The sequence below is a fragment of the Parasteatoda tepidariorum genome, chromosome 7 (assembly GCF_982258835.1).
Source record: "Parasteatoda tepidariorum strain Cologne lab strain chromosome 7, Ptep-v5.0, whole genome shotgun sequence".
Taxonomy (NCBI): Eukaryota; Metazoa; Arthropoda; class Arachnida; order Araneae; family Theridiidae; genus Parasteatoda; species Parasteatoda tepidariorum.
Window position 1 is genome coordinate 57,404,099 of NC_141761.1, and position 1,149,821 is coordinate 58,553,919.

Sequence of the window (1,149,821 nt, forward strand, 5' to 3'; positions counted from 1 at the left end):
CGGTTTCAAACGTAAAGGTAAAAGATGTTCTTTATTGTAAACTCACAAAACTTAAATAAACAACATAAACTCACAAAACTTAAACAACAATGAGTATAAACATTACTGCTTTTTTATACGAGTTATACTCGATGAATATCTTGATGTTCCTGCTTATAACTCTCAAGTGGTTTAGTCCAAGTAGAAAAATTCCGTAAGTTCATTAACTTCCCGAGAATCTAAAAGCAGAAGAGTTTTTGAAAGAATCTCGACCAACTAAATACAGATGAAAATATACTTGACCGAGGGCTGGTACAGCGTGGTTGGTAGGGTGTTCGGTTCATGTCAAAGAGGTCGTGAGTTTTATCCTACCGGCCATGTAGTTAATGGTGACTGGTGCAAGTTAAATCTATCTGGTCACAAAGTCAGTCATGTTCCCATAACAAATTATAGCAATGAGGGTTCTGAATTGGAAATCGATCGTTCTCTGGTTCAGGTCAAAATTACGATCTGTGGATGTATGAATGGGTCTATGAATGGGTTCGCCCATTAAACAGGCTGTGGTGTGTGTGGGTCGTATTCTTGGCCATAGATGGCGCCACTGAAAACAAAGGAACGTACTCTCTGCCTTAAATTCACTCGGTTTCACCAATCACCAAGCAGGTTTGCTGGTATTTGAAAGTGGCATTAGAAACAACAGCAAGAGCATAGTAAACATTGAGCTGCATAAATAAACAAATCAACTATTCTTGCGCATCAATAATAAATCAAGAGCATATATAAAAAATGAATAACTTTTCTACACAAAAGAGCTCCATAGCAATTTCTTTTTACATACGATATTTCCTCTTCCGAAAATATAATTTTATGATAGCTGCCTAAGGTAAGTTTAATTATTTTTACACATCAGTTTGTTATATTTTATCTCCCCAACTATCAACCGCTGCATCATGCAGAATGCGAATCCTCTTAAAATTTAATGGCGTGGTAATGTATGTGTTTCTTTTTTGGTATTGTGATATAGAGGTACAAAGTGCTTTTAGAAATAATCCTCTAGAACTGGATTACGTACTACAAAAAATATTCTCTAAGCGGAAAAGTCTTTAACTTAATTCCCCAACCCTTATCTCATAACGAGAGGGGTAATAAAGTTGTGAGCTTTTAATATGCTTTGTGCTTATTTTCATGTTAAGCTTCTTTTAAATCTAAATAAACATGATACTGTTCTGAGAATTCGTACACCAAAATTAGGAAGTGAATGTTTTGAGTCTCTAAAAATTTCTTTTGATGGTATTAAAGTGGCATATTCAGAATAAGTGGATACAATACGAAGAAGTATTAAAATTTAGATATGAGGAATTAAAACTTTATAAAATAAATACAATGAACAAATACAATTCAACTAGGGGAAAATATGATAAAACAACTGTTAAAATTGTGAAAGCATATTCTTTTTATTTATTTTTGAGCTATTTATTCACATTATTGTTGTATTTCAACTACTTATTCCAATTATCAGCTATTGTTTTCAGCTATTATTAAATTGTGAAACTCTGATCTTCTTAATTATTTTTTCACGGAACATCTCCGAATTTCGAATAATAAAATTTTGCCCTAAGAATTATAAGTTGCAGGGATAAAATAGTAATTAAATTTTTATAAATAATTGCCCAACTAAATAAACCTATGAACTTATTTACTATAAGTTGAAATAAAGGCATTTTTAAACAAAATAAAGGGTAAAAAGGACGTTTCGTATTCAGTGTCAATTAAGCTAAATAATTTGTAGCAAGATGAAAATATTTCTTTAGTATACTATTTCTTTGTTTGAAAAAAGAAAATATGATAAATAGTTGTTGTTGTTACTAATGCCACTTGCCACGGGGGTAAGCCTGCTAGGTGAAACCGAGCAAATTTAAGGCAGAGTGTGCGTTTCTTTTTTTTCTGTGGCGCCATCTATGGCCAAGAATTCGACTTCTGCCACACCATACGTCGCACCCGCTTATAGGGCTGACCCATTCATACATCCACAGATCGCAATTTTGACCCGAATCAGAGAACGATCGATCTCCAATCCAGTACCCCCAGAGGTATTGATTTGTTATGGGAACATAGAGGACTTTTGCGACTCGACAGATTTAACTTGTCACTTTACTTCACGGGGAGTCTTCAGACGGCCGGATTCGAACCCACGAACTCACGGACATGGGCCCAGTGCCCTACCGACCAGGTTATCCCGGCCCTTTAGAAATAGTGATTCCACAGTTGTTTACACAAATTACGTTAGAACAATTTATTTAATTGCTATTCACGAAATCAATAATTACGAAATCAATGGAGAATACAATACGAATGAATGAATTAACTACGAATTATAAATTAATGAACGATATAAAGAACTTGAATTTGATCTATTAGCAATAAAATTTATGTTACAATTATGGCATCAAAATGTAATAGATATGTAGCTATCTCAAACTGTCATTGGCAGTTTTTGCTAAAAAGAAGAAAAAAAACTTATTTATTTCAGATAGAAGTGGTTAAGGAAATAAAATAGACTTTCTCCTTTCAAGCAACTTGAAATAACGACAAATAAGTTTTCTTAAAATTTTCTCCACCACGGCGAATATCGCTATCAGTTGTGTATGGTGGTTGAAAATAAAAGGACTTATAAAAAGAAAGAAAAAGAAATCGGATCCAAAGATGTCCAGTGTTAAACATTCCTTCCAAGAACTTTACGGAACAGGAACTGACTTGCCTGGGGGTGACGGGAATCAGAAGCCCAGTGGTCTTCAACTTTTAAGACAGGGCCAAAACACTTTCCCAATTTATAAAGATAGGTTGGATACGGAAAAATTGAATGCCCCAAGGGGATGACCACAAAAATAGAAGCAGAGTTGCGTTCTTTTTTTTTAAAAAAAGAAATCTTTAAGGCAGTCCTTGGTAAGGAATCCAATGATTTCAGGAAAAGCTGAAGTATTGAATAAATGAGGAGTTTTCTTTCCTGAAACATTCAGTTGAGTGTAGTTTATTGTATACTTTCTTATCATTTCAATAAATGTACTGGAAAAGGAAATTTAAAAGGATATTTTTTTCAGTGTATGTTCTTTGAATATAAAAATTGTATACTAATAGAAGTATAAGACTACAAAACTATATACTACAAAATACTAAACCTTTAGGTAAATAATCTCATCATCTTAAAAGTTCTTATCATTTGAATAAAATACATGGGCAGGGCCCGACGTAGCCTAATTGGGCTGGGGGTAAAAAATTCTTTGTCCCCCCCCCCCGTCTGCTTCACTAATTCAGTAATGACGAACCGAACTTTATGGAGGCATTTAAATTTTTCACCTCGTTACAGATATGTAACTAGAAAATTAACTAGAACCTAAAATAGCTATAAAGTCCCCCCCCCCCCTTCAATGGTCCGACGAAATATCGTTCTGTCCATTTTATTAATTTTCTGACAATTAAAAGTATATACCACATCTGAAGAGCCAAAATTTGACAATAATGCTATTTAAATTTATAATTGGAAAATGTGACACAATTTTGTTTTAACAAATTTAGTATTTTCCTTAAATTAACAGAATCAAAGAAATACAAAAGGGTCAGCAATGGAATAACTGATTGTTAACTTTGTCATCTAGTTGAAAAAAATTCATATCCTTGCTGGCATTAGGGTGGAATTCAGCTAAGTTTTCGTAGTTATGATGGCTCAGTTAAGCCAATCAAAAGCTCGAATTTTTGTAAACATGTCGCCTTTTACGATATATAAAAATACAGGCCTTTGATTGACCAAATTTGTTCATTATAATTGTGGAAATTTAGAAAGCCATGGATTTGCGAAATATAGTTTTTTTGCGTTCTTGCGATGGATTAATGAAGAAATTAACATAAAACGAATTTTACACTGTACTGATATTTTGTTTAAAAAAAGTTCAATAAAGAAGGAAACGTAAAACAAACAAACTTTCTATTACATTATCTATTGGAATTGGAATTAAAATGTAAATAAAATTTAAAAAAAGGAAATATTTAATAATCTTTTTTACACGAAAGTTCAATTTTTGCGATGCATCGAAATTTTTGTATAAATAATAAATATTGATAATATTTTTGTGTTACTGATACTTAATAATAGCTAAATTAAATGATTTTAATAGGATTTTACGTCAAAAGGATGAATTGATATTTATTTTATTAATTGAGGGTATTACGTAAGGTAAATTACAGACTTTCAACGTCAGTGGGTTAATATGGAACACAGCTTTTTATCAAATGTTAAGCAAAATTCACTGAAAATCAGAAGCATGATTTTGAGTTTAACGTTAGAAATAGAGTATTTTAACCTTTTTTTTGACATTCAATATATTTTTCCGTAAACTGTTTGACTTGACAAAAACAAGGATTACGTTATAGATGTATCCATGTTTTTCTTGTGCTTTAAAATTATAATGTAAAGCAGTTCAGCACTAAAACAACAGGATTTTGGACTTCCCTAAGATCCAATATGAACCTCATAAGGAATTGATGCTCTTCAAATAAAGTGGTTCCTTAAAAGATGAATATTGTTGAATATAAAATAAGTTTTCAGAGATCAAAAAAATTATTTTCCTATTAATATTAACACGACGACAATATTACAATATAATGTAAAATTGTATTACAGATTATTCTTTTTCAAATGAGAAAATAATGTGGAAATAAACAAAAGACATGAAAATAAATTATAAGCGTTAACCTCCAATATGTTTTAAAAAGTTAAGTTCCATCATTAGCGTAGGCGTATACAGTATATCCGCGTGATAGGAAAATGAAATAGTATAAAACATCAAAAATTTGCTTTATAGTATTTTTTTAAATTGTTAGAAAATTGTAGTAAAATAGCCGGCAGCAGACTGTCTCTTTAATTAACCGCAAAATTTACAGTAAAGAGTAAAGAACATCTTTACCTTTACGATTTCTCAGCTTATATTTCACTGTTCATTTTTGTTTTCGATGTATATGTACTTTATATATAGCACAGATTGTGGTCTATTTATTTATTTTATTCTAAATTAACTAGTCTAAAATAACATGAAAAAATAACAGTTTTAAACTAATTTGAATGCCGACATTTCAAATGAGACATCGCGTCTAATCCCAATGCAGTTACAATTGATTTCTAAGTAATGTATCCAAAATATTTCGAAAATCAAAATTTATTTCGCATCTCAAAATCTTCAAAAACAAACTTGAAAGCAGAAATCTAAAAGGAAAACAAAAATTTCCGAAACTTCTTTTTTTAAAAATTAAGTTAAAATGAAAAAATAGTTTTTTTTTATATTCAAACCTAAAACAAAACATGCATCGTGCACCAGCTTCGTTAGAAACTAAAATTCTGCCATTTCTTTTACAAGTCATCGACATACTATTTTTTTTATGAGGAAAATAAAATTATTTTCTCCTTTTCCATCTACTTAAGAAACGTAGTTATTAACTTTTTTGCAAATAATAAAATAAAATATAAATTTTCAAAACTGCTTTTTTAAATAAGCTAAGAAAGGAGAAAATAACTATAATTTAATCAAACTTAAAACGAAAAATGCATCGAGAACCAGTTTCGTAAGGAATTGGAAATTCTCGCATTTCTTTCGCAAGTGATAGATACACTATTTTCGTTTTTGTTATGAGAAAAAATTATTTCATCTTTTTCAGTTCACTTAAAAAACATAGTTATTAATTTTTTTTTTAAACTTATTATTCATATTTAAATTAAAAAGACAGCATATATAGCAAGCAACTTGACTTTATTAGAGAAATTGGAAAATAATTCAGTTAAAATTTTAAGGTATCGAATAAAAATTGTTGAAATTGTGCTTCAAGACCGAACTAGAAAGAAATTTAAATCTCTCCTGGGATATGAACCCGGATTCTCGTATGAGATCCCAATGGCACACACCTTCCTGTGATGTTGCCAATTTATCTGTTACTTCTTTTTTCCCCTTCGTTTTTCTTCGGGATAAATGCGCCTTTACAAATATGTTTTAAATCACTTGTTGCATTAAACAAATAACTTATGTTCAGTATTCCAAAAACTACACAAGACAGTATTGTTAGATAAAAACGAATGAATTACATGGGGAAAAAAATTTTTTTTTTCGTTTTTGGCGCATGAGATTTTTTCAACAAATTTTGTAAATTTTTATTTGCTGATTTCAAATCATTTTTCTAAAAAGGGACATTTTTCAGTCTATTTTTTGTTGAAATGTATTCAACAGTGCGATGTATGTTGAAATGTATTCAACATGATTGCGACAAAATTCTAGATGAGTAATTAAACGGATTAAAATTGCATGGTTATCCTGCTTTAAAATGTCGTCATACGCCGGTAGGGGTGATTTGGTATTATGAATTGTTTCTTCGTGTGCTTCTGAACAGGTCATAATAGGGAAGTGCGATGACATTTTTGGGCATGGGTTCCTATGCAATTTTAATCCAGATAATGTGTCCTAACTCTCGTAGAAGTTCGTCTCACCATTTACGCAACTTCCTGTTACATATAACATTTTAGAACTTGTACATTTCGACAAAAAATAGACTAAAATGTTATTACCAATCTTTTAGTTGTCCTAGACGAATTTTTTGGGGGCAACACTAATTTCAGATTTAAAATCCCCATACCCGAGTTTGGCAACATCAAGTAATTTATTACTTTTATTTTATTACCATCGTAGAACAGCCGACCCAATTTTGAGTTTACGACTACTAATATTCAACTCCATAGCCTTGTATTTTTGAATCCAATTCAGAGGACATGGGAACTTCTGGGTAATTGCATAGATGTAAAAAAAAAATTGCTCTCAAGTTATTGTTGTCTGTTTTTTCCTTGGAAATGACAATCTGGAATAAAGTTCTTTCCGCGAATACGTTAACCCTTTAGGGACCAGAGGAATTTCTAGTTTAATTTCGACCAGGTATATTTATAATAATTTATAATAAAATTAATTATACTCTAAACTTAATTACAATGAAATAAATTAAAAATATAACAATAAGAAATAAAATCACACTAAAATGACTTTTTCCAACATATGCCCGGTATTGGGCTTAGTATGTCAAAGCCTATATGGCGGCATTGGTTCGTTAAGGTACGTTGTTGTTTCAAAATAAATAATTCAAAGTCAGAACATATGAAATGCGTGTAGTTTTAGAAAGGCCTAAATAAATATAAGTGCGTGGATGTGATCTAACAATAAAACATAATTTTGAGATTAGGATATAAATACTTTCTTTCGATTAATATTGTTGTTGCATAGTTTTCAAATCGCAAATTATTAAATTATTTTCTAAATACGCATTATTTGCAAGGATAAAAAAATTTAAACATTAATAAACAATGAAACAATATACGTCTCAAGAATGAAAGCATCGAAACACTCGAAGTTCCAACGCGTCACACAAGAGAGCGCTGCTGAGAAAGGTGGAAGAAACATTTTCCTTATGTGTCTACCATAGATATAAACGTCCTATGTTATTCCTATATTAGTCCCTAGTGTGTACAGAGGGAAGAGTTTTATTATTATTTTTTTTTTTTTGCCCACACGACCAAGTGCATTTTGTCAAGTGCAATAAGATTTTTTTTTCTTTTCTTGTGTTTTCAATGAATTGCCTGATATTTTTACGTCATAAAATTATGGGCTAAAATTGAATTGCCCTCCCACACTCTGTTTAAAATACAGCATTGCTGTACAAATAGATCTGTGCGAGGGTGAGATATATTCAAAAAAAGAAAAAAAAATTGAAGTAACGATTTAAATATTTTTTTTCCATTTATCTTGTTGCTCCATTACCTTCAGATATCAAACTATGGAAGTATTTTCAAATTATACAGTGAATTAAAGAAGTTAGAAACTTAAAGTAAAACTAAGGACCATAAAGATTGCTCAAAGAAATAAATAAATTTCTGTCCTAAAAGCAAATCTCACTCTATTTGCTCAATGTTAGAAAAATGAAACTCAATATTTCCACATTGTTAATTTTGATCTACAATATTTCTTAACGCATGCATAATATGATTAATTTGTTGTATTTGAAAAACAGAGAAACAAATTGTTATGATTTAAAATATTCAATCCTCAAATATATCCTAGAAGGGCGGCAACTGCTAAACTTGTAAGAGTGTGAAGTGCAATGCACATAAAGATATCCTCACCCTAGTTTCGTAAGCATTAACTTGCCATTCTCAAATCCAATTATCAAATATCCTTAGGTAAACCCTACCTTTCCCTTTGGGAATAAACCTAATTTTTTTCTCTCCAAAAGCTGAGTGGCTTCATTCTGAATTCTCATGCTAGAATAAAAATTCACCCAATTCCAAACTACAACTCAAAATTGCCCTTAAAAATCGATACCACTAGATAGATAAAGCTGTCCAATTAACACAGCTCCAAAAAGCCGCAGTTGCGTCTGACATACAACGATTTCTTGAAGATTTTTACCTTCTTTGGAAGAACCGAAATGAAGAAAGGAAATGAAGAGAAATAAAAAACGAAAGAGAAGGTTCAGAAATTCTTCTTGCTGTAAGGTTCCGGGTTCGATTTTTAGATCGATATACACACAAATTGAAGGTTCGATTTCCAATTACGATGTCTCTCTCTTGTAGAGAAACCGGATTCACTAGGTTTGGAGTTTCAGTGATTTAGAGCTATTCTTTGTCCTTGTCTGCGAAGACTTACCGTCAAACTGTTACCGTGGTGACAAGACTTTTCACAAATTCTTTTGCTTTTTGTTCCGCGTTTTGAGAAGCAATGTTTTCAATCTTTTATCTTTTGCTGTAAAATAAAATGTGTTACCTTTGGAGTACCATTTATCAGATGCAATGTTACTTTTATTCTCGCGGTAAATATTGGTTGTGAAAAGGATTGAGACTATGTTTCCAATAAATGTGAGAAACTTGTATTTTGCTGTTATGAGTAGAATAAGCTTATATTTTTAATGATTTGACGTTATCCAATTGTTGGTTATTCAAACTGAAGTAAATTTACATATATCTACATTGTTAATAAAATTTTCTTTAACGATCAAGAGCTTAAAGAGTTATTAAAATAGTAAATGTTTATAGATTTAAAATAAACATGTAAAAATTAAAAGAAACATATTTATTACAATTATGAAATATGTGTTTTAATGCGTGTAGAATGGGAGATAAATTGTACCTTTAAATATTAGAAATTTCTGTTTATTTTCTATGCACTGAGAAAAAAGGAAGTCAAAATTACCAGAATATGGTAAAATTTACCGTGTTTCCTGCTGTATGGGAAAACCAAAAAAGCACCATAACTTTACCGAAGCGCTTTGATAAGGATTTTAGAAAAATTAATAATAAAATATTACTTCATAATGTATGTCAAAATTTGTGTTATGGAGTAAAGATTAGTAATTTTATTTTGATTCCTTCAGAGTATGGCATAAAAGTCATTTATTCGGTTCAATTTACTTTTCTAGTTTGTATTTGTTGCGATATGTGTGGCAATAATAAGTATAATTTTGAAAACCAGAATTTCCGGTAAATATTACTATATGAGCGGTAAAATTACTGAATGAATGGTTACCGTTTATTTTGGCTTCATTGCCTTAATTATGTTTTTTTAAACCAGAAAGTGCGGTAATTTTACCAAAATGTTTTCTCCCGTGTGCCGTGATAAGAATATTATTTGGGTTGTGACTTTCTGAGTTTAGTTACGTTTTGATCTTTAATGAGGACAGTAATCATGGCTGTGAAGATACAAAGATGTGGACAAAGCTTGTTTTGACTTCATAATAATACTTGAATAAGAAGATATGCTAAAGGAAATAGCTGGAGCCCTGTCATTAGCCAATAACGAAAAATTTTGTTAAATGATGTTCAGTATTTCAGCAACCTGTATCGTAGGAGGTTGCTTAAGAGGATACTTGCATTAGTCCAAATAAGGGTAATATTTTTGAACATCGTTGAACAACACTGTAAACAGTTGCGGATCAAATTATGGTATAAGGTTCAAGCACTATGAATGCATTATCCTTAAAATCAATCTTACCGTCAAATCCAATTTTACAGTAATAATTTAATTGGAGCGATTCAGTGCTTTTGCGGAAATTATTACAGTAAAAATTACGGTATATTAGATTTTTATTCCTTACATGTTCCGATAAAAAGTACCAGCTTTCAGGGTGCCGGTACTTTCCACCTTAATTAGATCCGAAATACTTTACTGCTGACTTGGTCAACTTTCTACTAGGTAAAGAAATAAAATTTTAACTAATTCTCTGTTCTGGATATTACTATTGGTTCCAATCGTTTCATGAAAATTACAATCTAAACTTATATTCTTATTGTAGAAAAAGGAATTTAGTATTATTCAAAATTTTATCCGCTTTCTAGAACTCGTTAGAATTTTCAAATTTTAACAGGATATTTCTGCGGGGAGGATTAAATTAGTTATATTTTTCTAGACCACTAAAAGACGGGTCTGTGGACATCATTTATCATTTGATAACTCTACTGATATGTGCATGCGATTGTAAGATTGTCATCACATAAGCTATGATATTTCATAAAAGTAAATTTAAATTAATAAAAGAATTTAATTAAAAAAAATCAACCGTAGAATTCCTGCTTTTTTAAAACATTATATATATCTAGAATCTATGGTATAAAATATAGTGATACAATTAACACACTCTTAAGCTGGTATTTAATGTGAAAAAAAATGGGAGTAAGTAATTTAAAATTAAATTCTACACTGTGAAAAGTTCCGAACCAAACTACGGTATAAAGTACCGACATTTTAGCACATGCATCTAAAATGTGCATCATCCGTAATATTCAATTACCGTAAAACTCATTTTTGCTGTGAGACATTATACTGTAATATTAACAAGAATATTTATTTAACTAGAGTAATTTTAAGGTAGTTTGTAAAAATTATGGCATATCAGATTTGTTGTTCTGCAACAAGTTCTGGTAAAAATGGCTTTTTCAGTATCATATATTTTAGCGCAGTTCTAATATGAACCGAACGTACAAGATAGTACTGCAAATAGGTGAAAAATCGCGCTTTTAATAATAGAAGCATACAACTTGATACCTATTAAAACACATTTAGAGCTTTAATTTTGAATAATGTGGTCACCTGAGATTTAACCTAACAATAATGAATATTCACAATAATCAACTTTTGATGTGCTATTTTTCAATGTTTTTTTTTATTATTTTATTATTTGGTATAATATCTATGAAAGCAATAGCGAGAATTTGATATTTTGTGCTTTGCAGCAGTTTTCTATTTAATAAATATAAGTTCAAATTGTGGGCTGCATTCTCTTCTCATTAGCTCAGAAGATTACTTTCTATATTTGTAGCATGGGTTTTGACAATAAAATTCTTTCAAAACACTTTATTGCGAAAATATTGTTTAACATTTTAATTAGGAAATCTTGTTTAAATTGTTTTTAAACAAGTTTTTGTAATATTGGTTTAATTTGTTAAATATTTGCATATCTTAAAATGTAAAAAAAGTATGCAAAAGCAATAAAAATTTAAAAAAAAAAAAAACAGTTGCTATTTAATTTCCCCGACTTATTATAATTTAGTTACAACTTTAGGTACTTGATAAAGAACCGTTAAAGAAATATAAGTATTATTCCAGTGATGGGTATTTCAACAACGTTGATCTATAATCACCGGATATTTGGTTTTAAAACATTATATTATCAGTGTGTTAGTATATTTATATTCCAGGGCGTGAAGCTTATTTGCATTTAAACGTTACAATAACATTTTAAAGGTGCGAAGAATTTTTGATTTATTTTTGGCACACTTTATATGTTCTTTGATAAAGTCATATCATTTCGTTTCCGTCTCCAATATTTTCAAATCTCTAATTTCTCATAAAACTTATCACTTCTAGAAAGTAAGAAAAAAAAAGTTCTATGGATTGAACTAAAATGCTTCTTGAAACGTCAGCTTTTCACCTGGCTTTTTCTCACAGTCCTGAAAGCAAGGGAGGAAAAAAAAAATAGATCCTTTTTCATCTATCTCTCTTTCGTACATTAGTTCATCCCTTTCTTCGATTTTGTACCCTATTTTTCACGAACGCTTATCGCCATTTCTCTTCGTTATAGTACCTTCACTCATTTGGCGCTGTTTTAGAAAGATTTTTCTTCCCTGGTAATTTGGCAAAAAAAGAGAGTTGATGCATTGATTATCTTTAGAGATAACACCTATACAATGGCAGGTTAATGTAGATGACCCAAAGTGTGTTTTGGACAACTTATCTACTCTAAAAGGATGAATATTCGATTTCTTTTGAACTTTAAGTGCAATATCCAACACTTGAAAAAGAACAATGAAATACAGTTGCTTTTTTTTTTGGAAAAAAAATTTGATGGTTTTTCTTGCTTTTAAGGCTTGATCTCAATCTTTTTTTCTTTCTTTTTTTCTAAACGAGGCACTTTTAACTCTCAGGTTTTCGTCAGAAAAAAAGTATGGTCGCAGCCATCAGAATATGCAGGAAAAAAATTACCACATCTTTGACCCCATGGGATCACCAAAAAGCTCGTTAGTTTTTTACCGAAGCGCTCGGTAAATTTTGCAATTCTGGCAAATTTATTTTCATGGTGTTGGGAAATTTGGCAAGATGAGTGATTTGGTAAATTTGACAATGAAATATGATTTTATAATATTTGAGAAAATTCGATTAATGTGGTAATTTTGCCATCATATGTTCAAGCATAGTGTGGAAGCCATTTATTGATTACAGTCGAACCATTATGGTTGTATATATATATATATATATATATATATATATATATATATTATGTATGCATCATGTATATATATATTAGAATTATTAATTAATTATTGTTAAAATTACTGTAATTAAAATACTCTGCAAGCTGCTCTACAGCAGACAAGAATATAATTAAAGAGTTGAAAGTTGACTTGCTACTAGGCCATTTCTATATATATGAACTTTGAGTTTGTTCAAAGTGCTTTTTTCGGGATATTTTTCTCCTTTTTTTGCTTAAGATAATGCCTATTTGCTCATTATCATTGAAACTTTTCTTTTTCTCTGTCGAGATCTTTATTTTATAAACTCGCTCTTTAAACGGTGTTGAAATAAATAAGGAAGAAGTAAGAAAGAGTGAGAATGAGAGCGGATGTTGCCAGATGTTCATCTTAACATTTATGTTTAAATTTTTTGAGCATCGAGGAGCAATCTTAGTTTGAAAGTTCAAAAGAGATAAAAACCGTTTCCTATTTTAATTGATACGAAGACAAAATATTGTCATTATCTATTGTTAACGAGTAAATCTACTAACCTTTTACTTCTAAGCATAATTATTTTCTTCATGTACATTTGATCCTTTCTCAAATGTAATTAATCTATCATTTCGCTTGTTAATTATGACAAAATGTGTTAACGCAAAATAATAATAATTATGTATTTCATTAACAAAATGATCCTCGTGTTCTTTTTACCACGTTTATATCAACTTGCCTTCGTATATGTCTGTTCGGGTGGAATTTTGTAATCGATTTTAAACTAACTTTCCGACAAGCTACAGACTTCAAATTTGGCACATAGTTCAGAATTGGATGACAATGCATGAAAATGAAGAGAAAGAAGACATACAAAGTAAAATAAAATTAAAATAAAGAAAAATTAGTATTTTCGTGATTGTCTTTTGTTGTCGATTCGATTATTTCAAATGATTGTCATATGTCAATTGAAAAGTTTTGTATACAGTGAGTGAAAAAATTGAGATTTTGGAAGTGAGTACAAAAAAAATCAAAATAAGAAACAATATTTTTGAAAACCACGTTTTTGTAGTGGACAATAATAATTAATAAAAATTTGAAAAACGAAAAACGTGGGGCGCATGAAATACATAACAGTACATATACGCATTTTCTCTTTCATACACACGCACAGCCGCATACGCATGCATAAACACAAACATATTCCACATTCAGATACAATTACAATTACACATATACATACGCACACTATATAACATATAACACATATAACATTACTGTTGTGTATTTCATGCGCCCCACGTTTTTCATTTTTCAAATTTTTATTTTTTAATTATTATTCTCCACTACAAAAACGTGGTTTTTAAAAATATTGTTTCTTATTTTGATTTTTTTAAGGAAATATTGATTAAAAAAAAAGAGCTGAACTTATAGAAATCATGAGGCTTGTCAGCAAGCTAGCAGCGAGCGAAGCCTCCTAGTTTTAAGAAAACATTCATTATGAATTTTAAATTGTGAAATTCCCCCAAACTATGAGGCGAAAATAAACAAAGTACAAAATTTTCTACCTAAAGCATATTCTTTCCTACAACAAAACCGCAACTAACCAAAATGGAGAAAAGCCTATTCTTTTGAAAATAAATTTTTAGAGAAAAGGACTCTGAAGCTTTCGGGAAAACCATTATTTTCTTCAACAAGCTAACGCAGCACCTAAACGGACAACATAGTGAAAGAAGAAGAAAAAAAGAAAAAAAAAATGTATGAGAGTAATCAACTTGTGCCTTTCCTATAGTATCTTACCCCCTTACCCTAGGCCATTTCCTGCAGCTCTTCTGTCTATTATCCTTACTCTCTATCACACCTGCGCTATTCTATCTATTTTCTCATTCTTTCATTTCCATCTTAGATGAAATACTTCTCTAGTAGGATGTTACGGCGCACATGGAGAATTTTTAGCACGCTTGTCGGAATGGTAGATTTCAAAAGGGTTAGTTTCTTCAAAACTTTCGCCATGTATTTATCAACTTTCTTTTTCACCAATTTTTTTTTTCGCCAATAAGGAAAAAAAAAATTTGAAGTGAATTTCTATCGCCTTTTTACTATATTTCTTGCCTGTAAATATCTCTTTCTATGTTTGATTTTTATATATTTCCACTTTGCTTGCCGGAAGTCAACTAGTTTTTTTTTAGCAAGTAATTCAAATGGATTGTGAGAAAATTTTTACTTTCTGTGCTACTTTTCGGACTTCTTTTCTAGATATATATATATATATTTTCAGTCTGAAGAAAAACTGGCTGACAAAGAATTGGCTGATATATTTCCTGTTTGGTAATAAATATAACGATATGATTTTGCAGAGGAAATGGAGTTTGCTACTGCGAAGCTTTTCCTTGAAGTTAGTTTGAAAAATAAATTTGTTTTTAAAGATTTACCGGCTTATTTACTAATATTAAAGTATAATATAAAAAGAAAGCCGTGAGCATATCGTTAAGAAAGCCTACCAATCATTTGTATGCTTGCTTTCAAACTTTGTCCAACTTCCTAAAAATAATTTGTTTTGAAAAGTTTTTGAAGTAATCAAGGCATTTTTTTTAAACGACTTGAAGTAATTTCAAAGCTTAACACCAATTTTTAAGCAATATGTCTATAGATAGAACGTTTCTTTTAATCATTTTCTAATTTTCAGTCTCAAAAGCTTTTTAATAAAAGGAAATGGACTAAAATGAAGCCCATTTATTATAAATTTATTCAAAGGAATTGCTTTACTACAAATACCAGTAAGAAGTTTTATCAGTAATATTTTGTCATCTTTTTTCCTTATATTTCTCGGTTAAAAGGCGAATGCACAGTTTGTCTATATTTTATATCTGAAAATGAATTCATTGTTTGAAATTAATGTTTAGAGCCACGATGGTTCAGTATTTAAAGCTCTGGGTAGTTCTTGCGACGGACTAAGGTTCGATCACCACTGATGACTTATGGCCCACTCAGCACCTGTCGATGGATACTAGCTTGTCTGAGAAGCAATGATGTCTTGAGCGCAACGCTGCCTGTGTAGCCCCAGTCATGCTGTTGGTCACGAAATTGTGGAACCTTAACCTCCCTGATTCCCCATGCTTGCAGCGGAATGATTTACATTAATTGGTTAAAGCATTCCTGGCTTGCAGCAATGATATAGTTTTGTATTCACGGATTTTTAACTATACCAGTTGTAAATGGTCTCCAAACCGTAAAGATAAACCCTAACCATAAACTTTATGGTTAGTCTGATGGACAAACTGCTGCCGCTTATTTTACGGTAATTTCAGATTGAAAATTTTATTAGTGTAAAGCACAGCTAAAAATTCCTCCCTTTTAACTACCTCTACCTTGATTGATTCAAGGTGTCGGCTGAATCTTATATTGAAGTGAGGATGTGAAGCGTAGATATGAGTATTATGCCCAAACCACAACAATTAAATCAGTTCCCAGTCTTTTCGTAATTACTTTCTTACAATGATGGTTGCCTTTCTTTAAGATATAAATGTCTTTACATCCATCATCTCTAAACGATTCCATCTGTCCTAATTAGGGCTGCTTTTCAAAGGTAAAATTAGCAAAACATGTAATAAAATTTGGTAAATCGTGTGAGATTAGGTAATTTTATAATAATACCTCAGAGCATGTCATAAAAACCATCTATTCGGGTGAATTTGCTTTTCAGTATTGTATTTGCTTCTAAATGTGTGGTAATAAGAGCTATAATTTTAAACATCATAATTTCCAGTAAACCGTTATCATATTAATGGAAAACTACTAAATTAATGGTTTAAATATCGTACATTTCAGTTTTTATTTCGGTTTTTATTTCCAGAATTATGTCTTTTTTTTATATCAAAAATGTTATTACCATACAATAGAGTAATTTTACAAGATTTGTTTTCCGCGTTGAAAAAAATCCTTACAGAAGTTTACAAACTCGAAATGTAAAATTCAGACCCTTCGCCTCGCCAATCAAAATTTTCTTTCTCCATTTTGATTCCAAAACTGGTACTTACACACAAGAAACTGAAAAAAAAAATATTTTCCATTTAATCGATCAGTTAAGATATTTATTACATTCACCTCTACGATTTCGGAATAATCTAAACAAACCATTAGAAATAATTAATTTTCATATGCCTATCACATTAATTAAATCCCTTAGTTACCATCTGGGATTGCATATAATTATTCGGATTGATCACATTTATCGTAGCATATAAATACATGCAAGCGATTATATAGTTAATAATGCAAATTGCTAAGTCTTAGTGTTTTCTACTTGCACAAAAAATATTTTATAAAGATTTGGATAAATAAATAAAGTTAACATTAAAAGAGTTAAAAGGCATACGGCGAAATAAATGTAAAAGCAAATACGAAAATAGCTATTTACCATTCAAAAAAAAAAATAAAAATGTTATTTATTTTAAGTATGAAAGTAAAAAAGAAGGAATGTTTATATTAGATTTACATCGGACTTTTTAGAATATTTATTTAATATTATCTATTAAGCCTCTTATCTTTTCATTTTTGTTCGAAATTACGTTTATAGAGCTGATTCGATAAAAGCTTTTTCTTTTTCTTTTATCCTTCTCAGTAGTCCAATGCTTTGCGAAACATATTGATTTGTGGATCGAGTCCTCTTTTCCCCGCTATTTTCTTTTCTAATAAATAGATAGAGTAAAATAATATTAATTCCCTCCGCAAATATACTTCTTCCGATGACGATGATTATCGATACATTCCTATCGATATCCCTCAGAAATGATCTATTCCCTTTTCTAGAAAAATGAATTAGTTCGTTCTATCATGAGTATTCTGGATAAATCACTATTAATATAGTAGTAAGGTAGAGAGTGAGTAATGGAATTGAATCATTTCTCTCTTTTTGGTGGCATCGAAAATGAAGATTCCATCTGTGAAAAAAAGAAAACGATAAAAAAAATGGCGAATGAGAGAAAGAGAGAATAATGTAACTTCAAATCGGAATTTCAGACGATAAATTATCCGCGTCGAACGAGTTTTCTGATATTTCCTTCTGCTTGGAAACTAGAATTTATTCAATTAGTAGGAAAACAATAAATTGCTGGGGTTGAGAGTACATCGCACCAGAGTGCTATTCTTGAGTTCGAGGCTGTCAAGCTACGAATTCTTTAATTTAGGAAATGAGCTCACTTGCTGGTGCTTCGAAAGTAATCAAATGGAGAAGCATTTAAATTATTGGGGAGGACAGTAATTTAATACGTGCACACTAAGCAAGATATTCGAAACTCGTTTCGAGTTTAATCAGTGTGGATTCTCCTGTCGAATAATTCTAAAGCTCAATTTTAAACTTCAAGTTTCAAAATTAGAATTAGTTCTTTAAAACGACAAATAGTAAACCTTATTCATATTTTAAAAATTAATTTTAAAAATAGAGGAAAGATTTTTCATTATTTAAATTTCGCGAAGATGAATTTGAAATTCTGTTTGATTTATTTCAAATTTAGCTTTGAAACGATGATGATCTCAGCGGGAAAATTAAATTTAAAGAAGTAATTTTGGCAATATGCATTTCAAGTTTAAATTTTAAACTCTTTTTTACTGAATTCAAGTTTATTGTTCATAATGAGAAATTTCACAAACATGATTTTATAGGAAAATTAAATAATCATACATAAATATAAAATTGATCACATTACTTGAATTTCGCAGACAAACTTCTTCCATTAAGAAAAATCCTCCAACTCTTATTGTGATTTTATGTACAGAATAAAATAGTAATACCATTTTATAGAAATGAAATTAAGAATTTTTTAAGAAAAATTAATAAGAGATTTATAACGAGATAATTTTGCTGAAAAACTTTTAAGAATAATGTGTTTGGGAAGGTTCATTTCTTTAAATTTATTTTCAATTAAAAATTTCAAATTTAATAAATTTTAACTGCAATTTATAATATATCAAACTTTACTTTCTTCTTAATTAATATTAATGATAACTATATTATGATTTATTTATTGCGCAATAAAAATAATAACAACACATGCATACAATAATTTATTTTTAATTAAAATATTTAATTTCAAATTTCTACTTATCATTTAAAACTGACGTGTGTTCGCCAAAAAAATAAATAAATAAATAAATAAAATAAAATAAAACTTTAGAATATTGTTTGGGATTAGGTCTTTCTACAGACATCCTGTTCTTCTATATCTTTTCCGAATTATCAGAAACATAAAAAATTGAAAGTAAATTACTTTGGTTAAAAGGGAGATCAACAAAATTTTCGTTTGTTCATTTGTTCTTATTGAGTTATGGTTATAATGCATTGTATGACATTCTCGAGAGCTAAAGTTGCATTCTTTTAACCATAATTAAATATACGCTTGCAACTAGTAAATATATTTAAATATTTTTAATATTATATTTGTAAAAAAACATATATACTTACGTTGTTCATTTAAAAGTCAAATTTTATTTCAAAAGTTTATGCATTTGTTTTACGAACATTTTGAAACGTAATGTTTAATGGTATGCGTTTAATAACTAAGAAACGTTTGTATAAAGAACTCACAAGAAAATTATAATCAATATATTTTCTAAATTAATGTATTTAAAATATAAAGCATATATATTAAAAATTTTGGATATTTTCCGAAAATTTTGATCTATGTTTTACTCATACCTTCTGCTTAAGGCAAAATTTTAATTAAAAAGAAGAAAAAAATTAAATTGCAAGTTTAATGGAAGTCATGGCTGGGATAGCCAGGTGGGCAGGGCGCTGATCTCACGTTACTAAAAACGGGAGTTTGAATCCAGCCGGTCGAAGACTCCCCATGACGCAGATGGTGACTGGGGCACGTTAATTCTGTCGAGTCACTGAGTCCTCCATGCTCTCATAACAAATCAAACCTCTGGGGGAACTGAATGGAGATTGATCGTTCTTTGGTTCAGGTTAAAATTACGATTTGTAGGATGAATGAATGTATGAATGTGTCCGCCCTATTAACGAGTGTGACATGCGGGTAGGGCGGAAGTCGAAGTATTGGCTATAGATGGCGCCACTGGAAAACAAGAACAATTGCGAGTCTTGCCTTAAAGGCCTACGAAAACAACAACAATAGGAGGTGTAAGCGAACTTGAAAAATCTTGCTTTTCGCAAACTACCAACGTCATTTGCTAGGCTTATTGCAGTGAACTTTGTTGGCTCATTGCAAAGAAACACCGAATCAAGTCCTTCCTATTCTGTTAAAAAAATTATTTTCATTTCCAAAAGATGATTGCTAAAAATATTCTTGCAAAAAATCTGTAATTCTTTAATCTACTGTCATGAATCACTTCGTCTGTATAATGTTACAGATATTTTTAATGATAGCTAATTAAAATAATTCTTATTCAACAGGAATTTTAGAGTAATTCCGTAAGGGTATTTTCTTTTTTCTCATAAATTGAGACTATTACATTAAAAGATTTTTAAGTTTTTGAAGTAACTTTTTGGAATGCTCTAAGACTTTTTGATAAAAACTTGGAAATTCCGGGAAACGCTTTTAATTCCGAAATTTCATCATCAAATAATTATGTACTGGCTGATTGTAAGTCTAATGTGGATAAAATATTGAATCATTTACAAAAATTAAGTAAATTATTTTCCAAAAATTAATGATAAAATTAATTTTGCTCAAAATTCCATATTTTTGTCAAGAGAAAAGTTACAATACAATGCAATTATAAAGACATCAAATAAAATATAAAGCTTTTGACTAAAGTGATTCTTAATAAAGTTAGATTTTGTTTGAGTATGAATTTGATGAATTTCGGTAAGCTGATCAGCAAGTCATAAGACGTTTAAAAATGAAGTTAAAAATAATATAAAAAAAATATTTTAAAAGAGTACCATAAAAAGTGCAGCAAAAATTTAAATAACTAGGAGGCTTCGCCCCCTGCTCGCTGGCGCTCTCCAACCCCCGGAACTGCTTTCGCAGTTCATTTCGGATTGCTTCGCAATCCAATGCTCGCTTCGCTCGCTTGGGTACGTTCTTAACGTCTAGCTTTTGAATACTGAAGTTCCGAAAACTTTTCACTGTAGAAAATTCTAAACCTGTACATTTCAATATTAATTTGAAATTGCAAACAGTTCACATATTTTACTTAATCACACTATTCTAAATTTCAGTTGTTGAGAAAAGTAATTGTTGATGAAGCCCATCATTTTGTGTTTTCATCTGTGTTCAAAAGCAGAACAACTATAAGTTTTTTATTTTATACAGGACTGGCGATACAACACTTATAGAATTGAAGGATTTGTTGCGTCAAGAGCTCAGGTATCATAATTTTGATCCAGTTGCGCTTCTATGTCATTTTGATTTATGTTGATAACTTTCAAAAAATTCTATGGTTGCCAACAGCATTTTTATTTTTTAAATTGTTTATTTTTATTTCTTTTAGAATTCGTTATTTTTTAAGCGAAATGTTTTTTAACCTAACAGAATTCTTTTCCGACTGATATAAGAAGAAAATAAAGTAAATATTTAAGTGTTGTGAAAAGAAACTTATTTAGTTGTACAAAGTACTTCAGCCAAAATTTGGGAGTCACGTAAGGGAATTATATATATTAGATCAGAAACACATCATTAAAAGGCAGAATGCTTTGGTGTTTTCAAAACGTAAACAAAACAAAGCAAATGTTGCCACCGGCAGAAACGAAATACAGCCAAAATTTGGGAGCCACGTAAGAGAATTATATATAGTAGATTTTCGAAACAATAGGCAAAAATATCCTTAATAATAATTATAATAATAAATGCATCACTCAATTAAATTGTAAGTCATGCATAAAGTCATAAAGTCTTTATCAAAACACGCACATGCTTTCAAATTACGTCATTGTGACTTCACTCTAGCTACAAGATTTTTCCATCTATTATATACATTATTAAAAACTTAACGTAAAAAAATTTTTAATATCAAAGTTTTATATTAATCTTGGTATTATATCATTGTTAAAGTGTCAAATAATTCTACGAAGTTGATGTTTTTCGGAAAATATTTAAGGGTTTCTATTACTTTTGTAAGGAATTGAACAAAATTTTTAATAATTATTAACTTTAATTATAGGAAATCTTCGTTCTCCTCTCATGCAATATGTAATTGGTTATTTGCCGTTAAGAATTAGAATTTCCTTTATTTCACCATTTTTATATCAAATTTAAAAATCGGATCTCAGTAGAAATCTGCTCCAAAAAGGGATAATTAACTGCTAAAGTATAGATTTGAACCTGATGACTGTTTCCAGGTTCATCCACTGATAGAATTTTCATTCTGGAATTACGGTAAAGTGACCGGCAGCAGTCTGTTAACATTAAAGTTTATAGTTAGAAACAATTCTTTACCTTTACGGTATCAAAACCGCTTACAACAAATACAGTTAAAAACCCGTAAATACAAAACTATACGGTTTCGTGTCATTTTACAACTAGCATAGTTTCTAAACCATAAAATTAAAACTTGAATGGTCATTGGAGCTCTGTGAACGATGCTCCATTTATGCGCGAATGTTTTAGACGATTGAAATGTTTCGTATTCTAATATTGTTTATTTTTTCGTATAGGGTCATCGATTGAAGATTGTAATACGCTTGAAACTTTTCATGTAATGAAGGAATGGAAGAAATATTGTGGTATGGTCCACTCGGTTAAACATGAGATTAACCGAGTAGCGCTCTAAGGTTACCCAGCAGCATGGAACAAAATGGCTTCATAAAGTAGGTTTAGTTGGCGTGGATCAAATTCTGGTTATTAAACCGTATTAGGTAAAAAACAATCAATAAAATCTTTTTCTCACACTTAACAGTTTAAATATCATATTTTTTATGTTATTTTTTTTTTTTTACTGTTTTTGTCAAATATGATAAAATAAAATGCTATTTATTTATTTTTGCTACAAAAGTAAATACTTTTTGTCTTACAAAATGTTATTATCTTTAAAAAAAAATCCCTTAAATCATTTGAAAAAAGCACCATTTTGCAATACGATGCTAATAACCAGATTTCAGTTTAGATTGCACGTAAGACCATATGAAATGGAACATTATTTTTATGAACATTATTTTTACTATATCAACATTATTTTTACTATATGAAAAAGAACATTATTTTTTGGACAGATTATATCAAGAGTCGAAAAATTATGGAAGCTCTTTTAAAAATGGGCAATGAGAGAGCCATAAAATAAATGTAATGTTTTTTGTTTAAAAAATGAAAACAAATGACACATTTTTCCATTTTTTTCGTTCTTTATTCCATTAGGAAGAATGAAAATTATTTTTATTCCACTTATTCTTCTATTGCTTTTCTTTATTCGTTGCTAAAACTTGGTGCCCTAGTCATGTTATTTTACAGTAATTCTTTCCATTTTTTAAGTGTGGTCAAATGGTCAGGTATCGTGCTTTTGGTCATTTACCATCACAAAGTAGAAAACTCTCTCATATTCGGTAGCTTATCTTTTTAGAATACCAAAACCATGAAAGCAATTTTCCAAGTTTTATACATTTATATTCTATGTTTATAGATTTTTTTATTTTACCTTTTAGTTTTGCTAGAGTAGTTTGCTTTCGAGAATATTTTAATAGTAATGAGCGTAGAAAAAGAGATAAATAGGCATCAAAGAATAAAACTGAATTGAGAATAGAATTGTTTAAGAGAAAACTTTGAATAAAAAAAATGCATAGCGGAATTTTCAACTTATGAAAAGTGTTGTGTATTTTACTCAAAATATATAGTTACGTATGTAGAGTATAACTATGCGTTTTTTAAATTATTCTTTTATCTAAAAAGCGATCGAAAATTCCAATCCAACTGTTTTCTATTAAAGCACAAATTCAATAAATAAAAATTCTACTGCTTCGATGAAATTCATTAATCTCACACAAAATATTTTTAGATCCCTTTTTTTATCAAGAGTCTTTTTATTTCTAATACTTTATTTAAATTTCAAAAAATTACTTTGGATGATATATTTTAAAATATACAATTTTAATCTTTGATTATTATTTCTTTTATTTTTTCAATTTTATTTAATTTATCATTGTGGTAATTAACCATGTAATTACTAAGAATTATTTCTTTGTTAAATAATTATTTTCTTCCGTAAGTTTACTCTTTGAATAAAAGTCATTCCCTTCAAAAAACAAATATTTAATTTCTAGATGGATTTAAGTCGATTCTTTAGTAACTGAATGGATTAATTTATAATTGAAAGAAGGATTATTATTTTAAAAACTAGAAAAGCGAACAGCATTAATGTCTTTTGCTTTTATATATGATGTCGATATTATACTTTTAAAAATTTAATTATTTATTGCTTAGGTTTGAATATTTCAAAATAACCATTTGTTTGCAGGATATTTCTTTTGGTTTGGTCTTATCCGGCAGCGTTAAACATACATCCCAATTAAGGAATGCGTAGCTTTCTTTCAATCGATTTCATAAATTTGTTATCTTGAACCCAACCCCAAAGACAAAGAAACTCATGGAATTTTAAAAGAAACTCCACTTCGCAATTAATTTCCTGGGTTAAACTACGTGAAACAGCTCTGACTACATGAACAGTTTTGCTGTTTTCAACTAACTGGGTTCACTACATGAAAGTGAATTCCACGAAAAAATTCCATGGCTAGCACAACTGCAATTGAACTCCAACCTGAAGATTTGTTAACAATTTTGGCTAAATAATTTATTTGGTGAAAGCGAAAATCCGTAAATGAAACAACTGAAGTTTTGAATTTAGATCGGAAGTGACCGCTCTGTTAACTGAAACATTCCGGTCATATATATTCGTTTCGAAAAATGTCTTTAATTTGTTACAAAACGAATCAAAATGTTAATTTTAGATAAATAGTTTGTTCTCTGTTAAAGTTTCTGCTTAAACAACCAAATGGAATGCTTTGCACTTTCTGATCTTTATTATTAAAGATTGTCGAGGAAGCTGTTTACATAAATTAAATCAGCATTCTAGTCAAAATCAATTAAAAACACACGGCACCAAATTGTCTACTGCCTTTTAATTACTTTTTTTAAAAAAAAATAATAGCTTTTTCTCTTTTACTGATTTTTAAAATTTTTGTTTTGATTTATAGTTTTCCTACTTTAAAAAAAATAAAAGCTATCATTTTATTGTTGTTTTTCATATTTTCACGCATCGAAATTTCAAACTTTCAGGAGTAAAAATCATTTTAAATGTTTTATTATTTGCATGCTTTAAAAAATTAGTTTAGATATGGGATATCCAAAAAGGAGAGGGTTCACTTTGTGCTATGTATGAAGAAAACAAACAATGTGAATAAAGTACTCGTGAAAGTAAAAAATGTGACATACTATAGTTTTGAACCTCAGCGTAACTTAAGTGCCTTAACACCAAATAAAAAGTTTCGCTGTTTGGACACTGAGGAAAGTTCTTGTATACAGCATCGAAACTATAGTATATACATTTCTGTACTTTCATGAGTGTTATATACGCGTTATTTTTCTTCTTGAGTCATTTATATATATATAGTATATACATTCATTTATATATTATATAGTATATACATTTCTGTACTTTCATGAGTGTTACATACGCGTTATTTTTCTTCTTGAGTCATTTATATATATATAGTATATACATTCATTTATATATTATATAGTATATACATTTCTGTACTTTCATGAGTGTTATATACGCGTTATTTTTCTTCTTGAGTCATTTATCTATATATAGTATATACATTCATTTATATATTATATAGTATATACATTTCTGTACTTTCATGAGTGTTATATACGCGTTATTTTTCTTCTTGAGTCATTTATAATACTTGTAAAAAAAAGTATACCGCAATTGCTATTCTAATGCATTTTTTAAATTTTTATTGGAAGGGTATGCATTCCTTGAATTTTTTGCTGTTTAATTAAATGGTAAATTTAATAAATGAACAAAATGGTTACAAATATTTCACAAAAAGTTTTGTCTATTTATTATTTTTTTAAGCTTAAGTTTCTGGATTCCATGTTAAATAATACGTTTTAATATAAATATGAATAGAGAGTGAGAAAAGCGAATGTAAGCTAAAAAAAAAATTGAGTATGGTAAAATTTAACGTGTTTCTAGCTATATAGAACCACCAAAAACCTTAACAATTGTTTCCAAAACGCTTTGGTAATTGTTTTGGTGAAATCAACAATAAATTTTTTTACATAATATGTAACAAAATTTGGTAATTTTATCATCGTACCTTTGAGCATGGCAAAAAATTTTAGTAGATTAAATTTACTTTTCAGTTTTGTATCTTTTACTAGCTATGTGATAATAAGAATTGTAATTTTTTAAAACAAGAATTTTGGTTAAACCGTTACCTCATGAACGGAAAAAATTTCCAATTTAATTATTTTCACTGTATATACCATGTATATACATAATGTAAAATAAATATAAAGCAAATATTCTTACACTATGTTTCATAAGAATTTTTAATTTTTTTAATTTATATTCATATTTCCATTTTTTATTCAATTCTAAAAAAACCGTTTAAAATTTACTAAATTTGAATTTGAATAAAAATCTAAATGATTTATTTTGTCTTCCGATTTTGCTTTCGAAACACCTATAAAAGTTTCAAAACCTTTAAATAAAATGTGCTTTCAGACTTTCACGTTGTGCTAAAATTAAATAGTTATTTCCAATCTGACTGAACAATAAAATAAAGATTGTATAGAAAAAATATTTAAAATTTAAGCATCACTTAAAGTTTTTACTCATTTCGCATTCTAAATGAGATAAGAACATAATTGTTCTATCATATAAAAGAAAACTAACAAAACTAATACAGAAAAAAAATCGTATGCCCCATTTAAATAATTTACAAATGTTATTTATACCTTATAAGAACCAACAATGTCTTTGGCGGACGTGAGTAAAATTTCATTTAAACAAAGTGTTTTAAGATGCGGATAAAAAACTTTCCAGTTGCGAAATTGAACTTATTTTAATTACATGAATAAAAAAGTGTCAAATATGACACGTCATAAATATGAACAAAAACCACTTGCAATAGCTTTAAAACAAATTATATTTCAAAATTTTTCACAAGACATATTTTATGAGCCTCGATTTCTATAATCATAAAATCATAAAGCATTAATTAGTCTTCTAAATCAAAGTTTTAGGTTATAAAAATTTTTAGGGCGTGTTACCCATTACTGTTTGTGTAAAGGCTGAAACTGGTAACCATGACGACAGGATAATTAAGCCTGACGATTTTAAATTAAGGCTATATATCCTCGAAATAATTATTTTCAAACTTCCATTTTGCACTTCGATTATCTTATTAGAGAACAAAATTAGTGAAAAATAGAAGGTATTGTTTGAAAGCTCTAAAATTAATTCATTATTGGGAGGAGTATATTACAACTAATGATAGGTTAATGTTTCAAAAAGTTTTATTCGAAGCAAACATCATAAAATAAAATATTTAAGAGTAAAGTAATTTTAAAATAGTTTGAAGATATTTTAACTTAAGAAAACAAATAGTAGTCCTATCTTACATTTTAAGTCTTTTTTAAATGTAACGCTTAAATGGAGATTATCTAAAATTGTTTAAAAATTTAACTGCGTAGGAATTAGAAATGAATATGTTTTGGGGTTATTATATTTTTAAAGCATGTTTAATGTATTCAAATACAGAAATCAATTGCTTGAGTTTTCCCATGACAGTTACTTTTTCTTTATGAAAAACTTTACTATACTCTGAAAAAAGCTTGATCACAATTACCATAATGTGGTGAAATTTTTTGTTACACCAAAAAGCTTTTCGGCAATTTTTACTGAAGCGCATCGGTCATGATTTTGGTAAATTTATCAATAAATATGTTTATACTAGGGGGCAAAGCTTCCTGTTCGCTACCGCTCACCATCCCCAATGATTGCTTCACAATAATTGTTTTTTCTTGGCAGAAAACAGTTTTTCTACTAAAGTTATTCTACTATACTATACTATATTTTCTACTATAGTTATATTCACTTAACATGTATCTACTAAAAGGAATTCTGTTTACATTCGCTCTTGCGCCTCTACTTCCCACGTCCAAACAACCCACGTCTACTTCCCACGTCCATCATAAACATTTAGATCTCTTGGTGAACAGAAGTGATTTTTTTAATTATCATTTTTTTAAATAGCATTTATATTCTTAATACATTATATTGTTCAAATAAATTTGATGAGCTCTCAACCATAATTTAAAATTTTCGCTAATAATAGCAGTACTGAAAAATAACTTTAAATTAGGGATACAAAAATATTTAAAGGAAAACAATACCTTTATGACTTATGTTAATTTTATGCTGATGACAACCTAAACAATATGGAAATGAATGGGGGAAAACTGGATCCTACCACGTGATTTTCCAGCCAATAAAAATGGGCCGACATCAATAGAAAACGGTATCAGACCATTATGATTTTATGTTATATAGAGAAATTTGGTAAATAAAATAAAAGTTTATAATTTTATCACGGTACATTATAGCATGGCAGAAGAATCATTTATTTGGTTTAATTTACTTTTCAGTTCAATAACTTTCTCTAAATGTGTAGTAATAAGAACTATCATTTTTGAAACCAGAATTTCCGGTAAACTATTACGATATGAGCGGAAAAATTCGCAAATAAATGGTTTAAATGTGTATATTTTGGTTTTATTAACCAAAATTAGGATTTTTTTTTTCAAAAATGTCATTAATATACAGTAATATAATTTTAACAGAGTTTTTGTCTCTGTGCAGGAAAAGGGAATGTATTTTTTTTCAAATGTTATAAAATCAATGTTTATAATTAGAAAACTTTTTTGTTTGAATCATGGTTTTTGACTGCAAAAGAACAATTACTTAACAGAGGAAAAAATTAATCAAGGTATTTGGTTAATTTATAAGAATCAGTGCAAAGGGTACAAAAGAAGCATTAGATTTATGGAGTTTAAAGCACTGTGAATAAGTGGGTACTGGGGAATATTTCAGATAAGTTATAATAACAGCGCTTTTGATAGCCGATTTAATTAAATTCAACTTAATATTAAGTATTATTTTATGTGCCCCTTCACTACTTTTATTTCTTTTTGAAACTTATTTGTCTCGTAATTTTTTTATTTATCAATCTTTGCTTTAACTTTGAGAGAACATTTCTTGTTTAGAGAACCGAAACTTCAACAATATGATTGCTCTTATGCTTTATTGATTGTTATTTGTGCTTTATTGTCGTGTATGATTGTTATTTGTGCTTTATTGTTGTATAAGATCGTTATTTGTACTTTATTCATATCGTTAAATTTCATTTCTACAGAGAAACTAACTTATTTCTAAAGAGTTACAACAAGTTAATTTTCATATTCACGCATTATAAACTCTTATTCTAGAAGTCATTACATTTCTTATATTTTGTTATATTGCTTCATTAAATTATTCAATATTATTAATATCTTCTTTTCTGTGTATTTTTCCTTAATGACTTCAACATTTAGCTCTCATCTTCCAATGATTTTAAAAAAGAGATTTAAGAATAAATGCGAGAAAAGAGACATGCATAATATAAATTTAATTGCAACAAATAATGATAACAAGTATGGGAAATGTTATCAAATAGCTAATATTATCCATAAGTCTGTCTGGAGAGTTTATTTGTATTCTATGGTAGGTTAAAAAAACTGAATTCTATAATCTGGAATGTGTATTATTTACGTGAATCAATTATTTTGTCACAATAGAGAATGTACTGTATAGACCTCTTGTACTATATGCTTTTGGAAAATGAAGTTAAAAAAAATGGCTTTCCAGTAGCAATGGCTCGTTTGCGCTCGTTTATTTTCCACATTTCAGTTATAACTCAGCAATACAGACTTTCAAGAGAACTTTCTATTGACGCCATGAAAAGGCTATTGAAATCGAACTGAGCTCTAAAGAATCACCATTGAAAAGGCGGGACTGAACATTTCAAAACCAATTTGATTGCCGGAAGAAAAATAGAGGATTTGAAGGGGGATTACGCGGAAATATTTCTGAATTTCATCTGACATTTAAACTGGTTTTGATGTCTTCCCTTCATCGCTAGCGAGATGACAGATTCTTCTTTTTTTTTTTTTTCTTTTTGCTTTTTCTTCGTTTACGTTTTTTGCTTTTTCTTAAATCTTAATTTGCGACTCCTGGTGTGTATATTTTTTCTCCTTCATTTTAGGCATGGATCAGACAATGTACAGTGTGCAAAACAAAAAACAGACCACTCATAAAAACTTTTGATCAAATGATCGGATAGGAATCAAACTTAAAAGTTTGAGAGGGTGAGCTCAAATATGCTAATTAATTAGTGCAGACGATGTTTAAGTTACGAAATCAGGCACAAAAACGAGCTTTGTCTGAATAAGTCTGTCTTTTTTTTTTAACTGTTTCATATTGTTGACCCCCAAAAGAGCCTCCATTTAGGAAATATAGTGCCCATAGTAAGGTCAAGAGAGCTGTCCAAAGCATAAACGTCTTATAGTTAATTTTACTTTTTGCGTATTTCGCCATATCTCGAGAACTATTTTTAGCGAATTGAAACATTTTTGCACATAATTTTGTTTATACAAAGATAATTCCAGGAAAAATATAACTCTTGGTAATTATTTGCATTAATTTTACTATTTTATTTAATGAAAGTCGAAAACATTTAAATTATGAGGCATAAAATTTATTACATCATTTTAAAGATTGTAATTTTACATGGCAAAAAACAAAATTTGAGCAAAATCGGTCAAATAGTTCTTGAGAAATCTACTTTCCTTTAAAGTACGTTTTTGTGTCATATTTTGTATCTTAAGAAATTGTCTGCACTAATTAGTTAGTATATTTGAGATCACCCTCTCGAATTACTGAGAATGAGTCCTAGAACGTGAAAGTAACGTGAACGTAAATCAAACGTTATTCAGGATGATTCATTATTTAAGTTGCGCACTGTATATTAAGAGACATCATATGGAACAACTTGCATGTGCAAATGTATAAAGTGCAAAAAAAATTAAATAAATGAATTAATAAACGTTCCACCCAGAATAATAATTTGATCTATTGATCAGATCTTTACTCTCTAGGACACAATCTTAATCGTTCGAGGGGGATCTCAAATATACTAATTCGTTGGTGCAGACGATATTTTAAGTTACGAAATCAGACGGAAAAAGCAATTTTCTCTGAAGAAAAAAAACCTTTTTTTTCGATAGTTTCAGGTTTCTAACCCCAATATACGGGGGAAGTAGTAATTTGAGAAATATGGTCTCATTGTTTCGGTCAAAAAAGCGGACCAAAGTTTGGACCCCTTAATGTTAATTTCCCTGGTTATGCATTCCGCCATATATCGAGAACTTCTGAAACGAATCAAAGCATTTTTCGCATGTTTTTCCACAATTTAAGCAAAATTTCTCTAATAATCCTGAGAAATCGAATTTTAAAAATACATTTTCTTTGAAAAAGTTAAAACTTAATTGAAATTTTTGAGTAAATATTTTATTTGATCAAAAACGAATGTGCTTGGAGAACTACATAAAAATACTGTTAAACTTTTCGCAAAATTATGTAATAATTGGAGAAATTATTAAGCATTTAATAAATTAATATAAACATTCAATGAATAAGACATGATTTTTTTAAAAAAATTTACAATTGAGTTGATATATTTTAATTCAATTATTTGTTATGAATTATTCATACTTAAGTTTTTTTATTAATTTATATGCACTTTGCTGTTTAAATATTGTGCAGGAAGTGTATGAAAATCTAATCATATTCTCGATTTGAAACATACATTTCGAAGTTTGAGAAAATCAAACATTTCTCTCTGTTTTATTTTATATTAAATTTGAAGTCAAAAGTTTATTATAAAAATATTAGAAAAACCTTTTTAAAATATACCTGAATTTCCCTTTTTTAAAAGAAACTTTGTTTGAATATATGGCATAATGCACTTTAGAAAACATTTAATGAAAAAAGTACTGTATTAAATTACTAGCAGTACATAATACGATTTGTTTAGTTTTGATATGAGTTATATATAAAAAAAATTTAAAAAAAACTTTATAGATTTATAAATATGTAAATAAGTTAAAGTGGATAAGAAATATTTAGTTGATATAAATTGAATTCCACTGGAAAGATATCTTGAAAGTTTTGATAGTGTGAAGATAGTGTAGCATAAGAAGTAGTGAAGAATATATATGTGGAAAACGTAAAATTCTGTTATATTTTTCGCAAAATATATTCCAGAATAAGTTATATAAAAATGAAATGTTAATGTATTTTAGTTTAATATTTTTAGAAATCGATTGGAAGTTGAAAGAGTTATGCATGAAATATGAGCTAAAAATAAAATGTGTGATATTCATAAGAAAATGAATTATTCTAAAAACTTCAAGCTTTTTTGGGATCTTCTATTAAGCTTGTTTATTCTTTAGATATTAAAAGAATATGGTTAAATTTTTCGTGCTTCTGGTTTATGGGAACACCAGAAAATTTGGTAATATAACAATAAAATATAGTTTTATAATTCGCGAAAATTCTGGTAAATATGGTAAAATTTGGTAATTCCATTATGATAGTTTAGAGCACGGCATAAAAAACATTTATTTGGTTAAATTTACTATTGAACCATAATTTTTTCTTCGTGATTGGTTATATGTACTTTCATTATAAAATTAATTCAATCTGTATGTTTCGACTACAAGCTAATATGCAGAGAAAAATTAAATTTTTTGTTTGTAATTTTGTATGTAAACAAAAATACTGTTAAAACTATTTGGATGCGATAAAGTTGTGATCATTGTAAAGCTGAGTAGATTAATTTTTGAAATCGAACAAAGTAAAATGCAATAAAATTTTAATTTAAAAAATAACCTAGTGTAATTTTTTTCCATTTCTGGAAGTAAAACATTCAAAATAAATATAAGTACGATAGTTTAAAATGAATCAAAGTCATACCAGTTACGTATGTTTTCCATTTCATTTGCGATCAACATAACAAATAAACGGTTATTTAGAACGAATTATGTTGCAAAAATTTGAACTCGATTTAGGGCAAGAGAACTATTAACTAAAATGTCGGAAACAGGACGTTCTATCTAGTATTTGCGTTACACGAAAGCGAATATCATGAAAATATTTCCTTGTAAAATATTTCTAAGAGAAGGTCCCAAAAATTTAGAGCAATTTAAAAAATCAATCTAACAGAACGACAAGAGAGGAAATTTATTGGTTTGCTATGTTAATTTCAGAAATCAGACATTCTCTTCGCAATAAAATTTTAGTATTCTTGGTCCCCGTTTCTTTTTCAAACACCTATACATCTTATAATAGTCATCAAAAAATTTCCTTATCCACATTATGCATCGAAGATCAAAATATTTCCTAATTGTTTCAAACATAGCTTTTGTTTATACACCTTAAAAATGGATGCTAAAATTTCGCGAAACTTTCTTCTTTTTTGACGTTTTTTCTGGTATATGATCCGATTAAAAATTTCGTCAGAGTGACATGAAAAAAAAAATATTTCGTCATTCTATTTTTTTTTCGAAAATATAAACAAATAAAAATTCATAGAGCCTAATGTGTCTTTCTAATCTTTAACACAAGCACCACATAGTTGGGTCAATGTCGCCCGAGCAAAAGCAGATGGAACAGAGAGATAAATTATACAAATGCCCGAAGCGAGACTCGAACACGGGATCTTCATGGTACGTTGCCCACTCTTTGACCACAATACAGTTGTACATAATACATTTGCTTGTCTCGTCACTTTATTTTCGATCACCTAGCTTTCATTCTAGTTTCGTCATTCTAGCTAACTACCTCCCACATTGCCCTGCTATGGAGTTTCAAGTTGAGGAAACATATTCGTCATACATTTCAGAGTTCGCGTTTTGTCACAAATCATGTGATTTCTTGACGAAATGATTTTCAAAGTTAACGGCATACAACTCAAGGATTGCTAAATCGTCAAAAGTGAGAGCTTTATTGACTGGAGTGTATATGTTGTGATTCTCAAAGTGAAATATTGAAATACTGAATTAGGATACACAATGTTCTTCGCTAAAAAATTCATAGTTAATATTCTCTTCAATAGTGTTAATATCAAATCCAGAGGACACCATCATCAGCAAAAATACCAATTCTACAGTGAATGTTGACTGTAAGAATTTCCTAAGCAAATTACTGTAAAAATACTAGCACTTAGGGTGCCGGTACTTTTCACCGTAAAATCCATTTTTACCGGAACATGTTACGAAACAAAAAATCTGATATATCATAATTTTTTTAAGTAATAATTATCGCAAAATCACTGAATCACTCTAATTAAATAAAGATTACTGTAAAAAGTATGGTATAATATTTTACGGCAAGAATGGATTTTACGGATGAGGGACCCAAAGTGCCGGTACATAATATAGTAATTTGATCCGGAATTTTTAATAGCGTAGAGTTACTCAGACATCACATAAGTATATGTTGTTGTTGTTTCTAATGCCACTTACCAATTACCAGCACACCTGCTGGTTGAAACCAAGCGCGAATTTAAGAAAGAAGGTGCGTTTCTTGATTTTCAGTTGCGCCATCCATAGCTAAGAGTACGGCTTTAACCCAGCCCTGCTTTAACCACGCACATTTATGGGATGGAAACATTCATATAGACATTTATTTATCTACAAATGGTAATCCCATCCAGGCCTGAGCTTAAAAATGACATGCTCACCAATGATAACAGCAAGACTTGTTGAGTACCTATTGGAAAAAGATAGTTCAGAGTACAATTGTTGGAATTACGTCCGTATTATCAAGAACGAAATCTTCAGGAATGCCAGTACTGGTTATATTACAAGGTTTGTGACCATGTGTGAAATACAAACTCTCGTAGTAAAATGAATCAATTGACGTGACGGAACATTTCGTATTTGCCGTATGCGTGTCCATGGAAAAGATGAAATCTGACCACTTCCAGTTTAGAGTTTGACCAGGCTGGGGAGAAAGTTGCTGCAAGCAAACTACGAAGACATATTAAGCATCGCATGTACTGTAAGCACCAATTAAAACAAGAAAAAAATATACTTGAAAGAATATTAAAGATAAAAATAAAATTTTTTTGTACGTGTGTTTTAATATTCTTACATTAAATAAAGTTTGCCAAAAAATTTAAGATTTAATTACGTCATTCTGTAGCAAAATAAATTACTTGCCATTATCGTTCATAGAATTTAAACTCGAGTTCCGATAATACGATAAAGAATTATTCTTGATATAGTAAAATATGACATTATTTTTCGAACGCTATTTTAGTACAGTTTAAAACTAATGATGCGATATCCTTCCTATATTTTTACAGTTTTTATAGTTTAGAATGTACTTTTGAGAAAGATAATAAGCGAAATTTAATTGCTGTGATTGGAGCTTAGAAAGAAGATCCAAGAAAAATACAACTAGCTATTTCTTTTCTTAATGATAGGTTAAAGAAAGGTTAATTTCCTACGGATTATCAAGTTAATTTATCAGCGTCAGGAGCACGGATTTAATTTGACGTTCCTAATCATTAGAGAAGCCCGTAAAATTAATGGCTGTTCTAAGATACACTCACCGATTACTAATTCAGATAACTGTTAATGATTGATCAAGACTACGTCATCAGTACCTCAAACATTTTCTTACTTTAAAAACTGCTGATTGCGGAGGAAGCTTTTGATTATCATTTTGATCGATAATTCTTCCTTGAAATTAAATTTTTAAGAAATTTGCGCACGCGATGGAATGTTTTAAAAGTATTCGCTGTTATAAAGCTTTCCTTTTGAAAAATATTTATGTCCATAGTACAATTTGAGAACCTAAATTTAGTACAGCAACGCACTGTATTTATTAAACTACAAAGCACACACAATATATATTTCTTTATTATTGTGGCGAAATACTAAAATTGTGGTTCCCAAAAACTGAAAATTCAATTTTTTTATGCTTAATAAATATCTTATTTATAAAATTACTTACTTACTTACTTATTCTCTTCGTGCCGAACTAGTATATAAGGCCTCGAGTCTTTATCTCCACACACTGGTGTCTTTGGCCAAGCAACGCGCTTCTTCCCACCTAGTTAATCCTGCTCTAAGATTTTTCCTTAATGCATTTTTGCCATATTAGTCTCGGTCTCCCTCTTTTTCTCTTTCCGTCAGGTGTCTATGAGCTTGCAACATTTGCAGGACTATTTCTATCTGTTCTTAGTATATGGTCGAGCCATCCATATCTTCATTTTCAAATTTCTTCATTAACAGAAGGGATATTAGCTTTTGTTAAAAGGTCTTTATTTGTTATACTATTTAGCCAGAAGATATATAGCATTATTTTCAAGCATCTATTTTGAAAAGTTTCAAGTTTTTCTTTCTCAGATTTCTGGGGACCCCAGCATTCGGCACCATACGGAAGAATAGAACGTACGGTTGCCTTATAGACATTTATTTCTGTTTTTAATTTTATATTTGAGGCTCTCCAAAAATTGTACAGATCTTTAAAACAGGATTTAGCTTTTCTGATAATATCATTGATTGTTATAACAATATAAGTGTTTAGTTGATTTTATTTATTTATGTCTTCTCATAGAAACAATTATTATGAATCATCATCTTTTTTATAACGTTCGGAACTTGTCGTTTTGGTATTTTTCCAAAAAAAAAAAAAAAAAATATTGAAAATTAGTTTAATAAAGAATTTAATTATTACATATTTTCTCCAGATGTTAAAGTAAAAAAAAATTCCTTTTTGTTTGTTTTATTTTTAATGTGTGAAAAAATAGAAGTTTCGAGAGAATTAGTTCTCTTATTCAATGGAGACTTGCAAATGTATTCAAATTTAGTATGAAAACCATAAAGCACGCATGCGAGGTTTTTGATTTGTTTTTTAGGGATTATACCTCAGGATATTTTGGAGAGGTTTTTTTTTTATTTGATTAATTTGATAACCTAAGGTTTGAATGTTTCTTTTATGAGCTTGAATGCATTTAATTGTATTATTTTAATTGAATTTTGTTTTCTAAGAAAAACAAGCTAGAATTTTTATTTTAATCATTCTATTAAACTAGGATAAGTTATAATTTTAATATTCATGGTAAATTTCCATGTTTTTTTTTTAGGTAGTAAAGCTAAAAAAAGACCAAATGTAGATGGTAATCTGACTTTTCAAATATCTTTATTCACAAAATGAGTGAATTTACTTTATATTTCATTTGCGCTTAATAAACACTAATTTTCGGTAGGAAAATTTCATTTCTGAAATTTAGTAAAAGTAGCATTCTAACTTATTAAACTATTATAACAGAAAGAATCTGCTAGTATGTTTTTTATTAAAAATTATTTAAATTTCTGACGAGATTCTTTCTAACGATGGGTTAAAAATTAATTAAAGAAAACAACTCAAGTTAGAGATGTTTTGGAAAACATTCTTTTATAAATTCACCTTAAAACTTTTCCTCTTTATGAAACTTCCAAGTAAGTTAATTCAGCTATGTTCCAAGAAAGGCAAGAGCAAAATCTGATTTTCCTCTTAAACTCTGAAAATTGTCTTTATTGGTGAAACTTTAATCTTCGTCACAGAGCGGAAACAAAGAAAAAGCTATAAAAGCTGAGAAAAATAAATCAAAACTCTCGAGAGTCTTCTATTCGCAAACATTCATATTGAAATATTGTAGATAAGATACCAATGTAAAAAGGGAAAAAATTCTTTTCCAAGAGATACAAAGATAAAAGGAAAATTTACTAAAAGTTGAATGGGCATATCTTCTTGAAAGAAGGTGGCTATTTTATTATCATAATTCGACAGGAGGTATGCAAATTAGCCAGATTTTTAGCTTTTTCTCTTTTTTTCCCCTACTCTTTCACTCACCATTATTCATTTTATCTCTCTAGCTGGTCCTCCTTTATTTGCAGAGTGCCGCAAATGCTTTTTCTCTCGTTCTATTCATTCTATAACTATGCCTTCGTTGCATTCTTTCATTCTCGCTTTTCCCTTCTCTAACTTTTAGAAAAGGGAAGAAAAAAAAAAGAGGGAAAAAGAAAAGGGAAAGATCCTCTTCTTCTCCTTGAAAAGAAGCAGTGATGTTCATTTCGGGTCCGATTCTAAGGACGCCTGGGAGTTGAAAAATACAAATAAAAATAAAACGGAGAATAAAATGTGAAAAAGAAGGGTTGTGTGAGGGTGAGGAAGGGAAATGAAAATAAAACTAGCGAGAAAGGGGGGATTCGAATCTATCGCGTAGCTAGTAATTTTAAATGGAGAACAAAATAAGGGAGGGGGGGAAGGTTTTTTTCGTCACTTCCATGTATTTCCAAGAATATGAAAGTATGACATTTTACACGATAAAAATGCATAAGTTCTATTCACAAGTTTCATAGCAGTACTTGAAATTATTCAAATCTAAATGGAACCAATTTATTTAACTTATTTATCCATTTTTTTCTGGAGAAATATTATTTCATAACAAGAAGGTTTTTTGTACTTTTCAAAATTACCGCCTTCTTGTATTACAAAATATATTTAATTATTTTTTTAATTTGGGGAATATTAGCAGTGGAAAAACGGATGGGGTCAATTTCACCCCTTTCGTTTTTTGTTGCCCTGTAATTAAAAAATAACTTACTGAAAATGTTGAGTATTTCTGATTTTTAATAGTTTAATCTAAATAAAATGCTCATTTAATCATTCATACGTAACCCTTATAGAAACGCATATATAGAACATTATACCTAGAATGAACATTATACCCATACATATTTTTATAGGTACTCCTTAACCGTAGGTAGTTTTGAATACAAGGGTAGTTTTTTATTCCAAGATAGTTATAATTATTATTTAAAGAGAAAAAGAAACATAATTACTTAAAAAACTAATGTATACCTCTTATAAACACCCAGTGTTCCGTTCAATCAAATATTTTTGTTAACCAAAAAGAATGAAATACCATGAAATACCGATGATCAAGTCTACATCAATTTTTTTTATTAAAGTAATTATTAAATTTCACAATTTTGGATGTCTGATATACGCACAAACAATCTGGGAAGAGTCAAACTGGTATAATCAGTTTTTCTAGGTATACAGCAATATTCAATCCTTCTGGTGTTAAGTATGGGAAGTTTAATAATTCGGATTACCTAACTTTTTAAAATCTTCTACAAGCGGTATGATTTTCAGTTTTGGGATTTAAATCAGCGATTTCTTCAAACCTCACCCTGCTCTTTTCAAACCGAGAGTCTACCACAAATCAATTTATTTAATTTAATTTGTTCCACTGTGAAAAAATTTTAATGGATGGATTGTCTGACATCTTTCATTTTTAATGCGCTGATTTTAAGGACTACGATCGAATAAAGGTTAATCACCTATTTCATGATCTAATGATTATTTCAAGATATACCGGTAACATGTTTTTCCCAGAACCATGTCATGGCGATAATATCAAGTTGGTTTGCATGTACGAAAACCTGTTCGATTGCATCCCACTTCAACCACGCCATCATCGAGAATGATTACGTTGGTGCAAGGAACGTATTAGTTAGGGTAACCAGAAATAGTTCAGAGTGATGTTCTCCGATTAATCCCGATTCATTATGGCAAGTGATTATAGCACCAGTTAGTGTGGAGAGAGATGGGAACACGTTATGCACAGCCATAGATTTCATGAACGTGATCGGTATAGCCGAGGCTTGCTGGCATGCGCAGACATTATGCATGATGGCTTAACACCACTTTACATCTTACCGAGGAGGAGTTACATTCCAGCTGTATTGCAGAGAGATAATTCTGGATCATGTTTGCCTTTTTAGGAGTTTGGTCGATCTAGATTTTCCTTTTATAGACGATAATGTGCAGCCACATAGGTGCGCTGAGGTATCAGACCAACACCTCCTAGAAAAGAGTGGGCCTCAGCACGGGTTACCATAAATATCCTTTAGTAGTCCAAACATAATGACATATGTCGTATTTTCAACCACTGCGCAGCTTAGTACCCCGAACGTAATGACATCTTTCTTATTTTTCATCAACTGCACCGTTAACTTCGTTACATCGGACTACTAAATTGATCCGTGCTGAGGCCTTCACACTTCTAGGAGGTGCTGATCAGACACACTAAAAAGTAATTGACCGTATGCAATGGCCAGTGAACTTATCGGACTTAAATCCTATAAAGTATATCTGGGATGCTCTTGGCAGACGTGTTTCACAATGAACAAGCTCTTTTCAAACCATGGAAGAGTTTATAACCGTCATGAGAACATGAGAAGTGGCACAATATTTCCCATGGACTCTTCGATAACTTGGTGGAGTGCATGAATAACAGATTCAAAAAGGAATTAGTGTCCGAGGTAATCATACATTTTACTGAGATACTTATTTCTGTTTCATTCTGGTAAGAAGAAACATTTTTCAGGGCTGTACGGAAATTATCCAAACAGCATATTTTTTATTTTATTATTTTACGATTCGTTGATATCTGAACTATTTTACGTAATAATAAATGCCTATTTCCTGTACTTAAGTATGTACTTAGTTTCATTACGTCAATCAACACCTATTATTAATTATTCCGAGAAATGTAACTGTTCAATAGCGATTCTTAAGCAGTGTAGAATAAGTGTTGGAAAGAGTTTAAGGGTAGACCATTGGCGTCCTATTTAGATTCTTAACCATCTGTGTTGGCTAAATAATGTATGAAGAATGATACTTAATTTTATTTCATTGATGCCAGGTTCTTTGACTCTAGGTTAATGATCTGCGTGTTATCCAATACCTTTCTACAAGACAAATACAATGAGATAATGTTTATTAACAACATAGTTAATGCATTTATCATTATTAACAACTGTCATATCTTGTCCAAATGAATACAAAATACACACAGAAGAATTGATAATGAATGAGAATGGTGTAAATAGACACGGATATAGTCCCTTCTGTGGATACACTTTGAAATTCTTAATCACTAGTGCTGGTAAATAATGTATGAAGAATAAAACTTTAAATGTACCAGTCTGTCGTCCGGTAAGTCATTAGTCTGTGCGCTATCCAATACCTTTCTAAAAGACGAATACAAGGAGATAATGCGAGGCATTTGACTATATGAACAGCAGTTATATATTGTCTAAATGAACATAAAATACACACAGAAGAATTGACAATAAATGAGAACAATGTAAATGTACACCGAGATAAACCCTTCCGTGGCTACTTTTAGAGATTCTTAATGACCAGTGTTGGCTAAATTATGTATGAAGAATAAAACTTCATTTTATTTCATAAATGCCAGCCTCTTGGCCTCTAGGTGAATAATATCAGTGCTATCCAATACCTATCTACAAGACAAATACAACGAGATAATGTTTATTAACAGCATAATGAATGCATTTATTATTATTGACAGCAGTCATATCTTATTCAAATGAGCATAAAATACACACAGAAGAATTGACAATAAATGAGAACGATGTAAATCGACATGGAGACAGGGACTACTCTTGGAGAGATTCTTAATCACCATTGTTGGCTAAATAATGTATGAAGAATAAAACTTTATTTTATTTCATAAATGCTAGTCTGTTGGCCTTTATGTCATTATTATGCGTGCAATCCAATTATTGCACGCAGAATAATGATTCTTGCTATATCTGTTCAAGATTTGACAGTCGTGAATAAGAAGAAACAAAAACGGTTTGAGATAAAAAAAAGTAGCGTAAAGTCGAACATTTAATTGAAACGAAATTAAAAGAAATATAGTAACCAAGGGAGGCAAGTCAGGGTAAAATGCATTCCACTGTAGAGAGGTGGTGACGCGCTTGATATATTTTTGAAGCGTTTAAAACATGTCTACTGTTATTTGTTATTTACATGTTTTTGAAGAGAATAAAGTTTTTAGTCAGGTAATATTTTACCGCTTCAGTATCTTGGGATTATTTATTTTATATTAGTCACTTAATTTGTTCATTTTTACAAATTATTTTAAGTAAAAAAAAAGTTATTAAAATGAATAGAGATGAAAAATCACAAAGGATATGAGTAATTCACAATAACGACAACTTACGTTCTCTTGTGACCAAAGTTCTTTAAATAAAAAATAGAAAAAGAAATAAATCAAAAGCTTATTCAATATATCAACCCTTTACGTGTGATTGACCATTATCGATTGCTGATCCGGAGAACAACAGATGAACTGGAGAAACCGATTATGGTAATTTAAATCGGACTTAAGAGGTCACGGACCGCCATTATATTTGAGCCCTGTATTTAAAAATATTTTTTTCATTCAAATAGATTCCCTGCTCGAAGTGTTCTTGAACTTTCAAATTTACAATCTAATTGATATCAGTTCAAATTTTAAAAAAGCATATAAAACAGCAGTTAAAAATGAAGTTAATGTTAGAATTAATCTTTATTCCATAATAGTTTTACCTCAAAATAAAAAGAATAATTTAAAAAAAAAAAATAGTTTGATGCGACATAATTTGAACACTACCTTTTCACTCCAAGAGAGAAAAAAATAGAAGCATCTTTTCTCCAAAATGTTACTTTTAACACTTATGTTAAGAAATTTCGAAATACCTAAAACATTCGAATTCCAGAAAATATATATCAGATCATTCAATATAAGAGAACATAAACACAAGGAAAGATCATCAAAGAGCAGGTTAATATCCCCAAGTCGGACTTTTACAGTTTTATGGTCAAAACCGTCCGACCACAAAGAAAAAAAATCGTTTTCTTTTCATTTTGTAAAAGAAAAAAAACTATAAACACGGTTCAAATTTCAAAAGAAGGTCTTTTATGCTACCGATTTTAAGACCGTTTTTTCATTGTTTTTATTCTCGAGTTTTTCCGTTCGAGCCTAAAACTTTACAACGATAACAAAGAAGAAAAAAAGTAAATAAATAAAAGCAAAAGGAGATAAATTCCGTCGGTGGAAGGTAAATTTTAAAATAGTCTGGCGACCGCCAAAGGTTTGAGCCTGAAATAGCTAGTGAAAAATATTTAAGTAAATTTTATTGTTCGTGGATGAAATCCGTATAAAAAATATTAAAATTTAAGAGCTAGTCTTGATTCTTCGGTAATGACGATGCTACTTATTGTTTATGTGTAATAAAGCTTAGCTTTATTGAAAAGTTTTAAGTGTTTTGTAGATGCTAAATTTTATAGTTGCTTTAAATCATTTAACCAGGAACAAAATTTAAAAAAATGCGTATGAAATGATAGGTTTTTTCAATTGAAATGTTTTTTACGTGCTTAAAATCTTTGTTTTTAATATGCTTATAATCTTTGTTTAATGAGGTAGTACAGCTAAAGTGTATGAAAAGAGAAACTTTCTTTAAATTTTTTTATTCAATTAGTTAATGACGGTTCTTTAAACACCTCTTGTAAAATTAGATGGTGTAAAAAACAGCAAAAATATTAGTTATAGTTAAGGCCCGGATTTTGATGACATTTGGATTTTTTTGCATTTTTGGACATTTTTTGTCCTTCAGAGCATTTTTTTAGATTCATGGGGCATTTTTTTAAAAATTTTGGGGCGTATTTTGCATTTTAAAGCATTTTCTAAGTTTTTTGCTAATTTTTTCCAATTTTCATTATTTTTTGGGGCACTTTTATTACATGAAATGCAATATTTGTCTTATAATTCTACATTTCATTTTGTAACTCTCAATACCACCTGCATATCATTTTGTTTTTCCATTATGTTATTGATTGATATAAAATCTTTAGGAGTAATTCTTTGTTACAGCTTTCCCATTTTCTCTAATTTGTATAGTTTAGAACATTACAATTTTCTAGGAAATTTTCTTCTCCAGGAACAAAAATTTACCTTCAGACAAGAGACGCTCGTTTACATTTCAAAATATCAAAAAACATTTAATAATCCAGTGTAATTCTGATATTTAGTTACATTATGAGATGGAAGTTGTTATATTCATTAAAGTTTCTATACAAAATGAAAATGTTTTGGAGTCAATATAATTACCTTTTTTTTGTTATTTTAGGATATAAAACATATTTTTTAAACTTTAATGAACGCAGAACAAGTATTGCATTTCTTTGTATCTTTTGAAATGACTCATAATTAAAGAGTAAAACATTGTTTTAGTTTAATATTTTTACTTTATTTAAGTCATGTCATAAGGCTTTTTTAGCACAATTATCGCATTTTTAGAGCATTTTTACGGGCATTTTTTGCACTTTTTAAGGGCATTAGTTGAGACTTTTTTGTTCATCAAAATCCGGGCCCTAGTTATGGTGCTTCTGTGAAACATCATAGGTTCAATGTGTTTCGAATTTCTCGCTTAATTGCTAGTGATGCAAAGAAGGGTAGGGTACACACTTCTTTTAACTGAATATATCTTGATTTCTTTTTGTTTCATTGTATAATACATAAAGGGATTAATTCGACTGGCTTATAATGTAAAAATAGGGAAATAAATAAGTGAACTACATTAGAATAAGAGTTATGGATAAAACAACAATTATATCGAGTACCTACTTTAAATATTAAAGTCGTAGAATGTTATTAAAATAAATGGAGAAATGTAAGGTTTTTTATACTTTTAATTCGGTAAAAAATAAATAATTATTTTTCATAAAATTTAGGGAAATGCATAACGATATACGAAAAGCTCAAATTTGCAGGAGATAGTCATTATCTATAGTAGGACTTTTAATAGGACGACAAGGGGAACTTACTGTTTTTATTGGACTACTACTTACCCACAATATTTACTCATCATTAATGAATTGATATTTGCCCCATTCAGTTCATGAAAAAATCCAAAGGAGCCTTTTGTTTAAACAGAATTAAATATTTATTGGAGCAGTAAAAAAATTACGAAATAATAGCATTTATGTATTTTATTACATGAAGTAAACTAGCTCCTTTTCAAGTATGTAAGTACAAAAATGTTTCAGATAAAAGAATAATTTTAAATTCCTTCTTCTATTTCCTAAAGCAAAAAATTGCATTTTATTCACACGCATCTTATATAATTATTACTCTTAAAAATGCGTAAATATACTCTAAAATATTTGAATGCATAAAAAAATAATTTATTTCTATTTTTAAAAAGAAGATAAGTTAATATCTGATCTAATATCTTGATTCAAACATCATTCCTAAAACGTAAATTATCCTAATTTGCTCTTCGATATTTTCAAAAATTCTTTTTACCAATTCATAACAAATCTAAATCATCGAAAAAAAAATCCCAATTTGAAACTAAATATGATTGAAATATTCTTCCTGAAAACTGAGAATATATTAAGAAAAGAGCAAAGAATGAGTTTTATTTTTAATGCTTGGACAAGACGGGAATTTTATCTTTATAAGCTTTTTATCCTCAGGCGTTTAAAACATTTTCCCGCGCGTCCGTTAATAAATATTCTTTTCTGCCTCTTTCGAATTGTAATTCTAATATCTTCTATCCAACATGCGCTAAACAGTGACGGATGTACCGATGTGCATAATTTTGAAAAAAAGATTTTAGAATATGCAGTATGTAAAGTGCTAACATCCGACGATCAGGTACATATTTTATACCTTTGGAGTGCGTGCGCCATTTTTTCTTCTTGTTGTTCATCTTGAACAGGCTGTTGAATTATGCATGCACAAACGTGATGGAAGGTTTCGGATCAAAGAGCAAAATAAGTGTTACTTGTATGTATGCTAATTTAGGGATGAAAAAAGAAGATTGCTCATTTCAAAAAGGAGAATTTAGCTGCTGATTGGATTTAAAGTACCTTTCCAGGACGCAGAAAGTATTCTTCTTTATATCCAAGCGAAGATTTAGACTATGTTGTTTGCTGTTATAACTAAATTCCCGGAAATTCTGTGTACATGGTCATTTATTTCTTAATGTCTATGAGCTTAAAGGAAAGTTGCGTCTCTTGTCTATCGAAACACTGAGTTACATTTTTATTCTTGCTTTTAAAAAACAAAATTAAAATTTCGTTTTCAGGGTAGATATACTTATTTATAATGTACGCATGTTGTATAAATATCAATACTGTTCTCAAAAGTAAAATGCACCATTAGCGTTTGGCATCAATTTTTTTTTCACCAGAAGTAGTCGTAGTTTATTTACGTACGCACTAAAGCTGCCCAATGGGCTATAGGCGACACTCTGAAAAAAATCCCTAATTAGGATTCAAAAACATGCCATCCCGATTTTGATCATTTTCTAAGGGGATGACTCCCTCACTTTGGCAGCCCGCATACCTGAGCGGGAAGAGGATAATTTTACGATAGAACGGTTCAACGAGGACCAATACAGTGTACCCTTGGACCCTTCGCAGACTGATCAAAGCCCACACATGGACTTCACCTTGCTCTTGAATTCGGTGATCTACTGGAATTCGTGTCTTAACGATTAGTCCTTTGCGGGACATTTCTAGAAGTACATGGGATAGGGGAGAGTGGGGTCAATTGTAACAGGGTACGATTGTAACAGAGCAAAAATTTCGAGTGTCGGGTTCTAGATTTGGTTCCTAGGTGGCGCACAAGGTGTATTTAATAAATCTATATGTACACCCCTGCTGGCAACCATTTTTATGTACTTTTGAAAGAGTTGCATCACAAAAGATTTTTTCACGCTACGTAAGTACTTTTTTTGGTATTAGAATATTATATTGTAACAAAGTAATTTTGTTTAAACAAATAAAAATTATTAACCGAATATGTAAGTGGACACCTTAATTAACATTTTGAAAAAGAAAGATTAGTCTTGTTAATTAACTAGCATTGTTTTTAACAAATGAAGCTGAAATGGTGTCTTGGGGACGATTGTAACAATAAGTGAAGGGACGAATGTAACAGCTGAAATTAAATAATCTTATGTTTACAAGCCATTACTTAACTCTTTAAGAACCACCAATAGTTTTCTATATCATTCATATTATGTTGCGTGTGCATTATTTTATTTGTAACCTTTCACAGCATAAATTAATATTTTTAATCCCTTAAAGTTAAAAGCTTAACCCTTTAGGTCTCTGCTCATTATTATTTTTACTCCTAAAATATCACTACTATTTTGATCAATAAAAAAATATATCGCAACTATGATAATATGTATAATTAACTATGTTTTAGTTGAATTTATGAGCTGTTACAATTGACCCCGTAAGTGGGGACAATTGTAACAAGTGCCCGACTGTCAAAAATTGCTAATAACTAACATAATAACATTTAAAATAAGGTATTTTTTTTTCTAGTAGAGGATGGTCTACTTTACTCGTCTGTCAATTAATACTAATAATATATTTGATTTTTTGTTAGTTAAAAATAGTTAAGTAGAAAATGTTGCAATTGACCCCACTCTCCCCTACTCTTTAATCACAGATTTGGAGGAATAACCAAATTATAAAGTGAGCCACTTTTTTAAATAAAAAAAATAAGTGTTTGTTTTCTATAGTATTATGTCCTTTAAATGATGGAGTCATTGCCTATTTTTTACACAATCACTTCTTCTGTCTATGTATTTTTGTATATGACGTGACAATCTTATATCAACTTGCTGTTATGTCCTTGCATTTAACCTCAACTTTCACCCAGTCGTCCAAGGTGAATCGTCTTCCGTCAAAGCATTCAAATTGCACTTGCTGTATGTTGGGAAGACTTTGCTCCCAAATTTGAGAGTTAAGCATTATAAATGGCTACTGATGAATCACGAAATTGATGTTTGGTCCTATATATCTCCTTTAAACTCTAGAGCACTACCAGGTCTTTTTCTGCTAAACCAGCGGTGAACAGGAGGGGTTAACCATAGTTGTCTGAAGCAGCTTTTCTTTTCTCAGGGAGAAAATCTCTTGATAGGTAATGAGGTATGTCGCAACCTATTGTCTATTGTAAGTGGATGTCTCGAGTTTTTGGTGAGTTGCTTCAAACTGTCGATTATTTCACTGTCCACTAGGTCAGTTACTCGATTCCAGTCCTCTAAGTATTGCAAGGAGCTGCGATTGTCAGTGAGGATCCAGATGTCACCAGCGGCATTTAATTCAATAATGAATCTTAATCCTCCATGAATGGCTATCAGTTTGCTTCTGAATACCGAGCAATTATCTGGTTTGCTTCTTGAAATAAGAATAGAATTACTTTCGATGAAATTCCCACTTCCAGTGAGATTTAATTCATTCTTACTGCCATCGGTGTAAATTTTAACTGAATCTGTTGGGATATCCCATGGATGGGGTGTTATGATGATAACTGATGCATGAATGGCTATCAGTTTGCGTCTGAGTACAGAGCAATTATCTGGTTTGTGTCTTGAAATAAAAGTAGAATGGCTTTCGATGAAATTGCCACTTCCAATGAGTTTTAATTCATTCTTACTGCCATCAGTGTAAATTTTAACTGAATCACTTGGGATGTTATCCCATGGATGGAATGTTATAATGATTATTGCCCTATATCTAACTAGGCTGACCCCCTCCAAGTCCTGCATGATGCCTCACCGTAGCGGAGGGGTGTCACTGGGTGGAATGGACGATGTATGTTGGAGGATTATTCTCCTGGCAGGGCCACCCAAGGCGTGAAGGTCATTCCATTATAACCATCTAAATCATGCAGGCGAAGGAGGCAAGTCACATTTCTTCCTTCGGGTGCTCCGGGTCTTTTGGACTTAGAAAACCTGCTCCTCACCTTCTCTATGAGCTTCACAAAATATTTATTGTTGTTGAAAATAATTACAATCGTATCGTTTTCTATAATTACCATATAGTGATTAATTATTGCAAAAAATTATTCTAACGATAAACCTGGAGAATTTCTTAAACATACCTCTTACGGTTTAGAAACAATATTAATATTTTCGATGCATTGCGCTGTTCAATTTGTGAATGAAAAATTGTCATGTTTATTTAGTTGTGCAATTTGGCTTTCAAACAGAGGTGTGTCAAAACGGAAGAACAGAATTATCTTAAATTTATTATTTGTTTCAATTAATGGTATTAACGATAGACCTGCAGAGTTTTTGAAAATATAACTTTTGCGATTTCTTAGTAATATTGATACTTTCTACGTATTGGTTAGAATTACTTTTGAGTAAATTTTTTTTGTTATTTATTGATTTGGGAAATAAATCTTTCAAACAAGGAGGGCAGAATTATAGTATATTCATAAGTGTATTCATATTGCAAAAAAATTATGCTAAACATAAACTTAGAGAATTTTCAACTTATACCTTCTGCATTTTCTAAATGATATTGATATTTCCGATAGATTGCTCAGCTCTACTTGCAAGTGAAAAACTGTCATTGTTTATTAAATTGTGCAATTAGGCTTTTAAACAGAGGTGTGTCAAAAGGGAAGGGCATATTTTTCTTATATTCATTATTTATTTCAATTAATGGTATTATCGATAGATCAACAGAGTTTTTAAAATATAACTTCAACGATTTCTGAATAATATTGATACTTCCGATATATCGATCAGAATCACATTTGAGTAGAATATTGTTAGTATTTATTGTACTGTGCAATGAGGTTTCTAAACTGGGCTAACAAAATTATCGTATATTCATTTATTGCAATAAATGGTATTAATGATTAAAAAAAGAGAATTTTTAAAATATACTTTTAACAGTTTCAGAACAATATTAATCTTTCAGATATATTGCTCAGCTCTTATTGTGAGTGAAAAATTATCATTGTTTATTGAATTCTGCAACTCGACTTTCAAACAGAGAAGGAAAACGATGAATATTAAAATTAACAATATTTTGTCAATATATAATATTTTACAATGTACGTATATTTTATTTTTATTTGGCATATGGATGTAGATTTTGGGATAAGGGATGATAGGAAATACTTTTTTCATCTCCATATTTCCCCTAAGGTATATGGGAACAATTCTGAATAATCTGTAGACGACCGCATACCAAGAAATTCTAGAGGAACCATTCACTTGTACAAGGGTAGAGGATAGAATAAAAATCAAAATAAAACAAACAAACAATCCAACCTCTCTCTAGTCTTGCGTCTGTTGGATATTCCCAATTCTTATTTTTTTATTTATTCAAATCTATTTATATTTGCCCTTATTTTCAAAGGCTTTTGAAAAACTTTTTTTTTCTTCCCCCCCCCCTCCCAGAAAAAAATCCTTGGGAGGGAAGGCATTTTATGTGTTTTTGCTATTTTTATTATTTTTCATCTTCCTATTTTTGTTGCTTCTATTTATTTTCTTTACTGCGGGATTTGATGGTTTCAGTAGTCTTTTCGTCGACTTCTAGAAATTAAATGAATCGTGGGAAATAAGATAGAGAGGGTTATACATACAAAAAGAGATAAAAAAAAAGGAAAGAGGGAAACTTTAAAAAGAATTGTTTTTATTTATTTATTTATTTTTGTTTTCCTTAAATTTTTGCCTCCCCAAACTCCTTCTTTATTTCCAAATCCAAAGAATTAAAAAAAAATACCGAGTTTTGCTTGGTTCGTAAATATTTGATTTATCTTACTTGGAATAGCTTAAGTCATATTATGGTCTTCACGGTTACAGTTAAATAGAGAGATCACATTGAGCGAAGAATCTAAGATTTTTATCCACATCAAAGTTATTTGATCAATTTCTTTAATTTGATTTCATTCTTCTGAATGTTTTTCCCACGTTCAAGAGTTTGTCTCCAAATTTTATTTCTGTTCACTGCTTAAAGCCGCTTTAGTTACTATAATTAAAGTTGAAAACTTAAATATTTATCAGTTTTAAGAAGTTTACTTTTTCACCTGGAAAAAAAAAGTATATTTATATATATTTTTACTTCTGAAAAGTTTTTACTGCTCTAAAAATAACGTAATTGGAAAACATTCAACTGGTAAAAAACTACTACTTTAATTTCAATTGCTAAAATTTCTATTTAAATAAGTATTAACTATTCCCAAAAATTCATAAACATATTTAAACAAAATTTTTTGCACGATTGTTATTTCATTTTCATAAGTTATGTATGCATATATATATATATATATATATATATATATATATATATATATATATATATATATATATATATATATATATATATATATATATATATATATATATATATATATATATATATATATATATATATATATATATATATATAAAAGTAAAGTAAGTAAAATAAAGAAAGATGAGCATATGTCTGCATACCGGGTACCGTACCGTCTTTATACCATGTGTACTCAAAATATAACTTTCACCATTAAGTTGAAATGTCAACCGGCCTGTACAGGAGTCAGGGAACTGGCCTTGCATCAAAAAGGTTCTGGGCTGGAATCCCAGGCGAGGTATGTATGTTCTTTCGATCTCTGTACTATCTGTCATTTCTGCGGGAGCAACGTTGGCTCACATAATATGGTGATTCGATTATTTCTTACTTAGACTTTTATTTAAAAAAAATTTAATTTTTAAATTTATTAATAGAAATTTGTAATTTTTTCAATTTTTCGCAATTTTAAGCTTATTTTGTTCAACTAAAAGTGCTAGAATTTTAGTTTTTTTTTCAACGTAAAATCTCATACTTTTTCCTTTAAAATTTACTGTCTCATGTTCCTGTACGACTATTTTTTTCCATTTGTGAATTTTTTTTTTCATTTCAAAAAAAAATTATTCGAGAGGACCACTTCTTTGCCATCCAAATGTTTGAATTGGATACTTGAAACTCCGTTAGAAGTGAAGTGATTGTGCCTAATCATGCGATTTAAAATTAGATTTAAAATGATACCTTTAAGTGACGTCATACCTGTGTGGTGAATCTAATTTGCTTCTAAATCGACAAATGACATGATTTACCAACAATGACGTCACTTGCATGTGACGTTCCAATTGCGACAGCCTCAGTCTATAGCAACTTCGAATTTAAATAAACCTATGCAGTGAACTTTCTCCTTTTAAAGACTAAAAAAGAAAAACAAATAATTAGACAATTTTCTCTTAATTTTTTAAACGTGAAAAAAATTTTGATTTTTGATTTTCTCAGCAATTATTTCGACGATTAATGACATATTATTTCATCTCACATGCGCTCGGGATCATCTACAAAATAACACAGGAGGAGCAAAGTTTTTGTTGAGTGTAGGGATTTCAAATCAGAAATTAGTTTTGCTCCGCTAGCTACAATTTGATTTGCATGACATTTTTAATATATTTTTGTTTTGCCGGAGTCTACAAGTTTAAAAATGTCATGTTAAAACTGAGGGTATCGTAAATATTGCGACAAACTTCCAGGAGAGTTAGAGTGCATCATTAAGATTAAAACTGTTCAGAAATTCACACCCGGATATGTCGTCGTATTGGCTAGGAGTGCTTTCCATATATAACATGTTCAAAAACACAAAGAAGTAGTTTGAATTAAAGAAATGATCCTAGCTGAGCACATTTACGGGCATGAGTTTCCATGAAGTTTCAATCCTGATAATGTGTCCGAAGTCAACAAAAATGTATTACATTTATGACTTTTTACCACGTTTACATCAACTTGCCTTCGTGTATGTCTGTTCGTGTGGAATTTTGTAATAGATTTTAAACTAATTTCCAGACTAGCTACAGACTTCAAATTTGGCACATAGTTCAGAATCGGTTGACAATGTGGGAAAATAAAGAGAAAAAGGACATAAAAAGTAAAATAAAATTAAAATTAAAGAAAAATTAATATTTTCGCTATTGTCTCTTGTTGTTGATTCGATTATTTCAAATTAGTGTCACATGTCAGTTGAAAAGTTTTGTGTACAGTGAGTGAAAAAATTGAGATTTTGGAAGTGAGTACAAAAAAAAAAATAAAAATAATATCTTTAAAAATCGCGTTTTTGTAGTGGAGAATAATAATTAAAAAACAAAAATTCGAAAAATGAGAAACGTGGGGAGCATGAAATACATAACTGTATATATACACATACATATACAAATTTTCTTACTCATACACATGCACAACTACATACACATCCACATACACATGCATATACACGAACATATTCCACATACACATCCACATTCAGATAGAATTACAGATATACATACACCTATTCTCATGAGCGCATATACTGTTACTGTTATGTATTTCATGCTCCCCACGTTTTTCGTTTTTCAATTTTTTGTTTTTTAATTATTATTCTCCACTGCAAAAACGTGGTTTCTAAAAATATTACGTTTATTTTGATTTTTTTTGTTATACATAATGTTATTAAACTTGTACAATGTGCAAAATAAAAAGCAGAACACACTGAATAACTTTCGATCTAATAATCGGATCTTCACGTTCTAGAAATTAAGGATTCTTGTATCTTAAAGGTCCAAAGGCGTGACTAATATGCTAATTAATAAGAGCAGACGATATTTTAACTGGCGAAATCAGACACTGAAAGTATTTTCTCTGAATAAACATACCCTTATTCAAATTTCTGACCCATAAAAGAAGTAATAGTTGAAAAAATTTTTGAATTCTAAGGTATACAATTTTGTACTTTATTTGAAATAATGTGACTTTAAATGGTAGAATAAGAAATTTGTGCAAAATCAATCGAATAGTTCCTAAGAAATTGAACTTATAAATATTACTTTTTAAAAATTTGGCTTCTCTGGAACTATTCAACCGAGTTTGCTCAAATTTTGCAATTTAAAATAAATTTTTTTAAAACGATGCAGAAAAAATTGTGTACCTTACAGTTCATAAGTCTTTCGACTATTATTAAAAATAATGTAAAAAATAATAAAAATATACTAAAAGTTATATTTTGCATTGAATTATCTTTGGATAAAAGAATTCTATAACTGTGCTCGAAGTTTTTAAAAAGTTCTCGAGATATGGTAAAATACGCAAAAAGAAAAATTAGCATTATCAGGGCTAAATGTTGGGCAGTTTCAACTAAACGTTTGACCAAGCTAAATGGATCATGATTTCTCAAATTGCGGCTACCACCTATATTTTGGGGGTCAGAAATCTTAATATGTCGAAAACAATTTATGTATATTTAGTGGAAGTACGTTTTTGTGTCTAATTTCATAACTTAAAATATCGCCAGCACTAAATATTTAGCATATTTGAGGTCACACCATTTAATCTTAAGGATTGACTTTTAGAACATGATTCTTCAATCATTATATCAAAATATTTTGAGGGTGGTCCCTTTATTTATGTATTTAATTATTTTGTGCACTGTGCATCCCGACTAAAAAGAGACTAAAAACAAGCTTGAATAAAAAGTAACTTATCGCTGATATTAATTCGCTGATTTTATATCGCTGATTTTAATTTTGCAGAGAAAACAGTTTGCAGAATTAAAATCAGCGATATAAAAATATCCCAAATCTTCTTAAAATAATCTCATGTAACAGAAAATGAATAATAATTTATTTTCCAGTGTAATCGATTAATTTTCTTAGTTTTCAAAGGCAAAGAGCAAGCTCTAATGATGTGTTTATGTATAGGTCATAACAAGGTCAGTTTGATGTTATTAGTCAACAGTGGATTTTATTTAAATAAAAGCATAAACTAAATAGAGGGAATAATAAGAAAAAACAGCAAAATTGAGAGAGAGCTTCTTTAAAACCCTTACATTTAGACGCAAATGAGCCCTATCAGTCTCATAAATCAATTAGAATTGCTCCAAATTCAATACTTCAGTAGGTCCTGTTTTTGAAGGACTCGTTGTTTTTCTTTCACGATGAGTGGAAAGTTTTAAATATTGAAATAATAAACTTGCTTTCCTTTTCATCGCCAACACATTTTTTTTCCCTTTTAAAGAGAAAAAAAGAAGTAAAGTTAAATAATTTCTCAAAACATTTTCTGCAACTGTCATAAGGATTCTGTTATGTTTGTGTTTTTTCCAACAAGTCGCGCTGAAAAGCAAAAGGAAAAAATGTCGGTGGAAGGAAGAAAAAAATATAGTAAAAAGGATGAGAGAAGCTACATTATCTGACAGTTTTCTTAATGTTGGAAAACAGGTTTAAGGAAAGAAATCAATCCTTGAGTACGGTTGAGTTTTTGAAAAACATAAAAACATTTTTCCCGAGTAAAGTATCGCAAATTTGCGCGCGATAGCTGGTGGCTGTGGTAAAAAATGCACATTTAAGCAAATGTATTCTTCTGCGTATAAAAAGGCTTCCGACTTCTTTTTCCTCTTTTTCTTTCCCGTCTCGATTCTTCATCTTATCATTTTTCCCTTTTTTTTCGGTCGAAAAACTGGAGTTAGAGCAGATGTTTCTGGCATTTTTTTAGCATTGCTACTTTTAAGAAATAATTTTATCTAACACAAAGCATTCGAGTACAAATGTTTTAGTTGTTAGATGTTTAAGGTATCAAGATTTAGAATGAAAAATGTAATAAATCATGCTTCTTTTTTCTTATCATTTCAATATTTTGGAATATCTTAGAGATACTTGTTTATGTTCCATGTGTTTTTGATAAGTCGGTTTTTGTAAGAAAAGATGAAACACATTTTTTAAAAAAAATATTATTTTCTTTCGTTTGTAAAATGTTTGAAAAGAAATAAAAGTAGTAAGAATATAAATTTCTGTTATAAAACGATGCAGTTAAATTATAAGATATATATATATATATATATATATATATATATATATATATATATATATATATATATATATATATATATATATATATATATATATATATATATATATATATATATATATATATATATATATATATATATATATATATATATATATATATATATATATTTTGAATACAATTTTTTAATTTTAATTGTAATTTTTTAATACATGCATACATACATATATGCTTTATGAGTTTATATGCAATACTTTTATATTTAGAGATACATGTGATGCGTTTTTATTCATGAAATTTTTTATGTACTTTCTATCTATATTTATTTTTAATGCGTTGCATTACAACGTAAACTCATTGATACATGAACATAAACAAGTGCGTTCTTGCATGCGTTAGTTGTGGATGCGTTTCGGTGCCTTTATGCGCTGTTTATTTGTTTCGTAGTTTTATATTTCGCTGTTATTTGTATATTTAGTGCGCAGTGCTTAAATAAACAATTGGAAAATTTTCTTCATGGGTAAAAAAAAGAAGGTGATCTTTCAACATGTAAAAAATTTGGAGTAAGGGCCCTCGTAAATGCTAAAATATTTTAAGAGAAATCGTGAAATATCACGAAGCTTGAAGGTTTTTGAAGTTAGCGTATATATATATATGTATTATATACGCTAATGTAACTACGCTAATATTATATACGCTAATATAATAATTATAACTGCGTATATAATTTTTTACGCAGTACAAAATGCAATATATATAGATTACATTTTGACTTTTTTCAGTTCGCTACTCAATATAAAGAAGAACGAATTTAGGTTTTGTTTGGAATCAATAACAAGTCCTCGGGATGACTTAAACCAATATCTAACACAAAGAATTATTAACACTATGTCTAAAAAAGGATCGTTCCCAAGATATGCAGTCTCTGAGAGATATATGCAACGGGCATTGTGGTGAAATGTGCTTGAAGCGTACAGTATATGCTAAATAATGCTATAAATTACTTAACTTTGGACGTTTTGACGTGATACTGGATTTTTCATTACTTAATCTAACTTTCAATGCCTCTTTAAAAATTCATTATTAACTTTTTTTTTTCAATTTTATCACTATTGTTGTGACGGAATTTGGGAATTACTATTTATGGTTTGAGGCTTCGTAGCTAGCGAACTATCAATTTTCGAATTTTATGTCAAGGAGAATTTTTGGATAGAATGTTTTGAATTACGACTTATTAAATTTGCCTCCAATTTGACAGAGAATTAATTTCCATATGATTTACGCTTCATCCTTTATTCTTACCGAATTTCAAAATTAGGTTGCGCTGATACTTGAGAAAATCTTTAAAATAATGCTTAATTATTAAACATTACTACGACACAAATAAATGTTTCAGTTGGAATATTTTGGAAATTTTCCAATAAGCTGCGCCATCTGTTGACAAACGCGGTGAAACTTTGTGGAATTAAACTGCTAGATCTTTTTACAAAACTTAGAAAACCGAATTTTTATTTTTCTATCGTTTTTCATTATTTGATTTGAATAATTTTGTCTCGACACTGACTTTTATTTTTTATGCGATACCCTGCTTGACTTTTTTGTGATAGCATCTTAGATTTATAACTCTTGCGTTAGATTTATGTTAGACTAACTGTTATGTGTTAGACTAACGACATTGTTGTGATAAATTCATGATTTGTTTTGTTCTTATACACGTGAGATTAACTAAACAGAGGGTATGCTAGTGATATGTCTCGTAATTATTTTATTATAAGTTTATTTCCAAAATTGTTTTCCTTTTATTTTCAACCTAACAAATAATATTTTGAATTTGTTTTGTTAATTTTATATGATGAATGATTTGTGATCTATATAATATTTTTTTTTAATCTTTTTTTGAAAATTTTTTTGTTTATAAAACATTTTACAGTAAGTGAAATTGAGGAATAATTTTTTAAATCGATTTATAATGAGAATTCTTGCTATGTCATAATGTGAAAAATAAAGCATCGAAAATAAAAATTTCTCCCATATTTCTATTATTATAGAAGTCTACATGTATGAGGAGCAGTTGTAGAGTTTACCACACCGACTGAGTATACAAAGATCTATCGTTTACCAATACTTTTGCAAAACTTCAAGCCCATAGACTTCTTGGAAATATTTTACTTTTTTTCCCCCAAAGTTTTGCGTTACAAATTCTCTTTTTTTTCTTCTTGCCTTTAGAAGAATAGGTCTCACAAAAGTTCTTTCAAATATTTTTCTTCATATTTTGTGACACGTGCTTCTCTGTTATTATTTTTATATTGCTTTTTCTTTCTGAAAGCGCGTCAATAGTTGCTTAGTTTCAGAAAAATTGAAAAGAAAAGTTATTATTATATTACGTAAGTTAAATGTATGATCGAAAATTGTAATTTTAACTTACAATTGCTTTAATCTAGTTCAGTTATAATTGTAATATTTGTAATTCAAAAAGTATTTTTTTTATGCATTTCGAATATAATAATGTTTTTTTTTTTTTTAATTTTCGACTGCCGTATTAGTATAAGTAATTTGTGATGCAATGAAGATACAGCACAGAATGTTGATTTGTTTGCCGACAATAGTTTTTATGTCATTAAAGTAATACTTTCAAAAATGTGCAGAAGCGATTTCCATAATTTTCTATAACACCGAAATGTTTTTTTTTTTAAATTTCTTATGACCATTATTGAAGTATAAAACTTACGTTTCTGAAATGCATTCTTCAGATCAAAAAAAAATTTTACTTTTTGGTTTTCCGAGCACAAAATAATACAGCTATATATTTAATTTTCTTTTCTAATTTTATTTAGCTCTTTATTAAATTTTTTTTTAATTTTATTTTTTTTTTTTCAACTTTATTTATTTATTTTTTCAATTTTATTTATTTTTTCCTTTTATTTATTATTCCTTAATTTATTTTTTCAAAATTTTACTTTATTTTTTTAAGTTTAAAAAATAAGTAAAATAAAAAAAAATAGGCAGAGGTTTGCATTTTATGACGACTTTTGTCTTATTCCCGGCTAACCGAAAAGTACTTGAACACCTCTAAACTTGCATATTTGGTATATTTGGCTGAATACTTAAAAAATTAAATATTTAGTATAATTGTCTATTTATCTGCAAGAAAATTAGTTTATTGGACAAAAAGAGTTTAATGGAAATTTTTTTAGGAAAACCTATTAAATAAATTTTACAATTGTTTAAAAATTTTTGCCCCTTCCTTATTCAACCATTATTTAATAGATCTCTTAGTGGAACTTGATTCTCGATTCAGAGTGTAGCAGTTGCCATCATAGTTATATGCAAACATAGCTATTTTCCTTGTAACTCTTGTTCATTTTATATTAAAGGACCATTCACTAAATTTCTCAAACTCCCCTCCTATAGTAACCGAACGTAAAAATTTATAGAGCCGTATCAAATATTTATGAAAACCATCCCTTGTTCAAATTAATCAACATGTAACTTCTTAGATTTTATTAGGTATGGTAACAGCAAAAATGAGATATTATGTACTCTATTTCAAATATTCAAAAATCCCAGATAGATTTTCAATGCCTGAAAACTAGCATCTTAAAATATGATTGAGAGTTGCTAAATATATGTACAACAGCCATGATTCATTCTTTTCAATAAGTTTCTTTTCTTTATTAAAAAAACATCCTACTATCATGATTTACTACCCCGTTATTTATCAACTAGTTTATATTAATCTATTTAATAACTACTTCTCAAAAAGTTTACTGTAAATAATTATTATACGAAAAAAGAAAAAAAACTGCAGCTTCAATCTTCTAACTTGCTTAATTTTACAAATACTGCTTATCTTTATATCCGTGGCGGAATCAGAGATCTGCATTAGTTCGAAATTTCACCTCCACCAATCACTTTTAGATCGTATATCAGCATAACTTTTATGACTTTCCATGTTATAATTTTCGGAATATTCCAGGAATTTTTTTGCTATTTTAGCTTATTTAAGAGTAAAAAAAAACACAACCCGCCTTATATATAAATTGGTTCAATTTTAGAAATAAATCTCTATAATAAAAAATCGTAAGGGCCACTGATGACTACGTCACCACTGCTTTGGGTGTACAACTTAGCGTTAGATTTTGTTTTACTGAGCAAAAACTATAAGATTAGCATGCTGAAAAGGACACATCTGTTTATGAACATATTATGAGGGTTTTTTTTGGAAATTTAAATTTGTTCAAATTTTACGGTAATTTGGAATCCTTTTAAAATTTTTTTAATTTTTTAAAACTTTTTTTGCTTTACGTTATATTTTGCTTTACTACTAATAATCGATAGCCTTAAAAGCTTGAAATTACAAAGGTGTGTAAAGCATGTACAAGGAGTTTCATGAAATTAGAAAGAAACAACAAAAAAAAAACACGTTAGTTCGAGAATTAATAATTGTTTTGTAGTGAAAAATTATGTTGGTAGATCTACTGTCTGTTGAATTGCAATTTGATGTGCTGATAGGACTATTTTATATTATAATTTTAACGAGAGCGTTCTTTTTTCTTTTCTCAAAATTTGCATTTGTTTGAAAGTTATTGTAAATGTAACTGCCTTTTGGTGATTTTTTTAGTTCTAAATATTAATTTACCACTGTTGTTGAAATGTTATTTTTTCCTCACTAGATCTTTATTTCTTTTTTTTGTAAGCTCCCGCCAGAGTAGAAAACAATCAAAATTAACAAAAGAGAGATTACTTGTTGCTAGACATAAATCCTAACATTCAGAGTGAAATTTTTGGAAAAAAAAAAACTTAATAAATAGTGATAAGAATCGTTTCCTATTTGAATTGTTATACATTTCTTCAACGAGTGAAATTACTTCCTATTTATTTCTTCTCATTGAATCTCTCAATCTGCATTCCTTTGATAATTTTTTTTTTCAAGTACAGATGGTTATTTTTCAAATCTAGGTAATTGTCTATTTCGTTACGATTGACTCCTTAACTAAATGCTCTCACATAAAGCTACAATAGTTGTATATTTTGGTAATCAAAATATTCTGTGTTTTTGTGAAAACTATTGACATTTAAGAGGAAATAAACGATGGTTACGGGGTAATTGGAACCTCCTAGTACAGTAAATGAAAGTAAAACAGTTATTTACTTTTATTATTATCAAAAAAAATTATGAAAAATATAGAAAATAAGCATAATTGCAGGAAATAAGCATAGTGTATCTTATTTCAAAATATATGAATAATGTATTATATAAATGCAAAATTTTTAAAACTCTCTGGCTAAAATAAAATTAGAATGAAGGAATTGAATCAAAGTAGGTTTTTTAAAAAAGTATTATTTATAATTAAATGAAAAAAATTTGACAAAGGAAAGTTTTATATAAAAATACTAGAAGATGCTATTAATGCCAATAAACATTAAATTTAAAAATAATTTTCATAAATACTGTTTTGAAAATATTGAAATAGGGAAACTAACGTAGTTTTTCATGGTAAAAAATTTTTTTTTTCTTTTGGGAATATATTTTTTAAACATTTGTAGGAAAATTCGGCTTTTATTGAATGATATTTATAATATTGAATAATATAAATATTGAATAATATTGATATCGATGTTTAAAATATTGAAATAGTGAAACTAACGCAGCTTTTCATAGTATTTTTTTTTTTTTGAGAATGTTTTATTTAAATATTTGTAAGAAACTTTTTCTTTTATTGAATGATATTTATAATCGCTTTTTTTATAAATACTATATTGAAATAGTGATAGTAACGCAGTTTTTCACTGTAAAACTGAAAAAAAAAATTTTTTTTTTGCTTTTGAGAACGTTTTACTTAAACAATTATGTCAAAATTCGATTTTTTTTTCTTAATGACATTGAAATTTTTTTTTATTAATACTATTTAAAACATTGAATATTGAAACCAAAATAGTTTTTCAGTTGAAAAAAGAAGAAGAAGATTTTTTTTTTCGCTTTTCAGAGCATTTTAGTACAATAGTTTTAGAACAATAATTTTAGCAATATATTTTAAACACAAATTTTCATGAAACTTAGAATATCTTAAATGTTAATTTAGCCAAACTTAGAGTTGAGTTCAGTATATCTAAACGTGTGATAAGGAAGAAAATATTTTTCCCAAACAACTTATCCAGAGTTGAAAAATATTTTGTCTGGAAAAGTACAAGGATAAATAACATGTTTTTTCCCTTCTTTCCATTTAAATTGAGATTTTAAATGACGAATCCGGTGAATTTTATCAGAAAGATTGAATTCTCGATTACTTATTGCAGTGAAGAATAAGTATACGCCTAGGGCAATATTCTTGATTTAAATGCATGCGAGTAGATATCAGAAAAGTTAAATTTAATCGGCATTAGTTTAAATAAAGTTTCAAAATAGTTAACGGAAGCTATGCAAATACGAAGTAAATAGTCAATTCTTATGAATTCAACAGCTTTGTTTGCGTAGTGGTGATGCCGTAACAAAACGCTAGAATATATTTTCTAATATTTTCGTCTAAGTATCATTTTATATATTTACTTAATAATTATGAAGAGTATGTAGTTAGTATTCTTTTAACTATTGCCTTGAAAATGTTTAATACAACTTTTGTTGTTTGTTTTAACTCGCTTAAAAAATTCTCGAGCTATAGCGAAATACGCAAAATGTACAATTAATATTAAGGGATCCATGTTTTTGTGTCTAATTTAATTCGCTTAAAAATTATCGAGATATAGCGAAATACTCAAGAAGTAAAATTAATATTAAGGGATCCATGCTTTTGTGTCTAATTTAACTCGCTTAAAAAATTCTCGAGCTATAGCGAAGTACGCAAAAAGTAACATTAATATTAAGGGATCCATGCTTTTGCGTCTAATTTAATTCGCTTAAAAATTCTCGAGCTATAGCAAAATACTCAAAAAATAAAATTAACATTAAGGGATCTAAACTTTGGAGTGTTTTCCTGAACAAATTACTGGGGCCATATTTTCCAGATTGCGGCTACTATCTACAGTGGCGCTCACGTACTTAAGGACATGTCTTTATGAAAAGTAAAATCCAAAATTTAATGTCCACGCATAAGTTTATTGAATTGATAATTATGTATTGGAAGGAATAACTTATTTTTAGTATATTTTCCCAATGAAAATCATTTATCTAACTGTTATACTTAAATTATGTAACATTTTAGAAAACATATGCATTCCGCATACTTAAGGACAACAAAATAAATATTTCTTAATCATTAATAAAATTAATAACAATGTAAAAAGTGTAACAAAAAATAAAGATTTGGAGCTAGTATTTAGTCGGTAAGCCTTTTGCGGCAATTACTGCTTCACATCTACGAGGCATCGAATCTACTAATCTTTGACATCGCTCAGGAGGTACAGCTGTCCAGCCTTCTTGGACACATTTCCATAAATCACCTACATTTTTTGGTTTTTGCTGTTTCACATATTTATCCACATCTATCCACAGCATCTCGATCGGGTCGAGATCTGGTGATTGGGAAGGCCACTGCAAAACCCAAATTTTCTGGCTTGACAAGAAGGCCTTCGCAGTTTTGCTCGCGTGCTTTGAACCATAATCGGCTTGCATGATTAGTTTTCTTGAGCGAAGTTTCCTCTAATAAGGCAGAAAAACAGTCTTGATAATGTCCACATACACATGCTGATCCATGATGCCTTCGATTTTGTGAATTGGATCACATCGTGAACGTGTCATGGCACCCCACACCATCACCGAGTCACCTCCACCTTTTACAGTTGATTTTGTACAACGCACATTAAATTCTTCAACTATTCGACGCCTCACATAACTTTTGCCATATGAGCCCATTCTGTTGAACTTCGATTCGTCTGTAAATATAACTCGATTCCAGTCAGCCGATGTCCAATTTCGGTGTCTTTTTGCAAAAGCTAATCGAGCTGCGATATTCTTCTTTGACATCAACGGTTTTTTCCTACATACGCGACCCATAAGCCGAAACTCATTTAAACGCCGTTTGATGATATTATTGCTTACATGCTTGCCTGTTAATTCATCGAATTCTTTTCTGATGTCCGGGGCGATTTAGTGACGATCAGCTTCAGAAATTCGATGAATAATTCGATCTTCTCGTTCGGTAGTTTTGCGAGGACGTGGTTTTCGGGATGCTTATTCAATACTTTTGGTCACTTGAATAGATTTCAATGCTTGGAAAACTGCTGTTTTTGGTAATTTTAACCACCCACCAATTTCTCTAATGCCTAAACCTTCTTTTCTCAGAGTATCTTTTCGGCATCTCTGTTCCTTGCTAACATTTTTTCCATTACTCATTATAATGTTGAAATTTTTACTAAAAAAAGAAAGAAAATATTAATATAATGTTTTAAAGCATCAAACAAAGATAATGTAGTAAATTACACTTACATTGATCGATAAATTGATTGTAATCATTCAATAACTCATGATTAGACAAACTGTCCTTAAGTATAAGAGACTTAACAAAATATTATATTTTTTAAAAAAATTTTTATGAAACACTTGTGAACACGAATGAATTATTTGAGGACTGAAGTTCAACTAAGGTAGAATTCGTCATTATAGATATCTTGATCAAAACATAATATTCATCCAATATAATGACGCATTTATTTTGAAAACACAGACCTTAAGTACGTGAGCGCCACTGTATATCTTGGGGATCAGAAATCCGAAACCATTGAAAAAGAGATACGTTTATTCTGAGAAAGCATGTCTTTGCGTCTAATTTAATTCGCCTAAAAAATTCTCAAGCTATAGCGAAATACACAAAAAGTAAAAACTAACATTAAGGGATCCAAACTTTGGAGTGTTCTTCTGACCAAACTACTGGGTCCATATTTCTTAGATTGCGGCTACCCCCTATATCTTGGGGATCAGAAATCCAAATTCATTGAGAAAAAGGTAAGTTTATTCTGAGAAAGTACGTTTTTTTGTCTAATTTCGTAACTTAAAATATCGTCTGCTCTAATCAACTAGCAGTACTAGCATATTTGAGGTCACCCCCTTTAATCATTAAGATTGAGTCCTAGAACGTAAAAATACAATCAAAAGTTATTCAGGATGGTCCGTTTTTTTTGGCACACTGTACATTGTTTTTACATGATAGGAACTCGATTTTAAAATGTTAGAGCACTTATTCATACTGTATTATATTGGAGGGAAGGTATGGAGTAAAATGACATTTCATATTGTTATTTAGACAAATAAGACATGAGATGATTTCTAAAGCATGATTGCAGATCTTTTTCAGATACATTTAAATCAACATATTTGTTTAGTTAACATTTTCATTTTGACATTTTTTTGTGTTTCCTTATTTGACCTTTTCCGCATTTGTTGCAGAGGTTTGCCCGATTGCTGGGAGAGGTTTTGATGGTCTTTCTTAAAGGTTTTCTTAATCACAAAGTCTACGGAAAAAATTCCGTACCTCACAAAAAAGGTCGTAAATAGAGGAGGTCGCTACATAAAGATGGTCTTTTCTGGATGTTTCACTGCTTACGCTTTACTTCAAACATATGAACCAAAGTATATTTTTTATATTAGGGTAACCGGAAAGTAATTTCGTTTCGGTGCATTAAATATTCGTTAATCTTATAAACCAATTCATTTTCTTCGATCTATTTCGATTTATTTTCATTCCATCATTGAAAGGTTTTTGCTAACGAGGGTGAATACACTATTGATTAAAAAAAAATGTCAATTGCGCCAATTTAGTATCAAGTTTAGCAAAAATTTTGCAATAGATAAAATAATAATAAATAAATAACAATAGATAAATAGATTTTTAAACTAAAGTGTGTTTTCCTAGAAAAGTTTAGTAACACATTTTAGGAAATGTCATGGAGGGAAACTTATGCTGATTTCTTTTTGTTTGTTTAAAGTGTCATAATTAGAAATTTACAAAGCATTACATATCAGAGACATTTATAAAAATCTTCTGAAATAAACAATTTCACCCAAAAAAATAATTCTCAAAAAGAATATTCTGAAATTAAAATTATTATTTCTTCAAATCAAAAATTAAAAATAAAATGTATAATTTTTTAAGAAGAAAGAAAAAAAAAACAAGTTACAGATTTATTTCAAAATTTGCATTATTCAAAAATTCAAAACATTACTGAAATGCCATAAATTACGTTTACTCGATGTTTACTTTATTTTTTTTTAGAACAAGAATGATTCGAAAAGATACACTTAGTTTCATAATGATTCTGATCAAATATTAGAGCACCTTTCTATCATTCTGATATATTTGGTTTTTAAAATATAATAAATTTTGTTACTTGTAATCAAACTTGAATTTTTTTACCATCATTTTTTATTGAACTTTTTTTGCCAGGTACTCAACAACAAATTTAAATTCCTTTACCTATTATGAAATAAAACTTGCGAACATTTAAAAATTTAAGACAAACTCCGTATTCAAATTTCCTTCAAAATTCGAATGAAATTCTCTTTTATCATTACAATGATTTTAATATACTGTTGAATGGTAGGATTTCATAATTTTCTTATAACTTCCTTAAATTTTTCTTGAATTAACTTGTTATTTTTTTAATTGAGAAATAATTTTGGAAAATAAGATGACTTAATGCAAGTCCTCTGAAGAGTTTCTTCTCTAATTTTACTATAAAAATGATCCAATCACATATAACTCATTTAAAAAAAAATACATAATGAAATAACAACATATCCTGGACTGATTGCTTTCAAGCTTATTGCACGAAGCATAACAATAATGACAATCGACTTTCCACAGAATTTAAAGAAACGATAACTTTTTCTCATGAAAATTCAAATTAGTTTAGTTATTTTATGATTTTTCATCCTTAAAACGATTTTAATATACCGTGGAATGATAGGATTTTATAACTTCCTTAAAGTTTTCTTGAATTAACTTACTATTCGTTGAATTGAGAAATAATTTTGGCAAATAAGATGATTTAATGCTAACCCACGGAAGAGCTTCTTCGTTAACTTAACTATAAAATGATCTAATCAAATATAACTCTTTTTTAAAAAAAAAAATACATAACGTGATAAAAACATACCCTATATTGATTGCTCTTAAGCTTATTACACTGGAATATGACAATAGATTTTTCACAAAATTTAACAAACGATCAAATTTTCTCATGAAAATTCAAATTGGTTTCGTAATGTTATTATTAAAATATTCCATGCAATCAAATTAATCGAACCTGAAGAAATTGTAATCCGAAGATTTTCGCACACCCTTTTGCACTGATAATGAGAAATATATTCAAAGCAATTGCATTTAATTCTGTGGAAAAACAAGATTAAAAATATAAGAGGGACGAATATAATATATTTCTCATGAAAAAATTAAAAAAAATGTTCTTATCAATAAGTTTTGAAAATTCTTCCCCATTCACAAGGATTGTTATATCCAAATCCCCAAAACAGAATGAAACTAAGCGAAATCATTGTTCATCTGGGGATTTTAAGCGGGAAAATCCCATTTAAGGGGAATGAAAACGATGAGGATAAAAAATCGTTTATGCGAAGCATAATCGATGCAAATGTCCCTCGATATAATGTAAAATTAATTTGCATTCTAATAAGATTCGGAGGAAGGATTTTCAGAGAAAGTAGAAAGATAGGGCTATGGGCACAGCTAGCTAAGCGAATGTTTTATTATGTATTTTATTTTGTATTTTTTTTATATCTTTCGAATTTTTGTTCGAATTATACAAAGGCTAATGCATAAGAAAGCTTACTTCAACTTATATCTGCTATCAGATCAGGATAGATGGTTTTACTAGAATAATATATGAATTTTTCTGAGTGATTTTATTCTATGTTTAATAAAAAGAACGTTTTCTGTTTTTTTCTATTTCTTGCAATTTTATATTTTTTGAAGTCTGATAGATATTAGATCTTTCAAAAAGCCTTAATTAAAACAAAGGAAAAGGATATATTTTTTTCAGATTAGGAAATTCAGTATCTAATAAATGTTTCCATTTTTAATAAAAAAAAAACATTTCATTTTTTAAAATACGAATATAATTCCCTTCTTATTATGAATTCTTTGGCTATATTTAGCATTTGATTTGTAAATATGTTAAGTATTCAGAGCATTAATTCCAGTTTCAATATATGCTTAATAATATCCTGTTCACATTTGAAATTCTCCTTAAAACTCTATAACTATTCGATGTTTGAAAAATGCTTGGCTATAAGGAAAAAAGAAAAATAAAGATAGATTTTTCAGACTAAGAAACTCTGTCTCAAAAATGTTTCCGTTTTAATTAAAACTTCCTAATACTAATATATGAATATAACTACATTCTTATTATGATTTTATTTGGCTATATTTAATTTTTGATTCATATATATGATTAAAATATGTAGCGTAATAACTCCAGTTTCATTATATGTTTAATAATAAATTTTCTTGTCACATTTGAAATTCTTTTCTAAAATTCATATTCATTGTCTGAAGAATGCTTGACAATGATAAGAAAGCATACTAAGAAACTAATTCTGTCTCATAAATGTTTCCGTTTGTTAGATAAAACATTGTAATTCTAATATCCGAATCTAACTACATTCCTATTATATTTGGTTAGATTTAGTTTCTGATGAGTAAATAATATGCAATGTAGCAATTCTAGGTTTAATAATAAAAAAAAAAGAAAATTGACATTATAAATTCTTTTCAAAAATTTATAATATTTATTGTTTGAAGAATGCTTGGCAATGATAAAAAAATATTTTACAGATTAAGAAACTTATTCTGTGTCATAAATGTTTCCGTTTTTTGTTAAAAGTTCGCATTACTGTTATATGAATAGAACTACATTCTCAGTATGACTTCTTTGGCTATATTTAATTTTTAATGTGTAAATAATATGCAATGGTTGGCGAATATTTATTTTGAGATGCAAGAAAAGGGAGTTATTTAACATTTAGAAACTGAATGAGTCTCATAAATAATCTAATAACCGAGTCATTTGCAATTAAAAAGCGTCATATTACCGATAAATGACTTATTATTTTACGATTATTCTTGTTATGTACCTCATTGGTTATATTTAAAATTTGTTGCATTATCAATTCACTTTCATTACGGGTTTAATGAAAAAATAAGTATTTTCTTTGTATTTGAAAAGTTTTCTGAAGGTTTATTAATAGTAAATGTTTGGAGAATGTTCAGTCATGGATAAGGAAAAAAAAGAAATTTTTCGTATTACAAAACAAAATATGATTCTCAAATGCTGTAACTAAAATTCCGTTCGTAATAAAACATTTTATTTATTAGTATAAGAAGACCATTTAATTCTTATTAATGTCTTTTTGGCTATGTGTGCTATTTGAAAAATATTGCTGCGCGAAAACTGTTGCACTTAGGAACTTAAAATTGCAATGATGTAGAAAAAATAGAATAGGGGTCCTAGTGGAATACAAAGAATTAACATTTTATTATTAATTCAAGAGTTATTAACTGTTTCGTCTGAAATATTTAATGCAGTTTGCGATTAGCCTAGAGTAATGAAGGTTTTTTTCTTAAGTAGCCTTACTAAATATACATTGTAACAAGAGTATGTAAATTCAGCAATTCTGCGTACATTTCTGAATTACGCTGAAAGCATGGAATGATTCTATACTGTAAACATTTTCATTATAAAATCATGGTTAAGTAGCCAGTAGATGTTGGTTTTCCAATTAACCTTATAGTTTACGATTAGGACCAGTTCTTTGACTTTAAATATTTTAAACTGTATACAACTAGTACAGCAAAAATGCCGTGAATACAAAACTATGAACCGAGAAAATAAAATTTAACTGGACTTAGGAGTTACGTTGGTCTTTTCATAATGTAACGTACAATGAAGTTGGGTTGCAGTGGATGTGTCAATTAAATCGTAGATTCAGGATTCATTATTTTTTCTAGTGTTGCTATCGATTGCAGAGATAGGAAATACTAGACTATTTTTGAATTTAGCAGATCTGCGGTGTCTGCCTTCTATTTATGGGTAAATCTGAGTTTCGTATACCAATAACCCAAAGTTTACCAATTAAGAAGTGGGGGACAATGGAAACTCCTCGCGTGTTGAAGGAATGGTGGAAATATTGTCAACGCTGGAACTCAAATTTCTGTTCAGCCGGTCATGAGATTAGCAAATTAGCTCTCAGGGCTTCAAGGACCTAACTGCAAGGAATTAAATACCTTTGTAAGTTGTTTGCCACATACTTATTAGTGTGAAACTATTAGATATTCGCAGTTGCGTTTGGAATCCGGTGATGGAAAATAGACATAATCCTTATCTTAGCTTTCGTAGAAATTAAATGGATGAAATACTGGTTGTTTAACTGGTGAAAGAAGTCAATGAACGATTTATCTCCCCTTTATAACCTGAATACCATCTTTTTTAGGGTTATTCTACTGTTTTAGTTGAATATAGTAAAACAACAATTAAATATAATGCTATTTAACAATTTTTTTTCCCGAGAAATTTCTAACAGTGTAAATACTCCAAACAATTTCAAGCAAATTGGAAAACATTGAAGTATTTCTAATTAACTTGGGGCATTGCTAAATACGGTCTACTCTTGCAGTGAACTAGATTTATCAACTTGTCTACGGCATATGTATTGTACAGCTATCAAAAAAACTCTATTAGAGTCCGAACAAAAGTTTATTTGTCTTCATGATAAAAAAAAATATTAATTTGAAAGCTTTTTAATTTACGGTTATTGCTTATTACACCTATACTTTCAATTTTATACAATGGCGTAAATAATTTGAATTAACTTAGTTTGTAATTTAAAGCAAACTTCTGGCAGACTTTATGTTTCATTTAGCACTTATCTTTCAGTATAGCTCTTATGAAAAAAAGTTATCATTTTGTTTCTAAAATATCTTCGATTTGCTCAGCCCTATTTAAAATACAACTGTGTTTCTAAAAATTAAAATTTTATAAGAGTCCACTGAAAAACGTAGCAGGTTTTATATAGACGTAAACTGCATTTTTCATTACAGTTTTTGTGCAATTTCTTTCTTTCACTTGTTTTAACATCCCAATTTTTTTTCCTTTTTCATTTCCATTCTTTTCAAATTCAAACGACAGTTTCCCCCCTCTAGACACAAAAATTCCTTCGCTCTAAATATAAAATTCACCCCTCTAAGCGTTAACTTCGCCAGTTTAGTTCAATTTTTATCAATTCTCTAGTTAACTAATGCGTTAGGTTGCGGGTTTAAGTTAGCGTTTAGAAGTTTATTAGAGGCTTAGCCATAGTCTTTTATCCTCTTTTTCATTGATTTATTTATTTATTTTAGTTTTTAGGGATTTCCTGTTTTAGAGTTCGGCGAATTTTCCGTTTATATATGAAATAAAGTTCAAAATAAAATTATTTTAATTAAAAAAATAGTGCAGGTGGAAGAACAGTTTCGATAAAAATTTGAGGTGATAGGAATATATATTACTTAAAAATATCACCTAAAAAGTTTTGATTGATGTAAAATATTCAACAAATATCTCATTAAAAACGATTTAAGGATACAAAACTTTAATATCAGCTTGCTAAACATTTGCAATTATTAGTTGTAAGACCAGAGGAAAAAAAAAATCTAAAGTTATGAATCTCAGAGATTTTATGTCCGGAAATTACACTTACCATGGCTCCTTTATTAACTATTCTACGCTTTCATAATCTCAAACCATTACAACCACCAAAGCTAAATATACCGAAAATTTAATTCAAAAAATAATAGAGATAATAAGCCTCTTTCTCTCGTTATAAGCACTAAACCAACCGCTAAATTATATCATTAAGTACATTAGACTTTCTTCTTCCAAGCTTTTATGTAGCCACCAGAGCTAATTCTCAGTAAAGAAAACTGTTCTTCTTTTACATCCCCTAAAAAGAACAAGAACCAATTAATCTACGTTGTTGTTTAGTTCTCTTACGAACCTGATGAAAACGAAACTCAAAACTTGAGATGGTATGAATGAAAGAAAAAAGAATAGCGCCAAGTTCAATTAACGATAATGATCTTTAAAGTTATTGGATTTTGGCGATGGGCTATGCTTTTTTAATGGCACCTTGCTGAAAGATAATCTTGTTTCTCCTAAATAATAACAATTTATGATTGTATGTAAATTGCCAAAACGGTACATCTTTTCATCGCATAAGTAATTAACTTTTTATTTTTTAAAAGATGCGCAATTTTGCTTTCGTTAATTACTATTCAAATTTACTTGAAAATCTAACCTTAAAACTTACGTGAATTACAGAAAGTTTTTAGTTAAAGTGGATTTCATCGTTTAATATGCTGCTACTTACAAAATAGAAGCTTAGTATCAAACTAATACAAGAACTGATGCATGAAATTCCGTCAAAACACTTGTTAATAAAATAACAATAAGAATAAAAAAAAAAAATTTAAATCATTCTTGAAAAATTTCCCGTTCATGTAAGTACATTTGAATTCGTTACTCGCTTTATAGATTTCGTTTTATTCTGTTTTTTCTTTTTCTTTCATTTTATTTTCTGTTTTTACCTGTTATTTTCACTTATTGTGTTCTATTTTATTTGTTGTAATTTTTGTAAAAAAAGTTTTTGAGTGCTCCTCACACTGTTGTATTAATATATTTTGCTTTGGCTGCATTGATACAATATCAGAAAGCACTCTTTTTTGCTGATATAATCGTGTGGGCTGATGAAAAGATTACATATTTTACTTTCCGGTTTTTTTTATCAAATTGTATCTTTTTTTTCTTCTTTATATATATATATATTAGCGCTGATGAGAAATATGAAGGATTTGATGCGTGTTTAATTTAAATTTTAATTGTCAGTAGCATGCATAAATATGTTTACAAAGAAACTTTAACATTAAGAGGCTTGAGTTTTTGACAACATTTTAATCTGACGTATGAATCAAGATATTTATATTACGAAATACATTTCTAACTAATCATGAAATTAGAGAGGTTATTCTTTTCAGGAAAAAGCCGCTCGAATAAATGATAAATTAGATAGAGTGGAGTTGGAAAGCTAATCTGTGAAAAGCAATACATACAATCACAATTCTTTCTTCTTATTAAGAAATTTTGATTAAAATTCCAAGTAAATGCCAAAGATTTATGTTACCCAGCTTAAGACTATTTAATTGAAAGTTGCATTTTACGATGTATATCGGTGCGGAGACGCAATGTTGTTTTTTGGGTATAAGATTTTCACAAACCCCGAACGTATATTATAAATATATTGATTTTAACTTAATATTTAATTTGAAAATCAATCATATAGTAACACTAGTAATATTAGCAAATGTAGATAAAAGATACAATTATTCGCATTAGAAGATGCTAGAGTTGTTACTCATTTCGCGTTACCAAGTGAGCACATGTGAACCAAGGTCACGAAGGAAGGCGAGTATTGCCCGCGCCACACTGCCACAAACCCGTTCATAGGGTGGGCCACATTCACTCATCACACACAACAGATGACAACACAAGAGAGAGAAACATCCATGCCCAGGGCAGGATTCGAACCCACGGCCATTGGCTCGGCAGTCAGACGCGCTAACCGCTCTGCCACCTGGTCGGCTAGCTTGCAATATAAAATGTGCCATGAGTCCCCTCCAAAAAAAAAATATTGCGATTAGCATTTTTTTCTAATAATGTAATTTTTATGCATAAGACTCTAATTTTGTTATTACGATTGTTAAACTTATATAAAAAAATCCTCAAAATTGAAGGGGCAATAGAGTCGCGTTGGCTTAGGGAATAGAGCGTCCGCCTTTTAATGAGGTGAACCGGGCTCGAATCCCAGCGATGGCTGGTAGATACGAATTTCACAGCCGACTCGCCCCGATTACAGTGCTGACGTAAAATATCCTCAGTGGCAGACGGATCATGGGTTAGAGTTTCTTTGCCGTCCGACTAACTATTGAAGGCTTTCGCTGTTTTTCTCTTGATGTAAAGCAAATACGGGTTAGTTCCATCAAAAAGTCCTCCACGAAGAATTCCCTTGTCTTCTGGATTGGGTTCAAAATTAACAAGATTACGGGGTTGAACATTGGTAGTCGTAAACTTAAAATTGGGTCGGCTGTTCAACGACTGTTATAAAATGTAAAATAAATATAGTTATGATAGTTTAGTCAGGAGTGAGGTAATCTATTTTGACGACTTAAATGCTAAATTATATTGCATAATGCTAAATTATATTGTATAATGTTAAATTGAACTGTACCTCTTTAAATGTTTTGTGTCAATTTGTAAAACGTTTAATTTGAAGTTAAAAGCCTATCATTAATAAATTAGACCTGTAATTTTAAATTAATTGTACAGGGTTTTTGTATATAGGGGGACAATAAATTAAAAATTCTGTTATGCTTTTAAAACATAAACAACATTTTCTGACATTGATATGTTTAGAACTCTAGATTTTCTGCGAAATATACCTTTCCTTGATAAATTTAAAACACGGACAATTTTTCAAAAGAAAAAATCAAGAAATTTTTATACCTAATCTGATCAACTGAAATATTTATGAAATATTTCTTCTTCAAATAAAATATTTTTATTGCTATTACAAGAGCATTGGGTTTAGTTTATAAAATGCCATACTTACAATTTAATATAAATTCAAATAGTACCAGCAATAGAAAATTCAAAACATTGAAAACAGATTGATTACGAATTCTAATTAATAATTAGGATGTATTATAGAATATATTTATTTTAACATACGTAATGTTAAATAATAGTAGAGATAAAAAAATTTATTCTGAAATACTATATTTTAAAAAGAGCATTCTATTTATCTACTTTATTTTTTTACTTTAAGGTCAAAATGTTCTTTGAAATCTAAAAAGTTATTATAAGAAATAGGTAGAGATAAAAAAAAAGTAAAATACAAAAATTTATGAAAATTATTCGTTTTTGAATTTTTTTCCATTTTAGTTTATTTATGAACTTTTTTTTAAAACGGGAATCAAAAATAATGGTTACAGAAGATAGAAAAAGGTGCACCGGAATACAATGTTTCAAAAAATGTACGATAGATTTTTACGTACTTTATTATTTAATTTTTAAATGTATTTTGTATTTTAAAAAAGATAAGAAATCATTTAAAAACTTACATTTATTATCAAGAGCTACATTTAGAACATTATTACCGTCAAAAGACTTTCTTTATTGACAACTTCAAAATGGTTTAATTTGAAGCATAAAATAATACAACAATTAATTTTCTATATATTTTTTACATGATGACCTTACATGATGACAAGATATCTGAAATATAAGAAAAAAAAGTTGCTCTCTTGATCAAACATGTTACAAATACATTAATATTATGATAACAGAGATTATATACCATTAATGAAAATCATTTAAACTTTTAGATATATCAACTTAAATTTCAGCGAATACGGAATATAGGAAATATAATTGGTTCTATAATTTTTATGATTGGATTAACTTCATTCTGAGATAAATTATATTGAAAATTTATAATTTTTTTTATATAAAATTCATTACTCTCTCTTTCTGTACAAACTATATTACTATCACTCTCTGAATATCTTAAATAGTTAACGTAATAATTCCCTCGGTAATTTTGAGAAATTTAAGGTTAATAAAAGCCAGGCACGTTTCGTTTTAAGTGAAACTGTATTTAACGTCTCTAACATCTGAAAGCATCTAACTCATTACTATTTTATGATAAGCTTTTAAAAATTTAAATGAATTCTTTGAAAAGGATTGAAATATTTATACAAAAGTAAAAGAATTATTTTAAAACTATCAAACACTTGTTTTTTACAATCAGCAAAAAAATTTAGAACAGCGATTAACATTTTAAATGAAAGAAATATAACGAAAAATATTTAATAGTTTATTTGTTTGATTAGCACAGCGGAATTTGGTATGTTTTTTGGCGAATATTGTAACAATGAACTTATCACCATAAGAAATCATTAATTGCACAAAAACAGAAATGTTTTTCTGATAAAACAATCAAAATTTCGATTTGAAATTTTTTTTTTAATTTTATTTCCAATGTCCACCTTTTAAAATGATCCACTTGGGCATCAAACAGGCATCTAAGGGCAGATTTGTTGGCCACTCTTTCTGGAGTACCATATTAGGTGGGCCAACGTTGCTCCCACAGTAAGGACAGATAGTACAGAGAAGGAAAGAACATCCATGCCTTGCCCGGGATTCGAACCCAGAACCTTTCTGATTACATTATCAGCAACAAATTACATTATCATAAAATAAATTACATTATAATGAAAATGTCTTCGATTAGAATGAAACTAAGCACTAACTTTATAAGTTCAGCGCGAACAAATATTCCTAAAAAAAAATAAAATAAATAAAATGTTTACTACACTTACCGCCATTAAAATACTCTGCAGGATGTTAGAATGCTACATGAACAGTATTTTATTATCTATTAATCTTTGTCCATGAAAGTATTTGCAATGCTCGAATTAAAAAAAAAGTGTTTGACGTCCCAAAACTGACACTAAAAGTCTGTTTCATCAATAAAAAATTCTTTCCGATCCTCCAATCCTTCTCTTGCAAAGTATTTACAATGCTCGAATTAAAAAAAAGTGCTTGACGTCACAAAACTGACACTAAAAGTCTGTTTCATCAATAAAAAATTCTTTCTTATCCTCCAATCCTTCTCTTACAAAATATTCGCCATCCTCGAATTAAAAAAAAGTGCTTATCGTCACAAAACTAACACTAAAAGCCTGCTTCATCAATAAAAAACTCTTTCTGATCCTCCAGTCCTTCTCTTACAAAGTATTCGCCATCCTCGAATTAAAAAAAAGTGCTTATCGTCACAAAACTAACACTAAAAGCCTGCTTCATCAATAAAAAACTCTTTCTGATCCTCCAGTCCTTCTCTTACAAAGTATTCGCCATCCTCGAATTAAAAAAAAGTGCTTGACGTCCCAAAAGTGACACTAAAAGTCTGTTTCATCAGTAAAAAATTCTTTCTGATCCTCCAATCCTTTTCTTACAAAGTATTCGCCATCCACGAATTAAAAAAAAAGTGCTTGACGTCCCAAAACTGACACTAAAAGTCTGTTTCATCAATAAAAAATTCTTTCCGATCCTCCAATCCTTCTCTTACAAAGTATTTGCAATGCTCGAATTAAAAAAAGGTGCTTGACGTCACAAAACTGACACTAAAAGTCTGTTTCATCAGTAAAAAATTCTTTCTGATCCCCCAATCCTTCTCTTACAAAGTAATCGCCATCCACGAATTTAAAAAAAGTGCTTGACGTCCCAAAACTGACACTAAAAGTCTGTTTTATCAATAAAAAATTCTTTCCGATCCTCCAATCCTTCTCTTACAAAGTATTTACAATGCTCGAATTAAAAAAAAATTGCTTGACGTCCCAAAACTGACACTAAAAGTCTGTTTCATCAATTAAAAACTCTTTCTGATCCTCCAATTCTTCTCTTACAAAGTATTCGCCTTCCTCGAATTAAAAAAAGTGCTTGACGTCACAAAACTGACACTAAAAGTATGTTTCATCAATAAAAAATTCTTTCTTATCCTCCAATCCTTCTCTTACAAAGTATTTGTCATCCTCGAATTAAAAAAAGGGCTTGACGTCACAAAACTAACCACTAAAAGTCTGTTTCATCAATAAAAAACTCTTCTGATCCTCTAATCCTTCTCTTACAAAGTATTTGCAATGCTCGAATTAAAAAAAAAAAATGCTTGACGTCCCAAAACTGATACTAAAAGTCTGTTTCATCAATAAAAAACCCTTTCTGATCCTCCAATCCTTCCCTTACAAAGTATTTGCAAGAGAAGATTGTATAAAATAAACTAAAGCTATGAAATTAAAGGTAAATGAAGGTTTAAAATAATGGATGAAAAGATTTAAATAAATTAGTAATTGTATCATTACACTAAAACTCTAATTATGACAGAAATCTTCCTTTATAATCATAATACCAATTGAGAATTTAGGTTTTTCTTTTTTAATAGTGCAAATGAATTATTCTTAAATAATATTTCTACAGTTAGTTTCAAATAATATCCATTGTTTTCAACTATAAAAAAATACATTTCGTGCTAATAAAAAAAAGCTTTTAACGACAATTATAAAATAGATATCGTTTTGATTATTGAAATGTTAGAAACGAAACAAGAAATAAACTGTGATAAAATGTATCACATGCAAAGTAACTGATTGAATGAGCAATGTATTCTCCTTTTATTTTCCGGCTGAATTTTGAAGTCTATCTTTAATTAATCTATAAACTATGATATAGTGATAGAATACAATTTACAAAGGAATTCTAGTAATACAATTACTGCAGTTTATTGCAAAGTGATATCGATAGCTTTCAAAGTTATATTATATTCATCTGCGCATAAATTCATATACTTAAACGCGAAACAAATGCATTGGATGAAATTATTGTGAATGCCATAGAAGATTACTGTAGGCTATAGTTACAGAGAATCTGATACTTTACTGATTAAATTTTAAACAGTGATTACTATTAATTGTATTGGTTTTTGTTAAGTTATTTCTTGTAAGGATTGTACTTGTTTTGAATGGATCAGAAATCATTAATTTACCTTATTCATAACATACATTTGCTCTTAATATTGCAAATCTAAAGATGGATTAATTTACTCAAAGATTAAATCACAAAAAAATAAATAAATAAATAAATAATTATTCTTTACCTTTTTGTCACGTAATATTGCTTCATATTTGCAAACTTAATGTTTTGAGGAAAATTTTTTTAACACTAGTAAAATGAAAAGCGTGATTTTAATTTTAAACAGAAAATCTTTAAAAAAAATATCAGAATTTAAAAACCACACCATACAGTTTGCTACCCTCCCCGAAATGCACTATTCGTGTTTTTATAGCAGCATCGGCCTCAGACTTTGTGGCGGGGGCAGTTCTTATCGTAGACATACTATATGAATCCTAGACATTTTATATATTGTATCAGAAATTGTAAATAGTGTTTCCGTAATATCGTTCATTTCTATACCAGAATTTAAAACCCCACCGTATAGTTTGTCTAAAGTAAGAACTCTCCTAGTCATTTGTCTGGACCCGTGGCGATGACTATGGTAACGAGGTATAACTATTTCAAGTAAGGGTGTGGGGCCACTGTTTAGGAGAGGTTTTGACTGGGGTCGTCGAGAAAAAGAGAATCTTTTTCTTCGGTTGATTAATCTATAGATCGTGTTATCGTTATGTAGTTCAGCTCTGGAATACGTTTCATACTTGAGTCTCAGTATTATTTAACCTGAATGGAAACACTATTCAGAACAACATTTCTTTTAGATTGCAGCAGTTTTGCAATGTATAATTTCTCAGTGGCGAGTTATTAAACAGTTCTGTTATTTTGATGTTGTAAAGTACGAAATAATCTTAAATCAGGCTTAATAAAGTTTAAATATTAAGTATTAGTTTTGCTACTGGTTAAAACAATTATATTTTTCAACAAATGTAAAAGTCGACTACTATGGTAATTTAAACGCGAATTTAATCTGTTTAAACATTATTTTTACCATTATTATTTCGTTAAAGTCGCAAATGCTCAGATTCATCTTATGTTTTAAGACTACAACATGGAGCACATCTCAAACTATGCTTGAAAGATTTATTACATAATTCATATTTCAAATAAATTCCATTCCTTAATATCGTTATCGAATATGGAGCTTTAGCAAACAAGAAAATATCTATTCACAATATTCCTAATATATGTTTTGTAAATAGTTACACAGTATAATCATATTAAAGTTATCACTTAAAAGTATTTTCTAAACTCATGTACGTTTGTAAATAAATAGTTAGGTTTATATTAAGTAAGAAGTTGTTTCAACATATGAGAGATTATTTCATGTCTGTTGTTTATTTGAAATATTTGTAAAAAGAATTTTAAAACAAAATGTTGTAAATGCATTGAAGCGAAAATCATTAGCAATGCAAATTATTTTAGTTATTTAAAAATGAAATAAATTAAAAAGAAATTTCATTTAATCATTAATAACTTATGTAAATAAAATATTTATGTTTTTTTTTTCATTTTCTTAAGTGCTTAGCAAGAGAAATTTAGAAAACAGTCAATTCTATCTCAAGGTCTTACAAAACATTGCTAAAATATCACAAGAAAATAGTTTGACTTCAGTTGATAAATAAAAAATAAGTGGTTTTAATAAGCATTCAGAATTATTAAAATAACCAGCCACAGTCTGTCCATCCGATTAAACGTTATGTTTAAGATTTGGAACAATTTTTTACCTTTACCGGTTTAAAGTCGTTTATAACTGGTATGATTGAAAAAGCGTGAAAACAAGTAATGCAGTTTTGGAACCATTTACAATTATCATAGTTTCAAAATCGTGAAAATGAAATTTGAATGGATATTAGAGTTAGGTTGTGGTTCAGTTTTGCTTTTATCGAATGAACCATGAACTGTGGTAAGGATCGTGAAAGATGGTAACATGGTAAACACTAGACGTATTCTTTTAAGCAGCTCTGTGATACTGCCATTTATGTGTGAAAGGCAATTTAGTACTCTAATAGTTTAGGATCACCCATTGACGGTACAAGACGCTGGCAACTTCTCACGCGCTGAAGGAATGGTAGAAATAGTGTGGTGTCACCAATGGGATTCGAACCTCGAGATTGACAGATCTTCTCTCTCGCATATAGTATGTACCCTGTTGCAAGAAACTAAGTGACTTCATAAGGTGGGCATTGTTGGCCAGGTTTAAATTCTGGTTATTTTATCGTATTAGGTGAAAAAAGACAATAAGCGGTTTCCTTCAGTTAACGTTTGAATGTAATTTTTTTTAATATAATTATATGACTGCTTTGATAGAATATGGTAAAATAAATAAATTGTTACTTAATCATTTTATTCGAGAAATGTCTAACAGTGTATAATATAGATTTTTCAAGCTAAGACAACACAGATTAATAATTATAAAAGTTATTACATTATAATAGTAAATATTTTTTATGCACATTAAACGCCATTTAAATATAGAAATTAAAAATTCTTTAATAAAAAAATTATGTTGAATTAGCTTAATCATAATATGTATGAAAATATAAAAGTATACACCACTATAATAAATAAAAATTATTTATCACTATTTAATCATGTATAAAAGAAATTTGCCTTTAAACTGTTTGTATTTGTAGGTTAATATTTATCACGAAAGGGGAATTGAATCCCTGTCGAAAAAGAAATTCCAACTTTAAAAGCAATTTTCTCTAACAAAAAATACCTTTAAAAGCGTAACATATGCTCCTTTATAAGAAAATAAAGATGCAATAAAAATTGATACACGTAGCAATAATAACTGATACATGATCCAAATAAATAAAATAAAAAAGTTTTAAAAACTTATTATGTATTTTATTGTTTTGTAATATTTTACTTAGTGGTTAATGCAATTTACTTAAGCAAATTTACGTATTAAGTATTAATAATAAGTATTAATTTCAGTATTAATGTATTATTCTTAATAAACTAATGTTTGTTCTAAGTAGCGTTAACCTGAATTTTAAAAACTAATTAGATTCTAAATTATCCATTTTCTCTTTGAATATATATTCTAATCAAATATATATCCTTATAGTTTTATTTGTGCAACTGTGTTTCGTAATACATTACGAAATTTATCACGAAATTGTAACAAATAAAAATTTATTAAGATTTCGAAAAACTTATTAGGTTTTATTGTTTTGTATTACTTCACTTAATTGCTAATGCAATACACTTAAGCAAACGTATATTAATACAATATTCTTTATAAAGTAAAGTTCGTTCTAAATAGCATTAAGCTTTTTTTTAGAGGCTAGCTAGTTTCTAAACAATCCCATTTCTTTTTTCTATATATTTTAAAGAAAAATATATCTTTATAGTTTTAATAGTGTATCCTTCGTAATAAATTACGAAATTTATTACGAGTTCCAAATATTAATTATGTTTTTATTGTTTTGTATTACTTTTCTTAACTGTAAAAGCAATTTACTTAAGCAAATTTTTATTAATATCTTATTCTAAATTAACTAAAGTTCGTTCTAAGTAGCGTTAAGCTAATTTTTAAAAGCTAAGTAGATTCTAAATAATCCAATTTCTCTTTGAATATATATTCTAAACAAACATATATCTTTACAGTTTTATTTGTGTATCTTTCATAATAAATTACGAAATTTATTACGAGTTCCAAATACTAATTATGTTTTCTTTGTTTTGTATTACTTTTCCTAACTGTAAAAGCAATTTACTTAAACAAATTTTTATTAATATATTATTCCAAATAAACTAAAGTTCGTTCTGAGTATTGTTAAACTAATTTTTTAAAAGTTAAGTAGATTCTAAATAATCCGATTTCTCTTTGAATATATATTCCAAACAAACATATATCTTTATAGTTTTATTTGTGTATCTTTCATAATAAATTACGAAATTTATTACGAGTTCCAAATACTAATTATGTTTTCATTGTATTACTTTTCTTAACTGTAAAAGCAATTTACTTAAACAAATTTTTATTAATATATTATTCTGAATTAACTAAAGTTCGTTCTAAGTAGCGTTAAGCTAATTTTTAAAAGCTAAGTAGATTCTAAATAATCCAATTTCTCTTTGAATATATATTCTAAACAAACATATATCTTTACAGTTTTATTTGTGTATCTTTCACAATAAATTAAGCGTGAATAAATATAAAAGTGCAGCATATATGTATTGTTGCACATTTAACAAACCATTTAAGCACAGTAGCTATAATAACTTTTAATTTCCAGCTATTCATCGAAATGAAAAGAATGTTCTCTTGGATACAACTCAAGCAGAATGGCATTAAGGAAAGTGAGGAAGTATATATTCTCTTCCTCTGTCTCCAAGCTTCTGGAAATCACCCTTAAAACAAAACTCCATCGTGGCTGGTAAAGCGTCCGGGGGCCTTAGGTTCAATTTATCAAGGGCTGCAAATCTTTTCTGAATTAAGACTCCCCGTCTCAAGATTCTAGAATGGACGGTTTGAGGGGAAGCATGGGGAGGGGTGATATACGTTGGTTGAGGGGAGGGGGGTGAGGGGGTTGGAAGGACTAGAAACGATGTGCTTTATGGGCCAGTCCTGATTACGAAGGCATTAATTGCGTTCTGGACAGTCTCCTTGGAGCTGGACGTCTTGGATGCCTGAGTGTGAATGATTTTATTGCAATCACTAGAACAGGTAACGTAGTGGTATCCAATCTTGTGATGCGTGGAATAAAGATAGAAAGGGGATGAGGGGGATAAATTCGTGGATTATGCCTTGAAAGATAAATGGGTAATGGCAAAGATGGGCTGAGGTAAGTTGGCGTTCCATGGAATGGTTTTGGTGGGGATCGAAGGAATCTTAGTCTTGTCCCTTTTAGCATTGATTAACGGTAATCAAGACTTAAGTACTGTAACTATAATGAGTGCTGTGAGTATGAGATTAAGCAATTATTGCTGTAAATTAACGTGTTTTTCTTGTTTGTTTTAAAATCAAAATTCTAGTTTGACCTTTTTGATTTTAAAGTAGGATTGTGAAAATAAAATCTGACTGCAAAAGTGAATAAATAAAATCTGATAGTCGAAACGAAGGTGCTTTTGAAAAAAAATTGACGCTTATAAATATATTTCCAATAAATTCATTTTTTTTTATATCATTTCATATGTTTCGTATTAAGAATACGTTGAAATGCTAAATCATATTAAAAATAAGTAGAGTTTACAAAACAGTGAGTTTGTGCACAATTTCTAAACTTCTGGTTATTTAATTTCATTTTATAACAGTCGGTAAACAGCTGACCCAATGCTTGGGTTTACGACTACTAATGTTCAATTACGTAACCTTTTATTTTTGAACCCAATCCAGAAGACAAGGAAAGTCCTGGATCAAGTATTGGGAAAATTTGCCTTCGTGGAGGACTTTTTGATGGAACTAACCCGCATTTGCGTTACATGGAGAGGGAGAACACGAGAACCTCCCACGGTTGGCCTGACTGTAGGGGGACTCTAACCCATGATCCGTCTACCACTGAGGATATTTCACGTCAGCACTGTGGTCGGTGCAAGCACGATGCGGAAATCGTATTTACAGGGATTCGAACCGTTTCACCCCATTGGAAGGCAATTGCTCTATCCTCTGAGCCATCGCGGTTCAAACTTCTGGTTAAAACCAAAAATACAGATGCTTTGGATTCACGTGCTAATAGCAGTAGTAGGGGTAACGCAGAGCTACGAAGCAGTGATATCGTGAAGGGCCAACTGACTGGCCAACTCTGGCTATTAGTAATTTATATTAAAAACTAAAAAAAAAAAAAAAAAAAAAACTGGTGAAGAAATATTTTTTTATTTGCATTGCCATAATTTGATATAATTATGTGGATGAAAAATCAATTCACGAAATCAGTATAATATTTCTTGAATACTCTTTTGGAAATTTGTCTCCTTTGGAAACTTTGAAAATTGAATATGAGTTTAAATTTACAGGCTAAAAGTGATGCAGTTTGATTTTGAAAGGAAAAATTAACTACTGATTTTATGTATTGTAATTGATAATACACTGAAATTAATATTATATTAAGTAATATTAACTATATAGCACTTTTTATGCGTTAAAAAATTGACATACAAATAAAATATTGAATTACATACGCAAATAAAATATTGACATATAATTAAGATATTGAAATAAGTACATAAATACCGGTTTATGATTATCGTATAATTAGTTTCATTAACAAACGGTATGCCATTAAAAGAGGTTATATATGCATTAAATTTCAGTTCTATAAATTTGTAGTACTAGTGATTTAAAGTATTTAAGCTGTCCAAACGGTATAGTAGTGACGTTCCTTACCTTTCATCGCGTGGAGGATGGTACAATTCCTTTTTGTAGAGGTTGGTTGTATCAAAAAAATTCATTTTGATATAAAAGTTCGTGTTTGTAATCAAAATTATTCGAATGAAATCAAATGTGGTTTCTGAGTCGCAGAAAATATGTAGACAGTTTTGGTTTTGAGAAGCGAGGTGTACTGTAAAAAATTTCGGATCAAATTACTGTAAAACGTAAAAAACCGTACATGAACAAAAAATCTAAAATATTGTAATTTTTATTGTAAAAATTATCATGAAATCACTGAATTCCTCTAATTAAACAAATACATGGTTATTCATAATTCCTTCCCGGATTTCGAAGCGTTATAGAAAAAAAAAAGAAGACGAATATGAAAAAAAGAAGCATATGAAATTATTCCGAAACTATTCAAGTTTTACTAACATACATTACAGGTGCTCTACGTGTGAACCCTTGGTCACACGGCATACATCAATTCTATAGTCCAGTTCCTGCCCGGAGGGAATTATGAATAACCCTGCATTACTATGAAAATTACGGTTTAATATTTTAAGGTAAACATTGATTGTACGGTAATACTAATTTTACGGTAAAAATTGATTTTACAGCTAATGGACACAAATGCAGATTCTTTATACCTTCATTTGATCCGGAATTCTTTTGCAGTGTGTGGAGACTGGGGGATTAATGATCTAAAATTTACCCAATCAAATTATAATGAATTGCGAAATTGGATGAATTTTACTCGTAAAAATGTTTGAATACAGTTTAATATTTGCATTTTATTAAATGCAAACTTCAAAATTTTATTGATGCGAAGATAATTAAATATGTAAAATAAAATGAATAAATTGCAGATTCGTTACATTTTATATACAAAAAACAGCGCAATTTGCTTAGAACGTGTATTATCCACAGCACTGTATCGCATACTTATCCGCATAAATCACAAATAAACTGAAATCCTCTACAAAATAGCCTAAAACATTTTCAACCGTTTCAACAACTCCAGAACCATCTTATCACCATACCCACATTCATCCTCGGCAATATTCGAACGAAAACATGCTATAAGGCCATTAAATGAGTTGTGTTTTGTAGGGATTTTGAAACGCCTTCGTAAGGGGCGGAGTACTAAGAGAGAAGTAAAACTTGAGATTGTTGGTTGAAAAGAAAATAGAGATATAAAGTGAAACTAGATCTCCAGAGAATGAAACTACCTCTCTAGAAATTTCTCCTCTTATCTTCTCGATTCGATTCAATCTGCTTTTATTCACAGAGCGAGCTAGAAGATGAAAAATAAAGGACAAAATGATTCAGAGGTAGAAGTGGGGATTTTTTCGGTGATTTCTGTTCTAGCATGATACGTGGACGCGATGCAGTCTCGGGTTCGTTCTAGAAGGAGGAAGTATGGGACGATAGATACGGAATTTTATGATTCAGAAGACTTTTCAGCAAGTTTTTTCACTCCTGGGATATTTATATGAAATATTTATATCACCAAATGCACTCTGGTTTTTCTTCCAAAACTGTATCCGGCATGGTAAGGAATATAAAACCATTTTTGCATAAAGGTATCTCAATGGTAAAGCAAATTGAAATAAGTAACTTATATTAAAAATAAATATTAAATTTCCAAATGTAGAAATTGAATAAAATATATATAATGAACATTTTGGGATTCGGCTAGAAGTTTTTCAGAAAAATATTTTTTAAAGGAACGGTTGCATCTTCCAATTTTTTTTCGAGTATCAATGGTTTAGTTCACAAGTTCCAAAACTGTATGTAATTTTACAGTTTATTTTAGACATTTTTTGAGTAAACAATATTAATAAAATTGATACAAAAAGTTTTAAAGTTACATTGTTGAAAAATAAATCCATATTAAAAAGAAATTAGATTACCCTATTAAAAAGAAACTATAAACTTAAAATTTACAATTAAAAGAATGGACAGACTGCTATCAACATTTTCACTTGGAGGAGAATTTAACGACAAAGAGGATTTTAAAATATTTTACATTAGCGGCTTAACCCGGTGTTAACAAACTTATTCTTGATAAGTTTTGTATATTTGCTTTTTTAGCTGTTATTCTAAAAATCATACATTAGCGTAAATGATACTTGATTTGGACCTAAAATAATTATTCTATGGTAAAAATATCGTGATGAGTAAACATATTGTAACTAACTTTCGTAGTAATGATTTGTATGCATTACTTTTGCCCCAACAAGCTTAATAAACGTTTTAATTTACACTGCATTTTATGGCGACGTATATAATCCTGATCACTTTAGCCCAGCGATTCTCAACCTTTCAGTATTCGCGGCCCAGTTTTCAATCATAATTTTCATCGCGCCCCCCACTTACAGTAAAATGTATACAACAATAATGTATATTGAGTATTTTGAATTCTGTCTTTAAAATATTTTTAACTAACTGCCAAAACAAAAGTAAAGTAAAAACCAGCAGCAATTGAGATTGCAAAAACTATGTTTGGAGTTAATTTTTCAAAAGAATTACCATCCTCTTTCAAACGATACTGTTGCTCCTCAAATTGGTGACACAGCTGAAAATGTAGTGTCAGCTTTTCTCGATGTTGCGTGACAAAATGTTTTCAATACAGTTTGATGAAGCATAATAAAGATGCTCATTTAATTGTCTATGTTTGATTTTGTGATAATATGTCAGTAGTAAAACTACTTTTCTGCAAATCAATAGAACTCAAAACAACAGCGCTAGCATTATTTGCTATTTCAAATGAAGTTATGAATGAGGCAAACATAGAATGCAAAAATTGCATCGGAATATGCACCGATGGTGCTCGTTCAATATCCGGAGGGTTCGAAAGTATACAAGCACTTGCAAACTTGTAAAAAATCGCCTCCATGCGTCTGGACACATTGCATGATCCACAGAGAAGCTTTGGCTTCAAAAGAAATGAGTCCCTGGTTTTAATATTGTGTTAACTACGGTTGTAACGATTGCAAATTATATAAAAATGAGAGCCCTGAGATAAAGAATCTTTTCCGCTCTTTGGGCCCAAGGAAGTCACTAAAAATTATTAATTTCCTTTTTAAATTTAGTATGCTTTGATTAAGTAAGGTGGGTAAGCCAAAGGTGGTCAGTGCTCCTAACGTAGCCCACCCACCAAAGTAAAATTAAATTTATTTTGAATCATAAGACGTCCCTGCTGCATTGTAAATCTTGTATCTGAGGTGCACGAGGCTGAATTGGAAGATATTTCCTTGAATGGCCTCCACTCTATGAAGTGATTTAATTATTTGCAGTTGTTCTAATTTCCGGGTGAGAAGATATTGTAATTTATATGTGTTCAAATTCCTAGAACTTTGAAAGTTTATTCCTTTTTCTTTAACCACATTACTTTAATTCTAATTAATCTATCAGATTAATAGTTTTAAGTCGTGCAAATGGTGACCATATGCATGTTCCCGAGGTGGCCCGACACGTAGCATATTATTTCTCAAAGAGGAATGATTGAATTGAATGCCAATTGATTTATTTCATTTTAAGCAAATATGGAACCTTGGTTTTCTTTAAACTTTTATAATATTTTGACGTTCTCTGCATTTTAGCAGAAATTGCGATATTTTGCTACAAGTTTTTTGTATTGTTTGCATTTTAAAATAATTTTTCAGGTATTTTTTTATTTTTCTGGGAATTATGAGTGTTTTTGTGGTCGATTCTGGTATTTTCTTGTGAATATGGATATTTTTATACTAGTTATGGGTTAGGTTAGTTAACTATAGTATGGTTATTTAACTCTTGTTAGTTAATCCTTTTGAAAAAATTAACTCAGTAATAAAGATTAAAAGAATCGCTAGTGACTTCACACAAGAACTATCAATGTAAAATCAATAAACAAATTATACACTCTGAAAAAACAGATATCTTTTTCAAAATCGGGAAACTTGTTCCTACCAACAAGACACTTAAAGTGCCTTTTTAAAAGACGTTTGCCAGTCTAAATGTTTTTTCTAAGGATAATTTGCGTAAGTGAAAAAGTGATTTCAATATATGGCTCACCTTTGGAACCTGTAGGAAACCTTAGGCGCAGAAGCTACAATTTTGAAATTGTACTATAAAATAAATGAAATTTTATTTTACAATTAAAAGTATACGTGATATATATTAGAGATAGGTGTAAGATGTTACAAAAAAAAATTTCAGCCACACAGACTGAACCATAAAATTAGGAAAAATCCTCAAAGCAAAGCCATCTTTGGCTCATTACCTTAAGTTTTGATTCAATAAGTTGTTTCAATTTAATAAGTTATTAAATATGTCGAAATGTATTTTGCTTTCTATGTGTTAGTGCGCCTTCCTTTCATACAGTTAATCAATTTTTTTTAAATAATATTTTCTCTTGAATATTCTAGCGCCACCCCTCTAGTGTGCTCGCGCCCCCCTAGGGGGGCGCGCCCCACAAGTTGAGAATCACTGCTTTAGTCCGAAAAACTATATACTTAAGTATAGGTATTTTCTGTTTGATTTTACATGGCTAACCTATATAAAATTTTTACCCGAAACTTTTTTCATTAACCGGTGCAGAACCGTGATGGCTCATGGATAGAGCTTTTACCTTCCAATGAGGTGAACCGGGTTCGAACCCCAGTGATGGCTGGTCAAAACGAATTCCGCATTCTGCTTGCACCGACCGCAGTGCTGACATAAAATATCCTTAGTGGGAGATGGAATTTTGCAATCGATTTTAAACTAACTTCCCGACTAGCTACAGACTTCAAATTTGGCACGCAGTTCAGAATTGGATGACAATGCATAAAAATGAAGAGAAAAAAGACATACAAAGTAAAATAAAATTAAAATTAAAGAAAAATTAATATTTTCGCGATTGTCTTTTGTTGTCGATTCAATTATTTCAAATTAGTGTCACGTGTCAGTTGAAAAGTTTTATGTACAGTGAGTGAAAAAATTGAGATCTTGGAAGTGAGTACAAAAAAAAAATCAAAATAAAAAGGATATTTTTAAAAACCACGTCTTTGTAGTGGAGAATAATAATTAAAAAACAAAAATTTGAAAAACAAAAAACGTGGGGTGCATGAAATACATAACAGTACGTATACTCATACATATACACATTTTTTAACTCATACACATGCACAACCACATATACATCCACATACACATGTATATACACAAGCATATTCCACAGACACATTCAGATACAATTACAGAAATACATACACATATTTTTATGAGCACACATACTGTTAATGTTATGTACTTCATGCTCACCACGTTTTTCGTTTTTCAAATTTTTGTTTTTTAATTATTATTCTCCACTTCAAAAACGTGGTTTTTAAAAATATTATTTTCCTTTTGATTTTTTTGTGTTAGCTTTTTAACGGGTTGTATCCGAATGTTTAATAAATAAACCAATATAAATATACCAAATTTTGGCAAACTGGTTGAAAATTGCGAATTGGTATGCAAAATATAAAAACTCACAAGCGTTGAGTCTATTGTAATGGCTTAATTTTTTTAATCTAATTTTAAAATTCAATTTTAGGACTACTCATAAAAAATACTAGATATATATAATTTTTTGCTACTTGCGTTTAGAGCAGAAAATTAAGTCACATATTAAACTATAAAAATTAAAGCTACAACAAATGTCATAGATAAAGCATTCTCAACAAATCCTTTTATATTTCAACTTGACTCCATTCAAATATTTTTAACGAACAAATACTGAGTTTAATTTCGTTTACATTCTGTCCAACAGATATTATAATATTCTAAAGAATATTCTTTTGTGCGAAAGATAATTGCAATTATTTGCTCAAAGGAAACCATGGGAATTAAATTAAAATTTTCTTTGATTTCTCTCTTGTTTTGGATTGAAGAATCATAATCAAGTTAGATTTATATTTTTGTTTATTTTTACTTCTCAAATATCAGGAACCGTAAGGATTTGATAATAAACAAGCTGAATTGGAGTCCTTACTTTTTAAATTATATTAAGAGTTAAATTTATTTTTAAGAAGTCTTATTTTGAGAAAAGCTTTATTTTATTTTATTTTTGAAGAATTAGAACTAAATGGCAATCATTTATATTTTTTGATACTTGCCAAAGAAAATTCATGTTTCGTAACATAAGGCATTAAGAACACATCAGTTTGTTTTTCAAGTGGTTTAGAATTATTAAAATCAACATTTTTAAGAATTATTTGTAGGAATCAAAATATATTAAAATAAATATATTAAAATAAATTTCTTAACATCATCATGATTTTTACACAAACTTTAGAATATTAAGTCTCAAAATATTTATTTTCGGTTATTTTCTTTATTTCAGCTATAATGCTTTTTAAATTAACGACATTTTACAGCTGTCTTGGGATATTCTTGAAAAACGTCCTCTTTCAGATTTACAAATAATAGTGATTATTAAATTTTCAACTTATTTTTTATATATACGTCTGAATTTTAATTTAATATGGTTAAGCATATATTTAGGTGTTATTATTATACGCTTTCTTTTGAATTTACAAATTATAGTGATTAATAAGTTAAACATCCCACTGATTTTAATTCATAAGGCAAAAATATAAAAATATTTAACTATATTAAATATTAAAATATTTAAGCATCCATTTCTTATTTTGGGGGTATCAGAAAAAGATTTCCCCAGTAGATTTATAAATTAGAGTGATCGTTAAACTAAATTTTAAATTAATTCTAGTTTCCACTTAGGCTTACTTTATAGTGAGTGTTCAGTTTTCAACAAATCTTGATCTGTGAGGGACAGTAACCCTGGACTTACAGCCAATATTTAGAACGTTTGATAGTGTTATATAGGATCTGCTTTCTGACATTGGTAAGCACTAGATTGAATATGGATGCGGTATGATTAGTGAGAAAACAACGACATACCGGCAACGACATCAAATAGTAAAACAAAAACGGCAAAAATATCCTTGTTTACCTTGTAGTTTAACCCCTTCCTTCTCGCTCCCGTGAAAATGACGAGGTGAGGTTTCGCCCTCTATTTCTCGCTCCCGTGATATTGACGGGCTGGAGATTTTAGTAGTAACGTGCCAATAAGAACAAAACTAATTCATTTCTTTTGTCCAGAAAAAATTTTATTTCTAATTTTACACACCAGATGGCAATACCAGGATATTTTTAAGGTAATTGTAGATAGTTATGTTATTTTAAACTAGATGTCACCACTAATCAAATACGTAATACAAATATAAAAAGCCGAAAAAATAGGCACTTTTATGATAGTTTTCTTGAAAATTAACCAATGGGGCTAAGTTTTACTCCAACTAACTTTCGTATCTTCCGTATCTCCGCAAAACTATCTCTGTAAGCAAATAGATATCATTAATCTGTACACAAATTAAGGATATCTTATATCTAATCCATAAAATGCTTGAATTGTTCAATAATAATTTCTATTTATTTCTTTATAACAATTTAAAAACATTTTACTCCCTTGACATTATTTAACAACACATAATATTTTACATCAGATGCAATACTTCAAACTGTTATTCCTAGCTCTATATAAATAAAAAAAAACATTCAGAAGAAATGCAATTAGCTTCCAGTTGACCGAAATTCATCAGCTTATATTTCTTATGAGACCATATGAATAATATGAACCACAGTAATGGCTTTACAATAACATACCAAATTGCTTAGAAAAATTTCGAAGACATTGATTAGACAATTTCAATTTGTTACAGCATTTAGAAGTATCATTCATGATGTGATAGTTAAATTTAGAAATTAATATTGATCATCAACTAATCCTCATCAAAAATTATTAAAAACACCATCTACGCACTTCGAAGAAATTTGTTCTTCTGTTCTCATTTATAATGTCTATTACTCCATTACTTATTATTGACAACGCAGTTGAGAAATAATATAAGTTATAAGTTACGCGAAATTTGGCAGGACATATTCTTCATGGAATATATTAATAGAGAAAATTCTTATACTTTGAGACAAAAAATCCCTAAGAAAAAAAATTCATAACCACTGATTGAACTGTTTCAGTTTGCTTTAGCATACATATTCTTCATGATGTGATAACTTAGAAACTCAATTTTTGAAATCATCAGCAAAAGCAACTAAATAACTCATAGACACATTTCTCAAAAAATTCGTTGCTCCTGTTATCATATACTGTGCCCTTCCTCCCGATTTCTTTTTGTTAGCAGTATATTTGAGAAATAAGTAGCTCTTTCAGTTTGTTTCCAGCATTTTTAAGTACTATTCGTAACGTGATATCAAAGAACGGAGATGCTAAAAGTTAACGAACAAACATTTAAAAGCTACAACACAGTTTGAAAAGTAAAAGAATTCGAGGCCATTGAAGAAACTATTATAGTTTGTTCCAGCATAAGTATTGTGACATAAAAAGGTAAAAACGAAACGGATCTCTTAAAAGTTTAATGACAAACAATTGAAAATTTCATCATCTATGTGAATGTTGTCATTCACAATGTAATTTAACCCCATTACGCAGTTTTTGGCAATACAGTTGACAAATGAGTTTTTAGTTGTGCAAAATTCTGAAGCTCAAATTTCTTATTGAACATATGAAATACAGAAATTTCCCATACTTGAACAATAATAACGATTAAAAAAATTCGAAAAATACCATAGAATAAGAATTCGAAATCATTGAATAAGCTATTTCAGTTTATAGCAGCTTTTAAAAGTACTCTTCGCATTGCGATATGGAGTAGCTTATAAATCCAATTTTTAAAGGTTAGGGGACAAACATTTAAAACAGTTTGAAAGCAGAATTTCTGTTTTGTTCTTATTTACAGCGTATGTTTACCCCATTGCATCCTTTGAACAAACTAGCTGAGCAATAAGTTGCGCGAAATTCGGAAGCTAATATTTTTTTATGATATGTAAGAAAACCGAAATTTCCCATACTTTAACAATAACAAACAAAATCCTTAAGAATAAGAATTCGAAGCCATTGACCTAATTATTTCTCTTTGTAGCCTGTTTTAAAAATATTCTTGTTGTTGTTACACATCCCCCTGGAGAAAGCCCCGTCGCGTCAGTTCCCCATTTATCTGCAGAAAGTCCCGATCAACCAGCAGCTGCTTTAAAGAAGCGCCAAGGCAAAAAAGATGGTAATCAGGACTTGCAGGTTGTGAGCAGGAACAAGGTTGGTAAGTCTTCTCCCCATTTTGAAACCCTAAACACTTAAGATGGCCACTACGAAATCGGCCCATGCCCGATTGGAAAGGCCGAGAGCCGCAGCATGTTAATGATAGGCCAGGGCGGTTGCCAGCATACCACTGATGGGAAGGAGTACGGTGCCACACTGGAAGCAAACGATGTTTTCCCAGGGAGTGGATATCAGTGGGAGTACGACGGCTAAAACAGTTCATAGGAAGATCACAGCCATTCTTGGCGAGCACATAGGCTGTCTCATTGCTATGTGCCCCGACATGCGATGGGATCCATTGGAGGCTTATTGGTGTCTTCAGGCCTATGTCAGATAGAAGCTTCATAATCTCCTGGCCAGGAATGTTAAATATTTCCGGCAAGTTCTTGAAATACGATATGTTAATCGTATTGTGATACGGAATAACTTAGAAACACGATTTTTGAAAAGTTAGGTAGGTAGATAGGTACTTTATTTACGCTGCACTGGAGCTGCACAATGGGTTGGGTTATTAGCGGCGGTCTGGGAAACATCCCTGAGGATAATGCGAAGACATGCCATCGCAATTTTGATCCTCTGAAAAAGAAGATGGCTAACCAGCTTTGGTAGCCCGATGACCTCCGCGCGAAGTCGAGCACTTTACGGTAGGACAGTTTAGCGAGGACCTATACCGCCCATCCTTCTTCCCTACTCAGACTGACCAAAGTGGTCACCCATCCACTAAGTGACAACAGCCAGTGATGATTGACTTCGATGTTCTACTGGGAACCGTGTCTTTATTATCAGTCCACTGCGGGACTTTAAAAGTTGAGAAACAAACAATTAAAACTCCATCTCACAGATTGTAAACAGAATTTCTATTATGTACTTATTCACAGAGTAATTTTACCCTGTTGCATACTTTGAACAACTGTGAGTTGCGCGAAATTCGAAAGCTATTTTTATGATACGTAAGAATACAGAAATTGATATCAGACAAAATTCCTAAAAATAAGAATTCGAAGCCGATGATTAAACAGATGATTTCTCCGATGTGAGAGCCGATGATTTTTCAGTGTGTGTCAGTTTTCATAAGTATTGTTCATGATGTTATATAGAAACTTAGAAACGCGATTTTTAAAAGTTAGAGAACAAACAATTAAATCTCCATCGACACAGAGCGAAGAAAGTCATTGTTCTGTTCTCATTCACATTGTCATTTTACCCCAGTTCGTATTGTCCAGTTCGATTGACTTCGGTGTTCTACTGGGAACCATGTCTTTATTATCAGTCCATTGCTGGACTTTAAAAGGTGAGAAACCAACAATTAAAACTCCATCTCACAGATTGAAAACAGAATTTCTATTATGTACTTATTCACAGAGTAATTTTACCCTTTTGCATACTTAGAACAACTGTGAGTTGCGCGTAACTCGAAAGCTATTTTTATGATACGTAAGAATACAGAAATTGATATCAGACAAAATCCCTAAGAATAAGAATTCGATGATTAAACTATTTCAGTGTGGGTCAGTTTTCATAAGTATTGTTCGTGATGTTGTATAGAAACTTAGAAACGCGATTTTTAAAAGTTAGAGGACAAACAATTAAATCTCCATTGACACAGAGCGAAGAAAGTCTTTGTTCTGTTCTCATTCACAGTGTCATTTTACCCCAGTTCGTATTGTAATCAATGCAGCTGAGAGGCCATCTTTTTATTTCTTTATCTAATGTACGCACATGGAACTGTACGGCGGAATTAATTATTTGAGGCTTAAGCCCGAAATAAACGAGGCGTACAATATTAATTGATTTTTGAGACGAGTCATCCGTGTGTAAAAGAAGACCCCCTTCAGCGAAGGATTCATTTTGATTCACATCTTGTGTTTTCTCTTTTCAGAAATGAATTCATTCGATTCCTTTTATTTTCAGATTCAATTTCTCTCTTCAAGATCACTTAATTGAAGATTCAAGGAGAAGAGAGGATAACTTTTTTATTTTCCCGTTTCTTCTAATCCAGGAATTTGGAGCTTTATTTGTAAAGTTTTTATCCGCTTCAGTCTCGTTCAGTTGACAAACAAAACAAAACTCTCAACATCAAATGAAGTATAGAAATTTTTCAACTTTTATGAGTGGATTGTATTTATTTAAGCTACTTTTTGACCCGAAATAAATCTTTTTTCTCCGACATTCTTGATAGTATTTTTAAAACCATGGTATGATTTGAGCGGTTTTTAAAATTATAGCACATCGCTTTATTTTTGTAGTACTTTTTAAATAATTAATTTTGAAAATGCACTAGCTGGGATAAAAATAACAGCATTGCACCCCCCCCCCCCTAATTTTTTTTCATTGTTCTTGATAGTGTACCAGTTTTGTGCTGCAAAAAATTATATAACTTTATAGGAAGATAACAATTACGTTAAGAAACAATTATAAGTGACACCGGAAACTAAATATCAACACTAAAATAATTTTACTTATTTTTAATACTTAGACACTACCTTATTTTTAAATTTTGTGAAAGGAGTGATAGGTAAAGATTTTGAATAATTTTTAAAAAAATAAAAATATTACCCGGATATTTTGCCAGTTTAAACAAGACATGACGTCATTTGATTCTACATAACTAATAATCTTATCTTCAACATATTTTCCATAAGTTCAATGTATTTTGTGCGTAATTTAAGAAAATTTAAAATTCTTTCTTTTCTTTAAAATTTTTCTTCAGCGATGTGAGGTTGACCTAGGACTTATTAGTTGGCAGATTAGGCATAAAACACAAACAAAGGAGAAGTTTTTCATCAGGAACATTAGTTCACTTATCTATCGGCGATGTCATATTAGGTTTACTTTCTACACTGTTAGAATTTTCTGGGAAAAACAATTTAATTGTTTTTTAACCATACTCAAAAAAATAATCAAATAAACCGTTCATTAACTGCTTTGACCTAATACGATTAAGCAACCAGAATTTTATTGCACCAAGTAGACCCGCCTAATGAAGCCACTTAGTACCTTGCAGATGAGATAATATAGAAGAGAGGGAAAATCTGTTTATCTCATGACCGACAGAATGCGGGTTCCAGCACCACAATATTGTCTCCAAACTTTTCAACACATGATGAGTTTCCAGTGCTCTGCACTGCCAAATATATGACCCTGGGCTGTTGGAACACGATAGTCTCATTCACGAATAAATGTCAGCACAATGAAGCTGCTAAACTATCTCCTATGTTCAGTTAAATTTCTTTTTTATGGTTTTGAAGCTATTTTAAATGTAAATGGTTAAAAATTCCCATAGTTTTGCAGTCATGGTTTTTTAACCATACTAGCTGTAAATGGTTAGAAATCCCATAGTTTTGCAGTCATGGTTTCTTAACCATGCTAGTTGTAAACGGTTTCACAACCGTAAAGGTGAAAATGTTCCTCACCGTAAACTTTATAGTTAATTGGATAATGTCGGTTATCTATACCTAATAATAAACGCGGCTGTGTGTGTGTCTGTAATCACAGTATATCGCCCCAGAAGCCTCGCCCAGGCACGAAACTCGGCACATAATTGTGTTTTGACATAATGAAGAAGTATTTATTTTCTTTTTCAAAAATTTGGATTAGTTTTTTAGTTATCAGTCATTTTGTAAGAAAATCTATGCTTTTTCTTCTTCAAAGAGCGATATTCAGAAAACTATTAAAAAATGCATATACTTTTCTCCACTCTTATAAACGTATGCTAATGCGAACCTTACAATTGAAATATTAATTTTCGACAACTTAAACCAATAATATACGAAGGAATTAATAATTTAATTGTAAGGTTCGGATTAGTTTAAGTGTATAAAAGTTTAACTTTTGTATTAAAAATGTGGCAACATATTCGATACGTAAATAGAACGCTTCGCTTTGATTTATTTGTCGCTGTGCATAATTGTTATAATAAGTTTTTTTTCTTCTTTCCACGCTCTATTTTTTTTTCTTAAGCGAAGACGATAATTTTTGTAGCGATATAGAAATAGAAATTGATACCATAAAAATTATATAGAAATAGAAATTGATACCATAAAAAATTAAATCGTTTTCGTGTTCTTTTCATGTATTTAGCATTTTAGTTTTTTTCTTCTTAAGCGTTGTAGCTATATAAAATAGGAATTTAATTATTTTTGAAGGAACGATCACACTTACCTTGGATCTCTTTGGTTTTTCTATTCTTTATTTTAACAGTTTTTATTAAATGTAATTAGTTATTTTCAGAAAAGCTTCAGTTTGCAGGTAAGCACTTAGATTTTAATATTGAAGTTTCATGATTTGCTTTGATAGTAATTGTTGTTCTAAAGTATTCGTTGACTTCTTAAAAACCCGATTACTGACATGGCAGAACCGCCTTCCAAAAAACTTTGTATTTTGTCAAAGAAAAAGATATTAAGAGATTCTCAAAGAAGAAGGGCCCAAGAAACGTCTGTGGAACGTGAAAGACGGATGGAACATGACCGAATTTTGACAAGCAATTCTAGAGCCCAAGAAGTATCAGAGAAACGTCAAAGAAGATTAGAAGAGAATCGTGTCTCAACTAGCAGTGCCAGGGTCCGAGAAACACCTGAGGAACGCCAAGGAAAATTGGAAGAGGATCGTGTCTCAACTAGCAATGCTAGGGCCCGAGAAACACCTGAGGAACGTCAAAGAAGATTGGAAGAGTATCGTGTCTCAATTAGCAATGCTAGGGTCCGAGAAACGTCAAAGAAGATTGGAAGAGGATCGTGTCTCTACTAGCAGTGCTAGGGCCCAAGGATATGAAGACAAAATTGCAGGACAAGACCACTTTAATTGTCCACTAATCTTCAGATTTCCTGCTATGTTTTAAAAAACTTTATTTGTGAAAACCTTTAGAGTGGCGGACAGCTGGCCGCCTTAGGCGGCTAGTTTTACCATAATTTTAGAGTGAAAATTCTAACAGTGTAAGAAACCAAAACTTCTGGGTCAAAAGCTTTGAAACAACGCTTATAATCTTTCACATTCTTAAGACACATGAAAAAAGGTTTTCACAATAATAGTTTCCTTATGGTCTCGATCACAGTTACTAGACTAATAAGAAGCTAAAAGGAGTCTTTATTATTTCAAATTTTTGGCGGCAATTCTTTTCGAAGAAAATATATTACTGCTGATAATATATAATGCTATTAGTCACACAATCAATGCTTTGGTCATCATGTCAATTTTAACAAAAAAGTAAAAATGCATTTAGTATATGAATATCATTTGCAAATGCATCTATTTTGTTTTTCACTTTATCCTCTTTCCATGGTCCTTCCTGGTAAGAAAAAGGACCCCCTCAATATCTCTGTTTTTGAATTTAAAACAACATTTGTCGAATAACGAAAAAAAAAATCAATCAGTTCTTCCACTGAATTAGGTTGACTTAAAAATTATTTTTACTCTAAGGCATGACTTTAGAAAACATGTCTTATTTCTGTGCTCCATTTTTAAAGATGAAGTACTCATGCTCAAGCAGATAAAACGCTTTATTGCCTACTTAAAAGTAGTACTGCTTTCACAGAAAAAGCTACCTTGAGTATAATACATTTTAAAAATTGTATGCATTTACGGGTCTAAAATAGGGCAATATTTCCCTAACTTTTTTCAAATCTAGGAACAAAACTCCAATATGACTTCAAATCTTTCAAAAGTAGCGCATTTTTTTTTCCAAATTCTTTCTCTTAATAATTATCACACAAAATAGATCTGCAGCATCTGAGCTATAAATTTATAGATAACTGCTACTGGAACATCACACGTGAGGTAAATGATCGTAGAATAAATCTCTAACTGTAATTGTAGCTATTGAGAGATGTCCCATTCGACAAAGGAAATGGAATGTGGTCAAATTTGTCAGCCATCGAGTGAACACACATTAGCAGCCGGATCCGACAATTTTACTTCTCTGTCCACAACTCTTCGTCCCTTCTTGAGCAAATAGCAAAGATGTTTTTCTTTTTTTTTTTCTTTTCTTCCATTCCAAGATTTGATCCAATGGATTGTGTCTTCGGACCAAATAATCAGATTAGAGAGCAGTTAGAAAAGAACGTGACAGAGGAATTAATCTTCCCATGCTTTAATTTGGAAACTTTTTAAAACATTTTGTTAAAAAGTATATATTTGAAACTTAATTTATTAATAACCATTCTGGAATCATTTAAAAAATACTATATGCATATTATTTATTTTAAAAAGCATAAATGCTTTTTTTTTAAAATTATATCATGTTATGAGAGCTAAATGCTACGTAATTTCATCATGTTACGAGAGTTAAATACTTTCCAATGCTGCGTAAGTGTGATTTATGTTGTATAAAGATAATATAATATTTAAAGAAAAATGTTATTTAGTAGGTATCGTAATATGTTATTTTATTTGACGAAATTATTTTATTTATTGAAACGCAAAATTTTTACCATTTTTTTTAATTTATGTGGATATTATGAACTGAATCATTCGAAAAGCCGAGCAAATTTAGTCGACTAAGATTAGAGAGTTGAAAAAAAATTATGGAGAGCTCCTCTGGCTCCGTGGAACTCTCTAATTATTTAGAAATTCTTTTCTTTATTTAATAGAAACAAATTTGAAGAAAAAAATTAACATAAATCTAATTGTTTATAATTTAATGCAGACAAATGCTTAAATAATATTTATATTTAAACAAAAATAAATAATTTTGCTTGAGAATTTCTTTAAATACTCTAATTTCAAGTGATAAAAATATCTTCGAAAAGACTTTTTTAGTCTTGAACTGAAAAACTGAAATTGAATTATATTTTGCTGCAGGTGAAAGAATACCTTGATCCTTAAAACCGTTTCCTAGCAAGGTTCAGAATAATTTTGTCTGAACAATCATTTTCATGTGTATAAATAAAAACTAAAAAAAAAGCATACAAATAAAATTTTTAAAAAATTTACATTTGGATTAAATTATTTTTTTTTACAAATTATTTATTTTATAACTCATTTTGTTCTAGTATAATCAAATTTTTAATTAACTAAGGTAAAGCTCACAACTAAATTGTAAAAACCTCTGCAATGTACAGTAACTTCTGAAACATTTTCCTATTTATTGATTTAATCGTTAAGTAATAATTCCACATTGTATAACTTTTTTCATTTTTTTTTCGTGGGGCCACAAGTATTTTTCTAAGTTCTTTGTAAAGGTAAAAATCAAACAATATATTTTTGAACCTAATTACAAGGAAGCGAAAGACGGAAAAAGGGAAACTGCAATCTCTCATATCATTCCTTTTTGCCATCGCTCCCGTTACATTCAAAGTTATAGAAAAGGCAAATAATTTTCGTTGTGGCTCTTCCTCAAACAATAAACTGTTGCCTATGCGTTCATTAGGAATAAATTAGTCCCTAATTGCTTGGCAATACTAATTAATTAATCCCAGTGCTATGCATAGTTCGTAACCATGGAGCTCTGCTTTTGATTCTTTTTCACAGAGAGAATAGATTGATTTTTAAAAGAAATTAGTCGTAATTATATCAGCTTAAATTTTACCACAATGATGATTAGAGTTTCGAAGTTTTAATTGTTGTATCTTTAGTTTTTTTTTCTTCTATTTTATAAGATTTGAATAATTTATTGTTATATAAAATGATTTGTCACATTAGTGCATTAAGCAGTCAGTGATTTATTTATATAATAATGTCATTTTATGGCAGGAAAATATGCAATCGTAAAAACAGATAAGTTTTTGAAGAAAAAATATTTAAAAAAAACAAACAATTTTTTTTTTAAATAGCATGCAACAATTTATAATAATTTATTACAATAGCTAACAATTTTTAGCAGCGACGCACTATTATAGAAAAAAATACAATTATTTTCCACAAAAATGAATTCCGGAATAGTGCAAAATCTCAAAACTCTAAAATTGTGCTAAATTTTTTCGTAATTATGATTGCATTGCGAAGTTTTAGTTGAATATATTTTTTTATTTTAGAGTTTTTAAATGAGGTATTGTTATATCAAATGATTTGTCACATTTGTGCATTATGCAGTAAGTGCTTTTATCGCAGGATATGCAGTGGTATGGTAGGATTTTATGGTAGGAAAATATGCAGTCGTAAAAACAGAAAAGTTTTTGAAGAAAAGATATTTAAAAAAAAATAAAATAAGTGTACGGTGATGCATTTTGTGCTAAGTTTTACCACAATTATAATTAGAGTTAAGAAGTTTTAATTGTTGTATGATATTTTTTTATTTTAGAATATTTAAATAAGATGTTGTGATATCAAACGATTTGTTTCATTTATGAATTATGCAGTCAGTATTGTATTCATATAATTATGTTATTTAATGGTACGAGATACTATAGTAAAACTGAAAATCATATTTGGAGAAAAAACATAAAAATAAATTTTTTGACGCTTTTTCATAAAAAAAATACAAATATTTTCTACAAAAATAGCTTTCGTGAATAGCGCTAAATCCCAAAAGTCTGTTTTGTAGCTATTTTGTCTAGTACTTCAACAGTACACATTGTAGCCATTTTTTGATTATAGTATTCTTATTTTGTTATATGTTAAAAAAATGATTGGATGTTTTCAGTTTTACTGGTTGCTTAGAATTCCTTGGGAAAGACAAATTAATGCCAATTTTATGCTTAATAAAATTATTGTAGAAAAGCATAAACAAATATAAAGCTTAGAAAATTTGTTTAATTATTTTCTACATACATTGGTTCGCATTTTTCAAATCTCAGCTAATTTAAAACTCCTCGAAATCTGAAAAAAATTTAGCCAAAATTGAAGCAAACTATTCCTTGAAATTTATAATTGTTTTTAACTTGGTTGCCATTTATCAAGTTTTTTTTAAATTACTATTAAATGTTTTGGTCATAGCAAGTAGATTTGGGGGAAATGGACATCGCGGTTAAAATGATGTTAACAAAAATGTTTTTTTGCTGCTGATTTGTTGTATTTTTTTTAAAAATACAACAAATTTATAAATACAAAAATACAACACATTTATAAATACAAAAATACAACAATTAAAACTTAGCCCTAGCACTAGATTAATTCTTTATCGTGTACTTTTTTAGCTCAGTTTGTTTGCAATTTTATAACGTTGTCATATTTGAAATAGTAGTTATTACACATCAGCGAAGTAATTGAACGAAGTAGTAATTACACCAGCGATAGTAATTATTACACACAAAGGGGTAGTGGTAATCAATTGTAATATTTTTGGTGGAAAGGATGGTATTGTTTTCGAGCAGAAATGAATAAATGCTGTAATGGATCAGTATTTTACTGCTCAACCATGGAAGTCATATTAGTCTGGACTATTTGAGAGCTGCTCTGTGTAATTTTCACTGTTTAATTAATTTACTACCCTTGTATTGCAATTTCTGAAGGTTTTGTCTCCAATAGAAAATGCAAAAACTAGTTGACGTTGCAACTATAGTTAGTACATGCTTAAAATACTCTTAATTGTTTCTTGTTTTGTGTATTTAAACGTTCATTTAGATGTTTTTCCCGAATGATCTGTTGTTGTTTCTAATGACGTTTGAAGGAAGAATGAAAGTACGTCTCAGTTCTAAAACGACGGATAGATGGCAGCACCACATATTTGTGAAACCACTTCTTTAATTTGGGTATGAATCTGAAGGGGAAGGAAAATTTTTCCAGATTCTTGATCCAGTGTTATTGCTCAGCGACCTACCACAGGACTTTTGGTCCCTCAGATTTTACGGGCAGATATACAGCATCTAATCGGTGGATCTTAGCGAAGTCACGGACAAAACCCCGGTTTTCCGAACCGAAATTCGATTCTCCAGCCACTGATCTAACTTTTTAACTAGAAGCTTAATTGTCTCTAAGGGGGAATGGGAAAGCATCCCATTTATATTTGTAATGAAGTGGTATAAAATAAATGTACTACCATTTTTTACACATTGTTTTTTACACATTGGTTTTAAGAAGTTCGATCCTTTAAAACTGACATTTCTATGCTTAAAAATATATAAATATCGAGCAAATGTACTTTTTCTTCATTTCCGCGAGTTCTAAACGTTTTTCTTTTAATCAATTTTCCTTAACCCGTTCTATTCCACACCTGGAACAAGCCGGGGTACTTAATAATTTTTTTAACAAAAAAATAAAAATTTATTTAAATTTTCTTCTAATAAAATAAAAAATATTTCGTATTATTTTTTATGAATATGAAAGCACAAATTCCCATGGGAGCATTTGCAGCTCTTACTCTTATCTATTTGGGATCTTTTTAAAATATATTTTAAACTGGATGCCATATTCAGCTCGACCTTGAAGGCATTTGTAAAATTGTATAACTTAAAAAAATTACAATAAAATTTTCAATAAAACCTTTTAGCTAAAAACTGAAAAAAAAATATATTACTTCCTTTTTGATTTATTTTCAATCGAATGGAAAACTATAATTTTAAAATATCATTCCCCAAAACAAAAATACCTCATGTAATAAAATAAAGTTGAACTTCCGAAGTAACGAATCTTAGAATTTAAAGTATTATCCTCAACTAAATTACAAAAGAATTTGAACTGAACTTTCAGCCATATTTTCTTCCCCTCTGATTTAGTTATAAATATAAGTGATTTTATCCCACCAGACAAATAAAAAATCTTAAATAAAAGGTAATAACTCACAGATTTGGAAGACTGATACAGACTTGCGTAAAACGCGTATCCTCTATGTCAACACAATTTTTTAAACTTTTGCGCCCCATCGTCGAAAGCAAATCCTTTGCTTAAAGTAAATAAAAAACTGCAGGGGCTTAACTCCTCTGTCTACGGTATGAAAGATTTATTTTAGGGCTTAGTTTTCTTTGGTATATGGATGGCATTTCTGCATGTATATATGGATATAGTCGAATGGCTATAGATATATAGCTTTTGTGCGATTGCTTCGAAATATAGAAGGAAAAGTGTGAATTTCCCTCTTTTGTTGTAGGGCATCATCTTTGGATAAAGAAAAGAAGAAAAAAAAAGAGAGAATTTTTTGCTCGGAGTTTGATATAGTGCGTGGGGTTGCAAGAAAAGGATGCGGAATTTATGTAGCGCAGTTAAGGTAAACTGCTATGTCAAGATAGAGAGAAATAATGGAAAGGGTGTAAAACTAATGGCACTTTCCATCGGAAAGTTTGCGTTCGTTTCCCATTCTTTATATTCCTAAATTCGAATGGTATTTTTCAGGGTTATTTAAAAAGATTCAATTTTTTTTTATTGAAATGTTTTCATATTTGTTAACTTGAAATTATTTGAAACGATATCGGAAAATTTGGGTATTGGAAGATATTTTCTAAGTTGCAATGCTCAAGAAAAATTCTGAGTAGTATATTTTATTTTAAATGTATATATTTGACTCACGGCGATGTATGCGGGTTATTATTTAACTATAATTATTTGTGCTTCAGATTTGTAATTTTAATAATTTCGGCTCTTGAGGAAATGGAATCGATAAAATCAGTTCGAATTCCATTACAGTTAAAGTTTAAGTATAAAGAAATTTATTTTAACAAATATTTTTAACTTTTAAAATGATACCTTAATTGAGCATATGATAATTTTTATACATAAAATTACGCATTGCATGCATTTTATTTTTGAAATTGAATATTTTTAACAACTTGTAAAAAGCCAATAGCCTGACAGACAATAAGTTTACAGTCGAAAATCTGACGCTTTTTTGACTAACTAAAGTGCTTAAATTTCACCGAATAACATTTAAGTAAGAAGTGCTAATAAAAAATTTGACACCTTCTATCGTAAACAAATTAATAAACAAAAAACTAAAAAAAATGTTTCTTCTTTTTGTTTCGTTATTTCTAGGTGGATTAAAAAGGAAAATTTTTTACACGTAAAAAGCAATGTGAAGAGCTGCATTTTTTAAATAAATTTTTTTTATCTAAATTTCTCCCTTGCTTCTAAAAAATAAGAGTTTTGGGTTTCCGGTTGGAGACGCAATTTTTCCTTCCTAGTCAAAGTCAAAAATGTGATATTTAAAAACAATTTTAATTAATTTTACTTGCATACATTCACTCAAAAATATTTGTTAAACATTTAATCATAATATTAATTCCTTGAACTACATTATATTGCGGATATTTTCAAACGTAAATCATTTACTATAGATAATTTGGACCAAATTTTATTCAAGTTAAACTATAACATCATGCATTCAATTTATCATTTTAAGCACACTAAATGGATTACAAGCAACCAAAAACAAAGGGTTGAAAAGCTAAATGGCTGGAAAAAATAAATATTTCAAGTAGAAAACCATCATGCACTGGAAAGAAAAATATGGTCAAAATTAATGAAATATGGTATGGTGGTTACGTTCTATGGGAACACCAAAACTCTTATTAGTTTTTACCGAATTGTTTTGATTTTGACTTTTGGTAAAGTTAACAATAATTTTATTATTATGTTGTTTGGTAATAAAACATGATAAAAGTTTGGTAATTTCATCATAATGCCTTAGAGCATGACTTAAAAACCACTTATCTGATTCATTTTAAATTTTTAAGTTTCGTATTTTGACTTAATGTGCGGCAATAAAAACTATAATTTTGAAAACCAAAATTTTCGGTAAACCGTTACCATAAGAGTGGAAAAATTTTCAATAAAATGGTTGAATTCTGTTCATTTTGGTTTTATTATTATTAAATTATGTTTTTTTCAATGTTATTATCATACAAGTACGGTTATTTTACAAGAAGTCTTTTTCTTCGTGTTATACTAAAAGGTTTAATTCCAATCAAAAAATTACTTTGATTGTTTAAAGATGAACTGCTACATTCTTAGAAGTTTTAGAATATGCTTGAAACATTATATCGTTCATATTTCTTTTCTGAAAATATGGCTCAGCAAAACAACTTGTCAATGCCTCTGTAATGCAGATATAAATGTTTGTTCCAGGTACCAGTAATATTCCAGTATGGTTTTGGTTTTACCTTAAAGAATAAGGAAAATCAGCTTACCAAAACTGTCCCCAAATTTCCTTTATTTCAAATTGCAATAACCAGTTAAGCCGATGAATGATTAAGATTTAGGCACATTTTTACTGAAATGACTTCAATAAATTGTATTTCTATAAAACTGTTCGTATCATTTAATTATTTTGTGCTCAGATTAAAAAAAAAGTTTAGTGTGAAAAAGCCTATTGTCTATCATTCTCTAGTGTTTCTACATCTCACCGATTGGTGAACTTTGATTTTATAGATAATATAATAGATAATATCATATATATATATATATATATATATATATATATATATATATATATATATATATATATATATATATATATATATATATATATATATATATATAGATTAGTAAAGATAATATCAGTTTGTAAGTGAATTAAATTTTAAACCTAGTTTAAGCATATAAAAACAACAATTTATATTTATCTCCATCGTTTTTTAACTGAGCCGAAACAAAATTTTGGACAATTCTAGCAAATTCTAGCAAAGAAAATCTCAGCATCAAATAAATATGTAATGACAAACTTACGGAAAACCAGGGAAATTTTTTTGTTCTAGAATCTTGTTATCTATGGTATATCGGAGAGCGTTTCAGCTATACATCAGAGAAACTAAGAATTGTATCTGAGATATCTACTGTCATAGTGGTTGGCTGAATCCATCAAACCTTTCGATAGCGATTGGCTACTCTGCTGAAAAAAGAATATAGATATACATATAGATATCTTACAGATATCAAGAAAAAAGAAGACGAAAGAGATTCAGATCAAAGAAATCATAAAGATTTCAGACTCCATTTTACGACTTTGGTTCTGTGCTTAAAAGATTTTTTTTTCTTCTTTTTTACTTTGCTTTTATTCATACAGATATGACCATCAAGGGTTTTGCGAAGCAAGGAAATGTCGAATTGGAATAAAAAAAATACATATTTTTAGATTTTTCTGACGTTATTTCTTGTATAAGACCGGATGAACAGTCGATAGTTTGCATGGGAATTGATTATTCGATTTAGGAAAAGTTGAATGTTTTAAAAATAAATATCACAAAGGGAAATATTTTATTTTTTTTAGATCCAATTTTTATGCAATATTTCAAATTTCTAACAGTCGAAGAGATTAATTTAAAATTGAATTGATTTAACTGTGCTTCAAATCATTCGTCGTAATACTGAAAAACCCCAACTATTAGAATCTGGTATTTAAATTATATTATTTAATTAATCAAACCCTATATCATTTTTACAAAATTAAATTCCGTATGTAGGGGTTTATCTTACTATTTACGGAAGAAGAGGGATTCTTTGAACAATATTTTTGAAAATATCATATGGTTTAGTGTAAATTCAGCAGGTTTTTTTAAATTTATAAAACCGAAAGGAAATTTTCTTAATAAATAGAAATTTTTTTAAAAACTTAAGAATTTCTGCCGAAGGTTGTCCGATAGTGAGGTACCTTTAAACGATACTGTGATACTCTTATATCAAATAAATAAATAATTTACTAAATTGAATATTTTAAATTTATACATGGAAAAGTGCATAGCGTGATTTAAGCAAAAATTAAACAGTTTCATTATAAAACTTCCACAGGTATAAAATAATTTATTGTATAAAACAATCTAATCTATAGTAATTAAAATTAGATTCAAAGCAAGAAAGCAGCTCATCGTATTTTCCCGATTGTGCTTGAGTAAACTGATTTTCTTAAAATGTCTTTAAATATCTATTGCTATATTACAATATCTTTCAATATAACACTTCTACAAAAGTTTAATTTTGAAATATCTTTCAATACAAAATCTCCAAGTATCAATTCAAAATTATAATATTGCAATATTGCAATTACAATTAATGCCAAATAAGTATTATTTTTTTCGAAAAAATTGAATTTAAATAAAGTCACTAATATCCTTTTAGCCATCTCATAAAAAGTACTCTTTTTTAATCTTATTTTTCACTAATTACAGGTTCAACTTGCATAATAATTGAATTTATGAAATGATATAATGGCTTCTGGAATTTGTGAAATTCCAAGTCTCCTCTTTTTTTCGTCCGTGATAGCTTGTGTTCTTACTCTTTTGCAATGATAAACTTTTATTCCGTTTCGGAAATCCTTTAATCCTTTCAATGCCAGCACTTTATTTGGTATTGTACGAAGTATTCAGAAAAAAAAATATTTAACTTTTGTGCCATAAACATGTGAATATTTCCTGATTAGTATACACGTCATTCCATAATTAATTTTTGTAGAATTATAAATGTATTCATCAATTAAATTTTGTTGTTCTGTAGTGAAAAATCTGTTGAAAATTGTGATTTAGAGAAGAACTAATTGTACTACTATAATCTGCTATAATGATGTAAATTTAATATTATCTGCATGTTTTTTTTTCTCCATATTCTTACGAATTTGTAAACATTAGAAAAATTTTGTTAATGTTCTTTGTTTCTGAGGCTAAATATCTCACATGAATCCTGCTATGAGACATATTTTTCAGTAATCTTCAGGACAAGTTGGCAAGACATTCCTACCTACAACCTTTCTACTAAACAGTATTGGACTTTGTGGGCTTGAGTGTACATTAGAAATACAAGACTCAGGCAACGCCTTTGTATCCTCAATCGGATAGCATAGTTGAGAGGTTTAAACGAATCATTCTGAATGACCTCTCACTTCTTTCGTCTAGAAATCAGCAAGATAGGGACTTGATGCTACTGCTATTCCTGCTTTCACATTATGGTGCTGTCCACAAAATTACTGGATACTCACTATCTCAATTGCTATTTGGTCATAAATTTCGTATCCTTAGAACCCGTTTAGTTGTCTGCCTGGTGCACCATTATTACTAGAAAAGTTTCTTCGTGAACTCTAGGTTGGAAAAAGTTCACAGCTTTGCTTGTAAGCGGATCAATATGATGACAGAGAGGAGAATGAGGAAGTACGACACTAACGTAACGGGGGACATGAGTTACAAGAAGGTGACTAAGTCTGACTTTGGAACCCAATTCGTCATAAAGCACATTCTCTCAAGTTACAGTCTAAATTACACAATCTATAAACAGGCCTTAAAATCTGAGAATGACGTCGAAATTCGAATCAAGAGGTTTTGGTGACAAAATATAGTTTTGGAAACTTTGAGTGTTATGGTGATACAACTAATATTTACGGAGCTATGTGAGTATTGTCTAGAATCTTGCCGAAATTATAGGGATTTCGTCGCCAAGCCTATATAAATAGCAGTGTGTCTCACCATAGTAGCTTGATCATCTATCTGCTTGTGACTGTAGTGGTATTCTGACTTGCGACCGTCCAGTGAATTAGTTTACTGACCCCTTTGAGGATTTGAAGCCTGTGTTTTTCATGTAGATCCCTGTTATTCTTTCTGCTGTGTCGCGATGGTACCTGAGCTGTGTTATCAAATCTGAGCACTGTAAATAGTTCCATTGTCTGGAAGCTTCTGCTAATACAAATTACATTCGTCTTATTATATAATAAGTATTAAGGAATATTTTATTAGTCTCCAACCCAAACAAGCCTCTGTTATCACTACAATATGCACGCTGTACGTCATAAGGGTATTTTGTGATTTATACCCCGAATATTTTTTGCTTTTTTTACAAAAGTGCAAACCATTGCGTCTCTTTTTCTTTTACCTGCGATGATAAGAAACAAAAATAAATATTTTGTTTTAAGGAAATAGATTCAAAATGTTTCAATGAAATTTATGCTGGTTTATCTATTTTGTTTCTATAACGTCTGTTCTTTTACAAAATAACAGTTGAACGTCTTAATTTTCAGAAATAATAGATGAAATATTCTCTTTCCTTCTGTCTTAAATGCTCAACCAGTTGGCCCACGGAAAAAAAAGATATCAATAAACCTGAATTGATTGTGGTACTAATCGTTATAATTCTAGTATTAGTAAAAAGTTTTTTTTTATATTCTTAAAAAATTTTGCCTAAAATTAAAAGTGAGAAAAATATTGTTATTAATAGTAACGTTGATGTTTTGAATTCTGTTGAAAAAATGAGATTTTTAATATTAATACATTTGACTTTGAAAATCTTTATATCAGTATACTTCATGCTCAAGTAATTGATATTTGTTGTTGCATTTATGATAAATATTTAATTAATGAAAATATTGATAAATTATATTGGATAGATATTTGTATATTTGTAAATTTAATATTTTTGAAAATGTACTTTTCAATGGCCTTGATTTTTATAAACAAAAAATAGGGATTCCACAAGATAATTCTTTTTCTAGTGATTTTGCTAATATTTTTTTACATTTTTTGAAGCTAAATTTAGCAAATTTAGTGATTTTAAAGTTTTTAGATATATTTATGATTTAATTTTATTTAATTGTGATAATTTTGATTTTATTTTTAATATTTATCCTAAAGATTTGGTTCAGAAGAGAACTAATGAACATTGCTTAAATGTTGAATACATAGATTTTAATATTTATATTGATAATAATCAAGTTAAAATTGATGATGTTAAAAGGAAGGCTTTTATGTTGAAGGTTATTATTTTCTGCAATTTGATAACAATTTGTGCAGTAAAATATTCAAAACTTTAGTTTTTTTCTCAATTGTCTAGAATTAATAAAATTAGCAATAACGGTGAAAGCTTTCAAGAGGCTACAGGTATTGTCTTAAAAATCTGGAAAATAAGGGTTCTCCTTTTAATTTTTGCAAAACTGAATTTAAAATTAAAGAAATAATTAAAAATTATTAGTTTTAATCATTTCTTTAATTTTAAATTCGACAAGGGTAATTAAATTACTAGGGTAAGATTGAGCCTTCACTGAGTTGCCTCTGTTTAGCATTTCTACTAATGATGGCAACAGCTTTCTTGCTCTTTTTCTTTTCCTTTTTTTTTCTTCCTTCTGCGCATTAAACTAGGGGGCGTTGTCTTTCCATTAATTTCAGTTTAGTTCAGGTTTTGTAGTATGTTGTGCTCTTTGGTTTGGGATTTATTAATTTTAAGTAAATTTTTGAACATTGATTTCCTTTGTATTAATTTAGGTATTACACTTTTGTATTTGTTTTTGTATTTGTATTCTTTATTCTCTCTTTCTGAACTTTTGGCAAAATCTTTGGGGTACAGAGAGAGCAACTTATACGTTTAGACGTTTAGACGTTAGTCTTAATAGTTTAGACGTTTGCCATGCTCTCTAGATAGAAAAGGTTTTGTGCTTTAATGACTTCTGGGGTTGGTACTCCCTGATGACGTCAGCTTCGGTTGTCACGTTTATATTTTTAATTTTTTATATTGGTTATTTCTTTATATTTTCTACATATTAGGACGAACATTAAAGAAACCATATTTACAAGATATACACTATGAAGTTATTTATCGTCAGCTTCATATCAATAAAGTTATTTTACGTAGTTTACTTTTATCTTCATAAAATAAAATTTTAACGAAGGAGATGCATTACCTGCCTTTTAACTCTTTCATAACTCATCAAAATGATGATTTTTTCACAACACATCTAAATTTATTTTATTTATCATGCTACAGTACAAAACTTAATTTATTTCAATATAGTCAAGGGGAAACATTTACAATAATTCCTTTTTATTGTTAGATTATCATGTGATTTTTCTCATTTATATAAACATTAGTTATCAATTTAACATTGATCTTCGTTACTTCAATTTTATTCTCAAATGTATATGTTTTTCCCCTCAAGCATAAAATATATATATTAAAGGTAAACGTAAAAAAAACATATTTATAATATATACGTTCCGGTAAAATAATTTGTCCTGAATTTCATATGAAAAAAGTTATTTTAAATAGTTTACTTTTATCTTCATGAAATAAATTTTTAATACAAGATTTGTATTACCTGCTTTTTTATGTTTCCATAACCCTTCTAAATGATTCCAAGTTTCACACACGAGAAAATATTTGTTTTATTATAGTATATGTTACATATATAGTATATGTTATATTCCCTCAAATATAAAACACATATTAAGGGCAAACAAAAAAAGAACCTTATTTACAAGATTTATACTTTGATAAAATAATTTGCAGCCAACTTCATATGAATAAAGTAATTTTAAATAGTTTATTTTTATCTACATGAAATAAAGTTTTAATACAGGAGATGTATTACCTGTTTCGTTTTTATTTTTATTTTTTCATAACCCTTCTAAATGATTCAAAGCCTCACGCATGAGAAAAAGAACATGATGCTGAGTAATCATTACGCGATTGATGGATGCCTAGTCAGACCATAATCACAAAACTTGAAATGAAGTTGATAGGATAGACTACATCACGCAATGGCGAATTCTTTATGAAAAAAAAAATCCTGACTTCCAGAAACTTTTCCAGCCTTCAACATAGGCTATTGATCGGGAAAAGGAGAAAAGAGAAATAAAGAAATCTGTGGCCATAGCAATCGCAGTTTCCTGTCATCATTTTCATCAACATCTATCACAGAAATCGTTGTTAGTTTGGGGAGTCTTTTTCCTAAACCTTGGAAATTATCAGCGCCCATCGTGTGTGGTGAGGTTTTTATCGCAGAACAGTCATTTTTCACCAAAGGCTGCAAAAAAGGACTAGTTTTTGGCCTCATTTACTGCGTTTTATGGGACGCGGGTCAGTTTGCCCGCCTTGTGTGATTCTCAGATTGGTGATATTCTAAGCGATAAGGACTATTCTTATAGCCTCGAAGGGATTGTTTGCAATGTTTGTTAACGACAAAATGCATCAGATTAAGTTACTTCATGATGAGTAAAAAAACAAAATATAAGTCTCAAGTTTGCTTGACTGAACTATTCTATTTTTCTAAAAGTATGTGAAATGAAGCATTTAATTATGACTAAATAAATCAACAAAGTTTTTTTCCTTTATTAAGTTTCATTACTTAATAAAGGAAAAAAACTTTGTTGATTTACTTAGCAATAATTGAAGGATGCTAAACTCATCTACCCATATATTTACTTCTAAAGTATTTTTTACGTTATACCACTAATCTTAAACTAGCATAATACGAAAGAGCAGAGCTAATTCGTTAAAGCCATAGGGACTTCTTGTCGAATAACATCAGAAATAAAAAGTAACTTCAGTGCAAAATTTAATGTCAATTTTTGAAATATAATTCAAATGTCGTTAATCCTCGTTAAAAATTAATCGGTAGAGTTTCTTTCATTGCAAAATTTCATTAAATAATTTCCTTTAAAAATTTCTTTTAAATTAATAAGAATTATCCATTTTAATTTCAGCTCTCGCGCTCTAAATCTTAAAATTCGCGACATATTCTTCTTTAATAGTTGAGTCTTTCCCTTCCAAGCAAACATTTCATCAAATTGAGATATATTTAGTCTAATTATACTTAAAATATTATATTGGTTAACACAGCTGATTTGAAAATAAAACATAAACTAAGAGAGGTATGAGTAAATAAGTATTCGTTCATTGTCTAGATTAATGAAAGCCGAGATTGAGAAAGCTTATTGACAAGCGGACGAAATATCCTCTGTGCCATACCGTCAAAATACGGCTTTTAAATCAAATGAAAAAGGGAGAACTGTCAGAATATGCTGGAACGACAATAGATTAAGGAAACAGTTTTTTTTTTCAAGTATTTAAGTGCTCACGATTTGCTGTAATCATGTGATTTTGTGATGAAACGATTGTCAAAAATAAGGAAATGCAACTCAATGATCAATAAATCTTAAAAAATGAGTCCCATTTCTGAGAAAGTAGATTTACTAAAATATCTGGGTAAAAAAATACCAACTCAAGCATACTAACATAATCTCCTGCAAGAGAAATCAATTTTGCCACACTTTTCAATATTTTACATCAGAGATTCATGAACTCTAAAAGAAGTTTAATATCTGAAAGGGAAAGTTCACTTAAATATTCGATGAAAAATACTAATGTAAGCATACCAACATGACCACCTTAGAACAAAACATTAATTTCGCTTATATTTTTAATGGATATTTCATGGCAGATTTATGAAATCTTAAGAATGAGAATCTCAGTTTTGGGAAAGTTGGTTCGCTTAATTATTCGGAGGAAAATACCAATGAAAACATACTAACATGACATCCAGTAAAAAAAAGAAATATCAGTAATATTTTTAATGGTTTACATGAAAGATTCATGAACGCGCAGAAATGAGAATCTCACTCCTGTGAGAGTATGTTGATTTAAATATTTGGAGAAAAGATACCAATCTAAATAAAGATATGAATATGACCTTCTATTAACAAAAATAAATTCCGCGAATATTTTCAAAAATCAATATATATATGATATTGATGAATTTTCATTAAAAGAGAGTCTCATTTCTGCATTTCTGTTTCTGGAAGAGTAGATTTCCTTAAACTTTTTGGCAAAAAACATTATCATCATCATCATAGTTGGCCAGACAGCCCAATGTGAGCCAATGCCTTCCTCTGAAGATTTCTCCATGACGACTTCCGATTTATCTTTGATCTCCCATTTTTTCATTAATTGCGAGAAAATCAGACTCCGCTGAGTCAGCACATCTCAACCGCGGCCTTCCCCGATTTCTTTTTCCAGTGGATCTAAAAAGCAGTAACTTTTTTATTGTGTTGTCGTTACTCATTCAAATCACGTGGGCTATCCAATTCATTCTATTTATTTTTATGTATTTAATAATATCAGGTTGTTTACAAATCTTGTACAGTTCAAAGTTAAATCTCCTTCTCAAGTTATTGTTTTCATTTACACCACCAAGTATACCCCGCAAAATCTTTCTTTCAAATATTGTGATACAATTTTCCTCCAATTCTGTCATTGTCCAAGCTTCAGAAGCGTATGTCAAGACTGGCCGGACAAGAGTTTTGTAGATTAAGAACTTTGTTTTTCTAGAAAGAAACCTAGATTTAATAAATCTTCTCAATAGATAAAATAGAGTCGGTTTTTTATTTCAGGAATAATTCTGTTGTCAATGGTAATAATTGATCCGATGTAAGCAAAACTCCTTACTGTTTTGGAAAAAAATACGAATATAAATACACCAACATAACCTCATGACAACAAATAGGAATTTCGCTAGCATTTTTAATATTTTCCACCTGAAATAAAAACTAGACAAACCATTTAACCAAATTTTTTAAGCATCTTCGTAAATGTTAAAAGTTATCAAGTTTAATATAATTATTTTCTTGAGGAAATATTAATATATTTAATTATAAATTGGGAAAGAAGAATTCTGTTAGGAAACCATTAAATACACGCCATTGTATATATTAAAGTTACTAATTAATTATTAAATGAAGCAATGTGTGGTAAAGATAGATTATAAACAATGATCTAAAGAAATGAACATAAAAATATTGAAACTTCTTTTGCAATGTAATTAAACAATTGATATTGGTAGAGATATTTCATCTACTTCAAAATAATAATGAAAATAGATTTTTTATTACATCTAATAAGAAAAATTTGAGTTCAATCTATGAAACAGAATTTTCGAAATTAAGATGGTCATTCTAAAAAAATCATAAAAATAAATAAATGAAAAGTAATAAATTTAAAAATATTTAAGCATTATAGAAAAAAAGCTGACTAAAAATATTTTTTTTTTCACGAAATAAAATATCTTTGAAATAGAAATAAAAATAAAAACTTCTTCCTATTATCTTTAAAAAAAATGACAAAAACATTTAAAGTTGTAAATAAAATATTCTTAGAAATTTTCGACGGAAAAATTAATAATGTGGAAATATAATCCATCTAAAAGATCAATAGCTATTTTTAAACATGGGGAAAATTGAAGATTAATTTAATCTATCATATTTTAATTTAAAAATTTTAAGATTAACTATACGATGCTTATTTTGACAGTAAGATTTGCATTGTTGGTCTTGTTAGACTGGAAAAGTTAACTATTTTATTTTAATAAAAAGTTACAGGGTCTTTTACAAATGATGAACAAATCTTTAAGATATAATATGACACATCCAAATATGCTTCTATAAGAAGGAAAAAAAATGCAAGATCGAAAATGAAATTCAAAGATGCAAGAGAGTGCCATATTTCTTTAATAGGCAATCTCACACAAATACGATTTTGATAAAACAATCACACCTAATTTGATTTATTAACGCCTGATTGCCATAATTATTCACAACAGTGGGCGGCTGTTGTTGTACACGTGCTTCAACTGCGAGGAAAGATTAGAATTTTTTAGCATACTTACATGCCTAATATTTTTTAGCATGCCTAATATTTTTTTCAAACGTTTTCAAACACCAAATTTAAATTTTTTTTAAGATAAAAACTGACTGTTTTGAGGGAATAAAAAATTTTAAATTTTGAAATCGCTTCATAAAATGAAAACAAAAGATTTTCCAAGTGCTTTGGCTTTTTTTCTCGGTCCTTGAAACAAACTTGTGACAAATCTTTAGAGAAAATGGGATGATCTTTCATTACAGCTATAAACCTCCGTAATTAATTTCCGATACCATTGTTAGAACCATTAAGTTTTAAAAGGTTTGTAAAAGAAAATTTTACTATGCAATGTAACTTATTAATTGGCACCAATGCCTCACATATATCGCTATTTTATCAGTTACGACCTAGGAAAGTGCTAGTAAATAATTCATCGGCTTATTGATGAATTATAATCACCGTGCCCGATAAATTCGTAAATTTTTATTGATCTTTTCTGATGCCTTTAATTTTCAATAATTTATTTTGAAATTATTATTTCGTATCATACTTCGATTTGATAAATGAACATTTTATATGTGACTACTTTTTTTTTATCTATCAATTCGAAATAAAACACGAGGAGTCTACACGAGGAGTCTTCGGCCGGTGGGGTTCGAACCCACGAACTCTCGGACATGGGCACAGCGCCCTACCGACCAGGCTATCCCGGCCCCGAAATTAGATAGTAATTACTTGAAGTGAACAGTGCTCCAAAAAAATACGGACCACTCTGAATAACTTTTGATCCAATGATCAGATGTACTAGAACTTGTGGTTCTCGAAAGTGACCTCAAATATGCTAATTAAATTCGGCAGACGATAGTTTAAATCACGTAACCCAGACACAGAAACGTTCTCTGAATAAATATACCATTTTTTCGGCAGATTAACATTTTTTGAAACCCAAAGTATTGGGAGCGAAAGGTAATGTACGGAGCTACAGTTAATCCCTGATAAAATATTGCGTAGTTTTAATATTTTTATTTATTCATATTTTCCTTTTAGTTATGAAATATCTACGTAATAATAAAAAAGGAACTACAGATTTGTACAAAACTGAAAAAAAAACAAATATGATTTCATTTAATGATGTTTTAACTTAGAAGAAATAACACAAGTATAACAAAAGTAATAAAAATGATTTCTCGGAAATAAATTTAAATGCAATTAAATTTAATTCAAAATTTGAGCAAAAATCGTAACTGCTATTCAGAAGGTTAAATTACATTAATTAAGTGGGACTTTTCTTTCTTTTTTTAAGAAAAGAAGAAGTATATCTTTCAATGATATCCTGAATTAGATTATTCAATAAGTTGATTTTAGTTAGATAATTCAAAAAATATAAGAGATTTCATTTCAATTCAACGAAAAAAAACTGAACATAAAGGGCATGATTTTAATGAGATAAAATATAATAATTTACTGTTGATCTTTTTTTAAAAATATCCTCCATTTGATAACTTTGAACATTTTAATAAATCCAATCCAATTCAATTTCGAGAATCCTTTATTAGAGAGAGATAATAGATAATTTTTATCTCATCATTTTGCTAACTATTTTCATAATGATTACTTTTGAATAATGATTTTTTGTTATCCTTCATAAAAATATTCTTTGCTTCGAAAAAATACTAAAAAACATACTTTATTCATACTAATTTATTTTTAGAATGCCAATTCAAGATACTTCATTAAAGATGATGCATTTTATTCTTTTCGTTTGACGAGTATTGAAAAGTCCTTTTTAATAAGGGTAACTCAATTATTTTTCATAATTAATTACTCTCTTCTTGAGATGAAGTAAATAAAAATATAAACCTTTATTTAATTCAGAAAATTAAGAATTTTTAAATTTTAGACAGAATGATTTTTCTTTAAGCAAATGAATGAAATATTATTCATTTCATTACAGCTATCGAATTTTTATCTGGAACACGAGTGTCATTAGACACATTTATGAAATAATTTCATGTCTTTCGAAAAACAATAATTTATTTTACAACAAATCTTGATTTTATTCATTTTTCTGTACACAGTTTCATACATACAATGTGCAAAAAAATTAACGGTCCACACTAAATAACGTTTGATCTAATGTTTGGATATTCACATTCAGTGACTAAATCTTATGATTCGAGGAGGCTACTTCAAATACGCTTATTTATTAGCGCAGACGATATTTTTAATTTACGCAATCAGATACAAAAACGCATTTTCTCTGAAAAAACATACCGTTTTTTCGACGAATTCAGATTTTCTATCCCCAAAATGTAATGCGACACAGAAGCGATCATGCACATACCCGTGGTCTCAAAGTAGTTCTTGCGACCACCTCTCAAAGCCCGGTGATCTTAATTCAGCTCTCCCGGCTTCTCACAAAACAATTAATTAACTAGGGGCATTCGTTCATTGTATTCTATCACGAATATAATTCTTATGGGATAGTAAGGTATTATGTGTACTACTACAATTATGCAATTATCCAATTAACTAGTATATAAGACATGTTTACTCCATTCTATGTTGGGGTATCTTTTCATAGTTGAAGATTGACATTGTTTATAACACTCACCCCACAAGGTATACATTAAATATATAATAACACTAATTAGCGGTAGAACTGAAGGGACATCGGTCCAAAATTTGTCGAGTTATGTATTGATAATACAGCTAAACATAAAGCGAACTCGGCGTTATTAATATTAAATTTTAAATAATTTGGTTACAGCTTAGTCTCCAAAAAGACCGTTAGAATTTAATATAACCCAGTAAACGAAACCTTTCTGTGGATAGAGAAATAAAATGACTTAAAGAAAATAGAGTTAAAATGGATTTTAATATTCGATTTAGTTGCGACAGTGAATTAAAAATTATATACTTGTATTGAATTAAAACATTACCCGTTATATTGATTGTTATAAAAAATTTAAAGTATTTATAACCGCTTTTTTAATAAAATGTGATAAAAAATTAAATTAATTTAATTTAATTGAAATTCGATTAAGAGTAATTAAAAAATTAAATACATGAAATTAAAGACATTTTGAAAGCTACGAATAATGCAATGCCTATAATGATATCATAAACTCTAACCTCTTTCAACTTGCCATGAATCACTATTTGAAAAGAGAGACTTGCTCTCCCTTTAGTTCATTTCTCACTTACAACCCAGCTAAGTCCAATGATTAGTTTCCCACATTAAACATAGAAAAAAAAAGCTGGCCGATCTGTGTCAATACCTCCTAGAAACGAGAAGGCCTTAGCACGGGTTACCATAAACAAGAAATTTGATCCTTTAGTAGTCCAAATGTAATGACATCTTTCGTATTTTCCACCATTGCGCAACTTCGTAGTCCAAACGTAGTGACATCTTTCTTCTTTTTCATCGACTGCGCAGTTTATGTTCGTCACGTCGGACTACTAAATTGGTTTGTGCGGAGGCCTTCGTTCTTCTAGGAGGTGTTGTCTGTGTAGGGGTCAGGGACTTGCATCAGAAAGGTTCTGGGTTCGAGTCCCGGGCAAGGCATGGATGTTCTTTTCGTCTCTGTACTATCTATCCTTACTGTAGAAGCAATGTTGGCCCACCTAATAGGGTGACCCTGAAAGAGTGGCCAACAAATCTGCCCTTCAGATGCCGCCTGTATGACGAAAGGTCATTCTCCAGGTGGGCATTGATAAAAAAACACCAAAAGAGAAAATGCAGTGTCAACACAACACATTATATTGTATGACATTAATTGTACCTTTTTATTCAAACTGATGTCTATAAAAGCAAATAATGACTATAGAGAAACAGGTGATCATAAATATATGACTTAAGACTTTTTTTATAGATCATCTAGCTTCAAAAGTCTTGATGAAAAAGAAACATGACAAAGTTTTCTAAAGATTAAACGTTCAAGTAAACGAAACTGTTTTTCTTAAGAAGTTTATCTGTCTTTATTCAGATTTTTACTTCTATTAGCAACTGAACTAGCATTGTATCTTCAAGCATGATTAGTGTTATCTTTATAATTGTGAAAAGCAGTATCATAATACTCGAATCCTTCATACTATAATCTCCTGTTTGGTTATGAGCAACGATTTAGAGTAAACAGTATCCATTTCTGTCTAAGTCTAAGCTTTATTTAAGTGACTTGATTTATAGTCAGAGCCGTTGATTGTTGGAATGATCGATTTGTAGTCCCTGCAAACACCGCTCGGAGTCCTATTTCCATTATTCTAAGTAATAGCAAATTTGATAGCACGTGATTCTTCCTCATTGTGCTTCCCAAATTGAGGATTGTTAAATTACATGTTGTGCTAATCATACCCAGCGCAAATAGAACTGCTTACACAGCAGCACTATTCATTGAATTTAACTATAAACTAGTAGGCATTTTATTGACTCAAAAGACATATTTCATCGATTTGGATGATGATTAGAAATACTAATTACGTAAGCTTTTTCGAGCTTATATGACACTATGAGAAACTTTGAAGGAGTCCTCATTTCTTTAGTTGTAGTGCTTAGTTAAATTTTTTTAATGTTTATTTAAGTTTATTGATTTTTCAAACCTATTGCCTTCATATTCTTTTTTTTATTATTTCGAATTTGAATTCATTTTAGATTGAAGAGCACTTTTTTTCCAATGCCCACCTGTGTTAACATTTTCGTCAATTCAGGCATTTACAAGGCAGATTTGTTGGCCACTCTTTCAGGGGCACCATATTAGGTGGGCCAACGTTGCTCCCACAGTAGGAACAGGTAGTACAGAGAAGGAAAGAACGTCCATGCCTTGTTCGGGATTCGAACCCAGAACCTTTCTGAAGCAAGGGTAGTTCCCTAACCCCCACACAGACCGGTCGGCAAAAACACGAACATAATTCTAGTTAATTAAACCAATATATACGGTATTGAAACCATTCATTTGATAATTTTTTTTGTTGATATAGTAACGGTTTACAGGAAATTCTGGGTTTCAAAATTATAGTTCTCATTACCTCACATTTAGTAAACAATACAAAGCTGGAAACTAAATTTAACCAAATAAAAGTTTTTCATGCCGTGCTCTAAAATATCCCGATAAAATTACCAAATTTTACCACATTTATCACATTTTAATTTCTACCAAAATCATTCTAAAGCACATCGATATAAACTACTGAGGTCATTAATGTTACCATAGATTGGAAATCATCGATACGAAAGTATCGAAAATCTGTCAAGAAATCACATGCAATAGAAAACAAAAAAAAATGTTTTCTAGTGTAACTTATCAGTATAAGAATAATACGTTATTTGTAAAGCGACTATTGAAAAAGCAATTTGAGAATCTTAACAGTTTTGATCCATTAATCTCGCACTAATAGTTGTAGTAATTTATTTTTACTTTTGTTACACTAAATAGTCGTATGAAGGATTTGATTGTTGGCATTTTATTACCTTAATTTTAATTTGATTTTTTGTTTGGCAAAAAATAGGAAATTCAGTATTTTAGTATGAAAATAGTAAGCAATTTGTAAAGTGACTATTAAGCAAGCAACTTAAGGACCTTAGCAGTTTTTATCCATTAATCTCGCATTTATAGATGTATTAATTTATATTTAATATTTTTTCTTTTTTTGCACAAAATAGTCATTTCAAGAATAGGATTGTTGGTATTTCATTATCTTAATTTTGAAGCAGTTTTTTGTTTGCCAAAAAAGTTAAAATTTGGACTACTTTGATCATTTTTTAATAAATAAAATCAAGAGTCAAAGCAACCAGTCTACAATATTGATTCTTACAACATTCTAGCATTTCTTCTGGTGACTTTACCAGCTATGACACCTGAAAGAACTATGGGAATGAAACAAAGCATTTAAATGAATGAAAAACCCTTGAACTTTCATGCTTGAGACATAATAAAATTTTAGAAAAAAACGTTCAATCATTTTCCGATTAAAATTTTAAGCATTTATGGCGTTACATGAAAGTTTTCTGTTAGTTAGTTACCGATCAGAAAGTTACCGATATATATATATATATATGCGAACGAAGACAAATGTAAGTCATTCACTTCTCTTGAAAAGGTGGGTGAAACCAGCTTCTCTCTAAGCGACGCTGTCTTCAAAATCTTATTTGCATGGAAACCAAAAAGCAAACTTCTTCTCTTTGAAGGATATCTTTTAAGATTGTGTTCCAAATAATGGAAGTCACATTGCGAGGCATTTTATTTGTTCTTTTTTTTTCATTAATTCTCCAATAGTCATCTGTAAAAATTTTATTACGAGAATCTAACATTTCAACTAACACCTCGTGCAAGCATTAAAGTTCCTTAAAATAATAAATAATGATTAATATTTTTTTTTTAAATTTCAAGTATATTTTTGCTCATTTTATGCCCCCGAAAAAGCAACATATGAAGAAAGTTATGTTTAGAGACAATTCTTAATAGGGTAGAATTTTTATTAGCACACCCGGTTCCATAAGGAACTTTAGCCACCTGCTTTCATAACTTTTATGGAGGTAGAAATGAATAAAAATATATTTAAACACCATGTATCAATTTTATAAACTCAGAAAAAATTCTAGAAATCATTTTCCTCTAATTTCCACAGAAATATACAAAAGATTTACGAGAAGTTCAAAACATGGCAAAATAGACAGTTGCCGTTAAAATACAGTAATTTTATGCTTAATTAAAATAACACTCGGGCAATATTTTAAAAACTGCATTTCCTTCGAAACTCTACTGTAGTTTGAAAAAAAAACCAATTTACATATTATTTACTTAAAAAGAAATAATGCTCCGCATTTTGAATTTGCATATGCGTGTGTAAATATCTAAACGCTTTTCTTATAGCATTCCTTTTTTTTACTAAATCGCATTTACTCTTTCTTATTATTTATATTAAGTTTTGAATTATTTTTTCTTCAATTCTCTTTCAATATTAATTTTTATCCTTCGTTGTTTGTGTTTATTGTATGCTATGCTGTATTGTGTCCGAATAGTGTAATTTTAACACGTACACGCAATTATATTATCATTCAATGATTTATATTATTATTGTTATACTATATTATTATTGAATGATATAAAGACATAGCAAAGTAGTACAAAGTTTTTTTTTTATATAATTTCAAATGTTAAGAACGTTTTTCGAAAAAAAACATCCTATTAATTTTAGTTTTAGTGCTGTTTAAGGGAAATATTCTTCTAGATATTAATTTAATTAAAAATTACAGTTTTAACAGAGTAGTTTGAAAACTATCTACTGAAATTGTTATAAAAGTAAATAATTTTCTCTAATTTAAGAATCCACAGGTGAGATTTATCTAAGAATATCTGGTAAAATCCTAGAATAGCCCAACCCTTGGCAACTTCTTGAAATATCTCCAAATTGGCGATTATTACTTGGATTAATGTTGTTTTTTTAATAAAAAAATTAAATTTTTAATAAAATAAACAAAAAAACAATTTTTTACATAAAGAAAAAAAAATTTATTATTACAAGTTCATCAAAATATTTTTAATAAAATAAAATAAAAAAATAATTAAAATGACGCTCTGTAAGGTTGCAACATTTCTTCCCGAAATATCTTCTAGAAACCTAGTTTGGCGAGATTTCAAAAAGTCGTTTGGCGAGATCTCAAAAAATCGCCACAGGGTTGGCTATTCTAGGATCCACACGAATATTTAAATTTTTCTTAAAACTGAAGAAATACAAAAATAGACCAACATAAATATAGATTTCGCCCATTTTATTAACATAATGCGCTCAACTTAAACTCAGAAAAATATGAAGAAAAAAATTAAAATCATTATTAACAGATATTCTTTGGGAGTTAGTTTTCTACAAAGAATTTTTTTCCAATCTAATTGTTTACATTTATGACTGTATTTTTAACTTTATTTCCATAATATTTAAAAAAATATATAAATTAGTGTATACATGCGTTTTAATTATTTTTACTTGAAACATCAAATGAAATCGACAAAAAAAAATTCCTGCCAGAACATTTTTAACTTTTAATTTCAACGGATATACAAATCATACATTCACTTCACTTTATTTTTATTTTTTTCTCGACAGAATCACTTCACGGAAAATTAAAGCTAACTCATTAATTAATAGTTTCGAACTTTGGCTTAAAAATACATCTCCGAAAGGTTTTTCTTTTCTTTTTTTTTCAAAAAATTATGAAAAATATTTTTCCTAAATGCCTTTAGTTGACGAAAAAAAATGTATTAATGGATCATTAGTTACGATGCTGACACTTAAGTTCCCATTAATATCCTTTCCAAACGAGCAAAAAATGTAAAAATATCTCTAATTATTCTGTATGGCCATTTACTTTTTATGCATTTTAATCTTGGGATTAGATACAGTGTGATCGTTTATCCACGACTTCCCCGTTAATTACTGCAATTAATTAAGAAAATATTCCAGAGTATTTTAATGAACTTTTACGGATCACAAATCACTGAATAGCCTATTCAAAGTATTAATAGTCACTGAGCCATTTTGAAAACCATGCATTGGAATTATCTGAAAAAGGTAATTGGATCATAATTGTGTTTTCATATAGGAATCCGTTTTTACATTCAACATATATCAAGGATCATAATTAACCTATAATGAAATGTTTGGAAGGAAAGGGATGCAAAATATTCCGATTTAATGTGCTTAAAATGTACAATTATATACTGCATAATAAATGTCATAAAATTTGAATTTTTTCTATATATAAGAATCCAGGAAAAAATTGATCCGATCACTTTTATAATCATTGAAAAATTTTAAAACTGCATGTAATATTTTTAATAATTGTTTGCTGTTGTACTGTTTAATAATTGTACATAATTGCTAACAAGTCTTAATGGGGTATTCTAAAATAATTAAAATTTAAAAAACTTTGAAAACATTCTACTCTACTATTAAAAATTTTGGATTTCAAAATGTTCTTTTTTCTTTAAAGAAAATCTGAAACTGCGTAAAAAAAATTAAAATTGCTTAATTTATGAATTAAAAAACAAAACTATTTTTCAAATTCTTCAAAAAACTTTATTTATCGAATATGTTTCAAAATTCAAACAGTTAAATTTTAATCTTGTAAATATATTGCGTCTCGAATTTAGAAAACTGGAAAAATTGCTGTGAAAAAAATTTTAAATTTCAATTTCAACAACTTTTGAAAGATTATATATATATATATACAGTGGTGGCCAAAAGTGTGGACATTTTTTGAAAGTTTCATGCTTTTCAAATTTGTGTGCTCGTGGAATATATTAATTTTCACTTAAATACAAACGTTTATACATCAAATTGAAGGTACTTTAATGTAGAATTTAATAATAAATACAGAATTAAAATATGTGTATTGCAAAAAAAGTTATGCTCATTTTAGTAGAACAAACAAACACAAATCGTTTTGAATAAGGACGTGTTTTGTAATAAAGGCGTACTAGCCAATCACAAACACTGTTCTTAGGACTCAAATGTCTGTAACTATAGTTTAGGTTATTTTGATGGTAAAAGAGTTATTGTTGTGGAAATATTTTGCGGAATGATGCATACTAGTACAATTAAATAGAGTATTGCTGTTTTTGAATGCTTAAAGTCCTTTTTTTTAATTAAACTAATTTTAAACAATGTCATCAACAAGAAAAACTAATTGGACATCTACAAACAGAAGCCGGATTGTCATATTGAGAGAAAATGGCCTCTCTTATGCTGAAATTGCAAGACAAGTTGGTGGTTCAGTGACTTGTTCTGGTGTACAAAAGTTCTGTTTACGTTAGGAAAAAACAAAATCAGTGGAAAATAAATCCGAATCAGGCCGATAGAAAAATCAAACGGCTATGCCTTCAAGATAGAAAAATTTCATCAGATGCCATTAGATGTGAAATGAATGCAGCGGATATTGCAGTAAGTTCAAGAACCATAAGAAGAAGGCTATCAGGATTTGGACTACAAGCTAGAATTCCAAGGAAAAAACTATATTTAAATCAAAAGCAAAGCGAAAAACTAGTTAAGTGGGCAAAAGAACACATTAAATGGTCAGAAAATCAATGGAAGCAAGTAATCTGGAGCGATGAGAGTAAAATATCGCTCTTTAGTAGTGATGGTAGAAAATACGTGAGACGTAGAGTAGGTGAAGCCTTTCATCCTGATTGCATTGAAGAAACTACAAAAAGCCCAACAAATGTCATGATTTTGGCATGTATGTCTACAGATGGTGTGGGCCGAATTCAAGTGATTGATGGCATCCTGAATACCAAACAATACATCGAATTTGTCCTGAAACCAAAATTGATACCTTCCATCAGGAATATCTTCCCCAACAACGCACCATTTATTATTCAGCAGTATTCAGCTCCATGCAACACAGCAAAAGTATGCAAAGCATGGTTTCAAAATAAAGGCATGGATATATTACCATGGCCAGGAAACAGACATGATCTCAATCCAATTGAAAATTTGTGGCGACGTTTGAAAATTCTTGTACTAATTCTTGTACGTCCATCCAACAAAAGCCAACTTATTGAAGCTACAATTTATTCTTGGCACCATGTGATTACGAAAGATGAACTCCAAACACTCTTTTACTCGATGAAAAGACGCTATGAAGCTGACTTAAAAAATAAGGGTTATCCTACTAAGTATTGATTGTGTAAGTATCACTTTAAAAAAATGCAAATCTAAGATAGATCTCACTATTAGTTGCATAACTTTTTTTGTAATACAGATATTGTAATACTGTAATTATTATTAAATTATACATTAAATTACCTTCAATTTGTTAGGTTGTCTGAAGTAATAATTTAAGTTGTTTTGAATAATTAGTTTCAGGTTAAACATTTATTTAGAATAATTTTAATTTTTGAAACTTAATTGCAATGCATTTAGATTTATTTTTAGATCCTTTTTAATGACTGTAAAATTTTTTTAAATATAAACGGTGCTGTTACTGATTGTATCTGTCAGAATTCATTATTTTTGTTTAGCATGAAGCTCTTGTTAATATCTCTTTCATTCTGAAACTTACCTTTTTCGATGTAACTTTTCTAAGAAACTACTGATGATATCGCTTTGAAATGTTTTGGGGATATTTGAGATTATATCAATTGTAAGCTGTGATAATGTTTAAGAGTTAACAGGAATACTTTTTGAGTGTTGAAAGTTTTTGCTCAAAAATGATGAAAATTTTAAAAATTTAAGGTTTTTTAAAAAGATTTCTGCCATTGATATATATTAACAATTATGCATAAACATGCATATGTAAAAAATTCTGTGAAAAAAACAGAAGCAATATCTTGTTTAGATACTTAGAAAATGGACATCGGGAAAGGTCAGTTTTAGCATTATTGACAGATGACCTACCGACTCCCCTTTATCACTACGGGGGCAGTCCGATTCTCCAGGGGGCAGAGCTATCATGTTGCATTTCATAAGTAACCAATTAGCATATATTTTTATTTCCAGAAATTTTTGATAATTAATTTTATACATTAATTGTTGGCATCGGGATGACAATAAGAATCCCTTCTCATTTTTGGAGATTTTTGACGCCAAGGTCGGTGTCAAAAAGTAATAGAATTCTATTATGCTTTTTACAAATCTCTGCTGAGTATTTCGCTTTCCAGAACTGAATTATGATTTCGTCAAAGATTATGGTATTTTTGTATCCATGGAGGCACGAACTATTGCAGGCTCAGGAGCACGCCGGCAAGCGAAATTTAATTACTTAACTGAATATGGAATGTCCAAATATGAATTTAACTGATTGAGAAAGATTTAGTTATGAGTTTATTCTATATGGTATTTGTCTCTAGGCAGCATTATCTATGCTCTGTTGTAATTTTGAATAAACTTTGTTGGTATTTTCCTTATGCGCTTTGTATTGCGAGTTGCCAGTTGTTGTGTGCTTAACGTGACAGGGTTTGATGAATCTTGCGATGCTATCATTCTCCGACGAAATGAATTATACCCTACTTAAAAATGGGCCAGGCCACAACACGGGACTTTTGGAGCCCGTTTCAAGTCCTAATGACTATGCAGTTCGAAAACTGAATGAGAAGTTTAATCGGTTTTCACCTTAAGAGTAGAGTGCAGACATTGTTTCCTTCTCATTTTGTTATTAATAAACGATTTTGTGTAGAATTCAATTATTTTGAGTTAAATTCTTTTAATTTTAAGACAAAATACTTTCCAACGGTGCAACGGCAGTATTACATTTTTCTTTCTTCAAAATAAAAATATATATAAAATATACATTTAGAAATGGAAAATTTTATTGGAGCATTTAAAGCAGAATAATCAAACCACCCTAACTTCCCGAAGTTTTCAAAAATCATGAATTGCATTTTATTCCTCAAGTTTTTAATTTTATGGTTTAATTTTCTAATAGAAATGTTTAAAACAAGATTCACGTGAAAATTAGGAATTAAATCCATCAAAAAAATTAACCGTTAAACGATTAACATCAGTTAACCATCAAACGATAAACCTGACAAAAGTTGAAGGAATCAGGAGTAGGTTCCAAGAGCTCCGAGTCATGGAATAGACCCTTATGCTAATGTAAAATTGTTGCTTATTAAAAGTCAATTATTCTCACCCAGTTATTTTAAATAAATCTGAGTATATTATTTAAAATAACCCATTGAAAAATTGAATTCTAGACTACTAATTTAAAAAAAATTACTGAAAGCCATAATTTAATTCGACATCACTATACAGAATTTTTCCTTTAAAATGCTTCCACACTCCTTCAAAATTTTGATATAGAGTCTTCTAAAATTTTCTAAAGATGAACTGCTGTTCAACACTCAAACACAAAACATATTTTTTTTCTCCAAAAATATACAGTGAACTTTCGAACGCATTTGACACAAGGCTTTAGTTCTTGTTCGGGAGGACTTTCCGGTTTATATTCATCTCTCAGTGTTGACTAGAATATTAATTTATTTCTCCGGATCTTGTTCACCATCAAAACCGAACCACCAGCATAATTAATTACCTTCGCCGTTATAAAAAAAAATATCGCTTACATATATCTACGCTGATCTGATTTTGACTCTGCGAGAGAAAGTTCAGAAGAAAAACCTCTTTCTGAAGTACAATACTTAAGCTTGAAACCTCTTTTATTATTAAAATTGTAGGTAAAAGAAAAGGGGTTCTGCTCTTCAAGATGCCTCGATACCACTTTATAACCGGAACTGAAGTGAAAAAATAAATCGCCAGAGAGTCTGTATCCTGTGTGTGTGTTGGGGGAAAAATCAGAAGCACCCTGCTGCCATATTTATATTTAATAGACAGGCATTCCACTTCAAAGGCACGAATCAAAATTTCCGTCCTGCCAAACAATGTGCTGCACGTCTATTCGCTCTCTTCTCTTCTGTTATTGCATAAGAAGCTCATTTACAAGTCAAATCACTTCTATTCATATCTCCATACGGAGAATAACAATGCACGTAGCTGTCGTGAAAACAAAAAAACGAGAAAAAATCACCATTGCCAGATGCCTGTACGAGCCAGAAGAAAAATGGTATGGTTTATGTATTTGGTTAGGAATCTATGGCCAGATGAAAATAATTTGTCCATTGTTTTAACTATTTGCATTTGTTTTTGAAATATTCTGTTCTCCATCTAAAAATGTTATTTTGGAATTAAATATTTAGAGAAAATTGAGGACTTCATTACAAGAACTATTATTTGTTACTGGTGGATACGGCAAGATAGTGGAAACTACTCGAGGCGTGGCCCGGTTGGTAGATGGTGCTGACTGCTACCTTTGTAGTAGTTTTATTGCATTGACCGAAGACATTATGGCACTGAAATAAATATTTCCTTTCAGTTTCTCTAATGCAGTTTATATTTTATTAGAACACTGTTTTTTTTTAAAAGGAAACATACACAGAAACAATGTCTTTAAATCCAAAACCTCTTTCAAGTTTTAATATTTGAATTCCTGCATTTGTTTATGTAACTATCATTTTGCACATGCCTCCATAATCTTCGAGAAGAATAAGAAACCGGCGTTTTTCTTTTATTTTGGGAGCTTTCCGAAAATCCAATCCAAGGAAAACATTTATACTTTGTTTCCGGATAAATATATTGAATCCACTATGTCTCGGAAGAAATAGGATAAAAAAGAGTGATATCTACCTCGGAGATAGCATTACTGATGGCAAAGAAGAAAAACTAGATAACAGTGATGCGTAATTTTCCCCCATTAGTTATTTAATATAATTATTTTGTTATCTAACTCCTCCCTAATTGTTACCTTGGCTTTTTTGGAGGTAGATTCGGAGTTCTCATAATAGAATACAAAACAAGCAAGTATTTTAAATAACATTTCAAAATTCTGAAATAACATTTACTCCTAACAATACGAAATTGCATAAGTATCACTAATCATTTACCATCAGAATTTTTTTGCCATAATTATTAATATTACTCCTGAACAAAATTAATTTTAAAACATTTCAACAAATTGTAATAATAATTTACCGATAAATATCTTGTTTGTCATTATTAAGTCCGTAATTTTCTATAAGATAGAGCCTAGAGGAGAAGATTTTAATTAAAAAAAAAAAAAAAAACAATTACTACTAGCTTGGACGTTTCGCCATTTACGAACGAAAATATGCTCAGAAAGTCGAAGCCTTATTCAATTTTTTAATTAGTCAAAAATATTATTAGTCGACGCCTTACTCAATTTCACCCGATGGCTCAGGGGATATAGCGTTCGCCTTCCAATAAGGTGAACCGGGGTTCGATCCCAGGGATGGCTGGTCGATACGAATTCCGCATCCGGCTTACACAGACCACAGTGCTGACGTGAAATATCCTCAGTGGTAGACGGATCGTGGGTTAGAGTCCCCTTGTCGTCAGGCTAACCGTGGGAGGTTCTCGTGGTCGTCCTCTCCTTATAATGCAAATGCTGGTTAGTTCCATCAAAAAAGTCATCCACGAAGGCAAATTCCTCTCAATACTTGATCTAGGAGTTCCTTTGTCTTCTGGATTGGGTTCAAAATTACAAGGCTATGGAGTTGAACAATAGTAGCCGTAAACCCAAAAATTGGGTCGGCTGTTCAACAACGGTTATAAAAAAAGAGGAAGTGAAAGAAAATTGGTTAGCATTAGATCAAGTAGAGCATGACCTCACCTACAACCATCAATTGTTTTCATTACTTTCGATTTGAAGAGACATAAAGGGTTAATTTATTATTATCCCAACAGAATCATATACTGAAAGTATTGGAACAAAATTCACTTCAACACTTGTAGAAATAACTAAAATTAAAAAAAAGGGAGTGGAAAGATAAAATAAATAAAAGAAAAAACGTTCTTCTTATTTTGATTGTAACGGAAGGAAAATGCTTGAATGAAAGAAAGTTAAAAAATGAAGGAAATAACGTATTGTTCAGACGAGTTAAAACGTTTTTGATCAACGATAATGAAATAATGATTGAAGATTGAAGTCAGTTCATCTTACTCCTCGGCACCCCAGAGAGCCATGACACAGAGTGCCCTAATACTCTTGCAATTCCAAATTTACATTTTTCAATAATATACTAAATGTGAACAACAGTAAGAGAAAATTATACAAAAGCTTTTGCACTCAAACTTTCTTTATTCCTTGAAAAAGTTAAAATTCGAGACATGATTTAAATTGTCGAAATGTAACATTTTTAAGAGTGCAAGAAAAAAGTATACTTATAATTAAATTTTAACTGATTATTGAATTTCATTTATATTAATTACTCAATAAACAAACGAACACTATTATTTTTTGGAATTGTGAAAAGCCGCATTCTTATAGAAGTTGATTCACCATTTAATTATAAGGCCAATACTTTGTTCCATAAAACAATGAAAACTTGCTGCCACCGTTATAAGATCCTTGTCATATAGTGTATCATTACCAAGAACATTATCTAGATGCACAATTGTTGAAACGGATATTTTGTAAAGTTGTATCTGGCAACAGTGAGTCAGAACTGTTTTATTTTTTAATATCATCGTTCTATTTAAGTAGAGTTATGTTTTGATGTTAAAGTTATTTAGGCTAGCGGACAGCAGGAAAAGCTAAATTGAACCATTTTTGCTCAAATTAAACCACAGAACAATTAGCTTCATCTTAGTACTTTATTAAGCTTGTAGTAAATTAGAACCATATTTTTTGCAACTCGGTTTCTAAAAATTTTTTTTCGATCTTTCCCAATTTTTTAACTACATATTTTCGAGCTGATTTTGAGAATAAAAATGCACACACACTCGCATTGCTAACAAAAATTTAAAATTGTGTCCGAAAGACGGACGCAATATCAAATATCCCTGGTAACCCAGACCAGAATAATGAATATCATTGGAAGGAATTAATTATTCAGAATAATTTATGCTAAAAAAAGATTCGGGTGACCTCGAAATGGGTTTTTAGAACTCTTCCTATAGCAGGATGTAGAACATTGATGCGTTCAAATCTCAATTTATAAGAGACTTATTGAAAATATCGTAAAATTATAGGAAATATGTTTGTTCTAGGAAATGTTGCTTTTATAGTTGTGGTAAATATAGTTCTTAAATGGAAAAGATAATTCATATTGTTTTAGTAAACATAGTTCCTATAAACGAAAGAAAATATTTTTTAAAAGTCCAGCCTTTCGAATACGTAACCAGAAAAACAATTTACAGAATGAGCATCATACTGAGATCCAGAATATCGAAAAAATATCTTAATAATAGTACAGTACTGTTTTCAAAAGTGCAAAAATTCAGAACAAAGCAACAATAAATAAAAAAAGAAAACGTTCATCTTCTTCCCAACCGCAGTAGTGATATCGGAAGGAAAGTAGAAAGAAAACCCGTTTTAACATTACCTCTGCTGCTCTACCCCTAAATATTGCTTTTTCCTTGATGCACAGAGACCACAACAAAACCTCGGAGAACGGTTTACATTATGTCGACTGAAGTTAGCCTTTTCCCCCTATGTATATTCTTTGGCAAAACTACGGTCAGTGCCTGGCCAAAAGTGTTTTCGTCATTAACCGTAAAAATAAGCTTATATCCATAGAACGAAATGACAGTAAAATAAATATCTACCTGAAAAATTTAATCCCGTAGATTAAATTAAGGAAATTGACCGTAAATCAACGTTATGCTCGTGAAAGTTAGTGTCTGTTCTGGTTAGTTTCTGTTCTTTATTTGAGACTTGTTTTTTGCATCAAGGCGAACCCCGGAACAAGTTGAAATAGTGTAGAATCTGCCGAAGATGGAGACAGTTTGTGCACGTTGTCCGTGATCACTAATGTAGAGAAAATTCAAGGAAGATGCTCGTTGACGGCTGGAATCGAATCAAAATCCTTGAGTTTTTTGCATCAAGGCGAACCCCGGAACGAGTTGAAGTAGTGTAGAATCTGCCGAAGATGGAGACAGTTTGTGCACGTTGTCCGTGATCACTAATGTAGAGAAAATTCAAGGAAGATGATCGTTGACGGCTGGAATCGAATCAAAATCCTTGAGTTTTTTGCATCAAGGCGAACCCCGGAACGAGTTGAAGTAGTGTAGAATCTGCCGAAGATGGAGACAGTTTGTGCACGTTGTCCGTGATCACTAATGTAGAGAAAATTCAAGGAAGATGATCGTTGACGGCTGGAATCGAATCAAAATTCTTGAGTTTTTTGCATCAAGGCGAACCCCGGAACGAGTTGAAATAGGGTAGAATCTGCCGAAGATGAAGACAGTTTGTGCACGTTGTCCGTGATCACTAATGTAGAGAAAATTCAAGGAAGATGCTCGTTGACGGCTGGAATCGAATCAAAATTCTTGAGTTTTTTGCATCAAGGCGAACCCCGGAACGAGTTGAAATAGTGTAGAATCTGCCGAAGATGGAGACAGTTTGTGCATGTTGTCCGTGATCACTAATGTAGAGAAAATTCAAGGAAGATGCTCGTTGACGGCTGGAATCGAATCAAAATTCTTGAGTTTTTTGCATCAAGGCGAACCCCGGAACGAGTTGAAATAGTGTAGAATCTGCCGAAGATGGAGACAGTTTGTGCATGTTGTCCGTGATCACTAATGTAGAGAAAATTCAAGGAAGATGCTCGTTGACGGCTGGAATCGAATCAAAATTCTTGAGTTTTTTGCATCACGGCGAACCCCGGAACGAGTTGAAATAGTGTAGAATCTGCCGAAGATGAAGACAGTTTGTGCACGTTGTCCGTGATCACTAATGTAGAGAAAATTCAAGGAAGATGCTCGTTGACGGCTGGAATCGAATCAAAATCCTTGAGTAAGTCATCTAATACTGTAACCGTCATAGAAAAGGGTGCATACCATCAATTTTTTTAGAAGTTTTTTGTAACAATCGTATAAATGAACTGTCAACTCAACTGATTTTCCAACTGAGTTCGTTACAATTACGGGTACTGATCCTTTTCTCAAAGAACATAAGTTAGAGCAGCAAAGAATATTATAAATTATCTTTTACCAAAAAGAAATAAAAAGTAGCAATACAACTTCATATTTTCGATAATTACATATATTCACCTATCAAGTGATTCCGTCTACTTTTTTTTAATGCAAGCAACATCAGATTTAACACTTGGTATAAATATTAATCCATAATTGCACTTTCTTTATTTAAAAAATCAATCTCCATTATGAACACAAATCTTTGCTGACTACTTTAAAAAAAATATATACTACATTTAACCCTCTTTTCTCATATGTAAGAAATATAATTATTTTAAAAGACATTCAATTTCAAAATTTTAAATGAAATATAACAAAAAGAAAAATTCCTTTCGAAAAATGATAAATATATAAAAGGCTTAAAAGAATTTACTCAAATTTCAAAATCCTCCTATTTTTTTCTTCTTTTTATTTTATCGAAATCTTTTCGAAACGAAAATAAGCTGCTTAATATTAGCATTGTAAATAAATTACTTTTGGAAAAAGTAAAGAGTGAAATATGTGAGAACGTGAAAAAAAGTACTAGATTTTCAGGAAAGACTATACAATAAAGCTTATCAGCTATTTTCCCTTTTTTTAAAGCTTTCTTTTTAAAAATACTTTGAGAAAGCATATCTTCAAAACGAATTAAGTTACCTTGGCTACAGGCTGAAGTAGAAGCTTGCCATTATAAGACTTCCCCTCCCCCACTTTACAGAATTTAAGATAAGATTTCTTTGTAAAAAATAGAGAGACGAAAACAAATCAATGATACAAAAAGCTGTTTTATTTGCGATTTTTAAGTTATATAAGTTACGGATTACGCTTTTTTATTCCTTAAAATAGCTTTCTTTCCGATCAAAGTTATAACATTTTAAATATTATGAAGTTGTGCAAAAATATAACAGAAGTCTCCAGATATTTTTATGAGCAGCATATTATTAAATATAGTTTAAGCTATATATTTACTATGATCATAAACTTTTTAATTTTCTGCTTTTCATGATAATATACACCAAAGAGCCATAACATTATGACCCCCCTCCATCTATAACATTGGGCTCACCCAGGTTTTCATGGTTTCTCGCCCAGGAACAATGTTTTCATGCGGCACATTAGGACCCATAATCCTCATCGAACAATCCCTGACGTCTGTGAGCTACTTGAACATAGTTGCAGACCAGGTTCACCCATTCATGGCAGCAGTTTTTCCTGAGGGGGATGGTGTTTACCAACAGGATAATGCACCATGTCATAAGGGTCGAATCGTTATGGATTAGCTCGAGGAACATTCCAGCGACTTTCAAGTCATGTCTTGGCCGCCAAATTCACCTGACCTTAATCCAATAGAGCATTTGTGGTTCTACTTGAAGACCAAATTCGTGCTGCCACGCTACCCCCTCTCAATGTGAGGGAATTGCAGGACCAGTAGATGAGTGCTTGATACCAGATACCTCAGACTACCTATCAGCACCTTGTGGAATCAATGCCAAGGCGGGTGCTAGCAGTTTTGAGGGCTAGAGGTGGTCCTACATGTTATTAGCAGGGAGGTCATAATGAAATGGCTCTTCGGTGTATATTATTTTGCATTATTAAATTAATGAAGGGTAAACATACATAAACATTCCATAGTTACGATTACAGTCTCGTTTATTTGACTAATTATTGGAGGTAAAACGACTGCAATCCCATTTCAGCTCAGACTATTACATTTAACTAATATTTTTAAAATTTAGACATTAATGTATAAAAGTATAAAGAATGACGAGCAGTGGTGATCATTGAATAAAGGCTGCAAACGTGAAGGTTTCTATCCAAGATGGCGGGATGTAGTATAGTTGGATGTAGGACCAGTATCAGATTGATGAATGCCAGCTGTTGTGCATGGTTGGATGAAAAAGCTGCCAGTAAGCGATGTAGACGACATTGCCGCCATCATACCAAGGACCACGAAATTGAGAACCTTAAACTCAGTGACCCCCTTTGACAGTAACTGTTGCGTGCTGGAATATTTTACTTTTTGTAAATAATGCGCCTTCTCAAAGTCGATTAAAAATATCTACTGTTGAATGTGCTTCCTTCAATTTTTCAAGGCCATTTTACAATTAAGACTCTAAAAAATCCTTTAAGGCAAAGAGAAAAAAATGACAAAAACTACTTTTAAGAAAATTTAAAATATTTCCACGGCATCAAAATATTTAAAAGGAAGAAAATTTTACAAAACCGAAAGAAACATGTACTATATAAGAATATTTCAACTTGAAGAATAACTTAACATGAATTATGATGGTTTAACTTAAAAGATGGATAAAAAATATTTTATATGACAGTCAAATATTTATTTCATTTTACTTCCTTAAAATATACATTCTTCATCTGCAATAATGACCATTTTTACAATAAATAAAGACATTTCATTATTTCAAAAGCTTAGAACGGCTAGGAGTTTTTGCTTCTAAAAAATAAAATAAAATATTTTTCCGACATTCTTTATTCTCGAAACTGTTATTTCTTTTATATTCTGAAACTTCGATATTTCCTGATATCTGTTTTTTCAAAACTTCGATCTTTTCTGATATATTTTTATTTTGAAATTTCAATCTTTCCGGACATTTTTTATGTTTTGAAATTTCTATCTTTCCTGATATGTGTTACATTTCGAAATTTCGATTTTTCTTGATATCTTTTAAATTTCAAAACAACGATCATTCCTGATATCTTCTAAATTTCAAAACCTGTTTCGACTAAAAATCTACAGGGAAACCGGTAATAATCAGTTGGAGGTATAACATATCATACACTGAGTGAAGAGTTAAAACATTAAGTAAGTTAAAACATGCCATATCCAATTCATTAGTTTCATCAAAAGTCCTAATTAAAATTCCAGCTAAGTTTCGAGGAGATGTGAAATTAGCGGATTCCCTTTGATAGGTATGGTGATTTATTACACGTCATATAGTTCCTGTGACGTATTATCTTTTTCTCTATCGTAATATTTTATTTTATAACCGTCGTTGAACAGCTGACCCGAATTAGAGTTCACGGCTACAAATGTTCAACTCCATAGTCTTGTAATTTTGAACCCAATCCAGAAGACAAGGGAACTCCTGTATCAGTACCCCCAGAGGTATTGATTTGTAATGGTAGCTTGGAGGATTTTGTGACCGGGACAGATTTAACATGCCCCAATAAACATTTAATACACGGGAATTCTTCTGCCGGCTGGATTTCGAACTCCCGTTCTCTCGAACACGAGTCCAACTCCCTACCAACCAGGCTATCCTGACACTCTATCGTAATATTCAAAAATATATACCTCTGCAACGGATAGTAAGACAACAAAAAAATCACCATAACCAACTTTCGATCAAATGATCGAATTTTAATTAGCTAAGGGAGCATCTACAGTTAAAAAAATGTTGAAAAAAAACAAAAGTATAATACTTAATTTCAAAATTAATACGGAAAAACGACAAAAAAGATACACATTTTTTTCTTCTTTCTTTTAAATATTAAAGGATCCTAAGTACCTTTCTAATACCCTATGAATGAGATTCACTGGATTATAGCTCTTTATTTAAGTTCGTAATCATATGTTAATTAAAGAAAATGTAATCAATACGTTAAACAATGTTTTCTATACGGTTCCTTTAGTTAAATATTAAAATTGTAGCTAATACGTTCTTAAAATGCATATTATGGCTTTGGTCGACCAATTACCAAAGGAAAATTCTTATCAATAACAAATATATGTTTCGAGTTGATAAAAACAAATCATCGTTTATAACGGATGTAATGATATTTTATTGTAATTTTAAGCTTAACTTTCTAACTTTTTCTTCTAAAGTAAATAAATTTTGCCATTTTGACTCAAGAATATTTGTAATAGTTTTAATCCAATTATACAGTGTATATTTGATAATTTCTATTAATTTTACATATTCCAATAAAATTTTACCTTTCCAATATGTTAACTGAACATTAATGTCTTACATATTTCATTAAAATGCTTTAAGCAATTATGATAGTCACAAATAAGTTTTCAAGAAAGGGGTAGAAATTCAAATATTTTTAATAAAATAAATTATTGTGAAAATCATTTATTTTTTGCGAATGATTTTTTTTTAAAGATCTATCTATCACAAAACTATCTAGAACTTAACTAATCATCAAAAAATAGGAATATTTAATTTTTTGAAATTAATGACTTCTGCATTTTGCTTATTTTTTCTTGAAACCCATGTACTGGATAACTGCTTAAAAATTGTAAATTGTTCATATTCATTAAATGTGCAAATTATTTATATTCATTGAAATATAAATACTCACGGAGAAAACCTAAGACACAACAAATCTTTAATATTAAAATGTTAGAATCTTTTATTTTATTTCTATTATGGTATTTTTTTAAGATCTATCTATCACAAAAGTATCTAGAACTTAACTAATCACCAAAGAAATAAGAATTTTAAAATTGGTGGTTTTTGCATTTTCTTTAATATTTTCGTAAAACCCATGCACTAGTTAACTGATTAATATTTATTAAAAGTGTAAATTATTCTATCCATTAAAATACACAGGGTGAAAATTTTCTGGTAAAATTATTGTGCTGTATGTTATAGTATCTAGTACATACCTAGTAAAGAAAACCTTAATTCTGGTTAATAAAACCAAAATATGGTGTTTAAGTCATTCAATTTATAATTTTTCCTTTCATATGGTAATGATCTATCGGAAATTCTGGTTTTCAAAGTTATAGTTCACATTATTATACATTTAGTAAGAAAAATAATAAAATTAATTTAACCGTATAAGCAAATGGTTTTTATGTCAGTTTCTTAGAAATCGTGATAAAATTATCAAATTTTACCACATTTACGAAACTTAATCACACATTATAAAACCGTATTTCTTTGCAAATTTTACCAAAGTCTTTCCATAAAATTTACCATGCTTTCTAGTGTCTCCTTAGAGCTGAAACACAATAAATTCTACCATATTCTCCTACTTTTGACCATTTTTTTTTCTCAGTACACTTTCGAGTGATCAAATCAGTTAACTCAAATCGAATTTGACAAGTGATTTGTACTATGTATTTAAAATATTCGATACAATTTCTTGAACTTTTATCAGAATTCTTGATATTTTCCATATTCCAGTTCTGGTCAAGTTACAGCGTGAACTGTGTTCTTGGAGTATAATGTAGCGAGTTCAAAATGAGCTACTTGCTGCCAAGGGAGTGGAAATCAACAAATATCCCGCATTGTGCATACGGTATCAGATATTGCATTACGGGAAGCAGAGGATCAGTTCGAGATGGAGAAAAAAGAAAGAAAACTCAGATATATTACATATATACTCTAGATTCCTATAACATGCTCATGAATATTTTATAAACATTCGCCTCGCCAGCTGCCCGAAACAACTGAGTTAGTAGTTTCGAGATTGATACATATACATAATACAACGGAAAAATAAAACAGCGCCAAAGTCAGGAGAAAAAAAATGTATAAAGATAAGAAAAATATTACTTTAAGAACGTTCTATCTAATACTCAGCTAGCTCAAAGAGTAGGGAAAAGATAGAAAAATATAACGCGGATGGAATAAAAAACTATCCAATATACTTCTGACACTTGTGAAGATTCAATTCCGCAGTTCTGTTTTTAGAGACACATGGAGCCATTGTTGAGAGGAAAATGGTGTAACTAGTGTTCCTTCATATGAAAACCCTTTGCTTTTATTTCCGTTTTGAAGAAGAATTTATTGCAGTACAAAAGGGGAAGAAATTCGCCCATTCCGCCACTGAATAAAGTTACTGAATCGTATTTAACTTCGTTGCATTGTTCGAACTGTATATCTTAATGGAATTTATTCAACCGAGTGAGCTTTAGTTCGCTCCTGGATTCTTGAGCGCGAGCGATTAGTGAATCCACAATAGTTTTGTTGTAGTAAGTAAGTGAAACCATTATGTTCAGGAACACAAAGAACCGGATTTCAATCGTACGTTTTTATTTTTAATATATTTTTTACAAAAAAAATTCCATTAAGACTGCTGAAGCTGAAGATTAAAGTATCAATAGAAATCATAAAAAAACAGTGAAATTATATTGGAAAAATGCATACATAGTTTAATATTTTGGTCGCAAGTTTCTTATTCTTTAATGCCTTTAAGGGTAGTATTTACTGAGCTATTTCCAGAACTGCTGCGAATTTGTAACAATTATTGTAGCAGTGTTAAGTTTTGCCAGTTGCCAAACCACCGTGCTAAATTCTGGTATTGAAAATGGCGAAAAATTGTTATATGACAATATACAAAACGGCTGATCACACGGTAAAATTAAAAGAAGATAAGAGTGAACTAGCCAGGATGTATAAGAATGTTGACCTTTGTTACGTATGATAGAAAATATTTTTCATTAGAAATCAGACTATAGTGCTAGAAATTTCCTGAAAAATGGTTAAATAACAATTTATATAATTGCTATTTTACCATACTAAAAAAACTTACATAAGATGATACTTAAACTGCTAATTAAGAGAAAAATGTTTATAAACTGACGGTTAAGTAACCAGAATTTAATCACACCAACTAGGCTTAACTAATAAAGCCACTTAGTTCCTTGCAGCTGGGTACATATTATAGCCGTGAGAGCTAATATGTCACTCTCATAACTGACAGAACAGGGGTTCGACTCCCAGTGCTGACACGACAACACATGAAGAGTTTCCAGTGTGTGCACTGCCCAATGTGTGACCTTGTGTTCGAATACGATACTCTAAGTCAGGAAATGACCACAGTTTAATAATATTTGAATTCCGACTAAACATTACAGTTTAAGAACAAAACATCACAAATGAAGAACAAAAGTTTAGCCGTTGATCTGACATATTTCTTAAGGAAACATTTGTAATTTAAATAATAGTTGAAGAACTGCTTGGAATCTCTGATTCATAACACAGGACATAAAAACGATGCCTCAGAATCAAATAGAAATTTAACTTAACATTCATTTAACTCAAACACTTCAAGAAGGAGCCAATAACGGCAGCAAGAGGAAAAAATATTAAGCAATGCCAGACATAATATGAAAAAAAAGATAAATATGATGAGGAGCACAGCATAAATTGTTCCCTTCTTTACTGACACCGATTTGGAGTTAAACAACAATTTGGAGATAAACACGAATTTGGAGTTAAAAACTAATTTGGAGTCAAACAACAATTTGGAATTAAACCCCAATTTAAAGTTAAACACCAATTTATAGTTAATTAAGTTATTTATTAATTAATTCCAAATTTTAAATTGATTAAGTAAAATGAAGAATACCAAAGTCATTTCCAATTTGCTGAGGATATTGCAATTTTCTCAGCGTATCCAAAAAAACTCAAAGAAATTTTCAATCATATATCATAAGTTAGTATTCAAGTAGGATTTAAAATGCATTTTCAGAAATTGAGTAGTCCAGGTAGCAAGCAACCTTACAACAAAGGCTGCACTTTCATTTTCACTTGGTTGACATAAAAAGGTTGACAAATTCATCCGTTTTTAAACTTAGTAGAAACATTAGTATCTCAAGCTTGTTTCATTAAAGTTCAAATAAAGGCATGCAAAAGAACTTTGCAAAAAAAAAATCTAAATTTTTTGGTTTTTACTGTAAACATTATTTTTGCCATTTTCATTCTAGCTTTGTCCAGGATCACAAATACAACTTGATGCTTGCTTTGAAAGTCTAATCATAAGGCTAACTTTGACCTCTGAAGTGCTAAAATATGTATATAAAATATAATTACTAAGCAAATAAATCCTGTTTCAATAATGGTAATAAAATCTAAAATAAACGTTGAGAAAGTGGAATCCTCGGTTTGAGAACACTTTCCACTCCTGATTTGCAAGTAATGATTCATCTTCGATTTCAAAAGGTTTTTTTTTAGCCTCGTCTTGTTAAGACAGATTCAATTTCGGTAAAAAAAAAGGGTTGTTCATGCAAGCTAATAATGCGAACTTCATGGCGCGTAAACTAGCATAGTGAAATTTGTTATTTCTTTAAGCTTGTATGTTGTACACACACACACACACACACACACACACATATATATATATATATATATATATATATATATATATATATATATATATATATATATATATATATATATATATATATATATATATATATATATATATATATATATATATATATATATATATATATTAGTCTTACATTAAAACTTGACATTAATTACCTTTTTCACAAACAAGATAAAAAAAATTTCATATCTTTGTATGGCTTTTAAAATGATTACCATGAGGATACAATAGAAATATATTTCTTCTGATCCCCACCTTGAGAATGATCTTTTGTCATACCGGCATCTGTAGGGCAGGTTTGTTGCCCACTCTTGGCAACAAACCTGCACCATATTAGGTGGGCCAATGTTGCTCCCACAGTAACGACCGATAACGGATAGTACCGAGAATGAAAGAACATCCATGCCTTGCCCGGGATTCAAACACAGAACCGTTCTGATGCAAGGGCAGTTTCCTGACCCCTACATAAAGCCGGTAGGCTTAGACGAATAGAAACTATCCTAACTATTCCTGGTCAGACATAGGGGAAAAGATTTTCCATAAATTTATGAGGATTAGATATAAGAATTAGATATCTATAGATGGATTTTAAGAGGAGAATGGGTAAACATTTTTCAGTTTGGAATTTGGTAAACAATTTTCAGTTTCCAGTTTCGAATTTCACTGAATTTCTTCCTCAAGTAAGAATTTTAGTACAGTTTCGAAATTAAGTGAATTCGATAATTTAATTACTTTCTTATATTTTGTTTAATTTTATTGAAGTGCTCGAGTAAACTTACTATCAAAAAGAAAAGGATGATGATCTTATAGTTATAATTGTTTCTTATTATGAATATGATTTTTTGCTTAACCCTTTGACACTAGTTACACATAACCTTTGAAACCAGTGCGTTAGACGCATAACTAAACTAGATTTAGTTCCAGTACATTGAATTTAACTGACGGACAAGTGAATTTTTTATTATAAAAATCATAACAATTACCTGCCTTATAAATTTGGAGATTTCCAAAATGAAATGTTCTTCGTTAGAAAATTTATTCTCAAATAATATGTGCAGAGATTATCCGTTCATTAATTTAAAATGACAGACCACACAATAAAATTTTATAATTGTAGGATCCATAATCATATAATCGTAAGATTCATTAATCATACAAAATTGAAAAACAATTAACGAGAAAAAGATAAAAATTTATTATTGATCAACACAAAGTATACTATTCCAAGTAATTCTGATGATTCTTTATTGTTGTGTACAGAATTATACAGACGCAGAAATATAAAATATTCTGTAAAGAAGAAGAATATTCTACAACTATTACAGTTCTGCACGTTCTGAAATCAAATTTATTCATTGGAATGAAGTAAGTAATGTGGACTTAAGCAACTTCACTTTAATTATAATGAATTGAAGACAAAAAAATGTATTTTACCGTATCATACACATTTGTAACAGTATGCGATCAGGAAATCTGAAGTTATCCGTTGAAAGTTTGTTTATAATAGAAAGGAGAAAAAAAATTGAGAAATTGTTCTTCAAATGTTGGGTGTGTTCTGTTTTAAAATGATTTACTAATGTTCTGAGTCGTTTTTCAAGTTCTTCTGCCTTTTCGTTTGGAAAATTTGGCTTCTTATTTGCTGCTGAAAAAAACGTCGTACTCTATCAATGACTTGATAGAACTAAATGAGAACTTAATAAATAGTAGCCTGAAAATATCCACCAGCTAGAGGGCATATTTAAGAGTTGCAATCGCGAATAGAAAAGCCAAAATAATATAGTATTATAATCGTAGGAAAAATCATTAAGCTACACTGGTCGACAAAATTAAGAGATGAAAGACAGTTTCCCAAATATCTCAAGAAATACTGAATAGAAATAAATGAAATTTAGTATGGATATAGCTTACTCCATGATAATAAAGTATGCAAAACAAAAATTAAAGTGCTATTCACTGACAAGATCTATTGCCAATAAATCCAATGTAGTCTGAACTTAAGGATAAAAGATGACAATAAAAGTGAGACTTGTACAGTGTGTGTTGCCTCTAGTATGGTGTATGGTCACCTCTGACAGACAGCATGCACAACGAGTATGCATGCTGTTAAGAAGGGAGTTAAGGAGGACTTGTGGAAGACCCTCCTATTCTTCCACCAGAGCAATTTTTAACTGCAGAATGGTTCTGGGGCGAGGTTGGTCCATCGCAATAGCTCTCCCAAGAGCATCCCAAGCATGTTCAATAGGATTCAGGTCAGGGGATTTGGCTGGCCAATTCATTCGTTGAATATCCTCGCTTTCCAGATACTCATCAACCATGAGAGCCCTGGTCGCGCATTGTCGTCCATAAAGATGAACTCAGGGCCAACAGCGCCCCTGAAAAGACGCACTTAGGGCTCTAGGACCTCCTGCCTGTACATGGAACAGTGTGCGGGTATCTTGCATGATCCCTGCCCAAGCCTCTGAGTCCTCCACCAGCATAATGGTCCCTTTCGATAATGTTGCTGGGATGGTATCGGGTTCCAGGTTCCCTCCATATCAATAACCGTCCAGAAATTGCGCCATAGCGTCATAGAAATGTGCGTCATGGAAGAATATAGCGTCATAGAAATGTGCGAAAATGCTTTCCATCTCTTAATTTTGTCCACCAGTGTATTATTGACGCAATTTGTACTGGATTAATTTTGGCGAAAGGTACTAATTTCAATAAAAAAAGTAAGCTACGCACTAAAGAACAAAAATGATGCTAATTCATTTTGTAGGAGCATAGTAAATCGCCATACTATTATAGATAAATATGATGCTTAATTTTTTTTTAATAGGCACTAAATTAAATTTTAAAAAAATCTATGTACTAAAAAGCCTAATTTAATGAAGAAATTACACTAATTTGCCGAGTTGAAAATAAAAAATCTCACCCTACTACTTTTGAAGCCAATGATGCTTAATTAATTTCGTTAATTGGTACTATAATTGAAAGAAAATCTATTACAATAGATCAAATCGCAAAATTAATAGAGAAATAGTACTAATTTGTTTTGGAGAAAAGTAAAAATCGCTATACCATTATTGATGCCAATGACGCTTAATTAACTTTTTGCTAACAGGTAATAATTAAAATAAAACTAAAGGCTGCGTAGTGAAAGGAAAAATTAATGTAGAAATGGCACTGAATCGTTTAGGATCGACATAAAAAATTGCCATACTGTTATTCAAGCTAATGGTGCTTAATAAAGTTTAGAAATTGGTGCAATTTCAATTAATATCAAATTAGTATATTGGTTCTTACTAAAACTGTATTTTAGCTGTATAATTTCAACGTAGACAGTGTGGAAAGAAGTGTTTAACGAACCTTCGAACGGGATAATTACTGGAAAAAACTGCTTAATTGTGGTAAATTTAGAGGGCTTACGAGCACCATGAGTTGGCCTCGAGCAATAACATCATTCCAAATTATATTAAATGCGGTCCATTGTTAATTTGATTGAATGAACTACTAAAAACCTGTTTTTCTTAATCTAATAACGAAAATCAAAGACCATAAATAATAACGAATAAAAAAATTGAATTATTTTTGCTTTATTAATTGTGATGTTATATGTCTTTCAGTTTCATGCATAATTTCGTAGTGTTTCTTAATACTGATTTAGATAGTTTGACTTTTCCATCAGCAAGAAGAATGAGAGTCATGTAATATAGCATTAAATAGATGCCTTATTTATGTTTATTTAACGCTTCCTTCCGAAAAGATAAAAATAATATAATTTTAATGAATGCTTTCTTAAAATAAGTATTCAGAAAGAGAAAAACTATTATCGCTATTATTATTGCTACATATCCTAACCTTAACTAGACATCTATCTTTAATCTAATGTTCTGAAATGCAAATACAAATTCTAAGATCTCTTTAAAATAAATGTAATCATTAAGATATGTCTAAAAGCTTTTATAAACTGAGCAATCAGAAACACAATAAAATTAGCTTTGTTATTTTCCTCCTTTCGAAATCCTTGAACGGAAATTCAGTGATATAATTTTTATAAAAGTTTTAATAAAATAAGCCATGAGAGAAACAAAAAATCATTTATTTATATAGTACTAATGTTATAACATTAGTTTGAAGTCCATTCTTATTCTATTTAATGCTTCCTTCTAAAACAAATGCAAATGCTAAAATCTTTCTAAAGCAAATGTAAACGCGAAGTAAGGTCTCTCAACAAACTTTTAATACCTGCGCAATCAGAGAGAAGAAGAAATAGTAAAATAAGTAGTATTATTTATATCCTTCTCCTTACCTCGAAAACAAGTTGATATAACATAATTTTTATAAAAGCTATTATGAAATAAGCAGTTAGACAGACTAAAAAATTTCTTTTATTTGTATTGTATTCATGTTAAGACATTAGTTAGTCGTCTATTCTTAAACTACCTAATGCTCTTCTTGAAAGCAAACGTAAATACTGAGAGCTTTTATAAACTGGGCAATCAGTAAGAGACAGGAAGAATAAACAACCGAAATGATATGATCATTTTCATGCTTCACAGTACTTCGAAAGCAAATCCAAATAATATTATTTTTCTAAAAGCTTTTATAAATTAAACAGTCAGGAAAACTAATTTTTTATTTATTTACATTATATTCTTGTTATAACATTAACTAGATATATCCTTAATCTAACTAATGCTGTCCTTTAATGCAAATGTAAATACCAAAAGCTTTTATAAACTGCGCAATCAGAGAGAAACAAGAAGAGTAAGCAACAGAATTAGCTTTATCATTTTCATGCTTCCCAATAACTTGAAAGCAAATCTAAATACTATTATTTTTTTAAAAAACTTTTATAAACAGTAAGACAAACTAATTTTTTTTATTTAAATTATATTCATTTTATAAGATTAATTAGACGTCTATCATTAATCTACCTAATGCTCTCCTTTAAAGCAAATGTAAATACTAAAAGCTTTTATAAACTGCGCAATCAGAGAGAGACAAGAAGAATAAACAATAGATTTTAACAATATAATTAACTTTCTCTCCCATTCGAATGTCGATGAATAAAAGTTCTGATGACTCAATCCTCCCAAAACGTTATTTCAAAAGGAGTGGATTGTCTGGAAAACATTCACTCCCGAGATTAAAATCTTTATTTTTTTATTTTAATTTCTAAAAAGTTTTATCTCACTCTATTGAAAAGGCATTCAGATATTACGAAAGGTTACATTCATCATATTTCCTGCCCAAGTGAAAAGCACATAAAAGTGGGACGGAATATTTACTCCTACAAGGGCAGAACACTTTTAATTCTTTGTCGCCGAAAGTTGAGCGAGAAATAATCTTCCAAGACTGTAAAAGAATTCGCTGCCGTCCTTTCCCATCCGCTTTTACCCCACTCTCCTTTTATTGTTCTCGAAGAGGGAAGAGAAAACGAGGCAGAGAAAATAATTAATAATGTTTGAAATGGCAGCAGTTAATAGATTTCTTCCAGTTCGGGGAACGCCGAGATTGCACGTTTAATGAACGGAATTATGGCGGCTGAATTCGGACGTAGAGAAACTGGGAAGCCGAGTAAGCCAAAAAAGAAAATGCTCCTACAGCAAAGAAGAAATTTATTTCTAAAAGGGAGCGTCTACAAATTAGAAACAGTTTTTTAAAGAAATCTACTAAAATTGTAACTATAACCGTAATAAATAATCCTCTACTGTTCCTTCCAAAAGACAAATTTTTGAGGTAGTTAGCCATGTCAAGTTTCAACATGCGGCAGTCTGGATTCTTGTACTTCTTGCAAACTTGTAAAGCCAATTTACTTTTATTAACTTAATAATAATTAACCAGGAATTCATATTTGTCTGGGAAAAGCGAAAATGTATTCATTTTTTTTAGTTTTTTTTTCTAAGCATTGTAATACTTAGAGTTGCTTTTAATATCTAGAAAATGTAGTTCTTAAAGCTTACATATTCATAAAATGATATTTTGGGAAAGGATTTAACGAGGAAAAATAAAAAAATTTGCTTTAAAAAAGCACAGGTATTCTACAAGCCAATTCTTTCCATACAGGTTAAATATTAAGAAAAGTACTATATATGCATATCAAACTGCACAAAAAAGTATGGTCAAAATTACCAGAATATGATTTAATTTACCATGGCTTTATGGAAACACTGGCTATAGGGAGACATTAAAAACCTTGTTAGTTTTTACAGAAGTGCTTTGGTAATGATTTTAAAGGTTTTTAATTTTATCATGATACCTTAGAGCATGGCATAAAAGCCATTTATTCGGTTAAATTTACATTTCGGTTACGCTTTTTTTACTAAATGTGGTGTAATAGGAGCTATAAGTTTGATACCATAATTTCTGGTAAAACATTACCATATGAATGAAAAAAATATCAAATGAATGGTTTAAATACCGAATATTTTTGTTTTATTTCCCTAATTATTTCTTTTTATCAGAAATGTTATCATTATCATACAGTATGGTAATTTCACTATAATATTTTTCACCGTGCAAGTTAGGAATGATGAAGAATCGGTCTAATAACAATATTTAATAAGGCAATAGCAAAACAGAATTTAAAAGATTAATAAAATAAAATAACGCACAACTTTGTAAGATGTTACCAAAATTGTATAGTTGCTTACTTCACTTACCTGGATATTTGATATCAGTTATTAGCTGAGTCAGTTCATCAATTAGCTGATCAGTTATTACCATCAGACAAAGATCTCTGTGACAAAATGGTCGCCTGGAGTTAAAAGTACTAAGAAATACGCATAATTACAATCAAACTTTCTTGATTATCTAGCTAGACACTGTCAGTCCTTGTTTTTTTTTTCTTTTTTCTAAATGTTTTATTTTATTTGTGTATATTTGTCACCTAGCCAAATAACACATTAAAGGTCAAATTGCTGATACATTTATGATGAAGATTGACAATTTTTGCCAAATTTTGTTTGGTACCAAATAAATTAGTTATTTTACTGTTAATTTTTAAAAGAAATTATACTTATTCAACAGCTTTCTTTGAATTGGTTGGTAGTTTTTCCAGTTAAGTATCAAGAGAAAGGAATGGTTTATGTCCAGTTTTCACAAAAAAACAAACAAAAAAATCAATGAAAATGAGTCGTTTTGTGGAAAAAATGCTTTCTATCCGCCATGAAAATCGTTCTTTCTCAGAACCAGCTTTCACGAACTTGAACCGTTTTTTTCCCTTGGTCTCTAATTATGGTTGATTCACAGATGTGAGTAGAAAAGAATAGCGAGTTTATGAATTTGAGCACAATAGCTTGATCTAGTAATGGGATTGTTTATTTACTTTTCAGCTTACATTGACTGGAATTTAAATCTCGATCCAAACTAAAGAAGGCCACTTTGCTATTTCTACTTAAAACTAGCATATGTGTCTCAATATTCAGCATTTTTGAGAATCGCACACGCAATTAAAAACAATTCATAAATAAATAAGTAAATAAAAAATAAAGAAAATAAAAAATTGAATGAAAAAATTTTAAAAAAAAACTCCTATATTTATGATTTTACTTTCCATGCTGCATGATTCCAAGTAAGAATTGATTTTTTTCCTGGCATTAAAAACATTACACAACCAGACAATATTCATTGCAACCAAACATTAAAACGGTCATTTTCCCCTTCTGTCATCTATACATTCATATCACCAAAAGTTGAAATACCCATTCTTACATTTTTTTCCTTCCCTTTAAGTGGCAATTATTATTGTATTTTCTCTACGTATTCGCAAACCCTAAATGTCCCGCAGTGGACTGATCGTTAAGACACGGTTCCCAGCAGATCATCGAAGTCAAGCATCACTGGCTACGGTCAGTGTGCGGGTGGGTGACCACTTGGATCAGTCTGAGTAGGGAGCGAGGGAGTGCGGTATGGGTCCTATTTAAACTGTTCTACCATAAAGTGCTTGACTTCGCGTGCAGGTCGTTGGGCTACCGAAGCGGGGGTGCCATCCCCTCTGTAGAGGATCAAAATTGTGATTGTTTGTCTTCGGATCATCCTCAGGGATGTTTCCCAGACCGTCGCCAGTAGCCTATTGTGCCGCTCTAGTGCGACGTAAATTAACTACAACAATAACTACAACAACCCTAAATCTCAGCGTAACAATTCTTGCATTTTCCATACGTGATCTTAAACCCAGGGCTAAAGAGAAGATTTTTTTTCCAATGCCCACCTGAGAATGACCTACTTCATACAGGCGTCTAGGGCAGATTTGTTGGCCATTCTTTCAGGGACACCATATTAGGTGGGCCAACGTTGCTCCCACAATAAGGACAGATAGCACAGAGAAATAAAGAACACCCATGCCTTTCCCGGGATTCGAACCCAGAACCTTTCTGATGCAAGTGCAGTTCCCTAACCCCTACACAGGTCGGTCGGCAGGCTAAAGAGAAGATAGAAGCGCTAGTTTATTCCTCTCTTTGAGCAGAAGCTACGATTTCCCTCCTCATGACGTCACGCAGCACAGAGATCTCGGAGATCGTAAGCAAAGATATATGAAAACTTTGCATCATTCCCTCTGTAAAAATAAGTTCGACTTTTTCTTGATATTAGCTTCTTAACTTTATTTAATTAACACATTATTTTCGTTCAAAAAAATAGTTTAAAAATTTTTCTTGGCCATAATATTAAATTAAATAGCATTTTATAATAATAATAATATTTTACTAGTTGTCGTAAATAACACTATAAATTCCTTATTTTAAAATTTTCAGCTTTAATTTTAAATATTAAAAAATTAAAGCTTATATCGACACTTTTTTAGCTACATATTGTTCGATAAGTGTAATTTGTAAAGTTGGGTTAAATTTAGAATCCTGATTTTACAATATGCTGTTAATAACAATTTGTTTATACCTAATCATCAGAAAACAACAGCCTTCGCTAAGTACTGAAATAGAATAATAATTTAGGTTCATAATAATATGAGAAATTTTACAATTGCTTATAGATATTTAAATTAAAATGAATATAATTAAAAAATCATAAATATTTAGAATAACTGCATTAAAAACTATGTTATGAAATAAGGAAAATTTTAACTATTAATTATTTATACTTTTCATTGAAGCTCTCATTTTCCTTGACTTTGTTCATTTTTGAATTTTTTCACCTGCCTTTCTTTTTGAAGCAAACGGGGATGTTTTAATTCAGATGGCGAATTCTTATAAAAGTTCTGAAATGAACCACGAACCAACACTTTGCGTTTATTCAATCTTTCTTTCCGAGAAGAAATTGTTTGTAAAGATGAAAATTTACTCTCGGTATTGGAGTAGATTTTAAAATCATTCTAATCGACAATCCAAGCAAACGATTTCTCATATCATCTTCATAATCTTCTTTCAAAAAATGCTTACTGCATATTCGTGCATATTATATATTTACTGGGTCTTTCCTTTTGCAAGGTTGAAGCCATTCTTTACACAGTTGCTCATTTACTTTAGGGAACACATGGAAAATTATATTTTTTCCCTTTGCGTTTCTATCAGAATTTTTACAAGTTGCAATCTCACAAACTGGCATTTCGTTAATAAATTTAAATTTTTGCAATTCACTTCAAAAAACTGAAAAAAATCATTTTAGAAAACGACGAATGTTTTGGAATGTGTCCCAAAAAGGAATGCTCCAATAAAAGTTAGATCTAGTTAGATCGAAGTTCTGGAAGTAAAAGTTGAAACTTTGCGACGCCCTGACGTCACAGACAAAAATAGGAGGTTTGGCACAACGAGAGATTCTTCGAAGGAGTGAACTAGTCCTTCTATTCACTCTTTAGCTCTGTCTTAAACCTCAAACCTAAGAGTGGCATTCTTCCTGTCTTTTTACCATTCGTAATCTTAAACTTTAAACCTTAAAATGGGGACATTCTTCTAATCTTATATATCGTAAACTTCAAACCTAGAGTGGCCATTTTTCTTGTCCAATGTATTCATAAACCTCAAACCTTAGAGTAAACATTCTTTTTGTCTCTTCCCTGCTCATTGATAAAAATTTTACATTCTTTTTTCTTACATGTTAACGGCAAAGAACATAGATGGAGAATATTTCCAATAACTTATTTGAACCTAAAAAATCGTTTGCAAATAATCCAATTTATATTTCAAAAAATCATTATAAAAATATTTTTAAAAAATCTTGATAAAAAGAAAGCAATTAAAATAATTTTATTACCATTATTATTATGTATTTCCGTGCAAACATCTTTTTAATTTCAAACAATAGTTCAAACAAAAATAAATAAATTTCAAAAATGCTCAATTAAACAATAGTTAATTATTGAAAGTTTTAATGTAAACATAGGATTATACATTTAAAATATTCTTATTGCATAAACTATACGGTTTTGAATTTATTTACTTATTTAGTTTTTGTTGAAAACAAATTATTTTGTAAACTATTTTTATATTTTTGATATTATTAACGGAACTTTTAAATGTAGTGTATTATGTTCTTGTTCATTTGGCATTATTTTTAAAAATGTGCTTCTCTTACTTAATATTTGCTTATGAAATATTTTTTTTTCCTTTTACCAAAAACCATTCAATTTTAGACTGTTTATTTTAAGTGATTCTCATGAGTTGTTGAAAAAACAAGTTTAATTTTTTTTCATTTGCAATAATCATTTTAACAATTTTTATTTACAAAACATCATTCGTTCCTATTTTCTCAGGATTACTTTTGCTGTTTTTCATTTACAAAAATATGTTTTGAAATCTTTTAATTTTTTTTTCATTCTAATTTTTTTTCTGTCTTTAATTTAACAGTTTTCAATTTTCAATTTGTATATTTAGAGAGAATTTTTAAGTTTAATAAAACAGGCAAATTTCTTTTACCATTAAATTGCTTTTAGAAGGTATGGTTCAATTTTTATACTGTTTATATTCAGCTACATTATTTAAGCTGTTTTTAGTATAAAATAATTTCAATATCACGCGATTTATTTTAGGCAATTGACAATGTATTCCGGCAAATGTATTATTTACATTCTATAATTCTTCATTTTGATGTTTTTTTTTAAAAAAAAAAAAAAACTGTTTATTTATTGGAAATTTTTATGAATACACACTTTTTACAGCATTCAAGTTACGTTTTGTAATATTATACGTTTTGCTTTAATCCATGAAGAACAACAACAACTTCGGAATAAAAGAAGAATATTGTCAAACCCAAAATACCATTAAAGTAAAATATCAAACATACTACAAAGAAATTTATTACTCGTAAAACTAGCTTTCACTGCTTTATGTCTGCCTTTGATTTAGAACTCAGTATCAAGACTTTATCCATGACAAAAATCTATTTTCTCGGAAATTGCGTTCTACATGGGAAATCTTTGAGCTCTATAAGCGACAGAGCGTGAAATATTCTATATAAAAGAATACTTTATGGTAAAGATTCGGTGAGAATTTGTGGTTGGTAAATTTTTCCCTTTTTTAAAAAATTTCAATAAACAGTAACATCTAATGCAAACAACAGCTAGTTTTAGTAATTTTTGATAAAATATTGATGCACAAATTTAAATTATCATAAAATTTTGAAGAATATTACTTAACTAATTTTTCTGGGAAGAAATTGTTGTCGAAACTACCTGGATAAGGTAAACTTTACCGTGCGTCTGGTTGTATGGGAACATCTAAAAGCTCGGCAGTTTTTACAGAAGCGTTTTGGTAATGATTTTGTTATAATTAACAATAATTTACGACGTTATAATATGTGATAAAATTTGGTTAGTGTGGTAAAATTTGATAATTTTATGATGATTTGCTAGAGTAATGCATAAAAACAATTTATTCGGTTTAATTCACTTTTCAGTCTTATATTTATTACTAACTGAGAGGAAATAAGAACAATAATTTTAAATTTTTGGTCAAATGTTACCATACGAACAGCAAAAAATACCAAATAAATGGTTCCAGTACCTTACATTTTAGTATACACCGAAGAGCGATTACATTATGACCACTCTCCATCTATAGCAATGGGCTCGCCCAGGTTTTCATGGTTTCTCGCCCAGGAACAATGTTTTCATGGGGCACATGGGGCATTTGTTCAAGTTCATGAAAGGAACTTGATCAGACAGAATCTACGTTTATTGATTTGTCAGATGAAATTTGAGAAAACTGAAACAAAATTCCATTTCGAAAAAAAAATATTTATCGCGTTGCTTTAACTGCACTGTCAGAATTTTCACTCTAAAACTACGGTAAAATAACTGGAAGCAGTCTGTTCAGCCAATTAACCGTTAAGTTTATGGTAAAGAACATTTTTATCTTTATGGTTTTGAAAACGTTTACAACCAGTATTGTAAAAACATCATGAAAATAAATCTATACTGTCTTTTTTTTAACATTTACAACTATCACGGTTTTAAAACCGTAAAAATTTTTTTAATGGATATTGGAGCTAGGCTTTTCGTTAGGTAATTGGCATTGAAGTTAGAATGTTAAGTTGTGTCGTATCAAATAAACCGTGAAATGTGGTTTAATTAGTTTATCTGGTTGTATCACCTATCATGGGAAGCGGAATACTAAACTGGTGTTAAGCAGGCTCGTAGTGCTTCTATCTTTGCGTGAATGTTAGTATTGAATTCTAATAGTACAAAGTCACAAATAGGGAGTGCAAACACTGAAAATATTGAGGGGTCAACGCTTGAACTCGAAACCCAGTTCATGAAATTGACGGGTAAGCCCTCTCTGCTATGTTATGAACCCAGCTACAAAGGAACCATGTAACTTCATAAGGTAGGCCTAATTGGTGCAATAAAATTCTGGCTGTTTAACCGTAAGAGGTAAAAGCAGTAAGTAAAGGCCTTTTTCACATTAACAGCTTCAATACCAGCATATATATGGTAATTTGACTCTTAAAAATCACCGTTAATTCTTTATCCAAAATTAAACACTCCCCCCCCACTTGAAAAAAAACTCGATACCTAATTCCAGAAGAACTGGAATTCTCAAAACTATCAGAATATAGCAAATTTAAACGAGCTTCTGACTCAATGGAAACAACCAAAAGCTTGGTAGTTTTCACCAAATAGCAGTAATGATTTCGGTAAAATTAGGAATAAAATATGGTTTTATAATATGTGATAAAATTTAGTAAACGAGTTAAAATTTGGTTGTTTTATAATGATACGCTAGAGCATAATACAAAAACCATTTTTTAGGTTTAATTCACTTTTATGTCTTGTTTTTTCCACTAAATATGTGGAAATAAGAACTATAATTTGGAAGATCAGAATTCCCGGTAAACCGTTAGCATATAAACAGAAAAAAATACCAAATAAATGATTGAATTACGGCATATTTTGCTTTCATTAGCCAAATTTGTGACCCTTTTTTACCAGAAATGTCAATACCACTGAGAAAAAATAATCTGGTCAAAACTACCAGAACATGGTTTATTTTACCATGGCTCTATGGGAACACTAAAGACCTCAATCTTTTTTATCGATGTGCTTTCGAATGATTTTGGTAAAAATTGAAAAATTTTATTTGGTTAAATTTACTTTTCAGTTTTTTATTTTTTAATAAATGTGCCAAAAATTATAAGAACTATAATTTAGAAACCAGAATAGCAGGTAAACCGTTGCCATATTAACTGAAAATTTACCAAATGAATGTTTCGAATACCGCATATTTCGATTTCATTCCTAGAATTAAAGTTTATTGTTTCCTCACAGTATGCTAATTCCATCAGAATTTTTTTTCTCGGTGCAGAAATTAGTTCTAAATAAATCTTAAAGGAAATGCAACACAAAACTAAGAAAAAGGAAAAAAAATTTATAAACATGACTAATATTTAAATAAATTATGAATTTATTAACTTTCATAATTTTGGGGCAGTAGAAATGTCATTCAAATACTTATGGAAGCGTTAATAGCATACCTTCTTTCCTGAATATGCTTCCTCATATATTCTAAGTAAATTTGACAGCTATTTACCAAGTTAAACATTATTAAAATTTTATTGTTTTAATTGAAATCTGAAGATTAGTAACCTCATTTATTAATAAAGTATTTTTGCTTAATTTATAATATCCTTAAAATCAGCCAGGTATGTTAGATTCATATATTATGCATAAGATTGAATAAGGCTTCTTACGAATACATTGTGAACAGCTACGAAAATCTCTTTATCAATGCATTTTTTACATAATTATAAATTTTTAAATTTATATTGTATCTTTTGAACATGATTATTTTAACAAACCAAACAAAAGCAAGGTAGCTTAAAGCAAATTAGTGAGAATAAAACTTAAATGATAGTACAAATGCAAATATTTTTTTTTCACGTTTTATTGATGTTATTTAGTTGTCGTTATTGTTGTTGTCTGCCATTAAGGCAGAGGGTGTGCGATTGTTTTCGTTTTCCAGTAACGCCATCTATGGCCAAGAATTCGACTTCTTCCACACCTATACGCCACATCTGTTTATAGGGGGGACACATTTATTCGTCCACAGATCGTAATAAAATATATGAATCGTTACTAATTTTATTCCAAAGAAAGAGTATTGTAGGACAAAAGATGCAAATTTCAAATATTTTACTAAACTATTTTATTTAAAGATAAATGAAAGCTTAATGATCTTATAAACATATTTGACATTTAGAAATATTTCGTAACGTCTTTTAATGTTTCTAACATTTATGTTGTTGTTGAGGCCATTAAGGCAATTGGTGCGATGGTTTTTGTTTTCCAGTGGTGCCATCTATGGCCAAGAAATCGAATTCTGCTGGGGTTCGATTCCGGCGATGGCTGGTCGATACGAATTCCGCATCCGGGGTTCGCCGACCACAGTGCTGACGTAAAATATCCTCAGTAGTAGAAGGGTCATGAGTTAGAGTCCCCTTGCCGTCAGGCTAACCATGGGGTGTTTTCGTGATTTTCGTCTCCATGTGAAGCAAATGTGGGTTAGTTCCATCAAAAAATCCTCCACGAAGGTAAATTTCTCCCAATTCTTGATCCAGGAGTTTCATTGTCTTCTGTATTGGGTTCAAAATTACAAGGCTACGGAGTTGAACATTAGCAGTCGTAAACGCAAAATAGGGTCAGCTGCTTAAAAAAAGAAATTCCGTTATAAAGATGAAAAAATATGGGTATCTTTTATTTTTTATTGCTTTTATTATTTAATTTATAGTGAAAAAAAAATTATAATAAAATATATGCATTTTCGCGTCATTATAAACCACATAATTTTAACTGTATAAAATCAGGTGATGATGCTCAAATGCGGAATGAACGAAGGATTTTAAACATTTGTGGTTCAAAAGATAAGCCTCTATTGCTTGAATTATATTTTAAACTAATTTCTCTTGCTTAAATATAGCTGCATATTACAATATTAGAAGCTATAGACAATGGTATTGTGACATATTACAGCAATATTGGAAGTTCCATAGATAATAGAAATGAAAATTCAGATTACTCTTATTTTTCATTGGGTTTCACGAAAATTAAATGACTGTTTTCATGAAAATGACCCATATCTAGTTTTACATATAACGTCACCAGCTCATTTAACTTGGAGCTATTTGTCTATAAGCTGCCTTTAAAGAACACGTTCCTATTTAGTGATGTTCATTTTAAGATCAATTAAGATAGAAGCGTTCTACTTATATCACTATCAGGAGTGGGAGGGGATACTTAAAAGGATACCCAGCTCACGTCAATCGTTAGCTTTATCACCCCCAATTTCGAACTAACGACTGGATACTCCATGGAGTGATGCCCCTTTGCTCGATCACTAATTCACAGACAATTTTGCAAAGGGACAAGAAGGGAAAAAAAAAGAGGGATTTAGTTGCCAGCATTTGTAATTAGGTGTTATGTAAATGAAGGAGAATTAAGAAACGGCACGTGTATCGGCACTTTAGCAGGGCTCGCAGAGTTGATTAGATGTTAAATTACTTTAAGTCTGCAAAGTATGGGTTGAAATTCTGGATAGGGATTGGAGGGATGGATTTTATTACAAGTTCTAAACGCCTCTGTGTAGCATTCTATGAGAAATGAATTCAGTCACAAATCATTAGCAATAGAAAAAGAATATTACTTGTAAGAAATTAAGATTTAAAAAAAAAATTCTTCTAATTTTATATCCTTGTATTTTTGAAAATTCAAACTACTCTAAATCCTTAATAAAAAAAAACTTATATCATCGTCATGCAATTTTAAATAATATTGATGAGCAACGAAGTTATTAAAGTACACGAATACATTCGGAGACAACAGTTCGAAATTTTTTATTTATTAAGATTTAAATGTGTATTATACACCAAAACATGATATGAAAACAAACAAATATAAAACAAATATTAAAAAAATATGGGGGAAAACTGGTCAAAAGAGGTCAAAAATTGACCTTTTTTCAAAATCACATATTTTTGTTAACATTTATTATTCTTGTTTTATAATACTCGTAAAAATTCAACTTAAAAAATAGACTAAGGAATAGACATAGCATTAATTCTTAGTTATTAATTAATTTGAATTAAATTATTTTAAGATGTTACATTTAAAATGAAGAAAAATAATCGAAAAATTAGTTTCTAGAAAAATGTCAAAAAGACACAGTTATTAATTTTAATAACTAATATAGATGTTACATAGACTAATATAGATGATTTTTTGTTTGAATCACTATAACTATTGTTCTATTTTAAGTAGGAACAAACTCAGATGGTTTTTGAAAGGGAAAGATCCATAGTTTAAATTTATGTATTTTAAAAATAGAAAAAATATATTTTAGTCGAAATCGGCTTGAGAAAGGTAGTCGTGTAACTTAATACCATAATATTCAAAGCAACTTATGTCTAGATGGAATGTCAAACATTTATTCGTCTTCTAAAGTAGTTTCTATGAGAATTTTTTAAACAAACATGTTTTTTTAATTTAATTTGTGGATGTTGTTTTGATACAAAACAAATATTGATATCATAGTACAGATACAGTAATCCTCAAAATTTAAGATGCACATTTACAAATTAACAAAAATTTTTCAAATTTATTTGATAATAATTTCAAGCAATAGTAAAACTCATTTTCTAATTATATGCTATATTCTCTTAAAGTTGTACATAATTTGTATAAAAAAAATTAAAGTAAATAAGGTAGCTAAAATAATGAGAACTCGATATTATATCGAGATTTTCCGATATTACTGTAAGGCCATTGTTATTTCAAAATCTTCCGAAGCTGTTGTTGTTGTTGTAGTTCATTTACGTCGCACTAGAGCTGCACAATGGGCTATTGGCGACGGTCTGGGAAACATCCCTGTGGATGATCCGAAGACATGCCATCACAATTTTGATCCTCTGCAGAGGGGAGGGCATCCCTGCTTCGGTAGCCCGACGACCTGCACTCGAAGTCGAGCACTTTACGGTAGAACAGTCTAACGAGGATCAGTACCGCACACCCTCGGCTCCTACGCAGACGGATCCAAGAGGTCACCCACCCGCGCATTGACCGCAACCAGTGATGCTTGACTTCGGTGATCTGCTGGGAACCGTGTCTTAACGATCAGTCCACTGCGGGACAAATCTTCCGAAGCACTATCCTTTTAAAATATAAATATTTTTTTAAAATGTTGTGAAAGACATCTTGACATAAATAACTAAATAAAAATATAAATATTACAAATCCTTAAAATGTGTGATGCTTGCGAGAGTTTAAGGAATATTTCACAAAATACTCAATAAAATGGTTCAAAAAATTATGGAACCATTTTCCTTAATATAGTAAATAAAAATTTTAAATTTTTTTGTTTATTTTTCCTTGGATCAATAGATTTAGTTAGAAAAGGAATAATAACAATACCATTAATTAGTTTTCCCCCAAGGAATATCACAATTATAAATCTTTTGCAGTGTAGGCCAAACAGATCATATTCAAAGACTAGTCTTAAAATCCTCCCCACTGCTTAAGCCTTCCTGGCACACAACTTTCTTTTCTACCATAATCTTACCGTACGCCCATATTCGGCCAAGAGACAATGTGCAACGGCCATACTTAAACAGCTTGTGACAGGGAGACCGATTTCACTGATCTTATGATGAATAAAGGATGCGACAGTTTTTGTAGGGTGGGGCTTTACTTGTGGACGAGTGTTGGATATCTGGTGGACCATCCTCCCCACAATCCCCCGTGCCTTCCATTTAGAGTACTTTTTTGTATTCTCCACTTTCCAGAGAACCCATTTCGTGGCGTTTTCTGCGGGATAAGTCTGTATATTCTCGTATTCTTTTCTCTCTCCTAGTTTCCTTTTCCTTTTTTTTGGAGGGGAAAAGATGGATTGGGCAGAAAGTAAAATATGGTAATGGGTTTCGTAGAGAAAATGAAGGTTGGATTTTCAGACCATGAAGAGTCTTCTCTAGGTATATGAGGAGGCTTTAATTTTTATTCAAAACTAGTCATGTGATTCATTGCTGTATATCACGAACTTTATATGAATTTTGTTTTCGTATCTAAGTTTTTATGAATGGGACAATTAAACAAGCGCATAGTATGCAGGCAAGAAAAATGAGGGCAAAACGAAATATACTTCCAGTAGAGTAAGAAATTTCTGTTTTAATTTAATAAAAAAATATTTAATAGCCATTTTAAAATTAACTTTATTTCTTTAAAAATAATGTAAAATTTATTATTGCTGTTCCCAGTTTGCTTTTTCAAAATAATCAACATCAAATTCCGTGAATTACTTGGTTTTGGTATTATCACCACATTAGATTAGTAGGGGAGAGTGGGGTCAATTGTAACAGGGTACGATTGTAACAGAGCAAAAATTTCGAGTGTCGGGTTCTAGATTTGGTTCCTAGGTGGCGCACAAGGAGTATTTAATAAATCTACATGTACACCCCTGCTGGCAACCATTTTTATGTACTTTTGAAAGAGTTACATCACAAAAGATATTTTCACGCTACGTAAGTACTTTATTTGGTATTAGAATATTATATCGTAACAAAGTAATTTTGTTTAAACAAATAAAAATTATTAACCGAATATGTAAGTGGACACCTTAATTAATATTTCAAAAAAAAGATTAGTTTTGTTAATTAACTAGCATTGTTTTTAACAAATGAAGCTGAAATTGCGTCTTGGGGACGATTGTAACAATAAGTGAAGGGACGATTGTAACAGCTGAAAATAAATAATCTTATGTTTACAAACCATTACTGAACTCTTTAAGAACCACCAATAGTTTCCTATATCATTTATACTATGTTGCATGCGCGTTATTTTATTTGTCACCTTTCATAGCATAAATTAAAATTTTTAACCCCTTGAAGTTAAAAGTTTAACCCTTTAGGTCTCTGCTCATTATTATTTTTACTCCTAAAATATCACTATTTTGATCAATTAAAATTTATATCACAACTATGATAATTTGTATAATTACCTATGTTTTAGCTGAATTTATGAACTGTTACAATTAACCCCAGTGGGTACAATTGTAACAGGTGCATGACTGTCAAAAATTGTTAATAACTAATGTAATAACATTTAAAATAAGAGTTTTTTTTCTAGTAGAGGAAAGTCTACTTTACTCGTCTGTCAATTAATACTAATAATATATTGCATTTTTTGTTAGTTAAGAATAGTTAAGTAAAAAATGTTACAATTGACCCCACTCTCCCCTTCTAATGGGCTATTGGCGATGATCTGTAATTAATTCATAATGATGAAGATCTGAAGGCAATACTTGCTTATGCACATACTTTTACACCAGAATTCAAATAAGTTAGATAGTGACAGTAACCACCTGGACTCCACACCACGCTCCCAGACTACCCATTCACGCGTACATTTTCCCGCTCTGTTCAGCTAGCCTTTAGCGCGGGAAATCGTTGCCTGTTTAAACTACAGTAGGCGGCATAGTAGGCTAAACCCACTATGCCAACAGAATGGCTCTTGCGATTTGTATTAAATAATTAGGATAATTATGATTAAATAATGATCATAATATTAATATATCGTTCTGTCACCCTTTTCCAATAAGATAACCTTGATTTTTAGCAGGGATGGGTTTCATGCTATGTTGATACTGTTAGTGGCACGTTTATAGCACTTTCCAATGATATGAAACGTGAAATGAGATGGGATGGATTGTACAGATACTCTTTAGCCATCAAAAATGGTCCCAATAGTTTAGTCAGGAGGGAGGTCCACAGTTTAAACCCCTTAACGTTAAAATTGCTTTTAGCGTATTTCGTTGTAACTCAAGAAATTTCTAAGCAAATTGCAAAATTTTTTGCCCAAAATTAAGAAATTTGTTTATCGAAATATAATTCCTTGAAAAAGTAACTGCTTCAGTAAATATTTATATCTTTTATTATTTTAGTTAATAACAGTCGAAAAAAATTTTGGGTTGTAAGGTGTACGATTTTTTTACATCCTTTTAAAGAATGTAATTTTTCATAAAAGATAACGAAATTTGGGCGAAATTGGTCAAATAGTTTCTGAGAAATTCATTTAAAAAAAAAATTATTATTAAGATTCCATTTCTCAGGAACTATTCGACCGATTTCGCTCAAATTTGTATTTCACAATTTAAAATCCGATTCCTTAAAATTGATGTAAAGCATTGCATGCCTTACAATTCCACTTTTGTTTCACTACTATTAAATAAAATAATTGGAAAATAATAAAATTTTCTACTTTTGTATGGAGTTATATTTTGTAACTTCGGATAAACGAACTTTATAATTGCCTTCAAAAATTTTAAAATTCACTGAAAAAGTTCTGGGGTTATAGTGAAATAAGCAAAAATTAAAATTAACATCAAGGAGTTCAAACTTTGGACAGATCTCCTGACCAATCTTTTGGGTCAGAAAGGCATTTTATTCAGATAAAGTACGTTTTTTTGTCTGATTTCTTAACTTAAAATTTCGCCTTCACAAATTAATTAGCATATTTGAGGTCACCCGCTCGAACCATTAAGATTCAGTTCCAGAACGTGAAGATCTCATCATTAGATCAAAAGTTATTAAGGGTGGTTAGTCTTTTATTTTGCACTCTGTTCATAGTGTTTCTTTAACGTGATGTTTTTTTGATATTTGCTTTTTTTTCTAAAAAGAACATAAAAATTTAATTTTGAGTCATTTATTTGTAACATAATTTAAAATAATATCAAAGATCCGAAATCACTTAAATTTTGTCAATTCTACAAATATGATTTAATAACTTTTGCTTTCTAAAGAGCTATACTTACATATTTTAAAGAAAGGCATCTTCTTTATTGGATTTCTGAAAACTTTTTACGAAATATCACAGGCACGTTTTCCTGATTATAATACTGTAAAATGTTCATTCTCTCAAAATGTAAATAAATTTCGACTCAAGACTTTATGATAGCCTTTAAATTCGATTTAAAATTTTTGCTTCCCTGTTCCTTGCCCACTTCTCCAGGAAAAATATTTCTCCACTGCGATGCATTATAAAGATTTATTAGTATTAATTTTTTATTAGTTGCTGCGAGAACTTAGAACGTGCTTAATCCAAAATATTTCTCTGTTTACAAAATATTGATGAGAAACAAACTAAGAGAATCATTAAATATTCAGTACAAGCTTGTGTTTACAGGAAACAAAAACTTTTCATGCCTGATCGGATTATTCGTAAATACACGTATAAAAAATTATAAAGGAATTCGAAGTTAATATTACAAACGCTTTTTTGTTTCACTCGATTACGATATGAAAATTTTTAATGGATAATTTTATTGGCAAATTGAAAAGATATATCAAATTTAAAAAAAATTTTGTTAATATTTATTTTTGCAACTGAATAATATTATTTTAATGTAAAACATACTATCTTATCTAAAATAAAAATAAAAAAATGTTAAAAGTGAAAGCAATTTAAGTAAAAGTATTTATTTTAAAATTGGTGTATTTTATATTCAATAAATAAAAGAAATTAATTTAAAACAATCAGAAATTTTTTTTACTTAGTATACATCTTTGTTAATTTTCATATCATTCATATTTAAGTTCTCTTGTTAAGCTAAAAAGTTTACTTTAGATAAAATAGAATAATATGTAATGAAAAAAAATAATTTTATAATTAAAAGGCATGATTAAAGAATTTTCAATTTGACTGATCTTGAAAAATCTTTATTAGATTTTTTCGTATTTTTGCTAATACTTATTTTATTAATTATAAAGTTTATCAAAAACTAAATACAATGCAAAGAGTAAAAGGAAAAACTAGCACTTAGTTTAACTTTTTAATATTTTATTAAGTGATAATGTTTTTAAAAAGCATATTTTAGAGAAATATTATTTTTTATATGCATGCACAAGCTATCCTTTTTTAAATATTGCATCTTCCATATTTTTGTTAAATGCGGGAAAGTTTTTATAGAACTATACAAATGCTGCTTTAAAAATAAATTTACTTATTGTTCAAATATGAAAAATATATAATTTATTATCTGTAATATCACATCAATTTAAAGTCTAATAATTTACTTAGTTGCTTTTCCGTCCAATCATTTTTACAGACGATACGCCACTTTTAGAAAGCCCATATTATTTCAACAATGTTCTTGCATTGAATCTAGCATTTTACCTTGTCATGGAAATCTAGCTAAGTACTTTTAATACTGAGGAAATAGATTGAAAGAATTTTTGCTCAGAACTGAAGTAGTAGTAACTGGGTGACATGGCCAGACTCTTGGCTGGGTGGGTTGCAGTTGTAGTTCACTTATGTCGCACTAGAGCTGCGCAATTGGACTATTAGCGACGATCTGGGAAGCAAACCTGAGGATGATCCGAATAGACGCCATCGCGATTTTGATCCTCTGCAGAGGGGATGGCACCCCCACTTCGGTAGTCCGACGACCTGCACGCGAAGTCGAGCCCTTTACTGTAGAACAGTTTAACGAGGACCCATACCGATCGCACACCTTCGGTCCCTACTCAGACTGATCCAAGTGGTCACCCACCCGCACACTGACCGCAGCTAGTGATGCTTGACTTCGGTGATCTGCTGGGAACCGTGTCTTAACGATCAGTCCACTGCGGGATTGGCTGGGTGGGAGATGATATTCCATTGATAATATCACAAAAGAGTGAGTGTTTAATAAGTTACAAAGTAAAATACGTATTTTAATGATTTCGAAGGGACATTGCGGGGAGCAGGTATGGCATGAACAGTGACGATTATGTATAAATATAGAAAAATTCTTGATTTTTAAAAATGATGCATTCTTATGGAGAACAAACTTATATCTGTAATTCAGATAGAAGACCTTACTTTTAAGATTGCACCCGTGCACGCGTACATTTCACGTTTGGTTATAAATACTTTATAATGTCATTAATATGCTTGGTTAATTAAATATATGATAAACTAAATAATAAATTCACCTTTGTAATGAATATTTTAAAGAGTGATATGTTACCATTTTGTAAGTAAAGTCAAAATGCTTAAATGTCTTAAAGAAATGACAGAAGAGATTAATAATTAGTGACTAAACTTGGTTAGAAAATATTCTATTGTCTTTTTTTTAGAAAAAGTAACAAAAAAACAAGCTTTTATTACTGTTTCGCGAGTTGTTTCATATTTATATTAATATTGTTAATTAAAATTATTGATCAAATATAAAATATTATTTTTTTCGAAACAGAAATATTTAATTATTTTTCAACAGTCAATTAATCAGTTGGTTTTAAGCTAAGGAAAAGCATTTTTTTTTCTTTGCAAACACAAACATTTCTGATCATTTTCATTTCGTTAATGTTACGGCGCAAACGTATGTTTTGAAATCATTCTTTTTTATTTTTGTGCCGTGGCCGTCAAACCTAAGAGGCTACTGACCTACTGTATCGTATTCAAATCCTACTGTGAGCTGCTAACCAAAAGAACAGGAACCTTTTTTCTAAAAAAAAAATCGTACAACTGGCTTATTAATCAAAGGAATCAAAGTATTAAGGAATCTAAGTAAGACATCTGGAGGGTTAGAATGGTCTACTAAAAATATCCCCGGGAGTAACTAGTAGTTCGCGATCGATGGTTTGGCGATCAATGTTCGATTCATTACCTGAGGTCTTACGACTCAATGAAAACAGAAATACTTCAGCGTGTCAAAAAGTAAAACTATTGTTGAATATCATTTTTTTTTTTTTGAAATTTATGATGTTTCTAAAACTAGAAAAGAACATGTGAATCTTTCTGATTTAGGTTTTTCATATTGTTTCAAGCAAATCAATCATAAATGTTTAAACTTTTAATGATGCAAATCGTCTACTGCAATTGAAATAAAAAATGATATCAATTGATAATAAAATATTAAAAAAAACTATTGCGGTTGAGTTTATTAGTTCAAACCACTTTAGATGAAGAAACCCACTAATTATTTCTATAAACAGTTTGCCTATCTGATTTATTTATCTCCATTATTCCTAATCGAAACATTATATTCTAATTGCAATCAATAAGGTTCTTACTATCAAACATTTAACAACGCTTTTATTTTTAGCTAAAATAGACTATTATTTTTAAGCGGAAACATTATGTAATTAATTATACTGCGTATCTGTCATATTTAAAAAACATTGCAAATTGATAAGGAATGGTAAAAAATACATTTATTATTATTGACTATTCGAATTGATGAGAAAAGTCAACGTAAAAATTGATAACAGTGTTACAACTTTCAAACTCAAAATACGTATTAATATTTATCAGAAAATTAATTATATCACGATGGATTATTTAAAGATATCCTAGGATATCTTTAAATAATATTCTAAAAAACTAATTTAGTTTCTTTAGTTTAGATTAAAGTTAGTAAATTCAGCTATTGATATAATTAGGGCACTAAAATTTATCATAGTTTAAAAACAAAGAAATAGTTATTTATCAGTTAATTTTACCGTTTTTAATAAGTTTTTCTCATAAACATAATAAATTTTAATAAAACAAAATCAATCCGAATAAATACTATGCATAATATTATCAATACTATATATATATATATATATATATATATATATATATAGAAAGAGATTAAGAACGTATTATTTATACGTTCATAAACTGCTGTTTGTAGAAAATGCAACACCATGAAAGAATCATCAGAATCAAATGAAATTTAATGCAGAAACGACTTGTACTGATACAAATAAATGATGAAATTTTCAAAACAAAAGAAACAAATTAAGCGTCCGAAATCAGTATTTGGTGCAGCCACCACGCGCTGCAATAAGTGCTGCTATACGACGTGGCATGGAGTCAAACAGATGTTGAATATCTGCTTGAGGAAGAGAATTCCATATCGCTTGTATGCGCAACCAAAGTTCGTCTTTGGAAACTGCAGGACGCGGATCACGAGTGAGACGCCGACCAACCATATCCCACACGTGCTCAATAGGCGACATATCCGGCGAATAAGCAGGCCAAGGAAGAAGTTGCATGCGTTGTGCTGAACAGAAGTCTCTAACAGTCCGCGCAACATGTGGGCGTGCATTATCCTGCTGAAAGATAGCTCCAGGGATGCCTTGAAGGAAAGGAACGAGTTCGGGCTGTAGCACTTCACGGACGTATCTGTTGCTATTGAGATTACCCTCAATTCGTATCAAATTGGATCGTCCATGATACGAAATCGCACCCCAGACCATAACTCCGGGTGTTCGACCACTATGTCGTTCAATAATACACTCAGGAAGGCAGCGTTGACCGGCATAACGTCTAACACGAACACGGCCATCATGGGTCCACAAATTGAAGCGTGATTCATCTGAAAAGACAACTTGGTGCCAATCAGCTCGCCAGTCTCTGTGCTTAAGAGCCCACTGCCGACGCAGCCGTCGATGATCCGCCGTGAGGGGAATCCTGTATAATGGCACCCTTGCACGCAATCCACGGCGCAGCAGACGACGACGAATTGACGAAGCCGACAATTGTACACCTGTAGCAGTAGACCAATGTGCTGCCAGCTGCCTGGAGGAAGCTGTGCGATCATTCACCGCCATGCGGAGCAGGTGTCGATCATCGCGCTCTGACGTCACCTTCTGTCGTCCAGTGCCTGTTTTTCGAGTTGTTCGGTGCTCGTCGGTCCACTGCTTCCAAACTCGCATCACTGTGGAACTGTTCCGCTGCATACGAGCTGCTATTGCGCGATAGGAAAATCCTCCTTCTCGAAGGCCGATTATCCTCCCTCGTTCAAACTCCGTAAGTTGCTTGAATTTCTTATTCTTCCGTCGTGGAGGCATACTCAGGTCTCACTAAACGTTTGCCACTAACAAATAATCATAGACTATTTTCAACGTCCCGCTACAGCACTTTATTTATACGCTTTCAGCATCAATTCAGAGGGCGCTGCGCGCGCCACGCACGCGCGATGGCTCTGAAACTTTATTAATTTGCATAATATCCTATAATTGACATTTGCTGCGAATTTCATTTGATTCTGATGATTCCTTCATGGTGTTGCATTTTCTACAAACAGCAGTTTATTTGGAATTAAGTATTTAACAGAAATTTATTTTACCTAATCCTGATACAATTGAGCTTTACTAGAAAATTAAATGTTTTTAAACAACCCTCTAATATTTCGATACATTTTTAAACTGATTTTCCAAAACTAACTAAAATGTAATTTTACATTTTTAAAATAATATGTAAAAGGTTTTGACACAATGGACAAAATTATTACTGGTTCGTAATAATATTTTAACAAATAAAACTTTAAATACAATATATAATATAGCGGTATGAATATTCAAAGTTTTCTTTCAAAGTTCTTATTTAGTTGCAAATGAAGAGGAACTGTTTTTGACAAATAATAGAAATTCAACAAGAAGAGAAAATAAAATGCAAGTGCATAAAGTATTCAACATTACGACATAAATCATTTTATTCCTTCTAAATTAAATGCTATTTTTTTCCAAATTTATCTTTAATGGATATTTAATGAAATTGTTCTTGTAATATATAACAAAGAAATGGAATGATTTTTCCATAAAAATAATGCTTCAATTTCTGCGCAATTTCCATCAACGAGGAATGAAAAAAGCGAAGTGAAGTGAAGAAAAAAACTTTTTATTTCCAGCAGAAATATGTTACTACTTTCAAAATGGCATCTTGTAGAAAACGTTGTTTTTCTTCGCTGCGTTTATGACTTTGCTTTTACGTAAAACGTAAACACGGAGCAAAAAATGAAGCGAGAGCAAAAAAACAAAACAAAAAACTAAAAAAAAAACTAACAGAACATAGCGCAGAGAATGAAATGATGCAGATATTTCGTGCTTTGTAACTGAGTTGAATATGTCCAAATACGTTGTTTGTCATTTTCCGTGAAGGGAAGAAATGTCAAATACAGATTTACTTTTTAGTTGCTTCTTCAAGCAACATGAAGAACAGAGTATTGTGTTTGACTTTGCAGAGGAAATGGTCTGTAATATACTTTTTTTGCAATAAAAACTGCAGATTTCCTTGTAATTTAAAGAGGAAATGTAAATACTTAAAAGCTCAGTTTTAATTAAAACCACTGTAAGAAAAGAAAGCAAACTAACGCAATGAAAGGATATGCATGAAGTGTTTAAGTTGTAAATCTCAAATAGTAATGGTTTTTAATAAGCGTCACAAGAAAGATTTTCAAGGGAAAGAAAAGAAAAATAATTATTTTTCTTGTAATTAATTATTCAAAATGACATCATATTGCTTTTTATTTCTTTTTTTTTTATTTTCTTTTAAGCACTTTTCAAGTGCACTAGAAATTTATTTTAAGTATCTAAAAATAAAATTTTTATATCCTTTTATCAATTTATGATTTTTTAACTAACTTTCTATTTTATTTACCTATATTTTGCCAGCTTTTTTAACATAATTAATTAGAATGGTGCGTATTGAGGGAAAATGTAATAAACTTGGTCGTTAGAACGGTTAACAATATAAATTAAAACACTTTATGTTTTTGCATGCCATGATATTTTTTTTTGTTTGCTACATTTCCCATTTCTTTTCGTATTTTAAGCACGAACAAGGTGCACAAAAACATGAGGAGTTAAAAGCTGTGTGTGACGGCGGTTACGAAATAAAATATATATAATAAAGGAAGACAAATTTTCAACTGAAGCAATAAAACATGTTTGTATAATTTCGATGAGTGTAATGTGATGCTTATACAAAAACATTCTATTTTCTTACTTTTTTAAAAGAAAAAAATTTCAAATCCCAAGCTGATTAATAATACAAACAAATAAATAAAGCAAATAAGTAAAAAAATATTTAAAAAAAAAGATTGCAAATGGTCTAAGACTTCAAACTTCTGCAAAATTGGGTAGTTGCTATTTTAAATTTGTAAAAAAATATCTCGTGTTCTTCTTTTTAATTTATTTTTTAGATTTTTTTAAAATTTTTTAAACTATCAGTAATTTAAAAACTAACTTTATTTATCGATAATTGCATGCTTATATTTTTTATTTTAAGCATCATATTTTGTCATTCAAATATGTAATTGATATTTCATTAATTGATGATTTTGAAAGTAAAACGTATGTGATGCCGTTGTGTGGCTTTACGCTTTAATTTAAAAAATCAAATATATTATATATTATTCAAAATCTTAAACATAAATTTTTAATTTCAAATTACGTTTTTAAATATATGTCTATTAATATTGGTATTCTACTTACCATGAGATTTCATGAGATTCTGCTTACCAGCATATTGTTTGAAACTTAAGTCAAAAATTTTTAAAAACATTTCTTGTCAAATAAATCTTTCTAACTCAAAAGTATATCGAAGAATAAAACAAAACTGACAAACCTGAACAAATACCACCAATTTTCCATGATTTTAGGAAATTGAATGTGCGTACCCTTAGACAGAAAAGATTATTAGAAAAAAAGAAATTTTTTATGACTGCACCTAAGTTAATGATGCACATTTTCATTTTTGATGTAGCTTTTGCCAACGCTTTCATATTTAAAAAATTTATTTGATCTTCACAAGAAATTTTCCTTCTCTTTTTTCATGTTTCATGTTTTAAATAAAATTGCGATGTAATTTGTGTCTTCGTAATTTTTTAAGCATGATGAACGCTTCAATTAAGGTTCAACTAGTCTAATTTTTTCGGTAACCGGTAAACATTACAAGTGTTTTAAGTTTCAATTGGAGGCAATATTTAATAGATCCAATTTACTAATTCGCCGACAAAGATTTATAATAATTTCAATAAAATATTAATTATTATTATAATAAAATATTAATTACATTTTGAGACGGAACATAAGTTCAGAAAACAGATAGGTAACAGATATAATGTAAACCGTAAAATATATTGAAATTAAAATTTTAAATTGATAATAGGATTTAATTGTTTCCCTCATTTAATTTTAAATGAGGGAATGCATTAATGTAATTAATGCATTCAAATATTCAAATTGAGAAATGTGCTAATTAAAACTTAAATGTAATTCAAGTTTTAAAAAAAAAACATATATGATACGGAAAGTGTATGAAAACTGTAAAATATATTAAAAATAAAATTTTGAATTGATAATATGACTTAATTGTTGCCATAATTTCATTTTAAATCTATAATTAATGAATTCAAATGTTAAATTTGGGTAATGCATTAATTATAGATTTAAATGTAACTCAAGCTTAAAAAAGTATGTAATATTCGGGAAGTCTTCGAAAACCATGAAATATATCGAAAATTAAACTTCAAAAATTTGTGTTAAATTAGCTCTGTTAAGTTTAATCTCCACATGCATTTTATTTAAAATCACTTGTTTTTTTACACCGATATCTCACAATTTTTATCAAATTATTTTCCATTTTCTTTCAATTTTGAAACTTAAAATAAATGCTTTAAACTTAAGTAATGAATTTTTAGATCAAATGTATATATTCTCTTAAAGAACTTGAAATTTAAAAGAAATATATGAAACTGTTTTGATCAACTTAAAAAAATGTATCTGAAGTTGTGAGCTCAATGTCATATAAAGAATTTAAAAAAAATTAAGTAGTTAAACACCATCTATATTTTTAATAAAATCTTTCAAAAATCATTTAAAATTGTCGAGAAAAATATCTAAATTTCTAATTTTTTGCCTTTTCCCAAACTAAAAGGTCTTTCATAGCATCACTCTAATTTGAACTATAACAAAAAATATATACTTTTGTATTTTTAAATAAAATCTAAAATTTTATTTTTCATTTAAGAAATTAGAATTTTAAAAAGAACTTAGATAAGTTTAAAACAATTTCATAATTATCTGATAAATTAAATTATATTTTTTCAAAAAAAATTTATATTGGGCAAATTGGAAAATTAATTTTTCAAATGGAAAAAAAAAATTAAATATTTTTATTTAACTTAGCTATTTTTATATAAAAAAGTTATTGAGTAATTATTATTAATAATTATTGTCGTTAACAATAATTATTATTATTATTAATTTTTATTAATTATTAATAATTTTTAATAAAAAATTATAAATTGAGCACAATGAAGTCAATGAATTGAAATATTATGTTTAATATTTTCAGCCCGTGAATAATTTTGCACATTTTCCCAAGATAACATGAATCAGCCCTTTATTCGGAAAATTATGCACATTCCACACATTCGGGAAAGTTGTGTAATCATTTAATAACATTTATTTCGACCCCTAATATAACAGTCACAAATTTAACTAATATTATATATGCTATATTTCTTTTTTCAAACAATATTTGCGTGCAAAGCAAAGACATTTATTAATTGAAATCGTGCATAAAACACATAATAATATTAGGTAGTTATATATGAGTTAGTTAGTTTTGTACGAAGTAAATCAAAAATGTTAGCTTCAATTACTTTTAGAATTACTTTTAGCTCTAACATCCGAATGTTCTCTTAAAATTATTAATAATTTTGACCACACTGCCTTACTCATTACTCTCTTTTGAAATGCTTCCATTGTTCTAATCCTAACTATCAGATAAACAAAAGACTGAAATCTTTTTCAAACAAACCAAACAAATGCAGACATTCGAATTAAAGAACTTTCCGCGAAAACTTTATTTGTGGCATTGAGCCAATATCTCCTACAGCTAAATCTATATAAATTTCAACCTGTCTATTTAATATCAAAACTGAAGCGAGATCTAATTTAGGAAGCATACTACCTTAGGGACCATAAACATTCTGATCATTTTCCAGAAAGCTACTTTTATTATCAAATTGCGCTGGATACTTTGGGGCTCCTATCGGTCAACATTAATACCAGTTCCCTAATTTTCCTTAATAAAGCATACATTAACTTGCACTTTCTGTATGTGTTTGTTGCCTCATCAAGGGTTAAATCCCATTCCCCCGCTTGTAATCTCATAAGTTATGGGGGTATTATAGAAAGAGTTATTTTGAAATGAATTAATAACGAAGTTTTCTTTTCTAAATCCTTGGTGGGAAGAAAATCGATAAATTTGGGATTATTATCTCCGGTATCAGAAGTTTACTGTCTTTTTCACCATTCGTCATTTGCGACTTCGTTAGAAAGTTTTGAATCAGAAAATTTCACCCTTTGATGCTGCAGTTACTTTTACCTTTTTTTGATTTTTGCATTGTTTGGGAAACATCTAATATATATAATTCTCTTACGTGACTCCCAAATTTTGGCTTATTTCTTTTCCGCCGGTGGCAACGTTTGCTTTGTTTTGTTTACGCTACTATTTCTCTTACACGGCGAATCAACCAATGATTGCCGCTAAAAATGTCACATGCCAAATCTAGCTGAGGTGGCTCAACATATAGCGCTTTTAAAAACGGAAACTGAAATAACAAGAGAGCATCAGTTGTGGCAATCTCATACTATTAAGCTAGGCAGAAGTGAGTAGTCTTTGTGGATAGGTCTCTATTTTAGTATTTTGTCGAAAGCGCTTTTTTTCACGAATTTATATATTACGAATTTATTTGACGGTTTTTGATTTATATTACGAATTATACTATAGCATATTTCTAGCAGGTTTAACGAATTACATGTCATTTATTTGAATTCAAATTCATTTTAATGAGTTAGTATTTACTAAAAAGATGTAATTTTTTAAAAAAAAAAAGTTTTTATATGGATTTGAATGATTGTTTTGAATTCTTAGAATTTTGTGCATTTGCAATGAACCTACGTTAGTAGCGAGCGAAGCGAGCTTGGTTTGCTAAGCATACCATATAAGATTGCGTAACAATTTTCGGGGGTTGGCGAGCGTTAGCGAGCAGGGGGCGCAGCCCACTAGTAACAATTTAATATATGATTTTCAGAATATCATATAGTTTTGAAATCTTTCCTACCCTCAAGTAGAAATGTTTTTGGAAGTTATTATAAACCAGTAAATTATTGAAGTTACTGAAATTCTTTAAATTATGTTTGTGGAAAGGTATGTGTCAGTATCATTTCAATACTGTTGTGTACTGTATTGGCAGTATATTGGCCATAGCATCTTTTTAAAGGTTCGTCTTTGTGTCTATAGTAAGATATATGCGGATATTTCTTATTATATTTGTTGTTATATTATATTTGTTGTTATATTATATTTGTTATATTATGTTACTATATTTTTTATCACTGAATTTTCAACATAAACTTAAAAAAATTATAATAATAATAAACGAAGGAATTCCAATTTTTTTTTAAATTAAAAGAAAATATTTACTGATGCAATGTATTTCGTGTCTAAAAGTAAAAAAAAAGTTTAAATCTCGTAAATTAATTTGATAAATCTCACGAAAACTCAAGTCCAGTGTAGTGAATAGTAAAACAAGTCCTTTGGTAGGGCAGAAAAAAAAACTGTATTTCTGAGAGGTGTTTTCTGCACAGAAAAGGGGGCAATTCTATCTGGTACTTACTTTGATTTGGTAGGGGAGTGGTAGCCCACAAGTTCCTGATCCTTTCCCCAATCCCTCGAAAACCCCTCACCTCAAAAAACACGGCAGGGGAAAAATATGGAAATTCTAAAACCGCCGTCGCAATTTTCCTTCAGAGAGAAATAAAAGAAATACAGCGGCAAGAAAATAAATGGTGGTTTTGAGATAGACGCCGACTATTGGGCATATTTTTCTTCCATAGTAGTAGTCACGTCCAAGCTTTTGACCAATGGTCACGTTTCGGTGTTGGTTGTGTGGGTTTTTTATGGGCATACTTTTTAGAGCGATATGAGAGAGATGAGGAATTTTCCTTCCCAGAATTCATTGCTGCCTCCATCCGCGTTAGGTCGTGTGTCGTAATCTCATTTTGGGAAATAAAGACAAAAACAGAGCCAGCAATAAAAGGATTGAGAATAAAACAAATGTTTTATTTGAAATATTGCTTTCTAATATCGAATATCCGAAAGCGTATATTTTGTCGTTTTATGTTACCTGATTTTAAGCATGGAATACATGTTGATGTTTTTTTCTTCTTCCAAATAGGTTAAAATATGTTGTCAATATAAATAAAAATTTAATGCCATCTTTATATAATCATAAGTAGCTTTTAAATGTTTTGAAAATTACATTTTATTAATACCTCAATGTTCAAAAATAAATTTAAATATGATTTGCCTTAAAATAAAAGTTACAGGGATAGACTTAATATGAAAGTTAGTTGATCAGATAATGAATTGTATATGCCTGTAAATAAAATGATAAGTTTGATCGAATCACTAGGTCAGATCATATTTAAATTGATCTGGTATGTAAAGCAACTCATATTTTATAATAGTTACTACTCAAATCCAGGCAAGTCCGTAATTTTCCAATCAAACTAAACTTGGCTCTCCCGTTGTAGGTTAATAATGCGTCATTTCAATAATGCGTCACTGTAAATAAAATTATAAGTTTGATCGAATCACTTGGTCAGATCACATTTAAATTGATATATTAAGTAAAGCAATGGTTCATATTTTATAATAGTTACTACTCAAATTCAGGCAAGTCTGTAATTTTCCAATCAAAGTAAACTTGGTTCTCCCGTTGTAGGTTAATAATGCGTCATTTCCTAAGTTCATAATTTATTTTAAAAAATCGGGTCAAATTTATCTCTGCAATGGCCTTTTTGTTATAAAACTTGAACATTAGAAAATGAAGAACACCATAAGAAAATCCTATAACTAGTCTTTCAAGTGAGTTCTAATCTCTTATCAGCCCACCTCAATAGGCATTTTGTTTCGGCAATGTAGTAAATCGAATATGTCGATTAGGATCTTCTTAGCTTCCCAAGACATGGCGGTCACACTTTTTCAAGCTGACAAGTTAAGTTATGATGCCTATTCACTGGTGGGTTCCAGAATTACTTCTCTTGTTTAATGGATGATTTATAAGTACTAAATTTAAAAATTGAGGAGAAGTTTAGCTGGTGACACTCAATAAAAAGGTATCAGATATTCAACGATGTTCAAATTAAACTTCCTCTTTATATTTCAAAAGGCATTTAAAAATATTTCTTGCATTTAATAGTAACTTCGTTAAAATTGAAAGCTGCTCTCATGTTGAAGAAAGTTTTAGCTTGAAAAACTGTAAAATTGAGTACTTTTACTGATACAGCGTCATGAAAGGGCCTGGACCATCCACAATATCTAGGGCTGAAGCTCCACGGTCTAACACTTCTCTTCTCTTAAACCAAACAGAAAGTGTTACGACGAATCCTGGTTCGGTCATAGTCGAGAAGGTCATAGTCGTTCTTTCTTTGGAAAGAGAACCACTTTCAGTTCCTTTTCTGAAATTGGGTACAGCCGCACAGCAACTATTAATTTATAGGGTAAAACTATAGGGCTTTCGTGCACTGCAACTATTTATTTTTTCAAAGTAATTTTGACACCTCTGTTCGTAGTTTCTCAGTTCTAAGACAAATTTGAAAGGATACAGAGATGACAAATTTCATTTCATTTCGGAATATAACAAGATTTGCGCAACAAGTTTGCAATCATAATTAATGTAGATTTTAAAAAAAAATTTTAAAAAAACATTGCTACTTTTATTAAAGTTGATAAATTACATAGGGAGAACAAATTTTCTGCTATACTTACACAAATACTTGATCTTGCCTAAATCGGGCGTGGGGATGGGGATTTCAAATCCAAAATTAGTTTTTCCCTTAAAACTTGAAATTTTTTAAATGATATTTTTAGTCTAATTTTGCCAAATTGCTCATTTTTGAAACCGTTATATATAATAAGGGGTCACATAAATGCTGCGCTAAGAGCTAGGGTATATTATAAGGATTAAATTTGCATACGGAATCATACATGGTAATGTATTCATACGCGGCTTGGGGCACTTCCATATTATGACCTGTTGAGACGCACAGTGCATATTTGAAATCAGAGATAGGAAGGTATCTAAGATATGCTAAAAAAATTGATGCAAAAAAAATGTTCTCCGATGTTATTCACAGCGTTCGATGTTGACGTTAAAATGATTTAAGATTTATGTTGACGTCGAAATGATTAAAGACTTATGTTACGATGCTTCCAAATTACGGCTACTCCAGATTTTAAGAGAGTTGAAAATTTAACAAATAAAAGACTTGTTCATTCACAGAAAGTACGATTTTATGTCTAATGTTTTAACTTATAATATCGTCTGCGCTAATTAATAAATATATTGAAAATTAAACTTTTGAAATCTAAAACATGAATCTTAGTATCTGACAAGCTATTTGTAGCGTTTCTACCACAACAAAAATATAATTCCAATTCACTAGTATTTAAGACGCGTTAACTCGATTCTATGTTGGGGTACCTTTTCATAGATGACAGTTGACATGGACGATCACAACTCTTTTCCCCACATTGGTGACGTGATGTGAACACGCCTACCTTGGCAGTAACGCCCACTTCGATATGAATACGCCTACATAGACAGTAACGCCTACTTCGTTGGATGGTCCTCATTGAACAGTTGACTTGCTACTTGTGACTGCAACATCATCCACCCAGTAGCGCTGTTGCTGCGCAGTTTCAATCACACACAACGCATACACTCGACTGCTAAAGGCAACACAGGGGCGACTACGACCGTGAACTTAATACAGCTCTCCCGACTTCTCATAAAACAGCAATGAATCAACTAGTGGTATCCGTTCGTGGAATTCGGTCAAATATATACTTCTGGTGAGGGAGTACTGTAGCGTTTCTACCACTACAAAAATATAATTCCAATTCACTAGTATATAAGACATGTTAACTCGATTCTATAGTGGGGGGTACCTTTTCATAGATGAAGGTTGACATTGTCTATAGCTACTCTCTCCCCACACTATTCATTAGATTAAAAGTATTTAAGTTTTTCGGTCTTTATATTGCGCACTCTACATAAATTATTTGAAAAATTTGTAATATATCTCAAAATGATATTTAAGAAACTCGGATAAAATTCTTTAGGAATTACTCCAACATTTTAAGTTTTTCTTTTCAGAAAAACTATTTTTAAATTAAAAAAGCAAATATTTTCGAATCCCTTAAATTTAATAAAAAGAAAAATCTCAGATCTTTCAAAATAAAAGATTTTGTCTTTATTTAAATAGTTTTTTCTTAAACATTTTATTTATCGTTCAAAAACATAAAACAAATCCCTTCTCTCAAAATATAAAGCATAAATTTTTCTTTACTTATATTTGTTCTTTTCACTTCAAAAATTTAAGAGTTTCAGAAAATATCGTACCAGACGTATAAAATATGATTTACACTGCATTAAATGTTGCAAAAGTTCAAAGCATGAATAGTGAAAGATATTGACTTTGTTTTGGTAAATATAATGGTAAATATTTAAAACGTGAAAAATAAATATTCTAAACAAAAAAAGTTCCACTTTGAAAAAACAACAACATAGTTTTCGAATAATTAATTGAACATGTTTCAAATATATATTATGAATGTTTAAAATATATTTTTTCAACTTCGTGTTTTAGATTTTTGCTACTATAAACAATCTTCAAAGGATAGTTATTAAAATTATTTTAAAGTCATTTTTGTTTATAATCTAGAATTTCTAGATATTAAATAGATACTTTTATAAAACCAGCGTAAACAGATCTCTGATCGACACTAATTATAAACATTTTAAAAAATCTATTTGTATTTTTTAATATTTTATCATTTCTAAACTAAGTATGTTAATAATATGTTTGTAACTGTAGAAAGTAATGATATTTATTTATTAATTTTCCTTCATTTTTTGCTCATTTTGAACTGTATTTACTGGGCTGTTCTGTTGTGCCCATAATATAATTTAGGAATTATCCCTGAAGAAATGTGAGATAAAACTTAATGATTCATCAAACATGTTTTTTTCTGTGAACTTGTAAATAGTTAAAATTGCTCTTAGAAATTTGTAAAGGATTCTTTTTTATTGTATAATATAACATAAATTATATATTATATATATTATGTAATATATCCATCGTTGAACAGCAGACCCAATGTTCAACTTCAATGTTCAACTCCGTAGTCTTGTAATTTTGAACCCAATCCTCCAACAAGATAAGGGAACTCTTGGATTGAGCATCGGGAGAAATTTTGCCTTCGCGGAGGACTTTTTGATGGAACTAACCCGCGTTTGCGTTACATGGAGACAAAACACGAAAACCTTCCACGGTTAGCCTGACGTCAAGGGGACTCTGACCTATGATCCGTCTACCACTGTGGGTATTTTACGTCAGCACGGTGGTCGATACGAGCCGGGTGCGGAATTTGAACCCGGGTCACCTCATTGGGAGGCGAGAGCTCCATCTCCTGTGCCACCGTGGCACCAAGGTTTATTTTTTGTCAAATTTAAAAAAAAACATTATTTAACATTAAATTCGAACAAAATAGTTTCAGGCAACTCTCTTAGATAGAAATAACGATGATGCCACACATATAAAATGCTTTATAACTCCAGTTATATTCCATTTTGCTGATAGCCACCCCTGAAATATTTATCATATAATAATAGAAATGTTATGTTCACCTTATATTTACGTATGAGGCATTTTTTAAACAGTGAAGTGCTGAATCGATTGTAGATTAAAATTGCTGATAATAACACACCAAATATTATATTTTTTAATACGTCAAATGATCAAATAATTTCAGCAGAATTAGTTGAAATAATTTGCAATTGCAATTCAAGGGTGTAGAATATTTTAAATAGTATTCATGCTCTACATTTTATTATTGTAGTTCAAAAATATTTTTAATAATTGGTTACTTCATGGGTAAGTGAAGCACTTGAGAAAAACCCTACAGCATAGACATCCATTAAATACTAGGTTTGTTTCTAAAGAAATGTGCATTTAGTTATTATTTTTTCACTTTAGTTCATTTTTAGTTTCAATTACAACTTCCTTAAAAGAAAGAAGGAAAACAATTAAAAAACAATATCTCTGTGTACACACTGATAATGCAGGAAAAACTGTTGTGAAATAAATGTATCTAAAACCCACATTGCTAAATCTAAATCTTTTAAAAGTATCAACTCCTTGTCAACAACAAATCTGTTAAAAAAACTTCTGTCCTGTCCCAAACAAGTCTCCTATTAATGAACATTCCTTCATTATTTAATTCTCCTAAAAGTATCAATTCCTTGTCAACAACAAATCTGTTAAAAAAAATTCTGTCCAGTCCCAAAGAAGTCTCCTATTAATTAACATTCCTTCACTATTTAATTCTTTTAAAAGTATCAACTCCTTGTCAACAACAAATCTGTTTTAAAAAAAAGGGTTTTGCTGAATTTAGAAACTTTAAATCAAAAGGAATTTTTTTGCAACTGGAAGAAATGTATTGATTAAAATGGACAACAGTTCACTGGCATTTAAAAGAAAAAAATGTGTTTTCATCTGTCAAAAAATCATTTTTCAAAAAATTTAATTTCATATTCTAGAATTCAATTTAAAATTTAGCACTCTCCTCAACTTGCCCTTTACATATGACAGCTACGAAAACGATTTCCAGTCTTGCTCTGATTAAGCTAACAACCATTTTATTTCATGACCTGTTGAACAGCCCACCCAATTCAGAGTTAACGACTATCAAGATCTTATTCCGTGGCCTTATAATTTTGAGCCCTACCCAGGAAAAATGGGAACTCTTGCATTAAACATAGGGACAAACTACCCTTCATGGTGAAATTTTTGATTGAACTAACCCGCATTTGCGTTACATGGAGAGGGAAAGCACGAAAACCTTCCACGGTTACCCCGACGGCAAGGGATTTCTAACCTATGATCCGTCTATCACTGAGAATATTCTACGTCAGCACTGCAGTCGGTGCAAGCCGGGTGCGGAATTACGTCAGCACTGTTTTTCGAGACAAGAGCAGACTGTGTATTGACCAGTTAACTCTGGGATTCAAAGCTCTGTCACAATTCAAAGGAGGTGATCATTCTATCCCCTGAGCCAGGGTGACTCTTGTTCACAAACATTGTAAATTTTCTTAACACATAATACAAAAATGAAGGTTATGTCTAGATTCATGTTAAAGTAACAAAAATATTTAAAATATCGTTTGTGTGACCATAATTTATATTTGAGCTATGTTAGTATTAAATAATAATTAGTATTAAATAATAATTACATAATTCAATTTAATTATTATTTAATTCATTAAATTGAATTATTTAATTATTAAATTAAATGACAATTGAATAATAGTATTAAATAATAATTACATAATAATTAGTATTAATATTAATTAGTATTAATATTAATTAGTATTAATATAGTATTAAATATAATTAGTATTACATAATTAGTATTAAATAATACACCGAAGAGCCATAACATTATGACCACCCTCCATCTATAACAATGGGCTCACCCAGGTTTTCATGGTTTCTCGCCTAGGAACAATACTTTCATGGGGCGCATTAGGACCCATAATCCTCATACAACAATCCCTGACGTCTGTAAGCTACTTGAGCATAGTTGCAGACCAGGTTCACCCATGCATGGCAACAGTTTTTCCTGCTGATGGTGTTTACCAACAGGATAATGCACCATGTCATAAGGGTCGAATCGTCGAGGAACATTCCAGTGACTTTCAAGTCATGTCTTGGCTCCCGAATTCACCTGACCTTAATCCAATAGAGCATTTGTGGTCCTACTTGGAAAACCAAATTCGTTCGGCCACGCTACCCCCTCGCAATGTGAGGAAATTACAGGACCAGTTGGTGAGCGCTTGGTACCAGATACCTCAGACTACCTATCAGCACCTTGTGGAATCAATGCCACGGCGGGTGCTAGCAGTTTTGAGGGCTAAAGGTGGTCCTACATGTTATTAGCAGGGTGGTCATAATGTAATGGCTCTTCGGTGTATATTTTGCTCTCTTTTAATATACTACGTCAGAAAATCATGAACACTGACTGACGCGATAAAATACGTAAGCACTCATCTCTCCATGTCTGTTTGAAATCACGTCATTTTATTTGGGGAAGGAGAGTGATTTGTGCGAATGTAAAATATCTTAACCACTCAAAAAGCTTTAACACTTTATATAATCTAAATGATCTTCTCTTTAACCCTTTGACTCAGAAATTTTACTAAACATATTTTTCATACTTTTTTCATTATTCTCTTCTAAGTGAAAAGAATTACGTATAGTATTTTAATAAGTTATGGTTATGAAATACAGCATGAAACACCGGTGACTATTTTTTCTTTGAAAATAAAATCTTTCAAGCACGGCTCATTCCAATCAATGTTTTTTTTCATTTCGAATTTACACTTATTTGCAGTTGTCTAAGAGAATCAGTTATTCATCAATGAGGTCTCTTTAATTTACAGAATCAATCATTGAAAAAAAATTTTAATATGAATTTTTAAAAAATTCAAGCAAATTTTTTTTGGATTTTATATTTTACAAATACAATTCCGATAATGCAATAGATTCTTTTAGCAACTATTAGACTTATATTAGATTTATAATTAAAAAATACTAAAATATATTTTTGCTTGTAGTTAGAGCGTCAGAAAATATATATATATAAATGGTCCATATATATATAAATGGTTTCATCTGCATCAAAAGGTTAAAGAAATAACCTGACGATAAGTGTGGTGTTTAAAAATTTAAGTAAATTCAAAAATTAAAAAAAAAATTATTTTTAAACATTTTGATCTAAACATTAAACAATTTAACATCAATCGACGATTTTATTAACATAATACAACCGTAACTTTGTAACAAAACATGCAAAGTATTTGTTCTTTTTTTTAACATTAATTTTCAGGGAAACTTTACAGAGTGTTATTTACATGACAAAAAACTCACTTTATTTTTTCTTCTTATTAACAATATATGATGCGGCTTACTCCGTAAGATCTGAATTTACGCAAATCGCTCTACCACTGCACAATTTAAATGCCTCTGAAAATTTGAATGTTTTGAAAAAGCCTTCAAACTTTCTTTGGGAACATGGATGTTTGCTTTTTTTATCTATAAATATTATATTATTTATAATGTTGAACACAACTTACGAAAGTGTTCTATGTAGAATTTGTTTTTAATTCTATTTATTATATTGCTTGCTGACACTGCCTATAATTTGACGCGGAGCTTTGGTTTCGGAATCTAACAATTCCTCCTTAACAAAACACTAATCTGTCCATAATACATTATGCCCATTGGCAACAACTATGGTCATCCATCACCATTAGCTTTGCGTCACCGATTGCTGCGTCATCAGCTGAGATTTGTGACAAGCATTCTCTTTAAGCCTAAAGAATTCATTGGAAACTGAATAGCTTCCTCGTTCTTATAACAGTTTCTAACCTTTTCTTGTGATTTACTCACGTTTTCACGTGTCCACCTTATGACAATAGGGAAAGGTGAAAATATGTATAGTGATTTATGTATTTTTTTTTATTTTAATATTAAATTCCGGATAAAAATGTGCGGCTTGTTATTTACACGACAAAAAATTGCACCATTTTGTTTTCATTAGCAATAAAGTGGTTTTCTTCTTAATAACTAAATTTAAACAGACTATTTGAGCTCTGCACAATCACAATGCCACTGCAAATTTTGAAGGTTTTGAAATAGTTTTCAAATTTTCTTTGGAAGCAAGGAGGATGCTTTTCTTTATACATATTCTATTTCTTAAGCAATTATCTTTAAACTAAAATAAACTCAGTGGCGTCACATCCTACTGTGCACATTTCAGTTTTCTTAAATTTTGAGTATGGGGTGCAAGAGCAGATTTTCTGGCTGTGTGGTCAGCGCAACGGGGAACCCCCAGTATTTAGCTCCCTATCATGCTTAGTACTCACTTTATCGACCCACTGAAAGAATGAAAGGCTGAGTCAACCTTGCCCGGTACTAGGATCGAACCAAGGATCTGTGGCATGACAGAACTACCACTTAGCCACCAGGAGTCATACAATTATCTCTAGTTTAGGTAAATATGTTTTCAGTTTTCGACCAAGTACTTGTGAGAAGGCGAAACAAAGCATGCAAAGCATTTGTTCCGTTTTAAACATTAAATTCCAAGGAATATTTACAGCTTGTTACTTACAGGACAAAAAACTTACTTTATTTTTTTTATTATTAACAATGAGTGATGCGGCTTACTCCTTAATATCTAAATTTACGCAAATTATTGTACCACTGCACAACTTAAAGGCCACTGCTAATTTGAACATTTTAAAAAAAGCCTTTAAATTTTTTTGGAAACATTGACGTTTGCTTTTTTTGAATAAAAATATTCTATTTCTTAAATAATTACCTCTAGTATGTAAGTATAGTTACAGTTTTTGAGCAGGTGCTTATAACAAGGTGAAACAAACCTGCATAAATGATGACTTCCTTTAATATTACAGGTTGATAAGAAATAGTATGGGCGTAATTGGAAACCAATTGTTTTTATCACTATTTCTGGCAACTCATTTTGGTAGACTATATAATTGGTCATGCAATCTCTTTCGTAACCCAAAAACCTTTGGTTAGCAAAAGAAAAGAGAAATATATATATATATATATATATATATATATATATATATATATATATATATATATATATATATATATATATATATATATATATATATATATATATATATATATATATATATATATATATATATATATATATATATATATATATATATATATATATATATATATATATATATATATATATATATATATATATATATATTCTAAGTAACTAGTTTGTAACTAGTATGATTTTAATTTTAATATTAATAATTTAATATTAATAAACTAGTTACTTGGAATTCTAATGTTTCTAGGAGCAGCTATTTAAATACCACTTCTAATGAAATGAACAGAATTAAAAGAATATGTAGTAATATTTATTTATCCAAAAAACAAATCAATAAACTATTTCAAAATTTGATAAAAAACAATGAATACCCAACTAAAATAATAAAATTTTATATAAAATCACTGAATTAATCGTATATTTTTGTGGATATATTTAATAAACATTTTTTTTGGTTGTTAATTTTTATAATTTTCCCATGTGCAAATCCATTTTAGGTAAATCCATTGCCAAAATTATTTACTAAATAATTTCTTTGTTAATTTGTATAATTTTTCCATGTGCAAATCCATTTCGGGCAAATCCGTGGTTAGAATTATTTACTAAAAATTCCTTTACTAAATTATTTCCTTTGTTATTCTATACAGTTTTTCCATGTGCAAATTCATTTCGGGCAAATCCGTGGGTAAAATTGATTGCTAAAAATTTCTATATTAATTTATACAATTTTTCCATGTGTAAATCCATTTCGGGCAAATCCGTGGCTAAAATTATCTACTAAGAATTTTTTCTTTGTTAATTTTCCATGTGCAAATCCATTTCGGGCAAATCCGTGTTAAAATTATCTATTAAAAATATTTTTTCTTTGATAATTTAAATAATTTTTCTATGTGCTAATCCATATTGTGCAAATCCGCGGCTAAAATTATTTGCAAAACAGGCAATTTATGTTTCTTTTTTCTATTTTATATTTTTTCTTAAAAAAACATCTATCTTTTAAAACTATTTATGATCAATTTTTAAAATTATCCAGTATAATATTACCTTGCGCACATCCATTTCGGACCCCTCCTTGCTAACTAACAAATCAAAGCTCAGAATAACAAATCACTTCAGCAGTACAGTAAGAACGACACTTTAAAACCCTCTTGTTACACTCAATTTGCGCTTTTGTTTTCATCTTTTGTTTTCATATTTTGTAATCTGGCAATCTTTCTGCGAAAACATTTTAAAATCACTCTTGAAACATTTTCTGTCCCTGTAAGTTGATCTGATTTTGCTACTCGCTTTATAGTCCCTTTTAAATGTTTTTTTTATTTTATTTTATTTTCTGTTTTTACATGCTATTTTTACTTTTTGCAATCTATTTTATTTGTTGTTATTTTTATAAAAAAAAAATTTGAGTGCTCCTCACACTATTGTATTAATATATTTTGCTTTGGCTTTATTGATACAATATCAGAAAGCACTCTGTTTTGCAGATATAATCGTGTGGGCTGAAGAAAAGATTATATCTTTTTTTCCCCGGTTTTATTTTTCCGGTTTTTTAAATAAAATTTCATCCCTTTTTTATTTTTTATTATATATATTTTATTTAAACTGTTGTTTGTTATTTTTTACTTATTATTCCCCCCCCCCTACTTTTTTTCATATGTCTATAATTTTTCTTTGTTTTTTTCTTCATTTTGAACTTATCTAATGAGTTCTGTTTACTTGCAGCTTAAGCGCAATAAATGAAACTTATTGTTTTACTTAACTTTCTTCGTGTTTTCTTGTATTTACTTATTTATTATATATATATATATATATATATATATATATATATATATATATATATATATATATATATATATATATATATATATATATATATGTATATATATATATATATATATATATATATATATATATATATATATATATATATATATATATATATATATATATATATATATATATATATATATATATATATATATATATATATATATATATATATATATATATATATATATATATATATATATATATATATATATATATATATATATATATATCGGATATTTTCGTCATATTGTCGTTAACAATCGCGTTAGTTCGAAGTAAAAAAAGGAAAACAACAGCTACTAATTCATTTGAAAGAAAACTAATTAACACAGAAAATGAATCTGTTAAGACTTTGACTTTCTCTTTGACGAAGATGAATAGAGTTGGAAAAATTAATTTATTCTACGCTTAATGCAATGTCAGTTTCAGATTGATAAAGTGATATACAGACTGTTTATTTTTAATGTATTTATCTTACAATGGCAGTACATTTTGAGAAAAAGAGAAACTGGGATTTTCGTTGGGATATTATCTGTGATGAAAGAATTTATACACAAATAAAATAATGCAATTGTTTCACTAGAAATGTGAGTGTAAGCATACTAATTATCTTCTCGAAAATAGACTCTTTGAATTCCTTTTTTTAAGTTGTTAGATTAATAATATTTCTTTTAAAATTTTATAATTTATAATTGTAATAATCCTTTACACTATAGAAAATATTTTAATATAATATGAGCATTTTTATACTATTGTCTATAAAAATAGAAATGTTGGGTGTCGATTCAGATTGAGTTTTGATATAAATTAATTTAAATATTAATGCTTTAAGTTGCATTAAATTTTTTAAACAATGAATACTTACGTCTAAAATATCTTGAAATTAATTAAGTTTCTATTTAAAAAAAGAATATGAGAACCTCAGACCTATGCAAATACACACTGCAAAAATTCCGGATCAAATTGCTGTATAAAGTACTAGAACTTTGGGAGCATTATCCATAAAATCTATTTTTATTGTAAAATATTATACTGCAATTTGCACATTAATATTTATTTAATAGAGTTATTGAATGATTTTATGGAAATTACTACTGTAAAAATTACGATATATCAGAAATTTTGCTCCGTAACATGTTTCGGTAAAAGTGAATTTTACGATGAAAACAACATAAGTGCTAAGGCAACCAAAATGCCAAGACTATACTAAACATTAATTTTTCGTTCTCATCTATACTTCAAATGAAGTAAAAACTATTAAAGTTTTTTGCTTTTCCATGAAATTGTGTAGAGTTCAGCATAACATACTGCATCCAAAGTGAAACCTAATCTTGATAGTCATATACAATAACGCTTTAATTTAATAATATGAAGAAAAAAATATTTGTGTTACTTTTTTAAAAAATATAATGTTAATACATTTATATAAGAGTATTTTTATTGCTGCATCAATATTTACATATGCTTTTTAGTAAAATATAAACTAATTTCAGAACTATACCTGTAAAGTGGGTTATCGAAACATGCTATTTTAAATGCATTACTGTATAAGAGCAACAAAACAGATGCTTCATATTTAATCTATATATTATGCTTCATATTTAATCTATATGCATACATGTAGATAAACATACATCAAAATTTTCAATAAAACAAAATAAATAGTTTAGTTTCAGAGTCTTTTTTTTAAAATTGATTTTATACTCACTTAACCCCATATATATATATATATATATATATATATATATATATATATATATATATATATATATATATATATATATATATATATATTTGAGAAGTTAGAACATGAGTTTAAAATAGAAAAATGCCTTCTCAACCTTGCAGTAAAATTTTACTCAAGATATCTAATCAATTTCCTGCATCTACAAAGTAGGCTCATAATAAAAATCCATACTTTAAACACTTTTCTAAGAAATTGCTGCGTATTCTTCAGGCGAGCCCCGCAATAATTCAGCAAGCATCCTCGGTGGAAGCGAATTGTGAGGACCTAAAATTGCGAGTTTTATTACCTGTGAACATTAAGATAAGGCCACAACTCTCGCCAAACTTACGGAAGGCTATTCAAAATCTTCGCCATTCTCTGTGTAGCAACTTCATAGTGAGAACGTGATTCAACGCGTTTCTTAAAAACTATTTCCACCGGCATAACACGCAATCGAGTACGTGCTCTAAAAGAGTTTACTTATCGCTGTTGTATATCACTGAAAAATGCAGCCTCTTCAATGTCCTTTGATGTAATGCCTTTTGCCTGGGGTCCTATAACCACCTTTATCGAGTGAAGTATATTTCGAAAATATTTACACACGTTTGGATTTTAGATTATTTTATTCTCCAAGCTGGAAGATGGAAGTGATAAACATAGATTGTTTTCTAAAATTCATATTCGTTTTCAATTTTTTATGTTCCGTTTTAAAACCGACCAATACGTTTCAAACTTTTAGTACTTGAAACTTCTAAATCATTTTAGGAAATTTTGGAATGTATATGAAAATAAATTCTTTTTTATCTCTGCTATCATATTTATGAGGGGGGAATTGTCGAAGTAAAATTATTTGATTTAAATTAAATGAGCATTAACATTTGTAGTATTGAAAATTAATTCTACACTAAAATTGGCTGTTTTTATTTATTTTTTTTTTTTTTTGCATGAAACTCTCTCTGAATCCCATCATCTCAACTGAAACAAACACAGTTAGAATTTTCATTTTAAAATTACGGTAAAATAACGCCAACAGCAGTCTGACTCTCCAATTTATCGCAAAGTTCACTGTAAAGAACATCTTTTACCCTCGCGATTTAAAAATCCTTTACATCAAGTGTGGTTAAAAAAACATGAATACAAAGGTATACAGTTTTTTAACCATTTACATCTAGCATGGTTTCAAAACCACAAAGAAACAATTTAACTGGACATAAGAGCTAGGCTTTTCGTAGGGGATGGGCATTGGAGTTAAGTTGTGTTTCAGTTTTGTTTTATAAAATGAACCGTAGAAAGCGCTTTAATTAGTTTATCTGTTTGTTTCACTCATCGTAAGATACTAAGCTTTTCTGCGTTAAGCAGCTTTATAGTGCTGTCATCTATGAGTCTAGACTTTTTTATATGAAAACGAGCGCATTTTATTGTAAAAATCCAGGGTCACAAATTGGGGATTGCAGAATATTGGAAATTCTTCTTGTGTTGAAGGAAATGGGGTAAATATTGTGGTATCAACGTTGAGACTCGAACTCCAGTTCCGTCGGTCATGAGTTTGACAGATTCGCCCCTCTTGACCCAGCTGCAAGGAGTGGGTTCATTAGTGACTTCATTTTCAATGAGTGGGAGGTAGTGGTTTCAAGGAGTGACTTTATTTTCTTACATTTAACAGCTTGAATTCCATCTTATTTACGGTTATTTGACTGTTTTGTTTGAATACGGGGAAATAACAATTAACCAAATTGTTATTTAACCATTTTTTAATTCCTAACTGTGTAGCATAACTGTGAACCCTTTGGAATCAATAGGGCTACGAAACAATTTAACAATAATTTTCAAAACTATTATGCTCGAGTATCCATTACCTTGAGTACTCATTACCTCGAGTACCGAGTACCTTGTTAGAATAAGATCTAAAATCGACTGAAATAATATCAGTAGTATCGAAATTGATTTCAGTTTACGTTTACATTTCAATTACAATTTTCGACCCTAGGGGCAGCTTTTGAAAAAAAATTTTAAAAACGATTCAAGAGTCCATTCTCATTTTCCTAATTATTTTGGATAAGAATCAAAACCTTATTTAAATTATACGTATCAGCAGTATTTAATTGAAGACAAAAAAGGAATAACAGTTCCCTCAAAACTGATTCCAAGAAAAAACGATGGAGGAGTGCACAGAGGTACATTTTTAATTTTTAATCCAGGAAGGTTCATCTTCACTGTGTAGTAACACTCAGTGAGAATGATGTATCGATTTTCCACGTTATTGATTGGTCAAGATGCAACAGGAGGTGATTCAATTTTTGTGAAAAAAGGACATAGACCTTTCTTTGTCCTTAATCTTCAATTATCAAGCTCACAGCTGAGGATAATGTTCATTGATGGCACATACAATGCATCATGCAATGCGTGTTTTTTTTGTTTTTTCCTAAGCAAAATTTCCAATTGTGCGTATAATATGTCATTTTTTGGTATTTTTTTTACTACAAACATATATTCTTGCAATAAATTTATAAGTATGCCAGTAGTTATTTGAACTAAAATATACTTGTTTAAAATATATTACAATTTATAACACTAAAAAATGGTATTTAATATTCATTTCTTTTCAATTTTGTGATGATTTTAATAAAAGTTTATGTTTTTTTATAGTTAAAAAACTTTTTTAATTATTATTGTAGATTTAAAAGTAAAACATTCAACACACATTCAAATACCGTCGAATTTACAAAAATTAAAAATTAATTAGTTTTGAAAATTTTAAACTAACTTACTGCATTTTGAGAAATTTTCAAATTAAGAAATAAATATTACTATGTATGAACTAAGGTAGACAACGTTAAAGAGCACAAAAATATTATTAAAAGCAGACAGCTGTTTCGGATGCTCAAAGGGCAACCTTCATCAGTGCAACAGAAAACAATAAGAGAACAGAATAAATATATATAGAAAGATGACGTCACAAGAGGGTTTAGACCAACGGCCAATAGGAGGGAAGGGGGAATGGAAGACGACGAATAGGAAGCAAGGAACAAAAGGGGGGGTTAGTTAGGTTTTATCATAGATTTCCAAACAGGAGAAATATAAGGAACACTTGATAGGTCATTGACCAACAGTTTGGAATTTTTGAAAATATGATAAGACTCATAAAAATCTAAATCATATATTGAGGAACAATTTTGAATGACTTTAGAAGAGGAAAAATCAAAATTATGATTAGAGTCCCAGCAATGTTGGGCAATAGATGAGCGTTTAAATTCTTGTTTTTTGACATAAGCTTCATGTTCCTTGACACGGCACTTTAAGGCACGCTTAGTTTGGCCAATATATGAAAGGCCGGTCGAAGACTCCCCGTGTAGTAAATGGTGACTGATGCACGTTAAATCTGTCAAGTCTCTAAGTCCGCCATGTTCCCACAACAAATCAATACCTCTGGGGGTACTGATCCAGGAGTTTCCTTGTCTTCTGGATGGTTCAAAATTACAAGGCTACGGAGTTGAACGTAAGTAGTCGTAAACCCATGAAATTGGGTCGGCTGTTCAACGACGGTTATAAAATAAAAATAAAATATATGAAAGGCCGCATTGGCAATTAATTTGGTATATACCCCAGTTATTTTGACTGTCAATGGGCTGTTTGAGATTAGAAAATTTTATCTTATTAATGGGACTGAAAATAATATTGAAATCAAACTTCATTAGGATGTTAGCAACTTGCCGACCTATTTTAGGAAAATAGGGTAAAATTACCAAATTGTTAGAAAACAATTCCCAATTCAGAAGACAAAGGAACTCGTGGATCAAGATTTAGGAGCAATTTGTCTTCGTTGAGGACTTTTTGATGGAATTAACCTACATTTGCGTTACACGGCGAGGAAAAACACGAAAACCTCTCACGGTTATCCTGACGTCAAGGGGTCTCTAACCCCTGATCCGTCTACTACTGAGGTTATTTTATAGCAGTATTGAGGTTGATGCTAGAAGGTTGCAGAACTCATATTGACCAGCCATCACAGTGGTTCGAACCGACTACCTTGAGCTACCACGGCTCTGTGACACTAACTTAAAAAACAGTTATAGGACTGTGTTCAGGATATTATAAACTATACCATCAATTTAATGGTGGCTTTCTGTTATTGAGTTATTTAACAGCCTTGCAGTACAAGATACTCCAAAATCCAAAATATTCGGAGATGTCCTACTTATATCTAGATTACAATGTCTAAGAACCTTTCAGGGATTTAGCAGTTCGGTAATCGTTAACTTTTAGTAAGGCATAAGATGAATATAAAGTAATTTCAAAATTTTCATAAACTCTGTGAAATATAAGAAATGATCATTTGTTGTTTGAAATTTAAGAAATAAATCGTGTTAGAATTTAAGTTTTTAATATGGATGAAATAATTATAGATTTTAAAATCATTTAAAAAATTTAATACTTAAATATTTTAATTAAGTTCAACATTTAAAATTTCAGTTTTGTTCTACAACAAAAATTCCTAATATATTTAAAAACCTTTTTTTTTTGCATATACAAATTAAACATAATCCTAAGTGAAATTTAATATTTGAAATTAAGATATGAGATTTCATTTGAAGGATCGGACAAAATTTTTTTTCGAACTATATTCAAAATTAAAAATATTTAAATTTTATTAAGATATTTTTAATTTGAGTTAACTATAATTGAAACAAGATTTTGAATGTATATTTTACTTTACATTCTTCCTAAACATTTATTTATTTGAATACTACTAAAGTTAACACTCAAATTTTTAATATAAAGTTTAAAATGTTTATTGACGAGATACTATTTCCTATGAAAAATAATAATGTTTTAATAAATTTTATGCAAAACATAATGCGTAGGTTCAAATAGCTAGCCAATCCAATACATCTAACTTAATTAGTTTTTCGACACATTTACCCTAAATTATAAATATAATATCACAAAACAGAACTAGATTTAATTCAAACAATTCTAATTTTCCTTTATTATTAAAATGTTATGTACAAATTAAATTAACATATGTAATTAAATTTGCTATTGAGTTAGGAATAATTTAACTAAATTTTTAATGTGAGCATGTATTTAAAAAAATGCAAATAATTTTTGAATGCATTTTTACATGCACATAATTTTAATTGTAATGCATGTTTTTTAATTCTTGAAAGTGCATGCATAAAATTTTTTTTTAAAATTTTAATCTAAAAATAAATGAATATGAATTCTATATGAATTTTATTTTTTTTTTACAGATAACCAACAGATGAGCTGGTATACTGATGACATGGTAGTTATATTCAATTTTATTACAGAACTAGGGGGGGGGGGCTAAGTTCCCCATTTGTTGCCTCCCTCCAATCCTGATGATTACTTCGTAATAATCGCTGTTTCTTAGCATAAAAAAGTTTTTTTTTAAGAAATATTCATCAGAAAGTTAAAAATATTCATTAAAAATATATTTACCAATAGAAATCTGTTTTCTTATGCTACTCCCACGTCTAGAATTTTGAGTCGAATTTGATCGGTAAATAGTATGAAAGATCTCGTTGGATTCTACACTCATGGACAAAAAAATTAGAGCACCAAGAAGGAGTCATCAAAATGAAACGAAATTTTACATACGTAATGACGAATTTGATATAAGTAATGATTAGAAAATCAAAGAATATCGCTTTTCTTTGATTTTCTAATCATTTACTTATATCAAAGTAGTCATCAGGGGAAGCCTGGGCAAGATGGACCGCTTAAGGAAACTTGGTTCAAAATGTAGTAAACTGGAGCAGTTTTATTTCTTTTATATCGTAAACATATGCTCTTACATATCTCATACAGAAAAAAAAATAAAGTTCAATAATAATAACTTAACATGAACAAAAATAGAACAATGCCCCATCTTGCCCGGGTTGCCCGGGCAAGATGGGACACATAATTATATTTCAAAAATCAAAGAAATTAATCTCAGAGTAAAAGAATAATCGACAAAAAACGTTCTTAAACATCACAGTTTCTGCTTAAGAAGCGGCCAAAACAGGAATAAACACTGCAAGCTTCATGAGCTCATTCTAAGCAATCTGAACATTGAATCTGGTCTTCAGTAACAGTAATTTATATTTGCTAGTTTATATATATTTTTTTGTTAATATTACCTTATTTTTTGTGCTTTTTGCCAAATCCGGAGAGTTTAACTTTTATTTTTCAATTTTATTCCACTTTGGCTGTCCCATCTTGCCCGCATAGTATATTTTTAAAAAAAAATTATCTGCAAATTTGTTTAAACAAATAAATTTTAATTTTCACTACTCATTATGTTTGTACAATAATAACACTACACTACCACAAATTTTAAAAATTTATTACAATGTATTAAACAAATAATAACAGCATGCAAACCTGAAAAAATATTTTAACACGTTGTAAGAGAAACAAAACAATGCTTGCATTTCGGTAACACCTTGTGAACTGACGAAAAAACTTGTGCGTATTGAGAACATTATTTTCCTTCTGTAAACGGACTTTAAATGTCGTTACCGTGATACGCATAAAAGAAAAAGCGATGTCCCGTCATGCCCGGGTGTTCCATTTTGCCCGTGCTTCCCTTACGTATGTAAAATTTCGTTTAATTTTGACGACTCCTTCTTGGTGCGCTAATTTTTTGTCCATGAGTGTATTTTTCATATTATTATATCTCGTAATGAACGTTATTAGAGATCTGTTAGAGATCATAAAAAAATTTTAATTATTTTTTGAATAAGGCGTACTGTTATAAAACGTTTGGTGCGTTAACAGCCGTAATTTAATATTTTCACTTTCCAAACAGGCTGTTATATAAGTGCATGCAGAGCATTTTGCATTAAGCTGACAAAACATATAGTAAGTTAAACAGATAATAACACTGAATAAGTTAAACAGTTAATAAATTAAACAGATAGTTTAAAACAGATAATAAGTTTAGACACCAAATCAAGAATAGTTGTTGTTGTTGTTAATTTACGTCGCACTAGAGCTGCACAATGGGCTATTGGCGACGGTCTGGGAAACATCCCGGAGGATGATCCGAAGACATGCCATCACAATTTTGATCCTCTGCGGAGGGGATGGCACCCCCGCTTCGGCAGCCCGACGACCTGCGCGCGAAGTCGAGCACTTTACGGTAGCACAGTTTAACGAGGACCAATACCGCACACCCTCGGTCCCTACGCAGACTGATCCAAGTGGTCACCCACCCGCACACTGACCGTAGCCAGTGATGCTTGACTTCGGTGATCTGCTGGGAACCGTGTCTTAACGATCAGTCCACTGCGGGACAAAATCAAGAATAGCGTAATACTGTATTATTATAGAATTACGTTAAAATGAAGACTAATATTTTAAAGTACTATTTTAAACGACTATTTTTGAAATAAGTCAACTATTTTAGTATTCAACACTTAATTTACAAAATAATAAGAATCAAAAACGTAATAATAGAATAGTTAAAATAATGAAAATAAATAGGTTATGTATACACCTTTAAATTTGGTATACAAAAACACGTTCATGACTTTTATTTATTTTATGCAAATGATAAACTAAACTACATAAAATTTATGTGAAAAAATTGGATAGTGATATGATTTTTCAGTCTATAAAAATGCAAATGTAAATAGAAAAATGCGTTAGCATCATTAGATTTTTATTTATTGTAAAATATAACTACAATATCTCATAACTTAACCATACCAGATTAGCATGGTCAAAACTACCAGAATATGATAAAATTTACCGTGTTCCTGGCTCTAGGGAAATACCAAAAAGTTCGGAAATTTTTTCCGAAGAGCTTTGTTAATGATTTTGGTAAACTTTAAAATAAACTACAGTTTTATGAAATGTGATAAAATTTGGTAAATGTGGAAAAATTTTGTATTTTTATTATGATACCTTAGATCATGGCTAAAACACCATTTCATTTGGTTAAATTTTTCATATTTGTATTTTTTAATAAATGTATGGTAATGAGAACTGTAATTTTTCAAAACCAGAATTTCCTGTAAACCCTAACCCTACAAACAGAATTGCCATATGAATAGTTTAAATACCATTTTTTTTTATCAGAAATATCATTATCATACTGTAGGGTAATTTTACTAGAATTTTTTTCCTCTAGGTAGAAAAAGATTATATGTTTTGCAAATTTCATGAAACAGATCAGGTAATGAATGTTTTGAGTCATTAAATTTTTTTCAGAATCTATGATAACCGTTTGGTTTTCTTTTAAGTATTTTATAGAAATTTTTTTTTAAATTTATATGTTACTTAACTATATCATTTTCACGTTATTTTTTATTGACAAATATTTTTATGAATAGTTATTGATGCACCTAAGAACATATCAATAAGTCATCATGTTACATTACATATTAGAAAACATACATATTAGAAAATTAGACAATTAGTGAATAAACATATTAGCGAATCATTGAATGGGAGAATCACTTAGTATATAAATCCTCAAATCAATGAATCGGCGAATTATTCCAAATAGAAATTTAGAGAATCATTTTTTTTTTAGAAGTTTAGAAATCTACAACTTTTTACTACAATAAGTCTACGACCACTTTTTGTGAATTAAGCGAAAAATTCATTTCTTTGCTTATTTAAATATTACTTTTAAACATTTAATAAACTCAATGCAATCTTGCATCATCTTCTTTCAAAAACCTTTAATAATTACTAAGTATTAATTTAAGCAAGTTAATACACGTTTTAATAAATTCGCTAATGCAAAATTAGTTATTTTAAAAGAATTAAAAATAACAGCATATCTCAAGAAATTTAAAGAATTTTCCTCGCCAAATCTGGCGTAAGGATCTAAGAAGTAAATATTGAATAAAATAACACGTAATTATAAAGTATCTCTTCGCTAGAGTATCTATCTTAACTGTCATTTCCATACTATTAAATAAAGGTTAGTGAGATGGAAAATGCCATTGAGCAAATTTCTAAAATTCACCAGAAATTCTCTCATTTGAAATTCGCAAGCAAGGGGAAAGTGTTTACGCTTCAATTTTTCGATTCAGAGAGTTCCTCGCTTTGCAGAAGAATTGAATGTTTTAATTAACCAATTATTCTCATGCACTTATTGTGATTTATAGGAGTGTAATTGAGGAAGATTAAAGATAAATAAATTTTAATCAGTTCATTAATTTAGTGATATTGAATTAAGACAAATGAATTAATGGTGTTATTTCAAACCAAGCAGGTGAGTTTAGATGGGCTATATAGCATCAGCCAATCAGTGTGCAGTATGTGCCGACTAATATCAAAAATAAATCTTTAATGGGGCAAGGAATTTAATTTTAAAGAAATTTTACAGGCAATTCATTTCAAAATAATGCTACGCAATCATTTCCTGGAGTGAAAAATTAGAGGCATACTTTGAAAATTATGATCAGAAAAAGACTTAAAATTCAATTCAGATAATAAAAAGTTAATAGGCTTTTAGGATCCAAGAAAATTTTCTTTTGCCTAAATTTTGCATTTTATCCCAATAAATTTTAAATTTAAAAATATTTCCTTACAAACATTTTAAAGGAATAATCATACCTCTGGGGGTACTGGATTGGAGATCGATCGTTCTCTGATTCAGGTCAAAATTACGATCTGTGAAAGAATGAATGGCTGTATGAATGGGGCCGCCCTATAAACTGGTGCGACGTATGGTGGGACAGAAGTCGAATTTTTGGCCATAGATGGCGCCACTGGAAAACAAGAACAATCGCACCCCATCTGCCTAAACAGGTATACGTCAACAACAAAGGAATAATTAACAAAAAATTAAGGTTAAAATTAAAGTTAAGGCTCCACAATTTTGCGATGAATGGCATGATGTGACAGTGTAATCACGTTTACTCACAATGGGATCACCATTGCTTTATTTCCCAGAAAAGCTGGTGGGTTTCGAGCCGCGACTGGGGGGTCGAACCCTAATCATTCAAATTGAGAGTGTGAAAGATTCAGTGTCTTAACTACAGAGCCATCGCGTCATATCTATTCAGTAAAAATGCTGGGATCGTTTTTTAAATAATTTTTAATTTTGATATAACAATTTCCTTATCGTTAATTTAAAAAAATGATTGAAGTGGTGGTTGAGCGAAGCAAGCTGAGGCTAAGGAAACCTAGTTTTTCATAACATTGTAAAAACTCAAATACCATTATAAAACTTTACATGGTTTTTAAGTCTAATGAATTATTTCCAGAAACAATAACAAAATAATTTTTCTAATTCCTAGATTTTTTTTCTGTAACAATTTTCAATCCTATTTAATAAATTAATAATTTTTAATAAAGCAATACATTTTTAATTTGAGTTCAGCCCCTTGTCCATTCGTTCTAACATCCAAAAATAACAAAAGAGATAAGAGCCTTAACCCTAGTGAAAACATTTTATTGAGGAAATTTTCCAACCGCAACTCTTGTTGTTTTATCAATATTCTTTACGACCCGTCTTCAAAATGAGGGTGTACTATTTAAGAGGTAAAGGCAGGATATTCCTTAGTTATTTTAAAACTTACATTGATAAAAACTACTTCTCTTAAAGAAGCCATAACTTTGAAAGTTTTATTCTATACATTTTTTTATCTCTGTTTTCGGGACCGAACATTTTTAAAGAACTTATTTGTTGTTTTCATGCTCACAATTTTGCATAAACTCAAATAATTAATGGATATTTTTCTTGTCACTCGATAGTTTGATGTTTTAGCGTCTAATTTCTTGTTTTATAAAAACTACCAAGAGTTAAAAGTTTCTAAAGAAAGAAATTTTTTATTCGACATAGTTTCCTTAAAAATATTAAAGCAGAAAAATATTCCTTCTAAGTTTTCCTTTTTTTCTCAAATTTAAAATATCTTCCATAAAAAAATTTGTATTTGCTTAGGCGAACAAAATAATCAATATTTTTGTCAATAACATAACATAAATATTCGTGTTTCTAGCTCCAAACATTGAGAAAAATCGTAGGAAGTTCTTCTTAAATTCCTCAATTTACCATAGCAAAATAATTGCCTGGTAAAAGAAAGAAATCACGACATAAACACAAAGATGAGTGTTTAAAAAAGTGAATGTTTTCTACATTAGTTCACGGGAACTGTCTTAATTACTTGCGCTAAATAAATAATCCAACCTCTCCATAAAAAAATAAATAACTAAATAAAAAATTTAAAAAAAAAACGTTCAAAGATCAATTTAGCAAAATAAATTTTTAATTTTAAAATTACCGGTTAAAAAATCTAACACAGTTCTGGCATAAAAATAAATCTTAACAAAGTCAATGTATCAATAAAAGTAAGATGTAAATATTTTTGCTCCGACAAAAGATATCTTGTGAAAGTTAATACAGTCACAAATAAAGAGATTTGTATCAGAAAAAAATAAATCTTGATAAGATCGATGCAACTATGCGTGTGAAGTGTTAAGAGTTTTGTGCCGGCAAAAAATAAATCTTAACAAGTCAATTTAGCTACAAAAGTAAATTGTAAATATTTTTGCACCGACAAATAATATCTCGAGAAAGCTAATACATCCCCCCGGTGAGCTTTTGTACCTAGAAAATTTAGATTCTTTAACCAAAAAACAAACCCACCTGAATGAAAGTTCATACAGTTACAAATATCGAGTTTTGTATCGGGAAAAAAAAATTAAGAAAATTAATATTGACAACGCAAAAAAAAAATTTGAATATTAACAAAGTCACTATAACTACAAAAGTAAAATTTAAATATTTTTGCGCCAAATAAAAAAAAATAGTGCGTGGAGTCCTTCCGCGCGGAAGAAGTTAAACTCCGCAACCGGCGACGTTAATTGTAGAAGAATCAGCAGTCGTAGAAAGATCACTAGTTCTGTTCAACGACTCTTTTTCCTGCTCCGCTCGCTTCCGTGCTCTTTAATCACGGTAATATTGTGCATTTTCCCCTCGTGGACGTCTTCAACCAGTGCTTGTGGTTGCCTCATCGTCTCGCCCTGAAAAATGTATTTGTATTAATAATGTATGTGAATGCGTCATAATGTAATTTCAGAAGAGAAAACCTAACGATCAATTGATATTCACAAGAGACGTACCTTGACATAACCTTAAATCCGTCGCATTGTCCGTGGGATTGTTTTCACTCATTTTTTACAATTGTTATCCACTAAATTTGAAAATAAAAAGTACTCCCCTATTAAATTGTATGTGTATCAAAGCAAACTAAAAAAATATTTATAGATAAACAATACTTTTATGACTTTTATTATTTTTATGCTAGTGAGAGCCAAAACAATATGGAAATGAATGAGGGAAAACTGGATCCTATCACGTGATTTCCCGGCCAATAAAAATGCAGCGTTAAACGTTTAACGCAACCTTGTTGGAAGTCGCATAAGAAGTATAACTTCAAAAAAAAATTTAAATAATTTAAAAAGTTCATACAGTTACAAGGGAAGAGTTTTAGTCAAGTAAAAAATAAAAATAAAATAGAAGAAGAAAAAAAATTGCCAAGGTCAATATAACTACAGTATAATGAAATGTTTTATTCAAGTTAAATTTCATTAAAAATTAAACAGTGCTTTAAATCAGTTAATAAACTTACATTAATTTAATATAGATACACAGGGCACTGATTCATATTAACTTCCCATTAACATTTCTCAAGCGCATAATTAGAATCCTGTGATTAAATAAGTATAAAATTCTTCCTCTCTACACAATACAATCTCAACAATTGGTGCCAACCATTAAAGAACGCAACACCAAACAACGGACTCCCATCGCACCAATCTCCGGCGCATCAAAATTGACTTCAACCGGTGATCGGACGAGCACGTACAAGTACCAAGAATTGTTGGGTATTTATGAACTGAAGTGACTAATTTGAATTTAATTCAAGTACTCCAGCGTGCTACGGAATGCAGGCCACGTATAATCCAAGAGCACACCTCACCAGTCGGCGAGTTCATTAACTTTAATATATACAGTATGCCCACATTTGTCGCGATTTCGGGAGAATGTTTGCATACGTTTAAATTTTACCATCCTCACACTTAACAACTCCATGCATTTCACCGAAACCTTTTACTTCGTTTGTGTTTGTTTTACGGGAATTGCTCTGCTCTTGCTTCTACAGTTTTCCGAAATTTGCAGTTAACTACCAAGGAAATTGGAGAGCATTTCGTAATTTTCAATGATGGGGTAAGAGCTGTAGACGTAAATTCGACTTGGAGAGAATCGAGAATGCTAAATCCTTTTAAGTTTGGTGAGAAAGATTATTTCGTAATACTTACCCGTTCGTCACAATTTCTGAATTAAAAGAGAAATACAATCGAATCAAAATTAAGTTTCGTCAAGATTCACATCTCCAATTTTTAAAAGCTGGTCTTAAAATATTTCTACTTTAATTAATATTTTTATGTAACATATAAAGATAAAGGTCTAAATCAATTTCGATTACTGTCGGTAAATACTTTTTGACATACAATTGTATGACAGAATCCTTTATTCAAGAAAGAAACTCTGAAAATAACTGACTAACATCAACAAAATATAAAATTAATAAAAGATATTTGAGAATATTTATTTCTAAATTCTGTATTAATTTATTATTTAAAGCATTTTAATTCTGTTTTTTACGCATTTAAAGTTATCAAGTACAATTGTCTGTCATGCTGTGTAGGTTTAGCTATATTTGTTAAATTTGAAGTGGATTATAATACAACTTTCATTGCAATCTTATTCAAAACTGAAAATGTTTAATACTAAAATTGTTTTTTTATTACATTATAAAATATTAGAAAGTACTTATATTACCTTATTATGAAACTCTTCATGATATACATAAAAAATACCGTTTCACAATCATTAAATAGTAAATAAATTACGCTCAATTATCGGTAAGTAATTTACATAATCAATCGGTGATTTACAAAAGTTTTGAATTCATAAGCTTAATAGATATTTTTCATGTTCTTACATCAAAATATATTGATATTTACTAGATTCAAATATTTATTATACATTCAATGGTGAACTGTATAATAAGTGAATTTTAAAAATATAAAAAGTGAATTTTAAAATTTGAATTCAAATGTTAATATATAAAGTGAATTTTAAAATTTGAATTCAAATGTTAATATGTAAAGTGAATTTTATAAATATATAAAGTGAATTTCAGAATTTGAATTCAAATGTTGGGAGTGGGCGGGAAGGGAACTGGGACAGAATTAGATTAAAATTATTCACATCTTCTTTAAATTTTCCTACACTATTTTTTCTTAGAAATGTTGTTTTTGTTTGGAAATAATTAAATAATTTATCCAAATTCATCCAAATCAGTTTTGAAAAACTGATTTTATATAATTTTGTCGAGTGTGGGTGCATTTTAATTAGTAATATCAAATAGGTAATTAAAATTTCCTTTTTTAAAGGAAAACCTTTTCATATTATATTTTCCACTTATAAAAAAAAAATTATTTAACGCCTACAGAGTTTAAAAATAAATCACCTATATTGAGTTTCGTGAAAACGCGTAGGAAAATCTATTTTAAAAATGATGTAGTCTTAAATTTGATTGATAAAAAAATTTTGAATTACACACAAATCAAATAAAGTCAATTATAGAGCTTGGTTAGGGTGCATGATGTAAAATCGTATTTAGACAGTCAGATACAAAGATGTAAATACGATTTCACATTTTAGATGTAAAATCGTATTTTAACGTAAAATAAATTTTATTAACATCGTTTTCATAAAAAAAAATATTTTTTATTGTTTTCGCGTTTTTTATTTGAAGAACGCAAAATTTTAAGAATGAAAACCAAAATGGAATAATAATAAAGAAATTTAACAAAAAAACTTTAAATAAAAATAAAATTAAAAAATTAATCGATATATGTTTTTGTTTTCTTAATTTAAAGCATGATAAAGAAACATGATATTATCATGTATAAAAAAATTTTGATTTACATAGTCAAAATACGTTTTCGGAAGTAAACACAATTTAAAATATATTTTTGAGATGGTGTGCAGATATGTTTCAGAAACTTAGATTTATGTGAGTTAATTATTTCGATTTAGTAATTTTGTCTAAATACGTTTTCGGAAGTATACACAATTCAAAATATTTAAAATATATTTCTGAGATGGTGTACATATATGTTTCAGAAACTTAGATATATGTGAGTTAATTATTTTGATTTAGTAATTTTGACATACATTGTCAAAATACGTTTTCGGAAGTATACACAATTCAAAATATTTAAAATATATTTTTGAGATGGTGTGCATATATGTTTCAGAAACTTAGATATATGTGAGTTAATTATTTTGATTTAGTAATTTTGACATACATTGTCAAAATACGTTTTCGGAAGTATACACAATTCAAAATATTTAAAATATATTTTTGAGATGGTGTGCATATATGTTTCAGAAACTTAGATATATGTAAATTATTTTGATTTAGTAATTTTGACATACATTTTCAAAATACGTTTTCCGAAGTATACACAATTCAAAATATTTAAAATATATTTTTGAGATGGTGTGCATACATGTTTCAGAAACTTAGATATATGTAAATTATTTTGATTTGGTAATAATGACAGTTATTTAAAATGGGGAATTCAGCATACAAGCATAAAGTTACGTTTCTGAGATGTTCAAAAAATTTAAACTGTACGAAAATGGCACATTTGATTCATTATTTGATTATTAATTTTTATATAGTAATTTATAAGTGATTTGATTATTATAAGTTGTTGTTTGATTTTGTGATTTGAGCTCATGAAGATATGAAAAATTATCGGCAATATAGAGGTTAACTACAGTTTTTTTCAAAGAAGGAGGACATTCTTACGTCTAACAAACTAATTCTTAGTATAATTTCCAGGTAAATATTTACAAGTTTCTCGAGTTTGCGCTTGATAACTGTAAAATATACAAGGGGAAAATTCTAGCAAAATTACCGTAACATATGGTAATGACATTTCTAGAAAAAAAACTTAACTCTGATAAATAAGACCAAAATATTCGGCATTTAAACTACTCATTTAGTAATTTTTCTATTGATACGGTAAAGGATTACCAAAAATTCTGGTTTTCTGAAGTATAATTATTATTACCCCATATTTAATTTAAAAAAATACAAAACTGATAAGTAAATTCAACCGAATGAACGTTTTTATATCACATTCTAAAGTATCATGGTAACATTACCAAATTATACCACATTTACCAGATATTATCACAAATTATAAAACCATATTTTATTGCGAATTTTATCGTAATTTTTCCGAAGTGCTTCGGTAAAGAAATTCGACTCTGAAGCCAGGCATATAGCCATTTTTACCATATGCTGTTAGTTTCGACCATACTTTCTCTCAGTGCTCAAATATACCGTATTATTTGCATGAAAATAATGATACTTGCAACAAAACACTTATTTCAAAACATTACGTTCTTCAAAATTAATTCGAAAACGTAACTTAGCGCCGAGATCTTTTAACGTAGACGTTTTTTGAAACTTTAGAAATGTATGTTAATCAATTTTTGTGTGAGGAAATAGATGATCCAACCGCAGAAACAATTGAAATTTCCAGTTACACAAGAAATGCCTCGCAGAACTGACCTATCCTCGATCAAACTTTAATAAAGCTATTACAAAAAATGATAGAAATTTAAATTCCAGTACAAGTAATTACAAAGATGAATAATGTATTTGACATCAAAAATTCAATATGTTTTCATTTTCAGTCAGGAGACACAAGGGATTTTACCCTTTTTCCTTCTAAGCTAAAGTAAAAAATTCAAATTTGGGGAAACATTGATTGCTTGCGGAGACAAAATTCCCTCACAAAGGAAACAATTCTGAGATATTATTGATTTGTACACCAGAAAAAAGATCAATCTTCGTCCTCGACCCGAATTGCGACAGTCCAAGGGAAATAAATGCTCGAAATCCCTAAATTCTACACACACATACTCCAAAGATTGGGGAAAACATAGTAGATATACAACGAATCGTAAATTACTATTGGATTGAGATTCTACATCGAAGACTGAACCGAAAGAAATAGCAAAGACAAATTATTCAATAGCTGTACTGAGATAAATTCCCTACAGAATAATACGAAAAGAGCATTACGTATACCACATTTATAGCCCTATACATTTATTCTTTAAAAAGTTACAAAAAAAGCAATATTAAAGTGGAAAAACAATAAAAAAATAAATAAATAAAGTAAAATATTCTTTAACCGCTGCTTTTCGTTTTGATCTGTTTTTGTTTGAAATCAAAAATGTGAAGAAAAAAAATTGAAATGCGTCTTTCTATTCATTTTGATATTTATATTTTATTTTCAATTCTCATCCAATAACTCAATGTGTCATTCAGTTTTAATGACATATGACAATATGGGACTCATATATAGCGGGCTTTTCTGTTAAAAATTGGAAAAATAAATCACTTCCTCATAAGCCTACACATCTGTATTTGTTTTTCATATTTTGTTTATTTACTTTCATTGATGTGCATTTCATTTTGATGTAATTTCATCGAACTTGACAGAAAAATAGAGAAGATAATAAAAACAACCTGTCGTTGGAATGTTCTTGCAAAATAATACTTGAAAAAAATGCCTGATTTCAAAAAAAAATATATAGGGAGACTTTTCTTATATATTGTTTTAAATTTATAGAGATGGTGTTTTACGATAACGCAATAATAACTTTAAAAATTTTAAAATGGCTTGAAAATCATAATAAGAAATGAAAGAATGAATTGTTTTTTGTACTTAATTTAAAATGAATGATTTTAAAAAGAGATTTGGTGGTAGACTTACAGTTCTTTAAACAATTATATGTGGCATTATATGTGGCATATTATATGTGGCATAGAAATTTATATTAACTAGACTGGAACACAACATTTATACATATTTGGTAGAAAAGTTGATCTGAGATGACTGTAAGCAACACATTGTCTGCCACAGTAGTTCGAAATATTTTCTAATAAATTTCAACCGATATTTATTGATGACCAACCCTTTGGGGGAAAAGCCTGGATTAATATAGAGACTTTTCACCGAAGCCATGAAGTTATCTAGAAAAATAGTTCTAGGAAATTCTCGACATGATGAAGCCACGCATTGTTTCCTATTAGAAATCAGAGCCATGAGAAATCAGAGCCAGCAGAAAAGACAAACACGTGGCTGAAAACATCCGATAGATAGAAATTAAAGTTCCAATAATTTTTAAAAAAAAAGTTTTTAATATGCAAGCTCAATTTGTTCAATTATATCTAAAATTCTAAACAGCATTCTTTTTAAAGTTTTAAATATTTTCAATATTTTTTATTTTTTAAAAAAATCTGCCATTGAAGATTTATGAACAAATTTTGAATATTTATAAACCAATGCAACAGCACAAAAGTTCTAAAGATTTAATGCATTTAAAAAAATTGCTTTCCAGACATCCTTAACATATGAAATTTCTAAGTTTTTGAATTCATAGAAGTCGTCATTTCATATTTTAAAAAAGCATACAACTTGAAAAGAAAGTTAAAAATTTATAATGTCTACTTGCCAAATCCTTTTACTTTAATTTTTTTTAATGTATCACTCGTCATAGATAAAATAAAGTTTAAATATTATTTATATCACGTATTGATCATTCTCAATATTGCAAACTACATAAAAAAATACTTAATATAATATTAAAAAATCGCAATATAATAACATCGTATTACAAAAAGCATAATACATCGAACTACAATGTTAAAAAATCGTGAAGACCGTCACCATCGCTATTTTGTGAGTTCAATTTAATATTACAGTTTGATTTGCTGCAAAAGAGCTGTAAACTATAAAACTATATAAAATGCATGGAAAACTATACAGGAATTATATTAAAATAAAAAACACAGGTGGCAGGAAATTAACTATTATAAAATACGATTCAATTATTAGTTCAAGAATTATTAAATGTTAAACTTGTAGTAAAAAAAACACGTTGGCTAATTTACTGTAGAGTTGAAAGTTGATGTGCTAAACCAATAGCAAAATTCGAAATGAAGTTCGAATAGTAAAATTAACGAGAGCTCTTTTGCTTCGAAATTCCAATTTTTTCGATAGTTGCTGCAGTTTTAAGTGCTTTTTTGAAATTTATTTCCTTAAACAGTAAATATTATGTCATTCGCGATTTTTATATTTTAAACTCGTGTTGGACTATCAAAAATAAAAAATAAAAATTGGAGGGAGAGATTGACAGATATGAATCTTCATTTTTATTTCTGAATTTTTAAAAATACTGAGACTGAAGAGAGATTAAAACTGTTTGTAATGCAAACTGTTACATGATGTAAAGTTATCATTATATATTGTATTGTTAGAAAGTAAAATTACTTATCAATTTATAATTACTTATCATTTAATAATTATCTATTAACAATTGTCAATTAATAATTACAAATTAACAATTGTCAATTAACATTATCAATTTACAATTATTAATTAATAATTGTTTATTAATTAATGTAACCGTATTGTATGATAATTGCATTTCTGCGAAAAGAATCATAATTCCGGTTAAGAAAACAAAAACTTACGGTATTTAATCCAACACTTTAATAATTGTTTTGTTAATATGGTAACTGCTTAACGGTAATTCTGGTTTTCAAAATTTTTCTTCTTATTATCATATGTTTATTAAGAAATACAAGTATCGCAAAATAAATTTAATCGAATAAATGGTATCATGACAAAATGAAAAACTTTTGCTACTTTTAGCGAATTTCATGACGGATTATAAAACGAAATTTTTTTGCTTATTTCACAAAATCGTAACCAAAGCGTTTTGGTATTTTCTGTTAGTTTTGATTTTACTTTTTTCTTTAGGGTATTATGTCGCATAAATTATAGATACGTTTATATAAAATTATATAAAATTATTTCTTTTATGAAAAAAAAACACTGATTATTAATAGTGACTGTGGGGTAATTGCGAACAAGTGGTCCCGCTTTGCTAATAATTAAATACTTGAAGAAAGTATGAAAGAAACAGATCATAATGAACAAATGATAAAACCACTAGTTTTTTGTGCATGTTTTGTTCAGTGTGAGACAGAAATGAAATTTTGATTTCATGCGTTCTAAAAACACAACAAGACAAGGACAATTCTCATTAAGAAATCAAATAAAAAAAAGGAACACTACAAATATCTTTTAATCTAATATATTAATTATTACAATCTGTAGCTGAAAACACAAAATAAATAATTCTTACACCACTTAATTGAAATGAAAAAAATTGAAGCATTTCCTTAACGCTAGTAAATTTCTTTAACAAATGCTATTAAAAAAACATTATTTTTTTAATGTTTTTAAAACTATTGTTCTTAAGAGTAATTAGCTGAAATATGCCTGTTTTTAAAACTCCCATTTTTATAGTTTCTTTTTAATTACAAACATAAAATATCTTTAATTATCCTTTCATTTCACAAATATTCATTTCCTAAAATCTTATTCAATTCATAAATTAACAAACATTTAAAAAAAATCAAGCAAAGAGACTTAGACAAATGTTCGACAAAAATTTTTTACAAAAATATCCATTTCTAACAAAATATTTTGAAAGAGAGTAAAAAATAAATTCCCATCTTTAAAAAAACAAAACACATAACATTTCACATTATATCTTTCAAAAAAAAAATTCCCCTTCACCACTGCATATTAACTAATTACTTCAGAAGCAATGTCTCCTTAAAATTTTCAACTTAACACAACGTCTCCCCTTCAACAGAAGATCAATTTACAATCACACGTCCTAGTAACCTGAATAATCCTAGAAATGCTATTGTTTGAAATCCAACTAGTCCCATCCCTTTTGGATCACGCTTCACTTGAAACGTCCTGTCCTGCATTGAGTTCTGTAGATGTATCCTTATTACGTGCTAAGGGTGATTCTTAATAAGCTTAGAGTGAGACAACCGAGGAACAGGGGGTATAAAATCTTAATTCCAATGGGAATTGGAAGCACTGTCTAATAATGATAAAGCGCAAAACCTTCGCTGTTACGGCCTTGCATTTAGATTTGACACAATGGACAACTGGATATGAATTTTGATAACGCATCAGTTGTAGAATGAAATATTCATAAGTGCAGATCCGTGATAGATATAAGCTTCTTGCCGTTTTACTGGATATTTTATTGGTGGATATTAATGAATCATCACTGATTTAGAAAACGATGGAAGTATGATTTTCGTTTAATGAATTGAATTATTTAGAAATTTGTAATCATAAAAATGTCAAACTATGAGCTGAATTCAATTCAACATTTTAAAACACTTGCAGGAAAACTCCACATTTTAAAAGAAAAGTTGGCGTGCTTATTAAATAAGTTGAGCATTTTATCTGGGAAGGGCTGTTTATTTGGATACTTTTATCGTATATATAAACACAATTTATTTATTTTGCAAATGCTAAACTAAACTCAGTGGCGCGACAGCACATAGAGGGCCAAGGCCTACTGTGCCCATATCAGTTTTCTTGACTTTGGGCTCTGGGTTAGGTGGTCAGCCGAACATGAAACCCCCGTGTTTAGCTCCCAAGTATGCTTGGTACTTATTTATCGACCCAAAGAAGGGACGAAAGGCTGAGTCAACCTTGCCCGGCCCGAGGATCGAACCCAGGACTTGTGGCACGGGAGGACTACCACTCAGCCACCGAGCGCCTTTTGCAAATGCTACACACTATTAAAAACAATAGCACCTATGCCATTAGTGCACGTGTTTCCCAGTATTTTTCAAATGGGCACTTGCACTTCAAGAAGAATATCACAGATACCCACACATGTGACCACTGACGTCAGCGCCAGCTCGTTGTTCATAAGCAAAAAGGCATGTTAAAGTTAAACTAAGTTTCCCCACATTAGCTAGAATGCTAATTAACGTGGAGTTAATTAAATACAACACCGTATCACACATAGAATTTAATCAAATATAATTCTTTCTCGGCTATGTCTTAGATTTATTATAGATTTATTATTTGTTTATGTATTCCATTGTAATCTTGATACATTTTTTGTGCACCTGGTAACCTCGATGCATAATTAGCTTATTTATATTCTACAGGTTTCGAGCCTGTCTCAGTGTTAAGTAAGAAATATATAATGAAAGAATTAAAATCTTTTAGAAAGAATATAGAATAGGTAACTTAAGAATATTGTTATTAGACCATGGCTTACTCGAGATAGAATGAAAAGAACAGTTGCTAACGTAATCAAATGCCACGTTTCAACAACCATTCAGGATCGAGATACCCAGTATTATGTCACTTGTAGGTATCCCTTTATACAATTAAAATTCAGTAGTGCAGGGTACACATCTAAATGTTCAACAGTCATAGGAAGACTTGAGTCACAAAAAAAAAGAAAAACACTGACAGTCATGTTTAGTTAAAACGTAGCAGGCCTTCCACTTGGTGCATGTGGGTAATGCTACATCTACTACAGCGCTGCCACATCTTCAGTGTTGATATATGTACCTATCTTATGAAACTTATCAGTTATTTAAGAAAAATTGGGAGCGTAAATTCCCAATTTTTCTATAATAACTGAAGAAATGCGGCTTTTAATAAAGTATTAATGATTTCGTAATGACAAAATTATAAGAATTTCAAAAAGAATAGTAATTAACTTAGTTTATTTTAGTTTTTTGGAACAAATATTGATTTTATTATAAATGTATGTAAACGAGTTCATTTGTTTCCAAATATGTTACCAATCAAATACTATATAGAATTTTAGGCTTTTAAGATTAAGGGATTCCAAAATAACTTTGAAAAAAAAATTCAAAAATTTCATTTATTTTCTTTATTCTCTACAACAATGTTGAACTGATTTTTCTGATAGTAGACTATATTATACCTAGAAAATATTAATTTAAACAACTGGGAAAGTAATGTGCATCCGAATACAAAAATTACCTTCAAGATTTATTCTTTAGTTAAAGAGATGTTTAAAAGTTTCATAGCTTGCCTACCGGACTGTATTGGGGTCGGGAAGCTGACTTCACATCAGAAAGGTCCTGGGTTTGAATCCCGGACAAGGCTTTCATTCTCTGCACCTTAGTATCGAGGCAACGTTAGCGTGCCTAATATGGTACCTTAGAAAGAGTAGCAATCTGTTCTACTGATACCCGAATGACAATTTTTAATCAAGTGGGCATTGGGAAAAAAATTTTCATACTTTTCAGGCCCCTTTTTGCAAAATTGAATGCAACGGAAAAATTGTTATTTGAAATCAAAAGCTTTAATCAGAAAAGTTTTTTTTTTAAATTTAAAAATATTGATATTTGTTCAAAAATAATTATTCCAACTGAATTATGAGAAAAACATTCAATGTTCCAAATAATTATTGAAGTTCCGCTCATCTCGGCTAGTCAATAAATTCCTCTCAAAACTCATCCATACAAAGTTATTCAGCCATATTCTCCGTATTGATACGATCAGAATTCTATGACTTTGAATAAATACTCGATATTTACTTTAAATGCTCTCCTCGGAGAAATAACTTATTCATCTGTCTTAAAATAACATTTCATCACGATAACTATTTCGAAAAATGTCCAGATTGCACTTGAATAGCTTCCTAGATTAGCTTTGAATGCTGAAGATAGACTTCGAAAAGGATTTTCTAATTAGAAAATGGAAATGATCTAAGATGGAGAAGGTACCCGTTATGAATATATTTCCTTCTAAAGCTTTTATAATGCCCTTAAGGGAAAATGTTCTCTTCGAATAATTTACAAAACATCATTTGTGTTATTCCAAATGATATAAAGAAACTTTCGTGATTAAAACTTTTGATTTGAAATCATATGTTTTCTTTGCATTCACATAAGTATTGTTAGAAAAAAGTGACTATAAAACAACAAATATTACCAACGTATCTATGTACTTTTAGTTGTTACATTAATATTTCTTTCCATGCAATTTTAATCTTTATATCTAACGACTTAAAAATGTAGTAAATCTTATAGATAAAAATTACAATACTAATTTATTTGTTTTTCGCATTTTATCAAAATAATATGACTTCCTATTTAAATAAGAAATATACGATTTTATTAAGATAACACCCGAGAAATAAACAAACATTTAATACAGTTTATATAAAAATAGAAAATTTGCAAATAAATCGAAGGCTATGTGAAAACCATTTATGATATCTTATGCATACGTCAATTAAGATCAAAATGCTTAAATCAACACTTGAAATATGGAATCGAACCTGGGTTTATTTCTCCCAACTCAGTCTGAAAATCATTTGTAAATATCCTATTCAAGAACAAAATTCTACTCTAAACCTTTAATAGTCAAGATCCAAATCTGTAAACTGAGAACTAATTCAGACAAAAACTGTTTTAAATACTATTTCCCTTTCTAATATTTTAACTAAAGTAACTTTACTATGGATTTTGATAGATAGGGTGTTGCTTGTCTAATTAAACTCTGGACAAACACTTGTTTTCCCTTTCTCCTTGGACAATCCAATCCAAACAAAGCAATATAGCAATCTAATCTAAACAATCCCAAATAAAGTTCCAATCTAAAACAGCAACCAGTTAAGATCCAAATCGTAGACTGACAATGAATTAAGCCAAAAAATTGTTTTAAATATTGTTTCCCCTTCCAATATTTTAACTAAAATGTTTTCTATGTGGATTTTAATAGGTTGCGTGTTGCTTGTTTAATTAATCTAGCAATCTAATCTAAACAGTCCCAAAATAAAGTTCCAATCTAAAACAGCAACCAGTTAAAATCCAAATTGTAGACTGACAACGAATTAAGCCAAAATTTGTTTCCCCTTCTAATATTTTAACTAAAGTATTTTTACTGTGGATTTCAATAGATTGCGTGTTGCTTGTTTAATATAACTCTGAACTAGAACTTGATATTCCTTTCCTCTAGAATAATCGAATCGAAACAAAATAAAATAACAATCTAATATAAGCAATCCCAAACAAAATTCCGATCCAACAGTTAAGATCAAATTCCGTAGAATGGTAACGAATTCAGCCAAAAATTGCTTTAAAAAATATTGTTCCTCCTTCTAACATTAAACTAAAATATTTTTACTGTGGATTTTAATAGATTGGGTGTTGCTTGCGTAATTAAATTCTGATTAAGAACTTATTATCTCCTACTGTTAGAACTCTTTTAAAAATTCAGTAATTTCACATTAAAAAAAAAAGCCATTATTTTTCTTTGAAATCTCTCACATAAGGAAAAATGCTTAATTCAAGCTGAGTTAAATGAAAAAAAATTCTTCGTTGTTCCAATTAGTTGAAAATCTATGTAATATCAAATTTTCATCTGTTTTTAAAACTGTTTCGCTTTGAAAAAAGCAAATAAACAAACTTATAAACAGTAAAAAATTCAGGATCTAATTACGATATACAGTATCGGCATTCTGAGTGCTCATCTGTAAAAAATTCGTTTCACCATAAAATCCTTTTTTTACCTAAAATACTATACCGTATTTTTACAGTAATATTTACTTAATTACAGCGATTTAGTGATTTTACTGTAATTACTGTAAAAATTACGGCGTATCGATTTTTTGCTCCTTAACATGTTCTTGTAAAAAGGGATTTTAGGTTAAAAATATCGACAACCTGGGTGCCGGTACATTTTTCCGGAATTTTATACAGTAGGGGACTAAACTTTATAGGTAGCAAAATATACTTTTTCAAATAAATTTTGTATTATTCAAATTCGTCGAAACTTTGTGGAAGAAATTCATCAACATTCTTTGTGTCATAAAAATATTATTACTCACAAATTCATCACTAAATTTGTTTTTGAGCAAATGAAACAACAGTAGAATTTTATGCTGTGGGGTCAATTTTACCTTAGAAATATCCTTGAAATTGTGGACAATTTTCGGCATTCTTCGTCAATGAGTGTATAAGAAAGCTATGAAGTTTTAAAGATTAGTTCGACGCATTTGCCCGTAACTTTATCTCAAAAATAATATAATTTCCTGAGAGTTACCTTAGCACATTTGGTGAATGTGTTGTCTGGGGACTGTCATAGAAATTGATGAGTGTTGCAGTAGTTCTAATTTAGTAATAGCAAAGATTTCAATTTACGGGGCAATCGGAGCCTATGTGATTATTGTTTGGCTCAAATGTGCTATGCATTTTACAATTATAATTGCAAAATTGAATGATGATTTCAAAATATCAGGTCAATTGGGCAATTCTATATATGGCCTATATTGGCTGAATAACGGCTTCAAAATATCGGGTGAATTCCGCAATTTTACATATGACCTATATTGGTTGAGTAACGGTTATAAAATATCGGGTCAATTAGACAATTTTAAATAGGGTCTATGTTGTCCGAATAACGGCTACAAAATGTTGGATTAATCGAATTATTCTGTATAGAATCCCACATTGACTGTATAACGGCTTCAAAATATCGGGTGAATTGTGCAATTTATATATATGACCCATATGGGCTGAGTAACGGCTATAAAATATCGAGCCAATCAGACAATTTTATGTAGGGCTTATTCCAGCTGAATAACGGTTATAAAATATCGGTTTTGTCTGACACTTGTACATCAAACCAACATAGATTGAATAACGGCTATGGAATATCGGGTTAATCGGAAAATTTAATGTAGGGTTTATATTGGCATAATAAATGCTATAAAACATCGGATGAGTCGGACACTTATATATCGAACCCACATAGGCTGAATAACTGTTATAAAATATTGGGTGAACTTAACATAGTATAGGATCAATCGCTAAAAAAGGGCAATAAAATATCGGGTGAATCCGACAATTCTATATTGGTCCAACATTGGCAAAGTAGTGGCACTTAAAACCTTTGTTTAAAACCTTTGTTACTGCTAGGATATATATATATATATATATATATATATATATATATATATATATATATATATATATATATATATATATATATATATATATATATATATATATATATATATATATATATATATATATATATATATATATATATATATATATATATATATATATATATATATATATATATATATATATATATATATATATATATATATATATATATATATATATATATATATAAGAGCAATATTGAAAAGATCGATTTCTGAACAAATTTATAGTTACAAATTTACACAGTTTTCATTTCCACCAAAAATAAACCCATCCACTATTTGATGCCAATAAATAATTATAAACTTGTTAAATTGCACATTTCTTTATATTTTCTTATTTTATTGATATTTTTCAACGAAATTTATAACTCCTAAATAAATGTCCCCAAAACAATTTAGAAACAGTTTCATAAGGCAAACAAAGCAATAAACACTATTTGAGCAAAATGATATATTATAATTTGTTGCAACGCGTTCTGCTTTAAATTATACTAAACATGAATTATAGAACATTTACCCTTTAGAGAAGAAAATTAAGGCAACGCTTATGTGAATTGTTTTATTGTAATGGTGCTCCAAGACAACCGACGAAATAAATTCTCCCAAGGCAAACAACATCTCCCTCTAAGCAGACACCGAGATAAATTTCATAGTCTTAAAAACCTGAGCAGAATTCTATTTAACCTTCTGAAGCGAGCTCGAATAGAATTACCGTCTACAGCTTGTTCGTGAGTCGAAAGACTTATAACAAAGCTGTAGACTTGCAAAGCAGCGTCCATAAATAACGGAAAAAGAGTGCTAGGAGCGAACCAGGAAAAAGAAAGCACTGCAACTTCCACTATCACACGGCACATTCCACCGTGGATTTCAGAGACGATGGAGGGGGTGGAGATTGAAACAATCCCCCTGCCCATCACCCTCATTCGCAATACCATCCTTAGGACAAGGATGTAAATTTATGGCTCATAAAATGGGTTGACTTTGCACAAGCGGCCTCTAGAATAGAAATCAATACAAGAAGAAACCTTGAAGAAATGCAAGTATAAGAAGCGCTTAAAAGAATAAGTTAAAGGAAAAATGGATGGAAGAAATAGAATAGAACGAAAAAAAATGGCTAAGACAGAGCAGTTTTAGGTAATCTTTCACCTTCTTGCAATATATGATCGAAGCAGTAAGATTGATGCCGACAACCAAACGATCGTTCTTTGTCTTAAAATAAGAAGGAGGACCTTTTTTTTTATTTCTTGAAAAAACCGTTAATGGTATTTTTCAACTACAATTTTAACGCCTAACTCGGAAAATGGCAATGGGAATTTAAATTCAAATCTGAGAATAGAAATAACATATCGAAAATGCGTCAAAAGACCTTCTATAAAGGGAATTTGTGGAAAAAAAAAGTTTTTTTTAATGTACTACATGTAATATCTATACAGGAGCCGTTTTTTCTTAACACAGATTCTTTGTAAAAGTTTGCGTTTTCAACAATGTCTTCAAGATAAGGTTGAGTAAATTTTGTAGTATTTTTATAGCTTATTTTATTTAATAAACAGCATTGAACAGTCGACCCAATTCTGAGTTTACTACTATCAGGTTCCACCTCCATATCCTCATGAATTTAAGCCCAACCCAAAAATCTAGGAAACTGCTCAATTAAGTATTGGGTCAGACATGGAGGACTTTTTGATTGGAACGAGCCCGTATCTGCATTATAAGAAGAGGAAAAAACACGAAAACCTCTTACTGTTATCCCGACGGTATGGGGATTCTAACACGTGATTCGTCTACCATTGAGGGTATTTTACGTTAGCACTGTGGTCGGAGCGAGCCGGGAGCAGAATTTGTATAAACAATTCATGGCTGGGATTCGAACCTTAGTCACCTCATTGAGAGATAACAGTTCTATCCCCTGAGCAACCGCGGCTCTTTATTTACCTATTTTATTTTATAACCGGTTTTGAACAGCTGACCCAATTCTGAGTTTACAGCTATGAATGTTCTACCATTCCATGGTCTGTAATTTTGAACCCAACCCAGAAGAAAAGGGAACACTTAGATCAAGCATTAGTATAAACTAGATTTCATGAAGAACTTTTTGATAAAACTAATTCACATTTCCGTTACAAGGTGAGGAACACCACGAAAACCACCCACGGTTAGCCCGATGGCAAGGGGACTATATCCCATGATCCGTCTATCTTTGGGAACATTTTACTTCAACATTGTGGTCGGTGGTAGGGGAATAAGGGGAGCAATGAGGAGAAAACTTCGTAATTACGGTAAAATTTCAATAGGTTATTTCATTTTCTACATTTATTTATTCCACAAAATTGCAGCAGAAAAGATTTGTTTGTTTCATACATGTTTTTATCTCCCTTCTCTCGCTTATTATCCTACTGGTTTTCACACTTTTTTCTTTCTTATGGCTACTTGTTTGCCTCATGACTTTCCTGCAGTCATTTTGTGTTTAAACCCTGAGAACTGTTCTTGTTTATAGAACGGAAAACATAAAATGTCAATTTCTATATATTTATATACGTTTTATTTACGTTGTTATTTATATTACCCAGTGATCTTAAGTATATTTGAGTACTTTGAAACTTTAACTAAAATATATGTTGATTGTAAGAAAAAAAGATTCAAGAAAAATTTTAAAAAACACGCAATATAATCAAAGTGTGTACCGTTACTAAAATGCTTCCAAATAAACCTGTGGGCTTAGAAAACGTCTTAAAATATTAATAACTTTTAAAGCATATTTTTATTACTTTATTTACTAATAGAGAAGTGTTATAATTGTAAAGTTTACTCATATTTAAATCATTCTAAACTATTTAATACTAAATTAGAAAATACAAAATTTTATCTAAATTGGTCAAATAGATCTCAAAGAATGGAAAATTAAAAATTCGATTATTTAATAAAACGATATTTCTCATAAATTTTCAGTTTATGTCATTTAAAATTTTGGTTTTATGTTTCAAAATTACATTATTTAAAATTATAAAAAATATATAAATAACATTATAATTGAGCAAGATTGAATTTATAAACCGATTTGAGAATCCAGTAGAAATTTTATTGTACTCATACTAAATCAAATTAATTTACTATTACGCAAATTAGTTTAGTGAAGTGCGTTTAGGAACGTGCATTTAATGAATAATGATTGTATGCAAGTATTAAATGATTAAATCATTAATAAAATAAATTAATACATAAATGAATCAAAAACTAATGAAAGACATAACTTCATAGAAATTTAATTTCGTGTTTCAACGAATAAATTTATTTAAATATGTCATGCAAAAAATTTTAAAATTAGTTAAATAAAGAACTTATGGTTTAATGAATTATTTTACTAAGCATAATTTAATTACTCATTTTATTAGATACACGTTAAAGTGTTAAATAGATGAATAAATTACATTTTCTGTTACTAGTAGGATATTGAATCTCATCGTATCGGTAAACAACTTGAAAGCAAATGCATTAAAATAATTATTTTACTATGGTAAGTTTTCAGCAAATAACCGTGATAATAATTTTCCGAATTCAAAAGATATGCTTGTAACGCAAATTAAATTAAACTAAAAAGAGCTTTAAGCACGACAGAGATAAATATGATATGGAAAATGATTTAAATATGTAAATGTATGTCAAATTCATTTGTACTTATTCCCTGTCAATGTTAAGATATGAATGGAGCGTCAAATGATATATCAATACTGTTTTAATTTTTGAAAGGCACTTAGATATGAATCTTCAAGTTTGTGAACCATTTCATTCTACTTTAATTCAATTCTGAATGAAATATAAATAAATAAAATAGTTTTCTCTCTCTATTTTGTTGAAAACATTTCCCGATGAATAAATAAACATAGATGAAAGGATGAAAATTTTAATTAAATGAAGGAGAGTGACAAGTAAATAGAAGGATGAAAATACATACTGCCAAGAAAATCTTATTGAAAAAAATTTATTTTAATAAAATGCAAGAGAATATCAAAATGGGTAGATGCACAGTTAAAGTATACTAAAAATATGATGGCGAAAACTACCAGAATGAGCTGAAATTTAGCCTGCTTCTGACTATATAAGAACATCAAAAAGGTTGGTAATTTTTACCAAAGCACTTTGGTAATGATTCTGTGAAAAGTAACAATAAAATATGGTTTTATAATATGTGATAAAATCTGGCAATTGTGCTAAAAGTTGGTCATGGTGGCATAAAATCCATTTATTCGATTTAATTTATTTTTCAATTTTGCATTTTTTACTAAATGTGAGATAAGAACTATAATTTTGATCACCAGAATTTCCGGTAAGCCTTTACCATATAAACTGAAAATATACCAGATAAGTGATTTAAATATCGTATATTTTGGTTTCATTAAACAGAATTTTTTTAAACACGAAATATCATTAAATATCACGAAATCACATTATTATCACAAAATATCATTATATATCATAATATATAAAATTTATGCATACATGATAATGTGCCATATTCTGGGTGATATTCTGGGCTAAATCAATATCGTATTAAATTTTTATAGTTAATGCTTTACTCTATGTGTAATACAGTAATAGCTGCAAATTATACATCAAATAATAACACTGCAAATAATAACAGAAACTTTACAAGTGAAATAATTTTTCTATGAAATCTTTGTACAATGTCAGATATTTTCGAATATGTTGAACTAAATTATCATATTTTCTAAAACCTTAATGTGTTGTTAAGGGGAACAATAACCTCGAACTTCGTAACTTTGATTACATGATGCTTTGTTACGATTTGAATCGAAAAACTATCTATTTTAATGCATGATAGGGTTGCAGGAATTCGCATCATTAATATAGGTTCAAATTAAACTGTTGTTGTTAAGAAGCTCTTACCTTCGGTTCTACGAAACGGATCCAAAGGAATATTTGTTATTTAAAACATAGAGCTGAGGTTTCCCGAAATAATTACAAATCTATCTATCTATATCTTCGATCTATCTATATATATATATGGGGGATTCTTTCTAAACATGACAATTCGGACTAAAACATTTCTTCAAATTTAAAGTCTTCAAAATAATCTAAACTTTTTTTGTATACTTCTTTAGTTACACTTATTTATATCTTACAGGCAGCAGTGTAGTTTATTGACATTTTCTAGCGAGAAAAAATAAAATAGAAATTCACCAAATCTTGAATCTAATTTTTGAAATAGATTTTGATTAAATTGGTTCTTTATTCATGCAACAAGACATGTTCATATAGGAGGGCATCTAATCAATCTATTAACATAAGATATTGATTGCTGGCACTATCTATTTTGGTTATAAACCACTAAATAAAAGTAGCCAGAAAAATGACAGATTTTCTTGGGACAAACAAATTATTGGCAGGAAAAATTATTTTAAACGAAGTTCTTGAAAATAATACCCTCTGCGTATATTCTAGCAATGCTTACACCGGTTGAGATAAAAAAAAAATTAGATATTGAAACATTTATGGGACATACCAGGAAAATGACATTTTGAAGTTCAATTAAATTTTTTAACAACGCAAAACAGTCAATGCCAGTGCAAAGTCATTTTAAAATGCTAACAGCAATATATCTATTCATTTTTTAAAAAAAAGTTCTTTTAGTAATATAGCATTAGATCTTGGAGCAAGAGACAGTGAATTGTCATATATATATATATATATATATATATATATATATATATATATATATATATATATATATATATATATATATATATATATATATATATATATATATATATATATATATATATATATATATATATATATATATATATATATTTATATATATGATTATTTCGAGCAAGAAAAAAAGTAGCTGAAAGATGACGAAAGAGAAACCACGAAATAATTATCCTTTCAATTCAAAAACGAAACATTAAAAAATGAGTAATTGATTTGATTTGTAGAAAATAGTGCAACAAATATTTTAATAATGTACACGAAATTTTTACACAAAATGGGAAAATTAAAACCAATCAAAATTGCATACATTGTTTTTTATAAAATGTGCAAAGTGTTAAGTGAGACAAACCATAATTTGAAACAAGAGCCATTTCCACACTCACATAATTTTCTTATTTGAAAATATTCATACACTATTAAACATATTAAAAGAGTTTTGTTAATAATTACTCCTTTAATTGAAAGTTAATCCCTTTTATTTATAAAAAGTTCATTTTTTCAAACTAATTCATTCTTTCTAAATAAATTAGCAAATTGAATATCAATTAAGTATTGAAAAAAAAAACATGTTGATTATTGTCAGATATTTATTTGTTTCAAAAAAATCTAACGTTAAATATAACATAAATTGGCAAATTTAATGAAAATTAATTAAATGAAAATAAAATCAACTTTTTTAGTAATGAGAACAATTCAAACAAGCATTTGCGTTTTTCTATTCTATGGATTAAAAACTTAATTAAATTACTTAGGCGCTCAAAATCCCGGCACTTTTACAGTTCTGAAAATAAAAACTTCCCTCATTATGGCAATGAGGAAAAATTATGAATTAACCTAATTCCTTTCTAATTGACCTCTCCTTTTTTTTAATTCACTTATAATTGAAAAAATTTATTCTTTATAAGCCAAATTTACGCAAAGTTGAAGATTTGTTTGCCCCTTTGAAAGAAATATTCAGTTTTTTGCTTTGGCTTCATAATTTCAAATTTTTAAATATATTAATGCATATATTGTTATTTTAATTAAATAAAGTGATTTTTGAAAGTAATTTATGAATTTTGTATGAATAAAAATTATATATATATATATATATATATATATATATATATATATATATATATATATATATATATATATATATATATATATATATATATATATATATATATATATATATATATATATATATATATATACAGGGTGATCCTAAAATATATGTCAAAAATGTAAAGGCATGTAGAGGGAACATAAATAAGCATATTTCGGATAGGAATGTGTGTGCGGTAATGGCACATTAAAGAACTAGCTTGTAAAGCAGTATGAATCAAAGGAAACTGAAAAGACAAGTAAAGACAAAAGAAAATTCGATTCCCTACCGGCTCAAGGCGGCATTACCGCGCATACAATCCTATATGAAATATGCTTATTTAGGTCCCCTCTACATGCCTTTACATTTTTGACGTATATTTTAGGACCACCCAGTATATATATATATATATATATATATATATATATATATATATATATATATATATATATATATATATATATTCTAAAGCAGTCTAAAAGAACTATTTTAACTACTCATATCCTGCGCAGTTTCGAACGAATCTTTCTCAAATTTTAAAGCAAAAATTTTACAATTAATTTTAAATTGCTCTCAAAATTTTGTTGATTTTTATTGAATATTTTTAAAGTTATAGTAAAACTCGTAAGAAAAAAAATAATTTTTATGAAAATGTCCATATTACCACAAATATTTAAGCTAGACTTACGAAATTTTATTCAGTTATTGCATTTAATAATCAAAATACCTGCCACAAATTAGATATCTATAGCTGCAATTTTTGGCATAGGTTGTTCAAAAACATTATTTTCAATTTGTAATTCATTGTCGGTCTCTCAAATCTCTTAAAGCTTCAAATTTCACTGATATGTATGAGAAATCACATGATCTAAATAAACACTTTTGAAGTTATGAAATAATTCTTATAGTATTTCTGGAAAAATGTGAAAAAATGTATTAGTATAGAAACCCTTCCATTATTTTGTCCATCCCTGGTAAATATTCTTAATTGTTTCTATGAATTATAAACTTTATTAAATCACAAATAAGTAAAAAAAATATTTTTGCTTACTTACAAAAGTCCTCCCATCTACAAATTTTTAACTAAAAATTTCTAGATTCTAAATAAATTTTAGGCTACACCACTGATTGCTTATTCCTTACACATTTTATAATGTATGGATTAGAAATAAATGTTAATTATGTTATTACACACAATTATAATTAATAATAATTTATTTTCCTTTTTTTGCACAAAAAATGTCCCTTTTATACTTTGTACAAAGAGTAACTTCCATAGTGTGCTAAGATTGAGTAAAGTTGCTACAACACGATATTTATAAGGTCGTTTTATAAATTTCCCAAATATTCAGTCTTAGTTTAATTTTGTTAGGATGGTATTCAAATATTGAATGTTATTAAATATTGAATATTATTAAATATTTAGAAATTACTTTTAAAAGGATGCAATTTAAAACAGTCTTAGAATTCTTTAAGATAGTTCATTAACCACTAATAGATCTAAATTAATTAAAAATTATTTTTAGTACTTAATTTTTACATAGCTCATGAATTTAAAATACATCTTCCCATTAGATAAACCTCTTTCATTTGAAATCAAACAAATCTTTCGTAATATTTGTTCCAAATTAAATTTGATATTTAAATCTATTATTCAAGGATTATTTTAAATCTTTTACAATTAACGGCAGCATAAATTATTTTAATATTCTTCTAAAATATATCCCGAAAGTTAAATATATAAAAGTAATTTCATCCATGCTTCAAAATATTCCCTCTGCTTTCACATACTGTTTCAAGTTATTATTAAGTGCATACTTAAACAGCCCAAGAGCTTAGTTGCAGAGATAACGCTGTTTTATATCCTAATTATTATGAACGGGGAAATGATATTAAAATTTTGCTCCAAATTATTTTGTTTTCATGAATGGCTTGGCGTTTTCTGAGTGGTACACTGCCAAAGAAATGGTGTTAATTATTACCAGACAAGTAAATTTACGTTAAATATGGCCTTCGTCTATTATGACGTGTTACAATTCCTCTAAAAAGTTGCGCCAAATAAATCACCGGAGATGAAGTAATTAAAGGCTTCTAACAAAAGAGAGTAATTTTTCAAGAAGTTTTAGGATGTTAATTACTTTTGCTTGCTTGTAAGTAGAAACGCTGCTAATTACGTATTCCCTTTGATGGCGATGCCATTATAGCAAATATTTTAAGAAATTATTTTACTCCGATGTCTGGGGTTTAAAGTTTATTCTAGAAATGCAATGGGAAATATGTAAGACCCCGTTGAAAGCAATATGGGGAATTATTAATTTCATTCACACTTCTGTTGCTAATCTTTGAGAATTCACCTTTAATAATGGGATGTTTTTTACCTGTTCTAGAGTAAAGGTTTTAATTAAAATATGCAAAAATTTTGCAAGGATTTTCGAAAAATAAGAGGCTTATAATTAAATAGAATCTTACTATTATGGTCTACTCGACCAAATATGTAGGTTAATTCAGTGGCTATAGCGCAAAGCCATGCTAGGCATTTCGTTATCAGAGATAATTAGAAACATTTTGAATAGAAACAGGATATTTCTTACTGAACTAAAAATACAGTGTTTAAAGCGTGAGTTTCGTTGCCTGTTTTTAAAATCATTATAATAATAACAATTTGTAAAAAAAAATAATGCTTGTTAAAATTATATATAACATTAATTAACAGGGAAGATTAAAACAAGGTAAATTGTATACGTATTAGTTATTTAATATTAATTAACGTCTTCCAGGAAGAAAAGCTCTAATTATCTTCATTAAAAGTAACTCCTAAAATACAATTCCATATATTTATTTGGCACATAACTAAAATGCGTATTAATTAGTTCTTTGTTTAGAAAATACAATAATAAAAAAAGCATGTTCATGTTGAAAATAAGCATCCATTTACTTATTCATTTACAAGAAAATCTGCATAATTTGCATGTGGAAAAATTATAGATAATATCTTAAATGAATAGAGTTGGGAAACAATTTTTTTTTCTCTTCTGTTTCATGAGATTTAATTTCATATTCGCAATCAGTTCTTCTCTCTGACCTACTATTTTTTAAATAATATATTTAGACAATTTTTTTTGTCGAAATGTACAACTTTTAAAACGTTATACACAGGAGGGTGTGGCATAAACGTTGCGACAAACATCTAAGGGTGTTAGGGCACATCATCATGATTAAACAATTGCATAGAAAATTATGCTCGGAAATGTCGTCAAAAGCCGCTGAGGGCGCTTCTCTACTATGAATTTTCTGTATGCTTCTAAACAGGCCATAATCGGGAAACGCCTCTAACTACGTACGGTGATATTTCTGGGCATGGCTTCCTTTGCAAATTTCATCCTCATAATGTGCTCTCATGATGTGCCGCAACTTTGTTTATATATGACGTTTTTGAACTTGAATATTTCGACAGAAAAAAAAATACGTTTTAGCTTAGAATACCATGGGTAGATGGCAGCACCACGTATTCGATACGGATATAAATAGTACGGATTCGATACGGATATAAATAGTACGGACGCTAAAAATTGCACTTAAAATGCTAAATGTTGATCACGTATGGTGTAGCAAAAAAACGCAAGTATTTCTTTTACGTGACTTTTGCTATTAAAAAAAAATGCCGCAATTTTTGATGTTCAGTAAAATTAAAATTTTATAATCATAGGATTTGTCACAGGTAAAAAACAGTAAAGTGATTTTTTCGATACAATTTAAAATAAGAGCTGCTATTTTAGGAAGCGTGCTCATTAATTTTTAAAATAAAATTAGTTTGAAAATCAGACATACAAACGAAGAGCAGAGAGAATATGAGGAGGAATTTGAGTTAAGCTTAACAGAAAAGAAGTGGATTTAATATAATTGAAATGTATTTAAAAATTGAAAGATAAACTTATTCTAACACAACTTAAAATGCATTTCGTAATAACGCACTTTTCTTGTTTTTTTATATGTGTGGCAGCGTGCAAGAGTTTAAAAATCTCACGTTATTTCATTATCGTTTGTAAACAATCTTCAAAGTACGCCAAAAGTTGTGTTTTTGGAAGGAATAATAATTCCTAATTGATGTGAAAACGCCGTGCGTTTTGTGTAAGCAATCTTTAGAATTAATGCTAAGATTTAACTATATCCTTCAAAGTGTATATGAATTCTTTATTTGGTGTCAACAAAAAATGTTCCTTCAAATAATAATAAATTGCAAATTTATTTTTTATTCAAAAATGATTAACGTACTGGTTAGAAGTCAACTCATTAATGCATTTGCAAAATTTTCATAGATTTGCTTGAAATTTCTTTCATAAGTTTTGAAATACAACAAGAAATTTTTATTTTATTAAATAAAGAACATCAACGATTAAATTTTCTTACTTCTTTTCACAAACTTTCTGTTACTTAAAAAGAAAAAAGATTTATGAGAATCCATTTCAAAGCAACCAACACTTAAAATAATTCATGTTTAAATTTTGAACAAAAGTTTTAAGCTCAACACTAAATTTTTCAAAGTATAATAACCTTATTTATATACAAATTGAAAAATTTTTTTTATAAAAATGTAAGTTCTAGTTAACAATTCTTTTCAATATGCTCAGTTTAGAATAGAATTTCAAAGTAAACTCTTCAGAATTAACTTCTATCAATAATTCAAGTTCTTGAAATTTAAGTTTTATAAGAGTGTGGATAAGATCAAACGAATGATTACTTCATTGATAAAATAAAGAAAATATCTCATTAAACTGTTTAAACCTAACTTTTAAGTTTCTCAAAAGCAAAAAATAAAGCAAAATAGTTTTGAACTTTACCAAAAATATGGTGAAATTAAAGATAGATTGGAAAAATCGATTCTAAATAAGATTAGGGATTTCTAAAATAGTCAAAGAGTTCTAATTGAAATAACTGTTTTTTTCTTGTATCTTTCTACCTTAGTTTTATGTTGGCAAGCTTTAAATGAAACTTTTTGATAGAATGCTGGAAATTGGAAAGACGTTATTTTTTTTTATTTCTTGGTGGTTGTTATTTTCCCTCGAGGCAAGTGAGCTTTTCTTGGTTAAAATAATTTTTATCTGGGACTTTAATTCATTTCTTTTGAAACTAAGGTTTAATAAAAGAAGTAAGAAACTCTATAGAAGATAATTGACAAAATAAGATTTTTTAAATGAATGCCTTACAAAATAAGAAATTACTAATTTACTTGCATTTTTGAGAGTTATTGAAAAATATTTAAAACATTACATTTTAATATTTGATTCTTGGGAGTTATTGGAGGCTAAAATTTTTAATTAAAATTTTTTATTTCTAGCTATTGGAATTAAATTCTGACAAAATAATCTCTGCTCTTTTTTTTGCTGCTTCATTTATCAATGTAATGTATTATACAATTACACGGGGTAAAAAATTCTGTTAAATTTACCATGCAGTGTGTAAAAAACAATCAAACATAATTCTGGTTAATATATCCAACATATACGGTATTTAAACTATTCAATTTATAATTCTTCTGATCAAATAGTACCAGTTAAGTGAAAAATGTTTCTTCATTTATCGCTCTAATTACCACACACTTATTAAAAAATACAAAAAAGTCAATTTAATCGAAAAAAATGGTTTTTATGCCATTCTCTAAGGTTTCATGAAAAAATACCATATTTTAACGCATTTTTCCATATTTTATAGCATGTATTATAAAACCATATTTTAATGTTAATTTTACCAAAACTATTACCAAAGCGTTTCGCTAAAAATTACCTAGCCTTTTTGATGTTTGAAGCCAGAAATATAGTAAATTTTACCATTTACTAGTAATTTCGACAATATTTTTTTCGCAGTGTATGATCTGGCATAAGGTGCAAGTAGTATACTTTACAAATGCAGTTTTTATGATAACTAACAAACCTAATTAGACATTTTTATTTTAATTGAAACGTTGAATGCGATTGGAAAATATTTCAAAAAATATAAATTTAAGATTAATTAACTAATGTAAATTTTTCAATTCGGAATTTTTGTTTCCTCTTATTTACATCATAGATAATTGATATGCAACACTGAAACTTCGCTTATTAATGTAGTGTATTACGTAGTTCTATGTCATACAAATGTTTAAAAATTTATATCTAAGCAAATGCTCTCTATGTAAACATTAGAAAAAAATCAGACTGAACCTAAAATTCAAAATTAGCACGAGTTTAGTAGCTTAATGTAATTCCCAACCTTCCTCTCTGAGGTTAAAATGTCCCACAGTGAACTGATCGTAAAGATCCGGTTCCCAGCAGAGCACCGAAGTCAAGCGTCACTGGCTGCCGTCAGTAAGCGGGAGGTTGATCACTTTAATCAGCCTACGCAGGGACCGAGGGTGGGCGGTATCGGTCCTCGTTAAACTGTTCTACCGTAAGGTACTCGACTTCACTCTCAGGTCGTCAGGCTACTAAAGCGGAGGAGCCATCCACTCTGCAGAAGAACGAAATTGTGGTGACATGTGATGATTTGAAGACCACATTGTGGTGAATTGTGGTCTTCAAATCATCCTCGGGGATGTTTCCCAGACCGTCGCCAATAGCCCATTGCGCAGCTCTAGTGCGACGTAAATAAAATACCTACCAACCTACATACCCACCTGAGGTTAAAACATCTCCTATTATCAATGGTATTTCGGAAGACTTTGACAATCGTTTCTTGATTCACTTAAATATGAATTTATAACTGTTAAAAAACATTCGTTCTTTATTTTAATTTTGACAAAATTTCTAAATTTATTAAAGGTAGGAATAAGGTAACATCACGTACATGAAATAATCTCAACTAAAAGTGAACGTGAATCAATTTTCCATAAGCGATACTAACAAGTTGAAATAGTATTTTTAATAGTATAGTATTACATATATATAATATATAATATATATATATATATATATATATATATATATATATATATATATATATATATATATATATATATATATATATATATATATATATATATATATATATATATATATATATATATATATATAATGGAAAAAATTACAGGAAAATGAGAAGAGAAGAAGAAAATTATTAAAATGAAATAGAATAAAACAACATAATTTAAAAAATACATACCAATTTTTTTTCTTATGAATTTAAATAAAACTTATTAATTTTCTTTCTTCTTTTTCATTTTTCTCTCTTTTTATCTTTTTTGTATTTATTTACTACTTTTCAAATTCAAAAGAAAATTTTAAAAATTTTTTTGTTATTAAGCAATAAGAACTAGTATCAGGAGAAAAGAATTATTTATAAAGAACGGTAAGGAAAAAAAACCCAGTTGAGTATACGCTAAATCTAAATAATTACAAACCCTCTTCTGAAAACCATATTTCGATTTCTTTGAAAAGCAGTGCGACGAATATAGCATTCGACATTGTTACTGATAAAAAAAAGAAGTTGAATATTTTGTTTCAGGTATCTAAAAAGAGAATGAAATAAGTTTCCTTTTGATTCATTGTTCGAATCGATAGAGGAAAATTTCATTTAAGAGTTTTAGATGCTGCTTTTTGGTTTAACGTTTTATATGATCAAATGCTCAACTCTGCATATTTATCTTCTTCTTTTTTTTTTTTTTTTTTTTTGATAAAAATTGAAATTTTACGTATAGAAAAAAATAAAAAAAACAATAAAAAAGAAGAAATATATTTCACAACAAAGTATTCAGAGAATGTGGAACCTGTTAGCTCAAAACTAAAGTTTTCATAGTCTATGAGCATCAAATGGCAGATGTGCTACGATAGGATGCAGTGAAATTTTAATATGAAGAATTTGTACGAAGTTAAATAAATTGAAAATGATTATAATGTCCCAACAGGAGCTTTGTTAAACATTATAAACACTTAACTAATCAAATTATATTCAATTTTAGAAATGTTTACCAACTAGCAATTGTTAAAATTAAAAAATCTGTCTGTCAAATATTGTTATAGGTTTATGAAAAAACCTTTTTTATATGAACATAATAAAATTAAATATCATTTACGACCAGACTTGTAACAAGCTGCAATAATTACGCTTGTACTTGTACAAGCTGCAATAATTAATAATTTAATTTTACACAACTTGGCTGTCAGATATTGTTAAACGCTCGTAAACAAATGTTCTCAATTATCATAATAATATCGTTTAATAATAAAAAGTTATTAAAAAGTTGTTTATTCAATAGGCACATTCCAATACATCCAAAAAAATAAGTTATATAAATCAGATTTGTTAAAATTGTTTTTTCCCTGTCAAAATTAGATTTAACAGTTACATACTTTACGAATGTTAAAGTTTGCAATTGTTTTTTTTTGTCATATTTAATATAAGTTTACAAAAACAATTTACAGTTTTATTATTTTCACACATTTTATGTCATATATTAAACTTTTTATACCGCAATATTTTTTTTCGTTTGAGAAAAATAACTCTTTATTTAAGTAGTTGGATTACGAGAGCCCCTAACTTATTTGAGATAAAAACGTATTGAGATTTAACGTATTTGAGATAAAAATAAAGTTAAATATTTATTATTATGTTTTTCTGAACTATGAACATATTATTGTTACAAAATTCTTGAATAAAATAATATTCTACTTTTATAATATCGACGCTTTTAAAAGAAAATATCCTAGATCACACGCTTTAAAAATGAAATATTCTACTGTTAGAAATGGATACTCAAATTTCACGAAACTTTCTTCGTCTTTGACGAAACCGTTCAGTGGAATATGCTCCGAGTAAAAATTTCGTCAAAATGACGAAATAACTATTATCATTTCTTCGAGGAAATAAACTTCGCCAAAATAAAAGAAATATTTCGTCGTTCTATTTCGTTTTTCAAAAACAAATAATAAAATAAACCTCGCATTGTCTGATGTATTTATTTTTCTAATAACCACTTTATCGTGGGTGCCATGTAGGTGTATCAACGTCATCCCAACAACACAAGAAGGATAGACATAGCAGAGATACTACTCCCATGCCTAAAGCAGGATTCAAACCTAGGATCTTCCTGGTACGAGGCCCGCTCTCTGACCACCATATTGTCTGATTAGCTTGTGTCGTCAATTTATTTTCGATCGTGTAGTCTTCATTCTAGTTTCATCATTCCAGTTAACAATCTCCTACAATGCTTTACAATGAGGTTCCGGATAGAGAAAACATTTTCGTCATAGATTTGAGAGTTTGCGTTTTGTCACAAATCACGTGATTTCGTGACGAAATGATTCTCAAAATTAACGAGATACAGCTCAAGGGTTACTGAATCGTCAAAAGGGAAAGATTTATTTCTGAGAGTGTATTTCCTATGCTTTTAAAAGAAAATGTCCTAGTTTTCAAGCCTTTAAAATAAATTATTCTAGTTAACAAGATATCTAAGTTAACAGGTTTTTGTCACTTATTCTGTAAATCCTACTTTTTGTCTAATAGAATATTTTTATACATTTTATCTGAGTTAATATTTTCATTCATTACTCGTTTATAATATTTTCCTGTAGTTTTTAAGAAACTATTGATTAATCAGTATAGTTAAAATCAGGAATTCCTATTACTTTAAAAGGAGTTTTTCTTTATCGTAAGTGAAAGGTTTTAAAATAATTTGAAAAGGGAATTTTCATTAGAAAATTATAGTGTGACACAACTTTGGGTAATTTACTAAACAGTTTAATACTATTACACAAAAATTCTTTTATGTATTTCTTTTTTTCATTAATTTTTAAATCAATATTTTTGCAATGTCCCATGCAGTTATCAATTTAGTTATAATTGATGATCTTTACAAATACAAACATTATTAAAAAAAATTGTGGAAAGATATTTTTCTAAAAATTAAAAAAAAGGAAAAAAAATGTAAAAAAAGTACTATTTCCATCAAATGTAAATACATTTTATTATAACAACACTAAATTCATATTTTTTCTACGCTTGTTTGTGTTGTTCACTAAAAGTTTTACGTTATAAATAACTTCTGTTTTGAAAAAAATACATAAATATATCCTTATTTTTCTTTATAACTATTTGATGAAAACAATTTCCTTTGAATTTTTCATGAACTATAGATTTTGGATATAACAAGTATTGTTAAAAGCAAGTTAGACATAGAAACATTTTTGTCCAAAAAAGCATTACTAAAAAAAGCAAATCCCCTTTATCGAAAGCTAAAGATGAGAAAAGAAATTTCAAAAGCAATCTTTTTGTTTTTCATTACGAAAATCCACACCCATAAATGGTTCTCAAGAGATGTTAGTTCTTCTGACTTAGACCAAACTTTCGATGAGGGTTGGCATACAGCATTTAGTATCAAACTCTTCAAGAGAAAAGATTCGAAGGACTTTCGGAATCAAAGTCTGGCCAAAATGTCAGAAGTAAAGAAGGGGAGGGTATATAATGGGGTGGGGTGGACTTAGAACGATGATCACTGCATTGCGTGATAGGGTGTTCCTATCCACCAACTAATATGCGGCTCTAAATTCCGGTACACATTCTAGGTACAGCTTCTTTAGATCTTAACGAGAGGGATCGACTGGAAATTAAACTAAAGTCGTTGTTTTGGACTCGACAAACCATCCTAGCGTCTATACATATAATATCGGTTATATAATAAGAATAATTTATTTTTTTCCTTCTTTTTTAAAAAAAAGGGGGAATTAATTAAAATGAATCAAGCACTTTTTGTAATGTTGCTCTTACGAACTCAATCTTATTATTACCTTTATTAACCTAGTGATTGACCATTATATACTTGAGCATAACATCAAATAACATAATCTAAGTTTTAATAATAATTCTTGTATTTGATCCTAACTTTGTGTGTAAAATTTTTACTTAGTGGCCAAATTATTATGACCACCTAACCGTTTTATGAAAAGTGAGCCATTGCATTACAGTGTTGCCGCAAAAGGACGAGACAGCTACAAAAGTGAATGCAAGGCAAATGAACCATCAATTGCACTGTGTTACGCGAGGAGATATTTGCAAAAAACGTGACTTAATTGAGTTGGAATGCGGGATGAATGTAAGCGCTCGAAGCGTCACAACTAGCATCAGCGAAATGGCTGCTCTTGTGAAGTGTTCGAGAACAGCAGTTATTAACGTGTACAGAGAGTGGACTACCAAGCAGAAAACCTGGTCTCAACATCAGGCTTGTGATCATCACCGGCTATTGAATACTCGAGCTGAAAGGAGACTTGTCAGAGATGTCCAGTCCTACAGAAGAGCAACAGTACATCAAATAGCGGGGAATCTTAATAAAGCTGAAACTTCAAACATCTCTGAACGAACTGTGCACCGCACATTACACCGTATAGGCTATAGGATCCCACGACCAGTTCGAAAGTCTACGCTGTCAGCTTTGAACAAAAGCAGACATCTCCAGTTTGCAAAGGTGCATAAGAATTGGACAGCAGATGACTGGAAAAGGGTCATGTGGTCTGATGAATCGCGTTTTCAATTGCACCGTGCAGATGGCTGGGTTCGGATATGGTGAAAACAGAACGAAAACATGGTACTCCACTGCATTGCCATAGCACTTCAAGCTGGCGGAGGCAGGGGATGTTTCTTGGCATTGCATGGGTCTTTTGATTTTTGTGGAACAACGTCTGAATTCCGAAGGGTATTTAAGTGTTAGTGCAGATCAAGTACATCCTGTTATGTTTTGTTAACTTTCAGTTAGCAATGCTCCTTGTTATACAGCTCGTCGTCAGATGGTTTGAAGAACATAGCGGTGACTTTACCTTGCTTCATTGGCCCGCACAAACACCATATCTCAATCCAATTGAGAATTTGTGGGCTGATATCGAACAGGTCATCAGACAGGTGGATCCAGTGACAATCTTGACAGAACTGAAAAGTGCAGCTCATCGAATGTGTTAACCTGTGGTTTTTGTACAAACCAATAACCCTCTTAATATTAAAATTAATCAACATCCTTCAGCTATAAATAGCAATAAAATTATAAATAACCTACAATTGAATCTTTTTAGAGTACATAATTTTAACAGCGTTGAAATTATTATTTTATATACAGTAGAAGATATCGATTTAAGACTACAAAAAGAAAATTACTTTTCTTTTTTTAATTTTTTTTTTGTATATGGCTATTTTTAGGTAAAAATAAGGCATCTTTTTTCATACGCGATAAACACTGAAAAAACCTTTCTACGGCATGAAACAAAAAGTCCTTTAAGAAGACTGTCAAATATGTTTCGAACTATTATCTTAAGAGCAAGTGCATATACTAGAATTAGGTATCAGTGTAATTAAAAGAAACAAATTTTTAAAAACTTCCGCCCCTTGTCTGCGAAAAAAACATGCTTAAGAAATGAAATTCGACTTTTTTTCCTTAGTCTGTAGTTAAAAACATGTGTGATATAATCATGTGTGATATAATCATGGACCCTCATGAAAATTGTAGACAATTATTTTAAAAACAACATGAGATATCGCAGTAAAAAGAAAAATCAAAAGTAATGTATAAAGCAGTTAAATACTACAATTCCAAAGGAAAATTGCGCGATGTGGCTGAAACTCTATAATAAAATTGAAACCAATAGAAATTTTTGAAGAAGAAAACAATGAAAATAATGAAAGATATAATAATAACAACCGAAGCTGACGTCGCCAGGGGGTAATAGCTCCGGAAAGCATAAAAACACAAAACCTTTTCTATAGAGAGAGCACGACAAATGTCTAAATTTGCTCTCTCTGAACCCCAAAGATTTTGCAAAAAGTTCAGGAAGAGAGAAAAAGAGAATAAAAAATACCAAAACAAAATACAAAAGTAAAATATATAAACTATTTACGAAAGAAAAACAATGTACAAAAAACCTACTTAAAAATATTCTATAGTTAAAGTCCATAGTTTTCATAGTTTCAAAAAGTAGTCTGCTTTGGTTTTTACACTAGACGTAAAATCCTTAAAACCTTATGCCTTATAACTCCCTCTAACATTTTAAAATTGCACTACTATGTATGTTCTTCTAATATAACAGTTGTTTGTATAGTTTAAATTCTGCTTTTTTGAATTGATTTAGTTATTGCAGACAGAAAATTTTAGCTATTTCGCAAACTGCAAGAAAAAAAAGACTTCTTATCTTCAAATATATGCGTATACGCTTTTGATTTTGAAAAGCCTTTATGTTTGTTTCAAAGTGTTTTTATTTTGTTTAAATAAATATATTTTCTATAATGCTTTTAAACTATTCAAATAAAAAATAGAAAATTTTAACAAATATTTTGAAATATGTTTCACAAAGTAAACTAGTTTGATAAGTTCGTTTTAATTATTAAACGAAAATTTATGTTAAAGAAAATAAACGTATTTGACTATTTTTAATTTAAAAGTTTTAAAGCCCAGAAGAAATAAAAGTGGAAATTAGAAATAATCTCCCGTTAGACCGTAAAGTTGATTTTATTTTTCATCGATTTAACAGCGCAAACTTAATGTAAAATAATGATATCTTACACTTAATTTATTATTTATTTATTAAATTATTTATTACACTTATTTATTTATTACACTTAATTTATTATTATTTATTTAAAGAAAAAATTAATATTTGTTTAAACTATTTTTTAATACATTTTTGTAATAGTTTCCTATTATTTGTTTATAATGTCACAATAATATTTGCCGCACATAGCCATTTCCGTAAGTTAGAGCTTTTAAACTTTCAAAATAATCCTCGTAATTTCTTAAATGTAAATAACAATTTATCGGAAGAAAATTATTACTCTTGATCGAGAAGGTACAGTAACTATGTAAATAAATAAATAAACAGAAACTGTAGATTTAAATGGATACTTTTCTATTTGAAACAGTATAATTCATAATCGAAAATCTATGTTAAAGAAGTTCCTAGATACATTTTTAAAAAAATGACAGGTGAAGAAGAAATCACTATTTTAGACTTATTTAACTACACTCTAAGAAATTTCATCAAAACTGGCTGAACTGACCGTTAGTTTATGCGGATATTATCTAAATCTTTAGAACTCAGTTTATGGGTACACACCCTTTTCTCGTAGTAGTTACAGCCGCAGGCTACGGAGACTAAGGTTCAATGTTCAAAGCCAGCCGATACCAAAAAACATTTTTCACATACGAATTATGAACACGGACAATAAATACGAGACTCTCTAACTCCTCGACAGATAGCAGCACTACCCTACATCGCCTTGCTCCGGATTGTTTTATTACACACTTCATCCTAATTGAATAAAGCGTAGCCCGAGTCTCACACCTGGTTGTCAAGGCCAGCCCTGAAGATATCTTTTACAAATATAACGTTAATTTAAGGTTAATGATTATATATTTTACGTGAAAAAATTACGGGTAAACCTGTATTTTTTTGGCCTGCCCTGAAGATATCTTTTACAAATATAACGTTAATTTAAGGTTAATGAACATTTATTTTAAGCGAAAAAATTACGGGTAGACCTGTATTTTTTTGGTTATGATGTCTTTACAGGCATAAACTTATTTTTATGGTCAATGACTGGAGAACATTTTGACGGCCACTGACCATAATCTGGCAGAGAAATTTTTTCAAGTGCATACATCAGGGATTTATATTGTCAAGTACATTAATTTAAGTATTAATTTAATGAATCAAGAATTAAGTGTCAGTCGTAGAGTGTTTTCGAAGTGGAAAAGGGTTCAAAGACCTTTTGAACAATCTCAAAACCTTTCTTTTAGCAGACAATTAAAATGCTAAGAGTTTAAATTCAATGACGTAACAATATAAATGAGTATACTGGAAAACAAAAACAATCGCACCCTCTGCCTTAATGGCCGACAACAATAACAAATGTTAATATTTATCTCACATGTTAAGTAGCAACTCATTCGGAGAAGTGGACATTTTAAACTAACTATGGATTTGATCTGGTTCAATTTCTCGGGGATGCTGAGTGAATTTATTGAGTTTTACTACCTTCATTTCTTAACATTACATTTACTGAGCATTATGTAAATTTTATTTAAGAAATTTACATAAGTTTTCTGTTTTTTATTTTCTGTAATTTTACAGGAGACTCCTCAGAAAGGATTTCCAGTATATTATCGCCTATATACACCTATTTACAATGCAGAGGTGTTTGATTGGCAAGTTTGGTATAATCTGGAAAATTAAGACTTTTTCTGGAAGAAAATTGTTTTAAACTGTTTTCCTCACATAAATCTTTATTGTAAAAAAAATGATCGGCTTGTAAAGCTAATATATTCTGATGAACTAGATTTTTTTTCATTTTCAAGAATTCTTTGAAAAACAAAAACAAGTTTTTTTAGATAAAACTCAGAGTTCAAGAAGAGTGATCTTTTTCCTTTTTGTCTTTTTTTTATCTGCGAAAGGCCATTAAAAAATGAATCAAGATGTAATTAAATTTTTCATTTTTAATTCAAACTGTTTGCATTAATTAATTTTTATATAATGCTAAAAAATCAAACTAGAGAATTCTTCCAATAGTATTTTTCATAGATTAATGATTCAACGGATGAGATATTTAAACTATTTGCTCGCTCGCTTTGTTCAATGATTGACTTATAATTTTTTAAAAATTTGGTTTTTCTTTCGAAGCTTTTCGATTTATCTTTGTTTCATGGGTAAACACACAAAATTAATATTTAATGCAACTTAATTTGAATAAATAATTTTAAAAATAATAATATGTTAAAAACTAATCAAACGCTAGTGGAAGCATTTTTTTTTAAAGCCGCATTCCCTCTCGAATGATCAAATTCTTACTTCTTAAGTTACCAGGGCTTCTTAAATTTATACAGAATAATGAGATGAAGCATAAAAAACTAATTAACTCAATTTAATAGAATCTTTAAACCACGCAAAAAATACTTTTTCAGATTTTTTTTTGGTTCGTAAAGCATTATTTATCTATCTATCTTGACTAAAGAAAGTTCACTTTTGCTTTAAGAAGATCTTTCGTTTAAAAAATTGAAACCAATGAAACGTTTTAGTCGAAACATATTATTTTACATAAGAAATAAAATTGCAAATTCAAAATAACGATTCATTTAATCGAACATTTTTTGAGGTCTTCAAATAACTGAAAAAAAGGAAATGACGATGAAAAGTTTAAAAAATATATTTAATAAGTTTCATTTTGAAAAATGCAATTTTTAAAAATGTTTGCGAAGTGTAATTATGCATTTTAATTTTTTTTGTTATACAATAGATGATACGATTTTGAAATTTCATACACTATTAAATTGAAAAAATAAATTTTCAGCAAAAAAAATTTTACAAATGAACTAGATGTTTTTTTATAGTACGGATCGAAAAATTTGAGGTTTCAAAAAATGCTTTTTCTAAGTAAATAAAAATAGAAATCGTAAATTAAAGTACATTTCAATATGTCTTGAAAATCATACAGATAAACCTGTCGTAAATTCTTTCTATTTTATCAAAAACTACTTAAAACAATTCTATCAGATTCTATTAGACTTGAGAGTGCGAAAGGTTTTTTTTTGCACTACTTTTTTTTCCTCCAAAATCTTTTTTCAATTTTTTTACTGTGTTCCTTTCTGTCTCTTCAAGCTAATTTTTCACTATTTCCCAGCTATGGGACTGAAAACAGAGAATGAAGCAGGCTATTTTAAAAATACTTATGCCATTATTCCCCAAGCCATTTAGTGATTTGTCTTGAAGTGTGAGAACTAGCATTGCCTTATAACGAAAAGCAGTCTAGATAAAATGTTTCCATAGTGGGAAACCAGAACATAATTCGTTCCTTAAATCAATTTTTCAAAATGAAATATATTTTTAAACAAAAAATTAATTTCAAATAATTATCTTCAGTTACTTATTTCCCTTATACCATCTTCTGTTTTGTATTATATCACTAAATGAAAGCAATAAGATTTCAAATAATTGCACCTTTGTTTTTACATATTTCTTTACCTATCACTTATTCATAATATAAATTTTCTTCAAAAAGATTTTCTGTTCTGTATTATCGCAATTTTTAATAATCGTAAAAAATAGAATTCAGTTCAAGCTCAATTTTATATTTTTAAGGGTGTAATCAAAGCTTTTTTGCGAAGGAAAAAAAGAATACTCCAACTCCAGACAGTACTTTAATTTAAAAAAATATGCAGATTTTTTAAAGTATGACCTTAAAGTTTGAAGCTCGTCGTAAATTTTTGATACACAAACAATGCGACACTGAAGTAACTTTTTTCATATTGAAAAATAAGTTCGCAATTTTTTTTTCTAATAATTTTAAAAAGCATTCATTTTCTCTAAACTGTATCATCTCGTAATACCGAATTTTATAACTAAAATATATACTCTAAAACTAAGCTTTTTTCATCACTTTTAGCCTTCTGTACTCTTTAGTGTGTTGTAACCATCTGTGAGTTCAATTTTACAGTAATGAGAAAAACAAAAGTCATGACAATTTGAAATTCGAATTTAAGCTAGAATTTTCTTATAATCATGACGTAAATTATTTTGTTAATAATGACCGGCTCCGCAAATGGTTTAACTCATTAGCGGCTACTAACATAAATCATGAAAAAGCATTTTTTAAATTTTTTTTAAAAAGTTTTGAACTTATAAATTTTGTACCAGATACAAATTAACCTGATGAATCATCTTTTTTTGTAATCAAAAATGGGTATCATGCATTCACTGTTCAAACTTAGGTTTTTATTAAATGTATGCCAAAATTTGAAAGACATGCAGAAATATTTTTGACGATTAAATATTTCAGTAATAAGTTACGTCAGAATGACATAAAACAGTGTAATATAGCAGTTTGGTTAGAGAAGAAACTCAAAAGTTTTAGAGCAAAAAAATTCCTAAACATAACTTTTCGATGACGAACTTTATGAATGCTTTTTTTAATTTCTGATGTAATTTTCTTAGTCTTTTTTTCTCTCATTTTTCCTTTACAATGAATTAAGTAATTTATTCAAAATACGTAAATAAACTATTTTTTTTCAATTACCGAACTAGGGACAGATTATCTTTCGTTAGAAATAACTAGTAAACATAAAAAGCATTTTTGATAATGGAATTACATCGTAGTTCATAAATTGAAGTATTCTCTGTTTGAAAAGTAATTATAGATTATCTCCTTAAAATAGCTGGAAAAATATTAGAAAGCTAAAAACAGCAGCTTTTCTTTAATAAGCATGTTTAGTCACAAGAGCAAATATTTAAAATTTAATTAATTTCTGACGAGTTCGTAACAGTTAAATTTTAATACATAACTTATTATAATAAATAAATAATTAATAAATTTATTATGAAGTTTTGCTATTTTTCTTACAATTTTTTATATTTTAAGCTGTTTATTTCTATTTTTCATCCTGCATAAAGTTTTAATTATTTTTTTACGTAAATAGTATTGAAAAAAACATTATAAGAAAAAATATATTCAATTTGAAAATGTATTTCACATTGATTTGAAAGCTAGGGTACCATAAAAAAATAAAAATTACAATTTTACAATAATGAGATTAAAAAAGCATTTTCTCTAAGTTATTATATTGATTTTGTTTTATTATAATTATATTACGAGAGACATTTACATGATATATTTTCATGAAATTAAATGAATTGAATGCCTGCAAGAGACGTCATGCGGGGGCCAGCCAATCAGATTCAAGACACATACGTGACGTTGCTTGCAGGTATGCAGGTATTTAAGTAAATCTAATCCGAAAATTGATTTAGCGTGATGATAAATTCAAACCTTAAAGCTGTACCATGCCATGCACAACCATGTGATTAGCTATAAGTAAACGATTATATGCAATAAAAATATTTTCTGTTGCGATAGTTTTTTTTTCATTTTTACTCGTCAGATAAATTTCTGTTAACTTTTTGAAATTCTGTAAATTTTCATATTTTTAAACTTATTAGTTAACAATCAAATATATAATATTAAACTTATTTACAAGTAACAAAATACAATTAAACAAATTCCTTTTATATATCATAACTTGTCATATGATATTATTCATCATACATGAACTCAAAGCGTTCCAGAAATTTAAGTAAAATTATGTGCTCGAATATATTTTTTTCATTTAATCACGATTTCACAAAAATAACACTGATACAAGAAGATTTAAAAAAAATTATATCGATGTTTTTCTAATACGAGTTTCATGTTCTCAACGGTAGGGGGCTGTATTTGAAGAAGTTGGTTCAAATTCTGGTAAAAAATTTGCTTGTATTGATTTTTTTTTATTTCATCTTTCGACTTATTTTTTAATTCAATTATTTGTTTTCGATGGCGAAAAATTCGTTTGCAAGTGCACTAAGCGACGAAGCATTAATTTTTTATCTGAAATTAAAATATGCAAATTCCCTTAAGACATATCACGCTAAGTTCAATGGAGCAATGCATTAAAGCATCTCGAGAATATACTAACAAACCAGAAACAACGAAAAAAAAAAGAAGTAGTCATGTTCTTCTATGACGTCAGAGGAGGGCAGCAAGACTTCCGGTCTGTTTTTTCTTTTTTTTAGGATATTTTGTGAATAGAAATGTAATAAATAAAATAGAGGGAAATAATATGACATGATACGAAATAGTGAAATACAATAAGTGAGTTATGAAACAATAAACGAAATCCCGAACCGATAAGACTAAACGTAAAATATCCTCTAATAATTCTCTTTCTGGAGTAAGCAGGGGGTGGAGCCCCCAAATGGTCTAAAAATTGGACAATACTTTAGATTAGTGCAATTCCTTTAACTTTTGTAATAGCTCAAAGTATTAAATAAAATTTATATTCATGGGTCAAGCTCACTTTTTTGAAGCATTTCTTTTTAAATTGTAAACATATTTGTGCTATTGTTATCGTATAAAAAAATAAACAAAAAAATTTATTTAACAACTATTTTTAAATTTGAAACTTTAACAAACTTTTTTCCTGAATTATAAATGTGTTAGCTTATTTAAAATAAAAATGTTCTAATTTTAATTTATTTTCAATGATATTTGTTAGTGTTTAAAAGAGTCTAAAAATAATAAAGTTAAAAATTGCTTTGCTTTTGTTTTTCCTATTTTTTAAAAAAAATTATGAATGAAACTTAATTTCTTTTATAAGTCTGCTAAAGACAGATAAAAAACAATTGAAATAAATAAGCTTCAATTTTATTTCAATTATCGTTTATAGATTTTAAATTACATAATTTTAAATTTCGGAAAAGAGAATTTCCTAAAAAAAATTTTTTGAAGAATTTTTTTTTAAAAATTTTTTACTGCAAAAAAAAAATCTTTAAACTCTTAAAAATTTTATTAAATTCAGCATGGCAGAAAAGGGAACAAAATATTATCTCGTGTTCAATTTAAATAAAGAAATTAAGTTTTTTACTTTTTTATAGAGCTTTTTACTACATTACTCTTTTAAGTAATGAAAAAGTCTTATAAATTGTTAAAAAAATTTCGTCCTTAAGACCTTAAAGATATTCAATAGATTTTGAATGAATCTGTTGATCAACGAAAGTATAACTGATAAAAATGCAAAACGGAAACGTACCATTTTTCAAACATTTTTGATCGAGTTTGCAAATACGCGTAAGTTTGAAAGAATGGAAAATATGCGCAAAACACAAAGAAAAAAAATTTAATTTTTCTTTTGAATTTTTTTAAACATTTTTTCTATACAGTCGTAAATAATAGAGACAAATCTATTTTCAGCGGACCGTGTTTGTCGAGAGACGCAAAATAAAATGCAGGATCGATTCCTCTCCGGGAATCAGGAGCGAAACGGGGAAAAAGATAAATAAAGACAGTCCACACATCAATCACATGAAGAAGTATACGAAAGAAAATTGATATGAAATGCTGTATCCAATAATTTGCTACTTGCTTTTTTTTCAAATACTCCTCTTTTGTCTTTTCGAAATTTCTGCACGTGGAAAACTTTACCGTTTTCTTTACTTATATCGGTATGGAGTATTCTGTATGATAGTAAGAGAAAAAGAAAAACGAACCAACAAAAAGAGTTTTAAAAATATTATGTTTGAAATTCCATAGCTTTTTCTTCCCTAACTTTAATAACTAGTTTCATTTTTATAATGCAAAACCACATCATTTTCCTTTCATATTTTCACCACAATTAAAACTTTAACTATAAATACTCATTGCGAAAGTTAGAAATTGGAGGTGATTAATTGAAAATCGTTTAGTCGTTCTATTCATAGCGTAAATGTTAACTGAAAAATTGCGAATTTTTTGTTAAAATAGCATGTTTAATTTTGAATGAAGAAAGGGCATATTTTAAGATTTGTTTCATTTTTATAATATTTTTTAACTACTAAAATTATTTAATATATATACACCGAAGAGCCATTCCTCGAACCAATCCATGACGATTCGACCCTTTTGACATGGTGCATTATCCTGTTGGTAAACTCCATCCCACACAGGAAAAACGGCTGCCATGAATGGGTGAACCTGATCTGCAACTAAGTTCAAGTAGCTTACAGACGTCAGGGATTGTTCTATGAGGATTATGGGTCCTAATGTGCCCCATGAAAACATTGTTCCTAGGCGGGAGACCATGAAAACCTGGGCGAGCCCATTGTTATAGATGGAGGGTGGTCATAATGTATGAATCTGTTCGGTAATGGCTCTTCGGTGTATGTAGTAAGTTTTTACTTCATAAATCATGATGTAGCTCTTAAAATTGTTGTATTTTATTGGTTTTAATTTTTTTTAAACTTTAAAACGGCTTAAACTGGCCAAATTACCAATGCATAAGCAAACTACATTGAATAAAATGCGTACTTACTCAATATAATTTGAAGTAAAGCACATCTTATCTAAATTTATGTTCAGTAACTATTATTTTAAGCGACATTTAAATAAATTGCAAATTTTAATTCTTTATTAACAGTATTTTATAAATATGCTTGTTAATATGAAGTATTTGCTTTTTTTTATTCGCAAAGTTACCAGAATATATATATATTGATAAATAAAAAACATCATTATATTTATCACCATCATCATAAAGACATCGTCATCGTGAGTTGAATATCAGTCTTATTTAATCGAAACAAATTAAAGTTCAGCATATTAAACGTAAAGTAATGTTACGTTACGTTGGTTAAATACTATATTTATATTAAAAAAACTATATGTCAAAAGTGGCTATAAACTTAAGAGAAATCGATAAATTCTTTTCTCTGCACAATATGCCAAAGTGATAAGTGTAGGAGCCATTTAATGGCAATTACAGTTCATTCAACAATTTCTTATATAATATAGCATACAACTTCTCTATCATTTTTTAGTAAATAGATGTGTTTAGTAAATATTTAGTAAAATGTTTTCTTAGTAAATATTTAGTAAAATGTGTTTAGTAAAATAAATATACATGCGTTTAGTAAATATTTAAGATAGGTGAACGGCAGAGTAAAGGGGGTTTAGCCTCCTAGTGTTGGATAAAAAGTATGAGTAATTTAGCAAACATTAACAATTACTGAATAACAAAAAGGAACAAAACTTTCCAAAATTCCAAAAAGGAATTAAGATTTGCAAAGATAGATTTGCATATATTTGTGAAGTTTCGAATGAGGTGTCATGATTTATAAAAATGTTATCTTGAGTTTCCTCAAAAAACCGCATCATTATTTTTTAATATCTGTATTTTTTTTAAAAAAAATTTTTTTTTTTAATTTTTGTATGAAGTCCCGATCTGGCATGCATTACTTCGAGTAAAAGATTTAATCCTGCCGATTGCCATTAAACTTTACACAATTCTGAGCATTTCGTTCTTGGGTATTTTTTACTTGAGTATCAAAATTTTGCGAAAAATTAACATTAAAGCAGTCAAACATTTGACCGCACTTCTGTCGTCTATTGAGATGACATTTTCTAGAACTTTGCAACTTACACTATTTTGAGGGTAAAAAAAATTCCGGTATAACGGTATAATATTTTACGGTAAAAATTACGGTATATAATTTTAAGGCAAAAAAGTATATTATAGTAAAACTAGTTTTATGGAAGATGCCCCCAAAGTGCTTAAACTTTATACCGTAATTTGGTCTGAATTTTTTACAGTGAAGTCAGGTAAAGATTAAAATTTGTATGCCATCAAGAACAAAAATTTAGTAGAAATTCAAGTACCTCTAGCCAGTCGGAAAGTCATCAAAATTTTGATTGCCATGCCTACATGAAAATATGGTAAAAATCTTTGATAGAAATAAAAAAGAACAAATTTAAAAAAGAAAATATTTTCTGCGATCTTTAATTTCAAAACCAGTAATAAGCTTAAGTATTAATTATGTTATTTATACCGAAGAGCCATTACATTATGACCACCCTGCTAATAACATGTAGGACCACCTCTAACCCTCAAAACTGCTAGCACCTGCCGTGGCATTGATTCCACAAGGTGCTGATAGGTAGTCTGAGGTATCTAGTACCAAGCGCTCACCAACTGGTCCTGCAACTCCCTCACATTGCAAGGGGGTAGCGTGGCAGCACAAATTTGGTTTTCCAAGTAGGACCACAAATGATCTATTGGATTAAGGTCAGGTGAATTTGGGGGCCAAGACACGACTTGAAAGTCACTGGAATGTTCCTCGACGATTCGACCCTTATGGCATGGTGCATTATCCTGTTGGTAAACTCCATCCCCCGCACGAAAAACTGTTGCCATGAATGGGTTAACCTGGTCTGCAACTATGTTCAAGTAGCTTACAGACGTCAGGGATTGTTCTATGAGGATTATGGGTCCTAATGTGCCTCATGAAAACATTGTTCCTGGGCGAGAAACTATGAAAACCTGGGCGAGCCCATTGTATGGATGTAGGGTGGTCATAATGTAATGGCTTTTCGATGTATATGAATGATTATTTTTTGTTTCACTTTATATATTTCTCTGAAGTTAAAACTTTTCTTAAAAGAATGGTAAAAAAAGTTAATGATATTCTCAAAATTTAGATCACATTTTATATTTTGAACCCAAATCTTATTTTTGTGTCACAGGTAGATGAAAAATCGAGTACAATTTTAGTCGCGTCACTGCTCAGAAACATCTCAACAGATCCTATTTTTACCAGGACGAAATCTCATTTCACCCTATTTACCCTGGAGCAGATATCAGAGCATACATATTTTCCGTCTACACTAAAGTAAGTTTCTCGTTTTGGCGAATGAAAAAAAAAAGTGAATGTATATAAAATATCAAGATGTCAGAAACGAAACTCCTCAACAAGATCAGAGAAGATCTGAAAGAAATATTTCTCGCATCTACCCTTTAGAAAATGAAAAAGGAGGATCTTTGATGCTTAAAGATCGTCTCTTGCACCTTGATGTCATTAAGAACACGCCGAGCGTAATGCTCCATCTGAAACAACGGAACATAAAGAAAGAAGATAATATGAGAACCGGAGAAGATTTTCTTGGAGCTCGAGAGACACAATCCATTACTTTCTTTGCTCGAATAAAGCCCTTTTACCCTAATACCCTGGAGTTAGAAGCTATTATCCTGCTGGCTCGGACCAATCACGAGGCTAATTGGTCATCTCCATTGCTTTGACTGCTCTGCCCCTTACATAGCAGAACAATGCAAACCTAGTCAGCTTCTCTTACACTTTTTCGATAATCTTTAATTTTCGAAGAAGTATTATTTTCTCTTGCTCCGTACGAGTAATCCGTAAATTATATTTGCTGAGATCACTGCTTTTAGCGTAAAAAGATATATTTGTCCTGATTATTGAATTTACGAACATTATGTATGTGATTGCAATAGTGAGAACTGAAACTTTGAAGAAACTCAAATGGAAAAATTTGAAAGGAAATTACTTTACTCATATGGAATTTTGTTCTGCGTAAATAGTTCGAAGAGGTATAGTAGTTGATTTGAAAAAGAAAAAAAAAAGATTTGGTATGGTATCTTCATACAAAGATCATAATTTTTTTCGTTTCCTAAATAAAGGAGGAAAACCTTTCTAGTATGCTTGTCTTCAATGTGCACTTCACTTAATTCAATTTGCATTTTACCTTTAGATCCTATCTTACTCGAAACTTTCACAAAATATTTTTTTTAATTGAATCAGAAATAATTAGACAGATATATTATAGTTTAATTAAAAAGAGGTATTGTATTAAGTTTCAAATAAGACATTATTTTTATTTAAAATTGAATTAACATATCGTTGAACAACTGACTCAATTTTGGGTTTACGACTACGTATGTACCGTAGGCTTGTAATTTTGAACCCAATTCAGAAGACAAATTAACTCCTGGATCAAGTATTGGGAGAAAATTGCCTTCTGTAAAGTTACTCTAACCCATGATCAGTCTACCACTCAGAATATTTTACGTCAGCACTGTGGTCGGTGCGAGTCGGGTGAGGGATTCGAATCCGGCTCTCCTCATTGGAAGGTGAATATGCTATCCCCTGAGCCACCACGGCTCTTGATTAACATATTGAAGGCTACTCAAAAGTAAGGCTTTTTCCGATTTGTTCACGCTACGTGCAATCTGTTAAAGATAAAATTCGGCACACTTTTTATAAGCAGAACCCACGGATGACAAACATTTCCAATCTATGACTAAGATCCATTGGATCTTTTATGTATTTGATGAAGATGAAACGCTGGTGTCCATTTCATAAATTTTTTCTGACGCTCTAATTACTAACAAAAATATTTTTTTATTGCTTTTTGTTTAAAAAACAGTCTAATAGATCTGTTAGGTTGGATTATCGGAATTATATTATTACTGAAACATGAAATTAAAAAAAAGTTAATTTATTTTTTTTTATTCATATTAAAAAATTTATCAATAATTAATTAAAAAAATTAAAGAAACTTCATCGGTGAATAACTGTTTTTCTTAGATTTAAATTACTGCGAATAAATACACATTTAAAAATATTATTTTTTGGAAGCGAACCGTGTTTGGAAGATGTTACTTTTAACGCAAGAAATAAAATAAAAATAAAAATCGATGTTCCATGCTGTATATTATAACCATAAATGATTAAAATACTAAATATAATATTTTTAAATTATTTTCAGCTAAATTAATACAAAATAATTAAAAAGCTTGAAAAATATGTTAAGTAAACATTCTACGTCAAAAAGTTAAGCCTGACTAAGATTTCATTATTCTGACTGTTTTTAATGTTTTCATTATTTTTGTAAAAAATTTGCTAAAGACACTTTGCACGTTAGAGGTCCTAAAATCAAAAAAAAGCTCCAATACAAACTAAGATCAATTAGATCTTAGAGTTTGTATTTGAACTTATATATGATATTATATATAAATATAGTTTCATATTACTATATTTTTGAACTAGAGTTCTAAAATTATTTATTAAGAATAGTTATCACAAAGCCCCGTGTGTATAACAACAAAATGTAGCTTAGCAGTTAGCAACACAATATATATAATTACAACCGTTCTAATTTCCAAAGATTTAATCATTATAATTATAATTCAGAGTTCTTATTTTTTGTATTTTAAATTTTGAGTTCTCATTTTTCTTAAGTGTTCTTATTTCTTATCATTCGTGTTCATAAAGTTATTATCCTTACTAATTCGATGATGCTCTACAACTTTATAATTCACTTTTGCCTCGTAGTATCACTTTGAAGAATGGACCGCTAAATACTTAATTCTCCACCAGGTGGAGATGTAATCGGTCATATCTTTTAGATGATTTAATTTAGATATCAGTTTCATAAATATAAATAAAACCTCTTAGTTAAAATTGTATTAAAACTGCATCATTCAAATTTCTGTGAGCTATCGCAACTTTGGACGTCCCGTTTCAGATTGACCTAATCTAATACCTTTTCTTTTGTAAGATAAATTCCGTAGATAGCAGTTTTTCATTTTCTCCGAATTGAAAGCAACATAGAACATTATTTTTTTCGAAATAACTTACGGGAATAAAAAACTAATGTCTAGAAAATGAACCACTAGTCTTTTCAAAAATAAACCATACATGGGAATAGGATGATCATAAAAACAAGAATTAATATAATTTTGAAATAAATTAAAACTACAGATTTTCGTAAAAACTGTTTTAATTTAGCAGCGCAAGCTGGTAGCAACAACTCATGCTTATTTTCAAAAAAAATAATTTAATAAAACCAGCACAGTGCTTATTCAAACCATCGAATATTTAGAATTACTCCATGTAGTGTTCCTGGTTTAATACAAAGTATACTTGAATATTTGAACATTTCACAGTGGGCCAGAAGACCATGATCTTTGGCCAAAAGTCAAAAATCCAAATTCAACTAAAATATGTTTAGGCAGCTTTAATATCGCCCAAATTTAGTATTCATAATCATTCCAAACATTAAAATTTAATTTTTGGACCGACGAGAGTACAATGTAGTGAAAATATGTCAAAAAAAATTTTTAATGTAACTTTTAAATTTATATTTCAGAAATATATATAGGAATTTTACCTTTCTGTTACATTTTTATCAGAGTAATTAGTCTGAAATTATAGTACAATTTTTCAATTCGTTGGATTAGTTAATATTCTTGACAAACTTATAGTTTATATCTCATCATTTGGCATTTACAATGTTTGAATCACTTTCGAAATTTATCTCCAAAAAGTTCACGATGTAATTAGCTAAACTTTTTTTTGTTGTCTTCTTTGATGTTTCTTCTTTCGAAAAAACCTGCCCCATTTTGCCCATATTGCAAAGGTGGACTAAATATACCGAAAAACAAAAATTATGTTTTTTTTTCATGTTTTCGCTTTATTTTGTAATATTACTTCGGAAATATAATTTGCTTTTCATTTTTAATATAAAATTACGAAAATTATTATATTTTCATTGATATATTTAATTATTTAAACGTACTATATATATATATATATATATATATATATATATATATATATATATATATATATATATATATATATATATATATATATATATATATATATATATATATATATATATATATATATATATATATATATATATATATATATATATATATATATATATATATATATATATATATATATATATATATATATATATATATATATATATATATATATATATATATATGCTCGCCATATTTCAGCCGCCATCTTGTTTTTTTTGTTGGTATTTTTAGTGTATTTCAAAATCTCAACTATGAATTCAATTTACCTGCACATGAAAACCCTAAATAAAAAACCCCAAATTTTGAAACAAATTTTATCGAAATACTAATTTTGGCCCCGAAACCTTGGATGCTGGTCCACTGTGCATTTGCAGGAAATAATTTAAAAGCAAACTTTGGTTAAGAGCTGGCTGGTTATAAACGTAAAATAACAAAAATAAAACTGTGGGACTTAGACTAACTAATAAAGTTTTATAGGAAAAACAAAACATTTGGAGTGAGATAGGGCCAAAAACAAAGGGCATTTCTTGCTTACATAATAAAATATCTAAAATCAAAAACACATTTTTTTTTTTTTTTGTTGATAATCTTAAAGAAGCTTAGTATAAATTTTCAGAAGTAAGTTGTTGACAAAAATTTCATTCGGAAAATATAATACTGTGGCCCGGCTCTTAACACATCACACAACATTTATAACAACCCATATTAATATATGAAATTCGCATAAAATTCTCGTTTGTAAAAATAAATGCAGTACATATGTGAGCAAACGTGAACATTTTTTCTCCTCCAAAATATGCAAATTAAACTTTTTTTAATACATATATATATATATAAAATAACAGCTCCTACGCTTATTAACGAACTGCGAATGTACTATCGAAAAACCGTCCAGATACGAAAAGGAACAAGTCAAAAAGGAAGGTGAAAAAATAATAAGGAACTGTGATCAAAGAAGAGAAAACGATAAAAAATAGAGTTCGACTGTGGCGCCCTCATTCATTAGACGGGAAAGGAACGAACAATTAACATCCGTGATATGCAATTTTTTCGCCTCTTAAACTCGTCTTCCGATTCTACACTTCTAAGAGAATTGTTTTTCACACATTTTTATTTAAAAAAATTGTTTTCTTCAGTTCTAGGGTTTTTTCCTACCTCTTTTTCCGGACTTTGGAATCAAGTTTAATTATAGTGCCTTTATTTCTACTCATCTTTTTCCGTATAAATATTTTTTATGCATATTTTCTATTTCATCATCACTTATTTAAATCTTTCGTTGAATTTTGTAGAAGGTTTTTTATTTCCATTTTTTTTTCATTTACATTGAAAGCTGTAATTTTCAGGATTTTCTGTGTATTGCATCGAAGCATAGAGTTATAATTTACGCGAAGATAAATTCTAGTATGATTTATTTCCTTTCTTTCCCTTTTTTTAATTATTTTCTCAAACATAAATTCGAGGGAAAAAATTAAAAACTTTTTTTTAATAAGAAGAAGTGTAAAGTATTTTTACAAAGTAACTATATTGATTACATGAAAAGTGTGATAAAAGTGAAATGAAAAATTGTGAAAAGAAATTTCCTGAAGTGTCGGTGCATATTCGCTAAGAAATAAATATTTATTCATTTCATAGCTTGTATTAGCATGTTTTAAATTAAATCTAAAAGTAAAATGTTTCAAGCACAGTGAAATTTTTAAATAGTTTTTAAAATACAACAGTCTTATAAGAATAACTATGAGGACTCAAAAACCATATTATCTTAATGTCCAGTTCTTGTAAAAATTCTGATCAAGATGTATTTTTTACTCTTACATGTTATTCAGATCATATAAAAGTTTAATCAGAAATACTGCCGAATACCGATTAAGCGTTTTCTCAAATTTTCACGAATAATGTCTTCCTGCAATAGTAATGCAACTCGTCTATGCTTATTCATACATAATAATACTTTGTTAATAATTAAAATAAAGGTGTTGATGTAGATATAAAGTTGTTAATGTCATTTTTCCGAATGATTGATAAAATAGATTCACAGAAATTCATTAATATACATTTGAATGAGATGTTGAAGCATACAAAAGTATCATTTGGGAATGCATGTAGTAGATTAGCAATCCTAGAAAAACATGTAAGAGATCTGAGATATTTTAAGCCTATCTTAACGACATAATTCATTGACTAAAAGCAAAAGATATAGCTTTATGCAAATTAAATTTTGAGATAAAGCTAAACATTCTCTAAACAGCTCGTTACGAGAAAATTAAGACTCCACAATATTATGGCTAACGGCTATGATTTAGCATTAGGCTTAACGTATTTTGAGATAAAGTAAGGCATTCTCTAAACAGCTCGTTGTGAGGAAATTAAGGCTCCACAATATTATGGCTAACGGCTATGATTTAGCATTAGACAAAACGAAATTTTGAGATGAAGCATCGCATTCTTTAAACAACTCGTTCTGAGAAAATTAAAGCTTCACAATATTAAGGCTAACGGCTAACTTTTAGCATTAGGCTTAACGTATTTTGAGATAAAGTAAGGCATTCTCTAAACAGCTCGTTGTGAGGAAATTAAGGCTCCACAATATTATGGCTAACGGCTATGATTTAGCATTAGACAAAACGAAATTTTGAGATGAAGCATCGCATTCTTTAAACAACTCGTTCTGAGAAAATTAAAGCTTCACAATATTAAGGCTAACGGCTAACTTTTAGCATTAGGCTTAACGTATTTTGAGATAAAGTAAGGCATTCTCTAAACAGCTCGTTGTGAGGAAATTAAGGCTCCACAATATTATGGCTAACGGCTATGATTTAGCATTAGACAAAACGAAATTTTGAGATGAAGCATCGCATTCTTTAAACAACTCGTTCTGAGAAAATTAAAGCTTCACAATATTAAGGCTAACGGCTAACTTTTAGCATTAGGCTTAACGTATTTTGAGATAAAGTAAGGCATTCTCTAAACAGCTCGTTGTGAGGAAATTAAGGCTCCACAATATTATGGCTAACGGCTATGATTTAGCATTAGACAAAACGAAATTTTGAGATGAAGCATCGCATTCTTTAAACAACTCGTTCTGAGAAAATTAAAGCTTCACAATATTAAGGCTAACGGCTAACTTTTAGCATTAGGCTTAACGTATTTTGAGATAAAGTAAGGCATTCTCTAAACAGCTCGTTGTGAGGAAATTAAGGCTCCACAATATTATGGCTAACGGCTATGATTTAGCATTAGACAAAACGAAATTTTGAGATGAAGCATCGCATTCTTTAAACAACTCGTTCTGAGAAAATTAAAGCTTCACAATATTAAGGCTAACGGCTAACTTTTAGCATTAGGCTTAACGTATTTTGAGATAAAGTAAGGCATTCTCTAAACAGCTCGTTGTGAGGAAATTAAGGCTCCACAATATTATGGCTAACGGCTATGATTTAGCATTAGACAAAACGAAATTTTGAGATGAAGCATCGCATTCTTTAAACAACTCGTTCTGAGAAAATTAAAGCTTCACAATATTAAGGCTAACGGCTAACTTTTAGCATTAGGCTTAACGTATTTTGAGATAAAGTAAGGCACTCTCTAAACAGCTCGTTGTGAGGAAATTAAGGCTCCACAATATTATGGCTAACGGCTATGATTTAGCATTAGACAAAACGAAATTTTGAGATGAAGCATCGCATTCTTTAAACAACTCGTTCTGAGAAAATTAAAGCTTCACAATATTAAGGCTAACGGCTAACTTTTAGCATTAGGCTTAACGTATTTTGAGATAAAGTAAGGCATTCTCTAAACAGCTCGTTGTGAGGAAATTAAGGCTCCACAATATTATGGCTAACGGCTATGATTTAGCATTAGACAAAACGAAATTTTGAGATGAAGCATCGCATTCTTTAAACAACTCGTTCTGAGAAAATTAAAGCTTCACAATATTAAGGCTAACGGCTAACTTTTAGCATTAGGCTTAACGTATTTTGAGATAAAGTAAGGCATTCTCTAAACAGCTCGTTGTGAGGAAATTAAGGCTCCACAATATTATGGCTAACGGCTATGATTTAGCATTAGACAAAACGAAATTTTGAGATGAAGCATCGCATTCTTTAAACAACTCGTTCTGAGAAAATTAAAGCTTCACAATATTAAGGCTAACGGCTAACTTTTAGCATTAGGCTTAACGTATTTTGAGATAAAGTAAGGCATTCTCTAAACAGCTCGTTGTGAGGAAATTAAGGCTCCACAATATTATGGCTAACGGCTATGATTTAGCATTAGACAAAACGAAATATTGAGATGAAGCATCGCATTCTTTAAACAACTCGTTCTGAGAAAATTAAAGCTTCACAATATTAAGGCTAACGGCTAACTTTTAGCATTAGGCTTAACGTATTTTGAGATAAAGTAAGGCATTCTCTAAACAGCTCGTTGTGAGGAAATTAAGGCTCCACAATATTATGGCTAACGGCTATGATTTAGCATTAGACAAAACGAAATTTTGAGATGAAGCATCGCATTCTTTAAACAACTCGTTCTGAGAAAATTAAAGCTTCACAATATTAAGGCTAACGGCTAACTTTTAGCATTAGGCTTAACGTATTTTGAGATAAAGTAAGGCATTCTCTAAACAGCTCGTTGTGAGGAAATTAAGGCTCCACAATATTATGGCTAACGGCTATGATTTAGCATTAGACAAAACGAAATTTTGAGATGAAGCATCGCATTCTTTAAACAACTCGTTCTGAGAAAATTAAAGCTTCACAATATTAAGGCTAACGGCTAACTTTTAGCATTAGGCTTAACGTATTTTGAGATAAAGTAAGGCATTCTCTAAACAGCTCGTTGTGAGGAAATTAAGGCTCCACAATATTATGGCTAACGGCTATGATTTAGCATTAGACAAAACGAAATTTTGAGATGAAGCATCGCATTCTTTAAACAACTCGTTCTGAGAAAATTAAAGCTTCACAATATTAAGGCTAACGGCTAACTTTTAGCATTAGGCTTAACGTATTTTGAGATAAAGTAAGGCATTCTCTAAACAGCTCGTTGTGAGGAAATTAAGGCTCCACAATATTATGGCTAACGGCTATGATTTAGCATTAGACAAAACGAAATTTTGAGATGAAGCATCGCATTCTTTAAACAACTCGTTCTGAGAAAATTAAAGCTTCACAATATTAAGGCTAACGGCTAACTTTTAGCATTAGGCTTAACGTATTTTGAGATAAAGTAAGGCATTCTCTAAACAGCTCGTTGTGAGGAAATTAAGGCTCCACAATATTATGGCTAACGGCTATGATTTAGCATTAGACAAAACGAAATTTTGAGATGAAGCATCGCATTCTTTAAACAACTCGTTCTGAGAAAATTAAAGCTTCACAATATTAAGGCTAACGGCTAACTTTTAGCATTAGGCTTAACGTATTTTGAGATAAAGTAAGGCATTCTCTAAACAGCTCGTTGTGAGGAAATTAAGGCTCCACAATATTATGGCTAACGGCTATGATTTAGCATTAGACAAAACGAAATTTTGAGATGAAGCATCGCATTCTTTAAACAACTCGTTCTGAGAAAATTAAAGCTTCACAATATTAAGGCTAACGGCTAACTTTTAGCATTAGGCTTAACGTATTTTGAGATAAAGTAAGGCATTCTCTAAACAGCTCGTTGTGAGGAAATTAAGGCTCCACAATATTATGGCTAACGGCTATGATTTAGCATTAGACAAAACGAAATTTTGAGATGAAGCATCGCATTCTTTAAACAACTCGTTCTGAGAAAATTAAAGCTTCACAATATTAAGGCTAACGGCTAACTTTTAGCATTAGGCTTAACGTATTTTGAGATAAAGTAAGGCATTCTCTAAACAGCTCGTTGTGAGGAAATTAAGGCTCCACAATATTATGGCTAACGGCTATGATTTAGCATTAGACAAAACGAAATTTTGAGATGAAGCATCGCATTCTTTAAACAACTCGTTCTGAGAAAATTAAAGCTTCACAATATTAAGGCTAACGGCTAACTTTTAGCATTAGGCTTAACGTATTTTGAGATAAAGTAAGGCATTCTCTAAACAGCTCGTTGTGAGGAAATTAAGGCTCCACAATATTATGGCTAACGGCTATGATTTAGCATTAGACAAAACGAAATTTTGAGATGAAGCATCGCATTCTTTAAACAACTCGTTCTGAGAAAATTAAAGCTTCACAATATTAAGGCTAACGGCTAACTTTTAGCATTAGGCTTAACGTATTTTGAGATAAAGTAAGGCATTCTCTAAACAGCTCGTTGTGAGGAAATTAAGGCTCCACAATATTATGGCTAACGGCTATGATTTAGCATTAGACAAAACGAAATTTTGAGATGAAGCATCGCATTCTTTAAACAACTCGTTCTGAGAAAATTAAAGCTTCACAATATTAAGGCTAACGGCTAACTTTTAGCATTAGGCTTAACGTATTTTGAGATAAAGTAAGGCATTCTCTAAACAGCTCGTTGTGAGGAAATTAAGGCTCCACAATATTATGGCTAACGGCTATGATTTAGCATTAGACAAAACGAAATTTTGAGATGAAGCATCGCATTCTTTAAACAACTCGTTCTGAGAAAATTAAAGCTTCACAATATTAAGGCTAACGGCTAACTTTTAGCATTAGGCTTAACGTATTTTGAGATAAAGTAAGGCATTCTCTAAACAGCTCGTTGTGAGGAAATTAAGGCTCCACAATATTATGGCTAACGGCTATGATTTAGCATTAGACAAAACGAAATTTTGAGATGAAGCATCGCATTCTTTAAACAACTCGTTCTGAGAAAATTAAAGCTTCACAATATTAAGGCTAACGGCTAACTTTTAGCATTAGGCTTAACGTATTTTGAGATAAAGTAAGGCATTCTCTAAACAGCTCGTTGTGAGGAAATTAAGGCTCCACAATATTATGGCTAACGGCTATGATTTAGCATTAGACAAAACGAAATTTTGAGATGAAGCATCGCATTCTTTAAACAACTCGTTCTGAGAAAATTAAAGCTTCACAATATTAAGGCTAACGGCTAACTTTTAGCATTAGGCTTAACGTATTTTGAGATAAAGTAAGGCATTCTCTAAACAGCTCGTTGTGAGGAAATTAAGGCTCCACAATATTATGGCTAACGGCTATGATTTAGCATTAGACAAAACGAAATTTTGAGATGAAGCATCGCATTCTTTAAACAACTCGTTCTGAGAAAATTAAAGCTTCACAATATTAAGGCTAACGGCTAACTTTTAGCATTAGGCTTAACGTATTTTGAGATAAAGTAAGGCATTCTCTAAACAGCTCGTTTGTGAGGAAATTAAGGCTCCACAATATTATGGCTAACGGCTATGATTTAGCATTAGACAAAACGAAATTTTGAGATGAAGCATCGCATTCTTTAAACAACTCGTTCTGAGAAAATTAAAGCTTCACAATATTAAGGCTAACGGCTAACTTTTAGCATTAGGCTTAACGTATTTTGAGATAAAGTAAGGCATTCTCTAAACAGCTCGTTGTGAGGAAATTAAGGCTCCACAATATTATGGCTAACGGCTATGATTTAGCATTAGACAAAACGAAATTTTGAGATGAAGCATCGCATTCTTTAAACAACTCGTTCTGAGAAAATTAAAGCTTCACAATATTAAGGCTAACGGCTAACTTTTAGCATTAGGCTTAACGTATTTTGAGATAAAGTAAGGCATTCTCTAAACAGCTCGTTGTGAGGAAATTAAGGCTCCACAATATTATGGCTAACGGCTATGATTTAGCATTAGACAAAACGAAATTTTGAGATGAAGCATCGCATTCTTTTAAACAACTCGTTCTGAGAAAATTAAAGCTTCACAATATTAAGGCTAACGGCTAACTTTTAGCATTAGGCTTAACGTATTTTGAGATAAAGTAAGGCATTCTCTAAACAGCTCGTTGTGAGGAAATTAAGGCTCCACAATATTATGGCTAACGGCTATGATTTAGCATTAGACAAAACGAAATTTTGAGATGAAGCATCGCATTCTTTAAACAACTCGTTCTGAGAAAATTAAAGCTTCACAATATTAAGGCTAACGGCTAACTTTTAGCATTAGGCTTAACGTATTTGAGATAAAGTAAGGCATTCTCTAAACAGCTCGTTGTGAGGAAATTAAGGCTCCACAATATTATGGCTAACGGCTATGATTTAGCATTAGACAAAACGAAATTTTGAGATGAAGCATCGCATTCTTTAAACAACTCGTTCTGAGAAAATTAAAGCTTCACAATATTAAGGCTAACGGCTAACTTTTAGCATTAGGCTTAACGTATTTTGAGATAAAGTAAGGCATTCTCTAAACAGCTCGTTGTGAGGAAATTAAGGCTCCACAATATTATGACTAACGGCTATGATTTAGCATTAGACAAAACGAAATTTTGAGATGAAGCATCGCATTCTTTAAACAACTCGTTCTGAGAAAATTAAAGCTTCACAATATTAAGGCTAACGGCTAACTTTTAGCATTAGGCTTAACGTATTTTGAGATAAAGTAAGGCACTCTCTAAACAGCTCGTTGTGAGGAAATTAAGGCTCCACAATATTATGGCTAACGGCTATGATTTAGCATTAGACAAAACGAAATTTTGAGATGAAGCATCGCATTCTTTAAACAACTCGTTCTGAGAAAATTAAAGCTTCACAATATTAAGGCTAACGGCTAACTTTTAGCATTAGGCTTAACGTATTTTGAGATAAAGTAAGGCATTCTCTAAACAGCTCGTTGTGAGGAAATTAAGGCTCCACAATATTATGGCTAACGGCTATGATTTAGCATTAGACAAAACGAAATTTTGAGATGAAGCATCGCATTCTTTAAACAACTCGTTCTGAGAAAATTAAAGCTTCACAATATTAAGGCTAACGGCTAACTTTTAGCATTAGGCTTAACGTATTTTGAGATAAAGTAAGGCATTCTCTAAACAGCTCGTTGTGAGGAAATTAAGGCTCCACAATATTATGGCTAACGGCTATGATTTAGCATTAGACAAAACGAAATTTTGAGATGAAGCATCGCATTCTTTAAACAACTCGTTCTGAGAAAATTAAAGCTTCACAATATTAAGGCTAACGGCTAACTTTTAGCATTAGGCTTAACGTATTTTGAGATAAAGTAAGGCATTCTCTAAACAGCTCGTTGTGAGGAAATTAAGGCTCCACAATATTATGGCTAACGGCTATGATTTAGCATTAGACAAAACGAAATATTGAGATGAAGCATCGCATTCTTTAAACAACTCGTTCTGAGAAAATTAAAGCTTCACAATATTAAGGCTAACGGCTAACTTTTAGCATTAGGCTTAACGTATTTTGAGATAAAGTAAGGCATTCTCTAAACAGCTCGTTGTGAGGAAATTAAGGCTCCACAATATTATGGCTAACGGCTATGATTTAGCATTAGACAAAACGAAATTTTGAGATGAAGCATCGCATTCTTTAAACAACTCGTTCTGAGAAAATTAAAGCTTCACAATATTAAGGCTAACGGCTAACTTTTAGCATTAGGCTTAACGTATTTTGAGATAAAGTAAGGCATTCTCTAAACAGCTCGTTGTGAGGAAATTAAGGCTCCACAATATTATGGCTAACGGCTATGATTTAGCATTAGACAAAACGAAATTTTGAGATGAAGCATCGCATTCTTTAAACAACTCGTTCTGAGAAAATTAAAGCTTCACAATATTAAGGCTAACGGCTAACTTTTAGCATTAGGCTTAACGTATTTTGAGATAAAGTAAGGCATTCTCTAAACAGCTCGTTGTGAGGAAATTAAGGCTCCACAATATTATGGCTAACGGCTATGATTTAGCATTAGACAAAACGAAATTTTGAGATGAAGCATCGCATTCTTTAAACAACTCGTTCTGAGAAAATTAAAGCTTCACAATATTAAGGCTAACGGCTAACTTTTAGCATTAGGCTTAACGTATTTTGAGATAAAGTAAGGCATTCTCTAAACAGCTCGTTGTGAGGAAATTAAGGCTCCACAATATTATGGCTAACGGCTATGATTTAGCATTAGACAAAACGAAATTTTGAGATGAAGCATCGCATTCTTTAAACAACTCGTTCTGAGAAAATTAAAGCTTCACAATATTAAGGCTAACGGCTAACTTTTAGCATTAGGCTTAACGTATTTTGAGATAAAGTAAGGCATTCTCTAAACAGCTCGTTGTGAGGAAATTAAGGCTCCACAATATTATGGCTAACGGCTATGATTTAGCATTAGACAAAACGAAATATTGAGATGAAGCATCGCATTCTTTAAACAACTCGTTCTGAGAAAATTAAAGCTTCACAATATTAAGGCTAACGGCTAACTTTTAGCATTAGGCTTAACGTATTTTGAGATAAAGTAAGGCATTCTCTAAACAGCTCGTTGTGAGGAAATTAAGGCTCCACAATATTATGGCTAACGGCTATGATTTAGCATTAGACAAAACGAAATTTTGAGATGAAGCATCGCATTCTTTAAACAACTCGTTCTGAGAAAATTAAAGCTTCACAATATTAAGGCTAACGGCTAACTTTTAGCATTAGGCTTAACGTATTTTGAGATAAAGTAAGGCACTCTCTAAACAGCTCGTTGTGAGGAAATTAAGGCTCCACAATATTATGGCTAACGGCTATGATTTAGCATTAGACAAAACGAAATTTTGAGATGAAGCATCGCATTCTTTAAACAACTCGTTCTGAGAAAATTAAAGCTTCACAATATTAAGGCTAACGGCTAACTTTTAGCATTAGGCTTAACGTATTTTGAGATAAAGTAAGGCATTCTCTAAACAGCTCGTTGTGAGGAAATTAAGGCTCCACAATATTATGGCTAACGGCTATGATTTAGCATTAGACAAAACGAAATTTTGAGATGAAGCATCGCATTCTTTAAACAACTCGTTCTGAGAAAATTAAAGCTTCACAATATTAAGGCTAACGGCTAACTTTTAGCATTAGGCTTAACGTATTTTGAGATAAAGTAAGGCATTCTCTAAACAGCTCGTTGTGAGGAAATTAAGGCTCCACAATATTATGGCTAACGGCTATGATTTAGCATTAGACAAAACGAAATTTTGAGATGAAGCATCGCATTCTTTAAACAACTCGTTCTGAGAAAATTAAAGCTTCACAATATTAAGGCTAACGGCTAACTTTTAGCATTAGGCTTAACGTATTTTGAGATAAAGTAAGGCATTCTCTAAACAGCTCGTTGTGAGGAAATTAAGGCTCCACAATATTATGGCTAACGGCTATGATTTAGCATTAGACAAAACGAAATTTTGAGATGAAGCATCGCATTCTTTAAACAACTCGTTCTGAGAAAATTAAAGCTTCACAATATTAAGGCTAACGGCTAACTTTTAGCATTAGGCTTAACGTATTTTGAGATAAAGTAAGGCATTCTCTAAACAGCTCGTTGTGAGGAAATTAAGGCTCCACAATATTATGGCTAACGGCTATGATTTAGCATTAGACAAAACGAAATTTTGAGATGAAGCATCGCATTCTTTAAACAACTCGTTCTGAGAAAATTAAAGCTTCACAATATTAAGGCTAACGGCTAACTTTTAGCATTAGGCTTAACGTATTTTGAGATAAAGTAAGGCATTCTCTAAACAGCTCGTTGTGAGGAAATTAAGGCTCCACAATATTATGGCTAACGGCTATGATTTAGCATTAGACAAAACGAAATTTTGAGATGAAGCATCGCATTCTTTAAACAACTCGTTCTGAGAAAATTAAAGCTTCACAATATTAAGGCTAACGGCTAACTTTTAGCATTAGGCTTAACGTATTTTGAGATAAAGTAAGGCACTCTCTAAACAGCTCGTTGTGAGGAAATTAAGGCTCCACAATATTATGGCTAACGGCTATGATTTAGCATTAGACAAAACGAAATTTTGAGATGAAGCATCGCATTCTTTAAACAACTCGTTCTGAGAAAATTAAAGCTTCACAATATTAAGGCTAACGGCTAACTTTTAGCATTAGGCTTAACGTATTTTGAGATAAAGTAAGGCATTCTCTAAACAGCTCGTTGTGAGGAAATTAAGGCTCCACAATATTATGGCTAACGGCTATGATTTAGCATTAGACAAAACGAAATTTTGAGATGAAGCATCGCATTCTTTAAACAACTCGTTCTGAGAAAATTAAAGCTTCACAATATTAAGGCTAACGGCTAACTTTTAGCATTAGGCTTAACGTATTTTGAGATAAAGTAAGGCATTCTCTAAACAGCTCGTTGTGAGGAAATTAAGGCTCCACAATATTATGGCTAACGGCTATGATTTAGCATTAGACAAAACGAAATTTTGAGATGAAGCATCGCATTCTTTAAACAACTCGTTCTGAGAAAATTAAAGCTTCACAATATTAAGGCTAACGGCTAACTTTTAGCATTAGGCTTAACGTATTTTGAGATAAAGTAAGGCATTCTCTAAACAGCTCGTTGTGAGGAAATTAAGGCTCCACAATATTATGGCTAACGGCTATGATTTAGCATTAGACAAAACGAAATTTTGAGATGAAGCATTGCATTCTTTAAACAACTCGTTCTGAGAAAATTAAAGCTTCACAATATTAAGGCTAACGGCTAACTTTTAGCATTAGGCTTAACGTATTTTGAGATAAAGTAAGGCATTCTCTAAACAGCTCGTTGTGAGGAAATTAAGGCTCCACAATATTATGGCTAACGGCTATGATTTAGCATTAGACAAAACGAAATTTTGAGATGAAGCATCGCATTCTTTAAACAACTCGTTCTGAGAAAATTAAATCTTCACAATATTAAGGCTACGGGTAACTTTTAGCATTAGGCTTAACGTATTTTGAGATAAAGTAAGGCATTCTCTAAACAGCTCGTTGTGAGGAAATTAAGGCTCCACAATATTATGGCTAACGGCTATGATTTAGCATTAGACAAAACGAAATTTTGAGATGAAGCATCGCATTCTTTAAACAACTCGTTCTGAGAAAATTAAAGCTTCACAATATTAAGGCTAACGGCTAACTTTTAGCATTAGGCTTAACGTATTTTGAGATAAAGTAAGGCATTCTCTAAACAGCTCGTTGTGAGGAAATTAAGGCTCCACAATATTATGGCTAACGGCTATGATTTAGCATTAGACAAAACGAAATTTTGAGATGAAGCATCGCATTCTTTAAACAACTCGTTCTGAGAAAATTAAAGCTTCACAATATTAAGGCTAACGGCTAACTTTTAGCATTAGGCTTAACGTATTTTGAGATAAAGTAAGGCATTCTCTAAACAGCTCGTTGTGAGGAAATTAAGGCTCCACAATATTATGGCTAACGGCTATGATTTAGCATTAGACAAAACGAAATATTGAGATGAAGCATCGCATTCTTTAAACAACTCGTTCTGAGAAAATTAAGGCTTCACAATATTATGGCTAACGGCTAACTTTCAGCATTAGGCTTAACGTATTTTGAGATAAAGTAAGGCATTCTCTAAACAGCTCGTTGTGAGAAAATTAAGGCTCCACAATATTATGGCTAACGGCTATGATTTAGCATTAGACAAAACGAAATTTTGAGACACAGGAAGGCATTTTCGCAACTGCTCGTTGTGAGTAAATTAAGGTTCAACAATATTGTGGCAAATGGCTAGCATTTAGCAGTAGACATTACGAATTTTGAAATAAGCCAGCTCACAGCTCATCGTGAGAAGAATAAGGCTCCACAACATTGTGGCCAACGGCTAACAAATAACAATTAGCATTAAATATAACAAATTTTGAGATAAGGCAAAGCCTTATCGCAACAGCGCACGTTGTGGGGAGATTAAGGTCTCACAATTTCGTAGCTAACGGCATGATGGACAATATTACTTACCGACCGCATTTACTGACCGCAAGGCTGATAGCTATCGATTTGAAGCAGTGTGTTTTTAAAGTTGCCATCAGGAAAGGAAACACAGTGCTTTACTTTAAGATAAGAATTTTTTTTCAAGTTCAGGATTTTTTGTTAGTTAAAAAAAAAAAATTGTAAAAACATTTATTTTCTTAAAAATCTGCTAAAATTTGTCTTTTAAATATAAGTGGCTTAAAAAAATATTTTTATTGGGTCAAGCTCCGCTCAAAAAAAATTTAAATCCATTGAGGGAGCAATGAGCGTTCACAATAAGGATAATTCTTCAAGAATATAATATTTGTTTTTTGAGATAGTAAAAAATATCACATTTTACTAAGTAATATGCAACCAATAGCGTTCAAATCAGAGTTTTCCTTATCGAGTATTAAAACAATTTGAATTTGTATAGATCTATATATATGCAGTTCTCGTTGACTAAGTTGCTTTTTCTCGTAATGGAATTTTTAAATTTTCTAGAAAATTTTAAAAAAAATTGTGCATCAATTTAGTTACACTTTCTTTTTGTCTTGCTAAATTTTAAGTGCATCAGATTAACTCAATGCTTAAATTTAAATTTTTAACAACTGAGCCAATATAATTCAGGTATGCTTTTCAAATAAATCTTTTGTGAAAAAAAAAAATTAAAAAAAATTTCCCTAGGCATGTTATATCTTTATAAGGCTACCATAACTATTCAAATTTATTTAAATGACCATAAACAATACATTTAGGTAAATATTTAAATTAAAAAATTTAAATTCGTTTGCAAGGAACCTTTAAATTATCCATAATTAACAGCCATGCATTCAGCTATAACTTATAAATTATAATTTCTTTCGAAAATTTTGTGCACAAACTTTTATTAATGACACCAAATTTGAAAAGGATAGAATAAAATTTGAACCTTTTTGATTTGAACGATTATTGTTCCATTAAATGAGAGAAATATATAGGTCTAACAGTTAGAATATGGAATTTTTGAGTACGCACGTTTCACGCGATGCATATACCGTCATACAGTTAGAAATCAACATAGTGCTTCAAGTGAGAGGATATCATTGAAGCCGCCGTACAGTAATCGGAACTCAAGAAAAGCTGGCGAAAATTCAAAAAATCTAATTACTCAAAAGTACTAATTATTAATGTAGTCATCAAAAGTATGAAAAGTAGCATCACAATATTTTGACTATTATTATTGTTTTATCCAAATAAATTGGTTAAAAGCTTTCCGCATATGGAATGTGACTTTTTGTTGCGCATTTCTTGCAGGTGTAACTCCGGAAATAAATTTACTTTCACTATTGTTATTTTTTCTTCTTATTTTTGGAAGCTTGAAAATCATTTTTTATTATTGACCACAAGGAGTACACAATTAGTATATTACAGTAGTTTAAAGCTCTATGAGTATTTAATATAATTTTACGACTTCATTGCGATTTATGAAAAAGAGTTCCCCTCGGTTTTCTGCCTTTATTATAAGAAAACTCAAGAATGATCTACACAGTAAAAAAAAATCCGGATCAAATTCCGGTAAAATTTTTCAACTGGTGTAAAGTACCAGCACTTTGGGTGCTTCATCCGTAAAATCCATTTTTACCGTAAAATATTACACCGTAATTTTTACAGTAATGTTTTTTTAATTAGAGTGATTTATCGCAGAATCACTCTAATTAAAAAATCACAATATACACCGTAATATTACTGTGTCTACTATAGTGACTTTCATTGTACAGGGTGCCGCTGAAAGGTGCCAGCTAACAGTGCAGGTACTTTATATCGTAATCTCATCCGGAATTTTTTTACAGTGTACTAAAAACGTGAGCTCGTGAACGTGAAACGAGTAAAAATAGCTACCCGAAACTGCCAATTTTGATTTTATCGAATATAATGTAAGAAAAAAGTTATTGGAGCAGTTTTTCTCTAACTTTTTATATCAAAGTTAATAAAAAAGCACATTTAATTTTTATATATATATATACAATTTGTCCATATTAAATTTATATATGTGAGATATTTTGAAATAAAAAATATTACTAAACTGCAGGTATCATTCCTAATATGAGATCTAATTTTTTTAATAAATTAAATATTACAAATAAAAATAGAACTAAATTGTTTTTTAAATCTGAACTCATAGCGATAGTACTGAGTACTAAATACAATATTTATAAAGCATGAACATGTTTATAAAAAATATTACTTGCGTTTATATTTGTAAAATAAATAGGAATTTTTCATTTTATTAAATTTCAAACCAAATGGTGTTTCCGTTCTTTCACATTTTTATTCCTGAAAATTTGCAGATACTCCTTTGAAACAAAATTTATACCACTTATGAAATTTCAGCATGATAAACTGGATGATAACCATGATAAACTTATAAACTGAAGCAAAATTAATTCAGAGACCTTTTTCGCATAAAAAAATAAACGCACATAAAGTAATAAATTTGTACAAATAGATGATAGACATCGATATAAATGCTATTTCGGATTATTATGCATTTTACTTGGAATATTATACGAGAATTTTTATTATTTTTTAATCCAACAAACACAAATCAGTTCAAAATGTTGTTTCCTATTTCTGGCAATTAGCGGAATTTTCGAAGAGATTCCAAATATTTTCCAATTAATGCCAGTAACCACGTGCGAGCAACAACCATCAGTTTCAACATTGCTCAAGCTGCTGGAGACGCGACCGACTCACGCACACTGATTGGATGAGAGATACCGTTTCTCATTTGGACACGCCCACAGATGTGTGAAACAATGTGGGATATTCAAATGAAGATTTGAGTCCTGGCGTTAATTGAAAGAGATGAAACGAGAAAGGTGCAGGATAAAAGAGAAGACAGGAAATTAAATTTGTTTTGTGGTGTCAAAACAAGGGTTAAACCTCTATAATTACGCAGTTATCTCACAGTTTCGCTTTTCACTTTGTTTTATGCTTTTAATCACAACAATTTGCTGATTTTCATATTTAAGGAATGTAAGAGGCGTCGTGTTTGAGCGAAAATATTTACTGTTGCTAAGATCAAACAATTCTCCATATGAGGAAATGTTTTTGCTGATTTGTTTAATGGGATAAGACTTAAAATATCTATTCTCTTTTATTTTTGTTTGTTGCGTTTTGCTTTTACATTTTTTTTCTTCATATTTATCGCATTTTCCCCACATTAAGTTTAAGTGAAGAGTTCGTCTATTAGTTTATATTTAATATTATCGTGAAAAATAATGGTTGCTTTGAATCAATTACAATATTCAACAAGTGAGAAAAAAGAATTAAATATTACGGAGGTTTTGTAATTGTCATTCATAGCATAACCCCGATTGCAAAAGGTCAAAATTCCAAGAGGCAGTATGTTATGCAATGGAAAGTAGCATAACCACGTTTCGCTTTAATGAAGTTATTTTTTTTTTCTTCAAATTTTACATTATCTAAAAATAAACCAACAAAAAGGTAAAAAAATAGTTACAGTTTTCAAAGCTTCTAACTTAAATCGAAAAGAAAAACCGAATTCGATTTTTTTTCTCTGTAGAGATGTTTAACTCAGCGGCTGAACTACATCCTTGGATAAAATAAATCAACACTTGTCATAACTTTGTGGTTGTAAGTAGAAACTAGCTGTTTGCCTTATTCCTATTGAACAATACCTATTCCCATCCCAGTAAAAAAGTATTCCTATTGGTTGCTATCTAACTGATTCCTCATTCATGGATTGCTAGTGGACAGTTAAGTAAAGTGACATCAGCTTAGACATACCTATAATCAACATATTTGTTTTTCAGATTTTTAATCCTTTAAAAAAAAAAAAACTGCTTGAAATGAGTACGAATAACGCATAATTCCTGATAAGCGCATGTAGCGTATCTACCACTACAAGATTACAACTACAATTCACTAGTATATAAGACATGTTAACTCGACTTTATGTCGGGGTACCTTTTCATAGATGAAGGTTGACATGGTCTGTAACTACTGTCCCCACATTGGTGACCTTCGGACGTGATGTGAACACGCCTACCTTGACAGTAACGCCCACTTCGATCTGGAAACGTCTACTTCGATGGAGGGTCCACATTGAACAGTTGACTTGCTACTTGAGACTGTGGCATTATCCACCTCCTCGCACTGTAACTACTCAGTCTCATCTCTATCACACACAACGTTGGCTTGCATGCACTCGACTGCTAACGGCAACACAGGAGCGACTACGACCGTGAAGTTAATACACCTCTCACATTCAGCACTCATAAAATACGGTGAACTTAATACAGCTCTCCCGGCTTCTCACAAAACAGCAATGAATCAACTAGTGGTATTCGTTCATCGAATTCTATCACAGATATAATTCTAGTGGGGGAGTACTGTAGCGTATCTACCACTACAAAATTACAACTACAATTCACTAGTATATAAGACATGTTAACTCGACTCTATGTCGGGGTACCTTTTCATAGATGAAGGTTGACATGGTCTGTAACTACTCTCCCCACATTGGTGACCTTCGGACGTGATGTGAACACGCCTACCTTGGCAAAAAAACGCCCACCTCGATCTGAACACGCCTACCTAGACAGTAACGCCTACTTCGATGGATGATCCACATTGAACAGTTGACTTGCTACTTGTGACTGTGGCATTATCCACCACCTCGCACTGTAACTACTCTCCCCACACGCATATACTGTATAGTATCGATTGATAAATAACTGCTTCAGTGTTATAACACAAAAGATTGAATTAAAGTTTTCCTGTCTTCCATTAACTAACTAAATTTTATTAATCTACTTGACGTTGACAATAATAGATAGGCTATTTACCAATATTTTTTTAAAGAATTAGCGTATATTTATTTATTTGCGTTTTTTTTTTCAATTTTTTTTTAACCAGCGAAGAACTGCAGGCTCGTTTTGGAATTTAAAGCTTTCTTTTTGCAATGTTCTTGAAATAATTCGAAACTACTACGAATAACCTTGACTTCAGGGAATAATTTCATATTTTTCATATTTGTAAAACTTACAATGCCTCAAATCTTCGTAATACATTATTCTTTACAAATGTTTGGAAATGTAATTTTTTTCTAATTTTTACAGTCTGTCATACCTGAGATACTCATCCTACCCCTCATACCTATTTCTTATCTTTTTTTTTTATTAGTTGTCTTGCTTCAAAATTTCCAACTTCTTTTTCTTTGCTTCAATTTGTTTGAAATTTTCATCTGTTCCTCCATGTTTCCCCTTTTACATCCAATGTTTTGAAACTGATGAAGATATTTTTCTATAAAATCGAAACTATGACATATCAGTTTATGTGGCAACTTTTTTGTACTCTTTTCACATTGCTTAGCTTTATTCATATTTAGCACAAAATTTACCCTTCCTTTACTTAAATTTTAAAACGATTTAAATACACTAAAAAATTATGCACAACGTGCAATTCTTTAAACAACCGGAATTTTTTCGAACTCTGACCATGATCATTATATTGATAGCTGCGTAGATATATCTTTATCATATAATATCTTTTTAATTTTCCTTTCATGCATAAAACTCATTAGGTCCATAAAACCCATTATATAAGGCACATTCTCGAAGCCGGAACAACTACTCTTAATTTTTCTTGCTTCCTCTTCATATATTAATTTAAAATTCTTAACGAATCACTAAATGTAAACTATAATTATCTTATATTCATTTTTATGAGATTGAAAAATATTTATTAAATAGTCAAATTTTACACTACTTAATTACTAAGGAATAACTGATTTATGCAAAATAGCGTTCTTGGCAGCAGAGCAATAACACTAAAATCAAGCTAGAGGGCTTGGTAGAAGAATACCAGTTATCTGTATAAAAGGCAGTGCACACAATCTCTTCATTCATTCGAAAATTCGCAGTGTTAGGTATTTGACCAAAATAGCACGGCAGGTTTTCGAACTTATTTGTGTTAAATTCAGTGTTGCAAAAAATAAGTGCATACTGTTAGCAAGACATCATTTGAGTTCTTACAAACGTGACCGAGTAGTTAGACTTCTGAAAACAAGTCAAAATGTCACCACTGTGGCCGCAGTAATGAGAGTGTCAAAAAATGTCATCTCAGAATTAAAAAGTTCGCTACAACGAGCACCGGAATGCTATGCGAAATCATACCGGTGCTCGTTGTAGGACCACCACTCCTCAAGAAGTACGATACGTATCCCCAGTAGCGAAAAGGAACAGATATGTCACTCTTAGGCAGATAGCTGCAGATTTTGCAACCACTGTCAGGAACGTATTGGTTGCTGTAACCATCAGTGGTCCAGAATGATGTTCTCCGATGAATTCCAATTAATTACGGCAAGTGATTCTGTCTACTAGTTAGTGTGGAGATCGATGGGAAAACGTTGTGCAAAACAATAAGTTCGTTAACATGATCGGTATGACCCTGGCGTGCCGGTATGAACAGACATCATGCACAATGGCTGGACACCGCTTCACATCTTTAAGTGAAGCAGCGTAATGTCATAGCTGTATGGCAGAGAGATAATTCTGGATCATGTTTATCTTTTTAGCAGTGAGGTAGATCCAGACTTTCTGTTTATAGAGGAAAATGCACGGCCACACAGATGCGCTGAGTTATTAAACACACTACAAAGTAAAGATATTGGCCGTATACCATGGCCAGGGTAATCTTCGGATCTAAATCATATAGATTACGGCAAGGATGCCCTTGGCAGACGTGTTTCACAAAGAACACGCCGTTTCAGACCATGCAAAAGCTGAAAACGCCCTTGAAAGAAGAATGAGCAACATCCACATCAATAGTTTAGTGGACAGCGTAAATAACAGATGCAAAAGGTGCATTAGTGTACGAGGTAACCATACACCTTACTGAGAAACTCATTCTGTCTCATTCTGGCAGGAAGACCTATTTATCATGGCTGTTTGAAAACCATCCAATGAGCATCTTTTTTATTTTTAATTTTATTATTTTTTGACGGATGGATATCTAAACTATTTTGCATAAAAATAAATACACATTGCCTCTACTAAATATGTACTTAGTTTCATTTCATCAATAAACGTCTATTATTAATTATTCCGAAAAATATATCTGCTCCTTAGCAATAGCCAAGCAGTGTATAATGAAAATAGGCCCAATAAGAAAATTTTGTGATTTTCTTTCTACTTTTCTTTTTTAACACAATCATTAAAAACATTTTCAGTATAATTGCAGAAAATCTTTATGAGTAAGTAATTTTCAAAAACTGTTAAAATATGTTTCAAAGTTACAATAAGTAGTTGATAACAACTTCTCTGTTCGTTGGTCACGATATAAGAGCTTTTACGTGATGTAGAGTGGTGACAACCATGTGGTAAACATGGTTTTTTAGAAATTCTTAAAAAAAAAAAAACTTGGTGTCATACAAAAGAAATTGAAATTGATCAACCCAACAAACATAGTAAGTTTTTCTATTTGTTATTTTTTGTTTAGATAGATATGTAGTTAATTTTATACTTTATTAATTACGAGAAAATGCTCTAATTGTATGAAATAGCAGAGGGTTTTCCAATCTGCAGTTGGAGAATCGATGAGCTTGAAAGAAAGATGTGACTATATGCTCATTTACCGTTCGGAGCCAAAACTACCGTTTTATGAAAAAAGTTCATAAATAAAACTAATTATTTTTAGTACAAAATCTTTTATTCTGCTTTACGTGTACGTTATTAAATGCAATAGTTCCAAAAAATTCAAAAACCAATTATAGTGGCTCTAAATGTGTTAATGAAAAAGCATCTGAGGTTGTTAACATTCTGAAAAATGTCTTGTTTCTATAATTAAGTTTATGATTTAGTATATATAAATAGAAATAATAAAATAAGTTCATTATTCAAGTTCTAAACTATTTCCGAAAAAAAGATTTATGAACGGTGAAGTTTCTGATTTTTAAAGCTACCAGTGTCTCCTTTCACAAACCACGGGAATTTCATTGTACAAAAGAAAGAATTTTGTTCACTCTCAGAGAAATTGGCGCAATGAAGAACCATAATACCGGAACTTTGCACAAGTGTTACATTTAACCATTTTTCCGTTTAAATAAAATTATAATATCGTAACTTTAGGTTAAAGAAGTAGATTGCTTAGCTGATATTTTTTATCCTTTTTTTTAACAGATCGCACGTTGGTGAAAAATAAAATTTAAAATTTAAATTAGCTTTATTAAAATTTAAGAGTTTCAAGAAAAAAAATCTAAACTTTCACTGATATTTTTATTATTAATACTCTTACTACTATACCATGTGATTGAATTTTTATTCCCTAAATTTTTATCGAAAACTGGAAACTTTAATATTTTTTCACCAATTGCTGAAGAGAAAATACTTATGTTTAGTATTTATCAGTGTTATGTTTTGTATTTTTGCAATAAAAAATATTTGTTTTGAAATATTAATGTGAATTCAAAATTGGTTTCTGCTTTTTAAATACTAATAATTCTTCAATATTTGAAGTCACATTAATGAAGAAATAAAAATGCCTCTTTTTTCACGAGCATGTGCCAAAAGAGGGAGAAAAAAACTGCTGAAAACTTATATAAATAGATATGTATGAAAAAGGGTAAAAATTTCTCCACTTCAGTTTTGGAACATAACGTTTTTATTTAAATTCTGTTTTATTAATATATCCTAAATGATGGAATAATGATTTCGGTGTGTCACTTTATGAAAAATAATTATCTTCCTCACTCTTTCATTTTTAAACATCAGAGTTGCATACCCACATTTTGCTAATGGCTCATAAAGTAATAACAGAATCCAAAAGTGTTCGTAAATGGAACGGAAAAGTGATGTTTTAAGCTCATATAATAATTTTTACCGTTAAATTAGAATGATTAATGTCGCGCTTTCCTCTTATAAGTCACATTAATAACGACAAAGTAATGAAAAATTTTATTTTTAGTTAATATTCTGATAGTATTATTAGTTATGACTTTTCATAAGGTGAAAAGCATTTATTAGAATATGTTTGCTTTCTGTAAGGTGTTCGTCATTATAATGGCAATATGCTGGTTGATATTGAAATCAAATCCATATCATATTTAAATCATATTTAAAATTATAATTTACTTATTGTAAAATTTTTTTATTATTTAATGCATATTATTTATAGATAAGACTTTTATTTTTGTTCATATACAAATACAGTATACTTTTACCTATAATTCTTAAAAACTAATATTTTATGTCTGTAACAAATATGTGAAACAAACTATATCTATTAATACAAACACAATATTCTAATCCTTATTTAAAACAAATACTAAAAAAAATTTTATTTGAGTAAAACTGCACTCTAATATCTAAGTTGAAATAAAATTTTTAAAAGTTTTAATGAAATGAAATAAAGTTTTTGAAAACTACCTTTTTTTAAGTAGATTGGAAAATGAGAAAATGATTTTGTCACAGAAATTTCAAACTATATGAGGGAATTTTTGAGAATGACAAAAGTAACTCGACGTTTTTCGCTTAAGAAGAAGACAAAAATAGATTCATTTTAATTTCTCACTTCGTTTGAAAAACGTAGTTTTTTCAGTTTATTTTATTTTATTATTTTCTTCTCTTAAATGTTAGGTCTTTAAATCAAAAAACAATCGAAAATGTCATTAATGATGAACTGAAAGTAAAAGTTCTTACATAATATAGAAAACAATTATCATTTGTATCTTCACCAAGCGCTGAGCACCAATTAAAATTTTAACTTTCTTGCTAGCTGAAAATTAGTAAAATTTTTAATTTAAATAACAGATGGATTTGTAAATCAATAAGAAGACGAAACACGATAGAAATGTATGGTTCGTGGATAGAATTCATCCAACCAAGTTGCAAATTTATTTTAACTTCTCGCCAATAAGTGGTGCCGAGGGCATGCGAGAGTGCTTGAATCTGTGACGTCCCCAGTAGCTATTTCGCTATGCAATCAGTTAGTGAGTACTTGTGAAGGGTTTTGATCATGGTTTTCGTGTTAGAACCGCAAATACCCATCATTTTAGAGTATCATCGCCTGAAATACAGCTGTATGCAGATGAAGAGCAGTTTCTAAAAGAAATTTGACATGGAAAAAGAAGAGCGACAGACAATGCGATAAAGACACTCTTTGATCAGTTCAACCATGCGGGAAACATCAGTGCTGACTGTATTTTATAATTTTATATTTTATAACCATCGTTGTGTGTGTGTCAACAGCGTACCCAATTTTGAGTTTACGACTACCAAAGTTTAACTTAGAGGCCTTGTAATTTTGAACCCAATCCAGATGACAAGGGAACTGTTGGATCAAATAGTGGGCGAAATTTGCCATTTGGAAGATTTTTGATTCCCGCATTAACGGTAAACGGATGAGAAAAATCACAAAAACCTCCTACGGTTAGCCTGACAGCAAGAGGACTCTAACCCATGATCTGAATCCACTGAGAATATTTTTCGTTAGCACTGTGATTGGCACGCAACGGGTGCGGAAATCGTATAAACCAGCCAACACTGGGATTCAATCCCGGTTCACCTTATTTGGAGGTGAGTGCTCTAACCCCTGAGCCACCACAACTTAGTGGTGAGCTTTTTGATGGAACTAACTCGCATTTGCGTAATATGGAGAGAAAAACTACAAAAACCTCCAACGGTTAGGCTGACAGCAAGGGGACTCTAATCCCTAATCCGTCTATCACTGAGGATATTTTGCATTGCACTGTGGTCGGTGCAAGCCAGGTGCGGAATTCGAATCAACCGGCATTCGTTGGGATTCAAAATCGGTTCATATCATTGGAAGAAGAAAGCTCTATCCCCTGAGCGACCACGGCTCGTGATGAACGCATTTTATTTTATATTTTCTATCCATCTTTGAACAGCTGACCCAATTTTGGGTTTACGACTACTAGTGTTCAATTCCGCAGCTTTGTAATTTTGAACCAATCCAGAAGACAAGAAAACTCCTTAATCAGTACCCTCAGAGGTATTGATCTGTTATGGGAACATGGAGGACTTTGTGACTCGACAGATTTAACGTGCATCAGTCACCATGTACTAAACGGGGAGTCTTCGGCAGGCGGGGATCGAACCCACTAAGGGCCCAGTGCCCTACCAACCAGGATATCTCGGCCTTGTGATGAACGTATTAGAGATGTCCACCACCAGTGCTGAGTAATTAAGGAGTCAAATGCTATCATTTTTGAATAATCGCACAACAGGTCATTCAAATGCAGCCCCAGATTCTCATCTTTCGTGCCGCATCGTGTATAGTTTGTCTATTTAAAAAATTTCCCTTCATCTAGAGCAGTGGTGGTGATTATGGTTATGAAGTTTAACTAAAGTTGGGTCAATATTTAAGACAGTTTTTTTTGCGAGTGGATGAGAGAAAGGTATTCATTTTCCTGCGGCCTATTGCTAACTCCTCTTTTTGAAATATGATATTCTTGTTTCCATAGCAGCAGACAGAATTCGACTTTCTTGCGCGATTATTTATTTATGTAGACAAACTATACTGGATTTCGACTAATGACCACACACCGCATCATGCACCATTGTCGTCACCTATTCCAATACAAAAACCAGACCTCTCAATCCCTGAGTATGCATTGCAGAGAGAAGCATTCAATGATTTCGCAAACACTATGTTTCTGCTTGTGGAAGAAAGGGAATTGGATGTATAAAACACATGGCTCTCGGACGAGGTGTATCTACTTCGACGATTTCATAAACAAACAGCACCGAAAATTTCCACGTTGATGTACCCTAATTCCTGTCTCCCACAAAAGCAATGATACGAACCGCAATTTCGTCCAAAAGGCTGATCGGCCTAATTATTTATGACCGAACGAGTAATGATGCAGAATATCTTGGGATTCTGGATGAATTCGTGGTGCTTCATAGTGCATTGTTTCATCGGTCGAAAGCCTCATCGTTCATGCAAGATAGTGCTCCTCCGCATCAAAGGCCTGCGGTGTTTGATTTACTAGGCTAATAACAATGGAGTAATCGTTTTTTATTACGACGTGCAGGAGGGTAAGGGCATGACATGATCGCCTTTATTGACGAACTTTTAAGATTAGTGACTATTTACCTGTGGAGGTAACTTAAAGACCAGGTGGTATACCGCCAAACACCGGAAACAGTAGCGCAACTGAAGTAAATCATGTGCACTGTATGTGTGACAATTGCAACTGACATGTTTGCACGGGTGTTTGCCAATTTTTGTCTCAGAATGTTGAGGCGAATAGTGGTGACTTTGAAGAAGACATCGTTGTTTGATATTTTGCAATGGTCTCTGCCCCATTTTTCAATCTGATTGTAGTTAGATACTCCAGCGCCATCTAATCGAGGGAAGTTTAACTAAATGTGCAATTTGGTGGGATAAAACCTCGTTTCATAAGCATAATATCGCAAACCATACACTTTATCACATTCTGGATTTCTTATTGATTTTCAAAATCCATCAATCATATTTGGAACAACCGCTAAATTCTGCTTATAGCAGAGAGAAAACTATTGAAACTATATTGTCGACAAACATAAAGCTTCAGTTGCAATTTTATTACTCTAATCAGTCAAAAAACAGTTGAGATTTCGATTTACAATGAATTTCCTTTGACGATACTGCTGATAGCTGTCAGAAAATAAGTGAAATTTTCATTGTTATCAAGCAAAAAACTCCAGTTAACATTTGAACACTCTAGCTCATTGGCACGTGGCTGAAATTTACACAGAAAACAAATTTTCTCAGGCGAAAATATCGCGATAAAGTCTGCTCGTAGCAATCAGTAAATGAATGGAACTGGTATAATTATTGATAAATGGTAGAAAGTTCTAGTTAAACACACGAAATTAGTTAGGAATAGTGTTATTAATTAATATCATTTCACATCGATTCGGTACATAAATAGTCTTATTTCTCTGTAAAAGGCATTGAAGTGTCCAAAAATATGAAAATCGAGAAGTTTTCTGAGGTTTTCAATAATTAACCCATATAAGGCTAATTTTAAAACTTAACGTGACGTCATATAAAAGAAAAATAGTTTTACAATATTTTAACTAGAATAAATCTTAAACATTAGATAATGAACATGTACTTAAAAACCTACAAATTATCTTGAAAACCTATATGAAATAAACAGAGTGCAGAAATGCGATCAACCCGAATAACTTTTGAAATAATATTAATATTTTTACGTACTAACACTTAATCTTATTCAAAAACCTTACGCAAAATATATGCTATTTAATTAATGCTTATATTTAACGTAACAAATGACACAAAAACGTAATTTCTCTTGAACAGTATATATTTTTTGTCAATGGATTCAGATTCGTTATCCGCAATATACGGGTGCAGCCACAGTCTGGAAAATATGATCCCAATAATTTGGTTGTTTGAACGATGGAAATTTTGGAACCTTTAATGGTAATTTCACTTTATACATATTTTAGCATCTCAAGGAAGAAGCATTTTTAGTTTTTTTTTAGTTTTTTTTCAAAAATAAATCGACCTATTCTTTTTAAATTTCGGATTTCGTCGTTTAAAATTACGTAAACTAAATTACGGTAAAAATTTGTGTGCCTTCAAAAAAAAAAAAATTTTTTTTTTTCCTAATTAAAATAAATAATGAATAATTATGAATTATTATTTTTTGCATTGAAATATTTTTGAATAAACAAGATTTATATTCGAGAGCAAAAGTTTTTTTATTTATTTTTATTTTATTCCCTTCTTCAGTTCTGAAGATATGGCGAAATACGCAAAAAGTGAAATTAACATTTAGGAGATCAAACTGTCAATCGGTTTTCTTACAAAACTGTTAGGACCATATTTTCCCACCCCTATATTTTGAGTATTTTTTTTACTTAGAAATTATTTTTTTTAATAATTAAGAAACAGCAAATCCGAATATTGGACCAAATGTTATTCTGGGTGTTTTTTTTTTTTAATTTTTATTTATTTTTTTTTAAAATCTTTTTTGCGCTCGCGCATGGCACATGTATAATTCGTAATTAACTATTTACCATGAAATATAATGAACACTTTATTTCAAATATTAAATTATTGGTTGCATTTTTTTTTAAATTTATGTAGTTTTTTCCTAACCTTAAAGCATTATTATCCTCTAACGATTAAGAATTTACCCTTTCTAACACCCATTAATATTATTCTCGAATACAAAACTTTCTAACTGTGTGCAAACCAAGATGAGTCTTATAAGGTAAGCATTAACTAACTGGAAGAACATAACACCACCCAAATCGTAGTGTGTGAATAAATTTTCCTCTCTAAATGTCTTAGATTTTCGAGTTCTCTGGCAGATATGATTTCGTAGAATTACGCAATAACGTTATGATTAAGTCCAGGTCTCCAGTTAAACTTACACCATTCTTATTAGCAAAACAGAGTAGAGGAAACCATTTAGTTTTAGAATAATTAAGAGTCTTACAACTCGTGTTTTAAACGTGATAATATTTAATTTTATATATTTTCACGTTAAAAATTGTTTACATTAAATTATACCTGATAATACAATTTTGTATTAAGTTATATAGGTCGTAGGCTAATTGAAAATTCCAGCTCTTAGCAAATGATTCTGGCAGTAGGATAATTGGAAACTATTTTCGAATCTGCATTCTTAAATTGATGTTAGAACAAAAACTTGATTTCCTTATAATTAAATTTACACATTGTGCAATATTATAAGCCCTATGGTAAATTCTGTGTTTTTGCAATACACATTTTGATGTGTTATTACGTAATGTTTTCGATGTCATAATGATAACAGGAATCCAGATAAATTATTTTATTTTTGCTACCCTCGTCTTCGAAAGTGATCTTGTGTTTTTGCATTGTTGAAAATTTAACCCTTTGGTTAAATTGACGTTAGAAAAAAAAGCTTTAATTGATAAACTTAATTCATTTTTTAAACTTACTCGTTGTACAGTGTGCAGAAAAAATATATCACTCTGAATAGCTTTCCTTCTAATGATCGGATTTTCACGTACTAATTGTCAGTCTTAATGGTTTTTAAGGGTGACTTCAAACATGCTAATTAAGTAATGCTAACTGCTAATTAAGTTACTATACCAGACACAAAAGCACATTTTCTCTAAATAAACATATATTATTTTTACATATTTCGATTCCTGACACTCAAACTCGGGTAGACAAAATTTCGAAAAGATTGGATCATAAATTGGGGGGGGGGCTATATTTGGCGATAATCCCAAAAAATAGCCAAGCAGAGACGCCGCCGCAGATGAATATTTTAAGATAACCCATAGACTAATTCAAAAGAGGAATACTCAATTTTATTCCGTTTTCAGACTATTAAAAAAATTTAAATAATGTTCTGTGATTGCTCGGAGAGGTTTATTTATTAAAAGTTAATAGAAAATAAAAGTTTAAAAAATCGAAATAACAAGTTACAAGGCAATAGACAATTTTTTAGCTGATTTCTGACCAAAAAGCAAATATTTTTTTTCTTTTTTAATCTCCTTTAAAAAGAAAATTTGAGTCGATTTATAAATTATATATGATTTTCTAAGCTTTTAGAATTTAAATACATGAATTTTTTATCTGGAATTATTTGGGTTTTTTATGTTAATTTTTCTTCATTCATATAAGGATTTCGTACTAAAATCAAATTTACATACCTCATTATAACTGTATACAAAATTTTAGGGATAATCATTTTTACAGCTTTGATCGTGTCTTCTAAGCAAGAAAGTTTAATGAAACAAAAGAAAATGCCTGAAAAAATGTAGATTGCATAGTAATTCTAATGCACATTCCCAAGGTTTTATATAATTTACGATATTTCTTTTTTATTTTTATAACTGAAGGAATTGCTGAATGTTAACTGACGTTTTCAAAAAACATTAAAATATGTTACGTTTAAGAATAACATATTGAAATAATATGCTGCATGTTGTATGATTCATTGTTTAAAAAATCGCTTCATTCTGCTATATATTTAGGTTACAGGTATATATTTAGGTTGCAAATAGCATCCTGATGTTTCGATACATTCTGAAACTTGTTTTCGCTAATTCACTATAAAATATCGCACAACATGTTCATTAATAACGATAAGCTACAATTATCACATGATACCGCTACTATTATTTCTTTATTTTCTTATATACACCGAAGAGCCATTACATTATGACCACCCTGCTAATAACAAGTAGGATCACCTTTAGCCCTCAAAACTGCTAACACCCGCCGTGGCATTGATTCCACAAGGTGCTGATAGGTAGTCTGAGGTATCTGGTACCAAGCGCTCAAAAACTGATCCTGCAATTCCCTCACATTGCGAGAGGGTAGCGTGGCAGCACGAATTTGGTTTTTCAAGTAGGACCACAAATGCTCTATTGGATTAAGGTCAGGTGAATTTGGGGGCCAAGACATGACTAGAATGTTCCTCGAACCAATCCATGACGATTTGACCCTTATGACATGGTGCATTATCCTGTTGGTAACCACCATCCCCAGCAGGAAAAACTGTTGCCATGAATGGGTGAACCTGGTGTGCAACTATGTTCAAGTAGCTTACAGACGTCAGGGATTGTTCTATGAGGATTATGGGTTCTAATGTGCCCCATGAAAACATTGTTCCTGGGCGAGAAACCATGAAAACCTGGGCGAGCCCATTGTTACAGATGGAGGGTGGTCACAATGTAATGACTCATCGGTGTATATTTAATACTACTAATATGTAAATACTTTTCACAAAACAAACAAATAAGAAACAATAAAGTAAATAAATAAATAATTTGTTCGTTCAATCTTAGGGAAAAGGGTGCACTTATGTACTACGATCAGTCAGGCATTTTGCACTCAGTAATTTTAACAATGTTCTTAAATTCTTACCAGCTAACTGACTATAGATCTCAGATTTGAAGAAAAAAAAAACTTAGCAATTACTTACAGCGAGTGTTAATTTAAAGAGAATCTTTAAGTAGGGGAGAGTGGGGTCAATTGTAACAGGGTACGATTGTAACAGAGCAAAAATTTCGAGTGTCGGGTTCTAGATTTGATTCCTAGGTGGCGCACAAGGTGTATTTAATAAATCTATATGTACAGACCTGCTGGCAACCATTTTTATGTACTTTTGAAAGAGTTACATCACAAAAGATATTTTCACGCTAGATAAGTACTTTTTTTGGTATTAGAATATTATATTGTAACAAAGTAATTTTATTTAAACAAATAAAAATTACTAACCGAATATGTAAGTGAACACCTTAATTAACATTTCGATAAAAAAAAAATTAGTTTTGTTATTTAACTAGCATTGTTTTTAACAAATGAAGCTGAAATGGCGTCATGGGGACGTTTGTAACAATAAGTAAAGGGGCGATTGTAACAGCTGAAAATAAATAATCTTATGTTTACAAACCATTACTTAACTCTTTAAGAACCACCAATAGTTTCCTATATCATTCATATTATGTTGCATGTGCATTATTTTATTTGTTCCCTTTCACAGCATAAATTAAAATTTTTAACCCCTTAAAGTTAAAAGTTTAACCCTTTAGGTCTCTGCTTATAATTATTTTTACTATTTTTCCTCCTAAAATATCACTACTATTTTGATCAATAAAAAAATATATCACAACTATGATAATATGTATAATTGACTATGTTTTAGTTGAATTTATGAACTGTTACAATTGACCCCGTAAGTGGGGACAATTGTAACAACTGCACGACTGTCAAAAATTGTTAATAACTAATATAATAACATTTAAAATAAGGTATATATTTATTTTCTAGTAGAGGATAGTCTACTTTATTCGTCTGTCAATTAATACTAATAATATATTGGATTTTTTGTTAGTTAAAAATAGTTAAGTAAAAAATGTTACAAATGACCCCACTCTCCCCTACCTCTAAAAATTAAACAAAATAGTTTAGTTCATTATCGAAAAAAAATCTACGTGGGTAGCATAAAGAAAGAATAAAAAATATAATGAAATAACTAGTTGAATAGTTTTGTGAATCCCACGTGGCCAAGTAATTAAAAATTTAATTTCATAATTGAGATGTAAGACGATATTTAAGATACTGAGATAAACTTTAAACTTTTTCTTAAAAACTTTGGCTACGTATTCGACATCTCCTAATTTTCGTAACCTTATATTCCTTGTAGTGACTTATAAAACATCAACACTATTTTAGATAATCTATGTTGAGGTCACAAGAAACGTAATAAAAAAAGACAATCAATAATTTATCTTCATTTCCCCCAAAAATAGTATGCTTAGTAAATAGTCAGCTGTTTTGCGTCGAGTAATTTTTAACAGCATAATGTTTTTAATTTCTTTTAACAAGATTTTATTTTCAGCTAGCAGACAATAATTCTAAATAGTTCTGCAAAACACACGCGGATAGAAAATTCAAAAATTTATTTTAAGATTAAGATTTCGTTCAATAAACAAAAAATCAAGACAATATATAAGATGGTGCGAAATTTTAAGATGCTTAAAAATGTTAACTACGTTTTCGTATTAATAATTATAAAATATATATTGAAAAAATCAATAAATATATTATTCCAAATCCATGAATACGCATGTATACTATTGAAATTGTATAAATTATTTAAAATACAAATTAAAAAATAAAATATAATCGCATTAAATATAATCATATTCTATCAGAAACATGCTTTTATAAATCTCGACACTTGTTGAATAAATTTTTTTTATTCAATAAAATGTTTCCTTGAAATTTTTTTACTTGATTGCGAATACATTTTTAGGCGACTAAAAGAGAAACATCGTATTTCATAACTAAAAAAAAATAAGAAAATAAATAAAAAGGATTAACTATCGGTTATTAGCGAAAAAAATATGAATGAAATTTTACGCTACGCACGCGTAAGTCAAGCTCTTCGTAAGTTAACCATATTTAAATGTTAATCGTCCCATTTCAATATTTCTTCATCGTCGCCAAATTACTTTTTAAAAAAAATTTATTTCAATTTTTCTCGGCTTCTAGTAAATAAAAACAGTTGAAACTTTAGATTTTTAAATATAAATATATGTAGATTAATATGTTATTAAAAAATTCATACCACATTATTAAAAAATTTTTCATCTTTAAGAAATTATCTTTGGGTAAATGGGTCTCATGAGTGGGTGAAATTTTCCTTTAAATTTCTTACTTAGTTTTAAAAATATGGTCAAAAACGCAAAAAGTGAAATTAACATTAAGGGATCATAACTTTGGATTGTTCTCCTGACCAAACTATAAGGACCATATTTCCCAGATTGCGGCAACCCCCGATATTTTTAAAGTTAAAAATCCAAAAAAAAATCTATATTTATCTAATCTATATCTATATTTATGTAAAAAATCTATATTTATTCAGAGAAAGTACCTTTTTGAGTCCGATTTCATAAATTAATAGTTAGCGCTAACTAATTAGCATATTTGAAGTCACCCCAGAAACCATTGATTGACAATTAGACACCCCAGATTGACAATTACTACGTGAAAATCCGATCATTAGAAGGAAAGTTATTCAGGGTGATATATATATATATATATATATATATATATATATATATATATATATATATATATATATATATATATATATATATATATATATATATATATATATATATATATATATATATATATATATATATATATATATATATATATTAAATAATTATATATATATATATATATATATATATATATATATTGCCCACTGTATAACTGTACAATATTATGAGTCTTGCTGTAAATCATATGTTCTTGGAATGCATATTTTATTGTTTTTTTTTACCACATGGTAATTTACAAATTAATACAGTTTGTCGAAGTTAAATTTTTAGCTGTTGTACTTCATTTTTATTATTGTATTAACTAGTGTAACTGCGTGACTCCCGGTTGCTGAGCGGTAGCGCTTCGCTCTGTCGTGCCACAGGTCCCTGGTTCGATCCTCGGGCCGGGCAAGGTTGACTCAGCCTTTCATCCCTTCAGTGAATCGATAAATGAGTACCAAGCATGCTTGGGAACTAAACACTGGAGGTTCTGCGTTCGGCTAACCACCTGACCGGAACATCTGCTCCTGCACCCCAGAGCCCAAGGTGAAGAAAACTGAGATGGGCACGGTAGGCCTTGGCCCTCTAGGTCTGTAGCGCCGCTGAGTTTAGTTTAGTTTAGTTTAGTGTAACTGCGTATGGCATTAAGAAAATTGATCGTAAATATTCATCACCAATATCAAAGTATAGGTTTTAAAGTATTTCGTAATTTGACGTAAAGTTAATTTATTTATTTATTTATTAAGGAGTCTTGGCTACTTTTGAAGAAAGCACATTAAAATTTTCTCATATTCTTTTTGGCTGCGTTTTTTCTTTCTTATTTTTAAGAGGATACGTAAAAAGAGAGGGAAATGAGTTTTGGATTGTATCATCCTTTCACCCGTTTCTATGACGTCACATCCTCCTGCCTTTTTCTTAGTCTGCTTTCGAGATTAAAAGGGAACACTATCCACCCCGATGGGGAGTATCTTTCTCCCCTTTAAACAACTCTTTTCCATGCTATCAAAACTAATCGGGCATTTTAATTCCAAACTAAGAGTTTAATTCATTATTCCAAGCATGCAACGTAGGTTCGCAAAGATATGGCGAATTCTAGAAGCACTGTGAAGGATGATACAATGCGTGGATTGATAAAGAATTATAAAAGACCCTATGCACGACCCCTTCCTATGTTCTCGAAAGCATTTATAATCACTGCATCCCCCTTCAACTACCAGGTATCATCCATTTGTTGCCATAACAACGAGGTGGACAGAATTATTAAACTCTTGCGAGTAATTATACGGATGGCTTACAAGAGATCAAGAGACAAGATTTGTGTTCTCTAACCGATGGAAAGTTAGGTTTTGTCTTGTTTAATATCGCTAATATGTGAACTGGAAGCATCCATTATCTCTTTGTCGGTTATTGCTCACTATCTTAGTAATTGCACTTTTGAACGAATATTCTTTAATGATTTTTTTTAAATAATGTATTAAATAAATTTTAATGATAAAAAGCACTTCCGCAATGCGATGATTAATAATCTTCACAGGTGTTGCTTTCACTTTTAAACAAGTTTTTATCTCCATATCTTACTGCTTGAAATGCACGATGTTAAATGAATTATCTGAACATTTGCATCAGAAGTACGAAAGTCCAAAACAACTGCCTAAATTTAAGATAGAAGTCAAGATTATCAGGGGAAGATGAATCAATGCAACTGGAATAACACTGAATTTGAAATTTTGGATAAACTAACCAATAAAGAGCACGTGAAACGATTGCTTGGCTACTTAACGATATGCAAAATTCTAGTTTTATGATACATTACGCAATTAAATACAAGACATTGATACAATAGTAGAAAGTACTCTTTTTGCGGATTTAATTGTTTAAGCTGATGACGAGATTTATATCTTTTCCTTATTTTGTTCTGTTCTCTGGCTTTTTAATTTTTCCTTTAAATATTTTTTAAAAAATTTTTTTTTTTTTATTGTTTTAATGATTTTTCTTTTAAATATTTTTTAGAAACATTTTATTTTTTTAATGATTTTTCTTTTTCTCATTTAAAATATATTTATATATATTTATTTATATATATAAAAACAGAATACAACACTTGCCAACCGCTACTTCTTTGGACTACAGAATTTTTTTAGAAACAGTTTTCGTATAAAGGTCAACTAAACTAACTATTTATAAATGTCTAAACGTATCTATTTAATCATATGCAGCTGAAACACTAAAAAATACTGAAGAAAGACGAAGAATTTATTGTTTTTGAGGGGAAATGCTTAGTATGTATTTTTGGTGGAATTCATCTTGATAAAAAGAGCAAATAGTGAGTCATACAAAATATACAAAGACTTGAATGTTATAAATATCACAATCACAATCATCACAATATCATCACAATCCAAAAATTGAAATAGGCAGGTCATGTTATCAGAATGCCCGATGCCAGCACCATGAAAAATTGTTTCTTAGCCATACCAACAGGAACTCAAGACTCAGATAGGTAGACAGACTGTCTGGTAAGAGATTTGAGCGTCCTCATATTAACCGTATGGGAAATTCAAGGCTAAAGATAAAGCAGTTTGGAATAGACTTTTGAGAAAGTCCAAGACTCACAAAAAGTCTGTCGCGCCATTGAGGGAGGAAAACATATAGCACTATGTATTTTAAAACTGTTTAGTTAAAATTATGCTCGGTAAAGATAGATAGCATAAAGTAGTATAAAAGGAAAAACACTTACACTCGTATCCAGTGTATCTTGTATCCCTAATTGTATCCAGTGGGATATCTCACAATGTCGATAATTATAATTCACGCTTCATATATTAAGAGTTTTGAAATAAAATTATGTTAAGCAGAGTCAAATTTCTAAAAGCATATGTAACTAAGTAAAGATTAAAGTAAAAAAAGTGCTGTTATGAAATTACGCATTTTAATCACTTATTTTATTTAAAATCTAAGGCGCATTTTCCGGTGCATTTAACGTTATAAGTAATTCTGACCTGCATTGTATACATTAGATTTTTTTTAGGACAGAATTATGTAAAGTAAAGATAGATTCATTAGACCCTGTACTTCACATATATATGCAAATGAGAATATTTTTTATATGATATTGAGTACTTCTTTTTTAATCTGAAGGGTATTTTTCGAGACATTGTAACGTATAGTAACACAATTTATTTTAAAAGTATTTAGGTAAAATTATACTTTCGGCAGATTTTTCAAAAAGAGCGGTAAATAAAAAAAAATTAAATAAAAAGAACTTTTTACAGAATAAAATAATAAATAATTTTTTCGATTAGACTATTATTAATTATTTAATTCAGTAGGATTATTATTATTTTCTAAGAATCTTAAATACGTATTTTTAGGGTATTTAAATAGAATTATTCTATCTAAAGAAAGATACCCTAAAAACAGATATAACTCAAAAGTTACTCATATTTACTTAAATATTTTAATTAAAATTTAAATTATATTCGAAAAATAAAATTTTAAAATAAAATATTCACATTAGTAATATGTATTTACAACAATAAATAATGTTTCCCATTAGACTATTATTAATTATTTAATTTAGTATTATTACTATTATTTTCTAAGAATCTTAAATACGTATTTTTAGGGTATTTAAATAGAATTATTCTATCTAAAGAAAGATACCCTAAAAACAGATATAACTCAAAAGTTACTCATATTTACTTAAATATTTTAATTAAAATTTAGATTATATTAAAATTTTAAACTAAAATATTTACATTAGTAATATGTATTTACAAAATTCAAAGAACTACAAACAGAAATTTATTTTTTATTTTATTTTATTTTTTCGGCAATTATGATAAACAGCTAGCATCTCATTTTCCTTACTTTAACAGAACGATTTCCTCCATTTTCGAATTTAAACTTTACTCCGCAGAGAAATTAAGCAGGATAATTACAGATTAACTTCATCTTTGGATTATTTGACGAAAGAGGCCCTATCGAACTGAGGCTAATGACCCTATTTGTGAGGGGCTGGGGGGATATCAAGAAGTAACCCTTCCGAGGAGATACAGAAAGCGACATTGCTGAGGATAAATGGTGCTAATCTTTCATTTTCTACTTTTATCTTGGAACCTGGAGATTGTCACGTAATTAGTTGGTAAGACTTTTGATAACCTTTCTTTCTTTCTTTCTAGATTTAAATGTTGGCATAACGACGAATGTCAAGAATCATCGCCATCCCTTTTAAAACATTTTCATTCCCCGTTCGAACATTTGTACAAATGTTTGCTGCGCGTCCCTATCTAATGAAAATATTCGAAATCGAAGCTTAGAGAAGGTTGGGAGGGCTTTGCTAAATTGTGGAATTTTCCTAAATTCTTATACGGTGTTATATTTGACTGGGGAGCGGCTTTTGAATGTTTGTTTATATTGGATACGTTTAAATATTTGTTTCAAATGTTCGGATATTGCCAACAAGATTTTTTTTTATTACTCTTAACCGTTATTGGAGTAATAAATCTCATTTTACTTTTCTTTTTTCCTTACATTACTGTTATATGAAAAGTAGCATCATCTTTTTTTACTTATACACTTATGGATATTATTGAAATTTATAAATCTTTTATTCTAAAAATATATAACATTTATTTTTTGAAATTGAATTCAATTTTAAGATTCTCTTACATTGATAAAGAAGAAAAACTACAATAATATTTTAAAGGAATACTTTTTCCATATACAAGCAGTTATTGTATGTTGCCGAGCAATTGAAGAAACAAATCTTTCGCTAAAGATTTCGAGAAAAATGCTTTGATAGTTATTTTTTTCCCGTTGCTAGTGCTTATGGATGTTTAAGCAGAATTTCAAGAAAACTAATAAAAGAAATTTATTTTTGAATTATAATAAATAGATTCTCATACAATATAAAAATCTCAATTTTGAATGTTTTGTCGCTTACTTTGAATTTTCTTATCGCACGGCAGTTAACATATTGAAAGTAGCATTATTTCCTATGAGCTCAAATCCAGTGCCTTGCAAAGGTGCCTGAATGACCGAGCAAAACTCCTCTATAAAATGCTTTTAAAAAGAGGAGAGTAATCACTGGAGGGGAAAAACCAGTCCATTCTACTAATATCAATGTTAAATTTCCATGTATAAACCAGTCCATTCTACTGATATCCATGTTTCATTCCCCCATACAAACCAGTCCATTCTCCTGATATCAATGAACCATTTCTCCGTACAAACCAGTCCATTCTACTGATATCAGTGTTCCATTTCCCAGTACCAACCAGTTCATTCTACTGATATTAGTGTTCCATTTCCCAGTGCAAACCAGTCCATCAATGTTTAATACCCATGTAGGCCAGTTCACTGCATTGATTTACACTACTGATATCAATATTCCAAGACCAGTCCACTGTACTACTCTACAACTACCAGTGTTTCCTTTTTCTGTATAGATCAATATTTTTTAAAATGTATTTATTTATTTATTTTTTATCATTTTTTGCAGTGTTGAGCTCCTTAATTCTAATTTCCCTTCATGAATATTAACAACATATCACTGGAGCTATTTGAGGCAATATAAATTTTTTTTGCACTGAATGACAAAATGTGTTTATCAAGAAAACGAGAGAAAAGTCAAATCAGAAATCCATATGAGGTAGAGTTTATACTTTGTATATGAATAAATAAAGCACAAATAAAGAAGCAAAAATAGACGTACTATCGCAGCCATTTTATAAACAAGAACCTTTCTCAGTGCCTAAACGCAAAATGACAGTAGAAAAATAACGAAACAAACATATAAAAATCAGTTAAACTAGTAAGGAAAAAGGGAGAAGCTAGCACAAGACTATAAAACTTAGGAAGATACGAAACAGGGGCAATGAAGTGGAATACCTGAATGCGACATATAGAAATTTAAATTAGAATAAATTTCACAGCATTGGAAAAGGATTGGTATGGAAGTTTCTTAAGGTATGGAATGACTTCCAGTAATCAAGGTCAGTGTTATAATTTTTAAAAATATATTATGATTCGCAGAAATCAATGTTGGTATTATATTTTTTTTCTAAATATGGAAATAACCACATAAATCAAAATAAGTAAAGGTGTATCTTGTCTTCCCTCTTTAATTATCTTGTCTAAGCTTGTTCTGCTTCTTCCATTTCAGACGTTACTTTTTTTTTCTCGTTACTTTTCAACTCACAATTTGTGTTACTGAAAAAACATCTTATTTAAAAAATCACACCAAATAGGGGTATGCACATTTTTGTGTCCTTAATTGCGCTTTATTATAATTAAAAATAGTCCGGCTTCATAAAATATTTATTGCTTGCAGTAGCTCACCCAAAATTTTGTATTTTAAAAAAACTATTTGAAATATTTTTTAACTCTTCCAGTTTGTACGGAAAGAAAGCTACAAAAAAACGCATCAATTTTTAAAAAAGTTCAGAGTAATTTACAGATCAGATTCTCGCTATTCCTTACAGGGAGGCTTAAGCATAATTATGAGAATTTGCTTATTTAATAAGTAACTAATTATTATTTTTTCTTATTATTGCCAGTTTCATTTTATTCATTGAAATGTGTTCTGTTGAACCTATTTACCAAATTTTAAATTTTAAGGTTGTAAGTATTTTTAAAAATTATTTAGTGTTCCAAGTTTTACAAAGTTTAATTTATAAAAATACTTACATTCTGAAAAGTCAAAATTTGATAGCTTTTCAATCGAGCACCATTTAATGAAGAAAATGAAACAAAAAAATATTCAAAATCGAAATTGCTGTGCTAACGAAATGTTGAAATCAATTTCTATACGCTTTAAACATTACTATCAAAATAAAGTTTTAAATTCGAATGAGATAAAAGAAAAGGAAAGTTTTCTTTGTCATTCCTATAAAATTAGCATTATTGATGTTTACTTTTTTTTAGATAGAAAACATTTATATTTTTATATTTTTATATTTTTATATTTTTGTATTTTTATATTTTTATATTTTTATATTTTTATATTTTTATATTTTTATATTTTTATATTTTTATATTTTTATATTTTTATATTTTTATATTTTTATATTTTTATATTTTTATATTTTATATTTTTATATTTTTATATTTTTATATTTTTATATATCTATATACTCATAGTTATTTTTTTCTATGTTTATATTTTCCTAAATAATATTTGCAATAAACTTAAGGGTACAAAAAAATTAAATGACGTTACTTGACGAAAACATTCCCTTAAGATTCGCAGAAAAAAATGTATGTAATCTTCCTTACTCGAAAAATAATCAAATTTCTTTTAACAGCTTTAGAAGTGCACATAAATCAAAATTACTTATAAATATAATTTCCTTAACAGATACAAAATCTGCTTTTCCAAACTGAAATGTTATAACTGCTATACATTCTATTAGAACTGTTATGAATGTTCTCAGAACTGCTATAATATCAAAAAAAAATTTAAACTTGTACTCAGAGGAAATATATCACAATGGTTTTCAAAGTAAAAAAAGCACAATCATCTTTAAGTAAAATACAATTATCTCTCTTTTAATATTTACTTCAACAAAGTATTTAAAATAAAGTAAATAACCTCATCACATAATAATTTGTATGTATGTGATTTTTTAAGAAGTGTTATAACTTTTTAAATGATTGTTATAAAATGAAAGAGCACTGCAAGTGCAATTCATCAAGTTGTTAGAAGAAAATATAGCACACGATTTTTCAATGGAAAAAAAACAATGCACAATCAACTTTAAATAAAACACAATGATCACTTTTCAAATATTTGCTTTAACAAAAGTACTTACAACAAAGTAAATATCCTCATCACATACTAACAATAATTTATGTTTTTCTTTTTCAAACCATCTAGCTCATAACATTCAAAAGACATAAAAAAGACAATAATTTTGACAAAGCAATAAAAAACATTTCGTTTCGCTTCAAATGGCGTACTTTGTGTTACAGAAACAATTCCTAAATTAGACTATTTATTTTATTTTGTCGTATCTCTTATACTTCAATCAAGACTGGATTCTTTCATAAGATTTTTTTTGTTGTTAATTTTTTGTTTCTTTTTTAATCATTTTCCAAATAGCTTGCTGGCAACCTTTTTTTCATTATAGACGTTTACATTTACGTAACATTTGCTTCTAAAAAAAAGCTACAAAATATGCCGTCCCATTAACTTCGATTTGTTAAATCAACAACTTATCGCGAAGGTGCAAACCCCACGAGAGCGAAATCTAAGCAAGACATTAAAAGGATAAAATATACGCAAGAACGAACGATCTAAGAAAATCCCTAAAAAATTCGCTCTTTTCGTTCATCTGTAGCTAAATTACTGAAGATTAAACGAAAAAAACTAGAACAGTCTAGGAAAAGTAAGAGTATCAGTAAGAAGTGAGAGAATAAAGGCGTTCTTAATGTCTTTATTTAGAATTTTTTTTTTGGTTGTTATCTTCTTTGTTAAAGAAGATATTAGGAGAGGCTGCTTTCTTTTAAGGCGAGTTTAATTACATTTGAAATTAAGAAGTTTAATTGTCAGTGTTCTGAAGTGTTTTGCTTAAAGCACTAATACATCTTTTTCAAGTTTTTAATTAAATCGTTTTAAAGGAGAGTAATTATTGGGAAGTTTTTCTTCTTATGTTCTGTTTAGAGTGTGATGAATTAGAAATTTTAGAGAAAGTTAGTGCAAAATTGTTTAAAGGCGGTTTTAAGTATAGGATGAAATGTTTATAGACACTTATTTTTAAATTTTCTAAAAAAAAAATGCTTTTCTTCAAAGGCAAAATCTAGAAAATAATCTGTTAGTAAGTAAGCATATTATAAAAAAAAAGCCATAACTTATTTCATTTTGATAGACAGTTATAAATAATTAAAAATCGGGGAAGAACACGAAATCGCATTTGAATGAATTTGAATAATTAGCCTTAAGCACGTTGATAATTTTTGTAACTACACTGAGTTTTTTACTTGATTAGATAAAATTTTCAAAATTTTGGGGATATATTTATTTGATAAAAAGTGTTTTAATTCGAAGAAATTTTCACGAGTTTTGCAATTAGCCTTTTTCACAGCCTAAATAATTAATTATTGATATAAAAATTGCCGCAAAAAGCTCAAAAGCCGTCATTGTGTACTTCACCGAACTGTAGATTAACTTGGGCGATCTTTTAAAGTATGGTGCTATGGGTTTTCTGCCCATTACTTACGTAATGTGCACTTTGATGTCTTACGTACCCTTTAAGTTCAAAAAATTATTTCTCTCTTTTATAAATAAATATTGAAAAATAAATGAATGACGCCATGTAAATTTTCTTAGTTGTAATAAAATTTTAAACTGTTTGATTGCTTTGTATTATAGTTTTTGAATTGATTGATTCGATTAAATTTGTTGATTGTATTAAATTGATTCTTTAGATATTGAAAAATAAATAAATAGCAATATGTTAATTTAGGAGTACAGGAGCGTTAATGTTGTTGCAGCAAAGATCTTATTCCCTCTTTAAAGAGTGCCTGGTAAGCAATGTGCAGATTAATAACCGAGAAGGAAGACTAAAAGCAGAAACTTTCCAGCCGAAGTATCCAAAAAAAATTATGTATTGGATTCAGGTCGGGATATTTGAAGGGCCAATCTCATTGGTGAATGTCTTCGCAGTTTCAAAAACCTTAAGCATGATGAGATCGATGTAGCGGCGCTGTCGTGAAAAAGTGATTGATTCAATCAAATTTGTTGATTGCTTTATTGGGTTAATTTGGATTAATTGGTAATGGATTAATTGGTACAAAGTAAGAGGGCAGTAGATGTTCTGAATAAAAAAATTTTTTTTTGCATTTGTGACATCGACTTTCCATGCTGCCAATTGAATAATCAGGGGACGAATAGGAAGATATGAGGGAAACATTGTTCAAGTTCGAGTAACGACAGAAGAGCGGTTACTTGCCGAAAGTATTGAAAAAAATTCTCTATTTGATTTAGGTCTGAAAATTTCAATGGCTAATCTCACGGGTGAATGTCTTCACATTCTAAAAAACCGTAAGTGTGATGAGATCTATGTAAGATCATTGTCATCGATTAAAATAAAATCAGAATCAACTAAACACTTGAAGCAAAAACAACGGTCCGTTAGCACATTCAAACTAGTAATACAACCTCTTTTACGCTAACTGTCCCTTTTAAGACATTGAGTATCACTTCAATAATGATCCATATCTCAGACAGAGGGGGCTCTCTCAGTATATAGGTACTTAGCAAGGACATGCGGCGTGTCCTCCGATGTTCCAGAAAACGGCGATTATGGAAGACAAAGTTTGATGACTTGAGAAGACATTATGTACGATGGTCTCACAACTCCCGATGTCCTAAGAGAAGTGCCCTGTAACTGGTTTAAGTATAATGGTGATTTCGTGGAGCAATACATTTGCTTTTTTAGCAATTCAGTTGATTCTGAATTCGCATCTCAATGGACGATAGCACTTGACCACATAGACTTTCGCATGCCAAAAATTTTTTAAAATTTTAAGTTATTTGCTGGAGGGATTAGGTTAGCAAATTCAAGTTTTACCAATCCTACAAACCAATTCTAATATGATATCTAACTGAAATTTCCTTCAGATACAGGATACTTAAGATACTACTGGTTCGAAATAGCTTAGTTAGAATTCACGAAAAATTTAATTTGACAATTAATTACAAATCATGCACCAATTTCGGAGTCTTTTGTAGTTACTCAGATTTCCATTTGATTCTCATCATTGAAAATGTACGAATAACAATTGTTTTGTATGACATTGTAATTTAAATAACATTTGCACTGTTCATTGCCAACTTTATTAGCGCTAATTTGTTCGCGCAAGGTTTGTATAGTGTGTTTTATTCATCTCTTCGTAAACCTAAACCACATTACTGCGCTAGACTAGTATCTATCGACTGCAGTCAAGCATTTAATTCCAGAGAGAAACGTGCCAGATCGCGTCACTGTAAATTATGTTTCCATCAACAGGTTTTGATCCCATGGTTACCAGCTATCTAAGTCTATCCAGTTAAATGTAATGCAATCTAAGTAAGTCTACATATTCCGACCTATACTACTGTTACGTTTTATAGTTTATTCTATTCTTTGATAAAATAAACTATAAAACGTAACAGAAGGAAATATTCTGGTGCTATAATTGAAAAAATGTAACGTTCTTAGCTACTGAATATGATGCACCTGTTAATCGTGTTTACTATTAATATATATATATATATATATATATTCTTTTTTTAATGGTGGGTACTTAGAGGTTGTCCCATTGGCCACAGAAATTCCAGAACTGTTACTCTCTTCTCATTACCCAGCGGGCAACTGTGGCGAAACCACGGCGGTGGAGCAGCGTCGCCCACGTCACACAACCACAAACTCGTTTATAGGGCGGGTCACATTCACACAATCACACACAAAGGATAAAGGACAGAGAGAAAGAAACATCCATGCCCTGAGCAGGATTCAAACCCGCGACCAGTGGCTCCGCAGTCAGGCACGCTAACCACTCGGCCACAAGTTTTGCTGGAAATTCCAAAGAAAAAAAAACTTTGTTGGTTATAGGGAAGACAATTGGCAAACAGTGCTTTTGCAGGGGTTTCAATATCTATGTTTCTGAAGTATATATGCTTATTTTGGTATGTTTTGTAATATGTAATATATATTTTGCAACAACAATTTACAATTTATAAATAAACTTCCCATTCATGAGTTAAGTGAAATATCAATTAATTTTTAAGTTATAGATACACTATAAAAAAATCCCTGTTAAATTTAGGGCTTTAAACAAGAAGTTGGGTTAGAAGTTGAACAAGAAGTTGTGCGAAACTGTAAAACTGGCGAAATAAATATTCAGTTTCAATGGTATTTTACATCAAACAAAAAAAAGTTTTTCTCCGTTAAAGTTAAAAATAAATCCTTTGCTTTAACAGATTTTACAATACAAGAACAGTTTCTTCATAAAAATTACGAAGAAATTCTATAGTAACAACGGATTTTTATCCTATGGGAATACGTTTTTCCTGTGAAACTTAAGAAGTAAATCTTAACTTGTTCCAAATATGATATTTAATGTTAGCCGAAAACACCATTCATATCGACTAGTCATCTCTGGGATTCAAACTTGAGCCACTTCATTAGGAGGCTTGCGCACCATATCCTAAGCTCTAGTGTTTCATGGAGGATAATCTGTAGCAGCCTGTACCTTAAAAGCCTTATATATTGAAATGATAAAATAAAGTGTAAATTCTGGCATACCACGTTGTCATTCGTAACTTACTAAAAAAGCAGAAAGAAAAATAATAATCAGGTAGAGTATCATTTTGAAAATAAAAGCGAATCGTAGTATTTATCCGATGTTGTGAATAACATAAAATAATTTCTTATAAGTGTTGTTGTTGTTTCTATTGACAATTGCCGCATTCGCAAGCCTGCTGGGTGAAAACGAGAAAATTTAAGGCAGAGTATGCGTTTCTTGTTTTTCAGTGGCGCCATTTATGGCCAAGAATTCAACTTCCGCCACACAATACGTCTCACCCGTTTATAGGGCCAACCCGTTCATACATCCATTCATTCATCCACAGATCGTAATTTTGACCTGAATCAGAGAACGATCGATCTCCAATCCAGTACCCCCAGAGGTATTGATTTGTTATGGAAGCATGGAGGATTTCTGCGACTCGACATATTTTACGTGCATCAGTCACTTTACTACACGGGGAGTCTTTGGCCGGCGGGGCTCGAATCCACGAACTCTCGGACATGGGCCCAGCACCCTACCAACCAGGCTATCCCGTCCTATTTCTTATAAGTAAAAGCAAGTACAAAAAATAATAGTAAAATGAATCATGAAGTGGCAAAGCTATCAGACTGTAGGTAAAAAACTGAAATTTAAACTGATGGTTTTAATTCGTTTATGACTAGGGTAAAAAACAGGGAAAAACCGTTTTGGCAACAAAGCAGCTTTAAACCGCAAAATATACGGTGAAAGTCGAGAAAATGTGTATTTTTTTACAACGTAAAGCCAAATTTTCTAAGGGTGTAACAATTCTTTAAATTTTAGAATATTTCTTTTTTCTTTCTGTAGAATCTCGACCAAAAATATTTTTTAACATGCTTTCAGCAGCTAGATGCATTTTATAAATAAATCCTTGTATCTGTGATACATAAAATGTCAATTTTTAAAATAAAAAATAAACATCATTTGTGTATGAAACAATTTTTTAGGATAATTTAATCAAATGCGAAAATTTAAATGGCAGAGAAAGCATATTTTAACATTCTAAAACACATTAAAGTAAACAGTTTTAAGTTTAAATGGGAATATTTCCCATTAAATAACAATTACCTGTTTTAACAATTCCTTTCTAAATGTCTTTCTAGGCTATTTTCATTTAATGGTGCAATTTATACATTATTGGCAATTTATCTAAGCGTTTTTCGATATTGATTTTAGCTTCACTGTAAAAAAATGCTACTTTATTTTTTTAAATTGTTGCCATTTCAGAATTTTCTTTCCTTGTTAGGTTTTATTTACGTATGTGTTTCTTCAGAATTAGCATATTTATGATAAATGCGTGCAGGTATTTTAATCTTCTAATATGACAAATAAAACTATGCATTTAAACGTAAAAAATAATTAGAGAGCAAGAAAGTTATTATTTTTTTTTTGTATATTTCTCTCTTAATTGGTTTAAATTGTTCCATGAACTAAAATTTTTGAAAACTAAATGCATTGTTAAAAAAATGAATTTTTCCTTTAGATAAAATTGACCATTAATATCCTTTATTACGAGGACTGTACTAAGTTAAAATATATTAGGATTAAAAAAACATCTGAATTCTCTTGAAAGAAAAAGAGTTTCCTGTCAGCTGTTAATTTTCCATAATATCATTTATTTCTGAAAATTTAAGGAAAAAAAGTATTTGGTGAAGGAAAATTAATATTCAACTTCATTTAAGAAATTAAAGCAATTAATGAAACTAATGGATTAGAATTAATTTTGAGAAAGCTTCATATATAAATGCATTTTGCAGTAAAAGTTATTTGACTTTTTATTTTTACTTTTCAATTAGTTATTTTTATCTTTTTTTAATATCCATATTGCGGCTCATCATTACACTTTTTTTAAAAATCCATATCTTATTTACTGTTTGTAAATTTGTACATTAAAACTGAAAGAAAGTGATTGCACATTTTCATTTAAATAAAACTGTTATCATTCGACATGCGTTAATAAAGAATTTAAAACATTATTATACAAGTTCTATCGAATTAAATTGTCTTTTCTCAAAGACATTTGTAGGGCGATCATAAAGCCAAAATAGCACAAAATACGGGAAAAAAGACCAAATAGGGTATAATTGTAGGAAATTTTTTTTACCTTTTTTTATTTTATTTATTTTTTAAACACTGAACAAAATGGACATTTAAAAATAAAATAAATTAAAAAATAAATAAAAATAGCTGAATTTTCTAGCACCCGGTGAACCGAAAAGTACCGCTTGTTTCTTGTACTTAGCTCCACCCCTTCCATTTTCATGAATTTGCATGAATCATTTTCATACACGTTTTCACCAGTGTCACATTTTCTAGTATTGGTGACATAAGGAGTTACAATTTCTTTTTCACGAATCCGTTGAATTATCAACACTCCTTTTTTTATAAAACTAGAAATTTTAAAAAAAAATGTGTTCATGGTGCCCGTAATCAGATTGACTAATTTCCCCGCCCAAAATAAATCACATCATCACATAGAAAATAATGTCATATTTAGGCTTAATTAGTATTTGAAAAATTTATACTTCTGCACGATCACGTCGACGGGAGAACTGTTGCAAAACACGCCAAAATAACAGTGTTTATTTAACGGGAATTAAAACAATCAGTTAATTAAAAAAATTTGAAATTACAGTTTTAAAACATGCCCACACTTTATAAGCATAAATAACTAAACTTAAAACCACTTTAAATTCATTATAATTTAGCAACAAAAAAAGTTATTTCAATGAAAAACTTTGTAACAAGAATCACGTATTTCGTAAAAAGTATCCATGTACATTTCGTATCAAAAAATCGTGTTGTTTGGGTTCATTTTTTGGATTCTGCGAAAATCGTCAAACGGATTTTACACATGTACCAAAAAATATAACAAATTTACATTAAACTTAACTATTAAGTTTTTTTTTTAAATGAATTTGAAAAAAATTCTATATTATAAAAGCTTTAGATTTGGTGAGATTTTCATTTTCTTTTTTAAGCACTTTATTACAAAAGGAATCAATTATTTTCCATTTTATCAGGATTTATATTTTCTAATATTGTTTAATAAGCACTGGATAATAACGGAATCAGGTTATTTCATCACAAACATTTGTTACAACTTATCATTAGGAAGCTAAAAATAAACACTCTTACTAATAATGATGATTAAAGTAATTAGATTATGCGCCAGTTTCTAAGGTAACTTCCATCTGATGAAAGTATAATCATTAATAACTATGTCTATAACCATTTCCAAACTAGTTACGCACATTATTAGAAAATGATGAATGAAATCATTATTCTCAAATATTGGATGTTTACAAAGTAAATTAGTTTCTGATAGTAAGAAAATTTCTAGAAAAGTGGAGGAAAATTTGAAAAGATTATTTCTCCTTTTTTACTGAATATAAGATTTGCTAATTTACTTGAAGAAATTTTCATAAAAATTAAAACCATTTTTATTTTTAATTTTTTTTAAATGTTTACCTGCGACAATTTTATAAAGTTAACCATACAGTTGTTATAAACAAATATCATTATTTTTGTAGGAAAAACTTCAATTATATTTTGGATATTTCATTTTCGATTTATGTTCAGTAGCATATACTAAAATTTAAAAAGATGTTGATTTGCATGAATATTCATTATACCTAATAGGTAAGAAAAGTCATAAGCCTGAAAATAACCACAAAAAAAAAGACTTTAGTTATTCGAAAAGTATGTTTTGGATGGTTTTGGACTTCCATGGTAGCCTTATATACGACGACAGTATGTTGTTGTTGTTGTCATCGGTCATTAAGACAAAGGGGATGCAATTCTTTTGTTTTCAGTGGCGCCATCTATGGCCAAGAATTCGACTTCTGCCATACTCGTTTATAGGGCGGACCCATTCATACATCCATTCCTTCATCTGCAGATCGTAATTTTGACGTGAACCGGAGAAGGATCAATCTCCAACTCAGTAGTCCCAGAGGAATTGATTTGTTACGGGTACATGAAGGACTTTGTGACCAGGCAGATTTAACGTGCACCCGTCACCATTTACTACAGTGATCATTTGTGAGGCGGACAGGTCAAAAATTTGCGAAACATAAAATGTTTTCTTAGGAATATCTTTCTTAAATATTTCCATGACATGGCTCCTTTGTGCTATTAAAGCAGTCTTTATTCAGTGTGAACAAACAGGATAATTAAAAAAAATTTCCTAGCTTGATTTAAAGCAATATGTGGCCCAAAACATTTTTGCGACTTTGGTCCGTTATACTGTAAAGGCGGTTCTGATTCAACGTGATCAAACAGGAGAACTTGATTTTAAAAATTATGATATACTGTATGGAGCTCAAAATATTTCTGTGTCAAGATTCACTCCTGATAAATTGTGAACAAACAAGAGAATTAAAAGAGAAATTTTCATAGCTTGATTTAAATATTACGATATGCTATATGGAGACTAAAATATTTCTGTGATATGGGTAATTCATGTTAGTAAATCTGTCCTTATTGAACGTGAGAAAACAAGATAATTAAAAAAGAATTTCATAGCTTGATATAAAACACTATAATTTTCGATATTTTTCAATTCAAAATATTTCTGTGACAGGAGTTTATTTATGCTATTATAGTGGTCCTGATTCAATGTGAGCAAACGAGATAATTCAAAAACAAATTTTCATAGCTTGATTTTAAACATTATTATATGCTATATATAGCCCAAAATATTTCTGTAGTATGGGTCATTCATAATAATAAGGCGGTCCTGACCCGATGTGAAAACAAGAGAATTATGAAAATAAACTCCATATCTTGATTTTAAACATTCTGTTATGTTTACATTGAGCCCAAAATATTTCTGTAATATGGGTCTTTTATACTGTTAAGGTGGTTCTGATTCAATGTAAACAAGCAAGAGAATTTTAAAAAAAATTACTAGCTCGAATTTAAAAAATATGATATGCTATACGGTGCTCAAAATATTTCTGTGACATAAGTCTCTTATGCTGTTAATGCAGTCCAGATTCAATGTGAACAAACAAGAGAATTAAAAAACAAATTTTCACATTTTAGTATATAACTCTACGATATGCTATATGGAGCAAACCAGAATTTTTTTGTGACATGAGTCATTAAGGTTGTCCTGATTCAATGTGAACAAACAAGAGAATTAAAAGACAAATTTTCATAGCTTGATTTTAAACATTCTGATGTGCTATATGGAGCCCAAAATATTTCTGCGTTATGGGTCCTTCATGCTATTAAAGCGATCCTGATCCGTGGAGAACAAGCAAGAGAATAAAAAAAAATTGTGACCTAGAAAAAAAATGTCTTCCTTAAATTTTAACTATTCTGTTTTGAACATCTCACTGTTAGTAGATAAAATGAATAATTCATTTTTATCTAATCCTTAATATCAAATTTATTTCCAGGCATTCCATTATGGCATTCGCATTTCACAACGATATAACTTTGCTTAAAGATTTAATTTAATTACCCATCCTTAAGCCTCATAATAACGCTCTCCCGTTTACTAGAGAGAGATGAGAGAATATAAAAGGAACAATAGGCTTACTATTAATCAAAATTAAACACTAGTCCAAAACAAACTGGTAAAACAGAATAGGCATCCTGGACACTTAATACATTACTTGCACCAGGACAAATTCCTAGCAAGCACTTGTTAAATACTTGAAGCAACGCCGTCCTTTTGCAGAAGGACTTATTATAAGCAACATTCTCCCCAACAAACAAAGGGTGCAGCTGCCGCAGCTGTGGTGGTCCGTAATTAAATAAAGGGAAAACACTTCTCGGTACTGGTTTGTCATCGTGGGCTAGGTATAGGCTTATAAGAAGTGTTTGCACTAACTGAGTAAAGAATAGAAAATGACGTTCTCCTCTTTCTATTCTCGCTAAATATTAAAATTCTTTGGCTTCGGTTTGGAAAATAAGTTTCCAAAAAGCTTATAAGTATTCATAAAAATACCTGTTTATTTATGAAGTTGGTTTTAATGGCTAATAAGATAACGTTTTAGTAATCAGTGTAGATATTCGACTTCAAAATGTTGGCATTTTCAGCTATTCTTTTATTCGATTTTTTATTTCAGAACAAAGATCTTTTTGTAAAGATAGTAACATCAGTTAATTATCAACTAATTAATCTTAAAACTAAGATTACGATAATTATAAGAGTTTGCTTTTTCTGAAACATTTAAAAGTGGTAAATGTTCGCTTATGAGATTATAAAGTGTGCTCCTTTTAACCAGAAAAAAAACAGACATTCTAATTAGTTTCCATCATTATACCTAATCAGTCCTTAAATTTCATTATTTGCAGTTCGTTAAAACTCTCCGTAACAATTAATTTTTCCCCTAGATTCATTTTTCTCCTAGATCCATTATTACCCTAGATACTCACAAGAAATTTCACAAAAAGTTATAAGAGAAAAAATGCTATCAGAAGAAAAAAAAATTAAAGGAGTTTATTTCGACTATAGAATTTTATCCAATGCTTATTTTCTATCCATGAAATAATCAAATATGTTCCTAAAACAACATTAATAATATACAGCATGCCTAAAAAATAGGTAAACTATCAAAAAGTGCATCCGGTAAAAAATCAAAGTATTTTCCAAAAATCTATTCAATTCCCTAAACCTATTTATATTAAATTATAATGAATATTTACAAAGGATAGAATTGACTAATTATAGAATTGACATTATGATATGATGATAGAATTGATATTATTTAATGATAGAATTTACTCTTGTGTAATGTTTTTTAATTCTATGCTGAAATTGGGTAGTGAGGAAAAAGTTCATAAATCCCCGTATTTGAATGCTTAAAATGAAATAAAAATTATCGATTCCTATTTATTAGTTAGAGTTAACAAATTAAAAATATATTTCATTCTCATGATAATAAGTATTCCCATCTCATTTTCGATCTTGCGATAATTTTCTAACAATACTATTAGGTAAAAGCATATGTCAAAAATGAGTTTGAAATATATCTTATCCTTATACAATCATTCCCAGAGGTCACTTTGTGGCCGATTCTGATGGCCATCCATCAAAGTAAGGAAGACAATAAAAACACTTTTCCTATCGGGAGAAAGGAAAAAAAAAATATGCTGGTCTACCAACTTTCTTTTATCGAATTTTCTGCCTATTTCTTAACGTCTAGAGTTAAAATGTAGAAATCAAGTATGTAGGAAAATATTGTGGTCTGCTGTGATTTGACCAATTTTTATAAGTATAATATTTTGTTTTTATTATTTGTAGTTTTGTCAGGATTTGTATTAACTATTTTGGAAAAATTTTTGGAATTATAGCTATAACCAGTTTCTAAAAGTATTTTTTCCAATGTAAAAAGTTTTTTTTTCCCAATGCTTACCTGTGTTAACATCCGTCAATTCAAGCATATACAGGGCGATTTTGTTGGTCTCTCTTTCAGGGGACACCATATTAGGTGGGCCAACGTCGCTCCCACAGTGAGGACAGGGAAGGAAAATAACATCCATGCCTTGTCCGGGATTCGAACACAAAACCTTTCTGATGCAAGGACAGTTCCCTGCCCCCTATACAGGCTGGTCGGCCAAATGTAAAAAGTTTATTTACTTATATCATATGAATTCCATACTAACTTATTTATATTGATAGATTGTTTGTTAATCAACTGATGAACTTGCGCGCATGCTTTTTTTGTTCCGTCGGCTGCTCAAGAGTTACACACATTTTATTATTCATACCTTTTATTATTTATACATTTTATTATTTTATGACACATTTTATTATTTATACCTTTTACTATTTATACATTTTATTATTTTATGACACATTTTATTATTTATACCTTTTTCTATTATATGTATATTGCTCAAAATCAACAGTGGAAAGGAAGTGCTTTGACTTTCGAAAATTGTAAGGGAAAATGTTACTAGTATCTGCTATTACATGTGATACAAGGGATTATATAACAATTATAACAGATCGAAACCCGAATAATTGGTTGGAGGTTTTTCACGAAATTTCTTATACCCTTAAAGGAAAAAAACTTACTATGATAATTTTTGAATTCTTTTATCTATTTCCAGAAGATGATGTTAATTACTAATTATGTGAACTGGTTTCGTTCTGAAATTATAAAGTAAGAAAAAGTACATAGAAATTAGATGAAAATCTTTGTATATACTATATCTTTGTATCTATTTACTTGCTGCTTATGAGCAGTAAATAAAACTTATTGTTTTTCCTAATTTTTGTCGTGTTTTTCTTTCTTTTTGTATTTATTTATTATGATATATATATATATATATATATATATATATATATATATATATATATATATATATATATATATATATATATATATATATATATATATATATATATATATATATATATATATATATCAACAATCACAAAGTCGCATAAGTGAATATCCGAAACATTTGCTATTATCTATTTGATATTAATTTATTCTTTGCAGAAAACTGCATTTTAGAATTATTGATTTAACACTACTAGATAAGCGAAATACTGATATTCCATACTGCTCCAATTTTTCAGGAGCAGTAAGTATATCCTTTTCCTTTTTGTCGTTTTATATTTAGAAAGAAATCTTCTTTTGAAAAAAAAAATAGCTTCTTGAATAGTTAGACTTTTTGGATCATCTGTCTTTGACAAAAACTCCTTATGCGCCTTTGCAGATATAAAAGGAATTTTTTTTTTCAAATTTTTTTTTCCTTTCGTGAATTCATATATCTTTTTACACATTCAGTGCTTAAATTTAAACGGGTAGCTTTTACTTTTTTGCATACGAGTCTTCTGCACATTTTTTGTTACTATTAATTCACAGGGAAAAAATTTTATCATAAAAAATTTACTTTAATATTTTAATTTTCGTTTAAGTTTATTACTTTTTTATTACCTTGTAAAGATTTGATTTCAATTGTTTTAGGTATAAGATTCTTTTTAATTATTATTACATGCATTATTATAATTGCGTATAAGCACATATTACATTATTTACATTATTCAATATTTACAATTTATTCAATATTTATCAAATATTTACGTTATTTATTTACTAGTATTTAATATGAAATTGTGGGCTTTATTTAAATTAAAAACAGAAACATAAAAAATCAAGTTTACGTATCACATAAAAATCACGTACAGTTAAGCTCATTCAATTTTATTTAATGAAAATATTCACATTTTAAAATTTTTTAACACAAGTTAAAAGTCATACAATTGTCTTTGTTAATATTTTTACTTTTTTTAAGGTCTAAATATGGACATCTAATTTCAAAAAGGTTTAAATCAAGAGATATTTTTAATTTCGTATTAAAAACCCAAAAGACTTGCTCGTTTTCTTTTTAATCCTCAAATGGAAAGTTCTACAATTATGGCTACCGTTTCGTATAATGTTTTTTATTTCTATTTTATTATTGCTTGTTCATTTTTTGTTGAGGACGTTCTATGGTGAACGTCCTGTAATTAAAACTAAGGATATTAATTAAATATTTGTTAATTTCGATATTGTTGATTATTCAATAAGAACCAGCATAAATTAAAATATATCCATAGTTAGATCTATAGTCCATTCTTGATTCTATCTTCGCTGTTCTACTAATAATTCTACTAATAATATTTTATCAAGTTCAATGTCATTGTTAATATAGATTGTTTTTCTAATTATTTTCCACATTAATTTCATTTCTATTAGGCAATTGATAACTGCATTTTTCTTATTTCTAACCCGCTCCGTTATCATCATGCACGTGCTGTTTGTTTTGAGAATGAGCTTGATGTTTGAGCACTGGAAACATAACGACTTTTTCCACTTTAATTATGAAACAAATAAAGTTCTTATTTAAGTATAACTTGAGATATTGTAAGAAAAAGTAATAAACGTTTGAGTGATTGTCTTTAACTAAAAGTGGAGAAAAAAACCCGGATCATACGATTTCTATAAACATTCGGAGAAAAAAATCCTGAAAGATTGCGTGATCGATTATTTTATTGCTTGCTTCAACAAGCCTTCTAAGTTTGAGATATCACCGCACAGCTTGGGAATTGGAATAAAAGAACTTTTTCATAGGTGCTTGATTCTACTGTTGACGAGACAATTCGGAGTGAAGATGCCTCCTGCTTTATTTCTTGAAGTTATTTTTACTAGTATTTTCTATCTATTCTCTTAGACACTTTGATACAATCATTTTTTCCCTTCTTTTCGAACAATTCTTTGTTCCATTTCGTCTGACGCATCACTATTGGTGAAAATAGGAAAAGGGGAGGAGTCCCATGGGAACAGTGGCCTAAATGGAATCGTCATGACGCACAGTTGTTGTATGCCCAAACAGCTAAGAACAATCTTCTAAGGCGTCAAAGACAGCAAAAGACTGTGTAAGGTAAAGTTACAGTGAAGTAAAGAATAAAAATACTGCGGTACGTGCTCTTTTAAAGCTAAGTGATTTACGGAAGATGAGAACGAAGTGCCGTAGCATGTTTCGTGTGCGGAACACCATTTATTTATTCGTTTTATTTTCTCGTTCAACAGATGTTTTTTTTTTTTGTTTCTTCACCGCGTAATTCACTTTTCTCGATAGAATTTATGCAAAAATTGACTACGTTCTTTCGAGATAAAAACTCTAAATCATGTTTATAGCAGAAGTTCAGGCAAAAGCACCCTGAACAAATGAAATTCGTTGAAATGAAAAAGATCACAGTTTCTAGAAAAAAATATATATATATTTTATCATGGAATTTTTCACGCACCTAATACTTCGACTGAATTTCCTATCATCTAAGGCTGAAATACAAGAAGAATATTGTGTTTTTAAAAATAAATGCAGGTCATGACGTGATCTCATTTATTCATGCTATATTTTTGTTTTAAATCACATAAAGCTTATGGCAACGAAATTTTCTTACAGACAAATACATTGAATATTCACAAATTTACTTCGTTAGCTTTATCATCATTTTTATTTTACGAGTGCATCTCATATTTACCGTTTTCCAAAAACTAGCCACTTAATCATATAACTCTTTATTGTTCTTATAAGCAACCTAACTGTGGAAGATTTAACTTAATTCTCTTATTGGTCTTAATCAATATACTAATATTTTTTTGCTAACTACCTCTTTCATTTTGTTTTATAAAAACTATATCGAAGGCTGTACAAAGCTTTTACGGTCCCCAGGACAAACTTTATTGTGGGCTTTTTCCACAAAGCACAAAAAGCCTTATTTTTATTTTTTTTAGATTTTTTTATTACAAAATTGTAGATTTTATAGAGATATAAAGAGGTAATTAAGACAATTTAGTCACTGGTCTGTTGTCTGTGGACCAGGGACTAAGAGATATTATTTATCCGCACATATTTTTTCACTGTTCCGTTTGCAGGTCTGTTAGATTTTTGTTTGTTTGTTAAGAAGCTGAATAAAGTGAATTTAAAATTAAAAATACAGTGCAAAGAATGTACAATGCTCACAATTATGTTAAACTATGCTATTTTGTTGCAATAATACAAACCAAAATATGAAATTTTAAGTCCCAAAATCAAAGCAGCATACCATCCCATTACATCGACTGTTGTTCCGGGGGACCACTGATAATTAAATTTTCGTTATCCCAGTCAAATTTCTGACACAGACCAACAGACTATAGTTAGTTTTGAACCCCTAGATACATTTTTTATAGAAGGAATTTGTTATCACTGACAACAAAGAGGTCCTCTTATGAATGATATGGTTTGATAATGGTGGTTTGAAATTACACAAAAACCTAGAATGATTTTGATGGACTAAGCAAACATTTATTTATTGGATAGATATTTCAGGGTTAAAGTTACTCTTTAACCCATGAAGTTAAATCGTTACTTATTTCGTAAATGCATGTTTAATTGAATTAGTTTATCACTATTGGTAACTTTACGATTTGCATCTGATTTAAATTACAAGGTTTTAGTTTATTTATTAATTTCTATTTTATCTATGGATCTAGACACCCCTTTATTTATCAGGTTGCTATTTCATGAACAAAGTCCGTTGAATTAAATTCTTACTTATTTTATAAATGCTTGTCTAAACTGTTCAATTAGAAGGATGATAATACGTGAGTTTAAATTTTGCCTTTTGTTTGAATCACAAAAGTTTAATTAATTTATTAATTCATGTCACATTGATCATACTACTCTTTTACCTAATAATTTAAATTGCTACTTATTTCATCAATGTCTCTTTAAATCTTTAATTTAATTTAAATAACAAATTGATAGATTGCATTATAATTAAATCGCAAGGTTTTAATTTGTTTATTAATTAGCTAGTTTTTGTTAATTAAAAAAAATTCATAGTACTACATTTCCAACGGAATAATGAAAATTTCTCTTATTAAAAAAATACTGTGATTTGAATTAATTGTTTTTTAACCCCTTTCAGTATAAAAGGCAAAGAAAAGAATAAGCTTTACTTAACTTGAATAGAATTCCTTTTATTATCACCATTAAAGGTAATATTTTGTGGGAAGTCCCTTACATCAAAGAAACAGAGCATAAAAAAGCACGATAATTTAACAGCTGATTTCAATCTTAGCAAACAATAGCAATATAATGATGCACTGTATAGGACCAATACATACATGCATACTTATCCAACCTTCCTAAAGCATATCTCCCACCACCCACCTAACCTATCCCCTTCGTCAGCTCAGCTAAAACAGTCCTACCTCGTATTAATCACTAGAAGGTCTGACACAAAGCGCTTTAGCCTTTCAGGTTTCAGGCGCAACCCTTTGGAGATAAGATAAGCAAAACAAGGCATAAAATACCGAAATCGCTCTCTTATTGTCGGGCTATTAATTTCGCCAAAGCTTGACAGCCAATTTTTAGACTGGCGCAGCAATACTCTCTTCGTTTTTTCCAGGGGCGGAGCCCTCTATTTCCTATTTTTCCTCTGGTATTAAAGGGGATCACAAACTGGGCACGTTCGCACAAAGAGATGGTTTTCAGATGAGAGGATATATTATTTTTAGGGTTGGAGATGGATATGTATGGGAGGATATAGTAGAAAAGCCCCAATGGTGGGAGAATTTACCTTTACGAACACTTGCCCTAACCAGTTTTCTTGAAAGTTGGATTTCTGTCTGCGTAGAAAAATGTATAATAATGATCAAGAAGATTAACTACTTACAAACTTAGCTCATCTGATTTATTAACGTTTAGAAACATATAAGAAATAACATTTTTGTAAATCTTTAAAAATATTTCAAAGAAAATTAATTTATAATCGCTTTAGCCTCGCTTGGCATATAAAATGAATAATACAGAACTAAACAAAAACATTAAGTGAAAACGAAATGTTAAATTAATTGCCAGATAAAATATTTTTCGATTTTATGTATATATTGAGGTAATCTGACTTAACGTTTTTAATCGTATATGATTTGTTATTGTGTACATGATTTATTAGAGAAGTTCGTATCCTGGGGATGAATATACCTGAATATGCAGTTTTACAAACTGAGTAAATTTGCATAGATAAAAGCGATTTGAGCATTTATTTTTATTATTTAAAATTTAAATTTAGGGAAATAAATAATATTCCTATTTAATTGCTATTTTCTAATTACTTTTTTTTCTTTTAAGTAATTATGATACATTTAGTGTAAAAAATACCGTTATTGTAAAGAATGTCTGGTTATACATGGAAACAACTGGCAAAGTATGAAATGACCATCACACAATACCCAGGTTTATAGAAGAACTAATGAAAATCATGCCGACCGGTCTGTGTAGGGGGCAGAGAACTGTCCTTGCATCAGAAAGGTCTTGTGTTCGAATCCCGGGCAAGGCATGGATGTTTCTTTCTCTCTCTCTGTGCTCTATGTCCTTTCTCCTTTGTGAGTGAATGTGACCCGCCCTATAACCGGGTTGTGCGAATGGCGTGGCAGAAGTCGAATTCCTGGTCATAGATGGCGCCACTGAAAAACAGGAACAATCGTACCCCCACTGCCTAAACAGGCATACGACAAAAAAAAAAAAATGAAAAACATACAGGCGGTATATACAATGAACACTAACCTTCATTCATCACCAAGACTATGCCAGCTTGTTTACATCAATTTCTAATGGTTTTACCAAATAACGCTTTTTATAGCTAAATTTGGCGATTTTTTTAATTAAAAATAATCAAAATTAATTAGAAATAATCAAAATCACTTTTATTAAATAATTGTCAAACATAAATTGATATTCACTACTTACATTTATTCCAGTTTGAAGCATATGAAGGAAGAGCAAATGGTTCAAAGCATATGGATATTCATATGGGTGAGAAACGAATATATTCTAGGAAACATTATTGTAATCATTATTTGTAACATAACCATCTACAATAAAAAGAATAAACGTATGGTTCAGTATTTCTAGTAGCGAAAAATAATAACGCTGAAATAGGCAACAATATGCAAGCTTGTAATAAAGTTTTAAACTATAGCAATGAAAAGTTTCATTCAAGAAAATTTATAAACCTGGATACCACGGCAATTCATACAAAGGATTAACCAATAACAATGAGAACCATTATTCTTTTACCGTCTACTACGAGACATTTGTCAAAGGAAAAAATTAGTTTAAAAATATTTAAATTTGTAAAAATAATTAAACATTTATGAGTGAGTAATAAACCGTGACGAAATTTTCCGTAGTTAGCAAGTATATAAATATTTATATACTTTTATTAAATAATAAGAGGAACAAATTTTATTAAATAATGTGGTAGTGGCAAATAAAAGAAGCGCAGAATGATGATAAAGAGCCACAGAAAAAATGTTGGTAACTAACGCATGCCCTGGAATGAGGTAAGCTCGTTTTTATTTTTGATTTCACCAGTAGCAGTTTTGAAATTTCTTTGATAATACAAATTTAAAGGACTTTCATCTTTCTGCTAATTAAATTAGTCATAGTTACTGTGATTCTTATCAAAAGTATCTACATTTATTTGCTGCTCTCTTCTTTTTTTAAAAAAAACAAGATTTTATTTTGGATTTTTTTACCCACTGTCAAAATAAGTCTTGGTTTGGATTTCATGTCGTCCTCACTTTGCAACTACAATAATGAAGAGTATAGTAAGCAGAGCGCATGCGCTGCTAACGCTACCGCTGCTGTTTGATAATGTTTTATGAATTCTTCTTGTCACTTTTATTTTTGTTATGCATTAAGTTGGGGAGTTTGTTTTTGAGACATGGGACCAGAGAGATCCCATAAATACTTCTTGAGTTGTGAATAAAAGAGAGATCCATCATTTGAATGATATTTTTGCTTTTATTGCTTTAATTAAGAATCAGAAATCCTAATCTACAGTACAAACTGGATCGTTTTCAATGGCAATTCAGGTGAATATCACAAATAAAGAGTGTCAAACTGATTGACACGGTCCCGAAAGTTAGAGTTGAAACAAGAAAAAAACGATGCCAAGACCTAGACTTACCGAGGCCGAAAAAGCCAAAGAGTGTAGACGGGAGTACCTTAAGCGTTACACACAAACGGAAAAACGAAAGGATTCCGTTAGCAAACGCAAGCATGCAGCCCGTCCCTCACAAAAGTACCAAAGTGGTTGAGAGAATTGAACCCTACCAAAGAGCGAAGACTCTCCGAGCCCTTTTCATGCAAGTGCGAGAACTGGGTGTTGATCACCAGTTAGGGATAAAAGGATCCATTGTCAACGTACAGAATAACTTGCACAAGACCGTAGACTGTCTTCCACGTAATATAATTGATTCATTCACTATTCATGTAAAATTGGAAAAAAAAGCTTATAGCTTTCAAATCATCTTTCATGTATGAACTTGTGAATCCGAAACGGGTGTATGATGTAGCTTACAATTTCCTTCAAACACCATTGTACCAATCCGAAAATGTTAATATTGATCTCGATTGGCTGTTCAATGTCTATTCAGTCATCAAAAGAATTTACACAGAATGTGTCTGAGCTGCATTCAAATATGTCTGTGAAATTGTGTAGCGAGCAGTTCAGGATTAACAATTAAAGATGTCCAAGATGAAAACACTATAACGTTGCTTTTCCAAAAAAAAAAAAAAAAAAAAAAAAATAGACAACAACCATTTTGCTAATGGGTAACCTGTGATCACCTTACGGGGATCACAATTTTTTTTCTTTTTTAATAAATATGCACTTGTTACTATATGAAACAATTTGAATTTGCGCCAACTTTCATGGTCGACGAAATAGCAAGTCGCAATAAATTGCATGTTCCATATTTTGCTCAAAGAGCATTTGACATTTTATCAAAGAGTATTTGACATTTTAGCAATTGACATTTCGGCAAATGTTTAGGCATTTTATACAATAACTAAGCAAAATATATAATAATTCTCATACTTCATATTTTACCTGAAATTGAACATTCGATAGAATGATGGCGTTTCATACCTTGATGACAACGTATATACTATAACCTATTGTACTATAACTCATTTGAATTTAACTAAAAATTTACCTTTCTCCATAAAAAAAAAAAAAAAAAAAAAAAAAAAAAACTTTGGGACCTATAAAAACACTTGTTCATATTCAAAATTTTTAAGAAGCAAGTTCATGATAATAATAAAAGGAAATAATGAACTGAACTAAATGCTTGAAACCAATTTTGTTCAGGCGGACAGAATCTAAGATTTTGACTTAAGTTGAAAATTTTGTTAACCACGATAGTTTTATGTCATGCATTCAATTTATTATGAAATATGGTATTTTCTTTATTAAAAGAATATAATATTCAATTGCATGATCATCAATTAAATAATAATGAGAAATATCTACTTTTGATATTCCTTAATATTTAAAATCAAAAATTTAAAAATTGCAGAATGTAATTTGCAAGTATATATCACGAAGAAAATAAAATTATTATAATTTAATTTGAGTCTTTAATTAGTTTTCTGCTACTGGCTATTTACACACCTGTAGCTGTTTTTTTTTCTTATTGAAGACAGCATCTTATGATATGTTTGCCCAATTTCAAGGCACGCAACGGCCATTTCTTCTTAATATTTTTGTATGCACAGAAATAAAGATGTTAACTGATATTAAAATTAATTATGTTTAATCAATTCTTTTTTCAATGTGCTAAAGCAGATGAATGGCATGATAATGTTTGTATATAGAAAAAAATATACTACTTTTGTCATTCTAGAAATTCAATACAGTTTGATATATTATAATATTTTATAATGACTAAAAAAGAAAAAAAATCTCAATGGTGGAAATTTAACAGAAATACTTCGTCAAAAAACTTCCATGTATGAAAAAAAAATTTTATTTGGTGACAAATATATTTTATGCCCTATGAAAAGTCGTCACATAAAAATAAAGAAGTTGCAATTTGAGTGTCTGAAACTTCGATTAAGTTAGGCTTTATTTAAAACCACACACATGTAATGCACCTAAAAAGAATTTTATATAGCTTACAAATAGTTTAAATGTTAAAAAAAATAGTAAACTGTATAAAATATTACGACATATAACCAAAACAAAATCTTTAAAACCAATGAATAATTGGAGATTTGAGACTATTTTCAAAGTTGAAAGAATGCAGCATTGAGGAAATTCTATTATTCATTTAATTTCGGGCTTTTCATTTTCGTAACATTTCACTATAGATCACATCTTTATTGTTTACTCGCGCGCCATTTTAATTATTAGAATTGACAGATCTGATTAAAGATGACGAAACCTTAATTTAAGAGCATGAACTATATTTAGGGCGATCCAGTAGGACGTCATCACGACGCGTTTCTTGGCCCAACTGTCTACCCAAGTCAAAATTCTTGATGGTACCATCAAAGAATTATGATGGTTTATGTTGGTTTAAATAAGAATCTTGATGGTCCAACATGTGTTGATGCTCACCATCATACAACAATTTCCATCTAGTTTTGATGGTTTTTGATGGCCCAACAAATTTCCATCATTACAAAATGGAAAATGTTGGTTTATGTTATGATGGTAAACCATCAATCAATGTTTGATTTTTGATGGACCAACATAAACTTTCATATTTTGATGGCAGATGTTGTTTTACCATTATGATGGTCTACCAACAAGTTATGTTATTTTAATGTTGGACAAACAACAACCATCGAAATATGATGGAAGATGCTGCATGGCTATTTTGATGGTCCACCAACAAGATGTGTTTATTAATGTTGGACCAACAACAACCATTAAAATATGATGGAAGATATTGCTTTACTATTATATTGGTTCAACCATCAAGTTATCTTTTGTATTGCTGGACCAACAGCAATCATCAAATTAAGATGGAACATGTTGTTTTAGTACTAGGATGGTACAACCATCATGTTATGTTTGTTGTCGTTGGACCAATAACAATCATCAAAATAAGTTGGAAGATGTTGTTTACCTTTATGATGGTCAACCAGCAAGTTACGTTTTAATTGTTATACCAACAGCAACCAACAAAATGTAATGGAAGATGTTGTTTATCTATTTTGATTGTTCAACCATCATGCTATGTTTTTTATTGTTGGACCAGCAACAACCATCAAAATAAGATGAGAGTTGTTAGTTTATCATTATGATGGTAAACCAGCAAGTTACGTTTTTATTGTTGGGCCAACAACAACCAACAAAATATAATGGAAGATGTCGTTTATCCATTATGGTGGCTCAAGCATCATGCTATGTTTATTATTGTTGGACCAACAACAACCATCAAAATATAATGGAAAATGCTATATGGTCATTTCGATGGTTTACCAACAAGTTGTGTTCACTAATGTTGAACCAACAACTGCCATTAAAATATGATTGAAGATGTTGTTTATCTATTATGATGGTCAAACCATCATGTAATGTTTTTTATTGTTCGACCAACAATAACCATCAAAATAAGATGAGAGGTGTTGTTTTATTATTATGATGGTAAACCAGCAAGTTATGCTTTTATTGTTCGACCAACAACAACCATCAAAATATAAGGGAAGATGTTGTATGGCAATTTTGATGGTTTACCAACAAGTTATGTTCACTAATGTTGGACCGACAACAGCCATTAAAATATGATTGAAGATATTGTTCATCTATTATGATGGTTTAACCATCATGCTATGTTTAATAATGTTAGACCAACAACAGCCATAAAAATAAGTTGGAATATGTTGTTTAACTAGTATGATGGTTCAACCATCATGCTATGTTTTTTATTGTTGGACCAACAACAACCATCAAAATAAGATGAGAGATTAGATTTTATCGTTATGATGGTAAACCAACAAGTTATGTTTTTATTGTTGGACTCACAGCAACCATCAAAATATCATGGAAGATGCTGTATGGCTATTTTGATGGTCTACCAACAAGTTGTGTTCACTAATGTTGAACCAACAACTGCCATTAAAATATGATTGAAGATGTTGTTTATCTATTATGATGGTCAAACCATCATGTAATGTTTTTTATTGTTTGACCAACAATAACCATCAAAATAAGATGAGAGGTGTTGTTTTATTATTATGATGGTAAACCAGCAAGTTATGCTTTTATTGTTCGACCAACAACAACCATCAAAATATAAGGGAAGATGTTGTATGGCTATTTTGATGGCTTACCAACAAGTTGTGTTCACTAATGTTGAACCGACAACAGCCATTAAAATATGATTTAAGATGTTGTTCATCTATTATGATGGTTTAACCATCATGCTATGTTTAATAATGTTAGACCAACATCAGCCATAAAAATAAGTTGGAATATGTTAATTAACTAGTATGATGGTTCAACCATCATGCTATGTTTTTTATTGTTGGACCAACAACAACCATCAAAATAAGATGAGAGATTTGATTTTATCGTTATGATGGTAAACCAACAAGTTATGTTTTTATTGTTGGACTCACAGTAACCATCAAAATATCATGGAAGATGCTGTATGGCTATTTTGATGGTCTACCAACAGTTTGGGTTCATTAATGTTGGGCCAACAACAACCATTAAAATATGATGGAATACGTTGTTTAATTATTATGATGGTTCAAGTATCATGCTATGTTTTTTTATTGTTCAACCAACAACAACATCAAATTGAGACGGAGGATGTTACATGGCCATTTTGATGGTCTACCAACAAATTATGGTTGGTAGGACCTATATTGGACCAACAATAGCCATAAAAGTATGTTGGAAGATGTTATTTTACAATTATTACTGTCCAACTATCAGGTTATGTTTATTGTTGTTGAACTAGCACCAACCATTCAAATATGCTGGAAACAGATGTTTTGCTGTGATGATGGTCAACCAGTATATTATGTTTAATTTTAGAGCAAAAAGCAAATATATCTATATATCGTGAAATATGCTGTTTTACTATTATGTGCACATGGGTCATAAATTAGTCAGGAGAAGTTTTTTCTAAAATTTTCAACACTTTAAATTAGAAGTATATGTTAAAAATTACAATAAGAGTCTAAAAATAAATAGTTTTTGCAAATAATGAGAATAAAACAATAGACTGCTTATTACGATTGAAACAAAAAATTAAGAAAAATTCATTTTAAGTACCCAAGTGTATAACATTCAAAGAAGATAAAATTATTATGCGCACGTACACTATGCTCGATTTTTTAATTATTAAACACGAAGTGAAATTACAATAGAATTTTTAAAAAAATAAATAGTTGTTGTAAATATTGACATTAAGATGAATTTGACAAATAAAGAACAATTAGGCTTTATATCAGAACTAATAAAGTTAAGAAAGATTAATATGAGAGAGAGATTTTTATGTGCACGTGCATTGATTGAGCATTGTCTCGTGACATTTTACTGAAATGCTTAAAGTTATTATTTAAATTATTAAACATGTGGTGAAATTATTATGAAAGTTAAAAAATAAATGGTTATTGCAATTAATACAATTTGGGGAATTTTAGAAACACAAAACAATAAAGCACACATCAGTATTTATTTAATTAAGAAAGATTTAAATTAAATAAAAATTTTAATCGTATTCGCTACAGTCGAGTATATTTTTATGATATTTAACAATTGGGTAGAAATTTTTGCTTTTAATCTCAAAAAATATTGTTTTTTTTTTTATCCAATTCCCGCTTGGAGAATGACCTTTCGTCATATAGCCATCTGAAGGGTAGATTTGTTGGCCACTTTTTCAGGGGCACCGTATTAGGTGGACCAACGTTGCTCCCACATTAAAGACAGATAATACAGAGAATTGAAGAATATCCATGCCTTGACCGGGATTCGAACCCAGAACCTTTCTGACGCAAGGCCAGTTTTCTGACCCCTACACAGGTCATTCCACCCAAAAAAATATAGTAATATGTTTTAAATGGTTGAAAATTAATAGCAACCGCAATTAATATCATTCAAAGGAATTTTAAATTCAGAAAAACAATAAAGCTACATATCAGTATTAATGTGATTAAAAAAGATCATATGGATTATGGGTACATCATTCATATGGGTACACGACTGAGAAATTAAAATATGAGCACGTGCAGTACTTGAACATTGTCCCGCGACTTTTTATTGAAAGCTCGAAAGTTGGCATTTAAATTATCAAACATGAGGTGAAATTATAACTAATGGTTTAAAATAAATGGTTATTGCAATTCATTACATAATGGTGAATTTTAGAATCACAAGACAATGAGGTTACAAAGCAGGATTACTTAAATCAAAAAGGATTTAAATAAGATTGGGATGTAAGTTGCACTTTTAAATGCAAAATATGTAATAATATGTTATTAAAGGTTAAAAATTAATAGTTACTGCAATTAATATCACAAAAGTAAATTTTTAATTCAGAAAACAATTTTGCTTCATATCAGGATTAATAAAATTAAGAAAGATTCATTCATATAGGTACACGAGTGATAGATAACATTTTTATGTGCGCCTGCACTACTTCATCATTGCCTGGTTACTGAAAGGTTAAGACTTGCTTTTTAAATTATTAAACATTTGGTTATAACATTATTGAGTTTTTTAAAAATGTAAAGCAATATAGCAACATATCAAGATTATTTAGATTAATTAGAAGAAAAATTTAAATAAAAAAAAATTAGAGATTTTTCAATATTTATAAAAGTACTATTAAAGGTTAAAATATAAATAGTTATTAAATATAATAACATTGAGGTAGGTTTTCAATTTACAAAATATTATGCATATTCAGATTAGTGAAATTATAATGATTCGTGGATTTAGGTAAACGAGAGATAGATTAAATGACAGGGGGGGGAAAAGTATTTTCCTTACACATTTACTTAAGTCGGGCATATTCTAATAACATTTTATAATGGCGTGGGAATATGCGATAATTCAAAATAATTATATATATTGTTTTTGTTGTCATAGGTTCTTAGGGCAAGGGGCTGTGATTGTATTTTTTCAGTCGCACCATCCATGGCCAAGAATTCTACCTCAAATATTTTTTTTAAACAAAACTATATATAAATTATGATGAGATAGTGGTTAGAAACAAAAGGTTGAGTAGATACTTTAATGTAGGTAGGTACTTTTATTTATGTCGCACTAGAACTGTACAATGGGCTATTGACAACGGTCTGGGAAACATCTCTGAGAATGATCCGAAGAAGTTTGCCATCACAAATTTCGTCACGCCATCTCCTCAATTTATATATAGATATGAAGGGAAAAGAAATTTTCACCAGATCCCTGTACCCATGGTACTGCTAAGCGACTGACCACAGGACTTTCAATTCCAGAGATTTTGCAGAGCACGTATAATGCATGCACTTCTCGGTGAGAGGTTAGCAGAATCAGGGATCGAACCCTGCAATTTTAATTAAGAAAAATAAATAATAACAGTTTATATTGCTTAATTTAAAATTCCAGATTATGCTTTCATTTCTCACAAAAAGTACAGCATTTTTGTTTCATATATAAGGTAGCAGTCGGTGTGAATGCTCCTTGATATACGTTGCTTCTATACATTCGACCCCGCGTCAAGGGCAATCAGAGATGCAGTGTGAATTGTGCTTGAGTGTTCTTTTCAAACTTTACGCTTGGGTCGAGAAGCAAAATATCAACTCAACTTCTTCTTGTCAGTTGTTATTCCACAAGCCGGCGTGGTTCTCTCATGTAAGTTTATGTAAAATTATTTATTCTTTTAATAATTATTATTTTTTTATTGTCTTTTTCTTCTATATAATTTATTTGCAATATTTATTAAATTTTGTGGAGATCGAGCTATTAATAGATTGCGGCAAATCAGAAATTCCATTATTCTTCCATCAGTGTTTTCCCTAATCGTTTTTCCATGCTTTGCTTGCCATTTGATCCCAATAAATACGCTCTTTTTGTAAAAATAAAACGAGATCTCTTAAAAATTTATTCAGATTCCATTTTAAAGAAAATTAATTCACTGTTAAGAAATTAAATATTAATAGGTAGAAGGATTTATACATAAACGGTGGGAATCAAAATTATAAAAAAAAATTTAACTGTTGATGTTATAAGATATTTGTAGCAAAGAAAGTGATTGATAAAACAATTGTTATTAATATTGTTAAAAGTCTTTTGAATTCAGTCTTACTTTTGAGACTAAATTTTAAGACTAGTATCCTACAACACTAGTGATGCTTTATATATTAATAAACAATTTTGTTTTTCTTTCATTTTATTGTTATGATCTGTTTTTCTTATCTTTTTCGTCAGTTATTTTTGATGTGAGCTTATTTGCTTTCCACTATAATCACATTCATGTTCAAGAAGTATTCCTTGCTAAATTTAATTTAAATTTTGTTAATTTTGATTCATCATAAAAGGATTACTACATAAACGGTGGGGATCAAAATTATATATATATTTTTTTTAATGTTATCTAGAAGATATTTGTAGCAAGGAAAGTGATTGATAAAACAATTGTTATTAATATTATTGTTAAATGTCTGTTGAATTTAGTCTTACTTTTGAGACTAAATTTTGAGACTTGTATCCTACAACACTAGTGATGCTTTATATATTATTTAGCAATTTTGTTTTACTTTCAATTTATTGTTATGATCTTCTGTTTTTCTAATCTTTTTCGACAGTTATTTTTTATGTCAGCTTTATAGCTATCCACTACAATCACATTCATGTTCAAACAGTATTTCCTGCTAAGTTTAATTTAATTTTTGTTAATTTTGATTCACCATTAAAGGATTTATGCATAAACGGTGGGGATTAAAATTATACATTTTTTATTTGATGGTATCTAGAAGATATTTGTAGCAAAGAAAGTGATTGATAAAACAATTGTTATTAATATTGTTGAAAGTCTTTTGAATTTAGTCTCTGGTGTAAGATCGTCATTCAGATGTGGATGCATTTGTCCGTACGCAAACACTCGGTGCATATGGCAAAGTACCAAAATCCTGAACCTCCGTCACATGGAGGACAAATATCTGTGTGGCTGACTGAATCTCACAAGATAATCTCTTCTGAGATTAAGATTCGAAATGGGGTTCAGGTAGCCCAAAGTGTTGCAATAAGGCTTTGTGTCCCGGATCTTAGAATTAAGTCGCTGAGCACGTAACTTTTGAGACTAAATTTTAAGACTAGTATCCTACTACACTAGTGATGCTTTATATATTAATAAGCAATTTTGTTTTTCTTTCATTTTATTGTTATGATCTGTTTATCTTATCTTTTTCGAAAGTTATTTTTAATGTCAGCTTTTTTGCTATCCACTATAATCACATTCATGTTCAAGAAGTATTCCTTGCTAAATTTAATTTAAAATTTGTTAATTTTGATACATCATAAAAGGATTTAAACATAAACGGTGGGGATCAAAATTATAATTTTTTTTTAATGTTATCTAGAAGATATTTGTAGCAAAGAAAATGATTGATAAAACAATTGTTATTAATATGGTTAAAAGTCTGTTGAATTTAGTCTTACTTTTGAGACTAAATCTTAAGACTAGTATCCTACAACACTAGTGATGCTTTATATATTAATTAGCAATTTTGTTTTACTTTCAATTTATTGTTATGATCTTCTGTTTTTCTAATCTTTTTCGACAGTTATTTTTGATGTCAGCTTTATTGCTATCCACTATAATCACATCCATGTTCAAACAGTATTCCCTGCTAAGTTTAATTTAATTTTTGTTAATTTTGATTCACCATTAAAGGATTTATGCATAAACGGTGGGGATTAAAATTATATATTTTTTATTTGATGGTATCTAGAAGATATTTGTAGCAAAGAAAGTGATTGATAAAACAATTGTTATTAATATTGTTGAAAGTCTTTTGAATTTAGTCTCTGGTGTAAGATCGTCATTCAGATGTGGATGCATTTGTCCGTACGCAAACACTCGGTGCATATGGCAAAGTACCAAAATCCTGAACCTCCGTCACATGGAGGACAAATATCTGTGTGGCTGACTGAATCTCACAAGATAATCTCTTCTGAGATTAAGATTCGAAATGGGGTTCAGGTAGCCCAAAGTGTTGCAATAAGGCTTTGTGTCCCGGATCTTAGAATTAAGTCGCTGAGCACGTAACTTTTGAGACTAAATTTTAAGACTAGTATCCTACAACACTAGTGATGCTTTATATATTAATAAGCAATTTTGTTTTTCTTTCATTTTATTGTTATGATCTTCTGTTTTCCCAATCTTTTTCAATAGTTATATTTTATGTGAGCATTTTTGTTATCCACTATGTTCATGTCCATGTTCCTGAAGTATTCCCTGCTAAGTTTAATTTTTGTTAATTTTGCTGCACAATAGAAGGATTTATTGGTGGGTAGAAGGTGAGCATTAAAATTATTAAAAAAATTTTTTAATCTTTTAAAGTGACTGAAAATATACTACATTATTAACATTATTTATTCCCATTACATGAGCGCAATTAGCTTAACGCTGTTGTAAACATAAATATTATTTCCTTTAAAATGTTAATTCCTTTCTAAACAATGTATTTCTGTTTAAGGGAATAAAATGCAATTTATTTTTTTTTCTATTGGCTTACTTTTCAGTGCATTAGTTTGGAGGAGTTGAAATGAAAATTGGAGCCTCTGAATGTTGAGTTGATCATTTGGATGAGAAGTGATGCCTTTGAGAGGATGAGTAAGTATTCTAATTATTTTCTTTTCTTTTCTTGGATTCTCAATCCTGATAGTTTTGTTAGTGCGAAAAACAATCCTGATTCTACCTTTTTAAAAGAATTTTTTTTTCTTCAATTGAGTATGTAAACTTTCTATAATGTCTGACTTTTATTTGCTAAATATATTTACTTCAATGTCTAGAGCAGTGATTCTCAACCACTGTACCGCAGCACTTTTGTTTGCCGCTAAATTCTTAAAATGTGCCTCCAAATATTAGAAATGATACAATTATAATGCTTTTTTAGTGAAGAGTGAAGTTTAAATTAAAGAAAAGTTTTTACATATACATAAGTCGGCGATTGTCTTGTCTCTGATAATCTTAAAATAAGTTAATATAAGAAGGAAGCGTTTAAATTGTCTTTGGCAATTTTAAAAGAATGTTGAAATAGGTAGAAAATTTAATGACTATTAAAACTATTAATTAACGAAAGAAAGAAAGTTAAATATTAATTTTCAAACGGATATTAAAGCTAATCATTAAAGTAAGCTATGCAATTAATAGTTATAAAAGCAAATTGACAAAGGATAACTAACAAAAAAAATAAGCTGACAATTTATAATTAGCAAAAAAACTAGTTAACAGGAAATCACAAAAAAATAACAATTTAAAAAAACTAACAGTTAATAACTACGTAAAACAAGCTAACAATTAATAACTAGCAAAAAAATAAATAACTGTTACTAACTAATAAAAAATTAGTCGAAAGAAATAATTAGTCTCTTAATAAACGTGCTTTTGTAGTACATATTATTTTATTTTACATTCAAAATTATTATCACGAACTATTTAACACAGTGTATTAGTGATAAATTAAAAACTTTTAAACTAATTTTTTTTCATTGTGTGCCGTCAAATTTCAAAATCGTTAAAAGTGTGCCGCCACAAAAAAAAAAGGTTGAGAATCACTGGTCTAGAGTGATGGTGCAAGGTGTCATTTCGCCAAAGCTTCGGCTGCTAGTATATATTAAGCTTTCATATTGAGGGCATAATGTTTGTATATTCAATATATATATTCCAGTTTACTTTGCATTTTTGCTTTATTATTACCAATTAAGGTAAAATAGTCTACGCTCATTATTAAGACCCCCATTTGTGCTCTTCTTCTGTTATAATGGTCGTTACGTAAAGTCCCATTTGCTGTTCTATTGGTGCAATGTCCATTAGATCGTCCAAGCTGAACAAATCATTCCAGTATAATAATAAAAGAATCTTTTGTTTGTAATTTTCAGAAAATCTTTAACAGAACCAGATGTTAGGAAATATATATACATTTGGAACTAACATTTTTGTGGATCGAAAAGTATTAAAATCAAAACTTGCTGAAATATACAAAATCCTGAAAAGCATTTTGTTTATAATAATTAAAAAACCTGAAATAATTAAGGTTTAAAAATAGGGTGTTCCAATTTTATGCCATCGTGCTTGTAAAGCGACATTTCGATATCTAAAATAAGTATTGACTTGAGTTTTCGCACAATAGTAAAAGATGTTATTTGAAAAAATTTCAATATTCAAAAGTTACCAAATCGCAGTTCTTCAATGGCCAGGCCTAAGCTTTAACCTTACTAAAGGCTTGTTCCATTTATAATGTTCTTGTTTTTTAATAATTTTGAAAATAAGGTAATAAAAAAAATTTTGCTTTTTGTGTAGAATTAGAAACAAAAGACAAATTCTGTTAAAGAAAATATATGCTGAGTCAAACACTTGACATTTCTTTTGGAAATAAATGCGGTAACATTAGGGTTAAAGACAATGCTTTTTTAAGTATAATTTACTAGTGATAATTATTATTTTAAATTTTTTTTTGATAAAAATGTTAAAACTTAAGTTTGTGATGGTTATTTTTAATGAGTCATATGTTTTTCTTACAGTTGCCACTTTCAATGCTTTAGATTTTTTTTACTTATTTTCATTCAAGCAATAGCAATAATTATTCCTATTTTCCTACATTCAACAACTGTTAAAAAATGGGTTGAACTTTATATTTTGTCTGTTAAAAATCTATCTTTTTTGAAGTAGGATAATTGATTTTAAATTTTTATATTAATAATTTTTAAATGATAAACTGAACTGCTTAAGTACAGTTAAATTCTTCATTATTTAATTAATTTTTTTTACTTTTTTTATTTTAGCATATATAGTTCCAAATTGCTTTCAAGTGTAAAATATTGAAAGGTTTTGCACAGTTGTAAAGTTCCTATTACAGTTGTTTAAATCAGTTCGCATCCTGTAGCTATATTATTTCTGATATTGTTAACCTTTATTTAATATAACATACTTATAAAAGTCTGTGTGTGGATTATTTTTTATGTCGCATACTAGCTTGCATATATTTTTTTCAATGCATAAAATCGATTTTCCTGCCTTTTTCTTTTGGCAACTGTGAGCATTTATTTTCTAACTAAACTCAAGTTTCTGACAGTTGAAAATAAAACTATAATTAAAATACACTCACTGGAACTAGAAATTTTCTGAAACTGTGTTTTTTAAAATATTTTTTAAGTTAATAAGAAAAGAAGCTGCATTTTATTTGTTTAATTTTTTATATTTTTGCCCATCAGCATAAGCTGATGTATTCAATATTTTGTTAATGAATTATAAACAAGTCTTCCTGCTTAACTTTTAAAGAGTTGGGGGTATGTAGCAGTGTTTGCAAAAACCTGTATTATATGTACTTATAATCAGGGCTTTGTTGATTGAACTGATTTTTTTAAAAGAAAATCATTGATTTAAATCAACTGATTTTATATATATATTTAAAAAGTTAAAAAACTACATTTTAAAGTATTGGTACTTTTACTATTTCTTTTCTTGGTATTTGTTAAATTCCAACGAATTTGAAATTACATTTTTCAAAATCTTTTGATTCTTGAGATTGAAAGTACAGATTAAAGTATACATTGAAGTATTTTTTTTTTTCTCATATGTTTACAGTATCTTTGACATTATCAGATTTTCTATTAAGAAATTTTGTGAAAAAAAAAATTTCAATGGAATTTTTTTAGTTCAACTTATGTATTTTAATATAGGATTAAAAATTAATATTTTAATATAAAAAATATATAGATTAAATATTTATTTTTTGATGAATGACTACTTTTATAAATGCAATTTGTTACATTTATTTTGTCATTTTAAAACTCAGGAGGGAAAAAAAAGAAATCACAATTTAATTAAGATTATGGTTTGGTAATTGAAACTTTGTTTTAATTTTTAAAGCATTCTTTAAATTCTCTATTTCATCTAGTCTTTGAATTTCAATCAGGGATTTGTTTCAAAATGGTTGCTATGCATTCAAAGCTATGTTTTATAATGAAAAATTGTTTTAGGTAGCCAGAACTTCTAAGATATTCTTATAATATACTTTTAATATTAATTTAATTTTGATTAAACATTTATGATGTTTTTTTAGTCATAAATCAAAGTTCTTTGTATTTGAATGAAAAAAATCTCAAGCCCTGCTTTAATATAAACATTAGATATAATTATTTACATATCTAATGTTTAGATTAGAAAAATATATCTAACTAGGAGGCTTCGCCCCCTGCTCACTGGTGCTCACCAACCCCCGGAACTGCCTTCGCAGTTCATTTCGGATTGCTTCGCAATACGATGCTCGGTTTGCTCGCTCATTGGATACGTTCTTAGCGTCTAGCTTTTGTATACTTTTTTGAACACTGAAGTTCCGAAAACTTTTCACTGTAGAAAATTCTAAGCCTGTGCATTTCAGTATTAATTTGAAATTGCAAACAGTTCACATATTTTTCTTAATCACACTATTCTAAATTTCAGATGTTGAGAAAAGTAACTGTTGTAAGTTTTATTTTAAAGTCTTTCCCACCAGAGGGCTAAAACCATGTGTTGTAAAACAATATGAAACAGTACTGAACGCCGGATGTAAAGCATCGGCTTCGATGAAGACAATTTTGTGAGAATTTTTTGATAATTCGGTGAGAATTCACCCGATTAGACATATGATGCTCACAACGTGCTCTTGCGCGCCGAAGCCTATCAATTAAAACATATTAGCGTTTTATATAATATAGATTAGCCAAATGATGCTCACTACATGCTCTTGCGCGCCGAAGCCTATCAATTAAAAATGAAAGCTTTTGCCAACGCGAGAAAAGAAATATCATCGGTTTTATTGATACATACATATTAGCGTTTTATATAATATAGATGTTATATTAGAAATCAAAATATAATTATAAATAAAATATAATTATTTCAGTCATTTTTTGTCGCCTTCTACATGTACAATAAATTGCATAAGGATGAAGTTATTGTAAATAAATGAAGTGTGAAATATGAAGCATAATAAGTTAAAAATTATAAATTGAAACTTAATTAATGAATGGAATTTCTAGAAGTGTTGTTAACATCCGTGAAATGAAATGCGCTATTATTGCTATTGTACATTATTTGTTTTATAGATCTCAGAATTTAGTAATGTGTTTTAATAATTTATAATTTAGTAATTTATATTAATAATTTATAATGTATTTTTTCGTGTATTTAGCTAATTTTAATTTGTTCATAATAATTTTGTTTGCGAATAAGGTTGTAAAAAGGCATAAAATAAAGATAGGCATAAAAGTTTATAGAACAATATATTACAAAGAGCAACTTAACGAGCAACAATTATTTCAAAGAGCAACTTAATTAGGTAATTTCAAAGAAAATTGATTGGAACTAATGAAATGTTAAGAAACTTATTTGGTGTGTAAAAAGATGGATTTTATTGGACTGAGCCCACCTTTGATAACCCTGAGATCACAAGAAAAGATTACTCAATTTATATTGTTAAATGTGATTGCCCGAACTTCATTAAAACTGTAATTTCATAATGCGTTTTTCTTTCGTAAAAGAAATCACTGTGTGCATAGAATTGTTTTCCCTGTCAATAATTGACTAAACAGCATAACAATTCACTAGCTGAATAGCTAAAATTATTTATGAATTTGGTATTCGTTAAAAAAAGTACTTTTGAAGAAAGTAGAGTATTTACATATAATTTTATATTAACATCAAGGAGTTCCAAAAAAGTTTAATATTTGGTCTATACAAATTGTGCTAAGATGCAAAAAATCTACATAATTTGTCCAAATATTTCCAAACATCTTCATAATTTTATAACTGCCAATTTTTCTGCATTTACGTCCTTTTGTATAAACATATGCACAAATTGATACAAATATTAACCTAACATTTTTCTTAAAAGTAGGCTAATTTTAAATTTGTTTAATTTTATTTATTTTGGGTCTTGTTTGAATTTCACTTTATTACTTGTAGTAAAAATTATTATTAATTATTTAAAGAAGCTGTTAATTTGATTGCTCTTATTTTTTCTTCTAGATGTAATACGAGGACATATATGGAATGAATTAGTAAAGTTAGTATAAAAGAAGTTTGTCTATGACGAAGTTTGTAAATGAAGACTGACCATTATAATTGTGAATTATGTGTGCTTGTTGTTGGAAAGAAGTTGCTTGAATAATATGCTCTGTTTAAATAAAAGATTTTAAATAAATATCCTTGATTTTATTTTGACATTGAATATTAATTTTTTTTGCCGCAATAGTATTAATGTTTCATTTAAAAATACTGATATGAATTGTTCTTGGACAAAATTATTTTTATAAATAATATTCTAATCAAAATTCACGCACAATTTGAGTTTTTCCTTCTTAAATTTGCTTAACGTTTTACCCAATGAGACCCGTCATGGAGATTACGTGTCAAACAGCAAGATGTAATGATAGTAAATCTGGATGATCCATAAGGATTAATCAAATCACATAAATCTGATTAAAATCATGTATAAGGTGATTGTTCCAACAAATTATTGTTGGACCAGCGGGAATATACCATCAAAACTATTTGCCTGTATTATGTTCGACGATAAATTGTCAGACAAAATTCCTACATTGGGATGATGGTTCCAACATTTGAGCAGTAAGAAAATGTGATGGAAATTTCTGATGGTCCAACATGTTGCTATTCTAATGTTGGACCAACATAAATCTGTCCAAATTCCTATATTGGGATGATGGTATCTCATGTTGGTTCCAACATTTCATTTCTAAGATAATATGATGGAAATTTCTGATGGTCCAACATGGATGAACCATCAAAACAAGATGCTATTCTTATGTTGGACCATCAAAAATCAGTCCGAATTCCTATATTGGGATGATGGTATCTCATGTTGGTTCCAACATTTCATTTCTAACATAATATGATGGAAATTTCTGATGGTCCAACATGGGCAAACCATCAAAACAAGTTGCTAATCTCATGTTGGACCATCATAAATCTGTCCGAATTCCTATATTGGGATGATGGTAGCTAATGCTGGTTCCAACATTTCATTTCTAACATAACATGATGGAAATTTCTGATGGTCCAACATGAGCAAACCATCAAAACAAGTTGCTAATCTTATGTTGGACCATCATAAATCTGTCCGAATTTCTAAATTGGGATGATGGTAACTAATGTTGGTTCCAACATTTCATTTCTAACATAATATGATGGAAATTTCTGATGGTCCAACATGGGCAAACCATCAAAACAAGTTGCTAATCTCATGTTGGACCATCATAAATCTGTCCGAATTCCTATATTGGGATGATGGTAGCTAATGCTGGTTCCAACATTTCATTTCTAACATAACATGATGGAAATTTCTGATGGTCCAACATGAGCAAACCATCAAAACAAGTTGCTAATCTTATGTTGGACCATCATAAATCTGTCCGAATTCCTAAATTGGGATGATGGTAACTAATGTTGGTTCCAACATTTCATTTCTAACATAATATGATTGAAATTTCTGATGGTCCAACATGAGCAAACCATCAAAACAAGTAGCTAATCTTATGTTGGACCGTCATAAATCTGTCCGAATTCCTATATTGGGATGATGGTAGCTAATGTTGGTTCCAACATTTCATTTCTAACATAATATGATGGAAATTTCTGATGGTCCAACATGAGCAAACCATCAAAACAAGATGCTAATCTTATGTTGGCCCATCATAAATCTGTCCGAATTCCTATATTGAGATGATGGTAGCTAATGTTGGTTCCAACATTTCATTTCTAACATAATATGATGGAAATTTCTGATGGTCCAACATGAGCAAACCATCAAAACAAGATGTTAATCTTATGTTGGACCATCATAAATCTGTCCGAATTCCTATATTGGGATGATGGTAACTAATGTTGGTTCCAACATTTCATTTCTAACATAATATGATGGAAATTTCTGATGGTCCAACATGAGCAAACCATCAAAACAAGATGCTAATCTTATGTTGGACCATCATAATTCTGTCCGAATTCCTACCTTGGGGTGATGGTTGCTTATGTTGGTTACCATCAAGGATTATGTTGGTCCATCAAAGGAAAACCATCAAAAATTTTGACTTGGGTACACCAGGAGTTCCCAAATGGGGTTCCGTGGAAGAGTCTCAGTCGTTTCGAGAGTTTGAACTTTTTCTTTTTTAACCATTTATGATTTACTTACAATTAAATTTACATCAAATTAATAATATATTATTTATTTAATATATCCGTTACTTCTAGGAAAATTAAGAGCAATGTTACGAATTCGAAACAAAAGTAATTTTCTCAAACTTTTATTTACTAATGTTTATATCAATCTCTCATATAATAAATTCTTTTATAAATAAAAAATTAAAAAAAAGCTGATTTAATCTCGCTTTTCACAATTTATTCTTTATTTTAAAAGAAGTAATGGTACATGTCATTCATGTAAATATGCTTTTTATTCAACATTGAAATACATTTAAGAACAAGAAAAAAAATGAGAAATTAAAATATTTAAAAAAATGTAATTTACTTTGCAAATGTAATTTAATTGAGCTTTTGTCTTCATTGACAAACGACATCCTTAACGAGTTAACATCTAAGCATTTCATAGAACTAAAATGAAACAAATAACCAAACGATAATAAAGAACTTTATAAATTCAATTAAAAATTAGTAAACGAAAACGATAAACTCATTAGTCTAACTGATAGTTAAACTTTTTGCCACAGCATGGCGTTGAAACCGTCTGAGCCAAAATATTGTCATTTTGGCATGCATTGATAAAGAAACTCGTCATCGCAGTATATGTTCTAGCATTGGAGTGCAAATACTTTAAATATTTCTCTGTGTTAACAATCATGAACATGCGTTAAAAATTCATAAGCAATAAAAAAAGCATATGATAATTCAATAAAAGGAATTATTTAATATGACGTTAGAATCTTCGAAAGAAATCAATTAAAATCTAAAATAATCAAATTAAATGCTTGTGTGTCTATCTCTTATAACTCCAGAAGCATTTGCGCTAGCGTAATGAAATTTGAACAATGGGTGAAAAGGGCATTTTAGCTCTTAATTTGAAAATTCGCTTAAAAATTTCAATTAAATCATTCGGGAGAGACGTTTGAAAAAGTGAATTTTCTCATTGGTTTTAAAGTTAGACGAATTGCTATAAATTAATCCGCAGACGATGCTGTATTTCAAAGATAGATTCAATGATGTTTTCTTGCATATAGATCTCATTATTCAAAAAAGGAATATATTGAACGTTTTTTATTTTATTATTTTTTGCTAGGAGGCTTCGCCCCTTGCTCGCTGCCGCTCACCAACCCCCGGAACTGCTTTCACAGTTCATTTCGGATTGCTTCGCAATCCAATGCTCGCTTTGCTCGCTCATTGGATACGTTCTTAACGTCTAGTTTTTGTATACTTTTTTGAATACTGAAGTTCCGAAAACTTTTCACTGTAGAAAATTCTAAACCTGTACATTTCAATATTCATTTGAAATTGCAAGCAGTTCAGATATTTTTCTTAGTCACACTATTCTAAATTTCAGTTGTTGAGAAAAGTAACTGTTGTAAGTTTTGTTTTAAAGTCTTTCCCACCAGAGGGCTAAGGCCATGTGTTGTAAAACAATATGAAATAGTAGTCTGCCACTGAACGCCGGATGTAAAGCATCGGCTTTGATGAAGATAATTTTGTATTTTTAGTTCTCTGAAGGGCGCCACCTTAATAATATGGAATTTGTAAAATAAATGTATATATTTTTGATTGTTGATGAAACTCATCATTTTGTGTTTTCATCAGTGTTCAGAAGCAGAACAACTATAAGTTTTTTATTTTATCACAAAAAAATAAAATTTATGAAAACAAAAAAAAAGAGTAAGAAAATTAGTATAGTCGTAGAAAAAGTTAAAATTATAATATAGTATTTGTCAGTTAAAATAAAACTTTTTGTTTAAGTCATTGCTAACAATTCAAATTTCTCCGTGGCAATTCTAAAGTATAAATTAAGGTAGTATTGTTAAGCTGAAACACAATATTTTTAGTCTTGATGTCAACAATACAATTCAATTTTCCACAGAAACGATTGTTTCCATTGTTAAGTTCAATGTCAACAATTCAAATTTTTCTGAGACAACTCTTAACCTCTAAATATTATTTTTTTATGTACATATTTCTAAATGTCAGTATTCAACCACAAAACAACTTAAAGTCCACAAATGTAGCATGAAGTTGTAAAATGTAATGAAAGAGGGTCATAGCAATAATGAAAGTAGAAGTAAAATTAGTACTGTAAAATTAAAACAATATTTTTAATCAATGAGCCAAGTCCTTCAAGAAGCAGTTGTAGAAGTAGGTTGTTTATTTAAAACTTTTTATAGAATTTCTTTCAGAACACAATTGTTAATTTGGGCATTTGGTGATACAACACTTTTAGAATTGAAGGATTTGTTACGTCAAGCGCTCAGGTATCATAATTTTGATCTAGTTGCGCTTCTATGTCATTTTGATTTATGTTGCTAAGTTAACTTTCAAAAAATTTTATGGCTGGCAACAGCATTTTTATTTTTTAAGTTGTTTATTTTTATTTCTTTTAGAATTCGTTATTTTTTTAGCGAAATGTTTTTTAACCTAACAGAATTCTTTGCCGATTGTTTTATCTATGAATGAAGAAAATAAAGTAAATATTTAATTGTTGTGAAAAGAATCTTATTTAGTTGTACAAAGTACTTCAGCCAAAATTTGGGCGCCACGTAAGAGAATTATATATATTAGATCGGAAACACATCATTAAAAGGCAGAATGCTTTGGTGTTTTCAAAACAAAGCAAACGTTGCCACCGGCGGAAAAGAAATACAGCCAAAATTTGGGAGCCACGTAAGAGAATTATATTATCTTTTATTCGCTACGTCAAATAAACTCAAGGATCAACGTGAACGTGGAAGCATAGGCGGATTATGTCACCAAATTAGTACTTAAGCACTCTGAAACCACTAGCTTTTAAAACGTATTTCTTTGAAACTAAACTTAAAATCAACGAAAATTGAAAAAAAATAATTATTACTACTACTTATTTGTTTAGGGAAAAGGTAAAAATTGCCAGACTGTATTGATGTGTATGATGCTTGATTAAAATTGGCAAACGGTACTAATTATAAGTGTTGAAGATTGACATAGTAGCAGACGATTATTCTCAAAGAACAGAATTTAAATTGCTGTTGATGATTGACGAATCATATTTAACCAGGTTGACAAAAGCACAAAATTAAAAAAGGACATGTTGTATTGGTGGTTCACGTTTTCTCTTTGTTTTTTGAAAGAATTGGGTAGAACATTTTTTTTTTCCTTCCTTTTAGTTGAAGTTCTTTCTTGTGTTTTTTCTCACAAGGTGATATTTTTTCGCTAAATAAGGAATAAAATTTTAATTGTTTTTTGTATATTTATATTAATTTATATTATTTAATATTTTTTCTGTGTTACATTTATGTTATTTATTTAGTAGTTAAGATAAAAGGTTCTTTTATTTTGGTAACAATAAGCTTCATACTATTTGAAATAAAATATAAACTATGTTATACAAAGCATAATTAATGGAGAAATAGTACTTATTCGTTTCAATAAAAATGTAAAAAAAGACCTCACGCTAATATTGACACTAGTAATGCTTAGTTAATTTTCTTAATAGGCACTACTGGTAATTGGTGCTGTTTTAATGGGTACCCAATATCACAAAACACAGTATATAAATACAATGTATTATATTAACATACTCGGTACACACCAAAATGGCATCAATATGCAGTTTTAATATATATATTGTGAAATAAGGTTTTTTACCGCCCCTGGAAAGGAATAAGTACCGGATCTTTTGATTGTAGTAAGTATTGACTATCATTGGTGCGCCTCGAGCATCATACCAAATAATATTGAATAGAACCTTTATTTTGATGGGATGAACCACTAAAAACATGTTTTGTTTAATCTAATAGCGTAAAGCGGCCAGAAGGACAATAATAATAAATAAAAAATTGGAGATATTTTAGTTTTATTAATTATTTTGGTATTAGTATAGTTTAATTAATTACGTTGGTCTTTTATTTTCATGTTTGATTTCGTAGTCGTTTCTTACAGATTTATTGATTTTCTCTTTTTTTCATCTAGTAATAAATATAGCTTTTATCGTAAGTAAAAATAATTCTTCCATATTTCAAAGCTATTTCCAGTTATACTTTTAAACTCGAAATTGCTAATAATTATCAAGATATTTTAATCAGGCATATTATTTGCAGACTGAACACTCACATTTGTTTTGAATATAAAAATTCGCAGAAAGATACGATTATTTTTAATACTTTTTTTTTTACATGTCCTTTAAATTAGAAACAATCTAGTAAGAAAAATTGATTTTATATTTTTAGATTTTAAGAATAGATCAATGGAAGTTAGTTCGCCAATAATTATTAGCCCTGTATATAACATAGTAAGGAATTTAAGGTATACGAATGCAGATTGGCTGAAGACCAAAGTTAACAGAAAAGAAATGAAACAAACTTTTCCTGGATCTAACATCGAGTGATCAACGAAGTCTTATTATACGGCGGAACTTCACAATGATAAGTATATATTCGTATCTCTTGCTTTTAAAATCAATTTCAATTATTCGAAGTATTCATTATATGTAAAAATGATAAATAACCATACATTTTAAGAAATAATTAGTTATTAAACACTAACTATTCTTGGCACTTTTATCAAGTCATTCTTAGTTTGTTTTGGTTAAATTTATTATTTTTGTTTTGTTTTCTTGCAAAAAAGCTATTTATAATTAAAAAAATTTTGCAAATGAACTAAAAATGCTATATATATTTTAGTTCTACCCCTTCCTTCACACTCTTGTGAATATGACATGTGCCCATGTTATTTCCGGGCTGGCGTGTTAAAAAAGACGCTCTATAAAGATTACCGGCATACGAAAATATTGTCCTAATCTTGTTTATTTCTCAATCACTAAATGTTAGTACAGACTTTGTAGATATAGTAGGTTTATTTTAAACTAGGTGGCAGCACTCATCAAACATGTGTATAGGCGATTAATCCACAAATTAAAAACGAATACATTTATTGAGCATGTACTTATTAGTTTCATATAATTTTCTTGAATAAAATAAATAAACACTTTCATAATCGTTTTCCTCAAAATTATGCTGCCATTTAGAGCAGAATCAGTTAATATTTTACCCAACTATGGTTAATTGATGTAAAAAATATTTCCTCAGTACCTATTACCAACCAAGTATCACTGGTATCAATAACAGTTAGACAATTTTTTAACGGATAAGTATTCAACTTTGTAACAGACTGCTAATTATGAAAAATGAAATGGAGTTCGATGCAGTTAATATGATATTGATATAGAGTAGGAAAGCGAAGTTTGGGAGAAACTAAGGTAGGTACAGGGACTTTACCAATACTTAATAAAAAGTGGTGACTATTACTAAAAACTCCTTTAATTTTACTATCATTTTTTTTTAAATTTATGTGCTTTATGATACTACTCCGTATTCGGGAGCCATAAAAATAATTCGAATGTTATTTAGAGGGCGAAATTTAGAATATTTTGCTATTGAGCCAATGGTCGAATTTTCAACAACGGCACATTTTAAAACAATTAAAAAATCTTGATATTAACATTGTATGTTTCTTCAAAACAGGGTAAACGACAAAAGATTCCTTTTCAAGATGAAAAAAAAACCTGAAATAAAAGAATTTCAGATAATAAAATAATCACAATTCCATATTTTTTTTAAAAAAAATGCACCTGGGATTTAATTTTGACGGTAAAAGTGGTCACTGACAGACATTTTTTTAAACCATTCTTTGTTTTATTTAGTCATCCAGTAGCTGTTGGCAACCGTTTTTGCCCTACACTATTATTGACAATTAATCAACGAAGTAGACCTATTACCACAATTAAACATCACTAGGGTCAACAGAAAAAGGTAGGCGAATTTCTACGTCCCCCGCCAACAGAATGGAATTGTTCTTAAGTAATATTTAGATTATATGTCACTACGTACTAAATATGCAGAATTGGGTAAAAGACAGTTAGGCTGATTTCCTAATAGGTTTAACATTAATTTTGAGACCAAATGCAATGATTTCCATAGGAATGATAATGCAGAATTTAAATGTTATATATATTCGGATCGCCATCATGGTCTTCCACATTTATCCTTCATTTAAAAACAAATAAATATATTTAAAAAAGTGGTGCGGCGATTGGTAAAAAACTTCCATTTAGGTTATTTTTGGTGTTAATTTCACACCCATTTTTATTGCATATCAGTAATTTCTTTGTACAGATCGTTTTTGAAAGTGGCTGTACCATGGGATTATTTAAAATTTTTATTTTCGTTCTAAACAAAAATAAAATTTTATTTTTGTTCTAAAAAAAGTGTTAGCAATTATAAATCATCAAGCATACGAAATTTGCATTATCAATAAAAGTCAATACTTTTTCTGTACATAAAAATTGTTACTTGTTCAAAATCCCGTTGGACATTTTCGCCAATAGCGCCGAAAAAAACTAGTTACATTTTTTTTCCTTTTAAGGGGAGTCGGCAGGGCATATATCAATAATGCTAATACTGACCTTTTCTTAGAAACTACTTATGATACATCACTTTGAAATTTTTTGAGATTATATGCTGTGATAATATCTTTGCGTTAACAGGAATACATTTTGAATTATGATGAAACTTTTAAAAAAATTAAAAGTTCTCAGTTCATAATTTTTTTTAGAAAATTTCTGCCAAAGATATGTCTCAAAATTTATCACAATGTAAACATGTATATGTAAATATTCTATGAATAAAAACTGAAGCAATATCTTATTTCGATACTGAGAAAAGGTACATCTAAAAAGGTCTGTGTAAGCATTATTGGTATATACTCTACCGATTTCCCTTAAATTGCTCTTTTGCTTTTTAACTCCCTCTAATTATGTGCTGTTTACAATATGAAAATATTTTTCGTCACTAAGCCGGAATTTTTTTTTAACTTTCCTGGTCGACGGGATTTTACAAACAATCTTAAAAAAAAGAAAGATAAATACGCGACGATTAAATAGGGGGAAAAGCTTCACCTTCTAGTAAGTAAAAGATATAATTAAAAAAAAAAGTGTTCTTGCTAGAAAGGAGATTTTAATCGTGGACCAAAAGTAGTTCCTTTGCTCTGTCTTCAGGCTTATTGCAAAATAGCTATAACCACGATCACTTACAGCTGGTCTTCGTTCTTCTAAAAATGATTAAAAAGAAATTGGAATAGTTAGAAACAATTAAATCGGCTTCAAAATTAAAAGTATATTTAAAATAGTCACCTAAAAATCAAAGGGGAAAATTTATCAAGTTTGAGTTTACAGAACAATAAATAATATGCAAAACAAATAGGATGGTGGAAATTTATTAAGTTTCAACATGGAAAAGTACAAATATTGCAGTACAATCAAACTACGCCAAGAAACAACTCGACCTCCCAGGTCATTTTTACAAAGTCAAAAGTAGTATGTATATATATATATTTATGTATACATATTTTTCATTATAATATATATATATATATATAGAATTCTCATGCAACCCCTTCGAATTGAAAATTATTTTTTAAACTTTTTGTTGTTTTGATCTCTGTCTGAATCACATATAGACATATGTTTATACAGAGATGATACCAAACTGGCAAAATTCAACTTATGTATATATATTTGTATAAAAGAAAAACCAGCAACAGCTTGGATTCCTTGCCTTGGCCAAATTTTATTTTGGTTAGACCAATACAGTCTGTAAATTTTTTAATTAATGATATTTCATTTTCATTCCTAAAACCGTCACGCAGTAAATGAAATTCACCAAACATCTCAAATTGTCTCTATAAAAAAGCGATAAAATTTGTAAAAACTTTTGTCACTTCCTCAACAATCTATAGCTTTTATTTTTTTTTACCAAAATTCAACAGTTCGTTATTGACTAGAAAGATACATTTAGCACCAACTGTATAAAATGCTAAAAATTTTCACGATTTTTTTTTTCTCAAAACAATAGCTTAGTTAGTCTATTTTCTTTTAAGAATAAAAATGCTCCTTTATCAGCTAGCTGTCTGTAGATAATTTTATGTGTTCAACAAAAGGTTTATTTTCTTTCTAGCAATTTCATTTATTGCGTGACGGTATAATGTTTTACAGTTTGATAAAAATTTTAAAAGCAGCAAATTGTGACCAAAAATAATAGAGGCCATTCCAGTTAAAGAGAAGAGAGGTAAATATATTTTAATACATATGGAAATGTATTAAGCAATAGGTAATGCAATGAAGTGAGGCTAAGACCACAAAAATGTCCAAAAGTCCCTAAACATTGCATAGGATATGATAATCTACTAATTAAATTTCCAATAACAACCTGTACTTTCAAAAATGGGTGCCGATTTCAAAAGAAATTGGAAGCAGAAAATAAATTAACCGGCTTGTAAACTTTAACAATTCTTCGTTTTAAGTTCGATTTTAAATTTTAACCATTCACTGTTGATGAAAATAAAAATTTTCATCAACTAACTGGAAAAATAAAAATCTAGAAAAATGACAGAGATTATGTCGTGAAGCCTGCAAAATGTAGTCTAATTTATCAAACAGTTTAGGAAGTAATTGAGCTAATTCTCATCGCTGTCATATAGAGAGACAGTATACTTAACTTTAACCAAGTCAATTAAATAAATTTCATATTTATTTAAAGATTAAGAATTGACTTCCGTGTCATTCTACGACTACATAAATTTTGAGATTTATCCACTTCAAATAAATGAAAAGTTAAATTCTTGGCAAAATTACCAAGTATGACTAGTATATATGGAATGTTTAACATTAAACGTTAATCTTTTCATTCGTTTTTAAAAACTTATCCTCATTTTCTCCTGTTGGATAGTTATGGTAATAAGTCAGATGGTTTGTCATTTACCAGACAAATGAGATAACAGTAAGTATACCATTCAAATTCTAAAAAAAAAAAATCATTTTATTGGGATAGGTTCAGATGTTTTATAAATCAGCATCCAGTTCTAAAAATACAGGTTTCACAATCAATTCGTGTTTAGGTCAAATTAGAATTCTAAAGATGTTTGAAAAAATTCTCGGGTTACCGAGTTCACATGGCGAAGGGACACAGCACGACGCAAAAGACAAGTCACCAAATATGACTAGAGTTCCATTAACCAGTTCGTCTTCTTCCAATAAATTAGAGAACAATATAATTAAATACATAATACGATAAGACATACAATAACTGCTTTTATAAATCTGTGCCGAGATTTCCTTTAGTTCGTAAAGTAAATCTCGGAATTCAATATCAATAAATTCAATCGTACTCTTCATAAATAGCAAACAGTTTATACGAGCAAAAAATGACTATTAATAATTTAAATAACTCCTACACTTTAAATACTTTTTTTTTTCTGCGACGAACAGAAAATTCTACACGAATAAAAGCAAACACGATAAACAGCACAAAAACTATCCTAAAGACGTTGAAATAGGCTACTCAAAAGGTCAAAATATCTAAGTGCCGACCAAAAATTCACAAATTGCTTACATCTGCTCGTTTGTTTTTGGTTTTTTCATGATGTTTCTTACTACTGTATTCAAAATATTCAGGAATGGTAATGTCTACTTGGATAATAGCAGCAACATAGTCAAGAATTGGAATGTTGTTTTCAAAAACACACACAATTAACAGGTATTTTGAATACCGTTCTCAACAGATCATGGATAGATATACGTTATATATAAAGAGAAGAGATATAAGTGAAATACAGTATCATGTTGTAAAATATTAAAGCCGATTACTATTATTAACCAGAATGGCCGGCAATATAAGTGAAAAATATAGGAAGAATAGTTACATCAAACAGCGCTAATACATAGGTGAGATTCACAAGATATAAATTCAAGTTGGATATAATAATCAAACAAATAATATCTTCACCGTTTTCTAAGATCTACGGGCGAGAAATACAGTTACTCAAACAAATCTTATCAGTGTTCATAAACGTTGGGCGTCAGTTATAACAATTGTGTTCAACAAATCTTGCTTGGAGACAAGCCCAACTTTTTTTTTATTTTATTCCAAAACGTCTACGCAGAAAGTGTGTATATCCACCGGTTTTGTTTTTTTTTTTTAAAGTAGTTGCAAGGGATGATTTATCTTGAAATGCACATGTTTTGCAAAAATATAGCATTTACACAAGCTACTTTATTAGAAAATAGTATCAATACAAGCCAATGTTATTTTATCCTTATGCATTCTAGTATGAATGTTTTTTTTTCATGTTTTGATGGAAGTGTGAGTATTGGACAGACTAGTTTATGAAGAAATATTTTTAATCGTACTATTAATAGTTATAAAAGTTTTGAACACTTAATATTTTTTTTAAAATGAAACCCAGTTTTATTTAAAGGAAAAGAATCTAATATACTCATTTCATTTATAAGCCAACAACTTTATGGTAACCTAAAATCATTGCGCAATGTAACGTTATGCATCAAATAACGGAACGTTTCCTGTAACAGTATGGCTCTCTAAAATATTTTAATGACCCTTTATGAAGCAACAATAAGCCGATGAGAAACTAAAAAGATAATTTAAAAAGACCAACCTCTTGCTTATGAAACTTTTGAAAGTTACAGACTTCTTTTCGACACAATTCAGGTCAAACGAAACAAACAGCTAAGAAATTCAAATCCTCCACTTATGAAATTATTAAAAACACCTTAATATGATTTTCGAGATAATCAGGCACTAGGCAGTTATTTGGCGCCTTTATACCCGACTACATATATCTTAAATAAATCTCTTTGGCGCGCCCCAATATCCACGCCAAATTATGAGATACATTTCCCTAATTAAACATTAACAGAGCAATTTATTTAAAATTACTTAAAATATCAACACCAAGATGCGACTATCTTTAATAAAAGTTAGCAAAAATTAAGGTAGTTAAGATTAGCATGGAATATTGGAGCATTAAGGTTTAGTCAATATATTCTCATCTTTGCATGTAGAGTATAAAAGCGTCTTACTTAATAACAATTTATTGGGTCATAACGTCACAAATAGGTAATTCTGGATTTCATAAATGTATTGCACCTTTGTTTCAAATGAATACGCAAGCACCAAAATTTCTAAGAAATGTGACCACAACAGGTGAATGGTTAGTTTAACCGCTTATAACAGTTTTGTTGCTGCTATTGTTGATAACGAACGAGTACAATTAAAATACAACTATGCTTCTTAGACAATTATTGCTCAATACCGACACAGAAATTTTATTTCAGTACGGGGGGACATCACAAAAAGGTCAACACATTCGGAAACACATTGAGCATTTATAAAGTATTGCTTCTGCCATGAGCTTAACAATCTGGAGTTAATTTGGTCACCTTAGTTTTGCAAGAAGCTAACGGATACAACTTCTGACGTTAAAAGCAACACAGGCTTATATATATATTTTAATTCCACACAATTGGGCTGATTCAAAATAATTGAGGTATACCGAACAGTTATTTAAATGCTTTGTTTTGACCTAGCTTTTCAGGAAAAATTTTTTAATATCACCATCTTGCAAATCGCTTTATAGATTACGCTAATGATAAATGCAATATTGCGTTAAGCAATTTTCTGCCATAGGCTATCCTAATAATCAGAATAAAAGGCTATAAACCCCCTGGACTATCAATATAGCAATAGTGTGCTTGCGTACACAATTTGTTAAAACCGTCAAAAGAATTAATATTTAGCTCCTTTTATCAAAAATTTCTATCTTCAAACTACGTCCACTATATATATGTACAAAGTGTGACCACAAACTTCATTCAGTAGCTGACTTTCAAGAAATAGCTTTATTCAAAAAAAATCACGTCATTTGTATTAAAACACGCTTATATTTAGCTAATATATCCACAGACACATGACGTGGACAATATACACATATATAGGGCAGGCCAGCGTGGAAGATCCGTTGTGGAGGCAATAGTGGTTGACATCCGTTTATTTATGACAACCTGAATAAATCTCACAATTTATTATTCCGTTAATTATTTAGGAATAAAATGCGTATTTTATTTTCAAGTTTAAAAGTTGCACTACCAACAAGGTGTTCTAGGACTTGTTTATAAAAATATACTTCTCTAATGGAAGTGTCTTTTGTGATTACGGCTTAAAATTGGCGTGTATAGTTGTATATAATCCCGCAATTCATTCACTGATAATTTAGACAAATTAGCGCAACAGCACCGCCGACACGCTCATCTAATTTTGATTGGTTTTCCAAATGGTTTAAAATTTTGGAAAGGGTTGGCTTAAGTTAAACTTGGGCTCAGTTTGTGTAACCAGGCTCTTCTCTAGTGACGTCAGCACACCCTCTTCACCACAGAAGGGTCCACTGGACATAAAATCCAGATTTATATTTTCATTATTGATCAAAATACATTTCTCTTTAAAATCTAATTATTTTCCGATGGGAGGGAACATGCACATTTGTTTTACAGCTTGCGCAACTCCAGTCTTATGTCCAATTGTGACCGATGAATATGTGGAAGAGGACAAGCAATCTTGCAACCCTGGATTTTAAATAACTGGAGCCCTCGTAGAATTCAATATTCGATTAACCGATAAAAATTTAGAAAAGCTAGTTCGTCTGAATGCTTACAACATGAAAATTTTTGTCAATGTCAAATCCTACACATGCAAAATTAACAGCCTTGACCATTGATCTAATTTTGTTAAGTGGAAATTAAAAAGTATGGTTAAAAAGACCAGCCACAAAGCAGCAATTACTTCAGGTCATAAAATGTGATTAGTGGCATGCAAGCTTCCGGAGAACTGGTGCAAACGCGAAGCTTTAGTTTGATATTTCCATGCAAGAAACCTCGACAGACATACAAAAAAACAATTTTATTCGCTTATAACAAAATGTTTCACAAAGCATACAAAAAAGGAAAAGTGTCACAAATAAGGAAAAATAAAAGAATACGTGCTTACGAAAGCGTGACTAAACTTAGAATACGCAAAAGAAAGGATAATGAAAAACATTATGCAAAAGAACAATTAACACGATAATCAAACACTTAGGTACGAAGAAAAAGATATCAATGAAATCTACTCAAGCAAATATCCACAATAATTTCTAATAAGCTAACAGATTTGGCAAAATACTAGTTGGCAAATCTAGCAATATAAATAGCGGTATATATTTTACATATATGTATATCAACAGACATTTAACACACTAAAAAATTAAGTTAAAATGGTATGTTTTTAGCCATAACATGTCAATGCTCCTAAAAGGAAGTGTGCGGCACCTAACTTAACTGAACTGACCTGACTAGAACCTGCTTTTTGAACACATTCACTGAACTGCAAGCTTTCAGGTACAGTTGAAAGTAGATACATATTAAGTAGCACAGTAATAATCAAGTAGAGGCAAGAAATTCGAATCAATCTATCAGTGCCTTCACACATCTAACAAAAGGAATAATACCTGCGACTAATTTTTTAACTTTAAAAAGTTCCCTTTTAAATATTGTTCGCACCCTTATATTCAAATCACAAGTTTCTTTTTGGTATATTTCTTATTCATAATTACATATTTCAATGTAAATCCAAACGTTAAATTTTGTATCATAATTTTAAATAGTTAACAAGTATATAAATCGAGACTTGACTAGTTTCCTGGCATCACCAATTGAGCAAAGTACAGTTGTGGTGCTGTGGTAAAAATCTGGAACAGGCACCAAACATAGCATATAGTTTCAAGACTAGATATCTTTAATATCACTGAAATTCTAGATCATTTCACAGTCCTTTATAAAGAAAAGACACGACTAGTGCCATAGGTCAATGACTAGACAATGGCAAGTCAATGACTAGAAAGTTGCATGAGACGATGACTAGAACGAACTTCCATTCTCTTCAAATATCAGTAAGCTTCACAACGTCACTTTGCCGATTGGTGATGCCGATCATATCGGAGTATAAGTCCGGTCAGATATTTTTCCCCAACACTGGCGAAGTCATTGTCGGAGCATATATATACCGATTAGGGCTGATAAAAAGTCTTAGTCCCTAATATCAGTACAATATTCTCTAAATATTACAATTAGAAGCAAAAAATGGGAAAAAAGAAAATTTTGGAATCTCCGATATCAGACCAATGAAGGGGGAAAACAATCACTGTCGCGTTGGGAAAAAACAATGTTCTCTTTAGGTCTTGCATTTGTTGGTCTTGAAGGATACTTGAAGCACTCTGTTGCCGAGAGTATATCCATTGAGGCTTTGAATAGCAACAAGAGCTTCGTCGTAATTTGTCATGGTAACAAATCCGAAGCCTTTACATTTGTTGGTTTGAAGATCTCTGATCACCTTAACGGATTGAACAGCTCCAAAAGGACCAAATAACTGCCACAGAAGATTCTCTTCAGTGTCCGGCGCCAAATTGTAGACAAAGATACACCATCCAGAGCCACTCATGGCATTTCCAGCAAGTAACGGGTTTGCCAAAAGATCGCCAGCCAAAGGAGAGTACCTGCTGTTGGTAGTGATAAAGAACAAACTATGAAGTAATAGTTAACATAATTAAACAAGATATGTAAAAATATTTAAGAAAAGAAAACATTGATTTTTTTGTTAACTTTTAAAGGACCTAGAAATTTTTTCAGACCTTAGGGTACTTGCTCCTGATCTTTATTTCTCGGTAAAATTTGATATAACTATCGTGACTATACGAGTATTATCATGCAATGAACTTTAATTATCTAAACAGTATCTTCAATTTTTAGCTTGTTAAATTTTATGGTCAAAAAGCATAGATGATTTAGAATGTTAAGGGAATAGATAGAATATAAAATATTTAGAACTTAATATTAAAATTTTTGATTTATAAAATATGACTTAAACACTAAGTTCAATTTAAAGCACACGGTTGTTAAACAAAATCCTTTCAAGTTGTCATCATCGAAAAAAATGAGACTTTCAATTTGAAATTGCTCACCTAAGATTAGTTTTAAAATCACGAATTTTTTTAATTGTGAAGTGGATATTAAGGGATTTTCAAAGGAAAGATGTTAAGAAATCAATGATAAATATGTGTGACAATTATTTTAAGCCTTAAGAGTAAATTCGTAATTCTAAGCATAGAATTGTGACTATTAATTTCAAATATTAGAAAATATATAACGCAATTTATGGTCATATTATGCATGATATTGTAAGAAAGTGTAAGGAAGATAGATGGTAGGTAATTATGTATTTCTTTGCGTGAAGTAACTTTAAAGCTCTTTTATTAAACCGAAAAGAGTTTTTTAAACATTACGCCAATAGAAATTAATGTATTGAACCTATTGATCTATAATGCATAACGGCCAGTGTTTTTCTTTAGAAGGATCCCCCCCCCCTTTAGTAAAAAATAAGCGACCAACCCTTAAAAACGGTACCTTTTTACTCATATTACATTTAAATAGCTCACTGTTTAAATAATAATTAAACATTGGTAAAAGGCTCTGTGTTTATAGGTTTAATTCTGATTACTATTAAATATTTTCTTTGTTAGGACTAATTTTAACTGGTTAAATTTTATTAAGTTTCTCTTTCTTTTTTAAAGGGAAGTATATTAATGAATTTAAGCGATTTTAAATTTCAAAATTTTCAAAATGAATGAATTTTTTAAAATCTACATCTTTATATGTTCCTTTTTTCATAATTTTCATTTTAAATATGAAAAAGCTTTCATATTGCTTAAATTTATTATTTTAAGTTCTTTTTTTGAAACAAAATTATATTCAGAGATAGTCTTTTAGAGTGCCTTTATTTTTTAGAAACTACTAATTTTTCTCTTGTTTTGATAATGTGTGATAATTACTTTTTCTTTGGTCAAGCTTGCTTATCTTAATCAAAAGAAATCATAAAATTGCTATTTGGCTAACAGAAATTTGTAATACACATTTAACTTTCTTAAATATATTGCAATAATTTTTTCAATAACTTAGAACTTCACTGCACGTAACTTATCAAACAATATTAAACAATTTTAATATAATGTATTCAAATTGAAAATAAAACTTAAACATCTGATAAAAAATTTTTTATGCCATTTGTTTCTTTGATAATTCCTATGATTTTATCAAATTCAAATTTGTAATTACAAGTGCATTACAATACTCCTTTTAAAATATTTAAATTCACCAGACTTTAATAAAACCTATCTCGAGATTAAGCTCTAAATGTATATTCTTGCTTGTGCTGCTATTACAAAACTAAACCTAAATGGTGTTTAGGCAAAAGTGTTCTTACTATTTTTAGACAATTTTAAAAACTTAAGTCTGAGACTAATAACCTGATAAAGTTTACTTCTAAATATTTGCAGACTCAAGCGAGCAATGCTGTGATAATTTTTAGATTTAAATGCGTTAAAGCGTTTATGAAACAATTAAACCAGATGCCATACTTCAAAATTTATCAATGGAATAGAAAAATATAGTAAAAGAATGTCAAATATAATAGGAAATATGCATAGAAGTTCCAGATTTCAGTTCAAAGTGAGTACAATACACGGGCGTAATTTGGATTGCTAATACGCATTTAAGAAAATGTACATGGAGAGGGATATTTTGATTTTCTTCCGTAACCACTTAATGGACAGTTATAAAAGGTGGTCCATATATGAAAAACTAAGAAAAAATTAAGTTTATATTTGTTGAAACTAAATGGATATTTCTATTTCGTACGACTTCGCTTTTCAAGTAGCACTATGCTTCAATCATAATTCAAGATATGAACATTTTCATTATTAATGTATTACGGAGGACAGAACTATCTTGATTTGCAAAAAATCGTACTATTGTAACAATAGTGCAACTATTTTTTTAAAAGAATAAATTAAAGACTTGTAAATGTTTGTAAATGTATTCTTCACGGAACAAATTGTTTAATGAATTATTGGTTGGCATTTTAAAAGATTTCACCTTAATTATAATTACAGTTTTCAGAAAGCTAAGCCAAATTTATTGTTTTAGTACGTTCATTTTTCAAGTGTCAGGGGTCTGTCCAGACATTTTGTAAAAGGTCCCGTTTTTGTAAAATTGTGCAAAAAATTATGTGAATGCAAAATAAGCGTTAAGTCACATTCTTTCAACCTGGGTGCTGCTTTTATGAATTTGTGCAAATTGGGTTCGGTTATTGCAAAAAAAAACTTTCTCAAGGAGTTTTTAAATTGTAAATAGATACAAGATTATGCTCAGAACTGTAAAATTATAATAAATAAAAATAATAAATTTTCAAAAATAAACAGCAATAGCTGCTTCTAAATTAGAGATGCAACATACAAATATTTGGTATTTAGCCTATAGTCAGAAAATTCATTTCGGACGAATAAAGGAAGCGTCTGCCGAATACAAAACTTAATTCGTTTACATCTTTCTTGTTTTCGCCCCTGGGAAGGGTTTATTCGATTAAAATATTTTGTGAAGGGTCTGTTAAAGGAACCAAATTTCTTCTAAACAGACCCCTGAGTGCTAAGTATTTTTTTAAAGATACGGGCAGGTAAATCGTTTACCAATACCACAATTTTTGCCATACCCAGTTGCATTAATATGGAATTTTTGATGTACTTCTTTCAAGCATGCACACAAGCTATGTCCAGAATAAAAAGTTAATTTAGGGTTAATTAGCAACTGAATTTTAAGGAAAAGGCTTTCAGACAGACAGTGAAATGTATTAGAAATAAACGATAAATATCCCAACAGATAAGAGGCGGCAAATTATCAGTTCCTTGAGAACAAACACTTCGGTCAATATGCTTTTATAATGTTTCGAACTTTCAATGACTTAATTAACTTTGAGATTAACTTTTTTTACAAGATTTTTCTAAAAGGAAACAATTAAATGAAGCACTTTTGCAATTGTGTTAAACTGAGAAAATTTTTTACTACAAGGACTGTCTGCATTGAGATATGTTGTAGCTTTTAACTTATCTGACAATCGATAAATTTAAGGAAAAAAAATTCTAATCTGCAAAAATTTAAATGCGGTATAAAAACTAAATAAATGTTTGACATTTTGAAAACGTTTCTTGAAGATAAATTTCAGAAGAAAAGATTTCAAACTCAAATGCTTATTACTTTTGGACAGAGAAGGTACAGAATGAATTAAACCACAATTGAAGTGCTTAGGAAGGAATTATTTAGGGACTTCAGAAAAATATGGGTGTGATTCGAATCTTAAGGCATATCCAGACATTCAATTTAGAAGCATTATCATTCCATTTTATAAAACTGCATATTCTTTAAATGCATTAATAAAACTTTAAAACTAAGAGACAAACTAGTTGAAATTTGAGTTTTAAAGTAGTCAAAAGTGAAGCAGTTTTATGTTCTTCCACAACTTCCAAAACTAAGAGCGAATCAAACATTTTTGCAACAATTTAATAAGTATAAATTCAGAAAAGTAATTTATTTTTTGAATTAATATTCATTTTAATATAGCTTCATATCCAACTAATTTGCTCGACTTGGTGAGTCATGATTTCATAATACTGAATACCACGTACAGTGCGAAAAATAAAAACTGACCACCCTTAATAACTTTTGATCTAATAATCGGATCTTCACGTTCTAGGACTCATTCTTAATGTACCGAAAGGGTGACCTCAAATATGCTAATTAATGAGTGCAGACGATATTCTAAATTACGAAATCAGACCCAAAAACGTACTCTCTGAATAAACATACCTTTTTTTGTGGCGGGATAGAATTTTTGAACTTCAAATATAGTGTGTAGCCGCGCAATCTAGGAAACATGGTCCCAATTGTTTGCTCAGGAAAGAGGCTCAAATTTTAGACACTTTAATGTTATTTTAATTTTTGCGCATTTCGCAATATCTCGAGAACTTTTAAAGTGATTTGAAAGTTTTTTGCACATAAGTACAAAATTAATTTATCCAAAAATAATTGCATGCAAAAATTATTCTTTAACAAACATTTACTCTATTTTATTTAATATTAGTCAAAAAAATTTTAAAGACATGCAATTTTTTATATTATTTTCAAAAACGTAAACATTATGTAGCAAACTACAAAATTTGACCTAAATCTGTTAAATAGTTCCTGAAAAGTCGAAGCTTTCAAATAAAACTTTTTTGAAAATAGATTTATCAGAAACTATTCGATCGATTTCATTAAAATTTTGAACTTAGCTAAAAAAAAACTCCAAATGTTTTAGACTAATATTAAATAAAATAAACATGTACTAAAAACTACTTTTCGCATGGAATTATCTTTGGATAAATGAATTTTATACTTGTGTGCAAAAATAATTAAATTCGCTTCTCGAGCAAGTTCTAGAGATAATGTTAATATTACTTTTTGCGTATTTCGCTTTAAGATTTCCAAACTTTTATACCGCTGTCCTGACCAAACTATTGGGGCCATATTTCCCAGATTGTGGCTACACCCTATATCTAGGGGGTCATAAATCTAAATCAGTCTGATAAAAAAGGTGTATTAATTCAGAGAAAGTACGCTCTTTCGTTCGATTTCGTAATTTAAAATATAGTCTGCACTAATTAGCATATTTGAGATCACTCCCTCGAACCATTGAGAATGAGTCCTAGAACGCGAAGATACGATCATTAGATCAAATGTTATTTAGAGTGGTCCGTTTTTTATTTTGTGCATTGTAGCCACGGATTTTTATTACTATAAATATAATTCTAGCAAGCCTTGCAATTCAAAAGAAAAATAAATAGGATATTCTTGGAAAGGTTACAATATATTAAAAAGAGTAAACTACAAACTAAAAAAAAAGTACAAAAAAATACTTAATTATTAAAGGAAAATTTTAAAAATAAAATATAGCAAATTATATTTATAAGATCTCAGAAACAAACTCAAAACTATTTCTGATTATTTTCATAGGAATCCATTATTTTACATTTATCCTTAAGACAAATAGAAAACAGTAAATTTGAAACTAAGAAGCCTCTGATGAGATTTGTTGCTGCATTTTACTGAAAAAGTAAGCCTATGATTCAAGAGTTCACCATTTAAGTTTAATTAAAATTTTAAGTTTTTTAAAACGACCGTAACAAATTCTTTAGGTAAGGTTATATGTCTGAAACATTCATGTAATTAGTGGACGGTCCCTAAGTTCGAAACAATGAATTCTGTGGTTTATTGCATTAATTAAAATAAAAATGTTAGAAAAAAAATACAAATCTATTTAAAAAATTTTGCATTTGTGTTTGAAGAAAATAGGAAGTTCTGAAAACTCACAAAAATCAGGCATATCATGACATGTTTTTTTTTCTCAATGAGTTAAACTACTATACCTAAAAAGTATTCTAGCATCACCAACTGGCTACACATTTTAATCGAACAGCTCACTAAGAGCTACTTACTTTTTGTGCACTTAATCTTTCTAAATATTAGAAAAAATATTAAATTTTTTTTCCAGTGTTCAGAATTTTTTTTTCCCCAAAAAGTATACATTATTTGAAAACATAAAACAAAAACATCTAAATGTGGCTATAAAATAAGCGAAAACTTAACCCGCTATGAGATAAGCTTCGTACATCAAACAATTTGGCACAAAATAAAACTGATTTCAAAATTGTTTTACAATATTACAAAAATAAGAGAGGGTTAAGTTATTCACCAGGTTAAACAAGAGGGTACATACACACCGAAAAATATATAATGAGGTGGAAAGAGTACGTGGAAAAAATTTTAATGCAAAAAACTTTGCAGATAAGTTAGTTGAAACTTAACATTTCTAATTTAGTTCCAGAAATGCTTTTTTAAAATTTAATTCTTATTGCATTTTTAAACCGCTTGACCTCAAATGTAAATAGCTTTTTGGTCACAGAAAGTGGGTATTGCCGTAGATAACTAAACAAACTTTAGTTTAAAATCACAAAAGAAACATGGCTTCATGTGAACTTCATTTAATTATACTTCATATTGAAGATGTCTTATCAGATATCAAATCTAAACTTTTCAATATTTTTTAAGGCAGTTAGCAATTTGAAAATTCACCGTTTAACATTTTAGTTTGCATGCAAGAGAGTTTAATACATAGAACTATATAAATATAGGAGTATTTCAAGGTATGGACCAACTTTGTATTTAATGTGTTATATTAGATATGAGCAATCTACGCTCCAATGATTATTTTTAACAGTTAATAAATACTTTGCGTGTCACTCGTCTCTGATGCACGCACGTCTAACAGCAAAACAATCGATAAACAACGTGAATATAAAATATTAAGCTGCGCTAGTTCACAAAGGGCTTTGACAGCCTCAAAGGACCTAGAAATACTGGTGATAAAACTAAACGAATATTGCTGGGAAAAAAGAAAAGCTTCAACTTGCACTCAATTATCACCACTCAAGTGATCCTAAACAAAACTTAGAAAATTTGTTCTTTCGGAACGTAAAATTTATATCCAATTTATAATTTTGTTAAATACAAATTCAATTTGAAATATTTTTTTTAGAAAAACTGGTATTAGCAATCAGGATTTATGAAAAATCTCGGAAAGATTGCCTTGAATTATATTTCCTAATAAAATAAAAAAATTCACGAAGAGTTGAAAAAATATCGGAAAAAATAACTAATTTGAGGTTACTAAAAGCTTTCGCTGTATGTTCTCAACATTTAAAAATTAAAATGGGAAAAAAATGGGAATACAATAGATTCCACATTGAGCCATATTATCGGCACCTTGAACAGTTTGATTTTTGAAATCTGTTGCAATTTTGCTGCAATCTTAGACGTAAAATTTGTAACTTGATTATACAGTAGTATGAATTCACTTTGAATGGAAACAAGTTCGATCATGCTACCGTTCAAAGTGAACCATACTATCGCGTTACCAAATTAAGGCAGCAAATGATTCAAACTGGTGGAAAATTTTAGTAACCACGAAATTAATTTTCATTGAAGGTTTTTATTAGATATAAGTTATTTTTTTCAGCCTTCCACCTCTTTTTATATATTCTTCCAATGATAATTTATTCGGTAGTAGGTACCCTACCTGGAGATTGGCGACAGAGGTATGTACCTGAAGCGGTTCGCTGGATGGTGGATTGGCCCTGGGAATCGTCTCTGTGGTGAAAGATAGGCTGCCAGTGGAGTGATGGCCTTTGCATTGTTGCTAGGATTGTTGGCGAACTTGACAGTGATTGGTTCCGATGCTCCATCGGGAATGGTGTTGTGTAGGTGCTTGATGGCACGCTCTGCTTCAATGCGTTGATCAAAACGAACAAATCCAACACCTTTAGAGAGACCTGGAAAAGGTGGTAGCCAGGATTGGAAAGGAATAGTTTGGTTTAAATAACAGTTCCCCCTTTGATATCCCAGCTTTTATTTCTTGTTCATTGATTGTCCGAAAAAGCCATGCCAAAATTTTGATAGAGCTTGGGTTATTTTATGCTTAAAATTTATTTTCTACAATGTGGTTACAAATATTCACAGGGTCTAAACCCTGTTTAGACCAAGATAGATGGGAAATAGTATCAATTGCAATTTTGATCACCAGGTAAGAAAAGGGTGCGCATGTGGAAAAAAAACAATTTGGTTAAAAACTTTTACGGAATCATTGCAAGTTAAATAAATCACATTTCTGTCAAACGCATGTTTAAAATGTGCATAAGTTAGTTCAACCGGACCAAGAAACTTAATCTAATGCAGCATATTATACTCAAAAGCAGCTTTTATCTTACTTTCTGTACACACTTTGCATTTTCCCGTACATTACCGTCCAATATGAAATAAATCTAATTTTAAATAAGTTTCTCATTTCCTTTTTTCCCTTGGTCCACATTAAGTGTATACCAAATTTCAACGACATTAGACTAACAGAATTAATTTTATCCAAACAAGTTAACATTTGTTACAACTATACTTTATTTATATTGCGAAATCTAAGACTACACTCTGCTGTTTTGGTATATATGTTGTATTACCATTTTGACAGAGGGCATTGGAAAGTTAGTTATACCATTGCATGTAAAAAAATTAGTTCCCTCTGACAATTTTATATTTAAAAACTACTACACCTTTCAAGTTAAAACGACTTCTACCCTTAAAATTAATTTATATAGACAATGTTTTTAAAAGTTTATTGCAAAATTTACATTTGTTTTACAGACTATTAAAAGTTTAAAACTTTCGGATTTCAACCGTCAACGCATCGCGTTTAGACTGGCAGATCAACGCTAGACGTTTAATTTGACCATAAGAATTATGTCTACAAAAAGTATAAACAATTAGAAAAATTTATTTTAGCTCTAACTTTTACTCCATACTCTAAAGAAATTTTATTTCTTTTATTTAAGCATAATAATTTGAAAATAATAACTAGAGATAAATTTATTTAAATAAATAAATTAATTTATCTGAATTTCCTGGCTATCTTCAAAACACATAAATCTTGAAAACACAAAGTATTTACAAACATAAATAACAGCTGTACAATATAGACTAGCAATGAAAATTTTTATATGTTTACACCAGACATGTCAAACAAACTTTATTTAACACTTAGTTTACGTCGAGATTAAATTTTGGAAGACTGCTTAGCTCATAAGACTTTATAAATAAAAAATCATTTCAAATTAATTTGGTGATTTATAATTACAATACGTTAATAAAAAAATAAACCATAATGCAAAATGGTATATAATAACACAATGGAAAAAGGTATGTAACCATATACGGTCAATAATCTATAAAAATTTTGAAACAAGACCTGATATTATTAGTCTACAAAAAGTATGACAGCAAAAATTGTTATACATTCCTTCCCAAGCGGAGGGTATAACAACTGGCGTCATACGATTTTTAGGTGACGTAGCAGCTTGCGCGGCTCGGATTTTTTTTTTTTTTTTTTAACAATTACAATGTAAATATCCTTATTGTAAAAAAAATTCTGGGGACGTTATTTTAAACATAGCTTCATTTTCTTAAACATTTTGAACTAACTTTCAGCGCATGTTTGAAAAATAGACTACCTTAAAATACGCGTTACATAGTTTATAGTTTAATTCAATTTTTAAACTACTCTGAATACTGTATTTTAACATTAAATGATCTGACATTCGTAAAGCATAAATCAAACTGATACCTTTCTCAAAAGTAAAGTAAAAGTTTTAGGATTTCAAAAATTTGGGTTATTGTTAAGCATTGTGTTAAGCATAATATTTCTAGTATTGTGCAGTTAGAGCCATACCATTTCAAACGCTTTATACTTAGTTCTTTTTTTAAACGTGCATTTAGAGCTTTATCTAAACGTGCTTATTGAGCCATGTTCAAAATAAAAATTCACTGACATTTACCTTCAATTTTTGGCAATTTTTCCAGCAGTGAAGCCACCAGTAATTTGGTTATGGAAGATTCTAGTTTGACATGCCTGGCTTCCACAATAAATGCACTTTTACAATACAATTACACATAAAATAAATAAAATCATGAATAAAATTAAACAAGTGCAATCAAGGCTGTGGTGTTAAATCCTTAAAGAGTTAAGTTAACCGAAAAAATAAAATATATTCCTCAATTTCAAGTGATTTTAAGAAGCAGCAAGCTTTGTAAAGAAATCAATAATGGCTTTAATAAAAAAACATAGTTAAGTTATTGAAACCACATGTTTATTTTGATTAGTTTTTAAACGCGTTAAAATGGTGCTTTAAAAACTTGTTTCAGGCTAAAAATAAGGTGCAATTTTTCAGACAAAAAGTATGAAATAAAAACATTTTAAAAAACAACTTTTTATGGGTCTACATGGAAAAGTAAAATTGCGTGTTTTTTTTTATAAATATTCAGTTTATATAGTCTCTGCTATTTCATTTTTATATAAAGTTTCTTAAAATGTGTTGTAAGAATTTAGTCTAAAACTTTTGTAAGAAAGGTAAGTCTGGCTACTAGGACTGGGCTTTATACCGATGTAAGACAATATATCGATTTAACTCCAACATCGTAATACCGATTTATCCATTTCATCTTCAACAAAATTCCGGAGTGAGCATTTCGACTCTACTAAATCGATTTATTCATGACAGCAAACGCTAAATCGATGTTGCTCTCTCCGATGTAGTGAAACACCGGTTTAATCATTGCGAGAATGTACAGAACAGAGTCCGATCTGCCGTAGTGTAAGGGAAAGATTCAAGGTCAACTATCAACTCATTCTCTTGGTAACACGTGCGTTCAACTTCTTTGGCTATTTGCCAAAATCACATCTGGTGCAGGGGTTGGTATAGTTAAATCGGAATGGGCTATTGAATCTCTTCATTCAAAACTAATTCACTAGGTTATATCGATATTTGGCGGTTGAAAAAAAAACTCCGATATAGCAGGGATCGGTGCAGTTGAATCTCCTCATTCAGATTTCAAGTTTATATCGATATTTGCGGAAGATTTTTTGCCACCAAGTGAATGTGATTGTCTTCTCTTTAGAATTCCGATTTTAGGATATCTTGCTCGTGCAGGAGGGAAAATTCCCATCTTCAATTTTACATATCCTGATTTCTGAAATAGGTGTTATATTTTTTTCTCTTTTGCATTGAGAATTTTGTTTTTAAACTAATCATTTCAAACTATTTAAAGAAATTTCTTACACATATAGCGTTAAAAAATTAATATTTCTCAAATATTATATATAAAATCCTTATTAAAAATATTTATTACATAATTGAGAGATTTATCTTTTATGGCACATGAATTACGGGGTAATTTTTGTATCATTCGCTACCTGCTTGCTCGCACTAACTGAAAACGCCAAATAAAATTGGTGTTTTGATTTACTTAAAATAAATTGTTAAAAAATATTTAGTGACTTGCCCGGAAGGAGTTAACGAGTTTCACCTTTCGAATTAAACTCTTCCTGTGATGTTTTTATTTATTATCATTTTGCAGTGTCTCGCGTGTGTAATACTCGTATAAAATTTAGAGATTTGTCTTTTTTAAGGCACATGCATTACGGAGTTTCTTTCCGTAATATCTTTAAATATCTTACCGGGGTTTCTTTCAGCGTGTATGTTACATTAATTCTTTCGGTACCGTTCGGTTTCGGTTTGCTCGCGCTAACTGAAGTCGCTAAATAAAATTGGCGTTTTGTTTTAATTGGAATAAATTGTAAAAAAACGTTTAGGAAATTTACTAATTTTATCTTTCTTAACTGCCTTTTTTTGTGATCTTTTTAATTATTATTATTCTTTTTCGTAAATTTCTCGCGTGTTTTTTATAAATATTGGGAGATTTATCTTTTTATGGCGCATTACGGCGCTATTTCCATATCGTTTGGAAATAGGCCCATAATGCATGCGCAGTTAAAAGATTTCACCTTTCGAATAAGACGTGTATCGTGATGTTTTTTTTTTTTTTTTTAAATTTATTATTATTTTTTTGTAGTTTCTCGCGTGCATAATATTAAGTTTAGAGATTTATTTTTTAAGGCACGTGCATTACGGGTCTATTTTCGTATTATTCGGTACCTGTTTTCTTGCGTCAACTGAAGTTGCAGTTTTGTTTTACTTGGAATCAATTGTAAAAAAATGTTGAAAGGGGAAGTTAACGATTTTTAACTTTCAAATTAGCCTTTTTTTGTGGTGTTGTTTTATTTAGTTTCTAGCGTGCTGCAGCCGGAAGTCACCGATGCTTAGCGATTACTTTGGTGCTGATATGGAAAATCTTACCTTAAACGTATTTTACTAAAAAATTAAGTCCCGCAGAGAACTGATCGTTAAGACAAGGTTCCCAGCAGATCACCAAAGTCAAGCATCACTGTCTACGGACAGTGTGCGGGTGGGTGACCACTTGGATCAGCCTGCGTGTGGACCGAGGGTGCGCGGTATTGGTCCTCGTTAAACTGTGCTACCGTAAAGTGCTCGACTTTGCGCGCAGGTCGTTGGGCTACCGAGCGGGGGTGCCATCCTCTCCGCAGAGGGTCAAAATTGTAATGGCATGTCTTCGGATCATCCTCTGGGATGTTTCCCAGACCGTCGCCAATAGCCCATTATGCAGCTCTAGTGCGACGTAAATTAACAACAACAATAACAACTAAAAAATTAAATTTGGAATAAAAGGAAATTGCATCTTATTACTGATATACTTCTTTTTTGTCATTGCCGGGAAGGGGGGGGTGAATCTATCACTAAATCTATTCACTTCATTAAATTTTAAATTCTGTGTCCCAAACATCTTAATTGCTGTTTCGGTAACTAGAGAAAATTGCACCTTCCTTTTTCAGAAAAAATCATTTAGTTGAAACAAACAGATAGCAATGAACATAAGTTAAAAAAAAATGTTTATATTTTCGTGAAAATACATGCTATTTCTGTTGAAATTCATCCAAACTTTTTTTATCAAAGCTATAACATGTTGTAAAAGTTAAAAACATTTACAGTTTTTGATTATACTGCTTGTTCAAAAATATTTTTTTCCTTTTTTTCGTCGTTGGAGATGCTGAATACTAAATAAAATCTTTATTATTATGATTAAAATTACTTTGGAAATAATAAAAAGTCTGAATTCCATTTAAAGTTCTCCAGCACTATATTCCTGATACTTTTAAAAATTGACTACTTACTACAAATTATAAATAGTAATACACTTTATAAAATCAAGTAAGATAGTTTGATTCATTGCTCAGAAAAAAAATATGAATTTCAAATTTTCAATATATATATATATATATATATATATATATATATATATATATATATATATATATATATATATATATATAAAATATTTTAACAGCAAACTTTCAAAAGTGACTTTTACAAAGTATATTTTTTATTTAAGTAAAAAAATTATGATAGGAATGGGAAATTTCCAGGTGCAATCTAAAAACTAGGGTGCAGGCATGATGATGAATTTTAAACTAGTCTTAGTTCATTTAAGCATATTTTCAATAAAAATATTAATGTATAGTTATTTATATAATATGTACAGAGAAAGTGAAAGTTTTTAATTTTTTTTACTAATAAAATAAATGCAAAAGAAAAAGGTAAACAATATTCTCCAATACCTTTAGTGAAAAGTTACAGAGTAAAATTAGTAAATTGTAGTATTTAAATAAAATAAGCTTTTGAATATCTGCAAAAAATTATTCATAATCAGAACAACTTTGTCAAAATTTCTGTGGACTAGGAGTTGACTGTAAGTGAGTTAAAAAAAAACAAACAATACATTTGAATAGAGGAAGGGGTATTGTGGATTTATTTCTTAGTTTTGTCGTTTAGATTGTTAAATCGATATAACCTAATATCGCGATATAAAAGGGTTGATTATATCGATTTAAGAAATTTCTATATCGTCCAGCCCTACTGGCTACCGATTAATAAATCCTCTAATATCATGAAATATGAGACATTCTTGCCACACATGTTAAGAAAAACTTTATAAAATCTATATAATATCTGGAAAATTATCAGAGACTATAAATATGCCAACAAAATTCATGCAATATTTTATATACTTTTTTATGCAGACCTATAGCAAAGTTGCTCTTAAAATGTTTGAATTATTAGTTCACTAAAGCAAAAATTTAAATATAAATATTTAATTCTTTGCGGTTTTCTAAAGCAAAAACTTTTGAAAAATGAGAAAGCACTGTTTCAGAGAAGCCGTAAGCATAAAGATAAGAGAAAAACTACGCCAAACATTTATAGGGACTGTATAACAATTAAAATGCTATTATCAAAAATATTAATTACGTAAAACGAAATTTTTAAATTGAAACAGAAGATAAGTACCTTCATAGCTTTCTATAAATTTAGTTTCCCGTACTTTTAGAATACATTGTAGTGCCATTTAGGAATAAGTTAAACAAGTTGGGTGGGTCAACGGCTCATAAATCTATATGGGGAAATGAGCGTAGCAGGAACTGTTTTCTAGCTACGACTGGTACTTTGATTCAGCTGGGTACTATTTGCCCGCAATTGAAGGAATCCAATTCAAAAGTTTTACCCATGCGGGCAATTGAAACAGCTGATTAACACATAGTACTAGCAATATAGGAAGTTACTGTAGCGTTGTCACGTGCTTAAATGAAGCAGTGCTACATAATTTGCAGAGCATTATTAATCTACTAAAATGTTTAGTAGGCGTTTGACGCTTAACCCATTCAATTTCCAAAACAGTTTATGAACTGTGAGAGAACTTTTCTTGGTCTACCGTATTTTGAATATACAAATAACTCACGAATAGTAGAGGAAAAAATAGCGGTTGGACAAACGAATTCGCACAAATAACCTTCATAGAGAGTGGAGAGGTGTACGTAGCGAGTCTTGTACGTAGCCAGTAAAGTCAAGCACCAATTGGGACTGACTTAGTATTAAAAATGCCAGTCAAAGGGTTGCAGCGTTTGATAGTATGAGCTTCACAAGCCGTACTCCAAAATAGTTATTAACTTTTTATCCCAAATTTAACAGGAGTTCAGTGTAATGTAATATAAAAATATTGATTTGAGATTTCTTGCCCATTTTATTAAAATTCTGTTCACAAAAATAATATGAGAAACTCTTTACGTTTGTTTTGGGATAGGTTAATTGGAATAACTTTAATATAGAAATGGATATTTCAAATAATTCAGACAAGCTGAAACTAAACAGATTACCAAGATTTTTATTTCACAACCCGTCCGAAAATATTGAACAGTGTTTGCTACGAAAATATCCCTTTTTCAAAGCTCACCAAGTTCTTAAATGAAATTGTAGTGAATTTAAAATAGATTTAATTCTTATGGATTGGCGATAAGAAATAATGCTTAGCCTTCATTTCTAAATCGTAAGCCTTCAATTGGCGGAATATAAAACTATTACTGTAAAAAAATTTCTTTTTTTGAACTTCATCCGTATATTTGACGGTTTAAAGAAAAAACTTTACTGTTTCACCCCAATCATAAACTGAATGAAACCTCCAGTTCAAATTCTAGTTTTTGCTTTTGTTTTACTTTCCATACGATAAATTTTTGTTTTCAAACTTTCTTTTATTATTCAGTAATTAATTTATGATTTTCAACATGGCATAAACAAAACCGATTCGGCTTTATCAAATTTATTTTCTACCCAGTTATTTTTCTTTATGTATATTTTTTCGTAAGTTGCGGAAGGAGCCAAGGTGGGCCGCAATAGTTCAACGTTTTTACACTTAAATAAGATTTTAATCGTAAAGCAAATAGTTTTGGACTTTCACCAGAGTAGCTGTAGTTCAGGACAGAGAGCTCGCATCTCAATGAGGCGACCCAAGTACGAATCCCAGCGATGGTTAGTCTAAACATTTTTCACCCGGCACTATACTGCTGACAAAATATCCATACCTAGTGCGAGTACAGATTTGCTTTATGACTTTCACAGAAGAAAAATCCCGTTTGGTATGATAGAAAATTCTTTTGATTACAGAATTTCTTTGCAATTTTAAAAGAACAAACTTGCTCTTGTAAGGTAAACTGTCGAAGGAACGGATTTACTTCGTAATTTATAAGGTTTTGCATAATCAAACCAGGTTTCAGTTTAAAACCGCAAATCTTAATGAATTTTTTGCTATGTTATATTTATGTTGCAGATTTGTTTCACTCTATGCGTTTTAATTTGATGCCAAAAATATACTTTTTAATGTTAACCCTTTCCGCCTGCTTGTTGTCAGAAGCCTATTCCACAGCAAAAATACTAGATTGTTACTTAATATCTTCCCTCCGCTGATATCTGCAAAATTACTAGGCAAAATTCATTCTTAATTACTTTAGATTTAAGAAACTTTTCCTAAAAATATTTATTCTTTTTTTTCAAAGCAATCACTTAAAACCTTCCTTTAAGCTTTTTGAATTAGGATACAAAAAGAGGCAATGAGTAGAAAATTTGCGGAGACTAAAGGACTTCACTTTAGCATTTGATCGATGCAATTTATATTATTAATCAAAACTGCTAAGGACAGCTGAAAGACTGGAGTCACGTTTAACGATATTTCAAAAAATAATTTCCCGGGTTGCAATCATACTTTCAAAAGATAGAATGAGCTAGTTCGTTAATCATTTATTTTGAAGTAATAAAGAAAAGCACCTTATGAAACAAATTCCAGATCATTAAAAAGAGGATATAACTAATATTTTGATTGGTACGAAACTTTGTTACTCATCATATGTGAAAGTTAAGTTAAATGGTGCTATCAGTCTTCAGAAAAATGATCTGACAATTAAAAACGCAAAAATAAAGGGTTAAGTATGTTTATTATACCGCGTGAAACTTTATAATAAAGACCATTTATAACACAGAGTCAATACTGATTTATCATAGGTTATTTGTTATAATAATTTGATTATAATAGGGCCATGATTTTTATGATAGAGAAATCATAAACACTAGTGGTCTGTCTTTTTGTGAGAAATAAATTATTTTCTGAATCTAAGTAAAATTAGTAGCTTTAAGCAAGGATCCTGTTTGTGAAAGTGTAAAACTTAGATCCTGTTTTTGAGAGGGGGAAAAACCTGCTTTTAAGAAGTTTATTTCAAGTCAAGAACTATTGACTCGTCGACTTCGTTTTTCAAAGGAAGAATTTTGAGAAGGTTATTTTATGATGAAACATGGAGGAATCTTTTAATGGGCCTATATATATATAGATATATATAATAGAGACCAATCATATTTAAATTTCGCTGTAATTTGTAATGATTAGGCATATCGATGATACGCATATCGCAGTCCCAGTTGGTATTACAAAACTTTCGTTTTGTTTGGTAATTTTTTTTTAAAAATTTAAATAAACTAATGCTTCACCAATAGTAAAAGATGAAATATAACACTGGAGATGTTTAATATGATCTAAATACGTTAAGTCTTACGTGCAAGAAAGCGTTACGGGTAACCTTGGGCTCTGTAAATATTAATAGATGAGAAAGATATAAATTAGATTGGGCATTTACATAGAGAAGTAAAAGAAACTAGACTGAAACTTTTCCGAGCCTTTGCTTTGATTTGTGAAAACAAAAAAACTTCACGAAAATTTTTAAAGTGCTGTGAAAATTGTGCTCAAACAAAGACAGAACATGCATACATTGACAAATTTGTAGTCCATTCTGGGAACTGTCGAAGGGGGGGGGGTGCAGACAAAATAATAAACGAAAAAAAATTAACATCTAAATTATAAAAACATAGAAAGAAAGGGACTAAAAACTTTACAAACCTGAGTTTTGCTGTGTCAGACCTAGGAAAAAATAAACCTTTTTTAATAATGTGGCATTAAACTAAAAAATAAAAACAATCATAAACTCAAAATAAAAAGTCATTCCAAATAATATTGACAGTTCCAAAAACTCAGTAAAAATAAAATTAAATAAAACTCCAAAAATAAAATTCAGGGTTAAGTAAAATAAAAATTGAATTTAATAAAATATTCAGGGTTGTCCAACTTGTCAGCAATGCCAGCCAGTGTGGTGTAATTCTATATTTCAGAACTGACGATATGCATTCTCAAAGTTTCCATTTCATCTAAGTACAATCTCTTAAGTTTATTTAATAGTAAAAACATTTAACACAACCTTGACTACAAATTTTATTCTTATCAAAGAAAAAAAATATTTTATATTTGTTAATAAAAGTAATATGAGTCATGAGCAATATGCTTTTGAGTCATTAAAATTGCTTGAAGATAGAAATAAAATTGTAAAAAAGTATATTTCTAAGCCATTGTAAAATTGAAACCAGAAATTTAAAAGATTTATAGGGTTGATAATTTAATTTATAATTTTATTCTCTTATTCTAAATTTACTGCTTTATACTAATTAAATTCACTGTTTTATTCAAGTTGTATGCTTAACTTTTATTAAAAAAAAGATTTGAGAGATCTGATAGTTAAAAAAGCATTAGATTACTGTTAAGCTGATGCAAATTAATTTATGCTAGTAAGTATCATACTACAGATTTATATTATTTTAGATCAGTTACAAAATGCTCTAAACTAATTCCCACGGCTCTGTTTTAGAATATAACCTAAATTTTAATAAATACAATCGAGTACAATACGAGTAATTTGAAGCTCTGACACAGAGAATGTTAATTTCATATTTCAGCCACTGATGGTTATTTTTTATATTTCAATTGAGAACCATATCTGCTGCAGTTATGCTTTAATAGAAAAGATGCAGTAGAGGTGAAACAAGCAACTGATTACAGTATTCTATGGCTAAGGTTTATTATAACAAATGTTTTTTTGTATCATTACAAATAATATTAACTGTCACGTGTTATCACTGATAAAGAAGTCTTTTTTTCAATATTCATGCTGAAAGTAGGTGATAATTGTGTTTTGTTTGGTACCCAACATCCTACAGAAATTAATATAGTAGCAGTACTAGATGATTCTAGTACTAAGTATAAGATGATTGCTACACAAAAGGACAGATCAAATTTTCTCATCGATCACAACTGATGATGATCTCTTTTTATGAATAATCATACAGAATTTTTTTGGGGTGATAAATTCATGTAAATTGAAGAACTTGAATTACCTGTGATGTTGTCGCAAAGTATACGAGAAGTGATGATGCGTCCGAAAGGGGTGAAAAGCCCCTCTAAATCCTGTTGCGTCATGGACTTGGGGAGGCCACTTACATACAGGTTAGCTCCCTTAATTGCTTCGCTGCTTGGGCGTGCATACGAGACCTAGAAAAAATTTTGAAGTTGATGTAGAACAATTATATATTGAGTATTAAAATTTTACGTTTTTAAAAGCAAAGTTTACAATACCATTGGGATAACAAATAGGGTGAATTATCGCATGTACGTAAAGTATACGGTAGCTTGAACAGACTTGTTCACAAGCCAAATTTAATGATTGCGTAAAAAATAATTTGGTTTATAGCTTATAGTTTTCCAAACGAAAATTGGTGGGTTAGTTCCAATTATGGATACTTGGTTTATTCAATTTAATTGTTTCCCAGCTTAAGTGTAAAAGAAATTGGCGTGTTAACAGCTGAATCGTTGAAGTCTAAAACGTCGGACTTCCTACGTTATCTGGTATTTACCAGCCTTTAAAACAATTGCTTTATTTTCATTATCTGTTCAACACTAAATTTAAACATTTAATTTACCTCAACTAAATTTTAAAAAAAAAATCTGCATGGAATGGGAAATACATCATCCGTGTGATTGCTATTAATTTTTCTTTTAAGAATTCTGATTTAAAATAAAGTATTTTGGTCTGTAAATATTGAACACCAGTGCTCTTTACTTATCGTACTTTATGCTGAAGTTACTTCAAAATTTTATAACTCATCAACACTAGTTTTAAATTGCTCTTACCAGAAATCGTTCTTAATTCTTTAAGTCATAACATATATTTTACGAAATTGTTTTTCGCGTAAATCATTTAACTAATCTAAATATAGAGGACGGTATAATACATAACGAAGCTTGTTATTGTTCAAACACATTTTAGAACAAAATGTTACATAAAATAGGAAAGCCCAAGTTTTCCTTTATTATTATTTTAAAGCTCTAATGATAAAACTAAACAAAAAATGTAATGAGTCACAAATATCAACCATATTTATTTCTTCCTTAAAAAGAAATTAAATTGTGAAACGCATATGGGTAAAAAAGTCGAAATGGAATTTGTTGACTATTTTAAACGCTATAGTCCTTATATACGAGGCACAAACCAAGCAAACTACGAAGAGTTTGAATGTTCGCAATAGAGTCTTTGCACGAAATAGGGAGTATGTTTTAAAATATTGAAATTATTTACTCCAACCGATAAAATATGAAAAAGTGGAATTTGAGCACTTTAAGCAAATGAAATTTTTCATGTTGAAAAGTTAATGTGAAAGAAAAAAAAAACAGGCGCAATCCCCTACATAAGACTTGTCACTTGTTCAAAAATCAGCATGACTTGCAATCTATGTTCTGTTCGAAATATAAAGGGTATCTTTTGCTCCTGAAAGCTGTCGTTACCGTTCATTCCAAATTAAGGAATTTATGCTTAAAACACAGTGTCAGAAATAATTAGTTTTTTTGTGAAAATGTGAAATTACGGAGGTTCTTTTTTTTTTAAAAAAAAAGGTGGTAAACAGAGCCACTGAGATACTTGTTAAAGTTTCTCGTTAGTAATAGAGACCCTGATAAAAAGATAATGAAGTAACTACTACTTACTTTAATGGTTTTATTTTGAAGTCTCAGTCCATTCAATGTATTGATAGCTTTCTCTGCATCCTCAGGGCGAACATAATTGACGAAGCCATACCCCAAACTTTGACCTAAAAATAAAAAGATTTTTCTACATCAATATACTTTAAGATTAAATGAGAGCTGCCAGTTTTGCAACTAGTCGATAAAAATTAAAGTGATATATGTATTATAGGGGGCTATTCTAGAAGTTAAAAAGGCCCGGCCTGTTCTTGAAATCTGAAAATCTCATTTGTTAAAAAGGTGAAAAAAGTTGGAGAAAACCAAAAAGTCCTTCAAAGAGTTATACGAGTGACGACAAATATGAGTTGACTTAATTTGACCAGTTTCAATTTTTGAAGTCAGCTTTCGCGTTAAAATATTTGGTTATTAATGCTGTCCATCTTAACTTAACTACTTAACTAAAAAATTTAACTACAGTTCTCCTCGATTTTTAAAATTTGCTTCAGTAAATTGAAGACTAACAAAGCAGCTAGTTTGGACTAATTGATTTATGCAAAAGAAAGCAATTAAACAAAAAAAATTAAATAGGTTTACATTAGTGGGCATTTTTAATACAATTGAAATTTTGATTACGACGAGTTAAATGTCAAAGCCGAGTATGGCTTATATTGAGCTAACCTTTATCAAAATAAAAGAGCTACCACGTAAGAAAATAAGAGCAACACAATAATTGAGGCTGTTTTGACTTTTAAATCTTATTAAAACTATTTTTAAACTAACTTAACAAAATTTTTTTACCGTTTTAGTAATTTTATATAGCATATAACTGTTAATTTATGTATTTCATGATAAATCATTCCCATTGAAGTAGTATTTTTATTACACATTTTTTATGTTAATTTAGGTCAAAAGTTAAAAATATTCTATTTAGCTTTTTAATAATTTATGGTTATGAAATACAACATGAAACACTGATGTCTTTTTTGCGTTAAAGGTAATATCTGCCTAACACTGTTTACTTTCAAACATTTTTCAAGTTATTTGCAGTTATTTAGATCTAAGAGAAACAGTAATTCCTCATTAAATTTTCTTTTATCGACAAAATAAACTATCGATATATTCTTGATATATAAAATTTTCCAACACCTTTTTTTTGGATTTTATTTTTCAAATATAATTACTATAATTAACAGATTAGAAATTTAGATTTTTTATAATTCAAAATGCCAAAATATATTTTTTCTTGAAATAAAAGAGAAAGAAAAAATACATAAAAAGGGGACACCAGTGTCACATCTGCGACAAGGTTTAAACAGTTAGGAGCATATAAATTGTAAATAAAAATTTATGCGTACAGGCGTACATTTTCCAAGTTTAAAATCAGATCTGCAATAACCTAAAATCATAAAAATAAATTATACATTTCCTTCTAGATACATTTAAAAATGACCAATACCCGGTCTTTCATATCTTGAGATACAAAACATCAAAAAATAAATTCAGTTTGGAGACTAGTTCAATTCTTCCTAATTGCTTATATGCGTTTAGTGAACCATGTTCATGATCATGGGAGCCATTTCCCGAAATAATGCAATTTTGAGAATGTGCCACAGTAAAGAGCGTTACAGATAATGCCGCAGGAGGCAACCAAATGGCCAAGTTTAACGGTTATTGTATATGACGACATCCAAAATGACACTGTAGGAGTACCGTATTCGAATTATGACACAGTTTGAAATCATTAAGGGATATTCCCAGGAAGTAGTGTGCAGGAATTTCTCGGAAAAGCTTTAAGATAGGCTACATTCGAATTTAAAATAATATTCTCGATACATTTTAGAGCCTGTGGCGTTCTCAAAGTTAAAATAGTTCGATTTCTTTCGTAGCTGCTTTAATTCAAAAGGCGTAAATTTCTTTAAAATAAGTTTAAATTAAATTCTCTATAAGTCGCTCGGTTTGTGAACATTTCAATTGATAATATTCTTCAAAATTTTATTGAAAGAGTATAATGCCTGTCAAAATCTAATCTCTAAAAATTTTTTAAACCTACATTTATATCATCTTGTTTAAAACGTCATAAATGAACTGCATATCAGCTGCTTATTTTGTCAACCTTTGTTCGTGCGTGTAAAGTAGACAAGAAATAATTTTAGCAATTCTGTCATTGAGTCATTCTAGAAAAAACATTAAAAGTAATATCCTATTAACTCAAGCAAGTCCCAGATTTTATTGATATCAGGGGTCTGTCCAGTCATTTTGTGAAATGTCCGTTTTTGTAAAAATGTGAAAAAATTACACGTAAATTGTGAATATAAAATAAACGTTAAGTCACATTCTTTCAACCAGGGTCCGCTTTTGTGAGTTTGTGCAAATTGGGTCCTGTTATTGCAAAAATTGCTGACGAAGACAAAACTCGTTTACATTTTTATTTCTTTCCCCCCTTCATGGGAAGAGTTTATTCGATTAACAAAACAGTAATGAATATAAACAAATTTGTGAAGGATCCGTTCTTAATTTAAAATATTTTGATAAGTGTTCATTTTTATGAAAAGATATTTTGTGAAGGGTCCATTTTTTATGAAAAGATATTTTGTGAAGGGTCCATTTTTTATGAAAAGATATTTTGTGAAGGGTCCATTTTTTATGAAAAGATATTTTGTGAAGGGTCCATTTTTTATGAAAAGATATTTTGTGAAGGGTCCATTTTTAAGAAAAGATATTTCGTGAAGGGTCCATTTTTAAGAAAAGATATTTTGTGAAGGGTCCATTTTTAAGAAAAGATATTTTGTGAAGGGTCCATTTTTAAGAAAAGATATTTTGTGAAGGGTCCATTTTTAAGAAAAGATATTTTGTGAAGGGTCCATTTTTAAGAAAAGATATTTTGTGAAGGGTCCATTTTTAAGAAAAGATATTTTGTGAAGGGTCCATTTTTAAGAAAAGATATTTTGTGAAGGGTCCATTTTTAAGAAAAGATATTTTGTGAAGGGTCCATTTTTAAGAAAAGATATTTTGTGAAGGGTCCGTCGAATAAACACTTCCCAGGGGCGAAAACAAGATTGATGTAAACGAATTAAATTTTGTCTTCGGCAGACGATTCTTCCATTATTCGTCGGAAATGAATATTCTGCTTTCAGCAGTATAGGCTAAATACCAAATATTTGTATGATGCATGTCTAATTTTGAAGCAGCAATAGCTGTTTAGTTTTGAAGAAAAAAAAACTTATTATAATTTTACAGTGCTGAGCATAATCTTGTATCTATTTACAATTTAAAAACTCCTTGAAAAAGGTTTTTGCAATAACCGGACCCTGTTTGCACAAATTCATAAAAGCAGGACCCTGGTTGAAGATTTTGTGACTTAACGTTTATTTTATATTCACAAATTACGAGTAATTTTTTCACAATTTTATAAAAACCGGACTTTTCACAAAACGTCTGGACAAACCCCTGATAACCCTTGCGCCGTATTTAACAGACATTCACAGGATGCCCTGTATGTGCGAGAGCTATATTTAAAAGGCATTCATGCGATGCCCTGTGTGTAAGAGCGCCGTATTTAGCCGGCTTCAGTGTGATACCGTTTGATAAGCAGCCTAATCTGCTTCTAAAGACCATTACATTTACCAATTTTGGATTAATACTATTTAAACACATATCTTGAATGAGCGAAATATGTTTTGTAAGTGAGAAGGCATTTTTCTACTTATTATAAATCGGTAGAAAGAACCAAAATTGAAAAATCGTCGTTTATTGATTGTACTAACGACAAAAGTAGATAAAACTAATGTTGGTTTGTGTTAACCCTTGTTTTAAAATTTAAAAATCATACAGAATTAAATTACTAGGATTTTTTTTAAATTATCGCACGTTGCATTATTATATAAAATACTAACAAATTCTTAAATTGTTAAGCAACAGTAAAATAAGAAAATCCGAACATCAGCTTACAGTTATGCGATGTGAGAGCATCGTTCAGTGGCGTCACTTCAATGGAGCGGGCTGCCGCAACTACAGGGATAAGTAAACAATAAACTTTATCAGCTTTTCTAAGCATTAAACATTGTTATGGACTAATCCTGGTTTTAACAATTATTTCATTAAATTTTAAGAGGGTCAGTACGTTTAATTTATTTCGACTCATTCTAACATTTTTAAAGACATCAGGCGAGATTATAAGTTGTATATGAAAACTGTTTAATTATAAAAAAAACAATTTCTAGTCATTCATAAATTCAAGGACGTAAAACTAAGTTTACACTTAAAAAACTGATTTTTTTGAATTGGGCTTATGTTTATATAAGATAAAGGTATAATATTTTCTTAATTATGCCATTAAAAATTATTTTACACAAAGCTGTAACTGTTCCTTATAATTTAAAATTAATTTAATATGGTCTGTCTTCATAAATAAGCTAACATGATAAAAAAAAATATAAGGATTTTGAATATACTGATACATATCTAACATGCAAAAGCGATGAGATTTAATATCTAAAATGTTATTTTTGTGATGCATACAAGAGAATGGTTTCCTTTCCAGGTTATCATTATGTATATCATACTTTAGAATTCTATTTATGTCATTATTGAGTAGTATACACTTTATAGCATTAGAATAAAATGATTTTTGCAAAAAATATTTTATCTATTGAATCAATACAAATTTTAATACAATAGTGAATGCTATGCATTTAATAGTGAACATTTGAGTTAGTTTTGATTAAGTAATAAAATATTTGTCATTTATTTTAACTGAGGTACAAGTTTAACGATATGCTTAACTTAATAAGGCATTTTAAAAAATATACATTAAAAATATTTCAAAAGAATTTTAAATATAAAACTTTATATAAAAATATCATAGAATTACAATTAACAAAAACATAATGAATATGTATGCGAAACTGTTTACACTAGTGTAAAACAGATTATCATAACTGGTAACAGAAAAGTTAGAAACTTTATCTTCAATAATTAAAATTACTCAACTAATTTTTAAAAAAATCTGGGAATGGGGAGTTTGGTCTATATTGCAAAACATGTTTTAAAGACTATGAATTAACCAAATCAACCCTTAATCCGCTAACATTAAATTGTATGTAGATAATTTTGTAGAAACGTAATGATACATACTTAGAAAGTTTGAAAATTCTAGGCTTGTTTATTTAAAGTAATACAGATTCAAATTTGATATTTAAATCATTGAAAACTTTTATATAATTTTTATTTGGTTACATCAAACTGAAAATTAAGATTTAAAAACAAATTTGGCTTTGTTTCATTATTTTTAAGCATTTTTGTTTAAATCAATAAAACCAGGATTTAAACCATTCAACCCTGTATATCGTAATTTTTAATGTACAATTCGTATGTTTTTGGATTAATAACAAAATTTAAATAGCACAATTTCCACATTATTTCAACATTCATTTCTAACGTTTATTTTCATAATAGATTTAATGTTAAATTCCATTTCTTTTCTACTTGGAAAAAGTTTGAAGTTTTAAATGGCATTAAAAATATTTAAAAATATACATTTCTTTTACTTTGTCTTCTATTGGGATAAAGGTAAACATAAAACATAATGATGGTTAAGATTAACGCCACACAACTCTTTTGAGACTAGTATACTTAAAAGGAATTTCACTTTATTAATTTGTTTTAGAATTCCATAAAGACTTAAACGCACACTTAATAACTTATCAAATCATTTCGATAAATGTTAACATTCCGATATAAATTATATTCCTTCAGAAAAACTGCATTTCTGAATAAATCGGGATTTTTCCGCAAGAAAATCAAAAGCGTAGTGAGTGGGGGAAAAAAACACGAAACTACAACCAAGCGAATTTTTCATTTCATTTCACATGAAGCATTAAAATAGTTAAAAATTATTCGGACGATTTACGATTCAAAAGTAGGCTAAGAAAATTAATCTACCCACATTAATATCAAACCGAATTTCCATGGGAACCATATTCAAGCGTTGACACAACCCTAAATCAAAACTTTATGAACGCGTTGGTAGACATGTATTCAGCAATAACCCCCCCCCCCCCCCGCATATCATTTGAAAAAATCCCCTTCCAAAAACCGAAAGAAAAACTTAGGATACGCACTACCACGTTCATGTATTTACTATGTAACGATAGCTCCATGTTCGCACACCGTTTAACAAAGGAGATGGCTGCAGAGCCAGGGCCGATTTCCTTTTTCGCCCCCCCCCCCTCTAATGTCAGCTGTTCGCATGCGCCATCTGTTAGTATCGCACAATTTATCCTCTAAAATCGAGGAGCGCGCATACGCCACGCGCCCAGCAGCTGCATGCGAAAATGAAAAGGGGGATAAAAAAAAGCATGGGGAAATTAAGAGCCGTGAAGTATATAGATATCCCGAATAAAGTTTGTTTCTATGCTGATAAAGAGGGACATGTTTTAAGGTAGAGTGGACGGGTAAAACGATCAAATAATTCCAACAGGAAGGAAATTTAAACAGAAATTTAGAATTTCATTGCCGATTGACCAGATTTTTTGTTTTTGTTTCCAGGAAACAATAGTAAATGTTTGTAGTACCTACAATGGTTGAAATTTTTTATTACTACTGCATTTGATATCAGTTAAAATTATAACTCAACAATATCATATTAAACACGAAAAAAAATACACGGTTAAAATTAAATATTTCAATTTCAACCGTGAACACAACTTTGCGCTTTATATCTCAAATCACTTGTTTCTTCTCATTCAACATCTAGCAGGTCTTTGAAATTAACGCCTATTTTTGAGCGCTTGAAACATGTCTACCGTTATTTCTAATCTGTATATTTTTGAAGCCATTTAAGTTTTTAATCAAGTAAGTAAACTCATAAGGCCAACTCTTAATTTTATTATACATGCAAATAGTTTAGCCACCATCTTGTTAGTTTTAGAAGAAAACTTTGTTAATTCTCATAATTAAAATTTTTAGTTAAAAATAAGCTTCCCATTAAAACAGTATCCTGCGATTAAAGTATTAATTTTCTAAATTCAGATATATTTTTTAAAGGATTTAAAATAAATGATTAAAAATCAAAGTTAAAATAGTACAATATTATCTGCCATAATTAATAAAAAAATTTAGTAGCGAGCGCGTGAGTCTTTCTAAAGTAATGCTCAAACTTTTTATTTTATTTTGAACTAGCGCTTATATTATCACAAAAGAAAAAATCCAAACAGAACAATGCAAAGACAAGTCGTAAAAACTGATAGATGAACGTTTAGTAGCGGTTTTTAATGTTAGACTACCTAATTTTTTTTCATTCTTTGTAAACTTTAGAGATCATAGGTTATTTCTAAAATAAACTTAAATATTTTATGTTTTATCAAGCTAAATAGATCCATTTTATGCAGTTTATATTACATTTACATTATTAAAAGAGGCGTAAAGAGAAAAATCAAAATTTTTCCTTTCTGCTATAAGCAAAATTAAATTTATAATTTACGCTTACAGAACATATAATTATACTTACAGAACAATCTAAGATTAAAAATACTTGAAACATTCAATGCCTTTCACTACTTTTTCTTTCAGAAAAAATATGGATAGTTCAATTAGCGCAGTGTTTCCCAAACTTATGACTTGTGAACCCTTTCTAAATTTTTTGTAACACTGTGTACCACTCATAAAAAAAACTTAAAAAACTAATGTATTTTTTACTATAAAAAAATTGCCCAAAAATTAAAAATCACAACTAGCTGCTGACACCACTCATTATTAACTGTTAACTGCCAAAAATAGCCAATAGAAAAATACGCAATCTTAAATTTTCATGGTTAGAATTGTTTTCAAAAAAAAATTTTTTGAAAATTTCGTTTGCTGTAAGATATTTCGCATAAGAACGAGTACCCACGCTAAACTGTTCCCGTACCCCTGGGGGTATGCGTACCACACTTTGGGAAACACTGAATTAGCGTATCAAATGTTTTTAAATTTTTTTATACTTATTTGCCAGTTCAGTTTATAAGTCTTTTTTAAACTTACAATGACGCTTGTTAAGTCAAAAAGTATCAAAGTAATAGTTTTAAAATACAAAATATAAACAAGCATAGCATATTAAGCTTTAAAAACGCACAGGACAATAAACATATAAATTAGGGGTCTGTCCCGACATTTTGTGAAAGGTTCGTTTTAGTTAAATTGTGAAAAAATTGCTCGTAATTTGTAAATAAACGTTAAGTCCCATTCTTTCAACCAGGGTCCTGCTTTTGTGAATTTGTGCAAATAGGGTCCGTTACTGCAAAAAACTTTTTCAAGGAGTTTTTAATTTGTAAAGACATAGAAGATTATGCTCAACACAGTAAAGTTATATTTTCAAAAATAAACAGCAATTTCTGCTACTAAATTAGAGATGCAACCTACAAATATTTGGTATTTAGCCTATACTACTGAATGCAGAATATTAATTTCAGACGAATTAAGAAAGAAGCGTCTGCCAAAGACAAAATTTCGTTCGTTTTTATCTGACTTTATCCCCTCCCCCCTTTCTGGGAAGGGTTTATTCGATTAACAAAATAATGAAGATAAAAAAAAATTGTGAAGGGTCCGATTAAAACTGGTAAATGTTGCTTCACTAAACAAATGTTGCCATCAACTAATCTCTGAAGTCTAATTTGTTTTCATGAGTTTTTAAAAAGCAAATACACAAAATGGCACTTATGAAACTTTCTTTAGTATTACGTATAGCATAAATTTAATTAAATCTTTTAAACTTGAATAACTTAAATTTAAAAACACGAAAATACACTAATTCACACCATTACACTAATGGATTTTTTTTCTTTAACTATTCAATAGTAGACCCGTTAAGTACGTGAGAATACGCACAAGTTTAAATAGAAACAAAAAAATACAGAAAAAGCAGCCAAACATTCATCCAATTCACTTGGAAAGCTAGCAGCATGCATGCACATATCCGCTGCCAAATTTTTAGTGACATTACATTTTGACAAGATATTAATCCCAGACTTTTGTTTATGATCTCTACTTTGTTAAAAATTCTTAGTTACAGCAAATGACAGAATAAATTATCAAATGAAATAATACGTGAGAAAATAATCAAAATTATCTTGATCAGTTATCAAACTTCAAAAAAATATCTAGTTTAAATTTAGCTTAGAGCAATAAGTCCTAAATTTAATTGAAAAAAAAAACGAGTTTGAGACAGTTACTGGTGTTATGCGTTAAACTGAAATTTGATTTAGACAGTCACTTAAGGATTTGGAGAAATTCTCTTTCGAAAATAACCTTAAAATGAAATTGTTGAAACAGAATTAAGTGCCAAAAATCTGGTGGCAACACTTTCCTCTATTGCAATTAACGAGACTGTATAGTTTTGTACTCTATTTTTCAACTTTTACACTGTCATTCGCTTATACATTTGTTGATAAACATTTGATCAGATATTCATCGAATAAAACATTTTAATATCTAACAGAGGTGAAATCCTAACCCAGAATTTTGAAAAGAATTTATGAATCATTCAAGAAATCATTATGAATCAAGAATTATGAATCATTCGTTTAATTTCACAATAGAAATATTAAAAAAAGTTTTAAGAGTCGAAAAAGATAAAACCATTAATCAAATTGCGCACAACTGTAAACTTTAAATTAATTTCTCGAAACATTTTTCAAGTTTGAAGTTCGAGATTCAAAACTTACAATTCAAAAGTGTTAAATTTTATAGTTTTGTTATCAAAAATTTCTAGCGATGAGAAATTTAAATTTTAGAAAAAGAAACTCGCGATGTACTGTGTTGCAAAAACAGGTATGCCTAAAAATCTGGGTGCTTCAGTAACAAGTCTCATAATTAAAATAAATTTTCTTAATCTTAATACATAAAACTCTTAAAAATATCTTAAGATAAAAATTGCAATCTTTGTTGGTGGAGGGAGGGATTTGAAACTGATTTATTGTACTTAAATACTTTTGACTTCTTGCAAAATTTTCAGCTTCCTTCATTTCTTTTACTTGAAATAATCTTCTGGGATTTTTTCATTTATTTCTCAAAAAAATTTTAAAACCTGAATCGATAAAATCTGTTTCAATTCCTTAAAATTAAAAATAATTTTACCTTCTACAAGTAGTTTTTAAATCAAAACAATTACAGAATACTTAACTGTATATTTTTTGTAGACAGTAAACGTTTACCCCATTTGAAATTCATACGTTTTCTAATACGCGAAGATAGAATGGATATTTAGTACAAAAAATTCTTAATATTGCTAAAATTCTTGACTCGAGTATGTGTCAACGAAAAGAGATAAGTTTTTTCGAAGAAATTCCAAAATATTTGAAGTTAATTCTTCTAGCATACGCTACCAAGGAAAAGAAAAATCCTCGAAGGAAAAAGATAACTTCATTTTAATTGCTTTCCATAAAAAGCAAAAAAGTGAGCACATCAGCAAAACTTTCAAATATTAAGCTTCACGAAACGTAAGTGGAAAGAAAAACTGGAACATTAATTTTCCGGTGGCAAGCAATGAATGAGATTTGAATGGAGGGGAAATTTTTAACACTTTCTGAAATTAAACTGCTGATCCAACTGTTCTGGAATTCGAAAAATCCATTTTATGAGAAAGTCCAAAGAAATACAAGAATTTAGAGCCATTAAGTTTAAATCATACATAAAATTGAAATTTTACCATCTTAAATGAGTACGGCTTTATTAATAGCTCCAGAGAATAAAAGTAGCATTTTTTTCCTGTTTAAAGCTACGAGCAATATATTTCACATCACTTGTCCTGTAGCTGTACCGTTTATTAAAATAAAACAGTTTTTTATTTTAAGAATCAGTTGAAATGAATAGAGAGTTCTATTTTATCTAAATTTAAATTGGAACCGAAGTAAATAATTGAGTTTAATTAGGGAACCTTAGAGCTTGTAATTTGAAATTAGTGTTTTTGGTGTTGCACATTTAAAAAATTTAAAAAAAAGGTATTTAAAAAAGTTTTAAAATCACTGGAAAAATTCATTAATATACCCCGAAAAGAGAGCCTTATAAAAATTTAACCAGTTGAAAATAATCCTGACAGTAAATATTTGTAATAGTTATCAGAATTAAATATTAAAACAGTGAATTATTTTTTTTAAATAAAATATGAATAAAAAGGAAGTGTTTTATGGAATTGTGGCTTATTTTTATAGTATTACTTATTTCGATTACTTATTTACAGCAGAGAGGGAGCATCAAAGGGCAAGCAGGGCTGACCGCTCTTCTAAAAAAGCTTAGGGAGAAACTATAGATTCACAAAAACAGGACCCTGATAATTTTCTTCATAAAGCTTACATGCGGCACTTAGTATACCACTTTGCTATATGTTCTAAGAATGTTATAAGTAAAAAATATTGTTCTAAAGTAATTTTTGCTACGCCTCATTGTATTGAAAAACTTAGGATACAAAAAAGGAATACTTTTAAATTAAAGAGTAACATTGATATCGCAGAAATTGAAGAGCGTCGATCGTCAATGATAAATAGTTAAATCATTTAATAAAATTGAAATTATTGTACACTAATCAGCGACAGTATATTGAGGGGTCATTTAAAAAAATTGGCCCGATAATTGACTCAAATTTATAAAAGTAAATCTGAGACTTTCATTAATTTAAAAATACACATTCACAACATTCACAAAATTAAACTTAGTACTTTGATAGGATAGGAAGAAAAAAAATTATTTTTCCCGAATTTTCAAAATTGAAACAATACAAAAAGCCTGATCAGACCACTAATTTGTGATTTCACGAAATCAGAACCATTCTCAAAATTAAAAAAAAATTAGTTTTTCACAAAAACTGACCTTTAACTAAGCCATGAACGGTCATCCCTGGCATTTAGTCCAGACAGGAACACTAATTACTTTTAAAAACAAAATAAAATTTTAAGTATGATGCACAACCTTTTATTCAAGAGAATAAATTTAGTTCTGAAATTTTAGTGTTTAAGTAAAATAAAAATAACTTCATTAATTCGTAATAATTAAAAAAAAACAGGTACAGCAAGTTGCACACTTATAATATTCATAAAATAAACATGATTTTTACGAGATTCGTATGTTATGGTTCATTTTTTTTTAAAGGAAAAAATACGAAACATTTGATACTAGAATTGATGCCTGGAATATTATGTCAGCTTTTTAAAAATATTGAAATTTATGTTTTGTGTGACTCAGTTTTGACACTTTTTGACTAAACAGTTTTATGTAAAACATGCCAATTTTTGGAACAAAGAAAACAGTAAGTTCTATTAATGGAGATTTTATTTCAGGTAACTGACTGAAATCTTATAAAGCGTAGTTCAATAATAGTTTCAAAGCGTAATTAAGATTTAATTTCCTTAAACTTCTGATTTTAACTATCCGTTTACAACAAATTGATACACAACTAAAATATATTAAAACAAGGCATCAATTCATAATGTTCTGTAAATTTTAATCGACATTTCTTCAGAACTCGTGCATAAAATGTAATCAACTATATAACCATAACTGTTTAATTTATTGAAGCTTAAAAATATAAAATTAGAGACTAGTTTTATAAAAGAGCAAAACCTTGAATAAAGATATGAAGTTTCTAAGATATGTCGCTCTTAGGAAGTAAATCTACCCGAGTGCAGTTGTTACATATCTTTGTAATGTTTAAAAGTTAATGTAAGACTGAGCTTCTTTAAAGAAATCATACACGCTAACCACAGTACTGGCATTGAAACAAATATATCACCAGGGGATTACAGATTTTATACTTTGTGCGGTGCAAGAAATGTTAGAAACCAGTTCATGTTAAAAAGTTAGCACAAATAAAACAAAAAAATTCATTGTTAATTTTATTAACAAACTACAAAGTTATGCGATTATACAGCTGCTATTAACCATAGTTAACTAAACAGTTATAACACAGCGGTACCCAAATGTTGGAACCGTAGGGTTCCGTGAAAGAGTTAAAGAGGTTCAGAGAGTACTTCTGGTTCGACCAGTAGCCTTAAAAATCATTAATTATAAATAGGTCCAATAGTTATTCATGTTATATTTCGGAAGCCTTTATGAAATTACTCAAGGCAAAATTCTATTGAAAAATAATTTTATTAATATAATTTTTCTAATAGCAGTAGATAGAATAAATAATGAAAAATTCATGCACTTCTAAAACTTTCATTATTATTTCCGAAGTTTTCAAATGAAAATTTGTTAAGAAATAGGTTTCCCTAATAACGATTTTCAACTGTTACAACAAATAGTTATAGCTTTTATTTCAAATAAAGCCATATTTCTGCTTATTTTCAGCTCCAAACATACACTACAAAATAAAGAAATTTATAACTAGATTCAGCCTCGAGACATAGTTTTTATCTCCGACAGTTAAGTTCGAACTCAAGATCATTAATAAAATAAAACATTCCAGTCTTCTAATCAAGTATTTTTAAAATATATTTTTTTGGTAAATAGGTTCGCTATTTTCTTTATTTACTTTATAAAGTTAGGGTTCCACTGCAAAAAAAAAATTTGGGAACTGCAAACAGACTCCTGACTTCGTGACTGAATTTTTATCATGAATCAATATTTTGCAATAGTTTAAAACTATGTTAATTTGTTCGACATAGAGGAATAATCTAGTTATAATTCGAAGTCTATAAATTGGTATCGCTCAAATTTTATGAATGCTTCGTTTTTGTGAAACTTTAAAAATCCACAAGATCCTGTCTTGTGAGAAAAAGAAACATTTTTTTTCAGTTTTTAAATTGGGAATCAAAGAAGTCGTCCATTTTCAAGTGAAAAGTTTTGAGAAGGGCCAACTTAGTTAAAAACTGACCCGTCAATAAATACCTTTAGATAAAATATTTAACGTAGGACTCGTTAACGAACCCAAAGTTCTCCTTAACTGATACTCGATGAGAAAATTAACATCTAACAGAACAACTTAACTAAAAATTTAATTAGTAAACTAAAAGAAAGAATTGCATAAATTAAAGTTTAGTTTTACAGCATTACATTTTCCAACTCTTACACTTCGGAGACTTGCGAAAATAAAACATAGCAATGATATTCCAGGGAGCTTAATTCCATTTACAAAAAAGGAAAAACTTCAATACTAGATCGCACCTCAAGGGAAATCAGGATGATTGATAACTTCATTAGGGAATTTCGATCCAATACACACATTGCTTACAAACAAAAATTGCCAAATTGAAATGGGTGTATAGAGAAAAAAAACGCTAGTTTTATGTTTGGCTTCATTGAGTTTCGCAACTAAGTTTCTTTATCAAGACACGCAGATATGAACAACAGATGGGGCCGTTACAACTCGTTGCTCCAGCTTATCCAATAACGTAAGAGGGGGGTAGAGCCAGAGGGGGCAAAAGGTCAAACAGCTGTTACTTTATTATGAAGAGATACCACACACAATACTAATGTTTTGAAAGACCTTGCTTCAAATCAGACACACCCACGCAAATTCAATAGATATAAGCACAATTGATGTTTAAAATAATTTAAATAATTTAATCTATACTTAATTTAAAAATTATACTTCAAATAAAATAGAATTCAATTAGCGTTTAATATAAAACAGGGGAAAATCTAGATTTTGTGAAAAATATTATACTTTGAATAGGTTAAAATTTAGTTAGCAAAAAAAAAACATTTTTATTTTAAAAATTAGAACTAGAATCCAGTTCTGCCTAGCCTGCCAAAGCCCTATTGCGACTAAAAAGATCTTGTTTTGCAAAAATGTCAAGGCTTTTCTTCAAAAAACTGTTTATTTCAGGAGAAATTTGGCCTCAGAAAATATTTAATCCGTAAAAAGGGCTCTTTACAAAACTTCTCATTTAAAAAACTGAATCAACGATTATTCAAAATTTTAAGACTGAAAAACATTGTGAAAATATGGCTCAAATTTTGCCAAAAACATACATAAAAATGAATAGATTTTCATAATTTTAAAAACGAACTATCTACAAAATTTTTGTTAGCAGATTACTGGATAGCGATTTTTCACATAAGTATTAATAGACTTTTTATAATAGACAAAAAGTTTGCGCAAATCCTGACTAATAACGTTATTGAGTCCATATTTTATTTTTAAAAAAATAATTTTTTGATTTCTTGAAAAATAATTTTTTGAAATCACAAATATTGTTTAAGGGCTGTTAATCCAAATTTCTTCTAAATAAACCTTTGAAAATTTTGAAGCACAATTTGAAGTAAATTAATAAGTTATAAAAATTATCGGACAATTATTAGCTTTAAAAATACACATAACTGATAACACAAAAATATATTCGCTGAAATTGTTACATTAAAAGTATAAAATAATTAGAGATTATTCAAAAATTTCAAGTTTAAATTAATCATTAAATTGATCCGAAATGCTTCTCGCTCTTGATACGTTGTTTGATACTGATTCGATTAAAATACTTATTATAGCTATCTAAGAGTTAAGAGTATAAACATAAGTATAGGGATTCATTTTTATTCCTATAACAAAGCAGACTTATATGCAAATTAACAGTTTGAGATCTTGATTGAAGTTATAACACAAAATGTTCAAGCTTAAAGATAAAAAAAAATAATTTCGGTGTTTCCGGAACTTTAAAATACAGAGATGCCAACTTGCTCCGGACAGCAAATATATATTTTAAAGTGGTAGATTATCAATTGTGATTCTTGATTTCATATTTTCAATTTAGTAGATTTTTATCCACCACTATTTCTAAATAATTCGAAGGCTTATATAATTCACCACTTTATAACACTAAAGTCGTGCTATATCATTTAAAAAGTTAGCAAAATTAGTCAAATATTTGCAAAATTTACTTTGTAGTTATTTACCGTTTTTTAAATCTTTTTGGTGTGTCCGGAGCAGTTGGCATCTCTGGAAATATTGTTTAACAATTCAATACTAGAGTAGAATTTGAATGCAATGCAATTATTTAGTTACTTTATTAACCCTTTGACGCAGAATCTTTATTACACTTTTTCTCTACTTTTTATTAATTTGATTTAATATGGGGTCAAAATAAAAGAAAATTATATTTGACAATTTAAAAAATTACGGTTATGAAATACAACATGAAACTGATGTATTTTATAGCATGAAAGATAAAATCTTCCAAACACTGCTCATTTCCAAATAGTTTTGAAAATCTGCACCTATTTAGAACTAATAGAAACAGTAATAAATCATTAAAATTTCTTTAATTTACAAAATTGATAAATTTTTGAATATGAATAAAGAAAAAATTGAAACTCTTTTGCATTTTATATTTTAGTACTAATATAATCCCAATGATAAAGCAGTCTTTTGGTAACTATTAAACTTTTTTAATTTAAAAAAAGGCGAAAATATAATTTTTACTTGTAATTAGTGAGTTAGAAATATATTATATATGTCTGTTAAAAGGGACATCCTGCATCAAAGGGTTAAAAGCTCACTAATTCGCAACTCACGGATGAAAGGTGTTGGAGCTTACCTGTGACTTTGTCCCTGATAAGCTTGCAGGATTCCACTTCTCCAATAGAAGAGAATAAGGACCTGATCTCTTCCTGGGTCATTGTCTGAGGCAGGTAATTAACGATCAAGTTCGTCTTAGAGTCTTCAGTCGATGTACCCGTCTGCACTGAATTGTGCAGCCCATTCTGCTGCTGCGAAGATACAGGAGATGTATCCATTCCATTCATCTGGACCACTGCAAATAAATATTTAATCAACAAACATGAAAATCTAGTTTGTACAGGGAAACTAAATTTCAAAAATAAAGAGCAGTAAAAAAGTATATTTAGCAAATGATTGAAATTTTTACTATACTCGAAAGTGCTATTTCTTCCGGAAGCGTAGATTCCATGAAATAAAAATATGCAACGGTGAAAACTTGCGATTATTTACTTTTTTGTTAACTTTGTCTTTATATTCTTAAGTTCGTATCAACTACGGGCAGTTATATAACATTTGCTTCAATAGTTACATAATGGTTTAGTTCTTAGCCACAAGACCGGTTACAAAGCTGCTTTGCCTTATATTTTTGATATCCAACATTCTATAGAATACCTAAAATCATCCGGTATAGCTTTCAAGTTATAGAGAATACCTAAAATCATCCGGTATAGCTTTCAAGTTATAGAGAATACCTAAAATAATCCGGTATAGCTTTCAAGTTCTAGATTAATATTTCATTCATAGCCTTGACTTTCCATGGAATCACAAATGAAAAATCGACAGGAACTCTAGAATGACTAGGTGAAGTTACAATAATGATTCATATATTTCACATTTAACCTTAACATTTCAGGCCCTCATCGGATAAATTTACTTAAACACATTTTGTGTGATAACTAAATTAAGAAAAAAAATCTAACAGTAATAACTGATAACTAAACAGAAAGTTAGAATTTAAGTATCCAGTAAGAGACTACGACGTAAAGTGATGATATTTTAACAATTATAAAACATTAATATGTATAAAAACACTGAATTAAACACAGTTTTATACCAAAAAATATCTCAAGCACTTAGCAAAACAAAAATTTCTGTGCTTACTGCAAACCATAGCGCCCTGTACTAATATTTTATTGACTTAAATTTCTCACTTCACAAAATTTCCTTTGAATATGTAGAAATTTCTAATTATTCTAAATGATAGAGATTATTATTAAGCAAGCTTCGTGTAACCAAAATCAAATTATCTAAAAATAACGCAACCAGAGTTAGTCTTAAGATCTTATGTCTTAAAATCTAACTTTAAAAAGTTAAACTACAGAAAAAGTGTGCAAATACTAAACCATAATTAATATTTTTTTTATAAGAAAAAGATAGCTAATATGAAATAAAAAGTTCTCAATTGCGTTTATCAACACAGGAAAAAGGAGCAGAGTGTAAGTAAGAAAGATTTTTTTTTAACACAGTCTATCCCGTCTTTGCGATTTACAAATCACATGGCGATTTATATTCACAAATCTCTCAATTGTGATTTCTGAAGCTATGACAAATCGCATTGGAGATTACGTGGGGAATTGATATAGGTAGAAAAGTTTGAGTAAAGTAGCACTTTTGGTTTTCTATTTAATCAGATAAACTAGCTTTTACCATTTACAAATTACTTTTCATAAATTTAGAAACTAACATATCTATTATCAGCGATAAACCATTTTGGGGAAAAGATCAAAACTGTATTCCTAACTTTGCATTTTACTAGGACGATTAATGTCTGCAGTTATGATTTTTTATTGCGAGATTCCAATATATCAGACGTTAGATCAAATCAAGTTGCATCACAGGTAAAAATTCTAAGAGAATAATTAGGGGGTTCAAACATGAATTATATTTTCCCAAGCTGAATTTGAGATAAGGGATCAAGAGCGGAGAGAGCAGCTGGTTATGGTAATTGCAAAATCAATGGACGAAAAGTACATTATGTACCGACCTCGCTGCCTCGGATGGAAAATTTGTAAGATAAACACATTAAAAACACATTTGCGAACAAAAACTATTCCGATTTGAAATTTGAGTAGTTGAAGTTTTATAGGGTTTGTATAATATTGAATTATGCGTAATTTGACAGGACAATTTAAAATTACAAAAAAAAAAAATTGACGGAAATATTCGAGCAGTTAACTGTACTTTAAAATATTGAACTGTATTTCAAATTAATTTAAGAAATTTATTTAGTTTAAGAAAAACGAGTTGAGAGTTAGATGAAAAAGCAAGGAAGAATAAAATTTCTTCCATTCCAAGAGGCATGAATCTTTTTCCCTTGTTTCAGTTTTAATGATAATTTTTATCACACAACACTATATACACACTTAAGAGAAAAGAAACTAATCTTAATTTTTCGGAATGTTAGTGTTCAGTGGGTAGGACAATAGAATAATGCAGCTGTGGCGTGTCGAACTGATACTTTTGAATGGACATAACAGTCGAAATTAGCATAATGCATAAAAACAGGATTTATTCCAGACTGAAATTGTGAATCTACTCCATTCCTAATTGTAAATTTCTGCATACAAGTTCTTGTTGGTGATTCAGTTAGGATCATAAGAGATAGTGAGCTATCTTTACTTTTTTAAAAAGGCCCTGTTCTCGTGATGTTAATTACACACATCTTATCACAATCCACAGCTACCATGAAATCTTTCTGCCAGAGTTGTACTTTTGTAGAATACCAGAAAAACCATCCATGGCTCATTTCAGACTTTAAGAAAGGTTCATTTACGACTAGTATACCTCTTATTAACAGTATGCCTCCCCCACCAGAAATACATAAACATTCAGACAAGTGAAGGAATATAAACGTTAGGATTTTTTTCGAGAAATTTCTCATAACTAGCGTACAACTGACTTAATTGAATTAGATTTTTAAAGAGTTATAATTTCCATACAATATTTTTACAATAACATATGGAAAAGACAACTTAGTAAGACTCTTGCCACTGTTAAAATGCCTTTAAATAAAGACCAGCTTTATTAAACTAGGGGTGATTGTGGGCCCAAGTCAAAATTCCGGAAAATTTCTCGAGTTAAAAAAAAAGAAAAAAAAAAAAAAAGAAACAGTTTAAACTGAAAAATTAGAAAAAATTTAAACAAGGTTTTTTTTCCTTTTTCTCAATATTTCTTAGTTTACTTAAAATATATTTAAAATTTTACACACACCTATACCATTTACACATACCTATGATGATCTGGAGAAGTAATTAAAATTTACAAATATGTCTTTCTTTCTTGAGTTAATGATTATAACAACTATTTACTGATAAAAAATGAATATTAATCATGAATATAAGCTTATAAAGTATCTCTCTGGCTTTCCCTTACAAACAAATAAAATAAACTGTGTTTTTAGGTTCCACCTTTGAAAATTTGATTTCCGGAAACTTCTGTGATCAATGATTTTTTGAAACGTCTGGACCTTCGATCTCCGGAAACTTCCGGATCACTGTTAGCGAAAATTCCGGAAATCCGGATTTTTTCCGGACCACAATCAGCACTGTTAAACAAATGTTTATGCCTGAAATTTCGGTGTTATAAACAATTCTATGGGTAATTTTCGGCGAACTATAAAAGATCAGAAGTACTAGGGGGCTTACCTTTGTTCTCGACAACAACCGAAACTGTTTTCGAATTTCTCTTTGTATTGCTAGAGTAATTAGAGCTCACTTCACTCACACATTAAATACTTTTATATTTTATTCTAGATTTGCATGCATGCTGATACTCTTACTAAAAATATGCAACAGACATATCCTGAGACACATTATCTATAAGATATTTCAACTTTAATACATTACGATTGCAGGCTTTCTAGTGCGACAAAGAAATCTAGGACAACATTTAAAAAAAAAATCATTTTTGGAACATTTAAGAGATTTTTTTGAAAAAGGCAAACGACAAACTAAAAAAAAAAGTTAAATTTGTTCTACTTTAATATGATAAAGGGCAATTTTGTAGCTAAGGAGTGGTGAAATATACTCTTTTTAATATCAGAATTAGTTTATAATAGAAAGTTAATAGTTTTCGGTTTTATTTAAGAACAAGACTTTCTCAAATAATTTTTAAAGTAAACCAGAAATAAAAAATTTAATATATCACTAAGCATTATTGCATCAAAGTAATTTAGTGGATAATTCCTAGCATTTTAAAATTTCAATGATAATTATTATATTGTTGATAGAAATAGACAATTTTGAAAATCAGAAAGAAACTAATCTATGCGAAACTAACACCCCCCCCCCTTTACAAAAATAAGACACAGTACTCCTTGAAAAATAAAAATAAGCACATAGCATAATGACCTTCATCAACATAAAAATTTGAAAGTAAAAATATGTTTTCTTTCTCATTAAATGACTGAATACAACAAGGATGTGAAGCAATGAATACTGCGTCTGAACCATGTCTGGAAAGGTGGGCAAGATGGGGTCGATAAAATTCGAAGGCTAGTTGAAGCTGAACTGTTTGACCCAGAAACTGTCAGATTCGATCAAGATATTCATTGTTTAATTTTATACACAATCATTCCTTAAAACATACGCTATACACGCATTTTTAAAAATTATTTTTTCTAGAAAAAGTCAAATAACCCAATTAGTAGGCTAAGGCATTATGTCAACTATAGGAAATTTGGAATTACTTGAATTTCGGTGGAAAAAAACTAGAACGTTATGTACAAAATATTTAACATTGTGTATAAAATTCATCTCTTAAGTTGTTTTTGTCCTCCGCTCCACTGCAACTTTTGTTGGCCCATCAAAATAATTGTCCACATTGGATTCACCTTTCTTTGGCATCTCACCTTATATGGGTGAGGGTAGTACTCTTTTACCCCGAGAGCAGAGGTTTTTAAAATGGAAACAGAACCATGCTACTACTGGACTAATCCTTATTGCTTGATGAGATATGAATTCTTAATAATCTGGGCAAAAAGTAATTTTACACCTCTAGTGAACAATAATTAGTGATAGTTTAAAAACAAAAAATTAGAGAGTTGACACGGTAAAACATTTATCTTCACAGACTCAAAGAATTAAACAAGCCAATATGGCAGATTTTCTTCTTACCTAGTAAAATGTAGTTCAAAGTAAGCGCAGAAAACTTATTTTGTTACAATCGAAATATCCTGTCCACAATCCGATCTAACCCCACTCTCCCTCATATTTTAGAGGACGGTCCCCGAGTTTTAAATATCGAATTTCCATTTTAACTGGCATGGTTCATTAAAATAAAGACAGCGCTAGATAGACTAGAGCTAGTTGTAAGTCAACATCTTTAGATCTAAAAATCGATTATTGTATAATAAGCATTTTGATTCGTAGACAATGGGTTGGTCAGAATACACAAATTAGGAATATCAGGACAAAATATTTCTTGTTACAACGAACTCTACGATTGAAACCAATTAAAAATTATAATCTCTAGTGTTTGGAAACACAACAAACTTAATTCTTACTGAACTGTTAACTTTTAGATTAAAATTTCGTAAAATTAATAAAAACCCAAATAAAAAGATGGCCGATCATAGTTGATAAAATACATTATTCTTCAAAAGTAATTATGAATTATAAACACTAAAATATAGCTCTAAATTATTAAATCTGCGTGAATTAATAAAACTGAAAGAAAAATATAGAACTGTTTGCTAACCTTTCATTTCTTCCCAACCTATAAACTCAGTTTATTTCAGGTTTTTGTAGTCCACTCGAGGAAAGAATTTAGATTCAAAAATTTGTAAACATGTATAGTGCGAATAGAAAAATATAAACGAAACACCTTGAATAACTTTTGATATGTGCAGATTTTCAGGTACTAGGATTCAAAGGTTCAGGGAGGTGACCTCAAATATGCTAATTGCTGCAGCCGATATTTTAAGTTGGACAAAAATGTACTTTCTCTGAAAAACACATCTCTTTCGACGAATTTGAATTTCTTGCCCTTAATAGCCACAATCAGGGAAATATGGTCTCAAAAATTTGCTCAGGACAACGATTAAAAAGTTTGGTCCCTTTACTATTACTTAAACTTTTTGCGTATTTTGCTATAACTTTGGAGTTTCTTTTAAGCGAATTGAAAAAATTTCACACACAATTGTAGAGTTCAACTATCCATTGCATGAAAGTAAATTACATTATTTAATAATCAAAAAATGCTTGAATAGTAAAAAGGAACAATTTTTTAAATTGTGAAAAAAAGGTTTAAATTATTTCAAATTTTAAAGAGTTTATACGGCAAAATAAATTTGTTTAATAGTTCCATCCAGAGTAGTTTATTTAAAAAAAAGTTCGGTTTCAGGAACTATCTTACCGATTTCGTCCGAATTTTGTATTGTTCCATATAAAATTACTTTGAAAGAAAAATTTGTGAACCTTACAATTCAAGTTTTTTCGATAATTTTAACTAAAATAAAAATTTTGAATGGAATTCTTTGGAGAAGCAGATTTAAATGTGTGCAATTTCTTTTCATCAAATAGCTCAAAAAATTCTCGAAATATGACAAAATACGCAATAAGTAAAATTACCATTAGGGAGTCTTGAACTTTGGACCGCTCTCCTGATAAAACTATTTGGACCATATTTCCCACACTGAGACACCAGCCTGTATTTTCTGGGTAAGGTATCCAAAGCTGTTAAATTATGTTTATACAGAGAAAGTTATGCTTATGACAACTCACTTACTTTGATATTTCAGTTCTTTGTCCCAATGCGAAAAAGAAATGAGGACTTTATGTTGCCATAAGAGAAATATGTTTGTAGATTTATTCAATTACGATATGAAATACCAATGAGTTTGTAAATAGTCTTATAGAATCTTTTTAAAGAAACTTAGGTAGTCAAGACCTTCAATGGAATGCAGGATTTCATTCGTTAACCTCGAAAAAAAAATCAGACTTTCTGCCAAGACTGCAAACAGAGAAGCTTGAAAATATAGACAAAAATGCATTTCACTATTCACCATTTTTAACTCGGTCCATATACAAGTGACAGAACATGAGATTTCTTGGAATTGTTTCCATAATTCTAAGAAAACCCAACATTGAATCAAATCTTAAAATTCCGTTTATACAGCATTCAGAAAAATCTCATGTCAACCCAATGCTTTTCATCGCTTAACTTTTTTTTCATGTCGAACAAGGGTCTCGATGAGGTTTTCATTCCAAAGTTAATTCAGACATTTCTTCGAATAATTCTTTCAGTCAATCTGTTTCCAAACAAAAAGGAGACCAAAAAGAATTTGGAATAGCTTTTCTACCTCTACGTTTGTTACCACTACCAATAAAAAGATAGAAGGAAAAAGTTCTAGAACAGGAACAGGGAGGCATGTATAGTTCATTATTTCTCCAAAACCGATCGATGTTCTTACTACGTTTTCTCGATTAACCAGCCCCGTTGCCCCACTACCCTCTCTACCCCTTTTAAATCTATTTTCGCGAAAGGATGGAATTTCAGAAGTTTGACTCCGAACCGATTTTAGCTAAGCTAGCATTCAGGATGGCCTTCCGTAAAGGCGGGAAAAGTAATTGAAATTTCAGAACGTCTTGCAAGCAAAAAGTTAAGAGGGCGCCTGTGTATATCAGATATTCGATAAGATGTAGACTCCAGAGATAATATATTTTCAAGAAAATTAAAATAATGTTAATCCATAGTGAACTAAAAAGCAAAGGCGTGAAAACTTAATCTATGTTTAGGTATAATTCGATCAAATTTTAAATATTTTTCAGTTTAAAAAAAATTTAAAAAATCGTATTTTACATTTTAACTACTAGGAAGGTAATTTAAGATTGATGACCAATTGTCATAACCTTTAAGTCATTGAAATTATTATTTTCTAGAAAGTCTGTAAGGGATTGATGAATATCTAGAAATATCTAGTGCTATTATGGATATCTAGCGATTTAGATTTTAAGATAAGGATTATCATCCTAAAGGATCTCTTATTTTTAAGTCGTTACCATTTTACAATATCCTGAATAGTATAACCTAAAGCTTTATTAAAGAAATATTATTGATTTTCATGTAAAGTTAAACGACATAAACGCTGGAATTAACAATACTGTAATTTATACGATATATCGAATCCTAAACAAAATGAAACAATCGGTACTAATTACGGGTGTACTAGGGCACACTTAGAAATAACGTAATCCCACTTTAATGTAAACAATTTTGATTAAGTTAAAACTAAAATCTTGTAACAAGCGGTTTTAATTTGATATACAAATCTAAAATTCATAATTTTAAAATTTTGTTTTGGTGTTAAGAAATTAAAAAATAAACAAAATTACACAATACAATATTTTAGACAAGACAATGTATATTTCCAATTATGTCAAACTGGAAATTTCAAACACTAATGCTCAAAATTTCGAAAATATAAACCAGTTTTTAATTTTGTAAAATTCTTTACACCATAGAGTTAACATAAGCATCGGGTCAGCAAAGTGATGAGTTGAATTTAGACAGCATAACACAAATTTAATGCCCAAAAATTGTTTCTTTACTACAACTCTCACGTATCTTGTTTTAAGTGAGTGTTTTTTAAATTCATCTATTCTTAGCCATTTTAATAAGATTTGGAAATTAAAAGTTTAAAATTAAGTTGTTTAATGGCAAAGAGTGTAATGTTGCCAGGGTGCGCAAAGTAAAACTGAATAAATTTGATAAGACGTACGAGCCAAAAAATATAATTAAAAAATATTGGACAGTCAAATAATTTAATCCCAGAAACTGAAGAGGTAAGTTATTTCCAGATTTAAAAACTTGCTTTCCTTCAAAAATATATGAATAGACATAACATTCGACAAGTTTCAAGAGCTCAAAAACAGTCACCCATTTTAAATACTTAACCGACTTTAATATGAAGAAATTTATTTAAAACATAAAACGAAGTTGCCAACGAAAAATGGAAAATAAAGGCAAGAAGGAAAAACTACTAAAAACCCACTACTGTGGTTTTTCTAGCTTATGTTTACCTTTATTTTTCCTTTTTTCGTTGGCAACTTGTTTTTATTTTTCAAATTACTTTTTTTTCTGATTTACGTCGGTTAAGTTTTGAAAATGTGTGCATGTTTTTGAGTGCTTGAAGCATGACGACAGTAATGACCTATTCATATGTCTGAAGAAAAAAAAATGGAATGTAACGTAAGTATGACAAAGTCGCAGTAAGTTTAAGATTGAAATTTAAGAGTGTTTCCGAAAAACTTGGCCAACTTGTTAGACATTAATGAAGTAAAATTAATGTTTCTGCAATTAAAAAGGAGTTTTATTGTCACAAAGACAATTAATGAGAGTGTAAATTAACTTCGACTTGAGTTTTATCTAAAGTCAAACAAACATAGAAGTAATCTTAAATTTCGTTTCAATTTGGGTAGGCTTTAATTCGATATCATAAGAATCCACTACATGTTTCTAGATTTAGCAAACAGTTAAAAATATAAATTTAAATAAAAAAAAAAAAGCTAAACTATCAAACTACTAACTTTTTTTGTTGACAACCACCTTAATTCACTCCATCGAGCTTACCAGGTTCCGGAATTACTATATTAAATTTTGCGAACACAGTTTATATTTAAATTGAACTAAGCAAAGCTTTCCGTATCGAAATTGAACCTTCAAGGCACCCTGAAACTTTGGCTTCCAAAAGAAAAAAGAAAATTGGAAAAAAAGTACAGGCTATCCAAACATAGTCAGCCAAAGGCAGGACTTCTCCAACCCTTCAAAGCGATTGCTGGTAATTTCACTTCTAAATATAGAGTTAGGTTTTTCGATGGGGAAGGAAAAAGATCGTGTGTAGCCCCCCTCTACCCCCATCCATTTTCGTGATTCAGCCAGATCGATGTCATCCAATTCGGGTTAGGATGCTGAACCGGTTGCTATAGTAACGGGTCGCCCAGTCAGCCAATATGGGACGGAGCGTTACGCGGGAAAAGTTAGGGTAAGGCAAATTTCGCTAGTGTCATTCAATGTCAACACGTAAAGCGATTCGATGTGTGAATCCTCCCCCCCCCCCCTCCGTTAAAGGAACAGCCTGTTATTTCTAAGAGAATGCCACATACAAAGGAATCAGAAATACAAAAGGATCAGATACAGGATTGAAATAAGAACTTAGTAAAAAAATCTTAAATGTAATAGTTACGATACATACAAATTACGCGTGGAAAGATTATCATTTTAACATTTTTAAAGCTTCGATTTTAAAATTTCATTTAAAATGAGATTTGAGGGAGACAACTATTAAGAAAAAAGATTAACAAAATGTTTGAAAAAAATTTTTAAAAGAAAAAAAAAACAGTATCTTTTTATTCATAATTATGTTTCCAACATTCCTAAATTTGTATTGAATCTGAGAGAAACTGATTAAAAATATTTACTTTTTTCCTAAATTTAGATTTTTAAATTTATTAAAATTTGGGAACATCAACTAACAAAATCAAACTTCCAAATCAACTGTAATTAATTGCATGTTTCATCGATGAGCAACATAACATTTTGAAATAAAATTAGCGTGACAATTCTAAAATTTTCGAAAGAAAAATAAAGCTTAAAATTGCTAGGAAAATATTAAAATCTTGCATCTCTTAAATAATAAATCTCAAGTTTAAGGAAGTCTATATAAAGTAATTAAATAAAATTAAAGTACAAAAATAATTTGATCTCACACGCATTACATTGAAAACTAAATATTAGAAAATAAAATACTTTCTTGAATACTTTTGATTTTTTGAAAATAAAATAAATAATTTATGCTTATTTCTGTCTGTTTTTAGTGTTACAAAACTCACAATTCTGCTATTTTGATTAGAAGTTTCTTCAAATGTGTTGCAATTAAGTGCGCCATCTAATTTCAGACTCAAGTTCTTAAACATATGCATTCAGACAGTAAATGCGCGGAATAAAAGGCATATATGACACCTGTATATTTATATTTAACGCTGATGTTTGATATCTATATATCTGACAATTATAATATAGTAACTATCTTAGCATATTATTTATAAAAATTCACATTTTCTTCGTTAAAATGTGAAATAAGGTTCTTTATTAAAGAATCTTAAACTCACTTTCAAGCACAAAAAAAAAAAAAAAAAAAAAAAAAAAAAAAAAAAAAAACTTTTTTCTTTTGCTTTGTTTCAAAAGATACCATTCTTACTCCTCTAACTTAATTTAATGGTTTCTATGTTTTCTTAAAAATATAATGTCAATTAAAATTTTGATTCAAACATTTGACGCCTTACTGTTACCATTTTTAAAAGAATTTTTTTTTTTTAACTCTGACTTAAGTTAAAAATGTTATTTGTAACTAGTCGTTCTGAAAAAAAAATTATGAAGAGGTTTGCATTTGCATATTTCCTTTTATTTACATAAAATAAGTAAGCATATTTTACGTTTAATTTACGTTATAATCATAGATAAAAACAAAATTTTACGTTTGCAAAAGTTGCGATTGCATCTAGACTTAACTACATCAAAGAGTAAGTTAATGCTTTAAAAAAAAATCAGAATAGCTTGAAATTTTAAGTCTCAAAATGGTTAAATAGTATATTTTAAAAAAGAAAAAGTGAAATATAAATTAAACACCTTGAATTAGCACCATTATCATTCTTGAAATTATTGATTACAATCTTTTGTTCTCATAAGGCTGGATTAAGTTTTCTTTTTTGAAGGATTAAATTCTCAATTAAAAGTTCGAAATCTAATAAAACACTCAAAATCAGTCTTTTTTTTTAAAAAAAAAAGCATATCAAGTTTCCTTAGATTCAACTATGGAAATGAATTAAAACCATGATATTGCGACGAAAATTAACAAGGACAATACACGCCTTTATTTTAAACACGAAAAGAAAAATTCTAATTTATTAAATAGTCAAATCTGAGGGCATTAAAAACTATGACTTTATTCTAAACCAATAAAGTGAAAGTTCCACCACTCCAGAAAATAACGGATTCCAATTCCAAGAACTGAGTAAATAAGCCTCCACTTTTTGAACTGAATTATTGAATAGTTACCTCATGGGGAATCAAGTCTTCCCTCACAATAACTAGAAAATATTTACGATATGGCTTTCTATGTTCCTAGGCTTGTTTACCTACGGGATATTCAAGATGGAATGTTTGAATGCTCTTTCTTTGAGAACGAAACTCTACGGAAAACTGATATTGGTCCCGGCGCTTCCCACAACCACTATCTCGATACAGGAGGGACCAGAATTGTATGCATGGGCGGCTCCAGATTACGCCCCAGCACAGACTGGCGGAGATTTAAAGACGTGCTTTGGAAAAGAGGGATATTCAGAAGGAAGCTTCGATTTCTGCGGTAGTCCAACAGCTCTACCGAAGCGAGGAACTCGATAAGAATGATTCATTTAATCTTGGCTCTCCAAGCTCTTGATTTGCCTTTTTGAATCGGTAAGTTTTATTTCAGTTTACAAGGAAGACTGGAATAGAGTTATCCTTACAATTTGAGGGAATCTATTTTATAAAATCCTCTGTTAATTACAAATGAGTTAAAGGCATAGCAGAATTAGAACGGTGAGGTAACGGGCGCTGCAGATTTATATTGGCTTTGCAGACAAAATAAACTAAAAAAAAAATGCAAAAAAATTCGTTCTTTTATCTCTGAGAGCTTGAATTAATGAGTTATGGTAGATTTATGGAAAATACTAAGACTGGGGTGCAACTCCGGTTTAACTTCTCTTATTCTCGGTTTCAGTATTTAAAATATCATTTGAAATGAAGTTATTTCATTTAAGGTAGCTTTTAATTTCTCAGGTTTTAGAATGTTTTTAACTTTATTTACTAACAATATTTAGTATACACGAGGGCTTGCTAGTTTTTTTTCAATTCTCATTCATTCATTATTCAATTGCAATTACGGAAAAAAATTAGATTAACACACGCTATGCCGATAAACTTTTATCTTTCCACGATTATGTAAATCGCTACTTGGGAGTTAAGCCCAAAAGATAAAATTGTTTAAGCCCCCAAAAAAACAAAGCCTCGATGAGTACTACTTTTTCTTTTTAGGATCAACCTCATTTGATGCATAAGTAACAAAATATTGTGGTACTCAACAAAAATAGTACACAACTAAAAATTTCCACTGAAGTATACTTATTCAGATTCTTACACTGTATCCATCAAATCTTTGAACGTGAATCTTTGAGCTTCGTAACGTAAACTGTTTTATCTCACTTCATTAAAACACTAAAATCTTGAAATAGAGTCGTAATACTCAAGTATCCTAAAAACGCCCTCATATAATAAAATATTAATTTTAAAACAATTTTTAACCCACATTAAAAATACTCCCACTTCATCTTTTACAATGAGCTGTTCAAATTTTAAGTAAGACTTAAAATTTATATTTAACTATTATACATAATTATGCATAAAATATTTCATTCGAAAATTTACAATGTAGCAATAAAATGTTAGAGTTAGGGGTGAGATTTCATTAACTAGGGTATTAATTAAAAACTAATTATAAATTTCAAAAAATTCACACTTTTATAAGTTAGTGGGAAGGGAGTATGTTTTAGGAAGTTAAGATTTTTTCGAACAATTTAGTTTAGTACAGATTGAAAAAAAAAGTTTAAATTTTTAGTATGTTAGGACTTTGTTAGCGCAATTTTGTTTTTAAATCTTACCTATGGATGTTTTTCCAATGCGTTGCTTTGCATTTGTCTGAGCAGACATCTGTAGAAAAAGGAAGTTTTAACAAAATCAATAATTTAAGAAAATGAAAAACATCAAGTCAACCATTGATCACACCTTATTCACTTACGTTTTCAAATCATTCATATTTTCATACTTATAAAAAAAAAAGAGGACTAGATTTAAAGAAAAATTACTCATTTAACCAACCATAGATAGCTGTGAAGTATTATTCAGACATACGAAATAGTGTGTAATAATTAATGGGTAAAACTAAATGTATTATTCGAACCAATTTAAGCAATTTTCTTCAAAAAGAAACTTTTGACTAGAAACTTTTACCCCATTGGGAATCGAATATTTAACGCTAGCTTGTATGATTTGTTATTTAAAAATGTGTTTCAAATCAGACTGCTATATTTTCCCTAGAAATGTGAATTTGTAATTTATAAATATTAAAAAATGATGATCACCACAGATAAACAGATGTGTTAAAATCTGCGTGCTTTTGACGCTTTGTGTTGGTCCTCCAATGAAAAAACCAATTTGAGATAAGAGATTAAGAAATTCAATGTACTTAAAGCCAAATCTCTTAAAAAGTTGGATATTGTGTTGACAGACTGTGCAAAATTCAAATTTATGTTCTTTTCACTAACACTGACTCATGTTTTGAAGTTTAACACTGAAGAATGTTCAGTGAAGTTCCATAATATGCTCCAGAATATAACATTTTTGGTCTTTCTATCAGTGATCGCAACTTCTTCAGATATCACAATAGACTGAAAACAGCTTACAGAAAGTCAGAAGGATGAGACTTCACAATTTGCGCAATATTTCTATAAAAATTTACTCTTTTTCCTACAGCATCCCCCAACAGGTTGACTTTTTATGGCTAAAAACTTATAATTCCTACGACATACTCTTAGGTTTTTAGTAAAAATTTCAAACTGTATTAAACTAATACTGAGTTTCAGGTTAATAATTTTACAACTAGTCGTGGCTAGTTTTCATAATCTGAATAAATTTAATATCCGTTATTTATAATAGTTTAATATAAATGGGAACTTTATTTGAAGAAAAACAATGCCTTTCAAAACTTTTAACACAATGAATTGTTCAGTTAAAAAATCCAAAATAGAAAGTTAAACAAAAAAACCTGCTCCGCATAAATATAAGTTTTCAAAAATATCTTGAAATTTCTTTTTAACGTGCCTTAACAAAGTGGAAAAAAAAAGGATAGCATTTAAAAAATATAAAAAGATCAGGACGAAAATAGAGACAATTCTTGCAAGCGGTTACATATAGACTACTTTTAAAAAGGGAAAATTCAAACTTAAAAATGTAAGTTGCTCTTACGTATTAAAAAAAAAAAAAAAAAAGACTAATTTTTCCACAAAACAATAAAATATACTTCAGATTTACATAGTTTAGTTAAGTTTCCAACAATGTAATATGCATTGAACATTAGTTTGGGATCTCACAGTTTTAGAATATATCTATTGTTTCGTTGAAGAATAAAAATCCAATATCAATTAGTTAATATTCCCAGACACCAATATTTAGTTAAAATGAAAATCTAGTTCAAAATTTTAAGTTTGGGCTTCAATGATCTCTAATACAATAAAGTCACTGCTCAACATTTTTGTAGTGTTCTCAATTTAAAACTTCTGACATACATTTTTGGTTGGAATTTATTATTTTAAAATCAGATAAAAGACACTAATCAATATTTTTAAACTGTACCCCCAACAAAATTTATTAACTTTTCTAAAATTAAATGAGAGTATGACCCTTTAATACTTCACAACAAAAATTTGATAAGATAAATATTTGAAATAGAAATGATATATTCAAGAAAAATAAGGTAGGCAAGATTTATTTCTCTGACAAAAAGTATAAACAAATTTCTTTTTCCGGATAAGTAACAGTTTTCCGGATAACGTAAGATTAATTTGACACCTTAAATTTGGCTCATGGAACTTTCCGAATGCATTTTAATTTATTTGCAATTACTATGCTAATTTAATTTTCATTACAAGAACTAAAATTTTGATATGAGCTCAATTTTACAGATTTATATTTAGGTCGATTTATAACAGAATTAAAATCAAAATACTTCATATATAAAAATGATTACATTTTCAATTTTACATGAAGCTATAATGCAATTTTTATGGGGCTTGAAGCAGTAATTTAATTGTCCTTAATGCAATCTTTACATATTATAAAATTTAAATAAATACATTTTAAATTAGCATTTTCATTCAAAATTACTTTGAAATTAAATGATGTTCTAAACATTTTTCTACTTTTATAGCTAAATTACGAAATTAATATTCACATTTTTTGTACTAGTAAAAAAAGAAAATATCAGCGAAAAAACTTCGTAAAGTAGGACAAAAAAATACATTTTTATATTCTACTTTTTACCAAATGTTTAAATATTTATAATCTTATCTTCCTAACTATTCAATAAGCCGAATGTTTGTTTTTCCTATACAAATTAGTTAATTTATAAATATTTAAGGAACTACTGCACAAAAGTTTATTTAGAACTCAATTAAGTCATCATGCTAAATTAAATCATATCCCAGATAAACATAGGTTCAGCTAATCTTATCACCAAAATAAGTAATAACATTAGCCAATAGTTAGGTAGGATTTAAAAAATGATTAAGTTGTAATGGTAACGAAGTAAAATGATAACTTTAAATTTTATTTCAACTCTGAACCATAACTTTATTGATGCAATGAAAAACTGTAATCCTAATCTTCAGTTTCTAAACTTAGTTTGCCTTACTCTGTAGTTTGTCAAATTGCAAATTCAAGCTATCGTTAGGAAATAAAAATTGTGTAAAAATCTAAAAACCTCTAAAAATAGTTGCATTGTAACAAAATATACTTTTTCAATAAATTATATTTTAAGATTAGGTCATTCTGCAATTTCTAAAAAATGCTTTGACATAACATGGAGTTAAAAATTTTAAATATTCCTGGAAAAAAATATCCAAAAAGCTCACGTTTTATCCAAAGCATAGGAGGGCTGGGCTTTTCTGAAATACCAAGGATGAAGTGATATGCGTAAATATCTAATAGACGGAATTTGGTAAACACTGCTTCCAATCATTAGAAGCATTAAATTATCAAAAAAACATCAAAAAATTGTGAATCGGAAAGCTGACAATTCGACAAAAGCTATTTGAGCTCTACTGAAGTGCTTTATTATATCAACTATAATTACCAAGACCTCAAGCAATCCGATTTCAACAAATTGAAATCCCTACGCAATTCAACTAACGGAAAAACTTCAAAATCAATGGTCAAGATCTAAAATTGAAAATTATTTACCAAAAACTTTTCTGGAAAGAAATAATTTATAAGTTGATTTGAACTACGTAAGGAAGCTGTGAGACTAAACTTAAATGCAGAACTGCCAACTCAGTTCTAACCGTCAACAATATTTAAAATGGTTGTGAAATAACTTTTCAGCATTCAAATATTAAAATTTCACTTCCTTTTAAAAACAAACATGTTTATTAGATTTTTATGAGAGTGAAAAATAACAGCTGAAATCATATATTAAAAGCATATAATTCGCAACCACTTCAAATATTTCGGGAAAATCTTCAACCAATTACCGGGGAATTAGGCAGGTTAGCAAATGTATGACTAATTTAATAAGAGGCGTTTCACTTATCCTCTTAACTCTGCATGAATTTTTCGGACAAGAATATTTTAACACGTATTTTGTATACAATACTATTATCTAAATAGAATCAAGAATGGGTATGTTCTGAGAAATGTGATTGTAGTAGTAAAATTGTACAACTTTAATGAAGAGTAACAAAATGTTCTCTTATTTCACTTTTCTACTGGCCCTAGTAGCAGGAAAATTTTTATTGGAATCATAGTTGAAGGTTAAATTTTAACTCAAACAATTGCTTTTGTTGTAAATAAAGTATGAAAAATGGAAAAGCACCATTATTTATTAAAACAATTGAAATAACGTGTGTATAGTAGCAATCCGGGTTGGCTTTTTACTCGGGAAGAACCAGCTTTTACAAAAGCATGGTAAAAACCATGGGAAAAAATCGTAAATATTAATCCACGTTTTACATATATAGTGGCTTGTTATTTACAACTGATAGCAATATATAGTTTTCGTATCATAGCTAATATTAGTAATTAGTTAATATTAATTTCAGATATATATATCAAGAAAAAATAAAATTAAGTGCAATGGCTTTTGACTTCACTGATAACATTGAATGTTGATCTGAATAGTTAGCTATAAGATGGAAAACAGGCTGCATGATAGATTGTGATCAACAAAAGGTGCATTCTTTAGATGCATGTAGCTAAATTACCAAAAATATCAGAGGTATTTAGGGATTAAGACTTAGCTAACGGCTGCCGACGAATGTTTGCACATTTCAGGTTGGAAGGAGAAAACTAAGAAATTAGTTTTTCACTCTTCTATACTGCTACCAGAAATTTTGAAAAAAATTCTCAATTATCACTATTTCCAGTAATATTGCTCACTTAAACATGAAAAAAAATTGTCGCAATAGCGGAAGGCTAGAAATTTTTAACTAGTTATAAACACTGTAAATTAAATAGCATTTTAAACGGGATCTCATATGTCGTACTTGTTATAATGAGCATTCTAAAAGAGTCATATTGCTCCATAACAGAAAAATCAAAAAGGTTAAAAAGGGCAAATAAAAAAATATTTTTATAAGAAACATCAAGAAAATTTTAAAATATTAGTGGTTAAAATTATATTGTACTGTAATGTTACAATACTATTTTTAATGCTCACAAAAATAGTAGAAACAAATTATCTGGAGGATAGGAAAAATGTTTTTACAAAACAATACTGTGGAGGAAAATTTTAATAGATTCCAAAAACCATGGGAAAACAGGTTCCTCCCCAAGATTAAAAACCATGGTAAATACCGGTAAAAACATCACATGCACATATACTATATGCTTTCTAAAACACGGATGCGAATATTCTATGAATTTAAATTATGAGTTTAAGTCGTAACAAGCAAGTTAATTTAATAAAAATATGGGGTGAAATAATTTTGCTGAAAATATAGCAATCATTTAAAGCGAAGCCTAAATACTTCGAATTTTAAAAAATACACAATGAATAATTTTTAAAAAATTTAAATACTGGTCATAACATTTATCTAAGCTAAACATAGAACGCATAGTATAAGTCATGGTAACTGATAAATTTTTAAAGGTTAAAGCTTTATGTTCTTAATTTCATAATGCTTTAAAATCTCAAAGTTTTAATTAACTCAAAAAATAGATTGGGAAGGTCGAGCAAAACCACAATGCGCAAAAATGACATTTTTAGATTAGTATTACGTACTTTGTGGTTGTCCATTATTTGTCTTCCCAGTAATTTTATTCTAGAACACTTAACCTATAAAATTCAGTACCTAAAAAATTTTTTTTTTCGCTTCTGGTTATTTTGAATACATATAGAGTAGTTAACAAAACTACGCATAACACAATTGAGGTTAAAACCTCGTTAAGAATTGACTATTTACATCGATTGCATTCGATTAAACTGGATCCGATCTATTATTTCAATCGACTGAAGCGAAATAAGAAATAAAGTCTTTTGCCGGACAAATCTCCATTTGTTCTTTACCATTTATTAGAAACTAATCCATCAGAACGAGCGAGAGCACAACGTATCATAAAGTATATATTTACCAATAAATTAACCCATGTTTCATAAATCTTCAGTGGAAAATCAGGTCAAAAATTTGTACCTGAATTTAACTTACAGAATAAGAAAGACAATATTCAATTTCTACCTACAAACAATTTAATATATTTAAAAGAAAAAACATAAAATTTTCCGTTTTGTACATAAGATAAAAAAAAATCCACGAGTTTAATTTTGAATAGCAACTAATCTCATCGTTGTAAATATATACGACAAACTTAAAATGGCTCCAATTAAGAAACCACAACTGCGAACAGTTTATGAGGGGATAGCATGCAGCGGATGAATAAATATAACTTAAAAAACCACCTACTATAGCATTCATTAATTTTAACGATTTTATAATTCAAATGAATTTATCAAAAAGATTTCATAACTGAACTGTCAATTTTGAAATAGAAAAAATATAACACTAACAGCAAATGCCCCGCAAAAGATTCATTGTTACAAGTACTATGGTTGTTTCGAAAAAAACTTTCTCGAAATATTAAGATAAAAAAAACAAGATAACTACTAAACTTAGTTATGCCTGCAAGCAGGAAGATTTATAGAAACACATCGTTTACCAAGCAGAAATCTAAATGCAAGTTCAATTAATCAACTCAGAATTTTCAGAACTTATGATGTATGGTACCTACCTTCCATAGTAAGTTTTCGAAGAAGGGGAACAACTTTGACTCCGATATCTTTTCCAGAAGAAAAATGAGACCCTTACCACGATAACCCTTCCGGGGGAGTATATTCGTCAAAGGGTTATTTTTTCGATGCCTAAGCGGCCTAAATAAAAGGGGTCCTTGAACCCTTGCACAATAGCAGGATGTTGCAAAGTGTGGAACTAATTTTGACTACTCGTAGCATTGAACTGTATTATGATTCATTACCTAAACGCTGGCTAACATAAAAAAGCTAGTCTTATATAAAAGAATTTAAACCGTTATGAGATAAACTTTATCCATGAATAGATAATTTTACTATTTATAAGATTATAGTAGAGAAATCTGATCAGAAGGTCCATAAAAGTTAATTTTTATATTTGTATAAATTTAGAGCTATTTTTATTTAATAATTTTACTAGTCATTTTCAATATGTTAAAAACTTAAGTAGGGGAGAGTGGGGTCAATTGTAACATTTTTTACTTAACTATTTTTAACTAACAAAAAATCCAATATATTATTAGTATTTATTGACAGACGTCTAAAGTAGACTATCCTCTACTAGAAGAAAAATAAATACCTGATTTTAAATATTATTATATTAGTTATTAACAATTTTTGACAGTCGTGCACTTGTTACAATTGTCCCCACTTACGGGGTCAATTGTAACAGTTCATAAATTCAACTAAAACTTAGTTAATTATACATATTATCATAGTTGTGATATATTTTTTTATTGATCAAAATAGTAGTGATATTTTAGGAGTAAGAATAATAATGAACAGAGACCTAAAGGGTTAAACTTTTAACTTTAAGGGGTTAAAAATTTTAATTTATGCTGCGAAAGGTGACAAATAAAATAATGCACATGCAACATAATATAAATGCTATAGGAAACTATTGGTGGTTCTTAAAGAGTTAAGTGATGGTTTGTAAACATAGGATTATTTATTTTCAACTGTTACAATCGTCCCTTTACTTATTGTTACAATTGTCCCCAAGACGCCATTTCAGCTTCATTTGTTAAAAACAATGCTAATTAATTAGCAAAGCTAATCTTTTTTTTATTGAAATGTTAATTAAGGTGTCCACTTACATATTCGGTTACTAATTTTTATTTGTTTAAACAAAATTACTTTGTTACAGTATAATATTCTAATACCAAAAAAAGTACTTGCGTGGCGTGAAAATGTCTTTTGCGATGTAACTCTTTCAAAAGTATATAAAAATGGTTGCCATCAGGGGTGTACATGTAGATTTGTTAAATGCACCTTGTGCGCCACCTAGGAACCAAATCTAGAACCCGACACTCGAAATTTTTGCTCTGTTACAATCGTACCCTGTTACAATTGACCCCACTCTCCCCTATAGTTTAATGCCCACTTTAAATAACCATGAATTTATCGTATTTTATCAGTAGCCTATCCTGATTTTCTGTAAATAGTCCCATTTCGTGAATTTGAAGAATCAATAACTTTTTGAATCTAAAATTGCCGCAGAGACTATTCTGCCAATAGCAGAATTAGAGACAAAGAATTTTAAAATATTAGGAATTAGTCATCTGTCCGACAGATGATATATATATATCTGTTTAAATTACTTTAATGAGAGACAAAATATTTTATTACTTTGTTAAAATAAAAATGCCTTACCCTAGCAATCACAAGGAGAAATATTTTTAAATTAGAAAATTGTAATACTAGCTAAAGTTTGCAAAATTAACATTAAATCTGAGCAGGGTTGGCAAGATTTTGCCGCAGGTGGAAAAAACCATGGTAAATACCGGTAAAAACCGTCCTGGCAAAGAGAGGTTTTTGCCAAGCAAATTGGCAAAAAGTGGCAAAAACCTATATTTTCCATGATGAGAGGACAAAAACACATTTTTGATACAAAATTGAAATATATACTATGAATATAAATAATTACAAAAAAATTAACAAAATTATTATTCCATAATTGAATGATAATGCAATAATATATCATTTTAGTAGTTTAAAACATTATTGATTGGAAAATTTGTGATTATTCCCTATTTTCCAGTGAAATGAACTTATTTTAAATTAATATAACTATAATTTAAAGCATAAAATATCTATCAGCATGTGTAGTTAATTATTGTACAAATAATAAATAAAAAATTTTATAATAAATAATATTATAAAAATAATATTTATTTATTTGTTAAAAGAAACATTTATTTTAGGATTCTAAAATGAAAAGAGATCAAAAACTTTCAATCTTTTAAAAATTATTACCCTTATATTAATTATTAATATGTTAAAAATAATTTTTTCATGTAATGTATCAAAATTATTATTCCTTATGATTGATTTAAATTTGTTTCAAGTATTTTGTAATTATTTAATCAGCAATTTAGATAATTTGGTTTTTGCCGGTTTTTACCAGTTTTTGCCGGTTTTTACCAGGTTTTTGCCACTGTCCTGGCAAAAAACCCTTTTTGCCGGCAAAAACTCCAACCCTGAATCTGAGTATTTGAGTTGGGACTTTTCTTTAATCGTAGCAAGTGGAAACCTTTAAGAACTTGTAATAAAAGAAAAACACACGCATTAAAACTGGGTTCATGGAAGATTAGTTTCTGCAAAATTAAGAAAAAATTTTATAAATAGGATTTGCAATATTAAGACCAGTCCCTTATAACGAAAAATTCTGAAGGGTCCGTTAAGAGACCCAAATTTTCCTTAATGACCCTTATTTAATATTTCCAAAAATAAATAATCATTACCACATCATAGTTTTACCAAATATGAAAAAAATATTAAATATAATAAACTGAAAAAATTAATAAAAATTATATTTATAACGTAGATCCAGACTCAAATTTTAGATTAATTTTTGAGTGTTTTTAAAAAAAGATTGCAGAGTGTTCCATATTCTCCGTATTTTTATACAACTCAAAATGATTCCCGATTACTAAGCATTAAACGTAATAATACCTAGAAATAAGAATTCAATCTAAAAATAGATGGGTCTATCTTTGGTCAGACCGAAAAAAACTAAATTCACTTAAAAACAAAAAAACGAAGCTGGTGATTTTATGAATTTTGATAATTATAAAAAAATTCAAGCAATTACAAGAAACACTTTTAAAAAATTTATATTAGCATTTTACCTGAAAAAAAATGTTTGCTGGCAAATTTAGTTCAAATTATGAGTGGTTATTTTTGAAACATTGAAACAAAATTAATAAGGGGCTAATAGGTATTTCAGTAAGAGTTTTCTATGATGTTAATATGAACATAATACAAGTATTTACAAGATAAAATTTTGAGCTAAGGCTGCAGTTTCGTACAACTAAAAAAAATGGTTGTTTTATACAGAGTTTGTGAACAATTTTTTTAGTACTAGTACAATTAATTTGCAATTTAAAATAAAAGCTTCTCTTTTCGGGCAGTTAAAATAAGCGTGTGTTTATAATGTTACATTATTTTGCGTAAGAATAACATTCTCGCTCGAATGCAAGCAGTTATCTTCCACCAGTACCTATCTTATCTATCAGGAGTTATCTTCTTCCAAGGTATACAATAGAAATATAGTGGAAAGTCAAACTTCCGAAGAAAAAAAAACGTTTAAATTTTTAAAAAGTATCATTTGTCAAATTTGTTTAAAAAATTAAAAGTTTATTAAAAATTTGATTTAGATAAATAAGCTTAATTAAACTCAACATTAGCGTAACAAATAAACCTTATTTCTTTTTATAATGACTAACCACAATACATAAAATGTTTTCGATATAAGTTGAATTGAATTGCATTGATTAAAACTTAGTTTAGTTTGTTTCGACATTTGGTGCGAAATTTCAAATTAATTTTTTTCCCACATTTTCTACTCATTCGATCATTTATTTTGATTACACTAAAAAGTAACGCAAGGATCAAATTATTAAGTCAGGATTGTGGTGCACACAGAAAATTATTTGAAAGCTAATGTTATCGTAAGGCATGTGGTGAGAAGTTTTAAATTTGAGCTTAGTAGAAACTTTCAAGTTATATTTCTAAAAACATTTAATATGTTAAGTAAATCTGAATTAAGTAAATCTGAATTAAGTATTTAAAATCTGAAATGTAGTTTAAAAAAGTTAAAAATCTATAAAAAGTGGAGTTTTATATAAAATTTTGAATCATTTACAAATAGTGGTACGGAAACTAACTTTAGATCTAATTTCAGAAAAAAATACATTGAAACAAATTTAGTTACCACTAGAAAATATTTTTTTACAAAGTATAAAGTTTGTAGAGCAGCCTTTGTAAATATATTTTTTCTAATAATGTTTAAAACCAGCTTTAATAGGCGTTAATAAACTGAGGCAACTTGCATGCGTGTCAATAAACTGTATCAATAGTGGACTAAATTTAGGAAGAAGCTTGTTAACGTTACTAAATGAATTTAAAAAACGAGGGGACTCTGGGATGGAGCGCTTGCTTCCCTATGAGGCGATTCAGGTTCGAATCCCAGCGAAGGCTGATCGATAGAAATTATGCATCTAGCTCATACCGACCATAATACTGAAGTAAAATATTAGGTAGACTGATCACGGGTTAGAACCCATAGCCGTCAGGCTAACCGTGGGAGGTTTTCGTGGTTTCAGTCGCAATATAACTCAAATACGAGTCCCCATTATAAAGTCCTTTACAAAGGCTATTTTGTAAAAATGCTTAATCCAGGAGTTCTCGCCGAGGTAGGGTTCAAAATTACAAGGGTACGAATTTAAACATTAATAGTCGTTAACTCAGAATCAGATCGGCTGTTTCACGCAGATCACAAAAATATATAAAAATATAAATAAATACATATAAAAAACTTTACAGAGTTTAGAAATATTCCTAGTGACGTCGAGCAACTAAGCAATGAAAGCAAGGTGCAACTGAATATCTAATATTTGACCGCGGAAAGCTAAAGGAAATAACAGCATTTTTTTTTTTCGACGACAGCTACAACTGCTCAAAATTAATGGCTCTAACAAAACTGATGAATCCTTGACCTAACCGAAACAAACTAAAAAATGAGGAAAAAATAGAAGGGGAAATCGAAACTACCTTAGCAGTAAAAAAAAAACCTCTGACTGAAAATGGGAAAGTTCCCTATACCATCCCTCACGTATCTGGGACCTCAGGATAGACTGAAAATATATATGGAAAGCGAACTAACAATTGCCACGTGGCACGAGGCGAACTCCCCATTGAATTGCGTTTGGCCCTTTGTGTGCGCGTGAGCAACGCATAAAAAAAATTCTAGGGGGAGGGGGTCCCATAGAAAAGAGAACAATGTAAGTACGCTTTGCCCTTCTGCCGAAAAGAACTTTGGAATAAAATGGGGAAAACGTCTGGGGACCACAGCAGCTGGAATAATCCTCCGGAAAAAAATTGGTACGTTACTATTCTGCAAGCAATGCAAATCTTTAAAATAGTTGAATCAGACTTTAATAAAAATTATTTAATCTAAAATTAGCATTGAAGTAAAATTTTACTTTCCTCCTTTAATACGGGCATATTACTATCTCAAAATATGAAGATAAAATGCTGCGAAAAGCAAAGCAACGGTGTTTTAAAAAATAAAATCACAATTTGTTTTTAAAAACTCTTGAAATTAAGCCATTAATATTTCCTTTAAAGTAAGATTTCTATAATTTAAAGATCAGTACTATAAATTCATAACTGCCAATTATTCTGCAAGATTTTACTTTCTATTTATTAATTCAAAATTAAAAATTCTAATTTTTGGAATACAATTTCATACCAGCCTGCTTTTAATCTTTCCGATTATGGTTTTTCCTAGAGGTCATTTTTAGTGAAATTAAATTACAGATAGAAATATATTTTAACTTGAAAGCTAAAACATCCTATCATATGATTATCACACATTTACACATGCGTTTATAATTTATAAATAGTGGTGGTCAAATATAATTCAAATTATATTTTATTACATATTTTACTGCTACTTCAAATATTAAATAAAATCTTACGCAAAATACATATAAGCATCCAGTTATATTATTAATTTTGCAGTTTTAGACATTTAATTTATGATCGCTATTACATACTAAAATTTCCTACTTAGAAAAAGCAAGATAATTTGACAATTGTGAGTTTAGGCTCTGGTAAAATAGAGAAAATAATTCTGTCTGCAATTACAATTCAATTTTTTCGCTATCAACAGGCAAAATTATCCTTGCAGGAAGCCAAAATAAATATTGCCTTAATAGTTATAAGTAAATATTTAAATTAATTTCCAAATTTTACACCATCATATTCTCCGAAATTCTTAGTTTTGGGCTTATTTCGCAAATTTTTAAAATGGTAGTGATAACTTAAGAGCTTTCATTTAAAATCATTTTTACTACGACTCTATATAAACTAAAAACAGACAATAGACCAGCTAATAAAAGCCCAGGCCAACTTTTAAAAATGTACTATTATTCCACTTCCATTTTAACCAGAACTTCCGGGTAGGCAAAACTGCATTGCTCACTCGGATATATATACGTTACTAAATTTATAAAATTTTGACAAGGCAAATTTTAACAGTTGCCGAAATGCGGAGATTGAACAACTACTACTTCAGTTAACGTGAATAGGGTAAAATTAAAAATACGTTTATATAAAATGTGAATAACATTTTTAAGGGTGTAAAAAACTTATGAACTAAAGGGCTTAAAAAAGATAAGAGAACGTGTTAAGGTCATTTGACGAAACTTAAATCTATTCGAAAATTATCTTCCTCTACTAAAAATAAAATGAGGGGAAAATTTATTAAACATTTGAATAATTCGTGGTTATGAAATACAACATTTCTCGGTTAAAGGTAAAATCTTCCAAACAAAAATTTAGTACTTATTTGCAGTTATCTATACCTAAAAGGAACCTATAATACCTATAATTCATCATCAAAAACAAACAAAATCAATTTATAGTTTGACATTTACAAAATCAATACTTTTTGAATCTGAATGAAAAGAAAATACTTCAAACTGCTTTTTTGGACTTAAGATTATTTAATCATATTCGCATCAATATCTTAAGATGTTTTAGTAACTATTAGACAATTTTATAATTAAAAAATATTGAAATGTATTTTTGCTTACTAATAGAGTAAAAAAATAGATATAAAAAGCACACCCGTGTCTTCAGGGGTCTGTCCAGACATTGTGAAAGGTCCGTTTTTCGTGAAATTGTGAAAAATTACTCACATTCTTTCAACCAGGGTCCACTTTTATGAATTTGTGCAAATAGGGTCCGTTATTGCAAAAAAAAAAAAAAAAAAACTTTTTCAAGGAGTTTTTAAATTGTAATGATATACAAGATTATGCTCTGCACTGTAAAACTATAATAAAAAAATTTAAATTTTTAAAAATAAACAACAATTGCTGCTTCTAAATTAGAGATGCAACATAAATATTTGGTATTTAGCCTATACTGCTGAACGCAGAATATTCATTTCGGACGAATAATGGAAGAATCGTCTGCCGAAGACAAAACTTAATTCGCTTACATCCATCTTTCTTGTTTTCTGCCCAGGAAAGGGTTTATTCGATTAACAAAATAATAATGAAGATGAACAAATTTGTGAAGGGTCCGATTTAAAGAAAAATCATTTTGTGAAGGGTCCGTTAACGGACCCAAATTTCTTCTAAACAGACCCTGGTTAAGGGCCGCACAACATTTTCCGGAAGAGAAGCGATAAGTATTGACTTTCGATGCCGCAATGAATACAGTTTTAATTAACTATTTCTAAGTAAAATAATATAAATTTGCATGAAATTTTAAAAGGTATAGTACTGTATGGTTTTTAATATTTGCAGAAATATAACTAATAATTTTAGATTAAAATCTGAATTACAGCACAAATTTAAAAAAAAAAAAGATTCTCAATGTTACGCGAAAATAAATGACATCTACTTAATTTCCCTGTATTTGTTATCAACTTTCTAGCGTAACATTTTATAAAAAAAATTACGTTTCAAGAGATAGTAAATGAACCGTAAAATTTCAAAATTTAAATTTTCATCTAGGAAATTTGACATAAAAAATTTAAATAAATCTGCTAGTTACGTAGTCTATCCTCGCCTATTTTTGTTAAGCACTCAGGTCACATAGGCTATTCAAGGGTAACAGGTTGCGTACAATATGAAAAATTTCAACAATACGGATGCTGATTATAAGACTAATATTTGTCTTAAATGTCTATTTATGGCATAAAAAAACAAAGTACGCTATTATGAATTAAAATAATCTAATACAATATTACATCTGATACAAATTAATATACTTTTAAAGATATTTTCATTAACGGCATTAAAATATGAATTTGAAGTTACTCTGATTAGTTACTCTCACATTTAAAAACCTATTTTATTACATATAAAAAGGGGTAAATTTGCAGAGACCAGCTCACTATTTGCAGGGGTCTGTCCAGACATTTTGTGAAAGGTCCGTTTTTCGTGAAATTGTGAAAAAATTACTCACATTCTTTCAACCAGGGCCCGCTTTTATGAATTTGTGCAAATAGGGTCCGTTATTGCGAAAAAAAACTTTTTCAAGGAGTTTTTAAATTGTAAAGACATACAAGATTATGCTCAACACTGTAAAATTATAATTAAAAAAATTAAATCTTAAAAAATAAACAACAATTGCTGCTTCTAAATTAGAGATGCAACATACAAATATTTGGTATTTAGCCTATACTGCTGAAAGCAGAATATTCATTTTTCAGACGAATAATGGAAGAATCGTCTGCCGATGACAAAACTTAATTCGTTCACATCCATCTTTCTTGTTTTCTGCCCTGGAAAGGGTTTATTCGATTAACAAAATAATAATGAAGATAAACAAATTTGTGAAGGGTCCGTTTTTAAGTCAAAATATTTTGTGAAGGGTCCGTTTTTATGAAAAGATATTTTGTGAAGGGTCCGTTAACGGACCCAAATTTCTTCTAAACAGACCTCTGATTTGCGATCAAACATTTAAGGCTGGCTAGTATTGCTTCCTTTTTTTTTTTAATGTTAGGATAACTTAAACAAAATGTATATAAATTATCATGCCTGAGTAAAACAACGAGTAAAAAAATTGATAAACGAGTACACTTAGCTCAAAAAAAGTTTGTGTCACTTTTTGCCACCAAAACCATTACTTCTGGGAACATTGAAACCCAAAGACAAACTTATTGATTTCATATTGTTATAAAAATTATGTTGCTATTGTATATTGCTTTCAAATGAGTTATGTAAATATTTTACCTATACTATCCAAGAAAATAGTGCTAAAAATATCTGAGTAATTGGAAGCAATGTAACAATTTAATAAAACTTAAATTCGCCATTTGAAACAGCTTAAGTTTTAAGTCTTATCAGGGGTCTGTCCAGACATTTTGTGAAAAGTCCGTTTTTTGTAAAATTGTGAAAAATTACTCATAATTTGTGAATATAAAATAAACGTTGAGTCACATTCTTTCAACCAGGGTCCGCTTTCGTGAATTTGTGCAAATCGGGTCCGATCCGTTATGCTACTTTTTCAAGGAGTTTTTAAATTGTAAAGACGTACAAGATAATGCTCAACACAGTAAAATTATAATTAAGAAATTAAATTTTAAAAAATAAACAGCGATTGCAGCTACTAAATTAGTGATGCAACAAATAAATATTTGGTATTTAGCTTATACTGTTGAATGCAGAATATTAATTTCGGACGAATAAAGGAAGCAGCGTTTGCCGAAGACAAAATTTAGTTAGTTTACATCCGTCTTACTCCCCCCCCTTCAGGGAAGGGTTAATTCGATTAACAAAACAATAATGAAGATAAAAAAAATTTGTGAAGGGTCCGTTTTTAAGTTAAAATATTTTATGAAGGATCCGTATTCATGAAGAGATATTTTGTGAAGGGTCCGTTAACGGACCCAAATTTCTTCTAAACATACCTCTACTTATGATGGTAAAATATACCGAAAAGTTAATTTGAAAAAAAGGCAAGTTTAGAAAGAAGTTATAAAACTAAACAAAATATCTGTTTTAGGATAAAATACATATGACATTTTAGACATTAATAGATAGTCACGTTTTTAAAGAAACAATTTACGTTATCCACACACCTGGAATGTTCCTATTATATTTTTAAAAAAATTATTTAACATAGTAAATGATAAAAAAAAATTCAATATCTGTGCATTATTAGAACAAATTAGTAAAGCGAGAATCATCCGATTTTAAGTCAAATGAAATGTTCGAGGGTTCTTACGATATATATATATTACGATATATATATATTTCGATATATTATTTTTCAAATACCAATTATGTTCAGTAAAAAAACCAAGCACTGCATAAAGTTAAAAAAAAAATCTGCCACTATTCAAAACAAAGTTTCAAAAGGCTTTAAAAAGCAGCGCATTCAATATTAACAAATTTTCAAAACTAAAAAGCTTAAAAGATCCAACTTTTAGAAGGTCGTTCCTCCTAAAGTACTTGTCAACTTTCATTACAGAGGGAAGCCTTAAAAATAAAAATCTGCTTAAGGTATAAGCAGATTACAACCGCAGGTGAAATGCTCCACTTAAAACACGGATTACTTATTCTCTTAGTAAGTGCGATAATTTTTATTCGAGATTAAGTGGAAGGTTTTTGTGTATCTGCTTTATTTCCACCATTCTGAGCGATCTTTAGAATTTGGTTGTGCTTTTCTTAATTGATGGGAACATATTTTAAATCGTTATGAATTTAACAGAAATATATTAAATTGAAACCAAAGATAATTTGAAATTAATTCATTCTAACTATAGACGAACTTCATTTTTCTTTTCCGAAAAAAATAAACTCTTGCACGCATAGTATTAGCTTTTATTTTTATTTTTAAGAAAAATGAGTGAATGCTGCTCCATAAAAAATAAAAAAAATAAATCTCGAAAAACGTTATCAGCAAAAAGATGTATATCAAATGTAAATACCATATTGCATACAGGACTAAAAATTGGTTTTAACGAATGAAAACTTAATGTATTTTCCAAGTAATAAGGTATGGAGTCACAAATAAGACTTTTAAGCAAGTCAAAATACTTCAGAGGAATTAATTTTAATCTAAAAACAATAATATTCCATTGAATTTACACTCTGCTTCCTTGCAAATCTATCATTTAAAATTTGTAGTATTAAAAGCAAAAAATTCAATGCAAGTAAACGCTTGAAGACTTACTCTTAACAGAAACAAAATGGGTAAATATATATAACGAATTAAACTTAAACGTTTCTCGCCATAACCAATATACGTTATATTTTCATGTCAAATAACGAAAAATTTCACAATACCATCTACATTAATGCTTAATAAAAGAAAGGTACAACGAACAATTACAAGGAATATTTTTGGTAAAATCTAGAAAGACCTCTTAGCAAACTTTAAAGGTTTAAGTCATCTTAACGGCTTCGTGACATTTTTTTCCCTTCCTTTTTAAACGTACAACTTCCCACTTAAAACGGATAATGAATGATATGAAAGTAAGGAAATATAATCTAACACTTTAATTTTCGATAATTTCATAGCCAGACTCTTCTAATTTATAAGTTAAAATGAATACGCTGATTTTTTAGGCAAACTTAAATTGGCAGTTTATGTTTTAGATTTCATTGCATCTACGAACTAAATTTTCATTGAAAGTAGTTTTATAAATTTAATATCGTAAAAAATTTTATATATAAAAAATAATCGCTTGTATTAAAACTTAATATAGTGAGTTAAGACTTCATTGCGAAAGATCAATATACTTGTCTGCAAGTAGTCTGGGTTTCCAAACGTTTGGTCACTTTAGATACTTGGGTTACTCGCAGATCTGTATAATATGCACGATCGACGTTCGCGAAATATTTGCTACCTTAGCGGAATATATTTACTACTTTATATTTTTAATTTTTTACTATTACTAAAGAAGAAAAAATCCGCCTCTTCAATGAAAGTTACTTTTATGAATTCCCCAGAAAAAATTCATTTTTACGCTTATTCCACCATTGCAAACTAAATTCACGTGATTTAAAATCAAATATCATGTTTTCTATCTACGCGATTTAAGATAAAGGATCATGTTTCGTATTTTCACTATTACATATCAAATATAGCGTTTTAAAAGTCATTATGATTCGTGTTCAAGTTACTTAAACATCGGAATTCGTATTCACGCGATTATAGAAACAAATATCAAGATTCGTATTCAAGAGATCTTAAAATCAAACATCAATACATTTAAACTATTTCAGTTTAAATAAATTCTCGCACATCGACATTTTTATTATCACGTTCATAAAATCCTGTGGATAAATACTTCTTACATAATTTTTTCTTCTTGCTCAAATTTCTGGTAGTTTTTCAATTTAAAAAGTGTTTTGCACTTAACATTTACTTTTTACCAAACGTATCCCTGTAAGTATGAATCATTAGAGTTCCATAATATTTGAACATTTTTTAAAAAAACATCTATGGTTCTTCAAACAAAGGTGGCGACGAAAATGTTCAAACTAGTTGCAAGAGTTAATATCAATGCTTGCTGGTTTTAATTTAGATTGTATTCACTGAAAATTTGCAATTTTATCCAACTTTGGTCATTTGTATAACTAAGTTCTTTAACAGAAAAATAAAAAATAGCTAATTTAACTATTCATACAAACTTAACTTTATAGAAGGTTATGAAACAAAGAATTAAACATCAACAGAATTTGTCAAATATGCTTATTACTTAAACCTTAAAATGTTATATCGTAGAGATTAAATGATTTCTAATAGGATACAGTTTATATGTGGGTCGTAAGTTTCACAAGCAGTAAAAGCATTTACAGCACAAATAATTGAAGGGGAAAAACGTCCCGTACACTTCCCACATATCTAAATTTATTCATATCTGCTATATAAAAATACAAAAAGATTGAGTTACATTTATGGTTTTTACGGGATGATTAAATCAACACAATGTTAATTAAATCTTTAAGGAAATCATTAAGTTAAATTAAAAAATGCTTTCATGTATCTGCTGGTAAGATAAGATATCACGTAATTTAACTATCGTAGCTATGCTAAAATATGCCTATTTAATCTCAAAAGATATAAGCCAATTTGCATCTTTCCTAAGGGCTTGAATCCACATTACTAATTTGGTAATAATGCAGTTGTACTCTCATTCAAATAGTTAGCTGCTTAACGCACAGTGACGCAAAATCCCTCTATAACGAAGACATTGGGAAGTCACAGTAAAAGTGCATGGGACAATAACCAGGGGTCTGTCCAGACATTTTGTGAAAGGTCCGTGTTTCGTGAAATTGTGAAGAAATTACTTACATTCTTTCAACCAGGGTCCGCTTTTATGAATTTGTGCAAATAGGGTCCGTTATTGCAAAAAAACAACTTTTTCAAGGAGTTTTTAAATTGTAAAGACATACAAGATTATGCTCAACACTGTAAAATTATAATTAAAGAACTTAAATTTTAAAAAATAAACAATTGCTGCTTCTAAATTAGAGATGCAACATACAAATATTTGGTATTTAGCCTATACTGCTGAACGCAGAATATTAATTTCGGACGAATAAAGGAAGAAGCGTCTGCCGAAAACAAAAATTCGTTTACATCCATCTTTGTTTTTTGCACTGGAAAGGGTTTATTCGATTAACAAAATAATGAAGATAAACAAATTTGTGAAGGATCCGATTAAAAGAAAAATCATTTTGTGAAGGGTCCGTTTTTATGAAAAGATATTATGTGAAGGGTCCGTTAACGGACCCAAATTTCTTCTAAACAGACCCCTGATAACATTAAAATTACGAGAAATTTAAAAAAAGTGCAATTTTAATTGCATAAGGGCAAATTTTTTCTTAACGATTTCAAACGCCAAACTTCTAAAATCAATATTCTAAAAAAGCAAACAAAAATAGTCATATTGTTGCAAAGTTTTATCAGAAATTGTTATCAGAAAGCAGAGCAAAATTGTACAAAAATATATCAAATATATGCTTTGCAGTGCCATTTACTTTATTTTTTGACTTAAATTTTACATTTTGAGATTGATAATTTCGTAATTAATTGATAAATTTTAATTTGCAATTTAACAGTTTAATGCTTCCTAATTTAATTAAAAAGTTCACTCTTAATCTTAACTCAGTTTTCAGAAAACATAATCTGATAGATCTAAAAAGTTGTCAATCTATATATAATCAACACAATAGCATTCACCACTGTTTATATAAATTCTGACTTTATTTGAAGTACCAAAATATGTAATTAATATTTAATTTGCAAATTTGATATATGAGCAAAAACATAGATAAAATTCGGAAATAAAATGAATCATTCACATACGCTAAACTTTATTAATTCAAAAAAAAAAAAAAAAAAAAAAAAACATTACTTGTGTATCATATCAAGGCGATTGTTTCATTGTTAATTTTCCTAACAGATTTTAAATTATACATTATCTTAAAATATCCAAAGCTTTTATAAGCATATCATTAAGTGACTAATACATAATTGCAATCTTATATTAACAACAGATGATATAAAAATTAATATGTTCAGTGTTGGCCTTTAAATCGTTAACCTAATACGTTTATAGTTCAAATAAATCAGTTTAATAAAAAATTACAATTACAGAAAATAAAAATTGTATGATGCTAAATTATAGTTTTTACTAGATTATAAATAAAATTAAAAATTCAGAACTAGATGAATAATTATAGATTTAAATAGAATTTAATGATGATATGAATAAAACTTATTCAGACAATACATAAAAAATTTTAAAATCCATCATCCAATCAACAATGACTAACTGTTTATCGCTTGTCTCCAATAAAATTCCAATTTAGATTTTAAATAAACTAATTTAGATTCCCTGTAGCTGTTATTTTGTAAAAATATTTTATTTTATATCTAGTCATTAGCATAAATTCAATAAATGCATACAGTGCAGTAAAATTGTCGTCCCTGCGAGAGATTAACAACAGCTGTCATTTTTATCAACAAACTCTAAAAAGTGCGTGACCATCTGTTTACTTAAAATCGAAAGTGAAGCAAATAACTTTCTCACTCAAAAAAGTGACAGATATTCATTTTTTACCTGCACTATAATCCAGCATAAATTAAGTCACATATTTATTTAAACGATAAAAATGTATATAGACCACGGTTTTTTATTTCAGAAAACTTAAGCATATTGCATTCAAATCTCGTTAAATTTTACAAGTTTTCTTTTTTTCTTTTTGTACATGCTTTCACGTCAACTTCAACAATCAGCAAGACCAAAATTAGCACTGCATTACGTCTAACATATTTTTATATTTTATGACCAGATTTAGATTTATCAAACAAGTCGCTGATTCTAGATATATAATATTAGCTAAACTAAAATCACCATGTAAGTAAACGTAACTTCTTTGTAAACAAGTATAATTTCATAACTAAAAGAAAGGATATAATTCTAACTCATTTTTGTGGTAAAGATTTCTACCTATTTCTGCGGAAAAATCGATGTGTACGTGTTTTCACTGCTAGGCATTAGCAAGAGAAGAAAGAAAACAGATAGACAACTTCAACGCTATGCGGAAAAGCAACTTTTATCAGATTTTAAGAGACTGCAAATATCGATGAATCCTTAAATTGCCATCTAAAGCGGTGAGCGGAAAAGCTAATTTAACAATATATATCAAACTAAAATTATGCAACCTCGTAATTTTCCATTTCCCTGAAATTTATTTTTTTAATAAACAATTATACGTCAACACAATCGCACACTCATCATTAAACAATTTTAATTAAAACTTAACGAGCTGTCTTTAAGGAATTAAAAATATAAATACTAATATGAATCGTATACACTTAATTCAAAGATATTCACAAAATAGCTCTAAATGTTTCAATTCAGAGCGAAAATTTTAAGATTCATCCAAAAAAAATATAAGCATAAATTTAGAAGTTTCTTAAATAAAGTTTTAATAAACGTACACGGTTTACAAAATAAATTAAAAGTTAAGTTTTAAGTATTAAATACAAATGTTTTTTAACTTAATCTTTACAACAACAGTGAGTCGCTAACTAGTTTTGTAAACCCTAACTTGCAACCTAAGCCGAAAAGTACAATTTACATTTATTCTGAAACTAAGGTTAAAAATATTAAATACTCAAGATTTAAAATGGAAGATAATAAATAAACACTAACCTTTCTGTTGTAGTTGCTTCACTTTGATATTGGATGCCACGTCCACTGAAGATTGAAAATAGTTTTCAAAAATATAAAGTTAACGTTTAAAAACGTTCTCACAAAGTTATGTATAAGTTATATAAATACTACGATTAAGCTAGCGAGCTCAATTTGTTAAAAGCAGCAAACTGAAGTTTTAATTCTTAAAAGGCTGGAAACATTTATCGCCAAACTTGCAACTTGGCAACTTTCTAATGCTAAATAAATTAAAGAGATCTCAAACCAAAACTGCGGTTTGAATTAAAGGAAATCGTTTTCTACTTTCTTCAAAGTGTAGAAACTCGCTAAAAATTCGTCAAAAGTCCTTTATAAGAAGATATAACCAGCTAACTATTACTGATAATTTCTACGTATGTAGTTAGAAATGTGAAATAGTAAAAAGGAAAAACGGTTCCGAAAAAATCAGAATGAATTAAAAAAACAACGAAATTGCTGCCGAAGTCGCTACTATCAAACACAACACAACTGCCTTCTGGATCAGTCAGGAACTAAATGTCAGGCCAAGGCAGCGCACAGCACGATAAAAGCGGACCGGAGCGCCCCTCATTATGTTAGTTTCCCTCCGCGAACATCATCCGTATTTTAACTCCTCCCACTTTTTCCCTCATTGCTTACATTTCTTTTTTAAAAAAGATAAAAAATCGAAAATATCTTCACAAAAAAAACTACTTATTAAGTTATTTTATTTTTGAAGCAACAGTATTTTTCTCATTGTCGTTTGAATATTTTTAATAGCTAGAATAGCATCGTGTTCGATTTTGCGGAAGGCTACAGGAGCGCTGTGGTGAAAAGACCGCCTTACATACTGCAAACGATTTTCGGGAGCATTTTTAGTGGTCAAGCAAATATCAGGAAAGCAAATTTTCGTTTCATTGTTGACGATATTTCGATTGTTTTTTATCGTTTTCATTAGTAAAAAGTGAAAGTTAAAAGCTAGAGAAATCAACACTGTTTTGTTTTTTTGGATAAATTTATCTTGAATTCTTTTCATAATCTTAGTTTGAAATTATATTGATTGGGATATTTGGTTTTATCATGTCACTAGGTGTCACTAGTGTCCTCTAGCAACAGGGAATATTATCTGTATCCAAAACAACTCGTTTTCTTACGAAGCCTAAACGTTTGTTTTTCTCTTAAATTATGTTCTAAAAAAAATTAGTAAATCAGTTTCAGTTTGCTTTTTAAATTCCAACATTGATTTGTTTATTATATTTTAAGTCACTCTATCGATCTTTGTGGTTAATCTCGGCCCACGTTAACGCTGCCAACTACTGGAGAATGGGAGATTTTGAATCAGGTTAGTTAACAATACGAAATAAAAAAATTTAAATTTTTATTTTGTAGTTTAGATTTTGCTGAGTTAATTTTGACAGTCATAGCATTACGATATTTATTTAAGACACTTTTATTTGCGATGCATAAAAGTAAATAATAATTAAATAATGCAATTGTGAAAATAAAAATTACATATTTATAACAGGAAATAATAGGGAGGGGGATTAAAGAGCATATGAATAAATAGTATATTAGAATTTTTTCGAGGTTTATTCGGGATTACTTTTGTTTATAATTCTTGGATCCTGACAATTTGAGATGACTTGAAAATATTAGTTTTACTAATGAAACATTTTCAGAGAAAATGAAGTTATTTTTACAAGTAACATAAATTGTTGTTATAATATAAGAATTAAGGTTTTTTTTAAATTATATCACTTAAATTTATTACGTTTTTATCGATTAATTATAATATTACGTCAATTTTTAAACTTAGTTCCCAAAAACTTCATACAATGGAATTATGAGCAGCTATCAAACGAGAGCAATGACCTGAAGAATTCACGCACTCTGTAATAAAAATTTATTTTTGAACTTTTCTATGCATCTTTGTAGTTAAAAATAATTTATTGATTTTGTGAAAAGCCAAAGGTTTTGCGATAAATATTTGGCTTTTCATAAAACCTTAATAATTTTTACAAAAACTCATAACATTTTATTAATAAAATACCAAAAGAGAAAATCTTACGATTAAGTAACAAAATCATAAAAAAAGATAAACATATGCTTAAAGTTCTTAACTAGAATTTAAAAAGAAGTAAAAAACAAAACTACAAAAATAGGAAATTGGAAAAAATAGGAGTAAAATTCGAGTAATAGTAATCTATTTTAATTTCAAATCATTATTTGAAAAGCAAATTTTTTGAGTGAATCGAGCAAGCAAATGAAAAACTTGTAAGTAATTTTCCTAACTTAAATCATTAATGGCGATAATAATCTATTTTATTTCCTGAATGCTAATAAAAATGTGTAACAAAAAATTTCAAAGTTTTTTTTAATGTATCCAAAATTGTTGCGATATTCGCAATTTTTTCATGTATAGTAGGTTAAGAGGAAACGTGCGTTTACATTTCGAAAAATATGTATCTTAGACAAGCTGAAGTTTGAAATTTAAATCAAAGTTTTTATTTTATTATTTAGATGCTGGAGATTTCGAAAACTTGTTTTTCTCTTTCCAAAACTTAATATTTAGGAAGAGCTTCAGTTTAAAAATTATCAAAAAATAAAATAAAAAATAAAGAAGAATTTGTACAGCGAATAAAACAAAAAGTTATCAACGGAAATAACTTCTGTTCTATTGGTTTGATATTCACATATTTAGTGCCTTTAAAAGGGTTAGGAGTCTGACACGAAAGGAAGTTTAGGAATCTGATACGAAAACAATGTACTTTCTTTGAATGAACATTTCAGTGGATTTTCGATCATCAAACTATGCAGGGAAGGTATCCACTTTCTGGAAAATAAAGTCCCAATAATTTCGCCAAGAGAGCAATCAATAGTCCACAAAAATTGTTAATTGTTAAAAAAAAACTAATTTTTACAGCATTTTAAACTATGTCAAGCGCTGGCCTGATCGTAAAGACACGATTCCCAATAGAACACCGAGGTCAAGCACTACTGGCTGGATCACTTGATAAGACAGCGAAGGGACCGAGGGTGCACAGTATCTGTCTTGTTCTACCGTAAAGTGATGAGCTTCGCAAGCAGGTCATCGGACTATTAAAGCAGGGGAGTCATCCCCTTTGAAGAGGATTAAAATTGTGATGGCATGCCTTTAAATTATCCTCAGAGATGTTTCCGAGATAGTTGCCGATAGCCCATTGTGCAGCTGCAGTGCGACGTAAACAAATTACCTATCTACCAACCATTTTAAACTTTGTAATTATGAAGGAAAAAATACAAAATTGATCGAATAACTTTTTAGTTACTATATTTCAAAAGATTCGTGTTTTTAAAATTTTTATCTCTCATGAATTAATGAACTGATTTCATTTAAATTTTGTTTTTAGTTCCGTATCTACCGCAATATGGTGAAATATGCAAAAAGGGAAATTAACATGAAGATGTCTAAACTTTCAACATTACTCTTCTGGCTAAACTATTGGGACCATAGGCTATGATTCGGACTGTATATTCCAATTACGGCTACTTCGCATACTTAGATTAAAAATCCAAAGCTGTCGAATGAAAGATATATTTATTTTCGAGAAATTCTTCTCTTAATCACTTATTAATTATTTTTGAGGGCAGCTTTTGCAATCATAACGATTGACACTTAGTTCGTGAAAAAGCAGATCATTAGAACAAAATTTTTTTTGGGTGATATATTTTTTTTTCCACACCTGAGAAAAAGACTAAATTAATAAGTTGAAACAGTGCTTGCTACATGGGTTTTAATTCGAATCTTAGCTTTAGTAATTTCAAATATTTTTTTTTTATTAAAATTAAAATGGCTTTTAAGGTACCATATTTTTTCTCCATAACCGAGACTGGTTTCATATATTTGCAATCATGAATCAAAAATTGGTTCATCTTAACTTAAAATTTTTAATTTAATGTAGCGTACAATCAAACTTTTTAGAAATTTTGTAACTTATGAGTTTTTTTGGATTGTTTTTTTCAAAATTGAAGCTCAAAAGGCAATTATATAAGTTAATATTTAATATATTACACCAAACAATTGCCAATGTATATTTTTTGAAGGTGATAGTTTCGAATGTTTTGCAACATTATCAATGAAATGGTTGTTGGCGAAGACGTATTCTTACTTAAATAAATAAAAATATATAATTGTTCAAAGTGACAAAAATATGATTTTAAGAGTTCTTATATTTCCTTTCCTTCGATATAAAAATTTATGTGCTCGGGATTATGAAAATGCACGTCTGAAAACTTTCAACTCATGAAAAACTCTTTTAATATTAAAAAAAAAACTTAAAAGGTGCATTACTGAATATGAGAAAAGAATGAATGACGTGTAGCTGATTATTCTATTAAAAATGATGAATGGAATATGGCAGAATATTCAGGGGTACTCCATTGGATATTCAATGAATATTTTATTAGAATACTATATATTTAATAAAATATTTGACCGATAAGACATTCACCGAAATAGAACATTTAAGAATATTTTAATAAAATAATCAATAAGTATTAATTCTTGGTGGTGAAATGTGTTGGCGAAAATGAAATAGCGAAATGGTACTTCGTTTTAAAACTTATTAAAAAAATATCTTTGTTTGTCGGTAAAGTCTTCGTGAAATGTATGACTTACTGAAACTTTCTATTTCTCATCTGCACCTAAACTCTTATTAAAATTAAATTTCATTTCATTCTTTCAAAATACCAATAAAACAATTGCAGTTTTTGATTTAATTTTTTTTAGAGTAGAATGACTGTTTTATCTAGTATGAGACTTTCATAATCAAGATACAATTTTTAATAAAAAAAATTAAATACGCAAATATTAAAAAAAGGTGCTTGTAAAATAAAAAATATTTGTCGATTGAATCGATAATTCAACTACACAATTCAAAAAGTACATGTTTTCATTTTTGAAGTTTTCACTTATACAGTTTTTATAAAAGCGTTAAATAAAAATCGTGAACTAAATATTAGTACCGACTTCAATGCATTTTGTCCCAACTGGATTTACTAATTAAACAAAAACTGTTCTCTAATCTATTTTTAAATGTAAAACATTGGAAACTGATGTTTATGAACTAAGAATAAGAAAAATATTGTTATTGTTTTCTAAGTTTAAAATTTTTAATCGAAGCACGTAAACATTGCAGAAAGATTTAGCTGCTCATTTTTTTTACTTCATTAACGCAATTATTTCATAAAAAAAAGTTTTTTTTCTTTAGATTTTTAAAGACAATTGTTCGCTCTACGTGGTAAAATGAACTGCGGTTTGCAAGACGTTAGTGTGGGAATTTTTTATTAAAAAAATATTTTAACTTTCGAAGATGCATTGATAGGTTCTAATTGAGTTTTATGATAAAACAAAAATAAATAAAATTAATCGATTTTTCAGTATTTTGCATGAGTTTTCCATCTTCTGAGTTAAGAGTTGAAACCTGAAACTCTCAATATATGAGCAATTCTACAAATAAACGCCAATTAGGCAGCCAAAAAGAAAAATTGGGGGGGGGGAGCACTCTATTTCTACATGAATTTTCTTCTTTTTTACACCCTAAAAAAGCAAGAAAAAATTTAATGTTCACGATTTTTTCTTGCTTTTTTAGTGTGCAAAAAAGAAGAAAATTCATGTCAATATAGCGTGCCCCCCCCCCAAAATTTTTTTTTTGGCCGCCTAATTGGCGTTTATTTGTAGAATTGCTCATATAACTATAATAAATATAAAGAGCAAAATTCTGATCAAATTTAAATCGCAACATTCTTTAGAGAAAAGAAAATCATTCATGATTGCCACTATAACTAGACATTCTTTTAATTTAAAATTAATAGTATTAGCACTTTATTTACGTCATATTAGAGCTGCAAGATAGGCTATTGGTAATGATCTGTGAATTAAATGAATCTGTTGCCTTTTCAGTTAAAATTTGTTTTACCTTTTATTAGTGAAACAATTGAGATGAAGATGATCTTGTGCGGAAAGTTTTGGGTATTGTGAAATAGTGGGTGTCGAAAGTAAATAAATAATTAAATGAGATTAAAATAACCAAGTTCCAGTTTCTTTCTCGCAACCACGTGTACTATACATCTTTTTATTTAAATTTTATTTTATAATCAATTCAAGTTTTGACTCGTTTATTTTGTTTAAAAAAAATTTCTTAGCATTCTTACATCTCATTTAGACATTGCAGATTCTGTAATTTGAGTGTGAGAAAGACAGTTTGTAATGATTTTCGTTTGAAACTAAATGATAACCGAATTAAAATATATTTTTATTATGATGTACAGCATGGAATTTAAAAATTTGCTGCATACAGTGAGGTTTATTATAATTAGTTATCATTTTTTAACAAACATTTTTATTAAAAAAAGATCAAGAGTAAAATTTTACTTATTTATTTAAAAAAAAATAAATCGAGGAGTTTTAATAATTTTTCTGAAAATGAGTCTTTGTGTCATTTACACTGACTTAATTTTTAAAACCTTTTTTTGAAATTTTTAAAAATTTAAAACTATCTGTTATCGTAGTATCATATTGTGTTAAGCTCGTAACTCCCACCCGGTTTTTAATTTTTAAAAAACAAGTTTTTAAATTAATGAAAATTACTAATGAAGTAACACCAAGTCTAATGAGTTTAAATGACAAATCACTTATTTGTGAAAAAAATTATTGGAACTTTACGGATTTTTTTTAACTGAGTTATAATTGTTTAAAATCTGTAAAATATGTAAATGGTGGAATTGCCTTAGATTTGCATTAATGCACAGAAATGAAATAAAGCTTTCGCAAACTAAAAAAAGTGTGTTTTCGTGATATCTGGCATGCATGATATCTTCAATTTTGAACTGATTTAAGTAAATTTTTTAACATGACCATAGCAAATATCAGCGGTAAATGTTTTACTACTCCTACTCCTTCTTCAAATAGTGAAAATGTTGTTTAAATTTGGTATCCTAGATGTTCTTTCGTTATTTTGATATCCTATAATATTAAAATGTATTTTTTTTACATTGAATTTGTATATTTGAGAATTTTAAAAGGAAGATTATTTCAATTTTACCAGTATGAAACGAAGAAATTTTTTTTGAATTAACTCTTACATTTGTTACAAAAAATGTTGCTCTCAGCTTGACTCTACAAATAATAATGCACATTCCCTAAAACAAGAGCAGGTGTCGTAATAATCCTACTTCCTGGCTTGCAGCCCTACAAATGTTACGACTTTAGTGGTGGATTATAAGGCACGCTATGTACCAGACTTATCTAAGCAAAATATTAGCGAATTTTCCAGACATACCACTTATTGTTTTTAAAGAAAACATCTGTGTAAATGGAATATTGCTAGCCTAAAAATTAAAGTGAAAAAAAAGCAAGCTAAAAAAATGAATTACAACCTTTACATTGAATGTATTTTAAGCTATATAAAGGAACTAAAGGTTGTATGTTCTGAAATTCGCAGTGAACAGTAAAAATGGTATTGGTAAAAAGTACTGAAAATAATAGCCAAATTGGAGCTGAAATAGAAGCACTTGGTTATTAGTTACATGAATTTATTAGCCGATTTATTTCGATTTAGTGATTTGGAACTTAATGTTATTAAATACTTTCAAAATTCGATTTATTTAATAAAATGGATGACATAAGTTTATTTTTCAAAAATTAATCGCCACAAAATGATTTATTAAAACGTTACAGAAAAGAACTTCCCCCATTTCATCGAACTCTTAATCAGTTGTAAGACTCGTCAAAGGCTTAGGACTCTTAATCAGTTCTAAAATTTTCACTATTGAGCCATATTTTGATCATCGACGAGTCATTTCTTGGACATGTGATTTCAAGTTTCGTTGATTGTTGAGTTCATGAAGCAGTACATACTTCGTAAAAAAAAAATATTATAAACAGCGTGTTCTGCTTCGTTAAAGAGCGTTACTTAATAGGTCATCAGAGCCTTCAAGGAACAGCTTTAAGGCCTTTTAAATAAATCTAAATTTATTTCCAAAATATATTTTAGCTGCTTAAAGAAAATTAAAAAGAAATCAGCGCCAAACGTGATGTCCAAATTGCGCAGAAAATAAATGTCAAGATGACATTGATGAAATTAGATTTTATTCGTTTTCATTCAATTCTGAATTATTTCAACGTCCTGTTAATTTGAAAATTTCAATTCAATTTTTTTTCCAAACAAGTAACTAATGTAAAGGCTATATTGAAGGACTTGTGGCGTACAGAGAGTGATGCCAAGGACGCCAGTGCTTCAAGCATCCAGCCAAGGGCGGGAATCTAATAGACGACTAAGTTGTCGAAAATTTCTGATTAATTAACACATTAAGTTTAACAATTGGCGCAATGAGAAAGTATTTTATGGTGAATGTGATTTCAAAAGAATTTTAATTCTCAAGTTTTAGGTGAGTAGTTAAATAAACAGAAAAACCACTATTAAAATTTAAACATTCTTTATGTTAAGATGTCTAGTAACCATAAGAAAGCAAATTTCAATGAAAATTTTCGAAAATAATATTTTTTAATAATATAAATGTTTAATATATCTTTCAATTGGTGATGATATTTTGCTTCTATGATAATTAAACCCCGAGTAATAGGCATTTAAAAAGGAAAAATTAACATTATTTATACAAAACACAAACTTTTAATTAACCTCTTCACTACAGAATGTTGCAAAAAAGTGTTCTACACGTCCAAATTTCAATTTTAGTGCCATAAGTCATAATAAGATTAACAAAATATCTAATATATATAATTCTCTTACGTGGCTCCCAAATTTTGGCTGTATTTCTTTTCCGCCGGTGGCAACGTTTGCTTTGTTTTGTTTACGTTACTATTTCTGTTATACGGCGAATCGACCCATGATTGCCGCTAAAAATGTCACATGCCAAATCTATCTGAGGTGACTCAACATATAGCGCTTTTAAAAACGGAAACTGAAATAACCAGAGAGCATCAGCTGCGGCAATCTCATAATATTAAGCTAGGCAGAAGTGAGTAGTCTTTGTCGATAGATCGGTATTTTAGTATTTTGTCAAAAGCGCTTTTTTTCGCGAATTTCTATATGACGAATTTTGATTTATATCACGAATTATACTATAGCACATTTCTAATAGGTTAAACGAATTACATGTCATTTATTTGAATTCAAATTTATTTTAATGACTTAGTATTAACTAAAAAGATGTAATTTTTTTACATGGATTTGAATGATTGTTTTGAATTCTTAGAATTTTGTGCATTTGCAATGTACCTAAGTTAGTAGCGAGCGAAGCGATCTTGGTACGCGAAGCAAACCATATAAGATTGCGTAGCAATTTTCGGGGGTTGGCGAGCGTTAGCGAGCAGGGGGCGCAGCCCACTAGTATAATATAATTCCAGAGAGCTAATAAGTTTATTTATACATACGTTAACCTCAGTTCTAAAATAATTAAAAACTTATCAATGTTTCTAATGCCCCTTAAGTTAACAAACATGCATTTTGTTACATTATTGTCGATTTAAGTATAACGATGAATAGATTTAAAAATTATTTAGAAGAAAAGAAGTGCATTTTGAAAAAAAAATACTAAGTTTTATTTAACACGTTTACGCCGGGGTGACCCACCGGTGGGTCACGCTAGATTGTCTCATCGGGCGGCTCACCGGAGTAAAAACTGGTAACAAATAAATTTCATTTTTTAGTTTTTTTCCGGGAATAATAAAAATCCATAACTACCAATTGGTTTTAACGGATGCAATTTTTATATTGAATTGCTTCTTCGCCGTGATAAATTTCCTTACAGTGAATTTTTATTGTTGAGAATAGATTAACTCCTTCCGAATATTATCTAATATTGAAATAGTTCTTCTACCAGTATTTTCTCTTTTCCGTCCCGCTTTCAGGCGCAACACCCGGCGTGAACGTGTTAATTCAAAACTACATTAAATATCAATTTAAAAGTTTTTTAATTTTTCAACCCCCTCGAAATAAATAACTATTGAAAATAATCTAACATTAATTATAAAAAATATTTAATACTTGGTAAATTTTCCAAATTATGGAAGAAAACATAAAAAGTTAAAGTTATTACATGTATGTGTGTACCTCAATATAAAACAATTAATTTCATTTTTATGTAATTAAAATACGCATAAAATTATTACTAAATTGATATAAAATTAAAAAATCATAATACTGGGAGATTTCTCTTGACTACGCTGTCATAAATTTCGCTATATGCGTAATAAGGTACACATTCGTGGACCTGCAGGTTCTTGACTGTATTATTTGTAAATATTAAGTAAACATAAATTTAAAGGATTCATACAGATCACAGAACTAAAACAAAAAAATAATTTTAGTTTTATAAATTCTTATTTATTATCAAAATTTGAGGAATATTTAATCGGTATTATAGAGTTTTTCTGATTGAATATTTACTTGCGTAGCCGGGCATGCAAGGATAAAAAATACATTGCCTCTCAAAATTTTCCATACCTTGAACATACCAGGGAATGTAATTTTTCGAGGCCTGGTTTGCACTAACTTTAAGCCTTCCGTGGATTTCGAACTCGTGTTCCGAAGTCACGCATCTTTGTTTTCCGCCACATGAATTATGGCTTCGCTACAATCGCTTTTCAATTTAAATTTAAACATCTTTTCCTATTAATTTAGCAACCATTCAATTAGTCTGAAAATATATAATAAATCACAAATTTAAGGAAAAAATCTTCATCTGACAAGTCCTTTTTTTTTCTTTTGAAATTTACAATCCTAATTAATTAGATCCATCTTAAGATTTGATTACCTCTACAATTGTTTAATGCTCGAGAAATCTAATACTTACGCAATGATTAAGTATATTTAGATACACTGACATTGGATCGCTTAATGGGAACTTTGCATTTAACCTTCGCCTACCACAGCTTGGCCTTAGGTTCAATACTCCATGACAAAGGCTGCATGTCTGATTGGCTACACTTTCTCTCATCGTCTTGTAGTGTTTCGTTATCCACTGTAATGTAATATGTTTGGTGTTTTTAGAGCAGTAAATGTCTACACATTTATTGCACAAATCAAATCTACCACTATTTCATCAGAGCTTGCGGTAGATAACTATAAGTTTGAAGAAGCTTCCAGTTTTACTTACCTTAGTTTAATTACCTATGATACTAGCCATATTTGAGAAAAAATTAACTTCAGAATACAAAAAAAAAGTATTTTTAGTTATACCAATACTTATTTAAGAGCATACTTTTTACTAAAGAAATCTAGTTGAAGATCTATAAGACAGTTATCAGACCTATAGCTACGTATTACAACCAAACTTGGACACTAACATGTAGAGATGAATTTAACTTATTAATCTCGAAAAGTAAATTTTGAGAATATTCGAATCAATTAATATAAATAAACAGTGGAGAATAAGAAACAATAGAGAACTTGTCCATTTAATCAGGCGGAGAAACATAATTCGATTTATTAAATCCAGATCTTTGGCATGGCCTGGGCACGTTGTAAGATTAAATTATAACAAAAATCTAAGAAAACTCGTAAATTGGAAGGAAACCTCTGAACTCGAGACCAGAAAAAGACCGAAAAATTGACGATTGAACGATACCAACAAAGATCTAACCACCTTAGAGGTAAAAAAACTGGAAGTCGAAAGCTATAAACTTCAAAGTCTGAAATGATATTGTTCGGCAGGCTAAGGCTCACCGGGCTGTAGTGCTGTATAAGATTATGTGTTCTCACATGGTTGTACATTAGAGAGAGCTTGTAGCAGAGGCCGGGTGATCTTTCATCGGATTTAATTAAATCGTGTAGAGCGTTTATGCACTGGTATTGTCTCCGAATCATCAGTAAGGATAATTTCTTAAACCGTTGCTAATTGCAAACTAGAATAGTTCTATTGCGACGCTAACACCAAAGCGTTCTATATAGAAAGAACGTTAGTGGTTCCATTTTGATTCTGATAGACGATAACTTCTCGTGTATCGTCGCTTAGCTCGAATATGAGATTTAATTAAAGGACATTTGAGCACTTCATGAATACAAATTCATGAAGTATCAGGTTCAAACCCCGTTAATTATAATTATATGTTCATAGGTTTTTGTACTTTTTATTGCCTTAAAATTCATTTCTTCTCTTTGTTTAATCAGGGAACTGAAAATTCGTAGTCATGATATATAATTCTCCTTTCATTATTTTGTCAGTAGGGCATTGAATATTGAGGTGAGAACTACAGAACAAATTTTTTTAAACGCAGTTACTAATTGTGTAACTCAGTGTTTCCCAAACTAATGACTTTTGTGTACCACTATTAAAAAAATGAATGTATTTTTTTTAAAAATATTTTTATTTTTATTAACATTTGTTGGTTATTAACTGTTAACTCTGCAAAAAGTAGCCAATAGAAAAATACGTAATCGTTAATTTTCATGACTAGCTATGTTTTCAGATAAAAAATTTTAAAATTTTCGTTTGTTTCAAGATATTTTGCATAAGAACGCGTACCCCCGCTTAACTGCTCCCGTACCCCTGGGGGTACGCGTACCACCACACTTTGGGAAACACTGGTGTAACTTATCTTTGCAAATGGTAATTAATAACGCATCAAATCTATATGAATTTGTGAATACGTTATTCAATGATAGCAGATATGATTGAACAATTTGTTTTTAAAATTTATTCCTTTGAGTTATACTAGTTAAAACACTTGATTGAAGCTTAAGAAATCTAGATAAGCAGGAGACTATTTACATAATTTTTCAAAATTATTTTGAATCCAAATTGATAATTGTTATGAAATATCAATTGTTATGAAATACCAAATAGATAATTGTTATGTTACAAAATGTGCTTATTTGTCACAAATTACCCCGTATGTATAATCATCGTTATTTGAAATTGATTTATCTATTTCAACAAAACAAAAAAAAAATATATATACTAAAAATGTGAATTTAGAAGCATTTATTAAAATAAAAAATAATCCTAACTAAACAAGAGAATAGAACTCCTGGATCAAGTATTGGGAGAAATTTGACTTCTTTTTTAAAGACAATGCAGCTGAATGTCTGTTATCTGGATTTTAATTATTTCGATGACGGTGTTCATTTTATTTATTTATTTTCATTTTTTCAAACTGTGTTAGATAGTAATATAATTAAAAAGAAAGCAAACATTATTTAAAAACTCCCATACAATACACGATGTAGTTCAGTTATTCGATCATAACAAAATCAATGCGTTGCGAAATGTCCCGCGGTGGACTGTTCGTAAAGACAAGGTTGCCAGTAGAACACCGAAGTGAAGTATCACTGACTGCAATCAGAGAGCGGGTGGGTGACCACTTTGATCAGCCTGCCTAGGGACCGAGTGTGTGCGGCATCTGTTCTCGTTAAACTGTTTTACCGTTAAGTGTTAGACTTCTCGCGCAGATCGTCGGGCTACCAAAGCGAGGGAGCCATCCCCTGTGCAGAGGATCAAAGTTGCAATGGCATGTCTTCGAGTCATCCTCAGGGATGTTTTCCAAACCATCGCCAATAGCCCATCACACAGCTCTAGTACGACGTAAATAAAGTGCTTACTGACGTTACGAAATATTAAAATTTGCATTTCTCTTCGTTTACTTATTCTGAGACACCCCCCCCCCCCAAAAAAAGATAAAATGTTTAATATCACATATTCTAGTCACCTCTTCTTTATACCGGGAGTTATACAGTATTACTATGCAGATAGAAATAGCTAGACAAACAAAATGATTTTTAGCAGCAATTTATAAATGTTGTTAAATCGTTTAGTGGCATTTGCTCACAAAAAAAAAAAATTTCGGTTATGTAATCCGTAATAAAGGATCCGTACTGAAGAATTAAAATTAAAAATGGTTTTTAACTATTTAAACTGATGACACAAAACATAAAGCATTTGAGAAAAGCTCTTTTTTTATTTATTTAAACGTTTTTGCATCTATTAAATTGATGTAGCTAATTATAAACATCCTAAAATCATTTGTGCAATTAAAACACAAGTAAATTTTTCAATATTTTCCAATGCTTTAATCACTTTTTGATTTCCTCTAACAAAGATCCTACTTTTTATACTCAGTTTTACAACCGTTTCTCAAGAATTCCCTCCTAAATTGTCTCATTAATTATTCGTGCACCATTTCTTTAAATTATTTTACGAATTCCTAGTTCTTTTGCAATCGAGATTTTTCTTTTTTCAAGAGCATGAAATGTTTGAATCAAGTTAATTGAGTTTGAAAATGTATCATCAAATGACTCTAAACATTGTATTTTAATTTCCTTTAATTACTCGACTCGGCACTAAGATTTGAATTGAAAGGTTTTTTATTAAATTGAAATCTTTTTAAAAATTATTATTATTAGGTATTTTAAAAACTTTTTTTTCATACATTGGATCACACTTCGCAAATTCAACCCATCTTTTATAAAACTGACGTTTAGTAGCAAATGATTATGTTCAACTTCTTAACCTGATGGATCTAAATTTTTTATTCGTGAATCTAAAAGACAGGGGATTTCTTGTGACAAAAATACTGCCGTGCAATTGAAAAAACAATGTAAATACTTGATCCGCTAAATAGAATGTCAAAAAACTGATAAAACAAATTTTATTTTTGGAAAAGTTTTATTTATTTTTTATTTTGTTTTTTTATCTTTAGCATTATGTAGTTTACAATACAAAGATGTCAAATATATAAAAATATCAATTTTGAACTTTTTGTCGTTTTCATTGATTTTTCAATTGCACGACAGAATAATCGAACATTCTCACATTCGATAAGAACTTTTTAAATGAAACAAGCATTTGTGTAAAATAGCAATAAAAACCATAAAACAACTTTGGTTTGCCCAATATCAATGAAACACTGATCTGTCTTTACAAATTTCACATTTTACATCAGATTTGAAGTCTGCAGATCAGTATAAAAACCTACCACTTACCTCCAAGATTTGATCGTAGGTCACGAAAATCATGATAGTCACTCTCTTAAGTCATGTAAAAAAATCACCAATGATTTTGACGCATGTGCAACATGTACGCTTCACATTTAAAGTTTAACACCTAACATTCTAATTGCTAATGATGTCTCTGCTGTTTAAAAGCAAAAAATTTTAATCCCAAACAAAGAAAAGTTTAGTTATATTTTATTTAGGTCCCTAGCACTTATTCGAACTATACGCGCTTTTCGTTCGCTTTTATGCAAGATTAGAATGCCAATTGAGACGTTTATATTTTCTAGGATTATTCGTGGATTTTATGTTCACAAGTGTACTTGGAAACTTCTTCCATTCCAAAATATACTTAGTGAGTGTCACTTAGCTCTTTCATTCATTGAGATCTTCAGAATTGGACTTAAAGAAATAAGGAAAAGGTTTATAGTTAAATGACACTTAAACTGGAACTTCCTTTTAATAAGTGACAATTTTTTTGAAAAATGTCACTTAAGACTTTTCAATTACTCAACTCTTCAATTATAAAATTTTAAATATTATGAAATGTTGGAAAAATTGTGTTTTCTGTTTAAGTGAACACAAACAGTTTCTGACAAGAATGCATTAAAACAAAACAATTTCATTAAAACAAAATTTATTTACGTAAAAAAAAGAATAAAATGTGTTGGCTAAAATGTCCGATTTTAAAGCTATTCATTAAATAATATAAAAAGAAACAATAATAAATCACTTGATAAAATAATTAAAAACTTCTTATGATTACACTGCAAAAAATGTATCAAAATTCTTTGTTTTTCTTTTCTTATTGCATTCGTTTTCTTTTTCATTGCTTTCTTTATATGAACTTAAAACTGCGAGGTCGGCAATCTCGGGTATAAAACAAAGTGACGTAAATTCATCCGCTTCCGACAGTTAGGGTAGCTGGTTTCATATAGATGTTAATCCTGGCGTTATCATTACTAAATAAAAGTATAGGCAGGATAAAAATAAATAAAGTATTTAAAAAAAACAGTGTTCATCATTTTAATGGAGCAATGTTAATTCTATCATATTTACTCACTCTTTTGAAACTCACATTTAAATTTAATTTAATTCGACATGTTTTTAATTTATTGTCATATATATATTTTAAATGTCACCAGTTTCTTCGAAAAATATGAGTTATTAATTAAATTGTTCTTATAATTAATTGTTTGAATTATGATTTACACAATTCATAATGAGCTGAATTCAACTTTAATTAAGAATGTTTCTTTATTATTTAGAAATACAAACTTTTATTGGATTTACATTAATAGCATCAAAATATCTAAAACTATCAAATATTACTCCAAGAATCTGAGGAGATCAATCGATACTCTTTAATTTGTTAATCTCTTTAACAATTTTCAAGAAAGCATGGCTACTGGATGATTAATAAATAGAGCTTAGGTTATAGCAATGTTGTTCTAAGATTAAGGAAATTAAGCACATTCAAAAATTCGCTTTTAGTAATTCTATTATAATAAAATGAAGAGTTAGTGGATATTTTTAAAGTTAGTGTAAGTAATGATTGCTTGCCTATAACTTTTATTAAACGAAAAGGAGTTACTTCCAAGTTCTTATGTATTTAATTATTTTTTATTCATTACGTCAGGTAGGTAGGTACTTAATTTACGTCGCACTTCTGCTGCACAATAGTCTATATGCGGCGATCTGGGAAACATCCTTGAGAATGATCCGAAGATTTATTATGTCAGATAAACTCAATCATCAACGTGAGCGTGGTAGCATAGGCGGACTACCTCACCATATCAGTGTTTTTTAAATAACGTGAAACCACTTGTTTATTTTTTTATCGTCATGCTTTTAAAAAGCATTTCTATAAAACTAAATAATTTAAAATCTATGGTATTAGAATTTAAAAAAAAAGTCATATACTGGAAACCAAGATTAATGAAGAAATAGTACTAAATTGTTTAGGAGAAAGGTAAAAAATTCCCATACTATTATTGAGGCCAATGATATTCGATTAATTTTGGTAAAATGTACTAATTTTGTTATATTTAGTAACTGTCTTGGAACAGTCAGCCCAATTTTGGGTTTACGACTACTAATGTTCAACTCAATAGCCTTGCAATTTTGAACCCAATCCAGAAGACAAGGGAACTCCTGGATCAAGAATTGAGAGAAATTTGCCTTCATGGAGAACATTTTGATGGAACTAATGCGTTACATGGAGAGGAAAACCATAAATATCTCCCACGGTTAGCCAGGTGGCAAGGGGACTCTAACCCATGATCCATGTACCACGGAGGATATTTTACGTCACACTGTGGTCGGTGCTAGCCGGGTGCGGAATTTATATTGACTAGCCATAGCTGGGATTCGAACCCGGTTCACCTCATTGGAAAGCAAACGCTCTATCTCCTGATCCACCACGGCTATAAGGTACTAATCGGATTAAAAAAAATTAAACTAGGTACTGAAGAGAAAAATTTAGGGAGAAATAATTCTAATTCATTTAAAAGAAGCGTAGTAAATAGCCAGACTATTATTGATGAACTTGATGAAAATTAATTTCGGCAATTGGTACAAACTGAAATTTAAAGAAAAATATCTGCATACTGATAGGCATAAATGATAGGAAAATGGTACTAATTTGTTAGAAAGTAAAAGTAAAAGACAGCCCACCGAGGGCCAAAGCCTACTCTGCCTATCTTTGCTCAGTTTTGCCTATCCCTGAGCACTGGGGTGACGGAAAGGAGCAGATGTTCCGGTTGGGTGATCAGCTGAACACAGAACCCTCAGTGTTTATTCCCCAAGCATGCTTGGTACTTATTTTATCGATCCATTGAAGGGTTGAAAGGCTGCATCAACCTTGCGCAGTTCGAGGATTGAACCCCGGATATGTGGCACGGCCGTGCGAAGCACTACCACTCAGACTCCGGTCCGTTTGGTAATAGATACTATAATTGATATAAAAAAATAAACTATGTACAAAATAGCGTAATTAATTGAAAAATGTAACTAATTAATTTAGGAGAGAATTCAAAAATCATTATACTATCATTTTAAGCCAACAGTACTTAATTAATTTTGGTATTAGCTTATAGTTTCATTTTAATTTGTAACTATGAACTAAAAAGAAAAATTAATGAGGAAATAATTCTAATTTGTTGGGTAAAACCTGAAAAATAGCCATGCTATTATTAACGCCAATGATACTTAATAAAATATGGTACTAATCGAAATAAAAAATCAGCTATGCGCTGAGAATCAAAATTAATAAAGGGATGGTAGGGGATAAAGGGATCGTTCAGGAGGAACATAAAAAGTTTTCATACTATTCTTAACGTCAATGGTGCTTGATTAATTTTGGTAATAAGCACTTTTGGTATGACGGTAATTAGTGCAATTTTAATCAATACAATTTAATGTAGGCAAACTTAGTACCTATTAAAACTGGTGGTAAATTTTGATCATCATGAGTTGACCTCGAGCAATATCATCCCCCCAAATGACATTGAATACAGTAATCCATTATTTTGATGGTATGGACAACTAAAAACGTGTTTAGCTTAATCTATTAACGACATTCCCAGGGCAGTGACAAAAATTAAAATAAATTGATAAAATTGAAATTATTTTAACTTAATTAATTGTGTCGGTAAATGTCTTTCACTTTTGGGCATCATTTCCTAAAGTTGCTCAGTACTGATTTATTGATGGTTTAATTTTTTTTCATCCCGTGCGGAGAACGGGCATTTATTTAGCTCTAAATAAACTAGGGAAAGGAAGCATTGATAGGTATTTAACAAAATTATATAGACCTTTATAACTTAAATAATGCAAAGTATATTGTATGTGATTTTTAACTAATTCGTTTAAATTAAACTAAAAAAAAATCTGTATCGAAGCAAAAAGTACCACTAAAGATTATTTTTTCCTTATTTTTTTCAATCAAATTTATTCATTTAATTTGAAATGGCTGTTTTAATAAATTTAAAAAAATTTATTACCCCTGTTGAGGAATCCATCCATATCCATGGCCCGCTCTAAGGACTTCAACTTACTAGCTAGTAAATTAGCCAAATATCAAAAGTATTAATCAACTTTTCGAAAGTCTTCGCCTACTGTAAATCTTAACATTTTTTTATGATTAATATTTTTCCCATACAAATATTTTTTACGGCAGTTACGGTATTTTTTACGGTAGCGTGGCGCCTGCATATCGAATTTGCAACAATATCGACGTTCGCCTCCATAGCCTTCTAATTAAAACCCAACGTAAAAAACCAGGGAACTTTTTCATAAATTTATTGAGCAGGCCTGCATTAGTGTTACTTAAAAAAAAGAGAAATACCTATTTGCAAGGGTAGTTCTTTGGTGGACTACCCCTGAGGAGTTCTAAGTGGACTCGAATTCATGATTCTTTCACCACTGGAGATATTGTTTAACCGGCAATGTGATTCGAATGATTAGCCATCACGAATACGAATCGATTAACCATCACTGGGTAATAGCCATCAATCGATTAGTCATCATCATCGATTAGCCGTCCCTGGGATTCGAACCTTGGTCAGATCAGGGGTAAGATAAGGTAGGACAAAGCAAACTGAAAAATGAATATTTTTAGATAAATTTAGCATTTCTTTTCATTCTTCCTATCTTTTGTTTCTTTTTTCTCGTTTTCTTTTTTTTTTCTCTTTTGAAAGCACATAATGAATGATTGTTGGAAATTTTAAATAAACGAAAACTATTTCCTCTTATCTTTTTAATTAAAAAATTGTTTTAATTCTTGTTGTATGGCATGTGTCATTTCATATCAAGAAGAGTTTAATAAAATGTTTAAAAAAATTATTTTTTCTTTTGGAGAAATTTTTTTTAATTTTATTTTCCGTCGATCTATGGAATTTCATTTTCGTATTATTGCTCATGAACAATAGCGTTAGGAAAAAAAAGTCCGAAAGAAAAGAAAAAAGATGGAATTTTAAATTTATTTTATTAATTATTTTTTTAGTTCAATTTTAATCTTAAAAACATCATACTATGGTAAAATTAACTATTTCTTCATTGTTAAAAATAAAACCTAGTATTATCGGAATTCGGGAGTAATTCCAATGTAATCAGCAAATTAATTTTTAATATGTATTATTAAGAATTAATAATACATATTAAGAATTAATTTGCTGAGTTGGAATGTATTAGGAAAAAATAATTATTTAGAGCCCTTCCTCAAAAGAACGAATTCAACTGTCGAAGGAGGTGGAGATAAAGAGGAAATTCTAAATATGCTTTTAATCATTTTTATTTAATTTTCACAACTAAACTGCTGATGGATATAACTGTATTCGGCAATATCTTCCTGCAATATCTAATATGTAAGGCCGCCACCCAATCACAAGTTGAGATATAAATTGTGCGGTAATATTGATTATCTATTAATTGTTTGCCGACAAAATTGTGCTAATTTAATTTTGTAATCATTAGTTTTTGATAAGTAGCTAAATTGTATGAAGTTGCCTGTTTTTAGACTTTTGATTAGTGTCTTTGTTTTTCTTTTATTTCTATAACAAAAATAACTTTTTAAAAAAATTTTAAAAACTGAGCAAGGTGTAGCTTTAAATTATTTACTCAAACCCACAAAACGCATCATTTTATTGCTTCAAAGTTTTGAGGAAAAATTCATAGAGGTTCAATAAATTATCGAGCGTTATTTGAGCCGCTCAGAAGCCAATGCGGTTAAGTCCATTTTTTGATATTTTCTGATTTTTGGAAATTTTGATGAAATAAATAATAATCTTCTTAGTTATTAAAGGATTTACTCGTTGGTTACTTTTTTCTAGATTAGACAGCCCTTTTTTTAATAGCTTCTGAATATATTGTATAATAATTTCAGAAGACATTGTGAATAAGTCCACCTTTTATCAATATTTTTTTATATAAACTTTGAAATAAAAATTAAATTCTTCTTCTTCTTTCGATATTTGTTGGTAACACTGAAAAACAAGAAATTCATAGTAACTCAGGGTTGCCAGACGTAGTATTTTTAATACTACGGTAGTATTTTTTCACCAAAAAAAGGGGTATGGTATTTTTCGTAGTATTTTTTCAAAATGTGGTTTTTTTTTATTTATTTTATTTTCATTTCCTGAAAGAAAGAAAAGTGCCACTCTAGTTTTGAAGTAAAAAACAATTTTTGAAATAATCCAACAGTTTATTTTCTATTAGTCATTGTATCTAGTGATGATTGGGGAAAATAAAAGTTCGTTTATACTAGTAGACATAAATTTCTTATCTTTTTCAGCTGCCAAAAGGTATAAGTCCTAAAATTTTTAAGATGCTGCCATTATTTCAATAAATACTTACGTTTTTATTTACACATCCTGTACATATCTTGTTTTTTTGCAGAGTTTACACCTCGAAAAAAGACTTTATACACTTTTCTAATTAAATTAATAAACCAAGAATTTTAAAAACTAATGTATCAAAAAACATTAATTTTCTCAATTGTTGTGTTTTGGACTTAACCGCATTGGCTTCTGAGCGACTCATTTATCCTAATTTAATAAAGCAACCCTTAACTTTCTACCTTATTTTTAGAGGCATTGTGCCGCAAAATAAAGCAATATAATCAAAATTTTGATGAAATTATAAAGAAAACATGAAGAAAACACAAATTAAAAATTTAACCTGAAACTCAAGATGGCGGGGATATAGGCCTCTTGAGTCTCAATACATATAATTTCATCCAAGGAACATTTTCCAAACTAACTTCTATCGTTCAGTCTAAAAATCATTACAGCAGGAAAAGAAATTTAGAAGAAAAAAAAATTGAGAGGCAGTTTAAACTGGAATTTCATGCCTGATCGACCCACAATATCGACATGGAAGAAAAGTTACTTTATATCTACAAAATTTCAGAACTCTCCCTACCCCCATAGCAGTTTTTCACACTTCTCCTATGGTCATTCCCTACTTTATTGTAACACATCAACCTTGGTGGCTAGGGTGTCATAAAGTGGAAACGATTTCACTTTCTTTTGATCCCTTTTGCAGATTTATGGCCTAACCCTCCCCCCCCCCCTGAATGCGATAATATGAGTTGTTGTTAATAATAAACAACTTAGATACGCCTTTTGCGCTACTACGCTGCACTCAATCAATAGTTTTTTCCCTGCTTCGATTTTTTCTTTCTTGTAATGTCTTAAGTCATTTATTAAAACAAAATCTTCTAAGATATTGATTTCAATGAAATATACTTTATTAAAGTCATGTTTTTATTTATTATGAATTACACAGCAAATTTTTTGCTGCATTTATAAAAATATTTGATTTTGTCTAATTCGTGTTTCTGGATTTCAAATCTGATTATAGTTTTGATCCTAAAGCTACAGTTTTTTTAATGGCGTCTTTGGTCTATTTTTCGCCGAAATGCACAAGTTTAAAAACGTTATATATAGTATAACAGGGGATTGCGTAAATGTTGTGACAAACTTCTAAAAGAGTTAGGGCACATCTTCAGGATCAAAATTGCATGGGAACCCATGACCTGAAATGTTTTCGGCTAGGGTAACTTCCCTTTTATGACCAGTTCACAAAAACACAAAACAGTTCATAATAGGGAAGCACTCCCAGTGGCGTACGATGACAGTTCCGAAGCTAAAAAAACTGTATCTTTTAAGAAGACAAGCCTTTGCTGAAGCAATCATAAAAAGTAACATTCTATGCTCACAGTTCATTCTAACATTTAACAAGGACACTTCAATACACAACTTAGTATTTCGAGGCTGGGTAACCACCTTTTGCAGAAAAGTATGAGTTTTTGCTTTTTCAAACCGGCAAAATTCGATGTTCTTTCTTCCATCTTTTCATGATTGTACGAACTCGTTAATTTGGTGGGAAGCTAGAAAGCGATATTTGAAGGGTATGGCAACTGATTCCGCTATTTCTTTCTTTAGCAAAACTTAACCTGAATAAATTTGAGATGGTTATTATAATTTTGTAAAATTTGTTTAGGTAAAGAAACTCTAGTCTAATCTTTCCCCTTATTTACGGAACAGTCAGGGAAAAAACTCACAAAAACATTTCATTAAAAATTTATGTAACATAATTTTAAAAGAAGTCTTTATTCAAAATATTATTATTTTTTATTCATCCTACTAAATTTAATGATTTGTATCTAATTCATGCGCTTATAATCAACTACATTATATCCCACTTTAATCAACATTCATTACAGACCAAAACTGTGTGTTCAAAGTCTTTGATTTTTGAACCCCTAATTAAGGTATGTCCACTAATAAAAGGAATTCATTTTCCAGAAGTAAAGTTAAAATAACAATATGCTTGTAAACAAAAGCAAAGGAAGTTGGTGAATAGATTTCATCAAAGTATAGGGAAAACGGGTTTTGAAACGCAGGCATTTTGAATGCAATTGATAGGGAATATTTTCTATTGAAATATTACCGCTGGTGGAACAATTGAGCTTTATCGGAGGGGAAAATGCTGAGTGCGTTTTCCCTAGGAATCGGCTCGTAACAATTTAGATTAAGCCTATTGTTCAATAGAAAATTCTTAATTACATCTAGTAAACATTGATTAGGCAGTAAATAATGAAATGGAACTAGTAATTTAATTATGGAAACATTTCAGCCATTAAATCGATATAGCTGCGCTATCTTCACTTTGTGATGATTTGTTTTCGATAAATATTCGGTGTTTTGGAAATAAGAGAGTTTTTGAGAAGAAAAAAAATGCTTACATTGATTTAATAATAGTGAAAATATTTATAAATGAAAAAGGATGTTACTAAATAGCTGAATAAATGTGTTTTGTAAACAAAATATTTCTACAAATACGAATCTAAAGAGTGGCATGGTTTAAATATAACCAAAAAAGGTCTTTTTTTTTAAAATACAAACGTATTTAATTTATGAAACTATTAAAAAAAACAAACAAAGCATAAAAGTAGTATAGCAAAGAAAAAAAACTTTTTAGATTTTTTTTCTTTCTCTGCATTTCTTAACTTTTTTTAATTAATGTATTATATTTTCATTATTAATGTAGTTCTTCTGTATTTTTATTATATTTTATAATGTAGTTTATAATGTACTTTTTATTGGCTTTTTAAGTTTTGTGGTTATTAAGTTTTTTTAAATTTTATTCATAGATAAGCAAGATAATTACTATGATTACAGGAATGAATTTTTGCTTATTTTAGAAATAAAATCTCTTGGAAATTTTTTTTTTAGCCAAGTTACCGTTAAAATCACGATAAAAAACGTATTTAACAGATATGTAGCGTTATTAAACTAGTTTTTATAAAATAAATTTCTTAAAACCTTAAAGATAATTTATAAAAATGCATAAAAATTGTGTTTTACAGAAGCAACACTAAGTGAGAAAAATTTAAAGGTAATTATTGTTACAATATTTTCCAAATTACGACTTCCTCCATACTTTGAAAATCAAAAATTCAATCCCGTCGTATATGTTTATTCAGAGAAAGAACGTTGTTGTGTATGATTCCGTAACTTAATACCTGGCACTAATTAATCACCATATTTTAGATCCGTTAAGATAAATTTCAGTACGTAAAAATCTGATCATGTAAAAAAAGTTATTTTAAGTGTTTTTTCCGCCATTCAACATATTAATTAACGAACATTGTTAGCATATTAATTAACAAAACACTATTAATCATTTTAAAATTATGTAATAATTTAAATTTTTTAATTATTTTGAAAATATTTAGGGAATGAATAAGAAAATTTTTTTATCACATTGTTTAATCAATATTAGTTTTAAAATAGGGATTTATCAGTTGAATTCACAGGTCTGGAACGGTATCTAGTATAGTTCTTAATTTAATTTTTGTTCATGCTTAAACTTGAAATGAAGAAGATTAAACATGGTTTCCATTAAAATAAAAACAAAAACGTAAGAATATAAACATTGAGATTATCAGAGAAAGATACTTCTTCACTGTTGAATTAGGTTATTTTTATTTGATGCGAAATAGTGCTAAAACTTTTCATAAATGTATATAATTCACTCATTTTAATGTTATTAGAAAAAAACATTGTTTTGAAATTTCTTTTATCAAGCCTTTCAATCAAATAATTTCATAAAAATAGAAAGTATTAAATAAAAAATGTTTTATTAAAATATAAATTTAATTCCAGTTTCCGAAAGTCATAACTAGTTTAGAACTTTCGGAACCCTTGAGACTTTTCCACGGAACCCTAGGGTACCGCGGTATTGCATTTGGGAACCACTGCTCTAACCCAACTGTAGTAGAATCAACATACATGCATATTTTATGTTTGAAATATTATGTCTTGGGTAGGGAAAGAAAACAAGAAATTCAACATATTGTTAAAACAAAAAAGAACAAAGTATAAAGGTTATTTTAAAGGATTAAAGCCCTCAAAAAACTAAGAGTAGTCCTAAAGTATTTAGTGTGGCCCTATTTTGATATTTTTTAGCGAGACTATTTAAAATGAGCCCATTTTGCTGCTTATGCCACTATTTTGCAACATTTGTTATAACTAAACACGTCTGTAATACAGAAGTAACTACTTTTAAAAGAATCACTAATTTTTTCTTTAGTTTCCCAAGGATGTAAAATGGCAGTCATTTGCATTTTATAGCTTCTTATTTTCGAAATGAAAAAGAAGTCACTGCTATTTTTCTTTTCGACTTTTTCTGTATTGTCTTATATTGTGGACAGTTATAGACAAAACTACTCAGTCGCCAAGGTTCAAATTCTGTATATTAATCAGCTCAGCACATTTGTTTTTGGATTCTTTTTATATTTTCCTAACGAGCCAACTGGATTGTTTTTCACTGGTTACAAAACAATCCAGTTTTGCTTCATATAATTTTATTTCTTAATTATGCAACACCTGATTTTTATAATAGTTCGTCAAATGTTATAAAAATTATGCATTTGGATATTTATTGGATTATTAGATAAATATCAGATTTATTAGTAAAATAAATGTTTTAGACTGGTCGTATTTTACTTAAAGTAAGTTTTTTTCCCTCTGAGAATAATTAATAAATACGCCAACAATAATATTATTTGCGTAAACTAATTATTTTATCCTCTAGCACAGCAGTTTCCAAATGGTTGTATCACGTAACCATTGATTTATTAGTAAAATAAATGTTTTAGACTGGTTGTATTTTACTTAAAGTAAGTTTTTTTCCCTCTGAGAATAATTAATAAATACGCCAACAATAATATTATTTGCGTAAACTAATTATTTTATCCTCTAGCACAGCAGTTTCCAAATGGTTGTATCACGTAACCATTGATTTATTAGTAAAATAAATGTTTTAGACTGGTCATATTTTACTTAAAGTAAGTTTTTTTCCCTCTGAGAATAATTAATAAATACGCCAACAATAATATTATTTGCGTAAACTAATTATTTCATCCTCTAGCACAGCAGTTTCCAAATGGTTGTATCACGTAACCATTGATTTATTAGTAAAATAAATGTTTTAGACTGGTCGTATTTTACTTAAAGTAAGTTTTTTTCCCTCTGAGAATAATTAATAAATACGCCAACAATAATATTATTTGCGTAAACTAATTATTTTATCCTCTAGCACAGCAGTTTCCAAATGGTTGTATCACGTAACCATTGATTTATTAGTAAAATAAATGTTTTAGACTGGTCGTATTTTACTTAAAGTAAGTTTTTTTCCCTCTGAGAATAATTAATAAATACGCCAACAATAATATTATTTGCGTAAACTAATTATTTTATCCTCTAGCACAGCAGTTTCCAAATGGTTGTATCACGTAACCATTGATTTATTAGTAAAATAAATGTTTTAGACTGGTCGTATTTTACTTAAAGTAAGTTTTTTTCCCTCTGAGAATAATTAATAAATACGCCAACAATAATATTATTTGCGTAAACTAATTATTTTATCCTCTAGCACAGCAGTTTCCAAATGGTTGTATCACGTAACCATTGATTTATTAGTAAAATAAATGTTTTAGACTGGTCGTATTTTACTTAAAGTAAGTTTTTTTCCCTCTGAGAATAATTAATAAATACGCCAACAATAATATTATTTGCGTAAACTAATTATTTTATCCTCTAGCACAGCAGTTTCCAAATGGTTGTATCACGTAACCATTGATTTATTAGTAAAATAAATGTTTTAGACTGGTCGTATTTTACTTAAAGTAAGTTTTTTTCCCTCTGAGAATAATTAATAAATACGCCAACAATAATATTATTTGCGTAAACTAATTATTTTATCCTCTAGCACAGCAGTTTCCAAATGGTTGTATCACGTAACCATTGATTTATTAGTAAAATAAATGTTTTAGACTGGTTGTATTTTACTTAAAGTAAGTTTTTTTCCCTCTGAGAATAATTAATAAATACGCCAACAATAATATTATTTGCGTAAACTAATTATTTTATCCTCTAGCACAGCAGTTTCCAAATGGTTGTATCACGTAACCATTGATTTATTAGTAAAATAAATGTTTTAGACTGGTCGTATTTTACTTAAAGTAAGTTTTTTTCCCTCTGAGAATAATTAATAAATACGCCAACAATAATATTATTTGCGTAAACTAATTATTTTATCCTCTAGCACAGCAGTTTCCAAATGGTTGTATCACGTAACCATTGATTTATTAGTAAAATAAATGTTTTAGACTGGTCGTATTTTACTTAAAGTAAGTTTTTTTCCCTCTGAGAATAATTAATAAATACGCCAACAATAATATTATTTGCGTAAACTAATTATTTTATCCTCTAGCACAGCAGTTTCCAAATGGTTGTATCACGTAACCATTGATTTATTAGTAAAATAAATGTTTTAGACTGGTTGTATTTTACTTAAAGTAAGTTTTTTTCCCTCTGAGAATAATTAATAAATACGCCAACAATAATATTATTTGCGTAAACTAATTATTTTATCCTCTAGCACAGCAGTTTCCAAATGGTTGTATCACGTAACCATTGATTTATTAGTAAAATAAATGTTTTAGACTGGTTGTATTTTACTTAAAGTAAGTTTTTTTCCCTCTGAGAATAATTAATAAATACGCCAACAATAATATTATTTGCGTAAACTAATTATTTTATCCTCTAGCACAGCAGTTTCCAAATGGTTGTATCACGTAACCATTGATTTATTAGTAAAATAAATGTTTTAGACTGGTTGTATTTTACTTAAAGTAAGTTTTTTTCCCTCTGAGAATAATTAATAAATACGCCAACAATAATATTATTTGCGTAAACTAATTATTTTATCCTCTAGCACAGCAGTTTCCAAATGGTTGTATCACGTAACCATTGATTTATTAGTAAAATAAATGTTTTAGACTGGTCATATTTTACTTAAAGTAAGTTTTTTTCCCTCTGAGAATAATTAATAAATACGCCAACAATAATATTATTTGCGTAAACTAATTATTTCATCCTCTAGCACAGCAGTTTCCAAATGGTTGTATCACGTAACCATTGATTTATTAGTAAAATAAATGTTTTAGACTGGTCGTATTTTACTTAAAGTAAGTTTTTTTCCCTCTGAGAATAATTAATAAATACGCCAACAATAATATTATTTGCGTAAACTAATTATTTTATCCTCTAGCACAGCAGTTTCCAAATGGTTGTATCACGTAACCATTGATTTATTAGTAAAATAAATGTTTTAGACTGGTCGTATTTTACTTAAAGTAAGTTTTTTTCCCTCTGAGAATAATTAATAAATACGCCAACAATAATATTATTTGCGTAAACTAATTATTTTATCCTCTAGCACAGCAGTTTCCAAATGGTTGTATCACGTAACCATTGATTTATTAGTAAAATAAATGTTTTAGACTGGTCGTATTTTACTTAAAGTAAGTTTTTTTCCCTCTGAGAATAATTAATAAATACGCCAACAATAATATTATTTGCGTAAACTAATTATTTTATCCTCTAGCACAGCAGTTTCCAAATGGTTGTATCACGTAACCATTGATTTATTAGTAAAATAAATGTTTTAGACTGGTCGTATTTTACTTAAAGTAAGTTTTTTTCCCTCTGAGAATAATTAATAAATACGCCAACAATAATATTATTTGCGTAAACTAATTATTTTATCCTCTAGCACAGCAGTTTCCAAATGGTTGTATCACGTAACCATTGATTTATTAGTAAAATAAATGTTTTAGACTGGTCGTATTTTACTTAAAGTAAGTTTTTTTCCCTCTGAGAATAATTAATAAATACGCCAACAATAATATTATTTGCGTAAACTAATTATTTTATCCTCTAGCACAGCAGTTTCCAAATGGTTGTATCACGTAACCATTGATTTATTAGTAAAATAAATGTTTTAGACTGGTTGTATTTTACTTAAAGTAAGTTTTTTTCCCTCTGAGAATAATTAATAAATACGCCAACAATAATATTATTTGCGTAAACTAATTATTTTATCCTCTAGCACAGCAGTTTCCAAATGGTTGTATCACGTAACCATTGATTTATTAGTAAAATAAATGTTTTAGACTGGTCGTATTTTACTTAAAGTAAGTTTTTTTCCCTCTGAGAATAATTAATAAATACGCCAACAATAATATTATTTGCGTAAACTAATTATTTTATCCTCTAGCACAGCAGTTTCCAAATGGTTGTATCACGTAACCATTGATTTATTAGTAAAATAAATGTTTTAGACTGGTTGTATTTTACTTAAAGTAAGTTTTTTTCCCTCTGAGAATAATTAATAAATACGCCAACAATAATATTATTTGCGTAAACTAATTATTTTATCCTCTAGCACAGCAGTTTCCAAATGGTTGTATCACGTAACCATTGATTTATTAGTAAAATAAATGTTTTAGACTGGTCGTATTTTACTTAAAGTAAGTTTTTTTCCCTCTGAGAATAATTAATAAATACGCCAACAATAATATTATTTGCGTAAACTAATTATTTTATCCTCTAGCACAGCAGTTTCCAAATGGTTGTATCACGTAACCATTGATTTATTAGTAAAATAAATGTTTTAGACTGGTTGTATTTTACTTAAAGTAAGTTTTTTTCCCTCTGAGAATAATTAATAAATACGCCAACAATAATATTATTTGCGTAAACTAATTATTTTATCCTCTAGCACAGCAGTTTCCAAATGGTTGTATCACGTAACCATTGATTTATTAGTAAAATAAATGTTTTAGACTGGTTGTATTTTACTTAAAGTAAGTTTTTTTCCCTCTGAGAATAATTAATAAATACGCCAACAATAATATTATTTGCGTAAACTAATTATTTTATCCTCTAGCACAGCAGTTTCCAAATGGTTGTATCACGTAACCATTGATTTATTAGTAAAATAAATGTTTTAGACTGGTCGTATTTTACTTAAAGTAAGTTTTTTTCCCTCTGAGAATAATTAATAAATACGCCAACAATAATATTATTTGCGTAAACTAATTATTTTATTCTCTAACACAGCAGTTTCCAAATGGTGTACCGTGGAACCCTACGGTTCCGGGGAAAAAATAAATGGGTTCCGAGAGTTAGTATTTTTGTAACCAGGGATGAGTTTTGAAACCTCCGATTATATTAAGATCCATCCTATAATTCATAATTTATTTAATCTTTCGGTTGCCTTTATGAAATTATTTCAAGTAAAGTGCCAATGAATAGAATTGACATTTTTTTTTAAAGGAAATATAATATTTCTTGTAGCAATATATTGACAAATTATAAGAAGAACTAGCATTTATAAAATGTTGCATTACCTCTGCCTCTTTTTCGTGTGCCAACTGGTCTGGCATTGAAAACGCTTTTTGTGGTACGGTCTTCATCCATTCTGATAACGTGACCTGCCCATTTCATTCTTTGTCGTTTAAAGAGGTTAATGATGCCAGGTTCATTATATGAGTGATAAAGATCTAAATTAGTTCAGAAAATGCAGGATTTACCGTTTTTCAAAATTAAGACCACCTTCCGACTAATTTTTCTTAAAATTGAACTGCATTTGATACAATGCAAGCTTGAAAAGTTATCTGGTTGCTTATTTTGCCATTTCTGAATTTATCATCAACTTAAATTTGATTTCTGCTACTTGTAATGCACCACACTATATTGCTCTAAGTCCATCTGGTGTACTTGAAACCAATACAGGTTACAATTGTTTCCTAAATCGTAGGAAAAGGAAAATAAAAGAAATATGTCATTTTATCGCTAATTTTCGTACCCAAAGTAACAAAAAAAACTAAAAATAAGATAATAAATGAAGTTTTTAAAAAACTAGTCTTTTAAAATAAACTAAAGAGCAAGAAATGGTCTGATTTCTATCAGGCCCAAAGTAAAAATTGTTGGGTGCAGCATTTTAGACCTGAAAATAACCACTCGCCACGTGACGAGTCAATAAAAAAAAAGTGGCTACCTTAATTAAATAAACAACCAGTCACTTCTTTCCATCGCTTTTTTTGAAAAAAATCGTTAGATGAGAAAAGTATATCAATGTTGAAAGAGACTCTGGAAAAAAGAATTTTCAATAAAATATCACATGCCTCCTTTCAAACTTCCTTCAGATTCTATCAATTTGCGATAGAAAGATTCATATGAACGGAGAGTTCTTGAACAATTCATATATTTCAAAGCATTTTGCATTAAATGCATTTTGCCTCCCCAAATATTTTTACATGACGTTCTTTAAAGTCAGCATTTTTAATGAAATTTTATCACAAATTTACATTATTTTTATTGTTGAATTAACTTTTTATAGCGGTTGATTATTTCTAATGTGAATTTTTTTTAAAAAGAAGTGAAATTTAATTCAAACAAAAAGAGCTTGCAAAAAGTGGCTATTAAATGAAAAGGACTAATCGATACTCATTAGGTTTGAGGAAGCCGGTCACTGGCTACTAACTGAAAACTTATAAATAATAAATTTCTATCGCTACCAAAATTCCCCATGTAACATCTATAGAAAGTGATGAGCCGTGGTGGTTCAGGGGGTAAAGTGTCCGCCTACCAATGTGTTGAACCTGGTTCGAATCCCAGCGATGGCTGGTCCATAGATATTCCGCACCCGGCTCGCACTGATCACAGTGCTGACGTAAAATATCCTCAGTGATAGACGGATCATGGGTTAGAGTCGACTTGCCACCAAGTTAACCTGGGGAGGTTTTCGTGGTTTTTCACCTCTTGTAACGCAAATACGGGTTAGTTCCTTCAAAAAAGTCCTCCACAATAGCAAATTTCCACTGATACTTGATCCAAGAGTTTCCTTGTCTTCTGGATTCGGTTCAAAATTACGAGGCTACGGAGTTGAACATTTGTAGTCGTAAACCCAAAGTTGGCTCGGCTGTTCATCTACGGTTATAAAATAAAATAAAATAAAAATTAATGTGCCCTACATTTTCTGTTTTAGGTCTAAGTTCGTTTTGCACAATCAAAAAAATTTTTTCTTCTTTTTTTAGTCTTCTAAAAAAAAAGTTTTTAAATTTTCCGAATATTTAATTTTTATATCTCACAATTCTTTCGAAAAAGCGATTTCTGTAATCTTTTCATACAAAGATATATATTACAGTAATAAAAACATTCTTAATAGTTTTACATTTACTCTGAGTAACCTCTTAAACCTAAACCTTCCCTTCAACAAACACACAGCCCATTACAGATTATTAAATCAGTCTCAGCGTGGCTGTTGACTAAACCGAAAAGGACTCAATTTCTCATAGGACAGCCCCAAACTTTGCATCCCCTGTAAGCTCATCGAACGTATAAATTCATGTCGTCAACGATGCAGTAGGATTAATTTAGAGCACAAATTATTCAAAGCGAGTTTGTATTGCAGGTTGGCCTTTAATCCATCAAGAACTCGGAGGACGGGACTCCGGCGATATAAGCTTCTTAGTAATTTCGAGACAGTTATCGCTGGAAGGAAACCTAATCTCTGTCAATGTAGCTATTGTCTAAGTATATATTTTGGAACAAATCTTAAAAATAGAATTTTTAATGTTTCCCGTTTTGTATACTGTAATTTGAGTGGAGTGTAAAATTTAAAAAGAGATTGGGAAAAGTTTGGGGAACTTTAAAAATAAGACTTCTGAAAGGGAAATGTGATTTGGAGTATGAATTTATGAATATTGAGAAAAGTTTCTTAAAATATACGATAGGAGTTTATGATGTTATTTAACGTTTAATTTATTCAGTTGTAATTTTATTAATTTTTCTTTAAAATTATGTAAAAATTATAAAGCTTGATGTAGCTAATGTAAAATAATTTGTTTTCAAATAAAGTTTTTGCAATCCTTAAAAAATATAGAAAAATAATGAAAATGAATAAAAAGAATTTTCTGAGCTAACCATTTAAAAAATATCGTATACCTAATCTATATTTTATTTTGAAAAGTGTTAAGTTTTTATTTTAATTTTTTACTTAATGTTAAATATTTTTTGTGTTTATGTTTAACTATTTAAGACTAACAGAAAATTTATTTAACAGAAAAACAGCTTTTGAACTCTATTTACTTAAAATTAGCATTTACTTAATTATTTATTTTATTTTAATACTTTATCATGTTTATTATTACTTTAATTTATATCAAGTTGTGAATAATTTATTTAATTTATATTGACTGAACAACACTAAGAAATTTAGCACAAAACAGAAGGGCATTTACTGGCACTATTAATAAAACTAAAACAATTACAATTATTTCTTTCTTTATTATTATTTGTTGCCATTCTCGGTGGCTTTACGTTATTAACTTAATCAAATCATGTTATTTTTGTAGTTCATTATAGTGATTTACTGTATTCAGCATTACTAAACATGTTGCTATTGCTCGCAGCTTTACTCATGATCGTTGAAATATACCACTATCAAGTAATTTTTCTTGACCATATAACTTACGAATGACCTTAAGACACTTATTTTATTAGTATCGGTATTAAAACTGCTCAGTATTGATGCAGATTTTATAATTAATAAATATATCGATGTACCTATATATTATCTATCACCTATATATTTGGTACGTATTTCATGACTCTTCAACATTTGAGTTTTGTGCAAAATATATATTTATCAGTGGCAACAAACTAGAGCGCCAATTTCAAAAACAAGTAGAATTCTTATAAGACTTTGATAAGGACTTAGGAGCATGACCCTTTTCTATGTGACCTTTAATTTACTGTTTAAAATATTTACATGTAGTAATGAAAAAAAATTCCTTTAATTCTACTTCATTAAAATAGTAATTCACTATCTCTACTGTCACTGGAAAAATATTTTCTGAAACTACGGAAGTCTTATTAAAGAATTCCTATTAACTGCATTGCACTGCACCAATTAATACTACTTATTACCAAAATTAATTAAGCGTCGTCTGTGTATGGAGATTTCTACGATTCCCCTAAATGAACAGGTACCTTTTCACCTTTAACTTTGCCTTTTACTACATAGGTTATTTTTTTATTTACAATTAATACATATTACCAGCATTAGTTTAATATCATTGGAGTCAATAATAATATATAGCTTTTTTACAGTTTCTTTAAACGAATAAAATCTTTGCTAACTCACTTTTGCTTTTTAGTACATAGCTTAGCAATATGCATCGATTGCTTTAATTAATTAAGCATTGTACATCGTAAGCACTGTAAAAAATACAATCGAAGGAAGGAAAAATTTAGAGCAAAATGCATAGGAATTATTAGGGAACCCACTATAAGTTTGCCAGTACTCTTAACTGCAAATTCAATATTTGCCGTAAAAGTTTACACCAGAAAAATTAAAAAACGTAGCATAAAAACAAGAGTGATAGGATCCTCAGCGATCATTGGAATTCGAACGTAAGATTCCTGTTTTAGAACTGGGCACACTTATCCCAATATAATCCTAGCACATCGTTAAAATTTTCTAAAACATCGATCTTAAAAACACGGTTGAAACGTCATATCAAATAAAAAAGAGAGCTTCCATGGCTTACTGTAGACATGTGTTTCTGGCATAATTCAACGAAAAAGTTGAATATCTGGGTCAAGAAATATTTACATTGAAAGGCTCTTTGATTTTTTACAGTGTAAATAAAGTATCAGTCCTGAATCAAAATTTGACACACATAAAAGCCTACCAAACCATATTTCACCAAATATTATTTCATATTTTAGAAAGCGCTTCACGGAAACTTACCAACGAATATTACTTTAAAGCTTTGCATACGTAATCAAGAATTTGACCATATAAGTGAAAAACCAGTTCAGCATTATTCATTCGCCACAAAAACACTTTTCTACAAATATGTATGGATACAATAAATTTTTTTTCATAAGAGCCTGATTTAAACAGGCTTATACATGCATACAATCAATTCTTATAAGTTGTTGAATGTCGCCTCGTCCCTTTCAACAAAAGGCAATTTTTTCTTTTTGGCGCAATTGTGGTATGCATTTATTCAAAGTGTTGACTTCTTAAGCCTATGGAAAAATGCCAGAAGATGAAAAGGAAACTATCCATTTCTTTCTTTTATCATAGCCATGCCCAAGAAGCTATCCAACCATATTGAGGCTATCTGCGTTGATTATTTTGGCTGGCATCTACAGGCAAGGAGTAATCTGCCGAGTATGTGTTGCTCGGATATTCCGCTTTGTGGCATGTATGACGAAGATGTTGATTTCTTGAAGAGCCATTTCTTTGGCATCTTAAGATCATAGGAAAGAAAGGGTTATTGCCCTCTTGGCATCAAAGAAAAGCGTTACCCGTCATTTTTGATGGCTGAAATTTTTTTATTGCATACTCTATCGTATCGCTTCCCATTTTGTAATGCATACATATGCTCTGAGATCGTGGTGATTTAGGAAATGTTTCCTTATTTGGCTATGGTTGTCTTTTTCTGACGTTGTGATGTCTTGTATACATGGCAGGGGAAGAAATAAAATCATTTTGCTTTTTTTCGTTAAAATATACGATGTATCTATCTTATTTAGATTCCTTATACAAATAAATTTAGAAACGAACTATGTATAGAAATTCTCCAATTTGAGATTTTTTTTTTCTGTGCTAAAATGATAGTCTCATTTAGAAAAATCTTTTTTCTCAAGATTAGTTTTTAAACGTTCGAAACATAAATGTTGCGGAAATTGATGCAGACGTATAGTTAATACTGGCTTCCAAGTGGTTTTAATCATTAGATTTATTTATTAACTTTTAATTCGATAGTTTAAAATCAAGTTTCTGATTTCCCGACAGGGAGTATATGCAATCAGAATAAAAACCGTATAGTCAGTAAAAAAAACATGAGAAAATGAAAATAAAAATAAAAGCGATTTAAATATTATTGTATTATTATTTTTTTAAATATATTAAGAAATAATGCAACAAATAGAATTTGTAATTTTATAATTGTCATAAAAGTAGTTAATTTAAAATTAGTATTTCAATCTTATAAAAGTTTTTAAGGATAATATAAAACTTAGCATATACAAATTATACAAAAAGTAAAAAGCTTGAGTAAGAGCAATTTTTATTAATTTCTTCAAATTGATTTGAATTATACCATTCATCTTCAATAGTAGATATCAACTTTTGATGATGTAAAATGCCTATTATTTGCATAAACACTTCGTTTTTAATCACCTCATAAATTCTCTATTTGTTTGAGATCTGGAGATTTAGCTGGCCAATTCAAAGTTTCAGCATTATTGGCGTGAAACCAATTTTTAGTAATCAATATAATATTAAGAATGAATAATATGTATTCAACATTTAAAGAGCTTTTTAAAAAAGAATTTTTGTACTAAAATATATCTCATGTAACAATACATATTTAAAAATTACTATCGAGTAAAAAGACTTAAACTTTTTTTGATGCCATTAAAACAATACAGCAATAAAATGTGCATATACTCTACTCCATAAGCTATTTATTAATACAATGCTAGAATCTATTATTCACTGCTATATTGGCCACGTGAGTGTCCGTAATAGGTTGCACAAAGCACGGATTAATTCTCTTAATCACGGAAATGATATGATTAGGCATTGTTTATATCCCATATCGTGACGATAGATCTATGGAATATTGATGATTAATTACGATTAAATGTCTTGGTTGGAAAGCTTGTAATATAAGTAATCCTTCTTATCATAGTAAATCACTTTTAAAAACTACGATACCTATGCTTGTAATCATCAAGTATTATTGAAAGGGCAGACACACTTCTCGTTTGAATTCGTCAACTATTGATTTCCTGGGCAAATATTTTTCAAGCTCTCCTTACTACGAAACCATATTAAATACAGTGTTCTCCCAGAGCGTTTTTAGAAGAGCGGTCCGCCCCGCTAACCCTTTGGTTCCTATAAATGATCCTTTCTTTGGCCCTTTTTGTAAAATAAGCCAACTACCTTTTTGTTTATATTCGATTTAAGAAAATTTAATTAATTGTTTAAATAATAATTACCCACAGGTAAAATTATCTGTGTTGGTAAATTTAATTCTGATTACTATGACAAATATTTACTTTGTAAGGATTATTTTAACTGGTTAAATTTTTATGTTTCTCTTTTTTCGGGGGGGGGGCGTATTTATAAATTTTTAAAGTAATATTAAATTTTAATTTTTTTTAAATAAGTACCTTTTTTATAAATGCACCTTTAAATGTTTATGTTCTTTTAATTTTCAGTTTAAATCATCAAAAAAAAAAATTCAAGTTGCTTATCAATTAAACATTTTCTTTTAATTTAAAAAGGGGATGTTTTTTAGTGTGCTTTTAATTATTTTTTTAATAAACTGTAAATTTTTGTCTTATTTTGATTATGAAAGAGAATTACTTTTTGAAATATAAACATAAAATAGCATAAGACGGATAGTTTAGAAATAGTTGAGGATCATATTCACAAACGTGTAATACATAGTATTACACGTTTTGATAAATTTTTATGTGTTAAGGGAAATGTTATGTGTTTTTATGTGTTAAGGGAAATTTTTATGTGTTAAGGGAAATTTTTATGTGTTTTTATGTTTGTTGTTTCAAAACTTGTGCCTTTTTTGCGAGGAAGGGCTAGTGCCTTTTTTTCATAAATTATTAGCAATTTCAAGCATTTATTTGTATTTTATTTATTTTTTTTACGTTAAAGAGCTGATATTCGGGTTATTTCGTTATGAATGATCCTTAATGATTATAACTAAAACGAGGTAAAATATCTATTGCAAAGTTATTAATCTTCTGAATAATTAATAAGTCAAAATAATCTTGAGAACCATTCATTAAAATAGTTTTTTTTTGTGTATTATAAGTTATGCCGGACATCCTAAAAAATGGAAACTCAAATATCGCATAAAATACACATCAGATCTAAAAATATGCCTATGAAATATTTTCAAAAAGTGTATTTACGATACTAAACTCAATCCCCTAAACTAGTCCCCTGGGGTTGGGAGATCTTATTTATACACAATCTTGCTTATTTTTTTATTGCAGATTTGGATTTTCCGTAGAAAATTGTCGCGTTTAAAAGTAAGGCCGCTGCTTATAGACTCATTAGTAACACTATATCTACAAAATAAAAATAGCGTAAACTGTACTTAAAATAGTGTGATCTCTCGAAATATGTGTCAGGTGACAAAAAAAAATCGTTTTATGATATTTTAAAAAACCTTAGGACATCAAAGTTGACATCGCTCCTAACTCCTTGGTGCTAGAGCGACACTCAGGGGAAAGGGCCTAGTTTGGGGGGAGGGTTGAGCTCGTAACTCGATTCAGTTAACCGGATAATGATGTATGGAAGCGAAGTTTGCGAGAAAGGAATGCAATTGCATTTTTTTTTTAATCTTGCGAGCAATTGTACAAAAAAATAAGGGATTTTTGAATTACATCTTGATATCAACTTGGTAATTAATTTATGGAAAAGCAGGCAATTTACAATAAAATAATTTATTCCCGTTTTCTCCTCAAATTAAATGAGCAGAAAAAAAGACACTTTCACTAATTAAACAGAATAATTTCGTCCGCCAAAATGTGCACCAAATTCAAGGTCTTTTTGCGAATGCATTAATCAAGTAAATTTTAACTTGAGATTCACAAGGGAAAAAGTTAACAAAGAAAACACGTTATACACATTAAGCGATTAGACTTCATTGTTAATTGTGTGGGTTCGTAATTTGATAAAAAGAATGTAAAGCAGTCGTATTTCAGCCTAGTTTATAAATGGCGCTGCCATCTGGAACTGTATTTCTCATGTTTCATTCATTACTGATGTCAGATCTCCAAAATTAGAAATATTCTTAAAGTAATAATTAAAGTGAGAGTATTTCAATGTACGCTGGTTATCTGAAGATAAATTTGGCTTATTAAATTCAGATTCATCAAATATAGTGTTGCTTGAATTATGTCTTGGTGATTTTAGGCAGATAAGAAAAGTATCAAGTTTGAATGATATAAAAAGCTTAACTTTTCAATTACAGCTCCAATTTGAAGAGTTTTTAGAATTAGTGCTGTCATAGCTATTGCAGTTGTGCAAAACTATTGGATGGAAATTTTTAAAATGGAAAATAAATTTTAAGAGCACAATATCGCGTATATTGATGTGTTTAATAATTGAGATTTTTGAGGATTATAAATATAGTTTGTGCTATACAAACTGTATTTCGACCAAAATGTATTGCTATTCAAACTGTATAAACAAACTTCAATTTCTATGCAAAATTTATCCGCAGTTTTTCTCACAAAAAGTGCACTATTTAACCAATTGTTTCTTCTTATTTCATGTTCCATTAAGCATCGATTGAGTGTTCAATAAAAGCAAAATAAATAAACAAATAAAAGTAAATAAATAAACAAATAAAAGTAAATAAAAAAATGTAATAAATAAATAAAAAATAGATATATTTCTTTCAATTTTAAGAAGTTTTATCACAAATCTGGAGCTATGATGCCTCGATTAATAACTATAGATTTGTTAATTTTAAATTAAAAATACAAACTTCAAAATATTATAAAGAAAACGAAAGTTGTAAAATGGTATGACTGACGATTTATAAATAGCTTTTGAAGTTTCTGTAATTGTTTATGAATAATTAAGGCTTGTTTTAATTATTTTTTATGAATGCTTAATTAAGGGCCCTTGGTTAAGGCATTGTTTACACCGCTGGTAAGAAAGCAGGGGTAGTAAACTCGATGCTGCCTGCCTAAAAAACAATTATAGTGCATTCGCAGTAAGGTTACGTTTTATCTGTTGTAGCTGAATGACTTCTCGTTGGTTCTGCTGTGGAGGTTTGAAGAGAAGGGCAAACGCTGTTTACGTTGTCTGACTTGGATTAAAATCATGTGACATTCTTAACACTGTCGTTAAAAGATAGAGCTGTAGAAACTGGGTGCTTGGTCATTATTGGGTGCTTAGTTAAGGTTAAATTCAAGCCAATGTAATTAAGCTGCTCATTTATCCACATTGCTTAAAAAGCATTAAATTAATTACTCGCTGAATTACTCGCTGAATTAAATTACTAAGTAGGAAGTGAATGGAGTGATATAATTTAAGCAACAAAGCAGTCTAAAACAAAAATTTGCCAAAATTTACAAATCTGATTTTTTATAATTCAAATAATTTAAATTTACAAATTTTATCTAACGTAAATTAAATTTAATTTCACTAGTCTGATCAATCAAGATCAACTATTTTTGGAAAATATAGTCAATAAATAACAAAATATTTTAAAAGGGCGTTACGTATTTTTAATTTTCGTTAAAATAGTTGCACAATAGTATCTGCTTTTCTAAATTTTTTTTCTACTTAAAACTCAAACAACTGCGCATATTCGGACCTTTCGATAGGGTTGGGCACGTAAATTACTGCGCTCTGAATTTTTGTTTACATTTTGAGGGAGTTTATGTGGTCATATTGGTTTATCGAATGCTTCTTGTTTTGTGTGGGTATAGACTTGTCTGCAGTTAGGGGTTTGCTTGATAGTATATTGCAAGTTTTGGGTCAGTCTTGCAACTGTAATTTTTTTTTTTAAATACTGCGAACAATTCATTAAGGTACATTCAGGTAATATCAAAAATAATAAACTACAAATGTCTGAGTATTTAATTGTATTAATGATTTTATATTACTTTTAAATGAAATTAGACTGACGGGGAAAATTGCTCTGTCCCATGCGTACGTATATTACTTTTAGTGTATAAAGGCCAGGGAAGTGCTTTTTCCCCTTTTGTCGGTACTGAACTGGTCACTAAACTCTCTTTCATTAGAGTAAACTTTATATTTCAATTTACATGTATTGTGTCTCAGTGTTCTAAATATATTTTTTTTGTTATTTGTTTTTAGAAAGCAGTAGCAGTGATGGTGAAAATGCCGGGGAAGTAAAAAATGTAGCACGGTTGGTCATGCGGCCACCAGGCCACAGTGGTAAAGCAAAGAAAGGTCACCTAGTGTTCGATGCCTCTTTTGAAGGAGGTAACTGATACATTATTTTATAAACAGTAATTCTCTTTTTATCTAAGCAAGCAAACACACTACAAATATTATTGCATCATATGTAATTAGGATTCCTAAAAATATTGTATTGTTATTAACCCTTTAAGTGTTAAGACTAATTACGGTAAACCAGTTTCTCTTTATGACGTTGGATATATAAGTGTCGTTGTTGTTGTTGTAGTTCATTTACGTCGCACTAGAGCTGCTCAATGGGCTATTGGCGATGGTCTGGGAAACATCCCTGAGGATGATCCGAAGACATGCCATCACAATTTTGATCCTCTGCCGAGGCGATGGCACCCTCGCTTCGGTAGCCCGACGACCTGCACGCGAAGTCGAGCACTTTACAGTAGAACAGTTTAACGAGGACCAATACCGCACACCCTCGGTCCCTACGCAGACTGATCCAAGTGGTCACCCACTCGCATATTGACCGCAGCCAGTGATGCTTGACTTCGGTGATCTGCTGGGAACCGTGTCTTAACGATCAGTCCACTGCGGGACGATATATAAGTGTCACTTTATATGAAGAATAATGAATAAAATGTAATTAATAAAACAAATTGAAAAAATTATAATTTTTAAATTTATTATTTTTTCCTCTTTTAAACTAGTATTGTTAATTTTTTTAATTTTCTAAAGTCAGTTCCTGTTTACTGTTTGCTATTATCTCATATTGAGAGTTTTATGTATTTTGCAGCTTTATGCACGGTTTATATAACTTATTTAAAGCAATTAACTACGTGTATCGGGAATTGTTTAAAAGTCTGATTGGTTTAAATACCGAATGAATTAAAATTTTATTAAAATATTTTTTGTTCAGTATGTAACAAATGTTATTTCAATTATGAGCCATTTCCTTATTATTAATACATTATAGTTTATTTCCGATTCGATTATAAAGTTGAGCCCTGGTGACTCAGTTGCTATGGCACTCAACTGCCGGTGTGAAGGATTGGAGTTTGGTACCCAGTGGCTGCTTGAAGTGCACCCAGCTTCAGATCCACATTGCCACAGTCTTGCTGTTGGTCACGAAATCGTAAACCCTTAGGCAGGTCACGCACTGAGGAAGCAAGCAATAAAAAAAGAAGCACGCAGGTGACGAATTTCTATACAATTGTATACTAATGCAAAAGTATGGAAACCTGCCTCTCGTATGCATCTTTCTTAATGCTTGTTTCCTTATTGCGTGGCCTGCCTTAACCTCCTCGACCTCTGAGGCTCGCAACGGGCTGTTGCGTGCGATAATGCTTTACTTTTTATTATAAAGTTTATTATTACAACATTCCACGGTTATTAAAATTCTTCTCCTTTCTGTTCAAACACTGTCTATATTCGGGTGAATATACTATAGCGAACCTCAAAATATATTAGCCAAGTTTTAAAATATTTCTGGAATGTATATTGTTAAAATTCGTGCTAAACAGTCTAGACAGATAAATGAATTAAGAAACAGATTTCTTATTTGCATTATAATTCCTGTGGAAAAGCAACGCCTAACTAATTTATAAAAGACGAATAGTTAGTAGCATCTAAACTCATTTTAATAATTTGGAAGTTCGGAATGAAAATTTGTTTCATCAAACTTACCTTTGATACATCACGTGTGAAAAACTAATTACAAATTTGAAGTAGCATAAAGAAAGCATCATTCTTTTATAAATATGGTAATTAGATTTGCATTTGAAATGAACGTTTTGTAAATAAAAATTTAACACATAATTAAAAAAAAAACATTCGTATTAAATTCAAATTCAAATGTAATTGCACTATTAGTCGTAATAGTTTATTTTCTGTTATATATAGTTTATTTTTTATTAAAATTATAATAATTAAGACTCTTTTTTGCTCAAGTGTCTGGCCATCTTATTTTTCTAAGCTTTCTTAAGCATAAATCTGCTATCGTGATCAATAAATTCACAAAATTTACGAAGGACTTAAAAATTTTTAATATCAAATTATTATAAAGCATTTTCTTTCTATTCAAGTAAATTTTAATATAATAACACAGATGCATCGATTGGCCTTCTGAACATTGCAATTTATTAGATTACATTGCCATGCAAAATAAAGCGTAACAAATTTCCTGTAATTCAATTAAAATGATACTTCATTTAATTCTCATTACAAAAAATATAATTGTTAAAATTGCTTTCATGGCAATCTTTATATGTTAATGGAAATCAGCTTTTGTTTTCACAGATTCTTTAAATATCTGTCCAACTCAGTTTCGTAAAATTTGAAAACCATTACATGGTTGCTCATAGTATGGTCTTTAAGGAATTGCCATTTTAATTTTCGCCGCCATCACACAAGAAATGATTAAAAAAATTTAGAGAATGACCATAGAGCTGTTAAAGCATTGAACTGTCATTGTGAGGAACTGAGGTTCAATCCCCAGTGACGGCGTTAAGCCCACCCATACTCAGATCCATGGGTACCGGGTTGTCTGGAAAGTAAAAGCGTGAGTTGTGCTTATCACAATGCCACAATCATACCATTGGTTTCGAAATTGTGGAACCGTAACCTCCATGAATCCCTGGCTCGGGCTATTGCGGAAATGCTTTACTTTACCTTAGAACTGTAATCTAAGTAAAGCGAGTGGAACATGGTGATTTTTGTTCCTATAATAAAACCACGTGACTGTTGAGCAATTTGAGAGAGAGGGATTTTCAACTGACCTATTCTCCTTGTTATTTCAATGGAAGAAAATAGATGCACGGATTTTAACGGGAAAAAAATCTCTTTTCTTCATGGTTCTTTTGGATGTAGAGAAATCTTTGTTGATTAAGAATTTTATACATTTCAGAGGCAAGTAATTTTATCGATTTAAGAATTTAAAATTGCATTATTTACTTCATGAATTAACTTTTAACGCACGCTTATTTTCTTTAAAACATCAAACTAATCCCAATCATTACATTCTATTCACTCTAATATTCAAGTTTATACATTTAAAATTATCTTATAAATGAATGTAAACATATCAAAAAACTATTATGCATAAAATAATGATTATATAAAATTAATTATTCGTCATTGATACAGCATTAAAAAAAAAAAAAAAAAATTAAGTTGAGCGAAATTTTGGCGAAATTTTTTTTTCTTCCTGCTTCGTTTATTCACGTTGTGTTATTTTTATTCTCTCGAATGCTTTCAAAAAAATAAATTCCTCGATGTTTTTAAATTTCTGCAAGTTTCTTTGAATTTATTTAGTTTATGAAATACATTTTCTCCGAAAGAAGAAAGGTGAATAGTTATTAAAATTTTTTCGATAAATAAGGCAAAGCTCTTTAACACTTAATTATTAGTTCATTGATGAAATTGTCGGATCTCTTTCAAATACAATAATAAACGAAGAAAAATTGATAATAATAATTGAAAGCGAATGTATAGCTGGTTAACCTTATCATCGCAGGTGTAAAGATTTAAAGAATGAAGTTAATGTGATACATCTCTATTTTTATTACCATTACTTTTGACCCCTTGACATGACTTAAATCATTTATTACAAATTTTTTCAAAAAATTCCAAATATCTTGAAAAAACATTGATGATTTTAAAAGATGCTGTAATATACCAAAATCTATGTTAGATTAAAATTTAAGCGCGTTTTTAATTTACTTCAATATCGATAAATTATTGAAATAAAATATTACGCAGGTCTGAAACAAAATGACTCCCGATTTTTGTGGAAACTACTGAATCAAATTGAAATAAGTTTTGTTACACGATGCATTTTCAACATCTTTAAAACCATTCAAAAATAAAATAAAAATATTATATTTTTGTAAAAATGTGAACAGTTTTGTACAGTTTATATATATTTATTAAAACCTTGGAATTCTAAAATGACTTATAATCTTGTTAAAAATATCCAAGCTTTGGACTTTCCTTTCTTGCTTTCAAAAGTACAAAACATAAATCTGTCTGTCACAGGACGCCTTTTTCTCACTGCCAAAATCGCCGAAATTGAGGGATCACATGACAGGAGTGGCTATTATGGAGATAGAGAGATAAAACAGGGCTCTTGATCTACCTCTATTGCAGCTATATGGGAGATACCTTGGCGATAATCACCACTTATTACTAGGCGAATCATAGATTTCTTAACTCTTCTCTGTGAAGTATACAGGGTTCGTGATTTTTTAGATTTTTTTAAAAAAAATCAAAAGAATCAGATTTTTTTGATTTAAATCGGATTTTTTTGATTTAAATCAGATTTTTTTGATTTTTATTCATATTCACTATGAGAACTTTAATTTATGATTAAAAAAAATATAAATGTTTAATCAAATTAACTTAATATTAAAACTATATTGTAACAATATTTTAGAAGCTCTAACTAAAATAATTTTTCATTATAAAACATGGCTTTGAATGCAAAGCAACCATTTTGAAACAAATGCATGATTAAAATTTAAAGACTAGATGAAATAGAGAATTTAAAGAATACTTCAGGTGTGTGTCTGGGTTTTTCTGAGAGGTAACTATTTTGTGAAAATAAGAAATTACATTAAAAAATCAACACAAATATAGTAAAAATATGGATTTATCGTTTCTTACGAGACACAAAAATAAAATTTTAAGAAAAAGTATTTCGTGTGATTATTCTATCATTTTTCCTAAAGTTGAATTTGTAAAGGTACCGTTAAACGTAGTAAATTTGACTTGGACAGACCCCTGTATTTTAACTATTAAAACAAAGTTTCAGTTAACAAATCATAACTTTAATTTAAAATTGTGATTTCTCTTTTTTTTCTCTTGATTTTTAAAATGACAAAATAAATGTAGCAGACTGTGTTTATAAATGTAGTCATTCATCTTTATCAGAAAATAAATAAATATTTAATCTATATATTTTTATATTAAAATATTCATTTTTAATTCTATGTCAAAATAGATAAGTTGAGCTTAAAAAAATTAGAAAATCTATGTACTCATTGTAATTTTTTTTCACAAAATTTCTTTATAGAAAATCAGATAATGTCAAAGATACTGTAAACACATTATGAGAAAAAAAATACCAGTTAATAACCCAACCCTACTGCATCAAATAGACTTTGAAAGGGAAGAATGACACTATATTAGGAAAAAAACATCTGAATTCATCTGCCCTTTTTTTTCTTTCTGTTTTTGGCATATTAGGGCAATTTTTTTTTTAATAGAACCTGAAGCTTCAGAAATATGCATTTTCCACTAATAAAATATGATGTAGATTTTAATTCACGCTTTTTCATTCAAAAGGTAGAATTTTAATTAACATTATTTGTATTATTTTTTGAAAAAATTCATGTTTATTAATTACTTTCGACAGCTATGCAAGTCTATATTAAGACAGCATTAAATGTTTACTTTAATCTGTACTTTCAATCTCAAGAATCAAAACATTTTTAAAAATGTAATTTCAAATGTGTTGGAATTTAACACACACCAAGAAAGTAATTTCGTTAACTAAATTTAATTACTGCAGCAGTTTATTTAAATTAAATTTTAATACTAAGAAAAGAAAATAATAAAAGTATCAAAAATTTAAAACACTGTTTCTTGACTTTTAAAATCAATATATATAGATAAAAAAAAATTAGTTGATTTAAATCAATGATTTTTTTAAAAAAATCATTTGATTTAAATCATGATTTAAATCGTGATTTAAATCAAGCTGATTTAAATCAACGAACCCTGGAAGTATACATTAAAACACATTTTTGATTTTCAAACTATAAGGGAGAGCAGAGTTAGGATCTTTCCTTCTATTCGCTCTTTTCTTTTCTGATCTTATTAATCTACATTTTTTAAATTTTACTTTTTATAAAAGAATTCTCTTTTACAGTATCTCAAACTCAACACCGTAGTTTTTTTTCTCATCTCTGTGAAGAATATATTAAAATACATTTTTGATTTTCAAACTAAAGGGAGAGCAGAGTTAGGATCTTTCCTTCTATTCGCTCTTTTCTTTTCTGTTCTCATTATTCTACATTTTTTTAATTTTACTTTTTATTAGAGAATTTTCTTTTAAAGTATCGCAAACTCAACACAGTAGTCTTTTTTAAAGAAAAATAATAAGTATATAAATAAATAATAAATGTTTAATCTAATTAAAATCTGTCTCGATCATCTTAGCATATTATTTTATTTCAACAAATTATTTTATCTTCAAAAATAGACTAGCCTAGTCTTCAAGGTGAACAACCTCCGTCTACTTAATCAATAAATTTTAGATCATGTATTGTACTCGCAACCACCATCTTCATAAGCAAAACCACCTACTCATAATATATTCTTCATAATTTACACTAAAACTGTTACGATACACATACAAAAAAGACAGGAAACTATGAAATACCGAAGAATATACGGATGGAAGAACTAAAAGAAACACGACATAACAATTTCTTTAAAAAAAAAAAAACAGTTATTTATTGAAATTAAATTCAAGCCTACAAGCGACATCTTGAAAAAAAAAGTCCCAATAATAAAAATATAAAAACAAAATGTACTACTTTATGGTCACAGAAATGTATACATTTTTAATGGATATACATTCCGCATATTTTTTGAGTAATGGATCTAAAATCTGAATATTATAAAAACCGAAGTATTAAATTTCTTTTGTTGATTGTTTCTTTTAAACTTTAACCGATTCTGAATTCCAACCTCTTTTAGAAATGGAACTGAAAGTGTTCCCATTTTCAAATCTAAAAACATTTCTGGGCATAGGCTATTTTCCTTTCCATACTATGGCCGGACATGTCTCATCCTAGCGCTTTCGATCTAGTTTACGAGGAAAGAGTTTTTTAGTTGAGGCGCTCTTGCACTAGATATGGGATATTCAACATTTTATACTACCCTTATTTTAACTTAACATTTTCTTGAAGGAATCTCTTAACTTAAAGAACAGAAAAAATCAGATGTCAAAGTTGCTTTGATAACACTCATATTTACGTATTTATTATTGCATCTTTATCTTATCACAATACAAACATCTGAATAAGATAATGAATTGTAAGATAACTAACGTTTTTTTTTTCTTTTTAAAAAGTAGTCTACGAATAATAAACGAAAGCAACAATATTTTAAATTATAACGATTTATTAAAAATAAATGTACTGTGGTAATAAAAAGAAAGCACAGTATTAATAAAAATACATTTAATATATGTATTGAGAAAGTGTAAAAATGCACCGAAACGCTCTCTCTGAAATTGGCTTGGATACCACAATCAGCGCACTTATGACTTTCGTAAAAAGTGTCCAAGAACGGTGACTAATCTGTGACCTAATGCGCCTCGATTAAATATTTTGAAGCAATTGACTTCTGCGAAATTTAAGATTTTATTTAATCCATAAAATATTGTTTATTATTATTGTTAAAAAATGCAATCATTTTTTATTAGTGGTACACAGCGTTACGAAAAATTAAGAAAGGGTGCACAAAAGTCATAAGTTTGGGAAACACTGCTCTATAGTATCATTTTGTCATTTATACAGCAATGTGGGAATGAGAAAGTTGTTAAAATTTATAAATACAATAGTAGTTAGGTTTAGTAAGTTTTTGATTTCCATCACATGGAAATAAATAGCTATAAAAAACATTTTTTAAGTATTATTAAAATTTTAATTTACTTTAAAAAATATATATAAGGAAATGATACTTCTAATAATCTGTTACCCAGTAATAGTACTTTATTTATGTCGCACTTTAGCTTTACTATGAACTATTGGCGACGTGGAATAATATATGTATGAAAAAATATATATAAGGAAATGATACTTCTAAAAATCTGTTACCCAGTAATAGTACTTTATTTATGTCACACTTTAGCTTTACTATGAACTATTGGCGACGTGGATGATCCGAAGACATATCTTATCACAATTTTGATTCTCTGCGATCACAAGTTTGATCCCTCGCTTTGGTATCCTGGCGTGAAGTAACCTCAGCGGTAGATGGTTCATGGGTTAGAGTCCCTTTGCCGTCAGTCGAACCATGGGAGGTTCTCGTGGTCTTCCTCTCCATGTAACGCAAATGCGAGTTAACTCCATCAAAAAGTCCTCCACGAAGGCAAATTTCTCCCAATACTTGATCCAGGAGTTTCCTTGTCTTCTGGATTGGGCTCAAATTTACAAGGCAACGGAGTTGAACATTAGTTGTCGTAAACCCATAAAATTGGGTCGACTGTTCAACGACGGTTATAAAATAAAAATAAAATTATGCGAGTGAAATCTAACTTTTTACATTAGAGTAGTTTAAAAGGAAGGATACCACGCACACTCGGTCCCTTCGCAGACTGATCAGATTGGTCACCCATCCCTTCACTCACCGCTAATTTACTGCATTCAACTGGATTCCATTTACACATTTTCATTAAACTGTAGATAAAAAGAATCAAAAGGGAAAAAAACACAAATCTGAAAATTTTTCCCATAAATATTTTATTCTGTGATGATTTAGAAGAAATAATATCTTTTTTGAGTAGGCGAAACTTAAAATCATGCTTCTGCAATTTTCTTTCTCGTTGAATTTATGGATTTTATTTCAATACTTATAGGAAAAAAATCTAACTGGTAATGTTTTTTTCTACTAAATTCAATATTGGGTAGAAGCGAGGAAATGTCGCACATTTAGTTACTTGAAATAAATAAAAAAAATATATAAACATTCTAAAAAACACATTTCATTTCAAAAATTATATATTTGACATAATTGAAGCTTAAAATGCATTGCGGTCGCGAAAAATGACCATTTTTCTGAGAAGCACGCATGAAGACAAATGTCACTTTATCTAAGTTCGCTTTATTGAAAATGCCCTGTTCCCTTACTTATTATGATCAATTATTTATGATTTTTTTTATATAATATTTTGTCTAACGAAAACTTGACAAACAATACTTACAAATATTCAAAGAGACATTTTCAGTTACAAAAATTTCTAAAATAGGTATAGTTCCAATTTTTTTTCAAACCCTAAAAAAATCTTTACAATGTTATTTTATATGCTTATTTTGAATAAAAATTTTCGTATTTATTTTTTCTCTGTATTTATTTACTTTTCTTTAAAAAAATTTAGAACATTCTCAAGTTTAAAATTCATTTTCTTCTTTTTTGTTATATTTAAAATATGTACGAAATAGAAAATTATAAATTTCCTGACGACAAATTAAAGTAAAATAACTCAAATATTCTTATACATATAGTTAAAATGCTTTGAAATAAATCTTTTTAAAATTGACAAAAAAAAGGAAAAAGAATAAAAAGGACAAAATGATTCTAGATTAAGGATCAAATTGCATGTTTTGAGGAAAGGAAAAAAAATTTCATTAAAACTGTTGTTTTTTTAAACTATTTAAGATATATTAAGATTATTTTTTATTTTATTTTTTTTTAATAAACTCTAGATAATTAAACCATATTCAGTATAGAAGACGACCCTTTTAGCGACAAAAGTCTCTAACGTTTAATTATTGTTAAATTATCTTTTATTTTAAGTTATTTCATACGATGCGATACAAATGTATTTATTATTTTAAGAATCACTTTATAGTTTTATTAATCAAAATACTCTAATGCATATAAATTACATAATTATGTGAAAAAATGTAAACATAGTTTTTAATTAAATAACCACTTTAAAATATTTCATAATTTCTTACGAGAACAAATGAAAATGTATTTAATATTTCTAAAGGCTAAGAATTTTTAATAATTCAAATACTCTTTTTCCAATAATATAAAATATATTAATGTTAACAAACGTAAAAACATTTATTATTTTCACTTAAAGCAATCATCGTAAAATACTAATTAAAACAGAAAATATAGAGGCAATATTTATTTGGGAATAAAATAAAATATTTTCCGTTGAAATTTAGTTTTGTGAAAAAATTAATTCTTTAAAGGATCATAATAAAATTTAGAAAAAAAATATAATATGCATGCATACTTTTAATATTAATTTTGTTCTTGGTATTAAGGTGAAAATTAATTTGAATGCCTTTCTTTAATTAGAAGTGATTTGTGAATATATCTTAACTCTTACAGCGAAAATAAAACACATAAATCATATAAAATAAATTTTCAAAAATTTAATCAATAGATAGAGTCTTAATAAAGTAATCTCTCATACGTTTTTTTTATCACGCGATGAAACATTAAAGCAAGCAAAAGAAGGGATTTTTTTTTTATCCTTTGAATAGTGGAAATCAGAACAATATCAAAACCACAGAACAGCTGATAGCGTTCCAACAAGGGCACAAAGTAACCCAAAAGAATACAAATAGTAAAAAAAAAAGTGAAAAAAAAAGTAAAAAATGAACAAAACATCGATTACCATAGTAACGCAGGTGTGGCTCCTAAACCAGGTGTTCTATGGACCAAACTGGAAAACCCAAACTCTACACACCCAGATTTGTGACTTTCTATTTCCACTTTTTTTTTTCCATATCTTTCTGTCATTTTTTTAGATTTTCTCTCGCTGAATTGCATTCTTAGCATTCGTATTTTTAACCGAATTAAATAGTTTCGGGGGAATTATTTTATTTCGCGTCGCTGGAATGTATTCGATTATGCTTGTTTCTGAATACTAGCTTTGACTTTTTCAGATAAAAATATATTTTTCTAGATACTTTTTCCTCTTGATTTTCCTTATTTATTTGACATTACACAGAAACAATTACTTAATGTACTTAGCTTATTTTTATACAAAAAAAGTTTTGTTTTTCATTTGCATATTACACAATAAATAACACTATAATTAATAATATAACATTAATTAACTATGTATTATAATTTTGTGGATAATAATTAAAAATAAGAAAAATCAATTAGGAATTATAACTAATTATAACTAATTATGTATCATAAGTCAGGATGTATTTTAAATAATAATGTATCAAAATTAATAATGAAATATGATAAATATATTTCTTGTTAAATGTATTAATCTTAAATTTAATCAACTTAATTAATTTCTTGACAAAAATTAATTATCTGCTTATTAAAATGTTCTAAAACATATAATTTAAGAATACTATATTTTATCATAAATTTATAAAAAGAATCAATAAATAAATAAGAATTTCAAAATCTTATTGTAAATTGTGATATTAATTTTATTGTAAATTGTAATTTTACTGTCGATTGTAGTTTAATCGCATAAGGGCCACTATCCAGGTATCGGTTAAGTTGCCTATAACTTTATGCAAAAATTTTTTTTGCGTTTAGGTTTAGTTTAAATAACTTGGTATATATATATATATATATATATATATATATATATATATATATATATATATATATATATATATATATATATATATATATATATATATATATATATATATATATATATATATATATATATATATATATATATATATATATATATATATATATATATATATATATAAACTTGGGTATATGTATTTCTTTTCATGGCATTGAGAATTAAAAGCAAGATAGATCTAACACATTTTTATCAGAAATTCTGCTTCATAATGCAATTACTAATCTGTATATAAATTATGGCCAATCTGTACGGAGAATTCTTGTGATGGACAAAAAGCAAACATCGCGAGTGCAGAATTGTACGACCAAATGTTCTACCTAAAATTAATTGTATCAGAATGACTGCCAAGTAAAAGTTCTTTCAGTACATCTGGGTAATTATGATGAACGAGTTCAACTTTTCCATGGAGACAGCAGTTGAATTTTGTTCTGTCGCACCGCAGTTTATACATTCATCACTGAATGTACCAGTTTAAAAAAGAGGTATATTGCCTGATAGACTCACTACGTAACGCATTTTCATTTAAGCGTCTTGATTCTTCAACGATTTTTCCGAGCATTCATCTGTCGTATATGAATATCATTTTACGTTTATTTTACGTTAATTTTGTACAGCAATAGAATGTTCAATTTTATAAAGCTGCTGATATCGCATATGACATTCATGAAGATACATTGTAAAACAAAGAGTTTGAATATTACTACATTGAACATTATAAAGATAGTTTGACATTATATAACAAAGATACAGACATTTAATACCAAGCCTACTTCGAACAACATAATAATTACATCATAATTCGTTAGTGAATTTTACTTCAAAACTGTATGATTAGGATAACCTTGAAAATAGATTTCAAACTATGAGTTGCCGCAAGCTTTAACTGGAAAAGCTATAGATGTTTAGTTATGGTGACATAACAGCCATCAGCATTTATACTTATTATTGCTCCTTCATCCGCATGCGTTCGGAATTTTGATTGGCTGTTTTGTGTGTTACTAACTGCAAGTCTTCTGTGATTGACTATGTGTTATCATTTCACTTTCTACTTTCATGATATTATCTACATATATTATAAAAACTAATGCCCGTCTGTCCTTTATAGACTCCTAAAGAAATCTGGGTAAAAATGTACTTGAGGGTGCCACTTGGCGAAATTGGCGACTTATGTTTGGCGCCATTCCTGTTTGCGCGGAACACCGTGGTAACAGGAATGGCTGCCGAAACATAATGATATATCAATAAAACATTGGAAAATTTCAACAAAACATTGGCCAAAACTTAATAAAATTGCAATGAACCCAATGTAAGCAAAATTAATAAACCCAATAAAATGCATTTTGAATCGAAACAAAAATTAATGGAGTAAGCACAGAAAGAAAAGGAAAAAGAAACAACTCCCACAACAGGACATTTATATCTATTACTAATTAAACCTTCATTCACACACCAGTCAATCACTGCTTTTTTTCCATTGTTATTCAAATCGTACAGGAACTTAAGATTTGTCTTATTTATTGTAGTTATTTTTAGGAACAGAAGCCAAAGTAACCTTGCCAGCCGGTATCGAATGTAGAACTAACGGACCTCTGAAATTTCATACACCGTTGAACATTTAAAAATAACGCTAAAATCTAAACCATTCAAAATCACGATTGGGTTTCAACATCGTCCAGCTTGGCGATCAACCGCGATCACAACTTGGCGAGAATCAAGGGGCACCCTCAAATATAGTCGACCCGAAATCTGAACGAAAGCGGTGAAATTTGGCAAACTCAAATTTCAAAGCACTGTTGACTTTCGAACATAAAATTTGAATCAGTCTGTTTGTTAGAGACGTTTGAAAAATGGAATTATTTCATTGACTTATCACAACTGATAACAATTTACAATATCACAATTGACTACATACAATTCTGTTTTTAACATTTGATAACAACAGTAATGTTTGCTCTCTAATGGTACTCATGAGTTTATTGCGCATTCTTTAACATTTAATTATTTTTTATTCTTTTTATCAGATAAATTCAATGATCAGTATAAACGGGATAGCAAAAACGGACTACGTTTCAGGATGTGTGTTATCCACGCGTTAATTTTGTTTATAGCTATGCTTTTAATACGTGTTTCTATAGAACTAAATCATTTTAAATGAATAATATGAACTGAAAAGCAAAACTAATGGAGGAATAGTACTAATTTGTTTAGGAGAAATGTAAAACTTCGACATGCCATTTTTAACGCCAATGATAATTAATAGATACTAATTGAAAAAATATATTGTGCCAAACTATTATTGAGGTCAAAGATCCTTAATTAATCTTGGTATGGAATACTAATAAACCGAAAACGATAAGCTACCTACTAAAATAGATGCTTAAAATGTGACTAATTAAAATTAACATTCGATTTTCTCCATTGTCTATTACTGCTTACCGTGCTCTATCAGACTAAAATTTTTATGTTCCACTATTTTTACAAAAGTTCACGAAACACTTTTAAAATGCAAACCCAGGTGGTGTAAATGGTTTTTTTTTGAGTTCATAACTATAAAAGAATTTAAAAATTTAATGGTTTATTGCAAAATAATAGTACATTAGGGAACCGATTATCCGGAACGGTCGGGACCATCGCTATTCCGGATAACTGATTTTTCCGGTTTTCTGAATCGCTACAAAAAGCCGTTTTTTTTATTGTTAAACCCAACTAAAAAAAAAAAATTGGAAATAATCTTAAAAATAAGAAAAAACGATGAAGTAATACACTAATGATTATTTCCAAAATGATGGTAAGGTAAACATCTTTAAAAAATGAAAGAAAAATTGTAAAATCTTACGAGGAAAAAAAAAAATTTCTTTTAAAAAATGGCGAGAAAATTTATCGAATTTCGTTCCGGTTTTTTGATTTCCGGATAACGGTTTCTGTACTGTAATAACATTAACGTAAACTGAAATTGCCATAAAAGTTTCTATGGTTTCCTAACCATATCAAGGCACAATAATACGAAATTATAATTATGTCATAAATGTTCCTATACTTTTAACACTTTATGTTTATATACGTCATGTTCTTTCTGCACTAAATTACATTTGTCTATTGAAACTCTATGGTCAAACTCTAATTGGGGGCTCATTTTTAGAAAGTTAAGTGTTTAAGTCTTCTGAGAGTTTCTGCATATTATCTTCGAGATATTGTGCTATCCCAATCTATAGCTCCTAGTCATAAATTCTCAAATCCGGAGAAAGTTAGATTTAAAACGCAGCATTTGACAAAACAAGTGTTACTAGCCAACCTTAAATATTCGTTCGCCAATGGTGATCTATCGAGTTGTAATTTCGTGCCTTCTATTGCAGTTTATGTTAGACTTAGACCTCTCAATCAATTCGACCTCATTAGTAGTCTTTTTCGTGACTTAGTATTCCAATACCTTTATTTTTTGGACGTGTGAGATCTTGTTTTGAACCCCATTTTCAAAGTCCATTTCCAGTATCAGTATTGGCAATTTGCTTTGTTTCTCTAGTTAATGGTTTCGTAATAATGACTTTTTCACAGTCGTTACCGCCGCTCCTGACCCCCAATCGATAGAAGTAGGTTATTTATATTCGTCTATTATTGCTACTTTTACTTGTCCGGCAAGGTTGACCCTTATAGAAGATGAACAATCGGTGGCATACCTCTTGAAGGTTATGTAATTAATTATTGATTGTTTCTGCGAACCATTATAATTTAAATTTTTGTTGTTTATACTATTACATTTTGAATAATATTCATTTATGTAATTACTTAAATTGATATTAAAAATTATTTTATCCTCGCTATTAAATGTCTAACATCATGGAATAAATTATTATTTTAGTAACGCTCTGAGCGTTAATATTACTTTTTTCCAAAATTTAATTTGTAGAATTTTCAAAAAAAAAAAGAAGAAAAAAATGACGAAAGTTGTGTGTGTAGAATGTTCCAGTGAAATATTAGAACAAGGGTGTCCTGAAAACCATGGCTTACATTCCTAAGTTATTGGGAAAAATGAAATTTTAAACATGATACATAAAATAGAATATGTATTTTTTTTCTTAAGAAGAAAAACGAAATCGCAAGTGACAAAGGCGAGGAGAAAAGCATCATCTGATATAAGTTTGATATACCGGATAAAATTCTGTGCTGCTTCTTTTAGCTTCTCTCTATTAAACTTCTCTCTATTACCGCCTTCTTTATGACCTATTACCACCACCAACCTTTAAACTTCGCTCTATTACCACCTTCTTTACCACCTATTACCACCACCAACCTTTAAACTTCTCTCTATTACCACCTTCCTTACCACATACTACCACCACCAACCTTTAAACTTCTCTCTATTACCACCTCCTTTACCACCCATTACCACCACCAACCTTTAAACTTCTCTCTATTACCAACCACCGTCAATCAATCAAGCTTTAATGTTTTCAATTCTGACTTCCCTTTTGTAGAAATTCGTTAATATATTCAATAGAACCGTGGTAGTTTGGGGATCGAGAGCTTTCCTCCCATTTATCTAACTCTGGTTAGAATCCCAGCGATGGCACGTCAATACAAATATCCTGCCCACACTCACCACAATGCAAAAGTAAAATATCCTTAGCGGTAAACAAATCAAAGGTTAGAGACCCCTTGTCGTCAGAATATCCGGGGAGGTTTTTGCGGTTTTCCTGTCCATTTAAGATTAATTCCATTAAAATGTCGACACGGCTCACAGCAGATCACCGAAGTCAAACATCACTGGCTGCGGTCAGTGTGCGGGTGGGTGACCACTTGGATCAGTCAGCGTAGGGACCGAGGGTGTGCGGTATTGGTCCTCGTTAAACTGTTCTACCGTAAAGTGCTCGACTTCGCGTGCATGTCGTCGCGCTACCAAAGCGGAGGTGCCATCCCCTCTGCGGAGGATCAAAATTGTGTTGGCATGTCTTCGGATCATCCTCAGGGATGTTTCCCAGACCGTCGCCAATAGCCCATTGTGCAGCTCTAGTGCGACGTAAAATGAACAAATCAAATCAAATCAATCAAATCAAACCATTAAAAAGTCCGCGAAAGCGAAATTTCTCCCAATACTTAATCCAAGAGTTCCCTTGTCATCTGGATTGAGTTCAAAAGTATAAGCTACGGAATTAAACATTAGTTGTCGTAAACTCAATTAGATCAACTGTACAACGACGATTATGAAAAAAAAGAAGGTCTGCATATAATCTTCTGAAATTTGAGGGGGGGGAATTAAGTGGCCGAGAATAAAGGGAATTAAATTTTATATATAAATTTGAATTTTTACAAACAAAAAGTTGTTTGTTTTTGTAACTTACTAGAAGTCTGTTCCAAGTTTTAAAATCGTTTATTTTGAAAAATATATTTTCTGAATAATTTTGTCGTAAACTCAAAATTTGGTAGACTGTTCATCGACGCTTGTAAAATAAAACATATTCAATAGTTTTTCAATCACGTTTTAAAACTGTTTTTGCTTTTTCCTAACTCCCCGACGTTCGATCCCCGGCCCAGACACCGGATTTTCGGGATGCAGAAAATCCTCAGCGGCCATGTCGTATGATTATGCGGCATGTAAAAGATCCCTGGAGTGCCTTATTGGCTGTTGGCATTGCCGGCAAAATAAAATTCCTTGTGCACTTTAGCATCCAAACAGAGTCTTGGTGTTGCCATCTAGTGTGGCAGAAACTAGACGTCCAAATTAACAGGGCCAACGGTATCTCACTCATTGTGGTGGTTCTGAAAGAGTGGATACCACTTCTGGAGAACGCACTAGGTCTGCTCATCGGGAAGTCTGATTGTGCAGCTCATAGGAAATAAAAAATTAAACAAAACTTAATTATTATTTACCAAACCCTTACTGTTAACTTCATTTTTTGATAAGGATTCTGGAATTATATATTATTTTTAAGATGAGTCCTTACGAACCACCAAAAATATACCTAAATTTTAAAATTTACTCAAAGTTTATTATTAGAGAGAACACAATTCTGGTGCCCTTTACAGAATAATTTATTCCAGTGCAGATCCTGACAACCCTTTTAACATTTTTATCTTTAAAAGCTGGACGAAAACAGTTTCAGAATTTAACTAGCTTAACAAATTTCAGAACTACAAGAACGAGTATAATAGTTTACTCACAACATGCGCTTAGGTAAATGGATATATTTTTGAAGCATAACTTTGAGTGAATTAGTTTAGCTACGCTGTATTTATGCTGCTCCGGGTTCTGGGTATTATTAGTGAATGGCAGAAAAATTCGATTTGAGTTGTGCATTTCAGAATCAACTAAAATAGTTTTAAATTTATTTTGCTTGCAAGTTTTACGTGATCCTAAACGTATGTGTTTTTAAATAATAATATCTTGGAAAATTTAAATAAAAGGTTTACTTTTTTTGAAAATTTAACTAAAGGAAAAATATGACTATTAGATTTATTTATTCATAAATCTTTATTATAAAATAAATTTTTATTACTTTTTATCAAAAAATGCCTCAACATTATATAAGCATTATATATTTAGCTATTATTTTTTAATTATTATAAAAAGTGTCCAAAAATTAACGCAATAAGTAATTCTGATTGAAAACACTGATTTTTCATTAAAATTTTTATTATTTTTTTCATTCACAGAGTGCAAAATGTAGTGTAATGTTATAGCATATCAGATTATGACCAATTACTCATTCATTTGTTGAAATTTTCAACGATCATTTTTCAAAAATGTGGCTTTATTTTGTTGATACTAGGCTTAATTTTATAACTGTGAAGAATGCCTTTTTTAGTTCGTAATTATTAAAATACAGCAACATTAACAAGCTGTTATTATTAAAAAATTTGAATCACGCATAATAAGCAAAATATTTCATTTTAGCCAAAAACAAATATACAGACGGTGATTCATAAGAAGTATACAATGTCCTATAAATGATTGTAAGATATTATATGTTACCTGAAGAATTGTATTGGATTATTATTTTAAGTTCCATATTATTTTATTTCACAAGTGCCGTTGGCCGTTGAACAGCCGACCCAAATTTAAGTTTACGGCTACTAATGTTCTTTTTCGTGGGCTTGTAATTTTGAATTTAATACAGAAAACAAGGTAACTCCTGGCTCAAGTATTGGGAGAAATTTTGCCTTCCTGGTGAATTTTTTGATAGAATTAACCTGTGTTTGCGTTACAAGGAGAGGAAAACCGCGTGAACCTGACGACAAAGATAGTAATGATCCGTCTACAACTGAGGATATTTCATGTCAGCACTGTGGTCAGTTCAAGCCGGGAGTAGAATTCGTATCAACCAGGCATCGCTGGGATTCGAACCCAGTTCACCATATTCTGAGGCAAATGCTCTATCCCCTGAGCCACCTTGGCTCTGTTATAAGTTTTGTTGGAGACAGTCGTTGACGTTCTATGTTTGATCCCTTAGTGCACGTCATACTTCACGACACATATCGAGCCAATAATCGATTTTCGCCCGAGCGCATTCTAAGTTATCTGAATCAAATTCAATCATATTACTGTTTCAGCTCCGCTAGATGAACAGGAAGGGACGGGACGAATACCTAATCTTAACGTAACCCTACTGGAAGAAATAGCAAGGTGCCGAGGGTTAGGTCAGGTCTTCTGAGTAGCCACTGGGGAATTGGCATGTTGCAGTCTATGACTCGCCTAATCCATCGGTGAGGGAGATTCATCAAGATAATATCGCGAGTGGGCCGACCAATGTGATGTTGCACCATCCAGTAGGAGAGTGAAGTTTTCAAAGTCGTCCTGCAACTATAGCATCAGTCAAATAGTTAACATATTCAAAAAAGTGGCTCCTGGGACAGTTTGTTCTTGAAAAGAAATAAATGCCGAACCTTTCTGGTCACTGCACACTGCATTTACCTTAAGGAAATGTGTTGCTCAATGAATTTAGAATTCTCTGTTCTCCAAGAATGAATTGTTTGCTTGATTACCTTCCCACTGACATGGAATGTTGAATCTTTGATGAAAACTAAGCGGAATTGATCACTATCGATGCACTTGAATCAGATAGCTTAACACGCGTTTGGGCAGAAATTGATTACCTGCTCGATGTATGTCATGTGACTAGAGGTCATACATAGAACATCTGTGACTGCTCCAAACAAAACGTAGAATAATTCCATACAACTCTTTTTCAGGTAATATATAGTATCTTACAATGTGTTTGATTCATAACACGTTGAAACTGTATACTTATTTATAAATCACCATATATCTGTACATGATGCATTTAATCTTGTTATAATAGAGGGTTAAAAAATGAAGCTATTAGAGATATTAAAAAATTTAAGCCTTGATTCTAAGTTGGTACAGAAACATGAAAAAAAAACTGAATAGCCTAGTGTTTTAAAGCATTTTACTCAACAAATTTTCTTAAAATTTAGCAAATGAAAACTGTTCTACTGACAAAATATAAATAATGCAGAGCTATTCCATCCGTTGTTCTAATTGTATTCGTTTTAAATATAAGTGTTTAATCTTCAAATGACTATTATGCAAATATTGTATCTGGAAATTTAATAATTATATTGCATCATAATTAAAAATGAAGTAGTTATTTTACGGTTCTTACGCTCGATGAATTCTTATTCACACTATGCATTCATAATATACGAGATAAAAAAAATATCAATGACCTACCTTCTATCATTTAATCATATATTATTCAATCGCCAAAAGTGGTATCACTGTCAACAATACCGTACAATTTTAGTATTCACAGAATTTTATTTTTACATTACATGAAGAGCGTAATTGTACTTTTGCTTTTATTACGTAGTGTCGAGGTTCAAATTAACAAAGAAGAAAAAAATATGTCACGCACATTTTCTAGGAGAATATCTTGGAAATAATCCAGTTCTTTTCACGGTATCTGATTAATTATAAGGCATAGTACGAAAGTTCTAAAACTACCGCACTTAAAAATAAAGACTCCAGGGCGAAAATGTGATATTCATTTTCCCTAGATGCATAAATGATGAAGAATTCTTCTTTTATTGACATGTGTCACGCTTATCTCTATAATTGAAGTTTTTTTGTGTCTGAAGGCCAAATAGTGTTGTTGAAAATGTTAATGTTTCAGCAAAGATATGCCAAAAAAAGCGTTGGTGTATGTAATGAATAACACTTCAATTTGCATATTCTGTTATAACACCCTATTGCAATTATGTTTACAGCTATGCAATTTTAGTTGATTAATTGTTCATAAAAATTAATGGATGAAGTGTGTTTGATTGATTGTATTAAAAGGTAAAAACTCCGATTGTGTTAATGGTTTTTGTGCTTCATGTAACGCATTGTCTTAAGAAGAAAAAAAGATATTTTTTTCAGAATTAATCCGAGTTTTTTATTAAATAGCTAGAAAATTTTTTGAAATCGGTCTTTTACAGAAAACTTAATATAAAATTTTTTATATCTTTACCAATCCCATTTTTTAAATTTTTTTGTTAGCTAGGTACCAGACTAAAATTTGTATCTGAAGTAGTTGTTAAGTTATTAAATGATTTCGAGTGGCCACAGGCTTAAAAAATATTCGTGGATCCCGATATTTCTGAACTTCTCTCGCCGATCCGAGCCGAAACCGCTCCAAAACAGTGACCCCGCATCCCTACTTGAAATAGTCTTACCTCCATCGGTTATCACACCTCGTTATCACCACCACAGGTCCAGATGAATGTCTGGAGGAGTTCAGATTTTAGACAAACTATAGGAAAAGTGTCAAAAATATCAAAAACATAAACACAGTTAATAGAAAGTCATTCAGATTGCATGACTTGTAATTGCCCACGTACCCTCCAGTATCTGTCGTAGATGTTTCCTACCACTGCTGGACAAACGCTTAGGTGCTCAGCATTCATCAGGGCATCCTCCCTTCACAAAATACAATTTGGGTAAGGAAGGCACTTAAGTCTGTAGAGGTGAGATTCAAGATAGTTCGGCCTGGTTACCAGCCAAAGGCAGCAACCGCATTCCGTCTTGGGTGATCTGGTATCCTGTTTAGAGTCTCCCTCCAAGCCTTGTCACCAATTTGTTCGCTTAAATGGTTCTTATTGACGTTATTTTTAATTATTCTGTATATAGAAGAATAAAGTATTTTTCTCTGAAAGCATTGCATTGACTTGAAACTAGATCCATCTGTTAAAGACAGAGCATAGATAAGAAAAATCAAATTGCTATATCTGATTTAATGTTAGGATTTTGAGGTAAATTCAGTTTCGGAACACTAAGTGAGGTTCAAAACTTAGTAAGCAAAAATACGTAAACACATTGAGTACTCAAAATTTGATCCATTTTTTGAGTGTTTTCTCATTATGAACTGTGTTTAAAATTTCCGCTAGTGGATTCATTAAGGGTTTTAATGGAACCTTCTCTCTATTCTGTAATTAAAATACTGAGCTTCGGTTTTGCCGCCATTTCAGGAGTTGTTATATTTTGTTCTACAACGACATAGATACTCTAAAAGGCTTAGAAACCTGAAATTGCGAATGAGTAAAATATACACAAAGAAAGATGAAACGAAAAAAAGCAAAGTTTGTAAATTATTTCGGGAATTATAATCTATTAAACTTGTAGTTAGTCAAGTAGACGTGGATATTTTGGAGATATTACCGTCTTGTATGGTAGTAACATTTCTGTTATTAAAAAAAACTAATTCTGGTTAACAAAAACCGAAATAAAGGGTACTTAAACCATTTATGAAAAGGGGTATTTAAATACAAAATATGGTCTTTTCAAAACAAAAAAAAAATACAGCGAATGAAAAAACAATAATGGAGTTTAAGAATCCAAAAGTTAAAAAAAAAAATTAAAAAAAAATGTATTTATACAATTACAGGGATCGATAAACTTTTAAATGTGCGTAAATGCTAGTCGGTTTCGAGATTTAAATTACTTGTAACCTATTGACAATATACTACAAATTATTTAATGAAAACATTCTGAAATCGGATACTTTTTACTTTAAAGTGAATAACAAACAAATGAGTAAAAACGGACTTTTAAAATGTCTCTACGTACATAAATCTTAATTTAATTTATTACTTTCAAATTTTCTAAAAAGGGCATGTAATAACAAAATTTATAAAAATTTGATTTATACATTTCATATCATTCCCAGCATAGCTTCTATGCCTTTTTAAATATTCAATGTATCCGATATGATGATAACATTCGCTCGCCATATGTATGATTAGATCAATACAATTTTTTTTCATTTTCGCTCGCACGCTGTGTGACCAGCTTTTATTCAATTATCGTCTGCGCACGAGATGGAATTCCACTTCTTGCTCAAAATGTTCGGTTGCCTGAGGAGTTAACTTAAAAAGAGAAAGTACAAGAACGAATAATAAATAAAGTAATTCAGTAAATTCAATCTTCACCGGCCACAGAATATATTCTAAGCTCGTTTGTTATGTAAATGGAGCCTAATTTGGTGGAAAGTTGGCTGCGCATTTTTCCTTACATGTTCTTTTCTTCTGTTTTGAGAATTTTTTCTGTGGCTGTTGTCTTTAGTGAAAGATTGCTTTTTTTCTGTCACAATTAATTCAGCTTCAATCATACAAAAGATGTCTAGAAGTTTTTTTTTCTTCTCTTTTTGTAAGAATATTTTTAGTTATTGTTATCTTCCGTGAAAATGTTGAAAAATATCCAAGTTTAATTCTTATTTATTGACTCCCTAAAATTCAGTCCAGTTTAACTTTTCTGAAATTTTAATTGAATAAAAAAATTAAGACATTCAAAAGAATTCGTAATACAGAATTTTTTTTCTAAAACTAATAAATTTATTTTTCCTAAAAAGAGTAAAAAATTTTCCACGCTTAATAAATATAAAAGGCTAGGGGGCACCGTTTCCTGCTCACTTGGTAATTATTTTTGTCTTTTTGAAAGTGATTGTTACATTATAAAATTGAAGAAAAAAAATATATTTAAAAGATCCCAAATATTTTCAATGTAGTAACACAGATTTATTGTCCTATTTTATTAATATAATGTATGAACTTAATAACTTAGGCTCGTTACTGTTTATCCATTTTGTTAAAATTTATTTGAGTTTTGATTCTTATGAAAATCTAAATATATTTCAACAAAAGATTAGTTAGTTTCAGTACAAAAAGTAAATTTTTAGTATTGCTTTAGAATTAAAAATATGTTTTGTTTTCATTATTTTAATCGCCGGTGTTGGCTAAACAAAATTGTGCTTAAAATTTATTAATTTCGAAAGTAAATGCAACTTATTCGAAAGTATATATACCATTAAGTTTATTACCATTATATTTACCATTTATTAATCGTAAAACGGTAACTAAATATCATTATTATAAAATTTCGCATAAAAAGTAGTTATATACTTTATATAATACAATAAAGGAATGACTCTTTTAGTTAAAGAGCATTTAATTTTGAATAAAAGTCAAACTAAAAACAGAGAATAATGTGACGAAAGGAGGACATATAAACGCTGATAAATTTATAAATTTTACCCTGATGAGAGCCAAAAATATATAGGTCTTCATTGCTTAAGTGTCATTTCATGTAATTCTTTTTGTCCATAGGTGAATACGAAAGAGTGTGATGGCACTAATCTTTTTTTATGATATATATATTAAAATAAAAGTAACAATTTACACTTATAGGTATATGGTTAGATATACTTAGAAAATTACTATACAGTTTCTTCGCTTCATTCTTATCTTATTTATTGTTTTGATGTCCTATAATAATATATAGATGCATGTCTTTTTGTGATACAGTTATTGATAGAAAAAAAAACTATTTGTCTCTACATATTTTTGTTTAATTAATTAATAATAAGTCAAAAAAAATTTCCAAAAATAAAATAAGTATTTTTCAAGTTTTAAATTTCGTTATTTTATCATCTAAATATTACTTATTACCATTAGGAAAAAAATTCTGTTATGATTACCATGATGCATAGTAATGACATTTCTTGTAAAAAACCATAATTCTGGTTAATAAACCCAAAATAAACTATCTATTTTTAAACCATTAATTTCGTAATTTTTTCGTTCATATGATAAAGTTTTACTGGAAATTCTGGTCTTCAAAAGTATTATTACCATTACACCATATTTAGTGAAAAATACAAAACTGTCAAGTAAGTTTAAAAGAATGAGTGGCTTTTAAGTCTTGCTCGAATTTTACTAAATTTTATCACATTTACCAAATTTTATCGCATATTATAAAACCATATTTTATTGTTAATTTTACCAAAATCATTACCAAAGCGCTTCGGTAACAATTGCCATGCTTTGTGGTGTTTTCATAGAGACAGTAAATTTTACCATATTCTGGAGGTTTTTACCTTCCTTTTATTTCCTTTGTGTAAAGTTAAATTAGCATGTGAAAATTCCACCCATAGATAAAAAATTAATACATAGTTTTTTTAAAATTAGGCATGCAATATTGGTTGTGCTATTACCGTGGTGCTTTTGTGGTACCGTACCAGTTAATGTTAATTACTTACAATATTTTACTTTTTATTTTCTTACTACTGTCTCACCTACAACACAACGAGGCAATATTGCTAATCTAACTGTCATCATTGTGTTCTAATTTATATGCCTTTTACACAAAACTTTGAACATTGAGTATTTTGAGTCGGTGACATTTTGGATTTTTATGTAAAAGTAAATTGTTTTCTACCTCAATTGCTGTTTATTTTGAATCATAAATTTGATTCAAAATTATTACTCATAAATTTGATTATGCATTCAAGTTCAATTCTAGTTTTGTGTAATCAAATTTGAGAAGAAATAATTAACATGAAAATATGGCTTAACTAGGAACCATGTTAAATCATAAATTTGATCCATGGTAAATAGAATCATATTTGCGTTCGAGCTGAATGCTAGCATTGTGTAACCAAGTTTAAAAAGAAATAATTAACCACATAATGTAGCCTAACTAGGCACCATATTGAATCATACATTAAATGTATATTAAATTGAACCATATTTGGGTTAAAGTTGAATTCTAGTTTTGTGTAATCGAGTTTAAGAAAAAAAAAATAATTAGCACGATAACATGGCTTAGCTAGGCACCATACTAAGGTTGTTGCAGATTTTAACGTGATACTGTGGATAAGCGCGTTTCAATATTCGTAATAATGTACGGTAAAATATTAAAAAAATATTTTTATTTTAAACATACATATACAGACATAGACTGCTAATAAAATATATTTAAATTAAAAATCTTAGCCTTTCTCTAGTGACGAAACAAGATGAAGTATAAAAAAACAACAACAAATCTTTCAAAAAGCTCGAAATAAAACTCCACTTATGCGGGGAAGCAACTGAACGTTCGATTCAACTATTAAATAAAACAGCTAAATGTGTTCCCGAATATTTTATTCGAATCCATGGGTGATGTGTAATAGTATTTCGATTCCCGAAGAGAAAAGAAAGCTACAATATCCATTTACTTCAAGAAAAAAAAGTGAAGTTTTCTTGAAGTATTCAATAAAATCCTTCGAAATGACATTACATCTATTCCTACTTTTCATCTCAATGTATTCAATACAGAAGCCGGACTTTATACGCATGCACATTCCTTTCTTTGATCCATATTTTAGACCGTGGTTTTCTTACACCAGGAACCCAGGCACCCATTGAATACATATAACCTACTTAAGTATATAACCCATTTGCGTTTTGGAGTTCATTTCTTTAACGGCACATTTTTATTTCTTATTCTTTACTTTTTTTTCTTTTTCTTCTTTTTTAGGAAATCTAGGTAGAGTGGACTATGTTGGAGAACTAGACTACGATTTGTACGTACGCCCCGACGTGGCAAATCCCAGGCATAGGGTATGGTTTAATTTCACCGTGGAAAACGTTCGAACAGATCAAGTAAGTAAGATCGTTAGCTATTTCCATTTGTGGAAATGGGGGTAATGCAATCGGGAGTATCGATACTTTTCTTATTTTCTTTATACTTAAGAAGGAAAGGAAATACCAGGATGAAAGCGTTAGGAAAGCTTTTACATTCTTCGATAGTGATTGTGTTTGGAAAGATAATTGAGCTTCTGCTTTTCTTTTTCTTTTTCAATAGTATAACTTCGCTAGCTTACAGTCTTGTACTAATGTGAAACTAAGTATTAATTCTTATTTTGTCTTCGAACGTTTTTCTGTGATTAATTCTCATAGTTCAGATTATATTTATCTGAAGGAAAAGTAGCTACAATTTGCTTTTACTTCTTATCTTATTATTTGGGCATGTTTTAATAAACAGTGACACTAAATATACTCTCTGGAGTTTGCAAAATTTTGTAACTAAATCACTCTTTAAGTAAAATGAGAATAATAATTGTTTAGTTTTTTTTATATGTTCTTAATACGAGGAATGCTTATACACCTCTTCATTCATTATTGCTGGTTTCATTTTTCCACTCACCTTCTAAAGATTTTTAATGATGACTTTGTTAATGTCAAAGTCCTTACTTCTTATAGTAGAACTCTTGTTTTTTACTGTCCATTTTTATTTGTCATGTCGTTATGTATTTTAGTAATAAATGATTTTTTTTAAAAAATACGTTAGAGTTTGATACATTACGTTAGCAGTTTGAATTGCAAGTAAGTTACTGATTACCTTTTAGTCATGTTTATGATGAAGTTTTATATAAGCCGAAAAAGCTACTAGTTGAAAAAGTTCCCCAAAGACATTAATTATCTCTATCTTTATCACTGAATTTGTTTTAACGACTATTGATTAAATTATTTTTTTAAAAATTAATTTTGAAGTTGCAACGAATTGTGCAAAAAAATGGTATTACGCAGCAAATAGCATGTACGAGGAATTATCATCATCGTATGTATCATATCTGTGATAAATTAAGCAAATAAGTTTTGCTTGTCACCTCGCATAGCACGCATGATGAATTTTCATCATTGAATAGTACTGTGGTCGGCATGAATTAAGCAAATAAGTTCGATTTTTCGAGGCGAATAGTGCACATAATGAATTTTTATCATCAGTGTCGTATGCCCATAAGCAGAATATTTTCGAATGTTCTGCAACAGGACTTATTAATTTATACATATGTTCTGCAAGCATTGGATTTTGATTGTTCTGCAAGAGCACTGGAGGTAAGTGGGTGGAGAGGGGGGATTCGAAGCAAAACACTGTCACTTATTCAAGATAAAAATTGTTCTGCAGGACTATGTTTGTTCTGCGACATACGCCATCGTTTTAGGCACTTTCTGCTTTTGGGGTCGTATGTTTGCTAAGAATTATGCAAATAATTTTGGCTTTACATGATGAATAGCGCACATGATTATCTGTCATTATTGCAAAGTACCGTAGGCGTGAGGAATTACGCAAATATATTTGGCTTTAAGCGACGAATCGCCTGTGCTGAACTGCTATCATTGCAAATGCGATGAATTGATGATGCACAAAAAACTTAATTTTGCAAGACAAAGGAATCACGCGTGTGGAATTGTCATCATTGTATATTTGGTAGACTAATTGTGAAATACGACAGTTTGAAAACTGTCGTGTTTCGATTGCAAAAGTCTTCTGTATTTTCCAATCAGTATTATACTTTGTAGAATTAATGCAATATGAGTCCAGATACTTTTAGGCTAATAAGAAAATATGTCATTTATACAGGTGACATGAAAATATTGGTGATTTTAATTAACTTGATTTACTTTAAGCTGTTTTCAATGATCCCACATTATTTTAGGCTATTTAGAAAAATTTTCATTCAATGTTTAATTATTGTGATTCATCAAATTTCTCTATTCGACAGTGCCATAATAGTAATGCAGAGAACATTGTTATGAGCCTCAAAAAATTCAGACTGATTGGATTAATCTTGGATATAAATAAATAAGCCAAGAACCATTTAGGCTGATTTTAATAATCCAGAATAGAAAATATTAGCAACTTTAATTAGCTTGCTGTGTGTTATAAAATGACGGCGATATTAATTTTTCAATCCCTCAAGTAAGTCGGCATACATTAGCTTATTATTTGTTCATTTGGGATGGCGATGAATTGTGCACGCGACAATATATTATTTGTAATCTGTTGTCATAAATGCGTTTTGCATTTCATTTTTTACAGCATAACTAGTAAAAACAAAAAGATACTTATACTATATAAGTTTTGAAGATATCAATATACACCAAAAAATATAATAAAAAGGTTATTAAAATTCCTATTTCTAACTCTGATATTTAAAATTATGTTAGTAAACAAAGAAATTTATCCTTACACTATCGCAAATAAGTACTTTTGAATTTTCTGACTAAAATCCTTTCTATGTTCATAAATTGAATCTTAATGTGAAGAAATATCTTATTTTAAAACTTTAAATCTCAGTGAACACAATTATTTTTCTTCTTTTATTAAATAACTGAGATATTTCCTGGAGTTAAAATTTTAACAAATGATTTTTTTTATTAACTTGAGATTATTTAAGTAACGAAGGGAATTAATTACCATCAATGAAATAAAGAAGCAAAATTAGCAATTCAAATGGATTTTGAGAAGGTGATAAAAAATTGGTAAGCAGCCTTCCCGCATTAGCGAACATTTCAAGAATTTTATAAAAGTGGGATCACTGTTTCCGCAATGGTTAAGACTTCTTAATTTATACATATACATACTTCTTAATTTATACTATTTTTTTTTTAGAATTACTCAAAGGAAAATAAAACAAAGATACTCTGAGTTTAAAATTGTAGCGTGCTTTATTCAATTTCTTAATTAGCGATGTAATTTAAAAGCATTTTCGCTTGTGTTGAAAACACTCCAAATCTCCATTATTTGCTTCACTCTTAAGTAGCTTGTCCGCCATCTTGAAATTATTTTCTCCACTTCATTTCACTTCACACGTTGCATGTTCCAGCTGATGCCGTTACAAAACCTTTATCTACTAACAAATATTCGTTATAATTTTTGAGAAGTAAATTGAATTTTTTTTCTTACATAGTCACTAAGCAAGTTTGCTTTAATTTTGAGATCAAAATTTTGGCACATGTTTAGAGTGGTTGAAAACGAATTAACCGTGTAAATAACTATTATCTTATAACAGTACGTAAAAAAATTCTTATGAAGTTTTAACGTTGCATATCTATGAAGTAAGTTAATTTGTATGCAGCTTGTTAATTTTAATAATTGAATCACAACTTCTTGAGCTCCAAAATTCGTAAAAAAATAGATTTGATAATAGTACTACATTATTAGATTTTGCTTAAGATTTTCAGTAGGATAATTTCATACGCTTCTATTTTTATGAACTAGTGTAAAATTTAGCTAGAAATATTTTGCCTCTAGCATTATTAAAATCTATTTTAATTATAATTATTATCTATATTATGAAATGTATCATTCATTTAAAATACATCATGACAGACGGCGAATATAGTACAAAATAAAACGAAACTTTAAATGATTTTTCTTTAAAAAAATTCCATTTGTCAAATGGTTTTAATTCACCATGCAAACGATTATATTCTGTATCTCAAAAATTGAAAAAGAAAATCGGTTATAAACATTTCTTTCTATTTCACATGTAAGTCTATATTCTGCTATTTCATATTTAAGTAAATTTCTTAACAATTTCTAAAACAAATGTTTTGATAATTGAAAGTATCCAATAAACCAATTTGTTCCTTAAAAAGACTTTTTAGCGTTTAAGCAATTTCAGAATCTATTTTGTTTGTATAGATATATATATACAAAAACTGAATATTTTTGAACAAACTTGGCAAAATCATCTTAGTTTTAAACTTAATTTTGTTTCAGTGAAAGGTAATTGTTGAATTATTGCATTTTCAACTGATGTCTTTTCAACATGGTGCGTAGCGTATTTTTAAAAAGTGCTTAAGGGTACTTATTTTCGATTTTCGTTACTTAAAAGCCCTTAAAGGTTCTTTTTTCATTGGGTGTTTTTAAGAACTGCTTTATTTTCCCTTTTCAAAAATGAGATTTTTTTTATTCGTTACCATGTCGATTTTCGCCACTTATTATGCTTGCTTTTCACATCGCTAAGCTTGCCTTTCACATTGCTAAGCTTACTTTTCACATTGCTAAGCTTACTTTTCACATAGCTTTAGTAAGCTCGTGAGCTTTAGTAAGCTTGCTTTTCACATTGTTCTTTTCAACGTTTTCAGAATTCATTTCGCCGTATCGTTGGTCCATAGCGTATGAAAGCGCCAATCATTTTACATGTTTGATGAAAAACTTGCGAGTCCGCTTGTGCGTCTATACTAAGCTGTGTTCGGTGAGATTATTGCACTCTCATGTGCAACTCTGTTGCATTTTGCAAGATATTCTCATTTTCCACCCTCTGATATCGAACCAAAAAATCTCTCGAGCATTTTATAATGACTAATAAAATCGAGAAAAAGAGTTCTTTGTCAGAAACTAGTTATTTTTTCATCATCATCTAAATTCTTTGAAAATTATTTTGCATTTTGTTAATGTATATAGTGCTTAAAAATATTTTTTGAGTGCTTACAAAATACTAAATAGGTGCCTATTTTTGTTGAAAGATTTGGCTACGTATCCTGTTTAAGAAGATAATGCATTTATTTAAATTAATATATAAAACAAACTAAAATTTCCATTTATAACATATATGCAAAACAGAGTGATCCTATAATCCAAAATATCAAAAAACTATGAAGAAAACAACAAAAAAAGCGATTTTATTGAACAAATTTGATTTATTTTCCATCAAATGTAACATGTGCTAAAAGTTAGAAACTAGTTAGAAAAACAACTAATCCTAACAACTTTATCTCCCTATTACAGGCGTAACCATCCATGTGTAACACATCAAAGTTGTTATTTTAACTTGAATTTGTTGAGCTTTCATTTTTAGAAGGGAAAAAAAGTGTTTTGAGAAACTTTCTTTTTTTTTCTTCTTTCAAAAACAATGATGGTCAACTAAGAAACCGAAACAACAACAATAACCTAATTTTTCTGATAAATACTTCGCGTAGTTGAGATAAAAAAAATCATGAGAATAAACCGATAGAAATTGAAAAAAATGTCAGAAAGGCTCAGGTGTTGAAAGCTTATCGTAAAAGCATATGAGAACTTTGGAATCCTTTGAGATCAAAACAAAAATACTTAAATTCAAAAGAGCTTCCATCTTTTCGGTGTAAAATACTAAAAACGAAATACCATGATTGATTTTACGTAGTTTTTAGCTGTTAAAAAGTTTAGTATTGATTTTTACTGATTGAGGAACTAAATTAATTATGCAAGCATGTTTTATCTGGTGTGTTTTCCTGTAAATTTTAGAAAAATAAATTTATTTCTAAAATTAGCCGTACATACTAAGCTTTGATGAAGTTGAATGCCGTAAAATTTTCTACCGAAATTAGAATAATCCTAGAAGGATATTGTTACTTTTTATTGTATTTAAACAATAATTCAAGTCTTAAAAATCTATCTATATATATATATTTCTCTTACACGGCGACAAAAAAAACGCCTCATTACAACTCCCCGAATGGCAACGCTAGAAAATCGACCAATGATTGCTTCTAAAAATGTCACATGCCAAATCTAGCTGAGGTGGCTCAACATATAGCACTTTTAAAAACGGAAACTGAAATAACCTTAAGCTAGGCAGAATTGAGTAGTCTTTGTCGATAGATCTCTATTTTAGTATTTTGTCGAAAGCGCTTTTTTCACGAATTTATATATTACGAATTTATTTGACGATTTTTGATTTATATCACGAATTTATTTGTTTTATTATTGTTATTAGTTATTCATTGAAAAATGAGTCTCAGCCATGCTGTTACGCTTTAAGATTTTATACTATAGCACATTTCTAATAGGTTTAACGAATTACATGTCATTTATTTGAATTCAAATTTATTTTAATGACTTAGTATTTACTAAAAAGATGTAATTTTTTTTAAAAAATTACATTTTACAATTACAAAATTACATCAATTTTTTAAAGAATTACGAATTTAAACATAAGAATGTGTCGGTATATGTTTTTCATTTTTGTGCATAATTTTGTAGAAATGATTAATATTGATTTATTGATAATTTAGTTTTTTTCTCATCCTGTATGAAGAACGGGTATTCAGCTAGAATATGAATAGTTTAAAGTTTACTGATTCTGAATGTGGTAGCGTCGAATAATAAGGAATATTATCCGGCTTTTTATATCCAATAAAATTGACCGGGTTTGGATCTTATGAATAAAAAACTCGGTCCGGGTACTCGTACTGTTTTGTACATATTTTTGCCGGATCTGGTCTGGTATGAGGTATTTACCGGCTACCTGGTATATCTCTACCATAAACCACGACCAAGTCTTTAGAAAATGATGCGCTTTTCATTTTATTTTAATTTTGTTTTTGGTCAAGCAATAAGAGAAGAACTTTCTCATTTTTTGTCCCTTCGAAGAACTTAGTTTTTATAATTATTGCTTTCTTTTATTATTATTTATTTTTTAGTTTTATACCGTTGTGATTAGGTATGGAAATATGTAAATATTTATTGCATCAAATAACGGGAAATGTTTGATGAAAAATTAAATTATTGCACCATAAAGAATTCGAAAAATTTGTCCCTGACCATAGTTTTTTTATTACAACTTATAATGTACTTAACATTTTTCTTATCAAAATTATCTAAGTCTAATTTTAGAAATTTAAAACACGATAAAACAAAAAAAACAAAAAAAAAACATCTCACTGCTGCTTTTAATTTTAAGGAACAGTTTTCATTCATTTTTTTAAAAAAAAATCGTAGAAATTGTTAAATACGCGAACAATATAATACAATCATCTAAACAATGCAAATGCACACTGTTTATTATTATTATTTTTTAATATTAGTAGGAAAGCATGAAGTGATCCTGTTCTTTAGATAAAAAAGAAAAACTTAAAAAAAAATGAGCATATTGCATACCTGAAATAAAAATAATATGTAATTTTTTTAAAATTAATAATTCTTTAATCTAACGGCTGTAGCGCTATATCATTTAATCAGATTTTAAGAAGCGAAAAACGTTAAAAATAAATTTCCGCAACTCTTTTCAAAAAAGTTGATTTTTCATTTTATTTCATTTCATTCAATAATGCAGTTCGCAATTAGTAGCATCTGTTGCAAAATTTTTTTAAAATGGGCAAACACCTGCTTAATTTGTCAGCTGCCCTACTACGTCATAGATCACCGATTATATGACGTAACAACGCTAACACTAGAATTGGTTGACTGCACTGCTGCCATCTGCTTGCAACATTATTAAAACTGCAATATAGAATGATCAAATTGTTATAATCAGAGGAGAGTGGATGAAAACATATCTTATAACTCATTTAATTTATTACAATTGCGCACGCAAATAGATGAGTGCACAGACAACATTTACGAACGTCAAAAAAAATATGACAGTTCGTTAATCATTTAGAGAACAATAAAACGGTAGCCTGACAATTTAACGGCCCTTTATTGTTTTGGGTACATTTTTGTTTTTAAAGTGAGAATAATGCTATTTGGAATTATTTAGTAGCATATGGTTCGATTTTTGAGAAAATAATTGGTGGTTTGATCTTTTTTTTTCTTCTAATTTTAATTGTGCGAAATTATTAGGATTAGTTTCTAATATTCAGAAATATTTTAAAAATTAAGCTTCAAAGATGTTCATTTTCGTCCTTGTTTTAATTATGACTTCTTAAATTTTACAGTAAGATTTCAACTAAGTTATCGAGGATGAGGACATTCGGGGATAATGCTGACAATTGCAAATTATGCGGTTCTCCTCACAGCTTCTGTTTCCTTTCCATAATTTTTGTCTGGATTCCTTATTAATTATTTTCTAACAAAAATTGAGAAAGCTTTATAATTTTACTAAATTACTCCGTTCCACTCACCAATCCCATTGATTACTTCCTATTCATATTGTTTTTGCTTTTTTTTTGTTTATAATTAAATTTTTTATAAAATATATAATTACTATAGTTTTACGTAAGAAAAGTTTTTTAGTTGTTCGTTAATTGTAAAGAAATGTAGGAATGTGCAGAATGTTTGGGGAAATAAGAAATTACTAATGAAAAGTAATTTTATTTGTTAACCATTTTAACCTTACCTCACATTTCAGTTCAATTTAGAAACAGATTTTATCTTTCTATGGCTATTTATATTTTTAAAACTTTTGATACAAATGTCAAGATTTATATTTGGCAACATGTGATGCATCTCTCACTATCTTATTTTTTCATTATATTTATTCATTTTTTGTTGTTTCTTTTGATATCAAGTCAAAATCGAGTTTATAAAATGGAGGTATCAAGTTAGGCAAATTTTTGTACAGCAATGAATAAATAGCTATTATTTAAAAAATAAAATATACGAGAAAAATTCGCTGAAATGCAATTAAAATTACAATAAATTTCTAACAAATTAGAATTTTGAAAAAAGGCAAAAGAAAGAAAAAACTCGCATTAAGTTTTTAAATAAAACTGATCCTTTCAGCTTGTGAAATTATTAACTTTTTAATTGTATTTCATTGCCTGAAATGTGGTTTATATGTTATTTTTTATTACAAGTTTAACTGTGAATATTTTTTGAACTAATTATCGAAAGTTAATTTTTTTAATTCCATTTTTTTCCTTCTATATTTCGGGTTTCTGAGAATTATAGTCTTTGCACATTAAAATAAGAAATAACGTAAAGTAAAAATTGAAAAAAATTCGCAATTGAAATTCAATAACTTTCGAACAATTTCGAATTAAAAAAAATTCGAGTAAAATTCATAAATGGAAAATGCACTTGCGTCCCGTTTCAATTCTGTAGTTTCATTTCTATGCTTGCAGACAGATACGCATGGTACTTTTCTTACAAGTTGAACAGTTAATAATTTTCGATCTAAATATCGAATGGTAATTCTTTTTCATCGTACTTCCTGTTAACTTTTTACAAGACATCTATTAACTTTACCTTTTTAAGTCATTAAAACAACAATAAAATACATCGCAGTAAAACAAAATACCACGTACAAGTAGAACAACAGTAGAACAGTGGTTGGGACGTTGGCGATGTTTTAAAGTCGAAAAATTTTATTTGGATATCGAAAAACAAATATTCGTGATTGTTTTGCATCTGAAAACTAATAATTCCATATTCGGTCGGATATTCTTCGATTAAATAGTTTTATTGTGGCCGGGATAGCGTGGTCGGTAGGGCGCTGGGCCCATGTCCGAGAGTTCGTGGGTTCGAACCCCGCCGGACGAAGACTCCCCGTGTAGTAAAGTGACTGATGCACGTTAAATCTGTCGAGTCGCAAAAGTCCTCCATGTTCCCACCCATAACAAATCAATACCTCTGGGGGTACTTGATTGGAGATCGATCGTTCTCTGATTCAGGTCAAAATTACGATCTGTGGATGAATGAATGAATGTAGGAATGGGTCCGCCATATAAACGGATGTAACGTATGGTGTGGCAGAAGTCGAATTTTTTGCCATAGATGGCGCCACTGGAAAACAAAAACAATCGCACCCCTTCTGCTTAAACAGGCATACGTCAACAACAAATAGTTTCATTTTTAAGACGTAAATTTTTGTCAGTCAAAATTAAACTTAACTGGCGACAAAGAGTGAATAATTTTTTTTTTTGCTGCCTACTAGGCAGATAAGTCCCCACTCACTCTCGTAATCACCAACTTTTACGAGTTTTGTGTAAAATTTTGTGATTTTTTTTTAAAGTGGTAGTAAAATCTATACTAATTACTCTTTACATTAATAAATATAATTTTAAATGATTTTAATCACCACTACATTTAATAAATTAAGCACACATATAAATATAAGATAATCTTACTATTGAGTGTTTACTAATTACAGAGAATAATTTTACCTATAAATGTAATTCTATTTTTATTTTACTCGGAAAAATTAAAATTTGGCTGATATACATACTTATGGTGGTTTGTGTGATTTGATGGCAGATATTAATTTATTACTAAAATTTAATATGTAAAAACTTTGACAATATCGTGGACAATTCTTGAAAATAGTTAAAGTACTTCCGCGCTGGCGACAGCTATACGGCTAAAATGTTTGGTTAATATATTGTTTAAAACTAATTGAAGAAAATTAGAATTGAGGAAAAAGTAAAAGAATTAGAATGTTTAAATATAGTGTATTGGTATTATGTATTCGGTTTGGTTATTGTTAAAGTTTATATGTTGTATACGATAATTTAGAAATATGACCAAGCTGGTCGGAAAAGGTGGCAAGTAATTTTATAATTATTTGTTTACGGTAATTCTTATCAATAACTTATAACCTTTTTAAAATACATACCACGGTATTACGCATCGCAAATTAACCATTTTAATTTTCACACAGTAATAATTAAAATTTTCTGAAACTTTTTCGGATTTTAAGGTGAAATCCTAACTTGAATACATGAAAAATGTGAAAAATTGATTTTTAAGGTTGATTGATTTTTCCTTTGTATCGTTTCTATGTATGTAACTTGTCAGTTTTCCTATCAAACTGTTAACTATCAAATTAATTTTAAATTAAATCTATTACTTTTAATTAAAATCCAGTAATCTTTTTAAGGAAAAATTTAATAGTTTAAATTGGATTCTAGTAATTCATTTATTTAATAAATAGTTTACAGAATTTATAAATTCATTTTAATAATAAATATTTGAATACATTAACTTATTCTTAAAAAAAAACAATTTTTAAATAACATGTAAAATCTAAGAATTCAGAAATATGAGCTGGTTTAAACCAACTTTCTTATTTAAACTTTAATTAAATTACACAATAGTGAGCAGAAGGGAATGACTTAATATTCTTTGTTTGAGTTCATACGCATTTTGAAACATAAAATTTTCATAAATAATAAAGTTATTTCCTTTTTGAGGGGGTTAAAATTGTATAATGGAAAGTCATAATAACTTGTCATTTTGATAAACAACTTCGACACAATCGTGACTATTCATTTGCACGCTATGTGCCAATCTTACCCCACTAATATCATTAAGTACAGTCATGAAATACTTTCTATTTTTTGATTTGTAATAAAAGGGGATTTTTTTTATTCATCTCAGCTATTTATAACTTTATTCTGAATACAAAATTAAGCTTGTATTTTGAAGCATTGGCCATGGGAACGTAATGTTTTTTTTAAACTTGATTTATTTAGATAAACTTTTTTTTTCTATCTTGTTAACAGTTGTGGAATCATATACGAATAATGTTATATAAATGTAATACAAAAATTTTTAATACTTTTGTATTAATAATAACATTAAAACTCTTTCGTTTTCATAAAATGTCTTTGGTAAAGAATAGGTGTAGAAATTCTATTTTGGGAATTCAAGGCTGAAAACATACCATTGAATTATAATTAGATTTATATTTCAAAGAAGGAGTTATTTTTAGAATCTTGTCCCTCTTTCACTTCCATATTAGGAAGCATTAAATGATTTTCCATAATGCGTAGAGTTACAAGGTATGTACGACTTGAGCCTGTTTCATCATTATCTGTTAGTACTTAATGCGAGAGCGAGGGTTTTCGCATTTCTCTTGCTGAATAACGTGTTCCATAAAGGATTTGCCGGAACCATCCGGAGTTTTATCCACACCCCCTCCCTTGTGGAGTGGGAATGTGAGCTGTTATAACCACCAGCCTACCTTTAAATAAACCTTTTGGTAACGTATTATGGCTTACGACTGAATTATTCAAGCTGAATACAACAATGATAACAGGGATGTAACCATGTTATTATATATATACTATGCACATTATTGACAATGTGAGCATAACATTATATGTGCACTCATTTAATACAAAATAAGACAAATTAAAGAAAAACATTGATAATAGTAATTACATATTAATATAAGGGAGCAGTAAAGAATAATATCAGATTGGAATTTTATATATTTTGCTTTATGAGGACAAAATGCTCTTTAATAGATTTAATTTTTTTTTTTTTAAATTTCATATCAGTCTTCTTTACTGGAATTGCCAGCATTAAATCTTTTTACTAGAATTTGATTTAAACCTCAATAACTATCGATTTTTTTCCAACAAAATTTTAAATCTACGAAAATACAAAACAAAATTATCAATAGAAAACATATTTTTGATTTTCTTAAAATAAGCATATGATGAAGGAAATATAAAAACTAATTATATAAATATATTTTATCTGCTAATTATAAACCCATTTATTTTGACCAATATGTGTGATATCACATTTCTTGTTAACTCTTTCATTAACGCTTGTGACAAACTGTCATAAGTTTTTTTTTATATCCTTCTTCCCCTTCCATCCAAACGTGATGTCACGTGAAGACAGCCCCTAGGACCTGTCACCTGGATTAAAAAACTTTAGTTCGAGAAAGCTTTGGCTCAATATATATTTTTGCTTAAATGGTTCTTATTTTACAAGTACGCAAAAATTATGATAAATGTAAATCATTTATTATTACTTATTTATTATTACTACCTTTTTTTATTTTTTAGATCAAAATTCTGCTCAATAAACATTATTTAGTACATTACTGATGCAACTGAAACTTTCGTTACATTCTTGTATAGTACAATAACCTTTTTAAAATTCTGATGCAAATTATTAGGTTTTATTTTGAAATTTTAAGCTGACAGTGAACTTTTCAATCTGGACACAACTCAAAAAGCGTATTTAAGAAAATGGACATGGCTATATAAGAAAATGGACGTTGCGTTTGATTCCGCTTTTAAAACTTCCCTTGTGAAACTAGTCATTTCAAAAAATTCATATTCGTAGTCGTATGCTTAAATCACTTCGTAAATTGTTTTTTAAAAAAATAGTATTTGTTTAAAGATTTTAAATATTAACATTTGTTTTTACAAGGTTGTCACGTGTTCTATAAATTTATAACAGTGGTATTAAATTTTTATTGTATGAATTTAAATCTTTTAAAACCACCTAATTGTTTAGAGTTTCAAACATTCCAACAAAAGAGTGGCATATACTTATTTTTAAAAGTCTTCATGTTTAAATGTATACGTATTTTTTACTAGGATAAATTTTTTTCTTTTCTTTTAAGGTATAAGTACTCATTGAGTTCACTAAAGTTTTTGATTATGTGAACAGTTCATTTCTTTTAATTTAAATACTCGGTTTGGTACACGTAAAAGTTCTGGTTTTCTGAACTTTAAAAGTTTCTGGCTCATTTTTTAATAGATTAAATTTTTCATTCCAAATCTGGTACAAATTCCAATTCTGATGCAAGCAATAAGTTAGAATTGGAAGCTTTGGTTTTGTTACGAAACTATATATCTTCAGTGAGCTTTTTATTCTAAACACAGCTCAAAATGCGTATTTTAGAAAATGGACATCTACATAAGAAAATGGACATGGCATTTTATTCAAAATTTTCAATCTTTTCTTATGAAACTAAAATAGATCCAAACGAACTCGTAATGTGATGCTGTCCATTACTTTAAATCACTTAATGCATTTTTTTTAAATAAGCCTTTTTTAAAAGACTCTAAAAGCCAACTTTTGTTTCTACAAAGTTGTCAAGCGTTCTATAAATTTATCACAGTGCTATCAAATTTACGTTGTAGGAATTAAAATTTTTAAAAATAACTTATTTGTTTAGAGTTCCAAACACTCCACCTTCCGATTAGTATATACCTGTTATTAAGAGTTTTCGTTTTTGAATACAGACATATTTTCAACTAAATTAAAATTTTTACTTAATTTTAAAGTAAAAATACTCGTTTTTGAATACATTTAAGTTTTTGATTTATTTTCATCTTGAGCACTTGGTTTCGCTTATACAATAGCATTAACTTTTTTGAAATTACACATTACCTGTCGATAATTACACGTAACCTGCTTATATAATTTAGAATCGAATGGAGTTTTTAATCAGTTTTGTCATGAAGCTTTTAATCCTTTGACGTTAGATAAAAAACTACACAGTAGATGCGCGATATAACAACCCTTTTATCAAACGCAAATAGACGCTCTCCCCCGGAATGCTCAAAAATTTCATTAATATTTACTCATAACTGGAAAATACTAAACCGAACAACTTAAAACGAAAATAACAAACCACTTGCAATTAAAGCAACAGTTTAATATGTATATCATACACTTTGAAGTTAGTTGTCGTCTGTTATTGTCATACTTCATCCTTTGAAAACTTACTCTAATGACAGGTTTTCTTAAAATGATAGATAAATGACGTCAATAAGATTATGACAAATTCTATGTCCTTCGATGGAAGAAACGAGTGACGTCAGAGGAGTACTTATTGACCCAGATCTCTCTAATAATAATCATCACTCATATAAGAAGTCCGATTCTTGGGAGCAATAATTCTTCTCCATCCTCGACCCTAAATTCTATAACAGTTGTAGTCACCTCATTTGTTATCATGCCCCTACAATATTGGCATACTAAGTGCTGAAGGCACAAATTATTGCGTTTTGGCACAAGTAGTAAACTTCCTACGCCAAATAAATAGAAAAATATATATATAAGTTGATGAAAAACTTCTTGTTGGATATATAGATCAACCATAAATCTAAATTCCATTGTTGAGGGAAATTATTGGGATTATAAATTATTGCTTTTGGAGACTGGTCGTTGAATTTGTAGATGAAATATTTATTTGGTAATTCAGATATATCACAACAAAATATTGCTTATATAATAGAAATGTTTCAAACGTATGGCACCATATTTAAAGGAATTTAGTAAATTTTTATCGAAATAAAAATTAAATGAGATGAAATAACTTTTTGGTAAAAGTTACAAACGGAATAAGAGAAATTTCATTTTAAAACTATTTTCCCTTCAGTTTCTCATACAAAACAAGTTGTTAGGTATGAATGGAATTATTTTACTTCTTGATATACTAAACATTAGCACAGACTTAAATGTTTGTTAAATGAGATTACATTTAAACTCATCAACTTTGTGCTCTGTTGGTTTTTAATTAGATACATGATGTTTAAAAGTTTTTCATAAGGTAATATATAGGATTAGGGTTTAAGAAATATTTGAAGAGTGAGAAAAGTAAGAAAGAAATTAGTTAATTAACAATAAATGAAGACAGATATTAATAATTAGCTCATTAAGAAATACCGAAACTGAAGATATACTAATTACTGACGGCAAAAGTATTGCGTTTCGGCGCATGTTGTAAACTTCCTATGCCAAATAAATAGGAAAAAAACGTTGATGGAAAACCTCTTGTTGGATATAAAGATCAACCATAAATCTCTTAGTTGTGGGAAATTATCGGGATTATAAATTGTTGCCTTTAAGGGCTGGTCTTTGAACTTGTAGGTGAAATTTTTATTTGAGAATGTTGATATATCACAGCGAAATATTGCTCATGTAATAGAAACCCTAGCAGCAAAATAATTTGGGCCATCATTGGGACAATATTCATGAATCTTGACTCAGTAAAGGCTTTCTCAGTAAAGGCCGCTCATCGAATTCTATCCCTGATAAAGTTCTGGTGGAGGAGTATTGTGGCATAACTACCACTATGATTATTAAACATCAATTCACTGGTATATAAGACATGCTAACTTGATTCAATCATGAGGTACCTCTTGATAGATGAAGGTTGGCATTGTCGATAATAACTCTTCTCCCCACAAATTCAATATAAGTCATTAATAAGTATTACTTGAGAAATTGAAAAAATGCCAAGAGCTGAAGATGTCTCCTCCAATATTTTAGAATACTGTATATGATGAAATTATATTTTCAATATTGGAATACAGTGAAAATACCAATTAAGGTGTATGAATAAATTTTAACACTTTAAACGACAAATACTGTATTATTGGCAATGGAACAAAATAATTATAAAAATCTTTCTTAAATGCTAAATATTTGTTATCTAAAGATACATCACTTGTAATTTAGTTTCCTGCGCTGTTATCTTAATAATGCAGGGTAGAATAGATAAGCCATTGTAAGAGATGTGCAATAATCCTATATTTAAGATATCATTAATCACAGAGCAGAAAGAGCTGAAGACAGAGAATAATTTAAACTTTCATATTAAATCAGAAGGCCCTAATTAAGATAGCGAAACATGACAATCAAATTTAATGTACTGTAATCTCCTTCCCGTATGTGGCAACGTTCGGATATTCATCTGAGAATTTACAGCGATGAAATCAATAACTTCATACTGCAGATTCTATGAATATACGTTAAACATATTTTATTCTTTAAGCTTTAAATAATGTATAATTTATGATTGTGTTATTATACTTTAGTTTGAAAAGATTATTTACTCAAATATAATGGACGTAATTATTGATTAAATGTAAACCGAATAGCTCATATTACTATTTTAAAAGTGTTCTTAGTATAAATATTGTGTTTAGTTTTCTTGTTGCTTGATCGTATTATTCAGCTCTGGTGGACTTAAATAATTGAAATATAAGTAAACTAATTAGGAAATGAAAAATAATTGTATAAACTGAATGACACTTAGATCTAATCGACATTAATTTGACCTAATTGACATTGATAAATAACTCAATATGTTGGAAATGTAGAATATATAAATTTTTTTATAGTAAAATTTTTAGAAATCCAATTCTTTGAAAGCTTTTTCAAAGCAAAATTGTATACTACACAAAAAATTACATTTGATCTCCTTAAAAAACAACTTTTCTGAAACAACGAACACATTCGCGTTTCACCTTTGATCCTATTCACGTTAAAATTTCCCCCCTGACTCAAGCGGTATGTGTACCATCAGTTAATGAATTCCCGCTACTTGACCAAGCGATCTTGATGGTATTGATAATTTGCTACTGATATTTAATATTACAAATTTAAACTATCCAGACTGAACAAAGTTACTTAATCTCTAAAAAATTTTCAGTGAATTACCTTGACAGAATTTAAATTGTGTATCACCTCATTTACGTCGTATAGAAATGAGTGACCCAAATGCTATCACAGGATATAAAACAATTTATTATAAATAAAAAATAATTTTATATTAGTTATATATAATCCCTAGTCAAGTTAATGAATACTTGGCCAAACGATCTTGATGGTTTTGGTATAGAATACTGTAGTTCATGCATCACCTATGAATAATTGCACGCTTTAGAAGAATGAAAGTGTTGGCACATGTACCCTGCTTTTAAATGCCATGTACCTGTTCGCTATGATCATATTTGACATGACCGCCATTTATTGCTGCTTGAAGTGTTGCTCGTTGAGCTGCACTTTTGCTGCAATCGTCCCCTTTTCATGGCATTGTCAGTCCAGTGGCTTGAATGTGCTTCGTCCCTCACACCATGCCACGATGGATCTTATTAGTCTACAACCTCTAATTTCATTCTTTTACATAATTGATGATTCCGTTCTTAATGAGGAAGACAAAAGAGATAGACGTTATCACCCGCTACCAGTGCCATCTAAGGCATAGCTTAAGCCATCTGTGTCTATTTTGCTGCTTTTTCTTGTCGCACCATACATAGTTCTGTTGTGAGAGTCGTTGTGTCAATCATTTACTCACGGCCTTTGTAAGTAAAATTCTATATTGTGTCGGAAACAAAAAAAGTTAGAGCATTCCGTAGTTCTTTTTTTATTTCTATGATATCTCTAATAAGTTATAACATGGTGCAGATAACACTAAAAAATTTTAATATAATGAAGGAGATGCTGAGAAAGCAATAGCAATTTTTAAAGTTACACTTATGAATAACATATACTAAGTTGTGATTGATATTTTAGTTTTCAATACTTATTAGTATAGTTTACATAATTATATATAGATTTATAATTATTGTGTATTAGAAAGTTTAGTTAATTATATATAGATTATATATAGGTTTATTATTAGTTATTAGATTATAGTATTTATTAGTTATAGTATTTATTAGTTAATTATATATAGGTTTACATAATTATATATAGATTTATAATTATTGTGTATTAGAAAGTTACCTAATATTTGGATAACTGTAAAAATTTAGTATCCTCATTCATATATAGGGTTCGATTTTTTAGTGAAATGTTATATTCGAAAATGAACTTTATGTGCAAATTTTAAACATAAATAAGCAAACCAGCTTCATAGTTAAGCAAATAGAATAATATAACTACACTTTCTAATTTTAAATTAATTTTTCTAACATCAAAGTTGCAATTAAAGTACCGGTAAACACTTAGGAACAGTCTATCGGAGTAAGTGCGAAAAACTTGCATAGGCATCTCAACTGAAGTAGGAAGTAGTACTTGAACAATCTCTCACCAAAAAATACCGCGATATTCAATTACCTTATATCTTTAAAAGCGACTACTTTTTATCCTTTTACATTCAGTCCTATCGAGTTCGTGCTAGACAGCCAATGAAACAAACACAAATTACCTTGTCGTCCTTTATTAGTCGATAGGATATTCGAGTAATCCTCATTAAAATTCATATCTCATTATAAGCAGCGTGAATGCAATCAAGGGCGCTCTTAGCTCGTTTGTCGTCGCTGAACTTAGTCCTTGTATTTTTTTCCCTTGTCCCTCATCTATCTTTGCTATGATCAAACAATCCTTTACCTAATCCCAGGGTACTCAACAGCAATTGCCGAGCCTTGAGCCAGGATCAATCGCCCAGCGCTGCTAGTAACCCAATATTGGAAAAGAAAGAAATTGTTCTCCCACTTTTGCTAATTTTGCCCCCTTTTTTTTCAAAAACATCCTCATCTGTAAGAGGATATCGAAAAGTGTAAGCGGGGGTTGGGAGAAAAAAAAATCTTTTTTAGAAATAGGATTATAAATCTGTGGGAAATGCTCCCCATTCGTTGAAGACCTTTCCTTAATTATCTTAGATAGAATTACGCATTCTTTAACGGTGTTTCAATTTTGTTCTTTTTTTTTCATTCTATGGAAATAGTTGAATACCACACCGGAGGCTTAACTGAGCGACTTGAAGTGGGGCTGCCTTAAAATCGGAGAGGTCTTAACTTTGAATTAGTTAATCAGTTTAACGTAAACATTTCATTTTATTTTTAAACGAATTTTCTAAAAGTATAATTCCTGAGAATTAAAAGTTTTGCTCTTTTAAAGCAGACAATGGAAAAATTTAGAAAGATGGCAAATATATTTTAAGTGAAGTAAGCAAATGTTTTAAATGGATGCTTGATAAATCTTACATTTTAATTAAAATGGCCATAAATATACAGTACAAAAAATTAGCTTTTTCAAAATCGAATTCAAATGTACTAGTGTTGTATTTTCTGTAAAATAATTGATTGGGAATGCAATTTTAATGTTACTTAAAATGATAAGTAATTTAACAATTTCATGAAATTAAATAAAAACTTAAGGGGTAACTATAATAGTTTTAATTACATAATAAATAAAATAATGGAGCATAAACATGCGTGCGTTATAAATTTCTGCTCTGCTTAGTATTTAAAATCACTAAGACCTAAATGTGACTAGAAACATTCAAATCTTAGTGCTTAAAATGTATACAAATCCAAGAATTTAAAAGATCTTATAAACCAAAACTTTTCTGCATAAAAAAAATTACATTTGAACCCCTTAAAAAGTTTTAATATTCTATTCTTTTATATCAATGCTAATTCTAATCCTATGAGGAAGACTCATTTTTTAAACATCTTTCACGTACAAACTGATTGAAAATTTTGATAAATTTTTAGGATCAAAGACAACCATTGTCCCTCGCATCCGCTTTCCAAGTTTCGGGATCCTAGCACAAAAGTTTCTGTTATTGTGAGAGTGGCACATAAATAGACGCACCCACATAAATCTATTGTTTTTCTGTTCTTTAGATTGAAGAAAATTTAAAATAAATTCTATTAAATATGAATAAGCACTACAAATTAGGTCATAAATTGTTATTGCTTGTGATAATAACTGTAAGATAATAATTACATTAGGAAAAATTTATGTTTTGTTTTATTTTCTGTTGCTTGAGATTTTCTTAACAGATCTTAGATCTTTCGTAGAACCTATTTTAAATCTGCAATCAGTTTCTCTGTCCAAGGTATAGTTATTTTTAATGAAATTTTTATTTTTTGTCGAAGTGAACAGGTTTAAAAATGTTATATGTATAACAGAAGGTCGCATAAATATTACGACAAACTAAGGACGTTAAGGCTCATTATCAGGATTGAAATTGCTTAGGAACCCATGTTCGGAAACGTCATAACACGCCACTTGTGACTCTTCCTTGTTATCAATTGTTTTCGTGTGCTTCTGAACAGGTCATAAAAGTGAAACGTCCTAGGCGCATACCTATCGTAATGATGTGACCTAACTCATCTAGAAGCTTGTCTCAACCCTTATTATACGTTTGGTTGGTTGGTTTTAATGCCACTTGCCACACGAGCAAGTCTGCTTGGTGAAACCGAACAAATTGAAGGCATAATGTTCTTGTTCTTCACTGGCGCCATCTATGATCAAGAATTCGACTTCTGCCACATCATACGTCGCACCTGTTTATAAGGCGGACCCATTCATACACCTATTCATTCATCCACAGATCGTAATTTTGACCTGAATCAGAGAACGATCGATCTCCAATCCAATACCCTCAGAGGTATTGATTTGTAATAGGAACATGGAGGACTTTGCGACTCGACAGAATTTTAACGTGCATCAGTCACCAACTACACGGGGAGTCTTCGGCCGGCGGGGTTCGAACTCTCGGACACGGGCCCAGCACCCTACCGACTAGGCTATTCCGACCTATTATACGTTTTTAAACCTATGCATTTCGCCAAAACCGGCTAAAATTGTAATTAACAAATCTATAGCTGTAGAAGTAAAACTAATTTCAGGTTTAAAATCCTCACAACCGAAATTATCGAGATCAAGAATTAACAACAAAAATGCAACAAATTTATAATGCAACGAAGTGTATATGCGAGAAAATTTTTTTTTTCCTAGTGTCATTTTCTGGTCAACAACTGGCTGGGAATAAAAATGACCTTTTTTGATGGTTCAGCCCTTTTGCAAAAAACGTCTTGTAGCTATTTATTTCCTTTATTTAATGTCTTAAAACGTACATAATGTAATCAGGCCCAAAAATAATGTCCTTTAAATAATTAACAATCATCAAAATCTATTATTCTGCTTAATTTTAAATAATATATGTAATAAATAACTTTTTTAATGCAGATATACAACTCTTCAGAACTGCTATTAACTTTTATGTCCAACATCATCTAATATGATCAATATAATAAAAATAAATTTCATTTCCAAACATGAGCTGTTTTAATCTGGACAAGTATTTCAGTTTTATACGATATAAATTTCACGACCCAATTTTCTTTTAAAATTACTAGAATTCAGATGAAAATCATCGGCAACTACATCATTGATAATGTCATCACCCATCTTCCTGACTATCAATCCCAGAGATCGTAATCATCATCATCATCTTGTAAACATTGCCACTTAACAAAAGGCGTGTGCAGTACCCTTCTATTTTTTTATAAATGATCTCCAAAAAAGACAAAAAGGAAAGTAAAAGCGCTCTCAAAAGCTTTCTTTAGTTTATCACTCTTAAATACATAATTTACTCATACATATTATCTTTAAGTTTTATCACTTTCTTTCTTATAAAGGCTCGGGAAAAAATGAAAGTTCATATATCAAGAAGACCTTAGAAGCTAGAAGCTATTACTTGGGATGCTTGATATATATTAGGTTTGTTAAGTTTTAAAAAGTTGATTACCGAACAGCTTATGGAATATCCTATTTATAAGAGCTGTTGGACTTTTTTTTATTTGTTATTTTATTTTTTATTGATTGAGTTTGGGATTCGACGTTGGATTTTGGTGTTATGCAAGTTTTTACGAGATGCTGGAATAATGTAAGAGAGACAAAATAAAATTTTAGTTAAGTTTGAAGCTACAGTATTTATTACTATTGAAATTCAAAGAGATTTTTTTTAAATTTAAATTATTCATTACAGAAAATAAAAATTTTGCAATAGAATTTTCTTAATGCTCATGTGTTCAATTAAGTATTTAGTTATTATTTTATGGATAAATTAAATGCAATTTATCTGTAAAATTTGATATATTTTCCCTAAATTAAGCCATTGAGAAAAAAAAGGCATTAAATAAATTTTACTATGTTTTTTATCGTAATATATTATTGTTATTAATATTTTTGAGGTTTTCCTATTTGGTTGACAACTAAGCTCCCACCATTTTTACGTGCCTAAAATAAAGGCATTGAGAATAAAAAATACATTAAATATATTTTTATACTTTTTAATCATGATTTGAAAACCAAAATAAGTAATTTAGAACAATAGAGAACTGAGCTTAGAAACTAGATCCATTAATATATATCTAATTGAACTTCTTGGCAGCTCAAAAATAAAGAATCTTCTATTTACATATTTTTTTCATGTGACGAAATAAAATCCTTATTTTTTCTTTGCGCTGGTGACAAAGTATCAACTAAGAGAGCAGTCAAAAGCATAAACTTTGTAACGTGCATATTCACAATTGTCTGAATGAGAATACTTTTCTCGTGTGGACAATGAAATGCTGAAGTAAACTGAGCTAAAAGTTGAAAAAAAATGAAAGAGTAGCTGTGAATAGTTCATATCAACAAGCAAAGTCTTATATTATATTTTTCTTTTATACATATAAATTTTTTTCATACTTATTAAATCACCCAGGTGTGATAATAATTTAAATTAATTTAATTTTTTATTATATTTTAGTTTTAATGATGCTTCATAACTACCACGGGTGAGACATTCGTTTTATAGTTAAAATTCGACTAAATAATATATATATATATATACAGTGGCGTACGCAAGGGAGGGGTTTAGGGGTTTAAACACCCCCCTTGTGCTCAGACAAAATGGCAAAAATAAAAATTTTAGTAGAAATTATGCGGGCTATTATTTCTTAAGACTATATATTTTCATTTGCCTTATGCCTGCTTTTTTTTTTCTCACGGTATTTCTCAGAATACTGAAAAAAACATTTACTATAATAGGGTTGTACTTTTGAAACCAAATTCACGTGATACTGTTACGGACTGGTTCCTTTCTGGCCTGCCAGTATAGTTTTCGAGACTGGCTGTCATTCGCGAGGTCTTTTCGCTATGATTCTGGAATCCTAGACGTTCTGTCGTCTTTGAGACAATTCGAGAATTTTAGAGATACGGTGAAAAATTATATAAAAGGGGGAACGGAGTACAGTGGAGTTAGTCAGATTAAGAGTTATCTCTGCCGCTTGTCTTTCGGAGCTTGTCGCTAAATCTGTTTTGTTTTGTCTTTTATGTATATATATATATATATATATATATATATATATATATATATATATATATATATATATATATATATATATATATTGCTGTTCTTGGATCTTTAGGATGTCAAAACGCAAGAATTTACCAATTTTTTAATTATTTTGAGAAAAAATCACGACCTGAAATTAGAGAGGTGACAGCATCTAGTACCAATGTAAGTTTTTCTGTTGTACAGAAATGTGATACTTCCGTTGAAGAAAACGTTTCTAGCATAACAATATATGATGAATGTGAAAGTGGCCCTCAAAGTGTTACTTCACACCCATATGACATTGAACTTTTTTCAGAAGATATTACATTATGTTCTTAAGCTTAAAAAATCAAATAAAAATTTAACTAAACAATGTTGTGTAAATAATAAGTCAAAATTGTCTAGCTGTCTAAATTAGAGAAATAATAGTGCTTTTATTACAGACTCGAATTTATTTTAGTAGTTTCAGAAAATTATGAACACCCCCCTTAAAAAAATACTGCGTACGCCACTGTATATATATATATATATATATATATATATATATATATATATATATATATATATATATATATATATATATATATATATATATATATATATTTTATTCTTTTCGTTTTCTTTTCCCATGATTTTTTGTCATTTATCGAGTTTATGTGAGAATAAGGGATTTAATAGTTTTTCTAAGAATAAAGTTAATGTTGTGCCTCCAAACAATGGAAGAATTTTTAATTGTGTACAAAATTGATTTAAATGTTTATAAATCAAAGGTTTCACATGTAAATGCCGCGAATTTCAAAATTTTATTTTTGAAGGAGTATCAGCATAATTGCTTTTTCCAATGCCCACCTGTGTTAACATTTCGTCAATTCAGGCATTTGCAGGGCAGATTTGTTGGTCACTCTTTCAGGGGCACCATATTAGGTGGGTCAACGTTGCTCCCACAGTAAGGACAGATGGGACAGGGAATGAAAGAACATCCATACTTTGCCCGAGATTCGAACACAGAAACTTTCTGATGCAGGAACAGTTCCCTGACCCTAACAGTATTAGTATAAAGGAAACGCCAGATTAAAATATGTAAGTATCCAATGAGCGAGCGAAGCAATTCTACAGGTACAAAAGAAGCAGTTCCGGGGAGCAATATCCCAATCCAGCGGCCTTTAACGATCCGCTTCCCTGTTTGACATTTCTATAAATAAAAAACTTGATTTTTACTTTTTTTAGTTTAGGAAAATTTTTTTAACACAAATAAAAAAATTTTTACAGTGCAGAAATTTAACAGAAATAAAAAATTAGAATCATTTACATCATTAAAATCTCTAAAAAAGAGAGAGTTATAAAGAGAGTTATAAAGAGACATATAGAAGAGCCATATAAAAGAGAGTTATAAAGAGACATATAGAAGAGCCATATAAAAGAGAGTTATAAAGAGCCATTGGATTGTAAATTAGCTTCAGGGAATATGCGAGAACAGAAGCTGGGAATGGCCCTTTTGTTTAATTTTGTAGTGAACGTCAGAATCTAATTACACGTTTGAAGTTCTTTTTTCTTCATTCTTATTCTTTGTAAACTAAGTCACCTATGAAGTTTTACAAACTGAAACTTAATGACAAAATTTAACTCACATAATGCGCGAATAAAAACACATTTTAGAATTCTTCATTAAATTCTTTCTTACATTCTAAATCACATAAAAGCGATTCAAATTCTCATTGTTAAATGTTAAATTACATTAATGACAGATAAATTAAAAAAATAATGTGCTGTATATGTTCGTTAACAGCAATATCTTTTTAATTACAGTTCTTAATTACATTACATTTTACGAACATTTAACGAATTTTAAAATTGAAAAATGTTAAAAATGAGTTAATTTAAAAGATCTTATGAATCAGACCTGATTGTATGCAATATAAAACAAATGAAATTTAAATACTTTTCTGCAAAGAATTTTCTGTATAAAGTAATGAGAACAATAATAAATAAAGTTAGTTAACGCCAATGAGTAATTTTACAATTGAAAATTATTTATTCTTTTACTTTTAATTGCATTCAGATCTGAATTAAATTCTTTAATGTCAGTTCTAAAAACTAATTAAATCCAACTGTTAAAATGATTAAGTAACTTACCACCTGAAAAGAACAGTGAATTTCACGCTAAATGTAAGTAAAAGTTGGAAATTAGAACCTTTGAATTAATTTATGATACTGACTTAGTTGAATTCTAATTAATTGAATGAAAATTATTGGAATTTTTTAATCTTAAATGCATGGAATGTCTTTTGATGGTTCTTGTAAATAATTACTAGTTCATTATTCAGTTTTCCTAATTGGTAACACATGATTATGCAGGGTGATTACAAAATAGCTTTATTCTATATTATAATTTTGGCGAAATATGACCCTTTAGATCAGCGGTTCCACATTTTTTCGCCTACGGAACCCTTTTGGCGAAATTCCAAAATTAATAAATAATAGGAGTAGCTGTGGATTGACCAAAATAACCATAATAATAATAGTTAACTATAAATTTTATTGATTATACTTAATGCTAAGAATGAAATTTATTCAGTTGTTGTTTTAACAATGCTTTTGAATCTTCGCCGTTTTTTAAATCTTAACATAAAACTTATAATTTTAATAGACCTAAAATTTTATGATTAGTGTTAAACAGTTAAATTTCCAAGCCTGGAGAGGCATCTTAACTAGTTCTGAATTTGTTTTGGTGCAAAAATAAGCTGCAAACAAATAAAATACACTGAAATATAGTTTTTGAAAAAGAACTATTATAAAAGACGAGAATGGTCATGCATGAAATATAATTCTTTATTCTAGGATGTGATCATTTTAGAACTGAAAAGTTCGATAAGAAATAGGAATGCAGTTTTTTTATAAATTAATATTTTTTATAATTTTTTAATGTATTGCTGTAGGAAGAATTATTTTCAAAAGATTTTTTTAAATTCTTCTTTTATTGCTATTTTACTCAAATAATTTCATAATACTAACCAAATTATCAAATAAATGATGGTCTGTTGTTCGGATATAAAAAATTTAATGCAGAAATCATTTCCGGCTTAAAAAACTCTTGGAACTCGTGAGCTTTCCACGGAATCCTAGTGTTCCGAGGAACATCACTTGGAAACCGCATACCGCTTGAGTGAATGGAATAAATTTTTGTACATAGCTATTATGATCTAAGCGCTCAAGAATGATATCATGAACGATGGTGCTTTTCCCAGAATTAATGACAAAATTTCGAAATTTTCAATTAATAACACCCATGTTTTTTTAATCGAAACATAATCATTTTAGAAAGCATGCACTCGCACACCAAATATCAAATCTAATAGTTTATGAAATTGCGAAATAATGTAGGCAACTTTCACTCAACTGGAATGTTTAGTCGACAATATTTTATTGAAGAGGAAGTTTGAAATGAAATAAAGAAAAATTTCAATTAAATTGTAGAATTGATTTTAAAGACCATGGTTAGTATTATGTATTAAATAAATAATCCCAAGAAACTGAGGCTGTAAAATATTAACTGTAAGATTAAATTCATTTTAAAAATTTACTTATATTTAAAAAAAACAGTCGGTACATTGATTGTTTTTTCATATTTGCATATTTTTGAAGTGGATAAAGTTTTCCATCAGGCAGTATTATGTATGCTTTAAATTTTATTGTCTGACTAAATTGTAACTAAATGATTACGGCAAATTTTTATATTTTTAAACATTTTCATTTTTTTAACATTAAATAGATATAATTACTAATTTTAAATTAACATCAAGTTCACACAAAATGTTTCAGTTTGGAAATAAAAAGCTATGTTTTTCATGTTTTTTAAAGTTTTCTAAACGAAATCCTCTCTAAAAATGTAAACTAATCGGGGGAAAAAAGCATTAAACTTAGATGTAGTTGCTTCCATTGCTTTAATTCTGCTTGAATATTGTGCTTTATGAACGCTAATTGTCATAATTGGATTGGCGTAAAGAAAAAGTTTGTGTAATAAAAATGAAAAAAAAAAGACACTCCGTTTTCTAATTATGAAAAGACCACGAAGAGTAAAATGTTTATTAAAAACGCTTTACGTTTGAATTCTACTTTATCACTTTATGTTAGAAGATAAGCTAATACGTTTAAGTTATCACTTCAGTTAAGCAGTAGTAAAAGCAAATTTTTATCCACTCATCTCACCTTTTCTACCTACGTCCTGTTCTTCTGTTATCATAAAAATGCAACGAAGTACATTTTTGATGCGATTTAGTAGATTTTTCTAAGGAACTATATTAAATATTTAACGAGATTTTATGGTAAACAAAAATAAGAATTTTAAAAACATATTTGTGCAGGAAGTTTTCAATGGTGACTAAATCTGTGTTATTTAATAAGTAAATGGGATTTTTTGATTGGATAATTTTGTTGTGTGAATCCTTTATATTTCTATTAGATAATTGTGGCAATCGGAAAGCAACTTACGCATATTTGCGTAATTTAGAAAGGCAACAATCGATCCAACTTATATGTGCAGATCTCTAAAACCTTTAACTTTTGATAATAAAAAAAATAATAAAAAATAATAGGCACACTATTTTTACACCTCCAGAATTGTTTGAAAATAGATTAAATATCAGAAAATAATCGTGAACATCGAAAGTTTTGATGCCCTTATTATGTTAAATTCAATTATTTAATCCTGAGGTTACGGTTTGACAGGGTTATGGTGTCCCGCAGTGGACTGATCGTTAAGACACGGTTCTCAGCAGATCACCGAAGTCAAGCATCACTTGCTGCGGTCAGTGTGCGGGTGGGTGACCACTTGGATCAGTCTGCATAGGGACCGAGGGTGTGCGGTATTGGTCCTCGTTAAACTGTGCTACCGTAAAGTGCTCGACTTCGCGCGCAGGTCGTCGGGCTACCGAAGCGGGGGTGCCATCCCCTCCGCAGAGGATCAAAATTGTGATGGCATGTCTTCGGATCATCCTCCGTGATGTTTCCCAGACCGTCGCCAATAGCCCATTGTGCAGCTCTAGTGCGACGTAAATTAACAACAACAACAGGGTTATGGTCTGGACAACCTAGAGAGTAGATCGAATTCGATTAATGATTCCTGAGATTAGCCCATATACTTATGACTCAAAAGTTGCTAACTTAGATTTTATGCCATATAAGATAAATGTATTTATAAACCCCATTTGAAAAAAATTCCTGCAATTCGTGAATAATTTATTTAAATATGGCAATATTATTACTAACAATAACAAACTGAAACACACAATTTTAAATATGGCAATAATGAATGAGTTAAATGAACTATTGTTTTATTTTCAATGACATAGATGAGCTTTCAAAATGAGTTCCGGAATGTTTATTTTTGACGTAGAGAAATGGAAATAAATTGCGTATTCGAAAGTATTACATTCTTAAGACCCCTTGATTGTTTTAACCAAAAATAATAGACATTCTGAAACTAAATCTATTAAAATAAAACATTTTTTAATATAACGCTTGCAAGTTAGAATTGAACATTTCCGTAATCAATTAGAGAACATAATTTAACGCAGACAAAGTCATTAATCCATAAAGCAATCGATAATGATCATTCCTGGCTATCAGTTTTCGGCAGTACAGCAAAACTTTCCATTTCGTCAATAATATCTCAAAAGTCTGGCTTTCTGATATGGAAACAATCGGAAACGCACGAAGCAAACGAATCGAACATTCCATTTGCAATATTTCCATTAATTGGAGTGTCCGAAGTTGCTTTAACTAATGGCCTTTCGCAAGCCGTGCGTGGAGGCGCTCCGAATTTTGAACACTGACTGGTCTCACTACAATCATTTGGACCAAGCAAATTTATGCGTAGCACTAGGGAGCCTAATAGCCGTACTCATAAATCAGGATGAAGTTTTCGAGCCTTTTGCCATGTCATTTCGAACAACTGTTTGTCTGTCTATTCGGCAATTCAGAAGAGCTCCTTTGAATCGGCTATTTGTCAAAGTCTTCTACTATCGTTTGGTCTACCAAACGATAATACGTTAAAGAAGCAATCCGAGAAGGATTGATGCAAATTCCATCGCACGTGACTTGCGGTTTATTCATATTTGATCAAAAAGCTGCAAATTGCTTGTGTTCTGATGGGAAAAAGATGCTAAGTAAATTAGGTTTTTCCCTAGGAATCGTTATTCTAGATTTTAAAATAATAAAAAAAATGCTTCAGGTAATATTTTACTTTTTCAACCACGAAACCTATTGTTGTAACTAAGTTAAATTCAAATTTATATATATTCAAGTTCAAATATAAGAGCAGAAGTTCATTAGTTCTTTGTCTAAATTTCTGACACCCTGATAAATCTCTGTATCATCAAAATATAAATAATTATTTGCATCGACACTAAGTGCATGTAAATTACTCTAAAGATTGTTTCCTGTGAAAAGAATAAATTATAGTTTTTTTTTGTTGCACAATTTTGTTAAACATGACAAGGTAAAATAATTAGAATGAGTGTTTAAACTTGAAACCATCATATCGATTTTATTAGATATATGATTCGACTATTTGATATATTAAAGGTTAAGTATTTTGAATGATGAACCTCAGTACTTCTCGACATATAATGGAATTGTGCTTAAAAATAGAAGTTATACCAGAATGCACTTCAAAAAGTCATCCTTCCTGAATGTTGTTTAGTATTTTGAAACCCATAATGAACCTCAGCGTTTGTAAAAAATCCATAACATTGTTCTTGAAAGAAAAATTTCAAAAAATTTTTTCTCATTCGAAATTAGTATTCAAAGTATGAAAGGAGTACCGTCGAACTACTAAAAATATTTCAAGTCATATTATTTACAAAAACTTTTTGTGTGTTTTCTATATATGTGTTCTGTGTATTATAATATAAATATTATGTCATACATATTATAATAATATATTAATATTACTTATAGTGTTATAAACGTACATATTTCTGGCAGCTGTACGCTAAAAGGCTATTGAAAGTACGTACAAATATTAAGATTGTTAAAATTGATTGTTAAAATGTTAAAATTGTTTTACAAGAAATTAATTTTTGTTTGTTTTTATCCAAGGCTGAACTACATTAGTAACTTAACTGTCACATATTAGTTTGTATCATTATTCCAAAATTGACTGTCTCAAAACATTGTTACTTGTTTTAGGCGGACTTTCTATCTAGACAACGGGGAAAATGTCTTCTTGCTGAATTAATATTTCTGGTTACATCTAGGCAAAAACAATTTATAAAATGAGATATTTACTTCGAAAAATATGATTTATCATTTTAAAAACTAGTTACATCTCTTTCAATTTAGCTTTAAAAGATCTTAGAAGAATTTAAATCCTAAACTATTATAATATTTTCATGACAAAGGAATAGTCCTTAAAATAACTTATGAATAATTAATTCTCTATTATAATAATAAAATCAATATACACATTTAATAAATTATTTTTGAAAGAAACGTCGTTGTATTCAAAAACCGTTGTTCCTTTAAATATTTTCAAATGCATAAAATTTTTCTTCCACAAAATCAAAATCCGTTTTGCCATTAGAAGACAGCCAATAATGCTTAATGTCAGATCTTAATACGGTTTAGCACATTGCATACACAAAACAAATAACAGATCTTTTCTTTTTTTCAAAAAAAAAAGAATAAAAAAGGAAACATACCAAGCATACACTTGAAACAAAGCTTTTTACAATGTTAAATTGTTAATCTAGAAAAATTTCTTTATCTGACTCCTCTTTAGTTGCCAAGGCAACTAAAACACGATTTTAATGTCGAAATTTAATATGTTATGCAACATAAATGATGTTAAGTTGCTGTTGCCACTTGGATCACTAAACATTTTACAGAAGAATAAATTTAAAAAAAGAAAAAGTTTGTATATATTTACGGTTACAAACAAGTTACAGGTTAAGTTCAAACTTGACTAAGCATTTCTTCTTTTTCTTTAACTTTATTTCTGGAGTCTGACTTAAAGCTATATGTTTGCCATGTGAAGAAGCGTTAGTTTGTTAATCTATATGCTTAAACGATATATATATATATATATATATAAAGTAAGAATATTTTTTCTTGTATTCCTACATAGTTTTAGACCCAGATAGCTCTTTGACATTTAGTATTGTTTCCCTAATTTTTTGTTTGTATAAAACAAATAAACAAGCAGGGTTATTTTCTGGAATCTCGGAGTTGGCGTTTTAAATTAATATACAGATTTCAAATGTTACTATTAGGGTATGGTTGGATCCATATAAGTATTCATGTGAATGAACGGCTAAAAACAGTTTGTAAACAATGTGACATTTAGATTGAGATCAATAGAGTTTATTTCTCTTCAGAGAGCTCCAGACCTCATTTTATTTTACCTCCTTAAAACGAATAGATTCTCTCTAATCACAAACTAAATAAGAAACGCCACTTAAATCTAAGATGCACTCTTTTTCAAGATTCTTTCAAAATTAAAACCAGGAGGGACGTTGTGGGAGGTTATCCTTTTGTTCTAAGCCTGGTGCCTCTGATGCCTCGTTAGTGTCAAATGCATCTGGAAATTGTCCCTTTTAATGGCACTCATTTTCTAAGGACGAAGGGAACACGTGTCACCCTCTTCCTTGATTCAGTCTTAGTAAATATATAAAGGATTTAAGGGAAAAGTGTCATTATGGGGAGTGGGGGTAATTTAAAGAGGTATTTATTCGTCCACCCCTAATAGAAATCAATGGAGTGATCGCGCAATTACACGTAGCCAAAATAATTAGGTGGATTTAAATGGTAATTATTCTAGTCGTTGACTGTAATTCGGAAACATTTTCGTTGTGATGAAAATTCTTTTGCGGGGTCGGTTGCAGTTGGGGAGTTATTAGTGTTTACCCTGATTCATTAATTCTCCCCCCCCCCTGCTACCGAATAATGTCTTAGTAATGTGCCCGCATTTATCTTTTTGAAAACTTTGCATCTGTTTTACGAGTCATTTGTTTCGGGGTTGGGTGTTTTAAAAAACGTTTTCTAAAATGTTGACTTTGCTAGACAGGATATAAATTTGTATCTCAGGAATTCGGAAGCGTATTAAACAAAAAGAATGCATATTGGGAAATGGAATGTTTTAATTCTGCATTTGGCGTGTTTTTTCCTGGAATTCTTAAAATGTAGCGCATAGCTCAAATCTTGCATAAAAACAATCTTGAAAAGTTATAAGAAAATCGTTTCATCTAACTTCATTTTAAATAAAGTTTAAAATGAAAGGACTCGGGGAAAAGTAATACGTCACATTTTATTTCAAGGGTGATATCTGTACATCAAATTTTAGTATTGTTTCCAGTTAGACGCAGTACTAGACAAAATTTTGACTTAATGAAAAACCTAACTTACTATGTCAGAATTTCAATATTATTTTAAACGTCATTTGTAAAATATATGCTGAATAAAAATTATTGAACCGGTAAATAGTTAAACGGAGCGCTTTTCTTACGGACATAGGAAACAATTTTAAATAAAGGTGTAAGTGGAACTAGATGTTTGATATTTGCTTCTATTGATGAAAACTAGTTGAAAATGCGTGTCAAACTAATAGTGAAAGGAAAAGAAGGCACTGAAATTTAAAAAAGAAAAAATATATATTTTTAGAAACGTCTCTAAAACGGACAATGGTTAAGAAAGCGTTTTTTTACTATGTTTTTATTGTTTACATATTTTGAACAGAAATTGCTTAGCGAAATTTGGAATGGAAATGGGTTAACAAGTTGCATAAAATTGCTTTATGAAATTTCATTTATTCTTATATTTATTCTTACGTACTATTAGTGACATTTTAGTAAGCTGGAGTAAAGTAGCTTCAGAGTTTACTTTTGCCTTTCTCTTATTTCTTACTCACAAGATCTAAACTTGCTAAATCCTTAAGTGCCCAACAGTCCTTTAAACTAGTCGCGCCATAGCATCCACTTTTGGAGTTTTAATTTGCTGCCAAGACAGGCTTTTTAAAAATACTCGTCAATTGTTTGCTGCCAAAGCATTTCGAAGTTTTTTCTACTCAAAAAACACTTTAAAACAGCGAATTAGTCTTTTTACCTATTGAGATCTCTGAAATTAAATAACTTGGCATAATTAATTAATGTTAGATAGCTAAATTAGAATGGAATGAAATTCTAAATCTAATCTTGTTGTGATATAAATCTAAATTCACTAAAGCTTTTTTCTGCTAAGCTCTTCAATTACCAATATTCATTTATCCATATACCAAAAAATTTCATGAAAGTATAAATTATTTTGAGATCAAGAGTTAAAAATACATAAAACTGGTATAAAAAAAATAGGTATAAAAAGAGATTTTTCGAAACGGATCAAACACAAGCTGTCGGGTCTCAGCTAGATGTCCTTTGACATTCTGTGCGTTATCTTTGTCACATTTCAATCAAATCCTTTTTTTTCCCTTCGACCTTTTCCTCCCCCTTCTTTCCAGCATTTTGAGGGGTTAACGAATGTAACAATCGTTTTTTAAAGTGTCGCAGCTGGAAGTGTGGATTGCGAGAACTTTCCCCTTGTCAGAGACGTGATCGAAATATGTGATTCTCACCCCCTCAATGTCTTGCGAAGGACATCGACTGGTCGAACTGCAATTCGTTTCGCCTTTGACAAATTTTAACGTGTTCTTGACAGTTCGACAAAATGTTATCAATGTACTTTGATTTAAATGTAATAAAGATAGATTTTTTTTTATCCCTAGAAAAAAAAGTTTATAATTCTTTTCAATTTTGTGACTTTATAGGAATTTAGAAATTGCATAACTTCTTGTTATATATCTAACGTTATTTTGTTTAAATCTTAACAAATAAAAAAAAATAAAAAAAAAATATTCTCGAAAATATTTTTGCAAATTAATTTAACATAGAGCGAATATCAGTATCGACTTTTGCGCAGTTAGTAGGGTTTTGAATCAAAAGCTCTTAAACATATGAAAGCAATACAAATTTCAAATGTGATTTTTTTTTCTTTTGCTATTTTTCTCAAATTTTTATTATTTTTTTTCACTTTGCTCAAAAATTGTTTCAGAAATTAAAGTAAAATTTTATAAATATTAGAAAAATTGTTGTCACTGCTTTATACTAGCTTATAAAAGGCCTAACTTTTCTTGGCAGAAAAAATTGAATTTACTTTAAAAACACATTTTACTTACTTCCACGTTCACTCTAAGTTTAATGATATAATTTAAAGAGTTTTTCGCAACGAATACTTATGTATGTGATATTTTTATTAAAATAAACAGTTCAGGCATAATTTGCGAGTATAATACTTGTCATAATGTCCAAGAGTTGTACTCAAAAAAAGTATATGCACAAATAATATTTTTCAAGTATACTTGTATGTGTCATGGATATTCGTTTTAACATTTTTATGCTGCTGCATATAAATTTTTGCAGTGTTTATATTCTTTAATTTGAAGTCATGTACTGTGAGCGAAGTAAAGTACGTACCACACTGAATAATTTTTGATTTAATGGTCGGATCTTCACGTTCTATGACTCAATCTTAACGGTTTGAGGGGGTGACCTCAAATATGGTAATTAATAAGTGCAGACGATATTTTAAGTAGCGAAATCAGACACAGAAACGAACTTTCTTTGAATAAACATACCATTTCTCACCCGCAATATATAGGGGGTTACCGCAATCTGGGAAATATCTTTTTTTTTTACAGATTTTTTCCGTACATTTTTCCTGTTTTACACAAAACAGCTTATTTCTGTTTCTCTAGCTTAATCACAAACGGATTAAAACTGTCAAATCAAGTTCTAGCCATGCTGTTTTGCTTACCGTAACACAACTTTATCTTTTCTCAAACTATTTTACCATTAATTACTCTACTTGCTCTTACTGTTCAGAAATTATTTTATGGTTTTAAACTTCAAATTAATAAAATTGCGATCCGACTTAATCGTCGATTACCTGATCTACCTGATTATTATCTGCTTTTACGTACAATTTTTAGGAAAGTTAAATTGTCAGACGTTTTTATAAGGGTGGTCCAATATAGTGTTTAACGTTTTTACTCTTAAATATGTTTTCACTGAGTGAGATTTTTAAGATAAATACAGTTTAAGATTTATTTTTCTTACTAGAGCTTTTGTGGCTCTAGGGACAGTGCGCTTGCCGTAAAAAGAGCTGACCCAGGTTGACGAGTCAAGCAAATTCTGCTCTTTGCACCTACTGAACACAATGCCGACAATATTAGAGTGTTTTTTTTTTGTTAAAATAACTGAGTTTGTCTTTTAAACTAACAGTACTCATCTTCTGTGAAATAAACAGTTTTATAGTGGCACACCAGCAGGCAGTCTTTTTACTGTAAATTCAACAAATTATTTATAAAATGTACCAAACTAATTTTTTGTAATCATACTGAATTTTGAATCTTTAATAGTGTAACAATCTTTTCTTATGTAGTATTAATCAGTTTTTAAATTCCATGAAAACTTTTACACTGCTTCTCATAACCATACTAAATTTTGAATCTTTAATAATATACGAAATCTTTACCATGCTAAATTTTCGTAATCATACTCAATTTTGAATAATTTCAGTTTTGAGAAAATAATAAGAAAAAAAAACGTTTCTAATTGAATTTTTGGTATTTTAAAGGTTGCTCCGACAGAATTTCTGCACATTTTTCATCGTTTGGGGATCATAAAAAGTTACAAAAATTGAGAATTACTCTTTGATTTTAAGGATTTGTTATTAAGTGAAAAAACTCTCAACAAACTAGCAATTGTTTTAGAAAATGAATATTTTTTTAATTATTTAGGCTAGTTGTCTTCTTAACGTGCAGCCTTTTTTATGATGGACATTAATATATAATAGAATTTAAACTATTGCTTTAATTCTGAGGAGCTCAAACTATGGTATTTTTTAAAAAATTTTTTTGGCATAGAAAAGAACTTATTTAAAGGTCTGTTGGTAGTTTGTACCCCAGATATTAGCATGTCATTATTGTGTATTCTATAACATCAAGTAAAATGCAAATATTTTGTTTTACTAGTGCGCTTAAAAACAAAGAACTGATATTAATTTTTTAAATAGTTTTTGCAGTTTACTTTAATGCATAACTGCAAATCGGGAATTTACTCAGCTAAAATCCTCCGCTATTACAAAGGTACGAACTTTATTATAAAAATTTCCCAAAGTAGCCTTATATTTTATTTTTAAAGCAAATTGAAGAAATAAATTACAGCAAAACAATCATGAGACATGAAAAAAAAACGAGGTAGCCTAACTTCTGAAATATATGGCTTCAACCGAGCTCCGAAATCCGGCTGGAGTAAACCTCGTGAGAGCAATTTTTTTCACACCGTCACTAATAAACAACTCTCATTTCCATTTTGCTCCCCCTAATCCTTTCTTTCCCCCCCCCACATTACCCTAGTATATAAAAAAGGAATTGAAAAACAGGAAGAAGAGGAAGACACACATTTCTCTAATAAAAATTCGAAGCGAATAAAATACGGTCGCTCTGGTCCAACAAAAATAAATAAATACAAGACACAGAATGGGAAAGAACCATCAGGAGTAGCAAGTAATGTACTTCATCTTAAAGCTCTCCCATGAGATCCATATCTTAAGAGAATGGGCTTCTCCACTTCAAAAATTTGCTTTTTCAATTGAAGAAAAGGGTATATTTGTGGGTGAAATACCTGTGTGCCATTATATAAATTACTGGCGCACCATTCTGCATAAAATGAGGAATATTTTTTGCTACTTTTTATCAGCCCCTTTAATGGTCAAAAATATTCAATAAAGCTTTTTAGTTTGGATTTTTAAACATTCGTTTTGTAGGAGAAATTTTCTTTATTTGTGCATCAAGATGGATTGCCGTGCCTTTTGTGAGTTTATATTCTGTTTGTTTGGGAATAGAGTGCGCAACAGATGTAAACAAATAGGGTGGGATTCGATTTAAAAATCTTGAAAAATAGATTTTTTAGGATGATGTATTTGGGAAGAATGCCATCAATAAGTTTGAGTGCAATGTAAAATGGATTGTGGTATAAATGTGCTCTTTGATGAAATCAGTACTATTTTACAGCAGATATTACGAAATAATTACAATTTTAAACAAATAATGAGTAGTTGCCATCTAAACGTTTAATTTACTGCGTTACAATGAGTAATGATTTAGTAAAGATAAATATTATGCTTTCATAAATTTCCATAAAAACAAAACTTACTAATAATATTTTTAAGACATAAATTTGCTTACTTTAAAAAACAAATCAAATTTACTAAACTAAATTATATCGAACAATTTAAAATGTTAGAGAATTTATCAAGGATATTATAACAAGATGTGTTGAAATAATTCTAAATTTTAAAGGAAAATTCCAGATTGTCTATATTTTGAAAGAAATACATCACACTATCAATATTTTTTATAAACTCATTCAAAAAATGAAAAAAATAATATGTAAGCATAAATACATAGAAACACAGTAATATGTAATAAGCTGAAACACAGTAATATGTAATAAGCTGAAACACAGTAATATGTAATAAGCTGAAACACAGTAATATACAATTTAAATTTTTAAAAGAAATTCCTGATTCCTCTTTGTATCTTATCTCTCAAAATACATTGAATGCTTTAGAGTTTCTGATATCCCTCAATTGACAGGCATCCTAGAAAAGACTGGTATTTTGTTTAAATCTCTCTGCTATGGCTTTGTTATTTCATTTAGGGGAGGTCACTCTGTTTCTGATATAAGATTTGACATCTTGACACTGAGGGTCCTTTTTGAACGTGAGGATATTCCTTTCACCCTTTATGCAATATCACGTTTGTCTTTGTGACCACCAGCTGGGATGTCATTCAAGTAGAGATGACCACTCAATAACCAGATATCTTCCTGATTTCAACTTTTTGGAGATTCTTCTGTTGAGGATTCATTTTTTTCCGTATTTTTATCTGTCGTGAATTGTGTTTTCACTTTTAAAATCTTTCACATCTTATCTTTTTAAAATTGAAAATAATGTTAGTTTTGATTTGAAATTATCAGGGTTATACCTTTCCTGAAATCTTGCGTTAATATTAGAATTCTATCAGAAATGTTATTTTTTCTTTGAAAAAGTTTCTTCTTTAAATACTTGTTTTTAGTAAATTAGATTATACGCAATTTGAGATTGTGATTTGCTTTCATTTGCGATATGCCTTTAAACTCTTCATATTTTTATTTTTTATTTTTGATATTTATCCACAGTTTTATTATTGATACATATATACAAAGGCCAGAAAACTATGTTTTTGTTCTTAGCCTGTAGCTTATAGCCTAATGTACTTACGTCAAAATCTTTTAGTATAAATTTCGAGTAATTTGAAGGAAACAATTCATACGCTTGAATCGTAACTTAAATTATCGTTACGTGTTTAAATATATTTTCATTGTATTTGAATATATTTTCACTTATAAATTTTAAACGTGATAAATCGTATTTTATATCTTAAAGTATATATCACAGTTCATACATTGGTCTCGTCCTGCTATAACCACTACTGATGAAAAGGCGTTGCAAAGAGCTTCAACCATTATTGTAGCAGTCTGCTACACTTTGTCATTAATTCTATGTTTGCTGCACATTATCATAGAGGGTTTTAGCAACATAACAGAAGCAAAATTGCTACACCCCATTATTATGAGATCGTTAATTAATAGTTAGTGATATAGTTTAGCCTCGGTTATTAAAGTTAAAAAAAGTAATTTGAATTTTTCTATGAATGACTGGGTTAGAATGCTCATCAAAATACTACATGGAAATTAAAGTCTAAAAATTCCTCAATAATTCCCCTTCAATGATTATGATTATTATTTGTAAATAATATGAATTACTTACCACCTATTATCATGGCCTTCATGATTCGAAGTTTCTAAGGTACTTCAATTGTTTTTGCAACAGTCACTCTGTAAATATATAATTTTAATCCTGATAAATTCTCACTAAATAGAATCAGTTCTGTCGGGATTTTTTGAAAACATTACAACTGACAACCCATGTTTTTACAGAGCTCTTAATGACCAATTGGAGGCTTTTGTTTGTCCCCTCCCATAGTATAATTTTTTTAAGAGATTGACCTAAGTTATTCCAGTTGTCGGTGTGTAAAATATTTTTCAGAAATCGCTATAGCACAGCACAAGCGAAATAAATAATAACAATATTTTATTAGTGTAAAGCATCTTCATTAAACTTTGAAATTTTTTTTTAATATTGAATTTGAAAAATAAAGTAGAAAGCATCCGAAGCACAAAATACTGGGTGAAAATAAAAAGTATTTTATCTAATTCGTGTGAGTTTCAATATTATAAGTATCAAAAAAGAAAAAAATTAGATTTTTTTAAACATTAAAAATTAAACAGTATTTAACGTTCAGTAGTAAAAAAAATCAGTAAAGGATTATGTTCTATTATTCATATTATTTTTAAAAAGCAGATTTAAAATTTTTTGTACAAAAGGAAATTGTAAATATTAAACATTTTAAGTCATTCAGCATTTTTATTATCCATAATGCATGCTATGATTTTGACATTATACTTTTTTTATTTTATGAAATAAAAAAAAAGTTTTTTATTTAAACTAATTAGATTATATAACAGTTTTAAATTAATTTGTTGAAGATCAACTTACACAATTGTTTAGGATTTTACATTATAAAAAAAAAAGTTTGCAATTTTTATTTTTTTAATCGAGACACCTAAAAACTAAAGAATATATATATTCCATTTTTTTTCTAAACTTAATGATGCCTACATTCATTAACCAAGAGTTTTACCCACGCATCCCCTTATCGACATTAACCTCAATTTTTTAGAACCTTTATGATCGCTTTTTTTTCGAACCTTAATCAAAATCCAATACTTTCGTCCGGTAATATTCTAGAAGATTTTTCTCTTACGTTTATACACAAAATTTAATTCGTTAAAAGAAACTTGCAACGGTGTTTAAATGATTTTTTTATTCAATTTTAAGGATAATATTAAACTTTTTTGTCAAAAAAAATCGAACATATGCTTCTGTAGGATAAGCGTTTTTATCGTTTGGATTAAATCCAGGAAAAGATAATGCTCATTTTATGAAACGTAAATTACTAAATTCTCCAATGGCATTTTTTTTTGCCTGATCATGGAACAAACATTATGTTCAAAGGGCAAAGATAAAAATATTTTTTTTATGATATTATGTTAATACGTAATGAAATTTTTTTCAGAGGCATCGCGTTAAGCAATCATTAATTATTTTTGTTGATTTTAATTTTCTGCACTTATAAGGAAAAGATTTATACACTTATTTTATGTTTTTAAATTTATATTTTATATTTACATGCTCTACTTTAAACTTATGGCACTGTTAAGACACTGTGAAAGGTTGGGGTTCTATTCCTGGTAGTGGCTTCTGTTCACCAGCTTCAGATCGATAGGTACTAGATTTTTTGGGTAGTGAAAATGGCCAGCGCACAATGCTGACTACATTGAATGCATTTGATAAAAACTTGAGAAATCGTAAGTTTCATTTCGTCAATAGGCCAGAAGAGACAATTGAAGGAATGTTTCAATTCGGTTATAACTAAATGTAAAAAGAAAAGATTGCTGTCACGTACTTTAATAATATTTCAAATTCCCTCATCTACTATTTGCTGTATCATTAGCTGATTCCAATATTAAAAAAATTGTTTCAAAATTGTTTCTGATTTAAAAAACTCTGTCTTTCCCAGTTACGAATTTACAAGATTTTGTTCTCTAACTGTTTTTTAGGTCTTTTAAATTGATCTTTTACGTTTGGAAAAGGTAAAATATATATGCAACAAAATGGAATGGACGGGAAATATTCTGAAAATTTCGATTTAATAAATTACTACCAATTTCAAATGAATTAAAAAAATAATTCGTTCAAGCAAGTTTGAAATATGCTTCTTTAACCCATATTTAACAGCATTTAAAAAAATAAATGTTTTTTGAGAAAAATTCTATCACATACTAATGAAACATCAAGTAAAACATAACATTCAAAAAACTCTCCAAAACTTTAATGGTTTGATATTTACAAGCTGTCCTATATATAGGACGATGGTTCATTCCACTACTAAATGTTTTGCGATCAAGACTCTTAGTTTACATAAAAAGTCAGAAAATATTCAACACAAAGTCCAAATTTACATTTTTGGCACACAGTTTTAGGTTTTTTTGTACAATTTTTAAGCTGACAACTGGGTTTTCTGTTAGGATTTTTTATAAATATAGGATCAGTTTGTAAATTCAAGTAGTCTGGCTTTCTTTGTTGGATGCCTAAGCTTCTTCCTGCAATATTCCGAGGTACCCTCAATCCTAGGTTAGTTGCTGTAATGTGTCGATGAAATTCGAAAAGTTCTAGAGTTTATTCAGGAACAAAAAGGTCTGAAATTTTTCCATGCTGCAACCAATGATATCTCAAATGCATTTATGCATAATGGCCAATAGAATTATTTTCCTTGTAGAGAAGAACAATATGTTTCCATGAGATTGTCGAACAAGTCTACTCCATTCTTATACCTCCTATAGGAAACAACACATGATAGTATGTCTATTTTCTGCTCGTGTTTTCAAAATTGGTACTAATCAAATACTATTCTATTTTCTTCCCCAACATTTTAGAAGATTTTGAAAATAATTTTTTCCCCATCATATTTTCTCTAACAGTTCCTGTAGCGAAGATTTTATTTTTGAGGCTAACGAAAAGATGATAAGATGCGAAAAAGTTCTCCATATAAATTTTGTGCTTTGATGGAGTTTTAAATATTGATAGCAAATTTTCAGCAACCATTTGAGTTAAGGACTTTTTATACTTTCTTTTTATCAGACTCAGCATCTTTTTTTGCACCTTGATATGATATTATATGAAAAGCATCGAAAACATCCAGAGCTTGTATCCAAATTTCACGGGTTTCAATTTCATATACATTTTGCAAACATGTTTACCGAAATAACTAACCGTTCTTTTATCAATATTTAAATGTTCCGAAAACACACCAAATTGTTGTATAGCTTCATTCAATAGTTCATCAATTGGATGAACTTTGCAATAGCGATCTGATGTATCAGTAGCAGTGTTGTCATTGAAGTTTAAATATTTCTTGGTAACAAAGTAACTTTTTCTCAACATTGCTTGCCTGGCGAGTGTTGTTCCAACAACAAGGTCATTTTTCCAGCACATTTTTTCTCCGGGTAAAATGTGATAACCGCTTAAGAACATAATTTGCAAATATTGCTTAAATACATCAGTTTTTAGATGAAATTCTTCATTATTTTTTTGTCTAGCATACTTGTTTTTTTCGTGTACTTTTTTTGCATTTATATTTCTAACTATCATTCCTGAAATCAGGCCTACTATTATTTGACGATGTTCACTATGAAGTAGCTCAGGAGCAGACTAAAATTTCGATTAGTTCATTTTGGTGATGAAATATTTTTTTCTACGGTAGTTTCTTCCTTTATGACTTCAATAGTTCCTACAGTTTTTTCTTGTGGCTTTTCATCAAATATGGCATATTAAATTAAATCTAAGACTTATCTTTGATTAAAATAACAGTCTATTTACTGAATTTTTTTTAGACTACTGGAATTATGTTTGGACTGAAATATAAAATCAGAAAAAAGTAGTTCGTAATTTCTTTTAAATTGCTATTAAAAAATTTATTAATAATTTATTTACTGATATGTAAAATTGCAATCAACAAAAAAAAAGAAATTTTATCGAAAAATAACTATTTATCTTAGATCTAAATAACTGCAAGCACCAGCAAATTTGGAGAAAAAATATTGTTTGGAAGATTTTATCTACAACGCTGTGAAGAGCACATCATGCATTATGCATTTCCTAATCATTAATTTCAAAATTATAAATATATCGTTTTTCACTTATTTTGACCTATATTCATACAAAATAATGAAGAAAGTATAAAAAATATGTTTAATAAAAATTATGTGTCAAACGATAAAAACCGTTGTTAAAAAACCGTTAAAACTGCCGCTTTGATTTTCAAGATTTTCAACATTATTTTATTTCAATTCGAATTTGTAAAATATTTTCGTCTGCAAAGATTTTCGAAACTTTTACCGTCATCAATTCCTCATCTGTGGAGGGTCACGTATGGGGACCCAAACCATGACGTATATTGTTGAGAAAAGAGGAAAAGAAACCAATTTTCGTTGACCTTTTTGGTCCAGCTGGGGCCTAGGGTCTAGAATCGGAAAAAGATGAATGCTTCTCACAATCCAGGGGCTGTCTAATACGAAGGGGGAGGAATGACTATCGTGGAAACTTTCACATTTTTCTTTTTGTTTTTATTGATCGCCCAATCTCTGGGGATTCGAGTGCTTAAGCAATGCTCACGTGATTTGTTTTGTTCGCATATCCTAAAGAACATGAGACGTCTTACGCGAAACTGCAGTAGTTTTATAAGACAAGTAAAAAAAAAAAAAATTAAGTTCCAAAATGATTTAATAAGGTATTTCTAATAATTTCTTCATTTAGTTAAAAATATTTAAATAACTAGAAATATAAGTAGTATGTTACACCGTAATGACTCAAAAATGAAGCTCAAGGTTCGATCAGGTAATCAGAAGTGATAATCAAGTTTTTTCCAGAGTTTTTTTTTTTGTTGAGAACGATAAGAGGTGATAATATTTAATAAATGTTTTTCGCTGAATTGTATGTAGAATTGAAATAATTTTCTTAATTCATTAATTAAAAAAAACAGATGATAGAAATATGGGAGTTTTAAGAAATAAGCAAGAAGTTTCTTACGGCTTGAAAGATTTATTTTTAAGCTTATATATAGGATATTTAAGTTTGTTTTTTAAGTAAACAACCGTGAAGAAAAATTTGTCCTTACCAGTACAAAATGTGAAATTTTATGCAAACTTTATGTTTAGAAGAAAAAAAAAGATTCCGCAGAATAAGTTATGAGAAACAATAATTGGTGTCAAACTCTTGATTTTATATATGTTATGATAAACAAACATAAAAACATTTCTGTTTCATATTGGGATAAAATATGTTTGTTTATACCTAGAAAACTGTAAAAAATTCCAGGTCAAGCCACGGTATAAAGTACCGGCACTTTATGCGCATCATCCGTAAAATCTATTTTACTGTAAAATCAATTTCACTGTGAAATATTGTACCATAATTTTTATAGGAATATTTATTTCCTCAGAGTGATTCACTGATTTTAAGGTAATCATTACTGTAAAAATTACGCTGCATCAGATTTTTTTGTTTTGTAACAAGTTTATGTTAAAATGGATTCTACTGACCGACATCCTGAGAGCAAGTACTTCTTACCGTAATATGATCCGGAGTTTTCTACAGTGCATGCGTTAGTTATAAGTAGCTAACATCAGCATTCAGCTTGATAATACACTCTGTAACAAAAAAAATCGACGCACCAAGAAGGAAATGTCCGATTGAAACGAAAATTGGTGAATAGGAAGACAATGTACAGAATAGTAAATGATTAAAATTTCAGAACAATTAAATAATTTATAGCAGAGTTACAGTAACAAGTTCAATAAGGTGTTGACCCGCCTCTAGCCTGGATACAAGCTGCCACACGGCGTGGCACAGACCGATAAAGCTCCCGGATGGTCTTTTGCGGTATTTCCTGCCAAATTCGATCCAATTGTCGAACGAGGTCATCAACATTCCGTGCTAGATGCAATCGCCTTCCCATCATATCCCAGACATGCTCGATGGGAGAGAGATCTGGTGATCTGGCAGGCCAAGGAAGAGTTTGATAAGCTTGCAGACAGTTCATAGCAACACGTGCCGTATGTGGTCTGGCATTGCCCTGCTGAAAAACCAGCCAAGGGCGCTGCAAAAGGAACGGTAGCAAAACAGGTCTTAGGATGCCGTCGACGTACCGCTGTGCAGTAAGTGTACCTCTAATGACGACCAAAGAGGTCCGGCGGCCAAAGGAAATCGCTCCCCAGACCATAATGCCTTGTTGAGGGCCGGTGTGGCGTGCAATAGTGAAGGCAGGATTTACCCTCTGCCCTGTGCGTCTCCAAACACGTCTTCGATGATCGTCAGGACACAGTTGGAAGCGGGATTCGTCGCTAAAGACTATACGTCCCCAGTCGGCATCATTCCAGCAATATATATGTTCGAAACATTCATGCATACGAAATTTCAAAGCAATCGGATGATTGCTTCTTGGTGCGTCGATTTTTTTGTTATAGAGTGTATTTATAAATAATATAGATTTTCTAAATCAAATTTCAATTTTTTTATTAAAATTAATTCGGTTGCGTTGTTTTTAATTGATTAGTTCAGTGTACTTTCTTTATATGAAAAGGAAATATCGGTACATATTTCAACAATTGTATAACTTTTTTAAACGACTTAGAAGAGACAAGCTTGTTGCGAAATACTAGAGAGCTATGATTTTTTTTACGAGTATATAGCTTAAAAAATACTTGACTATTAAGTTTCAGTATCTGTCAGATAAGCGAACTCTTGTTGCGATGTAATCAGATTGGAACTTCGAAATTTGTTGTGGGGTTTAGCAAGCAATAGTAAGCCGAATTAGAAGATATTAGTTTAAATATAAAACCTTTTGCTGTCTGTATGTATGTTTGATAATAACTCGAGGACAGGTGCATCGATTTTGATCCTGTTCTTTTACAATCTATGGTTGTAAACAATCACCACTTTCCGGTCTCATTTAGTTCGGGAGCAATATTGTAAATACGAAATTTTATTGATGAAGCCCATTCTTTTAGAATTAACTTTCAGTAATATCTTTCGAATGGCTTATCCGATTGTATTGGGATTTTTTGTTATTAATTGCTAAGGTTTTTTTTAATCATTTTGTGATGTTTTATTTCCTTTTACGTTGATTTGTTATTGTCTCAACGCTACGATGTCGTGGAAACAGCATAGTTAAAAAATGTTTATAAAATAGAAGCAGGCGAATCTCGAGAAAAAACGAAATACCCAATTAAAGCTCCTTAAGTTCACAGTTTAAATGAAGTAGAAACACGTGGGATTGGATTGAACTTTGAGTAACTTTGGATTGGATTGAACAAACATTTACTTTACATTTTGATTTACCTTATGATTTACACATTATTTTACAATTTTCATTTTATACTTTACATTTTGATTCACCTTATGATTTACACTTTATTTTACAATTTTTATTTTATACTTTACATTTTACTTTTATTTAGACTTTATTTTAATTTATACTTTACGCTTTACTTAGTATTTTGCGCTTTAATTTACTCTTTATTTTATACTTTGCGCTTTACTTTATACTTTGCGCCTTACTTTGCATTTTATGCTTTACTTTTGGCGTGACATTTGCTTTACTGTTTACTTAAATTTACTTTACTTTAAGTTTTATTTTTTTACTATATATTTATTTATTTTTTACTTTGCTTTACATTTTATTTTTTTAAAATAACTTTCCTATCCATGACAATAAAATACTTAATACCACACAACCATATGCTCTCAAAACATAGCGAATGATTTAAGGGTGAAAGTTGTGAAGCCAATAAAAGAGCAATAATGCTGGAGCTCTGGATTCCCTGTGTGTCAGATATTCTCTATTCATCGGTAACGTGGGCTTCAAGCTCAAAGCATTGAATCTGCAATCCAGGAATATATTGAGATCAGTGATACGAAAATGCAAGATAAAATTCACTGTCACTTCAGCAATATGAATTTTAACATAAATAATGTCGTGATTTTTGTCGGTACAATTTTAAATCCAGAAATATTTGAAATTCTACTAAATTTAAAAAGGCGGACGAGCTGGTTGACAGAGGCTAGTCTAAATATGTAATTTACTTTTTAATCAATGACTTGTCTGCAAACAGAAATATTTTTTTATAATCTTTAAACGAGTTTTCCCAGAAAAATATTTTTTTATTGCTGCAAAAATTTAAATGAAGTTAGTTTATATATATATATATATAAAGAATATCATAAGAAAGATTAGTAGTTTGTTTGATATCTTTAGAAGGTTTTGTGAACGTCAGTGTTTTGAATAGCAGGAGCTTAACCAAAATGAATTATTTTAACGTAATTATTATTTGGAACAAACGTTTAAGAAATTTTCTAAATAATAAGTAACTTTAAAGGTTTTTGTTTTGTTTATTATACTACAAAACATAACTTTGGTATAAAAACTTTAAGTACTAAAATATTATCAAAACATTAATTTAAAAAACCAAAATTTGGTTAATACAAATTTAATAAACTGCAAATCAATAATTACTATTTGAAATATTTTTCAAGGTTTCTTGTTAATGGTTAGGAAGTAAATTCTAGAAAAAATGTCATCACTGTTAGATTTATTAATTTAAACAAGATGTTCACAAAAATTAGTTTATCTTAAAGCTAATTTTCAAATGATTGTTTATAAAACAAAAAAGATTGCTGCTAATAAACGTATTTTACCCCTATTCCCAGATAATAGTGTAAGGTTAATTTTAATAGCAACAACAGCATTTATCTCAAAGCCCTACAAAGTTTATAAATGATTAGAAACTAAACCAGAGATGGGCAAACTTTTTTGGTCGTGGGCCAAAAATCTAGAAAAAAAAGTTTGCTGGGTCGAGTAAAAACTTCTAAACTAAAAATTCTAACTTCCAGAATAAAATAAAGTCAATTCATCATTTAACGCATGGTACTCTGCATCAACTTTGCGTTTTTTAGTTGCCCTTTTGGGATTAAAAAATTTTACAAATAACTAAAAAAAGCAGTAGCAATTTTACACATTTAATAATTTCACCAATATTTACAATGACGTTGTATGCGTGCAACCTTTCCATACGCAGTAAATTACGTTAGAACTCACGTCGGCAGAAAAGTCCGCTCGTTGGAACTTGAAATGCGTAGTCAGTCTCATGTGAAGTACAATTCACCTATATTAGATTCCATATGTCTGCTCCTCGAGAAAGACATATACTAGTTGGAGCTAATCTACGGCTATTCTATAAAGAACTTTTACTTTTAGCATTTTACCAATTGAAGCTGTTTGTGCTAACTATTTTAATTAGTTTATGTTTTGTGGAGGAAAAATAGAGAAAGTGAAAAGGTCATCAGTACTTCGTTAAAAAAGAAAGAGCAAAAATAGCTTTCAACAATGTAGACAAGAAAATGGATGTATAATGTATATTGTTTATATTCGCCACTGATCGGCTAGTTAAAATTCTGTCCGCGGGCCGGATAAAATCTTCCGGTGGGCCACAGTTGACCCGCGGGCCTTAGTTTGCCCATCCCTGAACTAAACAATGCAAGCTTGAAACAGCTTTAAATTTAACCAGGCTAGTTTACGCTCTATGAGGTTCGCATTAGGCTTTCAGAAGCAACCCTTTTATAACGAGACTGAATCTGCCTTTACAAAACAAGGCCAGAAAAATCTTCTGGAATTGAGGCTGAATGAAATCAAGAGTAGAAAGCGTTCTCACAGCGAAGAGATATTCATTTCTCAAGGTTTATTTTAGACTTAATGACCATCATTAAAACAAGGTTATTTCCGCAGCTTTTTGTTTAAATCTTTAAAACTGAAAGTTGGCTCATTATTGACTGTTGGTGTTAGCCATAAGGTTACATGCTATCTGGTATTGATTAGGGAGCCACTAAATAGTTATTTTTTGTGTTTCCTTATTCATAAACTCTGTTTTTGACAATAGTGATAGGTGCTGCAGTTGTGGCTCAGAAGATCGACCACTCACCTTCGATGTGATTCTGGTTCGAATCCCATCGTCTATGCATGTCTATGCATGGTGAAAACGAATTCTGCACCCGACTCGCATCGACCTCAGTACTAACATAAAATATCCTCAGTGGTAGATTGATCATGGGTTAGAGTCCCGCTACCTAAAGGCTATCCGTCTGTAGGACGTACTTGTGATTTATCTCTTAATGTAACGCAAGTGCGGGTTAGTTACATTTGAATGTTCTCCTCAAAGGCGAATTTCTCCCAATACTTCCCTTGTCTCCTCAATTTTCCCTTGGAATTCCCTTGTCTCCTCAATTTTCCCTTGGAATTCCCTTGTCTCCTCAATTTTCCATTGGAATTCCCTTGTCTTCTCAATTGGGTTCAAAATTAAAAGGTTACGGAGTTGAACATTGGTAACCATAAACTAAAAATTAGGTCGACTGTTCATCGATGGTAATAAAAAAAATGGTGACTTATGGTTCATCAGTGACAAGTGAAAGGTTTGCTCATAATCTTCTGAAATTTGAGGAAAAAAGGATAGTAATCCCCATAAGTAGCCGACAATAAAAGGAATTAAATTTTTTATGTAAATTGGAATTTTTCCAAAAAAATTTGTTTCTATAACTTACTAAAAGTTTGTTCAAAGTTTTAAAATTGTTTATTCTGAAAAAAATGTTTTCTGAACAATTTTAGTTCCCTGGAAGAGGCAATAAAGAATGCATTTTTCACGATTTTTAGCTATTTGATAGGAAAAATGTTTAGGCATTTTTAAACTTCATATTGCGTAAAAACCATTGTCAAAATCGAAATATATGCACCGAAAAACAAAACCATGAGAAATCGCTTTTTTTGGTGAAAGATATTAAGTACAGGCTTAAAATTTTCTTCCGGAAAACTAAACTTGTTCTTTCTTTACTTTCTCTTGCCCATTTTCTATTCTCCAACAAAGATTGAAAGTCCTGAATGTAGAGTATGTCGTGTAAGAACTGATAGTCACTTTCCAAAAAATATTTCTAAAGGTAGTATTTTTACTTAGAATCAACATTTTTTTGTATTATTTTTGTACAAAAAAAAGTTTGTATATCCTGTTTCTTTTTCCAATGCCGATATGATTGTCCACCTGGTCCCTTCTATTGTATGGCATGAGTCCAGAAAAGTTTGTTATTCTTTTTGGGCCAAAGAAGAAGAAATCAAATTTTTTTTTCTTCTTGCTTAATCCTTTTCTGGGCTTTTGTTCGATGGCATAAAAAAATGCGATCTAGTAAAATATATTTGGAAGATAAGCCTACCTTCTTTGTTCAATAGATCGCAAAAAAATTGCCTTGACACACGTTTTGTTTGTGATACGCTCTTTACGTGATGTTAGAAGTCGGTCACAATTCCCGAAAAAAAGATACAAAAATAGCAACCGTGTTTTAACAAGGAAAACCTTGTTCAAGTCTGTCAATATCTGCGATTCTTCTTAGATGATAGCGTTTAAAATAAGTGGTTAAAAAATTTCTTGCATTTTTTTTTCTTTTTGGGAAAAAATTCTTTTAAAAATGTAAAGAAAGAATTTTAAATCGATAGGAATTACAATGGAAATTTTCAAATATCCACCCATATATATATATATATATATATATATAACATGTTTTTATGGAAAAAATAATTACAATAAAGTTTTTGATTTTGTTTCATTATTTAAAGGATCTTTTTTTCTACCTTTTTTAGAATTGTTATTAAGAAGAAAAAAAATAGAACTTGAATCAAATTTATTACTCCGAAGGATTTCAAATTTTTAATCATTTGATTACTATTTGTATCAAAGTAAACATGCATGTAAAAATGATTCATATATTTATTTGCTAATTTTTCGTGATTATCTACTTTGATTGTCTGTTTATGTGAGTTTTTCTTAGGTAATTTTCTTTTAAAAACTTGAAAACAAGAGACATAACTTAAATCGGAGTATATCAGAATTCTTTTATTATTTATTCATTTAGAAACTATCTGTGTCATAGAGAATTTGAATTGAAAAATAATATATATTAATTTATGTTATTGTCTTGTAAGTCGACTTATTATATATAAATAATTTCGTTTGAACGTTACAAATATTGTTTGTTTTATATTTTTCTAGTTTAACTATTAAATTTTTTTTCAATCTTCTATTGTTATGAAATGTTATAAATACACATGTACTAGTTCATTTGCCTGCATGCTTGAGCTTAGCTGGAAAGAAAATTGATAGAAGTATACTTTATAATTATTATTTGTAATTGTGTTAGTATAATTTATGACATAATTTTATTTAGTATAAATTTGTTTTATAATTATACCACGATAAACAGATTTTGCAATATGATAAATTATACAATGATAAATTATATATGATAAATATATATGATAAATTATATATGATAAATTATGGCTGGTTGGTTCTAATGCCACATGCCACACGGGCAAGCCTGCTTGGTGAAACCGAGCAAATTAAAGGCGGAGTGTGCGTTTCTTGTTTTTCTGTGGCGCCATCTATGGACAAGAATTTGACTTCTGCCACATCAAACGTCACACCCGTTTATAGTGCGGACCCATTCATACTTCCATTCATTCATCAACAGATCGTAATTTTGACCTGGGTCAGAGAACGATCGATCTCCAATTCAGTACTCCCAGAGGTTTTGATTTGTTATGGAAACATGGAGGACTTTTGCGACTCGACAGATTTAACGTGCATCAGTCACTTTACAACCTGCCTACGGGGTTCGAACCCACGAACTCTCGGACATAGGCCCAGCTCCCTACCGACTAGGCTATCCCGGCCTATGATAAATTATATAAGTACATTTAAAAATTTATACTCAGTATATTTGCATCACTTGCAATACATGAATCATTTTCTGAATTATTTAATTATATTTTATGCATAAATTTTTTAATTAATCGTTTTACAAGAAAAATCAAAATTTTAAGCCATTTGCTCAGAGTAAAAACATTGTATTTTGAAATAAATATTTTATACTCTTCTTTTTTATTTAAAATGAAAAAGTAGAATTACCAAGCCAAATTTATTAGAAAAAAAATCCTTTTTCGCCACCCAAATATATACGTTAAGAATATTATAAATTACTCATTTATTTATTTTCCGACAGTAAACTTTTGCACTTGGTCATATTTGTACCCATTTGCATGACTGAATTGTTCCTTGAAAAAGAAAAACATAATGGGGAGTTTCGCAGCTTGTTTTGCAATAAAAAGAGCATTTGCATTTAATGCCACTATTATTTTGCAAAACAATGTATTTCAATTGTTTTCAAAGTAATAACACAACCCAGTAGACTCACCATTTATAGTTTTAGACTAAATTTTAATAGGGATTTTTGCGAAAGTTGTCCCATTGAAATGTTCATTTTCTGATAGCATTCTGTAGGGAAAAGTTACCCTACCGCTATAAAAAAGGGAAGATAAATTTCTCAAAGTGCCTTCCTACAATTGTGTTCATCGTAGCAGCTGAGGTGGAAGGTTCGTCTGAAGATTGTAAATCGTAGAGGGATAGTTTTCGTGATAAAATGTGTTCTGAATAACAAATAAAAGTGTCCCAGTGAATGAAGAATGAGAGATAAATCCGGAAACACGATGATAAATGAAAAGAATTCTAGTCGCTGCATTTTTCACTATTGCATTTATCTTGAGAATTAAACCTTTTTCTTCTCTATAAAATATTAAACACTTTTTAGTTATGGTCAAAATTGTAAAATTAAGTTTCTTTTTCTGGAATTGAGTTTTTTGCTTCAGTACACATCTCAATGTATATGTTCCTAGTTTCAAAATTTATTAGAATAAAAGAAAGTTGAGAAAAATAACAATAAATTAGCCATAAGACTCTAACGCAGCTCAAGAGTAATACTTAAATCATTATCTAGTAATTATTAACTAATAATAGATTAATAACTAAAAAAAATAATAAACTATTAGTAAATGTGAAAAAAAATTAATAAAATAATAAATATAAAATAAATAGTAAATCGTCAAAAGTGAATCTGAAGTAAAACAATGACAATATGTAAATAGTAAAGAACTTAAATTAAGTAAGTAGTACAAAATTGAATGAGTAGTTCAGTGCTAACGAACTAAACAGTAGTAAAAGAAATTATAACGAAATCTGTAGTGATAAAATAATAGTCATTAAGTAAGAAAGAAGAAATAAAATAAACAATAATAAGGAATTGGAGGTAAATTGGTAGTAAAGAACAAAGCAAAAATATACTTATTGTAAAATGGAGTGACTTGTGGCACACTGTAAAAAATTCCGGATCAAATTACGGTATAAAGTATCAGTACTTTGTGTGTACATCATCTGTAAAATACATTTTACGGTAATATTTATTTAATTTAATATTTATTTAAGTAATATTTATTTAATTTAAGTGATTCAGTGAAGTTAGGAAAATTATTACTGTAAAAATTAACATTCACAAGCATGAACATTTAATTATTAACTAACATTTAACAAGCATGAAAGGTACCTTTGTGCCACACGCACGTTTTCTTAATTTAAATAACATCCAAAAATAGCTAGAATAACGATAATAGTTTGAAAATTTCTGTCAGAGGTAGGAGCAATATTGAGTTTAAAACACCTATTATTGCTCCGTTAACTCTAAACTGGCTGTCATTTCTATTCTAACAGAAACGTGTTGATCTAAAAAATAAACTGTAATCTTTCTAATGCTGACTGCTCTAAACTTTGTCGAATTTCGTCAATTTTGAGTACATATTTGCGCATAATTATCGATAAGATACCCTCAAATTTTCAATTATTTTCATAATGAATGTGACTTATTAACAGATATAAATCTGCATGTTATGGTAAACAAAATTATAGCATTTTGTGCAGTGACGTTGTATTGTATTTTGATTATATATTGATCAATAAAAGGAGTAGTAATCATGATTGTGCAAACTAAACAAATGTGACTGTTAGTTTTTCTCACCTAATTACACCAGTTAAAATGGTTGATATAGAAACGATGATGAAACATGTGGAGCGAATAATTTGTGCCATCTTGTTCAGTATAGCAGCAATATTGTACCTTTTAAAGATGCTTGCAGATGTCTAAAAAATTGTGATTGGCTAAATTGGGGAATAAATTAAGGAATTACTTTCTTTTGGATTTCTTTTGTCCTATTCCCCCGAAAAATTGATTTACTGAAAAATAATATTTTTTAACATATTATGTAAGTTTCGATCACTAAAAGGGTAGTTATGAGCTAAAATAAAGTGTTAGTAGTAAACATTAAAATTTTATAATGACAAAGTAGATGTTACAATAAACCTCTACCTAGGTGCTAACATTGTGCCACTAAAAACAGTTTTTTTTATCTTTTAAAGTCAAATTTTGCTAAATACATTAAAAATATTCTGCGTATGCCTAACAATTGAAAAAAAAAAGAAATCTGTAAACGCCTCGACCGAGACACAGAATCATATCAATTTACCATTTAAAAACTGTAAATCAAAAAAAAAAAAAGAAACAAACAAACAAACAAAAGGTATATGGGAAAAAAGATCAGTTTAAATGTACTTGATGTTTTGTTCGTTATACACCGTTTTGAACATTCCCGAAAATGCTCTTAAAAAACTAAATTGTTTTGAAAATAAATTTTGAAAAAGATTCGCAAACTAAAACTAATCAAGCTGATTTTCTCGCAAAAATATTATATCAAAAATTCTTAAATTGTTTAGATTTCGATAGTTTCGAGGGAAAAAATTCGAATAAAATATTGTACTGAAAAACGTACTAAATCAAAATGTGAACAGTAGTATTCAAAACTTAAATTTCATTCCTATATTTCATAAGAGTTCATTTCACTAAATATAAGAAATTATAACAGATTCCATAATATTTCTTAAAATTTATTATCAATTATAAAATTTATGTTTTCATCCCAATTTAACTTTGAAACAAAATTATCAGTAAAATAATTTACTAAGCCTTTAGAGCATATGCAGCACAAATTTACTAGTATTTTGCTGAGAGAAATGTTCCATAAATTATATTTTCGTTTATTTTTTTCCCTCCAAACTCAAAGATATTTCCTTTCATTTTTCATAGGAAAAACTAGTATCTTGTTTTTCTTTTCAAACTGCACGTTTCTGTAGCCGCAGGTAGTTTAGTATAATACAGGCGCGAAATATTTTGCTTTTATCTTGTGGGAAGAAAAAAATATCTGATCTAATATAAGATTATTTGCAAAGAAAATAGAATTTATATTCCAAGTATTATTTCGAAAGAAACTGTTTTGTTATCGATGAGTTTCTTACATTTCATCTCATTGTAATAATAATGCAAATAAACTTCTGCCTTCTTTTTGTCAAAGTTCTTTTCAGTTATATTTCAATAATACTTTGAGAAGTTTTTAATAAAACCCATGTTTTTCGAAATCTGTGATGTTAGAATAACCTTTAAATCAAAATATTTGATTATAAATTTGATATATATATATATATATATATATATATATATATATATATATATATATATATATATATATATATATATATATATATATATATATATATATATATATATATATATATATATATATATATATATATATATATATATATAATATGTATATATATATATATATATATATACCTTTATTTAACTAAAAGTTTAGTCAAATTCAAATTTTCTACACCGCAAAAGTATTTTTTTTTCTTATTGGTCTCTGTAAATGCTGTTTCACCTGCGAGTTAAGTAAATGCCGTTAAACTCATTTATTCAGTATTTTATATCATAAGACTCTGTTCATGCATATCCCAAACTTATTTATTTATATTTTTTAATATTTTTGTTACTTTCTTTCCTGCATTTATTTATTAATCCAAATAAAGTGTTTTCATGCAGACATTTAGAATTTTTCCAAATTTTTCACATAACTTGCAGACATTAAAATTTTCTAACTGGGCAAATTTATTTAAATGTTTTTATTGTTAATTCAGATTAAAATGCGATAGTTTGTAATTTAAAAAAAATGTTAAATTTTAAAAATGAAATATTCTAAAGTATTAAAAATAAAATATTAAGAAATATTAAAAATAAAATATTTAAAAATACTAAAAATAAAAAAAAGCACAATAATTGAAAAACAAAAAAATATATATTTGTTTTCTTCCATTTTATCAGAAACCTTTACCGAATGCTATAGCTGTTGTTTTAGTTATTATAAATACTGTGAACGTAGAGCAAACATGAAGTTTTTTTTTCTTATTGGTCTCTGTAAATGCTGTTTCACCTGCCAGTGAGTGTAAATGCCGGAAAACTCAATTTACTTCATGTCATAATACTAACGCTATTAATGCATTTTTCAAAAACATTTTTTCTCACTTTTTATATATATGTATATAAATAAATGAAAACTTGTTCAGAAATCTGTAGCTGTAGCTTTAATTGTTGTAAATACTGCATACAGAGACGGGAAATACAAATCACTAATTTATTCTTTTATTGGTCTCTGTAAATGCTGTTTCACCTGCTAATGAGTGTAAATGCCGGAAAACTCAATTTATTTGATATCATAATACTGACGCTATTAATGCATTTTTTTAAAACATTTTTTCTCACTTTATATATATATATATATATATATATATATATATATTTATATATATATATATATATATATATATATATATATATATATATATATATATATATATATATATATATATATATATATATATATATATATATATATTTATATATATATATTTATATATATATATATATATATATACATATATTTATATACATATATATATATATATATATATATATATATAGATATATATATATATATATATATATATATAGATATATATATAGATATAGATATATAGATAGATAAATAGATAGATAGGGTAAACCAACCAGTGAAGGAACATTTTATATATATTGATTAAAAATAAGAATTTGAAAGTTTTTCTTTAGATTGATTGGTGACAATAGCTTACTGCCAATCAATAGGAAGTCATCTAGCAATGTTTTGGATTACCTGGTCAAATACGCTTCTCTGGAAAAAAAATTTGAATTTGTTATTTTATTTATTTGTTGTAATTATCTCTGCAACACTTTGTTTATTCGAAAGAATTTATAAGGTGAGTGTTTGCATTTATATGTTTGAAGTGGAATTAACTGCATGTAATATTTTTATTTTTCTCACTGTGAAAAAGAGAATTCAAAATATAGTTATTGAAGTTACGTTTTATATTTTTTTAATCATTATAGCATAATAAAGTACTGAGATATTGTGTTTATTCACTGGATCACCAAACGATGAAAAACCAGTGAAGGAACAAGTGCTCCTTTACTGGTTTTTTTCTAAGTTAATGAAAATAAAAGATAAACTTTAATTTTCTTGTACCTTTGGTGATGTTCCGCATCATAAGTATGTTAAAAATACGAAAAAAACTTCTAACCAGTGAGGGAACAGGCATGTTCCTTTACTGGGCATAGATTTCCCAGTGAATGAACAGTATGTGTTAATATGCTGACACTTTAATTTTAAATTCATGATTACAATAAAAAGTTAACATTTTCCAAGTATTTATATATTATAATTTCAAGAATAGGCTTGTTTTTAAATATGAATGAGCAGTATGTGTTAATATGTTGACGATTTAATTTTAAATTCATGATTACAATAAAAAGTTAACATTTTCCAAGTATTTATATGTTATAATTTCAAGAATAGGCTTGTTTTTAAATATTTGTATGGCTTATAAATTCATAAAGAGCATTAAAAATAACCAAAATTAAGCGTTCCTTCACTTGGTCTTCTTACTACTTGTTATTTGAACCACCAAAACTTTAAAACAATATTATGTGAGTTCTCTACAATTTTTTTACATAATTTGAAATTAGTAACAAATATGTTAACACTGTCACTTAACTAAAATTATGAATTTTAAAATTTATATGATTTTTTAAAAGGCAAGCGAAGCTTAAGTGTTCCTTCACTGGTTAGTTTACCCTTTATAAATAAATGAAAACATGTTCAGAAATCTGTAGCTGTTGCTTTAATTGGTGTAAATACTGCATACAGAGACGGGAAATATAAATCACTAATTTATATTTTTATTGGTTTCTGTAAATGCTGTTTCACCTTTGAGTGAGTGTAGATGCCGTGAAACTTAATTTGTTTCGTTACATGAAGTTGGTGCAATTTTTGCATTTATTCTCCGTTTTTTTTCTTCTTTCTTTTATTTTTCTAAATCTTTTATTTTTTTATTTTCTTATATATATTACTTATAAGTGCTTTCAAATATTCAAAATCTTTTGCTCTTTTTTTCTACATATTGTGTTTCTACATATTTTTCAAACTTACAAATTTCTTAAATGTATTTGCTGTATATACTGATAAAAATTTTATGTTTTGAAACTGAAAATGCAATACTCGTATTCATTAATATTAAAATGAAATAAGTGTGCTAAATTCTGAATTATGGGAGATTCTAATTTATCTTATTGAGAAAATAGTAACTGCTGCTTTTGTTGGTGATAATTTAATAAATATATTTCAAGTATACAGACGGGAAAGCCACTATTTTCGCAAGTTTAGATTTTAACCATTTTAAATAATGCTTCTGGTTAATTTCACGTACCGTGAAATTTAATTTATTAAGTTGCATGGCACATTTCTTAATTGTTTTACAGTAAAATTGTCAAGCAATATAAAAATCTCACTCTTTGCATATAAGTTGTAATTTTACGTAGTTATAAATTTCATGGTTTTATAGGTTACATTTCTTAAAACTGATAAAATTAATAAATTTCGAAAGCAAAAAAAGTTAAAAAAGATTGTTATTATTAAAAGAAGAATGCTAATACTAAGAAGAATATCAATATTGAAAGAAGAATGTAAATATTAAGAAGAATGCTAACATTAAAAATTAAAAAAAATTACAAAAAAAAGTTGCTTACAAAAGTTGCATTGTTGCCTAAGGAAGTATCTCCCAAACTTTGCTTTCTTACTCTGCTCCTAAATCATGTTGACTATATCATGTTATATTTCATACTTTTTTTCCAAATTCTCTAACCTCACTAAAGTGACATAAATTATTGATAAATTGTTTCTTCGCTTTAAATATATAAAGATATCTTAATTTTTGATTCGCTCTAATTTCAAATTTTATAGCATTTAGTCCTAAGTCTTCTCGTTAAACCTTATATCAACCGTAAATTTAGTGTAAAAAAATATTTTTTGCAAGGTCAAAGAAATCTTTTCCTACATTAAACATCCTTCTTTAAAACTTAAAATTATTCTTTTTTAAACCACAATTTGAAATATTTCAGCAATAAAGTATTTGAACCTAATCATCTTGAAATTTTTCGATATTCTATCTATGAAATATTTTATGTAAACAACAGATATACATTATTTACAACTAACAATGCTATTTTTTACTTTTGATGTTGCCAAAGGAAACAAAATTATTTCTTTTCTTTAAAAGAAGTGAAATGAAGAGAGCGTCTGCAAGTCGTCCAGTCGTTTGGCCTCCATCTTTGCAGACGACATGTCGCGTCGTTGGTAGCAGTGTAGGTAGGGGGTTGGGGCTGAAAGATCATTTCCAAGCCAGAAAAGAAGAAATGAAATCCTTCGCTTTATAGCTACGTTGATGTGAGAATCGCGAAATACTTCGAAAAATGTGCGGCCGAAATAGATGAAAAAAATAGAGAGCAACGACTTTACAAACACTAAGAGCATCATCAATTTCCTGCTTTTTTTGGTTGCTAGTTTAGTTTGTGAGAAGGAAATTTTGTTACGGAAAGTTATTTTAAAGTATAGTTCTTTTTATAAAAAAATATATATTCATAACTATTTTGATACATTTGGTGTGTCAATTGCTTAATGTTTTAAGAGTATTGCAAATATTTTATAAGAACTGCTTTCAATATTTTACATATTTATTTCCATTTTTCTATTATATTAAACTGTCTCAAGTATTATGTTTTTGTCTTTTATGTATCTGTAATTGATTACGTACATCTGTAATTGATTTTTTTCTACAATTTAAAAAAATAAATTACTTAATCCTTTTTTTAAAAAAAATAATCTATCATTTTTTATTTAGAATTAACTTTAAAATATTTTTGAAACTTACTCATATTGCTTTAAATTTAAAAAAAAAAACAAGTTAAGTTAAATTTTAATCTAATTGAGTTAAATTTTAATTTAATTAAGCTGCATTTTAATTTAATTAAGTTAAATTTCAATTCAATTAAGTTAAATTTTAATTTAATTAAGTTAAACTAATTAAGTTAAATTTTAAAAAATTAAGTTATTAATTAAGTTTAAACCAAGAAAACAAAATGTATTATTTTTCTTGGAAGATACATACGGAGTTATAGTTTGTGATTCGAATTTAGTTTTCTTTAGTTCTTTAAGCATGACAGTTTGTATTAAACTTTAAATTTTCAATAATGAATGTCATTCAAATTTTGAAGTGTAAAAATAATAAACTTATTTCATCAAAAAAACCATCAAATTATTTTTTAAACAAGAATTTATGTAACTACTTATTAAAAAAAATTTATGCATTAGTAGAATTTTATCTTGAAAAACAATTATCGTGAAGTTTCATTTAAGTAATATTTATTTTATAAAAAATAAACAAATAATTCTGTGATTACTCAGAATAAATAAATAGGTGTAAATATTGAGAAATCTATGCATTAGCAAGATTTCACTTTGAAAAATAAATAGCTTGAAGTTTCTTTAAAGTAATATTTATTTTTCAAAAATAAATTAAACGGTTCTGCAATTTCTCGGATATTACTGAATAAATGCAGATAATTACTTTACAAAGTACTACGGATTATTTATTTTACAAATATCATAGCTGATGATTTCAACATCATAAAGTTGAATAAGGCAAAAAAAAAAAACGTTTTTCAGCTTAGATAAATGCAGGTTTTCAATTGAATAGCTGAAAGATAACTAAAAATGCATAGTTTTTAAAATAATAATAACCAAATTATTAAGTATACCGAAAAATTGAGATGTTTAAAGTAACTGTATGCATCCTAATTCAAAATTCCTTAAAAAAAACTTTTAAATTTTCATGGAAAAACACGGAAATGTTTATTTCATTTAAGGTCTGAAATTATCATGTCATGTCTTCGAATGTTCTCTTTCTTTAGGGTAAAACAGACCACATGATCTTAACTTTCTCAATTGATACCTCTTCCTTTCTTCCTGTTTTTTTTTCTATAGATTTTGTTTTCATCGTTATTTGATTAGCTTTTCTAGGAAACAACGTTGTTTGTATTTGACGTAGTATTGTCGCATCTGCTCTGTTGTCACTTAACTATGTACTTAACTCGAACTAACCCAGGAATCTTAGACACTTTTTACATTTGGTAAATTTCCATAAGTTTCATAACTTACATAACAAAAGGAAATCCGAAAATAAAAACGTTAGTTTGACCATTATAGTTATAAAGATACGTTTAACCTATAAATTTAATTTCACCTATAAAAATATTTCTAATCTTATTTTATCTATATCTATAGCACAAATAGTTTTATTGTTAGCTATAGGGGTAGGCAGTCTTATAATTTTACTGGCCAACGCAGCGAGTGGTTGGTGCAACCCCTTAGTACTAATTAAACATTTCTCAATGTTGTGTTTATGTATTTTTTAATTTTTATGTTAGTTACACCTAAAAAAGATTAAACCTAATCATTCTTTTGAAAATATTAATATAACAATTGTTAAATATTAATATAACAATTGTTTCATTCCTTAAAAGTCCTATTAAATATCCAAGAAAAATAAAGTTGTTTTAATATTTAAATTGATTACATTTCTTCAACCTCTAGCTGTTTCCTGTTTTAAGTCAGGAGACTTAATGTCTGGCAGTTTTCTCTCAGAGAATGAGAAATGAGTGTGTGTTTGACACTAGAAAGCATTTTACACTGCTCTCAAACATCCTTAATAGCAAAAGCTGTCATATTGTTCAGCTACTGTTTAACTCCACAAAACTGTAATCGGCATATATCAACTCTCAGAAATGCAAGAAAATCGCAAGAAAAGTAGTTGTATGTTTAAGTATTATTTGGCTCAAATAATAGAGTTATACAAAGTATTATTATCACTTTAGTTCATTTAGAAAATGGCTCTTATATTTAGAAAGAAGATTAATATTTATACTTTAACAAAATGTTCGGGTCTGTGATGACAAACACATTGACAGCAATTAATCATAACTACACTTGGAATGTTTAAATTATTCAATACGTAAATCGAATCGTTAATTATTTCTAGATCAACACAGTGATATCCTTAATTTTTAATTTTCTTAGTATATTTTTTAATTTCTTGATTTACAAATATCATGCTTAGATTAAATTTTTTCTTTTAAAAAAACTGTTTGAAACATCAGTTATTTTCGGGTTAATTTCAAGGGGTTTAGGTAGTTCTGATTTCATGGAGAAATCGTCTATGCGAAATTTTTTTTTTAACTTTCTGCAACTTCTCTGAAATTCAACTTAGGATTCTGAATTTTTTTAGGTGTTTCAACAGTAGGAGGAGTTGTCAAAATATATTTTACAATTTGAAGCACATGAAACCCACACGTAAAACTCCCTTTTTTTATTGAGGAATATAATCCTACCTCGTGTAACTCATTTATTTGCATTCTGACTTCTGCAATAAATTCCGATCATTAGATTAAAAGTTATTCAAGAGAGATGTTCCAAGCAACATAAATATTTGTTTCCTAAACAGTTGCTAAAGGAAAACCTTGATAACTTGTTTGTGACATAAATCTTAGTTATTCAGTGAAGAAGATAAATTTTCTTGAAGTTAATACATTTAATTTATTGAATTGTTTAATTTTTTCTTGAAATTTTTCAACAAACAACTAATTCTGTTTCTTTTGTTAGGAATAGTTAAAAACTTACATTGTCGACTAACACAAAGATTCATTGGCGATGTAATGGTTCTAGCTAGTCCGAAAATGGTAAAAATTCCTATTAAGAGAGTCTATCCTCAAACACATGGAATAGAGTAAGAAACTAGTAAAAAAATATTTCACAATGACTCTTAAAAATTTCGTAGCAAAATAATTTAGTTTTCACATTTATTGTTCACCTACCGAATTAAATAATTGTTTAAATAAACTTACCGTATTTACAATTTATTCAATGAACACTTCCTTACATAAAAATTTATATAACCCTATTTTTAACCTATTTATCACCCTATTATAAAACAAAAAATTTATATCGCTCTTTCTTTCATTTAATGCAACCGATTCGTTATTGCACTGAAAAAAAGGGATATGGTGAAAACTACCAGAATGTAGTACATTTTACCGTGTTTCTGGCTCTATGGGAACAATAGAAACTTTGACCGAAGCGGCTGGTTAATGAATTTGGTAAAATTAAAAATAAAATGATGCAATGACGTGTGAAAGAACTTGTAAATGGGTTAAAATTATGTAATTTTATCAACATTTATTCGGTTAAATTTACTTTTGAGTTTGCATATTTTACTAAATGTGTGATGATAAGAACTATAATTCTAAAAGTCATAATTTCAGGCATACCATTACCATATGACCGGAAAGCTACTAAATTAATAGTTTAAATACCGTATATTTTGATTTAATTAACCAGAATTATAGCTTTTTTTAAAAAAAATGTCATTATCATACAGCACGGTAATTTCACTCCAATTTTTTTCTACAGAATTTTTTTTTTACCAAAACTGTCATCACTATTCGGTAATTTTACCAGGATTATTTTCTCCAAGTAATTAAAAATTTTAATCAAATTTTAATTTTGCATCAGCATAAATAAGTAGTTGTGTATATAGAATTGTTTTTTGTGACATTAAATTATCAACTCTTAACTCTATTTTTAGAAGATTTTCTAGCTTCAAAACATTTTTTTTTTACATTAAGAAATGTCGGAAAAATACTTTTATGGATCAAGTTTTATTTTTATGCATCGCATTTTATGAGACTATCTTTCTTATAGATATTTTTATGACAAACAATAAAACCTATTTAAAATGCAATACATGTTACGTTAAGTTGAAAAACTTGTTGTGTGTATAATTTTCTTCAAAGTAATAATCTTCTTACTAATATTTTTTTTTTACGAAACTAGCTTTTTTTCTCAGGATGGTAGACAATCTTTACTTTTTTTCTCCCTTTGTTTTCGCCTTCATATTTTAAAAATATTATCAAAACATGGTTGGTGTTGCGTGAAAAAACTTTCTAAGAATTAACCAAATAAAAAAGAAAACAATTTTAGAGTTCATTTTCTAAAATCCTATAAAAAAAAGTCAACTTGCTAATACTGATGTCAATATATCGATTAACAGATCGTTACATCGTCATCATTTCGCTCTTAGAAGTTTAAAAAAAAACATTATATCGACTGAGCAAAAATATCACAGCATCAGCAAACATTTTTTTAAGAGACTTAAAAAAGTGTTGTACGCAGAATACAAAAGAGAGAATTCATTGATCCTGTTTATATTGACCGACCTATTTTTTTCCAACTTTTTCTAAAGAAATTTTTTTTAATTATTTCTGAAACTGCTTTTAATCTAATTTTTTTAAAGTTCTTCTTTAAAATAAATTAAATTTCCTTTTGAAGAGACAGATTAAAAATAAAACACTTTATTGAAATAGTTTATAAGTTTAAATATATTATTCATTATTAATTCATATCATTTGTTAATAATTCTTAAGAATAATATTATAATTTTTAGAAAACTAATATTACAAAATCTTAAATTTTTAATAATTCACTTTATTGAAATAGTTCATAAGTTGAAATATATTATTCATTATTAATTCATGTCATTTGTTAATAATTCTTAAGAATAATATTATAGTTTTTAGAAAACTAATATTACAAAATCTTAAATTTTTAATAATTCACTTTATTGTAATAGTTTATAAGTTTAAATATATTTTTCATTATTAATTCATGTCATTTGTTAATAATTCTTAAGAATAATATTATATATATTTTAGAAAACTAATATGACAAAATCTTAAATTTTTACGTTAATATTTTTTTGTTATTTAAAATGTGTCATTAGTTAAAAAAATAGTTACGAAAGAGAGATTTTATCGATTTTATTTATATTGACTGAAAATTATTTTCTATCATTTTCTGAATAACATTTATTATTCCTTTTTTTAACTGATTTTGAAATCTATTTTTTATATTCTCTATATTTTTTTAAATTTATCTTTAAGAAAAATTAAATACTTTTAGAAGGCAGATTAACAATACAAATTGAAACATTTTATTGAAATAGCTTTCAAGTTTAAACATATTTTACATTGTTAATTAAGTTCATGTCATCTGTTAATATTTTTATAAATAAAATTATAGGTTTTAAGAACTTTGTTTGATAAAATTCTAAATGCTTGAGCAAAATTCTATTTTGTTATTATATATATAATCTAATACCTTTTCCTCTTAAATCGATAGACTCATTTTTCGGCAAATAGTTTTTATCTGCAGATTATTTTGTCAATAATCTCAACAAATTTGCCTAGTGGACTATTATGTTTTGACAGATTATACAGAAGATCTGGTATATCTAACTATCCGCATAAAAATTTCAATTTGGTAATTTTGAATCAAAAGAAAGAAAATTTCAAAATTTAAATTGTAATGCTTACTTGGAAGAAAAAAAATTAAATGTAGGTTCAAAAATAAAAAAATACAGGGGAATTGCATTTTAAAATTAAGTATTTTTCAGAAATATTGTAAAGAAAATAAAAAAGGAAATTATTTTAAGCTATTTAAAAAAAATTAAAGAACACTTTAGAAGAAATTAATATAAAGAACAATTTAGAAGAAATTAATGTAAAGAACATTTTAGAAGAAATTAATATAAAAAACATTTTAGAAGAAATTAATATAAAGAACATTTTAGAAAAAAATAATATAAAGAACAATTTAGAAGAAATTAATATAAAGAACATTTTAGAAGAAATTAATATAAAGAACATTTTAGAAGAAATTAATATAAAGAACATTTTAGAAGAAATTAATATAGAATTAAGTAGGGTAAGACAGGGCAGCTAAGATTCGCAGACTTGTTGGAATTAAATTGTTCGACCTAGAAACTGTCAAATTTAATCAAGATATCCATTGCTTAGTTGTGTAAAATAAATCACTCCTAAAAAGTCATAAATGATGATCGGTTCTTTACGTTCTGGGACTTAATCTGAATGATTCGAGGCTGTGACCTCAATTATACTAATTAATAGATGCAGACGTTATTTTAAGTTACGAAATCAGTCACAAAAACGTACTTTCTCTGAATAAACATAACTTTTCTTCGAAAGATTCGGATTTCTGATCCCCAAAATATAGGGGGTTGCCGCAATCTGATGCGGTTCTAATAGTTTGGTCAGCAGAGCACTCCTAATTTTGGATGTTAGTTTCACTCTTTGCGTATTTCACTGTATCTCGAGAATTGTTTTACGCAAATTGAAACATTTTTGTGCACAATTTTAAAGTATATTATTCATTATTAATTCATATCATTTGTTAATAATTCTTAAGAATAATATTATAATTTTTAGAAAACTAATATGACAAAATCTTAAATGTTTTCGTTAATATTTCTTTATTATTTAAAAAATGGCATTAGTTAAAAAAGTAGTTTAAATAGTTACAAAAGAGTGATGTTATTGATTTAATTTATATTGACTGACAATTTTTTTCTAGCATTTTCTGAAGAAAATTTATTATTCCTTTTCTTTAACTGATTTTGAAATCGATTTTTTAACCTATATTTTTTTTTAAATTTCTCTTTCAGAAAAATAAAAATACTTTTAGAAGGCAGATTAACAATAAAAATTGAAATATTTTGTTGAAATAGCTTTCAAGTTTAAATTGAGGTATCTCATTGTATCATAAATGCAAGTTAGTTCCATCAAAAAGTCCTCTACGATTGCAAGTTTCTCCCAATGCTTGATCCAAGAGTTTTCTTGTCTTCTGTGGTGGGTTTAAACTTGCAAGGCTACGGAGTTGAACATTGGTAGTAGTAAACTCGGAACTGGGTCGGCTTTCCAAAACCGGTTATAAAATAAAATTGCTTTCTGCTCAACCATACGATGTACAAAAGAAATGTAAATACTGCTTATAACTTGTGATAATGAAACATTCATCTTAAGGGAACACAGAATGTTAGTTAGAGTAGGTGTAAGCTGAAATGTAGAGAAACAAAATATTTGATCATAAACTCCATTGCATGTAATAAATTCCCTATAGACGAGAAGAAAAAACATATATTTAATTTTAAAAAAAATAGTTTTAGTATATCTTGGTAGAGAACTGAAAATATCAACTTTTTTTCCAATCGATATTCACAATCCTTAAGCGAAATCGAAGAAATAAATCATTCATAGTCCATTAGAAATAAAATAGTGCTAAAATATGTCCCTTTACAAGATGAATGTTAAAGTCATCACTATAAATTCACCCATATTTTATTCTGTAAATGATGACCTTTTGCTCACTTATCTAAAATTATTTCTCCTTTTGGATACGGTCTCGAGTTTAAGATATTGATTTCAGATTATTTATTTTCCTGCGAGGCAATATTTTGAAAGTGGTAAAAAAAACTTATAATGTATTTTTTTGATATATGATGTTTTTATCCCTCTCGTATATACATCCTAAGAAATGCAGGCATAGCTACTTTGAGTGTTCCTAAATAAGTTTCAATTACTAGTTTCATGATACTGACAATCTATAATCAGATCTTATCCAGATACTTTTCTTGAGAGCTACATTTTCTTGAGTCACAAAATACAGAATTATTATAAATAACTTGGACACAATACAATACAAAATGTTAAAGCTTATTTAAATATCAGTGCCAAATAAACGGACAAATTTTAAGTAAACATGTAAGCATAAGTACTTGTCACAGATTTACAAAATGTTAAATCTTATTTAAATATTAGTACCAAATAAATGAACAAATTTTAATTAAAAATGTAAGCATAAGTACTTGTCACAGATTTACAAAATGTTAAAGCTTATTTAAATATCAGTACCAAGTAAACGAACAAATTTTAAGTAAAAATGTAAGCATAATGCTTGTCATAGATTTACAAAATGTTAAAGCTTATTTAAATATCAGTGCCAAATAAACGAACAAATTTTAAGTAAACATGTAAGCATAAGTACTTGTCTCAGATTTACAAATTTTAAAAGTGGCTTCCTTTAGCCTTAAATCAGTGTTTTTATAATTTCTGCTAAGCGCAAGTCATGTGCTACAGCCGTTGTAGCTCTATAGTGGTGATCTTGGAACATGCATTTCTGTAGGTCGCCTTTTTCATGTAGTTGATAATTTAATATGATTTCAAGTCATCTTCAATTTGTTTCTTCCATCTAGTTCTAAGTTCTTTTTTCTCGATCTTGACCCTCCTGGTTTTTCATTTAACAATCTTTTAACTCTTCGAGTCCATTCTCATTTCTTTACACAAGTAAAAGTTAATGTCTTCTGTGGTTTAGCACATACTTCTGTCTCAAAGATAGATTAAATTGAAAAATTCATTGAATTTAAGTCTACTGCGTCTTGACATATTCTTGAATACGTAAAGTTTTGTGTGGCAAAACAGAATCGTATTGGAAAGATAAACTTTTAATTTACAAGTAACTTTTAAGGCCATAATATCTCCTAAAATAGGATTGCAATATGCTACAATAAAGTTAAACATTTATCCAAGAGTTAAACATTGGCCCATGTTATTTCATGATTACCACCATCTACAGCTAAATATTTTGTACTTAGAAAATTCTTTGAATTTTATAATAACATATTCCCATGTGTATGCTATTATTTAAAAAAATTATTTATCAAAATTACTTTCAAAAATATTTCTATTTTATTCCTTTAATGAGTAATTCGCAGTTTTTCAATACCATTTGTTAGATCAATATCATATTGTTTGGTATATTCGTTACATAGTTAGTTTCCTTGAATTTTAAGATTTGAATTGAAAATTCCAATATTGAAATTGAGAAGAATTGAAAATTTCAATATAAAGCACAAAATGTTGAAAAAATAATTAAAAGCAGAATAAACACTGAAATTAATAAGTATCAATACACTGAGATAAAAGAATGGTCAAAACTACAAGAATATTTTTTTTGATGGCGGGCACTTGGGGGTTGTCCCATTGGCCACAGAAATGCCAGAACTGCTACTCTCTTCTCGTTACCCAGTGGGCACCTGTGGCAAAGCCACGGCGGTGGAGCAGCGTCGCCCACGTCACACAACCACAAACCCGTTTATAGGGCGGGTCACATTCACACAATCACACACAAAGGAGAAAGGATATAGAGCACAGAGAGAAAGAAACATCCATGCCCTGAGCAGGATTCGAACCCGCGACCAGTGGCTCCGTAGTCAGGTACGCTAACCACTCGGCCACCAGGTCGGCACTACCAGAATATGGTAACATTTACAGTGTTTCCAGCTCTATAGGAACAAGAAGAGTAAGCAATTTTTAATGAATCATTAAAGTAAACATATTGGTAAAATTAACGATAAAATACCTTTTTATAATATGTGGTAACTGTGGAAAAATTTGCTAATTTTATCAGAATACCTTAGAGCATAGGATTAAAATCATTCATTTAGTTAAATTTACTTTTCAGTTTTGTATTTTTTACTAAGTGTGTGGTAATGAGAACTATATTTTTGAAATCCCGAATTTTTGGTGAACCATTACCATTTAAACGGAAAACTTACCAAATGAATTGTCTAAATACTGTATTTTTTTAAAGAGATATGTCATTGATATATAATACGGTAATTTTACCAGATTTTTTTTCTTCTTGTAATAAGCGTATTTCCATTTCACTTTAATTTTAATCTTATTTAATTCTTCAACTAAGCCGATAAAGTGTAAGATATGAGATTATAAATGATTTTTATTACATTAAAAACTTTTCATAAAAGATTAAACCATTTTCTGTGTAATTCTTGGAAAACTGAAATAATATAAATTAAAGAACGCAATTAAATTAAGCAAAATGTTGAAATAAAATAGAAATAATTAAACTTTTCGAATGACAAAATACTCGGCTAGTTTTATATTCTACTTATTAAAAACTAAATTAAAATTACTATCCAGTCGTATGCTTATTCTTTAGCTTTCTCGAATGTTTATGTACAAAATAACTGTTTTTCTTCTTTTTTATAAAGTTATTTATTTTAAAGTTATTTATTTTAAAGGTGAAACATCATTAAAATACTTAGAACTTGAGAACAATTTTGTCTAAACTAAGTTTTCAAAGGGACATTCTTTAACACACTGTCAAAATGTAACGAATTCTACCTTGTTAGGATCAGAATTTGACTTTTTTTTAATTGTTTTAATCGGCAACAACTACTATTTTCAAACTCTAAAAACTTTCCTAAAGGTCTGGTTTCTTAGGACTAGCTCCTTATCTGGGCGTCAGCGGAAAGTTGATGTAGAGCTGACGCCAAAAAAATACTTTTTTGTTAGCTCAGCGTGAGCAGTCCGTCCAACGCAGACATTATCTCTCATTTCGCATGCGTTAATAACGTAAACAAATATTTATTTTGAATTTGTATTGATTTTGTTTTTGTCGACCAGTGTTTTAGAGAACAAATAATGACTTTGTCCAAGAAAAAACACATTATAGCTGAGCTAAATGAAGAGTGCTATGATTAATGAAGAAGCTATGTTTAATGTCAAAATCAAAATCTTGGCTGATTTCAATGTGCTGTTGGATGCTGTCCGCCATTGCTTCTGTGGTTAACGTCACGTTGTAATCCAACTGCAGTTGAGTTGGACGGCAATTGTAGTTCAAGATGAGCGTTCGATGACGTATACTATCAAACTCACAAATGGACCAATCAGAGGTTAGCGCTGATTTCCAGCTGACGGCGTCCTGTCCTAAGAAACCAGGCCTTAAGACATCAAAGATATTTTCATAGCATTTCCACTTATTGCTAAAGTTACAAATATTTAAAAAGTAAACAAATAACAATAAAAACAAATATTTAAAAACATAAAGGCTTAATTAAAGGATACTAGAAATAATGCGACAAAAAGAAAGAAAACGTAAAACCCAAACAATTTTCTATCACTCTCTTTGATCAGAATTCCTTTCAAGAACTTAAACTTACTTTAAACTTGAGAACAATTCTGTATAAACTAAGTTTTCAAAGGGACATTTCTTAACAAACTATCAAAATGTAACAAATTCTACCTTATTAGGATCAGAATCTGACTTTTTTTAATTGTTCTTATCGGCAATAACTACTATTTTCAAACTCTAAAAACCTTCCTAAAACGTTAAAAATATTTTCCTAACATTTCCATTTATTGTTAAAATTACAAATATTTAAAAAGTGAACAAATAACAATAAGAACAAATATTTAAAAACATAAAGGCTTAATTAAAGGATACTAGAAATAATGCGACAAAAGGAAAGAAAACGTAAAACTCAAACAATTTTTTATCACTCTCTTTGATCAGAATTCCTTTCAAGAACTTGAACTTACTTAGAACTTGAGAACAATTCTGTATAAACTAAAATTTCAAAGGGACATTTTTTAACACACTATCAAAATGTAACGAATTCTACCGTGTTAGGATCAGAATCTGACTTTTTTTAATTGTTCTTATCGGCAACAACTATTATTTTCAAACTCTAATAACCTTCCTAAGACATTAAAAATATGTTCCTAACATTTCCATTTATTGTTAAAATTACAAATATTTAAAAAGTAAACAAATTACAATAAAAACAAATATTTAAAAATATAAAGGCTTAATTAAGGAATACTAGAAATATTGCGATAAAAATAAAGAGAACAATTTTCTATCACTCTATATTAGAATTCCCTTCAATTCTTTTATATTATAATTTCAGAATCTCTCCGCGTTTTATCTTCAATGGTGAATCCCCTAAGGAGCTCTTTAGGATTATCCTCTATATTTATCTACTTCTTTGGCCAGATTATAGCTCCCTAAATAAAGTTCCTCAGAGTCTGCCATATTTCTTCATTAGCAGCTCCCAGCAATTAGGCTTATTCTTTCGATTCTCTCACTAATGAGGTGAATGAGTATACGCCTGTAATTAGTTTACAATGATTTACGATCCTTTCTAGTTGGTTTGCTTCAGAAACCAGAGCTGACATTTTTATTGTTTTGCGAAAAAGGACACCAGTATCAGTTTGAGTTGTTACTTTGTACAGCTTTTTTTTAGTAAAATTTCCTCGTCATATTTCACGGCATGAATTTTCTACAAATATCCCTAAATTGTGTAACAGTACCTAATTATTGATCCAATTACCTTGTTTGCTTTATTGCCGAAAACTCCCAGTTTCTTTACAAGTTGCTAGAGTTAACAACATAGAATTATAATTTCGGGTTAACTCATGTACGCTTCAATAGTTGAGAGCTTCTTAACCCCTTCTAGGAAGATTGCCTAGATCGCACGACTTCTCACATTATAATTTTTATCACTGACAATTACATTTGAATAAGAAAATCAGTTATTCAGCTAGTTAAATCATTTTTCTGATAATAATAATTGTGCAATAAGTACTGAAGATTAATTGATTTGACAAAGTCTCCAGATAGTATAGTTTAGATAACCGGTTGCCTAATTCTTTTTACCTGTTTCTTAAATCTTACCGATCTCAGAAATTTTGAGTATTTATGATAAAGTGGGCAAATAGGACAAGTGTATCCCAAAACAATTACTTAGTAGAAAAAATATGAAATACAATCTGTTACAAATATAGCGACAGTATTATAACCCTATAAAATTTTAATGGAACATGATGTCACGTGCTGCTATGTTCAAGCATGACTTTCATAAGTACTGCTTGTTAAAATTGCATCTTTTTGGGAACTACAGCCAACTTTCTCTTCTTAGATTTTAGAAATGGGGAAATTGGTTCGATTGAAGTCTTCAACATTGAAGTTGTGGGGCAAATTGGTCTTTTAAATTATATTACCAACCAATAATCACTAGAACAATTCTTGGATAAAGATACGGTTTATCATTAAATATTTTTAATTGCTTTTTTTCTTCCTGAAATTAAGAAAAATAATTCTCATCATACGGATTTAAAATTAATTTATTGAATTAGTTCCATTTCTTTTCGATTGATTCAAGTAAAAATCAAGGCTTTTTGCTTTCTTAAGCCTGTTTTATTTAAGATTTGCACGCTCGTAGATTCGTTAAATCCGTTTAAACGAAATACTTATTTGTTGATGTCTTATATGTTTCACTCATTAGTTGAAAAAATTAGATTACGGTGAAAGTTAGTCCATTACTAGTTCTAAGCCCTTTCTCAACTGTTAAATTTGACGAACTGTTTAAATTGCTCGACATTTTGACCTATTCAATTGGTCAAGATAATACGTTGTTCCGAAGTCATCCTGGTAAGGTACTGATGCATACGAGGATACGATTCAGTACAGTGTTATTCTAAACCTCAAACTATAGTTAGCTTGCAAAGCAAAAAAGTATAGCGCAACAGAATGTTACTTAATTAAATTCTGTATTTAATAGCCTTTACATAACTTTAGTTCTGCTAAATTCTTATACAAGATGTTCCAAAATTTAATTTAAAACTTGCAAAAATTGATTAATTGAGTCGCTGTGTACATATGCAAAAGCTTAATACATCACAGAGACAAGAGTCTTCAGCATGTATCTCCTAGGTAAATTTTTATTTTTATTTTTTATTTATCCGCTAGAGCGTTCTGTGCAGAGTGCTTCTTTAAAAATCTTAGGTGGTACGATTGCGCTACATTTTGAACACAGTAGAGTGAAGCTCAACAGAATATTGCTTAGTTATATACTGTATTTATTAATCTTTAACTCTACCTAATTTTAACTCAACTTAATCTTTACAAGAGATGTTCAAAATTTTTTTTGACAACATGTAAACCACATTAATATAAATAAAAGTTTAACGGAAGTACACAGGGACTTGATTCTTCTGCATGAATCTCCATATGTAAAAAGCTTTTTAATTTTTCCGCTAGAGCGTTCTGTGAACAATGCTTCTTTAGAAATCAAAGGTGGTACGATTTAGGAGAGTTGTAGTTATAAGAATTTAAAATAATCTCAAAAAACTAAAACCTAAACTTGGTATACAGTACAACCAATATTGCATTTAAAGCTAATCTTAATGTAGTTTTTAATTTTTTAATTAAAGAATGACACCAAATATCAAACATTTTTTTCTTATTTTTGAATATTAACATTTAAATTATTATATTTTTAAAAATAAAATGCTTTGTTTCCTTCATTCAATTATATAATATGAATAATGCACAGTATCTGTCTCACTTATGACGATGATAGGTTATCGTCTCGTGTAGCTCCATTTGTTGCAGCATTATGAAATTAGGTTGGATAGAATGGAGTTAGATATAATACGTTAATTCGCAAACACTAATTTGCATACTATTTGACAAATATATTCTGTCATACTAATTATACAAATAAGTATAGTAAATTGCTTTACTAGTTTAAAGTAATAATTTATTTGTGTATAATAGGGCCTACTAGTTATATCAGAATTTCTGGATCATAGTGTTTAAACATGCAACAATAACGTGCGTGAATCTCTATTATGTATCGATATTCGGAAGCGATTTATGTTATCAATTATATTACTGAAATTGAGTTCATCGAGAGAATTCCCAAGAGTTGAGAAATATTCCCATGGGAGAATATATATTTATTGTAGGAATTATAAAAGAAGTTACGTATTATATTTACGTAAGTTACATACTATATTGTAATATTGTGTTAAGCAATCTTTAATTGTTCTTTATAATTATGAATTACACTGTTCATAGATGATCTATGGATATTTATTGTATATAGCCTTTATTGGTAGGAAAAGATGTATCATTCTTCAAAACTGGAAATAAGCCTTAAGTGAATTCGTATTTAATTAACCTAGAAATCTCCATGTGAAAGATTTTCTAAACCCAAACAAAACAATACAATAACGTAATCGTAAAAAAATCTAATATCTTTTTATGTAATAATATTTGTATTATAAAATGGTTCTTAATTATTTTTATGTTTTAAGATTTTTTTAAAGCAAAGTTTTGAATTTCCTCTGTGCTATTTTCCCTGTTTCATATTTTATTCTTTGCATATTTTATTTTATGGCAAGCGATGAACAGTCAATTCATTCAATATTCTGAGAAAAATTGAATCACCTTTGAACCATAATATAATGCAAATTAGCGGTATCCTCAGTGATTTTTTAAATTAAGTATGTTTCCGGTCATGTTCAACACTGTAAGTATCGCGTAATGAAATTTAATATGGTTTAATTTGACCAATAATATTGTTCAACTTGTCCCCGTATTAAGTTTTCATCAAACTTGCAACATATTGCGGTATAAATTGAGATACGCTTTTTTGCATGTACCATTCTTCATGCTTCATTGTTTATTTCTAAAAGTTTATATCGAATTAAGGAATTTTTGAGTGAAGTATCCGAAATAAAAGAGTTTTTGCTCGAATTAAAAAAATGAGTGTTGTTGTTGTTGCACGCCCCCATTGGCCAGCAGTGCTAGACCAGATCCATGGCTTTATACACCCTCAAAACATCCAACACCGTCCATGGATCATCTGCTAAATCCTGCTTGGTGAGCCCCAGGCACGCGAGGATGTGGTGAGGCGAAGTCTTCTCTGAAGAACAGTTTTTACAAATTTTAAAGTTCTTGGATCCTTCCGAAAATTTCATTGATTTAAGGTGACCACTTCGAAAGCGGGCGAGAATAATTTGTTCCTGTCTATTAAAACCTTGGGCCAGGGAGCCTCCAGGTCGAGAACGCTAATACCATGGGTGCTTTGGGGGAACATTCCAAATGGTCTTGTTTTTGTGTAGTATTTTTGAGAAGATTTCCAAAAAGGTGAGGGTTGCCGACAACACAGAGGCCTCGCAAGCACCAGCTTTAGCCAAAGTGTCTGCAATCTCGTTACCTTCAAGATCGACGTGGGAAGGTATCCACTGCATATGAATCTGATGCGAAATGGAAAGCCGCTTTAACTTTTTGAGTATTGACACTCCAACACTATCTCTCACGCTTTGAAAAAAAAAGAGTTCTTTATAAGCATTTGAAATAATTAAATTAAAACTCGAATTAAAACAAGTTATAAAGAAATTTTTTTTCTTCAAATGTTTGACATTTTGCTCGAATCCTAACAAGGAGCTATTAAGACAAACATTTTAACTAAGCAAATTTTCATGAAACCAAACAAGTTCTAAAGACAAGCACCTTAAATCGATGACATTTTGCTGGAATCCATGTAAGAAGTTCTGGAGACAAGAATTTTCAGCAAATGAATTTTTTTAAATCACAAGTATTCCAAATCGAGGATATTTGCTCGAATCCAAGTACGAAGTTCTGGATTTAAATATTCCAAATAAACGACTTATCTCAAATCCAAACAAGTTCCAGAGACAATTATTCTAAATGTGAAACAATTTGCTTGAATCCAAACAAAGAGTTCTTGAGACAAATATGTTAAATAAACGACTTTTCACGAATCCTAACAAGTTCTAGAGACAAGTATTCCTGGACTGCCATCTTTCTACGTTTTTTGTAAAAATGTATTCTAGTGGTAGCTAAGTTAATGTGTTTTTGTATTATTTTTTTATTCGTTTAAACTTATTTTCCACACCACTACACATAAATGATTCAAAAGTTCATATGCAACGCCACTTTGTTCAAGCTCTTTCGTGGTTAGGCTTTTAAAAAGTTGGCAAAATTGCAAAAAATTCTGAAAGTTTTGATTTTTAAATATCTACCACTCTAAAATATTTTACGAAAAGTCGAGTAGTTGGAAGACCGGGTATTCTGAAAAAACTCACGAATAAAAACAAGTTCTTGAGACAATTACTCTATATATAGGACTTTTTGCTAGAATCCAAGCAAGAATTTCTGAATACAGCTAATCTATATATAGTTTTTTTTCTACTAGAACACAAATAAAAAATCTTTGAGACATGTATTTAAATATGTAGACCGTTGTTCTTAGGAGAAAATCTAAATGAGATCGTACATGGTAAATTTTCCATATAAAATGAGAAGGCAATTTCGTTGTAAAATTCAAGTATTGTAACTCTACATCCCACTCAATTAAGAACGTATGTTCTATGGATGCTCTATAGAAAACTAAACTTGTTCTATAATAAATGTACTGCGCATCTTGCTTGTTCACGTACTTGTGTTCTGCGTTGTACAGTTAGTACAGAATAATCTTAGCTTTCTACAGTGAAAATACAGAACGTACGTATTTGAAAATTAAATTTATATACCATTATTATAATCAACTAAAATTACGAATACATTACAGTACGATTTTGCCTCTTAAATGCTCAAGATTTTTTATTTCTGAAAGAGAGCATTTTTAATAATATTAAATTTTATGATTCTTGGTATAAACGATAATTTTAAATTTTTTATCTCTCAAGGACTATCTTTCAAGAATTTCATGTCTGCTTTCAAAACATGATATTGTTAACAAAGCTCTAAGAAAAACTAAATAACATTTATAATTAAAATCAAGCAATAGAAAGAACTACATTACAAACTACAAAAACAAAATGAAAAACAAATTACAAAATTACAATTACAAATTACAAAACTACATTACAACATACTAAACAGTTTTAATAATATATAAATTCTGTGATTCTCAGTGTAAATGATAATTTTAAAATTTTTATCTCTCAAGAAATATCTTTCAAGAATCTCATGTCTGCCGGCTAAACATGAAATTATTAACAAAGCTCTAAAAAAACTCAAGAGCATTTATAATTAAAATCAAATAATAATAAAAAAAACTAAAATTAACGGTTAAAAATTTTATTTTAAATAAATTCTCTTGGGAAAAATTGCTTTCTTTTTTATATAAAAAATTAGATTCGAAATTATGAGTATTTTACGCATTTAAAGGCTTTTGTTTTGACGTAATAGATCGTGCCTCACATTATCTCGTTAGTTCGAGAAGAGAATTCAAAATCAAAATTCAAATAAAAAATAACTTATTTATTTACCTAGTACAATTTTGCGTAAGATTAATTAACTTAATTAAAATGAGATATTTATTTTTTAGCATTTATTTACCAATTAATGCTATAGAGTGGCGTGAAGTTTAACATAAAATCTTTCGTAAAAACAACCGAAAATCTTAAACATTGGAAAAGGTAAAATCAGGCAGCATCTCTCAAAAAATCTTAAGTTAAAAAATATGCCATTTACTTTGTTTTTTCTCTAACAGATAGTTGTTATAAATGCATTAGCAAAGAATGAAACGAAAATTCACTTGGAAATAAAGTCAATGTAAGGTATAGATAACGTAGCAGTATTTTTATGGTCATTATTAAAAAAAGTTTCTTGAAGATATATGTAAAAATACTAAATAAAAGTTTAAAAAAATTACGAATAAAAACAAATGCGGAGAATTTTAAAAAAAAGTAACTAAAAAAGAATAAACACTCTGAATAACTTATGATCTAGTGAATGAATTTTAACATACTATTACTCAATATGTTATATCTGTAACCATAAATATAACAGTTAATTTGCGCAGACGATATTTTAACTTACAAAATCAGACACAAAAACGTACTTTCTCTGAATAAACATATCTTTTTTCCGAGAAAGTACGTTTATAATCTGTCTGTTTACATATGTACAATCAGATTTGGATTCTTGACCCTCAAAATATGGATGGCTGCAACCTGAAAAACATGATCCTAATAGTTTCGTCAGGAGAGCGGTCGAAAGTTAAGTCCCTTGAATGTATATTTTACTCTTTGCATTTTGCTATATCTCTGGAACTAATGAATTGAATAAAAAAGTTTTTACTCGTAAAAAAAAACACTTATCCACAGATAATTTCATGGAAAAAATGTATGAAACCAAATAATTAACATAAAAACACTTAAACAAATATGAGTCTAGTGTAAGTTTATTTATTAAATGGTGCCCTTTGTGAGCCAAAACGCACCCACTTTTTCCTTGTGACCGTGGACTTAATGTTTAAAAATCTTTCTACTTCAATTCATTGAAGTCGATTTATTTGAAACTAACTTACAACTCAAAGTGGAACAAAATAACAAATTTTGGTTCTAAGAATCAATAGAAAAAAAATTATGACTACTATCAAAATTTGAAGATCATTTGATTACGTTGTCTTATTTCGTGTGAAAATGTATTCATTAGATAAAAAGCTGCTATAAAAACTGTCTTTGATTTAATATGTTCTAGTTTACGTCCATAAAATGTACTAATTCTAAATATTTAAATTGTAAATGTTTCTATTTCAAAACATTTTTAGTGTGGTTATTTTGTAAATATTTAGATAAAAGACGCTTCTTATTTGAAGATCAATTGATTGAAGATCAAAGACGCAAAATTTGAAGATCAATTGATTTCGCTGTCTTATTTCGTGTGAAAATGCGTTCATTATATAAAAAGCTGCAATAAAAACTGTCGTTGATTTACTTTGTTCTAGTTTACGTCCATAAAATGCACTAATTCTATTGTAAATGTTTCGATTTCAAAACATTTTTAATGCGATAACAAGAAAAAAAAATTTATTTTGTAAATATTTAGATAAAAGACGCTTCTTATTTTTAATAAATACCAAAATACGTTATCATTAATGTAAAGTTACTTGTTATGAGGCTTAGAGAACAACCACAAGACTTATTTAATGAATCTATAAATCTTCAAGTGTTTCCTAAATTTTATGCAATCAGTTTTCATTTCCTTTAAAAAGTTATAAAAATCTGGTTACATTTTCCATTTAATATAAAATGATTTTTAACTTTAATTTAACATCGCGACCTTTGATCATTATTAAAGATGTCCCAGAGCTACCCTAATTTGACGGAAATTCAGACTTAAGTCGTTAGCTGGTTTTTGTTATGGGTCGCCTGGCGCCAATTTTCGACGCCAGATCTCTCAGTCCAGACTTACAAATGAAGCCTCAATTTATGGCTCATTTTCTCTTTGATGCTTCGGATCTTCTTATTTTCATTTATATTTGATGAAAACAATTTTTACTTGCTCTGCTGCTCTTTTCATTCTATTCCCATTTTCGCCTAAAAAAATTCTTTCAAATGCATTTTTATAAGAGAGTTTAAATTGAAAAATGTTTAGTTAACATGCTGCAAACAAATAAATTACCCACAGAGGACGTTTTATGTTAAGAGTAAACAATTTTAAATATTTATAAAGCTGGTGTTTTTTTTTTTAAAGTGAAACGTTCTTCTTTATAAAAAACTGTCTTTTGTTTAAAATCATTGTTGGACATTAAATATTAGTAAGACTCGATAACAATGCACTTAAGTTTAAAAAAGGATAAAAAAATACTGAGCACGAGTGTATTTTGGATTTAATGTGGTGTTTTTCTATTGACTAAATTATTGTAATACGCAATAGTGGTTCCATTTACTGAATTTTCTTATAAAAACTGACCACTGTTATAAATCATTGTTGGAATTAAAAAAATTATAAAACTCTATAACAATACATTTGAGTTCATAAAAGAAAAAAATACTGAACTCGATAGTGTTTGGATATATGGGGTGTTTTTTTTTATTATTGACTGAATTATTGTACAATGTATTCAACTAGGTAATTGTTTGAGATTACTAAATTTCACTCTACAACTGTTCATTGTTAAAAATCATTGTTCGAAATAAAAATATTTTAAGACTCTATAACAATGTACTTCAGTTAAGTGTAAAAAAGAAACAAAATACTGAACACGAGTGTATTTTGGATTTAATGTGGTGTTTTTCTATTGACTGAATTATTGTAATACGCAAAATTAACAAAGTAGTGGTTTCATTTACTGAATTTTCTTATACAAACTGACCACTATTACAAATCATTGTTTGAATTAAAAAATTATAAGACTCTATAACAATAAACTTGAGTTCATAAAAGAAAAAAAATACTGATCTCGATTGTGTTTGGATATATGAAGTGTTTTTTTTATTATTGACTGAATTATTGTACTATAACTAGGTAATTGTTTTAGATTATTAAATTTCACTCTACAACTGTTCATTGTTAAAAATAATTGTTCAAAATAAAATTTTGCTAAGACTCTAGAACAATGTTCTTCAGTTAAAAAATACTGAATTCGACTGTGTTTGGATGTATACATATAGTATACATATAGTATTTTAGACAGAGTTTTAAGTAATAAGTAACTGCATTATAATCAATAAGTGATTGAATTATAAGGTGTGCTGTAAACAAAGTAATTATTTTAACTTGCATAATTTCTTTTTTAAAAAAACGTCCGTTATTAAAAACTATTGTTAGACATAAAAATACATGTTAACAATGCATTTCAGTCAAAAAAAGAAGAAAATACTGAATTCGAATTGTGTGTGTTTTAATTTACTGATTTGTTTTAATAACAAATGACCACTGTTAGAAATTATTGTTATAGTTAAAATATTAATAAGACACTACAACAATGCACTTCAGTAGGGAAAAAATAATGAATCCGAGTGTCTTTCTATGTACGTGATGTTTTTTATTTTTATTATTGACTGAATTATTGCAAGTACTTCAATAGTTATTTACTTTATAAAAAATGTCCACTGTCAAAAATGAAATCTTAGAACTAAAATATTGATGAAACTCTATAACATTTCACTCATGTTAGAAAAAGAAATCTAGTGTGTTTAGATATATATAGTTCTTTATTGACTGAATTATTATAATAAGTGTGATTAACAAGGTAATTGTTTCAGCTCACTAAATTTCCTTCTAAAAATGTTCATTGCTAGAAATAATTAATCGAAATAAAATTTTTGTAAGACTCTATAACAATGCACTTCAGTTAAAACAAAAACTGAATCCGATTAATATGATAATTACATGTAAGAAGTAACTGGATTATAATTATTAAATGACTGAATTATAAGGAATAAGAATCATAAGTAATAATGTAATTTGTGGAAAAAAAACTAAGTAATTATTTTAAATTACTAAATTTCTTTATAAAAAAACGTCCATTGTTAAAAATTGTTATTGGACATAATATATTGGCAAACGATGCACTTCAGTTAAAAAAGAAAACGAAACTAATGAATCCGAGTGTGTTTGGGTGTATGTAGTATTTTTTTAACTGTATTATTGTGATAAATGCTATTAATTAATCATTTTAATTTACTTAATTTCTTTCAAAAACATCTCCATTGTTAAAATCATTGTTCGAAAAAAAATATTTAACTCTTTAACGATTTGCTTCATTTAAAATAAAATTTCTTATACTATATTCTGTGTTTTTTTTATACATTTGGCATTATTTATTACCTGAATCATTGTTATAAAGGCAATTAACTAAGTTATTCATTGTTTTAATTTCCTTAATTACAAAAAATAGTTATAAAATATTATTAGATATGGAAATATTTTATAAGTTCTTGTAAAACATTAGAATATTAACTCGTTTGAATAAATAATTTAGTATTTAGTAATTTATCTCTTTATTTTTATTGAACAAGACAATGTGTCTAATGTGTCTTCATATTTCGTGAACTTTTTGAAGTAAATAAGAGAAAAATTGCTTAATTTCGTTGACGATATTTCGATGAAAATACGAAGCCGTTTCGGTACAATAATTAGTATTGTAAGTAGCACGCCATAGAAACATATATCCAAGCTCTGTTTATACAGATTAGAAATTTTAAAGCACAGTGAACCGTAATACTGTTTAAATTTGCTTCAATCTTAATGCGCACAAAGTTGAACCACTCAATTGTGAAAATCTATAGATCTTGAACACGATAACATAGTTCAACGCGATAATCTTAATTCGCTATATTATAGTTCAACTTTAATCAAAGCATTTAGCATCGCTTTCGGGAAGTATGTTTCACAATAATTAGTTCAATGTTTTACCAAATTTCCTTAATAGTGTAATGTCGAAATCTTCGTGTGCTTTTCTAACTTTTTGATATGTGAATATTCTTTGATGTTTGCGAGGTTAAATATTGCATACGTAACAAACGCGAAGCAAAAAAAAATAGTTACAAAAATTATTGTTGGGTATTTTGAGTAATTTTGTTGGAGAGAGCATAGCTTATTTGTGAAGCGCTCATCTAAGAGCAAACATATGGTTAAGAACAACAGAAAATTGCATACATAAAGAATTGCATACAGATTACAAAAGAATTTAGAAGATTGCATACTTTTTACAAACAAGCATCATATCAGGAAAAAGCTTTTGGATTAATATTGTCAAAAAATTTATACAGAAAAAACAGCTCTAATCACTTTTTTGTATAAAAAGTAATACATAATGACAACGGATGACATTGTCATTTTAACAAATCCTATTTCAACTATGCATTCCGCAACTTGAATAAATTGAATTCAGAAAATAATTATTCGATTTCCACAATAACAGCAGTGATCCTAATCTATTATAGCATAATTAATCCGAAAGAAATAATGTAGCAATTTGCACTCCAAAAGAAATTATTTTTCTGCCAAACAGAAAACAAACTCAATGGCTTCTTTAGCACAGTGCCAATGTTCTTTTTGAAATAGAATAAAAGCAGATACGTAGTACGAAAGAGAACATTTGGGAGACGAAAATTAATCGTTGTCTAACGAACTATTATTTTCACTAATGGGAGAAAGCAGAGAAAAGTATCATTACCCGGGAATAATTCTCCCTTTTAATGGAAACTAGCTAAACTCGCCCTTTCTTACCAGAATTCGAAAATGCTTACAACGCTTGAAACTCATTTCGGCAGACATGGAAGTGATGTCATTTTTTGCTGTTTTAGCACCAGATGGTCGCCTCTGGGGAATATTTAAGCTTTTTTTTCGAATTTCTAAGCGATTTTAGTTTAAGATGCATGCTGTGAACATAATTTGTAGGAGTGAGTTTTGTGTTGTTACCCTTAAAAATCCATTATGTTTTGACTAAATGTTTGCATGTAAATGATCGTATATTATTTAAAGAAAATGGATATTTCGTTTCCATAAGAACAAAATTGCTAATTTTCATTTTAAAAATTATTTCAAATAGTATCATGTATAACTAAAGCAGGTTCTTAAGAATATTAATCTTGTCTCAAAATTAGCTTCATTTTTATTGGATATAGTTAAGTAAAAGTTGCATTCATATATTTCGGGTTAATTAGGCTGATTTCTAATCTAAGATTTTGGATGTATAATTTTAAATACTATTATGTCCTTAAAACTAACTTTTCAATTCTTTATTACTCCATAATAACAAAATTGCCAATTTTCATTTTAAAAATTATTTCAAATAGTACCATGTATAACTAAAGCAGGTTCTTAAGAATATTAATCTTGTCTCAAAATTAGCTTCATTTTTATTGGATATAGTTAAGTAAAAGTTGCATTCATATATTTCGGGTTAATTAGGCTGATTTATAATCTAAGATTTTGGATGTATAATTTTAAATACTATTATGTCCTTAAAACTAACTTTTCAATTCTTTATTACTCCATAATAACAAAATTGCCAATTTTCATTTTAAAAATTATTTCAAATAGTACCATGTATAACTAAAGCAGGTTCTTAAGAATATTAATCTTGTCTCAAAATTAGCTTCATTTTTATTGGATATTGTTAAATAAAAGTTGCATTCATATATTTCGGGTTAATTAAGCTGATTTCTAATCCAAGATTTTGGGTGTATAATTTTAAATCCATTATGTTTTGACTAAATGCTTGCATGTAAATGATCGTATATTATTCAAAGAAAATGGAAATTTCGTTTCCATAAGAACAAAATTACTAATTTTCATTTTAATTATTTTTTTGAAATAGTACCATGTATAACTAAAGCAGGTTCTTAAGAATATTAATCTTGTCTCAAAATTAGCTTCATTTTTATTGGATATTGTTAAATAAAAGTTGCATTCATATATTTCGGGTTAATTAAGCTGATTTCTAATCTAAGAATTTGGGCGTATAATTTTAAATACTATTATGTTCTTATACTAACTTTTCAATTCTTTACTACTATGCCTTTATTAAATAGTTTTCGCTTTAATTAGGGTCAAACCTTGTTATGGAAATTTCAACCGCATTCTTAATAACAAGAACAACAATTAACTGGCACTCCTTGTGAATAAAAGATTCAATAATTTTCTTAACGTTAAAAACATTGAATTCCGTTTATCCCAATCCAAATTCTCAACACTTTCCAATTAACAACAGTTCTCAAATCTCCCATACCCACGAAATGTTTTATTTCTCTATTCATAAAAAATTTATTACTGTTAAATTAACAGTATTTTTCGCATATGCTAAGAGTGTAGATCTTTTGGAACAAAATATTTCACGTTATCACATTTTATAGTTCCGTTGATAACAAGTTTTCTAAGCAAAGAAAAATTGATTAAAATAAGAAGAGGAAAAGATTTACGAAGTATCGAGCAAAGTAGGTTTTAGACTTATTTTCCCTCTGAGAAATATTAGTAGAAATTCTTGGCACCAATTTCTGTTCCTTTTCTTTTTCATTTCACCTAGGAAATATTATGTATCTATCGTCTAATTCGACTCTAATTATTTTATACTTTATAATACAAAGGATGTTTAGAAATTCACACACAAATTTGATTATGTGCCATCTGCGTATTAAAATACTTTCAATTTATGAGTTACATAAAAATTACATGATGGAATAACTCTTTTTTTTTCATTGTTGAGCAATGTTATGAGTATTTCCGCGTCGATTAATTTCCCGGTTATCAGAATTGATCGTCCAGATCTTGCATTTTAAGGCCGAATTATCCTTTTTGTTCTTTTCCCTTTTTTTTTCTTTTTCCTTTTTTTATTTTGAAATCTATAGTTTATGTCAACAAGCCCACAACTATCCCATAAGTTAAAGAAAAAGTTTTTGAATCAATAAACTTAGACTATATTTTTTTTGGATGAGTAAAAAAAATATAAATTTTTAAGCAACACCTAGTATTTTCAATCAATTTTGCTTCTTGCGTAACTTTAAAATGTCCTATATTCAACTAATTTAATATGAACTAATAAAACTATGTTATGCTATGTCAAAAGGATATCGATTTAAATTATCGTAATTTAATGACGATCTTCATCTGATATATTTTATGAATATCACGTGTGGCAGTCATTACTTTGAATTATTATAGTACCGCAGTAGATTTATCGTAAAGACACTATTCCAAGTAGAACACAGAAGTCAGGCATCACTGGCTGCGGTCAGTAAGCGAGTCGATGACCACTTTTATCAGCCTGCGTTTGAACCGAGGGTATGCGGTATCGATCCTCGTTTATCTGTTTTACCATAAAGCGTTCGACATCGCATGCTGGTCGTCGGACTACAAAAGCGGGACAGCTATCCTCTCTGAAAAAGATCGAAATTGCGATGGTATGTCATCGGATCATCCTCAAGGATGTTTCCCAGACCTTCGCCAATTGTGCTGCTTTAGTGCGACGTAAATGAAGTATTTGCCTACATACAGTATACAGTTGTGGTCAAAAAAAGGATTAGAATCAAATGTGAACACGTAGAGAAATCTATTAAAGTGTTATTGATAGTACTTCATATGTTAACTTCTCACAATATTAGTATGCGAGGTTTGGCTAACAGCAATAAATTTTGTTACACGTTTACAGCCTGAATGAACACCTTGAAAAATCTATTAATATGTCAGAAGTAGTAATATTTTCATGTTAATTTCACTCTATATCAGCCTGTGAGTTTTGGCCAATGGCAAAAAATTTTGTGGCACGTTTACAGCTGTGCATTATGGTCAAAGGTGGACCCCTTGAAAAAAATTTTTTTAAATGTTAGTGGAAGTAATATTTTCATGTTACTTTAATACAATATCAGTGGGTGAGTTTCGGCCAACAGCAACAAATTTTGCAACCCTTATACAACTCTGCATTAAGGAAACTATTAAGCTGTTGCTGATAGAAATATTTTCATATTAATTTCACACAAACACAATATCAGTAAGCGAGTTTTGGCCCATGGCAATAAATTCCTGGCAATTTTACAGCTCTGCAATATTGACAAATGTAACTTTCAGAAATCTGTTAAATTATTATAGTTACAATTTTTATCACGTTGATTTTAAAATGTGGTTGTGATATTTTAACAAACATTATGTGTTTCTAAGTTATTTCTAGTTATTCTGCAGAAATAATATTTTTAAGTTTTTAAGCAACATTCTTCAAAAGTAATGAAGTTATAGATAGTGAAACATATATATATTCTTATTGCAGAACTTCTCTAAGTTTCTTTTTTAGACGTGTATTTATTGATGACATCTCTCTCATTAGACGACATTTAAAGGATTTCCGAACCCTGTCAGACTCTCCCAACACTCTTAATTCGAGTAGGATATATTTCATTCGGAAATAAAGCAAAATAACCAACAACTTTCAACTATTTTCCATCCTTTTTTTCCTTTATCCTTGATCCCATGAGGGGGTGGGGAAAAAGTTCGCGACAAAAAGTCTCCTTCACTTCTAACGCTATGTGATTAAGTTCTCTTTTTTTTTCATCTTCTCCATTTCTAGTGCAATTTTTTTTCTTCATTCTTCGCCAAAAAGTTCGCAATTCTTTTATATCCATTTAGAAGAACGAAGAGGGGCTTGGATAAGTGGATTTTCGATTATCGCATTATCCTATTCGCCCAATTGAAAACTCTTGTCACTTTCACAGTAAGGCATATATATACACTCGCAAAGCTTTGGCGTCGGCTGCATATTATACCGAAACTGGGATAAAAAATAAAATGGACAGATATATGTGACCTTTGATTCAATATGGCGGTTATCGAATAACCTCTAACAACTTGGGTTCTTTTTAATAAAGTCTTGAATAAAATTAAGAAATTCCTTTTGTATCTACTCGTAATAGACTTCTAAAGTATATTTTTGCATTTGGTATGATTGTTTATTTTTCTTCGGTTTTTTTATAACTATATTGCATTTAATAATATTACATTAATGTTATTAATGATTGCCATGATAAATAACATTATTGTCTAATCCCGTTATAATTAACCCGAGATATAGTGCACGCTTGCTTGTAGCGAACGTTTTAAGTCTTTTAATTTTGTGCATGATTTCGTGGTGTTCATTATAATCGATTTCTTGATTATTTACCCTTTTTTTTTAACCCTCTGCGTAAAGCGGGTATTCAGCTGGTTATTAAATATTATGGAACATGCAATAAGCTCGTTTTTTATTTATGGAGCTGTAAGCTAGCACACATCGCTGATGTTATCTTTCAAATATTTGAATACTCTAATAAAAATCAATAGTTAATGCTAAATGAAAAAAAAATTGATTTAAACGATCTAATTGAAATTTTTAAACAACTTTTGGGATCAGTGACTAAAGGTTTCTATTTGACATGCGATCCTAATTTTCGAATCCTAAACAAAAGGTTCTGAGTTATAAAAAGGAAGCACGCTAATGCTTACTTGTATTAATGTAGATAAATTAACTTGACTAAACAAATTTTTAAAAACCGAATATAGTAAAGAAAGTTTAGCAAACCAAGAATCGTTCAATAATATGTTTTTTGAGTATAAATTAGTAATAAAGGTGTTGTTGTCTATTTTTTCCACTCATTGCTGTATTTTTTACTTAAAAGTAACTGCTTCATGATTCACCCATCCGACTGGCCTGTGTAGGGGCAGGGATGTCCTTGCATCAGAAAGGTTCTGTGTTCGAATCCCGGGCAAGGCATGGATGTTCATTTCTTCTCTGTACCCACTATCTGTCCTCACTGTGGGAGTGACGTTGGCCCACCTAATATAGTGTCCCTGAAAGAGAGGTCAACAAAATCACCCTGTATAGGCCTGAATTGACGGATGTTAGCACAGGTGGGCATTGGGGAAAAAATGATTCACCCCTTAATCGAGCAAACGTCAATTATTTAGAACAAATTATTTGGGTCGGAATAGCCTTAGTTGGTAGGGCGATGTGCCAATATCCAAGAAGTCGTGAGCTCCATCCCTGCCAGCTAACGACTCCTGGTACATGTTAAATCAGTCGTGTCCCAAAACTCTCCACGTCCTGATAACAAATTAATGCCTCTGGGGGTTACTGAATTGGTGATTGATCGTTCCCTAGTTCGGGTCAAAATTACGATCTTGAATGAATGGATGTCTACCCTATGAACGGGCTGTGATATGTGTGTGTGGCTGAAGTCGTGTCGTATTCTTGGCCATAAATAGTGCAACTGAACAAACAAGAAACGCACCCTTTGTCTTGAATTCGCTTGGTTTTACCAAGCAGGCTTGCTGTTATTGCCAAGAGGCTTTAGAAACAACAACAAGACAGATGATTTTTCAAGCGCAATGAAAAAAATACAAACGTATATCAACATAGCGAACAAATTTGCCATAAATATAACTAAATACTTTAGCTTTACAATAAAAACTGAAATCTGAGAATGTTTAGTTTTAAAATGATGCATATCTATCGTTTTTTTTTAAATTTATCTTTAAAAAAAATAGTCGTTATTATTGGTTGAAAACTGGCATTAGAATAATACACTTTCTCTATTTATCATTTCATGATTATTGAAAAAGTTTATGATATTTTAGGTAGTACCGAAATAGAAACTACATGAAAGAGTCCGTGTAAAGGTGTTAAAACCACTATTTACCCCAAAACCTTCTGAACTAAATGCGAATGAAAGAGAAAAAATCGGTAAAAGTTTATACTTTTTTCAACCAGAGTAGCTCTCAGTAGCAGAAATGAGTTTCTTCAACACCCATTATCACCTTGTTATCAGTACTTTCCTGCTTTATTCAAAAGTAACACCGTACGGCTACTATATTGAATTCGAAAAATGAAAAGAAGTTCGAACGATTTTTTTTCTGTTTACGGAAATGTACTTTTTACATCATAGATAAGGATATTTTTATTTCAATTTTTAAGTGAATTAAAGCTCGAATGTATACTTTGTAAAGGATTTCATATCCAATAAATATTTTTTTGAATTTTTTAGTTTCATTTTGGACTTTAATGATATTGCAAATTGTGTATATATTTTGTCTATCCTCGCTATAGTATTTCTCATAATTAGAATTCGTACCATATGGAAACGTTAAAATGATTCCCACAATAGACTGTTTTCTAATACCTTGATTGATCTATTTTTAGAGCCCTTGTTGTAATTACAAATAATAGTTAGTTGTAATACATTTAAGGTCACAAATTAATATTTTAATGAGAAAAAAAAACAAAAAGGGGATGAAGTGTAAGAAATCACTTCTGTGATTGGTGGGACAAAAAGTGATAAAACAGATTTGATTACAGGAGGGAATAGCGAGACGCACCTCGAAATTTTGTTAAACAAATCAAACTTAGATCATGCTTTAGTTTTTTTTCTTTTATTATATATTAATTTACAACAATTTTAAAATTTAATATTACGGGCGTAGTCTTAAAAATTAGAATAAATTTTTACAGAAATATGGTTTATGTATGATATTTTTATTTATTGATGTCAAATTTTTAAATTGTACTTTCCGGTTAGTTGGACACCCAAATTCCATCAACTATATATATATATATATATATATATATATATATATATATATATATATATATATATATATATATATATATGGGTCATTCTCACAAAAACAGTCATTTTCATGTCCCCACTATATTTTATGTCTGTTTTACAGCTTACGAAAAAAAAATTCAGGGAAAGTGTCCTTCAGAATGCAAGCTAACAAAAGAATAAAAATAAAATCATCAATTTTTATTTTTTTATTTATTTTAGGTAATTAAAATATACCAATATGTCATTTCCTCACTTGTCCCCACTGCTGATTTAAAAAGAGAAAAAAATTGTTTCTGAAATAAAATTTCTTTTTTTACAAATTCGTGTTTTTTATTTCAGAAAACAGAAATAAAGAATTCAGAAAATCAATTTTAAATTTAATTTCTGATAAAAATATTAACACAGCACTTTTTTAAACTTTGTCCCCAGTGTTTCGCGTCATTCCCTTACAACATATATATTCCCTCACAATATATATATTTATATATATATATATACACTATAACATACACTGAATATATTTTCACATTTTTAAAAATATACACAAAGCTAAGTGTTTTGAATTTTGTATTTATTTGATTTTTTAATAATGTATGACTTTTAATTGATTGAATTTATGACTTCAATTTTATTATTAGCACTTTTTCAAATCTATGAATCAGAAAAATATAATTTTATAAAAAAAATTTGTTCGAATACTTTTTAAATATGGGTAAAAAAATGTAAGATAAAGCTATGTGAAATGTTCTATACTATTACAGAAAATAGTTCTTAAAAATTCATAAGCAAAAAAAGTATTAAGTTTCAAAACATTCCTTTGCATATATTTTTGAATTGCTTGAAATGTTTTTACACGTTCTTATTTTTCTATATATCAAATTATATCATGTAATACTTACGATGAAATGAATTGTAGTGCCAAGCGAGATTTAATGCTATTTCATTTAAAACTAATTTCTCTGCCACCACATGTGAATGATTTAAGAGTTCCTGCTCAACATAAGAGTAACTTTATTTCAGTTCTCTCGAATAAAAGCTTTTAAAATGTTGACAAAATCATCTGGAATTCTACAAGTCTTCATTTTTAATTGTCTAACACTTTATAATATTTTTTTCGAAAAGCAGTAAATCTCAGCCCTTCCGATAAGGTAAGTTCATATTTATATTTACAGTTTAAGGAACATAATTTATGTTTACAAATCGAAATCATCATGTCCTTTTGGTTATTTATCTATTTATTATTTATCTATTTATTATTTATCTATTTATTATTTATCTGTTTATTATTTATATATTTATCATTAAACTTGATATATTGGTAAACTAATAATATTAAACTGTACGTGGTGACTTTGCCACTTTTTGGAGATGCGTTGATCACTGATGAGGACAGTATTCATGTGGACAGTAGAACTTATATGGGTATTTGACCTTCAAGAAAGAATAAGGTGTTTTTAAGGTTGATTTGAGGTTTACATGTGTAAGAATGCACCTGAGATAGAAAATCAGAATATGTTTTGCACCAAAAATAACCACAGCAGTAAACTTCAATTTCAACCTCATCTACACCTCATAAAATTAACATCAATATAGCTCAGAAATATATTTATCTAATACCTTGTGAAAATATTCCCACCTCAAATATAGTTATTTGCTCGAAGTGCAGAAAAAATATCTCAGAAATATATACAACTTTCGAAGTTGATTGCTTTGAGGAAGATTTTTATTAACCTCAAAACAGTCCCAAGTGTGAATAAAACTACTTCGCACGACTTGATTATAAGAGGTTAACCTTAAGAGGTTGATTTTTTAAGATTGGTTTGAAGTCAACTTCAAATAAACCTCGAATAAACTTTAGCATCTCAAAACAACATCAAATAAACCTCCAAAGCACCTTAAATTTCTGTAAAGAAGAGCTTATATTGATTATTGCACAAAACTTACGTGTATGAAGACAGTAACATACAATCTGCGTGGATAATCTTTTTTCTGACGTCACAATAAATGGTATGATATATAGAAACAGCTTGAGTCTATCTTGTGGCATCTAGAACTAATTTTGCATGATATGATGCTCTTCAGTATTTCAAAAATTTTGCCTAAGAAGGATGCTTGCAATTGTTGATATGAGTAAAGAAGCGTCAGTTTCTGCTAAGATCAAAGAACATGGTTCTACCACCCTTAATGTTTGGTGGGACAAGATAAATTATATTAAAAAAATATCTTCTCTAACTGCATCGAATGTCATGCTACGAACAAAAAAATTGCATCATTGCAATTGAATTAAACGCCTGGTAGCTGAGTGGTAACACTTCGCGCTCCTGTGCCACAGGTCCTGGGTTCGATCCTCGGGCCGGGCAAGGTTGAATCAGCCTTTCATCCCTTCAGTGGGTCGATAAATGAGTACCAAGCATGCTTGGGAACTAAACATTGGGGGTTTCGCGCTCGGCTGATCACCTAACCGTAACATCTGCTCCTGCATTCCAGAGCCCAAGGCCAAGAAAACTGAGATGGGCACTGAAAGCCTAGGCCCTCTATGGGCCGTCGCGCCACTGAGTTTAGTTTTTTACTTTAGCAATTCATTTAATCGCTACTTATGTCTCTTAAAATCCCGAGATTATTTTTGTACTTCTGAATATTGCTAAGAGATGGCGCAACTAGTTTAACTCTCTTCACAATGAGATTTCCCTCCTTGAGTTGAAATCAAAATCATTTTGAACTTTCTGTAACTTCGCTTTCATTAGTGTTAAAAGAAATTTTCTTACTGTTAAAGTTGTTTTCCAAAATATTTTGACCTAATTTTAAAAATTAATTTATACAGATATTTATCATAAACAGCTTAAAGCAATAGAGTTATTAAATATGTACAGTGTATTTTCTTAAAGATAAAACTTGGATTCATTGCAAGGAAAACTGGGGATCAAGAATGGGAAATCACATATTTGTTAAAAACTGTTTATCTAACTGTTATGGGAAATCACATATATTGAAAAAACTGTTTACTGACAAAAATATTTTGCATTTTTGAATTAAGGATAGAACATATATTAAATTTCAGTTATAAATAAATGCTTTTTTGGGTCGCAAATTTAAAAAAAGTCCGACAGAGAAGGGGTTAAAAAAATAAATTCAATAATTTCGTTTTAAATTGTTTTCGTCATCTCCAAAAATATTTAAAAAATATATAATTAAAATGAGAATTTGAAAAATAAAAATTTCCAGATATTCAGAAATTTTTGTGTCTACATTTTATAACAAAATGTCTCCCTATATACTAGAATAAAATTTGAGTTCATTTTAGGGCGAAAAATTATTTGACGCTAAGTCCCTTCGCTCAAGGGGTGATGAGTTTGTGCCAAAGCAGACAATATATATATATATATATATATATATATATATATATATATATATATATATATATATATATATATATATATATATATATATATATATATATATATATATTATAATATTTATATATATTTATAAAATATTTATTAATATAATAATATTTATATATATTTATAAAATATTTATTAATATAATAATATTTAGTACCATTTAGAATGTATTCCATTTATATATCTCATTAAAAAAAGTTGCCCAACTAATTTTTATAAAATATTCGGAATTCTGCATTGCAATTTAATTAATTTAAAATTTATAGAAAAATACTGTATTTTTAGTAGTTGAAAATTCAGATCCCCACTTTATTTTGCTTTGAAAATGTAGCGGCTTAAAATTTCATGCGTTTATGCGTACTTTTTTTCTACTTTTCGGAAATTCCGTTGCACATAAATTTTGAGATTATTTTAGCTGAATAAATCAATAGTTTGAATTTTCCTTTCCAAACTAATGATGGAAGGAAATCATTTTATCTTATCTTAAAAAAACTTTTCTTGAATTTTGAATCTTAAACTCGAGTTTCATTTTTCATGTTTAAATCTTAAGTTTTTTGATTTTTTTTTAAAACAAAAATAACGTGATCTTTTTTTTATTTAATTTTATACCATGCGTCATGTTTTCAAAGCTTTTAGTAACATCATTTATTGAACGTTTTCTTTTAAGTCTTAAAATCAATTTTTTTTTATTTAGAAATATCGCTGATTTGGTTGTCGTTTTATAAAGAAGAATAAAAGGTTTTTTTCTTCTTCTATTTTTCAACTTAGCCTAAACACATCTTACCTATTGATCTTTAGAAATTGCCAAGAAGATTTCAATGATTTTTTTTTTCACCTACCAATCTATTTATCCGATCTAAATTTTTTTGTGATGATGTTTCTGATTTTTTTTTTATTTATTATCTTCTTTTCACCAAGTTTTTCTTTTAAAAAATATAAAAAATAGGAGACTCTTAGAAAAATTAAACTTTTTTATAAATAAAATATGTTGTTTTACTGTTATTACCTATTTAGTAGAGGCACTGATAAATTAAATGATTTTTTTATAGATAAGGCACAATGTGTTTTAATTATTATTAGATTCGTAACTGCAACAGTAATTATTTTTTTTTTAAAAATTGCTTTTTTTCTGCATACAAAGTTTCAAACATGATTCCTTAAAAAATAAACTAAGAAGTTAATTTGGCAGTAGATTTTTTTTAAAACTACAACAGAGACAATGACTATTTAATTTTGTTTTTACTTATAAAATTAATAAATAAACTTTACCCAATTAAAGTAGATTGAAAAGAGAAATAAAAATGGCGCTTTGTTAATTTATTTTTTAAATACTGAAAATATTACGGTGTTTGCAAAAATCTTAATAACTTTTGTTCTAATAACTGGATTTCCTAATTAAAAATACTCTTAACCAAATTCCAGTACCATTTTCCAAAGTAAAAGGACTTTTTAATCAAAGAAAAACAACAGCAACTATTTAAATTTTAAATAATTAGTTTTGACCTTTCCTTTTAACAAAAATGTGTCTTATGTATTCATATTGGCATTTTGCGCAATTGTTGTAATTTGCATAGTAAAAATGAACAAAATTTTGTCTAACATCGAGATGAACTGTCATAGTTGCACGTTATTATTTTGCATTTGCTATGACAAAACTGCCTTTAAAGAACTTTAAGAACGAAATTCTAAAAAAAAATTTCCAAGATAATTTAAATAAGATTTAAGTACTTCTGAAACTAATTATAAAATATGGTGAAACTTCATTTTTAAATCTCCCAAAAACAACTCCATCACTTTTTTTTTCTCAAAATGTTTAAATAAGCTTCATAATAGTGATTAGCATTTAGTGAGAGGCACCCACATAAGCATTTTACAATCGCGTTTTTAAAGTACGAATAATCTAAGCTATAAAATGGAAGACTAACTCTTATCTTTAAGCACTTCGGTAGCTATTAAGAACAATAAGATTCAGCTTAAAGAAAATCCTCAATAATTCTTAAATTCGACAAGGAGAATATATCTTTCTGGAATGGATCACATAAAATGGATTTTAGGATTTACTCCAACGAAAAAAAAAAGCTCTCCAAGATTTTAAAATCATTAAGTTACTGGGAAAAAGTGGGATTTGAAACACATTTGGTTTAGTTATAAACTTAAAAATAAAATGAAAGCGTAATATTTTTTAGACGAAGGTTCAATATGGGTTTTTTAAGTTATTACTATATATAAAATTGTGTAATCAAAACATTGATATAAACGTGCTGTTAATTAAAATAAATAAAGATATGCAAACATGATTTTGAACAGAATTTTCGAAATTAAGTTTGTTATAAATTTAAAATTCCTGTAATTTCACCTTACTGATAATACTTTAATTTTGTTTGTACTCCATTTATTTACAAAATTATAGCAGTTTTCGTTAACCCTTTCGTGCCGACTGTCACAAGTACTTGCCAGCATAAAACCATATCAATCAGGGTAAAGAGATAAAACTGGTAATCAAAGTATTTCTTTAACAGTTTATTTGTGAGCGGGGTTATAATTGATTTATTTAATTCACCATTACTTAGTTCAAAATAAAACTATTTAGTTGTACTTTGAACTAACATTGATTATATATATGATTAAATTAGCAATAATTAAAGTAAAAGCAAAGTAAGTCTGTTAAATTAGCAACGATTACATTTAAGTTACCGTTTTTTATTTATTTAGATCCTGATTCTGATTTTATACGAATGCTTATATGAATCCACCCGTCCCCAAGGGGTTAAAGATGATAATACTGAATGGACTAGTGAGTTTAAGTCTTAAAACGCAAAATCAGATTTTACACGTTTAACACCACCTTAAACGTGATATCTCATGTTGCTTTTAAAATAATTTTCTACAATTTTTCATTTGTGTGTATGATTATAGCTGACAAATTTCGAACTACAGACTAAAAAAAAAATGTACAATTTAATTTTTTATGCATCTATTTTGCAAAGACAAGTGCGAATTTTTTAAAAATTTGCTTTATGAACTACATTGACCCCTAACTCAGTAGTATATGCACTTGCTTTTAAGATAATAATTCAAAATATAGTTGATAGCCTTCTAAATAAAATCCTTAAAGAATTTTTTGTTTTCGGAGATAGAAATGGCTTCCAGTGTTTTACGTATATACAAAAAATTATTTTTACCTAAAAATGGCCATTTAAAAAGTAAAATTATAATAATAAAATTTTTTTGCTAATTTTATAAGTTTTTACACAAAATAAAACCAATAAACTAGTTTTTAAAAATTTTACATTAATATTTTAAAACAATGTTTGCGAAACTAGTTGAATACGTTGAGGGGAGTTGGTAAGACATACACCGAAGAGCCATTACATTATGACCACCCTGCTTATAACATGTAGGACCACCTTTAGCCCTAAAAACTGCTAGCACCCGCCGTGGCATTGATTCCACAAGGTGCTGATAGGTAGTCTGAAGTATCTGGTACCAAGCCCTCACCAACTGGTCCTGCAATTTCCTCACATTGCGAGGTAGCGTGGCAGCACGAATTTGGTTTTTTTAAGTACGACCACAAATGCTCTATTTGATTGAGGTGCATTATCATGTTGGTAAACACCATTCCCCGCAGGAAAAACTGTTGCCATGAATGGATGAGCCTGGTCTGCAACTATGTTCAAGTAGCTTACAGACGTCAGGGATTGTTCTATGAGGATTATAGGTCCTAATGTGCCCCATGAAAACATTGTTCCTGGGTGAGAAACCATGAAAACCTGTTATAGATGGAGGGTGGTCATAAAGTAATGGCTCTTCGGTGTATACCAATAATGCTAAAACCGACTTAAATACGAGTTGATACGAAGTATTCCGGCTAATGCTAAAATATTATGACTGCATACAACTGATATAATCTCAAATATTTAAAAAAATTGTCGTACAGAAAAGGTACATCGAAAAAGGTCAGTTTTAGCATTATTGCTATATGCCTTACCAACTCTCCTTAATATTAATAGCTTACTATACGTAAATTTAATTCAAATGTAAGGTAAGTAATTTTAGTATGATATCGATTTCTTAGTTTTCGTCTAAAACAAATCTGGTGTATTTACATACAAATGAAAGCATTACATTAACATATAGACAAATGCAATTATCACTTTAAGAAACTATTTACACAGTAAACTGAGAGAAAATTATTTTCAAAAGTACCTGAATATTGCTACATTTACTGTGTTTTTGACTTTAACCCCAAAAAGTTAGGTAATTTTTACCGAAGTGATTTTGATAAAACAAACAATAAAACGTGGTTTTATAGTATGTAATAGAATTTGGTAAGTGAGGTAAAATTTTGATTTCATCATAATGCCTCAGAACATGACATAAAAACCATTTATTAAGTTAAATTTTGTTTTCAGTTTTGTAATTTTTGCTAAATGTGGGGTTATAAGAAATATAATTTTGAAAACCAGAATTTCCCGTTGTCGTATGAACTGAAAAATTACAAAATAAATGGTTTAAATATCCTGTATTATTATTCAATTGACCATAATTATTTTTCTTTTTGCCAAAAATGTTACTATACAGTACGCATATTTTACCGTATTTTTTTCTCCGTGAAGCCAAATGTTTAATTCCCCTGACACTTATTTTATTATATACTTTCCTCAATTTTCAATAATAGAAAACGATGTTGTACTATGTGCCGAACGCACGAGCCAGAGAATGCACGTGCAACAATAAATAATTGTTCGAAAAAACATGCCCATAACATAAACAAAAAACACAAACAAACATCTTTGAAAAATGTAATTTCAATGTTTTATTAGTAAAATTAAAGATTATTAAACTGGTTGTTTTTGTTTCATGGCTTTTTTTCACACAAAAGCTATTAGTGAGTTTAAAAGAGGGCAGATTGTGTAGATATGACAAAATAGCGTGGAAGTATCTGACATTTCAAATTAATAAGGATACGCAAAACGTATTTGATCCGCTGTGGCTCAGGAGATAGAGCACTGGTCACCAAATGAGGCTACATAGGTTCAAATCCCAGCGATGGCTGGTCGATACGAGTTCTACTTCCGACTCATGCTGAAAATATTCTCAGTGGTAGACGATTCATGGGTTTGAATTTCTTTGTCACCTGTTTTCTCTGCGTATGACGCAAATGCGGATTAGTTTCATCAAAAAGTACTCAACGAAGGCTAATTTGAACCAATACCTGATCAAGGAGTTCCCTTGTCTTTCGAATTACGTATTAAAATACATTGTTACGGAGTTGAAAATTGTTCCAAAATTGATTGATAATCCATTCCATAAATAAAGTCAAAAAGTTGAAACAATAAGATTATAAAATTAATAGGTATATAGACGGAACACTTTTGAAATTTATCGAGTTAAACTGTTGAAAAATGCATGATTGAACTATTAAATTTTCTGATTTGTCATATTTCAAAAACATTTTTGTGCTTCAACATTAATGCATTACCTCAAGAGTGTACAGTGTTTTATTTCATTTTTGCCAAGGATCCCAAACATTTAGATCAGAAAAGGCCGTAAGGAAACACACTAAATAATTGGATACATTAACGTATTAAACAATGGATTAAGACAGTGTTTCCCAAAGTGTGGTACGCGTACCCTCATGGGTACGAGAACAGTTTAGAAGGGGTACGTGTTCTTATGCGAAATATCTTGCAACAAACGAAAATTTCAAAATGTTACTTAAAAACAAAGCTAGCCATGAAAATTTACAATTACGCATTTTTCTATTACCTATTTTTGGCAGAGTTAACAGTTAATAATTAGTAGTGTCAACAGCCAGTTGTGATTTTTAACTTTTGTAAAAAAATTTATAGTAAAAAATAAATTAATTTTTTTATTAGTTGTACACAGAGTTACGAAAAATTTAGAAAGGGTACACAAAAGTCATAAGTTTGGGAAACATTGTATTAAGAAAATGCACGGAAAAATATATTACATTGCGATGCATTGGTGTGAATATACTTCACATAATTATGCAATGAAATAGTTTAGCTAATTTTTATTTTAAAAAATATTTTATAGGCCTACATTTACATATACAAATTTCTATTTTTGATTTACTCTCTATGTTTGTGAGGATTTAAATTAATAAGTGCAATTCGAGTTGGTTTCCCTTTTAGTAGTTTGGTAGATTTCACAAAGGGAGAATAATGTTTGAATTTCCTCTAAGGTTGCAACAATTTAACTGAATTTCCCACGAGATTTCATCCTGCTTGAATTCTTAACCTCTCCTAGAAGTGATTTAGAAATAAATTCTATCAAAGTTATTCTGGAACATGCGGGAAATTTGTCATACAAACATGGTTCTATTATAACTAAATAAAATATCATATTTAGAATCTTATTCTGCGTGTCGTACGAATGGTGAAAATTTTGTCATTAATATCATGTTATCGCTTTCTTCTTCTATCACATTACCAGCAGTATTTATAATTTTTACCACAGTTTTAAAATTTATTGAATTTGTTTAAAATTATAAATTAATATAAAATAATTAATTATAATTATAAATTATTTACAATGAATTACAATAAATTATATTAATAAATTATATCAATATATATGCTATAATATCTTGTGAATCGATGAATAAGATGATAGTGATGATAATATCATGTGAATAAAATTAAAAATAATTTGAACAAGAAGTATTTTTTTCAGCATTCTTTTTAAAGAGTAGCTTTCTTAAAGTTAACGGTGTAATATATAATTTTAACAACAAAATAAAATCGTGGTTTGAATTTGTTAATTTAAAAGACAAAGCAAACAGTTTTGAGTTGCACTAATATGTATTTACTTTTCGCACAAATCAACAAACTAGAAACAATTAACTATATAAATAAATAAGTTGCGTGTTCATTCTTAGAGAAAAAAGGTACACTTATTTAATACGATCAGTCAGACTTTTTGCACCGTGTAATTTTAATAAAGAAAATGTTCTTAAATTCGCTTCTGCTAACTGGTTCTGAAACTCGAAAGAAATATTTGAGAATTATTTCAGACAAGTGTTAATTTAAAGAATAAGTTTAAGTACTAGTAAAAAAAATAGATTAGTATATTTGAATAAAACTTTCGTGGTAACATAAAGAAAGAGTGAAAAAAGGAAATAATTGATTGAATTATTTTGTGAATCACACGTTGTCAGGTACTTAAACATTTAAATTTAAAATTAAGCTATTTGGACGGTACTCAAGAAACTGACCACTTAAAAATTTTGTCTTGTCAAGAAACCTCAAGAAACCGTTCAAAATTGTTTTCTTGTATTCGACATCTCCTTTTGTTCGGCATCTTTATTCTCGATGCAATGACTATTAAAATATTACTGATGATCGTCGTTGGTGTCACAAGAGTTTGGTTCAAGGCGATATAAAGATACCTTTTACATAACGTCCTCGCTATATATATACACCGAAGAGCCATTACATTATGACCACCCTGCTAATGTAGGACCACGTTTAGCCCTCAAAACTGCCGTGGCATTGATTCCACAAGGTAATCTGAGGTATCTGGTTCCTAGCGCTCACAACTGGTCCTGCAATTCCCTCACATTGCGAGGGGTTAGCGTGGCAGAACAAATTTGGTTTTCAAAGTAGGACCACAAATGCTCTATTGGATTAAGGTCAGGTGAATTTGGGGGCCAAGACATGACTTGAAAGTCACTGGAATGTTCCTCGAACCAATCAATGACGATCCGACCCTTATGACATGGTGCATTATCCTGTTGGTAAACACCATCCCCCGCAGGAAAAACTGTTGCCATGAATGGGTGAACCCGGTCTGTAACTATGTTCAAGTAGCTTACAAACGTCAGGAATTGTTCTATGAGGATTATGGGTACTAATGTGCCCCATGAAAACATTGTTCCTGGGCGAGAAACTATGAAAACCTGGGCGAGCCCATTGTTATAGATGGAGGGTGGTCATAATGTAATGGCTCTTCGGTGTATATATATATATATATATATATATATATATATATATATATATATATATATATATATATATATATATATATATATATATATATATATAATATTAATAGTTAACCCTAATTAATTAGTATTTTTGTATTATTCATAAGTCACCCCCGGAATCATTAAGATTGACACTCGATACATGAAAATTAGGTTATTAGAACAAGAGTTATTCAGGGAGATATCTTTTTTTATTTTGCACACTGTACAAATGTAAAAACAATTTAACATTGTTAAACATTGTATTTTTTCTACAGATTTTTATTTGAAGGTTGGAAAATGTAATAGCTTTGAGCTAATTTTTTATTTGTATTTTATTTTTTAACAATTATTTGTAAAAATGAGTATTTGTAATTTAAATATTACCAACATTACATGTAAATGTTCAAAACTTTCCATTCGGCTATTCGTTATAAACTAATTCAATATAATATAAATTCGTTAAATTTTTTATATTATGTTTCATACATTTTTCTATTAAAATAAAAAAAAAAATATTTCCATTTACAGTTGACGAAAACGATTAAAATTCTTGAAATTGTAAAAGAAAAATTGATTGCCTTTCTAAATATTTACAGAATATCTATACACATATTTATAACTCAAACAAATCAATTATACCAACATTATCTTAATAGATGCATGCAGTTTATGTGTTTTTAAACTAAAATCATTCAAACTTATTCAGAAAATATTTCTTTTCTTAAGTATAAATATAATCAACATTAAAAATGTTTGGTTTCTATATATATTGATCTGCATGTCTGATTTTTTTATAAGGAAGAATTTTTTCGCCACTATTCGTTTATTTACCGAAGGGACTTATCGTTGGATTATCCTAGACTTCCCGTTTGAGAAGGAATAAAATAAAAAGAACAAAAGAGATTACCTAAGTGCCATTTGAAGGGGAAAAAGTGATCCGTCACTTAAGGTCACTCGAACTAGATGAATCTATTTATTTTTACTAACCATACTAGTGAAGTTATAAAATCTTGTTTTGAAAAAATGGGGTATATGTTTTATAGTATATGTTATATTACATACATTTTCAAAGCTTTCTGAAGTTTCTAAGTTTTCACTATATGAACAACATATAGTGAAATTTCAAGTTACGTCATATAAAAGTCAAAATATTCATCTATATAACTGTATCATACAGACACAGCAACAACAAAAAATGAATATATATATATATATATATATATATATATATATATATATATATATATATATATATATATATATATATATATATATATATATATATATATGGTGAGCGTTGGTCGCGTTGTGAGCGTTGGCGTCGTATATATATATGGTGAGCGTTGGTTGGATATATGGTGAGCAGTCATGGTGAGCGTTGTTGGGCCACGCAGATAGCAGTTGGATCGCAAAAATAATTCAACTTCACATAGAATATTTAAAACACTTTCTATCCTTAGCGGAGCTCAAATTCGCACTCCAAAACTGTGTGCTTAAGTTTTTATCCTAGGGAAAGAAGCAAATGAATTTCCCTCTAATTTATATATTTAATTATATAATTAATTATATAATTAATATATTTTAGGGGAAAAGGGAAATCTTAGTAATTATAATTGGTTTGTTAAAAAGGTCGTGCGATTCCCACAAAGGGTAAAGGGGAAAAATGTCTTTACATTTAGTTATGCATACTTGAGCCAAAACTAGATGATTGGATTAATTAATTAGGAGTTGTTTTATAGCAAAGAAATAACATAAAAAGATTAATGGAAGCTTTGTATGTTGCAAATGTTTTATATATATATATATATATATATATATATATATATATATATATATATATATATATATATATATATATATATATATATATATATATATATATATATATATATATATATATATAGGGGAGAGTGGGGTCAATTGTAACAGGGTACAATTGTAACAGAGCAAAAATTTCGAGTGTCGGGTTCTAGATGTGGTTCCTAGGTGGCGCACAAGGTGTATTTAGTAAATCTACATGTACACCCCTGCTGGCAACCATTTTTATGTACTTTTGAAAGAGTTACATCACAAAAGATATTTTCATGCTACCTAAGTACTTTTTTTGGTATTAGAATATTATATTGTAACAAAGTAATTTTGTTTAAACAAATAAAAATTATTAACCGAATATGTTAGTGGACACCTTAATTAACATTTCAAAAAAAAAAGATTAGTTTTGTTAACTAACTAGCATTGTTTTAAACAAATGAAGCTGAAATGGCGTCTTGGGGACGATTGTAACAATAAGTAAAGGGACGAATGTAACAGCTGAAAATAAATAATCTTATGTTTACAAACCATTACTTAACTCTTTAAGAACCCCCAATAGTTTTCTATATCATTTATATTATGTTGCATGTGCATTATTTTATTTGTCACCTTTCACAGCATAAATTAAAATTTTTAACCCCTTAAGGTTAAAAGGTCTCTGATCATTATTATTTTTACTCCTAAAATATCACTACTATTTTGATCAATAAAAAATATATATCACAACTATGATAATATGTACAATTAACTATGTTTTAGTTGAATTTATGAACTGTTACAATTGACCCCGTAAGTGGGGACAATTGTAACAAGTGCACGACTGTCAAAAATTTTTAATAACTGATATAATAACATTTAAAATAAGGTATTTATTTTTTTTTCTAGTAGAAGATAGTCTACTTTACTCGCCTGTCAATTAATACTAATAATATGTTGGATTTTTTGTTAGTTAAAAATAGTTAAGTAAAAAATGTTACAATTGACCCCACTCTCCCCTATATATTTATATATATATATATATATATATATATATATATATATATATATATATATATTACAGCAACATTGGGAAACTCATTTCTTATTGCAAATAATTGAAAAAAAGTTATCAGTTTCGTTATATGAAAATCAAAATATAATTCTAAAAATGCATTAGAGGAATTAAATATACATATGAGAACTGCATTTCTTACATAAAATAGTTCAAAATCCATTGTATAAAAATCAAAATATAAATCTATGTAAATAATAAAACTATTGCAAAGACTGTTTCTTATTGTAAATAGCTCATAACAAATTTTATATTTAAATTGAAACTTTTAATATCCATCATATTAAAATCAAAATAGTCTTGCAGTATTGCAACTAGAAACTACCTTTCTGTTCTACTATTTGAGAAAGATTTCATGTATACTAAGTTTTATTTTATTGAGTCATATCAAATCAGTGTTAAGATTATTGATAAAAATATGGGTTGTTACGATCTAAAGTAATAAGCTGAATAAGAAAATAAGAATAAAAGAGCTTATCTTTTTTGTACTAATTTATATATAGCATTTATAATTTTTAAAGAAAAATTATGATTTGTTAATGAATTCCGACTGACAAATATGAATTATTTTTTAATTGAAATTTTTGATTTTTTTTTCTGCAAAGCACCACCTGCTTGTTTTAAGTAAAAGTAATCACTGCTTACGAGTTTTTTATTTTATCGAAATATTTCTGCAAAAGATATTTAATGCGTTTGCATTTGCAAAATATATTTCAACTAGTTAATAATTGCAAGCGATATTTTTTTATTTGTTTTCAACTGCTTTTTATTTTATTGGTGGCATCATTTCTCATTGTTCCATTTATTAACTACGTTTTTTTTGTAATGGTAAAAATGAATTGTATTTAACTATTTTTTTAAAACTGCACTACCCACTTATTAAATATTACACCTCATTTTTTTTAATTAAATTTATTTTGTTTCTACCTGGTATCGAAGTACTCATTTCATATTTTGGATTCATTTTTGAAGCAATATAAAGATTCATCTTCGCAAAGAACGGATTCTTACAATTCATCTATCGCCATGCTTACAATGTGTTGTACATATTCTTTTTAATTTAAGGTAAGTTAACTTTTATAATAACCAAAAGAAATATGAGTTCTTGCCATTTTAAGATTTTTTTTCTTCCAAAACAACGTTTTTGAAGAAAAAAAAACTACTTCAGAACAACGTTTTCTACACGCTGTAACAATTTCGACTATTATTGAATTGACTAATGCAGTGTTTCCCAAACTTATGAGTTTTGTGTACCCTTTCTAAATTTTTCGTCACGCTGTGTACCACTAATAAAAAAAAATGAATATATTTTTTTAAAAATATGTTTATTTTTTTTTCGTTCTAAATTTTGTTTGTAAGTTTATTTGCATCAGTGAGAAGGATGATATTGTTTTTGCTGTGATATCAAAAAAATTGCACAAAAGTTAAAAAAAACACATCTAGCTGTTGACACCACTAATTATTAACTGTTAACTCAGAAAAAAAAATAGTCAATAGAAAAATACGTAATCGTAAATTTTAATGGCTAGCTTTGTTTTTAAATAAGTTGCAAGATATTTCGCATAAGAACGCGTACCCCCGCTAAACTGTTCCCGTACCCCTGGGGGTACGCGTACCACACTTTGGGAAACACTGGACTAATGGATATTCAATAACACTTTATTAATAGCTGTCAGTATGAAATTAATTCATTTGAATTATCTGAAACCAATGAGCTAGAGATTCTTTACTTAATGTGCATTTTAACTTCTTTTTTAACTACTTCAAATATCCCCTTCTTTTTAAATTCATCCTGTTTTTCAACATTTTACTAGCAAGTTGAAGGCATTATAAGCACTTTGAACCCACATATCCAAAACACATCCATGCGTTGTGTTCTTAAATATTTTCTAGAGTAAGAACTTCTTTACATCGTAAAACTTCTTCACCGATACACGGATTAAAACGGTGGAAAATTTCTGGAAGTCTTGCATCTTAAAAGGGAAGGAAGTATAACTGGAAGAAGAAAGAGGAAAAAGAACATAGGAATAAAAAGAACCAAAAGAGGAAAGAAAAAAAAATATCCAATAACTTGGCGGGAAAATTGCGCTTCACTGGCATCATTTCGAGCGTAAGGAATGCCTAGAAGAAAAAAGAGGCAGCCAAAAGTAAGGTCTTTTTTATATTCAATATGTTTTTATCTGAAGTACTTGGACTCTCGACATTTTCTGTTCAGTTAACAGAAAATGACTGTGTGTCTTGCATGACTGGAAAATAAGAAGATATCTTCACCTAGTCATCGATGTTTGATGGGTTATTTGCATCAGAATGAAGGCATTGTTGTGTCTGCTTCTTTCTGTCGGTGTCATTGTTTTCCTCAAATGAAGCGGGGTCGAGAAATTATTCTTTTGAACGAAATGAATTATTAATTATTAAATGAAGGATTATGAATAAATTTACCTGAATTAAATTTCATTGCTACATTATACCACTAGTTATTAATCTGTCAGAAAATAATTATAAGAGGAATATTTATTTCAAATAAAGGATATTTCGAATATAAATATATTTTAATAAACATTGTAATATTTTTTTAGTTATAAGAAGGTAAATATTATTATTGTAATACTTAAAAAATCTTTTTCTTTCACTGATACATTTTAAAAAATAAAACCAGAATTTGCAAAATTTTAAGTGCATCAATTCTGTATACATCATTTTAATTTTATATACATAATTGCATGTAATAGAAATTTAAAGTCATACATATACAACTGTAATATGTTATACAACTGTATGCATGTTATAACATAACCGTATCATGTGATGTATTAATTAGTGAAATATTAGACAATTTTTTCATATTATTACTCTCGCTATTTTACATGCATATTTCTGTAATAAGCAAATATTATAGAAAATATTTTGCTGTAAGTTATGCTATATCGCCACATTACCTTAAAATAACATTTCAAAATGTTTATAGATATAATATAAAGTTATGTTTATTTTTATAGCCAACGCACGCCAATCAATGTGAAAAAATAAGCCAAATACCGTCTTTTCAAATGATTCCTTTGTTTTTGGAAATCATAAATGAATTTGTATTCTAAAATTTTCATTACATTTATTTTCCTTTGAAGTAATAGAATTGTGCTACAAAAGAGCAGCCATGTTGGATATCAGATTAATTTATGAAAAATAATTAAAGATTATAATTTTATGATTGATAAATTTAAAAGATTTTAATGGATTTTTTCTCCACCTGAAAAGTATGAGATGGCATACTCCAAAAGTAATAGTTCTACGATCCTTTAAATTCTTTTTTCCAACGTTATGTTCTGTATTTTGTGCTAAAGTTATAAAGGTGGATTGATTTAATTGTATACCGTCTGAATACGATACTTAATCTAGGCATCCGTTTTAATTTTTATAATATAATTTGTTTTTGTTTTTTAATATTTTTAATTCGTTTGAATTTTTTAGTATTTTTAATTCGTTTTAATTTTTTAATATTTTTAATTCGTTTTAATTTTTTAATATTTTTATTTCGTTTTAATTTTTTAATATTTTTAATTCGTTTTAATTTTTTAACATTTTTAAATCGTTTTAATTATTTTTTAACGCACATGTTAAGATATTAACATTTATGGACTACATACATTGTTTATCAAGACAAATGTGTAATGAACATCAAATGTTCATTAGAAGTTACTCTCATGCATTCAAGAAAAGAAGGTATCGTTCTTTTTTCGAAAATTGCATATTGATAAACATTTTCCGTTTCTAAATATTAGTATGTATGTGTTAGAATAATTTTATGATGTAGATAAACTAGTACATAAGTTATATTATGAACTAAAAAGAGGTATTTGTCTTATATAAATGTGACATAACATTATACACACATAATGCTTTTTATCAAAAATAATCCTACAATAATTAGATGAAACTTCGATTTTAAGTAGTTCGAGAAAAAAATGTCATTTTCGGATCTGAATATAGATAATACTATGTAATATCGATGGTAGTCAATTGATGTCTTGACTGAAAAGCTCTATTGCAAACACTAATATCACCTGCTGCAAGTTCATATCTTTCAAAAATGATCATAAAGGTTCACAGAGAAGGTGGGGACTGTGGAGGATCCTTGCAATTGTCTCCCCCACGGGTAATTTCGAATCCTCCTAAAAGTGATATATAATCTTATCAAACACCCCTCTCTCCTGTTTCTCTCACTATTTCTCTTTTTTTCCCCTCTGCGCTACAAATTACGAAGAAATACGGCTGAAATTAGGAATAGTACCTTCGTATTGGCTGATGCATGTATCGTCGTAAAAACTCGTAATGGGTTTGAATGGGTTTTTGAGGGTGACGACTCATTTTGTCTTGTCTTATATTACGAAAAAGTTGCGTTTTTTTATATATTTTTATTTTAGATCAGTTGCAAAGAAACATTCTATCTTCGATTGACTTATGAACGATAAAACTCTTACCGCTGTAACTGATGTAACAATACAGTTTAGTGACTATTTTTACTAGTTAATATATATCACAACATCAACTATCATCTAACTATGGAAATAACATAGTTATCTCTTAAACTCTGCTAGATATAACACGTTTTCTTAATGATCTTATTACTAAAAAGGTATTTGCGCCATCCTAATTGCCTAGTTTTTTGCTTAATTTGAAACGATAATGTGCACAGATTTATTGCTTTGAATCGAGGATATTCTAAACCGATGATGTGAGTCGATGATAGAGCGTTTGCCTCACAATGAGGTAACGTAGGTTCGAATCCCAGAGGTAGCTGGTTGGTACAAATTCTGTTTTTGTCTCACACTGATAACAGTGTTTACTTATATTCTCAGGGGTGGGCAGATCATAAGGTTACAATCCGTAAGCTAACCGTGTAAGGCTTTTGTGGTTTTTCTTCCCATGTAAAGTAAATTCGAGTTAGTTCCAACACAAAGTCTTCCCACTGACCCAGGAGTTCCCTTATTTTCTGGGTTCTGCTCGAAATTGCAAGGCTATGGAGTTGAACATGATAGTCGTAAACTCAGCTTTGTGCCGGCTGTTCAACGTCAGGTTTAAAATAAAATAAACCATTGTTGTAGTTCTCGTTACTCTTTAATTTTCTACCCCGCATTGAGTTTAGGTTACAACGTATTAACTGATTATTAAATATATCCTAATGGCAGCATTAGTTTCGTAAAATGTTTTGTACTGCAGCTATTTGTTCAAAATAAGTAAGTTGAATACGGAGATACGGTTTATAGTATGTTGACTAAACTAAACTAAACCTCAGTGGCTCGACAGCCCATAGAGGGCCAAGGGTAATTGTGCAGTTTTCTTGACCTTCGGCTCTGGGGTGCAGGAGCAGATATTCCGGTTAGGTGGTCAACCGAACGCGAAACCCCCAGTGTTTAGTTCCCAAGCATGCTTGGTACTCATTTATCGACCCACTGAATTGATGAAAGGGTGAGTCAACCTTGCCCGGCCCGAGGATCGAACCCAGGACCTGTGGCACGGGAGCGCAAAGCCACCACTCAGCCACCGGGCGTCAGTATGTTGACTACTGTTTCGAAAGTAGCAACGTGTTTACTCAAAACAAATTATCATACATACCTAATATGAAATTTACTATGTGTGTAAATCAAAATTTGGTTGGATAGGTTACGTACATGAAATGTATTTTAAGATTGATATTATACTAATAAATTAGAAACTAGTCTAGATTCTCTGAAGCAATGAAAATATTTTTATATGTTTGCATAAAACATAAACACTGTTTTCCTTTCTTTTAAAAATGTTTATATACCAGTTTTAGAAATTGGTGCAGAGAAAACAACAACAATTGGCACGCAAATTTATTTATTACGTATTTTGTATACTTGTTATTAGTACTCAGGAACGTTTTAGTCAGATCAGTCATCTAGTTGTGTAGCCAAAAATATACTTATGTTTTCAGTCATTGTTGTAATATGTTAAAGGTTTGATATGTATACTGATTCTATTGATATCTTTATGTAATACGGTTGGTTTTCAAAAGTGTTCAGCATTAAAGAGAATTCTAAACAAATAACTACTCCGTCGGAAAGTACAAGTGACTCAAATTAACAGTTTAAGCAGGATAGACATTAATTTCGAAAAACAAAATGATATTATTTTTATTCGCTGATATCGTGAAAGAAGAAATTTTAACTTTCTCGTATGTAGACTTGATCTGAACTCTATAGAAGACACTTGAGAGTTAAGCGTTCAGAAATTTTAACAAATAGTTAAAATTTTTCATTGTAGAAAATCTCATCGGGCCATAAGAAAAATGAAGTGGTATCTTGAGTCTTGTACAAAACTTCCCTTTTAACTTGAGTTAAACTGTATTATGTTCACTTGTATTTAAGAATTAAAGTAAATGAATAAAGGAGGACTATGCGTCTTTGAGTTCAACTTGTAAGGATCTTTATTATAATCGTTTCTCTTATTTTCTATCAGCTGAAAACCCCTTCTTAGTATGGAATGAAATAAAGTAAATAATCAATGAATAAAGATTAATCAACGTTATAAAATCGTACATAGAACAGAAAGACTTGATCCGACTAAAGTAACTAAGCTAAAACAATTATTTTATTACTTATTGTCCTTCCCGATAGCTTGACGTTATCAGATTAAGCAAATTATGTTTTGAGTTCATTCGTTCGAAACAACAATTAATTATGTTCAGTATCATTTGGCATAATGCTGTAGCCTGATATCAACTCTTAATAGTCAAATTTTACCACATTTAACACTTTTTTTCTGTACCAATTCTTTTCGGTGGACTGTAAAAACCTATTTCTACAGAGGTATCTTGATACCAATAGTAGCATATTTCATATCAATCGTACCAAATTGCTCCAGCCGTAGTATGCTTCAATTAAGTAGTATCTGTTACTAAAATAAACTGAACAACATTGGCACAGCAATAATTAAACAAATTTTTATGGTTTTCCTACTTGAATAAGTAAGTACGTTTTCTCATTTAATTTAGTACTTTAGTACAAAACTTATTTTTCTCCCATTTGTATCTATTACCAAAATTAATTACCTGTAATTCCCCAAAATAATTAGGAACGACACTAAAATTTTGTAATAATTTTTAACCAAAGAAGTATTATTACTTATTTTGAATGCCTTAAAAATCACCAAATTAATATTGACACCGGTAATGTTTAAATAACTGTGGTATTAAATTGGTCTGATACTGCCGTTATAAGTACTATGGCATTTACAACTTATTATATCAAGGTGCCAAAATAGGTACTGTGGTAATAGATTTTTTGCCATCCTCTGAAACGGATAAGTACACCATACCACACATTCGTGGCAATCTAATGTACTACTTTTTTATTAATTGTTTCATATTCTGATGCGGGTTTATGATTTTAGATTTTACATAATCTGAATTAAAATTTAAACTCACTTATATAACACATCGATAATCTTATAATTTCACATAAAATGTAATATTAGAAATTAATCATAATTTTTCCATTTCTTAATCGATGACTCCGTTTCTATTTCATTAGTTCTCGTTCGCTTTCCCTTATTTAAGTTCATAAAGACGCGCTTTAAAATCGTAAGCATTAATAAAATAAGCAGGTGATTTCAGATACTTTTTAAAATACGAATTCATTGACGTCATCACCATACATCGTAAAATCATTAACGTGGATTTTACTTCATAATAACCTAACAGGGGAATTCGAAGATAAATAATTCATAAGAATGAATAAAACTAATAATTTTTATTGGTTATTGCAAGTTAGCAAATCACGTTATTATAAAATAATTTACAGCAGTTGTTAAACAGCCGATCCAATTTTAAGCTTCCGACTACCAATGTTTAATTCCATAGCCTTGTAATTTTGAATCTAATTCAGAAGACAAGGGAACTCCTGGATCAAGTATTAGGAGAAATTTGCCATCGTTATGACGATTTGATGAAACTAAATCGCATTTGTGTTACATGAAGAGGAAAACGACGGAAACCTCCCACGGTTAACCTGACGACAAGAGAAATCTAACCAATGATTCGTCTACCATTAATAATATTTTACGTCAGCACTGTGGTCGGTGTGAGCTGGGTGCGAAATTCGTATCGATCAGCCGTCACTGGGATTCGAACCCGGTTCATTTGAAGTCGAACTTTCTATCCCCTGAGCCAATACAACTCCCATTAAAATATATATTTTATAACTGTCATTGAACAGCCGGCCCAGCTTTTGGGTTTACGACTACTAATGTTCAACTCCGTTCTTCTTCTTCTTCAGGAGCGCAACAGCCCTTTGCAGGCCTTGGCTGCCTCAACAGTACGCCTTCTCCAGCTCCCTCTGTCCATGGCAACTCCCCTCCATGGCAACTCCGTTCTCCCATTATAAAATATTTATCAAATCTTATGGAAAACTCATTCTTTGGGATGTAGCGCGTGTACCTATAGTTGGAGGTAGTTTTAAAGTCGATAACTAGGCCCGCTGTGTCTTTAAACGTTTTTATATCAAATTTGGTGCGTATAGGATCCTAATAGCGGATTTGCAAAAAGCACATATACATATACATACATTTAAATATTCTGCTTTATTTAAATTGATGGTTTAAAATATGAAAGGAATATGAAGAAGAAGTTAACAAAAACATGCAAAATTTTTCTTGATTTTGGAATTGAGGGATTTATGGGATAAGACTTTGTTTCAAACATTATATTTCTGCATTGAATTATACCGAAAAAAAGTTCTTTATCTACTGATAATGGTAAGGACCAAACAGCTGTTTAGGATCAAAACTACATGTAAGCGAATGAATTTACAAGACCAGTAGAGAAACCGATTATTTAGTTTCTTTCATTTACGTGAAAAATACCACCAGCTTAAATGTACCCAGTTCCCGTAATGTGTTTCTGGGATCCTTTAGAGACGCTGTTTATTTTACACCCCCATCATTTTAATATCCTTCTATGACATTTCCAGCACAATATCATTGCCCTAAAGGCAAACTCTCCTTTCGCATATGTTTGCAAACAGGCTACCTTTTAGGACAATTCACTTTCCCCATAAGTTTTCGAATTCACATCTCTACGTGCCTAATGGCCAAAGGTTCCTATCACTTCTACCTGCCACCCCCTCAATCATGTCCCCTGCCCCCAAATGAGGCTTCCCTCTTATTTTATGGTGCACCCTGATGTGTCTAGGAGGGCAAGGATCCAGTGTCTCTGGTACAAGGAAGATAGCATTATGTAATTGCCCATAACGCCCCCTTAACGCCACCCATCATGGGATGAGGATGGAAGTGTGTGGTGGGGTGCATTGGTATGAGGGGTGAGGATGTTCCCTGATGCCCCTGAGCTGTTCCGGAGGCACGAATCTGGAGAAGATTCCGTGACTCAGACGAACAAAAAAAAACTTCTTCTGGAGTTGGTTAGCACCTCGATTGCAATCAAAGTGTCGGAAAAGAGACGTTTTGATATCCGTCAAGATTTTCCTTTTTTGCTTTATAGAATTTGGAGGCTTAAGTTTAGAAGTTTTGCTTTAACGTTGAAATAATGGTGGTTGTAGTTTATTTTATCGTTATGTAGTCTAGTTCAGTTTATCATAGCTCTTAAACGCAGCCATAGTAATTAAAACTAATTAAACGAAAATGGCTAAGAGCATACAAGTTATTTTAATCAATTCAGTTAATAAACAGGCAATTACGCGTTTTTCTAAGCCTCTATTGAAAAAATTATTATTATTTAGGAATAGTTTTATTTCAACTCACTTAAAAAGAAAAACTGTACCTTTTATTGGTATGAATTGTAATCAAATTCACTAATTTTCTTTTCAAAACCGTGAGAAGTTTGAAATTTTTAAGAAAAATTAAGGAGCGTTAATTTAAATATAGGATAGTTAAACGTTTAAATTTGAAATGAGAGGTTTGAAAAAATTATTTTCGACTAGCGTTTAAGAAAATTTTTACAATTAAAGAACTAGCAGGCACTATTTAAAAAATTAAACGATGAAGAATAGTATTCATTCTGGGAGAAAAGCAAAAGCAAGTCTTGTTTCAGCCCTAATTCAGTAAAAACAAACTTGTGTTAATCTGATATCTTCTGATTCCTCATCTATAAGCTGTACAACTTTGTGGTTGACTTTTGCCGTAATTCATACTATTGAGAAAAAATTTTCCAATTTTTTTTTGGCCATCTGATAGTCACTTTAGTATACAAGTATTAAATTTTTATGATTACTTAAGTTTGAAAGTTACGGGTTCAATACTGATTTCGCATTTCATCCCTGTGTATACAGAATAAGAGTGTAACAAATTTGCATTATTTTTTCAAACCTCCATTTTCTTGAGGTTGTCTTTCAATTTTATGATATCTTGTGAGTGCATGTTTAAATAAAATAACATATTTTTTCATGCAAAATAAAAGCTTTTCATGAAAATTAAAAGCATTTTCATAAAATTTAGAAAATGCTTAAAATACTCCAAAAGGAATAGCTTTACGTTATTTACTATATCTATCTTATGAACCAGGAGCCTGAAGACGATCATATTGAAAAACATGTAAGTGATGAGTTGCGGTTTTTATGGGTTTTAGGAGTACTCAATATCGAGCTTTTATCTCATTTCATTGAAATCGTTTTTACCTGGGGCTTATTTATTACATAAGGTTTACTAGGTCTTCAACAACACCGATTCTGAAATGACTTGGGTGATAAAGGTATGTAACAATACAAAGACGAAACTCTTTACACTTATAGCGAAACATATTTTGCCCGAAGGCTTGTGAAATGAGAACGAGATGCTATTTCTTACTTTCGAATAAGGGATCTTTCTTTCGAACGAATATTTTTTTAAAAAAAAACTATCTTATTTATGTGTTCTAGAAAGTTATCGCATTAAAGTATTCCATTCCAAATACTATGAATGGCTTCCATTTATATAATTGCATTACTTCTTAGAAACCAACATTTCTTAAACTAGTATTCTTTTTGTACTTCTTCACTATTTATAAAATATCTTTTTTTCAGTACTTGAAGTAGTGTGTATAAAAGGAGAACATTTCAAAAAGGTTGAAAGTTACTTTTATGACTTTAAATATTATTTTAAGGTTAACTTTAACCATGAAAGTATCTTGAAAATATTCCTCTTTTTTGTGAGCTTGAATTTGTAAATAAAAGTTATATCTGTCATCTTATATATATATAAAAGTAAAGATGAATCTAAGACCGTTACTTTTAAATAACGTGTTCCGGGTATTACGATAAAAAAAGAAATTTCTGCTACAAATAACAGGTAATTCAAAATGCTTTTAACAGCTTTCACTTATATAATCGCTTTATTTCTTAGAAATCATTACCTCAGTATTTTTTTGCTGGTATACTATATAAAACATCTTTTTTTCGTATCGTTTGTCAACTGTTTTTTTTATTACATTAAAATATATAATAACAAGTATGAAACACCAGGAATGCTGGTTTTGCTGTTATTAGTCGATTGATAAATCGGAAAGAAAATATGAGGAACACTAGAGATCAGGATTACTATAGTCTGAATAAATCTATCGATAATTTTTACTTCAGTCTAAGGAAAACTATATATTGGACTTTTTATATTCTAAGAAGCACTTAGGATATCTATTGTCTGAGGAATTCTATCGACTAATATTTTTATAGTCTGTAATGTCTATAGTTTGAGGAACGTTATAAATTGTACTACATTCTAAGGAACACGATTATTAGGATCATTATATGCAAGTTTTCAGAAGATAGAAGTCATGAGTTGTGAATGAATAATTAATATTTCATTGATATGTTCAATTAGAGATCAGGAACGTTAGAGATCAGGATTACTATAGTCTGAATAAATCTATAGATAAGTTTTACTTCAGTCTAAGGAATACTATATATTGGATTGTTTATATCCTAAGAAGCACTTAGGATATCTATTGTCTGAGGAACTCTATCGATTAATATTTTTATAGTCTGTAATGTCTATAGTTTGAGGAACGTTATAAATTGTACTACATTCTAAGGAACACGATTATTAGGATCATTATATGCAAGTTTTCAGAAGATAGAAGTCATGAGCTGTGGATGAATAATTAATATTTCATTGATATGTTCAATAATAATAGTATTACATTTATAGATCTGTTCAAAAACAAAGGCTAATATGTGTTGAAGTATACTTCATTCCTTAAATAAATCATAAATATATTTGTAAACCTTCCACTCAAAAGCTTATTTACGCAAATATTAAAACCAGACGTTCATAACACATTTAAATAAACATTAGTCTTTTTATTATTTAAAGAAATAATAACAGATTATTAGGTGTCCAATGATCCAGTCACTTCTTTGTTTCCACTTGAAATTGCTTTTCGATGATGCAAAGAAAAATTTAAAAATATGGTACGTATTTGTTTGATACAATATAAACATACATTATCAAATCTCACATGAATTTTATTTTAAACTATAACCATCGTTAAACAGCCTACCAGATTTTGAGTTTACTATTATGAATGTTCACGTCTGTAGCCTTATAATTTTAAACCTAATAAAGTAGACAAGGGGCCTCCTGGATCAAGTATAGGAGGAAAATTGCCTTTGTGGAACACCTTTTGATGGCACTAACCCGCAATTGCGTTGCATGAAGAGGAAAACCACGAAAATCTCCCACGTTAAAATGGGTATGCGCATTTTATTATTTTATTTCTTAATTAGCGGTGAAAAGCTGACACTAATCTGAGTTTAGGACCATCAATGCTCAACTCTGCATACAGAAGACAAAGGAAGTCGAACCGAATTCAGAAGACAAAGGAAGTCATGGATTAAGCATTGGGATAAAGTAGACTTCGTAAAGAACTTTTTAATGTAACTAACCCTCATTTGCACTTCATGGAAAGGGAATCTATGAAAACATCCCATATTTAATCTGACGACAATAGGATTCGTCTACCACTTCGCCATAATTCGTCTACCACTGAGGATATTTTACGTCAACACTGTGTTCGGTGTGAGTTTGGTGTGGAATTCATATCGAACCCGGGTCACCTCATTGGGAGGCAAGCGCTCAATCCAGGAAGGCATAGTTTAATTCTTAATTATGTAATGCACCAACTATATCTTTTTATAACCGTCCTTGAACAGCCGATCCAATTTTGGGTTTACGACCACTAATGTTCAATTCTTTAGTCTTGAAATTTTGAACCCAACTCAAAAGACAATGGAACTCCTCGATCAAGTATAGAAAGAAATTTACTTTTTTTTCATTTAGTAGAATTGATGGAACTAACTCGCATTTGCTCTACATATAGAGAAAAACAGTGAATACGTCCCACGGTCAGTCTGACGGAAAATAGACTCTAACCCATGATCTGTTTATCACTGAGGATATTTTACGTCAACACTGTGGTCGGGGCGAGCAGGGTGTGGAATTCATATCGCACCCGGATCACCTCATTGGGAGACGAGCGCTCAATCCCCTGAGTCACCTTAGCTCAATGAATTTTATTTCCACATTTCAGGGATTCAGTTTTTTATCAATTAAAAAAAAATCTATATTTTATTGACAAATTTGGCAATCTTACAGGAAAGGTTATAACTAAATATTTTATTCGAATGAAAACACTCAAAAGTGCATTAATTATCATTTTTTTCTGCAATATTTCAATTCAATAAGCACCCTTTATCATTTTTTTCTCCTTTGTTGCTATTTTTTAATGAATATTAAAAAACATATATGTTAAATAAAAAAAAGTATCTTGCTTTAAGAATCTGTTTTGAAGTACTTTGTGACTAACATTCTCTAAGAGCATATTCAGAATGTTTCGATCCATTAATGTTCGAACTTAATTATTCAAAAATGAGCCCTAATGAAGGTTTACACAGCACAGCTGTTACTTTATCACAAATACAGCCGAACCCTCGTTTACTGGTGAGGGTGGAAAATGCCTGCAAGTAATTTTAGTACTCATCTCAACTCTTATAATTAAAGTTTCCTTATTCTCTGCGTTCATTTTAAACATCAATTATTAAATCGATGCTACATATTAGCGTCGACGTTTTTTGACGTCTCTAATTGCCCGGGTAGCAACTTTGTTTTGGTTTCCTCACACAGCCGAAAGCTATATTAAAATATTGATGAATCTCTCGAGTTTTCCCTAAATCTTGTAGCTTGAACTGTCAAGTGTGGCGGAATGTGGTAGCATAAGTAAAGTGAATTAGCCCCGAATCTAAAGTAATTTAATTGCCCGAGCAGGGAGAGCAATGTGTGACAAGTTTGTTTAAAAATTCATTTATCAAATAGCAGTTCATGTTTCACTTTTACACTACTATCTGGGTATGTTAATGTATGGGCATTAGTGTACTCGGATTTATCTGGGTTTTTTTTTTCCCTAGTTTGTGTTATCCAATTTGATAGATGTTATTTTAAAAGCTCAGAATAATCCTGAAGGCCATTATCCATAAGCAAAACAGTCTTTATTGTTAGAAAACTAACATAATTTGACGTCTACATGTTAATAAAGGAAGATGCAATAGCTTATATATTTTCCATTTTTTTATTATTCTAATTTTTGATATTCAGTATTGACATTAATAGGACACTCTTTTTTTATTATAAACGGATAATAAAATACCTTGCCTTTTTTGTTGTTGATAGCTTATGCGTGCTTCATGTTTTTAAAAATCACTGTCTATACACTCAAAAAAATCTTCGGTGATGATATCATCGCTACTTATACAAATAATTAAATACACAAACATAAACAAACAGAAAATTTACACATACATATAAACATACATAGGCACACATATAAATAAATATTCAGAAATCAGAAATATTCTAAACCAAAAATGTTTATTTTATTTTCATTTGAAATAGAGAACACGGCACAAACAATCCTTAATTTTAGGTATTAGTATTTCATTGATATATATTTGTGCAAATTATATATATATATATATATATATATATATATATATATATATATATATATATATAAAAGTGAAAGTCTAAAATAGCTTAAAATATTCTTATTTGTGTAATGCTTCCGGAAGTTATATACTAAATAGTCGCCTGACTAAATTAAATGTCCGGAATTGGCAAACTCTAGGTCATGACAGATAGTAACTGTGGCATCACAACACTCTTAAGTACAAAAAGTGCCGGTACTATCTTTTCTCTTAGTATACAGGTAAGATAGAACTAAAATATTCACTACCCGCAATTATCCCTAGTGCCTCAGCAATCTTCGCGTTTTTTCCTCTCTTAGCAGATTTTCTTTTCTTTCTTATTTCTTTTTCCCTACTCTTATCTTTTTGCTTCCTTTTCCCCTTTTTTTTATCCCTCTATCTTAGAGTTGTTCCCTTTTAGGTATTTCTCCAATGTTCCCTCTGCGGGTAGGGAACGTTAAATAATAGATAATTCTGGTTCGTTTTGTGGTCCGTTGTTATTAATAATTCAAGACTAAAAAAGATGTAGTGGGCAATTACTCATCGATTGGTTTTTACACTCTTCTCTGAGGGTGATTCTGATTTTAAATAAATTTATTTAGACATGTTGGTGTACTCGGATTTATTTCTTAGGAAAAAGAATTTTTAAAAGTAGCATCAGTTTTTTTTTTTTGTAAAAGAATTAAAAATTTTGCATTAACATACTTTCAAAGACATTGAATGAACATTTTAAAGTTTACTAAATCCTCAGTTTAATAACAATATTGCGTTCAGCTGATAGCTTTAAATCAAGTTAAAAAGTTTACATTTAATTAAAAATTTATCATTTTACCACCAAAATTTTATTTAGCATCTTATATGATGTATCACGCCGGCCAGGTGGCCGAGTGGTTAGCGTGTCTGACTGCGGAGCCAATGGCCGCGGGTTCGAATCCCGCTCTGGGCATGGATGTTTCTCTCTCTTTGTTGTCTTCTGTAAATGAGTGAATGTGGCCCACCCTATGAACGGGTTTGTGGCAGTATGGCGTGGGTAACGTTGCTCGCCTCCGTGAATTTGGTTCACAGGTGCCCACTGGGTAACGCTAAATGAGTAACAATTCCGGCATCTTCTATGGCGAAGAAAGAAAAGTTCAGTGCCTGCCGTTATAAAAAAAAAAGATTTATCACTGAAAGTTACTGTAGTCTTATGCTGTCACCTTAAGCTTATCTAATATTTCTATTCATCATATTATGTTAAATTAATTACGCGAGTACTTAAAGTTGATATTACACTGTGTATGTACATATACTCTGTCCTTCTTTCTCCTCCCTGTGCACTGAGTTAAAGCTAGGAAAATGAAAAACAGACTTAATAAAAACCGTATTTCTATAGCAAATATTGTTGTATCAATAAACCTGTCCCATGTATTCAAAATATCCTTTTTTTAAATATTAAAAAATAAAATCATAAAAAAGTATACTCCATAAGGGAACAAAATCAATAAGTTCATCTAAGTTTTTAGAGTCATTTCCTTACAATAAACTAAAACTGAAACCATTCTATTGAATTAAAAGATGGGAAAATTTGTTAAAAAGAACGATTAGTTCATTTTTTTAAGAACGATCATTAATTAAAAGTTGGAAAGAAAAATGATAGAGAAAAAAGGGAAATTGCGGAAATGGGAAGAATGAAGTTCGCGAGTTTAAATAAAATATTAGCAATCAATGACAGCAAATATAAATGGGAATTTTATTCCCACTAGGCAAAAATAAGTACTCTTGTTAAACTTGTACAAACATTATTTTTTAGGAAGAATATTTGGGATAAGTTTCTGTTACAATTAATAAAATAAATTTGTTTATCATGTTTATTTTATCACTATGAAGAAACAATATTTTATTTTGTGGAAAAATGAAAGCTCACTGATTGCATTATTATAATTTGAAAATAAGAATGAGGCTAAATCTTCATGGTGTTTGTAATAACGGTTTTAGTGCCCATGATATTCACATGAATTGTTCTATTTGCGTATGGTATTTGTAAGACTAATACCAGTGCCATAGGCATGATTAAAAACTAATAATTGTCTCTTTTATAGCATTTTATTTTAAGGAAAAATGAAAGTATAAAAATTGCATTATTGAAGTATAATAATCAGAATGAGGCTAAATGTATTTGCAAGAATGGTTTTAGTGTCCATGATATTTATGTAAATTGCGCTAAATGCTTATGGTATTTATAACAATTAGGAAAGACATTAATGATCTTATTATTCATAAGAATGAAATAAACAAGAACAGTATTCGTGTTCAAGCGAAAGGTATTAGTGACCACTCTATTGACAAGAATAGCATTTTTGTTCTTGGTATTCATGAGAATAAATCAGATATTCGTGGTAATGGTTTGAACGATGCTAGTGTCTATTTCAATTAGAATACGTTTCGTGTCTTGAGCAATCTTGTAATAAGGCCAACTTGGATTGAGTACAAACAAAACTACACAAATATGTATGCTGTAGTTTCGGTTTTAAGTACCTTTTGACTAAAGGAACATAATGGAATGGAAGAATATAGAATGGTAGGGAAGTAGATAGAATAGAATGGAAGAATACAGAATGGAAGAATTACAGAGCAAATTATTAACAAGTTACAACAATAAAAAAGAGGTTGACCTATGGGGTAGGGAGAAATATCATGAACAAGATAATCAAACAAAAGATGATAGATTAGATAGAGATTAATTATTAGAATTGTAGGGTATTGGAAGATATTATATCATGATTTTTAACTATTGTTTTACGTTTTTTAAGTCAAAATGTCAGGGCATATTTAGTTTGTTCGCTATGCACGAGATGAAACTTGCCAAATATTTTGACAATACACTAGTTATTAATGGAAGATATTATATCATGATTTTTAGCTATTGTTTTACGTACTTTAAGTCAAAATGTAAGGGCATATATAGTTTCTTCACTATGCACGAGATGAAACTTGCCAAATATTTTGCAAATACTCTAGCTATTAGTGGAAGATATTAAATCATGATTTTTAACTATTGTTTTACGTTTTTGAAGTCAAAATGAAAGGGCATATTTAGTTTGTTCACTATGCGCGAGATGAAACTTGCCAAATATTTTGCAAATACACTAGCTATTAATGTCAGCAGTTTTGTCTTTATTGTTCGTGAAATTTAGTTTCCGAAAACGAGAATAAATAACTTGCTTCACCATACGTATTTGCTGCTTGTGGTCTACATTCATGTCATTTCAGTTCTATTAGTTCAGTTCAGTTCTAATTATTTCAGTTCAGACTAAATATTTTGTTACTATTTTTACTGTCATGAAAAAAATGAACAATTTTCAAAAATGTTTTTTTTTCTACGGCTGGCACTGAACTTTTTCGTTTTTCACTTCGGAAGATGCCGGAAGTATTGCTCATTTAACGTTACCCAGTTGTCACTTGTGAACCTAAGCCACGGAGGCGAGTAACATTACCCACTCCACACTGACACAGATACCCGTTTATAGGGAGGGGGCACATTCGCACTTCACACAATAGAGAACAACACACAGGGAGAAACATCTCTGCCCTCAGCGGGATTCGAACTTACAACCATAAGCTTCACACTGACCGCTCGGCCACCTCGTCGGCATTTTTAAAAATATTATTTAATATGTATAACTTTTATAACAAAACAGACAAATGCTGAACCGAACAGATTTTGTTTTTTAACTGATATTTTAGATAGAGAAGCAGATTTTTGTGACCGAAAGAATAAAAAACAAAGAAGAATTTAATCAAACCGTATTTATTGCAACAATAGTATTAAATCAAAATAAGGTTGTCATCTGTTTTAATGTTTCCAGAGACAATGATTTCATGTGTAAAAAGTGGGTAAGCAAGCCTTTTTTGTTCTTAAATGGAAAAAAATGCCTTCAAACACTTCTATGTGCAGCTGAATTGAGAAACCTTAATCTACATACTTTGTATATGAAACTATATTAAATAAGCATATGTAGTGTAATTTGAAACTCAATAATTTAGAAGATGAAGCTTACTGATTAGCCTTAAATATTTCATCTCTAATGCCGAGTGGAAATTTCGTGCTGTGCCTGATCTTAAACATCAAACAACTTTTTTTCTTGTAATTTTCTTCTGCATTTCTATGCCCCTCTTTAATTTCACAATACTTTGTTTAGCTTTATTTTTAGATAGCGCTAAGTTCAGCCTTTCTTTATTTGAATTCTTACTATATTGTCCTATAATTAATTATACAAATGCCAATCTTGGAAATTTTTTTAGAAAAATTTTATCTCTTTCACTTTTTCTATAAAGTGAAAACAATATTTTAAATAATTTATTCATTAAAGACCACATTTATGTATCATGTTATACTTGCTTTAGCATTAGTAATAAGCAAAGTTTTCTAAGAAATCATCATTTAGAGGTTGATTAAGTACAAAAGGTTAGTCATTTTTAATTTTCTGGTGTAATATTTTTGTTATAAATAAGAACAATTGAAATACAAAAATTAATTTTTACTCTAAATATAATCTATACGAAATAATAAAAAAATAAAGAGTTCGAAAGGCTTAATTTGAGAGATTAGCTCTAAATTGCACCAACTAAAACATGTTTAATTTTCGTTTTCTAAATTAAGTTAAAAGTTGTATAAAATAAGCGTTTTATATTTAAATTCTTTTTCACTAAAACAAATGATTAAATTCCGTGAGGATAGTGTAGTCTAATGATAAAATAAAAATTTCGTTTCCTGCACTATCAATGTTGGAAACGAAACTTTTTTGAAAAATTCTACGGCTGAATTTCACATCATTAAAATCCACTTCCGTAGCTACTATAGAATTCTAACAGTGAAGTTACAAAAACGAAGTTTTTCAGTGGCAAGAAATATTTTTTTTAGACATTTAAATTTTTTTTTACAATTCAAACGTAAACTCTGTAACGACTGCAGTTCCCTTCAACGCTCTTTTTTTAACATGTTAGGTCATATTAGATCAAAAATACTCTATAGCGATATTTTATACCCCGCGACAATGATTAAAATTATAATGTCGTCATTTTTAAGTGACTTAATGGTTCACGGTTTAAAATAAAAATAAAAACTTTAAAAGCAACATATTAAAATGATAAATAGCTTAACTTATCATTTAGCAAAAAGAAAATTAAGTGTAAATAAAGGAAAGGAGGTAAAGCAAAAAAAGATGCGGCCATTTTTCCTCCAGGAAAGTTTTTTGAAAAGTTTTGCAACCAACAATGACATAATTTCAAAGAAAAAGTATATATCTTAACACCGCCGTCAAGTATGAGATTACGTGTTCTTTACGAAGGGGGTTTTAACCGCATTAACAACTGTCTCACGAGTATATCAAATAACACGTGACTTTGGCCATACATCAAAATTGGAAAGGGTAAAAGTTTTCTTTCCTTTTTCTCATCACACACAAAGGAATAAATTATGATAAAAGAACTTTTTCTTCACTCGTGAGCGTAATTTAAAGCAAAATATGACTTGGTATCTTCTTTTAAAAGAATCTGTTCTATTAAACGAGGGTAAATAAAATACCATCCTCTTGAAAATTAATGAGGTAATTTTTAGTTTTTACTTCCGATGAATGATAATATAGTTGAAAAATAAGGGGAAAAGGAGCTTATTGTACAAAAATGAAAGCATTAAATAAATAACAGTACGAGAGATTAAGTAAAAACTTGGTACGTAATATAAGATCTTCTATTTTTGTCGCTAAGTAGGCCTATTAAATTAGTTTTAAAATACACTTATGCAATAACGTAAGTGTTAAAAATTGGTTTTGTATAAAATATGTTGAATTTAAAGAATCAATTATCAAAATAAACCCTAAACAACTATTTTACTTTAAATTAAAACATTCCTCTGTGCCAATTCTTCCTTATGAGAACTCAAAAGTTACTCATTAGTTGAAAACATACTGAAAATTAATAAAAAAGTAATTATAATAATTAATAAATAAATAATAGAATTTTTTAGCTGATATACTCAGAATTGACATTTGTCTGTCTCAAAGTTGATGCTGGTTCTCAATCATAAAAAACTATAATGTGCTAATCTGCTTAAAATACATATTTTTTGGTAACCTTCTGTTGAACAGCCATAACAAATTTGTCGCTGTTCACATTAACAATTCCGAAATCATACAATTTTAAACCCAAGTCAACTCAGGAGGACTCATGAGTCATGGAGCAATAAAACAAACTCACTTTGGAAGTTACTTTTTTAGTGAAACTAAGTTGAGCATGTGAAAAAGAAAACCATTAAAACATTTCAAGGATAGCCTGGCAGCAAAGATACTTCGATCAATTGCAATTTTTTGCTTCAATGTTGTAACATTCTGTCTCACCCCGAAACATTATGCATTTATAAGCCTTTGAGGGTTAACAATTCACAGTTTAGAAATATTTTATTTTTGTTCTACAGTAGCCAATATGTATTTTCATAACTTAAATATTTCACTATTCATATCTTTCAGAGATTTAAAATTGTTACTCATCTTTAAAAATGAGTCAGCAATACGCAAGTGCTTTTTCATACTGTCCTATTAAAAACGTTAACATATGTTTTTCACACATTTACAACTTTGGCTAAAAACACCAGAAAATGTTAAAAGCCAGAATTTACCATCATCATATGTGCAAAATTCGTTTCTTTTTTTTACACTACGAAAACGTATTTTCCTGTCACAAACACAAAACGGTTTGTTTTGGGTTTGTGATTATTTGTTTAAAAAAATTCCGTTTTTTCTCGCTATTTTTGTTTATTCTTAAGAACACCAAAAGTGTAAAATCCATTTTTTCTCTACGACTATGGTTTCTTTTGAGCAAATATAAAACGGTCTTATACATGCAGTTTCGTTAACTTTTTTTGCTATCACAACGCATTTAAATGTTAGTAACAGAATTGCTTAGACTTTCACAATGTCGATCTTAAAAAAATTTAAATAAATAATAAAACAACTAATAAATAAATAAACAAATATGTAAATAAATATAATTGTCAATAAAATTGAGGGAAAGCACGATTTAGCTTTCCTTTTATACAAAAAATGAATGAAAAGTAACTTACGTTTGTCGTTATGTGTTTATATTTTCTCCCTTTATTACATATACATTAATTAGTTTGTTCGTTTTGATACCTGCAAAATTAAAACTTTATGCCTGCAAAATTAAAACTTTGATACCAGCAAAATTAAAACTTAAGATTATTCAAAATCAAAAAAATTCTTGTGTACGTTTTGAAACCTGCAAAATTAAAACTTTGATACCGGCAAAATTAAAACTTAAGATTATTCAAATTCAAAAAAATTCTTGTGTACGTTTTGATACCTGCAAAATTAAAACTTTGATACCGGCGAAATTAAAACTTAAGATTATTCAAATTCAAAAAATTTCTTGTGTACGTTTTGATACCTGCAAAATTAAAACTTGATACCTGCAAAATTAAAACTTTGATACCTGCAAAATTAAAACTTGATACCTGCAAAATTAAAACTTTGATACCTGCAAAATTAAAACTTAAGATTATTCAAATTCAAAAAAATTCTTATGTACATTTTGATACCTGCAAAATTAAAACTTGATACCAGCAAAATTAAAACTTTGATACCTGCAAAATTAAAACTTAAGATTATTCAAATACATAAAAAATCTTGTGAAGCATAATTTGTAAATTACACATACTTCAAGTATGTTTATTTGAATTGAAAATTATGTCTTTTTGTGAATTTTCAGATGCGTAACTACCGTTGAAAATCTTTGATGTCAATATGCCATGAGATAAAACGCATGCTTGCAAATCTGATCAGTTCCTCGTTCCCAGATTTAACAAGTGGCGATAAATCCAATACATTTACGGCATCTAACTTCTCTCTTTTACGAATAATCGATATGACCACTACATTCTTATCGTCTCATTAACACTGGGCTTATTATAAAGCCATTTCCTTAAAGGAAAATGCCGACAATACTGTACCGCTCCAGTAAACTTCAAAGATCAGCGGAGATCGCCAAGTTGAGAGGGGCTACGAAAAGACTGCCAAGTCATGGGATTCGTGTTTGAGGGAAAGCTCGATAGATCCAACCCTATTTCTAATTACGAAAGAAGGGCAGGGTGGTTGAATCTTTTGGTTGACGAACTTGCATCAAAAGACATTCTTCGTCAGAATTCCTGCTTTCTGCCTTTTGAGGGACTCGTTCTTGAAAATCATTCCTTGGACGTATTGCTCAGCAAATATTCACCCATTGCCTGGTTTAATTAGTTTTGTCCAAAAATTATTAGCCTGTAAATTAATTTAATGCAATGTTGAGATTTGAAGAGTTTGGGGAAACATAATGATAAGCCACATTTTTCCGAAAGGGGATATTTTTAGATCAAACTGTTCCATATTAATGTTTTTATATAGGATTTCTTCCAGATTTCTGGATTTTCAACTCGACAAAAGTACAATATACAGAAACACCTCATTGGTAAGACCGATAATAAGGATTTTTTCTACAAAATCGCTCTCCTTAGCATTTCAAATAATGGCTTATCATTATATTTTCGTCTTATACCCTCTATGTGTTTTATGAGAATATCATTTATTCTAGATGCAAAAGCTTTATACTAATATATCCAATCTCGGAAGCTTCTCGGTCAAGCCTGAAATGATCATATTTCATTAAGAAATAAAAAAAAACACTGAATTTTGCTCCCCCCCCCACTTTTTTATTTAGTTTATGATTAGTGCTTGCTGAACACAAATGCTTGTAATTTGAATATTGCACCCGTTAAATTGATGATGTTTGCATGCTTAATACGAAGAATAATGTTACCAAAGTAGATTCCAAGCGTTCTAATTTCTTCTAGTAATACGGTTTACACAAATTTTAAATGAATGAAAATTGTATTATATTCAAAAGCCTTTATCCTGATACAATGAAAAATTATTTGACGATTGCGATGCATAATTAATTTATGACTTAAACCAATATCTATGGAAATGCAAATTCAAATAGCTTATTATACGGCTTTCCAGACTATTGTTATAAGAGAAACTTGCAACCAGGATAGCCTGGTTGGTAGGGCACTGGGTTCATGTCCAAGAGATAGTGGGTTCCATCCCCACCGGCCGAAGACTCTCCGCGTAGTAAATGGTGAATTATGCACGTTAAATCTGTTTGGTCACTAAGTCCTCCATGTTCCCATAACAAATCATTCCTCTAAGGGTACTGATCCAGAAATTTCCTTGTCTTCTGGTTTGGTTCAAAATTACAAGGCTACTGAGTTGAGCATTAGTAGTCGTAAGCCTAAAATTGGGTCGGCTGTGTAACGACGGTTTTGAAGTATAATTAAAAAATAAAATAAGATAAACTTTTGTATGTGTGTAGATAGTACTATTTGAAATTTCTTATAAAACTCTTTTATCAAATATGCTAACGGTACTTACTCATCAGATTGTCTCGAGCCTTGAAAAAGAATACCGTTTTTTAAATGTATTTGAGTTTCGTATTCGCATTACCCCCCCCCCCCCATACATTCTCTGAAAAATTTATTCAAATTTGAACCGTAAGTACCTTAAACATTAATCGGTACGATATTAAGGTGTTAAATTACACAATTTTTTTTAAAAAAAACTTATATAATGAAATTAACTAGGCTAATAATTTTTTTTTTAAATATGGTTCAACTTAGCTATATTAGTACTAAAATATAAAATCCAAGAAAAGTTGTTGAAAAGGTTTTTTTTCTTCGTTCATATTCAAAATATTTATCAATGGAATGGATTTTGTAAATTAAAGAAATCTCAAATGTAAATAACTGTTTCTCTTAGATCTAAATAACTGAAAATACACCGAAAAGCCATTACACTATGACCACCCTCCATCTATAACAATGGGCTAGCCCAGGTTTTCATGGTTTATCGCCCAGGAACAATGTTTTCATGGGACACATTAGGACCCATAATCCTCATAGAACAATCCCTGACGTCTGTAAGCTACTTGAACAAAGTTGCAGACCAGGTTCACCCATTCATGGCAACAGTTTCTCCTGCGAGGGATGGTGTTTACCAACAGGATTATGCACCATGTCATAAGGGTCGAATCGTCGAGGAACATTCCAGTGACTTTCAAGTTATGTCTTGGCCCCCAAATTCACCTGACCTTAATCCCATAGAGCATTTGTGGTCCTACTTGGAAAACCAAATTCGGGCTGCCACGCTACCCTCTCGCAATGTGAGGGAATTGCAAGACCAGTTGCGGAGCACTTGGTACCAGATACCTCAGACTACCTATCAGCACCTTGTGGTATCAATGCCACGGCGGGTGCTAGCAGTTTTGAGGGCTAAGGGTGGTCCTACGTGTTATTAACAGGGTGGTCATAGTGTAATGGCTCTTCAGTGCATATATATATGCACTTTTCTTTAATTTAAACTTTACTCATTATAAAAAAAGCATTATAATTTTTATTATATCATTTCTAATATTTGGCGGCACATTTTAAGAATTTGGCGGCTTACTGAAGTGCCACGTCACAGTGGTTGAGAATCAGTGCTATAGAATAATAAAAAAAAGAATGAAAAATCTGTTTAATTTAAATTCTGTGTCAAAGATTTTAAGTTGTGAAATATAATTACTATTATTTTAGATGAGCATTAATATGCGAGATGGACAATGATATCTTTAGTTGTGCAATATTTTGTCGATCCCTTTGAGGCAAACAAACATTTAAAGCTCTAAAATTAATGTAAAATGAGCTTACTAGTGTAAGAATTTACACTTCCTTCCCCGAAGAGATTTAGTAGAGGGGAAAATTTGGATGGCTTCGCTCGCGCCTATTACGCAACCTTTCCCGCTCGCCGCACACGCACTGCTTTCGAGGCTAGATTAGAATAGGCATAGCCTTGCACACAGATAAGCGTTTCTTGCATGGTGTCATTTTAATCGTGATCCTAGAAAGGCATCTGCTGGAATGCTGAACATTATTAATACAAGAGCGTAATATAGCTTAAGAATTAATGAGTAAGGATTAATTTCCTTTGTTGTTAGTTAGAAAGGCACTTTAAACAGTCACTAAAAATACGAAGGAGCTCTGGGTTTTAGATAACTACGGAAATTAAACCTCCTACTTTCCCAACAAGAATAATAATTAATTCTTGAACGAAAAATATTAATTTGATATAGTTTCAAGAATGGTCTTTTGCTCGCCTCTGATAAATAGCTCTCTTTGAGGGATGTTGTGGTGTTGGACCATTGCCTCTCAGATAATTAGTTTTTAAAGCCTTGTGTGATTAACTCATATTAATCATTCGATAACTTATTTTTTAAGAGAAAGAAATGTATTATTCATATTTTTAATTTTATTTGAACTTTGGCTTGGATTTAGATTTATCTGTTTAGGTTTATTCTTATGTGTTGGAAGGTACTTATCTGTAGACCCCAGGACATCGTTTCTTAATAATTTGATCGTGAAAATTTCAAATTTCACATTTTTTTATTGCTCAAAGTTCCATTATCGATTTTCTTTTTAAAAAATGTGCATTTTAAAAGAAAATGATAAACCTCGTAATGAAAAGCTTATTAACCAACATAATTTGGAGAGAAAAGGAGGAAAGCTTAGAAAATCTAACGGTTTTGGAGAAGATGAGCAGAAATGGTATAGATGCTGAATACTTTAAATTGCACTCTCTAACCCAAATATAAATACTAACAGCCAAGATTTCTAGACCTTATTACATTTACAGAAAAATTAAATCTTAAAAATACAGCATAGAAAACAAGAGTTGCAAGTTTCATACCATTATTACGTACATTAACAATGAAATATTTTACACATTATTCAATTTTATCGTGTTACGCTTTTTGATGTATATAAGGTAATTTCATGATGCATTTCAAGGTCATTTCATTAAAATATTCTAATATTTTCAGAAAGGCTTTCCTTTTCTTATTTCTAATAATAATGATAAAAGAAAAATTATAAATACTTCGCAGTTTTCCAAGAGTATAAAATATTTTCTTCTAATACTCACTATCTTCCATGTTTTTTATGCTTAAGTAAGTGATTTTATTATATATATATATATATATATATATATATATATATATATATATATATATATATATATATATATATATATATATATATATATATATATATATATATATATATGTATATGTATGTATGTTGCGGCGAATGACCGAAGTCTGGAAAATGCCGACATTCACCGGCGAATGTCAACATTCACGTAGTCGCTTTAGTGAATGTCCGAAATATTTGTTATATCCAATTTTATATTAATTTATTCGTTAATATTATTATATTTATTTGATATATTTATATTTAATCTATATTTTATTACTTACTGACGATTGATTAGAAGAAACATCAGTGTTTGGAGTATCGGGTAAATATATACCGGGCAATGGCACTTGACCTTAAAAAAAACAGTGTAGGGTTAAAATATCGAATAAATGTAATTATATCCGCAAATAAATTCATATCAAATCGAATGTAATAAATATTTCGGACATTCACCAAAGCATACCTGTGATTGTCGACATACAACGGTGAGGGTCCAAATGTACAGGAATGTAATGAAATATTCGATCTTTCACCGACGTATTTGGTGTTTGTCGACATTCACCGGTGAAAGTCAACAACCACCGATTTCGGTCTTTCGCCGTGACATATATATTACGACCTCGAAAATCCGGACTTCTGAAATCCGGAAATCTCTAAAATCCGGACTCATACGTCCAGTTCCTCAGAAAAAATTTTCAAAAGAAAAAATTTTAAAAAAATCGCTTAGAGTAAAAATTTTAATGCAAAACCACAACTCTTCTAAAACAATGAAGCAGTAGGGGTAGAGGTGGGGTGTGAATGAAAGCTCATAGCTGATAAGGAAATTCCAGTCATTCTTATCAGCTCTGTATGGATAATAAAGAATATAAAGGGAAATCCCCTCCTCCTGAAGGGGAATCCCACAACTCTTTTGCAACAATGAAGAGGTAGAGGTGGGGAATGAATGAAAGCTCATAACTGATAAGGAAATTCCAGTCATTCTTATCAGTTCTATATAGATAACAAAGAATATAAAGGGAAATCCCCTCCTCCTGAAGGGGAATCCCACAACTCTTTTGCAACAATGAAGCAGTAGATGAAGAGGTAGAGGTGGGGAATGAATGAAAGCTGATAAGGAAATTCCAGTCATTCTTGTCTGTTCTGTATAGATAACAAAGAATATAAAAGGGAATCCCCCCTCCTTCTGAAGGGGAATCCCCTCAGAAGGAGGAATTCTTCCATCTCCTTGTTTTTCCCCCTTGTGACGAAAGAAAACTGGTTCTTTCTTAACCTTGAAGCTTAGGAGGCGGGGACAAGTTCTTTCATCCCCCAACAAAAAAAGGATTAGTATCAGCAGGTACAGTCTAGTTTAGAAGCATCTGTTTTGGTTATAAGTTGAAATTTAGCTCGCGTTTTAAGCCTATATTTTTAGTTTTAATTGCTAATATTATGTTATCTAAACGATCGATTGCAGGGGGAAAATGACGAAAGTTTGATTTTTAATGTCTTTTATTTATTATTTAAAGAGTATATTTATGTTAAAATTGAAGTCGGAGGTGTACACACACGTGATTAATCGCGAAATCGGCCTGGCGAATTCGAAACTTCGATAATTCTATCAATTCAAGTAAGGTATCTAAAATCCGGAAATTTCGGAAATCCGGACCTTCCAAACCCCCCAGCAGTCCGGATTTTCGAGGTTGCACTTATATATATATATATATATATATATATATATATATATATATATATATATATATATATATATATATATATATATATATATATATATATATATATATATATATTTATATATATATATATATATATATATATATATTTATATATATATATATATATATATATATATTTATATATATATATATATATATATATATATTTATATATATATATATATATATATATATATTTATATATATATATATATATATATATATATTTATATATATATATATATATATATTTATATATATATATATATTTATATATATATATATATATATATATATATATTTATATATATATATTTATATATATATATATATTTATATATATATATATATATATATATATATTTATATATATATATTTATATATATATATATATATATATATATATATATATATATATATATATATATATGTGTGTGTGTGTGTGTGTGAGTATAAGAAAACTAAGAAATTTTTGTTTTAATAATTAAATACGCCAGAATATCGATTAGGATGAATTTTTAAGAATTTCATTGAGAAAAAAAAAATTTTCGTAATGCACAGTGCATGAGAAAAATTCGCAACTTTTTGTGCCTACCGTTCCAAAATAAGGGCAAGATATAAACGCTAAAAAACAACTAAAATGAAAAAATTTGAAAAAGTGCAAAAAATACGTATTCTAAAATGACATTTTATCTAATAAATAACATTTAATATAAAACGATTGATAATTAAAATAAATACAGTATCTTTATTTTTCTTACTTAATAATATTTATCAGGACTTCTGTAAGGAAATATTTGTTTCACCATTTTAATTCTGGAATTATGCTGATTATGATTATACTGATTATATATTAAGAACAAATACTCAGGATTTGTATTGTGTAATTTTGAAGAGATCAGACAAATTTTGTTCCCTTGCGAACTTTTTAAATAAATCGACCTAAAATTAGTAAGTCTATTTATAGTATTAATATTTTAGAATATGCATTTTATGCATGCGCATTTTACAAAGTCGAATTTGGTTTAATAAACCTTACTGAAAAAGAATGAAAATGTAGATTGTTTCAAAAGATGTAGACTACATTGATTAAATTCTACGCCAAAAATTATGAAAATATAAATTGCGACATTAAATTACGTAGATTAGTTAAATTTCAGAATTGTGACACTAAATTGTATCACTTGATCAAATTTCAGGGTAATGATTTTAACTTGGCAGTTCTAAAGGGGATCACTTAGCTAAATATCAAGCATTGTGTCAGAAAAAAAAAATCTTTAAGATTCCTTCACATATCTTAATTATAAAATCATAATATTTTCGTTTTCTCACAAATTTAATACTTGAAAAACGAAACAGTTATTGTAGATTTCAAGGCAATTTGTTTTCACACTTCTCTAAAATTTCACTTCAAAAATCTTTTTTTTAAAATTTTAACTATGAAGTTCTTCATTTTTCTCACTATTTGATATTTTTTACAGAATTTTCTAGTATTTTCTGTAACTGATCAAATATTGAATTTAAGGAGAGAATCTTTACAACTTGAATTTTTAACTAATTGAAGAATTGAACCAAACAAATAAATTATGAACTGAAATTCCTTTAAAAATTCAAGTAATAAATGAGTATTTAATAATCTCTAGTAATAATGAGTATTTAATAATCTCTAGCTCTAGTGCGACGTAAATAAACTACAATAATTCAATTTTTAATACTTTATCTTTATCTCTTATTTTTTTATCATTTTATGTAATAGCATATTAATATACAATGTGTTTTACATAGTATATTAGATAGGGTGTTTAGGATAATGAATTTCCCATACTGTATAGATTAGAATTTTTTTCAAAAATGAAGTAAAAAAGCATGCACTTTGAGGGTAGGAATTTAAAAACTATTGTTAAAACCATTTTCAAGTTTCAACTAGCATTTAAATCAGCGTAACTGCTTTCCTTAATTACAGTTTGGCTTATTTCGATATCAATTTTCTTCTTTCCTCTACATGTGATCACTAGATATTACATATTTTATTTCATTTTTCACAAGGATTCTAAAAATGTGTATAAATGGCTGTGATTACTGAACATCCCTTTTATACAGGAGGTTATAAGTTTTTCGCATCACGAGAAGAATAATTTAATATCTCTAAATCCCTCAATAAAAAAATATGGCCATCTAGGAATAAATAATATTTTATTCAGATGTTAAATTAATATAATATTAAAAATAAATTAAAACAATTTTTCTGTACCAAAGTATTATTTTATGTTTGTATATTTTTTTATTGCATTAAAAATAACAATAATATATAAGAATTAAAAAGCGGAGGGTGAAGTTAGAAAAAATAAAAGTAAATAGTATTCTAACGAAAAAAAGAGGAAATCAAGTTAGAGCTTCTTTTTTTTTTGCTACGCTCGATTTTTAGTTTTTTTTTTGTTTTTTTTTTTGTTAATTTGTTCGTGGAAAAATTCCTGTATTCTCTTGACGATCCTTTCTTCACCTCATCTGCTTACTTCATTAAAATTGTAACTTGGCATAAAAAATCACACTTTTAATTAGATATGTTGTATTTAATTATATTTTACCTTCATTATTTCGTAATTCAATGGTACAGAAAAATTCTTGGTGTTTCAAGAATGCAATTTTATTTATTTATTCTTGAGATTTTTTTTTTCTTATTTTAACGAAACAAACAGAGCGTGAATTAAAATCAAACTTGCTTTTTGGTAAAGGAGTTTCATTGCGTTTTATAATTTTTTGAAACTTTCTTTTTGTTTGCTTTGTTTATTTTGCATTTAATGTTTGAATTAAATTTGCGTCCTTAAGACTTCAAAATAAATTTATTGAACTTAATGTTTTTTAATGCAATAGAATCCTTATTTCAATTAATTCCAATATTCTGATAACCAATATTACAACTCACGCCTGTTTTTACTAACGGCATGTCTCGAGCATGCCAACAATAAAAATTATGCATAAAATATTTTTTAACTATTTTCTACTGCAAATTGTTGTATCTATCAAGTTACTAATACCATTTGTACTTCGGTATTATGCAACTGGGATTCAAGATATACACATTCTATATGGTGATTTATTTTGACGATAGAAAAATTGCCGAATAAGAATTTGCAACATTGCCGATTTTCTCGGATTATCGAGTCTCTACTACCAATTAGAATAATTTAGTGGCATAATTCAAGAACAGCCAATGGCAAAATTCAACTTTGTTTTAGGATTTAAATTGTTAAAATTTCTATGAAAAGTATTTGCTGTAAGTTACTTATTGATTTATTATGGCATTGCATCAAAGCGAGTTCTGTATAAAAAGCGAGTGTTTGACAGTTTTCAAATTGTATACATAGCATTTTGTCATTACATTACAATATAGGTTTGGTTCTATAATACTTATTTTTCTCTTGATGTTAAAGTTTGAGTTTAGTTACATTGCATTTTTCCACTATTTTACAGCTTAAATATGGCTACGCAAATTTTATTTATTACTTTAGATAGGAAAAAAATTGTCTGGAAAAATTATCGTTTTTTATGGTTAATAAAACTGAAATATATGACATTTAAACATGCAATTATTTGTTTTACCACCCATATGGTAACAATCCACCGAAAACGTTAGTTTTTAAAATATATGTTCTTATTATTTCATATTTAGCAAAAAATACAAAATGGTAAAGTAAATTTAACTGAATTAATGGTTTTCATGCCATGCGTTAAGGTATCGTGTTAAATTACGAAATGTTACAGCAATTATCAAATTTCATCACATATATTATAAAATCATATTTTATTGTTAATTTTAACAAAATCATTACCAACGATCCTCGGTAAAAATTACCGAGCTTTTTAGTGTTCCCATTGAGCTAGAATCACAATAAATTTTATTATATTCTGGTAATTTTGACATATCTTTTTTTTTTTCTCAGAGTACATTTTCATTTTAATTACACTATAGTTTGTCAATTTCTTTATAATTTGAGAATGTTACTTGATTAAAAGTTTTGACCTCTTGAAATATGTTGACTTTTATTTCCATCTGCATGCATCAATGAAGTTTCTTAATCAAGCAATATCTTACATCTTCAGTTTATTCGGAATATTTCTTTAATTTTACTTCGCAGTTTGAGTTCGCATGCTTAACATTTCGTTCATTAGATAACAGTTTGATTAAGGCTACCTAACGTTTAATTAATTGCTTTAAAACTTGAGTTTGGTTTCATAATAATTTGAAAATGTTTTTTTTTTTTTTTTTTTTATGAAGTTAAGTATGATTTTTTCCAGCTGTGTAACATCATGCCAAGTATTGATCGTAGTTGTACTTATATTTGACAAGAACTATGACATTTGATTCTCGTCTGGATGTAGAAAAAGGATTTTTAAAAAAACATTATTTTCATTGATTGTGTAAGGAATGAAAATATAACATTAATTAATGTAATTAATCAAACCTTTGAGATTAAGTGCAAGTAATTATAAAATTGATCAATAAATTTTCACAATCTCTGTGCTTTTAAGGATATTTTTTTACATATTTTTAAATAGATTTTTTTTTCTAACTATGTATAGAGGAATTTTGTAGTTTATATTGATTATTATTATAGAATATTTTATCTGGAAAAAATAAAAGAATGCATTTTTAAAATACGTTTATAGCAATTTATGTTTGTTGAGATTACTTCTCATAGCTCTAAAACAGCAGCTTTTCTTTAGTTTTTCTAGTGATAATTTCGTTATATTTATATTTAAAAGCAACTATTTTTGTATACATTCTTTTAGCTGTTATTATTGGTATTGAAAATACTTTTCACGTAAAGAACTACATTGTTTTGTACATGCACAGCGAAGTAATATTGGAATAAAAATCAACTCAAAAGTGTAGAAAATAATGATTTTTATAATTTTTCACTCTAATTTCGTAACTTTGCTACAAATGATTTTCCAAGAACATAATTGATTTTTTATTCAAACAATCGTTTAAAATGACTTCTAAAATATTTAATACCTACTATAGTTCCTATCATGAAATGCACAAAAATTTAATAAAATTTTTATTTAGCTGAACAAAAATTTTAAATATAAGCAAAATAAATTACTTAAGTAATTAAACTCTCACAGATTACTTAAGTAGCTAGTATTCCTTATTAAAATGATTAAAAGGGGTGAAAACAAAGTAAATGAAATGATCAAATAAAAGGAAAATAGCCATGTTTAAGTTAAGACATAAAATATTAAAAACAACAAATAAAAATTTGAAAAATTTAACTAGCGATTAATAACAAGAACAAAAATGAAATAAAATAAAGAGAGCAAATACATATTTTTTAGAAAGTTAAGAAAATCTAAATTTTCTTCATGAAAAATACTACAATATAGAAAATAAATGTTTCAAATACAAGAAAGCAGTATATATATTTTTAGTCGTCAACTATATATATCCAAAAATGTGACTATTGAAGTAAAATTATATATTTTACCACCACAACTAAAAAATAATTTTTTTAAATACATTTTCATTAATCCTACTAAATATTGTTTATGCCTCAATTTTTTCCACCCAGGGGCTATTTTTTGTGAAACTCTTAAACATTTGTGTTTCCCTGTTTGGTTTAGCTTTTATCATAACAAAAACAATTTCCATCATACTTTTACCAGGCGTCCGCAAGATTTAATTGCTATTTATCGCAAAAGGAAGCTTTTTATTCGCTACACGGAGTTCATTATGCTGATATACCAATTTATCTTAAAAAGAAGTGCTGGAAGCCAATTTTAACAATTTTTCTCTTTTTTCCTAATTGATGACATTTTGTGAAAAAAATATTGCTCAACTCGAAACACTTTTTTGATAATTGGATATATTGTGTGGTTTTAATACAGTCAGTGCGTAAAATTTCTTTACAAAAAAACATGATTAAAGTGAATTTGAAAAGATTACGTTAATAAATTGTAATTACATTTTAACGAGCTATATATTAATTTAATAAACATGTAGCAAAAATGGAAAAATTATTCGATTGTATTATTTATTCAACAATTATAAGCTATTTAATAAATGGAATTTCTTTGTTAATTAGACAATAGTTAATAAATGTAATGTTTGTTAAAGTGAATTTAAATGAGAAGTGAACTTATTGAATAAAATTTTGTCATTATTTATTGTCTGGTTGTAGTAAATGTTTTGTTGATTACTAACTGCTTTTTATTACTGTTTCATTGTTTATTTTGACTTTTTAAGTAAAATTGTGAATATTATTAATGAAAAAATTTCTGTGCTGTACTCCATTTTGAAATCCCCTCTAAAAATGGATACTTTTTCTCCATACAGTAGCTATCATTTTTTAATGGGAGGATGTGTGATATAACTGCTTACTCTTTTAAATACTTTTGTTGTATTAAAAAATTAATTTTCTCTTAATTTTAAAACACTAGATTTTTCAAAAATCAATTAAATAATGCATTTTTACTTAATGACCAATTAATATGCCGAAATGATTAAATATAAATGATTAAATATATATATAATTTATGAATTGATTGAATATTGATTGCCGAAATGATTAAATATATATATATATATATATATATATATATATATATATATAATGTGTGTGTGTTACCGTTAAAGTAATAAGTGGGGTTATTATTAATAATAACACCTTCTTTTGGTCAAAGGGAGAAATAAAAAGGGGAGATTTTTTTTTCTTTCCAATTTCTATTTTAAATTAATTGTGTTATCTTTCTTAATCACCTGGATAGGTCTTTCCTCTTGGCGACGAATTTTTATATATATATATATATATATATATATATATATATATATATATATATATATATATATATATATATATATATATATATATATATATATATATATATATATATATATATACACATATATATATATAGAGAGAGATATCTTTGTATTTATATGTTTGCTGTTGCTCCCGATAAAGTTTGTTTTCGATTGTTAAAAAAGATTTCCGTATTGTGATGGTAAAATAATGGCAAAATAATCTTAATATTAAGTCTTGGCAACTTCCGGGCAGTGGTAAGCGAGAAACTAAAAAACAAAAATCACAGAAATGTGCCAAATCGAAGGGTATAATATCTTGTAGCCACCCTCGACCAAATATCCACATATTTTATGTTTTTTTTTTTTTTTTGTGTGTGTGTGTGGGATTTTTCCAGTTTAAATTCCATTTGGCGCCTTGGCGATTGTAATTTTCTTGGCTGATCACAATACAGAAATATCCCCAATGAATACGGGAAAGAATGACATTGGCCAAAATTTCATTGTTTATTATTAATAATAACCGATTAGTGTAATAAATTTGCTTCAATTATTCACTTTAACCGGCTTATTTGTTTATTATTAATATTGACCAGTTACTATTAATAATAACCGACTATTCACATTGACCTTAATAAATAAATAAATAAATATATATATATATATATATATATATATATATATATAATTATAATTTATTATTATTTTACATAAAATCGTTTAACGTCAATTTCTTGTACTTGTAACTGTAAAAAGTGGTTTAAAAAATTTACCCTTGAAGAGAAGTGATTAATTTATAACCATTGAATTACATTATTTTGGTCTCTGTAGATGATGTTTTTCCTGCTAGTGAGTGTAGATGCCGTAAAACTCGTTTTATTCCGAATCATTTTAGATCTCTGTAAATGATGCTTCACCTATAAGTGAGTGTGAGTGCCGTGCAATTCGTTTTGTTTCGAATCATAGCTAACAAAATGTGACTGAAGATTACAAAAAACGGTAAATAAAAATGTTCAAGTCATTAAATAAAATTTTATTTTTTGTTCACTGTAAATGTTGCATTATTTCTTAGTGAGTGTAGATCTCGCCAAAAATTTCGTACTTGTATTTCTCAAAATTTTAGATCTTTGTTTTGTAAATCAAACAATACAATGGTGTTTATTTTAACAATAAATATTAAAATATTATTTACATATTTTTCCACATATATATTAATTTCTTGTTCTAAATCAAAAGATTTCATGAATTTACTGGATATGCCTTTTAATATTTACGTAAACAAAGAGTATTTCCAATTAAAAATTTAGAAAAAAAGGATGTATTTTTATTATTTCCATGTAATACTTTATAGTGCACGAAGAGCTCTTTCTATTCTCTATTTCGAAAAAAAATAACTATTTTGTTACAATCGCAAATATATGCTAATTTTTATGAATAGATATTTTCTGTGTGCTGCTTTTAAAGTGAGAAATGATGACGCATTAATTTAATACTTTAGTAATAATTAAATGAAGTAAAATATCTTTTCATTATAGATAATTTTTTTAGCTATAAATGGATAAAAGTCTATCTTTCCCTCAATATTTGCCATAACTAATCTATTTTACCACATTGCCAGTTGATTAAAGTTCATTTTGTATTGTAAATGAATGTGGGGTCTAATTTATAGTTTGTTAAAAAGTCAAAATATGTCTAATTATTCCTTTGATTTATAGGGGGGTGTACTAAAGACTTTTCACAACTTAATTCTTACCTTCGACAATTATAGTCTGATTTGCAATCTAAAGACGAAATTTTCCTCTGCACTATATTTTTCCAAAATTAAAATTTTTAAGGTACTTATATTAGAAATTGCGAATCACTCAAGGTGAAACACTTTGTTGTACCGTAAGACGACAAAGTGTTGTTCCTTGGTACAGCTTCATTTGAAAAAATTTTGCAACAAACACTTAATTTTTTGCAAATATGATTAAAAAAAAAGAAATCTATGTTCAAAGTTGTAATGCACATTGCAGTTTTTTAAAGTTAAGCCCACAAATATACTACTTAGATTTTTATTGTTCAATATTACGATTAATTTTCAGTTGAATTACACACCATTTTAAAGTAAAGTATTGTTCAAAAGAATTCGTTCTAAACATTCTTGAAATTTCTGGTAAAGTCTATACAAAAAAAAAAAACTTGCAATCGAACAAAAACTAAAGAAAAAAAGAGGAGAAAAAAAAGGAACGGACCCAAGTCATAGATCAGGGAACTATTCAGGTGAAGCAGTGGTGGAGACAACCCCTTGAGATTTCTACAATTTCTGGGGAGAAAACGGAAGAACTTTTTCCCTATATTTTATTTATTATTGGATTTTCTTCGCGTGCGGTAAAATGGCTACCAAAGAGAACTTCTGGCGATCAAGCCAGTGTCAGTTTCATTGATAGTAGTTTTCTCTAAATCCCTATGGTCGAGACAGACAGGGAAATTTGAGGTCACCTGAGGGACTTGAAGGGTCATATTGAACTATCATTTATCTTGACCTCAATGGCCAAAAAGTGTGCTCATCTATACGGATCGAATTCCCCTATTCTTTCTAAAAGAACATAAGTGTAGGCTACATCTGAAGCGACGCGGAAAAGGTTAAAAGAATTGATAATAAAACTATCTTTCTATTAATGTCTTTTTGTCGTGAATTTAGATTTAGTTCGAAATTCTCTCTATTGAAGTTGGAATGATTTGAATCAATCGCCAAAATAATTATTCCATTCGAAACTATATTTTCACTTAGATTCAAAAGTTTGTATTGGACCATTTAATTTAAACCATTGGACTTGAGTTAAAATTGAATTGGATAATCTCAATGTACAAATTCGTTCATTCATTGAACTTTTAACTCTGTTTTTAAACAAAGATTCTATTTTGAAATATTTAAAGATTTCACTAACATTTAAATACATTGAATCCGATAGAATTTTTTCGAAACCGTTTATTTATTTTTGCACCGTAACCGATTTATTAAAGTCAGTTGATTCTAATCAACTGATAAATACTGGACTAATACCAGGATTTTTAGAATTAAATTGATTCGAGATTGATCATTGGACTGAAGATTGAATTGCATAATCCCAGTTTCACATTTAATTTAACACTTTACGCTGATTTTCAACAGTGATACTATTTTGAAATATTTAAAGATTTCACTCACATTTAAATATATTGAATCCGATAGAATTTTTTCAAAACCGATATTTAGTTTTGCAACTTAACATATTTATTCAAGTCAGTTGATTCTAATCAACTGATGAGTATTGAACTAATACCAGGATTTTTAAAATTAAATTGATTCGAAATTGATCATTGGACTGAAGATTGAATTGGATAATCCCAATTTTCAAATTAATTGAACACATTACGCTGATTTTTAACAGGGATTCTATTTTGAAATATTTAAAGATTTCACTAGCATTTAAATATATTGAATCCGTTAGGAGTTTTTTAACACTGTTTATTTATTTTTGCACTGTAATCAATTTATTAAAGTCAGTTGATTCTAATCAACTGATGAGATTGAACCACCAGGATTCTTAAAATTAAATTAATTCGAGATTCCAGGGAAAGTTTTAAAACTAGATACACAGCCCCTTCTTCACGGAATAGTTTAAAGATTTTATTGAATTTACTTTTTTTGTTGGTAGATATAAAGCAGGACGAAAAGAACACCGCATAATTTTTTCTTCTCCATTTCACAAACAATTTAGGTATTTACTACAATTTTCGAGTATAGTAGATACTTTTAATAAATATCTATATGAAAAGAATATACATCTACAATTATTCAATTCCGCCGAATACAAAATACCTGTTCGATTCCACAATAATAAGTTTATAATCAATCTATTTTCTTTCCCTTCGGCAAATTTTTGCTCTCAACTAATCACAAATTGTAACAAGTTTTTTATGTTTAAAATGCATTAGATACTAGCAAAGATAGTAAAGATAAAGTCTAGTAAAGATAAACAATCTCTGGTAAGGATGAACAATTTAAAAACGAATTATGCTTGATATCAAAAGCTCATTCTCAAGGAAAGCTATGTATATGTTATTTCGCACGGATATACATGCTGTTATTTAGTCCTAGTATTTGTTACTTTTTTAGTCCTATACTTGTTGTTATTTGTAGTCCTTGTCCAAAATATAATGAAAAAGTAAGAACATTGGAGGTCACAAAAGAATATCTAACTGGGAAAGAAATGAATATCAAATGAATATCTAACTCAAAATCAGATAAATCACAGAACAGCAAAGTGGATGTATTAAACCTCAAAACAAGTTAGTTTGATGGAGATTAAAACTGAAGGTTTTTAAACAATCACCTTTTACCTTCTCTTTGCTTACTTCCGCAATCAAATCTTGTTTTTTATGTTATGTCTTGTTGTTTATTACATCCCCCTTCATTTGCTGCAATTTTTTCCCTTCCTAGCTTGGAAATTGTTTTGTGATCCCCAATCTGTAAACTTTTCTATTTTCATTTTCGGTTAGGTTTCTAAAAATGCATATTTAGAACGGTATTCACGGAATATTTTTTAAAGTACGGTGATGAAAACACCATGCGAATAATGTTAATGGTTATGGAAGTTTTAATGAGAGATATTTTTGTACGTGTCCTGGACATGAAGGCGTGATTTAATTCTTAATTATGCAGTGCGCCAACTATAAACATATTTTTTATTTCATTTAATAACCGTCATTGAACAGCCAACCCAATTTTGGGTTTTCGATTACAAATGTTCAACTCCGTAGCCTTGTAATTTCGAACCCAATCCAGAAAACAAGGGAACTCATGGAAGTATTGGGAGAAATTCGCCTTCGTGGAAGACTTTTTGATGGAACTAACCCGCATTTGCGTTACATGGAGTGGACAATCGCCCACGATTAACCTGAAGCCAAGGAGACTCTAAACCATGATCAATTAGCTACCACTGAGGATATTTTATGTCCATACTGAGGTCGGTGCGAGTCGGATGCAGAATTCGTTTCTATCAGGCATAGCTGGGATTCGAACCTGGAGCAATTTCGAAGGTGAGTGGTCTATCCTCTGAGCCACCACGGCACCACATTTCACCATTGTCAAAAACAGAGTTTATGAAAGAGGAAACACTAAGAATAACTATTTAGTTGCTCTCTAGTTTCGAAAGAAATACCAGATAGCAGGTAACCTTATAGCAAACACCAACAGCCAATGATCGCATTTACGTTACATGGAGAGGAAAACCATGAAAACCTCCCACGGTTAGGCTGACGGCAAGGGAGATTCTCACCAATAATCCGTCTACCACTGAGGATATTTTTGCATCAGCACTGTGGTCGGTGCGAGCCGGGTGCGAATTTCGTATCGACCAGGCATCGCTGAGATTCGAACCCAGATCACCTCACTGGAAGGCGAACCCTCTATTCCTTGAGCCAGCACGGCTGGATAACTATATTGCAATCAAATGCTTCTTGCGATATAGGAGTTACTGTTACATCCCATTAAATTTGCAATATCCCTGAGATTTTTTCCTTGAATTAATTTCATTGAAAATATTCAAAGAAATGAAAAATCCGGCTTAAAACAGCCAAAGAAATCTGTTTCTTTTTGTTTTGTATTCATTTGTAAACAGACTCTGAAGCACATTTTTAAAAACTAATTTTAATTTTTTCTAGTTTAACCTTCAGAATACATCTTTTAATCGTTTATATTCTTTCCAAAGGCAACTTTCTGAAACAATTTTGAAACTTTTGCATAAAAAAAAATTCTATGGCATAGCAATATCCATAACATTAAGTTTATAAATTTCCTTTCAAAGACGAGAGAAATAACTCCATATATAGCCTCGTAACAAGAAATAATTTCTGACAGGCTATGCGGATATCTGATATTGTCCATGTCATTTCTCGAACGCCAGCTGTTTTATTGGCACTTAATTGTCTTTACTCGCCACTACGCCTTTCGTATTATTATAACTCGCTAGGTCCATGACACTTCAAGATATAACACTCCCGTCTCGGATTAATTAAGCCTATGACAGAAAGATGGAGTATTTTTGTGGATAAACTTTTTATAAGCTTAGTCATTTTTTTTACCGTCAAAATTGTCACTATCTTAAATTTTAGTTGCTTGCTTCAAGTATTTAAAAAAGATACTATACAAAATTTACTAAGCTGTTGGTAGCTATTTATTCTTTCTTTCAGTTTATTCAGTATTTATCTATAAAAAACTGATGAAATAATACAATTCAAGAGCTTATAAGAGAAGGTTTTCGTGATATTTAAGCATTTTTTAGGAATATTTTTTATCGTCAAAATTGTCACTATCTTAAATTTTAGTTGCTTGCTTCAAGTATTTAAAAAAAGTCTACAAAATTTGCTAAGCTGTTGGTAGTTATTTATTCTTTCCTTGATTTTATTCAGTATTTATCTGTAAAGAACTGATATAATAATACAATTCAAGAGCTTATAAAAGAAAAGAAGGTTTTCGTGATATTTTAGTATTTTTTAAGACCATTTTTTACCGTCAAAACTGTCACTATCTTAAATTTTAGTTGCTTGCTTCAAGTATTTAAAAAAAGTCTACAAAATTTGCTAAGCTGCTGGCAGTTATTTATTCTTTCTTTCATTTTATTCAGTATTTATCTATAACGAAGTGATATAATAATACAATTCAAGAGCTTATAAGAGGTTTTCGTGATATTTTAGTATTTTTAAGAACATTAGAAAACTTTTTACGAACCACATTTACTCATTAAGAGCTGCTTTCTTTAATTGACCATAAATTGTTTTTAAACTAAAAGTTCCATTTTTATTTAGAATATAAGTTTATACCTTGTTCCTCGAAGTTCTAAGTTTATTGAAGAAATATTATAATAGAGAACAGTAATTGTATAAATTTAAACGCGAAAAATCTCATATTACTATTACTTTTACTTTTGGACATGTTGTTTAATAATATTAAAATTTAGGCAAACATTGCTATTGCTTTAAAAAAACTGATATTAAATCTAAAATTTTGTACATTCAAAACTGCCACTTCCACTACAGATGTTTTTAAGAAATTTAAAAAAAATATTGCTCTGCAAGTAAAAAAAACTCATATGCAACTATTATTTAATAATTAATATGAATAGTACGTTGTTGTGTCAACCATTTTTCCGAAAGAATATTGCTACAGCGAGTGAATGAGGGAAGAAAGGGGGAATTAAGAAAGACAAAAATGCGAGAATAAAGGAAGACAAGAATAAGAGATCAAAAGAAGCGAATCAGTAAGTGGGTGAATTAAAGAATCCTAATTTTGGCGAATAAATGAATCTGTGCATTATTGACTCCTTGACTCAGTGAATGAGTGTAACAATGCTTCTTTTAAATAAAACATGAATCTATAAATCGGCATATAAATGAGAAAGCGATTCACTGATTCATCGTAGAATTGAAAGAGAGAATTTGTGGTTGGGTGAATTCGTGTGTAAACTAATGAAATGTTTATTGATCTACTTGTTTATTGACTTCGGAATGTGACAACAATTTTTTTTTCTCCTTAGTACGTAAAATTTATGCATTATATTTGTTTTACAAAAGAATTATAGAAAAAAACATGCATTTTAGATAAATTTGAAAACGACAAATGCTATGAAGTTAAAAAAAAACATTTTTTATTATAATTTTATTTTATTTTTAGATTAATTTTAAATATTTAACTAACTTTTATATTTTGAAAAATATAAGGAAAAATATTCGTTTTTTCTTGTTTTTTTACTGAATTTTAAAAAAATTAAGTTGTATGAAATACTTAAACAGGAAACATTTTAGATAAGTTCTAATTTTGTATGAATTTGAAAACAACAAATGATGTTACGGCTTGAGTTTGCTGTTCTTAACTACTATAACAAATTTATGTATGAAAAAAATTCCAATCGATTCCAAATCTTACATTTTAGTTCTATTGTTCGTAAAAAGTGTTTCTGCATATTTTTATTTACTCTTTTCTATTTCATTCTGTCTAATAATATATTGTACTATAAAAGGAAAAAAGAAAAAATCTAATTTGTTAAATCTTTTTCATTTTTATTCTTTTATCAGTTAAAAAAATTTAGTGATGCATGTCATCTATACACTGTTAGAATTTTATTCTATAATTTCGGTTAAATATTCGGTGGCAGTCTGTCCATCCAATTAACCATAATATTTACGGTTCGTAACCTTTTTTTGCCTTTACGGGCATAGAATCTTTTAAAACTGGTATGGTTAAAGGAACCGTGAATACTATAATGTTTTGTAACCACTTGCAACAGCTGCATGGTTTCAAAGCCACAACAACGAAATTTAACTAATCATTGAAATTAGGTCATGTTAGACTTTTCGCTAGGCAATAAATATTGGTGTTGGGTTGTGGTTGTGTTATGCTTTGTCAAATGATCCGTGAAGTATGGCTTAATTAGTTTATCTAGTGGTGCCATCTATCGTGAGAGAGGGGAAATACTAGTCTATTCTGGTGTTAAACAGCATTGTAGTGCTGCCATGTATGTGTAGAGTGAGAGTTAGTTTCATATATCAATAGTCCAGGGTCACCAATTAAGAAGTACGAGACATTGTTAACCCATCATGTATTAAGGAAATATTGTGATGTTAACGCTGGGATTCGGACCACGTCCAGCCTGTCAGGAGATCGATATATACCTTTCGGCCAAAGTATGGACTCAGCTTCAAGGAACTAAGTGTCTTCCTAGGGTGTTCACCACACATTTATTACTATAAGATTATTAGGCCGATGATGGAAAATAAAAATATGAAATAGTACTCTTCATCACATGGCTTAGTTCCCGTCTTCAAAAAACGTGAGCTCGATTCTCAATGGTTACAGGCACAGTTGTGGATATTCTGATTTTTTAAATGTAAAGGGTGTAAACAGTCGATAAACGATTTCTCTTGAAGTTAAAAAATTGAATGCTGTCTTTTTATTGTTATTTTTCTACTTGATGGTAAAAAAAATTAAATTATCGATTAACCATTTTTTTTTCAAAATTTTTAAATTCTGTTTTATAATCAACATTAAAATCTAAAATTTAAATCAGCTTTATATTATGTTTAAATATTTTTGTGTCGCATATTTGATACATTTCTAATATATTTTAGTTTTAGCGCCAATTAAATTCATTTTCATATTTATAAGTTTCTAATACAATTTGCATTTTTATTTAAATGCAGTTTTGCACTTATTTAATAGACGTATGCTAAATTGTCTAACTTTAAATTGTCATCCTGACCCTTGTTCAACGTTTCGTAATTATTTTTTTAAGAAATAAACAGATATGATCTGTGATTTTTATTGGTTTTGTTTAAAAAAATTTAAATAGAATGAATTTTTAACTAAATGCTTATTGTTATGTTGATTATAGTATTTTAAATGAAGCAGAAAAGTAAATTTTAAGAACAGGAGAATTCTATAAATTAATCTTATTTTCCTATCTTATTTTTACTATCTTATTTTTTTTATTTGTTTTTAAAGCATATTCTATATTGTTTTGTGATTTAATGAACATTCATTTCCATGCAATTATTGATTTATTGATTATTTATTGAAAATTTAACACTTTATCAGTAGCTACAAAATGCCAAAATACTGTTACAAATATCGAATCATTTCATTGTTCAGATATAAAATAGAAAAGGATAAACACACAAGTATAATGAACACTACAGACCAAACTTTACCTTGATCAACTACCGAGCTTATCGACTAATAAAAATGATTTCTTACGCCATTTTCCATCAATGGCAGCATGAATCAACTTAAGAGGAAATTTGTCTCTTTCACGCTATAAAGAAGCTCTGAGATAGTCCAAATTTCTCTGCAGCTTAACATTAGCTTTAGAATTTAAAATTCTCCAAATACAATAGTCTAAAGTATTCGAATCCGGTGAAGAGGATGTTTAATCTTCTGTGCTTAATAAAGTTCGGACGATTGACATGAAGCCAAACCTGAGATGTCTTGGCTCGGTGCGATGGTGCAGAATCTTGTTGAAACATCCAGTCCTTTCTGGGGTTCAATCTGTCGACATATAGCAATAAATGCGTAGCCAATACTTCCATTCCATAATAGCATTTAGCATTGGTTTTTACCCTTTTATTGATGAATTTCCGAGGAAATTTTCCGTTTTTTCGCACTGGGACTCAACCAAACCATTATAGAATTTTAGTTTTAAAAGCATTGCACTGTTTGAAACTTTTCAGGTGTATCATCGAAGATTGGTGAATATACAATATTATTTTTAGTTTTATAACTTTGCTCTGTTCAAAATATTTTATCATCAGATAAGCCAACACTGTGCTGGTTAAAAATTTTTTTACAGCTTTGTAACCTTTTTAATTTATGTGCAGTAGTCAAAACTTGAACTTCCTTTTAGTGATAAGGGCGAAAACCCTGTTCTTTATTTAATATAACTTGCATTGTTCCATGCCTCACATTCTCTTCTGCGGCCATTTTGTTAGCAGAACGTTGTGGATTTCTTAGTATTTTTTCATGAATTCTTTGTATGATCTCTTTTGTAGTATTATTTTATATATATTTGTATTATTGAGCTATTGGTTCCCAATAATTGGTTTATAATTATATATATATAAATGTTCTATTAAACCCAAGAGATTTTTAAATACTTAAACATTCTATCTACAGAAAATCTGTGACCGAAAAACTCTTTAACCATCATTCTTTTTGATTTTATATTGGAACTGATTTTAAATATTTTGATTTAATCAGAAATCTTCTGCACTCATAGAAAAAGCAACTTACAGGAAAAGAAAGAGAGCAAATGTTTAATCAAACGGTTAAAAATAACTCCTATTGTTTGGAGTGTTTTAGTATTCAGTAGCCGTTCTAAAATTTTTATGGATGTATATTATTCAATTTTATGAAGTACGGTAAATACAATTTTTATATATCACGATTTTTTTCTATGGATGTTTTATTATTATTTTTTTAAAGTATAAGAAAAAATATTCTTTCAACAATTTCGTATTTTGGTTAAAAAAATCCTTTAAAACATCCATTCAAAGGTTTTTTTATAATTATTGAAAATTGTTACGCAATAAAAAGTCTTAAAAAGATTAAAAATAGTATCAGTACAAAACAAGTTTACAAATCATTGAAAATATTAATAATGCAATGAAAGCTTAAAGTTCAATGAAACATGTAATCAATGTTTAAAATTCATTACAGTTATGTTTAAAATTCATCAAAGTTTAAAATTCATTACAGTTAACATAACTTAAAATAAAATTTAAAATTTATTTAAAATAGTATCACTACAAATAAATTGTGAAATGGATTGAAATTAGAAGAAAAAATTCGAAATCATTGTATATAGAGTTTAAAAAAATCGAATAACTTTCAACTTCAGGTTTTAAATCTTTTGAGATAGCTTTAGAAAACTCTTCACAAAGCTCACGTATTATGAAATGTTCCATTGAATAAAATAATATGCTTCGGTTAATAATAGACAGACTCGCACACCCGTGAAACCAACCGAACCAATCAGGCGGCATAGTTTCTGCACATAACACAAAATATTAATTTCCGCCTGGAGTAGACCGCTCGACCACGGGGCAGGTGGGGAAGGGAAGCCCCCTTTGAACAGGAAAGTGAGTGGATGGTGAAAAGCGGGGGTGGTTGAGCTAGCTAGTTATCATTGACCGAAACTGATTAATTTCCGATGTATCGACCAACCCGTCGAGAAACAGGTGTTTCCTGTACCTTTTCAGTAAAGGTTAGAAGCAGGCTGTCATCAGCATTTGTTAGCTGAACGTGTGTAGTACGTCACTGAACAATATGCATCTTGATTGGTCTTTTCATCACTTATTTCTTCCCTCGGTTTTATGTTTTTAACTAGAAGTTATTAGCATTAACGCAAATTAGATTGAGGTAGATTAATAGTGACTTTTAGTTTTAATGAAAAGGAGTGGTGTTAGTTAACGGTATGTGCTTTGCCAGTGAAGCATTAATATTTCTAATGTTATTATAGACTTTAAGTTATTGCATAATTTGTGATGTAATAGCCTATCAGTATAGTTTAACTTAAACATTATAACATTCATAATTAATAATGTTAATAATTATTATCATAGTTCGCATTTTGGCTCAACTTTTTTTTATTTTTTTATTTTTTTTTTTTAATAACGGTAGGCACTGAATTTTCGTTCTTCACCTTAGAAGATGCCGGAAGTGTTGCTCATTTATCGTTACCCAGTGGGCACCTGTGAACCAAAGTCACGGAGGCGAGCAACATTATCCACGTCACACTGCCACAAACACCTATTCATACATTCACGCATCAGAAGACAACGCAGAGAGAGAGAAACATTCATGCCCCGAGCGGGATTCGAACCCGCAGCCATTGGCTTTGCAGTCAGGCACGCTAACCACTCGACCACCTGGTTGGCTCTTTTGGGATTGTGAACTTAATCCAGAAAACAAGGAAAACTTTTGAGACAAATATCGGAACAAACTTCAATTCGTATGCTCTGTAAAAAATTCCATATCAAATTACGGTATAAAGTACCGACACTAAGGGTACCAGTAATTTTTTCTGTAAAATCCATTTTTACTGGAACATATTTATGAAACAAAAAATCTGATTTATAATAATTTCTACAGTAATAAGTACCGTGAAATCACTGAATCATTCTAATTAAATAAGTATTACTGTAAAAATTACAGTATAATATTTTACACTAAAAATGGATTTTACGAATGATATTCCCAAATTGTCACTACTTTATACAGTAATTTTATCCGGAATTTCTTACAGTGTAGGACTTTCTAAGTAAAAATAAATACTCGGATTACTTTACGTGAAAAATTCCTCACACGATTAGCCTTACCGTATTGGGACTCATGCTCAGATTCAAATTGATCAGATTCTTATTCCGTTATATAAACACTACCTTGCATTTATTTTATCACAATGAGATAAAATAATAACTTTGAAAGAAATGTGAGGCAATAATTGTTTATCACTATATTCTGATAATATTAAACTAATAAATGAAACTAATAAAATTAGTATCATAAAAATATGGAGATAAATTAACTTAAATTAAAATAATACGATGATTCCTTTTATTCTAATTCTGCCGTTATAATTATTAAGTTCCACAGATCAGAATTTCAAATTTTGATAATTGGATTTTAGAATGCGTTTTGATTATTGTATTCTAGAACAAAAATTTTAAATTTTGATTCTAAAAATCCTTTTTTATTTTATTTTATTTTCGTTTCGGATTATTCGAACAGAAATCACTAAAATGAAATTTCAAACGTTTTCTCTCTAACCTCCTCAATTATTGCAATCTGTAAATTAATTTGTCAAACATTTGTTTAATTGCTAATTTGTCTATAAACAGTTTTATTGGATTTTTTTAATTAAAAATACTTAAAAAATTTTTAATAAATAAATTAACATTAAATTTAAAATTTTAAGCAATACAACACTTTATTAAAAAATTAAAATCATTCTTAATATAATAAATTTTAAATGAAACGAATCTTTGTGATGAGAAGAATCTTAATCGCACTGTTAAAATTTAAACCAGGACTTTAACTTAACTAATAAAATCTTACTCCAAACTTTGGCAAATTAAATAAAATAAATTCCCGTGAAAATAATTCCAGTTATTTTTTCCTCGAGCACTTTGCTTTCTCCTTTTGACAGGAAAACACTTCGTTAAAAAAGTTTCGCTAATTGGAAACAGAAATTGTGTCACTTATATTCTACAAATAGAAAAGCACGAGGAAAGATGTACAGTGTGTAAAATAAAAAACGTACTATCCTGAGTAAATTTTGATCAAATGATCGGATCTTCAGGTTCGAGGGTGTGACCTCAATTATCCTTATTAATTAGTGCAGACGGTATTTTAAGTTATAAAAAGAGACTCAGAAACGTACTTTCTCTGAATAAACATATCTTTTTTACAACGATTTTGGATTTCTGACCCCCAAAATATAGGGTGTAGCCGCGCAATCTGGAAAGTAGGATCCCCATAATTTGAATAGGAGAACGGTTATAGGTTTGAATATCGTAATGTTAATTTTATTTTTTGCGTATTTCGCCGTATCTCAAGAAATTTTTAAGTGCATTTAAAAATATTTTGCACACAATTTTAAATTTCATTTATCCAAAGATAATTCCACGCAAAGTATAACTTTTAGTAAATATTTATTATTTTTTAATTATTCTATTTTTAAATAGATGAAAGAAACACAAGGTATGCAGTTTTAAACATCATTTTAAAGAAAGTAATTTTACATGGCAAAATACAAAATTTGAGCGAAATCTTTCGAAAAATTCCTAAAAATTCAAATTTTAGAATAACGGTTTCTTTAGAATTTTATTTCTCAAGAACTATTCTACCGATTTATCTCTAATTTAAAATACTGCCATGTAAAATCTTTAAAATGGCATAAAAATTTTATATTTTATAATTCGAAATATTATCGACTATTATTAAATAAAATAAACAATAAATATTTGAGGCTATTCTTTGCTTGAAATTATATTTTGATAAGCGACTTTTAAAATTGTAAGCTAAATTTTTTCAATTTGCTTAAAGAGTTCTTGAGATATAGCGAAATACGCAAAAAATGAAATTAACACCAAGGGGTACAAACAAAAAAAGAGATTAAGATTAATCTGTACCACTTTTCTGACCAAACTATGGGGACCATATTTCCCAGATTGCGGCCACCCCCTATATTTTGGGGGTCAGAAATTCGAATCCGTCGATAAAAAGGCATTCAGAGAAAGTACGTTTTTGTGTCTGATTTCGTAATTTGAAATATCGTCTTCACTTATTCATTAGCATATTTGAGATTACCCTCTTAAACCATTATGATTGAGTTCTAGATCCGATCATTAGATAAAAAGTTATTTAGGGTTGTCCGTTTATTAATGTGCACACTGTTAAAACAGAGGTAACCTATTCAAATTTGGCCTTGAAAACCCCTAGAAATTGTGTGAATTATTAATTTATTTCAAGTTAATACCGAATCGAGCATTCATAAACAATTTAAAGGGTGTAATTGAATCTTAACACCAACAAGTTCTAAAGTTTACAACAAACATAAATGTTTTTAACACCAGTCATGGTCAACAAAGGGCTGGAGGATGTGTTGTTGTTGTTTTTGAGTGCTTCCTAAATAAAAATATTTGTGTTCTTATAAGATTTACATAAACTTTTCAATTGTATTAAATGATTTTATAATATTCAGCTTCTATTTACTTTTTGTTAAGTCTAGTTTGAATTCATATTCTGCATGCTCCGCAATATTCTGTCTTATATGCATACATGAAAGTTAGTTTCATAAACTCGTCTAAATTTGATTTTTAGAACTTTTAGAGAATTGAATAAATATTATACAGGGTTATTCATAATTCCCTCCGAGGTTTCGAAGCGTTATAGTAAAAAAAAACGAAGACGAATATGGCAAAAAAGAACATATGAAATTTAATTAAGTTTTAATTTAAGCAGTTGCCGGTAGATGGCAGTAAAATGTACCACTGAAGCCAATTGTTGTAAAGAAAAATGGCGGTTAACCGCGGAGGGAATTATGAATAACCCTGTATATATGCATCCTAAGTTAATGATTCTGACTTTATATTGTATCGTAAAAACAACTTTACTATCTCGAATGTTTATCTTATCAAACTGGAACTATACATTTTAATGTTGCTGAATAACAAAAATGGTGGTGGATACTGTACACCAAAGAGTATAAAAGAAAATTCTTGGTGTTTCACTACAGTAGAATTATCCTTGGTATTTGGTGTAGTGCAACACCATTTTGGTGTACTGTAGTTGCCAATAGTTTTGGCGTAGAAATACACTAAAATATTTTTATAGTGTAGTGGTATCAGAGAGCTTTGGAAATTTTTGCGTTGACACAGATCGTTTGAAAGTGTAAATGACATATTCGATATTTTTTCATTATCTATAGTCAAGAATCATATTGAGCTATTTAAGAGTTTTTATATCGCTATATCGTTAGAAAATAGCGATAATTAGTGACATGTTGTGACAATACAATAATTAAATTGCTTAATTTTATCACTTGAAATATTTTGTTCTATAATTTCTTTTTTGTTTCCACCAATTTGCCCCATAGAAAAATAAAACATTTTATATTAAACTTTTTTATAATTGATGTGTGATTAGTATAAAAATTAGGTTGAGAGTAATTGTAATAATTTTCTATTATACATAAAGCAAAAAATATTATAGGCTGTTATTATTTTACTTTCACTTTATTGGAACAATACTATTTTAATTTAATCATTCCTGAAACTCCAAAAACATAGAAAACAAAAACCATTTTGAAAACATATTCTAAAATAGTTTAACGTTTTAACTGAACAGTTAATTGATTGAAACACTAGGAAGCAAACATCCGTATAATTTCAAAGTGAACATATATGAAAGCTAGTTTCATAAACTTGTCTAAAATTGATTCTTAGAACTTTCAGAAAATTGAATTTAGATATTGAGAAATTAACTATAAATATTGCATTAACTATTTTATGCACTTTTTCTTTTAATTGAATAGTGAGAGCTTATATATTGAATACTGAAATAATGATCTTATTAAAATCTAAGACAAAAAAAATCGTTAAAGTCTCAGATAAATTTAAAAAATTTTCAAAATATGTTGAGAACCTTATATGAATCTTACCTCGATATTTCAGTACACGTTATGCATAAAAAAGATGGTAAAAATTTTTACTTTTTGTAATATAATTTTAATACGTTTTTTGCTTACTAATTTTAACACATATTTTAATAATGATTTTGTCTATTATGTGCATATTTTGTCATGAATGAGTATGCATATGATAATCCCCAAATAATTTCTGATATACGAATCTAAATATGACTTTAGAATATGCATATGTGAATATAAAAAGGAGTTTAGAGTAAGCACGTATGATGAACATTTAGGCACTCTTTGAACTAATAAAATAACATTGCTTAAAATGATGTTTTGACCAACTTTTGAGTTATACATTTAATATAAATCACTCGTCAGCATCGAACAGTAACATTTCCTACGAAAGTTCACCTGTCACATTAGCTAAAGTTCACTGTTATTCCTCCTTAACTTAGATAGGAAAATATCACAATGAGAATGTATATACAGCTTTAAAAGTAAGCCATTGAAATTTCGAAAACTGATTCTCTGAGCTTGGAGAGTCTTCCATTTTTGGTCACCATTATAATCTGACCGTTTTTATATTAAAATCAGATACTAGAGTTACAAAAATAAGTGCAAAAATGTAACCGTTCTAAATTGTATGAATAGGTACATGATAAAGTATTACCGGCGTAATGTAAAATAATAATATATTTAAAAATTTTTGTTTTTAACTATTAGAAATTGGTAAAGTCACGAACAAATGAGTCATGTTAGTAAATAATTACATTTGTAATTTTCTGAGGATTGTGCCTTGATATAGATAAAAATCGGCAATTTATAAAATAAAAAATTTAACGGATTTATGGTTGCACTGCTTACTTAAAAAGTGCTTGATGTATGATAATTCATGAGATTTTACGCAGAATACAATTTATATTTTCTGGATAATTTCTTGTTTGTTTTCTAAACAAATCAGTGATAATATCATCAGATGATTAGAATGTTAAAATCACATTTAATGTTATTTTTAATGTTTATTTAATGTCATTTTCTTTTCTTTATCCTTTTCGTGCTTCTTAACTGTTTCTTTATTTCATCGTTCACGTACTATCATTCTGATAAGAAGCTTCAGGTTCAAATGGTCGGAACTTGTCGCCCTTTCTTTTACGTCAACTTTGAAGCGAAAATTATTTTTTTTCTCGGATATAGCATAATATTTATGAAATATTTATTGAAATAAACAGAAGTGTTGGGAAGCAGGTTGGACCCTAAAACATTTTTAGCTTTAACATCTATAGTCAAATTTTGAGAAAGACCACCTTTAAAGACGCATACGTTTTATTTAGCAACATTTTCGAGCACAAACGAATTTTAAATAAAGCTTTTTCACCGCCTAAAATAGAAAGTATAAATTGTCCTAAGTTATAGTGGTACCAAATGGAAACAACTCATTGGTACTGTTTTAATTGAACATATTTTATACCAAGAAGCAAACATTACATTTTATGACATTAAATTTAGAAAATAAATATGACGAATATTATTGTATAGCTAATAAAATTTCTTTTTTTAAACCTAATGTATACAAATTTTAAGCAAAACTTTTTCACCGCCTAAAATAGAAAGTATAAATTGTCTTTGAAATATTTGAAATCGCATTGTATTCTAATCAAGAGGAATTTTTTCCTGTCTGTAAAATTATTTTTGTTACAAATTTTTGTGTGTTTTAGAGTTTTTAAAACACTGTATTATTATGCATATGAAGTTCAAAATTCAAGAAGTTCTAATATTTTGAAAACTCACCGACAACACAAAATATTTATGAGTTACCTTTTTTAATAAATAAGTTTCTTAGTAGCTTCATGTACTAATATACTGCAAAATATAAAATAAAAATATCTGTAGGATATTTTTTTACTTGGATGTAACCTTCCCAATTACAAATCGGTCGCATACGAAAAATTTCCAACATAAACACTTGTGATAAATCGTGAACTTTTCAGTTTCATATAACTTGTATACCACGATTTATTTACGCGAAAAGATATGAATAAATTTGAATTTCTCAAGTGTGAAAAAAGATTGTGCTTCATAAAGAACTTTTGACTTTTTAAAAGAATCTTAGATTTCTGTGACTATTTAAGGGCATCTGATAAAAAAATCAATTCATTGTGGTGATATTCAGCATGAGCTAATAATTAATGTTGAATAAATATTTTTAAAAAACATCATATTACTTCGCTTCATACTGAGAGTTGTAATCAGCATTCACTAATGATGAATGCGATAGTAGTACTTTATGTTCGTTGAACTGAGGCTGCACAATGGGCTGTTGGTAACGGTCTTGGAAAAAAAAAACTGAGGATGATCCAAAGACATGCCATCACATTTTTTATCTTCTGCTGAAGGATGGTTCTTTCCGCTTTAGTAACTTGAAGACTGGTGCGAACATTTTACAGTTTAATGAGAACCTATGGGGAAGAAGAGTTTAATGAATACCGATACTGCGCATTCTTGGTTCGATCTCATGCTAATCAAATTGATCACCCACCCACTCACTGACCGCAGAAAGTGATGCTTGAATGGAACCACGCCTTTGATGAATATTGTTGTTTTTGTTGTTATTAAAGCCACTTGTTAATATCCGAAAGTCTGCGTGGGAAATCAAGCAATTTTTTAAGGCAGAGGGTGCATTTCTGGTTTTTACAGTAACGCCTTCTATGACCAAGAGTACAACTTCAGCCACACACACTTCACAGCACGTTTTGCAGGGAATACCCAATCATACTCCATCACACATCTTTATCCACAGATCCTAATTTTGATCAATCTCCAATTCAGTATTCCCCGAGATATTGATTTGCTATGGGAACTTGGAGGACTTTGTGATCCCGACAGATTTAACGTGCATCAGTCATCATTTAATACATGGGGATTTTATTCGACAGTTGGGATTTGAACACACGTTATCACGAACATGAGATTAACGCCCTACCAACTAGGCTATCCCGGCCTTTTAGTGAAAGCTCAATAAATGATTTTGTTAACATATTATTCTTTATTTTTAGCAGCAAAAACTCATGGTCAGCATGGTAAACTTTATCCATTTATTTTTTTAGTTCAATAGCAACTCAAATGTATTCAAAAATGGCTGTCTTTCTATGTCAGCATGAAGATACCCTTAGAAACCTCACCTACTAGTCTTAATACTGACAAAATGCCGACACAAAAGCGAGGGAAAAAATTCTGCACCCTACTACTTGCGATTACTTTTAAATCCAACCGCCTGCAATCTTCTAAATGGAAAGTGTTGACCGATATATATATTTCCCTTTCTTTTCCGTAATTGTTCTCGCAGTCTCTTCCTTTCTTTTACAGATTTTTATTACTCCTTGGTGTTGGCAACAGCTTTTTCGCTTCCTTCAATTTCTACAGCCTACCTTAGACTTTGTGACTTCAATACTTTACTTCTCTTCCTTTGTTTCGATTTTTTTTCTTCACAAGGAAAAAACCTTTGAAAAAGTGTTTTTTTTTTTTACTTCATCGGTTTTTTGTGTGTGATTTTTTCTTGTCTACTAATACTGATGAATGGAAACGTGTAGAAAATTTCGAGGGTGGATGTTTTCGCATCAAAATCCATCAATCAAACTATTTTATAGATATTTTATTAAAAAAAAACTATATACAATAGATAAAAGCAATTACACAAAGTGTTTTTTTTCATTTGTTGTAAAGAAAATGTAATTTTGTAGGCTAAAACATAAATTATGCCGAGACAGTTTTTTCTACGTCAGCAAAACTAATATCAAAAATATAGTAAAAATTGCACAAAAACATAGTTGGCTTTTCTATTGTATGATAATTAAATAATTGAATATGGTGTAAGTACGTTTAAGCAGACTTTTTCTATTTTTTGTTATTTATTTTAAGATTGTGTATCTATAAGTAGTGAAATAATTTAAATTATGTATATTTTTCTTTCAGCGTGTTGTGTTCACCTTTGTTAACTTTAGTAAAGTTCTACTGTTGTTCCATGAAGGTTTTACCCCAGTTGTAAAATCAACAAGTAGACCTCATTGGTAAGTCCAAAATAATATCATTCTGTCTTTTTTTATTGTTGTTTCTATACAGAATTTAAAGTCACATGATGAAGTATTTTGCCTGAAGCATTATGTCTATAGTCTAAGACAGTTTAACTATTTAAATGCCCAAGAAAAAGGGGTTAAACAAATAACTTAAAATTTGATAAATTCAGTTCTAAAAAACATCTAAATAAAAGAAATTGAAAAAAAAAAATTTAAGGTGCGTTTTTAATGTTGTCTCATTTTTGGAACACAAGGGCATTTTTTATAGGCTGTGGTCAAGATCGCTACAGCTGCGCTCCAGTATTTATCTTCGACCGAACAAAGTGATTTCCTCTTAGAAGTGCATGAAAAAATAATTCATTTTGTGAAATATATTAATAGTTTAAACTTTTTTAAAGCTTAAATTGATTATATATTGACAAGATACTCTACATAGTTTCCAGGAATAGTTTTTAAAATACATCAGAGCGAGCAAAAATCAAGCGTTCATTATACTTTTTACAAAATTGCTGCCGGTTTTTTCAATTCTGTTAGATCATCAAACTTCACTTTCTTATTCAATTTTATAATTAATTTTTCACTTTTTCATTTTGTTTGCACTTTACTCTAGAATTTGATTTTCCACTTCATCTTCCCCAAGTTTATTTTTCAAAACAATATCCTACACACACAGAATGGAATAAAAGTTTCGAAGTTGTTTTATCTTCAGTTTCCGTATGATTTAAAAATCCTGGTTCATGAAAATATCTAGATCTTCCAAATCTGAATCAGAAAATGCTTTCAACAAGGCCCTTTAATTGTTGTATCGTTTTGCATCTCTTAGAAGTGGTGTTAAGGGCAAGCAAAATTTGTAAATATGACAGATGAAAAAAAGGACAGATTGTTTTTTAATATTTAATATCATTTTTGAAAACGTATTCAAAAATCCCCTTTCATGTTAAGTTTTGACTCTATCATTGTCAAATGAAGCAATAACTTGCATCATTCCCTTGAAGGCTATCACCTTATCTGAAAGACTTTTTGTTTTAAATTTCCTCAAAACAAGAAAACAACTAGTATAAAAGAGTGCAAATCTTGCATTAATTTCTAAGTAATATTATTCCTGTCACTATCCATCTATTACTAGGGACCTGCAAATCCATGTCAAATTTAGTATATGTATATACACAGTCCAGTCCCATTAATGTGACCACCTGTCAAAAGCCAGAATAACCACCTTTGGCTGAGCGGACCGCTACGAAACGTGCAGGAAGAAAGTCAATTAGGTTTCTGAAAGTGTTCACTGGGATGTTGAGCCATGCCGACTCCAGTGCCGTGACCAGCTGCGCTAGATTACGCGATTGAGGATCTATGGCCCGAACAACCCGATCGAGGTGGTCCCACAGATTCTGGATTGGGTTCAAATCCGGTGAGTTTGCTGGCCAGGGGAGTACGGTAAATTCATCCTGGTGCTCTTCGAACCACGCACATGCACTGCGAGCTGTATGACACCTCGCATTGTCCTGGTGGTAGATGCCATCATTCTGAGGAAAAATCATTTGCATGTAGGGGTGGACATGGTCCGCAAGGACAGATATGTACTTATACTGATCCATCGTGCCTTCTACAATGATGAGTGCATCCAGTGAATGCCAGGAAAACATTCCCCAAACCATAACGCTCCCTCTTCCAGCCTGCAGCCTTCCGGCAATTGTTGCTAGGTGTTTGCTTTCAGACGTTTTACGCCGTATACGCCAACGTCCATCTGTCCCATGGAGCATAAAATGTGATTCATCGGAAAAAGCCACCTGTTGTCACTCTGTGGACGTCTAGTTGCGGTACTGGCGTGCAAATTCCAGCCTTTGTCACCGATGAACAGCAGACAGCATAGGTGCATTAACCAGGCGTCTGCTGCGGAGACCCATGCGCAGCAACGTTCGCTGAACAGTTGTTGAGGATACACTTTTGGTAGCCCCTTGGTTCATCTGGACGGTCAGTTGCTCAACAGTTGCACGTCTATTCGTCTGAACGCATTTCCGCAGCCTTCGTTTGCCTCTGCCATCTTTGGCCCGTGGTGCACCACATGTGCCCCGCCGTTTGTTTCGTATAGTGCCATTTTGCCATGCACGGTATACTTTTATCACGGCGGCACGCGAACAGTTCACAAAATCAGTCGTTTCCGAAATGCTTCCACCCTTGGCCTGAAAGCCAATAATCATGCCCTTTTGGACGTCGGATAAATCGCTACATTTCTGCATTGCGTCAACGACTGAAATGCTTTTCGATGCCCTAGGACATCCAATATATACACTACACTGTAATGTGCTGCCACCTGCACTCTGTGAGTGGTTATTTCACGTTGACGTCGAAAGTAGGTGGTGGTCACATTAATGTGACTGGACTGTGTATATACACATACAGGGTTATTCATAATTCCCTCTGTTTACTACAACTGGCTGCACTGGTACGTGTTACTGCCATCTACCGGCAACTGCGTAAATTAAAACTCGAATACTTTCGGAATAATTTCATATATAATATATATATATATATATATATATATATATATATATATATATATATATATATATATATATATATATATATATATATATATATATATATATATATATATATATATATATATATATATATAATAAAAATTAAAAATTGTTATGGGGGATTAAAAAGAAACTCGATGAATATCGTTACTTTTCTTTACAGAATAAAATCGTTATTTTTCTGATATTATAATGCAATATTAAATAAAATTTGGGTTGGTTATTACATTCACATCTGACAGAGGTATGTAAATACTCTGTAACTTAGTTAAACATAAGTTTGAATACGTGTCTAGTTCAAAGCTATTAAAATTTCAGGATTTCTTAGTGATCTGATTTAAAATTATTTACGATATGGTAAAGCTGAAAAGTGAATTCTTCTGATAAGGATATGCATATTATCTTATATTTACGTTTAAATCACGATAAGTATATATAATTTAACGCAATTAAAGAAATTTATTTTTTTAAAAATTTTATTAAAATTCTAAGTTAGGAGAAAAACTGGACGTCTGAAGAGTTCTAACAAATCTTAAAGTTTATAGAGAAAAGTTTGTAAAGAGCCCTGAATTTCCTTTCCTTTCTAATCTATTTAATTGCATATCTATACATGATGTTGCCTAATGACCGCCTTAAATGCAGGTTTCAGGAATCCTTGTCAAAATTTGTTTTTCAAGATGTCATAAAAATTCGTTTTAGTTACTACCAATTCATCTGTTTTTTTTTTGCTTTTTTTTTGCAGGTGGTTTTGCTTTTTATTTGCTTAAAAATTAATTTTGATCACTGCTCGGTATCCTTTTTTTCATTTTCTTTATGAAAAAGAATTTAAAAATACAATATTAAGAGTGGTTATTGGGAAACACTTTTTGCTTCCATATCAAAATATAAATATAATTGTATATTAATACCCATATCTTCAATATTAGTATTTTCTTATATATTTTTACATCTTTAGAAAACAGAAATTTACCAAAATTATATTACACGAATTAATACTTTAAAACGAAACTGAAAATTTAAATAATTCTAAAAAGAAGCATCAATACATTTAAATTTACGTTTACATCCATTGAAATGTATTATTTTTTAAACTTCATCTTTTTTATGAAGCAAATTATTCAAAAATATTTAAAATTTTAAATTGGCTAGGTAATCTTGCTATAGAATTAGGTTTCATATAATGCAAATATTAAAGAATCTGAAATAGATATACCAATGTTTTGGATTCGCCTGAAACGGAATTGAGTTTGAGAGTTGGTCATATCGTTCAATCTTTTCTTAAAGTAGTTTTTTCAAGATTTCTTCTAAAAAAAAAACACTATATTTTTATACATGCCAAACCCTACATGTACCCGACGGGAGATTTAATCTCCCATCTTCTTTCAAAAGGGAGGACGCCAGAAAAACGTGAAACAAGAAAATGGAATTGTTTCTTTCTCCCAGTTGTTGCTTCGTTGACCGTAAAACTACATAGGAAGTTTCACTGTATTTCCTCAAGCAAGCTTTGAAGAAAGAAGAAAAAGACAGAAAGAAAATTTGAGGCAAAACAGAAAAGAAGAAGAAGAAGAAAAAAGCCTCCGAGGCAACAAGAATGTTCCAGTAAAACACGAAGAACACAGATGTCCTTTTTTGGAATGTCAGAAAATGCACAGATAACTGTCACAAATGGCTAACTGCGTTTGCGGAATTGCGCAGCTTACAGGGCAGACAGGGCGTATGCGAAAAAATTCAGAAAAAAGAAGAAAAAAATTCAGCATAGATAGATACAATGCAACGAAAGATAGATATACACCCTAACTATATTTAAGCTTATGCTACCCTTCTGAAACTTTCACCTGACAATTACCACACTAAAATGTTTTGGGGGGAAAAAGTCTCTGCATGTTTTCTGTCGTTAAAAGTCTTATTGGTTTGTTTATAATATGACACATGATACCTTGTTTCTAAAGTCTCAGTGATTTTTAGTTTTTATTTATATATGTTTCTCTTAGATTTTTATTTATTTTTTTAATTTATTTAAATTTAATTTTTTTATTTATTTATTTGTGACAGCTAAAGTCGTTGATATGCACACTACTTAGTTAATCCGTAGAAACACAAAGGTAATCCATTTAAGTGGGGAATCAAGATTTTTTGAGCAATTTACCTAGGTAATGCACGTGGTAAAGGTTTTTTCATACTTAAAGTTCAAATATTTGTTGCCCTTATTCCAATCACGATTTAAGTGATTGCTTGATTGTGACATGTTTATTGACAAGCTTCTTAGACATTGAAAAATTTATGACGTTGAAAAATATGTCAATTATCTTATTCGTAACAATATTTTGTATTATCATTTTTAAAGTGATTGATGATTGATTCTATTGACTAATGTGTTGGTTGTTTGATTGCAGTAACTTGATTTTCTAGCGAAATATAAGTAACATTATGTTAGTTTAAGCGTACAGAAACGTTCTGTTGTTCCAGAGATATTATTTTCATTTAGTACGTAATACGCAGATTATCCAGGCTGTTTAGAGATTTCGTAGATAATTTGAAAAAATGAAACAGTTTTTTGGTGCATTAACGAATCATCCAAGTCAATCTGCATAATAGCTAGATTATCTATAGAATAACTGATTTCTACTGTTTAGTTGACATATTTTATTACAAAAAACTAAACAAACAAGAAGTATTTTTCTACCTGAGATCACATGTTTGCTTATGATAACATTGGCATATATTTAAATTGTATTCATTCTAAGAAAAGAAAATGACAACACATACAACGTTATAGACAACAGCAAAAAATTGCAGTCAACAACAACCTTGTGGCAAAAAGAGGTGTCAATTCTTGGGGCAAAAAAATTTCCAGTTAATTTGTTTTGTTGCGACACAACGATAATTTAAAAGGGACAATAAGATTTAATGAAGTTCTTACTATCTTTGAAATGAAAATTCCTTTATTTTTCGCTTGAATGAAATAGAATATATGAAATAGTTTGAATGAAATTATCTCTCTGTGTTTTGAAAATTGATGGAAACGTTATAATCGACTCAAAAAATCTTTAATAAGATATAAAAATTCATGTATAAAATATTTTTTTGAGGTCAGTATTTAGTTTAACTTATTGGAGAAATTAATTATAATTTTCAGTATAGTTCCAGGAAAGAAGCACAATTCTTTTCAAGGATACGTTCAAACTAATGATAAAATTAATCACTCAAAGTCTCCAGTAAATCGGAGGTGACGAGCATTTATTTTATAGAAGAGAAAAATTTAGGATAGTCATGATGGACCTCAATTTAAACAAGTAAAACAATTTGTAATAACTTCGAAATTGATTTATTTTGATTAATGTTAAATTAATAGAGTTGTAGATGATATTCTGGGATTCGTGAATATATATATATATATATATATATATATATATACTAGCCGCCTAAGGCGCCAGCTGTCCGCCACGCTAAAGGTTTTCACAAATGAAGTTTTTTAAAACAAGGCAGGAAATCTGAAGATTAGTAGCATCATATGCTTTTATATATTATATAGCTACAACGCTTAAGAAAAAAAAAAACTAAAATACTAAATACATGAAAAGAACACGAAAACGAATTAATTTTTTATGGTATCAATTTCTATTTCTATGTAATTTTTTATGGGAACAATTTCTATTTCTATATCGCTACACAAATTATCGTCGTCGCTTAAGAAAAAAAAATAGAGCGTGGAAAGAAGAAGAAAAAACTTATTATAACAATTATGAATAGCAACAAATATATCAAAGCGAAGCGTTCTATTTACGTATCGAATATGTTGCCACATTTTTAATACAAAAGTTAAACTTTTCTCCATTTTGATAAATGTAAACTAATGCGAAGCTTACAATTAAATTATTAATTCCTTCGTATATTATTGGTTTAAGTTGTCGAAAATTAATATTTCAATTGTAAGGGTCGCATTAGCATACATTTATAAGAGTGGAGAAAAGTATATGCATTTTTTAATAGTTTTTTGAATATGGCTCTTTGAAGACGAAGAAGCATAGTTTTTCTTACAAAATTTCTGATAACTAAAAAACTAATCCAAATTTTTGAAAAAGAAAAAAAAATACTTCTTCATTATGTCAAAACACAATTATGTGCCGAGTTTCGTGTCTGGGTGAGGCTTCTGGGGCTATATATTGTGATTACAGACACACACTCAGCCGCTTTTATTATTATGTATAGATATACATTCACAATATCATAAAAAATGAGATATAAGAGTGAAACAAAATATATTGGGGGGAAAAAACAGAATATAGCTTAAAAAATAAATAAATACACAATACAATTAAAAAAATATTTAAAAACATGGAGAATATAAATAAAAAATATACGAGAACTGCACAGCATTTCAGATGTAACTATCCATTTCGTTTTTCAATTTAATTCAAATTCTAATCTTCAGCAATCGATTACAAATTATACATTGCTTTATTTACTTGCAACCGGTGACAATATCACCAATGACGTCATCTAGTGAAAGACTGGAGCACAGGAGAATGTACACTATGGCGTGGAGGGGGTGAACAAGGTAATTGGGGAACGCAGATGGAATTGCGAATTTCCAATCGCTTGATGGGGTGGACGTGAATGAAGGGAATTTCCTTGTTGCGGTTACGGGTAAAGCCAGCCATCACATCACGCAGGCTATGGAAGGAGGCGCAGTTCTATGACCAAAAGGACTTGCTTCACTGAGTCAGCATTCGAATACGAATGAAGTTCCAAACAAAATGTACAAGATAGTCATGATGACTGCAGTCAAAGTTTTGAAATGAAAGACGTGCTTCATCATTGTCCATGTAGGACTGACATTCTAGAACTTTTTGATGCCTTTTGTTTGGAATCATATTTTCCCCTTCTGTTTGGATGGGAATTCTTGTTGTTAGATCAACTAATATAGAAGTTCAGGTTTATCCATGTTGTACTATGTTTCTTTTTCGGATCTAGAAAGTTCTTATTGATTTTAACTTAGCCGCATTTTTCTTTTCTTAGTTTTTTCTTCTAATTTTATTTTTAAAAAAAGTAATATTGCAGCACTTTTTGGTGTTACGTAATGCTTAAAATGTGTCGTACTTTTTTAAACTAAATTGACAGCAAAGTAGTTTATTGCTTCTTAATGGTGTATTATAAAACTGCTATATTTCATTTAGCATTAGTTGTTTCCTTTTTTTTTACACATATTTTTCAACTTTTTTCCGTATATTTATTTTTAAAAAAATACTATGACACCATTTCCAGTGCCATCTTATATAAACAGTGCTCTGAGTGCTTCTTAAACTTTTGCAAAATGGTTATCTTCAATGATTTTTTCCCCCTTTATGTTTTTCCTTTAATGTTTATTATTAAAAAAACTATTGCACTCTTTTAGGTGTCATCTAAACGTACCTAATACTCAAAATGTGTCACAACTTTTGTCAAACTATTTACTCTTTTTTTAGCTTTTTCTACCAATGTTTCTTGAAAGCAAATGCTGCAATGTGCTTAGGGACAACTAACATATATATCGCTCAAAAAAAAGGAATTTTGGTTTCATTATCCAGTCAGAAATGGGATATTTTTACATACAGTTAATCAATATGTAAACATTTGCATTTATTCACGATTCTTCTAATTTTGGATTTTAAACTATACAAACTAAGGTGACCGTTCTAAAATCTCGAGGACAGTCCTCGAATCTCATTGATTGTCTTTAAAAACGTTCAAATTCTTTGAGAACACATATTAAAATGTACCCAAATTTTAAAATGTGTCCTGAAATGTACTCGAATTAATCGAAAACATCACATCCTTTTTTTAATATGCAGTGAAATATCAAAATAAATCCACATGTTTTTTTAACCAAGACAATTTTGTCTCATGGAGAATATTATTGAAAAGCAAATAAAGCACCACACCAAAACTAACATATACTCGCCTGAAAGTAATTTCAGCAATAAATAGATAAATAAACTAATAATCATTGACTTCTTCATTTTGTAAGTGTTAAACAAATACAGAATACCATATGATATATTAAAAGCATTTAGTTATGATATCAAAATTGATGAAGATGGTTCTACATCTAATATTTGATATTAATTTTAAAAAAATAGAGCTTTATTGCACATATAAATCAATTATTTTCCATAAATCTATGATAAATCTATCTTAAATTGGTTTATAAATCTGGTCCCCTTAATACAGATCATTTTTGCTTAAGTTAATTATAAATTCCTTTTAAATGTTAATTGTAACAAATGATTATTATTTTTAGTGTCTAAAGCAAACTTTGGTGTACTTTTGAAAGCATAATTAAAACTTCTAGCATAATACAGGTTAATGCAGAATTAAAGCACAATAAAAAAATAGCATTTTCTTTAAAATTTCCCGAAACAGTTTTGATTAACTCTGCGAATAACATTTAAGGGAAAATTAATTTTTTATTCAGATACCATAAAGTCATGTTCCAAAGCTTTCATAACTTGGTTGAATAATGTTATCAATATAATGCAGAGACGTTATTATAAGTAAAATGGGAAACGTTATTCAACAATGCGTACGTGAAATAATTTCCTCAAAACATTATCATCCTACTGCAAAACATTAAATGCTTCGCCCCGTGAATTTCAAAAAGCCTAGAACTGCGAATAGTAGGTACATTACGAATTGCGTAATGCTTGCCTAATTTACCGACAGCCATTCAAAACGGAAAACCGCAAGCCGAATGCTATAACTGCATGAAATGAAGCTAAAAAAAATGGTAATACAAAACTTACATCCTTTTTTGCGGCCAAAACGCAACTCTCAAAAGAAAAGGAAAAAAAAATAACAAGTATACGTGATCGCCATTTCTATATTTGAGGAAAAGGAAAAGAAAAATGCTATTTTTTTTAATATTTTTTAAGCCCACCTTCCATATCTTCACTTCAGAAATGTAAAACTTTAAACGTATGTGTAGAGTCTACAAAATACCATTCGGCCCCTGCGTCTATTACGTTGTTCAACCCCAGTCACGTATCACGTGGCTTTTAAGGACAAAGCTTTTTTTTTTTATTATTACTTTATTTCTCCTTTTTTTTCTGAGAGTGGTTAAAATGGGAATAGGAGGAGGAGAAAGAAGACTCGGTCTATTATTGACACACATCCAGGTTTTTACTGACCTCTTACATGATGGGGAATACCAAACTCAGTTTTCAGCACCCCTCCTCTTGCTTTCCCAAACGGGATACTGAAATTCGATTTTTTCTTTTGTTTTCACGTATAAAGCAAGATAAGATCTAAAGATGACAGAGAAAAAGAAAACACGAAAACACAAAGTTTTGTCGTGAAATGTATCGGGAATCTTAATAAGGAATTTTAAATATTGTATTTATTTTTTGTTTACACCGAACGTTTGATAAGCATGACTAACTTTTAAATACTCATTCAGACTTTTTTATTTGTTGTTACACATGGCTTTATTGGAAATATTAATCCATATACAATGTTCAGCTTTAAGTGGAGATAAACAAAGAATAAAAAGGAACAAAATTACAAAAACACATGACAAACGCACATTAACACAAAACGAACACAAAGATAAAATTTAAGTAAAAAAATATATACAGAGGAGAATGAGTAGTAGTCATTACAAAGAGTTCTTTGATTTCTGGCATCCCAGTAAAGTTTACGGAGATCACCCCGCTCTTGAGATTGTTTGTCTAGTAAAGGGCATACAAGCAAGTGGTCTGAGATCATGGTTCCCGAATTGCAGATTTGGTACTCACTAGATGGAAGGATACCTATTCTGTTGAGGGTGCTCTGCCAAGCAGTCATGGCCAGTTGAGAGTAGACTTTTTTATTTATTTTCATCCTACTTAAAGTTCTGAAATACAAACTATTGAACTTAATTGTCCATATATTATTCTAAGCAGAGTTCACCAAAACGCATCCAGACAGTCGCCTTGGCTCAGGAGATAGAGCGTTTACCTCCCTATGTGGTGACCCAAGTTCGAACCTCAGCAGTGGCTGGTTGACACGAATTCTGCTCTGAGCTTGCACTGATCACAGTGCTGACGTAAAATATCCACAGTGATAGACAGATCATGGGTTAGAATCCCCTTGCAGTCGGATTAACCGTCGGATGTTTTCGTAGTTTTCCTTTCCATGAAATGCAAATGCGGGTTAGTGCCATTAAAAAGTTCTTTATGAAGGTTACTTTATCCCAATGCTTAATCCACGATTTCCCTTGTCTTCTGGATAGGGTTTAACATTGCAAGGATGCAAAGTAGAGCATTTATGGTCATAAACTTAGATTTGGGATGGCTGTTTACCACTAATTATGTAAAAAATATGCATACGCATTTTACTCATCAAGTTGAAATTTTACTACTGATTGATAGTCCGTAAACTCAGAAATGGTTCGGCTGTTCAGCGCTGGTGATGAAATAAAAAAATAAAATACGCATCTCGACACGTCTTTCTCGCATCAGGTTGAAATTTTAGTACTCAAAAATTTTAGTGGGTTTAAAAATACTTCTCATAATTTTTTGGGATTTTATCGGCAAGCTTTATTCTCATTACGCTGCAAATAGAGTATAAAAATTTAAATTAATGTGGAATAATATTTTTTGATTAAATATTTAACTAATGTTTCTTCAGTTGTTGCTTCACTACGGCGTTGGTTTTTTTAATTTTTTCTACAATCTGTATTATAAAATGTCTATAATTTACACAAGTAACCTCTGTTTACAATTCACTTCACAAAATCTAATAGAGGAATGAAATTGCTCTCTATTTTTATATAACAGAATTCCTCAAGGATTTTATAAAGCTAATTTCGAATTGTTTTTTAAAGAAAATATTAGAGCTCTTTCATTATTTATCGTCTAGTCTGTTTTATTTTTGAACAATTTAAATAACAATAATGTGCGTAGATAAATTAATAATTATCTCCAATAACCATTTTTTTTAATGTTTTGTGTTGAAAACGTTTCAACTGATTTATATCAAATGTTGGATTTTATTCTTTGCTTTATAGATAACTAAAAATGCATACTGTATATTGAATAGGGGTACAAGCTAAGAGCAAATACTCAATCGCTAGTACGCCTATTTAATATACAGTATGTATTTTTAGTAATTTTTTCCCAATATTTAAAGAAAATTTACTTAAAATTAGTTTAATTGTAAAATGGTTGCATAAACCCTCCAGTACGGCAGCGGGCGTTGCAGATGAAATAATCTGCGCAATATTTTTCACCCCACATAAAAAAGTTAAAAAAATGGAGTATAAGTGAAAGTTAAGGATAGAATATTTAGGAAAAACGGAGAAGTTTTTCTTTTTTTTAATTTGATGTCGACAAAAAGATACTAAATGTTTAGTTTTTTTTATCATTGTTTTATCTGTCTGCAAAGTACCTGTGATACTACAAGGAATTTAATGTGAACGAACCTTAAATAGACACAAATCAGATCACCAAGCATTATAAATCTCTGAATTTCTCTCTTGTGAAGATTTTATTTTAGCATCATCTGCAAAGTCATCACTTCTTTCTGACTTTTTGTGGTCATAGTATAAGCATCCGTTTTTCGACTTTTGAAAAAGAAAAGCCAAAATAAAATTGTATAAAATTGAAATTGAAATAACATGAAGTTTTTAGAATAACTTTAATATTTTCAAATTATGCTAAGTATATGTTAGATAAAGCTTACTTTTCAACATAAGATAACATAATATAACACTTGGTAAAAAATTTCTTTTTGTTTTCTGTTGCTTTCGACTTTAAAAAAAAAAAAGATCTTGGATATTTTCACGTCAATAATTTCAAATCTGTAACCTGTTCATCCTTAAGCTGGATTTCTTTAAATGACATTTTCGGTCTATTTTTTGTCGAAATGTACAAGTTTAAAAACGTTATACATAACAGGGGGTCGTATAAATATTGCTACAAACTTCTAAGGGTGTTTGGGCGCATCATCAGGATAAAACTGCGTAGAAACCCATGTCCAGAAGTGTCTTAGCACACCGCTGAAGTCGCTTCCTTAATATGAATTCTTTCTTCGTGTGCTTCTGAACAGATCATAATATAGAGAAGCACCCTTAGCCGACACCTTCAAACTAGACGATACTTCCAAACGTGGATTTATATGCAGTTTTATTCCTGATGATATGTTCGCACTCCCTTTAAAAAATTGTAGCAACATTTACGCGTTCCTTTGTTACATATGACGTTTTTAAACTTGTACATTTCGATAAAAAATAGATTAAATATATCACTTGAACAAATCTGTAGCTTTAGGAACAAATCTAATTTCAGATTTGAAATTTGAATTTTGAAAACAGTGCCTGTAGATCGACTCTGCTAATTCTGCTCCCGGGGTTCTGGATTTACGGTATTATAACTTTAACTACCTAAATCAACATATGGATTGCAAATCCTTTCTTCCAATTTAATTTATTCATCATAAACATTCCTTTCTTCAGATAAACACGCATTATATTATTTGATTAAACAAAACGCTGTAGATATAAATATCAATAAATCCCGAAAACTACTTCCTAAAAAGCATCAAAGGATTTCCATCCGGATTATTGCCCAGCTCCAGGCTTAATTAAAACAACACAAAACGCATTGTCTAGTTATAAATATTTCTCTTTGTTCTGATTATGATTTAGATGGAATTATCGATTTACTTATAAGTTATTCATTAAGTTTCTCTTAGCTAGGTTATAATTTGGAATGGCAATGCAGTTTATTCAGGCGTTTCAGGCACTAACCAATCATTCACCCGACGGGATAATCAAATAATAATTCCATCCTTCGCCCAGTGTCCAAAGCATCCGAGATCGTAACATCTGCCCCGATTACTTAATTAAAGATTTTCCCATACTATTCATCGCCTGGATTTCAGGAGTGATTCATTTTCTTTTAAATAAATTGCATGATTGATAGATTGATGGATTCGGTACATCTTTTTAGGTGTGTAGAGTTGCTTTGCTTATCTGGTCATTTAATAGCGAACTGATTGATAGTTAAATCTGTATAAAAATGACTTATTTTTATCAGTCATTTTGTGTTCGATGTTAAATAAATTTGTATTCAAGGAATTTCAGTATTACTATTTAAATTTGTTTTTAATTTATGTATTAATTCATTTGCTATTGTAGAACAGGAAAAGAACGTTTTATCACTTTATAATAAATATTTGGCAATTTTTTTTCTTTTTTGATTTTTTATTAAATAAAGATTTTCTCATACTATTCATCGCCCTGATTTCAGGAGTGATTCATTTTCTTTTAAATAAATTGCATGATTGATAGATCGATAGATTCGGTACATCTTTTTAGGTGTGTAGAGTTGCTTTGTTTATCTAGTTATTTAATAGAGAACTGATATATAGTTAAATCTGTATAAAAATGACTTATTTTTATAAGTCATATTGTTATTATTTTTTGTTATGTTAAATATTTTTTTTGTATTCAAGGAATTTCAGTATTACTATTTAAATTAATTTTTAATTTATGTATTAATTCATTTACTATTGTAGAACAGGAAAAGAACGTGTTATCACTTTATCATAAATATTTGGCTTTTTTTTTCTTTTTTGATTTTTTATTAAATACGTCTAAGTTTTTTCATTCCATAAAAATAAAAACTTATTGAAAATTATACTTGCAATCAAAATTTCATGTTAATCATTACCAATATTAGGTTGAAAACACTTCATAAATTTGAATAAAATAATTAAAAGAGACAAATAGCTATTTTGGGAGTATGATATGTACCACCATTAGATGATCTTAGAGAGATTCTAGTCCAATAGAAAAATAACCTTTTTTTCATATCTTACCACAACCATTTAAAAAATACAGATCTATCTATCTTAATAGCAGTAGCTCAAGCACTTACAAGGTGATGTTTCAGTACGAAATAAGAAAAAGCGTAGAAATCGCTTAAGAGAGAAGACAATAATTCATTTCTTATTGTTTATTATTAATATCTTTATTACAATAATTTATTATTATAATTACATATTATAATAGTTATAATTATATATCATAATTATATATTATGATATATAATTATCACTTTATCACTTTATCACGTGTTATCACTTTATCATAAATATTTGGCTTTTTTTTTCTTTTTTGATTTTTTATTAAATACGTCTAAGTTTTTTCATTCCATAAAAATAAAAACTTATTGAAAATTATACTTGCAATCAAAATTTCATGTTAATCATTACCAATATTAGGTTGAAAACACTTCATAAATTTGAATAAAATAATTAAAAGAGACAAATAGCTATTTTGGGAGTATGATATGTACCACCATTAGATGATCTTAGAGAGATTCTAGTCCAATAGAAAAATAACCTTTTTTTCATATCTTACCACAACCATTTAAAAAATACAGATCTATCTATCTTAATAGCAGTAGCTCAAGCACTTACAAGGTGATGTTTCAGTACGAAATAAGAAAAAGCGTAGAAATCGCTTAAGAGAGAAGACAATAATTCATTTCTTATTGTTTATTATTAATATCTTTATTACAATAATTTATTATTATAATTACATATTATAATAGTTATAATTATATATCATAATTATATATTATTATAATTATTTATTATTATATATTATTAAAATTTTATTTATATATTTTTATAATTATATATTATTATTATTATAATTATGTATTTTTATAATTATATATTATTATAATAATTTATTATTATAATTAAATATTATTATAATTAATAATGTCTTTATTCAAGTTTCATAAACACAAAAAAAACATTCTAAGATTCTTATAGTTAGTGAATTAGATATTTATAGTTATTGAATAGTTATCAAATTTTTACATAAAAACTTCACATCAAACCTACAGCTCAGTAAAATAAGCCAAAACTGTCTTAATTTGATTCTTAGAAACACTGCTGTTTAATGCAAGATTTCGCAATTTTTCTTTGTCCGTGAAAAATTTTAGGTTCACAATTATTATACTTTAGCTGGGAAATTCTTAGCCATCTGCATCATTGACAATATCAGAGATTTTAGTTTTAAATAAATATATATCCTTATGATAATTCAAAAAGTCAAAAATTATTATTACCTTTAAAAGATTATTTATAATCCCCTTCTTTAGAAAAGCAAATTATATCACACTTTGTAAAACTTTCAAATTCTTGTTTCGCAACAAAGGAAAAAAAAGAGAATGTATTCTAATGTATTTCCCGATACCTCGAAAGTTTTTGTATTTATAAAAAAAAAAGTTCAACGTTTTTCCTGGTAAAGAATAAAACTTATCTCCTTTGCAAAAACTTTTGAATACAAATCATGCGGCTTCAAAAAATTGGCTAAAAAGATTCTTCAACAGGAAGAAATCCTGTAAAGAACATTCTGTGGTCGCACGTTAACTTCAAAATAGATTTGTGCTTGTGTTTACATGGGCGACTTTTTGATCTCAAAAAGTTTATTTTCCGTGGAAAACTGGCGTGATTTACTTTTTTTGAATTAAATTGGATTGCATTTTAAAAGTAAAAATCTTCTGTGGCAACATTAAATTTTACGTCTCGTTATAAATGTGAATATATATATATTAACATAAAAAGCTTCTATTAATCTTTTTATGTTAGTTCTTCCCTATAAAACTTAATTCTAATTAATTATTCAAATCAAAATACTTTTTCATACTTTTAAAAAGCCACATTCTGTTCTTAAATCTATTTTTGGCTCAAGTATGCATAAATTTATGTAAAGACATTTTTCCCTTTAATCTTCATGGGAATCACTCGACCTATTTCTTAAACCAATAGTAATTTCTAAGATTTCCCTCTTTCCCTAAATTAGGACATTTTTCCGGATTTTACTTTGCAAGATTTTCCCTAACATATAATCAAGAAGCACAACTTTTCGTACAGACTTTCATGACTGCTCTGTTTAATAATTAATAAATAAACTTTATACCCTCCTTCCCCGCCTGAGACCTGTTTCAATCCTTCCACTCGGCAACGACGTTATATATATATATAAATATATAACGTCGATTGCCGTCTGGTTGCCGAGTGGACCAATATCTCAGAAAACGAAATTTGTAAAAAGTAAACTAATTATAATTGCACTTTTAGTGCACTTTTATGCACTTAATAATAAATGCATTGTATAAAATAATTTGTAAAAAATATACCCATTCAAATTTTTGTGCTGCTATATATATATGAATGAAAATGTGCCGCAATGTGTATGATATATGAAGAAAAAAATCATCAGATGGTGCTCATTTACGGCTCAAATCTTCTATAGATACTTACTAAAAATTGTTCTAACACTGGGCTACTGGGAATAGTTTATCATGATTAGTTATCACCCTAAGTAAATCAGAGCTAATGATATGATCAAAAATAAAAATTGTAATAATTTTGTTAAAATGAAATTGAAAGAATGAATAAGGAAAAATCTTTACTAATTATATCTGTTTTAAAATTATCAGCCTCTTTTAAAAATTCTTTATAATTGGAATTATTTCTGTAAAATCTTAATGGTAATTATATTGGAAAAGAAACCTTATTCGCCAAGTTGAAATTAAAGTCTATACTCTTTTTAAGAGGAAAGTTAAATCATTTTCTTGTCAAAAAGTTTAAAAGAGATTTTTCTATTTTCATTATAATTTTAATTGTTATATATATAAAATTCATAGTCTGAGAGATTTCAAATATTAGTTTTGCTAAGAATTTATATTCTAGGACAAACTTGCTTTGCTAAAATTTCACAATCATTAAAATAAATGATCAAAAAATCGTCCATAAATATAAGAAAAGAGGAATATGCAGTCAGATTAAGATTAGCAATTGACTTAACAATTTATGTTCTTATAGGAAAAGAAAAAATATTGCAAACGTCAGTACTAAAAGTATTCCTCTTGGGAATACCATTATTTCGTTGAAAAAGAGAGTCATTAGATAAAGTATCATTGTTGTTTAACTTAACCCAGTAGGCACCAAGATTTTGGCTGTGGAAACAGCTACTCTTTATTTTTTCCTGTCTTTTAATGTATCACTATATATAAACTATAATGATCTTATAATAATTTTTATGAGAATAAAAAATATTTATTAAGTATTTAAAATTTTATAATGAAAATAGGCAAAATGAGAAAAAAATCTTTACTTTCTTTTCTATTCTCTGTTTTGAGCACAATCATTAAAAATATTTTTCACTGTAATTGTGAAAACTCTGTAGAAGTAAGTCATCTTAAATTCATGTCAAAAACTGATTCAAAATGTTTATTACAAGTAGCTGATTTTGAACATAATCCTTAAAAATATTTCTCTCTGTAATTGTGAGAAATATTTAGAAGTAAGTTATCGTCCATACCTGTCAAAAGTTGATCCAAAAAGTCTCTTATATTTAGCTGATTTTGAACACAATCCTTAAAAATATTTCTCTCTGTAATTGTGAAAATTCTTTGGACATAAGTTATCTTTTATTCCTGGCAAAAGTTTATCCAAAAAGTTTATTGCAAGTAGCTGATTTTGAACACAATCTTTAAAAATATTTCTCGTTATAATTGCGGAAAATCTTTAGAAGTAGGTCATCTTCTATATTTGTCAAAAGCTGATCCAAAAACTAGTAGCTGATTTTGAGCACAATCCTTAAAAAGATTTTTCTTTGTAATTGTGTAAATTCTTTGGAAATAAGTTACCTTCCATACTTGTCAAAAGTTGATCCAAAAAATTTATTACAAGTAGCTGATTTTGAGCATAATCCTTAAAAATATTTCTCTCTGTACTAGTGAAAAATCTTTGGCAGTCTTCTTCAATACCTGTCAAAGGCTTATCTAAAAAGTTTATTACGAGTAGATGATTTTGAACACAATCTTTAAAAATATTTCTCACTATAATTGCGGAAAATCTTTGGAAGTAAATCATCTTCAATACCTGGCAAAACCTGATCCAAAAAGTTTGTTACAAGTAGCTGATTTTGAACACAATCCTTAAAAATATTTCTCGGTATAACTGCGGAAAATCTTTAGAAGTAAGTCATGTTCAATACCTGTTAAAAGTTGATCCAAAAAGATTATCATAAGTATCTGATTTTGAACACTATCTTCAAAAATATTTCTCCCTCTAATTGCGGAAAATCTTAAGAAGTAAGTCATCTTCTATACCTGTCAAAAGGTGATCCAAAACGTTTATTACAAGTAGCTGGTAACGACTACTATGTTCATTGGTCCCTATTCGGGAGCCTTGGCGGGAAGTAAAGCCATATTCTATTATCACTTACTCTGTCTTTTAACATTTTAGCATTGAGTATGATAATATTGAGATTACTCAAACACTTTTTTTGTCTGATAGTTCTGGAATGGAAAGTGGGTGGTTTTTTGGTCATATGGTCTTCTTCAAAATCTAACTATTACCAATTTTTCTTTTTAATAAAATATTACCTGACATGAAATATAATAATACTAAAACCAAATAATGATGTGAGATTCATGCTGAAAAAATCGTAAGTGGATATAAACAATCAATATGCAAGTTCTGTAAAAATAAAATACTTGCTGTATTAAATGCAATGTTAAGTTACATAAAGAGTTCTCTAAGTTGCATCGAATTTACCAATTTGAAAAAAATAAGCAGGTTTATTGTGGACAAAATAATTATGTTTTTTTGTTGTTAAAATTTGCTAATTTTATATTTTATTTATAAAAAAAGAATGTTCGATTGTCTAAAATAGGAGGGTTTTCGACATAGAAAAATGGAGGGGGTTGGGAGAAAAATTCTAATAGATGTTTACCTGTCATTAGGCGCCAAAGCTCCCAAAGCGTTTCGGGGACAAGCTATAAAAATAAAACTAATTAATTTTTTAATACAAAATCTTTTATTTTGTTTTACACATGTTCATTAATAAATGCACTAATTCTAAAGAATTAAAAATAAAATATTATCACTTGACATAGAGGCATCTAATTTGTTTTAATAAGAACGAGGAATTTTCAGTTTTTTTTCCATCAATTTTATCATTAAGATTAATTAGGCTATGAATTTTAAGTAGCTCGTCAAGAATTTTATTAATTGAAAGTGAGGTATATAGGTTTTCGTAATCAAAACAGCTTAGAGAATCAATTTTATTTAAAGTTTTTAGTGTTTTTAAAACTTCTGTGTTATTTTTAATATTCCAATTCAGGTGATTATTATTTTTAGTATGCTTGTTAATTTTAATGTATACCATTTAAAGAATATTTTCAAGATAAACGTCAATTTTTTTAATGTTAATATTGTCGCCAATAGCAATAAACCGAAATTTAGTTTGGGTTTTATTGAATTTTGGATTAGCAAAAGGAAAAGAATAACTGTTAATATTATTTGGTTTAATTTCTATCCTTTTATCGATAGCTTTAATTTTATTAATAATGCAATCCACAGTTGGCGTTAATTTGTTTTAGAAAATTATGTTGCTTTGCTCAACAGAAATGAGTTTACAAAAAAAAGATGAAATTCAAATAATAACAAAATGATTACAAACTTTATCAATAGTGGTAATACGGAAACTGTTTTGAATTGTCTGTAGTTCTCGATTAAATTCAGAGTTTAAAATTTAAGTACCTACGAAAAATTAATTTAATATTTTCATTTTAATTTCAAAATCTCTAAATTTTGAACTTTTTCACAATAATTTATTAGTTTTCCTTCCATTCACCAAAACCTTTAACTGGAGAATTATGTTTGTATAATAATTTTAAAATGAATTTATCAAGAATTTTAATATAAATAGAAATAAACTTGTTTTTAAAATTAAGAAAAGGTAATCTAAATTTAAAGCCTTACACTTTGCAAATTTACATTCTTAAAAATATTTGATTATTAAAAATATTTGATAAATAACATCATAATTCTGGAAGATATCAAAAATGTATAGTGGTTTTACATTCATCACACTTACATAGATAGTTAAAATATTCTGTAGGTGAATCCCTATAATTAAAATAGTTAATTCAGTATAACAACGGAATTTATCAAAAGCGACCATTCTGTATTGTACCATATTAATTTGATAGCATAATTTCGCTTGGTACCGTATACATTCAATATGCGTGATTATTAACTGCTTTATTTTAATATGAAATCAAATAAATTATAGGAAAAATTACCATTGAAGAATACAGCTATTAAATATTTGCAACATTATTAAGTATTTGCAGCAAATATTTGCTACAAAACAAGACACTTGTCAACATGTATTTTAATGTTAAAAGAATTGCGTGCATTTTAAATAAACAGACTTTGAGTTTAAGAATTTAACATAAAATTTTCATAAATTGTAGTTTAAGAAAGTAGAACGTAGATTTATTCAGTTTAAGAACATTGTTTGTTCCAAGCCAACATTCTGCTTTGTACCTCTGTTAGCGCATTTCATCACCATTTACGCACATACTACGGGATGCACTTCCGCAATCTTATTGGCCATTCTGACATGAAAAGCAACAATTCTCGATGGTTTCAGTAAATACTGTGCTTTGTATTATCGTCTTTTTGACCATTAGTGAAACATTACTGCTGTCTTGTATCTTCATTTGAGGCGATTTAGAAATCGTGACACGTCCTCGCATTATAATCTCCCATTTTCACCTTGGTTGCAAAATACAGCGTAGGAGATTTTTAGGCATTAATTGGTTAACAGTGCAAAAGGGTCGTATATCCAGAATATAGTGATTGCTTTCAAGAATCCGGGATGCTTGGAGCATGTCTGGTATTATCTAGAGAGTTTTAGATTTAATGGTACCTGGTGGCCAGGTTGGTTTTCGATTAAATACTTACAGAATTCAAGTTTTTTGTAGTACAAGTCAAAGTGAAGAAAATTCATCCAATCTCGTGTAAGAGTAACTATGACTCTTCGAAGGATACATTCTATTCTATTATTTCAAAAATAAGGAAACATTTAATTATATATATCACTGAAATAAACAGATATTTTGGGTACAGGAAATATTTTTTCAAAAATAGTAAGAAATTAAACAAAAAAAAATCATGTTTACGACTAATAATGTTTTGATATTAAGTATTTCATAATGTATAAACAAATGTTTATATAAATAAATGGTATATAAACAAATATTTTGGGTAAAGGAAGTAACTTTTCAAAAGCAATAAATTGAAAAACAATTAAATTAATAATTTTTAATAATATTAAGAAAATAAGCAAAAGAATACATATTTAGAATAAATAATATTTTTATATTAGTTATTTAAATATTAGGTATTAAAGAAAGCCAGATTACTAAAAGTGCCTACTAAAATCCCAAAAAGAAATGAAATATAAAATGCTGTAAATGCCAAAAGACGATTTTTTTTGCTTTTTATAACAATTTTTTTCTTTCATACTTTAAGCAGATTTTGTTTAGTTCTCTATAATTTAAAAATATTTTTCTTCTTATCCTTATCTAAAACATTTTAAAAGGCGATGCATTAAAAAAGAGAATTAACTTATTATTCTTTTAAATATCTAGCTTTTTAAAATGTTATAAATCCAATTATTTCGTTAATATTTTAAATCAAATTAATAAAATGTTTTTTAGCACTTTTGTTTTACAACTGACGAATTAATTACTGTATTAACACCCTAGAGTAAGACTAGCATTACAACAGGATAAAAAAAATTTTACTATAAAAAGGAATTTTTTAAAATATTTTTTTTCTTTTTGTTAATCTAAACATGTAAGCATTTATGAAAATCTACGCATATAGTTCATATAAGCATTTAGGCTTTGCTTATAATAACTGATTAATACTTATTTTATTGCAAATATTTTATTTTGAAATATTTCGTTAATTATTTTCCTAACAGCTTGATGAAAGTAAACTAGTAAATTTATTTCATTCCTTAAAAAGATAAATCGACTAGGAATTGATATATTAAGTCATGGGGATTTTGAGTTTAAGTTCAACACTGTCTTACCTGAAATCTGCAAAAATTATATAGACATTTTTGCTTTCAACTGTTAAATCTTTGCTTATTTCTTTATTCTTATTTAAAACCTTTAACTAAAAAAATGACTAAGGTATCTGACTCGTGCAAAAACGCGAATTTGAAATTTATTTTATTATAAATTTAGAGTTTCTGTAGTCGTAGCTTTCTAAAAATACTTTTGTTTGTACTCCAATTGTTTGCAAAATTACAGCAGTTTTTGTGCTAGGTGATAACAGGGGATAGACTAGAGATTTTAAGTCTCAGAATGTTTCTGTAGTCGTAGCTTTCTGAAAATACTTTTGTTTGTACTCCAACTATTTTCAAAATTACAGCAGTTTTTGTGCTAGGTGATAACAGGGGATAGACTAGAGATTTTAAGTCTAAGAATGTTTCTGTAGTCGTAGCTTTCTAAAAATACTTTTGTTTGTACTCCAATTGTTTGCAAAATTACAGCAGTTTTTGTGCTAGGTGATAACAGGGGATAGACTAGAGATTTTAAGTCTCAGAATGTTTCTGTAGTCGTAGCTTTCTGAAAATACTTTTGTTTGTACTCCAACTATTTTCAAAATTACAGCAGTTTTTGTGCTAGGTGATAACAGGGGATAGACTAGAGATTTTAAGTCTAAGAATGTTTCTGTAGTCGTAGCTTTCTAAAAATACTTTTGTTTGTACTCCAATTATTTGCAATGTTATAGCAGTTTTTGTGCTAGGTGATAACAGTGAATAGACTAGAGATTTTAAGTCTTAGAATGTTTCTGTAGGCGTAGCTTTCTAAAAATACTTTTGTTAGTACTCCAATTATTTGCAAAGTTATAGCAGTTTTTGTGCTAGGTGATAACAGTGAATAGACTAGAGATTTTAAGTCTTAGAATGTTTCTGTAGTCGTAGCTTTCTAAAAATACTTTTGTTTGCACTCCAATTGTTTCCAAAGTTATAGCAGTTTTTGTGCTAGGTGATAACAGTGAATAGACTAGAGATTTTAAGTCTTAGAATGTTTCTGTAGTCGTAGCTTTCTAAAAATACTTTTGTTTGTACTCCAATTATTTCCAAAGTTACAGCAGTTTTTGTGCAAGGTGATAACAGTGAATAGACTAGAGATTTTAAATCTTAAAAAGCGTTGAGCTCAAAATCAGATTTTTCTTCTTCACATTCTACACCACCTTAAATACGATATTTCATATTGTTTTTAAAATAGTTGTTTACAATGTTTCATGAGTTTTTATGATTATAGCGCACATGTTTTGAACTACAAACTATGAGAAAAAATTTGATTTTTTTTACACATGTAGCAAAGAGGCGAGAGGAAAATTTTAAAAATTTTCCTCTTTAACTACATTGATCCCTTACTCAGAAGTATATGCCCTTGCTTTTAATATAACAGTTTAAAGCATAATTGATAACCTTGAAAATAAAATTCGCGAAGGATTTTTTGGGGGTGATAGAATTATTTTTTAAAGTGTTTAGTATATATGCAAAAAAGTGACTTACTTTTATCTAAAAATGGCCATTTAGAAAATAATAATTGTTTTGCTAGTTTTATAAATTTTTACGCATTATAAATCATGTAAACTAGTTTTTGAAAATTTTACATTAATATTTAAGAAAAAAGTAATCACAACTAGGCGGATGTCTAAGGATATGTTAAGTATCTTAATTACTCAAATACTTAACTGGAAATATGTATGCATTTGTAAAAAAAAAAATCTTTTATAAATATATTCAGTCTTATTTTTGGAATTATATGAACTTTGTCATTGCTAAATTCTTGAAATGCTATGATGGAAACACTAAAACATTGTTGTCGTTATTCATGTTTAATGCCTCACTGTCCCTTAATGACCCTTAGAGTCAAGTGGAGGAAAATGGGCCCGTGAAGTGAAGTATGATTGCATTGAAAAATATCTATTTTTTTCTTTTTAAACTAAGATAAGTAGTTCATTTATTTTTAGAGATATATACTGAGGTAGTAGCAAGCATTTTTAGTTTAATTTTAGAAACTGATAACTAGATAACTGTTTTCAAACTATCTATTTAGGATCAACTCTCAAAGTATGTTTGTTTAAGCTGCTGTTGAGCTTTTCTAATAATATAATAAATTGGAATTTCTACTAATTTTAAAATTGTAACACCGAGAAAAAATTTCTTATGAATTTTATGTTTTATAGTGTGGAATGATAGAAGAAAAAGGAATTATTACATGCGTGTGATTCAATTAGAACAAAAAATACTGAAATATTATAATATCTTGCAACTTATTCAAAAAAGTATACATGAATTTTCGCACAAGATTTTGTCTTGATATAGTAGTTTTTGAACAGAAAACAAAATGTTTGTTATAAATAGTCACAATGTCTGTTGAAAATAGTAAAAACACTTTAAATTTATACTACAGGCATTAATTTTGACCTTGTCATTTTTTGTTCAACTATGCCAAAACCTATTAGATTTTTCTTGCTAATTTTGATGAAATTGTGTACTGCATCTTAAGTGAAACTATAATTTCGATAATCAAGAAAATTAATTCTAATTGTATATCAAGATAAAAAAAATTATTTTGAGCATTTGTACTTTAAAATGCATGTATTTAAGAGAATTCTCATTTTAAAAACAATTTTTACATATTTTTATTGTAATTTACACTAATTTTAGAGTTACCACCAATTTACTTCTTCACGGGGGAGGGGGTGTATCTGAAATATGTTTTTTATGCAAAAAGCTATGTTTTATATTATTTAATTGGTATGAATCTAACGTATGTAAAATACATCAAAACTTTCGTTATAAATTTAATTGTCTGTTTTAGAACCTTCTTTAAAAAAGTTTTATATTAGCCCCACTTTTTACCTCATCCTACTTACCGTGTTCAGAATTTTTTTTAACAGTGTTTTTTTTTTTCAAGACATTTTTTTTTAAGCAACGTTTTATTATAACGTTGGCTGTTATAACAGTTTTGTTTCAGAAAATATTGAAATGACATTTTTCGCAACTAATTTAGAAATCACATTTATTTATATTTCTGAAACGCGTCTGCGATAAAATTATAAAAATATAACAGAAATATTTTAAATGTTTTTAATGAAAAAAATGGCATATTTTGAATCGCAAATTTAAATTATTAGAAACCAAGAATGCTTCAAAAATGCAAATGCAACATTTCAATTATATATACTGAAATCAGATATTTTTCTACTTAAAAAGTGAATTTTAAAATGTATTACAGTGTAAGAAATGCAAATATACAATTTGTAATGTTAGAGTTCTATAACGGTTTGAGGTAGCCTACAGATGTTAGTATAGTCATTGATTTTCCTAGTCAATTTTCACTTCCTTTTCGATATTGAAATCCACAAATTTTCAGAAATAATTAAATATATGTTTATTATTGCGTTCAATACTACTATAACGTAGTAATATATTTACTATAAGGTTCTGAACCGGGATAGCCTGGTTGATAGGGCGTTGAGCCCATGTCCAAGAAGTCGTGAGTTCGATCAGCGCGAGCCGAAAACTTCCCTCGTACTAAATGGCTACTGGTGCAGAAATCTGTCGGGTTACAAATTCTTCTATGTTCCCATAACAATTCATCTTTCTCTGATTTAGGTCAAAATTACGGTCTGTGGATGAGTGAATTAGTATATAAATAGATCCACTCTATAAACGGATTGTGACGTATGTGCTATTTAAGGCGGAAGTCGAATTCTCGGCCATAGATGGCGCCACTGGAAACCACGACGAAGCGCATCCCCTTTGCCTTAATGGTATATGACAACAAAAACTATAAGATTCTATAGTTACTGTTGAATTTTTTAAATTATAATTACTCAAATAAGCAAAACGCTTATCATTAATTGTTTAGGAATATATACATCGTGGTTAGACATATGCAAGTCATCTTCACTTAAAAAAAGTAATAATTATTCTATATATGTACAATTTTATGCTAGTTTTAGAAAATATTACGAAATGTTGCAAATCGGCAAAAAAACGCTTTTCTTTCCTGGAAATTAAATTGAAGTTTTCCAAATAAATCATGGCCTTAGAACTATCATTGCGGGAGATGAAAGATTAAAACAATATTCAAACACACTTAAAGTTTTCAATATAACTTCAAATGTAATAAACATTTTTCATGTTCGTAAATCTCATTTCTTTTCCAAGGAAATCATTTTCACGTTCAATATTTCTTTTACTTTGTATGTAAGTATTTCAATATCTAGTAAATGCCAACACTACCAGTAGAGCTCTCCTTTCATAATATAAAAGCATACACCACTTTGGTTCTATTGGTTTTAAGATCTTGAGTATGCAAAGAGAAAAAACCATTGCGGCCCTAAATCCGCATTAGAAATTCTTCACTTTTTCCAACACCAAATGGAAATGACTTAAGAATCGTTCGTAAAAGGAAAGATAAAAACAAAAAAGAAATCACTAGAAATATGCTGACGGGGGCTTATATATTTGCACAGAAGAAAGGTTGTGTACATCCTGGGTTTTAAACTTAAGCTGGTCTTTTTTAATACGTTTTTTTTTCGATATGCGTTTTTTTGCCATCTACTCTTTTCGTGTGCTTCGAAAAATGTTTCAAAAGTATGGGTATCTCAATACTTTTCTTATCTCCTTGTATTGTAAGTTTCGTTTAGAAAGTTTTCTTCGTGCATTTTGTTTAAAAGTTTTCTTAGAGAAAGCTGATGTTATTTCTTTTTTCTACGTAAAGTTGGGTAATATGGTTTAGAAAATTCATAATATTGTTTGTTAGTTTATTTCAACTGTGTTTATCAAACATACTTTTTTTTTCTTTAGTTTTATAGGTGTATGCATATAGATATGTTTGAACGCAATGAGCATTTTTTAATATAAATTTGAGTATTAGAGATATAAAGACAGTTATACAAACAACGTTATTTCAAAAAAAAAAAAAAAAAATGAAATATTGTAAAAATACAGAAGAGTGTATTTTGGAATTAAAACCGTGTGTGTACTTATACAGGGTTATTCATAGTTCCCTCCGGGGTTTCGAAGCGTTATAGCAAAAAAACGAAGACGAATATGGCAAAAAAGAACATATGAAATTATTCCGAAAGTATTCAAGTTTTAATTCAAGCAGTTGCCGTTAGATGGCAGTAACATGTACCACTGAAGCCAGTTGCAGTAAGGAAAAATGGCGTTTACAGGCGGAGGGAATTATGAATAACCCTGTATAAGTCCAGCGTGTTTGTTGGAGGCTTGTTTGCCGACAGAGCTTTGTGGTCTTTAATAATAGACAGTTAATTGTAACTGGTTCTTTCTTCGCAATGTCAGCTGATTGTTTTCAGGGCCATTAAAAATTTCCTATTATTGATATTAAAAAAATAAAATATCTCTCAGTGACTCAACTCAGTTTTACTTTACTGTATGCCCCACTGCCGCATTTTTCTTCACTGCTACAATTCATATTGTGAACAATTTATAATTAATACCCGAAAAGAAAACAAAACTACGGAAAAACAATTGAGCAAACAATAAGAAATTAATACTACCAGTATAAAATTAGAGAATTAAAATAAATTTCTAATTAAAATACATGGAGCTTCAAATTAAATAAGAGCTTTAGTTTATTATATTTTTTCTAGGAATAGTTTAAAATAAATTTTGATTAATACCTAATGAACCTGAATGTTTACTTTAAAATAAAAGAATCTCCCAATGCATCTATTTAGTACAGAGAACATTCGAACTGAATTTATAATTTCCACAACTAAAATGAACAACTATTTTTAATCGTTGAGAGTGAATCGCCATGATTTGTTATAATTATATCACTCCATAGTTATCCTAAAACTCAGACGAATAAATGAACCGATAACAAACATAGGTTGGAGAACAAGCTTAGTGGAACAGCAGACGATCACTTTCAAAGCCTATGCAAATAAATTCACCCTCGTGCAAGCCGCTGTAGAAAATCGTTTGCATTAAACAAACGATGACTTGCTTCCAAATTAAGCCTCTCGCCTAAAAGGCCCATCAATCCTTGCTTATGATTGGTCGCTTCGATATAGCCTTTTAGCTCTGACGAGGGAATAATTCTCTTCCCCCTTAACGTTCTCCATTTCGTCCAATTCTCAATTTTGCCCCTTTCCACAGCTTTAATATCCCCAACCCTACGTCTTTGATTCGATTTTGAATCGCTTTATATACAAATGGATCGTTCTGAAGTAACGGCGCTGAGCTTAAGGAAGTTGTATAGTGATGCTTCATCATTAGTTTTCCTATTTACTCCATTTCTCTGTGAAAATTCGAATCAAAAGTGCCGCGAATGAAGATGGAAATAGTTATTAGAACGTTTTCAAAATATGGAAAATGACAAATATTCAGAGATGTAGAGATGTTTTTTTTTTCTTTCTTTACTTTCTTGAAATTTTTAAACGAAGTATTTTAATCCAGCTGCCTTCTATCAGAAAATGTTTTTAAATATATATTCTAAAATAAATATCATATTATGACAAAATATTATCTTAAAAGTGTTTTGCGATATTTAATTTTTTAAACAAAAGTACAACATATGACTTTCGATAATCGGTTTTTAAACTTGAATTTCGATGCACCTAAATTTAAATACATGAATAAGTTTTGAATCAATTGTTTTTGGAAAAAGACTGCTAGCTAATAAAATCTAATTGAACACATTAATATAGTCCTATATAACATAATAAGTATATAATGTAATGTATAATGATATATTCGTATTTTTTTAATAATTTCAGGACCGAAAATATCAAATTGATATTAAACTATGATTCTATTATCTAAATTGGTTTACATTTGATTTCCCTTTGCTGTTAATGATAACTAAGTAAAAACATTTGTATATATTATTATTCAATACTAGCTTTACAGATTTACATTTACGAATTGCAGGTCCAAGTTCATTTTAATATGAAATTTAAACTGTAATTTAATCATGAAAAGAATCTATTTTGGTTCAATGAATGTGAAGTGTATTGAGTACAAGGGTATTTGAACTCTAAATTTACAACATAAGCTTAGATAGAGGGTTTTCAGCCTGATATGTTAATCCTGTATATGCTATTTAATTAAATGCTAATTAATATGCCAATAGGATACTAATTAATATGCTAATAGGATACTAATTAATATTCTAATAGGATACTAATTAATATGCTAATAGGATACTAATTAATATGCTAATAGGATACTAATTAATATGACAATGTGATGCTAATTAATTAGTGCAGACGGTATTTTAAGTTATGAAAAGAGACACAAAAATGTACTTTCTCTGATTAAACATGTCTTTTTTTCGTCGAATTCAGATTTCTGACCACCAAAATATAGGGGATAGACGCAATCTAGGAAATATGGCCCCAATAGTTTGGTCAAGAGAGCGGTCTAAAGTTTTGACCCTTTAATATTAATTTACTTTTTGCGTATTTCGCCATATCTCGAAAACTTTATAATCGAATGGAAAATTATTTGCACACAATTATAAAATTCGTTAGTCCTAAGATAATACCATACAAAAAATAACCTTTATTGAATTTTTGTTATTTTTTATTATTTTATTTAATAATGGATGAAAAAATTTTGAATTGTAAGGTGTAAAATTTTTTTTGCATCATTTTAAAAAATATAATTTTGCATGGCGAAATATAAAATCTGAGGAATGGAAGTTCATAATAGTCAGATATTTATAATTCAATTTCTCAGAAACTATTTAACCGCTTTTACACAAATTTTGTATTTTGCCATGTAAAAGTTTTCAATTCACTTAAAAAGTTTTTGAGGTGGGAATACTTAAAAAGAAAGGAAGAGTAACATTAAGGGGTCAAGAAGTAGTGGAAAAAAAGTAGTGGAATACTCAAAAAGTAAAATTAACATTAAGGGGTCAAGACTTTTTGGACCGCTTTCCTGACCAAACTTTTAGGACGATATTTCCCAAATTGCGGCTACCCCTTTTATTTTAGGGTTCAGAAATCCGAATTCGTTGAAAAAAAATATGTATTTATTCTGAGAAAGTACGTTTTTGTGTCTGATTTCGTAACTTAAAATATCGTCTGCACTTATTAACTTATTATTATTTAATTATAACTTATTATTGTTAGCATATTTGAGGCTTGGCCAAAGAATACCTAAGAATACGTGTTTTTCGTTCGCCAAGATTTGAGGTCACCGTCACCCCCTCGAGCCATTAGGATTGAGTTCTAGAAGGTTAAGATCTGATTATTAGATCAAAGGTTATTCAGGGTGGTCCGTTTTTATTGTCCACTGTGCGTCAATTGATCAACTCTTTATGTAAATTAATTTGTAGTATGTTGATCTACTCAATAAGAAGTTGCTATACTTCGCGTTAAGACATTTCCACAACAAAATTAACAGTATTTGTTTAAATAACGCTCATCTACTCTGGTTAAAACTCAATAGTACACACTTTAACATATATTTTTCATTGAATAATCCGTAATTCAATATTAAATTAATATTTACTTTAAGTCATGATTAATCATCAGATTAAGGTAAGATTAATTTTCAGTTTACTATTAGATTAATCATCAATTCTATATTCAATTAATTTTCAGAATGTAGATTTATTTTTAATTGTTTATAATGCATCCTATATAAACATAATATGGGGTTAATATAAATTAATCTACAGATTTGCAGATTTAAATCGAGAAGGGAATTTCCTCACTATGCCATTTAGATTACACTATTCAATGTTGGAATCTTTATTCTAAAATTATGGTATAGCCGCCTGCAATCTGTCCATCCCATTAACTGTTATGTTAACAGTAAATGACATTTTTTTACCCGTGCTGTTTTGAAACTGTTTACAACTACTTTGGTTAAATAAACATGAATACAAAACAGCGTGGTTTAACTATTTAGAACTAGCATGAAAATACCAGACTTGTTTGTGTTTAGCAGCTTTATGTCGATGCTATATATGTGAGAGAATCGTGTTCTATTAGTCCAGGGTCACAAATTGGAGAATGCAGGTCACTAAAAACTCTTCATGTGGTGAAGGGAATGGAGGAAATACCGTGGTGTCAACGCTGGGACTTGATCCCCATTCTGTCGGTCATGAGACTGGCTGATTAGCCTACCCAGCTATAATATTTATTTCCAATGAGCTGCACAATCGGTCTTGCCGGTGAGCAGACCTAGTGTGTTCTCCAGAGGTGGTATCCACTCTTTCAGGACCACCACAATGGGTGAGATACCGTTGGTCATGTTAATTTGGACGTCTAGTTTCTGCCACACTAGATGGCAGCACCGAGACTCTATTCGGATGCTAAAGTGCACAAGGAATTTAATTTTTCCGGAAATGCCAAGAGCCAATAAAAGATCCCTGGAGTACCTCCAGGGATCTTTTACATGCCGCATAATCATACGACATGGCCGCTGAGGATTTTCTGCATCCCGAAAATCCGGTGTCTGGGCCGGGGATCGAACCCGCAAGCTTGGGCTCAGAAGGCCGACGACGAACCATCTGCGCCACCCAGCCTCTATAATATATACCTAGCTGTAAGAAACTGAATGGCTTTATTAGGTATGCCTAGTTGGTGCGATAAATTTCTGGTTGTTTAACCGTATTAAGTGAAAACAGTTAATAAACGGTTTTGCTCACAGCTAACAGTTTGAATACCATCTTATGTATGGTTATTTGACTGTTTTGATTTAATATGGTGAAATAACAATAAAATATATTGTCATTTAACCATTTTTTCAGAGAACTTTCTAACACTGTAATATGCACTTCTTTATTATCAATTCAGGGATTGGCCACTAAAGCAGTTAGAATGCTCTATGCAAAGTTATTTTCAAAGTTAAATTAGCAGCTTATTAAATTAACCAAATAATATAAACTGCAGATTAAAAATCTTTTTACGCTATAAATTTTAACAAGCTAAGCCTTCATTTTTGCTGGCAGAGAAATAAAATTCTAATCCGAAGTTTAAAAGTTTTTCTTCCAATCTACCGGGGAACCATTCAATTAAATGCCCTTCTCTTTTCTATCTAAGAATAAAAGCCTTAATTGAATTATCTTCTCCAGAATGCAACTTCGTTCCCCTACTAAACCTCTTTAATTTTCTAACAGTGAAATGTGTACATAAGAGTAGCTTTTATCCCAGTTTTCCATTTTGGAAGTAATTTGAAAACTAATCTTCTCCCAAGAAAACTGAGAATGATTATTTTCTCACATAAATCTTAAAACTTGAATAACCAAAGCAACTAACCAATCACTATAATCAATTCTCTCCCAGACAAACTTAAAGAAATGTTTATTATTTACGAACCTTAGGTTTGTTTTAAAAGGCCCGCTTTTCATTTGCAGACGATTTATATAAACGGGGACTCACACCACAATTTGATTTGTGCAGACGCAAACCATCTGAAGGGGGGGTAGGAAACATCAAAGTCGTCTCGGAATAATTATTTAGCTACATACAGTCAATAACATCTGACGATTTCCCTTTCACTCTGGTCCTAACCTGAGATGTTCACCAATATCAAAGTAAGAGCGGTCTGGAGACGTTTCGATCTCGGAGACTGTATTTCAAGTTGGGTGAATTAATAAGTGTCCGTTGCTTTGATTGGAATTCCAACTTAACTTCTCAGTGGCGTCTTTTGCAACTGGCTTGGATTTGAAAGCCGATGATATAAATTTAAATCAAGAGGAAGTCTATGAATAAAATTTTGGCGTGATAAGGTGCATTGTTTGTAATTTGAAAGAAGATTTCGAATGATGCGAACAGACGTGCTCGCATATGTCTTCCGAATAAATCATGGACAATAATTTAGAATCTGAAATCGTAATTCAGAAGAAATTGCATCTTTTCATTAAAATAAACTTTCAGTTGTATTTATATAGTATGAATAAAAACAATGTTTTATTGACGGTAACCTAGGAATATTCTAAAATCGCTACATCGATGAAATGTTCGATATTGAGCTTTTTATAAATGCATGTTCTTTGTACTATAAGCTTTCTAAAAACAATTCGTTTAAAAAGTTACCACAGTTTTGTGTTAGATGGAAGCAACGAAACAAACCTGAAATATGTTAGTTAAATTTGTTTTTGTTTTTTCTTCTCTTTTTTTCTTTTTTAATTAATCTTTTTTTTAATATTAATTTTTTAAAAAAATACTTTTAAAGGCAATGGAGTAATATTTCTTTTATGAATAAATTATTTAAAACCTGTCTATAGAATCATACATTTAATGTTAATTTTTGATTTAATGTTCTACTTTTGGATTTCAACTTAAGAGTGATAATTCATTTATATTGTGTTCACACATATAGTTCATAAATAACATGGTGAATTATCTTCTGATTAACGTTCAAGAATGATGATACGACAAAAATTGTTGAGTGTATTTGATATTATGTGATTTTTCTCCATTTTTTTAAACCATACGTATTTGACCTTTTGGATGAAGTTCATATGTTTACAATATATATACAATAAAGTCGATAAAATGTTTCGGAACCACTTTTTAAATTTGCAATGAGTATATTAACGAATGCGACAGTAAAAATATTATTTTTTATTAAAATAAAAGTTATTTTATTTTAGGACCTTCATTCAAGAATTAAAAAAAATATTGAAAAGGGGAGAAAAAAACATTAATCATCACTACTATGATCCTTTCTGGTTGTGATTTAATTTTATACATAAAATTTTTTCAAACTTTGGATGTGTTTTTTTTCTAGAAATATGCCTTTTTTAAACTTTTACGCCATTTTATTCATATATCTGATATTTATTTTAAGAAAAAAATTGTTTACAACTTGGCATGAGTGTTTAGTATGAGTTACACATGTGTTTTGAACTGCAAACTGAAACTCTTTAAATATTTCTTGCCTATTTTTTTCTCTTAAGTTCAAAAATGTCGACAATCTTCATTTATTATTTTTCAATTCCTAATCTACTGAAAAATGTATTTTTTAAAATAAAGATTCAAACGCTTGTTGGTAACTTCCTAAATAATGTCTCTAAAGAATTTTTTAATTTATGCAATGGAAATATTTTTTTAAGCATTCAGCTTAATATGAAAAAAGCTGCCTTATTTTTAATTTATTAAAAAATTTTTTTGCCAGTTTTATATGCATTTACGCGTTATAAAATCAAAAAAGAAGTTATTTCTATAACTTTCAAACAATATTGTCAAGAAGTGTGGCAATATTTGGACACCTTCTATACACCTGTGGCTATATTAGGAACTCTTCAGGCATTGTTTATTTCTGTTTAACTTAATTAAAAATATAGCAAACTATATTTACAGCATTATTTCAATACCCTTTGGCCCGCAAAAGGACAAAAGCCCCTCATTGTGCTATATGGATATTTTTATAAACGGAGAGAGCATTTAGAAAATCGAAAATATGTTTTAAAAAATTGATTTGCTTCTTATAAGAATTTAATTGCAATTGGAATGTTTTTTGCGCATAAAACTTAAGAATCTGTGCAAATTTTGGTGTGGAACATAAAGTAAAAACAAAATACTTAAACTTAAATCTGAATTATATTGCAATGCTCAGAAATATTTAAATAAACAAATAAGATATCAATAACAGTAAATATCATAGTTTCAACACCTACATTATTGTTACCAACTTATAGTATCAATTATTTTTTTATATTATATTTTTAGTGTTACAAAAGATAAAAATATTTATCCAATGTTACGTAAAAATTGTAAGCTCTAACTAAATCTACTATTTAATATTTCAAGTTAATATTAATATTAAGTTGCATAACTTACACTCTAGCCAAATGTACACTGTATATCACTAAAATTGCTTTTTTTAAACATTGTAGAGTAAAATAAAGTTTAATAAATGATTTGTAATAGAATGAAAACTAAGTAACAGAAAAAAAGGTGCTGTTGCATTGCAAATTACTAAATTTTAGTCTCACAGATATTGGTACCCACCTATATTTTTTTTAAATTAACTTACTATGTAATGAAATAAATTAAAATTCAACAAAATGAAGTTGAAAGAAAACTTTCTCAAATTACTTTCTAGCATTAAGGCTAACTTATTTATTATTATTAATTCTATCTCGGCCACTGTGATTTTTCTAGGTTTGTTTCTCACCTTTATTTTTCCCTTTTTTTGTTCGTAACTTTATGATTTTTATATTAAATGCCATTTGTTACCTTTCATTCACTTCTCGCAAGTTTTGAAAATGAGCGCCTGTTTTTGAGCACTTGAAACATGTCGGCTGTTATTTCCAATTTGTATATTTTTGCAGCGAATGAAGTTTTTAAGCTAGTAATATCTTGCTGCTTCAGTTTCTTTGAATTATTTATTTAACATAGACAACATGCTTGACAAATTACGGCTTTCTCTACACACCCCTTCATATTCGGAAGATCACTGATTCCATAAGGTAGGATATCGTCTGCATTAATTACCTAACATATTTAAAGTTAAGCCCACGAAACATTAAAATTGAGTCCTAATAGGTGAAAATTCGATCATTAAATAATCATTAAATCAAAAATTATTTCAGGTGCTCTTGTTTTTATTTCACACACTGTTCAAACGTTTTGCTAATAAGTGCACTGTTAGAAACTTCTCCAGAAAAATAGTTAAATAACAATATCTTTAATTGTTATTTTACTCTTCAAACAGAACGGTCGAATAACCATAACTGAATTACATAACATTTAAACTGTTAACTGTGAGAAAAACCGTTTATTAACTGTCTTCACCTAATACAGTTAAACAACAAGAATGTTGTCGCACCATCTAGGCTCACCTAATGAAGCCACTTAATTTCTTGCAGATAGGGGCATACTGTAGCCGATAAGACTGATCTTTCATTCTCATGACCGACAGAGCTGGGCTTCGAGGCTCAGCATTGATGCCACAATATTTCCACCATTCCTTTCATATAAGGAATTTCCAGTGTCCGGTACTCCCCAATTTGTTATCCTGGACTATTCGAATACGAAACTTTCATTCACGTATAGATGGCAGCACCATAAAGCTGCTTAATACGAAAATTTTAAGACCATGCTAGTAGTAAATGGTTAAAAAACTGAATAGTTTTGTATTCATTTTTTAACCATGCTAGTTGCAAACGGTATCGAAACGGTAAAGGTGAAAAATGCCCTTTACCGTAAATTTTACCGTTAATTTGATGGACAGACTGCGGTTAGTTACTTTCCGTAATTTTAGAATAATTCTAATAGTGTGCAAAAGGGTTTTTTTCAAAACTACTAAGTTAAAATAATTTAAAAAGTTTTAAAGTTTAGTCTATAAGTATGAAAGCAATCACATCTGATACTTTGATATTATTTCGTTATATTTAAATTAGATTGCAAAGTAGAAGAGAGGTTTTTAAATACACTTAATAATCATATCAAACTAAGAATTTTTTTATACATTTAAACTGAGATATTTTTATTTTCATTCATATATTTACTTTTTCGAAAGTACTAAATATTATTGTATGCTCAAAACGTATTTAAAAATTACAAAATATACTTAAAACGTTCTTAGATAAAATTAATAAAAAATTGAATATGAAAAACACACTCATAAATGAAATGATACAGAAGTTCCCAAATGAAATTCTCCGCCGCCTAACGTTGACTATAGTAACGTTCCGTCATTTTTCAGAAAGAATGTAGAAAAGATAAATTAATGAATAAAGAATTCTGTTTACTCTTAACTGAAACCGTAATCATAGCTAATAGAATTTAAGGCGGAGAATTTAGTTTGTAAGATGGGCGTTACGTAAATTTGTATTCGAACACTCTTTCATAAGATTTATTAACTACACTTTTACATTAAGTATTTTAGTTCCTAACATAAGTTTCCCGAGAAACTCAAATTAAACATATTTTGAATGTTTCTATGCAATGAAAGTAGTCGTTAACGTAATAAAAACATATAATTTATATTTACAAGTAAAAAAACTCTTAAATGATCCTTTTGATGATACAGGGTGTTCCAAAAATATGGAAAAATTTTAAATCTAATAAAACTTTTCAATATAAATTTCAAAATAAAATTATATTCAAAATAAAATGAAGATTTTTAAAAAGAAATATTAAACTGAAATTTTTATTAATCATGAAGTATACATTTAGTAATTACATGCAGTAAATGCGTAATAAATGTACATTTAGATACACGGAAGAGCCATTACATTATGACCACCCTCCATCTATAACAACGGGCTCGCCCAGGTTTTCATGGTTTCTGGCCCAGGAACAATGTTTTCATGGGGCACATTAGGACCCATACTCCTCATAGAACAATCCCTAACGTCTGTAAGCTACTTGAACATAGTTGCAGACCAGGTTCACCCATTCATGGCAACAGTTTTTCCTGCGGTTGATGGTGTTTACCAACAGGATAATACACCATGTCGTAAGGGTCGAATCGTCATGGATTGGTTTGAGGAACATTCCAGTGACTTTCAAGTCATGTCTTGGCCCCCAAATTCACCTGACCTTAATCCAATGGAGCATTTGTGGTCCTACTAGGAAAACCAAATTCGTGCTGCCACGCTACCCCCTCGCAATGTGAGGGAATTGCAGAACCAGTTGGTGAGCGCTTGTTATCAGATACCTCAGACTACCCATCAGCACCTTGTGGAATCAATGCCACGGCGGGTGCTAGCAGGGCTAAAGGTGGTCCTACATGTTATTAACAGTGCGGTCATAATGTAATGGCTCTTCGGTGTATATGTATATAGAAATACATGTAGTAAATGTGTCCATAAAAATACCCGCATTAAATTGCATCATTAGACCATTTTTATATTGAAATTATCTTTAGATCATTTTTGTAAAGCTTGAAATAAATAAAATAAGCTTTAAACTTTTCATTTTGTTTATGGTGCAAATTCAACTTGTCGATAAATCAATTGATAGATTGAATTTAAACGATTTTAGATATTTTTTCTAATGTAAAAAGGGCACATTAAATTAAACAAATCTAATAATTTATTCGTAGACATAGTAAGTTCTCATAAGAATTACTTTCAATTATGCAGGCTGGCTCACAACAAAAATGAAGAATTTTAAATTCTTACGAAATAAAGTTATTCTTATTGACTAAATTTTATATAATTATAAACATATTGCAACTATGCGCAATTGGTAAAAATGTCACCGTTTGTTCGAATTTCAACTGAAACATCACAGGACCATTATATGTACAGTTTTAGATAAAATAGGCAGTTTTAGATTTCTCTTTGACAATTGACTTTGACTTTGATAATTTTTTTAAAATAGTCGATAGTTTATGGAAAGTGCCTATAACTCACCAAAACTCAATAGAGGATATTAGGCTTCAGTTACAGCTACAGTTATTCCAAACCGTAAACAAAAGGTTTAGCTCTTATTTTAATACAATTCGCTTTTTCAGACAGATTTTTTTCTTTTGCCAAAAAAAAAAGTCAAAGAAATAAAATATATTTTACATGAATTAATTACTATTTATAATAAATAAGTTATTTTAAAAAATAAATTTAGGTTAGCATAACTATTTCTTTTAATTGTTTATTAAACTGCTGTTTGTAGAAAATGCAACACCATGAAAGAATCATCAGAATCAAATGAAATTTAATGCAGAAACGACTTGTACTGATACAAATAAATGATGAAATTTTCAAAACAAAAGAAACAAATTAAGCGTCCGAAATCAGTATTTGGTGCAGCCACCACGCGCTGCAATAAGTGCTGCTATACGACGTGGCATGGAGTCAAACAGATGTTGAATATCTGCTTGAGGAAGAGAATTCCATATCGCTTGTATGCGCAACCAAAGTTCGTCTTTGGAAACTGCAGGACGCGGATCACGAGTGAGACGCCGACCAACCATATCCCACACGTGCTCAATAGGCGACATATCCGGCGAATAAGCAGGCCAAGGAAGAAGTTGCATGCGTTGTGCTGAACAGAAGTCTCTAACAGTCCGCGCAACATGTGGGCGTGCATTATCCTGCTGAAAGATAGCTCCAGGGATGCCTTGAAGGAAAGGAACGACTTCGGGCTGTAGCACTTCACGGACGTATCTGTTGCTATTGAGATTACCCTCAATTCGTATCAAATTGGATCGTCCATGATACGAAATCGCACCCCAGACCATAACTCCGGGTGTTCGACCACTATGTCGTTCAATAATACACTCAGGAAGGCAGCGTTGACCGGCATAACGTCTAACACGAACACGGCCATCATGGGTCCACAAATTGAAGCGTGATTCATCTGAAAAGACAACTTGGTGCCAATCAGCTCGCCAGTCTCTGTGCTCAAGAGCCCACTGCCGACGCAGCCGTCGATGATCCGCCATGAGGGGAATCCTGTATAATGGCACCCTTGCACGCAATCCACGGCGCAGCAGACGACGACGAATTGACGAAGCCGACAATTGTACACCTGTAGCAGTAGACCAATGTGCTGCCAGCTGCCTGGAGGAAGCTGTGCGATCATTCACCGCCATGCGGAGCAGGTGTCGATCATCGCGCTCTGACGTCACCTTCTGTCGTCCAGTGCCTGTTTTTCGAGTTGTTCGGTGCTCGTCGGTCCACTGCTTCCAAACTCGCATCACTGTGGAACTGTTCCGCTGCATACGAGCTGCTATTGCGCGATAGGAAAATCCTCCTTCTCGAAGGCCGATTATCCTCCCTCGTTCAAACTCCGTAAGTTGCTTGAATTTCTTATTCTTCCGTCGTGGAGGCATACTCAGGTCTCACTAAACGTTTGCCACTAACAAATAATCATAGACTATTTTCAACGTCCCGCTACAGCACTTTATTTATACGCTTTCAGCATCAATTCAGAGGGCGCTGCGCGCGCCACGCACGCGCGATGGCTCTGAAACTTTATTAATTTGCATAATATCCTATAATTGACATTTGCTGCGAATTTCATTTGATTCTGATGATTCCTTCATGGTGTTGCATTTTCTACAAACAGCAGTTTAATTATTTCACTAAACTAATTCAAATATGCAAAATGAAATGTTCATGAGTTAATTATTTTAATTAGAAATGTAATTAAATATTCGAATTACTAATTATTTCATTATATCAATTACTTATACCATTAATTAGTTTTCCAAACAAATTTAAATATATAAAATGTTGCGCACGATTTCACGCAAACTAATTATTTCGTTAAATTATCTGCAATTTTAAGGTAAATTGTAAATTCAGTATTTAGATTTTAATACGAGCTTTATTGCGTTAACAGCATGCGTAGTGTCAATTATTAATAGACAGGGTGTAAATTACACCGCTTTATTAACATAAATTAATTGCTGCATTACCAAAATTTTATAACTAGTAATTTTGAACCAATTTCCATTTTAGCTTGAATGGCTGTGCCAGATGTCGTAGAAACTCTCATTTTCAGTTGCATAATTCTTCTCATTATTAATTAGTTGCGTTGCCTCCGCGTAAATAACCTCCACCCTCTATTACAACTAACAGCCCGATTCATCTTAGCCAAATCAAACTTGCTAGCCATGCCCTTTGTGTGACATACATCATAGGTCGGTGACTTACTTGTGTTTTGAAGCTGCCCCAGGCACCCCACAGAGAAACTGAGTAAACTGTAGAAGCCATTTGTAAATGAGTTCGATTTGAGATTATGCTTCCCTAGAAATGACCATTCGCCGGACGAAGCCTGACCCTCCCTGTTTGCACTGTTCCCCATAATTGATAGCGTAATTTCAACAGCCAGTTTAGCTACTCTAGAACTGGACTCCGGATTAGGCACACGGTTACGGTTAAGATAAAAGGATAACAATTGGCATAGGCATTGTAAAGGATTTGGAAAGGTGATTGCTAGTTAAATAAGAAAGCAGAATGAGATAGTTTCTGATAATCTTTAGATTATAATAGAATTATCGGAGATTTATTTAGGTAATGGGTATTGAAAGATTAAATATCAATTTAATATACTTATCTTATTTGGGGGTACTTATGATTAAATGTCTGGTTTCATCGTTATCGTTATTTAATGATTCAGGTCTGCAAACGCTCGTGTGGTAAATGGAAACATGTCACTAAGCTTAAAACTCTGATTATTGCTAAAAGCATAAAATGGTCAAGATATTTTGATCTGGAATTGAAAAACAACATCAACTGTATTAAATAAATTTCTAAGATTTCGAGTTAAAATTGATTAATTGATATCATCAACAGAGCCTCATTTATGAGCGTATTTTAAAACTTAATCGAGATGCATAATACATTACTGGAAATTTTAAATTCACTTTACTGAAACTTAACCTAAAAATTCGCTTCTTCTTTCAAGTTTATTTTAATATTTTTTTTTCAAAACTGACCTAGATATCTGCAGTGTTATTTCATTTTTATTTTCAAACTAGTTGGATAACCTTTATTTGTACTGAGTAGGAAAAAAAGTAAATAATCGGTATACTAAGAAATCATGCACAGAACTGAAAGACATATATCGACACAATTAAACTGAAACGATTCAATTTTTATTCTTAGTTACTTAGTCTCGGTGACTTCGTGTTAATTGATTAAGTAAAACATGTGTTTTAGATATTCATCACACCAAAATGAAAATTAGTTATATTCAGTACCATTTGTTATAATGCTGTTGATCGAGGTCAAAGATTAGTTATATTCAGTGTCATGTGGTATAATGTTGTTGCTCGAGGTGAAATATTAGTTACATTCAGTATCATTTGGTATAATGCTGCTGGTCGAGGTCAAAGATTAGTTATATTTAGTATCATATGGTATAATGCTGTTGCTCGAGGTGAAAGATTAGTTATATTCAGTATCATTTGGTATAATGCTGTTGCTCAAGGTCAACTCCTAATTGTCTAAGAGTACCACAACGGACTGAACAATTTTCTCCGGTGCTTACCCCTGTTGATGGGCCTTAAAAACCTATTTCCACAGATCTATAGTGACATCTTGATACCACCATTTAGTTCATATATATTTAGTACCTATTAAAAACACCAATTAGTATAACAGTAGTAACTATTAAAAAATTAATTAAGTCTCATTTCCGTCGTCGTTAATATTAAGCAAATTTTTTTATAGTTTTCCTAATATGAATATGTGTTTCTACACCATTAACTTAGCTTTTATTACAAAACTTTTGTTTAACTTTTATAACTATCAATTTGTAGCTATTACCAACATTAGTGTATAAATATTGTCTAAATTATTAGAACAGCGCTGATATTTTTATAATATTTTCTTGGTGAACAAACCATTATCGATATTTATTTCTGAAACTGAAAATCGTCAAACTATTATTCAAACCAGTGATGCTTAATTAAGTGTGGTATTAAATACTAATGGTATTGCCGCACTAAGTGCTTTGTTTATACACAACTATTATACACACATTGTTGTCTAAAATAGGTAATAAGTTTTTAACCACCCTCCTAAACAGATTAGTTCCCTAATGTCACCATACTACACATTCATAGATTTTAATACGCAAGTTTTATTTTTTTTTCTTTATTGCTTGTTTTATATCCTGGCATGGCTTCATATTATTAGATTTATCATAAAATGGATTCGAAGTTCAACTGACCAAAAGAAGAATTAAAATTTACCACAAATTTCTCATGCATAACTTCAATTTTATTTTATTATTTCTTATTGATTTTCCATTATTTAAGTTTATAGATACACGCTTTAAAAGCACGTTTTTTTTCCACGCTTAAGCATAAATATAAGAAACTGGTTTCACATATACCGTTTAAAATACGAATTCGGTGACATCACACCATACGTCACGAAAATATTATCATATTTTCATGACTTATTGCAAGTAATACGCCATGTTTTTTTTAAAGTAATTCGCATGCATTGTGACCCAGGTACGCATACATTGTGATTCAGGAAAAATATTCATAAAAACATGCGATAAAACTAGTTTTTCATTGATTTGAATTGTAAGCCAGAAAATGATTTACATCATAAAGTATAATATTTATCAAATCGTATAAAGACCTCTTTCTTTAGAACATGTCGCGTGAACTGGCTATCGAAAGTAGACAGTTAAGTTCACCTCGACTTCGAATGTATGTATGAACACGAAATTTAACGTCGATCGGTTGAAAATTACGAATTTGAATATGATATATACTCTCATACATATAAACATTTTGCTTTATTTATACAGGTATATTTTTAAATTATAATTATAATTTATTATTATAATTGTAATTATATTACATAATTATAATTTGAAAATTATAATTTAAAAATTATAATTATAATTTTAAAAAAAGCATTAATTAGCAGATTGTAGGATTTTTATATAGCTGTTGGGTGTTAACAATCGATCAAAATTTGACCACAGAATTAAAAGTTGTTCGGTACTTTTATTTTTAATTAAACTAATTATTAACTAATTTAATTATAAATTTTTTAATTAATTTTTAATCTTTTTTTAATTAAATGCTCACTGTTATAAGTATTTTGATTTATTTTATTATTCCGAGGAACAACTTACGCGTCTAACGGATTTTTGAAATTCAATATTCGCGAGTTCCATCTTTTGCAGTCTTAAATCCAACTCAAAAGACGATACTTTATGAATTAATAGTCCATGAAATACAGTAAAAAACAAGAAATCTTCAACCATTTTTAAAATGGAGGCACACCTATTTTATGCAATGAACTATCTCATTTTTCTTATAAGAACTTAATAGTTCAACTAAGTGTGAAATAAAGTATTATATCTCATATGAACGATATTACTAAAATATATCAGACAATATCAAACGATATTGCTTAAAAGTATATTAAATCATAGTTATAAATAAAAAAAACTGAGAACATTTTAAACAAAATAAGACTTCTCGTGAAAGAATATAACAAATATATAAATGAAATCTTCTGCCCGGGATTTTAAACTTTAAAGGAATCTGCAACCTAAACCGATAAAAAGACGCCATTTTAAATAGGAAAGGAGAAAAAATAAAGACATTTTTCTGAATACTTGAAATTGTTGTTTTATAGTCCAAAAACTGTTTGCAATCCACGTTTGAATTCTATTACTTAAAATTTCTGCCTTCCAGCCATATAACTCGTTTAAGATTCTTTTTATTCACATTTCTACGCAACTCTACATATGTGACAAAGTATATAGTGACATGCCCATACAGATATATATACACATAACACTTTTCTTACTTTAAATGGACCATCAAAATTCTTTGCAATTTTATTTGACTGTTGCTGAGAACACTTAAAACTTTTTTTATGTCCAATTTTATTTAGCTTGCGATAGAATGAACAATTTAGTTGACAGTTAGGCGTCGTTTGGCGAAGAAAAAAAAAATCAAAAGAAATTTTAATACAAAGAAAGCTTTTTACCTAAACTAAAATGTGGGGGCATATAATTTTTTTCTGGAAATGCATTTTCGTTTCGCTGTTGATGTTTTTTATTTTCTTTTAATGTATGACTTTTAGAACTTTTTTATGTTGTTGTTATTATTGCTCATTATAAGCATCTTAAATTGCCTTTAAGGAAGAAAAGCTTTTACGTTCAATTTCACGTACTAATGGCATCACTTTTATATTAAGATATTATCTTTATAACTTTTTGAATCAGCATTTCTGAATACAGATGCCCTTTTGATTTAAAATATTTATAATTATTTTTCTTTCATTGTGGAATAAAAGATGTTTTTTATATTTTTAAAATGTTTTTTATTAATTAACATCATTTGCGTTTTCTAACTTTATATGCACTAATATACAACGGAGGATTTTGTTTAATGTATTCATCATTTTTAACAAAGAATGATCAAAGATGTTTTACTTATGGTTGAAAAGAAATATTATTTAATAAAATCTTTTATGTTGTAATTTTTAATACCATAAATTCAGTTTGTTTAAACCCCCTTTTGTCTTTGATGAATTTTCTGATGCATTTCCTTTTAAAATTATTGTGAAAATATGCTGGTTTCAATATCAATATAAAATATTTATGTTTTCATTGTATGAAAATATTATAATCATTTTGTATTTAATAAAGCAAATTTTATGATTTAATAAAGCAAATACTATTACTTTACTTTAACCCGTTATTTTCATTAATGCAATTAGCAAGTAATAAATTTGCTGTGTTGCAATGCAATAGAACTTGTTTCTTTTTTGTGACATTTCATCGGATCAGATAAGAAAGAACATTGTTTCAATTATATATCAATAAAAAGTTAATGCCTGAAATCTCTCTCTCTGGGCAATATTTCGTAATTAGAAAGTGTGGTCAGTTATATAAACTAGTATTAATAAACTTTTAAACTTAGTACTGATAAACTCTTAACTTAAACCACTATTAACAAACTTTTTATTGCTTGAAAATTACTAAAAAAATTTTTTAATTAAAAATACTTTTTCTTTTAATTATATATGAGGACTTTAAGTACAGTGTGACAATTATTGAACTAAATGAAATAAAACGTAAATTATTTAAAAACTACTGAGTGATCAAACTTTATTCAACATGTAAATGTCATTACAGATATTCGGATTCAGGTTATGACACGTTTGATCTGCCTGTCATCATTGGTTATGATGTGGCTCAGACGAATAGGAAATTTCTACATGAGTTGCTGAAGTGTCGAAACATCGATGTTGTTGATGATCTCGTGAATGGAAGTATTCAGCTCAGCAATGGTTTTTGGGTCATTTGTGTAAATATTGTCTTTAGTGTAGCCCTATAAAAATGATTCAGAAGTGTTCAGATCCGGAGAATATGGTAGCCAAGCGAGTCTCCTTCCAAAGGCCTCCGGTACTCCGGAGCCAAAATGCGGTCCCCAAAATGATCCTTTAGGACATCGAACTCTTTTTTAACCCGATGATGTTGAGCTTCATCTTGCGTGAACTACATCTTGTCGAGATGGATTTCTTTGGATGATGAAGAGAAAATCATTTTTCAAAACCTTCTCGCATTGTTCAGTAATCACCGTGTCATCAACGAATATCGCACCTATTATTCCGTGACTGGACATTGAACACCACACAGTCCCCCAAATGCATCAATTTTGTTTCTTGACAAACCCATCCAAATGAAAGTGAGCTTCGTCGCTAAACCATATTCCACATCAAATTCCTGTTCTTCAATTCTCTTGACGTTAGTGCTGATGAAACACAACCGTTGTTCCATGGCCATGGAGCTTAGTGGTTGGTGGGTTTGAATTTCGCATGGGAACAGGTAGGTTTTCAACAAGTTGAAATCAGCTTTGTATGGCAGGTCTTCAACAACAATTTGTCGCAGGGTCTCCTGGTTGATTCCCACCTGCTGTCCTGCAGCTCTGATCGATTTCCTTGGGCTGGTTTAAAACACAGCGAAAGCCTTCTTTTCAATGTTTTCACACTTGTTTGTTGACAGACATTGTCAGTGCTGTTATACAATACTACCAGTTCTCTCAAACTACCGAATCGACACACTTGGGCCAGTTGTCTTCTGCTTATACTCGGTCGCAAACTTCCTTTGAACAACAATCGGGTTGTTATTGTTCGCATAGTAGGCCTCCACCAACGATATACACTCTGACATGCTGTATCGTGACATTTTTACTTTCAAATGGATAAAACAAGTTATATGCGCATGCGCACACTAAGTCTAATCGTGCCCTGCGGCCAACCATTAAGTTTCAACTTCATCATGCAAACCATTTAGATTTTATAACGCCTTTATTTCATATCAATAACTGTCACCCTGTACGTAAAAGTATTAAGCCAGTAGTGGTAGGTTCAGGTAACCCTTATTTTAAGCTATCAGTAAAGGAGAGCAAATTTTGTTGAAAATTGGAACTCATTTTAATGGTAAACAGAGAAAAAAAATTCTGGTAAAATTACCGTACTGCAGGAAAAGACATTTAGGGTTAAAAAAATTTCTGGTAATAAAAGCCAAAATAAACGGTACTTAAACCATTCAAATGTTAATTTTTCCGTTTATATGATAATGAAGATTTACCGAAAAGCTGGTTTTCAGAATTATAGTTCTAATTACTTCACATTTAATAAAAAATACAGGACTGATAAATAAATTAAACAGAATAAAGGGTTTTTGTACCATGCTTTAAGGTTTCTAGAGAAACTTAACAAATCTTACCACATTTACCAAATTGTGGCACACATTATAGTGCTGTATTTTATTGTTAGTTTTATGAAAATCATTACCAAAGCGCTTCAGTAAAAATTACCGTGCTTTTTGACGTTCACACAAAGTCAGAAATACTATAAATTTCACCATATTCTGGTAGTTTTGACCGTACAATTTTTCCTTGGTGTAATTTGCTACTAATTAGTAACATCATAATCGCATAAAGTATATTGACAAATAACTTTTATCTTTATTAAATTGAAGAAGCTTTGTTTGACATTTTGGAGCTACTGAACGGTATTGTAAAAACCTTAACATAGTGTCAAGTTTAACCATTATCGTAATTCTTAAATTTGATTATACCATACAGTGGTTCATCTAGAACGGAGACAAGGTTCAATGCAACAACCTATTTAAGATTACATAACACAGCATTAAGGACAATATTAAACCGAGTTTTCTTAGAGTGAAGGAATTCTCCATTGTTAGAACAGAAACCAGCACCAGTCACTTCTAAATCTTTTTATCATTATGGTTTCAAGTAACCTCTTATAATTCCATTGTAACCTTAGCTTCTAAAAATTTAGGCACAATATTATATTAATTTTTAAATCAGCATATTTCAACGCTCATGAATGTTTTTCAGATTTCGTTATCTCTTTCCTTTATAAAATCATTTTTCTTCATTATACCATGAATTTGTTTACTTTTAAAACTGTCTGTCTTCAGAATTGTAATAATAAATAATCATTGCAGTGTGATGATGATTATAGAGATACCAACTACTCAGGTTTTGACAAAATATTTTAAAAAACGCTGGAGAACTACAAACTAAAATTTGCAGATTTTCGGTTTGTTCTGAGAACTTTTTAATAGGCTCAACACGACTTGGCTGTAAAAAAATGGCGTATCACTTTAGCTTTTGAATTATTTAGGAAGTAGTGAGTAAAAACCCCCAAAATCAAATTTACTGAACCAAGAATCATACATCAAAAGACAACCACTCGAAAATATTAGTCCGCTGTCCGGAGCAAGTTGGCATTTGTGCAATGTGTGTAATTAAGAGTCTAGAACAAAATTTCATTTATATTGTTCTTTTAAATTAGTGTCTTAAATTTTTTTTAGATCAATTCTTCAACAAAAACTTTTTTATATATTCATTTAGAATTGGAATTGCAAAAATGTACAACGTTGTGATGATGAATCGTTTTATAAGTAATTTTCAACGCATATTAATACATGCTTTGAACTACTTTTTTAATTGTTATTCATGCTATAAAACTTTGCACAATATTTTTTTTGCATTCATATTTTTTCTCCACTTTTTTTTAAATATTATCTATTTAATATAGTTATAAATTATGAATGTTCGCAATTTAATAACTATCGTAATGAAGTATGCAAATCACATATTAATAATTTTTTTAACAGTCAAATATACTAATGTCGATTACTAAACTTTCAATAAAAAATATGCTATCTAAAAAGGAAGCTGTGATTCAAAATAAAGGGTCAGATCGGCTTTACGGGCTTATATTCTATTTTAAATTTAACAAAAATTATTACCTATGCATTGCTATGTAATATATATATATATATATATATTCGTATCAAGGAAAGCCAATGGCCAAAATGATAAAGAAGAAAGTTTATTCATGGAAGAATTTCGTGAATAATATTAAGAGTTATCTAAAATAACAATACTGGCAAACTAAATAACAATAAAACGAATAAACTAAATCTTCATTTACTAATGTGTTTAATCTGGAATATAATAAAAAAATACGATATTTTTTTCTAAGAAGCTTCGATGACCAATCTCGGAAAATCTCGCGTCCAAGTTTGGATTGGGCTCCATAGGTTTAGATCCTTTGATTAGGTTTTGAGATATACTTTAAAAAACTTTATTTTCTCCTAATTCCTTCTGCGAGTTTGCGAGTTTCATTGTTTAGTCTTGTAACACCAATACATTTGAGGCAAAATTATGTTCTTTTAATTTCATTACCAGGCTACAGGAGCGTTGAGTAGTTTAAGATGTTCTAAACTCCTGAAAGTTTCTCATGTCAATGAAATGTCATTAAAATACTAGATAAATATATTCTCACGAATTTAAAATTAGTTACATATAGATACGACTATTTTTCAAGGAGGTATAGGTAAATACTCCCTTACACTTGACAAGTGTAAGTCGGTAGTGATCATTCAACGTTTGTTTGTCATGTACCAAACATGGTTACGAACAGATTGTCCTATGAAAGGTCTAAATTGAACTTTAATGTCCTATTCTTAGTTGATTCTTTTAAATCCCACTGAAGTAAATGATATAGTAGTGGTAGTACTTTATTTACATCATAATAGAGAGCTTCACATTGTGCTATTGGCTACAGTCTGGGAAACATCCGTGAAGATGATCCGAAGACATAATGCCTTCACAATTCTGATCCTCTGCGGAGGAGATGGCTCTCTCTCTTAAGCAGCCCAACGACCGGCACGCGAAGTCAACCACTTAACGGAGAAACAGTTTAACGAAGACCGATATCGTGCACCCTCTGTCCCTTTGCAGGCTGATTAAAGTGATCACCAATCGTTCACTGATACTTGACTTCAATAATTTGCTGAGAACTGTTTTTTATAATCAGTCCATTCTGTGACGTAAGATAAACGAAGGGTCTTCTTTGTATTAACAATTTGTCTCGATTGAACACCAATCCGGAAGGACCTTTTTTTCCAATGCCCGCCTGGAGAATGACCTTTTTTTATACTGGCATCTATAGGGCAGATTTTTTGGCCACTCTTTCAGGAACTCCATTTTAGGTGGGGTGACGTTGCTCCCACAGTAAAGACCGATAGTGCAGAGAAGGAGAGAACATCCATGCCTTGCCCGGGATTCAAACCCAGAACCCTTCTGATGCAAAGCCAGTTCCCTTTCCCCTACACAGGCCGGTTGGCATCTGAAAGGACCAAAAGCGGGTAAAATGAATAAACAACACCAACAATTTTCAAGGTCATTAAAATAATAATTAAATGTTCAAAATCACGATGAGATAGTCAAGTAATTTAATGAATTGGCAATCACTGGACTATTTGCTTAGATGCTTGCTAGACTGCTTGTTGTTTAGCTAGATCTACTTAAAATGTAGCGTTTTAAATACCTAGTTAAAATGTAGCGTTTTTACATTTATACAAACTAAAAAAAAAATTTTTAATCTATTACTTTTGAATATAATATAATGTATTTCTGTGTTATTTCTTCTCCTACATATATTTTACAAAATCGTCAGAGACTGTATTTTTTTTTTTTTTAAACTGATATATAAATTTTTTTGCAAAATTAATTAAGGCATTACTATTTATTGCATTCCTAGGACATGTCTTTAAAAAGACATAATAAATGTATCATTTTTTCTCGAGTAATAAAGATATATTTCGAAACTAATGTGTTTTAGACGTAGAAAATTCGCTATGAAGTGAAACATTTTATTTTGATTCATAGAGATATCCTATCTTTCCGCAGGTAGAACAATGCATTTATATTGCTGCGTTACCCTCAAATATGCGACAGAATTCTCTTCATTCAACGAAAACAAGAAAACCTGTAACGTTTGATAAAATCCTATTTCAAAACTTTGCGATATGTATATGTATGAAAACGCACATTGTTTTAGAACAAGAACGAAATATATATTCGTGCGCTGCCTTATCTCTTTTCCGTGTGCCATATCCTTTCGCCATTCGACGCTGTCATTATTCAAGTTTTCATTTCGCTTTCTGGCATCTGGAATCGTTTTCGTACGTTACGTTTTGATTAACGGTTTCAATTTCGGAACTTTTGTTGAGCGATATGAAGCGAAAATGTTTGCCTTTGTAGGCACAGTCGCAGCCATTTTGAATTTCTCTTTTAGAGGTTCATATTTCCAGTAAAAAAAAAAAATAGACGGGAGAATGACAATGGCGAACTAAGTTACGATCACAGTTACTTTTTGCTTGTTTTAAATTTATATTTTTTTTCCAATTTCTCTTTTTATAGTTTGCAAGTCACAAACAGTTTGCACCTCGCCTAGCTTTCCGCTCGTTCGGATTAGAAATCTGACTGCGTTTTTAAATGACGAACATTTTCTTTTATTTTTCTCCCGCTCTTATTTTCCATTTATCGTCTGCTTTTATCTCTCTTTTGCAGAATTTTATGATTCGCTTTTTCTTCAGAAAATTAAGTTTATTCCGTGGCAACAGTCAAGAACAAATAGAGAACATTTGATAAGAATTCCGCCCGGCGAAATGAAATTTTCCTTTCACCCTTTAAAATTGCATAAAGCTAAGTCATGTTATGAAGTAGTCTCTAAGAAAAACAAAACAACTGATAAGCGGAATTTTTCTTACCGTAAATAATCCCATTTTTTAAATGAGGTTCTATGTATTAAATAATACGGGAAAGTCACGGAATATTTTGCTATTTATGTAGCTGTTGTGTTTCAAATAACGGTGAAAACATGTAAAAGAATTAATTAAAAATAATATTTTTACCAATACAAGAATCTTCCTTACTTTTAATTTGAAAATCAATCAGTGTAATAGTAATTTTATTTTTCATTTTACAAATGATAAATAGGCATAGTAAAAGAAAGACAACTGAGAAATTTTCAAAATATGGATTTTATTACTTTTATATGTTTTTAGTAATAATTACATACAAAAATAATTCTTCTTGAATGTAGGGTGTAAAAATCATATTAAATAAGAGCATATTATACTTAACATAAATTTTTTACCTGATTTAAAATCTGTATAAGTCAAACAGATGTATCTAATTTTCCTTAAAAAAAAAAAAAAGAAAAGAAAAAAACGTTGGAGCAATCGCTATTAAAATTTCTAAACACTGTCATAAATATTAAAGAACCATTCTAGTGGTTTCAATTCATTTCGTGTGGAAAATAAAGTGCCATCTATAACTAATTAAAGATAAAATAGATTAACAAGGGAAAAATTTTCAGAATTTTGTAAGAAATTCAAGATTGAGTATCGAAGTACAGTGCACAAAAAAAAAAAAAAAAAAAAAAAGACGGACTACCCTGAATATTATTTAATTTAATAATCAGATCTTTACGTTCTAGTACTCAATAGCTTGAACTCAAATATGCTATTTAATTAGTGCAAACGATATTTAGCTAGTGCAAACGATATTTTAAGTTACAAAATCAGACACAAAAACGTACATTTTCTGAATAAATATCTTTTTTTCGAGAAACTCGGATTCCTGACCAACAACATATAGGGGGTAGCAGCAATTAGCGAAATATATCCTCCATACTTTGGTCAGGAGAGCGATCCAAAGTTTGAACCACTTAATATTATTTTTATTTTTTGCGTATTCAGCGAACTCGAGAACTTATTAAGCGAATTGAAAAACTTTTGCACACTGTTTTAAAATTTGTTTATCCGAAGATTATTCCATGCAGAAAATATTTGTAAATACTTTGTTTTTATTATTATTATTATATTATTTATAGTAATAGTCGAAAAAAACTTGAATTGTAAGGTGTACAATTTTTTGCATAATCTTATTTTGCATGGCGAAATACAAAATATGAGCGAAATCGGTTGAATAGTTCGTGGAAAATCGAATTTTAAATATCTGACTTCTTTGAAATTCAATTTCTCATGATCTATTCAACCAATTTTGTGCAAATTTTCTTTTTTGCCTCATAAAATCATATTCTTTAAAATGATGCAAAAATTTTATGCCTAACAATTTAGAAATTTCTCGATCATTATTAAATATAATAATAATAAATATTTACTAAAAGTTATTTTTTGCATGGAATTATCTTTGGATATACGAACTGTATAATTTCGTACAAAAATTTTTCAATTCGCTTGAAAAGTTCTCGGACATACTGCGAAATACTCAAAAGTTAAAATTAACACTAAGGGATCCAAACTTTTGGGAGCTCTCTTGACCAAACTATGGGGACCATATTTCCCAGACAGAAGCTACCCCCATATTTTGATAGTCAGAAATCTGAATCCATCCAAAAAAAAGGTATTTATTGGTAAAAAGGTATTAAAAGGTATTAAAAAAAGGTATTATGGTAAAAAAGGTAAAGGTATTACACAGAAAGGTATCGTAACGTAAAATATCGTCTGGACTTATTAATCAACACAATTGAGGTCACCCCTATGAGCCATTAAGATTGAGTTCATGAAAATAAAAATCTGATCATTTGATAAAAAGTTACTCAGGGTGGACCGTTTCGTTTTGGTGCACTGTACTTAATTAACTCTAGATTGTAATTTACTAAATAGCATTTTTCTATTTTACTGGGATCCGAACCTCGGTCTTTGGTACTCAATAGTTTTGCTTTACCCTCTACACTGAGTGAGACACATTAATATAGTTTTCAATATGCATTAAAAAATAACTTAATTCCTTTAGAATGAACTAAATCATGTTTAAAATATTCAAAATAAAAAAAATTCTGTGAAAAAAAATATTTTAAACTTTACGAAAAGTTATATTTTTAAAATTTCGCAAATGTTTTAGATTCATATGAGAGTTTCATTTAAAAGGAAAGAAAAATTTTAGACAGAGTTTTTTGAAGAATAAAATAATAATAATTTTCGGTAGAATATACAACGACTTTTTTGACCCCGGGGCTACGTATATTTTCATGCGACTAACATCACTCATACCGATAAACAGGCAATAAGGGATAAAACTGGCAAAATTCTCAAGCCTTCCAGGTAAAAAACAGTTTATATTTTTTGTTGTAGCTGAATTCAAAATTGAAAATAGTTGAAGAGAATTGTTATCAGCACACACTGAATTCTGCTTTTTCCGATTATTTCTTTTTTACATACTCTAAAGTAAAGTTTTATATCTAAAAATAAATAAATAACGAACTACGTATCACAACACATTTCAATATCTTTGAAAAAATCTTTTATCCTTTGAGCCATTTAAATGCATTTAAAATGACTTCTAATATAGTTTGTTCCAATTTTTATATGTATTGTGAAACAAAAAGATTTCATATTTCGTTTTCTGGAATATGTTTTTTATTTATAATCTAATATACTATTTTTCTCTCTTAGTGAAATATTTTGAATTATAGAAAATTGCTTATTTGTTACATTATTAAAGATTCAAAATTTCGTATGGTTACACAAATCAGCGTAAAAGTTCAAATATGTGATTGAAAAACTAAATAATTATAAATAATGATTGACAAATTAACATGGATTCATAATTAAATATCATTTCGAAAATTTAGTATAGTAAAGATTTGATACATTATTTAATATTCATAATTTAGTACGGTTTCACAAATCAGTGTAAATGTTCTGAAGTAAAATTTAAAAACTAAATTAATATATAATATGGAATGAGTGTTACATTAATAAAGGTTCAAAATTAAGTATGATTTCGTGAATTTAGCATGATAAAGATTTAAGCATTATTAAAAATTCATGATTTAGTATAGTTACAAAAATCAGTATAAGAGTTTCTTTATGAAATTTAAAAACTAAATTAATACTGCATAAGGAATGATTGTTACATTAATAAAGATTTATAATTTAATATGGTTTCACAAATCAGTGTAAGAATTTCTATAGGAAATTTAAAAACAAAATTAATACTGCATAAGGAATGATTGTTACTTTAGTAAAGATTTATAATTTAATATGGTTGCACAAATCAGTGTAAGAGTTTCTATATAAAATTTAAAAACTAACGTAATACTGCATGAGGAATGGTTGTTACATTAAAAAAGTAATTAATTATAATTGAGAAAAACATTAGTATGGTAAAAATGTATACATTATTAAAGATTCATAATTTAGTATGATGGTCACACAAATCTGTGTAAGAGTTTCTATGAAGAATTTAAAATCTAAATTAATACTGCATAAGGAGTTGGTTGTTCCATTAATAAAGTAATTATATGATTGCGAAAAACATTAGTATGGTAAAAATTAATACATTATTAAAGATTCATAATTTAGTATGATGTTCACACAAATCAGTGTAAGAGTTCCTATAAAGAATTTAAAATTTAAATTAATACTGCATAAGGAATGATTGTTACTTTAATAAAGATTTATAATTTAATACGGTTACAAAAATCAGTGTAAGAGCTTCTATATGAAATTTAAAAACTAAATTAATGCAGCATATGATAGTTACATTAATAATGGTTCAAAATTTAGTGTGATCACGAAAATCTAGTTTAGATAAAAATTTATTCATTATTAAAAATTCATAATTTAGTATGGTTACACAAATCAGCGTAAGAGTTTCTATATGAAATTTAAAAACTAAACTAATACTGCATAAGGAATGATTGTTACATTAATAAAGTTTAAAAATTAAGTATGATTGCTAAAAACATTAGTATGGTAAAAATTTATACATTACTAAAGATTCATAATTTAGTATGATGGTCACACAAATCAGTGTATGAGTTTCTATAAGGAATTTAAAATCTATATTTATACTGCATAAGAAATCAGTATAAAGGTCAATCAGTGTATATGGAAAAAAATATACTTAAAAAGTTAGTCCACCGATTTCTTGAAACTATAAATCTTGAATATTTAAAAAATAAATCCAGATTTGTAATCAAAACAAATGTTTTTTTTCTATATTAAACAGAGAGAAAACTATAAAATATAAGTTATAAAAATCATTTTCCTTCCCAAATATAGCTTGATAATAAACTAAGTCAGTCTCAACGTATTTTCAATGATTTTTCTAATCCCAAAGGAATTTCTATAAATGTATTGAAGTGAAATCCATTTTGCAGGGAATACAACATTAGTCATAGATTTCTGACCACAAAAATCATTACGACAAATCATCATAAATAATTTCGTCATCAGTTCCAGATTTCCGATCTCATTCTCTGAAGAATTATTGACGTCATTTATGAAAAGTACCCTTCAATAGATTTTTATGATTACGTTTGAAATCAAAAAAACAAAAAAAAAATGCAAGAAACCATTTAGTTGAAATCAGCTAAAAATATTCTTAGGAAAAATTCGGTAAAAAATATACATACTCTCCAGATGAGCTGAGATTATTATTTAGACTAAATCACTGAATATTTATAATATTTTCTTTTTAAATTTTGAGGAAATTTATGTTAAAAAGTAAAAAGAAACATTTATTCGAAACAAAGGAAATATTGTCGGAAGATACATTCAGTGATTCTGAACTCCTTCCCCACACCTCAACCTCATAAGAACGAGGCACTATTTTGAAACCTTAAGTAAAAACATCCCTTTTCATTGCACATATGGACTCTCCAGATAAAAGTATCTCCGTTTTACCTAGAATTTCATTTTTGTTTACTCTAGTCGTAAACTTGGAACATATTAATTTAAATGGAGATATCTCAAAGGATATAATAAAATCCAAAAAATGAAATTAATTATGTTAGATAATTTAAAAAAACTGCCAAATGATAAAGAACTCAATCCATACTCTAAACTTGGTCCAATCTCTTGGGATTCATCTCAGCCTAAAGGGGTAATCAAGTGAAAATACAGTTTATTGTAGCTGTTTAGGTCACACACCACACCTAGGAAAATGTTGTCAGAAACATACCTAGTATCACAATTATATCACTAATGTGTGGTAAAGTCTTTAAATATCGCAGATACCTTTCTTTTTTACTCCTTAATCTATGGAATATTGTCACTTTTCTGCCGACACTATTCGTTCTCTTAATTCTAGATCAGTGGTTACCAACTGGCTGGCCGCATCCGGCCATCGAAGCCTTTTTTGTGGCCCGCGAACCAAAATATTTAAGTTGTCATTTTTTGCTGACAATTTTCGTTGAAAATTTACATAGATATTAAATACTTTTAAGTTTTATATTTTAAATTTTGATATCTGTTGCACATTACTTATTTAATGCATAGATGCACATTAAAGTTATTGTAGCCAGAATTATAATTAATATGCAATCAAATACTCTTAAAAATTTACTTCTTATTTTAATTTGTAATTCAATACTTTTGTTTCGTACAACTTGATAAAAATCTGACAGTAATATTTAATGTTCCTTCAAACGTAAAAGAGTCTTATATAAAATGTTGATAAAGTTGCGGCCCGCCATTTGACTGGTGTTTTTCATTGCGGCTCTCGGCTTCATGTAAGTTGGAAACCTCTGTTCTAGATGTTGAAAGTTTTCACAAACATTGCGGTGAGGTTAAATTTAGTTTTAGGTCTATGGCGTAAGAAAGACTATTTATAAGAAAGAGAACTAGGTATGACATTTTTAAAAAACTTTATCATAAAATTTTCCATTCTATTTTAAACGTTAGATCATTGTTACTTCATGATAGATCATTGTCCTGGATATTTAAGTCGCATAACCAATACTAAAGAAGCTCATTAAATATGGCGAAAAGTATCTACTTATATTCTTAAATTTGCCATTCGGTTTGATATTTAATATTTTTGTAGTACATTTTAACGTAATTATGTGATGCATTCAAATGAGTTTTGACAAAAATATTTTACATGAACTACAATGCTTATATATTAATTCATCACAGATACTTTAAAATAAAGTCTTTTTTTATTTTAAAATATGAATTAAAATAGAATACTTTTCTTTAAAAATAAAATTTATGTAAATTAAATTAAAATAAAGCACTTTTTTCTTTTAAAACACAAATTAATATCTTTAGAACTTTTAATGTCGAGATTTTATGACGTCTATTCTATTTGTCACACACACCCATATATAAATATACTGCAGTAAGAACGCACTATAAAATAAAATCCCTCTATTTAAGCTTTTAACTCAATTTGCGCTTCTGTTTTCATATTTTGCAATCTGACAATCTTGTTACGAAGAGTTTTTAAATCATTCTTGAAGAATTTCCCGTTCACGTAAGTTCATTTGAATTCGCTACTCACTTTATAGATTTCGTTTTATGTTTTATTCTGTTTTTTCTTTATATTTTATTTCCTGTTTTTACGTGATATTTTTACTTAATGCGTTCTATTTTATTTGTTGTAAATTTTTTGTACAAATTCTTTGAGTGCTCTTCGCACTATTGTATTGATATATTTTGCTTTGGCTATATTAATACAATATTAGAAAGCACTCGATTTTGTGGTTATAATCGTGTGAGCTGATGAAAAGATTATATCTTTTATTTTCCGGATTTTTATTAACTTTTTTTCCTTTTTTCGGAATACTTTTTTCTCGGATTTCTTTTTAAATTATTTTTGTTATTATTTTTCCTTTTCCCTTTTTTCATTGTTCTGTAATTTTTCCATGCTTTCTCTACATTTTGATCTTATATACAAAAATAATTCAAAAATAGTATATATATATATCAATATATATATTATCATAAGATTATAACAATGCATCGAATCATTTAGCACGATTTTTTTATAGAAAATAAACTTGTATGTGATACAAATAGATATTATTTTCATGTGTGCATGAAATATATAATAAATTGTGCATTTAACACAAATATTTAATAGCATATCTTTTGTTGCGTTATGAATACGCATTTTTAAAGAATTTAAAGATCTATATATTTTTTACCAAACATAAAATTTGACACAATTTGAACAAACACAATTTGAAGATCACAACAACCTGAATGCTTTAGTTTAAACACATTACATTTTAAAATGAATACAAATTTAAATAAATATGATATTTAAAATAAATTTAAACTATACACGAATACATGTATTTTATGATAATATCGCTTAAAAAAATATGAATACATATAATTTATAACATATTTTAAAATAAATATGAACACATAAAAATATATTTTAAAATAAATACGAATAAAAATTTTTAACTGTCGATCGCTTCATAATAAATAATAAATTCTTCTGCCTAGCTGTAAAATTGATTCTTCACATTAAACTTCCATTGCTATTCAAAATAAATAGTTCTGAATTTTCTTACTTCATACAAAAATACATACAGCTGCAACGCATGTTTTATTAATAACTTATTTTTATTTCTTAACTGATCTTCGTGTGCTTAAAGCAAACCCAAATGCAACACGTGTCCAAATCCTTCTGATGTAAGACATTTCGATTGCACCAGTTGTTCAACCATCTCTTCTCGAAACAGAAAACTTTTTTTTTTTAGAAAAAGCAAAAGTTCTTTTTTTTTCCTCGAAAAAGTTGAATGGAAGAAGGCGGACGGGACAAATATGTAAGTATAAATAACAGGCGAAATGTCATTTTCGTGCGATTGAATGCTGTTTGCGTTTTCTCCAATATTCTCTGTCAGAAACATCGCCAGCATATTTCTCTTTATTCTGAATTCTAGTCTTACATTTTCATTTCGAAATTTGAATCAACCGAATCGTAGATTCCTTTTGAAGAAATTCTTTTTAAAATAAATGTTATGCGCGCGTTTGATGGAAGTTGGTGAAATTGCAAAAATCTATGAATAGATGCCGAGTGTTTGTATCAAGAGTTTTCTATAGAGAATATTTTTGGCGAAATGAAAATGTATTATTGCAAATTTTAATATAATAACAGAGCATAGATTATATCTAGATATTATATATATGTAAAAACAGGGGCCGTAGTTGCGTAATCTTATAAATTAAAGTTTTATCCATAAATAGTTCAGGCAAAATTTTCTATAAAATACAGACGCAAAAAAGAAGAAAAAATGAGCTAACATGTTAGAGATCTTGCCAGATTTTTAAAAAAAATTCATTCGCTTCAAAAACATATTAATTTGAAATAACAGTCTCAAGTACTCAAAAATAGACGCCTATTTCAAAGACCTGCCAGACCTGAAAGAGGTAATAACCAAAAGTGATTTGAAATCAACACTAAGTTGTCAACGAAAATGGGAAATAAAGCGGACAAAACTGGGAAAACCTCAGTAACTGAGAGAGAATAAAAATAAATATGAAAAATCGAAGAAAAAGACACTGTGGATGATCGGGGCAAACCAAGGTAAAATACATTTCCACTGGGCCACACAGTTCATCCATTTATCCCCACGCCATCTAATGTAGGTATTTTAAAGATAAAAATGCTATGAACTATCAAAAGTAATTCTATAATTCATTACAAGTTTTCCCCGCGCATGTCGGCATCCCTGAAAACGAAGAGCCAGATCAACTTGCCGAGGAAGGGAGCAATCTCAATAATGAAAATATCGTCAAGGTCTATCCCTGGAAACGAAGAGTCGGGTCAACTTGCCAAGGAAGGGAGAAATCTCAATAATGAAAATATCGTCAAGGTCTCTCTTGACGATGTTAATGCGATCGCAAGGTTCCGTCTGAGAGAAAACACCATAAAAAAAGACTCGCAGATTTGTGAAATAAACGCAAATAGAGACCTTACCAAAACTATCATCCGCCTTAGAACTGGTCACTATCGAGGTATGAAGATCCTGGGAGATGGCAGTAAAACCTACCGTCTCTGCAGTAACTGTGATGATATTCCACTAGCATCAATACATATTTTTGACTGCCCTGCCATTTTAAGATCCCTGGCTCAGCTTGGGGAGTTCTCCTCCTTTGACATCGAGAATCTGTACTCCGACAGCATCAAGGAGTTAGCCGGCCGTGTTTTGCAAACTCATGGATATCTATAGTTCTCCCCATAGACACGACACCAACCAACCATTACAAGTTTTCAAGATTAGGACATTCACTAGTTGAATTAAAAAGAAAATATTGTTTAAAAATTAAGCATAATACATTTGTATGTTAAAGAATCTTTAATTTTTCCAACGTGTTACATAAATTAAGTGACCGAATGACAAAGTCAGTTACTGTTTTTTAAACTCTTCCAAGAAACTTATATTATAGTTGCTTAATAAAGGATCCATTTCCCTTTGTGTCTCACACTCCTAAAGGGTGACTAAAATGAGTTTGCGGAAAAGGTGTGGAGTGCTTTGTTACCCCGTTAAATAAACAACAAAATTTTAAAATATAGGAGGAAAAAAATTCTATCTGGAAATATATACTGTAAAGTAAATTTAGCATAAAATTATCTTTTGAGACAATGTTTATAAGGGAGTTCAATTTAAGAGTATGAGATTGTTGAGCTATGAAACACATATACTTATATTAAAAGTGTTTTACTTACCTTTAATACACACAGAGTAGTAAAATATAAAATTCCAAACTTCACTAAAAATACAGCTCAAATGACAACACTCCAAACAGTCTTGCGAAAATTAACTTCTGAAATGAATGCAGAAAAATCAGCTTATGTTACCTCGGGGGTCTTAGTTACCCCGCCAGACACTGCATTCAAAATATACTAACAATGTTTCGCGTTGTAATGGGATTTATTGACATGACTACTAAAATAAACCTGCTGTCGACCTGTAAGAAACGACTCAGGTTTAAAGTATTATTTTATAAGTAAATGCTTCATGGTTGTTTGTGTGAAAATTTTGTTAAATTAAACACTGAGAAAAAAAACTTTCAAAAAAATCATATTTGAAGGATAAAAAAATATTTCTAGTAAAAGTCAAGAATTCTAGTAATAAACACCAAATTTTAAGCTAAGTTAATTATTTGATAATGTTTCTATTCGTTTATTGGAAATTCAGATTTTCAAAATAATATTTCTTATAAATCACATACTTAGTAAACGTTAAAAACTAGGAAACATATGGCTTACTCATCATAATTTTCTTCTTTTATTAAGAATTTTGATGAAACTATAGTTTCTTCTTTAGAGACTATCATTTATTTTACGAAATTTATGATAATCCTTTCTACGAAATAGAAAAATAATAGACATTTACCATGCTTTTAGATATGGTTTATTTAAGAGTTAGATGACGGTTAATTATTTCTTTTCCTAATATTCGCTAATATAGAAAAAGAGAGGAGCTGCTTTTAAAAATTAAGATGAAGAGTATTAACCATAATGCATTATGCATATAGGATTTCTGCATTGTTTCACTTTGATAAAGTAAAATAAAATTTATGTCTGTCAAGGAAATAGCATCTAAAGTAACATAAAATTTTGATATCTAACAGAACTTTTTTTAAAAATTTTGCGATGCTGAGTAGATATATACGTATATATCAATATATAAGTCTGAGCCGGGGATGGAATGTTCGACTTCCAAGGAAGTGAACCGATTTCGAATCCCCAGAAATGGCTGGTCGATACGAATTCCGCATCGGGCTTACACCGACCACAGTGCTGACGTAAAATATCCTCAGTGATAGACGGATCATGGGTTAGAGTCTCCTTGTCGTCAGGCTAACCATGGGAGGTTCCATCAAAAAGGTCTTCCACGGAGGTAAATTTCTTCCAATACTTGATACAGGAGTTTTCTGGATTGGGTTCAAAATTACGAGGCTACGGAGTTGACCATTAGCAGTTTTAAACCCAAAAATTGGGTAGGCTTTTCCACGACGGTTATAAAATATAAAAGTCGACTTTTCAAAACCCTCCGATTTTATGAAATTCTGGGGTCAAATTATAACCCGGTTATAAAGTCAGACATTCGTTGATCGGGAAATATCGATGTATTATAAACAATCATATAGATATGAATGCTTCTGTACAAATTTATCTATTTCAAAAACCATATTTAGTATTTTATATAAGATTAATTTTTCATTTTCTCTCATCAAATTTTCTTTACGTATACATTTTTTTCAGAAACAGTACTTTGAATTATGTTTAGAAAAATTAAGATTAAGAAAAGTTAACCCATTAAAGCCTGAATATTTTATATGCCGTGATGCGAAAAAAAGCTCCTATTAAGGGGAGTCGATAGGGCATATACCGATAATGGTAAACTAACCTTTTTCGATGTACCTTTTCACAGCATGTAAACAAGGTCCGGTGCCAATTTCTTTTCCACAGAATATTTACTTATCTATGTTTGCACTGTGATAACTGTTAATACATATCTTTGGAAGAAATTTAAAAAAAAATATGAACTGAGAACTTTTAATTTTTTTAAAAATTTCATTAAGAAATTTTCATTAGAAAGTATTTATGTTAACGCTAAAATATTATCACAACATACAACTAATATACATAACAACTATATATCTCAAATATCGACAAAAAATTTCAAAGCAATTTCAGAAGCAGTTTCTTAGAAAAGATGCATAAAAAAGGTCAGTTTTAGCATTAATGATATATGCCCTACCGATTCCCCTTACAAAGGTGATTGTTTGATTTAGCTAATTGAATAATTTCTTCTATTAGCTACTACTTGATTTTTGAAACGAATAAAAAACGTTTGCTTCCTGTGAAAACAGTCCTGTTTCAAATAAAAAGAATTCTCGTGATTCGCGGGTGTATATGCCATGCTTGGTCAAAATTGGGATAATTTGTTCAAGAGTTTTTCCAAAAAATATAACAATGAAATCTTTTAAAATATGCCATAGAGCTGCAAATTTAAATATTCCAAAACATTATCGGTGTTTAATTTTAGCTGTGTTTTCATACAGATCTCACTCTGCAATGAATTCTAAATCATCCTCATCTGCTGTGTCCCACAAAATCTTCATTACCCCCATCCAAGGAATTCGAAATTCCACACTTTTTTTAAAAGCACCACATTTTTGCAATTTGTCAAAGATGATATCATGCATGGCATCCATAAGAAAAGGGCAGATAACTCCTATTTTTGTAAAGTAAGCGTTTTTGATAAGAAATATTTTTATCTTTAGAGGAAATAATAATTTTGTTCGTGTATTTTTATTTTGAAAATTTTCATATTTCGTTTTTTTTTCAGTAGTCAACTTAAACGCCCGACTTATACCAGAGATTTTTAATCAAAAGTAAGGGGTCGACTTATACTCCGAGACGCACGGCATTATTTATTTTGACACCACTTAATTCTTAATCGCACCTCCCCTCCTTGCAAAAAAAAAACTTTTTATGTAACGTATAGCAAAAAAAATCATCACTGTAAAACCTCTGTTGTCCAACTGCGAAACACTAAAATTTCTTGCTTAACAGGTGGAGATACTTTATTATAATTTATTATAATTTATTGTAATTTATAATTTATTATACTTTATAATTTATTATAATTTATAATTTATTATAATTTATAATTTATTACAATTTATAATTTATTATAATTTAAAATTTATTGAAATTTATAATTTATTATAATTTATAATTTTTTATAATTTATTATAATTTAAAATTTTTTATAATTTATTATAATTTATAATTTATTATTTACTTTTTTACTTAGAAGCTTTAAATTATTCTTTTATTTCGCTGTATTATTAGTTGCGAATTTTTCTTAAATTTATTTTAATATTTTAAGATTTTATGTTGTATACTCTTTGAGTAAATAAAGTTCTTATATTTCTGGTATATTAATGAAAGAGAAGTTAAAATTAGCGACACCTTTGAGTATATACCAAATTTGTTTTCAAGCAGCATAATAACAAAGCAATATTTTTCTCTTGGCCTTGTAATAATGCCCCAGTGGCGCATTACCAAAGCACTCTGATAAAAATTGTGGTATTTTCGGAGTACCCTATGAATCAAAAAATATGATAAATTTTAACTCATTCTGGTAGTTTTAACCATATATTTTCGCAGTGAGAGTAAAAGCATGTTGTTTAAAACTAATAAGGGGAAAACGAATAATAGAAACTAATAAGAACTAAGTGAATTTAAAAGAAAATATCCAGTTTCACCCCATAGTTAAAGGAAGCTATTCTTTTCAGTTAGTGCATCCAAAATATTTATTTTAGATTAATTCTCTGAAAGCAATCGAAGAAATGAACAATCTATATGTTAAAAAGAAAAAAAAACAGAGGTTATAAAGGACTAAAAGTTTGCATTTTTTTCATTCAATAAATTTAATAGAATTCCTGTAAATTAATATGATTTAAGTTGTAAACTATTATAATAAATTCAAATGTAAATAATGATATTAGAAAAATACTGTTTCAAATTAAAAATACAACTGCATATTTGAGTTTCTGTAACTAAAACTATTTATGCATCTATGTGAAGAATAATTTAAAATATATATTTTTCCAAATTTAAATTTTTTTTTTATTTATTTATTCATTACTTAGTAATCATTATAATTATCTAGTTGATAACCACACCTTTATATTTATTTTAATTAAATGTAATATGAAATTTAGATAAACCCTAAACCATATAAGATGAAGATAAACCTTAAACTTCTAACGTTTTGCTTAAAAACATGCATTATTTTTCTTTGCAGTGCAACAATTTTTCTACACGGAGAACAATTTTTCTGCACGATTCTGGTAAAATGACTGTACCGTACGGTAATGACATTTCTGGTAAAAAAATTATAATTCCGTTTAATAAAGTTAAAACCCATAGTGTTTAAAACATTTATATGGTAATTTTACTGATCATATGTTAACGGTTTACCGGAAATTCTGGTTTTCAATATTATAGTTCTTATTACCACACATTTAGTAATAAATAAAAAAACTGAACATTTAATTTAACTGAATTAATTTTTTTATGCCATTCTTTAAGGTATCATTATGAAAACGCCAAATTTAAACACTTTTACCAATTTTTATCACATATTATACAACCATATTTTATTGTTAATTTTAACAAAATCATTACCAAAACGATTCGGTAAAACTTAGAAAGCTTTCTAATATTCCTAAAAAGCCAGAAACACGATAAATTTAACCACATTCTGGTAGTTTTGACCTTAATTTTTTTCTATGTGGATTTTTGCATCTGGTTATTTTCCTTCATAAAACTACGCAAAGTTAAATAATTTATGCTTATTCTAATTCGAAATGATACAGTTAGAAGAAGAAGAAAAAATTCAAAAATTTATTTGTTCGTGTTTATTTCGTTGTTCTATATTATTTTCAAAAACAACGGCTGTAATTTTATATCCCGGGATCTTAATAAAGTTCATTCTTAATCACTGAGCACCTTCAATCTAATTTCATTAATAAGAAAACTTTATTTTATTAGAATGAGTTACAGTAATGCAACGATTTAATTCTATTTTAACGTTCATCAAAGATACTTTTTTTAACGCATTCAATACAACAATTTAATTAAAAAAAACAGCTTGTTAATGCAACCGATACAATCAATACTACAATTTCACAAGTATTAAAACATACTAGCAATAAATATGAACAATTATTCATTATTAAGAAATGATTATTTTAGAAAAAATAGTAGTACAAAAATAGTAATACAAAAGTTTCTAAAAATAATCAGTAGAACAATTTGCTTATGAAGAAAAGATATTTTTAAGCAAATTTAGTACAACAATTTTTTGTAATAAATAATGCAATTAATTAATGCCATCAATTTAATAATTTCATTAATAAGAAAATATTTTTATGACTAGTCGAAAACAATATTTTTTTTTCTTCATAAACTTTTTTTTGTCAACTCCTGGAAAAATTTAAAATTCAACAAAATAAAACTGAACGACTATTTAAATAATAAAAAAAGCTGATGGCAGATGTGGAAACTGTTCTAAAATTATTAATTATATCTATATTATGGGTAAAATACCAAACTTAACTTTTGATAAAAAGACAAATATCGTTTTGTTTATTGTTTTCAGCAAATAGTTTATAAATCGGACTTTCTCTAGTAAATTATTTTTCTTATATTTCTCATTTTATTTCTCATTATTATTTTCTTTTACATTTTTCATTTTTTGGGGAAAATTGTGATTAAATATATCATTTTACCATCTGCCATATATTATAATGTCTTATTACAATTTAGATGTGTAATTCCCGTTTTATTTTTAAGATTATAATGAAAATAAGTTTAGAGCATTTCCATAACAATCCATATTTCCTTCAAATTTTTCAATATAATGATTCATGTTAACCTTGTATTTTGAATGTAGTTGTAAATGAGTTAGTATGCTGTAATTAGTTGTTTGAATTATTTATTTACTTTTACTTTCTTAAATATATGTTTTAAATGTTTGTTAATTGTTTCTGAGGATACAACACTATGTTAATTAAGCAAACTGTTAAAACTAATGTAATGCGGTGTAATATCAAACTGAAATTGATGTTGGAAAACTCCGAAAATTGTGTGAAAAAATTCTTTATTTCACTTTAATATCAAATCGAGCTTTCTTTCTCACGTAGTTAAAGTAGTTATCAGACGTAGTTAAATCATAACACTATGACCAACGAGCTGATGATTTGTATAAGTTTTAACAATTAAGATAAATTGTTAAAGATTACACAAATATCCAGCTCGTTGGTGTAGATATCGTGTTTTTCGCAGATCCATTCATTTGGCTAATTGTTATTGTATATTTAAACTTATTAATTGAATTCCTATATGCAATGATAGTAGAGCATTTTTAAACGTATGACAAATGCTTTTGAACTATTATTAGAAGTTTAAAGGTTAGTTTTTGGAAGTTCGACCAACGAGATGAGGATTTGTATAAGTAATAACAATTAGGATAAATTCTTAAAACTTACACAAATCTCCAGCTCGTTGGTGAAGAAGCTCGTACTTTTTGGAGATCCATACATTTGGCGAATTGTGTATTTAAACTTATTAACTGAATTCTTGTATGCAATGATGATGGAGCATGTTTAGACGTATGACAAATGCTTTTCAACCGTTATTAGAAATTTAAAGGTAATGAGTATGCAATTTCAAGATAGTGACAATATCGCGGACGAAATGACGGTTTATTTACATGAAATGTAGAGGGGAATCCTTCTAGTCTAATTGAATTGAGAGACTAGTCATAATCTTTTTAATATGTACCAAGCAAGTCTCTGTCATCTTTACTGATTAATAAAGAATATTTATTGTTGTGTCAATAATTTTTGTCTAAAATTGCGACCTGAAAGAGTGGCAAACGAATCTACCCTTCAGATGTCTGTATTAACGAAAGGTCATTCCCCAATTGGGCATTGGAATAAAAGAAAAAAACATTATAACAAAGTGGTTCAGTAAAACACCATTCACAACTCTTTGATCTTGTATTTCACTACATTAATGCTCTTTTACATTACTTAGTGTAAGGTAGCCGTGACTATTTTTGTTATTCAATAATTTTAAAATCTATTATTAAAGTCAGATCAGATACAAATAAGAGCCAGTTTTTGCAATGCAATATAATTTAAGAATCATTAACAAAGAATGCATGTATACAGATAAGTTAATTCATAAAATTAAATTAGTTTGTAAATCAAAAACCCCCGTAGCCCAGAGAGAATTTTAAAACGAATTCAAATTAGGTTTAACAGAATAAAAACGGATAGAAATTATACATTTTAAAATCAGTTAATACAGATCTCAGAGATTTAAACATTGAAATATAACTATCCTTGTTAAACAACTAAAAACATACACACATATTTAAAGGAAATTTTTTGTCTCTGTTGTTGAACATCAGCTTTGAAAATGACAACAAATTTACACCAGCTCATTCCAGATTGTAAACAAACGACTCGCAATATCGCTTTCTACATTCAAAGGGCGCCAACATCGGTGCTTTCGGAAGTGAAAATAATTCTCGTATGGTGTAAAATCATAAAAACTTGGGTGTAAGATTATTCAAGTTTAGCTGTTTACCACAGTTCTTACAGTATAGTTTAAAGAAAACTACGGGCATTATAAACCAGAAAAAGTTCATACAAAAAACCAGAAAAGTTCATACAACAGAAAAAATCTAATGCCAATCAATTACCAAACGAAAATCAATAAAGCTGTCTCTTTACGATGCATTACCGTTAAGTCTGACAATCATTATGGAAGATTTTTTCCTTTCCTTGTTATGCAAGTCTAATAATGTCTGTCTGCTTCTGTCTAATGCTTACTTCTAGACTGAGAAAAAGAGACAATAATCTTTTTTTGATGAAAAAAATGGATTCAGACAATAATCGTAACATTCTTATATTAGATAGTTCAGCTCATTAATGAACAATCAAAATATCATCACTTATTCCAAACTTTGGGAACGACTTCTGGGATACATTTCTATCTAAATTCAAATCATGAATGCGATCGATTCGTTGTTTGCCAGGAATTTTGCCGAGCGCAGCTAATTACATTTTCGTGACAAAGGTATTAAATCAAAAAGGGTCGAAAATAATGATCTTAACACATTTGATGCTTTCTTTTTTTTTCGATCTTAATACAGTGTACAGTAACTTTATAAAAACACTATTGAATTTTTAATGAACAAAAATTTGATGATTTTTATTAACTTATTAAAAATATTTTAAAACTTTTATTTATCACGCATTATTTATCATAACCCTTTGAACAAATCATTAAAGAAATGTGTTCGTTAATTTCATACAAATTTGAGTGATAAGAATTTAGAACAATTATTTTTAAAGAAGTTACAAAAATGTGTCTATATGAAAAAAGTTGCAATAATTCTGATAATATAAAGATATGAGCTTTGTCGTCTCACGATTTTCAAGTTCAATCAACACAAGTGACTCATGATCAAACTTTGAGTATGCATTAAAACTCAGCTCAGACGTGAAATGTTTTAATGATAAACAGGATTTTGGGTCAATCATTAAGGATCACCAATAAACGGCCTACAAGCCAGAACTAGCATCACTAGCCCCTTACTCTGCCCACATAAACCTAACCCTTTCCGTGCAAGAAGGTCTAATATTCAAAGGTATTTTGCCCGCCACAGATTAGTTTGATATATTTTTAAAACTTAAACTTGATTCAATCTTAAAAAATAAGACAATAAAAAATAATACTGTCACAGAAGCACTGATGAACAAAGGAATTTTATATTTTATTTGTAATTTATTGTGCTGGATTTATTCTAAAAATTAAGAAGTGGCAAACTCTTACTCCATAGTTATCTCATTCACTGGTTAATACCCAAACGAAAATTTACAAGTATTTAAAGACACAGTATGTATTTTTCAGTATGTTGCAATTTATAATCACAAAATGCCACGGCTTATAATGAGCTTACTAGTAGACAAATTACACAAAGATCTTTACCAAGAAAGAAGCTAGAGGATGATTTCCTAATGGATAGATTTTCTCTAAACAAAGATGAGGAAAAAAATGTCTGACAATACGCAATTTTTCTTTCCCTTCTCCTCTAAATAAACCTTCTGCTCTCTATGTCTTAATCATCAGGACTCAGCGAAAGAGTCACTGTTTAAAAAAAATCGCCATAGGTTTTAAGAAATTAGGAGACAGATAGATAAGTGTACTGATTATCATCAGTATCATCTATGTAGGCTTAGTATGGTAGGGATATGATTTTCTTCAGTGTGCAACACATGTGTCATCATATGCTAATGTAGTAACAAAGGACAAACAAATTTTTTTTCAAACAATTCAACTTTGTCTCTGGATTTTTTTTTAGTAATATTGAAATTTTACTTGTAAGTAATAAAAATAATATGTAACCAATTTTAATTTTTAAAAAATTTTTTATTTTTTAAACTTTTTTTGAATTTTCATGTGTTTTAAAAAAAATTTCTTAAACTTTTTGTAAAGCATATAACTTATCAATAATATCAAAGGTATTCTATTGTGTTCTAAAAGAAATTTCTAACATAAAGAAATAAAAAAAACTCTTAATCATCTGTTGTATTGTGTCTAGAAAATTTAAAACTTCCATTTTGAATTTGAAATAATTATAGGTATTTTAGATGTACTCCATCTGTTCCATGTGCATATTTCTGAGTCTTCCATACGAAACTTTTTTCCATCTTTTTAAGTGTACAGCGTAATTGTTTTTAAAGGCATAATTTAGTTAAATTTCAGTTAACAAATTTTTCTTAGCGTTAGTTATATTGAAGTTATATTATTAGATGCTATAGTATTGTCAAGTAATCATGCTATTTTAACTTTATACTCTTATTGTTATTTGTAAGCGCTTAGTCAGTTTTTTTAAAACTATTTTAATATTATTTTGCTTAGTTAACAGCATGGATGTCCAAAAATAGCTCTTTTGATTAAAAAAATATATTTTCCAAAAACATATTTTTTTAACCGAAAATGTTTTTTATTTTTCGGTTAAAAAATATTTTTTATGGCAAACTTTCGAGATTAAATCTTAATTTTCATCAGTAAACAGAATTATAAATAGGATCTATAATTAACTTTGAATGAAATTTTAACGTATTTGCTGTGAGAGCTGTGAGTTTAGATCAATGTTCCACATTTAGAGAATTGCCCTTCGACAAAGCCGCAGAATCTAAGCAAACAAAGGCGAAGTCAAATTGTGATGGACAGTCACAGTTGAAAGATATTTCGGAATATTCAGGGTTAAGAACTAGATAACCATTGCCACGTAGAACATACACGGAAATAGATTGACCATACACGAAAATCTTTTCAGGAGAAAGACTTAGCGGTTTTTAATCGTCCGTGCTTCTCGTGATGCTGATGCTATTCTACATACCGTTTGTGTTCACCTCAATATCATTGTTATTTCTACCCTAATTAAAGAGATAATGAAACTTTCGAATTTACCATCAGAAACAAGCATGCTTAGCTAATAATTTTTTTTAAAATTGACTATGTTCAGCATTATACACTCATGTCTAAAATTTAAAGAACAAACACATTTTTGCTAAGATATTAGAACCCTATGAAAGATTTTTTCAAAGGCCTTGCCGAGCCGCATTTCATTTTTATCCATGACAACACACTTACCCCCAGGGCTTCTCTAGTAGAGGAACATCACGAAGCTATTCAGAGGATGAAGTGACCAGCCAGAACCCCAGATATAAATCCCATCGAGCTTATTTGAGATGATTTCTCAGGGGCTAAGAACTGCTTCACTGAAGAGGTGGGAAATTTTATTCCAAAACCTTGTATTTATTCTTTCAAAGCATATGTCAACTCGTAAGCAACATGGGAGGTCTTTGTGCGACCTGCAATGACAAAGGAGATTGTAAACATTTAAGGGCCTTGTTGATCTGGAAGTTTTCACTTCCTTCATGATCTTTGGTTAAGTGTCATCCTCCATCGATTGTGGATATTACTTTACCTGGTCTGCAGTAATATCACTGTCATGCTTACTCATTGCAAAATTAACTATAATTTTAAAAACTAATAGAAGCACGTAAAAAGCAATATTGACAATCCCGTTTTTTCCAAGAGCTGGATTTTCTTATTCCTCAACCGTTAACTCATTGCTAACAATTTCTTTAATAATGATTGAACATAACAAATGAAATAATTTTTAACATCGATATACGTAGCTGGTATAACAATGATAAAATGACACTGGAACAATGATAAACATAGCAATGATGAAATGGTTTCGAAAACCAAAGTCGTTGCCTCTTTGAAAAAGTTCGAGTGTTTTCTGTTTGAAAAATTAGTAGTCTTTCCGCCAACTATTTAATTTTTACGAAATACTACTTACAATTCAACGCAGACCTTAACAAAATTTTTAGGCACATCTAAATTTACTGATAAATTGAGACGATGACTTTCTCATTGGTTTGATGAAGAGAACAAAGCTACCAGTCCCGTGTCGCATGATTGACAAAAGCGTTTTCTTATATCTTGTAGCAATTACATTAAGTAATAATCCTCTTTGCAATTATTTCAATTAGTGTAGTATCATTTTGCAATCAACTCATTGTCAACTTTGACCCACATGTATAATTTACCTAATATTCCAGAAAATTCTTATTCGTGGATTATAAAAAACGAACATGAATGATAATGATTATCGTCGAATTCAATGGCAATGATTAAAGGATAATCACAACTAGCTGTATTTAATTTTTGTTATATTCATATGTTATTAATTAAAATTATTCATTCTCCATATCTTATTAAAGAAAGATAAAATTATTCACTTAACATATGCACCGAAGAGCCATTACATTACGACCACCCTGCTAATAACATGTAGGACCACCTTTAGCCCTCAAAGCTGCTAGCACCGGCCGTGGCATTGATTCCACAAGGTGCTGATAGGTAGTCTGAGGTATCTGGTACCAAGCACTCACCAACTGGTCCTGCAATTCCCTCACATTGTGAGGAAATAGCGTGGCAGCATGAATTTGGTTTTCCAAGTAGGACCACAAATGCTCTATTGTTTTAAGGTCAGGTGAATTTGGGGGCCAAGACATGACTTGAAAGTCACTGGAATGTTCCTCGACGATTCGACCCTTATGACGTGGTGCATTATCCTGTTGGTAAACACCATCCCCAGCAGGAAAAACTGTTGCCATGAAAGGGTGAACCTGGTCTGCAACTATGTCCAAGTAGCTTGCAGACATCAGGGACTGTTCTATGAGGATTATGGGTCCTAATCTGCCCTATGGGAACAGTGTTCCTGGGCGAGTCCATTGTTATAGATGGAGGGTGGTCATAATGTAATGGCTCTTCGGTGTATGTACTAAAAGGAATTCTGTTTGCTTACACTTGTGCTTTCACTTCCAATGTCCAAATATTATTATCTATTAGTATTGTAAATATTTAGTTCTGTGGGTGAACAGAAGTAATTTTTTCTAAGTAATAATTTTTTAAAATGACATTTATATTGTTACAACATTATATTGTTCAAACAAATTTGGTGAGTTCACAATCGTAATTTAATATTTTCACTGACCAAATGGGCAGATATATTAAATACTATTTTGCTTGCATCTATGTGCATGAAATTAATCGTTAAGTTCTAAATCATTTAACATATCTCCTTAACTGTAATTTATAACAGTATATTAATGTTATTTGCCCAAAAATAATAATTGTAAAACGGTTAATAAGATTTGACCACCTTTCTAAATAACTTTATCTTAAAATGTTGCTTAGAATTGTATTATAATAACAAAAAGAAAGAAAACCAAGATTCTCCTCTTAGTTTTAAACTCTTGAATAAAAAGAGTAAAAATAGCAGTATATGAAAATAAGTTTAAATTCAGGATAAAAATTATTTACAGAAAAACAATACCTTTATGATTTTTATTACTTTTATGCTGATGACAACCAAAACAGTATGGAAATGAATGAGGAAAAACTGAATCCTACGACGTGATTTCGTCCAATAAAAATGATCAGACAATGGAAAACTGCGACGCTATCATTAGATTTTAATATATAATAAGATTTCTTAAAAATTATTATCTTCTTATAGTTTCTGACATGCACTTTGATGCAAATGAAAATAATATATTGATACAATAAAATAGTTTTTAAATTTCTATTTTATAATAAATTCTTTTTTTTTCCTTTTCGTTGGAATTTTAGTTAATTTTTTTAAAGGAATACTCAGCTTTAAATAATTAAAGATATGATTTCTTGATTGCGTAATTTATAAAAGAAAAAAACTAGAGTTTTAACACGAAATATTATTTTTAGTCACGCATTCGGAAAGAAGTAAAAGAAAACTAACCATTAAGTCGAATTTCTTTATGATAAGAAAACTATAAATACATAAATAATGAGGTCGTTAATATTTTAATTAGGTCATTAATATTCAAAACGATGCGTTTGCTTTTAGTTAAAAAGCACTATAGGATGAGTTGTACTACATTTTTCCTGGAATTATTATTTTTATGATAACTAAGCGAGGCATACTTCATTTCTAATAACAAATGGCTTCTTTTTTATTTCTGAGAAAATTAAGAATATTATGTATATTAGCAGTTCATTTAAATGTTTTTTTTTTTTGCAACTCATATATAATAAAACTTTTTTGGTGTGAGTATACAATCTAATTGAAAAAAATAACTAATGTATTTTTTTTAAAAAAAACGTTGAAATAGGTTCAAGTTCATAAAAGATGATTCAGAGGTACATAGGTAAGACGGGAACATACAATTTTTATTCGGCATATTAGGTGACTAAAGGGAGTGAAAAATTGCATATGCGCGTATATACCCAAAACAATCGTTTAAAAGGCAACATATTACTCCAAAGAACATAAAATTGAGTAAAAATGTTGGGGAGAGTGGGATCAATTGTAAAATTTTTTGCTTAGCTATTTTTAGCTAACAAAAAATCCAATATATTCTTAGTATTAATTGACAGACGAGTAAAGTAGACTATTCTCTACTAGAAAAAAAAACCTTATTTGAAATGTTATTACATTAGTTATTAACAATTTTTGACAGTCGTGCACTTGTTACAATTGTCCCCACTTACGGGATCAATTGTAACAGTTCATAAATTCAACTAAAACATAGTTAATTGTACAGATAATCATAGTTGTGATATATTTTTTTATTGATCAAAATAGCAGGGATATTTTAGGAGTAAAAATAATAATGAGTAGAGACCTAAAGGGTTAAACTTTTAACTTTAAGGGGTTAAAAATTTTAATTTATGCCGTGAAAGGTGACAAATAAAATAATGCATATGCAACATAATATGAATGATATAGGAAACTATTGGTGGTTATTAAAGAGTTAAGTAATGGTTTGTAAACATAAGATTATTTATTTTCAGCTGTTACAATCGTCCCTTTACTTAATGTTACAATCGTCCCTAGCACGTCATTTCAGCTTCATTTGTTAAAAACAATGCTAGTTAAATAGCAAAACTAATCTTTTTTTTTGAAATGTTGATTAAGGTGTCCACTTACATATTCGGTTAATAATTTTTATTTGTTTAAACAAAATTACTTTGTTACAATATAATATTCCAATACCAAAAAAAGTACTTACGTAGCGTGAAAATATCTTTTGTGGTGTAACTCTTTCAAAAGTACATAAAAATGGTTGCCAGCTGGGGTGTACATGTAGATTTATTAAATACACCTTGTGCGCCACCTAGGGAACCAAATCTAGAACCCGACACTCGAAATTTTAGCTCTGTTATAATCGTACCCTGTTACAATTGACCCCACTCTCCCCTAAACTTCACGCATTTCATGAAATTTATTCAAATTAGATAAGGTGCTATTTGATGTAATGTAGGATATAGGTAAAGGGGTCAAATTTTACATGGTTGTCGGTGATCACATATTTGTTGAGTAATATTTATGAAGTAATTCATTCAAAAATTTCATTTTAGTGGACGATGACCACGGTAGAGTCGTGGTAAGATGAAAAGCGCCATTCTCGCCAAAAAAGTTTCTTTATTTCTGTAAACTATCAGTGTAGCTCCTTATGAGCTAAATAAAGTACTTTAGCCCATAAAACCCATAAATGCCATTAATGATTTCGGAAAAATTGTGAATAAAAGATTTTTTAAAAAAAAGATTTTTTTTTTTTTGTTAAAATTAGAAAGCACTGAATTTGCGTGCATGAAATATGATCCTTCAAAATTATGCTGAAATCAATAATATCATAAACAGGTTTTTTTACTGTTGTTAAAATTAAAAGCACTGAATTTTCGTGCATGAAATATGATCCTTCAAAATTATGCTGAAATCAATAATATCATAAACAGGTTTTTTTATTGTTGTTAAAATTAAAAGCACTGAATTTGCGTGCATGAAATATGATCATTTACAATTAAGCTGAAATGAATAATATCATAAAGAGGTTTGAGAAATGTAAAGATTGACTAGTTACAACTATGTTAACACGTGTTTTGTTGTAAGAAACGAAGAAGGTTTGACAAAGGAGTCCAGTTCCTTGTAGCTGGGAGCAAGCTCAGCTGGGTTAAGTCTACTCATCTCCAGTAAGGAACTAATGACTGATTTTCGGGGAGTGATGACTGATTTCCAAGGACTGGTGAAAATTTATTATTTGCCATTGTCAATAGTTAATAGAAGAAAAAGTCTACTTCTGTATAAAAACTGCGGGAAGAAAAGTGGATTGAATGCCGCACCTGTAACATTAATTAAAATGATTTATTGCTTCCATAAATCGTGCGTGAGTAATGAAGTTGCGTTTTATGTAAATATTTATATATGGGAGTCCATCTTCCACAAATTCCTTACTCATCTTCGTCAAAGTTTTCCTCATTAAAGACCTTCAAAAGTACCTTTATACCTTAGTTTTTTAAGTATAAAAAATAAATTTCTATATAAATATACATATTATTATTTAAGCAGTATGCTAGTTATTTTTACATGTAATTAGTCAGATTTTTAAAACAAATTGTTAATGTTAACTATGCTCATCCTCCCTTCGATAACCTTACATAAAAACGAACATGTAAATATCATATTTATCTTCTTAACTATTAAATGAGAATAAAACAAATAATATTCACGGACAAGACCGAATTTGTATTAAGTATTAGTAATTTAAATCAGAAATAAGTGTGAATATAATGTTAATCACACCTATTTCCGACCCAGTTTCAAAACAACTTAACAAGACTTCTTATAACTTTTTTTTTTACTCGGAATTCTTTTTCATGCTAACAAAATCTACGGATTCCATGCATGAATGTGCTATTATAAGATTAAAAAATAAAATAAAACTGAAGACTGAATTTTTGCGTCTTTTTATGGAATTCTAATGTTTTTGCTAGGTTTTTTTTTTTTTAATTTTTTTTTAGCTGAATAAAACCTTGAGGAGTTTGATACTGATGTTATTTTTTGATTTGTCACAGATTGAATTGAAAAATTTTTTTAATGAGGAAAGAAGGAAATTTTTTAAATTTACGGAATAATTCCGAAATTACTTCCGTTTTTTCACGAAAAACTAGTTTAAAAGAAGCTTGAATGTGCGTGGATTACATTTTAACCTCCATTTTATCATATTAAAAATGCAACATTGAAGAATTGTTCTTAATGTCAAATAATATAAATTACAAACATCGACGTAACCACGACAACTACTTTTCAACATGACCACCATGGAGACCATATATATATATATATATATATATATATATATATATATATATATATATATATATATATATATATATATATATATATATATATATATATATATATATATATAAAGTAACATTTTAAAGTTCAATTGTCTTTTTTCCTGTTTTCCTGGAAAAAGAACTAAAAAGGGATGACATTTATCTTTTTCAATGAAAACTTTCTCCGAAAAAAGCAAAGAACATTAATAACGAAGTAAATGCAGAAACAAAACAATTTTTTAGAACATTCTACCTAGTAACTTTGTTTTTATTCGTTCCACTGTTAACTCTCTAGAATAACTAACTACATTAGAGTCACATAACTGTTTTAGGGGGTGAGATACTGGGGACAAAAATCGATGCTAACAACATCCTGTTGGTCTCGCACATACAAATGAGATTCAACGTAAGGAACGAATTCCAGAAACTCCAAAAGGGAAAGGCTTTCGAGTTTTGTGGCCAACAACCCTTCTACTTCTTTCTTTTTCCTACCACTTCTTTTATTTTTCTTCCTTCGCTGCAGCGACTATCCGTCAAAGAGTCATAGGGGGGGAAAATCTTTGATTCCCTTTTTCTTTTTTTTTCTGATAGAAATGGGAAAATTCCCAAGAGAATTTGTGAATAACGATTGGGGATTGGAATTTGAAATTGCCCTTACATTTAAGAACGACATGCAAGATTACGTAGCGTTTTCTCAGCGATTTTCTGATAACTATTCTATAATTGTTAAGCTTTATGGGTATGTAGGAGTAATGCGGCGCAAGCACGCACGTAAGAGTATAAAAAATTGGAATATATATATATATATATATATATATATATATATATATATATATATATATATATATATATATATATATATATATATATATATATATATATATATATATATATATATATATATATATATATATATATATATATATATATATATATATATATATATATATATATACACACACACACGAAGAAAATTTTACCCCTTCTTTTCTCTGGTTCAGTGAGTAAAACAGAGCAAATTGTTGGCTTATCTATTTTCTTAAAATCATTTCTGTCCGGAAATATTAAAATTGTATCTTTTCCAATTATTATCTGCAATTATTGTATTTTCAGCTGACAGACATGTGCGTTTGCGTTAATGTGTTCGAGATAGAGGAATTTGCGTTTGAATTTCAGCTATAGGTGATTTACTGACTACAATATCAGGAGGGGACTCTGACAGAAACTGACTATTTGTGTCCCACTATCTTGCAATCTGTGCAACTGTACGTGTTACTCAAGTATCTAGAGATACTTGAATTACATGCATAGATTTTATGTTTTGGACTACAGTTGCATCTTGCCATGGATTGATCTTTTCAATCAATGTCTCTGTTTTATTTTGGCTTATATGCAATACTGTTGTATTAGGTATGAGTTAATTGGTTAGCTTCGTGAACAGCACTGTATAACAGCACAACTTTTTTTATACTTTGTTTACTGACTTCGTAATTTCCTTCTCACTAAAGATTTTGCATTGCACACCATCCCGTCCTCAGCACTACTGCCATATGATGTGATAAAATATTTCCAAATGAATTTCTTTTTTTTTTATATTTGATCGACAAAAAAGGAAATAATTCAACCTTTAATTCAATATACAATTGTATATTTATTTTTAAGCTCTGAACTTGGTCCAGTACTATAAAGGATTTCTGTTAGTTCATCTTCTGAAATAGAATCATTTTAAAAAAAGCTTCACAAACAGTCTCAAAATAAAACTGCGGACACTATTTTTATCTCTTTCTTTTGTGTCAGAGTATATTATAAGTGGCGAACAAGTATCATCTAAGGAAACAACTGCTGTGCTGAGATATCATAATGCTGATTGAATTTCGTTTTGATATTCACAAGAATATACCATTGAAAAGTCTACTTGAACTATCATGATTTTACTTCTAGATATGTCTTTTCGGAACTCATAAGCCTAGATTCTTTGAACCTTTATATATTCTTGAAATTTAGCCCAATTGTCAAGAGTAATATCAAAAAAATATCCGGCACATTTGCCATCATATTGTTTTTATTAAGAGACAATTAGCATCTTTGCAATCTTCAACTACAATAGTAGACGGCTAGAAATCCATAACAAATAATGAGCCATTTTTATAAATATCACATGCACCCTTCCAACAATTAGAATCAAGATTTTTTTCCACCTAATTTGCATATACTCTTTTACCATCACCCTGTATAGTCATAAACTTGATTTAGGACTTTCAATCAAAGAATAAAAGTTTCCTATTTGCATTGATTCCAAAGGATATCCTAATGCAACATATTTTTGGTCGCAAAATATGAAATTTTGGAAATGAAATTGTATGTTCAGGATGTGACTGATAAAAAACATACGCTTCTCTTAGAGATATGGTTAAATAATTCTTATGTTTTTTTTTGGACAGTTTCTTTTATTATTATTATTATTAATCAGACAACAATCTCTTCTTACAATCCAAGTATAGTATCAGTATAGTATACCAAGTAAGTATAGTATATCAAGTTAAGCCAAGTATAGCCACTTCTGAGGAAGTATTAATTTATTATTAGTGATTTAAGTTCTTCTGAAATAATTAATGATGAATATTTTCTATCATTATCAAACTGTTTTGAAGTTCAAGTCATTCATAATATATATATATATATATATATATATATATATATATATATATATATATATATATATATATATATATAATATATATATATATATATATATATATATATATATATATATATATATATATATATATATATATATATATATATGTCTATTATAGATAATTCTCTTACGTGGCTCCCTAATTTTGGCTGAAGTACTTTGTACAACTAAATAAGATTCTATTCACAACAGTTAAATATTTACTTTATTTTCTTCATTCATAGAGAAAACAGTAGGCAAAGAATTCTGTTAGGTTAAAAAACATTTCGTCCAAAAAATAACGAATTCTAAAAGAAATAAAAAAAACAACTTAAAAAATAAAAATGCTGTTGCCAGCCACAGAATTTTTTGAAAGTTAACTTAACAACATAAATCAAAATGACATAGAAGCGCAACTAGATCAAAATGATGATACCTGAGCCCTTGACGTAACAAATCCTTCAATTCTAAAAGTGTTGTATCGCCAAATTCCTAAATTAACAATTGTGTTCTTAAAGAAATTCTATAAAAAGTTCAACCTACTTCTACAACTACTTCTTGAAGAATTTGGCTCATTGATTAAAAATATTGTTTCAATTTTACAATACTAACTACACTAACTACAGTAGTCTAAATGTACAGGTTTAGAATTTTCTACAGAGAAAAGTTTTCGGAACTTCAGTATTCAAAAAAGTATACAAAAACTAGACGTTAAGAACGTATCCAATGAGCGAGCAAAGCGAGCATTGGATTGCGAAGCAATGCGAAATGAACTGCGAAAGCAGTTCCGGGGGTTGGTGAGCGCCAGTGAGCAGGGGGCGAAACCTCCTAGTATATATATAATATGTATATATATAATATGTATATATATATATATATATGTATATATATATATATATGTATATATATATATATATATATATATATATATATATATATATATATATATATGTATATATATATATATATATATATATATATATATATATATATATATATATATATAATATGTATATATATAATATGTATATATATATATATATATAATATGTATATATATATATATATATATATATATATATATATATATATATATATATATATATATATATATATATATATATATATATATATATATATAATATATATATATATATATATATATATATATATATATATATATATATATATATATATATATATATATATTAGGACTGGGCGATATTAGAAATTATATATCGTGATATATCGTCAGTTTTGCATCGCGATATAGCGATGTATCGCGATATAGTATTTTTGAATTTCATTTACTTTAAGGCACAGAAAGTCAGATTTCTATCAAGACTTCATACGCATATTGATTTAAATCAATTTATAAATTTGAAAATATATATGTTTTGCTAAAGAAAGATATTAAATAAATTGACTAAGATGTACAAATCTTACTTAAAATATTTATTGAAAAAATGTGTGTAGATACAGAATGAAATATTTGCACTTCTTTATCGTTTATAAGGTATAAGCAGTCTTAATTTAAGTTAACCCCTAAAACACCCTTAATGAAAAAAAATATTGTTATTAAACAAAAGCTGATTTTAAAATTTCAAAATATATTTTAATTAAAATAAAAGTTAGATTGACTAAAAGCCGAAGTTTAAAATTAAAAATGTTCGAATTTTAAACTAAAAAGTAAACATAAGATTTGTAATAATTTCTTAAAATTTTCGTTCTCTGAAAGATTTCTCAGTTTAAAAATAAAAAGGGAATTTTATAAAGATATCCAGCTGAAATTATTGAAAGAAAATTTAAAAAATTAAAAAAAAAGTTTGTTAAGAAATTCATTATACACTTAAAACAAAGTGTTAAAAATATTTTTTTTTTTTTTAAAAAAAAGAAACTTTTTTTAACAAATCAATATTTGCTTGTACTATTATGCGTAAATAATTACAGAATTATTAAGTTCGATCGTAATGTTCAAATTCTTAATGAAGAAGTAAACACAAGTTTTGTTATATTTTCTAAAAATGATCACGCAAATAACAAAAGATTTCTTAGTTTAAAAATAAAAAAATAAATAAAAGTGAAATTTATCAATATATTTACCTAACAGCATAGGAACAAAAGTTTTGTCAGAAAATAAATAAAAAACTTACCTAATTAATGAAGAAACTTTTCTTTATAAATTCTTTTCAATAATAGATTGCGTTCAGAACAAGGTTACGACGGCGATCACTGAAGTTAATCCCATTGAAAATAATCTACAAGAAACGATTTCAAATCGCGAAGGTGCGAAAACGAACATGTGATATAACGATATAAGGTCTCAAAAGTGATTCTGATTCTACCGCTCATCAGTCAAGGCCGTCTCAACATAACGAAACAATATCGTCTTCCACAGCGCGAGTTGGCATCGGAACGTAAGAGAAAGTCCTTGCGTGTATCGCTATATCGTTAAATCGTTTTCTTCACTCGATGGCTTAAATCAGATTTCTGATGCATCGCTTGGAATGAAAGTTGCTGTATCGGTTTGCCGATATAGGCGTTAAATCGATATGTCGCGATATATCGATTTATAGCCCAGTCCTAATATATATATATATATATATATATATATATATATATATATATATATATATATATATATATATATTCTCTAATTTTGACCACGAAAGATTATTTGCATGTTTCTAATGCGTTTTTAAAATTTCTTTTAAAAAGCACCAAACAGAAAAAAAATTCCAGTAAAGCTTTTTTGAAATATTCTGAATATTATGTCTACATTTCTTGTAGAAAATAAACAGCAGTATAAAGAGAAACAAAATACTTGGGGCACTTTTTTGAAAAATAGGCAGCTTCTGGCAAAATAAAACATTTTTCAGAATTTTGAATGAGTGGACATTATTCAAAACATAGTAGGCTAGTTTCAGAGAGAAAACTAATTCGATATGCCTATCTTCTTTCCCTTACAATGCATGGACTCGAAAAGGGAAAAGCCTAAAAGAGAAATATGATCCATCATTTTTTTTAAAGACGTTTTTGAAAACGTTCAAACTGATTTTTTTTTCTTAGTATGTAGAAGAAAATGGGCTTTAAATTTCTATACTACAATGTGGTTTCAAATGTTTAACATTTGATTTCAAATGCATATAGTTTTTAACTTTTCAAACTTAATGTTTGAAAAGTCAAACCTTAATTGTTTGTGTTTGATCTGAAAAATATTTTTATTTTGTCAGAGTGATAAGATTTTTTCTTTGATATGTGATATTGTACAAAGTGTGCAATCGAAAACTTCAATTTAATAAATATGCTACCAGTAATGCAAGAATTGCGATAATTTTAGGGAATTCCTGGCGTTAATTACATATTTTGAATGATTAGACGTTTTAAGAATAAAAACATACGGTATGAAAATTATAACACACTTAGTCTAGTCATTGTATAAATTCTTTGTAGGTTTTTTTTTAATCATTCTGTAAAAATGTTTTGACAATGTTTGTAAATTCGTTTCAAACTTTGCCGGTTTATCATTATTTATTCTATAGAATTCCAGGGTAATGTGTAAAATTTCAATCATTCCATACTTAGGTGGTCAAGTTTAAGCATACTATACGACGACTAGGCATTACTGGATGCCGGTAGATTTTTACATTGTTTTTACTTAAGATTGTTATTAATTTTAGAACAGTTCCTCATTTCTGAACCTCTTTCTAGCTTATGTCTTGTAATTGAGGTATTTTTGTTAACATGATTAATTTGACTTAATCCAAGTTTTATCAAATTATGCCAAAACAGCACACCCTAGAGCTCCTTATCATTTTCTTAATCAGTTGCGTTAGTCGCTTTGTAGCTTTAAACCTAATGTTTTAACTTAAATCCGTTTTTCTTACCATGTAAAGAAAATTTACCCTATTTGACAATCTATTTTCTCATATCTTTTCTCCAGGTTTAGTCAAAAAAGGCATTGCTTTATTTTAAGTATCCTTTTCTTTTTTTATAAAGTTTAATAGCCACGCATAAGCCATTTAGCCACGTGGATGATTTCTTTAGTTTTACAATCCAGATTTTTTTAAGTCATTAAAAAAAATTTTTTTACAATTTTTCATTTCTAAATATATCCTCTTATATCATGAAACTGATGAAGTCATAGTCAGTGATTTAAAACCCTTTATTTAAAGCAATAATGTTTGGTGGCAAATATTATTATGCACTTAGTAGCTATTACTTAGCAGTCCTTACTACTATTATACACTGAAACTGCTGAATTCGTGAACAAGTTATTCAGAATGTCTCCTGAACCGTAAACAAACCAGCACTTGTTCAGGTTCTAAAAAGCAAATGACTCGACACTTTGAGCAGCTCAGGCCTAATTAATGAATCTTAGAACTTAAGACCGGTGCAGATTTACAACAGGGTGAACAGCAGGCATTACTCAGGTGGTCCTCTACTGGAAGAGGTTAAACTAAAAACCACATTCTGCAGATTCACTGAGAAGCTTAGATTTGCTGTTCATCCCACCGGAGTGCGCTTTAGTCGGAAATAATCCGCGAAACCAGGTAATGATCATCAACTGTGTCAATTAATTTTACCTTTTCGCCAAACCCCCTTGGTAACATAATATAAAGCGTAAACATCGTCTCGAAAGCTGTAGAGAAATTTGAATGGATCGTCGCTATCAACAATTTATTACGGAGCCAAAATGTAAAAGTCGAACGCCAATTATTATTGAATAATAACCCACCACAACTTAAAGGTCATCCCGTAATAAATACGAAACTTTTCTCTTTTACCCGTTACGTAATTAATAATAAAACGATTCAGAGGAGGCCAGTTAAAATATTATAATCGCTTTTCGCTCCGGCTTGAGTTTTAAAGCAGACCGTATTGAAGAGAAAAATGATATAAGTCAAATACCTACTTTAATTACAGTTTTCCTTGCCAGTGTTTCAAATAATTTTATTTACCGTGAAGTTGTAGTTATTAATTGAAATGAATCACCATATATCTACTTTATTTTTTATCGTTTTCAGTTATGCAAAATTATAGACTATTGATTTTTTTTTTTTACATTTAATTTAAAACTTTTTCCTATTAAAACTATGGTGTCTTAATATATTTTTATTAATATTTACGGAATACGTTTGGTCTCTATTGAACGAAGTCACTAAATCCGGATAATAAGTTCGTTATATGGAAAATTCGTTAAATAGAAAATCGCCTTATGAAATACTTTAACAACACCAGCGACTAATATAGGGGATGAACAACACAAAACAGGTTTTAAATTCTTAAACATTAGACGTAATTAAAATAGCAATTGATACACCTTTACCTTTAGACTAGTATCTACTATTTATTTTATAAATCTTAACCATAAAAGAAATCTGCATGGAAAGCAAGAATCGAACAAAACATTATCCAGTGTTACACTATCATGCTACATACATTTTCAACTAAAAAGGAGCAAAATTTATGTATAAAATTGTAGCTGCATTTATTATGAAAGTAATTTTAAACTTACATTGCCATATGCGTTTTTAAGTTTAATTGTCACTGATAAAATCCGTTAATTTTGTCTGAGTTCTTCGTTTGAAATGCAAACAAAAATGGAAAGGCATTTTACTGCTTTCTCTTAAAGTGGCTTTGAAAATCAATTCAAGGTCATTTCCCTCATAATTTGCGTTAACAGTATGAAATGTTATGAAATATTTTGGGAAACAGGGAAAGTGGATCTCAACGAAAAGTTCGTTAAATATAAAATTCACTTCGCTATTTGGAAATTATTTTACGAAGAAATTTCCAAAATGTTCTTGGTCCTTCGAAAAAAATCGCAAAATACAGAAATTCGCCACATGGAAGTTCGCTAAATAAAAGTCCGACTGCATGTGTTAAATATTTTCCCTATTTAAAAGTATGTTAATATATAAGGTAGTGGTGTGGTTTAAAACTTTTTAGAATGATGGTAATAACTTTTATTTTATTTTCATTCCAATGTTTTACTAAATAATATATATTCATTATCTATTGTAATTATGCCTTCTTTGTGAGTTATTCATCATATATTCTCTTTCGTTACCTTTATTTATAATGATTTGCTTCATTCTTACATTTTCACATTTAGCTTTATTTTGCTTTTGCTATACAATAATGTTTAGTTTTTAGTGCTTTTCTCTATGAAAGCTGTGAACTGCGCATCATGTTTAAATACTTTCTGGAAGTCAGCACCGAACCCTTCTAAAGCATTGTGGCAGCAGCAAACAAACATCTATTTCGTTCTGACAAAGTCTAGGAATTAATTTTTTTTGTTGAGAAAATTCTAAATTCTAGGAATAAATTTGTTGTTCGACTAAAGTCAAACTATAATATTATTTTAACTGAACTCCGTGTCGAAGATTTTGTTGAAGAATTTAAACTGTCTCTTGAAATTATGAAGATTTAAGCAATTGAATCATTGTTTATAATTCCTTTTCAAATCACAAAAAAAAAAAAAAATTGATTGTGACTTTTGTGCATTGAGATCATAAAAATGATGAAAAATAAAGGCTGAGTTAGTTTTTATTTTTTTACTTTATTTAATGCTGTGTAGAAATCTTAAATTTTGTGCCATGCAATTTCCCTCAATTTTCCCCAAAAGGCTCATACACTCTTTAACTGAACTATACATTTTTAAGTAAGAAAGTTGTTATTTGAGAACTTTATAAAGTATGTTAAAATTTTGGTTCTGCTTCTCTCATTTATAAAGAAGTTCTAAATATATTTTAAGTTTAATTTTTGTATAGTTTTTATTTTTTCCCCTTCGTTATACGCTTCAAAGGAATAGTATAAATATAAAATTATTTCCGGATTTCTTATTAATTTATAAAATTCAATTCTCTGATTTTATTTCGAAATACATTTCCTCAAAAATTGCAAAATCATATGTTGAACCCATTTTTATGCAAGCATTTAAAATTTATTCAAGAGTTTTTTTTATCAAAATTACTTTAAGTATAAATATGTAATAAAGCTATGTTACTTCCCCATTCTATTTGCATGGATATTTATTATTTGATGGAATTAAAAAAAATTCAAATATTTCCTTTTAAGCTTCTATTTCTGAAATATAACCATATAGAGTATTACTCACCAGGAAGCTTTTTTATTATTTACACGTTTGGCAGGCTGTTGGAGTTGTAACGTATATTGGATCCTTTTTACGACATTACCTTTTACTTTAAAAAAAACAAAAAGCTTGATAAAAAATAAATAAATAAAAACTTACGTCACCAACCAACCTCTAGACAAGGAGTTCTGAATAAAGAAGAGAGTTAACATTGTTTATTAGTAAACAATTCCGAAAACCGAAACAAAATGGCAGTTAGCATTCTAATTGTGAACACTAGCCTCTTCATGTTTCAAAATTTCAAATTTATTAACAAAACAATGACAAAATTTCAAATACAAGATAATATTTTAAAAAGGTAAAGCTGTGTATATAGCTTATTTAAGAAGTTTAGTTGACTTTTATATTAAAAAACTTGAATTCTCCAGGATTCTTAACGAAACATGAAAATTACTCATGTGAACTAGAATAAATTATCTTTTGTCTAAAGTGAAAAAAAAGATGTATTATTAACTAAAAAATTCTAATTACAAAGGAATCACATCTCCTTTCCCTAGAGAAATCAGAAGGAAATTCTCATTAAGGAGCCAATATAGTCTCCTTAATTTTTTAGTTATTGGTTTGCTTTACATGTCTTTCTATTTTAATTCTGATTAGAAATAGTTTTTCTTTATTTTGAAATTCTTAACAGCATTCAGGTATTTTGTAAATTGAGAAAAAAAATTAAAAGTTCAAATGATTTTTCATAAAAAAAATGTATTTAGTTACCTTTTTTAAAATAGTTTCGAAATTTGTTTTTGATTAACTTGGATTTTTTAAAATAGTAATTTCACGCATCAGATGCCTTGTACCCATGTTGTTGCAAAGTCATTTTTAGAAAGCATTTAATAAAAGTTGGCAATTCGTTCACGTTTAAGACTTTTCTGCAAAAAGTATATTGTTTTCATCTGTTACGTTTTTAAAAATTTGATTATATATTTGCTTAAATATTTTTGAGCATTATTAAAGCACTTTTTAAAAAAACCTGAAAAATTATATATATTTTTTTTAAATGTTTTTATTTATAAATTTATTTATCTTTGGATATCATTTTTGACAAAATTTCTCACTAAATTATTAAACAGATATTAAGATCGCAAAATTTTATTGAAAGAAGTTTTTGCCAAATTATATCATTAAAATTACTTAAAATTACTCTAAATGATGCAATTAATCTCAATGTTGCTAAATTGTTTCGAATGAAGATTTTAACAAAATGTCTTTTTGAATTTATTTCAAACTTTTAAAGATGACTATCTGCAATATTACTGTAGAATTGTTTTATTTATTTACATAAGAGAGTCTTATAAGAGCGAAATATTTTTTTGCCTTGTTTTTAAAGTAAGTTAGAACTAACTAAATTATACCTTAGAAACCAGTTGAAATTTGAAAAATTTAGCTAGTCGAGTTATGATCAAAATTTTGTTTGAGGATAAATTCTTTTTAATAATAACATAGCGACGACTTTTGTTTACACACTGTTAAAAATTTCACTCTAAAATTATAGTAAAGTAACCAGCAGCAGTCTGCTCATCCTGTTAACGATGAACAACATTTTTTTTTTACTTTTACGGTTTTGAAACCGTTTACAACTAGTATGGTCATTAAACCATGAATACAAAACTATACGGCTTTTTAACCATTTACAATTAGCATGGTTTCAAAACTGTAAAAACGAATTTAATTGGACATTGGAACTAGGCCTTTCGTTAAGTAGCGGTCATTGGAGAGTTCAAGTCACAAATAGGGGAGTGGACAACTGGAAACTCTTTATGTGAAGGGAATGGAGGCAATATTGGAGTGCCAACGCTGGGACTCTAACCCCCGTTCTTTCGGCCATGAGACTGACAGATTAGCCCTCTCAGCTATACTATTATGTACGCAACTGTATGGAACTAAGTGGCCTAATGAAGGTGGGCTTAGTTGGTACGATAAAATTCTGTTTCTTTTTTACCGTATTAGGGGAAAGCAGCTAATAAACAGTTTTTCTCAGTGTATAGTTTGTATACCATCTTTTTTACGGTTATTTGACTGTTTTGTTTGAATATGGCAGTGTTTCTCAAACTTATGTCTTCTGTGTACTGTCATATATTGTAAATCACCAATAGTCTGCTATAATTATCAATCCATCAATCAATATATTTTATTTACTTCTATTTCAATTTATAGATAGTATATTGCAACATGTAAACATTTACTACAACTTTTATCTTTGAATAAGAACTGTAACTTCGATCTTCAGTATGATGAAAATAACAGATGTAATTCTAATAAACTTAAGCTATTATGTTATCTTCTTTAATCCTAAAACAATGAATGTAATTTTTACTGTAAAAAATTGCTCAAAAGTTAAAAATCACAACTGGCTGTTGAGGCCTCTAATTATTAGCTTTTAACTCTGTAAAAAATAGCAAATAGAAAAATACGTAATCGTAAACTTTCATTGCTAGCTTGGTTTTTAAATAAAATTTTGTGAAATTTTCGTTTGTTGCAAGATATTTTGCATAAGAACGCGCATCCCCGCTAAACTGTTCCCGTATCCCTGGGGGTACGTGTACCACACTTTGGGAAACACTGGAGTATGGTAACATAACAATTAAAAAAATTATTATTTAACCATTCTTTTGATTAATTTCTAACAGTGCAGTGGTTATGAAAGGATTTAAACTTTTATATTTAATTAGGCACAGTATTTTTTCTATGGGCGATCAAAATAAAATCAATTCTGCAACTATTGACCAGGAAATGATTGAAAATTTTATGTCATCAATTATGGAGGTGCAGTAAGAAATTGAGTGTTCTAGCATATCGATTGAGAGATTCCAACCTGAAAGACACGCAAGTCAGTCAATCAAAACTTTGTAAACTGCAAAATTATAATAAGGTTCATAAAATGCACGATTTTTCCGTGACAACATTTTAAAATATTTTACAATTCTAGTAAATTAAATATTTCTCATTATTTCAGAAAAATTAATTTGCTTTATAAACATTATATAAAAAACATAAGATATTTAAGAAATATTTATCATATTGAAGTTGTTGATAGTTAAAATAATAAATGGTTTGAAATTATAGCAGTCTTTACCTTTCGTTTCTGTAAAAGTTAATTTTAACATCATCATCGATACAATCATCGAAACAAAATTCTCTTTAGACGTCAGGTCTAATGCATATATAAATTTTATTTATTACTTTTTTTTGAAATTTAGACATTTTTGTTAATATGTATCACCGCATAATTTTTAGTACTAATTTGCGTGTTATTAAAAATATGAATGAGTTGAAGAATAACTGTTTTTTGAGGGAAATTTAATGCATAGCGTATACTTTCTAGAAAAATAAATCTTTATTTTCTTAGACAACGACTGGTAACTGATTTTTGAACTAAAAAATGGCATCTTACGCAACATTTGAATTTTTGCATGATTTATAGGATAAATTGTTTCTAATAAGATAGTGGGGTAAGTGATATTTAAGTTTCATTAAAAAGAAAGTATACAAATAAATAACGCGTTTTCTTTATTTATAAAACTTTCGATCATGATTGAGTTAATCACTTGTGTAATTTCTCATTTTGCTGATCAAATATAGCCACCCAGATCATGCTATTTCACAAAGTGAGACAAAAGTGTGTACATGCCAGAAAAACTGCGAATGCTATTTACCCAATATCTATTCTATTATATACATTACCCTATTCTGTTTACTTCGTTTTTCAATGAAATAAAAAAATACTCTATTTTTTATAAAAAATCCATGTTTTCTTTTAAAATTACTTCTTGCGGGAATTATAGGGCACTCTGAATAATACAGAAAGTATAAAAACGGAATTTATATATTTTTCAAGAGAAATAAATCCTAAACGCACCTGCTGTAGATTTTATAATGAAAAAAATGTGATGGTATGCTCATTATTTATTTTGCTCAACTTAACTAAAATCCCTTATAAAACATTAGCTCACTAGAAATATTTAAAGACATTTCTTTAACACTTTTTGTTCGAAACTTCGTGAGTCAAATGCATGTAAAAGATTTAAAAAAAAAAAAAGAATCACATATGTTCCTCGTATGTGTCTACCTACATTTATATATTTTTTAAGGCAAATAAATCCTAAATGCACCTGCTGTAGATTTTATAATGAAAAAAATGGGGTGTTATGTTCATTATGTATTTTGTTCAACTTAACTTAAATCCCTTATAAAACATTAGGACGCTGGAAATATTTAAAGGCATTTCTTTAACACTTTTTGTTCGAAACTTCGTGAATCGAATTTACGCAAAAGATAAAAAAAAAAAATTAAAAAAATCGAATCACATATGTTCCTCGTATGTGTCTACTTACACCACTTAAGCACCCATCATATAGATCAGAGATTTCTCAGCTGGTTCTCTTTGATGATGCCAATACGAGAAGCAAAATTCTGGAACGAGGGAAGTGATGATGATGAGTTGGAAAAGGGGTGTGGTCTATATTCAAAAGAGGGGTGAGGAGAAAGGGTAGAAGGGATTGAGAGAAATTTTGGGTCAACGTTAATTACTCAGGGCGACGGTTTTGCGTTTGACATTTTTGGGCGGGGCTTCACAGAAATGATCTTCACTTTTATTATTAAGCATTTTTTTTTCTTCAGAATTTTCTCATTGCATTTTTGAGCGATTTTTCAAGCGTGCATGAGTGTAATTTATGATGTTATAATCGAGCACATTTGATGTATGGACGTCTACTGAAAGCAGAATTTTAATCAGAACTGTGCAACCGGCAAGAAAACTTACACTCTCTCCCCTTGACTTACAGTAACTTTTGACATTGAAAAGAAATATTGAACTTCAGGCTTTTTGCTTCCTGAATTTTGAGAAGAAGAAAAAAAAGTTATCTAATTTTTCACGCGTCTTCCTTTTTTTAATATTTATTTATTTTATCAAACAAAACTGCTGAAAACGGAACTATATTTTAAGGCTGTAATAGAGACAAAAATAAGTTTTGTGTTTGTGATGGAATAAATGATATTAATTACTTGTTTCAATATCAACAAATGTAAATATTGTGAACGTAAGTGTAAGTTTGGCATACTATAAAAAATTCCGGATCAAATTACGGCATATAAAGTACTGGCACTTTACAAGCATTATCCGATCCGTAAAATCCATTTTATCTTAAAATTTATTTTACCGTAAAATCTATTTTTTACCGTAAAATCTACTTTCACCATAACATATTATACCGCAATTTTTCCTGTAATATTTTTTTAATTAGAATGATTCAGTGTTTTTACAGTAATTATTACTGTAAAATTTCCGGTGTATCAGAATTTTTGTTTTTCAACATGTTCCAGTAAAAATTGATTTTGTAGGAAAAAGTACAGGCATTTTTAGCTCCTGCACTTTTTACCGCTATTTAATCCAGAACTTATTGCAATGTAGGAATACTCAAAACACGACGCAATTAGTCTCAAGTCTGAGTCATGGAGGGCTAAGCCATATTAAACTTGACTTGACACAGTTTAAATGTGACGTGTGTAAGCTTGTTAATATCTCTTTCTCTCTCTCTCTCTCTCTCTCTCTCTCTCTCTCTCTCTCTCTCTCTCTCTGTATATATATATATATACCGAAGAGCCATTACATTATGACCACCCTGCTAATAACATGTAGGACCGCAAATGCTCTATTGGATTAAGGTTAGGTGAATTTGGGGGCCAAGACATGACTTGAAAGTCACCGGAATGGTCCTCGAAACAAGCCATGACGATTCGACCCTTATGACATGGTGCATTATCCTGTTGGTAAGCACCATCCCCCGCAGGAAAAACTGTTGCCATGAATGGGTGAACCTGGTCTGCAACTATGTTCAAGTAGCTTACAAACGTCAGGGATTGTTCTATGAGGATTATGGGTCCTAATGTGCCCCATGAAAACATTGTTCCTGGGCGAGAAACCATGAAAACCTGGGCCAGCCCATTGTTATAGATGGAGGGTGGTCATAATGTAATGGCTCTTCGGTGTATATGTATATATATATATATATATATATATATATATATATATATATATATATATATATATATATATATATATAGAGAGAGAGAGAGAGAGAGAGAGAGACAGATAGCGGGTAGAGATAAAACGGATAGAGATAAAAAAAAATTCGTAACCGTCTCCCCTCTTACTGAAATACCTTTTCAAATTTTAATTTAATAAAATTACTGAAAAAATATGCATAATCTTTAAGTTTCACTACAATATTTTAGTATTTTAAATATTCACTAAACGTAACTTGAATTAGATTCTCCCTCTTAAACGCTATAAAAACTATATTGCATTTATTGAATAAAAATTTAATGTAAAATTTTTAATACGAAAGAAAACTGCATTGTGAAAACTGTGGTATATTACATATCTAAATCTCCTTAGATTTATTTAAATCTGTTAATAAATTCAATTATATTGATTGAATTAATTATATTCAATAAATTCATTTTATAATATTTAACTTCGATTCATTTCGGTTCTGTACGAATTCATATTTAAAATTTGTCTGTGCTGTGTGTATGTTTAATTAATAAATTAATTTTATTTTAAAAAATATTGTAAATTTGCATCCTAAATTTATAATTCTTGCTTTATATTATATCGAAAAGATAATTTTACTGATACTCACTTTAGAAGCAAACTAACTTGGGCCTTCACTGGACCACTATTCATGAATTTAGAGTCAATAAGAGTTCAAAGGGTTGTGATTCTTGGCCCTATATAGAATTGTGCTATTCTCCCGATATTGTAAGGCCACTTTACAACCAATATCGGCCCTATATAGAGTTGTCAGATTCACCCGATATTTTATATTCATTATTCAATTATTATAGGCCCTATATAGGCCGATATTGGTCTTATATAGGATTCATATTAAAAAATCTAGACATTTCAATATTGGTCTCTCGGTGCAGGCTCTTAAAGGACGCATATTGAGTCAAGGTAAAATTGTTGCTATGGCATGTGTATTATATCTTACAGTAATTATAAATTTAAGTGTTACGGGATAGCAAACATGGTATCGGCTACTTTACACCAAGTAATATAAGAGAACATACTAGGTCTATAAGAACAATAGGATTTATCCTTGGTTTTGGTGCACTTAAGCTCCACCTTGGTGTGAAGTAGTAGCCACCATTTTTGGTGTTCAGATACCCGAAACCTTTTCACAATGCATACATTAAATGAATTAATATTTTCTAATTATGTTCTTATACACTATGAAAATAAGACGCTAGTTAAAGAAGATACTATTAAAATCTTAATATTTTATGGAATACATGCATTAAATAAGAAACCAATTAAAATTGCGCCTTATCACTAACAGCAGGATATTAGAAACGGTGATTCTCATATTTCAATAAATACTCTAAAAAAAATAATAAACAAATCCGTTATCATTTACTTGAGTGGATGTAGAGGAAGTTTAATATAATATTAATGCTTTATCCAACATTTTGAAAAGTTTATTAAAATACTCTTCTATACTTTTATGCAGCATGAATGGAATATACTATTCTTGAACTGAAGCGAGGGGGATGCATCATCGGAAGTATGTTCATCGCCTTATGTCATCAATATCATCTCCCATTATTATTGCATCTTTCATAATAAACTAATGCCGACTTCAGTGAGGGTCTTGTCATAGCTACGCACCAAACTGCCAGACTATATTTCTTAATACAAGATAAAGATGATGAGTTTTGCAGACGACTCTTGATTAAAATTTAATTCTCGTCAAAAATCTATCAAAATCTCGTGACTTTATTAAAAGAGGAGTCGAATGACAAAATGCTTCGTAAATTTTATCTCACTTTGCATCCTGAAAAATTATTTATATTTTTGACACTTTTTTTTTTTTTTTAATCTTTTCGCTTCGGCGGCCGAGGCGGCATTTTGTTATTTATTTAGGGAAGGTTGTATGCGCCAAATCGTTAGTCGGCGCTTATATATTTTATTCTTTTTCTATTTCGGTAATAAATAGGGTTTCAAGTGTAAATGTAGAAAGATAAGGGAGATATGGAGAAATTTAATATTTACGAGAAGATATTTGACATTTTAAGTTTCAAAAAAAAATATCTTTCAACTAATTAATCATGAAAGCAATTGGAAAATATATCACGCCTTATTTAATTCTAATTTTGCTAATCTTGTCAGTTATTGAAATAAATTTAGCAGCTAAATTTTAAATATGTCTGAGCGTTAATGTATTTAAATATGAAAAATTTATAAACAAGTATAAATATAATTTATAATTTGTTCATGTTTTGTGTTTAGCAAAGGTTTTCAATTTTTACAAAAGAAGAACTTGAGTTAATAGAGTGATCAGCCGTATTTTTTTCCAAATGTAACACTTTTTGCATCAAACTATTTCTTTGGACCACGATGGCTCAGGGTATAGAGCGCTCGCCTTCCAATGAGGGGAACCTGGTTCGAATCCTAGCGATGACTGGTCGATGCGAATCCGCATCCAGCTTGCACCGATCACAGTGCTGACGTGAAATAATATCCTCAGTGGTAGACGAATCATAGGTTAGAGTCCCTTTGTCGTCAGGCTAACTTTGAGAGGTTCTCGTGGCCTTCCTCTCCATTAAACGTAAATGCAGGTTAGTTCTATCCAAAAGTCCTCCAAGAAGGCAAATTTCTCCCAATACTTGATCCAGGAGTTCCCTTGTTTTATGGATTGGGTTCAAAATTACAAGGTTACGGAGTTCAACATTAGTGGTCGTAAACGCAAAAATTGACTCGCCTGTTCAACGACGGTTATTAGGTAAAATAAAACTATTCCTTTATATTGTTTCCAGGAATTTCGCTAAATCGCAGGATAACACTTAGAAAAAGCGTGTTGCCTTTGTATAAATTGTGTTTTTCCCCCAACAAAATCGACAACAACCACTGCACTGCCCTAATTTATATATATATATATATATATATATATATATGTGGGGACGGCATGAGTGGTCGTCTTTGAAAATAAGAGGCACTGTACTTTAACAAAACATATATTAAACGCTAAATTTACATAAAGATGGACGATAAACAAACACAGGAACAACACAAAATAAATGAGTTCGTCATCGTGAAGTTAAAAGAAAATTATGATCGCTCATCCTCTTTTGGAATTCATCAGCGTCTCCTTTTTTGTTAGTTCCATTACGCGCTCCCGTGTCTCTCGTGTCTTTGGGAAAGTCGCACGGGGTCTAACTTGCAGCTTACATAATATGTCATAATCTGGTTGGATCTCTAGCTAGATCAGCTTACAGCACAGGAACTGGTACTATAGATTGGAACTGGCACTACAGATAGGAACTGGCACTACAGAATCGGCACCACAGAATCGGCCGTCCTGCATTTCGGCTGGTCCTCCAGCGACTCTAAAAAGAATAAAAAAGAAAAACAGAGCAGACTGAAAAATATAATTGATATCTGAAAATTAAATGTTTTAGGTTAATGTCTTTCATGAAAAAAAATCTTTCAGGTAAGAGTGTATCAGTTCAGGCACGTTCACTCTTCCATCTTTGCACGTCTTTTCTCTTCTTCAAAGGCTTCGTCTTCTTTTCTTTTCAACGTCTTTGGTCTTTTTTCCTTAGCGTCTTTCGTCTTTTTTTTTAACGTCTTTCGTCTTGAACTTCTTCGTCTTTAAATTCTTTTGTCTTCTTTCACGTCTTTCGTCTTCTTTTACGTCTTTCGTCTTTAAATTCTTTCATCTTCTTTTACGTCTTTAAATTCTTTCGTCTTCTTTTACGTCTTTAAATTCTTTCGTCTTCTTTTACGTCTTTCGTCTTTAAATTCTTTCGTCTTCTTTCAAGTCTTTCGTCTTTAAATTCTTTCGTCTTTCTTTAGGTCTTCTTCAAAAATCAAATTCTTTAGCAACTAATTTTTCATCTTCAAAAATTACAGTCTTTATTTTTTTTGTCTTGGCAAGTACTAAAATTCTTCTTGGCAACCGCTAAAATTCTTCTTGGCAACCGCTCCATGATTTAAGATACTCCGCACACGTTGTCGAGCAGTTGGGTCCTTCGTGATTCCCTTCTTTTACTACATCATAGGTATTTCCTCCTTTTACTCTTGTTATTTTGTAGGGGCCAAGGTACTTAGGTTTTAGCTTCAAATGAGGTCCAAATTGGGTTCTTTTGATGGCGACCAAATTTCCAATTTCGTAGGATTTTGGCTCCTTTCTTCTTAAATTATAGGTCTTTTTATTTTCTTGTTGAATTTTAAAAATTTGTTGCTTTGCGTTTTTTCTTAGTTCCTCTCTTTGGGTGTCAAACTGTGACTGAAATTCAATTTCGATCATTTCCTTTAGTTTTCCCAGTCCATTAGTGTTCATTTTTGTCCCAAAAAGCAATTCAAATGGAGTAGTGTCTATGCTTCTTTGATAGGTTGAATTTATCGCTTGTTGAACTTTATTTGTACGCTTGTACCATTCAGCTGGATTTTCTATGGATAATTTTGAAAGAATCGATATGATGGTTTGATTAATACGCTCTACTTGTCCGTTAGCTCTTGGTAAACCTGTTGTTATTAAATGATGTTTAATATTTTCTTTCGAGCAATAATCAGCAAATTCACTGGAGGTAAATGTTGTACCCCTATCTGAAATTATCTGGGAAGGATTTCCAAATACAGTTTTTTGGATTTCTAATTTGGCTAAAGTTTCAGCTGACGTAGTAGTCTTCGTGGGATAAATCCATACAAACTTGGTAAAAGCATCTATTATCGCTAACACATATTTATAATTTTTATGGGTGCTCTCCAAAGGTCCGAGATGATCAATATGAAAAGTTTTCAAAGGCATATCTTCTTTATGCAATGGATGTAATAGTCCCTCTTTCTTTCCTCTTTTATGATTCATCAGTATGCAATGAACACAATTTGTTATGATGTTTTCTATTTTCTGTCTAAGTTTGGGTATGAAATAATATTCCTCGATTTCTTTTTCCGTATATTTAATTCCTGAATGTCCTTTCTCATGAGCTGTTCTTATAATTTCGTTTTGCATATTTTCTGGCACAACCACCAATTCTTTGCCATCAACAAATTTATACAAAATTCCGTTTCTATTGCAATAATCTTCATAATTCGAAATTTTAAGTAGTTCTTTTATAGTCTTAATTCCATAATCTTTATCTTGGGCTAACAAAGATTTTAATTGATTAAACGCTTTCTTTTCTTCAATGCTAAACTTAAACTTATGATCTTTTTTTAGCAGGTCACTCAGCGGTCTAGCTATTATAGAATAGTTCGGAATAAATTTTCTGAAGTATCCGGTCAATCCCAAAAAACTATGAATTTTTTTCAAATTTGTTGGCTCCGGAAAGTTAAGAACTGCTTTGGTTTTCAAGGTAGATGGGAATATTTTTCCATCCTCTATCACATGACCTAAAAATTCTATGCGCTTCTTTAAGAAATGGGACTTCTTGAAATTAATATTAAGTCCATATTCACTAGCAATATTTAAAACCCGATTAAGTCGTTCAATACCTTCTTCAAGGGAGGAGGACAGAATTATAATGTCGTCTAAATATGGTAAAACTATACCCTCATTAATCAAAGTTCGGAAAATGGTGTTTATGTATCTTTGAAATACAGCGGGAGAGTTGCATAGTCCAAAAGGAACTTTAAGAAATTGATATTGTCCTTCATGTGTCACAAATGAAGTGTATTTTCTACTATCTTTATTTACATCGACATGTAGGAATCCGTTCTTAAGATCAATTGTACTGAAAATTTTCGAGTCTTGTAGTCTATCTAAAATGTCTTCAATTAATGGGAGAGGAAATCTATCTTTGACAATTATCTTATTTAATTTTCTATAATCTATGCAAATACGAGGAGATCCGTCTTTTTTCTTAACTATTACAACGGGACTACAATATTCGGAAGAACTAGGCTCCACTATTCTTTGTTTTAACCATTCAACGACTTGAGCTTCAACAGTCTTCTTTTCAGAAAACGGCAATCTACGTGGCTGGTGAAATATCGGTTCCTGACTTTTAACCAAAATGTTCATTTCCACATTAGTTGTCTTAAGTTTATCTGGCGCATAATCTAAAACTAATTGTTGTAACTTTTTTTTTAAAACATTAGGAACACAAGGATCTATGTTAATTTCAACTTCATCAGATATAGTAAGATCGATTGGTAAAATAGACAAATAGTTTACTTCATCAAAACACGGAATTTTATTTTTAATTGTGATACCCTTTTCATTGATTATTGTTTCACCGTGCATTAAGACATTAAGGCCTATAATAGCGTCATACGGCATCATATCATTTTCTACGACACATATTTCTACCAAACATTTGAAATCGTCAATTTTAATACTTTCTTTAAAATAACCTAACGGAGTCACTTTTGATTTACCAAATCCGTTTAGAGTACAATTAAATGGAAATAGTTCTTTGGAGTTTAAATTATTAAAAATTGATCTTTTGATTAAAGTGGCTTGACTTCCTGTATCAATCAAAGACTTCACAGTTAAGTTATCAACCGTTACCATTTTAAACAACTTTGGCTCTACACTAACATTTAAAGTAGCAACTTCCGTTTTTGCATTTGATTTTGGACATTTCGAAGCTTTGTGTCCAAACGCTTCACATTTAAAACACTTTAAACCCTTATCTTTATGTATGCAATATTTTGAAATATGATTTCTTGAACCACAATTGTAACACAATTTATTATTAAAAGTTTCAACATCAGTATTATACCTTATCTTTTCATTATTATTTTCATATTTATTTTTATTCCTATTTGAAACATCTTTTCTCACATTATACCTATCATCATATTTTGCTTTTGTTCTATCATAATAATTATATTTACTATCAAAGTCATGTTTTGTTCTGATTTTATCGAAAGCATTTTTACTCTTTGCGGAATCACTTTTTATTATTTCATAAACTTTAAGTTTCTCTTTAAATTCGGACAAATTTTTGCAGCCGTACAAAACAATTTTGTTTTCATGCTTATCGTTAATCCCCTTAATTACATAATGCATAAAAGCAGCATCGTCTATTTTTCCGAAATTACAGATCTCTTTCATCTTTAAATAATATTCTTGAGCCGATTCACAATCCTTCATTTTTCGTCTACTTAAAAGATCATGCAAATTGGCAGAATTAATTTCAAAAGAAAATTCGTCAATCAAAGCTTCTTTTAATTTTCGCCATGAATTTATTTCCGGTACAGTCCTGACAAATAAAGAGGCGATACCACCAAGAGATCTTTTGGCAAAAATAAATTTTTGTAAATCTGACAAATTAAACAATTTTGAAATATTTTCGAAATGTTCGATCCAATGAACAATATTTTCATGCGATCCTGCATTATACTTAGAAATAGTACTTTCGATATCAGAATAATTAATAGCAACATTTTGAAATTCGAAATTTCTACAGGAATTATTTTTATCTTTTAAACACGAATTACTGTTTTTATTTTCATCATTTCTCTGCACTGGAAAATTGTGTTCCTTCTCTTTAATCAAAGGTTCAGTTTCACTTTGAGGATTGCTTATGTCGTCGTCCGACTCTGAACTAGACGCGTTGGCGCTATTGGCGAACTCTGCCAGTTTATTCAAATCCATTAATAACGTCAACATGTTTATTGCAATTTCGGTTTCATTGCCTTAATACGAAATATTTAGAATATTGGAAAGAGTTATAAGTTGGTTAAGAGTGAATTCTTTTTCAATATTTTTTAATTTGTTTTGAAATTCTTCGCTGTCTAAAGTAAAATTGAAACCAGTAAAATTTCTTAATCGTTTTCTGTTTGAACGATCGCCTTCCACATCGAAAATAAATTTATGTAAAAGTCTTATTTTGTCTTTTTTAAAATTTTTCAATGCTTTGCTTACTTGCTTAATATCGTTAAGAATCATTTTTTGATTAATGAATAAAAGTCTAATAATAAATGTAGATGTCACAAATGTACGATACGTACCCCAATTGTAGTTGCAGAGATGAAATAAAAAAACGAAAGTTTCATCACAACGCCATTCCGTTACTAACTCTCACAAGAATGAAACCATTCGGCATCCAATTTTCTTCGCCAATAATTTTCTTTTTACTAGCAATTTTTTCTCAATCTAATTTCTTCACCATCAATTTGTTCTTGAAACCACTTCTGATTATGTGGGGACGGCATGAGTGGTCGTCTTTGAAAATAAGAGGCACTGTACTTTAACAAAACATATATTAAACGCTAAATTTACATAAAGATGGACGATAAACAAACACAGGAACAACACAAAATAAATGAGTTCGTCATCGTGAAGTTAAAAGAAAATTATGATCGCTCATCCTCTTTTGGAATTCATCAGCGTCTCCTTTTTTGTTAGTTCCATTACGCGCTCCCGTGTCTCTCGTGTCTTTGGGAAAGTCGCACGGGGTCTAACTTGCAGCTTACATAATATGTCATAATCTGGTTGGATCTCTAGCTAGATCAGCTTACAGCACAGGAACTGGTACTATAGACTGGAACTGGCACTACAGAATCGGCACCACATATATATATATATATATATATATATATATATATATATATATATATATATATATATATATATATATATATATATATATATATATATATATATATATATATATATATATATATATATATATATATATATATATATATATATATATATAGGAGCAGCAGAGTGGCTCCGATGTTATCCGCATTTCAAATTCCAAGTCCTATAGTTTTTTCTCAACAAGTCAAAGTAACATCCAAAACGTAAAGTTGAACAAACAAAAGTAGTAGTGGCATTGTGATTTTTAAACCTAGAGAGGTATTGCATTTATATCCCATATTTTGGGTGATTTTAAACATTTATCGTCTTATTTTATACTAAACGCTTTTGGTGATGAAGTTCTTCGCATTTCAAATTTCCCTACAAAATCCATTCAAATTTTGCATCCAAAAATAAGGATAATTGGTATAAATTATCATCAAAAACGTCCAACAGGCTCTCGAAGAAAATATATTGATTCGAATTGAGCTAGTTGAAATTACAAAATTTTATATTACGTTTCTAGTGCTATCATTTTTAAACATAAAACTAATAAAAACTTAGGCTTTTGAACTGAAATAATTATCATGATATTGACTATCTTTGTATTATAAATTGTAAGTCTCATGATTTTGCCATTCAATATTCTGGTGTTATGTATTTTAAACATTTGGAAATGAATTTCCAACAATGATGTTGCTGCTCATTATCCTGATATGATCATTTTAAGCTATTAGAAACAATAAAAAATGTGTGCATGCAGCATCCAACAATGATCTTCTAACTCAATACACTTCACTACCAGCAATTTGATTTGTAAACATTTAAAAGCACAAACATCGGCATTTAAACGATAACTATAATCTTGTAATTCACTATCACATATTTTTAAACATTTAGAAAAAAAAGTTGTATGTAAACTCCAGCAATGGTTTTGATATTACTGGTAACAATCATTTTGAAAAATTTAAAAACACGCAAAATAGTTAGCGTGGTAACTCGAACAATCGTATGTCTTCATTTTAATCCTGTGGAAATATGTGAAAACAGAAGAATCAGAAAAAAATTAAAATTCAAAAGTTAAACTAACATCTACAGTAATTGCAGTTGCTGTTAGCCTACAAGTTGATAAGTAATCTGCAAAGAACATATGTATGTAATTGTTTTTATTTTCTTAGTATTAAATATTTAGATTATTTTTAAAACGACAGTGATAGAAGTTATTGCAAAAGAGTGATTGAATCTATATTTTTAAACATTTAGAAAAAAAATGCATTTTAACTCTAACATTAATTTTGATATTACTGGTTTTAATACATTTTGAAAGATTCAAAAACATGGAAAAAAAGATCAGTATATAAACTTTAACAATCGCATCTTAATCCTGTGGAAATATGTTAAAACAGAAGAATAAGCCCAAAATAATTCTAAATAAGAATTCAAAAGTTAGAGCGATATCGACCGTAATTGCAGTTAACTGGTAGCCTACAAGTAGCTAAGCAAACAGCAAAAAACATATCTATGTATAGTCTTTCTTTTCTCATTATTAAATATTTAGATTATTTTTAAAACGACAGTCATAAAAGTTATTGTAAAATAATGAATGATACATAGGAATTTTTGTTCTCTCTTACGAGCACACCATAATTCTAAACATAAATATTAAAACCAAATCGATGTTTTTCACTTGATGAATAAAATATTTAATACTTGACAGCCTTTTTAATTCCGAAACAAAATATCGTGGCAGCTTTTGCGAAAATATTAATACGCTTTAATAAATTCAGGCCAAACTATAAAGCTTCTTTTCAGGCTGATTTATTTTGTTGAAGATAAGAACATACGCTAACTTTTATGCCTTTTCGCATGCTTATAGCTCGCTCAGCCCTTATAGCTCTCGAGGGCATTTTTCAAACCTTTAAACCACGAAGGAAACACAATTAATTCTAACTTCACAAATTTCCTTTTATCCTTTTTTTTCCTCGAGGCAGTTATCTTTATATTTTGGAAAATGATCGTTAAATAAAGGTATGTCTGACTTCTTGAAATAACAAAAAGTATCTCACCTTGTCGCCATCATATTCTTGTTTTTTTCTTTATCGTGCTGAAGTTATTTAAATATATTTTATTCTGAAAATCTTAATGAAATATTTAATGTTTCCATTTAGTATCTTATTTGTAATTTTTAGTTTATAAACAATACGCTGTAAAATTAAGAAATAAGACCAAAATTATAAAAATGGGTTATAATAGGGCAGCAGCAGTCTTTTCAGCTTCCGTAAAATATTCGTAAAAAGATTTTTTACGTTTTTTTTTTCTTTTTTTCATTTTCAAGTGACGTTACAATACGTTTCTCTTCGGAATTTCATGCCGAATTCGTGGAAACAAAATAGTTCCTCAATGCTTTAATAACTGCCAATGAATGGACAGTCATATTTTTTCCCTTTTCAATTGACGTCACAATACGCTTCTCTTCGGAATTTCATGAACTAAATACCGAATTCGTGGAAACAAAATAGTTCCTCAATGCTTTAATAACTGCCAATTAATGAGCAGTCATTTTTTTCCCTTTTCAATTGACATCACAATACGCTTCTCTTCGAAATTTCATGTACTAAATACCAAATTCGTGGAAGCAAAATAATTCTTCAATTCTTTGATTACTGCCAGTTAATGGATGGTCATATTTTGATAAACTTAATAAATTTAAGTTTTCTTAGCAAATATTGTATTTTATTTTGGTAGAATAAAATTGTCCTCTATCGCGATGAAGAATTATTTAGGACTGCTTCGGCCCATGGACTACTGAAAAATTTCTGCAATTTATAAACTTCAATAATTCTATTGTTCTTCTAGAAATTATGTAGATTCAAATATTCTGTACTAGAATCAGTCAAATTACCACAGCCTTCAAACTGTATGTTTCTTTAATTCTCTACAGTTTATTTTTCGCTGGATTGTGTTTAAAGGAAATATAAAAATTGGAGCAATATTTGAATTGTATGCCATTTATGTGACAAACCATTTACACTGAATAAAACCGCAACTAACAGTTTAGATTTATTTAAAGTATGAATCTTGCTCAAAAAAACTTATTAACGTGTTTTCTTGGTTGAAGAACATTTTGAGTCATTACTTCGGCGTGTAACATTCAGTTCTGGTGTTCAGATTTTAGTAGTCTAGACCTTAGCATCGTATTAACCTACTTTCATATTGTTTATGCGAACCAATAAGCCCGCATCACCCTCTACTTGTAGGACAAAATTGATTGCTGCATCAACCAAATTCAAGCGCATTTAAAGATCGAACGAAACGATCATAGAAAATTTTGGCATTCAATTGCGTATGTACTAGTGAAACTGAGGGGGAATTATTTTTAAACTATGTCAACCTTCATCTATCAAAAGGTACCTCAAGATAGAATCAAGTTAACATGTCTTATATACTAGTGGATTGGTATTCAATATTTATAGTGGTAGTTACGCCACAAAACTACGGAGAAATTATTACGTAATATGCTTATTCTATTGCGGTGTTAGAAAACTTAATTAAAACCATCCAATGTACTCAAGAAAGAAAACTTTGAAGAGAAGACATTTAAAGCTTTTATCTTTTCGGAATCATCAAATATAAAATATTACTCTTTTTTATATGAATCATAAACAGGTTCCGTTTTGAAAATGTCTAATAAGAGCACTAGAATACGTAAATTAAATAGAATTAATAACATTGTTCAACAACTTAAAAAAATAAAGAAAAAAAATAAATTAAGGTAAATAAAAGAAAAATAAATTAAAATAAATAAAAGAAAAAATATTAAAATAAAAAAATATTAAAATAAATAAAAGTGAAATAAAATAAATTAAAATTAATAAAAGAAAAAGAAAATATATTAAAGAAAACCCGGAAGAAAACAATGCACAATTTTGTGTCTTTTAAAGAATCCAGATGTCAAAAATAGATTTATTTTTGACAAATTACTGAATTAGTAACAAAATTCCTAAACAGGTGGCACTGCTAACTATCAAAAACTATAATACAATTTTTAAAATAACCATCTATTTTTCAATAGGCAGTTAAGCACAAAATAACAGCATTATTGATATCCTGTCAGTAGCACTATCTATCCATGAACATTGTAACGAATTTTAAAACTTGGCAAGAATAACTTAAGAATATTTCTTGGGTTTTCGTTGGGTCTATTTTGAAAATCGTTGGTCCTTCTAGGAACACATTATAAATACTTATAAATTAAAGTAACGGCGAAAAGAAATAAATGTACAAAAGGTTAAATTTTAATTACTTTTTTGAAAAAGAACATCACCTTAAATAATGACAAATCATTTTCAATACAAAAATTCCAGAAAACCAATTTATTCAAAGACAAAATGTTTCCAAATCAACTTACACTAAAACTCGACTAAATGCCTCAAGTGTGAGAGGAATTAGGCAAACCTCAACAAAGATAAATAGCGAAATTCTTGGAAGACATTTGTTCTTAGAATGGAAAACGAAAGAGTGCAACCCGCACCATTTTCATTCTGAAATGTCCGAGTGACTAATAGACTTACATTTCTGCCTTTACCTCCAAACAAAATGAAACACTCTCAGCTTGTTTTAAATCGTTTCACAACCCTTTGCCATTAATTACAAAAATCCATTAAATACTTTGTGTTAGCCTTCTTAGAAATAAATATGACTGCATAACAAATGAGCACGACGCGAAAATTATGATGCGTAAAGATGACTGCGGTACGGTAATGCGTCCGAGAATTTTATTGTCACCAAAACGATTCAAAGTTTAGGCTAGCAAAAACACAGACAGCATTGTCTTCTTCGAATAACGCATTAGTTAGAAACAAGATTGAAGCCATTTTGTGAATAAAACAGTTTGTTGACAACTGAGGGCGATTTGTTATGAAGTAATGATCTGGTGGCTTATGAGGCTTTTTTTTTTCGTCTTTGGATAGCCTTATAATATATTGCTTTATAGTCATAGTGAAAAGCAATTTTTTTAGTAGTTGAATTAATCCATAAATTAATATTTTATAAATGGGTGTTGTATAATTAAGTACTAGAATGAAAAATGACTTAACCAGTTAAGCATGGAATTAATTTTTGAAATCCTCCACAGGAGGAGAAATTAAAATAAAGTTACGACGTATATATACGTCGAACGCAGGACAAGTGGTCCTACTACTTACGTCTTACTTTCAACAATACTTAAAAGCAAGGAAGAGAAAGCTTTTGGATTGATTGCTTCGGATTCTTGTATTCAATTCAAGAATTTCTAAGACACTGTCTCCTAGAACAAAAGAGAACATTAGGCCTCTGACCAGTTAAGCGTAGAATTTAATTTTAGAAATTCTCCACAATTTGTGTATGTGCGGAATTAAAATCATACTAAGACGAATATATACGTCGATCGCTGGACAACTGATTCAATTACTTACGTCTTCTAATGCTTCAAAGTCGATGAAAGTGAGATTTTGGGCTGATTGCTTTGGATTCTTGAATTCAATTCAAGAATATCTAGGATTCTGCCTCCAAGTGCAATATTAGCCCTGATAATTGCTTACACTAATATTTACAAAAATCAACGCTCGTCGTAAGGCTTATGTATGTAACTGGTTTTGGACCGCGAGTCGTCCTCCGCCCCACAATCTAAAAAACTTAGCAGTTTTATTGATAATAAAGAAGAAACGTAACAGCAATTAATATTCTAATTGTATTGTATTGAAATATCAAGTTTTCATAGTAAATGTTTATTTTTTATTAGCCAATTTAATAGCCAATGTTGATTTAAAATATTATTCTGAATTCCGTTCTCGTAGTAGTCACTCTAACGGTGACAAATTTAATTTCAAATAAATGTAAATTTGTTTGATTCTCTATAAAACTGTGAATTTCTGACATTTATTTCATCGAACCGAATACGCATTTAAGTTTCTCTGAATAACAAACTAAATAATTAAAATAATTTTTAAAAAAATCAGTTTTTTTTTTTTACTTTTACTTTAAATACGTACGATCTTTGGAAATTTACATAAATGTATACAGTTCGTCAAAAAAAAAAAAAAACGAACCACCCTGACAAACCTTTGATCTAATGAGCGGATCTTTACATTCTAGGACTCAATCTCAATGGTTGGAGGGGGTAACCTCAAATATGCTAATTAATTAGTACAGACGATATTTCAAGTTACGAAATCAGACACAAAAACGCACTTTCTCTGAATAAATTATCTCTTTGTCAACGGATTCGGATTTCTGACTCCCAAAATATAAGGGGCAATCCGGGAAATATGGTCCCCATAGTTTATTTAAGAGAGCGGTCTAAAATTGGGACCACTTAATGTTAATTTTACTTTTTGTCTATTTCGCCATATCTCAGGAACTTCTTAAGCAAATTCAAAAATTTTACTAAAAGCGAAAAATTTATGTGTTTCTGGTCTTTGTGTCTGATTTCGTAACTTAGAATATCATCTGCATTAATTAATTAACATATTTTTGGTCACCTCTTTAAACCATTGTAGGATTGAGTCCTAGAACGTGAAGATCTGAGCACTAGATCAAAAGTTATTATGAGTAATCTGTTTTTTTTCCGTTTTCTGCTTTACCGAATTGAATAAGGAAGTTTTATCTAGCGGCTGCTGCAATTAGATAGAGTATGAAATCCATAAAATTAAAATCATTTCTTTTTCGATTAGACAAATCCAGTTTTGGTTGTGAAATTGTTTTAGTTTCGCATTAATTCGAATAAAAAGTAATAGTTTTATTAATTTTTATACAATCTAATTTTTTTCCATCATAACTCTGCGTTTAAGTAATTTTTATTTAGGCAAAAGTAAAAGAATAATAATATTAAATTTAATTACAATGGGCTTTTCTGACTAACAGTAAATTCTATTGATTTTGAATGATTTCGTTACAATTACGACCACTTAGTTTTTTTTCCTCAAAGAGGGGAGGCTAGCTCTGTAAATTAACAGTCAACTCAACTAATTTTCCTGAAATTTGCTACAATTACGGGTATTGGACTTTCGTCTCAAGAAAGGGAGCTGCCCGTTTAAATCAACGATTCTCCGAAAATGTAAGAAATTTCTTAGAGTTTAAAGTAAATTGTTATATTCAACCCCGCATTTTGATTTCTTTTTTTAAAAAAAATATATGTCATTTTGAAGCTTGTGTAGTTTCTATTTGGAATGTTATGCCATTTTCCATAATTATTTATGGAACAAATATTAAAATATGAGTGATTATAACATCATTAGCAAATACCTGATGAAATTATAAGAAGTAATAAATATTAAGCACACCAGTTCCTTTTTGAACGCTCTAGTAAACTATATTAACCAGTTAGAGTCGAATCAAGTTCTGATTTCTAATAAAAAGAAGCATTGCTTGAATTAAAAAACAATCAAATTGTGACACAAATTGTATCAGAAGACAAAAAATTTTGTCAAAACACATATGTTTACAAAGAGTGAGAAGAATTCGTACTTTAAAATAATTCAAATTCAATATTAAAAAAAAAACAGTTTAAAGAATCTATCTATATTATATAAAACGCTAATACGTACGTATGTATGTATGTATCAATAAAACCGATGATATTTCTTTTCTCGCGCTGGCAACAGTTTTCATTTTTAATTGATTGGATTCGGCGCGCAAGAGCACGTAGTGATCAACCAGATAACAATAACCAGAGTGAGCATTATCAGGTTGTTCAATTCAGATTCATGCACTAAAAACATGACAATATTTAATTTAAACTCAATTAGGAATTGAAGTGAGAAAGGCCGCTGGAATTGATATTTTTCTACTGGGAGCTACCTAAACGTCTAAAAAACGTTTAAGTGTTTGTATTGAATGCATTGAATTTTTTTTATATTTCGCGTTTATTTATGCATTGAATTTTCACGCTTTAAAATGCAGAATATTAGTGAAGTAATATTTGATAATTTATTTGGATAATATGTTTCTTATTTAGCTAATGTTTTGATTTCTTCACCATGTACGATCTAAATAGTTAATATACTTTTTTAAAGGCCAATAAGAACATTGGTAGAATTCTTCTACATAAGTACAATACTGTGTCTTTGATGATAAAATACTATGTCTTTGATGATAATATATTATGTCTTTGTGCTAGAACATTGTGTTCATTGGCGAGCGAGCGCAGCGAGCCTTGGTTCACGGCGTGAACCACATAGGATTGCGTAGCAATTCTCGGGGATTGGCGAACGTTAGCGAGCAGGGGGCGGAGCCTCCTAGTCAATATATAATTCATTTAAATTAAAAAGTATCATTTCGTAGTTTAATATCATCAATTAATCACACATTGATTACAAGTACGAACTTAAATTAAAAAATTGGTTCACGTGTGTGATTTTACAATGAATATCAAATTTATTATTTTGGAACTAATTTTTTTATTTATTATTTTTTTAAATATGGAAACTAATTTTAACCTTTTTATACGTATATGAAACAGTGTTATCTTTTACTTTTAACTTTTCTAGTTTAAATTTTTTATTTTGTTTTTGTATTTCCACCTATTCTTTTATAATTTTTAATTTTGAAATTATTTGCAAATTCAGTTTTTTTCCATAAATTTAAACTTCCTCATTTTAAATACCATTAAATTTCCGCAATGAAAAAGTTATCTATCCAGAAATAAAAGAAATTCCAGGATTGAAGATTCTTTTTTTACAAGGAAAGAAAGACGGTGCATGTATTAAACAATTAACATTCTAAAACAATTCATTATAAAATACTCCAGGGATGTATTTTTAACGTATTTTGTGAAACAATTAAAAAAATATTTAGTCTCCAATTTAAGTTGCACTCTCAATAAACAGTCTCAAGGTTTGAGAAACGCCGCAGCTACATTCATAGCAATGTTTGTATCAAATCATTTAATCTAATTACCAAATTAAATTAAGACCTGCTCTCCACTCATAAATAACAACTCCACTTATTTCTAACTTTAGAAACTTGTTTAAGATCCTAGTGTCTCAATGGGCTAGAACGTACCAATGTTAGTAACTGCACCTAGTATTAAACTAACATTAACTTAATGCACTTATTCTCTGTGACTTCGGAATGGATTGCTTGGAGAGGTCCTGGACAAGTAATAAGATTAACTAAGGATGGTCCTAGTAGAACTAGTACGTCAATCTAGCAATGGGATTAGCCTTCATTCGTTCGTTTAATCGGTAATACTTATCGTTTGAGCAGTTTAGGAACTTGAATGAAGATTTTAAGGCTAAAAGGTCTTTTCAATATAATTAGAATTTTTAGTACAAATAACTAAATTGTCTAAACCTGATAGATATAAATGTTTCAACTAGGATAAATAATTTTATATATTTTAAAAAATATGTATATTTTGTCACAGTCATTTAAGCAATGAGCCGATTGTTTAAGTTATCTGAATAACATCTGGGCAAAATTTTCGAAATTGAGTTTATTATAAATTTAGAATCCCTGTAATCTTAGCTTTCTAAAAATAGTTTTATTTTGTACTATAATTGCTTACAAAGTTATGGCAGTTTTTGTGCAAGATAATAACAGCGGATAGACTAGAGATTTTAAGTCTTTAACATTAGAAAGACGGAAAATTCGTATATACCTATATTGCCTAAAAGCAGTCAAAATGACTAGATTGTGAATGCATAAAGAAATTTGTTTAAAATTAATTTTTAATATTTTTTATATTATTTACAGCTATATGACAAGCTATTAGTAAATATTAACTATAAAAAAATTATATGTTGTACAAAGAGTCACAAATTTCTAAGAAATTGTGTCATTATACAGATCATTGTTTTTCTAATTGAAATTAAAAGCAGTCAAAATGACTTCCTTAGGCAATCTAGTGCTAAATGCGTTTATCTCAAAATCAGGTTTTTTTCCCCACATTCTACACCACCATAAACATGATGTTTCATGTTGTTTTTAAAATTACTGTCTACAATTTTTTATGAGTGTTTATGATTAAGGCACACATGCGTTGAACTACAAACTAAGAAAAAAAATACTCATATTTTATGCATGTTTTTTCTTAAAGACAAGTGAGGAAGTTTTTAAAAATTTGCTTTTTTAACTAAATTGATCCCTTACTCAGCACTTGCTTTTAAAATAATAAATCAAAACATAGTCAGTTTATGTCGGTAGCATAGCCCCACAACTTGAATTATCTAAACACCAAAAATGGTGGCAACTACTCATCAAAATGGTATTCTACTACACCAAAACCCAAGGACTGTTGCTATGAAACACATGGTATGATCTCTTATACTACTTCGTGTAAAGTAGCCGCCATAAATTACCGTGTTTGTTATTCTGTAGCACTAAAATTTATTATTACAGTATAATATGAGACACACTAGCATCAGAAAAGTTAGGTTGCATACATACAATCTTTCTTTAAATAAAATGCGCTTGTAAATGAAACATACCCGTAGCTGAGAGAATATTAAGATAAATTCAAACTTGGCTTAACATAACAAGAGCGAATACATATAATAAATTATAATTTCTTGTTAAAACAGTTAACAGAAACTTGAAAATATATGTATAAAAATCCTTATTACACAACTAGAAACATGAATATGAATTTTTTGCCGCGAACTTTAGTATCTGCAGATAAAAAGCAACATTTAAGACAGCCGCAAGTACTCGCCATCCCGTAGTCGATTGTAAACAATTACAGACGAAATCAAAACGCGCCAACATTGAAGTTTTCAGGAACGAAAATATTTAACCTATGGAGTAAAGGCGAGTGATCTTGGTGTAAAAGTTTTGCATTTTTGGCGTTTAGAACTCTCATACACCCTTTAAATTGTATATGAAAGCTTAAATATTTTGTGTTAACTTGAGGGGGGAAAAAGCGTTCTTTCACACAACTTTTTGTGTTGTTCAGCATAAATTTGGCGAGGTATTCTACTGTTTTTACAGAACGGAAATTAACTTAAAACTCGTTTAATGGCCAATGAAAACACACAGGATTGAAAGGCGAACATGAGCACTCAAACTGGTTTTTCTGCTTTCAGCCTCCCATTAGTAGCTGTTCGCTCAGTTTTGATAACTTCTTATGCTCTAATATAAGCTTGAGTGGCTCAGGGGATAGAGCGTTCGCCTTTCAATGAGGTGAACCGGGGTTCGATCCCGCCGTTGGCTGGTCAATACGAATTCCGCATCTGGCTTGCACCGACCACAGTGCTGACGTGAAATATCCTCACGGATTATGGGTTAGACTCCCTTGCCGTCAGGCAAACCGTGGAAGGTTCTCGTGGTCTTCCTCTCCATGTAACGCAAATGCGGGTTAGTTCCATCAAAAAGTTCTCCACGAAGGCAAATCTCTTCCAATACTTGATCCAGGAGTTCCCTTGTTTTTTGGATTGGGCTCAAATTACAAGGTTCTCGTGGTCTTCCTCTCCATGTAACGCAAATGCGGGTTGGTTCCATCAAAAAGTCCTCCACGAAGGCAAATCTCTTCCAATACTTGATCCAAGAGTTCCCTTGTTTTTTGGATTGGGCTCAAATTACAAGGCTGCGGAGTTGAACATTAGTAGTCGTAAACACAAAAATTTGGGTCGGCTGTTCAACGATGGTTATAAAATAAAATAAAATAAAATATTAACTTGGGAGCCTTAATGTACAAACTTATCGATTTAATTTATTTTAATCTTATCGATTCTATAAATAATATGTATATTAAATATTTAAGGGAAATCATTGAGCAATCTGTAGTTAAACCTGCATATATAAAATCAAAAACTTGAAGAAAGAATTAATTTAAATTTAAAGTGTTAAAATGCATAACATCAGAAACATTAAAATATGTTATTGAGCCCTTTTACTGAAAGGAAATAAGATACAAAGCATTTATTTCAATTCATTAAATATTTCAACCCTATCTTAATATAATTAATTACATTTTGAATCTATTTATCTAACCATTCTTTAATTAGGAATTTTGAAATAGTTCCGTTTATGATTTGATGGAGATGGGAAAAAGAACTTTCGTAAAAATATTAATTTAATTTCAGAGAAACTTTTGAAACAAAAATAATGACGTCCTAATGAATTTTGGAAAATTGCCCAGTGTAAAAATAATACCCATTAAAATATTAAATAATAAATCTAACGAAGAGGAAATTAACTTTAATGAAGTACGAATCAGATCAAAAGATTAATCTTAAAAATCCACGATTTAAATTGAGTTTTTAAAAAATAATATCATTTAACATGTTCTGTTATTCATTTCCGAATTTCATGAATAATAGGAAAAAAAATAAAGCGTAACTGATAATTTATAACAAATCAAGCATTTTAAATAAGCTTCATGCCTAGTTTAAAGAGTTAATTAATTTTAAAGTTCGTTTCATTTAATTATTTATGATATTATTCAATAATATAAAATTACAAAATAAATAAATTTAAAAAAAAATTCATATTAAACATTCATTTATTTTGTCATCAAAATTTCATGAATTTTATTTAATGAAAAAAAAAAGTTTGTCACTTGCAGGAATTAGCAGATACGTTTTATGACAAAGATTTCGTTTTTTATTCATAGATATAGGTTATACACATGTTTGCATCAAAATTTTATACATATTTCCATGCTTAGTAAGAACATCAGTTAAATTAATTTAGTAATTTTCTATAGTTTTCATACTCTCAGTAAAAAAAGCTCTCACTTTTGACGATTCTGTAATCCTTTAGCTGCATGTCGTTAATTTTTAGAACCATTTCGTCACGAAATCACGTGATTTGTAAAGAAGCGTGATCGCTCAAATATAAGACGAAATTGTTTCCTTAACTCGGAACCTCATTGCAATGCATTGTGGGCAATCGTTAACTAGAATAACGGAACTAGAATGAAGACTACATAATCAAAACTACTATGATGACATAAGCCAACCGCCTGTATGGTAGGCAAGGAGTTGGCCTCATACCAAAAATATCCCCGGTTCGAATCCCGCTTTGAGCATGGGTGGGATTTATCTCTTTGTCCTTCTTGTGTTGGTTGGGTGACGTTGGTCCACCTATCTTTTGCCCACGAAAAAATGATCCACAATTCAACTCCTTAATTACCATGAGGCATTACAAGTGCCTCATGGTACTTTGTTTAAAAAAAATTATAGAATGACGAAAGATTTCTTTACTTTTGACGAAATCAGTTTCTTCAAAGTGGTAGTAGTGCCTGTAGTTATTTCGTCACTTTGACGAAATGTTCACGCAGAGCATATACCAGGAAATAACTTCGTCAAAAACGAGGAAAGTTTCTTGAGATTTAATGATCGGTTTTTTGACAGTTTATAAAAAAAACATTTATACAAGTTATTTTCTATACTTTATAACAAAGTCAAATATAATTTTCCATGATTAGCAACAACCTTAGTATAATAGTTTTAATAGCTTTTATATTTTTATATTTATAATAGTTTTTATATTTATTTTTCATACTTAGTAACAATAACAGTAAAAGTTATTTCCTATATATTTCTTACTTAACATCATTCGTAAAAGTATTTTTCTATGCTTAGTGGCACTATTAACAGTAATTTACAATAGTTTTTATACATAGTAACGACATTTGTAAAAGTAATTTTTCATACGTTTTATAAGTTTTCAGACATTTATCCTTAATATCAACATTATTATAAATTTTCATCCTGTATTAATCATTAGTTAGAATAATATTTCATTGTTTCTATCAATCATGTTGATATCTTTGTTGTACTTCATAACATTTAAAATTTTAAAGGCGCGTTTATAAACAGATATCTAAGTTTATAACATCTTGCGAATAGAAATTCCGCATGCAACGATATATATAAACATTTATTTGGTGTGTTCAGCTTATAAATGGGCAATAGTGCAAGAATAATGACTATAATAGTGCGATTTAATGAAGAATTTATAATGGTATGGTATGGGTACATAATACAGTTAATATATGTATTATGTGTTTTGTTAAAATAAGAACTTTTACCACGCTGTATAATCACTATTTAAAACAAATAATTTTTTTATATTTCTGATACATAAGTGCAGAACATTTAAGTTCCGCTCGTAAGACTGAAAAAAAAATGAAAAGAAAAAAGACATTGCTTCCATGCACATTTTTTTTACTGACACTAACTTTGTTTGAGGTATAAAAAGAAAACCGTAAAAGTACGTTTTCGGCAACATATTCTACATAAAGATTTAATATATCAAACATATTTTACTAGCTTGTCATTATGAGTTCAGAAAAGTTATGTTTTGGGGTAAACAAATGCAGTTAGCAGAAAAAAAAATGACCAGATTTAAAATAATTATATTATCTATACGATTACACATATTTCAATATGCAATACACTAAATGTAAGAAAATTCTGTCATTTTTTTTTTCAGTTTCAAATGCGTTACCCATTTCTTACAGGAAGAACATTTAATTTTTTATTAAATTCGCTTTACATAGTTAGTAGTTCTACAGTACCAACGGAACCCAATACTGCAGAAATGCATTTCTCATGTACTTGTATTTCTTCATTTCTCAATCATAAACAATGTTTTGAGCATGCGGGAGCCAGGTGATTTATTCTTAATCCCATGGCCACCAAGGTTCCCGGATCTTACTATGTCCATGTGATTTCTTTTATGTTGTTATGTCAAAGCCACTGCTTATAATTTGGAGAGGTCTGAAACACTGCAAGAATTTAAATAATGCATTTTGGCATTATTAGAAACAACTGACAGTATGAAACTACAAAATATGTGGGACAAACTTAATTACATATTATATGTTTGTCACGTATCAAAAAATCGGACATTTGCAACTGAAATTGTTTCGAAAATATAAATTCGTTTTTGCTTACTGTGTGTATATTTATGGAACTCTTGACCTAGATTTTTTGGCGTTACCTTTTACTTAAGATAACAATATGTAACGTGAAAAATAAAGTACAAAACTTAAAATAAAATTGATAATACAATATGAGAACAATCCCCTATCATCATTTTCTCTCTGTTATGGCGTTTTGTTGCCATGGCGATGAATATGGCGCTGGCGGAAGCATGGCTGCCGCTTCAATTGGAGCGAGCAGGCGCCCGATCGTCCACTCGACAAAGCTGCTGACCTTTTTAGCCGTCCCTTCAAGCAGCTGTTTTATTAATAGTAGTAGGAGTAACTAATAGTCAAAAGGTAAAGATCAAATAGATGGGGGGACTTTCTTACAAACTTTTGTCACTTCACGCGCAAAAGATTTTTTCTTCTTCTTCTAATGCAAAACAAACAAATGAGACTATACTATGAAACAGTTTAGAGTAAATTTTGGAATGGAATAAATTATGGAACATTTCGAATCTGAAAAAATACATCTATTTTGAGTGACCATTTATCCACTATTGATATGAGTGAATTATTTAAAATGGTTCTCACATTATTATAATATTTATTCTATACTTTCTTAGCAGCTTAGTGTTGTTATTTATTGAATTTGACAAAGTTATTAATTAAAAAATGCCATGTTTTGTTTACTATATATTATTTATCTTTTTTTCACACTCTTATTTTTTTTTATATGTTCTTAATTTAATCTAATTTACAAATTCTAATTGCATTATTTTAGATAAACAAAAAATTTTATAGCTTTTTCTTATGTCATCTCTTCAAGTTTTTATACAAATTCTTCAGCTTATTTTTGTAGACTAATTATTAAAATTTAAAATTATATTTATCCGTCAATTGTTTGGCATTAGAGAAAAATAAAAAAATGTTTATTTTCTTTGTTTACTTCAAGTTTAGATTAGAAAGCGCTAAAAAGTTTAATAAAAGAATCCACTACGTACACTTTTATAAATTTTTTTAAGTTTAAAAATCAATTGCGTTTAAAAAAAAATTTCTGTGTGTTTTTACAATTCTACGACCGACTAGCCTTTTTTTATAAATAAACAAACAAAACTTAACCTTTACTTAAAGCAAAATAGTCAGTTTATTTAGTTTATTTTTTTTCTATGTTTACCTCAAATAAAATCTCTTATCTTTTTAACTGATAGAGTGTTTGCGACACCTATTTTTGTTGATTTTTCTGATAAAAATTCAGTTTCCTATTTACTCAATGAGGAAACTGTATTCTGCAGCAGTAACGTACATAAACGTAGGTATGCCCCCTCCCTCATGCAAGATTCATAAATGTTTCTATTTTTGACTTACCACCTTAAAATATGAAAAAAAGTGTGTGTAAGTAATATGAAAAAAGACATTATGATGAAAAGATATTCTGTTAATTATTATCATTAATTTTATTTTAATTTATAATGATGAAAATCGCAATCGCGGTGAAAAGATAAGAAGTTGAAACATTATATACACTTATCACATTGAAGTGAAATTTTTTTATAATGCGAGGTATCAACTCACTATCTTACATTAATTATATTCAATATTTACTTATGTGATTTCATTATTTATAAACTCGATAAAAAATATTTGATTGTAACTCATATTATTACTTTTTCTGGAGAGCGTGTCTTCAAACCTCGCGCTCCCTTCTCGCCGAATAGCGTGGGTTGCTGAGACGCTATTCACGCCACTGTACCGAAGTGAAATTTTTACATCAACATGTTCTCACTTATTCGGTTTTTAAGAGATGCTAGGTACTGCAATAAAAAGTAACATTCTTCGAAATAATTCTGCATCTTTTTTTGCAATATATTTTACTTGATACCGTATCAAAATTGGCACAAATGTGCTGAATTGTGAAACTTTATACTCTCAAGTCATTTGAAGATAATGATTTTTTTGATGAACGATGGATTTTAGTTCTAAAAGCAATCCCATCAAATTAAAGAAAAAAATGTGTTCAGAATATTGGATACAAATTTATAAATTTTTCAAGTTATTATAATTTTTCATTATTGAGTCTTTATTACGCTCTTGAGGACAAGGGACAGGAATGCATCATTCCTTTGAGAAAGAGCAAATAAAACAACCTATAATTTGCGTGTGATAAAAATGTACATAAAGTATGCATTTACAATAGATAAGGGGACTCAAGGGATTTAAGTACAAGATAATAATTAAACTTATTATGCGTGTTGAGATTAACCTTTTAAATGCCAAGGTCCTTTTTATAGAACACATCATTTCTAGAGAAAAATACTAGCAATTCAATTATTTAAATGAATTTATTTTCAAGAAGCCACGCTTTTGTATCAACCAACAAATGCGATAATATGAAACAAGCTATTTAGTTAAAGATTGTAACTTTAAAAAAAAATTTAAAAAAAACTATTTGGAAACTAACAGAAAAAAATATTTACTTAATTAAAAAGCATATATTCTGCAGCTTTTTTTCATAAAATTCATTTAATTTACTATTGCAAAAGGTAGACCCAAAATAGAAGGTCTAACTTAGTATGAAAAGTTATATTCATTCTGAAAAAAATTACATACACACTTTTTTAATTATTTAGTTTTATTTATTTATTTTATTTGTAACTATTTATTCATTTATTTTATTTGTGACTATTCATTTATTAATTTTACACAACTATCAAAATTCTGTTCTGTTATTTTTTTTTATAAAATGATTCCAATAACGTTACGAAGCATATTTTCAAGCATTTGGATTTAACAAATTATGTTCACTTTAAGCTTACGAAATAGAGTGGTATATTTAAAATTATAAGCTGTTTTGTCAAATTCAAGTTACTGTGCTTAATATAACCAACCTATTTAGATTTTGTATTTAATGCAAACATTTAATATTTAAGGAGAAGTATAAATGAATAAAAATAATTTCTCCCATTAAAAAAGAACGTTACTTTCAGCACATCAATGAGATATTCAAAAATAGGTTTTAAAATGTTTTTTTCTCTTTCATTTTATGAAGCTAAATAAAATCCTGCAATGAGTAATTTAAATTTTACGACACAACGATTTTAAATATTTTATTATTATTACGCCATAAGTTTACATTTTAAGGATAAACTCGCAAAAATAATTATTTAAAAAAACCATACAAATAGGTTTAAGATATTTTTGCCAAGAACCTATCTTTTATCTATAAAATTTGCATTATTGGCGAAAAATGAAGTTCTGCTATATGCAATACCCTTAAGAACTTTTATAAGAGCGAACATTAATTAGAAATCTGACGGATAAAATATTTCCAAAAAACATTTTTGACGACTTCTACCAAAACCGATTATACGTATATAAACCAGAAAATTCGAAAGCAAGTTCGACTGAAAAACATTTTTTAACTTATAAACTTTTGGGTTAAATTCAAAATAAAAGAAAAACTACTTGCAATCAATGGTAGCAAAGTTAATTGCATGTGATTTTTGCATGATACAAGACTTATGCATAAGTGAACAATGAAAGCCTAAAATGAAAACGCAATCCTTGGCGATATTTCAATCCATCATTTTGCTGTAGCTCAGCAGCATATGCGCTAAGTCACACGCCTCCATTTGATGAATGAGAAAATGTAGAGATAAGCTCATTTTCGGATTTCCCACAGAGAAAAATCACCAAAATAAAAGTTTTACTGGTTTTAATCAGAATTTCTCCTACATTATCTTTCGTTTCTTAAAATTTTAAACTTTTACTTAAATGTACAAAATGCGGATTTGTTTTGAAGTCATTAATTGGAAATCGATGCTGTCATTTTTTTGTAATGTTTTGTTTTGAAATTTTGGTTATTAAAAGAAGTTTTAGATAATTACTTTTAAAATTTACGAAAAAAAGAATTTCCTTGAAGATTTCTACGAGTCGATACTGAAATGCTAGTACATTAATGAATTGGTTAAATAACACGCTGACAAATATATCAGCATCGTTGCCAATATGGATAAATTTTAAATTTACTTAAGAGCCTCGATTGCTCAGGGGATAGATTGTTCGCCTCCCGATGAGGTGAACCTGGTTCGAATCCCAGCGATGGCTGGTCGATATCAATTCCGCATCCGGCTTTCACCGACAGCAGTGCTGACGCGAAATATCCTCAGTATTAGACGGGTTCTGGGTTACTGCCCCCTTGCAGTCAGGCTAACCATGGGAGGTTCTCGTGGTCTTCCCCTCCATGTAACGCAAATGTGGGTTAGTTTCAAAATAATCCAGTTATGTTTTTTGAAAACTCATAAGGAAAAGAAATTTAAAAAATTTAACTTGGACATAAAAAGTTAGGAATTTATATTGCAACAAACAATACATTTTGTTTAAATTAAAATCGGAAGTTATAGTAAAAATGGTAATTTTCAGAAAAAAAAGAAAGTAAAGCAATAATTTTTGAAAATAATGAAACAAGTAAGAGTATTACCATGTACAAATTTTATTGCTTTTTACCATAGCAAAACGAGAAAAACATGTTATTTAAAAAATGGGGGGCAGGGGTGTATTTAACTTAAAAAAAGCAAAAGGTTGCTACTTTCTTTCCACTGGACTTTTTTTTGACACAGATTTGCATAATATTGAGAAGAATGAGTTCTAGATATGTTATAGTTGAATATAGTATTTAAATTAAACTACATAATATGTATGCTAAAATACAAAATCAAAAATCAATCATTTACATAGTTCATTGAGAATAACCATATTTAATTATTTGTTATTAGTTTTTTGGAAAAATTGTAATTTTGCAAATTGCAAAATATTCAATCAAATTATTTTTGTTATACGTTGTGGAATTTTCATCTGGTTCTGGAATTATAAATAATCTTTAGTTAATGAAATTATTTTACGCTGATACTTTAAATCATGAAAATTTTGTCTTATTTCGAAAAAAAAGCTTCTTGTTTCACAAAGATAACGCAACCAGAGAAATATATCAGGTGACCCAAAGTAGACTGATTTTCAAAACTTTATAACAGGAAAACGGTAAAAGCTAAATAATAATAAATTCTTCCAGCAAATTAATGTAAAAAAGCAAAACTTTTCTTCCATAATTCCTGAATTTAATTGAAAATTTTTTTAACATGTGGCGCTACAGACAGTAAATTTATAAATTAAAGAAAATAGTTGAAAATCATATAACGACATGCGTTACAGCATGATCATGATGGAGGATGAATATTTCGGAAATATTGTAACCCGATTTTCCTTCAATAAAAATTTTTTCGAAGAAATTTATAAGATTTTTAATAAATGTTCCTTGATTGACGTGAGTCGAATATTTTTTGGAAACTAGGGAAACTTTAAGAAAAAATCTATACCCTGCCATATGAATTTTCTAAAAGAATACTGTTTAACTCTGAACTGATTTTCGTTTAAAAAGCTTTGAAAATCCTCATTTAAGATGCCTTGCATATATAAAAGATTGTTAAAAAAATACTTTTTGTTTCATATTTCTTTAATATAACTTTAAAGTTATTTAAAGGAAATCAGAACTTCAACCAGTATGTTACTTCTCTTCATGTACAGGGTGTTCAGCGGATGACTGATTAAATAAAAAATTTAAAAGAATCTCAGAAACTAGGGGAGCAAACGGTATATCTATTGTTAAATCTGTAAACATTTTATGCAGAAATTTTGGAATTTAGTTACAAAAGCTGTAAACAGATGGCACTGATTGTTGTACAAAATTCTTGAAAAGAATACAAATGCTATAAAGCTGTAATCAAGCACTGATATTCCAGTAAGTAATTCTGAAAAGCACGTTTTTCAACAAAAAGGCTTAAACCTCCAAATCCTGTACGAGTTAATTACTTAAACTTTTTAATGCTGGAATCACTCTGTTAATTAATAGCTTGTAGTGCCATATGTCTTTTAATTTTATGTATAGTTTGTCCAAAATAAGAACTCCCCCAGACATCCGTCTAGACCTGTGGCGCTGACTATGATAACGAGGTATGACTATTTCAAGTACGGATGTGGGAATACTGTTTTTGGAATGGTTTCGGGTCGGGTCGGTGAGAAAAAGGCAATCTCTTTCTTTTGTTTATTAAGCTAGTGACAGAGTGAAGCTACCCTCCCTAAAATAGCATGACCATTTTTGCTTCCATAGAACCAGACGGTCTCAGACTTTGTGGCAGGAGGAACTCTTAGCTTAGACAAACTATAACTAATCGCAATCTGCAAACCATTTGTTTTGTTCCTCTATTGATTTTTTTGCAAATATTTTAAATTTTGATTCAGTTTGTTATCAGCTGAACACCTTATCAAGGCATTTAATATTTAACAATTAAGCGGAGTCAGTTGGGCATATATCAATAATGCTAAAACTGATCTTTTTCTAATATACCTTTTCTAAGAAACTACTTATGATATCGCTTTGACATTTTTCAGGATATTTGAGATTATATCAGTTGTATGATGTGATAATGTTTTAGCGTTACTAAGAAGATTTTTGATGAAACTTAAAAAATTAAAATATCTCAGTTCATAATTTGTTTAAAAAACTGTTTGCCAAAGATATGTATTAAAAGTTATCAAAATGCAAAGATATATATGTGATAAAAACTGAAATATTCTGTGAAAAAAACTGAAACTACGTCTTATTTAGATGCTAAGAAAAGGTAGGTATATCGAAAAAGGTCAATTTCAGCATTATTGGTATATGTCCTACCAATTCTCCTTAAAAACCTGGTTGTGTTTTCTTTACAATTTCATTTTTTTATTAAATTTCTACTATATTTTATTACAGCTGTGAAAAAAAATTAACTTTATAGCGAAAATAACATTCAAATACGATTTTTTTCCTTGGTTGCAAAACATTTTCAAAAGAAACCACATTCAATGTGTTGTTCCTATCAGTAACTCACAATAAAAAGAAAAAGAGCCACCTGATCCTCTGTTGCACTTTTCGTCGAAAGCGATTCAAACATGTTCGAAAATCTGTTTTCTTGAGAAATATATTTACTAAGATAAAAAAAATTTCTAAATTAAGTTTCGAAATTGAATTTTATATATTTTGACGTCGCGACAAATGCAGATGAAAATTTAAGCAGAAAAGAAAATAAGCAAACTATGAATATTTGTAAGCACAAAACCGAACTTCTAAAAATACAGGAATGGCATTGTAATCTCTAACTATGTTTTCTGTCTAAAATACTATTTTAAGCCTTGTTTAAAAAGAAAAAGACGAATGTTATATGATAAAAAAACGCACTGAAAACGTTGAACTATTTAAATCTTGATAAAAACTACGATTGCTTGTTAAATATCTTAACGTATCCCAATTGAACAATTTATTAATTTTTTTTTAAAAGGCTTAGTTAAAATTTTTACTTAATGATTGACCAGCAGGGATCTTAAAATTACAAATTTATAGTAAAGTTTACACATTTATAAAAAAAAAAGAAATTTCTTAAAAGGGTAGATTTGAGCTTAAAAATAGCAAATTTTCATGTTACGCTAACAGTTTTACGTCGATGCAAAAATTTAAAATACTTTTTTTCTATGTGCTATCTTGTGCTTATAAAACCTTAAAAAATTTAAAAATACAATAAAATAGAACTAAATATACTGTGTAATATTCGAGTTTTAAAGAGAAATTCTATACATTCTTATTTAAATCTTGCTAAAAACAACGATTTCACTCTTAGACCTTAGCTTTTAGTTCAAAACATTGCTAGCATTACACAAAATGTATCTACAAAAATTTGAAAGGATTTAGTCATAAACTTTTTTTTTGTGATGCGTGCTGACGTAAATACATTTTTTCAAAATCAATGCTCTTCAGAAATTGTCTTTAAAATGCAAGGAAAATCTGACCAAAAAATAATAATTTGTAAGTAATAAATCTTATATCTGAAAAGAATTTTATTTGACTTAAAATTATAATTTATTCAAATAAAAAAAGGTTAAAATTCTCAAAACATAACAAAAATCATTTTAGTTTCGTTTTCAGGAGTACATATTTGGTTTCAGTTTCGCCTGTCTATATACAAAAACTTTTATAACTTTATTTCTATAAATCGGAGTTTAAACATTTAAAGAGTTTTGAAAGATATTAAACTATTAAAATATAGATAATAAAAAAAATTAATAAAACTTTCATACAAATTACCCATTTTCACTCTGTCGGCCATCTTGATTTGATTTATTTCGAAAATGAGGCTCATAAAAAAAAAAACTTTATGTTTTTCAATTCTAATTAACATAACTATGATACATTCTAGAGAAAGCTTCTTTTTTATGTAAACATTTTAAATGCGAAACGATAAAACTATAAATTACGGAGTTATCGCCAATGGTTCTCTAATCATGAATCAGAGTTTTCCGCACCGTCACATTAACTGTTTGTGGATTTCGTGGTCTTCATCCTCATGCAAAAAGCCATTCACGAAGGCTGCTTTGCCCCTAAAGTTCGAAAAAGGAGAGAGAGGAAGCTAACTTTTTTTAAATGTTCTTTTTCTGCCGGAAGAGCATTTTTTTTTAAATGATATTTTTATCGAAAATATTTCAAATGTTTTGAGGTAGTATATGCTTTACTTACACCTATAATTTCAATTCTTCTGTAATTTTGTAAAACTAAACGTTAGACATGACGATAAATCCTAACTTCTAAAATCTTAAGTGACTATCTATACGAGCTATAAAAGTACTTTTGCAACTTCTATCAACTGCAAACAAGATGTTCTTCTTACAGATCCAGATCATTAGAGAATCAACTTCCAAGCGCCATTCAGTATTGCAAAACATTTTGTGACAAAGATAGTTTTTGAAGAACGGGAAACTGATTTATCAAAAGTTGACTTTTTTACCTAAAATGTGGGCAATAAATACATTAATTTTATTTTGTACCTATTGTTAATCTTATATTTGAACATTCTGATTTATGCTACTTATGTTGATTAGTTATTAAAAGATAAAGCTGCGATGAATTCTGACGCGTTTTGTGAAAATTTAATTATTAGTTTATTTATAACAAAGATTTACTATTTTGAATGGAATAACTGTGGTTTATCTAAAACTTAATCATATTTTTCAGAATTTTTAAAGAATTTGTTACCAGTTAATTTTGAGGTTACTTATTATGAATGAAACAAAATACTTTAGACTTCTATTTATCATATTTTGCAAAATTTTTAATGATTTTGTTTTCAGTTAATTTTAAGCCTTCAGTGTGTCTGAAATTATCACGAATAGATAAAAGTTATTTTTTCTCTTTCCGTTTACAAATAAAGTTTCGAACCATAAATTAAACTCATATTTAGTTTCAAAAAATTTACATTACGGAATATTTTTGGTATGTTTCAAAATAATCTGAAGATAAATAGACAAAATGCTCTTTTATGATCGCCCGAAGAATACATTTTTAGAAACCTTTTCTAAAACAGAAATTAAAAAAAAAAAATACACACATTAGAGATTGATAATTAATCTGCGAATGAGTAAAAACAAAACCTCAGTGGGAAACTAACGAATTAAAACTAAAGAAGGTGGGACCTGAAGCATTAAAACCTGTTTAATTGTCAGAAGAAACAAAGAAGAGTTTTATAATTTATAATTAAAAACACCTTTGCTTCATCAAGCTTTCTAACAGATTTTCATAACTTTTGTCTTACCTTACTAGCAAATCAACAGATTTTAGCAGAATTTAATTTTTTTTATTTAAATTTTTTCTCGCTTTTTTTTAATTTGAGAAATATAATATAAATAACAAGGGTTCTGAAACTAAATGCAAAAGAGTGTCGATTTACTTTCTTTATGTGACTAGTACATTTATATAAAAATACAAACTAACTTTAGTCAATCAAATAATGATCTCTCTTAAAAGAGGTATTAATTGAAATTCATTTTTTCCAAAACAAAAATTTGAACCTCTGCATTTTTATTTGTCTTAAAAAATACCCACAGGGAATCGAAAGTTAAATAACCCAATCTTTGCAAAGTAAGGAGAAAAAAAAGTTTATTTTTTTCGACAAACTTCAATCGGTAAAACCCTTTTTAAACTAAAGTCTAGACGAAAGCAGAAGTCTTAATAAAGCTGGAACCTAGTTTTTTTTCAGAGAATCTTGTCCCAAGGGACTAAAACACCAGGGGAAAAACCTACTAGGCAAACTGCTCTGTTATTAACTTTCTGTCCGTATAACTTAATAACTATAGCATCCCTCAAAGGCAAAAGGAAGTATGTTAGGGTATAGATCATTAGTATATAGGTTGGTACCGTAACTTGTGCTGACCATTCTTCCCTTCGGCTGTGGTCACCAGCCTTGTTGACTTTGTGGGACTCGTGGGGCATATAAGGCAAAGACAAACAATACGTTAAGATGGGGGGTTTGAAGAAACTTTGTCCCATTTTACTGGGCTTATCGATGGAGAAAAAAAATCGAACTTTTTTATCTTTTTTTAAGGGATGAACTATTAAACGTTGAGAATATCTATTTTTATTGTATAAATTAAAAAAATTAAAAACTCTTCCAATTTGCAAAATGAGTTTTACAAATAAATAAACTATTTTGAAAAATATTAAAAAGCTTAATTTTAAGTATAAATATTTTGTAATATCATAATTATTTAAAAAAATTTTATTATATTAATTTATTGATTTTAATATTTTTTATAAGATAATAGCATAATTGTATTTAAAATTGGTTTTTATTAAATTTAATATTAAAATAAATCAAACTTTCGTGGAAATAATATTGTTCATGAGAAAGTCCACTCTGATGATTATTTTCTCATTTAAAATTACCTACTGAATCTGAATACGACCCCCACTTTTCCCGTTAACCCCTGTTTTCTAAGAATACTATGTTTCTCACTTTTCGATACTTTTATGATCATAATGGTAAAGAATGAAGAGTTTATAATAAGGAAAAATTATTTGGGGATATTTAAACTTAAAAGGTAAAAAATTAACACTAATAATTTTTTTTCTCCAGATTTTCTTCGTCAATTTTAAAGTGATTTTTTTTTACATATTCCAGCTTAAATACGCCTTTATCTTTCACAAAATACTCTCTAATCTCAAAAATATGAAACTGCAATTTTGGGTTATTTGGAGGAAGTCTGAAATCATCCGCCGAAATTCCCCTCCTTGCTACAACTATTCATATTTTAGCACTTTTCACTTCTGTAGCTCTTCATAAGAAGTAAAAGCAAAAATAATCATTTCTCCATCCGTCAAACAATATTCATAACCATAAAATTATGGAAAAATGATAAGCAAATGGGGGAGTTGTACGGAGGAAACAGTAGGTAAGGGAGGTCATAATCAGACTCAGGATGACATTTTACACAAAAATCAGCAGAAGGGGTATTAGATATTATTTCGTGTGGCGCGGTATATCCAAACTTATTATTATATGTTTCATATTCAGATAACTAATATTCTAAATTGTAGCTTACAATGTAAATATCTTTGGCAATTTAGACCGAATAATTTCTATAAGATTCTTCTCCTTAAAATATAATGTAATAGTAAGTTTTGCTCTAAACCATTGTTTTCCAAAAAAATTGAGATAAAGTATTAAAAATAGATAATTTCAGCAATCACGAAAAGTTTCCTTAAAAATAACTGCCTGCAGCAAAACCAATTTTAAAAGAGCTAATTCCTAGACAAAACGTTTACAGGTCATAAAATGCAAGATCTAATCTCTCCATACCCCATTTCTTCATTTTTTCTCATCATGTAATTACTACTGCAATGATTATTCTCGAACAGAGAGCATTCTAGCAAACTAATCTACAGAACATTTTTCAAAGTACCTCCCCCTTTTGCATTTTCAACGGCATTAAAATTACATTTTGATGTCTCTGAATCCCTTCAATGGTAAATGATTTTTCCAAGAGCAGGTTCTTTTACCCTTAGGCCTAGAACGTTTCAACCTCCCCTATTGGGCCAATAAGGGCCCAAGAAGAGGGGAGAAGAGAATTCTAAGAGGAAATGACTCCCTCTTTGCAGTGTACTTTAAGTTCTCTTGGCTAATTAGTACTGGCAAAGGTTGAGTTTAAGGGAAGGGTATCCAGCAATTGAATTGAGAGTACACCCAAAATTCAATGACTATGACTAGTATTGTACATGCACTAGTCCACTCGAAGATTCGTGCATCCGGCTTTTGAGGATGGTGGGAGGTATATTGCTGTTATTATTGCTTAAAGCATTGTTGCAACATGCTTGATGTTTGTTGTTATGAAAAGCAAAGGGACGTATCTCTGTAGTGTGTTTGAAACTTCGATTAAAACAACTTTTATTCTAATTGATGAGTTTAAAACTGTTATATTGAGAGGCGATGTTTTCAATAAAGTGAGGGATATTTCTTGCGTAGTTTGTGCCATAAGGATTTATATTATTCAAAGTAGTATTTAGTTAGAATTTTAAAAATTATTGGACTAATATGTAAGTAAGTAAAGTAAGGGATATTTCTTGCGTAGTTTGTGTCATAAGGATTTAGATTATTCAAAGTTGGATTTAGTTAGAATTTTAAAAATTATGGGACTAATATGTAAGTAAGTAAAGTAAGGGTTATTTCTTGCGTAGTTTGTGTCATAAGGATTTAGATTATTCAAAGTAGGACTTAGTTAGAATTTTAAAAATTATGGGACTAATATGTAAGTAAGTAAAGTAAGGGAAATTTCTTGCGTAGTTTGTGTCATAAGGATTTAGATTATTCAAAGTAGGATTTGGTTAGAATTTTAAAAACTATGGGAATATGTTATTTGAAAAAATCTCTCAATTTCATAAAAAATTAAGATTTTTTTATTTTAAAATCATATGACCAATGGATCTTCGCGTGTAATTTTTTTTAAATCATGTGACTTTGGAGACATTGTCTTATAAATATTTTGCAAACCAGTTTTCGATGAGTTTTCAAATCAATAAAAACCAATCATAACCATATATTGATTCACAAACAATTACATAAACAATTCATACGTAAGTAAACATTCAAATCCATTCAAAAACAACAATTCATTGTTCAAACAATTATTTTTTTCACAAAACAAAATATTTTTTATTCAAAAAAGCTTAATTAAATCATATTTATGAAATGACTTTAAATTATTTTCCCTGTGATTGCACTGAATTTTTAATTGAACGTAATTACTACGTGTACTTACGAAAATCGTTCTTTTTTATTTACAATTATCTCCACCTATGTTAAGTAAATTTTTTAACGATTCTATTTATAAGTATATTTTAATTACAAGTATTCTATTTATAAGTATATTTTAATTATAAGTATATTTTAATTAAACAAACTACCTGAGATTTAACTTAAGTCAAACTCAATTATTACATACAGATGATTATTTTAGAGTTAGCTCTGCACCTACTATATTGAGAAATTTATAAAGTTTAGATATTTATCTCCTTCTATGTAAACTATGGAAGATATTACAGAGAAAAAACTAATACCAAAATTTATTATCAATTACATCAATTTCCACAAATCGACTGCTGGGTGTTATAATTTTTAAGCAAACATATCTTCGTTTACATTATTCTTATCTGTGTTATCTAAGTAAAACAACTACACGAGTTTGCTTTCTTATCTCACCTTTACAATGCATACATTAAAACACACCTTTTATTTACTGCTGTCTCAATTTTCGTCATCTATGTAAATTTTTGCATTAACAAATTAATCGTTCTTATGTAAACTATTACATCATCAATTCGTATTATAGTATTATAGCAACATCAAAAGCCCCTCAGCAAATATTTATATGACTATCTTATCATAAATATTATTTATCTCCGTCTGACAAAATAACTAAAATTGTGTTTTGTCAACTAGAAACAGTGAATACACCTTTTTGTAATATTCACGCACAAAATTCATTAATCTGCTACCGTTCACTAATATCAGTTCACCTCCCTGACAATCCAAAAGAAGGGGGTTGCCCGTTTTTTTCCCCTTTATTCTATGACTCATCGTACGAAAGGGGAGAAGGTACTAATTGAAAAAGCACACGCATTATTTGATACGCCGATAGAAATGTGATATGAGCCACAATAAACTTGGTTGTCCATCACTTTTATAGAGTATCCTATGGACACGCACTTGCTTATGTGGTGAGAAAGTTAATTTTTTCAGCCATAAAACTGCATGACTACATTTTTTATATGGATCTGCAGAGAGCTATTAAAAATATTTCGCGCATTTTTGAAGCTTACGTTGTCAAAAAAAAAGTATTAAGAATGTGAATTTTTTTTTTATACTTCATACCTTTTTTAATGGATTGAAACTCTAGTTATCTTCTCACAACGAAATTTGAATTTATAGAATTTATGATTAATTTGTAATTAAGATGGTTAAGATTGGTTTAAACACTAAAAGTTAATTTTTTCAGCCATAAAACTGCATGACTACGTTTTTTATATGGATCTGCGGAAAGCTATTAAAAATATTTCGCTCATTTTTGAAGCTTACGTTGTTAAAAAAAAGTATTAAGATTATCCATTTTTTTAAATACTTTTTACTTTTTTAAGGGATTGAAATTCTAGTTATCTTCTTACAAAGAAATTTGAATTTATAGAATTTATGATTAATTTGTAATTAAGATGGTTAAGATTTATTTAAAAATAAAAGTTAATTTTTTCAGCTATAAAACTGCATGACTACATTTTTTATATGGATCTGCAGAAAGCTATTAAGAATATTTCGCGCATTTTTGAAGCTTACGTTGTCAAAAAAAAGTATTAAGAATGTGCATTTTTTTTAATACTTCATACCTTTTTAATGGATTGAAATTCTAGTTATCTTTTTACAAAGAAATTGGAATTTATCAAATTTATGACTAATTTGTAATTAAGATGTTTATAAACATCTTAATTACACTATAGTGGCTTAATTACACTATAGTGGCTTAAAAATAAAATTTTTATATATACGTTAATCATATGTGGCAGTTAGTTTTATGACATATATTTCTGGTATTGAGATATTTTACTAATGCGAAATATCTCTCATCTTGTCATTTGAGTAATGGGGGTTTTTATTTCATTTAATTTCTTTTAAGTCGAAGGTTGTTTAAACCTCAAAATTATTAAAACTTCTATAGCTCCTGTCTAGTTAGTTTCGATACAATCCAGCTTAAATTCTGTAATTTTGGTAGAAAAATATCAACCATAGTTGCTTTACTTTTTGCTATCAACGTATTTCTTTAAAAACGAGCAATAAACAAAAGAAGCCTAAAGACATATATCTGTTTAAACTCATGTTCATAAATTAAAGATAATACCAATTTCGGAAAATAAAGGTTCTGAAGCAAAACTAACCTTGATTTATTCTTAAAGCCCATTTATTAAAAAAGGTAAAGGACAAAAAATATGGCACATGTAATGATACCGTTCATAAAAAACGATTTTCGCTTCTTGGAGTTATTATAAAAAATATCTCCTTTACAAAAACTTAATATTACATGATTGGTATGATGGTTAATACATTGTATGTCTTTCATGCGATGAAATACCGCCTATGCAACGTCTACTAGGCATACTGAGCTTCAAATTACCGAGCTCATCTTTTTATTTTATTTTATAACCGTCGTTGAACAGCAGACTCAATTTTTTGGGTTTACGACTACTAATGTTCAACTCCATAACTATTAATTTTGAACCCAATCTAGAAGACAAAGTAACCACTGGATCAAATATAGGGAGAAATTTTCCTTCGTAGAGAACTTTCTTTATGGAACTGACCCGCATTTGCTTTACATGGAGAGGAAAAACACGAAAATTTCCCACGGATAGTCTGACGCCAATGGGACTGTAACCTATGATCTGTCTACAGCTGAGGATATTTTATGTCAGCACTGGGGTCGGTGCGAACCGGGTGCGAAGTTCGAATCCACCAGCTGTAGCTGGGATCGAACCCGGATCACCTCATTGGGAGTCGAGTGCTCTATCCTCTAGCCCACCACGGCTCTACCAAGCTCATCTTGAGAAAAATTACTCCACTCAACAAGAAATTTTCTCCGAAGTTCCGGTAGGTTCACGTAGGAAGTGGTTGACAGACTAAAACTCGTCGACCCAAGCATTCTCCATACAGGCACTATCGGATTCAAGTCAGGTGAGAATGCTAACCATTCCATACAGGCGATTGAAGGCATTTGTTTACGTTTACTTGGTGAGAACGGGCGCTTCCATCCATTAAGCACAAAGTCTGATTCTATGTCACCGCTATACAAACGCCCTCTTGATCCAGAAAAATGTTTCCATAAATTCGGTCTTCCACGGTTCCGATTTTGACATGCAGATAGATCTGTTCTGGAGCCCTGTATAATTCCACTCCAAACGAGTAATCCTGCACCACCGTAATGGTGTCGTTCAACGATGTTGTCTTGGTGGTAACGTGTATCTGGTGTTCTCCATATAAAAATTCAACACGAATCAGACAGCAAACTAAACTTGGACTCATCGGAGCACATCACACAAACCCACTGTGACATTGTTTTGTTATCCATGTTCCCTACACCAGGGAAATCTTTGGCGACAGTGAGCGAAATACATCTGACAGATTTGTGAGCGTATAAACCAATATTTCCCAAACACCTGTACTCGATTTGCTTTGAAATTGAAGCACCGGTGACTGCAGATAGCTGACGAGGCAAGTCGGATGTTGGGCTCAGTTTGCTTATTTTGGCAGTTGCTGCTAAATACCAGTCTTCATTTGGCGCTGTAACTGGAGAGTGAACTTTACTGTAATGTTTACTGACATTTCCATCATCTTTCGTTGGAATAATTTCCAAAGACTAAGGACACTTTGTGCAATTCCAAGCTCCTCTGATACTTCCATCTGAGTACGTTTACATTTCAGGCAGCTGAGAAACCTAACACGAAAAACAATCATCCACGCGGGTCTTCCGTGTCATAACTATTCGGTTATGGCACTGAACAGCTTACAAAACGCTTGTGAACAATTTTACTTCTTTGGGCCACCATTCCTTTTAAATCCCTCTCTTACACTCTTCTTATTGTGGGGCTTTATTGCAAATTGCTTTGCAATACTGAACTTTATTGTGGAACTATCTACTTTCGGAATCATCTGGTTGCTGCCTGTAATTTGCTAATTATTCTTGAATACGTTTGTGATAATTTTAACCATGTAATTTTTGCTTATAATTCAATTTCCGTGTGAATCTGGATTACCCTTAATTCATGGTAAAGAGTGTAGTATGAACTTTACACATAAATATTTTAAGTAAAAAATAGAAATTTTGAATCTGATACTCAAGTGCTTATTCTGAATCGAGAATGACGGAATTAAAAGCTTTCAAATGCAGAAAAAGAAATATTGTGTCTTCGAAATTTAAGATTTCTTCATTATGAAAATAAATAATCATCAATAAATTAATTTAGTTTATTTAATATAAATTGTTCCTTAAATCAGAAAATTATTTAGTTATACATTAAGTGATCTCCAATATTTTTTGCAATAAATAAAATTTTGTAAAGATTTTACTCTTAGTCATATCCGAATGAAATACAGTGAACGTTTTTTCCTACTCTATTATGCTTATTAATTGGTGGAAATTTCCATTTAATTTAAAACCAGTTCGTTTAAAAAAATTTTATATTGACAGAACTAGTATATTATTCGCAAAAGAAAACCGAACAAAAAGAAATTTTTCTTTTAAATTATTAAGATGAAAAAGGACGACATATTTCTCTCAATCAAACATAGGGGGTCATTCTCGAGAAACGCTGGACATGAACAAGAAAAACGAACAAGATTTGAAACAGAAAACGTAAAGTTGCTAACGGAGAAACGAAAAGATATAAAGATGAAAAACAAAACTCAAGACCACGGTAGCCGAGAGTGGCAAATGATTCCATTAAATCTGAAACATTGTTTTATTCTTATGAATGGTTTCATTCATTAGTCATCGATCTGTTCTTACAATGTTTCATAAGCAGAAAGGAACTGCAGAATTTTCGTAAACATTTACAGAATCAACAACATTTTAAGATATCGCAAAATTGAGAGGAAAAAGTTTGAATTAAAAATTACCAGTGATCGTTGCTCGGAATTCGCTGTTCAGAGGTTCATCCTAAAATAAATTTTATCACAGATGTTAAGTTCCAAAATCATGTGACCATTCTGTGGAGGTTGAAATTATTTAGTCGTTAAAGGCGGTTTGACTTATTTGCTTTTAGTCCTTAAATTGATTTTATTTCCTTGTCTTTATGTTGGCATCGGTTTTATTTCTTGTTAAATGTATTTACCAAAAACAAATTTTATTTAATTCAATTACTACGTCTTGAAAAGCTTAGTTTATTGTTATTTTAAATACTTTATAGAAAAAGCAATATTTTGGATCCATAATGCCCTAATTAAATATGAACGCATTCAGATTTATTATGAATAATAAAGCAATAAAACATAAAAAACCGCTTATGAATTAATCGCTTGGTACTGCTCCAAAAATAATTCATTAATAAGACTGATTTCATAACAATGTGCCAAGAAATCAAAACAGAAGATGAAAATTAATCATGTCTTTAGCAGACTTATTTTTCTTTTTCCTCATCCTTTATTCTTAAGGAACTGCATAATAAATTCTTAGAAGGCAACAACAATAACTGTTTCTTGATTTTTCCATTTAAGAGGATAAGAGCTTTAGATTTCTGTCTTAGAGATTATTATAATCAGAACGATTCAATTCTTCTGAAAGTTCAACTTTTATTTAGCTCACCCTTAAAATTTTCTACGCACCAAGTCTTCCGCAAAACTTTATTTACTGATTTTAATAAAATAAACTAATGGCTTTTGGAAAGATTAAAAATAGAAATAAGTTGTTTTCAAGAATGTGAAATGATAAAACTGAATACGCTGGAATGGTTAATGTTATTATTTCTAAATATAGTATTTGGAAATATGAGACTTTGTAATTTGTGAAAAATATTGTCTTAATGATTTCAATTCCTTTTAAATTTGAGAGGCTGCATCTTATTTTTGTAATTATTATTGTCTTAGAACTGAATTGTATATTTTTTCAACAAACCTGAATCTGTATTTCGTTTAAAATAGCTTTTTTAAAACTTACGGTTATTGAGCGAAGTCATGCGTGATTTTCTTATAATTTTTTTTTCTGCGAAATTTGAGAATTTAACTGAAGAAAAAATAAGAAAAAAAATAATTAAGGGAAAAATATTTAACAATGTTTAAAAATGTATTAACTCTATGCCTAACTCTATGAGACGAAAAAGACTTTTTATTTCTAAATAAAACATTACAAAACATACAATTATATAAAAACTTGTTAAACAAATAATATAGTTTCCGATCAAATTTTAAAAATTTAAAATTTGTTGCTAAAACCAATTATTCATATTATCCCTTAATTTCTTTTCAATGCTTTCACTGACTAAACTGTTTTTTTTTTCCTTTCAAATAGCTTTTGTTCTATCAGTTTGTAATATTTTTTCATACCCTTATTGCGTTTGTATGCATTTAATAGGATACCTGTAAGTGACCTAGGGTGGGTATCTCGATCCTGATTGGTTGTTGAAACGTGGCATTTGTTAACGTTACCAACTGTTCTTTCCATTCTATTTCGAGTAAGCCAAGTCCGTCAAGTATCAATTCTCTCAATCATCTATTCTCTTCCCATAAACTATTCACCATTTATACTAAGAAACCAAACAAGCCCTATAGGAAGCCTTGCTGACGTCTTAGCAGTATGTGGCTTTTTTTCCCCAGTCTTTCTTCTTTAATGCATTACTTAATAGAATTCTTTAGAAAATTTAAACATTTTAATTTCAGGTAACAAATTAGTGCTTCAACGCATAGTACACCCAAAAGCAGAACAACTGCAGCCACTTGCAAACAAATTTCTCGCCTTTTAAAGCAAATGAATGGCGTAAATACCGTAATCAAATGAATTGTTTAAATGCCGTAATCAAATTAATTGTTTAAATACCGAATTACCACATAGATGGTTTAAATACCATATATTTTGGATTTATTACCAGAATTATGGGACTTTTTTATCAGAAAAATGTACAGTACCGTGCAGTATTTTTATCAGAATTCTTTCTCTCCGTGAAAAAAAACACGAAATATCCATGATTTAGAAATATGAACGAGTAAGATATAAAAATACTGTCATTATTTCAGTTTGAGATATTTATATATTATCTTGATCTGCTTTCATTAAACAATGAAAAGGTGCATAAATATAATCTCATCAATATAAATAAATTTCCGTCTTATAAATTATTAGCGTAGCTTTTCCTCTTTCAACATTCACTTCTTTTGAATAATACTAATGAATACATAACAGGTATTTTAAAAGTAAAAAAAAAAGAGAACTTTTTCATATTCCTAATATATTTGACAAAAATAATAGACAAATTACACAGAAATCATAATTTTGTGTCTCAAAACTCGAGGTTGGCAGTGGAAAAAGTTTCGAGTACTCAATTATTCAATTATAATTATAATTACAGAACTTATAATTACAGCAAAAAATTCTTAAATTTTTTCTGAAATTGAAACATACATTCCTTAATTTTATGTGTAGATTTATATAATATACTTTAAGAAATTCCTACCGAAGTTTCTATAAAATATTTAGTCGTAGTATTGACTTTACAACCATTCTTTGAACTGCACTTTCGCCTGATATTGACTCCACTAAAACTACATCACCTTAGATATAAACCGACGAAAAAACCACTATTAAATACTTCCGAGACAAAAATAATGAAAAGAATAAATAAAAATGATTGCGGGATCCAAAAAAGATGTGAGCCAGCATCATCATTTGCTCATATCAGTCTTAGGACATTTGATGGGTTTTCAGAACACGTCATAAATTCCCACCAGTAAAAGAGCCAATCACCTTTTCCCAAAATAGAGAGCCACTGTGTCGATAGTGCCTGAAATACCTTTTTCTTCCCCAGTTTGATCCCATACTCTTCCTAAAGTTACTGGCAGATTAAAGCGATCCTGAAATTGTCCAGGATGTTATGACCGTTCAGATGGGCCTAAAACACAACTCTACTTTTACGGTGTAGACTCACTAAATTGCTGAAAAACAATAAGAGCAAGGTGTGTACTCGCTGAGTACCTTCTTGATGTTTGCTGTGAGGAGAAACAAAATAGACATGGCTGTTTTAGTTTATGTTTTAGGAAATCCGCTTTCTGGAAGATGTTTACTTTATTCTTAACATTTTGTTCTTTTTCTCGCTCTAGAGGAATGTTTGGAGAGGATATATCCGCGTAATTGCTGTTTAGTACAAAGTTTGGGAAGCTGATTGAAAATGATGGAATACAAATTATTTTGCTTGTAAGATGGAACCAATTTCAAAATCCGTTTAATTTAATGCTGAGTTTGAAATTTGTGAAACAGATGTAAAATGATGTTATTTAAATTATTTTGCTTGTAAGATTAAACAAATTTCAGTTGTATTTTTAATACCAATGTCCCAACTACAAAATACCAGAAATATAAATACCAAACATAAATTTGAAGTACATGATGAATTTGAAATTTTGAATATTAATATAAAATAATGGAATTTAAATTACTTTGCGTGTAAGATATCGTAGAGCAAATTTCAATAGATTTTTAATATTAGTACAAAATATACACTTGAAATCCGTAAAGCTGAGTTTGAAATTTGGGAAAGCGATAAAAAATTTTAGAATTTACATTATTTTGCTTGGAAGATGGAACCAATTTCAATTGTATTTTATTTATTACCCATTATACATTCGGATTGAATTCGTGCAATGAATGCTGAGTTTTAAACTTAGTATGAAAACGATGAAATTACCCTCAATTTCTTAGATGGAACTGATTTCAATTTTATTTTTATTATCACTAACACAGTTCATTTGAAATGAATCTGTGTAATTATTGTTTAGTATGGAATTTGAGAAACTGTTTAAGAACGATAAAATTAAAACTAAATTATAATATCGAATTTCGATTTTATTTTTATTAGTCTAATACATTTAAAATGAACCCTTGTAATTACTGTTTAGTATGAAATTTGAGAATTGTTTGAAAATGATGGAATTAAAATTAATTTGTAATATAGAACTTATGTCGATTTCTTTTAACTAGGGGGCTTCACAATAATTGTTGTTTCGTGACATAAAACAGTTTTTTTATGAAAGTTGAAATTATTCATTTATGTATAAAAAGAATTCTGTTTTCTTAAACTTGTGACCGTGATTCACACCTCCAAATATTTTTCTTATTCAATTAAGATCTAATATTAACTTAAAGCAATTTTTTAAGTATTCATTTTTTAAAATAACATTTAAAATTAAAAGTATATAGTATCATGACAAATATGGTGAGTTCACAACCATAATTTAATATTTTCGTTTACCAAACGGATAGATATATTAAATACAATTTTTGCCAGCCTCACATTTTGCATATCGAATTCTTATGTGATTACTGTTAAGCATGAAATTCAAGAAACAGTTTGAAAATTACGGAATTCAAATTTATTTGTAATATAGAACCAATTTCAATTTCATTTTTAAAGATTGAATTCAAGTTTATTTGATAGTAAGAAGTCAGTATTCGATTCATAGTACACTATTTGGAAGAAAGTGACGGGACACGACACTATAACGACATAAACCAATCTATATTATATAAAACGCTAATACGTACGTATGTATGTATGTATCAATAAAACCGATGATATTTCTTTTCTCCCGCTGGCAGCAGTTTTCATTCTTAATTGATTGGATTCGGCGCGCAAGAGCACGTAGTGAGCAACCAGATAACAATAACCAGAGTGAGCATTATCAGGTTGTTCAATTCAGATTCATGCACTAAAAACATGACAATATTTAATTTAAACTCAATTAGGAATTGAAGTGAGAATGCTTTAAAAGGCCGCTGTTGAATTGATACTTTTCTACTGGGAGCTACCTAAACGTCTAAGTGTTTGTATTGAATGCATTGAATTTTTTTTATATTTCGCGTTTATTTATGCATTGAATTTTCACGCTTTAAAATGCAGAATATTAGTGAAGCAATATTTGATAATTTATTTTGCTAATATGTTTCTTATTTAGCTAATGTTTTGATTTTTTCACCATGTACAATCTAAATAGCTAATATACTTTTTTAAAAGCCAATAAGAACATCGGTAGAATTCATCTACATAAGTACAATACTATATCTTTGATGATAAAATACTATGTCTTTGATGATAATATACTATGTCTTTGTGCTAGAACATTGTGTTCATTGGCGGGCGAGCGCAGCGAGCCATGGTTCACAGCGTGAACCACATAGGATTGTGTAGCAATTCTCGGTAGTTGGCGAGCATTAGCGAGCAGGCGGCGGAGCCTCCTAGTATTTATTAAAATTAATAAGAGTTAGGGCCTCCTTTGGCTGCGAGCACAGCTGCAACCCTTCTGGGCATGCTTTCCACTAAATTAGCCATAGTGGCAAGAGGAATTTCCTTCCAAATGTTTAACAGGAAGTTCCATAGTTCATGCTTGCTTTTGGAGAGTGGGGGCAGGCCCTCAACCGACAGTCCAATTCGTCCCAGAGATGTTCAATTGGGTTAAGATCAGGGCTCTGCGCCGGCCACTCCATGCGTTTAACGTTGTTGTTCACATACCAATCAAGAGTCCTCCTTGCAACATGTGATCTTGCGTTGTCGTCTTGATACAAGCTTTCATCCATACCGCACGTTGCCCACAAGGTAGGAAGGACATGATTGTCGAGAATATCACAGTATCCATCGGCATTCATCACACCATCAACCTTCACCAGTGGGCCAGCCCCATACCAGGAGAAACAGGCCCATACCATCAATCCTCCTCCACCAAACTGTACAGTAGTCCCGTCACTTTCTTCCAGATAGTGTAATTCGATTGTATATGTATTTTAATATTAATATTCCAATTAACGAGTGATTGCAGTTAAAAATTCCGACATTCAAAAAGTTGCAGAAAAACACTAATTTTCTGAAATTGGATCTGAGTATTTACGAAAAAGATAGTAAAAGACATAGCATAAGGAGAAATGTTAGCTTTATATGGCACTTTACTCCATATAAGCAATTTGTATGATATGCAAAAAATATGCATTTTGGAAGTAATAGAGTTCGTCATTTTTCAACACGCTGCCTAGCTTTTAAGTTCATCTGATCTTAACTCCTTTAACTTTTGGCTGTGTGGTCACCTAAAAATCAATGGGATAATTCAAATAAAGTTTATTATCATTTAAAATTTCGGTAAGCTTGAAATTTATTAACATTTTGAAATGTGGTAAAATCCTAATTGCATTTGTTCTTTGAAATATATTTTAGTATTTTAATGAAAAAAATTTCAATTATTAGATATCACATGCTGAAAATTCCACGGCACTTTCAATTGCTTTAATGCATACCAATTCCATCAGTTTCCCCGAGAAAATATACCATAACAAAGCTCATTAGAACATAAACGTTGATAAAAATTAGACAAAGGTTATTTCCTTATAAGCAATAGTTCTAATCAAGAATGCCCCCAGTATGTTTCCAAGCTGAACTGTTTTGCTTGAAAGGCAGCTAAAAATAGCATAGATACAATGGTGGCAAGCTGTCTCCCATTTCACTTGGAAGTTTTCTCCAAATGATTTAATTCTTTGTGTCTAATTATGTTTCATTGTCGGATTTTGTGGCATTTATTTTTTAATCAAGAGATTTTTTCTTAAATATGTTCTAAGTGTATTTGGGTAAAATCCTTACGACCAAGAAAGTTGGCGCTAACTCCGCCAACTCGTTTCATACTGCAACCAGTGCATATTTAATAGGAATTTTAAAAAATCATTAAAAAAATTTTAAACTAACGTTTTCAGGCATACAATGAAACAAATTTGTGGCACAATTTATTTGCAGAAATAAGTTATTATTTTTTATGTATAGTTAATATAATTTTAAAAAAATATATTAGTTAATATAATTTTTAAAAAATCATTACACTTAAGCAACAATGACGAAATTCGCCGATGATGGAAACTTTACCCAAGTAACTTGCACAAATTTAACTTTTGATTCATGAGACATATTTTTTATTTTATTATTCATCTATTTATCTATCGATCTATTTATTTATCGATCTATTTATCTATCGATCTATTTATCTATCTAATCTATCTTTATCTATCTATCTTTATCTATCTCTATTTATCTATCAATTTCTATTTATCTATCAATTTCTATTTATCTATCTATCTCTATTTACCTATCTAATATATTTTTATTCATTTATATATTTTTGTATTCTAATATTTGCAGTTTCTGAACGTTTTGAAATTATGTTCTTCATGCTTAGATATATTTAAAGTGCTTACTTCTAAACGTTATTAGCTTTGTGAAGTTGGAAATAAATATGATGTTATTTGAAGAAATACCGTTGAAGCAAATAAATCTTTTTACTTTAACAAAATTTTTCTACTTTCAATTAATTGTCTCATTTATAAGTAATAAGTGCATAATCAAAAATATCCAACTTGAAACTACTACCCATTCGCCTTACGGCTAAATGTTTGATAACGGGCTCGTATTGGAAAGTAAGACAAATGGAAAATTCATCAAAAAAGTTAGTGATTGTAAAAGTTCATTTCGAAAATTCTTAATTAAACATTAAAAAGGAAGAGAGGTTTTAATTACAGGCGAAAGTTCCTGCTTCCTTCCAATCGATATCTTTAGTTCGAATTATACAAAGTAAGAGTTTGAATGGGGTTGATCTCTAAATTTAATTAACTGGAATAAATCTAAAAAACAATTCAATTTTTATTCACCGATGTAACCAGTTTCTATTGTAGAAAAATTATTTATACTATTAGATACTTGTTTGCTACTATTGTACAGTGTGTGTGGTATGCGAGTAGAAAACTGTTTTAAGTAGATAAGAGCACATTTCATACTCAGATAGATATTTATTTGCTAAAATGTGTTGTTGTTTCTAATGCCACTTGCCAATAAGCCAGATTGGTGAAACCAAGCGAATTTAACGCAGAGGGTACGGTTCTTATTTTTCAGTGGCACCATCTATGGCTAAGAATACGACTTCAGCATGCACATGTCACAGCTCGTTTACAGGGCAGACCCATTCATACATCCATTCATTCACAAATCTAAATTTTGACCTGAACCAGAGAATGATAAGTCTCCAATTCAGTACCCCCAAGCCCCAAAAGTAGGATTTGTTATGGAAACATGGAGGACTATGTGACCCGACGACAAACTTAACATGCACTTGTCACCATTTACTACAGGAAGCGTCTTCAGCAAGCGGGGTCGAACTCACAACCCCTTAGACATGGGCTCAACCAACACCTCCTAGAAAGAACAGGCCTCAGCACGGGTTACCATAAATATCCCTTAGTAGTCCAAATGTAATGACATATTTTGTATTTTCAACCACTGTGCAGCTTAGTACCCCTAATGTAATGACATCTTTCTTATTTTTCGTCTACTGCGCAGATAACTTCGTCACATCGAACTACAAAATGATTCGTGCTGAGGCCTTTCTACTTCTAGGAGGTGTTGGCTCAACGCCCTACCAACCTGGCTATACCGGCGTCTCTGAAATGTATTTTAAAAATTTTGTTTGGGAGTGGAAAATTTCAAAACTAAGGTTTTGTGCAAGAACTTTCCAATTAATTTTGTCAATCACCTTTTGACCAATTTAATATTTAAGTTTAAGTTTAATTTTTGAGATTCACACTGTTCACTAATACTGAAACCGTAACCGTCATTTACAGTCATTTATGGCACACAATCTTCAATCCAATAATTTGGAAGGATGGCTGTTGATTTGGTGCATGCACTAATTATGCACTGATTATGGATTAAAAAGTTTTATCATTTATATCTTTTTGTTATATATATATATATATATATATATATATATATATATATATATATATATATATATATATATATATATATATATATATATATATATATATATATATATATATATATATATATATATATATATATATACAGTAGAGTCCCGATAATCCGAGCCCCGGTTATCCGAGTTTCCGCTTTAACCGAGCTATCAAATATTTTAGGGATTTCTTTTGTTCTAGTTTATTTTTTATTTTTAAAAATACTGCCGAAAAATAAATCTGAATTTTATCTTCCAAACACTCGGGAAAACAAAATATAACAACTTGATCCCATGAAATGGTCGTTAATATCGTCAATAATGAAAATGAACCTAGCGAAGATGATGAAGACAGTGACGATGAAAATCAACATATAAAAATCTCTCACACAGATGAACTTAAAGCTGTCGAAAATGCTACTGAATACATAGAATAACAAAAAGAGGCGACACAAAAAGAGCCTTCCTGTTATCCCTAAAAAATGGCGAAACATTGCTGTAGGAAAGCACCAAAAATATGTAAAACAAAAAACGATTAAGGACTTTTTTTAAGTAAAAACTCTTTAATTCACAAAGTATACTTTTTAAGTTTTTTCAAGTAAGTTTTTTAATAATAATAGGAATTGTATGTGGTATACTCGTATAAATTTTATATTTCTTAAATATATTACATTTATACCAACTCTTTTTCTTTCTTTTTTTATACTCTTCGTTTTAACCGAGTTTTTCAGTTATCCGAGTTAGTCGTGGTCCACATTAACTCGGTTAATCGGGACTCTACTGTATATATATATATAACAAAAACATATAAATAATAGAAATATTTTAAGCCATACTCGGTGCAAAAATTTCAATACTCATTATAAAGAGTAATTTTCATCTTAGGATAATTATTCTTCATTCAGAAATATCGCTTTTATCGTAAAGGATGATGACCTTTGCATTTTTTCCATTAAAAGTTCTTCTATTTTATTTTATTTTATCATTATTTTGTGTGTGTGTATAGATATATACATGACAAGTTCATACTAAATGTATGAAGTATGAAAAAATGCAGCTTTAATTGCGATTATAACTTTTTGGCATCTTTCTTTCCAGAGGTTTTATAACAGGACCTATTACATTGGACATCAATTATATTCAGATATAATTACATATAATATTTAAAAAGTTGCAATTCATTTTAAACAAAAAATATTTTATATTTTTAATCATTTATAAGCTAAACAAAAAAAAAAGGAATCGCATCTCTTGGAGAAGACAAGCAGGACTTGCATTGAATACCAATGCGTGCATCATCTAGAAAGACCACCATTGCGTGATAATAGTTTATCTCTTCCATATTTACAGACAGTCAATATCAGTATCGAGAGCATTTGTAACCATTGTTGTATTCACGCGCCTCCAAATAATGGACATAATTCCACCATCAATGCTTAACTCTCTTGTGGTTGGTGAACTGAAGACAAGGGGTGTGTACCCAGTATCTCCCTATCCTTTCAGTTAGCCATGCTCCGTGACACAAATGGGAAGATAGGAAGTCCCCTGAAAATCTGTGCTGAAATGGAATGAGCAACTATGAATTTATTATCAGATATTCAATGCCGAATGGAATATCTGAGAGGCGGCTGCTTCTAATGTCCATTATCTCAAATAAGGTGAGAATGTTGCTCTGTGGGAAATGAATTCAAGGATTGTGAAAAGCAGTCTTGATTTATGTTTTATTAATGTTTCAGAACTAATTTAAATGAAAATAGGAATATATGAAAATTAGTACGTGTTTTGCAAGAAAATGAAATATATATATATATATATATATATATATATATATATATATATATATATATATATATATATATATATATATATATATATATATATATATATATATATAGACACATATAAAGAATAATTTTTATCTTAGGATAATTATTCTTTATTCAGAGATATCGCATTAGTTTATACCAATAGATGTGTCTTGATAACGACTATTGGTCTTCCCATTTTTAGTTTCTCTTTAATTTTTATTTTATTACTTGTTTTTTTTGTTTTTTTTTCTGGTTTTTTTTTCTGCATTTTTGAGTATTCTGTACACAAAATTTTTATTCTTACTTATTAATTATGATTCATTACATCTAATGAATTGGTCAGTAATTAAATAACTACTTACATAATTAGAAATTTAGGTTGGTAGGTAAGTAGTTTATTTACTTCGCACTTGAGCTGCACAATGGAATATTGGCGACTGTCTGGGAAGCATCCCTGAGGATGATCCGATAACATTCCATCGCAATTTTGATCCTCTGCGGAGGGGATGGCTCATATGCTTTGGTAGCCCGACGACCTGCGTTTCGAAATCGAACACTTCACGATAGAACAGTTTAACGAGGACCGATACCGCGCAGCCTCAGTACCAACTCAGGCTGATCAAATCGGTCACCCACCCGCTTACTGACCGCATCCAGTACTGCTTGACTTCGGTGTTCTACTGGGAACAGTGTCTTTACGATCAGTCCACTGCGGAGCGGAAATTTAGAATCTTTGAAATACGTCAAACCACACTTTCAAGATGAATTGTTTATAAAAAGGTAAAAAGAAAAATTTCAAAACTCTGTTTTTTTTTTTGTTTTTTTTTGAAAGAATAAAATATACCATCAACGAAACATCTAAAGATGAATTGCTTATAAAAAGGTAAGAAGAAAAATTTCAAAACTCTGTTTTTTTTTTTTTTTTTTTTTTTTTTTTTTCCCTTCTTTTTTGAAAGAATAAAATATACCATCAACGAAGCATCTAAAGACTCGATCAGTGACCAAATGACTATTTGCATAATTTGAAGTTTAGAATCTCTGTAACCTGACAAAAATCACTTTTAAGATTAATTATTAATGAAAAGGTAATTTCAGAAATTTCGAAACACTTTTTTTACAAGAATAACAAAAACCGCCATATTAATTTCTATTTAATGATTATTTCATAAGGATGCAGATATGGTTTTCATCGACAAGTTTAAACGGAATGAAATGTTCGTTTTGGCAAACATTCGTAATTAGTTTTTTTTACTAATACTCTTGCGATAAATTGAAAACAAAGTTCCTCATTATTATCGTCAGTGGTTTGTTTGCTAGCTTGAATGTTGTGTATAAAGCTCTCAATCTTTCAGCAATATTTTAATTATTTGTTTCTCTTGTAGATAATTATTGTTGTTTACATTAGCACCTCATTAAAGTTGCAGCCAAATTTACACAATATTATGATCGATTACACTCCGATATTTAAAAGATTCTTATAAAGATTAATTTATTTCGTAATAAGGTGAGTTTTTCTGGGACTTTAATTTATGTTCTATGATTAAAAATATCTGCAAACTTATGTACAAAAACAGAACTTAAACAGTGCATTTATTTAACTCATTTTGTTTAGAAAGATAAAAGTTTAAAATTAAAAATTGGAAATCGGTTTTGAAAATGCTAAATAAGTAGTACCTAAAGCAGACATGTCTATTAAGGGGATTTGCCTTCTACAAGCTATTCAATACCTTAAAGCACCCTAGTGATCTCTTGGTTCAGCTTGTTTCCCCCTTTTTACACTTTTTTTTTCCCTTCATGAGGCATATTTACTAACGCGAAATAATATTACAATTATGAGTATGAAATAGCATGCACATAATTGTAATATACTCATAATATTACAATTATGTGTATATTACAATTACTCATAATATTTCATACTCACAATATTACAATTATGAGTATAATGATATTTCATACTCATAATATTACAATTATGAGTATAATGATATTTCATACTCATAATATTACAATTATGAGTATGAAATATCATTCGTATTAAATATTAAACTTGACACTGTATAGCCGAATCCCGCCAATCTGCCCTAAACTCAACCAAAAAAATAGATGTTTTGCTCAACTTAAAAATTCTTTTTATAAAACAAAATACATCAAAATACCTCATTATATGTTATTATTATCCATAAATGCCAATGTAGCTTCACATCGGTGATTACCAACTTGTCTTGGTAAGTAAAGGTGGTTGGAGCGCAATGCTTATTACATTACCATAGTCATTTTGCTTGTCACGATATCGTGGTATCTTATTCTCAATGGACCGCTCCAACTGATTATCATCAGTGTATTTTTTTATCATCAGTGCTTCTTAAAATAAAGCTAAAATAAAATAACGATGCATCCAACGAACAGAAATACAAAAAAAAATCAGTTTCAGTTGTTGATAATCGTAGCGATCGAGGGACAGAGACGCTAGTTTCGTATAAAACGTTTTATCCGTGGGCCATATTGATACGAAACTTTTTTGTATCTAATATAGTTTTGCAGAACTTAAAGAACAACTTTAACCTCACCATCTCCATTACCGTTTAATCATGCATTCATAACACCCAAATTAATCGATCGACGAGGCTTATGCAAACAACACAAAATAATCTTTAATTTATCCCAGTCGGTCCCCTTCTCGATAATTCCTTAACCAAAGAGCAGTAATGTCGTAGTCATCTGAATATAACGACAACCACCTGATCTCACGAGAGCAGCATTTGAGCTCAGAATTCATTTCTCATGGCTCAGAATGTCTATTGAGTGACCAGCTGTTCTAATCAGATTCGGACAAGGCTCTACCAAAGCAGGAAGCCTGATACACCCCTGTAACGATCCAATCTAATCAATTCAGCAGTTGTCGTCGTGGAAGATAAGCCTCATAACACATTTGTGTATCTTTCTGACCGTCTGCCTCTTATAGTCAGAAGTGTGGACTATCTTCCGTTTATTTGATTAGGATCTGTTGTTAGTCCCGTAGTTATTATTGAAGAGGCAATTCATTAGTTAAAATATCGTGGCCGATGAAAATTTAAATATTATTCATGAAATATGTATTTGGTGAGGATTCAATGAAATAATTGGTTCTTTCACTTTAAATCATCGTTAGAAGCTGTTTTGGAATAACAACAACTAGAATTTTTTTTTTTTTGCCTAGTCTGTGCATCTTAAAATATTACATTGCATTTGAAATTAAAATTAATTAGCGATGCATTATTGATTATAGTAGATGGTTTATATTGTTAAGGAATAATTTTTTTTTAATTTTCCAACATAAAAGAGATCTTATAGGTGTTGAAATGTCTTTAACCCCTTGCACCACGCTCGGAACAAACCATGCCTAACTTCGCGAAAATATCCTAAAACAAGAGAGACATCAAACAGGGGATTAGAGCATATAAGATTAGAAGACAAGATATATAATACCTATTCATATAAATAAGAGATAAGAGTCCATTCAGACGTTTTTGTTTAGCCCGAGATTAGGACTACGAGTACGCGTCGTGATATTCATGTTAGGCCCGGAATGTCGATTACGAACCAGACTCGTGATATTCGGAACAAGCCATGTCTAACTTCGCGAAAAGAGCCCAAGACAAGAGAGACAGGCAGAGGATTAGAGCATAAGAGATTAGAAGAAAAGATATAAAATACCTATTCATATAAATAAGCGATAAGAGCCCATTCAGACGTTCTTGTTTAGCCCGAGATTAAGACCACGAGTAAGGCTCGTGATATTCATGTTAAGTCCGAAATGTTGATCACGAATCAGACTCGTGATATTCGGAACAAGTCATGCCTAACTTCGCGAAAAGATCCCAAAGCAAGAGAGACATCAAACAGGGGATTAGAGCATATGAGATTAGAAGACAAGATATAAAGTACCTATTCATATAAATAAGAGATAAGAGCCCATTCAGACGTTCTTGTTTAGCCCGAGATTAAGACCACGAGTAAGGCTCGTGATATTCATGTTAGGCCCGAAATGTCGATTACGAGCCAGACTCGTAATATTCACGTTTGATATGGAATTAAACAACGAGCCTGACTCGTGATATTCAAAATTTGGCCTAACTTTTCTATCACGAGTCAGACTCGTGAAAATAGTGCAAGGGGTTAAATACAATTTCAATTCATCTAATTATTTTTGTAATTTGATTCAAGTTTAGAAATTCACAGTATTTAATAATGTTCATTAAAAAAATTCTTTGTTTCATCTGTGTTTTAACCAGGTGATAACTGGTTAACTCTGTGTTTCAACCAGGTAATTCTGTTTAAGTCACTAATTTGAAATTATCTTTCTTATAATTCAATTTTAAAAAACATTTACATTATGTTCTTACGTCATTAAGCAATATTTTGGAATAATGTGAAATATTTTCATTATTCAACAATTTTTTAGTTTATATTTATTTTATTGAATGAAGAACATAAATATTTAAAAACTATTTTTTGTCGATAATTTGCATGTATATATTTATACACATTGATAATTTAAAAGGCTTAGATATAATTAGATTAAAAGATTCCAATATAATTTTAGTTATGAATACGCCTTCAAAAATAGCTCACATTCATATAATTCCGCGAACACTGAAAACAAATGCAAGATAATTTAGTTACAAATGAAAAAAATAATTAAATTTCTCAATTTTAACAATCAGGAATAAATAAAAAATAACCATGTAATATTAATTTCGGTAAATTAGATTTTCTCTGAAAAAAGAATCTGAGATTGAATAATTATGTCGACACAGCGATTCTTTTTTAAATTCAACTAAATTAAGGCAATGAGACGCTTTTATTTTAGCTCGAACAAAATTTAATTAACCATTTATGCATGAAATGGCCTTAACAAATGGTCTAATTATAATCTTCATATTGGAAAAGAACATAAAAATTGCTGCAAAAAAACACAAATTTAATTTTTCGTTTTTCTTATACCCAATTCCTAAAAAAAGGATAAAATAAATCAGGTAATCGGATTTTAATCTGTACAAGAATATTTTAAGAAGCATTATATTTGCCGATTAGAGTTGATTATGGAAAATTCTGCATTTTCTATTTCGTTAAAATTAGCAATTCTTTAGAGTTCGTTTAAATTTTCAATGTTACAATAATTATTCGTTAATTCGGATCGAGAACTTTCATCGCCAATTACTTTAATCTGATATCATCAGAATTTTAGTTTTTAGATTACTTGTACAACCCAATTTTTTTCTCTGTATTAGAGTTCTTAAATTTATTAATGCATGATTATGTTAACAAATTTGTTGACTGTTTGGTTGTAATAACTTGATTCTTTAAGTATCGAAAAGCAAATCAATAACATTTTGATAATTTCCTTACTTGTAATAATATTTCAAATCGTTTGATTCAGATAGTGTTTTTAATTAACTGATTAAATTTCTGAATTTAGCTAATTTTTTGATTGTTTGATTGTATGAACTTAACAAAATAAATAAAATAAAATTAAATGAAATGTACTGCTGTTGTTTTAGCAAATAACTCATTTTTACCATAAAGAGTGCCAAATAAGATCTATCTATGCAGATTATCTTTGTAATTTTCAGGTTATCTTAGGAACTCCAGAAGGGGAACAATTTTAGACAATTAAACGAATCCCCATACTTAATCCTCACATGCGCTTTAACATTACTTAGATCAGTTGTTCCTAAGGGTGCTCCACGGAACACTAAGGCTTTGTGGAATTGTCACAAGGGTTTTGAGAGTTTGGACTTTATTTACCAGTTATGATTTTCGAAACCTGCAATTAAATTTATTGCCCATTATTTATTACCTAATTAAAAACTTCATTTGCTTCAAACATATACAAATATAAAGAAAAAAAGTCGACATGTTTCAAGCTCTTCAAGAACAGGCGCTCATTTTCTAGACTAACCAGATGTGAAACAAAAGTAATTAAAAATAAAAAACGTGAAGTTGCCAACAAAAAATGAAAAAATAAGGGTAAGAAACAAAACTAGAGAAATCACAGAAGCCGAGAGAGGAAAAAAGATGAAAAACTATATTGGCCAAGAGAAGCAAATCAGGTTAAATGCATTTCCACGAGCTACGGAAAGGTGGTTAAAAAGAGAGCACTTGAAGCATGTCTACTGTTTTTCTCCTATTTGTATATTCTTGAGCGAATAGAAGTTTTTAATCAGGAAATATCTTACCGCTTTAGTCTCTTGGGGATTTAATTTATACCCATTTAGTTAATTGTTTCATTATTTTTATTAAATAATTTAATTAAAATGTTTGTAAAGAAAGAAAAGCAAAATTAAAAAAAATTCTAATAACAACATATTGAATGAATAATGAAAAGCACATATTTACGAAAAATTGCGTTAGCATTTTCCATAGAATAAAAATAACCAAATTAAATAATGAATAAATGTGTGGGTTTTTTTTTAAAAGAAAAAACGTTGTTCTTACATTGGAAATAATGATCAAATTGCTACCTATAATAATAAATTCTTTTCTTTTTTTCTTTTTATTATTTTTTTATAGTTCTTATTTAGTTGTATATATTATAGCTTAAATATTTCACTACAATCAAAAAATGACTTCAATAAATAAAGCACCTGATTTTCTAAATTAAAATTTGAAACTTATTTGAAAATATCTTTGAAAATATCTTAGTATCTTTGGAATGTTTCATTGCTACCTATTATTATCTATTTCACTACAATGAAAAAAAAAAATTACTGCCATAAATAAAACACATGATTTTCTAAATTAAAATTTGAAACTTATTTGAAGTCATCATTTAAATATTCAATTCATATTCTAAATACTACATTACAATAAATAAACAATCTCTTTAATATCTTGAACTACATGTGTTTTTTTAAATAAAACTTCAAAATTGCTATCTTTGAAATAGTTATTAATGCATATATATATATATATATATATATATATATATATATATATATATATATATATATATATATATATATATATATATATATATATATATATATATATATATATATATATATAGATGGGTGACAAAATAATACGAACACCTGTGAAATATCAGAAAATCTTTATTAGCGGGGAGTTGGACCACCCTTTGGCTGAATTACAGATTTAATACGACGTGGGATCGATGTATAAAGGTCATGGACAACGTTTAAAGGAATATTAAGCCATTCCTCTTGCAAAGCGGCCTCTAATTCCAAAAGATTTGATGGAGGTGGGAATCGGGAACGAAGTTTAGACTCCAAATATTGCCACAAATGTTCAATAATATTTAAGTCCGGAGACTAAGGGGGCCAGGCGAGATGCTCAACTTCATTGTCAAGCTCTTCGAACCATGTTTGAACACACCTAGCTGTGTGGATAGGGCCGTTGACGTCTTGAAAAATCGGTCGCTCTCCAGGGAATACAGTCTGTACAAAAGGATGAACATGATCCTCTAGAACGCTTAGATAGTCATTAGATTTGATTCTCCCATGCAGACGCACTAGTGGCCCAAGACCACGCCAAGATATCGCACCCCAAACCGTATTGGAGCCACCTCCATGTTTCACAGTTGGTAAGAGGCATTCAGGATCAAACGCTTCTTTGGGTGATCTCCAGACATAAACGCTTCCGGTGGTCTGAAATTAGGTGAAGGATGATTCATCGGACCATATTACCTGCTGCCACTGCTGTGGGGACCAGCCTTTGTGACCTCTACACCACTGACGGCGCTTGAAAGCATTGGTTGCTATCACCAAGGGTTTACGAATTGCCACTCTCCCATAAATGTCCGCTGCATGAAGTTCTCTTTGAACAGTTCTTGTTGAAACGGAGTCCTGAAGATGACTGTTCATGTCAGATGTTATCTCGGATAACGATTGCTTGTGTTTTCGAGCTACTACGCGCTGCAAGACACGTCTATCCCTATCATCAAGCTTTGACTTTCAGCCACTGTTTTGCTTTGAAGACTTCGTCTTACCTTCTTTCATGTATGCTGTCATAAGGGCTGATACATTACTTCTTGCAAACCCCAAAAGGTTTGCTGTTTCTGTCACCGATGCTCCACTCAAACGCGCCCCAACAATCATCCCTTTTTGGAATTCTGACAGGTCAGACATTTCACCTGATAAAAGCTAGTTAGATAAACTCATGCAACACAGGTGACTAATGTTGAGAGACTGATAGCTCCCTCTTCACGCTCACTAGGTGGCAGACTTTTGTTGCAGGTGGCGCGGCTGTACTGCAGGTGTGAAATAAGTCACACTTTTTCACAGGTGTTCGTATTATTTTGTCATCCATCTGTATATATATATATATATATATATATATATATATATATATATATATATATATATATATATATTAGACACTTTGACACATAAGAATAATTTCTATCTAAGGATAATTGTTCTTTATTCAGAAATATCGCATTAAATTATACCAAAAGATGTGTCCTGAGGAAGACTTTTGGTTTTTTCCCATTAATAGTTTTCTATTTTATATTATTTTATTATTATTATTTGTGTTTATATATATATATAACATAATACATATAATTATCAATACATATATTCCCAAAAATTCATTACAATTAGTAAAGAATTGGTTCAATTCAATGGTATTTCAAATGACTAAATACATCACTTTAAATTATCTACGACCTCACGTTAATTTTTTTAACCCAATTCTAGTCTGCTAATCGAGCAAATCAATCAAGATTAGAAGTGGAGTACAACTGTTATTTATTCTAGGAAAAAAGAATGTTATTTACGTTAAGTGTTAGACACTAGTTACAAGGTAAGAAATTAAAAACCGAACTGAAAAAAAAAATACTTGGTTGGAAAGAAAATTGCGAGCTTAACACAATTAACAAATCTCCGGGGAAGAGCGCTTCTTAAAGGCTAATGGAGAATCCTCATTATAAGTTCTAAATTCAATTAGAATAAATTTTAACAAAAGTAATTGGGTAAATGAGAAAAGGAAGAAAACTTGAATGATTCAGTAAAAAAAGAGCTTGACATCTACGACAGACGTTTCATTTAAATATTTTTCGAACTTTGTTACTCTTGCTAATAAATATAAATTAAAGATTCTTTTTTATAAAAGTAAAGCAGTAATACTTTTTAAAAAAATGAAAGCAGTTAAAAATAGTATGTTAATCTCAAATTAGTATGTTAATCTCAATTATTTATTGTACAGCGTATGAATTTTATACTTAGATTTAAAATGAGACATTGCAAATAAAAATATCTTCCTTTTTTTACTACTTTAGTTATATTTCGAAATCATGTTTGGAAATAAGTTCCTTTTTAATAGTTTTATTTCTGCACAGGTAAAGCTATGAATATACAAGATATTTGTTACGTAATTTATAAAAATTATTTTAAAATTATCCAAAAAACAGAGACTAAGTAATACTTTTATTTAAAAAAAAATTTAGAAAATAAAGAAGTTATTTAAGTTTTATAGTCTAGAATATGGGCTTCTGGTTAGAAAAATCTGGATAATTGGTGACCTATATTTGAGTAATTCTTCCTTTTTGAAAAAGAAATATTGAAAGAGATAGCTTTTTACTTACATTTTTAAATTTCACCGTTGTAAGTTGAAAATTAGTGCATGTGGATTGTAGTTCAATGACTTCCTTAGTCAATTGTTCAATCCTTAATTTCCCTTGTTGCTTACATGCGATACGCATTTTGATTTAATGCCATCAAGTAACCTAATAGAAAACTGTAACCGCTTGTATTTCCATGAAAATAAATCGAGAATCTATCGAATCTACTTGTGGTTAATAGACAGCGTCCTCATTTTTCTTCCTAAACTTGTAATATTAAGAAAACATTTGAAAATTGCTCCAAAGACGATGAGAAAACTTTGTATCTACTTAATTAATTAAATAAATACTTTCTTGTTTGAATTCTATTTTTAAAAAAATTAATTTTTATTAAAATCTTGGATTTAAGGTTAAATTTTTAATTTGTGTTTTCTGGATATTTTCTTGTATGTAACAAACTTTTGACGATTTACTACTTGTAGTGAGAAGATTAAAAATTATTGGGAAAAAAAGAGTACATGTTAAATGGTCGAAAAAATTAAGAGAAAAAATCAGCAGAAAGCTTCAGAATATAGAAATGGTTGGTTCTAATGCCACTTGCCACACGGGCAAGCCTGCTTGGTGAAACCGAGCAAATTTAAGGCAGAGTGTGCGATTCTTGTTTTTCAGTGGCGCCATCTATCGCCGGGAATTCGACTTCTGCCACATTATACGTCACACCTGTTTATAAGGGGACCCATTCATACATCCATTCATTCATCCACCGATCGTAATTTTGACCTGAATCAGAGAACAATCGATCTCCAATCCAGTACCCCCAGAGGTATTGATTTGTTATGGGAACATGGAGGACTTTGCGACTCGACAGAATTTTAACGTGCATCAGTCACCAACTACACGGGGAGTGTTCGGCCGGCGGGGTTCGAACCCACGAACTCTCGGACAGGGGCCCAGCGCCCTACCGATCATGCTATCCCGGCCAGAATTTAAAAATAAACATAGTGATCGATAATTAAAAATATAAAGATTTTGGGGCAGGATAGGCAGAAATATTTCAAGAAAAGCATATTTATGTAATAAAATTCATTACTGATCCACTATTAAAAGAGCAAACATAATCTAAAAACACAAACTGAAATATACAGTAGACATAACATTGCATTTTATTTATTAATTCCGTTTTCATACACTGAACAGCATACTAACAAAAAACACTAAAACAATTTAAGTAGCCAGTCTTTTTTAAAAATATTTTTCCAATGCCTACCTGGGGAATGATCTTTCGTCATACTAGCATGTGAAGGGCAGATTTGACTCTTTCAGGGACACCATATTAGGTGGGCCAACGTTTTAAGGACAGATAGTGCAGAGAAAGAAAAAAAATCAATACCTTCCTGGGGATTCGAACCCAGAAACTTTCTCATGCAGGACCAGTTCCTTGATTTCTACACAGTCCAGTCAGCTTTTTTTTTTTAATATAAAGAAGAAGATTCCTAGTGAAGTGGAAGAGTAACTAAGACAATACCGCTTTTTAAATTTGACTTACTTTGTCGGAAAATCGAAATTGGGTGCCTCGGCGAATGACAGCGCCCTTCAGTAGTTCTTTAAAATCAATTATTAACAAACTACAGTGCGCCTAATAATTTGGTCTAATTATTACAATATAGTAATATAATAACTGATAATCGTCTAATTTATATTATATATTGCCTAATTTAACCAATTGGTACTCAAACCAAACCGGTTTCAGTTTCGAAAAAACAATAAAGCTGTATAGTATCACCTCATAATCAAGATTTTACCTAGAATCTCATAGTGCGTCGAATAATTTGGCCAGGGACTTTAAATAAAATGCTTATTAGCTAAAATGCTAAAATAAAACGTTTTATTAGATTGAGAGAAAAAGCGCTAGAGGATTTTTAGAGCTTCGATGAATTTTTCCACAAAACTTTGGAGCAAAAAAAAAATAATAATAATGAGGCGATTTATGGTTTTGAGTAAGTAATTTAAAACTACACGTTTTTTCGATTTTTTTAAAGTCTCATTTTATTGCATTTTTAACTCACAAAAACTGATTTGGATGACCCTAAAAGATTACTTTAAAGCAAAATGCATAAAATCAAAGATGCATATCGATAATTGTAGAATTGTACTGGCATAATTTTGTCAGAATATAAAATGTCTCACGATTTATGGTGATTTCGTAGCAGTTTTGTAATTTACTTGCATCGAAAGAAACTACCAAATAGAATAAATATCCACTATCAGTTTATTTGTGAAAATGAAATAAAAAGTATTAAAAGCATCAATAGAACCTTCCCCTCCCTCTCCACCCCTTCGGCAGTTTACTTTGTTCGGGGGCGGAAAAGGCCTTTAATTGGTTATCATGAATCAAAAAACATGAGCTTATTAAATAAGTTTCAGAAATTGTAAGATTTATATTGCTCTATGAATGGTTAGGTTAAAAAATAATAATCCCATTTTTATTTCTTCATACTTTCTGTAAGAAATTCTTAATCAAATTACGGTAAAAAGTACCAGTTATCTGGTTGCCAGTATTATTTACCGTAAAATTCATTTCTACCGAAGCATGTTACTGAACAGAAAAATCTGATATACTGTAATTTTTATATTAATAACTACAGTAAAATCACTGTATCACTCTAATTAAATAAATATTACTGTAAAAATACGGTATAATATTTTAAGGTAAAAACGGTTTTCATGGTAAAATATATTTTCCGGATGGGGCACCCAAAATGCCGATGTTTATACCGTATTTATACCGTAATCAGATCCGGACTCTTTTGCAGTATATGTGATTACATAAATTTTACACTTTTTATAAAACAAAGTATACTTGCATGTTTACATTGCTTCGAATAATTAAAATATGATCAATCATTTATTTTTCTCTTTTAAAGAACGGCATTAAAAAAACTCCTCATAGAAATTTCTTAAAATAGCTTTTTCTTTCTTTATCCGGCATAGCATCTCAAATTTCCTTACATTTTTATCACAACAGCATTGTATAACAGTTTCAGAATTTTGTATTTTGATTCCTAGGATATTGTTTACCTTATCTTTTTTGTAACGAAAGGATTAATTTTCAGAAAAAAATGCTCATATTTCATTTTCAAGAGAACAAGAAAAAACAATCTTATTACTTCTATATTTAACTAAATGATAAAGGAATTTAATACATTTATTATTTTTACTAATATAGAGTTCGTTGAAAAAATTCCGATCTTTACAATTAATTGCTTGTTATCTGTATTAAACGTGTTCTGATTTTTCAATTACTTTTGGAATGGTTTAGAAATATTGAAATCTATGAATTACTAATTTTGAAATATTTCTCAGATATGAATTCACTTTATTCCTATTTTGAAGCATATAATTCATATTAAAATCGATTTATTTTAATTAAATCAAAAGTACTTTTATTTTCAAATAAATAACTAAAACAACCTAAACTAATTTTTCTCACATAAACTTAATTCTATATTCCGTTGGAACACTTTCTTAATTTTTGTCATAAATAAGCAAAAGAAGTTACCTAAACTGTAAAAAATTCCTTATCGAATTACTGTATAAAGTACCGACACTTTGAATGCATCATCCTTAAGAAACTGTTTTTACCGTAATTTTTACAGTAATATTTATTTAATTAGAGTGGGTCAGTGATTTTACGATAATTATTTCTGCAAAAATTACAGTACATCTGGATTTTTTGTTCCGTAACTTGTTCCGATAAAAATGTATTTTACAGTGAAAAATCCTTGAAGGAAACCCTTGAGGAACCTTGAATGCTGGTACTTTTTACCGTAATTTTTTAGAGTGTTGAATTAAAACATGTTTTTCTGGGAAAACAACTTTTCTTATTGTTTATTCACTTAAGCAAGTTATAAAAAAGATTTTCTTTTAATCTTCCTGCTTAAAAGGAGCAAAAAAAATCAATTGTTGTTGCGTCACGTGTCGTAGCTTTATGAAAACGTAAGTAATATACAATGCATCACAGAATACTAAAATCAGTTACATTTCACTGTTTTTAATACGCTTCCTTAAATATATTTGATTAAAGCGTACTTATAAGAAAGGATGAGAAACAATTATTAAAGAATTGTTTTTTAACAATTCGTGTCATATATTTTGTTATAATAACGCAGAACATTAAATATTATATCTTTTTAAAGAAAATTCAGTGTCATGTTTTTTTAAAAAGCATTAAAAAAATATACATCATATTTACCAACTACTATTTAACAACGTTACTAAATAAAATCACTATTACCTAACTTCAAAAATTTTTAATTCAAAACTTTTTCTTGCGAAGCGAAATAAGAAAAAATAAATTTCATGTTCCATCATGATCATAAGCACTCATGTACATAAACATGCTCTTATGTGTACTGAAATAGGTGTTCATTTAGTAAATAATAGGTGAATAAATAAGTAAATAAATAAATAAAATAAAGTTGTAAATTGGAATCGTTAGTAATAATAGAGTAATTTTGATACTAATTTTTTTTAAATTAGAGTTAAAGGAATTTTTAAAAATTTCCTTTGAGTTTTTTTCTTAGAACAACTATAGAGTATTTTATTGTTTGTTCATTTAATTTTTTACCTGTTTAAATGGAATTTAAATTATTTTTTCAAAAGGAAGCACTATCTAAATTCAGTTTGAATCTTATTTTTTTGTTACATTTGGTCATTACAAAATTATACAACTCATCGTAAAACAACAAATTTATGTTTGGTTTGGTGTGCATATGTGGATATGCGTGTGTTCATGATTCGGTAATATCCGGAATTTTACTGGATAAATTTAAATTAATCCTCCCTTAAACATAGCTTCACTCAGTCCCTTCATATACTATATTTGAAACATACCGAATAATTATTTAAACATGTTATTTTGCTTTTCCGAATAATAAAATTCCCATTTGCGTGATGAATATATTTCGGCAAAAAAAGTATAATTCGTTATCATCGTTTTCTTTTATGAATTCTTGAGTTCTCGTCATCTCACGTTCTAGCGTGATTTCACGAGAGTAAATTCCGAAATGTGAACTCTCTGTTTTTTCCAGCCCACTAAAGAGGTAATGACACACAAGAAAAACGAGAGAATATAGAAAAAAATCGTTATTACAAAAATCATAACACCGAAATAATTTTTTTTCGGCCTCCAGAAATATGTACGCTGGAAAACTTAATGATGCGATATCCAGCCTTTAGGCTCTCTGGGTAATTTTTACAGAAGGAAAAAAAAAACAAGTTTTTTTCCTTGGCAACCGGAAGTAATAGAAAGGGAAAAAGGTGGATAGAGCACTCACTTGGCGTATTTTTTATTGATTTGGAGTGTATATATAGATATATATTTGTAGGAAGCGCAGTCAAAAAAGCATTGAGATATTCTGTAGTTTTTATGAGGTTCGGCGAACGATTTTGTGCTTAGTTTTTCGCCTCATTTGGCAAAAAGGGGTGGCGTGAAAAATTATTCTGATGCATCTTTCTCCAGTGATTTCGAACGTTATAATTTCTAGAGTCATTCTCGATCTGACGCTTCGGTGCTTCAATTTATACTATTTCTCGACAAATGCTTACACTCAATCAGTTTACAATTTGGCGCGGTTTAGTATGTGTAAATTAATAATGAGATCAATGACAAGAAAATGAAGCACAGTAAGTTGTAATGCTAACCATATATTTTTAAAAATTTAGAAGCGTGAAAAAAACATAACCTGTTGCTGAATTTTTGTATAATTAATGAGACAAATTCGAATTAATTCTGTATTAATAAGGTTCATAACTCAAACGTAGATAGCAGTAATGCATAAGATAGCTTCAGTGGATGATAAATAATTTTTAAAAAAAAATGTGGTATGCCAGCACCTCTGGGCTGTATATTCTAAAAGCTATGATAGTTATTTATGGTACTTTTGACTTATTGATGGTACTTTTGACTTTTTTAATGCCGATGTGTTTAAGGAAGTTGAAGTAATTCTTACTGCGAAAGCAACTACAGCGAATGTTGAGATAATTTTTTCTACTTTTGGAGTTGTACTATTAAAATTGCGTAACAGACTGGGCTTAGAAAAAACTGCAAAACTTGTTTTTTAATTCAAAATGTTGAATCCTAAGTGCTAAATCCTAAACTTGTTTTTTAATGATAAAAAAAAGTTTTTCTCTAAACTTTTCCTGTTTTTTCCCAACACTGTATTTAAATATAAAAATTGCGATAAAATTTAGTGCGGTTTGATATAATTGCTTGTTATTTATTTTAATTGTTCTTGGAAGTAATTTTCTTTTTTTAAGTATGTATATTAGTTGAAAAAAGAATTCCGGAAAACACCTGGTTTAAACCGAAAAAACCTGATTTAAACCAAAAAAAAATGGGTTTTTTGGTTTTCCCAAAAAACCTGGTTTTTTGCCAACCCTGCTTTTGAGCAGGTTCAAACGACGTGATTGGCATTCATTGGTGCCAGTCTAGAGACGGCAAACAAGATAAACGGCATAATTGTGATAATGTGGTGGTCAGCAATACGCGCATGTCTACTTGACCTCCACAACAAGCTGATAACCATCAATCCGATGCTATATGGGCCTCAAGCAGCTTCTGAGGACCAAACCCCAAACCATCGCAGTGAGCGATTGTGGACATACAACCTAAAAAAATTATTAAGAAAAGGAGAAGATATAATAAATTAGTTCAACGTCTTTTTTTTTATGAGTATTGAAATAACATTGTAATATAATCAACTCGTATTTTAATGATCCTAAAAATAATTAGCATAACATTCTGAATAATTTTATTCCAAAAATTACCAAAAATTTTTATTTAACAAAACTTTTGGTTTTAAATCAAGAAAGCCAATCAAGATACCTGTTAGTGACGTAGTGCGAGTATCTCGATTCTGATTAGTTGTTGTAGAGTGTCATTTTTTTAAATTTGAAACTGTTCTTTTCATTTTATTTCGAGTAAGCCAAACCCATGAAGTATCAATCATCTTAAGTGACTCATTCTATATTCTTTCACAAAGATTTCAATTCTTTCAGTATATATTTCTTACTTAACACAAAGACAGACACGAAGCCATGCAGAACACAAACTAACTAATTATGCATCGAAGTTGCCAGGTACACAAAAATATAGTCAACTAAATAAAAGTAATGAAATGTTGATTAACTATATTTAAAAATATCTTAAGGGACGAAGGCCTTAAGTGAGACTGTGAACTCTTAATTCGGAAAGAATGAAAAAAACTTAAAAACTTAAGGTTAGAAACGTGCGTAATCATGGTTTTAAAATAGAAAATAAAGCATTATCTTATGACGTCCCTGCTCAGCTTTCATTTGCAGGTATTTGACAGTAAAAACAGATTGGTTGTAGATTTGATCATCCTGCGAGTAGAAACAGAAACTGTCAGTAAAAACTTTCTAGTATACTGCAGTTATACAGTAATAACGTAAATATACGAAATTTAACCGTTTACCTTTATTCGTCAAATTATACGGTAAATAGACATTAAATTAACGTTTTTTTACAGTGCAAGTCAAATATGTTAAAATATGAAAAGTATAATTCATAAATATGCATCACCTTTTATCTTCTTATATTCAATTGAAGTATGAAAAAAAAGAGAATAAAAGTGATTTCATGTTAAACATCTCCAAAAAAAGTTTTTTTTAGCGTTTTCTCTTAAACAAGTAGATATATATTTTTAAAATAGTTAAAGACCATAACCGTTATTATATAATTGTTACATCAAATAACAGTCATGTTTATTAAATTAAAAAAAGAGAAAATTTTAGCACTTTTTGAATCGACCCCTGAAGCACGATTTTCTTTAAACCTTGAAATGATGCTACTCGAAGTCATTAAAGTTTAAAGGAAAGTCATATTAAAAGCCCTTTTCATTTCATGACGAATACCTCTGATTCTTCTTTCGGGAAGTCTTCTTTAACACTGATTTTTTCCTTTAAGCATTAAAAATATTTTTTTGAAGAAAAGTCTGACTATTTTATTCTTATGCAAGCTGCTTGTAAATTTATTTATTTCGGAAATTATTTTTCGTGTCTTGATGTTTTGGGGTAATTTTAAATGAAATAAGTTTGTTTTTATCACGTTTTACTTCGCGTTTAAGATTAAAGAATATTCATTTTAGAATGTGGTTTACTTGATGATTTTAAAAGTTTTTTTTTTTTTTTTGTTTAAACATCGATTTTTTTTTATCTACTAAAGGGTTTTTTATATACTACGTGCCTGACGTAGGCATTGAAGTATTAAATTATTTTTCTAAAAAAAATATTAAAGATGAAATGCTATATGAAATATAAATAAATTTATTTATCTTTATTTTATAACACTCCTTAAAAAGCTGACCCGATTTTTTGGGTTTACGACTACTTATGTTCAACTTCGTATCAATGTAGTTTTGAACCCAATTCAGAAGACAAGGAAACTCAAGTATTGGGAAAAACTTGCCTTCATGGAGGACTTTTTGATGGAACTAACCCATATTTGCATTACATAAATAGGAAAACCACAAAAAACTCCCACGGTTAGCCCGATGGCTAGGAGACTCAAACATATGATCCATCTACCACTGACTCTATTTTACGTCAGCGATGTGGTCGGTGCAAACCGGATGCGGAATTCATATCGACCAGCCATTGCTGTAACTCGAACTCGGTTCACCTCATTGGAAGGCGAGCTCTCTATACCCTAAACCATTACGGCTCAAAAATTTATTTAAAAGAATTCCTTCCAATAGCCATACGTAAATATGCTTTTTCAACATAAATATGTCGTTTTTGGAATTTGTACCTTAGAGGTATAGCAGATACATACATATTCCTCTTCACTCGAATTGGAGCATAGTCTATCATAGCTCTCCATCTCAATCTATTTGTGGCCAGATATTTTGCCTCTCTCCATGTCTTTCCTAGTGTTTTTAATTCACTTAGAATCGTCCAGTGCCAAATATTTTGAAGTCTCCCTCTTTTTCTATTGCTCATAGGGTTCCAATCAAAAACTTGTTTTACTTTTGATTTCTCAGGTTTACGTACAACATGATCAATCCATTTCCATCTACTTTTTTTTTAAATTTAAAGTTCAATTGGTTTCTGTTTTGCTTTTCTAAGGATTTCTGCTTTAGAAATTTTATGCATGACTGCGTCTTTCCAGTTACATCCGTCCTCTTGTTTGCTTTGGGGTGTAGCTTAACATTCTTAAAAATTTAAGCGCACTTTGCATTTTTTTATTAAATCTTGCTATTGTTTTAAAAAATTGAATATTTTTATGTGAATTTGCAACATTATTAATAAATAAAAAAGCATGCTTGATTATTAATTTTTCTTCGCAGCACATCAGAATGAAAATAATCATAATTAGAAATTTCTCATTCATTCAGTAAAAAAATTGAATAAATAATATAATATGTTTTGTGTACTTCCTTCCTTCTTAATTTGTAACAAGTTTTATACATTCCTTTTTTAACTTTATGAAATTTCATATTTTGTGTTCAAATCTGTTCTAATGTAAATTTTTCTTCCAAAGAATATTTTTCGAAATATATTAATGAGGTTTGCCATGAATCCAATTATTTAAATCATTCCCCCAGGGCAAGAAAACTGAGATTGTTTCTTTCAATTTAGAACGAATCATATTATACATTACAAAAATCTATACATTATATGAAAATTAAGCAGACAAAATGCCCGTATCATAGCATTTTTTTGTTTAAAAAAATAATAAGTTTACAGATCTGTTTAATTTATGAACTTATATCGAATATCATCAACTTGTTAATGCAAATACAAAATACATGTACACTTGAGACCTAATTATACTTCTAGAAGACAATCGATTTGGAAAAAAATACTTCTTCATTTGTAGAAATACCAAAGTTTAATGAAATGTTATTCTTTAAGGAAGAATTTTTATTATAAATTTAATAAATTAAGTGTTTTTGATTCCAAAATAATAACTGTTTTAGTTTAAAATATTGTTTTCTCAAACGAGAAATGTTCGTTTAGTTTCAAATTTCTAGCTATAAATAAAAAATATTTATGCATTTTTCCTGCAATAAGTGTATATGTTTTTCTTTGTGTTAATTAAAATTAAATAAATATTTTCAGTTTTAAACCAAATTTAATTTAATGATTTACTCAAACTGGCTTTGTTTTGGGAGAAAAATTTATTCCATCTTCCAAGCTCTCTAGTTGGGCAAATTTAATAATCTACTTAAATATTAAAATACCATTTTTTATTTATTTGTTGCATGTAATTTTTTATTTATTTTAACAACATTTTTATTTTTTTATTTTAATAACATTCCATTTGATTACTTCTTGGAACATACACTGAGAAAAAGTCATGATCAAAACTACAAGAATATGACTGATAAGATTTGTCGTGTTTTTGGTTCTATAGGAACTCCAAAAAGCACGGTAATTTTAACCGAAGCGCTTTTGTAATGATTTTGGTATATTTAACAATAAATTATGGTTTCAGATTTATATGGTTTAGACTAACTTGTCGATATTTGATTCTATCAATTTGAGTTTTTTAAATATTGAAGAAATAAACAAATAACACTGCTTATTTATGCCTACAGTAGCGTTGCTGTGTTGTTCCAGCAGTGACCTTATTTTCACTTTAACAAGTGCTAGGACGTAAGGTGCAGTCTCTATGTGTTTTGCATATTGCATTGCTGATTTGAGAAATGGAACAATTTTTTGCACTTTAGCGAATTGCCTTACTTAAATCTATACATTACTGGATAATCTGCAGAATAATTGATTTTTATATTTTAGCAGTTACACATTAACTACTAGAAAAATTAATGTACTTTTTTGGATAATAACTCCTTTCAGCAATCAAAACTTTAAAAAAAACTCCTCTTTTGTCACTGTTTTATGAAATTGCTATCCTCAAAAGAATTCCATGAAAAAAATAGCTGTTAAAGTAGTATATTATACATACATTTATAAAATTTAATGTCTAAAATTTACTTTCGATAATTTCCGAGAAAAAAATTTTTTTTTTTTTTTTTTTTGAAATTTTTAAAACATTTCAGAAAAATATCAGTTTTACTTCCGATATTTTCGTTGTTATTTCTAATGTTCTTTTATTAAGCCAGAATGTGCTCCTTGTGTTGAACAAGAGAGAACCATAAGGGTGAAATTATGTCTTGACTCAGAACCCCACAGATAGATGGCAGCACCACTCATTTGTGAAGCCACTTCCTCAATTTAGACATAGATCTGAAGGGGAAGGAAATTTTCTGCAAATTCCTGTACCCATAGTGCTGCTCAGCGGCCGACCTCGGGACTTTCGATTCCACAGATTTTACGATCACATGTATTACATGTACTCGGTAGGTCTCAAGTAGTCGAGAATCTAACCGCAGCCCCTCCGAACCTGATTACGGTTCTTGAAACACTAAGGTGTTACGGTCTTCCATATTTTCGTTTCAAATACTAGTTCGGTTTTCGGACCAAACAATTTCTTCAAATTTAAAGTCTTCAAAATAATCTAAATTTTTTTTTGTATACTTATTTAGTTACATTTATTAATATCTTACAGACAACAGTGTAGTTTATTGACATTTGCTCAAGAAAAAAAATAAAATAGAAATTCCATGAATCTTGAATGCCAGCAAAATGACATATTAGCTTAGAAGTTTAAAAGACAGTAATTTCATGCTAATAGTATGTAACTCATTTGAAGCCTTTATGTTAGATGGACCATAAATTGTTTAAATTAATTCTTTTTATCCAGTGTAGAAGGAATCGAAAATGTTTTTGTTGCATATATGTACAGAATAAAATTGTGTATAATAATCAATCATTAAATAAATAAATAACTTTCATTACATTCAAGCATATTAAAATCATACATAAACTTGGTATTAGGTTAATATTTGCTTTCCCTCCTTACAGTATTAGCAGTTTGAAAAAATTTCTGGTAACACTTCAATGTCCTGGCATTCATAAGCCAGGAAAATGACAGCCAAGATAATGACAAATTCGCCATTTTATAGCATGCAACTTTACTTTAATTTAACATTTTGGCCTAAGACATTTATATCCTGCAGAAAACAGCAGAATTTCTTGAAATAACTCAGATAAATCTATGTAGTTTATGTTATTAATGATTTCAAGAAGACAGGAAAATGATAACATAAAAACCTACTCACCCTGAAAAAATTTTTGAAATAGATTTTGAACCAGAAAGTTGATTCTTTATTCATGCAACAAGACATGTTTGATAGGATGGTATCTAATCAATCTATTAACATAAGATATATATTGCTGGCGCTATCTATTTTGATCATAAATTACTAAATAAAAGTAGTCAGGAAAATGACTGATTTTCAGGTGACAAACAATTTATTGACAGAAAAAAAAATTATTTTAAACGCAGTTTTTGTAAATAATACCCACTGCGTATATTTTAGAAATGCTTACAACAGTTATGATAAAAAAAAATTACATTTTGAAAAATTCATGCGAAGTTTTGAAGCTAGTTATTATTGGAAATATTGTTTGTGACATACCAGAAACATGACATTTTGAAATTCAATAAAATTTTATAAATAACATTTAAAATGTTTCATTTAAACATGATACATATCTCATTGATAACATTTAAAATGTTTCATTTTAAAATGATAACAGCAATGCTATTTATTGAAATTTTAAAAAAAAGTTCTTTTAGTAGTATAGTATTAGATTTTGGAGCATGAGACTGTAAATTGTCATATTTCGTGAGAATCACCCTTATGACGAAAGTGAAATGATTGCCATGTATGTCTATTATAGACAAATCCATAATAATTTTTTTCCATGTAAATTGCACATCATATATTTATATAATCAATTATATAAACGTATTATATAAACGTTATAAGCAAATAAATTTAAAATATAATAATCGAATATTTTCGGATGATTAAAGATGATTGATAAAAATTTTTTGAAGCTTTTATATCAATCTTCTTGACTTACCACAAATTTTGAACAAATCCACATAAAGCTGCTTTTACGTTTTAGAAAATCCCCAACATCATTAACGACACACGCATTTTTATCACCTTCTTACAAATGTGTCATTTTTTTCTCTTTTTATCTATAACCGTAATCTCAACCACCCCGTTATTTTATTCTTTTGATACATTACCGTAGCACTTACTAGCAGCCGTGACTCTATATTTCCAACTAATGTGCATATCAATTGATTGATTTGCATATAGAAAATCTTTTCTCTATATATTTTTGTCGAGATGCCAGCCACAGGATATCATTAAACTGAATGTATTATTTCAGGCTTCTAACGTAGACAGTAATATCTGCATCACGTTGAACCCCATACCCTAATGATTCCAAATGTTCTATTTAGAAAACACTCCCAGCTGAGTAAAACAGTTTACGTGCTCATAAAAAATAAAAATTTATGATAATTTATTACACCCCATTTAAAGCTGCAGATTATTATATTTTTAATACTCCCGAAATTACTTTATTTTACATATTTGCCATAATATGGATGCTTACTACACCAAATATAGAAGATATGCGAAGATTAAAGCTGTTTATATACAACATTCTTCGGTTTAAAAGCATTTCCTATTTAAATAATACTTTTTTTTAAAAAAATCGTCATATGTTGAGAAACAATCGTTTTTAAGATTTTAATATTGAAATAATAAGTTTATAGACCAGAAAATTAATTTTGAAAAGAAATTGTCTGTTTATTTATCATATGAATATTTACTTTAAAAAAAGAATTCATATGTTTCATTTAATTATTAGGAATTTATAACTATTTGATTTATGATTAATATTTAACTAGCACCGGAAGTATTATTCTGAAGAGTAAAGTTTAATATATTATTTTATACAATAAAAATACAAGCATTCTACATAATGCTACAAGTTCTGTGTTTATAATGTATGCTTATTAGATAAAACTTTAAAAGAAAAATTCCTTCCTATATAAGAAGTACAAAAATAAAAAAAGATATTTAATTGAAAGCACTCCCTTTCCCACCATGATTACTAATTATGTAATATTTTTATACTCTTATAAAAATAATTATATGTAAATTCATCCTGAAAATGAAAAAAAAATATTTTAAATATTCACCCCGATATTTTTTCATAAATCCCATTTAATGTATGACTAAAACATATGAGATTCATATTAAAAGTAACGTTTTACCAACGAAATAAACCAATCAAAATAATCATTTATCTTTCATTTTATTCTTTAATAAAATAAAAGAATGAATTATAAGAATGTTTTATATGAAATATTTTCAGACTCAAAGGTGATTTTAAAAAGGTAATTTCAATATTACTTAGTATATAAAAAAATAAAGTTCACTCCTTGCTCTCTGCAAGTTTTTCTTCCAAAATTATTTCTCCTAAGCGATGCCAAAAGTCCCTATTTTTAATATTTATTGACCTGGATCTAACAATATGCATGGGTTGTACGTATTTATACTGTGAAGTATCATTTGACACCTTAATAAACGTCTTACCAGTATCTTTAAATGGTTTTATTTACAATTATCAACATTATTTTGTGACATAATATTGATTGTAACCACTTTAAGGAATCCCGATTTCAGTTTTAACGGAAAATACAGGAATTGGGTACTTAATTTTATTTGGCCAGCAATCGCTGGGATTCGAACCCGGGAATCGGGCACTTTCAACATATTACAGGTTGTGTTTAATCACGTAGTTGTGCATGGCGTAATAACGCCAAAGCTTTAAGGCATAGCTTTATTATCACTCTGAATCAACTTTCTGAACAGATTTAATTGGATACCTGTTAACTACGTCATGCGTGTGTGTCGGGCCTGATTGGCTGACGAGACGTAGCTTGCAAGTTGTTAATTGTTGCATAGTGTTAGTCTTTTGTTGTGCACCGTGTAGATTTTTAGTACATTTCCATACAAATTTGGTACAATTAATCATTGCAGTAACTATTTCAATTTAAAAAAATGATGCGCTTGCTCTGCTCGTCTGAACACATCAACGAAAATGTTGCTCAAACTGCAGTAAGTTTATTGACAATCTGGAACTTCGACATTTTTGACAACTATTGTCTCTCATCCACTGTATTTTGTGTCTCTTAGTTTTTAAATGAATAGATGAATTATTATGATTATAATTACTCATGTCACGAATTAAAAAATGTCTCTCTTCCACTGTATTTTGTGTCTCTTAGTTTTTAAATAAATAGATAAATTATTATGATATAATTACTCATGCCACGAATTCAAAATTGTCTCTCATCCACTGTATTTTGTGTCTCTTAGTTTTTAAATAAATAGATAAATTATTATGATTATAATTACTCACGTCATGAATTCAAAATTGTCTCTCATCCACTGTATTTTGTGTCACTAAGTTTTTTAATAAATCGATGAATTATTATTATTATAATTAAGTTAGACATAAATGTCATTTTAAATTTATTTTAATATATAATTGCCTTTTCTGCAGTTAATTCTGTAACTGTTTAATTAATTATAATAAAATTCAAACAGTTAAGACTACTTTATGCTCAACACTACCTTTTTTACTGACAAAAATATTTGCTTGGCCATACTAATAAATTGTGATGGCTATAAATTTGATGTCTCTCACAAATCCCGAATCCTTTGCTGTATTTGAGAAGTAATTTTACGCAATATGTTAAAGGTTAATAATAATTATTGGGGAGAGGGGAAATAAGGAAGGGCGAGGCCTTATCCAGAAAATTACTTGATATCTAACGAAATATTTCAGAGAAAATGTAACCCACACACTACTTTGATTCCCGTTACCCACCCTTTAGACATGAAGTAATTTCGTAACTCACGATTGGACTTGCATGATAGAACCTCATCACTTTCATTCCACTGCCCCGCCTCCATATCGAGTTATCACAATTTTTTGCCTTTTATTTGTTGAAAATTCTGTACTAAAAATTCTTTTCTTATATTGGGAACCACGTAAAATGTTTAAAGTTAAAGGAAGTAGACAATTAGGTTGTGCAGCTGCTCCCAAATCTATTCTTCTTGCTATGGATGTGATTGAGCTTGGAAAAGAGTGGCACAATTCATCATTCTTTCAATTTGTTGACATGATTTTGTAAAAAGGATCTATATATTTAACCACTGTTATTAAGCTCTGTTGATTGATTGGTGTAGCTAACTTTCATGTGTTCCAGTAGTTTGGGAAAAAAAGAAAGATTTAATTATATGAAAATTAAATTTTTTAAACTTACTTGATAGTCTAAAAAATTCAGCTATTTTCCTAATGCAATTTATTAGGAACAAACTATGCTTGTAAATTTTCAAAAGGAAACTTTTAATTAAAAGAATGTAACTTTGATCTCAAACTTACTTTTTTGAAAATTTCTAAATTCAAACAAACATTCTACAGGCGAGAGTTTAGCCACGTATTTTACTATACGTTGTTAAACTTTTAATAAAGATGTGTAACGCATTACAAACAAAAGTTTAACTTCAATACATGTGTCTATTATCTTAATATAGACTTACGAGCAGAAGTTTAATTTTAATTAAGTGTGGTAAATGTTGTTAAGCTTTAAGTGTTAAGATGTTAAAGTATTTAATAAAGATGTGCAAAATATTACAATCAAAAGTTTAACTGAAATACATGTGTCGAATCTCTTAATATAAACTTCTAAAGATTTACAAGCAAAAGTTTAATTTTTTTTAAGTGTAGTTAAGCATTAAGTGTTAAGGTATTAAAGTATTTAATATGGATGTGTTAAGGTTTACAAGCAGAAGCTCATTTTTATAAAGGAAAAAATAGATTAGGTCTAAATAATCCAAAGACATTAAATTCCACTCAAAGAAAACTTAAGAAATGATTGTTACGGCTAAAAATTTTGGATTGTTTTAAACCATAATATTGTTAAAAATTGTTGCAACCTCAATTTATTGTTGTATAACCTTGTTAAAAAACATCGTGCAGAGTACTTAGACTTTAACTTGGTCATAAGATAGCATTTTTTTCCTTGAACGTATGCATGGTTCAGTTTATCATCTAATTGATTTGCAGTCAACTTTTTTGTTAGTACGGTTCCAGCTATCCACTTATCTATCAATATCAGCTATCAATATTGGATCGATTTTTTTTTATTAGTATCGTACACGCGAAACAAGTCTAAACTCACCCAATAAATCCTATTTGAAAACTAAATGCCACAAAGATGAAAAGGAAGTACCTAGGGCGACAAAGTGATAAGACTAACTATTTTCAAAGGGGATATCTTTGTATCTAACTGCTACTTAATACAGTTTCCAAATCGATGCTTTCACAAGAACAGTACACTGTACATTACACAGAAGCATATTTTTGCCTACATGGAATTTATGATATTTCACCAAAAATTCTCTTCAAAAAGCTTTCCTAGAAATTTTCAAATGTGGCTTATCACATTGTTATTTCAAGCTTTTAAAATGTCATTTATTAGAATGCAATATTAATTAGAATGCAATATTGACCAATAAATGATTTTCGCGTAATCACATTTTTTAATTTAAGGAAAATTGTACAGTGTTTATTTCTTTGTACTTTAACTACCCAATAACCAAATATGCCTTAGGAAAAAAAAATTTGTAAAAAGCTGAAATTTTTTGGGAGTTTATATAAAAAGTATCTCAAGTGTTACTCTAAAATAATTATGTTTTTTTTTTTTGCATATAAATTCTTTCTAGTTTGAAACAGTGGTACTGAAAATGTACAATCACAAATATTGAAATTGGAGCCCATAATATTAATTCTAGGCACACAAATTTAAACATATTCTTATAAACAAAATGCTACACTGCACGCAATGCACAAATTTTGTATCAAATTTCGGTAAAAAATACTGACAACCTGAGTGTAACATCCTTAAAATCCATTTTACCGTAAAATTTTATACCGTAATCTTTACAATAATATTTATTTAATTTCAGTGATTCAGTAATGTTACAGAAAATTTTATAATTGTGCTGTATACTCATTACTGTAAACGGTATATCAGATTTTTGTTCCATATTTTATTGTGGAAATGGATTTCACTCTAAAAAGTGCCAAGATCGCTGAGCTCCGGTACTTTCCTCCGTAATTTTACTCGGAATTTTTTTAGTGATAAAAAGACAGTTTAACTGGTCCCTCGAGTTTGCATTCGTATAATGTTATAAGGCTATTCAAAAAGATCGAAAAAATCTAAATTAATTAAATAATAAAGCCTATAATGAAGATATCGCGAAAAATGGTATTTCAGTATTGCACTGTAAAAAATTATGGTAAAAAGTACCGTCACTCAGGGAGGCGGTATTTTTTTACCTCAAAATCCATCTTTACTGGAACATGTTATGAAACAAAAAATCTTATGCACCGTAATTTTTAAAGTAATATTCATTTAATTAAAGTGATTCAATTGTAATTATTACTGCAAAAATAACCACATCATATTTTATAGTTAAAACGTATTTTACAGATGATGTATCCAAAGTGTTGATACTTTATACCATAATTTAAATCGGAATTTTTTTTCTTATCCAACTACTTATAGAATGTTAATTACACCAGTGGCAAGTAAGAGAGGAAAACGCAAAAAAAAAAAGATTAAAGGAAAGAAAAATCAAAATCGTAATTAAGCTCTATAGAGAAATGGAAATCGATGTTAATTAGCTAAAGCAATTACAACAATGGAGTTGACGTTATAAAACACTTATCTTTACTATAAAGTCAACAGTCAGAGGACGAAATTGAAACAAGTTTTAAAATGTAGAAAATTTAGAAAAATTTAAGACCAAATCACTTTAGGAAAACTCCAAGGGCCAAAAGTGACATATTTTATTTATATATTTTTTTAACTTGAATTTCTTTTAATTCTATTTCTTTCTTTTTTTCTTCTTTTAAAAAATTTTTTTGACTCCAAGCGAATATTAATAAGTTATATTTTTTGAAGATAATCAGTACGAAGTTTTTTCATAATCTTTTCTGAACAAATAATCCTACAAATTCATATTTTATGTATTGTTCCATATAAACTAAAAACCCAATCTTATGGGAAGAGGTTTATAGTTTAGACCCTTTGATGTTAATTTTACATTTTGTATATTTCCCTTTAGTTCGAGAAAGTTTTAAGCAAATCGAAAAAAGTTTTAAAAAATAATAAAATTCGTTTTTTTCTTAAAACAATTCCATGCAAAATAATTATTTAATTATTTATCATTTTTTTTCAGTATTTCATTCCATAAAATATTAAAAATTTTGAATTGTAAAATTTACAAAATTTTCTGTTATGCCAACTTTATTTTTAAGCTTAAATTTTCAAAATAATAAATTTTGAAAATTTAAGTTTATAACTTATATATAATTAATATTATATATAATTAATATTATATATAATTAATATTATATACATAATATTACATAAATTACATATTTCATGTAAATTAAAATAATATTTTATATAATATGTAATATTATATAAATTACAAATATTATATAAATTACAAATTTTATATAAATTTTATATGTAATTAATATAAAATTTACAAAATTTTCTGTTATGTTCAGTTACTATAGTTGTAAGCAATTAATGTAAATGACAAAATTTAAGATTGAACGAAATTGCTCGCATAGTTGAGCTATAAAATGGAAAAAAAATAAGTATTTTTAAATATTCGTTTCCAAGAATTATTTGAACGATTATGCTCATCATTTATAGATACATGATTTCAAATGAAGTAAAAATTTGCATAGCTTAATGCTCAAAAGTTGTCCAGCAATTAACAGATAAAATAATAAAACATAAGTATTAATTATTAAAAACTGTATTTTGCAAAGGATAAACAAATTTTGTAATTGTAGGCCAACATTTTTCAATTTCAATAAAAAGTTACCGAGCTATGGCGAAATAACATGAAAATATGGCGAAAACTGTATTTTTCAGATAACGGCCATTTTGATAGTTAGAAATCCAAATTAATGAAAAAAAAAGATATATTTATTCAGAAGGAGTATATTTTTGTCTCTGATTCCATACTTAAAAAAATAGTTAACACTAATTAATTAACATATTTGAGGTCAACCCTTTAAACAATAAAATTCATGAAAATCTAATCATTAAAAAAGTAATTCATAGTGATACTACTTTTACTCATTACTTTTTTTTGGTTCATCAAACAGGTGCTTACATCGAAATTTCTCTTGTATCTGAATCCTTAGTCGCTTACCCGCCTATCTGCAACAACACCGCCTTAAAAATATTAAATTATATATATATATATATATATATATATATATATATATATATATATATATATATATATATATATATATATATATATATATATATATATATATATATATCGAAATTGAATCTACCTTTACAAAACATGGCTAGAAAAAACTTCTGCAATTGAGAATAAATCATTATTCGCAAATCGAGAGTAGAAATTGCTCTCAAGCCGATTCACCTTCTTGAGGTTTATTTAAAATTTTATGATCGTGGCAGCCCAGTGGTTAGAGAATCAGACTACGGTTCAGAGAGGCTGAGGATTGACCCTAGACTCGGCCAAGACCCACCGAGCACATGTACGTGCTCGTAAACTCGAATCGAATGTCTCTGGGGCAGTAGGAACCACGCTTTATAGAAAAACGCTTTGTATGCTATTATTTCTACTATGTTTAAAAAAGTGCTAATCAGTCATCCTTTCTATGCCAACCAAATGAAAATGAACGTTTGCAGTAGGATTACCTGCAACTTGGATAGCTATTATGTGATTATCCTTTATTATAATAATCTTGTATATTATTTAAATAAATATTATATCATAGCAAAATACTGAACTCCAACTAAAACTATCTTTTAGATAAAAAAATAAATAAGAACAATAATAAAACGTCAAAACTTTAACTTAAACAAAATAAATTATCAGCACCTTCCTCATCAACTTTTCAACAACAGCATTTTCCTGTATCCGCCAACCAAAAAAAATACCATTAATGATTGAAGTTTGTATCATACTCAGCAAATAACAATTGCAGTCATTAGGGGAAAAAACTCTTCCACTCCTACTAATTAAAATCCTGAGGCATGGGGAAAACCATATTATAAGACGAAGAATAGGGGAAAAAATAAAAGTTTAGGGAATATTTTCCGTGCCATTAGTCTCTTGGATGCATTATTTTAATTCACAGAGTCGAGGAAGATTTATCATCTATTGCGTGCCTCTCAGTACTTCTGCACCCCTACGTACTTCCTTTTCCCCCATATTGCTCCTGGAAAGTCGGAAATGAGCTGAAATGGTTTATAAGGGCATTTCCAAGTCATAAAACCCAAAGTCCAGGATTCTAAGCTAAGTAGTCGTCATCCGTGAGACGAGTAAATTTTTTTAGTTAGTTTAGGAATGAGATGGTGTAAATGAGAGATTCGTCAACCTATTAAAATCATCGGAGCGGAGTTCATAGAGTGACTGGCTTTAGAAGGAATTTATTCTGATCTTTGTTGATAATAAATAGCAGAAAAGAAGAGCAATAATATTAAAATGTCAAATATTTAAGCCTATAACTTTTAATAGTACAATTTTTTATCATTAATTTTTTTTTTAAAACTAGATCTTTACGAAAAACACAAAATACCACTTACTATATATATATATATATATATATATATATATATATATATATATATATATATATATATATATATATATATATATGTATATATATATATATATATATATATACATATATATATATATATATATATATATATATATATATATATATATATATATATATATATATATATATATATATATATATATATATATATATATATATATATATATATATATATATATAATGCAAAAATTATAAAAATACTTTTTCATTAATGAAAGCATTAAAACTCTTTCGTTTTCATAAAATGTCTGTGGTAAGGAATAGGAGTAGAAATATTCTATTTTGGGACTTCAAGGCTGAAAACATATCAATGAATTATAATTAGATTTATATTTCAAAGGAGGAGTTATTTTAAAATCTTCCCCTCTTTCACTTCCATCTTCGGAAGTATTAAATCACTTTCGATGATGCGTAAGGTTACAAGGTATGTAGCGACTGGGCTTTTTACCTCCTTTTCTGTTAGTATATAATGCAGGAACAATCGTTTTTGCGTGTCTTTTCAACATGATGTGATCCTGATAAACTCTGTCGGAATCGTCCGAGAGTGCTGTCCACCCCCCTCCAGTGTGGAGAATGGGTGCTAACTGTTACCACTAACAGCCTACCTTTAAATAAAGCTATTGAAGAAGTATTTTGGTTCATGACTGGTTTATTTGAGCTGAAATCAACCCATGATATCAGGGATGTAACCCTGATATTATATATATATATATTATTTAATATCGGATCAAATTACAGTCAAATTGATTTTTATCGGAACATGTTACGGAACGAATTATCTGATGTATCATGATTGATTTTACAGTAATAATTTCCGTAAAATCTCTGAATCACTCTAATTAAATTGATATTATTGTAAAAATTGTGGTCACATTACGGTATAATATTTCACGGTAAGAATGGAGAACAACAGAACTTGTATGATTGATAGGCTGATGGTTGTAATTGTCTTATAGCTCATTGTTTTCCTGTGTAATCAAACAGGTTTGGTTTTCTTAATACTGAATTTTTCGATACTGATGATATTGATTTGTTATCCTTCGATTATGCTTACATTTGTTACCCTCGCTTCAATATTACTTACTAGCTACTCGATTAAATATTGTATGTGCGTTTTTGTCTCCTTTTTCATAAGGATTCTGAAATCGTATGTGATAAATATGGAGAGCCATACAATTTGAGCTCCCTTTAAAATTCGTACATTTTAAGAAGAAAATAATATGGTATTTTGAACCCAAAAATTCGTGCATGCTGATATATTTGCGTTCTAACTGGCATAGAATTATTTCTTTATTTTACATATAAATATAAATATAATTATATAAATAATTTATGAAATGTACGAAATATAATTAAAACTTTTTTTAAAATCAGAAACTGCTTTCACATTGTTCATTATACGATGCGTAAGTGACAGAATATACAAATGTTACCAAACTGGAAACTGCGATAAAAAGAATTTTGCCTCTTTGAAAACTAGTTATTTTACCATAATCATGCCTTTGGCACGATTTTGAAGTACGTACGAAGTGTGCGGATATAACATAACTTCGTGTCCCCCTAAAAAGAAGCAAAAACAATGGTCCCCCAAAAAAGAGACAACTTCTTGTCCCTTTAATATATATTTACGTGTAACTTCAAGACATATAAATATCACCTTGTCATTAAAACAACTAAACTGTAAAAGCTTTGAAAACAATTATAATTTGCTTTTAAAAATCTATTATTGAAAACTAAGTGATATATAAAATATTGGCATCCATTTTAAAATAACAAAACAAAATAGTAAAATTCGTGTAAACTGTTATAAATTTCAATAACTCAATAGCTTATTCAAATTCTTTTTAAAATATGTTATTGATAATTAAAAGATACATAAACTATTGGCATCAGTTTTAAAATAACAAAAGAAATTGACAAAATAGTAAAATTGTGTACGGTTATAAATTTGAAGAAAAAAAATTCATTTGAACTATTTTCAAAACAAACAAAAAATCAGCAAAGTAGGAAAAAATTGTTTACAGTTATAATTTAGAATATATTGCTTTTTCAAAATAGGGAAAATCATTCATACACTCGTATTTTTTTTCCGCGATCTATCGCTAATAGTGGTACATAAAATATCATCATCGATTTGAAAACAGAAAAACAAATTGACAAAACATAACATTTTATTTCATGAAGAAAAAAAAATGACTTTCCCTCTAAAACATCCACGTTCTTAAAAAATAATATTAATATTACGACTATCTTGATTACATCATTAAATGTTACGCTACTTTTTATGCGATATAAATCTTGAATGAATAAATTATTTACTTTAAAAACTCTTAAAGGAAAGATGGACATTTCATAAAATGTAACTGATGCTTAAGTCAAAATTTAATCCCTGGATTATAAGGCTGGATTTAATGTTTCAAGTATTTAGTTTTGTTTATTAATTAATGCATACGTTTTAAAAATAACTCAACTCGAGCCCAGTAATTGGGATTATTTGTCAGCGTATTATCAACTTTTGGGATTAATCCGCCATAACTAATTACGATACCTTAATTGAGGCTTATTCACCGCGAACTTAACATGTTAAAGCTATAAAATTAATCTATCTTTATGAATTATTCATTTCAACTAAAACTTACTTTAATTTGTTTGTTATCAATGGCATGGGAACGAAACACATATAAAAAAAATATTATTTATTCTTCGTTTCAGAGTTGAAATTCAAATAGCACGCCATTAACATTACTTGTTTTTATTTTAAAAGAAATGGTCGTAGGTATAATTAAAAATTATTTGTTTCGTTTGAAATGTTCCTTTTTTTTCATTTAAGTTTGTATTTTATTTTTCTCTTTTCGCCGAAATAATTCTCTCGCTTTTGAATAACTCTAAAAATATTTTCCACTTTTTGAGTTGGAAAAAAAAATGAATTAAATTGCTTGTTAGAAAGAATTGAAAAGGGAATTGCATGCTATGTGTGTGAAAGAAAAACCGTGTACTTTGCGATGCATAAGAAATGAGATAAAAAAAATGGAAATGAGCGAATATCTTTCGTAATTAATTTAAAGACCTTGCGTGTTTTAAAGATAAGTGGATAAATTCTGTTACAGCGCCATCTATTGCAATAGGAACGCACTATATTGTATTTTATTATTGAAATCGTGAAGGGTATATTTTAAATGGAAAAGGGAACATTAATATTCAAAGAAACTTTTAAACATGAGATTCTCTAAATTTAAATAAATTAACAGCTTTTGCTGCAATATAAAACTATTTCCAAATATTATAAATTATAAGTAAAGCTCATCTATAAAGCTCATATCATTCAAAGACAACAATTGACAAGAGACATGTGTTAACTAAAATAGGTATGTTTTTAAAATAAAAACTGACAGATAAAAATTTTATGTTCAAGTTTTAAAACAGGCATTAAGTTTTAATGTTATTTGTATTCGGCAGTTGATTTGAAATTAATTCGAAATTTCTCTATGGAACACTTTATTCCAAAAACATTTTTCGGCATACCCAATTTTTTTCAACAAAAAAAAAATAATAATAAGTTTTCAAATCAGATTGCGATTCGCTGTTTGAAGAATCATCTATATTTTTATTTCCCTTACGTGGCATCAAAAACTTAGCAACACTATAGACATTTATGATATATCATTTTATTAGGTAATCTTAAAAGGGATAGTTTTAGCAGTGTTGAATAGCTAGTTATACGTTAAGTATTTATTTATAATCTTTTTGTATTTTTATTGAAATAAAAACTTAGTTACGAAATAATTATTCAGATTTGTTTTTGAACTTTTTTAAAATGTCTGTTGAAATTTTAAAAATAAGCGGTACTAAGGTACCGCATACTGTCATATCAATTATAGGTGACGTAGGTTGCCTTTTTCGAGCAATGTATTATAAGATATTCAAGTTATGGCTCAAGAGGTAGTTAAGAAATAGATTCATAGTACAGCACGTGTACTATCGAATAGTACAGCACGTACTGGATAAGTTATTTATCTTATCTTACGACAGAGATGAAAATAATTTTAATATTTCTGATGCTTACTATACTGAAATTTTCCGAACTCATACTTATTATTCGTATAATTTAATGGCTGCCGGAGAGATTTACATTTATTACTAAAATTCAATACATGGAGAACTTTGGCAATATCATGGACATTTCTTGAAAATAGTTAAAATTGAAATCATATTACTTCTGCGAGGGCAAAAACTCGAGCAACAGCAAATTTTTCAGAATTGTTTGATGTTCTCACAATGTTAAAACATTAGTTTTAAAAATCAAGCAACGCATGAAAAGCATTTATCTGGGAAATGAAGCATTTTCTAACTCTAATATGTAAATCGTACGAAATTTAAAAGATATCTGATTGAAATATTATGTGCAAAAGTTTTTTATTTTATTTTATAACCGTCGTTGAACAGCCGACCCAATTTTATGGGTTTACGACTACTAATGTTCAACTCCGTAGCCTCGTAATTTTGAACCCAATTCAGAAGACAAGGGAACTCCTGAATCAAGTATTGGGAGAAATTTGCCTTCGTGGAGGACTTCTTGATGGAGCTAACCCGCATTTGCGTTACAGTGAGAGGAAGACCACGAGAACCTCCCTCAGTTAGCCTGACGGCATGGGGACTATAATCCATGACCCGTCTACCACTGAGGATATTTCACGTCAGCACTGTAGTCGGTGCAAGCCGGATGCGGAATTCGTATCGACTGGGATTCGAACCCGGTTCCCTCACTGGAAGGCGAACGCTCTATCCCCTGAGCCATCGCGGCTCAAGTGCAGAAGTTTGTACATTTCTACATGTTTATTAATAATGAGCATTGTAACTATAATTTTGTGCTTGAAATTATGTCATTTATGGTAATTTTCTTTCGCCTGATGGATGTGACTTATTAATAGAATTGTAGACTTAAAATTTGGTAGAACGTAACGAAACAAATCTATATCACTATAAAATCTATATCACATAAATCACTATAAATTTCATGTTTGAAAAATCCTTGCACGATTTTAACATGACGTTTTTAACTTTAAATAAAATATTTTCTGTATGTTTATTTCATTTTCATTACTTAGATTTCATGACATTCTTAGAATGTTTCATTCTAAGTTTTTTCAGTTAGTTAAAGTTAGTAAAATGATTAAATTCTTCTAATATAATATTTTTATGGTAAATTTAAAATTTTTCAGAATAAATATGTTTAATTAGTAACAAACTTCAAAACATGCTTGATCAACTCTGCATTTTAAAAGTATTTTTTGCAAGTATTGGTTTCATAAATGTTTATTTATTTATTTGAATAAGAACGCTAATTACATACCATTTGTAATATATTGTCATCTTTGAACTGTCTTCAAAGTTATTCTTCTAAGTGCGTACGTTATCGTGTAATTGGCAAAATTTCTGCTATTTTATGAAAGAATTTTCTCCAAACTTGTTCTCTAATTGCTCTTTATTTCCTTCTATTTTCCTTTAATTCTGTTCTGTGATAATTTTTACCACAAAAGGAGAAAAGAAAAATCTATTTATATTATTGATAATTTGGCGAAAAGCGCTTATGTAGTAATTATGAGATATAACATTTCATTCCTGTTTTTTGATTAATTTAAAAGCATGATTGATGCATATCGAAATATAAATATGTATTATATTCCACCTAGAAATAAATTTTTAGATAAAAGAAAACCAGCGAGATTTTAAATTATTCAAATTAAATTATAATTTTCTTTAGTTGCTAAGAGAAATATAAAATACTTTGTCGTCAATAACACTCTATATCCTTTGCAAGAGATAAAAATGAAATAAAAATCTAAGAATTTATGAAATTAAAACAAACTAACTAATCAAACGAATTAAACGAATTTCATTAATTCAATTAAGAATAGCATATTAAAACAATATACACATCATTCAAATATTAATTAAGTTTAATACCGCAGAGAGGCTCTTTGCACTTATGCTCAAAAAATGTGAGAATTATGCTCAAAAAATGTTTTCCGAGCTTTAAACAGAATTTTTTCACCTTTTTACATACCCTTGCATCACTGTAAAAATGTTTTAATGAAATCGAGCTAAAATGTGTCAAAATAGCTCCGAAACAAGTAGTAGTCGAGTTTGGAGTCCTCGTGCATTCGAAATTGAAACACCATATACTCATTTATGAGCAAAATACAAAGAGACTATGTATTTTGAGATGTGTAGGGAAAAATATGTGAGAAAGATGCCCGATGTCCAGCAGAATTCGTACTAAGGTCCTCCGTGTTCGTAGAAGGATGCTATTACCACCATAGCTGCATTCCTCAGTCCAGGAAGAGTTAGAAAGCTTTATATAGTGACCACTGCAATGACATATCATGACTTTCAATTCCAATGATACAAAGTGTTGAATTATGAACATATGGTCCCAGTAGCTCAGTCAGGAGATCAGTAATTATAATTTCACTTTTTGCTTATTTCGCCACATCTTAAAAACTTCTAAGCAAATGGAATCTATGCCATTGCGACAACACTATATAAAATTCCCCCTGAATACAACTATGGTGGTAAAAGTATCCGAATGCGAACCTCTTTTACTCTTTCCATTTTGCTCATAAATGCTGCATAAATTTTGAATACATGGGAGTTTCATATTCGACTATTATTTGTTTCAGAGCTATTTTGACACATTTAGGCTTAATTCTGTGAAACCCTTTTTTGCAGTGATTAAACTCCTTGTAAACATTTTTGTGCTTGTAAACAAAAGTAAAATGCCGAAGAAATACGATTTATATTTAAATATTATTTCCTATTTTATTCATTATATTTTAATAAAAAATAGATTAATCTGGACGAAAAGATGGGTTAACAAAAACAACTTATTATTCTCTGCTTTTAAGTGACGGGAGATGTTCTTAGCACATTTGGGATCATAAAGATAAAGTATTCGGTAAAATGCTCCCTCTTGAAAAGTGAGAAATAATATTTTCTATATTTCAAATTTGGCCATTTTTCTCCGGTATTCAATAAAGGCCTATAGCTTTACACCTTTGGGAAATCAAGAAAAACAAAGCAGCCGTTTAATACGAATGTTTCCTAAACTTACTGCCAGAAATAAAAAGATTTTATGATTTTTAGGAATTCAAAATATCTCTTCCGCTATTCCAACCAAAGATATCTCAACAAAGAAAAATTCTTCTTTATTTTTTCAACTACGAATTTTTATTGTATTACCGAAAAATATTTTTCATTTTCAGGCTGTCACAAAAATTCTTCTTTCTAGGCTTAAACTTTAGATCAATAGTTCTAAACTTAATCATAAACTGCTTTAAAGTTGTAGTGAAGAAAAAAAAGTTTACAATACTTGTTCAGTTCTTATTTCTTATGCAGAAACATTATCATATTCAACGCATAACGGTTTTCGGAGTTTTGCTGAATTTCGCAGTCCAAAAATGGAATTTTATGAATTTAAATGTGCTTCTTATAAAACATTTCGTAGGTATATTTGTGATTCAATATGTTATACCCAGTAAAATTGCCTAGAAAAGTTTGGAAATACGTTTTATAATATCAGATTTTGCTTAAAATTATTTTCGAGTCCTGATATTAAAAGGAATTTTTTAAAGAAATTGCATAAAATCCTTAATATGTATTTAATCAATTATTTTATTTAATAAAATACTGTAATATTGTGTATTGAATTAATTACTTTATTTAATCAGTTATTGTAACAATGCGTATTTAACCAATTATTTTATTTAATCAATTATTGTAATGATGTGTATTTAATAAATTATTTTATTCAATCTATTATTGTAATAATTTGTATTTAATCAATTTTTTTTAAATCAGTAATTGCATATAATTATTACACACGTTATTAAATACACATAATAACAATGATCAATTATTGTTAATATGTATATTCAATTAATTAGTTTGTTTAATCAATTATTATACATAATTATTACTCATAATTATTGCACATTTATTAAACACACATAATAACAATAATCAATTATTGTTCTTATTTAATTAATTATTTTGTTTATATATTATTGCAATGTGTATTTAATAATTATGTTATTTAATCAATTATTTTACTTAATCAATTATTGTAATAATGAGAATTTATAAATTATTTATGTGTACTGAAAATGCTTATTGTAATTAAATATCTCTCTTTGTGTTCATATTAATAATTTCTTACATATTATCCTTATCTCAAATCTCAATATTTTTTTATATAATACTTAATAATTATCATTAAATACACTACAATGAATGATTATCTTTATCTCTGTTTTTGAAGATGTTCTTTATATGTTCCATATTATACACACAAAATACAAACATATTTTTTAATTTAGAAGAGAATGAAACTATTGACCATCAATAACAATATGTTAACGTAATAACTGGCATATATACTGTGTTAATTACTTGAGATATGTTCTTATAAAAATTAAAACAAGATTATGAAATTATGAATCCGTGTCTGTTTTCTATGACTCGATCGGATGAAGCTCGGTTCGTATTTCTAATTAAAAAAATAATGAATCCATGTTTCGTTTTAATGACTCGATCGATCGATGAAACTCTGTTTGTATCTCCAATTGAAATCAATTATGGGGTAACCACTAAACTTTGGTAAGCTTTGATGGTAAATTGACATTAAATCTGATCACAGTTACCTCTTTTGTTTTTCTATCGGGGTATCAATGTATACTTCAGTAGGTTTGTAATTTTGAATCCAGCCCAAATGACAAGGGAACTCTTGGATAAAGCATTGATACAAACTCGCTTTCGTGGCAGAATTTTTGATAATCGCCATTCTAATCAGCATTTGCGTTACAGGAAAATTAAAAGCACCAAACCCTCTCTTAGTTATCCCGACGGCAAGGGTAATTTAAATCATAATCCGTTTACCTTTAGGAATAAATTACACCCTGTGGTCGGTGCAAGTCAATAGCAGTACAAATCCATCAAAAATTACCCCTTCAATATTAACCAGATATCGAAGGGATTCAAAATTGAGTTTCCTCATTTCCAGACAAGCACTTTCTTCTCTAAAGCCAATGGTCCCCAAATCGTGCTCCACGGTACCACACTGTTCCGAGGAAGGGTCAAAGGGTTCCGTGAGTTTAAATTTTTTAAATCATTAATGAATTTTTAAATTAGTAATTGTATTTCGATCAAAACAATAAGCATATTTTCATTGATAGTTGGGTTATTTTTATGAAATTATTCAAGTAAACTGCTAGTAAAAAAGAGGGCAAAATTTACAACAAATTGCATCAGTGTTTGTCGTCAAATTTTTTAATTCAAAATAAAATGGCTAAATTTAAGAATAACGAATTGTGTTTCGCTGATAACTTTTCTCAATGTTTATTAGAGTTCTTTTTTGAAAATCAAAATTCAGCTTATTTTACTTATTTTTCAGCAAAAACAAATTCAGAACTAGACTAGATACTACTCTAGGCTTGCGAATTCAACTGTTTGACACAAAACTTAATATTTAAGAGTTTTATTTGACAGAACAACTATTGAAAAAAATTCCATTCATTTCATTAAATATTATTAATATAATTAGTAGACTTTATTTGGTTATTATGATCACGTTGGCTAATAAATTTTATTTAAATATTTGGGATTCCCAAAGGTTGATAGATCATTTAAGGCTCCGTGGCAGTAAAAATTTGGGCACCGCTGCTCTAAGCCATTACGGCTATCTGGTACTTCTTTTGTCTTCTGGGTCAGGTTCAGAATTACAAAACTAGTGAGTTAGACGTTGATTTATCCATAAATCCGATATATTTTTATGATGTTCAACGCTGGTCATGAAATTTTATTAAATATATTTGAAATATTACGTAATTGTCCGTAGTTGAGAAATTTTATAAATATTGCTTTAAAAAAACTTCAATTATGAATGATAAATATTTATCATATTACCTTAATATTTCCTCCCCCCAATCCTAATCATTTTCCTCCCCCCCAAGATAAATATTTCCTTAATTGGCATCATTGAAAATAAATCCATCATCTTTAACGTTTTAGTTTGAACAAAAGTCTTCTTTATGTGGAAACAGGAGGTTAAAGTGCGCTTTAACTCATCCAAAGGTTTATGCATCTTAAGGATTCAAATGGATTATCTGAATTTAGGTGATACTGGGATATAAAGTCAATACTTGGTCCACTCAAATTAGTCTAACTATAAGTCAAAGCACATAACTAATGATGACGCTTACTGGAAGGATTTCCTTGCACTGTGATTAATCAAATTTATCCGGCCAACATCCGGCCCGGGGATGGATTAAGTGTGTGTTAGTCTTACGAGAAGTTGCTTGATTAGTGTTTGCGTTAGCGTTACGGGTGCGCTTAAACTTATTCTCGATTTATTAGATTAAAGTATGCATTAAATAAGTGTCCGTTAATATATTTTATCGGGTCAGTTTCAAGTAAAATATATGGTTTTTATGTGATTTTCTTTTTTGATTTATTAAGAAAGTAGAGAAAATTTTAAAAAAAATTGATGAATGATAAGAAGTAAAAGAGAGATTTTAAAATAATAACCAATTAGTATTTTTAATTTTTTGAATACAAAACGTTGCTGTGCGTCAAGTTTTAGTGATAGGAGTGTAGGTTTATTTAAAAAGAAAGAGGAATTCTTTTGCTAAATGGTTTGTAGAAATTTGCTTAGAGATTTTAATGTATACGTTTAAGGCATTTTCGCTAGCTCATGATAAGTTTTTATTCCATTTTAGGGGAAATATAATGTTTTTAATTCATTAAGAAGCGAAGCATTCTCTATCAATTAACTGCCAATAAATATGAATTACTTTTTTAAGAAATTAAGAACTAACTAAACGCATTTGCAATATAAAAAGATAAATTTAATTTTTTCTCAGTTTTTAATATACTATAACAACTTAATTTGTTGTTTATTAACAATGTTGGGTAAATTTTTATTCAATAGGGAGGGGTGGCACTATTCTTATTACGGCTCTTTTCACTCCCCGAAACTGTTTTCGCAGTACAAGCATTTGATACTTATGTATTTTAGCCTAGCTTTGTATGTATGTTGGTACTTTTTTTTAAAAAAAAAAGCTTGTAAATATGAAAATATATATTGTGTGAAACTCTAATTTATAAACTTTACATTCGCTTATGTGAATTGTAATTTGATTTATAAACACCTCAATGCTAAATGGAAATTGCATTTGAAACGAATAATTCATAGAAATTTCCCTTATATTCACAATTTTAAATTTCATTGTTTGGAGTCAAAACAGTTTTAGGTAATTTATTCCAACATAAACTCGTAAAATGCATTTAAAAAAAGACTAAAAAAGCAATAAGAAACAAAAGTAACAAACAATCTGGTATGGAGTCCAAAAAGTCCATGACAAAAAAAAATCAAAGAAATAATCAATAAAAATTCAATTTTGATTTTATAATTATTTATTATCCGATAGTAAATTAATAATTTTATCATGATTCCTTAGAGTATGGCATAAAAACCATTTGTTTGACTAATTTTACTTTTCAATTGTATAAAAGAACTTTAATTTTGGAAACCAGATTTCCAGTAAACTGTTACCACAGGAACAGAATTAACAAATGTATGGCTTAAATTTCGTATAGTTCGGTTTTTAATACCATAATTATTATGTTTTTTTGCTGGACATTACCATACAGTAAGGTAATTTTACCAGAGTCTTGTTTTCGCATACCTTAAACTCTTTCTAAGGCCGAAGTTAGTATACTTATTACCAATTTTCAAATGGCCTTAAGTAAACTATTTTATTAATATTAATGCGTGATATCATTTACTTCATCGTATTCTTTAATTCTACAAAATTCCATTAAAATTCAATTTTTCCATAACACAAGTAGAATGTTTTTATTAGTCCTTAATGTATATCGCAATTACTTTAAGACCAGAGGTGATTTAAGATTTTCGTTTTTATTTTATATTTAGAGTGATCGATATTGCGAAAACCAATTTGTTTTTTCTGTTAAACACATAAATTCAATTTTATCTGTTTAGTGTTATTTTTTTTTTTTTGCTTTTTGGATATTTAGCTTGTTTGTAAAGCCCCTAATTTTAATAAGTTATTTGTGTAAATTTGAATATGAAACACAAAGCCGAGTGAAAAGTTATTTCGCTTCAAAGCACATTCTCTTAAGGGGTCGCCATACCGCGGAAGAAAATTTACTCTTTATTCTTTAATACTACCTTAAAATTTAAAAGAAGGAAAAAGTAAGTTCAGGCATATCTAGAGTAAGTCATGAAGTAAGTTTCAGTAATAAGTTTCAGAGGTAAGTTACTAGAGTAAGTTTCAATAGCTGAAAAAATACCTTAAAATATTAAAATGCAAACAAATTATGAGAACAGAACTTCACCGTTGCGTAATCCTAAGTTATCCTCTCATAATTCATTTTCATTTGTGAATTTTAAAACTTTCTTCTCAGTATTTGAAACTGCATGGCTTACTCTAGGCTTGGCTGAACTCACTTTTTTGCACTTTAAATTATTTAAAATTAGTAATGAAGGAAAAAAAGAGAATTTGTGAGGACTTTTTCTTCCGCACTATGGCGTCCTTTTAAACAAATGTTAGAATTATGTTGAATTTTCAAGAACAGTATTTGAAACTGCATGGATTACTCTAGACTTGACTGCACTCACTTTTTTTGCACTTTAAATTATTTTAAATTAGTAATGAAGGAAAAAAAGAGAATTTGTGAGGACTTTTTCTTCCGCAATATGGCGTCCTTTTAAACAAATGTTAGAATTATGTTGAATTTTCAAGAACGGTATTTTGAAACTGCATGGCTTACTCTAGGCTTGACTGAACTCACTTTTTCTACACTTTAAATTATTTTAAATTAGTAATGAAGGAAAAAAAGAGAATTTGTGAGGACTTTTTCTTCCGCAATATGGCGTCCTTTTAAACAAATGTTAGAATTATGTTGAATTTTCAAGAACAGTATTTGAAACTGCATGGATTACTCTAGACTTGACTGCACTCACTTTTTTTGCACTTTAAATTATTTTAAATTAGTAATGAAGGAAAAAAAGAGAATTTGTGAGGACTTTTTCTTCCGCAGTATGGCGTCCTTTTAAACAAATGTTAGAATTATGTTGAATTTTCAAGAACAGTATTTGAAACTGCATGGCTTACTCTAGACTTGACTGCACTCACTTTTTTTGCACTTTAAATTATTTTAAATTAGTAATGAAGGAAAAAAAGAGAATTTGTGAGGACTTTTTCTTCCGCAGTATGGCGTCCTTTTAAACAAATGTTAGAATTATGTTGAATTTTCAAGAACAGTATTTTGAAACTGCATGGCTTACTCTAGGCTTGACTGAACTCACTTTTTCTACACTTTAAATTATTTTAAATTAGTAATGAAGGAAAAAAAGAGAATTTGTGAGGACTTTTTCTTCCGCAATATGGCGTCCTTTTAAACAAATGTTAGAATTATGTTGAATTTTCAAGAACAGTATTTTGAAACTGCATGGCTTACTCTAGGCTTGACTGAACTCACTTTTTCTACACTTTAAATTATTTTAAATTAGTAATGAAGGAAAAAAGAGAATTCGTTAAGACTTTTCCTTCCGCAGTATGGCGTCCTTTTAAACAAATGTAAGAATTATGTTGAATTTTCAAGAAAACAATCGCGAAAAAGAAAAATATAAATAAGAATACACATTTTAACGACATTTCTGTTTAGCGTCAAATATTAAAACTTTATAGACAACCTTATTTTTAAAATAAGTATCAAGGGTATTTAAACTTATCATCTAACTTCTGCAAAATACATTCCAGAATATTAGAACAGCGGAAGATTCGAAACATTAAAAGTGGAAATGAAGCGGAACTTTTTCCGACAAATTCCTCGCTTTTCCCATCGAAAATGGTTCCTCTTCTACCATCCGTTATTAAAATAAATGAGTGTCGTTTGAAAGTGAGCAGAGGATTTTTGCCGGATCCTTTATCTGATACTGTCCAGGATTCAGAACAATTTGCCGGATTCCTTTGAATTTTTCGTCTCCGTTCTATTGGCTGGAAGAGGCGTTTATATTAAAGAGTCTTTCCCCATACCTATTTCGAACGGCATGGGTCAAATGCATTAGAATATGGTAACGACTCCCTATAAGACGAAATTCCATCGAAGTGTGTGATCTTTCTTATTGGAGTAGTCCAAGGGCTGCTTTAAATATTTAAATTCTGATATTTTCGATAGGAAATATTTAGACACGTCTTAACGAATACAACCGAATTTAGAAATTGTTAATTCCGCTTTCGAGGAAATATTTATTCGAAATACAGTAATGCCCTTACTATTTGATGCTCGATCATACGTCACTTCAGTTATCCGACACATGTGTATCATTGTTACATCGAAGTGTGTGATCTTTCTTATTGGAGTAGTCCAGCGATTCTCAACCTGTGGGGCGCGCCCCCCTAGGGGGGCGCGAGCACACCAGAGGGGTGGCGCGAGAATAATCAAGAGAAAATATTATTTAAAAAAATTTATTAACTGGATGAAATGAAAGCGCACATATACATAGAAAACAAAATACATTTTGACATATTTAATAACTTATTAAAGTGAAACAACTTATTAAATCAAAATTTTAGGTGGGGAGCCAAGGGTGGCTTGGCCTTAAGGATTTTTTTTATAATTTTCTGATTAAGTCTGTGTATCTGAATTTTTTCTGTAACATCTTACATCTATCTCTAATATATATCACGTATACTTTTAATTGTAAAATAAAATTATAGTACAATTTTAAAATTTTAGCTTCTGCACCTAAGGTTTCGCACAGGTTCCATGTTTTGAAATCACTTTTTCACTTACACAAATTATCTTTAGAAAAAACACTTGGACTGGCAAACTTAGTCTTAGTCGTGTGGGTTGGTCGGGGTCCCTGAGGCCATGATGGCCCTTTACCCCTTCATCATGAAGTAGAAATCGTTGAGGTGAAGCCTTGTGGTGAGAAGCATAATGCTAAAGTTGAAGTGGGGAAAATAATGGCACATTGCCATGGTGCGGAAAAGCTGTGGTGACTTGAAAAAGAGTTGAGAGTAATCAACAAAAATGAAGTCTACTGTGCTTTGCTTGAGGAAAACATCTCGCTGTTTTTAAGATTACTTATCTCGAATTCATAATTAGCATCTCCAGTCTCCGCTAGTAACTAAACTGGGCGAGGACCCGAAGGACAATAGATGTTAGTAAAGCCAGACTCCTACTAGCGAAACATGCTTCGACCAATCGGTTTCAAACGCAAATGACCGCCATTAACATGTCGGACAGGCCTAAATGCTACTAACGAAAGGTCAATGCAATCATCACGTTCACGTACGTCTAGGCTAAACAAGTTACTACTGCCGCTTACACGGTGTGTTCACGTTGACTGGATTTGAAAACTATTTCATCTTGATGTTCTGTCTTTCAAACATTGATCAGTGATCGACGTCGCAGAAGAACTGCAGTCATCAAGTCTGAATCAAACGCTCACGAAGTGAGGAAGAGATCATCGCTAAGGCATGGAGGTGGTGACGACTGGCTGGCCGGAACACATCGTTGGTCATCCCGCTGCATGGCGACCGAGCCCCCGGCTCGGAGAACTCGCAAGGCACGTCTGTCTCCTAGGGCATCTTCATCTGGAATCAATGGTGGACTGGCAAACTTCTTTTAAAAAGGCAATTTAAGTGTCTTGCTGGTAGGAACAAGTTTCCCGAGTTTAAAAAAGATATTTGTTTTCAGAGTGTATAATTTGTTTATTGATTTTACTTTGATAGTTCTTGTGTGAAGTCACTAGCGATTCTTTTGAGTTCACTCATTAGAATTAATCAAGAATTATTGAGTTAATTTTTTTAGAAGGATTAGCCAACAAGTAAGAGTTAAATAACCATACTAGAGCTAACTAACTAAACCCATAACTAATCTAAAAATACCCAAATTTGCAAGAAAATACCAGAATCGACCACAAAAACACTCATAACTACCACAAAAAAAATGTCTTTAAAATGCAAGCAAAACAAAAAACTTGAAACAAAATATCGCAAAGTCTACTAAAGTGCAGAGAACGTCAAAATATTATAAAAATTTAAAAAATACCAAAGTTCCACATTTACTTAAAATGAAATAAATCAATTGGCATTTAAATCAAGCATTCCTTTTTGAGAAATAATATGCTACGTAATGATTTATAATTAACTCTTTTATAGATTTCACGTTTGCTTCCGAAGGTGGCCCGAGAGTCGCGCCACTTGGGAACATACATAAGGTCTCTCTTACCATTTGCACGACATAAAACTATTAATCTGATAGATTAATTCGAATTAAAGTAATGTGGTAAAAGAAAAAGAAATAAACTTTCAGAAAACATATTATAACTCAAAGTTCTAAGAATTTAAACACATTATCTTCTCACCTGGAAATTAGAACGACAACTGCAAATAATTAAATCACTTCATACAATGGAGGCCATTCAAGGAAATATCTTCCAATTCAGCCTCGTGCACCTCAGATACAAGATTTACAATGCAAAAAGGACATCTTATGATTCAAAATAAATTTCATTTTACTTTGGGGGGGGGGGGCTACGTTAGGAGCAATGGCCACCTTTGGCTTACCCACCTTACTTAACCAAACATACTAAATTTTTAAAAAAAAATAATAATTTTTAGTGACTTCCTTGGGTCTGTCCTGCAGAACAAAGTTTTTTGAGGTGAGGCTTAATATTAGAAATAGCCATTCTCAGTCCTGTTTCTATATTTAGCCGTGATCTGTATTTTGTCTTCAAAGAAGCCACAGCAGAAAATCCAGTTTCACAAAAGTAGGATATTGAAAACGGTAATAGAATGCAAAATGCCCTTTGTTTCAGTGCAGAAAAATCCTCCTCCTGCCAAAATTCAAATAGTGATTTATTACTAAATTGCATTTTAGTTTCGCCACTTGTCGTGAAGTCTATGAATTTTTCTTCCTCATCAATTGAGAGTCCTTCGGGAGTCTTATGAAATGGATTCCTAACCCACTCGTAACTTGCTAGCAGTTTGTCATGAGCAGGAAAATACTTAAAATTCTTTGCCAGCATGTCTAAATGATTTTCAATAGCTACAAACGTAACTTTCATATATTCTTCTTCAGCCTTATAAGTTTTAGTACAATTATCCACATTTGCAAACATTGTTAGGGTTTTTTGCTTTAAATTTCTGCCCCACAATTCTAATTTTCTACAAAAAGCATTAACTTCATCACTCGTATCCAACATATGTGTATTTGCTCCTTGGAGTTAAAGATTCAAGTTATTTAATTTCTCGAATATGACGACTAATTATCTCAATTTCATTACAAATAAACAATAGTGCAAATTCCCGGTTTCCGGTCTGTTATCTTCTAAGAAAATGACGATTTCTTCTCTTAATTCATGAGCACGTTGCAAAAATTTCTCACGTGATAAACATCTTGCCTCACATTTAGATAGTAACTCTGAATGTACTGAACCCATGTCATTACAAAGAGCAGAAAAGATTCTCGATCTCAGGGTTCTCATTTTTATATAATTTGAAATGGTTACAACCGCAGTTAATACAATAGTTACACCAGGACGTATCTTTCGAACCCAAAGCTTCTCTGTGGATCATGCAATGTGTCCAGACGCATTGAGGCGATTTTTGTTTTACTAGTGCTTGTATACTTTCGAACCTTCCAGATATTGAACAAGCATATTCCAGTGCATATTCCGATGCAATTTTTGCATTCTGTGTTTGCATCATTCATAACATCATTTAAAATAGCAAATAATGCTAGCGCTGTTGTTTTGAGTTCTATTGATTTTCAGAAAAGTAGTTCTACTACTAACATATTATCACAAAATCAAACATAGGCAATGAAATGAACATCTTTATTAATATCTCTTGCTTCAAAGTTTATTGAAAACATTTTGTCACGCAACATCGAGAAAAGCTGACACTACATTTTCAGCTGTATCACCAATTCGACGAGCAACAGTATCATTTGAAAGAGATCTGGACTGTAATTGCTTTGAAAAATTAACTCCAAACATAATTTCTACAATCTCAATTGCTGCTGATTTTTACTTTACTTTTGTTTTGGTAGTTAGTTAAAAATAATTTAAAGAAAGAATTCGAAATACTCAATATACATTATTGTTGTATACATTTTACTGCAAGTGGGGGGCGCGATGAAAATTATGATTGAAAACTGGGCCGCGAATACTGAAAGGTTGAGAAACGCTGGAGTAGTCCAAGGGCTGCTTTAAATATTTAAATTCTGATATTTTAGATAGGAAATATTTAGACACGTCTTAACGAATACAACCGAATCTAGAAATTGTTAATTCCGCTTTCGAGGAAATATTTATTCGAAATACAGTAGTGCCCTTATTATTTGTAGTTCGATCATCCGTCACTTCAGTTATCCGACACATGTGTATCATTGTTACAACCATTGTTACATCGAAGTGTGTGATCTTTCTTATTGGAGTAGTCCAAGGGCTGCTTTAAATATTTAAATTCTGATATTTTCGATAGGAAATATTTAGACACGTCTTAACGAATACAACCGAATCTAGAAATTGTTAATTCCGCTTTCGAGGAAATATTTATTCAAAATACAGTAGTGCCCTTATTATTTCATACTCTATCATCCGTCACTTCAGTTATCCGACACGTGTGTATCATTGTTAGAATCCACGGCTACATAAAAAGTTTTATCGAACCTTTCACTGTACTCGGCAAGTCTATATCCGAAACTGCTGATGCTGTTCTTTAACGCTGTTTTTCGAAGCTCTATCGCCAGGAAAATACAAAGGCCAAGTGCCTTACACTTGAATCATTGCGGTGATTTTAAACTATAAGCTAAATAAACTGTTTCCATAACAGTGCATGCTTGCATGCTCTGTTATTGAAAAAAAATCATGCATGTGAAATCTAGACTGTCTCCTTTAATTAATTTTTCTCCACATTCAAAGAAACAGCAGTATGCAACTATTTTTTATTGAATTTTATTGTTCCAAACACAGCTCAGCAGACCACCTCTATAGTAAAAGGTTGTAAATAAGGTTTACTAGAGAAAAAAATCTTCTTTGTGTCACGGGATAATGTTCTATGCAACGAGGGAAAATGAACTAGCTCTCTTTACATAAATTGCACCATTAATCATCAGATGCGTTCGAAATTAAATATTTGATTACGTTCAAATGTATCTCCAAAAAAAGCTGATACAATTAATATTTTTTATTACAACAACTGTAAATAAGCAATATTTACTAATAAATGAAGTTCAACATGATCACTTTTGCTAATAATATTAGAGTACTTTCAAGAACGATATAAGAAATTCGGTATAATGGCATATTTATTCGGTATATTTTTATTCGTGCAGCTTTCTAGAATATCTAGAGGTTTTTAGCACATGAATGAGGAATTATGTTTTAATATTCTTCTAATCGTAGTAAATCTTTTTGGAAGTTTTGATATTTTTTCACAAAATCTGAGGACTTGAAGCATTTGAAAAAGCCCACAGTGAAAGTGCTTTTATTAGCGTGTGTTCAGCCCTTCTGAAAGAACCAAATGTTTATTGGATCATTAAGAAAGAGAAGGATCAAGTTAGACTTGGTCGAAGCTAAAATGAAGAATTCTCCAGATTGCATACGCAATTTTAGTTTCGTTGCAAACGTCAGTTTATTTTTAAAGTAGTTGTCTTTTTAACATAATAATTTTAGTTAAGATTAAGACTTAAATAAAATAAAATAAGATGAAACAATGGATACACCAAATTCTGAAAGGCGCTGTTTCGGCTCAAACATTTCTAAGAACACTTTAGGTTTAAACATTATGGCTTATTTAGTACATGTATTTTGTAGTTTAAACAAAATCTGATATATCGGAATCTATAATGACTCTCTAAACAGTTATTTACTAAAAAATCAAAAATTTTAAATAAATGTAAAAATTAATTTGTGATTTTTTTTCAAAGGAAAGATTTTTCCATGCAATTACCAAAACATATACTTTTCCCTGTTACCATATACCTTTTTCTAAAATAAACTTACATTAAAAGTCACATCTTTCCAATTATTTTTTTGCCAACCATACTTCTTTCTATCTCATTGTGTCCTAAAGAACAAGTGAAAGGAACCAAACGATTCTACTACCTGCTTAGTATTAATGACAGACGATCTTGGAGGATAGAAAGGCCCATCCATCCCTTCTCAGCCCACCCCAACACTCCCGGGGATACTTACTCCCATCTCGAGGGGTCATCAGGAGGTAACGGTGGGCCCAAGCTTCTGGAAGGCCCCTCACGTAGTCTGACTAATGCGGCCATATTTCTTCCAATGGAAAAATTTCCTGCGTACTCCCTCCTTCTACAATACACCGATGGAATTTTTCATGAAACTCTCGGAAAAAGATGGGGAAAAGGGGGTGTCAGTGGGAGCACGGGGATTTCCTTTTTGTTTAGTTTCAAAAATTGGGTAGGTAGAGGTAATTCGCTGTGATCCGGCACGTTCCATTGATTGTTGTCCAGTACTGGTGCTATCACGATATTGAGTGCTATCCTACGATAGATGGATTATGAGGTTCGTGATATATTGCGGTAGTGCACATGTGGTAGATATGCCGGATTCTTTACTCAATTGGATAAAGACCCCCCTTCCAAGTTTTATATTAGGTTTATATAAGAACAAAAGCAATAAAGAGTATGAAACTTGAAGTTTTGATTAAAGTCTCACTAACATTTAGATTTAATTACAGTAAACCATGCCCAAATATTTGAAGAAATAAGTATATTTATTAATTCAATTTAAAAACCATAACAAAACTGAGAAATCAAAAAGATATTAAAAAATATTGAATTTTAAGTCTTATAAGCAGGTTTGTCGTTAAAGGTCCTCACCAGACAGATAAGAAATTTTACTTCTTCTATATTCCTATGGAAAATTATGTTTTTCCTTATTTCATTTATTTATTTCATTATTCCTTACACTGTCCTGTTTCTTTATTTAGTCTTATTTATTAAATTATTCTTTATTTAATCTTATTTATTTAATTATTCTTTATTTAGTCTTATTTATTTAATAATTCTTTATTTAGTCAGTGATCAATTCATATTTTTGAATAAATTTTTCCTTATTTAGTCTTATTTTTTTTTTTATTCCTTACTCTGTCCTGTTTATTTATTTAATTCTTTATTTAGTCCTATTTATTTAATTATTCATTATTTAGTCTTATTTATTTAATTATTCCTTATTTAGTCAGTGACTAATTCATATTTTTGAATATATTTTGTTTCATTAGAACGCATTCGATTGAACTTAGTTACAGAATTAAAAAATTTTAAATTTTAAGTATTTTTAAAACTTGAACTTTAAAAAAAATTAAACCTTGAAAAGTTTTAAACTTTAAATTTATAATTCAGCCACTCATTTCAGTGGAATACATTTCAATGAATGAAATAAAACAAAAATTATTTAGAAATATTAATTAGTTGCATAAATTAGGCAATTTCGGAATTATAATTTCGAAGTAAAATCTCTTATCTGTCTGCCCTTAAAGAATATTTTTAGTTCAATAAGGCTCTTTCAGCACACTTTGAAGCGAAATATATTAGAAATAAAATAAGAAATGGTATATATTTTTTAACTACTATCAATCGCATGGTTATTGATATCACCGGAAAATGTTTGATATTAATGTAAAACTGTATTTTAAAATGTGAAATAAGTGCAAATTTTAAACAAACAATTTCATAACTATCTCAACTTAAATTCTTTTTTCTAGTTTACATTTGAAACTTTCGTTTTAGAATGGTTTATAAAAACACTAATTTTTGAATTAAAAATTTTTATAAAGACTTTTTATGGACAAAGAAAATTGACCGTATTAATATTCATTGATGCAATAATCAGTTTAAATTAAATCTTAGCAGTTTGATGAGCTGGTCTTAAACAAGTCAGTTAATTTATGAAGATGAGGATTTAACTTACAAAAGGTGACAGAAAAACATACACTTTTTGAATTAACAAACAATTTTTTTCATGGATTTGGTTTCTTGATTTTCAAAATATGTATGTGTATATGGGGGAGGATTCTCTTTAGTTCAGTTAGAACAGCAGAAAGGAATAAGAGTTGATTTCAGACTTTTTGTTTTTCACCATATTTTCAGAATTGTTTTGTGCGAATAAAAAAATTTATAAAAAATTAATTAACAAGTTTTAATTTTTTTTTTTTTAAAAATTTTAATTGTAAGAAATAAACATAAAAAATAATTTATTTTTATATTTATTATTTAACTTAAAATGAACAGAAAATTTAAAATACGCAGATTCTGACATAATTTTAATTAGTTGGTTTTATATAAAAAAAATCCTGAATTCGAACGAAATAGGCTAAATAGTTCTTAGGAAATTATATTTTAAAATATTCGACATTTTTGAAATTTCGTAACTCAGAGACTATACTCGATAATTAAAGTCACGCTTAATCAGATGAAGTAAATTCTTATATCAGTTTTCATAACTTAAAATATCGTCAGAAATAACTATTTAGCAATTAAGATTGAACCCTCGAACCATTATTTGTATCATATCGTATATATCGTAATTTCGTAATACAGGAAAATCCGATCAAAAGAACAAGTTATTAGTGTCTTTTATTTTTCTCCCTGTCCACACTTTTAGACACTTTTTTATAGAATATATGAATGTAGGGGAATTAGCTAACAACGTCTTTCTGTTTCAAAATACTTCACGAACAATTTTCTTAATGTCGTAAGTTAATCTAATATTGTCAAAGATTCATTCATCAATAGAATAAAAGGGATACATTCATCAATAACAAAAGGGTAAGTGCATATTGCCTATCCTGAATTAAGTTTTAATTCATCCCTCACTGAATATTTTCATCAAGTAGTTCTCTCACATTGTTGGAAACGAACCCCATTCAATATTCAGTGCTCAACTCCGTTAAGCAAAAAGACTGGCATGTAGGAGACCCTTCAGAAAAACCAGCGTTTCTTTTACTTCTTTGATCTCTAGCAACGTTGGAACTTCGAAAAGCTTTCCTTAATGCAATTAGATCCTTTCTTCCAATTAGAAAAAGGAGGGTTTGACTAAATAAAACGAGCCCCAGGGCTATGCGGGAAACTGTTGTTCTAATTCTATGCCACATTAGATTCAGGGAATGGCCTGGATGAGACTCTAAAAGAAAGAACAAAGCAAACATTCTGATTTGATCATTCCCATCAAGCAACCTTGGAATGAAGATGTTAAGCTCTTGATGAAGTCCTGGAACTTCAATAGTTAGAACGTAAACACAATCAGTATTCCATTTGAAAGTGACGAGAAGAAGAAAAAAAGTCGTCATTTTTTTATATTCGTTTACGTTTGTAAAATGAAGAGGTGGGCAGAATTTTATTTCTGTTAAATCTCAAACACATACAACTAAGAATAAATTTAAAAGTGCACACATCTTTGGCAACTGTTAAGTTTATCGCTTTGAGTAAAATCAGTAAAAAGAACGATTTTCCGGTATATTTCTGTGCTTATTTTACTAAGAATAAGCAGTATCGGTATATATTAAAGAAAGTATTAATTTTACTATTGTGTTATTTAGATTAATTAATGCGCTTATGCGTATATACAGGGCGCAAAAAAATAAATCGGAATAACTTTTGATGGAAGGATCAGATCTTCACGTTTTAGGACTCAGTCTTAATGGTTCGAGGGAAGGACTTCAAATATGCTAATTAATTAGTTTTCCCTACATTTTAATTTACGAAATCAGGCGCAAAAACGTACTTTCTCTGAATAAACGTACCTTTTTTCAGTGAATTTGGATTTCTAACCCTCAAAAAGTAGATAGTAGAAGCAATCTGGGAAATATGGTCCCAATAGTTTGGTCAGGAGAGCTGTCCAAAGTTCGTACCTCAAAGTTAAATTTTCCTTTTTGCGTATTTCCCCGTACCTCGAAAACTTTGAAATTAAAATAAATTGCACTCATAAAATTCCTTTATCCAAAGAGGATTACATGCAAAATATGACTTTTAATAAATATTTATTACTTTTTATTTTATTTAAAAGACCACAAAAGGTATAAATTTTTTTTTTATATAATTTTAAAGAATCCATTTTTTGCGGCAAAATACAAAAATTTAACCGCCATCCGTTGAATAGTTCCCCTGAGAAATCGAATTTTTAAGAAGTCGTATTTTTAAAATTCGATTTCTCAGAAACTATTCGAATGATTTCACCCATATTTCGTATTTTGCCATTTAAAATTATGTAAAAAAATTGTATGCCTTACAATTCGGAATTTTTTCGACTATCATTAAATGAAAAAGGAAAAAATAATATATATTTCCAGAGATTTTTATTCTGCATGGGATTATCTTTCGATAATCAAATTTTATGAATGCATGCAATTTTTTTTTCTATTCACCTAAAAAGTTCTCGAAATATTTTGATATATGCAAAAAATAAAATCAACAATAAAGGACAACTTTGAACTTGGTCTGGTAATTGGAACCATATTTCCCAGATTTTATTTTATATTATAAACATCGTTGAGCAGCCGACCCAAGTTTTGGATTTACGACTACTAATGTTCAACTCCGTAGCCTTGCAATTTTGAACCCAATCCAGAAGACAAGGGAACTCCTGGATCAAGTATTGGGAGAAATTTGCCTTCGTGGAAGATTTTTTGAAAGAATCAACCCGCATGTGCGTTACATAGACAGGAAGACCACGACAAACTCCCACAGTTAGCCAGACGGCAAGAGGACTCTAACCCATGATCCGTCTTACCACTAAGGATATTTTTGCGTCAGCACTGTGGTCGGTGTGATCCGGGTGCGGAATTCGTATTGACCAGTCATCGTTGGGATTCGAACCCGAATCCCCTCATTGGAAGGCGAACGTTCCATCCCTTGAACCATCGCGGCTCTACTTATCATATCTGAGGTCACCCCCACGAACTTGAAGATACTGTAAAAACTTTTAAACTTTCACACAAAAGATGAGTCACCTGCATCTTAAATTAATTTATTCAAAGCTATTGATGCACATCACAAACTCTTACAATACAATTATTAGAACCAAACTCATTTAGGTTAGTCCGTTTACTTTTTTATTTATTTATTTATTTTTTTGCTGAATGTATATGGTGAAAACACGTATGAGATTTCTTTCTACGAATAGTTTCTACCAAAGAAGCTGAGTTATAAGTTCTGCAAAAAATAATAATAATAATAATAATAAAGAAAAGAAAATTAATCGGTCCATATAAGCAATCTGTGTAAAATTTTCTAGCTCATTCATACTGTAATTCATACTGCAGAAAGCGATATTTTAATTTATTTGCAAAAAGCAAAAAACTTCAGATGTATGCTGATCTTTACTAGATGAGTTACTTCAGTTCTGTGACTGCTGTGTCACTTTAGTTCCAAATTTATTATGATGTAATCAGGGAAATTTTAGAACTTTTCACTATAGCACAGTTTAATGCTACTTTTGTTCATTGATTCAAATTAGTTTTTCTTTTCCGACCCTGGAATACAATTTCCACTTTTACCTAGTTTGTTACTGGGTTTTTTGGCTTTAAAAATTTAATTTTTTCTTTGGTTTTTATACATTTTAGGATAAGTAAAGGATTTTAAACTGCGTCTTTAAACACTAAAATTTAGAACTGGGACTTAAATGTTGCATATTTTAAAACTTTATTTAAAACGGAGTACCACAATTCATGTAAAGCTGGACTGAAACAGATAAATGATTTCTGAGCAAGAAGACTGTTTTTGAAGGCTCCGTCGTAATATGAAGTGATGTGTTTTTTGCGTATAATATACTATTTTTATAACTGCTGTGAGTTTGCAACTGTTACTCAGGACAGTTAAGTTTAGCCTATCTAAAGCCTGAGCTCTCTACGCTTATTTTGAAAATGGCGCACGACGTCAATATGAAAGGGATGCCACAGTTTTGTGAAAATTAAAAGCGTTTGTGGTCTAATTTTTTAATATTTAAAAGCTTACTCAAATGCTGCATTACCTGGGCTCATAAAAATTTGAAAAACTGAGAATACGGCAGTGACTTGTATAATTTTTATCTAGGTGGGAAAATGTCACCAACGTGGCCATTTAAAAAAAAACATTTATAGCTTTTAAAGCATTTTAGTTACTTGTCTGTTCTAAAGTTCAGATAATTCTTCGAGGCAAGATTATATACATAAATTTTAATACTACTACATATTTTTTATATTTATATTTAGATTAATAGATTAGAATGTAGCTAACATTTGTAGGTATTTTCACTGCAATTAAATTTCGTATTGACATAAAAATTTAGAACTTTTCATTGCTTTTCTTCAAAACAATCATTGCATTGTATTGAATCTGCATGTGCATTGGATTCACGCCAATATTTTATACATACATACATACATATATATATATATATATATATATATATATATATATATATATATATATATATATATATATATATATATATATATATATATATATATATATATATATATAAATTTTATATTAATTACTGTCTTTTCATTATTTAGAAAAAGTTTAAGTGACAAGAACTAAATTTATATGACTGTTTGTTTAAATTTATAATTTTGTAACCTCAGTTGTTTTTAGACGTGGCAATTTGTTATCATGATATATTTTTTTATTTTAATTTCTTAAAATAAAAAGGAAATATTTATGCCATTTTTATTATTTTAATTTGTTTACAATCATTATTAAATAAAATCATATTTAATTAATGCTAAATGAAACCTTAGATTTTTATGATTAAGCAATTAAAAACAATTAAAACAAGAGCGCATATTATTATAATATATTTCGATTCGGAAACTTATATTTTACAAAACAGACTTTTATCAATTAAGAAAAAATCTATTAACGATAAGCTCTTTTCCTAAACTTTTTTACATCTTCATAGACAAAAACAGAAAGAAAGTGTTATATTCGGTATAAATGCTTAATACCAATCAGTAACGGTATAAATGCTTAATACAAAACAATCAGTAACGGTATAAATGCTTAATACAAAACAATCAGCAACGGTATAAAACTTTAATTAATGCTAAAGGAAACCTTAGATTTTTATGATTGAGCAATTAAAAAAAATTAAAACAAGTGCGCATATTATTATAATATATTTCGATTCGGAAACTTATATTTTACAAAACAGACTATTATCAATTAAGAAAAAATCTATTAACGATAAGCTCTTTTCCTAAACTTTTTTACATCTTCATAGACAAAAACAGAAAGAAAGTGTTATATTCAGCATCTCTAGTGTACAAAACAATCAGTTTTAAAATTAAACTTTTAACTCCACCTTGTCGCTCTCTATTTCATTGTTTAAATCGATCTGGAAAAAAAAAACGATTATTAGAGGCTAATTCTTGAAGCTTATCCTTAAGAACTCTCGTTTTAATAATTGCTGTCACCAAAAAAAGTAGGAAAAAATCGTTTATAGTTGCTTTAAAGAAAGGAAAATCAGTTTTTCTCTTTCGCTAGAAGACACTACAACAATAACAAAAAAAGTACTCATTTGCGAAAGCTAAATTAGCTTGGCTTAAAAGTTTTATTTTTATGCCCCTTTTCATTTATTAAGACTCTTTCTTATTACCACCCATTGTTTATAGCAAAAGTTATTTATTTTTATTTTTCTGGCCGATTAAAGTGCCATGCAACATTTAAAGAGTAATCATTGTTTATTACGCTAATTCTGGCTCTTGGGAAAGGAGAAACCATTTTTGCAATGTTCCCTTCTAATGTTTTAGCTCTCCCGTCTTTAATAAGCGAACGAGGATATGTTTTCAAGATAATAAAGCTTTTCTTCTAAAAGTATCTAATAGAACTTTTTCTTAAGTCAATTAAACATAATAAAAATTTATTTTCATGTTATGGGGAGAGATAGTAATATTTAATGTCAATTAGCTTGAAATATCATGACTAAACGCGGAATTTATTTTGTTTTTGAAGTACATTGTACCAGGAGAGATGAATTTAATTTTGTTTATCTTATTATTAATTTAATTAAGAACACTATTTACTTTATTTTTTTACGGAATCATGGAATATTTTATAAATTTATAATAATGTTTAGAATAGTGAATGAAAAACGAAGATCAAATATCAAACATGATTCATGTATTGAAACATGAACAACCACTCATGTTTTTGCGATTCATGTTATTAACTAACAATTTGTATAGGCTGCGATTAATTTTGGCTGCGATAATAGGCTGCGATTTTCTTAATTTTATATAAATTGGTAAGTTTAATTAAAATTACATATTAATTATATTTATTAAACAGATTAAAAGGATAGAGAATTTTAATTTTGTTTATCTTATTATTAAAATCATTAAAACGCAATTTGTTTTAAATTTTTTTACGAAATAATGCTACATTTTATAAAATTATAAAAAGCAGTGGATGAAAAACGCCAATTAAAAATCAAAATAAATATTTTCATTTTTTCTTGATTTCAGATAAATTTTTAATCGTTATTTTTAATAATATACCTTATAACTGAATATTAAAACCTGAAAAACCACTTATTTTTTTCCATTCATGTTAATTATTAACAATTTGTACAAAAAATCTGCTAATAAGTTAGAATAATTATAATGTTTAATTGCAATTTTCTTAATTTCATATAAAATGGATAAGCTGAATTAAAATTATTTCCAAATATGTTGTATGCCGTACTGAATAGCTCAGCTGTATTGCACTGAATAAAAAATTAGACAAGTATATTGTATTTAATTACTCGGTTGTATTTGCCGTATTTATAACATTTTGTTTGCAGTGTGCCGTATTTAAACAAATTCTGAGTATGTTGTATTTAACACCTCGGTTGAACTGGGCAGTGTTTAAACTAAATTCCAAGAATAATGTACTAAACAGTTCGATTGTATTACGTTGCATTTAAAATTAATTTCTAATTATGATCTTATGCACTAAACAGTTCGCTTGTACTGCATTTTTTAAAAAATAATGCGAAATTAATATTTTATCAAGAAACTTGGTGGCTCGCATTGTATTTAAAATTAATTTTTACGATGTATAACCAATTAATTAATTTAATAAGCTGTTTCTTTTTAAATTTAAACGCATTTTAACATTCTATAGCTTAATTTTTCATTTTTGTTATATCAAAAATTACTATTGGTAACATTTGTTGACCTGTTTCAATGTTTCCTGTGTCAATGTTTTAGATAATTTAGGTACACTACTAGACACTACTAGCTGTCGGCTGTACATTGTGTATAAAGTTTAAATAACAGGAAGAAAAAAATTTTTATTAGTGCTCATATCCTAATTATATTTGGGCAGATTTCCGCATCGTGATCTGTGGCAGAATAATCTCTAAGTCTTGGCAACTATCGGGCAGAGGCCTGTTAGAAACTAAAAAAAAAAAAAAAAAAAAAAAAAAACATCTTAGAAAAAAGGACCAACTCGAATCGTAGCCGAACCCAGGCAAAGATCTACATGTTTTTTTGTTTGTTTTTTTAAAAATCACAAGTTCAAAATTTAGTTGGCACCTTGGCGATTGTAGTTGGAGCGACAGATCACGATACGGAAATGTCCCCTTACTTTTTAAAAAAAATAAAGAATTTAAGAATATTTTTTAAGTGCTTGAAAAGTGCTTAAGAGAGGCTTATTTTTTGTTCAAAAATTTGGCTATATAAACACCCTGATTCCATATACTTATGTTATAATTCCTGTTGATTACATTTCAGGGTCCGTATTCCATCCAAATGTGTCTTTTACTACCGATGTCCAGAGCATGGCAACCGCTATGTCCTATCCATTGTCTTTGCCTTCGACAGAGAAGATGACGTATACCACTTTGCCTTTAGTTACCCATATTCCTACTCGAGATTACAAAAATATTTAGAGAATCTCGAAGCTCAACAATTGCCTTACTTTAAGCGTGAAAAAATCGGAGAAACATTGGTAAGTGATCTTCACTTTTTGACACGAGTAAAACTTTTTCCGCTTGTCCCACGTATAACAAACTATTAGAGAAATATATTTTTCTTTTGATTTCAATCTCTATTTCACACTCAAAACATTTTCTAACTAATCTTATGTGTGTCAACAAGAGGAGAAATTTATTTTTCTTTTGATTTCAATCTCTATTTCACACTCAAAACATTTTCTAACTAATCTTATGTGTGTCAACAAGAGGAGAAATTTATTTTTCTTTTGATTTCAATCTCTATTTCACACTCAAAACATTTTCTAACTAATCTTATGTGTGTCAACAAGAGGAGAAATTTATTTTTCTTTTGATTTCAATCTCTATTTCACACTCAAAACATTTTCTAACTGATCTTATGTGAGACAACAAGAGGAGAAATTTATTTTTCTTTTGATTTCAATCTCTATTTCACACTCAAGACATTTTCTAACTGATCTTATGTGAGACAACAGGAGGAGAAATATTTTCCTTTTGATTTCAATCTATTTCACACTCAAAACATTTTCTAACTGATCTTATGTGTGACAACAAGAGGAGAAATTTATTTTTCTTTTGATTTCAATCTCTATTTCACACTCAAAACATTTTCTAACTGATCTTGTGTTAGACAACAAGAGGAGAAATTTATTCTTCTTTTGATTTCAATCTCCATTTCACACTCAAAACATTTTCTAACTGATCTTATGTGAGACAACAAGAGGGGAAATTTATTTTTCTTTCGATTTCAATCTCTATTTCACACTCAAAACATTTTCTAACTGATCTTATGTGAGACAACAAGAGGAGAAATTTATTTTTCTTTCGATTTCAATCTCTATTTCACACTCAAAACATTTTCAACTGATCTTATGTGAGACAACAAGAGGGGAAATTTATTTTTCTTTCGATTTCAATCTCTATTTCACACTCAAAACATTTTCTAACTGATCTTATGTGAGGCAACAAGAGGAGAAATTTATTTTTCTTTCGATTTCAATCTCTATTTCACACTCAAAACATTTCCTAACTGATCTTATGTGAGACAACAGGAGGAGAAATTTATTTTTCTTTCGATTTCAATCTCTATTTCACACTCAAAACATTTTCTAACTGATCTTGTGTTAGACAACAAGAGGAGAAATTTATTCTTCTTTTGATTTCAATCTCTATTTCACACTCAAAACATTTCCTAACTGATCTTATGTGAGACAACAGGAGGAGAAATTTATTTTTCTTTCGATTTCAATCTCTATTTCACACTCAAAACATTTTCTAACTGATCTTATATGTGACAACAGGAGGAGAAACATCTTTTCCTTTTGATTTCAGTCTCTATTTCACACTCAAAACATTTTTTAAATTAATATAAACTTCTCCGCTGATAAAGATGTTTTTTCTCATTATGAACTTTTTCATTTTTCTAGCAACTTTAAAAAGTTCCTTGTACTCGCACACCAGTTTTTGCTTCACTTTTATGACATTTTTATAAGGTACTCTTTGATGCGTCTTGTTTAATTTTAAGTGCATTTAATTAATTTTAATGCTTGAATTAATTTTTTTAATCATTGAAAAATATAACTGAAATAAATTTTTCCAATAAAAAATGAAAATTTAACTCTTGGAATGTTATAACTTTATCTGATTACCATTACTTAACTTATTTAAATACCTTTAAACAACATATTTAGGTAAAAATAGAATTTACAAAATCGAAATTCGCTCGCAAGAAACATTTTAATTATAATGAATTTAAAACTATATATTCAACTATAAATTTAAAATTAATTTTTTTCCGAAACTTTGTATATAGACTTCTTTAAATGCTAGCAATATTCTATTAAAGCATGGAAAAGAACGATCTAAAATTGCACTTTTTTGTTTTGAAAGCCCATTATCCTTTTAAGATTTCATTTAACTAACACTAAAAATATTATCAGCTTATTCCACGTATATATGTGATCCCTTACCTTTAGAACATTTCTTACGGCAGGCATTGAACTTTCATTCAGCACCTCGGAAGATGCTGGAAGTGTTGCTCATTTAACGTTTCCCAGTGGCGAACTGTGAAGCTAAGTACGAAGGCAAGCAACATTACCCAGGCCACACTGCCACAGACACCTGTTCATAGGGTGGGCAACATTCACGCATCACACACAACAGAGAACAGTACACGGAGAGAAACATCCATGCCCTGAGCGAGTTTCGAACCCGTAGCCATTGGCTTCGGTCAGGCACGCTAACCGTTCAACCACCTGGCCAGTTGTTTTATTTATAGCAAGTATATGAACACTTGTATAAGAATTTTTTTTACTTGCATGATAAATAATATTTGACTCATTCACACATCACAAAACAACACACAGAGAGGGAAACATCTATACCCTGAGCGGGATTCGAACTCGCAGCCACTGGCTTCACAGTCAGGCACACTGGCAGCTCGGTAACCTGGCCGGCGCTTACCTTTAGAACATGCATATTCTACATTTCGTTATTTTTACTCCTATTTTCTTAGACGATATTTAATGAAGTACTCTTCTATTAAATTAGCTTAATATCATGCTAACTTTTGATAACATCACCAAAAGATGACAGCGGTTTTAAAAAAATATGGTTAACCAGTTAAACAACTATTCATTGATAGATAAATATATTTGCAAGTTTTTTTGAGGCTGAAAAGACTAAAATTCGAGAGAAAATTTGGAAATTTTGTGGAAACACACATAAAAAAAGCACATATAATGTATACACTGAAAATACATGTATGTGATTTTTAAATATTTTCATTTATTTCACGAGCTTTTTACTATATTAAAATGAAATAAAACAAAAGAATGACAAACTGACAGATATATATCGAGAAAATGCAAATGAACTCACGTTTTAAAAATTCTTTACTTTTCTGTGTTGAATCATTTTGATATTCCGAACAGTAACTTAAAAAACAATAGAATTCAAAAATTCTTTTTATAAGAATATTTCTTCTTTTTACGGGAGAAGAAAAACTGAACTCTGTCACAAAATTTCAATATTATTAATCGGTTCCATAGCTAAAGTACATAAAATTAAATTATTTTTTTCTTCTTAAGAAAAATGTGACGTGTCTATTTTACGTCAGTAAAGTCAGACCATCTGCTCTTAGATAAAGTAATTCCTTAACTTTTTCTTAAATTCAATTTCCTAGATTGAAATTGGTCTTAACGCAACAACAGGATGAGTTGGGGGACTATTTTCATAGATCAACAATCTCTGAAGACAAAAGTGGGTTGATATCCAAAGATAAACAGGTACTTCGAAGATTCAGTTTCCTAATTTGTTTCTTGGCCAACACCTTGAGCAAAGGTAGATCTGGGGGACGGGTGGAAATAATTTGAATTGTAAATCAGTTCTTCACCGGCCTGGCTCGTCCTGGTGAATATTTATATGGAATGCTCATTTTTGCAACTTTTTCTCCGTTTCTTTTTTTCTCCCTCTGAAACGAAAAAAATAAAGCTCAGTTTATGAAGAAAGTAACATTTGCCAATGGAACTTTCTTTACTTCTAAAAGTAACTTTCGAATCTTAAATATCTTTATTTTGATAATAGGACAAGTTGCTAATTCAATTTTTAAGAAATATATTATTAAACTCGCAATATGGCAAGTATTATGAAAGATGCAAGTAAAAAAAAATCTTATTCAAGTGCTCCTATGCTTGCAGTCCCGCAGTGGACTGATCGTCAAGACACGGTTCCCAGCAGATCACCGAAGTCAAGCATCACTGGCTACGGTCAGTGTGCGGGTGGGTGATCACTTGGATCAGCCTGCTTAGGGACCGATGGTGTGCGGTATTGGTCCTCGTTAAACTGTTCTACCGTAAAGTGCTCGACTTCGCGTGCAGGTCGTCGGGCTACAGAAGCGGGGGTGCCATCACCTCTGCAGAGGATCAAAATTGTGATGGCATGTCTTCGGATCATCTTCAGGGATGTTTCCCAGACCATCGCCAATAGCCCATTGTACTGCTCTAGTGCGACGTAAATGAACAACAACAACAATCCTATACTTGCAAAAAAATCAAACAGACGGCCAAGTGGCCGAGCGGTTATCGTGCCTGACTTCGAAGCCAATAGCTGCGGGCTCGAATCCCGCTCAGGGCATAGATGTTTCAGTCAGTGTGTTGTCCTCTGTTGTGTGTGATGTGTGAATGGGGCTCACCCTATGAACGGGTATCTGTGACAGTGGGGCGGGGGTAATGTTGCTCGCCTTCGTGCCTTTGATCACTAAGTGCTCTCCAGGCAACGTAAAATGAAAAACACTTCCGGCACCTTTCATAGTGAAGAAGTTCTAGTGCCTGCCATTAAATAAAAATAAATAAATAAAATATTTTTTTTTTTAATCAGGTCTCTTTTGCCTATTTACCATGTGCGATGATGCCTAATTGGCATTATTTCCTGTTTACTCGTTATTTACACAGGATTTCTCAAAAATTACTGTCGATGACATAAATATACGGTTTGTGCCTTCTGTTTAGTTAGACTAACAGAAAATTCCTTATCACCATGTTTTGAATGTATATCACTGCTAACTGAGGACAACTATAAAACCACAATTCAAAATAACCACTATTTCTTGCAACTGCGTAATACAATCTGGCACAAAATTAGCAGATGTCCAAGCAAACCGCAAAAAACATCGTTTTATAGTTTTTCAGTCATTAGCGCTATTTGTTGACAAAAAAATTGTAACTAAACAATGTAATTGCATCTGTAAAATTGTAACTTTAAAACTTTGTCTAACTAACAACTTTAAAACTTTGTAAACTAACAATCCATTTTTTACCTCAATTTTCAAGTTACCAGCCACTTTCAGTTGTTGTGTTTCATAATAATTTCTTCTTCAACGATTAGCCTCGGTTTTTATTATCCTTCCTGTACTGGGGCAATACGAGGTTTAAATATTGTTTATTATATTTACAGCATTAAGTAGCAATGATAATAATAAGGGTACTTTCATTCTTATAACCGGCTTTGAACTGTCGATGGAATTCTGAGTTTATGGCTATCATTGTTCAGCTCCGTAGTTTTGTAATTTTGAACCCAATACAGAAGACAAGGGAACTCCTGGATCAAACTAGACTTCGATACTTTTCCATGGAACTAGTCAGTATTTGCTTTACATGGATAAGAAAACATTGAAAACCTCTCATGGTGACTCGTTGGCAAGGGGATTATCAGCCATGCCCGCTTTCCACTGTGGATATTTTACGCCAGCGATGAGGTCGGTGAGAGCCTGGGGCGGAATTTGTATGTCAGTCACAGCTGGGATTCAGACCTGGGTTGCCTAGTTGGGAGAGAGTGCTTTATCCCCTGAGCCACCGTGTCTCGATCAAGGTAATTAATTTAATGAAGGAGCTGATATCGTACTTACGCAATCGACATTGGTTTAAACTCTGAAAATAAATTGTTAACATTAGTATTTAAATTTAGAAGGACTCACAAAATCAGTGTAATCACATCTTATTTTAATTTCTAACGAAATGGTTGAACGCATGCATCATCAATTTAAGGAGATTTTATTTAATCTTATTTTATTTAATTAGATGGAATAATGTTTGTCTTCAGCTTTGTGCTTTAACTTGCACATTAAAAAGTAACTAACTGAGATGGCCCAGAAAGCTCGCTTAAAATTTGTAACATAATTTTTTCTCAATTTGTAAAAAGCAACCCAAAATAAAATAAGAAGATTTTTAATCATCTCCTCCAACGATAAAGGATTCTTTGACCAGTTCAAGCTTTTTGACGCTCTTAGAACTATATTTTTGTTTACAAGCTCTCATATCTTTAATGAACAAAATTGTAGAGAAAAACGTAAGATTAATTTTACGAAAGAACCTTTAAACAGTTAACAAAAGCTGGCAAATTTTTCAGAATGCATGTGTGGACTTAAATGTATAGATTTTTATCTTGTTTAATAATCAGTGTTGAACAGGTGACCCAATTCTGAGTTTGAACTCCATAGCCTTGCAGTTTTGATCATAAACCAGAAGACAGGGGAACTACTAGATCAAGCATTGGGATAAATTACCCTTCGAGGAGGATTTTTTGATAGAACCAATTCACATTTGCGCTACATTGTGAGGAACAACCACAAACCTCCCACTGTTAACCCGACGGCTGCAGGATTATAACCCCTCATTTGCCTGACTCTGAGTTTATGTTTTTACGCGTAAAAACATAACCGTTATCGGTGCTTGCCAGGAACAGAGTTCTCCAAGTAAAAAATTTAGCACGAAACCTTTAAGTGAATTCGAATTTTAAAGGGTTGTTAAAGAAATGTAAAGAAAAACACGCATAAAGTTTTAGATAAGGAAATATGCAGGTTTGAAAAGATTATCGTTAGTAAATATTTCCTTGATTTTTGAGATTTACGGAATTTTGAAGGAAGTCATATTTGGTGATGCCGTATAGCAATATGTGAAGTTTTTATTTACGTTTTATGAAGGTTTTAGTCAGCAAAATCTATTTGCCATAGATTTTTTTAAAATTAAATTCGTACACGCTTTTTGCTGGAAAATACTCCGTTTTTGTTAAGATTTTAAAAATTTAACGAAAAACATACATTTTATTTCTACGAATGTTCAGGCTTTTTAACGGAAATGTAAAGGAAATAAGCAGATTTCATAAAGGAAATGCGAAGGAAATATGAATTTTATGAAGTAAATGTAAAGGAAAACTTAAAAATATTTCATAAATTACAATAAAAATTATTCTAACAAATTAGTATAATTTTAGCTTTCACGTGATCTTGTTAACGTTTCGCTAAAGAGAAGAATTCAAATTCAAATTTTAATTATCTTACAGAGAATCTCAAGGATTTATAAAGCTTTTGATTAGCAAGAAAAATACTAAATACGAACGCTCGATTTAGTTTGCAAAATGCACGAAAGTGTTCATAAACAATTGAGCTTGTCTGAGGATAAAATTAGACTTTTAAAACTGTTACAACTATTCTGGCTGTTTCGTTAGAATAGTTGCAAATAAAATTTGGTATTTTAAATTGTGTTAAAAAAAGCTACAGAAATAAACAACCCAAAACTTATCTCAAATGAAAGCACGTTGTTAATGTTAAGACCATGCATGTAGTTTACAGCGACTGTGAAAGTTTTAGGTAAGTGTTTAATATATTATTATTATTTTTTATGATAACTATTTAAAGACTTGTTGGTGAATCTTCCTTATTATCTTATCTTTTTATTAAGTAGAAAAGGCTCGAAAATTCGTATCTCCAAGTATTACAAAATGGCGACAGTAGAGCTATTGCTACGTTATTTTCAATTTTAAGTAAATTTTAAATGTGCAAGTTTTATTATTTAAAAGTATGTAATATTATTTAAAAATATTATAACAGATTTTATTATTATTAAAATTATGACAAATTTATGTTATAGGTAAAATAATTCAATTACACGTCATCAAGACATGCTATTTTTCTACTTATCCGCAGAATTTTCACATTTTCTACCTGATTTCCATTCAAATTTTAAAATTCAGAAATGACTTAGATTTGAAATGATGCACTAGGGGATCATCCACAAATTGCTCAAAGTGATTAAATATCTTAGTTATTCTACCCAATCCGATGTTTCTGAATGATAATGATTCTTGATAAATATTATATGAAGTAAAAAGGAAAAATAATGTCATAGATTTTATAGTGGTGATCTGGAGATCATATAATTATTTATAATTTTTAGAAAATGAAATCAAATTTCAAGTTATTTCGAAAATTTGAATTGTTTCTTTTATTCAGCTTATTTAAAATGAATTTAATCGAATTAGTAATTCATTGTGCGAAGAAATTTTCAAACTGGTAAACTGAGGGGACATTCACAAATTAAATTTTTTTAAATAAATATGTTTAATTACATTCTAAACTATAACACATTTAAAACTTTTTTTTATTATTCACTATTTTTAGAAGATGACATGAAGTATTTATGATAAAAATGTTAAGTTTTTTCAAAAACCTTTCTAAAAAAAACTCTAAAATTCCTTAAGCATTTTTCACAAAATCCCGCAGTTTTCGTTACGGAAATCGAAAGGAATTTTCCTTAAACTTTTTTAAAGGAAAATAAATTAAGTCTTTACCTTTTCTTAATGAAAACTGCGAGGTTTTCTGCCAAAACCCTTGAAGGGTCTTAGATTTTTTGTAAAACTTTTGTGCGGACTTTTATACTAGGGTAGTATCAACCAGCCACCTCTGGGATTAGATTCAAGGCCATCTCATTGGAAGACAAATGCTCTATCCCTTGAGTAACTGTGTCTCAAAATGTGTAGATTCCATTTTATAACCGTTATTGAACCACTGAAACAATTTTAAATTTACGACTACCAATGTTCAACTCCGTAGCTTTGTAATTATGAGCCCAATCCAGAAGACAAGGGAACTCCTGGATCAAGTATTGAGAGGAATATTGTCTTCGGGAAAGACTTTTTGATGGAACTAAACCGCATTTGCGTTACATGGAGAGGGAAACAATGAAAACCTCTTATGGTTAGCCTAATGGCAAGGGGACTCTAACCCATGATCCGACTACCACTAAGGATATTTTATGTTAGTACTGCTGCCGATGCGAGCCAGGTGCGGAATCTGAATCCCACCCATCACTGGGATTCGTAACCGGCTTCTCTCATTGGCAGGAAAACGTCCTATTCCCTGAGCCACCACGACTCAAAATATATAGACTAACAAAAATCCTCATGCTTCGCTGTGGTATAATAATTATAAAATTCGGAAACAAACTGGTGAAAGTTAATTAAATTTATTTAACGCTTAGAAAAATAATTATTTGAAAGTCTAAAAATATTGTGTCAGTTGTAGTGTTATACAATTAGAAAATGAATTTTATATTGTTTCCAACTCCTTAGTTATTTTGCTTGAAATATCTTAGAATTGAAAAAAAAGGTTAACTTTTTCTTTCATCTGCTCTTAGATATTAAATGCATTGACCAATAAACCTGATTAAAGTTTCTTCTGTCTTTATTATTTGTATCCTATTATCTCTACGCATTTCAAATTATGAAATTTCACTAAAAATTGAAGAAAAGTACAATATTTAAATCTGTAACAGCAAATAAATTGTTTGAAACAGAAGCTTTAACACTTAAACTGCCGCACACGTTTACAGTGAAATATTCTTCAGGCAACGTGTACCGCTGTACGAAGTGTATTCTGCTAAGTACTCCCACCAATATTTAAATAATGCTAGTCTCTGGTGGTAATAAGAATAATATCTCGCTCCGTGGTATCATGTCTGCAAACATGACATATTGCGTCCGTTGCTTCGCATCTGTTTCTCATCTCGCAACTTTACATGATAAGTTTGAATCTTTGCCGAGTTAACCCCTTCCTTCTCGCTCCCGTGAAAGTGACGGGGTGAGGTTTCGCCCTCTATTTCTCGCTCCCGTGATATTGGCGGGCTGGAGTGTTCAGTAGTAACGCGCCAATAAGAATAGAACTAATTCATTTCTTTTGCCCGGAAAAATTTTATTTCTCATTTTACACACCAGATGGCAGTACCAGGATATTTTTACGATAATTGTAGATAGTTTATTTTAAACTAATTGCATCACTAATCAAATGCGTAATACAAATGCAAAAGTCAAAAAAATAGGCACTTTTATGACCGTTTTCTTGAAAATTAACCAATCGTTAAGGGGTTAAGAGGAGTATAACTTAAAATCTTTACCCTAATTCATTGAAATTTCGAGAAGAAAAGTTGAGAACTTATTTCTTAGGGACTCAAAAGCAGTGAACAAGAAAGCTTTTACGAGGCTCACAATAATTTTCTTAATAAATCATTTTCTTATTAGTTTTTTAACAATTCAATAGTTTTGTTACTTCCTGTGAAATATCTTTTCAAATACATACGAATTTCCTATGAAAGTAGTAGAAGAAGCGCCACCTTAACTCCTTCCTTCTCGCTTCCGTGAAAATGACGGGGTGAAGTTTCGCTCTCTATTCCTCGCTCCCGTGATATTTCCGGGTTGGAGGGTTCAGTAGTAACGTGCCAATAAGAATAAAACTAATTCATTTCTTTTGGCCGGAAAACATATTATTTTTAATTTACACAACAGATGGCAGTACCAGGATATTTTTAAGGTAATTGTAGATAGTTAGTTTATTTTAAACTAGATGTCAGAACTAATCAGGGATACAGGGATAAAAAAAATAGGCACTTGGAAATCAACCGATCGTTAAGGGGTTAGAACGGGTGACGCAGCCCGATCAGAAACTTTGCTGTCACCCGAATATGGGTGACGCTGCAGTCAACGTTTTAATTGACCACTTGTGCTGGCAAAAGAAATGCACTTGCCAAAACAGTCGACAGCCACTCATTACGCGACGTTTTACAGTGTGTATTGTCTTGGTCATGAGTTTAATACTTTCGAAAAACGAGTATTTTTATTCAGAGAAAGTGTGTGTTAGTGATTTTAGCAATTTAAAATAACATGTGATCAAACTAATTCATAATAATTCTCCATATTTCATGTCATCCTCTCAAACTATTAAAGTTGCGTATTAGTTTGTAAAAATCTGAGTATTATATTCTTCTTCTTTTTTTGTACACTGCACATTAAATAATCACAATACATTTTTGTGCATACAAGTTTGCGAATTAAATAATCTTTAAAATCAAAAATATTGTAATAGGAATTAAGACAATACCAAAAAAGTAAGATAAATAAGCTTTTTTCCCCCAATACCCCGGTCCCGCAGTGGACTGATCGCTAAGACACGGTTCCCAGCAGATCACCGAAGTCAAGCATCACTGGTTGCGGTTAGTGTGCGGGTGGGTGACCACTTGGATCAGTCTGCGTAGGGACCGAGCGTGTGCGGTATTGGTCCTCGTTAAACTGTTCTACCGTAAAGTGCTCGATTTCGCGTGCAGGTCGTCGGGCTACCGAAGCAGGGGTGTCATCCCCTCTGTAGAGGATCAAAATTGTGATGGCATGTCTTCGGATCATCCTCAGGGATGTTTCCCAAAGGATGTCCGTCGCCAGTAGCCCATTGTGCAGCTCTAGTGCGACGTAAGTGAACAACAACAACAACAAACCCCAATAAAGCCCCATTCACACCAGAATATCTGAAAAAGAAAAGGGTATATTTTATACTTCGTAGGAATAAAACAAAATAATCTCAATAAAACACAAATTAAGAAGGGACATTTGTACTTTATCCCCGTTATTTTGCTTTCTTCATAGATAACACAAACTATACACCTTTTTTTCATTTAAATAACCTTTAATAAATGAAAACAATGATAACTTTTTTTTTAAAAAAAATGCTCTATTTGCTAAAGCAACACCCTTTAATAAGTGAAAGTTAAGAATAACTCTATCCTTTTAAGAATGTCGCATGTCCCTAAGTGGATATGAGAAAAAGACATCTAAGCGGTAGGGGGATAGCAAAAAAATACCCACCATCTTTCATTTAAAGCAAAGCAAAGAACATGGTAAATAAATGAAAAGGTCACCCGTATACCGAAAATCGTGCGACACATAAAAACAGCGGCTCCTTGTGTTCTCCTAATAGTTGATATCCATTGCAATGCCGTGTAATATCATCATGCCTGCAGCGGTAATGCCAAGGGGAGAAGCAAACATTAGAAGTAGTGCCATAAGAACGTGCGGAAATGTTAGAAATAGAAAAGAAGGAAGGCATTAGGAAAAGGTAGACAATAAAGGAATAAAAAAAAAACGGGGAAGAGGTTGAAGATCAGGCTGGTGGTTTCGTAATTTAATAACAAGATGCCTTAGAGACTGCCGGTATAATAATATCGGAAATTTCTTTAGTGTTTCGAGAGCTCAGGAACGAAGTTATCTCCTTTTATCCTCATATATATATATAGCCTATATGTTTTTTGGGGCTTTGTACTGTAATATATTAATGAAAAATTCCTTGTTACCAAAGATGTGTTTATAGATAAATTTCCTTTGTGTGCTATTTCAGCGAAGTATTCACTAATAGAATTACTAATATCCGCAAAAGTTTTAATTAGAATATGATATTTAATATTTTATTTCATAACCGTCGTTGAACAGCTGAGCCAATTTTTTGGGTTTACGATTACTAATGTTCAACTCCACAGCCGTGTAATTTTGAACCCAATCCAGACGATAAGGGAACTCCTGGGTCAAGTTTTGGGAGAAATTAACCTTCGTGGAGAACTTTTTGATGGAACTAACCCGCATTTGCATTACATGGAGAGAACGGTTAGCCCGACGGCAAGAGAACTCTAAACCATGATCCGTCTACCACTGAGGTTATTTTACGTTAGAACTGTGGTCGCTGCAAGCCGGATGCGGAATTCGTATTGATCAGCCATTGCTGGGATTCGAACCCGGTTCACTTCATTGGAAGGTGAACGCTCTATCCCCTGAGCGATCACGGCTCATATATTTAATATTTAAATGAATTTAACTAATTTCAATATTTGTGTGATTTTTCGATAAATTGAGCACCCTTTCATTTCAAACTCAAATTGTGCTGTGATGGCTAAGTCTATTTAAATGCAGATGTCTGGCACAATTATTTCAATAAGTCAAAAATAAAATTTCGTTGTGTGAATTATATTCTACAATCAAATGTATATATGTAATTTAAAAATTTTTAGGTAAATTTTTCTTCAGATTCTTCACATCATTTAATTACTATATATGAAGTAAATATTGCATTATAAGATATGCTCTCAAAAACAGTAATCGAGCTTCCATGGTTACGAGCTCCGTCGTAAAATTTCGAAATTTTCAAAAGTACCTACTTTTGAAAATTTCGTTTCGTTTTGATTAGTACAAAAAAGTACCTATATTTTTTTAAAGAAACGTGATTCTTATTTATAAAAATGGTTGGGAAAATTGTTTGAACTTAAAAACAAAAATTAACGTGAACGCTTGAAACATTATTCAGATTTTTTAGTTTAAAAAAAATTGAAAATTGAAAATTTTTTTTTCACCTAGATGATAATAATAGTCAATGTATAGTACTAATTTTTTTTAGTCTAAACAATGCAGCTTTTTAAATATTAAAAATTTAGGTCACAAGTACCTTTTCATTTTCACAAAACTCTGACTTTCTTCAGGTACACATTTTAAGCTGTTTTTATAACTGGCACAATGAGGACTAGTTAAGAAATTGGCAAAACTTCACTTAACAGTCCTGAATAGTCATAACAAGTTCACAACAATGTTCGACAAAGCCTTCGAAGAACAGCCGTTTTGAAAAAAGTTGAAGTTTTGTTTATCACGACTAAGTTAATGACGGTTCTCAGTGACCTTTTAGTTACTTAACTTTAAAATTTGTGGCATTACCACAAAATGTGTCAATTCCAAACACTCAAACTGTTCGTTTCTCATAACTATTGCACTCCTGGCGCTTTTATTTGCAACCAAATAATAATTTTTTTTCCAAGTTTCTAATGTCGTCTAACTCGTCGACAGTTTCTGTTTATAAATGTACTTAAAACATTCTTCACTTAGTATCGTCATTTACTGAAATATGCGAAATCTAAAGACATGGCAAAACAAAAAAAAATTTGTGCTATTAATTAAGATCTTTCTTTCTGCTACATTACTTTTTTTGTTTTTGAAAATTCTCACATGGAACCTTCTTCCACTAAGCATTCAATTAGGAAGTAATTTCATCAAAATTTAATTGTTTAAACAATTAACAAGAGTTGAAGTAGAAGTATGCCCATAACCTAACAACAATTACTATTATTCTCAGTTATTGCTTCCAAAAAAAAAGAAATTATATGATGTTGCTCCTAAAAAAATAAGTTTCACAAGATCCCACTAAGTGAAATATCGTGTACTGGGGGATTTAGAATTATTGTTTAAAAATCAATATATAGCTCAGGAGTATAATACCAAACAAGAATCATTTAGGAATATATGTATGGTAGTAAAACACAATGCAGCGTTATGTGACTGCGATCCTAGATATTAAAAATACGATGCAGGTCGTAAATAATAATGATTTATTAAAAAAAAACAGTAAAGGTTATTCAATATATTTTTTTAACTAAAAAATATTTTAAATAAAGTGTTCAGAGCAGCGGTAGCTCAGGGTCAGCAGCGGTAGCAACACCTCCTAGAAGAAGGAAGTCCTCAGCACGGATCAATTTAGTAGTCCGATGTGACGAAGTTAACTGCGCAGTTGATGAAAAATAAGAAGGATGTCATTACGTTCGGGGTACTAAACTGCGCAGTGGTTGAAAATACGAAATATAACACTACGTTTGGACTACTAAAGGATATTTATGGTAACCCGTGCAGAGGCCTACTCTTTTCTAGGAGGTGTTGGTATAGAGCGTTTGCCTCCTAAGTGAATTCCACCAATGAGATGACTCAGGTTCAAATACCAGCCGTTGCTGGTTAAAACGAATTCTGCCACGGACTCGCCCTGACCACGTTGCTAACGTAAAATATCCTCAGTGGTAGACGGATCATGGGTTAGGATCTATCGGGCTATCGGGCTAACCGTGGGAGGTTTTCATGGCTTTTCCTCCAAAAAGTCCTCTTGTTCAATTTGTCTCAATGCTTGATCCAGGAGTTATTTGTGCTCTGGATTGGATTTAAAATTACAATACCGAGTTGATCATTAATGCCCGTAAACTTGGAATCATGTCGGCTGTTCGACGCTGGTTATAAAATGAAATAAAAAAAGCTAGTGTTCAAAGCTATGACCCGTAACAATATTGCACTCTTCGTAATGATGATGCATCATGATTTGTTAAAAATCATCTTGTATTTATTCTTGTGAACCAACAATTAATTTTCGCATCCAAGTTACATATGTTAGCTATTGAAGAATTATGGTTCAATTAAAATTGAATCAATATCAAGAAATTAAATCTATAGTAGCAATAAAATCTAAGAAATAAAAAATATTAAAATTTATTAATATTAAATTTCATGTCATGAAAGTTTCCCCTAATTTTCTAATCAAGCTTAATGATCTACTTCATTTAAAACTTTATTAGAGACTGTTTAAATTAGACTTAGAGCTAGCAGTCTCATAAGACTGTGATTACTTAGCATAAAAAAGAACATAAATATTTCGATTATGCAATGTTTTGCTAATGAAAGTTCAGATTCAGAATGTCTTTTTTTTCTCTCTAAATCATGTTAGAATGCTAGATTCACGGCGTATTAAAAAAAAGGATTTGTGATTTTTATTTAGTTATATTATTTTCGTAACAAAGATTGGACCTAGTTGAGGAAAACAGCGTTATAAATCGGATTAGAAGACCCTCTTTCATATCTCTTTTATCGTATTTTTGATGGAAAACTCATTTAGGGAGGATTTCTTTGGTCATGATTAAGTTTCTTCCTCAAATCAAAGTTGCAGGGTTTTTTTTCTTTGTTCATGTCATACTAGGAATACTCCGAAATATTAAAACTTTCCACTCTTTGTAACGCTCCAGGCTTTTATTTGCTGAACAATACATATGATTTCAACAAAACAAAGCTAGAGAAAAACTTGCTCGAGCATCATTTTTTTCAAAACAAATCAAAAAAGTTTAATAACGATGTATTTTAGAGGATATATGTTTATTTTACTATTTATTATTTTTTTTTCTGAATTTGTTTCTATAAGATTTTATTTTATAACTATTGTTGTACCACAGACCCAATTTTTTGGTTCACGACTACTAATGTACAGCACCTTAGCCTTGTAATTTTGAGCCCACTCCAGAAGACAAGGGAACTTCTGTATCAGGTATTGGGAGAAATTTACCTTCATCGAGGACTTTTTGATGGAACTTACCCACATTTGCGTTACATGAAGACCACGAGAAACTCCCACGGTTAGCTTGACGGGAAAAGGACTCTAACCTATGATCCGCCTGCCACTGAGCACATTTCATATCAGCTCTTTGGTCTGTGCAAGTCAGATGCTGATTTGTGTCGATCAGCCTTCACTGGGATTCGAACCCGGTTCAGCTCATTGAAAGGCGAAGGTTCTCTCTAAGGTTTATTAAAAATCTGGCAAGACACCGTTGTACATTTTGGAAAATTTTATAGTTGTGCGAGATTTTTCATTAAATTGGAATGAAAATCGCCAAAAGTTATCGCCTAAATAATATTTAATAGATAACGACATAGTTGAGACCTAAAATTTCAGTTCTATAATGCTTTAGTTATTTCAAAACTTCAAACCTACTGCTTTAAGTCCAATCAAATTCGTTCACTAAAGTGAACCACTTACATTTCAGCCAGTTGTTTGTCAAAATGCGTATTTAAGAAAACTGATGCAGTTCAAAAAACGTATTTAAGAAAATGAACACATTTCATAATACTATATTTAAAAATAAACATAGCTGTTAAAACGTATTGTTTGATTACATTTTTTAAATTATTATGATAATTATTTTTTTATTAAAGCGTATTGTTTGATTCCATTTTTTTAAATTACTATTATGATAATTGTTATTTTTTTTATTAAAACGTATTATTTGATTCCATTTTTTCAAATTACTATTATGATAACTGTTATTTTTTTTCTAAAGAATTAATTGATGAATACAAGCAAATGCGTGGTGTAATGTTATCCATTTGCATAAATCTCGCAGCACATTTTGATTAAAATTTCCCTGAAAGTATTGATTTGTTTTGAGAAACATTGGGGTCTTTGTGTTCTGGACCGATTTAATGTGGACAAGTCACCATTCAATACACTGGGATTCTTCGGCCGGCGGGAGTCGAACTCACGATCTCATGAATTTGCGCCCAACGTCCTAAACACCAGGCTATCCCGACTCTAGTGATTATGCACCTCATGCTGCACTTCTTGTACAGAATGGCCATATTTAAAGTATAGTGTTTAAAGTATGATAGGGCGAAAAGAACTAACCAAAATTAAACTACCTTGTATTAAGTCCTCTTTTGGTATCGAAATTTATGTCATTAAAAAAAGAGAAGTTTTTTTGCCAGACTGCACAGAAATGGCACTGTAAAGCTATTTAGAGGTTAAATTAGGAAAAATTAACATCAACGAAAAATTAACATTCTGATAATCGCATCGTACTTATAGTCACAATTGCATTATGACGTTATATTTTCTGAATTTTTACAACAATTTTGTCCGGCCTGAACAATAGCGTGTCATATGCATATTAAAGTCAGCAGATTAACCATCTGAGTGTCAGTTCCTGCTTTTTTCGAAGTATGTGTGCTTCCTGTATCAAAAAATCGGTTTCCCCCATGTTATTCAATGAGAGAATAGTGCATAGCAGGGAAATTTCCGTGCAATGTTACCCAAGGGGTTTAACGCTCGGATGGACGTCGAGTAACGAGAAAGAGTAACGTGTTGTATGCTGTAGAAATTTGATGTTCACCATTCTTCCCTTATATGCTTATATGCAACTCGCTTGTAAGAGATTATTTTTTCACCTAAGTAGAACAAAATTCTTAAATTCTTATGGCCTCCTTTTTACTTGAAAATCTGCATACAGCATGATACTTTAACGGAGAAACTTGATTGCTAAAATGATGCATCAAATGTAAGTGTGAAATACAATTATACGAGAGTAAATACGATGTTTATTTTCTGCCCTTGATATGATTGATTTACACCATAAATGTCCTTGCAGCACCGTTTTTTGTTCCTGTAATGGCAAAAGAGCCGAACTATTTTTTAAAACCAAATATCTGCTGTAAATTTGATCGAGTTTGGATCAGCAGACCCCTCATTAGCAGATTTTAAACTCTGTCCGTCGAAAGATTGCCAACATCAAATTAAAAATCATGATAATAAATAAAAATAATAATAATAAATGAATAAATAAATTTTAATTAAGCTTTACTAGTAAAAAAGCCATTGTTTGGTTTAATTTTTATACACTATAGCTTATATTTTTGATTATTTCATTCGACTAGGGAAGAACAAGCACGCTGACTTAGTGCGCTACTCGGACCCATATTCAACCCACAATAGACTGTTCGTAAATACACGGTTCTCACAAGAACACCTTTGTCAAACATAACTGGCAGCTATCATTAAGCTGATGGGGGATCACTTTGATCAGTCTGCTCTTCGTTAAACTGTTCGACCGTAAAATGCACGACTTCGCACATCGTCGGGCTGCCAAGGTGGGGGAGCTCTGCAGAAGGGATATCCCAGCCCTTCTGCAGAGGATAGAAATTGTGATGGCAGATCATTCTCAAGGATGTTTCCCAAACCATTGCCAATAGCCCATTGTGCAGTAAATTACGTTGCAAATAAAGTACCTACCTACCGGACTCATATTCTTATTATAAGCAAATTCAACTGCAAATATTGATTTGAAATAAGTAAAAAAATTAATAAACAGCTTTTTTATATTTCACCTTCAAGACATCTGGTAAAGGACAAGATTAATGAATCTACGCACGTAAAGCAGTTTCAGGAACAAAATAAATAAGTAAATAATTATTTATTTTATTAATAAAATAAAAATATTCTGTTAATTTTTTTTTAATATTCACCAATGTAGTTTATTGAATAGTTTTACTTTTATGATTTGTAACGCTTGCAAAGAAAACGAAAAATAATCTCAGAGGAATTCAATTAAGCACATTCAGCCCAAAAATTAATTTTTGTTTTAAAAATCTCAAACTTTTTATGTCTGAAATAGATTTTCCTTTTCACTTAAGTTGGTCCACATTAAGGGGTCTTTCATTAACCGGCCGTTTGCTCAACCGACCATAAACCTGATAACCTTCACATAAAATGCTCGACTGAGCTCAAGTGTCGTGCGGTAAAACTAAAGTTATTTCTGGCATGGAATTCCTCAAGAAAATAAAATTACCTTCTCGAGTTCTTAGAAATTTTTAACCACCCAAAGAAAGTATTAAAAGAATAATTTCGATGTTGAAAGAGTATCTCTGCTTTCGTTTGTAGTCTCTCGAAAATTTCAACTCAGAACATTCTTTTCATTGTCTTGCTCCCATCCAAAGGAAAGACGAGACTTTTGTAAAAATGATATCGAATATTTTACAAATTCAATGGTACCAGGAAAGTTTTTCACGTAAAAGAATTTTTTTTTGTTTTATGTTGAAATATATTTACATAATTAAATTTTTTTTATGTAGACTTTAATGTTTTTTAAAAATTTGTTAAGGCTTTCAACCTTTTATCGATAGTTTTGCACTCAATATTCTTTTAAAAGAAATAGGCAAGGGGAGAAGAAACTTTTAACTTCTAATATTTTTATACTTTTTCTAACATTTAAGCATATTAAGAATAATAATTTAACCCTTTGCTGTCGTAATAAGCTTATCCATGGATGTCATGCTGGTCGGAATTAATTTTCGTTGAACGAACAGTAATGCACAATATGCAGGATTATGTTGGAAAAATAAAGTTTATTAATTCTTTTTTTAACTCAAGATATATGTAACGCAATAATATGTTTTAATTTTATGTAAAAATTATATTTTATAGTTCTCCGCCGTGTGGTATCTTTCAAAGCAGTCTCCAATATGAACATGCATCGCAGCATATCGCAGACATGTATCTCGAACATATTCGAAAACATGTGTCGCAAAAATAATTAGTTTGGCGTCAGCCATTAATTTTTCTATTTGAACATGCAGAACAAGCTTTACTCTTTACATCTTCACAGTGACGCAATATTTCGCACCCCAGCAAGAAAAGTGACACAAGTAAAAAAACAGCAATTTTGAAGTTATGTTAATAGAAAATATGTATGAAGTGCCCCATCAAGCTCAAAAAGCGTCACATCTCTAGTTTATCTAGCTGAGGGCAGTTGCGTCAGTTTTGAGTCTAATTCAGAATAAGGGTTATCGTATTCTTTTAGTTGATTTGTATCAAATGCTGCATTTTTGAGTTATGCCACTTTTCTTGCCAGGGTGCGATATGCAGTTTGCCACTAAGCTGTGGCTAACATCTTTGAGGCGGTGGCTGAAAGCAGGCATACTACTGGAACGGTTAAAAAGCGTTGATGGCTGAAAGTAGACATACGACCGCAAACGGTTAAACTTCATTTGCAATACAAACAAAGAGCTTTGATATTTCAAAACTGATTGCTGACTTTAATCTTAAATTCAATTCATTTTTTATTTTTGCCCTATTTATGTATCGAAGCTGCAGAATTTTAATTCTCCCTTTCCTTTAAGACTTAATGTTTGTTTTATTTCTTAGATTTGTCTGTTGAATTAGTTTTCATGATGCCTTCATTATATAATCAAACAGTTTTAAGTTTAGTTGTTTAGTCGTAAATTATAACTGGTTTATTTGAATCCAATTTTATTTGTAAATCATTACTGAAGAGCTTTGTGGAGGAATTTTCTAATTGACAGTTATAAAAACATTTTGATTTCTCGGAGAAAGATCTTATTTTCGGCTGAACTGCATTTATTTAGTTTATTTAAGTTTATAATTTTAGCAGATTTTAGCGTAGGAAGTCACTAAAAGAAAAACTTGAGTATTTTCGGATCGGAAGAAGCTTCTAGTGGCATCTAGTAGCTTCTTAGTCTAGAAGCTTCTTGAATATTAAAGACTTTAACAACCAACAATCCACGAGAAATTGTCGATGACAGTTTGTAGACAAATGTACTTGGAACCTTGCACTTCAAAAACACTAAACTTTCACTTTCATCTATTGAGACATCTTAAAATTTACCAACCAGACAAGCCAAACTAAATAAATGTCGTATAAATAATTTAGATTATAATGCGAGAATTTTTTTTTTTACATGGAGACATCCTTTTAGAAATTTTGAAAAGAAATGACTGCTAGAATCTTCTTCTTCTATAGAATACTATGTGTTAATCTGAATATCTATTGAATTCCTATGATATTCATAATCATTTTTTAATTTTCGATGGAACATTTATATAATTTTATTAATGTCGTATATTTATGAATTCTATAGCTAAAGATTAATTTCAAATGTGATTCCTAAAGTGTTTTGATTATTTTTCTTACTTTTTATGACTGCAAAATAGTGAATATTAAGCATTAAAGCAATCACAAGAATACCTTTTATTGAAAAGCCATCTCTTTTAAATGATTAATAAATAAAACTGTGACTTATTGATGATTTTCTAATTATGTGATAACTTAAAAAAAATCAGTTTTGTAAATGACTTCTTTCTAAGTTGACACATACTGTGTAAATCTTCACTGACTAATTATGAATTTTTAAAATGCAAAATTATGTTTTTTTTTCTTTATTAAACACTTAAAAAATCAAATATAAGTTTAAGATTAGATTTCATTCTATTCGAAGCTTCGTAAAACAGAGTAAATTTATAGCAAAATCAATTTCCAAATCTCGAATGTAATCACTTTAAAGAAAGTCACTTTCCTTCCTGAATAATGCAAAACTATTTCCATTCAACTCCATTTCTTTATGACCTTTTTTTTTCTACCCTTACCCACTGAACAAATCTACCCTTAGATGACGGCCGGGGATAAGAGTCGAAATTTGGAAGAGAAAATACCTACTTAGAACCTATCTCCAAAATAACGACCTCTTGAAATAGGTTTACAAATGGAAAAGCTCGGAATTAAATAGTCCCAATCTTAATTAACGACAGTGCTCAGGATTTTTCTTAAAAGTATCTCGGAGGGCTGGGGCAAAATATAAAAAATAAAGTTACCCTTATCTTCCAATACCCTCTTCCCTTGCGCTTTTACCCATAAAATGCGAAAGAGAGGAGATATTAAGAACAACTTTCTAGCGCAAAAGATAATGGCGACGAAACCTTTAGGCTTAGCTACTCTGTAAGAAGATGGCAAAAAAAAAGTTTGGAGAGTATCATCTTAGTCTCCCCTTTACCCTGGAGACCTTGCCTTTCGTGTTCATTAAGTCGGGTACAGAAAGGTGTTTACACTGTACGCGGAGGAGTCGTTACAGAGGCAGCGAAAATACACACTTGGGAAAAAACGCGCCATTTTTTTATCACACGTTTTTCAGTGAAGTCTAAGCCATTCGAATCTTTCGCTATCGGCAGTAGAAAATAATCCCTTCGTTAGTATCTGGTATATGAAGTGAAATTGGGTTGATGAGATTTTGAAATAAGTAGATATACATTGAAGAACGGGATTTTCGCAAATAGATTGTTGATATCTTTTTATTGCCACTTTATTTCTTTTTTCTCTTTTTGTTTTGTTTAAATGTGATTATTTTCAAAAACAGATGCACTCTCTTTTATCCGATATAGGTATGAATAAGACCAATTGTAACAGCATTGAGATTTATGAAATCACCAATTTATCCAAAAATATTTCTTAGCCTTTTCGTTAAGAGTACGCTGTACCGCTAAAGAAACCAGTCATGGCAAATTCTATTTTTACCACATTTGTAATTTCAAGTCTTAAGTATAAAAAATATTGATTTCAGATGAACCAAGAAAGAACTATGAAGCCTCACTTGCTAAAAATGTTTTTTTTTTCAATATATATATATATATATATATTTGAAGTTATACAGCGGCCTAGGCCAATAGGCCCATACGCCAAATATAATGGAATACATTAAAAAAAAGGTCAACATACCCTTATATATGAAATACAAAAAATATACCTAGAAGAATCGGGATGGCAACAGGCCATTTACATATATTAACATAGTAATAAAATGTTTAAAAATATCAGGTCAACAGACCCTTATATGGCAGGTCAACAGACCCTTATAGCCTTAAAAAAATTGTCTTATTTTACATAGCATTTTGCCTTTGGCAAGGATAGTGACAGTTAAAGGAAGGTATAAAATAATACATACCCTAAGCACCAGTATAGCTGGGGTAAAAGTAACAAAGAGACATTGCTCGACAGGGTTCTACAAATGCGACAACTATCAAGCAAAGGTGACACCAGAGTGATTAAACATTGAAAAAGTTGACGAGCTGGAGACAAAAGTACAACAAAAAAACTTACAGTAGTACAATGTAAAAAAAAAACCACCAATGTTTAAAATTTGGAATTAAAATCATTCAACTTATCATTAGCCAAAAGGGCAAGGGTAAAACCATTAGTCAGACCAGCTGACATAATATGTAAAACCAATTTTAAAAAATGGTAAAGCATTTAAAAATCTGCAACAGGATAAAAGTAAACACGCTCCGAAGGCAAAAACGCCCAGGGGTGCCGAAGAACAGTATAAAATCTGAGGTACATGACTAAAAAGACATTACAATAAAACAGTAGTAAAAAAAAGCAAAAAAACAGTTTAAAACAAACAAAACCTGTAAACATGACAAAGCAGACTAAAAACAAGACAGTTATAATAAGATGGTAAAGTAGTAAAATGGAAAAAGGGTAAAATGGTAAAGTTGGTAAAAATGGGCAAGTGGTCCAGATAAAAGGAAGTTTGGCATGGCGACAATCAATAACAAGATTAAAAGACATTAATAGTTGTTATTATTATTTTGGACCAATACCTCCTCGAGCGTAGTTTTAATAATTTGTTTAATGATATTACGGCAAATGATACTGGTAAAAATTTGATGCTCGTTCTTCTCGAGGAAGTGTTGTTGTCGGAGTGCTCGGAACCGAGAACAATGATATAGAAGATGTTCTACTGTTTGGGGTTGATCGCAATTGTTACATTTATCATCCTTATTGAAAAACTTCCTTTGGTAGGTCCCGAACACTCTGTGCCCCGTCAGGTATTGATTTAAGTAGAAATTTGATTGAATTCTTGTAGTTGACAGGGTCTTAATAAACTTAAAAGTCTGCCGGCCCTTATCAGAATTGTACCAATTGTACTGCCACCTTGCCATTAGAATCCGCTTGATTTCAGTCTTTGCTTGCCTAGGGGTCCTCAGAACTTGGAGATCTATAATCTCGGAGCCAATGGCCTCCTTAGCTGCTTCGTCGGCCTCCTCATTGCCCTGGATCCCCACGTGGGCTTTAACCCAATTCATTGTAATACCTCTGTGCCAATATGTTTTAATATTTTCAATCAGTTTTGAAATTGGTTCTGGGTCAGCCAGGGCCTGGAGGGAGGACAACGAGTCTGAAAAAATGGTAGCGCTATTGATATTATTATCATTGATCCAGATAAAGGCGGATCTGATTGCCATTAGCTCTGCGATAAAGGTATTAGTATCGTCTGTGACTCTGGTGGAGGATTTAAAAATAGTAATACCATCCTGTTTAACAATCATTGCATGTGACGCATGGAAATTTCCAGGTGTGTCTACCTCCATCCGAGAGCCATCAGTATAGATCTCCACCCCCTGGTTACTAGGGGCACAATATCCCCAGGGCAAGGAGCGATAAAGAGATGATATATATATAGCAAAATAAATAAATACAAGAAAACACGAAGAAAGTTAATATATATATAATATATATATATATATATATATATATATATATATATATAATTATATATAATAATATATATATATATATATATATATATATATATATATATATATATATATATATATATATATATATATATATAATATATATATATATATATATCAGCTCACACGATTATATCCGCAAAATGGAGTGCTTTGTAATATTGTATTAATATAGTCAAAGCAAAATATATCAATACAATAACGAAACAATAGGGGGGTATCCATTTGTGTATTTTTATTTGTGTTTTATTCCCATTGTTTTGTTTTATTTATACGTAGCAGAAAGTATACCCTATTCTAACATATTCTAATATAATAATATATTCTAATATATCTTACATTTTTTATTAAAATGAAGATGAAATTTCCAGTTTTAAAGAATGAGCAAAAAACAACTTAGTCGCAGTTTTGATAAGTTAGCTGTACATTTACACCCATAAAATTTTTTAGGAGTTAGAAATTATTCTTGGTAATATCGTATTTATGATTCTCAATGTATTTGATGTCCCGATAGCAATTACTTCGCCTCCTGTAGCACATTTCATATTTTGAAAACTCATTAAATCGTTATAAGCACGTCCAATTCATCTTTCAAGGAAAGAGACTCTTCATTTTGCTAGAATCTTCTAATAATTACCCTTTTTACAAAAAGTGTACAGGCTTTCAAAAGTTTCAGAAAAATGGAACACTTGCCTAAATTCAAAAAATTTGCAATAATATTCTCCAGGGGTGATTTTGATAGAGAAAATTGCAACTGTATCCAAATGACTGACCCTCCCAAAGTCAAAATGCCGTTCATCCTCAGAAAGCCGTTACCCGTCATCCCCTGAGGATAAGGGGGCAAGAGTCCAGGAGGGGGGGGTGGGCTCTCTTGGACTCTATTTACCTGATGGAGAGCGGCTGTTCGTATTGGCGTAACCAATAATGAACTGTTAGGTAATTAACGTTGATTAAGGAAATCGACGATGCGAATAATAAGTTTTAAACCCTTGTGGCGTCAGTACAGCATAAAATTTTCGGAACATCGTTTAAACCATAAATGCGCAAAATATTGATTTGCTATACTTTCTATGTTGCTATCTCATTTTCAAAGAGAAGGGGAAAGATTTAGAAACCCAATCTTTGGACCGTTATATCGAAAAGATTTCTTACAATGATTGGGATATTTTAAACTCGTTATTGCATCGCATTAAAGCTGGAATATTTATAACATTATGTAATTTCAATGGCGTATGAAATCACGTGATATAAAATCAGAAAACCTGTAAATGAAATAGCAGTAAAAGATGTAATAACCGTTTTGTATGCATATTATAGTGGGGTTTGAGTTTAACAATTTGGTTTCTAATTTGATAATTTTCCGTTACATTGTTCCTGAAGAAGCTAAGTTAAAATATTTCTGCAAAATCTGCATGGTATTATATCATTTGCACAGTATTGTATAATTTCTGAATAATTTACGACGTTACTGAGCCAATGCTAATTGCTTCAAAGATATACAAAAATCGAAAAACAATGAATTCTTCTTACCTTACTTAGCAAAATTTAATAAAATCATATGTGTTTCTTGAAACATTTGTTTCCTGCATGGCAACACAAATCTAAAAAATGCATTTTATAATGAATAAACTTAAAAAATTTGTTTATTTATTCATAATTCAACATCAGTTTAAAACAAAATGTAAAATTTGCAGGATTTTAAGGTTTTGTGATACAATGCAGTTTTAAAACTTCTTGAGCACTTTAACAGTCCAAGCATTTTTCCGTGAAATTTATATAGCGATTTCTTCTAAATATTCAACTTTCTCATTAAATGACAAGAAGGACTCGCGTCACAAACTGTTAAAATACTACATAGTACGTCACATCGGTTAAAATTCTACATAGCAATTTATAATTATATTTATTAATTAGCAAGTGATCTTTGTTATGCTTTTAATAAGAGCGTTATTGCTAGAGAAATATCTAAACAATCTATGCCTGATAGTGCAATGACTAATTGCAATAGACACGGAATATTAGTTTGTTTTCACTTTGGCTGTTAACTTATAGTAGTTAACTTAATTGCAGTACTTGGGAAATAAGTGAAATATTTCAACACTTTTCAAAGATTTTATCTCAAACACGAATAATAATTTCATCGTCAGAAATTTTATTAACATCAAAACTTGAGCAGTAAGTTCTAATCACCAGACTTACTCCTGACGAAGTTAGTAGGGTTAATAAGCTCAGCAGGTTTAACCCCTTCCTTCTTGCTTTCGTGAAAATGATGGGGTGAGGTTTCGCCCTCTATTTCTTGCTCCCGTGATATTGACGGGTTGGAGTGTTCAGTAATGACACGCCAATAAGAATAAAACTAAATAATTTCTTTTGCCCGGAAAACATTTTATTTCTCATTTTACACACCAGGCGGCAGTACCAGGATATTTTTAAGGTAATTGTAGATAGTTAGTTTATTTTAAACTAGATGTCAGCACTAATCAAATACGTAGTACAAAAGCCAATAAAATAGACATTTTTATAACGGTTTTCCTGGAATTAACTGATCTTGGTTAAACAATAACTAAGTTAATCGCGATCTAATACATTCCTGAACGAGATTTGAAATTGGTTATAAAAAAACCCAAAATGTATGAATTTACGAATTTCCTCGAGATACCGGGCATGAATAAATTTGCCCAATAAGATTTCTAGAATGCTATAACTCAGTAGAGGTTGTTGAGTTAAAAAGTAATGCCTAAGATTTTGTGAATTGAGTGCTTGGGAGCGAACGAAGTAAGATTGTGTTACACTGAGTAGTCTTGATTTAGATATTGATGAATAAATTTGCATTTTTGAATGATTTAGATTTTGCTGTGGAAAGGAAACTTGTCTCAGATAACAAATGTACAATTTTTCTTGTACAATGTTTTCTCGCAGTCACTCGATTCTCATACCTCCTGATTAAACCGGAAAAGAAATTTCTTTCCTGGGAAAAATCTTTTAATCTTGTACACTTAACTATGACACACGAAAAGATTTAATAGGATATAGATTGCTTGTGATAGTTGTAATGCTTTAAGACTATGAAAATCACACATTCAGCAATGGAAGTATTGAGTTGCAGTGTGTTTGTAACTTAAACACTCTAACAATAAAGGCAGTGTCTAGATTTACTGCTCATTCGATTTTTTCTAGGGTGTAACTTGTGAATCGTCGAAACTAATTTTAATCAACTCTTTTAAGCCAACTCTAAATCTTTTTTTTTTTTTTTTTTGTAATTCTTAAAGGAAAATTTGAATTCACTTTATTTTTTTCTTGGGGACCTTCACTTTAGAACACAATTCACACTCAGAAGGATTCGCTTTATTTTTTTCTTGGAGACCTTCACTTTACAACACAAGAACTCACACTCACAAGGATTCACTTTATTTTTTTCTTGGGGACCTTCACTTTAGAACACAATTCACACTCAGAAGGATTCGCTTTATTTTTTTCTTGGAGACCTTCACTTTACAACACAAGAACTCACACTCACAAGGATTCACTTTATTTTTTTCTTGGGGACCTTCACTTTAGAACACAATTCACACTCAGAAGGATTCGCTTTATTTTTTTCTTGGAGACCTTCACTTTACAACACAAGAACTCACACTCACAAGGATTCACTTTATTTTTTTCTTGGGGACCTTCACTTTAGAACACAATTCACACTCAGAAGGATTCGCTTTATTTTTTTCTTGGAGACCTTCACTTTACAACACAAGAACTCACACTCACAAGGATTCACTTTATTTTTTTCTTGGGGACCTTCACTTTAGAACACAATTCACACTCAGAAGGATTCGCTTTATTTTTTTCTTGGAGACCTTCACTTTACAACACAAGAACTCACACTCACAAGGATTCACTTTATTTTTTTCTTGGGGACCTTCACTTTAGAACACAATTCACACTCAGAAGGATTCGCTTTATTTTTTTCTTGGAGACCTTCACTTTACAACACAAGAACTCACACTCACAAGGATTCACTTTATTTTTTTCTTGGGGACCTTCACTTTAGAACACAATTCACACTCAGAAGGATTCGCTTTATTTTTTTTCTTGGGGACCTTCACTTTACAACACAAGAATTCACACTCACAAGGATTCACTTTATTTTTTTCTTCAATCAGTGCAAAAATCTCCAAAAAAACTTTTTAAGACATGCTGTAGAGTGAATTGTTGCGTTTTCAGTTCATCACTCACTAAACTAAGGATCACTCACAAAGTTAATGAACATTCTCAAAGTTAAAGATCAACTCTCAAGAACCCTCCAAAAAACACAAAGAACTTTCAAACTCAATAACTTACTTATGTAACAAAGATATGTAATTTATACTTGGAAAAAAGATTTGGCAACGAGGTGATTCAATGGGTCTTGTTAGAATTAGTTGTTTAGAAAATATTGGAAAAGTTTTGGTCAGTGCTGTAATGAGGCTAATTTCTTTGTGAAACAAAATTCATATTTTTATCTCGATTAATCTTTCATCACAGAAATGTACTAATAATTGCTCACGCCTCATTGTTAAAAGAATGTGTAGAAAGTTATTGAGATATTTGAATTTCATCCCCAAATTATTAGAATGAAAAACAGGCTTGAAAAATAGAAGTAACGGATTGAATCCTCTAAAACAGACATCTCCGTCCTTCGAATCAAAATCGACCCCAAACATCACCAATCCAACCAGCAGTGACAGTTGTATTTTAAATGGTAAGTTATTCAAATAAAAAAATATTATTAAGTGACAAAAGTAAGTTATTAAGTAGACACGTTAACTTATATGTTTAATACATTACGCGAGTAAATCTTACAAAATTAAAATCAGAAAATACACAGTCACTGATATACTTACAGAAATTGAACATTTTGTTGTAATTACTGAAGATTACTATAAGAACTTAGAATAAATGGCATATCTCCTGTAATACATATCCCATTCGTTCGCTGGATCCTAAATAAAAGTTATGATGCATTTTATAAATGCGAATATGTTTATATTATGAGAAAGCGAGATAAAATATGCACACAAAAATAAAGAGAACAAAATAACATATTTTACAGAATAATAAATACTGTGAAACATTGCGTGAAACTGAAAAGTTTACGGAGTGCAAGCAATCATTGATAGTTTATTTGAGATAATATAAAATCCTAATCTATAATGCTATATGAACACGTAAATATTGCCGAACAGTTTTTACTGATTGGCAGTTAAAGAGCAATGCTGTGCGCTTAGAAGTCACGGGCAGTATGCTAAAGAATCACCCCAAGAACTTGATCTAATGATCAGATTTTTAGGTACTAGGGCTTAAGGGAATGACCTCAAATATGCTAATTAGTTAGTGCAGACGATATTTTAAATAACACAAAAACGTACCTTCTTTGAATATATCTTTTTTACGGCTGATTATGATTCTTGACCCCCAAAATATGTGGGATAGTTGCGATCTTGGAAATATGGTTCTTTAGTTTGGATAACGAGCGAAAGTTTAAATTCCTATATAAGTAGTTAATTTTAAATCATTTTAAAGAATGTAATTTTATGTGACGAAATACGAATATTTGAACGAAATCGGTAAACAGTTCCTAAGAAATCGAATTTTAAAAAAATCAGATATTTAAAATTTGAATTCTTGGGAACTATTTGAGTAATTTCATTGAAATTCTGGTTTTTGCCTTATAAAATTATATTTTTCAAAATGATGTATATTTTATCATTCAAAATTTTTTCGACTATATTATTATTGTACTATTATTAAATAAAATAATAAGAAATAATGTACAATTATTAAAAAATGTCTATGTATGGAAATTGCATAATTGTGCGCGAATTTTTTTTTTAATTCGCTTATAAAGTTCTCGAGATATGACAAAATGCGCAAAAAGTTAAATTAACATTAAGGGGTTCGAAATTTCCACCGTTCTTCTGACCAAGCAATAGGACCATATTTCTCAGATTGTGTTTACCCCCCATATTTTTGGGGTCAGAAATCCAAATCTGTCAACAACAAAAAAAGCTGTGGCTGATTTCTTAACTTAAAATATAGTCTGCATTATCTTATTAGCACATTGAGGGTCACCTGCTCGACCATTAAAACTGAGTCCTAAGACGTGAAGATCTGATCATTAGATCAAAAATTATTTTGGATTCTTTTTTTTTTTCATCGTGCGCTGTACATTTCCTTAAAAATATTCATTAAGTGTGCTTAAAAAAACATTCTAGCATTCGAGTAGGGAAAAAAATATTCAACTATTTTAAAAGTATACACCGAAAACAAACAAAAACTGTTTTATATCACAGATAAAAATACAAACACATTATCTCTAAAAGAAACTTTTTACGCAATTCTCAAAGCACAGTAAACAGGAACAGACACTAAGTGAGTGAACAAAATAAAAACAGGATGGAAGGAAAGGAAGGACAAAAAATAGCTCTTTCAAATTTTTCAGGTTTTTAAAAAACATTGACAAGCCTTCTTGTTTACTTATTTATTTCTTAGAGACCTTAAAACAAAGGAGCGAAAGACGGAATGATCCATTTTTTGGGAAAAAGGGGGGTGATAAAGCTAGGTGGCAAGTGTAATCAAAGTCACTGATTCCTTTACTGACAACTATGGTGATGAAGATACATGCGATTTTGATATCGGGGGATTCCGGGCGCGTGAGTCCAGGATTAACTCCCGGACTGCTCCGGTAATCTCTCGGAATTATGGGAAGGCCGTGTCTAGCATATTTTCCATTTCCAGGCTTTTTTTTTCTTGTTATTATAGAACTTCTTACTTTTTTTCCCCTTCTTCTTTTCTCTTAAGAACTATGCCTTAAGAATATATTACGTGTTAGTACTACTGTCGGAAGGGGACTTTCGATACTGTGACAATCTATGACAGATAAATCGACGTGTGGTGTAATGGCTCGACTTCTAGCACGGGTGCCCTAAGGGGGAAATATGATTTATTACTTTCAAAAATCGATAATATTTTTTTCATTATTGCACTTTCTTTTTTTAAAGAACTTTCAAATCCTTGATACTTGGCACAGGATTTATGGAAGAGGATTATTTGGTTTGAATTTAGATAAATGGTTTAAAGACTGTCTGTTTCTGAATACAGAGCCGTAATTTATGATAGTAAAGATTTTAAAGTAGTATATTGCCAACTAAGCGGATATAATTATTCCCGAAAACCTACCTTTATATCGAAGAATGATAACGGTTTTAACATTATTGAATCGGTAAAGGTTTTGTTTTTGTTTCGTGCTCAAAATTATCGATTTTGCAATTTATTTAAACTGGTATTGTTTAGATTTACTCTTTTTTTAAATATATAACTATTCAAATATTTAATCAAAAATATACTTACTTGCAATTATTAACTACTAGACGACTTTTTTCCGCCTTTTCTAGATAAGTAAAATTTGAAGTTTCTCGAGATTTGAAATCGCTCTTTCAAATTAAGACAAACTGACTGACCTTGCATCAGAAAGGTTCTGGGTTCGAATCTCGGGCAAGGCATGGATGTTCTATAATTCTCTGTACTATCTATCCTTACTGTGAAAGCAACGTTAGCCCACCTAATATGGTGCCCCTAAAAGAGTGGCCAACGAATCTGCCCTTCAGATGCCAGTTCCACGCAGTTCATTCCCCAGGCAGGCATTGGAAAAAAATTCAATACAATATTTAAGTGTTAAGTATAAACTCATATTTTTCAAGTGAGAGTGAATTTAATTTTTACCTCGTACATCTTCGCATCCTCAGGTTTTGAACCTTCAGATAAATCTTTCTGATTCGTCGCAGATGGGTACTGTAATGAAATTGCTTTTAAAATATTCAGTAAAACATGTGCTAATATTTTAAATAAATATGCTAATTATCTCAGTTACGCCTTTAATGGATAATAAAAAGTAAGGAACTTTGATAAATCACACTGCACTTATTCACTGTTATTAATTATCTTTGTGTTAGCAATTAAAATACTCTATAGTAAGTCAATACATTTTATTTGTAAGGATTTTCCTCGCGTCAAAACAAAACGAAATTGAACTGTTATAATCTTCCTTAAGTTGAAAGAAAACACAGATTTAAAATAGTAAATATATAGTTTAAAGCAAAAGAATAAATTTTAAAAAATAATGTATCTTATTAGCTCTCTTGGAGAACTAGGACACCATAACTAAGTAAATGCATATTTACACTAAAAAGTTTAAAATCAGTCTTTGCATTCATATGATAAGTTTAAATGGTAATTAAAAATCAGTCAGTTTTATCAGTTAAATCAGTTTTATCTAATTTTTTAAACCTAGATGAAGTATTTTTTTGCTATTACTGTTTTTTTTCTTTTCAAAACATTTAAACCTAGGATTTATGACCTAACTGATCAAATTCTTAAATGAAGTAACACAAACATATAATTTGTGTACGTTAAATGTATCCAGCATCTGTTGGTGTCTAAACTCTTGTCAATAAAAATTTAGATTATTTTTATACATTTTGATATTTTCATTTAAAGGAGATTGATATACCGCTTGATAGTTAAAAATTTGTGTTTAAAAAATTTCAAATATAGCATTTATTATTAATATTGGCCAGCAAAAAGTTTTAGCCTCAGAGTTTAATAAATTTAAACGTCTTGAAATTGAAACGTTATTTGGACAAATAAGAATAAGCATTTTTATGTTTAAAATACTTTCGAATGGTTAAATATAGTATTTCTTTATTTTTTGATAGCTAATATTAGCCTGCATATTTATTTCTAGCACGCGTTATTTGCTTCAAGATTTTAAACTATGAACTTAGCAGCATTTTCTTCCTTTTCGAGATATCATCTGCATCAATTTTCTTAAACTTTTTATACCTATGATGTTTCCATGACAACTTAACGTTGAAACAATGAAAAAATACGTTTTTTCGAAACTGCATGCGCACAACTCAACGTAGAAGAGTAGAAAATAGCGCAAAAAATATTAGCAATCTGTAACAAAAAACACTGTAGCAATAAAAAAAAATCCATAAATTTAGAAGATTCTGTCTATTTTTTGACTTTTTTTCATTTCAGTTTGTTCGAATTAGTGAAAGATTTGTCCGATTTTCGAAATTATTCTTTTGAGATTCCTTTTTCAGCTTTCGAACAAATAAAAGTAAAGAAAGGAAGTAAATGAAGAAAAAAAATTTAAAAAGAAATTATTTCCATCAGAAATTTATTACACTTTAAAACTGATTTAAAAAGTGATTGAAAAAGAAATAAATATAAGTGTGTTAACTATAAAAATAAAATGAAGAGTTTGTCTGCGTGTCTGTTTCTCTTATAACTCCAGAGCCGTTTGTAAAAAATCCTAAAACTTGGTCAGTATAATTTAGCCTCCAATCCTATAAGTATAAGACAGTATAATTTAGTCTCCAGTCCTATAAGTATAAGACAGTGTAATTTAGCCTCCAATCCTATAAGACAGTATAATGTAGCCTCCAATCCTATAAGTATAAGACAGTATAATTTAGCATCTCCAATCCAAGCCAGTATAATTTAGCCTCCAGTCCTATAATTATAAGACAGTATAATTTAGCCTCCAATCCTAAAAAAAATTTCTAAAAAAAGGCGGTTGAAAAAGGAAATTTTCTCATTGGCTTAGAATTCGTTATTTATAATAAATAAAACTGCAGACGATTTTTTTTTAAATATTTTATTGATAACCTCATTGATTTTTGTTAGCTTATTACTCTCATTAATAAAAAAAAGAGCTTTTTTTCCTGGGTCATTGATGTCTTACAATTTTTTCCTTGATAAGTTTGATAAACTTGCTTCGGCAGTACATATACAAAATTTGGAGCGATGCAGAGAAGATTAGCTTGGCCCCTGCCCAAGGATGTCAATGAAAATCGTAATGAGCTCCATATTTTTTGAGACCGGGATATCCTGGTTGGTAGAGCGCTGAACTCATGTTCGAGTCCAAATGACCGAAGAATCACCGTGCTTTAAATTGTGACTGGTGCACTTTAAATTTGTCGGGGTCACAAATTCCTCCAAGTTCCCATAACAAATCACTGATCCAGGAGTTCCCTTATCATCTGGTTTAGGTTCAAAATTACTAGGCAACGTAGTTGAACACTGATAGACGTAAACTCAAATTTGTGTCGGCTGTTCAATGACAGTTATAAAATAAAATGATTAACGCGAGCGTGGTGACATAAGAGGACTACGACGCCTAATTGGTATTCCTAAAGTTTTATGAGACTTCATGTTCACTTTTTTTTAGTTATGCTTAAAAAAGGTGACTCTATAAAACTAAATAATTTCTTTTTAGTTTTTTTAATAGCGGTCACTTGGAACTATTGTCCATTGGCCACAGAAAGTGCCAGAACTGCTAACTCTCTTTTCGTTACCCAGTGGGCACCTGTGGCAAACCCACGTCACACAACCACAAACCCGTTTATAGAGCGGGTCACATTCACACACAAGGGAGAAAGGACATAGAACACAGATAGAGAGAAAGAAACATCCATGCCTTGGCCGGGATTCGAACCCAGAACCTTTCTGATGCAAGGACAGTTCCCTGCCCCCTATACAGGCCGGTCGGCAAACTAAATAATTTAAAATCACCAATTTTTGAAATAAAAATAAATAAATTTTGCAATTAAAGGCAAAATTAATGACTAAATAGTATTAATTCCTTTCGAAAAAAGTTAAAAATTGTCATACTGCTATTGACATCAATGATACTTGATTAATTTCTGTAATTGGTACTACTTGTAATAAAATAAAAAAACTAAGCTCTGCACTAAAAAGCGAAATTGATGGATGAATAGTATAAATAATTTATGAGAGGCATAAAAAATATACATACTATTATGGACGCTAATCATGTTAAATTGAGCCGTGGTGGCTCAGGGGATAGAGCGTTCTCCTTCTATTGTTGGGAACTGGGTTCGAATCCCATTGATGGCAGATTAATTCTAAAGACCTGGATACTTAGATAAAATAGGAACATGCTGCCATCTTGTGACCGCAACTTTCTATGTAGAAATACTGAGTTTCTATTCTTAAACGCAACTTTTTACTGATTAATATTTTCATATTCTTAAAGATAACTTAAATATTTACTATTTTTTCTTTTAATTCTTTTTTCTCTTTCTGAAATTATATATTTTGATTTTCTTCCATTCAGTGACAAAAATGCCTTATCTATAAGTTAAGACTTACTCAAGCAAAGCGTGTAAGAAATATTTTTCTTTTTAACTTTATGCAAATGAAAGTGGAGATATTTAACCAAGTGAAAGAAAAACAAATGATTAAGAAGTAAACCACGTAACTTTAAAAAAAAAATTTATGTTATCAGTACTTTTAAAAACAAAAGCAAAATGTAAGAAAACGAAGTGAATAAACAAAAAATAAAGAATTAAAATTCATTAGAATTTTGCGAATAAAGTTAACAAGTAAATATTTTTAAATAAAAGAATATTAGTTTGAAGTTTATTACAAAAAACATTACAGTAGAAACATCACAAACGATTTATCGTTCATCCAGTAAAGATATGCTTTTTTTTTCATAATGTTAATGTTGATGACCAAATAAAAATTAAAAAATACTTTTGTGACTCGGAACATAATTAGTGAAATTAAACTTTAACTAAGTATTTAACAATTTAAACAATACTGTAAAAAAAATAATATATAGAAAAATCTATACTGTATTTTATGCTTTTTTAAACATAACTAATTTTTTATGCAGATAAAATATTTCGCTAAGAAATATGAAATAATTTTTAAAATCTTTTTGATGTGCTTAAATTGTAATATATTTTTCAGAAAATTTTTGAACTAAAGTAATTATGATTACTAGATTTTAAGTATTACTTGATTAAATGATAGATGTCCTTGCAACTAAATACCCTGATTATTTCTCCACTTCTGTTTATCGTAAACATTTTGCCCCCTAATGTTAATTCTAATTCTCCTAATCTTAATTGTCTGTAAATTTCCGTATTTCATACTTCCGTTTTCAGTGCACTAAACCTTTGCTCTGAGTCTTCTTCTTTTAACACCGAACTTAACTTCCTCAGGTCGTTTGCTGCTAACCATAGATTTAACCCTTCCATAGTTTACTCAGCCCTTGCTGAACTCGCTAGACCTGTTAATAAAATCAAATTTAAGTCTCTTAAAGATCCTATTAGCTTTCGATAATAGCTGAGACATTTATATCGTTCCTTATTTTGACCTTGGCTACATCGAACAAACAAGACGCGCTTTAAAATTTAAATTTAAGAAGCACAATAAATATGTCCCGTATCGAGATATCATAAATTGCTGCATATTGTTGGAATTTTGGGTCTAAATTCAATTTTTACAATGCCAAAATTATTTATCCCTTAGTCTGTCTCATCAGCTTCTCTTAATTCCCTGGAATCATGTTTTATTCGTATGAATGTTGACTCCCTTTTTAACGGCCTTGTCACCACCCCTTCATAGCGCGTGGAAATGCATTTTGCCTCATTTGCCCCTGTCAACCTCAGTGATTTTTCTTGTTGTATTTTTTCCATATTTATTTTTATTCTCTCACAGCTACTGAGATTTTTTTTTTAGTTTTGATTCTCTCCCTTATTTTCCATTTCTCTTTGGCAACTTTCAGATCACTTTTGTTTCTTTTCATTCACGTCTGGCAAGTCTCGAAAATGAGCGTCTATTTTCGATACTTTGCATCACGCTGTGCTTAGGATCACTACATTGCTTAGGATCACGCTGTGTACGACTGAAACATGTCAATTGCTAATTCCAATCTGTATATTTTTGAAGCGAATGAAATTTTTTAATCTAGTATGTCTTACAGCTTCAGTTTCTTAAAATTTTGTAATTTATTTTATTTTAGATATTAAGTATTATAAAAATCGATAAATGTGATTTTTTTTAAACACCTATGAGTTTGGGCGAAGAATATCATTTTGTATGAATTAAGTCTACATTTACTTAATAGATTAATCAATAGGAATAATGTTTAAATAACGGGTCATAATTACATATTATGATAAACTTTTGAATTGGTATAATGAAATATTACACACTTTCTTGAAAAGTATTTATTTTAACAAACATATAAAAGTTCAATAACTCACAAAAATTTATTCAAATATTACAAAAAATATTAATAACAAAACATAAAAATACATAGACTATTTTTCAGATCTGTTTAATTTTTAAACAATATTTTCATTGATGTCTACAACATTACGCCAATTAGGAATCGTACAAAATAGCAAAAGTAATAAAAATATTTATAAAAAATATGTACTTCACAGAACAAAATCATTTACTTTTTAACATACGTCCATAAGTTAAATAATGCATAAAATTGTCTTCAAAACTTACGGACGAACTAAAATAACAAAACATAAAAATACACACGCATTTAAAAAGATATTATAAAATCTGGAGTAATAAAATGCATTTAAAATAATATTTATAAATACATAAAATACATAAATACTAAATTTTACCTAAACATTAAATATTCAAAGTTTTTTAAGTGAAAAAATCTTTAAAAGCTACCTGAAAGATTTTAATTAAAAGACGTTTATGAACTTATCCGTAAGAAATAAACATTTTATAAATAATATTATACGTGAAGAAGTTTAAAAAAACAGTTTAATAAGTCAAAAAACATTTACTTATACTTATGTTATAAAAATACTTATGTAATAGTTTATTCAATATAAAGAATTTTAATTAAGAGAATTTTGTACTCAAAATGCATTTTTTTTATGTAGAAACACTTAATGCATAGTGCTTTATAATTTATTAGTTAAAGCAAGTAAAGTATTAAGTGTCCAAAGTTTTTTTTTTTGTAAATTAAGTAATTAATAAATCCTTTATGTATTTTTAAAAGAATATTTTATAGTAAATTTTTTCGCGTTTAAAAATTCTCCAAATTTTTTTGGACTCTTATAAACTTTTTATAGCATTTCGATTTTTCTAAAAAAAAATTTCAGTATGCAAAATATTTTTTTAAATTATTTATCGATATTTTAAACTTTCTTTCAAAACTATTCGGAACTTCTGAAAAAAATTTTTATGGCAATCTACCGTAAATCAAGATTTAGAATGTATGTATATTTTAATGACTGCGAAATTGGGCATTGTGAAGTTAATTGTTGTGATTGTTATGTCATCGAAATAAAATTAGCTGGCAAATCAATCATATTATTTGGGGAAGAACAAAACGCAACAAAAACATTCATCAAGAAATATTACCAAATTTTATTTTTATATAAAAGCTCTAAGCAAATCATGTCACAGACAACACGCGTTCTTAAAATTACTTCTTAAAGTAAAAAAAAAAGAAAAAAAAATACCAATATTTTAACCACAATCGTGCAAAAAATTCTTTATGCAGACCTTTTCACTACAATAACAAACATTTATATTTCAGAGATACCTTTTTACAAAAAACACGTTTTTTATTTTAAAAAAACTTCATAAACTCGTGAGCAACATGTTCATGACTATCAAAATGTAAAAATAAGCACCATCAAAACAAATACGTCTAACATTACTTGAGTTTTTTTTTCCACTCCTTGAACTGAAGATTCTATAACTACGAAAAGTTAACGAGCTTTTTTTAAAACTTATAATCAAACTAAAGGGGTTTCCAATTCTCTTTCAGGCGCAAGTCACTAAGAAGCCTAAACATTTTTTTTCGACAAATTTACATCTAAGATTTTAACGCAAAACTAAATAAATAAAAGTACCCACCAAAAATCTTGGATATTTAAAAAACGTGAGCATTATTTATCATGTTTGTTTACCAATGCTATTTGCAAAATTTGACTTAGATTGTCATAAAGATATGTTATTTGAATAACACTCTCTCAGCGAGTTATACGCTATATTATAATTGTTGTGGGTGAACTATACTATTATTTATAGCCAGAATTGTTACTGCTGGTTATGAAAATAGAGCAAAATATCATTACGAAGAAGGTTTTGAGAAAGTAAAAAATATTAGTGATCTGTTTTTCTAATATTTAAAAAATTACTCCACTCAGAGAAAAAAGTATGGTAAAAAATACCAGAATATGGTAATATTTACCGTGTTGGGAAATGTCAAAAAGATGGGTAATTTTTATTTAAGCGCTTTGGTGATGATTTTGTTAAAACTAACCATTAAATATGACTCTATAATCTGCGATAATTTTTGGTAAATGAGGCAACATTCGGTAATTTTATAATGATACTTTAGAGCATGGCATAAAAACAATTTATTCGGATTAATTTACTTTTCAGATTTGTATTTTTTTACTATATGCGTGCCAATAAAAACTGTAAATTTCAAAACCAGAATTTCCTTTAAACCTTTACCATATGAACAGAAAAATTACCAAATCAATGATTTAAATGCAGTATATTCTGGTTCCATTAACTAGAATTATATTTCTTTTTCTACTAGAAGTGTCCTTTCAATGCAGTACGGTAATTTTACTAGAATTTTTTACTCCATGTAAATACAGAGATAAGAACTCTATTTTTGCTTAAATCCTCACATGAGAATTGGAAACCCTTTTTTTAAACAACATATATTGAATTCACTTTGCTCTTGTGGGTAACCAGCAATAAAATAACATTTCGTAGGAAAGAATCTATAAAAGTTTAAACATCACTGTGGAATTCTGGTCTTTTTCTCTTTTCTTCCATTGGAACTGGTGTACTTGTTCGTTCAATATCCTCCATAGGTATCTGAAATCATTAAAAACACATATAATTAAATTTAAAAAATTAGATGAACTATGTATACGCGTGGAATAACAACAATACACTGCCATAAATAAATTTCTCACTTTTGACTATTTAGCAATCACTGAGCTGTATTTCGTCAATTTTGATAATCATTTCGTCTCGAAACCACGTGATTTGTGACGAAACGCGATCTCTCAAATATAATGTAATAGCAAAAATGTGTATTTATCTCGAAACCTCATCGTAGTGCATTGTGGGTGATTGCTAACTAGAATTACGAAACTAGAATGAAAACTGGGCGATCGAAAATAAAGTGACGAAATAAGCCGATCAGACTGTATGGTAGTCAAGGAGTTGGCCTCTTTCCCGGAAGTTCCCGGGTTCGAATCATACATAGGGCTTGAGTGTAATTTATCTTTCTGTTCTGTTTGTCATATTCCGATAAATAAGGAGAACACTTGTTATTGAAATAAAAACGACTGTATGACGTTGTAAGAGCATTGAATTTGATTGGAACACTGAAAATGGCGCGTCTTATACTGACATGCTCTTAACAAATCAAATGCGAGATAAGGAATTTTTATTTTTGTTTCCGCGTAGAAGAAAATCGTCTGCAAGAAACAATGTTTTACTATTCTTTCATCATTTTCTTTAAATGCGAACAGAAAGACGTATATTTGTTAGGATTTTAAGATATCTTTTTTATTAAGTCTTATTACTTTGATTTTAATAAGTAAGCAAGCAAAAAGAAGGCCGTGCATTGTGATTTCTAGAGTTGGCGATGTTGATATACGTTTGCTCTGGGAACTTGGCATCCTTTTGGCGTTCTCTTAGATGCAAACATGCTCTCTCCATTGAGATAATGTTTTTCTTTTAACTTGCAACAGAATATAATTCTGCCAATTGCCATATTGAAATGTACCCACAAAAAATATATAAACTTAACACTATATAATATTAAATATATATACTAAAAATACACGAAAGCACATTTCTCTTAAGACATTGTAATGTTATAACACCCCTTAAAAAGTACCTGAACCTTTTAGAAAAATTTTATCCGTGTGTGGGTAATATACATTTTTTAAATCAAGAAATAAATTTAATATTTTTACTTGAGTTCTTTCCATATTTTAATATATTGTCATCCCTTTAAATCTGATATTAAGATTTCTTTACTACAAAAACTAAAGCTTTTCTTTAATAATTATTCTGCGTTGATATTAAAAGACTTCATTACAGTTATTGTTTTTATCATTGGGACTTAAAACTGTTTCTTTGTTTGAAGATGATCTTTACCATAATAAACATTTTTTTTCATTATCGATTAAAACTTTTTTTTTTAATTAAACTTTGTAAATAAAGATTTAGTTCGTAAAATGCGTACAGTTTGATTGGTAATTTGTACAAATGTTTTGTAGAAAATAAAAATATATAACTATAATGTACTTTAAAATACAATGTTATATTCAAACATTATCTTCACGCATTCCGAACAAGAGATTAAAATCGTAGAAAAAGTTAGAAAAGTTGAAGTGTTGAGAAAGTTAATAACAGAACTCGAGTTGAGAACAATCTCATTAGCGAAATCCTGTGGAAGCCAGCACACCAAGCCCTTCGTCTTCCATCCCATTTCCTTGAGTTGCAGGATAAGTATTTTTCCCGACCATTGAGGAATAAAATACCGAGGGTCTAACTTATCGGAGCGACGCAAACACCCTGACGTAGAAGACTTACATTCGGCTAACATTCTTTTAATGGCTTCTCCTGGAACCACTGGAGAGTCATTAAATGATTTCGTCGTCTGTTTACCCTCTGCTGCTTGAAGACGACACTGCAAATGTGCAGGATGGAAGGAAAAATAAGCAAAATAAGAAACCCCTTAACCCGCTGGGTATTCGAGTACCAAGCATAAATTTAGTTTTATTAAGTAGCCGCTGATTTATAAAAGTGATGCGTGTGGTGGTAAATAAGCCCTCATCACGAATTAGAGCGGATTTTGTTATTGTTGTTGATGATGATGATGGTGATTCTTTTGGAACTTTTTTTTTTCATGCCAAAAATATTGAATGCGTTGTTCACGTTGTTCTGGGTTTCTTGAACTCAACTTTGCATGGTCAATGAAAAGAATTTGACCAAATATGTTGCATGCAAAGTCCTCAAAATAAGAAATAAATTCATGAACAGGACAATTTTTGGTGTAATAGTCAAATTTTCAGGTACAAAGCTGTAAAAATTATCTGCTTGATGGTTAAAAGAAAAGTTTCACCATGAATATTTTTTGACTTAATAGTCAGATTTTTAAATATGAAAAGAAAAATATTCTCAGGTCTAAGATGGAAGAAAAAGGCGTTGTTGTATCCACTTGGACAAGCCATTGGCCTTGCGAATTAAGTGAATGAATGCGCACCTTTCGTTTGACAAGAGACCACGGCAAGGGTGAATGTACGTCTTGGCTCAGAACATCTCGGATAGATGGCAACATTAGTCATTCGTGAGTCCACTTCCTCAATTTAAGCATAGATCTGAAGGGGAGCAAATATTTTCAAGGTCTCTGTATCCATGTACTGCTCAGCGACTGACCACTGTACTTTCAATTCCATACATTTTGCAAGCACGTATCTTGCATGCACTCGGTGGGTCTCAGCGGAATCGAGCATCGAACCCCAGCCTCTCCTAGTTGGAGTCCGATTCTCTAACCACTGGGCTACCACGGCCCAAAAAAAAGTCCCACAGACAAATAATTTTTGACCTAATGATCGGATTTTCTATTAATCAAATTGGATTTAAGCAATCACCGAAAATTTTCTAATTAAATCGTTTCGATAATAATTAACGAATGAAATTAGGGACAAATGTATTACTTTTTGTTTACCTATCTTTTTTCCGAAAGCTTTTGACTATTGATTCCACGAATATAAAAAGGTAGCCGCAATTCGGATGACATGGTTTCTGAATCAGGAGGAGGATGAATTATTTGAACACGTTATCGTTCATCGTTTTTACTTTTTACGAATTCCACTATTTTTACGAAACTCATAGCGTGACTTGAGAAAATTATTATTATTATATTTATTAAATAATTGTGACTTAATAAATAATCATGATATTAAAATAACTTGGAATTTTTATGTAGCGCTATTACTTAACTTAATATTTATTATTTGATTTAATAATGATAAAAATTTTATGTGTCAAAAAATTTTCTTAAAATTTTATTTTAAATGTAAATTAAATGCCAAAAATTAACACTTTAACAAATTTAGTTTAATAGTATCTTATAAATTAAAGCTTAAAAATAATAATTCGTTCATTTTCATATCTCAATAGCGATTCAACTAGTTTAGCACAAAGTCTAAATTTTTTTAAGTGATCCATTGTTTACGAAGATGCAAAAATGTTTATGCCTTACAGTTCAAAAATTTTGGCCTAAACACCAAATTAAAAAATTTAAAATAAATTTTAAAATTTATTTATTATTAGGTCCTGAAAACATGAATATAGCATATATAGCATATTCGTTAAATTCGATCAATATATCAAAAGTAATTACAAGTTGTTGTTTTTGTTTTGTTTTTTTTGCATCTTTGTTTATTATATATAGTAATTAAAATTTAATTTTTCTATATCTTATATTCTTCAATTTTTCTAAAATTTTATTTTTCTACATATTTCTCTGCTTTTGAGACTTATCCCTTTTTTTAAAAAGGGAAAAAGTTTTTCGACGTATTGTTTAAATTGTTACTTAGTTTTTTTCATAAAACGAAAATAATGAATTGCTGGAATAAGTCAAAGCTATCTAAATAAGCACTAAGAAACAAATGCTGCTGGAAAATCTAAAAACATCTTAAATAAGATACCTAACTTCTTTTAACTTTCATTGAATATCACAATTAGTCAGAAAATTCTCATGAGAAAATGCTAAAGGCTATAGAAAAGAAGGAAATGTTAATCTAAATTTTTAAAAAAAACTGCGTTTTTATTTAAAATTATACTGCGTTAAATTATTTGATCTAAACTGATTTTGTAACATTTTGAACCACGAAAATGCTTTATAAATCAGAACAGTTTTAAAGAAAAATTTCTTGATTTAACGATGCTTAAACTTCAAAGATCTAGGGCTCAATCCACAGTGCCACATTGAAGCCCGCCCATCTTCAGACACATAAATACCAGCTTCTCTAGTAACAACCATGCCATTGGTCACGAAATTGTGAAGACTTAAACCACAACGGGATGTTGCGGAAATTGCTTTACTTTACTCAAAGCTTCAACGTTCACACAATTGAATCTTTAAATCTAACCCATTAAGTACTACAAATTTCATATATTTGTGTTTAGTATAGAATTTGATGGATCCGAATGCGAATTATATAGCGACAAATATAGAATTACAAACTCAAAATAACAAAATCAAACGGTGCGAGAAACTACATCAACTCGGAATCACAAAATCTATATATTAATAAGAAGAAGTCTAATTTCCTGAAAAGAGCCTTTAAATTTACCCTGCCTATAACACAATTTTGAATTTACTCAGCTTAAAATTTAATAAAGCTTAATTTAGGAAAATTTTATAATCAGGTTCGTTAAGTCGTCATAAGCGCAACAATAAGTCCGAACAAAAATTTTGAATATAATCTTACAAAATTTTGAATCAATAAATTAATTTTAATGTAAAATAAGCTTTCATCAAATTTCAAAAAACACGGTTTCGAGAAAAATGTGTCAAAAATTCAAGTTGGGCTTATAACGTTTCAAGTTTCATCACGTAAATAAACACAGTTGCTAAGAATATTTCCTCTCAAATTTTAAGAAGAAAAAAAATTCGATCTCTTAAAAGTTTGAAAGTTGTATTCGCATATCCTCTAATGTAACTTTCATTCTAAATAAATAAATTTCAGAAATATATTTTTATCATTGAAAAATGTACTCAATAAAAAGCAGAATTAGAAACAAAATGCGATATAAAAATCAAACAAAAGATCAAAGAAATATAATAAATCTCATATATTTTTACGAAAATTCAGGAAAGAAAATTATATTTTTTATATTATACATAATGGAAAGGGGGAAAGTTGAAGGCCAAAAAGAGCTATAAATTTCGCAGTTTCTGAAGCATCTGAAGCCGCTATCAACAAATGAAATATGACTTTGAGCTTCAACAGTGGATAGGGCTCCTGTTTATAAGTTATGCCAGATACAGGCAGGAGAAGGCGAAACAGGAAAAAGAGTTTTTTCTTTATCCCAATAAAATCGGCTAGACGCGCTTTCATAATATGCGAGGGATGAAAAATAGGATAAAAAAAAGTTTAGATGCGAAACCAATTTTAGTAAATCCTTCAAAAATGCTTCCGAATCACTGAACCCTATAGGAGAGAAGGGAGAAAAAAAGATAAAATAAGCCCGAACCCCGGCTTATTAATTTCAAATTTATGAATACCAAATTGTGCGTAGTTGATAGTAATGAATGGCTTGAAAGCTATTTCTTGTGAATCTTGGGCTCTAGAAAATCTTGCAAAACAAATCTGCATAGTGGCAATATATCTTTTTGTGCGACAAGATACTTGAATTAATCTCAGATGTCAGTTTTTTTGCAAAGATACATTACAAAATCAACAGAACAGAAAATGAACAGAAGCTATCATTTTTCAAGATTTTGAAGAAGGAAAAAAGATAATTGTGACATAAAATACTAAAGAACGATATAATGCTTGAAGATGGAGATTAGATAAATATAATTATGTCTTGCCATTTCTTATAAAATGCCGTAATTTGCTATTTTCTAGTTGAAACAATAAAAGAAGCCTGATTATATTTGAAAAATAGACTGCAGTCTCATTTCATTCGATGATGTTCAGTTTAGTTATTAAAAAATATCCCATCAACATGCATCAATTCAAACTTATTGTGAAAATCAAACGTTTAAAAACATTCCCTTCTTTTTTAAAGTTACGCTTTGTCTTAATTTTAAATACGCAGTTTTGTAGTTTGATCTTTCTTTAAAATTCTTTCTTGCTAAATGATGCTTCTAATCATTCAAAATTTTAAATGAAGAAAGTAATAAGTTTTATTTGCAGCATTTCAGATATACTTAAAATTTTATTACAATTATCATCCAGCACAGAGCTCCACTTAAGATTTGAGCACTAAATGATTGGAAAGTAGTCGCTATTTTAATAGATAATATGGCAATTTCATTTGCTTAAACTGGTCAGAAAATAATTTTAAAATTTTGCTTTTTCAAAATGTAGATTTTAGCAATATCATTTGCAATAAAATACCAAAGTAACTTCGCGAGAATAAGAGGGAATATAAAATTATCAAAGTTAAATTTTTACAATATTTCTCAAATAAATTTAATGTTATAAAATTACATAAATTAGCTACTTTTTATATACGATAACTTAAACTTTGATTTCAAATATCCCCATAATCAAGACGTACCCAAAAAAGTACTTTAGATATCAATAGCTAATTTATGTAAAATAAATATACATTACTGGAACACTTACAATAGTATCATATTAGACAATTATTGCTATCAATAATGATTGCGATATTTTTGTACTACCAGTGATATTATTATAGATTCGAAACTTAATGTAAGATTAGATGTAAGATTAGATACAATATATTGTGAGAATAGAATGTGATTGTCACGGTATTTAATATTATTATTATTTCTCGATTTATTGATATTTTGCCGGGCTATATTGGCAAATAATACTCGCAATATCTCCATTACGGAATAATTTAAGTGTAATCCCGTATATTCCACTCATAAATACATAGATAATCATCCCATAAAACTCCTTTGATTTGCAAACAACCTAATTTCATAAACATTGCGTATCCATTTTCGATAACTTGAACAAATTATATGAACTAATTTTACAAGCATTTTCATTCTAATTTTCACGCTGGAGCAAAATAATGACAGTAAACAATGCATTATAAAATAATATTAAAACTGGACTTAATAATATCGCGATCTTACCTCCATGTGCATTAGTTTACTCCTCGATGTACTCAATTCCTTAGTTTTTTCTTCAATGTATCGTGTAACTCTTTTCGATGCTTGGGGATTAGAACAATGTATCCAACAGAAAATTCCTTTCAAGACTAGTGTAGCTAACACCCTGAAATACATATTTGGAAGTTAATTTAAGAATGAAATATAATAAATAACGGTAAGGGGTTTTAATAATTATTAATAGCAAGATAATTTTAAAATATGATGCTGATTGTAGTGCAGGAACAATAAAAGGTTTAGATTATTTCTGAAATTTTCATTACCCTAGTTCTGATTAAATGCAAACTAACATACAGTTGACAAACTATTTTTTTTTTTTTTAGTTTCTAGTTTTAAATTGTTTAAAATAATTTGCTGTAAATATTTTGCTGAAACACTAAAACACTGTCAAACTTAAATTCTTTAAGCAATTTCTATAGCCTATATAAATAATTTCTATAGCCTATTAGTTGCATTTCGTCTTGAATGAGATGCAAAATTTTCTTTGACATCTACGTAAATGCAACCCAGACCATTATATTTCTTTGTTCGAAATCTTTTTTGGAAATGTATTAAGCGTCTTTTGTAATTTATGCCAAAATAGGCCATAATAGCCAAAATCATCACCATTTTATTTCTTTTGGTCACTTCAAATAATCCAAACCCATTTATATTTTTTTTATTGTTATTACACAGTAAAATTACTACATTTCCATTTTGATAATTTTTCTATTATTGTAGAGACAGAAAATGTACTTTTTTAGGCATACTTTCAAAACGTCTCGGATTATGTAAGAATCAGTAAAATTAACATTTTCTTTTAAATACACTTTAAGTCAATTAAAAATTTCTCAATGCTAATTTGAGGTGTGAGTCACAATACATTTGTTTAGTATATGGTATCAAAAAGTTTGATGACATTTCAATAACTAAGTTTTGGTGATAAGCATTTATATGGTTTCTTAAAATATTAGTTTATAATAATTCTAAAATTTAAAATGCGTAGGTTTTTTATTTCATAAACGGAAGAAAAACTCAATTTTCAATTTTATTCATTCAACTTGTATTATTGTCGATATCAGTATATATATTGCTTCTAAATATTACATTTAAGTAATTTTTTTTATAAAAATGACTTGGAGGAAGCTGTAATTTCTTGACAGGGATTTCTAATTTTTCTTTTCTAACGCTTTTATTATTTCAGTCATAAGATATCATTAATCAAAAAACAAGTGTTATTCGATCCAGATATTTTTAATTTTATAATTAAAACAACTCTGAATTAGGCTTTTTTGTTTGGAAAAATTACTTTAGAAGATGTGTTGAGCATGAAAAAAATTAAGCCTAGTTTATAAAAATGTATTAATTACAAAATCAAATGTTTCGATAGAAAATTGTTTCATTTGTTTTTAACTTAATTTGCTTTAAAAGTCCCTTCATTTAGCAATAGCGCTGTTTGTTTGTCTCTTAATAAATATAGAAAATTCAGATGTTCAAGAGAATCAAAATTTATTATGTTTCATGATGAATATAGAAAAACAAATCGTCCAAAAGAAACACAAATGTATTGTGTCTTTTGATGAATATAGAAAAACAAATCGTCCTAAAGAAACACAAATTTATTATTCTCTTGATGAATAATGTGGAAAAACAAATCGTCCAAAAGAAACACAAACTTATTGAGTCTCTTAATGAATATAGAAAAACAAATCGTCCAAAGGAAACACAAATTTATTGTGACTCTTGATGAATATTGAAAAACAAATCGTCCAAAGTAAACACAAATTTATTATGTCTCTTGATGAATATAGAGAAACAAATCGTCCAAAGTAAACACAAATTTATTATGTCTCTTGATGAATATAGAAAAACAAATCGTCCAAAGGAAACACAAATTTATTGTGACTCTTGATGAATATTGAAAAACAAATCGTCCAAAGGAAACACAAATTTATTGTGTCTCTTGATGAATATAGAGAAACAAATCGTCCAAAGTAAACACAAATTTATTATGTCTCTTGATGAATATAGAAAAACAAATCGTCCAAAAGAAACACAAATTTGTTGAGTGAATGTAGAAAATCAAATCATCCAAAGGAGACAAATTTATTATGTTTCTTAATGAATATGGAAAAAAAATCACCCCAGAGGAATAAAAAGTTTACTGTATCTTAAAAAGTTTGAATTTTTCAGAGATGAGCCCTTTTCGAAATTCAGTTGTTTTTTGTAATCATCACAGATCGACTTTATAACTAAGAGAATTATCAGAAACTTCTGACTTTTTATTCTATTTCAAAACTCAAATCAAAAACTTCTATGCAACACTGAATTAGCTACCATCAGTGCATGTCGTGGAGGGGAAGGTCGGAAATCTCACGTCCTTCAATGACAGGGCGCACTCACCCCTCAAGAGTTACGTGCGGGAAACACAGTCTTCTCATTTCCGTACGTCACGCTTCCCCTGCTCATTACATGTGAATGATGACGTCACACACATGCTCGCTTTCACATCAACTGGAACCGCCGCATTTTGAGACAAGGTAAATCACCCAATATTTAAGTACAGGAGGCCCCGGCTGTATAAACACTTTCCGACAAACAAGCATATAAAACAGGACGATGGTGGAGTGGAATTAAGTTTCGAGATAGAACATGTAATGTAAACATATAACGAACTTTTTACCCGAGAAACTGTACACTTTAATGGATTAAGGGATTATTGTTCATTTCAATATCAAATTCATCTATTTTTAAAATTCTGCTTTTCTTCCTCGATGATATTTGAAAAAGACTCGATGATAACTGAAAATGATATTTGGCAAGGGATTATTTAAGAGAACAGCTGATAAACAGCGATTTCTAAAATATCTCTTTGTTACCACATTTATAGCAGGCCTTGAAGAATATGTCTTTAAAACAAGGGTGTTCCACTGTGACCGCCCTTAACCTAGTTAAAAAGTAAAGAAAAGCAATTTAGCACTGTTTGATTGAAAGTTTAAACTAAAATGTTTCGAATAATGAACTCCTCTCCATTTCTCTGACAATCAAAAAAGGAGAGGTTTTTTTCTATTGCATACCAATTTCCTTAATTGTGATTTATCAGATTTAGAAATGACTTTTGTTTTCTCCCCGATATTAATTAGATTAATTTTTTGTCTTTAATTTCGGCAAGGATTTTAAAAATATGCATTACGCTTTGCATGGATTCGGTGACTAAATTTTCTTATAAAATTTGACTTAATAGTTTTTCTAGAAATAAAAAACTAATCAACTGTTAATTTCAGATTACCACTATATTATGTAAGATTTTGATGAAATTAAATATGTACGAGAAAAGAAATATTTTTTTTTAAAAAAAGGGAAAGAACCCATATTTTATTCAAATAATATTTAAATCAGATAAACTCCTAACGAAGACCACACAACTGATTACATAAAAAAAGGATATTGCATATGCAACTTAAATATACAATGATGCATTTAAACATGTTACACACAAAAAGAACATAGAAACTAAAAGGTGAAAAATACTAAAAAATTAAGGAAAAAAACTAGAACTTTGGAGAAAAATATTAATTTTTTTATATGAGAGAAATTTAATTCAAATTTTCTTTGCATGCAAACTTATACTACTTCGCAGAATTTTGTAAAATTGTATATTAAATTAAAATAATAATAATAATTTAACACATATCTTAATAATATTACTCATTTAAGTGTAAAGGAATACTAATTTCATCTTGAATATAGTCAATTTCTAAAAAGAACTCCATCGTTTTGTTACTTTTGAGTGTTCTTTTTTAAACTGTAGTGGTTATTATTTTAATTATTATGTATTAAAAACTATCAACTTACATTATACATAAATGTATTATTTATTTTTATTCATGTAATCAGTGATCATTTCATTTTAATTTTTAGTCCCCAATTTAAAAATAAAATTTATGCACCATAGTTAGTTTAGAAACGATAAATTGATAATAAGGCTCAAAGTATTTTTTTAAAAAAATAGAATTTTTTTTCTCTTGAGTTTAAATGACTTAACAATAACTTAGTAGTAAATAATAATATTAAATAGACGATAGAGATTTCGTCTCCTAATGAGGTAATCCAAGTTTGAATCCCAGCGATGACTCATTCATACGAACACTGCTTCCAGCTCTCACCGACCACAAAGCTGACTTAAAATATTCTCAATTGGGTATACTATAGCCTATGTCACAGGTTGTGTTATTCCTACTAAATTTAACCCATGAGCGGCATTTTCTGCGAGCCTAACTTCAAGCCACAAATAAACAAACGAAGTGTTTGATCGTTTAAATAGCTGCTCGCCAGATTTTATTGCATTATAAAGAAAATTAATTGATATTCGATTTTTGATTAATAATTGATTTATGTGGATGGTGGCATTTATGTGGATAGTGGCATAGAATTTAGCATTGCGTCATGGTAAATGTTATTCCTACTAAGAGGAAGTAGTTGTGTTTTTTTTTATATTATACCCAATTGTAGACGGATCATGGGTTCGAATCACCTTGCCGTCAAGCTAACCACGGGAGGAGTTCGTAGTTTTGCTCTCCATGTAACGCAAATGAGGATTACTGACATCAAAAAGTTCTCAGTAAGGTTTAGTTTGTCCCAGTTACTGAGCCATTAGTTCCGTTGTTACCTGGCTTGGATTCAAAATTACAGGGCTATGGAGTTCAACATTGATAGGCGTTAAACCATAATTAGTCGGCTGGTCTACAGCAGTTACGAAATAAAATAAAATATTTTAACGTTACTGGCATCAACATATTTGAATAGAATTTGAAAATTATATGCAAAGTTAAATTAGTCTAGAAATAAATTGCAACTATGATATTTATTAATCACATCAAAATAAATTGTATTCTGCACTCTTTAAAATGAAACCTTTTACATAAATAAGTAATCGTGTTCTTATTCATTAGCATACATTCTTTTTCATTACCAGGTTGGGTGTAAAATATGCACACTCAATTATATTCATATTAATTTAATAAAAAATCTGGCATCTCTTCAATTTTATTTAAAATCTTTTTCTTGAGAGAGAAAAAAAAAACACCAGAAACAGTTGAGAATATAATTATTTCCATACTAAATCTTTTCAAGAACCGGTTTACAGATTCTGTGAATCAGGGCCCTGTCTTGGGGCCTTCACAGCGCGTTGTAAACTGCTTAAAAATTAAATCAATTTGCTCATAGGCCAACTCCCTTTACAAAAAGTGTTAAAGAACAACGCTTTGCCCCAATCATTATTTGTCTGGTTTATTAATATCTAGTGATAGAAAAAATAATTTCATTCTCCAGCTAGGTAGATTTTAAGAAACCCATTTTCGATAATTTTAAATTTTCTAGTTTTTTCACACTTTATCAAAATTGAATAAACTTTTTAATAAGTGAAAGGAGGATGCCTGCATAATGAAGTAAAATTTACCGTGATAAAGAATAGGGTAATATTGTAAAGAATATGATATTTTACCATATCATATAGCATGGTAAAGAATATAGCCTAGCATATGGTAAAATTTACAGTGTTTCTGGCTCTATGGAAGCACCAAAAAGCGCTTGTTGATTTTTACCGAATCGCTTTGGTAAAGAGTTTGGAAAAATTAACAGTAAAATATTGTTAAACATATGGTAAAATTACAATAAAATATTGTAAATTATTCATTCGCTTTAGTTTACTTTTCAGTTTTGTATTTTTTACTAAATATGTTTAAAAAGAACTATAATTTTGAGAACCAACATTTCCAGAAAACCGTTACTATATGAAAGGAAAAATTACCAAATGAATGGTTTAAATACCATATATTTTGGTTTTATTGATCAAAATTATGTTTTAATTTTACCAAAAAAGTTTTTTTTTGTTATTACTATACCGTACTATATTTTTATCATAAATGTTTCTCCATGTACTAACTATTTATATAAAATTTGACAATTGATTAAAGAAAATAATTTAGGTATTTTAAGAAATATCTAATGCACATGGTTATTTAATAAACAATAAACAAACTAATTTATTTATAAATGTATCTGATAACAAATCATTTTATAGAAAATTTATCAAGTAAGCATTAGCTATAGTACTAACCATTAAATATTATTTAGTGCTTTGTTTTCATTTTTAAAAGTCTATTGCTCTTTAATTGGCTTTGATAAAAAAGATCTTTAATACTTGGTTTATATTTAAATTTTACAAAGGTTTTTAATTACGAGATATTGTTTTGAAATAAAATATCTAATATATACGATTTGCTAATAAGAAACAAACAAGTTAAATTAAAAATATTATACGAATGTACCTAATCACAAATATAAATATATTTGGCGAAGAATTTATCAAAATGTGCAACAAACATTTGCTGTCCATAATAAATTTTCTCTCCCTAGTTTTAAATTTTCATATTTTTATTTATTTAATCCCATTCCTCAATTATCTCTCATCTTTTAAGATCAAAGTGTTATCAAACGTAAAAAGCCACACTGAAATAGTTTTAAAAAGTTTAATAGTTTTAAATCAATTGGGAATCCATTCAATAAATATTATTTTTAAAATGATATTCAATGACCTGAATAATGTATAGAATAGATAGAATAGACGAAAGTAATTCTGAGAATTGTAGAATTATGTTGATTTGTGGAATTTCTCCTTGACCTACATTCAGCTTTGTAGTACTTTTTTTTTTTAGAAGTCTACATGAAAGTTGTCTGATTCTTATATTGCTTCTGATATTAAATAAACATAACAAACAGTGCTTTTCTTTTATAAAATAGACAAAAATATTTACTATGAAACAAAATCTTAACAAATTAACTAATTACAGTCCTTTTTTAATTTTAAATAAACTGAGTTTAGTTTAAATACGTCAATTTGTATTTGATAAATAAATATTTTTTTCAGTCTGTTTTCATAAGTTAATACCGCATTCAACCTGTTTCAATAAAAAAAAAATTCTAAAATAATAAATCATTGAGAAAAATAAATGTCATTTAATATTTTCACTGATAAAAATTAAAACTATTAAAAAATAAACGTATTTATGTTTGATATTACATTAAATAATTTTATATGACTTATTTTTTTATAAGAGATTAATACTTTATGTGTTATAATCATTACTGAATGATAGGGATCGGATGTATTTTTAATAAATGGTATTCTTTTCCATTTGATATTTAATACTTTAAGTGCATATTTCATTCTCTTTTAATAAGTTTCTTTTTCGATATATAATCACATCAAATTAAATTTTTAAATTATTTGATTTTATGTAATAAGAATATATTAGTAAAAGGAATAAAATAATGACAATGATAAAATTTGGTAGTTAAATTTATAACATCTATCAAGCATTTTAAAGTTTTAATCAGCGAAACATGGAGCCAAAAATTTTATTTTTTCGAAGCCAATTATAAAACATTTGACTCTTGAGCTTAAATTAAATAATAAACTCATTGTATTAAGAATACTTTTTATGGTATATGATTAGTGTAAATGTTAGTAAAGGAACTAGTTTGCAATTAGATTCATGATTATTTAGTAAAGAATTAAATTTAAATTTAACTCGATCAATATACAAAGTATACATATTTTATAAGAGCTTTGAGAAAAGTAATTGTGTATTTCCAAATTTTCTTTTGTGCAATTATTAAAATTATATTTAAAAATATTCATATCTGAAAAGAATGATGATTGAGTAAAGTGAAAGGAAAATTATAACGTTCATTAAAAGATTAAAAAGCTTGATTTTAAGGAAACAAAAAATAAGAATTTTTCAGATATTAAAATTTTTAAGACGTAGTACTTTATTTTTTGTGCTTGCTTTTTTTTTTTTTTTCGTTGAATTTGCATTTTTTGCTATCAGGAAAATGTAGAATTGATATATTTCACCATTAATTAGCAAATTAAGTTCAATATCAAATACATATAAAAAATTTATCGTTCTGTTTTTAGAAAAAAATAAGAAAAAAACGCATTTAATTATAAGTGAAAAAATCATCACGATTTTTTTCTGAAACATTAATTTTATGTCGATATTTTCTTATGCTTAAAATTCTTTTTTCTTTTATTTGTTTAAAAAATAAAAAAGCACTTTATAATCAGTAAAGAATTTTGATTTTTCTTTTAGGATTTATTTAACATGGAATATTTTTTAAAGCGAGTCTTATTCAGACTATAAATAAAATATCATTCAATGAGATGTATTGAAATGTTCAGAAATTATTTTGTTTAAGTTTATAAACCATATTTAGAAATTTACAAAATTACAGCAATAAACTATTTAGAAATTGAAAATTTATTAAAAAATTTCACTTATTTATGCATTTATATTAAGTAGAATTATAACACGAAAATATACTTTTATTTATTACACGTAAAATAAAAATTAAATTAACTGATAACTATCGATATTTTCATTAAAACTCTAAAACTTGTATTTTTAAAATGAACTAATTATTTGAGTTCATTATTGAAAAGTAAAATATCAATAGATAAGAAATTGAATTGTATAACATATAAAATGAAACAAAGAAGGAAAGAAAAAAAATGGCATTTCATATTATATATAATCTAAATTATTGCGAAAGGTTATTTTTAACTTTAAATTTAAACTAATATTTTCTTAGGGCAAACTGAACTAAAATATGATAAATAAATAAAAAATTTCATAAGAAACCTATTCTATTAAATACAAAAAAACTTTAACTTATATTTTTTAGATATACAATTAAAAAACAATCACTTATGCTACATTTTTTTAAATTGTGTTTGACTACTTACATGAGTGCTAGGAAGCTCATAAGATACAACTCCATGTTTGTAAACAACCTGTTGAAACCACGCAGTCTCTATTACCACTTCTAAACAACAGTTTGCAATAATAACTATTTTTAAAACACTGTCATAAGTAATAGAATCATTTAACCATATTGTACAGTTAAACAATTTTAAATCAACGAAATATTTAACTATAACATGTAACGGTACTTCAAGCTGCTTGGCGTTCAATCGATGAAACCGATTCCATCTATGTTCTAAATATACCTGTACATTATTAAAAGGAGAATGTTATTTTAAGAATAACTTATTTAAACACGAATATTTCACGGCAGACGATTTTCTTTAAGAACAAGGGTTAATTGGCAACAGAATTTGAAAACAACGGACCACGCCCACAGTCAAAAGCTTCGATCGCGTAGGTAAGGACGCTCAGGTGTGTAGAATGTGAAGAACCTTTAGTAAATGAAGCTGACGGTGTACTTTTACTCCTGGCGATGTTCTACGCACGAGTGATTACGTAACTAAAATAAAAAATAATAAACTAAAACTTGTTCTTTTGCCGCGTTTATTGAAACTGTAGAGGAGAAAAGTAACGATTTATTATGCTTTTACTTTTTTTAGCAATGATTCATAGATTCTTTACAAATGCGGTCGCTCTAATAAACCATCTTGACATAATTAAACCGCTGGTAAGCGAACTACATATTGGGTCACCAATGAAATACAGAAAATAAATAGTGGACAAATTTTGCTGTTTTAACGCATGCATTTTTATGTCTTTTAAATTATATTTTCACTTAAAGTTACAGCTGTTCAGTGCGTAATTATATTGAAAATAGTTAGTGATATAAAACATTCAGTTTACTTTCAGTATAGCAATATTGTTTGCCTTCTTTATATTAAGTTTGAAAGGTGAAATTTTTTTCCTTAGCAATAGAGTGTAAGGGTTTCATTTATATTATTTATTCATTAATAATTTTATTCATTAATAATTTTATTCATTTAAATCACACTAATCATCAAAAACTTAGAATTGTTTTCTTTTAAAGTAGAATCTTAAGATCATATAGTCTACTTACCTATTCCTAACCGATCACGGCTCGTTTAAAAGAATTATCGTTCGATTAAAATCAAAATTGTAAATATTTTATTAATTAAAAAAAAGGGAGAACGCTCGTATAAGTACTAATGAAAGTTTTTAAGTATAGTATAGTATGGTATATAGTATAGTATATAGTATAGTGTATAGTATATAGTATAGTATATAGTATAGTATATAGTATAGTATATAGTATAGTACAGTGGTCGGCAAACTTTTTAGCAAAAGAGCCAAATATGAACATTACAACAATTTTTAAAACAAATTGGGAGCCAAATCTGCTTGTTTAGTAAACTTTTATTACACTAAATAAGTAGTACACTAAATAAAACTAAATTTCATGCTTAATAAATATTTATTAATACGAACAATGTGCTTGCATCTCCTTGGAAAGTTTGAGTAAGTCAAGTTTGCATGCTGTTGTTTTTAATTTTAGGCATGATTCAAAGTTCTCATCAATAAGAGGACTTCTCAGTTTACTCTTGATAATGTTCATGCTTGAAAAAGATTGTTCGCATACATATATGTAGAACCGAAAAGGGAAAGAACAGCAATCGCGAGCTTTTTCAGCTGATTGTAAGAGTCAGGAATACTATTCCAAGCGTTGAATATGATCATGTCTTCCTTCTACAGGTCATTCAAAGCAGACCACTTGTGTTGTGATGCCAATTTGTTCCCGCGCATGCTTGTGGTACCTTTGTATCACACCGGAGTACGCCGAGAACATGCGAACAATTTCAGCCTGTAGCTTGTACATGGTTTGTGTTTACGTTTACGAAAACTAATAAACTTTAACTCGATGTTCGTTACGTATTTTTACTACAATATAAAATTTTAATTACCTATCTATCTTTTAACTTAAACAAAAAAATTAGACATGTTCTCGATTTATAGAAGAATTTTAATTTATCAAAATAAGATGTAATTTTTTTTCTTACCAAGTTTTTTTTTAAAATGAAAATATTATTGCGCCTTCCTTGGATATTTGTGCCAGAGCCGCACTTAAGGAGCCAAAGAGCCACATGCGGCTCCGGAGCCGCACTTTGCCGACCACTGGTATAGTATATAGTATAGTATATAGTATAGTATAGTATATAGTATAGTATATAGTATAGTATATAGTATAGTATATAGTATAGTATATAGTATAGTATATAGTATAGTATAGTATATAGTATAGTATATAGTATAGTATATAGTATAGTATATAGTATAGTATATAGTATAGTATATAGTATAGTATATAGTATAGTATATAGTATAGTATATAGTATAGTATATAGTATAGTATATAGTATAGTATATAGTATAGTATATAGTATAGTATATTTTGTAGTAAGATGAAAAAACTTTTTTGTATGTTTGTATATTTTCGATATTTTAAAATGTTCTAAATTAAATAATTGTTTTTCATTTACGTCAATAATTAATGATTAGATTGCCACTTATACATCCATTTTAAGATTATTGGCATTAAAAATGTACTTATTAATGAGACATTTTCCCGTAATGAGTTGAATAATATGGCACGCTACGAATGAGTCATCAAAATATGGACAAGAATTATTGTAAATATAGTAACAAATGAAGGGAACCGCGTAACTAATGAAATATTATGAGACTAATAATATGAATTTTAAAAAAAATTAAATCTTTCATAAAACATTTTCTATGTTACATATTTTACTAATGATGTTTTTGGTGATAAGTCTGCTCCTTCCATCACATAACTTTTAAAAAAATACATGGTTAAACGCTATTTTTTCGCATATGTTTTATCCTCATTTTTATAAATCGATGCCAGAAAAATTTCATGTGTATAAGTTGCGTATGTTTTACCTCAAATAATTAAAAATGTGCTCTGCGTTTTTATTTCCTACTGAGAATGGTGTAAAAGGAGCAATTTAGCTTCCAGACTTTGCATTTTTTCAAGATATTTATGAAGCATGTGAAATAAAAAATAAATTTAATTAATACTTTAATTTCTATTTTTAGGAAAGCTTTCACATTTTGACTCAAGTTCGGGATCGTGACGCACAATAAATAGCCAAAAGAAACGGGATGTTTACCCAAAAAACAGCCAATCTTTTTTTTCTAGTTTGGAGAATAATCTTACTCCATTTTTATTTATTTCCAAGCATTCCTCCAAGCCATGAAATAGGATAACTTAGCATGCAAGCGTATCTTTTCATGAATCGCCAAGTCGTATCTAAAATCGAGATATTTTATGCAAGTTGTGACTCGATTTCATCTCGAGTTGGCTTCTCTCAAACACAATAAATACAGATATCCTTCTGAGTACAGCTGCATTACATGATCTTCACAGCCCCTATTCTTATATATCTTCTTTCTCTGAAAAAGCTGACTTGAAAGATTTTTCAGACTTTTTCGGGATATGATTTCCTCGCATCTTTCGCATTGGTGCGAATATCTTCGAAGTGTCCGAAAAAGAACTTTCTTTTTTTATTATTTTTGAGTATGCTGTGTGAAATTTTTTTTTCCTGATCGCTTCTCCTGGTCCCTGGTAAGAACACTAAAATCGACTCTCCTATTCTTTTTCCTAAATCTGTTGAAATAGATCCATAAAGGAAGGAAAGGCTATTGCTGGGTATGGGGACCATATCTTCGTAAAATACTACACATTTTACTCATATGTTTTTAAAACAGTTCGATAAATTTGAGAGAACCACAATTAACAATCAAAACCACTTTTTTCTACTTTATCCAATTATAATAAATCGTAGGGATACGTTTCTAATTAATATTATTTTACAAAAAGGTAATTTAAAAACATTTAAAAAATTTTCTTTGGGGGACGACAGCAAATCATTAACGAATATACAAAGATCAGTACCCAGTATATCAATTTATTATTTGTAATAGGAATCTTTAGGAATTCTTTTTCAAACTAGCAATAAAATGAAACCTTTTCCGTTCGTAATGTAATAAGATTGTAATAATATTTTTTAAACTACACTACCCTATAATATGGAAAAGATACTTTCAGTGTTTGGAATTTTTTTTAAATTTTTCAAGAAATACTTAGAGGATTATTTTGTAACTTCAGAGAAAATTAGTTTATGTGTTAATGTTATGTGAAAATTAGTTATACTTAGCAATAAGGTTTATGATTTTCAGGGGTTTCAGGGACCAACAATAAATTACGAACGAAAACAAATATTTTCCAACACCTTTTACACGGAAATAAGGCAATAAGATTGTAACTTATACTAAATACTTTGGTTGTCATTTTCAATAACTGCATGAAATTCAATAAGCCTAGCTTAAATATTTATACAAATATGGACATTTTAATAAACTAGATTTTTTTTCCTACGTTTTTTTTTTTTGCTATAACTTTAAAAATAATCTATAAAATTAAGCAAAACTTTTAGAGTAATTAAAAAATAATTTACAAAATGGCTGTTTTAAAATTTTAAAAGAATTCGTTTAAAATTGCTCAAAATATGAGTATTTGAAATAGTGCTTTTACACGGCACATGCATGGAAAAAAACTTAAGAGATCTTTTAATAATTTCGTAGTGAATCGTATTTGCCAACTAATTAAAAAAAAAATCTGATTTGAATAGCTTAAAAATTTAAAGAGTTTCAATCAATTTTCTAAGTAGTTTTTGTACTTTTTAGAAGCTCAAAATGATAAGGGATTTTCCACAAATTGCATTTTGTACTATTAAACAAGATTTATTAAAAATGACACCTGCATTGTGGGGGGATTATCCACCATAAAGTGTTTTCCTTCCTTATACCATTGCAGTTTCGTTTCCGGACGATTATTGTGCAGTATTATCATATTTTAATAAATTTTGTTTTATGGTACAAAATAAAATTTGTGAAAAACTCCTTTTCATTTTGAGCTTTTTTTAAAGAAATAATAAAACTACTTCGAAAATTTTTTGAAACTTTTTAAATTTCTAAGATATTCAAATTAGATTTTTTTTTTCAGCAGTTGCAATATACGTTTTACTACAAAATTAGGAAAAAAGTTATTTGAAAATTTCTGCGCATGTGCAGTATAAAAGAACTAATATAATGTAACTATATTAAACTTTAAATAGTCTTATTTTACGTAGTTCTTAACGAATGTTTTTCAAATTTTAAAACAATAATTTTGCTATAATTTTTAATTGCTCTAAAAATTTTGTTTAATTTTATTAAATATTTTTGAAAGTATACCAAAAAAACGTAAGACAAAACAATTTCTTTTTTGTAAAATTATCCCTATCCCCATAAATATATAAGTTGGTTTCCTGAAACTCTCTGAAACTTATTATTACCACAGATTTTTCTAAAAAATACAAAACTTACCAGTGAATTTATTAAAATAAATAGTTTTTATATCATGCTCTAAATTATCATGATAAAATTAATCACCAAATTTTATCACACATTATAAAACCATATTTTATTGTAAATTTTACCAAAATCATTCCTACAGAACTTCGATAAAAATTACTGAGATTTTTGATATCCCCATAATGCCATTAACACTATAAATTTTACCATATTCTGGTAGTTCTGAGCATGCTTATTTTCTCGGTATGATTTTAAATTTACTGAGTTAGGCTCATTCTAATCATTTTCAATCAGAAAAACAGTTTTGCTAAGAATCTTAGAAACACAATTAGACAAACTTGAAGAAAAATTCCTATGCTGTGTCTTAACCTCTTTCAGTACTACCAGAGGTATTGATTTGCTTTGGAACTTGGAAGACTTTGTGACCCCCACAGATTTAGCGTGCACCAATTACCATTTTGTACACGGGAAGGCTTCGGCCGTCGGGGATCGAACTCACGATCTTTTGAACATGTGCCCAATGCCCTACCAACCAGGCTATAGCGGCCTTCAATTTTAAATAAAGCTTTATAATGTATTGAACTAGTTTCGATGAATAAGGCGTAAATAATACAAATTATCAAAATAATAGTACCATGTTTTCCATTTGTAACAGAGATTTAATGTAATTATATTTAGGATGAATGTGTGGAATATAAAGTTTCATGGCACAAATGGAGAAATCGACTATATAGTGCCAAACTTAAATGATATCAAGCGAAAAACAGACGGTTTTACTAAATAAATCTGACCCAAAAACCACAAAAGTGATAAGATTGCTAGACAACTTGGGTGCCTCATTGTACTGAAAAAGGAAAACAGTTTGAAGTGTTTGCTTCTCTAAGAACGTAATAAAATTTGATTTATTATTTTTTTAGCATACACTGTTAAAATTTCATTCTAAAATTATGGTAAAATAACTTGCAGCCGTCTGTCCATCCAATGAACAGTAAACTTTACCGTAAAGAACATTTTTTTCCTTTACGGTTTTGAAACCGTTTACAACTAGTATAATTAAAAAAACTGAATACAAACCTATACGAGATTTTTTTAACAATTTACAACTAGCATGGTTTTAAAACCGTTAAAACATTTATCTGGACATTAGAGATAGTTTAGTAGCTTTATGATGCTGTCGTTGATACGTAAATGAGAGTATCCTATTCCAATAGCACAGGGTCACAAATTGGAGAGTACGGGACATTATAAACGCTTCTTGAGTTGAAGTTAATGGAGGAAATATTGTGGTTTCAATGTAGTGGCGTTGGTGCTGAGACTCGAACCCCCGTTCTGTAGGCCATGAGATTAATATATTTGCCCTCTCGGCTATAATATATACCCATCTGCAAATAACTAAGTGGCTTCATTAGATAGGCCTAGTTGGTGAGATAAAATTCTTCTTACTAAACTGTATTAGTTGAAAGCAGTTAGTAAACGTTTAAAAAAATACCATCGTATTAATGAGTTATTTGTCTGTTTTGTTTGAATATGGTAAAAAAATTAATTAAAGAAATTGTCATATAACCTTTCTTTCCGAGAAATTTCTAACAGTGTGTATTCATTTTTAAGTTTGAAGACTTGAACAAAGGAATTTTCTTTTTGTCAATTCTTGAAAAGTCAAATTAGCATCCCCTTTTAACTAGTAGTTTATTGATGTATTTGCAAAAATACCCGTTTGTACCTTGTTAACTCAATTTAAATCAAAAATATAAATTTATTGAAACAGAAAGTCAACAGAAACACAGCAACTTGTACTAAGTTTTGTCGTTGTTTTTACAATTTTTAGAACTTTATTGCTCCATTAGGCCTAAGTAACTAAATACTTACTTATCTATGAGAGAGACTATAAAAACTGCTCACTTAGAAAAAAACGAAAATGCTATGTACTCATTTATTACTAGCTTAAATCACGAGAATAATTACAGATTGAAACAAAGTTATAAAAACACAACAATATGAATTTTATTAAAGAGTTCTTATTTTCGCAGTAACTTCCTAACTTTGAAAGACGCTATTGCAAATAATTATTACTCTCACTGAAACAAAACAATTAACCAACTTTGCAAAAGAAACTAAATACTGAATTCTGATGTAAGAAAAAATCATTAGTGATTAAATATTATATAAAATTTTGAAATAAAAAAGTATTGAAGGAAGAAAAAAACAACTTTGTTAGATTTATTTCAGCTCAGCTAACTTCTGATAAAAAAAATAATGCTACAACCACAAGTAAATAAAACACTTTTATCCCCAAAAAAATGAAAAATAAAGGGTGATACAGCAGCAGGTACAAAACTTTTTTTTTTGAAATGTTGACTTCGAAGCATCTGCTAGAAGACTAATAGTAAAATAAAAGTATCAGACGATATTTTCTTTTTTCCGCCGATTTTATTTTTTTTCTTTCTTCTTTTGGCATCAGAAAAGAATTTTTCTTAAAGTCGCCTGAAGCGTGATCAATACGAAAATTACAGCGATTTTGAACAGCGAGAAATCAAGGACGGTCCTACAAACGGTGGCATCACAAAGTGTCAAGATATCTTTTTTTTGTTCTTGATTATCCATAAAAAGAAGAAAAAAAATCTCTGAAAATTTAAACTCACGTCTTCAGAAAGTAAGGTATATTCTTTTGTCATTTTTATTTTTAACATTATTTTTATTTCGTGGAACAATTTTTTATTGTGTGTATTTCAGATTTCTTAAAGCTTTGAAATTTAGAAACATGTCATGTTTTTCCTCCTTTATTTTGTTTTTTTTTTATTCACTCAGGCATTTTTACTTAACGATGGAGAAAATATTTCTAGCACTTGTAACTTAACACGCTGCATATTTAATGCATAAAATATTTAATGTTTGACCAAGTTTGAACTTTTTTTATGGGTTACATTTTAGCGATCTTAGTGAATAGGGAGAAATTGGCCAAAAGCAATTCTTAAATTTTCTCATTTTTTTCAGATGTTGAACTTAATCTTCAAGCAATTAGAAACGGAAGAGTAAAATTAAGGAAGTAAAAATAACAACTTTCTTAAACGAATTTCTCCAAATAAATTGCACAACTAGTCTCCCCTAGTGTAAAGCAACAATCGTTTTCATTCATCATAAACTCCAGTAAAACATAATAAGCGTTAAAATAATGTTTATCATAGGCATAATAATTAGCTTTTGAAGCCTTAAAGATGACATTTTAAGCATAATTAGTTCATTTTTTAAGGCTTTTGCTTTTGAAATATACAAAAATAAAATATCACTCTTTAGTTTCTAAATTTTTTAAGCAAATAAAGAAGAAAAGTTATTAAATTATTTTAAAAAAATTAGACGTTCAATTATTTGTAAAAACATGTCAAATTCAAATGCTTAGAAAAAATTATGTATTTTAGAATTTACAAAACATATTGATATAGAGATCTACAGGCGATTTTTCAATTGAAAATGGAAATTTTCAATTTTTTTAAATTTGAAAAATTTAAAAAAAAACAGTTATTAATAAAACATAATATTATTGTAGTAAAATATATGTTATAAATACATAAAATATGTAGTACAGATAATAAACATATCTAGTAGAGGAAAAAGTATTTTCGTCCTAAACTACTTTATGTGCTCAAATTTAAAACTTAAAATACATTCGAAACAAACCTAAAATTTAGTTAAAGTATTAATTTATTTTAGAAACAATTTTCTGAAAATTGAAGTTCTTTTTCATTAAAAAGAATGTCGAAATTTATGGTGTGAAATATCACATAGGTGAGTTTAAAAATTTCAAGTACAAATATGATTTTTTTTTAGATAGAATGATATATAAAATTTTAAACGTTTCCGGCGCGAATCATGATTAATTCTTTTTACATCAAAAATTTTATATACGAGATGACATTTCATAGCTATTTATTTTCTGAAATCGTAAAATAGAGAAGAAATTATATACTCTTTAGCATATCGTGTTTAATCTTGTTCCTCTTATCAATTTTACCACAGAACCTGTAAATAATAAAGAAAGACCTAGGAATGGGAAAGTCTAGACATAGAGAAGTGACAAAGCAATGAGATCGATTTCAGTACTAACTAGCAGCAGATTTAGAATTTACTTATTTTAACTTGACTAATGATTTCTTATAAAATATTTACGAAATCTTAAAATAATTATTTAACTAAATATTTGCTTAATTTTTTTATTTAAAACAAATGTTTGCGTAGCATCTAAGCGTTAAATTTGTAACACTATGTTGGTTTTTGAAATTTTTATAAATCCCAAAACTATAAAAAAAAAAAAAAAATAGTGTACAAAAAAATTCAAACAAAAACCAAAATTATTTTTGATTATTTCAAACTGATTCATAATTTCTTAGAAAATATTTACAAAATCTTAAAATAATTAAACTAAAAATTTTTATTAAAAACAGATGTTTGCGTAGCATCTAAACGTTAGATTTGTAACACTATGTAAGTTTTTAAAATTTTTATAAATCCTGAAACTATAAAAAGAAATTCAGTATGCAAAAAAAATTCCAACAAAAACCAGAATTACTGTTGAGATTTCCATTATTTCTAACTGATTTATAATTTCTTAGGAACAAATCTTAAAATAATTAAACTAAAAATTTTTAATAAAAACAAATGTTTGCGTAACTTCTAAAAGTTGAATTTGTAAATCTATGTATTTTTTTTAAAAATTTTTTTGAATCTTAAAACTATCATAAAAAAACTTTTGAGAATACAAAAAAAAATTCAAATAAAAACCGTAATTACTGTTGCGATTTTTATTATTTATATTTTTTTAGAAAATATTTTCAAAATCTTTTGTAACTAAATATTTATTTAAAAAAATTTTATTTACAACAAATGCTTGTGGTGTATCAAAATGTGAATTTTATATCAGTGAGTAAAAAGCACGAGCACAAAAAATATTTAAAAAATTTAATTAAACTTTTTTTTTATTTTTTATGAATCTTAAAACTATAAAAATACAGAAAACTGCTGAGAATACGGAAAAGAAAATTCAAATAAAACCAGACATTTGTTTGTGTTTTGAAAATTTTCGATAGCCTGAAATCCAAATCCATCCAATATCTGTTCCTCTTGACATTGTGTACATATATATTTATATAATAACAATAATACGTATGGTAAAAGCAAATATTTCTAATAAATAGACAGTATACATATATATGGAGATATTCAAACTAGCAATGAAAGAAACTGACCTAAAATATTATGTTAATCAATACATCCATAAAATTCTGGAGAAAGGAAAATTCCCTTTAATTTAGAATGATGGAATATTTGGTCAGAGATAAAAAATAGCTGTGGTTATAAACTTCCGTTCTTTGCAGCTATAACAATAAATAATATTTCATAGGTAGATAAAAGTATAGGTTGTACTATTGAGTGAAAGAAAGGAAACGTATAAATATGCTGTAAATGAGGTCATACTAATAAGGATGAAAGATACGACATGATGTGAGGCTGCGACAAAATGTCACAGGTGAGGAGAAATCTTGTATTAGAGCTTTCGATACACAAAAGAATATGAGCTGTAATTCATTTAGGGGGCCATTCCCACATGAAATATTACAATGTATTCCATTTATATTTTGAATTATTAATGATTCTTTTAATAACGATTACGATATTAAATATTTAAAATCACTATCAAAGTTTGATTTACTCGAAACTGTTACGATATGATCTTTTTAATCATACCTTACTGAGATATATTTCTGTAACTTAGATTTATTATTTGCTATTTAATGCTCAAGACAAAGATTCTAAGAACTGTAATGCTTCTGGCTCTATCTTGGTTTTGATAGCATCTGCACAGGGGTTCGACATTGACTGACCCATTTCATTTTCTTTCTGTTTCTCTCAGGTTTTAAAAATCTTTGCAAGTAAAAAAGTAGCCCATGACTTTTCTCCCAAGAGTTTTTTTTTAATTTCGGGGGGGGGGGGAGGTAGTAGGACGGTCCAAACCTCCCCTTCAATAATTTCGATTTGGCAAATACTTATATTAAAGGTTATATTTGTTAATCGCTATCCTTGGTGACTTCAGTATAAGAAGAAGACATGAAACAATAAAAGTAATTTGGAATATTAATGAAAGTTGAATAAAAACGGCCTTTTAAGGTAGTTAGATACTTTATTTACATCGCACTAGAGCTGCACAATGGGCTATCTGGTTAACATCCCTGAGGATGATCCGAAGACATGCCATCGAAATTTTGATCTTTTGCAGAGGGGATGGCTCCCCTGCTTTGGTAGCCCGACGACCTACACGCGAAGTCGAACACCTTATGGTAGAACAGTTTAACGAGGACCGGTACCGCCCACCTTCGGTTCCTACGACAGGCTGATGAAAGTAGTCACCCACCCGCTTTCTGACCGCAACAAGTCATGCTTGACTTCGGTGTTCCACTGGGAACAGTGGAACACCAATCAGTCCACTGCGGGACACGGACTTTTAAAAGAATCAATTTGTAAAAAATTGTTAAATTATAATAGTAAATGTGACTTGAATCTTCTTTGTCTAACAAATAATAAAACATCTCAATATTAAATTCTCTTTTTTATGTATATCAAATGTATAATATTTTAAAAGCAATAATCGATATCATATTGCATTTTAAACTGAGGAACTAATTGAAATAGAAATTTCTTAATTAACAGATTAAGTATGTTTTCCTAGTGTTTTTTTTAAATCAATCTTGTCATCAGTCTTACACAATGAAAAAAGACCACGGCCAGAAACTTAACTAAACTTATAAACTTAATAAGTCGTTTATTTTTTTGAGGGGTGGGAGGAAAAAATTGGATGAAATAAACGAACATATCACATTACGTTTTTTATTGCTTTAATTTCGTCTGTTAGTACTAAATATTTCTAACTGTGTGTTATTTTTTAATCATATAATTGTAATTGTAACGAGTTATGGCTAGCATTTCGATTACTCTAATCTAAAGCTCAGCTGTAAACATTGCCTCAAATAAATACCTAAATCTTTTACGATTTCCGTTTTTACTTACAAAATTTGTATTAAAACATTATTTTTATTCCTTTGCAGTTGCATTTACGCTAAAATAATGTAATTTAACTGACTAATGAATGTTTTATTATTTCAATAACGGTGTAAATCTCACAGACTTCAATATTTAAGACGCTTTAATATATTAAAAATATACAATATTTATTAGACATGCTTACTGGCAAAAAATTTGAAAAATAATTGCTTCTCTAATTTAGCATTACAAGTAATATACTTGATTATTATTTAAATACAAAACTGATATAACAATTTTTTAAAAAAAACTTTGAAGATACAATGCAAAATCAAAAACGGTCTACTCTGAATAACTTTTGATTTAATGATCGGATCTTTAAGTTCTAAAACTCAATCATAATGGTTCAAAAGGATGACATCAAGTATGCTAACTAATTAGAGCAGGCAATATTTTAAGTTTTAAAATCAGACTCAAATACGAGTGATTATTCAACGTATATATAAAAATACGACATTTTTAAAATTTGATTTCTCAGGAATTATTGGACCAATTTCACTCAAAATTTGTATTTTGCCTTCCAAAATTACGTTCCTTAAAATTATGCAAAAAATTGTATACCTTACAATTCAAAACTTTTTTGACTATTGTTGAATAAAATAATAAATATTTACTAAAAATTATTTTTGTACGGAATTTTATAATTGTGTGAAAAAAAATTTCAATTCACTTTAAAAGCTCTCGAGATATGACGAAATACGCAAATTTATATGATTGAACTTATATAAGCTGTTGATTTATATAACTGAACTTATATAAACTTTGAATCGATCTTCTGATCAGATTATTGGAACTATATTTCCCAGACCACGGCCACCCTCTATATTTTAGGGGTTCGTAATTCAAATCTACCTTAAAAAAGGTTTGCTTATTCAAAGAAAGTTCGTTTTAGCGTCTAATTTCTCAAAATAAAATATTGTCTGCACTAATTAATTAGCATATTTGAGATCACCCTATCATTATATTATAACTTATTCAGTCTGGTCCGTTTATTTATTTTTTGTGCAATGTACTCATTCAAATGAAGCCTCTGATATCTTGTTCTTTTGTTTTAGCATGGGCGTTATTTAGACATGGTCACAATTGATGCTCCTGAAAAAGCTACTGATAACAAAGAGAAAGATCTCCAGAATGATATCCAGAGTAAATCTAAGAAGAAAAAAGTGGTCATGGTAGGTGCTAGGATTCATCCAGGAGAAACACCGTCCTCTTATGTTTGCCAAGGTAAAGATAAAATTGTCTCATCCTTTTTTTATTTCAATTAAAATTATGGAGAAGAATTTTAATTTAACAAGTGCGTCAAATTAAATAAGAACAGAGTTTCTTAAACTGTGCCACTTTTTACATTTAAATTTTTATCGGCCACGGATCACTGACAAATACATTTGAAATATTTTAATGGAAAAATACAGTTATTCAGCTATTTATATCATTTTTTGATAATTATAAGCTTAGACTAAGAGGTTGGACAGCTCTAACGAGCAGGGCACATCGACCAGAGGTCTATTGTACCCAAACCTTAAATCATGAATCGCATGAAAGCCCTATAGCTGAAATAAAATTCAGCAGACACCTTACAGGAACATCTTGACGCAGGCATTGACGCAATGCTGCCCTAGATGCTCAAATCTTTTGCAAAATAGACCTCACAATCACAGAGTATGTGTCGTGATGTCTCTTCTTCAAGATGACAACCCCTACAAAGAGAATTGGATTCTATTCCCATTATGTATAGGTGTCTCCTGAGGATGCAGTGTCCAGTAAGAAGACCAATGATCTTCCTTAAACTGTTTCTATTAAGCTCTTTTTGACTTACACTAGGACAGTCTTTGATAATAATTGTGTAATAAATACTGAAAAATAATTGTTTTCGCATGGTCTGCAAGTGGTATGACTTGGAAAACCACTTGCTTAATTCCTACCACCTGCTCTCTAAATCATACCAACCTCAAAAATTATGAGAATTTAGGATTATTGAATAAGTACAATGTAAAAAAAAAATCCACATCAAATTACGGTATAAAGTACTATTACTTTAGACGCATCATCCGTAAAATCCATTTTTACCTTAAAATATTGCGCCGTAGTTTTTACAGTGATGTTTACTTATTAGAGTGATTCTACGGTAATTATTACTATAAAACTTATGGTATATCAGATTTTTTGTTCCGTAATTTCGATCGAATAGTTTCTCTGCATTGTAAACGCCCAACAAGAAGCGTGATTTTTGAGATATCGCTTTTAAATTTATAACGTTTCTCGTCGGTTTTTCTGGACTTACTATCAATAGGCAATGCATGGGCCGTACAGCACGTCTCCCTCGAGATCATTCATTTCGTTTGCTGCACTACTATCTCCCGGGCCGTGGATCTGACTTCTTTACTGCAGGTAGACGCATGGTGCTCCAAACCGCACAAAAGTGAATCGCAAAACTCTAACGTCTTGTTGCTATTGAATACCCATGACTTTCACCATGCTGGCTATCTCCACTAAACCGTCTTTGAAGATCACAGTAGTCAAATAATTGACAATTTCAACCACATCTTTATTGAAATAGGTGTGTTTTTGGAGAAAACTCCCAAATTGGTGAAGCAAGCTATTCGTAGCCTGATAACCTCCTGCGTCGTCCCTGAGCTCTCGACGACGCAGACTAGGACTGATCAAGACAAATTCAGGCCCAAGGCCCATCAAATTTTCTGGGCCCCTAACGAAATACTATTTTGAAATTAAGTTTCTGAAGAGTAGTCCTAGCATTAAAAAGAATCTGTTGCTGATGTGGGGTAACAAAAGGGGGGTATCTTCATTTCTAATTAGGGTGAACTGTATTATCGCTGGTAAGACCTAAATTTAGTTATTTTTCTAAATCTGGTAAATGCTAGCATATGAATACGACAAGAGAGAGAGAGAGCACCATTACAACCTTATGACAACTTGTTTATTGCTACTCTGACTGGTTACAAAACGGTACTGTAGATGGCGCTGGAGTAAAGATACAACAGAATCTATTGAAGAGAACCATTCTAAAAAATTTTGAAAGCAAAAAATTGAAGATCATTTTTCTAAGGTAAAGCTCTCGCTCTATATATTAAAGCAAAATATAAAACAACGAAACAATGTTTTGTCAAAATAAAAATAGTTTGGTGACCACAAACAATTGAAAATCAGTGATTTTTGCTAAAAGTCACTGATTAGTAGAATTATTTTTCACTGTAAGCTGTAATTATTTTTTTATTTAGTACTTAAACCAACACAAAGCTAGCCCATTTTTCATTAGATTTAACGATAAGTTCAGCATGTATACTAAGATATTAAGGTTATTAATTATAATTTTTATTAAAAGAATACACACAAAAAATATCCAAAAGGGGCCAAAATTATAGCTACTCATAGAAAATTAAAAACACATTTAAATAATTTATTTAAAGATATCACTTTTAAAAAATTAAAATTCATATTCAGTGCATTCACTTCAGCTGTTGACGTAAAACCTGCACCAATTCAAATTCAGCTGTACTTTCGAATTTGATTAGTGCAATGTTTACACGAGTTTGGTTTATCAAGATTTATAGAAAATTTGAAGAAGAAAAAAAAGTGAATTTTTTGAGAAAAACTGTTTCTTTCAGTATTTAAAAAAAATATTAATATTGTGGACTTTTTACTAATTTTTGAGGCCCCCTAAAAAAGTGTGGGCCCTAGGCCCGTGCCTATTGGGCCTAGGCGATAATCAGACCCTGGATGCAATGATCGCGTTTTTCAACTGAATCAAATAGTTTTGAGACAAAACGGCTTCGCCCACTCATACTCCATAGTAATCGATTTTTTTTTAGAATTTTTAGACTAGAAAACCCCTTTAAAAATAAAGTCCTTCTATTTTTTTTTTTTTTTAATTCATAATTTCCTTACCCCATTTTGTCAAATAAAGCGTATTTAGTTTCATGTCTTTAGTTCATTGTACATAGCCTATGTAAAATTGTATTTAAATTGAGACAGTACAGCTTAGCATAAAACAAAAATAGTATACTTCAAGTAAACTATTTCCTACAGTAAAATACAAAATACATGTCTGGATTTGAAGTGACTGGTAAAATAGATATTACTAGTCACTATTTAAAAATAAAGTTCTTCTATTTTTCTTTTATTTTTAAATTCATAATTTCCTTACCCCATTTTGTCAAATAAAGCGTATTTAGTTTCATGTCTTTAGTTCATTGTACATAGCCTATGTAAAATTGTATTTAAATTGAGACAGTACAGCTTAGCATAAAACAAAAATAGTATACTTCAAGTAAACTATTTCCTACAGTAAAATACAAAATACATGTCTGGATTTGAAGTGACTGGTAAAATAGATATTACTAGTCACTATTTAAAAATAAAGTTCTTCTATTTTTCTTTTATTTTTAAATTCATAATTTCCTTACCCCATTTTGTCAAATAAAGCGTATTTAGTTTCATGTCTTTAGTTCATTGTACATAGCCTATGTAAAATTGTATTTAAATTGAGACAGTACAGCTTAGCATAAAACAAAAATAGTTTACTTCAAGTAAACTATTTCCTACAGTAAAATACAAAATACATGTCTGGATTTGAAGTGACTGGTAAAATAGATATTACTAGTCACTATTTAAAAATAAAGTTCTTCTATTTTTCTTTTATTTTTAAATTCATAATTTCCTTACCCCATTTTGTCAAATAAGGCGTATTTAGTTTCATGTCAAATGTCTAATTATACGTAGCCTATGTAAAATTGTATTTAAATTGAGACAGTACAGCATAACATAAAACAAAAATAGCGTGCTTCAAGTTAACTATTTCCTACAGTAAAATACAAAATACATGTCTGGATTTGAAGTGACTAGTAAAATAGATATTACTAGTCACTATTAAGAAATAAAGTCCTTCTATTTTTCTTTTATTTTTAAATTCATAATTTCCTTACGCCATTTTGTCAAATAAAGCGTATTTAGTTTCATGTCAAATGTCTAATTACACATAGCCTATGTAAAATTGTATTTAAATTGAGACAGTACAGCATAACATAAAACAAAAATAGTGTACTTCAACTAAACTATTTCCTACAGTAAAATACAAAAAACATGTCTGGATTTGAAGTGACTAGTAAAATAGATATACGTACTTTTTCTGCTGACTTTGAAAGAGAAATCGGAAGAAAACTCAAAATGGATTTTTAAAAAAAAATCAAATAATATATATGCTTCTTCGAAGAAAAAAATGCTGATGGATCGCTTTAGGTGTTTCTTTTTCTAGAATAGAATTTTTCGAACAAAAGTTTTTCCAAAATGTTCATTTCTGGGATATATTTTTAAGTTAAGTTGCGCGGAAGAGGAAAAAAAAATAATTCTAAATTTATTATGTTAAAGCTGTAGTTATAAAAACTGGCAAATCCATTTTTGTTTTTCTTAAAAAATATCCCAATTTATTTATCGTTTCCTTTTGAACTCTCAAATATTAAGTAAGAAGAGAACTATTTTATAAAACCTTTTTAAAAATTTGAAGTCTAATTTTTTTTTACTTTATGCCAAAATAAAATAATTTTCGAAATCCTTAAAAAACATGCACTTTCAAACAAAAATAAAACTCTTACCGTGTGTGTTTTTTTCTGTATTTCATTTTAGCAATGAATAATAATAATAATCATTTATTGTAATGAATAATATTGATTTATTTCGTATTCAATAAATCAATATTATTTCTTCTGTGTTATATTTTGGTAATAAATAATAATAATAATAACTATTTTTCGTAACGAATAATATTGATTTATTTCGTAATGAATAATAGTATAGTTTACATGAGTTTTAAAAATATTTATGTAAACCTTTGAAAGAAAAGAATATCTTTTACGAAAAAACGATTATGAGAGGAAGAACAAAGCTACCACGAAACAATAAAAAAGATGAGAATATACCACTTCAAAAGTAATAAAAAAAGACAATGTTTAAGCGAAATTCACATTTTATACTTGATACATAACAGTGGGCATATAAAGGACATCGAAACTAGTACTTTCATCAAACCATTTAGCCATTTTAACATTTGACTGGATTAATCACCAAGAAATGTTGTTGTTGACGTATGCATGTTTAGGCAGAGGGGGTGCGATTGTTCCTGTTTTCCAGTGGCGCCATCTATGGCCAAGAATTCGACTTCGGGATGGACCCATTCATACATCCATTCATTCATTGTAATTTTGACCTGAATCAGAGAACGATCGATCTCCAATTCAGTACCCCCAGAGGTATTGATTTGTTAGGGAACATGGAGGACCTTTGCGACTCGACAGTTTTAACGTGCACCAGTCACTTTTCGGCCGGCGGGGTTCGAACAAACGAACTCTCGGACATGGCCCCAGCGCCCTACCGACCAAGCTATCCCGGCCCTATCACCAAGAAATGGGATAGGGAATTTTAAAAATATAAAAAGGATGAACATTAAGGAATGTACCAATTTTAAATGTGCTTAATTTGCATTTTAATTGTAAAACCAAAAAAATGCAGTAACCTTTCTAGTTTAGTTTATTAGAATTCCAGGTTAATTTGTTGGTCATTTAACACATTAAGTAATGTGATAGCCTATAGATTCAACCTGTGAGCCAATTTTTAACCAGCTTTGATATCAGCGCAACAGCTTCTATAATTCTCTGTTTTGATGCGGGTAGGTTAACAAGCATAGGAGACAAGCATACTTCGTTCCTTCACAAAACCACCAATTGCGGATTGAGATTAGGAGATCTCAGTGGCCAACAGAGCAAATTGCTATATTTTTTATATACGTCCTATATTTTAGCATAATTCTATTCTAATTGCATTAAGATAATTACTGCTGGAATTCTGAAATTGAATAATCTAGAAATTCCAGCCCTACATACTGTTACTTACGACTAATTACTAATGTGTGTAAGACTACACAGTCTTACAAACATTAGGCGACCCAGTTCTGAGTTTGAGATTGTTAATATTTAACTCCGTAGCCTTGTAATTTTGAATTCAACTCAGAAGGCCAAGGAACTCCTGGATCAAGCATTGGAACAAACTAGTTTTCGTGATAGAACTAACCCGAATTTGCGTTACATGGAGTGGAAAACCACGAAAACTACCCGCGGTTAGACCGACCGAAAGGGGATTCTAACCCATGATATGTTTACCACTGAGGATATTTTACGTCAGCACTGTTGTCAGTGCGTGCCGAATCTGGTTCACTATTTTTCTAAAAAAACTAATATATAATTGCTACTACATTTTATTTTATTTATTTCAAAATGGATGGAGCTACTACCTAACAGATTTATACCGGCATAAAACCTTCAGACGTTAAAAATATTTCATTCAATGAGACATTTAAAATATATTTAATTCAGTGTCTAGCAATAAATTACAAATTTTATTGTAAGCCATTTTTTACAGGCTGCTTTTTATATTTGAGTTATTTTCCTTATTTTGTATTTATTTTACGTCTAGACCAGTGGACTCTATAAACCAGTATAATCTAACAAAACTTTCGTTATGCATAGTATTTTTTTATTCGGCAAATTTCCTATTTTGTTACACTCAAAAAATAATACTTTTGAATAACGAATTGACCGTAGAAACTTTACGTAACAGAAGTTTTAATATTCAAAGTATATTTTTTATGGATGTAGATTTTCCTATTCTGTAGCACATAGAAAAACAATAATGAAAAACATTTACTGGTGAGTTTTTTTGTCTACCGGTTGCGTTTGTTAAATGAAATTCATAAGAACAATTCATTATTGAGGTTTGTTTACGTGTAACAAATAAGTTTGTTGCTTATAATAAAATCATATTTTTAATTATGACAAGCATTATTTGTTAATAATACTTGTCATCCATCTGTTTGTATTTATTCAATAAAATTTTCATTACTCACAACATTATTTTCATGAGCAACAAACTTCTTATTCTGCTGCACCTAAAATAGGGTAAACCAACCAGCGAAGGAACACTACCCAGTGAAGGAACATTTCACATATATTGATTAAAAATAAGAATTTGAAAGTTTTTCTTTAGATTGATTGGTAACAATAGCTTACTGCCGAACAATAGGAAGTCATCTAGCAATGTTTTGGATTACCTGGTCAAATAGACTTCTCTGGAAAAAGTTTTGAATTTGTTATTATCTCTGCAACACCTTGTTCCTTTAAAAAAAATTATAAGGTGAGTGTTTGTATTTATATGTTTGAAGTGGAATTAATTGCATGTAAAAGTTTTATTTTTCTCACTGTGAAAAGGAGAATTCAAAATATAGTTATTGAAGTTACGTTTTATTTTTTTAAGCATCATAGCATAATAAAGTACTGAGATAAGGAGGTGTTTATTCACTGGATCACCAAATGATGAAAAATCAGTGAAGGAACAAGTGTTCCTTTACTGTTTTTTTTTTCTAAGTTAATGAAAATAAAAGATAAACTTTAATTTTCTTGTACCTTTAGTGATGTTCCGCATCAAAAGTATGTTAAAAATACGAAAAACAACTTCTAAGCAGAGAGGGAACAGGCATGTTCCTTTACTGGGCATAGATTTCCCAGCATATGTTAATATGTTGACACTTAAATTTTCAATTCATGATTACAAAAAAAAGTTAACATTTTCCAAGTATTTATGTGTTTTAATTTCAAGAATAGGCTTGTTTTTAAATATTTCTATGGCTTATAAATTCATAAAGAGCATTAAAAAATAACCAAAATTAAGTGTTCCTTTACTGGGTGTTCATTCACTGGTAAGAGCTGTTCCTTCACTTGGTCTTCTTACTGCTTGTTATTTGAACCTCCAAAACTTTCAAACAATATTATGTAAGTTCTCTACAATTTTTTTACATAATTTGCAATTAGTAACAAATGTGTTGACACTGTCATTTGACTAAAATTACGAATTTTGAAATTAATATGATTTTTTTAAAAGGCAAGCGAAGCTTAAGTGTTCCTTCACTGGTTAGTTTACCTTACACACAATACTATGAAAAACAAAATTGTTATTTTATAAATTTCTTTAAACCAATTTATTTACAGTAAAGCGTTTAATAGATATGAATCTTCAGTAAACCAACTAATGCGAAAAATGTGATATTAACTTGTTTTAAAATTTCTAGGTATGATAAACTTTCTCCTAAGTTCCCATCCCGTAGCAGAAATTTTAAGAAAAAACGTCGTATTCAAATTTATTCCGATGTTAAATCCAGATGGAGTGTATGTAGGAAATTACAGGTAGCTAGCATGTACTTCTATTTTATTAAATTATTTGAAGCATTATATAGCAAACTATGCTAAGTCCAAGGTATAATTATCCCCCATGTTCATTTAGATTTTAGCTTATGAAACTAAATTGCTTATCTACGCTCAACTTTAGCTTGTTATGACAAACAGTTGAAAAAATAGTAGGAAAACATAATCACCATCTGTCCTAAAAATCAAACAAGCCCTATAGGAAGTCTTGATGACTTTCTCTGACGTCATAGCAAAACGTGACTATTTTTTTCCACTCTTTTCTCTTTAATGAATTACTCCATTTAAATCGGAGTGATGGATACTTTAGGGAATTTAAACATCTTGATTTCAGATAACAAAGTAGTGCTTCGATGCATAGTGCACCCAAAAGCAAAATAACTGCCGTCACATGCAAATGAATTTTTTGCCATCGAAAACAAATAATTATATTAAAAATCGTCGAAAATGATGTAATCAAAAAGGAATGGAAATCAATACAAACGAATCTTTTACCGACTGTTGAGACCACCTCAACAAATACTGTCCCCCTTACTGTAGAGAATAAAGTCAATAAAGTCCAACTTAAAGTTGCTACATTAATCACAAAAAATCAGCACATATTGTATCTATTTTAGAAAAAAAGCGTATTAATAATCTATATCTATTTATCTCTATATATGGAAAATATAATTCGACAACACTATTATACCTTTCAAAAAAAGGTTGAATTTAAAGTAGTCACTTTACTAGATTTGCAGAAATTACATTTAATAACTTATATAATCAGCACATTTTGTATCATTTTTAGAAAAAATCGTGTTATCAATCAATATCTATATATATGAAAAATATATTTCGACAACACTATTATATCTTTCAAAAAAGGTTGAATATAAAGTAGTCACTTTACTAGATTTGCAGAAATCACATTTAATAACTTATATAACTTATACGGATTTTTTCTCAAAATGTAAAACAATTGATGTGGTTAATTATTTTGGATTAAGTAATTTAATACTGTGATTTTGTCTGTCTTTTTTTCTTAGATTTTTTAATGTTTTTATTATTGTTAAATCTAAAACGCAGCCCGCTAAGTTTCTAAAATTCTGATTGGATGCTGGCCTTGTATTTATATGTTTCGAAGGACACTACAGTTTAGAGTAAACGTCCAAGATTAGTTTGTATGTGAAAAATAGATAAATATGATTTAAAATTTTGCCCTTTTCGTCTTTATGTCTTTGACAGCTGAGTTCGATCTGGAAGAAAGATGCATTTTATCCCTTTTATTCAGAATTTTTGTTAAACACATTTTTCATACTTTGTTTCATTATTTTGCATCGATTTAGATCAAAATAAACGAAAAATATTATATTCAGCCTTTTAATAATTTATGGTTATGAAACAGAGCATGAAACACAGGCGTCTTTTAAATATTCAAAACATATCTTACTTCTAAAATATAATTTTCACATTTGCACTTATTTAAATCTAAAACAAACAGTTAATCAGCATTGAAATTTCTTTAATTTACAAAATCAAATTATTGAATATAAATAAAAAAAAATTCAAGCTATTTTTGGGGGGAGGGGGGATTTTATGTTTTAGTACAAATATGATTCCGATAATCTAACATAGTTTTTTGCTATTATTAGACTGTTTCTTATAATTAAAAATACAAAAATATATTTTAGCTTGTAATTAGAGCGTCAGGAAAAAATGCGCAAAAAGGACACCTGTGTCCCATCTGCTTGAAAGGGATAAGAGTAAACAGAACTTCATCTGAAAGAGTGACTTCTTGTTTCGAAAGCAGCTTCGATGTAAGGGTTTTTAAAAAAGCTTCACTTTAAGATATCAAGAATTAACATTACAATCCATGATAATAAACTGAGAGTTAAAAAATAGTGTTTGGGGAACATTAAAAAAACACTTTTAAAAAACTTTTTTTAAGATTTGTAGCCTCGGTGTAGTTTGGTATACACCGCATAATTGCTTTTGATATTCCTTTCTCTGCTTTAGGACATGCATATTGGGACAAGACTTGAATCGATGCTGGCAAGAAAAATCCATCCACGCTTATCCAACTTTAGCAGCCGTGAAAAATATAGGAGAATCTCTATCATCTGAAAAAGTATTTTTAAATATTTCTTATCAGCTAATACTTTAAGTTTATTCTCTTGTGAGCCCTAACTACTCTATGGTGAAAACCGATATTTCAATTTACATAGAGAAACATAAAATACTAATTTTTCAATACAATTTATAATATTTGAATTTTACAATAATACTCATATCTTGCTCAGTTTTTAGCAATTTTTTTTTTAACTTTACTCCAACAATTTTGTAATTAATTTTAAATTTCGCCACAAACTTAGTCTAATTTCATTGAATATTGATGAAGTTATAGCAAAAAATAAAGTAAGGTGAAAAATTTTTATTTTTTAAATAAATGTCCGTATCTCTATAAATATTTACTCAAGCCTTACGAAACTTTATGCAGTTATTAAAAATAGCAACTAAAGTAATCGATACAAGTTACAAATTTTTTGCTTTTATTTCCTGGTACAGGGTGTTCAAAAATATTTGTTTTCTCTCACAATTGAAAGCTATTGCTAACAAGGGAAACTAGGGAAGTTTGACTCGCCAATTTCGAAATAAACTAGTGGGGTGTATGCCTTATGAGGAATAATTTTAGGGGGCAACATTCGTTTCGGCCCATAGAAGGTCCTGTGAGAGATAAAAAATAATTCAATATATAGAAAAATCGGTATTTTATTACTTCAATGCAGACTATTAGTTATTGTAATTATCTCATACTCCAATTAATATTGTGGTACTCTTACGTACTATGTAATGCATATTTATTGTCAAAATTGATTTCGAAAATTTTATATATCTGTAGTTTTTCAGAAAACCCTGTTAGGTTAATTTTGAAAAAAAATTTACATTAAATTTTTTTAATTTTTTTTTTTCAAATAATTTGCCAAATTAATTGGAGTATGTAATTGCAAATCAATTAATTAATTAATAAATCATTAATAATTAATTAACCAATTAATTACAAATTAATTTGAGTATGAGACAATTACAATAACTAATAGTCTGCATTGAAGTAATAAAATACCGATTTTTCTAAATATTGAATTATTTTTTATCTCTCATAGGACCTTCTATGGGCCGAAACGAATGTTGCCTCCTAAAATTATTCCTCATAAGGCATACATCCCATTAGTTTATTTCGAAATTGGCGAGTCACACTTCCCTAGTTTCCCTTGTAAGTATGAAAATTCGCATGAACTTAACACCTCTGAAGTTACAAAAAAAGTCCTTTAAATATTTCTAGAGAAATTTAAAAAAATTTCAAAAACTGAAAGTGTCTCTTCCATTATTGTAGGGTAGTGTATATGCACAAGTGCATCTATCTTTATCGAAAATAGAAGTGATAAGGCGGGATTCAATAGGATATACTGTAATCATCACTCATAATTCATATTTCTAAAATCCTTATTAAATTGAAATAAAAAATATATAGAAATTAGGCAACGCAATTTCAAGCGAGAAAAAAAACGAAAATTTTATCGAAAGCCAAATTTTCATGAAGAAAAAAGGTTAGATTAAAAACATCAAAAGTCAGTTTTATTGCCGGATGGTTTTTTTTCCTAGTTGTTTCTAATGGTCGCTTACTTTTAATTCCTTCCAGCAATCAAAAATTTTTCGATTTTTTTTTCTTTAAATCTCGTCTTTGTTACTTTCGTCCGATTTTCACTTTGCTCTCGTCTTTTCAGCATTTGAGAAGTCATCACCTTTATTGTAAACAAGGGTGGTGATTACGGAACACTCTGACTAAGTATTGCTTTTTTCACACCGTTACGTGACGTAACGTTATACAAGAAACAATATTTCTGCTAAAAACAATAAAAATGTATTGCATTCAAAGAACAGATATCCATTTATCTTTTTATCTAGGAAAAAGAAATAGATATGTATTTGGACTTACATGCTCATACGGGTCAGCTTGGATCTTTCGTCTACGGAAACAGTTACAGTGATGTGTATCGCTTACAGAGACACACGCTCTTTCCAAAACATCTCAGTTACTGTGCTCAAGATTTCTCCTTAGAACATACAGTCTACAATAAAGATAGAAACAAATCAGGTACCTCCAGAAGGTAAAACATTCTCTGATATTTCTAGTTTTTTTAAAAATTGTAGAGTTTTTTAAAATTTTATTTAAAATCTAGTCAAACCCCAGTTTAACGTATCCCTATTTACAGAATTTTGTAATTTTATGAAGTTAGGGAAGTAGAACAATGAATAGCAACTCAGACACGGAAGTCAATGATAATGAATCTTCAGTGAAAACTGTTACTTTTTCCGATGCTTTGCACAGTTTGGAAACAATGAAAACTTACCTAATGCAGTAAATGAAGGAATATTTTCTTCTCTTCATGACCTTGAAAAAGAACTTTTTTAAAGTAAGAAATCGAGGAAATAAGCAAACCTTACTCACGAAATGTTTTAAAATTTCAAATTAATCAACCGTTGTCATCCGCCGTGTTTTAGGTTCCTGAATAAAAAGTGTAAGATTTCTATTTATTTTGTGTATTTGCTTATTTGAGATATTTGGATATTCCATAAGGTTAATCAATTTTTTTTTTTAATTTTGCCCCCGATATTACGAATTATCCTCGATTTAACGAATAATTTTTTTGGTTCCTATGAATTCCTTAAATCGGAGTCCAACTGTAATTCTCCAATTTAGATGATGAAGCCAGTATATTTTAGAGGTGGAGTGACTTGCTTTAAGTGAAGTAAGTTTAAGATATAGTAGCCCTGTAATTGTTTTAAAAAAAGTAGAGTTTTTAAAAAAAACATGGATCTTTAGTTTTACGTTACATGTTTTAAACTAAACTAGGAGGCTCCGCCCCCTGCTCACCAACCCCCGAGAATTGCTACGCAATCCTGTAGTTCACGCCGTGAACCAAGGCTCGCTGCGCTCGCTTACCAATGAACACAATGTTCTAGCACAAAGACATAGTATATTATCATCAAAGACATAGTATTTTATCATCAAAAACATAGTAGTGTACTTATGTAGAAGAATTCTATCAATGTTCTTATTGGCTTTTAAAAAAGTATATTAGCTATTTACATTGTACATGGTGAAAAAATCAAAGTATTAGCTAAATGAGAAACATATTAGCAAAATAAATTATCAAATATTGCAGTTACTCACCAAAATTCAACTAAATGTGTATAATAAATTGGTTAATGCTAGAAATTCTGAAAGTTTTAGAAAAAAATTTTATTATTTAAAAATATAAACTTTAAACCCTAACTTTTCCTTGTGAGATAATAACCCTCAAAAAGTCTTTCATTTTCAAGAACACAAAAATTTGTTTTATCGCCAAATGAAATATTTTTTTGTGATCAGCATTATTGAAATCAATTTCTATATTAATTAACATTTGTGATAAAGTACATAGCATTTTAGAACTATATAAGGATGTTTTACATACAATAAATTAAAATGCATGGCTGTTAGCATTACCCGAGAAATACCCCGTGGAGGTCGCCATGCTGCATTTCTAATCGGGGAGTTTTGATTTTGGCAGTTCCCCTTGCCTACTGCCAATAGAAGTTTCAATTAAATTATTTCCAAAAAACATTTTTTTCTGCAAAGCTCTAAGAAATTAACACTAAGCATTTAGAATTTCTTTGAAAACATAATTATAGATTTGGCATCTTGGAGCAATTACTGAAAAGCTGACAGGCTAACATAAAGTTGTCCATGACTAAAAACTTGTTTAGTCAATACTAAACTGATTTTCTCAAAAGTCTGACCTTACGACTTATTTATAGTCATGGAGAAGGCCAGCCTAATTAATTCCTAATTTAGTTTAAATTTAATATTATCATGTTTTTAGGGCATGAATCTGAATTGAACAACTTGATAATGCTCACTCTGGTTATTGTTTCCGCTTTTAAAAGCGCTATATGTTGAGCCAGTTTAAATTAAATATTATCATGTTTTTAGGGCATGAATCTGAATTGAACAACCTGATAATGCTCACTCTGGTTATTGTTTCCGTTTTTAAAAGCGCTATATGTTGAGCCAGTTTAAATTAAATATTATCATGTTTTTAGGGCATGAATCTGAATTGAACAACCTGATAATGCTCATTCTGGTTATTGTTTCCGTTTTTAAAAGCGCTATATGTTGAGCCACCTCATGTGACATTTGCCATGTGACACTTTTAGCAGCAATCATTGGTCGATTTTCGAACGTTGCCATTCGGGGAGTTGTAATGAGGCTTTTTTTTGGTGCCGTGTAAGAGAAATATGTATATAGATTTTAATTGTGTATTATTAAGTTAATTTTTATTATCCTTATAGCTCATAATGTATAAATTTCTTTCTGAAATATCTACAAGCAACAAACATGCTAACTTTAACAAATTTTATTGGATTTCCTTCAAAACTGTGCAACTTAAATTATATTGATGTAGTTTCCACTGAAGGCAAAGAATTTGTTTAAAAAATCCTTGAGACACTCTGAAAAAAAAACTAAATTTCGGGATTTAACGTTAATAATATACAATAAATACACTCAAATACATTGAAGCATTTCTAGGCGAATTGAAAGAAACTCGAAGGAATTACTGAGTATGCTGGTTTTAAAACACATTTTTAAAAAAATAGTACCAAATTTACCATCTTAAAATTTAAGTTGTGTTATAAGGATGATTATATTTTAATTTTTAAATATGGGTGAACTGTATTAAGTGATTTTATTATGTCTAATTTCTATCAACTTTCCTTTCTGTTAAGCCCACTTCGAATTTGCCTTATTGTTTTCTCTGGGCTGCACTAAGTATTGTTATCTAACTAATTTTATTAAGAATATAATTACTATTTTACTAATATAATAATAATATTCTAATTTATATTAAGAATATAATATAATGTACATATTATGAATTCTAAATTGATGATTCTTTCGTTACATTGCATTGTAAAAATAACTTTACTGACTCTTACGTTTCTCTTATTTTATTGGAATTAAAATTTTCTTGCTACTGAAAACAAAATATGGTGGCAGCTGCTTTACGCCAAATAATTTAAAAAAATAATCTTGGGCTAATGGAACACCTAGTGCAGCACCACTTTGATGTAAAATAATTGCCACCAATTTTCTTGTTAAGATACACACTATGTTTTACGGTGTATTTTTTCCTCTCTGTGATTTTTATTTTTTTTAGCAGTACTTTGTTAAAATCCTTCGATCTTAAAGTCTTATTTATGAATTGAAAGAAAAAAAAAGAAAACGAATATTTCCAAATTGAAGATATTTCTATTGGCTTACAATATTTTTACAGGAAAATAATTAATTTACACAAGTATAAAAAAAAGTGGCTGGGTGGCGCAGTTGGTTTGTCGTCGGCCTTCTGAGCCCAAGTTTGCGGGTTCGATCCCCGGCCCAGACACCGGATTTTCAGGATGCAGAAAATCCTCAGCGGCCATGTCGTATGATTATGCGGCATGTAAAGATCCCTGGAGTGCCTTATTGGCTATTGGCATTTCCGGCAAAAATTAAAATTCCTAGTGCACTTTAGCATCCAAATAGAGTCTCGGTGCTGCCATCTAGTGTGGCAGAAACTAGACGTCCAAATTAACATGGCCAACGGTATCTCACCCATTGTGGTGGTCCTGAAAGAGTGGATACCACTTCTGGAGAACGCACTAGGTCTGCTTATCGGCAAGACCGATTGTGCACCTCATTGGAAATAAAAAAAAAAGTATAAAAAAATATAAAAAGTATAAAAATAGTTTTTTTTTGGATGTGTGTTTTAAGTATTCAAAAGATTGAACATTAAAGTAGTGTGTTTTTTTTAAAACAATAAAAAAAAATTTGGCGAACTAAAGGGCCGATTTTTTGAATGCCAGAAGTGTTTAAAAATCATGTTTCTAAAACGTCTTTTGTTAGAGTATAAGATATGAGATTTTTTTGTTTTTTAGTTCAATTATTTCAAGGAGAAATATTTCAAAATAACTATTTATCCTTTAATTGTTTATTCCTTTCATGTCAAATCCAAATGCATTAGTTGAGGAACTATTACTCTGTTTTCGTTTCAACTTTAATTGCCTTATTTGCATCACTTAAAAAACTGTAAAGTATTACTTATTTTTCTGTAATGTTTTAATGTAAACATATTAACAAATCCCTGCAGGTTTTATCGATTCGTTTTTCTCAGCGCTTCCTTTAATTTATTCCATTCATGTTACCAAAAACCACACAAAAGAAATGAAAGTAACTTAAAACTTAATTTCTGAAATTGAATGTGATATAATACACTTAAAATGCAAATTACAATATTTAAGATTTTTTTTCTATTTGAATGTTTGGTAAAGACGATTAATAAGCCACGTTACTTTTAGAGAACTGATTTTTAATTCCTTTTTTAATGCATTAATTATTAAATCTAAACAAGCTTCAAAACAACTTACCACAAAAATTAATTCAAGGAAAAATGCATTGGATTAGAAAAAAATGTTTACAATATTAAAATATCTGGAAGCGTTGTTTTATTGTATTATTTTATTAAAGTATCTGGAATTATTTAGCGAGTTTTGCATTTGGAAATTAAAAAAATTTTAATCATTTTTTTAAAGTTACATAAAATTTAAAATAGCAAAATAAGAAACATTATAATTACTAATTGGTGGGGCGGGATAGCCTGGTTGGCAGGGCACTGGGCCCATGTCCAAGAGGACTTGGGTTCGATCCCCGTCGGCCGAAGAAGATGTAGTAAATGATGACTGATGCACGTTGAATCTGTCGAGTCACAAAGTCCTCCATGTTCCCATAAATCTTACCTCTGGGGGTACTGAGCCAGGAGTTTCCTTGTCTTCTGGATAGGTTCAAAATTACAAGGCTACGGAATTGAACATTAGTAGTCGTAAACCCAAAATTGGGTCGGCTGTTCAACGACTGTTATAATAAAGAAAAAACTTTAAAAAATACTAATTGGCAAGCCGTGATGTCTCAGGGAATAGAGCATTCGCCTTCCAATGAGGTAAACGGGGTTTGAATCCTGACGATGTCTGGTCGACACGAATCCGCATCCAGCTTGCACCAGCCACAGTTCTGACGTGAAATATCCTCAGTGGTAGCCGGATCATGGGTTAGAGTCCATTTGCAGTCAGGAAGTTCTCGTAGTCTTCCTCCCCATGAAACGCAAATACTGGTTAGTTCCCTCCAAATGTCCTCCATGAAAGCAAATTTCTCCCAATACTTGATCCAGGAGTTCCCTTGTCTTTTGGATTGGGTTCAAAATTACCAGGCTACGTAGTTAAACATTAGTAGTCGAAAACCCAAAAATTGGGTCGGCTGTTCAATGATGGTTATAAAATAAAATTAAAAAAATTAATTGATTTTTATTATTATAACTTGGCGCAGAATTTAGTTTATAAAAAAATGAGAATTATATTCATATAAAGCTGTTTTAAAGTCAATTGAAAAAGGATAAAAATTTATACTGTTGACTCAAAGTGACCCTCACGTGATGCTATTTTGACGCTGTGATTTTTTTATAAAACTGAAATGGCTTAAAAACTTACTGTAAACTCGTTTTCGTTGAACTTACAAAAAATGTAGTTTCATCAAAAATTTTCATTTGCAAAAACGCTTTGTTTAATTAAATGTATTTAATAAAACAATTAAAAAAATGATTTAGCAGTTAATGTTAATGAAGTGGAAAAAGAAAATAGTTACATTTATGTGAAGTAAAGTGTAAAAGTGAATGAGATAATTAGCTATTTAAATAATATTAATTAAATGAAATATTCTGATTGAAATAATTATGTAATTAAATAATACTAATTAAATATATTAAAACAATTACATTAATTATATTATTAAGTCGTGGTTGTTGACGTATGTCTGTTTAGGCAGAAGGGTGCGATTGTTCTTGTTTTCCAGTGGCGCCATCTGTGACCAAGAATTCGACTTCTACCACACCATACGTTGCACCCGTTTATAGGGCGGACCCATTCATTCATCCACATTCTGATTCAGGTCATCATAATTTTGACCTGAATCAGAGAACGATCGATCTCCAATCCAGTACCCCCAGAGGTTTTGATTTGTTATGGGAACATGGAGGACTTTTGCTACTCGACAGATTTAACGTGCATCAGTCACTTTACTCCACGGGGAGTCTTCGGCAGGCGGGGTTCGAACCCACGAGCTCTCGGACATGGGCCCAGCGCCCTACCATACTATCCCGGCCTATTAAGTCATTAATACTAATAAATTAAATTATTAGGTAGTTAAATAATACTGATAAAAGAAATTACATTAAAAATTAATTATATTAATAATTATATTAAGTAATATTACTAAATAGTAATTACATCAAACGTTTTAAATGAAATGATTTACGTTGCTTTTAATGCTTAACTGATTCTTAGGTCACAGGGAAAGTTAGTATCGATCTAGGAAACTTCTTCGCTGTTACGAGAAGAGTTCAAATACCCCCAAAAACATACATTTTGAGATTTTCCTCATAAAAATACTTTATTATCAAAAGAAAAAGGGATAAAATTTAATATGTCATTATTTCATCACATGTATACTTGAAACCATTTTCATACTTTAACTTATTTTTACTTTTCCGGAACAGATTGCACGGTTAAAAGTGTTAAGATAGATAAGAGATCGTATTTCTATACACTGTTTAAAATATCTCAATTTTAATTGTGTTACAATTGCGGTATATACTAGGCATTTAACATATTTTGCTCCGTGTTTACATGTTAAACACATAAAAATAAATATTTATATCAGTAACAACTTAGCTGCCACAACATTCCAAAATGAAAATAAAATAAAATAGTTCCAATACTCAATTCAAAAGTTAACATTGTCCTAGAAATGACTTAATACTCTTTGAATTCAAATAAAATAGCAAATGGTAAATGTCACAACCATTAAGTTTCAACTCAAATCATTTTATATACAGAAAAAAAAAAGAATCAAAAACGAGCTTCAGAGATATGAACGAAAAATCATACCGAAGAATGATTTAAGTATGACGAGGCAGTATTTTCATCCCCCCCCACATCCTCCTTCTTGTATCCCGTTTTGTAAGCGTTTTTGTTTTGACAGCTATATTACCCTTCACATACAGCCTTTCTGGAAAAATTGAGCTGGAAGCTGGAAAGATCTACTAGAGAGAGAAGGAAAAAAACGGCAATCTCAGCCTCTTCTTTTGTTTTCAATAAAGATAGGAACAAAAATATAACTATGGCATCATATGTCCCCCTTGATTCGTTTCGGAATATCGTCTAACATTAGGCGGTCGCCAAAGATAAGCGCTCGAAGCAAATTTAGTATCTTATTACTTATGTTCGCTTCTTTTTGAGTTACGAAGCGAAAGGGGTATTTTTTTTTTCGGTAAAGTTTTTATTTTTTACCATATGAGGAATACAGTCTTCTTTTCTTACGTATTTTTTTATGAAAAAAAAATACTCCATTTATTTTCAAAAAAGTTTCAAAAGATAGTGTGCATAATCGCAAATACGTTTTTTCCCCCTTTTTTTTAACCTTTTTATGAAACTTTAAACCTAGCAGAGAAACAAAAAAAAAATATTTAGATTTGAAGAAAAAATCCTTTTTTTTTCCTTTTGCTTTATATCTCATTATAAAGTGCAAAAAAGTAAAATATAGATAGTTATTTTTAATTAATAATCCAAATTAATTCACGGATATCATTTTGAAAAAGAATTGTAGCTCTGCATTCAGTTAATTCGATACAGTGATAGCAATATATTTTATTTGGTAATATTTTATTTTATAACCGCCGTTGGAAAGCCGACCCAACTTTTTTAATTTACAATTACTAATGTTCAACTCCGCAAGCCTTGTAATTTTGAATTCAAACCAGAAGACAAGGGAACTCCTGGATCAATTAATGGAAGAAATTTGTCTTCGCGGAGGACTTTCTGATGGAATGCATTTGTGTTACATGGAGAGGAAAACCACGAAAATCTCCCACGGTTAGCCTGGCGGCAAGAGGACTCCAATTCACCATCTACCGTCCTCTACTGAGGAAATTTTACGTCAACCTGTGGCAGGTGCGAGCTGGATGCGGAATTTATATTGACCAGCCATTGCTGGGATTCGAAGCCGGTTTACCTCATTGGAAAGCGAATGCTCTAACATCTGAACCACTATTTGGTATTTTTATTAGAAAGAGTGATTAGCAATAAATTTAAATATCATATAAGTAACATTCTAAGCATTGTCGTAGGTCAAAAAAGTTTTCAATGTTCGCTTTTGTCATGTCACATTATGATATCACTCAGGCATTAACACAAGGAGCAGACCGGTCTGTGTAGGGGACAGGAAACTGTCCTTGCAGCAGAAAGGTCCTGGGTTCGAATCCCGGACAAGGCATGGATGTTTCTTTCTCTCTCTCTCTCTCTCTCTCTCTGTGTTCTATGTCCTTTCTCCTTTGTGTGTGAGTGTGACCCACCCTATAAACGGGTTGTGGCTATGTGAATGGCGTGCAGAAGTCGAATTTCTGACCATAGGTTGCACCACTGAAAAACAGGAACAATCGCACTCCCACTGCCTAAACAGGCATACGACAAAAAAAATTAACACAAGGAGATATTTAGTGTCGCAGTGACGACAGGGTGTGAAGAAAATGTGACATGTGAACATACCATGTCACAGCATGACGTCACTGCGATATTGAATGTCTCATTATGGTCTCATATTAACGTCTGGGTTAAGTCAAAATGTGACGTTACACGGGCAGACATTGAGACATTTTTTGATTATACATCGACGTAGCAATGTGTACACGTGACTTCACAAATCAGCATTCGTGACTTTCACATTTTTGTTGCAATCTGGTGACGGTGTTATCTGGGTTATGTCAACGAGCATAGTACAATTTGAAAAATGCATAATGATAAATAACAAAAATTTGTTTATTTATAATCATATTGAATAAATAATTGTGTACGAATGATTTATCTTTCATTTTTTCCAACACATGACTTGTTTTATTAATCAATGCATTTTTCATTTAAACTACTAAAGAAAATAATGCAATTGTTGAATTCAATAACATTTATCGCTCAATATTGTTTTTGAATATATATCTAAATATTAAATGGTCCAACTAGCCCCAGGAAGTGAACCAATGTACCTCGGGGTAAGTTGGTATGCTCAACCACCAGAACATTTAAAAAAAATCGTGAATGCTGAGAAGCGTGCAATTCGTCTTGTAAAATATCAATTAACTTGGATAATTTTTTAAAAATGAACCAACTGACTACGACCTACCCCATAATTTGAATTTTATTCCCAACTGAAACGTTTAATCATTCAGGGTCACTTTGAAGCTAATAGGGTAGCTAAAGCCATTGCAGAAGGTAAATGTCGAACGCAGATACAAGCAGCATTGTTTTTAGTTTTGTTCTTAACTTTAAAACAATCAACTGCATATTTTAATGGATCACGTGTGATCTAATGACCTTGAAATAATCTTTATTGAATGGATTATTCTCGGAAAAAGAAAGAATTACTTAACTATAATTTATTACCCATAGGCAAAATGGGTGTTGTTTTGACTTTAATGGCGTGCGCACCTTATTTGGACGTCATCACACTTTTCAACCGTGTTCAAGAGTAATAGTAAAAAGTGCGCATGCGTCGTTTGATAATTTTTTTAGAATTATTTTTCTTTCACCAGCAGGCATTTTTAATGTATTTACATAATAATAATTTAAAGTACTTTTATATTCTTTTTTATTATTAACTTATAACTACTGTCTTGACGGTGATTTTAATATAAATACGAATGCTGAAGAAGGAAAAGTATTTTGTGACGTCTTGAAACACGTATATAGGCAGGATTTGAAAACCAATCCGACGACAATCCGATTGAAAACCAATCCGGATTTGAAAACCAATCCGATAAGAGGACAAACATCAATTGAAACAGTTTTTGCAACCCATGATTTGAAATGTTGTTGCGTTTATCGGACTCAATCCAGTAAAGAAAAAAAGCATTTTATCAATAGGTACCCAGTGATTGAAATAAAGCGACCGCAATTTTTATTTATTTTATTTATTTATTTTGATTTAAAATATTATTTTTTTAATTTTATATAAATGTTATTGGTGTTGTAAATTGAAGCATTAAAATAATTTTGGAAGGACACAGTTCACAACTTCATTTAAAAATTTAATATTTCGAATTAATATAAAGCTTAAAATATTTTAATTTCTTACCTTTTCGAAAATGTATGAACTTAGTAAGAAAAGAAGAACCCAAAAATTTCGAAAAAAATGTGCAAGTATATTTAATTACTTAACATAATCAATCTAAATTTTTAAATTGAATTGAATGTAGGGTTTACTGGCACAAGGTCCACAAAAGGACAAGCTGCGCCAAACATGCGATTTTAAAACGAATCAAAGGTAAACTCATCCTACTATTTTTCTTACTAGATTTTTACACAACATGCCTAGAATATTCGAAAGCGAATAAAATCAGTTAAATATAAATACTATAAAACCAGATGAAACAGGATCAAAAGTGAATAAAATCAGATAAAAGTGTAAACAGGATAAAACAGTTAGATACAGTATAAAATACCAATTGCGCGTAGAAACCCAAAAATGTTAGGGTGATGGGTGTCTCCTAAGAAATCCTCCAGCGATAAAATAGAACTACCAAAAAAGGTAAGACGGTAAGAGTTAAAACATGGGCAAATAGTTAAAGTATGATTAATAGAGAGTAAAACATTACAAGAGTCGCACTGGGGAGGCGGTTCTCCAAACAGTAAATGAAAATGCTAAATTTTTAAAGAAAAAAGCATTAAAAACAGCGATTGCAAATTGGTTGCTTAAGGTGCACTATTCTAAACAAAAAGAGGAAATTTTAAAAAAAATATGATCACAATGAAATAACATCGACTCTAAAATAAACAATCGATAAATAACAGTAAACAAAAATCGCAATCTGAAGCATTAGGGGATCCTGAAAGTAATGTCGTTTCGGTGCATTTGATATTTATAATTACGATTTTATTTTTAATCAATAATGTATTCATCCTCGTTTGCAACCTTTTCATGTCGGATCGAAAATGAATCGAAATGGATCGAAAAAAATGCATTTGTCTTTAAGACTAACGAATATTTAATGCGCCGAAACGACATTACTTTCCGGTCCCCCTAATATAAACTCAATAAGTATTTAAAAACTAAAAAACCTTTACAAAATGAAATAACGTTAGCATAAATCATTGATAATCAGTGACTGTCTTTTCGTTGCAATCTGATTACGGTCATTACTAACAATTTATACCTTGGTCTCAGTATGAGTCCTACAAGAACATCCACTGAAGGACCAATATTGGGATGTCTGGATATTTTAATATCGGTCCTAGAAGGACCTATATAGGTCTTATATTGGTTAAATAATGAATATAAAATATTTGGTGAATCTGACAATTCTATATAGAGCCGATATTGGTTGTAAAGTGGCTGCAAAATATTGGGTGAACCGGGCAACTCTATACGGGGCCAATTTTGGAAAAATAACGGCCATTTAATGAGCCAGGATTCGTGACTGTTGGTTCAAGTTATTTTGATGCTAGGGATATTATCTGGGTAGAAAATTTTAAAAAAAGTATGGTAGAGTTATTTTCCACGCCTAAAGTAAATGATGATAGTTTTATTGTTCATTAAAATAAGTGTGTCATCAACATATCTTTTTCACCAGCGAATTTAAATTTGAAGACTTTTTAGTCAACAGAAAGATCACTAAGTATGGGAGGAAAGAGATTGTCCGCAGTTAAACTCTGCGCATTTCCCAGGCAAATTTTAGGATTTGCAAACCCTCAACTGGCGTCTTGACCTATTGTCTCTAACTTTGAAACCACGTCCTATAAACTTTGCTTGCTATCTAGCTGATATTATTTTATCTCTTAGCTTACAATAATATCAATTCATTTAAAAATTCTCACGATTTCACACATTCATTTCCCCTTCTAACAAAACTAAGCTTCTCTCTTACTGTTGTTACTCTGTTCACAAATATCACCACTTGGTTTTATTGTTTAAAACTAATTGATTGTTTTCCTTCTATAGTTGATACTATTTTCGCTAAATTTATTAGACCCAAACGCCCATCTTCTTTTCCCTACACAGAGAAACAAGTATGGTTAAAATCACCAGTTTCTGGAGCTACGCGAACACCAAAGAGTTCGGTAATTTTTACCGAACCGTTTGATAATGATTTTGATAAAATTAACAGTAAAATGTGGTTTTATAATGTATGATAAAATTTGGTAAATGTGGAAATTTTATCATGATACCTTAAAACATGCCATACAAAACCATTTATTCGATTAAATTTACTTTTCAGTTTTGTATTTTTTACTAAATATGATGTAATAAGAACTGCAATTTTTAAAACAAGAATTTCCAGTAAATCGTTACCATATGAACGAAAAACTACAAGTTAAAAGGTTTCAATTCCTCATGTTTTAGTTTTTCAACCAGAATTACGTGATTTTTTTTACCGCAAACTTCATTACCATACAGTACAGTAATTTCACTAAACATTTTTCCACCGTGTATAGTAAACTAGTTACTATACCATTCTATATTGTGCCATTTTTCTCCTCTGCTAACTACAAAAATGCTAATACCCTGTAATGTTTTGATTCTGAAGTCATTTTTAGGCCTGTTAGCAAAATTAAATTTGAGTCTTGTAAATCATTGGAAAAACCAGGTGCCATATGGGAGCATGCCATGGGTGTCCATCATCAAGAAATCGATAAATCATATATTATTGCACATTATTAGGACCTTAGGTATAAATTTTCCTTGGCGAAACGCCAAAATTCTTACCACACTAGCTCATCTTGATGCTCTGGATAGGTATGGGTGATGCTTCACCCATACCTATCTAGGCTATATTGTTATAAATAATACCAGAAAATATCCCTACTCTTTTAGGTATTCTTTCTTCTTTTTATCGGGGGGGGGGAGATGAATTCCTAGTAAAAAAACAAGTGAGATATTTTTTCTGATGCATTATTTATCTCTCAATTGAGTGAGGCCAATCCAAGATTATGAGACTTATACGAGTTTTATATACAAAATGTACACATTTTCTCCTCTGATATTGCTATTCAATCAAGTGGAGCATTATTTTATATTCTTTTTTAACGCCGAATCAATCAAATGAGACCATGCACGTGTCCATAGAGCAAATAGTTCAAAAATTGTTAGATTTTCGATGTATGAAAATTTTTACTTCAGTGATCGGATTAATAGTTTTGCTGCTATAAGGATTTTCCTAATAAGTGTAATTCAAACTCACTTGTCTGTATAAAATGAGTAAATAAATGCAAGCTCATAACAAACACTTCAATGAAAAAAATAATCACAATAATTAACTGCAATAATTTTTCCATAGAAAAAGTCTAGTTCTTCAAAACACAAAAGGCTAACAAAAATGTAGGTATCTTTTGATTGAATAAATAAATTTCAATTTTGATACAACAATCTGATTACCGTAATCCACTTACCGTGCCGTAACGATTGTGGGGATTGATGAGTGTATCGAGCAGGGGGCCAAACCCTTTGGTTCATTGCTAGATCTTAAAAAAATTTAAAAGGTTAGCTAGATGTTTGTTACAAGTACCGCAATTCTTGTACTTATGCTTGCATTTACGAACTGAACCAGCAACTGCAATTGTGGAAGGTATTAAGAATTATACACTTATAAATAGATAAAATAAAACTTTAAATTCAAACATCATTTCTATATTTCCACAGAATTTGACTATGTCAATAAAGACTTGGTTCCAATCAAACAGAAAAGTATTAACTTCGCTTTCTAAAAGCAAGCGTGTTTCGTCATTGCAATAATATAATGGAACCTTAGACCACTTGAAAAGGTTCTATTTCCGTCTTTGCGGAGGGTTTCAAAGTTGGCGACAATTGAATTCAGTTCGACTAGTTCTCACTGACAGCCTCATTTGTTAAACTTTTCCTCAGAATCTTCAATGCCAAATTCTCAGAAAGCTTTCCTGAGTAGAAACGAATGATTGGTAGTAGATTTATTTTGTGCATTTTCCTAAACTCGTGGAAGAGAAACCTATCATTCCATAAGACGTGAATGCGAAACTTCGCTTTTGATGCGGTTTTGATTTAAATTGTAAATATTTACTTGATGTGATTTATTTAATAACTCTCAGTTCCCGATTTTGATGTCGCTGACAGGATATTTTGTGCATTTATTCATATATGAACACAAATTATTTCATTGTTTTGAAAAAATAGATTTTTTATCGTTTTTTATAATCTTTAAACTGGTTTTAAACCAAACTTAAAGATGCATAAAATAAGTATATAATATATTAGATCATGATATTATAAAATTTTAATTTAATTTATGTTTGTTAATCGAAATTGTCTTCTTCAGAAAATGTTGAACTATTTAGACTGAAAATTAATTTTCTTCAATTGGAATAAGCTCTAGTTTAAAAGAATTGATTTCATAGCATGAGCATTCTTTAATGAAGAAATTAGGGGGGAGAAATTATAAAATTTATTTCCTAATGCTTAAGAACTCAAACCTTGCTAAAATATGTTTTTGATTTGTAGCAAAGGTATTTGACTTGTTTAAAATTAAATTAAACTAAAAAGGCGAAATAGCCTACAAATAGAACACCGCTGCCCTAAAAACGACCGACGATTTTAAAAAATATTTTAAAAAAAAACGGGAAAAAAGTATAAATGTTTAGACTTACCGATTCTGTTAAGGAAGGCAGAAAATTTATTCTCACCAAGTTTCAAAATTATTTAGCCCATAGCGTTCAAGTATTTAAAACAATATTTCCTGTTGCATGTCATACTGAATAAATCCACGAGCATCTTTAACTTCTTTTCGCTATTGTCGCTAATGGTGATTATTTTACAAACAATATTGTTTAATTTTTCTCAATCTATTGTCAATTCTTAACTAACTTCAAAACCGCAGTGATATGGGATAGATCTCTGCTTAGAGAGGTAAACGATCTTCTTCAGTTTTTTTTTTTTTAAAAAACATTTGCCATTTTTGAAACACGTAGCAAAAAGTCACATGTCATTAATTCAGTATTCTAAATTATTAATATTTATGTTGAAAAAAATTTATCTTAATGTTTTTTATCATTAGTCTAAATTAGTAATTAAAAAAAATGAGTAATATTTTTTTTAAAAGTATTCCTTAATTTTATTTATGTTTGATTAATAGGGTACTTAATTGCACAAAACCTCAAAACTATTTTTAAAAAAATTGGTCAAATTTTATACAAGTAAATACCCACACTTGGTTAAAAGCAACAGTAAAATGAACTATCAAGACATAGATGTCGTACCTTGAAATTCATTTTGGCTGAGTTAACAACCAATTTACTGCTAACTTTACTGCCAATTTACTGTTCATGTGACACGCTTTACGTGGTGAGTATGCTACCCAATAATCTGCAATCAAAATAACAGCAGATCAGTTGTTCAATTTAGGAAGTTTAAAAGGTGATATTGAATCCTTTATCCTTTCTTAAAAAAGAACATTATCCTTTCTTAAAAAAGAACTTTATTCAGTGATTCGAAGAGTGTGAGTTCAATGCAAGTGCAGATTGAACTACGAGGAACACACCTAATTTAGAGAAATGCAATCAAATTATTCGGAAACTGTAATTAAAATTAATGTAATAAAATTATTTAATACTTTTTAGAGCCCCTTCTACCTATATAAATTGCCAAAAATTTTAAAGGGGAAGTTTAAATGTATGCATTTGATTAGATTCAATAGCTACAATTAAAAACAATTTCATTTACCACAATTTAATTCAAATTATGCATAGAATCTGAGAACTTCACCGTTATTCACTTTATATGCTGGAAAATCTCACATGGTTATTTTCATTATTATTTGTCTACTAATTTAAAATTGTTAGAGAAAAGTTTGAGTTGATTAGTGAACCCTTTTTACGGCAAAAAAAAAGGTTGAATTACTGTTAACGGCTAAGTTGGAAATCCAGCTCTGCATAGAAACCCGAAATCCTTTTAGCAAAGTACAAAAGGATTACACATTTCACATATTACCTAAGCATTATACATAACACCGAATGACAAACCAGCAAAAAATGAAATCTGATTATTTCATGTCATTAGGATTGATTAGAATTAGATGAAAGAAATTGCCTGGTGCAACATATAAATTTAAATTTTATTTTGCTTTCTTCAATAAGAAGGTGATAAACGTTAAACAATCTCCAGGTATTATTAATAAAAACCTATTAAATCGGAATAATAACCCATTTGGAGTAGCGTACCGGACCATTGCACGATATGAACTTGCTTGATATTCTCTAGCCTGATGTTAAGATAAAGGATCGTTTCCGAAATTGCCTGCACTGATAAGTTTAAGAGTCCTTGCCTGTTATTCTCTTCGCAAAATACTTACCCTAATTGGAAAAAATTAACCCCCAAATATACGAACTTTATTTTTTTATAAATAACGTAAATGGGTGTAGTTAGTGCAAAAATACAATGTATTTCCACATCATCGATGTATTTCTACATCATCGTGAAAAATCACTCCATGAGTTTTATAAGCACAATACGAAACACACTACTGCACTACTGCACAGCACTACTGCGGTGAGCACAGCACTACTGAGCACAATAAGAAAATATTTCAAACATGCAGTTTTAGATAAATAATCGTAATTCGTAACAGCCGTCGAAGTGAAATTGTTCTTAGATAGCACCCCAACAGTAAAAACTGTCACAGATAAAAAATAAACCATCTAAGATTCAGGATGCGTTCGGAAACGATAAAATAGTTTGCATACTTAAAGAAATATGAGGTTTTAAGCATACAATGTAGATCTACATCGCTTAGCATTTAAGGGCTAATAATAACTAAATAAATTATTTTAAGTAAAATTTGTGTTCCATTAAAAAATGACTTATTGAATGAAAAAAAAAATTTCTGCGAATCAACTCAGTGTTGATAAAAAAATAAATAAAAATAACGGTGAAAAATGATACGCTGTTTCTTTTTCCGTGATTTTCATCATTAATAGTTTAATTACAAAAGTAATTTGCCTCAGCATTTATCATGTCAATCATATAACAATGTTTTATTTAGGCATGCTGGCATGTGTATAATGTTAGTATTTAACACTAGAGAGACTGAAACTTAGTATATACCTATATTGCCCAAAAGCAGTCAAAAGGACTGGATTGTGAAAGAACAACTAATGTGTAAAGAAATTTGTTTGAAATCAATTTTTAATATTTTTTATATTATTTACAGTTATATAACAAGTTATTAGTAAATATTAACAATAAAAAAATTATATGTTGTACAAAAAGTCACAAAATCTAATATCTATAATTCTCTCACGTGGCTCCCAAATTTTGGCTGTATTTCTTTTCCGCCGGTGGCAACGTTTGCTTTGTTTTGTTTACGTTACTATTCCTCTTACACGGCGAATCGACCCATGATTGCCGCTAAAAATGTCACGTGCCAAATCTAGCTGAGGTGGCTCAACATATAGCGCTTTTAAAAACGGAAACTGAAATAACCAGAGAGTATCAGCTGCGACAATCTCATACTATTACGCTAGGCAGAAGTGAGTAGTTTTTGTCGATAGATCTCTATTTTAGTATTTTGTCGAAAGCGCTTTTTTTCACGAATTTATTTGACGATTTTTGATTTATATTACGAATTACACTTTAGCACATTTCTAATAGGTTTAACGAATTGCATGTCATTTATTTGAATTCAAATTTACTTTAATGACTTAGTATTTACTAAAAGATTCAATTTTTTCTTAAAAAAAGTTTTAATATGGATTTGAATTATTGTTTTGAATTCTCAGAATTTTGTGGCATTTGCAATGTACCTAAGTTAGTAGCGAGCGAAGCAAGCTTAGTTTGCGAAGTAAACCATATAAGATTGCGTAGCAATTTTCGGGGGTTGGCGAGCGTTGGCGAGCAGGGGGCGAAGCCCACTAGCTCTAAGAAATTGTGTTATGATATACATTATTGTGGTTCTAGTTGAAATTAAAAAGCAGTCAAAATGACTTCCTTGGGCAATCTAGTGTTAGAAATACTGTTTTAAATTTGGAGAAATTAAGATTTTTTAAGAAGTGAAATTACTCTTCCAAATAACTTTCTGGGATGACACTGTTTAAGGTCATATCTGGCTGACCTCTGCAGTGGACACTTTGAACATTCCACATGCATCAACAAAATCCTATTATGTGGAGAAGTATCTTATACCTTTTTTCGTCTCACGGACACAGTAATATAGAAAATTCTGAACCGACAACACACGTACAGAGCGAGGCAATGATCCTGTCATTTGTGAAGGAAGTCTTGAAAGAGGGGTGGGGGAGATATAGTGGTAAAAAAAAAATATATATATTGGGTAAAGGTGGGGCAGATCGACTTTCAATCTCGGCTGTCACGATGGCTGTCTTTTCCCCTCGCAAACTCCTCGGATTTCAATCTCCAAACAAATACTTCTTCTGATAGAACTTGATGTTGAGTAAATTTAACTCCGGCGTATGTGTCTTAGTTATGTGCCACGGAGTGCCTCCATTGTATACTTTATAGTGCAGTCCCTCTGGAGTTTCTAGAACTTTTGTTGTCAGGAAGTGGAAAATGTGGCTGAATAAAGGTGCTCTTAAAGTTATTTAGCCAGATGATGGAATAAGATATTTTATCATTTGAAGCTTTATTCTTTCCCCTTGTAGGAATATTAAGTTACCGCGTTATAATTTATGTTATTTAAAGCTTCCTAGTCTCCTCTGTTGTATGTATAATTTCGTTAAAAACGTGTAGAAGAGGAACTTTCGAAATAATGCTTTGTTTGAATCATTAAAAAATATCCCTTGCATTTTTAAATCTTCTCAAATTTTCTACTTTTTTTATAAAATAAAAATAAAAAAATTGTGCCAGTCACGGCTGTCTCAGGAAATTTTCGTCGAGCGTGCTTCTTCCTCTCGTGACTCAAACACTTTTAGATTATATAATAGGAAATTTAGTACAATTTTATAGAAATGTTTACAGAACAAGATGTTATTGATGTGGTCATCAGTAATTGAATTATTTTTGAGTTCTATTTATTTTTTAAAAAAATGTGTGCCACCGTCACGGTTGTGTCAGGAAATTTTCGTCGAGCGTGCTTCTTCCTCTCGTGACTCAAACACTTTTAGATTATATAATAGGAAATTTAGTACAATTTTATAGAAATGTTTACAGAACAAGATGTTATTGATGTGGTCATCAGTAATTGAATTATTTTTGAGTTCTATTTATTTTTTAAAAAAATGTGTGCCACCGTCACGGTTGTGTCAGGAAATTTTCGTCGAGCGTGCTTCTTCCTCTCGTGACTCAAACACTTTTAGATTATATAATAGGAAATTTAGTACAATTTTATAGAAATGTTTACAGAACAAGATGTTATTGATGTGGTCATCAGTAATTGAATTATTTTTGAGTTCTATTTATTTTTTAAAAAAATGTGTGCCACCGTCACGGTTGTGTCAGGAAATTTTCGTCGAGCGTGCTTCTTCCTCTCGTGACTCAAACACTTTTAGATTATATAATAGGAAATTTAGTACAATTTTATAGAAATGTTTACAGAACAAGATGTTATTGATGTGGTCATCAGTAATTGAATTATTTTTGAGTTCGATTTATTTTTTAAAAAAATGTGTGCCACCGTCACGGTTGTGTCAGGAAATTTTCGTCGAGCGTGCTTCTTCCTCTCGTGACTCAAACACTTTTAGATTATATAATAGGAAATTTAGTACAATTTTATAGAAATGTTTACAGAACAAGATGTTATTGATGTGGTCATCAGTAATTGAATTATTTTTGAGTTCTATTTATTTTTTAAAAAAATGTGTGCCACCGTCACGGTTGTGTCAGGAAATTTTCGTCGAGCGTGCTTCTTCCTCTCGTGACTCAAACACTTTTAGATTATATAATAGGAAATTTAGTACAATTTTATAGAAATGTTTACAGAACAAGATGTTATTGATGTGGTCATCAGTAATTGAATTATTTTTGAGTTCTATTTATTTTTTAAAAAAATGTGTGCCACCGTCACGGTTGTGTCAGGAAATTTTCGTCGAGCGTGCTTCTTCCTCTCGTGACTCAAACACTTTTAGATTATATAATAGGAAATTTAGTACAATTTTATAGAAATGTTTACAGAACAAGATGTTATTGATGTGGTCATCAGTAATTGAATTATTTTTGAGTTCTATTTATTTTTTAAAAAAATGTGTGCCACCGTCACGGTTGTGTCAGGAAATTTTCGTCGAGCGTGCTTCTTCCTCTCGTGACTCAAACACTTTTAGATTATATAATAGGAAATTTAGTACAATTTTATAGAAATGTTTACAGAACAAGATGTTATTGATGTGGTCATCAGTAATTGAATTATTTTTGAGTTCTATTTATTTTTTAAAAAAATGTGTGCCACCGTCACGGTTGTGTCAGGAAATTTTCGTCGAGCGTGCTTCTTCCTCTCGTGACTCAAACACTTTTAGATTATATAATAGGAAATTTAGTACAATTTTATAGAAATGTTTACAGAACAAGATGTTATTGATGTGGTCATCAGTAATTGAATTATTTTTGAGTTCTATTTATTTTTTAAAAAAATGTGTGCCACCGTCACGGTTGTGTCAGGAAATTTTCGTCGAGCGTGCTTCTTCCTCTCGTGACTCAAACACTTTTAGATTATATAATAGGAAATTTAGTACAATTTTATAGAAATGTTTACAGAACAAGATGTTATTGATGTGGTCATCAGTAATTGAATTATTTTTGAGTTCTATTTATTTTTTAAAAAAATGTGTGCCACCGTCACGGTTGTGTCAGGAAATTTTCGTCGAGCGTGCTTCTTCCTCTCGTGACTCAAACACTTTTAGATTATATAATAGGAAATTTAGTACAATTTTATAGAAATGTTTACAGAACAAGATGTTATTGATGTGGTCATCAGTAATTGAATTATTTTTGAGTTCTATTTATTTTTTAAAAAAATGTGTGCCACCGTCACGGTTGTGTCAGGAAATTTTCGTCGAGCGTGCTTCTTCCTCTCGTGACTCAAACACTTTTAGATTATATAATAGGAAATTTAGTACAATTTTATAGAAATGTTTACAGAACAAGATGTTATTGATGTGGTCATCAGTAATTGAATTATTTTTGAGTTCTATTTATTTTTTAAAAAAATGTGTGCCACCGTCACGGTTGTGTCAGGAAATTTTCGTCGAGCGTGCTTCTTCCTCTCGTGACTCAAACACTTTTAGATTATATAATAGGAAATTTAGTACAATTTTATAGAAATGTTTACAGAACAAGATGTTATTGATGTGGTCATCAGTAATTGAATTATTTTTGAGTTCTATTTATTTTTTAAAAAAATGTGTGCCACCGTCACGGTTGTGTCAGGAAATTTTCGTCGAGCGTGCTTCTTCCTCTCGTGACTCAAACACTTTTAGATTATATAATAGGAAATTTAGTACAATTTTATAGAAATGTTTACAGAACAAGATGTTATTGATGTGGTCATCAGTAATTGAATTATTTTTGAGTTATTCAGTTTATTCGGACGAATTAGGTTTGATTAAATAATAAATTTTAGTTGCAGTTAGATTAAATATTATATATTGATATTTTTCGGATTGTTCGATGTAAAAGAAAAAAAAGTAAAAGCAGTAAAGTATAATCTTTTGCTGTCGCATACTCATATGACTAAAGAAAAAGAAATGCTATATAAATATATACGTATTAAATCCTGATATGTTACAAAAAATACTTTTTCCTTTATTTTGAATAGAACCAGATGCAAATATAAATTTTTTCCTTCAGTTTTTTTTAATTATTTTAATTGGAGGCTGAATGTTTATTTCTGCATAAACTAATATTAAAAGTTCTTGAAAGACGAATTGACGTGTGTGTGACGTCAGATTATCTTTTTATTCGATTTTATTTTTATTTATTCCCAAAGTGTTACCCTTCAATTTAAATCTTTGCGATTAGAATTTTTAAACATATAGCTGTTTTTTAAAAAGAATTTCCAGTTTGAGTTTGATAATTTAAATTCATTTATTGCCGGTTGAAAAGAAGAAGTTTAATTTCTAAAATTTTTTTATTATAAATTCCATTTTGGATTTTCGATTTAAATTTATATCAGTGTGTGTAACGTTTTTAAAAAGTGCTTAAAGGTGCTTATTTTCAATTTTTGTTTTTTAAAGGTGATTTTTTCATTGGGTGTTTTTAAAAAGTGCTTAATTTTCTCTTTTTCAAAATGAAATTTTTCTTTGCCATGCTGATTTTTGCTAGGAATTATGCAAAAAGACACAGCTCACATTGTTCTTTTCAACGTTTTCACAATTAATTCAACCCCAATCTATTTCGGCCTATTGTCAGTCCGTAGCGTCTGAAAACGCCATTCATTTTACATGATTCAAAATATCATGATTTTTGACAATTGTCAAAAACAATGCCAAAACCGTCAAAAATGTCAAAACTGTCAAAAACAAGATAAAACCGTCGATTGTCAAAAACTTCCCAACTCTGCCTAATTATGATATTTTTTTAAAGTGCTTAAAAATATTTTTGAGTGCTTGAAAAGTGCTTAAAAGGTGCTTACTTTTTGTTCAATAATTTGGCTACGCACCCTGTATATATATATAAATTTGAATTTACGTAAGTAATTTTCAAATTTTTTTTTCTTTCACGTTGCGTTTCATAATTTAAACATATATTGAACGAGAAAAATTTTAAAAAATAAAGGTATATGTGAAAATGATATAGAAATAATGCTTTTCCAGTTTCCCTTTTTGGTATCTATACATAGTTAATTGTAATTTTATATTCAAATTTTTAACTTATGTTTGTTAGCTTAACTTCAGGATAGGTGACGAGAGCAAGTGAGATATCTGAAAAAAACTGTGAAAGAAGTTCCGAAGGCTATAGTGAACAGGGATATAATCTTTAATATAATTTAAATAGGTCGGCATTAGTTTTGGAGTAATTTTTTGTCAAAATTGAAGATTTTTTATTACATTAAGTAATTTAATTTAATGAAAAGTATTAGCAGGAGAATTACGATTTTTTTTTCTTTTTTTTTCTTGCAGTTATGTATTTCAACGTTTTTGTCTCTTTTTTTTTTAAATTTATTTTGAAGTAATTAAATTGTTAAGTTTCGTTTTCTGAAAAACTAATATTACTCTTTCATTATCTTGATTTGTTAACTGGACAGGTGAAAAGAATGAGCGAAGTGATCCTAAAAGGTCTGGTTCCTTAGGACAAGCGCCTTATCTGGGCGTCAGCGGAAAGTTGACGTAGAGCTGACGCCAAAAAAATACTTTTTTGTTAGCTCAGCGTGAGCAGTCGGTCCGACGCAGACATTATCTCTCATTGCGCATGCGTTAATAACGTAAACAAATATTTATTTTGAATTAGTATTGATTTTTTTTATTGTCGACCAGTGTTTTAGAGAACAAATAATGACTTTGTCCAAGAAAAAACACATTACAGCTGAGCTAAATGAAGAGTGCTATGTTTAATGAAGAAGCTATGTTTAATGTTAAAATCAAAATCCTGACTGATTTCAATGTGCTGTTGGATGTTGTCCGCCATTGCTTCTGTGGTTAACGTGACGTTGTAATCCAACTGCAGTTGAGTTGGACGGCAATTGTAGTTCAAGATGAGCGTTCGATGACGGATATTATCAAACTCACAAATGGGCCAATCAGAGATTAGCGCTGATTTCCAGCCGACGGCGTCCTGTCCTAAGAAACCAGGCCTTAAAGAAAAAAAGAGCACGTGCAGCTCCGAGGATTTCCATGCGATAACTATAAGCTATGAAAGATAAAACTGATGTAAGAAGAAGTTTAAGAAGAAATGAGTGAGTAAGAGATCTGAAAGGAACTGCGTCAACAGTTTTTGGTTGTGGCGAGCAATAGTAAAAAGAGGAGAGAGCACCCTAGTTATATAATATACCCATAAAATTAACCTCAATAAATATTTTATACTTTTAAAACCAGCATTGAACAACAGACTCAATTCTGTGTTTATGACTATCTAAGATGAACTCCATAGTCTTGTAATTTTGAACTCACCCCAGAAGACAATGGAACTCCTAAATTAAGCATTGGGACAAACTAGCCATCATGGAGGGCTTTTTGATGGAACTAACCTGCGTTTGCGTTAAATGGAGAGGAAAACCGAAAAACCTCCCACAGTTAGCCCAACGGCAAGGGGATTCTAACCTATGATACGTTTACCATTGAGGATATTTTACTTGAGCACTGTGATCGGTGCGAACAGGAAGCAGAACCAGCCATGGTTGAGATTCGAACCTGTCTCTCCTTCTTGGGAGATGAATACTCTATCCACTGAGCCCCGCGACCTACATAAAATATTAGGTAAAACAAAAAGTTTCTATTAACATAAAAAATGAATAAAATACATCATTTTGCTGAAATTTTTCATCAGTCAAACTAACCCGTCAGTTAAACCTATCAGCAAATGCTTTATTCAAAAACAAAATCACGTACGGGAATAATTTGCGTCGTTTTGTTGAAAATGCTCTAAACTTTAAATGGGCAATTTATAAATAAAACATGGAAAAGGCAAATACTATTTGAAAATGCATAGTAAAAATTCAAAACTTATTTTTAGACTTTAATTGCAACCAAAACAGTTTTTAATTTCGTATGAAACATAAAAATGAATCAGGACAGTCAAAATATTCATCAGCAAATGCTTTGTTCTATCAAAAAATTACTCATGATCGTAATTTGCCCGAAATAAAATCTTTGAAACACAAAATGTTTTTTTTATTACGGATACAAAGGGTTCAAATACGCATTTTCAAAATGCTTGCGTGAAAAAATATTTAAATTTATGCTTGGAGTAATTTTAAATTTGTCAGAAATAGAAGTGAATTCAATTTTGACCTTTTTTATAATATTCTAGCGAAAATATACGGTAAATAAAAAAAAATAATGTTCTAGCGAAAATATACATTTTGTTCATCAAAAATAAAATGAAATGTTTTATTAATGCATTTTTTTATCAACAAATTACTAAGTTTTTATCGAAAGAAGAAGTCTATGCACAATTTTCTGGTTGTTGAACTATGTCATTTCAATGGATCCTTTCAGTTCTTAGGCTGATATATATTTTTCTACATTTGATTGATATAACGATACCCCACACATAATTGAGGCTGAAACTAATAAATTAAATGGATGTAGTATGCCGAATGTCTACGAAAAGACTGTTTCAAAATGTCAAGGTTAGATAAGATTTTTTTTTAGATTCATACAGAAGTTTTCTTCGATTACTTTAAATTTTAATAGGGATTTTAAAACTTTTTGCTGCATATTTTTCTATTTTCTTTCAAAAATTGATTTTTAGTATTTAATTTTAGTGATCACTTTGTTGTAATTACGTTACAAATAATTTTTGAAAACTTGTATTTCTAAAAATAGTTTTCAAATTTAAGTCTTACGCAAAGTATGTATCATTCCTCAATGATGTGTTGTATAATTCCCACATAGCAAAATAAAGCTTTAGTGTCTCATGATTTGCTTTGTGCTAATACTTTTGTGACAGTTAAATTTTGATTATTTAAATTCCCGGTTAAGCAAAATCTTAAATTTTGAGTTTACGATTATCAACGTTCAACTCTGCAGCCTTGTAATTTTGATCCCAACCCACAAGTCAAAGGAACTCTTGGATCAAGTGTTGGGACAAACTATCCTTCATGGAGAACTTTTTATAGATCTAACTCGCATTTGCGTTATATGGAAAGGAAAACCTCGAAAACCTCCCACTGTAAGCTCGACAGTAAGGGAATTCTAACCCATGATTCATTTACCACTAAGGGTACTCTTACGTCAGCACTGTGGTATCGGAGTTCGTATCGATCAGCCAACGCTGCTATTCGATTCCAATTCTCCTCATTGGGAGGCGAACGCTCCATACCCTGAGTCACCACGACTCACAATGATTAATTGACCATAGAATCCAAAACAAATTGATGCAAGTGATGTGTATGGCGAAAACATTGACATGAATATCATTACTTTACCCAAGCTAGCCAAAACCCTGCACTTTGATTACAAAATTGGCAAAATTATATTTTTTAATTTAATACAAAGATTTTTATTGCACTTACACTAATATACTGTATAATTTTAGTACAATTATTTACATAACGTTTAAAAACCAGTCTATTTTGAGAACTACTTTTATTTCGATGTTTCTAAAACTGTACCTATATTAATTTATATATTCACTATTGTTTAATTTACTAAAAATCTTAATTTATATTCTTGAATTGACACATGACTTGAAAATTTATTTTAAATTATACTCGATCTCAATTATTCTTTTAACAAGGAAGCAAAGCACATTCCAATAAGAGTTCTGAATTCATTTAATGAGAGTTATTTAATTGGATACCTGCAAGTGACGTCATCGTAGGTAAATCATGGCATTTGTCATTTCAGAAGTCAATCAGATTCTACAGACATGCTTGACGTCGCTTTCAGATGTTCAATTAAATCTGAATTAAATCATATGGTTGACATATTCACTTTACTTCTCGAATTACAAACAGTCAATTTTACACTGTGTCATTTTTTTTTCTAGATTTCTATCATCATTCCTCAATGATAAAGTGAATTGTTACACACTGGAAGTCAGTTTCCATGGTTACGAGATGCCAAAGGGAAATAGTACGACGGTTCATGTCTACAATGAAGAAGAATGTATCCTTTAAGACATATTTTTTAACTGTTATCAACTATATATTGGTAGTAACTATTGGTAATATTGGTAGCTGTAATACAAATAAAGCAAGCCCGTTGTTATATTTCGCCATCATCTCACACAGAGTCCCTTTAGTCACGTGCTCTCTCCCTTTCGGCAATTTTGGTGGGGAAAAAGGGGTTCGTTTGACAGTTGAGATGAGTTTTCTTTTCTGGTAGATTCGTGTTTTATTCTTATGCAGGCAATAGATGGAAATTAAGAGCTTTAGAAGAGTTCAGATTTGCGGAGCAGTGAAATATTGGATCATTTTTCGACAAGATTAAAAATTATTTTAGAATTTCTGTTTTTTAATACGCATTAACAGCATAAGAATGTTTCCATTTTTGCAAAATTAAGAGAATTTTAATTTTTTAATATTTTAACTTTTTTAATATAAAAACAGTAAAAATTTGATAAAACGTATTAAATTTGATTTAGTAGTTTTCCGAAACATCTGTAGTTATTTTGTATCAGCCCCATATAATTTTTATTGATATTTAATTTTAGTATAACATAGGTTTTACAATAGTAGGGGAGAGTGGGGTCAATTGTAACAGGGTACGATTGTAACAGAGCAAAAATTTCGAGTGTCGGGTTTTAGATTTGGTTCCTTGGTGGCGCACAAGGTTTATAAAATAAATCTACATGTACACCCCTGCTGGCAACCATTTCTAGGTATTTTTGAAAGAGTTGCATCACAAAAGATATTTTCACGCTACGCAAGTAGTTTTTTTGGTATTAGAATATTATATTGCAACAAAGTAATATTGTTTAAATAAATAAAAATTATTAACCGAATATGTAAGTGGACACCTTAATTAACATTTCAGAAAAAAAACATTAGTTTAGTTAATTAACTAGCATTGTTTTTAACAAATGAAGCTGAAATGGCGTCTTGGGGACAATTGTAACAATAAGTAAAGGGACGATTGTAACAGCTGAAAATAAATAATCTTATGCTTACAAACAATTACTTAACTCTTTAAGAACCACCAATAGTTTCCTATAGCATTTATATTATGTTGCATGTGCATTATTTTATTTGTCACCTTTCACAGCATAAATTAAAATTTTTAACCCCTTAAAGTTAAAAGTTTAACCCTTTAGGTCTCTGCTCATTACTATTTTTACTCCTAAAATATCACTACTATTTTGATCAATAAAAAAATATATCACAACTATGATAATATGTATAATTAACTATGTTTTGGTTGAATTTATGAACTGTTACAATTGACCCCGTAAGTGGGGACAATTGTAACAAGTGCACGACTGTCGAAAATTGTTAATAACTAATATAATAACATTTAAAATAAGGTATTTATTTTTTTTTCTAGTAGAGAATAGTCTACTTTACTCATCTGTCAATTAATACTGATAATATATTGGATTTTTTGTTAGTTAAAAATAGTTACGTAAAAAATGTTACAATTGACCCCACTCTCCCCTACTATTTCTTGTAAAATCAGGGATATCTTTTCAGGTAATTTGAATTTTCGAAAACATATACAAGAAACAATTTTGGAAGAGTCAAAAATAAAATGAAAATTTAGAATAAAAAAGAGCTGCCTCACCGTTAAAAACCTTTTTTTAAAGAAATCCACATCACTCTTAAACTTTCCGTTCTTTAAACTTTACACCTGCAATGATAAAGTAAATCAGCATTAATATCACTGCTAGTAAACTCAATTTTTTCACATATTGTAATTAGAATGGAGCAGATGATTTAAATTTAAAAATATCTTATGAATAAAAGAACTTACAATTGGATACCAGCAAGTGACGTCACCTTAGCTAAAACGTGACATTTGTCGATTCTGAAGCCAATCAGGTTCGGAGCTGATTGGCTTAGCGTGACGTCGCTTATATACATCTAATTAAATCTAATTTAAATCACATAATTTGGTATAATCACTTCCCTTCTTCTCGAATTGCGAGCACCCAATTAAGTGTTAAAAAATAAATTGTTCTATTTATCGAGTAATTTTATTTAATAATCTTTCATACACCTCTAATGTATTTTACTAACTAAATGAATTCCAATCAAGCTGCTGAATTTAAAAAATCATAGAATTTATTCTTTCGAGAACATTATAGAAAATTAAAAATATAACGTAATTAAGAAGGCTAGGAACAACAATGTCGCCGTAACTTCGCCTACTACATTTAAGCACTAAAACTAACTGTATTATAATGAAAACTGTATTATAATGTAAATAACTGTATTAATAATGAAAAATTCTATATAACCATTACTTTACTGTTAAGTTATAATATTATACGTTTATACGGGATTAATGATGTTTTAAAGAAAAGAAGAACATTCTAAAAGTTCATTTATATAATAAATAAAACATTTGTTATTCTAAAAAGTGATAAATTAACTTACATGTGAAATGCATATGATTCATCCTTATCAAATTTTTCTTTTCACCCAAATGCTGCTCAATAAACAACCATAATTTAGGATTTTTGGTATAAAATTCTAACATCAATTTTCTTTCATTGAAATAACAAGGAGAAACAGAAGGTTAATCTTGATTCGTCCCACTACAATCATGTGGCTTCATTATGAGGATAAAAAAAATTTAATAATGCGCACCTCTTATTATATTTTACCTCGCGTTCACCTTCGATATCGTCTTCAGTCAAAATTTCTCATTTTAGTTATATCTATTCAAATGAAAAGCAATGTAATAAAAAAATATATTATTCCATTTAACTGATGTTTTATTTTAGTGTATATTTTGATATTATCATAAGTTAATGTTTTTGATATAAATTAGTTTTAAATACTTATACGAATCGTAAAAAAAAAAATTCTAATTTTATTTTAAAACTAAATGTACTTTTGTCTAGAAGTAAACCATTATTTTGTGGCTAAATGTTTGAACCTCAGCACTCTTAGTTCGAATACATCTTTCAAAAAATTTTTAAAAGTCAAATTTGTCATATTTTTTATTTTTTCCTACCCAATTCTGAGTTTACGTCTATCAATGTTCAGATCCATAATCTTGTAATTTTGATCCCAACCACATTAAATAAAATGGAAATAGCTTAATGTCCCTTGGGCAAGCCGATACCACTTCCCTAAACCACCGCAGTTCAATTCAAGCAGAAGCTTGTAAGTAGTATAAAAAGTTATTTAAAATGATTCCTCAAAAAACCATTTTTGGAGGCTTTATAATGATAGACTTTGTTAACAGACAGTCCATGCAAATCTTCAATCAACTGATTTAAGAAGAAATATTTTTCAACATGGTTCCATATAAGTCTCTGAAACTTTTGGACGAACTACACTTTTGCTCTTATGAAATCGTATGTTATATAATTCTTTTCAATACAGCTTAAATCTTTTAAATATTTTTATGTCAGTTTTTTATCAATTTCTCTCGCTCATTTTTGTTTTTAATTTCACTTCGAAATGATTATTAACATAAATGATATTTTATTTTAAATACTAATAACAGAATGTTCTCATATCATTACTTTTTGCTCTCTTATTAACATATAAAGCCCATTTGTAATCATTTTAAAGTATTATTACATTTTCAAACAAATTACTAAAAATAGTTCATTTTCATTAACTAGTACAAAAATATTCAGAGGAATGTTAAAGAAATCATTTTAATTAAATCATGGAATAATTTAAAGCATACTTTCACTTTGTCTCAAAGTTATGCATTATTCATTCTCACAAAAGTTAGGACAGTAATTAAATATTCCTATCTCTAATTATGTTGAATAATAAAATTGGATAAGTCTTGTAGATAAATGTTAAATTTCAATTCAATAATAGAAGCAATCTTATTCTCGATGTATTCAAATTTAATTAAAAATAAATCTTACTTTTTCTTTTGAATTGTAAAACAATAATGATATTTGCGGTATTTAACGCTTACATTGTTGGTTAGTTTAAAAAAAATGCCCTTTCATATTAAAAGGTTTCACAGAAGTTTAAATAATTAATAGATATTCCCTCGTTATACTAATGAAAGCTTTAATTATGAAGTTTCCTTTGTGGAGGAAATAATTTTTCGAACAAATTAAATGGTAAATAAATCTATCTACTTACTAAAATGACGTCACTAAAATTAACTTTTGAAGAATTCGTTATAAACGCACTTGTAATTAAAAAGTAATCTTCTTAAATAATGATTTTAATTGTATTTTGATTTTCTTATATTTGTTCTAATACATAAATTAATGATTTTTTAATATATCGTATAGTAAAATTAACAATATTTTACAGTATTAAAAATGTGCAGAATATTCTTTAATGAAATTAAACACCAACATGAAATGAATATCACTAGTCAAACAAATTATAAGACATAACTGCAAATAAAAAGTAAATACAATGACTATCCCAGAATTCAGGCCTCCTATTTTTAAGAAAGACGAAATAAGTTTATCTTTTTTTTAATATATTTGATGTTAGAAGTCAATTTTTCTACATAGTTTTTTTTATAACTTTATAACCGTCGTGGAACAGCCAATCCAATTTCTTGGGTTTACGACTACTAATGTTCAACTCCGTAGCCTTGTAATTTTGAACCCAATACAGAAGACAAGGAAACTCCTAGATCAAGTATTGGGAGAAATTTGCTTTCGTGGAGAACTTTTTTGATGGAACTAACCCGCATTTACTTCACATGGTGTGTAAAACCGCGGTACTCTAACCCATGATCCGTCTACCACTGAAGATATTTCACGTCAGCACTGTAGTCGGTGCAAGCCGGATGCGGAGTTCATTTCGACCAGTCATCGCTGAGATTCGAACCTGGTTCACCTCAATGGAAGGTGAATCAGTTGATGCATTTTTGCAGACGCTGGGACACCATGCTTCCCACCTTTTCTTTGAAAAAGTGTTAAACTTCAATTTCACCTCGCCGGCAGAACAAAATTGTCTGAAGTCGGAACTAGATTAACAACCTACTGGAACAGCTGAAAAATACTATGAGGCACTAATAAAAAGACAAAAAATCGAACTATCATTTAAAAATAAGAGAAAATTGAACAAGCAGCATTCTTCACGCATCGTCTAGCAATGGATCATCATTACATGCGCACACGTCCTGTAATTTGAACCTGTTCCTTAACTTAAAGAAGATTCGACCGAAAAGTTGTTTAATTCGTTGGTGAGGTATACGATAATGTTGAGACATGGCAGGGAGCTGGTATGACAATGACATGAGCATACAAAAACTGTCATTGCGTATGCAAAAATGTATAGAGTGATTTCGCGATTGTGTTAGAAAGTAGAAGAATAGTCCATTTAGAATGATGTAACTATTAAAGAAAATAAAGGGATTTTCGCTTTTCTAAAAGGTAGATCTTACTTAGCTGAGGAAGACTATTTTCATCTATTATATTATTTTAAGATTTCTATTTATTTTAAGGTTTCCTATAATGAGGTGGTAGCAAACATATAAATATAGGTTGTTAAAATTGGAACAGGGTATATAAATTTGAAGTAAAATACATTTTCATTTAATATTTTATTTTATTTTATAACCAGCGTTGAACAGCAAACGAAATTCTGAGTTTACGACTATCAATGTTCAACTCCGTAGCTTTGTAGCAACCTAGAAGACAAGGGAACACCTGCATGGGACAAACTAGCCTTCGCGAAGAACTTTTTGATGGAACTAACCCACATTTGCGTTACATGGAGAAGAAACCTCCCATGGTTAGCCCGACCAATTCTAACCCATATTCTGTCTACCATTGGGGATATTTTGCATCAGTACTATGGCAGGTGCGAGACGGCAGCAGAATTCGTACCAACCAGCCACCGCTGGGATTCGATCTTGGATCACCGCATTGTAAGGCAAACGCTGTATCCCCTGAGCTCCGAGTTACTTTCATGTAATTTTTAAATTGGTCATTATGTAGAATTTTATGATAAAATTAAAGTAGGTGAACATAACTTTTAAATGCCCTCACTGTCTTGGCTGAGAAACGAATTGTCTCATTGTCTCTTATATAATGAAAAAAATCGTATAGTAAAAATTATTTTTTATGTGCATCTATCTTTAGATAGACGAATTTTATAATCCAGATTACGGTGAACCCCCATATGTTTGGAGTCAAAAACCAAAATTCATTGGGAAAAAAAAGAATATGTTTGTTCAGAGAAAGTAATTAGTCTAATTTCCAAACTTGCAATATCGTCTGCTCAAATTAGCGTATTTACGGTTAGGCCGTCAAACAATTAAGTCTCAAAATGTAAAAATCTGGTCATAAAATCAAACGTTATTCAGAGTGCTCATTATTTTTGCGTACTGCACAATGCATAAAAAAATGAAGACCTTAATAACCTTTTATCTAATAATCGGATTTTCTCGTACTAGAATCAATCTTGACGATTCGTGAGATTAAAATTGCCAATTAATTAGTGCATAGATGATATTTTAACAGGGTGCGTAGCGTTTTTAAAAAGTGCTTAAAGGTGCTTATTTTCGATTTTTAAAAGCCCTTAAAGGTGCTTTTTTCATTAGGTGTTTTTAAAAAGTGCTTTACTTTTCCCTTTTTCAAAATGAGATTTTTCCTTTACCACGTTGATTTTCGCTTCGAATTATGCAAAAAGATACAGGTCACATTGTTCCTATTCAACGTTTTCACAATTAATTCAACCCCAATCTTTTTGGGCCTATTGTCAGTCCGTAGCGTATGAAAATGCCATTCGTTTTACATGATTCAAAATTTCATAATTTTTGACAATTGTCAAAAACAATGCAAAAGGTTTTTTTTTTTTTTGACATGACGGTTAAAACAATATAAAACGTCAATTGACAAAAACGTTCCAACTTTTCCTAATTATGATTTTAAGCGCTTAAAAATATTTTTTGAGTACTCAAAAGTGCTTAAAAGGTACTTATTTTTTGTTGAATAATTTGGTGAATAAATTAAAAGAGCAGACACAAACGTACTTTTTCTGATTAAATATATCATTTTTCCGACGGATTTGTATCCTCAAAATATGTTGGACAACCGCAATTTGAAAAATATAGTCTATTGTTTAGGCCTATGATCAGTCACTCTCTTTTCGTCTATTTCGTATTGCAAGAATTGTTCGGCCTATTCCCCTCAAATTTAGAAAACATACTATTAAAATTTTTATTCGCTTGTAATAAACTAAAGTATTAAAGAAAATTTTAACGAAATTAACTTTGGATAAATAATATTAATTGGTGCGAAAATTTTCAAACTAAATGGGTTTCAAAAAGTTTTAGATTCACTTAGTTTCCTAGCTATGAAGAATTACTCAAAAACTGAAATTAACTTTAATTCATATTCGGTGAAAAAAATTGTGTTTATCCGTACAAAATATGTTTTTGCCTCTTATTTTGTAATTTAAATTATTAGTTACAGTAATTAATTAGCACATTAAGATTAGACCCTAGAATCAATAAGATTGAGTCCTAGCATGGCATCATTACTTCAAAAATTATTAGGATGCTCACTTTTTTTGCGTGCTGCACATTAGTAATTGCTTTATGTCTACTTTATGATTAAATAAAAATTTAATTTCGTAATAAATAAAAACTTTATGTGATTAACATTTTTCATTGACCCTGTTTTTCATCTAAAATGGTTATATATTATGTGCACCTTGTAAAATGGTTCTTGTAGATGTGGACTCAGTAGAATGTCATATCCATAACCTTTTTCTTTGATCAAACTTAGATCTTCAACTGGGAAAAAAAATTTGCTATGCTTTACTGGATTACTACGTTACCACCAAATATCTTTCTCCGGAACAAATACCTCCAGCCATACTAGATGCCTACTGCAAAGGTTTCCGAGCAAAAATCTCCAACAAATCTCCGCAAAGACTCCCTCCCAATATTGGAAAAGACAAAAAATCAGGAACTCAAACCTCCAAAAGAACCAAGGAAAAAATTACTAAAGCGAATGTTGTTTCGCCTTCTAACATCAAAGGAAATCATTTGAAATCAAAGAAACCACAGGATGTAAAAAATAATTAACACTCAAATTTCAGCGATGCTTAAATGAATAGCTTAAGCCTAGCTATTACATTTTGAATACATAAAAAATAGTTTAAATATGAATTTTCGTAAGAATTTCGAAGCCATGTATGGCATTCTTAAATAGTTTTTCTTTTTTATTATCGGTAATTTAAAATTAAAATTAGTTGCCTCGCTACAAACTAAAAATAATTCAAATCATAAGTTAACTTGCTAGAAACTAAATTTGAACGATTTATCTTGGAACATTGATATTTTTAAATACAGGGTTATTCATAATTCCCTCCGGGGTTTCGAAGCGTTATAGTAAAAAAAACAAAGACGAATATGGCAAAAAAGAACATATGAAATTGTTCCGAAAATATTCAAGTTTTAATTTAAGCAGTTGCCGGTAGATGGCAGTAACATGTACCACTGAAGCCAGTTGTAATAAAGAAAAATGGCGTTTACAGGCGGACGGAATAATGAATAACCCTGTATTTTGACAACAAACAGTGATTGTCACGGTATATTGTACGTTCTAAGAAAAACATCAAACTTAATAAATAATTATCTTGCATACAATAAATATCGAATTACAATTAATAAAGATCTTACAATAATTATTATAATAATTAACAGCACAGATAAATATTGAGTACCATAATGTCATGAGCATTATCGATAAGAATAATTAAGGATTGTATAATTCTTCAAGATTATTATTGCAAACTATAAATATCGAGTATGATAATACAGTGAGGAGTATTGATGATAATTATCAGTATGATATTACTGTTAGATATTGTAATTTCATTTACGAAACAAAAACATTGAACAATAGGAAAATTCTGTAAATTATTCAACTAAGAAAATATCAGGAAATATCGATACTTTTTGATGTTATATCGCGATTTTAAAATTCAGAAATCGCCTAGCACCACTGCAAACTTTAAGCATCCATCCATTATAAAACGTCCCATATTGCTTTTTGTTATAGAGCTTTTACTATTTACAAAAGAGATAAGAAATCTTGAGCAATTTTATACATGGCCTTATTCAACTTTATATTCAGGTCCCATAAGAAAAATTTTCATGTTTTTATGACACTTTTTTGTAATTAAAAACTACTTATATATAAAAAGATCTTACGTAGAAAAATTTGCAACATTTTCTTAGGTTGATAGTATTAAATGGATATTGCAAGATATTTTTTTTCATAGAATTTTATTTGTAAAGCACTAAAAAGTGAAACAAAAATTTAACTTTAAAAAAATACTTTCCAAAAAAAATTTTTTTGCAAGCAATGAAGATCAAAATAAAGAATAGATTTTTTTAATTTATTTTTCACTAATATAATTTAATATTTTTTACTTCAAAGCAAATTGTAACATCCGTAAAAAAACAAACAGAAAAAAATTACGTAATTTAATGCTTGACATCTTTAATCCACATGCAACTATAGATAGTGGATAAATTTATTTATAATTTTCATTTCAAATCTAACAGTATAAGTTATTTCTAGACTATTACTTGCGTTAGATCTTGAATACATAAATATATCCATGTTTATTTATTAAGATTTAAATCGCAAAAATTGTTGAAATATTTCTCACAAAATAATACTCTAATCCCGATAAGGCATAATAACTTGATAAAATATTTATCCTATTATAACTTAATTAAATATTTATCAATATAATAACTTGATATATATATTGATATTATTAATATAATAACTTGATTAAATATTTATCAAAATGAGATTTACTTTTCAATTAGTTCAAAATTTGTCCAATAATTTTTATGTATTTCATTAAACATAAATTATTAAAAATATTATATTGAAAATAAAATTTTATTAAATTTTGATGAAGTAATCAAAATAAAGTAATTTTGATACGTTAAGTATTTATACTTTTAACTTGTTCTAATGTTACCATGAAAAATCTTTCAAAAACAGTTTAATTTGTAATGAATATAATTTGTACGGTGTTAATTTACAGTAAAACAGTTTTTTGAATCTTCCTGTGAAACTCGTGTACCTGATTTAAAATTCGTTTCTTTCATAGTTTATTAATTTATTCTAACATAAAAAGTCCTCAGCATTTTTACAAATATTGAGACTATTTGTATCAGAACTGGCCCTTTATTTTTTTCTAACTCGCAAATAAGTTTTTTTTTTCCAAAATGAATATTTATTAATATTCAGAAACAAAAACACAACATCTTTTTTCCATATCTCACTTATATTCTCTTCGTCTTATTGAAATTTTATAATATCAAGTAGATAAACAAGATTCCTCTAAGTTTCTGCCTCAATTTTTCAATTAATATTACCCGCATTCAGATTATTTAGACAGAGAATGTAAAATAACAAAGAGCCCCTGTTGTTGAGGATTTTGATATTTTATGTGTAAAAGAGTTTGCATATCTTTGATAAAGTGTGAAAGGTTTGTAATAAATAAATTTTTAATATTGATGTTTCAATAATACTCAAAGTGGAGTGAATAAATAAGATCACTTTTATAACTCGAAAACTAAAATATCAAATGTATTTTTAAAAAATTTATTCATTAACTGCTTTAAAATATAAAGTTTATTTTACTTGTAAGAATATCGGTTAAATATTAATTTTCCTCACATTCTGAATTTACGGTAGGAGAAAGGGGGCTAGGGTGGATACGGAGCTAGAGTAGACATGAATAAGGGTTTAACTTATTGGTCAAGTTTCCTTTGTGAGATATTGTATATTGGCAACGTTAAAACACTCTTCAATGCGCAGTTGCAAAATTACACTGTGGTTTTCGTAGAAATTTAAAAAAGGCTTCCAAGGTGTAAAAGTAACTTCCAAATTTTTTACCCCTAATTCCAAATTCTTTACCCCTTTTAATTACATATTTTATTTTCATAATTTCAAAAAGAGTCATATGTTATTACTAACTGTTTTTCACCCACTTTGATATTAACCTAGTAAGGCTAGTGTTTACATATGAAATAAGGATTGGTGTGAACATGTTTACACTGGCACTATTCTTCTTTTAATGGCAAAAATATGAATACAAAATATGTGTGTGAAGAAATATGGTTACAGAGATAACATATTCTTAGTTATTATTCTCTAAATTAGAATGATTTTGTAGAATTGTATACCTTTATCAATAGCCTTTTTCTATCTTAATCAGAAAATTTAGTGTGAAATATTCATATTAATCCACTTCTTTTAATGGCAAAATTATGTATACAAAATATGTGTGTAAAAAAATATGGTTACAAAGATAACACATTCTTATTTATTATTCTCTAAATTAGAATGATTTTGTGGAATTGTATACCTTAATAGATAGTCTTTTTCTATCTTTATCAGAAGTTTTAGCTTGAAACATTTATATTAATCCACTTTTTAGAGATTTTGAGAAATTTTAAAGAGGGGTTGTTTTATCAAGTTTGTTAATAGAATATAATTCAATATAGGTGAGTTAAGGAAGAAAACAAAGCTTTAAATATACTCGTATTTTTATTTGTCTTACATTAAACGGTCTAGTCTTCCCTTTTGCGGTTTGTTTACAATGCTTCAATGCGGGATACACCGTGTGTTGTCCATTTGGACCATTTCATCAAGTTAATAATTTGGTTATTTTTATAATTGATTCAACTTAAAATGTGTTCAGTGCTTTCAAAGAAATCAAGTTGAATAATGGTTTTCAAATGTATTGATTCGCGTTCTAAATGTTCTTAATATAGTAAAATACTCTATTACCAATTAGTATTTTAATTAAGATATGTCAATATTTATTCTTCCATTAAGGAGTAGATAAAAATTAATTTTACTTTGGCTTAGATATATCTTTCTTAATAGTAAATGAACGACTGCTTCATAAGTTATTAAGTTTTTCAACACCAGCCCTGTGTAAAGGAATGAATGTGAACATTATAATTATTGTACTAGAATTTGAAACCACCTTTCTTAAAAAAAATTATGAAAAAACTAAACAAATCTGTAATTACGAGTATAAGCGGGTATATGTTAAATACTGAATGAATTAAAAATTATATTAAAAATATGATTTTTTTACAAATTTTTTAAACAATGCCCAGATTAACCACCTTTTCCCCAACTATATTTATTCTAAGATCTTTAAGATTTAAGATTTTTTTTTGTGATGTAATTAAAACTAACTATAAGTACGTAAACTTTAATTAAAAGCCCTTTAAGACAGAAAGTTACATGATCTAGATGAGAGACCTCCACACGGATCAATTTAGTAGTACGACTTAACGAACATAAACTACGCAGTGGTTGGTTAGACGAACTATGTCACAATGTCTGTACTGTACTACTAAACCTGCGCTGTGAGGGCAATTAGAAAGAGGTCACATGGTTCGGACAACTAGAGGAGCGGTTCATATCTTCCTCCTAGAAGAGAAGGCTTTCTCTCTTCTAAGAGGTGTATTGTATATGAGAGATTTCGGTAGTAATTTACTCAAAAAACGTTTTAAAGTGAAAGATAATAGAACAAAATATTCAAAAATCGTGAAAACTATATTTTCATTTTCAACTAGCAGACAAAAAATTTTAAGACGTGAAATGCTTCCGGGTTTTTTTGTAATAAAAATACATCTAATATAAAGCAACTTTTTTGGGACCAATTTTTTAATGTTTATTATTTTAAAATTTTTATGAACATAAAATGTTCGAACTTTTTTTGCCTGTAATATTTCTCAGTGAAAATTGTAGGCTAATATGAACACTTTTAAAATGTTTATAGAAGCCTGTTTGTATCATAAATTGAAAAATAATTCTTATGATGGTATACTTTTAAGATGTCAAAATCAATTGGAAATTATGATCGAGTATGAATACCATAAACACGACTGTGATTTGTAGCGCATTATTTTTTATTTCTTGCGTCCATAATTTTTTTTAAAAATGCACAAAAATGTTTCTGAAATTTATAAGCCATTTTCTAACCCAGTTATTTTTTTATAGAAAAAGATACTTTCGACCTAGTGTAAATTCACTTTATTGCCACTTAAATAGACTCGTCGGTTTGTTGTTATGAACGCTTATAATTTTCAATAATTATTAACCATGATATGATTGTTGGTTCTAAGTGTCACGAACTAAAAACATGCAAAACACAAATGCAACCACATATTTCAAATTTTGAAGCTCTATAATAAATTTTAAGAGCAGTAAAAGAAATTAAAGAAAGAATATGAATCATTTCTAGAACAAATGCAAATTTGCTCTAGAACAAAATATTTAAGAACTAAACACAGAATTGATATTAAATCAATATAAATTGGTAGATCAGCCGAACACTGAATTCTCAGTGCTTATTAGTCAACAAGCATGCTCATTTTATAGATTGGATGTCTAAGTCAACCATGCCCGGTCTGATGATAGAACCCCGGATCTGTTTCACGGGAGCATGAAGCTTTACCACTCAACCACCGAATCTTAGCTATTAGTTCTGCATATTAGTTTGAATTATGTTTTCACATAAGTAAGAGGGAGATAAAAGTGTATACAACCATCTGCATAAAGAATTTTCGGTACAGAGAAACAAAAATGCTCATTGCTCTGAAAGTTTAGCTGAGAAGGACTTTTGCTACCATCTATTGAGAAGTTTTACAGACTTGAAATTTCAAATTATATTAGTATATCACGTTCATATGTGCCCCCCTCTTCCAAATTTAATGACTTTACTCCAATAACATTTTCACTATCGTAATTCTAATATGTATTTATAATTTTTCTACTTTTTTTAATATTGTCTAATAAACTATATATCATTGATTCCGATTAATATTTTTTATGACTTTTTCCATATATAATTTAATGTTCTCTAAATATTATTATATTTACTTTCGTAGATTAAGATGACATCATTTTCCTTCTTTTACCAAACTTGTCAAATATTCATATTTTGTTCTCCTTATTAAAATGATTAATTTTATGTGGCGAAGAAAAAGTTTAATACATTTAAACAATTTTCATGTGCTAAAAATTCTCTACATTTACGACACTAATTTTATGCTAACTACATCTACAAAACTTTCGAAAGTAAAATATTTATACTTTTTTTCTAATTTTCTAAACAATGCGAGTTTTAGTATTTGTGTAGAAAACATAAGCTCTATAGTTCTAGTATTATTCCCAGACTAAAGCAATACTATGTTTTCAAATGCCTCTTATCTCGAAAAATTATAACTTTATTGTGCATTACAAATGTACAAACAAGTTTGTAACGCAATTCTTACGCATATTTTTGCACAAAATAAATGCAAAACTAGTAAAAAATATTTGTAATGCTTTACATTTTCTTAATAAGCAATTTCATAGCTGTAAGAAATGTATTTGTATTTGATAATTTTGATAGAAAATATATACTGGTGCTTAAAACTTAACTACATTAACATTATATAAACGGCTAATGATCATATTGTAGAATTTTTTGTAATTCTACTGTTATGTTCATTAATTTTACTGTTATGCCCATTAATTTTAACTTATAAAAGAAACATTGCCAGTATCAAAACTGTAAGGTTTTTAATCTGGTTTAAACCTTGCTACAAGCTGGAACTCCCCTTTTGTAATTTTATGAAAATATGTGTCTAAATTTTTAAACAGGTTATATTTGCCCTAGGTAACTTCTTAGCTTGAGTAAAAAAACTTCTTTTAATGGTTGAAAAAGTTACAGAATTATTCAATAATGTTTTTCTGTACAATTAAATACCTTCACTGGAACATTAATTTCCTGTACATTTATATATCTTATTACATTTAAAAATAGAAGCAGTCAAACTGTACTGTCCTAGTAAACCTATTCAATGCATTATAACATTTACATGATTTTAAAAAAAAACTCTGCAATACAAAACTCTAGAGTTTTAATGCATAATAGATATTATCACCTAAATATTAATTTCATTTTATCAATATTCTTTTCTTAAAATATCACTTTGAAACTTCCATAAAATATATAACTAATGGTGAATTTTATAAAAATTTTAATATTTCTGTATAAATGCACTAAAAAAAGTTCACAGCACATAAGAGACTAAAAATTAATCCATTTCTTTTGTATTAGAAGGTACAACCAGGACAGTTTTTTTCAATGTTTTTCCTTAAAGAACACCCAATAAATAAATATTTAGAAACCTTTTGAAAATGAAGTCAATTCACTTTGTGGCTCACAAATTAATATTCAAGTGTGAAGGAAACTAACTAGTCATGACTGAGATCAGAAACACTGAAAAGACTGTATTAAAATCAAATGTCATCCTCAAATAAATTATTTTTAAACTGCAAAAGATTCCAGGCTAAGTAAATTATGGTATTAAAGTACCGACACTTTGGTTGCATCACCCGTAGAATCCATTTTACAATAAAATGAACCGTAACTTGGCACATCAGACTTTTTTGTTTCATAACATGTTTTGGTAAAAAAGGCTTTTACGGGTAAACCGTAATTAGTTCCGGAATTTTTTTACAGTGTATCAAAAAGCAAGAGGTGATTACATTCTAGTTCTATATGAATAATTTTTTGTATTTCTTTTTATATTTTATTTATTTTTTTATTTTATTTGTTTATTTTATTTATGATTTATTTTGACGATTTGACATTTTTGGCCTTTCTCGATCTTGATGATGATTGGTCTGAGATTTTTGTCGGAATATTACGAAAAAAATTAATAGATAAATAATGTATTATTCTCGATACAAATACCATTGTCAATTTTTATGAATAATCATTTTTGTAATTATTTTTTTTTAATCTGCAGCAAAGATGCATTTTATTTAACCTCAGACATCATTTTAGAAAATATTTAACCGTGTCCTTGAATAAGCCTAAATGTAGTTATTAAGTTTTGAATACCAGTCTATAAACAGAATATTTTTAAATGCAAATTCATTTTATAGAACAATCTACCATTTCTTCCTATAGGAAATATTTCTAGTTAGAAATTTCCAACTAAGCCAAATGTGTGAGCGCATTTGTTCTCCTGCCTTATATCTGGTAAAATGTCCGCTTATACGGTGCCTGTTGATAATAATGAATTTATTGAAATTTCTATATGTTTATATTGCACCAAGTGTTTGCTTTTAATAAATGTTCATTCCAATTGTTGTCTTCAATTATTTAAATTTTCTCCTCATTTAATACATTCAACATTAGGAATAGACGATGGGCAAAACGGGGTTCATAATTCTGCAAACTTAACCGAATTTAGAGATCAAAATTGCACTGTCCATTGAAAAGGAGGGTTGCCATAGCCTCGAAAGGTTGAACTTCGTGAGATCCTCTACAGTAATGATGTATTGGAGCTTGCGGATGCAGTTTTGAAGGCACATGGGGCCATTTAATTGTCCATGAACATGATAAAAACAAAACAAAACGAAAACAATTTTAGAAGATGCTTATATTTATTTACTGGTAGATATGCGCCTACGTCCAATAATAAATTAAAAAAAAGTAGTATAATCTGTAAAGATTTTCAAAAAATTGAAAAGTTGCAGTTTTGTTTTTGTAGTGTTAAGGGAAAGCAGCACAGTAGAAACCTGTAAAAAGGAAAGATTTTCTAATGACTTTTGAAATGATTGGAATTAACTTAACACCTTTTTTACCTTATTGTACATATTTCAGTCTTAATTTTATCAAGATTTAGTCTCAACTTTACCGAAAAAATTTGAAATTTTTGTATTTGACAAAATTAAATGATTATATGATTATTTGATAAAATTATATAAATTGTATTATATGATTCGCTCATATAATACAATGTTTATAACTTATTTTTTAAATTATCCATAACTTGCTGTACTTATAGGGTGAACAAAAATAATCCAAATTTGATTACATTTTGATTTTTTTTTAACTACATGAATGTAATCTTCGTTGCATGTATGACTTTTAAAATGGCAGTACTCTGAAAAAATTCAAAAATGACATAAAATAAGTTATATTTTTGCAAATCGCTCAAAACTAGTCAACTCAACTAAAAATTCCATAAGTGCAACAAAAACTATATTTGCTATGATGATTGTGTCAAATTTTGAAGTAAATCGGTAGAAAATGGTACTAGTTAGAGGTACAGGCAATAAGAGAAGCATAGTTTCAAGTAAATTAAGTTTAAAGTTTTGTGATCAATAATCCATTAAAGTTTATAAAATTTTGCAACTATAACACTACCTACATAAGATGTTTTTTCTCCATGATTTTTAACAGTCTCAAATACTAGTCTAAACCAGTTGTTTCCAACTGCCCAAAGGGCCACAGTGGCTGCCCGAGGGCCGCATCCGGCCCGCGAAGTCTTTTTTGGTGGGCCGCGAACTAAAATATATTAGTTGTCATTTTTCTGATGACAGTTTTCGTAAAAAATCTAAAATGGTTTAAAATACTTTTCTCATTAATAAAAACCTAATTTCTTCGTTGCTGCGAAATTTAACATACCAATGATGCAAAAAAAATTTATTTCTCAGGTTTTGCATTCAAGAAAATATTTATTCAAATACAAAAATAATCGTGAATATTGCTGTTTTTTATTTCATTTTTTGTATTTTATAAATATATTTTATCAGAAATTTTCTCGAAGAAATTCTCCGATTTAACTTTTTGAAACCACTCATTTTGGACGAAAATATTTACACACACATTTGTAAATTTTAAATTTAAAATGTAAATATCTATTCTCTGGTGGTTACAGCAGACAAACCTCAATTTTATCACTGAACATTTTGTGTGCTACTATGTAAGTTTTAATACCAACCTTTTCAAAGTTTTATATCTTAACAATTAGATATCTGTTGCTCATTAATTGTTTAGTACATAGGTGCACATTAAAGTTATTGAAGCCCGAATTTTTTAATATGCAATTAAGTATTTTTGAAAATCTACTTCTTATTTTAATTTGTAATTCGATACTTTTGTTTTGTACAACTTGGTAAAAATCTGACAGTAATATTTAATATTCCTTCAAACATAAAAGAGTCCTATATAAAGTTTTGATAAAGTTGCGGCCCGCCATTTGATTTGTGTTTTTAATTGTGGCCCCCGGCTTCCTGTAAGATGGAAACCCCTGATCTAGACCTTTTTCCTGTCGATTTAATTTCATCTGTCGTCTCACGTGTTGGCAACCAAAATTCAACGGTCATCTCCATTTTGAGCATACTCTTTGGCTGATGGGCCTACATTTATTTGAAATTGTTCCATAAATTGCAATATCAACTATTTTTTTAAATTTATATTAAAAGTACCATTAATTCTTTTTCTCACGTAATTTAAACAAATCATAGAGTTTTATTCGAATGTTTTGATGGGAGTGAAAAATCCATTAATCAACTGAGCGCACAAGTCTATGTGATGAAACATGTCACATCGTGTCCTGCGTCACGAGGCGAGATCGATATGTTCTGCTGTAACTTTTACATTTTTACGAAAATCAATTCGATATTTTGATACTACAATCTTAAAAGTACAAACTATCAAAAAATACAAAATTTTCAGTTTTTTTAACATTTTACTGTGTTGTTTCATCCTTAAAAGGTGAGTATAATCTGAAAAAGGAATCACACTCACAGGAATTAAGATAGGGTCACAACAGAATAGGGATTTCCATGAAACCGCGATAAAAATTGTGGCAAATTCTTTCACATTTACTCTATACGTAATTTTTTTTCAATACCTTTCGTCATACAGCCATCTGAAGGACAGATTTGTTGGCCACTCTTTCAGGAGCACCATATTCGGTGAGCCAATGTTGCTCTATACGTAATTTTTTTTTAATAACCTTTCGTCATCCAGCCATCTGAAGGACAGATTTGTTGGCCACTCTTTCAGGAGCACCATATTCGGTGAGCCAATGCTGCTCCCACAGTATAAAGACAAGTAGTTCAGAGAATGAAAGAACATTCAAGCCTTGCCCGGGATTCGAACGCAGAACCTTTCTGATGCAAGGCCAGTTCCCTAACCCCAACACAGGCCGGTCGGCTATACATAAATTTAAAAGGTCCTATTTACGTAGATGATTAATCTTTCCTTAAGTATGAGGCACACTGGTTTGAGAAAAACGCGTTGAAAGTTTCATCAAAGCACAGATTGTTGAAGCATAAAAAAAAAATTTTTAAAAAACATTTAAGCTACACTTTTTTTGGTCTTCGGGAATATTTTTAAGTCCTTGCTGCAAAGCAAAAAAAAATATTAAGGTAGGAGGTGTATAGTGGGTATGAAACTAATCAAATAAAAAAATATTTAAAGAGCTAAAAGGGTGATCGATCATTTAGTTAGTGTACAAGCCGCAATAAACAAAAACAATGGCTCTTAGAAGTCATTTTGAGGAGTTTAGTTCAGAGAAAAACATTGATTATACATAAAATCTGAAACAGCAAAAGCCCTAACCGCAAACAGTTTAGATAAGAGAACCCCGTAAGTAACAAACAAATCAAGAAAACAAAATTGAAGAGGGGAACCGCTTGGGTGAATCATCCACTAAAAGGAAACAATCTTTATTCGAGTGAAAAAAAAGAAAAATCTTTCTATTCCAAAAAAAGAAAATAATAAATAAATACTCATTCGTTATTCCAAAAAAAAATCTATATATTCAAAGTAAAAATTGAATACTACCAAGCAGATAAATTCAGCAAAAAAAAAATTTTGTAAAATTCTTAAAAAGAGATGATTTATTAAATTATCATTACGAAATAAATCAACAGAAAAATTTTACCTAAAATAAATATCGTAAACCAAAGTAAAAAATAATCGTCCAGATCACTGTGACAGACTTTTAAAAGTTTTATTAAATGTAAATTTTTTTTTTCAATTTCTTACTCTAGTATAGGGTAAAGCAACCAGTGAAGGAATACTACCCAGTGAAGGAACATTTCATATATATTGATTAAAAATAAGAATTTGAAAGATTTTTTTTGAATTGATTGGTAACAATAGCTTACTGCCAAACAATAGGAAGTCATCTAGCAATGTTTTGATTACCTGGTCAAATAGACTTCTCTGGAAAAAATTTTGAATTTGTTATTATCTCTGCAACACCTTGTTTCCTTGAAAATATTATAAGGTGAGTGTTTGTATTTATATCTTTGAAGTGGAATTAATTGCATGTAATAGTTTTATTTTTCTCACTGTGAAAAAGAGAATTCAAAATATAGTTATTGAAGTTACGTTTTATTTCTTTTAAGCATCATAGCATGATAAAGTACTGAGATAAGGGGGTGTTTATTCACTGGCAAAAAAATATAGTTAACATTAGTGGGTCCAAACTTCGAATCGGTCTCCTGATCAAACTATGGGGACCATATTTCTCAGATTGTGGCTATCCCCTATATATTAGGGTTCAAAAATCCGAATCTGTCAACAAAAAAAAGGCATGTTTGTTCAGAGAAAGTACGTTTTTGTGTCTCATTTCATAACTTAAAATATCGTCTGCACTAATTAATTAGCATATTTGATGTCACCTCCTCAAGCTATTAAGATGGAGTCCCAGAACGTAAAGATCCGATCGTTAAATCAAAAGCTTTTCAGTGTGGTCCGATTTTTAGTTTGCGAACTGTACATAATTTTAGCCACTGATCAAAATTATGTTTTATTTCTCTAAACGCACATTTTCCTTATTAAAAAGCATAAATATAATGCGGTTTTCCTTTTAATTAATTTTAAGTTTTTGTTTAGTTTTGTGTCCCAGTCAGGATAAATTAACTCCATCTGTCTCTAAATAGGCCAGCTTATAGTAAATAAACATCATTTTAAATACATAATATATTACATTTTTTCTATGACAATACACCTTATAGGATGTGCAGGTAGAGTATTGGTTTTGGCTTTTACACCATTGGTATTTTTATTCATAACATAAAATTGAGTAAATTAGTTCCATATTGCAGATAAGCAGCCATGTTAAAAGATCGTGAGTGAATATATATAAAATAAAGACTAACAACCTTAACATAAATAAAACATTTAGATAAAGTGATGATCTCAGAATACTTTAAGCATAAGAGTAGTTAAATGTAACCAATATAGAAAAATATTAAAATCTTCTACATAAATTAAACTATTAGGTGTTGCTATTTTTACAAAATCTCTTAAGAATTATTACGAGCAAGCAATGTTATAGAAAGACTTGCTACCTTTATTGTAAGAAAATTATAATGGAATATGATTTCCTCAAAATCTATATATTAAAATTTCTATTAAATACTGTTTAATTATTTGAAATAAAATTTACTATATTATACATTAGTTTCTTAGAAATGGGAGTAATCATCACTATATTAAACGGTAAAGTTCGTAGATGTAGAGAAAAGACTACATTTAAACGCTAAGTTATTCTTAATGCACCCAATGTATTAACTGTAGCTGACACTGTATAAAATTCCTTTGAGTAATCTTTCAAAAATGCAAAAATGTTGCCAAAGCTTTAATTAAATCTATCTCCTCTTGAGTCTTTTTGTAAGAACGCACACATTTAGCCATAAGGAGATTATAATATCAGTTTCTCGTCTGGCATTTAAAATGCAAATGAAAAACTAACGAATGGCGAAATTACGATGTGCAAACCCCCCTTTTCCCGTTTACCGGAAAAGTGATTCCTGATGCAATATTTCGAAGCGTAATTAGGAAAACTTCATATTCTTCAACCAACTGTCTCCCTCGCCATCTTGAAACACTGTGTCAAGTAGTAAAACTGCAAAAGACGGAGCTAATTAGCCATCGGGTAAGACTTCGCCCCTCTTCAATAAAGATGGAGACAGATCAGAGGAAGAACTTTTCTCAAAAAGTTCTCCATCCCGCCAGAATGAGCCATTATGGTACATGTAAAGTTTAAGTAATCTAAAGCGATTAACACATCAAGGGTAAAATTAATAGACGACTATTCTTAAAACTTGGGTCAGGTTAAACATTTACTCTCGTACTCGTCACGCTCATGACTGATTACATGAAGATAATCGAGAAAGTCAGGTAAAAGCGTCAGCAGAAGTCTTAAAGAATAACTGTCGTCTCAACATCAGGAAATATTGCGTGGAATCTAGAGATTAATTTAACGACGTTAAGTTTTCTGCTGAAGAAATTAGTACATAAATTTAATTTTCTAATTACAAATTTTAATAATTCACCAATTCAGTATGTTAAGTTATTTTAGTTTTATTAAAAAGAAGATTGTACATTTGTTTCAAGAGAAAGTAATGTAAGAAATCAGGATTCGGCATGATCATTTTAAGAAGGAATTTTTTTTTGGCATTAATATCCGAAAGGTTATTTCTATCTACGCTTTGATTAGAAAATGAAAGTTTCTCTACAATTTTGTAATGAATTTTTTATTCTTATCTCTTCCTGGATATACTACACTACTATACTACACGAAGAAACAGTTCTGGTGAAACTACCGTACTGTATAGTAATGAACTTTATGGTAAAAAAAAATCATAATTCTCGTTATTAAAACCAAATTAAACAATATGAACCATTTATTTGGTGATTTTTCGTTCATTTAACGACTTACCGGAAGTTCTGGTTTTCAAATTTATAACTCTTATAACAAAAATAAAAGAATACTAAATTGAAAAGTAAATTTAACAGAATAAATGGTTTTTATACCATGCTCTAAGGTATCATGATAAAATTACTATATTTTACCACTTATACCTAATTTTATTAGAGATTATGAAACCATATTTTATTGCTAAATTTTACAAAAGTCAATGCCAAAGCGCTTGGGTAACACACTATAAATTTTATCACATTTTGGTAGTTTAGAGCATAATTTTTTCACAGTGTAATTCCTTAGTTTTCACCTGATGGCGCTGTAGTGAGGTTTACACAATAGCACATAACCATTTTACTGTTGCTATACATCACTTTCATAGGTAAATCTCAAGTCGTTCGAACTATAAGAAGCTGTTTCCAGCATTTGTGTATTCTCTTCATTACTCGCTATAAAAAGGAAGAAAATAACTCGTTCATGAATCTCCTTTTTGAACATTGTTCATCTTCAAAATGTTTCGCAATTATTTCATGTGTATTTGAAAAATAATTATTGAAAAAGAATGTAAGCTATTATTTCTTCCAAACTATGATTTTTTTTTCTTTTAAATATACTAAAAATTGATACTATTTTTATAATGACATATTTTTGGTCAAATTGTTTTTCTTCATTAATATAAAGCTTCTATTTTATAAAAAAATATATAATTTAAGCTCTCAATTTGGAAAAAATTTTACACTCGATTTTAAAAAAAATTTAAGAAATTCGTTCTGACATCAAAATTCGTTCTAAAAAGTACTCAGATAAAAGATAGTCACCACTAGAGAATATTTTGGGTTTTTCGTTTTCTGAGAGTTTTAATGGATCTTAGACACTTTCGTATCTCTAATTTCAAACCTACAATGGTTTTCTCTCTAAAAGCTACTTTTTTTAAAATGTCATTTTTAGTCTATTGTTTGTCGAAATGTTAAAAATATGTTTAAAAGGGAATTTAAAAACGTCATATATAGCAGGGGCACGCTTGAATCTTGTTGAAAATTACTAATGGAGTAAGGGCAAATCATCAGGATTAAAATTACATTGGATCCCATACCCAGAAATGTCATCATACGCCACTAGGGGTGCTTCCCTATTATGAGCTGTTTCTCAGCGTGCTTCGAAACAAATCGGGCCCCTGGCCGCGTACGACGACATTTGCCTGGCATGGTTTCCTATGCAATTTTAATTGCGATGAAATGCAGTAAGTCCACTAGCGTTTTTTAACTTGTACATTTTGACAAAATAGACTCAAAATGTCAATTTTAAAAAAAATCTGTAGCGTTAGGGACAAAAGTAATTTTAGATTTGAAATTCTCACACTCGAATTACGCAATATTAAGTGTCAGTATAAATGCAAAAAAAAATTTGTTCCCCAGTGTATTTTACAAATATTTATTTATTAAACATGTCATTATTACAGTTTTCTAGCATAATGAGATCAACAAAGTTATTTTCACAAAATACTTTAACTATACAAGTCAAAATTACATTAAATAAAAAGTATAATTTCAGGAAAAACTGCAAACAAATATTCCTAAATATTTATAGACCACATAATTCTCAATCTGTAGTCAGAATCAAAATTCCCCCACATAAAAATTTTTAAAACTCACGTTATCAAAGAGTACTAAATAAAAGCAAAATTACTAAATCACTCCTATTTAAAACTTTAAAAAATTAATTTAAGTAACCCTTCAAAGTAATGTACTTAATTATGCTGCCCTAGATTTTAGATGAAAAAAATTTGCTTTAAAACAAAAAATCCGATTTCGTAAATTTGGTGTTTTTTTTTTAATTTTTCATTATGCCGTTAGAAATATTGTCTAAAATCATAATATCGTTGCCTTTGTCCTAATATAATGCTAATTTTAACCAAATATCTTTAAGCTTAATTACATGTTAATGGTTTCAAATTTGCACCGCCAAATGTGAGAAAAGAGCAAAAATTACTGAGACAAAAAAAATGTGCGGAAAAAAAGCAAAAAACTACACAAAATTTCTAAAGTGAAAATTTTCTTTCTCTGAAACTCTCTCTGAAAAAAAAAAGTATGGACAAAACTACTAAAATATGGTAAAACTTATTATGTTTCTGGCTCTATAGAAACACCAAAAAACTCGATAAGTTTTACGGATGCCCTTTAGTGATGATTTTCGTAAAATTAATAATAAAATATGGTTTTTATAATATGCGATAAATTTGGTAAGCGTGGAAAAATTTAGTAAATGTATACGTATATATACAAAAAAAATAATTTGGAAATATTATTGCCCTGTTAAGGTTGGGTATAGAAAGAATGAAAAAGTTGCAAAAAAATAACAATTTAGAAAGAGAAAAACTAAAAAAATAATGGCCGGGTGAAACATAGTTAGTTGTACATTTTACGAAGTTTGGCTAACCCAGAAAAATAGTAATTCTTCTTCTTCAAAAACAGTTCTAGAAGATAACAAGTATATTCAAAGCACATACCTTTTTATCCATAAAAAGATATCCAGTCCTGGATCGGAGATGAGTTTAGGATGAAACAAACAAAAACTTTTTGGCTAGTGAAAAAGGAATCAGTCCAGTTCTTTTTTAAAAAAAATCACTATTGTTTTATTGGAGGAAAAACAAACTAGACAAATCATCATGTTGAGGCACGACATCATTTTAGGAATGGCTCATGCCAAGGATGTGGAACTAGTGATGACTGGAACAGGAGTTAAAAATGACTGTGGGGGATTTCCATCCCTGACGGTAGTTGGTCAGCGGATCATCCTTTAAAAAAACTGGAGATTTTATCAGGAGAGTTCTTTAGTAGGCATTAAAACCGATTTATCAGGAAAATTCTTTAGTAAGCAATTCATCAGAGACAATGAAAAGGACAGCGTGGCGATAGGTGAGTTATTTTCAGCGAACAAAGCCCAACATCAAATGAAGATGGCGCAGAGAAGCCATCTTCGAGAAAAAAAGCTTCTCCACCTTAGGGAGGTGGGAGCAAAAAAATGTTAAAACTCCGTTAAGCGGAGGGCAGCAAATTATATGACATCAAATTATCGAAAGCTATTCCGTCTTTCGCGCTCTTCCTTTTTATAAGATACAAAAACTTAAAATTGAAGTTGTAGTGCATGTTGTGCAAGTTAAAGTTAAATTACCTAAAAATCACGAGTTGAGACGAAAAATTGATTATGCGTTAAAAGTTACGGTTGAGAAACACAACATACACGCGGAGATGAAAGATGCCGACGACCAGTGGAATTCTCAGAAAAAAAAGGGTGGAAACTTCTCGAAATAAAGGGGCTCTTTAAGGAGCTGGTAAGGAATTTTAGGGGGAGAATGTCCAAATTGCGCTACCGCTTAAGGGGCTAAATAAAGATGATGAAATAAAAGAATGTATTACAAAATTAAAAGAATTAGTATTATTGATTAAAAAAAAGGATATTTATAAATTAGGCTGTGACCTAATGTCACATTATACCCCCCCCCTGCAGAAAAAAAAAATTTTTTTGAAGAAATTTTTTTTTTTTTTGTTTTTGCCAAAAAATATTAATCCAAAAAAATTTATAAATGAAATTAAGTTCTAACAGCCTGCAACTCCAGTTCACCACTACTCCACTTACAAATAGTCAGATGTTTACATAACAATCTATATCAAAACTTTTGATAGTAAGAGTCTGAAATGAGAAAAGCTGTGCCTCAAACATAAGACATACAAAGAATTAGTAACACATAACAACACATACATATAAGCAGCTTTACATGGCTGCATCTTGATTAGTGAGATGGCCAAACAATGTTAATTGTTTGATAAATGGACGAAAAAAAACACAAAACAATCTTAATTGTTTGCTACATGAAAACAAACATTTTGACAATGAATCGTCAACACATGTACTATAAATTAAACTTGAACAACATACTTAGTAATAGTGGAACTCTCACTTAGTAATAGTGGAAAAGCAATTTTTTTTTTGAGGTAAAGGACATTAACTCAAATTATTCCTTGTAATAAGGAATTGAAAAAAATTGATTTGTTTGCTGGAATTTATTATGAAAAAAATTGAAAAATTGCAAACAAACGAAAAAAAATCAGGCTACCATTGTAGACTGACAATACTCCGAGCTTAAACGAAAAAAAACTTTGTACAACATTTTGTACATCAATCCATTAAGTGAATTTTGAGAAAAAAATTGAAACCAATCAAACAAGATTGATAAGTAGTAATCCGAGTTAAAACGACAAAAATTAGTACACATCAAACTGTATACCTGAAACAAATCAAAGTCATTGGTGAGAGCAATAAGTGCATTAACATTATTAATTTTAGACTTGAAAAAAAATTTAAAAAAAATTGCAATTAAATTTACTAGTTGTAACAGGAAAAGCCTAGGCAAAACATTAAACTTAACAAAAACTGCAAGGAATTTTAACACTTAAAAAACAACAAATTGACTCACAGAACTTTGACCAAAAAAACTGCTAAAACAAAACAAAAAAACAAAACAAGGCCTTGACACATTGCTTACAAAAAGCATTACCTAACAAAAATTGCTGAACAATATACAATTAACAAACTCAGCATCAACAATTTGTATAAAACAACATAACACAAAACAATAAAAATCATAACAACCGTTGTGACACCTTGAGATGTACAATGAGGTGTACTTGTATACATTATGCAAAGAGAATTCACACTCTGCAAAAAAAATCCAAAAAAATTTTGTATGTAATAATAGTGACTTATGACATACTAGAAAAGGAAAAAAAATACAGAACTACGATTTACAGAAGATGTACAGAACTACAGGGTCGAAACACAAAAAAATTGGCATTCGAAAATCAGACGTCATTAATTAATTACAATTATGTGTTTACGTAATTTAAAAAAATACAAATATTAACATGAAATATTTGTTAAAAAAATTGCAATCAGTTAGACATGAACAACGTTGTATCATTTGTTCGTTTATAAAATTAGTGATTACTTAATCAATGTATTATTGATTATGAAAGATTTTGATGATTATTTCATATTATTACAACACAAATGAAAGAATGTTCTCAAACAAAGCAAAAAAATGTTTAACCTCAAAAGACATTTAATTATTAGTTTAACATTAACAGTGAAGGTAACATTGTGAAAGTTATGTACTTTAGTAATTATTAACATATGGATATTCAAAGGTTACGCATTTTCCTCAAAGAGCATCAAAACAATTCAATTATTTAATAATTGACCCGAATCATTAATATTTTTTTTTTTTTTTTATTTATTTAAATTATTATTATATATATATATATATCATATATATCATCTGGTTCTTTGACCAGGGTATCATAATTGATCTTCTGGTTTCTTTGACCAGGAATACCTTCTGATTCATTTTTGATCAGGAAACTAAAATTAATAATTAACGTCTGGCTCTATTATGGCCAGGAAAAAGTAGAAGAAAAAAAATTCTGGTTTAATTTACCAGCAAAAATCGTTGAGCTCAGGTATTACCCAGAGCAATCGGGACATATTTTTCCCAATTAGTTTAATAAATTAATCCCAAAAAATTTTGATGCATCTGTATTACCAGACACGATTCAGGAAATTCACTATCCCAAATATTTTAATTTTTTTTTTTTTTTTTTTTTTGTAATAATTCAAGTAAATATTAAATTTATCAGTTACTCTAAAAAGAAAATCGTAACACATTCAAACATATAAGCTTGGCAAATCTTACATCAAAACATTGATTCACTAAAATTGAGAACATGACATAATAACAAAATTGGGAGAGAGCCAAATTTGAGAACATTAGATAATAAAAAATTTGGAAAGAGAATTATTTTTTGAAAAAATGATAAAAATGACCAAAAGAAAATCCAAAATTAAACTGCTCATCCTCCATCATTAAAAAAAACCCTTCATTTTTGAATACCTCATTCAATTAAAAGCAAATTAGTAAAATTAGAAACATTAAAAAGTTAGAAGAAATAAATTTATAAATGCAAAAGTCATTGATATTGTATAACAACTGCTACAAGACCCCGCTGTTCCACGGATATGTAATGACCAGCATCACACACAACGACGCCCAAATAACACTCGTCACACATATATCAATAAGTTAATTACAAAAATTATTGTCAAAAAAATTATTTGTTAAACCATAAGGATAAACCTTAGGGATAGTGATGGTGTTAAAATTATCAGGCATAATTATTGAATTAGAATAAGTTCTATTACGGGTTTGAATTGGGGTCATCTAATGAAAAAAAATTAAATAATAAAAGTATCAATTACACAGGTATTATTACTAATTGTAACCTTTTGATAACCTCATGAAAATAATGTACACATTGAAATATAATAAATTTAAATATCAAGAAAAACACAATTAAAAAATTAGGTAACCCTTCAAATTAATCATATAACGATATACGTGCATAAACAAGAAATATCAACCATTAGAAAAAAAAATATTGTCATTAATTATTTCAAGGTGCAAATAAATACCCAACCATTTTCAAAAACCAATCAATTGTAGTATAATATATTAGAACACTAATAATTTAGCAATATAGGAGAGTAAGACATTGGCAATACATATTAAAAATCAATTCAATAACCTTTCAACAAAATAATCAATTAAATTATTAAACATGACCTGATTCAAAAGCATAATAAGCAAAAAAAATTTTTTTTTTTTTTTAGTTCACATAAAATTTACCAAATATTAAATAATACTTATTATTTTAACCAATTGCTGTGAAAAAAAATATTTTTTTTTTTTTAAATAATTTATGTAAACATCAATTTTATAGAATAAAAGTAATCTTATTTTTAAATTTGTTATATGAAAAAAATTATTTACCAAATCTTATCCAATTACTACTTATTATTTAATCAAAAATATTTATATTAATCATCCTAATCAAAATCGTTATTTTTAATCACTATTATAAAACAATTGTAATATTCAATTACAGAAATTATGACAAATAATTATTATCAACTCAACTTAAAAAAATTATCTATTTGGTTATTGTATGAAACAAATTAGTAAATAACCAAAACAAGATATTAATGAACTAATCAAAACATAAAGTCTATTAAAAAAATTTGATTACATTGCATAATTTATTATTGTTTCTTTGGCTAATATCAAAAACTATTGAAATAAACAATTCATTTCCTACTCCAAACTTAAAGAAATTTATTGAAATTAAATGTATTAAACATTGAATAATAATATCTTACTTTACTCATAGTAAAAAAATTTAATTTGAAATAATACACATTCCCTGGTCAAAATAAATATAATTAAAAACTATATACACCAACCGAAAAGCGGAACGGCACCAGATGGCCTGTTCAGGTTGGGTATAGAAAGAATGAAAAAGTTGCAAAAAAATAACAATTTAGAAAGAGAAAAACTAAAAAAATAATGGCCGGGTGAAACATAGTTAGTTGTACATTTTACGAAGTTTGGCTAACCCAGAAAAATAGTAATTCTTCTTCTTCAAAAACAGTTCTAGAAGATAACAAGTATATTCAAAGCACATACCTTTTTATCCATAAAAAGATATCCAGTCCTGGATCGGAGATGAGTTTAGGATGAAACAAACAAAAACTTTTTGGCTAGTGAAAAAGGAATCAGTCCAGTTCTTTTTTAAAAAAAATCACTATTGTTTTATTGGAGGAAAAACAAACTAGACAAATCATCATGTTGAGGCACGACATCATTTTAGGAATGGCTCATGCCAAGGATGTGGAACTAGTGATGACTGGAACAGGAGTTAAAAATGACTGTGGGGGATTTCCATCCCTGACGGTAGTTGGTCAGCGGATCATCCTTTAAAAAAACTGGAGATTTTATCAGGAGAGTTCTTTAGTAGGCATTAAAACCGATTTATCAGGAAAATTCTTTAGTAAGCAATTCATCAGAGACAATGAAAAGGACAGCGTGGCGATAGGTGAGTTATTTTCAGCGAACAAAGCCCAACATCAAATGAAGATGGCGCAGAGAAGCCATCTTCGAGAAAAAAAGCTTCTCCACCTTAGGGAGGTGGGAGCAAAAAAATGTTAAAACTCCGTTAAGCGGAGGGCAGCAAATTATATGACATCAAATTATCGAAAGCTATTCCGTCTTTCGCGCTCTTCCTTTTTATAAGATACAAAAACTTAAAATTGAAGTTGTAGTGCATGTTGTGCAAGTTAAAGTTAAATTACCTAAAAATCACGAGTTGAGACGAAAAATTGATTATGCGTTAAAAGTTACGGTTGAGAAACACAACATACACGCGGAGATGAAAGATGCCGACGACCAGTGGAATTCTCAGAAAAAAAAGGGTGGAAACTTCTCGAAATAAAGGGGCTCTTTAAGGAGCTGGTAAGGAATTTTAGGGGGAGAATGTCCAAATTGCGCTACCGCTTAAGGGGCTAAATAAAGATGATGAAATAAAAGAATGTATTACAAAATTAAAAGAATTAGTATTATTGATTAAAAAAAAAGATATTTATAAATTAGGCTGTGACCTAATGTCACAATTATCATACCCTGCATTGCATAAAAACCATTTATTCGGTCCAATTTACTTTTCAATTTCGCCTTTTTACTAAATGAGAGTAAGAGCTCAGTTTTGAAAACTAGAATTTCCAGTAAAAGGTTAAATTCTATATGAACGGAAAAATTTCCAAATAAGTGTTTTAAATACCGTATTTTTGGGTATTACTAACAAGAATTGTTTTTTTTTTTTTACCAGAAATGTCATTGTCATACAGTACGGTGATTCTACCAAGAAACTTTTCATCCATTTAAGAGGTTTATAACTTTATGAATTAAAATTAGAAATTTCCAATTCAAAGACGCAATCGTGAGATCATGAAATTTCTTTACGTATTATAAAAGAGCTTTCTTTGCTTAGAAACAATTTTAAAGGTTTAAAAAGAAATATAAAAAATTTAAAAATTGCATGATATTAAATGTCATTAGTGCATTCAATATGTTCTATAACATGAATTATTTACAATATATAAAAAAAAAGATTTCAAAATTCTATAGAAAAAACTTAATGTATATTTTCTCGAAAAACAAAAAATTGCATATAAATAAATTACCGACTAAAAAAATAAATTTCACTTAAGAGGTACCCTTTGTCAATGGTACATTTACAGAAGGAACAAACTTAATGTATATATTTAGAATCCTTACAAAAAATGAATTAGAAACATTTCAACAAACATGTATGGTGGCGTGCAAATGTCTCCGGTTAGTATAATTTTTTTCATACTTTTTTTTCAGCTTTTGGCTATTAGCGTGAAAAATAACAAATTTTCTTTTCATTTATTATTATAACCAAAGTAAATTAATAACGCATTATTATTTATTTATAGTTAAATGAATAAAAATTATGCATAAAAACTACGATAATTTCGCGTTCGAAAGTCGCCGAACAGATTCTAGTTTTAATTTACTTAAAATAGTTTTTAATAAATATAATTTGAAGCATAAATAATTCCGTTATAAATATTTAATTTGCATTAACAAAACTTTCATTACAGGTAGATACATATGTTTTGAGTTACGTTCAAAGGTAATAAAATTATCGGAGGAAGGTTGATTATCTAATAAAATTTCGCATTCATTAACATTTTGAAAGTCAATGGTAAATTACCATGTTACTAACAATAGTTATATACAACATGGTTTAAAATGTTAACCTAAAAGTGATTGGCCGAGAAAAAGAACGGAAAAAGAAGCAGCTTATTAAAAAGCAGATCATCATGGATGGCCAAAAGAATTGCAACTCATTGAACGAGAGTTAGAAAGTGTTTTATATTTTATTTTATAACCGGTGTAACGTATCAAACTATATTAAGAAACAGTTCTTTGTTTAATTAAAAAAAAGCATTTATTTCGCACCACAACAAACACTATATCAAATGTAAAGTACACGTAACGTGATAGTTAAATCTTATAAAATAAACTAGAAAAAGTGCCCGTAACGGGATATATGAAAACTCCCCCGTAACGGGATAGTTAAAATATTATAAAACAAACTACATAAACCCGTAACTGGTTATATGAAAACTCAAATTCCAAAACAAAACTAATCTCTAAAAAAACCAACAACTTTCTTGTTCTACCAAAAAGTCTTCTAATTTTATCGTCTGCTTTTATTTTATTGTTTATCTCTTTATGTGTTTAGTTTATTTTATTCATGCTTTTGCAAGCCCGTTATTTTTTAATATTTTTACTTTCATTCATGCTTTTGCTTGCTAATTATTTTTCAAATATTTTTAGACTTTATACCGGCGTTGAACTGCCTACCCTATTTAGAGTTTACGACTATCAATGTTCAACTTACAAGTTCCGTAATCAATGTAACCGTATCCTTATAAGTTTAAATTCAACCCAGTAGACAAGAAAACTCCAAGATCAAGTATTGGGAACCACATTTCGGTTATATGGAGATGAAAACCACGAAAACCTCCAACGGTTAGCTAACACATAATTTGTCTACCACTGAATATTTTTTACGTCAGCAGAGAAGAGGAATTCGTATTAACCAGAGTCCGATGGGATATGAACCTCGTTCACATCGGCGGGAGGAAGATGCTCGATCCTCTGAGTCACCGGCTCCCTAAAGAAAGTATTGTAAATCTTAGACTTTAACATAATGTTGAGTTGCATGGCTGGAAATTCATAACGAAGCCATCGATTAATAAAAAAAAAACTCAGATGGATAGATTACAGTATACTATACTCAACTTAAAATGGACTTTCAAAAATTGTGGAAAAAAAATTTTCTGGTGAATACAAAATCAATTTACTAGATGGTGACCGATGATATGAGAAAAAGATGAAAAAAAGAATGATCAGAAAAAGTATATTCGATTTCAAAAAATTGAAATTAAAATGTAAAATTCCCATTGACCAATATGGTAAGAGCAATAATATGTAATAGTTTGGAGTGTCTTTCAGATTAAAGGCCTAGACCATTGATCTAATTGTTGGCTTCATACATTGTTCTACATAACATTTTATTTTACAAAACAATCTTGCAACGTTTTCAAACCAAGTAACACAGTGTTAGCAGCAATGTTACTCAGTGTTGTCAACGCTTCAGCAAGTGTTAACAATCGATTCTATTTACGCATTGAAGTTTGTAAAGGAACGGTTTGCGCGAAACAATATTGAAATTTTACAGATTCCAAATCTACCCTCAGACCTTAATTTTATTAATCATAACCTATGGATAACCTATGTCACAACCTTAAAGGCCTGGTTTCTTAGGACAGGACGCCGTCAGCTGGAAATCAGCGCTAACCTCTGATTGGTCCATTTGTGAGCTTGATAGTATACGTCATCGTACGCTCATCTTGAACTACAATTACCGTCCAACTCAACTGTAGTTGGATTACAACGTGACGTTAACCACAGAAGCAATGGCGGTCAACATCCAACAGCACATTAAAATCAGCCAAGATTTTGATTTTGACATTAAACATAGCTTCTTCATTAAACATAGCACTCTTCATTTAGCTCAGCTATAATGTGTTTTTTCTTGGACAAAGTCATTATTTGTTCTCTAAAACACTGGTCGACAATAACAAAATCAATACAAATTCAAAATAAATATTTGTTTACGTTATTAACGCATGCGCAATGAGAGATAATGTCTGCGTTGGACCGACTGCTCATGCTGAGCTAACAAAAAAGTATTTTTTTGGCGTCAGATCTACGTCAACTTTCCGCTGACGCCCAGATAAGGCGCTAGTTCTAAGAAACCAGGCCTTGAGCTAACAAACCAGTATTTTGTTGGCGTCAGCGTGACGTTGACGTCCCGCTGACGCCCAGATAAGGCGCTTGTCCTAAGAAACCAGACCTTAAGCTCTTGCAATTGCTGCAAAGTATTAACAGTATTACAACATGGGTGGAAAACATTTTTGTGTTTTTTTACTTGATTATTAATGAGTGACTCTCAATTTGCATATTTTATTCTTTTCGAATTCATATATTGCAAAAATTCTAAAAGTATAAATTAAGAGCCTTCATTACAGGACTTCCTATAGACTGAAAATAATTATGACGTATGTTACACGAAATAGGAACAAAACCAACTTTATCTATTAAACTTGTTAATCTTTCACCGCGTTTCTCATCAATTTCACTTGACCTTACAGAAAACTACAATCTCAAAGTATTGGTTACAAGTTAAACCATAATATCAGCACCTTGAATACACTTGAAATATTCTTAATCTATTTAAAATTTCCATCGACCTTAATAAAGTGTTTATTGTATTGGAGATTGATCGTTCTCTGGCTTAGGTAAAATTTGCAATTTGTGGATAAATGAATGTAGTATGTATGACTGCAACCTCCTTTCAAACTTTTCTTTCAAACTGAACCACACTACCGTATTATGAAATCGAAAAAGTACGGTAATAGGATTTAAATTAGCACCATAATAAAATTGCAGTAAATTTGAACGATATTCAGGATTTAACACAATCTAAAACATCTTGCATTGTAGCAATGCTATAATATTTTCATGTTACTTAACAACATTTTGAAAAGTTAAACAATACGATGATTAGTTATAACGAAAGTGTATAATTGAGACATTTGACAGTTTTATTGTCAATTGAAATAATTGAAATAACAGTTACTCCTTTCTTCCAGAAAATCAGCGACGGAAAAAAAAAACATTTCAAATAACTTTTTCCTACTCTTTTTTTAACGTATTTGTCTCTTTCTAAGTAAAATAAAAATAATCTTATTTTTCCTTAAATAAAGCTTACTCAATTGAAAATTTATTGGAAACAATAGCTTTCAAAAACAAAAAACAAATACTCGAAAGCCGACATTTTAAATTGAAAATTACCTTTCGCCATTTTCAGTATCAATTTCTTATCTACCCTATCCGATCGCATAACAGGAGAAGAGTTGGGTTGTTTTGTGCTTCTTTTGCCGTTTACTTTATTCTGCCCACGTCTATGTTGAAGAGATCGAATTCGCTCCGATTCCATTTTCCAGGAGATAGTTTTCGCTAGACCCCTCGAGAACGTAGAATGTTCGGAAAAAATAAGAATTCGAACTCAGTGTTTGGAGTCGTCAGCAGCTGCAAGCAGCAGTAAGAATGGAGGTAAGGGAATTGAAAAAGCACAACTCGCCTCATCATCGCTTTGGACAATAGATACTGATTGAAGCAGAAGAAGTGTTGTTGAAAGGAGAAAAATGACCTCTATACATTCATTTAGTGTTTGTAAAATATCATGTTTACTTACTTGAACTTTTTCTCATTCGATATTAGTATTTTATCCACATTTATTTTATTAAAAGAAAAATATCTACAATTGCATTTGAACCATTCAATGAAATCCTAAAATGTACTCAATGTCGTTTAGAGGAATTATCAATCATATATTAACGAGAGTTAGTTATAACAAAGTCATGATAACAATAATTTCTATAGATTCCGGTTAGTTCGCTCTATTAACTAATATGACCACAAATAATGCAATTAAATAGGTCGACCTTTGTTAACAAGGAGATGCAAAATCAAAGGCTTATAATCTTTTTGGTATATATTTATCATTTTTCTGATGATTTAGATATTATAGCTTGAAAGCAGACAGCACTAACATAATCCTTTTTATGTCTGGAGAAGGAAGCTATTAAGATGGGATTAAGAATCGATGAAAATAAAACTAAATATATGCCCTGCACAAAAACTGGCTATGAAGAAACACAGTTTGAGATTAGAGCAGGCAAATTCGAAGCCGTTGATAGCTTCACCCATTTGGGGTCTAAGATTAACAACAAAAGCGACACTACGCAAGAAATACACACGAGAATCACGATGGCCAATAAGTGTTTTTATGGTCTAAGAAAATATCTTAAGTCAAGCCTAATGAAACGAAAAACAAAAGTGTTACTCCATAAATGTCTTATACCATCAGTGCTTACATACGCATGTGAGACCTGGACAATGACACGTGGAGATGAAAATATGATAGCTAGATTTGAGAGAAAAATACTGCGAAGCATTTTGGTGGAATAAGTAAAAACGGTACCTGGTTTAGAAGATCAAACACGGAACTTAACAAATCATATAAAGAACCTGAAGTCATTAAATTTATCAAAATTCAAAGGGTTAAATGGGCAGGCCACATTAAGAATGGAGGATGACAGGACAACCAAAAAAGTTTTCAGTGCCAGGCCAACAGGTACAAGAAAAAGAGGACGGCCAAACCTAAGATTTTTAGACTGCCTTGAAAAGGTCCTACAAGTTTTAAAGATAATAAACTGGAGAACCTTGGCTAAGGGAAGAATGTCTTGGCATAGGCTTGTTGAGAAGGCGAGGGCCCATCCTGGGATGTTATGCCCATGAGAAGAAGAATATATTTATCATTCATTGCACAGTACGCAAAAAAAGCAAACACCCGGAATAACTTTTGATTGAGTGTTGAGTGATTAGATTATAACCTACTAGGACTCATTATTAGTTTCTCGAAAGCTTAACCCTTAATATACTAAATGATTTGTGCAGATGATATTTAAAGTGACGAAATCAGACGCAAAAACAGACTTACTGAAAATGAACGTACCTTTTCCCGACAGGTTCTTCTTAGGGTTGTCGGAAACCCTTTTACTTGAGATTGACCTTCTGTTCGTTCCTGAAAATACCCCAATGACCAGGTACCCAATGACCACAGAACCCGTAGATAACGTTGACATTGAGTGATTACTTCTGATGAGGGCGGATCAAGGAACTTCGAGCAGTAGCTTGTATCGAAGCTTCAAAATTAGAAAAAATTTCTACTCTTGAAAATTAATCCCCAAAACTCAACAAGTAAATAAATCATAGCAATTCGAATAGCCTCCATTTCTCCATTAAAAGCTTGTCGGCCCTGCAGAAGCTCAAAGGGAAACTAAACTCGAAAGGACTCCGAAGCCTGTAGTAATCTTCACAAAAGTAATGGTTAAATGAATTTTACGGTAAAATGGACCTCATGTCAGAATATCTGCACAATTGTTCCACTTGAACAGTGGCTCATATGAGTAGCTTAAATTTGTTTCAATTTGTACAAATATCAAGTTGGTCAATAGACTTTGTAAGCTCTTAATAATATCTGGTCATTCATTTTGAAAATATTTTATCTTAATGTATATGCACACAAATAATGAAAAAGTGACAATGACGTTCACTAGAGTCATGGTGGCTCAGTGGATACAGCGTTCGTTTTCTAATGAGATGAACAGGGTTCGATTCCTAGCCATGGCTGGTCGATACGAACTCCGCTTCCAGCTTGCACCGACCACAGTATTGACGCAAAATATCCTCAGTGGTAGACGGATCATGGGTTAGGGTCACCTTGCCGTCAGGCTAACCGGTAGAGGTTTTTGTGGTTTTTCTCACCATGTAACGGACGTGCGGGTTAGTTTCATAAAAAGTCCTCCACGAAGGCAAATTTCAGGAATTCCCTCGCATTCTGGACTGGGCTCAAAATTACAAGGTTACGAAGTTAAATATTAGTAGTCGTAAACCCAAAATTAGGTCGACTGTTTAACTACGGTTATAAAATAAATAAAATACAAAATGAAGTACATTTTTGCAGAAGCTACTTCTTACTTACTTCTAATTGGTTTCGAGAATCAATAATATAATTATTACTAAATTTTCGTCAATTTTTTTTTTATTTTATGCTATAAAAGAGTATTTATAGTATTTATATCAGAATTACATCATACAATATATTTTTGCTAAGGTGTGAAAAACATAGTTCTCATTTATGTGATAAAAATGCCCTAAATTACTCTAATTTCCTAAACAAAAAAAATCAATGTCTTTATCTTTTCAGTTTATTCTCAGTCAATTTCGAAATAAAAGTTCTATTGTCATTTTTTAGGTATTCATATTTTATTCATGTATTTTACTTCATAAAATATTTACACTTTCAAGTTTTTTATTCCTAAAAAGAGAGTTGTTTGTGCTGTGACCAGTCTAAACTCTCACAAACTATGGTAAATAAAATAAAAAATTACTAAGAAATGTGACTGATACTAAGAGTAATTATTTTCGCTGTAACTTCGATAAAACAGAGATTAAAATGTAGCAAAAGGGAAAAAAATCCTTTCTATTATAAATCATTCGAAAAATGTTATGAAGGTTTTTTAAATTCTGATATGTAATGTCGAAAGCATTTAAAAAATTTATCACTAACTTCAATTTTACTCCTTAATCTTACTTGCGTTTACGAACCCAACTGTATTTAACATGTAAAACATGAAACTATTATGAAATTTATTTAATGCATACATTAAATTCTGATAGAAGCAAATATTTACAATTTACATTTATTACATCAAACAAAAATTCATATTTCATCCTAAAATGTCAAATGTAGCTGCTATTAATTAGATGCAGGCACATGAAATAGTTCGATTTCTTCAAATGTCAAATGTCTGTATTTAGTTTATTTTCTTAGTTTTATGCGTCATAATTATGAAGGCACTCTCAGTGGATTTAAATAAAATTTTCCAAATACATACTTTTCCCTATTCTAAGTATATTTCATTTAAAAATTCTTTATTTGATAAGAATAATTGCAAAATTTGCACCATGTACACACATTTATTAGTATTATTTACTTTAATGTTAATTATCTATCCGCATAGAAATTAAATATATTTCTCAAATAAAATTATTTTTCAAATTTTCCTTTTGTAGATTCTTTGATCTTTTTCCAAAATGTAACGAGATTATTTGCGAATCAAAAGTCAATTGTTTATACGAATTAATTTAAACCAGCTCTGTATGATTCATTCTTAGATAATTTGTTTAAAAATAGCCGAATCTTTTATTTTGATATGCGTCCTTATAATTTGTATGATTCATGCTTGGGGCAATATAATGGTAAAGGACGTTTTCAGATTGCTAATAGGATAAGTCAGTTAATAGGATTGCTAAAAGGATTGTTAAGGACAGCATTCAGAGCATTTTTGGAGAAAAACAACACGACTTTCATGTAGGAAATAAAATATTTCTTTGATTCGTACGAATGGATATTTCAGAAACTTGTTGCGTACTTATCTGCAAACAATACGAAGCAATAGTTTGAACTAAAAAATTATTAAAAGTTGAAAATGTTTCGTTTGTCATTATATTACCTCAGAACCTTCAATTGTTGTCCGGTTTAGGCTCCAATAAAATCGATAAGATTTGTAATTAAAGTTTATGATTTTTAAACCATTGAACATTTAAAAAAAAGAAAAGCTTTCAATTGAGTTAACCGAAATTGATCCCTTTAATGGTAGCATAATTTTGAATAAAATGGTCATAAAAGTGCCGATTTTTTATTTCAGAAAATTATATAAAACTAAGTATATGTACAATACATGTATTCATTTTTAAATTTTGAGTGAATTTTTGGCTTAAAATAAAGATATCTGAAAGAAAAATGAAAAAAAAAAACTTATTTGATGAGGATGAGAGCTGACATCTACTTTAAAATAAATAATCTCTCAACACATTACAAATAGTCTGGTATTGCCATCTGGTGCATAGATTAAGAAATAAACATGATTTTGGACATTGGAAATAGATAATTACGCGTTTCTTTTAAACACTCTAGCCAGGAAATAATACTGGCAGGAGAAATAAAGAGCGCAACTATCACACCGTCATTTTGACGGGAGCAAAGAGGAAGGGGTAAGCTTAATTTAAACGGAAACAGTCTTTTATATTGTACATGTTACTCATAACATATATTTTCCACAGTTTAGATTTTTAGATAGTCCATCTTCTAACAGGTCCAAATTAGATAGAAGATCATCACGACGAGATATATCGCAGGTTATATTTTCATGAGATCTAACTCTAACAGTAAAACTAATCGGCCTACAAAAATTCTATTGAATGAAAAAATTGTTTAGTATAATGTAATACAACAATTGTATAGTTTATATGAGTAAAAATTATTATTGCAAAATCAAGGATTAAATAATATTTTTCTTTCATGACAGACGATTATTTTCAATTTTCAGTCAATGTTTCTTCATGGGCTAGCACTGATAATTTTGATAATTGTTTTCTTAAAATTTATATATGCGCTGCTGAAAATATGTTTTCAAAAAAATAATAATAATAACATGAAATAACAAGCAGGTACCTGAAGTTCAGGGATTTACTTGAGTTCTCCGGCCAATATTCTCGCTTTGCTAATTATCATTTTTGTTGCTTTAAACAATTGGTCGCATCAAAATTTTTAAGTACTCATTTTCCTAGTCCTAGTCGTTTCGGTCGGCAGGGGTGCTTGAAGCCGGAGTGTTCCCTTACCCCTTTATCATCAGATGAGGATTGCTGAGGTGGAAACCTTCTGGCCCTTGTAGCCTAAAAATAAAAATAGGAATTAATAAATGGGCACATTACCAGAATAAATATCATCATGTGTGATGAAATTGAAAGTAGATAAATATAACAATCAATATATAAATAAAGATAAAAATAAGAATACATATTACATAGATATATAAATAGTTAAAAATAATCAAAAATTATCCAAGACAACACAAGCACGTTCCACTATACAAAACAACACATAAACGTAACTTCCCAACATATACATCACACATACATTAACCGAAGAGCCATTACATTATGACCACCCTGCTAATAACATGTAGGACCACCTTTAACCCTCAAAACTGCTAGCACCCGCAGTGGCATTGATTCCACAAGGTGCTGATAGGTAGTCAGAGGTATTTGGTACCAAGCGCTCACCAACTGGTCCTGCAATTCCCTCACATTGCGATGGGGTAGCGTGGCAGCACGAATTTGGTTTTCCAACTAGGACCACAAATGCTCTATTGGATTAAGGTCAGGTGAATTTGGGGGCCAAGACATGACTTGAAAGTCACTGGAATGCTCCTCGACGATTCAACCCTTATGACATGGTGCATTATCCTGCTGATAAACACCATCCCCCGCAGGAAAAACTGTTGCCATGAATGGGTGAACCTGGTCTGCAACTATGTACAAGTAGCTTACAGACGTCAGGGATTGTTCTATGAGGATTATAGGTCCTAATGTGCCCCATGAAAACATTGTTCCTGGACGAGAAACCATGAAAACCTGGGCGAGCCCATTGTTATAGATGGAGGGCGGTCATAATATAATGGCTCTTCGGTGTACAACACAACGCTTATATATCAATCAAAAAAGTTTAGTCTTTCTTAGTGCCCCATCCAAATCAAATTGATTTCAGTTAACGCATTTTACATATTTATTTTCCCCATGTTCTTACATTAATATCGAATATCGTCATATTATTAATGCCATATAAAGTATCATTTTCACTATTTACGTTCCATTGAGTTAAAACTCAAATGGTCAGTATTACATCACTTGTAAAAAAGTGTGCAACTGGCCTCGGGGAGGCTTCCTCAATGAGGTTCTCAAAGTCAAAAATCGAGTTAAGTAATTACTCCTTTACAAGATCTCAAAAATGTTTAGTGTATTAATACATATTTCGCTCCACGGATCAAGTTTCTAATTTTTGTTAGGATAAAATATAAACTTGTGAGAATCCAAAGTCTTTGTTCTTGCATAATGTTCATAATATATTTGTTAATTCCAGAAATGTAATTTGATAATTATTATATTAAAGACACGTTAGGTGTCTTTGCGAAGGAAATAGTCACTAAGTGCTTAATCCTTTAATAAGTCTAACGCTGAATAATTTATTGTATAATAATATAATTTACTCTAAAGGCATGTTTGATATGTTTTACAATTAAGTTTTTAAGACAAAATAGTCGAATAACAGTTAATTGCAGCTTTGAAATTTAAATTATTTATTGTTTAAAATTTCTGACTTTTTGCTTTCTTGTTTTGTTCCTGTGTTTTTACCTTTTAACATGTCAACTCACCTCTGCCATTTGAAATAAATAAATTGTTTAAAATCTTTGGAATGTTTTCAGAGTAATTTTTTTTCATATTTTGAATATAGCTCCAAAAACGTGTTTTAAACAATAGATAATCTCAAATTGTGCGTTTAAGAAAAGAAATATAGTTTAAAATGCGTGTAGGAAATGAACTTGTCTCGAGATGTGTGTTTAAGAAAGTGAATAAATCTTGAAATTCGAGTTTGAAGAAATAACCGTAGCTTAAAACGCGTGTTAACCGCGAACCTGATTATGCCGAGTTAACTCGAGTATGTATATATTGCAAATATTTATCATCCCGAGTTGACTCGGGTATGTATATATTGCAAATATTTATCATTCCGAGTTAACTCGGGTATGTATATATTGCAAATATTTATCATCCCGAGTTAACTCGGGTATGTATATATTGCAAATATTTATCATCCCGAGTTAACTCGGGTATGTATATATTGGAAAATATTTATCATCCCGAGTTAACTCGGTTACGTATATATTGGAAAATATTTATCATCCCGAGAAAACTCGGGCGTAGCAGAATTTGTCAGTGCATTTTGTTTTATCACGTTTTTACTCGGTTCTGAAGCAAAAGACAATCTCCTGTGATTAGAAGTTTGTCAAGTTTTATTTGAAAGTTTTGCTGCGGGATAGTGGAACTGCAAGCGTTTTGTGCGAATGTATATACGATGGTTGCTGAATTTACATAGAAAAAAAAGAGTAAAAAAATGGCGTATTGCTTCACTGACGTTTGAAAAGTATCACTGTGTTGTTCCTTGTTCTAAGAACTGTCATACAGACTAATATTCAGCTTTTTTCATTTGCCCGCGACAACTTGGAATAGTAAACTGATGGTAAATTAAGTGTTTCTTTTTTTTTCATATGCCTGTTTAGGCAGTGGGGGTGAGATTGTTCCTGTTTTACAGTGGCGCCATCTATGGCCAGGAATTCGACTTCTGCCACACCATTCACACAACTACAACCCATTTTATAGAGCAGGTCACATTCACACACAAAGGAGAAAGGACACAGAACACACAGAGAGAGAAAGAAACATCCATGCCTTGCCCGGGATTCGAACCCAGGACCTTTCTGATGCAAGAACAGTTCCCTGTCGCCTACACAGGCCGGTCGGCAAATGTTTCTTTAAAAAAATAATAAAAAAATTAAAATTTCAGCTTAAAACTTGTGTATTGTGTTATGTTTTAGTTCCTTGTATATATTAATAAAATAAAAAAATATGTTGATTTTTTGCATTTTTTTTCAACAAAAATTTGTAAGGAAAGCGGTTAAAGAAGCTAAACAAAAAATAACCCTCTTCAATGTTTAAACCTTGACTCGAAATTTTTTATACATACGTTAGTCATGAAAATGATGCTTACCAAAAACAAATTTATTAATTCAGTTGAATTTTATTTTAAAAACGTGGAATAATCTTTATAGGCATATATTATAAAAACCTTCGATCTAAAAATAGTTTTCAACCTTTGAAGTAACATGGAAAATAGAATCAAAACTTATGTTAAAAACGTGTGCAAAGCTTTTTTTTGTTCATAATTTCACATATTAAGAGTCATATTTACTCTTAAAAATGTGTATATATTATATTTATTGAATTATTTAATGAAATCAAAGTAATTATTAAACGCTTTTGATTTGATTAGATAATTCTTTAAAAATACAAGATTAATAAACATTTAAAAAGGGAATTATATGACCATTTCCTTAAACGAGCACTTCGATCTATGTTGATTTTATAAAATATTTAAATTGAGCTATGTTCTATACTTTCCAACACGCAGTTCAAACTATGCCAAATGCCTTAAATTCGTATTCTTAATTCTAAATTCATTTTTTCAAACATGAATATTCAGCTATGTTTATTTTCTAAAACACACATTCAAAAAATTCCCACTATGATCAAACCTAAAATGCTCAACTCTTTGAGGGTATAAGATGCAAAGAAATACTAGAAATAAATAAAGTAACGCACGAAAAAGAGGGGAGGGGTTTAACATAAAAATAAAAGAACACTAAGTTGCTTTTACTAGAGCAGTTCAGATAAAAAAAAACTAGTCAACTCCTTTTTGGAATAGATTGTGATAACGAATCATTTAAGAATGCGTGACAAATAGAGTTTTCGCTAAAATGTAAAAACTAAAATTGAATAAAATAGCGTTTTCATATTAATAGTGTAGCAAGAATTTCACGAGATAATTTAATTTACCTCTATTTTTATTTTTTTCAGCAAAAAAAAATCAGCAGGTTAGGTTAATTACTTGTACTAACGTTATTTAACTTGTTAATTTATATATATATGTTTTCCTTATACATTTTCCTTCAACAAATCAAGTGTCAGAATTATTGTAAAATATTTTTACGAATTCTTCACAACTTTTATACAACATATATATATATATATATATATATATATATATATATATATATATATATATATATATATATAAACTATGTTATGCAATGTTGCGAAGTTATTTGTTTATATAATATAAGCAATATACGCTACGTTGTATATGGTTCATATACAATGTGTTTGTTTATGCTTATTTTATCTTGTCTTAATTTGTATTATTGCTTATTGTAATTATTAAACTTTTTAACTAAACTATACACAGACTCTCTAAATTACATTTTAACATTTTAAATCGAATAACTTGTCCATAGTTTACAAAAATTTCAATGTTTTACTCAGCAACTATTCGTTGTTTAAAAAATAAAACTTATTCTGAAACTTAAAACATGTTTTTATGAACAAAAACAAAAAAATAACAATTCAAATAAATCTCTTGATAAGAATAATTAATATCAATATTCCAAAATTGTTTTTCCTTACCAATCCATTTCTTATTTCCTCAGAAAGAAGCATACAAATTGAAAAAAAAAGTTCAGTAACCACCTCTTCGGCGAAAAAAATTGTTCTTTTGAAATGTGACTGATTATATGCCAAATTGGCGTCATTACATCATTTATTCTCATTTTATATAGTTGACACTTCGATTAAGCTACGGCGGCTTCTGGTGATGTTGCCAGTTAAGCCCTTAGAAACTTAATTAAATACCATTATCCTTCGAAGTGAAAGACACTGGCCAGTTATGTGAAATTAATGTTCCATGGCAACGTGTAAAACCAAAGAGAACAACAAGAAGAAAAGACACGGAGCAGACGACTATTTTCGGTAAGTTTTATCGTCAGAGGACTTAGCCATAAAACTTGGACTCTACTCTGTGCTTCAAAAATAAAAATAAAAAAGAGAAAGAATTGCAAGTTGAAAGGACTATTTGTCATTGCTACAAAATGCGGAGTAAAGCTGAGGGGGTGAGGGTGTTGCAGAGAAACTGTTTTAATTTATCATTGTTTCCAGCGCAATTATTTTTTTTTTTATCTTTATTTTTGAAAACTGCTAAAATATAAAGGCGATATTTAATAGCCAATTATGTAATAACAAAAAAGTCATGTCTTAGCGACGCTATTAAATGCTTCATGTTGAAAAATGTTTTTTAATAATTTTAAAACTTTGATTTATATATTTGCATAGTTGTTGCTGCTTCAAAAGCAGCTGCAACACTTGGTCATAAAATAAAAATTAAAAAATTAAAGATAATTATACCTTAAAATCTAATGTTACGCTCAGTTTAGGTCAAAGCTCAATTGACTAAATGAGGCTCCAAGAAAATGCAGTAATTTGTTTTTCGAAATATTATTTATATATTAAAAACATTTAAGCATTTTTTGCCTAATAATTTCATAACATAGGAATTTTATAGTACAGTTCTGGCTTATAAGTCGAATATTATAATTAAAACAATAAAGTTTGTAATTTAGTATTTAAAAAAATTCCAAGATTTTAGCCCCAGAAGCCAAATTGTAAGAAAAGCATGATCGGTTTTTTCGATTGATGTACGTTAAATAGGTTTAAAACATTTAAAAAATTAACTGAAGAAAACTTTCAAGTATAACCTATACGATTTACTTTTAAAAACCAATAATGAGTTTTGCTTTAAGCTCTAACATTTTCTTAAATTGATTAAATTTGTGGCGGAGAGTTCATGACGAAAAATTATTTTCCTATATTATCACAATACCGTGGGAAAAATCATATTAATTTGCTAGGTTAATAGATTTTGATAGAAATATTTTCGTTTATATCTTTGCATGTCATAAATATAAGTGGGTCATTTTCACAAAAATAGCTATTTATATCACCCAGTGTTGCTTGTTTTACGACACGTGCATATTTTCGGGATGAAATGTGACTTTTAGAATAAATTTTAACGAAATAATGAAATAGGAAAATTAATTTTCTATTTTCATTTAAGTTATTAAACTAAAATATATCTATACGCCCTTCCTTTATATCCCTCTGTTGAATTAAAAAAAAGCGTTAAGAAAATGATTAATATGTTTACAGATTTGTATTCTTTATTTTTTATTATTGAAATATAGAATTCAGAAAATCAACTTTAAACTCCTTTTCTGCTAATAAATTGTCACAACATTATTTAAAAATTTGCACATTGTTCACACAATTGTTAAAATTTATAGATTTGTATTCTTTATTTTAAAATATTGAAATATAGAATTCAGAAAGTTGATTTTCAACTCTTTTTCTGATTAAAAAAAAATTCCACCGCATTATTTAAATATTTGTCCCTAGTGTGTCGTATTGTTCCTTCACAATAATATATTAACCCTCCTGAACCTGAAAAAAAACTTTTCATTAAAATTTAATTGATTTACAACTCACTGGAGTTTTGTCTGTATTATTCCTTTGAATACTTCAAATCAAGTAACCTTTTTATCTTAAATATATCATTACGTATGTTTTTTTAAAGTAAAATAAAATGAATTAGTTCCAAAATGTGAAGCATCATAAGTTATTTTCTCGAATGAATTTGTAGGAATATTTTATTTCATTTAAGCCTAATTGCTATTTTAAATTATTGTAAACTTGCCTTTATCTTACTTATGCAGAAAATAAGAAAGTGATGCTTAAGCGAGGCACAAGAGAATGATTCTAGACAATTGATCACTAAAATAATGAAACTTATGAGCTATCATACCGTTTCTAAATCCTACTTTGATCTACCAACCAAAGGAACTACCAGCTATTTTTTAAAAAAATCTTCATTTGTTTTATTACCTGTAAACTTACAGTAGTATATTAGCCAAGTTGAGCTTTAGCACGATCTTCCCAAAAAGTTCGCGTACTACTAGTAACTCGCGATCGACAGGTAGGTAGTCATGGTTCTAGAGCATAAGCTACTCAAAACATAAGTTTCAAAATTACCTAAAATACAATGTCGTGTTTTTTGTCTTCATATACTTAATAATTAGATATTAAATAATATTAACTAATACTATTCACTTTACTTTAATTGGAATTTCAAGAACTTTACTGATAATAATTGCTTTCGTTAGTTTAAACCACATATAAAACTGTATAATTAAATGGCATCGCTCAGCGTTTTTAAAAATTTTATGTAAGTTATGCATAACTATATAGTAATTTACCACTTGTTCGTTTTGTTCGACTATCTCCATTACTTCGTCTTCGCTGTTTGTTTATTGGAAATAAACAGATTATTTAATGCAAACTAAAATTATTCAATTAACATTATTATTTAATTATATAATTAATATATATTATAATTAATATATAATATAAATAATTGAATTATTAAACATGCATTAATTAATTTTATTTATTTTACTGTATTAGGATGATTGGATTGGTCCCATAGATTTAGTTTCCAATTCCATTGAGATAAAGCTGAAGGCAGTGGAAATCGGTAACATCAATATATATATATATATATATATATATATATATATATATATATATATATATATATATATATATATATATATATATATATATATATATATATATATATATATATATATATATATATATATATATACTATATATATATATACTATATATATATATATATATATATATTATATATACTATATATACTATATATATATATTATATATACTATATATACTATATATATATATATATATATATATATATTATATATACTATATATATATATATATATATATTATATATACTATATATACTATATATATATATATATATATATATATACCGAAGAGCCATTACATTATGACCACCCTGCTAATAACATGTAGGACCACCTTTAGCCCTAAAAACTGCTAGCACCCGTCGTGGTATTGATTCCACCTGATAGGTAGTCTGAGGTATCTGGTACCAAGCGCTCACCAACTGGTCCTGTAATTCCCTCACATTGCGAGGGGGTAGCGTGGCAGCACGCATTTGGTTTTCCAAGTAGGACCACAAATGCTCTATTGGATTAAGGTCAGGTGAATTTGGGGGCCAAGACATGACTTGAAAGTCACTGGAATGTTCCTCGACGATTCGACCCTTATGACATGGTGCATTATCCTGTTGGTAAACACCATCCCCAGCAGGAAAAACTGTTGCCGTGAATGGGTGAACCTGGTCTGTAACTATGTTCAAGTAGCTTACAGATGTCAGGGATTGTTCTATGAGGATTATGGGTCCTAATGTGCCCCATGTAAATAATGTAATGGGTCTTCGATGTATATCTTAATCATAAAATTTTACATCATCATGTAATATCATATTATCACAATGCAATATTTAACAAAAGAACAATACTTTTAGCTTTAAGTCATTCATTTTGAATAATAACCAAAATCTGAAACGCAATAATAATAGAAAATATCTTAACGAAAGGGAGATAAATAAAGATAACTAAATATCGTTATATAAGACGCAAATAAGTTTTTTTTAATTTTATGGTGATGTCAACGAAAGATAGATGATTAATTATCATATCGTGTGATTTTTCTGTTCAATATAATGCATGAATAATTTGAGATTTAATGACAAATATGTTTTTATGATATATGGATAAACAAAATAAACGCTTAGATTAAAAAGACTTTGATACGAGGGGCATTGAGAAAGTAAGTTTCCCTAATTTATAAAAAAAAAAAAAAACGAATTCGCACTTTCAGAATTATATTTATTGACAACAAGTACAACAATGTTTCAGCTATTTTTTAACATAGCCACCGCCAGAACTGAGACACTTGTATCGTGGAATCAACTTTTGTATCCCTCTGTCGTAGAACTCTGCCGCCTGTGAATGGAACCAACGTCTGACAGACGTCTTCAGTTCTTCGTCGTTGCCAAAACGCTCACCGGAGGACAAGAATTTCTTGAGATGCAAGAAAACGTGAAAATCACTGAGAACAATATCAGGGCTGTAGGGTGGATGATCAAACAACTCCCAGCCAAATTCCGTCGAAACAGCTGCTGTGCGTGGACAAGCATTATCATGGAGGAGCGCAACATCTGCAGTAAACATTCCACGACTCTTGTTTTGAATGGCAAGTCACAATTTCCGCAGTGTTTCGCAGTAGACGTCTGTCACACGCTGGTTCCATTCACAGGCGGCAGAGTTCTATGACAGAGGGATACAAAAGTTGATCCCGCGATACGACAAGCGTCTCAATTCCGGTGGTGGCTATGTTGAAAAATAGCTGAAACATTGGTGTACTTGTTACCAATAAATATGATTCTGAAAGTGTGAGTTCTTTTTTTATTCTTTTTTTATGAATTAGGGAAACTTACTTTCTGGATGCGCCTCGTAGTTCTCGCTAGCATAGGAAAGCCTGTTAGTTATTAGATTAGTTTACTGATGATGTCAATGTTATCAACAAAATTATTTAATTAAAGTCCTAATTTAATTAAACTATTAAATCCTTTTTAAAGCCTTTTTTGAGCCTCAAATATATATTTACAATATTTAATAACAATTATTTTAATATATTGCACATTTTTTTTAAAATATTTTTAGCCGTTTGTTTCCCTATTATTGAATAATTGGGGAAAAAATGCATGGGAAATATTCATCTTTGCCCTTTTTCAGAATTCCCTAGTATAGGAAGAAAAATAGCTTGCAGAACAGAAAGTGTAATTTTGGAATCAGCTGAAGATCAAGTCTAGTCAAGTCTAGACATGAACAGAAGGCAGCGTATAATCATCCCAAAACATTCTAAGTTTTTCCATTCTCCTTTAATAATAATAATCAGCAGAAATAGTTGAAAACACAATACTCGTTCAATCTGTGAAAATGTTTACCTTTTTTAGCACCATCGCATAGAGTAAGATGCAAGACTTGGCACAAAAGCATTTAAAAATGCAAACAGTATTTTTTTTTTTTCCTGACCGGAATCAGACATTATTTCTCACCAACATCAACTCAACTCGAAGAAACAACGTGCGTCGAATTCGCAGACGAACAATTGCAGATTGTTTTCTTGAGGCGTTTCTCCATTCTCCAGAAGCTAACTGAAGAGAAGAAAAAATTGGAAGGAACAGATAAGAAAAAGAAAGAAAGCGAAGCATAAAAGGCAATCAATCAGATACTGGAAAATGGAGAAAATTCCCACGCACTAATGGCGCATGAAATTGCCTTTTGCGGTGTTGGTGGAACATGTGCAACTTCATTGTTTTTTTTTATTTGTTTTTTTTTTTTTCATTTATTTTTTTATACTTATATTTTTTTTCACTTCGAAAGAATCGAGGATGAGGATGATGTTTTTTCGATGGCTCATAAGCTTTTGTTCGTTTCGTGATTTTTAACAAACAACGTGCAGCCATTATTGGCTTCGAATTTTTCAATTAATTCGCGTGGAACAAAAGCTCCAGAATTTCTTTTTTTTTCCCTCTTAATCTTTTCTTTTCTTCTATTTTTTTTTCCTTAGTTTTCACCTTTTAGTGTATTCCGTTATGGTATTTTTTTCTTCTTATTTCCCGTAAAAGATTCTTCTTTTGATCTCTCACTCTAATCTTGTACTTTTCTAAATCTTTACCGCTCCTCCCCTTCGCCTCTAAAAAGAATGTATATTGAAAAAATATTTTCCATCAATATTTCTCACTGTACAGATATCTTAAAACTTCTTTTAAGATAGTTATTTTTAAAGTTATTTGAATTACAAAAAAAAAGTTAATACAGATTGATATTTCAGACTTAATCCCATTCCAGATTTTACCTTGTTCGATAGCACATTTATTATTCAATACGTTTGTTCAAAAAAACTTGTACGTTAACTTTTGTTGAAATATATCTAACTATAGAAGTTTATTGCAAGTTGATTGTTGGACACTGAAAAAGAAATCACTAATAGTAATATTTTTTTGTTTGCTATTAACTTTTTCATGTTATTTTATTCGATAGAATAAGCCATTTTCATTTTTTAAATTGTAAAAAAATAATGCATTGATGATCCAAAATAAAAAGCAACATACAAAATTGCATAAAGTTTGTGAACAGAATGAAATTTTGGTAAAAAATGTGCATCGATCTAAATTGTTCTGTGGAATATATTTTATTTTCTTGAGAGTAAAAAGAACATTTTTTTTCGTAATAGAAAAGGAGTTGCACACCTTAAAAAAAATTAAGCATAATGCATAAGCATAATGCAAATATTGAAAACATCTTGTTAACAAATGTAATATTAATAGAATATAAATAAAAAATAAAATACACGGTATAAAATAGCGACATTGCTAGTCGAGATTACATGTAGCGCTGGCTGTGCCAAATCTTCAATTTCATATTAAGTTTTCTCTCTAAGGATAATTCTTTCTGGATGCTTAAAGTTTCTTTTATTTACTAGGTGGTTAGGGAGCCCGGAGTCTTGCATATTGCATCTTTTTTTTTAACTTATTTTTAGCCAAGATACTTAAAAATATAAAAGTCAAAAATGTCAAAAAAAATTTAAATTTCACTGTCACCCATACTTCATTTGAATGTCATCACTCAGTCAGTCATGCCATTCTGAAAATTTTATTCAGTAAAATATGCGAAAATTTATGTTTTTCGAAATTTAATGGCATTTGTATATATACAGAGTGTAAAAAAAGTTCGAAAACGATGGAATAACTCAAGAAATATGCATCGGATCAAACGTAGAGGCATTCAATATTTTTTTAAAAAGCTGTCCAATACTAGCAAACTCGATCCTTTACTCCCCTAACTCCTGGAAGCAACTTTGAAGTCTTAAATACGAACCCCTATTTTTTTATTGCGGATTCGGATACTCCGGAAAAAAGTAGCCCTATTTGACTAGCTTAATGAATTTTTCTTCACAGATGGCACTGTAACCGAGAAAAATTAAATACGATGCAAACTGTTTAATCTGGCAAATTTCAAGATCCATAAAATAACAATGTTTGAAATTTTTTTATAGATTTGTTTCGGAAAAAAATGCCAAAAGGTTGTTTTTTTTTATTGTTTTTTTAAACTTATGAGTCTCGAGATATCGCTATTTTAAACAGACTATATCCTATTTAATTTTTCTCTGTTACAGAGTCATCTGTAAAGCGAAATGCACGAACCTGTTCATTTTGCTTCACAGATGATCAAATAAGGTTACATTTTCTGGAAAATCTGAATCTGTAATAAAAAAATAAGGGTTCACATATAAGATAAAAAATGTTGCGTTCAGGGGTGGCGGTGGAAAATCGAGTGTGGTATCATTTGATAACTTTTTAAAAAAGATTCAATGAATCTATTATCTTTTTGGATCCGATGTATATTTCTCAACATACCGATCATACAACATTTGACCGTGTCCAATATTTTTTTTTTTTTTTTACATTCTGTATGTTTTGTATCCTTTACGAGTAAAGTAGACTACATTAATATAATCTCAAAACGTATTGATTTCTCGATCTTTCACAAATTTTCGATCATGATAAAATACTCTACAGAATTCTTAGTCTTATAATTTCCGCTTTTTGTTGAAAGATGTATTATAAAAATGCTTGTAGATGAATCCTTTAACGTTCAAGCCTGATTTTTATGCCTGATGTTATACTAATGTTAATGTTTATTCATATTTCCAATCAAAATAGCGATAGTCCAACTAAATTTTTTAAACGTGACTTTAAAATTTCCTTTTGCACTAAAATTAGAATATTTACCAAAATAAATTACAATTTGATATTTGTAAGTGGACATCTTAAGTGCCTCTCCTTCAAGGTCGGTGAAAAAATCTTCCCAATTTATTGCTGTTGTTAATTTGGTCACTTGCTAATACAAGCAAGCCTGGTTTTTTTTTTCCTTACAGACGCGGATACGTACCTAGGTTAGTAAAACCCTTACCCATATAATCAGCGTCTGACCTCTATTCCAGCCAACCTCGACCCCGTGCTTGGTCAATTATTTAAAATTTCAAACGAAAGTGGTTACAGTTTTGTTTTTCATATGTACAGAAATCGAGCAAGCCTGCTATAGGAAATCATAGCGAATTTCTAAGACAGAGGGTGCTTTTCTTGTTTTTTAGTGGCATCATCTATGTCCAGGAACACGACTTAAGCTACATGCATGTCATAGCCAGTTTGACAGGGAGGACCCATTCATACTTCTATCATTCATTCACAGCCACAGGTCGTAATTTTGACCTGAACCAGAGAACATCCAACCTCCAAATTCTGTACCTCCAGAGGTATTGATTTGTTATGGGCACTTAGAGAACTTTGTGACCATGGCAGATTTAACATGCACCAGTCACCATTTAATACACTGAGATTCTTCGACCAGCGGGATTCGAAACAACGATCTCAAGAACAGGAGCCCAACCAGGCTATCCGGGGCTTCCCAATTTGTAAAAAATTTTGTATCCATTCTGCTTCACCTTAGCCATAGTTTGTCTAAAACAAAGAACTCCCCCAGACATTCGTCTGGACCTGTGGCGGTGACTATGGTAACAAGGTAGGTATGACTATTTCAAGTAGGGGTGTGGGGTCACTGTTTTGTCTCGGGTCGGCGAGAGAAAGGGAATCTCTTTCTTCGGTCTTTTGTGCTAGTCCTAGAGGGAAACTACTCTCCCTAAAATGCGTCATTCGTGTTTCCGTAGCACCAGACGGCCACTGACTTTCTGACGGGAGGAGTTCTTAGCTTAGACAAACTATACTGCACCATCCTAGACAACAAGCAAGTAGTGTCTGAGAGATGTCATTCAATTCCCTGGCCGTATTGGACTTCTCATGTATGTCAACGACCTTATGAACTGCTACGTGACTGACTACAAATCAAATTTCAAGGATTAGTCACCCGCACATTTGATATTATATAAAGTCGATTTTTTTTCGAAGAAAAAAAAAGAAAAAGAAAAAAAATACATAGTTGATTTTTAGGCATGCCAGCTGCTTGTTACATATAATTTTTTAAAATATCAGTACACGAGAACGTATATTTAATTAGAAAACATTTGTCTTAACATTTTGAAAGTTATTTTGTGATATTAATGAAAGCCCCTTACAAAACAAGCAAACACTCTAATTTTGTTACAAGAAGCCATTAATATTTTCACAATATGGCCTAATAATAAAAAGTTTTTGGTTAAATCTGGATTAGGTTATGAGGTTGGATAGGATGTGATTTCATTGTGTTTGTGATTAATATTTTCTCAATATGGTCGAATCACAAAGGTTTTTTTTATTTATGAGTAGGGGAGAGTGGGGTCAATTGTAACAGGGTACGATTGTAACAGAGCAAAAATTTCGAGTGTCGGGTTCTAGATTTGTTTCCTAGGTGGTGCACAAGGTGTATTTAATAAATCTACATGTACACCCCTGCTGGCAACCATTTTTATGTACTTTTGAAAGAGTTACACGACAAAAGATATTTTCACGCTACGTAAGTACTTTTTTTGGTATTAGAATATTATATTAAAACAAAGTAATTTCGTTTAAGCAAATAAAAATTATTAACCAAATATGTAAGTGGACACCTTAATTAACATTTCAAAAGGAAAAAAGATTGGTTTTGTTAATTAACTAGCATTGTTTTTAACAAATGAAGCTGAAATGGCGTCTTGGGGACATTTGTAACAATAAGTAAAGGGACGAATGTAACAGCTGAAAATAAAATTCATAATTTCGCTGTGGTTTAAGATAAAGCTGACTGAAAATTTTGTGTTTTTTTACATAATATTATAAATAAATTATGTAAAATAATAATAAATAAATAAATGATCATAATAATAATAAATAAATAAATGATAATAATAAATAAATGAATAAATTATGTCATTTAAAACATAATATTCAGCAGCAAGTTCACCTTCATGATTGTTTACTTTTTAAATAAAGAATAAAACTTATTTTTTAATGTATAAAAACAGTGAAACCTGTTTTTGTGCGGTCCTTTTTTATGCGATTTTATTTTTGTACCATTGGTTTTGTGCGATTTATTTTTATGCGGTATATGAATATTAGCGGCGTTAGTACCAGTTTAATGTTTCCTATCAATGTGCACATACATGTTGTGGACGAACTCTGATTACGTGGTCTCCTTGACAACGATGTATCTGGACTGCTCTGTTTATTTACTTTCATTAGTTCATTTATTATCGTCAACTCCATTTTCTTTTCTGTTTAAAATTTATTCTGCGAACAAGTTAAAGTAAATCAGTAAAAAATCGTCTGCTGTGTTAAAATACTTAGTATTTTAAAATTAAACCGTTATTTTTATTTTGTAAATTCTCGTCCGCGCCTATCTCAAATACTATAGAATCTTCGTATTCGGAGTTTTATACACGATACATGTGAATAAGGATTCATTTTATAGTGAGATTAAAGGTAAATAAATTATTTACTTTTGTTTCTATTTATATGTAGTTTTTATGATTTTTATTTTATTTTTTAATCATAAGTACTCCCTTAAATGGACAGGAAGAATCGGAATTTATTACAGCAGATAAAATATATGCAGAGTTCCAGATTTCGAAAAAATTGAAAACAAAAGTTGAAAAAAAAAGTTGAAAAAGTGAAAAAATTGAAAATTTTTCACTTTTTTAACCCTTCAGGTCTCATTTTTAAACTTAAAAATCACCATTTAATCCTTCTCATATCGACCTGTTTACACCCTTAAAAATCATTGTTCTAACCCTAAACATCAATATTTAACTCCTCATGTATTACACTTTTAACCCCTTAAGCCTCATTTGTTTGAAACTAAAAAATAACTATAAACCTCTTATATTTTCATTTGTTCAATCTCTCACGCGTGACTAATTTTAAAAAAAAATCCCTATTTAATATCTTATGTAGCAATTGCTTAAACCCTTAGGTCTCATTTCTTATGTTTACAAACCATTACTTAACTCTTTAAGAACCACGACGAATAGTTTTCTATATCATTTATATTATCTTGCATGTTGCATTATTTTATTTCTCACCTTTCACAGCATAAATTAAAATTTTTAACCCCTTAAAGTTAAAAGTTAAGCCCTTTAGGTCTCTGCTCATTATTATTTTTACTCCTAAAATATCACTACTATTTTGATCAATAAAGAAATATATCACAGCTATGATAATATGTATAATTTACTATGTTTTAGTTGAATTTATGAACTGTTACAATTGACCCCGTAAGTGGGGACAATTGTAACAAGTGCGCGACTGTCAAAAATTGTCAAAAACTAATATAATAAAGTTTAAAATAAGGTATTTTTTTTCTAGTAGAGGACAGTCTACTTTACTCGTCTGTCAATTAATACTAATAATATATTGGATTTTTTGTCAGTTAAAAATAGTTAAGTAAAAAATGTTACAATTGACCCCACTCTCCCCTACTATTTAACAAATGAAATTTTTCTCTGAGAAAGTTTTTTTCCTGTCAATGTAAATTAAGAACGGTTTAGAATAACATTCATTAACACTTTAAAACAAATTTTTATTTCGAAAGTCAACTTTTTTTCAGATAGATAGGTAGTCATAGTAGAGAGTCATAGTAGTCATAGTTTTGCTCCCTTTATCATATAAAATAAATTCTGTTCTTGGATGACTTCTGAAGAAGGTGATCATCTTTTTAAAAAAATGCTCGACTTGACAGGTTACAGTGTATTTAAAAAGTTAAAACATTCCTAAAAAGGGACGCAAATCAGAAGAGCTGCTCCGTTTCTTCGATTACAAAAAATTCTGAGTATGCAACTGATTTTGGCAAAAATTAATTCATTTTTCACGTTAATTAAATTTTGAATCATTATCTGGAGGTGTGTATTATATTTTAACAATGCGCTGAGAGTTTCCTTTGTTGAAAGGGCAAAATTCATTTCAAGATCCAACCTGCCTGGTAGGTAGGGTGTTGGGCCTATATCCAAGAAGTCGTGAGTTTGATCCCCCCCCCGGCCGAAGTCTCCCCGTGTGGTAAATGGTGACTGAAACACATTAAATATATATTGGGTCACAAAGTCATCTGTGTTCCCATAACAAATCAAACCTCTGGGGGTACTGAATTGGAGATTGATCGTTCTCTGATTCAGGTCAAAATTACGATCTGTGGCTGAATGAATGGATGTATAAATGGCTCCGCCCTTTAAACGGGCTGTGACGTGTGTGTGACTGAAGTTGTATTATTGGCCATAGATGGCGCGATTTAAAAACAAGAAATGCTCCCTCTGCCTTAAATTCGCGTGGCTTCCTGGAATTGGCAAGTGGCATTAGAAACAACATTTTCCCAATTTAACCTACTTAAAAGATATAATCTACAGTTATCGGAAGCATTTCATTAGAGGGCAGAAAGAAAATCAGAAAAGTCGAAGGAATTATTACAATACGAGCTCATTTATCTAAAGAAAATTACGACTTTAACTTTCTCACTTGGCTTTAGTTACTTTCTTTATAATCATGTTAGTTGTATGGAGCTACGATTTCGGTCACTAGGAACACATAACTACTCAAAAGCTGCATAAATTATTGATTAAGTTCTTCAAGTATAAAAATATAACTGTATTTCTAGTCTGTTTGCAAATTTCTTCACTGGAAGTAATTTCACTGGAAGTTAAAAATTATAATGAGACAAAAAAAATTTTAAATTCTTCTTAGAACTAGTTTTATAATTATTTTTCAAGTTCTTATTTTCCAATCGTAGTTTCGAGAGTTAAAATATAACCCCATTTTTACAAATGCTCAGTTAATCCATTAGTTTAAATTAGTTTTATCCATTAAATTGGGGTTATTCGTAAAATTAAGGTCAAAAACCAAATTTTTTTCTATGCTTACTTCATAGAAGCCCTTTAATATGCAACTTACACAAAAACATGTATTACTAAAAATTGTATTCAACGATTAGTAATACAACGAATTTCGAATGAACTTATTCATTCTACATGGATGCCAAAAAAACATTTCTAAAAGCATTTTTCAATAGTGTTTTTAAAAACTTAGTATTTGTAAAATTCATATGTTTCTAAATTTCAAAACATTTTTAAAAAAATAAAAAAAAAATTGAGAATTATGAAGCACTTTAAGTTAAGGAAAAAATAAACTCTTATAAAATAATTAAAATCAGAAGTGTTTTTAAAAAAACTACCTTATCTTATTAAATTTTATTAGGTTCTTTTTCTGCCAGCCAAAATCATTATGATTTAATAATTGCATTTAACCTCATTAATAACATGATGGCTTAATATTAATAAGCAATCATAACCATTTAATAAAAATTTAACTTTCAACTTTTACGCAACCTTTATCTTTGTGCTATATCATTGACTACTTAATTTCATTGCATTTTGTTCGAATAATATATTTCGCTGCAAACACTTATTATTTTTGCATCCCCTTGCAATATGCGTTTTAGTTCTTTCATTCCGAGTTAAAAAAAAATTAAAAAGTCTTAAACAAATACAATGTTGTTTCTATCCGTACGTCTTAGCGAAATAAGTCAAATATGAGAATAAGCAATAAAAGCATTTCGAATGATTTTTCATAATCAGTGAGGTGTACTAATTATATCTTAAGATACTTCCTCAGCCAGTTTATTTTTAGCACACCCCATGTGCATGACATTGTAATTAAACAAACTCCAGGCAAGAAATTCCGACTTAGTTTTTAATAAAGAACCTTATAGAAAAGTTGCACGTCAACCTTCTTATATTTTTCATGAGAGTAAAAAGAAGAAAAAAAATAATAAAGTGATTAACAAGTGCTAAAAATTACCAATTAAAAACCCATTACTTTCCTTGGGATGTCAGAAAACTTGTGCGGCTTCTGAAATCCCTTTTCATAATTAACTTTTAACGGAAATGTAAGCTTTTCTCTCTTATTTCCATGTTTGAAAGTGAAATAGCTGACTTTGCAATTATCTCGAACCTTAAGCCATCCCAGGATGGAAGTTTGGTGTGGCATTAATTGAGGTACTCTTTGAAAGAATATTTTTCGCTTTATATTGGAATCTGTTCTATAAAATAAGCGACTTTTGAATATTCGCTATATTTATCTTAAATATAGTAAATAATCTTAAGTATTTTGACAAAATGACTGAATCCTCAAAAAACGGATTTTGAGATATTATTATGAAGGGCAACAACATTTTTACAGATTCAAGAATTGATTTTTTTTAACAATTCCTACAATTAGTTTTAAAAAAATGAATCATAGATGTCTTATCCTCACAGATACAGTGTCTGAACGAAATTTAACTTCAAGTCTGGTCTAAACCACGGAGTTAAACCAAGCTACATTACATCCTAATTCTAAAGATCTAGTTCAGACTGGTCTAATTTAAACCTACTCTGGAGTAGGTTTGAACAAGAGAGAAAAGTTTTACTCCTCGATTCTTCTGTTTACAATCTTGATTTTGTAGATGTTTTGGTTTCTGATTTTCTGTATTGTTTTGCAAGTTTTAAATAAATTATAAGTACGTTCGAATTAATGAGAAAACATATCATAATTGTTTTGAGCAGTGAACATTGAATCTTTCTTTCTTGGATCTAATTAATGATTGCATCTTTTGGATCTCCGAAATTTGTTTTGCATTGGCAGTATACAATTTACTTTTTTTTCTTCTTAAAAATATTCTACATTTTTTAGATATATTTAAATAAAGAAATTGTGTGAAATTAACTGTGTGTTTTTATGAGACAATTATCCACAGACATTTGCAATTGGCTGGCTCAATAACTTAGAGTTGAAAATTTAATGCTAGAGTATTATCTATGTTGGTTCTGGTTTCACTGACAAACTTATTTGCCCAAAAATTTTCTTAATTAACAAAAAAAGTTTAGGTTTTATAGTTTAACAATTAAAAATTGTAATGCAATTTTAAAAAAAACATCTTGTAAGTTATTAAAATTAAAATTATGAGCATGGTGTTAAATTTTGAAGTAAATCAAATTATTAAGACTTGCGAAATAAAAGTGCTGTTCGAAAAAAAAATGCGATTTAAAATTCACGGAACCTCTCTCTCTGTAAATCCATGCAGATCATTTTTCTCTCTTATAAATAATTTTTAACAATGCTCTTAAGTAAATTTTCCATAATATGCATGTCCCTGAATTGCATAAGCAAATTCTTAAAATCTTTCACTTCTTTTTAATAAATAATTTCAACACTTAAGTTTGTTTTTTTTTTCATCATTAAATAACTGTAAATTTACTTAGCCAATTCATAAAAAATATCTTGAGCATTGTGTTTACATTGAATGATAACAGTTAAAACTTATTTTCTATGTGGAAAAACTACCAGGTTCTACCGATAACCTAACTAAGGGTCAAAAATTTTAAAAAAAACAGCTGATATGCAAAACGAATTTTTGGTTAATTCAAAGCAGCCTTCTCTAAGGTTATGAAATTGGAATGTGCTGTGTCAAAATGTATAAATTTATAATAATAACAGTAAGCAACAGTATACTTATATTTATTTCATTTAATAGTTAAACCATTATTGATCATTTTAATTTCTAAATTATTAAACTATTTTGCATCATAAATCACTATTGTATATGTATGTGAATTACCGATACCGTCAATGGGTTTAGGGTCCGCCTAAAACCCATTGACGTATTGTTTGCAACAATCTTTTCAGGGAAAATCGATAGCAAAAGTAAATAAGGAACCCGGCACTTATAAATACCTTTTGCTAATTGGTGCCAAGGTTATGGCAAACAGTACTAATCTAACTAGTTGTCAATTCAAAAAGAATCGTTGACTCCAATAAAAAAACTGACAGAAATAAGCAATGTCGATGAAAAACAGTAAATCTTTATATTTGCACCCACTATCAGTTTTCTCTGAACAGGGTATAAAATTTGACAAGGAAATTTTCACAGATACATTGATGACAACAAGTAATGTTGGTGATAAACGGCAAACTTTTATGTTTACTATTGCTATCGGTTTTCCCTGAACAGATTATAGAGCTTGCTAAAAAGCTTTTGAGCCTGGAAAAATTAACCATATGGTCTATATCATTTGTTATGTTATTTTATCTGTAACAAAGATGATCTAAATGAGCAGAAATTTATGAACAGTTAATATTTTCATTTCAGTACTTTTCTGTATCAGCTATCAAAGCCAAAGAAAGTTTATATGTGCAAAATTCTTATTAAAAAATATGTAGTTGTTTGTCCGGGAGTGATTATAAGTTTGTTCTTCAGGTTCGTAAACCTTATTTATTTTTCTACATCAAAAGCTGAATTTTTATTCAGAAAATCGTGCAGATTCTAAGCTGAGTATTGTGCATTATGTAGACAGTTAAAGGAAACATCATCATGATAGAATCATGATAGGATGATAAGAAAATAATTTGAAAGATATAATTCAAAAGAAATACTAAAATGAGGTTTTAATAATATATGTAAGGCTTATAAAAATTTAACTTTGTATATTTATAGGAACAAACTTATGATTAAATTTCCTTTGAGCAATTTCATTTTAAGACCCTTCACTCCACTAAACAAGTACAGTGAGACCTCTAGGAAAAACCACCTCTTTGTAGTGACCTCCTCTATTCACCATTACTATTAATTTTTTCTATAGACTTTCTGTTGAAGAAAACATTTAGAAGAGACTATCAAGACCTCTCCTAGAGACTGGGCTAACCTCTGCACGAAATTCGGAAAAGGTCAAATAAGGAAACACAAAAAAATTTCATAACAAAAAATACTAATAAAAGAAATAAGTAGATTAAAATGTGTTCAAAATGTTCGAGGCTCTTATTTATAGAGCTCTTTTTGACGCTCTCTGACAGATATCTATTCTTTCAGTCAGAGGGCACTACAGACAGAGTTGCAAGTTAAGTTAGAAAAAAAAGTTGTTTTATAAAAAACTAAGCATCTCTAACAAACAAACATTTTCTCAGTGTTTAAAGCTTACTAATTTTAATGATATAAAATTAAATGCAAACTTAAACAACTAGCATAATGGTTCATTTATTCAAAATAGTTCTATCATTCATAATTGGTAAACCTGTTTTTACACATAATTATATCAGTGGGGATCATTTTTATTTAAGCTAAATTTTATTCATCGATCTGATTTTCATGACGTTAACACAAGAAAATAACGCTGACTAAAATTAAAATCGTTTGCGAAAAATCATCTACCTTCCATAACATTTTGAAGTAAAAGAGGTAACCCCTAAGAACGACCAACCTCCATTAACTACCATTTTATAGTGGAACAGGGAGAGGTCCGCTCCCGAGAGGTTTCTCTGTATTTACATCACGAAATACCAATGTTGATCATGTTTACATAGCCTGCTTTCACATAGCACACTCAGTTCATTTTAAGTTTTCGAGTTAGATAAGAGGTGGAGAAATTAAGTATTATAAAGTAAAACAAAAGTAATAAAGTAAAATAACAATAACGTGCAATATGGGTAAAAGAAGCCTACATTTTATTATAGATTTGTTTTGCTTATCAAGACCTTCCTTACTTAGATATATTATTTGTTATCTAAAATTCAACATTAAAAAATCACCCATTTCTTAAAACTTTCATTCTGAAATAAATCAGATAAGTATTAAAGGTATTGTTTAATTTTATAAAGAAATCTCAATGTTTACTTCTCAGTATTTAAAATATAATGCTTTGAATAAAAATAGTTTTTACTTTACTTACTTATTAATATATAAAAAATATTTCTTTGAATAAGGATATTCTTATATATTAATTCTTATATATTAATAAGTAAGTACACACTTTGTTCGTTTTCAGCTTATTCATTCACCATAAACTATTTCAGAATTAGTCTAGATACCACTATTTGACTAAATTTGGCAGTCCTGACGATTTCAACTATTTGACATTAAACCTATAATTTTAAGTCTATAATTGATAAAATGATGATTTAAAAAATTTCATTCCTCACATTAAATATTATCAGTCAGAATAATTGGTAGTTTTTTGTTTTAGTTAGTACCACTGACCGAAAGAGATGCGTAACGTATGTATAGAGGACGATTTACTATACATCAATCTCCTCGAAATATAGGTTTGTTTGTTTTCTTTATTTCACAATAAAAAATAAAATGTATTTTTCCCTTCAATATTGTTCGCTTTTCAATCCTTATTTTACTAACATTTAGAGTAAACAAGCTTTTAATGATATTATTTATATACGCTATAAAGAATCTTTTTAAAAAATAAAAAAAAAGGATTTTAAAGAAAAATTGTAGCTAGATAAATGATTACAAAAGTGAAACTACTGCATGATCATTACACTAGTATTTAAATAATTTAACAGCTTCAATTGTTATCAAATTTATCATAGCATAATGCTTGTAATGCAAATAATTAAGAAAAACACGTTGATTTTTTTCCCGCCAAAAACATTGCAACGTATAAAACTGTTTCATTATAAAAATATCTATTAGCGATATAATCTTTATCAAACTTATTCTTTCTATTCGCAGTTAAATATGCTTGTTTTTGTTATATTTTTACTATACTTTTATTTTCACATGTACTAATTTTTTTTTCCTGTTTGCTACAGACATGGCGGCGAAAATTTTCATTAAAAATATTTCGCTGTATTGAAAGAGTTTGTGAGCTATAATTATTACTATCTAACCAACTCTATGCTTAGGTTTTCTTTTTTACTTTCTCTGTTGCTATTTAATGTCCTGTATTATTTCACTCACTCATGGCTACTTTTGCTGTGCTAGGATAGCAGCGACATCTAGTGAGAAAATTTATATCAAAAGTGTATCGGAAAACAAATTAAAGCATTCATTGAGATTTTCTAAAGAATAAAAAAAAAATACAACTGGTAATTATTTTTTATAATTCTAGTCATAAATTCGATCCTTAAATTCATCATAAATTTGAAACAATTAGTTTAAGCTGTAGGTATTTTTACTTTAGTTTCTAAAAAAAAAACTTTTTTAAGCTTCGAATTTTTTATTTTAATTTCGTAAATGAACTATGTAATATAATTATATCATTATGCTGTATTAATATGTTGTATAATTATTTTGAGATTTTGTACTATTGTGATTAGCTAAATCAATTTAATTTTTACTTGATCCATTTTAAAGGGAGAAAACCAACATTAAATTTTACAAAAAAATTAATTACGTAGGCGAATAAACCTATATAATTATGAAAAGAAAGAATACGTACTTATATCTTAGCATACGTCATCTGACATTTTCCATTACTATAACGAAAGTTTATTTTATATTTAAATTACCAATCTCATCTTTATTTACAATAATTTTGATATATTTTTAAAAATTTTCAGTCGTCCTTAGATATTTCTGCTTTCTACGATAAACGTTCATTTTTTTATCACTATTAACATTAATAACTTTCTTGTAATGATTCTTCATATAGCGAATGGAAATTAAGTAAATAATAGAGTAAATAAATGATTTTAACGAAGAAAAAATACAAAATTGAATAAACCCACGTGAGAGAAAATAAGTGAATTGAAGAATCAGGTAATAAATAAATAGACGCATATATTGTAAATAAATAAATAAAAGTTAATAAATTTCTAATTTATGGTACTGCAGATGACATACCATGAGGATACTGAGAAGCATGTGTGCTTTAATTGTCATTTCTTTATATTTATTGTGATAATTAGCAAGCCTTATTCTTATTTAAGCAAAATGAGTTTTTGTTTTTACTTGGCACAAATAGCTTTTAGAGAATCATGAAAAGATTTGTGAATTTGAATCACCCTTGTCCACTACAGCTAAATTGTGGCTTAGATGTATAAATTGCAGAAAATTCCTCGTGACAGTGATCTCACGAAATAGTGTTTCTCCCGAGCAAACTTTAGAACTTTTAATTTTTTTAATTACTCAGACCCACCTGCCAAATAGATTTTTGTTTCTCGTTCCTGTTTATTCTAGTACAAAAAGGGCCATAGAGTGATTTAGAATAATTTCTATTGATATCATATTCTTTATTGCTCAGGCTAACTGAAAAGCAACTATTTCTAAAGTTTATCCACTAAGCCTATTCAGGAAGTTTAAAAGGAAAAACAAATCAATCTCGTGTACATTTGATAAACCACCGTATAAAGGGGGGAATATACTTTCTTTCTACAATTATCCTAGAAGCGAAAGAATTTGGAAACTTGTAGCTTCATAATATTTAAGATGCGAGAAAATGGAAAGTCTCTGCCCACGAACTGTTTTTGAGAACCAAATAAAATAAAAATGAGACGATAAAATTGTGTAGTCTTTTCCACACTATTTACCACAGGGGAGATGTTACATTTGTTCCGTTTTCAAATGTGTAAGAACATCCAGTTTATAAAAGAAGATTACCCTAGTACCATACATACTTGATTGAATTCATACAATGAATTTTCCGGTCGTAGATTGCTAAGTAATTCTCAAATCAAGTGAAGGGGGAGATAGGACACATTATAAAATATTCCCTTCAAGCTTATGATCCAGTCCTTTTATAACCATCATTGAACAGCAGACCCAATTTTAAGTTTAAGACTACCATTGTTCAACTCCATACACGCGAAGCCGCGGAAAATCTCCCACGGTTAGCCTGACGGCAAAGGAACTCTAACCCTTTATTCGTCTACCACTGAGGATATTTTATCAGCACTGTGGTCGGTGTGAGCCGGATGTGGAATTCGTATCGATGAACCATTACGGAGATTCAAACCAGGTTCACCTCATCAGAGAGCGAAAGCTGTATCCCCTGAGCCACCATGACGCTTATGACCGAGTTTCTAAGAAATTCAAAATCATCCTCCAATTTGGTGGCCCAAGTTTGAATCTCAGTACGAATCCAAGTTCTGTTCGATACGAATTCTGCCTCACGTTCATTACAGCCATACTGTTGACGTAAAGGTTTCCTTTGCTATCGGGCTTGCCACGGGAGCTTTTCGTGGTTTCCCTCTCCGTGTAACTGAAATGTGACCTAGTTCCATCAAAACATTTTCTCAGAGGCTATTTTGTTCCAATGTTTGATCCAAGCATTCCTTTGTCTTATGGGTTGGATTCAGATTTTGGCTACAGAGTTAAATATAGATTGTCGTTAAGCAGCACATGGGACACATTTTCAATGTCAGTTATAAAATAAAAATTAATTAAATAAAAGTACAAAATAAATTTAATCATCTTGTATAATCACTTAGTCAAATAAAAATTTTAAAAGTAAAATAAAAATGGTGGTTTTGTAATTATTTCAACAACAACTAAAAGTGTAATATTTAATGTATGTGACAAGTGTATAAAATACGAGATAAATGATTAATTTTTGAACTTAAGTAGTTGGAGTAACTTGAGTTGAAATCAATCAATACAACAATATGCAGGAAAGAAGTATATATATATCCCAATGACATTCTTTTTCGTACAAGCCAAGGCACAGGTGCCAGAAACATTCTTCCTCCTCTTTAACTCAACATTGCTCGAATACTTTTATTAGAGATAACAAACAAGTCAAATAACATTCTCCAGTCATCATTTGCAACATATCATTCCTTAATATTGTTCGCCAACTCTTCCTGTAGTAGTACGCCAGTCAATCGCATTAACCAACATCAGAACATTCCCTTATTTTTCCTTTTCGTTTCTTACGGTTAAGGCATCAATAACGACGGCCCCCAAAATCTCCTCCCTTTCCCTTAAGGAAACAACATGCTTCTGGATAATATCCCAAAACTTATGAAAAAGGCCCCTTTTCCCGATACTGACTTATTCCGTGTTGGAAGCTGGGGAAGCAAAAACTAGCTTCTCTCAGCATTTTCTGGAGAAAAGAATCCCCTACTCTGGGTAATATATTATATGACTGGACGTATAGGAAGCGATTAGTTAAGTCCAATAAAGGCGTAACTACGTTACCGCCAGCTTGGCTGCTCCAGCTCCTGTATAACAAGCGCCTAAGTGGAAGAAAAGAATTCGTTTTTGTTGGGGATAGTGGCAAAGATATGATATAGCTATCAGGGGCAATCAATAAGTCTGCCATGCGAACAATTATGAAATCAGCATTATACTTTTGAAAGTTCTAACACTTGAAAAATTTTAATTCCAGTGTCACAATTTTGTTCATGTGGTTCTATGAGTCATTTTTAAACTTTCATTCTTCTTTATACAAAAGCTACTTTTTTTAATTCATTTATTTTTTATTTATTTTTTTTTTGTTGATAAAAAATATAAAACAAGAGTTTGCGACCCTCAACGTTTTAAATGCGTTACCTTGCTATTTTGAACCTAGTTCAAAACACAATGGACGAACTCTAGGATCAAATATCTTGCCTTCCTGAAGAAAAAAATTTAAAAATAAAACTGAATTTAAAGATTTCCAATTAAATTAAATTTGTAATTTATAGTCGATTCCACAAGCCACTAAAAAGCTTTAAACTTCATTGATAAGTATGAGAAATCACATGATTTAAACACCTCTGAAGTTATAAAATTATTCTTTCAGTATTTCTTCAGAAATATAAAAAAATATATTAGCAAAGAAGTGTTTCCATTATATTTTTTCAACATATATATATATATGTATATATATATATATTTATATACAGGGTTATTCTTAATTCCCTCCGGGGCGTTATTGTATGGCAAAAAAAAATATATGAAATTATTCCGAAACTATTCAAGTTTTAATTTAAGCGGTTGCCGGTAGATGACAGTAACATGTACCACTGAAGCCAGTTGTAGTAAAGAAAAATGGCGTTTACAGGCGGAGGGAATTATAAATAACCCTGTATATATAAACTATAACTATAAATATATATAAACTATATATATATCTATAAACATATTCAGTTCGCATTAACGACGTAACTATCATTATGCGTATACACTTTGAAGTTACGTTAAGAAGTAATAAAGTAATCGGAGAAAGACAGATCCTTTAATGACATTAAATCATTAACGATTGGATTGTAAATTTTGATTGATCTTTTTACTAATAATCGAAATGGTTTAAAAAGTAAGTCTTAAAAAGTGGTTGACCACGAAAAACAATAGAGAAAAATTATCACATTGTAAAGAAAAAGTCAACATAGGACGTCTGAAAAACGGCAGGTAAATTGCACTGAAGCTACACAAAGAAAGTGTTGTCAAGATTTGTCACAGAACTGTTACCAGATGTTGATATGATGTTGAAGGATTTGGATAAATAGCCATTTAGAAACCACAAATCAGGAAAGAAAATATTCATTCTTTCATTTAAAATTACGCAGTTTGAAATAGCATAAAAAGTTGTATAATTTAAAATTCAAAATTTTTTTCAATCCTTATGAGATAATTAAAAATAATAATTATTAAACATTAGTTTCATTCATGGAATAATCTTAGGATTTATAAATTTTATAATTATCAGCAAAAATGTTTTGTTTCGCTTTAAATTTTGCCGCAATATGGCAAAATACGATAAAAATGAAATTAATATTAAGGGATTCAAACTTTCGTCAGCTCTTTTGACAATTTTCTATTCAGCCCATATTTTCGAGATTGTTGCTATCTTCCAAATTTATATATTCAAGATTTCAAATCCGTCGAAAAAAAGGTATTGTGCAGAAAATAATGTTTTTGTGTCTGGTTTCGTAGATTAATTGATAGTTGGCACTAATAAACTACCCTTTTTCAATCACTAAGTGTAGTTTTTAGTTCTAAAAAATCCTTTCCTTAGGGGAAATGTTAGTCAAGGTTAAATTTTCTTATAATAGTTTCCCCTCTATGCACTTATTGTGGTGGTACAAATTATTTTGCCTAAAAGATTCTTCAAAAATATTTCAAAAATATTGTATTTTAGTCTTAAATTTCCATTGGAATTTAATAATATCGTTTTGTTTTTCCATCGCTAAGTTTTTTGGGCAGTTTGGAACTATAACAAAATACCAAGTCATTTTGAAATGTGTTAAATATATGCTTCCGTGGAGTAATCCCCTTGCGTACTTTATGTGTACTTGATTAAATTCATTATATCTCATAAAAGAAACCCTGCTTCATCCCCATTTGTTAAGGGAAAAAAGCATTTGCTTCAGACAGCGTTTTGCAGTTTGTTCGAGTTAATCAAGTCTAAAAAAAACTAAATTTAAAAAAAGGCAAACTCGTCCTAACTAATTTGCTTGGTATAAAATTAAATTATAGAAAACTCACCACTGGTTCAATTCATGCTAACGTTTCTGAACCGCTTACAGGGCCGGATTAAGCGGACGCGGGGCCCTAAGCCATTCAAATTTTCTGGGCCCTTAGATTAATTTTTTTTCTCGAATATTTTTTATTTATTCAAATATAAAAGTATTTAGATATCTTTTCCTTTAAGAAAGCATATTTAAAATAAAAATAAATAGCAATAAATTAAATGTTACTTTATTTTATTAAGCTAGTGGGCTGCGCCCCCTGCTCGCGAAGACTCGCCAACCCCCGAAAATTGCTACGCAATCTTATATGGTTTGCTTCGCAAACCAAGCTCGCTTCTCTCGCTATTAACTTAGGTACATTGCAAATGCACAAAATTCTAAGAATTCAAAACAATCATTCAAATCCATATAAAAACCTTTTTTTAAAAAAATTACATCTTTTTAGTAAATACTAAGTCATTAAAATAAATTTGACTTCAAATAAATGGCATGTAATTCGTTAAACCTATTAGAAATGTGCTATAGTATAATTCGTGATATAAATCAAAAATCGTCAAATAAATTCGTGAAAAAAAAGCGCTTTCGACAAAATACTAAAATAGAGATCAATCGACAAAGACTACTCACTTCTGCCTAGCGTAATAGTATGAGATTGTCGCAGATGATGCTCTCTGGTTATTTCAGTTTCCGTTTTCAAAAGAGCTATATGTCAAGCCACCTCAGCGAGATTTGGCATGTGACATTTTTAGCGGCAATCATTGGTCGATTCGCCGTGTAAGAGAAATAGTAACGCAAACAAAACAAAGCAAGCGTTGCCACCGACGGAAAAGAAATACATCCAAAATTTGGGAGCCACGTAAGAAAATTATATATATTAGATTGGAACTAAAAAATAATCATAACATTTTGAAAAAATTTGAAAAATCATTGCTTTTCTTAACTTTTTAAATTTATTTTCAAAAAATCCATTTTAAAAGAGCCCCTAATAATTGGGGGCCCCAGGACTATCAACATGACTATCAACATGAATCCCAGTGAAGAGTTAGTAAAATCATAAATAAGATATTACATCAAACTGTATTAAAATCATGCTATATTTAAAATCATATTATATTTATACTAATACGAACTGAATACTCGTTCTTTGTATTTTCTATAGGTAGGGGGATACATTTTCAATCAATTGGTTATAATCATCACTACGAAATCATGCACAAAACTGAAAAAAATATACCGACCCAAAAAAAAATTTATAATAATTTTTTTTAAAAAATTAGACTTTATATTTACTTATTGTTATTATTTCTTGCCTTCAATGGTGCCTTCACTTTTTTAGAGTCAGCAAAACACACGTTTAAAAAATCATTCCATCGAAATAAATTTAAATTATATTTAGTATCATTCAGTATGACATCGAGACGATCTCATAATAGTACAAATTTACCACACTCAAATAATTTTCTCTCACACTTATCGAAGAAAAGGGGCATAAAAAACCTCTTACCACATTACAACGGTATCTATATTAACACATATGTATCTATTAATACTGCACTTATTACCACAACACCAATACTGTTAATTATGCATCATAATAGTATGACGATTTCTTATAGTCCTCGGAAATGAACAAGTATCTTTTCTCAATTAATTTTGCTTCTTAATACGTTTACATTTCAATTTGCTGTTGATTTTGAATTATTTAGTTTTATTGAAAAACATTTCAAGAGCTTAACTAGAAATAGAATAAAAACGTAGTTTAGGTAACTTTATAAGCTCTAATTCGGCCCTCACATGGTATCAATGCTTACTCTAACTCAACATAGATAATGAGTAGAAAATAAATGTTGTTGTTGTTGTCATCTGCCATTAAGGTAGAGGGGGTGCGATTGTTCTTGTTTTCCAGGGGCGCCATCTGCAGGCAAGAATTCGACTTCTGCCACAGCCATGCGTCACACCTGTTTATAGAGCATACCCATTCATACATCCACAGATCGTAATTTTTACCTAAACCAGAGAACGATCAATCTCCAATTAAGTACCGCCAGAGGTATAGATTTGTTATGAGAACATGGAGGACTTTGTGACTCGATAGATTTAACATGCGCCAGTCACCATTTACTACACGGGGACAACTTCCGTTCTTACAAACGTGAGTCCAGTGCCCTGTCAACAAGGCTATCCCGGCCAGTAGGAAATAAATATTGCTTATGAAAGCGCAATAAATGTCCTTTTTTTTGTTAAATAGAGATGTAACCCTGCAAGCATCACTGGTATAATCTTTTAAATATTTAGAAGGAAAAAGCAGAATCGCCAGTTTAATTGATAAACACGGCTAATGTTAAACCAATAAAAAATAATTTCATTTTTGAAGTGTCTTTCCCAAAGATTTGAATAACATTTTTGAAAGATATTTAGGATCTGGGGCTTAATTTATATCTCTCAACTGCAGCCTAAATTTCAGGACTTTAGCTACAATCTGTTCAGGAGTTATGCAAGTGGAACACACAAAGATAATAGATTAACTGTTACATAGCTATACTTAATGTTTGAGAAAAACTTTTAAGAAAAACAATTTTATCATACATTTATAACATGTTTACCAAAGCATCTTTTCACCCACCGTGTCCCAATCTAGAGACATAACAGAAAATATTACTAAAATAAAATTTAAAATTAAAAAAAAAACTTATTATAATAATATTTACTTAAATATTTGGTGAGTTCTATTATTTAATAAATAACTACACTATTTAATAAATAATTAAATAAATTAACTCTTTTCTGCTTGGCATACAAAAAACTCATTACAAATTCTACTGGAAAATAAAAAAGGGTATATTGCCAACTGAACTATTCCTAAGAATTGAAATTTTAAAAAGAATAACAATGAAAGGCTATTCGTATTGTCGTTACTGTGCTATTCAAGTCCTCAAATATCGTAAAATAAAAAAAATAATTTAATTCGAAATCTTAATATTTTACTTCTTTCCACTTGAGTTCAAAATCCTAACAGAATGCAATTTAACCGGTTTAGGTAAACTGAGAATTTCATTTCCGATCAAAAACATTAATTCTTTATTTTTATTGAACTGTCTAATTCGTCAATGTTTTTTTATAATATTGTATTTTAAAGAAAGTAACTCAACTATTGAACAAAATTATCTACAAAAAATTATTAATAACAAAAAACGAAATTAAATTGGACAAAAATCAGATTAATCAGTATTCCCGGGCGAAATTTAAAAACAACCCTATTTTAAACAATAATTATAAAACAGAATAAGTTAAAAAAAATTTAAATAATTTTTCTGTGAGTCTGCACAAAAAGTATTAAATAAAATATTGCTTGTAATTAATAAAAATCAAGTTTAGTTTGTCTTTGCTAATTTTCTAGGTATTATGTAATTTTAAATGTCTTAAACTGTGTTCCAGGAATTTATTATAAAATTTTTAAAGAAAGCAGACGAAGAGTTTGTGGTTTTCGAATAATAAATCAACCACCGACAGCAATTTTTTAAAACTTAAAAAGCTTTTAAATTTAAAAGTTTCTTATTTCAAATTTTTTTGAATATTTTTATTTTATACTTTCTTATTTTAGGATTCATTAAATCTTAGAAAATTAATGCACCTTTTTTTTTTAACAGAAACACGTTTTAAAAGCACATCCATGAACACATTGTTTCAGATAATTTTAGAGAGGCTAATTTGGTGACGTAACAATGATCCACTATTCATGTTGATAACTTGAAAAATAATAAAGTTATAAAAAACTTGCGATAAACGATACGATTTATAACAACGGCTAATGTTAAACTAATGCGAAAGAATCATTTTTCAAATATTTCTCCAGAACAGAGCAATTATAATTTTTAATTGATTTTTCGGATCGGGGTCAAAAATTGCTCCTAGTCTTTGTCCAAATTTCAGAGCCCTAATACTAACGTTTCTGAAGTTATAAGAAATTCAAAGTAGCGTTCCGTGACAAGGACATACAAAATACTGAGACAAAAACACAAAAAAAAGTTTAAATAAAATAATAAAGTTTAATGATAGTTTTCACTTTCGCAAGTGTTGCGTAATGCTTATGGGGTTATAAGAAATAAAGTATATCGAAAATTACAGAACAAAATATATTCTCTACCCTTTGAATAACATGCACGTATTCTTTTAGTGTTTCGCGAGTGTATATTCGCATTTGAAGGTTCAAATTAGAGGCAGACAACATTAAAACATACAGTTTTTTTTCTTTTTTTTCAAATTTTTTTCAACAGGCAAAATTTGCACACAGCTAAAAATTCCTGCTTTCGTATTTTTTAATCACACTTAAATAAGTAGTATACGCTGGCCAGAACAATCCATAACTATCATCAAGAACCTTCAAAGTAGCCGCCATCTTCCGTATTTATAAAAGCAGGAGCAATTATCGTGTAGAAATCTAATTACACGTGGTGAGATTCCATTACAAGATTTTTAAAAAAAATGAAACAAACTACTGCTGTCAAGCTTTATGAAAGAATTGATACTCTTCTGGAGCATAAAACATCATTCCTACTAACGTTCGGCCTTATAGAGTCATTCTCATCTCATCGATTGACAAACCTACGTAAGGTTTGCGCGAATCAAATTAGAATAATTAGCTGCGTTTGAACCTTGTTTCTTTACTTAACTTACTAAAAAGTACAGGGTTATTCATAATTCCCTCCGGGGTTTCGAAGCGTTATAGTAAAGAAACGAAGACGAATATGGCAAATAAGAACATATGCAAATATTCCGAAAGTATTCGAGTTTTAATTTAAACAGTTGCCGGTAGATGGCAGTAACATGTACCATTGAAGCCAGTTGTAGTAAAGAAAAATGGCATTTACAGGCGGAGGGAATTATGAATAACCCTGTAGTTGCTAGAAATCACTACAAACTGTTTTTTTTTTTCCTTTATATCATACTACTCACTACACAATTTTTTTAAAATAAAAAATTGTGCCCTACACTATACAAACTGTGAAAAAATGTAATGCACTATACTACAAACTACAATTAAAAGTAGTGACTACAGTAATTTCGCTATTTGCAGACACAGTCTGTTACTAAACACTTATTCAAATTTTTTGTACTACACATTTAATATTTATGTATGGCAACACTTATTTACCGTTGTAGATGAAGAAAGGAAATGTAAGCAGCTATTTTGAATGTTCTATGCTCGTTTTATAAATGAACAGCTTTTTAATGGTAAATGGTTTCACTCTTTGTTCATGCTTGTTACCAAATATTTATAAAATTTTATAACCTAGCTTCTTTGTTTTTAGTCCTAGACAAATAAAGTTTTAATACATAAAGTAATTTAATTTCTTGAATTTTTGTTCTGTAAAATGTCACGCTCGTGACTGGTCATATTTGTTACTCCATCTTGAAAAGACCTGACAAACTTGATAACAGTCCAGACATTATTTAGAAAAGTTTTCTTTTAAAATTCCACATACTATTAACATTACTAATATTAAAGTTATGTTTGAAGTATATTTGATTAGAATATGTACAAAAATAATAAGAATTTCGATAACAGGCATGACAACTTTGATGGAATCTGCCTAAAACGTATAAATTGAAAATACTTTCAAAAAAAGAAAAAAACATTATGAAAAACATCTAAATAGTACAGGAGAAGTATATGAGATCAATAAGTTTTAAAAATTTCATGTTACTTGAAGAAGAAAAATTCCTATTTTAAATTTTTTCTCCTACTTTTGAAAATTATCTTTCTACATTATAATATACGTAATAAATATCTATTTTTACATCATAATCTACGTAACTATAATAGTTATCTAGTTTTACATCACCATATACGTAAATTATTCTACCTAATCTTTTACACAAATAAGCAGAAGTTATAAGAATGCAAGTAAGTTGAAATAGTATCCAAAAATAACAATTCTAGAATAGAACTTTTGGAGAGAGAAAAACTATCTACTACATTTTGTTTATATTGGCTTTAAATATTTATTTTTCTAAGCGATATTTAGCCGGTTTCAGCCAAGCATTTCGGTTTTTATAATATTAGTTTATGTGTTTTAAAAATTCCATTAAATGTGTTGCACATTTCATCTACAGTATGTTCCCCTTATACTTAAATCATTATCACAAATGCTCTTGAATTGGCCAACATATGTATGGCCTTTGCATTTAAGTCCCCTTTGTTTAGTTATAAATATTTTTTAATGTCTACTTTATATTAGTCTTGGATTTAAAATTTATCTAAATAGTTTTTAATTCCTTGCATACAGACAAAAACTTGTTTTACAACAATGGGGCGAAAAAATTTAGTAGCTTGTAATGAGTTAACTTGAAGTTGTTCATAAACTGTGTAGGAAGCAAAAAATGTTATTATTTGAACACACGTAATCCAATCCGGAAATCTTATTAATTTGAAAGGTTCTTTTTACCTTGAAGATAATTCCAACATAGGCCATAAAGTGTTTTATTAGATCTTATAAAAGTTGTTCGAGCTGCAAAGCTTTTCTAGTAAACCATAAAAATAAAAAAAAATTGTTCCTCATCTATTTTCTTTCTAAAACAAAAAATTGCAATCGATAACGCGTAGTAAAGAAAGAAAACATGAAAACGATTTTTAAGCTGGGAAATAACGGTTTTTCTCTTGAAGTGGAAGTAATCAGTCAAGTAGCCAATAAAAATGTCCGTCATCTTAAAGAACTAGTGTCAGCTGCAGCAAGCTGCTGAGACAACAGATTCCTAGCTTCTAGCTCTATACTGATTTCTCATAAAGAAATGTACAAAAACGCCACTAGGCGAGAATCATAGAGATATATTGAAGCCATTTTTATAAATGTTTTTGTTCTTCTTTTGAGTTATTTGTGTTGTAACTTAATTTTAACGATCGCTAGTGTCGCTATCTCCGTTTCTAAATTAATGTCGTTATGTGATGGATACGTTTCTGCGTTTTTTTACTACATTCATTTGGAAAATTGTTCACCGGGCACTAATGGTAAATTAAATCAGTTTCATTTTGTCTAGTTGTACGTTAGTAAAAAAGAGCAAATACCACAAATTACTTAACGAGAGTTTCTTTCCGTTTGCAATATTTTTTTTAGCTTCGACATGTTTTTTTAGAACTGAAGTGAAGCTACATTCAATAATAAATTGAATAAGCGTTCGAAGTGGTTTTTAAAAAAGTACGTTTTTGGCATTTTTCTTTGTGTTAAGGAAAATAAGAAATAACGGAAAGTTGACTTTTAAAATATAGATAAAATCTATTCCTACTGACAAAATATCTGGAATTAAATATTCATGCAATTTTCCTCCGTTAAAATTTTGATATTAGTTGTATTATTTGTTCTATTTCGAAAGAAGAAATGTGAAACTTGCTTTTATTATTACTATTGTTTAAATTCATATGGTTTAATTATTATATAAATCGCAAAAAATCACCTATCTTTTAAACCTTATATTTATTTTAAAGTCTGAAGCATGGAATATCGAAAATATTTATGACAGATATATGACCTCTTGTATCAATTCAGTAATTTTTTTTTTTTTTTTTGCCTCTATGAGCTTTTTGTTTTAATAAAAAAGTCCAAAATTAATGTACCTGTTACATAACATCGAATTCTCAACAAGAAATATGGATGGAACACGTTCTTATTTAGTATTTTATGTCATCTTTCAAAACATTAATATATCTTTTCCTTAATTTGAAATTAAAAACACAATTAATAGTTTATTTTTTCATATTGAATAATAACCATAATTTTCAGGTTTAAAAAAAATATTCACGTTATTTAAAGTGACAAGATGATTTAATATCTGTATATATACTTCTTTTTCATGAAATCAAATTAAATATAGAATCAAAGTAATAATTGTGAAAGTAGAGATTTTTATTTTGAATAAATTAAAACAAAAAAATAATGTGTTACTCAGAAAAAATTTAAAAATTCTTCGAAAAAGCAAAGAAATACATGTTTTAATCCTGTTTGATTTATTTTTTCCGTCAAATCAAATAGAAAATGAACAAAAAACATATTAGAGTGAAGATAAAAATATTTATGGCGAATTCATTAAAACAATTTTAAAAAAATATTGAGAAAAAGAACGCAAAAAATTTCTCCCATACCTATATGTTTGGTCTTAAAGTTTTCAGTCTTAAGTTAAAGTTTTAGAAAAATGTATAGCAGGCTGAGACTATCATAATACACTTTTGGTGCAATTTTGTCTGGTACAATTTAAGTTCGTCAATTACTCTAAAATTATTAGTCAATTACTTCGAACTGTTTCTTTCATTCTTTCATGTAAACCAACAAACTCAGATCCCATCGAGCTAAGGGCTATACATTTTTGTTCATTCGAACGCTAGCGAAAAATTAAAACTCCAAATTTTGTTAAATATCCACTAGATGAATGGCGATTACTGCAGCTCCAATTAAAAATAAATAAAAAAATTTTAATTATTAGTGAGATTAATTTTGTAATTCTTAATTAATGAGATTGATTTTGTAATCCTTAGCGTTAAATACAGAATTCATTACGACAACTACAATTTTCCAATGTTTAAACGTTTAACCATTTGAAAATTGATTATCTAACACTTCTGTTTTATCATTGCTAGATTTATAATTAAAGTTATCGAACTCATTGTTTAAATTTAGATTTAATTTAACATAGTCAAAGGATTTGTTTTGCCAAGCAAAATTTCTACATCAATGCTAACATGGATTGTCTCAATTACTTTCCTGTATTTTGGAATGAAAATTCTGTACTCATTTCCTACAGTACAACAATCCGAGAGCCGTGATAACTCAGGGGATAGAGCGTTCGCCCTCCAATGAGGTGAACCAGGTTCGAATCCCAGTCGATACGAATACCTCATCCGACTTGCACCGACCACAGTGCTGCCGTCAAATATCCTCAGTGGTAGACGGATCATGGGTTAGAGTCCCCTTGCCGTCAGGCTAACCGTGGGAGGTTCTCGTGGTCTTCCTCTCCATGTAACGCAAATGCGGTTTAACTCCATCAAAAAGTCCTCCACAAAGGCAAATTTCTCCACACAAAAAATCCCAAGTTTATCTCTAGATTAAATTTTATTTCTGTGAATTTTGGGATTGCTAGCGTAGCTAGTGATCCAAAAATAACTTGTCTTACTAAAGGTTTAAAACCAGACTAGATCTCAACTGGACTTCAGTGATTTGTTAGTTTATACTCATATGTTTTTGGTTCGTGCAAAAGTAAACAAGGCTTATGCCAAAACTTTGGTTATAAACCACTATCATATAGCATAGCTCTCAGCGCATCCATAGCAGTTCTATTAATTTTTTTCGATATCCCGTTCATTTCGGATGTGTACACGTTAATTCTAATTCCACGATTACTTAAATTATCAAATTCATAGCGGCAAAACTCTAATCCGTTATCGGTTCTAACAAAATAAGCCCTTTCAGAATAAGCTAAATATTTTTTAAAGTATTCACAAACTTTCGTTTTACTTTTTACAGCATATACATCAATTTTACGAGAAACATCATCAATACAAATAAGAAGTATTTGTTGTCGCCTATAGAGTCTACTGGAGAAGGTCACCATAAATCACAATGAACTTTTTCTAAGCATGTTTTTGTAGTTCTATGATAGTTCGATTTCGTTTCTGAGATAATCAAGTAGATTTGGAAATTTTGCAGCTAGTACAATTTTCGTTTTTGCTTTTATTTAAATTTTAAATACCTTTCACTACATTATTTTTACTCATACTTTGAATTAACGGTATTTTCACATGACAGAATCTTTTATGTATGCAAGATTTCAATTTAAGATTGAATCTATAGCTACATTCTTACCACCAACTTTCGTTAATTTTATCTTCAAATTTAGTCGGATATCCATATAGCACATAAAATTTATTGTTTATGTTTACAGTGAACATATTATAATCATTCAACTTATCAAGAACTATCACCTTACTGCGGCCCCATTCAACATAATAACCAGCAATATCAATATTAGCCTAGATAATTAAATTGTTGATCACACATAGAATTTTTTTAAAGTAATTTTCACCTTACCTTTACTGTCCATAACAGTGAAATCTGTAACGGGCATGTTCTTCATAACTGCTCCAATGACTTTCGATGAACTGTTTGTATCCCGAATCAAAACATCTTTTTCATAACTGCTCCAATGGCTTTCGATGAACTGTTTGTATCCCGAACCAAAACATCTGGCTGTGTAATCCGTCTAAATGATTAAAAACTGTCTTTTTTACAGATATTCGATGTTGCAGTGAAATCTCCAGAGATACTCCGATATGTTAGTTAGGATTTGGCGATTCAACACACAATGTTTCACAGTTTTTACTTAAACTCAAATAGGCTTTTTCACATAAGAACGCGTTTGTTTAAAACAAAATCTTGTATTAAAGAAATCATCCACCAAACTAACCAGACGAGCTCTCTTCGTAGGTTCGAAGTTTACTTTCAGCCTTTCTCAAGCTGTCTTACCGTCTTCAGTATCAGCAATTAGGGATTGACACTTTCCTTCGATTCCATGTAGATTGTCGTATAAGTTCGCTATTTTCGCAGAAGATAAGCCGATTTGTCTCTCTAAGTTCTTGTATCCTCATGTGGTTTTTATTTCCACTAATGAAATTCGAACATCCTTCGTCCAGTAGTCAGATTTTCATGTCAATTTTCCATCTTGAGTAATTAAAATCCCCAAGCTTTGGAAATGTAAGAACTGTTCCATTAATAGACTCTTCCACTTCTCACTCTTAACTAGAATAAATATTCCCTGTTGTAGATCATAGGTTTACGAGTTCGAGTAAGCCTATTACCGCTCTTCTTATGTTGGTAGAGCATGCACAGTGGATGGTGAGTAAAGTGGAGAGTCGTGAAATGAAATTTGTAGATTTAAATTTTTTTTTCTTAAATACAGAGTACCATCTTAATCCAACAAACAAGTGAAAAATATTTTCTTATAATACTGCTTAAACATATAAGGGTAACATTGTACATTACCAGGAAGCTACGACATAATAACGTGAATTAGAGGTGCTGATGCATTTATTTACGTCGCACTAGAGCTGCACAATGCGCTATTGGCAATGGTCTTAGAAACATCCCTGAGGATGATCCGAAGACAACATACATAAGTCACATCCCGTTTTACAGGGAGGACACATTCACACATCATCCATCAGCAGATCATAATTTTGACCTGAAACAGAGCACGATCGATCTCTAATTCAGTACCCCCGAAGGTCTTGATTTGTTATGGGAACTTGGTGGACTTTGTGACTCAGGCAGATTTGGCACGCTCCAGTAACCGTTTTATACACGAGGAATCACTGTGGGGAGCAAACTCACGACCTCTCTGACATGGGTCTAACACATTACCAGCCAAGCTATCCCGGTCCCCGTGAATTAGTAAAGTGACAACTACTTTCAACAATTCATGCATTTTATACAAGCTCGTCAATGACATGCACACAGAATGACGTCTCTCACGCTATCTGTAAAAAAAATATATAGCTGTTGTCAACACACGACCGAAATTTAATTCTGTTAATTCAATATGCTCAGGGGAGTAACATACCACTTCTTCACTTTGTTTTTCATCTTTATTTATTTTCATTTTTTCGTCGGCAACTTTACGTATTCTGTTTCCCTGATTCACGCCTGGCGAGTCTTGAGAATAAGCGCCTATGTTCTTGAGTTCTCGTTTAGAATATAAGTCGATTTTTTCCAGCTTTCATCTATATATATTTTTTTAGCAAATGAAGTTTTGACATTATCAAATGCGATAAGCAAATTTTAATCTCTGTTGATTTTTTCCAAGTCAAAATGTCCCGCAGTGGACTGATCGTTAAGACACGGTTCCCAGCAGATCACCGAAGTCAAGCATCACTGGCTGCTGTCAGTGTGTGTGTGACCACTTGGATCAGTCTGTGTAGAGACCGAGGATGTGCGGTATTGGTCCTCGTTAAACTGTCCTACCATAAAGTGCTTGACTTCGCGTGCAGTCGTTGGGCTACCGAAGCGGGGGTGTCATCCCCTCTATAGAGGATCAAAATTGTGAGGGCATGTCTTCGGATCATCCTCAGGGATGTTTCCCAGACCGTCGCCAATACCCATTGTGCAGGTCTAGTGCGACGTAGGGAGGGGAGCTTTGGCTAAACAACTAATATTTCTATCGAATATGGATAAGTGATATTATCACTCTGTTAGAAAATCTATCGGCATATTCACAAGATTATTTTTCATCATATACATGTTTTACTGCCTCGAAAATGCTTATTAACACATTTTAAATTTGTCATTAGAAAGAATTTGCAAGATAATGGTTTTTAATTCAAATCGAATTTGATAATGATAAAGATATTTTGATTCGCATCAACAGAAGCACAATTTAAGGTATCTAACTTGTCTAAGATTACTATTTTAAACTCTGAAATAAATAAGAATAGTATATATTAGGAACAGTATTGAATAGTAGAGAATTTATTTATCTTTTACTCTTAGCTTTTTTTTTTTTTTTTAAAATTCCATTTGTTTGTGCTTTAAATGCCTAAGAAATTAAATCAGTTTTGAGCAAGATGGGGCAAGACAATCCGAAAGGAGAAATCAAAACCGGAAATATTTCCGTTTTAGCTAAACTTTTATTTTTATTTTTAAAGTGCTTTTTTTTGTGACAAAAAAAGTCGTGAATTTGAAGTGAAAAAAAGCAGTTTTCAAAAGCAGTGAATTAATATTTATTTATTATAATTTTTGTTTAATAAATTGATTTAAATTTGGCTACAGCGTCTTAAAATAGTATCTAAATCAGGATTAGGGCAAAATATGATTACTTCGATAAACAGAATGCAGCAATGATAATAATATCTAATTTTTAAAAAAAGACATTTTGTATCTACAAGGAGGATTTTAATTAACTATTGGGCTGCTCCTCCTGCTCGCTAACGCTCGACAACCTCCGAAAATTGCTACGCAATCTTATATGGTTTGCTTCGACAATTAAGCTCGCTTCTCTCGCTACTAACTTATGTACATTGCAAATGCACAAAATTCTAAGAATTCAAAACAATCATTCAAATCCATATAACAACTTTCTTTTCTAAGAAAAATTAAATCTTTTTAGTAAATACTAAGTCATTAAAATAAATTTGAATTCAAATAAATGACATGTGATTCGTTAAACCTATTAGAAATGTTCTATAGTATAAAATCTTAAAGCATAACAGCACGACAGAGACTCATTTTTCAATGAATAACTAATAACAATAATAAAACAAATAAATTCGTGATCCAAATCAAAAATTGTCAAATAAATTCGTAATATGAAAAAAGCGCTTTCAACAAAATACTAAAATAGAGATCTATCGACAAAGACTACTCACTTCTGCCTAGCTTAATAGTATGAGATTGCCGCAGCTGATAGGGTGAATTTCGGAAGAGATCACATTTGATGAGAATGCTCTCTCTGGTTATTTCAGTTTCCGCTTTTAAAAGCGCTATATGTTGAGCCACCTCAACTAGATTTGGCATATGACATTTTTAGCGGCATTCATTGGTCGATTTTCTAGCGTTGCCATTCGGGGAGTTGTAATGAGGCTTTCTTTTGTCGCCGTGTAAGAGAAATATATATATAGATATTTGTGTGATGCTTCCAGAAATGGAGAAAATCTTACTTTAAGGTGGTTTGGAACTCTGAGAAGACCAGTCTAGTTTTTGAACGTCTATTTCGTCAAACCTTAACTGTGCATTCCTTGATGTGTGAATGCAGTTACCCTGCTGAAAGAGAAATGTCCTGAAATATTGCCCTAAAGATGGGACAGCTACATTGCCTAAAATGACTTAGGAACCTAGTCCAAATAACATACTTTTAGACAGATAGTGCATTTAGTTTATATTATCTCATTTAGAATTATAACAGGAAATAAACATTTCCTCTAAAATCCCCAGTAAATAAAAATAAATATTCTAATTATTTAAAATATCATTTCAAAATGCTATACTTTTTTTTAAATTTCATAAAACGTTTATAAATTGCATACTCGCTTTTAAAAATATTGCAAGAAATAAAGTTCTAAATTTCTCAGTTAAAAATTTATCAATGGTTGCATAAAAATGAATTAAATATATTTTAAATTATTTATTTTAAATAATGCGATCCCATTTTGAACTATTACAAGTAGTCAACATTTTTTTATTGATTTGAGAAGGCCGAATGAGAACCCATTAATCCAAGGCTATTAAAGATACTCAAGTACAACTTTTAAAGTAAATTTTATGTTTCTAATTGTTATTTGTAAATGCGACATTGAATTTTGTTTACTTTTATTTTTATTTTATTTTATATCCGACGTTGAACATCCGACCCAATTTTGGCATAATATTCAGGCATGACGACAAATGTTCAACTACATAGCCTTGTAATTTTGAACCCTCTCCAGAAGACAAGGGAACTCCTGGATAAAGCATTGGGAGGACTTCTTGATGGAACTAACCTGCATTTGCGTTACATGGGGTGGAAAACAATGAAAATCTCCCACGGTCAGCCTGACAGCAAGGGAACTCTAACCCATGATCCGTCTACCACTGAGGATATTTTTACGTCAGCATTGTGGTCAGTGCAAGCCGGATACGGAATTCGTATCGACCAGCCATTGCTGGGATTAGAACCCGGTTCACCTCATTGGAAGGCGAACGCTCTATCCCCTGAGCCACTATGACTCTACCACGTCTATATTTATAAAAGAAATTATACAACAGTTTTCTCTGAACCTTGAAAAAAAAATATTCAATTGCGATCTACCGCTAATAATTATTTAAATTTTTTTGTTGCTTTTTCAATAACTTAAATTTTTTAACATTGCTAAATACAAACAATATAGTATAATATAAAAAATATTATTTTCTGAACAATAATGTAAAGAATATATTGTTTAATATATAGGCTTCAAAGGCAAGTATAAAAATGGTTTGAACAACTAACACGTTATTCCGTACTTTTAGTATTAGTCTTAATTCATGGTATCACATTACTGTTGGCCATATAAGTCTCTAAATTTATCCCCATAGTGGATCTGCAATCAATTGGGAATCTAATTATTAATACTGAAAAACGATTATGCAATTACTTTCAATAGCTCCTAAGAAAGTGGTATCTGAAATTTCTCGTTTTAACATTCATAGTGCTACCTAATTTATGTACTATCTTTTGTTTTACTTTGGCGGAGTAGAGAGTTTATTTAAACATTAGTAGTGCAGTTTCTTGCGTTCTATTTGGTAGAGTGTTGACCCTGTCTTTAACATTAGTAGATTTAAGTGAGGTCTTACACGGAGAAAAAAAAATTCTGGTAAAATTATCGTTCTGTATGGTACTGACATTTCTGATTTTAAAGAAACTTTAAAAACATTTTTAAGAAAACGTAATTTAGATGAAACCAAAATATACAGTATTCAAATCATTCAATTGGTAGTTTTTACGTTCATATGGTAACAGATTACTGGAAATTCTGGTTTCATAAATTTTAGTTTTTATTACCACACATTTAGTAACAAATACAAAACTGATGATAAGTATATTTTACCGAATAAATGCTTTTTATACCTTGTTCTAAGATATCATGAAAAAATTTCCAATTTTACCACAATTTAGCACAGATTATAAAACAATGCTTTGTGGTTAATTTTACCAAAAGCATTACCAAAGTGCTTTGGTAAAAATTACTGTGCTTTTTAGTGTTCCCATAGAGCCAGATACATGATACCATATTCCGATAGTTTTGACCATATTTATTTTCTCAGTGTACCATCATGCTTAAAACTCCTGGATACAAAACAGATTACAATTCATGATTAATTAATTTCATAAATAATTTATATTCAATTAATATAAAATTAACTGAAATCGGAAAAATATTTAGCAAATAGTAGTGACAATACTTATTCTAAAGAAAAAACGATAACTTCACTTCGTAGACATTTAATTAAAAAAATAAATCAGTTTAACAATCACCTTTTAATTCTAAAATGAAAAAATAAATTGTAAATTTTCTTCGAAAAAAAGCAGTGTTACAAAAGTTTTACAAATGTTATTGAAAAAATATCACAAAATAATGCGTTACATAAAAGGTTCCAAATGTATACAAAACTTGCTCAAAATCTAACTAAAATGATCACAAGAAATCCAAAAGGTTTTAAAAAAGATAAAATAAATAAATAAATTTTCCATTTTTTTATAGCTGCCAGAAGAAAAACAGTTTCAAAAATGACCAGCAGATGTCCATTTCCTTTACAACTTCTTAGCCTTTAATTTCATATAAGATTTTGTCGTAGTTGTAGACGCCATAGTTGTAGTGTCAGTATCATTAGGAGGATTTAACCTAGTCTGAAAAAATACAATAACCAAGGTTAGCATTAAACAAACAGCATTGTTAGCTATGCTAATTACAATCATTTTGAATAGAAATTTAATCTAAAAATCGGATTTTAGTCTCTCTTTCACTTTATGCGGAAAATATGAAATTTGATTTTTTTATTATTTTTATTTATTGTTTTGAATTATTTTACGTTCAAATCACACACTTCTAATTTGCATCTAGCCAGAAAATTGAACACACGTTTTTTTTTCGTTTTTTTTTTTCAGGTGCTTTATTTTAATATTTTTGGTATTGAATTTCTTTTGTATGTCTATGTCTATAGGGGAGAGTGGGGTCAATTGTAACAGGGTACGATTGTGACAGAACAAAAATTTCGAGTATCGGGTTCCAGATTTGGTTCCTAGGTGGCTCACAAGGTGCATTTAATAAATCTACATGTACACCCATGCTGGCAACCATTTTATTGTACTTTTGAACGCGTTACATCACAAAAGATATTTTCACGCTACGTAAGTACTTTTTTTGGTATTAGAATATTATATTGTAACGAAGTAATTTTGTTTAAACAAATAAAAATTATTAACCGAATATATAAGTGGACACTTTAATTAACATTTCAAAAAAAAAGAAGATTAGTTTTGTTAATTAACTAGCATTGTTTCTAACAAATGAAGCTGAAATGGCGTCTTGGGGGTGATTGTAACAATAAGTAAAGGGACGATTGTAACAGCTGAAAATAAATAATCTTTTGTTTACAGACCATTTCTTAACTCTTTAGGAACCACCAATAGTTTCCTATATCATTTATATTACGTTGCATGTGCATTATTTTATTTGTCACCTTTCACAGCATAAATTAAAATTTTTATCCCCTTAAAGTTAAAAGTGTAACCCTTTAGGTGTCTGCTCATTATTACTTTTACTCCTAAAATATCACTACTATTTTGATCAATAAAAAATATATCACAACTATGATAATATGTATAATTAACTATGTTTTAGTTGAATTTATGAACTGTTACATATGACCCCGTAAGTGGGGACAATTGTAACAAGTGCACGACTGTCAAAAATTGTTAATAACTAATATAATAGCATTTAAAATAAGGTATTTATTTTTTTCTCTAGTAGAGGATAATCTACTTTACTCGTCTGTCGATTAATAATAATAATATATTGGATTTTTTGTTAGTTAAAAATAGTTAAGTAAAAAATGTTACAATTGACCCCACTCTCCCCTACCGATATATACATATAAATATATAGATAGATATAGATAATATAGATAATAAAATTACTTGAGGGAGAAGGTATACTTTGAAAATATGCTATCATCTAGCAAATGGTATTTCAAATTGCGAAATCAGGTACAAAAACGTACTTTCTCTGAATAAACAAACATTTTATTTTATTTATTTTTATTCTTTTTATTTTTTATTTTACTTTTTTTCCCCTTAAACCAATACGGATTTCTGATCTTCAAAATATGAGAAAAATTAAGCTAGATAGTCAGTTAAAAGTTTTAGTGCTTTAATGTTAAATTTACCTTTTTAAATTGTTTACTTCATACCAATAATAAAAAATTTGCACACAGGTATATAACTCGTTTGCCCAAAGATGATTCCATATAAAAAATAAATTTTTATAATTATTTATTATTTTTTTATTTAGACTAACAACAATTAAGTTACAACAGTCAGTTATAATACATATATTTTTACATTTTATTAAATAAAAAAAAATTCAAAAATTTAAAGCAATCGACCGAATTGTAATCGATTTTAATCAAATTTTAGATTTTTTTTTTAATTTAAAATTATAGCGTTAAATTAAGTAAAAGCTTTCCAATTAAAAAAGTTTCGATCATTATTAAATTCATAACACGAGAAAATAAATAATCTTTAAAAATGTATTATTTGATTAGAGTTACCTTTTGATAAAGAAGTTTTATCGTAATGTGCAGAGCTGTTTTTATTCACTTAAATAGTTTTTTTTAGAGTTGTGATAAAATTCGCAAACAGTAAAATTAAAATTCAGAGGACTAAGGGAACAAAATTTTCCAGATTGCAGATACCTATGTATTTTGGGGGTTAGAAATTCGGATCAGTTGGAAAAATTATATTTTTATTCAGAAAATTGAATGCTTGGGTGTCTGACTTCATAACCTAAAGTACCATTTGAATCAAATAATTAGCATATTTAAATTTTGCTTTTTGAGCCATGCAGGTTGCATATTTGTAAGCAAAATCCAGTCATTAGATCAAAAGTTAATCAGGTTGATTCTTTATTGATAAAAAAATTTGCACACTGTATCTCTTGCATACGTTTGGCTGACATTAAAAAAAAAATTTAAACTGGAAGAAGTTAACCTCTGAAACTATGAACCATCTTTGCTCGTGAAAATTTAATCAATAAATTAAAAGTTATTCAGTTATTCTTTTTTTTTTTTTCATATTTTGTGCACTGAGACTCTTACATATGCCAAATAGATGGACAAAAAAATCTAAGCAGAAAATTTAAACTGGAAAAAATCTATAAACTCAGAATTTTCTTATGAAGTTTCAAAAAATTAAGTGCTTTAAATTTCATTAATTTGCACCATATACCATCTCACACTTTACTTTCACTGCGTCCCATCTAAATTATTGCTGCTCGGTTAAAAATCCCTAAAATCAACGAATGCTGAGCAATAATTCCCCTAGATCAGACTCAAGTAAAAAATCAACTTTTTGTTCAGATTTTTGTAGTCAGAAAATTTGAAAAAATCGATTACGAATTAAGGAGATGGATTAACAACTTAACCACATTACCATAATACTGTACGGTCTATTGATCCTTACCATTATTCTTTCCTTTTCTGCGCAAGCATAGTCAGATTCATCAATGTCGTTGTAACAATCAGATTTGAATTCCTTAGGAGGTTGTCCTGCATATTCACATAGCTTGTCAATAGGTCTGGCCTTGACAAGCATTTTGTTCATACCTTTTGGTTTTTCTTGAGGACAATAGAAATATTTAGGGTTCTTTTCATCGAACACTATGCTTTTTCTCATCATATCCGCACAAATCGTTGTCAGCACCTGAAAACAATACAAGACATTTGTATACCAGCAATTGTGTAAGCTTAAGTTCTATGTAGGATTCAAATAATTATGACGAAACTATTTTCTTAAGCTCCTTTCAATATACATATTTATCGAACCATCTTAAATAATTTTGTTTCAGCTACAGCATCTGAAGAACTTAGTTTCAAAGTTATATTCATATACTTTTTCATTTATATGCCTTATTTCATAAAAATTCTACTTAAGCAATACTTCAATTAAGATAAGTAGTATTAGCTTATTCAGGTTGGTGGTCGAAATTGCTTACTTTCGGACTTTTTTGTTTGTTTAAATAGTTATAAAAGGGAAGAAGAAAATCTCAATCATTTTTTTATATTAATATTTATTACTTGGTCACTACTGTCATTATTACACTTGGTCATTATTACACTACTTTCTCATAATATTGAAAGACGGTATTAACATTTTTTTAAAAAAAGGACCATTTTAAAATTATTTTTAAAAAAATTTACAGATCTTATAAATAGTACCACTGAGAAAATGACCGAAAATTTAAATTTATTCAGATAACAAATAATCACTAAAAATTTTAGTTAAATAAATGAAATTTATAAATTTGGCAGGACGTCAAGTTGACCTACATAATCATGAAAATTTCCATGCTCACTCTTGCTTACTGGAAGATAATTTTAATTTGGAAACATATTTCAGTTGCACTTTATTAAGTTTGCAGCAAATTTAAATGATAAGCTGTAGCTCAAAATGCATATATATTTAATAATGATGTAATATCATTGAAAAATTAGTTATTCCTTTTACTTCTAAAATTAGGAGATTTTAAATTTCATATTTTATGGAAAAAATAAAATTTATAATTAAACTTAAATTTTTTGGCATTAAAAATGCATATATTCACGAAAGTTGTAAAACTTTAAATTTAATTTTAGAAAATTTGTAATAAAAAAAATTGAACTAATACTTTACTATTTAAACATTACAAGACAACAGCCATAAACAAAGCAATTATAATATTAATTACAAAAATATCAACAGATAAAATGTAAACTGTCTTTGTTTACTATTATTCGTATCTGCAAAAGTAATTAAAATGCATTATACCGTGAAATTATAAACGTTCTTTGATGGAATCTATTAAAATATTTAAAATCATTCTAATATTTTTTGTCGTAACACTAATCAATAAAAGATGCACACGCTTCATTACATATACTAACATAAAAAAATGTCAAGACAAAAAACTAATTAAAGATCTGACATTGCAAAAGGAAATCGACGGATACTAATTCTTTATAAATAAATTGATACTTACAATTTCTTTTTTTTTAAATCTTTTCTTACATTAAACATTACAATAACAATGGAAGAAATTGAAGGATTAAGGACCACACTTAACTCTCAGAAGTTAGTGTAATTCCTTTCTGTAATTACTAATAAAAAAATTAATGATAATTTTTTTCAGGAAAAAAATTTAATGGATGTTCAGCCTAGAAAAACTCTCGAGGCTTATTCCATTTAATTAAATTTAGAAAGAACTGAAAATTCATTAAAAAAATAAATAGAAGTTTGTTTTTATACATTTCTTTTATTAAGTGTAAAATATATTTTATTAAAACTGTATCTAAATTATAATGCTTGCAGATTCGTTATTGACTTAACATAAGTAAGATAAGAACTACCCTAATATTTTTATGAAATTTATTCTATTTTTATACATATTTAAAAAATGTTATGGGTAATTCTACAAATTTGAAAATATATGTGTTCTGAACCTATATTTTTGTTACGTTTTGAACAGTTAAAGAATTTTTATGTTCGAATTTTTTACTTCTATAACACTATATTTCTGTGTTATCTTTAAAATACTTTTTTCATTAAAGTGTTATATATATGAGCATTCCTGCTTTGTGTTCTTGAAAATTTATTACCTAAAATAAAAATTGATTTTCTTTCTTCTTTTTTTTTCTGGCAACTATTATGATTGTAGGAAGAATATTAATAACAAAAAGAGTAAAATCAAATAATAATTTTATCCCAAATGTGGAACAAAATTCTGTCCAAGTCCTCTTTGTTCTTTTTTGTCTTCCACGTAGTTGAAAAGTGCAAGTATGTTTCTTAAATAGATCAAAATTTTCTAAAATATCAACACTTACAACTAAAGTTTAGTAATCAATTTATAGTTCTGAATAAACTTGCATGTTACTGTTTTTGGAATATTTTGTGATTAGCGTGTAAGATTTACTTATTTTCAAAGTAAGTATATTTAATTCTTGTCATTAAGATGGTCTAAAAAACCTTTGTTAAAATACATATCTATATTAATAAAGCAGAATGTTTATGCGTCTGTATAAATGCATGTACTTCATACAACTTCGTAATTCTGAACCAATCCACATTAACCCCTTCATTCTCGCTCCCGTGAAAATGACGGGGTGAGGTTTAGCCCTCTATTTCTCGCTCCTGTGAAATTTCCGGGCTGGAGTGTTGAGTAGTAACGACCCAATAGAAAGAAAAAAAGCTAATTCATTTTTTTTTGCCGGGAAAGCATTTTATTTCTCATTTTATGCACCAGATGGCAGTACCAGGATATTTTTAAGGTAATTGTAGATAGTTTATTTTAAACTAGATATCAGCACTAATCATATTTGGCAAAATAGGCACTTTTATGACCGTTTTCTTGAAAATTAACCGATCGTTAAATTTGGTGTACATACATTCGAAGACATGGCGGATTAAACTGTCTCCTTTAAAACTCTCTCCGTCCACCGGTTCGCTAAGTAGATTTTTAGGATTTTTTCTTTTTTTTTTTTTTTTTTTTTTTTTTTTTTTTTTTTTTTTGTTATTTTATTTAATAGTATGCCTTAAGTTACAAACATACGCCTTTTTTAAAATTCAATTTCTCGGGAATTATTCGACCGATTTCACTCAAATTTTGTATTTTGCCATGTAAAACTGTATTATTTAAAATGATATAAAAAATTGCGTGCCTTACAATTCAAAATTTATTCGACTAATATTTAATAAAATAATAAAAATCATAAAAATTTACTAAAGTTTTCTTTTTTCTTTTTTTTTTTGCATGGAATTATTTTTAGATAAACGAATTTCATAATAGTGGGTAAAAAAATATTCTATTCGCTTCAAAAGTTCTCGAGATATGGCGAAATACACAAAATGTGGAATCTCAATCTTCGTGTGGGCCACACATGTTCTTGATAATATAGGTAAAGAACTTTAGAAGCAGAAGAAGGGTCACATTTAAATTAAGAATTAACTATTGTATCTTATATTTAATTACAATCATTTTGATGAATAAATAAATACCCACTTGTTTTTAAATACAAACTATTAATAGAAACTGTGCGTTGATATAAAATTGTAGAACTTACCATTGCTAAACATATGAAGGACAGCAGATATTGACCTGGAAAAAAAGTTATTAAAGTTTTTAACATAGAATATTTAATATTTTTAATCATTGACATAAATAACAAAATAAATACGTGAATTAAATAAAACCTAAAACTTTTTCACGATTTTTTTGTTCTAAATTAAAAATGTTGCTCAGACAGTTTTTTTTTTTTTTTTGAAGTAGTATCTATTAAAAAGATTCATTCACTTCATTTTTCATTTCAAAAGTATTGCTATTTTCCAAAAATAGGAGGAAAACGCTTTTCATCAATATTTTTACATCAAAATTGCTGTTCTCAAAAAAAAAAAGGTACGAAAAAAAAAAACACGTCTCAAACGAACCGAAATTTTATACTGTGTTTTCCATTATATCATTTTCGCTTTCTAAATATAGATATTTTTTTTCCACATTTCATCATCTACAACATTTCGAAAACTAATTAAATTCTTTCTATTAAACTGCGTCTATTCAACATATGTAACTTAAATATAAGAAATAAAAAAGGATAATAACAATCGTGGCGAATGATAAGCGAATGCAGCAGGGCGCACATCTCTAATAATATAATAATAATAAAAATAGAAAATAAAATAAATGCACAATAATTTTTGACAAAGGAAAATTTCAAAATAAGGTTTTCTTGAAATTTTGTAACTCTGTAATTATTTGACAAATTTTGTTAAAAATTTGAAATTTTTAATCAAAATTATAGTATAAAATTATTATTTTATTTAACCCCTTAACGATCGGTTAATTTTCAAGAAAACGGACATAAAAGTGACTATTTTTCTTATACACCTATATTATACAAGTATTCATCTAGTTTAAAATAAACTATCTACAATTACCTTAAAAATATCCTGGTACTGCCATCTGGTGTGTAAAATGAGAAATAAAATGTTATTCGGGCAAAAGAAATGAATTAGTTTTATTCTTATTGACGCATTACTACTGAACACTCCAGCCCGGGAATATCACGGGAGCGAGAAATAGAGGGCGAAACCTCACCCCGTCATTTTCACGGGAGCGAGAAGGAAGGGGTTAAAATAATTGTTAAAATCTGTATGTCTTACAATTCAAACGATTTTCGATCATTATTTAATAAAATAATAGTAATAATTGAAAACTAAAACTTATTTTTCCCCTTAAATTATCTTTCGTCGAATGAATTTCATAAATGTGTGCAAAATTCTGTGTACTCTCTTAAAACATTTCTGAAATATGGTGAAACTCCAAAAAATGGGAATTAGCATTAAGGAACCCAAACTTTCAACTTCTCTCCTGACTTAACCATGTGGCCATATTTACCAGATTGCGGCTACCTCCCCCCCCCTCTTATTTTGATACTCTATAAAAATGAAAATAAAAAGGCGTGTTTAATCAAGGAAAATACGTTTTTGTGCCTGATTCCATAGTGAGCACTAATTAATTGACATGTTTGAAGTCAATCCTTTGAACAATTAAGATTGGTATATAGTGCGTTAAAATCGATCATTAGAATAAAAGTTATTCAGGGTAAAATCTTCTGCTCACTGTACTTTTAATATAAATTTGGAGCAGAATTTCCAACCTTGTCATTCTCTTTAACTTTTGGTTAGGGTTTTTTATAGGATTTTTTGATACAAAATCTATACGCAGAAACTACTGAGCTTAATTAGTTTCCAAGATGAATTTTTTCCAAAGTGGGCAAAACAACTTTTAAAGACATTTTGAAATGAAATATTTCTGAATGTATATTACAAATTGCAAATTATTTCAATCAAGTACAAAATGAATGTGCAATGTGTGTAATCTTTTAACTAAATTAAGCTGAAATAATATTAAAAAAAATTGTAGTCCAGATGTTTTCTTTGATATTTCATAATAATATGAGATGATTGCAAATCGGAATAATTTTTTTCCATGTTTATATAGAATTAAGAAATAAATTAAGAGGAACTATTGCTAACAAATAATCATGGACTCAACAAATAATATTGGACAATCTTAAAATTCAAGCAAAATGTCCACATTTAGTAAAGCAGAAATGCATCATTTATCAACACGTTTCACAAAATGAGAATAAAAGAAGGAATCTTCCATATTTATTTGACCTCGGAGATTCAGATTTTCATACATTCTGTTCTCGAAAAATTGTTTGAAAATGAAAGGAAAAAGAATCCATCTATGAAAAAAGTAAAAACCGTTCTCACGACTTCGAAGAAAAAATAACATAATTTCTATACGAAAAAAAGGAATTCAAAAATGAGTAAAACGTTTAAGAGATGATATGATATAATATTGAGAATAAGGGTAAGGAGACGAAATAAGAAATATATAAAAATACATATCTGATAAATAAACACTTTTCGCTGTCTTAAAAATGTGTCGTATTTCATTTAATTTTAAATAAAACATAAACTTTTATTAATCGTCTGATGCAATAATATAAAATTATTTGTGTTAAATAATTACACTGCTTCATTGAAAATGCTTTGATTATGCAAATCTTTCTTTTTTCTATCTTTGGTTTTTGATTATGCAAAAACTTTTGATTTGTTTGATTTGTGCAAAAATTTGATTTTTGCAAAAAGCAATTAATACAAATATTCATAATGAACAAATATACATACATACTAGTACAAATTCCCTTTTAGAAAAACTGTTAAAAAGGGATGTTAAATATATGTACTAAAAATGTGGTAAATAAAAAATATGTACTGTTCATTAAAGATCAATTGTTTTGATTTGTCTGTTAAAACAATTCAGGAGAATTCTGTTTATTTTAAAAAAGATAATCGAATGCTATCCGAACTTAATTTATTAACAATAATACAAATTGCGATATGTATATTTAATTCCGCAATAAAATATACATTTGATATTATAACTTTATATGAAATTTTATTTTATATATTTGTATGCTCTAAATTGTAAAAGCAGGTAGTTTTTACACAGAATATAAAAATTTACTTTAAATATTGATGCCATCACTTCACTTGATGCACGAGTTTTTCTTACGATATTTTTACTTAGCTTTAATTTAATCTGGACCTGTAGTGTTGAAAAAAGTTTCAAATTACGCTAAATTAAAATTTAAATTTGTACAAAGTAAATTGTACATTTTTAAACTATATCTGAGTATCTCCTCGTATTCTTTTCGTTAATTCTAGTCAGTTTTTTTTCTTTTCTTTTTTTCTCCCCGAATTTTTCCAACAATTCATAAAAATTTAAACAAATCTTATCGCACAAACACGGCAATTTATTAACTTAATTATATTTATTTTTATTTATTTATTTTTGTTTATTTACTTTGTATTATCTAATTTTCTTGAACAATACAAACAATTAATTGAAAGCACAAATCAACTATCATCATTATACTAGATGTCTTGGTTACAAGCAGTATATTCCATAAAAAGAAAGAAATTATTATTTAGAAATTATTATATCGAAAAAATTATTATAAAGAAATATTCATGCGAATTCAGTAAAAAGAAAGAATATAAATTTGTTTCATTAAATATATATATATTATTAATTACCGATTAAAACCAAGTTTTCCTGTTTCTTTTTTTTTTCCTTTTTTTTTTTTTTTTACTAATTAAGCAAGTGAATAAAGTAGACTTTGAAATAAGTATTTTAAAAAAATAATTAATAAACAATATAAAACGCTTCTCGTCAGTTTTAGAATCAAGAAAATGCATTTTTTTAAGTAAAAATTAAATTTCTGTATACTTCAAGAGATAATTTCATGTAAACAATAGTTAAAATTTATAGAGGAAATAAAATACATAATTTATGGACAAAATATAGATAAAAGGCTGCTATTAAACCCCTCTTATTCCAATATTAAATATTTACTTGTTTGAAAATTCCGATAAAACTACCAAAATTTTCTACCCATTGTTCTACAAAAAGAAAGAGTTACGCTCTGTCCGAAAGAAACTACTAAAAGAAATTATTATTAGTATAACTAATTTGGTGGGAGTAATGAGCTAAGATTAAAATACACATATGTTAGATATTTAGAAAAAGTAAATAGAAATTAAAAATGCGATATATTAATTTCTTTCCAACAAATTTTAAAAATTATTGCTGTAACTCCCATTTCCAGAATAAAATCGAATTATTTAGCAAAATAACTAACAAACAAAAAGAGAGCATATTAATTAAATAAATTTTAGTTTCCAGCTAAGCTAGCTAACAGAAAATAAATGTGAAAGCAGCAATAAGATTGATTAAAATAAGTTCTTTATTGTTTTCGCTATCAACTAAGAACAACAAATATACCTTCAGGTCATAGAATAAAAGGCGGTTGAAAATTTAGTATAATATTCAAACGATTTCTGAAAAATATCTCATTAATGATACAAATAAATTATATTCTTATCAAAAATGTTACATACCCATCGTGGTAGCTATTCTTTGATCACCTTTGATAAGTTTTTTAATAAAAAAACAATCTTATCCAAAGAAATGAAAAGTTCAGGAATCACTAAAGTCACTGACAGTTTAGGAAGTGTTCTTTCTACTCTTAGCCTTGGGTGACGTGTCCTTCGAAAGTGGAACCAGGTAAACCGGTTTTCGCTCTCGCAAACGATATAAGAGTCATTAAATTATTTTTTTAAAAAAAGGTATCGTTTGAACTAAAGGCATCAAAGTGTTCCCGCATTCATTCCGACTCTCCCCACACCTTTACCCACTCAAAGTTTCTTACGAAAGAAACGTGGGCGTACATAGACGCCATTGTAATTCTGGTTTAAATCTTTGATTTAATTTAAAAAATTTCTTATTCATAGAATAATTGAAAATATATTTTCCTCGCAAATTGCGAGCAATAGGGGAATTTAATAAATCAAAGTTCATATTTTTCCAAAGTTTAAATCGAAATAAATATTTATTGCTAAAGTCATTCTTAAATGTTTATGAATTTGATTAAAAAATAATTATAATAATTGATAAAATTACAATAATAGATAAAATTTTAAAAAATGCCTGTGTTTATATCCACCCTTATTTTATGAAAGAGTGCAAATGCAAATTATATTTCCAGACACAATTTCAATTTGCATTCAGATTTTCTGTAATAAACATATTAAACATCTTTTGAACTTTGCTCAACTTTGAAATAATTTTCTTCAAATAAATTAATACACAATAATATAAAATTTTATGCTGAATATATGAGTTGTTTACAAAACTTTTATGAGAGCAAATTATTTTATAAAAAAAAACTTCGTTTTAATAATATTTTTAATACAATTTTTGAATGAAATAAGTTTTAATTTTTAGAAACTTGTTAGGCTGAATTATATACCACTAGTGCAAAATTTTAAGGCTAATTATATGTTTCCTTACCAAAGCATTTACTTAAGCATTAAAGCATTAAATTTAATTCTAAAATATGTTGCAAGGACTACAATATATCAATACATCAAGCAATGGTGTGTATATTCTTTTATATATAAACTTTCATATGATATAATAGTCTAGGATATGAAGAAATAAAGTTTTAATTAATTCTAATAACGAATCGTACTTATTTTAATATTCTTTGAAATTCTATCCAATAAACATTTTGAAAAAAAAAAACGTTTTCAAATAATACTTAAATAAAAGTTAGAAAATATTTTTAATAATTTTTAGATAATAAATAATAATAATCTTAACTTCTAAGAATAATTTAATAAGAACAAATGGTACCCTTTTGTTTTCATTAAGACTCAATTATCTCAATCTTTGAATGAAAACTACGTATTCATTCAAAGAACATACTGCTTTAATACATTACATTTTTCAGTTATCCCATTTCATTGACTTAAAATACTAAAAATAACGTCTGCATTAATTAACAAGCCTTTTTAAAATTAATTAGAATTACCTGTTAAACAGTTCAGATTAAAGCTTAGCGCAAAGAAAGCCGATCATTAGATAAAAAAAATTATTCAGGGTGTGCTATTTTTTATAATGCGCAGTGTACAAATATTCACTTTATTTCATTCGTCTATGGATTATAATCCTTATATTATAGTTTTTATTATCAGGGTGCGTAGCCAAATCTTTCAACAAAAAATAAGCACCTTTTAAGTACTTTTCAAGCACTCAAAAAATATTTTTAAGCACTATATACATTAACAAAATGCAAAATAATTTTCAAAGACTTTAGATGATCATGAAAAAATAACTACACTGGTGTGCAAAACTTAAGTGGTTTTTCGGCCACAGCTCCCCAACAAAGCATAAGATAGCCATGAAATTGCAGTATAGTATGCACGTAATTCAGTAGAAAGATTATTTGTATGCAAATTTTAGAAATAAAATGTCATAGGTGATATAAGTGTACGTAAACCTTGTGGGTCGGCGCGCGTAGGTCAAAGCTGTAATAAAAGGAGGAAGAGCACCGTAGTTAAAGACATTCGCTGCAAGTGCAAGTGATTTGTTTTGTGAAACATGTCTTCAAGAAATCATTTAGACGACTTTACTCGAGGAAGAATGATTGGGAAGCTTGAGGAGGGGCGTAGTGTGACCAGTGTCACCGAAGAGTTCGGGATCAACAAAAGTGTTGTTTCTCGTGCTTGGAATGCCTTTAAAACTACTGGTACAGCTGTTCGGAAGGTTGGTGGTGGCCGTCCAAGGAAAACAACACCAAGAGATGACCGTTACATTATCCTCCAGGCGAAAAGAAACCGTTTTCAGTCAGCGAGCGCCATATCTCAGCAACTGTGCACAGCCACAGGACGACAAGTATCAAGATTTACAGTGGCCAGATGCCTCCACAAGGTGGCTTATTTGCTAGACGTCCTGAACGCTGCATACCTTTAAAAGTTAGCCACCGGCGGCACCGTTTAGAGTGGTGCAGAGAACACGAAACCTGGACACCTCATCAATGGAGTCGCGTCCTCCTCACAGATGAGAGTCGTTTTAGTGCTACAAGCAATTCTCACCCTTAGGAAAATTTGCCATAGGTTTGCCATAAAAAAATGCCATAGGATACTCCTATGGGGTTTTGCCTATGGCAAATATTTTGCCATACACTTTTGCCATATACGTATGGCAGAATTTTGCCATACATGTATGGCAAATTTTTGCCATAGGCAAAACCCCATAGGAATATTCTATGGCATTTTTTTGAATGGCAAAATTTTGCCATAGGCAAAACCCCATAGGAATATCCTATGGCATTTTTTTGTAGGGCAAAGTTTTGCCATGAGTGTATGGCAAAAGTGTATGGCAAAATTTTGCCATAGGCAAAACCCCATAGGAATATCCTATGGCATTTTTTTACATGACAAATTTTTGCCATAAAACTAAGATGTGCTACAGTTTATGAAGAAATATTTTTCCATAGGTTATGGTACACCTTTGCCATACAGCTATGGCAACATTTCTCGTTGATATTTTACCATACGTCAAAAAATAATTACTTACAAGAATCTTTCGCGATGGATATTAAAAATGCAAAACTTAATAATTGTAGAATAAATATATATCCAGAAAGCTTTTTTTTTAAATTTCTTTGATAAACTTCTCCTGTTTCACTTGCAGAATAATTTTTGTATGCGGTTCTTATTCAAATAAATTTCAAACATTTAGTACTAACCGCTAGAAATTGGGTCCGGTGGTCAGAGCGAGTGGGGAAAATATTGGTTATGTTGATTAGGAACAAAATATATTGAGTACAGGCAACTAATATTTGTTAAAGCTGTAAAAACAAGAAAATAGAAAGTGGGTCCGGAGGTCGGAGCGAGTATAAAAAATGTTAATTTGATTGATTGGTATCATAATTAGTTAGATAAGCGTCAGATATTAGAGGAACCTAAAAGAACGCGAAGCAAAATAACGGTCCGATGGTCGGAGCGAGTATGAAAATTCTTTAAATTTTGATATGTGATACTAAACTAAAAATTAAACAGACTACTAAAACAATAAAATACTATTAAAACTCAAAAGATAAAGAGTGGGGCCGGTGGTCGAAGCGAAATTAGTTTAAAATAGATCAAACGGGACAAAAGCTGAATATGTAACGGTGCAACCAGTGGTGGCATGTGAACAAAATTTTATCTATAAAAAAGATGGTATTAGACTATAAAAAGCTAAGAATAGAAAACAGGCTAAATTAGTTGATCCCCTAATAGTGAGAGATATAAAGCTCAGAAAATTTATGTTGAGTTGTGTTTAGCACAGTTAGAAAAGAGAACGCAATATAGAAACATTGGTAAATACAAAACATGTTTAAGACATGATTAAAATTGGTGAAATTAATAATTGTTATTGACAAATTTACACTTGGTCAGGGATAGTAAATAAAAATTAATTGGGTATAGGGAATCACTATGACGAAAAAGTTGTAAACTTAAGGAAAGATTAAATTGTTAAAAGCATTTTTGGTTACAGCAGCAGATGATATGGCCAGGGACTGTCCAGTTGATGATATTGAAGCAAAACAATTGTCAACCAGTAATCCAGCAAATCTAGTTAAGTGATGACCCTAAGCTATGTATAAACATGTAACAGAACATTGTACAAATATATGTGGATACTTAAGAAATATTAGTTGTAAAATAGTAAAACACAGAGACATGATAAAAAACAATTTAATGGCAAGCAAAAATTAAACACAAAATATAAATATAAAGCCCTAACATATGTAAGATAATGTAAAAAAGCATTGCCAGAACCTAAGTGGAATTAAAATAAAAAACTAATGAGAATGTAAACACTGATAAAAGTACCAGACAGCCGGAAATTAAAAAACTTAATAAATTCAGATAGATAATTGCATAGGCGTTTGCAATAAAATGTTTTTGACCAAGAATGAGATCGAAAAAATATAAAAAGCCAAAGTTAGCGAAAGATTCCACTTGTAGTGGATGACACGTTAATATGGCGGTCTGATACTCTAAGCCTAAATCAATGGAACATCGGATTTTAAACACTCAAAAATGGAAAAATTGGCCACCCGGAGGCCGGAAAAGACTCACCAGGAATGCCTTGTTGGTTTACATGTTGAATTCAATTAACTTCGGGGTGAAATAATGGATATTTATCTCTTTTAGAAGATGTTTTTGAGGACTCCATAGAAGTTGTTGTTTCGTTGGTGGAGATCTAGATCAGCTTTTCTCTATGGTATACTGCCATACAAATCTTTAAGGTTACCATTGGCCTATGGTATACTGCCATACAAATTTCTGTGGTTGCCATAGGCCAATGGTGACGTGCCATACAAATCCTTATGGTTACCATTAGTCTATGGTATACTGCCATACAAATCTTTATGGTAGCCATAGGCTTTTAGGGTTTTGCCATACAAATCTCTATGGTAACCATAGGCGTATGGTATCTTGCCATATAAATTTCTATGGTAGCCATAGGCTTATGGGGTTGTGCCATACAAATCTCTATGGTAGCCATAGGCTTATGGTGTTGTGCCATACAAATCTCTATGGCAACCATAGGCGTATGGTATCTTGCCATACAAATTTCTATGGTAGCCATAGGTTGCCATAGATTACCATAGGCTTCTCTATGGCAAATTTTCCTAAGGGCAACGTCAGTTGATCTGGGGAGAGGTTGGAACTCGATTTCATCCCAATAACATCACGGAAAGAGATCGTTACGGTGATCCTGGAGTTGTCGTCTGGGGTGGCATTATGTTGAACGGGCGGACTGAGCTTCAGATCTTCGACCGAGGTTCTGTAACTGGCGACCGCTACTGCAATGAGGTAATCCTGCCCCATGTGCGTCTGTTCCGAGAGGCCATTGGACCAGACTTCATTTTTATGGACGACAATGCCCGCCACACCGTACTGCTAATGTTCAGGAGCTACTGGAAAGTGAAGATATCACACGAATGGATTGGCCAGCTTACTCTCCAGATCTAAATCCCATAGAGCATGTGTGGGATGCATTAGGGAGACGTCTTGCGACACGACAGTATCCTCCTGGTAACACCCATCAGCTGAAAGATGCGTTAAAGGAGGAATGAAGACGTTTACCCCAAGAACTCCTGTATAATCTGGTGCTTAGCATGGAGAGACGATGCCAAGCAACAATTACAGTAAGGGGAGGGCATATCCCATACTAGGGAACATTTGCCAGTTGTACTTACGCATCTTCAGGCAATCATGTGTAACGCCACTATATGTCAAATAAGGGCTTTTTTTGTTCCATACCCTACTTTAAGCTTTATATTCATTTCTGCGCCATTATTCTTTTACCATCGTTTAAGTACAAAATAATATACATCATATTCAAATTTCATGTCAATCGGATGATTTCTTGTTGAGTTATGACAGAAAACGCACTTGTTGCTTAAGTTTTGCACACCAGTGTAGTTTCTGACAAAGAACTCTTTTCTTGATCATATTAACCGTTATGAAATGATCGAGAGATTTTTCGGTTCGATATCAGAGGGTAGAAAATGAAGTCTGAAATTGAGAATGTCTTGCAAAATGCAGCAGAGTTGCGCATGAGAAGGCAATAATCTCACCGAACCCAGCTCAGTAGACGCACATACGGACTCGCAAGTATTTCATCAAAGATGTAAAATGATTGGCACTTTCATAAGCTATGGACTGACGGCATGCCGAAATGAATTGTGAAAACGTTGAATAGAACAATGTGAAAAGCACTCTTTTGCATAATACGTGGCGAAAATCGACATAGTAACGAAAAAAAATCTATTTTTTGAAAAGGGAAAATTAAGCACTTTTTAAAAACACCCAATGAGAAAAGCACCTTTGAGGGCTTTTAAATAACGAAAATCGAAAATAAGCACCTTTAAGCACTTTATAAAAACACTACGCACCACGATTATTCAAGCAAAGTATATTAATCAAGAAAAAAAATTATTATTAGTCATCGCACTAATTTCCTTAAAAATTCATTTAAATTTAAAAGCAATTTTTCTCTTATGATTTAAACCGAGGTTTAAAAACCTGTTAAATATTGCCATCAGGCACTGGCTATTTTCACGACAGCCATGAGAATACTATTTTCACAAAAATGATTTGAAATGATCCGAAATTAAAATGAAGATCATAAAAGCTTCAAGTTATATTGATGGAAAATTGATATGATTATTTGCTTTAGTTATAAACACAAAGAAAGAAGCACTGTATTATTAATTTTTCTTTTTTTTCTTTTTTTTTAAATTTTACTAAGCTGATGGTTAAAAAAAATGAATCGATAAATAAATAAATAAAATAACATTGCCTTTATTCAATAAATCAAATTTCTTATGACACAAATTTTATTTCTACGATTTAAAAAACCAACCTTTAATGTGGTAAATAAAGGACAATAGCACTTAACCTTAAAAAACATCAGTGTAAGAAATATCTGACAAATGTATACAGGACAGTGGCACTTAATCAATAAAAGCATATACATCGCTGTACAGAATACCGGGCAAATGTATACCGGGAAGGAACACTTTACCTTATAAAATATCAGTAGGCAATATCGGACAGCAGCACTTGACCTTAAAAAAAAAAGCATATTAATCAATACTGATTGAATGTATAAGCAGCATTCCTGTTTGTGAGTATCAGTATTTCTGTATAGTCAGTAATATGTCCTGTACTTTTAAAAAAATCATCACTTTAAGGAATTCCATACAAGTGTGCACCTGACAAACATGCCTGTCATATTATTGTCCCATTTATTATTAATTTTAAAAAAACGAGCATTATTTATTGGCATTGGCTATTTTCAACAAATTTAAAAAAAAAAAACAATAGTGATGTCAATTGAATTGTTCCGCTTCACTCAATTGGTTATTGGTGCTAATTGTCGATGTCTCATTCCAAAGGAAGAATACACCAAAAGAGCGCCGACATCAACTTCTTTGCGCATCACGTCATCTGAAAAAACGCAAAACGATACTAAAAGATCTAGCTGAGAGGTCTTGCGCATCGAGACGTTGACGAAGGCCCTCACTGTAAACTAACCAAACACTTCCATAAATTATTTTATCTCAACATTGCTACAAAGTAAATATTTTAAACAACCGTATTTGAATTTTTTAATAAATTTTTTGCAAACAGCAATTTGTTATCAACCAAATTGTGTCAATCTTTAATATTCTTGTCAAAATTATTATATACTTGCAACATTTAAAAAAATACTTGTCAAATAATAATCGTAAATAAAATTTTAACATTTGAACGTGGCTTTAAAGATAGAATATGAGGACATACTTATTGACATTTACATACATTGAAGCTGTAAGTTAATGATTTACTTTGTTTTATTATTTTGAAACAAGTCAATGTATTGACAGAGAATTTAAAAGAGTCGTCAAAGTTTTTCAAAATACTCGTTAAAAATGACTCTTAAGCAACAATTCGATGATCTCTCGAAGAAAGTTAACGATTTAGGCAAAATATTTGAAATAGAAGAAATGTTTAAGGATTTGTTATCGTCTTCCTCAAAAATCGGAAACAATTTGCCAAATCTTCACAGAGAAATAATGGAATTAAAAGAAAATATTTCATTCAAAAGAAACGAAATTCGAAAAATGAAATCTAAATTGAAGAAAGAGAAGTAAAATATTTCAATATCATTGGCTACATCACAAAAATTCATAGATGCACGATGGCTGTTATATGCCACACAAGCTAAATTCATTTCCTAGTTAAACAAAAACTTTTTAAAATATACAGGGCTATTCATAATTCCCTCCGAGGTTTCGAAGCATTATAGTAAAAAAAAAACGAAGACGAATGTGGCAAAAAAGAACATATGAAATTATTTCGAAAGTATTCAAGTTTTAATTTAAGCAGTCGCCGGTAGATGGCAGTAACATGTACCACTGAAGTCAGTTGTAGAAAAGAAAAATGGCGTTTACAGGCGGAGGGAATTATGAATAACCCTGTATTATGATAAAGGCTATTCTTTACAGACTACCCTTAATTTGCATTTTAAGAATTCTTATCAAAAATGAAAACAAAAAACCATTCCCGATCGCACCGCTCTAATACGCCATTTAGGGAGAAGACCGGTTTCATGTCTTGACACTCTTCTCTTCTCAGTTGTATAGGAATGCACTACGATATTTTCCTTTTTCTTAATATTTTTCCCATTTTATTGTCACAAATATTTTTTTTTTTTTTAAATTTCCACGGCGCTTTCTTTTAGAGCTATGTTCAATTTAGTTTCCTAAAGTATTCAAAAGTTTTTAATCTATTTGAAAATCAAGAAACTGACGCGACTTCCTTCTCCTATGACTCTCCACAAGCTAGTGATGAAACAATGCGAAGTGTTGCCATGCTATAGGTAAAGAGTTCTGCTCTACACCACCTATAGCCCATTTCGATCGCCAATACACAACGGTGGCATCAGATTAACATTCATGCTAGGAAAGAACTAAAACGTTATTGAAATTTGAAACACTTTCAAATTTTAACCTCCAAAAGACTTTTGTTTAAAATACAGTTATAATAAAATTTACATGGATGTCGTCGCAAGGATGTGGTACTCGATATCAATGATCTCGGAGTTAAACTAAACTTGATGTCAAACCCTAGTTTTGATCTCTCTTTTTGGTGGCACAAAGTAAAGTTTTCCCTCATATTACTCTAAGTAATGAATAGCAGGGAAATTTCAAATGATTTTGACCAAAGCCAGGAATAGAGAAGCAAAATTGAGAGAATCAATTAATGATTAAGTAATTATTAAATCAACATGGAAGGAGATAAGCAATTAAGGAGATAAGTAATTAAATAAAATTATAAACAATACATGTGGTATCAATCACCAACCAATATTTGAGCACTTTTGGGTACTCGAGTTCAATACATAATAAGTGAGTTCACCATTAGTAAATATCTTTAGCAAGATGTCTTCCACATTCGTTTAGTTTTTCAGGAATAGTTTTATGAATTATTTTAAACTACTTCATAAAACATTTCAAAATGTAAGAATGTACTTATATGAAGATCAAGAGGGAAGAAAGGCTTTTCTCCAGTTTAGACAAAAATGACGATAGGATAACCATCTGTTACATTTTAAGAATCACTAAGTCTTGACGAATCAATAACATGGTTCTCCCCGAGAGTTATTACACAGAAGACGGTCCGTGCTTGAAGTTGATGCCCTCCTTGAAATTCGTTTTTTTTTTCAGATTCAGCTTTCATGAACATAAACCGTTCACCCCCACCTTGATTTTCATGTGTTTTTTTTATGTATGTATTTGTAATTAAACAATCTGCATAGAAATGCATGATTTAAATTAACGTAACAGTGTAACAGAAGGTATTGCTCTATTCTTTAGACTTAAGCTTGAGAAAGAAAAGAAAAAAGCTCACACTGTTCAAGAAGAGGTTGATAAATTGGTAATTTTTACTTCTTACTTAAAAACTCATAGAAATATCTTGAAAAACTTTAGACATTAAAAAGTTTTACTAATAAACCAACATCCTACATTATATCTTGAAAGTGATTCTTACATTTATTTTATTTCATAATTGGCGTTGAACAACCAACCCATTTTTGAGTTTGCGGCTATCAAAGTTCTAATCCGTAACCTTGCAATTTTGAACCCAACTCAGAAGACAAGGAAACTCTAGAAACAAGCATTGGTAGAGCCTTCATGGAGGACTTTCTGATAAAACATGCCCGCAATTGAGCAATTTCTAAATCTCGAAAATAAAAATCGCTATGTACGATATTTAAATCGCCTGAATAAGAATGACAACGTTCAACTTTTAAATCAGGTAAATACGAAAATCGATGTTTGATAATAGAATCGCGATTTTAAAAATTCATAAATACAAAACGCGATATTGGATTTTTAAATCTTGTAAATAAGAATCATAATGTACGATGTTTAAATAGCGCAAATAAGAATCGCAATGTGCAACTTTTAAATCAGGTAAATACGAAAATCGATGATTGATATTAAAATCGCACGAATAACAATTTAGATATTTGCAGAGTCTGGACTCGGGATTTCTAAAAGGCTTGTTTGTATTGTTTTTGTCATAATAAATAAAAATTTACAAGATTAATTGAATGAGCAAATAAATATTTTCACCGCAAATCCACCCCCCCCCTTTTTTTTTTTTTTTTTTTCCTCGTTTGCTTTTACGTCTGAATTGCAAAAATACGAGCTATCCGGCGGACGAATAAAAATACGGAAAATCTTATTTTCTGTGCGTAAAAGCGGAGAAAATTGTTAAAATAAGTAAAAATACGGAAGGGTTAGCAGCTAGGACGTAGTTTGAATTTTCTGTTTATCTTTGAAAATCATAAATGAATATAATTATTTTATTTCAACGACTGAATTTTCAAAACAAAAAAAAACAAAAAAAGCGGGATATTAATAATAACAAACGAAACTTTTAGAGAATCGGAGTTTTTGATATAAAGGCTGAAATTCGAGAGGCAAAAGCGAAAAAATCTCATCCCTGTATAAAGGTCAGCCAGTTTTATCCCAAGGAAATGATTTTTAGAGAAACTTCAGAGGGAGGAATGAGGACTTCAATACTTTCGCTCCGTGCAAAATTAAATTCCTCATAAAATATTTTAACATGTTCAAAAAAAATATTTCGCAGAAATTAGAGGAAAAAATGGAAAAATTTGAAAAAAAGCGTAAATCCGCGAAAGAATCACATCCCTGGCCACCTTTTGAGAGGCAAGGGCTCCATCTCCTGAGCCACAGCTTTACTTACTTTTAGAAAACAATGGTTTCAAAGGGTAGACAGATCCATCTAGAAAGCAGGACAAGCTAGACATTTGCCAAGGGCCCTGGGCCAGTGATATTCAAAAAAAAATTTTTATGATTATAAAATTTATTGTTTAAAAATTAATTCCTGGAATTAAAAATTCGGAAATTTTGTTTATTTCAATAATGTAGACAGATGCAGCACCCAGATATGTCTTCTGAAAGCAGTAGACTTCAGATTTCTATTAAATAATTCATAACAGAATCAAAATCCTAAAATTAAAAAATATGATATATTGAAACATTTTTTACATGATTATTGAAGCAGAGATCCTAAATCTAAAACTTCTCACTTTTAAAGTCTCTTGCCTTATATAAGTGATTAAAATTTTAAAAAAAACTATCTAAAATTTTAAAACAAAACTAAACATATCTGTATAATATAAAATCATAAGGGTTTTCGCTGCTTTGAAAACTATTCATTTAATTTCCTATCCGCGCTTTTGAGATAAAAAATAATTGGATAAAATTAAAGGTAATGAACGTACTTATCATATTTTTATATTTTTTGATGTTTCTACTTTAGGATTTTTTTTAAAGAAATTTAAGTTGATCTTTTAAAGCAAAAAACATTGAAATGCCATTTTTTTTAATCTATTAACCATATTTTTGAAGGAAACTCTTATTAACAAGGCCAGACAAAGATAAAATATTGCAAATATTAAATTGCTTCATATCGACAAGACAGCCACCAATTGACGATAGCATTTCTCCTCCTGGCTCGCCCGATCACAATGCTGATGTAAAATATTCTCAGTGGTAAGTAGATCTCAGGTTAGAGTTCCTCAGCTGTCAGAATAACAGTGGGACTTTCTCGTGGTCTTCCTCCACAAAGGCTTATTTATCCCAATGCTTAAGGAAGAAAGTCCCTTATTTTCTAGATTGGATTAAAAATTACAAGGCTACGGAGTTGGACATTGCTAGTCGTAAATCAAAAAAAGAGTCGGCTGTTATAAAACTTCATACGAGTAGATATTCTCTCTGTACTGCAAATTTCTAATCAATAATTTTCCCCAAAAAGTATTTGAACTTCTCAATAATAAAACACCTTTGTAAGCTTTTTTTGAGCAGCATAAGGGCAGTGCTAACAATAGGGTATCACAAATGGAGTTAGTTCACCTCTTTATTCTGCTGTATCCCTGAACCAATTAATACCCAAGAGAATTTCGAACCGATTCCCTATGGTATTCTCATTTTGTCCAACAAATTAAGTTTTCAGAATACATCAACAAAGAAAAAAAAATAATGAACAACACAAAAGGATAGGCAGCCAGTTCTTTTAATTACCAAATTATTTCTAGTATGTTTACTTTGGAAAGCTAATAAATAATGCAATTGCACAAAATATCTCTTATGCGTAATTCTTGCACAAAAATAATTTGTCCTTAAAACATCCCTTCTTTAATGAATCAGAATGAAAATTCTTTTTCTTTCAATAACACCAATTTCAAAAACCTTTATATTTTAATAAAAATAAGCATATTTTTAAATTACCTCGCATATATATTATTTCACCTTTATATGCTTGTTAATCACTATCATGAAATTTTGGAACTAAACGATTAATTTCTGAGCAAAACTAATATTTAGATTTAATGTTATTCAATAAGATCATCTTATTACAGTAGTTTGAGCAAATTTTGTATGGGTATAGATAGTACTTTTAGAGTTCTATGATGTTAGTAATATGCTAACAGTTCCGACAACAAAAAAATTTGCTACATTGTCAAGAATAAATTCTTCATAAAGTATAAATAACTTCAATCTTTAAAAAATTGAGTCTGAAATTATTACTATTGTATTTTGAATTCTTCATTGTATTCTGAATTTTAATTCCATTTGCATGAATCATTTTACTCATCTACATCTATTAAAACCAAATTATTTATACTCACAAACAGAATGTAACTATTTTTTAGGCTGAAGTATTGATGAACATTCGCAACAATATTACGAATCACAATGTTTCTGGAGATGATGTCCTGTCACTTTTTGACTCTGTTTCAATACCAAGCATATCCTCTGACTGAATAGATTGATTGATAATGTAAAACATTTAAATATAATATTTTTTAAAATTGAAGAAACTAAAATTTACTAAAAAGAGAAAATAACTCAGTACTAAAAGTAATATGCATTGAATTTTTTTTTTTTTTTGGCAAAATTAATTTCGATATTTATTTTTGTATTTTGGATATCAAATAAAATTTTCTTTAAAAAGTGTATTTAATTTCGTATTTGTCTCAAAACAACGATATCATAGAGTAAAAAAAAAAGGAAAAATTAGCAAACTGAATATACGAAAATAGTTAAAAGCATGGAAATTTAGAAAAAGAAAGACACAAATTAAAGAGAGTCAACAATAATTATAGTTTTAGTGCTTTTAAATGCTGAAATTAAGAATTGTATAATCAAATAATATCTGTTAACTGTTTGCAATTACAAATTATCATTGAATATTTTGAATTTTGTACAGAGATATCAAATGTATATTTAGAATTTTGTAGAGAAAAACCAAATATATATTTAAAATTTTGTACAGAAAAGTTTTATGAATTATTTATTCTAAACTTTAGTTTTTAAAGCAATATACAAAGCTAGTCGGAAGCAAAATATCCAATGAGCAAGCAAAGCAATCAGAAAGAAATTTCAAAAGCAGTTCGAAGGGTTAGCGAGCAGGGATCAAGATCCTCTTAGTAATAAGTAAAAACTTAGATAGCTTTTGCTTATAAATACAAGTCAGTTTGAAAAAAGAAATTTATATTTTTTACTTTTAAAACAAATGTATGATAAAAATTTAATCAAGTAACAAAATTAATAATTTAAGATAAATTTCTAAAGTAATTCGAATAACTTAATTTTGTAAAACAAGTTTTAAAATAACATGCTAAGAGTTTATGTAATGATGATCAGTTTCCAACCAAGTCTCTTGAATAATTAACCCAAGTGATGAACACTGTTTTTAATACCGAGTTGATGTTGGCCGTTTCAACTGTATTACAAACTATATCTTACGAAAATAAACAAACCTGGAACTTTAATAAAGTACAGCTATGTATTAAGATGTCAGTGGAAAACAAAACATCTAGTTCAATTTGTTATTTTTATTTATATATGTAAGGATACATGGTGAATGAATATATAAACGCTTTCAGGCGTGATTTTGTAAAGAATCTTTCAAATGACTTCATATTTAATATTAATTTACAAAATTGAAAGTGTGACTCGCTTTACTATGATTTAAGTTCTTTCCAAACACTTTCAATTAAATATAAACTTTTGCAATGAATACTGGAAAATCAATAAAATCATCATTAAACATATAACCTCATTAGACATATGTTGTAGGAAGGCTTTGGGGATTATAGGGCTGTCTGGCCAACTATGACGATGAGACATATGTTGTTGTCTAACCACAATCAGTTCTAATTAGTGAATCGATTGTTTTAGTAATCTTATTGTTTAGTACTCTTAACTAAGTTTAGTTTTATCTGTAATTCGAATTACCAATTGCGATTTAAAATCATTAAAAAAAAGAAATAAGAATAAGTATGTTATACTCGTGGAAGTAATGACTATTGTTTCTTTTTTTAAAAAAAATTTGAATTCATTTCTAAGTTTGCTTTTATAATCTCAGCTGTCTAAAATTAGATAATAATTGTCTACGCGACACAGAATCTATATTAATTAAAACTATGATAACATAATTTATAAAGGATCATTAAGGTATAGAACTTCTTTACTTTTTATCAGTATAAACAACATTATGGGCATTTTATCCATTATTGAACAGTTTGCATTTTGTTTTGAATATCTCTGCATCTTGTTTTGAATATCTTGAATGAAAATCTCTGCAAAAAATTTAACAATGCCATTCAAAAAATTAACAGAACATATTTTGCCCAGTCAATTGCATTTTGTTTGATAAGAAGACTATTTCCACTAAAAAAAAATAGTGCTGCTGAGAAAAGAAGCATAAAAAAATATCAAAATTTAATTTAGATTTAGTAAATAGCAACAAAAAAAAGCTACATATAATATTCAATTTTGCCTCATCATATATACATATATATTTTCCTCATATGGTTCTATAAATCAAAAATATTAACGGAAAAAAATGTTTAAAAATCATTTTATTTCTTCCTTCACAATAAAACTACAAGTACATTAGAGAACCAAGTATTTTAAAACTATTTATAAAATATACACACACACAAGAAATTGATAATATAGCACTTAATAAGACATAAATGATACAATAGCTAAAAAAACAAAAAACACTTAAATGATCAAAACATTTGCAACATTATACAAAATATAGTAATTAATAGTTTAAAAATTGTATAAAATGCATCGTAAATTATATACATTTCAATCCTTATTTCTGACTTTCAATCTTTTATTAGTTTCAAACTGCGGCGACTTTGGTTCCGTTAACTGCTTTTCACTGTGTTTGATTTCCACAACTTTATATTGTCGTACAGGGTTAGCTTTATGAACAAGCTCTTGCCTCAATCTAAGGATTTCTTTGCGTTCTTTCTCTTCTTCTAATGCTTGACGAGCAAGGCGTATCTTCTCATTCTCTTGTTCTTCGGCTTCTTTTTGGATCTGCAACTTCAATCTTTCAGATGCTCGTCTACCTGTACTCAACTCAAATTCCTTAAACTCTGCAAAAAATGACAGGGAAATTAGAATAAATTGAACAGATTAAATGTTAGAAACACAATGTTTTAAAATAACTAAGTACAAATTATTATACAAAAATAAAACTATTTATAAAAATATGAAAGAATTAGCAAAACTCAAAAAATATCAGTTTATCCAATAAGTAAAATCATAGAGGCTACTAGCAAGCAGAATAAAAAAATACTTAGTTTAAAAATGCATATAAAAGAAACACAAGCATAAGAAAATAGTAACATAGTACTTTATAAAATGATACAAGACATTAAAGAGTATGATACGATAGCTTAAAAAAAAAAAAAGAGAGAAAGAAAATACTTGAAGGTTTAAAACTTATACCTACATCTATCATCCCTTGCAATGTGAGATTAAGGGAATTCAATTTTTCAAAAATATTGCATAAATATGCTATTAAAAAATCTTCATCAACAAAGCATTCAACATCTTTATGATCTAACTTAAAAATATACAAATTTTCTTCTACAATTGGAAGGGTATATTTACAGAGATGCCAACTTGCTCCGGAAAGCTGATAAATATTTTCGAGTGGTAGTCTCTTAATGTATGATTCTTGGTTCAATAAATTCAATTTATAGGGTTTTTACATACCCCTACTTCTAAATAATTCAAAGGTTTAAGTTATAAGCCCCTTTGTCGCAGTTAAGCCGAGCTGAGCATTTTAAAAAGTCAGCAAAATTAACCAAAAATTAACCTACCGCTTTTTATAATATTCTGTCTTGTCCAGAGTAGTTGGTATCTCAGTTTTTAGATTCTGTTTGAGTTTTCTGTTCCACTCGTTCCAAGTTTAGTAGTTTGAAATTTTCTTTATATTCAGTTTTGTTTTCATATTCTTATCAAACATTTCCAAAGTCATCAGTTTTTTGGATAAATCATTTGGAATTTTAAAATTGGACCACACATCAATGAAATGTTCTTTCATTTCCTAAGGGACATTGAAGTTGATCGGTAATCATCACAAAGTTGTTCAAATGTTCTAATCGTCTTATCCATTGGTTGAAATAATTACTTAGTTCGTATGAAAAATCAAGCCAACTCGACAGTTTTTTCTGATGCTTTGAGAAAAACAGTTTGATTTTCTCGGGTGTTATTTTGAATCTTTTAAACTAGAGTTCTTTTAATTTACTGAAATCATCTGTGGTTTCTTCTTTAATTCTCCTACTTGTTTCCCCAATAATACCAAGAATAAATTATGCCATTCCCTTTCAAATCAGACTTTTGCAGAATAGTATGAAGTTCCAATTTCGGTTTAATCAGATCATTTTCTTCAGTATTGCAATAAGAACGTGCCATAAGATATCACTTTATTTATGCTTCTCATATTTTGTAATCTGGCAATCTTATTACGAAAATATTTAAAATAATTCTTGAAAGATTCCGGTATGCGTAAGTTCATTTTAATTCGCTCCTCACTATGTAGATTTCGTTTCGTGCACTGTTCTCTAATCTCTTTACATTTTATTTTCTGTTTTTTGCTTGATATATTAGTATGTTTTTTCGTATATATTTTTTACTTAATGTGTTCTAATTTTGTTTCAATTTTTTGAGTGCTCCTCACACTATTGTATTGATGCATTTTGCTTTGGCTACATTAATACAATATTAGAAAGCACTCCTTTTTGCGGATATAATCGTGTGGGCTGATGAAGAGATTATATCTTTTCTTTGTTTTGTTTTCCGAATTTTTAATTTTCTTTTACGATAATCAAAAATTATATTTTTTTAAATACTTTTGAAAAATATTTTTAATAATTTTCTTCTCGTCATTATTTTTTTTATTATTTTCCATACTTTAGCTTATACATACATATATATTACACACACACAAACACATTCATACTAATAGTTTAACAGATATAATTTAGTTTAAGTTTTACAAATATGAATGAGCAATAAAATAAGAAAGACAAACCTTACCTGCTTATCTTAATTACAAAAAAATTTTGCATCCAACTGAAGATATTACTCAAAATAAAATCATCCATCTATTCATTATGAATATTTCAATAATTGGTGATATAACTAATGATATCACAGATATTTACAATTATACAGTGAATAAATATCATCATCAAATACAGTAAAAAATGTAACTAATTAATGAACTGATCACAACAAAAAAATATCATACCTGCTGTATGTTTATGTTCTTTTTCTGGGACAAAAGGCTCCTTTTTCAATACTGTTGCTGGATTGGCCTTAAAAGATATGCTATTTTCTTTGAAGCTACAGCTCGTCTAAAAAATATATATATAAAATTGAGGGAGAATTTGTCAGTTATTTAAAGATTACAGACGGCACTTCAAACTAAATATTAAATTTCAGAACTTCAAATTGCAACTCAGTATTGAACTCGCAACACCCAACCATGTAGCCCACTTTTTAGGATTTTATCTTGAAATAGTATTTTCAGCAATGCCCAGTAATTTTCACCTTGGTTAAACAACATAGACAGCACCTGAACTGCTACTCTTATATCTCACAACTATGACTCCACATAAACCTTATTTTGATCACACCTCTAATTCAGAACATATTCATATTTTCGATAGTTTATCTTTTAATTGCAAAGGTAGGAATGCCACAAAAGTTTGACCCTGATCATATAACATGTGCAGCAACCAAGTCACAACTCAACTCCTTTCTCAAAACTTCCAAACTGCCAATGAGAATTGCTACTAAAAACGAAAATCTCAAATATATATTTACGAAAATCTTAAAGCTTTTCTGTAATAGAAACCTCATGACAGATACTAACTTAAGTAGCACATGAAGGAAAAGTTCTTAAAATTAAAAATAATATTACCACTTGGAGATATTATAAAGAAGCTGTGTTAAAAGCTTTAATTGATATTTTTTTTTATTTCTTTTTTAATTTTAATTTGCCATCTAATAGTAATTACATTAATTTACACATAAAAAGCTTTGAGATTTCACACTACAATTTTTGTGTTAAATTTATACAAAAATTATAAAAATAAAAATTATGAAAAAACTAGTAAAATTAAATTTATGAAAGAATTAGTAATATCATTACTTTTATTATATAAATAAAATTTCATTAACTGATAAATTGCTCAATCTTTATTGCATTTTTATGAACATTTTAAAAAGAACTTCAAAATACACACTAAATTTCATGCAAATCAGTAAATCCTGGTTTATAAATTACAATTTTGGAAGATAATTTCATATGAAATCATTAAAAAAAAAAAGGATTAAAAAAGAAGTGCACCTTTTGTAATAAATAACTAAATAGCATAACAGCATTTATTACAGTATTCTTCATCTAGTTTGGCACCACTGTAGTAAATTTGAATTAATTCGAGCTAAGGTAGTCAGAACAACTGGTCTATTTATAAAACAGCATTAAAGGATTCAGTAAAATACACTATACGAGAAAAAAATAGCTGTTAATAACTTACATCACGAGTTAAATTACGAGTATCCAAGACAAAGTTGAATGGCTGTGGTTCTGTTGCTGGCTTTTTCTGTACTTTTGGTAACCCTGAAACGTTTGGATCTGGCAAAAGCTGAGCTTTAAAAATATAAGGCTGAAAAGAGAGATGGATTTGAGAATAAAGAAAAAATGAAAACTAATTTATTTCTTTTCATTTTTTTGCCTTTTTGCAATTTGAGTACAAAAAGTATCAGGTTAACAACATTAACTGAGAAGAATTTAGTTCCATGACCCCTGATTCAGTTTTTTTCCTTAAACATGACAGCGATCAAATCTAATAATGATGTGACAGAATGATTAAATCGTAGCCTGATGGTTCGGCAATGCTTTTTTATTTATGCATATGATATAGTTTCCTTGAACAAGAAAACAAAAATTAATACTGACCATAGTGAATTGTGATTTTTTTTAAAAACAGAATCAATATAAAGCCAAAATGGAATATACAACAAACAAAAAAATCAAGGTTGCGCATTAGGTATCAATACAATGTATGTGATATACGGTGATATTAGGGTAGTTATCAAATTTGGAAGGTGGTAATAAATTCGGAATTTATTACCACAGTACCTAGATTAGGCACCTGCATTGGTATAATAGATTCTCATTACCACAGCATCTATAAAAGTAAAATCACATTTAGTTTAGCATTACTGGCATCAATAAGAGTTTGGTGATTTTTTACAGCCTTCGAAACAAGTACTGATATTACTTCGCCAAAAATGATTATAAAAATGTTGTTACCATTTATGTCCGAAAATTACAATTTATTAAATTAGTAATAGGTACAAATTAAAATAAATGAAAAAATACATTTTGTGTTAAAAATTTAAATTTGTAAAGAAACCGCACTTATTCAGATATTGGAAAAGTAAAACACTGCCATGCTGCTATTGACACAAACAATGCTAAATTAATTTTGGGGTAATAGGCACTACTTTCATTAATTGGTGTTTTTAAATTTATACTAATATTGGTACCAAGATACCTATCATAGATACTGACGAAATAGGCTTTTTATGGTCCAATAAAAGAGATAAGTAATAGAGGAAATTGTTGAGTATGGTAATTTTTGACTATCGACTATGGTTGACCATGAATAATAGCATTATATGAAATGGTACTGAATATAGTTAATCTTTACTTTGTTGGAATGAACTTCATAAAAATATGATCTGTTTAATCTAATAACGTAAAGATACAAGGAAGTGCAATAAATAATAATTTTAAAAAATGGATATGTTTAAGCTTAATTAGTTTTGTCAGTATATGCCTTTCAGTTTTGTGCATGATTTTGCAGCATTGATCAATATAGATTTATAGATTATTTACTATTTTGCAACCCATATGAGGAAAGGGTAAAAAGCTAGTTTAAAAATAAGGCATTTACAAAATAGCCCGTTGTGGACCAGTGAAGTCATAACAATCAAAACAGTTTAAACCCTACTTTAATTTTATTAAAGACATAGTGAACTAAACCTAAATCAAAAATATTTTACATATATGCTGCAAATATTATATATAATTTGTTGTAACTAGTCCTTTAATTAAGAAAAATTTTTATTGTTCTTATTACACTAAGCAATACTTAAAATATTATCATTTGATCTAAAATAGGACCCATATCAGGGGTCTGTCCAGACATTTTGTGAAAGGTCCGTTTTTTTGTGAAATTCTGAAAAAATTACTCACATTCTTTCAACCAGGGTCCGCTTTTATGAATTTGTGCAAATAGGGTCGGTTATTGCAAAAAAAAAAAACTTTTTCAAGGAGTTTTTAAATTGTAAAGACATACAATATTATGCTCAACACTGTAAAATTATAATTAAAAAAATAAACAATTGCTGCTTTTAAATTAGAGATGCAACATACAAATATTTGGTATTTAGCCTATACTGCTGAACGCAGAATATTAATTTCGGACGAATAATGGAAGAATCGTCTGCCGAAGACAAAACTTAATTCGCTTACATCTATCTTTCTTGTTTTCTGCCCTGGAAAGGGTTTATTCAATTAACAAAATAATATTGAAGATAAACAAATTTGCGAAGGGTCCGTTTAAAGGAAAAATCATTTTGTGAAGGGTTCGTTTTTAAGTTAAAATATTTTGTGAAGAGTCCGTTTTTATGAAAAGATATTTTGTGAAGGGTCCGTTAACGGACCCAAATTTCTTCTAAACAGACCCCTGCATATGTCATGGACCCAGAAAGCCCCCCTTTTTTCTCCAGTAGCTTTCTTCTGACAAAGATTGCGCATTTATAACATTAATCTTTACTTAACAAACTTTTATTAAATGAAATCTTAGACAAAATTTGAAATCTTAACAAAATAATTACAAATAAATTAATAGAAAATAACAATTAAAGATTTTAAAAGTTTTGCATTCATCAAAATTTAATAATCAAGGTTACCTTGTTCTCTTTTTCTATTTCTTCCCGTATTTTCTTATCTTTTAAAGTAAATCTTTTCTTGTCTGCATCATCAAAACTAAAAGGCTTTATCTGAGTGGGAACAGGTCGAACTAATTTCGGTTTTTGCTTGCTCTTTTTAGTTCGGTTTTCCTTAGGCTTACTTGATTCAGTAATTTTTCCTTTTTTGGCACTAGTTTTGTCATCCTGCAAAAGAGATGTTAAGGCTCACTTATACATGCGTCACTTTGAAGGGGAAAAGAATTACAAAATTATCTTCAAGTATAAGTTCCTCTTACATCAATTAATTGTAAGAGAAAAAAATGGAAAGAGGATGTAATGGAACTATTTATTCTAAGCATTGTTAGCTCTAGAGACAGGCATTAAAAAAAATTGCAAATAAGTAAAGGCCAGGTTTCTTAGGACAGGTCGGAGTTACAAAACATCAGCTTGAAGCAAGCGCTAACCCCTGATTGGTCAATTTATGAGTTAGACAGCATGTGTCATCGAATGCTCAGCTTGAACAACGACTGACGTCTAAATCAACTGCAGCTGGATTACAATGTAACGTCGACGACAGAAGCAGTGGCGAACAGCATCCAACAGATACAGAGCATTGAAATCAGCCAAGATTTTGATTTTAAAATTAAATATAGCTTCTTCCTCTTTTTCTTCATTTAACTAAGCTATAATGTGTTTTTTCTTGGATAAAGTCATTATTTGTTCTCTAGAGCACTGGTCGACAATAACAAAATCAATACAAATTCAAAAAAAATATTTGTTTACGTTATTAACACATGCGTAATGCAAGAGAATGTCTGCATTTGACCGACTGCTCGCGCTGAGCTAACAAAACAGTATTTTATTGACGTCAGTGGTACGTCAACTTCCCACTGACGCCCAGAGAAGGTGTTTGTCTTAAGAAACCAGGTCTTAATAGTCACAAGATGAAGTTTCATATAAAAATAAAAACAGAACATACCTGTTCCTCTAATAACTTTCGTTTTTCAACTCTTTTTCTAGTGCAGAATGCAGGTGAAATAGGCTCTGTTATTTTAATTTCTGGTTTTTCACCTAAACCCTATAAGTATAATATTTTATTTTTTTTATTTTATTAGAAGAAACAAAATTTAGTAAGAAATGTCAAAAAAAAATTTAGAACTTTATATCTATTAGTTTGGTTTTTGAATAAGTACTTTTAATATGCCAAATTACTATTAGTATGATTAGAAACTGTATAAACAATAATAAAAATATATAAATAAATAAGAACAAGTCAATTAAATTTACAAAACTTGGTTAAAACTAAGCAGAATATATAAAAAAAATTAATAACCCTTAAAACTAAAATATTGTGAAGTCTCAAGAATATCAAAATTAACAAACAGAAATAATTAAAATAATGCAATGAATAAATTTAAAATTCAATCAACCAAAAACAAAGCCTATGTACAAAAATGAATATAATTGATATTATTAATTCATTATAATGAAACAAAGGAAGAAATCAAAATAGGTCACAAAATCATGTAACAAAAAAAAAAACACTTACTGTAGGACCAAGAAGTATACTCTTTGGAACAGGACGAGCTTTGAATTCATATGATGTGTTAGACTCTTTATAGATTGATTGATCAACAGCAGCAGCTCTTTGAGAAGTTTTCAGATCAAAATTCATTGGCTTAGTGGATTTTTTCTCTTTCTCCTTCACAATGATATCTGGTTTATATACTCTGGGATCAATTGGATGTGCATGAAACTCATACCTATATTTAAATGTAAAAAAACAAGAAAATTAATTACTATGAATTTATAAGAAAGGATATAAACTTAAATTATTTATAATCCTTATAAAAAGAAAAGAAACATAGAATTTTTATTAAATACGAAACTTGACATAAACAAGCTTTCGTATATTTCTTAGTGATGATAGTTGACAACTTCATATACTAATGCTAAAAGACTTAAAACTTCTTTGACCCACCCTAATATATTGAAAAGCACTTTTTGGTGTTGACTTCTAGCCTTCTCCATAGTAAAATAAAAACAAAGTATCTGCAAGCTCATAATATTTTTGATAATAAAATAATTTTATTAAATACACCAAAACAGTTAACTATTTAATATTTTTATTTATTCTTGACAAAAAAATTACATTAAAAGATTTTCTACTGTCATCGCAATAGTCCATTTTTGAGGCGATAGTCAGGTCAAGTTCAGATCGTCTTTTTTCTAAAGTGGCAGTTATATCTTTTCTCTTTGGAAGCAGCATGCATAAAACCGAACACTGGCTATCTCCTACCTTGCATAAATCACGATTACACTATCTGCTTAGTATTTTCTTTTATCCTCACTGCAACCTTTTTTTTATGTGATGTATATGCACACACCAATGTATATGCACACAGCGTCTATGTTAACTAATGTACATGGGCACCAGCAAATATTACATACTCTATGATTTAATGGCTAGCACCTCCTAATATGTAAGCAAGGCTAAACGAAATCTAACATATGTCTGTTAGGGCTGGTTATGTCATAAAGTCATATGTTAGGATAATATATAAGTAGAGTGGATTAGATTTTTTTTTTAAATCAATGACATTTAGGAAAAAATCTAGGAAATAATTGGATTATAAAAGCAAAAAAAAAATTTTTTTATGTATTCCAGAAAATGTTTACGCTTTAATTTCTTCAAGTTGTTTTTCCTCTTCTTGTTCTCTGCTTAAAGTATAAATAGTATGATGCCTCTTAACAGCTTGAAGATTTGGTGTCCTTGGTCTTAATTTCGGCGGTGACCAATGCTTCTGTGGCTGAAATTCTAAAACAAAAATTCATTCATAAATAATCACATTTTCCATCTGTAGATATATCATTTTATGGTCACACTAAAGTATTCAAATGAAATTATCAAAAAGTTTGAACAATTTTATTTCATTACATAATTGTATATTTCGTATGAGTCACTGTAGATTTTATTATTATATAATGAAGAATTAAAGATAAATAAAAAGAGGAAAGGCAAAGATTTTGTGTGATTGAATTTTTCTTAAATTATGTGACAATTCTAAAAATTCCTTTTTAAAAGGGAATATTTAAATAAAAATAAATCTGCTAATGCAGTTTATTATAAGAGTTATTTATTACTAAATCACTATTAAAATTTTAGTTTAAATAGATCAATGCATTGTAAATTGGCTCTATGGCAGAATCTTTTTGGGCTTTCTGCGACAAACCTCTCTAGCACTATCTTTCTGCGAAAATACTTTTAATAATAACAAATATACATGTTACTAATTTAAAGTAACATAAAAAAAAACTATTTGGATAAAACAAATTGTATGCAATTTTTTCTTCAAATAAATGTGATTTTTTTTTTACTCTAATATCATGGGCATTATTCTCACATTTTGTAGGAGGAAAACACACTAATTATTTCCTCTTTAGCATTTTGTAAATCATCGTCACATTAAAAGCAAATAATTGATTTGAATTTCTACTATAATTAAATTGTGTAAATAACATCGGGACTTATTTTTTAAAAAGTCATAGCAATAACTGTCAAAAGAACGATTGAAATACCACATTCATTAACAAGAATACTGAAGCAAAACGAGCGCGCCAAAGAATAATTTCTCGAATTCGTGGTTTGAGTTTAGAGTTCAATAATTTTCTAAATATATTTCAAAAATTTGCAAACATATAAATAATAACTGAGCAATACAAAACTTCAGGATTTCGAAGATACAAAGCAAATATTTGAGTCAATAATTACTAAAAAAAAATCAAACAATACATATATTTGCGATGGAATCGGCATGAGTTGTGAGCAAAAAGGCGAAAACTCAAATGCGTGATTTAAAATTTTCATGCGCATCATTTTTGTTAAAAAATATTGAGATCCATCGGTTCCATTTCAACCAATTTTTTCTAAAAAAAGGTCCTTATTTTGTTATAAATCGGAATTTAAAACAAAATACTCACTCAGTGTGAAATTTTATTAAAATGTAAAATATATATGAATGAAAGATAAAAATGAATGTTGGAAAAATATATACATATGAATGAATGTTTGAAAAAATATATATATGAATGAAAGAACATGATATCTAGAACGGAACTACCTTTTCATCTTTCACAATTTTAGGTCCCCCCCCCCCCTTATATTGAAATTTTAGCTGAAACCAGTCACTATCAAATTGTTTTATTTGTAAATAAGAATCAAAAAAACATGAGCATTTCTTTACCCTCTGATGCTCGTGAATGGAATCTTTTGAAAAAGGTCTGTTATATAATATAGGTTGTTATATAATAATCCTGGAGGGGAAAAAAATCTTTTGAAAATCTCGATAGAAAAGAAAATCAAATTTGGGATGTAACAAGTCGTGATTACACCGAATATTCGGTCAAATAGCAACATTTCCTTTTTTTTTTTAAAATCATAAATGATTTTTTTTTTACCTAGAAATTAGTTTTAGTCCTTATTGAAATATGAACAAAAATTTGTTGTATTAATGGCATGGGATAAAGGGAAAAAAATTCCTATTTGTAAGGTATGACTCCTTTACAATAATATCTTACTAATTATAAATTTTAAACTTTTTTAGTATTCTAATTTTTTCTTATCACAAAAAAATCTTTTCATATTTAATGAAGAAAAGCGTGTTCTGGCCTCTCAGACCAGGTGCATACAATATAGGATGGCCTTTGCGGGTTAGTAATTCCTAAGGATGCTAGAAAGACAAATACTATAAGAATCCAAAGTCTCTAAGAAAAATTAAGTATACAAAAGGGAAAAATTCATTCTTAAAAAGATCTTTAAAGCATGTTTTAGAAGAACTATAAAAAGATTTGAGGAATGTAATGAAACTTGAAACTGTCTTATTTTTGGTCAATTTTATTTACTGTGAAAAAGTATCATCTTAAAAAGAAGGCACTGCCACCAATTCTTGTTATTTTTGGTCTTTCTATTTATTATGTTCTTAACCCTTAATTATTTTCAGCATTGGGTATTTTACTATATAATAATTATAAGGAACCTAATAAGGAGAATAATCTCAAGGATCTCAGAATACTATTATTTAAGTTTTGTTCTTGACTAATTTTGAGGGGAAAAAATTTAAAATGTAACATAGGTCGAAGATTAGCAAATATGGCTATTTAATTATTAAATTTAAAACAACTTTTTTTATAAGTGAAAGTCACATTGGAACACACATATCTGTAACGAAATCTTAACTTCCCCTAGTGTTGAGTAATATCAAAGCACAATAATTAACCGCACCTTTGTTTGCTGAAGAATGGTAACGCTCTGGAGTTTTCTGGAATTTCCTAATTTGCTCTGCAAGGGGTACATAAGATCCTCCTTCTTTTTTGCTTTTACTCTCTGTTAAATTGAAAGCCTTAACTTTGGTAAGACCACAAGCCTAATGAAAAGAAATTATTTTAATGTAATTATTTAGACCACAAAAAAACTATATTAACAGTTACAAATTAAAATATTTTATAACAACTATATTAGACAAGAAACATTTTTGCCTTTTCTTACTCACTTTTTTTTAAAATAAAAAATACTTTATATCTTTAAAATTCATAAATTGCTTACTTAAATGATCAATTTGTAAGGTTGACGTCTAAGATTTTACAAAGTGTCAGAGAAAATAATAAATAATAGATAGAATTTTCTGAAAAACTGTTACGCTAAAATCGTAGCAGCTGAACTAATACAACTTAGATAAATATAACTGAATTATTAAATTATTCAAAAAAAAAAAAAAAAAAATACAGAGAAACCGCAAGGAAAGCGATCAGCTGTTACAACCACTTTTACCATAGACTTTGTGTGGAAGACAAAAAGTATTAGCAAAACAAATAAGTAGATTAAAATGTTTGCAAGAGATGAAATTTCCTTTTTTTTTTTCAAATTAAAAAAAAAAGTTGAAATTTGGAAAAAAAAAACAGAAAAATTTATTAAAACAAGTTTTTATACTTGAAATAATTTTATTTAAATATTTTTTCTATTAATAAAAAGCTTAAATTATAAGGTATTAAGAATTAAAACTATAAAAAAAAAAAAAAAAAAAAAAAAAAGAATTAGAATTATATATGCGATTTTGCTCAGCTATGTTACGTTAAATTCAATCCTATCCCAGGTAAAGACGAACCTACTATTATCCAGGCACTATAAATTGTTTTGTTTTTTTCACCCATTCAGCTTGGTTAAATACTATTTAAATTTGTTGCAATGAATATTTTTATTAAAAAAAATTATAGTAAAAAAATGCAATTATGCTTGATGAAATTGTATATAAATTATTTTTTATATAAATTTTCATAATTCATATATTGGCAATTCTTGAGTGCAACAAATATCCAAAATATTTGGTTTCTCAACATGACATAGAAATAAAATAATCTAAAATGATTTTTCAACATCATCAGCACATTTCTGAAAATCAGAAATTTGGTATAGTTCCTTAATTAACAAATACCTATATATTATTTAATTACTCACTATTTAAAGATATTTACGTGCAATACTTATTTATCACCCTTTCTTAATATTCTCTACTTCCTACTTACAATTATTATGTTTCGATTATTATTTCAAATCAAAGCATTGAGAGCATTTAAGACTTCATTTCAACTAGACGGGTCTCATAACCTGTGTTGTTCAGATAAAATGATTAAAAGATGCCACTGGCCGAATTATGTCACAAGAGCATTATCATTTTCTCCTCTCTCTTTGCAAATGTAAGGCAAGGTGACAGGAGAAAGATTGATTCTTTAGTAGTATAATAACTTAACAATATTTTTAGTTATGGATAAGGCAAAAAATTTACATGATTCAAAAATGGTGAAAAGTTGCTTTTTTATTTATTTATTTTTGCAATTTAAAGCAAATAGTTTCTTTTTTCTTCCAAATTTAAAAAAAATTAATGTAAGGTTTGAAGAGATAGAAAGGGCATTTCAGGGCAAAAAATTACTGTCCACGTCTGGTTACACTAGTTTCTGTTTTGGGGAGAATGTACATAATGTTTTATTCATAGAAGATACATGAGGAATTAAAAATATGTCCGTATTGAGAGGCGTTCATCTTCCAGGAGTGTCCATAACAAGAGGTTTCGCTGTAGTTATTCATAAAACCAAATATAAATAAATATGGCTAAATATAAATTATGTTCAGTTATAAGAGTTACATATGTCACTCTTATTTAAAAAATCTGCCAATTCAAGATAATTTACTTACGAAGATAAATTAACTGTTGTAAAATAAACGTTTTTATCTTCATAATATGCTTGCAAGCAAGCATGAAAATTTCTCAAAACATGTATGTAAAAGATAAACACTAAATAAATGAAGCAGGGTGATTTACCTTGCAAAAATGGGCGATTAAAGCCAGCATAGGGGATTAAATAATTGGCTTATGTTTATTAGCGAAAGGACTGCATATATTTCGTAAGAAAATATATGTATTGCTCAAAACATTTTTAAAAAAATAAAAAAGGCAAAATGTAACATTTTAAAAGCATTTTTTAATGTTTTTGATAGTTGATTTAAACTTAGAAGTTAAAAATGTTTTATTTAATGATAAGTCCTAATACCTACCATATTCGCATCCATAACTTCGTGAAAAAATTGGTGGTTTTTGTTCAGCAAAATATAGATTTAATAATAAAGAAAAAATCAAAATAGAATAATAATTAATGAAAAAACTTAAAAAGTATTGTTTGAAGTAATATTAAAAAAAATGTTAAAGGATGTTGAAGAAAAGATTGGTGATCAAAGATATGAAACAAACAATTCTATACTTACCTTAATCAAAACATGTTAGAAATTTCTATGTAAACATTACTAAGTGTTTAACAATTAAAACACATCTGAGAAAGACTTGTAATTAAAAAAATTGAAATTTTGAATCACATAAAATTTACTCACAGCTGCATGAGATGCCTGAGTTGTTGCATGTTGCCTGAGTTGAGATGCAAAATCTTTTTCTTCTTTAACTGAAATGACAGCATCCTTGTTTTTCAATCTGTTATCAGTTTGAAAATGAAAGGGTTTTGGAATGGTAACATCCGTTTTCCTCTTTGATGCTCCACTCCTTGTAGTTCGAGTATGCACCGGAAACTCTTCTTCGCTTGGCTCAACTAATGACCTGGGGTAAAAACGCTTCCATTTAGATAATCTTTAATGATATGATATCCAACATTAAGATAACAACATTGAATGTCAGCTCAAAGATTCAAAATCTGGCATAAAAATTTTATATTAGAAAGAGTAATCCTAATATATGGACACTTTTTAAAGGTCATAATGAACAATTATTTTTAATCACAAATAGTCTGATAAGTCGATTTTTAAGACATTATTTTGTGAAGGGTCTGTTTTAACCAGGGCTGGGTTTTTGACATGACAGTGGTAAAAACAGTCTTTTTACCGTTAAAAACCTACTGTTTTCTTTAATTTATGGCATATAGTGGACAATATATTATTTTCTCATAATTGTCTTTTTAAATGAATGTTGTAAATGATTGCTATTGATTTTGCAACTATATACATGTATTCTTATAGAAGGATATACATTCATATAAAAATATTGTAATATACTTATTAAAAATAGTGATACTTACTTTTACCATTATAGCTTGATTTGCAAAGGATTAAAAATTTTGCACTTCTTAATTGTTAGAAATAAACAAACAAAAAAGCTAGGAACTATTAATAAATTCAAGAACTCAAAAGAAGAATTTAAAATTTGGCATTTCTTAAATATTAGAAATAAGCTAAACAAAACTTTCAAAACTTGTAACTACGAACAAACTCTTAGTCAAGAACGACTTGACATTCTTCAGTAATGTAATATGCCAAACAAAATTATGCTTGGAAATGTTGAAAATTTTGTTTAGTATCCTAATATTTTACTTCACATAGTGTGTTTTGATATAATCATGTTGGGAAAATTCAAGAATCTGTTCTTAAATGTCTTTTAACAACTTTTTTTCTAATTTTATTGCCTAAAAATGAATTAATTTTAAATTATAAACAGTTAAACTCAAATAAAAATAGAGTTTTACCAAAACTATGGGTTTTTGACATGACGGTAAAAACCACGGTATGAACCGGTAAAAACAGTCATGTTTCAAAAACTTGCCAACCCTGGTTTTAACAATAAAAAATTCTGTCTAAAGTCTGACAAGAGACCCAAATTTCTATTAAAATGACCAAATAGATAATCTTTAATGTTTCTTACTCAACAATACTCAATTTTTTTTTACCCTAATCCCGAAGTGAAATTACTTTCTTAATAATAATAAATCTACAAAAGCTTTTCAATTTAAATCTTTAAAAAATATCTTATCTCTATTGTGATAACAAAAAATTTGTTATAAATGATTTAGCACAAATGAAACCTAAAAGAAATATAAACTTACGCTTCGTCTTCTGCAAGTGTCAAATCACCTTCTAATTCTCTGGAGAAAAAAATAAGTAATAATTTTTTAAATTTTATTATATATTTTGGATATCATAAATATGCAAATAATTATAGTAGGAAAAAAAACTCAACTGATTCATTGATTCGGCTGACATGTCTGAATCACTTTGATCTGAAAAATAAAAATTTCTTTTAAGAACACTGCAAAAATAATTATAATAATAATGATAAGGATTATGACCAAAATACATGTTTTAAAAATGTTGAAAACATGAAATAAAAACACATTTCAGTATATGCAGTCAAACCTCAGTAATGTCGGCTAGAAGAGGGGACAGAAAATTTTTCATGTTAAAAGTGGTTCACATTATCAATTCATAATATTTTTTTTTTAAATGAAAATCATGTAATACACAGACATTTTCCTACTTACCAAAAAATTGAATAGAGGTGTATTATTGCTGTAGTTTGTTATGCATATGTGTTTTTTTTTTTTTTAATTTTGCAAATTGGTGAAACAAAAAACACTTATCTTTCAATCAAAAACAAACATACTACAAGCATACTTCAGTAATACATACTGTTCAATTTTAAACCAAATCCAATGAATGCTTTTAGAATGATGATTTATGTAAAGTGAATGTTTGTTTAAAGTACTGAAATCTAATTGTAATATTTTCCATGAAAATGGAGTCTGTGTAAACACTATTTTTCATTTCAACAGTTAATTTTCAAAGGTAAGAATTGGATGCAATTATTTGTTTATTTGAAAATTATATATTTAGCACAATTTAAAAATTCAAATAAAATGCTTAAATTATTAACCTATACAGCATCATGCAGTGTTACCTACCCCTAAGAGTTTTTAGAAGTGTGGACTACCCTGCCTGCCCTTTTACGGAGGTAAACTTATCCTCCTAGCCTTTTTTACAAAAATGTTATCCCCCTCCCCCTTTTTTTTAAAAAAAATTATCATCTTTTATTTTAAGGAGAGATTGTAGTAGCAGAAACCAGGAACTTCAGATTGCCTTAACTACTGTAAAATTATTTTTAGGTTAAGTTAATATGCATAAAATATAATTTCTCATATTTATTTAAGTATTTTAAATTCTGTTCTGTAGGGCACTAATCAAGCTAAACATAATCAGGGGTCTGTCTAGGTTTTTCTGAGAGGTATACCTATTTTGTGAAAATTTAGACATAATTTGTGAAAAATAAAAATTATATTAAAAAAAATCAACACAAAAACATAGATTTATCATTTCTTAAAGATACAGAAATAAAATTTTAAGATTAAAGTATTTAGTAAAACAACCGTTTTTCTTAAAGTTGAATTTGTGAAACTACCGTTTTTCCTAAAATTGAATTTGTGAAGGTACCTCTAAACGGTAGTAAATTCGGCCTGGACAGAACCCTGATAATTCATATAACTTGCAAGATTAGTGCCTTTCAAAATTGAAGGAGCCCTTGTTTTGCTTTTGAAAAAACTCTATACCCTTTTTTATTTCAGGGAGATCGCTTCATTATGGAGAATATTCGATCAAATCTAGTGCAATTGAAAGCATTACAAAGAAAGTACACTATTCATATTTTATTAAAGAATAAACTTTACGAAACTTTCAAAAGCTTAGAAATTTTCTCTTGAGTCCTTCTTATTCTAGAAAAGATAAATTTCATTTCAGAATATTTAAATGAAATTAAACTTTAGCTAACTTCACTTCCATTTTTGCGACATCTTAAGAGTTTATTAGGACACTTCAGGACGCTAAAGTACTTTTCTCTTGTACAAGATTTTGTTTCATATGATTCCTCCTTATATTTGTGCATCAAACAGCAGGGGTGCGCAACCAATGACCCACTGATTGTTGATGAAAGGCCAGATTTTATTTTTTACACTTTCATTGTGAGAAGATTACATTACAAGTTAGAACTTATTTTAAAATGACTTTTTATGTGAAGTGATAGGACAAAAAGAAAAAGAAAAAACATTTCTTTTATGGTATTTTTATATTAAAAAAAGGAATTTTTTTTTAAAAAGTATGTTGGGTTTTTATGAACAATATTTATGAACAATAAAGTATTATAATGAACAATTAATTTATACTATATAGTATATTTAAAAATTAAAAGTATTCAATTTTCTTAAAATATTACTGATAAATTCCAGGTTTACTGATAAAATAAATTAGTGCTTCTGTTTATATAAAAATTGTGTCATTTGCAGATAACATGTCGAAATACGTGTGTGGCTCTTTGCTACGCAATATCGTCCTGCGCTGTGCAAGTGGCACTTTACTCAATATCGAAACCCTTTTGAAAAAGATACTTATAAAAATTTAACCAGTTGAGAATAATCCCAACAAAGCAAATATTTGTAATACAGAACTAAACCTATAAACACAGATAATTTTACCATTGTGTAACTATTATTTAAACAGTGGATTTTTTCAAAATGAAACATGAATAAAAGGCAAGTGTTTTTAAGGGATGGTGGCTTATTTTATATATATAAAGAAGAAAAAAAAGGCAAGAGGGATCATTTATAAGGATCAAAAAGCAAACTGGACAAGTCGCCCTTCAAAAAATGCTAAGAGAGATCACTAATAAAAGCTTAAGTTATATTTAATACTAAAGAAAAATAAATATAATAACATTATGTAAGTCTATTTACTTATAAAGATTCTCAAAGATTTATTTTGAAATGAAATAAAAAGTAAATTCTACATGCAGGGGTCTGTACCTTCACAAGTTAAAACTTTAGGAAAAACTTTCATAAAATACTTTTTTAAAATAACTTTTAATTTTCAAAAATTATGTTTGAATTTTCACAAAATAGGTACCGCTCAGAAAAACCTAGTACTTTGACATGCATAACACTATCAATGATTTAAATTACGAAAACTTGCGGATTTTTTGAAAATAAATGATTTAGAACATTAAGACAAAAACTAATGGTTAAGAAAATTTGCTACACTTCTGATTTTAAGAAGAGAGAACAAAACATTATCTTTCTAAAGGAACAAAAAAATTCAAGCTTTTAAACAAAATCACGCATCTTGAATAGATAGAAAACACTGTAAAAGCAAGACTACTTAGAATTCACAAGAAATAATTTAATTTTCTCCAAAAAGAAACTTCGGAAGATATATAAGACAGTAAGAAGTTTGAAATACTTTATGCAATTAGTGGGCAGTTCCTCAGATCAAGCATTGGCAATTCAGAATTTCAATCAAATTTCATCCAAATTTAATTTTAAAAAAAAAAAAGATAAATTTGCAAAGTCATGTAATCTAATTATGGCAATCTAAAAATCAGAATCATTCTATGAATTCTTGCAATCTGAAAACCTAGAAAAATGCAAAGCCTCAAATTTTGATTCATTAATGAACCAAAAGTTGAGGCATTGCATTGATCTACAAATTAAACAGTGAACTAACATAAGCTTTCCAGTGACACATAGTAAAGATGGGACAGGCTCAGCCAAAGCCTAACATGGGCTCGTTTACAGATAAAGGGTTCCTGGTTCAGATTTATGATAACATATTTACAAATTTTTTTTACTATTTTTAAATTAACTCTTGGTTCAGTTATTAAGATTGCAAATAGTGATAAAAAAAGGCTTTAAGGACTATTTTTCTTGTTTAGACAAAAAGGCTGACCAGCAAAGATCGGATGTGACATCTAAAAATTATCAAAATAAATGATTTAAAAACATTATAGCAGCATTCAAATGCCGAAAATTGTCTAATTCAACATAAGTATCACATAACATAATTTTTATTGTTATTCTGTACATTTAATATTGATATATAACCAACTATTAATCATATATTATCCAAAAATCAATATGACAATAAGGGAGTACCAAAAAAAAAAGACAACAATTTTTTAACAGTTGTTTCATTACTTTGAAATAAGAAAAACTAACCATAATTCAGTAAAGAATTCTGAAAAGATTCTGTGCTGAAGCGGATGAACTGAGGACAATTTATATCATCTAAATCCATTTCTAACAAATATAAAACCGATGTGATAGAAAAATGAAGTTATTAAACTCACAAAAATAAATACAAGTGTTAATTTAAGACCACACTATTAAACAACTTTTCAAAATGCACTCAACAGACCAGCTTAGAAAGAGCCAATCACGTTGCTGATGCCCGAAACTAGCCAATCATTTTTCTTCATTTTAATTTTCTAAATTTATACGTTTCTGGCTTTTTATTTCTGTTCAAAGCATGGTCAAAAGATAAAATTTAAAAAAACTATAATTGTAAAACCGACTGTAAATATATTTGTAACCGTAAGTTAATTGTTACTATGGTAACAATGATTCTGTAAGCATAAAATTACTTTCCAAAGTATGCATGTATCTATGATGTAATTAAAATAAATAAAATATTTATTTTTATTTAATACAAAAAAAATTATGCTAGATTTAGTATCCAATAATGAAGGAGTCCAAATAGTTATGGCTTCATCTAACGATTCAAGATTTCCACCTAGGAATATTTTGGATGGGTTTGTTTTTTTTTTTTCTTTATTGTAATCTGAAGTAGGATTTAAGCTTTAGCACATGAGATTTCCTGCTTTTTTCTAACATAATTACAGTTATGGGTTTTCATAAACCAATATTACTTTTTTTGTGTTAGTAAATCTTTATTTCTAGATTAAACTTTTGTTTCTTTGTAAAGTAAATTAATAAATCATTTAAGTTTTAAGTAGCATGAAATAGAATGTTGGGTGTAAAAATTATAAAAATCGAGTTATTATAGTAGCTCTGTATTTTTTAAAAATTACGTTCATTTTATGTAAAGTTTATCATGAGATGTGTTGCAAGAATTTCTTATAAAATTTTTAAAGATATCAGTGGTTTAAATGTTATTATTGTTATTTGAAAACCGCTGACTTTTCATCTGCCTTCTTTAAAAGTTTTATAAGAAATTCTTGCAACACATTTTAAGATAAACTTTAGATAAAATGAACATAATACCTGAAAAATTAACTGAGACTATATCAACTTGTTTTATATAACTTACGTGAATAGTTTATTTCGTACTTTTTGTGTACAACCATAGAAAATGATTTTAAATATTTTATAATCATTCTTTTTTCAATATTTTCTCATCTTTGTAAGTTTAGTACTGATGAGTAAATCTCAATTTGAGATCAAATGAATTTGTATTGCTCATATCTGGAGAGAATGGCTCGTATAAATCTGCATTTTTACTAATAGAAGTTTTTTTTTATAACCGATGTTGAACAGCCGACCCAATTTTGGGTTTACAACCACTAATGTTCAACTCCATAGCCTTGTAATTTTGAACTTAATCCAAAAGACAAAAAACTCCAGGATCAGTACCCTAAGAGGTATGATTTGTTATGGGAACATGGAGGACTCTGAGACTTGACAGATTTAATGTGCATCAGTCACCATTTCTACATGGGGAGTCTTTGGCCGTCGGGAATTGCACCCACGACCTCTTGGACATGGGCCCAGCTCCCTACCAACCAGGCTATCCCGGCCCTATACAAATTGTTTAGGTCATTTACAAAATATTGCATAGATAAACCACAATAATAAACACACAAAAATTATTAATCCATGATTGCGATTGTAAAACAGGCTTTTTAGAGATCGAGCCTATGATCTTCATGTTGTTAGCATTATTCTCTAGCCAACTGAGCTAATTCACCATGCTTACAACTGTTTGATATAAATGTAAAATAATGTCCTTTATCGAAACTTCATTCTAAGATGTAGGTCGGCTAAAATACTGATTAACCGTAAAAGAAAATTTGAAAATAATGTTGTCCTTTTGGTTTTGGTGAGAATTTACAAAAACTTCTCTTAGAGCGTAAGAAATATTGCTTTAGGAGTTACTCTAACCACTTTTGGGTAACCACTCTAACCACATCTGCTAACTCACGAGCATTTTCTTTTAAAGTTTAATTCGTGTAAAACATAGATCTAAAGTTACCCTCTATTTTTAAATGCATGTTACATGTAGTATATCAAAAACAAAAAAAATTTATAACATGCTGACTTATATTGCCCCTCAATATATTGTAGCTAAGCTAAAACCAGCTGTAAGAATTCAATATTTGTTTGATGCTAGTTATGGGGTATGAGAAGGCTAAATTAAATGAATATAGACTGCTAAAAAGATATATACCAGTAAAAATTAAAGCATAAAAAGTTTTCTTTTATGTTTCAGATATTTAATTTGCACAAAGAAATTCTAAACGCTTGATTTTATTATTGAAGTTCAGATTGCAGATTTAAATTTGAACTATTTTACTGATTGTGACAGACTTTACAGTAGTGTTTGTAAAAATTTCACCCATTCTTTTGTCGAATAAATTTGGTGGCCTTTGTTATCCCATTTTAAAAGCAACATTGAATTCTAAAATATAAAAAGAAAAATCAAAATTAAAGTATAAACAACCAATCACTAAATTATTGTTTGAGAATATGTTTAAAAATTTTTAAGGCAATCCAATTTAAAAGTACAAATTTGATGATTAAAATTAGGACAAATTGATTGTTTAAATTATCTGAAACATAAGTAAAATTTTATAAACTTATCTTAATACACACAGTTTTAAAATATGTGATTGAAATTTTACTAATATGTGTAACTGTTTGTATGCGAGTTAATATTTAAACTCAAATCAATGTTTTTAAAATCAATCTATAATTTAAAGAAGCTTTAACTGCCCCACTGGTTTAAGTAACTCCAAATGATGTTTCTGGTATTTTATCTAAATTAATAATTTTTTTTCCTTTAACTATTTTAAGTTTGCTGCTTTACTTATTATGATTATAATTTCCTTCTTTATGATTTAAATTATTTAATCCTAATAACTAGTATTTAAAGAAAAATCTGCAAAATTTAAACCTGTTCGAAAAATTCTTTATCCCAAAGATGATTTAAACTATGCTATTGGTTCCATGTTAATTTCTTTTTTTTTTAATGTAAATCTCTTGCAGTTTTTCTGTTTTCATTAAATATCCAAGTAGTACTATCAATTTGACTGACTGAATATTAAGTTGACACGAAACCATTAAAATTGAACTAATATTTAATTAACAATATTGTGTTATGCTAGTATTTGATAACTGTACCAATATAACCTAATATTTTGCTATTTTAACTTTATTAATGGCCAGTGATAATCATATGATAGCTTTGGGTTCAGTTCTCAAAACTTCAGTTCTAAGAGTTGAAAATGTATTTGTAATGCAAAACAGCTTTTAAAACATGCTTTAATTAATTTATTTTTTAAATTTTGATAAAATCTTGTAATAAAAAGTTCATTAGGATATTTTTTTTTTTTTCAAGATTTATTCATTACTTACAGGAAATCGGACACATTTTGGGCAACAACAGGTCTTTATCCTCAATGCTTTGTAATAGGTCTGTCAGAGCCTGCTGATGTAAAAAGTATTTCTATAAGCTCATATAATGGTAAAATGATGTTTATTTAACAGTATTTGTGTTGTTTTATTTCTTTTTTGATACAATTAGGATAGTTTTATTTATTTTTACATAGTGAAAGATCTTAGAATTGAAAAATCAATCAAGGAAGATCCTATTGAATTTGAAGAAGTTTTAGAAACTGGTAGGTTCAAAATATAACATGATTCATTTTTGTTTGATTTTTTTACAAAATAAACTTTAATTGTGATATAGTTATTTTATAACTTTGTAATTATATGCATTTTTAAAAAAATGTCTTAGAGATCTTTGCACATAGAGAAATATGCTTTTATGAAAGTTGGTTAATTAAATGTGATTTGTTGCTTATAGAATATTTTTAAAAAAACTTAAAATTTATTTAAGTTTAGTCCTTTAATATTCTTTAAATCCTGGTGTCTTATGTACCTGTAACCCACTAAATTACCAAAGGTCAGTTTTTCAAAAGAAAAATTTCTTTCTTTTTTACAGTTAAAAAAAATAGGTTGTTTAAGTAAAAAATATTGATCAAATGTCAATTTTTTTTTTTTTTAATTCCTAAATTAAGCAAAATTTTATAAGATATAGTATGTTTTATAAGACATAGTTTTGCTCAACTAGTAACATTTATTCTTTATCATTTAGCTTTACTTAAAAGAAGTTATAATTAAAACTGAAAAGAATGACTATAATTTTTTGCTATCGTCTAATTTTTAGTGTTTGACTTCATATTATTAAATTGAATTAATTAAATTATGTGTTTAATTAAATTAATGTGAATTAATTAAATTTCCACTTACAGTTATTGTGTATTAATTTTAGATCCAATTTAAATTTATATATTTTGGGAAGTAAAATTATACTAATGACGAAAAAGAAAAATGGAATTTATTACAGTTTGGGGAAATGATGTTATTGCATCAGTTGATGAAAATATTGAAACATGAATGAATGTTGATTCAAAAAAGGATTAAAGCTTATCAAGTGTTATTTTTCCTAATCTAATAAAGAGATAATTTCCTATCAAAAACTGATTCTTCTTTGCTAAATTCGGTAACAATACCCCTTCAATAAATATTCTTTCAATGCGCACCATCCTCAGTATCAATTTATTACTGAATTTTAGACATGGTTGTATGTAAGATAACCTTAAAAACAGTTGAAGTTTTAAAAGTTATTAAAAAATTTATGAAAAAATTTTATGTAAATAAAAATTTCAGAATCCAATAATAATTTTAACACATTACAACAGAATGTTTACTTAAAAAATAGGCGTCAAGAATATTTAGTGCAATATATTTTTATAAAATATAGGTTACAATTTATAAATATGTCTTTTACATACTATACTTCTTTTTAATTGTTGATTTTTTCAGTTTTTTAAATTATTACATTAGCAGATAGTCTTACAGAAATATTTTGTTTTAGACCAAAAATTTTTAATTTTATGTTCTTATTCTTATCACTGAAATCAAAATGTAATTTTTCAAATTTTTTTGTATAATTTTTTCAAGTTTTGTAAAAATGAGTAATATTTTATTTTTCTTTTGACAAAAATACTAGCGATTTTTTTTCCCTCAGCAAAAGGACCTGGCTAATAGTAATTTCAAGTTCTGTTTAAAACCTCTAACATTTTCAAATATTGAAGCGTTGTTTTAAAATTTACCTATCTTTTTTTTTTTTTTTTTTCTTTTCAATACTCAATGATGATTATCAAAGCTAGGGAGAACCTGGAATGGCCTAGAAATTTGAATTGAAAGAGTGAGATTTTGCTTTCTTGAAAAGTAATTTAATCCCTTCAGTAGATTTGAGTAATAATGTTTCCATCTATAAGTGCTGAAAGAAATTTATTATCAAATACTAAATAATAAGTTGTATTAACTAAATTTTAAAAACTGATTGAAAATTATTCATCATGTATCAGTGATATGTGCAAGATTTTGCATTCAGGTAACCCTTAATTTTTTGTCAAAATATACATATTTGATAATTTAAAATAATGAATTACAAAAACTATTAATGAGGATTTAACTTATAAGAAACAATATTTTTTTAGTGTATATTATTGTTAATGAAAAAAAATCATCAGATATTGGCAATTTTAGAAAATGCATATTAAAAAGATCCTGATTGCGAATATGTCATTTGTCTGTTAGTGAGTCTAAATTCACACTGCCATGTATTTAAAAGCATATTTCTTCATACATTGTTTAAATTTTTAATTCATTATTTTTACATAAAAATTTTTGTATTTATAATTTTAGTATTTGAGTCCAGTGAAGGAGCACCTCAGCAGAAAGCACTCTCCACATCGTTGTGTGAAGCAAGATTTTTGAAATTCATCATTAAATCTGGATATGATCATTTTTGTGCAGTTTACAAAGTTTCAATGAATGGGACTGTGCTCTCATAAAACATCTTGTGAAGTTTTTTTAAAAAAAATGTACATATATATAAAGCTATTGTTTGTGTAAATTTTATTTATTTTAAATATTATAAAGTAAATTATGAGTGTTATTTTTCAAATGTTCTTAATTGTTTATTTCTGCTTCTGTTTCACTGAGATAGGATAACAGGTCAATCTTTAAAATTTTTCATTATTTGTTACAAAGGATTACTACATAAAAAAAAATTTATTCTTCAACAGCAGAATTAACTACAACTAAAATCCTCAATCATTTTTACTGCAAATATTAAAAATGCTTAATTACAGAATTAAATATTATTCAAAATAAAAAGAAATAATTAAATGCTAAAAAGTAAATAATTACTAATATAAACAAAATATTAGAGTATTTTAATTGTTGTTTAATCATTCAATTAAATGTATTTAGAAAACCAAGTATTTAAACAATTATATAGTAGGCTTATAATTGAAACATATAAAAGCAAGAGTTTCTAATCTAAAATGTTATATCTTTGGATTAGTAAAACTCATTTAGTCATATTTTTACTAAATACAAATTTATGATTGTTTTCATATTTCCATAACATTGAAAACAAATAGCTTCAAACATCTTGAAACTATAATCATTGATTGGTATGTTTCGCTTGTAATGTATATTTGTCCCCTATTTTTATTTCTTATTTTTTAAAGTGTTTTTTTACTTAATTTTTCTTTAAAAATTAAATAATAAAAAATATTTATTTTCACAACATATCGAATGCTAATAAATAGTTTGATTAAGATAAGATACACGTTAATTTAGTATCATAGATAAATAAAATTCCGCGTATAAATGATATTTTGTATACTTCACTGTGATAGTGCAAAAATTGTTTAATAAATGAAATTTATTTTTAAATTATGATTCTAGCTAAATACTCTTATGTTAAGTAGATAAAAAAAAAATTCTCAATTCGTACAAGTAATATTTAATGAGAACACTACAGTGTTCTTGGATGCAACCTCACAATTAGCATCTCCTAGTTTAAAATATGGATCCTCATTTTCTAACTATGTCAACATTTTGAAATTCTTACCCTAGAGAATTAATTGCTTACATTTTTTTACACATGTATTTTGTAAAACTGAGAATTCATTGATAGCAATACAAAAGTATATCAGTTTCTCTTAATTTTCATGTCATAATTTAAGAGATAATTGAACCAATATGTTTGACTTTACTTCACTACTTCATAAGATTTTCCTTGTATGTTATAGGTTTAAATAGTAATGACATAGATTAAAAATTAATATCCCACTGAAGTTATACCCAATTAAATATTGTAAAATTGCTAAAATATTATGAAGAAAATAAAAAAATTTAAAAAAGTTTTTTTAAATATTTGTTGCAGCAAGTTTTCTAATGCTGCATGTCTAATAATCTTAAAAAAATCAAAATCTTTTTTTTTTCTTCATTTCAAAGTAATGTGAGCATTGGCATTATATTTATATTAGCTTTTTATGAAAGTAAAATTAATGTAAAAATGATGAATCAGTCTGTATATGATTAAAATAATATTCTATTTCAACACATCCGCTGACATTTTATAATGTTAACTGAATTTCAATAAAAAGAATAAGTTTTATAATCATGTAAATTCTAACTGAATTAGCAGTATTATACAAATAATACATAAAATTATACTTAAAAATAATAATTTCAGGGAAAAAATAAATAAAATGAAACATCTTATTAATTTAAGTTTTAAATTATTTCAACACTAGCTCTATATGTATGGTTTTAAGACTTAAAAATTTTTTTTTAATGAATCGCTTAAAAGTAAAGATTTGAAAAATGATTCCATATTATGAATGGACCTAATAGTATTTTATATAATTAAGCATTGTGCTTTGATTGCCTTTGAACTTAACATCATTATTTTAATGACCATAAACAAATTTTATGTAAAGATCACAAGAGTTTGTACATGCAAATAATTTTAAAAAAAACTTCAAACCAAACATAAAAAGATATTTATTTTTATTCTAAACCAGAATATAAAAACATTTTATTATTATAACAAAACTTAATCTGCCACTTCATCTTCATACATTGATGCAATACCTCTTTGACCTTCTTCAATATTTGTACTTAATGTTTCTCCCAATTTTTGTTCCAAGCCTTGCCAACTGCGTTGAAGCAAAAACTCACCTAAAAATATTTCCTTGTTTTAAGCAGAACTGATAAATTTTGTCAGACAAGCACACATTAATAATATTTGTAACTTAACATCGTTCAAGCTGTAAGTTAGAATAAAAATTTCTACATGTACAGTTGACTTTATTTCATGCAGTTTCACGCTGTATCTCTTTAAAAATTCATTGTACAAAATTTATAGGTTCATTAAAATCATTTATAGAAAAAAAATTGCTCTTAACAAAGACTTTAATTTTTATTTTAAAAATCTTAAATGCAACTAGCACTTTTTTACTAATTATAAAATAATTTTCCTATAACTTAATTTGACTTTCAGCCAGGGTTGGTACGATTTAAGTCACTAGATTTTAATCATGATTAAAGTGGTGAATTGAAGTGGTCACTTGATTTTTTTTTTTTAAATATTAAGTCAAAAATATTTTTTACAAAATATAAATAAATATACTCATTATCGTGTGATTTTTTTTTCTTAAAAAAAAAGTCTGATTTCATTGATAATTAAGGTTTTTACAAAAATAATAATAATGAGTGATGGATTGTGTGTAAATTATTTCAATCGAAACAAAAAACTATGGCAGAAATTGGATAAGAGTGTTACAAAACTTTTAAATTATTAATTTCAAATAACTATGAAATAATTTGCAAGTCATAAACATGTATTTAATTTATAGCCATTTATTTTTAAATTTAATGAAATACAAGTTCTTTTAAAACTTATTAAATATGTAGTTAGTATTTATTAACAATAAAGGAAAGCTCATTCATCCCGAAGTAACTTAAAATATTTTTTTTTCCTCTTTAATGTTTTTTTTATCCAAATTAATTTATTCTTCATTGGACATCTAATTGACAAATTTCAGCCTCCCTGTCTTCAAAATTCAATGTTGAGCTTGAACAAAAATAACTATTATTTTGTTTATTCAATGATTAGTTTATGATAAATAAATAAGAATTTTAACTATTAGCAAGAAATATTAACTATTTTTGCTATTATATTGTTTTGAAATATTATTAAGTATTATTAAAACATTTTTCAGATAATTTTGTTGATAAGTGTAAAAAAAATCTGAATTAAATTTAAAAAAAATCTTTTTTTATTATTACCAACACCTATTTTCAGCACCTATTATAGAGCTCAATTTTCTTTAAATGATTTAAACAAAATTATCATAATTGTTAGAATTTGTGCAAAATAAATCTTTCTCTATAACTACTATTAAAGTGATCAAGTTAACTATGATAAAAATAGTAAAAGAGATAGCACAAGAGTTCACTATTACGAAAATATTTCTACGAAGAGTAAAACAGCTTTTCTTGTAGCAGTATATTGCTTAGTTTTCATTTTAAATAACTGAAACTTCTAAAATAAGTATAATTGATGAAATGAATAATACTCAAAAACTGAAGCAGAGAGATATACTTTTCAATGAAAAAACTGTATTAGCTATAAAAATTAATGTAAAGTGAACGTATCTTCAGTCTTCAAAATAGATGTCCATTATCAAAACAAACAAACATGTTAAAAATGAAACATATTTAAAAAAAGTACCTCAACTCAATTAGTTCTTCACCCCTTATTCCACCTGGAAATGTGATGATGCATGCTTTGCTCTTTCAGCTATGATTGCCCCCTCAGCAATTACAATTTTTTTGTTTTTTACCTTTATTATTTTTACCTTTTTTTATTAACTTTGCTTTTTTTTCTCAAACCTGATTTTATCATTCACATGTTTGTTGACAATAGGCATCTGTTTTGTAACATGAAGACTTCATCATGTTACAACTTTTTTCACCTTGGTTTTTTGATGATAATGAAGTTTTTCCATCAAAAAGTATTCATGATTTTGACTTTCTTTAGGAGATAAAGGTTAGTTTTAATATGTTTTTGCATATAGTTGAATATTTATTACAATTGGAACAAATAGATAAGATGCTTCAATCACTGTTCTACAATCTGTGAGTGGTTCCTCATTCATCCCATCAAATTTTTATTATTTTTAGATTTTTAAATTAAGCCTTGTCATGAAAATCATGCAGAAATGAAATGCCACATGAGAGTGGCATACCTGCAACTAAAACTCCTGAAAATATTGACTTCCTTTAAGAGACTCAAGTTCAGTTTAAATCTTTTTTCATACAGTTGTATATTGTATAGATAGGTGTCAAATAATGTGTATTTGTTTTAACAAAAACTGGAAAAAAAAGGTGATCTTGATTTTTACATTAAAAGGATTTTTTAAAAAAAAGAGAAACATGTTTTATTTAATCATCAATTTATCTAATATTATTAATTTTGAAAATGTAATAGGTTGAAATAAAAGTTTTTTTGATAACCCTTTATGAAAATTTTAAATTTTCTCCAAAATGGCAGATTTTAATAAAAAAAGTAGAATAAGAATGAACAATTTTCTAGTATATTTAAATTCTTCTATTTAATGTTACTAATGCTAAAAATTTAACATTTTATAATATTTCAGTTATTTTAGTATCATACAATTAAACTGAAACTTAATGTCTTTAATTCTCATTTTGAAATAATGGCAACTATGTTTTTATTCAATTAACTTTTAAAAAACTTAAAAATATTTTATCTTTTTGATTGATGTATACCTGCTCCTTTAGAATGTATTGAAGATATTTCCATTTTATCTCTGGAAGCAACAGCAGTTTCTGAAGATTCAGAAATTCCAGTGTTTGTAGATAATTCTGTATGACGTAACTTGCCAGTTACTAGAGACACATCAGTATTTTCATAACTCTTACAAAGAGGAACATAATGAGCTGCACCTGTAGCATAAGAATTTACTTCATGATTACTGAATAAAACACAAAATAAATAAAAATATCTAACAAAAACTATTTGAAATATAATAAAATAACTGAATGAGAAGTTCATATAAAAGCAACAATTTTAAAATTCCCGTAAGAATTGTACATTATTTTAATATTTCTAAAGCAAAATTAGAAAATTTTTAAAACATTTTTTCATAAAATGAACACTTTAGGCAATTTAAAAAAATCATATTAATAATGGTAAAAAGTATTGTATATTTTGAAGTATTTCTCAAAATATGGTAAACATTACAAAGTTTATTTTTAAAATGAATAAGAATTTTCAGAAACAAGCATGAAATAAAGTAATTCTTAGAATATTATAAAATAAGCATAATAAATTCCATACTTATTTAAAAAAATAATAACGGAACATGGAGTGCATTTTCGAAGAAAAAAAAATTGGCAAACTATTTTTTTATATATCCATTTCTTATATTTAGTTGACCTGAGGATGGTGGCAACAATTAATTTTTCCCCATACTAAAATTAGGTTTTTAACAATTTTAGATTTTTTATAATAAGAAATTGAAAGGTATAAGATTTTTTTTGCAAATTTGAAATGAAGCTTATTCTAAGTAGAACAAAATAAGAAAAAAATTAATACTTAGATAGTTCGAAAAGTTTTCAAGTTACATTAATACATATATTAATTTATCATGCATATATATACTGGTTTATTTTTTTATACCTTAAAAAAAATGTGAGATAAGAGAAAAAAAAATTTCTCCTCCCTTACAGTTTATTACTTCACTAATTAAATAAAAGAAAATATTCTAATATATAGCCAAATTCGTGAAGTTTAGTTCTTGAAAATAAATTTTTAAAGCTCCATGCTGAAATGCATTTGTTGATTTCAAATATGTTTGACAGACACTAAAACATCATAATGTACACTTTAAGTATTTTTATGTGGCTAAAAGTTGGTGCAAATTTTTTTTTTTAGTCACTCTTTACTCAGTGAACAATTTTATAAAAAAATTATGGAAAACAAATAAAAAATTCTTGACAAAAAAAAATAAAATCGAAATATTGAAATTTATTATGGAAAAAATTAATTTACAATTCCTTTATTTTATAGCATTAATAGCTGAAAATATTCATTTTGGAAGGTTGAATCTCTCAAGAACTAAGAATGATAGAAATTTTCATTTGAATACCTTGCCCAACAATTTACTAAAATCAATCAATCTGAGTTTGTGGTATTTTTCTACTTTAATTTTTGTCAACCGCTGATCACATTTATTATTATTATTTCACTGTGTACATTTATATCCTTAATACTATCATGTTTAAATTATTATTTTACTCTAACTAATTGACAACAAAGAAAAAGGATACAGATTGTTTTTATAATAGCAATCTTTTATAAACTTGCCACATTCAATTTTAAACAAACAAAAAAATATTTTTAATTAAGTTTACATGAGGTGAAAATATCAACATTTCAACTCCAAAATCAGCCAATCTGAACTAAAACAATAAAAAGAATTTTCTGAAATTTTGTAATTTTATCCATATGTACCATACTTAATTTAAAAATTATCTCAAAAACTAAAAATCTTTCAAATAAAAAGCTCATTATGTATACCAAAATAAGACAACTATCATTAAAATTTTTAAAATACTAATAGAAGGGACATAACCTAAAAGTCATGATTAAAACAAATCTTTAAAAAATAAAAGTTATGCTGATAAAAAATTATATTTATGCAATTTTTTTTTTTAATATTTTTCCACATATACATATTGAGGTCTAAAATGAAAATTTTAAATATTCAAAGTGAATGTGTAGTAAATCTTATTACCTGGCAATATTTCACTAAAATCAGTGATGTAATCTCCAGTCCATTCACGAGCTTGATTTAAAGCAATTTCTAACTCATATGGTGTTACAATCGGCTGGTAGAAGTCTCTGCTTTCAACTAACGAAGATTCAATGCAGGCCACATAAACAAATACATCAATTTCAGGAAAATTAGCTAATTTTGCACTATTCAGCTTACCAACAACTAATGTATATGATTTCTTCCCAGCATTTTTTATCAGTTCTTTAATGTGATTGATTGTAGACAGATAATTTGAAACTCCTAAAGTTCCAACAAGAATACCAATAATTTTTGCATCTTTTGCTTTCTCAATGTAATAATAACGTCTCTTAAGGTGTCTGTTGACATCTAAACTTTCAACTTTGCCAATTTTTTGGATCGGATTATATGAATAAAATGTACAGTTTGGAAACGATAGCATTAAATTTGTCAATGTCACAGAACGACTGCCAACATAAAATATGCTATAATTATCAATTGTATGAGAATCAGGAATTAAGATGTGTCTGTGATTTTTTGCTATCAAATTTGAAAAAGCTTTATCTTGGTTAATTAATTTTACATCTTCACCAGGTATTTCCAATTGAGATGTTACAACATTATCATAATTCTTTAAATGTTCAACAAAAGTACCTGAAAAACAAAAGTATACTAAAAACATGAATGAAAAAAAAATTAAAGTTAGTGCATATCATAATTAAACAAATATATTTTTTAATATATTAAGACCAATTCGAAAATTACTAACATATTCATGAAAACCAACACTATCTACGCATGTAGATATAAAACTTTATTAAGTTATATTACAAGTGATTTATATACTTGTAATATACAAGTTGTTGTATATTACAAGTGAAAAAAAAATATTCTGGATGTTTCCAAATGATTGTTAATTTTAGAAACCAAATAGCTTCAGGCATTTTCTAAAATTACCACAATGAATGACATAACTAAAAGAGATTCAAAATCAGGTCACAGCCGTTTCCTTCCCATTCCTTTGTTAACTACTAAACATTTATTACACATTAAAATGAATATCTAAAATTTGATGCAAACTAGAACACAATATATGAAATATTCCCCAATAGGAGATTTAAAAGATTTTCATAATCAAAAAAAAATTAAATACAAAAACTATATAACTAAAAAGCATAAATTTAAATAGGCTGTAATACATTCTGTTTGTGATGGACATTAGACAATAACATATTCGAATATACATTTTTTTATTATTATGCTTATCATATTCCCCAAATTTGAATTGCAAAATGATGGTCTATTGGTTAACTTATGATAAAAAAACTATAACTTATTCTGAAATAACAACATAAAGTTTTTTAAAAGTATTTACAAGCAATAATTATTTATAACCCCCTCTAAATGTTAATCTTGGATATTATTTTGCTTTCAATTACCATTTAAAAGTAAAGGCTGAGAAGTAAAAATAAGGTTCCTTTACTAGATTCTTAAAAAAACAGGATATTAACTTATCATACAATATTTTGTAAGAAGAATATTTGGCTACTCTTTTACAATTATTAAATGGAAAATAATAAGTTATGTTTACTTTTAACACAATGAATACAAAAAAAAAACTTTTAAAGCAACATTATTTTTTTGCACTGTTGATGAAAAATCTCTTAGGTAAAAAATATTTAACCAGTTCTTAATCAACTTTCAAATTTTAAACAAGAATTTTGTATTGTGTCTACCACTAAAATTATTAAATACCAATTCACTACTACATAAGACATGTTAACTCGTTTCTATCTTGGGTTATCTTTTGATAGATGAAGGTTGACATTGCTGAAAGCTCTTTCCCCACAAATTTAGAAAACAAGTATGAAGAAGTTGCAATGATAACAGAGCAAAGTAATTGGTTTAAATTGAATCCTAATAGAATTAAATATATGGAACCAATTCCGTAATAAAAAAAAAACATTTGGATCTTTTTATTGATTAATTTTTAAATTTCATTAAACAATCTGTTTAAAAAATGAGAGCAAAGAAAGCATGGATGTTGATAAGCGAAATAAGCATGATTTTTATACTTATTATTTAATAAAACCCTTGAAAAACAAAGTGATTTTTATCTCATAGTTACATTATAATATTATGGTAGAACCTCTATCAATCGTTTCTCACAGAACCACTCATTGAGAACAATAGATACAAGAAAATGACGAAAGCGGGTCAAAATTAATGGCTTATAAAAAAAGTAATGGCCTTTTTTAAAATTGCAAACAGAATAAAATATTTCAATTGAAAAATTATAAATTTACTGCATAAATATTTATGATGAACAAATACATTTAATTATTTTAAATATTTGAAAATTTTAGTTTTTAACATCCTCTTTTTCTTCTCAAATAAAATAATTTCTGATGTTTGTAACAGATTGCTGGTCTTTTTCTATAAGTTCATGTAAATACAAAAAAAATCCTCATGGTTTAGTAAGCTCTGTAGTCTATTGTAAAAGTTAGCATTGATTGGGGTTCTGTTGCGCTGTCTTCATTGGTAACATTTTTAACTTCTACCAAAATCATACCATAAATTTAGCAATTAATAACTGATACATAAATGTCAAACACAATGATTAAGGTATTTCCCCAAAAACTTTTACATGCTCTCATTTTCTTCTTCATCACTTACGTTTTAGCAGAAGTAGGTATATTTTCCCCCTCAAAATTAAAGGTATGTCAGTAAAATTTCTGAAAGACAAAAGGAAGAATGTACCAGTCTAAACAGGTATAATAAATGATCTAGACTGAAATTATAAACATTATAAGAATAGCATTTGTGACAGGATCATTAAAAGTAAATGATACATACGGAAAAATGTAAGATACAGAAAAGATAAATCAAGGTTCAACTGACTAATAAAAAATTATAGCAATTATGATAAATAATGAAAAAATTAATCTTACTAATAGCATGAGAATATGTGACTTCATATAAGATGACAACAGGAGTTTTTTCATCAGGGAATAGACTTTGAAATGAATCAACTGTATCATTAATGTCAATATGATGTTTTCCAAATATATATAAAACAGGAAGTCGCTTTGTTGGGCTGAGGCAAGCATGCCCAAAGTGAATAATTGCATCAGCCGAAACATGCTCCGCAGCAACTTCATCAACGCAACAACTAATGAAAATAAAAACAAATTCAGATGCACACAATTTTATTTAACTGATATTGATTTATTTTTTAAATAATTAAAATTACAAAATTCGCTAGAATTAAGTCAAATGACTAAATTGTTCATGACCAAAATTGTCTCATGAAACACATTTAATCATAACAATTATAAATGAAATACAGACATGCATTAATATCATTGATTGATTAAGAAGATTTCCATAGGAACTTATTTGTAAGTTTTAGAAAGTATGATAACTAATTCCACTAGTATTAAAATGTATTCAACAATGAGGACTATATATTTAAATAGTTAAAAACTAAAAGAATTTTAATATTTGGTCACTTATTCCTGTTTTAACATTATTTTTAAAAATCGAAAATGCTGTTTTCAGATATAAGTTAAGAAAGGAGCTCCAAATGTAAAAATTTTGTAAATTCAATGATTTATATAAATATATTTATAATACCTTCCAGTCAATTACTGTTATTTAAAAAAAATTCATATGAGCATAAGGCACTTAAACAGTAGCTTTTTTAATTCTTACTTTTTATTTATTAATATGTTTTTAGTCAATTCTGATATTACTAGACACCTATATTTCTCTAAAGTTATTTTTATTTTATATTTTCCTTCAGATCAATGCTCAACCAAACATATCAGGAATTAAAATTATCATATATAATGAATGCTACATATATACATAATGATCAAATTTTATGGTGCATCTGAACTTTCATGTCAGAAAACCAGCACTTAATATGCAAAAGGCTGGCTATTCCTACTGCAACTTTACAATTCATCATCTAATCAGAAGCTAACACTTATGGTAACTAAAATAAACTATCTTTTTTGAGTGTAACTAATTTATTTACATAACATGGAATAGAAAGCAATGAAAATCCTCTGAATTTAGATCAAGCACAATGAACATTATCAAGTTTCAGTTATAACTAAACGTCAGTCTTTTTATTCATAGATTTCTAAGGATTTTTAAAACAGTCAAATGACATGTTATTAATGAAACAGAAAAATGCCATAAAGTAAAATTTCATTATATTCTAGCTTGAGAAAAGTAATATTTATCAGGTTATTTCACTTATTAATCTGTTTAGTGATGATCCTAAAATTCTGATGTGATGATTCTTTAAAATGTCATGATGAAAGTGATGATTCTTTAAAATGTCATAAAATAAAATTTCATTTTATTTTAGCTTCTGAAAAGTGATATTTAACTACATTTAACTTATTAAACTGATTAATGAATGATCCACTTCCAGTGGATCCCTTCTCACGTTGGGGTCCTGGGCAATGATATCGCCGGCACTCTGGCTAAGGAGGGGACAGAAGAAACTTTGATGAGTCCAAATTCACTCACCTTCATGGAACTGGCATCGAAAAAGAAAAAAGAAGACAATGTTTCCTGGTTCGTACCCCCCAAACATCACTGGTACCAGAGCACCCGTCTGGAAGGTGCAATCAACATTCCGTGCAACCGCAAGGATCAGGCGGCGCTTATCTGGCTTAACAGCGGCCCCCTTAAGCCTCTTTCTTTTGCGGTTAGTGTTAAAATCTTCCCAAACCGCCCCAGGTGCCACAACATGCAGGCTTCTTCCCAACACATCCTGGACTGTCTTGGACTGGACAAGAGGGACATTCTAGAAAACCCACTTTCGGTGGCCGACTTCCTCCGGGTTACGAATTTCATGGACATTGTTTAGCCCTGCTAATTTTGGGGATTAGGAAGAAGAAGAAAGAATGATCCTTCACAGCTAACTTCTTTTAAAATGTCATAAAGTAAAATTTCATTTTACTCTAGCTTGCGAAAAGTGATCTTTAATACTAAATATAATAACAATACAATAAAACATACAATGATACTTTTGATCGGTTATGGTATGTTTAGTGTTAACTATATCATATTTATTAAACTGATTAATGATGATCCTTCACTTTTAACATTTATAAAGTAAAACTTTACGAAGTAAAATTTCAATATATTTTAGCTTGTGAAAAGTAATATTTAACTTATTTGCTACTTTCAGTAGCTTACTAGTTCCAGTAGTTTCAGTATTTACTAAAAGTAATATTCGACTATATTAACTTTATTTACTTATTAACGCTACTTTCTTTAAAATGCCATTAAGTAAAATTTCATTTTATTCTAGCTTACAAAAAGTGATATTTAATTATATTTAACTTATTAATGATGATCTTTCACTGCTAATTTCCTTAAAGATATCAATATTATCTATATAAAACGTTTTTGAAATAATGAAGATGGAATAAAAAGAAAAGTTACAGAATTTGTTGAAAAAAATAAATCATTCAAATATTAAACAAAAATCAGGAACATAAAATGTAATAAATAATACCAACTTTGAGAACATTACCTTCCATATGAGGTATCCCCTAAAATAAATATCTCTTTATTCGTCAAATCTTCTAACTTCAACGCAACAGATGCAGCATCACCGAGCAGACTGTCCGGAAACTGTAAGGCCACCTGTAATTTATAACAATTTTAGGATGTATAATATTTTTTAAAATTTTCACAAATTGCTTGTAACAAAGTTAGAACATTTCTTCAACTAAGGAAGTAACTATGGAACAACAGAAAAAATAATGGTTAAGATAGCCTTAAAAGTAGCACAACCTTTAGCATAGCAGCCAGATGCAGTCCTCCAATAATCAATATGCCTTCTAGCCAAAACATGATACGCAAACTCATAAATGATATGCAAACAATTAAATTTTAACTTAATTTTATAGACAAACTTTTTATTTCAGTCATTACATGTAAATAAACAATCTACAAAATAGCACCTTATTTTTACTTTGAAAATATTTTGTCATAGTTGCAAATGTGTCTAATTTTCTGCAATCAGACTTTTAAACCTATCAAACACAGCATCATTAAAACATGGCATCATAAATTCAATCTCAATAATCAGGCACTTAACTTGAGAGAACGTGCAGGGGCCATTTTATGGCCCTGCATAATTTATAATTTCTTATTCATAGAAAACTAGACAATTGTTTCTCCATTTCTTATTAGTAGCTAAGTTTTTCTTCCTTGTCTGCCTTTTTTGAATAAGTTATTTTATATCCCAATAGAGGTTGTATCAGTTATGGGGTTATAGAATGGCCCCACACATCTTTCTGTTTCGTCCAGAAATAAATTTATTTCTGTTGCGGATGAGTTTAGTGCATTGTTTTTTATTCCCAATTAAAGTGATTTCTACTTGTTTGCAAATTTCATGAAAGTTTTTCCCCAAAAAGTACAAAACTACTTTGTTATCTAGCAAAAATCCACTAACTGTGCATAAAATCTGTAACCTAACTGTGTATTAAAAATCAAAGACCTAGCTATTTCACTTATTAGAGATCAACACCGGCAAACATGTGGTTAATCAGAGTTTGAATCATGAACAACAAGTTCAAATATTAAAAAATTGCTGGCTTGAATCATCAAATTAAAATAAAAAACTTCTTCAAAATGAAGTTTCGCTAGAGGAATTACGAACTACTGGAACTAATACTTTTTGCACAACTGTGTGTAATAACTATCTCCAAGAAAATTAAATATAAAGAAAAGCTGTTATATACCTTCATACTTGAATTAAATTAAAAATATCAAAGCATAATTATTTATATATTAATTATCAAAGAAGTATATACAATTATACTTTATTTAATTCTATAGAAAAAAGAACGGTAAAAAGCTTTGAAAGTTAAGAAATAGTAAGCAGAAGTTCAAGACTCAAAAATTTTATATTTCCGATTAAAAAACTGTATATTTTATAAGCAATATATTAATAAATTAAATCTGGGGTCATTCTATGACCCCATTCATTCATGTCATTCCATGACATCTTAAAATTCGTTCAGGAAGCACACATCCTCCCGAATTTTAAAAAAAGCCATAGATAATATACATTATGAATGTATTTTAATGATTTAATTGAACTTATTAAATGAGAAACAAACATTGCCTATATTAGTTAATAGTATGAATTACAAAATTCTGTTCCTTTAAATTAGTCTAAAACTTAGTATTAGCTATACACTGAGTTTGATTCAGTTACAAAAACTTGATACTTTAAGTATCGGATGCATATTAATAGTTACTTAGATCATAAATAAAACTGGGAGTGAAATAATATAAAGTAAAATTTATATTGCTTCTATTAGAACTAAAAGTCTGTGTTGAATTTTTTTGGATTATCTTTAATTTTAATTAGTTTATATTACAAATTTAAAAATTTTGGTTATAAAATAAAACGAAATTCGATTTAAATCAACTACAAATATTTCGCTAGAAAATTAACCTACTTAACATGCATTCATTATCATTAGTTTCAATGAAATCGTATAAATATAATAAATCCATGGATGAAACAGTCACAATTTTATATAAAATGAACTGAATGTTTTTACTAAAGCAAATATTTTAAGGTTATCTATTTCCTGATGATTTAATTAGCTGACAAAAGACTAAAACTTCTTAAGCTCATGGGAAAACATTTTAAGAATCAAATTGAAATGAATTATTCCACTTCTTGTGGATGATTAACTGTGGTTGCAACACTATGAATTTTCATGCTTGTGCATTTAAGCATTGTTTCTACCCTCTTACTATGGCATAGCTAAATGCCCAAAATTCTTATAAGTCATTAATATAAGCTGCAGTGATTAAGAAAGTGAAAAAAAAATCTATAAAAAAAATAATTAAGCTAGTAATCAATATTAAATGAGTTTTTTAAAAAAAAAGTAAAAATATCTTTAAAGTTTATCTGTTAAATCTCTGATTCAGGAGTTAATATTTGTTATTATCTCTATTTTGTTTGAAAGAATATATGTATTTTGATTTTTTGGATATTTCAATTTTTTTCTGATCAGGAGTCTGTCCAGACATTTTGCAAAAAGTCCTGTTTTTGTAACATTGTGAAAAGACAATTCATAATTTGTGAATATAAAATAAGCGTTAAGTCACATTCTTTCAACCAGGGTCCTGCTTTTGTGAATTTGTAATAATAGGGTCCTGTTATTTGGTAATTAGCCTATACTGCTCAACACAGAATATTCATTTTGGACGAATAATAGAAACAAAATCACTCCCATTTTTAATAATTTCAATTGACAAATTTTAAATAACACAACCTAGTAATGTATCACTTTTAATGTGTAACGCATTAAGAAAACTTAAACAATTCTTAACTTTATAATATTTTATTTAAAAAATTGACAGAAATTACTTTTTATTTGCATAAAATCTATTAATTAATTTTATAAATAAAAATAAATTGATCAATTATTTATATGCAAAAAAATTATGATTTAATATTAATAAGAATGTTTGTAAAAGTAAAAATATTTTCTTAAAATACTACATATGGAATTTACACTGGAAATTTGGAAAACTTAGTTTGTCTCAAATCGTCTTTCTTCCCCCTCCCCCGGGAAAGGTTTATTCGATTAACAAAACAATAACGAAGATAAACAAATTTGTGAAGGGTTCAATTAAAAAATAATTTTTTTTGGAAGGGTCCGTTTTAATGAAAAGATATTCCGGGAAGAGTCCCTTAACGGACCCAAATTTCTTCTTAACAGATCCCTGCTAATCTCCATAAATTATTGAAGTTTAATTGTAGTTACCAATTATATGAACCTATCAACAATTCCATACTAACTATAATATTAATAAATTAATTAAACAAAATGCCATAACTTTTCAAACTAAGAATTTTAAAAACAATACATTATTTACCTTTGAAAAACCTTTGTTTTTAATCCAATTTGCGCATTTTTCGATTTCATGCATATCATCTAAGGGAACTGACTCAGGTCTTTGTTCATTTGATGAACATTCTATCACACGACCAATTGGTGCCGAATCTTCACTGCTAAATGCAACAGACATGGCTAAAAGAAAAAACAAATAAGTTTTCTTATTATAAAATTAATTTGAGAGAAGTTGTTTCCAATGTATATCACACTTCATGCAATTTTATTGTATTATTGTTTCTAATACTGAGCATTCCCAATTATATGGGCTAATGACCAGATAATTAGGTAATCAGTTTGAATCCACTAACATAAAGAAATACTTGTTAATTGTTAATCATATAAACCTAAGTACAGATAGCATTAATGGTGAGAAAAAACAGGAAGACTTCCACCTTACTATTACGGAGTTATTTTCACATTAAAGCTTAAAAATAATAGTTTATACCATCAATGAGTTTATGAGTTTTATTTATTTTTTGCCAGTTTATTAGTTTCAAGAGTATAAATTTGCTAACTTTCTCAATATTTAAAATGAAATTAAATAAAAATATCACAAAAGAATAATCCAACGTTTAAATAAATAAATAGCCAAAAAAAATAACTACAATTTTTAGAAGATATGGGAAAAATTTAGAACCAATCAATAAATTAAATGAAGGAGTTATTCAGCAACTTGTTAATTTTCTTTTCTCATTGATTCAATTTCTTTTAAATAAATTAATAGTTTACGACTGTTTAAATTTATAAAACTTGGAAATATCTAATAAATATGGTAATATTGAGTGAAAACTTAAACTGACTGAAAAATAACTAAATTATTCACACTGTCTTTCCTTCTGAAACGCAACACCAGTTAAAGAATTATTGTTAACACTCCATCAATCATTCATATTAAATCAAAATTAAAAATATTTATTAATATTATATCCAAATTATAAATAGTACTCTTAGTGCTATTTAGTACTAGTAACTTTACATTGAAATAATAAAAATATATATTAACAATCAAGCTACTTGAGTTTAATTCAAATAACTAACAAATATATTATCAAAGAATTATTTAATTGTAATAATTTCCATTTTGTTTTATTAAAGTGTGAATGTTTTGATACAATTACTGAGCAAATTCAAGGCAATATATCAATGGTATATGTCGAAAAACTTCTTTCCAATGTCCAATAAAGTGTATGTTTTTTAGACCTTTAAATTGCTTTAAACATGTTTAATACAATTTCAACACAATATAGTTAGTCTTTACATTTTTCTTCTTGTTAAAAATTTTTTTAAATATATTGACACTGAATTATTGTTCTCAATCAAATGTTCCTTCTAAATAAACAAATAAAATTATTGTGTACATGTTTTATTCTGAATATAATTTATTTTAGTGTTATAAGAAAATAATTCATTTGTAACTAATATTTGGTATTAACTTACAATCAAAACATTTTTTTTTACCCATTTTTTTAAAAATAATATTAAGATGGATCATCTATTAGCAATTAATTTTGAATATATTTTTAAAGCTTAGTGCTTGGATAAGAGAAGGAAATATTTGACCTTTGATACAAAAGTTTTATTGTTAATTAACGCTTTATTTGGTAACTAATAATGTAACATACACAGTGTTTTCATCATAGAAAAAAATGGGTGAGAATTTCTCACCCTTTCTCAAAAACAGGGTGAGATTTCAAAAAGTTAAGTGAGATTTCTAAAAACTAAAAAAACACAAAAACTCTTGAAAAAAAAATCATTTCTTTAATTATAATACATTTTTAACGTCTTCTATTTTTTAAATCATTGAATATTTTTGGTGCATCATCATAGAAGATTTTGCCTATACAATAATTTGTCCATCTTACATTAGCACATAAAAAATTTGAACGTCTTACATGAAGAAACCTTACCTACAGTGAACATGTGGTTGCAAAGAAATGTGTTCTGAAAGGGGTTCCGTGGTTGTGTTCTGTTGTCCGAAATGGTTCTGAACAATACTGGTAAATAGGGAAGCTATATAATGGGCGGATGTTGAAAATAATGAAAGATCCAAGAAGAAAAGTGAAACGGATTTTATTCTAAATGGCGTTATTCGAACCTTTTTCCAAAATGTGAGAAATTCGCGAATTTTGAAATTTATTTATAGAATGCGCGAATTTTGAAATTTATTTATAGAATGCGCGAATTTTGAAATTTTTTTATAGAATGCGCGAATTTCTCGCAGTAATAATTTTTTAATGCGAGAAAAGAAAAAATTATGCGAGATTCTCGCGTTCTCACGCTGTACTGAAAACGCTGATACAACAAATCATCAGAAATATATTATTAAATAATGTCATTGTTACAATTTAATAACTCTAATGTTCTTTGATCTCAATAACTACGAAATTATAATGTTAATAGAAACTGAAAACTTCATAAGAAACAACAAATGTTAAAAAATATACTAATGTTAAAAACAATAAATATTAAAAACAACAAATGTTAAAAATTAATTTAGAATAATATCCAATACTTATGAAAAAAACTGAATTGAACGATATTTTCAATTAAACATTTCAAATTACTGGTAAAAATAACTATCACATGAAATAAAATGTGTGACATATAATCGATAGTATTTCACTTAAATACTTAATTTTTAACAAATTATTATAGATTTAACTGCGTAAAAACTGTTTTGCTTTTTTTTTAGATCTTTTTGTTAATATTTCTCTACCTGATCACTGAGTGGTAATTTACAGACCGATGAGAATATTTTTTTCCGGGACTGAATTTTATTACTACTTTTATGATTTAAAACTTTGCCAAATTTGTTTAAGACATTATGCTTATTCTTTTCACAACACTTCATCCCCTTTAAAACATATGTCAAAATTTGAAATTGTCTAGTAAGCCATAACACCATTAATTTATTGTAGAATCCAAATCATAGCCAATAAAATTATTTTGCAAAAATAAAAATCACAATTTTTGTTTTATATCCATATGGATGGTTGACTGAAAGTAAATAATAACAAGCTTCTTAAAACCGAAAGAAATTTAGAAAACGTCTGGTGTATCCTGCCACTTATGAAGAGTTTTCTGTGATTTATAAATTTAAACAGGTAATGAGGGGAAAATTACAATTAATTACAATTTAATTGCAAATATCACATCTCAAATTTTATGCGTCAAATATTTTAAAATAATACCTATCTATAACTTGAGAAGCTTGAATTCTCATCATCTTTCTTTTAGTGTTAGATAAATATTTTTAATGTTGAGTAATAGAAAAATAACTAAAAACACTAAATTGAATGCTTTGTAATTCTTTTGAAAGTAATAACTTTGCTTATACTTGAATGCCAGAAACATTCATTAGCATTTAATACTAACACTGAAAAACTAGTGAAAAAGTCATAATTAAAGAATAATAAGCAAAAACCCTTAATATATTCACACCTTTCTCATAAGCCATTTCTCGAAGCTTTGTCAAATTTGAGAGATCTAGCTTATTTTCATCAAACTTGCTAGCCCAATGTAAAACAAAATCAAATGACTGTAAGAGTTCACTGTAATCAATACCAGAAAATTTATCAGGCGGAGACTGTATGACATCCCCTTCTACAGAATGAGCATCCTCACAAGACACATCAACATTTGACAAATTTAGAGTCCAATCTTCAGGAGATTTAGGATCTTCATAGAGCTCATCACATTTATTTCCAATTACTTTAAAATCAAGACCATGGCGGGACTTAAAATTGTTCAACCAGCCATTACTTGCTTTAAAATCAGATGATCCTCCCATTGACTTATTCATTTCCAATGCCTTCTCACAAATTGCTGGTCCAGACAAAGTCTGCCCATTATACTGAGTTTCTAAATACCAATTATAAACAGCTTCATCTAAACTTTTATTGTACGCTTGCTTCATTGTTTTTCTGCGATCCATAACTTCCATACTTTCAAAACAAGAGACAAATTTAAGTATGCTAGCTTGTTTTGCTTTGATATCACCAACACTCGATGTCCCAATATTATATTCTCTAGCCAAATGACTTACAGATGCCCCTTCGTTTAGTTTTTTAATGATATCAATTTTTTGTTTCAAACTGAGTACAACTCGCTTACGCTTCTGCGGTTGAGCTTGCATTGCAAAAGATTCAAAGGAATTTTCTGGACTTTCAACGACATCTGTTTTAATATAATTATTGTTGCAATTTAAGTTAAAATTCTGATTTGTTGCGTTGACATCGAGTCCATGGCGTGATCGAAAATTCTTCAGCCATCCTTCACTAGCTTTAAAATCTGGTGAACCATAAATAGTGCTGTTTAGTTCGAATGCTTTTTGACAAATATCTCTCCCAGACACAAATTCTCCTTTTTTTTGCATTTCAATATACCACTCATACACTTTATCATCTAACTCTTTGTTTATAGAATTTCTCATAGTTTTTCTTCTTTTCATCGCATCCTCACTCTCAAACGAAGAGACATACTTTAAAATTGAATCTTTTTTTGACTGTATATCTTTAAGACTTGAAATACCAATATTGTATTCTTGGGCAATAGCTTTTGCCTTGCCTCCATTATCTAATTTATTTAAGATTTCAATTTTTTGTTGTAAGCTCAGGACGACACGTTTTCTTTTAACTCGTGGAGCACAGGGAATTTCATTACTAGTGGATGGTTTTGAATTAGAATCAAAGCTATTGCTTAATCCATCGTTAAAACTTATTTCGGCATATGAATAAGAATTAAAAATATTATTTTCTGCAGGTGAGCTATTTTCCATTTTTTTTGTAGTACTTGGTGAATATATATGCAATTAATGTCGAAGTTTTTGATAATTTTTCCAAAATTTGAGAAAGTAGCAAATTACTAAAATATTTACTCTCTATGAAACAAAAGAATACGCGTATGAAAACCTTTTCTGCAAATCAATAAGTAATTTAAGGCCATTACCAAGTCAGATATCTACAACGTCTTACATCTTTTAGACTATTAACTTTATCTTGAAGTGCAATAACATGAACACTAAGTTTATTTCAAATTATACATAGACTTTCAACGATTAAAAAATATAAACATAGAAAAATATGATAAAAATGTTAAATGAGGAGAACACTGATATGGAAAGGTATTAAATATTTCCTTGTCATCTTGAATTCGCTTTACCGAAAAAAAGATATTAAACAACCATTTCCTTCTTGATTACTTAAAAATAGTGTTATTAAAAATATAAAACATAGAAACTTCGGGAAATAAAGCAGTATTTAAGAAATTTGTAATATATTTACTTTACGGTGAGATTAATCAATACCTAAGCCTCAAATTCTAGACAAATGATAAATTAATACTTTCGGATTTTGAAACTAAACAAAACAGACCAAAAAACATGTTGTTTGTTATAATCATTTCGTAATATAATGCATAATAAATATTTGCTTCCAGCTTTCATGTAAACATATGAGGCTTATTCGCCTTAACGAAAACGGCACTTTTCCTTCACCAACCAGGATCATTCATTCATCTCACAGGATACCCAACGAAGGAGAATCGCATTTAGCATGCAAACGCATTTGTGAATTGCATGCAGCAAGGATGATCCATAAGGCAGGCTGCGCAATGATTAGAAAGATAGACATACGAGTTTCCATAATGGGTGAGTTTCCTGAGTTTCAATTTGAATATATTCAAGTCCTGCAGTGGACTGATCGTTAAGACACGGTTCCCAGCAGATCACCAAAGTCAAGCATCACTGGCTACGGTCAGTGTGCGGGAGGGTGACCACTTGGATCAGCCTGTAGGGACCAAGGGTGTGCGGTATGGGTCCTCGTTAAACTGTTCTACCGTAAAGTGCTCGATTTCGCGTGCAGGTCGTCGGGCTACCGAAGTGGGGGTGGCATCCCCTCTGCAGAGGATCAAAATTGTGATGGCATGTCTTCGGATCATCCTCAGGGATGTTTCCCAGACCGTCGCCAATAGCCCATTGTGCAGCTCTAGTGCGACGTAAATGAACAACAACAACAACAAATATATTCAAATACAAATGAGAGTGGCAAAAAAGAAATAGTATTACGTAAAATTCACAATGGAAAAAATTGCTCTGGTGTATAACTTTTCTTATTAGTGATTTGATATATTTCGAATTTCTATCGCGTTTTTGTTATATTTACATACATTTTTGTTATGTATACCCAGGTAGAAAAGCAAGTAGAGAACGCAAGAATCCTATTTCTAAATGTAGAGATAATTTTATATAAGATTAAATCGAATTCAATCAGGGCCGGATTTAAGCTCGGCGGGGCCCTAAGCTACTGAAAATGATGAGGCCCTTTTAAGTTCAATTCTATTTCTATACACCTAAAGTAAACTGTCGTATTTTTTATTGCTGAATATTAACATTATATTATTACAAATTTGATAATATTGCTTGATTGTTAAATATATTGATTGTGATGGGACTATAATGTAGAGCCTTTCTATTACTGCACATATTTTTTGAACGAGGAAAAAATCAGAAACTCATTTTAAGAACGTCATAAGCACAGAGTAAAGATTTGTCATGTAAGTAGAACCATTACATGTTTAACAGAGTTTTTTTTTCTTGAAATTATGAATATATGTTATTTGGAATTTTAAATGAATTTTTTTTCTTTTTTTTGGGATATTTTTTTTCTAAATTGTTTCTTTTAACGTTACATTTCGCTTTGCTACTTTATGACTTACAAACATGAAATTATGAAGGTGTGTCAAAAATAAGCAAGGAGTTAGAATGAACATAAGAAAATACAATTTGATCATTAGTTTTATTTTTTTTATAACCGCCGTTGAACAACCGACTTAATTTTGAGTTTACGACTACAAATGTTTAACTCCGTATAATATTGAATAATCACCTTGTAATTTTAAACTCAATCCAGAAGACGAGAGAATTGGATCAGTGCCCAGAGGTATTGATTTGTTGCGAGAACTTAGAGGACTTTGTGACCACGGCAGATTTAACATGCACCAGTCACCATTTTATACATCGGTATTATTCGGCCGGCTGGATTCGAAATCCCATTCTCACGAACACGAGTTCAACGCACTACCAACCAGGCTATCCCGGCCAAATTATTAGTTTATTTTATAATAGTCATTGAACAGCCAACCTATTTCCGAGTTTACGACTACTAATGTTCAACTTATTAGACTTCTAATTTTAAACTCAATTCAGAACACAAGGGAACTCCAGGATCAAGTATAGGAAGAAATTTTTGTCTTGGAGGGGGCGTTTTGATGGAACTGACCAGCATTTAAGTTACATGATGAGGAAAACCACAAAAGCTTTCCACTGTCAGTCTGACAACAAGGAGACTCTAACCTATGATCCGTCTACCACTGAGGATATTTTACTTCGGCACAGTGGCTGCTGTAAGCCGGGTGTAGAATTCGTATCGACCAGTCAACACTGAGATTCGAACTCAGTGCCCTTGAGTCCATCTTCACTGGGTAATAACTCTGCAGGAGGTACCAATTTTATTGATTTGCCAAATTTTAGTCATCTTCAAAATGTAAATAAAAATTCAATCGTAATTTTTGTAGAATAAAAAGATGAAAATAACCCCTTTTTCCTCTTAATCTGCAATGATTAATCAAAAGCAACGATGAGGGTTAGTGTGCAAAATGAACAGGGGGTGTAGCTTTATAGTTTTTTAAATACTTGCTAAATTATTAGTTTTTAACATGCATACTTTAAAAAAAATAAGAAATGCGTTTTTAGTATTGAGAAATAATAATTAAAAACTGTCATCAGCTGGAATAGAACCCGCGATCTCACAGTTTTGTGTTAGATTTCATAATCATCAGCCCCAAATATACACATCTGCCTTGCGGATATTTATTTATTATTATTATTTTTTTTTTTTAAATTTAATAAATGAAATTATTTGGATATTTGACATTCTTGAACTGGATACTTTAAATGCTTGTCATTCGTTATTACAGAATAAAAAGCTTTGAAAGACAATTATTAGTTAATGTTTAATAATATTTAATTAAAGAAAAACATAACCCGTATTGAAATCTAACAAATTGTCCCTGATAAATTTTGTGACAGAAAAAAAAATTGAAGCCTGATACATGTCCGGATTTTTGAAACACTTACTAGTTTTACTATTTAATCAAATTGGTTTCGATGTCTTTCATCCCGCCTGTCTCATTAGTGACTCAGCATATTTCGATATCATTTTTAATTCTTTCTTACTTAATACTAATTTGTTTGCGACAATTAATTTGTATAACTTTTTTACTACATTTTTGCGAGGAGTTTAGATATCGAGGGCATTAACTGAAGTTAAATTGGCTTTTTTTGTATGCCTCTTTTACTTACATCATCTACACACCCACACGCGACCTACTGCTTCTTAGAAACAGATATTAAATAGTCTCTTGATCAAATGATGGGACAAAATTTGCCTTTTTAAAAAATCAAAAAACTTTTCTACCTTTTAAAATTGTTTATTTTTAAATAATTTATTAATACTCAAATTTTTTAAAAGATATGTTCCTTTTCATTGATAACACAGTTTCATATTTTATCTAGTCATTTATTTATATTTTTTAAACTTATTTTTTATTTGTTTTTATTTTATTAAATTAAACGCAAAGATTTAAAATAAAAGCAAATCTGCCAAAATTTTATAAATACTAGTTTCAATTTGCAATTTTAAGAAGTTATTTCGACTTTGCTTTAAAAATTTGAAATCCTTATAAATCAAAAAATTTAAATGCCTTATTAACTTTAAACACATAATAACAACAAAAATCAGGGAGTTAAAAATAGAAACAAGTATGATCAATAAACAATAAAATCATAAGCTAACTAAATAAATGAATTTTGTGTACGAAATATCATGTTTTACAAATTAAACATAATTCTTATTTCGGGGATACATGGAAAATTTGGTCAGACAGGAGGTTTAAACAATATTTTTTACATATATATTTAAACATTTGTTTAGCCGATGATCACTTGATTTCAATGCTCTATCAAGCAATATCACATGTTGCTTCTGTCTATTAGCAGTAAGTAAAATTAAAGTAAAACCACATCTGTTACCTCAATTTCATCCAAAATAAACCAAATCAAGAATTTTGGCAGGTAGGCCTGTCAAAGAGGGAATTGAATAGTGGCCCACCATTTAAATAAATAAAGAAAGGAGTTCACGGATTCATGTACGATTAATTTGGAAAATGACAAATTAAAATCAATTACAATAATTAAGTAACTGAAACAATTAAGCTAGTTGAAACATTTAGGATAATTAAAAGGAAAAAAAGCTTTTCTAATAAATTGGAAAAAATATATTTTGCAAAAAAGAAAAGTTAAAATTAAACTAGAAGCTCTTTGACGACAATGAGACACAACGGAAATCTCGAAACAGAGTGACCCTAAACAAGATTCTCCCACAGCCCTAGAAATTTTTTGCTCAGAAATAAGACAAAAGGGTGTTTCTGTGGACAAAAGAGCCCACAGCAATTTAAAGAAGCTGAAAACATTTCCCACAGTGTAAATTTAGGCGGCTATTTGACTACTCCGTGGAGAACCGCTTTTTAGGATCCATGGACTACTCCCATCACTGGTGGCTACGAAAGCTACAGGGTATTTTCATCAGTCAAAAGGCCTTTTTATTGCTCTTTTGGTTAAAAAAGTGAAGAGTAACAATTATTTTTAATTTGTAAACACTTCTATTAGATTTTGAAAAGCGTTCGCCTATGCAAAAAAGAAAAAAAATGTATTTTAGGCTTCAGAGGGCTCCAGCTCCGAATAAAACTTTAAAAAAGAAGGAGAAAGTTGGATCTGGGGGCCCTTGCCATCTCGGGGCCCCAAGCTACAGCTTATTTAGCTTATACGTAAATCCGGCCCTGAATTCAATGATTACATAACATTCGATAATTACATAATAATCTGTTGTGGCGATTGCTTCGGTTGTTGTGGCGAGGCTTTTATAAACGTTGCGGTTGTCCTTGGAATGTTTTGAATTAAGGTTTTTATCCTTCGTATGTTTGCGAAATTCATATTTAAAAAAAAGATAATTTTTGGCAAACATAGAAGACAGCAAAATAAAATTTTAAATATTAGAGCCCCTGAATCATAGTATAGGAGCCTTAAAAAATATAAATAAAAGTACAATACCGAAATTACACCACGTGTATAAAGTTTAAACTATTGTAAAATGTTGTCCAATAAGATAAATGAGCTAACTTTTAACAAAATATTTAACTTAAAATGTTTATTGGAGTAATCATTGGTTAATGAGAAAATTTTTCTTGAGCTCTTAGTTTTCTAAATCAGTATGAGCATCAGCATGATCATGCGAGCACTTCATGTAAAGACTAGTAAAGCTTCTCATTTTCTCCGTCAGGTTAAATTCGTATTTCAAATTTAAAAATTTATAAAATTATGCAGGTAATAATCAGATATTCAATTTCAATAATAATTTATAAAATTTAGACGATGAAAAATAAAATTAAATTCTAATCAACGCATGATTCCAAACTAAAAGGTAAGATAATATAAAATCAACATTTCTTTCAGCTGTTTTTTATGTAAATTCCTCTCTACTTACATGATTTATAAATTATTATAAATCAGAAGGTATAAGCAGTGCTTATCCAAACTTAATTGATTTTAACTTATCCTAAAGTTTTGCTGCTATAAAAAAGGGCAAACGTTTTGTAAACAGCGCCTTATTTGATTATCCTTAAGTCAAGGTATGAACTTTTTGGAAATTTATTTAGAAAAATTTAATAAAATGGTTAATTATCTCCTTTACACAAAAATATGCAGTGTATCATACGTATAAATAAATATTTCTCAGGCAAAAAAGTTCATAATAGAAGAGAAATATAAATGAAAATGAATCTATGTTGTGTGCTTATAAAATTAATCTATGTTGTTGTGGAAAATCTTTTTTTATATCTTTGTGGTGAGAGGCTCATAACAAAGATGCATTCGCTCAAAATTTTATTAGCGGCTAATTAAAAGCTATAAGGTTCTGTGAATTTTTTCCCCTTTAAATACATTAACTCTATTCGGTTATACAACGACTAAAAATTACAGACAATTGCAGAAACAATAAACAAACGAACGAGAACTATTTTAATAGACAGAAAATCAATACTTTCAATGATTAATGATAAATTTGCACAAGGTTGCTCACAAGGGAAGGTTCTTTGTTCTAATTCTTTCTAAATAGGGGTCTAAATTCTTTGGCATGTGAGGAAAATCTCTGAAGAAGACGCGATGCTTATTACGCAAAAGTTACGAAATTTAAAGCAAAGTTTCCGTGAATATTTTCGTGTCTCCGAAAGAAAAGATAACTGGATTAGTGATCCATTTGCAGTAGATGAGTGTGGACAGAATGGTCTCACATCCAGTAGAAAAACAGCTGATAGAAATTTCCACAGATAGAGCTTTGAAATTGGAAGAATAAGAATTGCAAGAATAAGTCCCTTTCAAGCTTATGAGGTCACTTGCAGGGAAATGTTACTGAGTTGTCACACGAAATCTTTGAAAGTCCTGATGCTTTTCTAAACGGAAAAGGTATTCTCTGGATTACTTTGAAATTATGCTTGGCACCTTTGCAAAAAGCCAAGCATAATTTTTTTTTCTAGTCGAAAATAAAATTTATATATATTTGTTTTAAAAAATTATATTTTCGATTTAAGATTAAAATTCCATTGTTTCATTAATGAATCTTAGGTACAAATAAGAATATATAAGAGAATGGAATAATATTTTTCCTAATAAAATTTCTGTTTTAAAATGGAAACTGAAGATGCTACTGTTAATGATTTTGTTTAAAATAGAATAACAAAAGAAAGGAAAATGATGTGCATTTAACTTTTGAATCATTCTAAAGAAAACTACTTTTAAATTACTTAACAAATCTGTCGTGTTAATCTTTATATCGTTTCATAAAATAAACAAGGAATAGATACATGAATAATTTATTATTAAAACAATATTTCAGAGGTGGTTATGTCTGGTGATAAATAATTATCACCAAGGCGTGATACTCCCCCTGATCTAGCTACTCCTGATGAGCATCTTCGCTGTGGCAGAAATGATAGACTGAGGACTAAAGCTTCAATTAACCCCAGTAGATAAAGTGGGGCGAAATTTTGGGGCAAATCGTCAAAGGCACGAATCCATATAAATAATATCTTCTCGGTTTCCCCTCCCTACTTATAGTTAAACAAAGAAGTTGCGTTTTTGTGCCATATCTTACTGTCCTTAATCGTCTAACTTAAATCCTCATATGCACTAATAGACTGGTATATTTAATATTAGCTCCTTTTAAGATAGGAACTAATTTCATAAAATTCCGATAATTATTCACAAAAAAAAATTACAGTGCATGTTAAATTACTACCGAATTTAGTGTTCCATGGTTTTTATATTTTAGCTTACTTCTCGCCGAAAGTTGTTCAGCTAAAGAAAGATGCCAAATCTGGCATTAGTGAAACCATCAAGCGATCAAATAATGCTTCTAAACCAATCCTGGTCTCCGAAAGAAAGAGAGCACCATGCGAAATTGGGAGAGTTCGCAGTCCGTTTATGGAATGAAAACAATATGACTGATATATTAATTTTAGTACAATCTAAGGAATTTCGAACGCACAAAGCAGTCCTGGCTTGCTATTCTCCTTATTTGCAAGAAATATTAGAACAGCCTGGTTTTAGTGATGTCCATGTTGTAAGTATCGTTTTTAAAAAAGCATTATGTTCACTATCTTCGTAATGATAAGGGATAATAGTAATTTTATATTTAATTTTCAACACTGATGAATACCATATTTTCAACTATTACGTTACTTTTATCTAATAGAAACAGATTTGCATCACTTGGGAATCGTGCAACCTTTAAGTAATTCATTGCTCAAACTTGCGATTTCATGCAGTGAGGTAAATGGAACCCCAAATTTAGAAAATAAATAAATAATGGTAGAAAGATTTTCAGCGTTATTCATTGTGTAAACTTATTAACAGACGCGGTGATATAAATTTTGTACCAAATTAACCAACTAAATAGAAAGTGGTAGTAAAATTTCTACCACTTGTGGTAGGTAGATTTCTTTTCTCAAACAAAAATAAATAATCTGAAGTAACTGAAGCGGCAAGACATTACCTGATAAGAAAACTTCATTCTCTTGAAAAATATAGGCAATGTTACCAACTTTCTATGCTTTTTGGGAAAATTTCTTTTAGTGGAAGCTAAATTTGCGTTTTAATGCATGATTTTTTGCTTTATAAATTTAATTTAAATTTATTTTCTACACCACTACATTTAAATGGTTCGAAAGTTCATATAATGTTCCATTTTGTTCTAACTATCTCGTCGTGCTGTTGTTAAATCCTTGGACAAAGTACTAAAACTCTAAAAGTATTAGCTTTTAATTGAGCAACACTCTATAAAATATTTTTCAAAAAGTGTAATAGTTGGCAGCCCTGTATATGATAGCAAATAACAATCGACGTGTTTCAAATGCTTCAAAAATAGGCGCCCATTTTCAAGGCTTGGCAGACGTGAATCAGAAGAAATAAAAGTGATTTGAAATAAAAACGTAAAGTTGCCAACGAAAAGGAGAAAAATAAATGTAGGGAACAAAACTAGAAAAATAACAGTAGCAGAGAGAAAAAAAAGCTAAAAAACTAAATAAGAAAAACCACAGTGGCCGAAAGGAGCAAATAAGATAAAATTCATTTCCACGCGTTATGGAAAGGTTCTGAGGAATTAATGACTAGCCATCGCAGGGATTTGAACTCGGTTCACCTCATTGGAAGGCGAATGTCCTATCCCATGAGCCACCACGGCTCAACCATATTAATTATAAACTTTAAATTATTCAGTATAATAGTAGTACCTTTGCGGACATCCATTTTCGGGCCAATTCATGGTAACTAACAAATCAAACACACATCTGTAATGCAATAAAAACGCTCCATAAAGAAATCCTTATATTTAATCTTCTATTTTCATCTCTTGTAATCTGGTAAACTTGTTATGAATATATTTTAAATCATTTTTGAAAGACACCGAAAAATGTAAGTCCATTCGATTTCGCTACTCGCTTTATGGATTACATTTGTATTTTAATCTGTATTTTCTTGCATTTTATTTTCAATTTTTGCTTTATTTGTTTTATTTCGTTTATTTTTATTTAATATGTTCTAATTTTGCTTCTATTTTTTTGGGTACTCCTCACATTATAGTATTAATATACACCTAAGAGCCATTACATTATGACCACCCTACTGATAACATGAAGGACCACCTTCAGCCCTCAAAACTGCTAGCACCCGTCATGGCATTGATTCCACTAGGTTCTGATAGGTAGTCTGAGGTATCTGGTACCAAGCACTCACCAACTGGTCCTGCAATTCCCTCACATTGAGAGGGGGTAGCGTGGCAGCAAGAATTTGGTTTTCCAAGGAGGACCACAAATGTTCTATTGGATTAAGGTCAGGTGAATTTGGGGGCCAAGACATGACTTGAAAGTCACTGGAATGTTCCTCGAACCAATCCATGACGATTCGACCCTTATGACATGGTGCATTATCCTGTTGGTAAACACCCCCCCCCCCCCACAGAAAAAACTGTTGCCATGAATGGGTGAACCTGGTCTGCAACTATGTTCAAGTAGCTTACATACGTCAGGGATTGTTCTATGAGGATTTTGGGTCCTAATGTGCCCCATGAAAACATTGTTCCTGGGCGAGAAACCATGAAAACCTGGGCGAGCCCATTGCTGTTATAGATGGAGGGTGGTCATAATGGTGTGCTCTTCGGTGTGTGTATATATATATATATACATATATATATATTATATATCATGTATCATAATCATGTTTGTAGTTGGAGCTGCCTGCTGTTACTCCAAGAGCATTTGAAATATTATTGGAATACATGTATACAGGAAAAATGGTGGTCAACTGCCAAGAATTAAGTGAGGTGTACTTATCAGCTAGAAGATTGGACATAAGAGGAGCTATGGAGAAGTGCATGGAAGTAATAGTGATTTGGACAACAACAAAAAAGAATATTGATTTAATTAAATTTATTTCTCGTAGAACAAAAAAAACGAAACATTTTTATATTACCAACGAAACATTGTGTTAAAATCAAACACAGCAGCTTATGCGCAGTAAATAAAAAGTACAATTTTTTTTCTTAATTTCTTTCGGATCTCTCTATTTTCTTCTTTTATGTGTGCGTGCGTAAAAAATATATAAGATAAAGGTTTATGAAAAGAAAGGAAAAATATAATTAAATGTAATAATTTTTTTAAAGTTTTAATATTAAAAAAAATTAAAATTAAAAAAATTATTTTTCATTAAATGTTAACAATTTTTCTTACCATAAAACATCTCCTCAAACTCTATTCAGATTCTCTTTTCATATTTTGTAATCGGCGGCCAGGCGGCCGAGCGGTTAGCGTGCCTGACTGCGAAGCCATAGGCTGGGGGTTCGAATCCCGCTCTGGGCATGGATGTTTCTCTCTCACTCTTTGTGCTGTCCTCTGTTGTGTGTATGATGTGTGAATGTGGCCAACCCTATAAACGGGTTTGTGGCGTGGGCAATGTTGCTCCCCTCCGTGAATTTGGTTCACAGGTGCCCACTGGGTAACGCGAAATGAGCAACAATTCTGTCATGGCAAAGATTCAAATTCAGTGCCTGCCATTGGAAAAAAAAAATAATAATATTTTTAATCAGGCAAAATAGTTACGAAAGTATTTTAAAGATACGGTTACGTGTAAGTACATTGGAATTCGCTGCAATATATTACTTTTTGCGTTTTATTCTGTATTTTCTTTTTTTTTTATTTTTGTTTTTCTTAATTTGCATTTTTCGTATTAATGTGCACTTTTTTGCTCAGATAGTTCTTTTTTTGTTTCAATTTTTCTTGGTGCTCCGCACAGTATAGTATTGATACATTATGCCTTGGCTATATGAATGCAATCTTAGAAAGCACTCTGTTTTGCGGATATAATCGTGTGAGCTGATGAAGAGGTTATATCTTTTCATTATTTTGTCTTCGACTTTTTAAATTTCTTAATAATAAAAAATTAATTAAATCCTATAATTAATAAATCCTAATGTGTAGATTTTTTGACTTAAGACTAAAAATTCATGTAACATATGTTAAGGGCGGTGGTTACGGAACACCTTACATAAGTATTAAAAGCATTGTTAATAATTTCTATACTCAAAGTGTAAATAATTCAATAAGTATTAATATTTATATTTTTAGTATCTCGATATAAGCCCACGTAATATCCAGAACTTGGTTTACCCTTACGTATTAACACGTGAACTGAATTTGGAGGATGTCAATGCAAAGGCTGTATCACTGATGACAAAGAATTTTGAAAGAATGGCGGTAACAAAGGAATTCTTAGATCTCGAAAATGATCAGATTGTTGAACTGCTTAGTGCTGATGAAATCGGAGCAAGAAAGTAAGATACATAAAAACAATTTCCTCACTCTCTCATTTTTTTTTTAGTCCAGGAAATCACATTTGAAAAAAGCTGGATGATAATAATAATATTGTAGGGCCTTCTGAGCCCAAGTCTGCGGGTTCGATTCCCGGTCTAGACACCGGATTTTCGGGATGCAGAAAATCCTCAGTGGCCATGTCGTATGATTATGCGGCAAAACAATTATGCGGTAAAAGATCCCTGGAGTGCCTTATTGGCATTTCCGGCAAAAATTAAAAAGTTCCTAGTGCACTTTAGCATCCAAATAAGAGTCTCGGTGCTGCCATCTAGTGTGGCAGAAACTAGACGTCCAAATTAACATGGCTAACGGTATCTCACCCATTTTGGTGGTCTTGAAAGAGTGGATACCACTTCTGGAGAATGCACTAGGTCTGCTCATGTGTGAGCACTTGTGCAGCTTATTGGAAATTAAAAAAAAATTTTAAAAAAATATTGTAGTCTAAAATAAATTTGAATTCCTAATGCAACAGATTTTTAAAAAAAACTACAATGTTATAACGTACAGTGCGCGAAAAAATAAACAGACCACCCGAAATAACTTAGGATCTAACGATCGGATCTTCCCGAACTCAATTTTATTGTTTGGAGAAGGTAACCTCAAATATGCTAATTACTTAGTGCAAACGATATTTTTAAGTTACGAAATCAGACACAAAAATGTTCTTTCTCTGAATAAACATATACCATTTTTTCTACGGATTTGAATTTCTGATCCCCCAAAACGTAGAGGATTGCCACAATCTGAAAATATGGTCTCAATAGTTTGGCCAGGAGAGCGGTCCAAAGTGTGGACCCTATAATGAATTTTAACTTTTACGTATTTCACCATATATCGAGAACTTTTTAAGCGAATTGAAAAAATTTTGCGCACAGTTATAAAGTTCGTTTATCGAAAGATAATTCCATACAAAAAATATCTATTTAGGAAATATATATTATTTTTTATTATTCTATTAAGTAATAGACGAAATACATTTAAACTGTGAGGTAGACAATTTTTATTTTTATTTTGAAGTATGTAATTTTGCATGACAACATACAAAATTTGAGCAAAAATGGTTGGATATAGTTCCTAAGAACTTGATTTTTAAGGAAATTGCATATTTAAAATTCGATTTCTCAGGAACTATTCAACCGATTTTTCTCAAATTTAATACTTCGCCATGCAAAATTAGAAACATTAAAATGATATTAAAGAAATTTTATGCCCTAGAAAATAATAAAAATAAAAACTATTTACTATACTAATTTATTTTATGCATGCAATTATGTTAGGATAGTTTTTTAAAGCATATATAATTAGAGCCCGCGGATTAAGAGTTCAGAGCGCTCGCCTCTCGATTTTGTGACCCAGGTTCGAATCCTAGAGATGACTGAGTGATAAAAATTCTTCTCCCCTCTCGCACAGACCACAGTGCTGATATCCGTAATTGTAGACGGTTCATGTATTTGAATCCTCCATCAAAAAGTCCTCCACAAGTTTAGTTTGTCTCACTGTTTGATCCAGAAGTTTCCTTGTCTTTTGGGTCGGGTTCAACACTACAAGGCTGCGGAATTAAGCAGTGAAAGTGATAAATCCAAAAATGGATCGTTCAACGCCAGTGGGACACCAATAATAAATATAAAGCTATAATATAATGATTTAGAAAAAGTTTTAAAAACTCTTAAAATCTTTTAAAATTTGGTGACTTAGGTTTAATATGAATATTTAACTAAGTTCAACTAGGCATTTCAGTGAATGAAATTAAACAAAATGTATTACAAAATATTAAAAGTTAGTGAATAAACAAGAAAATTATGTCTATCTAATTATCCATTGGTTACCAAGGAGAAGGTAAAATTCCTCTCTCTCTGAAGCAGACTCGTAGAATATATTTGTGTATGAATATGTGTATGTTTTGACCGGCGTATACAATTTTTTATACTTTCCTTGTGAAAAAACAATGTAGATTCAATTCATTAATTGAAAAATGACTATGTGTTCTTGACATTTCTTACTTTTAATTTTAAAATAAGTTCTGTTGATTTGATTTTGAACTAGATTTAGACTAAACCAAAAGATTTTTACAAAACTATCGAATGCACATGTACTAATACAAATTCAAACCATTAAGCTCAGATATTCGGCAATGTTTTACTTAAGGCACTTATTGTTTATTAAGGTAACTGTACTTAAGGTAAGGTACTGTTTATTGAGGTATTTGGCTGCAAATGTAACTCAATCCATTTTCAGAAAACGCCTATCACCCGTATGTAATTGAAACTACCCAAATGTTGTTGATATTTTGTCCTAAATTTCCCCAACGGTTGATAGGTAGTTTTTATGTTTAAAAAAATGTTAGTTTTTGAGTACTTAAAATTTTGCAAATTAATTTATTACAAATCTATGTTTTTTTAATTTTGGTTTAAAAATCACCATTACCTACCAAAATTTTAAATTTCACCTTTCTTCAAAAAATACTAAGTAATTTTTAATAATTAAAAAACCAATTGATAAATAAATTTTATTTTCGTTTATTTATTATTAAAATAACATATATGATTTTGTTACAGGTTACATGTTTCAAAAATAAAAATTGTTTAAAATTATAAAAGTCGGTCACATCTCATTAGATTTTCTCAAAGAGATAAAGAAATGGAGATCAGTATTTTTAAAAAGAAATTGAATTAAATAAAGGAAATTGATATAAAATGGGTCGAAATAAAAAGATTAGCTTTTATTCAAAACCAAAAGCAGGACGTATCAATTTTTGAATAAGGGTTCTTTAATAAAAGAACTCAGTGAACAATGGTTTTAAATAAGTTTAGATACATCAACTTAATAAAAAATATCAAATGCATACATCGTTTATAAAAAAAATTTACCCGTCTAAAATCGGCTTCATTTAATACCTAACATGAAGGGGGGGGGTGATAATTTTTGAATGTCATGCTCTTGGTATTTCCACCCATTTAACTCTTTAATTGTATGTACTACTTAATACTAACTATTCATCAGTGAGTTTTTAAATCTAATAACAGTTTGAAATGCATGTTTACAAAAATGGACACAGCTCAAAATGCGTGTTTAAGAAAATGGACACAGGTCGAAATGCGTCTTTAAAAAAATTAACATCTCGAAAAGCGTGTTTAAGAAAATGGACGCAGCTCGAAATGCGTCTTTACAAAAATTAACAACTCGAAAAGCGTGTTTAAGAAAATGGACACAGCTCGAAATGCGTCTTTACAAAAATTAACGTCTTGAAATGCGTGTTTACGAAAATGGACACAGCTATTTAAAAAAAATAAAGCTAGCGTTTGATTCCGTTTTTTGAACTTCCTTTATGAACATGTTTCTTTTTGTTAAAGAATAAACAAATGAATCCTAATAAAGTCACAATGGGATATCGTCTATTTGCATGAACACTAGATACGTTTTGTTATATTTAAAAAAATATATACTTTTAATATCAGCTGTTGTTATTATAAGGTTGCTACAAATGCTATTAGTTTGTGATAATGGTAGTAAATTTATGGACAGGGAACTTGAGTTCTTAAACTTACTTTATCGTTCAGATACTGAATACGCATCGCCTGTAAAGTTACATCTGTAGTATACCTATCCACCCCGCGGTTAGGGACTTTGTTTTGTAATGGTTGTGCTTTAAATTTAAATAAGTAAGGAAAAGTAAACAGGTAACACTGTTTAGTTGTTATTTTTGGGTTGGAAACAGAAAAGATGCATTTCGAGCTGTCTCCATTTTCGTAAACACGCATTTCAAGCTGCATCCAGATATGAAAACTCTCTGGCTTATTACTTTTTAAATGACTTTTATAAAACAGTGAAGTTGTAATTTTCTTGGCTGCATTGAAATGGCTCCATCACGAATTCTTTGAAAGAGAAAAACATTTATTGGCTGTAATGAAATGCATTAGATTCCCACTTATGAAAATGGAGGAAATACTTGCCTGTTATCATCCACCACTTTTACCTGGAATTATGAAGATTCCGGAAGTGAAAGAAGCCCTTCTAAATGCCACATGGTAAATACAATTTGAAGTACTTAGATTCATGAATTTATAGTGGGATAAATATTTAAGCTAATGTAGTAAATGAGTAGTATCGTGGGAGTAGCATTAAATTAGTATAATTTGTTATACATTGAGTGACTGCTTTTTAATGACCATCAGACAATGTTACACAAAAGAAAAATTGCCTCACAATGTTGTCACTTAATGACTTGAGAGGTGTAGAAACTTAATTTTTTGTGCATGGTAATTTATGTAACGTATCATACCTAAACATCGTTGTCGATCACACATGAGGCTGTTGGTTTATCTCAATAACTAGGAGTACTTTCTCCCATCCGTTGTGACTCCATTTTGTTGTGTTGGCCCCAACCATTCCCAAATCTCAAATCTATTGAATATTTTGGGAAAGAAGTTGAAAGACATCCGACATCTAAATATATCCATTCAGCCTCACTTTGCTAGAAAGTGTAATTTTTAAAGCATGGTTTAAGAGGCTATTAACAACCTCTCAACATCTCGTATAGTGCCATGCCAAGAAGAATCGAGGCTACATTGTAGCCCGTGAAAGGTGGCCAAACCAAACATCGTAGAAGGGGAGTTGTAGTAACAGGGTTGCTCAGTGCATGTTTATAACGTTAGGAGAAATAAAATGGTGCCTGCAAAGATAATTTTTAAATTTGACAGTTTTTAATTAATGCCAATGCAGTTTCTAATGAAATTTTGTTATTTCATATTTCGCATACGTTTTTCTATAAGATATTAAATTATAAAATAATTGAATCTTATGATGGAATGAAACGAACTAGATTTTGACAGGGATTTTTTTTTACCTAGAGAGAAATATGTACGGGGATAGGTTGGAATTATTTTAATTTATTATATTAGTTACACAATGGAATTATATTAATTGCACAATGTAATTATATTAATCACACAATGGAATTATATTAATTATATAATAAACGGAAAAAGGATAAAAAGAGAAAAAAGAAGAAACAAAGAAGAACTGTCAAATCAAGCGTGCTTCAGTTCTGCAGTAAGAACGTGTTATAAAAGTTCCCTCTATTTACGCTTCTAACTCTATTTGCGCTTCTGTTTTTATATTTTGTAATGGCAATCTTATTACGAAGACATTTTAAATCATTCTTGGAAAATTTCGGAACGTGTAAATTTATTTGAATTCGCAACTCGCTTTGCAGATTTCGTTTTATATTTTATTCTGCATTTTCTTTCCCTATGTTTTCATCTGTGTTTTCTTTTTTTAGTATTTATTTTGTGTTTTTTGCTTGATATGTTTTATTTCGAAAACATATGTTTTACTTAATATGTTCTATTTTCGTTAAAATTTTTTGAGTGCTCCTCACACAATTGTGTTGATGTATTTTGCTTTGGCTATATTGATACAATGGTAGAAAGCACTCCTTTTCGCGCATATAATAGTGCGAGTTGATGATGAAGAGATTATATCTTTTAATTGTTTTGTACGTATGTATATATATATATATATATATATATATATATATATATATATATATATATATATATATATATATATATATATATATATATATATATATATATATATATATATATATATGGGAGAGTCGGGTAGCCCCGACTCTCCCATAAGGAGTATTGCTTACATTTCTGTATAATATTGAGTAATAATCAATATTTTTGTATGTTTCTATTGTTTTATCATCTAATTAAATAATACAAAAATAATAAACCAAAAAAAGAATAGTTTAACTTAAAAAAATAGAAATTTAAAAAATTTGACTACTGTATTCAACATATTTTCAAAACTATTGTTTACCATGTTACCAGCTGCATAAATACTTGAAACTTTGAAAATAATCTTTTTTTTAATATAACAATTAATGTCCGATGGCCCATTGACTTGAAAAAATATTCTATACATATGAAATTGACAGTGGGCGGGGGTCCCAACACTGCCCTATATATATATATATATATTTTACTCTATTATTTTTTCTTTTTAAAATAAAAATAAAAATATTTATCAAAAAGTCAAAAATTAAAATATTTATTTTTGACTTTTTAGCTATATTGCTGCAAAATCTAAGGGACAAGAAAGTTTATTCCAAGAACTGTCAGCAGTACCAAGGAAGTATTTATTTGAAGGAGAACCCTTTCAAATATGGGTAATTGTTTTTGTAAATTTTTATATCATTATATCTATATATTCTTACTTTTAAAATTAAAATTAGCTTCTGGTTCTTCTAATCACTCTTCACCATCGCTCGCCAATACTCATGGATTGCGGTACAGCTTCCGCCTTTCGAATCATTTCGCAGCCCATGCTCATGACTCTCGTTCACCAGATGCTTAAACATAGTAGTTTAGTATTTCTTGTTTAAACAATATTTTCGTTCATAGGCCAAAATTATCTAAATTTTTGACAGTACTCGAACAGCAAACTTAAGCATCCGAAGTTAATGAAAGCGGTGATACGCGCAATATTTCAAGAAAAAATGGATATTTCTTTTTTCTTTTACGTATAATTTCTAATTTGAGTATTGTCCCAATATACGATCTACTTTACTTAAAAGTGTAGTTGCATTATGAATCGATAGGTAAGGACGCTAAAATTTTAATAAAAATATTTTTTTAAGTATATATATATTACTTAAACTAAAAAAATTTAATAAATATAGAATGTAAACAAAATAGGAATGATTTTTTTTAATTTAATTTTATTTTATCAATCATTTAGACTTATACTTTCCAAATGTGACGCGACATAGTTAGAAAGTAGAAAATGATGGAAGAATCAATAAAATGGCGGGGGAAAATGTTAAAAAAAAAAAAAAAAAAGAATTAGTCGCATCACTAATCGATCTGGAATTTGCTGCTCAGTTAAATAAGGTAGATTGCATATTGGAACGATACCCAAATTTTTATCTAATTTTATTAATAATTAATCACGGTTACAAATTATATGCTCTGCATACAACTCTTAAGTATACACTCCTCTTAGTAAGGAAAAAAAAGTTGCACGACCTCGTGCGCTGTGTTTGAGTGGGTGAGAAAGATATGGGAATCGACTGGTAGGCAGAAACGTAAATTTGCATTCAAGACAAACAAAGCATTGTTACCATAATGTATTTTTTCTATGATGATCGAAAGATACCAATTTCGTAACGATAAGACAACAAGCTTAGAAGTTACGTACAAAAGTACACTCTTTGACTAGCACCTAATTTACATATCTAACATACACCGAAGAGCCATTACATTATGACAACCCACCATCTATAACAATGGGCTCGCCCAGGTTTTCATAGTTTCTCGCCCAGGAACAATGTTATCATGGGGCACATTAGGACCCATAATCCTCATAGAACAATCCCTAACGTCTCTAAGCTACTTGAACATAGTTGCAAACCAGGTTCACCCATTCATGGAAACAGTTTTTCCTGCGGGAGATGGTGTTTACCAACAGGATAATGCACCATGTCATAAGGGTCGAATCGTCGAGGAACATTCCAGTGACTTTCAAGTCATGTCTTGGCCCCTAAATTCACCTGACCTTAATCCAATGGAGCATTTGTGGTCCTACTTGGAAAACAAATTCGTGCTGCCACGCTTCCCCCCTCGCAATGTGAGGGAATTGCAGGACCAGTTGGTGAGCGCGTGGTACCAGATACCTCAAACTACCTATCAGCACCTTGTGGAATCAATGCCACGGCGGGTGCTAGCAATTTTGAGGGCTAAAGGTGGTCCTACATGTTATTAGCAGGGTGGTCATAATGTATAAGGCTCTTCGGTGTCTATCTATCTATACAAATAAAGTATATTTTCCTATGTATATTTTTAAGCTAAATAGAATGAGATCGAACTCGTGTCAATATAAATTATAGTTCAGAAGTTGCAATGGGATTTTTTGTACAAAAAATACTATTTTTTACTTTTATTAATTAACATTTTTGACATTGCTTTCGCATTGCTGTCTAGAAAAATGTGATAATTGTTTCTTGTGTATTTTTTACACGGATATTACCATTTACTTTAGAAGTAGGTACTGAACAGTTTGCTGGTTTCTTTTCGGATACATTTGTATTGTGATTTTTGAATTATTTATTCTGCATTATATGAAGATTTATAATTTTATGCAATTTTCTAGGATACAAAGATATTTAACAAAGATTATTATGAGACACACGAAATAGAAACAGCTGCAGTAAAAATCCAAGCCGGGACTAGAGGATATTTAACGAGAAAAAAACTGCAAGAACAACTTGATGAGGCAAACTATGCGGCTACAGTAATACAATCTGGCGTTAGAGGTTATATGAGTCGCAAATCGTATCAACGAAGTCAAGGCAAGGAAATGTTAAGGGTAAGAATATTTTTGGAAACGATTTAATATGTCATTAAATAATTTTTTTCTACTTTTGTAATTTTTTGATGAAATTTTTTTAATTATAATACTGAAAAATTTCTTTCGAAAATCTTTGTACGTCTTAACTAAAGATTTATGACCCACGGTGTTATGAAGATTTCGTCAGTTAGTATTGCTGTTAGCTCATAAAAAAGCCCATAAATCACTGAAAAATGTGTAATCTATTTATTTAGATTTATATTCATTCACTTACCTTTATTTTCGATGGATAATAACTTTCATACCCAGAGCGTAGTAAAATGAGGTAGCTTGACTTTTTTTTAAAAAACAATTATTCGTGAAAAGAAGTTTTAAATCATTGATTTCCCTCCATTTATATAAGGTGTACAGCAATCATTACCTTAAATATATATAAATATATGTGTTATCATAATAAAAGTGTTATCAATGGTGATGTAATATTGATGAGAATATTAAATGTCAAAAGAATGATTTAAATATCTACGAAATAGTTGAAATGGTCGCAAATAATGAAGTCGAGAGTGATAATGGAGAAATTGATACTCAATTGATGTGTTCTGAAAAAGGAGGGGGGAAAAGTGAAAACTTGACGTGATACTTAAACTTGTATTGAAAAAAAGAGATATTTTTATGCACTTAAAAATCATGAAATCTGTCTAAATATGTACTATAATTTAAAAATGTACCATAAAGATATGGTAAGCAGGGGCCATTTAAAACAAACTTCTATAACCTTTCTTTTCAACTGTATAAATATAAAATAAATATGTATCAAACTTCTTCATATGTTCTTTTTGTTTTGTAAATATTATAATTTCGTTAAGTTTAAAGAAATATCAATGTAAACAGTTATTATAGAGTATTTAATTATTTCTAAGTGATTGATATCACTGTCAATCAACCAGTTTTTAATGTTTTCAGTTTTGTCTTCCTTAGAAGTTATTCAATATATTCCAAGAGCATACAAGAATATATAAACCTTAAAGTCTTTATTTATTTATTTAGACAAGGATTCTAAAATCAAACATTAAATGTGATTATAACGGAACACCTTTGTATTTTTTAAACGTCACATTCCAGAAGCAAAAACATTTAACTGAAATTTTGCAATTAATGTAAGTTCCTCTTCCGTCAAATCTGTATATATTGACAACTAAGGGGGAAGAAGAAGAAGAACAGTCTCCCACTGTTTACAAATTAAATCATATTACAAGTAGATTCTAAAACTATCAGATGAACTAACAATTTATATTTAAAATGGAAAAAAAAATCGATTAGCAAAAAGACATTTAAAATACTCAATCATCAAACACGGCAGGCACTTTTATCTGAATGATGAAATGAATTTTAATTAAAATGAATTTCTTTAAGTCAATATTTAGATTTTTTGGGGGACAGATCACCCCTATAATGTACTTAGTAATAATATTTAAAAAAAACTGATTGCTTGATTATGTTTATAAAGAAACATAATGAATCATCATTTGTTTGTATTCAAGAAAAACTTACATTATCATGAAAAAAATTTCCATTCGGGGAGCAAGATCTCCTGATTTTTGTTTTCTTAAATGAAATGTTATAATATCCTTAACATCAAATTATCATTTTTTTTATATATTTTTAAAAATAAAGTGTCTTTAGATAAATATCATTTTTTGTTTCGTTAAGTCACCAAAAAAAGTGAAAAATACTCAAGACGACCAAAGCAAGCCTGAAGAAAAAATTCTCTTTATGCCAGAAAAGACTGAAAATCTGACTACATATCCTTCTTTTCTTTTGATGGGAGCTTGTGATCCGTCTAAATTTGAATACGGTAAATATAACTTACATTATAACGAACTTTTTAAAAATTAAGATACATTGTGGCATATTCAGTAGAAAAAATATCAACGATAACAAAAAACTTTTATGATTTCAAATTTTTTTTAATGTTAGTTTTTAATCTCAAATGTAAAACTAGATTCAGAAGCTCCCAAAGTGTATGACGTGGCATCCTGGTATGGCGCGGAGTGAGATTGAGATTTCCAGATGTGCATGTGGTACACCCTCTCCATAAAATAATGATAATTCAGAATCACACGAAAATTGAATTCTAAAATAAAAATTTTACCTATGGAATTATCCCTCACATCTTTAAGAATAATATGCAAATTACAGGAAGACCCCAGATGACCCGATAGTGCCTCACAATAAAAGTAAGGGGTACATAAAGAATGATTGCAAAGAAGGATAATTATTCGCAATCGTTCTGTAAGCCACTCAGTGCCATGACCGAATAATTATGACAGAGAGGACGCATGTGGATGATATTTTACGTGGTAGAATCAGCGGCCGTCTGTAATGTAGGCAGGGCCGTTTTATCCATTAGGCACTGTAGGCAACTGCCTAGGGGCCCCGCCATGTTCAGGGGTCCTGTGCTACAGAGAAAAAAATTGACAATGTTTCTTAAACAGTAAAAATTTAATTCGAAATTTCAATGATGATTGTCTTGCTCTGTACATTACTTCGACGCTATTTTAGTACATTTCTGAACGCATTCCAAATTAGATATTAATATTATGGTAGTTAGTTCATATATAACGCAGTAATATAATCGCAAGCAATTTTATCGCGGTAATTTTAACACCGACTAATCAGATGACTATACAGCAAGAGCAGCTTTTTTAACACAACACGCTTGAAAAACGCGCAAAATTCTACGTTGTGAATGCACACTTCCTGTTCTGGTACCTACCTTAGGTATGTATATTCTATGGCCAAGCTAAGTATGTAAAAATAAGGTTGGCAGTACTGGTTCTTTCGTCGATCTGTTTTAATGATCTCGTTAAATGATCTGTTTGGGTTTCTAACAGATTTCTCGACAAAATCCGACACTGAAATTAGACAGGCTTGCACAAAGTTTAAGGAACATTATTTCGAGGACATTGAGCCTGAGTTTATAGACGAAATGGTGCAGTATAAATACTTCATCTTACAATTAGAAGACGCCGGAAAAAAAATTGTGCCTGCCGAAGAGTCTTACAAACTGATTATTGGTAACATGGCACAATCAACTTTCCCGAATGTCATGACAGCTTTGCAAATATATAGAAGTTTAATGATTACAAACACCACTGGTGAACGAAACTTTTCCAAATTGAAATTAATTAAAAACTGTCTTCGTTCAACTATGTCTCAAAACCGTTTAAATTCATTGGTCATAATGGCAATTGATAATGATATGTTGTAAAAGGTTAACTTTCAGGATGTCTTGAACGATTTTGTAACAAAAAAAGTTAGAAGAGTTAATATTTAAGCTTATTGTATGATTTTTTTAAAATGCATATATTAATTACTTATATTCTTTTCGTTTGATTCAATATTTTTATTGACTAATGTGATAATATACCTATGTAGTAAAAAACAGCGTAATTATGAATAAAGTGTTGTGTTAGCGAAAAAATATATTAGGAAGTTAGAAGACGGTAGGGGGGGGGCCGAGACGAGCATTGCCTAGGGGCCGCGACATGCATAAGCCGGCCCTGAATGTAGGCATACTCAGTTGGAAGTATCCGAGGAACTTGGAATTACCAGAAGTGTCATCTCCAGGCTTTGGCGATGAGTTCAAGATGATGGAAATGCCAGTAGATGTTAGACTACAGGAAGCTTCTGAGTTACAACACCAAATGAAGACCGGTATTTGGTAGTTACTGCCAAAAGAAGCAGAAGGAGCATAGCATGGACTTATCTCGTTTGCTACCTGAAGCTTCGAGTACCACAGTTTCAAGACATACCGTGAACGTTTGAGAAATATTGGTCTATATGCTCACTGACCTGTCAGATGTGTTCATCTCACAGTCGCCAGCATTTAATCTGGATGCAGTGTGGACATCTTCACATTGGGCTTTTGTGACGCTTTCAGGTGAGTCCAGGTTTATCTTGCAGTCTGATTCACGTCGGACATTCATATGGAAAACGCCAGGTACCCATTACCACCAGGACAACATCATTGAACGACACCATTACGGTAGTGCGGGATTTCTCGTTTGGGGTGGAATTACACTGGATTTCAGGACAGATCTGCAAATTCAAATCGGTACCATGACAGGCATGATATTGGGACATTATTTTGGGACAACATGTACGTTTGTTTAGGAGTGCCATGGCGCAGAATTCGGGTTTATGGATGACAACGCCTGTCCTCACTGAGCAAACACTGTAAACGAATGCCTTTAATATGAGGATATCGCCCTCAGAGAAAAGCCAGCACCCTCCCCCGAGTTGAATCCGATAGAGCATTTGTAGGACATGCTTGGCTGACGACTTGCAGCCCGTCAACCACCTCCTAGACATTCTCCGGAACTTCGGAGAGCATTGATTGTTGAGTAGAGTAATTTTCCACAAGATCAGCTCGATTATCATCATACCGAGGCGTTGTACGGACTGTATTTTATCGCATTAAAGGCATACAATGTATTAACTATAATACCCACCGTGTAAAATTAAGTTTCTTGTAAAGGAGGTATTTTTTTATAATAGCTCCAGGGAGAAAAAAAATCTTAGTTTTTATGGATAGTATCATACATACACCATCTTTTTTATTCTTTATCTTAAATTTAATAAATGAATTTGGTGAATAAGTCACGTATGTTTTGTTTCTGAACCTTTATTTGCCGATGCTGACATTATCCCTAAAATATGGACATGAGTGTATTAATTCCTTAATCCAGACGCAAAACTTCAAATCACGGAGATCGCCATTGGCTACCGAATATTGAGGGCTGGCGAGTAAGTTTCATCTAGTAAAATGTTGTGTTCTAAATCAAATGCCCATCGGAATTGAGAGTTTGCTTTTAACCGTTATAAATTGGGTTAACACACTAGACTAAAGACAGCATACAGAAACTCTTTGGAGTCTAAGACATTTGAGGATTTTCTCAGAATGTTCATAAATGGAACGTTCTCCGAAACGGTTTCAACCCTAGAGCTGTAATTGACAAATGACATTCAAGTGCCAAAAAGCAGCAGTATACAAACACAAAAGCTTAAAAGTATGGAAACATATTTTAAATTTCTAATGTTTTTTTTTTTTACAATTATTAATTCTAATGTATTCTAATGACTTTTTATAATATGCCAATGAGGATTGAACCTTTGAAACTTTATGGCAACTAAATTTTAAATTAATATTATTATTATTACGGAACAAATATGATTAAATATTTTAGCTTCCATATTCTTTTAGAGTTTCTTATATATTTTTTGAGAAAATAGTGGCGAGTGAAAATTTATTATGGCTAGGACCTTTAAAGCTGAAATTTCTTGTCATGCCTTAATCTGTTATTCAAAAGCATAAAATTTCAGTCCCGCAGTGGACTGATCGTTAAGACACGGTTCCCAGCAGATCACCGAAGTCAAGCATCACTGGCTGCTGTCAGTGTGCCGGTGGGTGACCACTTGGATCAGTCTATGTAGGGACCGAGGATGTGCAGTATTGGTCCTCGTTAAACTGTTCTACTGTATAAACTTTCAGCGAAATCGATTCAATAGTTCCTGAGAAATCAAATTTTAAAAAAGTCGTATAGTTAAAATTCGATTTCTCAGGAACTATTCAACCAATTTCGCTCAAACTTAGTGCTTGTCCATACAAAATTACATACATTAAAATGGTATAAGAAATTTTATGCGTTAGAATTCGAAAACTTTTCAGCTATTATATAATAAAATAATAAGTACTTACTAAAATTTATTTTTTTGGATGGATCTTTGGATAAGCGAATTTTATTAATGCGTGCCAAAAAATTTCAATCCGCTTAGAAAGTTCAGATATAGCGAAATACGCAAAAAGTCAAATTAACATTTAAGAGTTTAAAATTTTGGAGTGCTCTCTTAATCAAACGATTGAGACCATATTTCCTAGATTGCGACTACCCCTATATTTTGGGAATCAGAAATCAGAATGCGTCGAAAAAAGACACGCAGTGGACTGATCGTTAAGACACGGTTCCCAGCAGATCACCGAAGTCAAGCATCACTGGCTACGGTCAGTGTGCGGGTGGGTGACCACTTGGATTAGTCTGCGTAGGGACCGAGAGTGTGCGGTATTGGTCCTCGTTAAACTGTGCTACCGTAAAGTGCTCGACTTCGCGCGCAGGTCGTCGGGCTACCGAAGCGGGGATGCCATCCCCTCTGCAGAGGATCAAAATTGTGATGGCATGTCTTCGGATCGTCCTCCGGGATGTTTCCCAGACCGTCGCCAATAGCCCATTGTGCAGCTCTAGTGCGACGTAAATTAACAACAACAACAACAGCGTCGAAAAAAAGGTATGTTAATCCAGAGAAAGTACGCTTTTGTGTCTGATTCCGTAGCCTAAAATATCGTCTGCACTAAGTAATTAGCATATTTGGCTCCACGCCATCGAGCTATTAAGATTGAGCCCTAAAACGTGAAGATCCGTTCATTAGATTAAAATTTATTCAGGGTGGTCCGTTTTTTTTTTTTTTTTTTTTTTTTTTTTTTTTTTTTTCCGTGCACTGTAGTACAACTTTTGTTACTCATTTAGCTTTTAGAAATATATCATATCTTTTTTCCTCAAAGCTTCCTATAAAAATCAATTTAAATCATATTTTCATATATAAGAAGAAGCAAAAGATTATAGGGCATATAA

At 29.5% G+C, this 1,149,821-nt stretch overlaps 10 protein-coding genes, 1 long non-coding RNA gene and 1 other non-coding gene across 24 annotated transcripts in view; 7 read left to right on the top strand and 5 right to left on the bottom strand.

Moving 5' to 3' along the window:
• The first annotated feature begins 234,602 nt into the window (after positions 1–234,602).
• On the top strand, positions 234,603–235,079 carry LOC147807164 (uncharacterized). The gene has a single exon (XM_087168799.1). The coding sequence runs from the start codon at positions 234,603–234,605 to the stop codon at positions 235,077–235,079; it is 477 nt and encodes a 158-aa protein (XP_087024925.1).
• Positions 235,080–320,428: 85,349 nt separating this feature from the next.
• On the top strand, positions 320,429–328,975 carry LOC147807165 (uncharacterized). Its single transcript, XR_015435533.1, has 2 exons — positions 320,429–323,403; positions 328,801–328,975. It is a non-coding gene; the product is annotated as an uncharacterized LOC147807165 (long non-coding RNA).
• A 14,794-nt stretch (positions 328,976–343,769) lies between these two features.
• LOC107453796 (ELAV-like protein 4) lies at positions 343,770–419,426 on the bottom strand. 11 transcript variants are annotated; one of them, XM_016070750.5, is made up of 9 exons: positions 418,781–419,319; positions 396,170–396,218; positions 382,513–382,728; positions 369,959–370,018; positions 366,035–366,138; positions 364,393–364,546; positions 363,068–363,088; positions 352,947–353,160; positions 343,770–345,417 (listed from the first exon to the last, which is right to left on the bottom strand). In XM_016070750.5, the coding sequence occupies exons 2-9, from the start codon at positions 396,216–396,218 to the stop codon at positions 345,093–345,095; spliced, it is 1,143 nt and encodes a 380-aa protein (XP_015926236.2). In that variant the 5' UTR covers positions 418,781–419,319; the 3' UTR covers positions 343,770–345,092. The 11 variants fall into 11 exon arrangements, with proteins under 11 accessions (XP_015926236.2, XP_015926233.2, XP_015926235.2 ...); XM_016070747.5 differs by having other exon boundaries at positions 352,920–353,160; XM_016070749.5 differs by having other exon boundaries at positions 352,947–353,172.
• Positions 419,427–419,885: 459 nt separating this feature from the next.
• On the top strand, positions 419,886–973,393 carry LOC122269131 (cytosolic carboxypeptidase 6-like). Its single transcript, XM_043040819.3, has 11 exons — positions 419,886–420,119; positions 460,075–460,203; positions 486,303–486,427; positions 647,822–647,916; positions 855,295–855,511; positions 924,996–925,164; positions 933,068–933,182; positions 935,199–935,310; positions 937,146–937,348; positions 963,970–964,088; positions 971,821–973,393. The coding sequence occupies exons 1-11, from the start codon at positions 420,101–420,103 to the stop codon at positions 972,120–972,122; spliced, it is 1,605 nt and encodes a 534-aa protein (XP_042896753.2). The 5' UTR covers positions 419,886–420,100; the 3' UTR covers positions 972,123–973,393.
• LOC122269148 (U6 spliceosomal RNA) lies at positions 889,688–889,794 on the top strand. The gene has a single exon (XR_006225002.2). It is a non-coding gene; the product is annotated as a U6 spliceosomal RNA (small nuclear RNA).
• LOC147807166 (uncharacterized) lies at positions 892,950–911,952 on the bottom strand. Its single transcript, XM_087167877.1, has 3 exons — positions 911,442–911,952; positions 902,618–902,759; positions 892,950–895,617 (listed from the first exon to the last, which is right to left on the bottom strand). The coding sequence occupies exons 1-3, from the start codon at positions 911,474–911,476 to the stop codon at positions 895,531–895,533; spliced, it is 264 nt and encodes an 87-aa protein (XP_087024003.1). The 5' UTR covers positions 911,477–911,952; the 3' UTR covers positions 892,950–895,530.
• Positions 973,394–1,049,957: 76,564 nt separating the features above from the next.
• Positions 1,049,958–1,061,603, bottom strand: LOC107453813 (uncharacterized). The gene is made up of 4 exons (XM_016070774.5): positions 1,061,254–1,061,603; positions 1,056,843–1,056,877; positions 1,053,211–1,053,450; positions 1,049,958–1,050,378 (listed from the first exon to the last, which is right to left on the bottom strand). Exons 1-4 carry the CDS (start codon positions 1,061,255–1,061,257, stop codon positions 1,050,283–1,050,285), a joined length of 375 nt encoding a protein of 124 aa, XP_015926260.1. The 5' UTR covers positions 1,061,258–1,061,603; the 3' UTR covers positions 1,049,958–1,050,282.
• Positions 1,061,604–1,069,138: 7,535 nt separating this feature from the next.
• On the top strand, positions 1,069,139–1,074,708 carry LOC107453791 (uncharacterized). Its single transcript, XM_016070740.4, has 3 exons — positions 1,069,139–1,069,393; positions 1,071,123–1,071,183; positions 1,074,494–1,074,708. Exons 1-3 carry the CDS (start codon positions 1,069,176–1,069,178, stop codon positions 1,074,602–1,074,604), a joined length of 390 nt encoding a protein of 129 aa, XP_015926226.2. The 5' UTR covers positions 1,069,139–1,069,175; the 3' UTR covers positions 1,074,605–1,074,708.
• Positions 1,074,709–1,076,690: 1,982 nt separating this feature from the next.
• On the bottom strand, positions 1,076,691–1,096,779 carry LOC107453809 (targeting protein for Xklp2). Its single transcript, XM_016070767.4, has 12 exons — positions 1,096,509–1,096,779; positions 1,092,713–1,092,752; positions 1,092,579–1,092,617; positions 1,091,083–1,091,302; positions 1,088,428–1,088,569; positions 1,085,826–1,085,964; positions 1,084,696–1,084,909; positions 1,084,126–1,084,224; positions 1,083,147–1,083,350; positions 1,080,701–1,080,829; positions 1,079,407–1,079,512; positions 1,076,691–1,077,241 (listed from the first exon to the last, which is right to left on the bottom strand). Exons 1-12 carry the CDS (start codon positions 1,096,585–1,096,587, stop codon positions 1,076,946–1,076,948), a joined length of 1,707 nt encoding a protein of 568 aa, XP_015926253.2. The 5' UTR covers positions 1,096,588–1,096,779; the 3' UTR covers positions 1,076,691–1,076,945.
• A 111-nt stretch (positions 1,096,780–1,096,890) lies between these two features.
• On the top strand, positions 1,096,891–1,102,566 carry LOC107453790 (intraflagellar transport protein 25 homolog). Its single transcript, XM_016070739.5, has 4 exons — positions 1,096,891–1,097,101; positions 1,099,946–1,100,052; positions 1,100,138–1,100,206; positions 1,102,305–1,102,566. The coding sequence occupies exons 1-4, from the start codon at positions 1,097,010–1,097,012 to the stop codon at positions 1,102,451–1,102,453; spliced, it is 417 nt and encodes a 138-aa protein (XP_015926225.1). The 5' UTR covers positions 1,096,891–1,097,009; the 3' UTR covers positions 1,102,454–1,102,566.
• A 1,878-nt stretch (positions 1,102,567–1,104,444) lies between these two features.
• On the bottom strand, positions 1,104,445–1,123,633 carry Dph2 (Diphthamide biosynthesis 2). The gene is made up of 7 exons (XM_016070766.5): positions 1,121,683–1,123,633; positions 1,118,222–1,118,376; positions 1,114,845–1,114,957; positions 1,112,236–1,112,456; positions 1,109,285–1,109,938; positions 1,107,255–1,107,431; positions 1,104,445–1,104,638 (listed from the first exon to the last, which is right to left on the bottom strand). The coding sequence occupies exons 1-7, from the start codon at positions 1,123,016–1,123,018 to the stop codon at positions 1,104,514–1,104,516; spliced, it is 2,781 nt and encodes a 926-aa protein (XP_015926252.2). The 5' UTR covers positions 1,123,019–1,123,633; the 3' UTR covers positions 1,104,445–1,104,513.
• Positions 1,123,634–1,128,640: 5,007 nt separating this feature from the next.
• Positions 1,128,641–1,149,821, top strand: part of LOC107453789 (kelch repeat and BTB domain-containing protein 12) — a 38,206-nt gene continuing 17,025 nt past the window's right edge. The window contains exons 1-8 of one of the 3 annotated variants that reach the window (XM_087167878.1): positions 1,128,641–1,128,776; positions 1,130,682–1,130,972; positions 1,133,133–1,133,285; positions 1,134,529–1,134,734; positions 1,138,599–1,138,799; positions 1,140,853–1,140,952; positions 1,142,935–1,143,150; positions 1,144,843–1,144,987. In XM_087167878.1, coding sequence (XP_087024004.1) covers positions 1,130,718–1,130,972; positions 1,133,133–1,133,285; positions 1,134,529–1,134,734; positions 1,138,599–1,138,799; positions 1,140,853–1,140,952; positions 1,142,935–1,143,150; positions 1,144,843–1,144,987 — 1,276 coding nt within the window. In that variant the 5' untranslated portion in view covers positions 1,128,641–1,128,776; positions 1,130,682–1,130,717. Of the gene's footprint in view, positions 1,128,777–1,128,864; positions 1,128,985–1,130,681; positions 1,130,973–1,133,132; positions 1,133,286–1,134,528; positions 1,134,735–1,138,598; positions 1,138,800–1,140,852; positions 1,140,953–1,142,934; positions 1,143,151–1,144,842; positions 1,144,988–1,149,821 lie in introns of those variants that run through there. The other 2 variants (XM_087167879.1, XM_087167880.1) reach the window with 2 other exon arrangements.

Excerpts from the sequence above, each read along its gene's own strand:
- LOC147807164 (XM_087168799.1), top strand. The coding sequence starts at position 234,603 with ATGAATGTAAGCGCTCGAAGCGTCACAACTAGCATCAGCGAAATGGCT.
- Dph2 (XM_016070766.5), bottom strand. The coding sequence starts at position 1,123,018 with ATGGAAAATAGCTCACCTGCAGAAAATAATATTTTTAATTCTTATTCA. Across the intron at positions 1,112,457-1,114,844 it reads GGGGATACCTCATATGGAAG|TTGTTGCGTTGATGAAGTTG; the intron begins GTAATGTTCTCA and ends TATTTTCATTAG. Across the intron at positions 1,107,432-1,109,284 it reads TTTTAGTGAAATATTGCCAG|GTGCAGCTCATTATGTTCCT; the intron begins GTAATAAGATTT and ends CTTATGCTACAG.
- LOC107453791 (XM_016070740.4), top strand. The coding sequence starts at position 1,069,176 with ATGACTCTTAAGCAACAATTCGATGATCTCTCGAAGAAAGTTAACGAT. Across the intron at positions 1,069,394-1,071,122 it reads TCTAAATTGAAGAAAGAGAA|ACTTAAGCTTGAGAAAGAAA; the intron begins GTAAAATATTTC and ends TCTATTCTTTAG. Across the intron at positions 1,071,184-1,074,493 it reads AAGAAGAGGTTGATAAATTG|GCTGAAGTATTGATGAACAT; the intron begins GTAATTTTTACT and ends ACTATTTTTTAG.
- LOC122269131 (XM_043040819.3), top strand. Across the intron at positions 486,428-647,821 it reads AAAACGTTCGAACAGATCAA|CGTGTTGTGTTCACCTTTGT; the intron begins GTAAGTAAGATC and ends TTTTTCTTTCAG. Across the intron at positions 933,183-935,198 it reads GTGTATGTAGGAAATTACAG|GACATGCATATTGGGACAAG; the intron begins GTAGCTAGCATG and ends TCTCTGCTTTAG.
- LOC147807166 (XM_087167877.1), bottom strand. The coding sequence starts at position 911,476 with ATGGAGTTGTATCTTATGAGCTTCCTAGCACTCAT. Across the intron at positions 902,760-911,441 it reads ATGAGCTTCCTAGCACTCAT|GGTGTTAGCTACACTAGTCT; the intron begins GTAAGTAGTCAA and ends TATGTATTTCAG. Across the intron at positions 895,618-902,617 it reads GTAAACTAATGCACATGGAG|ATACCTATGGAGGATATTGA; the intron begins GTAAGATCGCGA and ends TAATGATTTCAG.
- LOC107453813 (XM_016070774.5), bottom strand. Across the intron at positions 1,053,451-1,056,842 it reads CCTTCATATGTTTAGCAATG|GTGCTGACAACGATTTGTGC; the intron begins GTAAGTTCTACA and ends TATTGTTTTCAG. Across the intron at positions 1,050,379-1,053,210 it reads CAGAAAAGGAAAGAATAATG|ACTAGGTTAAATCCTCCTAA; the intron begins GTAAGGATCAAT and ends GTATTTTTTCAG.
- LOC107453790 (XM_016070739.5), top strand. The coding sequence starts at position 1,097,010 with ATGCTAGATTTAGTATCCAATAATGAAGGAGTCCAAATAGTTATGGCT. Across the intron at positions 1,100,053-1,100,137 it reads TTCTATAAGCTCATATAATG|TGAAAGATCTTAGAATTGAA; the intron begins GTAAAATGATGT and ends ATTTTTACATAG. Across the intron at positions 1,100,207-1,102,304 it reads TGAAGAAGTTTTAGAAACTG|TATTTGAGTCCAGTGAAGGA; the intron begins GTAGGTTCAAAA and ends TTATAATTTTAG.
- LOC107453809 (XM_016070767.4), bottom strand. The coding sequence starts at position 1,096,587 with ATGGATTTAGATGATATAAATTGTCCTCAGTTCATCCGCTTCAGCACA. Across the intron at positions 1,091,303-1,092,578 it reads ACACTTGCAGAAGACGAAGC|GTCATTAGTTGAGCCAAGCG; the intron begins GTAAGTTTATAT and ends TTTTTACCCCAG. Across the intron at positions 1,088,570-1,091,082 it reads CTCAGGCATCTCATGCAGCT|GCTTGTGGTCTTACCAAAGT; the intron begins GTGAGTAAATTT and ends TCTTTTCATTAG.
- LOC107453796 (XM_016070745.5), bottom strand. The coding sequence starts at position 396,218 with ATGTCTGCTCAGACAAATGCAAAGCAACGCATTGGAAAAACATCCATA. Across the intron at positions 366,139-369,958 it reads TGCTCTCACATCGCATAACT|GTCAAAGTTTGGGGTATGGC; the intron begins GTAAGCTGATGT and ends TTTTATTTTTAG. Across the intron at positions 364,547-366,034 it reads TTCAAAATAAAACCATTAAA|GTCTCGTATGCACGCCCAAG; the intron begins GTAAGTAGTAGT and ends AATTTTTTCTAG.